At 41.9% G+C, this 1,123,392-nt stretch overlaps 22 protein-coding genes and 1 non-coding gene across 56 annotated transcripts; 16 read left to right on the top strand and 7 right to left on the bottom strand.

Annotated features, from left to right (window-relative positions):
* Positions 1-38,934: 38,934 nt before the first annotated feature.
* Positions 38,935-40,572, top strand: LOC136055606 (inositol 1,4,5-trisphosphate receptor-interacting protein-like 1). Its single transcript, XM_065747434.1, has one exon. The coding sequence runs from the start codon at positions 38,935-38,937 to the stop codon at positions 40,570-40,572; it is 1,638 nt and encodes a 545-aa protein (XP_065603506.1).
* Positions 40,573-51,844: 11,272 nt separating this feature from the next.
* TRAF3 (TNF receptor associated factor 3) lies at positions 51,845-114,445 on the top strand. 7 transcript variants are annotated; one of them, XM_065750183.1, is made up of 14 exons: positions 51,845-51,890; positions 52,150-52,205; positions 69,719-69,858; positions 74,637-74,778; positions 87,981-88,237; positions 90,910-90,961; positions 93,240-93,344; positions 94,124-94,291; positions 97,050-97,130; positions 99,851-99,925; positions 101,701-101,793; positions 106,342-106,482; positions 110,728-110,902; positions 112,041-114,445. In XM_065750183.1, the coding sequence occupies exons 5-14, from the start codon at positions 87,996-87,998 to the stop codon at positions 112,610-112,612; spliced, it is 1,704 nt and encodes a 567-aa protein (XP_065606255.1). In that variant the 5' UTR covers positions 51,845-51,890; positions 52,150-52,205; positions 69,719-69,858; positions 74,637-74,778; positions 87,981-87,995; the 3' UTR covers positions 112,613-114,445. The 7 variants fall into 7 exon arrangements, with proteins under 7 accessions (XP_065606255.1, XP_065606250.1, XP_065606265.1 ...); XM_065750178.1 differs by having other exon boundaries at positions 69,716-69,858; XM_065750193.1 differs by lacking the exon at positions 74,637-74,778 and having other exon boundaries at positions 69,716-69,858.
* Positions 114,446-124,421: 9,976 nt separating this feature from the next.
* On the top strand, positions 124,422-140,670 carry AMN (amnion associated transmembrane protein). The gene is made up of 12 exons (XM_065755673.1): positions 124,422-124,494; positions 126,261-126,379; positions 126,488-126,532; positions 133,884-133,971; positions 135,551-135,786; positions 136,264-136,401; positions 136,486-136,588; positions 137,272-137,354; positions 137,741-137,927; positions 138,641-138,815; positions 140,327-140,430; positions 140,524-140,670. Exons 1-12 carry the CDS (start codon positions 124,452-124,454, stop codon positions 140,631-140,633), a joined length of 1,431 nt encoding a protein of 476 aa, XP_065611745.1. The 5' UTR covers positions 124,422-124,451; the 3' UTR covers positions 140,634-140,670.
* A 3,275-nt stretch (positions 140,671-143,945) lies between these two features.
* CDC42BPB (CDC42 binding protein kinase beta) lies at positions 143,946-231,411 on the bottom strand. 4 transcript variants are annotated; one of them, XM_065749934.1, is made up of 37 exons: positions 231,043-231,410; positions 206,059-206,150; positions 194,790-194,873; positions 191,333-191,428; positions 187,087-187,235; positions 183,589-183,682; positions 182,515-182,715; positions 181,079-181,327; positions 179,716-179,795; positions 178,308-178,474; positions 178,090-178,209; positions 175,854-175,987; positions 173,983-174,225; positions 172,237-172,347; positions 171,592-171,836; positions 171,317-171,422; positions 170,656-170,780; positions 169,599-169,704; positions 167,900-168,048; positions 167,219-167,313; positions 167,051-167,130; positions 164,367-164,456; positions 163,849-163,938; positions 163,336-163,441; positions 161,361-161,497; positions 160,676-160,815; positions 159,068-159,149; positions 155,920-156,136; positions 155,470-155,532; positions 152,372-152,968; positions 149,808-149,905; positions 149,612-149,696; positions 149,339-149,459; positions 149,130-149,247; positions 147,934-148,042; positions 147,771-147,841; positions 143,946-145,701 (listed from the first exon to the last, which is right to left on the bottom strand). In XM_065749934.1, exons 1-37 carry the CDS (start codon positions 231,218-231,220, stop codon positions 145,570-145,572), a joined length of 5,160 nt encoding a protein of 1,719 aa, XP_065606006.1. In that variant the 5' UTR covers positions 231,221-231,410; the 3' UTR covers positions 143,946-145,569. The 4 variants fall into 4 exon arrangements, 3 of the variants coding, with proteins under 3 accessions (XP_065606006.1, XP_065606009.1, XP_065606018.1); XM_065749937.1 differs by having other exon boundaries at positions 163,849-163,923; positions 231,043-231,409; XM_065749946.1 differs by lacking the exon at positions 163,849-163,938 and having other exon boundaries at positions 231,043-231,409.
* Positions 231,412-264,356: 32,945 nt separating this feature from the next.
* On the top strand, positions 264,357-282,696 carry LBHD2 (LBH domain containing 2). Its single transcript, XM_065750441.1, has 5 exons — positions 264,357-264,485; positions 273,392-273,489; positions 276,782-276,872; positions 278,958-279,159; positions 280,239-282,696. The coding sequence occupies exons 3-5, from the start codon at positions 276,783-276,785 to the stop codon at positions 280,313-280,315; spliced, it is 369 nt and encodes a 122-aa protein (XP_065606513.1). The 5' UTR covers positions 264,357-264,485; positions 273,392-273,489; position 276,782; the 3' UTR covers positions 280,316-282,696.
* Positions 272,782-694,227, bottom strand: XRCC3 (X-ray repair cross complementing 3). The gene is made up of 9 exons (XM_065750332.1): positions 694,132-694,227; positions 693,837-693,905; positions 693,350-693,487; positions 692,337-692,549; positions 688,882-689,036; positions 687,834-688,046; positions 687,418-687,464; positions 686,489-686,875; positions 272,782-272,794 (listed from the first exon to the last, which is right to left on the bottom strand). The coding sequence occupies exons 2-8, from the start codon at positions 693,889-693,891 to the stop codon at positions 686,653-686,655; spliced, it is 1,044 nt and encodes a 347-aa protein (XP_065606404.1). The 5' UTR covers positions 693,892-693,905; positions 694,132-694,227; the 3' UTR covers positions 272,782-272,794; positions 686,489-686,652.
* Positions 326,918-348,606, top strand: EXOC3L4 (exocyst complex component 3 like 4). Of its 3 annotated transcripts, none has more exons than XM_065750098.1 (12): positions 326,918-327,271; positions 328,283-328,671; positions 332,179-332,830; positions 335,185-335,302; positions 336,902-337,027; positions 337,816-337,916; positions 339,709-339,804; positions 341,860-341,974; positions 343,673-343,795; positions 344,446-344,598; positions 345,230-345,351; positions 346,997-348,606. In XM_065750098.1, the coding sequence occupies exons 2-12, from the start codon at positions 328,389-328,391 to the stop codon at positions 347,160-347,162; spliced, it is 2,055 nt and encodes a 684-aa protein (XP_065606170.1). In that variant the 5' UTR covers positions 326,918-327,271; positions 328,283-328,388; the 3' UTR covers positions 347,163-348,606. The 3 variants fall into 3 exon arrangements, with proteins under 3 accessions (XP_065606170.1, XP_065606154.1, XP_065606162.1); XM_065750082.1 differs by having other exon boundaries at positions 336,902-337,093; XM_065750090.1 differs by having other exon boundaries at positions 326,918-327,352; positions 336,902-337,093.
* Positions 362,766-372,513, top strand: TNFAIP2 (TNF alpha induced protein 2). The gene is made up of 11 exons (XM_065750111.1): positions 362,766-363,107; positions 365,241-365,868; positions 366,492-366,606; positions 367,940-368,065; positions 368,362-368,462; positions 368,549-368,647; positions 368,799-368,922; positions 370,034-370,156; positions 370,720-370,875; positions 371,555-371,676; positions 372,174-372,513. Exons 1-11 carry the CDS (start codon positions 362,777-362,779, stop codon positions 372,313-372,315), a joined length of 2,067 nt encoding a protein of 688 aa, XP_065606183.1. The 5' UTR covers positions 362,766-362,776; the 3' UTR covers positions 372,316-372,513.
* Positions 390,036-409,797, bottom strand: LOC136055596 (exocyst complex component 3-like protein). The gene is made up of 12 exons (XM_065747430.1): positions 409,359-409,797; positions 407,111-407,705; positions 405,595-405,703; positions 403,220-403,294; positions 402,238-402,338; positions 401,526-401,618; positions 400,265-400,397; positions 398,793-398,903; positions 397,458-397,610; positions 395,170-395,291; positions 393,350-393,532; positions 390,036-391,913 (listed from the first exon to the last, which is right to left on the bottom strand). The coding sequence occupies exons 1-11, from the start codon at positions 409,636-409,638 to the stop codon at positions 393,355-393,357; spliced, it is 1,950 nt and encodes a 649-aa protein (XP_065603502.1). The 5' UTR covers positions 409,639-409,797; the 3' UTR covers positions 390,036-391,913; positions 393,350-393,354.
* EIF5 (eukaryotic translation initiation factor 5) lies at positions 437,095-444,011 on the top strand. The gene is made up of 11 exons (XM_065749688.1): positions 437,095-437,413; positions 439,196-439,475; positions 439,736-439,817; positions 440,023-440,195; positions 440,498-440,609; positions 441,239-441,378; positions 441,837-441,995; positions 442,179-442,340; positions 442,598-442,762; positions 442,977-443,111; positions 443,617-444,011. Exons 2-11 carry the CDS (start codon positions 439,404-439,406, stop codon positions 443,707-443,709), a joined length of 1,293 nt encoding a protein of 430 aa, XP_065605760.1. The 5' UTR covers positions 437,095-437,413; positions 439,196-439,403; the 3' UTR covers positions 443,710-444,011.
* Positions 440,999-441,122, top strand: LOC136044028 (small nucleolar RNA SNORA28). The gene has a single exon (XR_010621779.1). It is a non-coding gene; the product is annotated as a small nucleolar RNA SNORA28 (small nucleolar RNA).
* On the top strand, positions 462,402-528,031 carry MARK3 (microtubule affinity regulating kinase 3). 10 transcript variants are annotated; one of them, XM_065750024.1, is made up of 19 exons: positions 462,407-462,720; positions 481,056-481,247; positions 487,106-487,159; positions 493,714-493,762; positions 494,431-494,496; positions 496,964-497,034; positions 501,903-501,959; positions 503,157-503,393; positions 503,494-503,613; positions 504,314-504,413; positions 504,654-504,766; positions 505,519-505,672; positions 506,988-507,205; positions 511,770-511,873; positions 516,470-516,634; positions 517,429-517,602; positions 519,922-519,948; positions 525,024-525,068; positions 526,964-528,031. In XM_065750024.1, the coding sequence occupies exons 1-19, from the start codon at positions 462,670-462,672 to the stop codon at positions 527,307-527,309; spliced, it is 2,343 nt and encodes a 780-aa protein (XP_065606096.1). In that variant the 5' UTR covers positions 462,407-462,669; the 3' UTR covers positions 527,310-528,031. The 10 variants fall into 10 exon arrangements, with proteins under 10 accessions (XP_065606130.1, XP_065606096.1, XP_065606061.1 ...); XM_065749989.1 differs by having other exon boundaries at positions 517,345-517,602; XM_065750006.1 differs by having other exon boundaries at positions 462,408-462,720; positions 516,533-516,634; positions 517,345-517,602.
* On the bottom strand, positions 540,565-547,440 carry CKB (creatine kinase B). 2 transcript variants are annotated; one of them, XM_065749671.1, is made up of 7 exons: positions 547,198-547,440; positions 545,986-546,140; positions 545,008-545,140; positions 543,969-544,140; positions 542,423-542,546; positions 541,495-541,684; positions 540,565-540,928 (listed from the first exon to the last, which is right to left on the bottom strand). In XM_065749671.1, the coding sequence occupies exons 1-7, from the start codon at positions 547,388-547,390 to the stop codon at positions 540,750-540,752; spliced, it is 1,146 nt and encodes a 381-aa protein (XP_065605743.1). In that variant the 5' UTR covers positions 547,391-547,440; the 3' UTR covers positions 540,565-540,749. The 2 variants fall into 2 exon arrangements, with proteins under 2 accessions (XP_065605743.1, XP_065605751.1); XM_065749679.1 differs by lacking the exon at positions 547,198-547,440 and adding an exon at positions 546,616-546,909.
* Positions 551,295-585,491, top strand: TRMT61A (tRNA methyltransferase 61A). Of its 4 annotated transcripts, none has more exons than XM_065750356.1 (5): positions 551,295-551,362; positions 553,225-553,589; positions 561,714-561,980; positions 570,213-570,493; positions 584,475-585,491. In XM_065750356.1, exons 2-5 carry the CDS (start codon positions 553,259-553,261, stop codon positions 584,538-584,540), a joined length of 945 nt encoding a protein of 314 aa, XP_065606428.1. In that variant the 5' UTR covers positions 551,295-551,362; positions 553,225-553,258; the 3' UTR covers positions 584,541-585,491. The 4 variants fall into 4 exon arrangements, with proteins under 4 accessions (XP_065606428.1, XP_065606443.1, XP_065606452.1 ...); XM_065750371.1 differs by lacking the exon at positions 584,475-585,491 and adding an exon at positions 579,883-580,373 and having other exon boundaries at positions 570,213-570,331; XM_065750380.1 differs by lacking the exon at positions 584,475-585,491 and adding an exon at positions 579,848-580,373 and having other exon boundaries at positions 570,213-570,331.
* Positions 624,892-627,636, bottom strand: BAG5 (BAG cochaperone 5). 3 transcript variants are annotated; one of them, XM_065749649.1, is made up of 2 exons: positions 627,547-627,636; positions 624,892-627,290 (listed from the first exon to the last, which is right to left on the bottom strand). In XM_065749649.1, the coding sequence occupies exon 2, from the start codon at positions 627,260-627,262 to the stop codon at positions 625,910-625,912; it is 1,353 nt and encodes a 450-aa protein (XP_065605721.1). In that variant the 5' UTR covers positions 627,263-627,290; positions 627,547-627,636; the 3' UTR covers positions 624,892-625,909. The 3 variants fall into 3 exon arrangements, with proteins under 3 accessions (XP_065605721.1, XP_065605712.1, XP_065605730.1); XM_065749640.1 differs by having other exon boundaries at positions 627,551-627,636; XM_065749658.1 differs by lacking the exon at positions 627,547-627,636 and adding an exon at positions 627,401-627,412.
* LOC136057642 (cytochrome c oxidase assembly factor 8) lies at positions 627,710-634,611 on the top strand. The gene is made up of 5 exons (XM_065750427.1): positions 627,710-627,801; positions 627,910-628,107; positions 629,808-629,871; positions 631,898-631,988; positions 634,260-634,611. Exons 1-5 carry the CDS (start codon positions 627,712-627,714, stop codon positions 634,366-634,368), a joined length of 552 nt encoding a protein of 183 aa, XP_065606499.1. The 5' UTR covers positions 627,710-627,711; the 3' UTR covers positions 634,369-634,611.
* On the top strand, positions 659,797-683,374 carry KLC1 (kinesin light chain 1). The gene is made up of 15 exons (XM_065750452.1): positions 659,797-660,058; positions 660,906-661,136; positions 662,899-662,977; positions 664,825-665,050; positions 665,570-665,657; positions 666,279-666,380; positions 667,069-667,242; positions 667,390-667,489; positions 668,259-668,308; positions 668,398-668,465; positions 669,341-669,449; positions 672,001-672,162; positions 677,201-677,331; positions 681,084-681,150; positions 682,475-683,374. The coding sequence occupies exons 1-15, from the start codon at positions 659,798-659,800 to the stop codon at positions 682,538-682,540; spliced, it is 1,914 nt and encodes a 637-aa protein (XP_065606524.1). The 5' UTR covers position 659,797; the 3' UTR covers positions 682,541-683,374.
* Positions 694,228-694,712: 485 nt separating the features above from the next.
* Positions 694,713-702,838, top strand: ZFYVE21 (zinc finger FYVE-type containing 21). Of its 2 annotated transcripts, XM_065749615.1 has the most exons (8): positions 694,713-694,871; positions 696,536-696,586; positions 698,219-698,387; positions 699,363-699,438; positions 699,532-699,623; positions 700,409-700,462; positions 701,721-701,863; positions 702,092-702,838. In XM_065749615.1, the coding sequence occupies exons 1-8, from the start codon at positions 694,740-694,742 to the stop codon at positions 702,125-702,127; spliced, it is 753 nt and encodes a 250-aa protein (XP_065605687.1). In that variant the 5' UTR covers positions 694,713-694,739; the 3' UTR covers positions 702,128-702,838. The 2 variants fall into 2 exon arrangements, with proteins under 2 accessions (XP_065605687.1, XP_065605698.1); XM_065749626.1 differs by lacking the exon at positions 700,409-700,462.
* A 448-nt stretch (positions 702,839-703,286) lies between these two features.
* PPP1R13B (protein phosphatase 1 regulatory subunit 13B) lies at positions 703,287-765,302 on the bottom strand. 7 transcript variants are annotated; one of them, XM_065749576.1, is made up of 18 exons: positions 765,049-765,302; positions 746,069-746,216; positions 738,882-739,001; positions 737,422-737,489; positions 721,281-721,382; positions 720,019-720,193; positions 719,504-719,700; positions 717,921-718,085; positions 716,969-717,149; positions 715,113-715,271; positions 711,840-712,009; positions 710,466-710,967; positions 709,212-709,978; positions 707,513-707,650; positions 707,302-707,435; positions 706,412-706,578; positions 705,481-705,680; positions 703,287-704,836 (listed from the first exon to the last, which is right to left on the bottom strand). In XM_065749576.1, exons 1-18 carry the CDS (start codon positions 765,055-765,057, stop codon positions 704,795-704,797), a joined length of 3,444 nt encoding a protein of 1,147 aa, XP_065605648.1. In that variant the 5' UTR covers positions 765,058-765,302; the 3' UTR covers positions 703,287-704,794. The 7 variants fall into 7 exon arrangements, with proteins under 7 accessions (XP_065605648.1, XP_065605655.1, XP_065605619.1 ...); XM_065749583.1 differs by lacking the exon at positions 765,049-765,302 and adding an exon at positions 764,354-764,372; XM_065749547.1 differs by lacking the exon at positions 765,049-765,302 and adding an exon at positions 754,909-755,123.
* Positions 765,303-782,403: 17,101 nt separating this feature from the next.
* On the bottom strand, positions 782,404-784,281 carry RD3L (RD3 like). Its single transcript, XM_065755672.1, has 2 exons — positions 783,983-784,281; positions 782,404-783,141 (listed from the first exon to the last, which is right to left on the bottom strand). The coding sequence occupies exons 1-2, from the start codon at positions 784,279-784,281 to the stop codon at positions 782,844-782,846; spliced, it is 597 nt and encodes a 198-aa protein (XP_065611744.1). The 3' UTR covers positions 782,404-782,843.
* An 8,555-nt stretch (positions 784,282-792,836) lies between these two features.
* On the top strand, positions 792,837-836,947 carry TDRD9 (tudor domain containing 9). Its single transcript, XM_065747186.1, has 36 exons — positions 792,837-792,880; positions 794,991-795,094; positions 799,443-799,543; positions 799,997-800,218; positions 800,664-800,786; positions 801,790-801,870; positions 804,919-805,083; positions 809,103-809,206; positions 810,174-810,220; positions 812,505-812,559; positions 812,713-812,797; positions 813,477-813,534; positions 814,111-814,215; positions 815,045-815,142; positions 815,488-815,619; positions 816,269-816,428; positions 816,514-816,577; positions 817,090-817,153; positions 818,852-818,896; positions 819,295-819,348; positions 819,798-819,914; positions 820,829-820,936; positions 821,948-822,048; positions 822,829-823,002; positions 823,533-823,644; positions 824,865-825,077; positions 826,297-826,386; positions 828,066-828,326; positions 828,747-828,896; positions 829,951-830,021; positions 830,402-830,511; positions 830,669-830,765; positions 831,605-831,743; positions 832,913-833,022; positions 835,579-835,645; positions 836,778-836,947. The coding sequence occupies exons 1-36, from the start codon at positions 792,837-792,839 to the stop codon at positions 836,871-836,873; spliced, it is 3,927 nt and encodes a 1,308-aa protein (XP_065603258.1). The 3' UTR covers positions 836,874-836,947.
* A 9,299-nt stretch (positions 836,948-846,246) lies between these two features.
* Positions 846,247-892,675, top strand: ASPG (asparaginase). Its single transcript, XM_065749533.1, has 16 exons — positions 846,247-846,422; positions 850,803-850,932; positions 854,617-854,728; positions 858,863-858,988; positions 860,456-860,539; positions 861,582-861,708; positions 868,380-868,492; positions 869,979-870,164; positions 872,622-872,735; positions 875,977-876,096; positions 877,173-877,268; positions 878,114-878,277; positions 884,076-884,162; positions 889,718-889,817; positions 890,130-890,189; positions 891,886-892,675. Exons 1-16 carry the CDS (start codon positions 846,287-846,289, stop codon positions 891,934-891,936), a joined length of 1,806 nt encoding a protein of 601 aa, XP_065605605.1. The 5' UTR covers positions 846,247-846,286; the 3' UTR covers positions 891,937-892,675.
* Positions 892,676-920,052: 27,377 nt separating this feature from the next.
* KIF26A (kinesin family member 26A) lies at positions 920,053-1,014,836 on the top strand. The gene is made up of 15 exons (XM_065749518.1): positions 920,053-920,121; positions 920,354-920,620; positions 950,004-950,504; positions 967,562-967,728; positions 985,885-986,068; positions 998,710-998,919; positions 1,000,821-1,000,914; positions 1,001,397-1,001,659; positions 1,001,911-1,002,094; positions 1,002,373-1,002,532; positions 1,004,171-1,004,333; positions 1,004,877-1,008,252; positions 1,011,661-1,011,851; positions 1,012,723-1,012,873; positions 1,013,364-1,014,836. The coding sequence occupies exons 1-15, from the start codon at positions 920,068-920,070 to the stop codon at positions 1,013,537-1,013,539; spliced, it is 6,141 nt and encodes a 2,046-aa protein (XP_065605590.1). The 5' UTR covers positions 920,053-920,067; the 3' UTR covers positions 1,013,540-1,014,836.
* Positions 1,014,837-1,123,392: the final 108,556 nt, after the last annotated feature.

Here is a 1,123,392-nt window from a genome sequence, read left to right as displayed (position 1 = left end):
AAGCAACGTCCTGACAAACATTTTTCTTTCCTGTACAAAGACATCTGAAACATGTAATAAAATATGCTCATTGTCACTTTAAATCTCAGTTTTTATTCTCTAAATAAATTGCTGATGTGCTGTCGGTATTCTTGCACACCAAATATGAGCCAAGCAGTGCATTACACTAACTCGAACACTGGGTTTGTGAACGTGGGTCCCCCAAGGCAGCGAAGCGCAGCAGAAGTCTGAAGAGATTTCTCGGATAATTGCGTTCTCTTTCTCAAATCTGTACAAAATGGTGCGTGCCCCATTCGACGCCGAGCGACCTGATACTTACACTTTAAAAAAAAAAAAGAGGAAAAGAAAAAAGGAAAAAAAAAAGAAACATTATTAGCTCCAGCTTGTCTTCAGCAAGTCAAAATCTAGCGATCTTGTGCAATGCCCCTAAAGCAAATACTTTCTGCCACTCCCTGGATTAATGCAGCTTTTCCTGTTGATAGTAAAGCACAATTGCAGTGAAAGTTACAGTTCAGAAGATGGAAGGTCAGTATAGTCTATGCATGTTGTATAATAATGAGTGTTTACATTCATATTCTCCTAAAATAAAATTTATACTGGAGTGTATAGTATTCCATTATGTAGATTTTATCAATTTTGTTAACTGCTTATAGATTGCTTAAAAGAAGTTTTTTCAAGATTTTAAAAGATGTATAAGGTTAAGTTTGCAAATATAATGGAAATGCTGTATAGCTTTTGAAGTGATAAAATACTTGTTGGGATTTTAAAGAAAGTATGTTGTAATAATGCTGTTGTAAGTAATATTTTAAATGTCTTTTTTGCCTGTTTTCTATTATTCAGCACACTTACTGTGGTGAATGTTCATAGCATTATAAAATTGCTTAGCCACTGAAAAGTAACATTTGGTTTTGAATTATTTTACTGTACGAGGAATTATAGTGGGGTAAATTCCTTTTGTGAAATTCTACATAATTCATTTTTCTATGATTTCCGATGTTTGCTGACATCAAATAAAAACTTTTTCAAGCCATTGATGTAATAAAATACATAGTAAAAATGTGATTGATGTAAAACGCCGTTCTGAAACCCATCACCTACCTCTCAGATTTCGGCCGTGGGGACCGCCCGGGGGCTTGCCCCATCCTTAGCTGTGGGCTTCCAGTGCTGGGCAGCAATTAGTCATGTCTTCATGTATGAAAAAGCGAGGAGGGTGGGGATGGAGGCAGGCCTGGGGTTCTGGTAGCACAGACAGAGTTGAGGGTGTACTACTGACAAGCATCTCTCTAAGTCTGCTGGTCCTGGAGTGTGCTGTCCCAGCCCTTATAAGAGGGTGACTGCTTCTTCAGCAGGCTGTTTGATGTGGATCCTTCAGCCCTTAATCTTCAAAACAAACCACCTCCTCCTGCCCACACAGCTTTCCCCAGCCCCAAGCAAAACCCAGAGGAGCAGTCAGTATGCAGATGTGAGGAACCTGGAGCTTGGTGTGCTGGGACACTGACTTGAGGAATTGCCTGAAGCGAAGGTAAAGCAAACTTGTGTTCCCCAAGCATTTGGTTCCACACAAGTGTGGGTTTTGTTCCATAAACAGAGAGTGTAAGATAGTGTCCTCCCAGAGAGAAAACTGAGCATCAAACCTATTGTCTTGTTCCCTTCTGGACCATGCTCTGGCTTGGCTGCCATATCGTCTGTGAACCAGTTAGGAATGTCATTGCTGTTGTTGCTTTTATAAATGGTGAACAAGATGTGTGTTTTTAAAAACCAAGCCATAAAGGCTGCTGGCATTTGTATGAGAATTGTTTGCTTTTGTTGGAGGACCGGGGAGGGAAATACTACAAAAATACGAAGGGAACTATTTGCTGAGGTCATCAAGAAGGGAAAATCTTGAGCACAGTCACATACAGAAGGTCAGAAATGTACCAAAAATGGAGAAATCACCTGGAAGTTTCCCTTACTGAAATGTGGGAAGTTTGCACCCCGAGCCTAGAAAATGGCAGCAAAGAGCAGCAACCTACACAATTGCTCAGCAGAGAAATTTGCATTGGGGAGGTCAGGAAAGGGGAGTGAAAAAAGAGCCGACAAATGTCATCAGGCTGATGCTAGTGTTCAACCAGAGATGACTTGAGGGAGAGGTGAAGACCCGCTCTTGTTTTGGATGCACGTTTTGCTGTAGTTTTCTCTAAGGAAGTTTAACTCAGCGTGTGAGATAATGGAAGGAAAATGAACTTGTAAGAAATGGGAGAAACTTTGGTCCCATCTGCACACTTTGGGAGTGCAGTTATATGCCTTGTCAGACCCAGCACATGAAGCTGTATGGCTTAGCAAGACCTGAATATGCTTTTAGAATGGAAGACAGTATGGTGTGCCTGATGAAAGTGAGCTGATATCTGAAAAGAAAAAGTGAATAGGAGATCCAGGCAGCTGCAAGTCTTCTTTATTACCTTGTGCATACAAGGTTTAGGATTCTCCTGATTGAAAGGAGGCTGAGGTGGATTAATAAAATAGAAGAGTAGGCACAATGGGTTTGTCAAAGAAAGGCTTGTGCCAGACAAGTCAGTCTCTCATCAGCAGGTATAGTTATTGCTGCCGAGTTGTCCGGAATCCCTTAGAGAGAAATAAGCTTTTCTAGGGTGTAATTAATTTAATCCTAAATTATATGTTGAAAACTGATCTAATGCATTACATCCTGAAAGTGCTCATTTCCCTCCCAGGGCTCTGGCTCAGCTGTGGGCGATGGGGACGGCGGAGCGATGGACCCCTGCATGGCAGTGCTTGCACTGTGTCTCTGGCTGAGGGCTTTTTTTGTCTGTCTTCACATAGGATTAAATAATTAATTAGAGGAACGATTGGTTTGGAAGAATTTGTTTATTTTCTTTTCAATATTTACTAAGTTTTGAGCTCCTTCAAACTAGAGCCTGGCGTTGTCTGTCCCCTGCGCTAACTGAATTTCTTGTCCTGCTTTCCTGTAGGGAGGGTTCCTCCTTGACACCTCGAGTGGTGAGGCACTGGGACAAGCTGCCTCGGGAGGTGGGGAAGTCACCATTACACGGTCAAGAGCCATGGGGATGTGGCACTGAGAGCATGGTTAGCAGGCAGTACTGGTGGTGGGTGGGTGTGTTAGGCTAGGTGATCGTAGGGGTTATTTCCAACCTTAGTGATTCTATGATTGTCCTTCTGTCCTACACTATTCCTCACCAAGGAGGATGAAATTTGCTTCCTGCCACAAGGCAGAGTGGGAAGTGTGGGCCAGCACTGTGAACTTGTATAGTTCTAGACAAGGATGTCCTTGGGAGGGTCCCAAATCATATCTGTTTGCTGATAACAGAGCTGGCACTCCTGTGACTTGGTACTGTACATCAACTCTGGAAATATACCTGTGCTGGGGGGGGAAAACCTCACTGAATCCACTTTCTATTCTTTAGGCCCACGTGTCCCACTTCTCTTGAAGAAACACCTTCAATCAGAACTCCCAAATTCACTAGCAATAAAAGTGTTACTTGTATGAACTTCCCATCATCTTTGGCCTTTCCAATACAACTTTAGGGGCAGCTTTTCTGATGCCTAAGTTTGTGCCTCTGATCAGTATATTGTGCTGTTAACATTCTGAAATCCAAACCAGTTTCTTTTTTCACTGTTATTAACATAGCTGAGAAAGAAAAGCAGTTAATTGGATATTCTCCTTCAATCTAATTTCCCTTTGTTGCACGGTTCATCCTCTCTTCTCCCTGTGTGATCAAGTCTCACTGGTACAAATATTCCTAGAAGACACCTTTTAAGCTTACTCAAATTCTCCTTTAAAACGATTTGTGTAGAGATCCCACTTCCCACAATTAATCAGGCGAGGTTCAGCAGTGCCACGCTTGGAAGCAAACGATCCTCAGGCTGTGCTCCATCACAGCAGTGCTCAGTTTGACTTCCAGTGAGTGACCTGGGACCGTGGTAGGACTTAGCAGCAGAAAAATAGCTGGAGAGAATTGTGGTGTGGGCATAAGGAAGATAAACAAGTCAAGAGAATCGTGCTAGAGGTGCTGCCTCTAGCCCAAGGCGTGGATGGATGGCTTCTCTTCCTCCAGGAGGAACTCCTGTCTTATTTTTGTGCACTGTTAGCAGTGAACGCTGGGATCTGCCCACAGCTCCAGGTTTGCAGCTCAGAATCCAGCATCAAGGGAAAGGAAGCATAATAAATAACCATGAACTGCCTTGTATCTTTAGTTTATTGCAGTAATGTGAGAGTCGCTGTCCTCTTCTGCCTGCCTGGCTCCCAGTGCATAGAAAATCTTTTGAAATAGGAGGGGAAAACTTGACGTACACAAATTAATAATTTCTCCTTAGATTCTGCTGAGTTTCTTGAGATACTTTTGTTTAATGCTTTAAATTTGTAACTCTTCACACACTGGGTTTCATTTGCTTACAGACACTAAATAGTACAGAGCCTAACTTGAGCCTTTTTAGTGTAGTAGTCTGCAGTAAGAGTTGGACTGGGGAAAGCAAATAACTTCACAACTTTAGGGCAAATGCAGTTTTAAATGATTACCTGCCAGCATCTTGTTAGTGTCTCAGGTCAAGCAGAAGCCTGACAAGGAAAGCTGTGCCCTGCCAGCAAAGGGATGAAGCAGTGACATTCCAGCGATGCTTTCTCAAGCGGAGAGGGCATCTGGTGCCTCTTCTCATCCTTGTTGGTTGGTGAACCTTTGAGGAGGTGTTTGAGGAGGGAATTCATGCAGTAAGACAGCTCCTTGTCCATTGGAGGTAGTCATTTCCTGGATCACAGTGATTGCAGGCATAGGTTGATGGTTGGACTCCATGATCTTAGTGCTCTTTCCTATCGTAATGATTCCATGATCCTATTCTATGACACCTTGAAAAGGTGGTGGAGTCATTTCTCTACTTCTGTTTTCCTGCAAAGGTACATCTGTGTTTTGTTGCGTCTTTTTTTTGTTTAGTAACTCAGCCTCGTTCCTCCATCTCCTGGGATGGGAAGGTCACAGTGCTGCGTAAATGAAAGCTGAGTAATCGAGATGGTTTTAAACGTCTTTGCACTTTATTAAAAACTGTGATGTTTACTTAATGCCCGTAAACACTCAGGAGAATAAGCCTTTGTTTAAGAATTCAGAACCTGGTAAAGGCTGTGCGCTTGGGGGGACTCACAGCACTGCTGAGAATCATTAATATGCTCATGAGGAGGAGCAAACTATAATTTCTGCTTATTTCTGCTAGAATTAAGCCAACACTAACTCACCTGTGAGCTCAGGGTGGAGAGCCGCAGTGTCAGCGTGCAAGCAGTGCTGTCTGCACTAGGTGTCTGCATTAGGTGTGTCTTTCCCACTGAGGTTAAGGAAGTCCTTGAACAATGCCCAGGAAAGGCTTGCATTGTCAGCCTGTGAGGTAACAACTTAGTTAAGGTTGCACAGTTTTAGAGGAGAGATTGTATATATAAGGAAGAATGCATTTCTTAGTAGTTGTGATGCACCAAAATCCCCATTTTAGGTTGCGCGTACGAATACAGTGTCATATGAGAGATTTGTGGTAGATTACATCAGGTAGCAAAGGATTGTTTTTGTCTTGGGTAGAGCAAGCCCTGTTAGAATGTGATGATGGTGGCAAGGTGGTTGACCCAAATTGCTGCACATGGCCCTGCTGGGGAACATGACAGGGACTGAGATCCAGTGTTGGAGCACCTGGATGGGGGGTGAGGCATTGGCTGGAGGCAGGAGACTTCTGGAGGGATATCTCAGCATGGGCTTGTTGCTCAAGGATGATGTTCCCCGATGCTCAAAGGGTCTTGCTCTTCATGCTGCCTTGCTGCTTGATGTTTATGGTAGACTTAGCTGTAAAGCAACTTAGACCTGGGGCCTCTGCCTTGAGCACACTCCTGTGACCATTCCTGATCAGTGAGTGATCATTCAGCTCTATCTGCTACTCTGGGTCTGGTTACACATCTCGAGATTTGTTTTTCATGGCAAACCTTATGTCAGGTTGTTTCCTTAGAATAGCTGGAGCTCTGGAGAAGGCTGTCCAAATGTCTTTAGCGTGTGACCATTTTGATTCTAAATGTGTTGTTTTGTTGAGAGACCCCAAGGGCTGTTTGCCTGGGTGGCTCTAGATTGTTTTGTTTTATTTTTCATCTATTAATTATTCCTATGAGATTCAGTTCATGATTTCTGTTCAGCTGTTTAGGTGTCTCAGTTGTGAAGACAAAATAACATGTCATTTAAGTAAATTAGCATGTTAAAAACTGTGTGTCCTTAAGTGTTTGATTAATGCTTGCAGAAGTCTTTGGAAGACACATATTTGCAGCCAGGAGCCAGATATGTGTGCTGCTCTCTTAAGTATTACTACAGTGGAAGCTTGGGATGAAATTGTAGACCCTACAGGAAGTTGAGGCATGGATGTGTCCTTACATTTCCTCTCTGCTTTCCCCAGTAGAAAGAAAATATTTCATGTGCCAAGCTTGATGGGTAGTCCAGATTCATCCAGCTAACAGAAGGTACTGAAATCTACTATGAAAACACCCATCCCTTGCCCTGCTGAAAAGCTGTGGTTTCAGAAGGGTGATGGCAGGAGTGGTGCTGGAGGAAAATGGTACAGGTTCTTGATATGTGGGAAAGAGTCATATGGTGTACATTGCAGGGCTGAAGGACTTCTGTGGGACACGGCTTCTGGTCACGGAGGGTGCACAGGTGGGAGCTCCATCCCAGGCTGATAGAAGGCTAGACATGAGTTCTTGACAAAGGAAGCCCTGGAAATGAAGTGACAAAAGGAATTAATCATTAGCAGAGCTGAGTGACAGATGTGTCACTTCTTTATTGCTGGGAAACCTTGAGTTCGGATGCCTTTCTGCACAACCTGTTCCCTGACAGCTTGCATTCAATGCAGGGCTGCCAGGTGGCACTTCCAGCCTGTGCCTCACCAGAGTCAGCACAGCTCTGAGGAGAAGGAGATGGGGAAGGTGTTCCCAGTGGCTCCTGAAGCTATTAATCTTGTCAAATGACAATCCAAGCAGTGCATAGCCCAATGGATTGGGAAATGCTTGAATAAATTACAAATCATGAGTGATTTATTTTGGGGTTTTCTCTGAAGAGAAATCTACATGAGTATAATATGAGGAGGAGGCATGATCTGTGCTGGAAAGCGTGAAGGACCCACACCTCTGGCGATAAATGATCAAGTGGGACGAATTTGTATAGGTTTTGAAAGCCAGTGAAGCCCATAGCAATGATTTGTGAGGATTAACCCACCCTGTCACCACTCAGATGTTAATAGCCTTAATCCATCTCTCAGAATCTGCGTGAGAGCTTCCACACAGGAGCTCCTCCCCAACCCCCAGGCTGGCCTCTGTGTCCCTGTCCCACACCCCTGTCCCTCCAGGGAAAGGTTTGAACACTGCAGCTGCCTTCCCATTGACTGTGGTGATTACTATGTGGCCAACTTCAGTTGGACTTCCACAGCTGCCAGCGACAGCAGCAGGCTCAAGCAAGCTCATGTGTGCAGTTGCCTGGGAGCTAGTGGGAGCAGATGGCACATGGAGCATGGGTTCTTCATGCTGCACCAGCATGAGATGGGTCCTCCATTTGGGTAGTTCGGTATTTCACTCATGGGGCTCCCCAGGCTTCTGAGCCCAGTGGTTCTGAGAAGAGAAACCATCTATGGAGGCACTGTTGAGAGCTTAATCTCCCCTTTCCTCTCCCATGCACTTCAGCAGTTGTGCTGAGAGAGGAATACCAATTCATTCATAACGACTTCTGCTTGATGTGACTGTTTCCCTGGCCTTCATCATATCTCTGTGCTTCCAGAACATCAGCTCTGTCACACCTGTAATTTATTCTTGAGCTGTAGCTCTTGGAAAGGTGCCCAGGTTTGACTTCAAGCAACAATGAATTCGCAAGGTCCCTAAGCAAGTTATTTCAACACTAAGTTACCTTTGCTGCCTAACTTTTTTTTTTTTTCCTACTCTGTGGCTTTCATTGAATCTCCTTCTAGGTTAAAGGGTACCACCAGGCACCTCTTCCCAAACGGGGATCTGCAGATGAGGATCTGGCGGCATCATAGATTCATTCTGAATAAAATTCAGGTTGGATATTTAGAAAAATTTCTTCTCAGAGACACTGGCAATGCATTGGCAAAGGCTGCCCAGGGAGGTGGGGGAGTCACTGCCCTTGGAGGTGTTGAAGACCTATGGAGATGTGGCACTGAGGGATGTGGTCGGTGGGCATGGTGGGGGTGGGTTGGGGTTGGACTGGGTGATCTTAGTTGGTCTTTCCCTGCCTTAACGATTCTGTGAAATGTGGGCTGGTTTTTTTTTTTGTGTGTGTCTTGTGTTTGTTTTTTTCTTATTTTTTCTGTTCTCATGAAAAAACAAGCTTTACAGAACTGAAATCACTCTTGTCATCCTCCACTCAATACTGTGGTACTTGGTATTGATCAACACATAACTATGTTCACCTGTGTTTTCTGGGATGAATTGTCTGGCAGTTATATTATCAGATAGGTTCCTGATTTGTGTTTACACTGAAAACACAAGCAGTGGGTTGGAACTAGATGATGTTTGAAGTCCCTTCCAGCCCAAGGCATTCTGTGATTCTATGACTCACAAAGTCAGATAGCCTGTTAAACATGGTACCATTTACAAGGCTTCTCTCTTACAAAACTGATTTCCTTTTTTTTTTTTATATCTGTCCTTGTGTTGGCTACAACTTGCATAGGAAATAAATGCATATGTATGGCTGTTGTGCCTGCTGGAACATGGCAAGAGCCCATCTTCCAGTGTGGTGGAGGATACAGAGTGCAGACAGTGATTAAATGTTTGCCTAGCAAGCAGAGGAATGTGTTTAGCTGCCTGGAGGGAAAGCAGGCTTGCGGGGCTGGAGCTAAACTCATTCATTTTCTGATCCCTGAACTAATCTAACTGAAAAAAATAAAAAAGAAATACGAAATGAGAGCAATTCTGCAACCTCTTCAACTATGCTTCTATTTGGCAATGTTGAGAAAAGAGGCTTTAGGTGCTAAAAGCATAGTCCCTCTAGCAAAAAGCACTGCTGCTGAGGCCTGGGTGGGGGGAGAGCATGATCTGGGGCACCGCTGAGGCACGGAAGAGGCTTCCACATCCCTTTACTGGGATGCCAGAGGTGTTGAGGAGCACAACACACTGTGTTGTGCGAGGAAGAGTTACAGAAGATACACCACTAACGCATGGCGTTCCCGCAGCGCTGTGTTTTCGCCACTGTAGGGAGGTTAGGGAAAACGATTGCCGCCAGGCAGCGAGGCATTGCGCCGAGGCACCTCATCAGTATGCCAGGCAGGTTGGCTTCTGCGCCGAGCTGCTCCTCCTCCTCCTCCCCCCATTATCTCCTGTACCCACCTGTTGCAGTGCCATCCAAAAAGGGGGGCCAGGAATCCGAGTGCCGGAGCCCCCGCGAGCTAACACTGAGCTCTGGGGGATTATTAATAAGGGCCCTGTGTGGACTTGTCAGCAGGAAATGCCACGCACAGAGAGCAGAGCACAGTGCTGAGGACACTTGTCAGTGCGTAGTCACTGTAGTAACTGACTGCGCAAAAATAAACACGTTCTAGCAGCGTTGCTAAATCGCTCATAAATCTCTACCCCGACCGACGACACGGCCTGTTCTGTTCCAACTTAACCCAAGGACAATCAGTTGAAAGAGGAAGCGGGCCGCGGGGTGCTGGCTCCCTGTCAGAGCTGCTTCGTGTTTGAGCCTTGACAAAGGTGAATTCCTGTCTGGGATCGTGGAATCGTAGTATGGCTTGGGTTGGAAGGGACCTCAAAGGGAGGGCAGCGCTCGCATCTCGTCTCCTCCTGGAGCATCGCTGCATTGATGGACGTGTGTCCAGAGCCTGAAGTAATTGGGAGCTATGAAGGAGGCTGAAGGAACAATAAATGAAGTTGCCTCCTGCTAGTGCTGATGTGGAAGCACGAGCAGGGCTTTGGCTGGTCACTGAGGAGGAATCACGATGTAGATGCTCGGCTCCAGCCAAGCAGGATTTATTAGAGTCAGCCAGCTGCCATCCATGAACAACAGTCAGGAATTATGTCCTGCACTGAGAGAGAAATTTGCAAACCCCGGAACAAAATGAGTAATAAGGGTAAATCCATTTGAGATGCACCGTGCTTATTCTGGGAACAGCAGAATGTGCAGCGCAGCGTTCACTTCAATGGGTGCTGTTAGATAAAACGCTGCAGTTCATACACAGGCATTTACTGGTGCTTCCTTTATTTTTAGAAATCAGCTTGGCTTTTATAAACACTGTGGTGCTGCAACAGAGTGACTGGGAAGAGGACCAGTGGGGTGGATGCTGGGATCCTCCTTGCGCACCATCCCTGTGTTTTTTTGTGCCATGGAGCACACCCTGTGTCCCCGCATCTCACTGTGCGCGTGGGATCCGTCCCTGCTGCGGAGCAGCCTCTGCAGAGGGTGAATTAAAACGATTGTGCCTTTATGTTTTCCCCTCTAACAGAGAACTGTAATTAAATGTCCCTTTCCTTAATGCCTCCTATGGTAATTTGAGACAACTTATTAAAGGCTCAATTACTGCTGGTACTGTACAGCGCTGCCTAAGCGAGCTCTGCACCCCGAGCAAGGTCAGGGCTGCGCTAATGCACATCGGGATGCGCCTGTGCTTTAATGACCTCCTTCCCAGCATAGAGCTGCATCCGTGAACCCCTGGAGGAGGCCTTATTTTAGAAATCCTCTCTGAGAAACTGGAACAAGAAGAATACCATATTTCTCTGATTGTTTTTAAAGAGGAAGGGTGAATAGCTGGGAATGTTGCAGAGAACTCTGTTAGTCCGTGCCTAGGCTTGTTGGTGGGATGGACCAAAGAGAACAAGGTTTGTTTAGGAAAACATTGTTCCTCGGTAGGAAACATCCTATATGAAAATCTAACTGAGTGAGGGCAACAGCACAGAGATGAAGTGTCAACATGAAGCTGCAGCTGCAGAAAGGAAAATAAATCACAGCTCTGAGTAGAAAAGGAGAAGAAAATCAGCATGCTTTTATGTGCATGCTTTGCTAGGGCTGCCAACATTCAGTCAGGCTTCATAGGATCATTAGGGCTGGAAAAGACCTCTAAGATCACCTAGACCATGAGTGTCCAACCTTCTGTCTTGCCTGGTTGCACTGAATTAAGTAGAGAGGAATTGTCTTGGGCCACATCTATGAAGGTTGCTCTGAAAGTAATGCCTCCTATCTTAGGATGTTGGCCCTGGACGTCAGAGGCGGATGTTGATGATATGGGAGAGGTTTTTCCGGATATCCAACCCTCCATATTAAAAAAGAATAAAAATAAAAAATAAGAGATGAAGAGAATTTGCAGTCAATTAAAAATCAAACTGTCCCATGTGCATGGGTTCAAGGAACTGGGATGTTTGTTTTTTTTTAATGTTTACTTCGTGTACTTACACTAATTGAAATGCTAGTTTCATTGAATGAGTCTTTAGAAGTGCCACCGCTACTCTATACCCTAGCAAATGTCATGGGAAAAGGACATTAAATTATAGCCCGCTTCAGGGAAAAAAAAAAAAGGAAAAAAGGAAAAAAGAAAGATTAAATTAATACTAATGTCTGTTTGAAAAATATAATAAATGTTAGACTAGGTGAGGAAGCATGAACAATCACCTGAAGCTTTGCAGGATACTGCTGCTTGCAAATTCATGGGAAATTAAAACCCATTAGCATCTTAAGCACTTTGTCCACGGAGCAGCATTAGCAGAAGCCACAACCATCCCTGGGGGCCAGCAAGGATTCAGCCCCGCTGTTTCAAAGGGCCATTTGGGAAGAAGGACTTGCACAGCATTATCAGAGCAAAGCACAGAATCATAGAATTGCACAAGTCCAACCCCCTGCAATGAGCAGGGACACCTGCATCTCCACCAGGTGCTCAGAGCTGGAGGTGCCCCTGTTCATTGCAGAGGAGCTAGAAAAGCAGCAGGACTTGGTGGTACTCAGAGCTAGCCTTCCCTTCGTGCATTCCATGCATCTCTATACCAGCCATGGAGAGAAGGACTTGAAGGTTCTGGTGGTCGAAAAGCCATGAGCCAGCAGTGTGAGCTTGCAGCCCAGAAGGCCACCTGCATTCTGGGCTGGACTGGGAGAGGGGCAGCCAGCAGGGCGAGGGAGGGGATTGGGACTCAAAGACTTCCTTCACAACTGCTTTTTTCCCCTAAGAAATATTTTAACTTGTTACCATCTGTGGCTGGGCAGCTGCTGTTTCCATAGCTGTTATGCTACGACAGAAAAGCAGACTTTTTACTAGGTTACTGGCTTGCAATCTATAATAACGTTATTTTTTTTTATTCTAAGAGCAATTGATACTTATTTTACAAACAGGCTGTGCCAAGCTCAAATGGTGAATCTATCTTCCTTTGCTATGTTCAGAAACATTTGTTCAGCTTTATTATTATTATTTTTTTTAATTCTGTCTCTTGAGGTATTGCTCTCCCTCTATTGCCTTCACATACTGTTGGGAACTGGGCTTTTACTTTTTCTTTCTTCTCTGCTTTAGTTGTGTTTCCCTCTATTTATTTGTTTGTTTGTTTGTTTAGTATGTTCCTGTATGATGCAGTCTTGCATTCAGTATGGTGAGCTGGATCCCAGCATAGGTTCAGATGCTGGTGGCCAACCATCTCACACGCAGGTGTCTGATCTGAGTTCACTTGTTCAGCGCTGGTTACATTTTCTTACCAATCCCTTCACTGAAACTTCAGATAATCCACCCTCACACAAGTGCTCGACTCCTAAGGCATCTTCAGGTTCCCTCTGATGTTTCCCCCAGGGGTGCCTTGGATGTGGAGGTGTGGCACCAAGGGACACAGTTTGTGGGCAGTACTGGTAGTGAGTGAATGGTTGGACAGGATGATCTTACAGGTCATTTCCAACCTTGATGATTCTTCTCCTGTCCTCTGCTGCTCCTCATGAAGGAGAATTAAATCTGCATCTGCTGGACTGTGGGTTTGATATAAATCTGCAATTTCAGACCTTGGCAGGTTCTGTCTTTGTATGGAACTGATATTCCTCGATTTTATTTTTTAAGCCTGCAGTGATCTTCTGTTTCTTCTCTCATTCAGTCTAATAACCAGCTTGTTCTTCCCACCTGACTGTAGACTGTAGAGCAAAGCTAATCTTTTTGACTGTGAAAAATTATATTTATTTTAAAGCCATGCTTTGCTTGTCTTCCTTTAGAGCACATCTTCATAAAAATAAGATCTTGCATGAGCCTATTTTGATGGCATTCCTGGTGCTGGGTTCTCACTGTCTCACCATTTCCAAATTCTTGCAGGCAAGAGACAAGCGTTATAATCCATTAATTAATTTCATATATCATTTCTCCTTCACCTTTTCTGTTTTTATCCGCTCCCTTACCTGGATTCTTAAAGCTTTATGTGTCTATGGCCAACTTTCCTGCAATAAAGGGAAGTGATTACCTTTCTTGGGGAGTATGTTATGTCTATGCTGTTCCCCTGCCTGATCACACACTGTGGCTCATAAGACTTTTTCTTCCCTCCCCTGCTTTGTGCAGTAAAAAAAAAAAAAAAGGATTATTTGGAGCAGATGTTTCCAGCTCTCCTAATCCACAGGAAAGAGACGTTGTAGTATTTATGGGCCTGTCAATAAGGTTGCCTGGAAAATAAAAAAGGGAGTTCTGCAATGCCGACGTGGAAAACGTACATGTTTACTTGTTTATGCATATATACACTTAGACATAAAGACATTTGTTTCTACGTATGTTTACATATGCCATATGTAGTGCCACATGACCACGTTCTGCAAAACCCAGTGGAGGGGAAGCAGAGTGTTGTGCCCACTGCCCAGAAGCAGGCGTCTGCCACAGAAGGAGCACGTTGCCTCCTAAGCCCTCCCCAAAGTTGAAATCAACCTTTTTGGAGCTGAGCCAATATGAAAGGAGCACCTCTGCACCCCATTTCTAAATTAATTTATATAAAAGCAAAAAAAAAAAAAAAAAGAAAGAAAGAAAAGGTGTATATGCCAGAACCTTGACAAGTCTTCAGCCATCCCTGCTCTTGTGCACTTGTGCAGTGTTAGCAGCCTGGGTGAGGTGAGGGCTTCCCAGGGGCTGTGAGCTGCGGGTTGGTGTCCTGTTGCATCCCTGCCTCGAGGGCACGGTGTTAGAAGGGCATTTCAGGCTGTGGCAAGCATAGAGTTTCAGGTCCAGGATGGTAAATTGAGTTATTCCTTGGAATTTGAACATCCCAAGTTCAGTTTTTCCTCAGGGCAGATTATCCTCCAGTGCTGCCTGGAGCATTAGTCATCAGAGCAGTGGCATTGGCCCCGACTCTGGCTGATTGCCCTCTGCAGAGGGAGACTACAGGACAGTGTGCAGCACAACCCACAGCAGAAGGCTGTCAGCTGTGATTTGAGGTGCAGCCAGACGTGTCTGCCACTGCTGACACTGTGTGTGACTGTGACCTGGACCTAATGCTTGCTTCACAGGTCCCCAGCACGCCCGTGTCAGCTGCAGGCTGTGCTTTACTATCTCCTGGACAACTTGGCAACGTGCAGGTTAGCTCCTGCCAAACTATGATCTACAGCTTATTGCAATGCATGCAGAACTGAGTGCTATTGGCCGGATCAGGCCTTTAACGGGAATGCAAAATGGATATTTCAAATGAACTCTCCCCCGTTCATCTCACACTGCCCAGTTCCTTTGGGTACAGAAAGTAAGGGTGCAATGTGAAGGACTGGGACTGGGTCTCTGTTACTGTATTTCATATCGTGGGGAGGATTCTGTGCACATAACCAGTGACAGCATTGCATCTGCTCAGGTCAGGACTGACTTCATAAGGCACTCTGTACTCATTGGGGTTCTATGGATAATGCCTGCAGTGTAAGAGAAAGCAGACAGTAGGAAAAAGAAAATCAAACTCATAATCCATCGTTTTGGAATGCATAATAGAGATACTGATTCCCCCTTGTAACCATACACAATGTAGCTAAGCTACTGTTTGTTTCCATGTCTACAGGGTATCTGCAGCTCCTGGGCTGCTCTTTCCCCTGTGTAAGGTAAGTTGCAAGTGATTTGAAGAGAGGAAGCCTGCTAGTGAAATGCTAAACTGCCACTCCAGCTGACTACATTTTGTTTGGGTGCCCTTCATTCTCTGCTCTGGACCAGCAGCCAGCTGTGACTCGGGTTCCAGATAAGGCACTAAACACAAGCAGCTATTGTGAGCAGCCTGCCCTCTGCCTTTCAGCAGCCCTAGGAGCAGATGGTCCAAAGAAATGCATTTAATAACCGAGGACATTAGGGTGCAGAAATCCAAGAACTCTGCTCTTTGGGCCAAGCTGGAGCAACTGTCTGCCACTGCTGACCAAAGCCCTGAAGTTGTTGTGGATGTCTTTAAAATGGAGAGCTGTGTTGCTGAGTTGTGTGTGTAATTCACAAGTAGAGATCAACCCAAGCAAACAATAGGTGTGACTACTGGAGATCACTACAGGTCCTTGGTTTTGAAGTACATATGCCATGAGCTTCTGAAGGGAAATGGTGGTTCCACCCTATCTAACCAGGACCCCAGGAGGCACGTTCATCCAGATGTTGGTATATGATTTTGTTTTCTTACATAGAAATTTATCATCTCCTTCTTTTCAGAGATAGTGACCAGAAATAATAATAATAAAAAAGATAACCATTCTAAAATGTGGCAGAGCTGTTTACCACTAGAATTTAGGTAGTGATGTGAATTGGTGAGGCAAGGAAATGCCAAGAAGGGCAGGGACACAGGGCTCCTGCAGTGGTGGAGATGAAGTCCAAGAGGCCAAGAGCACTGCTGGTGGGAGAGAGCGGGGGAAGTGGTCTGATTGTGTGGTTCTGTGTCCTGTGTGGAGCCAGGAGTTGAACTCCATGGTCCTTTTGGATCACTTCCACTATGATTCTAAGTAGGACAGGAAGGTAGTGATGCTTCTCGGGGGTCACCACATGACATTTAAAAAGCAAAGGGACAAAGAGGAGGCAGGAGAAGTTGCGTATGGACAGAAAACCAACCACCACCATTTTTGGTGAAGGGGAACAGTGCATGTGCTGAAATACCACCGTTTGGAAGGTAGCATGCTATGTTTATAGCCCAAGGTGACTTCATTAGAGCTGTTAAATTTAGCCAATTTTGTAAAGACTCATATTCCTATGGAATATTACATAGAAACTGTTACTATGTACAACACACCAGAAAAATGTGCTTTCTGTCCCACAGAGCTCACAACACGCTTCTGCAAATTAACTTCGCTGATGAAGGTTAAATGGCAAAAGGTAGAATATTTAAATATATGAATTATCAAATACATGGATGGTGAACTCAGGGGAGAAGGTTTGCCTGGGAGACCACATCCTATGCTTATGTGATCGTAATTCTGAGGTGGTGGAAGCTCCCAAGGAGGAGCGAAGCTGGGCTGAGCCCTGAAGTAGACATCAGTTTAATGCAGAAGAGGAGGCTGAAGGTAAGGATGGATATTTCAGGCTGGGTATGAAGAGAAACAACTTCCCTGAAAGAGTGGCATTGTGGTGGCACAGTCTGCCCAGGGAGGTGGGGAAGACACCATCTCTGGAGGTGCTGAAGAACTGTGGAGGTGTGGCACTGAAGGGTGTGGTCAGTGGGCATGGTGGGGGTGGGTTGGGTTGGGTTGGTGTTCTTTTCCAAACTTAATGATTCTATGATTCTGGTGAAAGTGTATAAGCTTTGTATAATGTGTCCATATGCTGATTTGGCTATCTGGATGTCATGCATGTTGCCCAAAGAAGGAGGTGGTATTTCGACCCTTGGAGAAACTCAATATTTGGGTGAGCAAACTGCTCTGCTGGCCCCTGCCTTGTGCAATGAGGTGGACAAATGGCCTACACCATGCTGGTATGTCAAATCCCCCTACAGAACACAAGACCTTGTTCAGCTAGGTGGAGGTACATGCAGCCCTGTTGCTTCCCCTACTCCCTCCTCTGCTTGGGGTTATACCTCATGTATTGAAGGCCTCTTGTAGATCTTGAGGAGCTTGCCTCAATCCCCCATAATATGGAGGAGGCAGCAATAAGCTGACACAGGGAGGCTGGAGTATTAATTGTGGGAAACGTACGCTTCAAAACTGCCACTGAAATTGCCTGTGCTCCCTGGGGAAGGCCTGCAGATGCACCTCCCCTTGCTGAGCCTCCACCCAGCACCCAGACCTGCTCTCTGACGTGGGCCTAGAGCCCTGGGGGGGTGGGGGGGGCTGTGGGATGGTCTCGAGGCTGGGACAGAGCCAATCCACAGAAAGCTGGGCTTGCTGGCCTGTGTGTGAGCCAGGAGAGATCCCTTTGAAAGCAGTGTGCCCTGAAGTAGCTTTAGTGAGGTGGAGATGCTCAAGCAGCCATCCATCCCCAAGGATGCACTTTCAGCAGCGCATCACTTCCCAGTCCAAGCACTTTGGGAAAATAGATACAGAGGAACCGTTTGAGGTGCCAAGTGATGGCAATGAGCAAAGAAATACTGCAGGGAAATGGTTAACCTCGGCTATAAATACTCAGTTAAATCACCATAAGCTGGGTGCAGTAATAGCTTAAGACGCTGCAAACAAATAGTCAATCGTTCAACAGCTGAATGCGGCTCCCAACCGCAATCAACATAAAAATGCTCCACCTCTAGCAGCCAGGGCTGCATCCGATCATTCTTCTGTTTGGAGCGATATCACAGCACTGGAATGTGCTTCACCAGCTTTTTAACTGCTGACCATAATCAAGTGCAGCCGTTTTCAATGTTCAGGAGAAGTGGCTGTGCTGCCAGCAGCAGGGTCTGAGCCCTGGGGAGGGGAATTCCTATGGGGACAGCACAGCTGTGAGCAAGTGGGTTTCAGGTCTGGTTGCTGGAAAGAAGGGATTTGGAGAACCAGCTGCATGTTGTGTTCTGCCTGGACCCTCCTATTATTACATGGTAATGTGAACTCTCATGGCAGGAGGAGGAAAGTGAGGTGAGGAGAGGCTCGAGGGCTTTTGCTTGTGTAGATGGAGCTGTGCATCTGGTGGCAGAGCAACAGCACATCAAGCTGTCACTGCTGATAGTACCCAGCAGCAGGAGATGCTGGTAACCTCAACTCTGGATGACTGATTTCCTTCCCTCTCTCAAAAATCTTTCTCTTTTAAAGGCTCTCCTAAAATCTGTCGGCTTTTGGTCATTGGTGCCTGGAACATACTATGGACTGGCAATGATCCTGCTTTAGTTTAATGCTTGGAGTTTTCTTTTCCCTGCTGTGGCTATGTGGTCACCTACCTGATAATTACAATAATGCATCTTCAAAGCATGCACATTAACAAAAAGGCTGGAGCTCAAGACTTACAGCTGAGATAACTGGGGTTGTTCAGCCTGGAGAAGAGGGATCTTAGGGGAGACCTTATCGCCATCTACAACTCCCTGAAAGGAGGTTGTGGCGAGGTGGGGGTCAGCCTCTGCTCCCAGGCAACAGCAAAAGGATGAGAGGGAATGGCTTCAAGTTGTGCCAAAGGAGGTTCAGGTGGATGCAGGGAAAAAAGAGTGGTAACACGCTGTAACTGGCTGCCCCAGGGATATGGTGAAGGTGTGAAGGGTGGATGTCACACTGAAGGACACGGTCTGGAGCAGTCACAGGCATAGCCCGGTGGTTGGAGTAGATGATCTTATTGGTTTTTCCAACCTCAATGATTCTGTGATTATATGAAAAAGCTTCAGTTTCCTGTTGTACATTCATTTACTCCACAACTGGATTTGCAGAGCATTGGAGTGGGATGGCCACTTGGCACATTTACTTCTGAGAAGCTTCTTTTCTAAGAAGAGCCTGGTTGAATTCATTTCCAGCAAGGACCTGAATGCGCCCAGGTTTGAGTAGGTCTTGATTTATGTGTGCCAGCACTTGGTTAGCTGGCAGCCCAGAGCTCTGCATGGAGAAAAGCCTCATCCTGAAAATGATTGTTTGAATTTCATTCTCACACTAAAGGTAGAGGATATTAGAAAACGAAGTCTTAATGGATCACAATAAAATATGGAATAACAACTACCATTACATTTGTTATTGTCTGTTTCTTCTGTAAATCAATATAATTGAATTCTCCTAACTTCTCCAGTATTGCATGCAGCCGTGTGCAATCACAGGGGACACTGCACAAAGATGAATAAGCACAACACCATTTTAAATGAGAAAAGCATGCAGTAGCCTCTACGTGAGATTTGCTTTGCAGCACGCTCACGTCCTCCTGAGCTGTCCTGGCTCTGTCCTAGGGGGAGGACGCCTTTCCCTGCAGCAGCTGGGACTTTTTTACATTATTTAAGGTAAAATATGAACTTCTGTCTGACAGCATTGTCCCAGTCTCAGTAGTTGATGAGACATTCTCCTGAGAGTGTCAGTGAATGAGCTCCCAACTAAGGCTCGCTTCTGCCTTGCTTTTTCCATCTGTGTCAGACATCTCACCTGCTAGTTCATTTCTTGTCCTTTACCCAGAATTACTGTTTTCCCTTCCTCTTCTCAAAGATTGGGTCAGAACTGTGCCCACCATCCCCGTTTCCAGAAGAGAGGGTTTACAGAAACGTAGGTACAGTGTGAAGGGTTTTGTACAGGATCACTGGGAGGCAAAGGTGGTACTGAAGGTAGCGAGAGCGTTTCCTGAGCTCTGTGCTCTCACTTCTGGACTGCTGCTAACTCAGATGCCTTTTACCAACATCTGTGCCAATCTGGAGGATAAGGAAGTAGAGCTGCAGCACGGCTCCTCCAGGGTGCTTCTCCTCTGCGAGCCCTCTGCAGTGATTTCTTTCTATCAAGAACGTACACCTCTCCCTTAAACAACAGCATCTAGAGGCTGAATCAGCCTCTGATCCTGAGCTGGTCTTAGCTGAGATGCAGGACAAATCTCTTCAGGTCTGCCGCGCCAGTCCTCGCTCCAGCATTCTAAACCACTCGGATCGTCTCTGACGTTTCAGCCTTCAGCCGAGTCTCACCTCTAATCACAGCAATGACACAAACTAGACTTTGGCATAGGATGAGCACAACTCAGGTGGGTAGGACAGTGTTCCAGTCACTCCAGTGCCCCTCTGCTGCAGTGGCCTGGCTAGGGAGCTGGCAGCATGTCACCGTGGGAGAAGCAGCTGTCACTTCAGAATGCACTGGTAGAAACCAGGACTGCAGAACGTCAGCTGAGGATCCGTCCTGAGGTTGGCAGGCTGCAGTCTCCCCTGCATTTTGTGGGGTTAACCATGCTCTTGAGACACATGCCTCAGCACGTGTGGCTGGTGATGCTGTCACCTCCAGATGCCACTGAGCTTTGGAGCACTCTAGCAGGCACATCCACAGCCTGGGAGCTATTACACACAGTGCCCCATGGAGAAGGGCTTTAGCAGGGTTTGCTCACTCAGTGCAAGGGCACAGGCTGCATTTTGTCTTCCCAACTCACTGCAAAGCCAGCCAGCATGCTTATCAATCATTTGCACTCCCCCCCCACCACCAAGAAACCCCCTAAAAATCCCAAACCACCATAAAAATGCGTTGGCAGAATATGAGCTAGTCATGCAGGGAGATTTGGAAAACAAGATCTTGTTTTCAAAATAGATTAATGATGGCTTTGGTGCCGGCCAGTCTGCTCCTCCCACCCCCTTTGGAGAAGCATTACAAGCAGGTCTGCAGGCTGGCACTATAACTTCCTAAAAAATAAATAAAATGCTGGCTAATAATAACAGCGCTGCTACTACTACTGCTAACAGCGCACTTGTGGCTGGCAGCAACTGCGCTTTTATGAGTCTGCTCTGAATGAGAGGAGCCCGAGAACGTGGAGGTCACAAGCCCAATTAACTGGGCTCCACCCTGGCAGGGGCAGCAGCGTTTGCTGATGGGAACTGATGGAGAGGTCAAACCGATGCCCCGCTGGATCCCGGTGCAGCCCACGCCGCACCGAGCGTCAGCTAATTTAGGGAAGCGAGGGCTTCTCCCGCACCCTGCTCGAGGCCGGGCTCTGGCTGCATTCAGGGGCTGGCAGGGCTGTGCTGGCTGAAGCTGAGCGCTGGGGCTGCGTTCCGCGGGCTCAGTGCGGCAGCGGGGGGACCAGCAGTCACATGCCGCTGCTGCTGCAGGGCTGGAGGAGAATCGGTAATGCTTGCTGCAGGATTCCCACACCCTTGCAGCACAGACCGGCACTGCATCCTGGGGGCCTCTGATTCTGCTCTCTCCCCCCTTGGTGTAGATTGCAGCAATATTTTTCTATCAGGTATCACGAGCTTGAAAGTGATTTTCTTAAAAGCTGCTGTTCAGAGCAATCTCCCCCCACCCAGTGCTAGTATTTAATGAAATCAATACACAATACTGTTACGCGTTATGCTGTTTGTAAGCTATAGGCTTTCAAGCTCAGAATTGTGACATTATTCAAAGCCTTTTGAATTCAGCATTCCTGCCAACTTATATGTCAATTGTGGTGTTTTGCCCAGATAGCATCCACTCGTTAAACCATAGGAAGGAAGAAATCTGGATATGTTAACAAGAAGGATGAGAGTCAGTGTTACTTACAGAGATGTGGCTGTGTGCGCTTTGGTTTGGTGTGCTGCTTAATGTGCTCGCGTGCACGTGGAGCTGTAGCACAGGCTGTCAGACTGCAGCACACACTGCTAGCTGCAGTAACAATCCAGGTGTGAGTCTGCAGAGCGGCTGGCAGTGACTCTCAGGCTCAGCTGAGTGTCCTCATGTGCACTGCTGGGTGCTGTGGCACCGCCAGGGTGCCCTCGCCCTGTGACACCTGTGCCCCTGCAGCAAGGAGTGCAAGAGGGCACAGCTGCTGCCAAGCCAGGCGTGCTGCCTCCCCTTCCTGAGATGGTTTTGATTTTGCAGTTGCATCAGCACACAGCTCGGTACCGAGCTGCTCTTCTTCTTTATGTGGGAAAGGAGAGGGCAAGTGAGCTCTGCTTAATAATGCTATTGACTAAATGGTCCAACTCATCCATGAAGTTCATTGCTCATTACGATGAACAGGCTGCAGCAATGTGTTTGGCTGCTTGCTGCTTCCAGCAGCGCTCCACAGATGAAACAGCAGTACTGCAGCTATCACAGAGAAAACGCTACCTTTTTTTTTTCCCACACGAGATCATTCAAGTCGTTTTCCTTTGAAACAAAAGCTTTGTGGTTTGCAACAAGAATGGCAGCAATGCTGTTGAGTTGCGGGCTCAGCGAACTGCTGAACTGACCCATGGCACACAGCCCTCACCTCCCGCAGCCCTTTGTGTTGGCTCCCACCCATCCTTTGGGCCATGCACATCCATCCCCATCCTGAGCAGAGCTGGAGCTGTGTGTGAGCAATACTGGGAGAAAGTGGGGATAGGGAAGGGGGGCATAGGAGGGTGACCCTATTCAAGAAGAAGTGTCCTGTGCTTCTGTTTTCCAGCCTAGTTACATCAGCTGGAGCAGGGGCTTTTTGCCCTTCTCTTGCCAGAAAATTGTTGTGCTGGCAAACGTCCCTGTGCTGATGCCGTTGTATTGCTCACAAAGGACTTTGCTGGCACTGTTTGCTCTCTCAAGAACCAGGCTGAGGTGCTCTGAGCACTCAGCTGAGAGTGGGCTGCATTTCTGCGCAGGGGTTTGTTGGGAGATGCTGCCTGTAGCTGTGGAAGGTGGGATGTTCAGAAAGGAAAAGATTTCTTTTTTACAAAGCTATCTGTTATCAGAAAAGGGAAGAAACAAATCTTGGGGTACTGCACCATGTGCTTTTTAAATCTCTGCAGTTACTGTGGGAGCCTGAGGCCCATTTGTTCCTCTCTGAGCCCCCAAGCCCTTGCAGGATGTTACTGCTTATGTAGCAGCAGATGGGAATCTCTATCTCAGCTCAGAGCACTGCTGGGAGCCCAGAACATCTGCACTGAGCCAGGCCCAGATGTGCTCCAGAGAAGGCAGCTCATTACTGACAGGGTGGTTTTTTTTGTTGTTATTGAAGCGGATCTGTCCTTTGATCTTGGTCTTGCAACTCTGCCCTTATTATGAAAGTTTAGCTCCTTATTTTACCAGGAGAGTGGTCCCATGGCTTTGGTGGGCCGGTGGGGAAAAAGAAGCCATGGGTACTTGCCCATGAGGACGTGTTTTGTTCAGGCTGCATGTCACATTCTCACCTTTCCATGGCAAACACAATCCTATGGCACAAGTCATGCTGCTATCCTGTCCTCCTTTCCTCTACAGGAAAGAGGCAGTGACTCTGGGCAGTAACCCAGAGAGACGAAGGGAAGCACTCTTCCTGAGGATGCTGCCATGAGCTGTCCCCTTGGCATGAGCTCTTATCCCACCACAGGGATTCGCTCAACCAGGTGGGACCTTTTCAGATGCTAAAATTTAAAAGAAAGTACAACTGAAACGAATGGACTTTCATTACACAGGAACCTTAAAGTAAGAAAAAGTCTTGGTTCAAAAAATAAATCCAGACACAAGTCTTCAGATGGAAGTTACAGTAGAAATTGTTCTTTAGTAGCATTTGTGGCAGAATTCACTTTACTGCAGTGTACTGTCATAGCACACAGTACATTGACACAAAGGACACATTTTAAACAAAAATTAAACCTAGTTTGAATTTGCTAAAACCAACCAACAAACAAACAAAAAGCTCAAAGCTCATCCTTTTCTTTCATGAGATTTTTAAGATATGTATTTCATACCCTGCTCTCTTCAACAGAGTTAGACAAAAAGAACTTCTTGTTAGAGGGAGGTTCACATATCTTCAGTGTGTGAAAAAACTCATTACTTGCAGATGAACTCCAGTGCAAACTGTTGGCTTTTGTGACTGTTGGGTTTTGTGACTGTTTTCTGACTGTTGTGCTGAAAGGGTACTATTGACTTCAGTATCACTCTACTTTTGCCCAAAGCAATTAAAATATCCCTATTTTCCTCAGTGTATTCACCAGGTAAACTTGAGGATATGTTCTGTGTAATCAGTTTCACTGTTATCTTCATGTAAAGTCAAGTTTGTGGTTTCCCTGGAATGATACTTCTGAGGGACTATCACTGAGTGAAAAGGAAGCTTAGACTGAACCTGTAATTATATACCCACAAAAGTGTTCAGTGTAGAGTGAAGGGTCAGGTGCAGCATTTGAAATTGGCTGTGTTTTCTGACTCTTTCTCAATATCAGACTGGAAATGTTCCATAAAATTCATGGTCATCTTAAAACAGCAAGAAAATCCTTTGCAGCTTGAAGATTTTCTTGCCTTTGTTCATATTATGGTTAGGACAGAGAATGCATATTTGCACTATTCATACTATTTATCCTCTGTAAAACAAAACCCTTACGATATAATGCTGGAATTTTTTTTTCTCCTGTGGGCTGCCTTCTGTGGTGAGCATTGTGTTTGCCTCTACTGCACATTTTTTCCATTTGTTTTCATACACTTTGGTGACTCCTGGGAAAAAATAAACCGACAACAAACACACCACATTAGAAGGATTGCATAGAACAAAGTATTACCTGAAAGGTATATTTCACAGTAGAAGTAGTGTGCACAGCTCATCCGATGATGCTGTCCAGTGGCTCTAAAGGTCTTTTCTGTGGTGTTGTATTATCCCACTTAGATAATTATGTACACGCTACTGAACGTCACTTGGAAATAGTCAATAAGGAAAGGTGAAAACTTGAATTATCTTTGTTTTCACACATTTGGCGATGCTGAGAGAAAACTCAAGTAGTAATGTGAAGAGAAATGTGCATTTAGCCCTCAGGAGTACAGTCTCAGTTGGGTTTGAAGGATCCCCCAGAAACTGTCATGAGACCAGATCTTGTGCTCATCCACTGGATGACACTGGCCTGTGTACACTTCTGTTCTAACAGGAGCTGTTAGGATTGCCATAGATAAGAGAGCACTTTGAGGTCTGAGCTTTGAAGCTATGCCTGATGTTGCTGTGTGCTGCCAAGCTGATCCTTGGGTAGTAGCTGAAGGAAGGCACAGTGCTACCACATACACTGCACACGTCCACCAGCAACCAGCAGACAGGATGAATTCCTGGTCTTACTCATGTTGGTAGGGGTTTTATCATTGGTTTCAGTGTTTTTTATTCCAACTATCTGGTTCTTTGTGCCCAAAACACACATTTTTATCATTTGAACAGAGAGCTCCTGCAGCTGTCAGTGGTAAGAATTCTCTTCAAGTCAGTCACTAAGGAGAGCTTCACTCATCTGGGAACAGAGAGCCGCTGCAACGCAGGATGTCAAAAAGTGGCTGTGGCCAGCACCTGCAGGCACACCAAAAAAGTCAGTTCTCTTTGACTCTGGAGTGGCAGTTCTGCGTTGCCTTCCGAAGAGTTTCCCTTGTATGTGAACAGTGGGGTTTGGCATGGAAAATGTTAGGGCAAGGTAAAGGAAAGTGCAGCTCCAGCTGCAGATCACTGATGAGGAATGTCTGTCGGGGAGCCCTGTCCTTTCTTTTCCAGCCCAGAAGAATTGCTCTGACTGGAAAGCAACCAAAAGGTGGAGTGTGAGATGGGTTTAAGCTTCAAGTGTGTCTTAAAAGGTGGCCAGCTGTAACGCTTCAGAGAGATGACAGTGATCCTTCTTTCTTTTTTTGGAACAATTGAGTGTGGTGGCTTTGTAAGAAAATTAAGCCCAGAATTTTGTTCTGCACTTTTGAATGATAACTGATCCAATGTTGCTGGCAGAGACAGAGATGCTACTGAGTCAAAAGGCAGCAGAGATTCCTGTGCTTGCCAGCAAATCTCCCACTGGGCTGAATCTGGCTGGCAAAAACAATTCCATGTGTTCCCTTATACCTGTATGTGTATATATATGTTCATATGTATGCATATATATATGTAAATAAGAGAGGTTTCTTAGAAGAAAAACAAAAGCTGGGGAAGTAAGCCACCCCAGCCTAAAAGGCTGTGCTCATTTAAAAATGTTGTATTTTATAATATTCATACTTAAAAATATTGTCCATCCTAAAGCACTGTGCTACAGACTGTGCCTTTGCTAGGTGTATAGAGTGGCATGTATGGTCAGGTTAAGTCACCAGAAATATCAGCAATGAGCTACATCAGTGTCATGGCAAGTATCTGAAGAGTATATTGAATTTTATGCTGGGTTCATGGTCTGGTTAAGGGTAGTGCCAGTACATTTTCCCTCAGTATATGATGAAGTGAAAATGGCTGCTCCCCTGCCATTATTTGGATACGGGACAGAAAGAACTCTGTGAGTGTTACTTGTCAAAGGAGATGAATGTGGGTCTCTGAATGGGTAATTTTTTTCTAGCAGATGATGTAAGAGGGAAGTGGAGATGAGTTTGTTGGCTTTGTGCACTTTGGTCCTTTTGTACATCCTAGTTAAAGTGGCTTGATGATAGTTCGAAGGTAGTATTAGGCTCATCTGTTAGTCAGACTTTGAGTTAATTAACCAGCCAGCCCACTCACACTCTTGGGGCCCATGTATGAGCATGAGTCACCCACTTGGGTAACTGATATTTGTTTATTTTTAGGCAGACTAAGAGGCACCCAGACACTATGGCAATGGGTTCCAGATCAGTACTTTAAATATATGAAATGTATGGGTGATTTGGACCTTGCAGATGAGAGCAGAGTCTGCTTGCTCACAACTGCTCCCATTGTGGATGATGAGGTCAGACTCATCACATGAAGACAAATTCCTTATCCTAAGTATAGTTAAGGCTCATTCCTGAAATACACATAGAGCATTATTTTGGGATGGATCTATGTGTGCTCTTTCAGCACTTGATTGGCCCTATATTTGTAAGTGAAAAAGTTGGTCTTATCCTTGTAAGAGCATAAATATGTGTGGCATTACATTAATACTTTTTAACTTTGTTACACCTTTGTCCTTTACTCTTGAAGCGTGGTGCTGCCGAGTACATGAAAGCATGAGGGACTGGCAAGGGAAAGCTCAGCAAGATCATCAGTTTGGGAATGGGTGTGGGGGTCTTTGGGACTGTTGGAACAAGTTCCCTGTCTTTGTGGGTGATCACACCACATAATCTCTTTAGTGAATGCATCAGGCTCTGTTTCACACTGAATTAAGCTTCTGCCCCTTGCTGCTCCAGAACTGCACCTCTTGCTTCCACTTTAAATGCATTCATGGCCACTTCATACCTATTTGTTCTTGTGCCAGTGCTGACTCTGCTCAGTAGCTTTTGTCATAGGGCATGTTCCAATTTGTTTCGTCAGGAGCAGGAGGAAAATTGTTCTCATCCACATTTTTGTATGGGGAATTCAAAAACATAAGGGAGGCCTTGCCTGGATGGGAGTCAGTACCACCTCCTCAGATTCACTGAAGTAATTTTCTTTGTTTCTCCCTCCTTTCTGCAACGTTTTCCACCTTTATGCAATGTTTCTGAACTCTAGTTTCGTCATTCCTGGCCTCTAGCACATACATACCCTGTCACTTCTGTCCCCATTTTGCTCCCTTTTCTCTCCAGCATCCCATCCCTCCTGGAGACTCTTTCACCCTGGTGCTTTGGGTCCCTCATTCTGCTTGGCTCAGCTCCCTCACTTCCAGCCTGGGTGCTGCACCACCTGGACCCCGCCACTGCTTGTAGAGGTGCCTGAGGATTTCTGCTGCTGGCTTGAGCCATTGGTCAACACTCAGCAGGGGTGAGACATCACTCAGAGAGCCTCTTCTCTGCTTCAGTGAAACTGCTGCACCTTCAGCTCCTGTCTCACCCCTTCTCACTTGTTTCTCCCTGCAGGGTCTCAAGTGTCCCCACTTGGGAGAGGGGCTGAGAGACAATTCTGTGGGATAAAACAGTAACCCATGTTTTCTGCAGGGAAAACTTAACATCACTTGGTATTTGCTCTTGGTTTGGGGGCAAAACATGGGGTAGAAGGGCATAAATGTGATTAATTCCCCTGAAGAAGTGGATTTGGACTGTGGAAAGTGCTAGGAACAGAAACAGCTGTAGTTAAATACAGTCCCAGTAGCTTGTTCGTATTTTTGGATGTCTCACATCCCATAAATTTAATTTAGCTGTGAGTGCGAAATATAGAGCACTATTTAAACCATGCAAATAAATCATTTACTTATTCTTACTCTATGGCCTGCTATGCAGAAAGAAAATATAGTAGGAATAAGGTATCTTTTAGGAGAAGTGACATTCTTGCAAGAATTGCATTAAGGAAAATTTTAATTTAATTCTGTATTTGCTTTTTATGGGTTTTTGTCTTAATATTTTAATTTTAATGTCGTTGGTTTTTTTTTTTTTGCTTTATTTTGTGTAAGCAGCCACTTAATTGGCATTGACTTCATTTCATTACTACCAAGATGATTTCTGCATTTTCTTTTTTTCCTTTTCTTGTCTTTTTTTTTTCTTGTTTTTTTTTTTATTAGCATTATATATTATTTTTTTTTATTAGCATTATCAGGACGAGAGGGAATGGCCACAAGTTGCGCCAGGGAAGATTTAGATTTCATTTAGATTTCCTCAGGAAGATTTAGATTTCCTCAGGAAGCATTTCTTTTCTGAAAGAGTGGTCAGGCACTGGAATGGCCTGCCTAGGGAGGTGGTTGAGGCACCATCCCTAGCGCTGTTCAAGAAGCGTTTAGATGAGGTGCTTAAGGACTTAATTTAGTAGTTGGGTAGAGATAGTGATAGGAGGATGGTTGGACTAGATGATCTTATAGGTCCTTTCCAACCTTATGAACTTATGAACTTATTATAATTGCAGAATCACATTATTCCCTTCATTTTCCAGAACAAAACCCCTTAGTTTCATTTTCCTGAAACAGAATATTTTAAGTTTTTCTTTGGAATTGTTTTGGTGTATGCATTTCATATGGGGTCACTTCTGCAATCAAATTTTTATGAGCTTTCATTATAATAGTTTCCAGTGGAATGGTACTGCAGCACGAGTCCTGTGATTCTCGCAAATGCACCAAGAAGATTTTTTCATGAACTCTTTCTATGTGATGGTTATGGTAGGATCTGGCAAACGATTTTTGACAACTATGGTGAAATTAAATGTGCACCCCCTGTGCATTTGCTCCAGAGCTTCTGAGACAACTTCTCGTGGCTGTTCTGGTTTCATCCCATTTGGTGGTGATGGTGGGAGGAAGATGTTAAGGAGGTTTAGTACTCTGCAAGCAGAAAGGTATTTTCTGCAAGCCATGGAGGCCTGGCAATGGCAGCTCGATGGGGGAAGCTTTTCCACATCCCTTCTGGCTCTTGGCTCTAGCCAATAGTACAGATCTCTTGCTATTGCAAACACTCAATTAAGTCACCACTTTATTTAATAAACAATTTAAAAATATCAGTTGTAGCAAAACAAATATGGAGATGACAGAATCAGTTGTGTTTTTAGAGGTGGTAGAGAACAGAATGTCCTTTTCTTGGAAATACTATGCACCCAAGAGAAAAGCTGCTCCTTCGCAGCGCGTGCATCTCAGCTTCTTGAGGTGTTGCTTTCAAAATTAGAGGCAGCCCTGGCCTGCTGACACCTACGTGCCAGTGTTTGTAGGAGCATGTGCTTATGCTTTGCCTGGGAGTTTGGTTCTGTCTCCTGTCCAAATAAAAATCAGTCTTGCAAAGAGTGATTTGGAAAAAGCCTAGGAAATAAGTAATTTGAGTAGAGAAAAAGAAGTGATTTTCTGACCTGCACATTGCTGTCTATTTTGGAAAAACAAACAAACAAACAAACAAACCCCCAAACACCTGGGCTTTGTTTTGGAATTCATTATTATGAACTGACCAACAAGGAGAAGGAAGTCACCTTGCCTTTCACCTAGACAGCTCATCCATCAGGTACTGAGGTACTGCTGTCTGTCCTCATTTGTTGGTGTGCTGGTAGAAATGCTGGTGCAAGGACAGAAGCCTACAGCTGTGATCCTGATGGGATCACTTAACATGCAGCATGGAGCCAGCCACTCTGGAAAGCTGCTTTAACTTGCATGGGTACTGTTTTCCCGGTGGATGTTGCAAGAATTTACAACAAGCAGAGAAATTACTCGATGCCTCACTGTATTTGTTTCTGTTCCTTATTCCCTTCTATGTTTGGCTCTAGCTGCTCTTTTGGGGGGACAAATGTTCTCTGCTGGAGTCATCCTCCAGGAGAGCTTTACAGTCCTTTCATCCTGGCTTAGATACTAAACACCTTGCAGTCTGGGAGAGTCCCGATGCTTTTACCTCTGCAAAGCAGATCTGATCCTCCCAAATGGGATGGATATCTTGATGGATTAGATCTCCTCCAAAGGGACTTTTCTTTTGGCATCATGCTTCTCAAAGAAATCCTCCAAGTGCTGGAAATTGGACTGAGGGCTGACTGAGTGAGTGGGGACAAAGAGGCTTAAAGTGGGTATTTCCATGGGAGGGCAAGAAATGACCCTGTGGACCCCACTGCCATTCTGTGAGTGCTGGCAATTAAACTCCCAGCACCACACATCTTCCCTGAGGGGCTTGGGAAGGATCTAGGCTGTCCAGAACACTTCAGCTTCTGTATAACACATTTAATTCTTGGATCTATAATTGAAAAAAATGCATTCAAATTCTATCAAAAGATTACCTTCTATTTCAGTAATGATTAATTTCTGTGAAGGATTGCTGGTTTTGTTCCTGGGCCAGCATGCTCTTTTGCTACCTATGCTCCACAGCATTAATGCTCCTTCAGATCGTGAGGTTTCTTTTGAAGCAACACCTGGGTTACTTAAAAAAGATGACAACTCCAAAGCAAAAGCAAATACCAAATTAATGCAGAGTGTGAAAGCTTACGGAGTTAAATATCTGTTTAGCTCTTTGTCAGTTTTGCTGGCACAAAATGAAGATGCATAGAATGTCCTGCCAGCAGCATCCTCGGTTTTCAGCAGCCTGGTCAGGGTACGAACCAGGGCCTTCCTGCCAAACTTGAGATGTTTTTATCCTCCTTCCTTCCTTCCTGGGAAGTAAAGGGAGCAACAAGGAAAGAAAAACCAAATCTCTTCACCGGGGCCTGGGCAAATAGCCGGCTCTCTGGTGCCTCCAAGTTCTTTCTGTTTAATAAAACACAGCAGAGGAGGTTTTCTCAGGAGGCTCTCTGCTTCATTCAGTACTTCAGGGTCAATGTTTTAACAACTTATTTTTTTTTCACACTTGTACTATTACTATGTGTTTGTGTAGGTGTGAATCAGATAGGATTGTCCACAGAGAAAAACGGGGAGAGAAGAATAAACAACTGGGATCCTCAGTCTGTCCCATAACATCTAAATGAGCAAAATGACACAGAAATATGCTGCTCCATAGCCAGCAGGTTTCTCAGGTGCTGCTGCTTGCTTTGCAGAGGAAGAAGTGTACAGTGAGCAGCAGATCTGTGTAGGCTAGGTAAGTGGGAAATTATGATCCCTGCTGCAAGAAACAGAGAAGTTTTTCTTCTAAATACAGAGGTGGGAAAGGCCAGAACCTATTGTCACAAACTAAAAGGTCATTAATATGGGATAAAATGGTGGGAAAGTGGGATTTCTGCCCACCTGGAGTCTGAACCAGGTGAGGAGGTCAGGATGCTGAGGAGGTTGTTGCCATCAGGGCTGCCCTGCCCAGGATTTCCTACAAGCCCCAAAACCACAGAGTCACTAATGGGTTTCTTCCAGCTGGAAAACTGATCTAGACAGGGAAACTGAAGGAATGGATCTAGCTGAAATCTTTGTTTCAACCAGGCTGAAACTGTACTTATTTTCTCATTCCCTCTGCCTGTTTCCTCCCCCCTCCTCTGTCTCCTTGTGCCCCTGTTTCTGGGACATGATTAAGTTTTTGTTACAGTGCTGTGAGGGTGCTCAGACAGGATGAGTAGTGCCCTAAACAGCTGAAAACTGGAACAAATCATCTCAAAGGAAATGATAAGGCTGTGTGCTGTGCCCTTTCTTTCACAATGAGATGGAGAGGAAGAGTCGGCACCAAAACAGATGGTGTGTTTTCTGTCTCTGCGGCTCTTCCCTCTCTCTCTCTATTCATGTGCTCTTGTCTTTATTTCTCTGGAGAAACAAAAGAAAACAACATCTGCTCTGGCCCATTTAAAATAACCTTTTCCCTTTTTGCAGAAATGGACGTTTGTTGTCACCTCCAGTACCTTATAACAGTTACCCAAAGAGTGGCTATTCCTGCCATTAGGTCATTTTGTAAGCAGGAAAAATAACGAAGCCTGTTTCTCTACAGATCTATGTTCCTATCACGTAAAGGGCAGTATTGACTTTTAAGCGAATTACACTCAAGTCTACTGTTATCTCTGCATAAGGCATAAATGATACTGTGCTCAGTGATGTCCATGTTCTCCAGCCATCCTGTCTCCCTGCCTGTCCATTGCTTTGCTGCTGCCATCAGCAGGCTGACTTTCCTGCTCCCTTCCATTTTCCCTGCACCTCACAGCTTCCATGTTTAATTCTGCTGCTCCATGCTTCTCTTGAGGTAGCGTTGTCATTTCCTCCTCATTTTCAAATCATCCCTTCCACTAACACAGGCATTCTTCTCTCTGTGAGGACTGTACTTGTTCCAGCAGGTAGTGGGAGGCGTGCAGCCAAGCAGCAGTAGCTGCCTGTACAAGGGGAACATCAGGGAACAGAGAGATTGCCCACCCCACACTCCATCATGGGTGCTCTTTCAAGGCCTCTTATCCCCCTGCCCCTCCCCACCAGCCACAGCAGACACTCCAGAATTGGCTGTGCACCAGAGATGGGACCCATCAGCCTCCACCATTCACTGCTGGCTATAACCCATCTAGGGAGCTCTTTCTCCTCCTGGCTCTCATTGCACTCCAGGGTCTGCAGTTTGTTCATGCAGCTCTAGCTCTAGTATGGGATTCAACCCAGCTTTGTACATGGGTGGGATGGCAGGTGTTACACTGGTACCAGTGACCAGCATGGCAGCTGAAAGCAGAACTGTGCCACAACTGCTCCTCAATAGAATTTGCTCAGTTCTTTCTGCACTCCCTAGTTGCCAGCTAGCTGCTATCATGCATTTTTAATTGATTAATTTTTCATCCTTATACTGAGGTCACACCTTCGTGGCAGTCACTGTCAGCACCCCATGTTCAGTTCATGTAAAACTATATTTAGATATTTCCAGGATGACACATATCTAATATCCAATCTCTTTTTCTGGCTCGTGCAAGTCACACTTCAGACCTTTAGAGCAGGGTTTGGGAAGTTCTTGTCCAAACCACAAGCCACTTCTCTCAGGAGAAGTTTGTTGTGCCCAGCAGAGTGGCTGCAGTTGCAGACCTACATGACAAGTTTTTCTGTTTCTTCGTGTTCTTATGGAATTGCATCGTCCTTCCCTCCTCTCTTTACTGTCTTCCTTTGTTGTGCTGTCTGCTTGGCCTTTACTGTGATGGCAGCATGTATTTTAAAGCTAAGTGATAGTCCAGAATGTGGGTGATGTGAGAAAGTAACAACTGATGTCAATTTGGGAAGGTTCAAACTATGCTGTCTGCTTCCTGGCCACTGGCATTAATAAATCCTGTGGAAAATTAATTATCTCTGAGGAGCTCTACTTTCTCTATTAAATTCTCTTAAGATTGGATGATGGGGGAAAGACAGTAGGGAGAGGCTTGCATTTCCCAGTTGATATCATAAGCCATATTTCAATAGGAAATTGGGATTAAAGGTAATGGGAAATGGAGTAAGGAATGTTAAAAATTTCCTCCTTACTTAATCCTTTGTATGTCAGATCTTTTAATATTTTCTCTGTCTTTCAGTGCATTAAGGAGGATATGCAGGCTTGAGATAATCTGTCTGAAGCCTGGGACTTCATTTAATAAGTTGAAGTTGAGTTAGCACCTTTGAGCCTTTGGGGCTGCATCTTGCATCAGGAAGAACACAGCTCGTTTTCATTTCTGGACTATGCCCCTCTCAGCCGCTGTGCTAGGTAATGTGAGGTGACACGTGGAGGAAAACAGGATCTCTTCCAGCATATGTGAAAAGGTGGGTTCGACATAAGAGTAAATCAATAGAGGGAGATGGATGAGCATTCATTACCTGTATTTATCGAGGACTCTTTAGTAAGAGAAGGGAAAGTTTACCTTAGGACATATGTTTGCCTCCAACCCATTGTACAGCTGCTTGTCAGCCAGTTCTTTGGCTGACACAGTTGAGAGCGTGTGTTTCAAGGTGAACCACAGCTTATTTCAGTTTGCCTTAAAATGTTGCTTGGCAAACTGAAGTAGTTCAGAAGATGATTGATGAGCAATGAGACAAGCATGCAGCAGGGACAGGCTGGACAGCTGGGATGACTTCAGCCACAGCCCAGAGCTGATCCTATCATTTAAAGGGCAGGGTTGAGTTGAAGGGAAAAGTGATGCTAAGGGAGAAAAGATGAATGAAGGAGGGAGAGACAGTTTCAACAGCTGTGGTACAGTAGTCACCATAGTGATGAGGAGGGAGGAGACAAGATGAAAACAAAGTCAGACGATGCTAAAAACACTCCAGGTTCAAAAGGCAGTCTGCTGTCTTGGTGTGCGTCTGCTGATCACAAAGACTGGGCAGGCGCCAGCTGGCCTTTCCCCACCTTCCTGTTCATGTTGGTTGATACCTTGTTTTGCTAAAGGCACATTTGAAATTAGTCTTTGGGCCATCATACAACAGTGACAACAATGTTTTACTTAAAGGCTACTCCATTTAGATACAACTGGCTTTTGTCTAAGATTGACTAACTTCGCGGTAAGATTGATACGGGGAAAAGATCTCTATTCTGCAATTACTGTAGAATAAATAACTGTGGAATTCTACATTTTTATGGTCTTTATTCCCTGAGAGGGAAAAGTTGTCCTACAGATGCAGTAATAAGAACAAAGACATGCACAAGAACGTGCAGGTCTGTGTTAGATACTTGATCCCCCAGTGCATGGAGATGGTAAGGAAGCATCAGGAGTGGATTCATAAATGCTAGCATGTTGAAGTGCTGCTTACTTAAAACAGCCCAAAGGAGGCATTGGAAAGAGGACACATCCTTAGCTAACCACTATTGCCTCAGAAGAGGCTGCAGCAATCAAATACCTGATTGTCTTTACAGTTGTTTACCACATTTCTCCCCAATATTATCACTGACATGGCAGAACACATCGCTTGAATGCTCCTCACTCGCTCCAGAGCAGCCAGACCACTTGGTTTTTGCACAGAAGCAGATGAACTGTCATGAGCAACTCAGCCAGCTAAGGGCAAGCAACAGTTTTGAGCCCAGGAAATGTAGCCGAAGAATAAGCAACTAATTCCCAGCAGTGCCACTGATACATTTGCAAGAGACTACTCTGAACAATCGATCCCTTCCTACGTTGTGGACATCTCACTGCCTGCCACCAGGCAGTGCCTTTCCCCATTTGAAATTCAAACTGGAGCTAGACGCCTGAAACTTTGTCTCATTGTGCTAGTCCTTTTGTTGTTTCTGTTGCTTCTGTAGCAGCTGCTGGGAATGAGACAAAAGGCTGGGGTTAGAACACTTAACAAAGAGATCCTTTCACCTCCATCCATCAGCAGAGCATCCAGGTGTAGCTGCAACTACACTGGAGGAGGAAACCCTGCAACCTCTTGAAGATTTTTTTTTTTTTCTGCTGCATGAAATAATTAGAGATCCTTGAGGTAAGGGAAGGGATGGAGGAGAAAAAAAAACTGTTCTAGGGATGGGAGCACCTACCTTTGAGTCTCAGCATCCCAGGCCATCCCTAACAAATTGCCATGCTTAGTCTCATTCTGTCTTGGTCCCCTCAATACTTTATGCCGGACTGCAGCATTTCTCTAAACTGTAGAAAAAGAGGCATGTAAGCTTAGAAACAAAAAGCAGGCAGTTATTAGTGGAATACACCAAGGACCCAAACATTTGACTCTGGTGTATTGTGTGTTATTGCTGTCACTTTGAAGGCTTCAGGATATGCTATATTTTCTCTGACCCTTTCACCTGCAAGTTGTGTCTTTTCTTATATCTCCATGGTGAAATTCAATAGTTTTTCTTGATTCAGAAATTAGATGAATTTTAGATTTCCAAACCTGTTGTTGATCATTTTCGTTGTGGAAAGGCCTTTAGTCATGCCACAAGAAGCATAGTGTTTTTTCCTGATTCTTTTAGGGTTCAAGATGGAAGGAGTTTCAAGGTTTACAAAGTAGTTTCATCATCCTTCCGCTTCATTTGAGTTGTAAAATCAAGTCTGGCCTTGTAGGAGAGAGGGTGTCAAGCATAATGAGCCCCCTTCCTTTCACCTCTTCAGCAGGCAGAAACACAAGTTAAAATTCTTACATCTCGAAACCAGGAGTTCTTGATGTCTTTCAGGTTTCCTGTGCCCTCCATAACTATTTAAAATAGAGAGTTCTGTGAAGTGTATTGAATGACAGCCTACAGAAATTATCAAACTGAATCACAGTCAAACATATTAACACTTCTGCAAATGTTTTTGTAGAATTTCAATATTTCTGTTGTATAGTGGCTCAAGCACCAAGCCTGTACTCAGATTGCACCATGGCAGTCTTCAATAACCCATTTTTTTTTCTTTTTATTGCCAAAAATTTCACAGTGGTATTCTGGTGTAGGGCATAGGCATTGAGGCTAGAGGATGAAAAAGAGAAAGCAAAATGAGCAGTGGGGAGATGGTGCAGGAGTTAACTTCACTGAAACGCAGCTGTAGAAAGAGAACTGTACTTGGACAGAAAATCCAGAGGTGGAGATTACAAGCAGGTCATCAGAAAGACTGGGATGAGATCCCTGAGCAATGGATAGTTAAGTGAAAAGAGTAGGAAAACTGAATAATGTAAGTGGGGATGTAGAGAAAAGAGTGAAGCCAGGATGTGAAAAAATCCAGAAGTCCATGCTAGGATAATGCCTACCAAGATGTGTGATATCCCCCATCACTGCGTGGAAAGGTGGTTTGGCTGCTTATAAGCCTCTCTGTCCTGCTGTCAATAAATAGCTGTGAAGCTGTGATGGCAGGATAGATGCTCTCCAACCCAGAGTATATGGTAGTCCTGTGAGCAGATACTCCATTAGGTCAAGTAGCAGAATTGTGTGGAGTGGATCTAAAGAGTCTCCTCTTTCTGTGCACGAGGATATGAATGATTCCAGATGCCATGTAAAAAAAAAAAAAAAAGAAAGAAAAAAAGAAAAAAAATATAAAATCTCCTTCCTCTTGCCCCAAAATAGAAAACTACATGTACAAGTAACAATGAGGTTGAAGTTCAGGTGATTCAGAAATTCAGATGACTCAGAAAAGTGACAGAATAAAAATTGAACTATGAGGCAGGTCTTAAAGGAAATACTATTTTTTCCAAAGAACTGAATATTTATTTATTTATTTATTTTTGAGATTATTACAAGATAGACAGAGTATTCCTTAGTCATTTTGTTTTGTCTGCAGTATTTAATATGTGTGGTCCCCTACATAATTTATAGACTTGTTTTTAAAGACTATATATTTTCTCCTAGGTAAGGATGACATTTTTTTTTTCCCTGGTGCAGCTTGCTTTTCTGCTCACTGAATCCCATTCTGGTAATTTTTTTAATAAGTAACCAGGATTTTAAAGGATAGTTTGAGGGATGAGTTCTTTTGGAGTTGAAAGATGGGAGAGCTACCATCTAAAGACTTCTACTCCCCTCTATGATGGTTATATGATAGCTCAAGTCCTAAAATTTTCTCCATCACTGCTGGTTTAGAAGGCTTCACAAACATTCAATTCATCTTCATATCCACCTCATGAGTGTTTCTTTTTGCGATGCTATTCTAGGGAAAAGTTTTGTGTCATTATCAGTCTTTCAACTTTGATTATGGAGTGCATCCATCCTAGCAAAGCCTTGCCAAAAGCAATGGGTAACACTCTCTGATTATAGATCAGAAGACTGGAGGACTGACTTGGATCAATTTTTCCTTGCAGGCTATATGCTTTTCCTTCTCATCTAAGGTATCTGAAGCAGAACATGGTAAACTCTCTTTGTAATCATGGATTCCTTACTAGCTGATTGCGTGAGTACCCCATATTCACCTACCTTAAATTGGTGTAATTCCAAGTAATTCTTTAAGATGAAACAGAGATCTGGGAGTCAAGAGTATCTTTTGTTGCATATGTTACATCCACCGCAGTCACGGTGCCAGCTCCCTGTTGGCTTCCTCTCGAGGTTGCTGCAGCTGTGCAAATGGAATCCCCTTCTCTCACCTGAGATGCCAGTGGGCGACATGAGGTGCTTCCTGCAGTGCTCTGAGGACAAGCTCCATCCAGGTGCTGGATGCCTTCAGAACTGTCCGCATGGAGGCAGTTTGGGTACAGCAAAGGTTTGGGAACATCTTCCTGAGCAGCCAGGAGGCAGAGGCTGACATTACAGCCAGCACAAGGAGGCCGCAGAGCCCTTCAGGCACGTGGCCATGCATGCTTGACCTGACAGTTTGTATGTCAAATACCTGCAGCTGTGCACCCATATCCTGGTGGCCACTGCCATTTCTACGTATGCCATGGCAGTCCAGCCTCCAGGCTTGCCTGGGCCACATGAAGTGAAGAGGAGTTGTCTTGGGCCACACAGAAAATGTAGATCAGGAAAAAAACTTGTATTTTATAAATATATTATTTATTAAAAGGTAATAAACAACAACAAAAAAGATAAAACCTGCGGTATACGTGACCTCGTCTTGCGGAAACTAAAGCATCAGCTTCCGGCTCCATGGCAGTGGCCACAGTTCTTAGAGAGTTCCCAGGGGGTTCAACAGACATTGTTCAGAAAGTTTGCTCGCTCCCTGGGAGCTCAGTGCAGCCGCGTGTCACTGAACATGGGCGCTGCTGGCGCCATGACAGCAGAGAGGAACTGAGCTGGGGGGGCCAGGCGCAAGCACCGGCCTGCAAGGGTGTATTGTAGCCTGCACTGATGGCCCAGTGCTCAGGAGACCCTGTGAGCAGCTCTCTGGGCAGCCACCACCAGTGCTGGCCTCAGCCCCTGCTGCCTCCCAGCTCCCTCGCCCCGCTCCTACCTGCCCCCAGGGGCTGTGGCTCCTGGCCCATCCCTCCCAGCCACGAGCAAACTCCCACCGAGCTCCACTGACCTCCACTCTCTCCAGATGGTGGCTTTGGTATTTATCTTCACCTTGTTGGCACAGACACTGCCACTTGCTGGCAACGACTTTAATGAGCACACCTTCAGACACATGAAGCAGCATGAGTTGTATCTGCGAGAGCAGATGACAGTGCTGCTGAAGGAGGTGGAGCAGATCAATCAGAACCACAGCAGGATGGGCATGCAAGCCCTGCTCTCTGCTGTGTTGTTCTTCTGGAAGACTGTGAGTCTTTGTGTTTTTGGACTTCTGTTTTGGCCCATGTGGAAGATCAGAAAAAAGTTCTGGGAGGATCAAGACAACAGTGATGAGGTGAGCTGCAGCAGTGAGGAGGAGTGTCAAGAGGAGCAGGAGCTGGAGAAGGAGGTGGAGGAGCAGCAGGAGGAGTTGGAAGACCAAGAGGAGAAGAAGCAGCAAGAGCATACTGAGATGGAGGAGCTGGAGCAGAAGGAGGAGGCTGTTCTTTCCCTTGCAGCTGTGCCTAGCCATCAAGAACATGGTGAAATGATACTCTCTATGTTGTGTGAGCTCATCAAGTGTTCCCAGTTTGTAATAGCAAATACTTTCTATCCAGTGCCAGAGCACCCCATTGTGGTGGGCAGCACCTACGAAGGCTGGGGTCTGCCTGAGGAGGAACCCATCTTCTGCTTGCTTGTGCCCTTCAAGGCTCCCCGTGGGCACATTTTCCACTTGGATCTGGGCACCACAAGGCAGCTTCCAGTGAAGAACTCCTGTATCCATGTGGAGTGGGAATGCACGTGTGGGCAGGAGATGGGCATGCTGTGCTTCCTTCGCACCTCAGAGGATGAGCTGAGAAATCAGAGCCCCAGCCTCCTAGACACCCTCTGCACCGGCTCCTACCTAGACGTGTGGAAGACTGCCTGCTGGTTCGAGACACTGTGTATGACTTCCTGGAAATACTTGCCTGAGTCATCAGTATACAGCTTGAATGTGACGCTGCTGTTCAAGCGCTCCTGCAGGCTTCGACTGACAGATGTCTTCAGAAGAACCTTCTTGATAGAGATCATGTTAGGCGTACAGCAAGACAATACTGACATCTTTCTGAGCAGCCAGGAGACAGAGGCTCCCTATATGCCCAGCACAAGCTGGCTACAGACCTGTGCAGTGGCAGAAGCAAAGTTCTTCAGGTATATAACCGCCCGTGCTGGGGAGGACAATTTGTACCTCAGATATATGCGAGTATGTGCCTATGTCCTGGTGGGCTACAACTTTTCCCCCTATGAGCTGAAGACAGTGCTCATGAACCTCCAGACTGCCATCCCTATGGAATGCTGGAGTTGGAAGAACTTTGTGCTGCGGATGGAAGACATCTTTCACTACCTGTGCTGCTGCTTGGAGCAGAAATGTCTGGACCATTTTCTCGTAGGAAATGAGGCAGTGCCTGCGGAGTTCATCTTGCCATGGGAATTCCGAGAGTCCCGACCACCCAACCTGTTCCAGCACCTGGTGCAGGATCCGGACAGACATGAGCAGGTGCTGTATGAGATGGAAATGCTGCAAGATCGGTTCACAACCCTGCTGATCTACAGGAAACGACAGACTTCCACTTGTCCCACAGCAGAGCATATTGGACATGGAGAAGACGCTGCTCAGTATGAAGAAGGAGTTGCTGTTGAATGTTAGCATAAGGCCTTTGGTCTATTGGACACTGTCTCATTTTATTTATTAGCTTCAATTCCTATTATATTGTATTATACTGTGTTATTTTACTTTCTGATATCTTATTTAGTAAATTAGCTTTCCTCCTCAGATTGTTGCTGCTGTTTTGTTCCTAGGCCCATCTCCCTTCTCCTTTTTTCCCTTTCTCTCTTCCCCTTCCTCGGTGTGTGGGCCCGTGGGTCCCCTGCCTCAATTGTCATGGTACCGGGTCAAACTGTCCCGCAAACCAGTGACAGCAGGATAGAAGGGATATCAGTCAAACTGAAGTAGCACACTCATGCTTAATTTCAGGACTTCCTCAGTTCCCCAATCACGTTCTTACTAGATTTTGATATAAATGCTGCATCTAGAAATGGAGCAGCAAATTCACTTGGCAGAACTAATATCAGGTCACTGCAAAATATATTAGTTGTGGCCAATAAAGTTAGATTATTTTACTGGATTTACCTCAGTGTGACCCAGAACAGAATGTGATCCTGTGGGTATAGAAGTTACAATACAAAGAAATAGATCTCACCCATTTCAAGTTTTATTAGCTTCACTTTCTGTTGGGACTTTCAATTTTTGTACTTTTCATACAGTGGGGTTTGGCAGGTTGAAAGCTATACTTTTTCATTAGTCTTCATTGCATCATGAAGTTTTAGTAAAGGGTAGTTGATGTTTTAAAAAAGCCAAGAATAGACAATGCATGTAGTTGTATACAGTGAATTTACTCTTGGCTCAATTTAGCCTTTAACGTGATAAAGAATTTTATCCCAGAGCACAGTCACTCTATATAGTATAGCCAAATCAAATAATTTAAAAAGCATGAGTCAGATCTTAAAATAAATAATAATTTAAAAAATGCCATGGACTTCTAGTTAGAGAGTTTACAATAGAGTATACATTCAACTCATTCTGTTTTGCTTTTTCCTTTCTGAGCCTTTGCAAATTGTTCAGGTCATATTTTTAAGGTTTCTCTCTGCAACCATGAGAGCAAGAAAATTACCAGCTTTTTGTTTAAATTAAAGAAAAACGAGAGCTTCTAGTGTAATCACTCCACTCCAGGAGCTGGTACTTTGAAGAAAAAACCTCAAATATTACAAAAGTTATGATAAAAATTGTGAGAATTAGCAATTTGTAGCTCCTCCAAGGTGTCTGAGTTTTAGATATGCTCTTCTTACAAATAAAGAACTTCCTGAAATACACGTAAGATGCAAGGCTATACTTTTGTGGCAATACCATTAGAAATAACTTATCCAGGAAAAGACACATCGCCAACACTTCTCCACAACCACCTAAATTGGAGGCCTGGCTTGAGGAAAAAAAATTCTGATCTCAGCTGGGTCAGCAATCTGTTACCACAGCATGAACTGGGAGCAGCTCCAGGAAAGTTAGTGAAAACTTTCAACTTGATCTGTATTTCAGATCAAAAAGTATTCTGATATCTCGTGGAAACCGGAAGTGGCAAGGATACTGTCTTTTGGTTTTATGACTGTATATTATCTCTAACATGCAAGCAGATGTTTGGGGCTCTCTTCTGCTCTGGATTGCCAGGATTTAGTTCTGCAGCAATGGCACAAAGACAAAACAGGATGCAGCAGGTATCAGCAGATCAGCAGATATCCAGCAAGCCCAAAGAAGAATTCTGCTTCTTGCTACTTATAGTTCTGTACAAAGATAACATTAAATTTTGTGTGTTTCAACACAACATTAGTCAGCAGTAGGGAAGCATTTTATTGCAGAGCAACAAACAGAAGTTACACAGCTAGTTCAGAATGTGGAAGCACGCTTTTCAGAAGCTAGAGCCAGCCCTCTGGAAATTGAACATGGAAAATCAGCACAGGCTCAGGTATGGGTGCCTCTCTCACTGGGTTATAATCTAGGAAGAATGAAACAAATGAGGAACCTGGGAAATACTGTGAAGTAACCTAGGAAATGATGAATCCCCCTTGTTTCATTCCCCTGTGGATTCTAAGCAAGGCAATCAGTTCTTTCTTTGTCAGTGAAGGAAACTTCACTGTTACTTCCCTTTGTCCACTTTTCTGCACGGTGGATGCTTGTGATTGACACACTACCCCATGGCTAACAGAAATGACCACCAACAATAGCAATAGGTCACTCATTTCTTGTGGAAAAAAAAAAAAGGGTTTCTCTTACAACTTCAAGCTGGTTTTGTCAGGCATACTCCATTCCAGTCATCTGAAGGTTCCAAAGGAATTTTTCTAATATTTCCATTTCAGAGCTTTGCAAAGTTTGAGCTAATATTTCACCACTTCACCACAGCAGATCTTTCAACATCTGGCCCAGCAGGAGAGGCTTCTCCATTGGACGCGGCTCTTGTGTGGGTTACTGGCAAGAGAATCTGTCATCACCCCAGTTTTGAAGCAGCAGCCTCTACAGCAGCATAATCGAGGCTGCTTGATAACAAACAGTTCAGCAAGTCTGTTTAACTTCCTGGTGTTGCTTGGGCCTTGGTACCAGTCTGCATCACATGATTTAGTAGTCCTGCAAAACAAAGCAACTCAGGATAGGGAGATGGTTACCATTACCTGAAAAGCCACAGATCATTGCAAGTATCTGCACTAGCCTTCCTTAGATTGTGAAGCCTTCTCCTTCCTTGTCTTGATCTGCTTGACCTTCTCTACCAGTTGTGCATCTTACAGCTCTCCATTTCTTAAGTTCACAGCAAGCTTTATCCTGATAGCCATCTCTCGTTTTTCCTTCTGAGCTTTTATTCTGAGTCTCTGTGCTCTTGAGTCATTACTTCTTTATGCTAATCACTAAAGCTGGGTTCTTTCTAGCTCTCTTAAATTACTGTCTAGCTTATACGTAACCCCTCATACTGTGATCACAGAGATAGTAAAGATTATGCAAATGTTGATCAGAGCATCACGTGGCTTGCAGAACATTCATCATAGCTGGTGAGAAATGAGAAGAAGGGAAGCTTGATTCTTAGGGACAAGGCTCAGTCTGTCCTGAGAACATTTAGATTTTATTTTTCTACTCAAAAACTGAACATATTTGATATAGAGAATACTGAAACTCAGCAAAAAAAGTATTTGAGTATCATCATGCATCCCTGAAGATACATTTTAAGTAGATACATGGTCTTGGATCTCTCCTGTGCAGTGTGTTGGGGTTGCTAACTCAGTTGTTTGCATCTCAAGACAGCTGCATTCATCTAGATACCACTTGGAGACTTTTTATCATTTTCTTCAAATACACTGAGCAGAGAGACCTCCAGAGACACTCTGATTAAAAAAAAAAAAAAAAGAAAAAGGTGGGAGTGAAATTAACCTAAATATGAGTCAGCAAGTAGGGTGATCTTCTTTCCTTTCTTAATTCTGAAGACTCAGGTGGATAAATAGAATCCCAGCTATGAGATATCTTCTGACAAACAGATGGGTAATTTTTTCCCCTAGAGTTACAACATTTTCCTCATACTATCATGAAGCAGAATGAATAGAAGCTGGCAAACTATAAATCTGAACTACTATTTATTATACAAGGTGAGAAAACTGCCAAGAATAGTGGGAAAGCATTGCTGAGTAACAAGAGGCAGAACAACAGGGAACTACAAGCTTTATGCTAAAAGACAAGAGAAACAGAAGGATATTATACCTTCACATCAGCGTGAATATGTCTTGGATCCAACACTTGTGGATCTGCTAGGTAGCTTGAGATGTATTAAACAAAGGCTAGCACTGAATTGCTAAGGCCATGAAGAAAGTCCCAGAATTGTGTCTAAAGGACTAAATCTGGGATGGAGCATCCTTGCATGAGATTTTTATGTCTTGCTCATGTACACAGGACAAGATTCATGCAATTTAAAAAGGGAATCAGAACTCCATAATGAAGAGTTATAGCTCCCAAGGGAACAAAATTGACAAAGGAAGTTTTATTTTCCTCTAGCCTTCTGGAAGAACTATTTTTCAGACGATTATGGACACTGACTGGATTCTGTCTGGTTATTAGTGTGCAGCAAACACTGAGGTTCCAACATGCAGTAAACTCTTCAGTATCAAAGCCAGCTGAATTTGCTGGGTTCAGGCTGTTTATGAAGTCAGAACTGAAGATGTCAGGGTTTGAAATTTCATCTTTTGCAGATTTGAAGTTCCACCTTTAGAAATTCCATCTTTTGCTCAAACAATCTTCAAAAATACTCTGAAACGTCCCTGTAGAACTTGCTAGAGGAGTGCCAATATGGGAAAAAATATGTCTTAGTTGGCACAACTGGAAATAAATCTGTTGCGATGCTTTCATGGTACAGAAGGTAAGGCACACAGCTAAGCTGGAGGCCAGGGAAGTGATGAGACTCAGTGACCACCCCCCCAGTCACCTCTGAAGCTCAAATTGTTCCTTAGTCTGATTCCCACAGGTTGGTTTTTGTTCCCATGACTACATGCAGAAAAGGTGAAAGTAAAAATAGTTGCATCACCCTGAAAAAGCAGCTATTATTGATTACCACGAAGAGCTAGTAACAATTTCTAAAGTAATGAGCAGTTCTCAGCATTGAAAGCATACTTGTTTGCTTTTTCCACCAATAATGAGAGGATTTTTCCTCTGATATGATTAGAATCTGATATTCTTGATGGAGAAAAGATTCTAATGATATTTTCAGAGATGGATATATCACCCAGAAAAATGAGAGCATCTGGATAAATCAGTGCAGCTGTTATATTCATTTCAGCCTTTTATTTTGTCAAGTATTTAAGAGAATCCTTGCACTTGTTAGTTACAAACTGGTATAATCACAGACATTATAGTCCGGGAAAAACTTTTGGACTAAATCCTTGTTCTCGATAAAGCTGCCTTGTACTGTCCAAAAGACAGAAAGCAGCCCTTACGATGCTTTTACTGGTTATATTTTGGATTCCAGTGTCACAGGGAAATCTCCACGTGGTGGAGAGCTGGTCTCGTTGAATCTACGCTCTTCCAGTTACAGCTTTGGATCTGATGTACTGAGACACAGATGTACAGCTGAAGCACTGCTGTGCTTTATTAATTCCCTGCTGTGGAAGCTTGTCTCTTCTTTCAGGTACAACTTGGAGTTCAAGTGAACCACCCTACAGGCCTCTTTGGACATCCACTCAAAATTTCATTTGACTCCAAAGTCAGTGTAACACAGGCAGGCACAACAGTAGTCTTGGCTGTAGGGGAACCTGAAGGATCTCATCAAGAGAATAAGAAAGCCCTAAGATTAGTGAGACATACTGTGATATGTCATACTAATATTTCTTGTCAATCGTGAAGGAAATATATAAGCTGATGTGGGAATTACAATTAGCTTGAAAGAAAGGAAAAATGTCACATAGCATACTCCTGACACCATATATAACTAACTTCTTGAAGACTTGGGAAATGTTTCACCTCAAAGGCTTGTCATTTAAAAAGCCATCACTTTCTAGGAATTTGAAGTAGATAATCATTGCTTGGGCAGGGAAAAACTTTTCTTCCTTAAGCAGGAAGGCTATCACATTAAACATTATTGCTTAGTAGCTGCTGAAATAAACTCAGGGGAACCTTTATCCCATGTATAGGAATATATAAAAAGCAATAAATAAATGTGTATTCCCATGATACTGGTTCTCCTGGGCTGAGCTTCTGCAATAAAAAGGAATACAAATGTAATGATTTTATTGTTCCATTAATGGGCATCTTCAGTCCACAGCATAGGATGAGGAAGCTACAAGACAAGAAGCTTCCTCAGGGCCAGACATGCAGAAGCTACTTTCCTCTAAGTCTTGCTCAAATACACATTAGGTATTGATTCTGAATGAGATATAACCGCCTTCTGAGACTATCCTGTAGGAACTTTGGAGAGAGCAAGCACAGTGAACATGAATTACAACATTAGAGTGAGCATTATCTACAGAAGCAGTGTCAAAACACACCTGAAACAGCAGGGCTAATAGGGATGTACTGTATCATTACCAATTTACAGTAGTTCAGCTGAATGACTGTTAATTGCAATAAACCAATTCACACAAGAAACAATGGTTTGCTCTCTCCTCTCTCTCCTTGTCTCACATTTACCTCCAGCATTAAAAATGATCTGTTGATACTGCCTTCAAGATGATAGGACTGGAAATGATCCCTGACTACAGTGGGAACAACAACACATGAAGTTTTGCATAGTGGGTCTTGCAGAAGAACTTTTCTGCAGTTCTCACTCATTCAGAGTCACAAAATACTTCTGAGTGTCAGATAATAGCTCAAGGGCTGTGCTAAAAGACCAGACCTCATAAGCATAATATCACAGAGGACTGTAACAGAAGGACATCAGTATTCTTGCAAGATATTTGACAAATGGAAGATTCTGAGAAATTGACAGTGGGAGAGGAAAGGCAACACCACGCTGAGTGGTGTGGCTGATAGAGCAGAAGGAAGGGATGCCATCCAGAGGGAGTGTGATAAACTTGAAAGTTGGGCGCTTGTGAACCTGGCAAGGTTCAAAAAAGAAAAGTGCAAGGTTTTGCGCTTGGGTTGAGGTAATCCCAGATGTGTATACAAACAGAGAGGAGAACTCCTTGAGAGTAGCCCTGATTAGAAGAACCTAGGTGTCCTGGTTAACGAAAAACTTATCATGAGCCAGCAGCATGTGCTTGCAGCCCAGAAAGCCAACAGTATCCCGGGTTCCATCAGAAGAGCAGCGGCCAGCAGGAGCAGAGAGATGATTGTCCCCCTCTACCCTTGTAAGGCCCCATCTGGAGTCTGGGGCTTCCAACTGAGGAAAGATGTGGAGCTTTTGGAGAGGTTTCCAGAAGAGGACCATGAGGATGATCCAAGGGCTGGAGCACCTCTGAAGAAGGAACCGTGCCTGTCCAGCCTGGAAAAAAGAAGGCTGCCTGGAAAAGAGAAGCCTTCCAATATTTAAAGGGAGTTTATAAACATGAGGGAAATTAACTTTTTACAAGGGTAGATAATGATAGGACAAGGGGGAATGGTGTTAAACTAAAGGAGAGGAAATTTAGATTAGATGTTAGGGGGAAGTTTCTTACTCAGAGAGTGGTGAGGTGCTGAAACAGATTGCTCTTAGAGGTTGTGGATGCCCTGTCCCTGGAGATGTTTAAGCTCAGGTTGGATGGGGCCCTGGGCAACTTGATCTATCAGTTGTCAACCCTGCCCATAGCAAGGGGTTGGAACTTGATGATCCTTGAGGCCCCTTCCAACCCAAGCCACTCTATTATTCTATGATTCTATGAAAACAGACCCTTACTAGCCTCACCTGAAGGAAAAGATTGCGTTGTGACCCAAATCTGTCAGTCAATTCAACCATTCTTCTATGAGCAAGGTGCACCACAAACCACCTGACGATTTAATGTCACCATTGTCCTTTCTACATCCTGCCTCTGACTAATTTTCAGTGCTTCTGAGGCAGCTGAAAAAGCCCTGACAAGTCAAATGCAGAAGGGGCAGAGGACCAGAAGATGCCCTGAAGTTCAGGAATGGTAGAAGTACAATTGAAAAGGTCAGCAGCTCAGTCCCCTTTAAATTCCCCTCGGATATATCAAAGTACCATGCCCTGATTTAAAATCTTTCAAGTACTTGTGCCTAGAGCACTGTTTGTTCACTCCTGGAATAGTTAGAAACTTCATTGACTTTCCAGTCAAGTATGTTCACAACTGATTCCTAACTTACATCTTTATGCTTGTATAATTATTTCATTAATTTAAATAGTTTTCCTTCTTTAATATTTACTCACTGAATGTATTAACAGTGAATCATCACACCATTTTGCAGCTTTCATTTGTCCAGCTAAGGAAGTCACACTTGCGTACGTTAAGCTCCCACCCGAGAGCTCAGATGCCCCATTCCCCCGTCACCCCACTATTCCTCCTCCGCACCTGTTGCAACCCGAGTCAAGCTTTTCTGCTTGTAAGTCACCAGAATTGTACATAATTTTCCAGATGAAGGTCCTTAGCAATGCTGTGTAAAGCCATGTTAACACATTCCTATCTCCACTAAAAATACCCCAGCTGGTATGGTGCATCACAGTTTCACACAAGCCTTTTCCATGGCTCTGTATGCTGGCAGTTTGCAGTTGTTTTCTCACAGAGCGATGCACTCATATGGTAAGGCCAGATACGCTACCATCATCACCACCTTTCTCCATTCACTACTCCCAGACTCAAACAATCTTTGCTTTTATATTTGTAATTTTGTTTGCTGGATTCTCGCAGCATCTGTGAGTGAAAATCAGCTTCGTCTCCCCTGGTCCCATTGTAAGCTTTTTCCTTTAATTCTGTGATGCCCCAACTTAGACACAGATCCACATTTGTCCCTCTTGCAATTTCACAGGAGCTGAATTAGCCCGTGATTACTCAGTTCAAGATAAGATTAGATACCGTGGCCTTCTACAAGGCCCTTCCACTTATTAATATAAGGCCTAAAGCAGCCTCCTTTTACAGCTCCTCCTGTTTGCTTGAGAGACTTGCTTACATCACACTAAAGCCCTACCACTTCCCAGTGGTATTTTCCATCCATTCTCTGAGAAATTGTGGTTTTCCATAATCATGTGATATTCACTAGTCCCATTTTCTCCGCAGTTCTACAGATAACTACTGTTCCTACCCAAGTTTGTAATAGATTACCACTGATATTACTTTCTTTTTTTAATTCTGCTCTCTCTCTGTTCTGAATGCAACAGGACCTGAGGGAACAGCATGGAGCTGTGTCAGGGGAGGGCAGCTGGGGGAAAGGGAAAGGCCCTGACCCAGAGGGCAGTGGGCATGGAACGGGCTGCACAGGGCAGTGGGTACGGCCTCAAGCTGCTGGAGTTCAAGGAGCATTTCGACAATGCTCTCAGACATAGGGTTTGAAATTGAGTGGTGCTGTGTGGAGCCAGGGATTGGACTCGATGATCCTTATCAGTCCCTTCAACTTGGTTTATTCCATAATTCTATGATATAAGAATTCTTTAGAATCTTGTAACTCTGATACACAAAAGACAACAGCGCACTTGGAACGGGAGGCATTTAATCAGATCAGCACTTCAGCTACTGACACTTTTAAATATGGAAAAGCCTCTGCTTGACATCTTAAAGATAGTATATGAATTTGTTTTCAGTCTTTTTATTGGGGGGGAAAGAATACATTAGTATAACTGCCAAAACGATCAGCACTGGAATCCTATTATGGTTTTTTTTTTTTTTTTCAGGGCAAATCAAGAGGACAAACAGACAGCAGCAAAAAAGAGCAGCAAGGAAGGAAATTGCAGGCATGTTTTTGATGGAAAGTTATTTACAGCCCTGCTGCTGGAGGCATCAGGGCTCAGCACTCAGTCCTGCCAGCCATGCCAGAGCTAAGCAATCCTGAGCAAGCAATGGGAACATTTAAGACATCGGTCTTAGATTGTCTTTCTGATCACAGGTTCACAGCACCTACAGGTTCACAGCATCTTTGCAAAAGGCGCAGTTGTCTTGACAGCTATGCCAGCCTCTTCCCGGGGACAGCAGCAAAAAGGTGGGGGGGGAAGGGGGGAGGGAGAGCAGAGAGGTGGGACGAGGAAGAAAAACAGCACACGAGGAGGGAATTAGCAGTGCCAGCCAAGCGTCGTATTTGGGGTCTGATGAGGACACAGCGGAGCAGGAGATGTTTGGTTCGCCGGGCAGGTTGGCGTGGGCGTTGCACAGATGCGGGGGATGCGGATCTATCAGGGAGGGTCAGGACGGATTTCGGGACACGGGGAGATGCTGCAAGCAGCGGCTATGACGTGCAGCCCGCCCGTTCAGGATCACGCATCCCGTCGTTCCTCCCTAGCGATCCTTGATAAACAATGTACAAAAAGGACGGTGACCTCATCCCAGTGAAACCGGCCAAAACACCACACATTTCTCCGCGCTCGGCTCCCATCGCTCGCCCCGTCCCGCTGCCCAACGCGGCGGCCCCATGGCAGCTGCAGGGAGCCGACAAGCCGTACCGCGCTCCCTGCGTAAATCAGACACCTCTGCCGCCTGTCAAACATCTGCCCTAACCAGTACATAACACGGTACAAGCGGAGCTCGATGCAGGGCCACTTATTTCATCCTGCCGTCCGCGGTGACAGGCTGCTAACGGCCGTCAGCATCTCCTCCTGTCCCGGCGCCCGGCTCAGCCTGGGGGGTCGGCTCCTTTCTGCTCTTTTCCAGACTCTTCTCCCACTCCCTCCCTCCCTCCTTCCTTCCCTCCTTCCTTCCTTCCTCCCCGCGCTCGTTTTTCTTTTCTTTTTTTTTTTTTTTTTTTCCTTCTTTTTCCCCTCCCCCTTTCCCCCCTCCCCTCCCCCCCAGCGGCGTTTGTTAAATAAAGGCGACCGGTCCGCAACGCCCGCTGCCGGCGCCTCTGGGCGCGTTCCCGGGGCGAAACGCAGCCCCCGGGCAGCGCTCCCCGCGGCCCCGGGCAGAGCCCCCCTGGCGCCGCCCCCCGCCCCGAGCGGCCCTCCCCTCTCGTGTAGCGCCGAGCTCCGCGCTCGTTCTCCCGCCCGGCTTTTGCGACTGCATCAGGTGCAGCCGGGGAAGGCAGGCCCGGCCCCCGAGCGTCGCCTGCGCGCTGAGCGGCTGAGCCGGGCCCGCCCCTCGGTGTGTGAGTTTCGCCGGGGATTTCCAGCCTGAGCGGGCGGGAGAGGAAGTGTGGGGCGGGGGGAGACGGCGCAGAGCGGCAGGGACTTTCCGTCGGGCTGGCGGTCGCCTTCGCCGGGGCTTCAGCTGCCGCGCCGCCGCACGCAGACACGCTCGCTCGCTCGCAGGTAGGGGCTTGGCTCGGCTCGACCCGACCCGGCTCCGGGCGGGCTTGGGCTCCCTCGGCTCCGCGCCGTGCCCGCAGCGAGGCACCGCGGGCTGCGGGGCCGGGCGCTCCGCCTGCTGCCGGACCCTGGCGGGCTCAGCCCGCCCGGACGCGCCCCGGCGCTCCGCAGGTGCCCCGTTTTCTCTCTCCTATTTTCTCCTCGCCCCAACCCCCTTCTTTCTTCCCTCCTCCCGCCGCCCCGGGAGCTGCGTGCCGCGGGGATGGGGGGGGGGGGGGGGTTGTGAGCCGCCGTCGGGCCCGGCCCGGAGCCGTGCGGGAGCGGCGCTTGCGGCGTTTGATGTGGCGTTTGAATGCAGAAGCCTCGCTCCGCTCCTGGCTCCCTCCATATGCGGTGCTGGGGGCGGGACGACGGCCTTTAAAGGGGCACTGCCGGCAGCCGCCGCGCCGCTCCGCTCCCGGTGCCGAGCAGGGCCCCCCGCCAGCCCGCCGCCCTCCGCCGCTCCGAGCGCCGGCAGAGGGGCGGGCGGACCCGGTCCGCGCGGGACATCCGCCGCTGCTGTCGCGGAGCGGCCCCGGAGGTGCGGGAGGAGTTGTGGACGGAGCCACTCTGCTCCATACAACGGCCTCTCGCCGTGTGGCGGGAGCGGGCAGCGCTTTGGTCGGATTTTTTTAAATTATTGTTATTCTTCTTTTTTTACGCCATCCGTCTCCTGCGGTGTTTTATTTATTTATTTTTTTTGCAGCATCGCGTTTTGCTCGCTTAAATTAACGATCACGTTGTGGTGTTAGGGAAAATAACGAGTATTTAAAAGTTTATACTGAGTCATTCCTCTGCAGATGAACCTATGACTGACTCATAATCTGAGAACTGCAGTGGCTTGTAAAATAGGAAGGTAAGGCATTTACATCTTGATTTATTTGTGTCTGAGATCTGGATTACGTGTGGAGAAACAAGTGATGGTCTTAATGCTGAGAGGCGTAATGTTGCGTTCTGCCAGTCGGAGTCTGTGTGCGACATGAAAGGCTGTGTGCCCACCTCTGGGTGGGTCTGTACCATGCATTAGAACACTTTTCATCTTCTTCTGCTTCTGCAGTAGTAAACGTGGGAAGTTCCGATGATACAATTGGAAATTTGCAGTCTCCTTGGGTCGGGGACTTCACTAGCGTGCTGAGATCTGTCAGTCCTGTGCGTTGTGATGTGTGTGCTTTTATTCTTCAGTAGAGCTGTGTGTTTTTCACTGTTGCATTGTCCCACAGAATGCATGCAGCAGTGCCGTGCACTAATCTCAACTTGCGTTCGTAGACCAGATCGGAGCTCAGTGTGTGATGTAAAAGCATGTTGACTGGATGCAGTGCAGGCAAATAAGCAGCTAAATGTGAAATAGTGAAGTCTGTTTTCAGAATGGATATTGACTTACACAAGCATGAATTGAATGCGTTGCTCAATGGAGTCACGACTAAAGAGATGATAACATAATGCATGTTTTCCTTTAAGACGTGCTATTTGATTCAAAGTCTGTATTCATGGCAGTCCATACTGAAACATGTATGGAGTAACATAGATGTAAACGTTAATTATTATGCCTAGGGAGAGGGTTTTAGTCTTAAGACAAGAGATACTTGGATATTTGGACTGAATCAGAGTTCTTTGTGGCTGGGCTGGGAAACCCCTTTAATACAGCCTGATAACGGAAACACTGATGTGTCATGAGTTTGGGCACCGCAAGCATACTGTGCTGGGAGGTTACAAAAGTTGCTTTGGCACAACGTGAGAACGGTAGGTGTTTTACTGAAATCTGACATTGATTCAGAGCTTCCAACAGCAGCTTTACCTATGATGTTGAAAGGCGAAATGCATTCAGTATCAGAGCAAATTCGTTCTCTTCAAGAGAGGGTACTGAAGGACCAAGTCTTCAGGCTTGCCTGAGGTCCTCTTGCAATTGTTTGGTGATAATGGCTTGGAGAAGTGGTTCTGGTATGGATTTAGAGGACTCAGTCCTCATCATGTCAGCATATTTACTGTTGGTACCTTGGAAAACTGTTTAAGATGGCAGTACTTAACAGCAGTGACAAAAGAAAAAATTCTTGAAGGGATCTTACCAGTCCATGCTAGCACAGTGTTTTCTAAGGTATTTCAACACTTGCTGCATTTTGGATCTTCATATTGTTCTTGTCCATAATGCAAAGTTTAAGTGATAGAAAAAGAACATGTTTTTTGATACTGTATAGTAGATTTTGCTAAAAAAGCCAGCAGTCTTAATTTCTGACTTTTGCTGTTAAATCTCTGGTATGTAAATACATGGGTAAGTAGGCAATCAGAGTTCTGCAGATAAAAAGTAACACAGTTTAAAAATAGGTATGACTTAAATCTAATCCAATACTCTAAATTGGCTTTGTATGAGTAAATATTAGACATCAGAATGTGTTATTCTTGCAATATCTCAGATGATGCAACAGCTGGATTCCATTTTTTTTTTTTGTTATAATAGTGTTTCTTAATTGGAGGTGCTGAATCTTGTGATGTCTGAAGACTACTCATTACACATTAGTTTCAGATGTCTGTGTTCTTGTGCACAGTTCCTTTAAAGAATTGCCAAGACTTAAGGTTTTTTTTAATGTCTGTGGGTGGGTACTTTCTGAATATGATGCTTATATTTAAAAACCTCCTGGCATTTTGGCCTATGGCTCAGGAACACCAAAAGTGGTAGTAGAGAGTGAAATCAGATTTCAAGATGTGATATGGGGAAAAGAAGCCAAGAGAGGGAGAGTTGTGTGTGTTCGTGCATCAGAAGAAAGGTATGACTGTAGCATAAAGAAAAGTGCTGTGGCCATGCAAGGTTTTATTGTACAGGTTTTTTTTTTAGCCTTCAGTGATGAAGTGGTGATGTAGAAACCACAGCTGAAGGGGGTGGCAAAGATAATGTAACTGGTCTCCCAGTTCTGCCTGCTGGAAGCCCATACTATAGTAAGTGGTAAAGTCTGTTTATGCTTGTTTTGAGAAATAACAAACACTTTTCATTTCTGTCTTTTTTTCAGACAGGAGAAAAAGAGAGTGGATAGAGAATTTGGAGGAAAGAGGTTGTAACTTGCAATGAAAGATGATTGGGTGTCTGCAGAGCAGGAAGAGGTGCTCTCTTGTCTGTGCTAATGGGAGTGAAAATAGAGACCCTCCATCCTCAAATAAAACCTAGAAAATCAGTAAGGAAAGCGTTAAGCAGAAATATCTAAGAATTTAGGAAGAAAATAAGGTAAAAAAGATGATTTGATATTGGAAATTGTGGTACACGTGTAGTCTTTTGGAATTTTGTCTTCCTGGAAATGTTTTCTACCCTAGCACACACAGCAAAATACTGTTGCCAGTGACTTCAATAGCTACTGACTGTTGGCTTTGTAGCTAGGTTAACAGGGAAAGTGTCTCTAAAATTACACGTAGCAACTGTAGGTCACTAATCCTCTCCACACCCTGAAAATGTTAAGCCTTTGGTTTCCACGCTGTTGTTCTTCCATGCTGATTTACTCTGCATATGCAAAGTGTGATTTTTTTTTTTTGTAGAATCCTACATTTCATCTAGCAAAGGGCAGCACAGGAAGAGAAGTCTCAACATGCTCAAGGATACAGAAGTTTTGTATTGTACACATAGTGGCCTCTATCCCTGGCTCCCTCCTTCTTCTGTAAACTGGGTTGTCATGTACTTTGACATCAAGATTGATTGCTGCAAATTGAAAGCATTAGAACTGCACTGGGCATGGCAGAAGTGCTTTAGGATGGAGCGTTTTATAGTTCCAGTATTACTTTATATACTGTTATAAAAGGCTCACTCATGAAATAGATTTATCTGCTTTATAGAATGAACATTCTGGAGGTTATTTACGATGATAAAATCACCGATAATTCTCTAATACGGTACAAATGATCTGAAGTGAATATAGCCTTTCACATATAGTATGCATAGCAAATGCCTTAGACAAAAACTTTATTGAAAGAAGTCCACACAGCTCACACAAGAGAGAGGAGCTTCCCTTTTACATGCTGCAGTGATGGCTGTCTGGAAGATCATTATTACAAAACTTGGAGTAATGCTGAACTTGTCTGACTTCGTGATTTCCTCAGTAATAAAAGAAAGCATCTTTTGGTAAGCAAAGTAAGATATGGCATTCCAAACGTGCCTTAGGTGGGCATGACTCTGCACAGCTTTCTTAAGCATCTAACAAAACGAATTATTTTGATTTGACCTATCTTGAAAAGCAGGTGCTACTGTAAGACACAAAGTTGCTTTCTGGTTCCTACTTTGTTCCCACAAGCTCTAGCATCTCTTGATGAAGGGAAGATGGTCTCTTGAAGATACCAGGGTAAGATCTAGGAGACCTTAGGCTGTTCCCTTGTTCCTGTAAATGTTTGTACTATAAGTCATTCAGTGGGTCTGAAGTGATGAGGACCTTTGTTGCAGTGCTTAGTGGTGTGACATCATGCTGGTGTCCCAGGGGCAGAAGGGGGATTCCAAGCCAAGTTTTCTACTTCCCTGGGGAACATTCTCATAGTCAGCCACAGGCCAGTTAAGCATAGTGTCACTTCCTTCTCTTCAAACTCTTCTGCTGTGCCAGGAATAATGAAAACTCTGTGCCTGAGAAATGGAACAAGAGGAAGTGTGGTGTCCCAGTTAAGTGCTTAAGACAATTACTATGATGAGGAAAGGCACTGAATCTGCTGGTGTATCTCCCACTGATGTCTTGGTTGTTGTTATCTGGTGTATGACCTGATACTAAGGGACTGATACTTAAGTGCTTCTAGTGTTAGGCAGTAGCTGGCTGGGACTTCTGGAAATACTTATCATACACTGTGGCTTCTGTCAGGCTGGCTTCAGGCTTCTTCTGGTCTTGTCTTTTCTGATCTATAAAATGCAGACAGTGGTGCTTTCCTGCAATCTTGAGGGCATCAGAGATGATGTGCTGAGACATGGCAGGGCAGTACAAGCATTATCCATTGATAAGTGAAACAAGTTGCATGAGCTGTGTGGAGGTATCCTGTTCTGCTTCTTCTGCAGAGCTGTACTGTTCTGCTCCATCAGGACTGTGGGGCAGGAAGTAACATTTGCTTCATGGCTCTTGCTTTGTTGTGTACAGCAAATATGCAGTGCTGTAGGAAGCTAAGAGTACTCAACTGTTTGTCAAAAGGTGTTTTTACTTGTTTCCAGCTTTCTGCTTTGGATCTTCTAGAGCGCTAATAATTATTCCTTGTTTTATGAAACCAGCTTACTGTCACAATAAATATGCCTAAAATAAAAATTTAACAGTGAAGCCCAGCTCATGAACCAGAATTTGGCAATGCGAATGAAATCCATTATATAAGCTTGTCCTTGTGCTTGAGAGAGAGAGAGATAATTAGGACAATTGTCTGAGCTTTTCATAATGGGCATGTAGTACCAGTAAACTTTACTGGTTTACTATCCACTTTCTCTGACTTTGTGCAGTGAAGAGCCTTCTCAAGAGTAAGTTTCCTTGGGTGATGACTTCTGACCATCTATTTCACAACTTCGTTAAGTCTTGAGTTTTGCTTAGGAGGTACAACCTTGAAATTCCAATTTGCCTTCTGCTTGTTTTAACCTCCTTTAAACCATCCCAAGTGACTTCTCTTTCTGTATGTTACGCTCTTCAGCTATTAATGAAATACTCTTATCAGATTGGCCAAACAACTTAAGATGGAAGAGAAATACAAACAATGCAAATGCTTTTTACTTATCAGGTTTCTTCCTCTGATTCAGGAAGTGGCTAAATATCATAGAATGGTTTGGGTTGGAAGGGACCTTCATGGTCATCTAGTTCCAACCCCCTGCTGTAGGCAGGACACCTTCTCACTAGACCAGGTTGCTCAGAGCCCCTTCCTGCCTGGCCTTGAGCCCCTCTAGGAAGGCTCAACAACCTCACTTGACAAGCTGTTCCAATGTCTCACCACTCTCACAGTAACCAATTTCTTTGTAATATCTAGTCTAGATCTCTTCCAGTTTAAAGCTATTTCCCCTTGTCCTGTCACTATGTGCCCTTATAAAAAGTACTGCTTTCAGTCATTCCATATCTTTTGTAAGTTCAAGTTGAGGAGGAATGACTTTATTCCAAGGTGTTCTCATCTCACATGAGCAAAATGACTGACTCCATGTTCCCATTTGCTTTTCTCCCAATATCCATCACTTCTCTCTTGAAATACTTGTTTCCAGACTTGTATTTATTTTCATAATTCTGGCTATTATCTGTAAATCAGCTTTTCTTCTAGCTCTCTGTAGCTGCCTGTTTGTTAGATCTTTTTTCCCCTTCTACCCAAGGTGAATTAACAGACTCTTCCAGGTCACTAAAGGTGAGTCTATTGTCTGAAGTCTACCTGTCCTTAAGTCTCCAAATGTTCCTTCTTACTGCATCCTTTTCACTGTTTCCTTTTCTGTTAAGAACAGTGTCCTTCTACATTTCAGTTCAGGAAACGTAACATCTGTAAATGTTCATTTCTCCTCTCTGAAGGTGTCAATACAGAATGGAAATACCAATGGATCCTGCATTGTAGTTATAGTAGTGGACGGTGCTGCTTTGTTGCCCGTGCTGCTTGGCAGTTTGTTTGATCTAGGTGATAGTAAGGTATTTTGACATTTTCTTGGAGCATGTGCAGAAGAATGCTCCTGGCAATCTCTAGGAAGGTAAGATGAGTTTATTGTTATTTTGTTTGTGTTCTTCATCTGCTATTTCTTGGCACCTGGGCCCATAAATTCCCCATCTTCTCCTTTCCTTCTTACAAATTCCTGAAAGCTTCGCTTTCATTTTTAAAAACTATGTTTAGCAGTGTAACTTTCAGTATTTTAGCCAGTAACTTGTTGAGGGAGTTTAGGGGATTTACTCTCCCTTCTGTTAGCCTGTGTGGGTTTTTTTTGCTGTTGTTGCTTGTTTGCTTGTCCTAGTTCTTTCAAAAACAAGCAAGTTTCTGCCCACAGCATTCTGCGAGGGGAGCTTCTTCCAGAATAGGTGTAGAAGGGGTTTGGAATTATCAGTTTGTGTGTACAGAGCTCAGCGGTACTTAGAGCTGAGGTATGATGGTGTAACTTTATAACCTTATTTACTAAGAAGTTTGGTGTTTGGTACAAGCTCAATGTATCGGTTGAGGGTTTAGGAGCACTGTAGATCTGGTAGGTTTTCAAAATCCTCTAAGATATGTGTGAAAAGGTGATTACTCTGGTGCAAGTGTGTCAGTGTGCTGTGCTAGCTGACAAAGTATGAAGCAGTTGTAACCTTGTTTGCAGCGTTTTAATATAACAAATGGCACAAGGAAAAGGGGGGACAAAATACAGCGAGGAAGAAAGTTCTTATAGATACATTTCATATGTAACTGTGTGCTCCTGTCATGTTTGCTTACATGAGAAAATGTTGTTAATGAAATAAATAGTGGAAATTGCCAGCAGTCATCTTGATGCATGCTTTATTGATGCTTTTTGTTCATTTACTGCCCATTTCCCTTAGTATATCCTGTAGCAGAAGAGCAACCTTAAAGATATATTGAAAGATATCCTGAGACTTTTTTTTCTCCTCTGTTCTGCTTTTGGAGAGGAAGTTCAAACACTCATAAGGTATTTTTAAACTGTCCTTGCTTCTTCACAAATATTTTAATTTCCATTTCCAACTAAACCTTTATTTCCTGGTTAAACAGACTTCCTACTGTACTTAATAAATTTGAATGTGGAAATATCTGTGAAAAAAGGGCTGTCAGATTGTTGTATGTGGAAAAATGATTTGGCTTCTCTTGTAGATAATCAGTTTTTATAGCATAATAAATAGGCCATGTGTTAAAGTACCAGTTGTTAACACCTCTAAAATAAAATGTTTGTCATGTTAAAGAAGGGGAAAAAAATTGGTGAGCTCTCCATTAGATGGTGCTGCTGGAATTGAAATATTTATATACCTAATGGAAGCAGGCATCTACCTAGAGCTGCTTTTACAACCTCCCCAACCCCCCAGTTTTTTTTAATGATTTCTTTTTATTAAAATACTTCCCAAAGGCAGTGATGCTTGCAAAAAAAAAAAAAAAAAATTCAGTTTGGAGTACATAGGGAAGATACTGAAAAGACAGGCTGTTTCCATGGGAAGGAGGCACGGAAGAAGCAAAGCATATACTTTTCGCATGGGTGATTTAGATTCTAGCAGCTGCCTCTTTTATTTGCAACTCTCATCTGTTTAAAAGATGGCTCTGAGTTACTTTCATACCCTCACTACCATGTAGATGAAGATACTGTAGTACTAAAGAAATTCAGTGTCAAGAAGTACTTGAGTTAAAATCCGCAAGTGAATTAGACTGACCATTACAGTGTTAGCACCCATATAAAGTTGGACTCGAGTCTTCTTGCTGCCTGCAGTCCACTTGTGTTTCTTTTTGAAGAGCAATGATTTTTTTTCAACTGAAGGACAAAACAGTAATATTTGTTTGCCTGAGCATGGCTGATGAGTGATTTTCAGAAAAACCTAAGGGAACAAATGTTGTACCTATGCATAGGCATATTGTGCCATCATAAATGCCATAGCTTATCCCAGTCTGAATGGTCTGGAGTTGTTGCTTCAAACCTGTGTGATTTCCCATGTGTCTAAAACTGTATCTGCCTGTTTTGCATTTCTTGGATACCTCAGGACATCTGAAATTGTGCTGAACACTCACGATTGGACAGTCAGCTCTTCATACATATTAATTTTAAGAAATGTTTGTTAGCAAGCATATCCTTGCTGTTAGGACTCTTTCAGAGATGGCAATGCAAGGTTGCTGAGGTCTTTGATATCTTCCACACCACAGAGCTGTAAGCAATAAAAAAAAAACAAAGCCTAATTTTTAGAAATAGTATTGGTCAGCAGGAGGAGAAGTTAGTCGTAGGTGTTGAACAAGTTGCTCTTTAAGGTCCTTTCCAACCCAAAAATGTTTCTGATTCTAGGTTGGGTTCATGAAGCCACAACCCTCTTCTCATTACAGGTAGAAGTATTTTTAGCATGATTTGAAGAGTATAGATGACTGTGACTAGTCAGCTAAAAAAGTTTAGTAGTTCTGAATAGCATTGAGTTAGAAACATAGCAGAGGAATTCTTTTTTTTTTTTTTAAGAAGCAGAAATATGTATTTCTTTTGGAATGCTTATATCCAGAAGCATTTGTGAAAGCTGACCAGCAGAGCTGGCTTAGCAAAAATCCACTTCTTGGGGTTGGAAATTTTAAATTATTTTGGATTTCATGAATAATTTTCTGTTTTCAAGAAAAGGAAATGAGATCCTTGATTAAATTCCATGTTTACTTTCTAACTTTACTTGGAGCTGTGTGTAAGTTGCTCTTAGTTCCCCAGAATTGAGAAGGCTGAAGTAATAAGGCAGAGGGATGGATCTCTTTGCTGGCCTTAATCATCTATTTGGGGAAAAACTTAAATAAAATGTTACTTAAATGTTGCTTATTATGTGATAATGGGGGAAATAGACAAGCTGTTGTGTGAGAGAATGAGAGCTTCACCTTGGGTATTTTATCGTTAACAGTAATTTATAGCTGGCTAATAATAATATGTGCAGGGGCAACTAAAAGATAGTGCTTACATACAGTTGCATAACTTCATATCAAATATGAACTTGCTATTCCTCAGTTACATGATTTGGCTTTCTGAGTAAGGCCAATCCAAATGTGGAAGTGAATCTAGAAGAAAGCAAGTCATACTTGATCATCTTGAATAGAAACCAATATTGCTGTAGGATAGTGTATAGACAGGGTAGTGATATTCTTGTTTCTGGGCTCTATTAGCAGGTACATAAATATTAGCAAATATTGACCTTGCTTCTTCCCTCTTGTATTTACTTACATCTGATTAAGTGGCTATCATTGTGTTTATAGGTTAAGACTTCACAATTAGTGGGATTTTCCAGTACATTTTGCAGTGCTTAGATTCCAGAGCAAGGAATAGCTATTGTCCCTGTTGCCCAAATAGAATCAAAAGCATATCCCATAAGAATGCTCATCAGAGAGGACGGTCAGGAAAGAAGGGACAAAATAGTATATTGTAGTGCATTAAGAATGTTTAGTTTTAGCAAAAAAAAGGTAATGGGTTTCTAGAGACTGATAAAAGCAGTGTTGTAATAGATCCGCAGAAAATGGATGGTGAAACTTATTTCTACTTAAAAAAAAAAACCAACAAAACCCAAACATTAAATTTGGAGTAAATGAAGGATTTTATTTTTATTTTTATTTTTATTTTTTGCACAGATACTCTTAAGAAAGGAGTATGGATGGGACAGTGCTGTTACGTTTATTGATAAACAGAAAAGCTCTTGATAGTAAATGTGGATACTTGTCTTGATTTAGAAATGACAAAGGGAGGAAGGAGCTGGTTAAGAAATAGAAAAAAAAAAAAAAGCAGTTTGTGAAAGATTACTTTGAACTGATTAAATTCATTATTTCTAGGAAATGATGGGGGAAGAATTATCAAAATAAAGAAGAACAGCAGAATGAAGATAATAGCTAGAATTCAGAAAACTTGTAGGTAAGAAGCCTACCAAGAAGTATTCAGTCAAGTTACCTGCTCTGTAGGGAAAAAGCATGAGTTACTAATTTGTACTTCCTTTTGCACTGGCACATAGAACAGACCTATTTGACTAAGTCAGTATGCTGCTAAGACCTGAAATCCAAGACAAAAAAGTACAAAGTTAGGTGAGAATGTTAAGGATAAGTAAGAATGACATAGGCACGGAGGAAAAACAAGTGTTTGAGGTATAAAACAATATCAAAGTAGTGAAGGAGGTAAAAATATGTTCTCATTATCCTTCATGTGGCTTTGAGCAGTAGGAGGATATTGTTCCAGCAGGTGATATGCAGGGAAAGTATCAAAAGTTGATGCCAAGAGGAATAAAGTAACAAACTCTGCTTTTTTTCTATGTGAGAATGAAGCGATATAATGAACCAGCTAGGTGTTAGCTCTTCAGCATGTTTATAGTGATTCACAGAGGTTAAATGCAATTCCAGATGTTTCCTTGTGTTTTATCTTGTGATTTCTTTTCTGTGAAATGAGTAATGTGAAACTGAGTAATACAACTTTATTTACCAGGAAGTCTCAGTTTGATGTAATTTGTAAACATCTGCAAGATAGCAGAATGAAGATAAAAATCCTACAGAAAAAATCTAATAGCCTTTATCACAGTTGGTCCTGTGTCATGATCAGAGGTCTGGGGGACTGTGTTAAGATGTTCTGTTTCACAGGATGTAGTTGCTGGGGTAGTGTGGGATGAACTGGAAAAGTGAGAAGAAGGATGCCAATAGCTGTGATTATCCTCGGCTATACTGCCTAGGCAACTATTTTTGTCTCCTGAGGTGATTAAAATTTTCAACAGTGATTTAAAGGATTGAATAATAGAGAATGAATATATTACTTTTGCAGATGGATACCAAACTGAGATTGCATGCAAGTGCTCTGGAGAACAGAATTCCCATTCAAAATGAACAGATCTTGATTGGGATACACATTGGCTTTGGGTAGCTCGATGCTCTTAAGTTTTCATATATTTTCCTTGCAGCAAGGATGTAGCTTAAATTTCTCCTGTTCTCCTGCTTTCAAATACTGAATCCAATTCAAGATGTCATTGAGCTTAAAATACTTGGCCTACAGCCTCATCCTAAATGAAATGCTGGAGTCTGAAGTTATGACTAAATGCAGCATGTCAGTCCTGATGCTGTTACAACCATTGAAATGAAATTGCATCTTTCTTCCACTTGTTGAACACACCCAGGGCTGTAGTGTGCTAGAGCTCTCTTGGTACCATGAATGCTGCTTAACCCACCAGTGAACACAAGTTCTATGTTGTACAAGGTTGTGAAGTGAACAGTGAAAATAAAGGAGCCACATTGTGTTTTTTCTCAATGCTACAAGCATGGCATATTCAAAGGGAAAGATGTGAAGACCAAGTTAAGATATATCAGTATCTTAATGTCTCTAGTCAGTTACTGGGGCTCAAGCATTGCCAAACACTGGATACAGTAAGTAAAACTGGATCAAAAGCATTTAGAGAGCATCTAATAATTCAGATGTTCATGTATGGCCTGACTGCCCTGGTAGAGCTCCCTGAGGCCTTAAAATACTCCCTTTAAACTGGTGCTGTTTCTTTGTTCCTCTGCTCTCTATTCTTCCTCCTGTAAAAAGTAACGTTTTTAAGTAGCCCTTGATCTTTGTACTTTTGAGACTGTTCTCTGGCCCCTGATTAAATCACCCTGTGTACTGAGATGTTCAGTGCTTGAATAAGGAGGTCAGCATATAATTGCTGTAATTAGTACAGAAGAGTTCAGCTCCCATTGTTCTAGGCTAAATGTGTTCTAGGCTTGGTGTCCCCCAAGGGTCAGTTTTGGGGCCCATCTTGTTTAATATCTTTACTGATGACCTAGACGAGGGGATTGAGTGTACCCTCAGCAAGTTTGCAGATGACACCAAGTTGGGAGGATGTGTCAATCTGATGGAGGGTAGGGAGGCCCTTCAGAGGGATCTGGATAGGCTGAATAGTTGGGCTGAGCTCAATGGGATGAAGTTCAATAAGGCCAAGTGCTGGGTCCTGCACTTTGACCACAATAACCCCATGCAATGCTATAGGTTTGGGGAAGAATGTCTTGAAGACTTTATAGAGGAAAAGGATCTGGGGGTGTTGGCTTAACATGAGCCGGCAGTGTGCCCAGGTGGCCAAGAAGGCCAACGGCATCTGGCCTGTATTAGAAATAGTGTAGCCAGCAAGAGTAGTGAGGTGATCATCCCCCTGTACTCAGCTCTGGTGCGTCCGCACCTCGAGTACTGTGTTCAGTTTTGGGCCCCTCACTCCAAGAAGGACATTGAGGCCCTGGAGCGTGTTCAGAGAAGGGCAACAAAACTGGTGAGGGGTCTGGAGCACAAGTCTTATGAGGAGCGGCTGAGGGAGCTGGGATTGTTTAGTCTGGAGAAGAGGAGGCTCAGAGGAGACCTTATTGCACTCTACCACTTCCTGAAGGGGGGTTGTGGTGAGGAGGGGGTAGGCCTCTTCTCCCTGATAAGTAATGACAGGACGAGAGGGAATGGCCACAAGTTGCGCCAGGGAAGATTTAGATTAGACCTCAGGAAGCATTTCTTTTCTGAAAGAGTGGTCAGGCACTGGAATGGCCTGCCTAGGGAGGTGGTTGAGGCACCATCCCTAGCGCTGTTCAAGAAGCGTTTAGATGAGGTGCTAAAGGACTTAATTTAGTAGTTGGGTAGAGATAGTGATAGGAGGATGGTTGGACTAGATGATCTTATAGGTCCTTTCCAACCTTATGAACTTATGAACTTATGAACTTAAATGTTGGATATTCATCAGTTTTCAGTAGCTAGAATGAGATGATGTGGTGACTGGATCATTCTTTGTGCACTTGCTGGGTATGGTCAGTGCTGTTTGTTATGGTATTACAGGTTTGCCTTGGTTCTGGAAGAATGAGTTAGAGAAGGTGGTCCAAGTTAACTAACTGGAAAAACAGGGATGAGAATTAAAACTGGGCTGATGACTTTTCAGGGCTATGTTAATTGGTAAAACTAACCTTTCAGTGTTATACATGGCAAAAATATGTAGGGGAAATGAGTATGGGAATGTTCCACATCTTAAATCAGTTGTCATTGCCTTGCAGTTTGCCCAAATGTAACAGTTTCTGGTCCATACTCTGACTTGGAAATAGTTGGACTGTAAGTGTAAAGTCTGAGTAGTCAGTACCTTGGTAGTGAACTCTCAGCTGTTTTAAAATAGTGATATAGTGGAATTATAGAATAATTTGGGTTGGAAGGGTCCTTCAAGTTCATCTAGTTCTACCCCTCCCCTATAGGCAGGGATACCTTCCACTAGACCAGGTTGCTCAAGGCCTCATCCACCCTAGCCTTGCATGCCTCCAGGGAGGGGGGTATCCATAACCACTCTGAGCAACCTGTTCCAATGTCTTGCTGCCTTCACAGTTAGGAATTTCCTCCTAATATCTAGTCTAAATCTACTCTCTTCCAGTTTGAAGTCATTTCCCCTTGTCCTCTTGCTGTATGCCCTTCAAAAAAGTCTCTCACCAGCTTTTCTGCAGGCCCCTTTCATGTATGGAAAGTTGGTTCTAAGGTCCTACCAGGGCTTTCTCCAGGCTGAAAAGCCCCAACTCTCTCAGCCTGTCCCTGTAAGAAGGAGGTGCTCCAACCTTCTAATCATCTTTATGGCTCTCCTCTGGACCGGCTCCAGCAGCTCCACATCCTTTTTGTGTTGGGGACCCCAGAACTGCATGTGGTACTCCAGGTGGGATATCTTGAGAGCAGAGTAGAAGGGCAGAATCACCTCCCTCGACCTGGTGCTGGTCATGCTTATCTCAGTACAACCCAGCAGACGGTTGTCTTTCTGGTTGGCTCACATTGCCTCGTGTTGAGACTTTGATCAACCAGCACCTTCTCCTTAGGGCTACTCTGAAACCATTCTCTGCCCAGCCTGTATTTGTGTTTAGAATCGCCCTGACCCAGATGCGGGAATGTAGGACCTTGTACTTGGTTGTGCTGAGCTTCACAAAGTTGGCATGGGCCCACCTCTCAAGCCTGTCCAGGTCCTGTATGGCATCCTTTCCATTTAGCATGTCAGCTGCACCACTCAGCTTGGTGTCATCAACCAAGGGAGCTTTGCTTTATCTTCTTAATCTGTCTGTGAGCAGAGTGCAGTAGAAGGACAGAGGTCTCAATTACAGGAAAAAAAAAAAGTAGTCTTCTGGTTGTGTGGTGATATTCTGTTTGCCTTCATCTGCTCCTTTCTTCCTTTCACTATAGGATTACACTGTTTGCTGCTGCTGGAAGGAGTTCTTTTTTATGCATCCTTTGCATAGTTTGCTAGTACTGATTTCTCTTTTTTTTTTTTTTTCTGTCATAGTGCAGTTTTGTATTACTGTACTAGGGCCCTTTCCTGAAGCAAGTGGAAATGTGTTGTTTGACAAGATCTGCCGAAACCTCTGTAGCATTGTATTCCTACCTGAATTAAGGAAAGGTGCTTTCATGGCATGACCTTTGCTTATGGCAGTGGCTCAGAAGTTTCTGATCTCTTTAGGGCCATCTTGCAAAAGAACAGATTAAGCTTTCTTCAGTATGACTTCTGATTGCATAACAAACTAGGAAGAGCTGTGCTTATACTTAAAATTTGAAGAGCATCAACTGCCTTTAGGTGGGAAACCTAAGGCAGACTGCAAACCCAAAACTGTTCTGGCTGTGGTTTTTTGATAAGGCATGCAGGAAGTGCAGCCTGCTAGTTATGGAAGGTGAGGGCTGGTATTCGCTAATGTGGATAAAGTCGATGAAACTAGTGGAAATACTATGCTGTTCAGCCTACGTGACGACTGGAAGGCTAGGTGCAGGGCACAGGTAAGAAGTGTTCTAATGTCCTGGGTTTCTGGAAGAGCTGCTGACAACTTTGAGTCTTTGGGGCTGTTCATTACTTTGACCACTATGACTCAGAAATATTGTATTTTACTTAGGTAATGCAGCTGTATTACTTGTCCTGGGCTGTGTGTTCCAAGTGTAGAACTTGACTCCTCAAATAAATGTGTGGGTTCATCCCCAGATAACAGTTAAAAATGCACTTCTGATTTCACAGAATCATAGAATGAATAGCTTAGGTTGGAGGAGATCCTAAAGATAACCTAGTTCCAGCCCCCCTGCTATGGGCAGGGTTGCCACTCACTAGGTCAGGCTGCTCAGGGCCCCACCCAGCCTGGCCTTGAACACCATATGTGGGGCATACACAGTTTCTCTGGGCAAACTCTTTCAGTGCCTCACTACTTTCCTCACAGGAGAGGTGCTCCAACCCTCTGATCATCTTCATGGACCCCCTGGATCTGCTCCAGCAGATCTATGTTTGGCCCCAGGGCTGGGTGCAGTGTACTACAGGTTGAGGCCGCATGAGGACAGAACAGAGGGGAAAAATCACTTCCCTTGCCTTTCTGGCCACCCCCCTTTGAAGAAGCCCAGGATACAGTTGGTTTTCTGGGCTGCAGATGCACACTGCTGGTTCATGTTGGGCTTTTCATTCACAAGAATCATCAAATCCTTTTCAGGGCTGCTCTCAGTAAGTTCTCCTAGTTTGTACTCATATTTGGGATTGCCTTGACCAAAGTGTAACACCTTTGACTTGGCCTTGTTGAACCTTGGTAAGTTCATGTAGGCCCACTTTTCAAGCTTGTGCAGATCCCTTTGGATGGCATCCCTTCCTTCTGTTGTGTCAACTGCACACTCAGCTTAGTGTCATGAATGGACATGTTGAGGATGTGCACAATCCCACTATTCCAGGTCATTGATAAAGATGTTGAAGAGCACTGGCCACAAGGCAGACCCCTGGAAGACACCACTCATCACCAGCTTCCACCTAGACATAAAGTTGTTGACCACAACCCTCTGGCTGCACCTATCCAACCGGTTCCTTATCCACTGAATAGTCCAGCCTTCAAATTCGTATCTTTCTAATTTAGAGACAAGGATGTAGTGTGGGATCAGGTCAAAGGCCTTGCATAAGTCCAGGCTGTGAGCAATGTCAGTTGCTCTTCCTTGGTCTACCAATGCTGTCGTTCCATCTTAGAAGGCCACCAATTCATCAGGCATGATCTGCCCTTGGTGAAGCCATGCTGACTGTACTGGAAAACCTTGTTTTGCATGTACCTTACCATAGCTTTGAGGAAGATTTGTTTCATTATCTTCCCAGGCAGAGGCTCAAGGCTCACAGGCTTGTAGTTTCCCACATCTTCCTTTAAAACTTGCTTAAAAATTGGAGTGATGTTTCCCTTTTTCCAATCACTGGGGCTTTACTTGACAACGGTGACTGTTCAAATGTGATGGAGGGTGGCCTGGCAACTACATCAGCCAGTTCCTTCAGGACCTTGGGGATGCATGTCATGGAGCTCATGACACTAAGCTGAGTTCAGCATTAACTCTTTAATGTCCAGTGTGCTGCTTGATGTTGTGATGTAGAATACTGATGAAAAACCATAAAACCATGACAGGGGATAACATTGACCTTGGCCTCTCTTTTGTAACCAGTTACCTGTAGAAACACATCTCTGGCCAAGTTCAGTTCCATCTTTGCCATGACTTTCTTGATCTACATGTCTGGATAACATTCCTGTACTCTTCCCCCAGTGCCAGTTGTACTTCAGTATTAGAACAAATGTGGTCTTTGTGCTTTTGAGATGTTGTATAGTTAGATTTAATCAATGTTTGATTTTGCAATCTGAAATGCTCTAGAACTCAAATCCTAATACTTTTCCAATTAAGATTGGCAACGTTAATTGAAAATATTTTTTAAACTTGCAACTTTCCAGAAGTTGTATAATTAAACACTTAATCCTTAGTGTTACAAAAAAGTAAAAAAACCGAAACTAAGCTACACACAATGATCTCAACAATCTGAATTTTTAAATTTATTGCATTTTTTATCAGACAAAGGGAAATAATACTGTGAAATGCTTTAATTTATACTCTAATTTTATTTTGAGCTGCCTGATTGATTTAAAGCTGTTGTCAGCCCCTGAAAAATGGAGGGAGGATTCTCTCATTTTAGTTACTCCATTATGAGTAAACTGGGTTTTATGCTGTAGTTGTGTTAGAGAATGTTTTCATTGGTAGAAGGCAAGAAAGCCTTTCAGTTGGTTACTGACTGTAGGGATTGTTGGCTCTCGTGCTGCCTTTTATTTCCCAGTAAATTGAACACAGAAGAAATAGGATGGTATCATGCCTTCTTGTAAATCCATTCTTGTTGTTTCACATATATTCATTTTTTTACAAGAATAAACTGGTAGTTTAAACTACATTTAATTCTTAGTATTGCTACTCAAAAGTGGCCTTGGTATGCTAGCCAATATGTTTTAATAGTGTTTGATGGTATTAAATCTACCTTTGTTTTCAGTCTTCGTATTCCCTCTCTCTCTCATCTGAGTGTAAATGTTTCCTGTGCTGAATATGTTCAAGTACAGTGGCTAGTAAAATTAGATCTGTGTTGAGAATTGGAGTGTGCACCTCAGATCGATAGTTTCTTTTCTTGGTTTTGGTTCAGGTTAACAGAAGTATCTTTACATCTGCAGTTTCTGGAAATTTAAGAACACTGTGAACCTCTGGCCAATAAAAATTTTCCCATTATGTAAAACATTCTTGCAGATTAGCTTGACTCACTCAAGGGTGACAGTAGTGACTTCCTCCATGAAATAAATACATTTTTGCAATGAATTTTCTAGACAAATAATGTATCTCAGTGTACCGTTTTGACTTGATGTGGTTTGTATAGTTTCATGCAACTTTAACGCACTATTTCTCTTACATATTTTCAAGCTTGAGAGAATGTTTCTTTATATTAAAAGAAGGCTTGAAACCAACATTATTTGTTTGTTTCCCAGCAGGAAAGCCTGAGTGCTTAGGCTTTAACTGAATCAAGACCAGCTCTCAGCAGCAGGAGACAATATATTAATCCATTGGAAGCATACACTGCAGTCTCATGTATCACTGTGTTTATGCTGTGAATTTTTTTTCATGTTAACAGGTAGGTTGAATTTTTCTTATCTGCTATATATGCATGTTGTTGTAATTTTAGAAATGTGGTGACAGTTGTGAGGGTTGGGTTTTTTTTTTTAGGGGAAGGGGTAGTGGTAGAATTCCTGTAATTGTATGAAACTGTAAAGTACCTTATTCTCCTTTATGTTTTCACATCTCTAAGCTGATGGTATTAATTTTACAAATCGCCTTCAGTGCTTGAACTTGCCTTTGGGTATAATACCTCAAATCTCAAGCAAGTTTCTCTTGTTTCTGTAAGCCAGCCCTCTTGTAGCACTGCTGTTTTTTTGTCTTCCACACAATCTGAGTGGACTATTTAGCAAGTTCTTCTGTGCTGTCTGCCTGATGGAGTTATGGTGCCTGACAGTATATGGAGGTTTCTTAATAAATTCTTGGTGTTTTATCAGTTTTATTCTATTTGCAGCCAAGGTAAGCATTATTGTCTCTATTTTACTGAACGCCAGTGGGAAAATTGTTTTTTTTTTTGGGGGGGGGGGTATGGCTTAGAACTACAATAAGTGGGTAGTCACTTCCTTAGTCAAGAGGAAAAAATCTTTTAGAATTGTACCTTAAATATTGTTGAGGTTCTGCTCACCTTCCTTGTTGCAACTGCTTTTTCTGGAGTTTGCAAAGAAAAGATACTTCTACAAAAAGTTAGCAGTCCTGTTTGCCTTTGGTTTAAACTGTAAAATAAGTTTGGATAATAAAAAGTGAAACAGTTACTCCTTTTAACTTCTTGACAAGATCACACTATTCCTCAATTCTCTGGGTGAGCAGCAGGGGTTGTGTCCTCAGAGAGCAGCAGCAGATGATACTGTGAGACTGCAGAACATGAGATTCTGTGCCCTCTTCCTCAGAGCAGGTGCAGCTTTATAAAGTTGGAAGCTAGATAAGTTCTCTCCAAAACTTTATATGGAAAAGGAGAACAAAGATTATTATTTTTTTTCAACAATTCTTTTAAGCATTATGAAAAAGAACCTTCTGAATACCACAAATTCTGTGGGTCTTGAATGATTTGTCAAGTAGACTTGGTGCTTTTCAGTAAGAATTTCTTCCTTGGTGCTAGCTTGTAATGTAATTCCAGGTGTTGGTCTTGGTTATCATTTTTCTCCCAAGAAATGCTGTGTGTATCCTTAATGCTGGGATTCGCACATTCAGAAGGCAACTAGACTGCATGCGTCTGTCTTGAAGGGATTCTCAGCGTCATGAAGCAATATAGGCTAAAAAGTGTTCTTAAGATGCTACTTCTAGACTACATGCAGAAAATGAAAGCTAAAGTAATACACATAAAAGGAATGTGAAGAGGTGAGAACTTGATAGATGTCCAGGTGAGGAAGGAGAAAGGAGGCATTGTCTCCTTCCTCAGAGAAGGAGAACAGAGAAGTATGGAAGTGCTCTAAGTCATGTAAAAATGTCTTGTTAGTTTTGATATTTTAACTTTTTTACCCCTATTTCAAAGCCACCATGCCCTTTCCAAATCTGTTGTATTTTTTAAATGTAGTACTTGTTTAGTGTACAAACCAGGGAAGAGGTTCTAAACTGAAGATGACCTTTGGTATTGAAAATATCCTTATTAGTATATGCATACTTAAATAACTAAAACTTTGTATGGGACCTATGCCATACTAAAGAAGAAAGAAAACAAATGAAAACAACCCAAGTTGTAAGACTGGTATCTTAGTGCATGGAAACTCAGAAGCCCCTGTGAACAGTAAGCAGAGGACTTATGCACAGCTGTGAGAAAGCAATCTTTCTTCCATCTGTGAGTGAGGGAGTGGGTAGTGAATGTGTTGATTATATCTGTGAAGCTGTACCTATGTTGCCCATTACCTTTTCTTTAAAAGATCAGTATAAACCTTGTTGAAGCATGCCACTAAAAGCAAGCAATTTTTTTCACTACTGGGAGCCAGAAGCCAAAAGGATTTGTGCAGATGAATTTTTTTATTCCAGTGCCCTTCCTGCTTTTCTACAAGTAGTGTGCTCTGAATACTGGCTCTTGGCTCTTGCACCTCCTGGGGCTGCAGTGGGAGGTCAGGAAGTGAGGTACAGGGTGCTGAAGGGTTGCTGATGGTTGCTGTACAGCTAAGTAAATAGATAATTTTATGAAAAATAAGATAGAGATGCAGGAATAACAGAACAGTAGAGAAAATCCTAGAGATCCCACAAAACTGAGGTTTATTCCCTTAAACCCATCTGATACAGCCGGAGATGATTGAAACAAACCATGCTGTAACTCTTGCTTCTTTTCTGGGATCCTTCAGTCTTCCCCTGCCTGTGTTTTGTGTAGCCATCTGAAAGACTGCAGTGCAGTAATTGGCAAGGAAGGGATTACTGGGAGGGAAAATCAGGCTGTGGTGACTCCTTTTGCTGAGATCTGCATTTGGGAGCAGAAGGTAATGAATGGATGCCTTCCAGTTCCAGATTCAGTGATCTGGCTGTTTGCTGAAGAGAATGTGGTTCAGTCTTCATTAAGTGTCCCTAGTGTTTGCATGTGATGCCAGAAAGCCAGTAAGTTTAGTGATGCAGTGGTCAGTTTCATTTTTGATATGAAATACTTGCAGTTTCTGCCTAATACTTTGTATTTAATCCTTTGTGCTCAGACAGTGGAGAATAAGGTAAGATTTTTGTTGCCTGACATTTTAAGGATAATGGAAGTTGTGCATGGCGTAGCATGCAACAATAACTGCATTCTGTTGGAGAGTAAAAGTTTTGATTACCTTTTTAATTGCTTCCAACACATGGAAATTCATCGTAATAAATTCTGTAGATCATCTAGTGTACTCAAGTTGACAGCTTTTGTACTTCATATGAATGAAAAGAATTTTTTTTGTCAGTTCTTAACTCTGATTTTTCCAGTATAACAATGGGAAATTCTTTTCAAGAACAATGTTCCCAGAATGTTTGTTCTTTTGTTTATCATAAGAGCTGAAAACCAATCCTTTCTGTCTTGTTCCTGTCTTTGGATGTTTTTTGATGTCAGAGTTTAAGGGTATAGCACCATCATAGCGCTGCAATTTAGGTGTGAAGCATTCTTACTGAACTCATTCAGTAAGAATGAAAGTGTGGAGACCACTAAATACTTTGTGAATTGGAAGGAGTTTTGTGTAGGAAGATGGGAGGGGCTGAGAGCTCAAAACTCCCCATGATAAATTAAGCTTTATAGCTGAGCATGTGAATGGCACAGTGACAAGGGTAATCATAATCGATCTCAAAATTCTGGATCAGAGTTTAAAGGGGCTTTGGAACTTGTAACTTGTTGAGTTACTGTATTACAATTTAGTATTGCATGTATTAGACATCTACAAGCAAAATGGGCTCATTGGGAGTTAATACACTATTTTGGTGGGGAAAGTATTGTACAGATCCAGATCTTCTTTTCATATGAGTAATAGTTTGTTTCTGTACGTCTTAGTGTTGGGCTATTTTTCAGTTCTCTTTCTAGAATGAGACAGATTGGTCTTTCATTAGTCAGTGTATTTCTTTTTCTAGAGTCTGCAGCCACTCATTACTCTTAGTAGGATTGTGGTCTGTTCTATTAGAAGTGTAGCCCTGCCTTTTTAACCTGAGGACCAAAGGTGAATTGAAATGTGTGACATAGATCAAAAAGGACTTACTTAATAGCTCTGAAAATCTGTGGCATTTCTAAATAAATATTATCTTGATCTCATGTTATGAAGTTATTTTCTTTATACATGATTAGGAGAATGAAAGCCTAGCACATTCAGCAGCTGATACGGTGACTGTCTTCATTTCCATAAACAATTCTATGTAACTGCTGAGGTTGATCCATCTTTGCAGCATTTTGTGCAGGATGACAGCTGGGAGTACCCTGCCAAACTGGGCACTTGGTGCCAGTCTGCTTAGTGTCATCTGGAAACATGGTTGCGCTGGCACTACGGAATAGCTGGTCACGTTTTTCAGACCTTTCTGACACTGTTAGGCTTTGTGGTAGGTGGCTGCAAACTTCCTTGACAAGAGCTGAGAAACTAAAAGTATTGCAGAAATGTGGTGTATTGTGTATATGGCTAAATGAGTTTTCTACAACATGGTCGCAAAATTGTTCTTGAAATGTAAACATGAAGACTGTGTGGGGGTTTTAGAGTTGGTGTATTGGTTGCTTGAGTGATGATGTGGTATTTGTTGTGTTTAAAGTTGGCTGTCACCTTTTAGAAATGTACACAGATAAAGATTGATGGAGTCTTCTGTTAATAATGCTTTCAGGCTCTTCCTCTTCTCATCTGTGCCTGTTAAAATGTTAAGTTCAAGAAAGGTTCCCCAACACGTTACGTTCTTCTAACTGTGTTAATATATTGTCTTAGGGTTTTATTGTCTTAGGGTGAGTGCTTTTTAAGAAACTCTCTGCAGAACACTTGGGTAATTTTCCAGAACTGGAATACTATTTCTAGATAGAATTTCTTAGACTGTTAAGAAAAAAGTTGCACTTCTCTGAGGAGTTCCTTACACTCTGAGATGGCTACTAGTGTATCTGAGTGGAGAAGTTTGTATGAAGGCAGGAAAAATTGGCAACGTTCACTTTGTGTAGGTCCTGCTGTAGTGTTGTTTTGTTGAAAAATACTGTGTGAGATAGTGGAGGAGAGGAAAACAGTGATTTAAAAATCATATGTTTGTATGTATGTGCTATTCTACACTGTTTTTAAAATTTTCTGTTAAAACTTAGTCTAATGAAACCAAGAATATAACTTTACTGATGCTGAAAAGCATGGTTTTTGAATGAAGATGACATAATTTAAACTTTTCTTTCTTTAGGGTGAAGAAAGAAACTGGGCAGACTTGCAAAGTTCTTTCTCTCAAGAGTAAAGAGAACCCTTACAGACCATTGAGAAAGTGCTTTTTCCTCCCCTCTTCTCAAGCTACAGATCAAATGAGATTCAAATAAAACAAAGGAAATGTAAGCGATCAAAAATTCAGTTCCAAACTTGGGGAAAGGGAGGGATGTTAGTCTGTAAAGAAAAGGAGGATAGTTCTTGTGTCAGATTTGATGAAACTTCTTTGGAAATCAAGAGGGTTCAAAAGTAACAGATCACTTTTTAATGTGGTCTTCTCTTCAGTTGTCTTTCGAGAACTTTTTGTGAGAAGGAATATATGAATTCCTGACTGATGCACAATTTACCTGTTGTATTGTAAAATACCTAAACGTGTTCTTACAGAGAACACATACTAAAGAGCAGATTCCAAGAAAATACATAGATTTTTATGGAATCATCTGTTTGGAGACTCACTTCTAATCTTCTGATGCTTATGACTTGATCGGGGGTGTTGCTTGACACTGTCTTCGCATCTTTTGTCTGTTAGGATAAACACTATGTTTGTCAGCTTATGAATTTGGTAACATTGGATACATTTTTAAAGGTGATAGATGTTCTCCTAAGAACATTCTTCCTGAGCAGTCTTCACTGAGTTGACGTAAGTGGTATGGCTTGTTGACTATTTTTCTGCTTATGTGCCATCTCAAACTTTACTGGAAATTATCTCCTTTTTGCCTTGTTTTTTTTTTTTAATTTCAGCATCTAGTCATACACGAATTTCCTTCTCTTGGTCAATGAAAATGTAATAGAACTTGTTGTCAAAATGAACATTTATTTTGTTGACTTTAGTCTGAATTTCCATGTTCAGCACTTAGTTTCCATTACACTACTGCTGTTATGAAAGGTTGACATCAGGAAAATGCTTTATTTTTTTAAATGTATTGCAAATTCTTGTGCTTCGAGGTGAAACTTCAGTGTGAAGGTTGATGGCTTGAGTGAAGCTACTGATCAAAGCTCATCAATAAAAGGAGTCTATATAAAGGATAGCGTATGAATCCAAATGGTTTGTATGAATAGAAGTTGTAAAGATACATATTTATATATAGAGATGTGGGAGGAGGAAAAAAAAAAGGGTGATGGTACCTCATTAAGCATTTATAATTTTGATATGGAAAGGGAGAAAAAGTTAATATTACCCTTATTCGGCTGAACTTGGATACTGTGAACTTGCCCTAATTACAGCTGTTACTGGCTCTCTATCCTCTGTAAATGTACTTAGAAAAGCCATTAATTCAGTGAGGCATGGTAGCTGTTTGGACTGATAACAAAATGCATTCTTGTTCCAAAATGGGATTAGCTTCGCTTATATTATTTGCTGACAGCTGTGCTGGTGATATCTGTGATTAGTAAAATTCTTGGTGCTGAGTGATACCCAGGTGAAGAACTCACTAGAACTATATAAAGAAAAAAATATATAGTGTATGCTTCTGAATACATAGTTTCTTCATTTCATTTTATTTGATTTTATTTTTTCCCTGAGTAACTGTTGTGAAAAAAGTTTTTTTTTACTTTCTTTCAAGATGGTTTATGATTAATCTACAGAATTTTCTTACCTGAGCTAACTCTAGGAATTTTCTGTGCTTGACCTCAAAGTATTTGCTTCTAAAGTTAATAGAGGAAATGCTAAATAGATGCTTTGAAGCTACTTTTATTATAATTTTTTTTCTCAAATGTTGTATTTTGCCAGCTAAGAAAACTGACAGCTTTATCTACTGAAAGCAAATACTCATCTTCTTTAGTCTTGAATGAAATAATGAAGGGAAGTCTCTCTGCACTGTAGGCTGTGATCCTGTCCCTAGTGTGTTCTAGACACTTTTTAACAGTGGGAAAAGATCCCAGGAGCTGGATTGGACCGGGTGCAGGGACTAGATGAGTGTTTTGGAGTTTTCATTTATTTTGTGACTTGGAGATACATGTGTTCTAGAAGGTAACAAGATAACCAGCTAAGAAGCTGGTTTACATTTGAAGCTCACTTATCTTCTAGAAGTAACAATGTAAGAGCTGCCAGGAAAAGTGAAAATCTTTCAAAGAAAGGATACTTCACAGAAGTAATGAAAAAAAGAAAAGCTTTGTAATGATACAGTGGTAGTTCTGCTTAGGTAGAGAGATGCTGACCTCACTAGCTATTAGTCTATGACGATATTCCTAGTGCTTTCAGATCTTCTAGTATATTTTGTGTGGATCATAAAGTGCTGGGCTACAAGACCATTTAATTGAACTGTCTTGGGGAAGGGGGGACTTTTTTCTTTTAAAATTTTCTACAAGGACTTTGACTGGTGACGCTTCAATCTCAGTTGAAGAAGATTCTAAAAATAATGCTTTCTACTGATACGGAATACTTTGGGTCAGGAAGGCTATAAGTAATATCATTCTTATTTTTTCATTGAAGAGGAAAATATAAAATGGTAAGGTCTGAAAGCTGTGAACCAGTGTTAAAAAAAAAAAAAATTCCAAACCACTGCTGTGATATTTGAAGCATCATTGCCTAGATCTAAGTTATTTGAAAGAAGTAGAGAATCACAGCTGTTTGTCCTCTGAATAGTCATTGCTGGTGCAACGTACTTGCTGTGGAGACCAGTTTCAAGGCAGATAAGACTGCACTGGGTGGGTGAGGGATCTAAAGCAAAAAAGGCTGACCAAAAAGCTCTTTTTAGGGCTTTTTTGAAGCCAGCAAAAGTGCTGTGCCTATGTCACGGGGCTGACAGCTTTTGGGTGGGCTGCTGAGCTAGCAGGGGTGAAGCTCACACTGCCTGTCCCTTGACCCCGAACCTTGGCTGCTAGGTTATAAGCAGCTCTAGGGAGGGCAGAAGCTAGCTTCTGCCTGCATAATGTGCCGGGTGAGAAAAGGGTGTTGCTGCCCACTGACAGCACGGAGGGAAAGTCAGAATGTGAGCACAGCCCACACTGCCCATACAGTACTGCAGCAGCAGGGGTGGGAGGCAGGTGGAGCAGCAAGGTGCATAAGTGCTGACCCTCTTTGCTCAGGAGACCAGCTCTCTGATTGGTAGTCTCAGATTGCAGGTTTAAACATAGTCTCCACCAGACAGTGGGCTTGCCTGAGGAAGACTGTGGTGACCCAGATGGAGGGCCTGCCCAGAAATGTGGTGGTTCAGGTCTCTGGCTGCAGGGAGTGCTGAGCCTGCTGCTGTGGGAGGGTGGCAAGGATTCCATGTGCACGAATCACGTGGATGAGCTGCTCAGCTTGGTGGTGCAGCTCAGGAGAGAGGTGGAAAGACTGAGAGCCTCTGCCAGGAAAGACAGAAGGGTAATTGTGATAGCTGATTTCCTTCTGAAGGGAATGGTGGGCCCCATATGCAGACCTGACCTGCACGGAGGTGTACTGCCTCCTGGGGCCCAGATCAGGGATATCACAAAAAAACTCCCAGGTCTGATTAGTTCCTCTGATTTTTATGTTATTGATAGTTCAGGCAGGCAGTGATGAAATCACTCAGGAAAGCCTGCAAGCTATCAAAAGAGATTTTAGGGGTTTAGGGTGGTTGGTTGAGGGAGCGAGAGCACAAGTCATATTTTCCTCTCTCCCTTCTGGGATAGTGAGGGATACAGTGCGGGGTAGGAAAACTCAGGCCTTGAATTTGAATAAGTGGCTGAAAGGCTGATGGCTGCCACAAGAACTTTGGGTTCTTGGGCCTTGGAGTGGTTTACTTGGCCCCTGTCCTGATGGCTGTGGATGGGTCTCACCTGTCTCTGGGGGAAAAGTGGATCCTAGCCCAGGAGGTGGCAGGGATCATTGGGAAAGCTTTAAACTAGCTATGAAATGGGAAGGGGAGAAAATGTTGCTCGGTAGGGTGAAGTGAGTAGTTCAGAGATGTCAACTCGATTTGATGAGGGAAGAAGGTGGAGGTCAGCAAGTCAGAGAAGGGTTTGGGGATGTAGTCATTGTAGAAGATTGCAGGGAAATTCCCACTAGGAAGCAGTGGGGAAAACTTCAGATTTCTTTTGGAGGTTTGTGGGAGGACCCCTCTAGAAAGGTGGTGTGCCAGAAAGCCCAGCTGAAGTGCCTTTACACCAATGCACACAGCATGGGAAATAAGCAGGAGGGGTTGGAAACAGTGATGTGTTTGGAAAATTATGATCTGATTGCTATCATGGAAACATGGTGGGATGAGTCTCATGATGCATACTGTGATCAAGAGCTTTGGGCTCTTCAGAAGTGGCAGGCAGGGTAGGAGGGAAGGGGGAGTTGCCTTCTATCTTAGGAAGTGGATAGATTGTGAAGAACTGTGTCTGATTCTCAACTATGACCAGGTTGAGAACTTACGGATTAAAATCAGGGATCAGTCCAGTAAAGAAAATCTAGCAGTTGGGGTCTACTACAGCCCACCTGATCAGGAGGAGCCTGCTGATGAGGCCTTCCTTCTTCAGCTGTGGAAGGTGTAGCACCCATGGGCTGTTGTCCTCATAGGGGATTTCACATGGATATCTGCTGGGATAGTGGCACAGTGAGTGGCAGACAATCCAGGAGATTCCTAGAGTCTTTTGAGGATAACTGTCTTTTGAGGGGAAATGGTTTCCAGCTCAAAGAGGATAGATTTAGGTTAGATATAAGGAAAACTTTAACAGTGAGGGTGGTGAGGCACTGGAACAGCTTGCCTAGTGATGCACTTGATGCCCTGTCCCTGGAGACTGTCAAGGCAAAGCTGGATAAGGCTCTGGGCAACCTGACCTAGCTGTGGTGTCCCTATTCAATTCATGGGAGTTAGACTAGATGGCCTTCAGAGGTCCCTTCCAACTCTTTAGGGTTCTATGATTCTATGACTTCAGGTTCTGATATGCCTGATATGACTTTTTCCAAATATTTTTGGTTTTGCTCCTGAAAACTTTACTAATGCATTTTTACTAGAGTTCTAGAAACTGGAATAACTAGAATTAAGTTTGTGTAAAGAATACAGTGCAAACACTGAAAACACTGAAGATAAATCTTTGATCACTTCACTGAACAGGTGGTCGATGTCCTTGTTTTTCCTCTTCATTTTGATGAACAATAAAATAAAGATGGATGAAGGAGTTGCCCTTACCACCTTCTCACCTCTTTCTTCCTGATCAAGAAGCAATGATTTTAGATAAAGCTGAAGATGCAGTCTAGAATGGAATAAAAGTATTCCTCATGGTCTCTTAATGAATGAATGTCTTCCAGGCAATTTACTGTTAAATATTCTGATGATGTAATTTGTTTTTAGGTTCTGGAATTTGATGAATATTGAAGGCTTTTTCACTGACAAAAATGTAATTTTCTTACCTGAATTTATAGAATACAGTAGCCAGTTGGATTGGAAGTGTAGGAAATGTTTGATGTGGGTTCATAGAAGACAGGTTAGGTAGATTATTTATTATTACTATTTAGCTTTGTACATAGGCATGGAAAACTTACTCTGGTAAGAATAGGAAGCACTTATTGTTTGAGTTCTGTCATCTCGGTATTCTTGAATGGTTGTTTCTAGTGCCACAGTTTTTAATTTTAGCATTGAATTCGAAAAGTGTGGAGCCATACTTGAAGCTGTGTTTATTTAATTTGCCAGCTTCCACTATGCTCGGCTGTGTTCAAGAATTTCCTGGGAGTGTTGCTTCGTTAAACATCAGTTACTTTTTAAAATTAGATTCATATTTTTGAAATTCTCAAAGACAATTTCATTGTCTTTTATTGCTTTTTTTTCAAGTTTATTTTTTAATTTTTTTTTCTGGTCTCTGACACTTTTGTTTCTGGATCCTTTCTTACTGCTGAAGTAAGGGGTTTTAAGATAGGTATTTCGAGATGAATTCAATGAAGAGTCAGCACAGATGCATTTTGCCAGAAACTGGCAATGCAGAAAGTATTCCTCATATGCTTGTCAGTCAGCAGAGTAGATAGATTTGAAGAGTATTCATTAGGGTAGAAAGTGAAGGTCTTATTCCATTAGCAGAGTGGAAAAGAATAGCATCCACTATTACTAGGGTGGTGGTTGTTGTCTTTTAAAGTTAGACTCTAAAAACAGCAGGAGTTTTTGATCCCTAGTTGATGATTTCAGAAGTGAAAAGGTTTTGGTGTGTTTTGAGTTGATGTAGTTTAGAACAAAGTTGTTTCTGATAAATCGTACGGCAGATCTTTTTCCTTGAAGGCATACCTCAGGAGGAAAGGAAACTTTTTTTTAGATTACTTGAGGGTGAAGTACCTTTTCTAAGACTGTATGCCATGGCCAAAGTAATTTGGATGTGCCATCTACCATGATCCTTATTGATCCCTGTTAGAAATTGTCATGTGCAGTTCAGGACTACTGTTTCTTAATCATAGTAGGCATGATGAGGAACCATAGTCAATTGCTTTTCATTTGAGTGTGTGTTTTGGCATTACTACTTGTAACATGTGGGGCTATGACTTCTATGCTGCGTAACAAAGGTGAAGGAAATGTTAGACTTGCTGTAAAATGGGGGAAATCTGGATTGATGACAATAGACTTCCATAAAGGTAGGATACTCAGGATGCAAATATAAATTGGTTCTGCTACTAGACGCTTCATTTTACAGAACTGTTTTATATACATTTTGAAATTACTTTTAACTTGAAATAGACTTAAATATTCTGGAAATGCCACAACTATCACAAAAGAAAAGGATTAATTTTACAATGCCTGATTTTTTTCATTGTGAGTCAGAAGTTGCAAAACTGTAGGATGTTGATCCACTTCCTTGACATGGAACTGGCATGTGTATTTCAGTAGTAGACCTTTTCCCCTAAACAGCACAGGAAAAGGTTGAAGTACACTTTGCACTGCAGTTGTCTGCTCATCTTTGAATCTTTCCTGTTCTTTCAATGCTTCTACTAAAAATCTCAAATAGGAATATGGATCCTATCCAGGGGTTAATTTCATAATGAGATGCAGTAATCTGATAAGTACTGTTTTATGTCCTACACATGGCAAGTTTTGACAGTGTCTCTCTTATCTGTTGTCTTGTGGCCCATGCTTTCAAAGCTTAAGAGATCTTTGATTTCTAAAAGAGGCTTTTGATTTCTTGTACTTCAGATGACTTTATATCATGTTTTGGTAGCCTACTGAGATTTCAAAGTAATTATTAAGAACTGTAGGTTGCAAGTGCAGATTGAAATAAAAGTGCTGTTTTCAGTGTTTTGAGTCTTGGTCATTTTGCTATATGTCACTATTCAAAAGAAATGGTGCAACTTAGAAAAAATGAAATAGTTGAACATAGTTTTGCTTAAAATCAGCTTTTCTAGATTACACAGTTGCTCTTCTGCTGTCTTTTTTTTAATTCTTAAAATAGAACTCATATTTGAGTTATGCTCTCTTTCCTCACCTCCCCTACTCACCTCTCTCCCCATAGAGCAATATACATTAGACTGTCTGTTAATTATTCTCAACATGTTATGAAGAAGATACTAAAATTGTCAGTCCCTGGGATCTTGAATACTCAAAAAAATTAATACTGTCTTATTACTTATAAATGTTATCATCTCTTAATAGTGATGTAATGGTTATTCAAGGTAACAAGTATGTTAGAACTGTTTCCCTGAAAGCATAGCCTAGCAGACTTGCTAAGTAGAGTTAACTGTGTCTGGGTGATGTTCTGTTTAATACTGTAAGCCACTTGGCGTGAATGTGTGGACTCATTGTTGAAAGAGATGGAGCCAAAGGAAGTGATAAAAAAAATTAAGAGAATAAAACGGTCTGAAACATAGTTGCCACTCATTTTCTGCTATTTAGTCATCTTGTAAATTAGACCATGGGAGAGACAGGAAGCATGTTGTAATGTCTGTGACATACATGGTTAGTTTTGCAAATATTTCAAGTTACCAGTATCTTATACTTCTAGTGTCCTAGTTCAGATAGAAAAAGTAGTAGCCTGTGCCATTCTAGGCCCCAAAAAGTGTTCCATTTTTGTCAGTAGCTTTTGGCAAATTAAGCTCTTAAGCATTATGGTGAAATCTGCACTTGCTGCTTGAGAAAATAGCAGTTCATATATCAGAACAGGCCTTTTTTTCTATAGAATATTTTTTTTTCTGTAGAATTGTAATTGGTATAAAAAATTCCTCACAGTGGGTGTGTTGAGCACTGGAGCAGGTTGCTCAGAGAAGTTGTGGTATCATTATCCTTTGAGATTTTTGAAGGGTCATGTGGGCCTTGGGCATCCTCCTCTAGCTTTGAAGTTAGCCTTGCTCTGAACAGGAGGTTAGGCTAGATAACCTCCAGAGGTCTTTTTCAACCTAAGTGATTCCAGAATGCTGCACCTAATAAATGACTGTAGAGAGCTTGTAAATGACAGAAGCTTCTCATGGAGAGAATACTCAGTCTTTTCCCTCTGTATTCAAATGCTTCTACCGTGCTTGCTTATATCCAGTGATCTTTTCCTTTTGAGCTTTGTCTTCTGTTTTATGTATTATCTTAAGGCTGTCTTGGAGTTTGGTTTGCATTAGTTTGTGCCAAGGAGAAGGATACTTATGCAAGTGTAAGGAAACCTTTCAAGTAGATAAAATACCTATTTAAATGCCTGCGCTGCTTTTATTTTTGTACAGGATTTAGACCTAGTGTTTGAGTGCATTGAGAAGAAGGCAAGGAACGGTCACATTTCTATTACTCTTCGAAGTTCTACCTAATGTTGGTGACCACCAGCTGCCCTGTCCTGCTAAGGCAGGCCTTGACATGAGACCAGGCCTCTGCAGAGATATCCCCTCATGTTCTCCTTCATGCTCTGAAGTCAAGATTTCTGTGGCAGGCTTGCTGCTCAGCCTTAATTTTTTTTTACATGTGTTGTGTTGAGTATATTGCTAGTATGTTGTCACCAGTATACTACTTTCAGCTTGCATTATTGTTTTAACCAGTCATGAAGTTATGTCAGTGTATGTTATATAATGTAATCACACTTAAAAGCAGAAGTGAAGCTGAGTTGAAAGGCTGTCTAGGAGATGGTGAAAGAGAGGTATATGTTCTTTTCACTAAGTATGTGCTAGGAATTTAGGAATTTATTAGAAGCTATAAAATACTGAAAGATAAATGAAAAGTTCAAGGTTTTTTGTTTTTTTTTATTTTTATTTTTACATTTTAACTTGTGCAGTAACTTGAGGCAGTAACTCTTAGTGACAGAAAGTACCTGGGCTAGGGAGACTGAAAGACTGAAGAATTAAAAATACGGCTCCAAATATGTGACTGCTTGGTTCTCTGAGGGTATCCTGTAAATTACAAAGGAAAACACTGGAGTGAAGCAAATGAAGTCTGGCTTCCTACTGATCTGTGTACTACATTCCCTTTTTGCCCCAATATTCTATCTCCTCAGTAATTAAAATAGATCCTCCCCCTCTCCATTACAGCATTTGAGGGAATGAAGGCCATCCCATTGGCCTAGACAAGAGCAGCATGTGGTTTTGATGTAGCTGTGAAGTGGTGGGCCAGCTAATAGACCACACAGAGGCAGTGGTGACTGTGGTTCCACTTTCCAACTCACTGGGACACTACATTACATTTCTCTTTCTGTTTCCCACATAGGTTTCATGAAAATGAGTACCTTTCCATGGTGATCTTTAGCTCACTGTCCAACTTCAGGTTTCTTTTTTGGAGCTTAATTTAGATATTGTGCATGCAGTACGATTCTGTTTGGGAAGCTTCTGTTGTCAGTGAAAATTGTAATTTGATGGAAAAGTTTTTCTGTCTTAAGTCAAAGCACAAATTAGACTGTATCTTCTGTTATCTCCTTCTCTGGTATTGTAGCATAAACACTTAATTGAAATAACTGCTTGACCTTTTTAATTTTAAAGCTTTGGTAAAAGCTTATTTGCTTTGGACAGTTTTAATGTACTAACAATACTTTTGTGGTCAGTTTTCTGGGAGATGTTACAGGTTAAGTAAGAGTTGCACTTTGTTTCTGTGGATTTTTTTTTAAGAGGTGTATTTATTTTGAAGTTTTATAGTTGCTTTGATTTAGTTCTAAGTTGTTTCCCAGGGATAAGAAACTGGAGCTTAAGGAGTAGTTAGTGGTGGATCAGAAGTTAAGATTTAGCTCGCTGAAGAAGGGCTGACTTGATGGCAGCTTGCCATGCCTTTAGGAGTCAGCAGCTTCTACCAGAACTGGCATATCTTGCATATTCTAGCCAGGCTCATCTCACTGCCTTCTGGAAGTGGTTATCTTCCCTACTGTAAGCACAAAGTATTTTACTGAGGTGTGACTTCAAAATTGCCTCTTGTTGGCAGTTAGAAACTTGATTATGGGAGTATAATCCAATTCCTGCTGTTAAAAGTTCCTGGAAAAAAAAAAAATGACATCACAGATGATACTCTGTAGTGGTATGTGAACCATTAGAGAAAGCTGTTTGCAAAGTGATGGCAGCTGAAATGTTTATACTATCTGCACTTGTATTCATCACTGATCTCATATACACATGTAATAGCATGTAACTCATGCATGAGTATGTAGCTGTGCACACAGTAGTTTGACTTGTGTGTGCAGTTTCTGATAAACATCAGAACTCCCCACATCCATGTTAAATGCAGCTCTCAGATCGTAATAAAGAAGTTTAGATGTTCTGTAGCTGCACTTCATGAATAGCTTCTTGTTTTTGCTGCATAAGAAAATGCCGACTGTTTGGAATACTATAGAAGAGAATTCCTTACCAGGTTGGCTGTGGTGGTGCTACACTTGTTTATCGTTTTGTGGCTGATATAGTTTTTCACAAAACGAAAATATAAAAGCCGAAGCATACGACTCTCACTGTTGTGCATATTGCATAGTAAATATTATTTATTAAATTGCTTGTTTTCTGTGACAAGATATCCAATATGTCAATTCCAAACAGGGAGTCATGTGGAGCACTGTACAGCTTATTTTGGTATGAAATCTCTTTCCAGCTGACAGTTCAGCCCCTGATCAGTTTCATATCTCTGTGAAACTCTCACCTGCTGCTCATTTGACATTCAGTATTCTTTCTCAGTTAAATATTGTCTGTTCTCCTTTTCACTGCTGCCTGCCTCCTTCTGACCAGTTACTCAGTTTCCATGAAGAAATAATGCTATTGGAGGGACTCTAAATTGCAAATCATATTTGGCTTCTTTCTCAAGGAAATTTGAGGAAACAAACATTCAGTAGTTGTGTTGTGCAGGGTGTCTTTAAGTTCAGGAACTTTGTACTGTCATGACTTGCCAATTTTCCCTTCAGCATCTCTTTCAGTGCCTCTTTTTTTAAAGTTGTTCTCTGAGTTAAAGTCAGGCTGTGTCTTGTTTTGTTCTTGCGTTCTAAGGAAAATCATATTCCCTGTGTTTGTTATTCTCACCAGTCACTGTGCATGAAGTGGTCTGTTGACTTCAAGAGTTGACAGGATGGGTGGTAGAGGTCTCAAATGTGACAAAAGAATGGTCAGTTGAAAAGGGAAAAAGACATTAGTGTCTGCAAACGATGAATCAACGTGGAACTGGAATCCTGTGTAGATTCCTGAACGGCAAGCTCCAGGTACAGCTTTCCTCATAGCTGTGCACAAGAAGCATACCTTTAGATAGCTACATTTCACAAGTTCAGATACTTGTGCAATTGCACTTTTTTTCTTTTTTGCTAATCCCTTCTGTTAGTGCTTCTAAGTTGTAAGTCCTCAGCTTGTGTCTGAGGTCACCTCTGTTCAGCCATGAACATTCATCAATGCCAGTCATGTCTTGGGCAATCTCTATTGCTCAGCTACTTTCATCAGCTGCTTTCCTTTCTCACTCATGGCAGTTCTCTTAACCTTCTGATCTCCTAGATTCTTGTCAGCATCACATCTCATCTTTTGTGTTCTGGTTACAACCTCTGAAGTTGCTTCTTCAGTATTGTCATAGTCTGTTTTTTATTGTTGCTGCTGAAACTCTAGTTCAGGGTTTGCTTGCTTCCTTGGTCTAAATTAATCTGAATTTCCTCATCAAAGAGAACTGCAAATTGCTTACAGTTCAGCACTGATTTTTCTTTCCTTCAGATTGCAGAGTCTAATGCCTTGGCAGAAACTTTCTGAAGACTAGATAAGGAGCAGGCAGACATCAATTCAAATTATGAACCAGGTTTTATTTTCTACCTTTCAGTGAATGTAGAAAATGATTTTTTTTTGTTGGCTTTTTTCTGGTTTTGACAAGACTGAATCATTCATTCTAAATAATGAGCTATGAGGATGGTTTTCTTCAGGCATTCTCTGTGGTTGATTGAGATGCAGTAAGGCTTTCCCTTGGGATAGGAGGGTGCGGAAGTGTGGATTCTTCACTAAACACCTCTACACTTACTCCATTAGTGTTGGTACAGACATGAAATAGTATCAGTGTTGAGTTGTAATGACTTGTTTGATTTAAGAAATAACAGTTGGCACCAGAAACAAAAGAAGGAAATTTCCTTATCTGGGCAGATTTGCCACACACTATCAGGCTGCCTAGAACCCCATCCAACCTTGACTTGAACACCTTAAGGAATGGAGGTGGTGATTAGGTAATGGTTGGACTTGATGGTCTTAACAGTCTTTTTGAATCTAAATTATTCTATGATTCTGTAAGTCAGGCAGTCATTCAAAGCAGGTTTTCAAACTTAACTTGGGATGTTCTTCCTCTGTTCCTCTGCTAGTTCATTGCATGCTGGCCTAGATTTGTCACAGTCCAGGAAAACGGGTATTGTAATTCAGCCTTCAGTTACATTAATTACTTTCTTAACTGCCTGTCAGTTGTACTTAGTCCTATTGAATTAATCAAGTGGCCGTGTTATGTACATCTGTCTCCTCTGCCAATTTGACTTGTCACCTGTTCTCTGTACCTGGGAATTATGATGCAAAGTTGTTTAATGAATAAAAACCTGATGCTTTGTTCTAAAACTGTGCATCTTATGCATTGGTATTGCATGAGATAAGGAAAAGCTGACAGTAGGGCTATGTGGATTCCAGAAATCTTGTGTACTTACATGCTTGCTCCTCCGTATTCCTTGCCACTTCCTCTAATGAAGGGTATGACTTCAATATTAGTGACATTTTTCAGCAATGGAGATGGAAGGATACAAACTCTGCTCTTTCTTGTTTCTAGAGTGATGGCAAAATTTAACAAAGACCACTTTTAGGAATAGGATTTAATTACTTGAGCTTTTAGAGCCTTTAAAAATGTAGAGTATTTTACAAATTTGCTGAGCTTAATATATTTACACATATATGTCCACTTAATGTACGTATTGTCTATGTGATGTCTTTCCTTAGTGATTTCTGTTTTTATGTAGTCTCTCAGATGCTGTTTGTTTTGTTTAAATGGGAAGAGAGATCTTCATTTCTCAGAGCATTTCTTATTTTGTTTCTGCTTCACAGAAATTGTCTTAGAGCATGGACACCAGTAAGAAGACAGAACCCCCTTTATCTGTAGAAATGGTACAACAAAGGGCCAATCCTGATCGCAGTCCTTCAGCATCAATTTATGTTCCAGAGCAAGGTGGCTACAAAGAGAAATTTGTAAATGCTGTGGAGGATAAGTATAAATGTGAAAAATGTCACTTCATCTTATGCAATCCTAAACAGACTGAATGTGGACACAGATTCTGTGAGACTTGCATGAATGCCTTGCTGAGGTATGTTTCCTGTTGTAATGAAACATGTTTAAAACTTGAGAACTACTGAAAACAGTTTGAATGCCACCATAGTTTGATGTATTCTGTAAGCTGATGCCCTGGGTTGGAAACAGTCTTTAGCTTGCTGGTTGCCTTCTTATTTCTTAACCATGTGCTAGTGCAATCACTTTTCTTCTATACTAGGTGAAGCTGAGATAACTAAGATTTTGTAAATATTGTCAAAACTGTTGTTAAAGTGCTTTAATCCCATGTAGTGATGCACAAAGTAAAAACTTAAGTGTCTAGAATGTAAACTGAATAGCTGTTTCCCATGATTGCTGAGGTGTCTATTTTGAGCCAAGATCCATTTGATAATATGGAACTATGGCTACATGAAGAGGCGAGTCTGCAAAGGCTCATTGAAATGATAATACGTAACGTGCTCAGATTCACAGCTGTGTGGTGGGACCCTTGGAGAAATGTTAATGGTTGTGGAGCTTCCTTTCCTCAAAAAGCCCCAGGAAACACACAGAATTGCTATGTTTTATGGATTCTAATAGGGTCAGGAATGCCAGAGTGCATAATGTGTGAGCAAATGTTTTTAGCATAAAGTAAATGCTAAGGGATATAATCTTCTGCAGTGTAGGTAAGAATAAAAGTGTGGTTGTTTAAAAACAAGTATCTGGACTTTGAGAAGTATCTGTACGTCAGTAGAAGTATATATCTTTGTCTCTCAACTTTAACGTGTTGATAGTGATTGTATTTAGCAGTGTGACTATGGCTCTTGGTCTGATGTTTAGAGACTGTTCTTGAAGCTTTAATCTCCTAGTATAAGTAAACAGTCAGTACTTTCATTTACTGGTAGGTAAGCAGAGGTGCAGAACAAAATAAACTTACTGGATATTGCATATTGGCCTACCAATATGGAGAGGTTTTGACTTGAAAAACTGGTGATTTCTTGTTTACTTTTTGTGACCATCCTAACTCAAGGCAGTGGCTTATATTTTGCTCGGAAATTCTGTAGTCTCAGGATGATGCACATTAAGAGTAGGAGCCAAGTGGTAGAAGAGGTTGCATTACAGGGTTATTGCATTACCCTGTCAAAAGGTAGAGAGTAACCTCCATACTGAGGAAACTCAAGTGTCTGTAGCTCACTAATACACTCCTGTAGGCCTTTTGCTACAGCATGCCAAATTAGAATGGGATGAGGAAGGCTTTTCTTTCAATTCTTCAGGTAAAGCGTAGTTTGTTGTGACAAATGCAGTTATTTCTTTCTGAATATCTGTTTCTGGAAGGCTCTTAGGTGGTTAATAGCAGTGACTGCAGAAAAGCAAACACCTGGCATGCTTGGATGTGTGCAGATGGACAGAGCAGATCTGTTAACAATCCAGGCAGTAACGATTCTGGCATTGCTGGAATTTGGGCAGTTTTCCTTCCCTGCTGCGAGACGTGCACATGTGCTTATTACAGTGCAGCTAGAATACATGTAATTTTACCTTCTTGTCTTTTCAACTAGTTTGTTACTGGAAAGGACACATAGGTAAAGGCTATCTACCATACTGTTCTTTCTTTCTAATTATTTCACTATACTTAAGTGCCTGTTGCAAGCAAGTCCTGTACAGAATTTTTCATTCAGTGTTGATATGCTGCTGCACACACACTGATTACATACTACTAGGTTCTGTTCCAGGGTTATTTGAGGACAAAGGACTAGCAGTCAGTGTAGCTAATGCAGTAAAGATGTCTGCTCAGTATGCAGCTGTAGTTTAAAAGAGCAAGTGGGATGCTTGAGTGAATTCAGTCAAAACAAGGAAGGGATGGCATTGTATCAAACACTATACGCCCTTAAGCTGATTAGTTCTTCCCTCCTCTTTCTATTTCTACTTTAAAAATATTCTACTTTAAAAATATTACAGATATTGAAGGTGCAAGGCTGTTAAGATGCTCAGAAATATGTTCAGATGTATAGAATTATCACCTCACTGGCCTCTACTCAATGAAATGACCTGAAATAACTATACTAATTACATAAAATCATCAAACCAATTTGGTCTTTTACATTGCTCTGCAGTGCTTGCAAACAGCAGCAACTTGCGTAGTCTGTCAATTAGCTGCCTTGTGTAAGAATTTACCTAGCAGTTATTTAGTGCTTTTCATCTACAGATCTCAGTGCTTTAAAAGACAAATTGCTATGACTATCCTCATTTTATATGGGGGAAGAGAAACTCCAGAGGAATAAATAGATTTTCTCAGGATAGAGGGAGGTTGTATCTGTAGCAGCCATTAAAACCAGAACAGGATATATAACTCACTGTCAGAGAGAGTGAGGGTTAATTATGTGTTGTTTGGAAAGAAGTCTGGATAATTGAAAGAAGCAGTATTTTCCATGCTTGCACCAGCAGACAGAAAATCAGCAAGATCTGTGGATCAGGTACAGGTTTCATGAAGAAAACTACTACACAGGTGACTGGAGGCATAGCGGTGCTCTCATTTCATCACGAATTCCAGACTCAGTGTTCAAATATTTTGAGATAACATCATGTTGCCTTATGCTAGTAAACTGTATTCACTTCTAACATTTAAAAAACACCACTGGATAATTGTAACTAAGTTAAGCACCTCTTAAACTGACATTCTTAGGCTCTTAAAATTCAGAGGAATTGAAATACAATTATTTTTTCTTTTCTCTGCAGCACTCCAAGTCCAAAATGTACAGCATGTCAAGAAAGCATTGTAAAAGACAAGGTATTGTTAAAATTATTTCTTACTCAAGAGTATTAAATTGTGTAGCATATGTAAGATGTGTTAGTATTTTGTGGCCATTATTTCATAAGCCTAATAAGCTACTTACAGAAGATAGTTTTGTTACAAAATCTAAGCCATGTGTTTTATCTGGGTATGCAGCTTATTTGTTCCCTGTCGTGTGGTTAGTAGTACGGTGTACTAGCTTCAACTCTAATGGTCCAGCCAGGTGTTGCTTCTTGTTTTCATAGCTGGGAGCTGCAGCAACACATTGCAGTTGCTCTCTTGTCAACAGAGAGGATAGTAGCAGATACTGCATCTCCTGTAGGTATTCAGGGATTGTGACAGATCTTGGCAAATCTTATTTGGCTGCAGACCAATGTCTGCTGTTGACTAACTTTGTTTTACAGGTTGTTCCACAAGCCACACTGGAACCATAGCAGTGTGAAGTCACAGTGGCTATAATAGAATCAGAGACTTTTTATATGCATAAGTTATTTCACACATAGATTATAATCTCTCACCTGTTTTTTTTTTTTTTTACAAGAAAACTTTGTGTACTTTCTGAAAGACTGAGGGGTAAAGAAAGTTATTTTTTATTTTGTATGTGATCTATTTAGCTTTTACATCAAATTTGTCTAAAGTATTTAGTATTTTTTTATAGTGTTCTTTACTGTCTCAATAAATGCTTCTAGTAGTAACCATTTTCAAGAAGGTGTTTGGGGTGCATCAGTCTTACTTTGTCTTAACACAGAGGTGTTCTCTGAACAGTGCTTAGAAATTCAGTTTTGACATAGGTGGGGTCTTGAAATCATACCAGTAATAATGATGTCTACTTGATTCATTATTTCAACTCAGGCTTTTTAGGTCTTAACATACATAAATGTGTACATTTGTTGTGAAGCTTCCTGTATTTCTAATATAGGAGGATGACACAAAGGGCAGTGTATTATTAAATACATGCATTAGACTAACTATGCATATCAGATGGTGATTTTTTCATGAAACTGGAAACCTCTGTCTTCCCACAGAATGCTGATGTCCAAAATCACTAAGCAGCCTTCAGACATTCTCTGCAGAACTTTAAAAATCATTTTCTTGTCTTAATTTCAGTTGGCAAAGCTGTGCTTTGTAACGCTGAATTACTTTGTAGGGGAAAAAAAACCAAAGCAAACACAACCAACCTACAGTGCTGAAAATTGGTTATTTAAATGAGATTTGTTGATTCATTAAACTTACATCTGAAAAGCAAACAGGAATCAGTGACCTGTGTCAGATGAGATTTGGATGAGATTCCTTGCAGTGTTTCCTTCTTTACTGATGCTTGGAATAGATTCATAGTCACTGTGGACAGTTGTGATCCTAACTTTTTGTTGTTATTAAATGTTAGCATGCAGAACAGTTCTGTAGTTTTTGCATATGCTGCAGGAATGCTGTGTCACACAGTTCCATTTTTCTGTAAAGTAGCTGTGGTTGAGCATAGTTCTTTGGTATTTCTACATGGAAATAAACATGAACAGAAGAAATTACAAATATCTAGAAGTCCTTATCCCTTCATTTTGGACTTCTAAGTTGACAGTAACAGTGCTCAGTCCTTTTCTCCGGTTTCTGCCGCTAGCAACAGGACTTCTTGGCAGTGCCATTGCATTGTTTCTGAATCAGAGACTTTGTGGGATACCATCTATAAAAGGTGAAAAATCCAAGCCCCTGAGCTCTCTGCTTCTAATTTCTTGCTGTTCTGTTAGAGTCAGAAATGCTGAAAAATCTTATAAACTGAAATGGAAAGATGGCTAAAACCTACTTGTCAGTGAAATTACAAACCTCCTCCAAACTAGGACCTTAAAAAATTTCTATAACTGTATATTACTACTGAAGTGAAAATAGGTATTTGAACAAATCAGGCTAGTTGTGTGACTGCTTTCCTCAAAATCATTTTTCTCTTATCTGCTGAGTTTGCACTCTTCATCTTACGGTATCGTGCCTAATATGCTGGCTTCTCAAATAACATGGGTAGTTCTAGCTTATGCTTATTATAGGCAAACAAATAGCAAAAATTTTAGTCTTTTCTTCTACCTCTGCCTTTTATTAGAGCTCCTGTCTAAATATTTTCTTTCACTGGTCTACTTCATAATGGAGTAATCTGTGATACACATGTATTTTTTCACATAAAGCCAGAATTAGATTACGTTACTTTGTATGGAACTTCCGTATTCTTGAGAGCTTTTAAGTTTCTAAAGAGGAGTGGCCTTTGATTTTTAATTTTTGAATTAATTTTTTCCAGGTATTTAAGGATAATTGTTGCAGGAGAGAACTACTTGCCCTTCAGATATACTGCAGAAATGAAAACAAAGGCTGCAAAGAACAACTTTCCTTGGGTCAGTTACTGGTAAGTAATCTAACAAAAATGAAGGCTTATGGCTGTTAAAGAATGAGAAGAAATCTTACAAATAAAAACCCTGGCCAATGTCTTGGTGTGCTTGCATGAATGGTTGATCTGAATGATTTATGATGTTGGAACAGAACTGAATTGTTTTGAATCCTAGTGTATACTTTAAAAATGTGAGATATTTGGGGGAATTTTTTATTTCTATTTTTTATTATTAATGATAATCCTCTGCGGTAAGTGGTGATTTTTTGCATGGAATTGTCAAACCTTTGTCTTCACCTGACTTGCATGGAAGTTGTAGCTTTGTTTTGTTAAGGCATACAGTGATCCAGTAACTTAACAGTCAGAAGGGATAATTATGCAGAAGCCTGCAGTGAGATATGTGAGTTCTTGAACTGGTTCACTCAAAGCAAGTTTAGGTACTTGAAAAAACAAACTTAAATTTGCATGCAGCTTTGAGTTAATATATATTGAAAAAGAATGCTTGTATTTTTTTTTTTAATAACCAGTTTGGAATTATGTACGTTTACAGCATGAAAGTTGGTCATATACATCTTTAGAGCAGGTTTCACTGTATTCTATGTAAATGGAATGTGAAGTCAGTAGCGTGTTTGTGGGTAGACCTGTTACTATTTGCTTTTGCACAATATACTGCATAAGGTAACTTTGCTTACTTTAGTTCTAACTTTACTTAGAGTTATTTCATATGAGACATCTTCAGAGGTTAGAAGGTGTCCACAAAACTTAGGTGGCTTGACAAATTTTTATTCATCTTTCAGATGCATTTGAAAACTGATTGTCAGTTTGAAGAACTTCCATGTCCTCGTGCTGATTGTAAAGAAAAAATACTGAGAAAAGATTTGCCAGACCATGTAGAGAAGACATGTAAATACCGGGAGACAACTTGTAAATACTGTAAAAGCCAAGTCCCAATGATTATGTTGCAGGTGCAGTATTTTCTTGTATACAGAACAAGATTCTGTATGTTAATTTGGAGTAGTAACTCTTTTTGTGCTTCTGCTTAGTTGCCAATAGAGCACTGTCCTCTCAGGTGGTCTTAGTAAGTCAAAACAGAAAATAGATGAACTAGATTGCCTTTGGAGGTCTGTTCCAACTCACATGATTCTATGACTCTTACTGCATTTTGGAAGTACATCTGTCTTCATGTTATACGAGCATATACTTTCAAGGTTTGGTACCTTAATGGTGCAGTTACTCAGCATTAGGTGGCAGAGATGTAAAAAAAAAAAAAAAAAAAAAAGTATATATATTTGGCGAAAATTATTTACACTGTTTATTTTTGCACATACAAAGGTGAAATTACAGTTAGATTATGAATGCTCTTCTCAGACCTTTCTTTGGATTGGGAATTGATAATAGGCAAAAAAAGATGTTTAAAAATATTTTCTATCTTAGTGGACAAAATCAGTCAGTATTAGATGTATCTTGTACAACTGTTTTCTCCATACCTAACCAACATACTCATGGGTTTCTTGTGGTCAATTTATTTTTATAGGCACAATGCAATAACTACAGCTGTGTTTTTGAGAGTCTGAAATCATACATACCTTTTGAAGAACATAGAACTATGTTTAATTTCAGAAATCTCTCATTTTTATTTATTTATTGACCTAGATTTTTTTAACTTCAGATACTAGGAAGTGCTAATGGTCTTATTTTTTATGGCTTGAGTGTCATTTCATTCTCATTGTACTTCTCTAATGAGAATTAGAAGCTTGGCTCCTTTTGATTTGAGGATTGTCACCCAGAGGGTGAGTTCATCTCTAGCTTCTGTAGCCTAAAATTTTTTTTTATTGCAATAACGGCTGAAACAGGCCTCAGTGACTTGAATTGAAAATGGAGATGGAGGGAGTGTACTGAGAAAAAAGATATGCAAATGGAAACAAAAATAATTTTACCACAGTACTTATAGTTCGTGTCTTCATAGAATCCCATGACCTGTAGGGTAGGAAATCCCCATTGTTGAAGGCAGACTCTTTAGTTAACAGCAGTAGGCCACCCTTTATTTATTTTTAAGGTGGCATTTGTCTCCCTTATGCTATTGTTGGGTGGCTTCTTAATTTCTCTTGTTTTAACCCTATGTGGAGTTTTTCTTGCCACAAAGCTACCTTTTCCTATAATTTCTGGCAGACAGAGCTGCTGCATTGTAAAACAAACTAGTAGTTTGAAATCATTCTGACTTACGTTTTCTCTGTGGATACTTCACAGAATTACTTGGAAGTGCTTCTCCTATGAAATTGATAGTTAGTTACTAGCATTATGATACAGAGCCATAGATCTAGAAGGACAACATTTCTTGTTGCCTTGGGTCTTCACTATTGCTCTCTTCCTGCCAAGGCAATCTGGAATTCACTCATTCACTAGTCTGAAATATAGCCAAACTGAGGCTAGTGAAGACATGAGGCCTTGTCACCTTGCACCTTTGTTGCTACACCGGAGACAGGTTTGTCTCTGCTTCTTATCATCAGGGTACTCTTTTTCCGAGGAGGTGTTTTCTATCTGTGCTAGCATTGCCTCTGTTTAGGTATCTGTGCCCTGGTGGGGAGGGACTGAACCTCCTGCCATGCTTTGAAAGACTATCCCATCTGCCTTGATAAGAAACAACTTGATCTTGCTTATGAGAGGGATTGCAGGATAGACATACTCCAGACTGGCATGCTCCTTTTATTTTATTTTTTTCCCTTGAAGTGAGAAGTGAGGTGGAATATGTTCGCAGATGCTCACAGATTTGACTGAGATTTGAACCAAGACCTTTCATGTCTCTGAACTGTGGTCTCCTGTACTTCTTGATTTTTATTTCAAAGATAAACATTGTTACTGGGCAAAAATGGCACTCTGTTCTTCCTTTTCTAGCGAGCTTATAAATCTAAATCTCTGGTTCCTTTGCTGTTTTTTCATTTTTTTTAACTACAAGACATGAAACAGTTTGTTTCAAGTTAAATGGGGCATTTCCTTGACATGAAACAATTATTTTTCTCCAGATTTTCATTTTGCTGAGAGAAACTGAGAAGATTTGTAAATACAGTTAGATTAGGCCTGGTTTTCTTCCATCTGTGTGGTGGTAGAGTTTGATAGCTATATTAAAGAATCTGTCATCATCTAGGTTCAGATGAAAATGCCTGTCTAGCAGTGTGATAAATTTCAACATCTCTTTGAACTTTGGTTATATAGCAGTGAGACTTAGTATCAGATATTTGGGAATAAAATTTAGAGAAGCATTGGAAGGGGAGTATCCATATGTAGGAAGAAAAGATTATCTGAGTGTACAATGAATATTTCTGAAGAGCTTTTCCATGCACTGTATACTCTTACTAAGTAGATATCTGCTGTATTTCTGTTCACTGTTAAAGGTGACCTTTTTTGTGAGTTATTCTTGGGGGGAAAAAACCTGACTTCATTATTGTTATACTGTTTTTGAGTAAAAAATAAGATGAAACATGTAGATTTGTTCTCCATTGGAAAAAATATGAAAATCTTTATTTTTACCTTAGAATATTAATGTTATCAAAAGCATAAATGGACATTTCTGTATTGCAGTTCTGTAACTTTTTACACAATTGGGATATGCATAGAAAAAAAATGTGTATTTTTCAATTATTGTAGGATAATTTTCTTTGCAGCCAAGTCCTCTCATTTCAGAGTATGAGTTGATCTCTGGTTTGTTTGCTTTTTTTTTCTCTGTAGAAACATGAAGATACAGACTGCCCGTGTGTCATGGTTTCATGTCCTCATAAATGCAGTGTTAAAACACTCATGAGGAGTGAGGTAAGAAGTCTTGCTCAGTGTTGTGCTGAAAAATTGAATGCTTTTTTTAGTAAGATCTCGCAAGAATTTTGCCAGAAGCCATTTCCTTTATTAAAATGTGAGATCTAAAGAAAAGCTTTTTCTACCACACAGTTAAGTGTGATAACACTCAAGTATCTTTAATGACTTATTGAAAAGAGATTAAAAAAATGAATCTATTAGCTTTATGTCTGTATTACAAACTTCGCTTGCCCAAGATCAACGCATGTCTTTCCTGCTTTCTTTCTTAACGTCCCCACCCCTCCACCCAACCTTGATCTAAAGCATTTGTTGATCACAGTAGAGCAGCATCTAGGGGCAGTGGTAGTGATTGTATTAAAATAGAATGAGTGAGTGAAATTTTAGTTGACAAGAGTTAGTAAAGACTAGAAAAATATAGATGAATTGCTAATGTGAATTGTTTCATGGGGAAAAAAAAAGGTTATTAAATTTGGGGAAAAAATAGCTGACACTTAGAGTTCATGTAGCATAGAGAGCAATACAACACTCCTACAGCCGGATGCAAGAATGCTTTAAAATTTCTCTTAATGTGTAGAAACTTAATCCAATCTGTACATCACTGCAAAACAGAAAGAAGCAGGCATCTTGGAACAGAATCATGTTCTTGTTTATAGGCAGATCTAAGTAGCTGCTGTCAGAGTTGACATGTTATTTTTTTCTTCGAAAAAGAACTTGCTTAGAGATGGGAAGAGCTTATTTATGTTTTCAGCACTCTGTAAACCTCATGTAAGGAAAGTTAAGTTTTAAGTTTCTGATCTGAGGATGAGCTTTCCATTTTCCAATTATACCTGCTTCCTCAGTTGGATTTTTTTCCTTTTTTTCTGTTTATACTTGTAAATTATTAATCATATCACAATACTCAAGGAGCATAAGACAGTTCCTGAATATGGGGGCAGTCTTTTTCTCCAGGATAATGAAATGTAGCATGTGTGGTAGATATTAATTGAAAATAAGCTGCTACGAAAAGAGAAAGTATATATTCTGGGTCAGTTTTATCAGTGACTTTCTGAGTTGAATGCTTCTGAGGTTTAGACCCCAGTTCTGGAGCACTTAAGAATATTGTTAAATCTCTACTTGAGCAGTGACTTTGCATAGTAGTGTATGTGACTGCAAAAAAAATTGTCCCATTAAAGCCTGGATCAATACACCATACAATTTACATTTCTTTGCACATATAGCCAGAAATAAGTTATGAAACCAATGATAAAATTAGAGTTTTAAACAGTCGGCATGCCCTGCATCATCTGTTGTTACATGTTGCTTAATTTTTTCTGATACTGTTTATATATATATATGTACATTAGTTAGCTGCATGATAGGGACAATGACTTGAATGCTGAAAATGGGAAAATGCCTGCCTAACAGTTTGAGAAAATCATTTAGTGTGCAAAAAGCGAATATCTTACTGTAGGATAAATGGCAATTTTTCATGTTCAATTTGTAACTCTTTGGCAGACTTCTACTTGGATGAAGTTAAAAATGTGGCATTCTGGTTAACCTGTTTATCACATCTCGTTCTTATTCGGTCTTATTTTTTTCTGAATCGTGTGTTTCTTTTGAAACTATACCATGGGTTTTTACAGATAGTGTTTAGATCATATAGGTGCGTATCAGAGATGAGTGACTGACTGCATCTTGGTATTAGATTGCAAAGTCTGTCCTGTCTGTTCCAGAGCTAAGTGTTCAAAGCAGAATTGGTTCACCCCTTCATTCCTTGAAGGTGGATGAGCTGGGTCACGTGGGACTTAGTGTATGGGAATTTCACATGACATCATGAAAGCCAACTCAGTGATGCCAGCTAAGGAGCTAGGTTCTAGCACCTGTCTGCTTTGTGGGAAATTCCAACTGCAGATTCTCTTTTTGAAGAGAGAGGCCTTGTTGTGCTATTGATTCCAAAATGGCCCTTTTGCTCCAACTTTTGGGCAGTTTGCATCTAGCTGCTGCCCTCTGTGCTGCGATGGCTGCTGTCTGTATATGCACATATGCTTCTGTGAATTGGTTTATTTTCAAATGAAAGGTGGATATGCTATAATAATAATATTAAAAGAAAAATTGGAATAAATCTCAATCTGAAAAATGCAGGCATTTTACTAAAAGTCTGTAATTCTCTATACTGCATTTTTAGAAGTTGTTTGACTAACTATAAAACTCTTTGTCTGTTTCATGCAGTACTTGTTTAGTCTTTTCTTTTTATGTAATTTAACTGTTAAATTTTGGCACTGAGAATTGCATGTTCTGTTCTGAAAAATTGGTTCCTCATGGAATTAGAATAGAAAAGATGTACTTTGCTACAGTGAAACTGATCTTAAGACTTGCACAGAAGAACACCAATACAAATCACTCGGAGAGAAAAGATTAATTCTTTAAAGTCAAATGAAATCATGCAAATAATTGTAGAGCATGTTGTTTGCTTTTTTAAAATTGGGCTGCCTATTGGAATAGTCTTTAGGAGTAGTTTCACTGTGTACTAAATGTATCACTGTATACTGTATTGGCATGTGCGTGTGGTTTACGTGTATATATAGTATTTGCACTTTAGATCAGACTGGAGGAAGTATATTCACGTGTATTGTATGTTCTGCAGATGACACACTACAAACCTGATAACCTGTGCCCTGTATGTTTTGAGCATTTTCATGCAAACGTCTTTTGCCAAAACTCACATTTTTTTCCTATTGCAGTTGAATGCACATTTGTCAGAATGTATTAATGCCCCAAGTACCTGTAGTTTTAAGCGTTATGGCTGCACTTTTCAGGTCAGTATATAACAATTATACTTCCCAATTGATGAAAATCTGCAAGTAGAACTTGACTCTTTGACATGAAAGTTCTGGACTTCTCTAATCTTGGTTAAGAAAAAGTCATCCAGTTGCACTGAGTGATTAATTACTAGATGTTTGGGATTTATTTTTTCATTTTAAAAATAAACAGTATTAAAAAAAAAAACCCCAAAACAGCACTTTCCTGCAGTGGTTTGGGAGTTCATTTGTTAGGTGTATCTTGTTGAGATAGAGAGGTGATACATTTCAAGAACTTTATTATTACAGAATAGTAGTAAAGTAACCTATTCTTCAGAAAACAAACTAGTAATATGAAAGTATTTATTTTTTTGAGTTAAGTATGTTTATATTTTCTTTCATTTGTGTGTCTTAATATTTTGATTGAAATTAAACATAGATTAAAAGATGTTTTAAGTGGACTAATGTGCATTCCTTTGTCTGTGTGCACATACATGTATAATCAAAGCATAGCATGAAATCTTGTTTAAAAAAAAAAAGTTTTAATCCTGGCAGTCCCTGCAATATTTAAAAAAAAAAAACGAAGTCCAACACTGGAGTTGAGTTTCAGTATTAGCATTCTGATATCTTTAAAATATTCTGCTCACTATACCATGTATCTTGTATTATGAAAGGATTATGGAGGAAATTTCAGAAACTGCTGACAGGAAAAAATTGAGTTTATCAGATAGTGTCATTCATTTGTTAGTTTGTGATAATTTAAAGAGACAAGAACAGTAAGTAGCAACACTTCTCAATAAACTGCTTCCTGCAGGTATTTCCAGATTTCTCAATAATGAGCATTCATCCTTTTAAGTGTTAACAGTAATGTTCTTAGTGGTAGAACTGATCAGTGCTATGACCCTACCCACTGTTATGTCGTATGTATTGCCATTCATTTTATGTATGTATATGTGTGTATATATGTACATATATCCACATATATATTTTTAGTATTTATATAGAGTGCATACCTTGAGGATCATTGAAACCTTTTCGATTTCTTTGCAACTTAACTATGATGAAAACTAATATATTCTGCATTGCAAAGTACTTAATGAAGTAGGTGTAATGCAACACAATGCAAATAAAAAATGGTCTGCATCTTATGTACTCTGTATATGATCTATGTGTGTTCTGTAAACTTTTGATATAGTGATTATTTGTAATAGCACTTATAGGTTGTGCAGAGGCAGCACATCTGAATATCACAGAGCAATCGTTTCAGGATGACAAAGTAGTCACTGTACTATCTCTCAAAGTAGTTTATAAAGCTGGCAGTCTCCAGTGACGATAAATTTATCTTAAATATTTGTCTTTAATACTCAACTGAGGGGAAATTTTGTGCTTATGAAGCTGTTTATGAAATACGACGGAAGTTTAAATTACGGTTTGGGGAATTGGGCGTTTCAGATTTTGTATGACTTGAGAGTTTTATTGTGCTTTATTTAGTGTAAAACTACACAGAAGACTGAAATACAATTTATTTTATAAATCTTGTTCATCTTTATTGTCTCTGACATGTTAAGTTCATTGGATGGAGATATATGGCAGTCGTATAAAACACTTGCTGTACTAACTGTATTCCTGCCTTTGTAAATTCTCAAGTAGATTTCCCTTCTCCCTACTGTTCTGCAAACATGCATCCGTGAACCAAAGTACTTAGTGTTGGTTCGATGTCTTGATGTACTCTTTCTTTGTAGGTTTAAAAGAAGTGGAATTGGCTAAAATGTATAAATTCTTTGTTGTCACAGGGAACAAACCAACAAATTAAAGCACATGAAGCCAGCTCAGCAGTGCAGCATGTTAACTTATTGAAAGAGTGGAGCAATGCTCTAGAAAATAAGGTATATCTTCTACTCACTTCTAATTTTCATTGATTTCTTTAAATCATATAAAAGTACTAGTAGAAGCACTTTTTTCTGTTTAACAGCTGTTCAACAGCACAGCTAAAGCAATAGTAAGCTCCAAAAGCATTCGAGCCACATAGCATATCTGTACCATTGTTATTATAAAATGCTATGAGAACCTTGGCTTTGCAGCTCCATATACAGTTTTCCTCATTGGTATCTTAGTAATTAAAACACTCTGTTCACATAGATAAACTCTCCAGTATTAAATTTCCTCCCTGAGCTATTCCTTCAAAAGAGAGGGTTCAGAAAGCTGTGGCAGTGCTATGAGCTGTATTTTTTGCTACCTCAGTGTTTTTTCAAGGAATAACATTATCAGAAATATCAGGTAATAAAGCAGCTGTTTATTTCATTTGTTTTTGCACTTGCTCTCCAAACTTAATGACCTGCAAAGGTTAATTAAATCATTGTAACTCAGTTAAAGTGCTGTAAGTCTTGCCATGATGATTTCCTGCTTTAGTGCTGGATCAGAGTAAAGTTCTTGTTGCAGTACATCCTTTTGGCATTACTTGTTTTTAGAATGTGTGGTATTTGGAAGTTGCTGGAAATCACACCAGTAATAGCTCTCATCTTGTTAACAGTTTAAATGAACTCAAGTTTGTTTGGAGAGCAGATGGCTACATCTTTGATTTTAGAATGGAGAGTTTCAGAACAAGTAGCTGCTTTCTTACATTTTTAGAAAAGGTTAATGTTATACATAACCATTAAAATAATGAGATTTTTAATTTCTTTTTCTTTTCTTTTTTTTTTTCCATGGTGGTGGTAGGGATCCCAGAATTACTAGAACCATTCTACAAATGCAGGCAGAAGAATCAGGAGCCCTTCAGGTTTTTCTAGAGTGAATTAAATGAGAGCAATGATTCCAGTGTTAGCTTAGTGGCCATTATGTATGTGTGGTTTCTGACTTGTAATATCTCACAGCAGACTGCAAACAGGGATTCAGCAAGCTTTGTGTAGAAAGCACATTCTGTTCTTGGTCTAAGAAGGCGATCTCTCATATATGAGTTTCCAACAAGACCCTGCAGCCACAGAACATGTAGTTTTAAAGCAGAAGTTAACAGAAACAGCGAAATGTAATTCCATCCCTGGTATACTAATCCATGGTCTGCTTTTATGCTGAAGTCTCATGTGGAAGCTATTGAGCCTGGGAGAGGCCTAGTGTAAATTTTTTTTCCACATACAATTTTTACTGCATCTGTAAATTTTAGTTTGATCAGTAACAGTATTTTAGTTTGCATTTGCACTTCAACTCTTTTTTTTATATAGGAACTACATGGTTTTTGGTTTCAACAGATACAAATTCATATCTTTAGTTCTTTTTTTCATTGGTTTGATTAAAACTATACCATTTGTTTTATATCATTGGAAAGAAAAAGTGTTCCCTGTGACTTCCAGAATAGATCATTTTTTGCCTTTTGTCCTGAGAGGTGTTTCATCATTTAAAAAACCCCTAGCAGTTTTGTCTCTTTTAGAGACAGTACATACTTTACTATAGTTTTAATGTTCTCATTTTTAAAAAATAACAAAAACCTTTCATTTAGGACATAACTACTCTACTTATCATTGTGGGTGTTGTTCTTTGTTGTTGTTGTTCTTTTTCTTTTTTTATACTTTTTCACTTCCTGCTTCGTAGACTTCTTCCTATTCATAATAAAGAATTGAATCACTGGAAATCTCAGGAGAGTGCCAACTTACCAGAATAACCACATATCATATGTCTGTGACTTTTCTAGCAAGGAGTACTAAAATGATTTGTAGCTTCGTTGTTCTCTTTGAGAAAAATATTGAAAATTTCACTGAAGAAACACAGTGCAAAGTTAGCTTGGCTGGTGAATGTCACATAAATCTTGACCCTGTTAAAATCTTGTCACTGGTTTCTAGGGGTCAGTGTTTTGTTGGGGATGCTTGCTGTGAAATGTATGGAGAGGAAAGAAGAAATTGCCTACTCCTAGTCACCATATTGTATAACAGTGATATGAGGGCATGCAAGCTGAAAGTCTTTAGAGCCACAGAGCTTGTGCTGAGTTATGAGTTTGGTATTTGAATGGTGTTATTAGCAAAAAGTAATTAAAAGCAGATCAGATTTAAATTCTTGGATCAAAACATTGTGGGACAAATTAAAACTCGGTGTTTTGGTCGCTGTGATGGGACAGACTTGAAGACCTAACTCACACAGGTTCTGTGGTGTTGGAGTTGGAAGCATAATGAATTTCAATTGGATTTATGGATTTTAACATGATTCTCTGGCTTCGTCCCATTCTTAAGAAATTGTGGTAGAAACCGTTCTTTGTTTTTTTTAATGTGTGACTTAAATATGGGACCTGTCTATTCTAATCCCATTCTTCGTGGTGTAAGAAGATTTCTTCCATTCTTTTTTAGTAAGCAATAACTGAAAGAATGGCTTTATTTGAAAAACTGATGAATAAGAACACGCTTTTTCCTCAAGGTATTGCAAATATGGCACAGTAAAGGAGGTTAGCTGTTGATGCAGTTTGTAAATGTATGCTGTGTTTCCTTTACCCTGTTTTTAATTTAATTAGTCCTAAGTTACAAAGATTATGCCAAATGTACTTAGGAAACTGTATTTCCTTGGTATTAAAGGCTTTTTGTTCACAAATTGCCACCAAACTGCAATTACTGCGTTAGCTCTGACAGCTCTGTATGATTAAAGAGTGCAAGTCATAATGCTATTTTTCTTATGATCTTTAAAAGTGTGTGGAAAATTTCAGCACAAGACAAGCCCACGTACTATAACTTGTACAAAAATGGAAATGTAAAGCTAGTGACACAGAGTATAACTGCCTGATGACTGGGAGGCCTGGGGAGGAAACAGTGAGAGATGAGGAATGTAAGGATCACAATTAACTAAAGAATTCTGATTCACTGAGGAAAGGGAGGATGCAGAAATTCAGTGGCAACCCAGCAGATCTGAACTATGTGGGAGGCAGGTGTACTGGTTCAAATTTGCACTTGTTGGAAATTTTGTCTGGTACCTAGGAATGCATTACTTTAGCCTCAGGATTGTTTCTCTCTCTGTACTGGCAAATATAGCTTTGTCTCATTTCTTCTGAACCTCTTCCGCTAGAGTTCTATATATACAAGTTGTATACAAGTGTGTTCATATAAATAATTGCTGTGTTATATTGAAAAGTAGGTGAACACATAATAGGAAATATGGTATCTCTATTTCTAGACCCCATTTCAGTGAACGTGCTGAATGCCTGTGGGCTCTGACTGTCTATTTTGTACAGTTTAGATCAAAATTATTTACCTTTATAAAATAGCTTCTTGAGCCTAGGAGTGTAGTGACAGGTAAGTAATCCAGCAGTTTCTGGTTAAAGTAGTGGAATTCTACAGAGGAGTCCACATCAGAGGTAAAAACTTGTGTATGTGCTGAGGGAGTTAGATCCTGAGAACATGGAAGCATCCAAGTTAGTGATGTAATGTGGAATATTTATCAGAAGATTTTAGTGGGTCAAAAATGGTACTGCTTCCTATCCACATAAAGATCTAACTGTGGAACTAGTCAGGATGTATCCAAATTTTATCCAAATGTTATTTTGGGTTGTTAGTTGATTTTCTACATTTTTGTTTCTTAATAATCTTGCCTAAGGAAAAGGAGATTTGAGAAAAAAAAAAAAGGAACGCACCATTGCCCTTCTCCAAACCACATTAATGAACAGAACAGAAAATAGTGTTTGTCTGCAGTAACAGAATATCTAACTGTATTACTTTCATTTCCAAGGAGATATAATGTATGATATTCTTCTATGAGGGCTCATGTTTTAAAATCAGAATGAGTCACTAATGAGTGAATTCATAAAAATGTCAATACAGAGAGAGAATATAATCTGCAGTCTGTTTCTGTAGCTACTAGCTTTACTAGTAGACACATTGGATTTCCCTTCAGATGCACAAATCCTTTCTGTACTCACTTGTCTTGGGAGTTTTCATCATCGTCACATTCTGTGAAGCCAAACCAATCCCATTCAGACAAATTTTTAACTGAATTTTCTACAAATCGGAATAGATAGGAATGGATGGGGAAGATTAATGCTTTCTTAATTGGCAGTGTCTGTGCAGGGCTCAGGGTGTTTTCCTCCAACCTCCAAGCCACAGCCAAGTCAATGGTTATTGCTCTAACAAGGTGGTAGTAGTGTTACAACCTAAATAAAGGAAAAATTATGCTTAGACAAGTTCTGTTGCTGTTTCCGTATCTCATCTGTACTTTTTATCATCCAAAGTTGTACCATTACCACTCTGTGAAAGCGGAGAAGTAGCTATCAGAAAGTTGTTTTGTTGGTATTTTTTTTTTGTTGTTGTTGTTTTGATTTGTTTGTTTATTTATTTGTTTGTTTTAAAGACATGGAGAGAGAGATTTTCTTAGGATCTCATTCTTTCATGGGTGTAAGGTAGTTTACAACAAATGAAATTATAGGTACTTTTACTAAACTCTGGCAGGAGTAATTGTAGAATTTTTTCCAGGTGGCCTTGCTCCAGAATGAAAGTTTGGAAAAGAACAAGAGTATACAAACTTTACATAATCAGATTTGTAGCTTTGAAATAGAAATTGAAAGACAGAAGGAAATGCTACGGAATAATGAATCTAAAATACTTCATTTACAGGTAAGAAATTTAGAATCTCCCCGTTAAAGCAGAAATGGTAGTAGCTTCTGTACTGCACGTTTACACTTGTGAAGTGAGGTGTTGTAAGTAAAAGGGGGTAGAGTTTAGCTTATTGTAAAGTTTTTCTGATTTTATTTTATTCTGGTCAGCAGCTGGCTTGTTATGTTTGTTGGAATAAGAAACTTCACTAGAACACAGCAGTTGCCTAGGCTGGGTTAAAACAGAAAGCCCCATTTTAAAAAGGAGATTGATTAAAGACACAAAGTTTCAGATATTATCTGAAGAGCAGACGTAACTAGTGTCAAACTAAATAAGATTAGCATTTTAAAATTGTCATATGTTCAATAAATTTAATTAAATTTCTTTACTACATGCTGGTATCTTAAAAGCAATTAATTAATGAGTGAGGTCAATCTGATGTGGAAGTAATCCCAACATAGCGCGATGCATTTGAATGCACTTTTTAAAAATCAGTACTTTTTGTTATCCTTTGAGCCTTTTGAGGAAAATGTATCTGTATATTCCTTTGCCAGTAGGTCTGAGCTTCTTTTTCTGTGCCCACAAACTGTTGTCTAAGTAGAAGTCCTCTGGATGCATTAGCATGGTGCTTGGTCCAAACTGAAACACTCTGCATTTGGACCTAGCCTGGAATGTGGGTGCTGGGAAACTGTGTTAGTGTACATGATGTGGACCACAACTGATGGAAACATCAGGAGATGCTTAACAAGCTGTTGGGAAGGCATTGCCCACATATTGCCCTAGTATATCTTCTGCCACAATATCAGATATCCATTTTAGCATCCACTTTAAAGGAAATTAAATAAAAGTATTTCTTTCATTTTCTATTCACTTCTCATTTTGATCTAAAGATGTTACAATGCTCATGATGTAAGTCTCCAAACTATTGCTTAAGTTCAGCAGCAGCAGCAGGCAGAGATCCTTACAGCACTTTATGTTCTGCTTACATGGTAACCAGCGTAGCCTTCCTTAGTCATTGTTGCTTGGTCTGATGATAGTTTGGGATGTGGCTGCATGCTTACAGTATTGCATTCTGACACCAGAAAGCTAATTCATATGTGTATTGCTATTGTCAATTGAATCTGCCTGAAGGTAAGTTAACTTGTAAGCCTGTGTTTTTACTTGTGCTATCTCAATAATCAGTGTTGAGAGGGAAAATGGAGAAAACATGGCGTAGTTTTTCACGATTCTTGATGACTGATTGCTAGTTCCCGTAGCTTTACCAAGAGAGGGCATATGATCAACTGTTTTGTAGGAAGGAACTTTCACATCCCGTTATCTAGTCATTTTTATGAATATGTGGAGACATAATAGTGAGCCAAGCCTTAAGCTGAGTGTGGACATGAAATATGTAAGGCAAAAGACATAACAAATCTTATGAGTATGGAATTATTAAATAGGTAACACATTTCATCAAATAAGGGAGGATGTGCAGTTTGTTTCTCCAGTCAAAGTTGTACTTGTTATTCCTTCTCTGGTGTGTTTTCTGGCTGTCCAATTTTGCTCTATCACTTGTGTCTGTTAGGAACACCTGAGAGAGAACTGTGAATATGGTTTTTGTCAAATTTTATCAGGAAATTTGTGGAATTATTTCAAAAACAGTAGTGCTAAAATTCTGAAATAGTGTATTAAAAATGCAAACAAAAAACCTAGATGAAAATCAACATCTGGAAGAGCCCTGAAGAGTTTTTCAGGTGTATAATTCTAGATTAATGATCTGGAGAGGTCAGTTGCTGGAATAAAAAGTTCGTTCAGAAAATTGATATCTACTTGAAAATTTATGAGTACAGTGTGAGACATCTGTGCGCTTTCTAATGGCATAATTAGAGTGAGATTCTCCACTGCTGCACTAAATTCAGATTTAGTACATCAGTATCTCCCAGCATGAGGGAGACTGTATCCTTATTGGGTAAAGATAAAGAGATCCCTCTGCTTTTTAAAAAGAAAACAAAAGCAGAATGCAAGTTTTTTGTGATTATTCTGTATCTTTTGAATTCACATGAAGAGGTGGAGGAGATAAAAGGCTACACATTTGTCAACGAGAAGCTTAAGCTCTAAATTGGTTGTACGTTGACAAAGGCAGAACATTGCACACAAATTGGTGGAGAGAAGTTGGTCCCTGATAGTAGCTTCTGAAAAACATTCTCCTCACAGGAAAACAGCTTACAGCTCTTCAGCACCTTTGAAACTTTCCCTGTTTGTCAAAGAATGTATTTACTTATTTTGTTTGGTACTGTGTTAATGTTAAGAGGGCCCAGTCAGAAATGAGAGCATCTCTGTATGAGGCACTATATATATCCATAAGCATGTTATTGTCCTTGCCTTGGAGAGTTCATGTGTGAGTACAGGGAAAACATCAGACATAGGCACATCTTAACATTTACTTCTACTTGTTAACTATGTACTAATGGCAAGTCCTGTGGCTCTGGTCTCAAGGTGTTCATTCATGCCATTCCATTGAGTGTTTCCTTTTGTATGTGTAGCAAACAGCTGTTTCCCAGTTTATTTTCTGATGATTGTCAGTCCAAGAGGAAGGATGTGACTGTGTTGGTAGTTAATGATTAGTATGTCCAGGAAAGTTGCTTGATCTATTTAATGGAACCATAGCCATTGATTTATGATTCAGGACACAGCTTTCCATGACAAAGTTCAAATTTTGCAAGTGATTTATATAAAGCTTGTTTTAAAACACCAACACAGAAATAAATGGTTAAGCTTGAAATATGTTGGGTTACTTAAGGGTTTTAGGCCACAGCAGAATAAAACACTCCAAGAAGAACATGATTGCTAAAGGATTTAATTTAGTAGTTGGGTAGAGATAGTGATAGGAGGATGGTTGGACTAGATGATCTTATAGGTCCTTTCCAACCTTATGAACTTATGAGCTTATGAACTTATGATTTTGCTAGCTGGCCTGTCACGCTGGCAGCCATCAATTAATCATTGCAGACTTCCAATATAACTGAAACAACATGGTTGAAAAGCAAATGCCTAAAAGGGGAGTTGGAGGTTTCATGAGGCAGAAGGGTTTTCCCCGTCAGTGGGGAACATTGAATCCACATGGCTAAAAAGAACACAAATACAAACTAATTTTACTTTCTCGTTTTATACTCAGACATAATTTTTTAAAAAAGTGAAAATTCATTTTTACACATGTTGGCACTGTATAATAATCAACTGTTAAGTTAGGCTTGGAATTTAACTGTAGGTGGTAGCAAAAGTAGTTTCTTGATTCAAGTATTTGTTACCATTTGAACTTTACAACTGTATATGGGGTTCTGGCTAAAATTCCTGCTAGTCAAAATTAGCTGTGACAACATAAAGTACTATGTATGTTTTATGTCAGGTTTGAGGTAGACTGGGGAGTATGTTGTCCCTTAAAATATACTGAGGTGCTTGCAATATTCCTATTTCGGGGAATACTAGTCTTTGTATATATAAATATATATAAATAATATATGTAATATCTATAACATTGTATTGTATATCATGACTTTCTAAAATCAGCTGGTTTTTTTCCCTTTGTTTTCTTAAACAAGCAAACAAAAAGACCCACAAAAAACAACCATTGAACTCAATAAGCAAGCACCTTCAGGGTGTGTGGTTTATTCAATTTAGGAAGTAAGGGTGGGAACTTCAGAAGTGCTTAAGGGAGTCAGCCATACAAGCTCTGTCTGCTCCTAATGATATGGGCACAACATAACTTAGGCATTGGTAACTGATAAATAGAACTTGCAGTTTGCTAATGCCCCTGTGTCTACATGTATTCATACTCTGCTCCATGTGGAGTGCAATAGAGCTGATGGCTTTCCTGAGGGGTGAGTTAATTTGCTTTTGCCCAGTGATAAAGGCATGCATGCTAGCAGTCACTTGATTCACACCATGGTAAGTTGTGCCCATACTATGTTGCTTAAGTACTCTAAAATGCCCACCAAATACTGGCCTGTAATTCCAGTTTAGAGGCATTCAGAATATTGTTCTTGCATTGAAAGGCTTTTTAAAAACATCTGTAGAGAAAGGCACTCAAACAGTCCTGTTTTTAAATATTTGTGTTGATAATTCTGATAGTGCTCAAATTTTTTTGTAATATTTCAATATTTGATGTAGGTGAAACTTGTTTATATGGGGAAATAAATGCTATTATGAATATACCTTTTTATTCTGCATAAATTGTCTTTTTGTTATTTGGAGTTTTTTCTTGTAACTCTGACTTACTGTTTCATAAAGCGAGTGATAGACAGTCAAGCAGAGAAACTGAAAGAACTGGACAAGGAAATCCGTCCCTTCCGACAGAACTGGGAGGAGGCTGACAGCATGAAGAGCAGCGTAGAATCCCTCCAGAACAGAGTGACTGAGCTGGAAAGCGTTGACAAAACTGCGGGGCAAGGAGCTCGAAATACAAGTAAGTGTAAGCACAGTGGACTGAAGGACTCAGTAGTGCTATGAAAGGAAATATGATATCCTTTGAGTGCCAATTTCATTATCATTTTCCTGTGGAAGCATCAGTAGTTCTGATTGATCTGTTTCATGTATATGAAATAATGCAGTTGCTTCAACTGATTTTTAGGCTAAATTCTTATCTTCTATTTTTGTTTTCTTGATTCTAGTCTTGATTGCAATTTTAGTTCATTATGAAGTCTTCTTCAGCTGATCTTTGAAAGCCAGTAGCTTTCAGCATCTTCTCTAAATGCAGTCTCAGTGTATCAAGAAGTCATTTTCTATTATTTGTTCTCATTCATGTGTAGGTGAACATTAGTTGACCTCCTCTGCTATCTGTTACAGAGTTATTTGATCTAAAGAATTACTATGAGATGTGATTGAGTATTAAGGTTGTTGTCATACTTGCTGAATAGTATAGATCATATATAAGGGTTTAAATAATAACACCAAAGAACTTAACATTTAAATAGGTGTGTATAAAAGAAACCTGCTTCTCAGTATTATGTTGATCAATTTTGACAGTGTGCAAAGTGTAACACATTACTTCTAATTCAAGGGAAAAAGGGACAGCCTTCCCTCCCAAGTAAGTGACTGTATAAAGCAGAGAGCTAAGCTTGAATTTTCAGTTCTGTTGTTGTGAACTGTAGACAAGGCAGCTACTATACTTCTTAGAGAAGTAGTACATGAGAAGAATATGTTGAGTAATTGGTGGGTGATATTCCCTTTGAATTTCAGAGGGATTATGTAGGAACTGTGAGTCCTTCCAAGGCTTATGAGCTACAGATTATGCTACCAAGTATGTTCTCAAAATACAGAAGGCTCTGTTGCTCACTGTCCAGACAGAATTTTAGATGATTTGAATATCTGACTCATGCTGAATGCATCATTAACACCCTCAAATGTAAAAATCCTAATTAACCCAGTTTCTAGCTGGCAATCTGTTGGCTGAGGAAGGTGTTTCAGAGGTGACTGAATGTGGTTTGGTTCTTGGAGAAGAAATTGTTTGCACGTACACTAACAGTATTGGGGAACGATTTTTTTTTTTACAGTCTTTAGAGTAGCCTATTTTCTTACCCCTCGTCCTCTCCATTCTCTGACAGGCATGCTAGAGACACAGCTCAGCAGGCACGATCAGATGCTGAGTGTTCATGATATTCGGCTGGCTGACATGGACCTCCGATTCCAAGTTCTAGAAACTGCTAGTTACAATGGAGTGTTGATTTGGAAAATTCGAGATTATAAACGTCGGAAGCAAGAGGCAGTCATGGGGAAGACTCTGTCCTTGTACAGCCAACCCTTTTACACTGGATACTTTGGCTACAAGATGTGTGCCAGAGTTTACCTTAATGGAGATGGCATGGGAAAGGGGACGCACTTGTCGCTGTTTTTTGTCATAATGCGTGGAGAATATGATGCGTTGCTTCCTTGGCCATTTAAACAGAAAGTGACTCTCATGCTGATGGATCAGGGTCCTTCTCGGCGCCACTTAGGAGATGCTTTCAAACCAGACCCAAACAGCAGCAGCTTCAAGAAGCCAACTGGAGAAATGAACATTGCGTCTGGCTGCCCGGTCTTTGTGGCTCAAACTGTTCTAGAGAATGGAACGTATATTAAAGATGATACTATTTTTATTAAAGTCATAGTGGATACATCGGATCTACCAGACCCCTGACGTATGGTCGGGGAGGCAGATTAAACAGAAGACAACTCCGTTTGGGGGTTTTATATCAGTTTGTCTTCAATCAGAGGTCCTAAAGCTCACAGAACCACCTTGTGGAACAGATGGAAGAGTTTGAAGGCATAACTGCATAGGGTCCAAATGAGAAAGTAGCAACACATTAAGAAATCATACCATGGTGTATTTTTTAATAGAACTAGCGACACTTACACTCTGAAGAATCACTTATCCCTCGTGAGGATAATGATTACGGTCAGAGAGGATTTTTGTTTTGTTTTGTTTTTTTAACTTATTAATGATCTAGTCCATTGGAGGTGAAAAGACATATACAGTATGTGCTGAATAAATTACTGACTTTTATTTCTTTAAGCTAGAATACAAAAAATACGTTCACATGTGGGCTAGCTGGAAATTGTCAGCATGTTAAAAGAAGAAATGAAGTAATGTTGCGATTATATTATTTGAAAAAACTGAGGTGCAATCTTGTCTGAAATATAGTATATTGTCTTTTTAAGGCCTCATCTGGTCTCTGTTTTAATAATTACTTTGTAAGAAGATGTTGGAAAAGTATCCACGTCTTCTCAAAAGTATCTGAATCAAAATCATATTTTTATTTAAAGTTCTATTGTTACAGAAAACATTTTATTTTAAAACTGTTGAAAGACTGATATTTCTTGGAAGAAAAACAGAAGAAATCAAACACTGGTTATCACTTGTGATAGGAAAAAAAACTATTCAATTCTGTTATTTCTCTTTAGAAATGTAAACCTACAATATGTCGTAATTAATGACACTATTTCAAAATTAAGGAAAAATCACTCATGGATGCTGTGCATCATTATCAGATTTATAATTGTTTTCACCCTAAAATAGGGCATTTGTTGAACTTTGGAGTTCTAAACGGAATCCTGTACAGTTTTTAAAGTTCTGCCCCATGCTTTCCAATCAAGCTATATATGTTGCAAATTATGCTGTCAGCAGTATATAGTGTTTTCAGTATTGGGGAGGAGGATTAGTGCTGAAAAAGCCTATATGTTTGTTCTGTACTAGCAGCCATTGCTTCTTAAGGACAAATCGGCCATGTCTTAATACAGTGATGGTGGCTTGCATGCATACATGTGCCTTAGATGTGCTGTGCTGCTTATAAACCATAGCTTTTTATTCAGATTAATTCTGATATCTGAAGTAGTAGTTTAATTGGACGTCAGGCATAATGTTTAGCCTTGACTTCAAAGCCCCTAGGCACCTTGTGATGTTCAAAATGTGAGCCAGAATCCATTCCTTTGGCTTTGGGAGCTTCTGTGACTTGGCTGTGGCAGAATCCACTTTACACAGGGGCCAAAACGTTATGCTCAGTGCTCCTATGGAGCTTGGACTCAACAGTCTCCATGGCCAGCATGAAGGAGGGCGACATTTTTCCTCTAATGCCTGCGGTCATAAGGTGGCATCACTTTAAACAGACTCATCCAGGGAACTCTGTGGAGCTGTGAATGTATGTGCTCATGACAGCTTTTCTAACAGGGAATGCACGGGCTTCTTTATTCTAACAGCCTGAACTTTAGTGGAAAGCATTTGCTAGCACTGAAACATGCTGACTGCAACCTGCTGCGTTCATCTGCTTCTATTTAGTAGTCTGTGACAAGCAAGTCTAGTGACATAACCTGACTGTGGTGCTTTTTAAAATCCAGGAACTGCTTATGCAGAGCAGGCTTGCACTGCTGTGGTAAGCCTTTGTGGGCTCGAAAGAAGATGGTGTGTCTTAGTCTTTATGATGTCAGGTTGTATCAGCTTTCTGCTTTCTTTGAGGCAAAGTCACAATTTTTTTTGTCTAAGGTGCAGTTGAATTCATGCCTTTGTATTTCAGCTTGTCTTTGCTGTTGTCTTTTTTGGCTGTGCCTTCACACACAGTGCCTGCAAGAAGTATTTATGGATATACAATGCATGCTAAGTGGTCTTCATGGGTTTTCCAGGCACCTGCTAGAATACTGCCTGCTGCTGGCCATCACGATCGTCAGTAGCAACTTGTCTTCCTTTTCTTGCCTTCCATTGTCCAGGTACTGTATTCCCTTTATGGTACATAGCTGTCAACAGGTGCGAGCTAAAATATGGAGGCACATGCTAGCATTTAATTTCTAGCACAGAAGGAGGACGTTCTGCACAAGGGAGAAATATCTATAGATATACTTGCATCTATATCTCTAGATATAATTCAATGGCACTTGCAGTTTTATGCAGGCTGCGTAAGCAAACCCATCACTTACGCTTCAGGGCGAAGGTTCGCTCAATTCATGTCATTTTAATAATTGTGAATGTAGGCAGCTGAGCTTTTGTGTTTGTGCATCACAGAATTTTACTGAAAACAGGATTCCCAAGTGGAAATGTCCAAAGGACTCTCCTCCCATTGCTAATGCATGTCTTGCAATCTTAAATGAAAACGTTTGGCCATCTCAAAACAGTTTATATCCTGTTTCGATCTGGGACTTGGAGGAGATTTCTAGTATAAGCAGGGCCCAGCATATTCTGCAGATTTGTGACTACAGTTTCCAACTCCTGTGACAGAACTGCGCTTTTAAATCCAGGCTCCAAAAGAGGAGGGGAAAAAAAAAAGTTTCCAGCCTTTGTGACCGAAAGAGGACTTTGAAACTTGTGAAAAGTGTATGCTAATAGGGAAGTCTTCCTGAGACTGCACACAGCCTAAACTAGTAGCTTTAAGAGATCTGAACATCTCCTCTTAGCGGGATATTGACTCAAACTTCAGAGAGAAGTTTAAATATGAGCACTGCTAACTGTATTAATGCCGATCACTGTAGCAGAAACATCAGTCACTGCTGTTATTTCACAGATCTCTATGCTGCTTTCCACATCTCCCAAGTGCCAAAAGCACCAGCTGCCAGAATCTTCAGCTTCACTTGGGCAGCTTTTATAATGCAGTAATGTGCTATCAATATAAAAATATTTTTGCATATGTGCTTTTTATCACAGTTAATAAAACGGAGGCCTACTGCACTTACTTTTTAAAACTACACGAAGCTGCCAGAGAATTTCCAGTTTGACAACCCTGCGTACTGTGAAATCCGGGATCTCGCTACACAAACGTATAACCGCCTGCTGTGGGATACCTGAAGCCTTGACTGTAACACTCCTCTTTCCGCAGAACTCACAGGCTGTCTCTGCAGAGTTCTTACTGTGTACATAGAAATCTGTTTCCTCTACTTTCCAGCAAGGAGTATGTAGCATTTTGTGAAAACGAGGCCACTGTATATTCTCTAAATTGAAAAGAAAGATACCTGGTGCTTTACTCAACACTTTAAATTATTTAGAGTTTTCTTCCATTGTTTAAATGCCCTTTATCAGATATATATGTATTTTTAATACGTATTTCTGACCCAGATGTCCAAAGTTTTCAGGGTCAGTCTACTCAGTGATAGAGCAACGCCCTGCCCCCACATGTTCTCTAGAGTCCTTGGCTATCCCGTGTGGTGTGCTATTGTTGCAAGGGGTTCCAAAGCATTTATGTTACTACGAACAGCATTTCTTCGGCAGAATCTTCTTTTCCCTCTGCTTAGTAGCTCTTAGCAGCGCACAGCTGAAGTCTCTTGTTGGTATTCTTTAATGATGACTCTCCAAGTGATGTACGAGCCTCTTTCACTTGCAGCTTTCTCAAGGGAGATGCCAGTGTGTTAGAATCTTTATGTTGCCCATTTTGTGCACAGTGAGTGTGCATTTGTTACCTACAAAGTCTCAAATCCTAGACAGGATGAAACTGTTCCAGTTTTAAGATTATTATGATTGATGGTGTCTGCGTTACTCCTCTGATCTAATTAAAGGGGTCTTGTTTCAGTTACTGTCTACATGACACACCTTCAACTGCTGACTTGCAATATGCAATGTTGATTTCAGCCTTGTACTGTAAATGTTCTTCACAAAGAGAATGTGCAATAGGAAAATGGGAAGGGTGGCATAATTTTGATGGATAAGAAAATGCCGTGGGTAACACGCTCGCTTTCCTGTAAATATGAAATAACAGTTTATTTCCTTTTCCCATTGATTAACCTCCTTAGGAAAGGAAAGTTGGAGATACGTGCCTGTTTTTGTGCCTGGTGAATTTCTCAAATGTGGAGATAATAGCGATTTTTTTGTTAGCTGCAATTGAAGTGTTGAGCCCATGAGTGTTAAGGTTGTGATTGTACTGCTTGCGTTTCTCAGCCTGCCACAATTTTGGCTTGTTGAGTTTAAGTATAAAAGATAGCACCTATTTGTATCTGTATTCCATCACGTGGGACAGGCATTTCACCAACAGTGCAGGGTTTCTGTTGTTTCTGTTCTGTTTTCAAAACACCAGTGCTGTGTAGAGAAGCATATAGGGAGTGACAGGAGAAGCTGCCTGAAGTGCAGATGAATGAAAGGTGTTACTGCAGTATTGATGCCTTGTTATGATTTAACTATGCAAAAATACACAAATAGGTGAGAGGGAAAAACTCTTGGGTTGCATACCTGATCTCTCAGTTTTTTTCTCTTTAAAGTGCTTATTATTTTGTAAGTACATACATATACACACAGACATGCATGCACACATATATACAAAATCTTCTTTCTTTTTTTTCTTTTCTTTAATGTAGAAGTGATGAAACAAAACCCTTTTCCCCCAAGTTATACCTGATCAAGTGGTGCAAATATAACTTGCTCCTTCTAAAGAAGGATCTGGGCTAAGGGCAAACTTTGGATTCCCATCTTTCAGGTCTGGAGACTTACATATAGCAAACAAAGCACTTAGTGACCAGGAAAATGAGCAGATTGTGTAGCATTTCTGGAGGCCTTGGAATGTCACCTGTGACATGTCCTTTCTCATACTCAGCTAATTAGGAGATCTGTGTGTTTTACACAAACGTGGAGATGGGCAGCTTGTTAAATGCAAATTCACTCTTAAAAAAATAAAAAGGAACAAAAAGTAATAGAAAACAGCTGGACCCCTTCCTATCCCATTCGGTCAATACCTCTGGATTTTGACTGACCTAGAAATTGTAGCTGCTGCACTAAAAATGATCAATTCTGGAATTCAGTGTGAGAGTAGCTTTTTGTGCCGTGTACGGGGTAGTGAGCACTCTATCAGCGAACTCTTTCTTATAGCGAGTATTATTCTTCTTCTGGAAAAAGGAAATTGAGGATGAGATGTGAAGTGACTCGCTCGGAGTTGCATAAGGAATCTCCTGGAGCTGAGGCAAAGTGACAGGTTTCAGTTCCGTAGTGTCATCTTCCAGTCGTGAGGCTTTCCTCTTAATACATTTGCCTTTTAAAGGAACTGAAAAACAAGTGGACGTACCTTAAAGGCCCACATCAAGACAGTAAGGGCTAGAATTAAACATACAAGCTGTCGTGATTTGGGGTTGTACGTGGATGGCAGCCCATATGTTGCTACCAACTTGGCTGTCCTTTGCCCAGGCTGTGGAGTGGGAAGCCAGCACAGCGTGTTCGTGTGAATAACTGCAGCAAATGTGTGTCCTCCTCTCTTGGTTCAGAAACGCCCAACAAAGTCTCTTGACACTCCTCTTACCAGGAGGGCTGAATGATACCATTTTACAGTGGATTGATCTTGGTTCTGCCAGCCTGTAGTGTGGCTGAGCATTTCCTTATTGAGGTTTGCTTTCTTTCCTTTTCTTTAAACCAAAATATGGAGGGCTTAATTGTTCTTCCCTGCCTCTTAATCCAGGCCTTTGCTGAGAAGCACCAGATAATGAAGGTTGTGGGGAAAAAAAACAAACTGTGGAATGCCAATTCAGGGACATCTTGAGATTTAGAAGAGTAGAGATACGCAAGATGTAAAGGATCAGACTACTCCTATTTCTCTTCTAATTCGTGGGCAAGACTGCAGCTTCTGTCTTCCATTTCATGATCTTAGTGTAGATACTAGGCTGTGTTTATTTGTTTTATTTCTTTTCTCTCCAAGTTAGGATTAGTTCCTTAGGGTTCAAATAAGTTCTAAATTTCACAGAGGAGCACCTGAACCAAAATCCTGGATCCGAACATCCCCAGACTTGATGTGACGTTCAAATCTGGATCCCAACCCTGTGGCTTACTAACCTACCCATTCAGGGTTTGTTGTCTCTGTGTGGTGTTCGTGTTTTCGGTCCTTTGGAACTAAGCTTTTAATTTGGTTGCCAGTTCTGCAAGGACTTTTTAACTTCTTTGCGATGCCGGTGTTCACGCGCTCCATTGCTGGCAGTGTGATGCGTAGTGATAAAATTTGACTCTGTCTAAGGGTTACTGAGATAAACCAGCATTATCATTCGTAAGGGTCATTTTCTTGCGTAGTGTTCTGAGCTTCGGATTTGCAAATAGCTCACGTCTGAAAGGACACATCTTCCAACTATGACCTGCATCACTGGCAGAGAGTTGTATAATCTGTACTTGTGGAATGGGAAGGTTCAAGCTTCCATTGTTGCTGATGCGCCATGTGATCCACCTATTTTGTTTTTCTTATAGCTGATGTTTGGTTGATATATTTTTTCAGTTTTATAGATAAAAACCAAAAAACAAAAAACGGGAAAGTTCAGGATTTTTTTTCTACAAGCTGTAAAACTCCAATGATTTAGTGATGACTTTAGAGCTGTGAAAAATACCCCATTATGAGGTGATGGGCTAAAATTGGGTCCATTTCTCTTAGACAAGGAGGATAACCTTTAAGATGCATGGAACAGCGTAATAATTGGGAAAACTAAAGCTGACATATGTTTCCAAGAAATTCTGTAAGAAATATCTATGGGAAAGACATCGGTGATCAAGAGCAATGTACAACTTGATGTGTTTAAGACTCGTGTAACCATTTCTTTAATCTCATACTCTTCAGTGAACGGTACACTTGTGTTCAGTTTTACGATCAAAAACAAAGACCAAAGAAGGCCAACCTCATTTGATTGTGTATATTCTGCCTGTCTTAACTATCAATAGCTGTAAGGATACAGTGCAAGTGATCTGGTAACCAGTGATTCTTGTCCTTTTCTTTTAGGGGGGAAAAACAACTTTAAAATGTATAATTTATTGCTCAGCAATAACCATGTTGTTAAAATAAAAATAATTATAAAAAAAAAGAAAAAAAAATTAGCAACATGTCTTAATTTCCCAATAGCATTATTATATGTTGTATTTCAGTTTACTGTATATTGTGTTTTTGTATTTATTTGTGTTTGGAGGTCTTGCTATGTCTTTTTTGTGTTCAAATGCTAATAAACGAGAACAGTGTGTAAGAGTATAGAATGCAAAACTCTGAAATGCTAAACTGTGTTACTAAAGGAAAAATAAATCTAAGTAGGGAAGCATTTTTCTAAAAAAAAAAAAAAAACAAAAAAAAAACCCAAACCTGGTGTGTTGAATTTGAATGATTGCTGTTGACTTGCAGGCAGGGTGAAGATCCCTCATTTCTCTGTGTACCCACAGGCACCATGGCTGCTCAGTGCTTTCTGCACCTGACAGGCCTTTATCATGGCACATTCCTTCTGGGGAAATCTGCTATAAATGCTATCGGAGTCCTACTCTGCATGTGGTAATTTGGTTACAATAAGCAGGCGGTGGTGTTCGTCCTCGTGTCACTGTCAAGAGTCCTCAGGTAAATAGAGTAGTAAGAATTGAAATGTTTTTTTATGCACTCGTTTCACTGCTTTTCCCAATTACCCAAACTTGAGGAGAGCTTCTGTGGCTGGAATGTCTAAAATGCACGTGTTATTTTATTTTTCTACAGTGCTTTCCTCTGCTCAGAACTGTACTTAAGGACTGTGTGTGCGTGTGAGAAATCATGTATTGCAGAGCAGTCTGTCCAGGCAACGTGTGGTGCTTGGAAGGGTTTGTGGGGTGTTTTTTGTTTTAAAGTAAAACGGAGACACCAGGCAAAATGCAAATGCAGGAAGATGAGTATGATGAGCAGGAAGAGAGGCTGAGAAATGCTCTTGGTTGCACGCAGGATGTGCTGAGGCAAATATTCCCTTCTGCTGCTGAGAGAAGCTGCCTGTAAGTGAGTCGGGATGCTCTGCCACGCACATCACGTTTCCCACGTGCACTCACCTGGCCAGCAGGGCTGTGCGGGGTAAAGCTTTCTGTGCTGCGGAGTGTGAAAAAGCAGCGAGCTTCTAGGTTCAGTGCGGTGGGTTGCCTTCAAGTGGAGCCCTCTTATGGAAGAGCAGTGTTTACTGTCCCTAGAGCTCATGCCGGTTCATTCTTTGGTGCTGGTTCTGCTACATGGGTAGAAAAGCAGAAAATTGCTTTAAACTCAAGGCTAGCACTGATTCCCTCCTAGCATCCCTGCTCCTCCCCCAGCCATGGATCATAGTTGAAGTGATCCATTACTCTGTGCCTGGCAAGAAGGAGGTTTTATAGGTGCTTTCTCCTGCTGACAGGTAACAGAAGGCACCTTCCAGCTTTATGGCATGCTTTCCTCAGGAAGGTGATGCATTACCTCGGTGACAGCAGCAGGTGACAGCAGGCAAAGAGCTCTTGGACTGATCTACAGAGGGTGCTGTGCAGATGTGCACACTGCCCAGAGCTGAGTGGGGTGCTGGGGTCATCCCCTGCAGGAATTGCAGGGGGAGTGTATTAATTTCGTTCTAATGTTTTTTAGTGTTTCAAGCCTTGGGCTTGCTTACTGACTGGTAAGGAAAAGATGTTTTTGAAATCTCTGACTTCCTGCCCTTACAGGTGGTTTTGGAAACCCCTGCTCACCAGGACAGCTTCAGCGTGATGAAGTCCTGGAACAATCTGAGGAAGGGGGAAATAGCTGGTGAAGAAAAGAAGTGGTGAAAGAGGTGATTTCCCCTTCCTTCCCCAGCACCCTGGCTCTGAGTCAGGCGTATCACTTTCCTGCCCTGCTGGCTTGAGCCCTGAGGGCTGTCCTGTCACAGTGCCTGGGTATCTCGTGCTACACCACATCTAGACAGTCACTGCCCTGGGTCTCCTCTCTCACCTCTCCCTGCGAATGGCTGCTCCTTTGAGAATCTGTCCTGAACTACGAGAACCAGAGACTCATGGTGACGTGGCTAAGCAACCCAACAAAGCAGCTGTGTTGTGGCTATTAGTTTTTCAGAAGCAGGGCATGGAAAACACCCCAGGAGGGACCATGGTGTAGAAATACCATAGACTTTGTAAACTGTAAGTTCAAATGGCACTGAGAGAAGGCATGTTCAGACAGCCCTTCTAGGTGGCTGCCAGAGCTAGGTCTATCAGTAGCTGATGCTAGAGCATGGTTACTGCTCTTGCATGTTCCACGGGCTCCCGAAAATGGCAAATGGCCCAAAATGGGAGACAGAGGGAGAGCTCAGTTCCCATGGGACAGGCTGCCAAATGTGGATGAAACTCCAAGCTCTATAGCATTTGTTATAGGGACTGTGAATTGGGTTAGGAGGTGTTTGGCCATGACTTGTGGTAGTTACAGCTAGTAAAAACTTGTGTTTTGACAGCCTGGCTGTGCTGATTAGAGGCAGGAGCTGTTTGCAGACATTGCTATGGCTCTCAGCTGCTGCTTTGTGCCAACACAGCAGCTCCTGCAGGGATTATTTAGATCAGTCCTGGCTGATGAAAACGACATCTGTCTGAGGGAGGTTGATGAGATGCCTTGCAGTGTGCCCTGTGACAGCAGCCAGCAGGATCACAAGTGATGCTTGAGCTGGTCCCCAGTTATTGTTCCCTTTGCAGGTATCTTAGGGTAGAAGGTGGAGGCTGGTAAGCGTTGTCAGTCCTCAGAGTCTAAAAACAAATCTTCTCTGAGCTCAGGGGCTAGTTAATGTGTCCAGCAGGGCTTTGGCTCAGGAGCAAAAAAGTAGGTTGGGGTGCTCAGATCATAAATCCACAAATAATGTGGTTTGTTGCTCACATGCAAGGAGTCCTTGATCTCCTGCTTGTGGCTCCAGGATTGGCAAGTGCAGCTTCAGGTGGCTATTGGCATCCCACTTGTCCTTCCTCTTTGAGCCAGAAGGTCTGCTTCATCATTGCCCATGCTCAGTGCTGTTCTTCCTTCCCCCACGATGACCAAAAGAGCCTGTGCCCCTCCAGCACTACTGCTGCAGCAGAAGGCTCCAGTTCCCCTATGGGAAGGCTCCAGCCTCCTCTCGAGCACTGGGTGCGGGTTTGGGTGCCACAAGATAAGAAGGACTTAAAGCCATGAGAGTGTTCAAAAGGAGGTCTGTGAAGATGAGGAAGGGTCTGGATGGAGGGCAAGGTGTGTGAGGAATGGCTGAAGTCCTTTGGTTTGCTCAGCCCAGAGCAGAGGGGGCTGAGGGGAGGCCTCATGGTGGCTGCAGCTCCTCCCAGGGAGGGAGAGAAACAGTGCTGAGCTCTGATTTCTGTGACAGTGACATTTGTTTCTTTCTCTGTACCTCTGTCTGACCCAAACTCGCTCTCACTCAGTCCCCCATTGTGCTGCCTGTTCCTCTGGCTCAGCAGCAGCATGGGATGGGGCAGAGAGGAGGGAGCTCTGGTCCCAGGAAGAAATGCGGAGCAAATGCCAGGCTGTTCTGTCCCTTGTGCATCATGCAGCAGTGATCAGCTGTCCCCAAATCAGGTTTTTCTGGGACCTTCCACCTGCCCCAGACATACTGCAGGATGCTGAGACCATGGACAAGTGTGTGCCCTGCCCTTCACACACTGCAGGCCTTTCTTCAAGCTGTTGCTGTTGAGCAACTTTAGTATACATATTTTTTGCCTTTTAAACTAGAGATATCAGTGCAGCCAGCATTCACCTGGCGATCCCTGGGGAGTAATTTGTGAGTGGTAATGAGTGCGAGAGCCTTTCACCTCGAGGACATCTCTTGGCATCCAGATCCCTGTGTGGAAAGTGCTGACTGTATTTGGGCTGGTGCCCAGGCTGGGAGTGCTGCTTGTGAGCTTCTTTGTTTGGCAAGTCCGTGAGTGATGCTCTGCTGGGGACGAGGGTGTGGGGATGGGTACTGCTGACCTCCATGGGACACAGTGGATCAATCTCTGCCCTTAGTCCCAGGCTCACAACGTTAAGGTTTTGGGAGAAGAGAGAGGTGGTGGCAGTCCCAAATCTGGAGACAGTCGAGGTCAGGCTAGACAGGGCTCTGAGTGCCTGGTGGAGCTGTAGGTGTCCCTGCTCATTGCAGGGAGTTGCACTGGACAGCTTGTAAGTGTCTCTTCTAACTCAAATGATTCCACTGATGTCCAAAAAGCAGCGGGTGGCTTCACTGAAACTCTCCCCATCTGCAAGGGCTGTCTGGGATGGACAGGGGTGGAGGAGAAAAGCACTCAACTGCAGGCTTCGTGGCTTCTTAAAATCACAGTTGTCTGGGGTCAGTGGGGACACTGGGGAGGGGAGGGTGGGGACCTTTGTCCTCTCACCACTGGCAGCTTCAAGGAAAGCAGTGTGGGGCTATGTGGCATATGACTGATAATGAGCAGATCAGCTGCTGGCCAAAGTGCAGTTACATATTGCTGCTTGAAGCTGCTCTCTTCTATGAGAGCTCATTGAAAAATGCCTGAAGGCTGTTATTAGTAATAATGGGGTTGTCAGGGGAGGGAACTGCTGGATGAGCATAGGTGTGCTTGCTTTCACCCCCTGGTAGCACCCACCACTGCCGCTCTTCCCTCCGCATCTCACTCCCAGGTCTTGGCTCTTCCAGGCTCCCACAGGATGCCAAGGACGTGGGGAGCTTGGGAGAGGAGCTAAGAGCACCGAAGATGCTGGGACTGACCAGGGCTGAGGTGGGTGTTGGGGAAGGCAGCCTCCCACACCACATTCCCACACCACCTGCATGCAGGAGCTGAGCCCATCACGTGTCTGGGATGGTCCAAGGTCCGGCCAGGCAGGGTCTGTGCAGGCGAGTGCTGCAGGGACATGGGGAGCCTGGCTTTCCTCCTCGCTGTCCTGCAGCTCCTCGGTGAGTACACCCAGGGCCACACTGAGCGGGGAGAGGGTAACTGAGAGGTGACTTTCCCATTTCAACTGTGCTTTAGCAATCGTTTTTCACGGCAGAGCTGCAGGCTCTTGCAGAATGTGTTGAAATAGGAAAACGCATTTCAAAATGAGCAGAGTGAAGGATGGAGCCGAGCTCGGGAGCCCAGGCTGCAGTATATGTATGGCGTTGCTGCACCTCTGCAGCTCAGGTTTTCCTGGTCCTGCCTGAAGCCTGTAGCTCTGCACTGCAGGATCTCTTTTCTGTTAAATATGCATACTGCTTTGATGTTCAAGGACTGTGCTTCCCTGGAGACCAGGCTGATTAAATAGCACGCTGATATTTCCCGGGTGGTGGAGGGTGCAGGAAAGTGTCGGTACAGCTGCAGGGGGAGAAGATGGTTTTGCAGGAGTGGGTTAACTTCCTCAGCCCCAGCACCCCAGATCTGAGGTGGGCAGCACGTGGAGCAGGGCTGTTCTGCAGAATATTTTGCAGCGGTGGGAACATACGCTGTGCAGTGGGGCTGGTGGGGCCCTTCTGCCAGCACTTTAATGGGGTCGAAAGGACACAAGCCCACAGCATGGACAGAACGGCCCACATCCCCCTTTCTTCTTTTCTTTTTTTCTGGATTTCTTTTCAACTCCAAGCTGGCAAGGACCCCACATCCATCCTAGTCTTCCTTCTGTTAATGACAACTTGCTCTTGCTGTTTCTCAGGACCTCCCTTCCCATCCTGGAAGCAGTCTCAGGAGCCCCCCCACTCCCCTCATGCCCCAGCTGCTCATGGCTGGACTCCAGCGCATGCTCCTGTGTTCTGCCTTTCATTCAGGTTAAAACCGTATTGTTTCCTCTTCATTCAGCCGTGGTTATGCACAGCAAATGGTCTCGGCAGAGCCTCTGGCATACTCAGCCACTGAAAATCTGCAATTATGCTCCAAGGCGATCATTACACACTGATAAAGCCTCTGCAGAGCTGCTTCGCACAACCAGCAGATTTCCTCCTGTCTCTGGGACTCACAGAGCTCAGGCACTCTGCAGTGCACCTTTTCCATCACCACAGCCATCCAGACCCCTCTGCTCCTGGCCCAGGGTCCCCTCCCCAACCTGACCTCCAGCACCCAGGTGACGTTCCTGCCCGCAGCTCCACCAGCTCTGTGTGCATGCTGTAGTTTTGTTTCATCTTTTTTTTTTTTTCTTAAAGATTAAGCATATATTTTTCCCTCTCTTTTCTGTCTTACCATTCGCTTGCCTGAATTAAAAGGCTTCAGGCTGCTTGAGATTCACCTTCAGGTGAACACGAATCTCCCAGCCAAGCCTGGAAAATGCCAGGCTTGGAGATGAATGCTCTTTGCACAGCCATTGCTGCAGGACACCATGGGTGGGTACCACACTGCACCACTGCCATGATCCTGGCAGCCCATGGGGCTGGTGCTGGGACATCTGTGTTCCAGCCTCAGGCTTTGGGGCACCAGTGCAGCTGCAGCTCTGAGCCCCAGATATGATACCAGCCAATGATTTGTGCTACACATGCCAAGCATGTCAGGGGAGGGTCAGGAAGAGGTTTTGCATCAGAGAGTGATGGGTATGCAACAGGTTCCCCTGTGCAGCACGCACAGCTGTGAGCTGCAAGAGTTCAAGGAGCATTTGGGCAACGCTCTCAGACATAGGCAGTGATGTCCTTTGAGGATCTGGTCTGTGCTGGGATGTTACTCGGGTGGTACTGGGTCATGCTTGCTTCCCTGCTCCTCCTAGCTGCTGCCATGGCTGCCTACAAGCAGTGGATTCCCAACACCAATTTTGAAACTGCGTCCAACTGGGATAAAGAGCGAGTCCCGTGTGCCAGCGACGTGATTCACTTCGAGAAGAACAAGGTATCGGAGTACTGACTTTTATTTTTTCAATGACATCAGCCATTTAGAAAGCCCTTTACCTGCCTATGGAAAGCACGCTGAGGCTTTTCATTTTTGCTTTCCTTCCAGGTGGTCTCAGTGTTTGTCAGGTCTACCCACGCGCTGACGGACATGGTGAGCCACGCACCGCAGGCGGGTGGGTGTGGGGGGAGGCTGTGGTGTGCAGCCCCTGGGAGTTCACAGTCTGCATGTGCCGTAGTCCGGTCTGACCACAGAGGAGTCAGAGAGTCATTAAGGTTGGAAAAGAGCTAGTCCAGCAGCTCACATAACACCAGGATTGGCAACTAAACCCAGTCCATAAAGTACTTCCCTTACCTTTCCTCGAACACATAGATTCATAGATACATTAGGTTGGAAAGGACCTACGAGGTCATCTAGTCCAACCATCTTCCTAACACCTCCAGGGACAGTGAGTCCCTCCTTCTCTGGTCAGCCTGTGCAACGCCTCACCACTCTTCTTGGGAAGAAACTCTTCCTAACATCCACCCTGGAGCCCCGGCTGGGTTGAGGAGCAGCAGTGAGAGCTGCCCATGCTGGTTGGTACTGAGCAGAAATGAGCCAGGAGCAAGAGGATAGGTTCCAAGATTCTGCTTTCATTTTGGCAAGTAAGGGGGAAATGCCCCCCAAACCACTTTCTCTTGAAAGAAATTAACTTTTCCTCTGGGTTGGAAGGAAAAAGCCCTGCCACAGAGCTCTCTGCAGCAGCTGGCTCACGGAACCATTGGTGCAGGGCAGGCACTAGCCCTGGGCTGAGGCTAAGTGAAGCTGGCAGAAAAACATTTTGAAATGGATACAAACCACTGTGGGAAATCCCAAAACGTTGCTCAAGAAAACTCCTTTCAAATGCCATTGTTTTTCTGCTTTCTCTTGTGAATGATTAGCCTGGAGGCAGTGAGAATGGCACAGAGCTGTGCTGTGATGCATGTGGTGGCGGAGGTCTTGGCTGGACCATGCCAACACCCGGCAGACAGGCAGTGTCCCCCCTAACAGGATGGGACTGCAGCGGAGTTTTCTGTCTCTTCGTTTTAGACTCAGCAGAAAATGGGGTTTTGCTCTTTTATTGGCCATTAAATGCAAATGAGCCCTTGAAATTTACGTGGTGTAATTTGTTCGGGCTGTCTTCCCCACTAATAGTTTTGATGCTTTAATAACGCCCTGTGCCACATTTAATCCCTCCACAAATATTTGGAGGAGTTACTTTATTTATATGGCATTTAAAATATGAATTTTGGAAGGAAAGAATGTACTCGGGAAACGTGTACAAATGTAATGTAATAAATGATGTGGAATTTACCCAGAGAAGGAAAGAGCAAAATACCACTCCAGTAGATTTTATTTTACTTACAGATGAATGTATAACATTTCTAAAGTACTTTCATCAGAGGATTGCAAAGTGCATAATTGCAAAGCAGCATTATTCATTCCATCATTAGCCTTTCAAAAACAAGCTAAAGAGCCCAAATTAGAAAGCCCCAAGGCTGGCCGAGCGCTGGGAGCTCTCTCCTCTTAGGAGCATCACCATGTGCAAAGAGCTGTCCCATCAGTTTTCCAGGTGTTTTTTTTTAATGTTATCTCCACCACCTCTCTCTCCCCCATGTGCTGCCCTACTCCGTGGTCACCAGGTGACAAGGAGACTGCCAAGACAAAGGATTTTACAAAGCTGAAATCAAGCACCTGAGCTGTTCTGCCACTTGTGCGGATGGCATGAAATTTGGCAGTGGGGTCATTGTGAAGCAAATTGGTTTGGAGGCTTTTTGCAGCAAGGCAGGGCTGCACCTGTTCAGACGCTGGCCTTGCCGCACCGGAGAATTAATCACTTAAATCAGCAGGAATACATTAAGCTTTGGAGTCGCCATGGAGATGCTATACAGCCTTTGGCCAAAAAAAAGAAGGGAACTCGATGCTTGCTGTGGTATCACAGGAGGAAATTCACGGCTGGGGAAGGGGCTTGGCTCTCATTGACTTTCATGAGGATGGTGCCAATCAGAAGGTGCAGGGATGTGGTGTGTGGCTGGCAGAGAAGTGGTGGGAGGGCTCCTGTCCTGCTTTGCCATGCACCCCGTGCTCACTGTGCCCCCTTGCACAGCCCCCTTGCTTGCTGGAGCTGAGCTCCATGAGAACTGCAGCCTCCAGCCCTGGTGATGCCCTGCAGCCCAGGGGAGCTGCTGACAGGATCAGGGGCTTCGGGGACACAAAGCCCACTTCCCTCAGCTTTAGGGGAAGGCTCTTTGTTGTCCCATTTGACGCTTGTCCCTAACTCAGCTAAATGCTAAAATCCAAATCCAGCTTAAATGTAAGTGACTTTGAAGCATAACCATCACTATTAGGCTGGATTTTCCATGGTCTTTAGCTGCCTAAAATTGCAGATAAATATTTAGCAGCTTCCAAAGAAGCCTGAAGGTAAATCCACCAAAAAAATAGAGGTGCTCAGTGCAGCGGTGCTTATTGGGCCAGTGTAGCACTGAAAGCCCATGACCCCGCAAGGAGCCTGGCATTGTATGCCCTGCTGGTGGCTTCAGGGCCACTCTGTGCCATGCACTGGGTTCTGCCGCCTGGCCCAGCTGCAGCACAGAGTGTATCTCACACGAGTCCTGGCTCAGTGCTGGCCAGGGGCTGCCCTTGGGAGCAGGGATGATGCAGCTTTCTATTTTTGGGGCATGGGAGTTGAGTTGAGCCAACCACGTGGGCTCAGCCCTGTTTAGTGCACACGGCCCAGGGGTCAGGGCACAGTGTGAGCATCACCACCTGCTTGCTGCTTCTCCCTAGTTCACGGGGAAAACACCCATGTCCTGGGCATCTCTGTGCTTTCACCCTCCAGTGCCCATTCCAGCATCCCTGGGGTGCAGATGCCCCAACCCTGTCCCTGCTGCCTGGACATGGACAGGAGCGTACAGGGCATGGGGGTCAGACCAGGACCTCAGTTCCCAGCTTTATATTTTTAGCTGCCTAATTGTGAGAGCAGAATGTACTCAGCTTTGCTGCAGGATGCTCCCGCTTGGTTCCTGGCAGAGATTGATCTCGAAATGCCAATTGCTCTCCGGGGGCACTGGCTCTAATGAATCGCAATGGTTTGTGCTCATCCCAGGCACCACGCTCCCCTCCCCCCACTTCTTAAATAGCAGGAATACAGATCCAGGAGCCCCAGAGAAGGAACTATTTTCCCTTTTCCTGAAACGGAGATAAAAATGCCACGGCAGTGCATTGTGGCAGCACATCGTTACAAGCCCTAGCCCTGCGGGCTGCTCTGCAGCAGCGCTGCCGCTGAAGGTCCGCCCGAGGATGAGGTGTGATGAAGCAGCCTTTTGCAGCCGTGCATGCTGATCCCCCCCACCGAGTGCATTTGTTGTTTGCAGTAGGAGGAGCCTGCAGAGCCTGCGGTGAGCAGAGCACTGTACCCGTGTGCTGGGGCAGCTCTGGCTCCGTGTCGCACCTCCTACACTCTCTGCCCTTGAGCGAGGAGAGGAGTTGAGAGAAAGGAGCGGAACTAATCCAGAGTAGATGTGTCAATAGCTCTAAGCCTCTGTTTGCAGTCTGCAGCCATAGCTCGAGTGCCTCACCCTGCTGCGTGCTCTCCCACAGGTGCCAATGCTTCATGAACCCGCTCGGTGTGGGCACTGTGCCTTTGCACTCGTGCAATGCAGTGCAGATGCTCCCAGTGTCCCCTTTTCCTTCTGCCCAGCCCAGCCATGTATGTGCGGGCACAGGGGCTGCTTCTCTGAAAACCAAAGGATTGAGTGATGAGCAGAAGCAGCAGGGGAACCTGATCCCGCATTAATGAGAGCACATCCACACCGCTGCCACATGGCCCTGCCTTGCAGGGGGCAGGCAGGGACGCGGGCAGGGAGAGCAGCCAAGCCCCTCATTACCTTGCCGGGGGTGATGCCACAGTGACGATGTCCCACTGGCACGCTGCTCTGCTGTGCCCTGCCTGCTGCTCGAGGTGAACGTGCAGGGGCCAGCTATTTGTTTCAAGCTATGCAGTGATGCTGCGATGCTCCAGGCCCAGGAGTGGAGGCAATAGCAGGGAGATTAGCAAGGTGAAGCTGAGCCCAGCAGCATCGGGAAGGGAGGGGAGCTGAGGATGCAGGTGTGAGCTTCACGAGTGCAGGAGAGCTGCAGAGTCCATAGGGAATTAAAGCTGCCCTGCCTGCCTCCTGCCTGTCCACCTGTAGTCTGCAGGCTGCAGCTGCCCGACCAAAGCAAGAATTTAAGAGGTGATACAGAAATCTGCTTCCTCCAGTGCTGATGCCTTTGGTGGGTGACTGTACGCATCCTGTGTGAGGTAGCATAGTTCACTGCTGGAGCAGAGCTGGGGTGTGCTGTTGGGCAGCTAAAAGCCACACGTTCAGCTCTTTGCTATTGGGTAAGAAGCAGTACGGGTCAACCTGCAGGGAAGAAAAGCAGAAGGCAGCTTTTGCCTCACCTTCCTCTCCCTCTCTTTTCATTTTGCTTTTCAGCAGTTTCATTTTCACTTACGGGATGAGGTAACAGGACAGCAACATGATGCTGGGATTGCACGTGTTGGCTGAGAACCGGGGGGGGGCCTTTCCTGTCTTGTTTTTTGCTGACTTCGATGAGAAAAATTATGACTGTGTTTCAGTTGCCATTACATTTGGAAATGAAGACCAAGGACATAAGTCATCTACCAGTGTCAGGGATGGGAAATGATTAGTGAAGCTCTGAGCTTGCTGTATTAATGGCAGTGGAGTAGAGGTTGGCAAGAGCCAAGGAAAGCAGATGAAAGTGCCAGCTTCTGGCTCTGCTCCTTTGGTACATGTCACTGCTCAGTTCAAAATGTACTTGGAAAGGGGCCCAGTCTATATGTAATTCCTATACAAAACTCCCAAATGCAGAAAGTTGCTGCCCAACCAGAGTCTCCGTTTGTGCTCTGCAGTGAGCCCAGGTGCTTAACCCTTTGCTCTTATAAGAAAAGACAAAGTGCAAGGCATTTACAAACCAAGATGCTTTGGCTGGCAGTGCGTGCTCCTCAGGGGAGCTTGCTCAGCTAAATGCAAACCAGCGAGTGGGTCCCTGCTGCCTCCCTGAGAGGACAATGGTTGTGGGAGTGTGGCATCAGCTGCTGATGCTGGGGCCAGCCTCAAAAACTCCTGCTGCAAAGCAGATGTGTCAAGTTCTATCTGGCAATTTGTTTTTCTGCAGTTGAGGTGACTCCACAGCCCATTTCACCATGCATTGTTTGGGTGAGCTGGGGGCTGGGACACCATGCGTGCTGCAGGACTCTGGTTTCCACCCCACATTCATGTTCACATGAGGCATGTGACAGCTCCTCCCAGGCTGGAAATGCCCTGCAGCATAGGGCTGTGGCCTCTGATGTGGAAGGGTCACTGCATCTTCTCCAGGGAGGTCCCACCTCCCCCCTGCTCTCTCCACACTGAACGCAGCCATAAGGCTTTAGCTTTTTTCCAAGCCAAGAGGAGGAATAGACTCTTACCAGGCTGGGCATAATGTATGCACAAAGCATTCTTGCATTGCTCCTGGGAGTCGTGAGAGTGATGCAGCTCACAGATGTATGTACATACTTGTATAAGTGTGGTCTTTGAGGTTTTTATCTCCTCCTTGTTGAACTGTGAATCTCTGAAGCTATAGCATCCTGGACAGGAAAGCTCATTGCATCCTGCATGACCCCTTGGTGTGTTTGGGATGCTCCAACCCATAGCTGTAGCCAAAATGCTTGGTAACTCTACTGGGGAAAGCAATGTCCATCAGGCAGGGGTCACTCACCTGGAGGTGATGTTGGAACTGCTTCAGACATCACTGGCTCAGGGAGAAGGGACTTATCCTTCCCCAACATCAGCCACCACCGGCTCCTGCGTGGGCTCAGAAGAAAATTAGCCAGGGCAGGGCACTTTGCTTGGTGAAGGGAGTTGCTAGCACAGAGCTTGGCCAGCTCCAAGCAGGCTGAGTCCTGAGCCTCAAAATGTCACTAGATGTGACTTTTTCATCTGCAGACAAAGGGCACATTTATTTTCCTGGCAGATCTTTCAGCCTCTCTCAGTGCTTCGGTGATGGAAAAATTACCCGAGAGTAATAGAGGTTTGGAGAACATGATGGCATGGTTTCCAGTGGGGCACTGTTTGTGTCATGGGCTCAAGAAGCAGCATCCATAGGCAAACATCTCCTTCTGGCTGGTAGGAGATTGCGTACCTTGGGGTAGATTACAGCCAGACCTTAATAATTTACCTCTTCACCCTTTTTTTTTTTCCATCCAGAGCAGAGCAACATAAGATACTGCTGAATATGATATCCCTACCAAGGTGGTCAAGTGTGGGACCGAGCACCCTCAGGCAAAACTGCTTCAGGAGCAGATCTATCACAGCCACCCACGGCACTCAGTCACAAGTCTCACTTTTTCTAACCTACATGCATATTTAAAGATCAATTAAGTCAGTGTAACCTCAGAATCCCATCTAACACGTTCCTACGTGAGCACAGGCCACAGTGTGCAGGCACAGTGCAGTCTGGAGGGTTTCCAGCTGTGGGCAGGGGAGTGGTGGAGTCACCATCCCTGGAAGTGTTCAAGAACTGTGGAGATGTGGCACTGAGGGACGAGGTCAATGGGCATGGTGGAGGTGGCTTCGAGTAGGACTGGGCAGTCTTAATGGTTCAATGATGCTACACCACTGGAATGAGTGAGCGAAGAGCAGAGCCTTGAGCACCACTCACTCCTTGACGCACGAAAATATTGGGGGAAAACCCAGTCTTTTTCTTTGGCAGTCTCTAGATGGAAAATGAGCTGGGCTGAATAAGCTGTGTGCTATGAGTGAGTCCCTGACTCAGTCGCTTGCTGCAGTCTGGCCTGGAGCAGCTGTGCCAGCTGGTGGCTACAGATCCTCCCTAGCCCGGCCCTGGGGCAGTGCTGGGCCTGCAAGGTGGGCAGCATTTGTCCTGCAGACCTCCCTTATGCCAGGTGAGCATAGTGCCACTCAAGCTGGCCGTGGTGTCTGAGCAATGGCAAGTGATACCACACGGAGACATTGTAAGCCCCCATCCCTTAGTCAGCCCACTCCCCAGCCAGAACCCACTGGAAACCATTACTCCCCAGCGGCAGTCACACCTCCGGGCATAAGGGAATTAGGTTTTGCGTGGCATCCAAATGCACACAGCTACTTCAGAGTTGTTAGGAGCATGTGTAAGCAAGAGAGGGAGGGAACTGTGGAAAGAGCTTAAGTTGCTTTTTCCTTGCTCATGTTTCCCTGAACGCTTCATGGTTTTCTGTGTTGCTATAAAATAAAGTGCAACCCTGCAGCATCCCCATCTGTAGAACACGATGACAATACCTTTCCATTACATGGGGCACAGGGAGGGTGACTCCTAATGACTGTAAAGTGCCTTGGAGACGGTGAGTGCAATTGGCAATCTAATAATTAGCTCCGTTATTTGATGACAAGCCCGGGTGGCTGGCAGCAGGGCCACACAGTAACACTGCATCCCTCTCTCCCTTTAGTACCTTCCCCTGGACGGAGAATTTCTCCTGGCATCTGGTGCTGGATTTGCAGCTTTTGATGGCAGCTGGGACCCGGGATGTGGCTCAGGTATGGCATGCCGGGCTGACAGCAGTGCTTTGCTGCACAGATCTGGCACCAGCACTGCTACAAAGGCCTTCTCTGTCCTGCCTTGGTTGGATGGAGTGACTCACCCCTCTTCAATCCCTGCCTTCCCTTTGATGGCTTTGCTCACATGGCATCTTTCTTCTTCTGCTAGCTCACCTGTCTTTTAAAAAAGTAATTATAGCAAGGGAGGCTTTGAAGTTGTAGCAGAGAGGTAAATATTGTTTGTATTTTACCCTGCCTATTAAGCATGCAGCCACATCAAAGCGCTCATTTGCTTTGCTGTGGTATAGCTAAAGAAAACCAGTTACAGATTGCACAGCCGATCCCCAAGTGCTGAACCATGGCATTTTGGAGCTGCCCTTCGGCCCCACAGGTGTCTGCACACCAGCATCTGGTGTGGTGCATCTGGCACATTCCTTGGCCTCCTGTTACTCTCACACTGACATTCCTGATGAACAAGGCAGCAGTTGTGTTCTGTCACTGACGCTTATTTACCTGAAAGCCGTTTGCCAGGGAGACGCATCAGGACCATAGAATGGGTTGGGTTGGAAAGAACCTTAAATCCACCCAGTCCTAACTCATTGCTGTGTGCTTGCTGACCCCTGCCAACTCTGCCCAGGATCCCACCCAGCCTGCCCTTGGACACCTCCAGGGATGGGGCACCACAGCAATCCGAGCAGCAGTGCCAGGGCCTCACCATTTTCAGTGTGAAGAATTTCTTCCTTATCTAAACCTAGCCCTTTTCTGTTTAAAACCATTACTCCATGTCTAATCAATTCAGTGCCTGAGTTAAAAAAACTGATAAAAAGTGCCACCCCAGCTTTCCTTTAGGTATTGGAAGGTTGTTGTGAAGTCTCCTTGGAGTCACCAGGCTGTCTCCACAGGAGAGGTGCAGCAGCCCTCTGGTCATGCTCATGGTCTCCTCTGGACCAGCAGCTCCATGTCCTTCTTGCGCTGGGTGCTCCAGGACTGGGTGCAGGACTCCAGATTGGACTTGATGAGGGCAGAGTTCTTGCTGCCATCTCTCTTCCAGTGCAGCCCAGGATACCATCAGCTTCCTGGGCTGCCAGTGCACGGGGCTTTGATCTAGCCATGTGATGATCCCGTGAGACAACAGGCATTTCCAGCAGCTTTCACAAATGGATTTCTGAAAGCACCATTTTAGAATGAATGCAAGTAATGTCATGAGCTGTGTGATCCGGGAAGGTGTAGCTGCTGGGGAAGGGTAAGCAGAAACAGGGCACGGTGTGACCACTGGGGAAATGGTCAGTGGTAGGGTGGTGCTCTGGTTTTGGGGTTATCTGCTAATGGGAACAGGGCTGAGCAAGTTTCTGCTGGTCTGCAAATTTGCAGTGTGAATTATCATTCTTGCTCTTATCCAGTTCAGCTGTTTTTCAGGCTTTGTGGCTGTTCTCCTCCTTTACCTTCAGGTTAAGCTTTAAAGAAGAGGAAAAAAGATCTCCTGGGATCAGAGGCTGGAGATTTGTACCAGCTTTACCCAACCAGTGTGTCTGTAGGCTGGAGCCAGATCTTCCTCCACCTCTCCTTTCGCTTTTCCCAGGTGAGGCGCTGAGCTTTGCCAATGTTGAGCAGCATTCGTGGTTCAACCCGGAGCTGTGGCAGGATGTGTCCTCCAGCACAGACCTGGAACCTGCTGGCCACATCTTCCTCCTGGATGAGGAACGTGTCCCATGCCAGTATGACAGCGTCATCTTCCAGCCAGAAACCTCCTTCCGAGTGAACCTTGACTCCTCGCGGCAAGTGATCCCTGTTCGGAGCATCTCGCTCATGGGCCAGGTAATGGGGAGCTGGTGGGAAACCATTCTGACATTTCCTTGCCGTGGGACCACGGAGGTGCAGGTTTGGGGTTATTTCCTCTGTGCCACCAAGGGGCTGCCCTCCTGTCCTGGCCTTAGCGTGCCCCGTGGGCTCGCAGTTCCCGCCCAGCTTTGCTTCCCTATCAGTGTATAATTGATCAAAGGGATAATTATAGAACCGCAGGCAGCCTGCTGTGCTGCAGCCCAGGTAGATGACAATCCCCATCGCTCTCACTAGGAAGAACTGAAGATCACAGCCCCTGCAGTGGCAAAGAGGCGCTGCCTCCAGAAGTGGGAGATGGGAAGATTCTCACCAGCAATCTGTGATTTCCTCTGCCGCACTGCCTGGGTTCTGCCATTTTGGGGACAGGCGTGAGGGGACCCGATAAAACCTGAGTTCTCTGGCCTGGATGCAGTGGTGGAGTTGCATGGTGGCCTCTCACTCTTCTCCCCACAGGAGCTGAGCAGCACTGAGGCATGGGCTGAGTACCTGGGGGGCCCCTCTGCTGCATGGCAGTTCCATGGCAATGCCACCCTGCAGGTGATGGGCACCCCCTGCCCCCACAGCTCCGGCTGTGCCTGCGGGAACTCCCAGGTCAGTGCCCACTCTGGGGGCAATTTCTTCCCACCTAAGGAAACCGGGGAAGGGAGGGAGTGACACCGCCTCGCTCTTCTTTAGGATGGAGACCGCATCTGTGCATCCCTGCTCGGGGTGGAGGGGTGCCCGGTGCTGCCGTGCCGCAGCCCTCTGCAGCCCCTCGGCCACTGCTGCGGGGTCTGTGGTGAGTGGGGGCCCAATGTGTTTGCGTTGTTTCTTTTAAAGCAAAAAATGCACAGTGAGAGAGCGTTTCCTCAGCCGTGAGTGCTGATCCATTCATCTACCTGGCAGGTTATTAAGGGGGATTTCTTCATACACAAGCATACCTAGGTGCTTGGTTGATCATACCAAATTCATTAAAAATTCACCGTATGTTCCTCTGATGTGTTCTTAAAAGCAGAGCCTTTAAAAGCCATTAGGAGAATTTTATGTTCCAGCAAGGGTTTACTGGTGTTTTTTTCCAAGGAAAATGTTTGAATCACTGAATGCAGAGCAGTGACACAGGGAACACGTGTCCCCTCCCCTGTGCCTCACAGCCAAAGCCACGGCAGCACTGCTGAGCTGCAGCCCTGAGATGTAGCTCAGTGCAGAGCTTCCCATGGAAATATGGGGGAGGGGTCTTTCCACTAGAATATGAAGGGAAACTAAAGCCCAAACCCACTGATGGGAAGGGAAGCAAGAGAGGTGAGGTTTCTCCAGGCTGTGTTGCCTGGAGCCATCCCTTCTGGAACCAGTGTGACCCAGCAATATGGAGATGCCGGGGGTTCACAGGTGCCTTCTGGGGCAACCGGAGTCATGTTACCACCACAGTGCTCTGCCCTTTCCGGGCTGTGACTGTCTGTCTGTCTGTCTGCTTTTGGACTGCAGGAGCTGTTGTCACGCTGGATTTTAAGCCTGAATTTGACCTGCAGCAATACCGAGACAGAGTGGTGCAAGCGTGGCTCAGCCTGGTACGTCCCAGGGATGCAGGGTGCTCAGCTCCCCACCATCTGGAGCCTTCACGGGTTTGGCTCCTTGGATGTTCTGCCTTACCCGGGGAGCTGGTGCAACCTCCCCTTGCTCCCTGCAACTCTACTCAATTTTGGTTAAAACCAGCTGCCAGCTGCTGAGCCCAAGGGGGGCATGCTGCAAACAGCAGCCTTGAAAGCATGGGAGGTTCTCAGCCCCAAGCTGGCTGGAGGAGGAATGCAGCAGCGGGGATGGCAGCTCTGCGGTGGGGCTGCTGTGAAGATTTATAGGTGGCTCTCACAGAACGTCCATCACAGCTTTCTATAGCTAGGACTCATTTCTGCCTACTGCTCTGACGGGCTGTGTGTGTCTGTTGTGTTCTTGAAAGCCCAAGTACGCCGGCGTTCGGATGGCCATCTCCAAGGTGCACAGGGCTCAGACCTTCCTGGGACTGATCCCGCGGGGCTCTGCATCTGCCATCCAGATTGTGCTGGTCGACAGCAGGGCCGGGGCGCAGACAGGCACTGCTGCGGAGCAGCTGGCTGCAGACATCATGGGTGACATCTCACTGCATGGTAATGGCCTTCAGCTGCATCAAGGGAGGTTCACGCTGCCCAGGGAGGTGGAGGAGACACCGTCCCTGAGAGGTGTTAAAGATCTGCAGAGATGTGGCACTGAGGGTCGTGGGCAGTGGGCACGGTGGGATGGGTTGGGGTTGGACTAGGTGACCTTAGAGGTCTTTTCCAACCTTAATGATTTGCTGATTCTGCAAACTCCGCCATCCTCGGTGGCATAGTGCTGGGGGCACCCAGACCCCCTCGCCCCTTCCTGCAGCCCCATCCCCATGGTGCTGGGTGCTGGGGGCTGTAATAGTGGCACAGCTGGAGCTCCTGACTGCCTGTGTATGGCACACGCTGTGAGGAGCTTTGGTGTGCTGTCTGAGGTCCACGTCCCCTTCTGTCTGGGCTGGCACAGCTCCGTGCCTTCTTAACACACATACGCTCTGCTCTTCTAATGACTTCATTAGTGAGCTTTGCTTAGCCCAGAATTTCACAGATTGAATCATAGGGGTGGGAGGGGAGCAGAAATACAGGAGCAGGGGTATCAGGATTGGCAGGGACCTCTGTGACAGCTCAGCCCTCTTGCTGCTCAGCGCCAGGCCCAAGTGAGTTCTGAATCTCTTCAGGGATGGAGATTCCATATTTCTGGACAACCTCTGCGCATGGGGTGGTGTTCGTGTAGCCTTTCATGCTCCAGCTCTCACCTCATTCCTTCCTGCCTCCCACAGGTGAAGCTTTGGGCATTCCAGGTGCCACTGTGGACGTGGCCACAGGCAGTGCTCTCAGCGGGCAGATGGCCGGCCATGCCCCCAGGCAGATCGCACTGGGGACCATCCTGGGGCTGCTCTTCACTCTGCTGGTGCTTGGAGGGCTCCTCTACCTCCACAGGAAGGGAACGCTGAGGTATGGGCAGGGTTTCTGCAGCAGTGTATGGCTCGTGTTGGATATCAGGAAAAATGTCTTCTGAAAGAGAGTGGCAATGCAGTGGCACAGTTTGCCCAGGGAGGTGTGGGAATCACCATTCCTGAAGGTGTTCAGGAACCGTGGAGATGTGGTGCTGAGGGATGTGGTTTAGTTGCCGTGGTGGTCATGGGTTGATCGTTGGGCTGGGTGAGGCCTTTTCTGACCTTAATTTTTCTATAATTCTATGTTGGTAACCTGGAGGCAGACCATGGCTATGCCATGCTCTTCTCGCTCCCCCAAAGGGCCCAGTGAGGGCAGGTGGGAGGCCTGGGCTGGGGAGATGGGTTGGTATCCTCAGGAAATCACTTGGCACTGCACTGTGCTGCTGGGCACAGCCCGCCATGGCTGCCCATGGAGATCTCCTGTTCCTTGCAGCCTTCAGCTGGTGGCCTGATGGGAACAGAGAGCTGCAGCTGCCAGCTTCTAAATAGCAATGCATCAAGGCCATGCAAAGCAGTTCCTTAGACATGAAACGGGATGGCAGCTCAGGAAGCAGCTTTTCCCAGTGTGTTCATCCCAACTCCCTGACCGTGGGCATGAGTTGATCCTGAGCACTTTGTAGCACTGAGGGATGTCACTATGGGAGAGGTGTGCTGGTACCATGCTGCAGGCTCCCAGAAGAGCAGAGGGCAGGGATGCTTCCCCTGCCACTTGGCACGTGCTGGCGTAATGCTTCCCAGCAATAAACCAGTGCCTCCATTTAATGTCTAAAAAAAACTCCCGGCCCCGTAATTGCTGCCTGATGATTTATACTCCTCTGACACTTCTTTGGATGCTGGACAGGCCTCTGAAACCTGCTCTGTCAGCAGTGGGAAGGGAGGCTGTGCAGCTCCCAGAGATGGACTGAGCCTGTGTCCCCAGCCACCCTGCCCCTGTCGTGTGTCCCAGGCAGCTCCAACCCATGGGGCATTTGCTGGATGGGGTCTGGGTAGGAAGTTCCTTGGCGGGTCCCACCCCCCAGCAGGCAGTGCTCAGTGAGAACAGTGTGCACGGGGACCCACTGCTTTGTCTGGAGCGGGGACGCTGCTTGGGACTGGGACCCTTGAGGTAGGAGTAATGCAGAAATTCATAAAGCAATGGTGATGATTAAGATGATAAAATGCTAACTTGATAAAGGTAATGATAAAAAGTAATTAGGGCTTGTTGAGATTGCAGTGGGAGCAGGTGGCAATTCATTTCAGCCCAGGAAGGGAGCACGGTGGCTCTGAGGCAGAAGCACAGTGGGGCTATGCACAGGCTGACAAGTGCTCCCTGCAGGACTCAGCCCTGGGGATGTGCTCATTGCCTTCTGCCCAACGCGCAGCTGTGCCCAGGGAAGGGGTGCAAATATCCCACTGCAAAGATAGCCTGAGCCTTTTGTCCCTGTGCTTCGTACAGACCTACTGAAGTAGGGGGCTGGAGGGAGGGCAGTGGACGGGGGTTTGAAGGAGTGATGCCATGTCTGTCCCCAGGCTGCAGGTGCTGCGTCTCCCCCGGCTCTGGGACAGAGCAGAGGAGCTGGACAGCCCCGAGCCAGAAAGCGGGAAAGGCTTTGACAACCCCATGTTTGATGTGGTGAGTGGCCCTGCCGCTGCGGGCACGGGAGTGCTCACTGGGGGGTTTTGCTTCCCTTTCTCACCCATTGCTTCTCCTTCCTTACTGCTGCGGGAGCTGCCGGGTGCTGGCACTGTGGAGAAGACACTGCAGGAGATGGCTCCCGAAGGCCAGCAAGTGTTCTACCTCAACCCCCTGTACAACCCCAGTGAGACCGAGACCTGATGGCACAGCCACAGCCTTCTCAGGGGCACCATCACACGGCTCCCGCTGGGTCCCAGGCCAGGGGCAAGCCGAATAAACATGCTGGTGAAGGAAATCACAAACTGCCCAGGGCTCAGCCACAGCCTTCCAGTGTCACTTCTGTTCCCACAGCGTAAGGCAGCAGTGGGGTGTGGGGCTGGGCCTGCTGGCACGAGGTGGCCCTGCTGATGTTTTTGGTGCCACGCGCCATCAGCGTCAGGCCCCCGCTCTTTACACATCAAGTCTAATGGGTGAGCTTGAAAGTATGGAAATATATGCAGATTTATGCAGATTTACACTCTGCTGGGTTTTCGGTAGGGCTCGTTGGCATTTCCATAAGGAAAGCAGCTATTTTAAGTGCACTGTGTTTTGTTCAAGCCTCTGGAAGACATAATCCTTCTCACAGGGCTCAGGAGGCAGCACGAGGCGAAGCAGAGCCCCGATGCGGGTGCCGGCGCACACTGCAGTGCTGCGGGGTCCCAGGGCTGTCCCCACTGCTCTGCCCTCAGCACGGCCCTAAAGCCCTCTGCGCGTGGCTCTGCTGCCGGGCTTCATTCTTAAAATGCATTAGCAGCTCGAGGTCACTTACAACAGAGGCTTTAATTAAAGCCGAGATCGATTGTTGTCCGCGCGCCGGCTGAGCACGCTCTGTACTTTTCCTTCAGGATCCGTTTGCCCGCTCACGCAGAGAGCGGTGCGGGGAGGGGGGAGCGCGGAGCAGCACTGCCCGAGGAGCTGGAAGCGGTTTGGGGGGGGGGGGGGGGGGGCTTAACGCAGGATAAAAGCAACCAAGAAATCCGCATTCCCCGCGCAGTCGGGTGACGAGTAAGTGAGTGAGTGAGTAAATAAATCAAAAGTGCTGCATCTCGTTGGGAAGCAGGGAAAATAACATTTCCTGCAAGGCCCGGGGACGGCCGATTCGTGAGTTCGTGTTCCTCCTGCGGCTGGATGCAGCACTGCAGCCGCTCGTAGCGGAGCACGTCCCGCGGTGCTGCCGTGTCCTCGGCTCACCCCGCTGCCGTGGGCGGGCGGCTGAGCTCTGCCCGGCCCCAATGCGACGAGACGGAGCGGGGCCGCGCTCGCGTCGGCCCCACGTCCCTCGGGGAAGGGCTGCTCCTGCCCGCGCCTTCGGGTGGAGGCAGGGAGGAGCACGGGGTGGCATGCCGGCGGGGAACGGGCTGACTGTGGGTGTGAGCAGGTGGGGAGAACACAAAACGCGCTGGAGTGGCACACCTGGGCAGCTGGATTCTTTCGTTGCTACTGAAACCGCTTTGCACAGCGCAGGTGGGGTGCTCCAGTAGCCCAGCAGCCACGGCTACGGCTCTTTTCCGCTTTCCGTGTGGAAATAGGCTCAGCTTAGCGCGGGCACACGGTCTGTGCTCACAATGTGCTCAGCTCCCACACCCCTCTCTTCCCTTCAAGGCTCCCGTTCCTCAGTGCTGTACGCTACCAGGGGCAGCTCTTAACGCATCTGATTCCTCCAAAGGACGCCAGGCTTTGTGAAAGGCGATCACTGCGGGTGTTCAGCAGGGCCACACTCGAGGCCCTGTGACTTAACTGCAATATGAAGAAAAAAGGTGTTTTTGGCCCAGAGAGGCGGGGAAATAACCGGTGCCTGTAGACAGCTCCGTCAGGCTGGACGGGGCTCTGAGCACCTGACGGAGCTGAGGGTGTCCCTGCTCAGTGCAGGGGCTTGGACAGGACAGCCTCTAAGGGTCCCTTGCAACTCTAACAGATCCGCAAAGCAGGCGTTTGCAAACACACACAGTCTGTGCCCACTGCAGAAGCTGTTTGCTCTCAGCACAGCTGTGTTGCAGACAGAGGCAATGGCAGCTTTGTTAGCTCTGGGCAGCAAGTGGCACCAGGAGATATTCCAAAACACGCAGCTTTCTGTGTCAAAGTTCTGTGCTAGAAGTCACCAAAATTTCCTGACGAGGAGCACGTCCATCACTGTCTCCATCACAGACTGATGTAATGCCTCTGTGAAAGTGGCAGAGACCAAATTATCCTCATTCTTTGCATAACTGAATTTCTTACTTGTGATATTAGACCGGCAGCCTCCGGGGACAATAAAGTGCACTGTCAGAACATTCTGCTTCCAGTCTTGAATTTCCACTTTTCTCAAAGTTCTCCTGAGGGCTCGGGAGAACTCTTAAGGTAACCAGAATTAGGAGCTATAAGGGAAGAGATCTCAGAAGTATGGTGGTGGGGACGCAGAGAGGAATTCTGCTCAGCCAGATTAGAAGGGAAGGAAAAAATAAATAATGCATTCACACTGAGCAATTCATTTACTTTTTCTAGAATGTTCTCCTGCTTAAATTATTACCCAGCCCTGGCACTGCTGAGTGTTATGATTTAATGCCCCCTTAATTAAAGACTTTGTTGTCATCTGAAGTCCTCAGTGTGAAGAGAAAAATCAACAGGTTTCCCAGAGAGGCTGTGGATGCCCCATCCCTGGAGGCATCCAAGGCAAGGCTGGATGTGTCTCTGGGCAGCCTGCTCTAGTGGTTGGTATCCCTGCCCACAGCAGGGGGGGGGGGGGAACTCAGTGATCTTTGAGGTTTTTTCCACCCCAGGCTTTTCTATGATTCTATGAGCTCAAGAGCAGGAGAAATGTTTTGTAAAAGCCAAAGGCTGATTAGCATGGATGCTTGTCAGAAGGCTTCTGGCACACAGACCTCCATCCTACTGTCACCCTGCACCACCCACCCACACATCTCTCCTTGACATGTTTGTAGTTTCTTTAGCACTTATTTCTTTGAAAACATGAGAAGAATTTATTATTTTACCTCACTACAGATGTCGAAATAGATGCTGCAGCCTCCTCATCAGCACAGAATGGGTTGGGTTGGAAGGGACCTCAAAGAACATCCAGTTCCACCCTCCTGCAATGCAGGGACAGCAGAAGCAGCTCAGGCTGCCCAGAGCCCCATCCAGCCCGCCCTTGGGCACCTCCAGGGACGGGGTGCCCGCAGTGCCCTGGGCAGCAGTGCCCGTGCAATTGCTCTGGCCACAAGGATCTGAATCGCTTGAACTGTGCCACTGCTTTGGAGAAAAAGCAACTCGAGCACAGGCTGAGGGCCCATTTCAGCACTGCAATTCACCAAAAGGCCTCACAAGTGCTCCAGAGCGCACACGTCTGTGCAGAAACACGCACTGTTCTCAGTGTTCAGGCATGGAGCTTCAAAGGCTTTTTCAGTTTACTAAAACTTTCATGGACAAGGTGAATTTACCACAGGACGACAGCACGTGTCAGAGGTGGGCTGCTTTCAGATGTCAAGACAGACGACTGTGAACTTTAAAACCTCCCTCTTCTGCTTTATTGACAGGTCAATTGTTCAAAAATGTTCTCACAATTCAATAATTACAAAGACTTAGACTTACATTAAAAAAGTAAAAACCAGAAAACCCCCAAAGCAGTAGTGTCCAGCTCTAACTGAGCCCCTTTATCAATAATCTGAGAAAAAGAGCAAGTACTGTCCAACACTTAACGTAACAGGATTAAATGTTGACTAGAACACTCAGTTTTAACTAAAGATAAGTGCACGTCCTATACAGTGTTTCAGAAAAGAACATTAGCCATTGGTATATCATTAGCCCATTGAAACCGAATTTTAAATAAGTGACATCCAACTGTCATCAAATTGGCACAGAAGGCACACTAGTGTGACAATGACAAACTGGATATGCCAGCCACTGAATTAATTACAAGCTTTTAATGAAACATGGTCACAAATCTGTTGATTACTAAATGTATAATACATGGAAGCATGAGATTAAATATACACGCAAAACATCACCACTGCACGTGGGCCATAGCAAAATATACAGGAGTGTGTTGTGCATTTTTCTACATGATCAATACTTGATTAATAATCATGGGGTCTTCATGCAGATGAGGATACATTTAATGAGAAAAGCAGCACCCCCAGTTACACATCCTTCACATTCCACTTTGGTAACCAAGAAACCAGATTGATGTTCTAGTGCGAGAGAGTCCCTCAGATCCAGCAGACTTCAAGTCCACAAGAAGGCCTGCCAGCTACCAACGTAGTGTGTCCTCACACCAAACAGCCCAGGAGAAACGACTTCTCAGAAGGAGACAGGCGGGAACTATGAGTAAAATTCTCTTCACAGCAGTAATTATCAGTGTTTTAAAAGCCCTGACTAATGGCTGTGATTGATGAGGGCTAACAAGCGGGGCGTGGGTCAAAGGTAACCAGTAGTAGTCCTATGTACAAGACTAAAAAGTTGGTAGAAAGATAGAAAGACTGTTACATAGCTGAATATGTAATGGCTAAATGAATTAAAAGGCCACAAGACTATAACCAACTTTTATTTGACATCCTGCTGATACTACTGACGTTGGGAACAACCTACAGCTTCCTAGCATTCTCCTTAAGATTTAGGAAACAAACTGTTACAGGAAGAAGGGAAAAGTGTATTTTTTCTGAGGATGTAACTAGACTGCTTGCATTTCCTACCCAGAGGTCCAAATTGCGTCTAAAAGGATTTTCTGCTAATGAGATATTACATCATTCTATAGAAAAATAATATTCCTGATATTGTAGCAACATTATCAGTAACTCTCTCTATTTCTTTTTCAGCGTAAGAATAACAATATTTACTGGTGGCCTTAAATGCTCCTATGCAATAAAACTGTGTCACAGCTGTGCAGAAAGGAATCAACCATAACCGAGCAGTGAACAATTCTGCATAAAAAGCTCCATTGCTATTTAGTAAAGATTTTTCTTCATTTCAATAGTTTGTATCTACAATCTGGATATATAATTATTCTTGTACAACACTTGAGATTCGGTGTCAGTCTTGGCACTAGCATCTGAGACAGCTTTGCCCTGCTCTCGAGTACTCCGTGGAGCAGCGGGTGACCGAAGCCAGAATGGTGTGAGTGGCAGTGTTATGCGTCGCAGGTTGACTGGTCCAGTCCATCTAATGTGAGCTGATTCCTATGGGGAGAGTTGGGGCTTGGGGGACCACTGGGATTTGAGCTGTTGGATGGAGTAGAGTGTTTGGTGGAGTCTGAATCAGGCTGTTAATGAGAAACATTACAAAATTACACTTAGGATCACTTAAGACACTCAAAAGCTTTCCAGGCACTCAGAAAATAAAGGAGAGCAACACCTAGCACGTAGTATATATTAGATTCATTTCATAGCTAAACATTAATGCAAATGCTTTTATTATCTTTAACAGGCATTACTGCAGTTCTTTTGATATAGCACGAAGCATGGCAAGTGTGTGGAAACTGCTATACCCCAGGCCCCTCTACTTCAGACACTGCAAAGCCTCCCTGACGGAACACATCTATCTGTTAACTGTTAGTCTGCATTCATCAGCCTGAGCTTTTAAAGCCATTTTTATGGCCAAGGAGTAGGTTTATCTGTCGTCCATGTGAACATGTAAACAACTACAGTTTGGTGAGAGGGAAGGAAACGAGCACTCAAACTGTGTACAAAACAGCACCAGCAACAAAGACAAGCACGTGCAGTGCCTGACTGCACAGGAGTGAAGGTTGCCAACTACCAGGCTGGACGGAGGTCTAGAAACAGAATTCACTTACTAGAACTGCCCTATGCCAATCACTAACAGAGGCAGTCTATCCAGTCATTTCCCCAGCCTTAGACTGGCTGTCTACTGGATATCTACCTTCACAGTCTGGTCTCACTTCAACAGGATGGCTGGCAAGTTTCCCACTATTCTGGTGAGCTACAACTGTGACCATTGCAAAAATTCGCAGCTTACAAAATACTGCACAGGAAATATTGGTACTATTGCAGCAAGTTATTTCCAAGAAGGGGAATACGTACTTAGTAAATGGATTGAAAGGTAACATCCTACAAGGATGCTGTTCATAACGTTTTGCATGGCTCAAACAACGTAAGACCCTTTGTAACAAGATGAACCTGTTCACGCTGCAATAAAGCCACATGGGGAAAAGTAGTACATAAGCACAAGGTGGTATTAGATACTTCTTTTCCAAGTTACAATCTTACTGCTTATTAAATTTAAGATGTCCTGAGAAACTGCAAGGTCTATCAAAAAAGGAAACATCATAGAAACCTACCACTACACGTGCCTACAAACAGCAAGTAGAGCAGGAAGCATAACTGAGTTTGAGAAGGGATGCTACAGAACAATAGGCAACTGGGACACTCTTATCATCAGCACCTTTCAAAAATCAAGATAGTTTTAGAAAAGCCTATGGTTAGAGTCCCATGTTAGCATGCTTCTTTTAATGGTGACAAGCATTCTGTCAATGAGGTGACACAGGGAGTCTGAGAATGGCTGTGATCAGAACTCCAGACAAACACTTTGACTTGGGATGAATGAAGGCATCCTGCAGAGGTCTGGTTTCTGCAAAAGCGGGGTAGTCACATTCTAAATCCAGAACGTTAAATAGGGCTGTTAAAATTGGGTCACTAAAGAGCAGTAAAAAATAAAAGCAATTATCCTGATCTAAGAGTTTGTCTCCCAGCAATACTTCCTAGTGCTTATCTCACACCAGTGGCATTTCAACAAAGGTGCGAGAAGCTACACCCTTGACAAATCAAGGGGTGATAAATAAACAAGTCATATAATCTCCTTGGATTCAGGGACACCACTCTTCTGCACGCGCTTTCAGACTAGTGACTACTGGCACGTAATTTTACATTTGCTAAAAACAGCTTTACACAATTTAAAATTTTATTCCTTTTCAAGTTACAAGACAAAAAGTTTTCCTTAAGGCAGCACAGAAAACTATTTAACTAAGTAGTACTTCTTTGCTCTTCTATGCTAATAGCCCAGAGAACATTTCTTGGAGCTCTGAGGACATTTCATCAATTAGACAAAATTGCCTCGTCTACAATGTTTAATCCCGGACACAATACGTCTTAAAATATCACTATTAAAAGACTCTCAGCTCTGCTTCAGTGCTGGCGTATCCAACATACAATCAGACTGCATTACGTACTAGAGAAAACATCTGCAGGAAGAAAATATCTCCATAAGGAACACAGTCTTTATGAAGCATTTTCCAAGGTATCAATTTCTTGGAAGAAGAAAACAATACACAGCAACAGGATGTTGTCAGTCTTTATTAAGTAACAGCTACTTTACCTCTTTGTCAAACTCCTGGTCAGGATCAGACATACTTCGGGAAGGCATGGCTCCTCCCACATCGCTGCCACCTGTACAGCGAGAAGGAAAAACGTCAGTTTTACATCTCTTGTTGGAGCCACAAATAACACCTTAGAACTGAAAAGCTTGCTTCCAGCCTTACTTGATGAGGGCCACGAAATATAGGTTTTGCTTCTCTGCTGCTGCTGCTGCCGTGAGAGGTTAGCTGTAGATGGACATGGTTTTTCATCCTGTGCAGCAGGTAAGACGCTCTGCAGTTGAAATGAAACACCCTGTTAGCCAGCAACAGAAGCTATCCAACTAGAGGCTGTTACTCGTGAAAATTCTGCCGTGCTTTTGAAGCTATTACAACTCAGTGTTGGTAGAAAAACTCTGAACTTACTTGACCACATCCACATATTTTCAGTAACAGACACAAACCCTGAGAAAGACAGAGAAAGAACTAAGCCCCATTGCAGCCACCAGAACCTGTCAGCCAGCAAACCCTCCATGAAGGGGCAGTGACTGTGCCAATAGCTCTGCTTCCTTCCTCCTCCTGCTGAAAGGATGAATGCATTATGCTTACAGAAGCTAGCAAAGGACAAGAAAACCCTGACTAGCAGCTATAAAACAGACGGGGCACTGCATCAGAAGCATACCTCTGCACCTTGCTCTTGGAGACTTAGCCATCAAATAGCTCACACTGCTGTATATGTTGAATGCAAACAAAAAAAATGATGCTGCAACTTATGCGTGCTTTAATTACCTCCCAAAGCATTCACTTTCCCCCACCCTTATTCTCTGCAACTGTCCAAATGGCACAAGCACACCATTCATGTTTTTGACAGTGTGCAGCTACTCCTACCCTTGCTAGGGAAGTGGAGGAAGTACAGGAAGAGGAAGAAAGCAGAGGGGAGTCTTGCAGAGAGGAATGGTCACTCTGGAGAAGGATTTAAGTGGACACAGGGCTTGTGAAAGACATGCTCCAAGTCTGTTGGAGGTGGTATCAGACCAGAATGTTGAGAGGAAGAGGGGAAAGGAAATTCACTGTTATTTTAAGGTGACAAACAACAAAAAGGAAGGAGGAGACTGATTATTTACATAACTACTAACAAGCTCCCAGCAATGACAGCTACTCCTCTCAGTGCCTCCTTCTTAAGTCAGCAAACAGTATTTCCTTGCAGAGGATTTAGAGCCACTGCACATGAATAAGGAAGGTTCACCTTTCTCAAAATGTCTAGAAGAAAAATGTGGCACTTAGATAGCATTTGAATCCTATACAGTAAATGTTCATGTTTTCTTTTTTCCTGAGCAATTGCACGTGCACGTACATCTCCCTCCCTTCTGAATATATTTTACCAGTGGGAGGTCCATGAGAACCTGCATTCCATCTCCTGGTCCCATGTGAGCCACGTGGTTGAAATTTGTTGGGTTAGAAATCATCTTTGACCTTAGCTCCGGATCTCTAAGCATTTCCCTAAAAAAAGCAGAGTGATTTTTACTATCAGCATTCCCAATCTTTGCACGTCATCATGTAGAGACAGTTACAAACAAGACTAAATTCTTACCTCCTCTGCTGTATTCGCTCTTCCTCAGGAACCTTAAATACAAATCTTCTTTTGCTCCTCGTTCGAAGCATTTGCTTTTTGCTATTGTCAGATGTTTCTGGTACACTGAGGACAGCTCCTACTGTAATAACACAATGCAATTTTGTATACTTAGAGTCATGGTGACCCAGAATTATCCAACACAAATTTCATCTTACTCAAAGGTAGCATTGCTTAAAATGATCCCAACAGCTTGGTATCATTTTTTCATTTCTGCCCTTGCTCAATACTCACCTGCAAACTTGTTCTTGAAATATATTAGTCTTGGTGGCTCGCAGTTAAGGAGGTTCAGTGTGCCTTCCATGTTCAATGGTCTGATCTGTTTTGAGGAGGGAGGCAGAAAATTAACTCAGGCTTAGCACACACTGGGCAGGAACATCTCACTTGGAATTTACCCAATTAAGTTCTATATTCAAAGAAAAGTACTTACCCTTCGCAGGCCAATAGTCTGGACCCATTCCATAGTGTTAACATCAAATACATCAACACCATATTCGCTGTACACTGTTACGTATGAAGAATTGCAACCTGCATAGATTTAAGAACAAAGAGAAAACCCTAATGTGGCTTCAGAGGTGCATACCTGATGGATATCTGAGCAAATATTAGCAGTTACAAGTTATCTACTACGTGTAAGCTACATTTTACAACATCATCCTTTTTCCCAGGCCCACTTTCAATCACACATTTCTGCTGTAACAGACTTGCTTAATGACAGCTGCCAGCATCACAGAAAGATTTACCTCTGACCCTTCCAGTATTTTTAAGCTTCAAACGATGATTTCATGAAATTGCAAAACACCATCCGAAGTTTGCAGATGCATACTAATTCAGCACTTGGTAGGAATCAAGCAATGTGCTTGAAGCTCTCCTTCCTACAGATGCAGATTACTTCATTTCGGAAGCAACCAACTACCCATACATCTGCTGAGTGCAGGGGAAAAGAGGGTCACCATCTGTGAGGTGGGTCATGAAGTCACGATGCAGTTCTATTCTGAATTTCCTTCCTCTTTTGCTAACAATTACCTGGCTTTAGATATTCACGTATGGGTTGCTTCCACTGGGTTAACATCAAAATGTCACAACGTTTAAGACTCACAATCCATTTGTCTTTTAAACCTTTTTTAAAAGCATAAAGGACACCTGCAGACAAGCTTATTTTAGGTCCAACAAAACCAGAGATCTCTACAGCTTCATATCAATGTGCTACTGCTCACATAAAGACTGTGTCCTGATATAAAGGACAGTTAACTAGAAATTTATGGCATTTAGTAGAGAAAAGACAGACTGGGAGCTGCTTCAATGAACAAAAGGAAAATAACCCAACAGGACACTCTTTACAGGAACTGAAACAGTGTTTTGGTGCTGTTTTTTATACTCATTCACAGAAACCCTTGGACAGTTACCATATATACGAATCCAAGAAGGGACTTAACGGTCAGCTGTTGATGTTACAGGGTCATGGCTGGCTTGGGTGTACAAATAAGGGGAGAGCACAGAGCACCAGACAGGAACACTGAGCTCCAGCGTGACCCAAGTGCAGCCCAGGCACAGCCCACACTGCAGCTCCCAGGGCTGAGTGGGCTCGGAGCACACTGCAGCTAACAGCCCATGCTGCCTCACCCCCTTCAGCTCATATCTGACACACTCAGCAGCCCACCCAAAAGAATGGAGCAGATTGTGCTTACACTGACCTCGGTGTTTCCTATAACCCATATTGTCCATCATATTTTAAAACCTCCCTACACATGGTCCTTTGCTACAGCAGAAGCTACCACAGGGAAAGAACTATTGTCACTTTGATGGTCTCCAGATAGGACAGTCATAAGGAATAAAAAACCAGCCACTATCAAACCAGCTCTTGGAAGGAAGGCAGGGTTGATAGAAAGCAAAGTAATCCAATTTTCTTTGTCTACTATTCTAAAAAAAATAAAACAAACTGAACATATTAGAGAGCTGTGAAATAGTTTACAGTAAGACCAGCTTCTCATAAGGACAGAACAATTACCTAGCACATCTAGTCTGCCGAAATACTGTAAAGGGAACTGTAAAGCTGATAAAGGAAAAGGAAACATTAGCTTTGGCTAATGGTGCTTTAAAGTAAATCTGCAACCACATTATTTCCTTGGACCTTTTCCTCAGACGTCCGTGCTGAACTAGGTCAGAGTAAAGCAAGCAAACAATCTCAGTTTGAGACAATTAAAATTAAACAAACTACTATTAGGGTCTAGCCTGATCAAACCAATGAGCACCTACTTGCTCTGTGTACTATTTAAACAAAAAGATATCTCTTGCCTTCAATCATCTGAAACACTTTAATTACTATTTGAGCTCCAAATAGAAATATGAGTTTTTTCATGAACTTCCTCTGACTACTGAAAAATGTTCCACGTGTGCTTCTCTCCTAAGCAGCTGATAAACCAGAGCTCCTGAAAAGGACAGAGCAGATGAAAAGATATCCTTCACCTGTCTCTATTCTTTTTGGAAATTCTCTCCCTCAAAGTACAAAAGGAGAAAACAGCAACCAGCTACCACATGCAATATTTCTACTTGTTTTGTTACCCTTATGAACCTTCAGAGTCACAGTTACATTTAGTCTCCAACTTCCTATTGTGCTCTGAACACAGAAGATATCCCAAAGACAACCAAACATTTATGTTGTCTAGAGGAGCTGAAATCTATACAGAATTCCACAGAACCAGTAGTCATGTACTGTCCTGGATCCAGGCCTATTCTGTACAAGACGTTTTGCATTCCACTCTTAGTTCTTCTGCATCCTGTAACAAAAAAGAGCTTTCTTCTTGCAGTTCCCAGGATCTCAGCCCATGAGACTGCCAAGTCCAAAACTACTGTCAGGATGTGCATCCTGTTAACTCACCAAACTTAAACTGTAGGCACTGAAAGACAAACTGAAGCAAAATAGAATACATGCTGATTATTTTTAGACAAGTAAAGCAGCAACAGGGATATGGCAACAGAAAAACATATACATACTACAGGCAACAGGAGTTGCAGGCCACATTAGTTCCTGCATGCGTGACCTTCGACCTTGCGAATCGACGTATACTCCCATATGGCTGAAGCAAAGCAGGTATTCCTCATTACTGAGCTCCACAGCACAAAGGGCATCAAAAGACTGCTGTGAGAGGAACATAAGTGAGGGGTCATTAGGATTTACCAGGTTTATAGATTGTCCATCTCCCTGGATGGTCAACAGAGAGAACCCAGACTGGTAGCCAACACAGAGCTTGTCCTTGAACACTGTCATCCACTGAACAGTTCCTGGAGCCTGAATTTCACTGAATTTTTTGTGGAAAGGTTTAGTTCTGTGAATTTCATAGCAAAAAACCTGTCGTTTAACAGCCACAAACAAACAAGTCGCAGAACTCTTCTTTAGTGTTCCAGTTGTAATCAATTGGCAGCCTTTAGTTTCTGCAAGCTTAATGTCAAAGCTTCCTTCTGACCCATCCAGAGAGGCCCAGGGGAAAAGGTGAACGTGATGGTTCCGGCCACAGATGAGGATGATGATTTTCTCTTTGGGAGCAAGCTCAATCTGGTACACCTTCTTACAGTCAGCAGCACGGACGATCACTGCAGAGGAAACAAGAATTGCCATAAGTTAAACAACAAACCTGTAAGGCCTGGAAACACTGAAGGATTATATACCGAAATCCAAAAATAGATCTTAACACAGGCACATACCAGATAACAAAGAACATTTATTACTCATTAGATGCTCTGTTATTAGTTCTCAGAACAAGGAAACAAAGCATTCCTGTAACTCTTTTTATTGAGATTAAAGTTTCATTGTGTTGCAGGATAAGGTTTACCTTTAGGGTAAAATCAGAAAAAAAATCCCCAAACTACTATCTGTACTAACTATTCACTGTAACATCATGTACCTTCTGAAACTGGCCCCCCATTCAGGATAAACATCAGTATTCAGAGTAATCTATGGAGTAAGACTGAATTAGCAGAACACAAAGAGAAGAAATACAGAGTATTTAATGCTAGGAACTGAGGATTCAGAATGCTGTTAGTGTTGGCAAATGCCTCATCCAAATAAAAAGCCCTACAGCCAGCAGATGCTAAATACCTATAGGGAAAAGCAAAAAATATTGCGTGTGCTAGGTAAAGGGTGAGCAGGAATTAGCTTAAACTAGAGCAGGAATGGTTTAGAAGAAACGTTAGGAAAAGACTACTTAAGTTATCTACAGAAACTGGGGAGAGTTCTCTGTTTGAAGATCTCAGTATTGAGATAGCAGCATCTAACATGCTTGTGTACAACTTGCTCCGGCAAGGACCTTCCATGTAAGCAGCTGCCAGTTCATTAGCAATGACAATTAAAATTGCCATAAAATAACAGAGACTAATATGTATGAAAATACTATTACAAACAGAAAGTGGCCACAGAAAACTCATGGAAAACACCTTTTGAAACTTAAAACCAAAACTGATGATTTGGATGTGGTTATTGTTTCTTTAAGAAATGACCTTTCAAATGAAATGTGCACTTCTTCTGTGCAAGAAGCTACCCTGGAATCTCTGGAATTACTTGCATCTTAAGTTATGTTTATATCTAAGTACTTACAGAATGAAGACCACTGGAATTTTACTCAAAGGAATGGCATTCGTTACTGCGAAAAAGAATTTCAGATATCTGATGTCTTCACGTACAAAGCAGTTTCTCCTAGAACTGGGTAATGGACTAAACAAGAGGAAGCAGTAACAGTTTGCTTTTCGCCTCAAAAATGTGTCTTTGTTTCTTTTACTTCATTTTGAAAGACTAGAAAGACTTTAAAAACTGACATTTGCTGCTGTATTTTACATTGAAATGCAAGTTTTCAAATGACTGCAATCCTAACCTTAAATATCCACAAATTAAACTGCATTGAAAAAGAAAATTAAAATTCCAAATGGCAGTTTGGAACAGGATATATAGCAGTAGATTCTTTTGTTTTAAAATTCACATTGCTTGTTAGAAATACAAATTTTATGAATTCAGTTTGACTCCAATAGTTTATTTTATACTGCAGTAAGATACGGAGTATCTGATTTTAAGAAACTATGCTGCAAAATTAAACATCTTAAAATTACATCTTACATGGTTTAGCCCCTACTATCTTCATTCTCATTTGCTAGTAAGCGTTTTGGCCTCTATGCTTTCTCTACAATACCAGCACGTGTCTGCCTCACTTAGCTACATTTGTGCTCAGGGTATAAGGCTAAAGGGAAAAATGCTTCCTTTATTCCTTATCTGAGATGACAGATAATTCAGTGTTAGAGTGACTTGTAAGTCTGTGCTGACCAGTGACTAAGCAGCATTCACTTCACTGAGACACCGAAACCCATTCTGTATGAATTTCTGGAAAGGACATGGCAAGTCTTGGGAAAGAACAGGCTAAAGCAATCCCACTTTTCCCAAGGAAGAGGGTAGAACGTATTAAAAATGGGAAGGAAAAGAGTTTGGAAGGAAGCATTAGGTCATGGAGCTAAAGAGATAATGGAAAGGCAGGTAAGTCATGTACTTCAGCCATGAGCAGTCACATGATGTGAGTGGCTGCCAAACTTCTACCAGCTGAAAGAAACAGAAAACTGTATGCAGTGGCTCTAACGGCCAAAGTCTTATAAACACTTTTTTGTTGCTTGCATTAGCTGCCTGATTTCTAATTAGTGCCAGTTTAAGTCCTCTGATGGTGCACATTACACAAGTTTCCATGCCAAATTTCTCTCACTTAGTTCAAATTCTATTTAATAAGTGCCTGATAATTCACTGTGCATCAACTGCTGCTATGCGTGCTCTGACTACTGAAGCGTTTTGCTGTCTCCTGTGGGAACACAGTTAAGGTGAGAATGTGGCAGAATATGCCCAGTAACCTGTCCCTTTAATTTCAGCCAGTCAACTGAATGTGATGATAATGAACAAATTAGTGTTTATATCTCACATTCATTTTTCATCCTTGTCAATTAAATGAGTGCTTTTGATACTTACTGTACTTGAAGGGTTGTTGTGTAACTTACATTAAAACAGCACTTAAAGTCATGGAGCTCACTGCTCTGTATATAATCATTGCACTCATGGCCTAACTTACCGTCACGGGTCACTTCTATCACATACAGTCCTTCTTCTGAACCAATTGCTATTCTATCTCGATCTAAACCAAGAAGGAAAAAAAAACGGCTATTAGTTTATGTACATTTCATCCTATCTTTAAAAAAGACTGTTTTCTTTGAGCAGCAGGAAACATTTCTGGACAAAGATTTTCAACAGCAAATCAATTTTGCTGTAGTTGATGTAGCTTGTCAAAAGCAGACTGTATAATGTATATATGCTGTATTGCTAAAAAATCTGCTCAGCAACCACTATTTCCTCCAAGTGGGTGGAGAAATCCCAACAAGCAGGGTAAGATTAGAGATTTTCCCCACACCTTCCTATGGAGATATTCAGCTGAGGAATTCAAAGCATCAGGATTCTTATTATAGAAGCCCACCTAAAAGCTTCAGCAACTCTCACACGTTTATAAAAGCTAAAACAAACATACCCACAATAGCAGCAGCTAAACTTGCTTTAATAAGAGGCAGTGTACTGTCGTAGGCTTCTTGTGGAATATGCACAACCTGGTTTTTCAGTCTGTTTTTGTGCAGGATGGACTGTAACCCTTCTAGAATTCCAACCCACTTTCTCTTCTCATTCTCATTTTCTGTCAGGATCAGTAGAGAACAAGACTTTGAAGGCAAACCTAAGAGAGAAGCTGTCACCTTTTAACAGACAGAGAAAATAAAATTAGTAACAGTAATAAGAGTCCTTTTTGCCATTATTTTATACTGACTGAGCTGATTACTACTCTGACTTAGGAAGTGACTACTTTGTCAGTATCATACGCTTCCCAGAACTGTGAACATAAAATGCAATAACATACCTAAGTGGTATGCAATGCAGCACATACCTAATATGGCCACAGCACTTCGAAAAAATGCAAGCTTCAGTGGTTTTGTTTAAAAATACTCAGTCTTGCTTAATCATTCTGAATCCTAAAATACGGGCAAGGAATCCTATGTTCCTTTCCCACATGAATCAACGCAGACGACCAGAAGGCTCCTTCCTGCTCTGAAATGGAGTTTTAGATGCATGCAGTGACTTGTCCTGAACACTTTCCCCCATCAATGTTGTTAACTTACTGATAATGAAACGTGCTTTCAGAATCAGAGGCATTTTAAACACAATGGCATTGCTATGATTAGGTCTAGATTTTGATTTTGCTACTTAATTTTTAAAATATTTGTCTGGAGTGAAGTGAAAATCATATCTACATTAAAGGCCTTAAATGAAAACAATCTTCTGAAATTGGAGTGCTTTCCCAATTAGAACAAAAATCAAAATGGCTTCAATTAATATTCAGGGAAATCATCCTATAGGTCTCTAAGCAGAACACGTTCTGAATCGGAAAACCACCCAGGAACTTTCTGTATGTGTCTATTAAGTCTTAATGTTAGTTCTGCATCCTCTATGAAGAGCCTGTGGGAACAGAGATCATGAGAACTATTGTCTTCAGTAACAGGGCAACAGCCAGTATCTGCCTTCACACACACTGGCAGAATAGCAACAGTTATACAGAAAAAAAACCAGCAGTGAAAGGTTAAAAAAAACAGATGGGGGGGGAGGCAGGGCAAAACTGAAGGCTATTTGACATGGAATTAAACACCTTCAGTCTATATGCCTTGGAAAGAAAATAAGAAAAGTCCTTGCTGAAGGACTCCACTAGAGATGCTATTATGACACTGGATGAGGTCATTTAGACTGCAGTGTCTGCATGCTACAATAGCCTAACATCTGGTTTACAAAACAGTTACAAAGGAGAAATGATTGGAGTCTGAGCATTTCTTTCTCAATTTCAAGGGGAGTCAGAGGTGGCAATATTTTAGAGTTCAGCATCACTTTGGTGTTGCTTTCTGGTAACAGATAATCCATAAGAAATGAAAATCTCTTTCTGGTGCCGCACCAATACCATCACATGTTACGTGAAAAAACACACAAAAGAAAGATGCCATATTCTATACAAATTACATGAAATAACCATCTTAACTGTTTTGTAAAGGATATTCTATGACATTATGTCAGTAACATGCAGATCTAGGACATGATGTTCAGGATGAATCAAATGAAGCTACAAAAACTGCCTCTCTTGCACAAGAGAGCGTTTGCAGTGAAGGTGGTGAGGGCACTGGAACAGGTTACTTAGTGTTGTGGTTGATGCCCCGTCTCTGGAGACTTCCAAGGTGAGGCTGGATCAGGCTCTAGGCTGCCTGACCTAACTGTGCATGTCCTTTATCACTGCAGTGGAGTTGGACTAGACGGTCTTTAAAGGTGGATTCAAACTCTAAGGATTCTATGATTCTGTATCACTAGCTTCCAGCTATAGGGATTCCCCTGTTTGAAGAGCATAAAACTAAGAAAAAAAGGCACACCAGCATCTTCTCTGGTCCCTGTCAAAATGATTTGTAAAGAGATACCCTCGCATACAAGAGTTTTAGTTAATTCATGGTATTTCTTTGATGTAGGGGACAAGCTGATCAAACTTGAGACATTTCATCATCTACACAAATATTTTAATATTGGGACTACTTGACAAAAGCATGAAGTCAAGCTGTGTAGATAACTTTTTCTTAAACGAATCAACCAAACTTCTCCAATGTGAAAGAAAGCAGACGTGAATAAATATAATACAATTGAGAAAGCAGTAAAGTAGTAAGAGGAAAAAGAAGGTAGCAGTGAACTAAAGGATGAAAGTGCAATGCAGAGTTTTTGACAAAAAAAAAAAAAAAGCAGAAAAGCAAAACCACTGTAGCACTCCAGTAGCCAAGATGTTAAATATCTAAATAAAACTCTACAGGATCAAGTCACTGACACAGCACGTGACTCTCAGCTCTTTGGCTTCCATGTTCCACTGATTTGATTCCAATTAACTGAGGTTTAGAGGATGCTGAAAACAGTGAGAGTTCTGTATTCAAATGCAAAGAATTATAGATATTGTTATTAACATACCCTTCTTTATATTTTAAAATTCCAGATTAAGTATAATTCACATAAATTCTAGGAAGGTTTCCTCTTATTTAAAACTAAACACAGCATTCAGATAGAACCGTAGAGATGAGTTTATAACTAAGCTAATTATTTACTCCTGTTTTGATATCTCCTACTATACTTAAATTTGAAATTAAGGAAAGAAGTTTCAAATTTACTTTTTTACTTAAGACAATATATGGTAAATCAAAATCAGCAAGTAAAATCCAGCTTCAGCCTGGTATGTTACACATCAATTCTCAAAGCTAGAACCCTCTAAAGATGAGAAAAACAGGATCCAGTAATGCCAATGGAACAGGACATAAAAATACACTAAAGCAATTGAATTCTAATTAAGAAAGGGAAAACAAAACAAAACAAAAAACTATATGTAAGGAAGCATGAAAAGAAAGAGAACTTTCTAGTCTAATTCAGCTGGAGGAATATCATGGTCTTATATGGTCTTATACATGTTTCATCACACTTCTTCACTTTCTTATAGTTTGCATTCAGGGAAATCAAAATTTGCATAGTTTAATAAGCATTAAATGTAGACAATATACTTCACTATGAAAATAGAATACTGGTGTTCAGTCTGTATTGTCTTTAACAGTAAATTGATGTCATACCCTGAATATACAAGGGATGTCTTTACGAGTTGCATGTATTACATCTGGTGCTAGGACAGAGCTCACAGAAAAATCTTCATCTCTGGTAAAAAAAAAGACAACAAAGCAATCACATACACATGCACACAAATATACTCAGCAAAATCTAACTGTTAGATACCACACTGTTTTCAATAGGCTGCAATCTCTTATCACTGCACAGAGGTCACAACTGCGAACACTGATTTGTTATGCTATAACTGCCCTTGACCTAAACGACTCACAAGCTTTAGTTATGGCTCTACAGCATTCGTACATGTAACTAAGTACACCTGAAGTTAAGTGGGATGGCATTGTGTAGTTTTGTTTTACCAGCCACACCTATTCTACAATTAGCAGCAAGAATATTGCTCTTCCAGCCCAGCAGACACATTAGAAATGAATAATTCATACCTCAATGTGTAGCAAGAGAGGGGCCTTTGGAAAAAAAGAAAAATCACATAAAAAGCTCTTGGCAACATAATTATAGTTTGTGGGATTCAAATAAGGGTTTTCAAAACAGCTGGATTTTATTCTCTATTATGGTAAAATAAACAGACATCGGAACAACTTTTGCATTTCAGAACACTCCACCCCAGAGGGCTTGTCCACACAAGCCTTTTTAAACTGCATTCTGACCAAGCTGATAATCACAATTGCCAATTTTAGTGTAAAGATGACACTAATGCCACTAAATTCGCAGCTGTGGTAGTTAGTGTCTATTAAAACATCTAAGAGTCTTCAGAAGACAGATTCAAAGAGGCAGCTACAATAAGCAGATAAAGCATAGGACAGTCAGTATAATATCTGGCTGAGCTGCTTCAAGCAACGTACTGATGAGAATGCTGCTATTTTCAATAGATCTGCACTTCTGCTGCCAGCATGTCAGAGAAATGACACTGATGATGCTCAGAGAATAAACGCGAGAGCAGAGCATCAGTACTGGTGCAATCTCACGGTACTACTGTCTAGGAAAAATAGAAGTCAAGAAGCTTGGGAATGGAAACTTTATATTCAACAGAGCGTGTTGCAACATTATAAGTTACTACACTTGATACTTCTGTAAATTAAAATTGAAAAACTTTGTTACTCTGATGAATGTAAGTCTCAGAATTTTTGCATACAGTGTTCAGTGTTACAAATGGCTCACCACAAAAAATGACTCCTGTGAGAAGGCGAAGTCAGAGGCATCTGCATGGTCAATTAGCTGATGCTTATCTAAAGGCTGCTTCTGTCTTACCAACTTTCCTGAAATTACTGTCTATGTGACAGCCTGTTTAGGTGGGATTGCAGCAGAAGAACCCATCCACCAAAGTACATTTGTCTTCCATTTGGGAATATGGAATTCCAGGAAGAATCATGGTAATATTCTGATACTTGTGCCTTGCCTTCTCAGAAATCACTTGTAAGTGACTTACTGTTTTTGAGCCACTTCTTTCAGTCTAAACTTAGCTAGTGTCTATACTCAGAAAATAAAGTCTTCTCAAACAAGACTTTTCATGATCCAGAAGTTTCTTGCATACCATATATAAGTACTCTTGTTAGGGAAAAAAAATAACAAAAATTCTCCTCTATCATAGTAACACAAACCTGAGATCCAGGACTTGACTTGCAACAACTCCAGGCTGGGTGGATTTTCCTTCAGGCACATCATATAGGAAGAGTTTGCAGTCACAGACAACTGCATAGGCTCTCTGCCACCCTTTCTTGACTCCTGTAGGCTTTGGAACCTGTGTAGAAGTAACTAATTGTTTATTAAATGTAAGCACACGTGGCAGATACAGATTGCAGGGACATTCAGATAAACTGTGATCAATGGATTGCAACACTTTTTACTTGATTTCCATTCCATTTTGAAGAGCAAGTAATCGAGAAATCATTTCTCCTTCTTCAAACTCTTATATTATCTGTTACAGTATATTAAGTTTATTAAGTAGCATTAGGATAAACAATGTGGCCTGTGTAATACACAAATGTCAAAGTGGTCTGGCAGTTTACCTTTTATATTATGTTTCTATCAACTATGACAGAAATTATTCCTCAAAGAAACACACTTGATTTTTTTTTCCTTCTTTTCCTCTTAGCGCCTGTTAAAATCTTAGCTACTAACCTTCAGCTCTTGAAGCAAAACCAACTCTTTTCTTCTACATCTAAAGCAACTAATGTTAAATAAGTTATACAGATGTCACCTAATGCCTTACAGCTTAAGCACAATTTAGCTGCATAGCTGTAAAGTGTACTGCGGTTCTCTTCTCCAAGAACAAATGATTATTACCTTGACGTAACCTTTGTAGGCAGTTCCTATTCCTCTCTGCACATCCACACCAAGGGGCCTTTTGGCTTGCTCGGGTGGTATAGGGCAGACCTGAGGCGCACTGTCCTTGCAGGAAACATGGCATGCAAACGAACACACTAAGTACAAAAGAGAAAATCCACAGTGAAATGTGTGTGAGTGAATAATTACAGAAAATTAAAGCAGTCTACTCTTATAAACAGAAAACTGAAATTTGAAATTGCCAGTCCAACATAACAAGAGTCCACCACGCTAAATGATTGAGAACACTTAGATACTGCACATGACTCTCCATAGTGCATTTATTTTCCATTTTAAACCCATTTCCATAAAAGGCAGGAACTGGCTTTACATCTCAATGCTGCTTATAAAAGCATTTTCCAGAAGGAAAGGGATTTGGTCAGCCCTGGTGCTTGCTGGACAGCAACCAACTGAACTGCAGAAGAAAATTTGTATTAATACAGGAAGAACAGAAATTATTGGGTAGGAAACAAGATAAAGATAACAGGTGTTCAATTTGATGTTAATATGCAGGAAAGAATCCAAAGTTACAAAAATAAAGTAAAACTAAGCCTCCAAAAACCAGAAAGGGGTGAAGCAATAAACAACATAGACTTGAATAACAAAGATGAAACCAGAGGACAGTGGCTGAAATTCTGTGTGATGTGAAAAGGGCATAAATGTATTCTGGAGCTTAAGTAAGGAGCAAGCGTACACTATACTGATCACTGCATTCTTTCTTTCTTACCATTAATACCACTTTGTGCTGCACCAACAAGGGACAATGGTTTCCTGTCACTGTCCTGTCATCACTGCAGGTATTGCTCATGACCAGACAATACATTCAGCTCTTTCAGAAGGCATCATAATTGGTAGGACTGTGCAAATCAAGGCACACTAGATGCAGTACACGGCCAGTTCCACAGGCCTCTGTAAGTACAACTATATTTTACCGAAGCCTCCGGCAATAGAAAAGAGAAGGAACTGGGAAAAGCAAGTGACTGGGGGTGGAACACGGCAAAAGTTCTGTTCAACTGGTGTCATTCTTATGTCAAAGAGATTCCAGTTTTGTTTCTGTAGCTATAAAGACTTGGAGCAGAAGGGGCAAACATGGTACTAACAATGCTCTGCTTACATGCAAAAAGAAGAGATGCTCATGCACTAAGGGAGTGTGGGGGAAGGAAAGAGTTTAAAACTTGCAGGAAGAGATGCAAAACAAGAATTCTGAACTATCAGCAGGAGACAAAAGACAGCCCTGGGTTGGAGCTGGCAGAGCTGTACACGCTCTCAGGGAAATCGCTGGAAGACCTGCCAGGAAAGAAGCCTGAAGGGCAGAGGATGCCATCTGAGTGTGATGCTGGAGGTGTGGAGAGCAAAAAAGCTGGGCAAAAAAATACAACAAAACTACACTGCAGTGCTTTGAACAGATGTGTGGAACACTCACTGACTTGATGTGTCTCACCAAGATGTATACAACACAAAGGAAGTACTGTCAAATAAAATTACCACTGAATACTCAAACATGGAACTCAATGGTACACATGCATCACAAAGCATTTCAGACAGGCCAAACTGAGAAGGCAAAAAAAACCTAGCAAATACTCTTCCCATAACATGGGGTTTATGATTAGGATTTGTAAGTTATCTGTGCATTCCTGAAGTCCTTTATGCTTCAGTATACAGACAGAAAACACATCTGGCCTCCACTCAACACAATATATATATAACAGTTCCAATGGGAGCAATGGTCTAAGGTGTTCTTTGAATTTAAAAGTCTGATGATGATACAAAAGAAAAAAAAGGAGGAGCATTCGGTGGTAGCCACTCCTCTCTCTTTCACTCCCTTCCCAAGGAAATAACTGCTTTATAATACATCAGTGTTTTTGGATATTTTTTTTTTCTGGGGGGGGATGAAGGGGACAACTTGTAGGAAAAGCAGTAAGTTGGAGTGACTCACCATCACAGGCATAACCTTGTCGAACCAATCCCACCATAAGTGAGGTGCAATGACTGCACTGAGTAGGGCTTGTAAATGACTTGATATTGAGCTGGTGAGCTTTAGGCTGTAGAAAACACATTCAGAATAAACAAATGGAAACAACTTTTCAATGTCTGTACTTATAAAATGAAAGCATGCCCACTCCTCCTCCCATTCCCAATATATCAGTGTGCGTTATGAAATCTGAGCTTTTAAAAGTAACTGCGTTTTGTAAGAGGTGCTGCAATATAGCAGTAACATTTTTTACTTCACACTGTAGAAGACATTCAAACCAAATCCTCTAACTATTTATTCAGCCATCCCTTTTGACAAATCAAAACCCATCAACTTGCCTTTGGTAACACTTGAATAAAAACAGAGACCTAACAAAGAAACAACACACAACAAACCCAAACAGGACAAGCACGGATGGCTAATTTACAAATGGTAATTCTTCCTTAGTTCGGAAAACGGTTAGCACAGTCCCCCTACCTTTGGTACAGCTAGAGAAATGGACTGAATGGTGGGGGAAGGAGCAGCAGGCATCCTCTGAAGCCGAATTGGTTCCTGAATCACAGAAAACTGTAATTGAGCAAAATGAGGGTTCAAGAATTTGTTTTAAGGTCAAGGTGGCAAAACTTATTGGTTTTTGGTTGTTTTTTTTTCATTTTTGAAAATCATCAAAAATTTGTCAGAAACATTGCCATTCTGATTTAGTAGAAACAGATTGTGTTTTAAAGCACTCACAGGAAAGCCTGCACACTAACAAGCAAGCAGCAGTACAGAAAACATATGAAAATGAGATGCATCAACATACATAGAGCCAGCAAAAAGGTTTCACATTTGCAACTGTTTTCAAAGCAGATGCAATTAATAACACTGCCAAGTTATACATAAGCAACATTCAATCTTGCCTCTTTATACAAAAGCCACAATATATACTGATAAAGAACAAGACAGAGAGACTTTCCACTGAATTACTCTTCAGGGTAGAATAATGGTTCCCTTACTTCTTGTTGCTGCTCTGCAGTTACAACTGAAGTAGATGGTGAAACTTCTGATTTGGGACCCTGCGTTTCCTGTTCACTAATGGAACCAGTCTGCAAAAGTGACAGCAAACAAGCCAGATTAGATACCACAGACACAATGAAGTATTCTCAGGCCAACAGAATGGAAGTTCAAGGTAGCTACAATGAACAGCTCACTGCAGAAATAAATGAGAAACTTTGTTCATTTCTGTATGCATACATCTAGCGACTTTATACTCTTAAGAAAACCCTTCCTCAAAACAAATTCTGCCATCTGATGGAAAAGCTGTAAAGCTGGAAGCACTGAGATGTGCAAAACCCAGTAGCAGGCAGCATAAATAAAGACTCTTAACAGTCTGCTTTTCCCAGAAAGACTGTGTTGATTCTCTTGCACACAGGTATGGAATGATGCCTGAGAAGCTTGGCAGTAATCCATAAAATAGCTCATTTCTCATGGTAGCTTATGCTACACTAGGATTTTTCTAGCACACAGCAGCCACCACAAGAAAAATCCTTTGAGTAATACTACATGAGGCTTTTAAAACTAAGTAGTTTTTTTAAAAAATGATTGCTAACCCTATTTCCACTTATATAATTAAAAATAATCATGTTCTTTTAATCGCACTGTCCAATGTTTCACTAAAATTTAACACTAGCACCCATTAGAAGCCATCTCTTAATTTCACATTACATTAGCAACTACTAATTGCCAGCACAAGGGGGAAGTATGCTACAATTCCAGAGCTAAAGAAGCAGGGTGTGGAAGTAGGGTGCTATATTACCATACTCTGAGGACATAATGGAAATCGTGATTAACAAATATCAGATTAGACTTCACATAAATGATGTAATTAGCACTAAAGGCAATGAGTAATGAATCACTCACTTCCCAGCCAGTTTCAACAGGAAGATGGCTCAAATTCAGTTAGCTCACTGAACAGATTTGAGTATTTTTTTTTTGTTTGTTTGTCATGAATTGATTCGTAGGGCTGGGCCACTGAAGATCAAATTATACCATTATGTAACATGAACAATTTAAAAATGCTAGGCATGATTCAGCTTTAGCCATATAGACAGTCAAAATAATAAGCCTGTAAAACGTATTAAAAGAAAACTAAACTAGCTCTATTTAGTGGATTAAGTTATGGAGAAGCTAAGGAAGCAACATCTAGTTTTAGAAGGCCATTTTTACTATCACAGGTCACAACAAAATAAGGAGACAAAACTACTAGCAAGAACTTACTTCTTCCCAAAAGGCTAGCAGAGAAGATGTAGACGAAGAAGAAACAGAATCCTTTGTTGTAACAGATATGAGGGATAAAAACGATCACTTATCACCCACAGGAAAACTTCAGATGGAATCTTAGTAGGCTAGCTAAATAAAATGTTTTATATGGCCCAGTGATATTCATTCAAACTAAACTAACCTAGAACAGATGATCTTAAAATGTACATGTGAAAATATTGTTAATGGAAGTTACTAAGTACTGTATCAGGAACTGTAATGTAACTCATCAAAAAATGCCACCTGTGTTCAGTGAGTATGCATTTAATGCTGGATCTGGAGAATGGATCTTCAGCAGCTCCGTCTTGATGCTCTACATTACTATTTTAATTATATTTGGTGCTTTTTAAAGCAATATCAAAGTTGGTAGATAAATGCTATTAGCCAGATTGTAGTGTATGTGTGTAATGTTCTTCTTTCTTCATGTCAGCCATGTAGCTCATCTCATTGCTTAAGCAAGAAAGCCAGCATGGACATTTTCTAACTGAGAATATGTACGTGCACATATCACAGCATGTCCATGGGCCTTATTTTTGGCACCAGTAGTAATTTGAAAAAAGACAGAGAATGTACACATGTATATTTCACATATACTACCTCACCAGACTGATGAGGTTATAACCTCAGCCCCTTTAACTCAGATCCATAAACGTAACAGATAATTCTTTCCAGTTCCAGCTCAAAGTTTTATCCTGAACTGACAATGAGTTTTGCAAAAAATAAAAATAAAAAATAATTAAAAAAATCTCAGATCTTTGAGGATAAGGAGTTCACAAAGTGAGGAGATCTGATTCTGTGTTTCATTTAACATCTGCTTCCTTGGGGAAAGCACAAACTTTTCTAATCAAAACGCCCACTTAGAGCTGCTATGTGTATGATTAGTCTTCTAAGGATCAGAGGGTGTGTCACAGTGAGCTTACAGTACCATCATCTGTGGGTTCCCTGACTCTTTTCCCAGACCCTTCTACTCTGACCATCCTATGAAGATTTGGAGCCAACAACTTTCTATATCTATTTAAACACAGTCTGAACTGTATGCATACTTATTTTTCTTTTTTAATGTTAACTAACATCTTCCAACTACAAAGTATTTAATCCCTCATTTGTAATAGGGTGTGCCAGCCTTTCTAAAACAACCTGAATGTATATTATTCAGCCAATGGCTTGAGATTGACTTAAAGAAAATAGAATGAAAAATATGTAATGTGAGCTTTTGGGAATATTTCCTAAAGGTGCCTAATGGTCACTGAATTCTATGATACACTCACTTGACTAATATACCAGATACAAATCTGTTACGAAGGGCCCAAGCATTACTTTTAGGCAATAAAAATACATCTCAGCTATCACATTTTCATGGTCAGTTTATGTAATAACTCACTCTGAAGGTCAGATCACGAGCAAGAGGTGAAGTGTTGAAATATTCAAAAATGGAATCCTGAAAATCTGGAAGTTTGAGACCTAAAACCCAAAACAGAATAGCCTTAGCTAAACAGCAATATCAAAGGCTGTGTCAGAACTCTTGTTAAAACACAGCAACTTCTGTTACCTGAATCCGTTCTGTATTTCTCTTCCAGTTTTCTCCTTAAGCCTTCCATCTCTTCCAACAATTCTCTGTTTTTTGCTTCTGATTCCTTTAATTTACTAAAGTAACAAAATATGATCAAAATACAGTCATAAGTATTTCCAAGTCAGGAATGCCAGACTCCAAGTCCTGGAAAAAAATCCCCCCCCCCTTTTTTTTTTTTGGGGGGGGGGGGGTTGGGGAGGGGAGGGCAGGGGAGAGTGCTAGAGCTTTTTTCTAGGCTTTGTTTTCTGGTTTTATTTTTCCCTAAATTAGCACCTCACTACTTGGCTAGACAGTGAAAATTACACTTACGACTCCTGTTCCCACTGCAAATATTTGCCAAACATAATTATTAGAATACTAGTTTGGTCTTTTCTTCCCAGTTAGTTTATTAAAAACTATTTGGATTTGCTTTCAGTTTGCTCTTAGCCATACTTACGTTTCTTATTCCTGAGATATTCACAGCAGTGTAAAGTTAACTTGAAAAAAACATTAAGAGTTCTCACTGACAGCACCAGAAATGTGCAGCCTACAGAATAGGATCTTTCCAGCAAAGTCCACTAATCCAGGCACAGGGGAGCAATGTGGAAAAGAGCTGTTACTACTACTATTCTAATTCAGAGCAATGTATTTAAACCCAAACATAACCAAAGCAGCTATTACCTTTCAAAAGATATGTTTGCATCTTTAACTTTTCGCAGCTCTTCTTGAACTAGTTGTTTGGCACGAATTTCGGCATCAAGGGCAGACTGTAATTCCAGCCTAGCTGACATATCCAACTTCTGACTGCGTCGCACTTTCCAAAGTGGATCCTGTTGCAGTAAGTTACTGAATATTAACATCAGATGTCTAAATCTATTTCCATAGTTGTTCAAAGATGCAAAATAACTTTCACACTGGTTCAGAGAATGCACTTTTGCTTAATTATGGACAATACTCCCGCTACACAGAAATCAGACAGATTTTATCTCATCAACAAAAAGTAATGATTGTTTGTTTTTGATGGTTATACCATTAACATAATATGCTTGAAATCAAATTGCTAGGTCACTGAGCGTGACAGCTAAGCAGAGAATCCACTGAAAATGGCTAACTTTCATTGTCCAAACTAGAAAAGTGTACAGAACTTGCACAGTAACATACTGGACTTTCAGAATTTAGATAAATGTATACAGTTTATGTAAGACATAATAACTTAAAACACAGCATGAAGTAGTAATTTGGGTCTTGAGATACTCTAGATAACAGTTCATATGTGCATTAAGTAATGTATACTGTGCAAATCCTCACCACCAGAAGCTAGTTTTCCAAGCTTTTCAAAGCATTTTTCAGTGTGGACTACATTTTCAGTGTTCCCGAATGGATAATCTCCCTAGTCACAGACGAAAATGCAAATAATGCTATGGAAATGAGAGCCATTTTTATGTTGAGAAATAATTAACCTTAGATGAGGCTCTGCAGAAGTTACAAAACCCGTTGCAATATATAGAACAGAATTCTTTATTCTGGGCCAACTGCATTTGATCCCATCTTCTTATAAAACTATTCAACATTATGATCGTCTCTACGATGCAGGCAAAGGTTAGCTTGCAGAAAGTCATAATCTTTTTTTATTTTCTCCTATTCATAAGTTTAGAAGGGATGAACAACTTTTATCTATATAAACCAGCAGCAGATTGATTCTTTCCATGGCATCTGACTGTGCAGGCTGGCACTGCTAGGGGTGTGGGCTTCCATGGCCAGCTACAAATGTTTCTCCCTTTCCTTATGCAGGTATTTAATACTTGCTAAAGCAAAACAGTGCTTTTGTCTTAGAAAGCATACTCCTTTGAGAGTGTTTCACCTCTTCTATTTCACAGAATTTTTGAGAAACCATGTAACTACTACTTGGGAAAGACTATGACACAAGGACTCACAGTCCTATGAGTATATAAAGCTACAGGCTCCCATGTGTCACTGGTCTGTAACAAAACCAACCAGTCAAAACTTGTTCAAAATACATGTACAAGAGAAAAATTATTTGGTCACTACAGTTGCAATTAAAATTATTCTCTTATATCTATTGTGGTGAGGTACGTTTCTGATCTCCTTTAAAGGTTTAATCTATTGTTTCTACTCTTCTGTACTGTGCAACAGTTTCTGACAGCAGATGGTATTAAGGAATACTACTGTAATTATCAAATTCTGATTATACAATCCAAATGGATTTAAGCAATAGATAAAATTACTATGTAATTAGCAAAGTAGAGGATTTATTAGGAAAGATTTCTGATTCTGAACAGAGATTGAGAATATAGCTGAAACTAAAACTCTTGGCTTCTGAGACATCCCCAGAACAGCCAAATGTGTGCTATTTTCTTACCAGTGTTCGTGACCCCAGACTTGAACTTCTCAAAGATTCTAGTTCCTCTGTCATTTTGGAGGCTAATGCTTGGAGATAGCCACGAGCATCCTTCTCATCACTTACCCTATTGTGCAATTTGAAAAAGCCATTAGTGAACAGTTTCATGGATCACAGCAAGAAATCTCATATCACCAATAACTAGTGTCTGCATATACTAGACTTAGGAACACGGCAAATACGGAGAGATCATGAAAAACTTTCCCAGAAGAGAAAACTGAATGCTGCTGCAACTGCCAGCTTTAGGTTTTTCCTGTATTTGATTCTCTTGATTGTGGCAGTTACCAGGGAAACTGAAGCTTTCCTCCTGCCATCAGGAAAAGCTCTGCAGAAATTCTGTTATTTTTCATAACGTGATCTGCATATTGGTCATTCAGTTTTTTGCAGTGGTTATCGTAAAGTTCTCCTATAACATTTGAAAGGGTGAGTGCAAAAACTCTATGAATCCCCACACCTTGCCCCCCTCCCTTCAGTATATGAAATGTCTTTTCAGGCCTAAGGTAGCAACTAGATATTCACCTCATTTAAAACCACTGATCTCCAGCTGAAGCAACATTCAATTTCAGCCAGCAGAAAATACAGGTGACTGAATGTCTTGTATTCAGAAATATTTGCATACTTATCCAAAAAAATGAGAGAGAAGGACTGATCTGTGAATTAAGTGCAATGTACGTCTCATACAACTAGATTCTGTGTTAACGTGGACCTTTAAATCATGGCTATCTTCCTAACAAGGCTTATCAGGATATTCCAAACTTTATGGTTTAATAATCACATAAGAGTTTGAAGCAAGCTGACACACAAACCCTCTCCTCTACACTTAACAGTATCTGACAGTTTCATTTAGAAATCTTATTACTCAGCTATTCTGCAAAGCAAAAGAGAAACGAGTCATCATCATTCCAAAGCCCCACACTTTTGTTGATCCCAGACACACAAAAAAGGGCCCGGTTATACATAAAAATGTGCAATCAGTATTTCAAAAATTTGAAAGTGGCCATCTCAAAACAATACATACCACTGAATAATTTCTGCAATCTGAGCTTCCCAGTGAGCAACAGACTCCTTCTTTGCTGCTAGGTCTTGGAGCTCATCTTCTAGCTGTCTGTTCTGTGCTGTCAATTTGTCCACAAAGGAGCAAAGCTGGAACAAAAGATTTCCCCTATATATGAGTTTCACGCGTTTTATCAGTATGTCTACACATTTATAGAATTGGTACAAACAACACAGGAAATTGTATTTTAGTTATTATTTCTGCAGAACTGGAGATCAGCTCCTGATCACAGAACACATTTTCAGTTCACACAAATCAATCCAAAAGCAGAGTTGGCAAACACAGAGGCTATGGTAAGAAAAGAGGCTTAACTGTAAGCCATCAGGAAGGCAAGCAGGCATTGTAAAAGCTTTGCTTTCTGTGAAGCTCTCACACAGAAACAGGAAGGTCGTGCCCTCTGAGTTGCAGGAATCAGTTCCACAAAGAGCAGTAACTGAGATGCTAAAGCTACTACTTGGCCAGATCTCTGATATTTATATGGCCAGAACTACATTTGTTTTACTATATATTGCCTGAACATTTACTAGTACTGCTGAGATCAATGAAAACATTATTTCAGCATTGACACAGAAGCAAAACGCAATTCTTCTTGCTTTGATAAAAAGATGTTTCCTAAAACAATTACCTTCTCATTTTCTGTTGTTAGCTTTTTGTTATCTTCCAAGAGCATAGATCTTTCACGCTCATATTTCTCTTTCATCGATCCCACTGCTTCCTCCATTTCACTATGCCTAAGGAAGACAAGAAATACAACCACGTACAGTAAGACCACTGAATCCGTGATCTTCAGAAAAGAATGAACAGAATGAAGGTGAAACACCATCCTGAGTAGTTACCTATACAATGCAGCACACACACAAAAAGAAATCCTTGGTTATCGATCACGTCCCTAAAACTTACCTCTCTCGCTTCGTTTTCTCTAATTTATCCTTCAGTATCATGATCTCTTTCTGCAGTGCAAGCTGATGGCTCTCCGAATCGTGTACTTCCTTTTTCACATTTTTTACTTCTAGAACATGTGATGCTTCTCGCCGGACCAGCTCCTCTTCATAGAATAAGATTTTCTTTTCCAGCTCAGACTTCATTTTGGAAAGCTCCTGCTGATGTTCTAGTGTGGCACCTGCGGCCCGCCCCCCCTGCTTCACCTGCAGAAGAGTGGAGAAGAAAACTCATTGGGAAGGGACTACGATCCTTACCTTTTAGAAACATCATCTGAAAAATAACTGTCCCATTGTAGCACTTCAGAAAAGTTTGGCTTAATGCCTTAGAAGCTGACTTCAAGGGTTTAGCCCCTCAAGTGACCGGTCTGCTTACATGACTCTAAGAAGGGGATCAAATGGGTTGCAGAGATAACTTCGGAGCACATAGGCTAAATTAATTAATTAATTAATTAAAAAGGCGAATAAATCTAGCGAATCTTCATCAGGCTAGGCCAGTAATGCTACAGCTTTTATCCAGGCATCAACAGTTGAGTAAGCAAAAATATTGCAACTCCTGTGTCATAAGTAAACATTAAAAAAAAAAGGAAAAAAAAAAGAGAGTAACCTTCAGAGCTTCCAGTTCATTTTCCAGTTGTTTGCAGAAAACCTCACTGTGCTCACGAAGCTTGCGTTCCTTTGATGCTTCTGCAATAACTTCTTCAAGTTGGGATTCCAGCTATAAAATCAAAGTAATTTGAAGTCATTTCAACACAAGATAGACCTATCTGTATCGTTCATTTCCTCCCCTCCATAGGGATGGGCTTTCCAGGGCTTTGAAAACAAAGCTTTTTCTTATCTCTACCTCACATTATACCACTATAGCAATACTTTCATGATAATGTTTTGCCTTCAGTGATTCAAGCATCTGTCTTTCTCAAAGTAGAACTACCAAATGACTTTTGGTACTGATATAAACCACATTAGATAAGTGAAGGGATAACTGCAAAGCTTTTATTAATGTTAAGAGAAGGAATCAGCACTAGGAAGTCATTGTAGCTGTGAAAGAAGAAAGTCTCTCACATTTACAGGTCAGCTCCATGCCTCAGAATCTACTGAGGCATCAGATTTGAAATTCCTGACTTTTGAGTCAAGGTACTGTGAAATACTTCAAATACGAACACAGAACACTTGTACCCTGCAATTATGGAATAAAATAGTCTTGATCATCCATTTATCTATTTCAAAAAGCTTATAGTATCAGACAGACAATGTAGCGGCATTCAAGGCAGCTATGCAACTGAAGAAGAAGAAAACTGGTATTCTTTCTTTTATATTATTATTATTATTATTATTGCATTCAAATTCAACTAATAAAGTTGTTTTTAAAAGCATTATGGGTAGAACTGTAGACCAAGATAATGAACTTTTAGATTATGATCTGAATAGAAGACTAATGAAAATGTTAAGAAAGAGGACAGAGGAATTTCTAGGAACAAAGACAGATGATTAAATCTTTCATGGATACATGCAACAACACTTGAACTGGCTCTAGAGAGAAGGGCAGAATGCAGTACCAATATAGTGCTGCAGTCCTCTGCCTTTCCCTGATAAGTACCACCTCTAAATCACAGACAGGTCTGAAAAACTTCACCTCTTACTACATTTTCATAGTCTGCCCTTCAATTTGCCATGAGTTTTCTAGTACCACTTACAAAACTCAAGTTCCTTTTCAAACTTCACTCATAGAACACACAAAATTTGACAGCTTTTCAGTGATTAAAAGGCTGTATTAACCACAACAACAGGTTCCTATGCACTCTTCCAGTTACCCAATTCTTATTCAGAACTGTAAATTGCCTAGGATAGTAATCAGAAAATTAACTTGCTTGAAGATATTTACAAAGATATTCTCTATGCTGACTAAGAACAGAGTAAGGAAAACCACCTATTCAGTCTGTATCACTGTTCCTCCCTCCAGACAAACAGAAACATTCAGCTGGAAAAAAAAAGAGAAGTCAAAATACTCCAATATGAAGTACATCAAGGCATTGAGTTTTCTAGGTTTTAAACTGACTGGAACTTGGAGTCTGCAAGAATCAAAACACAAAGAAGAGGCTGGGCATGTAGCAAGAATGGCTTCCTCAAGGTTAAAATCAGTCTGAGTACAAAGAATGAAGTAGACTCTGATCATTCCCTGATACATTAGCAAAATTTACAGAATTATTCAAAATACCTTTTGTGAACTACAGTGAAGTGATACAGAGCAATGTCTTACAAGCAGACAAGTTATCATTTCTGGTCCTGATTTCTCAATACAATCACATATGCAATACAGGGCAAGCAGCAGCTGAAACATGTTATTGTTAGCTACCTCTTTTCTGATCTTCTCTGATTTACGGATGTCCTGTCGCATAGCATCAATTTTCTGCATGCTCACTTCCACCTCCTCCTCTTTGTCACGGAGCTGTCGGGATAGTTTCTGCTTTTGAGACCGCAAGTCTCCCATCCTCTCACTGAGCTCGGAGAATTCCTGCACAGCCAGCTTCCTTTGTTGGTGGGCATCCCGCAGCTCTTTGGACTGTGTTTTTAATCTCTCTGAGGCTTCTACAAGTTGCTGGTTTAAAAAAAGTGTATATATAAAAACTGAAGTCAGTTTATTCTTCCCAGTAAAGTAAACCTACATAAGCACAACTTGAAAAGTCAGACCTCTCAGATAACTTCAAATATTATTTCTAATAGTTGATTGATTAACACAAATAGTTAATTTACACCAAGACAACAGCTATTCTGGTGGCAATTCCAAGTGGACTTCTGCTATATCAGAGGTATTTCCTGTAAATCTGACTGCACAAGGCCATCTGACCTCTAAGAGACTTAATTGCAGATTAACACGATGTACGTGCACAATAATAATACTTCTTAGTTTCAGTAAAGTATCAGCAGATTGCCCATTCAAGGAAACAGTCAAGTAGACTGTACCAGTACCAGTAGACTAAGATGCTACAGCAGATCTTGTGAAATTCTTAAGTAAACTGAGAAAGATTGCTTAGAACAAACTGTGAAACTCTAATGCTTTAATTGAAAGTATAAAAGTTAGTTTCCTTTCCAACATAATTTAACATGACTAACATACAAACTAAATGCTCCATATAAAATCATTTGAGTGTGAAAATAAATAAAAAAGCACAGAACTAGGCAACATATATATACTGGCCAAGAGACATCTAAAAAGTCCTGCCATTAGTAGAGCTCTTGCAAAAGCATGCATTAACTTCCAAAATGGCATGTGTGCAAACCAGGAGGAGTAGATTTGCCATCTCTCCTACTCATACATTCTGGAGAGTACAACTTAACTGACAGAAGAGAAGCTTTTAAATTCTAGTGGACAAAAAACTCAAGAGGTCTTCAACCACGGATTATTTTGGGTCCATCTGAATGCCATACAAGCAATATGTAGTCTTTAAATCTAGATATTTGAATAGAGGTAGCTATTTTTGGTATTGCTGGAAATGGTATGTACTAAATGTAAAGCCCCTATTTACTTCACTGTAAATATTTCAGTGACCTAACTTAGCATACTGCAATGTTTCATGAAGCAAACAGGGGTGTAAGTTATACAACACTAAGACAATTCAGTAATATTATAAAAGCCATCCTCAGCCTTAAGCAATTATTAGTCCCCTGGTATTATAAAGAATTAGTGGGCTCAAGTTGGCAGAGCAACTGAGCTCCATCAACTCATTCAAACATACACCTTTTAGCATCTACAAAACTAACAACAAGCCACAGGCCTGCAAATTTAACTCCAGTGTAAACTGGAACATCTTGAGGAAACAGAATAGTTAAACTAAAATAATTCTTTAAAAAATCCCCTCCCACCTCCAGCAACCCAAATCTCAATGAGCTCTGTGATTATACAGTCTCACACAGCTTCTGTGTGACTGTATGTGTATGTAACCTCCAGTTGTCTTCAAAGGATATAAACATATCAAACTAGACAGTATAAGAAGGTGTTGTTCCCATCTAAGAGAACACACCTGAAATAACTAAGATATCAGTCTACTTTAATTAAAAAAAAGTGCAGACTTTGGAAAACTACTATATCACTAACAAGACTAACAAGCTCACAAACATCTCTTTATAACAACAACATTTTTAACAATGAAACTACAATCAAACCCAAATTGTTCTAGAACTATTTTGCATGACTGTTTCTAAACAAATTCATCTTTGGGTCAATACCTTATGAAGGTCTTCCTTTTCCTGCCGTAATACTCGGCACTGCTTTTCCAGTCCTTTCAACTTATGCATAGAGTCTTCATGCTCTTGTCGAAAAGCCACTGCATCTGCAAGCTGTCCTTCCAGTTTACTTACATCTGGAGAGTAATACATAATAGAATCACAAAATCACCAAGGTCGGAAAAGACCTACAAGATCATACAGTCCAACTGAAAGGTATAAACAAAAGGGATAATAAAAGGTATAAATAAATAAAGGTAACTGGTCCCAAATGTACACCAAGTAAAGAATACCACTTAAGCAAACTGGCATAACTTTGTTCAGAAAATTAACTTATTTTCATTTTAGGCAACTTAAAAGTAATTCCAATGCACCGGCAGCTCCATGTAATTTTAATTTTCTCAACATATTAAAAACAAACTACTCCCCACCTCCTAAAGACTGTTATCTCTTGAAGCAAAAAAGCCTTAGCACAGCGATGTTTTTTTTGTTTGAGAAATGCAGCTTCTAGCCCTTCACAACACTGAAATTAACTCAAGTTGTTTGAAATTCCAGTTCTGGTAATTTATCTCTGAAACAGTTTTCATTACATGACAAGCAAGACTCCATTTATTGGTGCAACCAGCAAGACAGGAAAGAACTATTTATTTCCTAGAGCTTATTTATTTCCTTATCTACTTATCCTAAAGTAGATAAGAGCTGACGATCTGGAAAGGCAACACTATTCTGCACGAAGCAGAACAGAACCTAACTGTCTATATTCCCAACCAGGATGTTCTCCTGGCAGTTCTCTCCTTAGTCTCAAAGAGAATTAAAAACATTTGATAATTTGATTATAGTTGAGCAGAAAAGATAACTTCATATATATTTCTGCTCAGTCTTAGAGCTGGTAAGAAACTGAACTGTTGTTCTCCATTTGGTTTTAATTACTACTTCTTTCACACAAACAAGAAATTGCACAGGAATAACTGTCTCGCTGAAACTGTGACATCTGTGGCAGAACAGGAAATTGAACCTATGCATTCAGAGATGCAAACACTGCTGTAGCAACTGAAGTAGCATTCCTTTTCTAATTTTTTATGAAGCTGTGCTAAACTCCCTCCCACTCCACAGACTATACTGCCAGATTTCAATATTTAACAGCACACAATAGGCTGTAGAAGTGGATAAACCTGACCCATTTGCAGAAGTAGCACCTTAATCAAACTCTTTAGACAAACATGATTTCCAGAATGCACAAGAATAGAGTTTTGGGTTTTTTATTTGAAAAAAATTGCACTCAGAGTAAAGCTGATTTCACAACAGATGTGCTTACAAAGGAGGTAGTAGTGCTGAACTAGAAAAAAATATCAGTTGTGACCAACAATGGACTGACTGACACACAAAGCAAGATAATCAATTAAGAAAGTATTAGGAATCTGGACCAAGAAAATCAATTGGTCCATAAAAAAACAAGTGCTCCCGAATCGAGGACAACAGTTGGACGTTTCGGGTACTGGTAGCTTGGCATCTGAACTCACTCATGATATACTATAGGCCCCTATAAACCTCTTAGCAAAGCCATCAGGATTCAGAACAACCATTTAGCATTTGACTGATTCCCTCTTAGAAATTAGACACTAACAGGAGGTTTGTATGCATAAACTAATAGTATTGTCAAGGAACACATTTTCAGTAATATGGATGCATCAGTCCCTTCTCGGGACAGATGCCAGTAATTTTTTGCAATGCTTCCTAACTAACACATCACCAGACAAAAACACAAAGGGAACAGCAGTTCATAAATATTTAAATATGCATTATTATTATTATACATCCCCACCATTACCTATCCCCTTATATTACTAAAGGGCAACTAATCTTTTCCTTCTATTCTCTGTTACATATATCTCCAGTAAAATTCCACCAAAAAGACACTCCTCAAAAAGAGAGAGATCAGGATCTCCAGAGGCCTTTATGGAAATCAACATCACCAAAAATATTTGGTTGAACCCATCCACTCAATTCACTGCACTCTAGATTCTCACTCTAGTACATTGTATCAGGATGTAGAAGTGGAAGAAAAAGTAAAGTACTTGCCTGAAAAGCCTCTTAACGATTCAACTAAACTTTACTCATTTTTTTAAGCACCTCAATAACATTAATTGTAATTACTGCAAAACCACAATATATATTTTGCTGTTTCTATTAACATTAAGCTGCAGCACAGTAATTACCGCTAGTCACGCCAGAGGCTTACCTGTTAATTTGTTCTTCAACCGTTCAATTTCTTCATTTAATTTTTTTATTTCCTTATCACGGTTTGTATTTACTGTAACACACACTGGACCTTGGAGGCTTTGTGCTGTCTGCGTAGATTCTTTAAAATCAAAAAAGGAGAAAAAGTTATTAAATGAAACCCATTTCAATTCCTCTAATAGCAAGAGCTAAGAATCCAAAAAACTGTAAGCTGCTCACCTTGCAGTTTTCTGTTCAAATCCTGCTTTTCTTGCTCTAATTTCCGTATTTTCTTCTCATAACCTTCTATTTGTGAAGTGTTCTTTAAGTCACGTTGTACATCCACATCTTTGGTTACAGTGTCAGACTGCATTGCACTCTTCAAAGTGCCTCTATCAGATAAAGAGCTGAACACAAACACACAAGTAAAAATCTTTTAATACTCTCAGCAAGTCTATAGCAGTGACATGCTGGGATTCCAACTAACACACAACTAAAACTTACAAGAACAATCCAGAAAAATTAGTACTGTTGAGAGACCTGGGAGGGTACATACACCCTGACATTACTGGCTATGCTTCTCTTGAACTAAGATACTTCCATTCATGTATTTAACTATGCTGAAGTATGTTAACTTTACAAACTGTTCAAATGAATAACTAAAACTATTAACTCTCCTCTGTCAGAAGTTACCACCTAACAGCAAAGCAAGAAAAACATGCCTGCAACTGAAAGAACCGAGAAAACAGTAAGTTCAGTTTCAAGTGTGACAAAGATGGATTTTGTCAAGAACTAAGGTATGTGCAGCAGGTCCTTTCTGCAACAGTGTTGTGAGGATAACAAATCTCAGCAAAGGAAAAGAAGGGAATAACAAATAGGGCAGAATAACTTCAAACTCAGAGGCCCAAGCATGTATTTGAGGGACCTCTGAAGTCAGATGAAGACTCATTTCCACTTCGAAGATGGGCAAAGCAAGCTATCTTTGCCTCATGGTCTTAAACTGAGACAGAGGAGGTTTAGGTTAGATATTAGGAGGAAGATTTTCACACAGAGAGTGGTGACACACTGGAACAGGTTGCCCAAGGAGACTGTGGATGCCCCATCCCTGGAGACATTCAAAACCAGGCTGGATGTGGCTCTAGGCAGCCTGCTCTAGTGGCTGGTGACCCTGCACATTGCAGGGGGGTTAAAACTAGATGATCATGGTGGTCCTTTTCAACCCAGGCCATTCTATGATTCTGTGATTTTCAGAACCACCTGAAAATGGGGAATTTGTATTAGAGTAACACTACATTAAAGTTGCCTATCAACAAGAAATGAACTAATCCTGAATTATTTCTGGCAGATAAGCAGCATGGACAAGACTTGCTTTTAGCCTCTTCATGCAAGGAAGAGCAAGTTTGTACTTACCTACAATAGACACATTTAGCCCCTTAAGTTTCATTCATTTCAAATAAAGGAAATACAAAAGAATCTAATCTTGGAAAACATGATCAAAATATATTCAAGACATATTCATATGGGATGGAGATGTATCCATTGATACATGCATAGACCTCAATCTTTCTACTTGGTTACAAACTCAGGTCTTTCTAGAATTAGCTGTATTTGGGAAATAAATTTAATGAACAATGTATCCTTTGCTTACCTATCAGTTGTGTATGTAAACCCAACAAAGGGTAAATGCAGTCCAGAAAAGCCTGTATGAGAACTTGGCGGCACCACTTCCTGCATAAAAATAACATTCATGAAAACCCAAGAGAACCCATGCAGTGCTGAAGACATGTGACTTAGTCTAAATGGTTAAAAAGAAACAGCTGATGGAAAGATTTTCCTTAGTGCTTACCAATTCACAAAAGGCAATTATGCTTCACTGTATAGCGCTCCATTGTCCTTGTATGAACCTTATTTCAGATTAGGTCACTTAATATAATGACCCAAATTTAGGAGCCTCTTTTTTTTTTTGTGAGCTGGCACTTGAAAAGGCAGTATTTCAGCAAGTTCAAAGCACAAGGCAACCATTAAAAGAAAACCCGAAACTTCAAGTTCCTAATTAAAGTGACCAGGCATGAAATTGCACGGTGTTTACTTTAGTATGCTTGTTACTGCAAGACACGTAATCAAAAAATGAAGCCAAAAGTTCTTCATTTCTTGTATTGAAACTGATGAGCAAGTGGCCATGAACAAAAATGAAGGAAGGGAACACCAACACCCTTGCTCCCCAGAACAGTCTTCTGGTTTTTAATAGACTGAAGTAGCATCAATTTGAGTTCTCCTACAGGGACAGCTGTGATTACAAGCTGCATGTATGTATTTTTGAAGACGGATCATATTCATATTTGATAATGAACAGACAAAAAACAAGCTCCTTGTAAAGGTAAATTCAAGGGGCAAATAAGTGTCAGGTATTTTCCTGCCTGAGTATGCTTTAATTTTGACTGAACATACTATTTAATGCTAAAATATGAAAGATAAGTCATTCCAAATGTGAAAAAATAACGTTTTTCACCTCTTTGTTCCTTTCGCATTTTCAGAAATTGTGAGCTTCTTTTCTCAATGACAACAGTCGACAAACTGGGTTACTTATTATATAAATGGCAACAGCTGAGCAGGGTTTTGTTCTTCCAAAATTTCATATAGCATAACTACTTGTGATCTTCATTTGAGCATTCACGCCATTATGGCTGCAATATGAATACTGCCTGGTGCTGTAACATTCCACCACAGAGCATATTCATGTCATATACAGGTAGGTACCACGACATTTGCTAGACTTGGGTATCTGTTCCATGGATTTTTTGATCTTAAACCATAACATTCCCTTAGCACAACATATTCACTACCTGCTCCTTTTACAAAACAAAAACAGCAAACCGAAAGAAAAAAAGAAAAAGCAAACCAACTCCAAAAATAAGAAAGTAATGATCTCTTCTGAAGTAAGTTCTCACTACTACCTTACAAGGCAGCAAGACTGCATACTTGCATTAGTGATATTTAAATAAAAGACTCACTGGATTTCTTAATACATCATCATCTACATCAAAGTTTGAGGTATCAGATGGACTGCTAACATCTGGAATATAAGGTGCTTCTAGATTTCGGATGTTATCCCAGTTAAGTCCTTCAAAAAATGCATGAGACTTAAAATCCTCAATTCCATTCTGTCCCAGCCTACGTTCCCTACTGCAGATAAGTCGCTGAATAAGATCTTTTGCTTCTTCAGACACATCTGTAACATGGGATGGAAACTGGAATCGTTCCTAGAAAACAAAACAAATTGAGAAATTTTTAAAGGAATCCATTCCATAATTTTCAGTGATAGTTTTCAAAAAGAAAGTGCTAAATTACACCAATAAAACTGTAAAGAAATACGCAGAATTACTCTATAGTCATTGAGCAGTGGCAGAACACAATGCAGTATGACCCTGATAGATCTGTTGCCTTAAAATAGATTTTGAAGGTAAGTAATCTCTTCTTGATTCCTCTAATACAAATCTGTTTAATGCTAGCTGCCATTACACTAAGAAAAGGCAACTTTTTTTTTTTTGGAAGACATACAGGAATTCCTAACAGTTACAGTACATTAAAGAATGTGCAACAAAGGCATACACTCACTGATACTCTTAGCCACAGGCCCACCAATCTGTTGAAGATGTACTCCTTGAGATTTTATTTACTCCTGCTCTTAAAACTCCCAAGATGCTAGTCAATCCTTCCATAACATCGTTATATGTGAAATTACTCTAGATAAAACTGGAGCAGAAGAACAGACTTTTTCTGTCTTTTACTTTACTACTACTTCCACCCTACAGTCAAGAAGTTTGCTTTAGAAAAGGTCAGTAGTACTTTTACAGTTTTACAATACAACTTTTCAAAATTTGAGTGAGACCATTAGGGACCAAAACAGCATAATTCAAATTAAACTTGAAAATGTCAATTAAAAAAATTAAAACCACCTTGATTTTTTGTCCCAAATGAGACTACAATATTAAGTGTATAGGATAACAGCTTCAAACATTCTCAAAGAACAGTTTACATCCATGCAGATAGCATTTAGCCCCAAGCTGGTACATATTTCGATCATATTACAGAAAAGATTTCTACTAGTTAGTTAACTGAGAAAATTAAAGCAAGAGAGAGATTAACACTGTTCACTGCAAGGGTGACAGCTCTAGAAAGAATTTAATGTCTTATCCACCGCTGCTTTACTAGAAGAGCACATCACTGTAAACACCAGTACATAATCACACACATCTACCACATCTCTGCTGTTCAGAGATACCAACATTCCTAAAAATGGAACCAACCAATCTACGTAGTTAGATATGATTCTACATCATCCTCAAAAAGCAAAGAACAACCATCATTTCAATATTCATGAGCAGTAACAATTTCACTGTAAACATTATAATCTTAGGAAATACAGTAAGATGAACGTGTTTCTTACTTCGTGATTCATAATCTTCCCATAGGTTTCCACTAATGACTCTGCATAAAAAGGTGTTTCACCGTAAAGCATTTCATACATGCAGACCCCCAGTGACCACCAGTCACATTCAGGCCCATATTTGCCCATTCCATCCTCCATGGCTTGCAGTATCTCAGGGGAGATGTAGTCAGGTGTACCCACTGCTACAGAGGACTGCACCTTAAAAATAAGGCAAAAGAAATTCTGCTGAGTTTTCAGGTTCTCTAAAGCAACATTCTCCCTCATGTTTCAGTATTTCTGACAGACACATCAGTACATGATTTTAGAAACTGAAGTTAATTATAAAAAAAAAAAAAATTACAGCAGTGAAACAAAGAATGTATTAAGAAAGTAACGAAGTGTATATTTTAATTTGCACACAGTAAAACTGCAAGCAAATGCTTTGCCTGTGTATACCCATGCTTTTATACTTTGCAACTGCAACTGTTTGCCAAAAATTGAAATGAAAAATTAATAAGAATTAATAAGCAGGCAGTTCGACTTCTATGCCTGAGTTTCAGTTTACAGTTTCATCTGAAAACAGCAAAACAAGCTTCCAGAGCATGTGGTATCCTATTTTTATTAGGTCTGAAATTGCTTTAATGCTTATATAGCATAACTGTGGACACAATAAGGGAACAGGTAAATTAATTTCCTTGTGTCCAAGTAGTATGAAGACCTTGACCATTGGGTCAGTGGAAGAGCAGCTGCCATCTCTAGGAACACACTTTAAGGGTTCACATGGAGTTACAATAGCTCCCCTTCCAATTCATTTTGTTTTTTAAGGTGGTAAATCCTTGACAGGCCTTATGACTGCACAATACCACCAAGACCTGAGTTTGTGGCAAAATTGCTGGACACCATATATCAGGAGACAAAGATTTCAAAAACTGTTTCTTATAAATGTCTTCAACATTTCTCTCCGTTTTTAGCACGTCAAAAGGCTTACGCTAAGTGTTTAATAGTTAACACATTTAATGGTATTAGGACCAGGCATTAGCACTTAAAAGATCCCACTAAAAGTGACCCAATTTAATTTTGCTTCATACATACTGTGCCATCTTCACTCATTTTCAGACAGGACCCAAAATCTGCCAGTCGTATATGGCCATTCATGTCCAAAAGAACATTATCAGGCTTTATGTCCCTGTATGACAAAAAGAAGTGAAAAAATTAAATGTATAGTATGAGCTCTGCCTGTAAAGATTACATCAGATTCCATCAAAATAACAAAGAAATTTATGTTGGTTATACAGTGCAGGATTTCTTATTATACTATTTATGACTCTGCCCATCTGCCAAACTTAAAACATTGCCTGCACCACTGAAACTTATGACTATATTGGACTTTCAACTCAAAGTTGAACTCTGTTCCAATAACCAAGCAGAACAATTACAGTGAGTCAGAGAACTAAACAGACAGGCAGTTTAATTCATCAACATTATTTCAAGATTGTATGCATCACAATATGCCTTTGGAGGTAAGAGAAAATAGCAAAGAAAAGGTAATCTTTTAATCTGATGTCTTCTTTTTTTTTTTTTTTTTTTTTGCTAAGATTTATAATCAACCTATAGCTTCTTACCTGAGATTTTTTGCTACTTCTATAAATTTTGTCAAGCATTTCTCCTGGCCAGTATTCTTCATTTGGTATTACAGATCATTTTTCTATATAGTAACTGCACTTCACATTTCCACGAGTACCTAAAGACCTTTCCATCCTGCATTCATGCAGTAGTTACCCTAGAAATCTCTGAATTCTCCTGGATCTGGGACCAAGACAATGCAATTTCAGCAGGATACAATAATGGGAGAAAGTCTCAAGGGTCAAAGCATGTCATTCCTACTGATATGTGTATACAGCAGGGTGTAAATGGCATTCTGCACACTGAGGTTACTAAATGACATTGAAGTAAGATTTCCATGTCACTGTAGCTCTTTACTTGATATTATTTTTGGTACCAGGATGGCAGCCAAAAAGGACTTTAATAAGAGCATGTTAATCGAATTTAGTGCAATCAATCACATTTTCTTTTGCCAGTTTGCATTAAAATTCACAAAAGATGGACTACAACACCCAATTAAATAATACAGTCTTGATGCATACTACAGATATATGTATATATATTAACAGCCTCAAAATATCTAGCATTATTTTAAGAGCACCTAGCCAGTACGTTGGGAAAGTGTGGGGAAAAGAGGAGACAGAGAAGCAAGTAGAGAAAGCAGAACTAACTCAATGATGCACCAATTCTGCATACTAAAAACTAGAACAATCAAATCTTGCAGGCTAACTCATACCAGTGTCCTTCCCATTGCTTAGTCAACACTGCTCAGGATCAGCTCCTAACATGCCAGAGCATTTCACCATTCCCTTCTGAAATATTATTCAGGCTAGCAAAAAAAAGATAACTAATAAATCTATTTTTTTCTAGACACTATGTTTATTCAAATAATATTGTGTATTATTATTAAATAAAATGTGCCTTACATGCAATCTTGTTACACCACAAAACACTGAATTGCTTTTTTAAATAGGCAGTTCCAAACGTCACCTTGTTACATAGAAGTGGAAGCTGAAAATGTCTGCTGTTTAGCTTGCTGAATTTCATACTTTATACTTAAGCAAACTTGTCAAAAACATTAAGATGGCTTTAACAAACAGTCCTCATATGTATAGAAACACTGCCAAACTTAGGATTTTTTTCCAACACAGACTGAAATTGCTACTCTTTAACCAAGAGCTAATGATTTCAAATTTACTACTAAAACTTCAGTAGTACTGCTGCTCATTAGCAGTATTAAGGCAAAGAACATTAATCTATGCCTGTCAACATAAATTAATGGCATTTTTACTTGTTAGAATGCAAATTAAAAAAATATTTGCTAACCCAGAAAACAAGGCTATTTCATTTTCCTTTCCCAAAAATCTCATCAGTAATTTTCCATTCTTAAATTTATTCTATACTATTTCTGTTCTAAGTACTGTCCAGATTTCCTTGCAGTCCCATAAGAGTCAAGCTCAGTAGGAGCAGAAGACTACGAAAGTTTATACATAACTGTGCAGTTTTTTTGTTGGTTTTAAATACCACCATTCACAGTGGCACTGGAAACATGAGCCAATCTCATCCAACACATCTCTACCTTTTTGTTTTGCATGCAGCTCTTGCTTGCCTAAGGGAACACTGTTTCTGTTCAGAAAGGCTTTAAGCCTCATCTCTGAGCTCCACTGCTTCCTATCTTCAGCTAACAGGTCATATAAGCCTTTAAAGGGCCCTTGAAATCCTCTCCAGAACAATCATTCTTCTTCCTAATCCACTGCAGTTGCCAAGCAGTAATTTCTTGGGCATTCACGCATGTTTTGATCTCAGAAAAATTCATTCCTATTGCCACAAGAGGCATTTATTCAATCCCACTCAAAGTTGTCATTGGTCAGCCACCTTCCTAGGACATGAATGCAATAGTGCCTCTGGTGAGTTTCTCCAAACATTTAACATTATAAAATCCCCACATATTGCCCACATTTACCCACAAGAGTATTACTGTCTGTATTTCATGGTAACGTGATTTAAGTCAACACCTACCTGCCAAATGACATACGATGTTGGCCTAATGACCGCTTCTCCTGGGCACTGACTTCAGCTACCTATCATGAATGTGCTTGCATGGCCACAAGCAATTTTCACACAACTCAAAACCATCATTACTCTCACTATTTGCATTTTCTAACTTCTTGGTTACTGAAATCAAGCTCCAAGGTCATATGTAACATATAAGGATACAATCCTCAAGGGTTTCCAGTATTACTATAATTTTGCTTTCTAATTGCTCTATCATATATAGCTGTTAAATCTGAAAATGAAGCAACGGATAGGGATTTCCACTTGAGCAAGACTCTTGAAATGACAAAATGTTTACCAAATGTGCCTCTTACACCAACAGTTCTTCTGAAATAGTCACTCCGAGAGGTAACCCAAAACAGAAACATGCCTTCCTGATCTACCTCCTCTTACACAGAATAAGAAATGTTATATTCTTAAATGTTACAGTCTACATGATTGTAGGTATGCAATATACATCCTATACGCAGATACAATGAAACAGGTCCACTCACCACCAAAAACCATCCTCTTCCATCTGAGAGTCAGCTCAGGTAAGCTGATTCATTGTTGTTATGGGTTTACAGTGAATACATTTTGCACAACATTTAAACATTTGTAGAGCATTCTAATTGCTTCAAACTTCTATGCTGACTCAGACAACTGCAGATAAATATTCATGAAGTGAATTGAGAATAAGTTAAGAAGCATGATTAAAACTAAAAGCTTTACTGAGATGCCAGTCAGATAAATGCCACTGCTTCTAATATGAATCTATCAAAACTTAGTAATTAAAATATTGTATAGCTTATGTGATTATTATACATCATAAGTAAGCATGTGCCCACAGTAGCTTCCCTGTGGCTACTGTGACATCTGTATTTGTAGCAGCATCTTTAGAACAAGTTTAATATAACTGCATACGTATTTTTCACAAGTAAGACAACATTTTACCTGTGCACATAATGCAGCTCATGTATGGAATGTATTGCAAGCACCATTTCACCAATGTAGAACCTTGCCATATCTTCAGGAAGTTTGTCTTCAAACTTACTGAGAAGTGTCAGCAAGTCACCGCCTACATAGTAGTCCATCACCAGATACTGAAAAGGGAGAAGAAATAAAGCAGTTACATACTGAGACATAGCTGTTAAGAAAAAAATTACAAAGTTTATCAGCTACCTGCTGAAACACAATATTCCTGAATAATTCCAGTAATAACAATACAGAATCTTTCTGTCCTTTCTTTTAATACAATGATGCACAGAGGAAAAGAAAATCTAATACAAGCAAAACTTCAGGTGGGTCATCAATGCTTAAAATGAGAATTTGCAGAAGAGACAGGAAGAAACAGAATTTAAAAACAGGAATTTGTAAGAGAATATCATTGTTATATTAATTATGAACAGAAAATACTTGATAGGATTTACAGAACAGAGTTCTTTCAGACTGGGAAACAATAAGGATTGACATTTTTAGGTTTAGTTCATGCAAGTTGCTTTTTGCCTGAACTGCACATCTATTATCAGGTGCTAAAATTTGAGGAACTATGTGGTTGAATGTTGGATATTTATATTATACAAACCAATTGCTGAGGGAAACTCTTAACTAAAGCACTAAGTAGCAATCCAAGCTTTTTTCGAAACAATTTTTATTAAAATTTCACTAAAAACCTTTCTGGAAGGCATTAGTGCTCAATAGATGGATGAAGCTTAGTTTAAAATAAACATTTCATTACAAATTTTAGCCTTCGTACATTTCAATACTACTAGTGGTTCCAAAAGTGGGACGCAGTACATCAGTATCATCGAGCACTCATCTTGACACATGCCACATCACTGATGCATAACAGAGCTGGCAGGAGCTTCATGACACCATGGTAGGGATGCTCATAGGTCAGAAGTACTGTCATGCCAGAGGCACTAGAGCAGTTGAAAATTTAAAAACCAAACGTTCATATTCTTGGACACAAATGTATTTCATTGAAAAAGTAAATTGCCTCCAAGGCCAATCAACCATTAGTCTACCTCTGGAAAGAACCAACATGGATAAGGTGTCATGTGAAAGTAAAGGACTCAGTCATGCTAGGAAACAACCTATAGTAGGAACCAACAGCAATATACACCTAAATCCAGAGCACCACTCCAAGCATAATGACTTGAACCTTTTTGTACTATGACTCTCAGGGTGCAATACCATTTCCTCACAATCTTTTGGCTTAAAATAAGACTCGAGAAGGCCTACATTTTGACATTTTTCTGCATTTCATTACAGCTTAAATAATGAAATTTGCCTATCAGATTATGCTGAGAGCAACCAGCATGTACTGCACAATCCGATAAAGAGTTTTATATGATTGCTGGAACACTGTACGCACACAACAATTACAATTGGGAACAAGAAGCTACAGATGGGAACCAGAAATGTTTTAAAATGAATACTGCATCACACTATTTTCTTTCAAAAGTCAGGTTAAGAGAGTTTACAGAGTCTTCTGTGGGAGCTGAAATAGTCTACCTGTCAGGAAGACACAGTAATGCACTTCTCAGTTCCCACAGAGTTCATAATGCAGTGAGAACTCAGCTGACCCATGAAATGAGGTTCCAGGAACAGGGGAACATTTGAGACCTCTTCTACAAGAAAGTCAAATTTTATTCATCATCTTCTTCGCAATGATATTCTTGCCCAAAGGCACTTCTCTCTTCACATGGGGTTAAAATAAAGGGTATAATGACACTTAAATTTAGACATAATGCATTTCTTCCTGGGAAGTGGTTACATCAAACAGGGAGGGAGGTTGGAGATCAAAGGCAAGAAAAAAAAGACATCAAAATGCTCATACAAATACTCATAAGGAAATTTTAAGAGGCTGGCAACAGAAAAACGCAAATCTCTTGTCATGAATAAGAAAGGAAGTATTTATCCTTGAATTCCTGGTAAATCATACAAATACACACAGATTTAAATTTAGATTACGAGTTTCAGGTCACATATGCATTTCTAATGCGTACAGACTATGCTTTACCCACCCACTATCTACTTCAGCAGAATCACCAAGGGCTTACTTAATCCATCTTGACTCATACTGTCTCTGCAAAAAGTTTTCTAGGAACCAGAAAAAGTCATGCTAACATTTCTACATAATGTCATTTAAGAGGAGGCTGTTTGGAAAAAAACTACTACATTTAAAAAGGAGATGAGCAGAACCAGAAAATCAAACTCTAAAAAAAATACATTTTGTAGAACTTTGTGTTTCATGCTTGTATTTAATTTCTCCATCATCACATGCTCTACTGATATTAAAGAGATGAAATAAAACACTTTTTTCTAGACTCCAATGGCAGCTACTGCTTTTTTGTCTTAATATATTATCATCTCTTTATCTGTCTCATTCTGAAGTCTTACTTTATGCAGTCAGAGAAGCACGGCAAAGCCTTAGGTGTGGAAAGTCACCAACATTCTCTCTGGTTTTATGTATAAGAATTATGAGCTACAATGCACAAATATCAATGGGACCAGATAAAAAGAATCAAGAGCTTTCCCTTCCAGAGAGAACTAATGGCCACTCCAGGTTGTAAATCAAGCTCTGGTGTCTGTTCTCTTTTTCTCCTTTTTGTGGTACATTACATGAGACTAAGGATGAGTAGCAAAGCTGAAAAGTAAAGCCAAACTGGTTCCGTAATGTGGCAGCACTTTCTTGACATATGGAAAAATACGACTATCAACTTACTTATGATGAGCAGAGGACTGAACAGAGATCTTTCAGCCATGAACAACTTAACCACTAAGACAGTATGGAAGAGAACCAGGAAGAGAGCCAGGGTGAGAGCCCACATTTCTGGATGAAAGCTACTTCCTGATGTGTTTTGTCAACTTCCCTTTTATTTCAAACATCATTTACAATAGAGCAAGTAAAACGCACATACACTGCATCTGCTAGTACCAGACATTTACACGGGATGGATGCTGAGTAACAGACCAAATTGGAAGGTAGTGTCTCAGCAAATGCAGTACCAGACCTCAGGCAAGCTGGCAATCTGCTGACTTCAGCTGCCAGGCAGAGTTGTTGCTTTCTAAATTCTGGATCTTAAATTAGACTTTAGCTGTCTAAATTCTGCTGTCAAGTGAAACTTCAATATCTACATGCCTTTGGGAACTTGGGGAAATGTATTCTACTGTTACAGCTTACTTGGAGCAGACTTTCATAAAATGGTGTTAACAATACTACTAGATCTCTCCCTACATTAGAATTTTCTTTACCCCATTTTCAGATGCTGGTTGGAAACACAACATTACAGAATCTTGAGTTATTTTTATAATAGTCTGAATGTGTTTGATTCTGAAGGAATTCAAATTTATGAGCAATCTTCCTGAGGCAGTGCCACAGATAACTAGATTTTGAGGGGTGGAAAATGTGGATCTATCACAAAGCATTAATAAAATAGAAATAAGACTGTAATTGAGCACCTAGAGACCTGATGTGCTTGTCACTGAGAAAATACTGTTCAGATGATAGTCAGACTGGCAGCTTCCAAAAATTTTGAGTATTATCTGACTTTTTCATGCTTAGTTCCTAAAATCACTGGCTAGTTTTGATCAATAAGCTCATTTCCTCTATATAATCATGACCAGTACATTCCTGACTTGTGTGACAAAGCTAAACACAGTTTGTATGTTATAGTAACTCACAACTTTGCAGTAACCATCACTTCAGATGACCAATCCGGTGGTCTCCAAAGCTTTTCATTGAAATATTTTTTCCTGAGTCTGTTTAAGATAACAATCACTGCTTTTAAAATAAAATGTTAAATTAATTTCACCATTTTAAAACAAAGTACAGAATTTGAAACTTTAATACTAAAACATTTCTTATTTTCATTTTGTTAACATCTCCCTAAGTTAATTAGTTGTGATGTTATCCAAAAACAAACTAAAGCATGATACATTTATGCAAGAGTTGATGAGTTAAAAAAAGTGCTTAGCTAAACCTCTGTAGACTGTAGTACAGCATGACTTTCTCACTCTTACAGTTACAGTCAACCCTTTGAAGTTTTTCTTTAAGGAGAAAACAAGAATGCCAAAACACAGCTGCAAGGCATGAGGTGGACTGATTTATTGCACCAATACACTTAAGCATACAAAAAATAAAGTTCTTTCCTAACATAAAGCTTTCATTTGCTGATGAATCAAACAAACATACCAAATAGTTCTCATCTTGAAAGGCATAGTGCAATGTAGTAATCCACTGGCAATCTCCATTCACCAAGACATTTCTCTCTTCTCGGAAACAGGCTGTCTGAAGGAAGTGAAGGGAAAAAGCCATTGTCAACATCAACAAGCAGTTTTCATACGATGAATACATATGGATGTTTTATGGGATTATTTAAAACTGCTGAACAGAGGCCTCTATTCATTGGAATTTGGTCTGCACAAGTGACATGCCAAGGAATCTCTGCAGGCTTGTAGTTAGGCATTCAGTCACAATAATTCTGACTGCAACCTTAAAAAAAAAGTAAAAACAAAACACCAAAAAGAAAACCCACAAATGAGTTCAAGCCAACACTAAATCATTTTAAAATATATTGTGGAACAATGTTAGGAAAATTATAACTTGTTACTGTAAGTCTGGTTCTTCTGAAAAAGACTTTTGTGAAAATATAGTTTCTTTTGTATACTTTTCTTATGTTGCATTTCTTGCTATTTACCTTCTATAGGGAAACAAATAAAATTTACTATTAATGCCTTATTTTTATCCAGTAAAATACATTTCCAATTTCAAGAATCTTTACTTCACATTGCAACCTCCAGAGAACCAAGCCCTGTGCAGCAGGTTTTCTTAGCACATTTACATAAAGCCACCTTTCATAACCTCCAAGAGTCCTCTGAAGAAAAAAGAAAAATGTTTTTATTGGATAAGCATTATCAAGTCACGGATCCTTTCACTACTCTCCATTCTGAAAGCAATTATTACAACACCCAGTAGTTGCAGATTCAGGTTTTGGGTTCAGGATAAGAATTGATTTTTTGTCACTGCCAATTGTCCAGATGTCTTAGAAAATGTACTGTGGAAGAATATTCCTGGGAAGCTGAAGCCTCACCATATATTGATTGCATCTTATAAACTATCTCAACTGCTATTTTCCCCTTAAGGAAGCAAAAATCAATTTATACTTCTACTGAAAAGCTCCATACTGGGGTCAGGTTGTCAAGTCAGTAATTATTGATGCAATGAGATGTAAATTATAATTAAATGTTAACTGAGTGTTTTTCATGTTTACGAACACAAGGCCAAAGTACCACTCTAAAAAAAAAGCTTGGCAGCAAGAGCAGTCCCAAGTAATGCAATCCCCTGCCCCCCCAGCACCACAGCCCAGCAGCTCTCAGTTGTTCTGGCACTGCTGCTCGGGGCGGCTGCCAGCACAGAGAGCTAGTTTATTTTCAAAGACATCCGTTTGTTGATCCAGTTCACTGCGCAAGCTCCAACAGTGAGGGAATATCACCAACACTTCAAAACCAGTATGCTTCAGAACAGTTTGCATGGTGAATTTTAAGTTTACAACTATCCTTTTCAGCTGACACTAGCTCAAAACATCATAAAATGATTTTGGTTGGAAAGGACCATTATGATCATCTAGTCCAACCACCATTTGGAGACAACACCTTGAAGAAACGTGTCAGGCTACCTCATTAGCTAGTCAGGATTTATTTGGAACTGTGAGCAGTAACACACTAAAACGTTTTGTTGTCAGAACAATGAATACAAATGGTCCACACCACCAATGCAAACAGCATACCTATTTTTTTTTGCTTGGATGCCAGCTGATGGTCACTAATCTTCGCTGTACTTTAGTACCTTCCAACCATATGTTTTTTCTTGCAGCCAGTGCACAAATTAGCACTATTTAGATAACTTTGTGCTATGTTTAATGTCATACAATGCTTCATATTACATACATCAGTGTAAGAATGCTTCTTAGACCACTCATGGAGTGGATAATAAAATACTTAGTCTGCTTTTCAGTGGAACTGCCCACTTAAGAGACTATCGTGTATCTGCAGGTTTCGTTTTAAAAATTAACAAGTTTTATCACGTTTGTGAATTTCTGATTCTCTAAACACTTTGTGAAGTTGATATGCAGGTTACAAGCTCTTGTTTACCCAGGAAAGCCAAACCATGCAAGCAGGAAATGACGAAGAGTCACAGCAAAGAAGACAGCTGCCTTTACAGTTCTGCACAGATAGGGAAATCAGTGGAAAGAGGACTCGGTTGGACTGTTACTCATCCCAACTGTGCACGGGAGAACTACCACTCCTTGTAGCTCCTTCTTGACAGGCAACCTCTTTCAGCTCTTGCTTGCCTAACAGGGTAGGGGGATTTAGTCAGGGAATATGAAGCAACAATTTGTAAAGAGTTCTCTCCTTAGGACCTCTCTAAAGCTTCAGCTATTTAGCCAAACCTCTTAATTAGGTCACTTTAAAAACAGCTGAAGTAAGCCTGCATGGTTGCATTTGCACCAGAGTTTGGGAGTCCCCAAAAAGCACTTTAGGATTGAAACAACTTTAATCCAACTGAAATGCACAGAAATGGCACTGAATTTCCCCTATAAAGATCAGAACCACTGATGCAGCACAGCCTGGAGCGGAGTTCTGCCGACTGCCCCAAGGAGAGACTGCCTGTGGAAGAGAACTGATGGTCAGCGTGTGACTAAATCAGCCCAATGCAGTGTGAAGGGCTTAACAAGAGGCAAGAGATTTATTCACAGGAAAAGAGGTGGAACTGACTCACTGAAAGGAAGGGAGAGGCTGGGAAGGGTGGGTTGGGGAGGAGGAAAGGGCATCAGGATCAGGGCAAAAGAATAGGACTGGGAAGGGTCAGCACGCACAGTCCTCAGCAAGCCCCTAGCCTTTGTCCCTTAACAGAACTGCTGCAAGTTGTGATGAATTACATATATTTCTCCCTCAATTCTATTGCTCATTTAACTGATGATTTATGTAATACTTTTGCCATAAGGTTTTTCTTCTGCAGTGTAACAGTAGGCATTCTAGGAATAGGCCACTTAACAGCAAAAGCAGGTCCTTTCCTCACCCGTGAAGTACACATTCACATTTATATAATTTGTTGTGACAATGTACATCTCCTTTCATCAAAAATACTCTTTTTAAATAGGCTTACCCCCTTAACATGTTTGTTTTACAATTTGAATCTGTGGATACTAAGTATTTAGTTACAGTTTTACCAGTTATATAAATCCTGTTACGAACTGAAGGATGCAAAACTCCTTAATATATGCTTTCAGAATGTAAGAGGAAAAAAATAACCTTGCATAATGCATTTGTATACAGCTATGAATGCCACAGTAGCACCAATCTCAGCTTTCATGTAATCTTTAACTTGCCTTTACTGTAAACAAAAATCTGGCCAATAAATTCAGGGTAAGAACTAGGGCAGACTGTCTGCTAAACGAATATAGAGTAATGCTGAGAACAACAGATGCCTGGAAGGGACTGTCAGACCTGATTGTATTAAAACAGCTTAGAGAAAAAAGAATGAAGCTCCTATGCTCGTGAAATAATTCTTCCTAATCTGAAAGAGTTTCAGTGTAATGTTCCTGATACTATTTTAAAAATTCTCTGCATTAGAGAAACATACAACTTACCTCTGCCCTTTTGAGCATTTCCCATTTATTTAGAATTTTCATTGCATAAATGCGCTCTGTACACTTCATTTTAACAACTGCAACCTGAAAAAACAAGATATCTTTGTTTAACAAAAGCTCAGTCAGAGAAATACAATATTTAAACAGCTTAACAATCACACAGTGTTAATTAAGTTACAAAACAATCATCAGCAACCAACTCACACAGATAAATTACAGCTTGATCCCTTGCTCCCTCTATACTCCTTCATTAATACTATCTACTTGATGCACAACACACCATATGTGGTCAGCCATTCATGATCAAGTACAATGGAGATGATACAGGAAGAGTGTGAAGCTTTCCCTGTGAAGAAGTGTAGTAAAATCACGTTAATCGTCAAGAATAAGCAATGCTCCTAACACCATGCCTGCAGACAACAAAGGAATGCTCAACAGGGCAGCCCCAGAAAACGAGGAAGGCTGCTGTCAGTAGAATTACACTACATTTGACTAATTTGTTCTCACATTTCTGGTTTCAGAAACTTGAAAGATATTTGCAAATTAACATGCTTTTGTGTACCATATGCAGATATTTTAAAAGAAGTGAAAACAGCTTTAATTTACTTATTCATCATCTTGCTTGAAGCATTTTACTATGCATCCTGTGTATTAGACTTGCTTAGACTGGCTTGTTAGGTTGTTCCTAAGGCTTTGCAGTGGAAGAAAAAATGCAGAATACCGAAACTTCAAGGCCTGGGAACACAAACTGCATTTGGATCATGACTTGTATTCTCGAAGAACAAAACTAATTCTTCTTTTAGTAAAGCCATCTCTTCCACAGAACTTACATTTGGCAAAGAAAAGAAGGAATCACAACGAGGACAGCAGCGTTTTCTCAGGTCTGCACATGGACTGCCTCAATATTTCTGATACTGACCTATTTCAGAAGCATAATATGTATTTTTCACTGCTTCTAACAGAGCTGAGTATCAGTGGGAAAAGTGACAAGAATCACACTGCTCTCTTCTATTGTTTATAACCGTCATCCGTAAGGGACTCGGGGGATGCAGCAACTCCAAGAAGAGGTGGCCTGTAAACTAAGGTTGGAACAGTGCAGATCAACACTGGCCCTGAGGAGGGAAGAGGGAAAAGCAGTACCTTACTGTATAGAAACTTCAGAAGATGGAAGGGAAGACTGCTCTTGCAGTAACACAAGCATGAGATGCTCACATTTAGACACTTCACTCTGCAGCAGTACACCTATGCCTCCCATCCCTCAGTACACGAAGCTGCTCACCAGGTCACACCTACAGCTAGTACGTACCTGCACAGTCACATAGTGGAAACAGACCTTAAGGAGAATACTAGCATGTATCTGACACTGGAAACACATGGGATTTTAGCTCTAAATGCAGCCAGGAAAAACACAGTGGTAAGAGGAATCCTTCTATAAGGTATGTAGCATATTCACAGTCACAGAGCATCTCATCCTCTCCTGCTCTACAAATATCTCCCATAAACACTACTTAAGCAGGAGAGGATGATGAGTAAACATGAGGAAGTCTTATCCAAGCACAGATGGAACCATACAAACCTGCCCTTTGGTAATGGACTAAAATGCTTTGCTTTGTTCCCAGCCTCATCACAGCCTTCTAGTTAAAACCTACTGTAACAGTCCCTCCAACCACAATTAACAGAATCATTTGCCTGAGGCAGCTAAAGGTATGCTGTAAGTGAAACTGAGCATTACAACCTGGGAAACTGTAAGATGTTGACAAATCCTCTATATATGTTAAATTCTGTTTCATGCAGAATGTGATCATTTGGGAAGTACCCCAGTCTCCTCTGAAGGAGATCAGAGTAGAACACAATTAATTGCTAGAGAAGAACAAAATCTGTGGAGCAGAAGCAATTTACAAGTTTGCCATGCAAGCCCTGAAGTAGCAATATTCATGTTTCATTAGAACACAGTGGCTGAAGAGTCCAACCTTCTATGTACAAACAGCACACAAAGCAGAATGCAGACATGCATCCGTTGCACTTCATTTTAGGGCCATCGCTGTTGAAAAGCACTGCAGGGAAGTGTGAGTTTAACACTGAAGTGTGCTAGACCGTTCAGGTGGAAAGGGAGCACAGCACTGTGGAAGGCACAGCTGAGAAGCTGTGGAAGCTTATGAAATATACTGTAAATAAGAACAGGTTTGGAAGCAGAAAGGAAGAAAAATCCGTGGGACCTACGTAGCAGTTTTCCAGTTGCCATCTATATCAGTGCTAAGATTTTCAAAGGCAAGGACTGCTTAAGAAAAAACTAAAATTTCTGAGAGAATTGCTTTCTTTGGAAGAAAAAGTGAAATTAATGAAAGTGGATATTTGCATCTTCACATTAAATTGTTATAGAATTATGGCATCAGAAAACATAGTGATGATACAGGTGCAAGGGGGCATTGGGACAGCTTTCTGTGCCAGCAGAAAATCTCATGTAACCAAAATGGGAAATTCCTCAAGAAAAGTAGCAATGGTTTTTACAAGCAAAAGAAACTTGAAAGGTACAGAAAACATCACACAGAAGGAACAGATTTTTGGCCTGAAAGGACCCAACTCTCCAGTCCCTCCCTTCTAATCATTAGGATTTATTTACATTGCAAGAAAATAAACAAATGATAAATAAAACTCTCACTGAAGTCTGAAGGGAACAAGAAGTGCAAATTATGTCAATCCCAATTATAAAGCAAGAATAATTTTATACAAATTAAAAATTACACTCCTTGTTCCATAGAAGTGTTTCCTCATTAGCTTCTTTTACTCTATTCACGTTCTCTAATCTCTCTCTAATGGGAGGTGTCTCTGCATATTGTGGGGGGGTGGAGCTAGACGATCTGAAAGGTCCCTTACCAACCCACACTATTTCATGAGTCTATCATTCTATGAAACTGAAAAGCATGAAGATGAATAGAGAACAAATAGCTGTTTTTCATATCACAGAAATTGAAAAGCATCAAACAAAGTAAAAAGGCAGCAAGATTAAAGAAAGTGTTATTTTCTTGCTACGGTTCTGGAACTCTACTACAGAGTTGCTGTGGATACATAAGTAACTATTCAGGAAATATTTCAGTATGTGCTTAATGACCAAGAAACACACACAGCAGTAGCCTCAGGAACTATTATGGAATACAGTGTGGTTAGGAAGTCCCTGAACCCTCAGCTGCTGCAAGCTGGGAAGGAGCAGTACTGATCTGTCCCTACAACTGCTTTCCCATACTCAGCCACAAGGATGGGGTGTGGGGTAATCAGTCCAAATATGTTTGACTCACAAAGCTACTTTCAATAACTGTCAAGCTATAAAATAAAACTTACATCACGTCTAACCTCCATATGCTAGGTTGGAATGGAGCATCAAAGTTTCTGAATATTAAGCAATAACAGAGGTTTGGTAGAGAGATGTGAGTGTTTTATTGAGGAAGTCTGAAAACTGATATGACATTTTCAGATAGGAGGGGTTTGGCCCTTCCTCCTCAGCATGGCCCCACCTCTGTGCAGGGATCAGCTGGCACCATCCTCGGGACTCTTCATGCTCTCAAGATTTGTGGCAACAGAAAACACTGCAATAAAGCTCAAGTACATTTCCTCAAAGACATCAGAAAGCCTAATGAATCCTCCTGCCTGCGCTTCAACCAATTTAAGACATATATGTGTCAGAAAAAAGTATGAGAACTGGAGCTGAAGCATAAGCGAGAGCCGATGGTGGTAACTACTACGCAGAGCACTATTAGGTCTGCATTAATTTCTGCCATTCATTTCTCCTAGTACCTTTTGCCTCAAAGCTCTGCTTCCCCTGTACTGCAATAAAATAAAAACTGAACCAATATAGCTGAAATAACCCTTTTACACTTTGGCAAGAGCTCAGTTTTTTGTTTCTCAAATGGTTTCATAAAAGCCTCTTGCTGCATTCCGATCTTCAGAAGCCATCTGATATTGACATTTAGGGCGGTAATGTGTAAAGCTATCCCGGGCCAAATTCCACCTTCTCTTCTGCCCCGATGAAACCTATAGGGTAGGAATCCAAGCCAAACCAGCCTCAACAAACATGACAGAACTTCCCAGAACTGGACTCTGCCCTTTGGGTGACATGACCAGCATTAGTAAGCAGTATTAAATTACAAATTTTGTTTTATGTAAATAGTAAAGATGATCCAAGAAAGTGCAGAAATTATTAAATGTAAGACTAAAAACATTTAAGACAGTTAACAAGAATACTTTTTACTGGGAAGCTTATGGATTCTTTGGTGTTCAACCTCGTGAAACCATACTGACTTTGAGGCAAATTAAAAAAAAAATAAAAAATAAAGCTCTCATCTCTATAGGAAATAGACACACTTACAGTTGATAAACCTCATATAAACCTCATACAAACAGCTTGTAAGAACAGAATGCCAAGAAAAAGGCACAAGTGGTAGTGCAGCTGATAGACACAATACAGCAGCTGGGACGGGTGAATGTTACTGCCTTGTGGAAACACAAAACCACTGGAAACTCCACATACAGCCACACCTCAGGGAGATGACCAACCTGGAGCAGGTACGATGGAGGGCTATTTAGATGGCCAAGGAACTAAAGTGCTTCTCATATTAACAAGGGAATAGAAAAAGCTTTGCTTAGAGGAAGCAAAAAGTGGACATGATTGCTACTTATAATAAAATTGGAAGGAAGGACAATACTAATAAGGATGATGAAAGAGCTGCTTCGGCTAATGGACAATAAAATTGTATGAATAAAATGGTGTAAAGTTGCTACGAATTAACCTTTGGCAGGAACTTGAAATGGCTGCAGACATTTGAGCAGAGATTTTAGACAAGCCCTTCGTCTCAGAGAAAAGAAAATATCATTTTAGATGTAAACAATTTACCTTCAGTGTCTTGTTACCAGACTCATAACTGAATATTACACACATTTCCACCAATTAATGCTTTTAGATGCCACTTTTATACTCCTATTTCTGTCTCAAGCTCTTGATATCTTAGGTACATTCTACTGAAAAAACACTGCTGGAACTGCTTTATTTTCCCAACACTCTAGGATATGAGAAGTATTTGACACATAGCTCACTACACTTAGTTTAAATACTGCATTGTGGGGGAAAAGCTGGTCTGGACTGTTAACATTAGTTTTTTATGTCTACCCTACATTTAAAATGAGCAACTAGAATCTTTGGTGAGGCTCACATTCCATGGTTCACATTTCCAAAGCAAAATAATGGTTTTTAGCAGGCAGCATGGATCTCTGTCATCTGCAAATAAGAAATACTTTGTAAGTGCCAGGCAGAAAGATGCTGCAGAAGGTGGCCCTGAGCAACATCCAAGCTCATCCTCAGCAGACAGTTGTGTGGATAAGTGCAGCAGCACGAGACAGGTCAGTCTGTGTCTGCTGTCCATCCAGCTCCCTGCAGCTGGCCTGCCACCATGCAGCCACTCAGCTGTCAAGGGCCTTAGTTAGCAGCAGTCTCTTTTGAAGCTATTTCGAAAGAAAATGGCTTCTTTGTCTATTTGTACTTAGGAAAACAACCTGTGAAGAGCACAGTGTGGAAATGCAAACCTAATTAAGTATTTCTTGGGTACCCAGAAGCAGTCACCAAGACATCTGAGCAGAGGAGGCAACCTTAGGGGCAGCCTGCAGGCTCACTGAATCCCTGGTTAATTTCTAGATGCAGACAAAAAACTGAACACGGTACCCCAAACCTGAGATTACGATGCAGACAAAGCCCAAAGAGCACTGCCTCACACTGCCAACAGTGATTGTCAATAGGAAGTTTAGTTTTTGCATGCTCTCTTCAGAGGCTAACTGCATTCTTAGCCACATAATAATGGGAACCACATAATTCAACAGACTCCTGTGGATCACAGAATCAATCCTGTTCTCCCAACCACAATTTATTTTCTTCTTGAAACACTTTTAGGTGTCTTGCTTCCAGCTAGGAAGCTAAGCATGTGTAGAGGTAACAAGCATTATTACTAGATGATTACAGGCATTATCCTAGATGATCTTTATGGTTCCTTCCAACCTAAACCATTAAAACAGAAGAAATTACTAAATATCACACAGATCAAGTCTGCAAACATTTAGAGGAAAAATATTTATAATCTATCAATAGGTAAGTGATGCTTACAAGGGACGCTTTAAGAATTCTAGTTATTTTTATGCTATGCAAATTCCACCCTTCTGCTGCAGCCACAGTAAGTACTGCTCACTCTAAAAATCATTACTAATTTAATAATAACAAGGGAAGGAAAACAATTGTTCCAGTCTGATACTGCTGAATTTCCAGGAGGTGTCAGCCACTTCATACAATGCAAGTTCCCCAGCAATGCACATCTTGACACAGTTCTTCCCTCAGCAACAGCTTGCTACTAAAATGTGTTCCTCTATGGCCAAACATCTGAACAGCTATTTATACAAAATAGGGAAAAGTGAAGTTAAAGACTTGTAAGTACATTACTAATGAGGTTAGCTGAAGCTCGTGAAGGAGCAAGTGAAAGTATTTAGGGCCACAGTCCCCACCCACAGGACACCTGTCCCATCTATCCCTCTCACCACATTCCAGCACTAGGACTCCTGGTTTCCCTGGCAGGTAGAGGCAGCACCAAGCACAAAGACAGCATATCCTAGGTTGGTCAAGGTTTTGCAGGTAGGCACAATCCCACAGAGCCAAGTTTCTTAGGACATTTCTTTTCAAATACTGGTCCACAGTGTTTCCAGACAAAAGGAGTAGACAGTCACATGCAAATTTCAAGCTACAGATCTATATGTATTTTTTAAAGGAACTTGAGGAGTTTTCCATTTTGTTCTTGTAAGTCTTTACACCTTTTCCTAGACAAGGTGTGTTTTCACCTTGGTTAACAAGACACCTGACCCTGCACATCATACTCATTATTCTTGCTCATGAAGACAGGACAATGAATTCATGAATAGAAACAGGAATTAAGATTTCAGAAAATCATTTTAGTTCTGATTTTATTTCAGAGTGCTTTCTATTATTTTATTCCTTCTGGAAGTTGCCCCTCTGCACGTGAGCCAAAAAAGAAAAAAAGAATGAAAGAAATATGTGGGCACTCAAAAATGTTCCAGCCAGGTGTATACCCCTGCATACACTATGAGATAGCTAAGACCCATGAGTATTTTATCTGTCTTACAGATAACATTTCAAATTATAATGCTACTCTAGCTGTCATGGACACAAAGAACACTTCTAACTATTCTTCATAACTACACAACTTCTGAAGAAAATTAAAGTAGTTCTTAAGCCAGCGACTCCAGGACTCAGAGCCTTAAATATTCCCATAAAGGATATTCAGACGTAGTTTACCATGAATGCAAAGTAGCTGGCTGAGTTTATGAGAAAAGGAGAACTGTGTGTTTTGGCAGGTGGCTTCAGAAGAAATCTCTAGGTCCTGAGCTAGGCTATTTTTGTCTTAGCATAATAATGAGAACTTTAAGAAATATTTTTTCTTTTTCTTTCTCAATTCTCCTATGCTCTCAAAACTTTCACTCAGGTGGTTTTGGATTACCAGTTGTTTTCTTCTTCTCATATTGCTGGAAAAAGTGTAAAAAATTAGGCTGAGTTCTGTGGGTTTGAAAAGGAAAAGGAAAGGGAAAGAAAAAGACACTGGCAGTAAAGATATGCACTGGGGATTAGCAATCTGCCTTTCGTTACATACTGCTCTGTATGGAGGGACACACGTATGCCATCTCAATCCACTTTTTGGTCAAGGATCATATTTTCTTGGCCTTTTGTGTTATGTGGCAAAATTGATCCTGATGAATAACTACTACTATGTCTTCATTTGGGTTAAGCTATCTTTCTTCAAAGCTACTGATTTATGCAAAAGTTTTCTGGTAAGGCTGAAAATCCCTGGGGTTCTCAAAGAAGTTTAAAGTAGCTAAACTGTGGATATAGCTGCTATAGACATTGAGGTGAATGGAATGAAGCTTTCAACCTTTTCGAAGTCTGGCTCCTTTAGCTGGTCAGCTTGTTAATTTAAACTACTTATTTCTAGCAGGACTACGTTTAGTTTAATTTTGATTAAATTCTTCGTGCACTTCAATGAATATTATATTTCACAACTGTATTTTGAGCAAATAGGCTTTTGTTCATTTGTAATTGAGGACAAAAGAGCAACCTTATGAATAACCACTATAATCCCATTAACTAATCTATAACACAATTTCTATATTTGTATGAGCATACCATGGGAAAATTATTTTCTGGCAAGTGGGAATGAAGAGCAGTGAGCTTCAGATCAATGATTCCTGCATAATTTAAAGTGATCAAAAAGTTTCAAGCTGCTACAACTATAAACCTTTTACTTAAAAGACAAACAAGACAGTGTAAAACTGACAGATAACTAACTGTACCTACTTTATGAGCTCTCACAGCTCCAGAAGGATGAAATAAAGATGCTTTATCATCGTGCTCCTTTGAAATTTCATTTTTACTGACATAAAGTGGGAAGGGGCAGAATCTACCAGTTGCTTTAGTCATGTCATGCTTTTCCAAGTGAAATAATACAGAAGACATTAACTCATGCACCCCAAATGGTATTAGCAAAAGTTTCTCCTCTGAATTTGTACCTTTTATACACCTCTTGATCCAAAGTTAAGAAAAGCCATCCTAAACCTCCTAACAAGTATAAACAGAAATCTCTGAAAAGTTAGCAGTCATATTTAATCCACTACTGTATAGGGTTTTCCCCAACTGGAAATCTCAAAGTAGAAAAGATCATCATTTTGAAAAGCACAGAGCAAGTTCTCCCTTAGAGTTGTAACAAGTCTTTAGAGCTTTACAACATCACATAAGACTTCTACTTCATCCTACAAAAGCACATAAATTGTCAACATTTGTCTGAGCACTCTGTCTACAAGTTAAGTGCAAGGCTGCCTTCAGAAGCATTCTACAACACAGTCCCTCTCCTGCTAGAGATCAGAACTTGAAAAAGCATCAGGAAAAGAATCCTGTCCCTGTGTGCAAGTTACAGAGCAATGTGAAAAGAGTTTACTGTTATATATCCATTGATTTTAGGATTAAGAGAAATACCCTGGCAAAGGCATTCCTAATTCTGGCTCCATCTGCAAGTCAGTAATGAAAGGGTCCCTTGTCCTGAAATCATTTTTGATAGCTATAGCATTCACAAGTTTAGTTCTGAAAAGATCCAGAAACCCCTTCTAATCCCGCCAAAAGACAAACCGCCAAAACACTAATCTAAAATTCTTCAGATATCAGATGTGGTCACAGTCACTACAGCAAGTAATTTGGCACAGCAGGACCAAAAAAAAAAGCAGATCAAAGTAGCCCATGCTGAGCCTTCCAGCAATACTATATGCAGTTCAGGAATTTTTCTTCAGAGTGTATCCAGTCTGGTCTCCTGGACCAAACATGCTTTGATGATGCTAGAAAAATTAAAACCAGTGATTGATTTTTACATGCTCACTGGGGTCAGAAGCACATTTGGCTTATACCTGAAACAAAGGTTCTTATTTAGTTTCCTCCAAAAGAAACCTCAGTCACACATAGCAAAACCATTCTACAGTGGGTTCACCGTCTTCAAAGCTGTGCTATGCTACTGCTTTGAATCAAAACATATAGACAGTTACTTATTACTACCTTGATTTTCTGGGTCCTTTTATCTGTAAACCTTTTTGCTCAGACTTCTATTCTAGACTTAATTTGTGCTTTCAGTCCTTCCTTTCCAACTAGTGTTTCCCATTTCTGTTCTTCTCAAGTGAACTCTTGCAGAACTACGCTGCCTAAAAGCCACGTCCAAGTAACATATCCCAGATAAAACCTAACACTAAAATGAAATAAGCAATTGATTATAATTATTTTTTTAAAACAAATATTACAACTCATGGAGTTCAAACTCCACTAGAAAGCGCTATTTTATTTGTCAAAACCTTAGTATTTATTTGGACATTTTAATTAAAACACTCAATATCTTAGAACAGCAATGTTCACCGTGACTACACACAAACTACAACACTAACTTGTCAGAGGATGGTAAAGATTAGAAGATATTTGTGGAACATGAATTTCTGTCTCTTTAGGTGTTTGCTTCCTTTACAAGCAGTCCCTGAAGAGTTTAAAATTATGTTGATCTCAAGGTATTACTTCATCTACTTCCAAGTCCACATACACACAAGAAATCTCACTGCTTTCTGAGGCTGGGTAAGGTCCAAGCATTTTTCTAGCTCTGTTCCTAGTCTGCCACAATCAAACACTTTGTGAAAGTCTGATGTATGAAGGGCACACCGTGCTTGAAAGGAAAGCCCTGTACAGCACAGTCCTGCCCTCTGTGGAGACAGCAGTTGAAGATAGGGCTTAGCCAATGGCAGCAGAGGTTGCAATCAAGTGCTAATGGATCCAAGTGAGCCATTAATGGCTGTCACTACCCTTGAATTTACTGTTGTACAACAGAAGAATCTTCTTGAAAGAAATCTAAATTTCTTGACTTCCAGAAATCTTCTACACAATCATCTGTTTTGCTGACAGCTGTACCTTTAGTTACGTGTACTCAAATGCAGAGGGCTGTTTTGAGGTTCTCTGGCAGTCTCAGGTATCCTATGTCTCCTAGAGGGAATATGCTCATGAACGCCTTCACCAGGGTCAGGCCCTCTCAGACTTCTGTGATTGATGAGAGTTTCATTAAGCATATTAAGAAGTATAACTTCAGTCCAGGGTTCTGGGGCTGGCAACTCCTCAAAACACAAGGCGTTCCTATCATCCCAGCATGATTCAACTTGCTGTCCAAAAAACAGATCCAGCAGCCTTTGATCTTCAAAGATGACAGGGAACAGCCTCTGAGGCAGCCTAATGCGTCTTTCTGCATTACCAGATTGCTACAGAGACGGGCAGATGGGTGGAGCAGCCTTTGCATTCCTACCATAGAAGCAACTCACTTGTGTTAAATTACAGCAACACAGAAGAGTAAGTACATATGGCAAGTGGGAGAAAGGATCCTAAGTCAGCTGTGCAGCTGCTAGGTGGGACCACTCTGCTCTTTCACACTGAATAGGCACTTCGCTACAATGAAGTCAGAATTAGCTAATCACAGGAACAGCAGGAATAAGACACCAGAAGCCAGGCTTCAAAGTAAATTAAGTATTTAGCATCCCACATTTGCAAACATTTTAATCTATCTGTGTGAATCTTCTGTCTTCAGGACAAATGCAGGTCAACTGCACCAAGAAATCAGAAGAACAAATGATGAGAGTTACGTTACTACAACTGAAAGTATCTTACCTCACCAAATGCACCTCTTCCAATCACTTTGATAATTTCAAAGTCATCACGATGAAGCTGCATCTCCTTTACCAATTTTGTAAATGGTCTTGCTGTTTAGGAGAAAAAAGAAAACACAAAAAAAGAAATCAACTATTAACAGGAATTTTTCAAATCAAGGCAATCCATTGAACAGAAATCTGAAGTAATTAATAGCATGCATGGTTTACTTTTTCAACTACTGCCAGAACGTACAAATACAAGGAAAAAATCACTCTATGCAATTAACAGAATTCTAAAAAGTTCAATTCCCCAAATACTCAAGCTTTTGTCTTATGACAAAAATCACTATCTCAACCTTCTGTTTATACCACTTAAGCATCACCACCTGTGGTGTTAGACACATAACATACTGGTGACTACATGACTACACAGCCTTCTGGAGCTGCAATCCACAAGAGCAGTGAATGAGATTAAGTAAAACAGACACAGAAATTAAATGAAACTTTCCTTAATTTATGGCAAGAAAACTACAGATTCCATTACAATTCACCCTAACGGATGGATGGATATTATCAACTTCAGCCTGGGCTTCTGCCTTGTTCCCATCAAACAAAGAGCAAAGTCTTACAACAGGAAGTTTTGTTCCCATCTCCACCTTCCTTCAGGGTTTCACAAGTCAGGAAAGGACCACACAAACTGGAAAGAGTTCATTCATAACTGGTGAACCCTAAGGAAAAAATCTGTGCCACCCTTTAACCACTTGAATAACTCTCTCCTTCAATTGAGCTCAGCTGAAGTTTTCACAACCTGCTCTCAGGCGATAGGATGCACTCCATGAAGCCACATGGGAGAAAAGCCACCAGCAAAAATTCATTGCTGCTGATAAAACAAAGAAATATAGGTACTAAAAAACAGATTTTTTTTTTTTTTGGTTATTGGGAGAGCTGTCACTGAAAAGATTTCACACACAAGTAATATCTCTCTCACTGGATGGTTTCATGTTCCCCCAAACCATGACATTTAAGAGCAAGGAATCTACTAGATTCCCCACTTCTACTGGGCCCCACCAGGCTCCCCTAGAGAGGACAACTGAGACTAACATTTAAAAAAACTTTTTTTCTTACAAGAATACTCAGCAACAAAAACTAAAAGATAAATATTAATTATGTAATAACATGTACTTAAATTTGAACAAACAAAATAAAAAGCATCTGCAGAGAAAAACACAGATTCTATATCCCTTGGAACTGGATCCTTCAAATTGGTGGGTTAAGTAGTCCCTATTTCCTATTCAAAAACTTCACAAGTCCTATGTCAATCCTGCTGTTTTACCTTCATTAGTTAGCAGAACTATGGAACAAAATGACTCAGTTTAACCCATAGAAATGAAAAAATGCTTTCCCTCCTAAAAGGAAGTCGCCATTTTTACAAGCTATTCATGCAGTTCACAAATGTTGGTATTTAAACATTTAGCAAACACTGCTGTTAATAAACATTTTAACTTCAATAGCAACTCTCCTGGAAAACATAGCCCCAAACACAAACATCTGAATGTACAGAATGACATATGTGGACAGGATAACATGAAGCAGACAGTACTTCTCCCCTAACAGACAAGTTTGTGTCTTTCCAAGGTATCTAAAGTTTCTGAAAAGTAGATAACATTTGAAAGTAGAACCTAACATCCACAGAAGCTCTTCATTACAGATACCACAACAGAGTTTATGTAACAAATCAGAGCCCAGAGGAGGCAGCAAGCCAGTAATTCTCTTAAACTGATAGTTGCCTTACTGACATTTTGGAGCAGAACGTTGTTTATATCAGTATGTAGCCTGCTGCTTTCAAGTACTGGATTGCACAATTCTTACTTCTTAGTAAGTTACATCAATAAGCACTTCTAGACTGCTTTCCTGTTTTTGCCTCAGGACTGCTGCTGCTCCTCAGCTGCCTAGTATCCAAATTAGGAGCATACACACAACTACCACGACTGAGGGCACAGAAACTTGTTCCACAAAGTATGAGAACTCCTGTTTGCCATTTGACCTTGCCAGGATGATGCCAAGTGATACATCCACTAACACAGAATCGTTAAAGGGCTTCAGATTTCTATGTTATAAGTAGGGAATTGAAAGTAAAGGTGTTTTGTTTTTTTTCCCCATACTTTGGAATGATTTATTACATTTTACAGATTAGTTTTGATCCCAATATTAACAGCTGGAGTTGATGTAATACTTAATGAAAGTATTGTATTCTGGCAAACAAAAGCATTAACTGTACTGGGGGTTTTATTGGCAGCAACTACTGAATTTTGTTATATATACTGTTGTCAGGGTAACTAGCCCTGAGTAAGTGCATGAGCTTGTTTATTCATGACTGAAACTTTAAGCAAAATTTAGGTTAGTCATTCTACATGAAATGTATTTCACGTGAAATATATGCATCTCTGTGTTTTCACTCATGCTGATTTGGCATTATTGTACTTGCACTTGCTTGGAAGAAGGATGTTCTCTGTAAGTCCACCCAGGGGAAAAAAAATCTACTAATTTTAAGGAGCCAAGAAACGCTTGCTTTCAAGAATGTAATATACAACAGTCACATTCTATGTTTTGATCAATATTCATAAATTGAAGTGAAACGCCAACATTTATTTCCTCACTGAAAACCAAGGTATGTATGAAAGACATAATTCTTCCCCACAAAGAAATTATATTCCAATCATGTTCTCTTCTTTTCCTGATAGATGGGACCACGATGCTTTGTTTGCACTGAAAGAAAACATCAATTTGAATAATTTGAAAACGTAATTTGAAGCCCAGTCAAAAGTAAATAGGTTTGTGATTTAGACTTCTTATGTACATCTACACCACAGTCAATCATGGCATCTGATAAAAGACGTTTGCAGATGGATCTGTTCAGAAGGACCAGAAGCTGCAGGAAGCAGCAGCAAGGTGATGTGAAATGGCAGTAGGGCAGGGCAGGTGCACTCCAGCCCTAGCCAAGGACAGCAACACTTTGGAGCTGTACTTTCCCTTCAGATTCTGTTAATAAGTTACGCTCTGGAACCACAAAAGGTAGCGCCTTTATGTTGTAATGGACCAAAGCCTTGTGGGCTTGTGGTAACTCCTGTTTCAGTGGTGGAGCAGTCCAACAGCTACGATCTGAGGACTCCTTCATGTTTTGTTTGGCAGTGCAAGGTTCCAGAAATCCAGAGTCGCAAAAATCACTGAGTGGAAGCCGCCAAACGTTCAGGAACATCTGATGTTTTATTATTATTGGCAACTTTGAGCTTTAAATAAATGTGACAACTGAAAAAAACTAGCAGAGAATCACAGGACAATTCAGGATGAAAGGGACCTTGGGAGGTCTCCAGACCAGCCTCCTGCTCGCATCACTGTCATCACTGACTTCAGAGCAGGCTACCTGGGGTTCTGTCTGGTCAGCTCTCAAAACCTTCCATGGATGGAGACTTCAGCACCTCAGTGGACAACACACCCATATACTGTGCTTCCCTGCCCCAGAGTGTCACATATCAGAACTGATGTAAGTTTTAAACCTATATAATGAGAGGATAACATTCAGGCAGTTTGGATGTGCCTTCGGGGCAGGTCTATCTGCTGCACAGAAACCACACTCTCATTATCTATGCGTTCCCTGAACAAAAAGATATGGTAGAAAACTGTGAGAATTGCACAATATTGATGTCAAAGAAGCAACAAAATGATGCAGATAACTGTCTGTGGAGCCACACTCCAATATCTCATTTAAGATGCTGTTTTCTTTGGAGGAAGAACATGAAAGAGAAGGAAGTTTTACCATTTCTCCCCAACCACCCCTAACTTACATTGTAGAAATCAAGTAGCTTGCTTGCCCTTTGTGCACCCTTTTCAAAGAAACAGCATTCCTGTGATATTGCTACTAAAATAGCAGGCTGACAGGTTTAACAAGTTAGTGCTTGTATACATGTCTTGAGATACCCACACCCAGGTAGCCCCAACCAGCTTATGAGGGCTGATAAATACCTCCTACAACCCACTCTCCCTGCCTTTAAAGACGTACAGTCCTCTCTCTACTTCATTGTGAAGTTTTCCCTCTATTTTAGAAATGTAAATTTTTGTTAATTCCTCCATCCTTTGTTGACTCAGCCTTAATTTCTCCCAATTATAGATCCTTGTTTCCCTTTTCCTGCGGTGGCCTGTTTCTGCTTACCACTCCTGCAAATGCTTTCTTTCTTGGTCTGATTTCCTAAGGAAATAAAGCATCACACTTTGGCAGAGTATCCATTCCTCCTTCTCACTAACTTTTAATTCCAGTTTATCAAATTTCACTTAAAATGTCCAAAGATACTGAGTTTCTCCCAGTTTTATGAGAGCTGATGGTGACAGAAAAGACACCCACTGTGTCATCTCCGTGAAAGGAAAGGCTGCAGCACAAATACAGTTGGGCAATTGGCACATCCTGAGCTGCAAAATGGACATACCTTGGCATCCCTAGGCATGGAGGGTACAGTAGGGTGACACTGAAACCTCTGAGTGAAGAAAGAAAACATGTACCAGAAAAGATCAGGAAGCACAGTGGGAAGGGCAAGGGGTTGTGCCACTGAGCCCAGTCAAGGAGGCAGATCCCAAACCCATGGGAAGCCAGACTTACTTATGTAAAGAACAGGGAAAGGCAAAATTTTGTGCACTATGACACACTGTCTATCGGGCATTTTACTTCTGTCATGTTCTCCCTCCCATTTTTACAAGATGCGCTGCACATATACACTTCACTTATTCTGCCTGTCTCTTACTCAATGATCCGACTCTTCATCACTCACTCAGCATTCATTACACAAGCAAATTCAGTGGGGCAAGACTTTGGTGTTTAATCCAGTAATAACCAGAGAAGCACTGCCTAGTTCCCACTGCAAGGCGTTCACAGCTCTTGCAGAAGAGCCTCTTGAGTAGGACGCTGCTCCGTGCTGAGCCATCAAGTCTCATAGTTGGTCAGTGCTTCGTTAAATGACACATACTTGTGCTTGTACAACACCTGCAACACCTGAACCTTCTTGAGATCAACTGCCAGTGAGAAAATTACTAGGTGGTAAGTTCATTAATAAAGTTAAGATTATATTTTGAAACTTAAAATTAGCATATAAATGCTTTAAAGAGCAAACAAAAACAAAGAAACACCAGAAGACGTAACTCAGTCACAGGATTAGCTTTGTTTTACAAAAGTCTTCTGGCATAAGTTAAGCACAGTGCCAAACCACTTGCAGCCAGATACCTTGATGATGCTGGGAATTATTTAGATTGTATAAATCCTCAAAGATTTAAATGGACAAAACAGTCATTTTTGTTATGAGACCATACCATCCATAGTTTCTGCATATTGCTCTGGGAGGGGCGGTATCAGTCAAAGAAAAAATATCAAATAATAAACGCCAGAATTATAGATATCTACATGAAAGAGGAAGCACCATGCTAAAGGATAATGGCAGCAGGAAGAAGAAAAAAGAATTCAGTAGCTGCACTGATACTGATCCTATTGGCATACCTAACTTTGCTGGCAGAGGACTAGGGTATTTACCTTGAAACATCATCTGTGGTCACTGTTACTCATTAAGTACACTTTTTGTGGGGCAAGACCCAAAAGCAAGTACTGCATAGAAGAACTCCCTGGGCAGCAATATGCCACCATTTGCCAGCTAACTGATGAATGTTACCATGAACACTCAATAGCTGGCCCACTGCCCGACTAGCCCATTCACCTGCAGTGAAAGGCACTAAAGATAACACTGGAGACAGGCAAATACTGAAGAATGCACAGATCATTCTGAGCAGTCTGAATCACAAAATGCACTGCCAGTGCAACTGCTGCCAAAGCAATGGGGCTTCTCTGAGACCTGCACAGCATCAGAGCTCTAGCAGGCAGAAGAGGAAACAAGTGTTGGCTTACATATACAGGAACAAACATTTGATGACTATTTCCTACCAGTGTCTGTAGGTCTCTCTGAAAGCCATGCCTCCTATATGCATAGAAACCACAAGAAAAACAAAGAGCACAATAATACTATTTGATAAGTGCTTCGTAGCTGAGAATTTTCTCTATCTCACATTGCTTCTGCTACCACCTCACTGCACCACCCACCACCCCACTGCACTGGCATCCACTGTTTGGTCTCCATAGGCATTCAGTAAGCATCTAAGGATGTCATCGAGTGCCATTTTCTCCACATGGAGGAATTCAATTCCACACGCAAAAGTCAGACCTGAATGTAAATGCATGCGCTAATGCAACGATGGATGCATATATAGTCGAGGAACCTTGCACGTGAGGTCTACCTGAAGAGGAAGGTCACTGCAGAGGGTATAGTTTGATATTTCCTATCTGTTTCCCAGTTGACACCATCATTTGGCGAGGGAAAGCTGCAATGCCTTTCCCCAAGGCTCAAAGCAGTTCCTGCAGACTGAGCACCAGCCACAGATTCACTATCACTCTCTTCTGCTTCAAAGACTTCAATGACTACCGTGCAGCAACATCTGCAGCTCATGATTCTCCAGAGACAAATAGTAGATCTTGTTTTATACTCAATTTTCACAAGATTTTCACAGCATTTTTCTTCCTTTTAATTGCTGCAAAGAAATACTCATATTACCATTCCATTATTCTGGTGTTAAGCAATTGTCAATATCCAAAATCTTACGTTTCAACTATTCTTTCTTACAAGGATCAGATCCAGCTCAGAAAATACACTCACATCAAGTCATACACAGTCTCCTTGAATTACAGGTTTTCCCTGGGATTCTCTCTGACATCCCAGACATTTAGGACAAGCAAAGGGGGAGCCTGCATGACCACTTTAATCCAGGAAATCCATTCTGCTGCTGTAAGACTTCCTCCTCGTTCCCTCCCACCACTGCTCCACTTTTATTGTCTGGATCATCAGTAGTGCTCACATGGCACATCAAACCAGGAAACATTTCCAGGCAAAAGCTAACTTGTCTGTCCATCTCCTCCCACCAAATCATTCACACAAAGTGACTCACTCACAGCTGCAATGCCAGAACACCAGCCCGGGGCAGGCTGCAGGAAGAGACTGGAGAGGGACAAAAAGGCCTTTTTTGGAATTAATGTGGACCTGTTTCACACTGCAATCAGCACAGATCCGGCATGTGAGCATTTCAAGCCAACCTACAGCACGCTAGGACAGAATCTTCGAAGATACATGTCAAAACACTGTAAGAAATGCATGGCAACAAACATGGAATGCTGTTTTTGTTCAATGCAGCTTTATTTGTTCTGGTACCTGAATTTTTCTGTACTCCAAGAACAAGGCCAATTTTTGCAGGTGTTAGGAGAGACCATTCAAGCCATAGCAAATTGAGATTACGTACTGAAGCACATCAGTAATGGAAAATTGTTTCATGCTTCAATGCAAATCACTAGCTCCAAACAGTAAAATATCCATGATTCAATCCCCTTTATTCCATGACAAAGTTGTAAATATTCTAAAAATCCACTAATTTTACTGCACGATAAATGATCTAAAAAACAGAGTTAAGAACAGGTTTTGTGGAATTAACTGAGAATTATGACTGCAAAGGAAAAAAAAAAAAAAAAAGGTTGACATCTGCACTTATTTTCCAGATGGTTTCAAACTAAAGATTTCCTTAATCTTGAATTTGAGCTCACCCAAATTTCAACAATATGAGTGATTCCAAATTGTATCAGATTCGAATCTCTCACACACCCTGCTAAGAAATAAAACAATTCCAGACTATGACCATGTCCTGCTGATATAAGCTTACTTACATTAAGAAAGTAGCACTTACAACATCACAGGAGCAAAGTTCTACATTCCCAACTGCATGCCTTATTTCATCTTAAAACTATGAAGACCACAATCATTTTATCAATTACTACTTACAGTAAATCAACTTATCTTTTGCTTTCTCCAGATATATGCAAGATGGTCTGAGGTAACTGAACACTTCATGTATGCATTATGTAACAGCAAAATTTAAACTTTACATTGGTTTTATATTTATCACATGCCACCTCCTTTAAAGGATTGATGTTCCTATTAATAAGTTCTTTTTGGCAAAGCACCTCCACATACATTCACTGACAGAAGAACAATTCACCTTACGAGGCACCATCTTTCCATGCCTACATATTTAGAGTGAATGTAAGACATAGTTCAATTAAACTGGAGTGATCTTGGATCCCCTGCAACCAAGGGACAATTTCACAGGGCTGTTCTCTTTCTCTTATCAGCCGTAACAAACTCTGCTGGTCACACCTCATCAATGTGATTCTGCTCACTAAAGCAGCAGAAAGCTAGGCTACCAAGCAACACAAAGCAAGCATTTCCAGGTAGCTTAGCAAATGGAATCATCAGCACCGAAGGGTCAGAGAGACCGCTACACAAGAGTGGGCAAGAAAAGGAAAAGAGCTCAGGTGGTTGGGTTTTTTTTTCTTCCGTGGCAGTCATCTTAAATAGCACAGATCAAGATGAGATGAAGCATTCACACTACAGCCTTTGCCGCAGCCTTGCTGGTGCAGTGCTGGCCTGCCTTGGTGCTGCTGCATGCTAAGCAGAGCAAGGAGCCAAATCAGATCACAATTACCTTTTTTCCATACTTCAGTTCTCATCCAGATCAACAGAATCATTGGGGAAACAAAAGACAAAGGGGACAGAGCACCAGATCCAGGTAACACTGCACCTGGCTTTGGTTGGTTGAGGGATATACATATATATTTTTTGATGGCTCAAACTGCAGCACTGCACATAAACACCCTGAACTGTTTTCCAATTTGAAGCGTTTAGATAGCAACACCTTCTTCAAGCAAGGTGTGGCACATCCTTCTGTTCACTGCACTTCTACATGGCAGCATAGGACATTTTCTCACCCGTTTCAGAACCTCCTTAGAGCCCCAGATCTTATTAAGAGGTCAATGAAAAGACAACCTGTTGCTGTAGGTGAAGGTGACAAAGACGTCCACCGACTAATTATGGCAACCAGAGACAAGTACCTCAAGTTACTCAGAGGCAGAATTACCTTCAAATTTGCAGAGAATGCTCAAAAAGTCTCATGCTAAAACTTGTCTCACATTACAACAAAAGGCTTAGAGAGACTTTCTTACTAGAAATAATTCCTCTTCTTCAGCTCCCTGAATTATTTACAAAATAAGTTGTTCAGGAAAAATACCACATTTCTCATTTCATCTTTATTTTTCTTAAGTGTTCGTGGCTTAGAAAAGCCAAACACTGTCAGACAGAGAAGCCTGCAGAATTTTGTTCTAGAATAGTACACATTTGAGTTATCAGTTTGCTGAATACCATCAACTAATTATTCTGAAGATTCAAACTGACATATATCATAACATCTGCTACTAATTAAGAAGCAATAACCCTCTAAAATAGAGGTTTTTTTTTTCTTTTTTGGAATACACATTGAAAAGCTCTGAAAGAAAACATTTTGGATAAGTGAAAATTAGGAATATTGGATACACCATACTCTATATTCAAAATTTCAAAGCATCCCTGAAACCAAACATTTTCTCATAGTAAAGTAAAATTCTAGAACAGTGTTGAGTAAATTTTTCAAACCTGATTTAGAACAGAACTGAAGAGCTTTAACACTGCATGCATATGCACAGTACAGAACTTGAATCAAGAAGCTGAACACCACCACACATTTCCCAGAGACATTTCAAAGTCTCCAAGCATTCTAAATTTAGCTGTCTCTATACAGTCAGGATGAGTTCTTTCTTATTTACCCCTAACATTTCTGTCACCTACTCTCATTTAACTTTCTTTGTAATTCACATACAATACATTGCTTAAGCTCTTTCCCTTTATCCCAATATCGTGCATGTCAAAACCCACACTTTCACTTTTGTACTGGTTTAATACTTTGCCCCCATCTTTTCTTAAGATCTTCACCATATTATCTTTCAGAAACTCTTCAATTCTGTTTCACAACTTTGAACAACCTCTGAGCGGACCATCAGCCCCCACAGCACAGGTTAACAGACATCCTTTCTAGGCCTTCCCAAACTCCTTGGAGGCTCATATGCTGCATACTCTCCCATTCCAATCCAGACTGACCATTCCTGCACACCCCACTGACAGCAGCAGCAGCTGGGCTCTGGGTTCTCTCTCCTTCTTGCAATATACCTGGAGCCAGCAGGACTTCATGGCCATGAGCTGGTATGAAAATTAAGTCAATTGAGGACCATCCCAACAAGCTTTCCACACCACATACAGTATCTGACTAAGTTCTGCTCTTACTCTTACTGCTTCAAGCACAACTTACCTACACTCCCTTTTCTTGAATTTATGCAAATTCTCACACTATCTTTGTTTGGCGAGTGTTGTATTCAAAATACATTCGCCCTGAAATTTATTTCCAAGCATTTAAGTAGGGCATTCCTTTTCTATCCTCAAGTACAACCTATCTAGAAAAGTGTATTGATTTGAAAATACCAATTCAGGCACCAGAGCATCCAGAACACATTTCTGCTGGACTAAAAATCAAATCTTTATCTATGCTGCAAGCTCCATTCAGTTGACTTCCAACCTTTTCATTTACTCATACCTGAAAATAACAACCAAAAGCTTGCATGCTGCGGTGTGACAGCATAACCCTGCCAGCGTAGCTGCACTTGCAGAACCTTCTACGTCCAAAGAAGGAAACAACAAATACATTAACTTCCTTACCAAAATCTTCTGACAAAGTACATGGCCTCAGAGACCACAAGCAGAAGAATACAAAGGAATTTCAGCCAACCTTCAAAATATTTTAAGTCACTGCAAAGTAACTGAAAACCAGTACAGACACTAAAGTCAAATACACAGAGAAGACCCAAATGGTTGGCTTTCTATTTCTTTACACAACAGTGTATATATATATATATCCATCCCATTCCTTATATATATATATATCCATATATATATATATCCCAGTATATATATATATATCCCATTCCTTTCCCTTCTTTTTCTACACAGAATTCAATATCTTCCTTCACTATCTCCAATGTCATCTAAATAAACCCTGTCTACTTTGCCCATTCAGTGATTGTTTTAGCTCTTAAGTAATTTTTTCCATTTCCATTGACTCACTTTAAAAGACTGTTCAGCCCCAAACCACAATCTTTTTGTCAAACTTTCATTCCTGATACTGTAGCTCAGTATTTAATTCCTGATGTAACTACCATGGAGCTGACGTTACATAACCTTTTTGCTCTGTAAACATATCTGGAATCTTCTATTGGAAAGAAGTCTGGAAGAGATGTAATCTTTACATTTTTAGTTTTCCATCCCTAAGATTCTTAGGATTTACGACAGTTATAGCTCCTCTTTTTTTTAAAGCCTACAGGAAAAGGGTGAGCAGGTCTGCTTATTTAGTAACACAGCATTCCATCTTGGGGCTGTCACTGTGAAGGCAGAGAGGATGTGAATATTACCAAAAACATTTTCAATCTCTCAGTTGTTTCACGCTCTTTAAAACAACATAAAAGCTTCGGTCCAGTTCTTACAGACAGGTACACACCCCACAAGTCTATGGCAAGGATCTCTAAGTCAAAGACATCAAACTGCATTGAGCAGAACGTGCTTAAAAAGTTAGAATTTTCCTTGTTCCAATTTTCTGTAAAGGAGTTGAAGCCTTTAAGACTACTCTTCCAGCAACTGCCCTAATGTTTATACCCCAGCAGCCATGCAATTTTCACTTTATCATTATGTCTTGAAACTGAAATCATTTTTTCCCTCCTTTACAATTTGAGTTTTAAAACTGAGTTCTTAGCACCATCATTAAAAAAAAAATAGCTCTATGAAATCTTTAAAAATAAATACCAGGAGCAGCAATTTGTCAAACTATTGCATGGTATTACTTGTGAGAGCAGCCAGTGTCATTCTGTCCCAGTTTCTATTGCTCAGATGGCACAAGCACTTACTCTTACACAGGAACAAAGATGTACCAAGTTATTGTGAAGTTTTATAATAACTGAGAAGATTGTGAAGCTGCTGTCAGAAGTTCACTCCTGCCTGTTTGTTCAGCTGCATTTTAAGAGGAGAAGCTGGGAGCATTTACAAGTGTACTGCATGAAATCAAAATTGCAGAAGTAGGCTTTTTTCTGAAGGACTGCCCTCTAAGAAATGCGTTTTCAAAGAACTAGGATGTCATTTCAGAGTCTCATCTTTCTTACATTAACATATCTTAACACATCAAAAACCCTAAAAGTCAAGTAAGAATTTTCTAGTTATCACATATTTTGAGTATCATCAGTCCCTTCTCCCTCCTTCAAGATTCTATATAACAGATGTTTTAATACATAATCTCGACCTAAGATTTTCCTTACAGTACAATCTACTTGGTACTTCCAGAAGTGATAAAAATGGCTAATCTGACCATTGCTTATACTCTAATGATCCATACTTTGGACTGAGTGATGTTTTTCCTAGTTCTTTATAATTGATGCTTATTTCAATTCAAATACTACAGCTCCTCAACAACTCATTTCTAGACAAGTGTTAGAATAACAAGACTGCAAGTCGACAATGTTGATTTCCCCTTCCATGAATTGTTACAGCTAAATTTACTTCCTTGCCAATGAATCATTTTACACAAGAGAGATAACATTCTCCACCTAAGTCTCTCCGAAAATACAGAGGACAAGTTCTTAAGGATTATATGGGACATGATGGGGGAGGGAGAGACGAGGGCAAGGAGATTGAAGTAAGAAGTAGGTCTTGTCCATACTTCTCTCTTGCAGAGATAATCCATTATCTTCTACCAGCTGTCACCCATTTCAGAGCCCCCCCACAGAGCTCTGAAGGTAAATCACTGGAGCTCATTTTCCAGTAAAGTCTTTGTGTTCTTTATTCTGTAGCTATCTAGCATATACTTGAAGTAACTGCTATTATTACCAGTGGGCACAGTGATACATTAGAAACACTGATGCAAAAGATGATGGCAGCAACATGTGCACAGGGTCCACTGCTGTTTGAAAGACAGCCCTGCAAAGGGGTCTCTCTTAATGCAGTTAGTAAACAAGAAACCAAAATCCTGAACAATGAAGCAGAAGAGGAAATCAAGGAGACGAGAAGAGATGACATTTCTTGGCAGTCTTATGCAGCAACACTTGGCACAAAAGAAGAACTTACTGCCACAGCTTCACTCCTGTTCTTTCCCCATGGTATCTTTAAGTGTGCAGGTACATCCCAACGCAGATGCAATGCACTGAAAACAAAACATGGTGCAAACCACTTTTATACAATCAAACACAAGCACAGCTGGGGGCTCAGAATCACAGCACCTCGAACAGCCATATTACACTTGGAGAAAGGTTGCTTTTGAAAAACTAACATGCAATAAGTTTCTCAAGTACTAAATAGCCCTTGCCCCAAAAGGGTAATGGGCCATTACATTATGTTATATTGCTCTGCCACTGAATGCCTTCCTGACAAAACTGACAGTACATATTCTCTGATAAGGATATTTATCAGATTGCTATATATTTAGGAATTATTTTGAAAAATCTGATTCTGTTCCCAAGATTTTAGGGAAATTTTCCTTCATCCACTCATGCTCAGCTGTAGGCAAGTTACTAAAAAACACAAATTATTTGTATGGAAAGTCAAGTGTCATTTAGAGTATGCTCTGTCGATACTCACAGCACACCACCAATAAAGGAAGCAGTTCCTGTTTTCATTCCCAATTACACATTGCTATCTTCATCACTGACAGTACTTAACCATACTATCTTCCACACAGCAATATGATTTTAATACTGAAATTGTTACTGTGGGTTTTGGTTTGCTAATGCTCTAGCACTGATAAAACCAGTATGAAAAAACATATTTCAAGTCCAGCTTCATGCAAGTTTTACAAGTTTTTATCTTGCAGAGGGAAGCAAAAAACAAAAAAACCCCAAGGTTAATCTCCCATTACATCTTGACAGCTATGAGCTAGATTTATTTCACCCTGTTGTTAGCAACTGCTTGGTCAGACTTCTTCTCAAGTCAGACATAAGAATACTCAGAATTCTCCTAGATAGAGATCCCTTTGTAATACAGTACTAATATCTAGCAGATCAACAACACCTTTATTTTTCCTACGGAGTGATTCAGCCTCGCAGTCACACAGGGCTTGCAGGCTTCCCACAGCCACATGCAACAAGGCTTTAAAAATACTTCAACTGCTGTCAAAGACTAACAACTAGACATAAGGAAGTGGTACTTGGGAAAAAGCAATAGACATAAAGCAGAAATTCAAAAGTTCTTAAAACCTGTCCTAATAATTCTGTTGTAGGAACGAGGAAAATTGCTTTTATTAGAAGTGCGATATAACACAGGAAAAAAACAGTTCAGTTTCTCATCATTTACAAGTCCAAAATGTAGCTAAAATTTTGTCAATACTTACATTCAGACGATATGGTAAAATGCCAAAAAAAAAAAAAAGAATAGTGCATTTACACAAATTATTTGAACTACTTTATAAACCAACAACAAAGAACGATTTATGGCATTTATTTCTGTTTTCCTTCTGAAAAGTCTGAAGAACAACTCTTTCATGTTAAAACAGCCACAACGTTTAAGAAATTTATTAACATAGGGGGAAAAAAAAATCAATAATACAGAATGAAAACAATTTTTTGATTGGAAGTGACCTCTGCAGATCACAGAGTCTGTGATCTGCGCACTCCCGGCTCAGATCTGACTGAGGCAATGTCCAAATTTAACCAGGTTGCCCAGCACATGGTCCAGCTGAGTTTAATCTTATGGGATGGAGCTGTGGGAGCCCAGCATGCAGGCAGCCTCCATTTCCACAAAGATGCGCCACTGACTCTTTTTCCACTTGCCGATAACCAGGATACCCAAAACTTGTTCAGCAAGGCTCCCCAACTGGTCATTCCCCAGCTTTTACAGGTTCACCGTGTGAAGCTTGCGTTGAGCTTTGTGAGGTTCACAATGTGAGGAAAAATACCGTTGGTATGCAAAAGGTAAAGTATAGAATGTGATCTCAGCTATCCCCACCCTCCAAAGTGCCTGTAACACTAAATAAAACCTTTGCAATGCTTAATACTACCTGCAAGAGCAGGAAGTTTTTAAGCAGAGTACTATAATACTGATTCTGTCAAAACCTACTTGGGCACTTCTATTCCAGGGTTTGGTCACTCAAAAACATCCACGCTGCTAATGCTGAGGATAATTACCACAAGGCACCTTCCTAAGGACACATCCTCCAGCACTAAAAATATTTTAAATTAATCCCCTACCTCTCCCCTTTCACCTTTACAATTTATATCACAGACAACTTCAGGATGCACAAGGATTGCTTATTCCCAGCCAAAGATGCAGAGCGGACAGGCTCAAGCCTTGCACATACAGCACTACACCCAACCCAATAAATCCAGCTGGCCCTCAAGAATACGCGTGGATCAATATCCACAGATCAGCTGCCTCAATAACCAGTAAATGATTCAAAAGGCAACACAAAGACAGTCTGTGGGCTTGAAACAGTCTCCAGTTAGGCATCCCCATAGCACGCTGCCTTGTATTGCTTTATCAGGCAGCACAAACTACAGTTTAAAAACATACTGATGTTGTCATTATTCCAAATTTAAATTAAGTGCTCAGGAAACCCCAGGCTGAACTGGTAATTGAAATCCACACTTAGAAACATAGAAGTTAAAACAGACAAATTGAATTCCTCAGTGCAGCAATGTGATGGCATACAACTGAGACATTTTTCTAGCTAAAGTTGGCCTGAAGGAAACTTTCCGTACTATTTCCCTGTGACACAACAAGTACCTTATCTGCAAGTTGTCAGGAAGTCTCTTCTGAAAGATGATGTGTTCTGGAATTCAGTAAAAATACCGTGTCATCCATAAGAGGCAGAAAGACTATCACAAACTCTAACCTTCACCCTGCATTTATAACCAAGCATCCAGGGGGTTCTTACCAGTTATTTTATTAAGACCTTTAGATCACTTGGAGTCATTTGCACATGTAAAAATGTTCTTCTCCCTGCCCTATGTAATAAGCCAACCAGGGTGAGGTCCTGAATCATAAAAATGCTGTTTCCTTTTTTGAGTGAGTAACTTGACAGGGCTCCAGGGCAACAAAAGCATCCAAAAGAAACCCCTGATAGCACACAGTGAGATCCCACCCTGGCCTTGGAAGAACATACAAGTTAAATAGAGAGAAAATTCAAACAGAAGTTTCATTCCCGTTTCACTCATGGACAGAGTTCAAATGATCACATACTAGGTAACAGAAACTGTATTCCTGTGGTGTTGTTTTTTTTTTTTTCTTGAAAATTTTCAGTATATACAACTTAATGAAGTATATGCAACCACAGAAAAAAAGGACACATGCTACTTCTTTGGATCCAGTCCCAGAACAGACAGAAGCAAACAGAACAAAGCTGCAGAGCATGCATGCTGCATTCATCTCCTAGCACTAATAAGAGACAAGGAGAACACAGAAATCATACACAAAAATTGTAGATGGTGGAGAATAACTGATCCTATCACAAGAAGAGCTAAACTTAAAAACCAAACGTGCACCTTAAAAAGCAAATCCTGGAGAACATATTTCAAAATGATAATAGGATCCCTGTGTCTAAAGTCACCCTCCTGCTGTCCCTCCTCTGCCTTAATTACAGCAAAATAAAAGGCAGGCAGAGCACTGCAGCTCTCAGCATTGATCAGCCACGTCAAGGGCAGCAACGGAACTGGTAGCACACAGAAATGCTGCGTGAAGAAGCCAGCTTCCGAGAAAGGACGTGGAAAATTAAGATAGGAGAAGGCATGCTGTAATAGTAGCAAAAATAGCAGAGAGGACTGCTATCCATCCCCAGGGTCTGAGTGCATCACTGGAAGAAGTGGGAAACCAAGGACAGAGGAATTCTACAACAGGGACAACAGTTTCTGATGCTCAAGAAGGACTACCTCTTCCTTCCTCAGATGAGGCCAGATTTCCCTCACACACTCAGCACAACTCTAAAACTCATTCAGGTTTATAACACCTTCAATTATTTTCTTTTAAAAGAAAAAAGTTCTCAGCTGCTTTTTTTGCAGTACTCTAGCACTTAAACCAAGCGAGAACAAAAGTATTTTTATGTATCTTTTAGAACTTCTAGGCATCCAAAACTTTTCCATACATCACACGCAGGGAAAACGCACAGTTCTTCAGTTGAGGGGCTGCTACAAGCAAGAAACCGTACTCCTGCCACAGCTGCTGTACTTTAGAAGTCCCATCTTCTATAAAAAAGGATGCATTGACCACAAACCACACAGTAGTGAAGAAAAACACAGACTGGCCTCCACATAAACACTTAAGGAGCTTAAATTGTTTTCATCTTCGTTATTTATCTCACTGATTTTATTTTTATGAAAACTGGAACAAAATAATCCACGATTAAACTGAAATAACATTCAGACAACGCTTTACACACATCTCTAAATTCCCAAACATGCACATCTCACCAAACAGACAAATGAATTTCAGAAAGCAACAACTCACATCTATTTTTTTGATGGATAACAATTATAAACATGAAAAGAATTTGGGATATGTCAGGAATTGATGCTGCTTCTCATCTTCTCTCTTGTTGGCTTTTTTGGGAAAGGCAGATGAATATACCAAGTCCTTAATGGCACTGCGCTTAGGCAAGGTAGGAGCATCATCTCAGCCTGCATTAATGCACACCTGATTAATGAACATCCAAGTTTACTGTTCAACATTCAGTGAAGACATTCCCACTGTTTTCCAAAGCTCAGACACTTTTATAGAGGTCTCAAGCTGCGTACCCAGAGGTACCAGTCACATTTGAAGCTTCAGGCCATGGTTAAGCAATAACAGGTTTCAGCATTAAGACCCTGGTGACACGAATGACAGAAATTACTAACTCAGGCATTTCAGGATGCCCACGGCCTCAGCTGGTAATGATGGATGCATATGCTTAAGCTGAATGCACCCTAAGTATATCCACAGACATGATTACTGAGGTCTATGCAAAATCAGGGCTTAAGAAAACAGTGTGTAGCTTCCTACTGAAGAAAGTTACATTCATTATAGGAACAAAGGTGCCTGTAAGTGGAAGCTTGCGTTCCTGCAATCTCCATATGCTGATGGAAAAAAAAAAAGTGGAATATTTTAGTATTAGGAGACAGTTAAAAAGAACAGATCACATCAAACCACAGACAATGCACGTGAAAACTTTTAGACCTCAAAAAGCTTTTTTAAAATCAAGCCCCCCCCCCTCCTTTCTGTTTAAATACTAGAGCTTCAGTCAGACATATTAGGGAGTGTGATACAAGCTCTTTGGTGACTACATCAAGAAAGATTGGAATTCTCATGCAGACCTTGCAAGAGCCTTAGAAAATGAAGCTTCGTTCTGTTTGAAGCATTAGCAAAGCAGAAATCTAGTAAAAAGTTTTAATAAGCCCTTTCCACTTCTCCCAACCATTCTGCTTGTGGGCCATCAGCCCAATCATCTTTTCAGGCACAGGTAAATAAAGAGATGAGTCTATGCAGTTAACGTGAATCCTAGGCACCACACTATTAATGGCTCTGATACATTTGCAGTTTAGGTATCATAATTCTTCCTTTTTGTAACAGTTGTCCAAAAAAAGCTCGCATGAACTGCCTCAAGTTAGAAGGAAGGAATATAATGTAAGCTCCCTAAATCTGAAGAATCCATTGCAGTTTAACATTCCCAACTAATCTCAGCTGTAGGTCAACATTTCAGAAAACCAACGTACTAATATATAACCATAAAGCAAAACCAAATTACTAAAAAAAGCTAATGAAAGGAGGCTCTTCAGTCCTGACTCACGCAGTTAAAAAGGTTGTTTCTCGTAGGTGTAAAAGATAATTCACATGAGGGGGTGAGTCAGTGTCTGCAAAAGAAAAGGTTAGCTCAACTTCACTTGACAAAAAAGTTCATCGCACTGAATCTGATGAATAAACCAACTTCCAGGAGGTCTCTCACCCCTGAGAACACATAAGTGGTGCCAACCAGGGAAGTTTTAATGGTGTAAATGAAGCCTTTCTTGGCAAAATGTTGAATCTTAGTATTACCTACAAAAAGGGAATTTAAATGATTTTTATACTTCTACATGAAACAAGTCTGAAAAATGTTAGTTTTATGGATGCTTATGAAACCCTATTTCTGCATTCTACGTTATCACGTACTGTGTGTGAGACAGCACTAGTTGCACATTTCCTATGTGAAGACTAGCAATGCCTTCTCTATCCCTTCCTGACTTTTCATATATAAACATTAAATATAAAATAGGTCACAGCCTTTAACAAGCAACTTATTAGCAAGCTTATGGAAACTATCTATCCACAGGACAGAAGCGATGCTCACTTCCTCAGATGGCACAAGGGACAAGCTCTGCCCAAGGTGGCGGCCAATTTTAACAGCACATGACAACGAGCATCTCATCTTCCAAGCCACAGTACCTTCACACTGCCAGAACATGACTTCAGCATTCAATGCCAGCACTGCACAGAATATTACAGAAAGTCATTAAAAGATACTGCCCTGCTCTAAAAAGAAGAGATTAGAAAAGATGCACTATAAAGAGCTCATTACGTATACAGTAGTGAGCTTTGAACCTCATGTCTTCATATCATCGGCCTTGACTACAATGCTCTTAAAGCTAATGTGGCAGTTTTTGCTACTCCACCATGACTTAATCCCAACACCTATTTTGTAAAAGAAATGCTAACAGCAGAGAATGCTGGAAGCCAGGTTTTGGTGGCCTTGCTAGCACCTGTCTGCCAGATGACTGCTTCCTCACAAAGGGAACCCAGGCTACAGTGGCCTGACTGCAACCACAGGAAAGCCTTCAGGGAGCAGGAAAGGCTTCCAGCTGCATCCATGCTGCACTGTGCACAAAGAAACCATGGCCGCCGCCACCAGTGGCCTTTCCAGAACCCCTGCAAGGGTGTAGCTCCTGGCCCCAAGAGCCTCACCCACAGCCTCCTGCCACTGCCTCAAGTACAAGAGACCACAACAGGCTTTGGCAATCAGTTGGAAGGAAGACTTTGGTCACATACAGGAATTCAGACTTCTCATTTATCAGCTGCCTTCACTACCCAAGCAAGCTGTCTTCCCAACAGGCTTATCACTCCCTGCCCAGCTTCTGCCTGCAGAGGAGGATGTCAAACAGGCCCACTGATGCTGGGGGCACTTCCTGGCTTTTTCTGCAGACAGGAAGGGGAGAAAAGGGGGAAGTGGTGAAGGGAAAGAGAGAGGAATTAACAAATAATAACAAATCTGAAATCAAGAAACATGTGACACTATTAAGTGACACTTTTTCCTAATGTAACCCCCAAAAGGCCAGAAGGAAGATCCTCATAAACAGTGCTCCATGTCTGACAACAATAAGGTCATCTCAAAAACACTTCAAAACAGTTTCAGTCTCCTGCACCACTACCACACACTATATCCCCACCCCTACCTAGCTCATTTTCTGGCACATCGGTGTCTGTGGCAGACAGAGGATTATGGCTATCCTGCAGCAAGCTTTAAGATGCCCTACATGCAGGCTGCAGAAGCATGACCTTTTCTCAGGTCCACATCCACGTGCTTGAATACAACTGTTCCAAGCGGAGAGAACAGCTCTAAAATCCTATGAGATGAAGTCTGCTGCAAGTTTCTCTCTTCACTCATTACAGCTTTTTATTTGAAAGGCTAACATGCCTCTATAAGCAGCTGGAAGGAGAAGAAAGTAGGTCTAGCAGACTTGCAAAACTAACTCACAGACTCCTCTTTTAGCCCCCACCAAAAGCAAGACGCAAAACTTGAAGTACCAGTCCTCGCAGTGACCCAAAGCTGTGAATCACTGCACCAGCAGAACACCAACCCCTCTGCTGAGCATTCAGCACATGATTTTTCCATGTATGGCACAGCCACCCATGTAATAGACACATCCACCCAAAAGTGGCAGCTTGAGGCTGGGCTAGAGATGTTGCTGAGCATTCTGCACACGCATTTTTCCCCCGCCTAACCCAGAGTGAGAAAAAATTGCTGTTACTACAATAGCATGCACTGCCTGCCCATCAAGCCAGCCAGGCAGCCTGACAGCAGGTGCCCAGCTGGCCTGCTTGTGCTAATCAGCTGCAGACTTCTTTCTTCTTCCCATAGCTTCAGCCCTCGTTCAAGTTAGTTCTTCTCAGGAAAAACAAACAAACAAAGCAACAATAGCAACAAGGAAAAAACAAAAGCAGAACACCAGCCTAACTGGAGAGCAGACCCTGCACAAACTGAGAACATAGAAGATCAGTCTAACCTATTCAGACGCTGGCCTCAAGGTGTTCTCACAGAGAAATCAAGCCAGTGTGTAGTCCAGGAGGAAGACAACAACAAACAAACCCCGTGGGGATGAGTACCATCCCACCCTGTATAGTGGGCCAGCAGTACAAAATAGGGTCAAAGGAAACAAAGGCTGGAGCAAGAAAGCCTGTGCAGCACTAGGAGCACTGTGAATGCCAACAAGGCCCATTCCTGTTAGACTCTGCTCCAAATACGCTTGCTGACTGCCTCAACTCCTGCCAGGAGCTGCTGGAGAATGGAGCAGCTGGTTGTGCCAGTCCCTGCCGGCTGGAGCAAGGGGCAGCAAGCACTGGCCACAGCCCTCTGACACAAGTCCTGAATAATAAGGTGATGTCAGGTGAGCACAGCCGTGGTGCAAGGAGCCCCATGAGCAGCCATCCTAGTGCCCCAGTACATCTGGTGTGGGATGAGGAAAGGTTCATATTCCTCAGTATGAGGGAACAATGTGCTCTGTACATGTTGAACACACTGCATCTAAAAGCCAAAGGGTAGGGCAGGTGATGCATGCAGACCCAAACCATGATGGCTCCACACCCCTGCAGTATTCTCCCTGTCATGCAGAACAAGGTCAGACATGCTTCTTGTGGGATAAGTCTCTCAGGAGGTCCCTCTGCAGTGCACAGACATTACTAAGCACTTGTGCACAGCATAATCCTCTCAGTAACTCCTCCAAAGGCCACTTCCCCCTTGCTTGTCACATCTTCAAGTAGTCTACCAGTGGGCTTGCACAGCTTCAGCCAAAGGAAGGAGGCTGATCTGTGGGTCTTCCAGGGCACCAGGACTGCCCATTGCCAGCACCTCCTGGAATGTGAGCCAGGTCGCTCGCCTGGCAACCCTACTGTGCTACAAGGTCTGGCAGGGAAGGGCAAGGAATTTGTCCTCAGAGGCACAAGGTTTATAGCAGACCAGCTTCACTGGCAACCTTCAGAGAGGAAAGAGAAAGTATAACTGGAATAAACAGGGCTGGCTGTTGGAGTTCTTTATTGTTCCTCACTCTAGAAGCAGCATATGCAGCCATGGCTTAAATGACACTAAGCACAGACATGTTCAGCAAGAATTTGCCAGATAAGACATGGGTCTGCTGTGGTAACAAACTTGGATTCCATTTCCACTAGGAATACCGAGCATTATTTCAGTATCTGTTATGTAAATAATACAGTGACAACCAATTGTGTGAGATCTTATTCAAGAGGAGCTGTAAATAAAAGTAACAGCAAGAAAATGACTTCTGAAATCTTCACCTGAAAGCTCAGCTAGTCCTTCTCCAAAGATACTCATTGTAAGAAAAAAAGAAGTATTATAATTCTATATCCAAAAATCTGTTCGCCATGGGAAAGATACAACTGCCAAGGTTAAAATGGCAGATTGTGACGATGCTTCTGAAGAGATGGAAACCACAGGATGCCCTGGGGCAAATGGCCACACCCTACACTCTTCAATGGTTACCAAATAGGAAGAAGGTTTTGAAGAAATAAGCCTGTAGCAGGACTGCCAGGGCAAAGCAGCCAGGTTTATAGGGCAGAAGCAATGAGATCGATCATATGGGGCTCGCTAACCTCTGCAGGTGATGTGCGAAGTTTCTTGGAGGTTGGCTGGGAGAAGCTGGCACAAGTCTCACAGTACTCACGTAGAGGAATGCTTGTTACACAGCTCAGTTTAATTTAACTTTCAGAATCATGCAGCTTATTTCCATTGTCAGTGATAAGTCTCCATTTTGTCAAAAGGAAATTCCTTCTGTCTCCAGCTGATAAAGAAACACGCTGATCTTCAAAGTATATCCCAAATATTTAGCTGCACTCTCATGCTGCCACCGACGTATAACAGCACACAGAACTCATGCCCATCAATCCAGAATATCTTCTAACAGAGAAACGAGCTGTAATTAAGACTGCACATCATGACATGAGGAAGATTAGTGCGTTTGACATGATATTTTCCTTATTAGCTGGAGGCAGAAACAAGTTCCTTGTCAGTGGAAACACTCTGTGAGGGCATTAGGACACAGATAAAAGGTGTCTTGTTGGCATTTACTTGCTTTTAACAGCTTGAAGGAAAAGGGAGGAACCCACGGTATCAGCTTTAATTGCTTTTAAGGGTATTCCCAGCTGATGGAACACAAATATACAGCAGTGCAGACTTAGACCCATCCCCTTACCAGGAAGAGCCTGGATTATAAACTTTTATCCCTGCTCTGCAGCACCAGATGGTAGCTCACATACATTTCAATTATTTATTGAATAGGCACTTTGTTATACTAGAGTAATCCCATGCTGCAGTAAGAGCTATGCACTGTTTTTATTGCGACCTACACTTTTCATCAAGTCAGTAACCTTTTCACATTCAGTGGATGCTATAAATAGAACTTAGAAAAAGCAATTTTACGAACAATTGGGTAATGGGTTTCTTCATCACACAGAAAATGACAACACGGGCATCCATCTGTAAGGCACAATCAGCAAGAGCTCTACAGAAGAAGCACACTGCTCTTTGGCCTGTCCCAAAGGACAGAAATCAAGGGAATCATTTAGGTACCATGGCAGTCTGCTATATCACACTGACCAGCCCAGACACGCTCACTCACTGAAACTATCAACTTGGAAACAAGAGTATGCAACACACTGAATTCTGTAGAAGACATACAAAGCTCTGACCACAAAACAACTAATCAATGCTCCCCTGGCTGCAGCTTGCAGGGCAGATGTGATAAAGTGGTTAATTATTCAGTTGGCAATCGCATTACTGACGTCAATAGAAGAGTCCAGGAAGTGAATCCTCTTAGTTTGTTAGCATACGACAAAGAGCGGTGGTCCCCACAGAAATTAAGGAGAACCAGCTGTCCCCACATCTCCGCGCTGCAGTGGAAGCACCAAGGGCACATTTGCATCACTGAAGTAAACCGCCCCTCCCCCTCCCTGAGGAAATCCTTTGTTTTGTGCGTTTTGTTTTGTTTTTGAGACCTTTAAAAGCTTCATTAACCTAACATGCAAGGCCCAGCTGATAAACAGGACAGCATTCCGGCGAGCAGCGTTCCCCCCTACCTCACCTCCCAGTTCTTCTTCCACGGAGAAGTTAAGCCACCTTCACTGCACATTATTATTCATAACTTACTCAGCTGAATAAACCAGTCAGCCACCATGGCCATTTTAACATAATTTCACTTAAGCATGCACCAGGTAAGGATCTCTACTATTCGCTTGCCTGTAGTCACCAACCTTAACAAAGCACGGAGGGACAGAAAAACTTAGGGCAGAAGAGCGATAACACGTATCCACGCTTCCTTTTGTCCGCTATCGGAGGGCTCTCACCATCACCCCGCTGAGTGCCACAAAACCACCGCACAAAGCTGCCACAAAGGCCGCCCGGCAGCGCTCCGTCCTTCGGGGCCGTACCCGAACGAAACAGACGTGCGACGTCCAATCTGCTTGCCGGCACGGCAGCGGGGCTCGGAGCCCTCCCGCAGCCCGGCAGCGCTCTGAGGAGCGGGGCATCGCCCTGTCGCTAGGGCTCAGCCCTTTCCGAGGTCGCTCCGCGGCCGAGCGGTGCTCGGGGACTCACGAGGGAGCACCGCACCCACAGCCGGCGTCCCCCGCTCCTGCCGCGCTGCGGGGCCGACCCTTCCCCTTCCCCCTCCCCTCGCCCCTCCGCCCGGGCTCACCCCACTCGAGAAAGTCGGACACGTATCGGTCGCGTCGGAGCGGCGAGTCGCGGCTGCACTCGGCATAGACGCCGACCAGCAGGTCGAGCAGGGTCTCCACGCTCAGCACGCTGTCGTTGCGCTGCGGCCCGTCCAGCACCAGCTGCTCCAGCCGCTTCAGCCGCACCTTGGCCGACATGGTGCCGGGCGGCCGAACCGGAGGACGGCGGCGCGCGAGGCCCCGGGGCCGCTCAGCCGCGCCGCCTCCCGCCCCTCACGGCCGCTCCGGGGCCGAGCGGCTCCTTCCACGGGCTCCGCCTCAGGCGCGGCCGGTCCATGGGCCGCGCCCGGCCTCCCGCTCCGGCCTCGCCCCGGCGGCGGGAAGGGCCGCACCCGCTCGGCTCCGCTCTCGGCTCCGCTCCTCCTCCGCGCCGGGCCCGCCACGCCCAGCACGCCGCGCTCCGACGTGGGCACGGCCCGGGAAGATTGGGCCGAGCGCCGCGCCGTAGCGGGGGGTGCGGGGACGGAGGGGGCGCGCCCGTCTGCTCTTTGCATCCGCCTCGGCAGATTCGCTGCGGGGTTGAGAGGAGGCTGCGCGTTCGGGGCCGCACTTTCGTCTCCCGGCATCTTCTCGCTGCTCTCGTGGAGTCGTTAAGATTGGAAAAGGCCACTAAGCACATCGACCGCTGAGACAATCTGGTCCAGCCGTCAATCTGTTGCCACCATGCCTGCTAACCACGTCCCTCAGTGCCACATCTCCATGGCTCTCGAACACCTCCAGGCGCGGTGACTGCAGCACCTCCCTGGGCAGGCTGTGCCACTCCATTGCCACTCTTTCAGAGAATAAATCCTCACATCCAACCATATGAGGAACGATGTACGTTGCATAGTGGCAGCTCCTGAGGGGCGAATTTGCCGTCACAAAATTAGGGAGGGCCACGATGCTCTGGGGAATGCTTCCCACGAGGGATGGCAGTTCCTATCAGCATCCCATGGGTGGCCATGTGCGTCCTACCCTGCTCTTATCCCCTGCCCTGCTGCCGGGGGAAGGCTCCACCGAAGAAGACAGCAGCTCTGTGCCTCGCTGGCACCGGGATGTGGCTCGGGCAGCAGGCAGACAAAGCAAGCAGAAGCCCGCACTTAGCAGCTGGTCTCCATGTTCACTTGTTAAGAGAGCTGGGTGCAAGACGCTCAAGCTTTTCACAGTGCCTTTTTATTATTATTATTATTATTTATTTATTACAATTTATTCTGAGAACTGTACTCCCTAGAGATTGCAGCACCTTAGGGAAAGATGCTGAACAGCTTGATGGGAGTTTACCTCTCTAGGAATGCGGCTAGTCAGGTCCTGATGCAAAACTGCAGTGGGAAGGATGGCTTTTCCTTGCTCTTCTCCCCTGGTGATTAGCTGAAAACCAGTGCATGGAGAAGGGAGGCGGCTCAGTGCTGTCAGAACCAGGACCCCCCATGACCAGAAGCTGGAGCAAGGCTGGGGTTTGTGTAGCTGCTATTGCTGGGGTCCTTCATTGTCAGAAGTAACATGACAAAAGTTGTTGGGAGGACCTGAATGATACTGATCATCACCTCCAGGGCCGGACCCCGACAGTGCTGGGAGCTGCCCTTTTCCCAGTGCTGTTACTGTACCGGGAACTGCCCTTTCAAGGGCAGGAAGTGTAGCAGAAAGCATTATTCCCAGCATGACAGGGGGCCAGCAGATAACTATGGAAACATTGTTTCTAGGAGCCCCTGCCCCTCGGGCCTGTCTGATATCGCTTTGACACCAAATGTCTGTTGCATGTGAGAGCTATTCAAATAATAATCACACTGTACTGTGCATTTGGACCTACTGCCTGGATGGAGAAGGTGTAGACATGTAGCGACTTGTTAATTCTAAAAAATGCAATTCAGTAGTAGGTACTGTGAACTTTTTTGCTGAGAACCTCTAATTTTAAAACAGAAAAACCACAGTGGATTTTTTTTTTCCAAAAGACTTCTATCCCTTTGTGCTTCCTTCTGCAAACATCCACTTGAAAAAATATATTTCACAGCATATACAAAAGTTTCTGTTCTCTTTCTGTATTCTTCCCTGGTAAGTTATTCACCTAACCTTAAACTGTTAGGTGTAACTGATGCACTGATTTGTAGAGTCCTCAGCATTTTAACAATCCCAATTGTTTTTCGGGTGATAATGCTGTACTGAAAATGTGAGTGTAACATTTTTGTCTTGTTACCTTTTTGGAAACTCAGTGTTGGACAGCTGATCAGAGCAGATCTGGAGTGGTGTTTTAAAGGCACAACAGTTTTGTCACAACAATATGAGATTAAGTTACATTCTCTGTCTTTCTCCTTATCAGTTCCTGCAGATGGCGATTATCACAGCCTTCTTATAAAGGAAACTGCAGCTGGATGGAGAAATAACTGCTTGCTACCTACCAGTCGCTCTAACATTTCCAGTCTCCTTGGTCTGTTCTACATTAGTGGGATTCAGGGATTTCAAGAGCTCTTCCTGACTTTCACCAATCACCGTGAAGAGTCAGGTCCTATGCTGAGAAGACGACAGATGGATGACAGATGATATTGAAGCCTACTTTAGTAGCTATGGGGAGTTTCATGTATCAGAGCAGCACGTGCAGGATTATTTGAGTGGTACTCTACATATTTCAGAATTAGACAAAATATTTTTTAAAATCTTGCGAAAAGTTAGGAGTTCTGTGTGTTACAAATAATGCTGGATCTTCACAGCAATGTTTGCAGTTACAAAAAACCAGCCTCACTTAAAAGTAACATTTGGTATGCTTATTAAAAATGGATGCAAGCTTGAAAATGCTGCTGAAGGTATTCTACTTCTGTTGCTCATGTGTGCCAGTTCCATGTGCTAAAAATAAATGTGATCTGGTTAAAATGAATTAAATGATCCATCTTACCAGTTCCTTTTTCCTGTGGTATATTTCAGTGGAAAAATACATCCCCCTATTCTGGTACTGTTCTAATTTTAAAAACTCGTTCTTTTTGGGAGGGACAAATGCAAGTGAAATTATTCTTATATATTTTCTTGATTCTCTGTAAACTTGCAAGACCAAAGGCATGATGTCCATATGGCTACTGAAAAGTTATTTCAGAACTAATCAACTTAGGTCTCTTTTTTTTTTTTCTTTTCTTTCTTTTTTTTTTTTTCTTTTTCTTTTTCTTTTTTGGCTGTACTCCAGGTAACTTAGTAACTTCTAAAGGGAGAAATTCTCTTACAGAATTTTGATGGCAACAGGAAATAGCTGTGTCACTTGCTTTATGACTTCAGGAAAATCCACCCACAGATCAATTTGTAAGTGAGAAGAATAAAGAAATAGAGAAGGCTGTGGACAGAAATTGCAAACATAGCTCATTAGAAAGTAAGCCATCCCTGCTAAAAAGCACCAAACAAAACAAAACAAAACAAGACAACATTGCAACATTGCAAATATCTATGTTGTCAAATATAAACAGACAACTTTAGAAAAAGAAAAAAAAATCAAGTTGCAATCTTTATTTCCATTTTCTTTCAGTTGTTTTTACATTAATAAGCAAAGGGGAGACTCTGAACAGCTAGAAAAGCTAACTGGAAGAATTAAATATATTCTTCTAATTAAGAAACTTAGATGGAACTTCTAGATGAGAGAGAAGCTGACTAATGTGGGGCAAGGGAAGAGTTTTCCAAGGATTCAGAATACAAGACAGAATTAAACTGAAATCAGAGAAAGCTCATAGTAACGGACTCAAAAGAATAGAGAATATAAGAGTTAAATCTGACTAAGAATAACATGAGTGGCTTATTTCTTGTTGTTATCATAGACTTTCCTTCCTGGAATTATTTTTTAGGAAACTGTCACCTTTCCATTACTGTTTGTATTTGTCAATATTCTAAAAAATTCCTTCTTGCCAAAAGCAGCGTACATCTTCAGCTGTCATCCATACTGGGAGCCAAAAATAGTCTTCTGTTGGAGGCTGTCTTTACTGACATTTCACCATGTGAGCATGAGTACTGAGGTAACAAACTCAATATTAACAACAACAGCAGATCAGCCACCACTGGAGACTGTCTGATGATAGCAATGGTGAGAAGTGAATAGGCATTTTCTCAGAGTCTCTCCTCATTTGGTAGGACAACAGATGCTAGCACTTCACCTTCTGTGGAGCTTGGTCTGCTTACTGTTGATAGACTAGTTCAGCAGTGGGATTTCACAAATGCTCTTTTCTTTGAACATGATGATGTGTGAAGTGGAAAGAAGTTGCTCATGGAAAACTGCTGTGAAGGACTGAGAGATTGTTCATTTCCATTTTTTTTCCTAAAATGCCTTCTCATAATAATATTAATACTACTACTACTACTACTAACAACAACAACAACAACAGACCTGTTTCTGCTACGTGTGTTCTACTATTAAATGCACTTGTAGGCAGTGCCTTTGTTTTACTCCTGTAAGTCCCTAGAATCTAGTGATCATATAACACAGCATTTTGAGATGCAGGTGAGGCAAACTAGGTTATGAAAAGATTTTGCACTTGTGTATGCTTTTTTAAAGAGAAAAAAAAACTAAAGAAGCAAAAAGTGCTTAGATGTATTTGTACATTATTTTAGGGATATGCCATCTCTGACTGGTTTGCTTTTCTTGATTTTGAAAGAAGAGATGCAAAGAAACCACGCTAACTCCTTGCTTCTTCCAGTCTTAACGAAGCAGACTCTCAAGCACATTGTTTTCTCCTCACTAACTTTTCTTACATTGTTTTCTTTCTCAGTGATTTAGGCTTTTTTAAAGTTCATCTGAAGAAAGGAACTTGCCTCCCTGCTGCTATTTCAGGACACTGCCAGAGGTATTGATCAGTATGTTTCCTGATTACAGGCAGTTTAATGCATGGAGCCTGAAATGGATCACATCAAATTAACTGGCTTCCCATTCCATTCACGTCTTGAGAGTAGCATTAACTGAAGTGGGCAGCTGTTTCCATCAAATCATTAATGAGGCCACTTGTTCTTTTTTCTTCTCTTTCAGAATTTGTCTGAAAATGACTGAAGTGTCAGGGAGCTGCCATTTTAGATGAGCTCATTGTTGTGGACATCTGGAACAGAATGTCATCACGACATTTAGGCAACACAACAGCTCAGTTTTATTTCAGTTCTGATCTCAAGTCCACAGTATCCCAAGTAAAGCATTGGCTCAGTGATCCAGTCTGCTTAGATATATAATGCTGAAAGTCTGGCAAAACAAGCAAATAAGTAGTTAGACCCACACTACTTCAAGGATCATCAAAGAAGGTGGAAGCAATGGTATAGGGATGATATAAAGAAAACCAAGTACTTGTCAACATTTATGATATCCTGCAAGTAGCAGTTCTGTGTCTTGCTATCTGTATAGCTGCCATTTTGTCACTTAATAGTATTGTGTTACTACAACTCCACATCTGCAGCACTCAGTCAGATCAATCTTTGTTCCTAGTGTGAAAAGCATCATGTTGCCAAAGGTGATTGTTTGCTCCTGAGTTGATACTGTACCAAGATTATTCTATTTTGTTTTATGGACTTTAAATTATTATTATTTTTTTTTGGCTGGATATTCCGGCACCCTTGTTCAACCAAGTACAAAGTAGCATTGTTCATTGCAGAGAACAAGATGAGTTTTAGTGATATATGCAAAATAAATAAATAAAATTAAAAAAAAAAAAAAGATAGGAAATAGGTTCTTCTTTCTTAGCTAATCTGTAGGATTATTTCCCTTGGATTGATGAGAATAGCAGTGCTAGTAATATTACATTTTTAATTAATACTGCATTATATATATATATATATATATATATTTCATGTCTTGAGAGAAATGGCTGGAGATGAAAAAATAACTTCTCCAGTCTTCTCTCCTGAACCTTTAAAAATCTGTCACTAACTTTAATAGGAGCGTTCCCATGGAGATAAGCACAACTAAATCTACCTACAAGGAAAAGAAGTAGTCTGCTTTGAATTAAACATTTTTGCATCTTAAGTACTGTGCTGTTGCTTTAATACATACTTCATTCTTCTGTGACAAAGTGCTCTTTGATTTTCAGAAAATGTACAATCAAAATAAAAAGCAAGTTCCATTGTACTCTCTTTCCTGGTTCTCTCAACACAATGGGGAATCCGTAGATAATCATTTTGTGATAATGAGAAATTGAAATCAGAAAATATCCCAATTTATTTTGAAGGTTCAGGCAGAGCATAAATAGCATTCAGGAAAAAATACAGTTGTACATTGCCCAAGAAGCAGCAGGAGATATTGAGCGGATAACACTTCTACTTCTCCAGTAGTGGTGACCTGGCAAACCATCTTCAGCTGCTGGTGCTTTATTGTGAATTTCCAGATGCTCAGAAAGGCAGAGGTGGGGTCAAAATGGTTTCCATTTATTCACAATATAATGAAGCAGTGAAAAAAATCGGTGTGCCACCTTCAGCACCACATTCCCAGAAAGGCTGCTCTTGGTAGTCCTCACTTTCCTGTTCAACATGCCGAAAAATAATTTTAAAAAGGCCCAAATATTTTGCTGCTATTCATTTGCCCCATCAAGGGCTTTGCTCCAGGTGCAGTCTGATCCTAGCTGCACCATTACAGGTCCAGATGCACTCAGTCCCCACATTTTGTCTTATCTTTTAGCTGTTCTTGATAGCTGTCTCTAAAACAATGTTGAAATGATCTATGTCCCAGAGCAGCATGAAGTTCTGGAGATCAAGGGCTGCAAAGGTCTGCTGCAGTGTTGTCTTGCAGACAAGACTGAACACAGTGCTGTGGTCTCTCTGTTTTGGGTGAGGCACGGCAGGGAGGGATTCCCCAAGCAGCCCTGGGTTCAGTGATCTGCTGCCCCATGTGTGTTGTAAGGACACATGAACAGCGCCTGAGGAGGCAGCTCCCGTGGCTATCGTTGTTCCATCTGTCATCTGTGATGGGGAAATGGGGATGTTTCTATGTGCAGAACTCTACCGTTGCCACAGGCAGAGTGCTTTGGCTGCACGACCCAGAAGAGCATGCAGTCACAGTGGCTCTTTCTGAGAATTCATGGCTAAATGGAGGCTTCTCCTGTTCCTGACATTAAGCAGGAAGGGGATGGATCCACAGCTACAGTAAATTGTCATGGCTTCATTGGAATCAATAGCAAACTGCAGAGAATCACGATGTCAATAACTAAACTCCCCAGGGCTAATCTTCAGCTGGTAGAAATAGTCATAACTTCATTGAAATCCACTGATGTCCAGCTGACCCTGCTATTGATTTTGCTGGGAGTAGGACAAGACCTAAATTTAATTTCGTGGTGGTCCAGGAACAGGGCACATTATTTCAAAGCATCCATCATTACTGCAATTAATTGAGGCCTGTCCTGGGCAAGGCTGCCTCTTTCGATCGTTAAAATGCCACTTGCCAATCTATGAATTGCCCTGTGGATGTGAAAATCTGAACTGACATAATGTATGTAAAACAGAAGAGGTTTGAATATTTCAGGTTTCGTTTAGGTGTGCAGCCTACGTTTGCCTCAGGTAATACCGAGGTACTACTTAATCTTGATAACACGATTAAGATGCAAATCCACATGCCTAATTTAAACGCATTTTTTCCCTGAACCAGCCAGCTGGGTGTAGTTTCTAAGAGTAAATGCAAAGTACTCACAGTAGGCTTTAGCTCAAGAAGAATCTCAGGGACAGCTTCCAAACGTAATCACTCATTGTCAAAATAGAAAGTCAGGGTCACCTTTTGGACAGCAAGTCCAGGAATTATGCATGGACCTCACTGCATGCATTACAGAATCTCAGTATCACAACTGAGTGAGGTTGGAAGAGACTTCTGGGTCCATCTACTCCAACCCCTGCTCAAGCAGGGACACTCAGAGCAGAGTGCCCAGGGCCATATCCGGGTTGCTCTTGAAGATCTCAATGGAGGAGACTCCACAGCTTCTGGGCATCCTGTGCCAGTGCTCCATTACTCACACAGAAGTGCTTCCTAATGTTTAGCTGGAACCTCCTGTGTTCCAGTTTGTGCCTACTGTCTCTTGTCCTGGCAACGGGCACTGCTGACAAGAGCCTGGCTCTGTGCTCTTTGCTCCTTTCCTTCAGGTATTTAATAGACATTGGAGACCCCCCAAGAGCCTCCTCTTCTCCAGTCCCTCATCATAGCAGAGGTGCTCTAGTCCATTCATTGTCGTTGTGGCCCTCTGTTGGACACCCTGCAGTATGTCCATATCTCTCCTGTACTGGAGGGCCCAGAACTGGACACAGAACTCCAGGTGCAGTCCTACCAATGCTGAGTAGAGAAAGGTCACCTCTCTTGATCTGATGGTGGCACTTTGCCTAATGGTTGCCATTGGCCTTCTTTTCAGTAAGGGCACACTGGTCTCTCACTGGTCATGTATAAATCCACATCCACCTGACTTGTTACTATTGAGAAAACCTGCTTGAGGAGCAATCACTACTGAGAAAGGTGGTGTGCACCTTCCATAGGAAGCTAAAGGACAGTATTGTGTGATAGCACACACAGAAATGCAGGGCAGCAGCCCAAGTCTGATCCACTGGACACCTCTTCCAGGATTTTTACACTAGTACCATGCAGATTTGTGCACCTATGGTGCTTCGCAGCAACCCCTGACCTGCACAGCCCGGTCAGGCTGGTCATGTCACCTCTGGCTTTACCAGTGCTGCAAGTAGCTGTCCTGTCTGTGTGGGACAGGATGTGACATTTTTATGCAGTTGGCTCAGGTTAAGCCCAGATGTCTTTCAAGTTAACACCTTTTCCTGTTCTGTCTGTGTCTCCTCCTGCCTACTGAATTTCCCCTTGAGAATAACTCCTTAGGCTTCAGTGAACGCTTACTTCATTTTCACTACCTTGAGGCAGGATTGTGGGCTTCAATCATCACAAAGTATGAGCTGTAATTGTATTTTAATGACCCTTTATAGTTATGTCCATGCAGAAAGGCTTTTGTGTTCCCATGGGCATGCAGCCAAACCTCCAGAAGTATTGCTAGCAGACTTTTTCCTCTGTCACACTGAAGGACAGTGGCCAAGTCAAGGAGCAATCCTGCTGTACTTTAGGTTATGGGCTTGGGCATATACCTAATGTCTCTGATTTGCACTAAACTGAAACACACCTTGGAAAAGTACCAACTATTATGTGTGTGAGTGGCTTATGGTGGAAAAAATGACTAAAAGCCAGGAATGTAGAAAGTTTTGATTTTGTGCAAGTCATGTTGCCCCCAGAATAGGTCATCACAGCCAGAGGACTATCACAGCCACACAGAAGTTAAGAGTGCTGGAAGTCTATCTTTTGAATCTGAGTTGAACCCATTGTTTTACAGCAGAAAAAAAGCTAGCTAGCTGTACAGTGTGAGCATGTGTCACGGTGAGCCTGGGTTATTAGCAGTCACTTGGTTTGGAAGCCTTCAGTGAATAAATTCACTGTTTCAGGATACAGAGTCAGTAGACACTGCAGAAGTGAATGATAAAATAGTAGCCTATGAAGAATCGTATTGTACTGATGTATCACAGCTTTCTCAAGGTTGTTGAAAGAAATGGACAAGGGAAATGCAATGCTAAAATAGATGAAAGAAACCAAATGAATGGCAGAAGGGTCAGTATGCTATGAATATTTACAAGGGAATGAGACCAGCTAGCTGTGCTGCACTTGAAGGTCTGGCTGTACAGAACAGGTCACTATTAATCACCTCCACCAGTTAGTCAGTATTGATCCAAGATAGAAAAGATTCACAAGCAGCAGAATTAAGGGACCTTTTTCCAGTAGATCTCTGCCCTGGGAGCTGTTTGCACACTAATATTTGCTCCTCTTCTTGTCCTTAGAGCACTATTGCAGCTGCACACTCAGAATCACAGAATCACCCAGCTCTGCCCTACAGCACTCCAGCACAGTGCCCATCCTTCCTGTACCTCTGTCCTCCAGCCTTGAGGTGAACCAAAGCATTTACTGCTTCCTCCTAGCTGCTCACAGTGCTCCTGGTTCCCCTTCTGTCTCCCACCTACCTGTTTCGGGCCCCTAACCAAGTGCTGAAACATCCTGGCAGGCTGTGCTGCTTACACACGAGAGAGGGCTGGAGCCTGTTTTGCTCTTCTCTGGGAGGGTAAAAAAGCAGCAACTCTCTCCTTTAATAAAACATCCATTTTCACAGAACTTACAGGAAGGTGCTTTGCTATTTCTGTGCTTTTGCCAAATTTGGTAGAAGCTGAGTTCAGTAGTTGCTGGTGCAGGGAAACAACTGACATATATCCAGAACACAGGTTGCTAAGGAACTCGGGCTGACAAAGGAAACAACCAGAACACCAGGCGTCTGAGAGCTCAGTCTGTGGCTTGTAGGAATGTTGATAACAGAAATGCTTACACAATGAAGAACCAGATGAAGGCTAGCCAGAGAAATACCACAGACGTTTTGAGGAGCATGAATCCAGATAGAGACATCACAGAAATGCTACTAAGAGCTTGAGGTTTTGACTGAGTGTTGTATGAGAGCTATGAAGGACGTCAGTACATCTGAGACACAAACAAGACAGGGAAAATTTGATGAATTTGACACAAAAGTGACTGAGGAGCAGCACGTATCATGACGGATGGTTTGCATTGAAAACCCAACCAAATCTCTGGCAAAGGAATATGATACAGCCAAAAATGAGTGCAAAAATCTGAGAAGACAAAGCAAAAGAGACTCCTTTTGTGATTTGCTGGAGATGACAGAGCAGAGTAGAAGCACTAACACTATATAAGCATTTTCATAAGTGGTAGTGAAGGAAGATAGAAAGTCTCCATTAGAAACAAAATAGGAGCTTTCAGTTACAAAGAATTCAATTGCAGAAAGACAGAAGAGAGAACACGTTAATGAGCTCCACAGCAGAGGTGGGCAAAGGTGAAGAGAGAGTGGCTGTTTTCCAGGCAGCAGGAAAGTTCTGTTGAGAAGTTTTGAAAAAACTGCAGAAGTCACTTGGGAAGTTAAGGACCAGCAAGGCAGCAGGGCTTGGACTGCTCCCGCTGAATCACTGAAAAACGAGTAATGGAGATGAAATGAAAACCTTTACAAGCTATTTTTATTGGCTTGGAGGCTTGAAACAATAATGGAAAGGTTGCCAGTGACCTAAATTGCATGCCCAGTTTGGTGGAAGAAGAAAAGTGAGAGTGTGAGAATGGCAAAACCTACTCTTCAAAGACTGAAATCTATCTGCAACACCTGTGAGAGGCAGACCCACAACCGTGCTCAGCCTGTCCTGAGCACGGGACTCGAGACAGCCTGAGATGGCTTTGCTGCCTGCAACCCTGATGGGCTCTCCACCAGCGCCCTGATCCAGTTCTCTTTGTCCAGGCTGGGCTCAGACACACAAGCCCCACTCTCTTCCCCAACTACGGGGGCTGTATTTTCAGTATATACTCTTGTGCTTGGTTCTGCATGGCCTGTGAATTTCTGACTCCTAAGCCATCACTCAGCCTCAGTCAGTACCCAAAGCCACGCCAACCAGAACAGTCAAATTCCTGAGCAGCCTTTCCTATATGAAACATATGTTTACTGCATCTTAAAGATCCCTTAAATGGAAAAGCAGCGTATAAGCCTACCATAGCTCATGAGATTTAGCCTAGTGCTAAAACAGTGTTTATGAACTACTGCTTTTGTTTCAAGCTGTAATCTGAGCAAAACGCACTTAGCAATGGCCATATGGTGTAGATTCTGCACTCAGTACCACCAGTGATATTTTTATTTCTCCCAGGTTTATTGCAGCTACATTCAATGCTGATGAGCTCGAAAGTTTTCTGAATAGGGCTCCCAAATACTTGGCAGTGTAATGCATGACAGTGCTATTTGCAGCTTGGCATTTCTCCCTGATTTATTGTTCCACATTAGTCATCAACATTAAAGCACGTCTCTCCTTTATTGGCCTGGGGTCAGGGACTGATGCCCTGTTTCACTTTGAGAAGCACCCAACTCTGCAAATATTCCCACTGACATTCATGGATCTCCAGTTCTGTTTGCAAAGCAGGTGCTAAAGAAGCTGTCATTTGCTTGTATGAGGAACAGAACCACTCAAAAAAAAATCCAGTTTGTAATTTTCACAGTCGCCTTTCAGAACAGAGCTCCCTTCCTGCTTATTAAATCTCTGACGCTTCTCTTAACCTGCAAATTTTGGTAACTAATATTTCATATTCCAAACCAGTAATTTAAAAATACAAGACATTACAGATAATTAAAGTCTTAAAATCAAATGCTTGCTGACTTGCTCATGTCCTAGCTTCCCCTCATAAGCTGTTCTAAGCCAGTTGTCGATCCAACTTGCTGCTTTACTCCATTCTCATAACACTGCCAGTAGTTAATTAATCTTTAACTTTTCCCTTTATGAAGTGCTTTTTAAAAGTCTTGGCACAAAATACCCACTCTCTTCCTATCATCCCACTAACAGCTTTGAAGCATTGCAGTGAATTAGTTATGCAAGACTTCTCATCATTTCACTTTGTCTGTCTCATCACTGTAAATAAGGCACTGAAGTGCTGATTTATCAAGACCTGTCTCAGCTGGATTGCTGCATCCTTCAGAAATAACAGCATTTTCTTCCTGATACATGTTTATGTTGACTTTTTTTAATGTATTCGGTTGCATTTGTCTTTTGGGAATATCGTCTCACTCTGACAGGATTGGTTCAAGTATTTTTGAACTCTGCAAGATGAACGCTGGCTCGCCTTTAATTGCCTGTGATGTCTCTCACCTTTTCACTGGGCAACGAAACCAGCTCTGCATTCCCAAGGTATACAGCACCAACAGATTTCCAGAGCCTCTATGGCTATTCCCCTTAGCAGAGCTGCTGAAAGGATGAGGAACAGCAGCCTTCATCCTGGCAGCATGTCATTGCTTAGACACACTTTATAGGTACTTCAACTGCTAGGACATATGGTGCAAAATATGCACAGAGAAATCGTTTCCAACTGTCACGTTCTTCAAGGCCCCAGGAGACTTCATTGTGTGGCCTTGGCTGTGATGAGCACATAGCTGCGTACTATGGCATCCCTTTTCCACTGACTTACACTCGCTTCAGCAGAGGGAAAAGAAGCAGCAGATTGACGGCCATATAGTTGCCAGCTTTCAACAGGAGAGTTTTTATTTTAAAATTACTCTTGTCCTTTATCCCTTGTCTTGCTTGTACCTGTCATGTTGATATTTACTGGTTGGGAAAAGGGAAGAAATGCAACCCTGGAAATACAACCGAGAAAGCAAACATGATGGAATAATTTTTGATGAAGTTATTCCACTTCACAGTGACTCAGCAGCAGCTGCCGTAAAATCTTTGAATGTTTGTATTACATTTTTTGTGACAGCAGAGTAGATATGAAGCTATTAACACTCATTAACACCACAGATTTTCTTCAGCTTGCTAATAAACCTGGCATCCTACTGCTCTAACAAAAAGTAATAAGTTGCTCCAAAAGTAATGCCTCATTTATTTCCGTGGAAACCACAGAAGATAAAAAGAGCACAGTAACATTATTTGGTAGAGCAAATTCTTGGCTACAGAACACTATTTTTCAGCACAGTCACCACCATTAGCTGTGTGCTCTCGCCTGTGGTGGACAAGAGCCTGCATGCTGCATTCATAAAAATGTACACCAATGGAGGTGACCCTGGGCTCTTAGGAAGCTACAAGCCAAGCAATGTGCTCTGGTGGAAAGTGAAGATGCTGCCAAGAGCTGGTGCAGCCCTGCAAGTCCATGGCTCCAGGCTGTCTAAGATGTAGTGTCTAAGGTGTCTAAGATGTGTCAGGCTGTGGTGAGGTGTGTGATATGGAGATGAGAAATGGGTTTTCTCCTCCTAAGGTGAGGCAGCTCACTTCCTGATTAACTGAAAAAGTTCTTTCATAGGAATTGAAGTGACAATTACTGACAATAGCAGGCAGCTGTTGTACTGTGACCGCAGCTTATTAAGCTAATCATAATTGTCTCCTGGTTACCTTGTGCTCCTCCCTGTCTGTATGGGGCACCCATCTGTTGTCTCTTGTTCAGTAATTAAGCCGGAAGCTCTTTAGGACAGGGACTATCTTTTCATTAAATCTTGCACACGGGGGTCCCAATCAGAGCCTGTAGCTGCTACTCCAGTATAAATAAAGTGGCAATAAATCGGGGAAAATACACCTCTTCTCTTTGATTTGAATAGCAGTTACAACATTCAAAGCATTATAGCTAATGAAACATCATTTGCTAGAGGGAAACGTGCTCAGCCAGAGGAAAGAGGCATGTGCCTTGCTCCTATGGAGGCTGGAGGTTTATGGTGACTGGGATCTCAGCTTGTCATAGCAGCCATCAAGGAATGTGTGACAGCTCCAAGTATCCCTGCAGCCCCAACACTAAGGATTGGAGATGCATTTTGTGTGAAAGCAATCTGGGGCTGGCAGCTTACTGCACTTACTGAAAGCCCAGGGCTGGGGCTCCTTCTCCTGGCCTCCACCAGGATGAAAGCTGTCCTGCTGGAGCAGGGCTGGTGGCACATCAGTACATGCCACCCTCCTGGGGCTGCTTTCAGCCTCCCAGCACCTCCTCTGCAAACTGGCACTACTGTCCTGCTCTAAGCAAACAGCCCCTAGAAAATCCTCCCATCCCTGTAGGAGAACAATGCCAACCCACCCCAGGAATACAGTGCATGTTATGAATATTTATACCGAAGACTTGCTGGAAAAAACAACCCGAGTGCCCTCTAGTGACATGTGCTGAGGGCTGTGTCTGAGCTCTGGGGGGTACCCAGGGCGGTGGGGCCTGGCTTAGGGTGGGGAGGCTGGAGGAGGCATGATTTGGGGTTAGCAGGCCTGTGACAGCCTCTGCAAGGTGTGGGGGGTTGGATAACAAGGGGCTGTCACCATCCTGTGCAAGGCTGCCACATGGAGGGGTGAGCCGCAGGGACAAAACCACCTCTGGTGACACACATGGCACAGCCATCCATCTCCATCCCCACTGCATCCCAGCATTCTGTTTCTCCTAGTCTGTCTTTTTTCCTGACTTGATTTCATACTCCCTCATGACACAGTATTTTCCATGGAAACCAGTTGTAAAGTCACAGGCCAATGCTCCTGGCAGCACTGTCACTGCTGCCCTTTGGAGTAGAGCCAATGCTAACTGCCAGAAATCCACATTTGTCACCTCCATACCGTCATGTGGAGTGCATCCAACCAGGGCAACTTTCTAATTTTTGTCAGGATTTTGGTGTCTTTCTCCATTTGCAGTCACAGTGTATTCCTCAGAGAAGAATCATAGATTCGTTTGAGTTGGAAGAAACAGCTAAAGGCCATCTACTCCACTCTCCCTGCAATGAGCAGGGACACCTGCAGCTGCATCAGTGCTCAGAGCCCCATCCAGCCTGACCTTGGCTGTCTGCAGGGATGGGGCACCCACCGCCTCTCTGGACAACCTGTGCCAGTGCCTCACCACCCTTATTGTAAAAAACTTCTTCCCTATGTCCAGTGGAATTCTCTCTTTTTTAGTTTGAAACCATTTCCCCTTGTCCTATCACAAGAGACCCTGCTAAAAAGTCTGCCCCCTTCTTTCTTACAGCCCCCTTTGGATACTAAAAAGCCACTCTCAGTTCTCCCTGGCACCTCCTCTACTCCAGACTGCACAGCCCCAGCTCCCAGCCTGTCCTTGTAGGGGAAGTGTTCCACCCCTTGGATCATTTTTGTGGCCCTCCTCTGGATGTGCTCTAACAGGTTCATGTCTCTAATGGTTTTCCACATTTTGTTTCAAAAACAAGCCTAAATTGAGAGCTGAGTGGATTATTACTTGGCTTTAGTCCACTGAAGGATCAGGCTTTTTAAATGCATGACTGCTTTGCGTTTTTTTTTTCTTTTCTGTCACTGTTTTGCAAAGTATTTCAGCATATTAGCTTGAAACCATAAGGCAAACCCCCAAGCATTAATTCCACACAAAGCCTCCTTTTTTTTCCCCAGGAACTCTGACTGCAAAGATGTACTCAGCAGCTGCACTTGATTTATAAAATAGCATCCTTGCAGCTCTGACCCCTTTAACACTTCAGCTGCCTTACAAATATACTATTTTTCAATTTCTGGCTGCCCATGAGAGACCAGGATGTGCTGCTGCAGCTGCAGGTGCTGTTCCAGGGAGGACTGCAGCAGTGCCCAGCCTTGGGGTGCTGCAGAAAGGAGCAGACAATTGCCATCACATGCCTCTACCTATAAACCAGCTCATAAATTACCCCAGCAGCAGCCAGCAGAGAGGACATGAGCTTGTGATGGTAGTTATCCATCATTTCCAGCCAGAGTCCTCTATCCAAAGAGCTGTATTTCCTATCTTAAATCCAAATCCACTGCCTTTATCCTGCCTCACCTAGCTGCTGAAAGCAAGCGAGGTAGCTCAGCAGTCATGTTGCAGTAGTTGGCTCATCGTGTCTGCTGCAGATCCTCCTCTCTGCAGTGGGAACTCACGCTGTGCTCTGTGACCATGATGGGTGCACCTTGTCCAGAAGGAAGGAGCCGTGCAAGCACGGCTGTCACATGTTATGTATTTCTATAAGGATATATCTTCTTCTCTAACAGTTATGAATGAGATGAATGAGTTGAGCAGTAAGAGGCCCACAACTAGTTCTGCAGCTGGACTAACTCTACGTGCCCAACTAAACAAGCAGCCCATGATTCCCAGCTGAGTTAGTCAGAGTTTCTAGTGCTCAGCACCTTTGCAAATGCAGCCATGGGGCTGCTCCTGGTTTTGTGCAAGCTGGCGTGTGAGCAGAAGCCTCAGTGTGGGGACTGGCAGGCATCCAGCTCTCAGCCACAGGCCTTTCTTCAAGGTGTTCCTCAGCTTATAGATTCAGAAAAACAGCTGATCGCCTTTTCCAAAAGTTCTGTTCTGCCATCCGCAGTGATCTCCCTTGTTAGATCCTCACCACATCTTCTAGCAGATGGCTCCTGATGAACCTGGACCAGTTTGACTGAGTGCCTGATAATTGCCCATTTGCCCACTTCTGTGTAATGTTAAATTGAAAAATAAATAGAAGAATAATGAAAAATAACCTGCCTTTGAGACAGGGTCAGTGCTGCAGTGATAAATAGAAGAGTAGGTAACTTTCTGAGCTTGGGTCTCTGTGTATCTGGTGAGGAATGAGCAAACTGATTCCCATATAGTATATGTACTGAATATGAACAGTGTTTGCAGCCTATTCACCTGCCTGGAAGATCCTGTGGTTCTCTTGTCCTTCCCTCCTTCTTCTCATCCACCTGCTGACCAAAGAGGCCGATTCTGGAGTAAGCACTACTTCTTCTCTCATTTTTATTACACATCAAGAGAATCTGATCCTCTGAAACACAGCGGATCCAGCAGCAAAGGGATCAAAAGTCAGAACCCAGCACTGACTGCTGCCATTCTCAGATGGGGAGACGGGCATCCAGTCACCCACAGCTGCTCCTGAGCAATAAATAATTCCAGCCAGAGACAAAGGAGATGGGAAGGGGCAGGCAGAGAGCATTTGCTGTTTTATTAAGCAGCGCATTCCCAAACAAAAAGACACAGAGCAGCCAAGCCACATTTATCCTTCCCACGAAGGATTCTTTGGAGAGCAACCTGCAGGATGCCAGGACAGGGATGGCAGCAATGTGAGTGGCCAGTATTGGCCCCAGGACAAGCTGGGACTGCTCCCTGTCTGGTGGGAAGCTCAGATGACTTGCAGTAGGAATCTGGCTGCTGGGTACAACATGTCTCAGCAGTGCATCCTTTTGCCACCCCATAGTTCCACCGTGAGGGGTAACCCACCTGTTCAAATGGCATCATTCAGAAATACCCTTCAGAGTATTTATCAGAGACTTCAGGCATTCCTAGCACACACAGTACTTGATAAATACTCCGAGCAAGTGACGTTAATGAACCTGGCAGTGCATGCTCCCCTCTGCTGAGGTGACAGGAGCCCAGCGAAGCATTGCCAGTGGGAAGGGCAAGGCAGAATAACACAAAATGCCCTTTCTCTCCATACATTTTCACTAAGAGGTGATTTACTTTTCTGAATGAAGCCCATCAAGCATTTTGGATGGCTCAGTGACTGCTCTACACCAGAATGCTTTCGAGCTCCTTTTTCACATTCTGTCACTGGGTCTTATGGAGTATCTCACAAGAGGAAAATGAAGTAGAATTGAAATAAATTGTCCTAGAGGCGGCTGCAGGCTCACGGGTGCTTAATGTGTAAAACCAAGTGAGCACTACTTCCCTTGCGAGCCTCCCTTTTGCCAGGGTGTTATTTTACACGCCGCATGCACCGCTCTTACTGTTTGTGTTGCAGTCGGGCCCTGTGCACTCCTGGGCACACTGCTGGCTCCTGTTCAGCCGGCTTTTGAATAGTAACCTCCACATCTTTGTCCTTCCACGCAAGGGATCCGCGGCAGCCGACGAGCTGTGCTTATGGGGACGCCCACGAGAGGGAGCCAGGAGTAAAGGAACGGCGGCCGCTGCCTCCTCCGAGCCCCTCGGCAGGTCCCACCCGCACCTTTGGGGCCAGCCCTCGTCTCGCTGAGGTCTGCAGGGGGGGTGATGGTAACACAGAGGGCAGGGAGGTCTCAAGACCGGAGCGCATCTGTGGGGGAAGGATGCTGAGCGCAGAGGGATGCTGCACACGGAGGCAGCAGTTCTGCTGGACGGAGGGAAAGGAACTCTCGAGGCAGCATCAGTAACCTGACGCTTAGAAATGGCTGTTTTGAAAAGTGGCTATGAAGGGAAAACACAGTCCTTATTGAAAGGCAAATTAGTAGCAGGCTCTCTCCAGTGAGCATCTAGGGAAAGCATACAGAGCCCTGTTATTAGTCCCCTGAAGCTTCCTACCACAGTGTGAGAGGCACAGCCAGGGCTGGATAAATAATGCATCGTATTTTTGAAGTCCCAGAGAGGGGACTTGGAGGTAGTTCAAAAGTTCAATGAGTTATCAGCTCCCCTTGGGGTTCTTTATGTCTCTTGTGAAGGATGCTATCAATCTCGATAACTCACTAGCTACCAAAAATAATAATAAGTAAAAGATCATTATGCTGAAATATGTGTTGTAAAGCAGCATGGCAATTTGGAAGATTAATTCAGTCCAGAAGGGGCAATAGCTGCTGGCTGGAGATGGGCTGGACACCAATTTCTGCTCTCACTCATTACTTCCACGGACAGGGATTGAGAAAACACCTGCAGTGCATGAATAATTCTCCTTGAGTTAATATGTTTTCATTCAGTGCTGATTAACTCTACTTATACCTCATCTATGGTGATGAGAGTGATGTGATTCATTCCTTTATTTCTGTAACTCCCTGATAAACTGCATTTATTCACCACCTCTGACCCTCTCACATGCACACTGCCTATTCATCCTCCTCAGCCCAGGCTGCTGCTGCCACCCCAGAGCCTTCAGTAGCCACCAAGCAGCTGCTTCTCATTTTCTTTCTTTCATTTGAAAGCACCTGCAAAAAAATGTGGGTCAAGAGAGAAAACAGACTGGAAATTTCAGTGCAACGGTGGGAGAGAGGGGTGTACTTTGTGTGCATAACATCCAGCCTCAATGTACTGCTGAATAAATAAAAATCAAATGGGATCTGTTCACTGCTTTCAGCCTGTGTGAGTGACAGCTGCAGAGTGAGGCATCCTGGCCACAGCTCGACACGCAGGGCATGGCTACCTTGAGAGAAAGCATTTCCACTGGAGTCACTGAGAGCTCTCACTGTGTTGTGGAACAGGTTTTTTCTTTTCCCTGTTATTTTTGATGACTTCTGCCTCTGAGTTATGCCTACTTTTTCATTAGGCTGCTGAAGACATGGTCCAGTTGCACACCATCTCCTGAGGCTGGTAGGGTGAGGCCTCACCTGCATGAAATGTTCCTGCTCCCATCAGCACAGCACTGCCCAAACCCAACACCAAAAATGTGTTTCAGAACACAAGATGTAAAGTAGAAAGATGTGACTGCTTGCAACAAATAGAAGTTTTCTTTTATTCCTTTGCAAGGGGAGATGCATCTGCCAGTGCAAATGCTGGTGATAAAATCCCTCACAATCACACAAAGCACAGGTGTGTGATCAAGCCCAGCCTGAGGAAGTTTGGTTGCCAGAGTTACTCTGGGAATGGCTCAAGCTCTGCTGAGCTGGTGGGTGCCCTGTAAGTTCCCTTCCAGATCTCCAAGCATTGCACTACAGCAGGCAATCTCTTTGATGTGGCACCATATGCCCTGAGATCCCTGCAGATCAGAGTTGCAGCATCGTTGAGCATTTTTTCTTCCCATTCAATGTTTCTGAACGTGCCACACTGAGCCCCTTTTGTCCATTTCCCCAGCCTGCTCTGCTCTCCTCACCTCTTTAAGGCTGCAATGCTGCTGGCTGGCTCCTGCAGCTGCTCCAGGAGCAGTGGAACTGTCGAGGAGCTAAGAGCTGTCAGATACTACAGCAGCTTCTAAGAAAGCAAGCCTCCCTGCTTTTCCACCTTGTCTCCTTCCCTCCGTCCAACCCCACTCTGTGCTGGCACCAGGAGTGTTCTGCAGCCACAGCTATGGAGCAGTGATTTGTCCCCTCACTGCAGCTTCACACAGTGTGCTACTTGTGGGCGTCACAAATTGCTAAGCAGATTTACAGTGTTCTTTGAGTTGCAAACTGCAGTATTTCTCCATGTAGTGATTATTATTCATCTTTTCCAAGACACCGTGGGCCTGATCCTGCAATCTGCACTCCTATTAAAGTCGGTGCTGTGGGAGTACTCTGGCGTACAGACGGCAGCAGTAAGACCCAATTAATTCTGCTGTAGGGAAGAGTAGGGCAGCAAACAAGATTTTTTTTCCCTGTGAATTTGTGTGTATTTCCTTGTCCCATGGGCACTTGCAAAGCTGTGGATCTGGGTGTGGGCTGCTGGGCTGTACTTGCAAATCTCCAGGCTCTGCAGGGACAAGTCTTCCCTTGCCCTGCCTCTCTTTCCTTCATTTAGTTCAGTTACCATCAGACTTCCCAATGGAAATGTCATCCAAACTGATTCACAGCCTTAACAGGCTTTGCTTTGGCCCAGGTGATGTTGTCCATCACGACCATGTTAGGTTTAGAACAGGTGACTGTTGTAATTTTGGTTTCTCCTGAGCTGTGGACAAGGTGGGAAGGGGCAGAGGCAGGCTTGTAACAGCATGTTTAGAAAGGCAGGATGTCTGGAACAGTTGTGCCCTCAGCTGCTTCAGCATCCCTGCTGGTCCCAGCAAGGAGCATCCCCTGTGCAATGTTGCAGGGAGCGCTCATAGGTCTGGCCTAGCAGCAGGAGACATCCATGGGCCATTCAGTAAAAGCCTCTGACCATTATTCAGATTCTCCTCCTGAGGAAAAACCTCAGGAGGAGGTTTTTCTCCCCTGTGCCCTGTGCTCTCCCTGCCCAGTAGTGGTGGCACTGGGGCTGTGCTTTGAGGAGCTAAACCCTGTGACAGGTGCTGTGGGAGCTCAGCCTCTGTGTCCCAGAGCTGTTTTTTGTGCTGGGTTTTGGGCTATGGAGTGGTGCCTGCTGCTGCAGGTCATGATGATGGGGAGGTGAGCATGTGCCTACATCTGATGATGGAGACCTTCCACCATGCACAGCCAACAAGCGATGAAGCAGAAGCAGGCATCGTGGAGTGAGATGCTCATGAAAACATGTTGCTAAGCAAAGGGGAGGTGGTGCTTTGTACCAACTACAGCTTTTTTAGCTGATGATACTGTGTGCTTGGAGAAGAATTGTAGAAGCTGTGGCAAGTAGTAACAGAGATGTGGTCCTGAGGCTGACGATGAGCTGCCATCTTCCAGCCAGGTGAAGGGTGTTCCTGCCTTGTGACAATGGGACAGCTCATGTCATTATCATCTTAGGGCTCTTCAGGCCCACTGGGCTTTGGATTCAAACCCCATCCACTCCCACAAGGCCAACACCAGCCAGAAACATCTCCAAATGTGAAAAATGCTCTGTCAAAAGTGTAAGTAAAAAGCAAGTGGAAAAAGGTCATGATTAGTTACTTTGCTGTCATGTGCATGTACAATAAAGAGCCTTGGGAGCGAAGCCATGTTAGTTCTAATTACAACTCTTTAAATATTTATACAGCTTAATCTGTTCACCTTGTTCTTTGGTACAGCCCAACATATCTGCAGGGCTGACCTTTCTAACTCAGCCCAGTTTGTATGCTCTACAGGCCTCTGGGTAACCATTAGTTTGCTCTGTCCAAAGGGGTTGAAATGCATCACACCAGAAGAATAAACTCCAGGTAATAAGAATGCAATGTTAAATGAAACCAAGAGGATATGAGGAGTCTTCTCTGCCAAAGTTCCTGATGCTGATTCTTAACTAATGCAAACGAAGAGATTTCAGGAAAATTAGCCACCAGATGTGCCCTGAAGAATCAGTGGAGACAACCACACTCATTTTCATATGACCTCCATCAAACTGGAAATAATATCTGCAGCAGTTACAAAGTAGTACATTAACCCCCTTCTCTCACCTCTCAATGCTTCATTATAACAGCTCTATTTAAATGAAATGGGAATGGCTGGGAGATAGATGAGGTGCTCATGGCTATGATGCAGAATTACCTGTGCAACCAATCCCTTTCTTTATCCACATTTTTCAAATCCTTCTTCAAATACCTTTTTCTTCAACTAGTCGAGGAACCCCAGGCTTATTTTCAAAGAGCACACAAATGTGAGGGGTGAAAACCAGAAATATTATTTAATATCCTCCACCCTTGGATGCTCTTCATTCCCCTTGCTGTGCTTCAACCCTGTAGGGAGTAAGTCCATGTAGAAACTGTTGCCCACAATGAGTCTGAGGAATTCGGCAAACTATGTGCAGTCTGCATGACTGACATCACAAGAAACACACAAAAGAGCTAGGTGTCTCTGAAGATTTTGGTCACCTTGAAAATCTGAAGAACCTCTAGTGGAGCGTAATTCATCCTGAGCATGCTTAAGAACTTAACATGCAGGCAAAACTACACACTTGTACCTCCAGGTTCTTCCACAAAACCTCAATTAAGCTGATGGTATACTAGGGTAACTTAATTAGTTTGCTTCAAAAGTTCCTGATGTCCTCATGATGCTCACTTCTGCAGCAAATTTGCTGAATAGTCAGTCTAGGTCTGAAACAATAAACAAAGTCACCATTCTCTGTTGCATGAGAGGAGGTTCAGTTTGGATACTGGGAAAAATTTCTTCTCAGAAGGAGCAGTAATGCATTGGCACAGGCTGCCCAGGGAGGTGGGGGAGCCACTGTCTACTGGTTAAACAGCAAGGATGGTGGCCTGCACCTGAGGCCTTTCATGTGTTCTCAGTGTTGGACCCATTAGAAAACTATCCCCCAGGCTCGGGATATTGCAAAATGTGGCATCAGAAAGGTGTATCTGGAAAGTCTGTCCCTGGGCTAAGAAGCCCTGAGTCTGTGTCTTTGGCTCTAATTTGCAGGAATTCTGAAGGAAAAAAATGCAAGAAAAACACTGCTTTTGGTGAATCAGAACATCTGAAGCTCAACTAGCTCCGATACTAACACAACACTTCTGGTAGGTTTCCAAATGCTACCCAAGTGTAAATTGTTTCTTACTGGGACTTGACTTTCTGGTGCTTCCCTGCATATCTGGACTACAGTTTTACAGATAACACAGCATCTGGTATTACACACTCTGCTACCAGGTATGACAGAGATGGGATAGGCTATCTTTCCAGGACTACCCCCTTGCCAGTGTGTAACAAGACAAAAACTATCTCAAGTCTCATAAGGATCTGTAGTGTGCACATCAGCAAAGGCAGCCACGGGTAGGCAAAGGTGCAGCAGACTTGGGCAATGCACACAAATGCCTTAAGAGAAACTTTGCTGAATAGTGCAGAAAGAGCCTCCAACAGTAGATATTTATAAACACACATAAATTATATAGTCTAGAAATATAAGTTTAAATATTTGACCAATATAGAAAAACTTTCCTCCTCAGGTGCTGGCTACCTATCTGCTTATGTCCTAACTCTCTTTCCTCACACACACCACACAACTCAAAACAAAGTCATCAGAGACTTACATGCTTGTTCACTGCTGTAGACACCACCCGTTCTGCTACCCTCATACTGCTCAGCACCATACATATGCAATATGTCCCAAGCAGGATACTCACTGGAAAATTTTCCCTAGGTCATTATTTCTGCCCTTGGTTCTGCCCTCTGCCCCTGGGAAGGGCCTGGAAGTCCACTCCTTCTGAGGGGAACTAGGGAGTGGGAAAGAAGGTGAATGGCATTCCTGAAATGTGGGAAAAGAAACATCTAATCAAGGTAACCATGGAAACTAGGAATGGACAATAAGCACTCAGAGGTTTTATCATTTCCCCTAGCACTCGTAATGCATAGCCTGTGTGAAGAGGAGCATTATCATACAGAGAGACTGAAAAATACCTGAATGGGAACGACATGTGCAAGAGAATCTGTGCCAGTGCCTCTTGAATAGACCCCAACAAAGGGGCTGCAGAGAAAGTGGGGGAGATGGCACTTCTGGGGTGCTCCTAAAGAATAGGAACGGGGCACCCTGGAAAGGGGGATTGGATGGATGATGCAGAGGCAAGCAGCTGGGACATTGGTTTCAGCACAAGTGCTGAGCAGAGAGCCCCACGAAACATGGAACATGCACAACCCTGGGTCTCTCATTATTGCTAGCCTCACTTTGGCTCCTCCCAGTGGTCCTTCACATCTTTAGTGCAATCAGGCAACTCTTTCACAGCTGTTATGTTTGTGTGTTTCCTCACTGTAGTCTCTGGTTTTGTATTCAACATGCCATGCATCACTTTTCCCACTCAAATTCATTTTGATGCATTTGACAGGAAAAGGTCATGTAGATCCAGCTCAACCCCTAAATGACAGATCATGCCCACACACCATCAATACATCAAAGAAGAAGACATTTCCTTGGTTACAGTGCATTCATAGGCCAAAAATCACTCTTTGTCCTCAGCACACCGAACATCCATTATGCTGCGGTCATTACTATTTTGGTTATTCCACAGAGATGATTTTTCCATTGCCTAAAATATTAAATTTCTACCTCCTGCTCCCACCCACATTCCCACTCCAATACTTCCTTCAGGATGTTTCTCTTGTTCTTACGGATGTGTAAAAAATTGCAGGCACTCATCACATGAGGCACATCATGATGAAAAACACCTACCCTTCTCATGAAGTACCACCTCCCTTCTCTCCATCTTCCTGAAGTACATGCCAACGATCATCTGCAACCACTCCACACAAAACTAAAGAATTCTTCCATCTTGCTGAAACCACCAACAAAGAAATTCCTTGGCCAGTCAAACAGAGCATACACTGAATCCAGATGCCCAGAACAAGGAGAGGAACCATATTGGTCATATCCTCTCTGGAAGAAAACAGTCCCTCTCTGTTCCAGCAACCAGGCCCAATTTTTGCAATAACACAGCACCACAGGCCATTCAATATCACACAAATGTCAGGGAATATTTCATAGTGATCAGCTGACTTCTGTAAACCCGGAGTAGGTGTGCATGTCTATGTCATTTACAACCTTTTAAGGCCAGCACCAACTCTTGCACACTTCCAGGCTTGTGACGTGATAAAGCAGAACCCACCTCATTACAAATCCCCATGACAACACTTGCTGTAGCTCATCTCCTCATCCCAGCTGGTGAGCTCTCAATCAGCAGCAAGATTCCAGAGGTAATGGTATGTAGTTGTTCACTTGATGGGCACTCTCATGGCTATGTTCTTGTAGCTCTGGGCTCTGCTTGTATTTGTAATTTGCCTTTGTCATCCAAAAGCTTTGCCACTAGCAGTGGCCATCCAGTTCTGTGCCACTTTTTGGATTCTATCAGTCATTTCTGCCTACTTGAATCCTGAATCAAAAGTTTTATCAAGTAGAATTACTTCAAATAAATACTCTGTCAGACTTGATTCTGCAATATCTTTTCTTGCAGCTGTATCACCTCAGTCTCAAGCATCCAAGGAAAACCAAGATGCAAATTCTTCTACTTGCCCAACTACAAATGCATGTGCATAATCCCATCCATATTAATGAATCTCATAATCGTAGCACTCAGCAGCATGTCCTCCATCTGCTGCCCAGAAGTAATTTGAAAATGGTGCCAGGAACATTAATGGATGGTAGGGAAAGGATGTGAATCATGTGAGTCTGGCAATTTAATTCAGTTACCCCTCCAGACCAGCATTCCTGTAGTTTTGGATAGGCATCCCACAGTGTACTGCCAATAAATCTGTAGATCACAGAGAAGAGCAAGGGACCAATGGACCCCAGGATGTTCTCCAGTGTGCTGAATTGAAGTGAACCCAAGGATTGTCAATAGGAGCATATTAGACTATCATGGTGGTGATACAAGGTGGGTGGGCAGTGAAGTTTGATAGCAAGTAGAGAGAGAGAGAAATAGATAGATAGATAGATAGATAGATAGATAGATAGATAGATAGATAGATAGATAGATAGATAGATAGGGTTCAGAGGAATCCTTTGAAATTTAGAGAAAAATGTGAATACAAGAGAGAGAAAAAACAGTAGCCTGTCTTCCCAGTAAGTAGCTGAAATTAAAGATGGAATGGTTGGTTTTCACCACTGAGCTTTACAGATGTACTCTTAAAGGTTCTCCATTTGAATCTACTTTGTCACAGTGGGAAGAAACACACAATTCAATTGGTTTTTTGAGAGTAAGGCCCCTCTCTGGCAATTTTAATACACCTACTGACTGTGGCAAGCACTGTTTGAAGCAAAGGTCTGCAGAGAATTCATGTTCCAAACAAATGCTTGATTTTTTTGCCTGATGCAATACCAGGATGAATGGACTGTTGTTAGGTTGAATTCTTTTCTTGTTACCAAACAGGTCTTCTAGTAGCACTTGCAAAGATAAGGGGATCTGATCCATATTCAGGGTGAAAGTTGATCACTTGATCATGATGGAAATTATCCTCTTGTTTTCAAAGTATCAGGTAGTTTCCATTACTACAGGCTATTGTGTTAGTTTGGAAACAACACATAAAATACCCTATTTTCTTCATCCCTAATACTGAGATCATTGTGCTCCATGGGAATATGCCCTTCTCCTCTTTTCTTGCTGGTCTTCATTTGATACGTAACTTGACATTTTGTTTTTCTCAATGCTTTGCTCTGCAACCTATAGCCCCAAAGGAGCACAAACTGCTATGGGTCGTATTTGTTTGGTAGTAGGTCTGGCAGTTGATGGTCTTCCAAGTTGTCCATGAAGGATCATGTAGCTGGTTGGCATACAGAGATTTCTGCTTTATAAATTTGAGATCTTCTCCTTTTCCATGTTGCATCATAACAGAAATAAGCATGTCCTGCAAATGCATCTCTGCTCATCTGAATCTTTTTTTGGATTTGCTTTGACTGTGTTTCTTCCTTTTTTGTGTTTGCTTTCTACAGCTATCCTAGGGAACACATTTTCTGGTAGGAATACTCACCAAGTGTGAAGTTAGCGTGAAAACACATTTCAAACTCATAATAACAACCACTTATATCACAAAATCATTCCAGAATGTTACACTCATCCACTTGGGAACAGAATCATATCACATCATCAGAACACCAACATCTTCCAAGGAGCTGGCCACAAATAAGACACAGAGCACAGATTATTCCAATAAATTATTTAGCCAATAAATCTGAACAATAGGTCCATATGTAAATATTGTGATCTCTTCTCAGATAATCTATGAAGCAAAATTATTCAGTTATGTGTCAGATGAATTATTCAGCCAAAGACTTGGAAACGAACTGAGAATGAAAACATTTGTTCTTAAAGTCCTACTTTTTATCAATTAATTGTGTTAGCAAGTTGACTTCTGGCATAGGAAAAAAATAGAAGAAAATGAAGCAGAACAGTTTCTTCCTGGAAAGCTCTGAATATATGTAAACAACATCCACAGTTTAAATGCAGAAAAGTAGTCTTTGGAAGCCAGTAACTTTCTTAAATCTTTCATTTCTTCAAATTTGTCCTAAGTTATGTTTAGGATGCAAATGATACCACTAAAAATTTCTGCAGAGATGCTCAAGGTTGTACTTGATGTGTTTCTCAAAGAGACCCAAGAAATCAGTTAAATGGTTCCTTGCATATCTCCATTTGTTTTGTCTTTTGGGCCATGAGATCTATTTTTCTCCTTGCACCTCTCCTGAGTTATACTGCAGCACTCCACTAAGGAAAAGATTAATACATCTATGGACTCTCTCTTTCAAAACCACATTCAAATGCTTCTCCAAGAAAAGCAGTCTGTATCCCCCTTGAGCATCTAAATTTGCCATCTGGTAGGTTTGTACTTTATAGTCATTCAGAGGATATTAAATCTTCTTTTGTATGCAGCAAATTAGGTGGTGGAGGGGCTCTGCATTCTATTTCATAAAAAAAAAGAAAAGGAGAAAAAAATAGTTCAGAAAGTCATTGTGTCCAGAGAAGAATATTAGAGAGGCATAAAGCAGAAAGACAAAAGGCAAGCCAGCACCAGCTCCTTTGAAAGCTGTAAATCATCCCGACCCCTTGAGTGTCTGGTTAAATTCATTGTTATTTGTGTAATTATTGTCCTTCGTTAGAACTTAAGCTTCTAAACAGATTTGGAAACAAAATCATCCAAAATGAGCAGCCAGGAAGACCTACCGGTGTCAAGGTGGAGCTGTGGAAAAAATATCTTCAAACAGAGCCTTTAAACAAACCCGCAACTTTCCATCTACACTGTAGGATTTCTTACTTTTAGAAAATTAGGCCTTTTTCAAGCTGTCCTTTTTGGTCACTGAGGAACTCCTGCAGGTAGCTGTGGAGTGGCTGCTGTGGGCTCCTCCTTGCACAGAGATGAACCCAAAGAGCTTGCAAATGCACGGGCACATCAGAAATTCAGGAGACTGCTGTAACATCTGATCATCTGAAGCAACTGACATAAGGCGACTGTGTGTGCATTATTGATCGATGGCAATGACGTAGGCTGGCACCTTCCACAAAATAGCTTAGCAACTCCGAAGGCTTAAGCAGGGCCACAAACCTTAAACAGGTTCAGATTAATTGTTGTAACGGTGATATTGGGGTTGTTTTGAACTAGCTGTGGGGTCCGACATCCCTACAGCCAGCAGAGCCCCACAAAGTCCTCAGCTTTTCCTATGGATTCACAGACAGCCTGACTCCTACCAGACTCGTGTGTCAGCAGGCCATAAAAAGCCCTTAGCCATCTTTTCCTGGTGTTCTGGAAGAAGTTGTACTAACAATGAGCCACTGCTTGACAGCTCCAAGTCCCAAGCTGTCGGGATACAGTGTGACTTCCAACATATTGCCTCCAGCCCCCACCACCCACGGGGAATGGCCTGGCACAGGGAGCACACAGCCTGCTAGGAGGAGCCTAACAGAGAAATCCCTCACTCCCTGTGCTGAGTGAAAGGGCAGCACCCACATCACTCAGTGCCACAAAGCCCATTCAGCTTCTTGCAGGTTGAAAGATCAGGAGAGTGTTGGTAACATCCTGCATTTTTGTGCTGCGTCACTCGAACTGAAGGATGCGGGATGAAAAATACCGAATCTGGAAAGGATGAGGGTTTTTTGTTTGTTTGTTTGTTTGTTTGTTTTTACCTTGAACTGTGGCTTCAAACCCACGTGGGAAAGCTAACCTTAGAGGGCTGAAGAAAGAAGAAAAAATGTTAAATGGCACCAATTGCTGTCACTGGACCTGGCTTTGCTCCAAGGTCTGTCAGAGCTGAGATTGATTGGGATGTATGGTATCCAGGAAACAGTCGGTACCTTCAGCTGGTTATAAAGCCATTCTAATTGTCTCGCTACCACCATGGCAACCATAGTGAGAGCCACAGCCCACAGGAGAGCCAGGGGAGCCCATCCTATAGCTCTCACACAACCAGAGAGCAATTCCCATGGGTACAGCCTTCCTCCAACTCCAGAAGGGACCAGATTTGGAGAGGGAAATAACAGCAGCGTTGTAATGCATAGTATCTTATAGCAGCAGTAAGCATAATAATTTAAACAATCCTTTCCTGTTATATGGAGATCCCCATTATGGTACAAGGGATGCCACACAGCCATGTATGGGCTGTACACCTTGCATACCCCACTCCAAGCCATGCCATGAGCAGATTTCCCAGCACAATGACCTCAGTACCAGACAGGAATTGATCCCATTTGCTGGTGCGTGGGCTTTCCTTCAGGACATTTAGCTAATGTGACTTCATGCACTGCAAGATGCTTCCCCCCCAAAAAAAAAAAATTCTTTTAAAGTAATACAATACCTGCAAAGAATTGGAAATTCTTCTCTTCCCCTGTTTCTGCAAAATATTTTTCAGCCAAATGCAATCAGAGAACGGACTGAGAAGCTTCCATCAGCCCTGGGCCTGGAATGATTAATCATTTTGGAGCCTGTACCAGGTGACCTCCACATCTAACGGAGAGGAACGACATCTCACGACTCAGAATAGGAGGTGCTCAGGAGGGGCAGCAGTGACCCACTGGGAGGAGAGGGATGGCAAAAGAAAGATCAGATTCACAGCAGTACATGCACCAGTGGGAGGACGGAGGTGACAGAGACAATTGCAGCTTCTGACGGGATGTGGGAACCCCAGTGTCCCTGGGATGCCGTTCCACCTACAAGCAAAGCATGATGCAGTGGACATGTAAATCTCAGCCCATGGCCCACAGTGTTGAAGCAGCACCTGATGCAGCCCCGGATTTGCCCTCAGCAGATGTAATGTAGCTGAGGTTGTGTTGAGCACAGTGGGAGTTCTGTCTGAACTTTGTGTGCATCCCAATCCTGTTACTAATTGTTGTTTGCAATTATTAGTGTTAATTTGTTAGTATCGGCAATAAGGGAGAAGACAATTTTAAGCAGTGAGGCTTGGTGACCAACACTGCATTAATGTCGCTCAGGGCTTTATTAGGGGAAAAGAAGACCAATGTTGTTGCCAACCTGGATGTGACATGTTTTGTCATGGCAATTAAAGTAATTGGCCTGAGAAAGCAGCTTGTGGTGATACGGAAGGCAAACAATTAAAGACAGAAAATAATCCTCTACTCAGAACCCAGATGTTAAAAGCTGTAATTTCTATTCAAAAACCATGGAGGCTGCGACTGAACTTTTCCATCACATCTCCCCATGATGCTCCTTCGTTACAGAGAAGCACTGCTTTATCTGAAATCAGTCTCGGGTAGGTGGGCCAGTTGTCATTTTGGCCCTCACAATGGTCAGTTTGGACAATGCTCCTCTGTGCATTTGGCTTCCAAGTCACAAACTTGAGCTCTGTTGCTTGAGGGGGTTCATAAGTGGGTCACCATAAGGAGCAGGTGGGTCATGGGTTTTCATATCAGTGTGCATGGGATGAGCCCTTCCTACACCAGTCTTGCTCTATCTCTGCAAATGCAAAATCCTTCTCTTGGAGCCAAGAGCCATTTCTGAGGTATTTATTTAATGAAAGCACCTATTCAAGACAGGGGGGGGCCTCTTGACATAATGAGCAGTGTAATTAAATCTTATGTCTCAGCAGATCAACGTGACCACGGAGGGAAGCAAATACCCCACTGAGCAACACAAAGGTTGCCAACACCACTCTGAGTCCACCTGGGGAGCATCAGGTGGCCAAGGCGATGCTGGTTGTTTCATCTGAGTCTTTCCAACAGCGGCCATGGGGATGTCATGAGCTGACAGAGGCACAGACCATATCACAAGCGATTGTGTGAGAAAAGAAAGGTCACATTCCTTCACCCACACCTTTCTTTTTCTGAAACCAGGCACTCCCTGCCCCGGCCTCATGTTGCCTTTTGAAAGATGAAGCACAGGCACCATCACTTTGCTGGGGCACAGCAGGCAGAAAAACAAACGCTGGAAAAAGAGCATAAGGGAATCAGCTCATGGGAGTGAAGAAGAGAAATAAAATGGTCCAATAGTGTTCACACCAACCTCAGGGCACACAGGTTCCCTAAGATCTCCCTGGGGTTGTACTCACAGTGACACCTTCCTGAATATTTCCTGCAATTCCCAGTGTTTTTGAGAGGTCAGTTGTAACATCACTCTATAAATCTACCCTTAAAACCAACTCGTTCTCAGGCAGGAGTAAATAATTGTTATGAGTCTGGGAACAAAATTGCCATAAGCAAACGGCCAACTCATTGCCACAGCCGAGTTCATCCTCAGCACACTAAGACTTTATACACCCCAATGATATATGGCACATTTAGATTTAAACTGATAGCTGCATTTTATAAGTGCTTGTAAAATGAACATGTAAAAAGCAGCAGTGGGGAACTGCTCACAGTTCCGGAGCTGTTCCTAAGGACAGAAGACAACGGGGACACTGCTGGACCGGGGTCAGCACCTGTAGCCCCAGCTTTGAGAAACATCCTGTCTGATCACTTACTGCATACAAACTGAAGCACTGATCACTCCAACCTGGAGGTCTAGCTCCTTTCTTCCTGCTTTTAGGGTGGTGGAGTCGCTGTCCCTGAAGGTGTCAAACAGCTGTGGAGATGTGGGACTGAGGGACATGGTCAGTGGACGTGGTGGGATGGGTTGGGGTTGGACTAGATGATCTTAGAGGCATTTTCCAACCTTCTGTGATTCTCTGATATGCTTCTATGACCACACAGTGCTCCATACCCTGAACAGCAGAGGCTGAGGTTGCACATCTCTCCCCTTTCTCACTGCCAGCCGTGTCCCCACAACCACGTGTCCCTCCTCAAAGCAGCACAGTCCCTGGGCCAAGCAAAGTGGGGGACCCAGCACCTCCTCCTTCTGAACCCACAGCTGCAGGCATGCAGAGGGCTGGAGGCAGGTCCACGTTTTGGCATCCTGCAGCAGTCGAGTCGCTTCTCAGAGGGATGCTCTCCCAGGTCTTCATCCCACCACTGCTCCCCAGTGCCCATTCTCACTGCGCTGCCCATGTTTCTGCCTACCCCACAGATACAAGTAGAGCTGCAGACGCCTTCAGCCCCCCTTCTCTGGAGACACTGGTGGCACAAGGGAGCCCCTGCCACAGCCCTAGGGACACCTGAGGACAGAACTGTGGAAAAGCGCACATCCCTCCCTGATAAGCAAAAAAAAAAAAAAAAAAATCCTCAAAAAAGACCAAGGAGAAACTTTACCCCTCTCGTGCATTTTCCCACCAGCGGATCGGGCGGGGGGTGGGGGGCCGCTCCCCGCTCGTGGGACGAGCACTGCGCGAACCCACGCAGCTCCGCGGGAGGTGCGGGGTGAAGGATGGGGGGAGACGGGGAGGTAGGAAGGGGGGGATGGAGGCACCTCCCCGCCCCGTCGGCGCTGCCGGGGGAGTGGTTTCCCCACGCCGGCAGCGGGGCCGGTCCGCGGGCGGGGAGGTGCCGCGGTGCCAGCGGCCGGACGGGAGGATGCGGGCGCGCTGACGGAGCTGCCGGCTCCCCCTCTGCCGCCGTGCATGGGCGGCGGGCGGCTGCCGGCCTCGCCTCGCCTCTCTTCTCTTCTCTTCTCCGCGCCGGTGAGCCGGGACGGGCTCGGGGTGGGTGCGGGCTGCGGAGCGCTTCCCCCCGGGATGCTCCGGGCAGCGCTTGGTGCGGGGAGCGGGGACCCTGCGGAGCGCCGGGGACCGCACCGCACGGGCAGCGCTCGGGCACGGAGAGCCGCGTCCCCGCGGGAGGAGCTGCGGGGGATGCAGAAAGGGCGGCTTTGCGACGCTTTCCTTCTTTTATTGTTGCCGTTCTTATTGTTTTTCCTACGCGCTGATTTGTTTTGTGAGGGTGTTAAGGGGAGCTGGCTGAAGAGTGGGTTCTCCTTTAAAGCAAAACTTGTTTGGAGGGAGGAAAGGCTGTGTGAAGGAATCCCGATGAATGAGAGCGGCACGGAGGGAGTTGCGCTGCGCTCGCTTCAGCTGTTCCTTTATTTCGGGGTTTTTCGAGGCAAGAAAGCGGGTACCGAAATGCACGCATAGGACAACGATGCTTTGCCCGCAGCCTCGCTGAGCAGAGGGAAAGATCCCTAGAATCTTGCTTTATCCATCAGGTGGTGAACGCCACACATACCGTCTCTTGTACGGAAAGAAAGAGCCCCTTTCCCCGGTAAATGAGGACTATGTTGCTCTCTGTGCGAGGGGTGTGAATGTTTTCCTGCTGCCAAATGAGCGTACCGCAAAAATTCGCGGTTCATCTGGGACAGAGATGTGTTTGTCGGTTTCTGAGCGCGGCTGCAGGCGCGGAGGGGAGCTGAGCTGGGCTGGGCTGCGCGTAGCATTAACCCCTCCGACCGCGATAAGCAACGCGCGGGGACGCTTGCTTCCATTCGTCCTTTTGTACCACAGTGCGGTCCTGTAGCGGACGGAGCTCTCCCGGCTGTAGGTTCACGTCGTACTGAAGAACTCAGAAGTTGGTGCTCCCTCACCCGGCTCTGAGCACTTAGGGGCGGCCCGGAGCTGGAGGTGAAGCGGGGAGATCTGCCCACATGTCGCCAGTCCCAAGGCACTGTTTTCCACTTCTTAGATTTAATGGGCAACAAATTTGGTGCCCAGAAAAGACTCCAGCGCACAGCTCAGGGTTTTGGTAATTAATATTCTGTTTAAGGAAGATGTTTTCGGAGTCAACATAATGATTGCAGAGAGGAAACGAGCAAACAGGGAGCGACCCGACCCGATTCCTTTGCTTTCCCGATCCAGCCTGACAATTTGTCAATCATTTGGAATTTCCTCCAGCGTCGCTGCTACATTACTTTACCAGAAGAAATGAATGCGCAAATATAGTCACAATTTTCCCTTCCTCCTCACAATGATCTCTTTGTGTTGAGCAACAGGCTTTTGCACAGATCAGGTGTCCGACCCACAGTGTCACAGGCTGACATCGCTCCTTGGCTCTCATTTCTGAAATGATGTACCCTTCTATGGGGCCAAGTACCCACACCTGCCTGGTCTGGGGGGTCGGTCAGGGCAGCCCAGCTGCAAGGCAGGTCCCATGGCACGTCCTCAGGAGGAGCCCTACAGGGACATCATGGACCCCTGTGTCACCTCACAGCTGTGTCTTTCCCTTCGCTCCTCAGACATCTGTGCTCTCTGGAAAAAGCTGTGCATGAATCACTTTCCTGCATTTTACTTCTTCAAAGGAAGACTTTTTTTGCGAACCCCAGGAAAACCATCAACCACTAACAACTCAGGTAGAATGAAAAGGCTGACTGTAACTAACAGGTCCACAAAACCTTAACTCAGCCCTTGTTCCAGCCTTTGACTCCCTTTGGTTGCAAGTTCTTAGGGGCTGGGATCACCTCTCCTTCACAGTTAGGAGAGAGCATCATCTGTACCGAGCCTTGCAGAGGGACACATCGTCCTACCAACACACGTAGGCTTTCATAGAAGCATAGAATCACCAAGGCTGGAAAAGACCTACAAGATCATCCAGTCCAATCGTTAGTGTTAAGGATTCATTCAAAGAAATAATACTGCACTCAAAAATAATTCACTTTTATCTATGTTTTGTTCTTGCCTTCTGTCGTGCCCAACCCTATGGTGACAGCACACAGTGTTCTCCTGTCTTCCTTCACAGCCTGGGGCAACTTCCCGTACTTGGGAAATTTAGTAATGGATAGAGAGTTTTTATTCCTCGGGAAAAATATCTGCATCATTGGCATCGGGTTGTGAGGCTGTGACATCTGTGGTTGTGCTGCTAATCACCAGTAAGGAACATTATTAATCTTTTCATTGTCCTTTTCCACTTAGGAGTGTGTGTGGTTTTGTTGTGGTGGTGGTGGTGTTGGGTTTTTATGTTTTTTTATGTGTTAGTTAGTTTATTTTCCCATGGCCTTCAACACCTTTGCTGCTTTGGCTGTACTGAATTCTGTACTAAATATCTCAATATTGCATCACATCATGACACTATTAACACCATAATCTGTTTTCCCCGAAGTTATATGGAAGTAATTAGTTTATCTTGTAAGTAAATGCTATTTTATCTACCTAACCACTGCTACCTGGCAGTGACAGATGAACAGGCCAGAGCACTCTTTCACACTGCCAGAAAGACAGCTGTGTTTTGCAACCCATTTCCCAGGATGTTTCCACCCAACAATCACCTGCTCTGAGCTGATACTCTAAGACACTTTTTTTCCCCACTCATCTTCTGTAGGATAAATTCTGAGCCGTCCAGACAGATGTAGATCACTCAAAAAGTAAAGGAATGGAATATTGACAGGAAGGTTCAACCTCTATTGCCATGCCACCACCATCTGCCTCTGATATCGTGGGCCAACAGAATAAAATAGGAGGCATTTCTTTACTTGAGGAATAGCAGAAGGAAACACAGGAAGCTGATTTTCATCAGTTATAATCCCACAGGTACTGTAATGTGACATCAGGGACAGAAGAATCACCGTATTCCAGGGAAGCAGAAACAAGTGCAGGGGATTGAACTAGATGACCCTTATGGATCCCTTCCAACTCAAACAAATCTGTAATGCCATGACATTTCTTTCTGAGACCTTTCAGTGATGCCCCATCCCCGTGGGCCAAGTTGGATGGAGCCCTGGGCTCTGAACTGGTGGGTGGCAACCAGCCCATGGCAGGGGATTAGAAATGGGTGGACATTAAGGTCCTTTCCAACCTAAACCATTCCATGATTCTATGGTTCTGTTTAGAAATGGTTGCTTTGACTTAGAAAGAATCCTGTATTTATTTGTAAGGTGTTCAGTTCAGAAAGCTGTTTGGAAAAATTGAAGCCAATTCAAGGTTCACTGCATGAGCAGAGCTCAGAAACTCTGCTCAGCACTGGCATTTCTGATCTCCAAAGTGTGTTCTCAGTGAGACAGTATTTGCACAGCAAGTATCAGAGGACATACCCCTACAACCTTTAACAGCCTATCTCTAATTTTAATGGACTGTTTTCTTAATGAGACCCTTTCACATCAATCAGCTGCTGAATCCAGTGTTAAAACAGAAATCCAAACTTTCTTTTGGCACATGCTTCATGAGGACTCTGTGGAGATTTCCATGATACCGAGGTCTACGAGCATTCGGAGGAGCTCGCTTAGTCATTCTTCCCATCTGCTCAGCTGCTTCCTCCCTCCCTCCGCTGCTCCGCACACGCTTCCTGGCTGCCTGCTCCTCGGCCCTGGCCCTGCAGCATGGCTGGCAGCCCTCTTACCCTCTGCTGCTGGGCCAGTTCCTTGGGGCATCTTCTGCTGAGGAGCTCAGGCAGTTGGGTGCTGAGACAGATGGAGAAAAGGCAAACAGGAAGGGAAAGGGGGAAAAGGAAGAAAAAGGAACAGGAAAAAAAAAAGAAGAAGAGGAAAAGAAAAAAAGGAAAAGGAAAAGGAAAAGGAAAAAAAGAAAAGGAAAAAGGAAAAGAAAAACCAAAGCCCACCAAAGAGGCACTCATTACTAGCTGCACTGCAAACTTTACTTAAAGCTTTGAGTAAATTCACCCCCAAACCATGCTATTATGAAAATGTGGTCATTGTGCTCCTCATTTAGTTCTTTTTTCCTTCTATTTTGGCCATTTTCAGTCTAACTCATCCTTGCAAGTAGTGTCAGTGGGAACTTGAGCGACTCCAACAAACCTAAGGCTGAGGTCTCTGTGCAGTTGCAGTGCTCTGGAGCTGGGGATGTGTAAGGAGGGCCACAGCCTCACCGTGCCACCAGGGGAGCTGAGGAGGTTGAGCTGGAGAGATCCACCAGCACCAAGCTCTTTGCAAGCCTGTGTTTTCCAATGTTGGTAGTCCACAGATGAGTGCTTGAGAAATTCCCCAGGGTGATATTTACCCCAGCAGCTTCTCTGGAGCAGGAACAGTAAAACTGCTGCTTATAGCGAGGTTAGAGGAGGGAGGCAGAGAGGTCTGGAAATAGCAACCTCCCACCCCTTTTTGCTCTCCCCAACTCCGTGCTGTGTCTCATGCTGAAATGCCGGCTCCCTCACATCGAGAGTCATTTCATCTTGCTGCTTCCTGAGGGAGACCAGCATCTCCTTGGAGCTCGCAGTGCCAAGGAGAGGCAGGCAGCTTTGGCCTGCGGAGAGCAGAACTCAAGTACTGTGTGGGCGGCCGAAGACAAGAGCTTCTGAAACAAGGAACAGAACAGATCTCTAATCTCCAGACTCTGACACATATCACACTTCTCCCAGTTGCTTAGGAAAGAGATTTGCATCCAAAAAGAAGTAGGAGGTTTAAACAGGAGTTCATACACACGCGCATTTATCTTCAGTGGTCCATGCTGTAATTTACATTTCTCAAGTCCCGTGGAACCCACAACACTCCATAAAATATGTCCATCACAAATATGCAGTCACGGGAAACAAAGAAGCCAAGTTCCCATCCGTGAGCTCAGTAGGAACTCATGTGGCCTGAAGTGCTACAGGGTCTGAGCGCCAGCTCCATCCCTGTGGGTGGTCATAAAACCAAGGCATTCAAAAACTGGATCCACAGAGTCAGAGAATCATAGAATCAGTAAGGTTGGAAAGAGCAGTAAGGTCGTCTAGTCCAACCATGAGCAGTCTGTGACTGCTCTAGACTGTATCACTCAATGCAACATCCAACCATTTCTTGAACACCTCCGGGGACAGTAAGTCCAGCATCTCCCTGTGCGTCCTATGCCAATGTATTACCACTGTTTCCAAGAAGAAATTTTTCGTAATATCCAACCCGAACCTCTCTGACACAACTTAAGGCCTCTTGTCCTACTGCCAGTTACCTGGGAAAAGAGGCCAGGGAATAGAAACACCTGGCCCTAGAAAATGCTGACATTTCCTTTCTGAGACATGCACCTTCTGGTACAATGTGAGCAGCCCCTTCATGCCTTCACCCACTACAGCTCTAGCTCTGTCCTACATCACCCACACACTCACCTTGACTGAGTTGACAGCCCAATCTGCTGCAGCATAGTGGCCCAAATAAGGCAGCCATTCTTCTAGGTGGAGAAAGCTACTATTTATTGAAAACTGCTGTGCAGAGCTCACTGCGGTTTGTCAAAAGTTTCCAGTTTGCAAAAATCAAGAAGTGGATCGTTGCTTCTCTTTGTTGACATAGTTCTTTGTCCTGTTCCAATTCTCCTTGTAATCAATAGAAGGGATTTATTTTCTTTTTGTAGCACACATGAAGACTAGGCTCCTTGAATGGAGAAAGGTTTCCATTTACCCAGAGTCTGTAAGGAGGTGAGAAGGTAAGGTTGGGGGGATGCAGGAAGGCCGGGGCTGAACTCCACATTTGTTTGCAATGTGTGCAAGCTCCAAGATTTCAGTGTTCACAATTTAAATGCAGGGCTGGAAACCTCCCTGGGATTATCCCATTGTAATAAGAAGGGGAGAAATGATACCGTTGTGCACAGATCAGTGTTTCAAGGCCAATTCCTGCTGCATATCTACACTTATTTATGTTACAAGGTGAACCTTCAATGCGACATTGTTAGGCTCTTATCATAATATTTCCATCCATGCTCCATGGGGAATGACTTACTCGAGAAGCAGGGAGGGAGGAGTCTGTCCTGCTGCGGCAGCTCGTCTCTCCCCAGCCCTACCTGCTGTGGCCATGGCGCATGATGGTGCCTGAGCTCTGCTTTCCTCATGCTACCCAGCTGTCCTCAGCACTGAAGTGACTGGGCAACAAGTAGGGATTGCCTCCAGACACAAGTTACCTGATGTCAGAGATGCTGCTCCCAGCCAGTGAGATCTGTGCCACTAGAACTGTGCCCAGTTCTTCTTTCTGACTTGTTGACAAAGCACATTCACCTTACAAACACTTACTTGGCAGTTCATCGTGAATTTACCCCAAGGAAAAGCTTCCACTTCTGTGAGTCATTTACAGAAAGCTGCCCATGACCCAGGGGTTAGCTGGGCTGGGCCTCCCACATACCTGTTCCAAATCCTGCTTATGCTCCTGGCTGTCCTCACATGGGAGATGAGACCAACCCTCTGAGACAGACCACATCTTCCTGGTGTAGGAACTCCTGGGCAGCCTGTGCCACTGTATTGCCACTCCTTCTGAGAAGTTTCCCTTAATATGCAGCCTGAAAGGTTTTGTGGAAACCTACCCTTTTCTATGGGGTGGAAGGAGGAGCAGCATTGATGCTGGTGCAAAGGCCATTGTTGTGGTTTCTCTTTGTCTCTCGGGTGGAACCATCTCTACTGTTGTTCCTGTAGTTCTATCTCCTGATGCTTGGTGCCGAGCTCCTAAGCAGACCAGCTCATTGGAGTAGTCCATTACCCAATAGCTCTGTACTGGAAAGTACCAAGCAGACAGGGCTGGTGTAATCAGCAAAGGTGGAGAAGGTAGAAAAGGTGCAAGAAGAGGTAAGCAGAGCAAGGCTTTGCTGGTGTTGTTTCCTGGCAATTTCCACTGCATAAAGGCTCATCGCATGGCCTCAATAGCTGTGTCTGGTTTTTAAAAGATTAAGCAGCATCGTAGAAGGAAGGGTATTAGTTAATGTTTCCTCTGGTGTCAGCCAAAGAAGATAATCACATGTATTAGGTAGATAAAGTGAGTATTTACTCTTCAGAGAATAAATGCATTCTGGTAGTTCCATACTCTGCTAACACTGAACTCTCCAAGAATACTGATTGGGAAGAAGTGATTCCGTTTTGAAATACGGCTGTGTGGGTGCAGGAAGGGACTTCCTCTACTCCACAATGCTCAGGCGACTTTATTTTCATTACAGCTTTAGCTGAGCCTCAGGGGCTGCCGTCCCCTCTCATTGCAAGCCTCGTAGCACAGAGTTCCCCACAGCAGTGCAGAGGGATTGGTCTTGGTTCAGTTCTACCCCAAAGTCCTTACTGAGGCTGGCAAAGCAAAAGGTGTTGTTTTAGGTCATTCAGTCCTGTGTGGACTTTTGTTTAACGAGGGCCAGGCATCTACCTAACTAGCAGCTGGGTTGGCTTGGGTTCCAGCTGGTGCCCAGCTCATCCCCTTTTACACCATTTTGTCTTTCACTGAGAGATGACTCAGTGTAATAACTGTTCTTATGACATCTAATCTTTTCCAAAGGAGAGATATAAGGTAAATGAGTACTTGCTGAATTTTCATGGGTTTAAAAGCAGCTGTTTTGTAATGAGTAGTGGGATAAAAATCTTCTTAGTAGAGTATTGGATGACATGCTATTGGATGCTCTCTGGTTTCCATACAAGAGACAAGGTCTAAGTGTAGTCATGAATTTTTAAGGGACAAAACACCAGCCTTTCTGGAGTTGGCTTGATCACTGGGGTGAAGAAAAATTGCCAGACAAGAATGAGACCCTCCTGAATTGGATTCTGGGGATGGAGATGTGATTTTCTGCTTCTCCAGTTTGCAAGACGCATGGCCTGTGGCATGGGGAGAAACTCCAGAGTGCAATGGACAATCTTCCACTGTTTTTGAAAAAAGAAAAAAAAAAGAAAAAAAAACCAACCCAAAAAACCCAACAGAAAAACAGTGTGTAGCTAATCCGGTGTTATAAATTGTGGTGGGAAGGCCTCCAGAGCAGGTAGATTTGTTTAATCACTTGGGCTGGTATCCAAACCACTGAAGGATATAAAATATATACACTAGTGCCATTCACTTCACTGAAAACACCTTTTTCCCATCCAAGGAAATAGCTGTGGCTGGCATGAATATATATTTGGCAAGCTGTTGGGCAAAACAAATTTCTCAGAAAATCATCTTTGGCCCAGATACTGACTATATTTCAGCACTCAACCTTCTCAAGCTCCTCAGCTAAGACTTTCTGACAGGGAAGTCATAAGAAATTGGTGAATCACTCTTTGAAATGGTGGGATCCTCACCTCTGCTCACCAGGCTCCCCACCCTGATACCACTGAAAATATTCTTTTCAGTTTCGAGAAGACCTTTGCAAAACTCACTTCTCCCATGACATTTGTAAGAAATATGCAGCAATGTAACTCAGTCCTTCCAGCTGATTTTTCTTCTTTGTACATTGACCAGTGGATTCAAGAGCAGGAATCTCATATTTTCATGTCTTGAACCAGGTCTTGCTAAGCACATAAAACCTGCAAAACAAGTGGATGCATCTTTATTTTCTGTTTTTCCAAATGTCTTGAACATTCCTGCATGAGTGGCAACCCTGTCTGTGGCAGGGAAGTTGGAACTTGATGACCCTTGAGGTCCCCTTCAACCCAAGCCGTTCTACAATTCTATGAAATAATTGCAGAGTTTCCCAGCTTCATCATTTGTTATGTAGCTTATGCTAAGTAATAAGGTGTATCATTGTAAAAAGTCATACTGCAAGGTATTTCAGCCTGGGTAATCCACACCGTATGCTTTGAGCTATATCCTAAGTGAGATTATTTCCCATTTAGGGTAGAAAATTACCCCGAGCTCCAAAGCAGGAATTTCTCTGCCTCCTCCTGAAGCAGCAAGCTCACCGTACTCCTCCTCCTGGATGCTGCTGGCTTTGCTGTGGTTGTGTTCTGACTGTCGTATCGTCTCTTTCAGGTACTTACAGGATTTGACAGAGCCTGCACAGCACTTTGTCAGCGGGAGTGAACATCTGCAGCAGTTTTCAGAAACGACGCCCATTTATGTGATTGAAGGTAATGTGCTTTCTTCTGTTGTTGCCCCATACTTCCATTGGTCCCCTTCTGAGTCTCGTGCTCCAATTGGTCACCATGAGCACAGGATTGGGCCCAGTTTGGTGAACTTGTGGGCATCCTCCAGGCTGGGGCACGCAGCACACAGCCTTGGAGCCCATAAACCATCAGAGCTGGAACTGTGGGCTGTAAGCTTCTCATCAGTGTGCTACAAAATGCACCTTCAGTTTTGCACTTGTCTACTGTCAGCGCAAGCTGAGAGCATGTTACTGTCCCTGAGAAGTCTAATCAGCATATGAATTGCCAGAGGGGCTGAGGGGGCTATCTTGGCTGCAAATGCTCCATTCAAATATTCAGGACATGATAGCTTGGGATAGCTTAGGGTAGAGGAATGCACTGGCCCTTCTCTCCGATCCCTGCTTCAGAGAAGAAATGGCTTTGCCCCACTTCTTAAGTAAATCTTTGCCTGCGTCATGCAGCCCACCTGTTTTCCATATCCACGTAAGTGCTACATAGTTTTGAGCACTGGAACTGGTCTTCCTTCAAGTACAGTTTTGCAACCAGAAATTTCGCAGGTCAGTATTGCCCTCTGTTCAGAAACCAAAATAAAAATGTGTGCATTGTTTCTCACAGTCAGTGGTTTAGCACTTGTCAACCTATATATTGCTCTGCATGTTGATGACCTTCTTAGTGCAAGCATAAACAGCAGAGAGTGGGCTGTTTGTTTGCTCCATGTCGCTGGAAACAGATCAGGATAGCATGGTCTTGCCACTGTAGCAGTTGCATTTAGGGTAATCATCTCTGACTGTAGTTCTCACTGAAAAGCAAGAATAGATTTTGCTCTTTTTTTTTTCATAATTGGTATATTTAAGCTTAATTAAACCTAGGGGAAGTAAATGCATCTCTTAATTCACTGCTAGAAGAATTTTAAGGTTCAGAGTAGGTGACTCATCCATCAGAAGAGAATTTATTCTTTGTTTGTAAATGCTATTTATTGCCTTGTTTTGCATCGCTATGGCTACTGGATGTCATTGGTGATATCAGCACCTACCATACATAACATAAATGCAAGACTCACTTTGAAAGAAATGCAGTTCTTAGAACCATTTGCTGGTATCAGCCACTTTTGTGTTGTATGTTAGCATTTCTCACATAAAAGCAGCAGGAAAAGTAGCTGAATATTTTTCCACCAGAACTGTCTGAGAGGTAAAATTTCTCCCGCACATAAATCATTCTGCAGTTAAAAAAGCCCTGAGCAGCACCCATCTGACTTATTCAGATTCTGTGACCTTATAAACAATTTGGTGATGTCCTGCAGTTGTTTCAAACTTGCAGATGAATTGATCTGCAGCTGCTTTCACAACTGCTTTATTTCTTGTTGCTTTTAGTGTTAAATACCCGATTAAGCTTGTTAGGACCACCGCTACTTTGCCAGCCCCTATAGATTTCTTCTGCTTTTCTTTAGTGCTTCTGAGTGGAGTCTGAGAACAATTAATCTGTTCCAGCTAAAGCCCAATTCCTCTGCCAATTGCATGTCCCCCTGTTCTTTTCTGAAATGCATGAAGTACAATCACTTCTGCCATCCCATTCAATCAAACCCTTAAGTTGCACAGATTTCTCAAACGGCTTGGGCTTCAGCAGCTTGGGAGCTGATTCATGGAGGCATCTGCTGTAACACTGGCAGGACTGTCACCATTTTCCTAGCCAGAACCATTTGTCTTTATCATTTAGAAATAATCTGTAGGGTGTAATGCGGTCTTCAGGAAGCACAGAGCCCATTATTGCTCAATAATAGAATTTCATGAGTCTTAAGAACATCTTTGAGCTCACATTACACATTTGAAAGTGCATATGTAGATGTATATGTTTGATGTCTTGTGGAACAAGGATGTAGAAGTAATTTACAGACTTGGTACATACTGAAATGCTGCTAAAAAAATGAGCAAGCCATGGGCAGCCCAGCAACCTGCTGCTGGCTGCCAGGGACTGACCCCTAGGGGATACAGAGGTGGGACAAGTCTTCTCTGTGGTGGCCAAGCCCAAGTCTTCATAAAGCCACAGAGCCTCTGAGATGATTTCTAGGCACACATTCAGTTTCTCATCCCAATCCCTTTCTCTAATATACAGGATGAGAAGAGATGAGGCACCAAACCATGGAAAGGATGGTTTAGGCTGGAGGATGGCCAGAGCAATGGCTGGTCCATTCTCCTGCTGACATTCATATCCCAGTTCTGCTCTCCCATTGTGTGTGTGTAGCAGGAGGCGTGCTGCTTGGTGTGGTGTTGGCTGAGTCCAAGGCTGGCTTTTCAGGGCTTTCTCTAAGCTGATGGATACCTACAGGGTCAGGCCCACAGCTCAGCTCAAGCGTCTCCTGTGTCTGCGACATTCTTTCTTAGATATGATGCAGTGGATTGACAGTCACTGTGCTACCATGCTGCTCTGTGCTATGGCTAATTAAAGTCCTTATGAGGGGCTTTGTAGTAATTGCAGATATTGTAAAATTTAGTTTTGTGGGGTAATTGGTAATGTAAGCCTGAAACAAGCTATCCTTGAGATGTTTTAGTTTGCATTTCTCAGTAGGAGAAGCCTTGACAAATGAGGCTTTTGTGTACAAAGCAGGACCAGAATTAATGGCAGTGTTCAGTCATGCTTAATGGGAGCTGCTTTGTGGCAGGTGGTGGTGCCCATGTCTTGCATGCCACAGCCTGAGCAGCATGTGGCACATGCTGGCTGCATGCCCTGGGTGCCAAACAGCACAGGAAGTGGCTAATGGGAACATAAGCAGCTTAGCTTCCTAAGTCCTCAACTGAAATGGTATTAGATGCCGAACTGATGCATTTGAAAATCTCACTCAACAATTCTCTGAGTATTCAGGGAAATGAACTATGGCAAATCTGGCTCTTAGACACTGATAGAGCTGGTGTGTCTGGAATTAGCCATTTAAAAGAAGTGCTGTCTTGCAAGGAAGTGGAAGAGACATTTGGGGAGGGCAAATATTAAAGACAAAGGATCTCAATGAGAATTTAATTAAAGGTTGATATTGAATCTCTGATTTACACTTTTTGGGATAAAGATGCAACACAGTGCTTAATGGCACAGCCATACTGTCACACTGTGGAGACCACAACCCCAGGCACATGGGCCCAAGAGAGGAAGAGCAGGAAAGGGAATAATTCAGAAGCTGCTTAGAAAAGTCAGTCTGCAATGTAATTAATAGAACAATATGTTTGTTGTTACATTAACTGTGGGGCTAAGCACAGAGCTGAGTTTTCCAATTCTGTTCTGATCTTTGCAGCATGACAGAGGTGATGAACACACGGGAGCCAGTGATGGAGGAATTTGCACTCAGTCAGTCTCCTGAGGAAGAAGGGGGCCCTTCCAGCCAGGTACCACAGGAAGAACTGCAAAGGGTCCTGATGTTCATGCTGGGTGTGCTCCTGACTCAGGGTGCCACTGCTCTGGGATAAATCCCATAAACACGGTGGGCTTGTGTTTGCTCCTTGGCACAAGATATACTGCTGTGGGTCAGTGCTAAATTCAGGTAACTACTCTGGGAGAAAACTGTTGAAGGTTGGAGTCCTATCCACAGCTTAGAGATGTCCAATGGAGGCAAGCAAGTAAAATGAAATGAGAGGCAACATAAAGCCAGTGACTCAGTGGGAGAGCTTGCTTTGTTCCAGCACCTTCCAAGCCCTGTGGCCAGGAGAGCTGTCCTTCTCTTCCTGCTGCTCCTGCCCACTCGCTGCATGCTCCAGCTTCCGCAGAAAAACACAGAGCGGCTTCCTGCTGCTCCTGACTCATTCCTGAGGGAACGTGGTCCATGCTGGGTGCTGGGGAAAAACATGACGCGATGTGTGTGAGAACAGCACAACTGAAAATAGCATCGAGGTTATACAGGTGCCTCGCCTAAATTTTGTTGCTGCATTAATAATCGGATTTAATCACAAATTTTCACCAGTGTGTGTCATCTCCTAGGTCTCCAGAAAGATGGGAAGAGCAGAAATCTTGTTGCCTTCAGTTCCCCCTGACAGGGGCTACGGGCAACTTCATAAAAGGTCCTTCCAATCAAGATAACTGCCCATGGAAATTTCCTTCCAAATTATAAACAGCTTCAGAGGAGTAATGAGAAATTAGGGGAACTTTTCTGATAGTCACATGAGCTGCCTGCGAGAATATCCTTGATCAGAGTGAGTTTTACCCCTATGAGTGCAGTTCTGGGAAGCATTAGAGAGGTTTAACTTCAATGATTCCCTTGGTCTAACTGCACAAGAAAAGTCCTTCTTAATTGTGTCTCAATTTGCAAGGCTAACAATAGTGAATAATATTTTCCATATTAATGTAGTTTGCAGTGATGAATCCCCATGACAATACCCAGGGGAGTGGGAGCACAAGGATGAGAATCCTCATCTTCAGCCATGCAGTCGGATACAGGCACTTTCCAGACATATTGGAAGGGAACCTTCCCACAATCTCATACCCCCATAGGAGCACTGATGCCAAGTGAAACAAGCAAGGCATGAGCTCGCAGAAAGAGCAGCTCACGAGGGAGGTGGCAAAAGTCATGGAGCAAACACCCCCAGTAGATTATGACACCAGGTCAACAAGCAATGTCCTGGGGGATATTGAATCACAGAACCATAGAACAGCTCAGGTTGGAAATTCAACACGAAGAACTTTACAGCTCGTTAATACAAAATGTACAATTGAAAAGCCAAGAGACAAGGATTCAGCAAGCAGCAGCAAAGTCTGTGCAATGTTAATAGCCTGGAGGACCTCGAGTGAGTTTTCCTTCAGTTCAGTCTGGCCTCCAGCAAAAAAAAAAAAAAAAAAAAAACTACACACAAACAAGGCACCCTGAGGAACTACAATGATCTAGGAGTATTGAAAATGAGAAACAACTTTTATGTGTTATAATATCCTTCACTAAAAATACTTTGTTCAGCTTCAAGCTCTGATCACTATGTAAGTTGACCTGCAGACTCAGTGTGACAAATGAAATAATAGCTGGCACTGTCCTCTGTGTAAAGGCGAGCTCTGGGGCTACCTGTTTGCATGAATGCATCATAAAGTATAGTTTCACATTACAGAAAATAGCTCTGCAGCACGGTATACTTCAATAAGCTCAGTGCATAAAAAGTGAATAAATCACATAAAAGCAAAAGGACAGTGGCCAGAAGGGCTGCAGCATATGTGTAGCTTAGCATTCCAGCAACAAGCTTTGTATCCTACGAACATACCATGAAACATGAGGAGCGGGCAACATAGTGAATCTTATTGCCAAAGTCTCCATTTTCATTGTGCACGTTGGATCACATAAGTCACTCTGCACCAGGTTGAGGGGGCTTTCTGATGGACATGGTAGCACATGTCAGGTGTAGAAAGGATGCTAAGATGGAGCATGTACCACACTTGCTCTGAATACACACCCTTGGGCAGGGCTTTGACAGGAATGTCTCCACATGTCTCACCAGGCTTTCCCAGACTCACGTGAGAAGTACCCCAAGCTGTCGAAGAGACTGCCATCAATCGTGGTGGAGCCAACTGAGTCTGGTGAGGTGGAGAGCGGGGAGCTGCGCTGGCCTCCTGATGACCTGAAATCAGTGGAGGACAAGGGTCTTCACGGTGACCAAAGAGTCTGCATCCAGCAGCAGCAGCAGCAGATGGATCTGGAAGGTCTGAATGAGCAGTTTGATTCTTGCTCCCCATAGGAAAAGGGCAGTTTCAGGCTCAGAAGACAACCAAATAACAGTGGGTGCACAGAAACACCTGCGCACAGAGGCGAGTTATATGGACTAAGCAAGTCCTTGAGGCTTTTGAGGTGTTTCCATCAGGTTCAGTGCTGGCCTCTTGCAGGGCCAACAGGCAGTGTGCTGCACATTAGCAGTTCACTCTAGGAAACAATAACCCTGTTCAATAACGTATCTCTACCTCGCTATCTCTTAGCCTAGAAGTTGAGTATTTAACAGCTGCGTGCTTTCAAAGCGTCACGGTGTCCCAGGAGTGCATTAGTGTAACAGGAGCTCACAAATATGTAGATAAGATAATAGTGTCACTGTGGGCTAAATATGCCTAAAGATAAGACTTTGTAAGTGTAGTTTGCTTTTTTTTTTTTTTTTCCCACCTCAGTGCTCTCATTTCCCCTTAAAGAGTGACACAGTTTTCATTTCAATGCAATGGCATTTGCCCCACAAGTGCCCAAAGACAGCAACTAGGATGGGGAGCAGGATGCACCCTCCCATGCCTTCAGTGGTATATGACACAAGGTCTGATTTTGAGTTGTCATATCACCTACTGTTCCAGTCAAAATTCCTAGGTAGCAGCAACCACAGGGTTGTATCATTCAAGAAGAAGTAGGACCCAATCTATAGCTTGGACCAGAGGCACTTTATGGCCTGTGTTGTTTTTGTGCAGTGACATTAGGACTTGCTACATCTTCAAGACCAAACATTTGAGCACTTAGACAGCAGGCAGCCCTCCCACTTTGGTAACTGTCTTGCTTTTAATGAAAAGGATCATCACCTCATCTCATTAATACCTCATCTCATTAATACTGAGGTCTGAAGTCCCCTAAGGAGTCAGGCTGTGATGCACTCAGAGTACATTACTCCAGGTTTAACTACTGGTTTGCAAGTACAACAAATTACCAATTTCAAGGCTGAGTGCCCAGCAGATCAGCCTCATGGAGCAGGATGTCACATGAAGGCTGTTGTACAGTATGAGGGAATCAGTACTGATAAACCATTTCTTTGCAGATACTTTAGCGCATCCAGCTCCAGAAGTGGAAGACAGCAGAGATACTCTTGAAAGCAGAACTGAAAAGGATGAGTAGGAATTCCATGGCCTTGGAAGTGAAACTTCATTGTGAATGTTGTTGACAAGCTAACACACTCTGAAGATATGTCAAACTAATCTGTATTTAAATCTGCAAGGGTTTTATTTAGTTAGTACCTGGTAGGAAGTGTACGGGCTTTAGAACTGTTCTTTTCAACATTTTGACTTTCAGGCTGAGATTCATATTATTTGTTTAGTTTGCCCATGGGAAACAAAGGGACGTGTTAGGAAATGCACCATGGAGCTGAGATTACAGAGGAAATATGTTCCTAGTTTCAATTAGCACATTTCATTGGATTTACCTTTTTTACGCAAGGCTGCTTTCAGGTATCAACAGCAGGACCAAGGGGTTACGTTTCTCCAAAAGGGATGTCTTAAATCTATAACCTTTATCGTTTTTAGCCATTTAAAACTAGCACTGTGATATTATGGACAATAGTTGTAATATAATGTCACCATTTGATTTTGTAACTTTTGTATAGAGATGCAAGTGTAAGATTAGTCTCCATCGCTACACAGGATCTCCAGGCTGCTGCCTGGGTGCGGATCAGAGCAGATCTCTCCCTTTGGCCAACCTGTGCAAACTGAGGTGAACCAGCCTTGCGCTTACTGTCTTTTCAGTAAGGCTCAGAAGTTTCAGAAACACTTCCTTGCTTTACATTGATGAACTGGAATAGCTAGTCACTGGTGTTCGTGGAGTGAGGCTGTTCATTGTAGATTTGGTTGGGTGGGTTGTGCTGTCTGTGCACTCTTTGGGGATAATGTCCAGCTGTGCTCTCCACTGAAGGCAGCAAAATGGCTCCTGCTTCTGCCTAGGCTGGATTTGTCCCACCTTGTTCATAGAAGTTGTCGTAACTACTCCTTTGGTATGTTTTGTGTATAAAATAGATGCAGAGGCTCAGCTCTTCCTCCCTCAACTCAAGCCACGTGGTGGTTGGTTGGGTGAAAGGAGCTCCAAAGCCCAACCTCCCTCTTCTTTTGTGGAACATTTTCACCTGCTGCCAGGTCCGCTCCGAGCCACATGCGAGAGTGGAAGAGAGCCAGGCTGGTGGGACGTACACCAGCCTCCATCCTACCCCTGGGAAGCCCTCACCTGGCCCAGCCCTTCAGCTCTGGCTGCACAGCCATCTCCAGGACCACAGCTCGCAGTGGGATGAGCTCTGCATATGTTGGGCTTTGGTGGATGCTCTTTTTTCTCCCTGCCTGGAGATGGATCTGAGGGCCATTTTCACAGAGGTGAGCTTGCTCCTGCACAGGGACCTTCCAGAGACTCCCTCCTGCTGGTCACCATCCCAGGAGAAGTAATGTTCTTGGCCCAAAACATTACCCCTTGGACAGTACCGGTGGAGATAATGCATGTTCTCAAAGGGTGTGACTGCTTCAGTGACAGAGTCTTGTGAGCTATGAAGCTGGATGCCTCCATCTCGGCAGGGCTGGACAGGGTCTGTACTTCCAATTAATGTTGCAGCCGGAAGAAGCTGCTCGCTGTGGGTGGAATGAAATAATAGGATTTCTTCCAGTGTTAACTCCTGAGTTGACTTTCAAGTGCATTCTTCTCTCCAGTAATAATTTTCTTTAAAGGAAACTTTCAATTGTGTGATGATGGATAAAATTTACTGGCCAGATGTATTAATAAGATAAGTTTATACCTTCTTAGCAACCAAATTTAATATATTTACTTACAAAGAATTCTGTGCAATGAATGTTTAATACAAAGGAAAGAGACTATTTTACTTCAAAGCAACATTAATTTATGTACAAAATTATAGCTCATTATTTGGGGTGTTTGGGATCTAAGACCCTTTTTATAAGCAGTGTAGTGTAGTATAATGTGATACTGAGGTTTAACTTTGCTCTCTTGACCTATACAACAACCTGTTCTGCCTTTCTGACGTAGACATCCTTACCCAACCTGTCCCAAAATTATTCACGGTGCTGGGAGCATCAGACCTCGGCAGAGCTGCAGAAGATTTTGGGACCACCTCCTATGCCTGGCTGCTGTGCATGGGCACAGGGTGACCTTTAAATGCTGCCCTAGCACTGGCTGAAGTTTACTGGAGCTCTAGGGAAAAGTAGCAACAATGACGACGTATTTTTGGCCGCGCAATTTCCTTGACCCTGTGTCTGCTCAGCTCCACGGGGAATGACAACAGACGTGTCATTTGATTTGCTTTTCACTTCGTCAAAGGAAAACCAGTTATTTGGAACACTTCCCCTCATTTTATGTGCACTCTATCTGCTCTCAGATGCTCCCTCCCTTCCTGTTCTGGATGGCCCTTATCCCATTTCCACCTGAGGTCAATGGCACTTCCCTAAATAAGTTTCCCAAAGAAACAACAAAATGCAACATCCACCCTGTCAAAAAGCCACATAACACCACTTTTTTTTTTTTTTTTTGCTGGTTGTACACAGGGCAGCAGCTCATGCAGAACTGCCAGATTTCCTTCTTCCAGCCCCATCACTCCCCTCCTTCCTGTTTCCTCTTTCTGCTACTCCCTCTGACTGTTTCAGCTGAAGCAAGTGGATGCTTCAGACCTCATCTTTCCACTGAAGCTGTGTGGCCCCAGTTTGACCATCAGACAAAGCCAAACTCCTCCTCCTGCTTTTATATTTCTGAGCATGGGACAGAGGCCCTAAAGTAGGTGAACAAGATAGAGAGAAACATGTTTTATATGAAGAAGCCCTATTTATTCAACTTGCAGGTCTATGATCGTCCACTTTGTCTGTGTGCAAGTGTCATCTCTATGATAAAATCAGTCATTGTTTTGTATTTTTTTTCTGGATGAAAAGCTTTGTAGAAACTAAAAAGGAAAAAAAAAAAAGACATTCAGTCATATTTTTCTAGTCCAGCTTGTAGAATATTTCATGTAGTGCAGAAAGGAAGTTTTATGGAGTAAGATGTTGTTGGATTTTTGCTCTGTTTCTGTTCTTTCTAATTTTGTAAAACACCACCTGTACATAATACTCAACTAATGTATGTTCTTTAGATGTACTACAGCATTTAGCCTATTAAATGCCTATAACAGACTGATTGGATGTGGTGTAGCTGCAGTCCCTTGGTCTAAAAAGCCTGGAGAGACCCTTGGGAAGCTGCTGTCCCACTGCTGCTCTCTATCCCATTGCTCCTCCACAGCTCAACTCAGGCTCATGCCTATAAGCACTCATTTTCTCCTCCCAGAATCATAGAATCACTGAATCATTAAGGTTGGAAAAGAGCTCTCAGACCATCTAGTCCAACAATCAGCCCATCCCCTCCATGCCCACTGACCATGTCCTGCAGTGCCACATCTCCACAGTTCTTGAACACCTCCAGGGATGGTGATTCCACCATCTCCCTAGGCAGACTGCACCACTGCATTACCACTCTATCTGAGAAAAAATGTTATCTAATAACCAACCTGAACCTCTTCTGGCACAACCTAAGGCCATTACCTCTTGTCCTATTGCTGTTACTTGGGAGATGAGGACAACAGCCACCTCACTACAGCCTCTTCCCTTATGCCCTGCTTGGGCAGCACCTCAGACCTTGCTTCTGCTGCTGCTGTTGCTGGGCTGTTACTGGTAGCCCTCACCCTGGGTGACGGCTGGTGCCAGCTGGCACACAGTCACAGCCCTCCTAACGTGATGTGCAATTCTAGCATTTTCTGGAAAGGCTTTTGTAGTGCCCAGCAGGAACTCACATTACTGGAAACCTATAGCCCTGCAAGGAGAGGGGGGTCATGTGGCAGAGAAGATGAGAGGTAGAGATAATCGGCACAGAACAAACAAATCATTTTCCAAAAACATCAACTTACCCAAACGTTAGAGATTGGATCAATGGGGGTTGACGAGCTGTCACTGCCCTCCTTTTGAGAGGATCTGCTCACAGGGATGGGTGCATAGCAAGGAGCACTGCTGGGGGACAACCAGCCCCTCAGTGGCCATGAGAAGTCCTGCTACTCACAGTGGGTAGTGCCTAGTGGACAACACCATCCCTGAAAGTGAAATTGCCTGAGCCCAAGGGAGTGGCAACAGTCCTGGCCTTGGCACCACGCACTGTGAACCTGATGCTTGGTGTCACTCTGTACTGGTGTTTCCCTTGTGCCATGCATGGAAAATCTACAGTCCAGGTATAGATTTCCCTGGGTAAGGAGACTGATCTTACCTCCTGCACATCTTCTGGGTGTCTGAGCCTTTTGGAACTGTCCCTTCTTCCTGGGGCTAACCTGCCTGGAGTTCAGCCACAGAAAGAGGTAGTAAATGATGTCTGGAGGCCCAGAGAATGCAATTGCAAGTGGGGCTGATTCAGTCACCATGAGATCTGAGCTGAGCCCACTCTTACATGAGCTCATGGACAGCAGTTTTGCTTCAATTTATTATGATAAGGATGTGAACACTGTTGTCCCGCTCCTAACACTTATATTTCAAACTTAAATCAACTATACCCTCAGGTTCATTTAATATTATCCCACTAACATATTAGCAGCTTTTCTTTTTTTTTTAATTTTAATTTGCATCTGCTTAATAGATCTTTCTTCTAGGTGTGTGGTGCTTGACACTCCTATCTAAAGGAACAAATAGCTTTTTCAGTGGAATTAGCCTTTATTTAAACCACTACTGAGAGAAGGAGATTAGCTTCAATGGTGTTAAGCTTAGAATTATCATTTCCAAATCGTAGAATCAAAGAATAATGGTACAATCATTTGAGTTTGAAGGAAGCTTTAAAAATCATCTGGCCCAACATCCCTGCAGTGAACATGGACGGCTACAGCTCGATCAAGTGCTCAGAGCCCCATCCAGCCTGACCTTGGTTGTCTTCAGGGATGGGGAATCCACCACCTTTCTGGGCAGCCAGCTCCAGTGTCTCATCACACTTATCATAGATGAAATTCCATAATAATTTGTGAGGGTTTTTTTTTTGTCAGCATAAGTGTTTGTTTTTGTTGTTGTTTTTTTTTTTTTCAAATCTAGTATTTGTAAGACTTCAGGTGATCCCTGGCAGCAGCAGGAAGCCCTGACACCCATGACAGACACAGAACATCCTTCGTGTTCCCGATATAAAAGCTGTTACTTGTGTGCACTGCTTCCACCATGCATTGCAGCTGGACACCGTTCCTCCTTCTTTGACACTGTGGTTTTCATTTCAGAGACAGTAACTCCTTATTCTTTAAATTCATTCAGTTCTGGAAAATGAAGATTATAACAAAGGTGGGTTTTTCTTTTTTTTTTCTTCTAAGATTTCATTGAAAAAAATTAAACTTGAAACATTAAAGAGTTGCAATTTTCCTCTAAGAATGCCGATAAAGCATTTTCCTCCCTTCTCTCCAACACTTAAATGGATGTTTGCAATCAAGCCAGTGTTCTGCTTCAGCAAGTCTCCTGGAGCGTGACAGGCTCTCTTTATGAATTAGTCATTTAATTTATGGAACGTAGGTTGGGTTTTGTCACATACTCAGGTGTCCTCTGTGCCCTGACAGCTGTGCTCCTTCACATTACCATTCAAGAGGGGATACAGCCTCTGGGATGCTGCTTGGGAATACAGCCAGAGCCAGGAGCTGGACTGTCCCATCGGTTGGACTAGATGATTCAAGGATTGGACTAGGTGATATTAATGGTTGTTTCCTGCCTTAATGATTCTATGATTCCATTCTATGATTCTGTCAACCCAGCCTGTCTGGCCTTAGAGCACTCACATGTCCTCCAGAATTCACCCTTCAGTCTTATCAAGTTCTACGAGAACAGCTTTGTGGCAAAAATATGGAGTGAGCACAAAATGGCATGGGATGAAAACCAGCAGCTCAGGCAATTATTTTACTGGTGCCAGGTTTAACTTCCACTATGCTGAACTGGTGGAAATTTTGATCAAGTAGGAACAAGTAACAGATTTAATGTGAGGTTTGGGACCATCCTAAACATTGGGAAGACTTGGTGCTTAAAGCAAAACCCGAACACAAAAAAAGAAAGAACAAAACTGAAGCAGCTGCCTGGCCCTGCCAGCCCCATCTCCTCCATTCTACTCAGGCTCTCTCTTTGTACCACATCTGGTGCCCTGGTTACATACAATGACTCTGTAGCACAGGGACAGGACTCAAATTCAAGCGGCATCTCTCAAGTGAAATTGCAACTGAGGAGACACACCTGAGTTCCCCAGTTCACACACTGGCTAAGATGTCACGGCCTATATACAGCTGGGCTGGGTTAAATAAAGTGCCTAATTCTAGAGTTTTAACTCATCCTAGAGTTTTCAAGCAAATTCCAGGCAGGACGAAGAGCCCAGTACTCTTTCTCACCCTTTTGCTTTTTTAAGCCTAGTTCATACATGCAGAGCTAAGTCTTGTTCCAAGTGATTCAGAATAAGACCAGAAATGGAGCCACTGCCCACTAGAAATCATCCACGTGACTTCCATATACATTATGAGAAAGGAAGTGATTAAAATACTACATAGCTTTGGTGCATGGGTACAAACCATGGCTACAGATATACTGGTAGAAACACCTTAAATTTTGTGGCATTGCTTTGGGTCCACTGCAGCTGAGAGATGCCATTGGACATGGAGGGGAAGAAAGGAAGAAAAGAAAAAGGGTGATTTGAAACTCTGCTTTATACGAGTGTTCTTAATATACAGTAGTTGAAATGGTCCAAGATCTGTCTACAAGCAGTGTAAAAGCAACAATTCAGTGTCACTGCAGTTATCTACCCAGGGTACTCTTGCATTGCTAAGAAAACCTGAAATAAGTTAATTTTTTTGTCCTTTTTTCCCCAGAAAAGCGTACATGCATTTCTGTGAAGATAATAAACTCTTTCTGCTATGCAGAACTCTGCCAAGAGCTGTGCTTGTTATTCCAGACTTAGAATAAAAATTGCATACGAATGACCTAGATACATAGAGCATGGCACATGGGTGGAGATTTGGCTAAACCCACCATACACAGCTAATAAGAGAGCATACAGGTTTGGGAGAACTCTGTGATGTGATCTGATGGAGTCTTATCACATGGGTGTGTACAGATCATGGGAGGAGGGAGAAGTAATACCTGATGGACGTTGGAAAGTATATTTCATTTGGGTTCATAAAACTGAGTGGCCAAAAGAGAGAAGAGCATCTGGAGGTATAAATCAAACTGGTCCACCAACTTGGTGCCTGACTTAAGTCATTTGACCTCTTGTGTTTCAGCACCATAAAACTGGATACATGACTGATTTCCAAAATGAGAAACAGATGCTGCTGTGCTTCAGCAAAACCCTCCTGCATATGGAGCCACGCCTACTTATAAGGAAATTTCTGCACACTGCATATTTTTATGTTTTGAATTCAAAATGATGTAAGTTATTAGCAAGCTTTTGGTAGGAGCGCAATGCAGGTGGCGGGATGAGACCATGTTTTACATCAGAGCAGAATACAGCTGTCACTTTAACATGATCCCACCTGGAGTATTTGCAGGCAGCAGAGTTTCTGTAACATCTGCTGTAGACGATGCATGGAGGTGGGAAGGTGTGTGAGTACTATAGGACGGTGAAACATAGCTTACAGGAGTTAAAGATACACAAACAGAATGAGATGGAGGCACAGAGCATATGATGCCTGACATCAAGTATCCAACACTTCTAGAAGTGACCATCAGCTCTGCAGAGAAAAATGCCAGAGGAAACTCTTAAGAGCTGATTTCCACACCAAATTTACTGTGAATAGCACTGCAGTCCAACACTCATGCTAACATTTCAGACTTTACAAGGCACCACTGATTATTCTGCTTTACCATCTCAGTTTTCTTGTCAGTGCAGTTTAATAAAGACCACAATGGAAATTCACCAGTTGAATTTTATCAGGAAATAAAATTTCTGGAAAAATTAAAAAATAAAGGAAAAAAACACATGTTAGTGCTCACTCAGAAAACTTGTTTACACCACTCTTCTTCAGCCTACCAGGAAAACAGTAAACTCTGCATTTAATTTTCCCATAATTAAGATATATCTTCCCTTTGTGCATTTGTTGTTTTTATTATTTGTTTGTTTGTTTGTTTCTTTGTATTTTTGTTTGTTAATTTGTTTTTCCTAGGGCGATACCATTCCCCTCTGAGTAATGGTTTACTTCTAACTCTAAGAAAGATGCTGTGGATACAAAACATATATGAAAGAGCAGCAATCCCTGGTGTCGGAAAACAGCTTAAGAAGACATAATAATGTAGCAAATGAAATAACCCTGACTGCGTCCATGCAGCTGTGCTTACAAACCTTCAACCCATTTTTCCTCAGTGAGCAGGTGCGCACAGAAGTAATCCCTCTGGCTGTGGACCTGCATCAAGGTGAGCACTGCATTGAATCTGTGGGCATTTGATAAGAAAAGTGCTAATGACCTCAAGTTGTGCCAGTGGAGGTGCAGGCTGGATATTAGGAAAACTTTCTTCTCAATACGAATGGCAGTGCACTGGCACAGGCTGCCCGTGGAGGTGGTGGATTCACTACCCCTGGAGGTGTGGAGATGTGGCACTGAGATACATGTTTTAGTGGGCAATGTGGGATGAGTGGATGGATGGGCTAAATTACCTAAGTGGTCTTTCCAATCTCAATGATTCTACAATCTGGAGCCTCCTTTTGAACCCACAGCATGATCATGGCCCTGTCCATCTGACACTTTCTCAGCAGCTTTGCTGTGCTCGCACAGAGAACTTTCCCCATGAGCCATGTCTTACTGAAGAGCTTGGGTAGCTCTGCCCTACAGCCTGGAGCAGAAGTCAGCTAATGTGCACCAAATGGGCTAGGAAGCTTATTTTCAGCCTTTGCACTCCTACATGACAAGCACACAAAGCACCTATTAAAGATTAATGCAGCAGGCCCCAAAGATGGGAGCTCTCTGAAAGGCACAGCACAGCAGGACTTCGTTAGTGCACGCGAGCAGATGGACACACTGCTGGGAGCCGATGCACGCACTGTGCCACACTGCACTTCCTCCTCCTGCCTATAGCCTCTGAACTTTGCAAGCAGTCTCCAAGTATCCATAAATGATTCAGAGGCAGGCATATTAATGAGGGGTAAAATGTTGCTGGCGGGGCTGTAGGAGTCCCTAGGCTGCTGCTCTGGTTCTGGTTTCATCCCAACTTTCAGCATAGTCATTTCATTTAGCTGAGCTAATGGCATACATGAAGGTTTTCAATCCTTCCATCTTTGCTTTCCTATAGACATCTGTTTTTGTCACATCTGATTTCCACAGCCACATACACCTGTGGGATTTATGAAGATTCTTATGGATAGGATCTGGTGAAGGACACAGCATCTGAATCCCACACAGGTTGCGGCTGGCAATGAAGACATGCAGTGGTCATACACATATTGTGCAAAGTTAGCTGCAACGATGGATGTGTTACACTGTCCAAGCAGTGGGGTGCTGCTAAGCACAGTATTGAGATGATCATAGAATTGCTTGGGTCAGAAAGGACCTCAGAGACCATATAGTTCCACCCAGCTGCCACAGGCAGGGTTATCAACCACTAAATCAGGCATGAGATCAGGTTGTTTAGGGCCCCATCCAGCCTGGCCTTGACCACCCTCAGTAACGGGGCCTACACAGCTTCTCTGATCACCACACTCTATGATGCGCTGATTAAGAACACTGACATTCTTCACATTCTTCCTCTTTTCACTCTAAACTTAAAAGCAGTAATTTATATGTCTAGTTTTTCAGAAATTTTTAAAATTAAAAAGACTACCAAATAATTCTTCTGATGCCTACACAGTGTGACATTGATCGCTGCTGCTTGGCAAATTGGACAAGAGGGATTATATGCAATATAAGACCTTGCACAGAATGTAGTGGTGAGATGGTCAAGACTTAAGAATTTCATCTTCAGATTAATGAGTGGAAATATGCATGCAGTTACCAAAACCTGTTGCTGTTCAGTCCTTGCCTCTTCTCCTTTTTGTATGTTTGCTTTTGTGTTGCATTTCTTATGCCGACGCTGAGCTTTCTACACGAAAAATGAAATAGTTCAAATATTCCACATTCCTATCAGCAGTCGCCCGCTGTTGCTACACACCCACCTCTCTTGTCCGGGAGACAGCTGCCTCTGTTGGATGCAAACAGGCCAGAGGGAGCTGGGCCAAGGAGCCATGTCCCCAGACTACAGAGCGGAAGGATGGACAAGAACTTTTTGGCAGAGAGAATGGCGGGACTTTGCCTTTCCACATCCTGTGCTTTAATGCAGAGATTTGCTCCATGTTGTGTTCAGCCCCAGCACTGCACCCTATGTGATGCCACAAGCATCTCCAATGCTCCTCTGGGGCTGCAAAGTGGAGCACTGCTTGGCTTTTCACTAAACGTGCATCTAATTCTGTGGCATCTCTGCATCTTGTTAATCATCCAGTCAAGCAGTTTGGCCCACAGCCTGTAGCATCACACAGATGAAGTTGTATTACCAAACACTGAAAAGGAAAACATTTTTCAGAAAAAACACGTTTGAAAGCCTTGAACAATCTCCTCTTTCTTCAACTCGATGTTTCCAAGCAGAGGAAAAAAATATACTTAGACCTGCTTCCAGAAGCACACTACTCACCATAGAAACTATAAACTAAAACAACTCTACTAGTGATTGCAGCTCAATGGAGCATTTTAGTTAATGCGTTCTTTGAGTAAGAGGGATATTTGCAAAACATTGCTGCTAATCCTGCCGTTTGCTGTATGTGGAAGGGCTCCAGCTGATTTCAGTGAAACTCCACCCATAGGGAGTAGGCAGCAGAATGAGGAACACAATGAGCTCTTGCTTTTTTAATTTTTTTTAGCCAAAATAATCTGTCAGCAGCCATTTTTCAATGTAAACTAATCAGAATTAAACATGGGTTTGGTTCCCTGCTGGAGTTCAATTTGATTTCTCTGTCCCAGCAGAGCAGTTTGGTATTTGCTCTCATACTGCTGTGCGGGATGACCACCACAAGCTGTGCATGTGGGTAGCCAAGGCTGGCCATGGGTGCATGGGATCATCAAGCAGAGCCACACTGCGAGTCCATGCTGGGCTCCTGCTAGCATCGCCACATGCTGTAATCCCAGGGCTTCTTAAGGCACTCATCCCACAGCTCCTTGTGTTGTCCCAAGACAACCTATCCTGTTCTTTTTCCTTGCCAGTACTGGGAGAACATCTCTGTCTTTCTTGACACTAGTAAAAAACTGTAAGAGGGCTCAAGCAGGGTTTTATTGCCTGCATCCTCCCTGGCTCTGCTCCTTCTCACACCAGCTCACCTGGCCAGAAGTGCCAGATTCATACCAGAGGATCTTTGTGCATGAAATGATAACAAACAGTTTGATCTCTGCCTAATTCCACAACAAAGAGTGTGTCCTTTGGACCAGATTTCTCTTTCTGAACTCACAGCCATTCCATTTAGTGCAGGTTGATTTATATGTACCCATTCTCTGTTTCCCATGAGAAGTCACAAGCTGAGTTATAAAGGCAAACTTCTAAGTAAATTTATAGCCTACATCAGGTTTTCCATCTTGGAAAGAAGCAAAGCCATAAATTTCCCATACGAGAGCTTCAAAAATCATCTCCTTTTTGATTCATTGTGCTTGAAAGTATTTCTGAGCCAAAAAATGCAGACCTCTCTGGGATATTAATTTTGAAAGTTGAGCAAAGGACTGAAGCATTGCTTAGGAACTCAGTTCAGCACTCCATAAGATGAGCAACCCAGATATGCAACTGCATATGTAATCTTCTGACAGAGTGAAAGCAGCCTCTCCATCACACACACAAAAAGCAGATGAATACTCCAAAAGAGGCCAGTGCTTTGGAACATAAATGTTCAGTATCAAGTACCTGTTTAAAGACACTAAAACAACTATTGCAAAATGCATCACCAATTGAAGACACATGTGTCTGTGCAGTAATTTGCCAAACTGGGTGGTCCAGGCACAGGGACCTCTGAGCTTTAGGACTATCAGCTCCAGGTTTGCAAAAAATTCTGTAATTGGCTTTAAATTGCAAGACATAAAACAGATAGATCTGGGTTCCCTGGTTGCTCTTTGCAGCAGAAAAAAAAGAGAGTTTTTTTACAATAAGGGTGGTACCCAGAGAGCTGGTGGATGTCCTGTCCTTGGAGAGAGTCAAAGTCACCTGATTGAGCTGTAGATATCCCTGATCATTGCAGGGGGGTTAGACTAGATGGCCTTTAAGGGCCTCTTCCTACTCAGAAAATTCTATGATTCGTGCCCAGGCAGCAGGCTATGAACCACTCTCTTTTAGTTTGAAACCACTTCCCCTTGTCCTGTCACAACAGATCCTGCTAAAAATCACCTGCAACGAAGGTGTTTGAAAAGCAAATGTTTCTTTAGCAACTAAATAGAATGTTTAAAAGAATGCTCTTTGTAGGTGCTGAGCAGATGGCCTGTGAGATTTTCATACTTAACCCCTCCAGTAGCTAATTAGATATAAAATTTTCACCCATATCTGTCTTCTCTAGAGACGCTTCTAGCTTCTTCAGACAAAGGCTCTCTTTCCTGAGTCCATCTAGTGTTTAACAGAAGACAGCTCTGGCCCCATTTTGTCTGTGTGACACAGATGACAGAAAGCCAGCAGCTGTGAACTTCTCTCCATTGTGGTTGCTGCAGCAGTGCTACCAGTGACTCACAAATCAGTATGCTCCACTTCCACCAGGCTTTTCATGGGCAAAGGAGGTGCTTCCGCAGCACAGATGCTGAGGAAGCCACAGTGACAGCATGCATGTAGGAGCTGGGCTCTGCAGGAGCCTCAGCTGCTCCTTGTCACACCAGCCACATTCTGCAGCTGTATTGCTGAAAAGCAGTGGAGGACAATAGCTATTAATATTATCTCCTGTTGGGACAAGTATCCCTTGTTTAAAAATCTACACCTCTATGCACACCTACGCAATGCTTCAGATCACTGCAATATAGGGACTCAAATGCTGTGAATAATATAAGTATCCCTTTGTATTTGCTAAAAGATTTAAGCTCTCTCCCTTCACATACACCCCCCTGCGTGCCTCTACGTATCTGATAATAGGGGATTATAGTACGGCACTGTTATTCCTGCAGGGTTTGATTATTTAACATTGTACTGAGCAAAGTTATCAGAGAAATCCTGATGGACAAAAATAACTCGTTGTTTCTGATGTGGTGTTTGCAAAGTAGGAGCCAAAAATAGCTATTGGCTGGTTGGCTTCAAATATTGCTGACCTTTCAGCACACCCAGCAGAAACGGCCAGGGCAGAAATCCCTGTGCTCTGGGTGTGCAGAGTGAAACGCCTTCCTCTCATCTTTTCCATGCAAGTCCTGTTAAGCTTGGATCCAATCCTGTTTGCTCTCAGTCCCATGGGCAGTGTGCAGAGGGGACTGTGGTGTCAGCCACACAGGGAGGATTTTCTGCTCTCCCAGGAAAACGGGTCTGTGCCAGCACCTGCTCTACCACATTTTGCGACTATTTTAGCTGTTCAGAGCCATCACAACTGCCAGTGGCTTTTATAATGTTTCCTCCCAACCTGGCCTGGATGCCAGGCAGGAGCTAGGAGACGGTTTCCAACTCTGCTCAGGCAGAGCACTCATATTTCTTAGAATCATTAAGGTTGGAAAGGACCTCTAAGATCATCTAGTCCAACCACCAACTTACCCCCACAGTGCCTACTAAATCGTTTCACTCAGTGCCACATCTCCACAGTTCTGGAACACCTCCAGGGACAGCGACTCCTCCACCACTGGGCAGCCTGTGCCAGTGCATTGCTGCTCTTTCTGAGAAAAAAAAATATAATTCTTGACACCAATACACAGCTGGTCATACAGACCCATTTCAGAGCGCAAGGATTTGAAGTTCTGCACATGTCCCATTTGCCTTTCCTCAGCCATGCGGATGACTGTAACATATTGTTCCCACCACTTCTTGCTCCTTTGCAGTGCTTTCAATCCATCATTTCTCCTTCTTGCCCCTCGCCTATCTCCTGCTTAACTGAAAGAAAATCCTCAGAGCACACAGGAGTGAAAGCACCTATTAAATTAGGGAGCTGGCACATGGAAACATCAGGAGTAAACGGAGGTAATAGCTGGAGGAGAGAGCTGTGTTCTCCTTCTTTAGGATCTCTTGGTGCCCTGACCCCTGGGACCACTGCTGAACAAGCCCAGGAGATAGGTGAGACCCTACAGGGCTGGGATGAGGTGTCAGAAGACAAGCCTTATGAGGAGCAGCTCCAGCATGTCCCTAGGCACTCTTCTTTGCCTCAGAGCACACTGCTTTTTTGCAAGATGCAGAACAAGGTAAGACATCAGCAGAAAAGTTCATTGCTGTCTTGGAAGAAGCATCTGCTGGTGCTGGATCTTAAGGGAAGCTCCAGTCAACACCAGGCCCAGAGCTCTAGGGGGTGCAGACAGTGGACATACAGAAAAGAGAGCACAATACTGCTTTGACAGCTCCATGGTTCTGTTCCCTGCAATGCACAAAGCCAATGGAAGGAGAAGGAAGGAGAAATGGAGAGAGAATTTAGCTGAGAAATCCTGCGAGTCTTCCCATGCAAACTGTGATTATTACAAAGGTTCACACATTAAGCTTCATTTATTGGAATTTTCATGGAAAAAGACATCCTTGCTACAACACTCAAACTTCCAATAATTCCTTCAACCATTTCATAATGTGGGCAAAATGATACATTTTTTTTTAAGTTTTCAGAAACTACTGCTTTAAGTTAGTATTTTTATATATGCAGTAAATATCAAATCACTTGGCTCTATCAGAATAGTCTCAAATATTGTACTTTTTAGCTTGAAAAACCTCTGCCCAGGTAGCTGCAGGTGCCCCATCCCTAGAGATGTTCAAGGCCAGGTTGGATGGAGTTCTGAGCATCTCAATGTGGTGGGAGGTAACCAGCCCCCAGCAGAGGTTTGGAGCTCAATGATCTTTAAGATCCATTCTAACCTAAGTCCTTTTATAACTTCAGTCCAAACAGTAAAAGACTGAATAACAGTGGGAAAAAGGTCTCTTAATAAGAAGCACCAGGTGAGGAGCTTTGCTTGCAGGTAGCTCTGGCAGAGCAGCCTGCAGCAGAACGGTTTTTCCAAAAGTGATGCTGACAGCAAAAGTATTGCAAAATTTGGTGTACACGTGAAACAGTGAAAGAACATGATAGTAGTTGCTCCTCCAGCAATACTGCAAGAAGCACACATGTTGGTTAGACAGTGAAAAATGCTTCACTTTGAATCTGCTGGGAAAGGACTCATCTTGCTTTTGAATTTCTCTGTACCAGTGTCAGGGTCAGCCTGAATGCTTGAAAGATGCTCCTTGACAGCAACAAGCTCACTTATCTACCTCAGATTTGTTTTTCTGAAGAAGAAACAAAACATGGGGGAAGAGAGGGCAAAAGCAGGGAAGAATCAGAATCTGATCTTTGAAACTCAGACAATTTAAACCCTGGTTTGATCTGCATCAGTGATGTGGATCACCATGGCAAAGTCATTACTCCACTCCTGAAATCCCTGCTGACACCAGTAAGTATTTCGCTTGCAAAATATGAGCAGGAATATGCAGCAGAGAGTTCATTACAGAGGATCTTCCATTAACCCTTTCACCAGTTATAACAAAATCTTGTCTGGCTTCGATGGCAAGTTGATTTCAGGAACTATCTGCAGGTGAATCCAGCACTGACAGCAACATCAGACTTGACCTACTTGTCTTCTGTTGCTCCTCATCCCTATTTTATCACTCATCAAAGACAAGTGTATGTTCAGTGTGACAAGACCATCTCATAGAGGGTTTGCATACAAAGGGCAAATTACAGAGAATTGAGAGCAAAGCCCTTGGGGACACTTGTGCAAATTGCAGCTGAAACAGATGGTATTTAAACAGAAAGTCTGGGCACAGTTAGGGAGGGGAGAGGGAAGTCACAGAGGACCTGGAACAGACTGACAAGATTCTGTAGCCTTGGCAACACCTTCTCCTGATTGCCCACATAAAATGTGGAGGATAGGGCACGAAGGATGCCGCTAATCAAGTGCCATCTCAAGCAATCTTCCTGCCTGCCACTCTGCTCTGATGGAATCCTGCCTTTCAGTTCAGCTCTACTCCTGGAGTGACTTAACTGCATGGACATGTCTCAGCTCATAAGCTGAGCACAGGCAGCCTATGACAAGGGGCTGCTATGAGATCCACTGCTCAGACATCAAGAGGATGCACATGGGGAAATGGAAATAAGCTAAGGAGAACTATGCCTTCAGCAACTGGCTAGAGAGCAACAATAGGTTGGCGAAGACCTTGAGCCCTGTGATTGCCAAACCCAAGAGAAACAGCCCTCATATACCCAAGGATTGAAGCAGTCAGTCTCCATTTAGTGAGTTTGGTGAGATCAGTGATTCTGATATAGATAAAGCCTTGGCAAGTCCACATGGAGGAGCCCGAAGAGGGAAGGCAGGCAGGTGCCTCTACAGTGCAACGTGTAGGAAAACCCAGACTGCTGAACTCTTCTGGCCATGTTAACTTCAGCAGTTTGCATACTCTGTTCCCTTTGTAATCAATGGGGAGAGACTCCTGTAGAGAGCAATCCATCTCACCTGCATAGAGATGTTTAAAATGAAGGGAAAAGGGCTCACCACACAGGGTACAAAGAAAACAATGTGCAAAACCTGTGACATCGGGGGTCTTAAGAGATTTCCAAGACAAATGAAAAAACATTTTCTCTCTGGAGTAATCACTTCAGGGATTCCATGCACAAGCACTCATTTGGATGATAGATAGATGCTGTTTTTCAGTTGGTCATTTCTAACTTTCAGAATAAAACTTTCTGCCTTAACTGGCAACTTACCAAATATGTGCAGCTTCAGCATTTCCCATATACAAATGAACCTAAGGCTTTGTCTCCTAAGGAAAGCTGAGGATAAACAACATGAACTCTAAGGTAAGCTATTCATATTCACGTGGAATTACAGAAGGAGTAAATAAACAGAAGTGCTACTGAAGGGGGAAAAAATGGGTAAACAGAGCAGCAGCAATGCCTCAGCATGAGCTTGGCTGCTCAAAAACACAGCCCAGCTCCTGGGAGGAGCCCTCAGTGCAGGCTCCACTTGGATGTTTCCCTAGCAGCCTCTTCTGCAGGCTGCAGTCCCAAAGGGGTGGTAAACAATCACCACTCTTCTCCTCTGCTGAGTACAAATGGTCCAGGACCTCCTGACCACCACAAGGAAAACCCTCATGCTTTAAGTTTTTAAGTATATTGTTCTTTCATCTTTCAGTGACATGTCCCTTGTTCTACTCCTCTTCCTCAAAATGAAGACTTTATCAGCAGTGTAAATCAGCAAATTATCATATTCCACATCAAATCCCAGACATAAAATATTGTTGGCACTGGGGCTCTGAGACCAGCCAGCACTTGTTCTCACCTCTCAGGACTCTCCTGCTGCTCTGAGTTCATGGTGCTCATATGATGCTCAAAGCACACCTGCAGCCCCCTGCTCCTTTGATGCTGGAGCCACACATTGCTTCAAACAAAGCCTTTAAACCTTTTCTATGAGCCAACATAGGTTTAAACAACGCTTTCCCCCACCTCAACTCATAATGGACTATTGACACAGCTGTTCTTTCATTGCTCAACCTACGGAGCAGAAGTACAATTTCAACATGAAAAGAACATTTATTAATTTTCCCTGCTCATCATCACACCACTCTCCCATTTGACTGCGTGTAGTGTCAGATTTGAGCAAGTGTTCTCATGGTGTCTGGAGCCGGGGATGTATGCTCGCTCCAGCTTCGCTCTGCCTCCTCATAGCAGGCACTGGGAGGAGATGTTTTCTCGATACCTTATCACTTTTTTCTTTTTTTCAATGAGAGAAAAATATTTCTCTTTGCCTGTGCCGGGATCTTTCTGGGTGGGTTTGCAGCCCTGTTTCTGGGAGAGCATCCAATGTCCTCTGCCGTGTTTAGAAAGGGTGGCTCCCGCCGCACCGTGGGCCTGCAGTTGATGACATTGGCAGCTGCAGCACACTTGGCCCGCAGGCCTTGCTCCCTGCTTGATTTTCATCCCACCTCTCCTCCTTTCTCCACGAGGCCTCTTCCCTCCAGAACAAAGACATCTCTCTGGCCGTTCCTCACCAGCCCCACTGCAGCTGGTGTCATGAGCATGTCCCCAAGTGTGGTGGCAGCCACCGTGGTCCCTGTTTTCCAACCACGGGACAGAATCTGCAACCTTGCAGGAAGCTCAGCTGCCATGTAAAGCCATGTTTTGTTAACAGCAAAGAAAGAATGGTTTGGTGTAAAGAAGAATCAAATTAAGTCAATATAAAAATAAATGGCATTAGAAATTCAATCTGTTCCTGGTAATTTTGCCCTTGCTAAGAGACCAGATCTACACGAGGAGTAGCTCTCTCCATCACCTGCCAGTCAGGCTGTGTGTCACCCCTGTTCTCCTGGAGCATGGCTGCCCAGACCAAGTGAACTGAAAGCTTTCTGCCCCACGTCATTCCCGATAGGTTTTATAAAAACACACATAGAAGCAGAGAGCTGCCCATGGAAAGCACTGACTGAGGTGTACAAGAAACACAGATGTGACACTGAGGGACTTGGCTCAGTGGGAATGGGTTCATGGTTGGACTTGGTGATATTACTGGTCTCTTCCAAATTTAATGATTTTGTGATTCTATGATTACACCACATGTTTGCCACACCTCAGCACAGGTCAAGCCCAGTGCCTACTAGTGGTGGAAAGCCTTGGCCACTACTTGCAGACAAATCACTGCTGGCATGACTACCACTGCTTAGAGCTGCTCTGTGCCTCCAGGCCCACTGCCATCTGATGCACAGTATCTCTGAATGTTCCAAGTCTATCCTATAGAATTGCCAAGGTTGGTTAAAAAACAGTGTTGATACGTTCAACACTATTCAAAAACTCTCTAGAGTTTAATGTTCCGTTTTTTGTGCTGCTAGCAGCAGTGTTTGATGTTTTGTACACCTGTGACAGTTGGAAAATTTTACTTAAGGAATGAAGCTTCTGCATTTAGGAACTGGGATTTAAAATAAAATATGGCAATGCGAAGAATTAGCAATGTTTTCTTTAATAACAGCCTTTTTCTTAGTACCCCAAATAGATTGTAGCCAAAGGCCAGATTATGAGATCTATGTAATGGCAGCATGACTACACACACAATAGCACACAAGTATTATGTAACTACTGTCTACATACTGGTAAGAAGAATGCTCTTGTAAGGAAGACACTTACCTGGGTTGCTCAGTAGGTCAGAACTTAATTCTCAGCTCTGCTGCAGTAAAACTGGTGTTTCTCAACTGCATCTGCTTCAGTTTTTCCTCTCTGAAAATTAAGGAAAGTAGTTGTCTCTCAAAATGTCTAAGGCTCTAAGACTAGAGCTTATTTTATTCAATTTCCTAAAGAGCTTAGAAAATGCCATATGCCAGAAATAGAAATAGCAAAGCATCATTGTTTGTATCAGCTTTGTCTTGTACCAGACTCTCCTCTTTAACTCACTATCCTTAACTGACAGACATGTTCTTTCCTTCTTACCTTTAACTGCTTCAATATTTCACAACTACAAGACTTATAAAATTAATTAAAATGTAAATTGAATGATAGCTTGAAGGAAGATTGCAATTACCATGATTTCATTTGTTGCTGTTACATCCCGTGGTACGACAGGTCTGTGCAACAAGTGTGTCAATTAGTAGCAGGTGATAGAGGCATCTGCAGTCACCTGCCTTGCCATGCCTTAGGTTACTCAGTCAACACTATCTTGTGTAATTACCATACAAACACCTACCCTGAGTTTCCAACTACACAAGGCTGAGTGATAAGGGAGAGATCTTCTTCATTCAACAAGAGAGAATAACTCCCAAAAAAATGGCCAGTACCAAGAGGAGTAGGCTCAATGAAGCAAGTCTCACTAGAGGAAATCTGGTATATGAGACACAGCAATCAGTGTGCCAGTGATAATGGCACCTGGAAGACAGTTTAGGTAGAAACATCTCTTGATAGAAAAACACAGTTAAGATTCCCCTACTGTGGGATGTAAAGAAGTGGTAACTCCAACAACAAACACTGAAGGAAGGACACTATCCCAGAGAGGCCACAGTGAAGCTACAGTAGATGAAGGGACAGATACTGCACACACTGTGACAGACTGTAAAGAAATTATTCAATAGAATGCGAAAAAAAGACTGAGAACTGGTTGAGTTGTATTATTTTGGGGAACAATGGTCGACTGGGGCTTTTTGGGACCCTACCTCACCTGATCAAAGACAAATTCTAATGCAATGATACTGGGCAGAGACGTGCTGGAAGAATCATATCACTGTGGGAGTCTTTACTGCCCCAGGAACAGCCTGGAAAATAAGTGCAGCTGGTGATGATATTCCTGACCATCATGGCTCAGAAACCAACAAGGACTGCCAAGAATCAGGCTGAGTTAAACTTTGCACAGGAAATAATAATACAGAAGTTGTTCAGTTACATAAATGAAAGCAGAATAAGAACAGAGAGGTTCTGTTATGTGGTAAGAACATGGCACAGATTAAAGACAACTGAGGTGTTTCCCCAAAACCAAGCAAACACTTTTCTTGAGTGAGAAACTGGCTCTGCAGACAATAAAGGCAAGCTGGACAGTGGATGGAGAATTATGCATAAAGTAGAGGTTTAAGATACTGTTTTAGAGCCAGCAAGTACAGAGGGAGGAGAGTGCAGAGAAGAACAAATGATCTCAATTGGAACATGTGAAATCATGGTTCTGGTAGCAAGATCCTCAAGAAAGCCAGGGCAGCTGGGGGGTGATGAGGCAAGAACAAATGTAGCATATACATGGCAGAATGGTAAATGTATATAAATATATGTTTATTGTCTTTAGGACAGATTCGGAAGGAATAATTATATATATAATTTAACTCATATATACATAAAATAGGATAAAAATGCATTAAAATATCTTTGCTTAATATTGACAGAGACAGACTTACATTATCTCTTCCATTTGTGTAAAATTTCCCAGCTATACATTTCACCATGCTGGACAACAGCAGATCATTATTACAAAATCATTCAAAAATACAGAAAAAAATAGGTCAACAAAATACAAAGTAACACGTACCTGAGTAGGAGGTTCAATCCTAGCATGGCTAAATATGCACTTTATAGAGACATGAAAAGAAATCCAGAAGGTTTAGACATGGTCTGCATGCTGGGGTAAAGAAAGATCAGCAGCCCCTCTCAGCCATGGTCTAAGGATTTCTGAAAGACTGTTGAAGCATCAGTTACTTGGATAAGTCAGAAGATAAACAAATCCAGGGTAGGCACACACTTCAGCTAGGCAGTTATTTCTCAAAGACCAGCGACTGGATGGTGGTTTACACCAGTGTAATAACAGCAAGATTTGGCCAAGTAGAATGAGTTATCTTCTGTCTGTCTTCTTGTACAAGATTTTTGCAGCAAATTGCAAAAGCTTTGGTGCAATATACTTTCCTTGATGAATTTGGTACTGGGGAAGAGGCAGAAGATGAAAGTAAAAATAAGCAAGTAGAACGTCTAACATAAATAGTGTGTTGTGATGCTCAGAGAGCTCCAGAAAACATAAAATCTGGTAAGACAGTGGTGGGGCATCATGGATCCATTTGTTGTGCTACCAATACACAGGAGAGTTCTGTGTAAGAGCACTGAAGAGTTCACCAGGACCTACCACCTAAGGTCTGGAATTAACATATCAAGAGCCAACACTGACAACTCCTGTTTAAGAAGCAAGACAGAAAACTTTTTAGAAAGCATCTATCAATAAGAACACAGGGTCAAAGCTAAGGGTGATGGACCACAGGTGCTACCAGCGGAGCTCATCTGGGACCAACATCTTGGACCACAGCCTGACTCAGCCTTCCTGCACCCAAACTAGCAGTTCAGTGCTTCAGCATTCACAAGGCTCGAAGAGAAAAGTCACCATGTTTGTGCATTCCCATCTGAGCAAAAAGGTGTCTTCAAAAAATGCTGCCAGTGAGTCAGAGCATATAAGCCATGTGATGTTCCCTTCTTTCTTCTGTCCTCACCCCCATGTGAAAGGAGCTGCCTCCTCACTTCCAGTTTTGCAGAACCAGGAAGCCATTGCCATCCACAGGGAAAACAGGACTGCCTTTGTTTGCTTTTTTAAGAGGCCTTTTTAAGAGGCAAGCCTCAATCCAATCCAGCAGATTTCAGGGAAGCTTGGGCTGTAGCTTCTCAGCTCACATCCATTCTATATTTTTACCCAGAAAATATTTCTAATTAGAAACATCATCTAACGAGCAAGAAAGGAAGAATAAAAAATAACCCATTTAAACCTCTGAGCATGCAGAAGAGTAGAAAGCATAGGAATATGTAAAAACACTCCTTGGAGAATTCTCAGCAATGCACAATGCAGTGCAACATGCCCCAGCATATGGGCAGCGGTGCAAACTGGGACTTTCAAAAGTCTAACCTCTCATTTGAGGTGGATAAGGATGGCCCCAAAACCCTGTTACTCCCTACAGAAAACCCTGCAGCTTGACTTGCACAGTGATTGCTCACTGCTGAGATGTTGGTTGTATGTATAGCTGTGTGAAAAACCAGCACCTGTGGCACAGCACAACCTATGGATGCCATCAGCCATAGCCCCAGTTTCTGCTGTCAAACAAGTTTCCAACAGCCACTTGGCTTTTATGCTGTGGTTTGGTCACTAAAAAAACCTTAGTGGTATGAAAACGATGTATTTGGTCCTACAGAGACAACAACAGAAAATGTATTGCTAGGTCAGAGCAGAACAGCTCTCCTTCCCCACCTTTTAATGAGTGTCTTCTGCAAACCATGGAAGCTTTTGTTTTCCATTCTTCCCTGTTGCTTCCCCTTGGCCACCAAGTGACATGGTTATTTTTTTCGTAACCAGCACTCTCCTACATGTCCCTGTACAAGCATGCTCCACATAAGTCCCAGTAAATTCAGCATTTTTGGATTCATAGTTATTGACTTTTTTTTTAATTTATCCTCTATCTTCTCCAAATCAATGTTTTCAAAGGTTAGACAATGGAAAATAGAAGATTTGGATGTAACATCTAAATATTATAATTTCCCTGGCAAACAGATGAGGGAAAAGTTGAGGGGAGGTTATGAGAGAAGGAAGTGGAAAGAAAAAACGTAAGTGAAAGAAAAAATAAAGAAATTCTAATTTTGAAAATTGACAACTGGAGACAAAAAAAAAAATCAGTATTTTCATGTTTCCTGAAATTCCAAATGAAATTACTGATTTGCCAAAAATGAAGCTTCCCATGACTTCCTCCTGTCATCACAGAAAAATACATTCCCATTTGAAAATGTATGTGTCAGATGAAGCCTGGAGAACAAAATCACACTGGAGCACTGTGCCCAGGGAAGAGCTGCCAACATGAGAGAAGAGGGGCAGCTGGGTATATCCCCCTCTCACCTTGTGAAAGTACACTGGCACACAATGTATTTACCTCGTGGCACCTTCTCACAGCAAGCCTGGAAATATTTATTCTGCAGAAGCCTGCAGGGTTCCTCACCCTTCAATATCTTCATCAGCAATTTTATAAGTGGAATAGAAAAGATGTTTATGATACTCGCAAACAGCATTAGCATGGGTAGGCTGCTCCATGCTGGACCAACACTGAATATAAAGTAGTCTCAAAAAAGCAGACATATCCTGAAAAAAGGTAGGAGGAAATACAGTATGAACAAATTCATGTCCCTCATGTAGGAAGGGACGGGCATGTAGAAGAAATAGGTCTGTTCTGCTTAGAGAAGGGAGGATAAATTCAAAGAACATTAACAAGGAAAGAGGAATATATTTTCCCCATTCCTGCTGTGGGTAGAGAAAAAAAAAAAAGGAAGAAAAGACAGTGGGAATAGCAAAGCACAGGAGCCCTAAGCTGGGACATATGGGTATCTGCCTCTGGACATTTAAGAAGCTGTGCAAGTACCTTGAGAGATGGCACAGACACATCACCCGAAATAACTTGCTGTCACTGCCCATTTCAGCTGAGTTTTCTGAGATTTTGATGGTGGGTGTCAGTTTTCTCTAACAGCTCAGCAAATTATGGCTTTTAAAAATAGCTCCCAAAAAGCTCAGGGCTTCTCAAAGATGCCGAAACCTTCTCTCCCTCTCTCCCTGCACTCCTTTCCCACTACTGCCTTATATTTCCACTGGCTTCAGTGAAATGAGTGTTTGTCAGCTGTGGCTCTTGGACCACATCAATGACTGCTCCCAGCCCAACATCTCATTTTCCCCCCAACCACTCTCTGGAAGGCTCTGGAGAAAACAGCTATTTTTAAAGCCACCATCCTGCCACACAATGTTTGCTCGGCACTGGAGAGAGCGCTCGAAGAAATAATGACTGCCTTTCCATCCAAAGACTGTTATAGCTAACGTTTAAAGTTCACTAAAAAACATGTTTCTCTATTTGTATGGAAGGTATATTTAAGGCAAACCTCCCTCAAACCATACTCAGTCAGCACAGGGCATACAGCAACACACCCCTCTTGACATTTTGAAAAGTCCTGATTTTCTTTTCTTCCTTTGACAATAGGGACAATTTTCCCTCTCCTGGGTGCAAGTCTGCCCTCACTTTTTTTTTTTAAGCACCTATTAAGATTAACTTGACCTCACCTTTACACACATTCTTCTCCATGCCACTAAACTCAAACAGGGTGGGAGATGCTGCTGACGGAGCAATGAAAGACCAGACAATGGCATAAATGTGAGAATATTATCAGCACTCACTGCTTCTTCTAATAATGACTCAGCAACCCTTGGGCCTTCAAGATTGTTGATGTCCCATGTGCCCTGTTGATTTTCCACAGAGCTGCTCAGAGTCAAGCTGGGAACACAGGAAATTGAAGATAACCATTCTTCTCATACAGGAAAGAAAATGAGCAGGGTTTAAAGCATGCTCCAGTTGACACAGGGATGCAGATCTTTGATGCTACTGGCCTGTTCTTCATGAAGGACTGACTGACGTACAGACACTTATGTTTTGGTGGTGAAAGCACGCACAGATTAAGTTTAAGCCCTTGCCTAGTTATAACTTTTAAATGCAGTTTGGTTTCTTGCTGTTTTACTGTTGACCTTAAAGAAACTCATATTGACTGCTGCTGCCACATACTCCTCCACTCCAGACTGTAGGTAGTTGCCTCTCACAGCTGAAAAATAAGCAGTTGCAGAATCACAGAATCATCAAGGTTAAAAAAGGACCACTAAGGTCATCTAGTCCAATTGACAAGCCATCCCCACCAAACCATGTCACTCACTTTTGTCACTTAGAGCTTTAAACACCACCCTGAAATAAGTAGGACCCTCACCCTGAAAAAATAGAGAAGTCATCTACTGAGAGGAGCCCAAAATTGCATGTATTTGTTGGAGGAGGTACAGCCCCACTTCACAGACACAAGTCCAGCCACAAGTCACTGCCTGAGGTACCTGTGCGAAGGAATAAGAAATGGGACCAGGAAGGGAAGAACAGCCATGCTCTACCCATAACTGCCTTAGTAAAGCACTGTATTGAGGTAACTTGCTCATCAGCAAGTCCTGCCTCACCTAAACAATATAGCAAAGCCCTAGAGCTGGTGAGAGGCTTCTGCGTCACTCTGTTAACAAAGCCCTGTCGTTTTGTCTGACATCAAGCACCACCAATCCAGCCCTATCAGCACAGCCCAGGCCTGCTGAGTAACCATTCTCCAGGGCTCCCTAGGTCCTAGCCTGATTAGTTAATCCACATCTATACTTGAAACCAAGTCATTTGCAGCTAGGGTGCTAATTTTAACCACAATCCCCATTCTTAAATACCTCAACCCATCTGAAGTGGGTGCTATGCTGGAACAGAAAGTGCTCAGAAAATTGCACGTTTGTGTGGAATTAGCCAGGAAGCAGAACAAGTCTGTATTGCTCGATGGAAATAGCTTTCAGGCCCGGAGGAGAAAGACTCCACATCCTGTTAGCAAGCAGCCTGCACACTTCTGAGGGCACTGAAGATACATAGCAGCTCCCACCTTCACAGGACCCAGGCAAACAGGTTTCCTAATAATGCCAACATCCTGGCTCTTCTGGAGTCTATCCTCAAGGCATCTCCCACAGGCACGTAATTCAGCTTGTTCAGGACAGGGCGCTTCCTCACCACTGAGCAGAGAATAGCATTCATCCAGCACACAAACAGGACTGTAAGAGCACCAATTGCCATGTGGGAGACTGTGTAGTGCTGTTTGTTGACCCTGAGTGTCACAGGTCATGTGCAGCACTGTTGAAGTCTCATCCACATCATCTCCCAGATTCAAGAAGCCCAATGGCCTATGTGTGATGCCATGGTCCTTCCATATTATTTTAGAATCCTATGTCCTCCCTGCTTGTTTCTCAACCAGCAATAACAAGTACTCCAGACATTCAGACAAAGAGGCACTTCACAGGAGCCCTTTTCAAGGCTGGGACACAGCAGGGTAGGCACTGTGCACAAGCAGCACTGATTTAAAACCTCCTGTTGGCTCTATTGGCCAAGCACAGCCAAAATACTACAAGACAATCTGGTTTCTCAAGATGTGAGCATCAGGAGCATACACAAATAAGCCAGCCTTCACCACATCCTCAAAGTCAGGCAAGCTCATTTAACAAAGATGGAAGCAGAGTTGCAGGGCAGGCATGGTTTCCTGAAGCAGTGAACAGCTCTTGGAGGAGGCATAGGGATAGTTTTTTTTTATGTTTACCTTTGCTTCTAAATTTTCTGCTGTCATCACAAACCCTGTTATTTTGGTTTAAGGTTATGGTCTACTTGTGGCATGAAACAAAGCTGGAGGAACTCCCAGCCTGAAAGCAATGGAGGGGCAAAGTGCTTGCAGCATGTGCCAGCAGGAGATGCAACCCAGCTCTCTTCTCAGCTTCAAATGAGCAAGGAAAAACAGCATAACATGTTGATTCATCTGCTTTGCAGAAAAAGATAGAAAGAGGTAGGAGGGAAGATAGACCTCAAAATCCAGATGAGGTTTTCACAGCTACACTGCCACTACTCTACACTACTCAGCTCTCACGAGGTCCTCAACTTGCAGAAATGAAAGCAGACCAACTTGTATAGACTCCATAGTCATGCAGAGAAAACACAAAGCCTGGAGAGACCCAGCAGATCTACACCTGATGCGTCTTGTGGGGTAATGTTACTGTTAAGTGTGGGCAACAGCAGAGGCATTTTGGGTGAGATTCGAACAATGAGACATTTGTGGCTTGGTGAATTGTCTCTTTCCACTGGTCTGAGCCAACACACCACTCCAGAGCTGAAATACCTGTGTTTTTTTTCCAGGTTTGATCCCAAATCAAATATTTTATGAAATCTGAATCAGAGCAACCTGCAAAAATCATTTTTTTTTGTTATTTTTTAGACCAGTTTGAGTCATGAATCTTTTCCCCTTCACTTGAGCAGTACTGCAGAAATATTCACTTAAGGACACATTTATTTTGGGTCACTTGGGGAAAAATATTAACCAAGCTGTCTTTCCCCTTGCTGCAAATAACTTCAGGAGCATCCCCTCATGGCACATAATTGAGTGATGGTATGAGGAGGTCAAAACTGGGCCACTTAAGGAACAGAGATCATCAGTATGAACAGGAAACCAAACTTCTGCTTTGTATCAAATGTCCTATTTAAAAATCTCAAGAATTGGTCATATTTCAGTCAAATTTGAACAACTAAAGAAACAATTTTAGGGCATATATTCTGATAAAAATGAAACCTGAGAGTAAGGATTTCTGAACTGTTATCCTTCCGCAGCAATTCCATTCCAGTGATATTAGACAGACTATTAAAATAATGATGTTAAAATAAAAGTATTCCTGACAAAAATTCCACTTTTCTGGTGGAAAATTGTCTATTGGCACTATTTCAGCTTGGCGTAGTGCTACAAGCTATTTTCTGTCTTATGTGATGAATGCACGGCACAACTGGGAGCCCCATTACAAATGCATGCATATGACCTAGTCAAAAAGGAGAATATTCCAAGGAAGAGGGAAAAGCAGATACAAATTTGATTTGCATTCTCATGAGTTATGATCAGTTGTATGGAGTAAAAGTACACTTACGACCTGATATTTTTTATGTTAATTTAAAAAAAAAATCTAGTATTTCAGAATGCATCCTCTAACTGGTGTGCTCAAAAGCCTGTTATAAACCACTCCTTTGAACCATAATTCAGTTTTCACTTCCTCTGCAGCTCTACAAGTGTCTTCAGGTTGGAGAAACCAAGCTGGTAACCCACTGCCCCAGGAGGCAGGGATTCAGACAGCACCAGCTACAGCTGTGTGCTAAAAACAGACTGGAAAAGTGGAAACCAACCTCATCTGAAATGGCTAGTCATGCTAAAGGTCGATACAAGGAGAGAGAAAAATCAAACACCAATCTCCTTCATAAAGTTTGAGTTCTCTTGAGAAAGGAAAAAAAACAATATAGCTATTTTTACTTTTACTGTTTTCAGAGAAGAATTGTTTCTGTCTTGCCACCAAGCACTTATGCCTTCCACCATCCTATGGTGGAGCTGTACTACGGTGTCACTTAAGAGTGGAAAAGGAACTTCTCCCTCTTTCAGCGTTAAAGTGATGGCAATGGTTGCTTATCCACTCTCTATCATCTTTGAAAAGTCTTGGAGAATGGGAGAGGTGCAAGTGTAGAGTCTTGCACCTAGAGAAGAACAACCATGTGCACCAGTACAGGTTATGGGATGAGCTGCTGGAGAAGAGCTCTGAGGAGAGGGACCTGGGTGTCCTGTGGACAACAAGTTGGCCATGAGCCAGCAGTGTGCCAAGGAGGCCAATGGCATCCTGGGGTGTATTGAATGAGCATGTCCAGCAGGTCAAGGGAGGTGATCCTCCTCCTCTATGCCCTGGTGAGGCCTCATCTGAGGTACTACATCCAGTTCTGAGCTCCACAGTACTAAACAGAGTGATCACCTGGAAAGAGTCCAGTGGAGGGCCACAAAGACCATAAAGGACCTGGAATACCTCTCTTGTGAGGAAAAGCTGAGACACCTTGGTCTGTTCAGACTTGGAAAAAGAAGACTCAGAAGGAATCTGATCCACATGCAGGAGGCAAAGGGACAAGGCCAGACTCTTCTCAACAGTGCATGATGATAGAATGAGGGGAAACGTCACAAATGGATGCATAAGAAGTTCTGCACAAATATGCAGAACTTCCTCACAGTAAGGGTGATAGGTCACTGGAACAGGTTGCCCTGTTGAGAGGTTGTGGAGTTACCTTCTCTGCAGATGTTCAAGACCAGCCTGGATGCCTACCTGTGCAATCTGGTCTAGGGAGTTGCTTTGGGAGGGGGGTTGGACTCTCCTCTCCTCCACTGCACTACCAGGAGTCCACGGGCTGGGCCCTGTTGACAGGAGGGAGAGTCACTGTGCACAGCCATCTTCTTGTCCCCACCCTGTACTTTTCCCAACATAAAGCGGTTCAGTTTCCGGAAGCATGACTTGCCTTTTCTCCCCATGCTCTTTCCAGCCAAGGCAACCAACAGTGTCATTGAGTCATGGGACACTGGGAGCCTGTGTGGGGGGCTGAAAGCCTGCAGCACTGCAGGCCTCGTCCAAAATCACATGGGTAAGTGGACCCAAAAAGCGGTGGTGGGATCTCAGTACAAGGGCTTCTGCACGTCCCTCTGCTCTCCCCAGCCTCCCACACCATTTCCAGAATCAGCTGTCACCCTGAGACCACTTTTCTCAGCAAGTAGTGGGAGTCACTGAGCTATGGCTGGCATTCATGCACCTGGTACAAGGAGCCTATGCTACGATGTGCATGTGTGTGTGTGATTACCGCTGTTGGGAGGTAGGCTTTGCAGGTAAGCAAGCAGCATGGGAGAAGGAGCTAAGAGAAGGCTCAACCACCTCCTGAATAAATAGCGGGGTACGGACAGCAGGAGCATCGTGACTGCTGCCTGAATGGCTGGCAAGCTGCTGAACTGAGAATGTCCTCAAGACTGACATGTGCTTTGAAGAGCTGCCGCAGAGTAGTGATGGGGATCTCCCCTGCTTCTCATTTCTCTGCAGATCATTTGCAGAAACTTCCCCCTGGAGCACACAGCACAATTCCTGATGGCCATCATGAAGACCTTCCAGCAAGCCACAGGAATGCATCTGCGTGCTGCCGGGAAGTGGATGATCCTCTTTCTACAGATGTATGGCAAGGACATCCATGGTGATGTAAGAGGCTTTCTTCCACATGACTTGGGCTTTTTCTGGCTCTTACTCTATGCCCTGTGCCATTTGCACGGCCTGAGTGCAGAGCCAGGGCTTGGACAGGGCATCTGGTGTGAAATTTAGGCTTAGGTCTTGGAGCACATCAAGGGAGCCGGCACTGCTCATGCACTGAATGCCCACAGTTGCACCAAGTCATTCTTTCTCCCCTTCTTTCAGGTGCCACAGATCCCCAACATGCTGCACAGCTGCATGCTCTCCCTACAGCAGAGCCCATTCATGCCCTTCCTGTCCCTGGTGGTGGTAATCCTCAGCTGCCATCATCCAGAGGTGATGTTGGACAGCTTCCTTCAGCAGCTTGAGCCCAGAGACAAGTATTGGCAACACTGCCTTTGCTGCTGCTACCATCACAGCTGTAATGTGCCTCCATCAGAGGGATCTCGGTAGAAGCAGCTATTCTTTTTTCCTCTCAAACTATGTTTGAGGTGAAAACTACTCAGTCACAACTTGAGATTCTCCTTTTTCTAGTAAGATGTGGAGGAAAAAGACTGCTTAATTCTAAAACCTGGAGCCAGTAGAAGAAGGCATCGAAAAGGAAAAAGCTCAGCTACAAATAATTTATTACTTAATAAAAAATAAATAAATGTCAAAATCCTAGCCACAACGTCTTCCTGTCCCTCTCCCTTCTCCTTCTTCCTCTCCTCTTCCCTCATTTGAGTTAGCAGCAAAACAATCTTAAAATCAGAAGAAAAAAATATCAGAACATCCTCAGATATCATCTTGAAACAGAATCCTTGAGAATTTCTAACACATTTACTTAGGTAGCAACTTTCCTAAATCTGATGGCTTTGTTCACACTACAGAGGGTAGTGCTCCCCCACCTCAGAGAATTCCAGCACCCCCAGGACCAAGCTACAGCTCTTCAACAATACTGCACTAGTCATAGGTCAGTCTTAGAAAAGAAGTCTAGCCAACACTCATTAAACATCTTTTATTGAGAGTGCCTGCAGCAGATATCCAGAATAAAACAGCCAGGTATAATGAAAACTGCTGAGACCTTAAGGTGCATAAATACTCCACAGCTGTGCAAACAGCATAAGAGAAAATTGCCTTGGGTATATCCTAAAAATGCTGGACAACAGGATCTCTAGGCCAACTCAGTTATAAGCAAGCTCAGTGCTCCAAATGAAAATCAGCCTTGTATAATCCTTACAGCAACTACAGCAGTGACTTTGAAAGGGAGCAGGTCATGAAAATTAAAATAATTGGCCTATTACAATACTGTCTGGAAGAAACAAGCTCTGCCTTTTGGACCTGGCAGGTAAGACATGTCAGGATGAGCAGGGTAGATTAAAACTTAACAGGAGCATCAGTACCAAAGTGATCTCAAATACCACAATTCCTAAAGTATAAGCAAGGCCATTGGATACTGCCTGGTTTTTCTGGCTTGCTAAAGCCTCTTTATTCCAGATTTTTGGACTCTGACATTTCCCAGTCCTGTTTCCCATCTCATGACACTCACTATTAGCAATGCTACATTAAAAAGGGTCTCACTGCTCATGCAGCTGCTTAACCTTAACATAGTCAGAAAGACCGCATTTTATAAAAGCTAAAAAAAAAAGACAAAAAGCCCAAAGCATACTAAATATAATCTTGAACAGCCATCTTTCTGCATTTGAATCAGCATTCTAATGATGGTTTTACTGTGATTTGTGTTGCATAGTGCAACATTGAAAAGCAACAAAATACAAGTTTTAGAACACCTACTGGAGGGTTATATAAACTAAGAGGGTAAACATTGCTAGACAGCTTCATGTAATAGTTCACAGACTTGCAAACTTTCCAGTAACAACCCAAAATTATTATCTCTTAATACCTCCTGACTTTGAAGGAGCCTTTCCTATTTGTAACAGACAGGAAATCAGCTCCTTGAGCTCATTCACAGAATATTTTGAGTACCTCTGGGAAAACACTGGCTTCAGCAAAAGAAGATATTCTGAAAAACTCAACAGGAAGCTTATAGACAGGAATAGTGAAAATGGCACGGTAATTTCAAAACAAGTTCTTAGGTTTTATTTTCTCTGTCTGAGAGATGTGACCTCACTCTAAATAAACACATGGAGCATGTGATGTGGGCCAAATGCTCTCTCAATATCTCTACTGTTGCTTCTACAGATACACAGTAGAGAGAAATAATTGCTAGAAACTCCAGAGCAAAAGCTACTCAGAGGGAGGCTCAAAGCCCAGTTCTGTAAGGCAAAGACCTCCTTCTGTGGTCTGACATGAAAGGCCCAGCAGATCCACCAGGGCAGCAAACAAACACTTGCAGCAGTCATCACACCACACAAGTTCATCTCCAGCAACCTGTCAGTTAGGGAACAAGGCTCAGGCATAGCTTTGAAGCAATTCAGTGCTTCACTCCAGCAGTGCAAGCCCCATGGGGTGCAAAAGTCATAAACTCTCAGAAAGCCAGCAGATTAAAGAGTAAAAGTGAGCTTCCAGTAGACTCACCTAATAACTTCAGACCTCTTCCAACTTCAGGCTGCCTCAGGGAAGATGCTTCTCAAGTCAGAGAGAGTCCTGCTGGAGCATTACATTAGCAGAGCTGCACAGCACACAGCTCCAGTCCCAGCTCATGTCAGTCATATCCTCACCCCAAGGCACTCCACCCCAGCTGCCCACTCACTCATAACTTTTTAAGCAGCTTTGCACACTCATATTTTATACACTCAGCTTTCCCTGCTACGGAGGATTGTCACTCACTAGGGAGCAAAGGGATCACACATCTTTGCTCACACTCATGTGCCCAAAGCACAGAGTCAGGGCTGTAGAAAGACCTCTTGAACAGCTTGGCTTGATACCACCCAAAGCTGAGAAGAAAGTAAGGAATATGGGCACCTATTTAAGAAGTCTCCTTAGCTCACAGCTGGAAATTATCAACCATCAAAAACAACAGGGCTTCCACAGACCCAGTCCTATAGGGCCCTTTGCTGCCCAAGATGGGTTTTCACTGTGCTCTCTCACAGGTGCCCCATGTAACGAGGATAAGAGTTCCCAGCTGAGGAGTGAGAAGGTGTGAGGTTCCTTGACAGGGCTGTTTCACAACAAAAGTATCTGTCACAGGTCACACCATGAGGTGTGAAACCTAGCTCATCTCCTGTGGGCTTTGGATGCAGTTGGCTTGTCAGCAGCCCTGTAGGCACCAGGCTGGGCCTACAGGTGGTGGGAAGAGACTCCATTGCTTGCACAGCCCTGAGTTTGTCTTGGTTTACTATCTGATCCTCACAAAAGAAACACTCTGTGTGCTCTCTGTCTCTTCTTTTCAAGCCCACGTTTTTCTTGAGGAGACCATGCTGCTCACAACTTCCCATCTCAGTGGGGCTGGGTCCTCACCCCGCTGCTCAGTGGGGTGATGGCTGGGCAGTAGCACCTCCTGGCAGCACACCTCACCCTGCTGCCTCTGGTGAGGAGCCAAACCCCTGAGGTTTTGAAACAGATACAAGGCTGCAAGTGGAGTCTGACCCTGTGCTTACAGTGCTCGTCCAGAAACCCTGAAACAATGCTCAGAAAACCCTGCTGGGCTCAGACTTTCTTTAGAGAGTAGATAAAGCAAGAAGAAAGTTCACGCAGTCACTGCTTTTGCATTTTGATATGCTGTTTCTGCAGCACAGGCAGCAAGGATAAAGGGAACTCTATGGGGAAGAGATGTGCACTGAAGAGTCACTGATCAGTGAAGGAAATAAAGGGCCTTAAAGCTTCTTGCTCACTTAAAAAAAAAAAAAAAAAAAAAAAGATCATTGATTTTATTGGGACTCCCCTAGGCAAAGCAGTTTGCATCTAAAGTATAATATATTTTTATTGTGCCACTGAGGACTGGATGAAAATGTTAATACATTTTCCTTTGAGGAGGTTATCACTCAGCCATGTTAAATAACTTTGTGCAATACAAAAATCTTTGAAACAGCCACCATTGGGATTTAGAAGATGCCTGTAGGGAAGAGAGGGGCTGTATGGTTTGGAATTGCTCTCATGGATGACTCTCATCAGTAGGCTCTGCTGCATGGTCTTCACTGTCCCAGTGGAAGTGGGAGCCGTGGTGTGGTTCTCAAGGCTGCTGGCCAGAAGCTCAGTGGTACAAAAATAGCTCTGCGTCCATTGCAATAAAAGCTACGTTAACAGCAGGTAAGGCTACAAGAGAGGTAAGGAGTGCTGGAAGATACAACTCAATGTAGCACCTGATGTGTTGGAAGAAGTAGACAAACTCAGGCTCAAAAGAACTTCGTGACTTTTCTTCAGTTGAGGATGAACTCAAGAGGATGGATCCTGCAGAGAGCACAGAGAGCCAATATCCACAGAGCTGCTGAGCTAGATGTACTCCACTAAACTCACTGTCACTACACCAGGGTATCCCCTTGTCAGGCCACACAATGATTAGAAGTTCCCCTTTGAAACAGTTTTCTCTTGTACAGGAAGCATTATCTGTCTCTCCCAGCACAGTAGTTGGGTGCAGAAAATAAAGTCTGTAGCATCCAGCTTCAAAACAAGAAGAAGAAAGTTGTTCTTCAGACAGCAGGTGGCTACATGGGATTCTGCTGCGTGTTTTGAATGCATTCAAGAGAAACCTGGAGAAGTTCCTGGGGGAAAAAAGAAAAAAGAAAAAAAAAGGCTTCTGGGAGTTGCTAGGTACTTGCTACAGACCTCAGTTAGCTCAGGAGGCCCCTGAGCTGAAAATCGTTGGAGAGTAGGATAGTGTCTGTGTCTGCTTTCTTATTCTTTTCTTTGTGCATCCATTTCTAATGGCCCTCAGGCACAGGATGCTGAGCTACACAGACCTACAGTCAGAACCTCTATAGCCACGTTTATGCTCTTTTATAAGTCACACTGATCCAAATAGCCTTTACACTGTATGAGAGTGTCTGTTCATCAGGACCAAAAGAAATGACGTGGGACCAGTGTAAAGGATCTGCTGAGGAATGCAGGAAATTTAAACAAGTGGGCACAGAAGCCAACTCCCTAGATCAGCCATATCATACAGAGCAACGGTTTTCTCCAGATAATCCCCTGGGCTGTCCCTCTCCCCTGCACCCTGTTGAGGATGGCCACAGGTGGACAGATCTTGGAGCAAGATGGACAATGTATCCTAAGAACTCCAGCAGCAGACTTATCTGTGGGGATGTAAAAAGGACTAACTGCTGTTTGGGCTGTGGGCCCACTGTTCCCCCTTCTCGAGGTAGCCTTGTTTGTGCGCACTTGTTTCTCCTGGATCAGCAGCATGGGTGAAGGAGATGTGTAGATTCCAACCGTCCAGCCATAAGCACTGATAAAATAAAGTATAGGGGTGTTTGTTTGTGGTTTTTTTTTTTCCATACAACAGCAAGCTTCCACTTCTGTCTCATGTGCTGGTCCTGCTTCTCTGGCACAGTTGATCTATCCTGTGGGACCCTGCCAGGTAAGAGAGTACTTACTGAGCCCATTTGGAAGCACGAAGGGAGCCTGGTGCTGCAGCATGGCCACATCAGAGCCAGCTTGCTCAGTCCTCAGACCTTTGATCCTCTCTACAGGTATTTCAGAAAAGCCAGGCAACAACAGTAATTAATGCAAACCAGTGCTTGGACATGATCAAGTTGTACTGACCTGAAGGGTATAATAGAGGAAGCCAGCAAACACACACTCCAGCGTCAGAGTGGCTCAGGTCTGTCCCTGTGCTGTGGTGAGTCTCACCAAGGCCAACAAGTGTAAGAGAAGCACGAAATCCAGTCTGAAACAGGCAGTCAGTCACAAGTAAGCACCTTCCTCAGGGCTGTTGACATTATTATTCTAGATCAAGAATCAAATCCTACGTGTTAGTTACTTAGTGGATGAAGTTACCATGCCAACTCATATGCTACCTATTTTTTTTTATTATTATTATTGCAAGAGTAGGCAGCACTCCCTTGAGATTTCACAAAAGGGGAGGAAAAATGTCAAAGTGCCAAGAATATAATGGAATTTCTGGTCTCAGCCCTCTTCCCCATAGGTCTGTTTTTCAGCACACATCCCTCTCCTCACGACAGCAGTGAGGCTAAGCCAGGAGACTCTCAGAATGGTAATTTAGTGGCCAACCCACAGTATTGTGGTGCTACACTTCAGTAATCCACAGCTCTCTGCCCCCGCTTCATACAATTTTCAGGGAACTGATGCAAGGAACTGGTGCCAAATTATTGTGCAGCCTCCCCCCAACCTCTCCTCGATTTCTCCATGTTTCTTTCTTCCTTCACTCTTTCTCTTCTGTCTTTCCATCTGTCTTCTTTCCCTCTGTTGAAAAGATTTTTCTTTCTGTCAGTTCTTTTTTTTTTTTAAGTGTTGCCTTTACTTGTTTTCCTTCTCAGAACTGCTTGTATTTCTGTCTCTTTCCCCAGTCTTGTTCTCCAACACTCTCTCTCACCATGAGGACATACAGCTGATGAATGTCAGTTTCTCCAACACGATGCCAAGACAGTTTTCCTCACCAGTAACACACTCAGGTTGTATATCAGGAAAAGATTCTTCACTGATGAGGCAGTCAGGCACTGGAAGAGGCTGCTAAGGGCAATGGGCATGGTCCAAGCTGCCAGAATTCAAGAAGTGTTTGAACAATGCTCTTAGACATAGGGTTTGGTTTTTGTGTGGTCCTGCATGAAGCCAGGACTCAATAATCCTTGCAGGTCCCTTCCAATTTAGGATATTATGTGGTTCTATGATTCTAACAATTTCAGTTTGGAAACAGTTCAGGATGAATGCAGAAGTGCTGCTGTGCCCAACCTTGCCAGAGGCAGAGCCAAAAATCTCCCTGAACTTTGTGTGCTTTGCTTTCCCCCTTGAGATTAGAAGCCACCGGCTCAGGAAGTGTGCTGCTGCAGCCTCTCCTGGGGAAATGAGGTTGTGCAGGATGTCCGTACAAAGAGGGGGTGTGGAGAAGGAGGGCTCACCCCGCTGCCCCACATAGTGGTTGTTTCTCAGGGTGCCCTCCAGCAGCTAGACCTGCTTGCCAGCCCGTTTCTCCCAGACATCACCTTGGTTTATTTCTGTCACGGGACTAGAGTGCAAAGGAGATTTGTGAAATGGGGCGGTGTCAAGACAGATGCCAGCAGTGTCTCTTTCCAATCACTAGGACATCAGGTGGCTCCATGTCCATTCATCCTGTGGGTGCAGGAGATGCCACCACAGCCAGAACAAGGACAGCATACAGATTCCGGAGAGTTTATGGGGAAAAAAGGTGCACTGAGTGAAATGCAGTCCCTGCTGGCACTGCCTCCTGGCAGCAGCCCATGCGTTCTTGGCACAGCACTCAGCTGGAGTGGCGTGGGAATCACTTCTGCCCATACAACCACGGCTGGTTGTGCCAATACTGCCACTTGTTTGTATGACACAGCAGTGACGGGGCAAGGACACCCAGCAGAGGCTGTGCAGCTGCAGGGGAGCAGTGAGGGGAATGCAGCCTCCCATTGCACACTGCTCCTGCAGCACAGGGGCACTGCCACCACACGCAGACCTTGCTCCAAATCCCACATCCCTTGCTGCATGAAGGTGCTTGAATCCAGGATCTACCTGCATGCATGCAAGCCAGCTCTGCCTCCTAAGAAGGAAAATAACAGGTGCGTCCATTAGGTTTGCACTCCATTTTCTTTAAGACTCCATGTGTGAACAACAACAACAAAAAAGGTTGCATAGACCTTTGCCTGAAATAAAAGTCCTTTCAGGACTCGCCTTGTAACATTTTACCCTGCTTATCTGTTCACAGACCTGGTCACAAAAGTTCAAGGATGTGAAATGGGTTGTGACTCAGGAGCTGGCCACAGTCAGCACCAAACAGGATACATTAATTTCTCCTGATCAACATCCAAGGCCAAGTCCTGCTCCTTATCTCAGTAACAGTCTTACTGCTGGCCATTGTATTCAAACACCACCAAATGTGGTGTGGACAGGCCATCCAGAGGTGCTCTGTGGTTTTTCACAAGTAGAACATCAGTCACTGTGAGTGTTTAAACACAGTTCTATATCATGCACTGTATGTTGATGCTTTCTATCATCAGGATCCCCACCTCCATTTCATCTTTCCTGTTACCAACAGACCCTCTAACCTATAAAAACCCAAATTAGTCATGTGTAATGGGGGTTCCTAAAAGTGCCTGGTAGTAGTAGCTCTGCTCCCACTGAGGCTGGTGGGTGTGAGCTAAACTCACATCAACTTCCCACCTTCTGCTCCCTGCAAAATACAAGAAATATATTAGAATTATCAAGGTCAAGCAGGAATAATCCTTAGAATCTGGAGAAGCTGTTCACAGGAATGACAACTACCCCCACACACAAATTCTGCTCAAGAGATGAGGAGACAAGAGGTAATTCAAGAAATCACACAAGTATAGGTACTGGTTTGCACATAATGACCTGAATCACTGCTTCGGGTTTATCTTCATCTCCATGCAGTGCCCTGGCATGGTGGAGTGGATGACACAAAGTAGTGGGAAGTAAATCTGAAACCAAACTGCCCCTGTGCTGAATAACTCAGAGCAATCACAGCTTGAGAAGAGGGTGAATTGTATTTCAGAATACAATGTTGAAAAGAAAACAACAAGAACACAGAGAAGTTTAATGTGGAAGCTTGAAAAGGCTTGTTGGCTATATTCTATCAAACTGATCAAAGTCAGCCATATGCTAGAAAGAATTGCTCAATAGGTCAAAGAAGAGGAAATGACTGATATTTGTCTGTGATGTGGTGCAAAGATAATCACCATGAGGCCAAACACATTTCAGCATCAGTTTAGCAGATGAAGCCAGAGAGAAAATTAAAATGCAGGAGGCAAAATATGAGATAGTCACAGAAGCAATACAAATTTGGCTTCATTGTTTGTCCTTTGATTCTTCAGCAGGCTGGGGAAGAAATCCGTGTGTGGATTTAAAATGAGACCTATCAGCACAATTGCTATTTTGCAGTGGTAAAGATGAAGACACCTTTCTCCTTTTGTGTTATGTCTCTTATCCTTATTTTCCCCTTCTGAGTAAAGGATTCCCAAATGTTTGATTAGAACAGGAAGAATGCAGAAAGATGGAATTGGGGTTCTGTTAATTCAAGCATATCTAAGTTTGCTTTTCTGGAGAAATGCTAGAAATAGCCTAAACACCAAGTTCCTGTGTAAGAGAACAGAAGCACCAGTCAGCCTGGAGCTGCATGGTTACAGTACCTATGGATTTCTGAAAGACTTGAATGGCACAGAGCAGGAAAATAAGGACTGCGGAGTGGGCATGGCACGTCTGCCTGTGTAGGTGTCAGTGTCACGTGGGGGTATTCTCAGAGAGCAGCCACCCGGGATGGAGTGATCCTCACGATCTGAATCTGATCACAGATGAGAGCTGAATCCTCAGGAAAGCTTCATCTGGGGAAAAACAATCTCATTTTATTGCTGAGTTTGGTGAAGTTGTCTCCTGCATTTTAATCATCTCTCTAGCTTCAGCACTTATCATCACCTCCTGCCCTCCGCTTCTACCCACAGATAGCTGAGAGCAGAACAGAATGAGGTGCAGGATGATCAGGCAACATTTCACATAGAACATTAAAAAAAAAAGAGAGACGAAAAAGAACAAATGAAAAGTATTTGATTTGGTTGAGTCAGAAATGGATTTTTCTCCCAAATCCCTTGCTGGGTAGCCAGGTAAGCAGGCTACCTGGTGGATGGCACCAACCTATTATTAGAACAGTGGGTCCTATGGGGAGATGGAAAGAGGCATCCCTCTGGGAAGGGATGGAGCTCAGATCCACATCAAGCCAGTGCTGGGAGAGGCTCCATAGAAACAGAAAGCTCAGCTTCCTTTCATCTGCTGAGTTCAACACTGACTTTGTTTTGTTTTCCCTCTTTCCTGGAACCATCAGAGGGAAGCCTACTCAGCACCAGCCGTATCAAGAAGCAGTGAGGGTCCCAGTCTCCCATACAGGGATCTTGTCCCTGGGGCTCAGCCATGTGCTGGAGTCTCCCTGAGGCTTGCAGCAACACAAGCATTACTGCAAATGGAGGGTTTCACGGCTGCAGCACCAGTCCTGTTGGGTACCAACAGGGATTGCTGGGTGGGAGCCCTGGAGCTGCATTCCCATCCCTCGTGCCCAGAGGAGATAGGATTGCTTTGTAAATCTGAGGCTGAGGATGCCTCCCAGCACTGTTCCTGTCTCTGTGATATGCAGGACATAGCCCCAGCCGGGCTTGGTGAGCCTTGTTCCCCAGGAAGCCCAGCACAGCAGTGGCACAAGTGATGAGGGGAAAGCATTGAGAGCATCATCTGTTGTTCAACTTCCATCTAATGCCCAGCTTTCCAACAGATCCTCAGCTCTCCAGATACAAGAGCTTGGCTTGGCCCAAAGAGGGAGGTGACCCAAGGTGATCTGCACACCAAGGTTAGGCCGCGGCTCGTAGAGCGTGTCATGTCCTCAGTATTACATCAATAGCATTAGGTCAAGTTGAAGCACTTCTGTTGGTGAAAAAACAGAAGAAGGTGGCAAGACTCACACAGCTAGGAGGGAGAACAGTCTGAAACAGGTTGGTCAGACTCATTCATGACATATTTGGTGTTGTACAAAGCACATGGATGGGTCTGGGAGCTGCAGGATGCAGAGCAACTGCAGCACATGGCTCCATTTCAGCAGCGAGGGGCACTCAGTGATCCAAGCTATGCTGCTGAGCACCAGCGAGGCAACAGAGCCTGCTCTGGCCTGGCAGGACACAGGGACCTACACCGTCCCCTGTCCTGCCTCTGCAAACACTGGATTCCTCCTCTTCCAGCTGGTCAGAGAGGAAAGCTGGGTATTCAGGCTGTGTCATCATTCATTCCTGTTTCTGTAAGACGAGAGCAGAGCAGGGACAAAGTGAGTTTCAGATCCAGCAGTAGATGGTTTCTCACTGACATGATTCAGAGTGTAAAATAAAAATGATGATGCTTTAATCCTCACTCTGACAGCACCAGAGCCTTGCAGAAGAAAGAAAGCAGAGGAAAACACTATAGAAGGGCAGAAACGTGCACTGCAGGACCTCAAACAAAGGGAGCAAATCTCCTGTACCCTACATACATGCATGTGTGTGAACATACCTATCTGACCATGGAAATGCATGTAGGCAGGCTGAGATTACAGAACTCATTGGGGTGACATAGTGGCTGCCCTAAATGAGGAATACCCCTGTGTGCCACTAAACCAAGGCCTCCCTCCAGCTGCCTCCCCTACAGCCCTTTTGCACCCACACAGACACACAGCTGATAAGTACATTCCCTCTTGCTGATGGTCTGCAGTGAAAGGAGAAAATACCAGTTTTTAATCTATCATATACCATTTTGGCTACTGCATCATGCAGCAAGAGGTGCATGCAGGGGCAGAGTTGGGCAAAAAGCCAGTAAATATGAAGCCTTTTTTTCCAAAGTTGGAAGAAATACAGGTTTGTCTCTCCAGATGCAAAACCACCTGATTTTTTTATGCTGGAGCAGATAGAGACAATTAAGATCACTTAGTCTCTGTTTCTGCCTCCAGTGCAGTGAGGATTTTGCAAGAGTCCTTTGGGAACTTGAGGCACCCACACACCCCACAGCAGCCCTGGCACCCCCATGGTAACAGCCACTTGTCTCACCCTGATAAATCACTACTTCATGTTGACATGGGCACAGATTCAGCCTCAAGTACTGCAGGACCACATCTGCTCCACTCAACTTCTAAGCTCTTAGCTTTTCTTTTTTGTCTTATCCCCTGGGTAAATCTGATATATATGCTTTATACATGGGCCACATGGCACATGTAAATGTCAGTGTGAACTGGAGCTTGATTTTGTGTGACAGTACCAGAACACCTGGGGACCCACCACAGTGCAGCAATAGCAGTTTCCCCAGAGCTGCTATACTGCAATGGGTCTACAACCCCTAAATTTCTGGATGAATGCAGGGCAGGGATGCACATGCAGGTGAAATCCATGCCATTTGATGACTGCTTGCCAACTGAGCAATGCTAGAGGAATCATCTTGCTGCCTATGCTGTTTTTGTACCCATTTTTGCAACAGATACAGGGAGGAGGGTTGAAACCCACCAGCGCATGTGTGCAATTCATTGTCTCCCTGTCAGCACTTTAAATCAAATCTAATTCAAAAAAAAAAAAAGGAAAGCAGCGTTTTTACAGCAGCACCTGCTATGCTATTGCAATTAGAACTCCTGTACAGCCTCACACTTTATGAGGTTTCAAAACAAGTCTGTAGGAATCCTCTCTGGCTATAGAAGAAAAAGAATGCCACTCAGCTGCCCTGCTTTGCCAAAGCTCTGAGCACTTGGGGCCAAGCACTTCAGGGTCTGGGGGTTCTGGGCACTAAGCTGCTCCATGTAGAGATGGCACTGCCACAGTTTTGACACTGGATGCAGCTGGGCCAGAAAACTCCAACCCACACAAAAAGCATTAAATGTTGCGAATTATGGAGAAGAGTGAATCAGTCAGATCAATGGATTGCAAATGGAGCAACTTGGGGCAAATCAGCCAGAGGGAGCAACCAGGCTGTGGTACTTACACTGACTTGTAAAACCAGTGTGGCACTGCCTAGCATGGCCAAGGTTCCTCTGCCAATGAGATGGCCCTACAGGGAAACAATCTGGCATCAAGAAGCTCCTGCAGTCACTCACTGGTACAGCAGATGAGTACAGTTTCAGAAGAGTTGTGGATTTAGTTTCTGGAGTCATTGATATGTGAATTAAGCACTGACTGACTGAGACTAACTCTTCAAAAGGAGTCATTATGATCTCCATAGAAATATAATGATTCCAGTGACAACATCTTCAATGAAACTTCAAAAACACTTTTTTTCTTAAGAAAAAAAGTACAAAAATATATATTTAAAGTGCTATTTCTCAGGTATTCCCAGGCACCAAGGTAAAGAAAATACAGCTTTCCAGAGGCTCAGCCCTGGTGATAGACATTCAGATTTCATCCAGGAACACATTTAGAAGATGCTTCCCTATCCTGGGGTGCTCAAAGAATCATAGAATCGACAAAGTTGGAAAAGATCTCCAAGATTATTCAGTCCAACCATCCCCCTGCCACCAATATTTTCCCACTAAGCCACATCCTTTAGTACAACATCTAAACATTTCTTGATCGCCTCCAGAGACAGTGACTCAATTACCTACTGTTCCATTGCCTTACCACCCTTTCCGAGAATAAATTTTTCCTAACATCCAACCTGATTCTTCCCTGGTGCAACTCAAGACCATTCCCTCTAGCCATATTGGTATTTCTGTGGGAGAACCCCCACCTCAACACAACCTCCTTTCAGGTAGGTGAGAGGGAAAAAAGAAAAATCATCTTTCTCTCAGCTGAACAAGGCAGATGAGGATTGAGGCTGGGTCACCATGGAAACCCCCGGGGCAGCTTGGCTTTCACATTTTGCAATGGCACCATGTTTTGTGAGGGGAAAGCCATAAGTGTTTAAAAGCCTGCAAAGTGGGAGTTCAGGCTGTGTGTACAAAGCCCTTCAGAAAGCACACAAGTTAGAACATTCATCCTGCCCCAGTCTTGGGCTGGCTCCCACCCTCTGCCAAGATTTCTAGAAATATTCAGGTATTTAGGGACACAGAGCTTGCACATCACTCCCAGATCCTTGTATCATGCCTAGATCTCCCCTACCATGTCTGCATCCCCATCAGTCTGGCATCTGGACACTGGCAGTTGCCATTAAAATTGATCATTATTTGGGCTAATCTTTGTAAGATAGAGTGATGAAAACACTTTGAAACCACTGGATAATGAATTAAGAGTCACATAAAAGGAAAATGGAGCCAAGTTCTTGTAGTGAAGTAGCTAAGAATGAGATTGGCTTTCCAATTAAAGCCAGGCTGCTAATCTCTCATTGATTATAGCTTGCAAGAATTGGTACTGGATTGCAGCAGGTGCTTGCCACAAAATCCCTGACCACAGTCCCTCAGTATTTGTGCTGTCACTTGGACTAGTCAGGTTGTCTCTTAATTCCCAATCCTTTTTTTGCCATCTTTTCTGTTTCCTCCTCCCTGGCTGAGTATCCTGGTGGGAAGGTCCTGGCCTCATCTTGTCTACCAGCCAGCTCTTAAGCCCCCAGGTTGTGCTGGTGATTCATCTGTTCTCAAGACTGTGCTGGGAGGCCCAGAAGGAAATGAGGCTGGTGCTGCTTGGTGAAAGGTAATTTCACAGTGCTTCCTCCAGATGGCAAGATTTTTTCAGGAACATGTGTTCCTGTTGATGGCAGGGCTGAACAACAGAACCGAGCGTGCCAGCTCTGTGTGAAGGCAGGCACAGTCCTGATGCTGCATGACTGTTGCTGTACCAGGAGATGGATCAGCAAAGACTGAGCCAAAGACAGCCTAAGGCACTGCTGGAAAAAAAAAAAAAAAGGGAGGGGGGGTAATTCCCTGCTAGGATCTGCTTTTCTTTCTTTCACTTTGACAGTTCCCAGTTCTTGCAAGAATTCACTTTGAATTGGGACCATGGGTTTATTTAGGAAGTGCCTCATAGGCTGGCTGAGATGCCCCACAGCTCATTGGGGACAAGGTGGTGTCCACATGGTGACCACAAGGCTTTTAGTATGAAGACCTCTGAATGTTCAGCAGTGCCACTTTGGTTCTGCTCAGATGTGGTTCTGCCCCCACTGAAAAGGTGGAGATGCTAATGTTGGCTTGTCAGCAAGAAAGACTTCTTGAAGGCTTCACTCTACAGGGATAACAGCAGGAAGCATTACATGTATTATACCATTACCCAGCTTCACCATTTTATTGAACTTCATGACAATCAGTGCTTTTTTTCTTTGAAGCCCCCTGCTGGAACAAGGAGATCTTCAGGTTTCCTTTTTAAAGAAAATAACCTCTCATAGATAGCTCGAAGGTTACGACACTTTAACAAAACTGAAGGAAAATGGCAAAAAAATATCTCCTAAATACAGTAAGTTTTTAAATTCTCATGAGCTTCTATGGCAGGCTCACAAGTCTGTGCTGCCTCGTAGTCAGTGGGGACCAAGGTAACCTGAACTGCAGGGTGCTGGGCTCCCCACACTATGTTTATCAGCAGCCTGGAGGGTCCTGCTGCTGGCCATGTTTTGGGAGCACTGGTAGCTCCTAAAAGGGTCTGATCCCACAAGCAGGGTCTGTGAGCAGGTGGAACAGAGCCAACATGCCTGTGCAAATCAACTCCCTGTAAATGTCTGGCAGAGGAGGAAATGACCAACCTGAATGGAAATATGTTTATTTGGACTTTGTGTAAGAAGGGGCTTTCCACGCCCTGGAATGTGTTGATTAAAGAGCTCTCTACCTTTGCCCCCATTGTCAGCCTGCCAGAGGAGAAGTGCTGCCCATCGCAACCCTCCCCAGCCTGACAGGGCTGCCTCCTGCTGAAAGCTGGCTCAGAAGTGGCTGAGGATGAGAAGCTCAGCACTGGGCTGTGTGGATGAGGGGGATTCCAGGCAGGACCTCCTGCACCCAAATCTTAGATCAAGCTTTCTCACCAGGCATCCTGCCACCAGCCTGCCTTCTCTGTTCAACATCATTAAAACCTCCCAGACACCAGAATGTTGATAGAACCACAGAATATCTCAAGTTGGAATGGACCCATAAGGATCATTAAGTCCAACCCCACAGCTCAATCACCAAATCCAAACCCTATGACTGAGAGCACTGTCCCAGCACTCCATGAACTCCAGCAGTTCAGGGCCATGCCTGTTCCATGCCCACAGCCCTCTGGGGCAGAGCCTTTCCCTGACCCCCAGCAGCCCCTCTCCTGACACAGCTCCATGCTGTTCCCTGGGCCTTCTTGTTGTCACAGAGAACAGAGCTCAGAGCTGCTCTCTGCTCCCTGTGAGGAGCAGCAGCTACCATGAGCTGTCCCCTCTGCACCTCTGCTCTGGGCAGAACAAACCAAGGGACCTCAGGTGCTCCTCACACACCTTGCTCTCCAAACACTTACCCAATTTTGTAGACCTCCTCTGGACACTCTTGATAGTTTTACATCCTAGCTGCTTTGCTTTGAGCTCCCTTCAGTGTGCCCAAAAGCTGCTGGGATGGAAGAATCCAGGGCCAGCAACCCCATGGATATTAGTTCCCGAAGCAAGGAAAGGAACAATGGGTTGAGTGTACAAATGCGTGGCCTCAGGCAAGGTTCTCCTGGTCCCTCACATGTACCTATCAATCATTACTCAGATCGGGCCGCTTGTGACCTCCAGAAGGGGCAGCACAAGGTGAAACGGAGCCATGTCCATGCATCAGCTCTGGGCTGCACTTGAGCCCTAACCCCCAAACCTCAGGGGACTTCACCCCACACAGGGCAGGACCAGGTTCCCGGTTGCTTCTCCCTCTGCTGCCCCATAAATATCAGCTGCCTGAGCCCCTTGTCTCACCCCCAGCACAGAGCCTGCCTCACCAGCCTCATCCTAGAGGAAATATTAACCATATCTGGAGCTCATCCAGCATTTCTCTTCCTCATCTTTGTTTCTTTTAACTGCACAAGTCACAGCGAAAGTGAAACACAGCTCAGGTTTTGCTCCTGCAGAGCAAACGGGTAAAGCTGCCAGAGGTGCTAGGCAGGAGGGTCCGGACCTTTCTTCTGCTTCCATCTGTGCTTTTCCAGAAGGCAGAGGAGGATGGCAGGAAGCCCCGTGCATGGGACAGCCCCTCAGACAACACAGGTGCTGCTGTGAGTGAGCCAGGTGACCGATCACAATGCCTGCCCTGCTGGCAGCCTGACCACCGACACAACCACACCTCTCCAGACTCCTTCATGAAGCTGCTCTCCATTCTCCTGGACCACAGCTGGATTGTTTCAGCAGACAGGATCAGTGCCAGGGTTCGTATGCCTCCTTTCCCTTGCCTGTGGTTTCCTCTTGCCCTGTCTCCCTACTGCACATCATCATAGCCAGCCTACAAGGCAGGTTTTCAGCCTTCGATCTCCTCCCTGCTGACCCTCCCTCTTACCTTGCCAGTTAAGAATTTCCTCCAGGAAAGAGCCCTGCTGTATCATGAGCTCAGACCACCCATGGGAGGGTGCAGTACTTGCAGCTCATAACCTGTGAAATAATTTTACACAGGGGAGTGAAAATATGGCCAGGTAAGGCTGAGATGTATTTGCAAGATCCTAGTACATCTGTTGGCCATAAGAATGTTGCAATCTCTGTCTCCTGTGAGCAGAAATGAGACAGGCCAGAGTGACCTCCAGGAGTTGCTGTTTCTAATGATTTAAACTGATTGCTGAGCTGCCTTGAGCCTGCTGTGGGGAAACATGCCATTGCCCATCCTGATACCACTGCAATGAACAGCATCACTGTGACTGGGTCATGCTGGCTGGCAAGCTGACAGCCAGGGAGGGTCAGGAAGGCTGCAGGGACCAATCACCCTGGGAATCCAGCAGCAACCAGCTGGGGCCTGAGCAGGGCAGGAGCAGCAGCAAGACCCACAGCTGCCATGTCTGCATCAAAAAGTGAGAATACCTTGCTGACATTCAGCCAACAGGGTTGGAAATGCACCTATAAGAGGGGAGGTAAAAACATGCTTTGTTGCCAGCCAAAAATTATATGTTTAACAAACTTTGGATCCTTGACATTCAGCAATTCCTTGGTGCTGGGCAACTAGCTGCCATTTGCCTCATTTAAGGAGTTAGGTAGAGCTTTCCAGAACTAAAAACAGAGCAGCACATGCACAAGGAGGATAAAGACACCGTTTTGGATGTCAGGCTGAAACAACATGCTCTGTCCTTGGATGGGGCACAGAAAAGAAGTGGACCAGATTTTCAGTCTTTTGGAAATGCAGTAATAGCTCATTATAATACTCTCATCTCACTTTGTGTTTTCCTTCACTTCAGTGATTACCAACAACCTTTTTGGAAAGACCTCTGTTGAAAGACGAGTACAAATACGAAGGTATATCTAACTAGATCAGCCTCAGAACCAAACTCTGCAACGCATGGTATGGAGAAGGAAAAGATGGAGGTTGCTTCAGAACTGGGCAGCCCAACTTTGAATGATGAGAACACAGGATTTCTTGAAAGAGGTATTAAAACAATGCTAAGCATCCGGAAATCAAAACGAAAGAGTGAGAAAGAACAGGAAGGCACTGGCATCTGGAGAAGAAGACTGCGTTCTTTTCAATTCCCCAAGAGCTCTGAGGAGAACAAAACTGAAATCCCTGATGGTTTGGAAGAGATTGCTGATAAAAGAGAAGCAGAGCTCACTGAAGGAAAACCTCTTTCAGGTAGGTGAAATACATGCAACCCTCAAGCAGTTTAACTTTAGAAGTCTTTGGCTCAACAAAGATGCTAAGGAAACTATCATCCCATTATGTGGTAGAGACAACTGTCATGACCCTTGCACAAATTAATTGGGGTGTTACCTGGTTCAGCCTGGGCAGGCCACCTACCACTGGGCAGGATGCTCTGTGGCCCCCACTACCATAGTTTAACCATATTGGTTGCCTTCTTATAATCAACACATCTGTCTGTCAGTTCACATGTCAGTGGGTGCAGCATACACCATCCGTATCAGTCACCAATCTGCTGAGCACAGTTTGGGAAGTGTTTGTCTGACAGCATCCAAAAGTGCAATGTGGGCTATTCCTATTCATTCTATTGCCTGCATTGCTCTGTGGACAATTTCTGCTCTGTAGCTCTTAGACTGCACTTGATAGGTTACTGCAAAGCTTTGATAAATGGCCCCATTAAGTAAGGTTATAAAATAAAAAAAAATTGGGTTATAGGCACATGTGACTGGCCATGTGAAATGCCAGTCAACAACAGTCACAGGTTCAAAAAGTTTCCACTGTTGCTGAGCACAGACTACTTCAGAAATAAGTGTTACTCTTATGTGCTTAGTCAGCGTTAGATAGATAGGTCTTAGACCTGTCTTAGCAAAATTTCAGCTCCTCAGGTGTGAACTATGGTGACTTTGCTCTTTGTTTGTGCACTGTTCTCCTCCACTTTTTCAAGGCCAAGGTACAGTGGTGCATCCAGGAGCTAGACTGAAGTGGTCAATATAGCTTGATCCCTCCTCAGCCCAAATTTCTTGGTAGAAATTCTTGGTATACTGCATCAGATGTCATGGTGACCAGGTGGAAGGGCTGAAGTTCTTTCACAGTTGTAACCATAAAGTTATATTCTGCTTTGCACTGATAAGTTGTGAGGTTGGCAAGCTGGATCTGGGCCTATCTCATACGCTTTGCCAGTCTGTTCTCAGAAGGTCATGGAGTAGGAGTTATGGGAAATTGTACCAGAAAGCCTCCTTGTGTCCTGCAATATACAGGCTTAGGAACTTCAGATGTAAAACCAGGCCTGTGCCCAACAACTCAAGACTGGCCTAGACTAAAGCAGCTCTGTCAGAAAAACATCCTATGCTGAGATAAATATGGGAAGTGATAGAGACTCCACCATGTGCACCATTAAGCTGCACAATGGTTAATTGCCTTTCAGTTGTCTTCCTCCAGCTACCAGCTGGCTGATCTTGTATTGCTAAATTAAAGATTCATTTAGCACCCAATATCACCTCCCTGAATAATTATCCTCGATGATGATTAAATGGTGTTTTCTCACTTTGCTAAACAGAACAGAATGTATTCCTTTAGTCTCTCACTGCAAGATCTTGTGCAAACACAGGTTTTATATTAATTTATCTAGTGGAGACTAAGTTAATTAGCACAATCGTCCACCCTTCTGAGCCCAGAAGTAGCTGTAGCTACTTATAGGCACTCCTCCAGGTTCCATGCATTATATGCTGCATCAGTAGTTCGGTTACTTAGTGTATTTCTGTCTTCATACAGCTACTTTCACTCTGCACAGGTTATTTTATGCATTTGTTATAAAATCTGTGTGCAGAAGGGCCATGGGGCATAAATTATGGGTTATGAGCCAGTCCTTCATCTCTTCTTAGAGTGCTCTCTAATTTTTCCCTATCACTTCATGTATGTGCACAGCAGAAGCAGTAGCCATTCATGTCTAAATAATACCTTTACCCTCCTGCTCTTTAAAATTCACCCTGTGCCCAGTATCACAGCAGGATCTCCTGTTCAGAGCACCTGTTACAATGCTGGATGTGGTGAGAACTTCCAGCAGCACCTCAGCAGTGCTCTCGGATCTCTGCAGCCCACAGCAAAAACCCCTTGCATTAGTGGCAAATAGACTGCAGTTCTTACTCAAGCTCAGTTTGGAGAAAGAAGTGGGAAACTCAGTAGACCTCAGGTGCTTTGAGGGTCGCAGTACTTGAGGCTTTTTCTCCAGCCCCGACTGACATCAGTCCGTACTTATGGCAAGGAGGTGTGGAAAAGCCAGACAAGACCTGAGCTCCAGGAGAAAGTATCTGCATTTTAGGATGTCCCTCCTAGTGCACACACCTCCCCAAGCCACCCAGGCCCTACAGTTCTGGGACAACATGTTGCTGGTGAGAGGCAGTGCCTGGCATCTGATATACCTACGGTGAATGGCCAAGTCACCGGAACCTGCAAGGGCTCCAGGAGTGTGAGCTTCACATACCAAACATACTTTGTGTTTTTCCATTTCCTCCTAAATGTCTGGAGTGGATGAGGGGCATTTTTCACTGTGTTAGACACAGGATAGCCAGCGTTTAAAGTGATTTTCTTTTGTCAACATATGTGGCATAGCTACTGAAGGTGCCCCAGTGATGGCTGGTAAAAAGAGGAATTTAAAAAATTAATAGAAATGTTAAGCGTTTTATGAAATCAAAAGGAAAATTGGTGCCAGAATGTGAAGACTAAAAATGGCTCACAAATTTTTGATAGATTTGACCGCTAATTTAAATGAGTTAAACATGCATTTTCAAGGTGAAAATCAACTCATCTGTGCCATGCTTCAGGCCATAACAGCACTTGAAATGAAACTTAAATTATGGCAAGCTCGAGTTCCGGCAAATAATTTCATGCATTTTGATACACTGGCTAACTACAGTCCTGTGAACAGGGAAAAATATGCAGCCACGCTTTCTGTTTTTGTTAAAGGAATTTGAGAATAAGTTCCTCAAAATAATTTTCCCAAAATATCATTATTTTTTGCATATATATATTTCCATTTTCTGTCAACATAAATACATTACCTGTAAATTTTCAAATGGAAATGTCTGCAATCAGACATTCATTTGTATGCAGAACAAGACAATTCCTGTTCACTCAGTGCAGCCCAGGCAAGCTGAAAGGTTGGACACCCAAAGCTTGGGCCTCAGAAATGCAGGAGCCAGTTTAGCCATGATGGCAGTCAGGGATATCTTTCAGGAAAACATATATTGTGGAAAACACAAAATCAGGACAGGAGGGGAGCCCTGATTTAGCCTAAGGTTACATCTTAACTGCAATGTTCCCAAAATATCAGGATCATCCCCCAGGCCAGAGTCTCGATATTGTGGGAAAGAAGAGTATCTCTGCTAATAAGAATCCTGCTGGGACTCTATATCGAGAACTGTCCCTGCTGCCAGTCCCACTTCGGCTTCAAATTAGAAGAGCCAGGGGCAGTCTTACACAGCCTGAGATCCCACTGCAGCCTTGTTAGCCACTGCTTGAGTTTCACCTGCAAGACTATGATCAGTTTTTGTGGTATTTCCTGTATCTGAAACCAGCAGTTTAGAGGTATGGTTCTGACATGGCAGTAAGTGCCTGCTCAGAGCAGTTCTGCACATCTTCCTGTGGGATATCGTGTCTTTCTACTGGCCTGTCCATCACCTAACACCTGTGTGTCCCACCCCCTTTCTCCTCTTCTTTCTGCAGTAATGGAAATCAATGAACTTATTCAGAAAAAGCAACTTCTGGAAGCATTTGCAAGCATCAAATACATGGAAGATGAGACTATAGCAGAACGGGATGCAGACAAATACAAGGATAACCCCCAGGAGCTTTTGAGGAAAACCAAGGATGTGGATTTACTTTACAGCTCTATCACGAGCGTGATTCAGTCCATTGTGGTGGGAACACTGGAGCATCACACAGTGGAGGAGGCTACACTGACCTCCCTGGCGACATTAATTGCCCATGAAGAGGCAGCTCATCCTAATACAAGCAGTGCTGCTGCTTCTGGATCAGACTTGCTTGGAGCACCAAGAAAGTGGAGGGAAGAGTGGAGGAAAGCTGTTATTGAGAGCACTAGAAAGAGAGTTCTGAACATACCCATGGCATCAAAGGAAGAAGAGAAAGCCTGGCTTGATCTCCACTTAATTTTTCTCCAGAAATACCTGCTCAAAGACTTACTGAAAATCAAATCATCAGTAAAAAAGTGCTATCCAGAGGAGTACCAGGTGTGCAAAGTGTATGTGGAGGCTTTTCACAGTGCCATCACCTCACACGTGCAAGATCTCTCCCAGAGACCATTGGAGCTCAATGAGCTCTACTCCTTACTTGACTGGGTGGCCAACACTTACCACAGGTAAGCTGCTGCCTTCACCATACATCTCAGCCTCCTTCCAGAATGACAGACTGCCAGGAAGCTTCAAAACACAGTTATTTTCAGTTTCCTAAGCAAGTAGACGCATAATTGCTTATTCAGTAGAGCCAGATAACTAGTCTACTAATAGGTGGGGACAAAAGTTTGAGGATGAAGCACCCACTGCTTCTCACACAGCTCAGTTTCTCTGGTTCCTCTTCCCTCTTCAAATTACTGTTTTCACACATCAGGAAGCACCTCCTTCAAGAGCTGCATTGCAGCTCTGATAAATCTCCTCCCTTTCTGGGAATGTTTTGCCAGGTCCAGTGGCTGCTCAGTGACTTTTCCAGGCACAGGAAAGGACCTGTGGGGGAACTCGGCCTTCTTCCTATTTAAATAAAACTGTGATGCATTTGGAAATAATCCATGTTACCTCTATGCTCAGAGGTCACAGCCACCTTGAGGAGTTGCCAAGACATCACCATGCAGAATTAGACACATTAAAACAAAGAATCATGGAATCATTTGAGTTGAGACCCTTAAAGGTCAACTAGTTCAATACCCCTGCAATGAACTGGGACACCTACAGCTCCGTCAGGTGCTCAGAGCCCCATACAGTCTGATCTTGGCTGTCTCCAAGGCTGTGGAGACATTTCCCATTTGTTTTCCATTTGCTCCTAAGATCTTGTTTATGGTGTGGTGAGCATGACGATGTGTGTAACCCTTTCAGCAGGATGGCACTGGCTATTTGGGCAGGACTGCTATGGGAAAGATGTTTGAGGGAGGTGGGGGAAGAAGTGAGGGTCAGCAGCCAAGTTCTGCACGCCAGTACAGTGTCCTCACCACATTTCTCTAACTTGATGGAAAGATCTTGCAGCTGTTTCGAACACTGCTTGCAATCATTTTGCTGTGTTGGATGGTTTCCACCTCACTTTCTCATTCTAAAAGAACTTCATCCCCTTTTGGACCCATCCCAAATTAGGAGGGATAGCCTGGCCCAAGCTCATTAGTGCTACCGCTCAAACAAATGAAAAAAGAAAGAGAAGGGAATAGGCTTCTTCAATGCAAATTTGAGCCAAACCTCTCAGTCATAGCAGAGAGTTGTTGCTTATTTCCTTTGTGTCCTTGTGAAGGAGCAGCAGATTCCTGCAGCAGCTGGGCCAGTGTCATAATTTCATGGTTTTCATCGGTATTCCACATCATAATGTCATGCAGTGCACTGGGATTTAAAGAGTGCCAGTGCCCCAGTATCCCTCTCTGGGAAACCTGAACCATGACCACAGGAATATTGACTCCAGTTCACTATCAGCAGGCTGAGATTTTTCTGCTGAGCAGTCACCATGCTGTGGTGTGACCTTGTACAGTACAGTCCTCGTTTGCCTTGGATCCAAATCCAGCTCTGTGCCCAGCAATTTGGCTACAGGAGTCACTTTTCAGTGGTCAAGCAAGTGAGCAGGCAGCATGTAAGATCATGCCTTTACCTCTTTCTTCCTTGCTAACCAGTGGTTGCTTGTAATTTATGCCCCGCATTAACCAAGTTCATGAATATTTTCCTCTTCCTCTCCGCATTTATAATGGTGAAAGATGCAGTGTGGTCTGCTGGCAGATCACAGGGGCAGCACGCTCAGTTGCACAGGCTAATAACAGGTTTCTTGCCACACAGGAAGGCAGGCACTGCTTCCCTTCCCCTGCCCCAGCTGCCCTGCCTCCTTAGCACTGCAGATGGAGGCAAGCAGAGGAGACATGCGTCATCTGTTGCACTTTGAACTCAGCTGCTGTAGCTTAATGTCCACCCACTGCCACCATGTGCAGCGGACACGCAGTGCTGCGACTGCCCATGTTGCAGGCACACGCAGGCTTCCTAAATGCTGTCCCTCACAGCCAGCCCTGCTCTGTCATCTCCCTTTCCTATGGGTAATCCACAGCAAAAAAGAACAGGCTGATGTTTGCCACAATGCAGCACCAGCCAGGGACATCAGCACACTGCTGCAGGAAATGCCCTGAAAGGCATTTCATACAATCAGCTTCATAAGCCATAAAGGACCATAAGCAAATGAATCAGCTTCATGTTGTTTATTTAAAAATGTAAATTCTCATAGCACTTCTCGTGTCGAAACAACTCAGAAGTCTCATGATTTCTAAGGTGGGCTGGAACCTTAGATCATTTTGATTTTGAATAATTAGAATTTTGAATAGCAAGGAGAATTTTCTTGTTAAAGCTTGAAAACAAGCATCACAATTTAAGCTTTAAGTATATTTCTCACAGCTTAATAATTACGCAGTTCATGCTACATGAATATTCCATTGGTTTACTCATGCTCCGAGGCAGCATAATTTGTTCCTTTGAATCTTTCCAGTGAACTCCTTCTCGGTCACTCTGATCTCAAACCAGAAGTGCAGGCAGAAAACCTGTCCCCACTGCTAACAACAGCAGACTGGGATAGACTGGAAAATGATTACATCACTTCTTTAAAGGTAAGGTCCTTTCCTTTGAATCTATGTGCCTATTGGGAGGGAATGGGGACCCCGGCCTCCCAGGCGGAGGTTTCTCATTGATGTACCATTATGGAATCGTAGAATTGTTTGAGTTGCAAGGGACCCTTAAAGGCCATGCAGTCCGACTCCCCTGCAATGAACAAGAACACCTATACCTTCATCGGATGCTCAGAGCCTCACCCAGCCTGACCTTGGCTGTCTTCAGGGATGGGTCATCTACCACCTCTCTGAGCAACATATCCCAGTGCTTCACCACCCTTATTGAAAAAAAACTTCTACCTCATATCCAGTCTAAATCTCCTCTCTTTTAGTTTGAAATAATTTCCCCTTTTCCTTACACAACAGACCCTGCTAAAGAGTCTGCCCCCTTCTTTCTTACAACCCCCCTTCATGATGTACCATGGTGTTGAGTCCTCTCAGCACCACTCAAGAAAAATCCTTTAGTCAACAGCAAAAGTATCCTTCACAATGCTGGAACCAAAGCAGACCACCTAAATCCAGCCCTGGACCTGGATGATGTCATGGTGGTACCAGACCCACAAAGTATGGTGGGGACACACTGCCGAGCTGTGTTGCAGGAAAGGCATTGCAGAGTTAAACATAAAGAAATGTTAGCTGCTGGCTTTAGAGCATGTGAGCTCCTCCAGCATGGCTGAACCATGCTGAACCGTATACAACTTTGGGTATGTCCCCAGAAGAGGACCTCTCTGTGCTTCAGCTGCTTGCCTCTGTGGCAGATGTCCTTCTGCCATCCTTAGCTGACACTCTTGTACTATTCTTTGGTGGACTCAGACATTTTCTTTTCTTACAAATCTTTTCTGAAATAGGTTTCATTTCAAGATTTTTCTCAAGGTGAGCTCAAGGGACCAACTGAATTGTTGTTTTTGGTAAGATCCCTTTTGTTTCACCAGCAACAAGGCTGATTTATCAGCCAGGACTGAGCATTTACGCATGTGCTGTGAACCAGAAAGGACTGGTGTGATCCTTCACCCTGACTTTGTGCCTAACGTGTTGGTGGACTTTGCACTGAGCAGTAAAACAGCTGACTGAGCTACCACTAGTGCAGGCAGTCGGGATTTTTTCCAAGAAAACCCTGCTGCTTAAGTAAATGATCTGGAGGTTTAAATACCTTTCCTGCAAAGAAATAACGTGCATCTTCCTGACAAGGGAATCACTGCATCTCAATTTGGGAGTACATTGTCCCAGGCACCTCCAGGTTTTTCCTGAGATCCTTCCTGTACAGCCTGAAAGGTTCTGGACCAAGACTTGCTTATCTCTGTGCACAGCTCAAGTGCATCTCACGTGTGCTGATAAAGTAAAACGTCACATGGTAGCTCTGTGCTGGGAGTACTCATTTGTCTCCTGCAAAAGCAGACATTGAGGGGAGCCAAAGTGAGGGAGGGAGGTGTTCTGGGGAGTACAAGGCTTGAGAGTCGCACCATGTTGGTCCCCTCCATCGCCACTACCCTGGTGGGATGAGCCCCAGCCCTGCCTATCCCCACTTATCCAGCAGCTGCTTCACCCATGCTTGGCTTTATCTTCTGATATGCATTCTTCCTTCCCATGTTTACCATTTAGGATACAATCAAGGGATATTTTGGAAGGATCCTCAGTATGGAAGAGACGGAAAAGTGGAAGAATGAAATTCCTCCAGAAGTGAAGGATAACCTGTACCAGTCCTCGATTTCCTTTGACATTCAGACGGTACTTAGTGAGCACGGGCACAGCACGGGGTGCATGGTGGTGCCTCCCGGTGCTGCCATAATGGATGTGAGTCACGCACTCACAGAATACATTAGAGCAGAAAATGCCGTTTATTACAACTTTTAACTCTGCCTCTTGCCTTCTAGCTGCAAATTAAACCTGCTGTCAATTGTGGCAGCAACATAATAGGCAACTGATTTAAAAGTCCTTACATCTCTTTGATTAGGAAAAAGAAAGAGGGGGAAAAGAAAGGCAGAAAGAAAAGGGTTGTTAGAAAAATCTCTTTGCTGAAAGAGCGACTTTGTCCCAGGGCGGCAACTGCCACACAGGTTTGTAGGCAGCGACAGCCACTTCAATTTAAACAGCATGAAAAAAACAAAAGCTCCTGCTAGCTCTAGGGCCCATAGGGTAATAAATACAGAGGGGGTTGGATTCATTTCCCTCTTTTTAAATAGAGTTTAGTCATTTCAATTAAATAATAATAACAAAATAAAAGTGGGAGAGAGAAATAGAGAAACAGAGAGAGAAAGAAAGAAAGAAAATTGAAGAGTTGGCTGCTACCGTGACTCATTTCCATGGAATACTACCGCATGTTTGCTGATCGCTGGGAAGGCAGATCCGAGCTGGATCAGCAGATGGGTGGGATGCAGCTGAACTCTGTTGAGGAAGGCAAAGACAAGGCAATGGGAATCAGGAAGGGCTGGAACAGAGAGGGGGCATGGCTTGGTTTACCAGGCGTTGTGTTGCATCTGTCCCATTCACTGGAGCTTTTCCTTCCCATTTTCTAGATCATCGGGGAGAACACGAAGTTATCTGGAACCATCAGCAAAAGCCTGGAAGAAAAAACACTTCAGTTGTGCCTGGCTGAGATGCGTGAATTCATACCAAGGTCATACCTGCTCCATGCGGTGCATTTCTTTCTGAGTTGGTAAAAAACAAGGGGCTGAATGCTGGCTCAGAGCAGGCATAGGTCTGCACCTGGGAGCCCAGCAAGCTACAAACAACTTGGAGGGAGTCATAAACAGACCCAGATGGGACTCTTGTGAGTCCCAGAATTTGAGGCCAAAGCTCCAGGAAGAAGCCTGGAAAAGGACTGTAGGCCCATCTGCCTAAGACATTTGCTGCATTGGACACACGTCACTGGTGGCAGCAACCATCAGCAAGCAGCATCTACAGAATTCCATCCCCAAAGGCTGCTTACCCCAAACATCACCTACATGTCCATCCACCTCTCCTAGACCCCATTTCAAGGCTGACCACTGCCAGGGAAGGATCCCTAATTGGAGATCTCTCTCTTGGGGAGTTTCCTTTGCAAGCCTTGATCTTTGGAAGCAGGTTCTTCTCATTACTGATTGTCTCTTTACCATCTGGTTAATCTAAGATATGCTATCTATTTTTGACTAACTATGCTATTTGGTATTATTCGTTTGTGTCTTACCCTACACACAGCTGATGAGACCATGGGCAAATTATCCCAGGTTCAGAATAACAAGTGATCTATGGTTGAAATTACATTTTTCTTCTTGGGTGTAGACCCTGAGTTATGTCCCCAGATCTTGAGGTATCCTGGGTATTTCCCCGAGGAAGGTTTGGGCTGGCAAATAACCACCCCAGCCCCTCAGCAGCACTCTGCATACCCCTCCATTCTGGGAAGGCTGCATTTCAGAGAGGCCATAGCTACTCACTGAAGTGGAAAAGAAAGGACGTTCAGCATGAATCAACTCTGAGTGAGACTAAAAATAATTTTGCATTAACCTTTAGAGTTTCACACCTCCGGCAGGTGCTGAGTGGGTAGTTTGCTAATAGACGCTTTGCCGAAGTGCATGTGGGAGAGAGCAAGTGTTGCCTCCTTAGACTGTGAACTTGGGGCATGGCAGGTGTTCAGAATATGCTAAATGCAATGCTTTCTCTTTTAAACTCTCATATCCGAACTTGTTTCTGATATCTTGAGTGAGCAGAGCAGTTCAAAACAGTTATTGCCTTTGAGTTTGCCTGGTTTTATAGAAGAAATGCAGTACTTATATTGATGTAAAGTGCAAGCCAGGGCAGCAAAGACTCCCAGATGAAAGGCTCACTGAAACTCAAGCTTTTTCATAAACAAACACAATGAGCAAGTATTGATGCTGCTCTGAGTAGCTTGCTTAGGGCTGCCAAAGGAATGGAGCCTGGGCAAGCCCATGTGATGCCTGCCCCAGCCTGCAGCCTCCTCTGCTATGAGGACCTGGGTGTCAGAGCCCAGGAGTTGGGTTCCTAGCCCTGGTATGCTGCCTTGTTCAGCTTCTGTTTGTAAAATGTGCCTAGGAAGGCACAACCTGCACTTCTCCAAAAGCCAAAGGTATTGCTGTGCAGGTAGACAAGTACGTGTATCTAAGCCTCTCTCAGAGCCAGGAAAAGTCAAGGATTTCACCCGGGAACTCTTATGTAAAGAGATCCTTGGAATTTCTCCAAATCTGTGCTGCTTACACATTCAGGCAAGCATACTCCAAACCAGTAATTACCTGCTATGTATTCCCCTCTAATGCACACAAGTGTTAAGACAACTGAAAAATAGTCCATACAAGCAGAGGAGAGATTGGGCCAGCAAACAGTGCCTCCTGACATCCCATATACATAATGTGAACAATGCTCTGTTGCTTGATTGGCTCCCATTGCCAGCAGCATCCCCTGTGTTTCTCCTGCAGGTTCGGGGAGAAGTTCCTGGAGTGGTACACAGTCCATGACAGCCCCATGTTTGCACCCTACTTTGCTGCCTACATCAACAGCTTCTATGACCTCTTGTAAGTCCTCGTCCCCTCTCCGTGTAGGGGTGGGATGAAGAGGAAGGATGAAGAGGTGCCAGGATAGGGTCAGCCTGAAAGGATGCCCAAGAGGTATCACAGGACAGGCTGGAGATGCAGGGATGCATTGGATTTATGGGAGCTGTGCTGCAGTGCCCTAGGCTAATGCCTTTCTCCAGCCTGGGCACGGGAGCTGGTAGCTCTGCCACTCGCCCATTGTCCACCTCATGGGGGGGATGTTCGCTAAGAGATGTGGATGCAAAGTCAGCTCACTCGGGCAGAAGGGTGAAGAGAAAAGCAGGGATGAATCTGGTGCTTTCCTGTTCGACTCATTTACAGCCTGCCTTTCTAGCCTAGAGGAAGATTGCTTTTTTTTTTATACGTACATATTTTATTTTTTTACATATTTTTTTTAGTACTCTGAAAAGTAGTAACACAAACCCAGCCTGACTGCTAATTTCGGCGTTAGGCTGGAGAAAATCCTGCGAAAGCACAACCTGCAAACAAACTGACACTATCGCCAGGCGGGCTCTAGGTGGCACGGCGTCCCCAGCGATGCTCTCCGCTGCCTCGCCCCGTTCCCTCCAGTTTCCCCACCTGGCACCAAGGAAAGCCAGCAGGGAGCACGGGGCTGGCAGGTACTGGCAGTTGCTGGGCTGCGTGTAGTCCAACATCAGAACCTGGGGCCCCAGACAGCCCATCTGTTGGGTCCCCAGAGATGGGGCTCCTATTCTCCCCATTTTGGTTGGTTTTCTATGAAATCCCTGTCTGGGCAATCTCAGACATTGAAACAACCTGGTGAGCTCCGAGACCCCACAGTGGACATGGCACATCCAGGGTGTGCACAGGATCGCAAGTATTTTGGTGGTACCACCCTGGTTCTTACAGCCCAGAAGGCCAACCTTGAGTTGCATCAAAAGAAGTATGAACAGCATGTTGAGATAGGTGATTCTGCTCTTGTGAGATCCCACCTGGAGTACTGCATCCAGTTCTGAGGCCCCCAGCACATGAAGGACACGGAGCAGTTGGAGCAGGTCCAGAAGAGGGCCATATAGATGATCCAGAAGGCTGGAGCACTTCCCCTGTGGAAAGAGAGTTTGTGCTCTTCAGCCTTGAAGGAGGCTCCAGGGAGATCTTACAGCAACCTTCCAGTGTGGCCTACAGAAAAGTTGGGGAGAGACTTTTTATAAGGGCATGTAGTGACAGGACAAGGGGAAATGGCTTTGAACAGGAAGAGAGTAGATTTAGACTAGATATTAGGAAGCAATTCTTTACTGTGAAGGTGGTGAGACACTGGTGCAGGTTGCCCAGTGAGGCTGAAAATGCCCCTTCCCTGGAAACATTCAAGGCCAGGCTGGATGGGGCTGTGAGCAACCTGGTCTAGTGGGAGGTATCCCTACTTATAGCAGGAGGTTGGAAATATATGTTCTTAAAAGACCCTTACAACCCAAACCATTCTATGATTCTTTGAAGCATATTGCACCAAGACAATGACAGAGAGAAGAAAGACAGGAGCTTCCAATGCCCCCAGATTCTATGCATATTTCTTTAACTTCTCAGAACTTATACCTTCTTTCTCAAAAGACATCACATAGCCTTCCAGAATCACACATTTTCCTTCAAAACCTCCACAGATTTCCTCCACCTCTGTAGTTTACTATGCCAGTTTGCTGCATGGAAGGAGTCAGTGTGGCCCCAGTAGGAAGGCTGACAGCTTTTCCCACCGTAACACCTCAGTGCTTTCTCAAATATCTGGAGATCATTTCACCTAAGTGTAGCTCAAGTGAGAAGGTAACAATTGAGTAATTGTTCTGAATGTTTGAATTGTTCTATCTGATGAGGAAACAGGCATTTTTTAAGTACAGTTACTCATTTGTGATTAAATTGGATTGTGCAAAACAGTTCAGTATTTTGACCCCTTATGAGTTCCCAAAAGGAAGTACTGGAGTTACAGAAGCTGAAAAAATGCCCAAGATAGTGATCTGGCTGAAATGCTTAGGCAGGTGTAATAGCTTATACCTAAACACTAACCCCCCAGTGTTCCTCTCTCTTTAGGTCAGCTTTAGAAACAGTGTTTAAGGTCAACACTGAAGAACTGCAAAAGATTTTGGCAGCTCTGACTAAGAACTTCAGAAATGAATTTTTAAATAAATTAAGAACAAAAACCCAGGTAAGTCTGAGCCACATCATTCCCTAAATTAAGTGGTATGGGCAGGACCAATGCATAAGCTGAGGGCCGTTGCCCTTTTCTTCATTTGCCAACTAGACATAATTGTAGTGCAAATGACACTGTCCTCTCTCCAAAGCACATCATGCTCAATGTACAGATCTTTCATTACTCAGAGTGACACTTCCAGTATTTGGGGAGTTTTTCACTATAACAATGGTACAGCAACTAAACAAAAAGGGTATTCAGTAGTTTCCAGCTTCTTGGTCAAAGCAGCAGGAGGAACTTTACCCATAGTGAAGTCCTGGGAATTCAGCAGGGCAACACTGACAGGGCTTCATTTTTTTTCCTAAAAGAAAAGTCTGAATTTGTCAGAACTTTATTTTACTCTCATTTATTCAGAGATTTACTATCATGGTTTACCAGCCTCTGCCTAAAAGATACATCGTGGCCTCTTCAGACAGCAGGATAGTTCCTGGTCAAAGTGATTTTTTCCAGTCTGTTCCCACAGTAAAGAAAGATCGACTCTTTCACCATGAGAATGATAGGGCTCTCGTGTCTGCTTCTCTGGGCAAACTCATGTTAAGAAGCCTAAAAGGCATGATGCTGTGATGTAGGTTGTGCTTCATAGGTGCTGTAGATGAGCCTTCTTCTCTCAGCTGGCTGGGAGCCATTGGCTCTGAGTGAAATAATGGGAGATGGGGAAAATAAGGTCTTTAGTGACATTACTTTTCACTCATTCTAAATCACTTTCTAAATTACCAAGCAGAACTTTCAGAAACCAAGGCAGACGCAACAAGAAGCCCCTGACCAAAGCCAAGCCTGCTTGACCAAGGGGACTTTCCAATGACTACAGCATTTGTTTCTGAGCATTAGGGCAGGCGAGGAAGGAGCCAAGCCAAGGCATTGAGCAAGAGAGCTGAAATGCCGTGAGAACTGAGAGCTGCTGAGGCACAGCATTTCTAAACAGTCCTCTAGCAGGCTGTGAGCACAGCGGGGTGGAAATAATTGGGAATGAGATGGCCAGCAGCACAGGCAGGAGACTGAAGACAGAGATCCTGAGTGCCAAGTGGAAAAAAGGGACAATGGGGATGTGCTAGAGAAGGGATTTGTTAAACTTGTCCCATAGGGGAATCTCTTTTGGGTTCCACCAGAATCCTCTAGCAGATATTTCTGTGTTTCAGTGTGGAATTAAATTAATTCCAGGGCAAGGGAAAAAGTCTTCTGGGCACATTTGTTCAGAGCACCTTGTACCCAGAGCAGGTGATACCAATAGCATCACTCACCACGATGCATTAGGTGCAGGATGCTCCCAGCCACCATCTCCCCACTGCCATATCAGAGCAATGAGCAGAAGTATAATCCCAGTGGGACCTTGCAGACATACAGGAGTGCAGATAGCCCCTACAATCAGTTGAGCAAGGGCTTGCTGTCGTTCCTTGTGCAGGCATATCTGTGGTTCACTCCCCATGAAAAGCTGGGCAGATTGTTAAGTCATATGGGAATGATAATGAGCAAGGAGATGCCTGGCATCACAAAATCATTTGGGCTTTTGAATGAAAAAATCCCTGAGCCTGAAATAAGAGCATAGGATGAATGTCCAGATTACATCCCAAAGCATCTCCCACTTGCTTGTATCTAGTTAGAGAACCAACTAGTCTGAATGTTCCCAATGATCCTAGTGAATTGGTCTTTTTTCAGCCACTCCTCAAGAAAATCCTAACCAAGGACTGGACTTTGGCAAGAGAGAAGCCAACCTCACTGACAGCAGCAGTCTCACAGTTCTCAGAGCACCTGCAGCACACAAGGCAGCCCCTGGGACAGGTATGTGACTGTTCCTGTGCTGGGCACAGTGACACTGTGGGGCACTGCTATCTATTGCAGGTTGTGGCCCAACCTGCAGCCTTCTTTGCAGAAGCAGGGGCTGTTTAGAACCATGGGTACTGCTGGAATGGAGGAGTTCAGCTCTCATCCAACATCCACATGAGAATATGCAACGTCTTTCCTTTCTGTGGGTTAAATGTGGGAACTAATTAATTTTAAGAGAAACAAAATGCATGGTGAGCATTAGCACTGAACATTGTAACTTCATGAATCGTAAACACATTTGTATATGCTCCTATGCATATAAAAATATGCAGAAATAAATGGATATATAACAGCTTTATATTTAAAATCTGCAAGCACCATCAAAACCTATTTCTAAAACAATCTTAAATATCTCCTGTTAATACCTAGGAGCCAGATTGCCAACATATAATCATGGCTATTTTAGTGTAAAGAGTATTTCTGTAGTGTTCCCATGGGCACTGGCTCAGCTCTGTGCCAGGTGTGGGGCTGTGAACATTTCCTGTACAACCTCAGCTGCAGTTAAAGACCTGAGGATTCCCCTACCCTCTCTTACTCGATGCCATGGCCTTGCAAAAGATCTATGGAATAATAAAAAAAAAATTATACTTGTTTCTTTAAAACAGGAACTTCTATGCCATGTTCATAAGTATGTGGTGAGGGAGTACATTGCGCAGATCATCAAACCCAAGAAGAAAATGAATGGAGAGAAACGGCAGCAAGTGAGCCAAAGGATAAATGAGGAAGCCAAAATTCTTAATAATGCTCTCATCTATCATGTATGTCAGCTCCCTCCTGGCATCCCCAGCTGCCCTATTCCCATAGGTGCAATGTCCTTACTTTGGCCCCTAGGAACTAGTATGGCAGGGTCTCAGGGAAGGCAAGTCCCCAGAAATGTTAAAATGCATTAAACAGGAGAAATAAGGTGCTCAGTGTAGGTTTACCATGTGGATTTCTATCCCCAAGGTTACTCTGAGCATGGTTCCCTGATCTCTAAACTTCTTGCAGGGTGTTCTCATGCTGTAGGACCACACTCATCCTGTGACACATTGTTCGTGTTTTACTGGGCCATGAGATGCCACTTATCTCTGAAGGATCTGTGTCTTGGGTGCAGCTCATGGAGGTGATACCAGTGAGAGTCCATCCCAGCACAGCTTGTATATGGAATGTGATGGGGAGAAAAAATTAATAGGATGGGATAGGGTAGAGTAGAACAGTTATGTGTTTTGTGGCTAGATAATATTGGGCTGGGATTTTCAGGGAAGCCAAAGTTCAACTCACTGGGTTTTGCAGAAGATCAGGTGTAGGGGCTGCTAAATCCCACTGGGGTTTTTGCCTGGTGAGGCAGGTTCCTCTCTGTGGTCATAAAGGCATTCCCACAAACGTCTTGCTGCAACTTCTTGCTCACAGGGCTCTGACTCCAGCTGGCTCCTTCCCGCTATAAGTCACATTGCCAAAATCATTGGGGAGAAGAGAAAAGACAGGATCAAGGAGTATATCAAGGAACTGGCTGAGGATTACCCAGACATCAGGTAGGAGAAATAGCAGAAGATGGAGTCATGCACAACTGCCGAGAGCTGGGCTCCATCGCAATAGCAGCTTCTTGCCCTGTCCTTCATCCATGCTCTTCAGCATCTTCCTCCTGCTGGTAGAACATGTAGAGGCCAAGCTGCCTGCAAGCAGGGGGAATCCCATGTTATTTCTCTTTCTGGTGGCTGTGTCCTTTCCCTTTTCCCCTGTCTGATGGATCTCATGATACACACAAGTAACCTCAAACGCCTTTTTGTTTTTCACTCCAAATCAATTTTGTAGCACTTTGAAGCTCCAGGTTACTTTTGGCAGCATTTGCACAGCTCACCAACTTCCTGGCTCCAGCTCTGAAGCAAATGCTTTGTCCCCTGTTCCCAGGATCAGGCCTCCAATTGCTATAGACATTGACACAGTTCATCTGCAGTTTCTGAAAGTGGCTCAGCACAACCACTAAGTCTTGGAACAAATTGTAAATTCTTTGTTTTGTACTTTCCATTTGCTGTTCCAAAGCAGCATCTGCAAAATTTAATACTACTGGAAAAGTAAACAAATCAATTAACTAGCTCTGTCTGTGGATGGGCAACTGCATATCATAAGCCATCTATCTCCTTTTCTGTAGCTTTTCCAGCAACAGTTGAGGAGAATCATTAGTAGTACAGCTTGCAGGAAAATGCATTTCAACAGAGATATTTCTGAAAAAAGACCCAAAATGCTTGTACTGGGTTGCACAGTTCCTGCGGGATGATATTTATGCAATCAGTTTAAACCTTAAATTTAACAAATAGCTCAAAACACTGAAGTGGATCCTCAAATATTCAGAGGAAAAAAATGAGCTATCTTGAACTTACCTGAGTTGGAAAATTTAGGACCTGGATTTGAAAAAGGCCATCTGATCCTAAGTAACTTCCTCAGCAAATGCATCTGCTCCACAAACAAATCCCTTAATGACAGTATGCTGAAAAGGAGGCAGTGCCCATTCTGGGAAGAATGGGAATATAAAATGAGGACTAATCAGAATTAGCTATTTGAAAACAATTTTCCAGGCAGAAAAATCATTTAGAAGGCTGAGATTTCTGGTACTTTTTCATCATTAGCCTTAGGCTCAAGCCAGGTTTCAAGGCTTGTCCTCTTGGTTGATCCATTTCCTGGCTTTCCATTATTGAGTAATATTTTTAACAATTAACTTTGGAAAATTAGGCGGAGCCAGCTAGTTCTGCATGGCTTCCTGTTCATGCCTTTGTTAATTCTTCCCCTGAGCTCCTGGAAAGGTATATACCGAGATTACTAGAACAGGGTATGTTTCTAAGTTCACTTTCCTAGCTGTAATCTAATTAATGCCTGTCAGCTTCCTAAATATTAGCACTTCCATTATTTAACTCAAAATAATCATTAAATAAAAGGTCTGCAGCCTCTTGGGAATTCTTACAAAGGATGTCATGCGTGGGAGGAGACAGAAGGAATTCCCTTAAGCATGCACCCCTAAGCCAGTGCTTACTGGTACCTCTGGAGGATATAGACCCCATCCTGGTGATGGTGTTTACACTACACTGTTTTCCAGCACAGCAAGGGCACACCTACCTGGCACCTTGCCATGATATGATGGTCACTGACCTGTGGGCTAGCTTTGGTATTGCTTGCTTTCTGCAGGAAGGAGCACATCATGGCCATCCTCACAGTCCGAGGCCTGGGGTTCACCAGCAGAAGGACCATCTTTCAGCAAGGCTTTCGTCATGCTCTGGAGAGCCCTGATAGTGAGGATAACAACACTCTCTTTGCTGAAATCAATGTGCCAGCAGTCGTCAGCTGCTTCTAAAACACAACCAGCACAGAAGACAGCATCTTCCCTCCTATGCTGCTTCTACAGCATAATCAAAAAGCTGCTAACTCTCCTCACTCCTCTGCAAACACAACATTTAACTGCTATGGGAAAAGGGACCTGGGGGTGCAGAAACTAAAAGCAACAGACACACCAAGCACCTGACCTCCTGCAAGAGCAGCAGCACCCATCCCCTGCTCAGCATATGGATTTTACTGCTGGGAGGCTTGTTTAATCCAAGGCTGAGTCTCCCTTCAGTAAAGAACCAAAAAGAGTTTATGCAGGACTTTATTGAGGCTTGGACTGTGTGGTGTATAATTACACAGCAGAAGAGCAACAGCCTCTTTCACAATTAGTGTCCCTGAGCAACCCCAGAGCAGAGCTTGGGCGGTGATGTGGCGGTGCCCAAAATTTATTTCCTCCCCAGTAAACCAGCTGAGTGAGCTGACATGATAGAAGGTTGGTGTTGTTGTGCCCCGATGCCATATACCTGACTGAGGGAGGCAGACTGGGAAGGTAACCAAACCCTCTGCTTCAGACACACACTGAGCAGACTACTGCCCTCCAGGATGAGCCCACAGCCTTTGTCCCTCTGGTGTTTCAGCAGATTTTCCTCACTCATAGGCTTGTCCTGTAAAACTCGCATGGGACCCAAGGCCTGTGTTGTCCTTTACAACCTCCAAGTGTAGGCTGATGTGTCCTGATTGGATGCACTATATGAAACAAGTCTGCAAGTCCTCCTGGCCCAGGGAAGAAGGGCCACCCTGCCCTTAGTCCGATGTTTTGCATGTTCAAATGTATTTTAACCTGGTACAGTCTGATTGCTATATGACACTTCATGTGAGGTAAACAGGAATGGCATGGGATTCTCCTCTGGCATGAACCAGCATCACCCCACCAACCGCTTTACCTCAGTGAAGGACCCAAAGTGTTACATGCAGCATCTGCAGGGCAGGCTGAAAGAAACATTCAGTAGCCTACAACTGTACTAATCTGGTTTTACTTAATCCAGTTTATCCAGGATGTTGTCTCCTGTGGGAATTAATCCAAGACTGTGCAGAGACATGTTTATGATCTACCAATTAATGTGATAAATGTGGACAAGGCATAGCCCTGAACACCAGTTTGTCTGCAGCTTAGATTATCAGTGCTGAGCCTCTTCCCTTGCTTCTGTTTTCGCCTGAATAAACTTCAGCCCTTGTGAGTAACTGGTGATAAGCCAAGGGGGTGCTCTGATGGATGGGAGATTCAGTGTACCTTTAATCTGCAATCATCACATGAAAAAATTCTAAGGCAAACTTGCTAACTCGAGGGAGTGTACAGGCAGAAGGATGCTCAGCCTGGGCTACACTTTCTGAAATGAACTGCTGCTATTCAGCCCTGTTCTGTGAACCATCGCCTTTTCATTAGGACCGTATTTTGCATTCCAATAAAACAGAAAGTCTCCTAGTGCTTTTATTGTGAAACATGTTGCTCTTGTAGGGGAGTGTCAAGGAGCTCAGTTTAACCCTGTTAACTTTCACTGCCTGTTGTAGGTTGTGCTTTCCACCATGAGTCTTCTTCCTAACCCCAGAGCACAGCTGCATCCTCAGCCATGGCAGACGCAGCTCACCCCCACCCTAATCGTGCCCAAGGTGTGTAAGGCTTCCTTAGAAGTATCACAGTAGACAGATAAGACAAACTCTGGCCAGATTTAGCTTTGGGGGGAGATCTGGCACACTTCACAGTGCTGTGTGGGTGGTGACAGATATTTTTGGACAGTTTTGGAGCTCTTCACTGTTTTGCAATTCTGTTTGCCTCTGGTTTGAGGTAAAAAGTAATGCTTTCAGTCTTCTGTGTTCCAGACACCAGAACTGGCAGCCAGGAAGACCCATGAGCTGTGGCTTGTCATCTGAGATAGGCTTTGGGGTGCTCAAGTTGTCCCCATCGCTGCATAAGCCCCCAGACTCAACCAGACAAAGCCAGGCTGGGAAAAGCAAGCTCCCAGCAAGTAAGGAGGGGATAAACCAAGACAATGCAGTGAAAGCACAGGAGGCTGCCCCAGGCTGAGGGACTGAACCAATTCCTTGTCATATTTGGGATTCTCTTTAGTGCAGAAGTGCTCTAATACCAAGCTCCCTGCAGGGTGATGCTTTTCAGCAGAGCTCTCCATTGGGTTAATTAAGAGGAGGATTGCATTAAGAGGAGGATTGCAGTATCACATCCACACTGTGCTCTGGGAAACACCACCCAACACCACCCAGCAAACATGAGTGGGAAGGAAACATTATTATCTCAGAGATGGGTGAAAAGTAAAGCTGCATTTGTTTGCAGCTTAACAACATTAGCAATTGTTAACAGTTCTCCAAAGTGCTCAGTAAACATTTTATCTTGTATATTTTGCAAATTTGTCCAGGAAATCTTGTCATAGCAGCATTCACAGCCACAAAGCTGGCCACTTGGGTTCCCTGTGTGCTGGTGCAGTCACATAACAATCGCAGGCAGGTACAGCTGTGCTCTGCTTGGTGCTGCTCTGAGCTTTCATCACTTTGAGACAGTTTTATATAATGCTGCTAACTATAACATGAAAAAAAACCCAACCCACAGCATATATAAACTATTTACTTCAGCAATTATAAGAGTCTTAGGAAAACATTAATGCTGACATAAACACCAACTTTTGGCAAAACTAGATTAAGTTTTAAGGAAGAACGATGAGAAGTTGCATAGAAGAACTGCCTCTAGTCCTATGATCACATATGTGATTATTTGCCTGAGAACACTGAACAAAAGTGAATTTTGAATCCTTGCATTAAGTAGGATGCAAGGACATAAAGTACGACCTGCTGTTCTGGTCTTACTTCCCCTCCTGCTCCAACACTGCCCCTGTGTCCTACAACTAGATGTAAAGCTTTGTGGCGTTACATGAAAAAATCATCCCTGTGGGTCTATTTTATCCGGGGGAAAGATCTCCTTTATTGTAACCAAATTACTTTTGTTCATTGATTCAATACAATGGCAAGATTCACCATTCAGCAGCCCACTCCTTACGGTTCCATTGCAATGTTTCAGGGAGAGAATGCCACTGCTTGCCTTCCCCTTTGAATGTGAACACTCCATACCCCCAGCTCTTGGCCCTGGTCCTTTGTTTGGGTGTTTCTATTTCCATCTAAATGCCTTTTACAAGTGACTAAATACTGAAATAGCTCGAGATTCTGTGTCTCTTGAGCAGATTAATGAAAAAAAGACTTGTTTTGCACACATCGGGGCCAGAATACTTGAATGAGTTCCTAGTTTTGATCTATCAGACTTCCAGAGCAGGAAAAAAATCTCAGTTTAACAAAACTGCCTACATACAGGCAGCAACACTCACAGAAATATCCTTAAACTTCCCAGAGTTATTCACAGCCCATTACAAGCAACTGCTGTTTCTCTAGAATCAGCTAACCTTGGGCTGCAGCATATGGATTCAGCTTCCACTGTTTTAATCATGACATAAAAAAGAGATGGTTTCGTTGCTGATGTGGCTTTGTCTCTGGGGATGCACTGAGTTTGCATGGGATGTACTGAGCAGAATCCTCTGGTTCTTTTCAATAATAATGAAAAGTTTATTTAAAACTGTATTTAACAGCCCTTTCAGCCTCTTGTAACTGAAGCTGCTTCTTCCTAGCGTAGGCAGACAGAAGCCTGAAGGAGTGGAAACTGCACACACATGGGTTACACTTCAATACTGCACCCAAAAGATTGCCTTTGCACGGGCACTGGAATATTATTTTCCTTATCCATCACTAATCCTTCATGCTTTACTGCACTAAGGGATGTTAGAAATACTACGATAACCGCAGACGATGCCAAGGCAGTTAGGAAGGCTCCGTGTCTGCACCACTGGGACAACTCCCATGAGAACAAATATGCTCAAAGCACCCTGCCCAACCAGGCTCTGCCGGACAGACGGGGGTAAAGTAAAACATTACCATGCTGAAGACATGAAAAGAAAAACAATATCATGCTTTTCAGGTATTTGCTGAAGAAACGGGAATATCTTCTGAAAGATCAGTGGGAATTTCAGTCCTCAGGAGGTACTCAGCTCTCACTCAGGAGTATCTCTGTATGAAGAAAAAACTTTCTGCCAGTAAATTTGATAGCAAAAAACTGTTGATTTCAACAGTACAGGATGAATTCTTTACTGACTCAGAGGCTTTTAAGTGCAGGCTGATCACAGATACTTGGATTTCCCCTGGAAATTTCCATCTGTGCCCCTTGCCAAGCCTGAACTGGCTTGAACATGTGAGAAGATCCTAGCAGGAGAGCAACTGGGAGGAGAAATAAGTGAGCCCTGAGGACACAATAGGAACTCAGAGCAGAAGAACCCCTTGGTGTCTCACTTTCAAGACCTCAGAAAGAGGTACTGCTTCCACAGTTTCCCACTGCATAATTTCCCCTTAGCAGTGATGGGGACTTTCTGCAAAAAGGGGCCCTAGCAGCAAGTCTAGAGGGTCTGAGGGGGAAGAGGAAGACATATGGGGAGCAGCTGAGGTCCCTGTGTTTGCTCAGCCCACTGAAGAGATGAGAAGACATCTCATGGTGGCTGCAGCTCCTCGCAGGGAGCAGAGGTCAGCACTGAACTCTGCTCTCTGTTAACAGCAACAGGGCCGGAGGGAATAGTATGGAGCTCTGTCAGGGGAAGGGCAGCCAGGGGTCAGGGAAAGGGTCTCCCCCAGAGAGTAGTGGGCATGGAACAGACTGCACAGGGCAGTGGGCACGACCCCAAGCTGAGCTTGAATTCTGGTTCAAGGAGCGTTGGGACAATGGTTTCAAATACAGATGTTGGATTTGAGTGGTCCTATGTGGAGCCAGAGGTTGGAGTCACAGATTCTTATGGGCCCCTTGAAGGACACTTTGCAGTGAAAAAACACCCTGACCAGTCCCACCAAGTCCCAGCACAGCACTGACATCACAACGATGCCACACAATGACCTTTGGGATCAGTGTTTCATTCCCCGATCTAAAATTAGGCACAGCCCACATCCTTTGCGGGGGAGTGAGAGGCTGAGCAACAGTGAGCACAGCCATGCCCCAGCCTGGCTTTTCAACACACACTGGAGCATTTCTGCTGCAGTCATGGGCCAGTGGGTACTTGAGCAGCTCCACTGGCACAGCTGAAGCTCTTGCTGCTGCTGAGGAGTTTCTGGCACTGCTAATGAGAAAATAGTGTGCAGTATGCAAGCACACACCTGTCCATGCCTACATAGAACTGATTGCAATGTTCATTCTGTTCCCATAATGGGCATTTAGAAGGCGCCATAAGAGAAGAAACTTCATATAAAGGAGCATGCAGGAAAGAAAGAGCTATGGAGTAGAAAGTGTTGGGATGCATTACAAATGAGGTGATAAAAAACACAGCACTTTCCTCTCAGAGGACCTGAGGATTCTCACCAGCAGTAGCACATCTCACCCCATCTGCAGCACCAGCAATTGTGACCCTGGGCTTTCTACACCAGAGCTCCTGCAGAGATGTTGTAAGCAGCTGGCTGAGCCCCATCTCAGGCCTGAACCTACCTACATTGACCCCACAATGTACCCACTCATCCACTGACTGATGCCAGGCAGCAGGAAGCACATGCTCCCATCCATGCAAAGACAACTGTGCTGCTATACTGGGGAAAGGCACTTCTAGCTGCCTTCAGAAAGACCACAACTGTGAAGAAGTTATGCCATTCCTTATTGTCCACTGCTCCTCACCAAGTCTCCATGCCATGTGTTAAGGATGCCAGTCAGTCTTCAAGCAGCTGCAAACAGAAGGTGCCATTTCATATGGGCTTGGGCAATTTGTCCCAGGCTATGGAGCTGCTCTGACAAAGGAACAGAGATAGCAGACAAGGAATATCCAGCTGACAGGGATGTCGTAGCAAGCAGACCATGCTTCCAGCTCATCTCCTATGTGCTGTGAGCATGTCAGGGACATCTGGGCACAGAAACCTCAATTATGGAGCCCTCCTCCAGCCTATGTTGTGGGAGGGTGGCAGGGCAGCCTCAGAAATGCACGCCTCCCTCCCACAGATAGCAGGGTAGCCTCAGCCATGGATGCCTCCCCCTGCCAGAAATATCATGGCAAAGGTGTCATCGACCTCAGCTATGGACCACTCCTTGAGCAGAAATAGAGTGAGGATGCAGACCCACGCTTGCATACAAACCCCTCCTCCAACAAAAATTCAGAGCATTCCATCCAGATTTGAATTCCTGGTTCATTACTCTGACATAGAGGATCTTTGATACCAGTAGAAACCAAGATCAAGAAAGCTCTGTATGGTTGGTTCAATTCAGATGTAGCTGAAGACGACAGAACCTTGTGAAGCCTGTGCCATTGGTAGCAAATTTCTCAAAAAGGGCTCACACTTCCACAGCTGACAAATCACAGCTCTGCTGCAGGTCAACAGCCCTGGGTGAAAGTATCATGTATTCTCCATTTAGGAGTGAACGTACCCTGCAGCAGTAGTTGCTGCTGCACATATTAGTGGAAGCCACCCTGCCTGGCAGTCATGTCTACATTCAGCTAATTGATCTGCCCAGCACAAGCTTTTGTCTGTAAGGCGTTATCTCTGTAATCAGCCAATCTGATAGTCCCCTTTAACATCAGTCTGAACTATGACAGGAAAGAGCGTACTCCTTACCTACTGCAAAAAATAACCTGCCCAGGGAGTTCTTCAGTAAAGGCCACAAGTAGGCTTCAAAAGATAGCAGAAGTCCATCCATTGGTGCATGGAGTCCATGCTTACAACCATATCTATTAACACTAGTCCGCAGCTGCAATGAGTGCAGGACACAAATGAGAACAAAGTTGGGCCAGAGAAGTGGTTAATGAAACAATAGGAACAATGGGGTTACATCCTGCCATCTGACACACGATACAAGACCTAGATTTTCCTCTAAATAGCAAGGTGAACTTACTACTGATTTCTTCTTGTGGTTCAAACCCTATTCCCACAGCTGTCCTTGTTAGAGTGTGTCTCAAACAGCCTTTTCAACCTACAGCATTTCAGATGTTCCAGCAGGACTGTCCTGCCCAGGAGATATCTCTGCTCGCTCATTGCAGATGGGACCCACAACATCTTTAAGTTCTCCATATAGCTGCAGCCAAGTTGCAGTTCAGTAAGACACAGAGGAAACCCTAGAGGAAGTATAACTTCATCCTAATGATTTTGGGGAATTTGTCTGAGAGGGGACATCCTGGATCCACCATCTCTTTTGCTTGCTTATAGGAAACAGTCATTGAGTACCACAGGAACTTCTCCCTTAGCAGTTAGCACTGTGTGACACAACGTGCATGGAGGCACTGGTGCCCTCACCTCTCTATCCCCCACCACTTCTGTTCCTGCTCTCATAACCTGCCTGGTGCTTCACTCTGTATTCAGTATTTGGGCATATCACCACAGAGCTGTGTTTGATTGCTGATGGAGAAAAAGAACATTACTTGCAGCCATAAATGCTGGAGAGAAAGGCAATGCAGTCATTCAGAAGCAATGTATTTCTGTGAGCTCATAATCCAAGCAATCCCTTTACGATCTAGATGGTTTGAATTAAAATAAACAGAAGTCTTGAGGGCTGGACACACCTTCTCCCATCAGTTACCAGCTGCTATGCCCCAGCTGCTGAGCAGAAGTCATGTCTCCAGAGTCAGTGAGTTTCCTCAGAGCTTGATGAGCCTCCATATCCCACCACTCAGAGCTGGAGCTCCAGACCTGATTAAGACTTCAGAAATCTCAGCTCTTGTGCTTACCCCAAGCCACATGAGCTCCTGGACAAAGCTAGATAGATACTATCAGTGTGACCTCTTAACTTTTCACTCCACAGTTTAATAAGCATCCAAATCTCTGTTACCTCTGACAGTGTATGCCTTTCTTCTATCAAAACAACCCACATGGAGCAGAACCAGCAGAGGCGTTTCTGACTCTCCCAAGTGCCACATGGGGTAGCTCTACCAGGCCAACCTTGCTGGGTGCCCCACCAGATCCACAGCTGCTCACCACATTACAAGTGGAGATTGACAAGGTGATACCTACTATCCTTCAGAGTTACTGCCAGACATGTGCACCCAGACGTCTTGATGCCCTAATACTGAAGTATACACAGCTGGATTTACTTAGGACAAATTAGTTTAGCTGGTGGAAAATCCCACAGGGTAATTAATAGTTCCCCTTGTGGCTAATAAAGGTAATTAAACCAAGCTCAAACCAAATCTTAAATTCCACTCCATGAACAATCAAGTTGAATTAGAAGGTTCCAGGAAGGAAACCTTTACCATCACAATGATCTGTATCTTGACACACCTTTAGCTGGTGGAGAAGGGCAGCAGCTTCCCTAGCACACTGAAAGAGGAAATTCAAACTTCCCTTCAAAAATAATGTCCTTATCAACACTTTTTGTTTGATTCTCATTCTTTTTCATGGGTGAAACTTAAGCATTCACTCTCTAGGGCAAGGAGTTAATAGTATTTTTTTTATTATTATTTATTTTCTTGGCAGAGATGCATCCTTTTTCTAGGCTATTGCCTATCTAAATTCAGATACTATAACTGCTAGTAAAAAAGGCTTCAATGCTCAACACAAAAGATGAATGATCCCATGTGAGTTCACTGTTTAAATGCGTGGAAGCACCTTCAAAACTAAGTTACAAATCTCTGAAGCAGCTCTTGCTTTTAATAAAGGTGCAGCTGAGAAACAGAATTCAGCTTAGGAAAACCACAAACTAAAATAACTTCTTAGACAGTATGAATTGTAAACCCAGAATATCAGTGTAGCATTGCATTCTGAGTAGTTACAGAACATGGAAAAGTTCCCATGCAGCTTGATTAGTCTTTAAATATCACATAAGGCACCACGAGATGCCTCCCTGGGAAATCAGATGCACAGACAAGCAGTGCAATGATTCTGTGGATCAACAAGGGATGAAGTACAGTGATGGATCTGTTTCAGATAAACATAGCACCTGAAGGATGACATTCAGAAGAGCATCCTTTGCCTGCAGATAGCAAATCTTGCACCATTCCATCTTCCTAATGATTTTAGGCTGATGTGGCACCCTGCATTAACACTGACTTCCAAGCAGGGGACCCAGCCTCAAGGAGTCCCAGGCAGGAGTCCTTTGCCAACTCAGCCCCAAGTCTGACTTGAGATGAATCAGGGTTTCCCCAAGAGAACATGCATTTGTCGACTGGGGCAGCCCTTCTGCTTCCTGTTCTGGCAGATATTGTGGAGGTGGATTTTTATTTTCCATCTTCCTATGGTCCTTTTGTGTAGGCATTCCCAGAGATGAAAGCAGCAGCCCTGGGGATCAAGATCCCAAGTGGCACAGACCAGAAGAAGGAGCTGCTCTCCAACACCTCACCCACTCAGCCCAGAGCCTCCTTCCAGCACACAGTTCAGCCCCAGATTACCTCTGTCACCAGGGAAGCCCCCATGCTGGGCTTCCACTTCCCACCACAGCTGGGCCACCATGTAGTGCTGAGCGTGCATGTCAGTAGCCAGGCACACCAAGGCACTGTATAAGCTCTTGGGTGCCCCACCAGATCCAGATACTGAACTTTAAGTCTCTGTTACATCGTTGGCATTTTGATTAGACCACAGCTGTCAGATATAAAGCAGAAATCATCGCAGGCACAGCAACCAGGTGTTGGCCCTGCTGGCTGTTTCCCAGGAGGATAGGTGATTTCAGTAAGCCAGCAGCGAGGTCAAGACCACCACATCTTGATTTTCCACCTGCAGAGCAGCTGCTTCAGCCCAGATCTCCCTTAGAGTCATGAAATCATTGAATAATTCAGGCTGGAAAAGACCACTAAGATCATTTAATCCAACTCCCAGTCCATCACCACTTTGCCCACTGACCATATCACTCAGTGCCACGTTTCCATGGCTCTTGAACACCTCCAGGGACAGTGATTCCACCACAACCCTGGGCAGCCTGTGCCACTGCCTCACCACTCTCTCTGAGAATAAATTTTGCCTAATACCCAACCTGAACCTCCTTAGCACAACTTAAGGGTACTAGCAGACAATTATCATAGACACAACCCCCGTACCCCATTCACCACTCCATCAGGATGCTGGGGCATCCAACCCTTTCCCAAGCCAGCCAGATCCTCCCACTGGAACTTCTTCCCCATCCTAGGGGATTTCTCACTTTCCTTTAGGCTGAACCCGCGCAGGCGGAGTTTCCCAAGCAGCGAACTCCCCAGTGAGTTCGGATCTCCGCCTCCGTGCCCTCCCCCTTATAGACGGGCTGCTCCGGTAGCCCGCAGCCAGTGCCGACGCCGAGAGCTGCTGCACGGTAAGTCCGTCTGTCTTTCTGTCCATCCATCCGTCCATCCGCCGCAGCTCGGGGCTTTCCCTCCCCTGCGGGACACGCACTTCTCCTGCTCCCTGATGGCTGGGCTAGCGGGCACACGGCTCTTGGTTGTGCTCGGGACGGAGGGGTTAGGTGGAAAGCGCTCAAGGGAGGGCTCCTTGGCCGAGTGGCCCCACTTTGTTATGGCCAGAATAGAGAATAGAGCAGACAGCTGTTCCAGCAGCAGCTAGAAGGGTGATCGTTCCGGATGCATCCCAGGAATGGGGACCTCAGGACTGCACGTCTGGCAACAGCATCCTGCTAGTTGTGCCTGACTGCTGTCGCTCATTGCCTAGATGTCTGGGGATGGATACAGGCAGTAAGCAGTGGCTCTTCTTAACACAGTCACCCCAAAATCCAGCCATAGATCTTGGGCACCAGGGCATCCTCAAGCTCCATCATGCACCAGGATCCAGATTCAGTGTGGCACTTCCCACCCCCTCCTGCATTTGTTTCTTTCAAAAGGAAGTGGTTTCCTCCCAGATTCCATGAAAATAACAGGTTTATGATTGATTCAAAACAACTGTGCTGAAAAGACCAATTCCAGTGTCTGGGCTTTGTGTTGTCCCAGGCAGCTGTCACGCTCAGGGTCGCTGTGCTGAGCTGACACACTTCTGCATTGCCATGCTCACAGCTTTGTAACTATGTGGAGAGACCTTACTGTGACCTTCCAGTACTTAAAGAGAGCTTAAAAACAGGGGAGTCTGACTTTTTACATGGGCAGATACTGATAAAACAAGGGAGAATGGTTTCAAAGTAAAACACAGGAGATTTAGATTAGATCTCTGGAGGAAATTCATTACTCAGAAAGTGGTGAGGCCCTGGCACTGCTGCCCCAAGAATTATGGGTGTCCCATCCCTGGAGGTGCTCAAGGCCAGGTTGGATGGGATCCTGGGCAGGCTGAGCTGGTGGTTACTGTCCTTGGCATGCCAGGGGGTTGGGATGGTCTTTAACATCCTATCCAATGCAAGCTGTTCTATGAGGTGTGAGCCAGAACAGTGCCACTGCCCTTAGCATCTACTTTTCCCCAGCACACTGAGGAACCTGCCTGAAATTCCCTGGGCAACCACCCCACATCCATTGAATCAGCTTCTCAGCCCCAGGTGAAGGCTGGTTCAAGATTAGGATTCTCATGTGACTCAATGTAGTACCTCTTCCTGAGGCTGCTACAATTTATGGATGTGGCTTTCTATGGCTGAAACTGATCTAGAAGCTGTGGTTCCTTACTATCACACCCACATTCCGAGTTAAAAATGAGAAGAAACTGTTTTTCTTCAAAATATCCAATTGCCTGCTCCCACTATGGGACTTTGGGGCTTGAGGCTTTTGATGGAGATGATGAAATGGGAGCAAAGAGCTTTGGAGAAATTGGGTTTGAGTTTGCTGAAGCTTCAGTGCCCTTTTTATAGAAAGAAATCTGGAAAGCCACAGAGTTTGAAAACAATGGTAAGAAAGGTAGCTCTGGAAGCCCTGGAATGGCCCCTGGAATTCATGTGTCTTCTTGGTCTGTTTATCCCTAGCAGTAAACCTGGCAAGCTCTAAGCCTGAGAAGGATTTTTCTTCAGGAATAGCAGTAGGAAAACAAAATCCTGGACAGCAGCATCTGATTTACCTTTCAGCAGCAGCAGTTTAAAATGATACTACCTGCTTCCAAAGCAAGAAGTGAAAAGAGCCGATTATGGGGTTTTTTGTTTGTTTGTTTTATTGGGTTATTTTTTTTATCCAGTGGCAATGTTTTTTCTTCTCTTTTGCTGCTTGAAAATTTTTCACTCCCCATACTCGGTTGCAAGTTTCCAATTGTGCTTCAGTACTTTAGGGAACCCAAATCCTCATTTAAGAATGTCAGAGGCACTGTGCAGTTCTCTATGTGTTGTTCCCTGGACAGAAAGTAGTTTGAAGCCAGTTGAAAGCACCTCATGGCAGATGAGATGGCTGGGGCGATTCTCCTGCTTCCTTGGGTCCCTTATTACCCCTACCCTGGGGGCACTGGTGTCCTGATTCATATATGGATTGCATCTCCCAGGCATAACCAAGTGCCTGCTTCCAGCTTCACAGCATATTTGATCAGTAACAATCCAGCCAAAAAAAGTCAGTAGGAAAAAGAAAAATACTTCTTAAGTGGGCTTCCCAATTTGCCAAGTCTGGAATGGGTGACTCAGTAGGCTTTTTGCTTTGGTTTCTTGCCAGCTTATTGAGGTGTTGCTGCATGGTCTGAGTGATGGTGTGATCCAGTGCAATGTTCACATGTGGACAATTGTGATCCTGCTTCCATGGGGAGAAGGGGTAGAAGGAATGGCTGATGGAAATACAAGGAATTGCCAAGTAACTTCTGTGGGAGAGAGGGACTTTCCAGTAAAACCAGACAAGAATGTGACAAGGAGGCTGGAAAGGACAAAAAGTCTCAACAAATGCCTGTTATATTGACAGCAGCTCGGGAAAAAGCAGTCAGACAAAACATTCAGAGCAGAGTTAATAAGTAGATCTCTATCAGTGTAGGACAAGCCACACCTCATCAATGAAATCATCCTAAATGCAGAACTTCTGTAAAGGCTCTGAGCACCTGATAGAGCTGTTAAGTGTCCCCATTCATTGTAGTGGAATTGGACTAGATGACCTTTAAGGGTCCCTTCCAACTCAAATGATTCTATGGAGGCAGTGGCTCAGCACCCAGCTGGTCCCAGTCCTACTGGCACAAGCCCACAGTGTGGGATAGCAGAGGATCCTGTGTTGGATGTGCATCTATTTTGGTTAGAAACCATAAAGCTGAATGTAGTGTGCTGGACACTCGTGACACATAATAATGAAGATGATGATGATAGTAGAAGTTATTAATAAATAGAAAATTAACAATAATGATGACTTGGGATCAATGTAGAAGCATGATCTTAAACTATTAAATCTCCCAAAACTCAGTTATGAACTCCTTGCCTGCTTTGGGAAGTGACGAATCGCTTGGGAAACGAAATGACTGCTGAAGTGATTAGAAGCTGGCTGCAGTTCCAACCAGAACTGTGAGCAGAGGGGAGTGTACACAAATAGCCCTCAGTTGAGCCTGTGATGTCTCTGCTCTGCTGTGGCAGCCAAGAATGGATCATAGAATCACAGAATCGCTAAGGTTGGAAAAGACCTCTAAGACCATTGCGTCCAATTGTCCATCTGCCCACTGCCCACATCCCTCAGTGCCACATCTCCCCATTTCTTCAACACCTCTAGGGACAATGACACCACCACCTCCCTGGGCAGCCTGTGCCACCACCTTACCACTCTTTCTCAGAAGAAATTTTTCCTACTGTTTAGCCTGAACTTCCCCCAGCACAGCTTGAGGCCGTTCCCTCTCATCTTATTGCAGTGCTGCTGGAGAAGCAGAAAGCAAACTGGTAAAGTCTGGGTGGGTGCTCAGTCTGGTCAAGCGTAAGTGCTATTGCATTTACAGCCTTGCTCAGATACTTAGCTACCTTTGCTTTTGTTAGTTCAAGCTGAAAAAAACACACCCAGACTTTCATGCATATTCTTATTTCAGCACTTCTCAAAGATAAATGACATTCCTCTTCCTGTTGAAGAAAAAGCAGATTTTTTTTCTGATCATCGTTCCTTGAAACAAAAGGCAGAAGCGACTGCTAGCTGAAAGTCACCTTTGGGTATGTGGAGGGAAGAAGTGGCTTATTTTTTCAGAAACAGAAAAAGCATGCTTTGTTTGTGATGATAAGGATCAGTTGACTTCTGTCCTTGCACAAACAGGAAGGATGGAATTAGGGAAAATGAATAAAGATCATGGGATCATAGAGTTGTTTGAGTTGGAAGGCCATCTAGTCCAACTAGCATAATACTGAGAACTGTGGGCTAGTAACCACAATTAGAAAAGTCCCTACTTGTTACCATTAGATTTTTTTCCTACTGGGATTAAAAAAAAAAAAAAAAAGCTCTTTTCTGCATTTTTTTTCCTTGTCCTAATGGAGCACCATGATCGGAGTAGCACCAGTGCAGCACAGCGACTCTTTCTCCCTTTATCCCCACGATCTCCCCCGGGGAAGGGCTGGCTGCCTGGCTGCTGGGACCTGCCATTCCCAGCCAAAGCAGCAAGCCCACGGTGTGTGTTGTGCTGTACCCAAGGTCATTGGGCACGTGCTCAGTGGAAAGCCAGCCAGCTGCATGCCAGCACTCCTTCCTATCCTTTCCGAATGAGCTCTCAGCTTTGTAGTGCCCTTGCTGTAGAAGCTTTACAGACTCTGAAAGTGACGAAGCAGGGAGAAGATCATTTCAGCAGTATGCACTTGCTTGCTCCCTCTGACGTGGTGCTTCAGAGCTCTCCAAGCTGTGGGGAGACAACAGGAGGTATTGCTATTAAAACAAAAAAGCCACATACTTCCAACCGGTTTGCCCAGAAGTGAGTATCGCAGTTTGTATCACTGTAATATGTACCAGCAGCATAAACTTGCAAGGGTATTTGAAGATTGTGACTGAAGCCAAATTTGTCTTTTATTTACAGGCTAAAGGAGTTACTCTTACATGGCCAATTTAAGCCAAAATATGCCTGAGAGTTCTTCGTACAGAATTACACTGGTCTCCCAGAAAGTCACTTAGAAAAAGTGTTGGGACAAGGGCTATTTCTATGAAATTAATTAAATATATATATATTTTTTTTAATGTATGGCTATGGTAACAAATATGTCTGCTGTTAATTACTTGTAGAGCAGGAACATGCAAGATGGTGGTGATGGAGTGGGACTGCGACAGGATAACGTCAGCTACCCACCTGCTGCCATGTTCTTGTGTCCCCTGAGCCAGGGGAGGACCGCTCTTCCGTGCAGCCACCCTGTTTGCTGCCAACAGCTTCATTAAGCCCAGGCTCATTAGTCCTTAGTGGGGTGGTGAGAAATTCACCCCACCCCTGATTTCTTTCTGCATGAACCATGGCTCATGCTGCAGCTCTGTGTTTCAAAATGTGCAAGTAGCTCCGTGGGTGTTTTCACAAGCGCATGTGCAGCTGGATGAGCAGGGACCAGCAAAAACAGGGCCCAGGAAACACTGGATCCGTCCTGATGCTGTTTGAAAACAAAGATCCCTGTTGCTTTGAACCAGGGCAGGACACTTGGCCCGCCCCACCATAAAGCCCATGTAGTGAGGGCTTCTTACTGAAATGCTTTTCCTTTGATGGGCATATATCTTGACACAGTGCGTCGTGGTAGATTTTATGCAAACTGTTCCAACCTGACTTTTTTTTTTTTTCCTGAAATTTACAGGCCTGAAGAAAATGATGAAAATGTTACCTTTTTTCCAAAGTGGTCCCATTGGAATACGCAATGGAACAGCAGGTTGCAATGATTTAAATGGGCGGCTGGAAAATCCTTTGGCCTCAGTGGCTGAGCACATCCCTGCCTGTCCTTCTGGAGATGAGATCTGGTCCAAGGACCAGGAGAAAATGAGTGAAAGGCCGGAGGCAGCCTGCAGGACCTCACGGGCATCTTCCATCACCAGCAATGGGAGCTGTGCCTCCGCTGGGGAGAGTCCAGAGAAGGGGAAGAAAGGAATAAAGGGGATACTTACGACTGCACTTAAGAAAATGAGGAAGGCCAAGCCCAGTGGTAAGTGCTTAACCCGCTCAGCCCACCTCTGTATTGCCCCATTTGCAATGTGTTCTTTTGAAATAAATCAGTCATACCTGCAGAAAATACTCCAGCTGAGTTACCACCAATACCTGGAGCAGTACATTGCCATTTTCCTGTTTTACAGAAAATCCCACGCCAGATACATCCTGAGATCAAGTCTGACATTTTCACCATCATCCCACAGCAGCAATTTATTAATTCTCCCCACATCTCTCTTCCTCCTTTATTTCAGGCTGATGCACATCCAACTTGCAGCAGCAAATCCTATTTGTTGCTAAGTAGCTTTTGATCTATTAGATTTGTGCCTTATACTTTCTGCTATTGAGTTTCTGCCCATCGACTATTGAAGTAATCCCATTGTTCTTGTTTGATGCACACAGCCCTCGGTTTCGATAGCACCTTTGTGCAATCAGCAGATGTCAGTAGGGCACTCCCAGCTTTTGTGTATAGTCACTAAGGAGAACATTAAGTGAGATGAGGTTCAAGAGTAACATAAGCTTTCTCCACCCAGAGTTTTCAGTGAAAAACTTACATTGCATATCTATGAGAACTTATTTTGGGATATAACTTTTCTGGATTTATAATTTCCCAGACTGCATAATCATCAAGGAATGGTGGCAGCTCAGACAGGATAGCTCAACTGTATTTATCTCACCTGCTAGATGTGTCATCCATCCTATTTCTGGAAAAACCCATGTGGGTTTTCCTCTAGCACTTCCTATTTAGCTACATCTTTCCATCTATATTTTTTTCTAAAACCTTGCTTCCTGCTTTAGGTCATATTAATGGGGAAGAATTGGATGGACCTCTCCCTCAGCTCATTCTTTCTGAAGATTACTTCTTGCTTATACAAAATATCCTCTTCACTTTGACAGCTCGGGACTTGATTTGAAAGTGCAATTTCTTTCATCGTTTTGGGAGAATTGTATTAATATTCAGACTCTCTCTCTAGCAGTTTCAGATTTTATCAGGTTGTTTCAATGGATTTATTCTTTTCCCTTTAGACTGCTGTGTGCTATTGGGTTCACTGATAGCAGTAGGGTAAAGTATTTACCCAGATTTGGGGGCTGGCTCCCCAACACTGAGGCCACTTGAAGGAAGCTTTGCATCTTTTTCTCTATGTAGTTATGCTGTCTTGTTCTTTGCTTTATTGTGTTTAGCAGATTTTAATGCAGGTTAGGTCTGATAATTCACATTTTGTTCCAACCCTATTGTCTTCAAGATGAGGCTGAATAATTACTTTTTTTTTTTTTTGCACTAATATGACAGATAGAATAACTAAAAAAGATAAGGCTGAATTTTAAACTGTGCTCACAACTTCAGCATCATGATGAGGAGTTTATCAGTGCTAATCAGCCATTTCTTTAATTATAACCCCAAAAAAACTGACTTCTGTGCCAAAATTACTCTTAGAAAACCCATAGGAATTTGACTTTACTTTCAAGACTGGACATCATATGGCAGTCGTTTTAGCTGCTTTGCTCTGATTTCTTCACTTAGGTCCCCAAGCCCCAGTAGTCCCTTGGTCTGCATGGCCAATCCTTGAGCCAAATAACTGTGTTGTGCAAGAAAATGACAAACACACCGTCCTGATGGGCCCTATGACTGAGATGCAGGTGGCAGGGCATGTTGCCTTGTGCCTATTCCTCTCCTTCAGCTCCTGTCAAAGGAACAGTTACACATACATACAGCTTGTGCTCCCTGATTCTTATTGTTTCTTGGGAAACCCATAGTGTATCCTCAGGGCTATCAAAAAATTTAAGAGACTGTCAGACCTTTGCTTAACAACCCAAAGAAACAATCTACAAAAACAACAACAAAAAATACCCACAGTTCTAAATTTTGGAAAAAAAATCATGGGTAGCACATGAACATCTGGTGATATGTAACGGAGTAGTGATGAGCATTCAGTGAGCGTTATGCCAGCCAGCAGCAGCCTAGGAACAACCTGATCTTTAAATAAAGGAAGAATTTCTGTGTGATAAAGGAGTCTAAGAGTTAACATAGAATTGGAGACATTTTGAAAATGCTATTGGAAAGCCATGTTTTTATACAAAACAGGAATGAAAAGTTTTGCTGTTGGGTAAAGAAAGGCTGTTCTCTCCTCAGTCAAACAAGTCATGGATCTCCTTGAAAAGCAGAAGCTCTGTGATGCTGTCCAGCATCTGATTGCCCTGGAGAAGAACTTGTCTGGCAAAAGCGAGGAGGGACTGATCATCACCCAGCAAGACATTGAGTCCATCTGCGAAATCCTGAAACACAAAGTCTTCAGCATCTTGAAAGACTCTGTGCTTCTAGCGAGATCAAACCCAGAACTGCTGCAGCAGGCAGTAGATGCACTGAAAGAGCAGGAGAAAGAAGACCAGAACTGCACGTCAGAAAATCTGCCTGAAGAAAACTTGCAATTTAGACCTAGAAAATGGAAAGATCTTTGGATGGCCACAGTAAAGGAGTCGGTAGACATTCGAATGAAGGACACTAGTCATACTCCTAGAACTGAGAACCTCTCTGTAGTTGGCCAAAACCTCCTGCATATGGGGAAGACAATGAAAGAAGATTTGACAGTAGTTGCACAGTACATTAAACACCTTTATCCCCCTGAGTTTGATGTGTTCCGCACATATGCAGAACTCTATCACCACCATTTTGCATCTCTGGCGAAGAAAGCTGCTGAGTCTCAGCTGGATGACAAGGATGTCTACCTTCTCCTCTCTTGGGTGCATAACATTTACCCAAAGTAAGTGATGCTTTCACGCACATTTTGTACTAGTGGCCAACAGGTTTTCTGGCTGCCAAACCAAACATTTGCTCTATTCACAGATCGGTATCATTTTGATGCAGTCCAATCCATGTTAGGTTTTGAAGTCAGCAATATTTTGTGCTGGCCAGGATAACCTGAAGGCACTTTCCTGGGGCTGCTAGGCTGTAACCAAGTCTCACTACACCACACAGGTGACAGAGATCCAGACAGATGCATAGGGCTTCACTTGTGGCCCTTGTCTCATTCTTGGAAAATCTGGGAACTCCGGCCTGTGGCCTGCTAGATCACAAGGCAGCCATTAAATAGGAAAACCTGAGCTGTGATTATCCTGGGCATGGAGAATGTTGCCCAGGGATTACCTAATTCTTTCATTAGGTTACTTGCTGTATGGAAGAACAGAGGATGTATTCCCAAGCTCATTCCTCCTGCTGCTCGGGGTCCCTATCCCCAACACAGTGCAGTGGCCTATGCTAAGAACAGGATTAATTTACATCTGGTTTCTCATTGATGTCCTCAAGGAGTGTTAGCAATTTGCCTCAGCAGCTGTCTTGAATTACGCTGGCCTTGGAAAATGTGATCATTTGGCTTTTTCATTCCAGAGATATGAGAAAAGAACGTGTTTTAGCAGAGGAGCTGGAAAAACTTGAGCTTGGAAGCCTTTTGCCTCTAAGTCTGTGCAGAGAGCTTGAAAAAAAATACCTTGAGAGTGAAGAGGTAAGAATCTGTTCATTTCCTTCTCATCCCTGTGCTGTGCATAACTCCATAACATAAGGAACTCTGACTTGTCCTAAGTGCCCACTTCCCAGCCCTCCCTGTAAGCCACACATCCTCCAAGAGCAGAGGAAAGCTCTTTTTTTCCTCCTTGTAGCTGGGATGCTGCTGGTTGGGACTTGAAGAGCTAACTTTCTACTATTTCCTGGTTTGCCCATCCCTCTGCCTGGACAAAAATTACTGCTCTGTTCTTGTAAAACTGGTGCTAGGGAGGTGGGAGAAGGTTCAACAACAGGCATTTGTGGGTAACTTTGCAGTTGTCTGCTAAATCTTCATAGGAGGACCCTGCAGTCTTATTTGCAGATGATGCTTCCAGCCCTATTTCTGGCTTCTGCAGCAGTGCCAGACCTTGGGTGAGCATGAAGCACACAGGTCCAGTCTGGAAAATACTTCCTCCTTGATAGAGAATCACATGGTCTGCAGGAAACAACAGTTGCTCTGATTTTTGGATCACACTCTCCTTAATGGACTCAAGGAACAACTTTCACCTCCTTCCCATAGCTTAGTGCTTTTGGCACTTTGAGCTGAAGTTCCTGGAAAATGAGAAGTTACAGGTTTTGCTGCAGTCCATGATGGATTGCAGATGGGCTGTGACGTGCGTGAACAAGGCAGTGAGCAGAGGTGTGTGCCAGCTATTGCATAGCACTCATGCTGCACAGCGAGCAGGAAGGGTCATAGCAGGGAAAATCTGGGACATTTTGATTCCCTCCTGAGTTGGTAAGACGTCAGAAGTGCTTATGATAAAGAATTACAAAACAAGCTCAGTGGGTAGCACTGTATGTTACAGGTTACATGTAATGTGTCTCTCAGGGAACTGGAGCTCTGGTGTGTATACTTGCCTGTGCAGACATGTTGGGGTGGTGAGTCCTGATCTTTATAGAATCATAGAAGAGCTAAGGTTGGAAGAGACCTTAAAGCCCATCCAACTTCAACCTCTTGTTTTGGGCTGGTTGCCCCACAGCAGCTTGGGCTGCCCAGGGCCCCATGCAGCCTGGCCTTGGGCACCTCCAGGTGTTCTCTAGGCAGTCTGTGCCAGTGCCTCCCATTCTTCCCCTGAAATATTCCAGTCTATACTGGATAGGGGAATGTTGTTAGAGAGTGTCCTTGCTGCTGGGAAGCTGTGGGTAAGGTGTCTTGTAACAAAGAGCCTTTATTTCTCACCATGGTAGAAGAAAATTGCTAAGCCAATGGGTAGGTAGGCAAAGAAAAATATCCTAGCAGAAGGCAGCAACTGTGATATCTTGTGGTAAATGCTGTTGTTCTTTGTTTTCTAAAGGCTACCATCAAAAATGTGCTGAGCAAATGTTTAGCAAAGGAAATCCAGAGATGGAAAGAAGACAAAGAACCAGAGAAACTCAATGGACATTTTCAGAGTGAACTGCTAGCAATAATTGTTATCCAGGTAATAAATATAAATATTTGAAAATAAACATCAGCATCTTGTTTGTACTTAGGATCTAAGACTAACTGTAGTCAATGCAGGAAGCCAAAAGGCCATGTTGTATGTGTAGGGCCATAGCACAAGTGGGTGGCACAGGAGTCCAAGCCCATACTCCCAGTGTGACAGGTGCTGGGACAATCCTTTTCACATACCAGCAAAAGGAGAGAAAGAAAAACTTCCAATTTCTCACTTGTTTTATGGGTTTTCTTCACCTACAATGTGCTTTTTTTTTTTTTTTTTTTTGGTTTGTTTGCTAGAGTGTCTACAACAGCCAGATGCAAGCCAGGGACATCAATGCCATGCTGGGTGAGGAGCTGTTGTGCCGACTGTCAACAGAGCTGGCTGCCTTTCTGAGAAGGTGTGGTAAGGTCCCAACAGGCAGCGGTGCTTCCCAAGTGTCCTTGTGCCATCACTCATCCACTTGTCTTCCCATCTCCCCTCCAGCTACAAGGATGCTTTTGAAGACTTCAAGGAAAGAGGCAAGAAGCACAGATACTACAGGCCTGTTCTGATTGCAAATATTAACAACTGCTGCAATTTTAGGTAATAGTTCCTTCCACTGCCAGCAGTGGGAAATAGTGAGATAAAGGGAAAATGCCCCAGACTGAGCAGAGGAAGGCTTGGGAACCTCTGAATTTCTCTCCTTCCCTCTTTGGGGAGAGGTTATTCTTACACTGGCAATATTTCCTTTCAGAGACTACACAGAGAAAAACATAGCAGAAAAGGATGATAATAAAGAGAGGATACTTAGCACCCTTAGGGACATTATGACCAGCGGTGGAGATGTCCTGCTTCAGCAGCTCTTTGCCCAGCTGAAGGTATGCATCCAGCCTACACTTGCTGTCCTATGGACTAGTTCCACCTGGTGGGACAGCGGCAGCGACACAAAGGTGCTGCACTGTTGGCCACCAATATCCATGACTCAAACACGGTGACTTAATCACATAACGATTAAGGTTGGAAAAGGCCTCTGAGATCATCAAGTCCAACTGTCAAGCCATCCCCACCATGCCCACTAAGCCATGTCCCTAAGCACCACTTCATCAGCGAGTAGCATTAATTAATTCGGGGCTTGGAAAGAACATGATGTAAAAAATTGTAAGGAACCTCTAGAGATCTTCTATTCCAACCCCTCTGCCAAAGCAGCTCCCTATACCAGGTTGCACAGGTAGACGTCCATTTGTGTCTTGAACATCTCCAGAGAAGGAGACTCCACAACCTTTCTGGGCAGCCTGTGCCAGGGCTCTGTACTTTTACCTTCAGTAAGTCCAGTAGAACTGATATTCCCTACTAAAAACACAACAGTTTAGAAGGAGTCTTGGCCAAGCTGCATCACAGCGTCAGTACTGTCAGAAAACCTGAACTGGTGTCTTCAAACCCCAGGCAAAGTATGTAGGTATGGCTGTGCATGGGGAAGTGAAAAGTGCTGATCACATCCAAGAGAAGTGCTGTAGGGAGAGAGTCTGAACATGCATGTGGTTACACACTGAGCTGTGGGAAGCAATCACAAGTGATGACATGAGCAATTACGCAGCACTTGGCTTCTCCATAAGGGTGGCTGGAAAAATACTTCCGGTTCTTTCATTTCCTTCTTTCATTTTTTTCCCTTCCTTTCTTTCTTTCCTTTTTTTTTTTTTTTTTTTTTTTTTTGACTAATAATAGAAAGCTTTTAAAGTTAAGCAAATGTGGCGGAGGGGAAGGCAGAGGAGCCAGGAATTACAGCCACAATCACTCCTGCATTTTCTGTAGGACCTCTTGGAAGATATCTTCTGTGAAGCCTAACACAGCTCCTCTTCCCTTGTCCCTGTGGGTCATGTTCATTTCCCTACTAGGACCATACGCCTTGCTGTCACTGTAGGGGATGTTATGCATATAGGAATGTAAATACATGTTTGGATAGAACTAATTAGTTGTTCTTCTATTTTTCAGCCAATATACAAGAAATTTACAGAAAATAAGTGGGAATCCAGCAATGAAATTATGAATGAGATCATTAAAACCACCAGCAATCATATTTCAGAGTTACAGACCCTGAAGGACCCTTTTTACCATGTAAGTCAAAGAGAAATAGCCATAACCACATACTCAGTGGTGCAGGAGTATATGTGAAACATTACCGTATAAAAAACCTTTGATTTCCTGCCTTTGTCTTTTTAGTAGTTAAAACAAAATTGTGAAGTTCTGTGTACAGAGAGAGGAACAGGAGGAGGGGGGGAGTTCCTGTTTCTCTGGAGTACTGCTACCTCTTATCTAACATTTGGAGATGTTTTCTAAGCATTGAAGTCTTCCCAAAAGGAAGCAACACTGAGAAATTCCCACACCTCTTTAATTTAAGTGCAAAGAGATTTTCGGTATCTGGGATGTCACATTGCAGATTGCAGGGAAGTTGGCAGCCAGCATGGCTCCTCGTGTTAGAGGAGCAGTGGACACTTGGCAGGATGTGCTCTGTAGTACTTGAGGTATCTTAGTCCTTCCTCCATGCACATCATCAAATCACTGAAGTTGTAAGAGACCACTAAGGTCTTCTAGTCAGCCTGTTCCCACCTCACCCACTACCTATGTTCCTCAGTGCCAAGCAAATGTTAGATTAATGATCCCACTCTCCTTCCCAACAGTCCATCATTGAGAAGATCCACGTCTGTTTGGTGAAAGATTACATCGTGAGGCTGCTGAAGAAGAAGGTCAGCATGAAAAGCCCAACACAGCAGCAAAACCTGGCCCAAAGCATCTCCAAGAACGCTGCCGACCTGGAAGCCTTCTGCACCAGCAATGTATGTGCTCACTCACCTCATCCATGACAGTGTAGGGCATGCTGAGAAACAGCAGCATGCCTTTTTTGTGACCCCTCATTAACCTTTCTAACACAGCGTAACTTTCTGGAAAGACTGGGCAGGGAGAGCTTTGCAAGTGCCAGCCTGCTCTTCCCAGACAGAGAGCGATGATTTCAGCCTCCTTTGTCCTGTCATCAGTTGTTTCCTTTGAAGATTTATATCAGGAGGGACAGGAGACAGCTAAACATGAACTGCTCTGTTTGCAGTAGTGCATGGAGCCTGATTTCCTTTTGCTCCTGTGCCCTTGGGGCTGGCAAGGGCAGTGAGGTGGCTTCTGCCAAAGGCTCCTCCCAGGATGCTCTGGCTGTCACTGCTGTGTTTCTGTGTGGCCACAACTTCCCTCTATGTCTTCTGAGGTCACCTCCATCCTTTCATATCTCTAGGAAAAAAAAAAATACAAGTCAAGCCCCATCTCAACCACCTCACCCATGTTTGAGAGAAAGGAGCAAGTCTGAGCAGCTCTCAGCATGGGCAGGAGGCCAAGCACCCATCTCCTTGGGGTACTGAGCAGCAAGAAACCAGAGAACAAATTCTTTTGAGGGGCCAGGGAAGGGCTTGGTGTGCCTGGAGAAGTGGGAGGAAGGGCTTTGCCACAGTCTGACCGCTTCCCTTTCCACAGGGGTCTAAGGCCACCTGGCTGAATTCAGTACTCCCCAAACTGGCTGAAATAATCCGGCTTCAAGATACAGGTGCTATTAAAATTGAAGTTGCAACACTCGCCACGGCGTACCCAGATATCCGGTAAGAGAAGCTGAAAGGGATTTGCAAATACGTATGTGGAATTTTAATTGAGTCATGAAGTAGCCATATATTAGCATGGGTGAGGCTCATACACCCTGGGCAGTGCTGACCTCTGTCAGATAAAGAATCCAGAGGGTAAATGGCGCCCAGTTAGCTGGATATCTCTCTTTGCACACAGCCTGAGCTGTGTTTTCCCTAGACATTCCATAACCAAAACTTAGAAAAATCTGAACTTGTCCAGGGCAGAGCAGGTGAAGGCTGCAGCCAGTTTGGGGCCATCAAATGCCATTGGACAAAAAAGGACTCTATTAAAAAAGGCCATAACTTGGAATATATAAATATGCTTGATTTTCTCCTTTGCCTTGGGGATTCCTCACACCTCCCCAGAGGTGTTGGGTCCTGTGTGTAGGGTCGCTCAGTGCTGGTACCTCCTGGGGACTGAGCAGCTTTGCAGGCTGGTGCAGGGAAGATGACATCTGACCATTTCTCTCCCACAGCAAAAGACACTTGGAAGCATTCCTGCATATCAAAGCTAATTTGTCACGTGGAGAACTCAAAAGCATCCTGGGCTACCTGGCAGAAGGCACAGCATCCATGCCACCCAGCACCCCACTCTTCTCCAGCATTAACATGTCATAGGCCAGTGCACCCTGTGTGGGTGAAACCAGGACTATGCCATGCAGCAATGCACAGCACTGCCACCTTTTCCTACGGAAAATTCTCTGTCCCACTCTGGTGTTCAGTGTCCTTCTGGGAAGCACCATTCACCATGCATGGCCATGAGAAAGGGACACCCATGAAAGGACTGTGCCTGCAGAAGGACCAGGGATGCTCCTTGCACCAGAAACGGCTCCTTCCACAGTCTCCTTGATGACATCACAACACTGCCCTGGTGCTCTGAGCTCTGTATACCTCACTGGGTGCTCTGAAGGCCACGTCACTGATTCCCCAGACCAAGCAAACACCTCCTAGGAAGCTTTTTGTCTGCTAAGGAAAGAGAAGAAAAACTGAAGTCAGAAAGCAGAGATTTTGGAAAAGTCCCACGACAACAAGCTTACTTTCTGTCTGTAGCCCTCTGAGCCACTCAGAAACACCGCATTAGACCATACCACATTTGGGGTCAGGATAAGCCATGCTTGTGCATGCTGGAACTTCTGTTGTGGAATCTTCCTTCATGGAGATAGTCAAAAGCTATCTGGGCATGGTCCTGAAACCCCTGCTGCAGGTGTCCCTGCTTGAGCAGAAGGTTGGATCAGATGAACCCAGAGGTCCCTTCCAACCTCAACTGTCTTACGACGGCGATTCCTGCCTACCACCATACTGCAGTGGTTTGGTGTGGCCTGAGCTGCGTGCTCTGCACCTTTGAACAGAACTCTGCACAGGGGTTTTGGGGTTTCCAAATCACCCCCAGGAGTCATGACTACCCCCACAATGGTGGCCTGGGCAGCACTTCCTTCACCTCCATGAGGTGGGAGCACCTGGGCTCCTGGCAGTCTTCTTCCCTGCTACAGTTACTCCTTCCAGCACATCCCTACCCCACTAACAAGGCTCGGGCTGAAACTGTGCACTGAAAGAGATCTTGTAGGCAAGGCACGTTAGGTTTTGCTTAAGCCCTCCCTGTGGAGGAAAGGACTCCTGACCCTGTTAACCTCATGGGCTTTGAAGGAGTGGGGGAGCTGGTCTCAAATGCCATTTAAACTATCTTGAGCTCCCCATCTGCATCACCATTTCCTCACTTTATCTTTCCTTTCATGTTGTAGGGTAGATTTGTGTGAAAACACAAATGGGTCTATTTTGAAACTGTGCATTGTTTTTACAACCCATTTTTCTGGGAAATGAATCCCTTGCCAAAATAACAATGTGTTTGGTTGAAAACCTTTCCCTTCAATTTTCCTTTACAGGCTGACAGAAGTTGAAATAAAAAGTCAGTCCGGAAGGAAGACGTAATGACTCTACAGACCATAAAATGTATTTATACACATATACAGTATACTATGGGTGTATTTTTACATCCAATTTTATTTTTTTCTCAGTTAGAGATATTCATTTCCTATGTTTATATTTAAACATATTCAAATACGCTAGGAAACTGACACATTTATTCTGTCTCTGTCTGTTGTTTGCTGTGCTGCTGCATACAGTCCCATCTACTCCTCCAAAGGCCAGTGCACCTACTGCTCTCAGCCCTCCCCAGTGGACATCACCACTGCTGCCAGGCAGGGAGAGTGCACATCGGTCCCATAGCCGTGTACTCCAGAGCCAGGACTGCCATATGATATGACAGTTATGAGCATGGTTTGGTAGGTGTGGTGGTCAGCAGTTGGACTATATGATCTTAGTGATCTTTTCCAGCCTTAATGATTGTGTGTGCTGTATTTGTGGCATCTGGTACAACAAGGTCCAAAACATCAGCCTTGGTGCACTACCAGTCTCAATGTTGAATAATAAACAGTTAAATTTGAGAAGCATTTTCTCCTTTCTGCACTGGCACCCTTATTCTTCCATCTCAGTTGTTTGCTCCTGTTAGCACAAGAGAGGCAGGGAAGGCAGAATTTGCCCCAGCTGGCACTACTGGCCCAGGTCTGCTTTCTTAGCACTTGCTATTTATATTTTGCATGAAAGAGCACTTAGGTTTCTATCCGCAGCCAGGAGCAGGGCACAGCTCTCCTTCCATAAGCTCACTCATGCTCACAGAAACTCACTCATACATGTTATCTCAAAGCTTTTTTCACATGAATTGAACTCTTATCCTGAATACAGTTTATAGTCAAATGCTAAAATGACTTCTACTAGTGCTGAGCACTTGTGACAATTGCCACCTATTATGCAACATTTTCTTTTCCAGTTAAGTGAAAGGTCATGTTATTGCTATAAATAATTATGCTCTGATTTAGGGATCTGTTAAGGGCCTAGAGAAAAGCATCATAGAAGTGATTACATTGGCCTTTAAAAAAGAAAAAAAACAGAACAATTCCAACTAATGCAGTGCTGGAAGAAAAATAATGACTCTATTTATGTATTGTAATAAGGATGGGTAGGAGAAAATGGTTTTCATACACATTTTATAAGCCATGTGGAACCATGTCATGCAATTCTCTTCATCCTGCTATAAAAGCCACAGCTTTCAGAATCCAGGAAGCCAATTTATTTGCCTTCCTGTATGACTCAACATTTACAGTGGCATTTATTCACATGTGGTGTATTACACATGGCCAGGTACTTCCAGGAGCTTGCACAAATGTCTTCTGATGACAGCAGTAGATTAATACTGATAAATAGCACTCCTACAAACTAAATTAAATTGTTTGTGGTCAGTGTGGCTGGATAGTATCTTGCAGCCTCTATTGATATTGCTTTTGATCCCATTTTAGAGGCAGAGAAGAGGCAAGGTGATAGAAGTAAAACTGGCTTGCATTTAGTTTAGCTGGTATTAACTAGGAATGAGCATGGCTGAGGAAGGACATCAGTCAGGAAACGGACTCAGCGGCCCTTATGGACATCCCATGGTTCTATGATTGACTGTATGATCCAGGGAGACGGCTGGATGCTGGTAGCCTGGGTGTGACACCAGCAAAATCCTGCTCACACAAAACATTGTCACACTTTGGGTTGAAATCCATGAGTAATTGCTGCCTTCCTGCATGACCGAAAAGAGGATGCAGCTGAATCACTCAGACCAGTATCTTAAAAATACAAAATAGGTCTCCTGTAGACACATGAATACAGGGCAGCTTACATCAAAGGATTTAGGAATTACTCAGCACTGCAGCAACCACAGATTTCCTCTTTAGCAAAGTTTCAAATCCACAAGGCTGGGAGAGAAGCACATCTCACCTGCAGAAAAATCAGAACACATGCACTGCAGAAGCTGCACATCAGGGTGCTTGGGTGCACTTTGCTGGAGGAGGACTAATTGCATTTTCTAAGGCAATACGCTACTGTGAAGTAAATGTGCCTGCTGCTAGACAATATTTCTGTTTGCTACCCAGGGCTTTCTCCTCTAGAAATTGAGTTTAAAAAACCCTCTTGAATTGACCAGCTTGAAGCTTTCCCTACAAACCCATTTTTCATCTCTCTGCTGATTCTTGTCCCCTGAGAGATATTTCCATTTACTTCTTCCACCTCTTCATGACTCTCCGAGGTTCACCCCAGCTCCCCTCCAAATGCCTCCTAGTTGTGTCCTTGGACTGTGTTTTCATTACACTTCAACTCCTGGTTCAGCAGATGGGACCAGCAGGGCACACTGAGCACCAGAAAGGCTATCTTTGAGGAGGAGGAATGCACTGCTATTTATCCAAGTCATTTTCATCCCAACAGGACAGAGCTCTTGAACTGCAATAACCCTCCTAGTGGACTAATAGAAGAGGAAAACTTATCATTTAGCAGAAAAGCTGAGCTCTCAGAAGTATTCATTAGCGTTGGAACAGCTGTGATGGGGAAAAATGAACTCTGAAAGGGAGGAGGCAATAACAAGCTCTCAGATAGAACAATATTGGTCCTGGAGCCTTCAAGAGCTCTCAAGGCCTGTCCCAAAGGCTGCAGGCCAACCACTAAGCCCCCCTGGCAAGAGCAGCACTGTCTCAGTGCTCAACCAAATGTACAGATAAGATGAACTGTTGGGACAAAGGTAGCAGTGCAATATCCTAGTTAACAAAGTTTCTGGTCTTTGGCTTTACTATCATCTCCTCTACCCTACACAATGGCCACAAGAAGCAGTGGCAGGTTATATCATCACTGCTTACCTGCAAAGCAGATCCCTTGTCTTCGGCAAGGTCCAAACTCTAACCATATGTGCTGCTGCTTGGTACCCTGCATGGGGCTATCCAGATCAACAAATGTTGGATGCAGTTTCCCACTCACACTGTTGAATGCTTGAGCAATGACATGAGTGTTCCACTGCCTTCAACCCAGAAGGTTCCTGCTCTTCCCCTGCTCATGATGAGCTCCTGAAGGCACAACTGCACCCCACTGGCTTTGACATCCCTTGGTGAGGAGGTAGATGTGAGGGGAATGTCATCTGGAGAAGAACAAAGTGCCACGGCTGTCCTACCTGATGCAGGCAGTTTTCTGGGAGCATCACGCCTCAGTAAGGGGCATCCCACTCCACCTCCAAAGGAGGACAATGTTCAGGATAATTCAAGAGGGGCAAGACCCACAGATTGATGCTGTGATTTCACTGGAGCAAAGGAGACCCATAAGTCACAGAAAAATGGGGGGAACTAAGCAAGGTTGACTTCTGCATGCTCTGGATGAGTTAAACCTGCTCCTAAGTAACCTTAGCAGCTTTCAAAGATCACACAGTCACAGAATCATCAAGGTTGGGAAAGACCTCAGGATCACTTAGTCCAACCACGACCCATCCCATTACACCCACTGACCACATCCCTCAATGCCACATCTCCACCGTTCCAGGGATGGTGACTCCACCACCTCCCTGGGCAGCCTGTGCCACTGCATCACTGCTCCTTCAGAGAAAAAAAGAAAAAGTTACTCTTCCAGATAACTGTTAATGCTGCCTGGAACAAGCAGTAATTCAGATAAAGTTTGTTGTACCTCATAGGAGGTGCCCTAGAGAGACAAGGCTGCAGAAACACAAATTAAGGATGCGAGAGAAGCCTCCAGGTACCTGCCACGCATGTAGCTGTGCTCAAAAGTCCTTTGTTGGTCTTTGTTTAACTTTCTAGTTCAGGATCTCCTTCTGATCCATTATAATATCATAAAGACTGAGGTATTACAGGGGAATGCATGGACTGCCCAAGTTCCAGTTCTGTTTGATTTGATTTCTCTGAGAAGCCTCTCTTGAGGAGCTCAGATTGCATTTACTTGGGGAACATTTTGTCAGATCAGCACGTACAGCACAAAATCAATAGCAACTTTTAAAGACAGACAAGATTTGTCTGTCATCCAGAACAATGCCTGAAGCCAACTTTTCTCAGATAGAAACCACAAATTTAAAAAAAAATAGCCTCCACCTTTCTTCTACTTCCCTTTGGACTTCAGTCCCCACATCCCCTGTGGACAAGGGACACTGCCCATTTCTGTTCAACCCAATTTCTGTCCAAATCAACTAATCCTGCATGAAACTGCACTGTATCTGTTCAAGTACAATGTCCTTCTTTCCAGTATAAGTTTCTACTATCTCACATTAGCAGCTCACTACCACGAACTTCAGTTCATTATCTAAAGTGATACTAATTGCCTATTTTCACATATTTCTATATAGGTTGACTTGAAAAAACAAATTTCTGCTTGTAGTATGCAAGCAGTGTTTCTGTGCTAATGGGCAAATTAGCGTTACAAAAATCAACACAGCAGATTTCTGCAGTCTGTTTACATCCCCGTATATACAGAAAAAAATCCTTAATGTGGATGCTTTCAAGACAGAACTGGAAGCAATAAAATCCATAGGTTTTGAGTAGGAGAAGTAATATTTGATGTCAATATTTATGCAATTTCCTGGTCTGCCATCCCTGAATCACACACGTACACAGTACTCTCTCTCACAGAGGCTCCAAGCTTTTGCCCAGTTTCAGACCTTCAAGGAACACTCCTCTGGAAACTGAACATTTTTTCTCCATGGAAAGAGGCAGGGTATTCCGTTTGTCCAAGTCACAGAATCTGAGATTTGATAGCAGGACACATTGAAGCATGAGACCTCCTTCCTCTTTCCATTCTCTGCCATAGTGCATGCGCTATGTTCCACTGCAAGTCCTGATCATTATTTCTTCTGTTAACTTTGCCTTTGATAAAGGCATCAAGTACAGCACACATTCACAGTGCTGTAGGAGCTTTGTCATATTATGGAAGAAACAAATAGAGTGCTTGAGGTCTCCTCTTCCTTTTTCAGGCTTGGGAACTTTCAGGAACCTTTGTTTCAGTTATGCAATTCTCACAATGTACAAGTGAATTTAATAACCAGAAAACATAGTACAATTTTACAGTCTCACTCCTACTTCCTGTATTCAGGACAGAAATTAGGGACTTCCAAAATTCTGAAACTTTTTGTAAGACAAGGACAAATTTGTCAGGGTATGCCTGAAAGGCCGAGACTGGGCATCAGCCTCTGGACATCAGTGTTGCTGGTCTTGAAGGTAAGCAATGAGCTGCACAGGGCTGTTGGCATTTGGATTTTCATTTCTCAAGGCAGTTCCCTCAACAAGCCCAGTCATGGGCATGGCCTGGGCAAGGGCACCAGGGGCTCCATGGTTGACAACAGGAGCCAGGAGTACACACTTGGACACAGGAGGGATGTGACAGCTGTGATGGAAAGCCCAAGAGATGGTCCACACAGTCAGACACCATCTGACTCGCTGCCACCACCCCTATATTGGTGAGGGAAGCAATAACATCAAGGCAAATGCTTGTTTTCCATTGATGTGGAAGCAGAGCAGCCATTACCAGAGTTAGCTCTAGCACCATTGCTGACTAATGATATGTTCAGAGTAATGATATGGTTCAGCTGGCTAAGTGCCACGTTTCCACAGTCAACATCTCTTAATGCAGTTTCACTTCTCACTCAGAAAAAAAATTAGCAGAGAAGAGATCCTTTCCCTTCTCCATATGGCACCAAGCACACTGAGGAGTGTTTCAGGATTTCCACAACCTGAGGCAGAGATCACAAGGGGAAAAACAACACTTTCCAGCCAGGACTTCTTAATCTGTGAAACTCTGGTGCTGTCTAGTGTCAAAATACCTTTGGGGCGAAGCCTCAGGCAGCAGCATGTATTAAGTCAAAACCTGCTCAGCAGCAGTGCAGCCCTGTGGGGAATACCTTGCCCTTGACCTCACAACAGGGACCCAGCCCTGCACAGATACACCTCGGCCAGTCTGTAAGAACAGTCCTACACACTGGCATCTCATCCTAAACTCATCTCTGCAATTAGCCACAGCTTCCCAAAAAGAGACCCTTCCTGAGCTGCATGGCCAGAGCTCTTACCCTGAATTCAGCTACCCAGATCAAGGCATCCTCATTTTGCAAAGGAGTTGCTGCTCAGCATGTGTCTGCTCCTTCATGGTCTCTCCTTCATCCATCTGAACTCAAGAAATGCCATGAAGGAATGCCAAACACCACTTTTTATTTCCTACATATGCAAACACACATCACACAGATCAGTTAAGGGAAAAGTAGGAAGGACAAGGAGATGACTACAAAACAGAAGATCACTTACAAGCATCACACAAAGCCAGGAAAGCAGTGCTCCTGACTCGCATCGGGCAAGAAGACACTGAGTTGTAATTCAGGCCATTGAGCTAGAGAACACTTACAGAATCATTAAGGTTAGAAGAGATCACTAAAATCATCTAGACCAACCCCAACCGACCCCCACCGACCGCATCCCTCAGTGCCACATCTCCACAGCTCTTGAATACCTCCAGGGACAGTGTCTCCATCACCTCCCTGGACATCCTGTGCCAATATTTGCACCAAACGAGATGACATTTGCACCAAACTGTGCTGAAGCCACATCAGGGAACCGTGGTGTTGGTCTGCGGGAATGTGGTACAACAGCATCCAGCACTGCCCCGTTTTTTCTGACAGAGTGCAGGGTATTTGATAGGAAATGGAACCAGCTCTTTGTCTCCGAGGGCTGACTGCAGCCATCTCTGCCACAAACTGTACGAAAACTGTGAGAGCACAGATGCAAGACAGATGGCAGTTTCATCAGCCCAGGAATGCACATGCCTGTGTGTTCTCCATCACATTTCCTCTGTCCTCTTTTTCCTTTGTTGTCCAACACTGGTTTCAGCCTGTAACACTTTGGAGAAGAAACAGCCATGCACAAGGTCAGCTCAGTGCCAGGAGAAGCCTAATTTTCAAGTAGAAGTGCAGTTGCCAGTTGTGCAGCAGCACAACAGTGGCACACACAGATTTCCCTACGTCGCCATTCTGCTGACATGCAGCGTGCATCCATGGGGTCAGCCCACAGTGAGCAAGAAATGAGGACATTAAGACTTATTTTTATTGGCCTTCCTCCACACAGCTGAATTATGTTTGAATTGCTTTGTGTTTGTTTGCTTTAATTTCTCCCTCATTACAGGAAAGTACTGGCAAGAGAACTGTCAGCCATCTCAAGACCCATTCAGCTAACAATAGCTAAGAAAAGAGAAATGAGCCCTGAGCAGTTCAGAGCTTACCAAGTCAACATAATGCAGCCCATATCGCTACAACTGTATGTATCTGAAACCATAAAAGTGATTTGGAGTCATGTTCTTCTGCACAGATTTAAGCATGTAGATAAACTGTGTTTCTATAAAGCTGCCTACTTTATACATCCAGTACAAGACATTTAAATATGCCTCAGTTCATAATACAAATGGAATCGAGACAAGAAAAAAAAATCTTGAAGTGGTTTGCATTTTTTTTCCAGGAAAAGCCAGATGCTTCGCAGTGCCACCACAGACATTGTATTATTGTTCAGTGGGGGGAAAAAAAGTTATTTAGCCTTGTTCCCTTGGAGCACTTATCTGTTTGGGTTGCCCCTTGCGCACAGGATCACAGCACAGATTATTCTCCTCTCTGAGCACCAGGGAAGAGATCTGTGCTGTTCAGAGCAGGAGGTGAAGCACAGATGTGACCTGTTGCCCCAAACGCTGTCTCCTTCCATCACCACTTTTATCACAACAGTGATCAGATGTACATAAGGATCTCTGTGCAAAATGAACTCATCCTGAAAACACAGCTCCATGCTCCCATGCTGTGGTCAACTATGCAAAAGAACCCAGGTATAACTCTATTCCTTCTGCACTTGCCTTACACTTGCTGCCCTGCCTTCAGCCACCCTCACCCACCAAACCTCACTCTCAGAAACAGCTAAGTCAAAGGAATAAAAGAAATGATAGATGCAGACATCAGAGGGCATGTAAAAGCCTTGTAGCATCTTGTTCCTTTAGCAGATCCACAGCTCTCCCATGACGCCTTACTTCCCTTTTACTTCTCGTGTCACTGTCACTGACAGCACAGTGGTTAATTCTGAGTTTCCCTATTTGCTGCATTGATCCATTTCACTTTTTTTTTCCACTGTTCTATATCTGCAATCCTCTGACCTCCAGCAAAGCCAGTGAGCTAACATCACAGGACCCAGCAGCAAGCTTCCCATTTTCTCTGACCACATCTGTCCTCCCCTCTACTCCTCACATTGGTCTGAGCTGTCTGCAGCACACACATGCTCCTTGGCATTTCAACCCCCACTGGTTCCCCTCACATGCTCCAGCTCTCCAGTGCACCAGGGGTACCAAATAGTATTTGTGCTCTGGTTCTACTTTGAGAATGAAACCCAGAGGACTCCAGTTCCCCAAGGGATCAAACACCCACAAAACAATCTGGGGCAGAGTGCTAAGTAACTATACAGAATCATTAAGTTTGAAAAGACTACTAAAATCATCTAGTCCAGCTATCAATCCATGCCTGTAATTGCTCTAGACTGTGTCACTCAGTGTGAAATCTGGAAGAGAAGACCAACACTTCAGTCTTATGGATTGAGCAGCCATCAGCCAGTGACACCAAGCAGGAAAGGTTCCAGCCCATCCTCTATGGGCTTCTACTTGGGAAGACCCAGGGGATGCTTGCTTTCCAAGTGTGCCCTTGCCACAAGATGAACCTCCAACACAATCAGTGCATTAGCTGACCACAAGGACAAGGAAAAAGTCATCAGTCTGCCCTGGAAAAGGACAAGGGTGTAGAAGGCCACGAGGTCCTGAAGCACTTCTCTTTCTCAGAATTCTAACTCCAGACAGCTAGTGTTTGAGAGCAGAGTTTTCCTCATAGAGCATATTGAGGTACTTCAATATGGGGTCATTTTGACTGAGGGCTGCTTAGCAAAGAGGCACAGAAGAGTCACTGCCCCTTTATCTAAACAAAGTGCATCAGCCAAGCCAAGCTGAGTAGCACGGGTGGAATAGCCCAGCCCAAACTGGGCTGCATACCCCAGAGCAGATACCAGATTCCACACCTGCCTACAACCCCTGAAGCTATCCAAAGAAACTCTACCATTTAGGGACAGTCTTGTTTTGGGAGACTCCCAGCAATCCAATATTTTACATCATTTTCCTGGACTATAGCAGAGCACATCCCACTCCAGAAGGCCCCCTCCTGAGCCCACAGGCTCCAGCAGTTCCCAGAAGTCATCTGCACATGGGGCAAAGGATGACTGCCACATGAGTGGTGTCCCCAGCCAAACGCGCCAACTCCCACTCACAACTGGGTCATTTCCCCATAGCAACAGAACAACTGTTTTTACCATTAAGTAACCCCAGAAAAGCATCTAATAGGTCAAGGAGTAACAACATTAAACTGAAGGAGAGTAGATTTAGATTATGTATAAGGAAGAAATTGAGGTCCAGGCACTGCTGCCCAGAGAACTGTGGATTCCCCATCCAGTCCCTTCTAACCTAGCCATTCTTTGAGTCTACAGTTTCATTTGGTTGCTATTTGTGTCCCTTCTCTAAGGCACACACACAGACTTCCCGCAGGCTCTGGGAGTCTTGTCTGTCTCTACACTGGCACTTCTGTGATACAAGTCAAGCATGGCTGCAGAGCTCAAGGTTTCTTCCCCACTAACCCCAAAAACATCCCCACTGACAGCATCTGTAGGGTGGTACCAACTGACATCTGGCAAATAGAGTTGAGGCTGAACACTCAGGATTCAAATGCCACGTGATAGAAAAGAGCCACACAGTGGGATACAATATCCTTCTTTTATATACAAAACAGTTAAGTGAGATACTGGGCAAACAACTCGACATCAATGACATCTATTGCTAGAACTTACTAACAGAAGGAGTGAACCTGCCAGGAACAAGAAGTTATGAAGATAGAAGTCTGTAAAATGGCTGAAGAAAGAGAAAAAACTGTCTGTTCAATGCAGGAGGTATGAGACAAAGACAGTAGGTACAAGGCACAGCACCAGAAAAGCAAAGTATTTTCTTACAGAGCACATCACTAGGCTGCAGCAACTCCCTCACGTAGAATAGTGGGGCTGCAAAAAGTCAAGGTGTTCCTTGAAAGAAAGAGTCTAGGATGGAGGAGAAGTACAAGAACAAAACATCATGATTGCTTCACAACAGAGATAATGAAGACAGATAATCACTCCTAAATTACCCAAAAAAAGGATAACAGTCACAATCCAGCTAAAGAAAAATTTCCTTACCCATCCCCAGTATAAGGGTCACTGAATACTCCAAAAGGAGAAATCTCCAGACAAAGAACCCTCCCTTGTGGCAGCCAGCCCTTAAATGAGGTTTAGGAAGGTGGGGGGTGGAACCTGGTCACACAGGTGAATTGCTTTCACTTGTGTGCCCAGGGCAGGCTGTGTCCCTTCACCAGGTGCTCAATCATTGGTTCAGACCGTGACTTAATAAATCCCATACACTCTGAAGTGCAAACACTGCTCTGGCACAAGAAACAAATAAGCTATCAACTCCCAATGTCTAGGAGAGTATTTCTTCCCATCATTTCTGCTTTCTTTGGATATCTATTTTTGTTACTGCTGTGGAGAGAGCACTGGGCTGGAGAGGTTTCTGTTCTGAGTGATGCAGCTGCTCCATGCCAAATCCTGGGCTGCCCCAGCTGCTTGGGGTTATGGGTTGCAGCATTTGGTTCCATGCAGTATGCGTTTTGTAGTTAGTTTAATAGAGTGAACGTAGTGCTAGAGGTTCAGGAGGAGCAGTGAGTGCCTCTGCTGAAGGTCACCCTCAAACCCTGTTGAACCTCTGCTGCACTCAACTTTATGATCCAAAACAGTCTGGGAAGGCAGGTTGGCAAATTGGTCTCCTCGTAGTCCTTCCCAACAGCTATCTTATGTTCTTCCTCCTTCTTACACAGTGGAAAAGCAAAATTGACCCTATGTTAAATACAGAAAATCTATTTCCAAGAAAGCAGCTGCACTTACAAATTTAACTCAACTTTAGCTCACCAAAAACTCCCAAATCTTTCCACGTGGCGCTCAAGTTTATTGTGAGCCTGGAGCCCTGCCTCGTGTCCCTGTTTGCAGCTGTGATGTGTGTTTATGCTCCAGTATCAACAAGAACAAACATCCTGAGCAAGAATCACTTCTTGATGAGACACCACAAGAAAGCCAGGCCTTGCAAGAAATCCCACCCTTGCACAGGCTCACTTCCCAAGGAGCAAGGCCATGACAGGAGGTGAAGAAAACCGTGACTCTGAGGAGATGCAAACCTTTCTATCTACCCTTAATTATTTTTTCCCTCTCTTTGCCTTTTCTCTTAGTACAATAGGTCAATGTCTAAGAGGAATAGGAGCGGTTTTGACTCCTTGCTCTTGGCTCCATTGACCCTCTTGCTACGTCATGCTTGGGAAAACAGCTCTTCATACAAGGTCATAGAGCCTTTTCTTTCTATTTCTTTTCAGTGGATGAGAATTAACTATCATCGCACATTAGCAGTCAGACAAGCTGTAGTGAGCTCAGCCTGGCCATAGGGCTCACAGGATGCCAGCACCACCGGAGACAGGCTCTGGGGTCCACTTTCCCATGCAGAGCAGGACCATCTGTAATGCTAGCTCAGGCCAACCTGTGCTTTTGCCTAGCAAAACCTTGAAAACCTCTGAGAGGAAAGTCCACCACATCTCTGGGCTGTACAACATCCTTGGTCATGGAAGTCAGAGAGGCACAGCCCGTGCCCTTTTCCCTGTGTTGTACCATTGGCTACTACTGAGAAGGTTTCATTTCTGTCATAATTGCAACCACTCTTTGTATAAGTTGCTTTATCCTCTTCTGCCAGGCTCAGCAAGTCCAGCTTCTGCAAACTCTGTTCACTAGCCAGGAGCCCTAGGCCCCTCCACTGAACCATCTCACTGGTAACACATCCATCACTGAGGCAACACTCTCCTCCACATATTCTTAGCAAATGAGGTATGAAGGATTGGATTCAGGTTGGATATTAGAAAAAAACTTCTCTGAAGGAGTCATCTGGCACTGGAAGAGGCTACTCAGGGTGGTGGTGGAATCACCATCCCTGGAGGTGTTCTAGAAATGAGATGTGGCACCAAGGGATGTGGCTTAGTGGGCAATATTGGTGGAAGGTGGATGGTTGGACTAGAAGATCTTAGGGGTCTTTTCCAACCTTAAATATTCTACGATTCTATAGTTTCAGTGGCAATCCCTTTGGCCAAAAGCTATGTTTTTCCAAGAGGCCAAGCTGCTGTCACTGTCTGCAAGTTCCTTCTATCAGCTCGGCACACTGGGGAGATGCTGGAGTCACATGAGGGAGGACAGCCTTTGCTGTGTCTTTGGGGAGCTCTGTGCCTTTCCAGAAGCAAAGGAGAGACACTTTGTGGTACAGCAGGAGATGTTGTAACACTTGGAGAAGAAAATTGCTGCCATTGACCCACAGTGACTCATCACTAATGGGAAAAGTTATAAGCAGAGCTCACAGCTTCAGCTCATTTTCTTCAAGAAACAGCTGCTTTAATGCAGGCCAAATGTGACCTAAAGTGCTTGTACCCCTCAGTTACATTCCAGTGCTGGCTTTGATCAGGAGCTGCTGCTCAGTTAGCCATGCAGACATGTAGCCTTGGCCAAGTCAAGACTCCAGCTGTGAGCTTGCTCTCTGGGTGCCTCCCCTGAAGATGGGTAGGTCCTGAATGGTGGCCATACCCACACTGATGTCTTGCCCTGGAAAAAGTGCATTAGAGCCTTCTGCAAGACCTCCAGGGTGCCAGTGCTGAGGAGGATTCTGATGTCAGTGGGTGACAGATGGATGGTTGTGTTTTATAGGTTGGCCATCAGCTGCACGTCCACTTCCTGCCCAGTGCACTGCAGCCTGGGCTCCACGCACAGCCATGCCACCAACCGCTGCCTTACAGGAGGGGTGATGCATCTTTTGCAATGCAGAGAGTTGGGTAGTACCCTAGAACAGACAATAGAAAGGGCGACTCTTAGTACCCTAGAACAGACAATAGAAAGGGCAACCCCTTCTCACTGCATGTATTTCAGGCTTTCTTTGGTGTGAAATTCCCCCTGCACAGCACAAGGATCTCAGCAGATCAGTGTTGCAGCAGTTCCTGGCAGCCCTGGAGAACCCAGGCCATCAGAGGAGCTTGTCCCCAGCCTCTCTTATAGCCAGGAGGGAGGGAGCCAGCTGTAGCACTTCTGATGTGAAAGGAGAATTTCAGCAATGCTGAATCCTCGGGAGTCCAGCCTTGAGCAAAACATCTGAAGCTTATACGAAAATCTCTGTAGTCACAGAAATGAAAATCAGACAGCATCTGAGTAAAACCAGAATACTGCTCCCTCAAGGCAGCTCTCTGCCATTTCCCCGTGGATGAAGGAGCTCCTTGGGAAAGGGCTTGGCTTTTCCAAATGAATGACTCAGGCCATGCTCTGCCTTCTGCAGCAGCTACAGCCTTGCCACGACACAGTCACCCAAAGCATGCACAACTGCAGGCTTACATCATAGCTGGCAGCCTCAACTGTTTCCAAATGCTGGGAGTGGCACGTGATTTCCCAGAATCGCTGCTTTTCCTGTACCCTTCCAGCCTCACGAACCCTACACTCCAACCCACTACTCTATGTCGGGGTTGGAGAGGGAAAGTCCTAAACACAGACTTTGGCAGCTCAGCCTGCACTAGAAGTCAGGATGCATATGAACTAAACAGTGCGGGATTAGCTACATGGCCTTAGGGAAAGACAGGACAGAAACAAAACGTCAATTCCTGCTGCCTGGACAAACACTAGATATGGCACTGCATGAGCAGCACCCCCTTCCTGGCACTGTTCTGAACCAGGGCTGAATGTGACATGAGTGATGGTGGGACAGAGACCAGAGATGGGGAAAGCAGAGAGACATCAGGTCTCAGCATAGGAGGAGCTGGGAAAAACAAAGTCAGTGGGGGCAGATGAGATGCAATAGGAGAGGCCCGAGGCAGGTCAGCCTGAGGAGAAAGTGGAATTTGGAGGAGTTGGCTGCAACTCAGGAAATAATATTGAAGGCACGAAGAAGTCTCCCGGTGCGGAATGGGGGATGTGGAGTGTGGTGGGAATTTAGCTTGCTCATGAATTCCTTAATCCTCTGAAGTTTAAGAAGGAATTACAGAAAGAAACAACACTTACTCAAATTCCAACGGATTCACGTCAAGCTGTGGCACAGGCAAAGGGGAACAAAAGCCAAAGCACAGATGTCAGTACTGATGGATGAAAAGCACCACGTAGGTACTGGCTGTAGTGCTCAGAGGTGCATCTGCTCCAGCAGCAGCCCTGAATGAGCACTCTGTGCCACCCCCATCCTCTCTGTCCCCCTGCTTTACCCCCAGCCCTGTGCTCTGCCCCAGGAGGCGTGCTGTGGGGGATGCTTATGGAGCTACACTGCCAAAAATAAAATGAAATACGAGAATGATAACAAACTGTGCATCCAACTGCAGCCTAAATAAAGTTAAATAAAGCCTAAATAAACTGGAGGCTTCTAGAGACAGATTTCATCCACTTGTCTTGTCCCAGACAGGAATTAGGTTCATTAAGGTTTTGGATGCTGAAATGCAAAGGATGCTCATAGGACCTTCAGGGACTGCAAGCAAGAAGGCAGGGGTTGGGATTTGATCTTGGAGATATCTAGGAAAAAAAAAAATCAACGGGATGCAATTCAAGTACACTTACAGCACGATGACACAGAAGTAAACAAATGCACAAATACAGGGAGGAAATTGCCCGTCCAGCAATAACTGCAAAAAAGCCAAACACCGCGGAGTAATGAAGGGTCACGGACGGCTTGTGTCAACACACTGCTGCGAGAAAGGAAATCTCTTGCTGAGATTTGCAAAAACGAGTTGACACCTGCCCGGCACGGAAAGCAATTCCCGGGGCAGCAGGAGGGCCCCTGGCGGCAGACAGCCTCGTGCCCGAGCAGCGCGGCCCCGCGGCCGTATCCCCACCTGGCGGCGGCACCCGGGGCCGCAGGAGGAGGGACGGGAGAGCCGGGGCTGGGGGATGCCGTCTGTGAGCAGAGCTTTGCTTTATATTTGTTGAGAAACCGTGTCGGGTTCTGTGATGGGCGGTGATTGAACAAACCGCTTCAGAGCATCCCGGCCCCTTGAAGATATTTATTTTATGAAGCCGAAGGGGATCCGAAAGCCACCAGGTGGCATCAGCTGCGTGAGCCTTCGCAGCACGAGCTGACCGCAGGGCAGAGGGGGACCCAGCCCAGCTCCTTAGTGCGGAGTAAAGGCTTCAGAAAAGGATTTTCATCTGTGTGTGCCTTGAAAATCGCAGAATGATTGGGAAGGGGTCTTAATACCCACCCAATCCCAAACCCTGCCGTGGGCTGGCTGCTCCCCACCAGCTCAGTCTACCCAGGGCCCCATGCAGCCTGGCCTTCGGCACCTCCAGGGATGGGACACCACAGCTCTCTGGGCAGCAAGGTCTCACCACCCTCTGAATTTCTTCCTGACATGGGTGAGCAAGGCAATGGCACGACCAAGTGGTCCCTGTGAAGTGAAGAGCCCTTGCAAGGGGATACTGAGCTCTGAGCAGCTGTGTGCTTTGGTAGAGCTGCCAGACAGCAGGACAGAGCTCAGTGCATTTTGCAGGCCCTGAAAAACACAGCTTGAGCAGTTCTGGCCTTGCTTACTTCCTTAGGCTGCAGAATAATCCTGCAGGAAGATCCTGAATATGACCCTGCTTCCCTGCCCTCCACTGAGCATGGCACAAATCCCACCCAAGCGCCTTAACCCCAGCCTGGGGTAAAGCCCAGAATGCGGTCATATAAGAATGTCAGGGCTCACAGTGAAGTGGTTTAAATCCCCCCAAAACAAGGGAGATCACTTGCTCTCCATGCCCACAGCCTCTTTTTCCCAGCCTGACCACCCCAGACAGCCTCCCCCTGCTTATCCCCCCTGAGTGACACAGGACCCCATCACCTCTCCCCTCCTGGGAGCCCCTGGCTGGCCCCCACACACCATCTGCTTACCCCAACAGGCTTGTGAGTGGCCAAGGATGTTCCTCCCATGCCATCTGCCTGTCCTCCCATTCCCCCTCTGGAGAACACCCCAGGTCAAAGAAGCCTCCTACGTGCCATCAGCACTCAACCTGGTAGACAAAGCTCCTCGCCCAAGGTTGCCCCTTGAAGCCAAACCTTTATTTGCCCTGCCCACGATCCGATGCCATTCACAGGCCATCAAGAGGCATTACTGAAAGCGGTGCTTATCCTACAAGAACATGTGGAGCAGAAGATGGTGAGCACACAACCAGCAAGGCCCAGCCATTTCACCACAGGTCAGATCCATCCCCGAGGACTCCCCGGCTCTGCGCGCAAGAAGAACATACCCTTGTCTGCCCGTGAATGTCAAATGGAAGAGATGGATGTAGCAATCAAAACGTCTGTGGCAGGAATTATTTTCAGACCAGACGCAATCAAAATGTGAAAGGGGGTTTTATTTATTTTCTCCGGAAATGTTCGTTGATTGAAATTCCAATAAACAGAGGCTGCCTCCAATCCCGTTGTCACAAAGTTGGGGCTGTAATCACTTCCTGCCCTTGAAAAAATGTGCAATTAGGCAGCATGGGAGGACAAATGACCTGGCGTTCCTGACGGGGCTGTCAGCAGTCCCAGCACAGCACTGCACACTGTGACAGGAGTCCACCACCCCGCACAGTCCCCCCAAGATGTGGCTCCATTGCTGGCACGTCCAGAGGGGCTGTTTGCAGGGCATGGTGCTGCAAAGCGTGGTGGCACTCATACAGACCGGCACTGTCCCACAGCCCAGGAGCTGAACGCGGCCACAGCCCTGCAGGCTTGCAGGATATGCACAGATTTGCCCCTTTTCATACTAGAGAAGAGCCTGTGTGGTGCCAGCAGCACCAGTTGATCTGAGGCAGCAGAGCTTTTTTCTTGTTTATGTGGCCAGAGGACTGTAATGACCTAAATTAAAGGAGGGCCTTGAACCCAATCCAACCTGGGTGTGTGAACAGTTCATAGATGACTAGAAAGTTAGTGCTTTCCTCAGCGGAACTGCCTATTTGCATCTGAAAACAGCACAGACCTTGCCCAGAGGCTGGGACAAATAGCCCTTTTCACTGCTTACTTCCCTCAAGGCCTTCCGTTCCCTCTCCAAAGGAGCTGCTTTACACAGCAAGAGGAAATTTCCAGCATCTGAGGTATAAAAATGAATTCAGAAGTGACCCAGCACCAGCTGAGAAACTCGTACATTAAGATCTCCCCGTCTTTCAAGGAGACCACCATGAGCCATCCCAGCAAGGGACACGAGGACAAATACTGCCTTCTCCTCCCACTCTCATGACCTTGGTGTGACAAGAGAAAGACCACACTTCCACCAGATCAGGCTTATTGGGGCTAGATCCTGCACCATGCCCTTGGCTGCCCCATGCTGCCATGAGCTAGGCTCAACAGTGAGCCCTGGAGCACGCTGTGATGCTGTGTCACCTGTTAGGGCACTGTGTGGTGCAGCGGTCCCTTCTTATGCATGAGATTGTGTGAAACAGAAATTTGGTGGGGGGAAACCTTTCCCCTTGTCCACACCATGATAGCACATCCTGGGAATAACCATCAGGACTCAGCTAAACAGCGTTCTCTATGCAATTTTAAAGGAATGTGAAGCCATGAAAACTGACAGAGTAACTTGACACACTAGCGAGTTATGTCAAGCAGGTACTCCCTTTATTTATAAGCCCTGAGCGCATGGGGATCGTGCACACAGAAGAGAAAAATTACTACGTATTTAGAGGCATAGCACATACATATTCATTACAGTCCAAGGCCATGGACAGAAAGTCCAAGAAATGATTGACCTCTCTGGTGGTCTTGAGATTAAAGCTAAGTCATTTTTGCTGTAAGTTTCCAATCTTTAAGGGGGGCAGCCCAAACTGTTTCCCACTGATGTTATGTTGAGCTGAGGCATCTGTTTTGCCATTTTATCTTCAAAAACAGGACATCTATTCTACTTTCTTATCTTCACCTGACAACAAGTTTTGCAGCCTCCACATTTTGTTCTTGAGCTTGCATTTATACAAGCCTCCTGTCCTTCAGCTTATATCTGCTCAAGTTGATCTCACAATATTCTCATTGATTCAAATGTCTCTCAACCATACCCCAGTCAACTTCTGCCTGAACATTAGAATTCAGGCCACGTGGTTTTCCTGCAGAATTGCAAGAATTGTGGCTTCCACACTTCATACATGCAGCTGCATGAGTCCATGAAGCTTTCCGGGAGCTGTGACTGCAGATACTGCCACATGGAAGAGAGAACCTCGTGTTTCTCACAGTAGGTCTGACTGAAAGCAAGAAAAAAAAAAGCTTGTTTAATTGAATAGCACTTGTCAGAATACATGCAGGAGTCAAAAAGCAAGAACATCTCCTTTGTCGAGGACTCCTGAATTAAACTTTCTCAGTGTTCTCATGTTGACAATCATAGAATCACAGAATTGTTCACGTTGGAAGGGACCCTTAAAGGCCATCTGCTCCAACCCCTGCGATGAGCAGGGACACATAGCTCTGTCAGGTGCTCAGAGCCCCACCCAGCCTGACCTGTCTGGAGGGACAGAGCACCAATTGCCCCTCTGAGCAACCTGTGCCAGTGCCTCACTGCCCTTACTGTAAATCAAGGTGACCTCTCTTTAAGCACATCCCACAACCAGCTTCACTCCTACGTATCAGCTGGAGTGAGACTACCAATCTGTAGCACAAACGTTTCTGCCACACTGCAACCCATCCAGTTCTGGGATTTCAGAGCCTGCTTACCCAGGGGATCTCAGCAAATGGGAGATTAAGTGATTTCCAGTATTGTAAAATCATGTTTCTGGATATCCTTTTTTAAGGCAAAAGCGATGATGTGAATTATTTCTTTAAAAGGTGGTATGCAGGTGGGTGACTGATAGCCTGTTCATTATATCTGAATCAATTTTTATATTGTAAGAGGAAAGTTTGCTTGCTTATTAACTGTTTCTCTCATTGCTTTCCTTTCCTGCTAGCAGGGCAATTTGCTGCCTGTTTGTGCCTGGAGCCCCAGGTCAGAGCTCTGTGTAACTCATCCTTGCTCTGCTAACATGGGGAACTATAAATAAACGGTGACATGGGAGACCAGAGGAGGAGATGGTAGAAAGGGACTGTACTTTTCAACCTGGGATACTCAATCTATTCAGATTAACTAACAGAAGGTGACTGCTGACAATCTGTAAATGTTAACTGAGATTTCTGATAGCAGTGGGCACAGAAAAAAAATTATTTTGTTCAGAGCTGGAGCTAGACAAATCAGATTAAAAAGAAGTTACAAATATTTCAAGTGAATTCTGTGATTCTATGAAACAGCTGTGTGCTCTCCATTAAAAGCTATTTTTAAACCTTGAGGACCTGCAAGGAGGCACTAGTACTTGCCTGGTTGTTCATGCACATGTTGAAACAGGCTGGCAGGAAGAGGCTGCTGCAGAGGAGTTTTGCTGCAGGGATGCACAGACAGGAAGGAAGAACAGGGAGGAAAAGCCCTGTCTTCTCCTTTATTGCTGTTGTAAGCTGAATCACACATCTCAGCATCCAGTTCCCTGCACCATGATGCTTCATGGTGTAGAAATTTGCAGCCAGAGTAAGGAAAGCATATATGATGTGTATAGCAATAAGGAATTCAGGGAGGTATGTTACAGCCACAGGCATTACATGCCCCTGGAGGCAGGTATGCCCATGCACATACATGTCTCGCATGCCCACACACACTTACCTTTCCTAACAACAAAAGCAGCAACAGCATTTGTACATTCTACGTTTTACTTCTATATCTTCAAAAAGCAAGTTGCCTTCTGTTTCAGTTTTCTTACTATCATGAAATATCTTCAAGAGAGCGTTTCTATCTTCTTGGCAGATTGGCCCTTTGATGTCCAACACTGCATTCAGATGTTCTTCCCTTTTCAAAAGGATAAGAGGATATGTCAGTGAAAGAACAAAGGGAAAAGGCTTGTTTCCCACCATCCTGTACTACTTGGCCAGGCCAAGGCTTAGAACCTACTGAACTGTTTTTTGACACTCTTTGGCCACCCAGCAAGGAGAAGGCTGTAACACCGTGGCTGTGCCTGACATGGCTGAGCTCAAGAGTCCCAAGCATTGTGCACATGGAACTGTGAAAATCTTCACCTCAGTTTTCTCCTGGAAAAAAATGACATCTTCCATAACAGGTGTGGGGTAACTCTACGTTGGATCATTTGAAAGCATCTGTCATCTTTCCTCCCCTCCCATAGAATCATATAATTATAGAATCATAGAATGGCCTGGGTTGAAAAGGACCTCAAAGATCATCTCGTTTCAACCCCCTCTGCTGTAGGCAGGGTCACCAGCCACTAGAGCAGGCTGCCCAGAGCTACATCCAGCCTTGCCTTGAATGCCTTCAGGGATGGGGCAGCCACAGCCTCTCTGGGCAACCTGTTCCAGTGCGTCACCATCCTCAGAGTGAAAAACTTCCTCCTAACATCTAAATCTAGACAACCTAAATCTCCTCTGTCTTAGCTTAAAACCATTCCCCCCTTGTCCTATCACTATCACACTGAGTTACCTAGCATTGCTTTGCTGATATATATTGTGTATATATGTTTATATACATGTAATAAGAGAATAAGAACCATTATGCTGTAACAGATAAACATCTTTTCAGCTCAACACTGCTTCTTTAAGAGAAGCAAATGCTTAGGAAAAGAATAGAGAAACCAGGCCAAGCATAACATGATCTCTTTGTCTTTCTTTTTTGCTTCTGGCAGTCTGCAGTTAAGGGACTTCCTTCACTAGGGGTTGTATCATGACTGTCATGTTGAATAGGCACTAAGACAATTATCTACCACAAATTATCTGCTCCCTGTTTGAATCTATTCACACTTTTGGCCTTCAGAGCACCCTGTGACAGAGAGCTCTACACTGTAATGATGTTAACTTGAAAAAACAGTCCCTAGCACAAGACATCAGAGCTCAAGATGGATATAATAAAAAACAAATTTGAAACAAATAGAGTTAGCTAAAATCTCACCTTCCTAATAAAAGTTGGGTTTCATTTTTTTTAACAGCTTCCTATGAAAAACTGAAGTGTATATTCTCAATGTATTATGTGGAAATAGTTACTCCTAGAAAAGGACTGGTGAAATGTGAAAGCCAAAAGCCAAGCGCTTGTGAGTTAAAAAATGCCTGAGTTGAGGATGTTCTTAAAGCCTACATTTGGCCCACACTGCCAAATACATACAGCACCACCAGTGCTGTAAAATGCACCAGTGAAGTCTGTACATTTTTCGGTCAGGTATTATTTTTCCACAGTGTTCCAGCTTTGTTGACAGGCATTTCATCTACCCTACACTTTTATGGAGGGCCACCTCAGGTCAAGTGGCAAAAACTCAAAACCATATTAAGCAGCATCTGCGAATAAGAAGCATGGAGTGCATTCAAACAAAAGCACTGTGCCTGGGCCAGCACACTGCAAAGAGAATATCTCACAGGGCTGATGTTGTGATAAGTCTTCTGGTGGCAAGTACTTGTGCAGAAACTACATAAACAAAAACATGTTACCTTAGATCAGGAAATTGTCTGAGCATGGGCAGCAGGGCTATTTTCATCCCCTCAGCATCGGGGGTTTGAATAAGTTCTAAAATTGTTTTGATGGGATCCTTGAGAGCATCAGCTGTGGGAGCCTGGGAAGAGAAGGAAAGAGGTGTTCAGAGCAAGGGAACAAATGTATGTCAGGAGGAGGCCTCACATCACATCCAGGTTCTCAGTCCTTGGGCTAGGAGCTTTGTGGGTCTGTGTGTGCCTGCATGAGAAGCGTGTTGACCCTTCTGGTTAAGGAGAAAACACAGGCTGCTTCCAGGACGGCTCAGGAACTACATGCAACGGCATAGAATTCTATTCTGCAGTTCCTTTCCCAAAGCAGACCTCTCCCTACATCTTGTGTCCTCTCAAAGGCAGTCTCAACCTTTGGGAAATGGCTTCCTTCCACAGGTAAGTACTGCGAGAGAAGAGTTCTGCAGGCCAGCACACAACAGCAGCCATGGAACTAGCCCAGGGACATAAGAGTGACCCTGATCAGCAGGTGAGGGAATGCAGATGCTTTAACAAAGGGAAGCAGGGCTGGGCACTGGGAAGAATCTGAGCACAGTGCTGTGCCTCCCTCTGAACTGCAGCATACAGAAGAATAAAGACTCAAAAATCTAGCAAGAGATACACAGCATCGTTAGCAAGGTTGAGGATAGCAGAATGTGGATGAGCTGCCAAGTGAGGGGTGTTGTTCACGTTTTTCATTGGTGTAGTAGTGCAATTAAATTGCCTCTCTGAATTACTGATGCCATTGCATCAATAGAGACTCTGTGACAAAGCAAACCCGGAGAGCAGGCTGCCAAACCAGGCCAGGGGAAGCCCAGGTTCTCCATGGGGCATTAGAAGCAGCAGGTTGGATCCTCAGTGCAGTTCATCTCCATACTGAAACTAAATCAAAAACAATAGTAATACTTGGAGACAGCCTTCTTTCTCCTCCTTCGCACTGCAGACACACAGCATGTTCAGCTCTGCACAGTGCTCATGCTGTACTCAGCTCCTAATGCACCAATACTGTAAGGCTTCGTACTTGGCAGGCTCACTATTACAAAATACAAATTAATTAGAAGGTGTCAGATTTTGTTGAGTGCTATATAGACAGGAAAGGTTGGAGGTAAACAACCTGCAATCTAGAAAGGTGGCTTGTCAGCAGTGTTTAGAGGCTTGTATTGTTTAGGATATGCATTGCTCTGAGGAAAGAAGCAAGGTGTTTCCTAATGTGCTATGAGACAGTGGAAGGAAAAGCCTGAATGGAGGGCACAGTTGGGCAGGGAGCAGGTGCAGCCTGAGCAGCAACTGTGTGATAAATTCAGTCTGCAGTAGAGCACATACTTCTCATACATAATCATGTACCTTATTTGACTGACTGTCAGGCTGTCCCCTGCAAATTGCTTATGCGTTTCCTCCCCCAGGTTCTCAGTGCATCTACATCAAGTGAGAAGGAGAATAGAGACACAAGGAAAACTGTACTAATTATATGCAGGCCTTTTTCACCCAAGCAGAACATAGAGCTTTGGCAGATAATTAGATTTCTCATATCTCGTTTACATTATGAAACCAGCTGTCCTTGCACATTTCAGCAAAAGCTGATGCTGAGCACGGCATTACTGGTAAACCTCAGGGTTAACACTAGAGAATCCCCTCGCTCTCAGTGCCCCGAATTCTCAGAGCACTGACTTGTTGGTGACTGATCACTCCAGAAAAGGCAGGTCTTCAGCTAAAAGCACATGCAGCCAGCAGCAGACATGGAAGAATCTGCAAGGAGGGAGGAGGCTGAATGGGAGGGCAACAACAGCTTATCCCATGTCTGATGAGGGGCAGCCATATGGTGCAACCCATGGAGAAGGTGAAGATGTGGAGCAGCTGATTCTGTTCATCATTCCAGAGGCTCAAGAGAAAGCACAAGGCAGGAGTACAGCTCTTCAGAGACCCTTTCCTCATGTGCGTACACATGCTAACACACAAAGGCCTGCCTGGGGGAGCTGACAGCCTTAGAGCTGTCTTATCAGTTTAGAGGAATGTACTTCATTCTTATTTCAGTGGTAGGAATGTGAATCTTGCCTGCTCTAGTCACGCATTTCAAAACTACAAACTAAAAGCCTCTGGCAGATAGGAAGAACTTCTTCCAAACCCTGATTTTCATTTCTGTGAAGCTAAATATCACTGTGATAAGACCTCTTAAGCTTGTCTCTTGCTTTCAGACCCTTTCTCTCTTCTAACGCTGTTCTTGATGACAAAGCAAAAGCATAACCCTGTCAAAGACTTACTAAGCACTCTTTAAAGGTGGTATGCAGCATTCTATGATCTTCTTCCATCTTGCTGACAATCTGTCTCCTCTTTACAGATGATTTCCTGGAAGTGGTCAGGAGGGCTTGCATGTATTCATTAGCAATTATGTTGTTCACAGAGTTGACGAGGGCCTGTTCCAGAGCAAAGAAGACCAAATTAAATCCTCTATACTCAGCAGGATAATGAACAAGGAGTAGACTGTACCTATAGGATTTTGACCAGTGTAGGCAGGTGATATAAGGCCCATGTAGAAGGATGTCCCATTTCTCTGCTTAAAGCACCCCTGGTGTAACACAAGATGTATAAAGATGACTCCAAGCTGTATGTGGATAACACTGATATGTATGGAAACATCCAACCAAAAGCAATAGGACCAGTTGGCTGTGCTCCTCATGCTTCAGAGCAGCAAGGTAAGACTTGGCTTAGCACCAAGCTAGCAATCAGCATAGCTCTGGGAGAGCTTGGACTACAGACAAAGCAAAATCCAAAATCCTGGAGCATCCCTGCTAGACACATCCCATGGCCATACCCTTGGGCACACCATCATGGCTGGGCACAGAGCTCGTGTGAGTACTACTGAGCCACCCACAACCTGCTAAGAAACCTCAGTGCTGAGACCAAGCAGCACTTGAAGAGGGAGAGACAGTGAACTTTTCTAAGTCTGCTGCAGAGAAAATGCATTTTCATTAGCAGTGGAAATCAACCCAGTTTTAGGCTGCAGTTCAAATGTTCAGGAAATTCCCAGCCCTGTCCAAAAGAGACAAAGCAAGAGATAGACAGCTCTGGCCCAGTACTCCACTGCTAAGTTGCTGCTTACCCCAACGCTAATGTGACATAATGCCCAGTGACAGGCTCTGCACAACAGCAGAATAGCTGCTAATTTTTCTGTTCCATTAACATTTTCCACATTTCAAAATGTTAATTAAAAATCAGCACCAATAAAAAGCCTGCAGAACTTGGAGGAATGAGAAAAGGAGTCCAACACTTAGCAAACCAATATAGTTGTGCTGGGGCATCAGGAGCATCAGAGACAGCTCAGTGTCCCCACTCTATATTATGAAGATACATTCAATTTTCTCATTCCTGCTCTTCTTTGTGTTTCTGAGAGATTACAGAAAGGTCCTAGTTGTCATGGGGGAGTACATGCTCAACTACAAGGAACTGGACTGAGACCACTAGATCTGTAACGGACTTTCTATTATAGAAGAAATGGGAGTTCAGTTTAATGTTGGCATACTGCACATGTAGAGGTTCGTGGACTAGTTTTAGTGACTTCTGAATAGCCTGTTCTTATTTTCTTCCTTATTTCTTACCTGATATTTGTCTGTTTTTCCCTTCCCAAACACCAAAAAGCTTTCCTTTAAGAATTCAATGTCGTGTCTGAAACCACTGTCACTCTTTCTGAAATGATTCTTCAGTGTTCCCTGAGGAAAAGAGGCAGAGTGCACATGTGGAGACATCACACAGGCTACAGATGTAGATTACTACGTTTTTGCTCTTCCTGCTCTCAGAAAAAAAAAGAAAAAAGAAAAAAAGAAGAAGAAAAAAAGACCCCTCCACAAGCTGCAGCATCCTGTATATTTATTTCAAATAAAAGCAAAACATGAAAGAGAAACAATTCAAAATCAAGAAGGATCTAGTAAGTTCTTAAATCCAAACCTAGAACATATGAAACTATGAACAACGGGCTGCATTGGCTCTAATCCTGGGCCTATGTAAAATGTATTTCTATGGATTAGAATTGTAGCAAAAGACAGCTGTTCTGGGCAGTTCTGCTCTGGTATCCTGCACTCAGCATGGCCACTGCCTCTTATTTAATGGGCACGTAATACAGATCATTTAGTGGACTGATAGGAAATTAACTCCATCTCACATAATTTGAAGGCTGTGTAGGCACAGCTAGAGAAGGACTGAAAACCTGACTCCTAGGTTTCCTGCTTCACCCTAGGGCTGTCTGTGTGTTCTATCAGAGTCACCCCCAGATCCCATCTTGATGCATGGGGCCAGGGGACATGCTGGACCAAAACAGCACAGTGCAGATGGACTTTTTTTCATTTTTATTTTTGCTGCCTTAAGCAAGCTCAAGTTAGCCTGAGCAGCATGCCTGGAGATGCACAGGGAAGCTTCCCAAGGAAACACACAACACCAGCAACATTTCTTTGTTGTCTAGACACAGAGATCAGGATATGAAGGTGAGTATCTGGCCTAATAATCTTACATTAGAAAGCATGAAAGGAAGGGAATCATGGAATCATAGAATGGCTGAGGTTGGAAAGGACTTCATTGAGCTCCAACCCTGTGCTGTGGGCTGATTGCCACCCACCAGCTCAGGCAACCCAGGGCCCCATTCAACCTGTCCTTGAACACCTCCTGAGATGGGGCATCCACAGCTTTTCTGGGTCTACTTCCTGACTACATACCATCACCTTGGATTTTGTAAATTATCACTGCCCAGCACCAACTGCTGGGCAGTACCCAACTGCTAGGAATTAATAGCACTCTATCCTGCTAGGAATTAATAGCACTCTATCCAGGAGGAGCTCAACCCTAGGGGTCTGGGACCACAGAGGTGGTATGGGATACTTATTTCTAGCACAACAGCAAGTATTTTAACCAGTGGAACTGGGATTCCCAAATCTTGAAAAGATGAAGCTGTCAGAACAGACAAGGTAAATGAAGGCATTGGACCTCAAGATCAAATGATGGTTTTATCCTTATCAAATCATGACATGAGAGTGAAGCGGGTGCCTGTCTGACATCATGAAAATACTCAGTGTTAACATACCTTGACTTGAGAGGTGACTGTCCACAGAAAATGCTTCTTAATCTTATCTTCCATCTTGTCTAGAAATTCTTTTACCTTAACATCCTGATCAGTGCTGGCACTACAAAGGTAAGTTAACTTACACCAGACAGTTCTGTACAAAAACAAAAAGGGATATAGAAAAAAATTGATCAGATCAAATCAGGCTATCTCTCAGATCACTCTTCTGCCCACAACCAACATGACCGCCTGGACACTTGAATGGACACGTGCTCAGGTGCAGGGCTACCACAGGGTCTCAGTGACCCATGTCTATGCTCCCATCTCTTGGACAGTTCTTATTAAGATCTTGCCACAAGGACACAAACTCAAATGCAGAAATGCCACTTGTTCCCAGTGAGCTTAGATGAGTAAAAAAAGCTAGTATTTTCAAAAATGAGAAGGCATTAAGAGGTCTTGACAAATGCAGACTTGGTGAGCACCCTGTGCACCCTTGACACTCTACAAATACGAAGTGAATAATTATATTCCATCAGAGCAGTCCTCATGACTGCAAAACCTTGTTAAGATGATCGCTGGTTTGAAACCAGATATTTTCCTTTCTGGGAAAGCTCAATGTGTAACTTCACTTTTAGTGCCATGGTAAAGAATTACATAAAAGAGTCTCATAAGTATTCAGTTTAGGATCCAGCAGTTGCAACGTGCACATACAACAAACAAAGCAGGCACAGGCTCAATGCAAGTTTCCAGTGTCGAATAAGCGCTGTCCATATGGTGGATTTATGCATTTTGCTGACTCCTGAGATCCTCAGATACTTTTATGCAGGAAGAACAGAAGCAACCTCATCTTCTCTATTGCTGCAAACACTTCTGAAATTAGTCTGGAGGTGCAAAAAGCCTCCTCCACCCTTCTGTGCTTTATTGCTTCCTTCCTTCCTAACAGCCTCGGGAGAAGCCTGGCATGTTCAACAGGGTTTCATTCAGCAAAGCACTTAAGCGTGGGCTTACCTTCAAGTACATAAGCACATGCATCTCAGTGCAACATTTATGGGGTGTTCCTAATTAGGAATAATCAGGCCAGGGAAGGGAACCACAACAGAACACACAGCCACGCAGGATAATGGCCACAGCCAGCTCCTTCCATGCTAAACATTCACCACGCAGTGTGCATGGTGCTCCAGATCCAGCTGGAGGTAAGGTCAACCCCTCAGCAGAGCTAGAAGAAAATCAGAAAGCAGAAAGTTCATTTTGCTTCAGATGCCACCAGGATCTAGTTCCTCACCTGAGAATGCAGATGTTCTCAAAGATTTGCAAGCTGCTGGAATTCCCACAGAAGTCATCGTGCTGGAGAACGCTTCTTACTTTGTTTTCATAGCTAAATCAAAACAGGATGACATATTTTTTAGCTGGTGTGTTCTGTAACACATCTGACAGTGTTAGTCTAGCAGCAAAAGGGAGAAATATTCTGATTGCTTGTATTTTGAGTGTGCATGGTTTCACTCTCTGAAAGGGGACCTACAGCAAGGCAAAGACAGCCTCTGTCCAGCCCAGCTGGTGAGGAGGGAGAGCACAGCAACGGATGGGGACAGCTCTTGAGCTGCCTGGGTGCCACTTCTATGGATTAAAGAGGCAGGAGGTTCATTTTATCATTGTTGCTGCTGCATCACTTGCTTCTGGGAAGCAACTTGGCTTTGCAGATGAAGTTGCCGGACACTGAAAGCCTCGGTGTGCTCAAACAACCTGCAGAGTCTATTGACTACTTTATCACAGCTTCAGTCTCACAAATGGCTACTGAACAATTTTGTGTTACAGGAATCCTGGGCCTGGGAGGCACAGGCAAGGCAGAAGGGCCAATCCTGGCCATCAGCCATGAAAGCTGCCCCTCTATCTGGCTGTGGTGAGGATCTGAACACAGGATTGCCAGTGGCTTCACCAGGATTTCATTCTGCTGAGCACTGAGGACATGCCAACAGGGAAAATAGCATGCCCCTTACCTGTCCAGGAAGCTCAGACACTCCTCCAGGCATACAGCTTCCACCTTCTCCCTTAGTCTCTCACTGATGCCTTGTGCTGCTTTTGTCTTCGCTGTTAATATCTGTGGATTTCAAAGCCATTTTTTCTTTATGCGGTGAACAGGAATACAGCTCAGGTGCCCACAGCAGGTGGAGTGCGCCAGACAGCTAAAACCCAGCCCAAGTATGGAAGGCTTGAGTAACTTAATGATGGCCATTAGCTGCTTTATGGAAACAGAAGCTTGCAAAGGGGAGGGAACCAGATGGATAAAAGGAGACAGACATACTTGTGTGCTGTGCTCTCCCAATGCTCCAGGAAGCGTCAGTGAGACACAAAGGGTGACACACATCACCAGTGGGTTTTTCCACTGCTCAGAACAGATGTAAAAGTTCACCGGAAGGAATGGGATAAAACACACCATTCCAAAGTGCCAGTAAACTGCAGCTGATGATTTTTCCATGGCACTATGCTTGTTTTCTATCTTATCTTTGGGGAGAAAACTGAGGAGGCAACATTTTCATAAGGGTTGCCATTTTATCTAGGCTCTTCATCACCTACCACAGAGCACTCAAACCTACCAGCTGTGTACACAACACAGCCAAACCGTCAGGGTTGAGACATGGCCAGATGTTGGAGATAGGAACACCGTATCTACAGCATCTCAGCTGATGTGAGGGCCCTATCAGCCGGCCCCTATCTCCATCTAGCCTGTCTGAGCCCAGGTGTCAACACCAGGATTTATTTTAATGCTTCCGTGGATCTTGATCCAAACACGGGAGAGAAAAGCAGGTCTGAGGGCGAAGAGAAGCAGTTAAAATGTAGCAGCTGACTTGCACATTTGTAAGGCACTGAGTTGAGCCCAAAACACGCAAAACCGGATCTGGGCAATTACCTACATAGTTGTGTGCAACAATGCTACTACCCCAAAGGATGTGAGCTTTTCAATTCCCCCCTTCAGCTTACCTGAATGACTGCAGCACCTGCACAAGGGGTTTTCCCAGTATCAAAAGCTTCATTCAGGGCTGTCCCTACTTCCTTCTAAAAATAAAATAAATAAATTATAATAAAGGAAAAAGAGCAGTTGAGATGTGATGGCATTTGTAATGAGTTAGGCTCCATAGCCTTTAATAATGCATTTGGACTAGATGAATTTCTGCCTCTGTTTTTTTGGCCATCTCATTTAACCCAATGCCTGGCAATTTTCCAGCTGACCTAATAGCATTATTCTGCTTTGTTCTACATTGTTTGCTTGAGTTTAAAAGAGTTGCAGTGTCCTTTCATCCCCATGTCATTTCTGGTTATCCACAGCCTTCCCTAGCTAGCTTAGCTCCAGTGAAGGTGCCCACACAGCAAAACAACACTTAGGCACAAAACCTGCCAGCAACCTTAGCTGAGATTTTCCACTCTTCCTAGCTCCAACCAGCACCACATAAACCAGCCAGCTCTAATTGAAAAGCATTCCCGCACTCAAGCCAGGGACACGTGAGTGCAAACAGAGTCAGGTTCATGTTTAGAGCTACTGTCACAGCAAGATGAGCCCCATGAGGTTGTGTGATGGGAAATTTCCCAAGGCTTGGCTGGCTTCTGCTATTTTCAATTGACTATAAAAACAAAACTAACACTGTTGAGAAAGGGCTCATTGCTTAAAACTTGACCTGACCTTCATGGAAGCTTTAAATTCAAAAGCCTGGCTTAGTTATTCATTCATTTCTGCATCTTTCACCAAAGAAATAGAAAGAATGTAAAGCCTGATCTTCCATTTTTGTTTTTATTCTCTTCTGGCTGATTAATTATGAAATTTATGCCTGTCACTTGAGAATTTCATCAAAAGTATATCCAAAACTACTCTGCCACATTCATTTAAAAGTGTTAAACAAAGGCAAATTAGCAGTAATAAACAACACAAGAAAAATTCCTTTCTTCCAGAGCGCCATCACCTGACTGCAAGCAATATTGTGAGCAGGATGTGCTGAGATAACAGACCCAAGCTGAGCTGCACCAACATCTCTAGCCTGCCCCAGCTGCAAAGTAGTCACTTTAACCAACATAAACATCTACACAGTGAGATAAAGTACACAGTTAATCACTGCAGGGCAATAATGTGTTGAGCCAGAACACTTGGTTGCCCTGGACCAGGCAATGTGAGCCTGCCCTTTGTAGCTTGCAGTGACACCAGCAACCACATGCACCAGTAGACAGAGTTTCTGATGTAAGAAGCAGCTTCCAGCTTCCTCCAAATACGGTCAAAATTGGCTGAGATGTTCAGTGCAGGTTGGGGTGTGCAGCACAGGCAGAAGACTGTTGGGAGCCTTGTTCATTTGGGCAGCAATAGCAATTCAGCCCAAAGCACATTCACTTCTCAGTCACCACCTATTTGGGCAGACCTGCAAGACCTGCAAAAAATGCAGCCAGCTTGGAGCAGCACGGCACTAGTACGTATAGCCAGTGCCAGACCTAGGTGAGCCTGCTCAATGGACAGTGAGCTCAGAAAGCAGAATGCCCATGGTTAAAGAGCTTCCTCCAGTCACAACATTAGCAGAAAAAAACAGAGTTCAAATCTCCTTTTCTGTCAGTAGCTCTGAGTTTGTCAACTCAATGTCACGCTCTGAGATAACTTCACTATTGCTACCCTGACTGTAGTCATTTCCTTTTTGAAATAAGGGCTAAAATAAGCCTTTAGAAACACATGGTCTTCCCCTTGGTGATGATTTAAAACAGCCCATGAGGAGGCTCAGTATCAAAGACTGAAATCAGTAGGTTTTAAGGATACTGTCACCAGCCGGTGCCTCAGCTCCCACGTTTATGACTATCTTAGGGTTTCTGGAGGAATGGCACTTAAGTTTTTCTTAACTTCTGCAATTTAGAGTACTTTCCGTGGGGTGATTCAGCAGGAGGGGGAGAAGGTGGAGAGGGAAAGTGAGAGGGAAGAGGAGTGTGGTAACTTCTGGTCCTGCATTTGGGCATTAGCTGAATCCAAAATGCCAAGCTGAGTTTTTCAAACATTGTGATTTTCTCTGGGAATCCCCACTGCTATAACACATCTTCCTTGCTTTGCTGCTGTTCTGCATGCCTAGCCAGCATTCTTCAAAGGGGAAGAGCTGTGAAAAAAGAGGTGCTGCAGCCCTGGAGCAGAGGTCACCTGTGGGACTGCAAGGTGGGATGCCCTGCACAGGCCTTACAGAAGCGCTGCACACCAGCTGCATGTTTCCTCATGCTGGGCTCTGGAAATAATCTCATAGTAATCCTGCCTTAGCAGTGTCAATCCAGAAGTCTGGAGAGGGCTGTGAGGGGGTCCACACATCAGGCAAATCCAGCATCCTCAATAACTGAGTCCTTACCTGGGCAACTGCAAGTAACTTTTCTTCTGCCTTCAGAATAATCCGCAGGAGACTCTCCACATCAGTGTGCTGGGAGCTCTGCCTGGATCCCAGGCACATCCCACTGCTCCTGCATGCAGAAGGCAAGAGCTCAGCAACAGCAGCTGTGTCCTTTGATTCTTCTCCCAACCTGATACTCCTTGCTCTGGGCTGTGGACTCAGGGATCACAGCAAACACCCAGCAGTGTTCACAATACCAGCACAGCCCCAGCACAACCAATGAGCCTTTTCATGACTTTTCCTGACTATTATTTTTTTATAGTCCTCCTTGCTCACCATTAGCGGGCAGGTGAGGATGGGTTGACAGTTGGATGAGAAGATCTTAGTGAACTTTTCCAACCCTAATGATTCCATGATTTCTCTCTTCCCTTTCCTCTCCTGCTGCTGCATTCCTGCTTGGGCACAGCTACACAAACCCACTTCTGTATATACAGAATTGTACAAGTGTCATACGACTCCATCTAAATGGAAAGAGGTCTATAACAGAAAGCATATGTATATCAGGACACATGCATCTCCGCATGAGCTTTTACTAAGGTTTTAATTGTGTTCAGAGAGAAGAATCCAAACAGTTATGATAATTTTTCCCCTGAAATCAGTTTGGCCTCTCTCACTTTCATTATCTTATGACACTAACATAATCACAGGGTGCCCTTTTTGGGAAGAAGAAACTCAGAACGTATGTTTTTAATAATTTCAGCAACCCATTAATCTTACTGAAGAACAAGTAGCAGTGGGAGGGATGCATCCTGACCTCACATATATGTGAGGACAGCATGCACCAGTGTGACCCTTCACCCTGCCTTCCTCCTTCAAGAGCCCATCTGAGGAACTGATTAGCAGCTGATCATTATGAGTGCAATTATACAAAGAACAGAGAACCTCTAGACTTGGATGAAAGCAACCAAATAAGCCATAAGGGCTGAAAACAAGTAGGACATAAGTAGATTCTGTGGATGCCCCATCCCTGGAGGTGCCCAAGGCGGGGCTGGATGGGGCAGCCTGAGCTGGTGTGGGGCAACCTGCCCTCCACGTGGGCTGGGAATGGAGTTATATTTAAGGTCCCTTCCAACCCAAGCCATTCTGTGATTATGATTCTAGACTGATGCTATTAAGTAGCAAAGTAACCATGAATACAGAGAATCAACCATCTCATCTGCTGTCACCATACTCAAAGAAATTGGAAGAAAGAAAAGTATGTTCAAGCTTCAATGACAGCTACAAGCGTGATTCTGTGATTCTCAGGGCAAGGCCTTGAATTCACACTGGGTCCAGGTGTGCCACTCTTCAGACCATGGGGTAAGCCACACCTGTTTTCCCAAACTTGCGTAGGAGTGTAATTATCTGCTATATTTTGTTTCCTGTGGTCTGAAAACTAATGAAGGGAATACAGAAAAAAAATTGGTCAAATTGCAAACCAGATAAACAGTGAGAGAGCTAAGCAGACAACAGTCCACAGAATGTCCTCCAGACATACCTTCTGTATGCTTTTAGACACCATTCATAAACTAAGAGCACTTGGCTGAAGGTACAGTGCTCACTGTCAATAAGGGCGGAAAGGTGAGAGGACAATGAGGCACAGCAGCACTGGGCATAGGGGATAAGCAGTCCTGCCTTCTCAAAGGAACCACTTCTGTGTTCCAGGTGCTGGAGGAATGTTGTTTCCAGCTGACTCAGATGCTGTTTCAGTGCAGTCTCATCTGTTTCATCTGTGGCAATAAAGTGCGGAATCTGGGCTATCCAGTACTGAGTTAGTTCCTTCTCCAGATCTTTCCCCCAGAAGTTTGGATGCCAGGTGGAAGCAGGCTCCATCCCTTGCTCACTGCTAAGCCACTCCTCCTTCTTCTGTTTCTGCCACTTCAACGATTCACCCACTGACTGCAACGGCTGCAGGAGCATCCCATCACTCTCACTGAGTGCTTCCCTCATGGCAGACCACATTTGTTCAGCCAGGAGAGTGTAAAGTGACTCAAAGTCTCTCACATCATCATTTTCGGACTGCTCCAGATGAGAAATATAAAGGCAAGCTTGAGAAAACTTTCCTTGCTCAGTGAATCTATGGATGACTTCCTCTGCAATAGAGAGAATGAAAACTCAGCTTGATGCTTGTTCATGCTTCCATCGCTTTAATACCCATGAACTGAATTGTGGAGTTTGAAGTATCCCAAAAAACCTCACTCTAACTCAAAAGTAACCCAGTTAAGGTTCAGCACAAGCAGGTCTTGCTTTCCTCAGGACAGGTTCTTTCCTTTTTCTCTCTTTCTTTCTCCTTCAGGCTCACTGATCTGCTGCTGACATTCTGCAGCAGCTTGCCATGGACATCCCAGCATACTTGCCTTCGTGGGCAATATTCATGACAACTCTTCACTAAGGAAAGTATCTTTTTTACAGAACAAAGGCATTACAGAAAGAACATCTGAAAGAGCACAGAGCTCACAGTCAGGCCTAGTCAGAATCCTGTCTTCGGCAGAGAAAGCCTAGCAGGACAAAGTACTGCATATCCTCTTGTATCACAGAATCGCAGAATTATAGAATGGCTTAGATTGGAGGGGACCTTGAAGATCATCCAATTCCAACATCCTGCCATGGGTAGGGTTGCCAGCCACCAGACCAGGCTGCCCAGGGTCTCATCCAGCCTGGCCTCTCCCTCCTGCTAGAGAGTTCCCATCTTACAGCCAGGCTGCTCCAGGTAGAGCAGGGCCCTCTCATAATCAAATGGCTGCACATGATACTTCACACAAAGATGGAAATCAAAAGAAGGGCTTCCTGCACTGTCGACAATGGGAATTCATGTGTCTTCCCTTTCTGCAGGATGCCATGGGGACTCAGCCACTTCTGTGCTAACCAGGCACCCTCTCAGACAATTATAAAATCTTTAAAGTTCAGAATTTGGAAGTTTTTCACTGCTGTCTTATTCTACAGTATCTTAACCATCACATTCATCCTACCACTGAGAGTTAAACTTAATTCCACTGCTGCACAAAGCAGTGTTTTCTTTTCCTGTGTATTTTGCAGAGGAGGAAACTGAGTAACAAAATGTTAGTGAGATTTCCCCAAGAAGCTGGAGCAGAGCACAGGAGAAAACCAAAACTTCATGAGAACCCATGGAAAATTAAGCCAGGACAGAAGTGACAGAAGGAAAGAGACTAGAATCAATTCAGGAAACTCTTTGGGTGAATGTATAGTGAAGAATGGAAGAGTATTCACTTAACTGTCTTTTGCATGTATCTTAATTTTCCTCTATGAAATAACTCCTCTGTGGAGTTAGGATTAAATCAAACAGGACTGAAGGGAAGAAAATGTCAGAAAATGGGAATAGGTTAATGCAAGGATCTCCAGCAAAGCAATGGGCAAGCTGCAGCCCTCCTGCCTCAATACAAAGCAAATAGGAAAGGTTTCCTTCAGCCAGTCAATCGGTGCACAACCCTGTGGAGGAGCAGCACAGTCAAACCCTACAGGGTATAAGCCAGATGTACACAACCTTTTTTTACAAGATATAGCAGGAGTCTTTGAAGTGATAAAATAAGAGCAGCAAAGAGAAATGTGCATGAAGCTAAGGGAAAGTGAGTCACAGAATGTACAGCTCATAAAGGACACCATTAGGTGAAGGATGGTGAGGAGGAAAACGTAAAGGCCCTGTTCCAGAAAGTAACAAAAACAAATCTCCAGGGCTGGAGGAGGCTGAGAAAGTCTGGGACTGAAGAGAGAGAGAAATTCAAGGTTACCTGCAGACATCTCTCCCTCTTCTTCTTTCCTTCTTGTTTCCATCTGCAGCAAATTTTCTGCCACATTTTTGCTTTTATCCTTCTTTGCAGCCGCCTTTTTCCTGTTAGATGGAATCTCTACCAAGTTGCTGAATGGCCTTTTCAGTTTTTTTAACCACTTTTTTTCCTGCTTCTCTCTCTCCTTGGCCTCAGGAAGCATCCTGGCATTCTCACCAGCCCCTTTCTCCTGCTTGTGGCCTCTTCCCATGAGGGCTTTACAGGAACGCTTTACCTTCTTCATGACCCAGACAGATCTGGATATTGGAAATACTATCAGAAAAAGACGTTAAAACTCTTCTGTGCACGGTGATGTTTCAGGTACAAGTTTAGTGTTGATTTCCCAGGGAAATCATTTATCTACCAATTTTTTTTTCTGGGCGGTAACAACCTCCAGCTGATTTCTAAGAAATGTAACTCATTTCCCTCCTGTGCTGACTGAGGAAATGTTTATAGGCTCCCAGCCCTGTTATGTAATCTCTCTGCTCTGGAAAAATTGTGTCAAAAACCCCATTCACGATCTAACCACAAGCAATGGGGAAAAGCCAGTGGAATTTTCATCATTTTCTAAATGACTAAAATACCCCTGCATGCTGCAATTATGCCAGTGAAAACCTTATCAGTTTAATAGAGTTTATTATTAATAGCTTCTGTGAGGCACACATCACATTTCACACACACCATGTGCCTGAGTTGTTCCATGGTGAGGAGATCTCTTCTTGCATTGGAGCCAGGATTTTCCCCACCTCTCAGAAAGCCCAGTGTTAGCCAAGAGGGATGCAAACCCATAGCGGAGATGTGATGATTTTCTTGTTTCAGTAGCACTATTCAAAGGAGATGAGAGTAATCTCAAGCTTCCAGATTTAACAATTTTCCAGTGACTGCACACATGATTACTTACATTCTACTTATGCACACATATAACTTTCAGTTTGGATATTAGGAAAAACAACTTCTCGTAAGGAGAGGCAGTGCACTGGCATGGGCTGCCCGGGGAAGTGGGGGAGTCACTGTCCCTGTAGGGGTTGGAGAGCTGCAGAGATGTGGCACTGAGGAATGTGGTCAGGGGGCATGGTGGGGGTGGGTTGGGGTTGGACTGGGTGACCTTAGAGGTCTTTTCCACCCTAAAAGATTCTATGATATAACTTGCATACCATTACAGCAATCCACAGTGAAGACAAAGCAGATTTATGCCCACTCACTACAAGGTTCATATTGCTGAGTCTCAAGCTGTTGGAGGTTCTGATTCATAATCCTCAGAACAAATTCCTGCAAGGAAAAGGTCATTTAACTCCAGGAGTTCGTATTCAAAGCAGATTGTTAAAAGCCTCAGCACTGCTGCATGAAAGACAATACACTTAGCTATAAGCTGAAATGCTATTCTTACCACGCTCAGTTTGCTAGATCATTGCAAATTGGTTTTATTTTTTCCATTCCATTATTGTAAAAATGGAATCAAGAACTTGAGGATTTTCATTAGCTAAGGACAGAGTCTTGTCTAAGCTAGTACAAGCAGTTTTTAATCAAAACCAAACAGTATTCAGGAGTGACTTTTGGAGGTTATGAATTTAAGGGCTATATTCTCCACAGAGCATCCAGATGAATCAGAATATATGCAGCTGCCTTTCTGGGTTTAACATCTGCAGCTTCTTCTAAGATTTTCTATATTTTCATGACTGTAAAGTTCCACTAGTTTTCGTTTTGGAAACCAAGTAAATATTATGTTGTTCTGATCCTTTTACTTGGCACTTAATTCCACCAGCATGTTATCACAGTGTCATTAGTAACATTAGGAAGGAGGAAACAAATACATTTCATTTAGAAGAACGAACAGAAAATCCCATAGTGGTCATACGTGTGAAGTGCTGCCAGTAGAAAATAACAAGGTTGCGAAATGCAGTGTTTCTTTGATTGTGGGGTAGTCAAAAACTGAAAGTTTTATCTACATTTCAATTTGACATTTTCCATTTTGTTCTTATGTTTTATTTTGATAAAGTTAAAATGTTTCCTCTGGAATGTTAGAGCTGCAACATATACTAATACAAGACAGAATCAACGTTAGTACAGCAGAGAAGCATTCCAAGCACGCTGAAATCCTTCAGCAATATTTTCCCATGAAAATTCCAACACAATGTGTTTATGTTCCACTTCATTGGCATTTTCCAACAGGACCAGCTCTAACAAAAATCACTGCCTTTGACTTTATAGAAGGAAATTGAATGTCAAAGTGCCAGTCCTGCAGGCATGATTCTCAGCAGCACACAAATGTTGAATACAGTACAACTGCAGATCGTGCCACAAACTGGGGCAATATGATATATGAGAATGACTCTGTTTTCCCATTTCTTTCAAGAGAAAGAAATATGAGCCTGTGGAAAATGGGGAGTCACTGAACAGAGATGGATAGACTTAGTGAGGCTGAGAAGACCTCTTACTCCAAGGTTCACATGTCCCCCTCAATCAAAGCCACAGCAGATACCCCCAAGACAAGAGTGCTCTTGGGGCATACCACATCTGAGCAAGGCTTGAAGAATGGTGTCACTCAGCAGGAAAGCACTGCACCAGGAGAGAAAAAGCTACAAAGGAGCTGCCAAGAGTCAGGTTGCTTTTCTGGGTCTCTGTGCCTTAGCAGCATATGCAGTGTCCACGGGTATCTCACCTCTGTCTCTAATGCTATTTTACTTCTCAGAATAAAGTTCTGCAGCCAAAAGATGGGGATGTGAAACCTAAATGTCCTAGGAATGTCCTTACTGCAGTGCTTCCATGAATGGTTTTATGCCTCGACAAGCAGAACCTTTGGGAAGCTCTGCCTTTACAGCAGAGGAGCCAAAACGTGTCAAGGTGACACTAGAACAAGAGGTCTTTCACCAAGTATTAACATAATGCAGAGAAATTGCTTGCCATTCAAAGCAGTCATTTTTGACAGAGGAATCCAAGCACTACACATCTGACTTACCCCTTCATTCTCTATTTCATGGACACCTGACCTGCCCACCCAAGGGGAGTCCTTCAAAGCAGAAAGGAGGAGAAGAATAAACCACAAGGACATAGCACTGTAACTAGCACAGTTCTGCTTCTGGACAGTCTCCTTTGTCAAGTGCACCAAATGACCTTCTTCTTCCTCAAAACCCAGCACCCCCACTCTTTGTTCCAGGTGCTCAATGCCTCTATTTGTCCACAGTGTGATGTTCTCTAAAGAGGTCATTCTCTTGCCCTTCCTCTTGCATTGTTCACTGTTAAAGAGGACAAATTTGTCCTCAGAACAGCCACAACATTCAGGATTCCCTTTGTGTGGAGCTCCTGGAAAGGCCCACACTCTGCCCACATTAATGAGACTGTCTTCCTGACTTGGAAAACTGTAACTTTTGTCTTCAAGAGCCTTCCCTAAACAAATGAATATCTTAGTTAAACTCTTACATAGCTTCTCTGTTGACTTAGCTCCTTATCTTGCTGTTTCCCATTTCTTTTGCCTATATAGATATAACTTCCACTTAACAAGTGGATTGTGTGCCTGACTTGAACAATCAGTGTTTGGTCTAGATGCTGATCAGATGAAGTCAGACAATTAGCACTTCAAGTGAAATCGCTCTGCAAGAGTCCAATTACATTCATATCCCAGTCCCAGCAATGTAATGATGCTCCTGCTCATTTTGTAAGGATTCCACATGACCATAGAGAAGCATATACAATGGAAACTTTGTGCTCAGTAGCATCTGTTATATAAAGTACGCTTGAGTCCTAACAGGTGAGCTTAGTCTGCAGTATCTGAAGAGAGAGAGAGAGAGATCCTATTGTTTTCATCTCCTTCTTTGTTACCAAATATGCTGGTACTGTCCACCATCTTGAACCAAAGTCATTAATGCTGACAGAAAAGAATTTTAATGGCAATGATAAAACCATGGCACAGAAACGTGGTGGCTCCATATGACATAAATTCATGCAGAAGCACTTTCTGAAGCTGCTGTAGTCTGACAGTGTGCTCCACCACCCACACGCAGCATCTTTGATTTCATCAGCAGTGAAGGAACAGCCAGCCAACTCTGCAAGCAAGGCAGGCTTTTTGGGGAGAGAGAAAAAGAAAGAAAAAGCTCCCCTCTAGTTTGACACTGCAGCTGGCATTGCCATCATGGTCTGGGGCAAGAGCTGCCTTTGTTAAAATTAGCTGTTGATCAGTCTGTGGAAAGCCTATATTTATTACTTCCTAAGGATAACCTTATTTCCTAAACAAATGAGATCAAGCAGCCACAGGTTGCAATCATGTCTGTGTTGATCTGACCCCTTTCTCTGATGTACTTCTGTGAGTACACTGATATTAACAAGCCTGACAGAAAGTGGCGGGCACAACTAGCACATCCTTACACCTTTCTTGACAACGCATGACTGAGGAGGTACCCTTACTGCTTCTGCTATGGAACAAAGCACAGTGTGAACTCGACCTTTGCAAGACATCAGAGACTCCACCCAGCAGCTCCATCTGAAGGTACACAGCCATGGTTTCCTTGACACAGTTGCTCATTGAATTCCCTGTTTACTCTCTGGCTAACTTGTATGTATGCTCAAGTAAACAAAGCAACACAAATATTTAATACAAGCAACCTTTCCCATAGCAACAGATGGAATGAAGTTGCTTTCTGCAGTGCTTCCTTCCCTCAGGCTGAACCCCTCGCTTCACTGAGGTTTGGGGTACCACAAAGAAGCAGAAGAGCTGCTGGCCAAAGGGAAAAGACACACTTTCTTCCTTTCTCTTACCGAGGGCATCCACTCACATATCTCTTCCCAGCTCAGCCACTGATTTTCATCACGTTTTTCAGAAGTCAATCTCAGTTTCAGATTGGACTGAGACAGATTAATGGACTGACAGGCAAACAGGCAAGCTACATGGTCCCAGCAGTTTTGTGCTCTTAAGAAAAAAACTAAGGACCTGAGAATAAGTTAAACCCAGAGAACTGAAAACAGCCCTTTCCTCTGCCCATTACACTGAAACAAAATTCATTTGAGGTACAGTTTGCACTGCCTGTATTTTACTCGTTATGGTGAGGACCTGATTCCAAACTGGCCTCAATTTCCACTTAATTAGTAACCTCTTTTGCAGTTCCTTTGAAACATTTTTACCGAATTCCTGGGGATTTTGCCTCATTCTGTTTTTTATTAGAATGAAACAAGCATTGTTTTAAGGAAGATGTTTCCCCTTTTGACTAATAATAATAATAATAAACCACACTGTCCCCCTAATTTTAAAGATGAACTATAGAAAATCTAGCTTTAGAACTAGGGCCCTAAAAATCCCTGCATTAATGATACCCAATGCACACAGCAGGAGAAGAATAAAGCAGTATTTCCAGACGTGCTAGTTTAATTTTCAGTAAAGAAACTGGTACCAAGCTGGGAATTCTCATACCCCGATTTTTCCCTACAGGCCTCCAGCAAAGAGTGAAGACGCTGCAGTGATTACAACTTCCTTCTGCTTTTCTTCAGTGAAAGGAAAAAGATTTATGTGTAGCGTACAATAAAAGCTGGGTTAAAAACAGTTTGCTCCTTCAGACCGTGAAATTTGTTCAAACAAATGCTGGGATAACAGAACATTTCAAGGTAAACTTGCTAGCTTTCTTACTCTAAAACAGACCTTCAGGCTCTGTTTGTAGTTTGGTTATATTTGGCTGTGCAGAAATAGCAGATACAGGGAGGAGCATGATGTAGTTTCCATGTTCCCACACACCTCTGTGCAGAGGCCAGTGGCTGGTTTTGCATTACTGGTGTGGAAGGACGGAGGTTTTTTGACCTTAAGAGTGGCACCGACACCTGCAGGGACACGGGGAGAGGAGAGGGCCAGCAGATCTGATCAGAGAAGGTCAGCGCTGGCATCAGGCTGAGGGGCACAAACACACCTCAGTCTGTGCATGGCCAGCATGCTCAGGGTTCAGCCTAGGCTCCACCTGCACTCTAGAGGAGGATCCCTGTTCAGCCAAGCCAGCTTCTGCCCCACCTGCATGACTTAAGCATTTTGGAATTGCAGGTTCCTGTGTCCTCAGGAGATGGTACTTTAAAAGCAACCGGCACTGATGGACCCCAATGCCCCCTAACACAGTTTCTCAGGGCACCTTACTAACTGTTCCTTGAACAGATTAAAATGCACCACATGCCAAACTGCAGGCTGAGGAGAGGTATGAAGGACTGGCAATCTGGCCTCTCTGCCTGAGACAGCATCAGTGAACCATAAAGGGAAAAACACTCACAGGAGACATTTCTCCCCTTACCTCCCATTACTCAGAATCCACCCTTGCTACTTCAGCACTTGGAAAACACAAATCCTGAAAAGTCTTGTGATGACACTTGAAAAAACTACCTCTGCTACAGAAGCCCCCACAGTGCTGACAGCCTGATCACATCCCAGAAGACCAGCCACAGCCACCCAGTTTGTTTCCTCAGCCCAGCATCAGAAAAGTGTCATCCTAAGAGCCAGCCAAAGAGTTATCCTATCCAAGAAAGGCTCCAGGTCTGGCAGAGGACTAGCATTTAAATGCTACTTGGAAAGGGCTTGCTTAAAACATGAATTATGGATGTTGTTTACTAGTGTGATAAAAAATGCATCATTGCAGTCACCAACATGTCTCTTTTCAAGATGTTCCATGATTTTATCCAGAGGTGTTTCTCTTTTTAGAAGTTTGGGGTATGAATGTTCTTTTTCCACTTGGACAGACGCAAGCCTAAAATGATTTTAGTAGAGTCTTTTTATTTGGCTTAGATTGACAGGCTTCCTCTGTGTTTTTTTTTGGTTTTTTTTTTTTGGTAGATCCACAAATCCACACCAGCGGTAAATAATTTAGGTTCAGTTTTGCAGAAAACTTCCTGCTTACCCACAGCCCTATGTGAAGCAGCATGTGCAGGCATTTGGGACTGAAAATTCACTTTCCACACTCTAAACTCATTCGCCTGTTTTTCCTGCTGCCACAAGAGGCCAGTGATTCTATTATTTCCAGTCTCCAGTGTTTCACCAACAGCACTGACACGGCTCCACAGGCACATCTGTTTGACACCATCTGGAGGCTAAAAATCATAACTACAGACTGGTTTCCTGGACATCCTGAAACCTGTCAGATGGGAGCTGTGCAAAACTTCATGTTAACTCAAGATCAAAACTCAGCCACCTCTTCCATCATCATTCATGAATGTATCATTCATCAGGCATCTCAGGCTACAGAGGCAGGAAAACCCCTCACACCTGCACCAACTGCAGAATACAGACATCCGTTATGCCAAAGGAGTAGTTTTATTTTCACATTTTCAGAGATGCTCAGCATTTGGCATTTCTCATGTCCGCTTCTGGACAGTCTGTATAAGAATTCCATTCCTATCCCACACTGGAGCTGGTTTATCTACTAGCCCATGATATCAAACAAGACATCAGGTCATGATGTAAAAAGGTCAGTTCTAAAAGATTTTTGCAATCTCTTCTCTCAGCTCTATGCTATTGGACTTATGTAAGATATAGTGATGGGTTTGCAACAGCAGCAGGAGCCCAAGAGGGTCCAAAGAGAGAGCTAATCATCCTCTGAAATCATTTCAATAAAATACGCTGTGGAGGAAGTATGCATGATCACAAAGAGAAGCATTAAATTTTCATCAGCATGAGTTCAGCCTGAATAAAGCAGGTCTCCCAAACGCACTGTGATAAAACATTTACACTGCACCACAGTGTTCCTTTCAGAAACAGAAAAGCATTTAGAGATATGCCATTAGAAAATCGAGCATTGCTACGTGAGGTGGAGGCTCTGTGAGTCTTCAACTTTCTCTGACCCCTGCTCCTCCCACAGGAAAGAAGCATGGACACAACAAGGAGTGGGCAAGACTCTGTGGGTGGGAAGGAGCAGGAGATACAGGCTCAGGAAAGGAAAGAGAAGAGCATTTGTCATGCTGCCAATGTCAGGACGTATCCCATCTTTCTGCGCTTCTTACATCTCGGCAAAGCAGAGAGAGTGCTATATAAAGATCCAGAAACATGAACCCACATGAGCAGTGCTCATCACAACGGCACCGCTGGCATTCATCGCTTGCTGCAGGGGTCCTCAAGGAACCACAATTAGATAAGTTGCAAGGATGTTTCTAAATTATCAAGAACATTTTAATAAGAATCAGCATTTTTCATCTATCCTGAAGAAACGTAGTTTGTAACGCAGTGACCTTAGATGTCCAGCATGTTATTGGACTCCTAAAATTCAGTGAATAAAACAGAATCAAGGCCGCATTCCAATCAAGGATTTTAAGGACACGACTATTTCCTCTAGTTTCAAAGAAAAAATTCAGCCCATTAGGCCGTCTGTTTGGTGAGCAGGAAGTCAAGCTGGAGTGGTGTTTATGTGCTCCATGGCTACATAACAATTAACAATAAATATCTCAGAGCCTTTGTCATCTGAAAGTTGCATGAACTGCAAAAAATTTATCTGATCTTGATGCAGCACAAAATCGTTGCATTTTAAGGCAGCAGTATGGAGCTTATTTGCTTGAATGACTTTTGTTTCAATTGTATTTTCTGCATACGTTTTTGATGTTGAGGTTCTAGGCCCAATAGTGGTTACGTGCTCACTATGGTGTCCTCGGCTGTTACCAGGCTGTTCACAGTTAAATATAACTACAGTGGACAATGCCAGCAAAACACAAGCTTTCATGCTCAGAAGCTGTTTTCCTTCAGGAAAAAGAAGATGGCACTGACTTGCTGGTGGGGAGAAGATGAACTGGGCACTCCATAGACTTGATTCCTACTAACCTTATCCTGGGTACAACCACTTAAATATATGCAAAAGGGAAAATCAAAGAGCTGTAAGATATATTCTGTATCAAAATAGCAGTGGATTACACTTTGCACTGAGTCAGGTGGGACACGAATCCTTCATGCATTCAGTTGTCTCCTTCCTTTGCACATATTAGCATGACTGAGAAAAAGCATATTAACATTTTCTTTCTTCTTACTTCACTGCTTCAGAGAAGACATAATACACATATATCAGAATTCCAAGCTGGACTGTATTCATACGCAAAATATACAGCATAGTAGATCAGTACAACTTCTTCTGGGAAGCAGATGTATGCTGTGATATTTATTCTAACATATTTGAAGGGAAGAGACAGAGAGAGATATTGGTATGTATAGCAGGTTCTGACTGATATTTAAAACCTTTGGCATTCCCATATGAGCCTAGAAATAACTGCCAGTGCTATTACTTGCTGTCACTGATGACAGCATGTAAATGACTATCTAATCTGCATATACAATTGAGTAATTAGATGCCATATATAAGAGCAGTTATTTATAGGTGCAAAATTCAAGCCCAGTCCTTGTAACATATTACCACATGATCCAGATCCTCATGGACACAGACACTGGTCTTTATTACTGAGTGCCTTATCTTAGACTTTTTTTAAAAATATCACCATTAATATTTCATATTATTGATTTTCCACTGTGATGCACTGAATCAGCCCTGTCTGCAACTAACCTGCTGGCAGGAAGCTAAAGTGGTTGTCCACAAAACGCCTGTCAACAAAAAGGGCTCTCTGTGCACAAAAGCAGCCAGGAAACCAACGGGGTCCTGCTGAAGGCCTGTCCGCTCTGCTCAGTGAGGGCTCGATCTGCTCTCACGAACAGCTGACCTAGATTCTCTGCCTGAATGAAAGTCTTTTCCAGCATTGGAGGCTGTTCAGAGAGTCAGAAATTCATGTATCACTCATCATGGGAGAGGTCAAAAAAAATGTAGATATAATGTTAAGGGAAAGCAGTAGCGTCATGTGGGCCATCCTGTCAGCAGCCACCTCTTCCCCCTGTTCCCCGAGACCCCCAGAGGAGCCACCAGGATGAGAATGTAACATCTAATTAACCACCTCTCCAATCAGATCTGATTCAACAATTGCAAACATCACGAGGCATTTCAGTCTCCCCCACCATCTTATTTTTTGCACACAGCTAGCATGCAAACTAGGTCAGTATTATTCCTACCGAAACACTCGCTACGGGTGTTATTTTTAGCAAACCATGTGATCGTCTGACTTTTATTTATGAAAGCACCAAAAGATCCACTGTATGTTTTCCTGTCTGTCATACTTGGGGTGGTTTGCTGTTTCAGTTCTTTGGGTTTGTTGCTGAGATCTTTGGCCTCTTTTTAAAAGGCAGAGTCAGACTAAATCAGGAGGCCTTGCAGTTCACACGCCTTAGCAGGCTCTGCAGCAAAGCACGTGCAGCATGAGCAGAGCAAAGCAGACAAGTCCACCGAGAGGCTATGAAAAGGCCAGGGAGTGATGCGGGCAGCGAGACAAGGAGATGGAGCAGAAATAGAAGGTCTCTTGTGCCAACCTACCCATTGCTTTCCATCCAACCTTGCAATCCCATATTAATTGGCACTGCTTCTATCACATTCACTAGAATTCTTTATTAATCAAGTCTGTATCGGCTGCCTAGCTGTATCTGAGATCAATCACCAAATTGCCTCCTTGTCCAGTTAATACTTTTAAGAATGATTCTCCAGCTCTGCAGAATTTACAAGTGTTTCACAGCATTTAAAATACCTGGCTCAACAGCTGAGAAACCTGGCTAGTCCTCCTAAAACTGCTAATGTAATCTATTATCATTGCTAATTTAAGGCATCTGGCTTTAGCAGGCATTATTTAGCACATCCTGAACTGCTGTTAGATGGATAAGATTTTAGTGCATTGTTATATGCCTCTGGTCTCTGGCTCTTTTTTTTAATGCAGTGGCACAGGCTGCCCAGGGAAGTGGGGGAGTCACTGTCCCTGGAGGTGTCCAAGAACAGTGGAGAGGTGGCACTGAGGATCGGGGTCAGTGGCTGTGGTAGGATGGGTTGGGATTGGACTGGGTGATGTTATAGGTCTTTTCCACCCTTAATGATTCTAAGACTCTGTGACTCTATGATTTTTCTCTCATTAAGAAATAGAAACTTTTATTTAACATTTTTTTTTTCCCTGCACTATTGAAATTTCTAGTGATAGTTCCCATCTAGATATCTGGAAACATTATCATTTCTCAGAGCCTTTGCTAACCTAATATACTTTGACCATTATCCTTGCTGCTCTAATTCTATGGACTGAATACTTATTTGCAGGTCACTTGGTTTGCCTTACTGACCTTTTGCATGTTTGGCAATTGCTTTCTATCCCTTACTACCATGCTTTATGTGTAAGAACTTGCCTTTGTTTTATTTTTTGTTACTGCTTTCACTCCACATAGCTTGACTGACTTAAAATTAGCTCAACCCTCCCTGTGCTTTGTTGCTTTATGATTATAGACTAAAGCAGTCTGAGTCAGCTCTTGCTTTCCGTGCCTATTTACACTTTAAGGTCTTCCTGTCACCTGAATCATCTCAAGCATGTTTTCATCATTAGGAAAACAGCTAATTAAGATGTCAAGACTATGCAGTCCTGTACACTGGCCTTTGTTCACATGTAGCTTGTTTACATGCTGTAACCATAATAAGCACCTGCATGTATGCAAGCACCATATTTCAGTGCCTTTTCATTGGCCTGAAGTGATACAATACAGGAAAGATCATGACACATTTGAAACTAGGAAATTCCTGTGTGTAAGTTTTTAGAACTCTCTGGGTCATTTTAGCACTAACAGCTGCTCAGATGGGAAGCTTCCATGGCAGTGACACCATGGACATGATAGTCCAAGGGCTGGCATCTTGCTCTGCAGTGGACTTGTAGGCAACAACCGCTGCACCTTCTTGCATTATATGTTAGACCGTTCATCCACAAGCATTCAAAACTACTTTCTTCCTTGGAAATAAAAGTTATGCTAATTTTCATTGAATCATGGTATCATTAAGGTTGGAAAAGGTCTCTAAGATCATCTAGTCCAACTGTCCACCTGCCACCAATACTGCCCACAAAACCATGACCCTAATTTTGAACCTTTCTCATGTCTTCCTACTGTTATCACCAGTGACGTTTAGATTGGCTTTAAATAAATTTTCCTACCACACTATGAGCGTACAGCTAGCTGTAATGAACAATTTGAGCTCTTCCTGATCCTTTCCTGTTTGTGAACCCAACTCCTCACACAGACTTACAGATAATGAAATTACATTCTCTTTCAGGGTTTTCAGTTCATTTTGTCCTCCTCCCACTTGTTTTTGCTCTAAACAAGTGGCCATTCGTTACATCTTTCCACCTTTTCCTTGTTATTTTTTTAATAGTAGAAAACAAGAGCTTCTGATATTTTTTACTATTAGATTCAAGAAATCAACATCAAATGTTACTATTTACTCAATTCCAATTCCAATTGGATAAATAAATAAAATAAAATTACTCAATTACCATTCTTAACTGCTGAGACAGGGACTTAGAAAAACTACACGGTGTTTGGAGTGAAAGTGAGGGGAATCAAGAAGCTATCTCTACTACCAGGATATCTCCAACACCAAGTTCAAAATTAAAGCTCTGAATTTCCCCAGCTTCTCTAAGTGAGGAATCATCATGCAACAACCAGTCTGCACGTACGCCTACAAAGCAAAAACCACATGATGAACATAGCCAACAGAGCACTGAAAGCATCACAGTAAGACACTTCCACCAACATACTGCGTACACTCAAATTTGGAAAAACTGCTTTCATCTGTCCTTTCTAATTCATCCCAAGCTCAGGAGCTTGCATCAGAGGCAGCCTGCCTTCCTGAGCTAGCTGGCAGTACTGTCTTGGTGACTCCTCCCAAAAGAATCAACATCAAAAGAAACAATGTAGGATAAAAGATGAATGGGCCAGATCCAATTCAACTTCTAAACTACAAATAACATTTCCTTCTCAAGTAAAGACCAAGCTGTCAAGGAGCATTAGGCATGCACTGTAGATAAGGTTGCAGAAGCTGCACCCTCTACGCAATGAATGAGAAAAATCTGAAATCTGGCTGTGCCAGCCATCCTGAGCACAGCACAGCTTGAGAACTCAGATCTGTGTTTCAGGGGTGGTGAGTAAGAATCACATGCAGTATGCTTGAGGGTGTTTTAAGAATATGGGACACATCCTGTGAACTTTCTGAAATGGTCTGGCTGGCACAAGCTAGCTGGTTGTCTGTCCATGTCATACTAACATCAATTCCAGGAAAACCAGTGGTTTTGGATAAAAATCATAAACATGACTTCTTTTACCCCAGGCTTTCCATTCCTTTTCCACATGCTCTCACATAAGACTCACATATGGGTCACTTTCAGTACCTGTAACGTGTACTATGTGACATCAAGCCAGGAGACAGCTGAATGGCTGAGCAGAAAAGGAGTACTTGCTGGCTGTTGTCTGAAGGCATTTCCTAATCGTAGAATCATACAATTGCTCAGGTTGGAAAAGACCTTCAAGATCATCAAGTCCAACTGCAACCTAACCATACTACCCTAAATCTAACAACCCACCACTAAATCACAGCCCTGAGCACCACATCCAGGCTGTTTCTAAACACGGTCAGGGATGGTGACTCAGCCACCTCCCTGGGGAGCCTGTTCCAATACTTCACAACCCTTTCTGTAAAGAAGTGTTTCTTATATCCAACCTGAACCTCCCCTGGTGCAACTTGAGACCATTTCCCCTTGTCCTGTCATCTGTTGCCACTGAGAAGAGACCAACCCCTCTCTCACTGCAATTACCTTTCAGGTATTAGAAGAGAGCAATGACTGTGAGCAGCAGATCATGTCTCTTTCTTCCAGGAGCTGATTTTATCGACATTTTTCAGAACCTTCATATTTCGTATTACTCCATCTGTCAAACCTGTCCGTCACTGGCCAATGCACCAAAGGAAACCAATCAGCTGAAGAGCTCAGATTTTATTTCTTAAAGCCATATGCTTATCTTCCTCAGCCAGAGCAATTGCATGATTAAGGCAATAGCCTTACAAGAGACAAACATAAGTTGCATTGAATTTTCTGTAACTGTACTCTTCTGGGATTAATACATATAAAAATAAAGCATGCTTTTTCAGCCACTAACACATTCATTTTATACCTCAGTGTTAAAATGAGCAGACTAATCCCATCCTGAAAAAGAACTGAAGGCCACAATTATTCACCGCATTTATTAATAGCAAAACCTGCTTTCCAGTTATTTCAGTTACCCTCCTGAAATTACGCAGCTCATTACTGGTGCCAGATTCCCATTTACCTCAAGAGCCTTTTGTACCAAGAACAAACAATAGCTTCTTCTTAATCAGGCTTGGCATGAAAGGAAGAACTCATGTTTCAAAGAAAGGGATACATCATTGTGCCTTACTACCTCAAGGCACACAGGATTTTCACAAGTCCCTTTGAAATTTCAGTAATACACAATACTTGGGGAAGTTTTGAGCATCACAAGGAAACCTGTTGATTTGAGTAACAGACAAAGTACTAATGAGTGCTAGACAATAGGCACAGACAGGCAGATAAACAAAAAGCAGAAGCAGAAGTGTAAGGTGAGCCATGTTATCAGCTGTCCCATAACCAGAACTGGCCCCTTTTGCTGTTATCCACCAGCATTATGCTGCTGAAGTTCAAGGAGGTATCTCAGAAGATGAAACTACTGCAGAGGTGAGAAAGGCAACTCATTTTTTTTCTGCTAATCAGAAAGCTCTTCTAAGCCAAAGCAACACTGCCCTCACTACTATGGTTCCCCATGGGCAATATGCATGGGTCATTCCAGTGCAAAACTATTGTGAGAGCATATTCAGGGTCGCATCAGACTGGAACACACTCAAGACAGTCCTATATTCCCTTGTTCTCATTCTTCAAATATCCTTTCTTTGCTCTTTTTTTAAGCACCAAATGAAGACTTCATGTCTTTTTCAGGAAGAGTAATGTTTTATTTAAGATGCCCTGCGAGCACCATGAATTTTACATGACCGAAGCTCCATTCCTCAACATCCTTAAACCTCTCCCTGCTAGTCAGCAGGGCTGTGATCCTGCAGCCAACAGATGTGCTATTTCCCACTGGGAGCCCTGCAATAGGGCTGAGTCATGTTGTTGACTAACATACCTACTGGGTCTAGTGCAGGACTCTAATGGTGTCTGTGGAGCTCTGTCTGGTACTAAGTATTTAGAAAGGCAAGCTTTTACAGTAAACCAACCCTATTCAATTCTCAATTAGCCACGGAAGATTAACTGGCTTTGTGATTAACTGGAAACTTCCTCCCCATAGCAACCACAGCTACAACACAGTGACATACAAAACAGGGTGCATGAGCCTGGAGGCCAAGTCCCACCTGGGAGACCAACAGGCTAAAGCTGTCCCTGCTTGGCACAGAAACCAACAAGTAAAGGACCTGAATATGCTCTTATCCTCTAGCAAGCCCCAAGTTTGGATTTGGTTTGGATCTAGGTTGCCCCGTCTCACATTGCCCCTGATGACTGAAAGCTGACAGTATCTAAGTGAACCAGCAGATACCACTACAGTGCAAGAACATGCTGTGTACCCTATAAAACTTTCCAAATTGTGAGGCAGCTGGTGTGCTGACACCATTGCCTATGTGCTGAGTAATGATGTCTCACTGTCTCTTTGTGCTCCCTTATCTGCCTCCTTCCATCTGTTGCTCTCTGTCTTCCATTAGGATTGTATGCCATTCAAAGCAGGTCTTTTTTCTAGCAACTGTCACTAGGAGCTAATCTGTAACAGTGCACCACCAAATCAGTCTGGTAACTCACCTAAATCAGTAACGGGTGAGTTGGAGTTGTTCAGGAATGTGTATACGAATGGATTAAGAATAGCGTGCTTTGGTGAAAAGCATGACTCAGAAGTGTTACTAGCATTATTCTTTTTCATGTCCGTAAACCTAAGAAATGAGAGAAATGTAGCAGGGGGTAGAAAAAGATAAAAAGGCAAAGAGACAGCAGGCTGGCGGGCAGGCAGATCTCAAACACAAACACACTACACGACTGGTACACAGACCAGATGCCGAGAAGAACTGAGCATTTGCAACTCCTACTCACATTCTCATTTCTTCTTTTGCAGTTATTAACTTTGCATGCTTCTCCATTCTGGTTTTGCTTCATCTTTCACATAGATAAACCATGACCTGGATCTTATCTTCATGTGTCCAAGTGACTTTACTATCACACCATGTGCACACACAGCTACACCCACAGGTCAAGGCATCTCTTTTGCTGCCTTCTGTACGTGATGATAGTGCTGGTCACCAGGACAACAGTCCCAGCCTGTCAAACTGATAAGAAGTTGGTCGGCTGGGTTCATGCTTTGAAAGAAAGCACTGAGGAAATAAATGCAGTGTGCAACAGTAAACTGCAAATGGCACTTGGTTTTCCCCATAGGAAACTGGAATGAGAATGAATGTGATAGCAAAAAAAAAAAAAAAGAAGGTCTGAAGACTTAAACTTTTAAAACTCCACAATTAGAACCACTAAGACAAGGGACTAGAGCTAACACATGGGGCTTATCTCAGCCTTCCCATGCAGAGGGAGTAGTTTTGAGCCCACCAAGTCCCAAATTTCCAAAATTGACCAAAGCTATTGTCATCTCAATGGGCTCAGAGGCTGCCTTGGGCTCAGAGGCAGCCTTTGGTAGACACCAAAGTAAGAGGTAACTAAAGGAAATAAGCAATATCCTCCAAACGTCTCTCTTGCTAGAACTGCCTCTCACTATCACCAGCCAGGACTGCTAAAGGACTGCAATACCTTATGCCAACACTCGGGCTGGACCTGTGTTTGCTGCAGGACCAGGAAGAGATTTTTTACCATGAAACAGTCCCACCAAATACATGGTTGAATCAATAATCAGGTCCAGTCACTCCAGAAAACTACTTTGTGAAACTGACATTTGAAGATAAAGAAGCCAAGCTGTAAATTCAGTCTTTCCAATGCTGTCAAAATTCAGGGAAATGTTCAGTCCTACAGCTTCAAGGTGCGCAGTCTGACCACGCTGTTGATGCAGAAACAGATATAAAAGACAGTCTGAAAAAAAACTATTTGTAACTGGAAGCCAAGTCCATTTGAACAGTTCATCTGTTGCCCACAGAGTACATTGAGGGGATATGTAATAGACAGAATATATCAGAATAAATCAAAGTGGTAAAGCTTTGTCAGAACAAGAAAAGACTGTGCAAACTGATAAGACCATTCCCTGTAAGACCGATAAGACATGATGTCTTGTCTCTTTCAGGGCTGCTCATGGACACAGCGGGGCTTCTGCCTGAGCAAGGCTTGCATCAATGATGTTCAAGGTAGCATCCAGAAATGCAGTTCACACAAGTGAGCTCTAATCTAAGTGGGAAGAGGTCAGCAAGATAAATAGGGTCAGGCTATATGGTAAGGGATCAGGCAGCCACATCAGCCAGTGATAAAGGGGTACATGATGGTAAAAGGTCTCCTCTCCCACCTCTGCTCCCCAGTCCTTCCAAGAAAGATGAAGAATTTCAGTCTCTTTATTCTGTTTCCCAGCTGTGATTCAACAGTGAATTCTCTTTTTATTAAGGTGCTACAGTATTCAGACACCCTCCCTACCCTCTAGTCTACACAATGGGGAGAGGGGAACTGCAAAGTCAGCTAGCTGCACCAACACCTCTGTTTGGCTGGAGCAGAGAGATACACATCATCTAATGTATTCAAGGCCTTTCTAAGCACAGCAAAGCAATGCCAAGAAACAGAAAAATGTCATCAAGGCCATATAGACGGTTTTCTTGCATTTGTTCTGCATCTCAGCCAAAGCAGGCAGGCACAATGCACAGAGACAAAGAAGCCTTTCTCAGTAAGCAGTGTGGCACACACTCATGGGTCACATAAGGCAGCTGTGTCTCTGCCCAGTCCCCTTTCCCCTGTTTTGATTGTAGCTGCATCCTTTCTGTGTCAAGATGTGGATACTTAATACATTCTCACCTTTGCCCTCAGCTACACGCTGTTTCTGCTTAGCTAATGCTTTTCTTGGCAGGCTTAGCTAGACAAGTCAGAGTTCAGCTTGCACCCTGATCAGCTGAAACACAGATGGCTGGCTCTGGGGAATGCTGCAGAGATATGGCTGAAATGAACTGAAGTCACTTATACGTAGCTGCAAATTGCTCTGTGCTGGGACTCAGCCAGTGAGGTCCAGGCCAATAACTGGACATCCAGGCACAGCCAAAAGGTAAATCAAAATAAACAACAAAGGGGTTTCTTCCAGGGATGTATTATAAAGAGGTTTGGTTTTCAAAAGAGGTCTTAAGAACAGAACCATGTTGTCTCTCCTTAATGCCTTAGCCTGGACAGTAAGCAGTGACAGAAACACCAAAAAGCTTGAGACAATTAACACAAGTGGGAAATAAGAAGGATGCAAAATACAGGAAAATAGTTAAGACATGCAGGGCTTTTCACAGCTCTGGCACAGCTCTCTCATACAACTGATGCATGCTAAGCCTTCCAAAGTAAGCTAAGCATTCCAGAGTGAATGACCGTATTTAGCTGGTTCTGAGTAAAGGCTCAAGAAATTGACTTCATTTTATCCAATATTTTTCCTTTCTTGAGAAGCAGCCAGCAGTCAGCAGCCCGTTAAAGAGACTGCTATGGGAAACCCGTGACTAATAGTTCTCCTTTGATTCACTCATTCTTGTTAACAGGTTTGTTGGAAGAATATATTGCACAGCCTGTGGTGCAATAGTCTTGCCCAAAGTCCATGTATGCACAGATTGACCTCCCCAGTGCTATGTTTTCCACTGACCTCTAAGCAGCTATGTGTAGGCTAGAGTCTCTACAGCAAACACAACACTGTGGATCTGGATCACTACAGGCAAATCTGGCAAAACTCAAAGCTACAGAGCTGCCTCTTTCAGGGAAACAGAGAATGTTAGAGAGCAGTTCACTCTATAGCAGTGGACAAGGAGGTTTGGGCTGATTCTTAAGCAGTCTAGCTAGCAGATTGTGACTTGGCACCCACTGCTACTTTGCCTGTTTCCCTGCTGCTCCAGGAACTGAGCAAACTGAGCGATGTGCCTGCACGTGTCATAGCATATGCCACCCCATGCACCAGAATTAGCACACTATCAGACCAGCTGCATGGGCCAAATTGCTTACCCCTCCTGCCCACCTGAACATGTCCCAGGGTGCAGAATGCAGTGGGACTCACTGTTCAGGGCTCTGCACTCATGGATCTGCAAGGGATGGCATTGAAAATTTCATCTGGATGAATCAGCTGCTTGCTGCAGGATTCTATGGGAACAGCACTTGCACTGAGATTCAACATTAGTTATCTATAAAGCAAAAAGGAGCTTTATCAAATTTATGCTACTAAACATTATCCAGAGTGCAAATTCTCACTGGAAATTGCCTTCACAGCAGATAAACTGAACTACCAAAGTCTGTGTCACAGCACTCCTTGTCTCAGTGCACCAGGAGAACAAACAGGCAGGGAAAATAAAGGGCTTCTTCAGCAACAGCAGGCACTAGTAGCCGAAAGAATTGGTTACCCACAAAGTAAAAATAAGCATTTAAAAGTACGTGTCTTCAGATACAAAAGTTGTATTTTATGAGGGTAAGTGAACAAAGAGACTGCTGGTAAAGAATCTGAGCTAAACAAGGACATCATCCATTGTTATAAACCGGTGCAACTTCGTGGACCTGAATAAGCTCACATTCATATCTGAGCTTAGAGATCCCACCTGCATTCGTACACCCTCCATAACTTACTCCAGAACAGAGAACCATTCTGGGCTGAGTATTCATCCATCACCGAGTCATCCATTAATCTGTCTACTGAACAAACAACCAGAAATGAGAGGAGCTGTGTATTTATTACACATTTCTGAATAAGTCATGCCCAATATCTAGGACAAACAATGCATTAAGCCCTAAAGAACCCTTTGAAAGCCTTTTGCGTGCTGGAGACAACAATGAAAAAGTAACATGATAGAAAGAGAACAGTAAATCATTCATGAGAATGATTAAAAACAAACTCTGGCTGCGGTGTAGCAAAACAACACTGAAAACAGACAGTGTATTCCACCTGAGCATTTCTTCATTTACAGGAGGTAGAGTGGGTAGCTTTCATAAGTCCCATTTTTTATGGCTACTGCAGGGAAGATGTACCAGACACAGAAATCCAGGGAGAACAGCACAGAAGCAAATTAGAATTTATTCACCTGCTCTATGGCTACCACAGGCACTGATGCAGAAATATTACTGTGTTTAAAATTACTAATGCAAAAAATGCTTAGCTGGTATGTCAGGGCACTAATGAGAGAAGAATAAACCAGATCCCCTAAGGATGAATAATGTCTTACACCGGTGAGCTCTCTAACATGCACGTGATCATTTTGGAATCCTAAAATCAAGTCCTGAAAGAGTTACAGCACCAAAATGTTCACAGTCACCACCTACTCTAACAGAGTTGTTAATGCTATAGTTTCCCAGATGTGAATATGGACGAAGATACGAATCACAAACTGTGTAATGAGCATTTATTTTATATCACTTCAATTCTGTGAGAATGCCCCTTTCAGGAAATGTTTTTGAAGACCATTTCCTAAAACTATTTCAGGTAAAAAGCACCTAATTAATCAACATGGACAAGACTTTTTTTCTTAAAGAATCATAAAACAACATCCTATTGCTTCAGGGCAAAATTCCGCCCCTACTGTGCATGTGAACATTCACTGACATAACTGTGTCCTAAGAGCTTTCCAAGCCTGACTGTGAAAAAGAGTTTAAGGCAGTATCATTCCTGTAAGAAAGTTCTGCTTTCAGTGTGTCCCCTGGCTTGCTCTCAAAAAAGAAAAATCTAGATTGCATCAATAAAATCACACTGGGATCTACAAAAAACATCGTGTTTTATGTGGGCTCACAGTCAAGGATATTTTCACCCTGGTTTCTTAAACAAGCAGGGTGTATGTGTACACCTTTTGGTTCCATCTATCTGTTCCTGAACCCACTGGATACTTCCAAATCCACCAACACTCGGGTATGTGAGACGTGTGGCTGGGCACAGTTGGTGCTTTAAGTCAGCTTTCATTAGACACCACAGAATCCACACAGGCCAAAGCCAGGCTTAATTAAATCTCTACTCTTGGAAACCATGTGTGTTATCAGTTCTTTTAGTATTGCTACTAGTTTATGTAATAGCCTGAGCATACAAAATACTTGGCATGTGCAAATTGCAGAACAAAGTTTCTGCTTCTGTTTTCTTATTTTAAGTACCATTCCTTTTTTTTTTTTTTTTTTTTTTCTGTTTGGCAAATAATTTACATTCATAATATAAATATTTGAGCTGCAAGCCACCGAAGCATTCATGACTTTGGCACCTCATTGTAGTCATGTATGATGTGCTTCCTTACAAAATGTGATCCCTGTACTTTTATTAAGCAGCTGCAGCATCTATACTCAAGCTCAAGGCAAAACACCAAACAAACAGTGAATTCTAAATTACAACCTACAAATTCAGCATTATCCAGCCTGCAGTGACCTGCAAATACTTTTGACATTACAATACAGGCAAACCTATAAGGGATATAAAATCAGATGTTGGAGACAAAAAAAATTCTATGTCTCCAGCTGTTCCCAAACACACGACTGCTCTCCCTGCCAAACAGCCCCTTTTGAAGGTTTAGTTCTAGAGAGCAAGATTCTCCTTTGCCTTTAAAGCAGAACTTTCTTTTGCTTTCAGCACAAACATCAAGGACACCTTCTCCTTTGGCAGATCTGCCAGCAGAAGCACAAACACAATCACTAGCAAGGCCTCAGCACTGCCTCCAAACTCCAGCTCTCCCAGCTATGTCCTCGTGTTATTTTCAAAGACACTCCTCCATGCTTGAAGGAGCAGAAGAGATTAGCAAAGCAAGATGCCAGCTGTAGTGCAGACCCCAAAAAAACAACTCAGCAGACACATGTTTTTGCACACAAGAAAAGGGAGTTAGTGTTAATATCTCCAAGGAAAGACATTCTGGATACAGAATCTGAAAATCAGAGGCAACAACACACTCCTCCTGGGAAAAGTGGAAACCCAGTAGGTAGCTCTAAGTACTCAATATTTTCTTTGCTATGTAAGAATCAACATTTTGGGCTCCTCACTACAAGAAACTCATCAAAGCCCTGGAGCACACCCAGAGAAGGGCAACAATGCTGTAACAGGCTGCATGGGGAGAGGCTGAGGGACCTGGGGATTTTTACTCTGGAAAAGTGGAGGTTCAGGAGCGACATTGCTCTCGACAACTCCCTGAGAAGAGGTTGTGACAAGTAGGGGGTCAGCCTCTTCCCCCATGTAAGAGTGACAGGATGAGGGGTAATGATCTTTAGTTGAGCTAGGGGAGGTTAAGGTTGGATACTGGGAAAAACTTATCAGAAGGAGCAGTGATGCAGTAGCACAGGCTGCCCAGGGAGGTGGGGAATCACCGTCCCTGGAGGTGTTCAAGAGCTGTGGAGATGTGGCACTGAGGGATGTGGTTAGTGGAAATGTTGGGGGTGTTGGTTAGGCTTGGAGTAGATTAACTAATTGGCCTTTTCCAGCCTTAATGATTCTATGATTCTATCTGCTGATAGTCACAGCACTGGTTGTCAGCCCTTTACAAGCCAAGAAATAGAGTGGGAGAGGATGTATACGTGATGCTGGCAAAGCACACAACAGCTGGAGAGGATCTGAGCAATTTTTTTTATGTAATGGAAATGGAACTCACTGATTTAACTCACAAGCATAGAATTTGATATGTGCAGCCTGACTGTGACAAATAGCACAGAAATATAAGCAGTGGTTGCTACTGGGCACAGTGAACAGGCATGCAGCTCTGACAGCACATTTTCAGCTGGCAGTTCTTTTCCTTAAGGACTCCTTATCTTCCACATCTAATTCTTTCAGCAACCAGATTTGTCAACCACAAGCATGCAACTGCTGGATAATGCTAGTGCTTGCCAGTTATGCCTGTAGCCAAAGCTGCTACCCGGGCAAACCAACAGTACCTGGTTTCTCTGATTCCTATCACCAACACTTGTACCTACTGCAGAAACAATAAAGATTGCTCTCCAAGTCGGGGGCATCTCTGTATCATAGACCTCCAAACTGTGCTGATTTCACCTCCTAATTGAACTTCCATCCCATTTGCACTTTTCATTTGTGTGAGTTTGCCTTTGTTTATTTGCCAATTTCAACACAGTCTGGCTCTATTTGCTCAAAAGTATACTTTATTTTGTCCTTCTGTCCAAATAACTACTGATTATAAAATTCCCAACAGACTCCTCCCAGCAACCAGACAAGAGCCATGCCAGAAGTAAAAGTACAGTATTGAGAAATCAAGAACAGTGAAAATAACAAGCAAATCGCACACACTCATGTCAAAAAATATGGTGAAATTTTCATCATGGTGAAAATCCATGTTATCCCAGAAAACAAAGAGAGTGAGACCACTTTTCTAATGCACTGCTGAAGATATGCACTGCTTAAAGCCCAGAGACGTGTGCCTAACGACATGGGGAAGCTGCCAATCCCAAAGAATTGTACAATTTCTCAGTGCTTTTGTTAGAACATTCATACTTAAAATGGTTTGTCACTGAGGAACATTCAGTGGTCAGGAATCTGAAAGCACCGCATGGTAGCCTTTAGCCCTTCTCTCAGCACACATGAATGAGTATTGCTCATCTGTTTCAGAAGCTTGCTAGTTTTTCCAGATATATCAGCTGGTCTAAGGAAACTGCAGTACTGTTGTTTAGGAGATGGAGTCAGGACACTCTGCCCACCTTAGATTTAGATGGAACAATGCACTCAGAACTCATCCCCTACTCTTTACAACAGCACAGTGAACTGTTTGGATTGTTTTGCATAGATGGGTAGCGCTCCTTAGCAGGTAACCCAGCATATAGGTCTCATATTGAGTAATGTCCAACCCCTTAGCAATGCCTCCTACCCTGTATTTAGCTTGTACTCAGCCCCCTCTGTGCATTCTGATAAGAAACACTGAGATAAATAAAAAATATCTATTTCCCTTAAAATTTACAGCTATCAACCACTAGTTTATATTCTGCAGAGAAAGCTGGTTGCTTCTCTTTCCTGAGGCACCTTACAGCCAGACACACAGCAAAAGAAAGGAGGGCAGCAGGAGCTTTGTGGTGTCTTCTGAGATGATTAAAACAGATTCGGGGCAGAGCTTGCCTTATGCTGTGAGCTGAACAACACCGAGCCCTTTTACAGACCCAAACACTTGCTGGGATATTTTAGCACTTCTGCATAGATACAGAAGTAACAAAAATAACTACTAGCAAATAATGGCTAGGTGCGTATCTTGCTCTCTTTTCTTTTTCTTTTTCTTTTTCTTTTTCTTTTTCTTTTTCTTTTTCTTTTTCTTTTTTTTTTTTTTTCTTTTTCTTTTTCTTTTTCTTTTTCTTTTTCTTTTTCTTTTTCTTTTTCTTTTTCTTTTTCTGTTTACTAATTCTCTAACTACCAATATAAATAGTTAACCATAATGTTGCAGAGCATGGAAAGGAAGGTATGTTACAAAGTGAGCTTGTACAAGATGAGCTGCATGGCAGCAATTAATGTGCAGCTCCTGAAGGGCAAGAATAGACCTACGCCCTTGCTACTGCTGTGTCTAATGCAGCTTTAAAGAATGAATGACTGCTGAGCAGCAAAGTCACAGCTATTAAAATGTATCTACCCTCCAAATACCAGTCCTAGAAGAATTTGGACTTGTGCTACCATAGAAGTTGTGTATTCAAACCTGGCATGTAAATAATTAAACTCTTTCTATGCATTTCTGAGACAGGAAGAAGAAAGGGTTTTACTATTCAGAGTTCAGTGTAGCTGTGGAATCGTGGCCCTCCTTCTATCTTCGGAAATTGCTATAGACAGAGTTGCATCCATGTTGTAGTCCTTTCCACTGTCAGGAATGAGCCCCATTTGAACACAGCCACATTACTGTTCCCAGCAGAACATAATGTTGTCTATGTGAGAACATAAATACCTGCAATTAGAATGCCCATTTTTGAAGATTTACATTTTAAATATAGACACACATTAATTCTTAAACAGAATTGTGGTTCTGCTGCATTACCACAGGCACTGACTCTCTGTTTTTAATAAAACCTAAGGCGGCATAGAACAAACTTGCGTAGCTCAAGGCTGATCTGAACCACAACAAAGCACTCCCGTGATAAGGAAACATGCACCCTAAAATCCACTGCTGAAAACTTCCTACTCTCAAACATTAAATCACTTCCAAAACCCGACTTAGTCATGCCATCCTAAAGCATATCAAGGAGAAGGGCATCCGTAGGAGCTCCTTAGCTTATATCAGTAAAACACAAAACAAACAAGAGATCGGTGTTTTGAAGGTCACAAAAGCAATGTGAACTATGAACTTCAGGATTTATGAAACTATGACATTTTAAAGCAGGAGAGAAAATTATTTTGTCTTGTCCAAGCCACTAGATACTAAAGTGAAAAAAAAACACCAAATATTATGATTCAGTAAAAACATTTGGGATCCAATATTGAATATTAATGAATTTTTCTGGTGAGAAAAAAAAAAAAAAACAACAACAAAAAAGAACCAACTAAGCACCAAGAAGACAATAATACACAATTTTACTCTATTTTGTATAATTCAAGAGAGTATATTCTAACTTAACCTGTATGGGTTCTGCTTTTTGCAGTAGGAAAACCATCTTGAAAGGTAACGCTTAACTTGATGTCAATTTATATACCATCAAATTTTAAAAGTCCTTCTTTATGCTTCTAATCATAACTCTTCAGTTATTTGTGATGTCAAGAAGCACCAAATCCAGGGACTCATTTCCTTTCTGCTATTCAATAAAGTGGTGTTGGCAGCGGTGTGCTTTAACACTTGCAATTTATTAACCTCAGAGGTGTCGTAGCATGTATGTAAAGGCACAGAAAGGAGGCATTTAGTAAGTTATACATGCTGCATATTTTTACAGCTAAGAAATTCCTGCTGTGCTTTTCTTGCCTCCCACATTTTTATGATTATTTTTCCCCCCATAACAACTGCCAAGCTTCATCTACTTGGGAGAGAGATTTCCTTGTTTTGCACTATCCCTTTTTCTGACATTTAAAAAAGCACTGCTGTGTATTTCTCAAGGAAGCATTTAGGATATCGTTTAAGTTTTTAACTTTTTTAAAAGCTCCAAGTCCAACGCAGACTTACAAGATGTCTTACAGGACATCATCCTGGCTACAAAGACATGCTATTGCACAGGATGAAAAGAAATGCATAATTAGGGCAGCAGCTGTGACGTAGATGTAGGAGGGTCTTGCTAGAAAATGTTGAGGAATATGCACATTTATTTCTGTCAGGTTTGTTACTCTGCTGCTGCAGCTGAAATGTTTTTTATTATTGCACGTCTCTGCAAGTGTCCATAACGATAGCTCTGTTTTTCTGTCATGATTTCTAGGGAAATCTAATGCACTGGTCACCTTTGTATTTTAATGCAGTGTTATTGCGTATCAGAAGGAAACATTCAAAACCAACTTAAAGGATCTACACACGGGCTTTCCTCTGTCCATACCAACATGTTACCAGTCAGCTGAGAAACCTGTTTCAAAACTAACTTGGTGCAGGAAGAAATTCAGTGTGTATGACACTACCTAACGTCACTATTCGTTCCTATCCTTGTTACCTCTTCCCCTACACACCCACACAGACATCAAGAGGCTGCAGAGCACTGTTCAGTAAGCTGCAGCAATAGGACCTGGAGCCTTCTGTGATGTCTGGCAGCACTTACAGCCGTAGGAGTCGATTCAGGGTTGATTTTAAGGGATGTGGTTAGTGGGCACGGGTGATGGGGTGGATGATCTTAGTGGTCTTTTCCAACCTTAATGATTCAATGATTGACTGGCAGATTGATAAATGTTAAAGAAGTCCTTTGTCCCTTTGAATGTTGTTTTCTAAGCCACCCAAAAAATGTAACTCCTGTAGTACTGGAAGGCAGAAGAGTGGGAACTGATAGAGACAGGAAAGAAAAGGCCTCAAGTCCTTTCAAGACATACTAAAGCCCACCTACGGTCCCAGCCGGGCTGAGAACAAAGTGCACGCAGGGACTCGGGTCACCCCAGCACCCTGAGCTACCCAAGGCCGAGTTGTTACGGCAGTGACAAGCAATCGGCGTTTCACTGTGTTCAGCGTGTTAATGGTGTAAGCCTCTGTCGTGCAGATTAGCTGCTATGATGCCAAGCGTTTGGCCACTGCCGGTGTATGACAAGATGCAACCCACCCACATCTCCATAGCTGCATCGCATTCCAGAGGACGCGACCAGCACCGTGGCCGCTCCTGAGGCCGCCGAGGTGGGAGCAGAACCCAAAAGGCAGGGCAGGGCAGGGCAGGGTAGGGCAGGGCAGGGCAAAGGGACGGCAAAAGGACAGACGCGCACAGCCGCGAACCCCCAGCCCTGACTCAGCCCGGCGCCCGCCGCTTCCCTCCCTCCCCCCCAGCCCCGTTCCGCGCAGTCTCGCGAGACCCGGGCACTGTAGACGCGATGTCCTTTGGGGCGCAGAGGGGGGGGGGAGGAGGGGAGGGACAAGGGAGGGAAGAGAGGCGAAGGGTGGATTGATCGATAGTGGCTTTCACCAATAAAAACGGGGTACTGAGGGCCCTGAGCCAATAACGTCGCCCCAAAGCGAGCGGCTAGCCAATAGAAAGGCTGGGGAGGCGGGGCGCGCCGCTGGCTGATTGATCCCAGCTTTGGCGTTGTTCAGTCAGAGCGAGAACATTCTAGAGGTGAGTACGGGGCGGCCATTGCCGGGGTCCCATCAACCGCCCCCTTCTGCCCGAGCTGCGCGCCGGCTGCCGCAGCTCCTTCCCCCCCCCTCCCCTCTTCTCCCCCCTCCTCCTCCTTCCTCTCTTCACAGGTGCCGACGCTAACGATGCCCCTGCTTGTGTCTCCCCCGCAGGTTGTCCGGCGCTGCTGTCCCTGCTGATAACGCCCGTCACAGGACGCCCGGACCCGGAGGCTGCGGCGTCCGCCTCCGCCTCCTCCCCCGCCCGGATATAAGCGCCGCACGGCCTCGTTCTCCTCGCACACTCGGCTTCATCGCAGCCCAGGGCGAGCAGCGTTGGGTTTATGTCTTTATTGGACGAAAACGGTGAGTGCGGGGCTTGAGGCTCCCGGGGCCGTGCGGGAGCGGGAAGGACATGAAGAAACGGACGTGTAATTGTTCCCCCCTTGTTGGCTGGGTGTTACAGGCGGCCGCTTTTCCTCCGCGTTGTGTTTCCTTCGCTCGGTATTTCGCCGTCCCCCTGCGCCATGCGACGAGAGAAGATGGCGGCGGCCGGGCCGCGCCTCCCGCGCTGCGGGCGGGTGGGGGGGGAGGGGGGAGCGCGAGGCGGGGGGAGCTGTGGCGCAGTTACACACACTGCGGGGGGGGGGGGGGGGGCGGAGGGAGTAGGCGCGCGCGGAGTACCCCCTTCCCCCCCCATCGGTGCTGCGGAGCGCATGCGCAGATGGAGGTTCCCCCCCGTTCTGGTCCAGGGCTGAGTCAGTGCTTAATTGCTGCATTTATGACTCATCACAGGCCCGAGTGGGGCGGGGAGTGGTGTTGCTGTGCGCTCTGCCTTCCCGCTTTTTTTTTTTTTTAATTCTCTCTGTGCACGGCTTGTTTGGGGGAGGGGGGTTTGCTTGCTTGGGAGGAGGTGTCCCAGGGACCAGGAGAGGGAGCTTCAGCCTACAGTAGGCAGACAAAAGCTGTGAGCTGGAAGCAGCTGGGTAGGCCTGCGAGCCCTCACAGGGAGGTACTGCTTCCTCAGCGCTTCTCAGGCGTGTGGCTGAGTCACATGGGGCTCTTCTTTAGCCATTCTGGGGAAGGAAACCTCGTGGTTGAAACAAAATCCATGGGATGGTTTACTGAAGAAGGGTAAAGCTGCTTCGGGACTAATGTAGAAAATGTAGTGTTTGCTTCTTGTGAAAGGATCTGTGAATCTGAGCTGAGGGGCTCTGACATGGAAGAACACTCTACACGGAGTCTATTTTAACATGTCAACTCTTCTGCCATTAGCGATAACACAGTGACGTGTGAAATTGAGCATGCTGTGGGCAGGGCTGCCAGCCTAGTCAACCAGTTTGCTTACGTAACGCAGATCTGATTACTAGGACACATGTTAATTTAAATATGTAAATACTGCTTAAGGCAACTTCAGTAATAGGATTCATCCTCCTTCCCCCAAGAAAAAAAAACTGGAAAAGCAGTTGCACTGCTGCATGCCTCTGCATCACTAGGCTTTCTACAGTGAAGCAGCTTATGTCAGGCTTTATCAAGCTTATTGTTAAGTCAGAACTCCACAGAAGCTGCTATGAGAATATGTAAGCAAGGAGAATTACCTAATTTTCCACTCTGAGCCAGAAAACTGGTAAGCTGTGTGAAAGTTCAGTTGGACTACGGATTGCTGCTGCTTCATCCTGCTGATATTCCTCAGTGTCTGACACACTATGGTTTATCTAATAGGTTCATGCTATGATGCAGAAGTTGAAACTATTCCATGTTTTTCTTCCACTTCCCTTGCCTCAGTAGCCTGGAACGTACCACGTGACCTCAGTGCTGAGAGCCTTTGGTCTTGCAGTGTTTCTTTCCCTTCCTTACTGATCGTGGCAGTCTTGGGAGTTAATAGTACAGAAAATGCTGCTTAGTTGTTCATTGTATTTTGGGGAGTAAGGTAGAAGAGAGTGGGAAGCTCGGTAATGTAGGTGAGGAAAAGTTACTCAGCGGTGCAATTCGGTGCTATTGCCTTAAGCTTCACAGGTTGAAGAAGGGTATGTTGTAATGAACTTGTTTCCCTACCCATGAGTATAGTCCCTCATACAGCTGCATAGCAAGATTTTATGGGTGTGTATTAAGATCAACTTTTATTTTTCTGTCTGTTAACGCTTGCAGAGCTGTTGCGCAGCCACTGGTACCTGTATTGGGGAAACATAGCATACAAGCAAGAACCTTACAGCCTCAGTGGCGAAAATTTTTTCATGTCAGAGACCGAGAACTCTTGCAGTCGTTTATGTCATCCCGTCTTCTCCAGACAGAAGATACCAAAAAACTGCAATCAAAGATCTCTTCATCTTATTGATAAAGCTACTAATAAGGCAAAATGTCTGTCAACGTCAACCGCAGTGTTTCAGATCAGTTCTATCGCTACAAAATGCCCCGTCTGATTGCCAAGGTAACTTAACCATTAGTGATAAGTACATAGGGTTTCACATTGGTTGCTTTCTATATAAAGGAATTGAGGTAATGGTATCAACCGTAGCCAATCGTAGGGAGAGAATGCCTGCATCTTTCTGTCCAGACTAATTGTACATTAATGCCTCTTAAGCAGACGCTCCAAAGCAGAACTTAGGTGTAGTAGGATGCGAAACAACAAACTGCTTTGGGCTGTTGTGGTCATTCTGACTTAAAAGGCTTTTCTTTGTTTTTCTTAAGGTTGAGGGCAAAGGAAATGGAATAAAGACGGTTATAGTCAACATGGTTGACGTTGCAAAGGCGCTTAATCGGCCTCCAACGTGTAAGTACTCTCTGGAGTGATGCAGCATTCTTTTTTAATTACTGTTTTTGCTTTTATTTGAGGTTAATGCTGAGTATTCATTAGAAATTTGTTAGGGGGGAAAAAATACCACAGGGAAATAGGAGAGAACAGTAGTGGCATACTTGATTTTTCAGTCAAGGGTGAGAACTTAAAGGCAATGGTGGTTATTTTACTTGATTTACAGATCCTACCAAATTTTTTGGTTGTGAGCTGGGAGCACAGACCCAGTTTGATGTTAAGAATGACCGTTACATTGTCAATGGATCTCATGAGGCGAATAAGCTGCAAGACATGTTGGATGGATTCATTAAAAAATTTGTTCTCTGTCCTGAGTGTGAGAATCCTGAAACTGATCTGGTGAGTGCTCACTTACCTGTATTAATGGTGGCAGTATAGAGACAGCGTGTTTAGGGTGTGTGGAAATGGTGTGGAGTTAAAAGCTGACTGAAATACTACTGCAGAGAAATGCAGTTTCTTACTATTCAACCTAGGCTTTACAGTGGTTTAAAACTTAGCTAAATTGCTTGTTTAAAAATCGAGTTGTGTTAAGGCTGATTAAAGCATAACTTAATCCTACAGAGATTACAAGGTAAATGCCAGGTGTACATTTTAATGCACGTCTGTTTTGTATTTTTACTGGAGTTTGTTCTTCATTACAGCATGTCAATCCTAAGAAACAAACTATAGGTAACTCTTGCAAAGCCTGTGGCTATCGAGGCATGCTTGACACAAACCATAAACTCTGCACGTTCATTCTCAAAAACCCACCTGGTAAGTGTGCCCCCTTATTTGTGGGGAGGGGGAGGTGATTAAAAAGGAACTTCTTCCAGTGTGAGTGCTGTTAATCTAACAGAAAAGCAAATAGCTGATTTCTGAATAAACTGTAAAAATGCTCTGGTATACTGTGAGTGTGTGTTTGTGAGTTGGGGTGAAGTAGCTATGTTGATAGATTAAATATGAGAAGGATGCAAGAGAACTAACTGGCTGCTCAAGTAGAAGTATCTGAAGAATTTTATTTGTCTAGACAGAGCAAAGCTTCCTGGGATGTTAGTCAGCAGGTGCTCACTGCTGATTTCTGGTTAAGTCAGCATGAAGCAGAGGGATAGGAAGTAAAAGCCATAAAATAAATGCAAACTGCAGTGGATGACTTAACTCTGTGCAAGCAACACTCTGTAGTAAGCATTTGGTTGCCTGCTGCAATTTAAGCTTGCTAAATTAGAAGAGTCTAACCTATTCCAGGGATCTCTGCTTCGTGAGGTCACTTGTTATATAGACTTGCACAGCCTTACTTTGCAGTGAGAAATTAGACTTGGCTAGAACCCTTGGGAGTTCAGCAGCAGTGCAGTGGCATAAGGGCTTCATGAAATAGAGGAAGCTAATATGCTGAAGTTTGTTTTCAGAAAGTGGTGACACTGGTACAGGGAAGAAAGAAAAGGAGAAGAAAAACAGAAAAGGCAAGGACAAAGAAAATGGTTCTGTGTCCAGCAATGAGACACCCCCACCTCCACCACCAGAGGAGATTACTCCTCCACAGGTTGTGGTAAGTAGAAGGAAAAGTGGGGAGATGAGAACTTAACACTGAAAATAGCATCCTTGCTAGTCAGCGTTGCTTCAGTTTCACTACACTTGAGAAATTGTAACTGGAATAGAAATATCTGAGCAGCTCCCCAGCATGCATGCTCCTCGCATTCCTTAATTCCTCAAGAGAAGTGGACTGTATCTAAATGGCTGTGAGAGATAGTGGTGTGGCACTGCTTGAACGTAACCCCAGAGCTGGCTATGAATGTGTGCTCAATTAGCATAACTTCTTTTCTGCATTGGCCCTTCCTCAGCTTTTGTAACATGCAGTTACTGAATCAGTGGAAGCTTTTTGCCTTTCTGTAGGAAAGAGTCAAGTACTTGACTGTAAAATGCTCTCAGATCTGTAACTAGAGACAACACCCAGCTTAGAGTAGAACTGTACAAACCTTTTGGGTATTTTCTTGTTTCTCCTCTAAGGAGGAGGAGGATGATGATGACTGGGGAGAAGACACAACAGAAGAAGCCCAGAGGCGTAGAATGGATGAAATCAGTGACCATGCGAAGAACCTCACACTTAGTGAAGACTTGGAAAGAACAGTGGAAGAGAGAGTCAACATACTGTTCGATTTTGTGAAGGTGAATACATGTAAAAATGCTAATAAGGAGATGGTGAGCTGCTGCTTCTTTTTCCCCTAAGTTTTTCAGCCCTGGAGCTGAAGCTGCTGCAGAAGTTCTGGCTCCACCATTAGTCACGGGTCTCTTAGTAGGGCACTAACGCAGAGTTGGGTAGCTTTAAGACGTTCTGTTCCTGTCTTGCAGAAAAAGAAGGAAGAAGGTGTCATTGATTCTTCTGACAAGGACATTGTAGCAGAAGCAGAGAGGCTGGATGTCAAGGCTATGGGCCCTCTAGTTCTGACCGAAGTCCTTTTTGATGAGAAGATTCGTGAGCAGATCAGGAAATACAGGCGTCACTTCCTTCGTGTAAGCGGTCTCTTGTTCTGAACGCAGTGTAACGCTGTTCTGGTTTCTGTGATAACCCCTCGAGTTGCTTCTGGATTGCACAGTACTGTGGGAGGGAAGATGGCTTGTCATTATTTAAACTAGTACTTCCTAACTAGGGAAGACTGGGAGGGATGATGTAGCTGTTGTGATCTCTGCCATCTCAGTGAGGTAGGATCAGAAGCAGCACCTTGGAGAGGAAAAAAGCTAACGGATGTGCTCTTCTGTCACAACTCTAGTTCTGCCACAATAACAAGAAAGCTCAGAGGTACCTTCTCCACGGCTTCGAGTGTGTGGTGGCCATGCATCAGTCTCAGCTTATTTCTAAAATACCACATATTTTGAAGGAGATGTATGATGCAGATCTTCTAGAGGAAGAAGTCATCCTTGGCTGGGCAGAAAAGGTAAAGGGGAAAGCTTTCTGTGCTGTGCCTGCTTAGTGCTTGAGCGTAGTGCAGTGCACCCGATTTCACCGTTCTGGTAGAAGCTCCCAGGAGAAGCAGGTCAAAAACGGTGTGGAGGTGGTATAGAGTTTGATGTGCTGTGTTTTTGTATGACCTGGTAAAATTAAAATTCCTCTGGTGTTCTAAGCTGAATCTCCATGCTTCCGTCTTTCAGGCCTCAAAGAAATACGTTTCAAAGGAGCTTGCCAAAGAAATCCGTGTCAAAGCAGAACCATTTATTAAATGGCTAAAAGAAGCTGAAGAGGAATCTTCTGCAAATGAAGAAGAGGATGAAGATGAAAACATTGAGGTAGGAAAGGCTTATTTCTTCAAGTAACTTCAGAGCCCTGTGTGCTTGGTCTTTGCACTTCGATGTAGGTGTGTGGCTGTTGATGCTGGGAAGCATGAGGCCTTGTGGGGGCTGTTGATACAGAGGTGATGAAAGGAGGAATGGGTGTTCGCAGCTTAGGCCTCAGTGAACCTGCCAGCTGTGTCCAGCTGGTGGTGTGCACACATGCACGTGTGTTCTCCTTGAGTCATCTTCGCTCCTGTGTGAGATGCCGTTGCGCACAACCATTTCCCCTCTACATCTGTGCCTGTATAAGCTGAGGTCTCTGTGTGTTCAGGCTCTGCACAGCTGATCTCATACAGGAAGCTGCTGGGCAGTTACTGGGATCAGCAGCATGCTGAGTGCTGTTGGCAGTCAGGGGAGCTGTAGCACATGCAGATGTTGGCTGCTAGTGATGCTTAAGCAAAGTTGCAGCTCTGCCCACTGCCACCAAGCACTAGTGAAGGTGAGTTTCTTGTCCCCACAGGTGGTATACTCTACAACTGCCAGTGTACCCAAAGTTGAAACTGTGAAGCCCGCAAACAGCAAAGACGACGATATCGATATTGATGCCATTTGAAGTGATGCAGCGTAGCTTCCAGCATAATCCAACTTCTCTGCATTTTCTGCCACAAGTGTGACTTGTATGTGCACAAACTGAAATGGCTTAACATCCTGCTACTCTTTGTACTCTAAAATGTTTCTTTTTACTGTGACTGGTCTTGTGTAACTAAGCCTAATACCGAGGAGTCAGCACATCAGTGAACTGATCTAGTTTGCGAATGGCATGTTCTGTTTTGTTTTTCTAACTTGTGTTGGACACATACTTAGAGCACATTTATACCGTATGGAAATAAAGGATTTGGTTTTGGTCAATCTTCATTTGTGCCTCAGCTTTGTTTTATTTTCCAAGGAAGTGTTTACACAACTGGCTGCAACTTCATGGTGGAACGAGCATTGCAACACGGGTGGGAGCAATAATCCATGACCTTGGAGCAAGAGCATGCTGAGGGTGAGGGAAAATGGGTTCTGTCTTAGATCCATGGGTCAGCACTTTGACCACTGTTGGTGGCAGGATGCTAGGAGCTCTGGGAAATGCAGCAGTGTGAGCAGAGGGTGGGGTTATAGATCGGAGGGGAGGTTTTGTTTGCTGTTTAAGAGCTTCACGTTTGAGTTCCTGCAGTCATTGGGTGTAGGGCTGTGAAGTGAGTCCTGCGTTGCAGGTGAGCTTGGATCCAGGTTGTCAGTGCACGAGGCAGGGCACATTAGGGGTGCAGTTGCTGTAAGTAGCGGAGCTGTGTGACTGCAGTGATACAAGAGGTGGCTTGTGATTGTGAGCTTAGCCCTGCCATTTTTTCTGTATTTCAGACATCATTGCTGCTTGTTAGGCTCGTGGGGAGTGTGCAAGGTGGCCTGCTAATCCCTGCGTGGCCTTTCCAGAAGACCATTCTCTCCTGGTCCAGTGTGGAAAGCTAAGATTGAATGCAGCTGAATGCATTAGAGGGTAGCTGAGCAACTCTTGGTTTCTGTAGGTAGCAATTAAGAGACGGAATCTGTGCCTTCTAACAGCGTAAGGCGAGGCCTGCGGGGCTTAAAAGGAAACAGTTAATAAGTTGCCTAGGTTCCAATGGACTTCAGCCTGGTCTTCGTGCTACCTTGTAGCAGCAGGGTTTGCCTTTCTAAGCGGAGTTTCAGCTGATGGGGGGCAATGAAAGGTATTGCATGTTCCCAGGCTCACATTTCACCTGCAATGCAGTAAAGTACCGAGCTCCCTTAACTCGGACTGCCCAGCAGTGTTCCCTGCAGGGTGGGCACTTCCAGCTGAATTAAGGGTGTGGGTTGGGGTCACTAAGCAAAGGGGTGTCCTGATCACACTGTGCACGTGGCTGTGCTGAGCCGTCCAGCTCCCTGTCCTGGCTGTGAGTGGAGGAGCTGCTCCACGCAGGGGGACGTGAGGTCCCTGGCAGGGTGCAGCTGCTTTTGTTTCAGGACAGATGTAGTTGTCATTGTAGGCAGCTGCTAAAGGAGATTTCTCTCTCTTCCCGCTGCAGACCTGCTGGCCTGCAAGTCAGACCTGTTCCCTGCAGAAGGGAGTTAGGAAATAAACTCTAAAAGCAGCTTTCCCTGGGATTGGGGAACGGATGGGATCAGAGCGAAGCTGTGCAATGGTGGACTGTCTGAACGTGGTGGGAGGATGTGGTGAGTGGAAGTGCTCCCTGGGCAGGTCAGATTAAATGTTACAAAGCCGTACCCCAACAGCCAGATAAGAACAGCGAGGCAAGTGTGGAATTCCTGGTGCTGAGCTGTGCCTCACGCCCTCTCTTTGCTTACACATGGATGTTTCCATCTCAGGTAATGGGGGATTCCTCCAGTTAATGAAAATGGATAGTTGTTTTGTTAGCATTTCTTAAGGGAAGAAGTCTGGCTAAGGAGTTTCCCCGGCCTTTGAATTTATTGCTGCTGCTATCTGATGAAAATGTACAAGTACAAATTCAAAACGGCGTTGGTGTTCAGATGCAATCTGCTCAAAGCTTCAAAGAAACTCCTGGCACCTGAGAAAGAAGCGATGAGTGCTGGGTGATTTCCCCTCTCCACACAGTGCAGTCTGTCTGTTTAGAAACCTCAGCATGACCGCACTGACTCGGCAGGTGGGAAGGTGACTCCTTGGCATTCAGCAACACCACTGAAGCATGAAGAGGTGGAAGGGAAAACCCAGAGGGAAAGGCAATAAGTAGCAGCTCGAAAGCCTTATCAGTGGAACTGTTTGTGTGCTTAACTTTGAGCTTCAGTTTCATAGATCTGTTGGAGCCACTGGGATCGATAACTCACGCTCAGTGGGCTGATGGTGTTGGCAGTGCTGAAGACAATCACCTGGTAGTGGTGGAGCAGCACAGGGCGAAGCACAGCTGGGATCAGGCAGGGGCAGGCACGGCCTCTCCCAGCTCCTGCTCTGCTCAGCTCCAAGGTCACTCGGCCTCGTTGGAGCTGCCCTTGAACACCAGCAGCCAGCACACCTGCAAGGTGGGGGAGAGGCTGCACAGCTCCCAGGGCCTGGTTTTCCCTGAGGTTGCAAGTGGAGGGCGGTGTTTATTTCAATTTCTAATCTTATTACTGTGTTGTTACATGTGTCGTGCACGGCATTTTCTTCTTAAGAGAGCAACAGATCAAGCAAAGAGGAGCTCTGGTTGGAGTGCAGGGTCCTGGGCACATCAGCAGCACGTTGCAAATCAGGGAGGCCGCAGTGCTGGGAGCTTTGTGTGGGTGTCTGCATCGCTCACTCTGAAGTTTTGCTTGATCCTTACAGATTTTTATATTGATCTGCTGCTCATAAAACCCCGCTAGCAACACTGACGTCAATGGAGTTAGCCTGGATTTCTATCTGTGTCATTAAGGAAGTCGTGCTGCATCCTTAAAAGAAATGTGAGGAAACAAGTACGTTATCCATTCCTGCACCGACGCAGAACTGCTCATTTGAGAATCTCACGGCCAAATTTACAGGTGTATAAACTGTCAGCAGAGTAGTTCACGTAGGAAAAGATTAAATAAAAATAGAGACTTTTTTCACTTGATCTCTCCCTCTGGAAAAGTTGGACTGAAGGGCTTCTGTCTCCGGGAGCACTTGGTATTAAGGACCGCGGGTTCTTTGTTTTACGCAGTCTTTTACGATGGTGTCTCCTCTTTTGTTCCTTTATTTCAGCGCTGGGAGGTGGGAGTGGAGGACAGGGAGAAGCAGTGGTATCATTAATACCAGAAAACCCGTTCTGCAGGAAAAGCCGCAGATGCGTGCCGTGCCGGACGGGGAAGGAGCGGCTGCGCTCATGACGCAACCTGCAGAGAGCGCAGGGCCGCCCGGGGGCAACGAGAGACCCGACCTCCCCCTTCCTCAGCAGCGCACACCCAACTCCATGCTCGGATCAAGGAGGCCGGCTGCCCTTTGGGGCCTTCTCCTCCAGCGAGACGGAGCGCCGGGCATCTCCCGCCTCGTGCGCGGATGCTCCCCGCGGGGACCGAAGCGGAAGCATCCGGCCGAGGCTCGGGGCGCTGCGCGGCTCCGCGATCCCGGCGCTGCCGCCAGGGGGCGCCCGTGTCCCAGAGCCGCCGCTCCGGAGGGAGAGTAAATAAATAAAACAAAATAAAACAAAATAAAATAAAATACATATCGTTCTCTCCCATATTCAGCTCCTCCCGCAACGCCCATCGTCAATGAATCAGAAGGTGTTTTCCTCTGGGAGGTATAAAAGCTTCACCTAGGAATGAGCTGCTTCGAGCTGCAGCCTGGGCTGTGCCGTGCAGGAAGGGATGACCTTAAAGCCCTGCACCCTGCAATGCTTGTGGGCATGGAACAGGCTGCCCAGGGCTGGGGCACGGCCCGGAGCTCAGGGAGTGTTTGCTCTCAGATGCAGGGTTTGGATTTGGGTGATGGTTTTTGGTTGTGGAGCCGGGGTTCGGACTCGATGACCCTTGTGGGTCCCTTCAGTTCTGTGGGTCTACGAGCAGAGGCTGATTCCTGCAATGTGAACTGTGAGGTCAGGCAGGGGTGTTGTCTTTGTGAGGCTCTGGGAAATTGGTGGATAATCCTTGGTGATAGATGGAGACAGCAGGGTTGTTTGGGTTGTGTGTGGTTTGGTCTCTCTATTTAGAAGCTTTTTTGGTTTTTATTTTCCTCCATCACATGTCTTTCTAAGCTCTCCACAAACAAGCACGGCCTGTGTTTCCAGGTAGGGCATCTGGAGGGCTGTCAGAGCACTGAATTTATGGCCCTGCAGGTGTCAAAGAAGCAAAACCTGATTGTCTAACTCCAATTCAGCAATTTCCATGTATTTCAGCATTGCATGATACCTGTGGGGCTGGCTGTGTGGGAGAGGCTGATGCTCCCCCATCTCTCCCAGCCTGGACATCTATAGGAGCTGGGTGCTCCCCTGGGCCACCATCCCTGCAGTTTGACAATGCCCCTGCTCCTTTGCCTCTTGCTTAGCCAAGAAACTCAAATATCAAGGAAAAAACACTGAAGACCAGCTAGATGCCAGAGCCGAGGGATGGCTCTCTAGATCCTTATTTTCTTATTTGCCACTGAAATATCAGACCCACGTGGGGACATCAAACCCCTTTGTCTCAGTTCTTTCTGCTACGTGGGCTTTCTCCTCCCTCTCCCGCTGATGGAGACAGCATGGTTCCCCCTGCCCACTCTGCCCCACCTCCCGGGCTTTGATCACAGCAGCTGTGGAAGCCAGACTTTGAAAACACAGCAATTTCACAGACGTGTTGATTAGGAAATGAAATTCTGAGAAGCAAATGACAACCCAGCTGTACTGCCAGGGTCTGTGAGACTGGAGCTCCCACCAGGAAACGTATTTTCATATTTTTTGACACATCCAGGGTGTTGTATTATTAATAAAAAATGCAGGCAGAACTTCTTAAGAGAAAATCACTTCCAAAGAAATTGCTTTTTGTTTTTTTTCCTCTCCCTGTGAATCTGCAGTCTTCCTTGAAGACAGCTCAGACCTTCCTCTTTTCTGCTGAACAAAAACGAAGCGTATGAACAAAAGAGAGGCATAAGCTCATGCTGGGGTGGGGACCATCTCCCAGGGAGAAGGACCTTGGTGATTTCCATCCCCTATCAGGTTGTTAATCAAGATCTCCAATTTCAGATGGGTTTGGTGGAGGACGGAGATTGGGCTGGAGACCTTTGTGGTTAACCCCAGAGAAAAATAACCCCAGCAATCGTATGAGGACGGGATCACGCCTAGTGCATCCATCTGAAGTGGGGAAAGGACTATCTGATGTGGCTGCCTCTGTAGCAGCATAGTGCCACGCAGTGACTCCTCTCTGTATTTCTTACTCAACCCCCCGCTAATCCAGCCCTGAAAAACACTCTTTTGTATCCCTTCCCATCAGTACTGATAGCATCATGCATTTCTGAGCGCTCCTGGCACTGTTTGGAGTTTATCAACCCAAGGGAGAGATGTTCTGTGGCTGATTCTTCTCCATTTTGCTCTCGTGAAAGCAGGAATTGCCCTCGGTAGGGGATGAGCTTGGGCAACTTTGCACACCAAACCTAGGATAGACAACAGGTGAACCCACGCTGCCTCACTGGCCACTGCCACAGCACCCTGGGACCAAGTAGCAATGGGGCCCTTACATCTGTAGCTCATTCTGCACAAGACACCCTGCTGGGAAGAGAGTTTTTGTGCAGAACAGAAATCCCTGTTTGCATTCATCAGAGCCCACATTCCTGCAGGTGCCATTGCAATATGATAATTCAGCCTAACACTACAAAAAAGCTGAGGTAGTCATGGATGGCAGCAGTCAGGAGCTTTTGCTTCTGCAAGAAGGGCAGGCTGTGAGCCATGCAGCGTAGCAGTTTAGGAGCAGTAGCAATGGGAAGAGGCTGCATTCATGTCTTGGCATCCTGGCTTGACTGGAGGGCTCAAAGCTCAGGTTCAGCTCAGCTCTTTGTGTGGGGTCCACAGCAAATGCTCTGACCCCTGCGCATCTGCAGCAGCCCAGATATTGTGGAGTTTTCCAGTTTTCCTTCCCTGTTCCAATTGCCACCACCCAGTTCACCATCCAGCAAGGAGGCAGAGGCACGTGCAGGTTTCAGTACGTGTATCATTTTTAATGCATTTATTTTTAGCTTGTTTTTGTGGCCGGTAGAGGATTCCACAGGAAATCCTGCAGCCAGGGGATCATGAGAAGCTCAGGTTCCCGATTGCGTTACATACGTTAACAGAGATGTGAGCTATATGTTTTTTATAAAAGGCAGCTATAAATACTTCCTCCAGCTGCACCGATATCCCCTCGTCCCTCTTCTCTTCACAACACCTGTTGACACTCGTGTACCAAATAAAGATTCAGTGCCCAGTGGGGAGGAGACACCGTGGCTCCAGCCCTGCAGTGAGGCAACCCGCGTGGCAGCAGCACCTGGAGCATGAGAAGAGGGGCTTCTCTCAATCGATCAGCTCTGCAGAGAAGGTGCTGCTCAGGGTGCCCACGCCTGGAGGAATCACCACTGGGAACCTGTGCCCTATGGGTTTCATCCTCTGTCCTGAAATCCTTCATATACAGCTGAGCAGGCTGTGAGGATGACATGAAGTCGCCGCTCCAGTCTGGGCACAGTGGGAGCTCTGCACTGCTCTGGTGCTGAGTTTGTTCGGTCCCTCCTGGAGCCAGGAGAGCAGCTGGGTGGGAGCTGAGCTGCGCTGGAGCCTTTCACCATTTTGCCTTTCACAAATCAATATTCAATGATGAAAATGCACCCGGTGACTGCACCATGAGACAGGGAGCCTGGTGTAGGAGGGTTATTTTAACCACGTGCTCACTCTGAAGTTAAAGCCCCTGGCAATTTAGCCCATTGCTTAGAAGCTGTTCCGACCATCACCTGTGCTTTGTGAAGCACTGGGGCAGAGCCACTGGTTGGACACTGGCTCAGAGATCCATGTGAAGGTCTCAGGTTTGGACCGGACACCACAGTGAAGTGGTCACACACCACAGGACCTCCTGCCACGTGTGGCCTCCTGCACCAGAGGGATCATACTTCAGGAAGCAAAGGGAAAGCAGCCTTTGCTTTCTCCTGCCTGCTTCTCCCCACCCCTGTCAGGAGTCCTGGCAGCCCTTTCAGCTGCAGCATGCTCCAAAAACGTGTGCAGGGTTATGTAAGACACGTACCCTGGGTGACTCACACGCCATGCCGCGGCATGCAGCTCCCACATCCCTGGTGCACGCTCCCTGGAGAGGCACACGGCCACCTCCATGACCCACAAGGATCATCGAGTCCGACTCCTGGCTCCGCACAGGGCGACCCTGAATCCAAACCCTATATTTGAAAGCATCGTTGAAATGATCCTTGTGACTCCAGGGACAGATCAGTGGTTGGGATGAACTGGAATAGCTGCACCGAAGGCAGTGAAGATGAGCAGATATTTTCCTGGTGTCTTGCCAGCTCTTGGTTCCTGTCCAGGGCTCCACACCTACCCCAGCCTACCTCCTGGTGCAAAAAATGCTCGGTTTGAGTCAGAGGATCCACAGCCTGGCTCGTTAGCTGAAAGGAAACACAAAGTTAATGAAACTCTTCTTGTTTGTGCCTGCCAAGGATCCAGCTCCCACTGTTCAGTTGCTCTGCAGCGGAGAGATAACATATTGGGGCTGACTCTCAGCTTCGGACTCCACTTTTAGACTGGTGTAAAATCACTGTAACAGAGGCATCAGAAGCCATTATTTATGATACACTTATAAATTATACAGTTTTGCCCCCTCAGTCCGTAGCTAGAAATCACCACATCCCACACGCAACATATGCAGCATTTTATTTTTAAAAGATTATTTCCATCTTTCGAAAGAGTAAAGGCAGAGCACAAAAAGATGGATTAACGTGAACTGTTATTAAGTTACAAAACCATTCAGTTTCCTTGGGAAAGAGCTGGATCGCAGGGCCAGAAAGCTGCTGAGTGGAAGCAGCACGAGTGCCCACCCCAAAACACAGCTCCAGCTCCCAGCTGGGAGCCCAGAGTGGGTGACATCAGGACATGTTGTGTTCTAGCAGCTATGCTGGCATGGCCACCATGAATGGATCTGCACATTCTGACTGCTGGCTGCCTCACAGGGGTGGGCTGGACTGAGGATGGGAAGGTGGGATAAGGAGCTGGGGGAGAGGAAAGGAGGGACTCAGGGCGTATGGGACTGAAGGAGGACATCTTCACCCCATTCAGAAACACCTCCTACGGTGGGGTGAAAGACTACTCCGATCCATACTTCTCCTCTGCCTGCTGGTCCCAAATCTTGTGTTGGTTGACACGCTGAGGATGCCAACCTTCTGCTGTGACAATCCCCATGCTTCTTCCTGATGGCCTCAGCACTCCAGCTGTGCCCCGTTCCCAATCCTAACGCTGTTCGCTTCCCTGCAGCCCAGCAGTGCCCACGTATGCAAGTGGCCTCAAGAAGACTGAGGTTACCAAGCCAGCCACTCTGGAGTTAGGAAATCTGCCTCTGCATGTTTCTCATCTCGTTATTTCCCCAAGGCTCCCCTCCCTGCCTCCTCACTGCGCACAAAATGGACGGTGCCCACCTGCAGAATGACTGCTAAGCACAAATCTGGCTTGAAGAGAGACCTGAAGTAGCCCTCTGTGAGCCCTAAAGCAGTTTAACTGCTGAGCTTAGGGTAAATTAGCCCACTCCATTGTGCTAGTGCATGCATATTGCTCCTGGTAGAGACACATGCTCCAGCTCAGCACCGCCAGCGCATCCCGGCAAGCAGTGCTGTGATTTTCCGTTCTCCGAGCTGCCCAACGTGCCGGCTCTGCCCTGTGGTTACAGCTGGTCACACAGACTTCCCTCGGGCTTCAGTGTCACAGGGCTCCACGGCTGCTGATGGATTGAGCCTGGATATGATGGAGTGAGGTGGCCTGGCTAGGGAACAGAAATAAGGCAAGATTGGGGTCCAAACGTGTCCCTGTGCCCCAGGAACAGGTCCTCTGCAGCCCTCCACTTCCTCAGCTCCTGTAGCAAAACAAAGGGGATTTCTCTGCAAAGGCAATGGGATCTGTAATTAAAGCCTGGATCCTAATGCACAAGCATAGAGGCCACATGCAGGCTGATTTACTTTGTAGCTTCAAGAGCTTTAATGTAGGAGGGTTGTTGGGTTTTTCTTTTTCTTTCTTTCTTTCTCTTTTTTTTTTTTTTTTTTGCATGCACGAGCTACATAAATAGGGCTTCATCTTTTATGCACTTTCTTGTGCCTTCCAGACCCAGAGCTCCTCTCTATCTCTCGACATCATTCCTTGTTTTTATAGATGCACTTACTGGAAAAAGATGTAAGGGTATTTTCATTGCAGTACATCATATTCACAAGTATAAAATATTAAAAGCAATAGAGCTGAGCCCCAAAACAATGCGGTACTTTAGAAAATAGTATTAGTCTTTTCCTTAGATGATAAATCCCCCTTTGTTATACAGTACAGCCCCCATGGGCTCCCAAGGAGTGTGCGTGCGATACTTACATGTAGTGGGGGGGCTGTAGCAAAGACAGCAAGAAGGTTATGAATGCGTGCAGAGGGATATAAATATATTTATGTGCGTATAGGTTCTTACATAGCATTTTTCAGCAGTGCCGCTCTCTGCAGAGCACGCATTTCCAAAGTCCTTTCCTGTGGTCTGCACTGCATCTTCATGGAGGACATGGAGCATGGAGGACACAGAGCCACTGGCAATTACAGGATGTGGCAGCGTATGGCACACATGCAGCCAATGTATGGCAACAGCCTTGGAACAAACACTTTTGAAGTTTATTTTAATATCCCTGCTTCTCTTCTGAAGGGCTGACAGTCCAGGCCCTTGAATGACCTCCAAAGGTCCCCTCTCCACTCGCTGTAGTCTGACTTAGGACCAGATGAGCTCAGGCTTGGTCTTGGGTGGTTGCAGCTGATGCCTTGGTCCTTCAGCATCAACCCCTGGGGACCAGTGCTCTGTCAGGTCAGATGAAGGTTGCTGAAGGCAGTCAACATTAGGAAAGAAGAACTCAGAATTAAACCTTCAAGTCACACCCAGTGTAGGTGCTCTTGGTTTGTTCCTCTTTAGGAGAGGAATGAAGTTATTCAAAAGGAAAATTCTTCAGGGTCAGTGTTTGGGTGTTTTTCCATCAGTTCTTTCCTCGTTCCTCAGACCCGTGTGCTTTTCCCCTCTGTCAGATCTTCCCTTCTGTCTCATATGTTCCTTCCTTCCCCACTATCCTCAGCCACCTCCAGCCCTGCTGCAGCTGTCCCACAAGCACCACACACTGCACAGACGCACACTGATCCGAGCGCTGCCTCGGCGAGGCTGAAGCTATTCCATCAGCTACTGTAGATGCACAGAGGTCCTTTCAGCAGTTGTTTGATAAATAGAAACACACATTTGCTGAATTTTCAAGAATTTGCAAAGTCTTTTTCATTCTGCTGACTTCCAAAGAGAGGAATCTCTCCTTTGTTCAGAAAGTCTTAGAAAAGGTTGATATTCTAACTACTGGTTGCTCTTCTTCGGGGGTATTTGATTCTCTCTCTTTCCTTTTTTCCCACATTGCTACTGTAAAAAAGCAAGACAAACAAACAAAAAACACAAAAGATTTCTAAAGCATTAAAGGTCACACCGCCAAATTTCTCAAAGCAACATCACTTTGCTTTCCAAAATCACCTTGAAAAAATCTAAAATGATTGTGAATGTTTTTAGAAGCATTTAAAAGACCACCTCCTCAAAGGTCAGGGCACACAGTAAGACCAGAATGAACAGAATATAGGAAGACTTGTTTACAGGCAGAAAATGTTAGTGGGAGAAACAGCAAGGGTGTTAATGGTGGTATTAATGCCACGAGCAGCACCTCCCATAAATGGGTAAGGGAATGTTATGGTTGGCAATCCTGGTCAATGCGAGAAAGTATTTATGGGCTCAGAGGGATCCTATGCTTGCAAGGGTAGGTCCTGCTAGCAAGACTTAGTGCTCTGCTGCAGAGTGGTGAGGGAGGAGGTGGGTGAGGTAGGTGGTAGATCTCTCCTGTGGGAGAGGTGTACTTATGGATGCTGACAGGGGAGCTTGGTCAACCACATCCCAAGATAAGTGGCAGTCTACAAAAAGGGAGAGCAAGAGTGGAGGGAAGAAAAGCAATTAATGGTCATTAAGGTAATATATCTGTAATCACATTTGCCCCTGTATCACATGATGCTATATAATGTGTAAAAAGAAAATTGATATAAGATATACAGAGAACCCTCAGTTCTATGCCAGAGGTGAATTTTCTCCTAGTGAATACCTGCAGCACGCACAGACCTCACTGCCAGAAGGAACGATTCATTTATTAGGTTTATATAGCACTGAGCACTTCAAGCAAGGCACGCAGAGCCATGCGATTCACGCAGACCACAGAGCTAATCCTGAAATGCTCATTGCCACCAGTGAAGGAGTGCTGGGCTGTGACTGGCACTCCACACCAGCCGTATGCAGAGCCATGGCCCGTGCTATCTGGGGCTGAGGACATCTCTTTGCTCCAAACGTGGGGCTGAGAGCACCAGCACCGTGCTCTGCTCAGGAGCACTCACTGCAGCAGCACCAGGGGGGATCCAGCCCTCCCCAGTGCCTTCTCACACCTACTACAGATAAATAACTCGTGGGAGAATACAGGGCTTGAGGTTGTTATTGGAAGGACAGTCCTTATTTTCAGTTGCTGCTTTTTGTTTCAATAGCAGTAAAACACTCCTTGTAATTCATTTTGCTCTTTTCCTCTATGCATCTTGAAAGCAGTGCTGTGCTCAGAAGATGAAACATTCTCTCTCCGAAAGTGTTTTTATGTTTTTGTGTGAAGTGAATTCTAATCAGGACTGTGGCGACAGCATTAATTTGATATTTTTCCAATTCAATTTGAAGCTGTTGACCTCCTATCAGACATTCTCAAATCAGCAGCTCATCTTTTCCTATGAAACAAGCCCAAATACGTTACGTATTTGTCATCTCCTTGATGTTCATAAACTAAGAAAAAAAAAAAGAAGGTGATGTTACTACACATCTACTGTGTTACTACATATCTGCTGTACCAGCGGAGCTGTGTCTTCATTTCCTGGGTCACTGTCAGCATTTGAGAAGAACGAGAGGCTAAAGGTGGTTTAGTGCTGGAAGAGCAAAAGTGCTGTGAAGCCCCATGCTGGGGACAGTGCACCAAACCTGTCTGTCCTGTGCAGCCTGTACCTAGTCAGCTATAAATCCTTTCCTTTACATCATTCACATTTTTTTTCTTAGAAGAACCTTAGTAGTTATACTATATATAGTGTATATAGAAATTCAAAGATGAACAGGCAAAGTCCCATGCGCTTGCAAAGGTTGCTCGTGACTGTAACATCAGTTCTTTGTTCGAAACCCCTTGCTTCTGTAGAACACAACCTGTACTTGGCTTTGTCAGGTGATTATCAAGGATGCATTCCCTCACACATCAGCGCAAGGCAGCGGATGTGTGCGGGTGCTGGTGACTTTCTGGGCACTGGGGAAGCTCCAAAGGAAAGCAAATGTGGAAGTTTATGAAAAAGGGAGAAAAGAAAGGTGTAACCATTTACAGGCTTGTCTCTCTGACACGAGTCCCAGCAATATAACGGAATGACTCATATGGATCTCAATTAACAAAGAATTAAGGGAGGGAAATGTAATTAATGTCAATCAACTGGATTTTATGGGAAGAGACCCTTTCCAACAGCCTTGTTATCATTTAAAGGAGCGTGCAAGATTGAGGGATAAAGGTAACAAAGCTGACGAAAAACATGGTGACTCCTTTAAGGCTCTCAACTTGTTGCAGCAGAACATGCTGATTGAGAAACCAGAGCTACGGAAACCACAATGACATTCACCAAGCATTGGACTGCTTGCCCTTGCAGCACCGCAGTGTTCTGGAAGGGTGCTGGGACCCCTTGCCTGCCCCCAGCCCTGTTTCGATGCCTCAGTCCTTGCACCCCTTCTTTTGCTCACCCCCTAGCTGTTTTTTCTCTGAGTTATTCTCCCTCCAGGCTTTCCCCACTCCAGGTTGTGTGATGTGTGAACGTTCAAGGCAGCAACTCCTTTTTATCAGCAGAAAAACATAATGCAGTGCTGTAGCCTGGCAGAACTGGTTCTTGGCCTGCACCAATGCATAGCTGTATCAAAGACCATAAGGGGACAGAAAGAATTACTGATCAGCCTTGCAGCAGCCCCCAGGATGGAGGAAGGGTTGAAAATTAAAAGATGGCATTGGAGCAGAGCAAAACTGTTTGAAAAACTGTGTTTGGGTGAGAGATAAACATTTTAGTATGGCCAAAGCTAAAAATTCTGCTCGTAGGATAAACAAAGCACACTTCTGAGACAGGGGACCTGTGTGGAGGGGAAGGGTCAGAGATATTGAAAGGGCATGTGAGTCACAGTAACATGAGTTTCTAGAGCTCAGATACTGTATCTGAAAAGACTAAATGGGTTCTTAGACTGTGGCATCAGCAAAAAAATTATATCATGTCTGTATTTGGGTTTTGTGTTATTATAGCTGGAATACCATGTTCATATCTGGTACCCATGGCAGAAACAGACTGCTAAGGTGAAGGCGAACCAGAGAACATGTGCGTGCTAACTACTACAGAATCGAATAGGATTTGTTTTGGTGACAGTCTCCAGAACTTCAGTCTCTTACAGACAAAGCTATGGGGTGACCCTGTCCTGGGTGGGACAGGCATTTGCTCATCCAAGGGAGAAATGCAGGAGAGATGCAGGAGCTGGAAGCTACTATGAGGTATATTTCAAGCAGAAGCAAACATTTCTCAGGGTGGGTTATACAATGACGGAAACAGTTTTCTCTGGTTGCTAGTGGTTTCCTTGCTACTGTAAATGAAGATAAGGGAATATTTTGTGAAAGGTGTGATTAAATTAAATGCAAGTTTCTTCAGGAAAATCCATAGGATGACTTTAGGGCTCGGTTCTGCCAAACCCTTGCAGATGGCTTGAGCAAGAACCTGAGCCTTCACATGGCGCACCTCCACAGCCCGCTGGGCTTAGCCTGAGCTCGTACCTGGGGAACACTCACACAAACAGCCTGGGCTCACAGGTGGGTGTGCATGCACACAAACAGTCTGTGCAGACACACTGAGAGGACTCTGGAGAAGAGTAAAACTGACAGGGATGGCAGTTGAGAGGCTCTGCGGACTACTAAATTGCATGAAGGTGTGCATGGTTATTACAGGTGGAAGCTGCTCAGGTCTGTTAGATGGAGAAGGAATCTCTAAGAACTTCTTGGCAAAAGCCAGCTCTTGGGGTATACTGTGGGCCCTGGGAACTTCAGCCAAGCTGCGTGTTTTCCACTGGCCTGTTGACAATTTCAGATGTTCATTTTTGAACAAGCGTGGGCCTGTTCATTTTTAGATAACCTGTGCCCAAAAACCTGGAATGTATCTCCCTGCTACCCAACAATTGCTTCCCGCTGACACTCAGGCACACCAATTATTAATTTGCACTTGAAAATTACGTGTGCTGGAGTCATCTATTCTTTTCCCATCACTGTGAATGGAGTCTTTGATTCAGTATTAACCACACAGGAAGCAGTGTAGGAGGAACAGCAACGTGCCTGACTCAAATGGCAAGGCATTCAAAAGGATTTATGTTTAAAATGCAGCCCTGCTGGGGTCATGCACTAGCAGGAATAGAAGAGGTTGTTATAAAATACCTAGGTTAGCTTCAAACATAGGGTCAAGTTCAGAGCATGGCTGCCAACTGACTGCTTCTCCTTGTGTTTCCTTCATAGCCTGCAAGGCATCAGGTTTATGGAAAGTTAAGGAGGTATTTTCGTTTCACTTTTCACAACACTAACCCAGTGCCAGCCCACCAGAACAATACTCTCACCCATCTCCCTGGGGCAGTGTGACTCTGCCCCGGACCTCGTGAGCCATTCAGGCACTGTGTCAAACTGGTGGAAACAGTGCTGTTCATCCTCTATCTCTGATAGAGATGCCACCACGAAGGTTCATGTCTCACACGTCATGCAATGTGGCTCTGTCATGCACAGCACGTCTGGCCTGACAGGTAAGGAATTACACAGAGCTTGCAATCCAGAAGCCACCACTGTATTCTCATATCCACAGCCCAGTGCCTGAGCTCTCTGAGAGAAGTGAAAAGCAGTTGCACTGCTACAGTCTGCTGTCCCCAGAGACCCTGAAGAGAAAGGCAAGCTGCGAAGTCAAACCTGCATGGATCAAAGGAGGAAGTTAACACATTAAATCAAATCCCACCTTTTGGATCTCGTTCCATGCTGGCGTGACGTGACGTTGAGAAGGAAGATCTTTTCCCTTTCCATTGTTTTCTCTGCTGTCAAAAACATATCATCCTGGCCACGCAGTGGTTTGCACTTGGGCCTCATTATATGAGCAGGGACTATTGATTCAGCTCATAGACTGTAATCAGTACTTTTCTGTCAATAGCTTTGTCATCACCACTATTGAAATCACACGTTTCTCCTTCCTATTATAAAACACTGTTAAGTTTTCAACATGCTATGGAATTTAAAATTTGAAAAACAAATACAAATAATGATATCAGTTTCAGAGGTAACCCTGATGACGAAATGGCCCTGAAAACCATCCACTGCATGGGATTATTTTAGAATTTCTAAGGAAAAAAATCCCAACCAACAACAACAGGGCACCAGAATAAGAAGGAATAACACTGGTTACTCTACTGTGGCTTTTAAAAAGCATTTTGTAAAGGCTTGAAGGAACTCAAGTGGCATCAGGGTTAATAATTATCAGTTTAAACTGGTATTTTTTGTGTTAATGAAAATTATTTCATATTTCTGCAGATTCCCATGTGGTGTATTCTGTCATTGCTGCAGTGCAGGACGAGGCAGCTCTAACAATTACATTAGCTGATCCTCTACTCGCCTCTTCCAGCTGATGTCTTCCAGTCCCCAGCCTCTGAGAGGTGAGGGGAATGTAATTATCTAAGTCAGTTCTGCATATGTAATCCTTTTTGTGGAATTAAGACTGAAACCTCACACATTTGAATAGTTTAAAATTAATCCTTGCATTTTGTCCAGCATTTTTAATCAATTCCCTCGTTTTCGCTCTGACCACAATGCTAAAGTTAGGATTTACTATGCAAGTGCAACGTATTGTTCAGAGATTCTTAGTTGTTTAGTATTCAGAAGAAAATCTAAATGCTTCATCATAATGATGTTATGTTTTTAATCACATTGTTTTCTTTTGTTTTCTGTGCCTGGCGATAGCCAAAAAAGGGCCATAAAAACGGCACCTTAACTAAGCTGCTTCCTGTGTGTCTTTGAGTCATATTCTCCAACTCCACTGACAAAAACAAGTCTTTACAACTCTTAGCACTGTAGTGGCAGTGCAGCTCAGGGCACAAGTTGCAGTTTACCCCAGATAACGTACAAGCACTGTCATCGGAGTTCCACTTAGGAAAATACTGTCACTATTGCTAGTGACAGCACAAGAACCAGGAAAATACAGCTGGATTATCAGATGCCTGAGTTTTCAGAACCTTTAGGGAAAAATCGCCTTCTGATTGTAAACACAGCTTATAGTACCTGATAATACACAGAATATTTATGGGCAACGAAGAAATAAAAAACCCATGCAATCCTTTTTTAAGTATGGCCAAATTTCTAAGAAAATTTATATGCTTCACCTGTCTGAACATGAGACACAGAATATAGCAAGAATTAAATGAAACAATAAAGCAGCTGCTATGTCATTTGTTATCCCCTGTGCAGGTTCTGCTGCATGGAGCTGCCCATTACTGGCAATAAAACAGCAAAAAGAGCTGCTGTTATTTATTTATTTGTTTGTTTATTTATTTATTTATTTATTTTTGTGGTCTCTTTAAGCACTTTCTTCAAAAGTTCTTGTTTCAACATCACTTTGCCAGTCAGAAGCATCACTCTGTAAGAAACAAGCATTCCTTCCCCCACAGCCAATTCCTCCTTTGCCACCTGCTCTCAGCCCCATTTAACTTGGGCAGTGTTAGACGTGGGCTTTACCCGAAGTAATAGCAGAACCCCTATTGCATGGACAGGCCTAGGACTTTCACCTAAGCATCCACAATGGGATAGTCTGGATTTAAGTGCGTCCCTGGAATGGCAACACTAGTATATATAGCCCCATACTTCAGTGTCACTTGGTGTACGCTTGTACATACAAACAGCACTGAACTCCGTTTACATTCTGAAAATCGCTCCCAGGCTTCGGTGCTGGCAGTTTGGCATTCCCATGCCAGCTGCAGTTCCCACAAACGCAGGATGAGAGCATTCATCTGGTTAACAAACAAAGCAAATCTCTGCCTATTTTTACTTTTTTTTCTGACGCTGACATAAGTCAGTTACCATTTTTCATAAACAAATGGTAAAGAACACCTTCTACTGGCAGCCAAAAAGAAAGCGATGAAGAAGCAGCCCTGTGGCAAAAGCAGTGAGCCAGGAGATCTGGATACTTTTCCTGGCTCTGCGGCTGACCTTGGCAGATCAGATAGACTCAACTCCCTCTCTGTTCCCAGAGCAAAGGGTCCTGCTTGCTTTTACATAAGCTGAGTACATGTGCACAGATATGGACATAAATACATGCATACAAGAGATGGGTTGATGACTGGATTAGGTGATCTTAGTGGTCTTTTCCAACATTAATGCTCCTAAGATACACAAGCACAAGAGGTAAACATTCTTCAAATTACTCCAAATTCCTGTCACTGACACAGAGGAAGGAGTCAGCCTGGCTTGAGAGCAAAAATAACATGAGTACGTGCAAATCTACCAAGTTTCTCCTTCCACAGATCAGGTGTGTGAAGTTTGGTAGTCCTGATGTAGAAACAAGACAGCCAGCTTGTTTATTGGATGGTGCACGGGGGCTGCCCCTCCTTACTAGTGTCTCTGAGACTGGGGAAAACCTCATCTACGTGGTAGGATGGATTTCAAGGCTAAGCCGGTAAATATTTATAAGATACATAAAGTTTGTCAGATAAACTATGCTTTAGAAAGACAAAATGTTATTGCTACGTTGCCGGATCTCCAGAGATGGCAAGTTGCTACAGATCCCATCCAATCCCACATTTATTTTTGCAGAGGTCTTCTTCTGCCTGTTCTCCAGAAATAATAACAGAAATAGGTCTGTTTCTAAGCTAGCTGTATACCGAATATACAAAGGTTACTTCTTTTTCCCTTTTGTATTAGATCCACTACATCAAGATCTTTAGCAGGGTCTGCTGCTGCGACAAGGGCAAATGGTTCCAAACAAACAGAAGGGAGATTTGGGCTGGAAACACCGACGTTCCTCCACGCTTCCCCCACTCGCACCGCGTCCACCCAACCCAACCCAACCCACCCCACCCCTTCGTGGGGTCCCACCCGAGGCCGCACCGGGAGCGGCAGAGCCCGGCTCCTCCCCGCGCCGCCCCGCCCCGCCCCTAGCAACACGCCGCCGGCCGCCCCGCCGCTGCCGGCCGCGGGGCGGGCCCTTCCGGTTCATGTCGGAGCTGGTCTCGGCGCGGAGGAAGCCGGGCGGCCATCTTGGCTCGTCGGGGGGCGGCTGGCGCGGGAGAGCGGACGGGAAGGAGAAGCGGGAGGGCGGTCGCCGTCCCCATCATCCCGCCGGCGGCCCGCGGGGCGGGATGCGAGGAGCGGCGGCGGCGCGGTGAAACGGGGGCAAGGAGCGGGGAGCTCCCCCCACCTCTCGAGGCCGGCGAGCCGAGCCCGCTACCCCGGCAGCCGCTCCGCCGTCCCCTTCCCCCGCCGTCCCCGGCCGATGAGGCGCCGCCGCTGAGTCCCCCGCCCTGCCCGGCTGAGCGTGGGATGAGCCCGCGGCAGGCGGAGGGCGAGAGGCCGCCCCGCTCCCTCGGGGGGATCTAACGCGGCCGCGGAGGCGGGGGGACACGGAGCGACGCCGCCCCCCGGCACCTCGTCCTTCATGGTGGCTCCCTGCGCCCGACGCCTCCCAGCAGAAGCGCGGCCCGGCCCGGCCCGGCGGTGGTGTGCGAGTGCGTGTGCGCGCCGCGGGCAGCGCTGGTGCCCGAGCGAGGGAAAATGTCCACTCGGACTCCATTGCCCACGGTGAACGAGCGCGACACCGAGAACGTGAGTACCGCGGGCGGGGGGAGGGGGGGACGTCTCCTCCCCGAGCGCTGCCTGCCTGCAGGATGGGTTATCCTTACGTTTATTCTCCTTTCTAGCCCGTTGAACGCTGCGTGCCTCCCTGCGGCCCGCCCGGCTCTGCGGCTGCATCCCGGGTCCGTAACGCGGCGGGGAGGAGGAATCCTGCCCCGGTGCTGCCGCGAGCAGATGGCGAGCGCTGGGCGACGGGAGGGGTGGGCTAGGTGACCTACATAATGGGCCTCTGCCCTGCTGAACGGAGGGGTTCTGCGCGGCGCTGACGCTGCCGGGCTCATCACCTGTTCCGACGGTGTTACAAGGTCCGTTTTGTTCAAACCCGCTTCCAGTCCGGAGGGCCTGTTCCTTTTTTAATTCTTGCATTGCGTTTTATTGTCGAGTTCGAGTCGAATGCTGTTATTAGCTATCACACAGGTCATAGGCTAAAGGGGAAGAAATACGGTAGTGGTACTGCATGAGCAGGCAGCCAAAAATGAAGCTGGGTGGGAGCCTCCCTTTCTGCAAATAAGAACTGTGTGAAAACTTACTAGATCCAGGGGTAATCCTGTCTGAGCATTTTTTCTTTTTTTTATTGCTGGGAGAAAACGCAGAGGCTGTGCAGAAGGGAGTTGTCACTCACCGTAGTCTGAAATGAGTCGATTGGTGAACTTGGTATTGAGCTTTCTGTAAAGGCTTTCGGGTGGTTCTCTAGAAATGAGATGCTTAACTTGGCAGAGGAGGGCTTTTTGCTGGGGCCTGCATGTGTGTCCAACATAAAAGGTGGAAACTTTGATTACAGATCAGGAAAAACTGTTGTTCAACCCATAAATAGTCCAAGGAAAGTGATGGTTGCCCCATTGTTTAAAACAAGACCAGACAAAGCACTGGAAAACACGCTGCGTGGAACAATTACTGCATTACGAGGGATTTGGATTTTATTGACATAATAGGCACTTCTAACTTCTGTGATCTTTATTTGTTTTAGCACTAGATGCAACCTGCAGGCTAAGGGCTGTGCTGAACAAAAAGCCAACTAAGCATATTTGGTTGTAAAATCTCAGAGAGCTTCCTGCCTTGTGGAAGAAAATAATTAAAGTGCTATGTGGCTCTTCCTTTGCCGTGGGGAGAGGTGATGCAGCGTACTCCAGAAAATCCAAAGTTTATTCAGATAATTATTTCGCCTATAAGTAAACCTGGCTGAGGCTTTTGAGCTCCATGTATATGCTTGGAGGCCTTCCAATAAATCCTTTTTAGGTGCTGCTTAGATAAGGTTCTCCAGTGTGGTTAACTCCAACGCTGCTATGGGTAGCTTAATGGTAGAAAGACTTAGCGTGTGCTAGAGGAAATGCATTATTCACAGGCCGTGTGTTTTAGCACTTGAAGTTAGGCTTTACATATCTTCCACTTAAGGCACCTTGTTCTCAACTTCAGAATGTTGGTCTGACACTTCTCTTCAGTAATCTCCATAATTTAACATGCAGGGGATGTATGGCTTGCAGATGAGTCGCCTTGGGTTTTGATTAAGGCATATCTTTCAACTGCCATGCTTTGGCTGGTGACCACAGAAATACCTTTAGGTAGTGATATTGGCAGGAAGCTATCAACTTGAGTCGCTTCCAGATCCACTGAACCAATCCCACAGCACAGTGCTTGTGGAAGAGCAGTTTTTGTCTTTCACAGTATTGCATCCCCAGAGAAGCCCTTCCTGATATTTTGGCTGTTGGTGATCTATGACTTCACCAAAATGCATACTTGTTTTGCCTTTTTTTAAATGTAAATCCGCATTTAGTCTGGGTGAGTTACCCGTAGGGCTGGAAACGATACAAAATTAACCCAGGTCTGGTTTATTTTTAAATACAAAATGTAGTGTTTTTGATGCGTCAACTAACTGTTGTTCCAGCCAGAAGCTGAATGCTGTGTTTTCACAGGTGAATGGAAACCTTGATTTTCTTCCACTTAAGAGAAGTTAGTTAAGATTCATAGGACTCTTTGAAGTTCAGATGGCTTAAGGAAGTGCCAAGGTGTTCAGCCAGCCTTTGGGGCCTGGTGGTGGACCCTCTGAATGCTGTTTGGAAGATTACCACTGCGGAGAAAGCCTTGGCTGGTGTTGGATCTGGTTTGAGTGAGCTGATCATACTTTATCCATGCCTATACTTGCAGTTTTGGAAGTGGAGTTATCCTCCAGAACGATGGTGCACGTAACTTATCATTGTCTATACTTGCAGTTAACCATGTTCAGCACTTGGCAGTTCCTGTTAAATAGACAAGGTCTAATTGTCAGCACTTGTCTTTTTTTTTTCTTTGAAGAAAGATTCATGCCCATACTGTTGAAGTGGAAATACTGTCACAGTGACTTTCCCCAAAAGCCACTGGCAGCCATCAAGCTGTAAGTGCCTCTGAGATTAAAGAATTTGGCGAGGAGTCACCTGGTGTTGAGAGGAAAGGCATCCCAGATGATCTGTGATCACAGGAACTTCACACTTGGACAGTTGGGAGCTGGCTGTTTGCCTGCAAATGAGCTGGCTGCTCACGGCAAAGGTGGAACAACTCCTCAGTGGTGATGTGTTTCGCAGCAGTGAGTGCCAAATGCTTAGGGGACATGAGTGAAGGAGGATCAGAGTTGTCTCCCCTTCTCTTCTGCCATCTGCAGAATTGTGTCTTGTGTGTAAGAGAAGTGACAGAGGCCTTCTTCATCCAAAACTGGGAGTGAAGGTCGATACAGAGGAAGGACTTTTAGGGACAGAAAGATGAGCAAGCCTGTTTTAGTAGTGATGAGGAGAGAGAAGGTTCATGGAGGAGTGAAGAACATGGAAACAGTGAGAAAGAAGGGTGGATGGTGGAAGAGGGAAGGCACAGAGGGTTGTGTATCTGGCAGGATGGAGGACAACCAGGGACAAAGAAATAGGAGCAGGAGGAGCTCGACCTTGGGGAGCAGGACTAATACTCATAATAATTCCCAAGGAACGGCAAAATGATACAGAACTGTGGACTGAAATAAGTTAATACAGGTGGTATGGGGGTTGGTTTAATTTTCTTTAAGAGCATGAAGTAGCCAAGTTTTAGACTAAAGAATTTAATTTGAACCTCTGTGTTAGTTGCACAGCTGCATATCTGAGGGGAAGAGAAGGTAATATCAGTGGTGCAGACCATTCTGAATTCAAAATGTAAGTAATTTGAGTAAAAGCGAGACTAAAATATGCTCTTATCTCCGTGACTGTGCCTAATGTGAAAAATTTGCTATTGAAGAATGCCAGTGTGATGGCAACTGTGCCTGTACAAGCCTATACAAAAGGATTCTGGGCAGCAAAAGGGTCCCGTTGAATTTTTTTTTATTAAAAAAAAGATTTAGTGAAGTTGAGAATAGATTCAAAAATTTACTTTTAAGATATGGTGAAGCTTAGTGCTACCTCTTGATTTATTGTTACCAGTTAGATATGAAGTGCATTAGAGCATTTGCAGACAATACACAAGCTTTCATTATTCCATATATTATTAATCAGACTTCTCCTATTACAGATAGATCCGTAATCAGAATGCTTTCCTCCATGGTATGGTTTTGTATGAAGGGGCTGAGGAGGGAAGCATTCCTGTGGCTGAGAGTTGTGGTGGGTTTTCTTCTAAGGGGACAGCTACGTTCTGGCATATTTTTCACCAGTGTAAAAGTTCTGTTTTGACTTAAATTGGGTGAAGCTAGTAGAACACCTAGAAATGAAGTATGTTTTATCAGTTCATAGGATGCATTTTACTCTCTTCTTGTTTAACTTTGTTATTTATATAATATTCACAGAGCAGGAAGTGTTTTTGGTGCATTTCTTGGAGCCTGCAGTGCCTCATAGCCCAACGCCATGGTGGCTGTACTCAAAAAAAATACCCCAAATGAGACTGTGTAGTATTGCAGTCGGAAGGGGACAGTTCATGCTTCAGCCCTGCTAAACAACCTGTGCTGTATCATCTCATCACTGTCAGTTCCACGGCTGTAATGCTGCTGCAGGAATCAGCCTTGGCTGCCTCTTCCTACCCATGGTTTGTGTCAGCACTGATAGTGACGTAGCTGTACAAGTCTGGTCAGCTCTGTGATCTGACTAAAAATATTCCTCTAAAAAAGTGGTCTTATTCCCATTCTGTGTGGCTGCAAATGCTGACACAAAAGGAGAAAAGGGAGCCATCCAGTTCAGATGGGAGAGGCTAGACACACTACTTAGAATCTTGGTTCTGTTTAAGCCGACCTAAAGGCTAAGACAACGTTGTAGAGTAAATAACTCCTAATGACGATACTCCACCAGGGAATAGTATAGAAGATGGTATATTTCAAGTAGTTCTATACAAACAGTTATACAGGTAATACAAAAGAGAAGATGGCTCACCTTTAAGATGACAAGGCTCGCAGAGGACTCCACATGGGAGGGATCTCCAAGAAGAGATCCTTCCCTGGTGGTGGTCAGCCCTTAAATGGGGTTTGAGAGAGGAGGAACTAGGCTCCACCCCTTCCACCCACACAGGTATATCACCTTCACCTGTGCCCCCATGGCTGACTTGGTGCTCACCTCAGGTGACCAATCAGTGGTTCAGGCCGTGATTCAGCAGTTCCCATACACTCCACCCCTTCACGACATGAACCACTGATCAAGTAACCATAAGGTGAGTTCCCCTTGATACAGAGACCCAATACATCGCGACGCTTACATAATTGCCCGTCGCAACGCATGCTGATGTAATCTGATATGAGTGATGATCGGCGCATCCGTCGAACTCTTCTTTGGGCCAGTGCTCGGTGGTATCTACTGGAAGCATGTAATCATACAGTGCAGGTCCATCTTACGTGTCATCAGTCCCGGTTAGACCATCACCAGATGCTTCACATGGTCTTATAACAACTCTGGAACACTGCAGTATTGTTTTGATTCCTTCTGGTGACTCATAGACTTATGGGGAGTAATACAAGTGTTTTAGAGGTACCAAGAGGGGAAGATCCGCTTTCCAGGGCAAGATACAGGCCGTATTCCTGTCTTGGGTTAACACTTCAGCTTGTACAGGGGCACGCCCTGGTCGCCTGTACCAAACCCTTTGACCCGATGTCTGTGGCTGTACGACTATATCAGGCACCAAAGGGGGTGTCCTGATCTGCCACAGAGACATGATAGGGGTCCCCTTAGCAATGAAGACTGGAGTGTTAACCATTATTTCAGTAGGCCATGTACCTATAACCGGAGGAGCTACCGAACCCCCCACCTCCAATAATCTCCCCCAAGGTGCAAGTAGGCCGCACCATCGTGGTCCTACCTGCACCTTCCAGGGCCATTTTATTCTATTGGTACCTGGTTCTAGGTCCTCAGGGGCAGGGAGCAGAAGGTTGTTCTCATTGCCAATCTGAGGTTTCACTTCATTATCGGTGCCCGTAATTTGGATCCTAAGTGGGGAGGCCCATATTGTTTGTAACATTTTCAAGGCACTGGGTCTGCCATCTCTAGGTCTTTCATTCAGGTCCCGCAGGGTCTCATGGAGTCTCTTTGTCCACCCCTGCAGGGACTGAGAGTCTGTCTTCAGGGCAGCCTTGAGAATACCATTGTAACGTTCGATAAGGCCTGCCCCCGTTGGATTATATGGCAGGTGGAATCGCCACTCAATATTATTTTCTTCTGCCCAGCGTTGTATCACTGCACCCGTGAAATGACTTCCTTGGTCACTCTCGATGACTTGCGGTGTCCCGTAGGCAGCCATCAACCTTGTGAGTGCCTTTATAGTGTATGCCTGGTTGGCTTTTGGTACTGGATAGGCCTGCATTAGCCCACTCGCGGTGTCGACACAGGTTAGGGCATATCTCGCCCCCTCAGACCGAGGGAGAGGCCCAATATAATCAACCTGCCACCTCTGTAGAGGATTGTGTCCTCTAGCAAGATGGGCTGTAGTTTCAGGCAACGACCTCGGTCTTATCTTAGAGCAGGCGTCACAGTCTCGGCATGCTTGAGCGATGTCCGATAGTTGTACGGGCAGTCCCCACGCTTTAGCGGCTGCCCACATGGTCTTCTGCCCAGCATGCCGCAGCTTTTGATGTAGCCAGTAAGCGATATTCTCAGATGGAGAGTTCTCAACCCATCTAACTCGGGCCAGTGTGTCGGCTTCATCATTTCCTGGTGACTGTAGGGGTTGATGACCAGAAACATGGTAGACACACACAGTTCTGTGTTTGACTGTATTCCATATGTCTAACCACATATCTTTGCCCCAGATCGGTCGGGAGTGGATAGTCCAATCCTGGGTGGCCCACTGTGCGATCCAAAGAGTGAGCCCCCGATACACAGCCCAACTATCTGTGCAAATATTCAGGATACCATCACCAGGTTCTTTGGTTATAACCATCCACACCGCCCGCAGCTCTGCCCACTGGCTGCTTTGACCATCCCCCTCTTCGAACCAGATTGTGTCTGTGGCAGGATGGTACGCTACTGCTCTCCACTTACTTGGGTTGCCCTTGCTGGACCCATCCGTGTACCAGGCATCTTCAGGAATAGGATATTTTCCTTCCTGGACGGGACTCTTCTGTGGTGGAGCAACCGAAGTTTGTTTTGGTGCATCACTATGATACGTTACTGGGCCAAGAATCTTCTGAAGCTCTTCTTTCAACGGTGAGGAAGATAGACTACTCCTCTGACTGAGATAGGCAACCCATCGTGCCACCGTCTGCGCCTGGGCCACCCCCGTCTTAGGAAGGTGGGTCAGATCTCTTACCCACCCCTGGATTGGCAATGTAGTCTTGACTATAACTTCGGCCGTTTGGGTTATTGGCTCTACCGCTTGTAATGCAGAATAGGCAGCCAATAACTGTTTTTCAATCATACTATATCTTTCCTCTGCTCCATGCCACACCTGAGACCAAAATCCAATGGGGGTCCGAACAGAACTCTGACGTTGCCACAGGCCCCAGCCAAAGCCATCTTGAGTTACGTGAACATCTAGCTCAGCTGGAAGGGTAGGATCAAATATACCCAGTGCCTGGGCTTGTTTAACTGCCTGTTTCGCCTGTTGAAAAGCATCCTGTTCTGTTCTCCCCCAGTCCCATAATTGGCCCTTTTTGGTAAGTCTATATAAAGGTCTCAGCAGCTGCGCCAAATGAGGTATAAAGGAACGCCAATATCCCAATATACCCAGGAATTCCTGCAGCTGCTTTGGTGTTGTAGGGACTGGAAATGCCTGAACCTTATCTATGACGGCATCAGGTAATACTTTGGTCTTTCCTGACCAGACTACCCCTAGAAATTTTACGGACAGTCCTGGACCTTGCACTTTTTGAGGATTGATAGCCCATCCTCTTTCACTTAGGTAGGCAGTTAATGAATCTGCTGCCTCCCCTACTGCTTCCAGTGAGTCGGATGTTAACAGGAGGTCATCAATATAGTGGTATAGGTTCACACTGTTTGGTTTCCTCCAATCAGCCAGGTCACGTGCCACCAAATTATGACAGTATGTTGGTGAGTGCACGTACCCCTGTGGCAAGACCTGAAAGGTCCACTGCCTGCCTCCCCACGTAAATGCAAATTGATCTTGTGATTCTTTAGCAATAGGTATGCTAAAAAACGCATTCGCTAAATCCAGGACACAATGGTAGGTTTTAATTTCCCTACTAAGAGTGTCCATTAAGGAGGCAATATTGGGTACGGCCGCATGGATGGGCGGCGTGACCTTATTCAGTTCCCTATAATCCACCGTCATTCTCCATGTTCCATCCGACTTCCGTACTGGCCATATGGGGGAATTATATGGGCTGTGTGCAGGCCTTATAATACCTACTTTCTCTAATTCCTGCACTGTTTTTGATATTTCTTCTTGTCCACCCGGGAGTCTGTACTGTCTTACATTAGTAATCCGGCGTGGTTTTGGCAAACAAATGGGCTCATGTTTCGCATGGCCCCTCAATATTGTCCGTATTGCCCGGATACTAATGTACCTCTGCCGTAGTCTGAACTCTCCCACAGTTGTCTGGAGAGCCAGACCCCATAGAATGTCTATGCCCAAGATATATTCTGGAATTGGGGCAATCGACACCTTATACTCCCGGGGCGGGAGACGCCCAACCCCCAATTTCAACCACGTCTGGGTGACTGGAATAGTCTGTCCCCCAAACCCACCAATCATCACTCTATTACCCTTAAATTTCGTTGGGTCTCCATATATAATCGATGTTTCTGCGCCAGTATCCACTAGAGCCATCACCTTCTGCACATTTGTCCTGGACCAGAATATTGTTAGTTCTACATAGGGCCTCCGGTCACAGCTAGAGGCCCTATGGGGACCAGAATTTTCCGTTAATCCATGAATTTTGCCAGATCTAAATCTTTTGCCACAGGTGGCTCAGGCACTGTAGCCTGTGACACCTGCGGATATTTTTTCCTTCTGTTCGGTATTATAAAGTCAGCCAAATTCCAGGTTGTTGTTGGTGTTTTTTCTATAATTCGTACTCCCGATTTTCTGGGAGCACTCTGAAATTTCTGATCATTTCTAAGCTGTTTCCACAGCTGTAACAAAACATGGTTGGGTTGCCCATCAATTTTGGTAAATGCAACCCCAGCCCGTATGAGATCATTAAACATAGTCCTCCGGGATACCCGTACGGGGCCTGATCGGGGCATCCGTGGAGCAGGCTTTTTAGTTCTAATAGGGAAGGCCTCAGCATCTTCCACTATACGAACATTACGCCTGGTTCTTACGCGCTCCGTCTCCCCTAAGTCTGCTACTAACTGGGCTGCCTGCTGTACGATGGCTTCTGATGCCACCAACGGATTTAATATGGAAACCAACATCCCATATAGGTGGGAGGGGGCCTGCTGTAGTATTAGATCTCTCATGCCCGCTGTAAATTTTTCCGTATCGGGGCTTTCAAAAGTGTCCGCATACAGAGCCTCCCTCATACCCAGTTCTCTGATATAGGTCTGGAGGTCCTCCATAGAGGACCACAAACCAGTATTAAGAGGGATATCGGTTTTATTGGGCCATGTTAAGCGGCATGCAGCCATCAACCAATCTATAATAGAATGGTTTTCCTCATTATAATGGACAGCTGCATATAATCTTTGTCTTAATGCCGGGTTTATCGTTATAGATGCTAATTTTGACATTTCTGTTCCATTTACTAAAACACTTTCAGCTCCTGCATCCCATAACCTTAGGAGCCATGATGGTATGCTTTCTCTTGGTTTCTGATGGAACCGTTGTACTAGGTCCATCAACTCATTAGCTGTATATGGACGAGCGGTCACATGGAGGCAGGTTTCTGCAGGGGGCCATTGATCAGGAGGCACCCCTGCTGGTCTATCCTGTACCTTCTTTGTTTTTTGAGTTATAATAGGCCGAATCTCGAATGGGTCCATCATAGATGGAGTTTCGAGATCTGCCTTAGAGATCTTTTCCCCTGTCATATCAGAGTCTCCTTCCTCTGATTTTGGGGTGTCTTCTACCAATATATTCCTTATTTGTCTTGTGGGGACATTTAGGCCAGGCTTTTTGGTTGTTAACGTACCCAGCTGTTGTTCCAGTTTCTCAATACGGTCTCGTAATAACTGATTTTCAGTCTCCATATTAACATTTGCGACATCTAACTTGAGTATGGCCATTACTAATGGCCAGGCTACTGCAGAGGCAGCTAACCGCCGCTCCTTGGTAATAAGTATGTCTTTATCTAATCCTACAAAGTAGTCAGTCAAATAAGATGGAGAAGGAGCGGCAGTCCCTGGAACCCGCATGGGTCCCCATTTCTCAATAACGGATGCCAATCCATAGTAGGGTGACCCCATGAATCCTGGAATTAGACCAGGGATTGTCTGTTCTAGGGGGGTAACGTTCTCCCCCTTGGCCCATTTAAATATACTCCAAATAAACGACATTATGGATTTAGTTAGAGCTGCCTGGCTCGCCAAATGTAGAGTAAATAACTCCTAATGACGATACTCCACCAGGGAATAGTATAGAAGATGGTATATTTCAAGTAGTTCTATACAAACAGTTATACAGGTAATACAAAAGAGAAGATGGCTCACCTTTAAGATGACAAGGCTCGCAGAGGACTCCACATGGGAGGGATCTCCAAGAAGAGATCCTTCCCTGGTGGTGGTCAGCCCTTAAATGGGGTTTGAGAGAGGAGGAACTAGGCTCCACCCCTTCCACCCACACAGGTATATCACCTTCACCTGTGCCCCCATGGCTGACTTGGTGCTCACCTCAGGTGACCAATCAGTGGTTCAGGCCGTGATTCAGCAGTTCCCATACAAACGTAAAATAGGGCTGGGTGATTTTCGTTTTACAAATGACTTACAGTTGTACACCATTCAGATTGTGTTCTTGTGCTTCTACAAGGTACCATTTTATTTATCTTTTACACTCAGTAGCTCAGAAAAACAGAATTATGAATTAGTTAGAAGATCAGACTTGGTGTTCCTGTGTTTTATTAGTAGCTCTCAATGTAGCTTATTAGAAGAAGCAGTCTGTAGAGTGGAACACAGCTACAGAAATTACTGGAAGGAAACTGAAAGAGCAGATCTGTTTTTTAATATCCTAAACTTGGTACACTTCCTACTATAAGATTTCTTACCAGTTCATTTACCTGCCAGATTCTGTTTTAATTCTAGTTGAGGAACATTCCTGTTGATGTGAGCAGACAATCCCCAGTGACCGCACATCACAGGTGACTTAAGCCTAAGGAATTCTAAGAGTGGAGGCATTTGTCTCTCTAATCTCCATTTCATGTGATATTTAAATAGCACGTGTCTGCAGCTTCCTCCTCCGCCAAGCAGAGCTGCCTTGTTGATGGCAGCCAGATCAGAAATGGAGGTGGCTTTGGTTTTGGCTTGTGTTGTATTGAGGTTGGCTCTGCTTAAAGTGGAGATCACTGGCCTTAAAAATCCATACATGTATATGGGGAATGGAGGCCTAGTGCTGTTAAGGCATAGACCTGAAAGGTGCTGTGTACACCTGTGGTAACACTGCCATCAGCCTCCTGGGTGAAACCCTCAGGTTAGTAAGAATTCTTGGCCCGTAAAGCGGCAGCTCGTTGTGCTCTGTGTGTATGTGTACATATAAACAGAAATTAACTTTCAAATAAAATTTGTTCCTGCAGGGTTAAAGCCTAAACAAAATTCTCTATCTGCAAGCTCAGTGTGGTCTTTGAAAACTGACTGCGAGGTTTTTTTTTTTGTTTAGCATGTAATTACTGACAATGATGATTCTGGAAACAACTTAGCTGGCAGTATTGTTGATGAAGGTTAGAATATGGCTGGCTCTTCAGCTACTGTTCTGCAGGCTGGTGTCAATAAATATCCGTTTTAATCAGCAGTAAAGAAACTTTGGCTTGAAAGATATGGTAAATGTCAGATCTTGATAATGTGAAGCAACAAAAGAGCTTTTAAAAAGCTTTTCTGACCAGCCCCAGACTTATCTTTTTGATTGTATAAGCAGGATTTCTTCACCGCTGTTGTTCAGCACTAATCACGGAATTACAAATTCCCTCTTTCATACATTGTATAGAGTATGACCCAAATGGTACTGAGTGCATCAACACAGCCTGTAGTGCTGAGAGGTGAAGGACTGTAGGCTGGAACCTGCACATCTGAAGGGCAGCCTCTATCCCTTGCCAAAGGCTGTAGTGTGGGCTGCCAGCTCTGTCCCACCTTCATCTCTAGGGTGTCACTTACCTTTAGCATGGGTTGGCTATGGCCAAAATTTGCATGTGCCTTATAAATGAGTGTAAGACCCTCATTAGCAATATTTCCTCTGTGAAGCTGAGTCCCTTGTGCATCAGTCTGTGCCACCTGCCTGTGTACTGCCCCATGCTGAGGTGGTTGCTGTGCTAAGCTGTTTGTGGCTGCCTTGGGCTCGCTCATTGCTGGTTTTTGCCCTCCTTTCTTCATGTCCTCTGCTTACACACATAGGAAGAACTGGGAATGTGTGTCAAGAGGTATACAAAGATTGTATTTACTCTTAAGGTTATCCTTAAACTGGTTGCTTGACAAATGTGACCTAATTAAACTGGCCATTCATTTTCTCTAAGTGTCATACCAGATAAATAAATGAGTACAACAGCAGGCCGAGTGCTGTGTGGTGAGTCCTCCACTTTTCAACATTGGAAGCATCTGAATTAGCATTTCCTCTCCTTTACCAACTACACTGTATTTACAGAAGGTCTCTTTATTTCCTGCTGAGTCCTGACCCTCTCAGTTGTTCCACTCAATCCCAGCAGCCACAATAGCTATAGCTCAGTGAATGAATCTGCTATCGTGCACTGCTAACTGTAGTGCCATGTCGGATAACATTTGCCTTTGTAAGAGAGCATTTAAGATTTCACGGGATGGAAGCCATGTCTGTTGTTCCTTAACATTGATTATGTAGTGAGCTAATCTAAAAACTACCCTTTAAAGATATGTGATGAAGCCCAAGAGTTACGTATGCATAAGCACAGCACAATGGGCCTGACAAAATCCATCCCTCTCTGTGTCCTGTTTTGTGCACTGGTCAATGGAGCAAGGGAATTAAAAGCAAGGATGAGTATGGAATATCCTCACCGGCATCTTCCTACTGTATAATATGGGAAATTAATGTAATATTTTATCATAAACAGTTATTTAAAGGTTGAGTACTAATTTATATATAGACAACTGTGGCAGAGCTTTTGCTATGAAACCTCTTAGTTGTTACTAGAAACTGAGGTCTTTGTTTTGACTTGCCAGCAGAATTCCTTTGTAAGCAGTCACAGGATACCTTACTCTGCTTTTTCATGGGTATATCTGCACAATAAGACACTCCCTCTGTGAATATTTTTAGGGCTAACCTCTTTTCTCCTACACTGAGTAGTACTCAGCAGTCTGTGAGTTCTAAAATGTATTAACAATAAATGCAAAGTAAAGTACAGCATATTGTTAGGAAGAGTTGAAGTGAAGCTAGTCTTCGTATATGTAACAAGAATATTTGGGTGTTTCTAACGTCTGTGATATGTGTCCTGATATGTTTTCCTGTAAGTTATCACTGTGAAACATGTGGAAGGTGAAAAATTCTCATGTGTTAATATACCACGTGCACAAGTTGGAGTAATGAGGAGATTTACTTTATGTCTCAAATGTTTATCATGACCTGGAATGTTTAGGTTAGTAATTATGTGAAGATCGGGCTTTAAATATAACTTCTTTTTACACCATAATCAGAAATTCTGAATCTGATGGGACTGTTGTGGTTCTTGCTAGTCTGACAGCTCTCTGAGTAGCTCTGTAACATCTCTTGATAGCATTTAATGCTATTTAACAGCCTGGAGATTTTTGTAACGTTATTTTTTCTTAGTTCATTGGGTGGGTCAGAAAGTATTTTTTCACCATCATAGGCAGTAAGCACTTGCAAATGCTATCAACTTTCTTTTTTTACTTCCATTTTGTTTCAGAAAGAACACTTCCTATTTACCTTTATTAACATGGGTTTTTGCATCTCTTGACCATTCTGATTTCTTACTGTTTTTTTCACCTTTTCCAGTGGATATCAGATTCTGTCTCTTGCAGGTGTTTTCTTATCTGCTGGCACCTTTTAAGTATTTGAAGAACTTTGATAGTAGTCATCCCTTGCCACATGGGTTGTCACTGCTCTAAATGTTAAGACCTCTAAGGTCTTAACAGATACTGGAACAAGCTAACATCTACCAAAGAGGTTTCAGATAACAGCACATTCATACTTCATTTGCTTTTCACTTTCTTTTCTTTTTCTTTCTCTTCATGCTAATCATTGGCTATGAAAGGATGTCAGCTCATCTTTGGGGGAAGGCTTTTGCAAAAAGGTGGGTTTTGTGTTGTGTTCCAATTACAGTTAGTCTGGGGCTCAGTCCCCCACAGTGAGGTCTGTTACAAGCAGGGATGTTCCACTGCATTTCCAGGTTGAGTATTACCAGAGTGATTTGGGGCAGGGGGAAGAATGTGTGTTTTTGAGAGAGGTTGTCTAAATGGCTTGAAAATATATAGGTTTTCTTAGAGGACCCTCCTGCTCTGTGCAAAAAAAAAAAAAAAAGCCTTTGAAGTCTAAAAGATTTCAAAACTGAACATGATGCAAGCTAAAATATGAGAAATAACGAGAAAGTGTTGTCTTCTCATGAGCCAAATTCAGGGAATCTTTGTTTTAAAGTAAGGTGGGAACACTGACTAGCCCAAGGCCACGCAAAATATTTATTCCCCTTCCTTCAGGTCTCCACTTGCAGGATAGCAGGCTTCCCTGCACCGCTGTTTCTTCAGGAGGAGTTAGGAACTGGTAAACTGCAGTGATGCTTTTTGTTGCATCAAAGCAGCTGCTGAGGAAGCTGCCTTGGGAAGCAGCTGAGTAGTCAAATGCTCTACAAGCCAGTGCCTGATGTGAACTTTTCCTGGACCATCTATATTTGTAATTTTTTGCCTATACCATTTAGTTTTTCTTCCTATCTACTTACTGTGAATTCTTGAAAATGTTTTGAATGGGAGCAGCACTTAGTTCTTTTGGTCTTTACACCTTTTAGTACTGTATGCTACCAAGTTCTCCCTTCATTTTCATAGGAAGAAAAAAAATCACTGTTGAAAGTGGAAACCTGTTTCTGCAGTTTTTAGAAAGCTTGTGTTCTGTTCAGTATAATTCTGTGTTTTACAGAGGAAGGACTTGCTGGTAGATGAATTGAAATAAAAAGTGAAATCAGGTATTCCTGTAAATGGACAGATGTCTGTGGAGCTGAACACAAGCTCTGAGCAAGCCATTTGGAGAGAGCTGAACTGCTTAGGAACACACAGCTTGATATTCAAGAAAATGCAACTGAAAAAGGTCATATTCTTGAAAAGAAATAATCAGAGTTAGGGTGGAAATGCAAACCTCCATACAAGGAGATTGTGTTAATTTTATCCACACTCATCCAAATAAGTTCGCAGCTGTTAGTTCCTCCCTTTAAGTGCAAAGCTAGAAAGCATGAAAAAAATGATAGGACACAAGAAGTCATTCCTCAACAGAGGACAGCGTGGCTCTCAAAGTGTATTAACTGGAGTGTTTTACTACATAAAATAGAAGATCTAAGTATAGGTATATCTATCTTTTACCTAATACTGCTTCTACAGAGTAGAAGAATATGAATAAGATCAATTTTTTAGTAGTCTGTACACAAGTTCCCTGGTTTGAGAATACATTGTACCTAATCTCCATGTCTGAACTGCATGTAAGGTAGGTCAGGTAGCTCAGGCAGCATGTGTGCTTGTATCACGTGCCCAGATGTGGAAAGGCTGTCACCTAATTAGTTCTGCTTTGCTTCCCTTTCTGAGGTAGATCATCAGCTCAATGTAGTGCCACATAAATAGGGCAGCTGTATTCCTGGAGTGCTGTATGTGAAGTAAAAGTGAGCCTTTCTCTAATGCATTCAAGAAATATTCTCATGGTCCTGTACAGGACATCCCAGTCCCTGATTTCAAGGGATAGAGGTTTAGGAGGGTGTTAACATCTAGCTAGCATCAGCAGTTACTGCTTTTTTTCTTTTCAGCAGGTCTGAATGACTTGATACTTGAAGGTACCAGAGGAGCTGAGAGAGTAATTCTGTGCATTATCTGTTGCAAGATGTGTTAGAAGTCAAAGTTTAGGGGAGTGTACAGGATTGGCATTGCTGTACCACTGCATGCAGGGATGAAGAAGACATGCCGGACATCCAGCGTTGGCCTGGCATTAATGGCATGCAGAGCAGTGAAACTGTTAGAACAGGATTTCACTGCCTGTAGTAGTTCCTTCAGCGGGACAGTTGGTCTTGTCGATCCTCTCCTTGAGAATGCTCTATTGGTGAGCACTTACCAGTTGCCACAGGCCTTGAGATACTATTGAAAACATGGAATTGTCAAACATTTGGTTGTCTGCTGGATTTTGCTGTGGTTGTGCTTTTGTTTCTTGTGCCGTTAGTGGTTTGGAAGATGTGTACTGCCATTCCTAAAAACTAGGCTGGAGATTGCTAAAATAACCAAGTAGGTCAGGATGGGCCAATCATCAGGAGCACGTAATAAGCTGCGTGTGAGGAAACGGTGTTTCACTGCAGCCAAGTGTAAGGTCATACTTGTGAGGAACCAGGAGTGAAAGTGGTATGCACTGAGGGACTGGGAAGTAATAATTCATAGAGTTGGGGTTACTTTTGAGTGGTCAGGTACAAATACAAGCTCTGTGTTTAGTCCCACTGCAACAGCTGTTGGTATGGTGTGCCCAGTGCTAGCATGAACACCACTAAAGGTGTTGGGGATAAATGGAGTGTTCTGAAAAGAACTATAAGAAACATTTCCTAGTCTTTAATCATTCTTACAGCAGCCTGCTTAGAGAGCCTGTATGTATCTTATTAAAGTAAAAGGATTACGTGTCCAGAGTAATTAAGTGCTGCACTGAAAGTAGGAATCTGGTAACAATGGCCAGGCCAGAAAGAGAAGCCGAAGTCAGATTGACACTAAAACGCTACATGCACCACAATAATTATTTTGTTTTAATAGTAACAATTGCAACAGATTTCTGAGAGTTGCTGTATCCTTCCTATAGTAGTATTTCTTAAATGAAACGAATGTCTTTTTAAAAATAATTTGATCGCAGCTGTTGCACTCAAATGACCAAACCAAGGAACCTAAGATGCCAGAATATGTGGTCACAGGGTTACATCAGGTTATTAATTGGGGCATTAACTTGCCAAGTGCTGTGCAAGCTTGGGTTTTTTTCATTTGTTTGCACCATGGTTGTTAGCTCTTCAGTTACAATCTCTCGTCCCTTTGCTGCGGTGCTTTCAGACTGAGTGTTTGCTGCCTGCCAGATTTTGGCCATCCCTGTTGGGTTTTAGCAAGAGCAGAAGAGCTACAACTAATGTAGGATGGAATTGAAGGGGTGGGTAACTGGATGGGGCCATTTGGGGCTGAAATAAGCAACATGGGAAGTGTTGGAAAGAGCAGAAGTGAGTGCAGGACAAATGGAGATAATTTTTTGCTACCTTACATGATACAGACTTCAAGGAGGGAGAAAGTTATTGAGTTATTTGGGAAATAAGCACCATTATATTGCAGAAAATCTACTTCAGTCATACAGAAAATGTCATTTTCCTTTAAGAAACAGGACAGCATACTTAGACCACTTGAGAGGAAAATGTACTTCTAAATGCTTTATTGAGCGTTCTTTTCTTGGAGGATTGTGTATATGCTGCTTTTAGTATTTGTAATACGATGAGTCTGATCCTTATTCTTGAATTCCCAGAGCAGTATAAAATATATGGGACGAGGCTTATTCCCTCCTGACAGTGGATGACAAGATAAATGTCTCCAGTAGAAGTTGAGTACATTTACCCATGGGATATACATTTGAAGATCCCTGTTCTAAAGGTGGTACTTTATGGAAAAGATGAGGCCAGGAACAGTATGTTACCCTTAAACAGATACCTGAGCACATTGTTGCAAATCTTTGTTGTCTGCTGGTGTAACAGATGTCTAACAGTTATGGTTTTATGAGTAAAGCGGTACTTGATACTCAGATGCCAGAACTGAGTGAATGATAGCTAAGCTTACTTATTTGGGGTGGGAACTGGATGATCTTAGAGGTCCCTTTCAACCCAAATGGTTCTGTGATTCTGTTTTTGAAGGAACTTGAAGTTCTATCCTCCTTTGCTGAGCTGTGTGCTTGAGTAGTGCTTGAACAGAAAATAGAGCTGCTTTGTAGTTGGGTGATAGCAAAGATTTCATTGAGGCTCATGCTTGAACTCCTTGATGAATGCCATTGCTTCTGAAAACTATAATCAACAAAAAGAATGGGCAAAGAGAGCAGAAAATGTTTTGAGAGAATTAAGAATATCTTCTGCTTTTTGTCCTAAACCATCTCTGGATGCCTTTAGGCAGAGAGCACAATGCAGGAATTCTGGGATGGCAGTAAATTCAGCCTGTTGTCTTCTGTGGAGCCAGGCGTCTGTTCCGTGTCTGCAGTCTGAGTGTATCTGACTAATGTTTTCATTGGTGGATGTGATGCGTGTTACCACAGGTGTGAGCTGGGAGCTAGGGGACGTGAGGGGGACCTTTTCTTTCAGAAACAAGCTCTTTGCAGGAGACGAACTGCTATTAATTGCTATTAATTATAGCTATTAATATTTGAGGTTTCTATATACTAAGATTTCTTCTGTAGTTCTCCAGACTGTCTTCTGTATTTTCAGACATGATGTTTTGTAGGAACAGCCATCTCAGCACAAGAAGGGAAAGACCCTCTTGGGGAGGAATTTTTATTTTATCAATAGTATTAAACTGTCTCAACACTGATGGTTGTTTTTCTTTGTTTCTTAGCCTTCTCTATGTATGTTCTCATTGCAGCACACGTCCCATGGAGATGGACGGCAGGAAGTTTCCTCTCGAACTGGGCGCTCCGGAGCTCGTTGCAGGAATTCTATAGCTTCCTGTGCAGATGAGCAACCACATATTGGAAATTACAGACTCCTCAAAACGATTGGAAAGGGGAATTTTGCAAAAGTAAAGCTGGCAAGACACATCCTTACAGGCAGAGAGGTAAAGTGGTGTGGGTGTGAGCAAAAGAGAAGTGCTGTCATCTGAATGCTTTTAAAATAATAATGTCAAAGTATGTGAACTTTTCATTAGAGATATTGACACTGATGTAGGAAAAATACTAAAAGTTAGATCTACATTTTTATTTCTAATGATCCTCAAACAGCTTCTTTTGAAAAAGGTCTCTTAAATTTACGTTTTCTACAAATCTCTGTGCGTATGAGTTATGTTCAGGCTTGGGACCAGAATTCTTGTCTAAATTCTTCATTCCTGGAAAACAGGCTAAATATACAGTAATCAAATAAGCTTGCAGGGAAGATTGTCTTCTGGTGTTGCTAACCAGCGCAGCTCAGGGCTGTACTGGAAGTGGAGTCAGGAAAGGCAGTGAATCCATGTCCTTGATTATGGTGATCAGCTTAGTCTGGGTGGCCCAACACAGCATTTCCTGGTTAGAGCAGTGCATCTCCCAGGAGCTCTGCTGGCGTCTGCAGCTCTGGGCTGCCCTAGGAAGACATTCCAGTGGGTCTGCTGTGTGGTGCAGACAGGCTTATTCTTGCAACTCTTCGTAGTGTCTAACTCAGCTCCATAATTAGGTTCTGCATGCCACTGTAACATAATTAATAACTTCCACCTAATGATAGTTCTGATTTGGAAAGCTACGTTGGTGTTTGCTCATTGCAGCAAGGTATATCTTGGTGCTGATCTTATTAATAGCAACACTACATACTGAGAGAGAAACTCCTTGTTGACCTGTTCTTGCCAAACCCGTGTAATTAATTAAATGTTGATTAAAGCAAGAATTTTTAAAGAAATCTACTTGACTACAGCACTTCAGGAGAATTTGAGTTAATATGGAATCCGATCCAACATCACTGGGAAGAGCTGAGGAGGCATCATTTTGCAAGAGTTGCTGAGAGGGATTATTTGTTTTGGTTTGGTTTTCAAAGCTGTCAGTTCTGGTGGTCAGCAGATGCCTTCCAGTGTTAAAGTTAGTGTTCTTTTCTAGAAAACATTTTCAGTTAATTGCTTTCCCTTTATATTTCCTCTCTGTACTGATTCTTAACACAGGAAATACGTGTACTTGGCTAGGGTTTCTTTGCTATTATTGTAGGTATGAGTGTTGGAGATAAGTATCATAGAGCCTATTTGGAGCCTTTGTGACACACTGCTTTGCAAAAATTCAACGATGGTTTCTCTTAGTTGCACACAGCTGTGTGCTGTTATTGTTTGAGATTTCAACAAATCATGGGATGCCATAAAATCTTTGGCCAAACTTGGAAAGACTTAGGTACTAAGTTTCTTCAGCTCTCATGGAATAGATGCCATTCAGTCCATTCAAAGCATGAATACTTCCATGGATCTGGCCACTGGTCCAAGTTACTTAAAGGAGTGTGTTCCTTGGAAGGAAACAAGCTACTTTCACAAGAATATCTTGAAGATATTTTAAACTGTTTTACCTTTTTGGAAGAGAAATGTACAAATTTCTCTTCCTGCTAAGTGAACTCTGCTGTGTTGATAGTGGTTTTGTATTTTAGATGTATATGGCCAGAGTTGTTCACAACATACTGGATGACAATTTCCGCCACTATTAATTTACCTCTGCCCTTTCAGAAGTTATCTGATCCATCTTTAGATTAGTTACCTTTTTCATAGCAGTTACATTAATGTTTGGTTTGGTCATTTATTGTCATCAGCACCTTTGTTGAATCTTGTTTTCATTGCTAGTTCTCATCTCCAAGCTTTTTTACATTTGTTCTCCATTGTCTTTGACACCGACTTAATTCCTTCAACAGACTTAACACACAAAGTCAAACCGCAGTGATAGAGGTCACGGATATGGGTATTAAGAAAGATGGGTCACAGGTCTGAACTCTTACTTAGTTACTTCCAATCTGGTATCTCTTCACCCAGTTGTTCATCTAATTAACAGATCTGTGCACATGCCAGTTTATTTAGTACGATAATTTGTTTGTCCTCCTAAGTGAGGCTTTGCAGTAGCCAAGGTAGGCATACTTAGTGTGTTTCCATCAGGCACAGTTAGCAGTGGGAAAGTGTGTTGCATTTAACCCTTCTGTCTGTTCCCCTGCTTTTTCCTTGCAAGTTTTGAGCTCAAGAATTTGGTGTTAAATGGCTCTGCCAGAAGGCTGATAAGGTGCTTTCTTCACTCCTTCCTTAAAAAAAAAAAACACACAAAAACAGAACAAAAAAACCCCCTCAATTTCTAAACCAGTGTTACTGTTTTGTATTTGTGTTGGAAGTCTCTGCTGCTACAAGAGAAAGGTGATTCTTGAAACCACTCTTAGTCCTGGAATAATTTTCTTGGTCTGGCCTTCTTCAGACAGCACTCATCTTCCTGAATTTGTGACTTCCTGCTTTACACACTCATTCCTGTTGTCTGTCCTGTCTTTGTTCCTGTTCCTTTTTCCACCTAATATACTGAAACCTAAAATAAAATACTTAATTTTGGAAGTTGCTCTTAAACGTGATTTTGTCTCTCCCACATCCTTGCTGTACTTTAACCCTGTCTTCTTGTAACCTAAGTGGCTATTCCAAATCCATTTCACTTTACAGCTATTCCTTTTTTGTCTCTCTATACTGATTAACTTCGAAATCATGCAGCAGATCTGCATTTTTCCTGTTGCTTCTTGTGAGGAGGGTATGATTGCTCAGGCATTCTTCTAGGATGTTTATTCATTCTACATTTGGAGTCCTTCCCAAAAATTTTTTCTTTTTGAGACAACAGCTTTCATATTTTCAACAGAGGCGAATTCAAGGGCTTTTTCCATCTTCAGAATGTGTCTGGAGAGGTTCAGAATGAGACCCTACCCTCAAATCACAGGAAGGGAAGAATGAGCCCCCCTCTGGGGGGAATCGGAACACCAGCTCAACTTGGGGGGTTGAATTCTGCCAAGGAGTGAATGTCCTTCTGTTCCCTTAGGAGGTGTGGAGGGAGAGTTGCCTTCCCTGTATTAGAGCTGGTGTTTAGAAATACTCCTTCGAGATCCACTGTCTAGGAGACTATTTGTAGTCTGTCTGCCCTTTTGAAATCCAGAATCTTCATTGTAAATCTGGTTTTGTTAATTCTTTGACTTTAAGCCATATATTTTCTGTTGTAAATTATCAGAGGTTATTTTCTCTGTCAAATTTTCCATACTCAACAAAATTAATCTAAAAGATAAAACTACCTTTTGCTGTTTCCAAGGTGTTTGGAATTGCAGCCAAGAACATACGGACCCTTCTGTTCAGTTAAGGCAGTGTTAGCTGATAGCCAGGAAGTTAAAGTTTCCTACTAGGACAGAATTCTTTCAGGATCCAAGTCTGACTCCAAGGAATCCATTGTCCTTTTTGCTTGTCATTTGGAAAAAAGAGTGAAATTGAAGAGGGAGAAAATAGCCAGAATGGTAGCAGTTTGGTTGCTTTGCTTAGTGTTTCAGCTTTTTTTGTCTGCTTTAACTGCCTCGTTCAAACCATGTAGGAGGGAAGTTTTAACTCAGCGTTGTCATGTATGGTGAAAGCGAAGGCAGTTCTCATTCTGCAAATAATCTTGCAGAATATCATGGCTGCTGCAGTAACGTAATGGTGTAGGTGAACTTTCATTCTTCCAGCATTGGCTGTTGCACACAATGCTTGAAATTGTTCCAGACTTGCTTTGTGTAGAGAGCAGAGCCTCTGCTTTGGAAGGCAATTTGATGCTTCACTAACTGTGCTTAGTAAAACCGGATTTTCTTTCTCAAACTCATGAGAAATATTCTTGAGGGCAGCCTCCCTTTGTTTGTCATTTGGGGACCTCATCAAGGAGCCTGAAATTGACCCATGTTCTCTGAGAAGTTCAAGCTCTCACAGTCCATGTTGGTGTACTGTACTGATGGTGTTTGTGTGGATAGTTCTCTCAGTCCTGCCTTGAAGGCTATAATTAGTGCCCTCAGCAGTCCTGTGAACCTGCCTTTCAGAACATTGAGGTGTGTACCATCCCTGGATCTCCAGGGCTGAATTTGTTTGCTGGTGTCAGACATCTCAGTTTGATTGGCAACTCCACAGAGAGTGAGAGGTGAGCTATGTTTTGCTGAAGCCCTGCGTCTCCAGACTTCGTGGGTTGAAACAAGTTGAAATCTTTGAGATTGATCAGAATAGCAGAGCTCAGAACACAAATGCAGCTTCTCCTGAGTGGAATGCTCTTAATGAAACAGCTGTATTCTGTGGCATAGGTAGTCTGGGACAGCAGATGACTTCCAGGTGACACTTTCTGCTGTTGGAAAAGGTAGTGGTCACTCTATATCCATTCTGAAGTTAAAAGATTCCAGAAAGTAAATAACTGTTACCTGCATGAGGAGAGTTCAGCAGGCATAAAGGTATCTTTCTTGGTTTTGTTTTCAGCTACTAATATAAAAATACCTATTGCTTAAGGTCTCTGTCTTCTGTTTGGATTTTTGAAGTGATTTCTCAAGGCTTTGTAATGGAATTTTGCTTTAGGAAATAGTGATCTGTAATTTTGGTAACATACCTTTGAAGAAGGTATTTCCCAAAGCAGAAGTATTCTTGAATAGTTTCGCAGTGACATCTCACAGTATCTTTCATCTAGAAGGGCTCAAAATAAATTTTGAATCTCAGTTTCAGAAAGGGTCACATATATCATGCAAGGCTGTGACACACCCAGGCACTGAACGCTGTGTCCACCTCTTCCCTCTCCATCGTAATAACCACCCATGTGTTTTTACACTTGAATGTAGGGAAATAAGTTTGCTTTGGTGTCAGAATTTCTGTATCCCATATGTTGCCAAGTCCAGGTTGATGAGATTACAAAGATGGCACAGAGCGATGCAGGGAAATGGGAGCTGTGGCATGGTGTCTACTACTTGAGCCAAAAATTCAAGGGGAACTGAGAGCCCTTTCTTTGTACCAGCAAAGTATTATAATCAGCTGACTTGCAGCATCTTGCCTCTATGAGAGGCACCATCTCCTTGGCTTCTGCAGAGTTTCTTCTGGTATGTTTAGCCTATAATTTAGAAGGGAAAAATACCAATTGGCACGTAATTCTAGCAAGATTCCTCCTCCTTGTTTTAACTCAGCCTGTATCCAAATTGCATCGCACTGAGGCTCATCCCTGCCTATTCATTGTCTCAAATCTTCAGACTCTGACTAGTTACCATGGTACTGAATTTCTTTTGGTTATGTTTTGAAGTTTTCATTTTGTTCTTTGAAGGTTTCTGTGCAGTATTTACCCAGGAGGTGAGAACAGCAAAGGGATGAACTTATCCACATTGTTGCAAAACAGCCAATGGGTTTTTGATGACACACAAGTGGTTTTCCATTTTGTATCCATCAGGGAGCAAACTGATACAAATATGCAGTAAATTTCCAAAGGTGAACCTACTTTTTGCAAGATTTGTGCTGCTATTTTCGATTTGCTCTGAAAGCTTTGCTTCTAGGAGCATCTTCAGAAATTGCCAGTGCACAGGCAGTTCTGCATAATCTGTAGTGCAATTATGCTTTGTAAATATCATTTGTAGGCACCGTGTTCTCTATCAGGGTACTGTCTGGTATCAGAATTTCCACTGTAGTATGTGTGATTATCTTAGTGTAAAGTCAAAGACTAAGCGACTTTCTCTTGTCTTAATAACATTAAAATACTGTGGGGTTTTTTTGCTTTTTTTCCCATTCTCCTGTTTATAGTTTGTTGAAGTAGAAATAATTAATGGCTGAAGTATAATTTCCAAAGCTTAAAGTTGAATACAGGTACATAATTTTCTGAAGAAACTTGAGTTATTTTTGTGTAATTTTCAATTTGCTACTGGATTTGTCTATTTTGTTGTAATGTGACAATTGGCCATGTGGAAAATACTGATCCTGAACTCCTCCTTTAGGTTGCCATAAAGATAATTGACAAAACACAGCTGAATCCAACTAGTCTACAAAAGGTAGGTTTTTGTGTTTAATCTTTCATAATCTTTCAATTTGTATTATGACTTTTCTTTTACCACCTCCTACCATTAATCCCAAATGCCTGTTCTGAAGAATGTGAAGCATTGTATAACTTGCATGTCTGACTGCTGTCTTTAATAACTGGTTTTGTAACAGATATATTTTGAATAGTTTTTCAAAATGCATGTACAGTTTTACAGATGAGCTTGTACAGAGCTGTGAACTGAGAAGATGGTGGTGTTAGCTGCTTCCTTTCCCACAAGCGAGAATGTCTGTGGTTTGGTGTCATGCCCCCGTGTCTCCTTCGTGCTGGTCATTTTGTTGAGCCTGCAAATAGAAAGTGTGTTCTGTCCTTGTCCTCCCAGCTGGCCTTGAAAATATTGCCTCTGAACTGAAGGCTGGGCAGTGTCTATGCCTTTCACATGGTTTTCAGCTGAAAAGGTGCCACAGTTTTATGGAATAACTTGGAGCATGACTATTCTGGTTTCTTCTTCTGGCCTAAAACGTTTAATGTGCTGTTACAGTTGTATCGCCTTATCTATTTTAGTAAGTAGTGATAAATCCTACTCTTTCATCAAGCAAGCCAATCTGCTTTGGAGTGCCTGTGGGGAGTACATTTAAATGTCACTTTTACCTAGGACTTTTCTAACTCTGTCCTTTTGAGCACTGCAGTCAAAGGCTTTTTATTTGAGTATTTTGATTAAAAAATAAATAAATAACAAGAGCTCCTTGAAATATCTCTGTTTGAAGGAGAGAATACCTAGAACTTACCTGCAGATAAAATTAAATCATGTCATAAGAGTAAACTGGAGAATATACACCTTTGGGTTTTATGCCGATACTAAAAAAGATTGTGTGATGAAATTGTTCTTATCAAAATCAATGTTGCAAATTGTTGTAAATTGGAAAAATACACAAGTTCTTGTGTTCTGTGGTTTGAGAGAGAGCAACCTGCAGAAGGAAGGCAGCGTCATCGTAGAAAGTAGTGATGTCAGTGTTCCCTACTGCCCCTGCAGGTGATAGAAAAGTAGATAATGTTGCTACACTTTTCTCATGGTTGCTGTTTTCTCAATGCTTTTTAGTATAATTCGTGATGTTATTATTAGCTTCTGGCTAAACAGGAAGGAAATGAAACTCAAATTAGATAACACAACCATTTAGGTGAAGTGGATCTGTGTTGCAGATCTGTGCAAATTGGAATACCTGGGAAAAAAAATTAACTACTTGAAAGAGAAACAAAAGCAGTAATAAGAACCGGAGGGGGTCCGTGAAGCATGGGAAAAGCGGTCAGAGAAAAGCAGAAAGGCAGTGCTTTCAGAAGAAGAAAGTAAAACTTCACTCCTTCCAGTGGTGTTAGCTGGAGGCTCTTGGCACTGGCCAGAGCGGAGAGCCAGGTGCAGAGCAACCCCTTCCCTGGTGTTGAGCTCACTTGGCACACAGCTGGCTGGGGGTGTGCGTGGCAGCCCTGTGGCTCCTGGCTGCCTCCTGCTCAGCCTGCACTCACCTTTGCTCTCAGCTGTCATTTCATTTTTATGTATGAAGTTAGATGATGAGGTTTGGTTTATAAGTCAGTATTTCTTACCATTAGGTTCCTTAAGGGAGTCTGGAGGAACAGTAGGAAATAGCAGGATAGAAATCAGATTTGATCTGTGGACTGAGATTGCTAACATGTTCACCTCTCTTAGCTCATTTGTTGACAGCGAGTAGAGAAGGTTTAGCAAGGTATGACTGTGTTTTCCATTCAGAAGTGGAAAGTCATTTCCTTAATGTTGAGTGCTTGCTTAGCACACTAAGCACATAGTGCATTACTTATCGATTTTGCTTCGTCAAAGCTTTTCTGAAAGCTCCTGCCTGCTCCAGCAGTGTCAGCACTGCCGTAGTCTCGGTGCATTGGAAGCAAACTGTGTGCATGACCCGTGGGTTCAGGGTGAGCTGAGATGGAAGTGCCTCTGAGCTGGCATTTGTGGAGGGAGTGATGAAGTACTGAGGGATGGCAGGGTTGGACGGGCTTTGCTGAAAAGAGGTGGGTGTGGAGCATGGGCTGCTGCCTGCATGCCTGCTCATTCTCAGGTGGTGAGACAAGGGGATTAAGGCAATTCCGGCTGCAGGAGGGGCTGTCCTTGCAGGGGGTGCCTCACCCCCTTGAGCAGTGGTTCTCACTGTGGGTGCAGGTGGCTGCAGCTCTGACTGTGAGTTTTTAGCAGCCCTGTTCTTTAGGGGAGCAAACAGCCCGAGGAAGCCACACACAGCTACTCCAACTTTTGTTTCAGAAGCTAATTACAGCTCTGTCGCTTTTGCTTAGGAAAGAGGAAACTGTAGTCAGTACTTCCCTGCCCTAAAAGAAAAGGGAATTCTTAGAGCTTTTTCCCATGCTACTGCTGTTAGTCATAATCATTATTCTCCAAAAATGTACTTCAGTACCCAGTCCCAGTGAATATCAGCCTGTAAGTCTCACTGGAAACAAATGTTGCTGCTTCAGCAAAAAAGTTTTGGGTTTTTTTTTTTTTTCCTGAAGTCTTTTTAGAGCTTTTGAATGATAAGTTTTTACCTGCCCAGTGTCCTTTCTGACCTTGGGCCTGCCTGCACTTTGAAAACCGCAGGGAAGGTGTGGGAGTTTAAAATGGACAGAATTTTTTGCTTCTAATGTGTATTCTGCCTGTTTTCAAGTTGTTCTTTATTTGGTGTAGATTTGCATTGTGTAAAGCCTTCCTGATTGAGACTCCCAGTTACATACAGGGTGTGTTTCAGAGTGCAGTTATCAGGAGGAGCCTAACACATGGTTAAAGCTTGATGTGGCTCGGGAGAACATCTTGTGCAAGGCCTCCCTGCTTTGAGGGAAGGAGGTCAGGAAATGGGCTCCACATCTGACTAGTGTACTGACTTGCTTTTTAGCAAACTTTTTTCCCCACTGTTTTTGAAGTCCTTTGTTACTGACACTCTTGCAATAGCTAATGCAGGAACACTTGTAATCTGTCTTTCAGCTTATTCAAAGAGTTGGCTTAAAAGTTGGTTCCCCGTTTCCTCAATCCGTGTTGTTTTAGATGTATCAGCATAATAAAGTTCAAGTGAAATTGCTTCAAGATTGTTACTCGGTATGTGTCTGTGTTTCCGTTCCTAATTTTCTTTTTTGCTGTTTGTCCCCTGGCAGCATTAAATTCTTTCCCTGTATCTAACATAACTTACAGTCAAAGGACCAGACCACAACAAAGCTGAAAGCCATTTGTTTGGCAGACTTAGGATGTTTGTCTTTCCCTGGAAACGTTTGTAGAGCTCCTGTTGACGGAAAATGAGCTATTCAACATGTTGGGAGTAGTTCTTAAGCTCTGTATTAGAAATTAAACTGATAAGTGCTGGTTGCAGCTGATAGTCAGCCTTCATAGTCACATGGTGACAAGCTCCTGAAACTAAGAAAATGATTTTCAGAATGGAGAACCCTAATGTTACTCCTTCTGATGATATAACACCTTCTATAACAGCCAATTATGGCTGTCAATGAGTTGTGCCATGGGGTTTAGAAAGTCTGGTAATAATTAGTACTTCATTGATCAGAGATTGATGTACGTTGTATTTTGGGGAATTCAATCTAGGAAACCTTTAGCACAGTATGTGAAAGCTGCATTGTGTTTTATGTTCTGTACCTCCCAGAAATAGAATATAATACAATGTCAATCCCTGTAGAAGTTGCTGTCTGTGTCGGAATGCCAAACATAACGTTTAAACTGTTTATGGAGCACAATCTAAAGTGCATTTATGTAACTAAAATTATAATAAAGCATTTGGTGGAGGTTATATCCTATTCTTAAGCGTTTCTATCTTGAATTTTCTCTTAAGACAAAAATAACTATTTTAAAAAAGCTTGTTTCCAGTCGCCCACTTCTACAAATGTCTTGTATGTAGAAGTTACTTTTTGATAGGCTTCAGTTGGGTTCAGAGAGTAGTAGCCTTGTAGACAGATGATATATTTAGAACGGCCCAAAATGTAGCCTGGCTTTATCACATTAGAACATCAAACTGTACGCTGCAGTGGAGGAAGTAGCCAGCTCCAGCCAGCTCAGCATTCTTTATAAAAAGGTTAGATTAATGATTATATTATTTACGTGATGACGCTGTGAACATTAGCATCGTCCTTGCTGTCTTTTTCTGTATTGCCTATTGTGACTCAGAAGGTTTTGTGTTATCTAGCCAAGTGTCAGGCACAGACAGTTTTGTTTTATTTTTGTGCTCAGTTAGCGTGCCATTCACAGCTGTGGCTGTAGCATAGAGAGCAAAGCTTTTGGGGCAGTTTGATGAAGATTGCTACCCAAATGGCAGCCTTGACAGAAACATCAGAAAGCAGAAAATGGTTAAGGTCTCCAAACTAGTAGTTTGTATTATGAAAAGACACAAAGGTGGAAACATTTTTTCTTTTGACTTTTTGGTTGTTTTGTTTCCTTTGTTTTTCTTTTATTTAGTTGTGTAGTTACTCAGTAGAAACTATTGTTTTTTGAGACTTAGTAATAAATGTAGACATGTTAAATATTTTCCTTTCACATGAAATGTAATCTGAAGGTGAATCTTAATAGCAGCACTTTTTGCTTTCTTACTGTTAGCAACAGTGCTGTTAACTCTTGCTTTGGAAAATGCTTTTTTTTCCCCTCACTTGCACTCCCATGGAGCCTGTACCTTCTGCTTCAGTCTCTTTACAGTAGACTCAGTACGATCCTCTGTGTTACTAGTGTTCCTGTAGATGTTGGTGTTAGATTTATAATAAAACCACTTAATTACTCCCTCATTTTGAAGCATGCTGTTAGAAAATAATCAAGGCTTAAGAATGTCAGCCATCTGGAGTCCTGGGCTGTCATGGGGGGAGCTATGGAGATGTTGAGCTATAGACTGTAAAGCACATGGCTACCATATAACGTGCTGCCTAAAAAGGTAATTCTTTGTGGGTTTTATTTGTTGCTGTTTGTTTTGTCTTTAACAGTGACTATAGAAAGTTAAAGGCATCTGGATACAACAGTGTTTGCACTTGGAGGTCTTCTGTAATATTTTTATATTGAGTCTTCTCTGAGAGAAGAAATGGAACTTCTTTATTATTATTTCATCAGCTATTAACAAGCATCTTTTAAACGTTTTATGCTGCAGTAACAACACCTGTGGCATTCTTAATATTGCACTGTGTTTATTGTGCCTCTTGAAATTGTTTCTTTGCATCAGAGAGTTTTTGAAGGTGAAAATAATTAACAGCTGATCAATAGTAGGGTCTGGTTTTAGTTTGTTTGTTAAATGCAGTTGCATGTCCCACTGCAGGAGGACAGTGTGTACTCTGTGTGATAAGCAGAGTTGAACTCTTTTAGAAGTAACTACCTAAGCAAGACCCTCTTCACATCACTGCTGTTGTCAGGGTGGGTGGAAAAGAAGCCCTGCAGAGCCAGTATGTGGTCTGTGAACACAACACTGCTGATCTAACTCCATGCTGTGGCTCAGAAGGGGCGGTTGTACTCCTGACACCTGTACTGCCCCCATCCCATGTGCTGGGGTAGGTAAGGGAGCTGCACCAGAAGGTGTATGGTTTTTTGGAGGGAGTTCTGGTTTTGGTGAGGTTTTCTTTTCCTGTTACATTTGTGCTTTGACCTTGTGCATCTATTCAGGTGAACCCCATTGTTTGTGTGATAGAAAGGAGCAGGCATGTCCACATAGGGGGGTGAATGGTGGAGAGTGTGGCAGCAGGCTGATCCCTTTGAGGTTTTTCCCTCAGACAGTGGTATCTTCTCTCTACCAGGGACTGTTTGTTTAGGAGAAGACCAAAAGTGTTTTGCCCCATGAAATGGCTAGTTTGGTCTGTGCACTGGGTCAATAGTATTAGACACTGTGTGTCTGGCAACAAATTCTTGAAGCTGTGCTACCCAGGCCTGAACTAGATGTTATTGTGCCTTAGTGTCTTGAAGGAGTGCTTTTGAAGGCTCAAGGAGGTTCCTTGCCTGACCATTTATCTGTGCTTAAAATTTGCTCATTGAACAGCACAGTTTTTTGTGATATAAGCAGTTGATTTTTCACCTCTAAGTTCCTGTCATGCACCGCAGTGTTTCTGTGGCATCCTGTGGAAGGCTGACCTCCAACAATGAGCTGAAGTGTTCACACCAGAAATTTAATGTAACGGTCTTCAAATGGTGCTCCAGATGGGGTTTGTAAACTTTGAAAGCAAGATTTTCTGTGAAGATATGAATGTGTATGACGTGTGGTGGCCTGTAAGGAGCTGCTGTAAGGCTCAAATTGGTCTTCTGGCCCCGAAGTCTGAGAACCACAGGGCTAAGATCACTTGTTTCCTGAGCTACCTGCAGCACTTTGAGGGTGTTTTCAGGTTTTTGAGGGATTTGGAGCAGGCCTGAAAGAAGCAGGCTAGCTCTTCACCCCCAGTAAGTGGTTAATTTAATGACCTTTGTTGAAATACTAACAGTAATGTTTGCTCTTTGTGTTTAAAATTAAGTATATTTCATTGGTCAGGCTTTAGGAAGAACAGGTGTTGCTTATTACTTTCATTAACATATTTCATATTTTATGTTTATTTCAGCTCTTTAGAGAAGTAAGAATAATGAAGATCTTAAATCATCCAAATATAGGTACGTTATTTATTTCATGTAATACATAAGCTTAAAAGAAGGTTCTGCACTAAGAAGTTAATATACTGTTATGTAGCAGTAAAAAAATAATAATACCATAACTGTCATAGCTGATTAACATAACAAAGAATGTTGACCTTTTTGCTTGAAACTGGTTTATTTACCTGGCTTATTAATAACTCTGCATCTTTTGAGTAATGATTTTTACTGAATTCAGTCTGTCATCAAAATAATTCTGTGCCAAAACAAGAAATGGTCAAGAAGTTGTTCAGGATTTTAAGGCTTAATTGATACGCTTCTGTTATAGTACGGTCAGCAAACTGATTGATAACTTATTTGTCAACATGTATTCCAGGACTGTGTGAAAATGGCTGTTGCTGACACTCAGTGGTGACAGTCAGATTTGTGGAAATTCTGCATAATTTACTTGCTTTTCCCTCATAGCCTGAAGTCTTTTTTTATTACAAAATGTTGATCTTTATGAATTGAGCAAATATATTGGAATATTTTTCATTTAGGGATATTGGAGGAAAAAAAGCTTCTCTAGAGTAGTGTTAAGATACTGTCAAGCAGAAAGCAAATTATTGTTCTCCAACAAAATTCTGTATGGAATTACATGAATACTTCTGCAACTAGCTGATTGATTAATAAATTGCTTTCTTTTCCAGTGAAGTTATTTGAAGTCATTGAAACTGAAAAAACTCTCTATTTAATAATGGAATATGCAAGTGGGGGTAAGTAAGTTTGTTATTAGAGCCAAGAGGTAAATAAATTGCCAAGAGGCAGAAAATACCTTTTCCTTTAATGTTTTGGTTTCATTTTTAGCAAATATTAATGTCATGGTAGGATACAAATTTAAGCAGTCTTTAGCAGTCTCAAGAACTCGTTCAGGCTTGATATCTTGAAAACCTTAATTCTGAGCTTACTGGAATTTAGTAACCTTTGTTTCATTTTACAACTTAAATTTAGTTGGAATCTTTGAGTCTTTGTTCAGCCTTTGATTGCTCCTGTTTACAACAAATGCCAGCCTTTTATTGTATCCAGCTCCCCAGGACTTGTGACATCTTTTGTAAAAGATACTTGGTGAAAATATTAGATGAGATGTGTCAAAAGCACGAGTTCTGCAACTTCATTTTTCTTTAGGTGGTGGTGGTGTTTGACATACCTTCATCACAGACATTCTGCTGTTGGGTATTACTATACTAGCTATTTCCATTTCAGCAGGGAAGTTTTGGAGGAACTGAAATGTTTATTCTCTATTGCAGAGGAGGAAAAGTCTGCATCATGCAGTGTCAGATATTTTCAGAGGAGTTAGAATTAAGGTGCTGGGGCTTAAGTTACTCCTGGCTGGCTAAAACCTGATAGCCCACTCTTTGTCAATGTGACCCTTCAGCATCTGGGAATCCAGATAGTTGAGCCTTTTCTTCAACTTTGGGAGGGAAATAGTTTATTCTCAGATAAGTATTGACATTGAATTGTTAGATTATGTGAAGGTTAGCTAATTATCGTAAAACATGTAAAGGATCCCCAGATTGCCCAGCAGCTCCCTGAATGTTCAGCCAAGCATTGTCTATAAACAGAAACAAGCATGGTAAAATGCTGTTGTGATATTGGCCAGTACAGATTTGTGAAGGCATCTTTGCGGTTCAGTGGTGCTACACTTAAAAGCAAAGTCCTGTTGCCATCTAGTGATTGGTTTCCATGAGGTAGAAGGGCCAAAAGTTCTCTGAAGTAATGAGGTCTTACTTAGAATGATGGAGAAATGTATATTGCTCTGAAAGGCTGTGAGCAGTGCTCTGTGCACCTGTGATGCCGTTCAAAGCAGACATGGCTGGTTATCTGAGTGACAAGGATTAATGTTTTGTTTCTTCCTTACCAAGAAGACTGCTCACATGTAAGCTGTGTAAAATCTGGCTGGAGGATGTGGGAAACTGTATTCCAGTAACTGCAGTATTTTGCATTAATTGCTTGTAATTCCTCATCTGGCATCATTTTACCTAAGTTATGAAAGCATTCAGCCTTGCTGCTTCAAATTTTCTGAAGGAACAGCTGTGAAATGTACCTGAGAGAATGTTCTGAGTTGGGTGTTAAGTAATAATGCTATGAGAGAAGCAAGGGTATTCTGTAGAAAATCCTGATGTTTCCTCAGAATGCTCAGTTATTGCTTTATCTGCTGTATGACTCTTGCTTTTTTTATTATTTCAATTTGGTGAAGTTTCTTCTTCCTTAAAAACAAATGTGAAGTTACTCAGCACTTTCCTTGTGAGGTGGCTATCTGCAAAACAGCAGTTTCTTGCTCAGTAGAGGATATTTAAATATTTGATTCACTTTTAAAATTTATATTAATTTTGCTCATTGATGAAGAATCGTAAAAACTGCATGCTAACTTGTGTTGACTGGAGTTCTTTTTATGTATTTGACAGTTTTTAGTAAGGATTTGTGCTTTCACCAACATGCGAGTGTTTCGTGAGCCAGTTGGTTGTGCCTCCAGCTCAAATGTAGCCTGTACTGACATGTTACAAAATGGCAAGTTTGGTTTAAAAGGAAGGAAAAACAAAATTTTTGAAAAAGATTTTGTATGCTGTCTTAGCAGTCTCCTTTAGGCACCCACAGCCATACAGCATTTGGGTTGTACATTCAGAAATAACATTTCTCTCTTACTGACCACACGTGCTTGTGTGATGGGTCATCTCAATGTCCTGCCAGGTTCTTCCTTTGGGAATGCCTCTTTCAGGCCTAGGTTAAATCTAAGATTTCTGTTTTGGTTAAAATACTTCATATGCAAGTACAAAGAAAAAACTACAGTGCTGGTATAACCATATTTATAGCTATCATCAGATACTTTCATATATGATGCTTATTTTTGCAGTGCAAAAGGAACCCTTTTGAGAAAGTCTGTGAAGCACTGCAAGTCACCTCTATTTGCAAAACAGAAGTACTGCCATTTCTTTTCTGTCATAAACAACTGGAAGGAAATGTTTTTGTCTATATCCAGTCTTTCATTAAACCTTATTGTTCTCTTGTGTAAGAGATGATGATGTTTGTGTTCTCTTCTGCCTTATTCCCTTGGGCTAGCCTATAATCTTAACCTCGAGTTCAACTTGTAATACAGTCATTCCAGTGAAGTTGCTATGGGTATCTGCTAGAGAGGAATCTCTGCATTTTGAGTTGGCATTAACATGTCTCATTATTGAATTATAGGGGAGGTATTTGACTATCTGGTTGCGCATGGAAGAATGAAGGAAAAAGAAGCAAGAGCTAAATTTAGACAGGTATGTATAACATTCTTATACATCAGCTTTTTCTACCTTGTTTTTAATGCTGAAATGGATGAAACAGCTGTCATTTGTGTTTGACTCCTAGCAATGCTCACTGGGATATGTGGACTTGTAGTACTCAGTGAGAGGAAACTTGGGTTATGGCAGTGTTTTGAAGGGGTTAGGAGTCCATTCAGCAGTGCTGGCTTCCTTAGTGCTCGAGCCAGGGTGTCTGGGAGTGCCAGAACACAGTGACCGCTTGATGGACTCTGTTCCAAAATTCATTTCCTCTGGGTTGATTTCATATATTCTTACTTCAGCTGGTCTGCAACCTTTTGGAGATTGTTCAAGTATAACACTGCAAACCAGGTCAGGAGCAAACATGGGCAGTGCCTGGAGCAGGCACCTATTCTCACCCATGCACTTGTATGGAAAGTTGCAATTTAACAGCTGTTCTGAAACATCACTGAAGGGTAATTTCTAGGCTTGTTAGTATATAGTGTTCTTTGTGATGGATAAATTGAACTTGCGAAAATGCTGGAATTTCAGTGATCTTTAGAAAGGCATTTCTCATCAACAGTACACCAAAATTGAACATAAGTGTTTCTACATAACTAGTTAAAGGTCCAGATCCTCTTGTAGCATCTGGTCTTTCATTTGCAGATCTCACTGGCCCAACATACTCTCTCTTCTGCTCTTGTGCAGAGACTTGTAAATGCTTATGTGATTACTGTCCCATTGGATAACTCGGATAATGTGAGAATTAATAAAGAAGTCTTGTATTTATTTTTGCAAAGGATTAGAAGAAACTGATAATAAAAAAAGGCAACTGCAGACTTCAGGAGCTGTGATTTGTGTTTGCTAGACTGAGCATTAGCGTAAGGAAATTTTTTCTCCCTCTGTAATAGTACCTTGTCTTTATATTTAGTATTCCATCAGAGCACTTTCCTTTGTGATTAAGAATTTCTTATGTTCTTCTTTGCCATGCACTGGGATACGTGTAATGAATTGTGCTGGGTTGTGGAACAGTTGTTTCCACTTTAGCTGTCTTGAAATCCCGAGCCAGTACCTTTCTCTTTGTAATGTCACCTGTCTTCAGAGTATCTTCAAAGGATTCACTGTTCTCCCTTGCATGTGAATGCTGAGAATTAGTTCTCTGATCTTTGTGCTACCTTTCTCGTAGCAGGAGCTGTGCGGAAATGGATCTCACAGTAATTCCATTGCACATTTACCTTTTTTCTCTTTAAGGATTCAACTCTTATATGAAGACTTGTGGGAACACATCAGACGTATTTTAATTTTATGGGAAAATGTGGGTAGTATAGGATATAGGAATCTCAAAAAAAAAACCAAAAAAAAAAACAACCCACACACCCACCTTCTTCAGAAACAAATATAAAGGAAAAGAATTTAAAAGATAAAACTGCTAAGCTGAAATGTTTGACCCATCAGTTCCTACTTCAGATTCACTGTTCTATTTCTGTACTTTAATAGGATAAATGCAGTTCATAAAGGTACATGGGTGGCTGCATTTCAAACTGCTGCATTGTTTTAAGTCTCTTTCTGTGACTCTAGTTTCTTTTCAGAAATGTGGAATAGGCAGCTACCTCTTTCCTCAATAGCTGACTTTACTGTTTGCTGAATTCAACGGGTTGTAGAGGCTCTTGATCTCAAAGATAGGTTGTTGAGAGCAACAAAAGCAGGAGTGTCTGGGGGGAGAAGAAAGAACCGTAGTAATACCCTAAAGATAGAAGCTATAGTGTGAGCTCATCACACTTTGCTGGAGAGAAGAGCGTGCATGTGGGACAGAAATCAGAAAGCTTTGATCAGAGCTTGACATTTATCCTACACCAGGACTTTGACTGCAGGACAGTGTAAGGAAACTAGATCTTACTGGGTTTATGGGTCATAAAACCATTCATTCTACCTTACTGTAGTCTCACAATAGCTTCATATAGCTTTTTTGCCATTGCTGGAGGGAGAATGCTCTGTGCAGGACTTTTATCTGATTCAGTGCAGCTGTTCTAATGTTAGATAGATTTAGGACAGAATAGGGATTTCTTTTTTTTTAAATTCACTAACTAGTTTAACAGAAAGGGACATCTTTAAACTGCAGAAATGGTTGTGCCATGGTATTGAGCTTAGTACTTAAAATAGATTATATTATATCTTAAGATTCTGTTTCTTCTTTCTGTAGACATTATTTAGGCATAAAACATTTGTGTTTTATCTGAGGAGGCATTTTAGCTTTTCCCTCTAACAGACAAGGAGCTGGATTTTGTAATTCCCTTGTCTTTACAAAAAAAATATACAAATACATTTTTGTCCATTTTGTTATGCTTACTTGGTCTTTTTAACAGGGAAAAAAAAGCCAACGTGTAAGACAGTGATCAAGTTATTCCAGTCATGCTTGTCAAGAAGCACATTAGAAGGTACAAACACTGAAAATACAGCCATGCTCTGCAGTTCTCCATTTCAGTTTCCTTTTGTGCAGCAGTGTATGAGAAATCCAAATCCAGAATGTTTTGCATTCTTAACGTCATCTAGTTTTAATTTCCCCATTACAGACTTCCAGACAGTTCTGGTTCGGTCTCACCATCTTTTCTCCATGAAGAAATCTGCCTATCTGCTTAAGAATTGATGCAAAAATGGAGTCATGTCACAAGGGGAAGGTGAATGAGTGTTCTCCTCCCACCAAAGATATAGAAAATGAATATGTATTACTTTCCTCTTTTCCTCTACTGTATCAGATTAGATGTGGTTTCCTTCAGTCTTCCCACTCTTTCCTGTAGAAACAGTTCAGAGTTTTGCTAGTGGCATATATTAGGACAAGAAAATAAAAAATCCAGAAGATCCATATTATCGTTGTATATTCCAGTTAAGAAACAAAATGCTCATTTTAGCACTGTGGAAGAGACATGGGAAGCTTGTTGTTCTGTTCAATCAGCTAATCCTTACAAAGAATAGTTTGTCTCCTTGGAGATAACGTGTTCCATCTTGATCTTAAAATCCTGTGATTATACAGATTTCATTATTTTTTTTTAATTCCTCCAGATAAATGCACTGAAATGCTCCTGTTATTAGAGCTAGGAGACTCCTGTTTCTTGCCCTGTTCTCCCCACCTGTCAAGTATCAGCAGGTTTCTCACACTAATAGGTTGGGAACGAGGGGGCTTGCAGTGGAACAAGTGACAGAACGTGGGAGGCAAGGAACTCAACCCAGCGAAGCCGTACTTTGTTGTTCTTCATTCAGTTTTGACTGCCATTAATCTTTCTTACACGTATTGCGTTATTTCCCTTCCTTTTGGATTTAACTTGCTTCTGCAGTTTGTGCAGTGCAGAATAGTTCAGAAGTATCCCTAGAGAAAACAGCTGATTGATAATCTGCTAGACTTCCTGCTCTTAAGCAGAGTAAAAGCTGTTCAGAAGCAAGCGGTGTATAGAGCTGTGTCGCTGCAGTGCTGAATAAAGCATGAGGAGTTTGTGGTACTGGCAGGCTTGGGAGCACCTGTGAAATGGGAACTTGTGACTGGGGCAGGGAAATGGTAGCAGGGAGGAGAGGGTGGATAACCTCATGGGTGGTGATACAAGTGGTGGGATGGGAAAACTCGTCTCTTTTAGTGGCTGGAAGAAAGCAAACTGGAAGTCTGAAGGAGGGAATCGGTGCATAGAGGAACGAAAGCAGAATGGAAGCGTAGGAAGCAGAAGTATTTCAATTTTTCATTGAATACTTGGCTTATGATATGGCATTTTGCACCTGTGTATGATATGGTAATGCAGGGCCACGAAGATTAAGACAGTATTACTGAAGTTTCAAATGCAAAATGACTGGTAGGACACTTCTTTGACCTGCCAAGAGCTTTCATCTATTCTAAATACTTAGAGAGCAATGTTGCTTCCTACAGATGCAGGAGGACTGTAATGCTAAGCTGGGTTACTTTTGTGATGAGTTACTTTTGGTAGCATTAATGTCATCTTATCTCTCTGTGCTAGAGAAGTTAATCTTCAACACAGAATAGAAATGCGTTTAAGCGTATTATTAAAACAAATTATTTTTACATGCAATCAACGTACTTTAAGAAATTTAAATTATCTGTCTCAATTCTGAACACACATGCAGTACGTTAACATGTCTTTTGACAGCATTTGTGACATCGTGTAACAATATGACCTTATCCAACTTTTCTCTGCATGTGAAGTTCTGTGCCTGTAGCTCTAAAGCAGCATACTAGGACGGCTGTGTAAGAAGGTTATACAGTTACATAAAGTGGGAAGACCTGAGGATATTTGGGAATAATGATGGAAGAAATTACTCTGTTACACTTGAGGGGCATATAGTTCTTCCATTGTTTCCTACTGTTACACAGAATACAAAATATACCATACTCAGCTCTTGTCAGATACATTGTTGTGTCTCAGTGTATAATTGGAGTTCAGCCAGACACGCTTTCCCCCAGCCGTTTCTCCAGTAGCTGTGCCATTTCTATGCCTTTTCTCTCCATGCTGTGGCGTGAAAAATCACCTTTGGACAGGGGCTGGAAAACTTCAGTCTAGAGGGAAAGCTTTTATAACTGTATACGGTATTGGAATGGAAATACTTCGGTAACCTTTCTGTAAGACATTGCTTCCACTGTTCTATAATTAGTCATACAGGAGAAAACAAAATCCTCCTTCAAATGTGGTAGAAACCAAATAGATTAAATAATAAACACCTAAATAACCTAAGTTTTTTAGCAGCTTTCTCATAAATATGTTGTAGTAATTGCATATATAGCTCTGAATTGATAAGTACTTGTCTACAGAAGTAATAAATGTTGAACTTTTTGATTAAAACTCTGTTTCTTTGAGATACCACTTATATAATTGGGTTTGTTTTCTATCCAGATAGTATCTGCAGTGCAGTACTGCCATCAAAAGCATATTGTTCATAGAGATCTCAAGGTGAGTGGGGAAAAGCATGTGTGCATCTGCAGCTACTGGTTTCTGTACCTGTGGGTGTGATCTTTACTGTGCCTATAAAATGTAGCATATACTGTTCTTGGGGTGTGGTTTGGGTGTCTTTTTTTTTTTTTTTTTGCTTGCATTATAGCAGATTTTGGTAAATGTTTACAGTATATAGAACTATCTCAAATAAAAGCAAAAGGGTTTATTATGCTTCTCAGTACTGAAATCTAATGACTTCTGAAAGATAGCTTTTTACCCTCTGGTCAGATTTAAATCTGATTGATGTCGTTGTTAGCTGAGAGGTCTTAAAAACAAACAAAAAGCAAGCAAACCATCAAAGCAAAGAATCAGTCCATAAACCTAGTTTGATTGACATGTGACAAGTTTCAGTCTTGAACAGAATGAATGATCAATTATGGTGACAAAACAGAACGGTGATTTTTTTGTAGCTTGACACAAAATGATAATTGTAGAATTACAGAGTGTCTTAGGTTGGGTGGGACCTTGAAGACTGCTCTGCTCCAAGCCCCTGCAGTGTGCTGGTTGCCCCCTACCAGCTCAGGCTGCCCAGGGCCCATCCAAATTGGCTTTGGGATGGGGCATGCACAGTTTCTCTGGGCATCCTGTTCCCATACCTCACCACCCTCTGAGTAACGAATGTTCCCTTAACATCTAATCTAGATCTCCCCTCTTTAAAAGCATACTGCCTTTACTTATCCTTTCTTGAAACAGTGCCTTTTGTATTAATATATTGCTACATAAAGCTAAACATGTCATAGCTTTCTAATTTAAAAGCACAACAAAATGCACCAGACCAAACTTGAAAAATATTTAAACGTTGTGTGTACTATCAAACTTCTGCAGGAATGGCATGTAATTAAGGAGCAGTGAGAGAATTCTTATTTTATCTTCAAAGATTAAAAATGTTAGCTGTGGTACTTCCATGGAGAAAACAGATGGTAATAGCACAGTTTTCAGTTATCATAACAGCTGCCATAGACTGAAGCCATTGTACAAACTATTTTAAAGTAGAATATATGAACAACAATCAGAAGTATATCAAAAGGCCTTGCAAGGAAGGGGATGTTAACAGATGTTCCAGCTTTTTGCATTATAAGAATGAGTTAAAATGGGCAGTAGCCTCTTAAATCTAGTATTTTAAGTTCATTTTAGAAACCTTTCTTTCTCTTTCAGGCTGAAAATCTATTGCTAGATGCAGATATGAACATTAAAATAGCTGACTTTGGTTTTAGCAACGAGTTTACAGTTGGAAATAAACTGGACACCTTTTGTGGCAGCCCACCGTATGCTGCTCCAGAACTTTTTCAAGGGAAAAAATATGATGGACCTGAAGTAGATGTTTGGAGTTTAGGTGTTATTCTTTATACCCTCGTGAGTGGATCTCTTCCTTTTGATGGACAGAACTTAAAGGTGAGCTTTGTGCAGGAAATGTTGGCCTTCAGGGGCCATGTTTCCTAATGTTTTAGTTGTGTGCTGCTTACAACGTACTGTCTCTTCTTCTGTTACCAAGGAACTTAGAGAAAGAGTACTAAGAGGAAAATACAGGATTCCTTTCTACATGTCCACAGACTGTGAAAACCTCCTCAAACGTTTTCTGGTGCTAAACCCAACAAAAAGAGGCACTCTAGAGGTAATGGCCAAAATAACTGTCTTAGTAAGCTAGTCATTATATTTTGCAATTTTTTGAGCTAGTCAATAACTTATTGTCATGCTGTTCACGAATAGCTTATTTGGAGTGGGTTCTATGGGAATTCAGTAGGGGGCATGACTTTTTTTTTTTAAGTTTCATTTGCAGGGATTACAAGAGAACCAACTCCACAGTTACTTCCAAAATGAATGCGACGTTACACGTCACACATCGTACTAATTTTTCCTCATAGCTAACTCTAGCTTTGGATTCCTGTGCTAATGGATGAGCAACCAAAACTTTACAAAAGCGATGTAGATGTATTCAGTACTGGGTAATGGTGTGGTTGCCTTCTGCTTCTTTTGTGCCATTGTGGAGAAGAAAGACCAAAATAAATACTGTCTTCCACAGACTTTTCTGGTCAGATGTGAGTCAGATTTGACCAGCTGCTCCTTGTCTGTGTACTGGGCTTTCACTTTTCATTTGTCTGGTAGTTTACTGCTGGTCGGGCAGTTGTTCACTTTGATATGCACAGTAGATTCCTGTCACTGGAGCAAAGCAAAACTGAATATGTGCTGGGGCCTACTGTGGAAAATAAAAATGAGAACAGCCATTAGTATGTGACAGATGGGGAGTCATTCTTTCCGCCGCTCACTTTCTTTGCTAGTAAGTATATTGTAGTAACAAAAACCTTTCTTTATAGCAAATTATGAAGGACAGGTGGATCAATGCAGGGCATGAGGAGGATGAACTTAAACCTTTTGTTGAACCAGAACTAGACATCTCGGACCAGAAAAGAATAGGTAATTGAGTATTTTTCAGAATGTTACTATTTCTTATGATGTATTTTTTCTACACCACACTATATTTCTTTCCCATTTGGATGGAGTAACTAATCTTCTAATTTGATGTTTCATTAGGCTTTTTTGTTCTCGTAGTTAACTGTTTTGTTTCATTCCTTAAATATTTCTTCCATTCTCTTGAACATTCAACCAGTGTAAACATCCAGGTGTTTGTTGCTTACAGCATGTATTTGTTTTTAGATATTATGGTAGGAATGGGATATTCTCAAGAAGAAATTCAAGAATCCCTTAGTAAAATGAAGTATGATGAAATCACAGCTACGTACTTATTGCTAGGAAGGAAATCATCAGAGGTAAGGATAACTCTTCCAAATACAAAGAAACAAACGTATCAGTGTAAGTAAGAAAAATTAGAAGCAAAGATGAAATGAACGACTGTAGACATTGCACTCCTGCATGCTACTCTAGTATACTTTAAATCATTTTTTTTCTAATCATCGATGTGAACTGTCTGAATAATGCTGTATGTGATCTCAGAATGATCTGATTCAATAAACTCTTGTCTATAGGATACCAAGAGCTATTCTGCTTGGACAACAGTTATTCCTCTTAAGGACTGTATAGCAGTTACTGTCCTGACTAGCTCAATTGCAAATGTACTTGCTGTAAATATTTTAAGAGAATTGAGGAATAGGATCTGTCAGCCTAAAGATGTTCTTACATTGCAGAGTACCTTCCCACATGATGCCAAGTGAGCAAGGCATCAGTGAACTGCTCTGTTCCCCTGCTGAAGGAGTTAGTCTGGTGGCTTCTGCTAAAAAGTTCAAATCTTCTTGTTCAAATCTTACAGAACTGAGGGGAGAGAGTGTGTTAGAAGTTTAAAGATTGATTTTCATGTCATTTCAGAGGTTTCAAATTCTGCTGAGCTTCAACTAAGGCAGTTGCACAAGAACTTAACAGATGTTGGGACTGGCATAGTTAGGCATTGGTGCCTGCACTTCTAAGCAGCTTCTTGCTGTCGCAGACTTTCTTGCATATGATAGAGACATTTTGGTGGACGTGTTTTGTCTGAACGTGTTGTTTTAATATTTTGTTTATGTTGCAGTTGGATGCAAGTGATTCAAGCTCCAGCAGCAATCTTTCTCTCGCTAAAGTTCGGCCAAGTAGTGATCTTAATAATAGCACTGGACAATCTCCTCATCACAAAGTTCAGAGAAGCATATCTTCTAGCCAGAAACAGCGGCGCTACAGTGATCATGGTGAGCAATTCTCGTTTGCAGTGTTGTGGCATTTGACAACTGTCAGTTGCTGGGCTTCTGAATTTGCCTTCATCCCCCAAAGATAAGGAGGACAGTGACTGTATGTAGCTCACTGCACTGTGATAAAGTAATTTACCGAATTACATTTTTATAATCTTTTTGTTATAAAACTCTTCCAGAAGAGCTTCTAGAGGAATGCTGAGTACGCCGACGAGAATTTCTTTTTCTGCCTTGTATTTTCCCTTGCATTTCCCTCTTGACCATTCCAGGAGTCTTGTTACACAAACTGTTTACAGCTCTCTTTTTAACGAAGAGTACAACATTCTACCCCCAGACGTTTATTTGTCTATTCAGCTTTTGTTGTCTTTTGACACTAGTGGGTCAGCTTATGTCTAAAACTTGTAGGAATATTAGTTTGCCAATATTCCTTGTTTCCTGAGGACTGCATCCCTTGGTTGTGCTGTAAAAATTAAATCCTTAATGATCAGTAAGTCAGACAAACTCGTGCCAGCCGTTTTCTGTACTTCCAGTTGTTCCTGTTATGCCTGGGAGGTTAGTGGCAAACTGAAGCACTTTCTTGTCACTTCAGGCTGGGTGTAGCCTGCAGGCTGTTAGTACTGCTGGCAGCGTGGGGTTGTGTCTCCAGGTACATGTCTGAAAAACCCATCAGACATTAACTTGTACAGTGTGTGTTGGGTTTATGCCAGTGAAAGGTCTCCTGATCTGAAAGATCCAATTAATTGTTCAGTGTCCTTAGATGATTCTTCAGGGTATGGGTTTTTCTTTTTTCCTTCCAAGCTAAACCAGTGTCAGTATGTAAACACCAAGACTCAATTAGGTTATTAATTCTTACATTGAAATCAAGTAATAACTTCACCTAATAAATTCATATAGTTATTTATGACCTTCCATGTCTCTATCGAGCTGAACAGAAGAGTGTTGCATATCTTTGAATTGTTATACAAGGGGTGGCCTTACTAGACGTGAATTAAGTGTCAAATTTGCCAGATTTATTAAAAAAAAATAAAATAAAATAGAGGGGGCTGGGAAGCTTTCTTTATATTCTCCTCCAGAGAGGAAAAAGCCAGTATGAAGTTAAAAGTGTTCAAGAAGTAAAAGTTTATTTCTCTCTCAAAATTTTGTCTTCTAAAACATGCATATTTTAATAATTAAAGAATGACCTTGCATCTCTGACTCTCAGTGTTCATTATTACAGTTTTTGTGAGTGTGAATGCATTTCCACTGTAGGGGAAAATGGCAACTGTACTTCTGAGAAGAAAAATAATTTTTCTGTTTCTTCTGTTTGCTTTTTAAGCTGGACCATCCATTCCCCCAGTAGTGGCATATCCCAAAAGAAGCCAAACTAGTACTACAGACAGTGACCTAAAAGAGGAAGGAATTCAATCAAGAAAATCTAGCAGTAGTGCTGTTGCAGGAAGAGGAATTGCACCAGCTAGTCCAATGCTTGGAAATGCCAGCAATCCAAATAAGGCTGATATTCCTGAACGTAAGAAAAGTTCAGCTGTCCCTAGTGTAAGTAGAAGTACTTATTTATCAAAACCACGAAATGTTTTTGAGACTGAGTACTAATCTAGCAATTTATCAATGATGTTGATTTTGCTTCTTATGTAGAGTAAATGTAGGTATCTCATATTCATGTTTTTTTCTTCTCTGCATCTGTCAGCTGTTTAAGTTATAACAGATAACGTTCCTGAAGTAGTTAGTAGGTATTAGTAATTAGCACTAATAGCTGTTAGTGAAAAGGGAAGGAAATAAATTTAAGGTCACTTCCTGAAACTTAGTATGAAATGAAATGAAACTTCTTATATCCCCAGCTATTCTTCTGTGGTCTTTTGTACAGAAGAATAATGAAATCCATTTATATTTCTGTATTTTATAGTTTCATACGTTGAAGGAGCCAGGTCAACTTTGTTCCCAAACAGGCTGTTCCAAGGCATAGTGTTATGTATAGTGGGATTTTCAGATCGTGCAGCCCTAAAAGGTCTTCAGAGGTCTATTTTGACGTGTGCTTAAAAGCGTAGTGTCTGTCTTTGTCTGCCATGTGGGCTTTCCTCCGTCCCCTAAAACAGCAAGAAATAAAGATGCGTAACTAATGAATTTGCTGGGCAAGCAATAGACAGAAAAAAGGAAAAATCTTTTGGAAAATCATTTGACAACTTTGGCTTTATTTTTTATGCTCTGGTGCCTCCCTATGAGGCAAAATTGGAAATCTTTTCATGTAACAGTTCTTGAGTTCTGTCACGTTTAGTGTATATATTTTATTTTACACCCAACATCTTAAGTATTTTGATCTGCTCTTCTGTACCTCTCCCAAATTCCCAATTTCATTCTACTGCAGTGGCAGCTAAACGAGCTCACAGTGATGTTACCTCTTCTGACTTAGTGCATAACTCTGATCCTTTATGAGCAAACAGACATGTAACCTGACTTGTGATGACAGTGTTTGAAATTGACTCTGTATATTGCTTTGTGTCAGACTGCAAAATTCTTTTTTTTCCTACTAGAGCTCAATCTTCTGCTTTCTGGCAGTTGAGGATAGAGAGGGAGGAGCACTGACTTTTTTTACAGTTCTAGGAGCTGATTATTTCTTGTGGTATTGATATGCATCTGAAAGAAGAGGGGGCAGATGAGTGGAAAGGATGTTAGAGCTACTGTATTGTCTTGAAGTTTAAAAAAAAAAAAGACATTTGAGGTAGAAAGAGTTTGTTCTTACCAAGCATTTAGGTCCTAAAATCAGTAATATGATGAGAAAATTACTGAAGAGACAGAAAAATAATGTCCTTAAAAATAATTACTGCTTTCACAGCAGAAGTAGTAGAGCAGTCTTCAGTGGAGACTCATGTTGTTTTTGAATTGAGACCATTAGCCAGTTGTGTGCTTCTCATTTAATAACAGACCTTACAAGTATCCACTTAAGGAAAAGAGTACTCTCATAGAGAAAATAACCAAGTCTAATGTTGGAGGTAGGATTCCACGCTCTGCTTCTAAAGTTAAAAAGCATGGAACTCTTGCAAATTTGATAGTTCTGCAGACTGAGGAAGTGTGCATCAGTGAGCTTCAGGCTCATTAGAGAAATACCAGATTAATAACAAAGACCTGCTACAAAGGATGCGTAGTTAGCAGCAGCTAATAATTCCTTGTTTATTACTCACACCTTTGGGTTTTTCCTCGTAAGGCTGCCCTGGAACCCTTGGTATAGCTTTTAGGAAAGTGGAAGGAGAGAGTGGATGGTGTGTTTAGGAAAACCACCACCAAAACAGATTGGTGAATAGATTAGTTCATTGTTGTTAGCCAGAAGCTGATTCTTTGAATATTTTCCATCAGTCCTCGCCTTGCTGTCTCCTAATGTGAAAATTACCTGCCTAAACAGTGGGCACAGAGCTTACCGTGTGAAGAGAGGAGGACTCTGTACCACCAATGCATCCTTTATACTGTGAATGGGACCTTGTGTATATGCTCAGAAGTCTCAAAATGCACTTTGCATCACCTGAAAAGAAGGCACCCAATGCCACAAGGATGAACTTACCTCAGTTCTGTCTCATCATTCCATCAGAGTGTGATGCTGTTGTTGCTAATTTCAGATGTTTTGTACCACGCACCTGTGCAATTTAGTTAATCCAGAGAACAGTAATATACAGACTAACTGAACAAAAAAAAATCATAGCTGAATATCTCCCAAAATCAAATTGTGAAAGGCTGTACACCAAAAAGGGTAATGGCAGCCTGGACACGAGGCTGCATTCTTGGTGAAACTGAAATGTGAAAGCTCAAAGTGCTTCAATTTCCTATCAGGGCCTTTGTGATATGAGTGCTTTTTTTTAAATTCCTCTCATTGCAGTGATGAAGACCAAAACTTAAAATGCCCACTCTGCATTTCCTTAAGGTTTGATCCAGTACTGATGAGTTTTGTGGCTGTGCCATGTTAAAATGTCTGGTGATGTCTTCTCAAGGGAACAAATGTTCTAAGGGGGCAGGTAGACAGAAGGAAGCTATCCATTACTGTGCACAGTTCCCACCAGATAACACGAGCTATTATAGGTGCTTTCTCTTAATATCCTCAGGAATGCAGAAACAACAATATGCAAATATTAATGTGTAGTAATTGAATGTACCATTGCTTTGTGGGGACCACACAGAGTGACTTGCACATTGTTTCCTTGTGAGCATACAAACAGAACTTCATGTTAGATGTACTACATTCATTGCGAGCTAGTTTAATGAAGAAGGGCAGAGTTTCTTCCCACATTTGTGACTGTACGAAATCTAAGAATCAATATTTTACCCCAAAAAAAATAATTAATTAATGGGTGAGGGACACGTAAGGAATAACATAAAAGGAAAGAACCAACAGGAGGAGGAGGACTTCAGATGATTGGTGTGTGCCTATCCGTAAGGAATACCTGGTGAAGAGCACCTCAGAACCCGGGAGACAACTGCATATGTTTCATGACTTTACTACTAGTTCTTCTCATCTAAAATACTTTTTATCTTCTTAGTACATTTCATGCCAGGTGATTGCATGGTTTGCTCCTCCATTTTTATTTGTACATTCACACAGAGATGTATAACAAGTCACATGTCTTTTAAAAAGACAAGATGACTTCATTGTTAAATCTGCAGCTCAGGAATTGAGAGTCACTGACTGTGTGAGCTGGTATTTTTGCCTTAAAGCAGCAAAAGCTGTTTGTGTAGAAGAAGGCACTGGAGGAGCATTTGCTTGTTGTTGTTGAGTATGTTCTACTTAACAGTTTTATTTCAGGTTTGGAAGCAAAAAAAGGTTTGGCTGTTCTCCTTTTGTGCTCGAACTACCTTTTCCTTAGTTTCTTTATTCACCCTTCTTCCCGTGATGCTCTACTGTGACCAGTTCATGACATGTTTTCCTGATGCTATTTTAAAAATCCGCTGAATTTCCCTTGCCTATCATAGCTGTAATTCTTCAAAGAGCTCCAAAAGGTTAGTTGAGCATGAAGTCCCCTGCCTGACTCTTGGTGGCCATCCTTACTCAACATGTGCTTATCCAGGTGCTGACCAGTCATTCCCTTAAGCTAGCCTCCAAGATATTCCCCAGCAGTGATATTTAAAGTTAATAGTGTATTTTGCTTCCTGCTTTACCCCGTGATCCTTTTCTTTAAAGAAAAATTTTAAGGGATTTTTTTCCATTTTCCAACCGTATGCAGTTTGTGTTCTGTTCTGTTCTTGGGGTGGGGAAAAACTTTTAAGGCTTGCCAGCTTGTACTTCCTCTACAACCTGGGGTGCATGTTTTCTGGACCACCATGTTTTTCCTGAAGTAATTGCATCTAACATCTTATAATTCTGTTATCTGTGAATTACCTAGCTTCTCAGTCGTTCCTGGAAAATTGACCGCCAACTTGGGCATATCTCCACCCTCTTTCTCTGTAAAGACAGAGGCAAAGTAATTCTATTTCTTTTCTCCCCTCTAAAATAAGGTCTGTAGCTTAAGTTCCCCTGGTTCTCTTGTCCTCAATGTATTATGCTTGTATTTATATGTATATATTTTTTAAATGTCTTACTAAAATTCTCAGTGGTTTGTCTTTTTAATTTGACTTACTTTTTCCTGTTTTTCAAAACTTGTCTAGTGTTCTATAGTATTTTAATATTTGAAAGTCCATGTTTACCTTTCCACTGAATTTTTCCATGCCTGTTTCTTAAGTCTTTGCTTTTCCTGTTTCTAAGGATGTGATTTTTAACTTTAAGTGAAATTGCACATTCTTCAAGTGGTAAAGTATCTCAAAAATAGGCTATAATGCGGTATGCTTTCCAATAGATGAATTATATACATGCTGAAAGTTTGTATTTCAGAACAATGGTAATTTAAACTCTATATTGATTTTGAGCCATCAGTGTGAAATTTAGCAACTGTTGTGGTTTTTTTTAATTGCATTATTTTTTAAAAAGACTTGGATATGTTTGTATATTAACTAGTTAACTTACTGAATTATTGTGTTGTAACTGTGTAGAAATAGCATTACATAAAACAGCCTTCAACTATATGTAGCCTTAATCCCAAAAAAGCCTTTTTGTGGGGAGTAACAAGCCTGTTTTCTTTAATTGTAGAATAATACTGCCCCTGGAGCAATGACACGGCGCAACACATATGTTTGTAGTGAAAGAACCACTGCTGATAGGCATTCAGTGATACAAAATGGCAAGGAGAACAGGTATATGAAATGTCTTCCTATGGTGTGCGTCCCTTGTCTTCACATTTCCCCCCAAAAATGTAATGCCTAATTTAAAAAATCAGTAATACTGTAAAGTAGTCCTTAAAGAAAGGTGAGTACAGATCTTTGGTTGTGTACACCTGTGTTAAGTGTTTTTTCCTTATGCTTAATGCTTATAGTTTTTATACACAGAATGTAAAGATTGTAATGTCTGCATTTCATATTTGTACAGCTTTCATCTTGAATTGTTGGTTAACTCCTGTGGTCAGACAGCATCAGCTTGCAGAAGAGGCTTATTTACTCACAAACTATAAAAGTAAATCTCTCTTGGACCATTCTGTTTTTACGTTTCATTCTAAACTATACTTGCAGGTGTGATCATTTGGAATATCTTTTTCTTCTGTAAAGTTTCAGGGAGATGATCAATTTTATCTATGCAAAGATGAAAACATTGACAGGCCGTTGTCTTGGACTGGTAATGTTCAGTACAGATATCCTTGAAGTCTAATTTCTTCTCAGTATTTACAGAATTCTTCTTCAAAAAAGGGAGACCCCAGCATATCCATTCTCTGAGTGAAAACAGTCAGGAAAAGGACAGGTTTACTGTTACTTTACAGGAAGCCTAACTTGGAGTATGCAGTGGAATTAGAGTCACCTAACTCACAGCCACACCTGCTGCTGTCCTTTCCTATGTACCAAGGACTTTGGAGAAAATAAGTAACTGTGAACAGAAACTATAGAGTAACGCTTGTGAAGAATACTACCAAATTTCCTGGCTGGTGGAAGTGTTTTTATGTTCCAGCCAACTGTTCTTAATGGAATTCTGCTATTCTTGAATGGTGGTAACAATTTAGTAGTTGACTGTTGCAGAGGGGAGCACTGAAATTGCTAGTAATCAACAGAAGTGCTGAAGCTTGGAGTGAGTGTATACCTTCTCCCCTACTCTTCTCAGCTTTCCATACCCCTTTCCGATTTTAGGATACGTAATAAAATATAGGAAAAACATTTTTTTCTTTTAGCACATGTTGAAGTAGGTGAAAGATTTGCAATTTTTGCACAGAATTTTTCCCTTTCCATTTGAAAGCCTATTAGGAAGAGTGGTGAAGTTGTGATATTGAACAGAGAATCTGTCTGTCCCATGTTTGACCCATGTAGCCCAGGGTAAAGAACGTGACTTTGACCTTATCCCCTTCTCCTAGCTTTCTGTGAATGAAAGTGATAAGGAAAAAGTCAAGTGTAAGTTTGAAGAGAGACAAAAGTCTAGCTGGCCAGCTGGGCCTACAGTCACCTGTCTTGTGAAGTACAGCACAGCTGTTTGGTACTGTCTCTTAGTGTGTCTGTCTCATCTGTTAGTCCTTGGTAACTTTAGCAAGTTTGTTTAGACTGAAGTTCACCATCCTTCATTTCATCTGATATGTTAATAGTTTTTTTTTCCTTTCCCAGCTCCCTTTGAAAATAAATCTTTCTCTCTAGCGAAGTTTTGGTTGGATTTGACTACTTGATTTCTTGGTTTGTTAATGATGCTTTTATTCATCTCTAAACTGCTATCCTTACAGTATCTTGTTGAAAAAAAGTCTTTATTATAATCCGTAGGAGCTGTTATTTACCAGAAATGCTTGAAACTGAGGTATCCTCTTAATGTAAGAGTGACTTCTTACTCTTAAGGAGTTGTCTATTGGAGATGCTTTTTTTCCCCCAGCTTTGACTTTCTCAGCAAATTCTTTCTAATTTGTCATGTAATGGTTTTAAGTTCAGAGTTGACGCTGTGCATTTGACATCTGTTTTAATTCTGTTTTGTTTTCATACTTGTTCATCCTTATGTAACTTACCTTTTACTGCCAGTACAATACAGTACACAGTTTAAAAACATAATTTGCTTCTCCTGCAAACTTTACCTCCGTTTGGATCACCTGGTGTGTCCAAGCATTTCTATTTTGACTGTTGGGGTATTTTTGCTTACTACCTTCTTGACTCTTTATATAGGGTTGAACAGGATGAGAGGATGAGAGTGAACTGCTAACTGTTTCAGAACCAGAGACTTCTCGTTGTCTGAAATGCTTCAGTGTTAAACTGCACATTTAATTTTAACACAGTTTCTGAGTTTTTGTGGAGACTTACCGAACTAAATCTGTTGTGTTGCTTTAACTGAGCAAAGGCTTGGCTGGTGGCATGAAATGCAGACCTTTAGTGCAGGTTAAACAAACATGGTTTTGATGAAACTGGCTCTTCAGAATGAATTCTGCCTTTCTTCAGGTGTGTGTTTGTAATATCTCTAATGTTATTGTTCTGTCAACTTGGTAAAAAGTAACTTTAGAAACTTGTAATGTTTTTTTCCCTCTGAAGCAAGTTCTGAAGTAGAACCTAAACTTGGTAAAGAAAAAAAAAAGAAAAAAGTGTGGTTTTCTTAAAAAAAAAAAAAAAAAGAAAAAAAAAGAAAAAAAAGAAACTTCCCCCTTTTTGTGCTTTTGAAATGCCTGTTTGTGGATTCCAGGCAGGAGTAGTTACTTTAAATGATTTGTTACAGATTGGATTATGGATTTTCTGTAGCTAGTCAGATACTGACTGTGACCTGGTGAAAACTTGGGAGACTTGCTTTAAAAGGCAAAATGCACAGATATAAATTATCTATTCTTTCTATAGAGAAAATAATAGTGTTAGCTGTTCTTTTTTTATCTTATATATTGAAATCTTAGAAGGCACTGCTTTTGAAAGCATGGAAGCTTTCAAGAATCAATAGTTACTGGATTTCATGTTCAGGAAAGCAGTCTTGAAGACCCCACACCAGATTGATGGAAAAGAGTTTTCAAATCTCACATCCCTGCTTCCACACATTGTGTGGCTGACAGAGGCATTCTGATGGAGATGACTCTGGCTCTCCTCCAAAGCCTAAGCATTAATTAATGCACTTGGGGACTCATGAAATGCTCTTCATAATGATAGACAATTGCTTTAAATCATTTGTAACACAAATGATTTACAACAGCCTCAGATTTTAATAAGCCTTGGCACTAATTGATGAATTTTAGCTTGCTATTTCTATGTTCCCAGGCTGGTAATCCAGGGAAGTTGATTTCCAACATAGCTACAGATGAAGAACTCTCATGATTTAGTAGGTGCTCTGGTACCATATTGATACCTTTAGTTACCACATTTTTGGAAGCAGATGACTAAAACTGTAAGGCTAATTAAAACCCGAGTCTCTTGTTGCAAAACTAGATTCTTTCTCCTTTATCGTTTACAACGGACCAGGAGGAGAGTAGCTAGAATGGTGCAGTGCTTGAGTGCTTAGTGACCACATATTTGGGGATTACTTGAATTTTGTGTATTGTTTTTGGGATGAATGCACATTTGCTCAGAATTTCTTAATATCCTGGTATAATGTAAAAGCTGGATGTTTTGCAAGATTGATTTTAGCAGACTGTAGTTGGCATCTTGCAGGATTCAGCAGTATGAAGAGATGCGTGCATGACTCAGGTGAAGCTCCTCTTGTGTTTTAAGTTTTCCAGACTCAAAAAATCAGAATAAATTTTGCTGTTTTAGCAAGGAGTTCTGATGTATGAATTCTGAGGTATTTTCCAGTAGTACTTCGAGAGCTAAGCCCAAGAAATGTGTAATCTGATAACTTGTAGATGAACTTAGCATTCTCCTCACTGAAGCCGGGCATACCAGAGTTAGATAACAGTACGTGAATCTCAGTGTGTATGTATAGCAGTGAAGTTACTTGGGAATGAACATGCAGTGTCATGAAGCTGTCACTGGTAATTACTGATTTCTTAACTTCCAACTTCATCTTAGAATTACAATTGACTTCTTCCAAAAGCAAATTTAAGCTGTATGATATACAGTGCTGTAGCCCTAAAGGTCCAGTATATAATGTGCCTCTCTGATTTCTCCCATTCCCATCATTTCTAGGTAATAGGAAGGCTGAAAAGAATGTTTTGGCCCAAGGAAATATTAAATCTTTATATTTCAACATACTGTATGGCTGACAGGTTACTGGCCAGCCCTATAGTCTTTCCTTCAAATCCTGCGTGGTCACTTGAAGTACTTGGGGCTCATCAACAGGCAGTGTGAGGTGGTCTCTAGTAGTCACACCTTTTCTTTCAGAGGACACCAAGCATTATTCATTTCTTCCTATAGGTACAGGATAACTAATAGTAGCTTTTCTGTTTGGACCTCTGTGGACTTGTTAAATGTCAATGATACTGTTTCTCTTTTGCCCATGAAATTCCCTCAGTTATTAGTTGTAGATCAAGATTTGAACGTTTGTCCAACTCTCATTGATTTCTCTAAATGTGGATAATTTCTGGAAACAAGATTTCACTGCAGTGTGGGAGGGTGTCACAACTAGCTAATGCTACTGGTAAGAACTATTACTTAATAGTGAAATCAAGTGCTCTGTATATAAGGATGTGATTTAAGAGGAGCATAGGACGGTTACTGTTGTTTACATAGAAGAGGGCCATTAGAGTTCATGTTCTTTTCACAAATTGGTTAATAGAAGGAAAAGTTTGCTTTTTTTTTCTATGCAGTAGTTTGTTGTTGGTCCATCATGCTCTTCTTTCTGCCTCTGCCTGAACCCAAACCCCCTCACAGCCTGACAGAAATGTTCGCTTACGCAGCTAGCCCTGCTTCAGTTTGTACTACATCCTTCTCCAGTGTTCGGCTGCGACATCAGAAGTCGATGTCCATGTCAGCCTCTGTGCACACGAAGATGATGTTGCCTCCAATAGACAATGGCGCAGATAACTTCAGGCCTATGTAAGAACCTGAAATCGTTGTGAAACTAACTTATACCCACTGCTTCTTAACTTTGTGCTGTGGAATTTTAGTCCTAGACTGTTCTAGTATTATATTGCCCACAAGATGTGTGTTTCCTTATTTTTAGTCTTGTTTACATTTGTCTTGTGGTGTGTCAGGCTGTCTGTGACATAATCCTGCAATAATTTTTTTTTAACGTTAGGAGTATTGGACATTCCCTATTGTCAAAGTCTGTGGGAGACTGTAATCTGTACTCTGAAGGACTTCACTGCTTGGAGCTCTTTGCTTGTAGAGAATTTCCTGTAGGATGTTTGAAAATTAGTGAGTTTTTCAAAGATGTACAGAATACGAAGGGAGCGATACCAAAGTTATCTATTGCTTCTTTTTCCGGGAAGGAAACTTCACTCATCTATTCTTTTATCGGTCTTCTCAGTGAGACACTGAATGCCTAGTTTATCTGGTCTTCTCCAGGTTACTTGCGTTGTATTTTCCTGCCTACGTAGGTTTCTGTTTCAGCAGCCTTTTAATCCTAACTTATGAATTTTGATTCCATACAGTGCTGTAATAGTGCTGATATTTCCAACCCCGGCCTATAGAGAAGTGTCTGCTTATGCTTTACTGTAGAACTGAGTGTTTTGTGTTTCCTGCAAAAGAACGTCGTGCTTCCGTGAGAAGTCCTAGCGTGCTTTTTTGTTTGTTTTCTGCTCCAGCACTATTCCTGATCAAAGAACGCCTGTCGCTTCAACTCACAGCATAAGCAGTGCAACCACACCTGACCGTATTCGTTTCCCCAGAGGAACAGCCAGTCGGAGCACCTTCCACGGCCAGCTCCGTGAGCGGCGTACTGCTACCTACAACGGGCCCCCGGCCTCCCCCAGCCTGTCCCACGAGGCAACGCCGCTCTCTCAGACTCGAACCAGGGGTTCCACCAATCTGTTCAGCAAACTGACTTCGAAACTCACCAGAAGGTAAGTCTTTTTAAATGGCAGTGCCACGCGGGAATGTTTTCTTGTCAGAGAGTAGAAACATCTACTAGTTTGTTCCTTTGTCCATAGTTGCCGGTCAATAATTTAACTGCACCTGCAACTTCAAATGTATCTGATGGTGGTTTATTTTTCCATAGTTCTTTTCAGTACAGAAAGCCATTTGGTTTTTAGCAATCAAATCAACTGGGAATAAAAACTGATGCTGCTCACTGTGCGCAATCTCTCAGTAGAAGGCTGTCCAGGTATTTAAAGCAGTGTCAGGAGCTCAGGGTGTTTCAGTCCCTTTGGCTGTTTCCACGCAGACAGAAATATCGCAGGAGAAAGCGTAGACGCAGAAGAGAACAGTTTATTTTGGCAGCAGTGTGAGCACAGGTCGTCCTAAAGTAATGGCAGTAATACAGTTTGAGTCTAGGAGAGGTCTGGTCAGGCCTGAAAGATTTAATCCTGTATCAACACATAGCTTGTGTAGATTCTGGTGTTGGTGTGAAGATGTGCTGGTGTAGCCAAAGCCTGGCTTAAGCAGGTGCTTGTTCCTCTACTGACTGTTTTTGTTCTAATTGGAGTCCTTGTTTCAAATGTGTGTAGGATTCATGGGAACTGATTTCAATGCTGGAACTGGAGTAGGAGGGGAGAAAATATCATGCATTTTCCTTAAGTATTTAAAACCTATGGGTGTGTATGTCACCTACTTTCATCTACACACAACATGTGTTTGCAGAAGTGAGAATTTCTTTACTTTTAAGATAATCTGAATGCTTTTGTACCCTCCTCATCTCATGACATTTTTTTAGAACACACCATTCTAATCTTGGCACGCTTGCTTTTATTTTAGGCTTATGACACTGGCATCAAGCCATTTCCCTCCTGTATGTTCTGGGACTGTCCATGCCTTCTCCCCACCATCCTCTTCATAGTTTCCCATTGTTCCAAAATAATGTTAAGCCTTGCTCCAGTTTTTCACAGCCAACTGATTTTAATTTAGGGAATGAATTTCCTTTATTAAAAATAAATAAATTATACGTGTATATATATATATATAATTTTTATACTGTATATAATATTATATATTATAGATATATTAAAAATTAATATTATTAAAAATTCTGTGAAAAAATTGAACAGAACAGCCTTGCCTTTTGGCAAATGTTTTACCCTGTCCAGCACTCTCAGCTTCTCTGGGAAACTGTGCTGTGGGGAGTTCCTTTCTTTTTTGTCTTTAGACAGAAAGTTCATCTTTAAAGATGAACTTGATGTTTACTTTTTTAATATAAAGTCGTCTGCTTTTTGTCAAATGTGGTCTTAAATCAGACACATCTTTTTGGCGCATCCTTCTGTAGTTTTGTTTGTTAAACTCTTGATTTTTCCATTCTGACATTCTGAATGTGGACATTCACGCTGTGAACATGTAAGGCTTTTTACTCGTGCCACTGGAATGTACTATTTTTCATTCAGTGTGACACTCACTTCTTTAGACAGCAGTCCAACTTCTATCATTACCTCCAATTTTCAGCTTCTGCAATGCAGTGTGGTTTGCTTTAAGAAGTTCTTCCCCAGATGCTTTACACAATAGTTGAAATTCTGTCTGGACTTGATTAATTAACAAGCATTTTTAACACAATAGCCCTGCTTCAGATGGTTACAGTGCACTTGGAGGACCTCTTGCCATTGATGCTCTGTTAGAAACTCCTAGGAAGTGGACAGTGCCATCAAAGAACATGGTTATGTTTCTTCTCTTTAAGTAGAAATGAAATGGCACACTTCAGTCTATTTATTCTTGTTTCTTCTGTTTGATAATTAACTGCTTATGTCCTGGTCTAGGCAATAGATTTTGTCACTAAGCCAAATATTTGAGGCAGTTTGTAGCACAATATGTGGTTGATAGTGTTAGGAAGGAAGGAGGAAGCCTAACTCTGAAGGTATTCAAGGTCTGCTAATAGTTGGAGTTAGTCTTTGCTTTCTATTTAAACTCCTTTTAAATAAAAACATCTTTTTATGTGACCTTGCATTTTTTTGGTTTTCAGGTGTTTTGAAACCAGTGTATATGCTCGTAACTGCTATAGCAACTCATAATAACTGCTGGCAGTGTATTTCCCAGGAAAAAAAATAAGTTTGGAAATATTAATGCTTTAAAAAAAAAAGTTTGTCAGACCTCAAGTCATGTGCCTAATCTCAGAATGTATTGAAGTGTAATTTCATTGTGCATTTAAATGAAGTCTTTTGCATGTTTCACTCTAAATGGATTTATTCAGTTTACTTTGTACGAAACTTTGTTAATTATTATTTTGGCTTAATTTCTTTTAGAAACATGTCATTCAGGTTTATCAAAAGGTAGGATTTATTTATATTTAAAAAAAGTGGCTACTGCAATTAACAACAGATTTGGCTTTCTAGCCTTGGTTTTCTGACAACTAAACTTTCTGCTGAGAACTAAATACTGTCTTTCTTGAGAGGAAAGCATCGATCGATCCATTAACTCGTGATGATATCTAAGAGTCTGCAGCACCTGAATAACAAGATGCTAAGCATGCCTTGTGAATTCTTCTTTCTTTGATAGAGTTGGTAGCACCAAAGTTAATTCTGTTCCATGTACTAATACACTTTAGCATGCTTATGTTTGAAAAATGAGGTGTTTGATAACAATGATAAAAGTATGAACAAAATGTAAGGTTACAAGCAAATAAAGGTAAGTGATAGTAAATTCAAATTCTCTGTTCTGTGGTATTTAAATAAAAAAGTCATTGTGATGTGTTGTCTAGCTGATACAGGAGAAAGCTAACTGAATGTGGCTGTGAGAATCTAGCAGCTTGTTTCGTGTGGAAGACTGAGTGAAGGTGGAATGTTTGCGTGTTTATTTTAAAATGGGATGCCTTAGCTGAAGTGAGTTGCAGCTGAACTGCAAACAGCGTACTTGAGTTACAAATAAACTATAACATCTACACTGATTTATTTTTTAACTAAAAAGCTGAAAAGCGCTACTCACGTTTCAGTCCAAAGGATTGAATTTAGCCTTACGATTTGGGAAGTCTCTGTTATTTTAAATCCATTACAAGTTGCTAAAGTTGGTCATATGATTTTGATCCCCTTACAAATTTTCCAGTAGAATCTTGTGCTATTCAGTGTTGTCAGTCAGAAATATAGGTAGTGCCAAAAATGTCATGTTCGAACTTTCAAACTACGAGGCTGTGCGTGTTACTGTAATTTGAAATTAGTCAGACCATTTCAAGGAAGTGCTTACAAGAGGGACACCTCAGCTACTTTAACAGCTACTTAAAGGTGGGCTTACTCTGTACATAATCTAAAAGGTACTATTCCTGACTAAACAGATAAATTCCATTCCGCTTTAATAATTATCAGGGCACTTCCAAACATGACTGTGTTTAGAACTGATGCTGATTGGATTGGCTAACATTGTCACAGCTTTCTTGAGAAAAGGAACATGCACGGACTGGTAGCTACAATAAAGGAGCCATCCAGCACGGTATACAGATGAGACTAAGCAGAGGCAATAGTTCTCACTCACCACACGTAACAAGCGATGGAGCACATACCGCTTTATAAAAGGAGCTTTTGTCTCTGTAGTCACATTCATTTTTAAACAAAAGATTGTGGTCTGCGTAACCTCCACAACTGAATGCGTGTAAGCTGGGTATTCAGTAGCTCTGAAGAAAAATGAAAAATGCCAGTTGAAGTTCAGATTGAAGCTAGAAGGCCAGTCTTCTTTGAGACTTTAAAAAAGTAACTTTAATTATATTATTAAAAAGTTCCTATGACTGCTGGCCAGGAATTGTAGGCTGTAGTGGAAGTAACTGCTGCAGCTTTCATTGAATGTCTTTTGAATAAAAGATTTGCTGAGTCTTACACCACCTACACATGGCTAGACTGTGCTTTTTAAGTTGTTTTACATGTGCATCGTATTCCTTAGCACCTGATGCTGTATGTAGGTACAGAATTAAGTTCTAAATGTTATATATTTGGCAGTTTCTTCTCACTTCATATGCTGTGAGTCTTAACCTAAACTCACTTTCTTTGGAACAGGAAGAACTACTGTAACCCACATGTATAGAGTCATAGAACGGCCTGGGTTGAAAAGGACCTCGAAGATCATTTAGTTTCAGCCCCCTTGCCATGGGCAGAGTCGCCAATAACTAGAGCAGGCTGCCCAGAGCCATATCCAGCCTTGCCCTGAATGCCTCCAGGGATGGGGCATGCACAGCCTCTCTGGGCAACCTGTTCCAGTGCATCACCACCCTCTGAGTGGAAAGCTTCTTCCCAACGTCTAACCAAAATCTCCCATCTTAGTTTGAAACCATTCCCCCTTGTCCCTGTCATTGTCAAGCTGTGTAAACAGGTTGGAAAGGTTCTTAAAGATCATCTAGTTCCACCCTTCTGAACAACAGTAGATGTAGTCATTTTATTATTTTTTTATTACCTCTAATATTGTAACTGGTACATGGAAGTGCTATATATATGTGTGTGTATATATATTTGTATATGTATGTGTGTATATATCTTATACCATGCACTGTGCTTGCAAGTCCGTGTATCATGGAAAACTAACTTCTTTTCTGACAGCAAAAACTACTTTCTGTATTCTGAATTTGAATGTAGCATCTATTCTCCGTTTCCATAAATTGCTGTTGTTTTAGTCTTGCCCTCTTTGCTGTTTTTCAATATTTCTTTAGATAACTTTCTGTTGAGCTGAATTTTTAACAGAGTGTACAAAGATGTAAAGAACAGAAAACAGTGTAACTCAGGACAAATATGTGGAAACATCCTTACTTTAGAAAGCTGTTCACAAACTGTGTAGTGGAAAAAAAAAAAAAAAAGATTGTGTGTAGGCATTGCTTGACAAATTAAAGCCTAAATTTTTTAGGTATTTGTTCCATTCTAAAGTCCAAGGAGCATATAGACACATAAAGTTAGCTTCTGTAAAAATCAAGCAAAGGGAGAAGATTAAGAGCACCAACCACCAATTTGTGGCTCCCACAGAAGTGGCAATTTTTTTTAGCAGCGAGGAGGCCTAAGGGCCGTGTGTGAATTGCAGAGCTACCAAAACAGTACTGGCAGGACAGTTAATGTTAACTTAATGTTCCCAAAGAGCGAGTACTGTGCTGTAGAACTCAACTGGAAGGGTTTCCCTCACGAAGGAAGGGGCACCTAGGGAGATTGGCACTGCTCTCCCAATCTTAGCTTGGTGTTTCATAATTGAGAGTAAGTCACCGAGTACAATTCCTAGTGCTGAATGAGTGGGATATTTGGGCCTGGCAAAACTTAACGACTTAAGGATTTCCAAGCAGGTTTCAAGGAAGTAGTGTTCGTTATTTCAAGGCGTGTGTGTTTTGTTATTCTCAATTCTGAGACAGTGTTTCAGAACCTGAACAGTTCAGCCTAGAAAGGGCTGAGAACTTTCTAGAGAGGGATTTTTCCTCAAATTTTTCTGGGCGGGTTCCATTAACAATAGGACTTCATTGTTGGGAATACTGATTACCTTCCCATTTCCTACAACCTTTGGCAAGTTAGAAGTAAAAATTAAAAAATGGAAGTAAAATTTTCTCTAAATGCTTACAGCTCTTAACGAGGTTTAACTTTCTGGGAGTATGGTAGTCTCTTTAAATAGTGTCTTTAAAAGCTCCAGTGCTCTTTAATTTCTCAGTTGAGCAGTATCTTCATGCTTGTTTGCTTTCCTTGGTAAAAAGAACCTCTCCCAGATCTTTCCCACATCTAGGAGGAGTAGGTTTGTTTTGCTGGTATAGAGGTTCTCTCCCTTCTAAGACTGAAATGGGAAAAGGTTGGAATATTGTTGTAAAGTTTGAGTTTGTGACTTGTATCTACCTTCTCTGATACTCACCATAGTAGAGTAGCACTTGGTCTTAATCTGCCTACAAGTTCAGCAGTGCTATTGATGCCTGAAATTCAATGCGAGTTTCAGAAATCTGACATACGTGTGGGCTGCAATCAGTCTACTAAAGAGCATTGGAAGGGCTGCTACCTTGGGGTCAGCTGCCCTCCTGTGTTGCTGAGGGAAACAAGTAGAATTTTCTCCCCTTAAGGTTGAATTTCAACATTTGAATATAAAATGATGATGAAAATAGCTACCAGTAAGACACACTTCGAAGAGTTAGAATTGGCCGAGGACTTGCCAGTTGCTCTCGCCATCTTCGTTATCATTTTTGCTTGTTACAGCTTTTTATTAGTCCACTAGTCTCCTACCAGAGATCCTGTCTTACCATATGCTGTGTGGGACCTTGCTGTATAAGGTTTTTGCTGGATGTTCTTGTGGTGAACAGTGTGATGAGTGACATAGCATTTTCTTACCTATACTTACATTTTAGCATTGATTTTTGAGCTCCTTGTCCTCTGTGTGCTGCACAGCAAATACTGTCATTTTGCTCCTTGTGGTACTCTTGCAGTGTTCATTTGTGACAACTCTGCATGGAGCAAGAATGATGTCTCTTTCCTCTGATCTCAGAGACCTCTTTCCTCACCACAGCTCCTCAAAAGGAAAAGAATGAGGAAATCAAGCCTTATAACACCTCACGCAATCTAATCTAATATAATGTACATTAAAAAAAAAGCTTTTTGTCACGCATTCTTGATTCTACACATCAGTGAACAGAAGTGTTTTATTATATTTATTTATGCTTTCCTATGGGCAGAATTAATGCTGAGATGTGGAGCCATGGTACTGAAGTAATGGGAAGGTAAAGGATGATGACTTCCCTCTTAATTCTGCCTTGATGCTGGGCAGTGGGATATTAGCAATCAGCAGTGTAGCTTTAAACAATGCAGAAGGATAGAAAGCTTAACTTTCTTTGGATATATATAGAAGATGTGTCAGTGCAAGAATTAATAGCTAGCACAACATGGGAGATCTTGGATTTACCTCTAAACCAGTTAAAATGTATACATATATTGATCTTTTGCTTTGTATGGTTTGGTGTTGTTCAAACATTCAGTTCTTCAGATTTGATGAGTGTGCCTACACACTTGGTCTGGACTTGTTTGTAAACAATATTTTTTCAAATACACATTTTTATTCCCAGATGACTTAAGATATCATTTAGTAACTCCTGATTATTTTAAGCAACTTGTTATTTTTGTTTGACATTTTCTGCTTTTAGATATTCAACTGTAATGAATTCTGCAAAGTAAATATATAAGCACACAATGTCAAAAATAGCTAAGGGACTTTTAAAAACTGCAGTCGATAGACTTTGATAAGATGTTATATTCTGAATTTGTTCTAATCTAGAAAGTTCATTACATCTTTGTTGCTTTGTATTTTAACACGACTTTGGTATGATTACAGTGTCTTTTAGCAACTACTCAGATATTGTATATTGCAGTGTAAGATTTGTCTTCTCTTTCCCACTTCCTTTTGCTTCTGCATTCTTTTCAATGAGGCTCCCGACTGAATATGAGAGGAACGGGAGATTTGAGGGCTCAAGGTGAGGGTAAAATTTTTTGTTTGAAATGTTATTTAGGTGAGTTTGAACCTTTCTCCCCTTGATTATGTGTCACAGTGGCTTCAGGCAGCAGCTTTTGTTCTGTTTAAGGCTTTGAAACTAAACTAAGAAGCATTTTTGTATGCAAAACAGCTATTAAAGCACTGACTGGCTTGTTTCTAAACTTTCATCTTTCCTGTTGCCTTCTCCCTCGTGTGTTTTTTGCATTTTAGTATTTATGATTTGCTGTTGTCTTGTAGATCTGTAGGTAAATGGTGTCTAGTGAGACTGCAGATGTGTGGGATAACCACTGAAGGATGTTAAGATTTATTTTCATCTCCAAAATGACAAATATTTTCCATATTGAACTTTTCCTCAAATCTTCACATTAAAAATACTAGAAATTATCAGATCTGTATTTGTTCTGCGAACCACTTTCAAGTAGAAAAGGCTTTCTAAAATAAAATTGGCATTGAATACAAGTTGGTGTTACTCCCCCTATCCCTTTTGCCAGCTCTTGCAGCTTCATTACATTAAAACCTTACAGTTAAAACACGATAGTCTTTAATTTCTTTGCTGGTGTATGTATCATCTGAGAAACCACGTAGCTGGATTTGACAGCATAGTCCTTTTACTCTTGCAGTAACTGGAAGTCTTTTTAATAGAATATAAAATTATGAAGCAGGTTATCTTTGCAGTAGATTTTTTTTGACCTTGCTATTGCTTTTTATGTAACTTTTTCTTAATTGCCTGCATAATGGTCAGAGAAGGAAGAAAACCTTGTGTAAGCAGAAATCCACTGCCAAGCATCTTAGAGAAGAGCTTAAGTTAATTGTAAACTGAACTTTGAAGCTCATTATGAGACCTAAACTACATGGTTTAGGGTCAGCAAGGTTATGTATTTTTCAGAAAATATTAAAGCATCAAGGTCAATATTATTAAAGTCACTTGCCCTGCGAACAAGTACATTTGAAGAGATGACTGACAGCATGCAGACTTTCCTAAAGCAAATCTGTCATCTTTTTTCTTAAAGGTTTAAATGTAGCTCTTTATTCTTTAGCTCTGTGACTGCTGATTTTAATGGAAGTAGAGGCATCATTATGAGCTAGAAATTTCTGGATCGTTTCTTTTTCATTGTCCCGCATAACCTTATTTCTCCTTACCAAGGGAAAAGCTTTAAAGAAAAAAAAAATAAAATAACAAAAACCTTGCAGACTTGAGAAATGAGAAATGCAGCCTTAGTATTCTCTGCTGTCTTTTAGAACTGTGGCAGTAGTAGGAGCCCTCTTGCCCCGGCTCCTCACTAACCATGTCAAATTGTGTTTGCTAGTGACTTCCAGCTCTCCTTCTCGTGTTTCGGCCTCCAGGGTGCTTATGTGCATTGCTTCTAGCTGCAAAAGACTTCATCACATTACTTGATTGGTATTAAACAAATTACTGACCAGCTGAAGGACAGAACATTCCCTCCCTGTTGAAGGTAGCCCCAGTATCCTGCAATGGGGTAGTTCTTCAGTGAACATCCCGTAGAGTGAGACCCATCCAGCACAGAACTGGGTGGCAGGTGGCCCAAGAATAGGGCTTGGAGCAACACTTGACCTAAAACTGAATCATGGCTGATGTGTGTGGTTTTTCCTCAGTGAGGTAACTTCCCTCACACTCCCAACTCCAGTGACCTCCAGTCGTTTCTCCCATTGAGCCTTACCTTTGTTTCAGCCCTGAACGCTGACGCTTCATCTTTACTGTGTGTTTGTACAGCAGTGAGGAAAACGGGGTGCTGCCTGCAGCCAGGGCCCCTAGGCACTGCTCTCGTAGTGCGTGCTGCCCGCGGGTTTGCTTTGCTAACGGCGGCCCAGGGGGAAGCAGCTCACCCTGCTAACTCATGGATTGCTCTCTTTCAGCCGCAATGTAGCTGTGGATCAGAAGGATGAAAACAAGGAAGCCAAGCCTCGCTCACTGCGTTTTACGTGGAGCATGAAAACCACCAGCTCCATGGATCCCAATGACATGATGAGGGAAATCCGGAAGGTCCTGGATGCCAATAATTGTGACTATGAACAAAGAGAGCGTTTCCTGCTTTTCTGCGTCCACGGGGATGGGCACGCGGAAAACCTTGTACAGTGGGAAATGGAGGTGTGTAAACTGCCAAGACTGTCCCTGAACGGAGTTCGCTTTAAGCGGATATCGGGAACATCCATAGCTTTTAAAAACATTGCTTCCAAAATTGCCAATGAGTTAAAGCTGTAACAAGAAAAAAAAATAGTTAAGTTGTAAATTAGTTAGCAATTTCAAGTGTTTTGAGAATTCCGATGGAAATGTATAGAATAACATTTAGGCAATAACTTCTGCATCCTTCTGAATAGTGATATTAAAGAAAAAAAAAAAGCTGCTGAGCTGGGAGGGAGAGTTGGACTTTTTTTTTTATAAGTGCACTACAGCATTAAAGTTGCCTACTATGTAAAATATTACCCCTCTGCTTTATTTCCATTGCTCCTAAGTCTTTGACGACAAATTGAAACACAGAATATATTCATTTAAATATGCCTCCCGTTTGTGTGGATGTGTGAATGTACAGTATGTGTGTATAATATATAAAGTATTATATGTAAACAATTCATTTACCACATGGAGCTGTACCAGTACCTCTTTTTGGGCTAATTTTGGTGCTAAAAATTGAAATGGCCAAGGAGGAAACACTTGAGTTTAGTATTTAAAATAACTGAAGAGATAACCAGTAAACGCAGGTTTACAGTTCACTGCTGTGTTAAGGAAAAAAAGTGTGTGAAGGGTTTGGATTTATGGTTGTGAACATTATTAGTCCTGTTTTCTAAGTAGAGCTCATGAAATTATTAAAAGTTCACTTTGACCGAGTAAGTCTTGCATTATATTTTGCCCACCTATTTATTATTTAAGTCTGAATCAGATTTTAAAGATGTAGTTGATTTGTGCATTAAAATTCGGGTAAAATGCTTTCCTTCTTCTGCTTCTGCTGAACGACTAAAATTGTATCTTTATCCTTCTGGCTTACGAGTTTTGATTGCAGCTAAGAGTGCTTTCCGTTGCTCCACGGCCCTCTGCAGAACAGTGCGGTGTGCTGAGCGCTAACCAGTGACTTCTTCTTTCAAACCAGTCCTCCATTACGCTAGGTCAGACTGGTAATAGCACAAAAGGATTCTCAAATAGCAGCCACGTTCTGACCCAGATCACCGTGCCTGGGTTGGTGCTGCTCTGAAGTATTGCTGCGGGCACGGCAGTGCTTTCCTTTGCTTTCTGAGTGTGCACAGTATCGAAACCCAAAAGTGGGAGTCCAATTTGGCTACCGATGTCCCCTGTTGTTAACATCCAGCTTGCTGAACTACAGCCATAGGCAGTGGCAGCTAGAACTTTCCTTGCAGCTCTCTTCCAGCGTGGCTCTGGGTGCATTGCTCGTGGTGGCTTTACGCCAGCTGTGTCTCTAGGTTCTGCCGAGGAGGGAGTGCACTGTTGCTCTTGTGCCGTGTGGTGTGGAGCCTGCCCCGATGGACTCGTGATGGCCAGCTAGCTTTCTGTAGGACACCGAGCTGCTGTCGGATGGTCCCCGCTTCTTCACCACCCCTGTGGTGAGCTGGATTTGGGCTGGCAGACTAGAACCAAGAGGTTCCTTCAAGCGTTGTTTCCTACTGATACTCAGTTCATTTCATCGAGGACTTCTGTAGATGAAATCCCGCATTGTCTACTTGACTTTTCATCTTAATGTTTTATGGCTATATCTCAGTGAAGCACTTACGCATGTACTTCACGCGTGCTTTAAACTGGAGCCTAAATTTGCGTTTTAAATTTGCAGTGAGCTAATAGCTATTCATAGTACGCAGTTCAGGTTTGGCACAAGGTGAAAATGCAAAATCCTTGGTATTTTGCAAGTTAGTTCTCATGACCCATGGTCTGTGAAGGCAGCAGACCTCCCCTCTCTTCCCTAAGCATTGATATTGACTATGCTAGTATAAAGGATGATCGTAGTTGTTAAATGTAGTAAGTATTCCTGGATTTGCATTTTATTCTCTGTATATTCTGTGTCATGCCATGGCTTTGGAACTCCCGGTGTTCAGTCGGAGTTCAGTTGGCTTTCAGTGCTCTGCCCGTGCCTGTGCTGCTCAGTGTGGTTTTTTTCCACGAAAACTCCATTTTGTAATAGCAATAAAACATTTCAGGGCAGTCATTGTACTTTCTCAGGTGAAGAGTCACCTAACCTTTCACTTCCTACACTTCAAGCACTCCTCCAAATGTATTTTTTTTTCACCTGGCAGTGCACTTTGTTGTCTGAACTGAAAAAGTGTTCTGATAAATTATGTAAATCTGTATTCGATGGAAGTTCCAAAAGATTTCATATTAAATGTTTTCTGAAATACTCTGTTCCTACTTCACCTCTTAAGTATGTAATTATTTCTGAGAACTGCACCGGTGTCATACTTTGGACACTTAAAGTCTGTCTTTTAAGTTTTCGGATGGTTCTTTCAGAGTAAATCTGAGGTGTTTAATAATAATTACGAACAGATTTTCAACAGCCTGCCCTGTGAGATGACCAAGCTGCAGGAATGTAGCCTTGTAATCCTGCACACAAACCGTGCAGCTGCGTGGAAAGGAAACTGCATCCTTCAGATCTGCGACCAGAAACCAACTTCTGCCTTTCATCTCCTCGTCTGCATTGAGGTCTGTTGGTGCTGCTCCTGATCCAGCTTCCCACAGCTGCAACTGTTCTGTCTCTGCAGAAGAGATGAGCGTTTCGGTGCATCGGAGGCAGCGTGCGGTGAGCATCCCTGCGTTCTGAGCTGAGTGCCTGGCAGCCAGGAGGCGTTCCTGTAAGAGCGTGGCTGGTGTCCTGGGATGCGTGTGCTCTTGAGTGCATTGGTGGAGGGCGTTTGTTAAGTAGGCTCGTGGCTGAAGTTGTGCAGTGCTCAAACCTGGGTCGGACAGGTCTGGGGATCTCTTTGGTTGCTGGCTCAGCTCAAGAGCGGTGTCTTCAGACTTATGGGAGGGGGGTTCTGTTTTTAATAGACGCATTCAAGAAAGGGAGGAGGGGGCAGAACCAACCGCAGAACGCCCTAAAGGAAGAAATGGATTCAGATAAAAGTTGTTCTGCCTCTACTTGGGCTTTCTAAAATGCGTATGTCTCTTTTACCTGTCATGGATAAAGGTACAAGACAAGGTTTAGGGTTGTGGGCCGCGCTGAGAGACGTGGAGAGGTCCTCTGAAGGACAGCTGGTGCTGCAGTCTGAGTGCTGTGCTCACTGCTTCGCTTCTCTTCAAGCTATGACCCCTGGACCAAACTTTGGAGACGCAAAGCTTTGGGCACACGTGTTTCTGTTGTGTTGCACTGAAGCTTTGAGATTAAATACAGTAAGAGATTGATTTTCTAAGTGCAGCATTCTGTCAAGGCTTTAAAAAACAATAGTAAATTAGGACCAGGAATGAGTGTTGACATCCTTACGTTAAGGAAGTCAAGTCAGAAATTTGAGACTGCTTCCAGGCATTTAGCGGCTCTGCTGTGACAGGGGAAATGGTTTCACACTAAAAGAGGGGAGATTTAGAGCAGATACGAGGAAGATGTGTTTTACGGAGGGGCCGTGGCAATGCCGGCGGCGGCCACGCGGGGTCCCCCTCGGGCAGCCGGGCTCTCAGGGCTCCCTGAGCGCACAGGGATGCTCGCTCAGAGCTAACAACCAGCCTGGAGATGGGAAGCCACAGGGAGGGCAGAGCTGGGGAGGCGTGCAAGAACAGTGAACTTAAAAAGAGAATAATCTCTTCCTTCTTTCGTCGCTTGGATGATGTCTTTTTCCAGCTTTCTGTATGGTGGAAGCAGCGGCGTTCAGACTGTGAAGCTGAGTGTCACTGAGTTAGGGGAAGCGAGTCCTAAATTGGGAGTGAGCTGAATGCAGACATGTTGCTAGGACCAAAATCCTGGATCTGCTCTGGATCACCGTGCTGCTGTGTTGAAATCAGTGCTGCACTGATGGCTTTAAGGTGTCCTTGCACCTTTACGTGCTGCTCAGGCAAATGTCCTGGCTGGGGATGTGTGGGTCGTTACCTCTCACACAATATAGTCTAGGGGTGGAGAAATGAGGGTTTGTGCTGCTAAATTCACTGGAGATATGGCTTCTCTGTGGGTATGGCATTGCAGAAGACAAGGACAAACAGGGCCAGCTTCTGACCTCAAAAAGCGGTCTGATAGAGATCATAGAATTGCTTGAAATGGAAGAGACCCTCAAAGGTCCTCTATTCCCCCCCTCTTCCCCCATGAGGAGGGATACCCACGGCTCAGTGAGGTGCTCAGATGGGGTGTCCACCCTGACCTTGGCTGTTTGCAGGGATGGGGCATCCGCTGCCTCTCTGGGCAGCCTGTGCCAGTGCTTCACCTCCCTTATTGTAAAAGCTTCCTTATATCCAGACTAAATCTCCCTTCTGTTGGTTTGAAACCACTTCCTCTTGTTCTATCACGGACAACAGGGGTGATGCAGGCACCGTGCTGGGGCTCTGCTTTCTCTTGCCAGTAGTGCTCAACCTTGGCAGTCCATTAGAGCAAGGTGTGCCTGGAGCCAGAAAGTGGTAATCTTACCCTTGCTTTGCAAGTCTAAGCTGCTGCCTGCTCCAGCCAAACCTCTGGAGAGAGCTTTTTTATAATGATACCCAACTGTTTGTTGATGGGATAGGTGGATCTAAAGCTGTGGCCCCTGCCCAGCCCCCCCCCCTGCAGCTGGGGGGGCAAATCCAGGAGCTCCCACTTCTCAGCATCAGCTTTGGTGTTGGAGGCAGTGCGATACGTCCGTCTTTCCAAATGAAAAAGCACAGGCAGTTTCTGCAGTGAAGGTGCCCTTTGTGCAGCTCAGGTGGACCTCAGCCCACTCTCAGCACCCTGACAAATCACTTGTGCTGATGCAGAAACCTTTGGAGCGCTCGCAAACAGTGTGGTCAGCAGACCTGAGCTCCCAAACCAGTTCTTCAGATCTTTTCGGGGTGAGCTGTCTGTACTTGCACGTTGTTGTTATTACAATTTGCTATTGAGACTGGAAGGCGTGTGGCCTCCTTTACCTGTGTTTCTGGGGCACACAGCAAAGGAGAGTAGGTGTTAAGCCAAGGAGGAGCTAGAACGCAGCCCTGTGATGCTTTGATGCCATCGGGGACACATACGCCTGCCAGCCATCCCACTCAGCAGCTGTGGTGTGGAAAATCCCGGAGTGGGCTGAGATTCAGGAAGAGGCACTAAAATCTGTGCCTGCGGGTGGCAGGGTCTCTGAGCAGGGCATCCACACACGCAGTGTGATCCCAGTATGTGGAGGACATGGATGGAGAGAGGCAGAGTGCAGGCTGAAGCCCGGCTGTGGTGTGTAGTGAGAGATCCAGCTGTCCATGCCGAAGGATGCAGGATGCCTCCTAACCATAGCAGCAGCCTCTTCCTATCTCAGCTGGTTTCATTTCTCTTTCCTGGCCCGAGGCTGGGCTGGCTTGGGGCCAGCACGTTTCCTAGCCATGGTTTCTTGCCTGCTTGCTGGACTAGCTTCTCGTTTTGCTGGCTGCTACGTGGCCGTGCTTTGGAAGGATCTTCTGTGCTGCCCAGGCCTGGGACTGTGTGAAAGAGGAAGGGCAGGTCCTGGCTGCGTGCATGGTTATGCTTGTGCAAGTTTGTCACAAGGCAGGAGGAGTCAGACTTTCCTAAGTCTGAAGTTAAAGCTCTTCCTGGCTGTCTCAGATCATCTGGATGAGCATGGGTAGTAGGCTGATGTGGGGAACAACAGAAGCTCTCTGTTGGTAGGTGTGAGTAGAGTTGTTTGAGAAAATCCCAAGTTTTCTTCTCAGCAGCAGCTTCTCACGGTGTGGTGTGAACTTTGCTGAAAGTGCTTCTCCTCTGGAGAAAGGAATGAGGTTCATCGCATCCAAGGATACTGTCGGGGGACCTTCGTGCTCCTATTACTGTCACGCAGCTCAGCAGAGAACTCAGAGGAGCACAACTTCTCTCCTCATGCCCAGGAATGAGTCATGAGTCCCATGCTTATCTGTCCCATGGGCAAGCTGCCTTTTCTGAGGTCATAAATACACAGCCAATCTGAGAAAATCATTGGCCACTCGTGCCTCCAGACAGCCAAAAGGTCTTTTGCAACCTCACTTGAAGGAGCTGGTATCTGCTGAAAGCAGCACTGAAATGATCTGCTCTTCTCCTTGGCTGCTTGGGCTGTGGCCACCTGTGTCTGGAGGACCAGAGATATGTCTTGTGTGCATGCTGGGAAGGCGGGCAAGGAAAAGAGACCCAGGTTTGTTGTGTTGGAAGCTGGGAGATGTGTCCTGAAGTCTCCCTGGCTGGATAACTGTGACCATCCCACTGCCACTGCAGGAGGAAACAGTAACCTTTTTTTTTTTGAGAATTTCTTTCCCAGCAGCAAGCCAGGAAAAACAGTGTTGGCTCTCACTTGGACCGTCGCACACTTGAATTCAAGCAATGTTTTCTCCTTTGGCATAGAAGGAGCAAAGCCACCCTCTTGCTTTGGAAGCATCCCTTGCTTCCCTTCCTGCCTGTCCCTGAGGATCCCAGTGGTGCCAGCTGGATCTTACAGGACAGCAGGCAGCTCTGTGGGGCTGGTACCTCCATGGTTGTGTTCCTTTGGGCAGCTCCCCATGTGTGACACAGTGCAGAGAAAGTCCCCAGAGTTCAAGAAGCCTCTGGACAATGCTTTCAGACGTAGAGCTTGAATTTGAGGTGGTTCTTTGTGCAGCCAGGAGTTGGGCTCAGTGATCCCTGTGGGTCTGTTCTAGCTCAGGTTATTCTGTAGGCTCTAGGAGCTGAGGGAAGGAGCACTTGTTGCCAGGAAGTGCAGGCTCCATGGATGCCTTTTGAAGGTGCTGGGCAGGGCTGAAGTGCTGAGTTCCTGCAGCAGGGATGCAGCGGAAGTCTGGAGGAAAAGCAGCTGTGGAGATAACGGCAGCAGTGACAATCAGAAGAGGTGGGATCGGGCTCAGCTCAGAGACAACCCGTCCACTGAAGCAGACATCTGTTTCCGTGGAAAAAGTTATCTGTGGCTGTGATGAGCCCCTGCCCCTCCTTGTCTTGGGGAGATGGGAGGTGGGGAAGGAGGGATGGAAGTGCTGCTGGTCAGGCCTGGCCACAGGCAACGGACCTCCAGGCTGTGGAGGGGGGCTTGGATCCTGGCTCCTGTCACCTCTGCTGTGAGCAGCCCTGCTTTGCTTCAGGGCCACACCCTTCACAAAAGCACGAGCATCCCCAAACGCACCCGAGCTCCTGCTGTGCTGCCAGGGGTTTCTGTCAGGCGCTGCCTGCATCGTGTGCGAGCACCAGGGCAGCCTGGAGAGTAAACAGTATCCTTTAATAGGAACACCGGGCAGCTGCTTCCAGTGCACGCAGAAAGGAGCGTTCCCCATTCAGAGCTTGCACGTGGGCAGTGGGAAGGCAGAAGGGGAACCGAAATGCTTTCCTGATTTGGAAGTCTCTAGTAGGAAGGTGGCTGGTTCATGTGCCAGGGCCAAGGGAGATATTTTTATTAGTGGGAAGTACTCCATGTCTGCTCAGTGTAGAGGCTCCAGTCCGTGCTCCCGGCCCCAGTGAACGTGGCCATGACCTGTGGCACAGGAGCTGCAGTCAGCTCCTTAGGGCCTCTCTGTGGGGCTGGGGCTGCAGCCCTCTTCCCACAGCCCAAAGAAGACAAAACTTGAAGGGCAAAGCACCTGCAGCTGGGGGCTGAGAGGGGGCCTGCTCCAGGTCTGCAGCCATTAAGGTTGGAAAAGCCCACTAAGACTATTCAGTCCAATGCTCAAACCATCAGCACCGTGCCCCCTGAGTGCATCCCTCAGTGCCTTGTCTTCCACTCTGGTGCTGCTTGGCCAAAGGAAACGTCTGCACCAAGCTGGGCTTGCAGGGTGGTGCCCACATCAGTGCCGTCCCCACCATGGTGGAGGTGACCTTTGGGGGACCGTGGTCTCCAGCGTGGGAGGAGCAGGTAGATCACCAAGCTCTATACCTCCTGTGCTGTGTGTTACATACAGACTTCTCAGGCCCTGGGAGATGTTCTGCAGACAGTTTTTATTTATTTATTTCTGAAGGGCAGGCAGCAGGGAAAGGAAAGGTTGAGCTCCCTTGGGAACTCTGTACTTTATTTTTACTTGTTTTTGTTTGTTTAATCTTGAGGAAGGAACAGACTAAAAGGGGCATAAATAAAATAAAATAACAGCCATGGCTTGTTGGGATGAAAGTATGTGGCTGAAACCTTTGCCCAGGGTTGTGAGCAAGTGCAGAGATGCTCAGCTACAGGGAGCACTCTCCATGTCAAACCAGGGCTTTATTTCATTTTCAGCTGTGTTTCTTTTGGAGAAATGAGCTGAGTGATCCACTAAGGGCCACAGTGTGCCCAGCTCCAAGAACACTTACTTCACTTACTGGGTTTTCTTCTAAGCTCAGTATTAAGCTGTGTTGAACAGCACACATGAAAGTCAGAAGTGAGAGTTAACCAAGGCTGAGGGGTGAGGGTTGTGTTTGGAAGGTGGTGGGACTGAGGGGGCTGCCTGCAGCAGTGTTCCCCCTTGCAGGTATTTCCTAGCATCCCACCAGCTGGCATGGAGTGTTTTATCCCTCTTCTGGTGTTATGAATGAACCTTTTTAATAACTATTCCCTGTGCTCAGCCAAATAGCTCTTGGTTTTATAAATGCATTTCATTGCTTCTCTGTATCTTCTTGATGTGAAATCCCTTCAGGTAAATTAACGTGTGTTTTCAGTGATCCCTTCTCAAGGTTAGTGTTAATTTAATGTGAATGATAGGAGCTGAAAGGCCCATCAGCAGGGCACTTTGGACAAATCTAAGCAACGGCTCTCTGGAGGAGCTGTTTGTGGTGGAGACTTCACTGTGGAGCTAAATGGTGAGAAAACCCTCAGCACAGCCACGCCAACAGAGTGGAGATGGGGGGAGAGAGAAGGAGCATGCACAGGTACAGCAGGGAGTGATGGCTGAGCGCGGTCAGCTAAACATGAACACGTCACTGCTGTTTTTAACGCTGATTATATAAAAGTATAGGGAGAAGGCACAGGGGCCATCTGCTGCCCTGTGCCCCTCCGGGGGCTCCAGCTGACTGCCCGCTCCCTGTCCTCTCATTGCCACTGCCCCGAAGCCAGGGTCTCGAGTCCTTGTCAGAAGAGCAGTCTGTGCCTTCTGTCTGCTTTTAAAAATCCAAAGAGCAGTGCAGGAGAGCTTTGGTTGAGGATACTGCCCTGGTGCAGCTCTGCAGCCTATCATCATCCCCACCACCCTGGTGTCCAAGCAGCAGTGTTTTTCTCCGTGACACTTGGCTCCCCAGTACTGCTGTCATGGGTATCCCACATCTGCAGGAGTCATAGAGAGCCCGGGACGAGTCAGGCAATCACTTGAGTTGGAAGGGGCCTTTACATGTCATCTGGTGCCATGGCAGGCAGCTCCCCCATCTCAGCTGCACAGGCTCCATCCTGCTGACTGTCCTCTTTGCAAGCCACAGGGCTCATTGAAAAACAAATAAGTAAAGACATGCACCAAAAAAAGACCAGACCAAACCACCGAGTGCCAGAAAACACGTAGCTCGCGGCTCACTGTTGGTCACAGCCCAGAGACAGAGGGATGGAAGCAGGGTGCTCAGAAGCTAAATGCTCGGTGATGCTTTGCCATAAAAACAAAAGCCTGCTCTTACTCTCCCGTGGCGAGGAGCAGACTCTCTGGGGCCATGGGTGTTTGTGCCCGGTGCAATCCTCTTCCTCTGCAGGTTCCCACGGGTATCTCTGCAGTTGGCTTTCCCTGGACAAGTCCCAACTTGGAGGCGGTTTCACAGCAGTGATCTGACCCAGTGCTGTCCCACTGTGAGGATGTCCCACTGGTGTCCATCCCGTGTCACAGGAGGGCTCAGCTAGCAGTGCCAACAGCCTCAGCCACCATTTGCCACAGCATGGGGATTGCTGAGCTCCTGAGATGCTCAGAACAGGAGGAAAACGAACACAGATATCTGGGTAGGTTACGTTTGCTCACCTCCCAGGGTCTCACGCATTCCTGAGTAATCTAGGCAAGTCTCGCTATGCTGAAACCTTTGACTTTTGATTAAAAAACCCCTCCGTGTTTCCTTTTGTCTGAGGACTGGCAGGTACCCTGCTACCCATTTCCCTGCTGTTGAGCATGGGTCATTTTGCCATCTGAAATTTTATATACGTGCATATATTCAGCTATGTATAATAAATGGTATCTCAAGCTCTCGGCCACTGCTTGGAGAAAGAAAGCAAACACCTTTGTGGGTTTGGATACCTATTTTTATCCTGTCTGCTAAGTGCAGATTTTGCATTAATTGCTAATCCCAGCCTGAGTCCCCGCTGCCTGTTTATCTATCAGACCTGCTCTGTGGGTACAACAGATGTGTTTTTTCCCACCTGATGGAGGGAGGGTTGAAAGACACTCGTTCCCATCAGTGTCACCATGACTTGGGTTGTGGGGTGCCCCCCTGCATCATGAGGCTTGGGGTGGCAGAGATATCCACATGGAGGGTGGATGGCTGGGCTGCATCCATCAATAGCAGCTGGGATTTTTGAGGAAAGGGGAAGGCAGAGCAGACAGAGGAACGTGGAAGAAGCCACAGGAGCCTCCTGGCTGCTGCTTGGGCAAAAAGCAGAGCAAGATGAAAAGGCTGTGATGCCATCTCTATTCCCAGCAGTGTGCCCTGCCCACCGCACCACCACATTCTTGTGTAGGTGGAGCAAAATCACTCCAAACCTCCCACTTGAGCTATTCCGTGTTGTGTAAAATCTGGGAACGCTCATCCAAGTGTTGGATGCAGGCTGAGCCCCAGCAGCCCAGCCTGCCTGATGGCTGGCAGAGCCATTGGGCAATAGCATCCTCTTTTTCCTTCAGTGCAAAATGGGAAGCTGGAGGCAAGCATTGCCCTGGCCTGGGCTGCAGATAGGACACAGCCTGCAGGCGAAGGCATCGTGCCCCTGGCCTTGTTTTTGGGACAGAGAGGGGCCACCCACATTGGGCAGCTCGCTGAGGGATGCTGGGGCCTCTTGCAGCTTGTGGCCCTATTCCACACTCAGCTTCCATCCAGGGAGGCTGTGGCAGGGCTGGGAGCTTCCTGCCCCCTGGGTGGCACCATGCTCCCAATCAACATCCCATTGGTATCCCCCAAGTAGCTTAGCCCACAAGTGCATAAAACACCATGAATAATTTCCCAGAAAATGGCATAAAAACGATAAAAGGAGTGTTTATGGGCTGCCTGCTGCCAGTAAGTGTAACGTGAGAAGCAAACAGCTTCCTAGAGAGCTCAGCTCCCTGGGCAAGGAGCTGGGAATGGCATCAGGCAGCTGCAGGGGCTCTTAGGGGGAGGCAGGATCATCCAGATGAAGAAGGGGATTAAAAGGAAGAAATTCCCCTTGAAAGCACCATAAAACCAGTGCGTGTTGAGACTGGAGAACGTCAGGTTGTGCAACAGGGCAACACAACAGCCAGCAGACCCCCATCTGCTCTGGCACGCAGTGGGATCACAGGCGCTGGCAGGCACAGTTTTAAGGGCAGCTCCCTGCATCGAGCACACCAGCCACTGCTGCCTGTCCCCACCAGGACAAGACCATTGCTTCTGTGACACAGGGCACAGTGAGGTGCTGCTGGGTTCTTGGCACTGCGCCCCGATGGCTTCAGGACAGGGGGGTGGAAGGTTTAATTCTCTTTGGTGCATAGATTTTTTTTTAGCAAGCACCAACCAGAGCAGAACATCTTGTCCGGCCTTCCTGCATGTCAGGTTTGGGCCCAGTGGCTTGCTGCAAGCTGAAACAAAAGCATGGTCGCTCTTAGGAGTGACAGGAGGGAACACAGCTAAGGTAGTGGATGGGAAAGAAAATCAATTTAAAAAGCAGTATTTTCTGGTTGGATGCAGGCATTAGGGACTAGCTTGCCATTCCCACGGTTTGTCAGGTGGCTGTGGATCCTGCCTCATGCTACTAAAACCAGGTGAACAGAGGCAGCTCTGACAGGCAAAGGGCATAAGAGAAACAAGATGCACAGGAAGAGACACAGCCTTACTGCTGCAGCCAACGTAACTAAAAAGAAAGTGTTCAGGTACCTCCTTACACTGGATAATTGCTGACTGCAGTAACATCTCAAAGAGAAGCATCACTAAATTAGTGCTCTCTGATTACAAGATGCAATACCAGCTGTTTGCATGGTGTCTGGAGTAATGACGTGAAGCACAGCAAGATTGGAAGGGTACACAACTCATCAGCTGCACCATTTCCCCCCCCAAGTTCTCACAATCCTCCTCTCTCCCATCCGGCTAAACCTGAATAATGTACAGAGCTGCATTTCAAAGAAGTCTCATCCAAGAAGTTTGCTCAGCCTTCAGCTTTATCCCAACTGCAGCCATCACATGAACTCGGTGACAGCGTGCAATCACAGCCTTGGAAACATCACAGCTCCTACAAAAGAAGGCTTCAGTTATCTGCACAAGGCTATATAAAGCTGCAGAGCTGTGCATCAACCTCTCATCACGTTCCCTCTATAAAACACTAGTTTTAGCAGTGGGTAGAGCTGCTGAGCAGGCATTAGCTGCTTCCCAGGTTGCACGAGCTGCAACGGTGCTGTAACGAAGGGTCCAACACTGCTTGCTTCTGGAAAAAAAGGGGCTCTTGGAGGTTAAATAAGGTGAATCCTCCCCACAGTAAGCATACATATTCAAATTACAGTCATTCTGGAGAACAGATCTACTCAATGCAACACTGTAAGCTCACACCCTGACTTTGCAAGCCAGGCGAAAAAAAATAATGGTACATTCTATCTGACTGTGTTGTTCGGTGTTAGGGTCATAGGGCAACTGGGGCACAGAGCACCAAGAGCAAGCTGAGTAAAGCTGTAGTCAAGACACTTTCCTGTGACTGACTTCCAGCCCCCATCTCTTCCCCAGTTAAACCCAAAGAGCTTAGTTGAGGCATTGCTTTAGCCTAAGCTCTGTCCTGCTGCACCCCCAAGTAGAGCCCAATTAGTTGCTTACTCTGACCCTCTGCACATCCAGACATGAGAGGACGTGATCTTCTCCCAGCAAACTAGCATAGTGTAGGTATTGTTATGAGCTCAAGTCTGACCTCAGAGCTTTGCCCTAAAGCAAGAGGAGGACATAGTTCTGAACAGCAGCCCTTTGTACCCAGATCCCCTCCCTTGCAGGAGTCAGTCTGGCTTGTCCTACTCAGGCTAATGACAGTTTACAATCATCATGAGCAGATGCATAAGCTGAAGCCTTCAAGGTAGGGCAGATTTAAAGTGACTCATGTTTAGCATCAGTTCTCAGGTTTACAGCAGGTGTAATCACATTAAAGGTTTGCTTTTGACACTGCACTAAGCACACCTCTAACTCCAACAAGTTGACTACAGCAGCACAGCCAGGATGATGTGCCTAACACATAAAACCAGGCAGTTCAACTAATCAGGAACAGCGGGTCACTTAGACCTCAGACAGTCAGTCAGCACATCTAAGACATGTCAGGCCAAAACAACCGTTTATTTCATTTTCAACATTTCAGCCATCAAAAAATAAACTCTAACACAGATGGATGGAAGACTTCTCTACAGTATAACTAAGTGAGCGCTGAGCCAAGGGGTTTGAAATTGGAGTGACATTTTATTATTCATCCAATAAGTTAGGAACCATGAGGATAAAGTGCTCTATTTCTGAGCTGGCATGAGGTCATCAATAGACTGGCCTTTTTCAAGGCGTTTTTCCATTTCAATGAGCAGCTTCACACCATCCACCACCATCTGCACCAGCTCTACCTCAGAGAAGCCAAGACGATCAGCATTGGAGACATCAAACACCCCTCCGACTGCAGCTGTGTCCACACCACCTGGAGCAAGAGAATTAATTAGCACAGTGACCACTCCCTGAGCCACTAAATTTACCTTTCTGCCCTCACCAGAAAAAGCATAGAAAGACAGTTCTCTGCAAGCTGCCACCACCACCACCTCTTCCCTTAGGGAGATAAAGCCGTATGTGATGAAACATGAACCACTTTTTTAATTCTTTTAACCCATGAGTAATCTAAACCTGTACTCAGAAGAACCTGCCATAGCTATATCCTAGCCAGAAGTACAAAATCAGAAATCCCATCCCTGATTAAAGCAGGCCCACTAGGTTTGCAGCTTATCTAGCACTCAGAACACATGGAAAGATATGCCTAGAGCACTCAGAAGCTGCATATAGTAAGGCTTAAGGGAAGCACCAGCATCTCCACCTCTTCCAAGCTACACTTTAAAGGCTTGGGTCTCCCTGTGCACTTTAGAGGGGTCCCTTCTGGACAGCCCATCAGGTGGTATCAGCATGAACCAAGGTCAGTTTGGCTGTAGCCAGGCTCTCACTGCTGCCTGGTCAGAAGCAGCCTGACTGGGGCATCACTGTGTCACCACCTCTCACCTGTGCCTCGTTTCTGCAGCCGAAGCCTCTTGAGGACTTCTCCAAACTTCTCATGCTTCCCAAGGTTTGGTAACTTGATGTGCACGCCAGCACGGAGCCCCGTTCCAAGGTTGGATGGGCAGGTCAGGATGTAGCCCAAGTGTGGGTTCCACATGAACTCGTAGTTTTTGGACTTGAAGAGAGTTTCTATCTATAAATAGAGAGAATGGATGCTTAGAGATTGTTCTCTGCCTGAATGATGTAGGTCATCCATTAAGTGCTCATTTACAGCTTCAGTTGCATAGCAACAGCCACAACAGTTTGAGCAGCTATTTAAGTCAGTTACATAGGCCCCCCCTCCATTTGTAGAAGAGGGTCACCAATGAGGGGCTTTTTAAGGCCTTAATCTTGCTCCCAGCAGTGAGGCAGCCTAAGTTCAAGCTACACTACAAAGCCTGAAGTTGCTATCTACTGGGAAGCTTGATTTAGTAAATGTCAAACTGATCTGTTAGGATTAGGGAAGGGGCTGGCGAAGCACAAGCTGGTATCAAGACCAGAAGCTAAGAAAAGCAAGCAGCCTAGAAACTTCTGTCCAGTGTCATCCATCCACATTCAAACAATTTTTCCTCCCAGGATCACTAAATGCTGTGATGTATAGAGCCATGTAGAGATCCTTTAAGTACAGTTTGATAAGGTTATCACACATTAGAGGATTTATTCCAGATTCCATAGTCATAATGCCTTCCCAGTACTGGCATTTCAGAGCCCTCACAGCTAAGGATCTCATCATGATGTTCCCAGAAACCTAAACTACGAAGAAGCAGCTATGCAGAACAAAGGAGAAGGATGTCACCTCCTGTGTTACATGCTCCCAGCCTGGAAAAGCTTGTATGCTCAGCTCTAAGCAGTTTAATATTTAGACCCAGAGCTCAAGCACTACTTGATTTACCTGTGTTAGGCCTGTACAGAAGCGGGTAAACACTTGCTTCATGTTGCCACCTTTCTGCATGGAAATAACCCTGAGGTGATCCTCCTCATTGATCCAAACAAGGAAGGTCTTGTTGTCATTGTGCCTAGGAGACAAGACAAACTTGTTGTCTCACTTGACGTTTTCAAGACAGATATAGCAGCACCAAGTTCCTCATTGCTGTAGCTTCCAAGAGGCTTTTTTAATTGCTTCTTCAAAGAAATTCATCTTACTGCTCTCCATCCAAGAACTAACAAAGTTAAGCTTGTACTTTCCTCTTTTCAAGAAGTACAGATAGAGACCACTTCCAAAATACATGTCAGAAAGTAATGGCATGGACATTAGCCAGTGTTAGAGCACCAAAACTTCAAGTTCAGTCAGTTCTCACCTTATTTACATTCTGAGTCCACAAATTTAGGAGATTTAATCTGTTCACAATTTGCATAAGGGCAATTAATACAGGCACTGAAGCAGACCCATGGACAGATGTTCACACAGATACCACGTTGACAGTGCGTAAGCAGAACTTGATGAGAATTGTCACATTGTTAGTCTGCCCTTCGTACCTTTTTAAGAGATCTAAAGTGAGTTCCCACTATTCCTGAGGCTCTTCAGAGCTACCAGAAAAACCTCTGAATTCTGAAGGCCCCTCTACTAGTTTGCAGCTGGTCAACATGCACCACACTGATGATTTCTCAGCTTGATTATGATCAAGAATTAACTAGTATCTGATGAAAGCTATTTACGCAGACAGACTTTACACTTAAAACATGTACATATCTAATGCTGGCAATCTGTAGGTAGATGATGCAATCTTAAAGGTGACCTACAGAAACAAAAGCATGTTTCCTCTTTGTTTATTGAAGCAGCTACAATAATGAGCTTGAAGTATTCCAGCTAAGAACTAACCCTTGGCACATAGGGGGACAAGTTAATTATGCTGCAGAAGCTCCTGAGATGCAGTTTTATGTAGGTGACCTACATGTGACAAGCAGAATCCTTCCACTCTACACCCTTGCATCAGTCAACTGATGCCACCGAGTCTCTGGGAGGGCAAAAATATTACCAATAAGGTAACACCACATTAATCTGGCATCAGTGAGTTTCTGCAATCAAAAGGAATGAGATTCCAAAGGAGAAGCTATGCATCCAGTATCAAGACTCAGCTAAGTCCATGCCATGGTCTGTTACCTTAGTTACTCTAAACCCATGGTACAAGAGCTGAAGGTGGAACATGAACTCTTTTAGAAGTCATCTACTTTGCTCAAGTTATTGCTTGGAGCTCCGCAAACCTGTGCTGGATGGACAGGCTCTGGCAACAGGCCAGCCAAGCCAGCTTGTTCCTACCAGCTCCACACACTTGGGGCAAGTTCTGCTTTCAGATAAACTTCCCCAGGGGATACCACACAGAAGTTCCTCATGAGATTCAGCAGCGTAAGTTCACAACGTGCTGTTCTGTCCAACAATATCAGCCACCACCAAAAAATTCAAGATCTCATGCAGCTCTCCCTTCTAGCCATACACTCACCAGATACCCCTGGCATCAGGCCAGTCTCGTGCCATCCCAGATGCCAACAGAAGAGGAGAAACGGGTTTGTCAAACAAAAAGTGATCATCAATCAGCTGCTGCTGTTCTGCATCAGTCATGTTCCTCAGGGCATAGTACTTCCCCTTGAGATCGCCTCCCAGACTGCCCAGAGCTGAAAGAGAGGCACTTTTAGGATGGGAGCACAAACCATAGACATTTCCCAGAACTTCAGAAACTGCATTCAAACTATCTGCTGTTGTTGGTTCCTCCCTTGCTTTCATCTGTAATGGCAATGACTTTGTGTGGCATTACAGAACTTAAGGCTGTATCAGATGATTTGTACACACCTTCCAGGCAGAAACAAGCAGTCTTTGTTCCCTTACACACAGTATGGGATCATTACTGCTGCTTAACTGTAGAAGTACGAGTGCTTTCTTCTCAAGGACAATCAAGGTCATGAATACAACAAGCCGCACTCTAATCAAGGACTGTTACCCTGCCCTTGGGAAGTTTTGGAACAGTGACAGGATAGCACCTTGAGAAAGCATCCCTTCCTCTCACTGAAAGCAGGTGGGAGGCATCAGAAAGAACTGCAGCTGAGGAGCTCCACTGAGAACTAGAGCTCGCTCAGAGCAGGACTACACCTCGAAGCAAGCCAGATGTTAATGAAAGTCTATTAAAAGAAGCCACAAAATACTGCAATCATGACTCAAGCCCTAGGGTTGCTCCATACCTATTACATCTCAGGTTTGAGCCGTGATGAACCAACCTCTTTCCCCACACACAGAAAGAAGCTTTCAAGATCAGCAAAGGTGAACTCAACACAGTCCAATTCCCCTGACGTGCTCCTGCTCTGAGTTACAAACTGCAATGCTGATGCAACCCTAATCCAAACTGCCTTTTTCGGGGAAGGCTCCACATTGAGTTAAGCCTTGAGGAAGGCAGCTCTGCCAACTGCCTCCATTCTCCGATTGCACAGAGCAGCTCTTTGCCTAGACAAGGTCAGCAGTTTCCCCTCATTGCCCGATTCTCACTTTACCTTCAACAGAGAGCTTTTCAATAGCCCGTCTCTCTCCTCTGCTGCAGTGAGGGGGAAGACAGAATCCACGGATGCTCCTGCCAGTTCTCACACGAGAGCTCAGCACATACTTAGGATCCAAGTCATCACCACCCTACAAGATCAGAAAATTAGTCGGTACTGCCTTGCTGCTAAGATGCTTATCCTAAATACACACAGGTCCTATGCACTTACATTTGAGATGGACTAGCTGGCCTGTAATACAGTGCACCTCAGGGCCATTTTTTCCAGCTTTCCAATAAAGTATGGAGAATAACAATTCCTTGTTTTGAGGATAAGACTAGGACTACTGAGATATAATAGAAGATAGGGGTACCATCAATTTTACACCCATCTCAGTCCCAGATCTGGGACTCTGTTACTCCTTGCAGTCTAGAGGTATCAACATGAGACAAGTCCTTGTTTAGGTAGGTTTTTACTCTTGCAAATGAGAATTATTCATTATTATCAAGTATTTTAATTTTTGAGATGTCCTATGGCTAGCCCAACCAAGACAGGGGTTGGAATTCCTACAGACTGCGATAACATCTGAAATCTGTAAGATGGGTGGAAACCTCTACTTCCAACACGAGACCACTGGCTGATTTTTAGCATACAACATCATGGAGTACGAAGAGCTAAAGTTTTTAACAGCCCTGGGACTGGGTTGTTTCACACAACTAGCACAGCCCAAAGAAATACATGCTCAACATGTTTGGCGTGACTTACATTGCAGCAGCATACAAAGCAAGTCCTGCTCGTCAGCTGCCTGGCTCTACCCAGTTACTGACATCCTACTGCAGCAGGCTCTTAAGTAAGACTGCACTGGGCATAGTGCCTGTCAGCCCGCACACGGTGAAACTGAGAGGACAGAGCTTGAGCAATCAGTTCAGGCAACCTCTTACAGCTTTCCCCAGGCCTCAGATCAGTGGGGATCAGTAACTGAACAGAAATTCATACCTGCAGGTTATCAGCATTCAGGTCAGTCTTGTGCTCATCAGTTGGTTTGTAGCCACCATGCCTGTCCTCAATGACTGGATCAAAGAGTTCCTTAAACACTTCGTAGGATTCTTCGTCGCCAGCTACGCAGCCTACTGTCATAATGAAGGGGTGGCCTGGAGTGGTAACAAAGGCAGAAGAGCTAAGTTGGGTGATGCTCAGCAGTACTCCAGCACAGCACCAACCAGGCAAGTTTCTTCACAGCAGATCTAGTCACTTAGAAATGCACTCGCTCAAGAGCAGTTGGGAGACCCTACACTTTACATCTCATCCAGTTAGTCCAACGCAGCGCTATGGGAAACCATAGCGGTTGCCATTAAGCCACACTCTTGTCAAGCTTTGGTTTAGGGCAATTTTGCACGGCACATCCAATTTCACTAGCTAATGCAAACCCGTAGACAGAAATACACTTAAAACAACCATGCTTCGCTGTGAGCAAGCATGCATCGCTTTGTTTGCTCTGCTACAGACAGAACTGCATTTTCATAATCTGCACATAAATACCACCTCCACGAGCTTAGCTTAAGTCACCATACTGAAAAGCACCAGTTACTTCAGCTGGCTCCCACAGAATATCTCAGTGCATTTTACCGGGATTATCAACCCCAGTCTGAATGACATCATCCAGGGTGAAGCCACTGGGTGTGACTCTGTCTCTCAGTTTCTTGTACAAATCCAGGGTTAGCACTTTGGCCATGTGGTTGTTGTGGGTGCTCAGGTCCGGGTACTCGGGAGGCAGTCTCTGATTATTTAGTTGGGCCATTTTGATATCGCTAGAGTAAAAATAAATACTGTAACATTAACACGTATATGCATCTGCTCCCCCTTTTTTTTTTCCATAGAAGTGCTACAGAACATCACATAATCACACTGGAACAGGACGAGCTCAGAACAGCTGGGTAAGCCCACACAGCTCAGAGGATTTTTTTTCCCCTCGGTTGCATAAAAATTAGAACACATTCGGGTGGCTGGGTTTTTTTTTTTTGGTTCGGATTTGAAGTATTTAGCAGAGCAGTTACATAATGGGAGCGCCTGGGAATTGCTGTGTCAGATTGCAGAGAGGAGCATGGCTGGACAAATCGTGGCCTCCTTAGCAGGGTTTTGCTGTCAAGAAGCACTTCCAAGAAGGAGGGAGAGCAGACGGCTCTGCAGCCCTAACGGTGCCGCCGTTACCTGGGTTGTCAACCCCGGTCTGGATGACATCATCCAGGGTGAAGCCACTGGAAGTCTGCCTGTCCCTCAACTTCTTGTACAGGTCCAGGGTCAGCACCTTGGCCATGTGATTGTTGTGCGCGCTCAGGTCAGGGAACTCATCGTCGGCAGAGTACTTCATCTTCAGGAGGTTGTGGCTGTTTGAGAAGGGCATGGCTGTCCCTACCGCAGTCACTGGGGGAAGAGAGGGAAGCCTATCAGCGGGGTAGGCAGCCAGGCACCGGGCAAGGTCACCTTGGCTTCGCTTCCACCAGCACCTTCCTCAAGGCCAGGCAAGGAGGAAGGGGGGGAGGGGAGAGAAAACAACACCAAAAAAACTTTCCACCCCCGCAAGCCTCGCCGCATCCTTCAGCATCACGGAGCGGACGCTCCGGGGCTCGGCCGGGACGCAGGGATGCGGCGGGGCGGCCGCTGGGGAGCGGGGCGAGCCGTCACACGACGGACAGCTCCAGGGAGACGTGGCCGGGGCGAGCATATGTAACTACCCTGTTACCGGGTAACCTTAACCTACCGGGGTAAGCTGCTTTCAGAGCGGGGCTCCGGCTCAAGCTGCGGCCCCGCCCGGTACGCACCTGCCCCGCGCCGCCCCGCTGCATCCCGCTCCCGCCTCCCCCCCCGACGAACCGGCTCCAACCCCCACCGTTAGAAATACGTATGTAAAAGTTAAATCGCTCGCTTCTTCTCTTTAAGCTGCAGGCGGCTCGGCTGCCCCGGGACTTACCGAGGGCTCCACAGCCAACGGAAGGACCTCCGCTCCCGCTCCGCACGCGCCCACTGCCCAAGCCGGAGTGGAGCCCCGAGCCCTCCGCCGCGCCCTTTATATAGAGCGCGACCCGCCGCTCATTGGCTGCTATTTATAGCCCATTCATTCCATTGTTCGAGTCACTGAGGGGCGGAGCTAACCGCCCCTCCTGGCCGGTGAAGGCGTGCCGCCATTTTGCGCGGCGGTTGGGCGGCGCGCGGTTGAGCTCGTGGGCGCGGGAGTCCATCCGTCCCAGCGGCAGACTGAACATGGCGGCACCGGGACGGCGCGAGTGCAGCTTACCGAACTGTTCCGCTTTAGGAAAAGAAAAAAAATACATAGGAAGCCATTACAGGCTAAAAAGCGCAGGCTGCCTCAAATAAAAACGCGCCGTGCTTGGCTGCCGCCCAGGTTGCCCTGCTGTTCCAGGTAGACGGAGAGCACACGGATCTGCTGAAGTCACGGGCTCAGCGTCTGTGTAAGTCTGGTCTCTTATCTCCGGAATCAAGGAACAAATCCTCTCTAAGTACCCTCTGCCTTTTTAACCTCGCAAAATCTTCCCCTGCGTTTCACTAGATTCATGCAAAGCTCATGCTTCAGGATGGTGTAAGCTACAGGTAGAGCCCTCCTGGGCAAGGATTCAACGAACACAAGTGTAAAATCATACCCAGAGCCCTAAAAATGCATGTCGTATTCCTGGATGATCTAGTTGTGTTTTTGGTTTTTATTATAATGTAAAACACTCATGAGAGTTATTTTTAATGTAGAACAATACAAGTAATACTAAGAACATAATGTAACATTACTAACTTGTTTCTGGTGGGTTTTTTTTCTTCACCCAAAGCAAAGCATTCCGAAGAGGTACTGAAGGCTCCTTCTGTCTCCTTCCATCATCTATTGCCACACACACAAGCAGCAACTGTTACTCGTTTTATAGATTGGTGGAGTCAACGTTACCTCAAGAACCAAAACCCGAGGATTCAGTTTTATGCACTGGAGACACTCTCCCTCCCTGCCCTGCAGAGCAGGGAGCACCAGTCCTTATAGTTATTACAATCCAGTTGTGTCCTCAGTGTGCCATTCATTACTGCACTTCCAACACAGACACCTCTCCTTCACACAGCTTTTGTCTGAAAATCGGCACAAAAAGAGAGAAGAGCCGTGGTGGGAGCACAAAATATACCCAATGAACTTGTTTAATGAACACTGCACCCTCTACAGCTTTTATCTCACCGTTATGTGACAAATTTATCATACACACTAAGTCAGAAGTGGCTCTCAGCTTGCATTGTGAGATCTGCAGAAAGCTGTGTGCAAATTGGATCCAACCTTCGTTACAGTGTCCCATCCCTGCTTCCCTAGTGGCTTAATTACAGATGCTGTGCTGCGTGTCAACAGCCTCTGATCAACTGCTTTATCTAGCTCATCTGCTGAGAGAATACTTGCCTTGGATCAGCCTGTATTGCCTGTTAGACTGTGATAAAGGCATCAGCACGTACTTTCCATGCTGGGATGATATTGTAGTGCATACTGACTTGTAAACTATGATGCAGTTTGGCATTTCAGGCTGGAAAGGTGGGGTGATTACTCCAGAGATCTCCGTGCTGAGCTTCAACAATGAAGAATTAAGGGAAGTTAATCATGGGCCGTGCAGTGAACACTTCCTAAGAGGCTTAATTATAAACGGTGTGCAGTGTACAACTGCAAGGAGATGAGTGTTAGCTTCTGAAATTACTCACATGATATAGCAAGATGAACCTGAAAGAACTGGGAGTAAACATCCTGAAAATTTAGAAGGTTATTTCCAAATCAGGAAATAGGAAAAGAAAACAGTTTACTACGTATAACTGCATTGTTTCCGATGCCTTACTGACTAAAGAGCACTTGAAAATAAAACATAACACTCATGCATAAATAGATGAAAGGAACTGGTTGTAGCTGCATCCCCTTAACTTCCCAAATGCAAATTTTCTTCCCATTTATTGCTTTATGTATATCAGCCTAGTTATTATCTTTTTCACATTGGTCGAGCGCCCTGTTGAAAATTACTGATCATTTCCAGTAAGCTGAGTGCTGTGAAGAGCTGTTCTTAGTCTTGTATACAGCCAGGCCCACAGTCATCTGAACTTGTTTTTTTTAAGGAAAAGAAAGGACACAAGAATATAAACTATGGCAAATTACATGAAAAATGACACACACACACACACCAAAAAAAAAAGTAGGTGCAGATATAAAGGCAGAACAGAGCTGTGATTGCCAGTCAGAAAAACAGCTGAGTAGGAGTCTGCAGTTTAAGAAACCTCTGAAACTGCATACATTATGTTTAGATCAGATGGAGAAGAGTTTCATAACCCAGTAACAAAGACTTCTGCAATTATGATACGGGCGGGTCAACAGCATAACATAAAAATGTTCTCACTGAAGATAATGGGCAAATTTTCCCTCCTAGCTGATGAAATCACATTGGTAAAAGAACTCACAAATGGTCACCTACACAGCTCTGTTAGGCACGCATCGATGGCGTTCTAGATTGCGGAGCAATGACTGTTTCTCCACTCCTGTGCTTCACAAGCCACTGGTGAGCACCACAGCGAACAAGGAATTATCTGATTTAGACAGAACGCTACCTGCGTGTCCGAGGTGACTCACAGAGCTGTGCCCTCCCATGCCAGGTGGCCTGGGCTTGTTGGGAGCAGCAGATGAAGCGATATCCCCATCCTGCCCATCTCCCGACTCCATCCCCGCGCCGCCAGGGCACCCCACATCACCTCAATCCTAAAGACGAGATGCAAGTAGGAGTCAGAACCGTGCTATTTGGGGTTTCGATAATGATTCCGCTCCTCCTGAGCCCACACTCCGCTGTGGGTTCCTCCTCCAGCCTCCAGAAACCGGCACGGGGAGGTCGGTCGGCCTCGAGCTGCCCTTCCCCGGGCACAGCGCGGGCAACGGCTGCAGCACCGTGGGAGCCGCCTGCACGGAGGCTCGGGCGGCCCTTAGGGAAGGGGCTTAGTAGGACCCCGGCGTCTATCACCCACGCTTGACGACCATGAGATCCCCTCCAGGTTTATAGCTAACTGCGCACGTGGGGGAAGAAGCTGTTGCAGGGAAGGGGCCGCCCGGGCATCCACCGCCCCTAGGGACCTCTCGTTTCACCGTAGGCAAACACTGCCCTCGGCCCCCACGCAGGAGCCACTGGCCCCGCCGAGGCACGGCGGCTCAGGGGACCGACGGACCGTTGCCAGGCACGGCCGACAACGACTGGCCGCTCCGGGCGGGGGCGGAGGCGGCGGAGCGTCAGCAGCCTGCGACCGGCTTGGGGGAGGGGCGGGCACCGCGTGCGAGGAGAGCCGGGCCGGGCGTGCTAGCGGGACTCAGCCCCGGGAGGTAACGGCTGTGGGGACGGGGAGAACCGGCGCTGCCGGGGAACCGCGAGCCCGCGGCCCCGCGTGAGGCCGTGCGGGGCCGCGAGGAGCCGGGCGAGGCGGGGTGAGCTGCTGCGGGCACGGCCCCTCCGCGCCCGATACGCTTTTGTTTCCCCACGGCGCGCGAGGACCTCGTGCGTTTGGTTGGGGACCCCGACACGGAGCGGGGGGGGGGAGAGGCGTGCTCAGGGGCGTTGCCACGTGCAGAGGAAGGCACGTAGATGAGATGCAGTCAGAGCTGCTTCCAAATGATGTGACTATAAATACGAGGTGAAAACGGCAACTCGTGAATAGCGTGTATTACAGGTGGGTTAAGAACATCGATGTGATCCGGTGATGCACGCTGTGTGCTCATTAAGCATCACGGTTTGATCTCACAGTGTCCGGTGTGTGTGCATTTCTGAGCTCTTGGGATGCCTTCATGTCCAGACGTGCCTGTTGTGCTTTGCTGTACAAGTACCTATACCACATGCCACAAGCTTTGGAATCGGGGCCTACCAGCGTGTCTGCTTCTCATTCTCAGCACAGCAGCACACAAATCTACCTGCTGAACAGCAAATTGAACCCAAACGTTGGTCAGACTACAATTTCAGAATTAAAAAGTGTTTGGGTTTTTTTAATAGCAAAAAGAGTAAATTGGGACAAAGCTTTTACACATTCAAGAGCATTGCAATCAAATCATTATCAGGTTGGTCAGAGAGGCAGGGGATGCCCCGTCCCTGCAGACAGCCAAGGTCAGGCTGGACGGGGCTCTGAGCACCTGATGGAGCTGTGGGTGTCCCCGCTCACTGCAGGGGGATTGGACTGGATCACCTTCAAAGGTCCCTTCCAACTCAAGGATTTCTGTTTTTATTAAGTAGTGCTGCTTTTAATTTTCTTGTCCAACTATCAAACTCTCAGATGATTCTGTTGTAGACTTTAATCCCTAACTTTGGGATCACCTCATTACACAATTCCTTCCATGAATAGGTCAGCCTGCAGCTTAGCTTGTTAGCTGCCTTATCTGAAAAACAGTTCCAGGTTTTATTGTAAGCTGCCTTCTCATTTCGAGGTTTTCTTCTCCAAGACAACGTTTAAGTTTGTTGCTTTCAGAACACAGAGCTAAAACAATACAGTGTGTTTGCACTGGCTTGCAAATGGTTGTTTACATTCAGCTGCAGCATGGATCACTTCCCAGACAATCATGTTACACCCCCAATGGCAAATTAAAGGCCGCAGTGTTTTTTATTTGTACTTAATCGAGTTTATAGCTAAATTAATGTGGCTAGTACCTTTATCTAATCTCTAAAGCTTCATTTTGAAAACTTTCAAGTAAACTTTTGCTGGTGGTCCTAATAGTCAATGCTTGAGGCAAGTGGCAGTTGCCATGTGCTGTAAATCACCAATAGATAAGCCAGCAGAAAAAAATAAAACTCACTGCTTAACAGCCTACTCTGAGAGCTTGTGAACTAGAACCAAACAGGCTGCTGAAATTGATACTGCCTTGCACATTTCCCAGTAGCACTGTGGAGCAGGCTGAGTAAATTATAACAAATTTGCTAATTTTTGTTTGTAAATGTACTGTACAGTGATACAAACAGTGGTTACATTCAAGTCAGTGAGATCTTTTCACTGATTTTTATTGAGTCAGGAGCACATCGAGGGGATGTCCACAAGCTGCATGGAGTTTTCTTAATAACATCTGACTTGCACTGTTTGTCCTTTATATATATATATATAGATAGATAGATAGATATAGATATAGATATTGGGGAAATAAAATGAACTGTACTTATAGCTTCATCATGATACCATAAAACTGTCTTGGCATTTGTCTGCTTTTAGGTGACGACCACCAGCCAACCACAAGACTGTCACGATGAGTTTTGTTGAATATGGAGATACAATCAAGGATGGTGACACAGCTATCGTGTTCTTGGGCCACGAATCCATGTTTCCTGTGAAAGTCCAGCATGGCACTGTAACTCAGACTAAGTATGGGGTCATCCGGCATTCCATGGATCTCATAGGCAAGAAGTATGGCTCCAAAGTGACCTGCAGTAAGGGAGGATGGGTTTTTATTCTTCATCCAACTCCAGAACTGTGGACCGTGAATCTTCCACACAGGACACAGATCTTGTATTCCACTGACATCTCTGTGATCACCATGATGTTAGAACTGAAGCCAGGCTCCATAGTGTGTGAATCAGGTAAGAATACTTTGAGATCCTTTGTTAAGAGCTAACACCAACACACTCAGTGGAAAACAATTTTCCCAGCCCACATGTGGAGTAATTCTCTTTCATTTGCACATGCTATCAACTACTGCCTCTCCAAAAAGCAGTGTTGCTTCAGTATGCCAGCCTTATGTACACATGCCTTTGAGTACACTATTAATTCAATTTAAACACATGAACAGCCTTCTTTCCCTTATCTAAAACTGTTAAGTTCTTCACACATATTTTTAAGAAACATGATTTGAATCAAAATTCATACCCTGGATCGGCAGGCTGCAAAGAACATCACTGAAGTGAGTTAGTGAAAGATGGCAAGGCACTGCATGTAGTAATATGGGAAGTCAGTATTTCTATCACGTGATACCATGGAAGCATGCATATTTTGTTGTTCTCTTCCCAACTGTGATCCACTTGTAGCACTTCAGTTTCATGCAGGGCTCACAGCAGTGGCGTAATAGAACAGATGATGCACTCATCACAGTGCTGTGCATTGTTTCTAAACTGGGTTTAATTTATTACCATTTCCATAATTTTACATAATTTTTAAGTAAGGAGGAGTTACATTACATGTAGATGGATATTTTCGTGGCTAGATACACTTTATAATAACGCTTTCATGGTTTTATTGCTGCAGGCAGTATGAGGCTTGTTTGATTTGATTTGATCTCTGTAGTTTGCAAAAATATGAACTGTAGGTAGTTTGTCCTCATTTTTCTGTCTGTTTACTTTGAGTCTTTTTAGGAAGCAGTTTTAGATGCTTCCTTCTGTAGCACAGATACAGCAAAGGATCAGTGTGACGAGCTTGTACTGCTGCGAGTTAACTTGCATTTAACATTTCCTGTTCCTACCCAGGCATGATGTTGGGCAGCTTTGGGGGTATTGTGGCTGCTTTCCCACACAACTGAAGTGCTGCTTATCTGCATCCAGTTACACCCAGTAACAAATGGGTGTGCTGGAAACAGGCAAGGCCGTGCAGAGAAGCCCCTGGCCCCTTTCTTGGGATAGGTGAGTGTTAAAAGGACAGAACTGTTCTCAGTAATGGTGAAAGATGGAAGTCTTAGAAGGCTCATTTATCTGAATAGCTAAGAAATGGGAATGTTTGATGAACTAACTGATTCAGATTCCCAGAAGTGTTGTGAGTCAGAAGTTGTAGCTACAAACAGTCCTTTCCGTTAGTGGAAAACTGTTCCCAGCTTTGTTTTAGTGTCTGTGCTGTCCTAGTTAGTGTTTTAACTTCAGCTTTCTAGGGAAAGCAACCAGTTCTACTACTAAGGTTGTGCTTGTATTCCCTGAAAGATTTATTGTTCACAAAGAAAGAAGGAGTATTGTGTCTTGGCGCAAGAGTTCATCCTGCAGCAAGAGTTCTTACTGCAGGTTTGCTTACAACTAACCAGAATTGGAGATTTGAATGAAAAAATGTTACATGTATTGACTACTGGAGCCTCCAGTGTGATGATGTAACCTACTTTGGTGCCATCCAAAATTAGGCCATGTTCAGCAATCGAAAATCATTAGTGCTTGTTTAACCTTGTGTGGCTTAGGAGGAGCTTGCCAATGGTGATTAACAGAAAAGAGGCAGGAAATCTGGTCTAGTAGTGGCATTGGAGTCTGCTTCCTGGTAGTGCTGTCTTTAGATGTATCTTGAGCATTAATTAGCATGGAAGTTGCCTTTTTTTTTATTTGAACATGAACTGATACACATGGTTGCTGGTGAAGGAGGGGAGGGGCAAAACAGGCACAATAAACAAGCCAGTCTCTCTTCTCCTTGTCTTGCTGCTAGGCTGTGGCACGTGTCCTGCACCTACCTAGGGCAAGCAAGCAGAACTGGGGAGCAGGCTGCACAAGTGTGTGTAGAAAGGACGGATAAAGTAGAATGAAATGCCCTCTGCATCATCTTTTGATGCTGTGAATACCAGTAAATATTATCTTATGTGCGTAGTTAGGAAAGATTAATAAGGATTAATTTTATATCACATGAGTTGTGCAGTTTAAATTGATTCATAATGATCTGTTGTAACTGATACAAACAGATTAAAGTTTTACCAATTTTAATCATTTTTAATAAATACATAAAGAGCAAGCTGCTCAGCAGCACATGCATAATTCAGATCATCCCAGCATACTCTGTTGAGGCTGTAAGGAGACTCAGCATCTGCCATCAGCATCATTTCGTGATGGAGGCGTAGGAATATGATCCTTTTTCTGTCTCCTGCTGATTTCTAATTTATGAAAGTTGGGATTCAAAAACTGCTGGTGGAGCTAAGATCTCTTGGAAATATTGGTCCTCGGTCTGAGGAATTCACCAGTTTGAAGAGTTTTTGGCAGCCCAATCTTTCCAGAAGTAAATGACACCTAAGATAGCTGCTGCAGTACCTGCAGCAGGTCGTGTGAAACTTTTGTTCATGTCAGGTAACTCTGATCTCATTGCATGTGCAGTCAACATTTAAATAAAGGAATACACTGAATCTTCTTCATTTCACCACTCTCCAAAACTAACTTGATGTCATCTTCCAAGCCAAGGCTGTCTTAAGTTCAGTGATTACAGCTGCCTGTTAGATAACGACTCTGTTTGACAACTGATTTTTTGTTTGTTTGTTTTGAAATTTATTTTTATAGCACATTGGAATGAATATGAAACCTTTCTGATATTGTTGCTAAACATAAGTAAAGACCTCTTTTTTTTTTTTTCAGTGCCAACTTATCTAGGCTATTTTACTGTCCTCTCTCCCTGGTAAGACCTAAAGAAGTGTCTGTCCTTACCTTCAGAATTACTCAGGGAATGCAATGCAGCACTGTGAAACTTCGTTTAATCTGATAAATCTAAGAAATATTTGGGTTTCAACAGAGCATTGTATTTAGACAAAATGTAATTTAGTCAAAAGTATTCTGACCAGTATCCCTCTGATCCTTCAGCCCTCGACAAAATCAGACTCACATGAGCAAAAATGTTAATTGGATTTTTTGTTTCCCTTCAGCTAAGTCCCAAATTAAAAGTTGCTAAACCCACTGCCACACAGCAATGGGGCTCCAAAGCCACAGATGGCATTTGTGAGGACTGAGAACAGTCCTCTGGGTTCTTGTGGCTTCTTTGTGGAGGGGTAACAAGAGCCTCTGGCCGGTCTGCCTTGCACTACAGCTTCTCCAAAACAGTTATGAAATTTTCAAACTCATGGTCTGAGTGTAGATTTTGTTAGAAGTATGCTCATAAAAAATTAAGGAAGGCTTAATGATTAATGGATACTTAATAAATGATTAATAGATTATTGTGGAGTCCCAGCAAGTCAGCTGTAGTGCTGTGACTCTTCTGACTACTCATGTCTGCACCATCTCTGTGGCGTAAGCGTGTGTAAACTCTACATCTTTTGTGTACACACCAAAGCTTTGTAGCTATTAATTTGATTTTGGAACTTATTCATATTAATTAAGTCTTAAGTTTTATAATGTCTCCTACCTCTGCCTATTAGCAGATAAGTGAGAGAAGAGCTGGAATATGTGATTCTTTGTAACACCTTTTGAAGTAGAAGAAAAGCCTCATCTGTACCAACGTCAGAGAACACAGTATTCTCCTGACATACCAAAGAACTAAAGCAGAACTGTGGCCACATGAGGCATCACTGTGGTGGGTGCAGCCCTGTGGCTGAGGAGTGCTGTTTGTACCCTGAAGTGCTTGTTTCCAGGCTTTCTGGGCTTCCTTTCATCTTACCTTTTTGTTTACCCACAAAGTGCATTTTTCATGCAGCTCTGAACTTCACAGTATCACCTCCATTTTGCAGAAGATCCCTCCCTGAAGATCTCTGCCTCTTGAATCTCTTAAGAACAAATTCTTTTCAGTCTTCACATTCCCATTCCTTTTGTAGGCAGTACCAGCCTTGGAAACTTCCATCCTTCCCCAGCTCCTGAATTCAGTCAACAGTGGCCTTCTTTGGCCTCTAGCCTGCTTCCTACAATGCCCACTTGGGCAGCATGTCCATGTCGGAAAGGTGAGAAAAAGCTCATCTGTAAGGGAAACTTCTTGATGCACCATCTCCTCTTGACACTTCCTTGTAACAACCTCCCTCCCTCTCTCCTCCTCCCTCTGTCTCTGATCTTACAATTTCTCACTTCTTCCACCATGATTTGTGTCCCTGATGGTCCTCACAGGATGACATCTAAGTTAGTTCCTATCAGATACTTAAGATCTCATCATATATTCACTAAAAATGATTAACGTTTCTCCTGTTGCATAAACTTTTCATGTATGGCAAGCAGTCTTCCTCTGAGCTGTGTTTCTTGTCAGATCCTGGCTGTGGAGTTTTTAGCTGTGCCTAAAGATTAATTCTCCTTTGGTTTTGAGGCTCCATCCGTTCTCATGGCTGACCCATGACCCGTGTTATTATTTGCTAGGTTTCAGTGCGGTAGCTAGGAGACTAATGCAGCAACACTGATTGTTTTCTTGTATTTGCCTAGTTTGGACTATCTTGTGTAGCCAAATATTGCAGCAGATACTTCAGTTGTATTAAAATGTTACTAGATATTGTATCGATCCAGTAATTAATAACATCACTTTTCCTGCTTTTGTGTTATATAAGTTTATGTGTGCACTTAAGAGCTTCCTCAGCTTTAGCTTGGATTACAAACTTGCCATAATAAACATGGCAAATATTTTGCGTAAGCACAGCTGTACACATCTATGGGTTTGAAATTACAGATCTACTTCCTTTCTTAAAAAAGAGAAAGCCCACAAAAGGGAAGTGCTGGGGGTAGGCAAGCCAAGCAATAGCTTGTACTGAGAAAATAGTGGAACACAAAATCAGGTTGTTTACAGCATGGGTGGGATTCCAGGAGGCTGGGCAATTAGAAAGCCAGACTAAACAGAAAACAGTGCAAGCCTGTTCCCTCTCCTTCAGCTCTCCATCAGGTGCCGTATTTGATGCCCTTGGAATGTTTGTGTTTGTCTCAACTGCTCTCTTGGTGTGTATCTATGCAGTACTGAAGTGGCAGGTGTTATTTCTGAAGGGGTCAGCTGTTGCCTGCTGCAGCTTTGCAGGAATGATCTTAGTGTGGACGCTGCCTCATGATGCTGAGGTGTGTGGAGGCTTCTCTGTGGAAAACCTGTCCCTTGAATCAGCAGAAGGTGAGAAGAATGTATGGTTGTGAGGTCAGGGGAATTGTTGGGTTGTTCATGTGGTCAGTACTTTGCTGTGTGTAAATCAGAAGGAGGTATCAGCAGGTACTGAGCGAGAGTGTTTCTTCTAGGTGTCCAATCCCTATAAATCCGTGCTGGTTTTGTTGTCTTAGGAGAGGGTGGAAGCAGTCCCCCGAGCTTAGAGGTGTCAGAGATGGATAGAGAGAAATGAAAAAGGAGTTGAGAAGGTGGTAAGGAAGCTAGGATGTTGAGTATTACCCATTTGCAGTGGAGGAAGTGAAAGTAAACATTAATTTCCCCTTCTATAACATAAGAGAAATAAAGGTTTGAACCTGCCTTCTGTAGATAGCGTTAGAGGAGTTGTGCTTGAGTACAGAACTGTACTGAACTTCCAGACCCCGTTGAGAGCATTCCTCATGAGTTTCAAGTGTGTTAACTGTCAGGCATATGAGAGCCAATGGTCATTGTTATTCACGGGATTGGGTATCAGAATCTGTGGTCTCTTCAAGAAAAGAAGAAATTTTGCAATGGTGGATGATTCACAGCCACCTTGTTCTTTGTTTCCTACAGTTTTGATGGTGTTGTCATGGAGGAGGCAGGCAGCATCTTCAGAAATACTCTCATTAGTGATGTCAGTGTGAGAGAATTTGATAGAGTAAAATGTGATGCATATGTATTATTCTCATGTTTGCTGTAGCCAGTCAACATCAAATAATTGCTGGCAACCTTGTTTGACAAAAGCTCAGCCTGTAAGTTGCCTGCAAGCGATGACTTCCAACATCCTGTTTTTGGTGCTGGGTTTGGCTTGGAGTGTTGGTGAATAAAAAAAAAGAGTTCCAGAAAACAAATCAAAACAACTTAATGGGATTTCGTAGGAAGGAGGCAAACAGGATCTTCTCTGGTGTTTTGAAAAGCAGATTCAAAAGGAAAGTGATTAAAAATGTAGAAGAATATGAAGGAGGGAACTGGATACATGCACAAGCTGCCTCTCTTCTGTGTCCATCCCAGCTGTGCTGGCAGACCTCCCATTCACTCTTACAGATGAGCAGAGAGCAAAGCAAAAAGTCAGCAGCACTACCCATTAGGAAGGTAAAATAATTACATTCTGTGGGATTGCAGAAGTTCTCTGTTTGCAGCCCTGCTTTCTGGTGTGAAAATAAAGGCAGATTTCAGTCATTTTAGCATCTTGTGGGCATCCCTGCTTTTGTCATTAAAAAACCAGTGAAATGCTGTTTCTTTGCTGTGCATGTACATTATTGAGTCTTTGCAGCCATGTGGCTGCTGTGACATCGTAAACTGTTCTGACCAATGAAAAGTTTACATTGACATTTTGATCCAGCAGGTACAGCAAGTGGGTAATTTGTCACGTGTGCACAGAACTGCCTCCTGTCTTCTTGCTTTATTTTAATACTGGTGTGGATGCACTAATTTTCACATAAAATTCTCCTCTCTTGGACCTCTTTGGAGCCAGTGCTGAAATCCGAGGTTTTCCCTCCCATTAAAGCTGGGGGAGGTGCTGCTGTGCCTGCTGGGGTCAGGGCCCTCCGAGGGGGAAGCAGGGAAGTGGTGCCCATTCTGCAGAGTGTTTGGTTGGTCTCATGTCAAACGCAGGCCCAGAGTTCTTTGTGGTCTGAATGGCTCCCTTCTCAGAGCTGTCAGCTCAGATCCAGTGCCTTAGCAATATTTCTCCCCTTATGTGACTAGAGGGCCAGGACCTTGAGTCTGTCTGTAAACTCTGACTTCCTATCCGAGTCAGGAAGATATTGTTCCAGTTAAGCAGCATACGAGCCTCTGTGTCCCCTGATTAATTTCTTCTCTGCTGGTTCCTAAGCTTTCTCTACCACTGCTGTTCTTCAGCTTCTGTCCTTCAGAAGTAGTTTTTAAGATTTGCGTTAGTTAAAAGAACTTGCTTCAGGCTGAAATTTAGCCTGAACAGTCACTAAAGATAGCTAGAAATAGATTTTCTTTCTACAGGAAAAAATGTCTTCCAAGTACAGAGTTATAAATCAATAAACACAGATAATTTGGGGTTGCTGTGGGGTTTGAGTTTGGTGGGTTATTCTGTTAAATGCCACTTCTGTGAGTAATCTGCAATAGGAATTGGTACATGGGTGTTTTCTTCAGTGAAAACATTGGTTATTAGTCATTCTGTATTTAACATGCCAATGGATCATTAAAAATAAGTTTCCCAAATTACCAAGCTAAAACAAGAAAACGTCTGTATCTTAATGGTTAGTCTGACTGTATGTGGTAATCATACTTATGTACGATTTTGGGTATGTGGTGCATCTCATTAGACTTCACTAAGACAGTGTGGACTTGTACAGGTGAGCCACCTGTGCAGTCAGCTCACCTGGTTGGTGTGAGTGCAGGAGCTGAAGGGCCTCCGTTCTGCCTAATTTCATGGTGCGCTGAGGATGGCTGGTGTGTCTTAGGAGAGGCCTGTGCAAAGCAGGTGCCATGTCTTGAAGGTTGGTTATCTGAGTAGATATCAGTAGGTTTTTCAAACACAGGCTCTTGTGAACATCTCTTTTTTGTTCTAACGAAGTGTAAAGTTGTGAAAATACATTAAATTTTGCCCTAGAATAGTCTTGCACTTGGAGAAAAAAATCTGTGGTTAATTTGCTTGATATTTTCTCATTGCATTTGGTTCCTCGTGTTCTCCTGTGACCCTTTGTAGGGATGTAGTTGGCCCTTTGTAGAGTTGTATTGCTGGCCCTTGGCACTGTTTTTTACTAACAGGTTTTTTTTTTTTAATTAACGTTTTGAGGACCTTGAAAACTGTTTCTTAGGTCACTTGGTCCATCTGCCCTTGGGAGGGAAGGACCATTCTCTTTTGCTAATTTAAGCGATGCTTTCTGTTGGTTTTGTTTTTCAGTTAGTGTTCCAAGCAGGAGGACTGATGAGGAAGATAACTGTAGTAGTGTGTAGCACTATCAAAAGGCATTTCACAAGCTGCTTTTCTTTCCTAGGTACAGGCAGCGGATCCCTCTCCCACGCTCTCATCAGGACGGTGGCTCCCACAGGGCACCTGTACACGGTAGAGTTCCACCAACAGAGGGCTGAGAAGGCCAAGGAGGAATTTCGGGAGCATGGAGTAGAGCATCTGGTCACCGTGACCAACCAGGATGTCTGCAAGAATGGGTTTGGTGTCTCAGACATTGCAGATGCTGTGTTCCTGGATATTCCATCTCCGTGGGAAGCCATTGGACATGCAAAGTCAGCGTTAAAAGCTGAAGGTAACTGCACTTAGCTCTTTGTAGGAGCTGCCACACTTGCACACGTCTCTGCCTCTCAATGATATGCTAGATCTGCTCCTTTGCATTATGTGATCACTCAAATGTCAAAGTCTGTAGGCATTTCAGAGGATGGAGAACATTCAGAAGAGGTCTTCAATTTGCAGTGAAAGATTTGGAAAGAGCAGAACAACCTTTTCCTACAGGTCTGATCTAGCTGCTACAATTAATGGGCATTTTATAAAAGAAAACAACATTTGAACCTTTGTCTAGTGCATTTTGTGGACCTGAGGGTGTGTGGGAGGCAGCAGCAACAGTAAATGCTGAAAGCAAATTTCTTTGGCACTTCAGTGGAAAGATGTTTGTATAAAAGGTGTTCAGAAACACTTCACATCAATCACTGCAGATTGGACTAGTTTAACAGTGCTCCACATCAATAATGTGAAAGAAAATGTGGTTATACTTAAATATGCGTGCTGGTCTCTGCCTTAAATCTCTGCTGTCAGAGCTAGTGAGAAGTATGACATTGGCTGCAGTAGGAATTGAACCTGAGGGCTGTTCCAGCTTGTGCCAGCTACTCCTGGACGGTGACAGCAAGTGGTGACTGCTATTGCAGGATTGGATGGGTTTTGTCTGTTTATAATGGATTTTTTCCCTATTGAAAAGTAGGGAATAAACCTTTCTTTTGTCCTGAAATAAGTTTTCCCTTGATTACTGTTCTGCCAGTGTAACTATGCTGGTGTGAATCCAAGCTAACTTCTGCCAGGCTACAGAAGTGACTTTTGTGATCAAGAGAGTATGGAGTGCAGAACAGTGCCCATGCTGGGCCGTGAGTTTAGCAGAGTTCTGACTTGGGGTAAATTGCTAGGTCTAAACCACAGGATTTCAGCTTGTTCTTAAAGGTCACTGAATGTGCTTGTGTCAGGACCAACCCAGGCAGCAGGCTCCCTCTGCTACTACGGAAAATTTGCAAGGAAGCTTTCCAATACAACACATTCTTTAAAAAGTAAATAAATAAAAAGAGACTAATTAGCACTCAGTGCCTGCAAGGGTAACAGCTGAATTTGGAGCTGCTTTCCAGTGTGTCCTGGGAAAAAAGAAGAATTTTCACTGCACTGTACAATGCCCTTCCCATGCTCAAATTATCTAATCTAGGGAGCAGAACACTCAGCTGACTTCCCAGCTTAGCAGGCGCTGCATTGCGCAGCCCAATTTGAATTCTTTAAGTGGTGCATGTTTAGAATACTGAGCAGGGCTGCTTGAGCAATTCCAAGGTTGCAATCCCTGTCTCACTCCAGCATTTGAAAAACTGTAAAAAGGTACTGTAGTGCCAAACTGACAGTACTCTTTGGCTATACTTTTCTGTGCTACAAGGTTACGTCTGTTTAGCCAATATTAAAAATATTTAACACCCTGCATTTTTTTTTTTTGGTCTGCAAAGTGGCATCATGCATGTTTCACCAGTCAGAGGGTGATGCTGCTTACTGCCATTTTCAAATAGTTAAAGCTCTTCTGCATTAAGAACAGTTTGTGCACATACTGCTGCTGCTTGCATCCATTCTGTGATAAGGCATCACTGGAGAGAATGAGCCCTTGCACTCTTTTCCCTCCGTGCCCTCTCTCATGTATCAGGATCACATTCAGGTTTTGTTGTGGTGCACAATATGAACATTGCATCTGTGCTGCCAGGTAGTGGTCTTTCATTCACTCAAGTCATAAGGTACAGGCCTAAATGAGTTCAATATATAGCATCTGCTGACCTCCTCTTTAAAAACACAATATTCCTTATTGAGTTTTCAGCTGAGACTGTGTAAGAGAGTGTTCTTGACCTTAGCAAATCCTTATCAAATCAGTATTTTCTCTCCTACTTATGCTCAAGATCCTGAGTCTTGCAGCTCCTAGTAGGCTGAGTGTTAATGATCCTCTTCACAGAGTACATTTATCACTCACGTTATGCCTAACAGTAGGCTGTAAATATGCTGCTTACGATAGCTTGGCCTCCCCTTTAATGCACTGCCAACTTGTGAAGAGCTAAAAGGATAAAAATGCATGGAGAGTTTTTGACTAGAAGGTTCTTGTTCTCTGGTGACATGCTCTGCTGATGCTCAGGCTTGCATCTCAGCTGCATCCTTCTGTGCTTATTTCACCTGTCATGCTTTCAGGCAGAAATTCTGCTTGTAATATCTCTCAGGCACTGCTGCACTGCAGAACTTGCTTTCATTTCCAGACCTGCACTGTTTTCCTTTTGCAGCATCTGCTGATGAATGCTTTTCTGTAGTCATACCAGTATCTGACCTTGGTGGTTTTTTGCAAAGTTGCTGTTAACCCCTTCAGGCTAGATTTTAAAGAAAGAATAATTCAACAGATTAGAAAAAAAAAAAAGTGAGGTAACAAAAATATCCTCCACATCCTACAGTACTTAAATACCCTGTAACTTTTGACTCAGTCATCTCCTAGGTGAATTCTTTAGTGCTTTGATTATAATTCTGTACCCACCTACTCTGCTCTATAAGTATTGCCTATTTCATACCTACATACATACAGTTGTTGGAGTTGGAAGGAACCTTTAAAGGCTATCCAGTCCAACCCCTTGCACTGAACAGGGACAACTACAGCTCCATCAGGTGCTCAGGGCCCCACCCAGCTTGAACTTGGCTGTCTCCAGGGATGGGTCATCCACCACATCTTTGAGCAGCCTGTGCCAGTGCCTCACCGCCCTTACTGTAAAAAACTTCTTTCTTATGTTCAATCTACATCTCCTCTCTCCACAAAGCCCCTAAATTATGAGTGTGTCAAATTGTAATCTGTGTGATCTCACCTGAATTGGGTGACAGGGTTCTGTCAGGTCTCCCTGAAAAGCTCTGCAGCAGAAGTTCCCATCAGACACCTCCCTGGATGGGTCCCTGTATTTCTGCCATTGCAGAAACCCTTCAGAAATACTCTGCTCTTCTTGGAGGTAGTTATTTTTCATTTCCAAAGTTTTTTGTTTGTTTTGCTTGTTGACAGTGGACTTAAAACAAGTCTTGCTTGCATTTTTTCCTTTAGCATAGCCATTGATTTTTGTCCTTACCTGCCAGGTTTGGTTCTTAGAATTGCTGAGTAGCCAAATAACACCTCAGCCTCCCAATAGCCTGTGGTGTGTAGGTAAGGCATCACCTGGCTTTGCTACTTCAGCTTTCATTTGGGTTTGCTTCCCTCCTCCCCTTTGCTTTCAGGCAATACCAGTTCCATGCTGAAATTCTCACTGGCTCTTTTTCTTGAGCCCTAGAGGTTATTCATGGTCCCATTTTCAAACCACTCAGCAGCAGCTTTGAGGAACAGCTGAAATCTCCAGCCACAAGTCTCACCTCCGTGGCAGCACCCCAGGCTGAACCACACTGAGAGGGCAGCGACATGAGGCTGCTGCTGGTTGAGCATGGGCTGCCTCAGAACACACAGGGAATGTGTTAGGGCAGGAAGTGGAGCCTGCCAGTCTAGTGTGCTGTCTAGACTTTCTTCCTCCACCCATGCAGGTGGTACTCGAGATGGTATCGATGCTTCTCGTGTCCATAGGCGTTTGTTTTGGAATAAATGAATGAAGCCCTAAGTGTCTGTAAAACATCATCACCAGCCTTTATTAATGTGCCACCTGCTTTGATTCGAAGGAGAATTTGCTCAAGGTGAAGTTAAAGATCCACGAGCTAATAATCAGGGTCAGGCTGGACAGGGCTCTGAGCACCCTGACCTCCCTGTAAGTGTCCCTGTTCATTGTAGGGGTGTTGGGCTAAATGGCCTTTAAAGGTCTCTCTCTTCCACCTCAAACAATTCTATGATTCTATGATAGTTTGAAACATAACCTCCCAGTGTTGAGGGACCATCTGGTCTAGCGCACAGCTGCCCCACTAGGATCAGAAGTAGGTGCTAACTCTCAGATTCCATCTGGTTCCCGAGCACTGCTTGCTGAGCTAAGCACAGTTGGTGTATCTCGTTGGAGGGCATTAACCTAGCTGAGGCTGTGGGGATTTTTAGTTCAGGTACACATACTGGGTCTGGCCTAGCAGCCTAAGCAGAAGTGATTCTCTCACCTGTAACGAGCTAAGCAGGGTTCCTGCACTGTAATCCGTACTGCGGAGTACTGGCCAAAATTTGGTCTCTGCACAGCTTGTAGGAAGAAACAGGGGATGAAGGGAATCTTAAAGGAAGTTGTTAGATTTTCTTCACAAGTCTGGTGCCAACTTTTTCCTTTTTTCCATTTTTGATACCTGCTTTTGCCAGCCCCATAGCAGTCAGTGGAAACGCATCGCTTCTGAAGGATGCTCTTACAAACATAAGAGGTTAAGGTCACATTTGCAGAAGATGGCATTGAGCTCCTGTTAATGAGCTGGCAAGCGATTAGGAAATTTTTTTCTTTTCTGAATCAGGAAACATCCTTTAATTTCTTCCAACAGCCATATCCTCTTATTTCACTTGTCAGGGAATCTGCATCAAATCGCCCACGAGCACGTTCATTTAAAGGACATTTTGTCCCCTTTGCAATATTTTTAGTGTCCTACTAGCACAGAGTAAATGCCACAGTGATGCTGCTCAGTGACTTTCCTGCCTCGCCCCTACATAATGATCATGCCATGGGATCTTTGTAACATAATCTTCCAATTATCACAATGCACTGAAATCCCAAAACCCAGAGCTGTGTTCCCTTACCAGAAATAAAAATGCTGTGCTGCATTTTCTGCGTCACAGCATCATTTCCAAAATTATGGGCCCTTTTCTCAGGAACTTAACGGTGCTGCACTACATATGTTCTTTTCACATCCTCTGAGTAATATTGTGATGATGAACAAACCTAGCAGAGCACTTGTGACGCATACAGCAACCTGGAAAAGAGAGGGCGAGTAACTTGGACACGTTGTTTTCATATCATGAGGATGCATTGAGTTTGTGTCAGTTGGGTAGCACTGCCACGTTTTCCATGCTGGATACCTAATGCAGATTTTAGCTAAGCAGAGCTGGTAGAGGTGTTACTCCTTGCTCACATAAACCAGAAACACAGTTGCTTGGTGGAGTTGCACAGAAGCATACCAAGAACCGTGCTGGAAGGAGGAGCAACTTCCTAGGCACTGATCTCTAGTAAAGATAGCAAGGTGTGTCTCTTGCTTATTAATTAGATACTTTCTGTTCTGTGCTTAAAAAAATGTACAGTGATTTGTAGATGCAAACCCTCTCTTTTATTTCCTTCTCTTCCCCTGAGCTCTCTCATCTAATTGTTCCAATTGTATTTGAATTTTCATAGGCTCTTGACCCCACCGCTGGTTACTACGACTGCCAGGACTGTGTGGGCACTTTCCTGCCTACAGATTCAGATTTAACTCTCCATTAAATGTTTCAAACTCACTCCCTGTAAAATTGAAGGTGGAAAAAGAAATTTAAGTCTTTAATACAGACTCATTATTTTCTTCTCAACTTTAGCACTTGTCAGATGCATTATACATGAATAAACACATTTTTAGACAGCTCTTCAGATCAAAAAGCTCACACGGCTTCCCAATGTGAACAGGATTAATCTCAGATAATTACTGTATCCATTTATGATGACACACAGGTCTCATTAAACGAATTCAGGAGCGGTAGCTTTCCTAAAAGGAGAGTTCTGAAAGAACATGGACCTGGCTTGCACCTAAAAGTCCTGCTCCTTCAGCAGAAGAGCACGTCCTTCTCAGTGCTGCTTTTCTCCCCCTCAGAGTCCACTTTTTTTTGCAGCTAAAAACACCGTGGCAAACGAAGCGTCCCGAATCTATTTTAAGCAGTCTCTGTAAGTCTGGAGCTGCAATTTCATTTCTACCTTCAAGTCTTCTGCTAATTGCAGCCTTCCAACTTTTTCTTAACACCTACTTAATGAAACGAGTCCAGCCCAAGAATCCAACCCAGCCTGCAGGGTGGTGTGAACAGGAGACAGCAAAGAAGACCCCCTTGCCTGTTCGACAGATGCCATCTGGATGTCAGCTGTTAGAAGAGCCTTCTACCTAGTGGCTCAGAAGCCCATTTTCTATAGCCCTCCTTCCCCAAGCAGCCTGCTTTGCGAGGAGGCAGCCTGATAAAGCAACACCAAGTTTGGTGCTGCCATGCTGTGCTCAGCTGACCATCCTGAGGCAAAATGAAGGCTGCTCTGGCTTTAATTGAAGGCTTAACATGAGCCGTAGGCGGGTCTGCAGCTTGTGTTGCCACAGCTCTGTGCAGGCTTCTTACTTTTCCTCTAAATCCACAGCTTGTGCCTTGAAATCCTTGCAGTTGGAGTAAATAAGGAGAACAGGTTTGCTGTAAATGTAAATATGTTGCCATCTTTTGTTTCAGTACGAATGCAAAAAATGAAAAGCCTGAATGAAATTGTAGTACAAATCTCTGATCTCACTGCAGATTCTTTCTTCGCAGACAAAGAGTTACTGTGAACTGACATTTAGCTAACTTAGACGTTTGTTCAGTTCCCTACACAATAAGAACATGGCATCGTTCTCTATAACATATGTTCATTATAGTAACTTTCTAGTTATGTAACAGAAATTTCTCCTTGAGCTTTTCTCTTTTATATCTACAGCCACAGTGGCAGCATGGCCAGAAGCTATGGGATACAGTTGTGGTAGTGCTGGCCACATTGATAAACCTATAAATCTAATGTCATGGGAACTAGGAGAGCTGGTGCACAATTCAATTGGCATCCCTGGAGTTGTTTAATAGTGACACATACCAGCATTAATTTTGCAGGTGGTTATTAGATTTGTTCTCTAATTGTCACTCCAGGGAATTACTTGTCTGGGGTACTTTGTTCTGAAGATGCATGATAAGAACTCCTGGCTGTGGAGACTTTATCCTGGGACTGAAATTAAATCCTGCTTAGTGTGTGGTGGATTAATGGTCATGGAAAGTGTTCTTGCCCAGTCAGTACCCAGCACATCATTGCTGGGCAGTAACTGCAGTGCTACAGTGACACTTTCGGACCTGATGCTTTCTTTTTTTAGAGATGTGACTTTAGAAATGAGAAAGGGAAAAAAAAAAAAAGAGGTGAGTTTGAGATAAAGCAGGCCTCGTGTAGTCCCAGCATTGCCTCTATTTTTAGCAGGATGCTTCGCTCTCAGCTGCACGGGTTTTTTAACTGCTTAGGCAACAGTTTGGGAGGCTCAACGGGATGAGCCTGGGAGAGGGCTGGGAAGGAATGCAAATCAGGTCAGCACACATTTTCATCTAATTGTAAGAAGTGAAACAGTGGCTGGAGCTGCATTGTCCAGCTCCTTCCTCCAGCACAAAAGCTTTTCAGGAAGGGCAGCGTCCCTCTTGGGACGCTCTGTCCTGGGTGAAAGCACATGCCCTGGCTTTATGGCAGACGGTGTCCTTATAATTCTTTGATCTGATTTGGCTGTGGCTTTTCAGAGTAAATCTGAATCATTCTATTCTCAGCTCTTAAGGTGACATTGTAGCCAGCAGAAAGTTGTAGGGAACCTATTAGTGCTCTGAATGTGGAATCAAAACAATCATGTGTGGAGGAAAAGGCAAGTATTTGTCACTGAGGGCCCTGTCCTGGGGGTTTGGAGCGTTTGCTGTAAAACTGCCCAGTGCGGTATTCAGTAAATTTTAATGCTCAAAAGACATGCTAGTCAGCTTGACTAAAAGGGTAAAGTCTTAACAGCACTCCATCTATGGCCTGGAGAGATTACTTTATTCTGTACACGCATACCATCGTTCCCAAATAAACACAGCCGCTTTTGTCGGAGCGTGTGTGCACGCACACTTAGATTCTAATGAAGGCAGCTCTGTACAGTGTGTGGAGAATGACTTCTGGCTTTGTGTAGGTGCCAGTTTCAGAGCACTGCCTCGTCCCAGAGCAGTGGATAGTGACTCCAAAAGAGGCACTGCTCTGAGGGAATTGACTTTAAGAGTTTTATCGTGAACAAATGTGGTGGGCTGTGCTGAGTTTGGAAGATGAGTTTGCCACTGCTGTTTTTTAAGAGCCTGATGCATCTTGTAAAGTCATCGTGCTTGATGTTGACAGTTTGATCCCTCAGAGTTGCCTGATGAAGATTTTCTTTCAGAATGTTTTTACTTTTGTGTATTTCGTGGAATCTTGGAGTATTCCAAGTTGGAAGTGACCTGTAAGAATCACAGAATCCAACTCCTAATTGGAGTTGCAGCAGGGAGAATTTGAAAAAAGAGAAGAAGTGCTTTGTTTGTGTTTTTGCCTCCTTATCTACCACCTGTCTTCTTTTGCAGGTGGCCGCATCTGCTCTTTCTCCCCCTGCATCGAACAAGTCCAGAGAACCTGCCTAGCCATGGAAGAATATGGTTTCACAGAGATTAACACCTTGGAAATTCTGCTCCGAGTGTACAATGTAAGGACAATTAGCTTGCAAATCCCTGACCTTGGAAAAGCAGCTGAGGATAATTCTAGTGCTGCCTTTGACAGCAGCCACCCATCAAACCAAGGTAGCCTGGGCATGAACCTTCAGCAAGGAATGGTGCAGTTCAAAAGCGGCGTGCCACTGCGGGAGATGGTGGGTCACACAGGGTACCTGACCTTTGCCACTAAGAGCCTCTTCTAGTACGCTTCAACTTGGTGAAGTTTGGAGTGTTTTGTGTGTTTGTGTGTGCTTGCCGTTTTCATGGTTCCTTTCTGTAGGGCATCCAAATGTTTCCCTGTCAGGGAATTCCATATATAGTCAGATTTAGTGGGAATATGCTTTGTTTAAATAGCACGCAAGCATTAAGCAGAGCAGCATCAAGGGAATGTTGAAACTCTGGAGCGGTGCTCCGCTTGCTGTCAGAAAGACAAAGTAATAACAAGTGGCCATTCACTGGAATGTGTGGGATAAAGATTCCTCCTGATAAGAAAGTAAAACCTCACACTAATCGCAGAGAAGCTGGATTTTTTTCCTCCTCGTCTCTGAATGACTTCCCCAGTTTTATGTTTGTATCACAGCACCACTAGACACTTCTTATATTTCTCTCGTGCGTGTGTTGCTTTTGGGAATGTGGAAGTGCTTCCTTTTGGATATGGAAGTTGCAAGGCTGTATATCTATATATATACGTATACATATATTGCCTGCATAGCTGGTCACAGTATTAGTGTTTCTTTGGAATAGTGTTGAGCTGCACAGAGGGTTCTTGGCAGCACTCAGGAACACAGCTTCTTACACCATTCTGGCATCGGCAAATCACTGGGATTATGCTGAGGTGAAATAAGTGTGCTAATGGTTGGATTTGGTCTAAAATGCTGCGTTGCAATCAATTGATAGTAGAAAATCAGACATGGGTTTGTACTGTAATCTTCTAATAGGTAATTTGCTGTCAGTGTTATGAATCCACTGTGAAAATGTGCTGAATGGATGGGGAATGTTATCTGAACTTCTCTGTGAGCAGTGTGGCTGAGGTGCAGTTTGCTTGCTGTTTCATGTGCTTAATGGTGCATTATTGTCCTACAGCTGAATGACAGAAAGATTGCTTTTGGCAGGACTGCTGTCTCCAAATGGCAACACGATGGTAAAACGATCAATCAGCCTTATTAATTAAGTTTTTAGGCCATTTACTCTTCAGTATTCCATAAAAACTGGTGTGTGGGATGAACTTTTTGAATGCTGGATTACATTTTATTATTTACAGAGTAAAATAATTATGAAAAATGTTCCTCCTTTCTTTTTATTTTATGCATTATTATTTTTTGTAACAGTTTCACAGATATTCCAGCCACTGGTACTGTCTCTGGAAATATTCAGCTGTGCCTTGCATTTGGCACCCTAGTATATTGATTGTAAGAAAAATGACCACCCATAACCTGGTGCCTGAGCAATTGAACCTGGTATCCCTCCCCCATTCTTGACAAAAATAAACAAAGCTAAGCTTTTAACGTGTTATGGCAGAATGCTAATCCATAATGGTTTAAAGAAAGCTCAACTGATCAGGACAGCAAAGATAAACTGTTGAGCAGATTAAAGGCAGAGAGCAATTCTGTAGCACTAAATCAGTTACGTAAGTGGGCCTACCATTGTAGCTTTTCTCCAGAAATTATGTGGAAGTTCTGCTCCTGCTGCTGGTAACTTCCTCCAGACAGGTATGTGATAAACCTCTAACACTGTGGATACGGTTTGGTGGCTATATTATAATGGTGTGCATAAAAGTGCTTATGCATGAGTTTGTATGTGCTTGAACTGCCACCATGGAAGTGGTGCTGAAGGACTCGCATAAGCCAGAAGAAGGCAGGAGGAAATACAAAGTTAATGCCATGAGACTGCTCACCTGGAGGAGATGCTCACTTTCTAACACGGGATCCCCGGCCTTCACCAGGGATAACTCCAACCTTAAACTTGGTTTCCTTTTTTTCCGATAGACCTTATTTTTCAAATAATGTAGCATTTGAGCAGGATTAAAGAGGAACAGAGTCACATTTCTGTCCTACAAATAGACATGGAATGGAAATACCGTTGTGTCTTCATGGAATTTGAAACAAGGCTGATGCTTCTTTGCCTACAAAGCCCAATTCAAAACCCCTTGAAATAAACCATTGACTTTCCATCGTCCCATATTGATTTGATCCCTGCTGAGGAAAGGCAAGCGTTGCGTCACAGGAGAAGGATTTAATTTCTGTCTTTGCAATATTAAAAAGGCGTCTGTGTCTTTGTTGCCAGTGTGGGCCATGGGCAGCACCCCACCACTTCCTGCTGGTGCTTTGCTGGCAGGGCTGTGTGGAGAACCCCTCACTGCCCAGCACGGACAGCACCATGCTCCAGAAGCACTGCCACATAGTTGTGCTTGAGACCACCCACCTTGTATATTCTGTCAATCTTTGCTGTCAAACGTGGTTACTCAGAAGTATGGGATGAGTCAGCTCTTCTCCCTGCCCTGCCATAGTTCAGTCACACATTGCCAGGCCACCTTTTCACTGCTAGCTGTGCACCTGCATCCCTCACTTTGGACAAGCACCAGTACACACCTCTGCCTCACAGCCAGGCTCAGCTTGTCCCATGTGCTCCATGCCCTCCAAGCCAGCAGTCGTAGACACCTTGCAACCTGCAAGGCAAACAGAAATGACTCAGGTGAAGCTTGTGGAACACTTGTGAGCCCAGCTGTTCACTGTTTCACTGTGCTTTAATTAAAGCATGGCAGATCTATATCTCATTATGGTTTCCTGCTTACCTGTTAGCACAAAACTCCCTCTGAAGATGCGAGTATAAATCACGCTTGAGAAACTTAAGGGATCGTGTAGCAGAAGTGCTACGAACTTCCTCTTTTGCCTCATTTCCTGCTCTGTTCTCCTTAGTTACTTCAGGCTACGTGATGGTGAGGAGATGGCTCTTCCTTGGAAGTGTTCAGAGATGAGGGTTCTGGTTCACACGCTCCCCTGAGAGTACATCTGCGCTCCATTAGTGCTGGTGAGCGGGGTGATGGTGGAAGTCGTGGTGACCTGGGAAGGCGGGGGGCTCAGAGATGCAGCAAGTCTAGATCTACCAGCTGCCTGCATCATTAGGTGCACAAGTACGCTGTCAGCACATATTTGCACCATGTGGTTCCTTCTGAACGGACTGGAGACAACTGTGCCCTCCTGGGCTGCAGTTCAGTGGTGTCCAGTGCCCCAAACTCTCCTTTGATGCAGTTGGAGCAGGGCACGCTCGGGAAAGGAGGGCTGGGCTCTCAGAGACCGTTTGCAGGGCTCCATCTCAGCTTCTGTTTGCACAAGTATGAGAGGTACGATGAGAGAAAAGTGGGAGAGCCAGTGTTGCACAATGATGATGTTGCACCAAAGGTACGTGCAGCTGTGAGTAGCTGAAGGGAGTTACTCTACTACCAGAAATTTCTGTCTGTGTCACCATGAGGGAAAGCATTTACATGCTGCTGGCCTCTCGTGTGCTTCTGAGGAACTGTTGATCAGATGCCAAAAGAAGCGAGCCAGGCTGTGTTATTTCCTCTTTCCCTACGTGACAGCTTCTGAACTGGAATGAATCTGCACCAGTATCTGCAGAGAACAAACAGACCTTGAATCAAATTGTCAAATAGAAATAATGGTCCTCGCTTTTACCTGCGTATCTCTCCCATGAGCTCCCTGTCCTTCTGTTGACTGTGCAATGAAGAGGCAATTTCCCAGAGGGTTCCAGATGTTACCCTTAAAAGTCATGGATCAGAAATGCTCATTAGTGTGGATGTGTGTAATCTGGCATTTTATGGAGACAGTTTAATCAGGCTGTTTTAACAGGGCGCACAGGCAGTGGCATTGCTGCACTCTATAACTGGTGGAGTGAAAAGGAGAGAGGGAGACGAGAAGACGTTTTGAAAGTATCTGCATTCAGGTCAGTCAGCTGGATTACATGTACACTGTGTCACACTTGTTTTCAAAGCCATGTTAACTTAGTTAAGCTGAATTAACCAGGGGTCTCATATCTTAGCAGAGCACACAATAGAATTATATATAACAGAAAAAAATCACCCACTTCAGTATACTGCTGGGCAAGAGCATGGCACAAGAGATTTGATTACCTGGGTTGAGAAATTGGATTTAGATACCAGTTATAATCCCTGCATGTTCTCTGTGGCTTTGTGTCCTCTGTGAAATACAGTGGAAGCACTTAAGACAGTCAGCAGAACTCACATACAGTGTATACCCTAGAATCACCACTGAGCCTCTGAGGAGATGGACTTTGAGTTTTCCCCACCCAGTGCTCACAGGAGGATCATTCATTTTTAACATTTTCTCGGTGGTCTCAGCAGTGCTTAAAAAAAAAAGAGAGAAAAGTGCTCTTTTCCAGTGGGAGATCAGAAGCGCACGTGGTTGCAGCTGATGATCTGCCTGCGTAGACGTCAGAGCAGGGAAGGCAACAGTGAGCTCTTTAAGGCTTCTTTCTTGGAGACCGTAAACGGGACTGAACTCCCAATGAGTTGTTCTCATTGCATCCACAGCAGGGAGAAGGCAAAGGCATTTTGTGCCTCAGCACCAATTGGCTTTCCTTATACACTTCAGCCTTTGGGAATCACACAGCTCTACAGTCATCATACTACGAGCCCTCTGTGGCTTATGCATGAGAGCACTGTGCAAGTCAGAGGCAGAACAGAGAGCAGAGCCCTGAAGTTCCACATCCTCCCTGCTGCTACACAGGCTGCAGCTCCTTCCTAAATAGCACTGCTCTGCTAATGCTGTGCAAGAAGCTCCTCTGAAGCAAAGCTGTTCCTGCTCTTGCCTGGCAACACGTCACAGCCCACAAGTCCTCACAGCACCTGGACGCAAGTACAGTTAGATAACAGCGTTCACCAGGTCACAACCCACTGCTGGATCTTATCATGCAGCCACATCAATCTCAATGATTTTCTGAAACTTTAATTCATTTCACTCTGTAGCCATTCTCATTTACTAGCTGAATTAATTTCATATGGATTAAAGATTCAAGTCATCACTTTGAATCAGAAAAGTGGCATTTTGAAATCTGTATTCTGTCCCAAGCCTATAAATACGTCTGCCTCACAGAAATCAGCTGTTTGTGGCTGATCTTATAGCAGAGAGGATGAGTCAAAGAGGCTTATGTGCTGCATTGTTTTCATCAGAGCTGAAAAGCACCCTGAAGTTCCCCACGAATTAGGGGGATCAGTGACTCTGGGTAGGTCCTGTGCTGTTTCCCAGCCAGACCGAGTGGCACAGGTTTCTGGTGACCCATGCCCACGTCAGTGCCGCCAGCAGTAGGCAGTCACATTCTGTTGAACTTCCATACAACAGACAGCACTTGATTTCCTCAAGTGAGGATTAACAAAGCAGAAGTAGCACATAGACTGCTAATTACTCCAAACATGGTTTCCTCCTTCCTTGCCCTGCTTTGTTACAGAGCACGTACCAGTGTTGGATTGAATTATAAATCCCAAAATAATATTAAAAGAACATGAGCATGGCTGCAGAGCCAGCCCTGCAGGAATGAGGGGATATAATAGAATTAAGGTGCTTTTTAGAGCCATTAGGCTGAAGATGAGTAAGGCTGAATGATGTCCTCAAGGGATGAGGGCAGAAATGTTGAGGGGGAGCAGAAGTTGCACCAGACATCGCCACATTCATTTTGGCTGTGGCTCAAAGTGGATATAAACAATAGGAGGGAGCAGCTGGCCAAGGTGGCACAGAGCTATTTGGGGCAGGACAGGTTATAATGAAGTGCAGAAAAGCCTTATGGGTGAATCCTTATTACCACTGATTGGGCAGTGAAGCACAGCTGAAATTCACTAGAAGTAAACAAGGTGCTGCCTAGGTGAGGGGAAGGTGCAGCATCCTTATCTGGAAATACAAAGATAGGTATCAGCAATGCATAGGGGAGGATGAAGATGGGGACTCAGCAGCACTGGGACTTGCTCCAGGCTGGAGCAAGGTAAGCCCTTGTGTCTCCTCAGAGGGCAGGGTGAACGCCTTCCTGCTCATGGAGCTGCTCTGACCTCCTGCCCAGCTAGGGCAGGCTGCTGGGTGCATGTCAGATTCAATTTCAGTTGTGTTTTTTTTACCTCAGTGATGGGATTAATGTTGCAAAACTCCAGTTTGCCCACTTGTGAGATGGGAGGTGTTTGTTGTGACTTTGTTTCCTAAACATGGGAGAGCCTTTGAAAAGCAAAGGGCTTGCTCAGCTGCATCCATAAACATTGAAATTACTCCTGATTTGTTTTCTTCACCCACATTTACCCTCCTAGTCTGCTTGTTGCTGTTTAGCCAACGCAGGGATGCTGTGATCCCAGGATGGGAGCAGCCTCTTACCTGCAGTGCGGGATCAAACCTCATGGCCCCCACTCCTGAGTCTTTGATGAACCAAAGGGCCAGGCTCTTAAGTTCTGTGTTGAAATTCCTTTCTTCACCCCAAAAAGAGCCTGTTCCTGGCAGAGTTCAGCTGACAGTGTGGAGCTGGGATAAATGTGGTCGCCGTGTGCCCGTGGCTCTCAGCCCATTTACCAGCATGGGATGCAGCTGTGAGCAGGTGTCTGCAGCCCCACTCCTCTGCCAGGCAGCTGGAGCAGCTCAGAGTCCAGCTCTTAGGCTTGGTTTGGAAGGAAGAAAAAAAAAATGCAGTAAACACACACCACAATTTGCATGAATTTTTTTTTCCACAACCGAAGCTAAAATCAGTCTTTATGTGCTTGGAATTTATTTAAAATAATTGCTATTTATTCATTTTTTGGCTTTTTACCAATCTAATCAGCATAATTTGTCTGTGCTGGAACAAATCCACAAGACTCCAGAAGTGCTCTGCAGATCGTGCAGATTAAACATGAACTAATTGGTAGATTTCTGGATCTCTTAAGTGCACGGCTTTCGAAAAAGCTGACAATGGCCACCAGCATTGCCACTTGGAGAGGGAGACAAAGCCCAGACACACCAGCAGTAAAATGGCTACAGATGGAGCTGTGTGTGAGAAGTCTTTGCAAAAGAAAACAGCAACAACAAATAGAGATAATAAGCAACAGTAGTCCATTTCTGTGTTTTTCCAAAACGTTTTGAGAATAAAGACCTTTGTTTCTGATTTTAATTCACTCTTCTGTGGAAATTCAACATGATTCTCCAAGAACTAGTGGACATAAACCACTGCGGGGTAAGAAGGAAAATGTTGAAGCTGTGAAGATGAATTCTGAGTTCACCCACGGCCGGTCCATGTGCATCTGAAAGCTGTGACGACAGCGAAAAGGAAAGACTATGACTATTGCACTGGGAACAAACCCAAAAATTGCTTTGCCAATATGTGAAGGCTTCTTCATTCTGAAAGTTTTCTCAGAGTTTCCTCAGGAGACCACAATAACTCTACACCAAATGTTCCAGGAGATGGTGAAGAACAATAACAGCTGTTCTGAAGACCATTGCAAACAATGGAAAGTCCCCACTGGATTTGCTCAGTCTTGAATCAAGTCCAAAATTCACAGAATTTTGGAGAAGATGTAAACCCAGCCCCCTGACTGCAATAGTAGCATTAGGACAGAAAGTAAACTCACATGACCCCATCACTTAAGCCTCATCCTACAGCTACCACTGAAAGCCAGGAGCCTAACAAATGCTGTGGCTCAGTGCCAGTCCCAGAGGATACTGCTCTCCGACCCTTTGCTTGAAGGAGTGGTGTGAGTGTCCTTGAGAAGATCTCTCCAGCATCACATCCATCACACATAGTGTGACGTTGTTTGCTGAATCTCAGTGGGATTGCAGTGGCAGTTTGGTGCCAGCTGATGCAGGCGGGCTGCCCTCCTGTTCCCTCTGGCACAGGGTTTATGTGAAACCTCCAGCTCGGGCTCGCTGGCACTGGGCCTGGCCACTCCTCGCTCTCGCCATCCTCCCCAAGTGCCTCAGAGCTTTGCCAGGAAGTGAAAGCATGAGCCATCACGTTGACCAGAGCTTTGGCAGAAGGACACAGCCCTCCTTCACCGCTGAGACCTGAAGCAAAACCAGGCAGCACAGCTGTGTGTCCGCAGGCTGAGCAGAGATTCCAGCTCCTGGTCCTCATACTTAAGCCCCTTTTGGAATTCATCTCTGCTTACCCAAACAGACACTTAGCAATATGGCAAAGAGCTCAAAACCCCCACTTATGTTATTTTGAAGCACAAACTCGAACAACTCCAAAGCATTTATTGAAAGCTCTCATTCAGGGCTCATTTTCTTGTGCCCCTCCTCAGGCAGCACGGTGCTTTGGGCCTGGTGCTGAGCACTGGAGGGCATGTGGGGCTTTTGTGGCCACAGCACCTCAGGGACAGATTTCCCAATGACCTCATGTCTTTGCGTGTCCTCGGAAGCACAGGGCAGGTCAGTTTGTGCCCCGAGAGGCACGTTGGCACTTCAGCATATGAGGGCAATGCAGTCAGCAGCCTCTACTTTATCCCCTTAATCACCTTCCCAGCCCTGCCTATGTCATGTGCTGCCACTTCAGACATGATTTAAGGGTGGCTTTTGCAGGGAAGGCTTTATTTGTGGTAAACAAAGCAGTCAGATGTTCACACAAATAAACGTGTTCCACTGTGGGTACAACCTTGCAAAGCTAAGGGTGGGTAGCAGGGTGCTGTGCCCTGGCACCTCAGGGGACGTGGCAGGATGTGTCTTTGTCCTTTTGGTAGAAACATGTGCTTGTCAGCATTGTTCATGTTAAGCTTTCTAATGTGCTTGTTTGTGATACTGCTTTCTGCTCTGCAAAGGCATTATGGATCTGATGATAGATAATATACAGAAAGCAAAGAGAAGGGTCGTTTGTAAAAATAGCCTTTGGGTGCTTTATTCAGTAAATTAGTCTTTCTTTCAGTACACTGAAACAAGGATCTGCCGTACATTACATCATTCAGGCCTATGATTTGTGTTCAAGCTTTTTGAAATCCAGGGAATGATCCACTTTAATTCAACCCTATCTCCATGCAAAATATACTCTCCATACTCTTTGTCGTCTTAGCAACATGAAAGCAAAGCACTCGGAGGTCTCTGAAGCAGAGCTGCAGCACCTAAGCTCAGCTGTAATGCTCAGCATGGTGAGCCCCATCCACTTAAAAGAGCAGATAAAGTGCTTAAAATCCAACCCTGGATTTTGGTGCTCTTGGTTGTATGATGAGCACAGCCACCTGGCATCTCTGCTGCCCAGGCAGGTGTTCACATGGTTGGCTCACCTGTTTCCAAGTGTCTTGATGTCTGATGCTTCCATGTAATAAACTGCTGGGTCATTTTTCAGTTCTTCTTAAGACATGCCTGTTCTCAATGTGTCAAGAATCTCTGACGCTTTTCTTGGCAGCACACAGGTCTGAATGAGAATGTCCTTTCCTTAGAACCAGTACTGTTAAAAAAATCTCAATGAGCTTCTCTTATTCATAGCAATGCCTTGTTTTTAAAAGCTTGGCACTTCATATTTAAGTAACAAGTTTTAATGTGCTTTTTGCATCTCTTCAGAATTGCAGCTTGCTTTCCTTCCCCCTTCTTCCCAGGTCCCTGGAGCACACAGGTGGTACAGCCTTTCACCTGCCTCACCTCAAGGCAAGTCCAGCAAGCTACCAACCAGAAGCTATGAGGAAATAACAACAGAGAAGCAGGGGAAAAGCACACATAAGAAAGGGAAATCTAGCTTGCACTAGCAGTGGAAACCATTTTGGACCCCTGAAATTCATACCCTCAGGGACTCAGCTCACACCAGACCATCGCTGGGCATTCTCTCTCAGCTTCTGCTTTTAATGTTCAGTCCATCATCATGTAACACAGACAACTCGCTGTGCCTGCATGACAGCTCTCTGTATTTTGCCTGCCCACAAAAAGATGAAGAACTAGCATGCTCAGTTAATATTTTTCCAGGCAAGAAATATTAATATTAATTACAGGTTTTAATGTTGCTTCTTTGTTCTTGGGCACCCTGCTCCGTGCTTTTGCAGAGCAACAGTAGTATTGTTAGCAGCAGTGATAAGATCTTTATATGCCTGTTGCCCTTGAGGACTTTGATATTATAGTAGCGTTGCGTTTGATGAAAACTTTATGAGCAGACAGTCCTTCCCCTTCAGCCTACCAGAAAACTCTATCTTTGACCTTCAAAGGGTTTTGAATTCACGTGCAGCAAAGAAATTGCAAAGCGAGCACCTGACGCTCAGTGTTTGCTAGACCTGCCATTGCCAGCCCATAACCTTCAGCTGCTGCTTGTTCCCTCCTCCCCAGCTCTCTGAAACTCTTTCCAGCCCCTCCAACAGTGGCAGTACCGTTGATAGAGAGACTAAAGGTCAGTGTGGGATGGCATAGGAACTGTGGTATCTCTGCAGTTCTCTGCCAATATTACAGCAACCAATTTCCTTGTATATCAGGATGTATGTAGAAAATCTCTCTGCCTTATGCAAATACTTCCTATCAGCAGATAAATCCACCTGCACCACCAGGCATATGTGATTACTTAGGCTGGGCTCGAGGTGACACAGTGGCAGCACATGGTACCATGCAGTACAGCAGGTAGATGCTTTCTGTCTAAAAGTTGTGGGAATGACCCACTGAGCACAGATGACCCATTCAGCTCACTGCTGCACGGAGCACCACTGAGCAGACCCTCCAGCTGAGCCTACATGCACCAGTTCAGGATCGGGAAGGGGGAAATGTGGCATTAATACTTTAAGTGCTTAGGATGGGCAATATAATATGAGTATCTATAATATAAAACTGGACACCCATGATACAAGGCACTGCTGTGGCACACAGTTCATCAGCAGTGCTTCCTTCCTTAGGACAGCAGCTTGGAGACCACTTTCCAAGGCTGTCCTGATATGAAGTGTTTTTCTCAATAAACCCATGCCTGGGATTTAGGCATCCAGTCTAAACCCACTGATAATTGGGAACCTGCCCATTGACTTTGCAGTCCTGGAATCAGCCCCTCATTCCTGTGAGTCCCATAGGAGCAGAGATGCACAGTACTCTGCAGGGGTGTTTTAAAAAATGCACTTGGGCTCATTCCCCCCTCTGGCAACCTCCTCATCAGACAGGAGCAGGAGCAGCTGAGAGATCTCTTCTCGCAATGAGTTAATTTTCTCCCCTGCTGTACTTGTCGTCACTCATATATATTGCCATTTGTTTCCTGCCCTCCTCCCGCTCAGAGAGCTGCTTAATCACCGCCTGCCAAGTCCTGCCTTGCCATATTTCAGGCTGCTAATTTCAAAGGGTGTTATTTGCTCCCTGGGCAGCAAGTAGTAAACCAGAGGAGCAATCGGTACACATCGTGAACCAGAGCTCAGGCTGCAAGTGGAAGTGTTGCCTCAAACATCAGGGGGAAGATAAACCCTTGTTTCCTTCCTATGGCACTGTCGATGGCACATGGCACTGATTTGCATCAGCTTCACCCCCACAGCCGCAGACCCCAGTTACCAACATCCTCTCCTGATGCTCTCTAGGCCCTCCCAGGCTGGGATGCTTTGGAAGCAAGTCCATGCCGGTGTGCTGTCCAAAGCCATGCTTTTGGAAGCTGGAGAGGTTATTCTTCAGAGAAGCACTTAGCACTTGGGCAGTGCTACAAGATTACAGCAAAACAAAAGCAAGAATCCATCTGGAGCATTTCCTGCTGCAGCTAAACATGAAGGCATTGCCCAGGCTGGAAAGTTGGAATTTGAGGTACCAAGAGCCTCTTTACGTGGCAGCTGAACTAAGGGCTGTCAGTTGTGCTGGTGACACATAAATAACTGATCAGGGAAAAGGATGGTGGTTGGAAAAGTGGTGGAAAATGGCATTAGTGCTGGTGATGGAGCTCGTGTAGGTGACTGCCCAGGGCTACTGCTCTTTTCCTGGATCCCCAAGTGTCCTGAGGCCTGAGCTGGTGTTCCTGTGCCACTAACATGGATGTGAGGCAGCATGGACACAGAATGGTGCTGCCCAGCCCAGCAAAGGCACGAGGGGCACTGTGCCAATTGCAAGTGCTTCTAGGCTTGGGTCCTGTATTTAGGCAGCTCCAAAAGCTTTGTGCTAATGTCTCACAATTAAAAGGCATCAGCCCTGTGGAATGGGGTTGCGTGACAGCTGCACTACCCCAGGGGCATCTTGGTAATTACTACATTAATTGCATCTCAGCTTCTATAAAACTGAAAACAATATCTGTCTAATGCACATGAGTTTTAATTCTTCTTAAGCATTCAAGGCCATTTTTTCTTTCCTATGGTTTCTGCCTGGGATGCAGTTTGTGTCTACAAGCATTTCCATTTGCACTCCTTACTGTAACTCTTGCTGCAGGAAGTGCTGGTGACAGCTGTTAGATGTAATGCCACTCTGTAGGAAGGGTGGCTTTTAGTTTGAGCCTATCTGTAAGTTCAAAACTTAGATCCTGAGTTGACTTATAGGGAAAAAAATAGAAAAATTAAGGTTGTGGAATGATCTCTTGCTTATGGACACACTTTTAGAAATGATTCCAATGAGAAATCAACTATTGTTAAATAAGCAGGGTGCTTCCCTGTGGGTGTGGCAGGCACTTCAACCTAGGAGCTGAAAGGCTTCCAGAATTCAGGAATTGGAAAATACTGCTAATTTTCACTCTAGATCATGATTGCACTTCATTTTAATAGCCTGAGATGGCCTGCTGGGTTTTGCTCATTTTAGGAATCTGTTTTGGTTTGGAGCGCAGCTGCCACTTAGTTGTTATTTTATTTTGAACTTGCCACTTGCACTCTGGTCACCACTGTTGGCCCAAACCTACCATGACAACTGCCCTACAGGCTGCAGGGACAGTTACGTAGAAGCCCCTTCCAGAGCTTTCTTAAGGCAGCAGAGGGATTCCCAGGGGCACCAGAGCAGATCCCAAGCAGACATGTGATACAACAGCTGCAAGTAATGGAAGGAGAAAAGAGTATAGGAAAAGAGTAAAGGAAACAGAAGGTTACACAGATTGCTCAAAATATCCTCTCATTCCTGACAGATATTAGTCATCCTCATCTCCAACCATAACACGTCCTCTCCCACAGTAGCGCTGCTCTTTGGCCTCCCTCTCCTGCTGCAATCCAATATCCATTGCTGTGACACCAGAGGTTAGGAGCAGGACCTGGGCTGCTGCATTCACAGCTGCCAAGGTGGAGAGAAAACCTTTGGGCAATCACAGCTGATTTCTGTGATATCTCGCAGCTGTCAGCCATCAGTGGTGCAATGCTGTCTGGCCGTGTTGTTCTGCCTCATGCAAATTCCAGAAACAGAGAACTGGATGTACAGGTGAAGCTGGCACATGCTTTTCACCAGTTTTTCCTTCTGCCTCCACCTCCTCTTGCAGTAAACCTCCATCATGGAGCTCCTAGATCCAGCTGAAATTTGAGATGCTACCATGGTCCTGGATGGAAGGAAATACATCTCAGATGACAGGAAGTGTCACACAAAGCATCGAGACCCCAGACAGAGACCACTGTTAGTGTCATGGACAGTAAGAAGGACAAGGAGTGTAGAAGAGCACGTGTAGCCCACACTAATTTATCCCATTGCTATTAACCCAGTGAACTGAAGCATGATGTGAATGGACCCCAAAAAAAGACATAGCTGAGGAAGGCAACCCTTCTTCCATGATGGAGGGAGAGCAAGCCCATATTGGCACAACAAACCATGAATAACAGTAAAAGCAGACGAGCCTGAAGCTGAGCTGTTCACACTGTGCCCTTGGGTGACTTTGGATGATCTCCCTTCTGCAAAGCATGGATGGGGCCTCCTTTTCCTGCTTAGGTGGTGTTTTTCAAAGGTTCTCCTGCTACGTGACCATAGCATGCTGTGCTTCCACCTCCAGACAGGAATCCCTAAAACCTGAATAACAATCAGGATCAGCTCTACTACCCAGAATTAAATGTAAAGGAAATGATGAGACTACTAAGGTACTATTTAGGACCAGGGCATAGGCAGGGGAAGATCAAAAGTGTTGCCTTTAGTGCCCTTCTTCAAAACAATCATCAGTACTGTTCAAGAATACTCCTCTTTATATTCCTCTATCTTATCTCCACTTCATTATGGAAAACGTTCTGGCTGAGAACTGAAGTGCCCATGCAGTTGTAATCAAGCGACACATTTAGAGTCTCTCCTCTCTCGTTCTGCCATCCAGGGACACTCGCTGTCATGCTGCATTCATGCTCTCTGCTCAGGAGCAGAAGTGTTAGCTCGGCCCTGACTCAGGCCCTCCAAGCCAGGGGTGGAAGGATTGTTTCACAACCTGATTCAGAGTCTTCTGATGGTCTGGAGAAGAGCTTGTTCCAATCCTGATTCATGCTGCTGTGATCTGATTCCAACTGTCCTGGACCAGTGGGGAAGTGGGACTGTGATTCAGATGTCTGAATTAGGAGCGAGCTGACTTGGGACTCCCAGCCTGTACTATCCCCTGGATGACATCTGCTGCCTGGGCAACCTTGAAGAACCCTGCTGAGCTGCGCTTTGGACCAGATCAATGCAAAGGAGCTGTATGCTCAGAGATCTTCAGGCTGAAGTTGCCCTCTGGGTGATCAGATGTTAATCCACCTCTGTGGGTCACTGCACTTTGTACCTGCTGCTAGAACCTGCCTGGCATAGCCCCTCCTGACACAGTGCTACAGCAGACACTGTTGGATTGATGCCCTTTGCGTCCTGCTCTGAGGAATCCAATGAGCTTTTCCAGCATCAGCAGAGCAGAGTTGCTGGGTTTTGGGCCTTATATTTACACTTACCAAACCTGATAGTGGCTTTAATTCTTAGTCTTTCTGAGAAGCAGACTGTGTGTTCCATCCAACAGAGATCAGTTTGGACTTAGTTCATTATCTTACTTGGATGTACCAAGAGGAGGTGGCAGGCAGTCAGAGCCAGGCAAAACTGTGGTCCTTCACAGTGCCACTGTAAGGAGGACCCACAAATTTCACATTGCATTAAAAGTGAACACCTTGTTATCTTTTCATTTCAGCCTTTATGTTTAAAACAGAGGTGAGAGTGGACCACAGGATGCAGACTGCTGATGCAGGCCGCCCAGTGCCAGCGGGTGTTTAGCAGCCCGACAGCTTCAGCGTGGGGAGGCTGGAAGCTTCAGAAAAGTCTTCACTGTCATCCATTGATGAACAATAAATAAGAAGAGCAGTCAAAGGCTGCTGGAGAATGGGGCTGTCTCCACAAGGCTGTGGAGTTGAGAACTGTAGGAAGAGAGTGGCAGGGCTCCAGGGACAGCCATCCAGCTGTTGGCAGAGGGCAGGAGCGAGGGGCTCAGCTCTCCAGCTTGAGGCTCCATACTGCAGAGAGCTTGAACTCTGATGATCATGGCAGACCCTGAGCTGCCATGAGGTGGAGAGCACTTCTAAGGTGGAATTCTACATCACAAAATGCACACTTTCCTTCTTCTTTTCTAATTTTGCTTCTGGAGAGGAGGTTCTGTTTCAGAAAGGGAAAAAAATGCCTGGCACGCCCAAGCACTGCTCATCATGGAAAGAGGCAGAGCTTGTCCTGGGCACTGCAGTTGTTTGCCTCGCTAAAAAAGCCACTACTGCTTATCTTAACCCTGAGCTCTCTGGCATTTTCCACACAGCAAGCTGGGCATGTCCCGGAGCTGGGGGCTGTGGTGTGGTTGCTGCTGGCTGGGTGTGAACAAAGCGCCTGCTGCACCCAGGGAAGTACAGTGGGTACTCTATGAGCACCCAAAAACAGCCAGGGATGTCTGTAGGGGGCCAACACGGATTGCTGCGTGCCTTCCATGAAGGCAAGGGGGTTGTTCCTATTGTGGGATTTCAGGGTGCAGCAGAGCCCTCGAGATGGAGCACCGGCCTCCAAACAGTTAATACAAAGCAAGCTGCAGCACAGTTAAATTATTTATATATTTATTTATTTTACATGCAGCTGCAATTTGTCCTTCCCTGCCACTAGAACCTGAGGAAGCTGGAAGTAAATTGCTTTAGTCAAATCAGGACAGAGCTAAGTGACCAACAATCTGCCTCTGTGTCAGCCCTGGAGATTACTTTTTTTTTCCCCAGGTAGCGATGCAGGCTGAGATGTTTGCATTTGCTCATTCACTCTCATGTGATCGGCGGTTGCTTCACCCTCAGTTTCCATCAGGAGAGGTGTGCTAATAGATAAGTGATCTATGCAGCCGTATTACCAATTTCCTCACCCACCTCACAAGTGCACTGCAAAAAATCATTAACACTGCTGGAGCACAGAACTCCCTAACTGCAGGCTGCATGGACTGCAGAGCAGCAGCGTGGCTTTGCAATATTTACAACACGTCCAGGCACATCCAGCAACCTTGGGTGACCTTGCTGATGGTTCATGCAATGTACACCACTTACCTGAGTAACGTGCAAGCTGAATGTATACCTGCATACGGCCAACAGAGCCTCACACAGCTTTAGTGGGAGCCTTCTGTCTCCACATTTCACTTTTTTTTTTTTCCTAGAAAAGCATTTCCTGTCCCCTTTCTCAATAGGAGCAGAACTGGTAGATCAGGTAGGGCTGAGGCAAGCACAGTTCATCTGAAGCCAGCCTAACAATGAGCATGGGGTTTGTGCTGAGCAAATAGCCCGGGCCTCTCTGGTCTCACTGCACTCTGCTGGCTCGCGATGACTTTCTTTTAGGCTTACGTGCTCCAGGCACTTTGGCAGAAGGATGCAGCGCAGCTCCTCCCTATCCCCATGCCTGTTCCCATCTCTGTCCCTATCCTTATGGCAGCTGCGTGCTGCCCTCTTGGCAACCCAGCCCTAGGCCTGTTGGCTTTGAGGGGCTTTCTAGGTTGCAGAGACCTGCTTGCATTGAAGAACATTTCTTAAATTAACAAATCAAAGAGATAATGCTTTCTTATTATCTGCTGCCCATCCCTGGAAGGTGAGAGCACAAGAAGAGAGTTGTTTGTGAATAAATAGCAATGTCACCATAGCCTTTATCTGAAAGAGAGTCAGACCCTTGCTCTTGAATCGGAGAAACCCCAGCTAGTTACTAACTCAGTGTCATCTTCCTTCACTTCTGATTTTTTGGTCCCATGTGTGCACAAGTTTCCAGACCCTGCTTCTGCCTGACCTTCACTGCATGGGCCCTGCTTAGAGCTGGCTGTGCTGTGCCATGCCATGCCGTGCTGTGCTGCCAGGTGCCTCCCTCCCTCCCCAGCTGCACAGGAGCTGATTTATGTGACCTTTAAAAAAACGTTCCCCTGGACATTTCTTCTTCAAATTACCAAACCTTTGTTTCCTTACCATTGCCCGATAAGTGCTAATTATACACACAGCTGCTGAAGTATTTTCTTCCCTATAGCAGGTGAAGGAGATTCCTGTCACAGCACATGCTCTAAAATTCCTCATCTGTTTTCACAAAGCCATTTGATGCTACCTGTCTTTAGCCTTGCAGAAACTGCCTGTCTGTATTTTGGCGGCACGCAGAGAATGACAGGAATGTCCCTGGGAGGGGGTAAAGCAGTGAGAATTAGAGGAAAATACAGTTAGCATAGGGCTACATTGACTGCACAGCTGACACCAGTGGTCCTACTTTCCTCAAGCATCAAAGCACCGCAGACATAAGGGCAGAGGTTCTGGTAAGAGTGCCAAAGCTACCAGCAAGCTGTAAGCCAGGACACACAACTGCCACGGACAGGTACCAAAGGTGCCATGAACATGTGCCATACCTTTGTACCATGGGTACCCCATAACTCAACAGAATGAGTCCAAGAGAGTCATTGCATGGCTCACCTTCCAAAATCTGTGCCATGTCATGAGCATAAGACAGAGTGATATACAGCAGTCAGTTTTCAATCCTTAAAAGTTTTGCAGTTGCTCCTTATGCTGAGGAAGGATCAACCAACCCACTGTTCCATTGGCAGGGAGGTCAATGAGCTGCCCCCAAGCAAATTGCCAGTCTGATTTTGTTCTCTGCTGGCTTCAGCTTTATTGGTTTCATTCCAGACACGGATGTCCTACAGCAATTAGTTTTGATTCAAGTGCTGGCACCTTGTGCTCAAGTTCAATGTCCTGGCATCTCATGTGAGACTGACAAGATGCATCACAGCTCAGGGAGCTATCTTAGTAACACTCAGCTGCCAAATATTTTACAGGAGTGTTGATGCTGAGGAAGTGCTCTGAGTTATTTGCACCAGAAACAGCTTAGAAGACCCACAGCTCTATAACACACATGGGTGTAGCCCCAAAAATAATAATGAAAAGTGCAGAATATGTACTGGCATGTCACCTGAGAGGACTTGTCTGCAGTGTTCCCTGAGGGATTAGCCATAAAGCGAGACAATAACACCATATAAAATAATACAGCAAGATTCTCCAAGGACGGCAAAGGGGAGGAAGTCAAACTAGAGCCATATGAAGCAGAGAGGAGTGTTAGGAAATGAAGGAAAGTCTTCAGAGTGAGAGAAGCCATCAGGAGGGGACTGATCTCTAGAGGGGAGCCGAAATGGCACGGCAAGAACATCAAATCCACTGCGACGTGACTGCGTGTGTGTGGGACTCAGAGGGTAGGGATGCTTGTTTTGTGAGTGCCAGACTGCCAGGACACGTCTGTCAAGGTTTTTCTCTGCCGTGCCAGGCCAGAAGGCTGGTCTGTGTGCAACACTACCTGGTGCCAGTGGGACCGCTGCCAGGAGATGCTCTCACCTGGGAATGCTGAATGTGGGCAAGCACTCGTGGCTGCATATGTGATGGTGAGATATCTAGTGTAACTTAACGCATTATTGGCAACTCTGCTTGCAAAAGCTGTTCTGAATTTTGGGCCTCTCCATCTTGGAAATCTAATACACATGAAGATATCCTGAGCTGATGAAAGGCAGTCCTGCCCCACTACCTCCCTGAGTACCATGTCAAGAGCAGATCATTGTTCCCAAATGGCTGTACTGAGAGCCACTGTAGCACAATCCAGGCTCAGCATGGGGAGCTGCCCTGGCTACCAGCACTCCTAGCTGCCTCAGCCCTTCCCTCGATGGATTTGCATATTGGGTCAGGGCAGCCATTCGAGCAGTTTGATTTGCAGTGGGTACTTTTATTCATGAAGCTGTTTGGGACTGTAGTGCCCAAATCCTTAGTTGCTATTTGTTTGCTTCTTTCTCCCTTGCTCTACCTTGCTTTTCACTTCCCTTAAAAAAAAAAAAAAAGTTTCTCTTGGCTGTACTTTCACTAGGACATTGCAAAGTCAGGCTGAGAGCAGTATTAAATGAGGATAGATGCCAGGTTCCTTTTTGCTACACACAAAAAAAAAAAAAAAACCTACTAGAATAGCACCGAGAGCTGTAAATTAGGTCATCTTTGCACAAGAGCTTCCCAAGCCTTTCCTCCGAGCAATGCTGCACAAGCATTTGGTGACTGCTTTAAGCCCATCTGGTACAGCTTTGTCTTTGGGACTGGTGTGATGCAGTGGGAGGGTTCTCAGGGCTGCCCCTTCTTCTATACAGAGACATGAACTGAGATCTAGATGCGCTCTTCTTAGGGTGCACAGTCAGGGAGAGGCACAGGAACCCCACAGCTAGGTCTGACAGCCAAAGGACAGGGCCAGCATGAGCATGGGGGGAGGAAAGGCTTCATTCAGGGAAGGTGGGCAATAGCAGCAGATCCTCTTGGATAAGCAGATGTTGAGGATGGAGATTGCCTGTGGGTGATTCCCATCAAGTCCTGCATGGCTTCCAGCACACCACCACCGTGGCTCAGAACTGCTTTTCCGACCCAAGCCATTCTGTGATACCTTGATATTCTAAAAGCACATTCTCCTTCCCCAGCACGCTCACCCAGCCTCCACTGACCCACAGCTCAGGAACTCTGGGGACATCTGTGTTTAATAGCCCGAGGAATACCTTCCTTAAGTGAGTCTGTCTAACTGCTCCTTGAATCTGCATGACCTTGGGGCAGTGTGTTCCACCCTCTAAATACGTGTTTGCTGAGCACACAGCCAGCCTCTTGATGACTCTCAGCCAGCCTTCTTGCAGCCCTATCTGCAGCTCTTGTCCTTTGAGGGGCACTGGACTCACTTTTGGGGTGACTTTGTAGTCCTCTGCACTGTGAAGAACACTTGTGCAGGTGTATGAAAGCAGCTTAGAACACAGACATTGAGCCAAGCTACATTTCAGTAGCACAGTTTGGGTCTTTCTTTAAGTCACGCTTCCTTGGGTCTCCTGGCACTGCCCCATCACCTGCATCACCTTCAGCCCTAGGACCTCTTCTCCAGCTCCTTCTCTGGCTGTGAGGCCACCCCAAAAGGCAACTGCTGGGCTTGGGCCATGCGGGGACAGCTGAGAACTATGGTGGGAAGGCTTGTCCTTGAAGCTGGGATTTGGGAGCCCTTCAGCAGCCCTTGTCCCTGCCTCATCCTATGTTGTACCTTCAGCACTGGCTTCTTCCCCAAGGCAGAAATGGCTCCTGGGCTGGGGACAGGTATACTGGGAGCAGAAAATGGAGAGATGGATCCAAGTCTTCAACCATTAATGGAAATGCGGGAACTTGAGAAAAGTAATTAGTAACTTGGCATAATGCTTGGGAAAGCCAGAGAAGCATGTCATGTGGGGAGGAGAAACAGGTGAGAGGATAAGCTGGAGAGCAAGAGATCAGAGCAGGCAAAAAACAGAAAGCCCAGCCCAGTGCCAGACTGGTGTCCCCTGAAGGACGAGGATCCTCTGGGCTGCACAGCTCCACTGTGCCTCTCGTGGTGGCTGAGGGCACCTGCAGAGCTTCTGGGGACCTGTGTGGCAGAGCCTGTGGTGCAAAAGGCTTCACAAGGATGTAATATCCTTTCCAAACCCAACTGTTCATCACTGCTGCCATCTTCACGGAGGTCTCCTGGAAGGGAGGGCAATAGTTCTGGAGTCCATCCAGGGAGAGACCTTTGAGAGAAATCTTGCTCTGGCATATATTACAAGCATAACAAAATAAATGTCAAATTAGCTATGAAAACCTTATCACTTTCCTGACCCTCAGGAGGAGACTCTGGGAGGGTGCTTTTGAGAATCTTTGCATGCTGTGGGCTAGCAAGAGGAGGGTGAGCTCCTGGCCAGGGGGATGGAGAGCTCCTTGCTGCCTCCTGCTCGCCTTCCTGGCATACAGGCAACCAAAACTACTACAGGAAAGCAGATGCTTTCTACCTTGACCAGCAACAGCCTTCAGTTTGCCTGAGTTGCAGGAGGAAGCTCCAGATTGTCACACCGAGGCTGCCTTGAGCTCTGCAGCACTGTGGAACATGGCTGAGACCTGCAGTCATCAAGAGCCAACTCACAACCCTCTGCTTATTTACACACTGCTGTTCTGTTTGGCTGGAGTTGGGGCAGGATGTGGTCTGTAGTAAATACAGGAAAAATGTGTTTTCAGGAATAGGGCTGGCAGTTGTTTCAAGCTTTAAGTGAAGCAGCCCCGCACGGAGTCCTCCGCATGTTGTCTATGGAAGGCTCTGCACAGTGCTGTGGTATCGCCTTGGTAGTTTGGGTCTCCAAACTGTAGAGTCAAAGATATTTAATGGTAAAGGAGACAACAAATACATCTGGGAAAATATATGCATGGACTCAGACACTGAAACATCTCTTGATAATTTCCTTCAGCCTCAAAATCAAGCACACATCTTAGTTGGAAAGTTTTGCAGCATCAGTTGTGCATCAATCCTCATAGTTCAAGTGCTGCTTGTTGTCCAGGGAACAAGAGGGATATTCAACTCCAGGTTTCTGCCTCTGGCTTTGTAATTTCAGGATTGCCATGCTCAAAATGTCTGAAAGCCAATACATGGATTTACCATATAGCACTGCCCCCTGCTGTGGCTTCACGATCCCCACACGTCTCGTTCTCAGTCATCTGCCAAATAACAATGATTTCATGAAATTCTGGGCTGCTCACTGCGTATTTGTCCACTTGATGTCCCACAGATCTCCCTCAACACAGAGCCTTCCTCAAAACGTCAGGAAGAAAAAATGACAGCGGAACAAAAGGGATGAAGGAGGGACAAGGAATTTGGTCAGCGTATCTCTTTACCTAATGGAAATCCCTGGGTGATACCTGAGACCTGGGGGCATCTGAGCAGCAGCAGCTGCAGCCCAGCCTTTGACACAGGGGTTTACTCCACAATGCAGCAGGTGGGGACTGGTGGTGCACAGCTGCTGATGCTACTGGGGCAAGCCCAAGTGGAGGGCCTGAGTGATTTCACTCAGTGATGGAGGAAGTACGGGTCCCATCTGGGTGCAAGTGAGGTGCACCAGGTTGAATCCTCAACCACAGCGCTGGGGAGCAATGGTCCCACACGGCAGTGAGAGAGGCACTGTGGGGAATCACAGAATTACAGGATATTCCAAGTTGGAAGGGGCCCACAAGGGTCATTGAGTCCATCTCCTGGCTCCACACAGGGCCACCCACAGCTTGCTCACTGGGAGCAGCACTGTGACAGCTGGGACCATCTAAACACTAATATTAATGCACTCAAAACATTTTCCCAGCTAGTGAGGACATAAAACTGCACTCCAATGACATTATATTTGTGCTAACCAAACCCTCTCATGACCTCAAAGTCATCTACCTTGCTGGGGCTGAGCAAGTTCTCTTGGTACAAGATAATTTTTAGCATGATTCTCTTTCCAGCATTGCCAGGGCTGATGATGAAAGCCCCTCCAGCCATTCAGCCATGCTCAGGGTAGGCCTGCTAACTCAACATCTAATTTCTGGTAACTTGAGCTGCTGTTGTGTGACTGCTGTGCCTGCAGCTGTGCTGTGGAACCAATAGGATTTATGGTGGATAATGGATTTCAAAGGTGCCTTCGGGTCCCATGAAGGTGATTCTGTTCTTCTAATTTCTGGTACATGATCACAGTAGCTAAAGGCCCAGCCTTTCACCTGCTGAAATCCATCACAGGCTTGCCCTTGGCTTGAGGAGAAACTGGTATTGACTTTCAGTTAAAGAAGGAAAAGAAAAGATAGAAGAATGAAACAAATGCACACAGAGCATGCCAGAGCCCTGTCGGCATCCAAGCAGCAGGGAGCAAGAGCTGCAGTTTTCATAAACAGAATACAGGGAGAGGACAGGAAGTTTTGGTAACTGCATACATCCTAGATTAATCGAGATTAGCATGCATTTATTCAGAATAAACCACGAACTATCTTGGCAAAAAGTCTACCGTACAGTAGATTGTAAAGTACTAGATGGTAGGTTGTAAAGTGACTTGTCAGATAATTCCTCGATTGGAAGATAAGAGGTGGCTGTTGCAGTGTGATGCACAGAATGAAGCCCTGGGGCACCCTTACCTACAAAACAGCAATTCCACCCACACCACAAAGAAGCAGCTGGAAGCAAGGGGAGGGGTTTCTCACACTGCTGTGATTGGCATCCTGGAGAAACAGAGACTGAGATGGCTCTCAGGGGGGTGTGTTTAGCCAGGAAGAATGCTTTTTTGCTTGATATTCATCCTGGGAAAAATCTTGGTGTTGCTGAACTGCTGAGGCCACAGGAGTCATCACAGCATTCCTTGTTGATTTGGGAAATACAAAGTTTGATTGCACATCGTGGTTTCTTCTTCCCCTCATTTGCAGCTCTCAGAGAAAATGGTGCCATATTTCTCTTTATAGTGATGTCTGTGAATGAGCTGGGAACAGAAATAACAAGTACTGAGGAACATCTCTGCTAACTTGGAAAAGTCACCAAGAAGATGCAGAGCAAAGTGTACTTGTGCATCCTCCATCCACTTTCCACAGCTGCTCTTCCTGAGAAAGTAGAAAGCACTTGGGAGTTCTTCTTTTAACATCTCCATCTTTTTATTTTGTTGATATTGCCAATAAATCAAGTGTATCCAGGTTATAGGAGAGTGAAGTTATGTATGGATTTAAATAGACTAATATTACTCCATTGAAAAATTACTTAGCTTGTCATTGAATCAAAGCTCAGCATTGATCTGTACAGATATTTCTGCTCAGGAACAAAAACAGGTCTAAAAGTCAGAAATGAGAAGACAGCTGGCAGGCTGAAATGAAGAAAGTCAGCTGCCCCCTCTGGGGACCAGACATCTTTGAAATGAGCTGTGCCAGACCAAACAGAAGTCCTGTTGCTGGTCTTTAGCAAAATATTAGCAAAGGATGAATCCTGTACTCCTCCAGACTGTGGTATGTATATAAATGTGAGCTAACAGTGAAAGACAAAGGAAGAGTGTGAAAGCTGCCACTCGACATTAATGCTTGTAATCTCATTGATCCCTCAGCACATCCAAGAGTAAGGGGATGAGTCTGCCGTGGCACTGAGGCTGGCTCCACCACAGAAGGGATAGTTCCAGCCTCTCCCTGATGCCAACCCCCTGCCAAGGAGGACCATGAGGAAGAAGTTATGGTTTTGTGCAGCCACCATTTTTTTTTATCAAGGCACTGATTTTATTGACATTTCCAGGAGTCAGATTGTTACAGGACACTTGGTACTGCTATCCATGTGGGCCCTATTGTGTCTGCTACATAGGAGAGATTTAACAACAGACCAGAACTTTTACCTATAAGTATTCAGCCCAGTAGCTGGTAAATTCCTCCTTAACCACTTCAAAAAGTTACATCACTACCTCTCCTACAACACAGATTATACTGGTGTAATTGTCATGCGTGACTTTGACTGGAAGAGTTATTCTATTTCTGCTCAGGAACAGCTATCCCGATACAGGCGTATTTATAACAACACATCTGTGCCCACTCAAGAGGAATTTTACCACTGTAATTGTAGGGACACAGCCTTCCTGTGTGTGCAGCTCAGTATGACTTTGTCTTCTGGTCAACAGAAGACATTCAGGATAATGATGTCTGTTACAGCATGGGCTTTGCTCCAAGGAAAGAGCACCCTTCCTCCAGCAACACAAGGGAGTTACTAAGGTAGGAAAAAAGGTAAAATTAGGTGATTCCTAATGTCAAGAAAGATTCTTCAAAGAAATCCTGTCTTTCCTCCAGTGAGGAAAGCTGTTGAGTACTCTTTGTTTTTTTTAATCCAACTGCAGTTCGGTAGCACCCGCAGCCAGCCCACTTTTCTGGGTGATTCCGGGTGGGGGTATAATGGATGAGCAGCCCTGCTCCTCTGAGTCATGCAGGAGATTGCTCCTTACCAACTTTGTGTTCACAGGGCTGTGACCATCACTGCCCATGCCCAGGGACTGAGCCTTTTTGTACCCCATGAGCCCCCAGGCTCTTTCAGCATTTTACACCTTAGCAAGAATTTTGCCCACATGGGTTTTCCTTGTTGTAATTTTCCTTCTTGAGATTTCTAAAGTGCATTGCAACCTTCACCTGCTCAGCTTCCCTCTGACTTTAAAAAAGCCTCCCAGCATTGCCAACCATCTAAACATTTGCTATTAAATTATCCATCACAGCTTCTCCTGCATCAGAGGGAGTTGATGATACCATCTTTATGGAGGATAAAAATAGCCAATGTCACATGCGGCAGCAGTGGGGAATGCTGAGGCAAGGCAAGCAAAGGCAGCAAAACTTCTGCCTCGATTGCAGTTGGCTTCTTCACCTGCAGCCACTGGGAATTAGGAAAAAGGGTTGAGTTCCTATACTTGATCAAAATGTGCACGGCACTGTCTGAATTTACACTGAAGACCTTCACTTGGCAGGTGCTGGGTATTCACAGCAGCCTAAAAACCCCAACAGCTCCAAATTGTGAGTGAGACCATCAAAGAAACAAGGATTTCACATCCAGCTCCTTTCTGTTTTGTTTTGGAACAAGTGGCAATTGTGTGTGTGCTACTTGGACTGGGATGCTGGTGTAAGAAGAGGTTTGCTAATATTCTAAGAGCTTCATAGAAGTTCAGTGGAAAAAATCAATGGGAGAATTTTTCCCTGTAGGTATACAAGTTCCAATATTTCTGTCCCAGGACTCATCTTGCCTGGGGCTAAAGCTCTGCAGGGCTGCAGAATAGACTCCATTATCAGCTGCTGTTCAGGAGGCAGCAGAATACAGCAGAGGAATTGCACTATCAGAGGTCACACACCCCTACAGACTCCCCAGTGCTGCAGGGACGTGCCAGGCTGAACGGGAATGTATGTATTTATCTGAGATTGTCTATGTGCAATATTAAGCTTCTGTTAATCAATAACTGAATAGATGCAGCATGCCTATCTCAGAGAAGCTGATGCTCTGCTGTTTCAGTGCTGTGCATAGAGCTGATGGCCATCCTACACTGAATGGCTTGGGTTGGAAAGGTCCTCAAAGATCATCCAGTTCCACTCCCCTGCCCACAGCTGAGGTGGGGAGGAGAAAATGCAAACATTCTGAAACAATCCCGCTTTGCTAAAAGTTACATCTGCAACTTGTAAAGCAAATGCTTTGGTAAATAGCTATTAGTAAGACTGAATCATCTCCCCATCCTCTGCACATTTTCGCTTTGACATTTGCTGTCCTCTTTCTTGTTTTAATGAGTGAGTGAAATACATTTGAAATTTCTATCTGTGCATCCAAGCAGTTGAAAAGCTATTTTCAAGGGAAAAAAAACAAAAACAAACAACAAAAAAAACCCCACCAAACACATTTAGAATGGCTTAAAGCTCCCCGGTGCAAAGAGAGCCCATAGAATACCTTCAGTGAAATCCTATTCTGCACTTTATTCTGGTCTATAGCAAATGACAAATAATAAGTCTGAAGACTAAAGCATTGAAGCCTCATTTTCTCTCTGTCTTTTATTTCCATCATCTGTCCTGAACATTAGCACACTCAGCTTTGCTCAGGTACACTTAGCTTTGATAGAATCATAGAACCATTAAGGCTGGAAAGGACTGCTGACATCATCTAGTCCAATCATCAACCCATCAACCCATGCCCACTGACCATATTCCTTCAGCTTTACACATTTTTGCCTGTGAGATATGCCTTGAGGTAGGAATTGAGGCATTTATCTCAATTTTGAGATACATTATTTAGGAGAAAACTGAAGTTTAGTGACATCTGTGAAAAAAAAATAGTGAGTACTTCATACTGATGAGTTTAGCGAAGGTAGCAAGGTGATGGCCAGTTTTGGTATTACTAACACTCCATTTGCCCTTTTTCCAGCCCGTTACCAGTACCAGGAAAGAATGTCTCTATCTGCATAACCTCCATTTGGGTGCAGTCCTAGAGAAATACAGAATCACAGAGTATCCTGAGATGGAAGGGATCCACAAGGACCATCGAGTCCAACTTTTGTCTCCACACAGCACTGCTCAGAATCTCACCCAGATCTTCACAAAGAGAAACCAACCACAAAGAGCTCCAGCCACTGGGCAAGGCAAACCAACCCAGTCTGCAGTTCGCTTCACCGTGAGCGCACCACAGATGTGTTGACAGCAGCTGGTGGTTGCAGGTTCAGGGTCAGAGTTGCTGCTTAGAAGGTGGTGATTCTTCATGGACTTGCAGAAGAGTTGCACCAGCATGTGGCAGGACAAAATCAGACCTAAAACCTGTTTGATGTTTGATAATTGGACGAAGCCTTCAAGGGTAAAAATAAGTGTGCCCCACAATTATTTCAAAAATAATTTAATAGGATGCAGACAAACAATATAAATCTGGAAAATCTCAACACTCAGCTAAGCTTTCCACAAACAGACAGTGAAAGCAGAACAAGAAACCTGCCTGTTTATCAGCACTGGGAACTGACCCCAGAGTCCTGTAGGGAAGGCACAACCAGAGCTCAGGACATAGTCTCAGCAATGCTTCATTTTGCACAGGAACTGTGCTGGGAGACACCAGCTTGTGCTCTCAGCTGCATAGGAATCCTTGGGAGAGCAGCAGGGATCGGTGTGAAAAGCTGCAGGAGGAGAGCCACTAGTATGCTTTCACAGAGTCTGCAAGGTGATGATCAGAAATATCACTGAGCGTTGCATGATGCTGAATATGGGGATTAATGCCAGCTACTGAATTGCATGTTCCAGCGGGTAAAGCAAATGCACTGAGCTAATTGCTGCACAGCCTTGGTGTGCCCTGCCCAGGAGAGCAGCGAGGCACTGCAACACAGACAGCAGCTGGCTGGCAGGGATGCTGGTGGGAGAGAACCACATTCCCAGTGGCAACTATCCTCCTGACAGCTGTAAAATTGCTTATATCCACAGAGGTTAACATGAGCAGGTGGAGAGGGATGTGCAAGGCATCTGAGCCAGCTCTTGCTGATACCTTTCTGTGTGAGAAGCAGAAAATGGGTGCAGAGTTATAGCCTGAGGGGTTCCTTTCAGTCATTCCCAGCCAGCTCAACGTGCTGGGAGGACCTCAACCTGCTCCTGACAAATCCACGCCCTGCCTGGAGCAGCTGTGACTGCCACTTTCCGTGCACACACCTCAGGGCCTCCTCTTGCACAGAAGCATCATCCGGGGATCGAGGGGCAGGGTTTGCCAGCAGCACTATGTGAAACAATATGTTTTCCATTGGCAATTTTGTTCCTTATGCTTGGGCAGCCCTTTTGTTTCCAAGGGGAAGAAGATAGTGTTTACTTCCCAGGGAAACGTGGCAGCCTGCTCTTAGATCACCGAGCAGGGGAGGTTGATAATGACTCCCTGAACAGAGATGCTATTTGCAGAGATGCTCTACTCTGATTTATTTTCTCGGTGCCCAAGGCATCGCAGTTTTTCAGTGATATCAGCACTAGCAACATGTTTATCCCAGAGCTTGTTGGGCTCTGCATTTGTAACTCACAGGTATCAAAACCTTCCTGGTGGCTTCCTGACATTTCCAGCCAGCTCAGAATCCACCCAGGTTAAAAAATGAACCCAGCTGCAAACACTTTTGTAACAGCGACAGAAGAGTGCTACTATTAAACAGCCAGAAGTACCACTTGTCCTAACCTGGTCCCTTGCTCTTGTCTTTGGGGCATTTCAGAGTGAATCCTTTCCATCATGTCACTTAAGCAGCAAAGGAGAACCTTTTAAAAGCTGAGAAAGGGCCGCGGCAGCAGCTGATGTGATTTATGGTTAATAAAGGCCCTTTAGCACCAGGAAGGAGAGGCCCTGCCAAATCTCAGGCGTCTGGTGAGCCGATGCTATTGTCCCTGGGTCAGGAGCGCTTTTTAGGTCCCATCTCCATCCCTGTGAACAAAGGGACAGCTGTATGCTTGGCTGGCTCCGGACGTGGCTCTTTGTGTGCGATTAGTACCCCGCGCACATCATTCATAGCTCTTGAATAAAGATGACCTCTCGCAGGACAGAATGGGGGGAAAAAGGCCTCTCTATTCAGCAGCACTCAGATTAGCATAAAGACAGTGAAAGTGTTGCTTGGAAGTCACAGGAAGAGCTGGACAAATAAGTAAGCAAACTACAAGTTCCCTGCAAATGCTCCGTGTTCAAGAGTTGGATCTGGAAACTAAAACACATGTGAGGCTCACGGCCGAGTCCCCACGTGCAGCTGGGAGCACCGTGTCACTCGGTCTGCGGCCCAAAAGGGAGAGAAGTGGAGCATGCAGCGTGTCAGAAGGGAACTAATTTTCTTCACCCGATCCCTGCTCCTCTCTCAGCGCGCTGCCGTCGGGGCGTCCCGCTGTGTCCATGCTGGCTGTGGATTTGCTTTTATTTCTGGGTCCTGCATGCACGTCGGCAGGTCAGGCAGAGAGCTATGTGGGCAGACAATGGCATGCTGAATTTTTTCACATGCTGGGTTTCCTGGCTGATGAAAGGCGGTTTGGCAGCTGATCACTATGTATGCCGCTGCAATTAGGCGCCTGGGGAGCAAAGTGAAGGCAGCTCTCCTCCCCAGCCCCCCTAGCCCACATCCCTCCCCCGTGCCATAGGAACAGCCCATCTCCCACCACCCACCTCACCAGCACAATTGTAACCCTTATTCTCGGCACTGAGCTCGGCCAAATGTGCTCTGACCGAGCTGCCAGGGGCACAGCAACGTGCACCAGGGTGTCCTCCAGACCCAGCCTTCACATCGCATTAATTTTCAGCTGCAGTCCTGCTGTGCCAACAGTAACAGCCCTTGCAAACATGAGTTTCCCTCCTGGAAGGCTTAGCAACAGCAGAGTTATCTTGGGGAGAAAATTAGCTAAAGGCAGCTGACACGGAATGAGATGAGTTTTAAAATTAAGTTCCAAGCCTGTATTTAATGTGGTGTTGCTTCCTTCTTTGGTTTTATCATTGCTCACAGTACCTGCTGCTTTTCTGCTGGTCTTAGCTCCTGAAGCCTCCTGAGACTGTGTTCTGGAGAACTGAAGGCTCCTTGGAGACCTGAGAGCAGCCTTTCAGTATCTAAAGGGAGCTATAGGAAAGAAGGGGACACTCCTTAGCAGGATCTCTTGTGATAGGACAAGAGGAAGTAGTTTCCAACTAAAGAGGGGATATTTAGACTGGGTATTAGGAAGATGTTTTTTACAATAAGGGCAGTGAGGCACTGGCACAGGTTGCCCAGGTCAGTGGTGGATGCCCTGTTCCTGGATACAGCCAAGGTCAGGCTGGACAGGGCTCTGAGCACCTGATGGAGCTATGGGTGACCCTGTTCACTGAAAGGGGTTGGATCAGATGGTCTATATAGATCTTTTCCAACTCAAACAGTTCTATGATTTTATGGTGCTATGATTCTTGAAGAAAAACAAGAGACCTGAGGTCTTGTCCCAGTGGTGTGTCTGTGACTGATAGTTGGACACAACCACGTACATGGATGTGTGCCCACAGGTAAGATCATGATGTGTTGTACACTTCTGACAATGTGTGGCTGTGGAATATTGCCTGAGTGAAGACACTAATGTTGTGCATTAATCTTTGGGCTTCAAGTGACAGAAAAGGAGCCATTGGAAAGTTGTTTCCAGGACCCACTCTTGCCTTCTTCTGGCTCCCTTTGCTGTACTTCACACACATCTTCTTTGTTTCCATTCATTTCTGATGGGAAAAGAACACCCTGAATTTAATGATGGGGGCTACGTTTAACATTTCCAACTGGTGTTTCACATATGTGATAACTAATTGCACAGTTAATAGCCCACTTGGAGTTGCAGCAAATCAATAAGTGAGTCCATAAGGGACTGAAATACAATAAAAGTCCATGAATGGGGCTGTAAGAAAGCTCAAAGAGCTCTCTAAAAGGAGAAGCAGTAAAATTGAATGAAGAGACTTCTGAGGAGAGCAGTTAGTGGGAAAAGATTATCAGAAGTGTTTGTTAAGAATGTTGTTAATAAAGGGGAACTCCTGCCATCCATGGAGGTACTCTGCCTCTCTGCTTCATTATGGAAATGCTTCCCCCAGGCCCCATCTGTCTGGTTTGCTGTGGCAGATGATGCTGACCCAAAGGGAATTCATTACCACACTTCTCCAATGGCAAGCAAAGCCTGGCTGCAAATCAGACAGAGCTGCCTGATGAGTGCTGCCCGGAGGTATTGTGACAGGAGAGGTTGCAGACAGGACTCCACCATCAAAAGGATTCTCATGGGACAGTTTCTGCTTCCTTCTCATGCAGCTGAGCATCCTGGCAGGCAGCAGGAGCTTTGGGAGGGTACTAGATTACTCATGCAGGGTTTTTGCTGGAAGCATGCTCCAGCAGGACAGGAATCCCAGTGTATGCTTGGATCACTGCTCTGGGCGCAGGCTAGAGGTGAGAACTGTGTGCAAAGGAGGTGTTTCCACTGGAGAAGTCAGGTGCAGGTCTCAAATAGAGGAACATATATATATTTAATTTATATAATCATAGAATTGAGTTGGAAGAGAACCCCCCTGCAATCAGCAGGGACACCTACAGCTCCATCAGGTGCTCAGAGCCCCATCCAGCCCTTGGGTGTCTCCAAGGAACATCTCCATGAGAGCTGAGACCCAACCTATGGGTAAAGCCAGGGTCCACCTGAACATCAGATTGCGTGTCTCTCCTTAAGTATGCAAGTGAAACAGATTAAATGAATCATCTCATGTCTTCTATGTGTCATAAACAGAGGAGAAGAGAGGCAGCATAGAACTGCACGTGAAGCTTGGACTTTATGAGGGAGGATTAGCACAGTGCCAGGGGTTATTTGGCAAGCCCCTTCCCAGGTACGGCTGAGTTGGGTCAGGCAAGCAGTTGAAATCCATCTCTTGCCAGAAGACTCAGCCACATAAAAACTGTCTGTAATGTTGCACACCCAGATGAGTCAGGCTCAGAGCATCTTATTCCACAATAGAAATGTGAGCCTCAACAAAGCCCTCACAGCCGTTACAGGAGCATTTATGAGGGTACTGTGCCACAGGCTATCCCGGTTGCCTAGCAGCCCACCTTGGCACCAGTCCTCCACTCTTCCACTGGGATAACTGGGCCTGAGGAGAGGGGATGCTCAACATTTCGACATAATAAAAGCATTCTGAACTGCAGGAAGCCTGGCAATGCCTGAATACAGGCTTTTTCCAGCCTGCTGTCCTTCAGCATTGCCAAACTTGAACTTCAGCCCTTAAGGAGGTTTATCAGTGCTTGGGTCCCTGGCTGAGGTCCTCCTTGCACCTTGACTGCACTGCACCAGCCTCGCTCCCTCCACAGGGCTATTTCCACATATCTGTGAAACTGTCCCGCTGGACGTGTGTTTTTTTTCCCATCTTCATTAAATCCGGGAGTAACTTCTCACTGCTTCCTTGAAGGAAGTGGCAGGGGATGTGGTCTTTAGGGGCACACACAGCCACACGTGGCTGGAAGGAGCACAGATGCACACAGGGAAATGGGGCACATGGATGAGGCAGTGGTGTAGTGATGGAGATTTCGAGCACTGGTTGTGGATTATGAGCCTCAAGGCAGCAGGAAGACCGTGGCTCATTGCCCATCTCCTGCTGGTGCCATGTGGGCACTCTCCACTTGAATTTCTAACCTGCTTTGTAGTTAAAAGACTTCTGTCTGTGGGGCTGCAGGCTTTGGTTCACAGCACAAGAAGTTACAAAAGCTCCAGCATAGGTTTGAAGGCTCTCCCAGCTACCTCTGTGGTGCTCACAGACCATCCTGATCTGAAGCTTTTGGCTGGAGCAGCACTTTGGACTGGGTGCTGCACAACTCTTTCTTCTGCCACCAGCTCAGTGGGTCTGAAGAGTGCCTCGGAAGCCAGAAGGGAGGAGGCTGTCCTTTAAAGGATAAGAAAACACACAATGTTCCCCTTTCATTCATGCAGTTAAAAAATCAACAGATCCCAATTGCTGCTGTAGTATGGTAAATTCCCACCGTGTTTACAAACATTCACAAGCATAGCATGGTAAAACAAATGCCACCAGTCCTCAGGCAAAATGCATCATTCTTTATTTATTATTTTCCCTCACACACAAATATTTGTGCTGTTTTTGTCTTTGCAAACTGCTGAGGGAAGGCAGTGGGACAGCACATCCCAACAGCGCATCCTGTCCATGCGGTCACTGCATGTGCCTGGAGTGCCTGGAGCATTGTGTGAGCACAGAGATAACCAAAGTGGTTGGGCTGGGACCAGACTGGTACCCATAGTGATGAGATGGCCCCTAAATTGTCAGTGTGTGCAGGTTGCTGTGTTTTTGGTGGCTATGTTTGTTCTAGACAAAGTCCAAAGGGTTTTCTTTTTGTGAAGAAGCAATTAGTTGGAGTTGATAACTTCTCTTTTTGCCTTGATAGACACAGAAAATGCCTGCTTTCCCTGCCCCACAGTGTGCTGACCAATTCTGTGGGGGGGAGCACCCCTTCCAGCAAGGCAACCTGTCAGGTGCCACCAGCTGCGTGCAGTGCAGATAAACACAGAAATGGCTTCCTGCCAGTCTAGGCATTAGTAAAGGGTTCTGGTCACAGGCGAACAGAGTGAGGATTATAAATGCCTTTACAGGTCAAGGGGATCTACTGCACCACCTCTGCCACCAGCCCCCGTTAGGGAGCTCCTTTCTCCCTTGCCAGGGTAGGATTCACATAAGGAGCTTCGGGCATCCTCAGGCAGCTCCACCCAAGGAGGATCAGTTCATGGGGTTACCTGAGCTGGGCCAGGCCTGGGTGCAGCGACTCAGGAGCTCCCTCTGTTCCTGGTGTTTGCACAGACCTGTAAGACAGAAGCACTCGGCGCTCCCCTTGGCATGTTGGCAGCAGCCACTCCGAGGAGAGCTGCCAATGCACACGCTGAGCCGCATGCAGCAGTGAGGGGGCTGGTGTCTGGCCCTCAGCAGACGTGACAAAGGAACAGGAACACATGGCACGTGGAGCTCTGATTTACTTCCCCTCACAGGTGGTGCACGTGCTGGGGAGCATGGGCACAGCACCCCAGGCTTAATGCTCAGCCTTGTCCATACAAGCCCATGGGACTAATAAAACATTTGACCTAGTCCCTCCTGGGACTGCCAGGGATGCACAGCCCTGGATGGGGATTGCTTGCTGTATAGGCAGGGTCATGTTTTTATGGTTTTATTTCCTATTCTCAATGAACTATGTCCAATTCCCAGCCCATATGCTGGCTCGCTGGCAGCCTGGAGCACGGTGTACCCGGGTCAGATGGTGAATGGCCTCACCCACCCAGGGGAGCAGCACTGAGCTGTGCCTTCAGCTGCTGGCTCTGACCCACCCCATCTCCCATGTCACCAGCCTGTGCCACAAGCCAGCCCTGCTTATGGCTCCAGGCCATGATAAGCATCCCTTGTGCAAACAAACCCGAGCATCATTTGCAGGGAGCCTCCAGCATGGAAGGATATTGAAATGGCAGAACCCGGGGCTGCTCTGTGGCCCTTCCCCAGCTGCAGCCCCAAGAGGGTGCGCGGTGCTGAGAGCCGCCCCGCTCACTTCAGCCGAATAAAGGAGCGAGGACAACCGGCCCTGATTAAAAGCATTTTTCTAAAGCGCTCTCCGCATGCAAAGATTTGGTTCAAGGAGCATTAAAATCACTGCTGTCAGCTCAGAAACAAGGGGCTGAGGCAAATCTGGGCCGCTGGCATTGTGTGAGGGTTGCCATGGCAATCCCCCAGAAAGGCTGCTTAATAGGCTTTCTTCCCAGGAAACCCAAAACTGCCACTCGCACTCCCCAGAGCAGCACGGAATATTTTCATGAATAGCATCTCTGTGGAACATTCTGTGGGCTGTTCAGGGCCTCCCTTCGGTTATGGGGTGGCAAATAAGGGGTTGGAAGATCACCTAGCGGTGGCTGGGGACACACGGGGGGACAGAAGAGCTTCCTGCCACAGAAATCCCTGCACAAGATTGCAGTGTGAGCTGCCTACAAACACATCCTTTGCACACGAGGAGATGCTTTGGGAAAGAGAGAGGGCTGAGTGGTTCTCCCCAATCCTGTGACTCTGCATATCTTATCCCCAAGTGCAGCTGAACGCAACGTGCGGCCTTCTCCCAGCTCTTCCCTGCAGCATTTACCATTGTGAAATAATAATGACATCCGCTGAAATATTCATGGCTGTTAGCTGATGGCACTCAGCTATTCTGAAGTGGGAGAATACCGGCGATATAGGGCTTACCTGAAAAAAAATAAAAGAAAAGCAACTTCGATATTTTGGATTAAAGAAGCGTATTTTATCTTAATGGAAAGAAAAAGAGGCACAGGATTAAAACATGAGACAGAGGGAGGGTACCTCTCAGCTCTGGCAGAGCTTCATTTCACAGTGTCTGGAAACTCACATCAATCCCCCAGCCTTCTGTTCCTCCATGCCACCTGTAAGCTGCCAACATTACAAGGCCTTATCCTTTCTTGGATACTACATGATTTAATTATTTTGATTCTCTTCAGAGCTCGTTAGCAACAGAATATATAATCTACCTTAAAGGACTGACTGTCACATATGAGCTTGTGTGTGCTACCAAGAAAAGCAAAAGTCACTCCACAGCCTGGCATGCAGAAAGGATGATTCTCCTTTCTCCTGAGCAGTAGTGCTTTATGCTTTGGAGCAAAAAGATATAAGTATCTCTCTGCTGAAGCCAGGAAATCCCACTTTAACTCAGTTTGAAGCTCCGAGCTAACCCACAAGACTTAAAAGGTCATGAGCAAGGTTTAATCTGCTGTACTTTTTGCTGTAGCTCTGTTTTCTGTTTCATCTGCAGTCCTAGTGCTGCTGCCTCTTCGTGCAGCGATAATTAGTGCTCAACTTAATATAAACCTGTGTGCATTATAAAAGACAGCTGTGCAGCTGGAAGAAACAAATTAAACCAGAATTACGTTACATCTAAAAATGAGAAACCATACAGAAGTGACTTTAGATGAGTCAGTATAGGAAACAATAGATGTGGATCTGAAGGCTTTGCTCCCCACCGAGCTCACTGCTGTCTGTCAGAGTTCTGCCATTTCGCTGTGTTACATAAAGAGATTGCTGCCCTCACTGCATTAGGAGGAGAGGCTGAGCTACTGATTTTTAGATTCAAAGCCAGACTCATCATGATGTTGAAATCAGAAGAGTATGAAGACCTTTGCATCTGTGATGTTTTTGTAGGCTACTCTCACCTGCAGTAAAGTTTCAAAGACCAATGTCAAAGAAGGGAAAAAATGGCCAGCACTCCATTGTCCTCCTATGCAGACAAGACCAGTGTAGGAAATCCCAGAGAAGCTGTAGCAGCCCTTCCTATGTCACTAGTGGGCTGTGGTGTGACTCCTCAGTAAAGAATTCAACAAGCCATCATTTGGAATGGCTGGGAAGAACAGACGTGGTGGAGCTAGTCCCTGAGGTCCCACAGCAAACCCATGAAAATGCCTTCCACTTCAACACTGGCTGTTTTTTTGGGGTAGATTATGTAACTTCACTAGGTTATGCAATGCTCCAAGTCCAGAAGTTGGACTGTTCTTAATATTTGAAGTAATGGAAAGAAGAAACGGAGGCAGAGACACAGCTGCTTTGTTGTACCCAAGTGTGCAGTGGAAAATCTCGTCCTGGCTGCCTATTTCTGCTCCTGGTGGTAACTGGACACAACACAGCACCATTACTTTATCTTCCAGGCCCTTTGGGGTATTAATACCCAGAAGGCATCGGCTGCCTGATTCTCAGTAGCCAAGAGGCACACATCGTGTTAGCAAGGTTTTGTTCTTTGCTGCCACAAATGGAGAAAAGGCTGCAGAGGCTATAGAAACTATAGACCCACAGAGACCTCAGGCAGATCCCTAAATTGAAAGCTACAGTGAATCAAATAAAAAAAATGCAATTTACATGTGATTAGAATTCATTTGTCTCAAATGCAGTTGTTTCAGCGTTATTTTTGGCAGGCTCAGGCTCCAACAAACTCTTTCCTTCACACTGTCAGAATTACTCATTTGCATTTCTCATTTTCTCATCTTTGTTTCCCTCCAGCCCTGAATGTCAGAGGATCAGAGGATTATCTGTGTTACCCGGCCGTGTGGGTGCCTGAGGACTACAACCTGAGCCTCCAAGAGATCTTGTATTTGGACAGAAACATGACTGTATAATCTGAATAACTGGGGCTTCCCCGTATTCACAAAACCTATTCTTACAGCAGACACGAGAACTTAATCCACTCCTTTTTACTCCCTGAAGATTCAACTAAAGTTTATATAGCTCTGGCTTGGCTGAATACATTCACAAATTGACACAAAACCTCCTTTGAAATGGCAGCAAACGCGGTCGGCTGATTACAAAGGATGAGCTCATGCTTTTCCCCGTAACAAGCGCCGCATTGTTAAGGGCTTCAGAGACAGGAGTGGTGAGTGGCAGGAATACACCGAGCATCAGGGTCAGGGGATGCAGGGCGGGAGCTGGGACTGGGAGCGCTGCAGCTTGTTTCAGTGGTCAGTTGACTGAAATGGTTAAAAAAGGGTTTACAAATGTGCTGCAGGGAAAGGAGACCTTTATCCAAAAGCCTTTCAGCCTTCTTCTCTTCTGCAGTTGAGTAGTGCTTAGCAATGCACTGAAAAGCCTGGTCTCTCTCCCACTGATGCCAGTAAGGAAATTCTGGCTGCAGAAAGCAGAACAGTGATTTTACAGTCTGCAGTGCTGTTCTGCAGTGCTAACCACAAATCCCTCCGTTTCACCCTTCAATTACCCTAACTGCAATTCTTCCTGTAGAAGCAATAACATGCAGCCAACACACTAATAAACTGCTGGTTGTTATTGGAGTAGAAGCCTCTATAATGTAAATAAGGAAAAAAAAGTATTAGTAATAATAGGAAGAAAATAAACCAAGGGAACTAACAGGAAAGGTTCTTTAAATATTACGTTTTGTCTGGAAGTATAATCCTAAAAGAGAAGTCTCGAGTGAAATCCTCCCCACGTGAAACCCCACGCAGAACAATAGAGGAAACTGCAAATGCAACTAAATGTCTGAAAAGGTTAAGAAGGGGAGACCATTAAATCAGGTTCCTATTTTGAGATCAGGTTGGTGGTGGGAGATGAAAACAAAGACAGAAACAAATTCAGAACAGATAACAAGATATGCCAGTTTGCTACAGAAAACAAACAGTAGGATTAGTCTTCTGCAGCAAAATTATAACACCAAGTAATAAACATGATGAAACATGACAAAAACATGGAGTTCCAGCTCTTCTGTTTTAGGACTCCTGTGTTTTAAAGCAGTGCAACAAATATAGCTGGATGATTAATTTTGCAGAAAGAAGCGAAGGGTGTTAACCTGAAATGAATCACAGCTCGTGACGTTTATGTCATATCGTTGAATTGAAGGAATTTCCTCCCAGAAGCATTCTGAATGACACCTCAGCCGAACAGCATGCTCGGAGTGCCACCTCATGGCCAAGCCTTGCTTTTTGCTCACCCAGTTGCCACCAAAATGTTGTAGTAATGACCTCATCAATGTTTTCCTGAGAAAGAAAAAACAAACTTCTTAAATTAGATATACTTATTTGCTCAAGAAGGAATCCCTTTGGTGTTGGTGTGGCTCCTACCAGCTGCTGGCACTTTGATCAAGTAGACTGACCTACTCTGGATCTTCCTTTCAGAGGGAGTATTTGAGGGACATGCTAAGGTGCTCAGGGGGACAGGGAGTGACACAATACGGGGCAAAACCATGGCACTGAAGTGTCCCTGGGGTGCTGAGATTTTAGCAGAAGCCCTCGCTGTGCTTTTGCCTTTGTAGGTGCAGTGAGTTGGGGCAATCAGGCACTTGCTGACCATTGCTGGAACCCCTGCTTCTTGAACACCTGATCTCAGAGGGTCAGTGAGGCCTTGGCACTGCTGCCCAGAGAGCTGTGATGCCCCATCCAACCAAGGCAGGTTGGATGGGGCCCTGAGCAGCCTGAGCTGGTGGGGGGCAGCCAGCCCACAGCACAGGGTTGGAGCTGGCTGGGCTTTAAGGTCCCTTCTAGCCTAAGCCATTCTATGAGTCTGTGACTCTATGATTCTGTGATCTGAGTGGTACCAGGAGCATGGGAGCCATATGGCTGGGAGAAAGATCTGGGATTGCCTCACCTGGACTGTGGCCAGAATGGAAAGTTTTCTGACTGAATTCAGGCATCTCAAGGTTCTATAAATGAAGGTCCTAAGCAAAGAGCTCCTGTAGGGATTGCAGTGGGCTGTGATTCTTGCTCTCTTCCTGAGCTGGAACGTCAGGCAAGATAAGCTTTTCTTTTGAGATCAGAGTTTAAGAAGAGACCGTTTCCAGATGGATCCCATTGTCTGCTGAGAGCCGATGAACTGGTGGGTGAGTCACTCTCCAACAGGAAGGTCCTTGTACATGTGACTGCGTTTAGAAACCTCTCTTTGGAATACCCTGTTTGCCCCAGATGAACCTTGCCATTCTCAAACCTTCATCTAAGTTGCTGTATTTGATTGAACTGTTACATTAAATTTGCTCATGTTTAAGTGCTAAGTAACTGCTAAGAATCGTACATCCTGTGATTTACCACAAAAGCATTAATGAACCCTAGAACTGCTGCTAAAACAGTTGTGCACAGCCAATCCATGACAAACACCAAGCTGCCCAGGGAGGCAGGCCTGGGAGGTCAGCCATTTCTCCAGGGCGTTCCCACCCCAAAGGGCTCCTTCTGTTCTATGCCCTGTTTTCACACGGAAGGGTTTCACTTTGCCCTCTGTGTTGGGGTCACCAGCACCTGTGAAGACATCATGCAGGCACAGGTTTGCCTCTTCAGCTAGAGCAGGCTATTGCAATCCTAGCAATATTTGCTGCAGGGGCTGTTTAAGCTGCTCAAGTATTAAATGTGAATGACTGTAATATTGGTTTTTGAACCTGCATCTCTCTGGTTCTCAAAAGAAACTGCAAACAATGCTTATGGACATCAAGCCATGGTCTTATCTTTCCTGAGAGGCATAAAGAAGGAAGGTGACAATGTTTTTTAATAACTGGATTTAGTCTTTAATACAGTGTCCCTCATTACTAGGGCATGAAGCTGACAAGAAACCAATATCAAGTACAGTCTTTAAGGATCTTTGGGGGTTAAACACAGATCCCTTCAGAACCTCATGTTCCTTAAAGAAAAGGAGAAGAACCACCATTATTACAAATAAGACATATCAGGGGAAGAGAAATATCGAAGCTGATATACAGAAGAATAAAATTATTTCACAGTAACACTGCTGGGATTCTGGAGCAGAGACCCAGAAAGAGGGTCCTTGGAGATACTGAAAACTCAACTGGAAAATGACCTGAGAAACTCAACCTAACTTCAAAACCAGCCGTGGTTTGAGCAGGGGCTTGGACCAGATGGCCTTCAGGAGTCCCTTCTAACGTAAATTACTCTTTGGCTCCATGATGCAGGCCAGGTCTTGTGTATTTTCTTGTGTGGGAAAATGTCATCGTACTCTGCCTGGCAGACTGTTAATATAGTATTGCTTCTCTCTCCATGAGAAGGTTGTACCAACCTGGAGCTAACAAGACACTGATTCACCCAGCAGCCAGGTCACACGACATCCAGCAGGATCATCCCTGAGAAGCACCCTGCTCCCCTAGCTGAAGCTGACCAACATGAGTGTGTGTCATCCCGCATCACCATGAACTCCCAGAGAACATTACTTCTAAGCAAACACAGTATTTCAAATACAGCTGACAAACAAAGCCTGGCAGCTGAATAGCACACCCTTTCCTACTGAAAACCCCCATTAAAAGCAGGCATGTCTCTTACTCATCACACTAGTTTGCCCACAAAACCTTTCTCTTGCCTGTACTTCAGAGCAGATTTTCTTTTCATCATCCCAAAGCAAAGCTTCTTCATAAAAGCCAGCTCAGACAGCTAGGCCAAGCTGCAGCTCCTTTTGAGCTTGTGTGGACCTTCCTTCTGCTTAAATTGCATCTTGTTGCTGTTGCTTTCATAAAAACCATATGAGCTTAAAAAATATGTGAATTTCCCTTCTCAGGATTTTTTCTGACGGTGTATATTACATTTTTCAAACCTGTTTCCATTTTTTTTTCCATTTAATCCAAGGGGCAGAAGTCCTACAAAATACAATTAAGTTTACATAATGATTCTCTGCTGCATGTTTTGATCATATTTGATTGGAAAATTCCTTACTCAAAGCCTTTTTCTGTGCAATTTTCACTTTAAATTTGCCTACTTTTACAGCCCTGTGATTTAACTGCTGTGCACTATAAAAAGTCTCTTGTGTTAATTCACAGCTATAAACCTGGCAGTGGTAAGGGACACTCAGTGAGAGGTAATGGCCCTAAGTGACACCAGGAGAGGTTCACGTTGGATATTAGGAAACATTCCTTCTCTGAAAGCGTGGTGATGCAGTGGCACAGGCTGCACAGTGAGGTGGGGGAGTCACTGTCCCTGGAGGTGCTGAAGAACTGTGGAGATGTGGCACTGAGGGACATGGTCAGTGGGCATGGTGGGGATGGACTTGATTTTAGATCTTCCCAACCTTACCATTTCTATGAAAAGTAGAGAGACTGATGCAGTGTTCTTGAGAGACTTCTGCACAGCATGAGTTGGAGTCTCTGCCACCAACTCATGCAGCAAAGGGAATTAGTTTTCCCTTATTATGTGACTGTGCATCTGCTGGGACTCAAGCTCGTGACATCCTGCGTCATGAAGAGCTTCCAGCAGTGAGAATGGATGCACTGTGTGCCATGCTCAGAGCTTAATTACATGGCTACCGAGCAGACCAAATTCTTCAGCTAGCAAAACTCTTCAGGATGCACTGGGGCACATCGGCCTTTGGTGATGTGTCATAGTATCACTGTTGCCATCCTTCCTCATCGAGGTCACTGGAATGTTCAGCAGTATACCTGTGCTTCTAGATACCTTGTGACCAGCACGGCTGCCAGCTGACATCCAACTCTTCTTCAAACACTGTGTGGCTTTGGCAGGGCCCTGGAGGTAGAGGCAGGAGGAGGCGAGTCTGTCACAGTGTACCAGGCACGCTGGAGGCACTCTGGGTCAGACTCACTGAGGGCTCATGTGCTGACATGAAAGCAGTGCAGGGAGCAAAGCTGCCAGCTGGAACACCATATGACTGACATCACCCTGCCATCAGCACCTGCAGGAGGCCACAGGGCTCTCTGCAAGCCACAGCCTGCAGCCCATCACCTGGCACATGGCAGGGGGAGGCACACAGTTGGAGCTATCAATTACCTCTTTGCTTCTCGCACAGTGTCATTGCTCAGAAAAGGGACACTTGGAACAAAAAGACCATGAGGCTGCAAAGAGCACGCATGGAACCAGCAGTTATCCATCAGATCTCAAGAGTCTGCTTCCAGCTGCTTTCAGCAATTGGATATCAATAAAGGGAACCGATGCTGTGCTGCAGTACGTGTGGATGCCACACATCCTTCATGGTGAGCCACGTCTGTCACTATTTTTATCACTCTGCTCTGGCCCAGATGCAGCCAACACAACACCCTGGGGCTGCTCTGCTTGTTCTTGGAACAACCTTCACATGGAAGCACCTGCATTTCACACACCTCCCAGCTTGTAACCAGCATCTGCTGAGAAGACAGGGAGCTTTCCAGGCTCCTGCAAGGCAGCAGAGGTGTGGTGGGAAGCAGGGACAGCCCTGTGAAAATTCTAACTGAAGTGCCCTTCTTGACAGAGGTAACGTCTGCCTGAGTTCATAGGAAACAATGCAGCCAGGAATGGATTAATGCAGAGATAAAACTCTCTCTGAGGATCTTTGGAGAAAGAGTGAGGAAGTTATTTGTTGGGGAACAAGAAAACATGGAGGTTTTGCAAGGAGATTTTGCAAGAAGAGGCTGCAGAGGAAGCGTCAGTGTCACATGCTTCAGGACAGGCACCCTGCAGTGCCCCTCACACAACACAGAACCTGCACAGCCCCCACTGGGCAGAATCGCTTTGGTTGGACATGAGGAAAAAGGGTGGTGGGCATGGAACAGGCTGCCCAGGGCAGTGGGCACAGCCCCAAGCTGCTGAGATCAAGGAGCATTTGGACACTGCTCTCAGATATAAGGTTTGGATTTAGGTGGTCCTATGTGGAGTCAGGTTGGAGGCGATTACCCCTGTCTCTTCAATTCACAATATCCTATGATTCTGTGACTCTGTGATAAACACGAGCATGCTGACAGGGGGAGAGCTTTGCAGGACAAAGCTGGCATGAGGACAAGTAGCACTATGTTGGATGTCAGCAGTCTTAAGCAGGAAACTGTGAGATGCAGCTAGGAAGGGATGGTGGGAGCCTTTAAATACAAAACTTTCAGCATTTGTGCAGGGGATTTGCTGGAAGTGCTCAGCAGCCCACACCCTTAGAAGTACTACCCATCATGATGCTGTCCAGCATCCACCCCAGTCCCACAGGGCACAGACTCCAGCAGATCTGGGGCTGTTTGCTGGTGATAGAGCAGCAGAGGAGCTGGCTGCATGCCATGGGTGTGCCTTGGGTGTTTCCAGGGTGTACTGCAGAGCTGAGAGCATGGAGTTGCCTTCATGTTCTGCAGCCACTGCCAAAACCAAGTGAAAAGCGAGCCTTGTGAGCACTGCAGGAAGGCAAAACCCTTCATCACGACCCTGCACTTCCCCAGAGCACATCCAGGAGAAGTGCTGGATGACATTTTTAGCAGAGACTTCCTATCCTTAGTGCATACGTTTGCACATAAATGGCTTTGCTGGCTGAAGTTACAGACTTCTCATTTCTGCAGCCAGAAACAACTCAGGAAAAAAAAAAAAAAAAGGATAAGCAGTAGTCTTGTGATAATTTCTGAAATGAGTGTTTGTGAAAGGGTTCTAAAAACTGCCTTAAGTACCAGCAGTTGTGTTGAGTTGTATTTAGGAAATCTACTTAGAAATACACAAGCACATTCCTCTACTTCACCCTCCTTTTTTAGCCAGGCAGTAAATGAGCCCAGCTGTTGTGTCTTGTCCAAAGGACTTAGCAGGCACCGCACAGGCTCACGTCAGGAATTCAGCAGTAACCAGGCTATGCCACCCAAAGTGAGTGATCATAGAACCATTAATGTTGGAAAACACCTCTAACCAGCCCAACCTCAACCCCACCATGCCCACTGACCACGTTCCTCAGTGCCACAACTCCATAGTTCTTCAACACCTCCAAGGGACGGTGAGTCCCCCACCTCCCTGGGCAGCCTGTGCCACTGCATTACTACTCTTTCTGAAAAGCTTCTCCTAATATCCAAACTGAACATTCTCTGGCATAACTTAAAGCCATTACCTCTCATCCTATCACTGTTACCTGGGAGAAAAAAGACTGACCCCCCCCCTCCACTACAACCTCCTTTCAAGATGTTGCAGAGAGGAGGACCTGCAGGTTTGGCAAGGTGGCATCCCTTTGAAGATCCAGCAAAAACACCATGAGAGCCAGAGCATAGTCCTCTAACTAAATTACTGACCTGAACAAGGCCCTTTCAAGCCTACAGTCAGCAATCCCTCTAACTTCACTCTCCAAAAACAGCACTGCTAAAATACCATTAAACTACCTTTGTTTCACCCATTGTATCATTTCTGTCTTGTGAACTAGTGAAGCCCATGAAGAAGTAACATCCCTGCTGCTTTCAGTTACAAAAGTGAAGGGTCATTTGGCTATAAAAGCTTTCCCAAAAGCTAAGGGGTTGTGGTTCTAATCCTGTGCACTGTGATAATGCAGCAGTCACTGAGCACTGCAGCTTATTTTAGGAATGGTGTTGTGCAGTCTGACTATATATAGAAAACAACAAAGTAGGTGATGCCTGGTTCCTTTCAAGACTCTTTGGTGGCTTAGAGGACAAGTCATGAGACTGGGCTCAATTGCAGGGAAAAAGTCAGATAAAATCTATGAGTGAAAAAGAGAAGAAATTAGTTTCTCACTATCTACAAGGCAGTGATTGGGCATGGAGGAGAGGGAGCTTGAAGGTATGGTGCATTGTATGGAAATTGGGGAACACGTGTGTCTGTGCTTAAGAGCAGAAGCATCCTGGTGATATGGAGTCACAGCAGGCATCAAATCAGAAAGAAAATCATGGAGTGGCACAGGGCACTGTCAGGTGTTGCCAGAGGTGTTTTTTTTACCCACCCATGAGGAGAGATGAGATGATCTGCAGCAGTCTGCTGCTTTGAAGGAAAGCACTGTTCTCCATGTAGACAAAACATCTCCAGTACTCAGTTGCTAAACTGGGGCTGGAAGGATCCCTGTTTCTGCTGCAAGGAAACGAAGTGTTTAACCCTTGGCATGAGGAGAGAAGCTATTGTGCTGCCATCTCTGTGAGCTGCACAGAGGGCTGGGGTTGCCTTGCACTTGCATATTAGCTGTTTTCTCCAGGTGGGCTGTGGCCTTGCATCCCTGTGGGTCTCTGGTGTCACCAGGCAAATTCCTAACTGTGCTGGGTGTTGGACCAAATCTAAAATACCATCGCTGACCCAGAAACTGGCAATTCAAGGAGCAGGTGTCATGGGAAGTTCTTCCTGGGCCACCCACATCTACCTCAGCTTGAAATATTATTCCTTTCCAAGCTAGAGCATAGAGCAGAAATAGAGTACACCTTAGAGTTTCACCTTAAAATACAGACTGACAATCAGTAATTTAGGTGATTCAATGTATAGCTACCTTGATCCAAATTGTGGAAAAAAAGCATTCTTTTTACTGAGGACCCACACAAGCCTATAGAACTCAAAAGAGTGCTCTTTATTACAAGAAAGACGGGCATGCCAGAAGGCGCTCCTATTTTCAGCAGCTGAACTTGTAAAACTGAGGAAGGGTGTGGGAATCAGAAGGCTCAGCAGTATGTAAAGAACCAGGATTTCCTTAGGTTTTCATTGAATATGGAGATATTTTTAAGTGCCCTGTCAGTGCTCTCTGACAAAATACGTGGGGACTCTATCCTTCTTATGGGGAATTCAGATCTAGGAGCTAAAATATGCCTTCTCCTTCAGAGGCAAGCTCCCTTCCAGCTGCCAAGGCCAATAGTTCTGGAAGGAAAACAAGTTTCTGTGCAACTAATTTTTGCCCAGTGAACTATCTAACAATCACAGGACCGGATGGGAATTGGAAAAGATCTGGGGCTTACAGGTTTCTCAAGCAACCACATAAGCTGCTGGCACTCCAGGTTGCTTGCACAACCAGGAGTCTCCATTCAAGTGGTGGGGAAGAGGCAAGGCCACAGGTTGCACTTGTCCTCGCAGTGGGTTTGCTGGCACTGGAACAGCCTTGGACAGGAAACTGTGGATGTGGCAACTAACCATGCACATGGGGTCAGAAGCCAGCAGCATGGGTCTTGTGCTCATGTGTGAGATCAGACAGGCCCAGGCTCATGCAGGATCATGAACCAAACATGAATCAACTGTGTGATTTTCTTGCAAGAAAGGTATTCTTGCCTGTATTTATAGGAATATAATAGCTGTAGCATGAGAGGTAATTACGCCATGCTACTAATTGCTGATGACTCCTCAGCTACACTCCTGTGTCTATGAACAGTTGTCCAAGGAATAGGCCCATGGTGAGCATCTACAGCCACACAAGCAACAGAAACATCACATTTTCTGTAACGGAAAACTAGAGGTGTTTGGTTGCTTAATCTATAAAAGGAAAAGCCAAAAGGGGAAAAGGGAAACAGCGATTTTCTGTGTACAATAAGGGATGACTTACCTCTACTTTATTACATTATCACTAATGATTGCCACACTTTAGACTCAAAGTATAGGAACATCTTTTTTTTGTCCATACTATATTGATAGCACAGATTGATATTGATAGAAATACTCCAGAAAGGTCTCAGTAAGGCAATGCCAAAACTGAAAGCAGTTCTGCAGTGATGACACAAATTTCCATGCAAAGTTTTGAGCTGATTCTGCGAGCCAAGGTCACTTGGCCTCCGGTAATAATACTGGTCTTTGGTCATATAGCATCATCCTATATAATGTCATCCCATAGCCAGCTAGTGAGAATACACTTGGATCACAAACTGGTGAATGCACCTTGGAAACTGCACAGTCACTGTATGTCCAGACCTTTTCCACGATATCGGGCCCTTCAGTGGCCCTTCAGATCTTCAGTGAAGCTGACTTTGCTGAATAGTCTTCTGAGTTTCTATACATGCAGCCTTATGAAATGAACATATTTTCCATGGTTTATGCTTCTGCTGACTGTATCCATGATTAATTTCTATTACCAACTTTTTAATGATGCTCTAACTGTTTAGCAAAACCTGTCTAAACCATTTTCATTTTTACTACTATCATTTGTAATTATTGGACTCACTGATCCAAGTACTGACCCCATCCCAGCTTCACCTAATCACCAGGTGATGATTCTGGAATTCCTGACTCTTGGCTGAGTTTGGGCATGGTCACAGACCTTCTGCCCTTTTTCCCTTCTTTCATGTGAGATCTCGAACTCCATTCCATTCTCCTTTCTTGTGCCCCTTATTCCCATCAGCTGGGCATACCAGTATTATTAAGTTATGTTGACTAGTCTTTTACCCTCTCATGTTTTCCTGTGTTTTTACAATCTGCTAATGTCTCCTTTTCTGCATCATGTATTAACCTCAAAAAGTTCTCTTCAATATCTTGTATCTTAGAGTTTCTCCACAATTACCAGAGATTTCATCTCATCAATTCATGACATTGGAGCTCACGAGGAGTGCTTGTCTTTTTTGGGGTCTCCAGTCCTCACCAATTGTGTAAACTTGATCTTTTTTGGAGACCTCAGTTAATAAATCCATCCTGAACCCAAAATGCATTCAGTCATCAGTCAAGTTGTGAAACCACTGTGCTTTTATGCACCAGTTCTTTTATGAATTAGTATATTGGGAAGCAACTTGTGCTTAGAAAGAAAAGGATGGACTACAAACAAAAACAAAAATGCTTGACACAGAATTGAATTAAATATATCAATATTCAAATATATTTAATATTAAATATATAAAATGAATTAAAAGATGGAGACATAATATATCAGTAGCAAAACAGCTTTGTGGAAATGAGATGATAAACAGGCTTTTTCTTTGGAAACAGGAGTGCTGAGAAATGTTCCAAAACACTGAATTGGAATGAGGCTGCTCTGAGGCTTTCCCAAGCTTTTGATAATTTTTTTTTTGAAGAATATTTGCCCTTAGTTATAAAGAATTTTTTAAAGAATATTTGCCTGTAATTAAACTTATTTAAAATTTTCAAGCAGCCATCTCACAACTTGTGTTTTCCAGACATCCGAGGATCACCAGCATACCTTTTAGAAGCTCTTGAATGGTGACTGTTGTCAGTAGATTTCAATTTGCCATATCTATTTTTTTGTGTTTTTTGAAGAAGGTTGGAAACCACAGAGCACACACAATATGCATGTTCCTTTGGGTATGTATGTTCAATAAGATGTTTTGCAGGCAATTTAGGATTCCTAATCAGATTTGAAAGTATATATATACATATATAATGTCAATGTGAATGGTCCCTCTACAACAAGGTCGTAATTCATAATCAGGTTCCTGTTTTAAAGGATGAGTTCAAGTGTCATTGTTGTGAATTGGGTTAGACTGTCCCTAGGGAAGCCTTTAATCTAGCTTGGATACTATTGGACTTGCCAAAATTAACTCATGCTTCCAGTCAAGTGAAATGATCAGTGATAGCTTCTGTTCTAAAAATCCATCAGTACACTTGTATGTGGTTTCATAAAATAATAGTGCTACTTCTGATGCAAACAAGCTTAGTAGAGGCTCAAAATATTTCTGCACCTTTTCTGCCGGTCACTTGGAGTTAAGGATTGCTGGAATATTTGAATGGCAAAGTTGACAGGGCAAAAAAGCAATGGCATAATAACAATAACATAGTCCTTTATTTATTTATTTCTAGATTTGCCCTGCTATTGTTCTGCTATTCTTTTTTTTTTCAGACTTCCTTTGAAACAATGCATTAACCAGTGTATGTGTAGAAAGTTACTGACTTTACATTGGAAGAGTTTGACTAGATACATTTAGAACTGGCAATCTCCTGAAAAACTGAGGAAGATTATTTCAGATTTGCTTTGGATTGACAGAGTAGAAATTTTCAGTAGTGCTTGGCCTGTCTGGGTGAATCTGCTCCTTAGCCAAACGAAACAGAAGCTGAGAGGCAATTCAGCTGTGGCCTATAAACAAATTCCAGACTGCACACCAGGGGAGAAGAGAAGGTTCTCATGAATATGTTTAATGCTGGAAATTAGAAGGTTACTTAATCCCCATAGCAGTGATGCTTTGAAGCAACCCTTTACCAGAGGACCGTGGCAACACCATTTTCAGATGAGGCTTGATAAGCTGGAAAGCCTGTCTGTGACAACAAATGACAGGCTGCAAGGGCCTGCTGATGGGCCTCCTTCAAAACACTGCCTTACTCAGCATGGTGACTTGGATGCTGAGTATTCTGGAAAACTCAGTTTCCACTAGGTTTCTGAAAGTGTCCACATGCTACCCAATTAAGGGCTAAGCTTTGCAAATCTCCCAGTGGTATTAAAATGAGGCACCTAGAAGGAAAAAAAAGAGGCCTTGGAAAGTGGATAACTGGCTACAGATTTATGTGAATTAAACAATTTTATGAAGACATTTCTTTAAAAAAAAAAGTGTAAAAAATTACACTAATCATATCTTACTCAGACTTGCTACCAGTCATTATACTATCCCTTCCAATTAACAGTTTATTACAGGATACATTCTTCATTTCATACACTGTCTTCCGCCAGTTACACTGACTCCAAGTGCATGCTAAGGGTTGCCACTGCCAGAAATTTCACAGGGAGTGACAGTGATTATGGCATCTGTAGGGATGGGTGGCACCATCTTGCCCAAGGCTAAGGCCCAGCAGTGAGTGGTTGGACAGTACCCTGGAGGAGCACTTAGGGTGATTGTGGAAAACAACGATGAGCTGCAGGGTGTAGGCTAGGTTTAAATGCAACAGAATGAAAGGGAACAGGATGAGATTTTATTCTGCTTGCTTTTCTTGCATCATAAAACTAAAAGATGTTGGGCAAACCACTGCCTGACTATTTATTTTGTTTTCCTTCAGTCTTTGGTCTCACTTTGCCCCCTTTTTATGATTTAATTCAGCTTATAATCATGTTGATGGTCATGCTCACAGACTTGTTTTTGAGTATCTGTTCAGGAGATGATACAATTTGGGAACCAAAGAAGATAGGATCATTAAGGGCACTGAACTCCATCAGTGTGTTTCTCTCTCTCATGAGATGCTTTTGATTACCTTCCTGAAATACAGGTTTCACAAGGAACTCCTCTGGCACAGAAGTTTGTCTGGCAAAACTAATTGAGGTGAAATGGTCCAATTAAGAAACACACCGCACTTTTCCACTTCTAATGGGAAACTCTGCTATGATTTATGTCCTGTAGGAAGAGTTTAAAGACTTAAAAAGCATCCTCTTTATTTTTGAACTGATAAGCAACACAAATCATTTGTGTTTGGCAATCCCCAGGACCAAATGCTCGCAAATAGGAAGGATAAGAATTGTTCAAATAAGAGCGTATCTTCCCAAATCTAACGTGTGCATGCCTACTAGTATAACTGAAAGGACTGTGTTCTCCATCATTTCATGTAGCAAAACAGTATGACATCCACACAAAGCAACTGGTACATACCCCACCATAGCTCAGATTGACCTAAAACAGAAAGCCTGACATCTTCAGGGACTATCCTCCTCAGAATCCCCTTTCTCAATGAAAGTTCACAAGCAACAGGAGAATAGGCAGAACAATCATTCATAAAATTAGCTCTGAATCTCTGATGTGTCTAGCAGGTTGCTCTAGCAGGAAAGTTTTCCAGGATCCTGATGCTTAAATGTCTCCTGCTGGCAGCCAGCTTAAGCCTCCAGACCTTCTATTTGTGAGCTCAGTAATAAAGTGTTTCTACTATTTCAAGTTCCCAGCTAAGAATTTTCCAAAGCAGAGGGTACGCCCATATGGAAATAAAATACTGAGAAGCCAGAGGTTTTTCAGCTAAAACATTTCAGGTACTTAAATTTGCCTGTCCCAAACACATAAAAAATTCCAAGCAGGGCAAATTCTCTCATGAGTAAACAGCTGATCAAGACAAACAGGTCAGCAGCTAGTTGTGCAACTCCAAAGGCCACTGCCCAAATGCTTTACTGGACTTTGAAGAGTATTTCCTTGAACTAAGCCATATTGTTAAAAGGGAATGTAAGACAGAGCAATCTTGTTACATACAGGAAAATTCTATGTTTATAAACCTTACTCTTATCTGATGTTCTCTGCACGTGAACTTCACAGATTTTCTACATGACCACTTGATTTCTTATTGCATGAACTGTTACTGTGCAACATGAAAGAGCATTTGAAAGCAACTGATTTGTTTTCCATACGTGACTCATTTGCATTGCCTTCATCATAATCCCTTACTAAGGCAGCAGAGTAGGAGTTGATAGTGCCATCTTCTCTCCTTCCCCTGCAGAGATTTAACTATGTAAAAGGTTGTTCTAATGGCTTAGTGCTACAGAAATACTTAAAATTTATTCCCTAACTCCTGGCCCTGTGATTCACTCATGCATTTTTGTGGTTGCTCTGGTTCATGTTAGGCTTTTCTACAATCCAGCTTGACTCACTGAAGCCACAGAAAGCTATATTCTCCCTTCCTCATTTTTGCTAAGGTTGTTCTTTTGGTTTTTTTCCTCCCTCCTGTTTTATTGCATTAAGTCAGCTCTCAGGAGCTGGAAATGCAGCAGAAACAGCACACAGCCAGCAGCTCTCTGAGCAGAAATAGCAGCACTGATTTCCAGCAGCAGTGAGCTGATCTCTTGGCTGACTGCATCTCAGGAAAACATACTGAGCCATCAGAACAGTCATGTGAACATGCCTCATCTATTCAGTTTAGAATCTAATTAGCTTAACTCTTACTGGAGGTTCTTTTTGCACATGAAGAGACTTCATACGATCAGATTTGCATGCTCACCTCTTCAGAGAGCATCTTTCAACAGGAAGGTGGCAACACTTTTAACAACTGCATGCTTTTTGCAGTAAGGATTGAAGCGAGGCCCAGGAGTGTGCAGAGCTGTCACTGAAGGAACAACACAAGCTCCAGCTGATGTAATTACTGTAATACAAGGTTGGATGCAAAGAACACCAAACAACACCAGGTTTAGCAAGTAGAGGTAGGAATGGTTTCCACACAAAGAACTTTATTTTCCTAAACACAGCAGTGAAAAAGCAAACTTTTAAAGGAAGAAAAAAAAAAAAAAAAAAGGGAATTTTATGTCTACATGTTTAATGTAACCACTTTTTCTAAGACAAAAATCATTTACATTCTGATAACTCACATTCGTAAATAAATAATGGCATCAGGGCATAACATTCAAATGAATACCTTGTAAAATTCACAATGTATTTTTATTAATCAGTAATATAACACTGCAATATTTAACCTTGAATTTGTATATACAAATGCCATACCCTACAGAGCAATAAATCAAGACATACACCATAGGAGCAATGTACAATAATATATGTTAGCAAACACCTCCTCCAAACTGGTAACACAGCAAAAACCCTCTGAGAGGTGAGTAACAAAAATAAACACCAAAATAAACAAACAAAACCAATTCAAAGGGAAATACAAGTAACAAATAGAAGTCATGATATAGCATTAGCTCCCTAAAATATCCAATAACCTGTTTAGCTCTAAGGTAGGTTACAAAGTACACAGAAAAGTTACTTTACTTCAGTAGAGTACTAAAACACAAGCTTTTGCAACTTGGTCCACTTAGGTTTCGCTGAATATTTTAGCCTGCCATACCGAGAAGTTGTGTGTTCCTCAGTTTTTGGATATAAAAAAAGAGTCACTACATTCTCTAGCACAAAAGCAAGACTTCGAGAGATCTCTGCTTTTTCTTTTTCTTTTTTTTTTTGGTTAAGCATATTTAGTTTTCACTCATGCAAAAACTGTGAACAGATCCCATTCCAGGTGAGGATTTTACCATAAAACTTAAATAATCAATTGATTAGACTACAGAACAATGGAAAAAGCTTAATCCAAACAGTATCGTGCTACCAAATGTTAATGAAAAACACTAACCTTACACATCTGCCTCACTAGAGATGCAGATTTGATTTTTTGTTCAGAGAAGCTGAAAGACAAGCAGAGTTAAAATAGATCTGGAAACGATACTTACTCGTTTTTGCCTAAGTTCAAACATTTATCAAGCTACACCTAACCTCCAAAGAACACCAACACTAAACTGTTAAACAACCTACGAGTAACCATGGCAGACCTGACAGCAGCACAAAAGAAAGATGCCTACTATTATCACACTATTAAATTCTTACACTTCCTAAAACTTTAAGCATAAACTCCAAGTTGATGTTCAAGCATGGAGAAATATTGAAATGAGTAACATAATTCAGGGGCCAAACATTACTATTCCATGTCAGCTGTAAGAACTATAAATGCAGATTGGAATTTTACCCAGAGGAAATGATTTTATTTTATCTTTTTTTTTTTTTTTTTTTAGGTAACAGCAGATTAATTCAACAAGATTGTATCTCTGAAGAGCCAGAGAGAACCTGCAGCAAACGTTCTGTCATTGCCAAACTGTGCCTTAGGTACTGTACTGTACTTACATGAAAAAACAGATTGGCTTTGCTGAGTACAGTGCAAAGAAATCACATACACACAAACAAAATATATTCTTACTCTGAAGTTGCACAGGCTTTCAGCAGCATCTGAAAGCATGATGCAGAGGAAGAGTACTCTCTCCTTCTTGTCCCCAGTCTCCGTATTTATTTTAAAATAAATAAATTCATTTTTAAACAGAATATATTTTTGCAAAATTTGACACTTGTTGTCAGGATGCCATAGAGCAATTCTCACCTATTGTACTACGTTAACTTGAGATACCGTGGAATTATATTTACACAGTAAATCCAGTTTGCATTAAGCTGCCAGTAAACAGTTTCTGTATCTCCTTATAGTGGTGCAAGTTTGTGGTGTCCTAAAGGCACTTGTCTCTCACAGACAGCGCTGTTTTATTTAATCAGTTAAAAATATATCTAAAAATACTTTGCTTAAAGTTTAACACCCAAAATGGTTTTTACTCCTTAAAGAGGCACAAATCATCACCTACAGAACATTGATTCATTGATACAACAGGAAAGAGCTAAGTGCAAAGTTTCTGTAATTAAATATATCTATCTGTATTAATTTATTTCAATGCCATGCTCAATAAAAAAACCAAAACAAACAAAACAAAAAAGCCAAAACCCATGCTATAGTAGAAATGTGATTGGTGCTAGCAGCCACAAATAAAAAGGTAGTGCATAAAGTAGCACAAATGAGCTTATTTGCAAGGAGAGACATACACCAAGTCTTTTCCAAGACATGCCTAAAGCCACATCCCATCAGTATGAAAGATAGGTATATATCACACATGTATGTATACACCAAATGTACATCACTAGGGGTGCCTTTATATCTAGCTACCTAATTTTACAAAAATAATTCCAAAATGCTCATCCACTTCAAAGTGACTTCAGTTTTCATCAAAGTGACTTCTGCTTTCATCAAACACGAAAAGACAAGTCAAAACCAGGTAGTACAGTAGAATTTACAAAGACACCTAAGTAGTACTAATAATGTTCACTGCAGTTTTCAGGTGCTAATGGATGGCAGTGTGAAATCCTCAAAGCCCAATTCATCTGGCCAGTGTATAACTACAGATTATCCTCTCCAAGCCTCAGCTTCTTAAAGCAAAAATATTAGAGAGTTTCCACCAACAGAAGAACTGTTCTTGCAAATCACAGGTTGCAGGTACCATTAAAAAGTGGCTTTGCCTATGTAAATTTGAAGTTGGATTTATACTTCTGCTAAGTAGGAAATCTAAAGAGATCTAAACAACCAGAAAGGTGTGATGGATGGAATAAAACAAGTACAACCCAAAAGCCAGCAGGTTTTTTTTTTTTTTTTGCATTTAATATTTTTCATCAAAACAGCACATTAAAATATATTCAGACTGCTATGAAGTTGCTGGATGGAGCCTCATGCTTAAACACTAATTTTTGTGTCCAGCTTTCTTGAAACAGTTCTGCCAGTGCTGTACCAGAAGGAATTTCTGCATGTTTGAAATATCTGCATTCTCTGAACCAGGATGTTAAAATAAAAAACAGAGGAAAAAAAAGAAGCCATTCAATCAACTCTTAAGCTGCTCCTTCAGAGAACCACATTCCATTGCTTATAGCAGTGACCAGAATTGCTGACGGTGTACTGACAGTTGCCATGGCAAGTGGGTGACTGCGTGGGATAGCACGCATATAGCCAAGGTAACTTTTTATGCAACCTCCATGATTTAAGCAAGCATAGAACACCACACTTCCATTATCTGCTGCCAATGTTAACTATCATCCTACATGAAGTGCCGCAGGAAAAGAATGTTATTTTATGTTAGGCTGTGGCTACTTCAGTACTCCCACTCATCTGTTTTCATGTCCAGGTAGTAAAGAATATTCTGTGCAAGCTTTACTGCTTGCTTCCTGGCAGCCTTACACCGCTCATCACCTTGGGGGTCAACGGCATCGAGTGCAAGAAGTTGTTTTGTAAGGAGTTCTTCCAGTCGCATGTAATTTTTATCTGTTCTATTCCCATCAAAAGAAATCACCTCCTGCTGAATTTGAGACAAGTTTCCAAGAACAGTCCAAACTGCTCTATGAGACTGATGCTCTGCAGCAGTCTGCTCTGCGTACATTTGCCTTTTTCCAAGCGCTTCCTTTAAATCAATGTATGTTATGAGAGTTTGTACTTCTATTACTGCTCTTCTCCTGGCTTCTCTAATACAAGGGTTTTTTCCCGGACTCACTTCATCTAACTGGGCAATTAATCCCTGCAGTTCCGCTTTGGACCCCAAATACAAATCAGAAGCATTCTCTGTTTTTAAAAGTAAAGAATGAACTTCCTTCATTTTCTTGCGTATTTCTTCTATTTTTAGAATGGACTGATTTTGTGCCAAATCATAAGCGTGAGTAGAGTCTGCTTCCTCTTCCAAGTCCAGATATTTTTGCAATTTATTGATCTCTTCCACGACTTCCTTTCTGTAATTCCTTATTTCCGTGCGACCACAGACATCCAAAGCATCCAAATCAGCGACGAGGCCTGTGAGCACGCAGGCTAAATGCCTGCAGGTATCATTACTACTCACTCCCATCAGAAGCGCAATAAGAGTTCCCCTCGCTTTGTTCACCTCACACATTACTGAGTTAATCTTGGAGACAGAAGGATGCGCATCATTAGAGAGCGGCAGGGAGAGCTGTCGCTTGGCACAGCTCTCTATGATCTCCTGCACAGCACACACTTTGGTCAGGGTGCGATACCTCGCCTTGCGTAAAGACACCTTCCCTCCAGTTTTCACCTGGGTGAGCCTCAGCACGATGTCCTGGATGCCTTCTTCGAACTCGTCGTTCACGCAGTTGCCTCCTTTGTAGAAAGGCGTGATCTCGCGCTCCACCAGCGCCTGTGCCTCCTTGAAGATGGCCTCGATCTCCAGCCGGCGCGGGTGGTTGGCGTTCTGCTCCAGCTCCTTCAGCAGCCGCTCCGTCTCCTGGGCAGCACGTTTTCGGGCCTGCTGGATGTCCCCTTTGCCCTCGGTGTCCACGGAATCGATCTCAAACAGCTGTTTGGTGAGGGACCTCTCCAGCTTCTTGTAGTCCCGGTCCGTGGACAACCCGCTGAAGACGGCCACTTGCTGTTCGATCTCTTTGACTTCCTTCTGTATTTCGTGCAACCGTTTTATGGAAGGGTGTTGGTTCCCCATATCCATGCTCTTCTCTCACCCAGCTTCAGACCAACTGCGAGGACAGCCAACAGAAGACAGCGGTTAACCGGGTGCCGCGCCATTTCCTAACGCCGCTGTTGACAACTTTCACCCGGCACTAACGCCCCAACGGCGGCACCGCACCGCTCGCAGCCGTCCCTCCTCCTTCAGCCCGGGGGCGAACCCGCAGGCACAGCACCCCCCCCCCGCCCCATCCCACCTCTAATCCCCCCCACAGCCGCCCCTTCCCGCCGCGCCCCGCAGCCCCACCACCTCACCCACCGCCTCACCCACCGCCGCCCCCGGGCTGAGGCACGGCGGCCCGGCGCGGCGCTGCGCCACGGCCGAGCGGCAGCGAAGGGCGCCCAGCCCGGCCCCGCCCCAAAGCACCGCCCCCGGCTGCGGGGCCGCCCTGCCCGCGCGACATCGCCGTAAAGCGCGGCCGGCGGCGGGGGATGGCTGCCGGTGTTATGAGGCGGGTGTCGGGCGGCTGCCGTTACGGCCGCTTCTCTTCTTCCTTCTCCTCCGGCGGTGGGGAGCGGGCGGTGAGTGCGCGTCGCGGTGCGTTTTAACGCCGTGTTGTGCGGGGGGAGTGGGTGCGGTCGCGGTGCCGCTCAGGAGCGGTGCTAACGCCGATCCCGCGTGTTTCCCAGCGGTCCCGCTTCTGCCCTCCCGCCGGCTCCCGCACGGACTGGATCGGGCCCCCTGACAAGCGCTCCAACCTCCGGCCCGTCATCTTCTACGTGCCGCCCCACGAGTCCCCTCTGGAGCGGCGGCTGCGGGAGCTGCGGGAGGAGACCCAGGCGTGGAACCAGAGCTTCTGGGCCCGGCAGAACACCGCCTTCCAGCGGGTGAGTCTGGAGCCGCTGGGGGGCGGCCTCGGGCCGGGAGGGAGCGGGGCGAGGGCGGGGGGATAGGGCGGGATCACCTTCCCTGTGTGGCTTAGGGCCCTGCTCTGCTGTAGGAGTGAGCACCAAGGGCGGATGAAGGGGACAGTTGTGGCTTGCTGTCTTTGGTGATTGCACTGTAAGGTCTGGAGTACCTCTCCTGTGAGGAAAGACTGAAGAAATTGGGCTTCTTTAGCAGGAAGAGATGGCTCTGGTGAGGCCTTCTCTTCACAGTGCAGGTGACAGAGCATTGGAACAGGTTGTCCAGGGAGGTTGTGGAGTCTCCTTCTCTGGAGGCATTCAAGACCTGCCTGGATGCCTCCCTGTGCAACCTGGTCTAGGGAGCTGCTTTGTCAAAGGGGTTGGACCAGATGATCTCTAGAGGTCCCTTCCAACCCCTTCAATTCTGTGACCTTATTGCAGCCTTGAAGGGAGTTTATAAACAGGAATGGGAGTGACTTTTTACCTGGTCTAATAATAATTAGACAAGGGGGAATGGCTTTAAATGATAAGAGGGGTAATTTAGGTTTGATGTTAAGGAAAAAAAATCTTTACTCAAAGGGTGGTGAGGTGCAGGCACTGCTGCTCAGAGAAGCTGTGGGTTGCTCTATTCCTGGAGGTGCTGAAGGCCAGGTTGGATGGGGCCCGGGGCAGCCAGCCCATGGCAGGGCAGAGGGGTTGAGCTGGCTGATTTTCCAACCTAAGCCATTCTGTGATCCTATATGTTAGGAAGAATGGGAGTAATTCAGTAATTCACCATTATTCCTGAACTTTGATCACCATATCCTCCCTGAACTTGTGAAGATTTCAGTAAAAATCAAGTTAATTTCTTAGAACTGCTTTTTGAGTTTGAGAAATTGTCTGAACATTGAAATTCTCAGTTACACGGTATGTCTTTACAGTTCAGTTTTTGTAAGCTTGCGATTTGCATATAGCCAAACAGTAACAAAGTTAGCAGTACTCAACATGTGAGTTGCATGTGTTTCTGTAGAACATGTGTATGAATCAGTTGATTCATACCTGCTAGTTTCAGATTCATAGAATGGCAAGGTTGGAAGGGACCTTAAAAGTCACCTAGTTCCAGCTCCCTGCCATGGGCCCAGCAGCTCCGGCTGCCCAGGGCCCCGTGCAGCCTGACCTTGGGCACCTCCAGGGTTGGTGTACCCACAGCTCTTCGGGCAGTGGTGCCAGGGTCTCACTGCTCCCCGAGCTGTGAATTTGTGCTTAACATCTAATCAGAATCTTCCCTCTTATTGTTTAAAGCCATTCCACCTGGTCTTATCACTATTGAACTATGTAAAAAGCTGTCTCCTTCCCTATTAGAAATACTGGAAGGGTGCAGTCAGGTCTCCCTGGAGCATTCTCCAAGCTGAACAAGGCCAGCTCCCTTAACCTTTCTTCATGGGAAAGGTGCTCCAGCCCTTTGTTTGTCTTCGTGACCATTCTCTGGACCTGCTTCAGCAGGATCTAAGTGACAGAGCTTTATCAGTTTAACACTAAGTCACTATGCTCAGGAAAATGTTTTGTTGATATTTTCAAACTTAATGAGTGTTGTTTGTTATTTCAGAGGGTGTTAGGCACTGGGCTGTTACGTGATTTAAAAACAATGGTTAGCTTCAAGGACAGAACGCCTCAAATTCTAACACGGAAAAAACATGTTTTAGGAAAAAGAAGAATTTATCTATTCAAGACTGAAAGCCAAGGGTCTGGAAACAAGAGATGAAACAGGTTAGTGACACCTTTGTACAGTTCAGGATACATTCTGAGTTCTGTTTAACTTCAGATTTTGCTAGTCTGTGCTTTGTGTTCCATCACAAGTAATTGTTCAGGGAATGCACATGAAAAGTGAGATCTTTTGTTGCACTGTTCATCCCCTAATTCCTCCTTGACCAGCTGGAGGGAATATGCTGAAATCCTATCCAAGTAATTTAATCATTCTGCAGCCTAAGGATGAACGGGCTTTCTTCTTTTATACTTCTTATCCCAGTGGGCTAGCTGAGCTGAACGTACTAGGGCACTTGCCTTAAGTGAATATTGTGGTTGGGCAGAAAAATGCATGTTCTTTCTTCAGGTCCATAGTGTTAAATTAATACAGTATTTTCCCTAAAGGACAGTAATGCAACCTATGAAGAATCACATAGTGACTTGGGTTGGAAGGGACCACAAAGATCACTTTGTTCCAACCGCCCTGCTGCAGGCAGGGTTGCTGACCAGTAAGTCAGGTGCTAGATCAGGCTGCCCAGGGCCCCATCCAGCCTGGCCTTGAACATCACCAGGGATGGGGCATCCACAGCTTCTCTGGGCAAAGAGATAACAGCTGTTCTCTGACCATCTTTGTCTGAGCACAGTTGCTGTAGAAATACTTGCCTGAGTAATTTACTATGTGAAATAGAAAAAAGAATGCTTTCATAATACAGAGAATTGGCCATTGTAGTACAAGGCTGATAGAATAATGATGTGTTTAACTGCAGGAAAGCATCCGTACTGATGTTCTGTATATCACAGACCTTTATGTTCCTCTTCTGTTTACATCCCAGTGATTAGTATGTGATTGCAAAATAACTTTAATTAAATTCTGTTGTTAAGAAAACCTGCTGCTTTGTGTGTTTTTTTTTTAATCTGAGAAATAAAAGAGAATAAGCTTGCACATCCCTCACGTTGGCTGCACATATTGGGTTAGCTCTCTATTGTTCACTCATGGAGCTGTATATACGAGTAATTAATAACTATGTGCACGTACAGTTGGAACAAAAAAATCAATCTTTATATAAAGAAATAAATTATCAGTGGAACTGATTGAAAATAATGAAGAAATAAAATAACTAAAGCTGTTATGGTGAATTTATCAATAGTATGTTAGGACATTGTAATACTGGTAAATAACATACAGTTCTATGATCAGTTTCAGGTGCTGGAAGTGTGTTTTTGGAACAATAACCAGTTGAATCTTAATCTCTTCTCCCTCACTTCCTCTAGGAAATTCAAATTTGACCCTTGTTTTGGAGTTGCTGTTAGTGCCAGAAAGCTTTTGTAGGAATTAACTGTTAAAGTTGAGAATATTTGCTCACTTGCTCTGTGCAGTAGCTACAGATCTTCCTTTTATATTCTGTGGAGAAAATAAATGTCTTCCTACCTTCTACTTCTTATTGGCACATTCAAAGTTATGCATGTCTTCTCTTGTACTTCTGTAAACAAAGAGTTGGCTGCTATATTAGTATATCTGACATTCATAAAAGCAGGTGTACTTAGTCACTTGAAATTTGGCAACAGCAGTAGAAAAAATGTATTTTTTGACAGCATTTTGTCAGTGATGAATAGTGTTCTGTCTATACTTATAAGCCTCCTTTAAGGGAGGAAACTCAAATTACTGAGGGCTCTTGGTGGTGTTTAGACTTCAGCCCTGTGGCAAGCTGATGTTATTCAAGGAGTAGATGCTCCTAGTTCTGACTTTTTCTTGGGTCTCACTAGCTTCCTAAGTAATCTGCAACTTGAAAACAAACATTGCCTTCATTCAGCCCTTATTATTCAAGGGCTTAAGAATTAACTGTGCCAATTTCACTATACACAGTGTTTTTAATTTGCTGTGCTCCCATGTTAAGTTTCTATATGTTAGAAGATAAGTGTGTATGTTCAGGGTGGCACAAGAAGGCTGTGAGAGCAAGGAGTCAGATGTCAGACCTAGCTCCACCACCTGAGCCTGGTGTTTTAATCTGAAGAACTATCTTCATGTTGTTATGCCAAAACTTATTTTCAGGCCAGAAAGTGACGCTGAATGCAGAGGAAATGGCTGACTTTTACAAGGACTTCCTACATAAAAACTTTAGAAAGCATATGCATTATAACAGGTATGTAGAAAGTATTCATTGTTGACTATTGGGCATCACAGTTCAGTCAAAAGGTATAGAGGATCTAAAAATACAACTTTAAGAGTTATGGTAGAAACAATCACCTGTAACTTATTTTAAAAATGATTTTTTTTTGTTTTGAGTGCTGCTGTTAGCACTTATCAAATGATAATGCATATTTATGTCTTTGACTGTTGATTTTAGCGGAGAAAGAAGCCTGGTATTAAGGGTCAGGATCAATTTTATTCCCCTTATAGCATGGACCTTTTTTTTTCCTGCCAATCGAAACTGATTAATGCGTGAGTAAGAAGACTGCAGTTTCAGCAGAACAAATTCTAATTGACTAAATTGAACGAGGACTAGTAAATGTGATCCTTCTCAAAGGAAAATCATTTAATAAGTGCCATATTCTTATTTTTGCTCTTATTTTGCAAATATACAGCCTAAATGAAACTGAGTAATTTTGAGTTTGGGAGTTTTATTTGCTTTTTTTGTAATGATCCTCAGTACTCATCCTAACTAACCTTGTGTGTTCACATCTGCTGTATGCTTTTGTCACTGTTTGCACAGCAACTTTATTAACTGGACTGGGGATCTGAAACAACTGAAAAATGACTTGCAAATACACATTACCAACCTGCAAGTAGCTTAGTGGAGAGAAAGAAAAAAGAAGCAGGCAGAACGTATTACTCGACCCAGTTTGAGTAGTGCTGTCCACTGCTTGTAAAACCAAAATGTTTCTTCTCTGTATTGGACTGAAGGATTATTGGGCTCTAAGGTCCCAAGTGTTCTCAGGTTCCTGATGATGTAACATTAGATCAATTACAGTGACAGCAGAATCCTATGACAAAATTAAGTTTAGGGTTCTTAGTATATATTGTGCATATACTTAACTGTAAGAGCAATTCTGTTGTAACAGTGTTTAAAATGAATGCACACGTCTTGCCTGGGGGTGGAGGAAGCAAAACCGAAGAGTTCAGGCTTTGTTTCTAAAGGTGGTGATCCTTGTTGCTGCTTTGTTACAGCATGCTGACTAGCTGGTTCTCCAGTTTCAGTGTGGAACTGTGCAGCCTTGAAAGCAGTGGTGCTTATAGGCAGTCTGATTTTGGTGCTTTTTTTCTATTTTTTTTGAGGGGTCACACTTAAAGATCAATATATGCAATACTCTATATTTTTTTTTTCTGCAGTGTTGCTAGCTGGCTTGAAAACTGGCCATTGAAACATTAAAAATTCTAAAACTTAGGTAGAATTAAGACAATGGCTGTGCGCAGATACCACGAATATATGGTTCAGGGTGCCTAGAGTGGAGGGAGTAGAAATAGGAAATGAGACATGAAAGGGGAAAAGAAACAGTTGCAGTGTTAGCGTGATTTTGATTTAACATGACATTTTAGAGGGTAGCTCAGTGCTTCTTGTCAGTATGATTTTCTCTGCTGTCCTTACTGAAAGGTTTATATCTCAGGTCTATGCTGATCTGTGCATGTGAGGTTTCTAATGGATATGACAGAAGACCTACATTCAAGGTGTAATGTAATATTTTTTGCTATATATACTGTATTTCTGTCTGTGTGAGATTCTGTAAAATAGGGGAGGGATCCTTAGTGGAAGTCTGAAGGTAATTAAATTACTTCAGTTGGAAACAGGAGCAAGAATTTGAAGCAAATTCCCAGAGATTAAAAAATAGTATATTTGGACTTGATTCTAGAAGTCATGCATACCAGAAGGTGAACTTTGGTAATATTAGAGGCATGGTCTTTAAAAGGTGGCACATTACAAAAGTGATTCCTGCATTGGGTTACATAATTTACATAATTAAACTTTGAAGTATGATTTTACTTCCTCCCCCCAGTATAGGTGACTGGGTATGCCCTTTCCAACACATGCATCTTCATATCTGCACAAGCAAATACTACACGTAGCGCAGCACTGGTGGGAAATTCATTAAAAAAAGCTTGATTTTTGAAGTAAAGCTGGTCATCATAAGATTTAGTTAATCCTATTTGATATGCAATCAGTTAGAAATTGATTTAACTTCTTTACAATTGAGCTCTGAATAATTGTAGCCATATATTCCATGTGCAATCTGTTCATTATATGACTATCCACATCTGACATTTCCTTAAGTTACTTAATAAGTTAGATGAGGAAAGTGCTATCACAAAGGAAGTCATCACAAAATTGTCATTTGTCAGTGCCAAAGGATGTCTTAATATATGTTCCTCTTTCCTCTTGTTCTGTGTGCTGGTTGTCTTCCTGCCTTTGGAATCCAAGAGATTGGTATAAACGTAACTTTGCTATCACATTCCTCATGGGACAAGTAGCACTGGTGAGAGCCCTGAGGTGGCTTCGTCGGAGAACAAAAGATGTTGGAAATCAGTGATCGCAGCTCTGTGAAGAATGCAACGCTACCTGGACTACCTAGGTGTGCTGTAGACTTGCTAATAGTGATATTCAGAATCTGAACGTCCAGTGTAATGATCACTAAGGTCTGTTTGTTAGACTGTGTAAATAGAAGTTGCCTTTAGCCTTAATTTACAACCACTGTTTACCTTTTATTTCATAAATGTCTAAAATATTTCCTGATGAAAACACAACCTAGAAAGCTTTCTTCTTTTACTGTAACTAGAACACACAATTAGTGGTGGTTGTTTTTTGTTGTTTTTTTTTAAACCACAGGGGTATGTCTCATAAAAACAAATTCCAGTATGCTGTGCCTGAACTTAGGTCAGAGGATGTTACCACAGACTGTATCTGTATATAAATGTATATAAAAAGCCTATGTTACAGTAGCTGTCCAGGGCAGTAGTAGTATAACATGGCTGAAGGAAAAAGTATGATTTGTGAATGTATATGCACAGTTGACTTAGAGTAATCCTGTTTTTTTTTTTTCTTTCAATGTAACTGTTCTCCTTTTGTATTGAAAACCTAAGATATGATTTCATATAATTTACTAAGGCAGTAGAGCCTACTGTAATTGTTTTCCTTATAGGAAATGCCCTTCTTGGACAACAGATCTATAACCTGTGATTGTTGAAGATTTTAGCTGCTGAGCAATAAAATAGATGCATTGCCAGACACTTAACCTTGCTTAAAAAAAAAAAAAAGGCAACTGATACTTGGCTGTATGAGAAGAACATGTCATATTCTCACTCTTTTCTTCACTAAGAAGAACTTGCTTGAGGGGGATTTTCTGGCTGCAAGGTTTATAATATCAATTGGAAGGAAGCTGATGTAAGTGAGGTCTTAAAATGTTACACTGTTTATCTGTAATTTAAAAGTTCCCCAGCTCTGAATGTTCTCTATGTCTATACAGTTTGAGGCAGTGATTGTTTTAATACTTACTGAGAGGGTTCTGTTATTTTTGAAGCACGTTTTCCCCAAAGCCTTGCTGTAGGGAAGGCTTTCATTTTGGAAATGTGAACTCAATGGCCATTGACCTGTTTTTCATATCTAAACATGACAATCTATTCATAAGCTTTTTCAGCCTGAGCAAAAAGGAGTTTGTTGGCATTCATGAACTAATTCCTTTGGAAGATAAAATATTAATGATACTGTAATGGATTGCACTGTTTCATACAACAACAATGATATCATTGGGATTAAAATGCTCACTGAATTGTGCTTCTAATAGTTGCATTAAGAGTAAATGAATACATTCAATAGTGTTTGCTGAGGTGAAAAATGATGAGTAGGAAAACACTGAATGCTTAACTACATGGTACTGTAAATGTATGTGTTTATGAAAAAGTTAGAAAATGACATGTTTCTTAAGGAAAATAAGTTTTTGAAATGACTTGTGGTATGTAATAGAATTCTTCAGGTTTTCGCATTAAATCCTGTGTTACAGCATATATGCTTTGATTACAATGTGAATGCACACTTCAATAAATAATTGCAATGTAAAATGCAGAAGAGTTATTGGATAACATATGGTAATATCCCTAAAGGGCAGCAACCACATCCCCAGTGTACTGGTGGCTGATAGCCCTGTGTTGTGACAGCCTGTGTGTAAGATCCCTAAGGTAGTTTCGTATATGTGTAAGTGGGTAGGGGTCAATCAGAAGAACCCTTTTCATGTGGGCTGCTCACTCCTCTTAACACAAACACTGACTACCTGCTGATCTAGATCAGGAAACTGACTCACTGCTACTAAAACTAATCCAAGGAAGAAAGCATTGTACATCAATTGCATTCATGTGTCCCATTGTGCAGATGTAAGAATTCTGCTGTTGACAGAAGGGAGATGTGGGCATTTAGATGAAGGGTTTGGAGTGTTCCTCATTTAACTCACAGTGGCTGTGAAACTACTTCCAATCTTTATTCTCCTTGTTGGATCTAGTCCTTAGTATAGCTTGTGGAAATGCAACGGGGGGAGCATGTTCAGTAGTAGAACAGCAGCTATAAAACTGTTTTCTGAGTATGTAGTCTTGTATTGGTACCCAAACATAATGCAATTACTGTAAGATGGATTTTGCTCTGAACTAGTTATAGGTGAAGTCTGTGCCTCTTTGGGATTTACATCATAGATTCATGCAAAGATTCTATGTGGGGTGCTGGACCCGTTCGCCTAAAGCCTATTGATGAAGCAAGGCATTTATCTGTTAGGTTAAGTGGTGAGTTTTGATTTAGATAGGTAATAAAACAACCATGAAAAGATGGTATTAAAAATAATCCGTCTGAAACTTTGAGCCTCGTTACCAAAACCATGTGCATTTACTAAGATAATTACATTTTCTGAATAGCTAAAGGCCATATCACTTCTGCCAGTGCTGCATTAATTTTAATATTTTTGCTTGACTCTTGAGCAGTTGTAGCAATGCCAGCTGCTTTCAGATAGTATTGACTGTAAATCCTTTATACATCAAAGCAAGAAATAGGAGCTCCTGTAGACTACTGAAAATAAATCTTTTATGTGTCTGAAGGTCTGCTACAGTAAGTGAAACTAGTGAAGTAGATCAAAGAGTGACTTTTCAGTACGCAATTTCTGAGTATAGGCAAAATGCAGAGGAGTGTTCTTATCATTTAGGTATTTAGGTAATCCTGTCAGAAGGAAAGCAATATTCCTTATTTAGTAGTGTCACTGTGTGTCTTTTTTAATCCATCTCCTGAGTAAGTACATAATAAAGAAAAATATTTTCCTAATATTCAAGTAATTCTAGATATTTTGTATTTACTTGGGTAAAGCTGAGTTCTGAGAATCTTTGGGTTTTTGCTAATCATTGAATTTCTCTACTGAAACATTAATTTCTGTGGAATATGAAAGGAGTAGGAAGAATTGTTAAATGGGAATTGACAGGTGGAACAGCTAAAGGTTGGTTTGAAGTGATTCCAGCATCCTTTTAGACGACTGACAGAGGGATCTGAACAGCTTAAATTTTTCTGAAGTTAAATACATTTCTTAATTTCTATTGGTAGTTTTAAAAATAGTGGAAGCAACTATGAATGTTTAACTGAAGATTGCCAGTGGGGAAAAAAAAACTAGTTCAGAAGTCCTATTTCTAATACAGATGCTGACCTGCTCTGGTTCCATTTCAAGAGGACTGTTCTGTATGGAATGTTGAATTTCCACTATTGTTAAGTGATCCTGGTGTCCTACAGAGCAATCTGATTTGTCAAAGCCAGGACTTACTTTACATCCTGCACAGAGCCCTTGGGCACTTGTTTGCATAAAGGCTGGCAGATTGAAATGCTTTCAGGAAAGAATACTGTATTACAGGTCCAGACATACACATGAATTATGTGTTATATTAGAATGATATCCTCTGATGGCTGTAATCTGATCCACAGAACAATACACTCAAAAATATACAGGTTTGTTTCTTTAAAGTAAAAAAATAAAAATAAAAATAACCTTATTTCTTAATATGTTTTTAAGCAGATGGAACGTGATCCTCTTGAAATACTCATTAATATTCATTATTGTAGAAATTACTTCTTTGTACCCTGACTTTGCATTCATTAATGGATTAAGATTAAGTATTCAGAGATTTAGCTGATTGATCTATTCAAGTGGCAGATGCTGTAGAGATGCTGAAGTGGCGCTTTTTGTTAGAAGTGCTGAAGGAAAAAATATGACATTATTTGTTTTTGTGTGATCTTATTTAAGAGAAATATTTTGTAGTACTGCCACAGTCAAAATCAGAATTCTAGAAACCATGCAGCTGCTCTGAAGGTGAAGTCTTTGTTTCTTACAGCTGCTTGTGTTGTCTTAATGGTACAAGCTGGATACCCATTGGATCTCTTTTCTTACACTCTCAAGGGGTAGGAAGGCACAGTGTTTTTTTTTTCCCCGTAGGGCTGGTTCAGGTGTGTTCTCAGCAGGGCCTGAAATGACAGAAAACAGCAAGAATGACTGTTGTGTGTTGCTTGCCTGTCAGCAGTCCTAGCAGCCAATTCGCATTTAGCATAAATTAGAGCAGTCCTGAAGCTACTTTGATCAGCCATGGCTGGCAAGAGTTTCCACCAGCCCCCATACCTGTCAAAAATTGCTGGTGTTCAGCAGTGGTCTGTTCACACAACCACCTCCAGAGGATCTGCGGATATGATTCAGCTGCAGAACTGGCTGTGATAACTTTCATCAGCTGAGTCACAGCACATCAACAGCCAAGATGCAAGTTTCAGTCAAAATCATGACAAATTGAGGTCACTGTTCATACACATCGTTAAAGAACTTTGTTGACAAATTCTAGCTCAAAAACAAAAAAAACCAACTCATCCTGGAAAATATTCATGTGGTGATTGATATACATTGGCTGTTTTTAAAGAGATCTAGGAAGGTCATGGATTTTAATGTCTGGAATGATTCAAATGATTAGAAGTCTAAATTCTTCTTCCATTGAATATGTAAGAAAATGTCTTATGTTCACCAAAGTGTTACATATTTAATAGAACATCTGAAAATCCTCCAGTTTCCTTGGGCCTCATGAAGTTTTTTACTGTGAAAAACAGAACAAATTACTAAGCTGACTGTGATATGAGTAAATAGCCACAGGTGCCAATTTGTGTTAAAGGAGAATTCAGCTCACTTCAAAGAAAAAAATTAGCTGTGCCACAGGATGTTAGAAAGCAGTTTTAATTGAAAGATACTAAAAATTAATGCTCTGCTACTTCTTCCTCTATCTTCTTTTGCTGTTGGGAATAGAGGGATATATTTGGTGTGACACCTGAAGACTTGCTGAGCATGCTTAATAGTTACCATGGCATTGCAGCTATACATCTGATTGAACTATGTTCTGTAGTCATAACATTGCATAAACCAGGCTGATGCTGACAGAGTCTGACTGAATGGTAGCTGCTGGACAGAGCATTTTTCCATCTTCGGAAGATTTTTTTTCTCTCTTTTGAATCATGAAGTTCACACTGTTTATAAGCAGCAAGGTATCTTATTATCTAGGGACTTGAGTCTATAATTTATAGGCATTGTCCAGCCAACACTTAGAACCCAATGTTCAGTTTGACCTGTAATTAATTATGTAATTTCAACTTTAGTTCTTGTATGCATTTGCATGTAAATCAGAAAAGCAATCTCAATTATTTACAGTTATGAACTTTGTTGTAAGGCACTGCCCATTAGTTTTCACTTGCAAAAAATCAAAGAAAAAGAGGGGAAATCAAATTAACAGCATTCCAGCCTCCTCGGCTGCAAAGTGAGTGGGATGGGAAAAGGCAAATGTCTGTCTGTTAAAAGTACTTAGAGTGCTTTCTGCATTGAGGCATTATAAACCTGGCAGTAATGTTGTTATGGTTTTAGAGTTAATTATAAGGATGTGGGGCACGTTAAATTGCTGCTCACAACAGAACAGCTTACTGGCTAGATTTCTGGTCAGTGTTACATGCTGATGACAGAAGACAGTTCTGTATGAGTCACAAGAGTTTTCAAATGCACGGTCATGGTTGGCTCTGCAGTAGGTGTTAATAAGCATTACACTGTACAGGCAATAGATTTCACTTTTATGGCTAATTTGTTCATACTGGTTGTTCCCAGTTTTCTCATAGTGTTTATTAAGACACATTTCAGTTCCTGTTTACAGTATGTTATTTTCAGTGACTAGGGTTTGATAAGCTGTGTACCACTGCACTTAACTACTGAAGCAATTTCAATGTCTTTTAAGCTTACATTAGGTTTTTAAATATTAAGGAGTAGTTTTGTTAGAAAATTACAGATTCAAAATCTAAAACACTGCAGGTGGCATGTTCCAGCAATTCCCTGGAATTTCCCCACAGGACTTATCTAATGTGACTGAGTGATCCGTGTATGTAACCAAAGTGCTTCTAACAGCCCAGCTGTTTCAGAGGATCATGTGTTTTAGAGGACCCTTGTGGCATAGATTTTTATTTTTTTTTCCCTTGAAAAAAAATTACTAAAAGCTTTTACTTTCTGTGAACTGAATTATAAACAGCTGGCCACCAAAGACAAAGGTCAAGGAATCCTGCTTTGAGTTCCTATCTCCAATTATTTGTTCTCTGAAGCAAAAGTGTAGACTCAGAGTATCTCTGACTGGCATGCTGATGACGTAACTGCCTTTTCCTTAGTCAGTTTCTGCATAGATTCCTACTCATCTCATATGTATATAGACACTTAGGCACAAGGAAAACTTTCAGAACGTGATCTGATGCAGCAGTGTTTACCGAACTTGGTATTTGTCAATGAATAGCATCCCTTTGCTAGTGCTCTTGTATTGGTCTCTTAAACATTAATACACAGATGTATGAGGAATCCATCCCCCTCTTCAGATAAAGAAAGAAACAACTACAGGGCTGTTTTCTAATGTCCTAATGTAATGAGCATCTAAGTAACAGATGGGTTGGGTCAGAGAAGGACCCTGTAGAGATCCTGGGGAGAACTGTGGTGTGTGGAAGCCAAGTTCTTGAAGTTGTCTGAATAGTGCAGGGAGCTGGGAAGAAGGCACAAAAAGGATTTGAAACCATTCTCTTCCTACCCCTTCTCCTCTGGAGTACCAAATTTTCTTCTAGACTTTCTGGAAATTGTCCAGATTTGAGTTTTTCAAGAATATTTGCTCTTAGGTAGCTGTTATAGACAAGTTTGTAGAGAGGAACAGATGATCCATCGTGTAGGAGTGACTTAGACCAGTGTTTTAAGTACAGGTCTTGACAACAGTGGTGTTCTTCTATATCACTACGTATGTACAAAAAAGATGAGTGTGTGTATGGTACATCTTTGAACTTAATATGTTTCAATGGATTTCTCTATGATGCAGAAAGAAAAGGTTACATTAAAGCAGATTAAAAAAAAAAAATTATAACATCTGAAAGTGAAGTACTCCAAGAAGATATTAAAAGTGAAGAACTCCTCACAATATACACTTGCTGCAGTAAGAGGAAGGCAGCAATGGGAATATTCATATTGAAGCTACTAGGAATAATATCATTTCTCTTCCTGCACCTGCTCTATTTCCCAGGAGAGAGAGGATGAGGAATGAAATGCTTAGCACAGGCTGTTCTGTTTCCTATTGATTTCTAGAGTGGCTGTGCCCTTCTCAGCCCTATATACTGTGTACCATCCATCTAGCCAAAGGCAAATTCACAGAAGCCATTTTCTGCAGAGACATAATGGGTCATTGGCCCAGAAGCTACAGAAATAGATGTCAGACAGCAGAGACATTTCCATTCCCCTTCCCTTGGGGCAAACTGTATTACCATAAATTTCTTGGTCCAGTGCAACTCAGTATGCCTTTGGTTTGAATAGCCTCTTAACCAAAGCAAAAATGTAAAATGGGCTCCCATTAAAAAAAAAAAAGAGAGAGAAATTGCAAACAACTTTGCCTGCATGCCAAATGCATTTGGTGTAATTCTATATACATCATTAGTTAAGGAGGAGAGGAGAGCATTAAAAAGAAGAATTGAAGGGTGGATAAGGGTTTGGCAATTACTACGGTGTGTGCAGAAAAGGAATATCTCAAGTGAAAGGAGGTTATTAATAAATAAGACTTAGGAACCCTCATTTTCAGTAGCAGTCATGGCACAAAATTGTAGTATGTTATGTGCAAGAAAGATGAAACAAATAGCAGGGAGTAGAATATTACAAGATGTTAAGGGTTCAGTTTGTTTAGCCAAGCAACTTGATGGTCAGGAGGAAGGAAAGGAAGGAAATGGCAAATCTTCTAGACAGGTGAATGGTGGGAGGACTAGCCAAGAGGTTTAACCAGGAAGAAACATCCTTTCTCTAGTATGGTTTAAATAAGTGCAAAAGAGAGGTGTTACATCTGAGGACTTAGAAATACAAACAATTAGAGGAAAGGGGCTAATCACTAGCAAGGGAAAACAGAAAAGCAACTCAATTTAGCACAGTATCTATATGTATAAATTACCCTCGAGACAACACCTTGAGATTCTTGGGCATGAAGGGCAAGATACTTGTTCATTTTTCAATTCAGTTTTATAGTTATATTTAAAACAAACAAACAAAAACCCCAAAAAACAACACAGATGAGGTTATGTACAGGCATACCCTGAAAGTACTGTTTCTTGTGCTTAACATGTGCATGAGCTTTAATAAAAGCATCAGAAAAATCACAAGTTCCTTCTTTTTTAAATGGATATAGGAATTTTTGTGAGAATAAAGAGAATACTTTGTCCTTCCTTATCTTCACAAAGAAGCACTGGTTTACTGGTACTGAGAAAAGTTTATGTCCCAGTCTGTCCCTCCACTTAATGTTGGCTGGATTAAAAAATGAATGTCTTTCTTAGAAGAAAGAGCAATTGCTGGTTGGTGGGAGGTATACGTACAGGCCAGTGCAGTCCCTTACAGAGGTTGAAACCCACTTGCATATAAGGAATGAAGGTACAAGTCTAATTCCAAAAACTCTCCACTGCCAACCCTTAACCTGCTGGGAATTCAGATGCTTGAACATAGGATCTTGGGATATAAAGATTCGTTCAGAACCACAGCATACAGCATTGTAGTTTGTCAAAGGGTAGGATTCTTAACTCCTTGATCATTTATTACTTTGAAGATCACAGCGGAAATTGGAATATGTAAATAAAGCTGCGTTGCTGAAATTGTTGAATATTTTTCTTTATAGTCACACCATTGGCAGGGAAATTGTATATCAGTTTCTAGCATGCTCCTGATTGACTGTAATAGCTGAGGTTCTCATGTGCTCTTTGTTTTGTTTTCTTTGAAAAAATGTTTTGAAGCTGACTGAATGGTCGTGTTAAACCTTCAGTATTTTCTGGGTTTTAACAATAGCACTACTCTGTAATAGTGATGAGATGAAAAGAATTCTGGGAAGCAAAATGTTAATGTCCACAGCAAGCATCCTTCTCTGCATAAAAAAACAAAACTAAAAGAAGTCAACTAATGAAATGGCTTGTTAGGGCTGGATTACACTGCATGCTTTATTTCCTTGTTATTTCACTGTGGATAGAGAATGCCAGGGAGAAACATGCTGGCTTTCATTTGTTGCAGCCTTCTAGAAATCCTTGTGACTGAAAAAGGAGAAATCACTTCCATGTGAATGAAGCTTATTGACTTTGGAAGCAGGATTGTGATCAGTGTTTATTTTACTTAGTGCTTTAATGCCATGCCCAACAGTGGGTTTCCTATGGCACGTTCAGGCATCTTGACCATGACAATGAATCATGTCGAACAAAATACAGTCCTTTTACTCCCAAGTGCCTGAACTCCATGCTAACAAGGTAGCTGTGCATGCAGCAATTTGCAGATCTGTACAAAGGAGCTAGGCTAATGCTGTCTGCAATTACTTGACACTTTTGGTCTTAAGCCTTGATTTTTATGTTTCCTGTTCTTCATAAAGGACATTCTTGTAGGAAGTATAAACTGAAAACATACACAGCTGCCAAGTGATAGTGATGAAAAGCCAGGCAGGTTGCTGAATCTGGCCTTTCAATATTTATTATTACCAGGATGCTTTTAAATAGCACTTTAGCAATGACTGAAATTATTCTAATGCACAATAGCCCATATTTATAGAATGAAGTCATGGATTTTATAGACTGTAAGTTTAGACTTCAGAAACTTTTGCCTCTTTTGGCAGAAAGATCCTCTAAGGCAGGACAATATAACAACAGTGGTAAAATAAAGTGACCTACACTCCATAAATGAAGTGAACCTCAACTTGTTTGTAGAGGCTTGCTTTAATTGTGGATGTCAGTCAAACTGCATCTTGATTTGCTGTGTGTATTTCTCACGCTTGCACCTCAAAACGTACGAGCTTTTTCTGCTGCATAATTTGATCTGTTTGCTTTGCCTCCTCCCAATGCAAATTCCAAACTCTTACAGGAGATGAGGGAAATGGGCATATTGAGAATAGAGAATTCAGCATTATAAAAAACATACTTGGGGATTTAGCTTTAATATCCACTCGGATGACTGCAGAAAAGCACAGTGACCTTGATGGACAAAGATTATTTTAGAGACAGTATGCCTAGGTCACTTCATCCTAAAGCAGGGCATGCAGTGTAACTAGTCCCTAAGACAAGCTGGAAACGTGGACAGCGAACAGCTTTTCTGCTGGAAGAGTGCAGGTAACTTTTGGAAAAGGAACAAGAAAAACAAGATCCAGCTGGGGAGAACCCATGATACTTCAGGTCAGGCAGGAGCTTGAGGAAGAAGCATGCTCACCAAGTCTCTTGTGTCTTCTCCACCACGTGCCACAGCCAGAGTAAGCAATACTGCACATTTGTTCCATTGCACTAAGCTGCCTTGCTGCACGATGGAGTTTATAGTGTGTGCTGCTTATGTGGGAAATTGCAAGCATGCATATACTTCATTAGGCAGTATATTATGAATCAGGGTCAAAGCTGGAGTAGGTGCTTTGTTGAAGAGATACTTATTTCCCTAGGGCAAGCAGCTAATTGCAGGAAATCTTTGAACGCAAATGTGTGATAGGAAGAAAGCAATGAATATTGTTTATTCAAAAGACAGGAGGGGTTCCTTTGAATCGGTTCTCTTGCATAATCATGTAATTAGGGCATGTTCTATTTTTAATTAAATCTCTTGCATATTCATGAAAATTCTCTGAACTTGTGGACCAATTGACATAACTCTTACTTTTTATAAAGGAATGCTTTTCCATTTTTTCCCCTTTCATATTACTTCCAGACACCTATTTCCCACCATTATACACAGCTAGCCAGACCACTGCCCGGACTTCTGTGTCAATACTACAGTGCCCTCAGCTTTTCAAACCCCACAGGAACTCTCTGCTCTTGCAGTCTGCATCCTCCCTATTTCCACTTCATTCTGCTGGGCTCCTCTGTCCATCTTTTCCTGTTTTTCTGCATGAGTTGCGATTCTTTCTTCCATCTTCCTTTTAGGAGTCCAGCCTTTTACCTCTGCCATTTTGTAAAACTGTTTGATGTTTTCTTCGAGGACAAACAGATATTAGCATAGCTTTCCTTGTGTTTTTCAGAATTCACCGTGTAGGTGAGGCTGCGCATTTCAGTTTACCACTGCACCTCCATATTTCTGTAAGCTTATGATTCACATCTATACATACTGCAGGAGTTACGTGGTGTTCAGATGATAACGCTCCATAATATTGTCCAGACATTAATAACACTTATAAAGTTAGGCTGTGAATCACGAGAACAGCTTCTCTACAGTAAAGACAACTGCAAATCATCTAGATGGTTGTCACACCACCTCAGTGTCTCTGTTTATGGTTGTAAAGATAAGAAGAAATAGGGGCAAGTAGTCTTTTTGGGGTACACTGCGAAGGACGATAATACTTGTACATGGCAACAAAAGTACTACTCCATGCTGATTTATCTGTTGGGTCAGATGTGTTACACAAACAGAGAACAAAACTTAGAAATGGGGGTGGGCACAAATCAAACTAATAAACTTGTCGATAAGAAAGCAGGATGGACATCCTGTTGTCCCAACAAGATAACCAAACAGATGTCTCTCTTAAACAAAACACCCACAGGAATGATGAGGAGCTCTCCCCCTTCAAGGTTTGAAAATTTACAGCAAAATTGACCCTTAGGTTTAATCCCCTCGATAACCAGAGTTTGGAACGTGATGAATATGCATGTGCTATACTTTTAAATATGTATTTGTTTCTCTCTTTGGTGTGCGTGTTTGGTGGAGAGATCCCCCATGCACCCAGTGCTGTAATAAAGGGAATACTTGCTTGACATATTGCATTGGTGTGTCAAGTTACTTTGTGGGATTTCTTGGCATCACTCTGAGGACTCCCAGTGTACGTGGTGCTGCACTGTCATATGTAACTATTTCTCATCTCAGAACCCTCATTTCTTCCACCTTTCTTCGTTTCATTGATGAACAGTGGAACACGGAGAGAACAGTGGCTATTCTACTTTGTGAAGAGCACGAGGGAAAGTAGGAGCAGCAGTGCCACCGAGTTCCTAGGAACTCCTCCGCGTTACGCATAAACAGCGGGGATCTGTGGGGCTGCTCAATGTGCACGAAGACAGCGGCGCTGACAAACGCTAACACACGTCCCTCCCCTCACCCGGGCCTGCTGCAAGCAGCCATGAGGAAAGCAGCGCGCCGGGAGCCATGACATCATGGGAGCGGGGGAGGGGCGGGAAAGGAGGGCGCGCGCGGAGCGCTGGGAGAGGGAGGGCGGCCGCCATGTTCGGCAGGGCGGAGCGCCGGGCGGGGCTGGGCGGGGCGCGGGGGTAGCGGCCGGGGCGGCGGCTGCCCGCAGCTGTCAGCGCCCGCTCCTCGGGGGCTGGGTCGGGCCCGTCGGCTCCTCACGGGAAGCACCGCGGTGCCCGCTCGCTTCTTCCCCCCAACAATCCTTTTCCTTCCGTCCGCTCAGCGCTGACATCCTCCTCCGGCCGCCTCCTCTTCCCCGGGCTGCGCGGCCCCCGCGCACATCCGAGCCTGCAGCACCGAGCGGTGAGCGGGGACGGCGGGTCGGGTCGGTCGGGGCTTTCTTCTTCCATCCGCGCCTCCCTGCCATTTCTCAGACAACAAAAGGCTGCGCCCCGCTGACAGCTCCGTGCGCTTTGTCCCCTCGCGCCGCCCACGGGGGACCGCGCCGGGCCGGGGATGAGCGAGGGCGCTGCGTGGGGCCGCAGCACGGCGCGGGTGGGCCGCGTGAAATGGTGGGAGGAAGAGAGGAAGGAAGGCGGGGACGGCGCTTCGTGACCGAGCGGAGCGGGTCGCCGTGCCGTGCTCCGACGGATCTTCGGCATCTTTGTCTAAAATAAGGAGGAAAATCGTTAGGGGAGCGTCGTTCTAGCGAGTAACACCTGGCTGACATCACCGGTACAGAGGTGAATTAGGAAGATGCTTTATCCTTCTGGCTTTTTTTAGGTAGAGAGATGTCGGGTTGGTACAGCTGCGCAGCAGTTGTGTGTAAGCGCAGACGGCGGCACCGTGCCGCCTCCTCCCGCTCGTGGTAATGGCCAGGGCAGCACCACCAGGATGAACGCTGCTGTCCGCCTTCCAGAAGGCTGCTCCATCCATCAGGTGCTTCTGCGCCTTGCTTTTTCCCCATTAAAATTTTTCTTTGCTATATCCAATTCATTACAACAGTGTTATTCAATTGCAAAATCAGAAAGCGAAAGGAGCTGGGGAAGAAAAGCAACTGAAAGTTTGTTCTTGTACTCTGCTTTAGACACAGCGTGGAGCAAATGTTGCTCATAATAGAAGTATTTTTTGTAGCCCCGCATAAAAATGCGTTGAACGAGGACTCTGAAAATGTTATTTCTGTGTTGCAAATGGCAGAAGGTTTGGTAACAATTATTCTGGGAAGTAATTGTCTGTTTCACTTCCCCTTTTGTGTTTGCCCTTCTCTGAAATAGGAAACATGGCCAAAGGGTGTGCATTGGAAAGCTTGAAAGGAACCTTCGAGATTTAGATAGCATTTTAGTTTTAAAAAATACATATACAAGCCCCCTCCTCCAAAAAAACAAAGACCAAACCTTTTTGTGTTCAGAATTGATTTCAATCTGCTCTGGAAAATAGCTGCATTTGAATTGATTATGAATTCCTAAGCTTCAGCGAAACACGATAGAGGATATTATAACCCCAGGATTATAGAGACAATTGAAAGAAGCACATTCAGCGTTTCCTGGAAGCAGAGGGAAAACTGATCTCTGCTGATTCTGAGCAGAAGGCCTCGTATTTTGTGAGGCATTGCCATGACTTTTTATTTTATTACTATTTTTTTTATGAACACGTGGTTTGAGATAACCTTTTTGTGACATTTTCACAGATATGGAAAGCTCTAGTTCTTATGAGGTAGGTGCTTAGTGCAGGGCCAGGTAGCAAAGTGCAGAGAATTTCAATGGTCTGTTACTGGAGTCACACAACAACGCAGTATCACTTCTGCATCGTGTTGCAGTTAAAGTTTGGCAACCTGGCTGTGTCTGCTGGGTGGTGATGGAGCTGAATTCTGTTAATGAGAGATCCTAATGGCACACTGGGTTCCATTCATTTTTGAATCAAAGAAAACACGCTGTTTTGAGTAGTTTAAAAAGGAAATAACGTTGTACCCCAAACGTCTCGTAAAGTTGCTTATTTGCTGTTCATTATGTTATTAGGATATCCCAACAGTACCTTATTAATGGGAACTAATTTTGAAAAGCCTTTGCTCAACATAAGAAGAATAGTGAACTAAATTGTAAATGAAATCTGTGGGAGTCTTACTAAATGTTTTGACATAGCAATCAAAGTACTACTTCAGGGATGCATAAGGGATATAAAAGCAATTGCTGCTTGCTCTGTTTATGAAGAATTTACCATAATGAGGTCAGAAAACCCTCACTTGTGTGCTACCCCATAGGCTGTGTACGTTTAAACACAGAGAGAGATCTGTGTATGTGCATATAGACAGACGTACCTACCTATGTCTCTTAATTAGGAGCTTGGGGAAATGCTGAACCCTACTGTGCTGAGTCCACGTATTGCAGCTTCTGTTTCTCTTGAGACGTGGGCTTGTGCAGTTACTCTTTCATCTCCTACTCTACTTGGTATGTCTGGAAGATGTGTAAGTGGGTTTATTCTGGTCTTAGCAGCTTCTTTCCAGATGCTTGGCTCATGATTATTTTAAAACTCAATTAAGTATACAAATAATTTTTAAAGTACTGTTTTCATAAAGAGAGTAAAAAATAAGTGAGTGTGGGTACATTCCTAGAGAAGCAACGTATATTGAAGAGTGTGGTAGCAAACAAAGATGAAGGCAAGCATACCAAGTTTATTTAAAGAAACCTTTTGCTGTCTGTCTGCCACAAGGTATAGTTCAGTGTGACACATCTGTCAAAGAAGTGGGATCTGACGAATTCCATCATCATTGCACTAGAAGTGGTCACTTACAGGCATTTCTGATGACACAAGCTGCATAATATTATATATTTTCAAAGTATTTTTTCATTCGTCTGTGGAAACAAAATATTTACCTTGGCCAAAGTTTAGTTTCTTTTTAGGTATTAACTTTTCCTTAAAAGAAAATAATTGGGCATGTAATGACTGATATTTACTTCCTGAGTGCCAGTAGAAGGCAAACTGCTTATTTTAAAAAGAAGCATTTTGACCTCAAAATAGAGCCAGTTATATCCTGAGTCATGCTCAGCTTAAAGGTAGCAAGGCTCTCCTGGTCATTTTGTTAGTGTAACATTTTCCTGTCTAATAGCAGACTGGAGTGTGGTTTCTTTGAAAAAATACTTACCAGTCATGGCAATCAATAAATGCCAGACCAGAAAGCATGCGCTCACGCTGGCTTAGATTTGCTGAGATGCATCTGTTGATTTGACTGAGGGGGTTTGAAATGGGGCAGTTTGTTAGAGGGTAAGAGCCAGAATTACAGGTTGGAATCATTTCCTCAGGGTTGTGTTTGTGGTGCTTTGACAGCTAATGCTGTACTTATTTTGGAAAATGTTTTTTGTACCAGACAGTTAATATAATGCATAATGACAGGCCATGGCAGATAGGCAAGCTTGATTGCCTAAAATATATTTGGATACACGAACAAAGAACTGGTATTCAAAGGACAAACACTGCAGCACAGTTAATGCTTATTTTCTTTATATGATATAAAATTAGCATATCTGATCTCTGATACTTGATAGTTTCTCCAGATTGAGTCAGCTAAGAAAACAGATGCAAGTAATAGTATCTGTCTGTTGATTTAATCACGGTTTGATTCTCTGAATCCAGCTTATCTCCCTTGGGTTCTGCTGTTCAGCTCTTTTCAGTGCCCTCAGAAGCAGTCTTTACCCTGAAAGCTGCTTTGACCTGCAGGTGGAGTTAAATTGGATTTATTTTTTTCAAATAATTCTTACTGGTCTTTTTTTCTTCCTGTTTTCTTTTCTCTCTCTCTAAATTAGAAAACATGTGGTTTTCTATTCCAAGTGTGCTTTCCCAATGTTGTCTGCTTAAATAAGTTTTTTTTTTTTTTTTTGCATGGTTTCTCAGTATGTCTTAATTACAGGAAAAAAAAATACTGAATATCTTTGTCAGATAAAACTGAGCAGTTTCCTATTTTGATTTTTTGTAGAAATGTGCCATAAAACCAATTAATCATTTTAAGATGGTATTTCTGTGCCTCCATCAGAACCGTAGCTGATGTTAGTGTATATTCTAAAGTGAATAGAGTGAAGGATGTAACCAGCCTGGTCAGTTGTACAGCTTCCTTCTAGGTGGGTAGGGTGGGGTGGTGGCTCACTACAGCCTCATTATGCTGTGAGCATGACCCTGTACTTATTTGCACGCACCCCAGAAAACCTTTTAGAAAGTTAATAATGTGCTAATTAACATTCAGGAGGTCAGGAAGTTACATATTTTTTTTATTTTTTCTGTCAGTTAATATCTGCTTTTTTTACAGTGTGTTTTGTATATATGCCAGGAACCAAAGTTGTATCTAAAAATCAGGCCGTTTAACTGACAATGCTTACCTTTTCAGAATGCTCAGATAACAGGCTGTATGTCAGTATACCATAGTCCTGGGTATTTTGTATACATACACTCTATTTTGTATACGCATACTGATAAGCTGTTTTTGTATCCTGTGCTGCCATCCCTCTTAGCAGTACATTACTGCTAATGATTATAGCCTTCCAGCACTGTGCTTTGTTTAGAAACAGCACGGATAGGTAAATATTAACAAAATATGAAGGGCACTTGCAGTGTGCTGGTACACGTGTGTGCCATTCCCCTGAGTGGAGGAAGGTGGCTTTTAAGCTCCAAGGGACCGCAGTGCCCGTGTTCCTGCAGTGCATCCTGAGTTTGCTCCTTTCCAGCTGACAGTAGCTGCGTGATTTGCAAAGCATGCCATGCGGATTTATGATGTGTTCTGTGTTGGGGGTGGGCAGGAGGAAGGGAGGGGAGGTTCCCTTTGTTTTCTTTTTTTTTCCCTTGCGTATATTGTGCTTAAGATGGAGTGTTCCCGTGGATGTTGCTTTATCGGTGTCAGGCTGTGTCATGTAGGAAAGCTATAGCTGTATCCTCCAGCTTGAGCAGCTTCCATTTCAGACAGCTTTTACTCCTTCGTCACTCATCTTCACTGGCTTTAACGTGTCATTTGTTCACGTGGTTTAATTAGATGTGTCTCCCCGAGTGTTAGAGGGAGAAGCAGCATTGTTTCCTCCCCACCCTGCTGTGTGTAGGTGGGTTAGTGCTGGTGGTGAGATGGTAAGGAGGGGTTGCAGCAGGAGATGAGGAGGCAGGAGCTTTGTAAACTGTTTCTGCTGACAGAAAAGTAATATATAAGTGTCTAAGGATGTAGCTGATAGTTTCTCAAGTTTCAGGACTGGTTTCTGTAGAACCACACTCCTGTCACTTGCTCTGTATCCTTTTGTTAACACGGGTCTCTGTAGGGCAGCACAGGGAAATAGATACATTTTGGCTGGGTTTGTGCCCTGATCCTGTTAAGTTTTGTTCCCTCACCTTTGTCTGAAAGATAATGCAGTGGAAGGAGCAGGTCTTTTGTTTGTTATGGACAGGCGTGCTTGTGCTGGTGTAGTAGGAGGATGTGAATGAGATGTCTGGCTGCGTGTGGAGCACTGCCAGCTTTTTGTCTCCAGCCATAGTCTCAGTGAGTGAATGCCCATGGTCTTGCCTTGGTGTGAAGCTAGACCAGATATCTGACAGCCATTTCTCTCTTTGAAGTCTCTCATATAAACCAATGATGGATGGGAGATGTAAAAACACATTATTGTTTGTATTTATGATTTCTGTACTGCTGTACTGAAATATGGAGTGATGCAGGAGCTTTGCTAGTGTTTGTCAGTATGCCAGCACAGGACAGTGACCCAGAGGTCTCACTTCAGGAAGAAGTGTTAATTTTGAGGTATGCCTTGGGTGTGAAAATGTGATCAATGTGTCAATGTTGGGCAGAAGGACATTTAACAGAGAGGATGTGGTGCAGCTGCTCGGTTGTATTTCTGCTCTCAGAGTGTTTGGGACACAGACCTCCTGTCCTTAGTGGATGTTCTTGATGGCTTAAGACACCACCCAGAGACAACAAATAAGGTTTTGTTATGGTACTGATAGCTCTATTAGCCAGATGGCCTCATTTTTCAAAATTCATCTATCTGCCATCTTCTGGAAAGGCACAAGGCACCGTGGGTAACCCGGTCTCTGCATCCCAGTATTGCTGTTACTGTCATAAGGTCGGGTTGGATGGGGCCCTGGGCAGCCTGAGCTGGTGGGAGCAGCCAGCCCACGGCACGGGGTTGGAGCTGGGTGGGCTTTGAGGTCTCTTCCAGCCTCAGCCTTTCTACTTGATTACATCTCCTTTCCATTGCTCATGAAAGCAGTAAGTCTCTCTTACTCAGTAACGATTTCTCTTGCAGTACTTTTTAGTTAAAATTATATGCTGCGTGTTTCTTTTAGAGCAATTTTGCTGTTAGAATACAACGTAGAACTTAAATTCTGAGTCTGTGCAGCGTGCAGGTACAGAGTAAAGATGCACAGCATATTTGTAAAAGCAGCAGTGAGGTTTGAATTACACTGCCTACTTGTCATTTGTGCAGCCATTGAATCTGTTTCTTAATTCCCCACCCAGTTGTTGTGCTAACAAATGGCCTGGAAATGTGCTGGATGAGTTTGTTTCTTCCTTTTTTTTTTCTTTTTTTTTTTTTCTTCCTTTCCCCTTCTCACTCCTCTCTCTGCTAGTCTGGCTGCACTTAGAGCAATACTAGAAAACGTGTGGTAGGTTGTTTTTAGTGGCGTGGTTGTTTTAGGAGGTGACTGTTCTGCCATCTTTGGTGCAGGGTTGCTTTCCAATCAGTTTTATACAAATGCAGTGGTTTGAAATATAATGTTGAAGTCCTGAAGGAGCACTCAGCACTCCAGCAATCATGAAGATAAATCTTGAATGTGAGAGATGACTGGAAATGGAACTAGAACTATGGTATGACACTGAGGTATGAGAGCACAGAATGCAAAGGTGACTTTGTCCTAATGCTGGGCTCGGGCCCTGTTGTACTGTTCTGTACCTCTCTGCCCTGGAGACTTCTAGACCATCTGAGTAAGTGCTGCAGATTGCAGAGTGCTTAACAAGGGCACGATTAACTATAACAGTCAGCTCTCTGATACAATGTGTAGGACGCACAGAGAATGATACAAGGTTATTTTTCCAGAGAGTTGCAGCATTTGGTACATTTCCTACGAGATTGAATTTGTAAGGTGTGAAGTGTTAGTCTGGTGCCTGCCCTTGTAAAGGTCAGTTTTGATGGAATGTTTAATGATGCACAGTTAGTTTATCCTTTAATATTAAGGACAATGTTTGAATTATTTGATTATGCATCTCTTCCTGCAGTGATTCTGGAGGAATTAGGTAGTATTCTTGGGGTTTCATTTTTTATGTGGAAGGAAAAGGTTCTTCACCCTGAACTTTGAAGGTAGACTGCACCCTTTGGAAACACTCTGGCACTTTTACCTAAGTGCTATTTAGAGTTAAGATAAATAGATACCATAAATGGATGATTCCTTTGATTAGTCATTAAAGCAGTTTGTGTCCCAAAAATAAAAATGCAGAGTGAAAGAATTCATTAAACCCCACAGTGTTTTCTCTATGGTATTGACAGCTTAAAATTGTATGTCTTTAAAAACATTTTGCTATAGCTGCATTTCTCTGTTCCACCAGAGATTCCCTCATCAGCTAGAATCTGTCTACTGAAAATGTACTATATAGGCTGAAGACATGGCTGCACAGGTTGGTAAGCACGTGAGGAGCCAAGTGCTGCTCCCACACAGGAGTTAATGTAGGCAGTTGGAATACTGAGGGTAAAAAAAAAAAAATGTGGGATTTGATAGTGATGGATTTTTAACCCAAACAGTCTTGACAGTATTTCTTTACAAATAACATCACAATTTCCTTTCAATCCACTTGAAGTAGTTATTTTATAAAGCACGTCTTTGTAACAACAAAATCCTCAACTTCAATATGAATTCTTGGTTAATTATCCTTGTTTTTTTTCTTGATGTATGTTTCATTATTGTCACAAGTATTTTTAATAACTGCTTGTAAATAAGACTTCTTAAATCACTCAACAGATGCATTTAAGAATGCTTATTCTGCCTTTATGTAACCGCTCTTCAGACATGGATCATTTTGCTAAAATATGCCTTAATCTGTGGTTGTCACAGTGAGGTGGGCTTTGTGGTTGGAAGAATGAAGTAAACCCTACGGGATGTTGTGACAGTGTTGTTAGCAGGCAAAATGCTCTGCTTTCTTGAGGCCTATTTGTGGCTGCATGGAGGTGCTTATTAGTGCTCACAGGCTTTGGAGAGGAGTGACAGATGCTGTTTGGTGTTGACAACCAGTAATGCAATAGCGAAGCAACTGCCTTGCTCCAGGAGGAGGAGACTGAGGCTTACTGTCTGCCTCTCTTCAGAGTCTGTATGGGCGTAACTACAATGAACAAATGGGTATTAGAGCTTGCCGTGCACCTGTCAGATTTTTTGTGTGCTTGCTTCAGCTTTGACAAAAAGCAGTCTCTGATGTGATAACAGATGGATAGAAGGGTTTTATTTCCACCTATCAGCATTAGGAACCTGAGATATTAGGGCTTGGGAATGCATAGAGACTTAAGTTTTTCATGCTTGTGATGCATGCAGACCAGATGTAGGATCCAAGCTGATGCCGCTTTTTGGAGGAAGGATAGCACACTGTGATCCGAGAGCACAGGAGGGGCAAGATGGAGTTACGGAATTCCAGGTGTGGCTGAATCTAAAAGAGACTTTGGAAGAGGTTGTTTTGTCAGTTTTAGAGTGATCCAGATCGAACTGTATCACAGCATCAAAATGGTAGCTTGATGTGTTAACTTGATGGGGTACTATCGAAGGATTAACACCATAACAACCTTCTGTTTAAGAGGACTAATGATCTATTTATTTATAGGATGCTTTTATTATGCCAAATACCTCTATGCTGTACAAAGGCTTTACTGAGTTAACTATTTCAGTGGAAAGTCATAATTCCAGTAAAAGTAGTTCGCTTGCTAAAGTAAGGCTTAAATTATTCCAAAGGGTATTTTGTCAGTTATCCTTGACAAACACAATAATATTTTAAAATAGTGTTTTATCACCGATGAAAATGCAGATATGATCGTTAAAGAACTCATGTGCTTCACTACTGTTGATGTAATGTAGTGTTGTGATAAAGAAATCGAAGTAAATGCGCTCTATAGTAGAAATCTTCATAGCTAGGTCAGCGAGCTGTCAGCACCAGCCGTGCTCTAGGCTTACTTGAGGTTATGTTTTAATTCTTTTCACTGAAATGTTGTTTAGGCCGAATGACAGCCACTGGGTTTTCCAGGAGTTTGCACTGTGGGTTTATCCTCATAGCACCGAGCCTTTGCATGGTGTGGTTGCTTACCAAGAAAAAATGTCTTGCAGTGTTATATTGTAGGCCAAATTGCAAACTTGATTCTGAGCTTTTCTTAGAATGTATGCCCTTGATGTTAAAGGATTATGTGTCCTTTTTATAGTCTTCACCTTGCATACCTTTGTTGTAAACCAAGTGTCAGGGCAGGCTTCTGCAATCAGGGTCAGCTGGAAGCTGGCAGAAGGAGCATGATGATATGTTTTTGTTATTGTTGTAATTCAGGTGCTTGCTAGCAGGAAGTTAATAGGAAAAAAAAGCAAGTCCAAGGTGTGAATTGTTCTTATTTTAGAAAAGGATGTGTTTAAAAGGACTTCTCTCAGCTTAAAGTTGGTTGCTGGTCAATTGCAGCTCCATCTGCCTGTCTGCTTTTGGTCAGTGGTTTGTGGCCACCAGTATGTGCTGCTAATGGTTCTCACCTAGCTATTTTTAAGGTAGCTTGTGTATATGTGTGCTGAAGAGTGAAGACATTTTTGAGATCACATATTTGGAAACCTGAGGCAGCACAGAGGAGCAGCAGCATTCTGTTTATAGAAGTGGGTCAGCAACTGTACATTCAGCCTGACCTCCAGCTGTACACTGTTTCCAGATGCAGTTCAAGATTTTCTGTTCTCTAGAGACTCATAAGGATTCAAATACAGTATGATGAAAAGTCTCATATTGCATTGGAATTCAGCTGCAGCACTGTTAATGTCAAACAGGGAAAAAGCTGCTGTGGCATCAGAGATGGCAAGTATTGAAATAAAAGGCTTGAGTGTGAAGAACCATTTTGGTTAAAAGGAGGGCAAGTCAAAGGAAGAGAAAATGTTGTGCATTTCTTTAGTTATGGGACTTGTGCTAGAAGAAATAGCTTCAGAGAGAAAGTAACATCTTAGATTGAAAGAATAATTCTTGCTTATCTGTTTTTTTTTAGACTTGGACATGTCAGATGGCAAAGAATAACAGCAGTGCATTTGAACTGGAAGATTTTTTTTCAGCATACCTTGGCAGGCTTGCATCACTTTCGTTTGTTGGTGGTTTTTCTTTCTGTGTTTGGAAAGCTTGTGATCTTTTTAGATTTGTTTGAGAAGCGGTGTTCTCTGTTACTAAGCTGAGCGAGGAAAGCAGCTAAAGCAGTGCTTTCTGTGATGTAATGAGACGTGTGTCTGGTTTGAGCAGGGAATTAATGACTTGGAGATTGCAACTAATACAGAAGGAAACACGCACACACCAGATTTAAGATACTGAGCTTTGTCATTTAATTAAGGAGAATCTGAGAGTGAAATTAAGGGTTAAAAGCCCTTGAACAGACTGATGATTATTCAAAGCAGTGAACTGATAGGTATATATTGCAGAAAGAGGGTCAACCTGACAGGCAGTAGGTGTGCTTGGAGTTTGCAGCATGTGTGGATGGCAAGACCTGTAGGTCTGGCCTGAGCAAGTCTTGTAGTTTTTCTGTTAGGGAAATGATGACCTTCTTGTATGCTGACATATCATTCTGCTGCACTCAGCAGTCCTGGCTGCTTTATCCCTTTTATTCTACAAGGTAACGTACAGGAAAATGACAGTTTTTTTCTTTAAAGTAGGTGAGCATAGAAAACAATTTGTTTATGAGATCCTGAAATAGGAATTCAAGAGCTGAAGTAGTTAGCTTTGGTGTGTGTAAGCGAATTGTATCAATAAGTTTGCAAATATGGCGTGTTTAAGTAGATATGCCCTGTTGTGCAATGGATGTTTAAAATAGCATAGAGATAGTGCTGCACCACCACACTACTCTTAAAAGGCATCAAATATTTAATTACTAATCTGATGCCTACACAGAACCTGATATCATGATAAATTGCATGTTTGTTATTCTCCCTTTTCTAAATGATTCTCCAAATTATAACTTTTTAAACTCTGAACAAGGCTGCCCTTTTTCCTCTTGGTGACATTTCACACCTGAGATGTAACTGTGCGCACAGATGTCTCTTTCTGATTTTCTTTTGTTGGATAGATACTTCCCAGGTTACTTTACTCATTTTCACATGAAGTGTTTAGTCTTACAAGGCCTCACATAGCTTTTGTTATTACTTTTTTTTTCATATATATTAGTACCAGTGAATGGCTGCTAATTTATCTGTATTCATTTAATTTTGATGCTGTGGTTTGTATGTACAAATTTGTATTTTAAACCCCCGTACGCTCCTCACACACTCAGACAGACACCTCCTTTCCATCTGTGATGTTACAGAATGACTCCAAAGCACCACAGCTCGCAGAAGGAATTGCTACTCCCTTTCACATAAGGCAGAAGCAAATGGTTACAAACTCATTTTGGAGAACGTAAGAAATGTTGTAGGGAAGCTCTAGATAATTATAAGTGAGATTTCTCAAACGTCTCTGACATAAAATGAAAGCCTTCTTTTCTAGATGTCCTCTGCCTTTTTATTTCCATATGATCAAAGGTTCTGTTCTTGCATTCATGATGGAAATTGTTAATTGAAGACATGAAAGCATGCCAGATGAAAATTAGGGTTGAACTGTGTGCTGCAGTGAGCATAACCTGTAACAGTTCCTTATATGTGTGTGCTTGTTAGAAGTGTATATTTACAGATTTTGCTTACATTGAATTGTAGTTCATTTATATATGATGTTAGAGAGTATGCATTTTAAAAAATGGTATTTATGCATTTCAGGTAATATTTCTCTGGTTAGAAATGGGAAATATGTAACTAGTGTTCTGCTCATCGGGTTTTGGTGACTTGATTTCTTACACCATGCTAGATTTTGTGTTCCATACAGATACGCGTGCTCCAGATATGAATTTCACGTTCACAGAAATGCAGTGAAGTTAAATTGTGGTAAAACTGAATGTACTACTTCTTTAGATTATCTGTGTTTTCAGACAATAGCTGATGACAAAATAAACTGGCATGTGGGTCTTCTGGCAAAAGCAAGTATGATTTTTCAAGTCACATTGCAGAAAGTCATAACAGAGAAGGTGATTTGAGCGTATATAAGGAGAGTGAGCAGAATTCTTTTTATGTAATACTGCAAAGTAAGCACATCCTCAGCTGTTGTCATGAAGAGCTGCATGTGTGGATGCTTGTTTCTTTGTGTAGTTCCCGGTACACTTCAAGATATTAGTATCTTCCTACATTCTCTATTTTCATTGTTGGATATTTTTCTGGTGATACTGAAATAGGATCAAGTGATCTGTCTTCTGTTTGTAGTTCGATGTTGTACTTGATTGTCACTTCATTAGCAGGACATGCAATCATAAAAATACTGAGTTTCTAGTCTTTGCATTCTGTAGAGGCATTTACGAACATGCAGAAATCTTACTAGCCTTAATGTGGTGTGTGAGCTATTGATGAAGTAGCACAGTGAATCGTTTCTCATGACGATTGTGTTATACAAAACATTTTTCCAGCATTTAACAGCTGTTGCACCTTCATCAAAACAGTTGTCTAGATAAATCAAATGAATGTCTATATGCAATTCTGCAGTAACAACATTTTAAGGGGCAGTTATTAATTTCAAAATTGAGATTGTTGTTTTCCAAGGACAAGAAAAACTAAGAATTTGGTTTTTTTACCATAACTGATCTCTCAGCCTTTATAGAGGGTCAGTTACTGTTTCTTCAAGCTTTGTTCTGTGGATATTTGTAATAAATAAATAGTGGCATCTATCATATTGTAATGTATTCTTTCATACACCAGCTCCTATATTTGCTTCTGCACAAACCAGAATCCTAAAGACAGCCTGATTATTTGGTGCTCGTTAGAAATTCTTCTGCCGTGTATGTATAGATTTTTAATTTGTTGTTTGACTCATGGATTGATGTTAGTCCTAAATCTGGAAATAGAAACCGGAAACTTTGAAACATTGTTCAAAGCCAGGTCTTAAAACTTCATGGAAGCTGTGCAAAAATATCATTATGAATGTGCATTTCAAATCCTATGTTTCAATTTCAAGAAAAGCTCTACAAGTGCATACTTGCAGAGAATCTCTTTTATTTTTACCTTTTGGTTAACTATTGTATTCTTCCTTTTCAGAATGTATGAAAACATGTCCACAATGGTGTATCTAAAGGAAGAGAAGTTGGAGAAGCTCACTCAAGATGAAATCATTGCCAAAACTAAGCAAGTGATTAATGGACTAGAGGCACTGAAGAATGAACACAATTCAATTTTACAGAGCTTACTTGAAACATTGAAATGTTTGAAGAAAGATGATGAAACTAATCTGGTTGAAGAAAAATCAAACATGATTCGAAAGTCACTGGAGATGCTGGAGCTCGGCCTTAGTGAAGCACAGGTAGAACTCAAGTAGAAGTAAAGCATTTCAGATTTTGACTGATTTTTAGTGTATTAAAAAAATAGTGAAAGACCATTGTTTGACTTCCGATTGGAAATCTAAAGTAAACGTAATCAGTTTGGATGGGTGTGTGTTTGCCTTACTGAATATGAGCATTATGCTGAGTCATGGAAGTTGTTATTTTATGTTAAGGAAGCAGACTGCTGTGATTAATAGAGGCTGTCTTACTGTATTATGGAACTAATTAAACATTCTGTTTCAAGGCCCTGAAGCCCATAACTAAGCTCTTCTTTACTTCAGTGAGGTGGCTGCTATTTTCTATTAGTTTTCCATGGCATTAGTCAGGTAGTGAGCTGCTCAAACAAGAACCAAGCATCAGCATTTTAACTCTGAAATACAGCATGTGGAGGTCATGCACAAATGAGTTTGCTTAGGGTTAGGAGACTGATCTTTCAGGTCTGCTGTGGTCTTAATTTCCTGTTCTTATTCCTTTAATTCTGAGATTCTTTATACAAGCTTACAGTGCTCTTGGGGTTTAAGAGTCTCTAATATTTATTGAACACCTTAACAAACCAAAACTGAATTGGAATGTATTTTAAAGGTTGTGAATTTAGTATAGAATTTGAGCAACTTTCATTTATGCCCTACAGAAAGGGACCCTGAGCTAACTTTTATAAACTATCATAATGAAGGAAGGTATCATCTGCAGAAGGTGAGTGAGAAGATGCGTGTCTAGCTTTGAATCTATGAACAAATGATGCAGGTTTTAAGTAATAAAACACTTCAGTGTTGAATACAGGACTGCATTCTGAAGAAGGTATGCCATGTGATACTTTCTGCCTTTTAGGTAATGATGGCCTTGTCAAATCACTTAAATGCAGTGGAATCAGAGAAGCAAAAACTGCGTGCTCAGGTTCGTCGTCTGTGCCAGGAAAATCAGTGGCTACGGGATGAACTGGCCAATACACAACAGAAGCTACAGAAAAGTGAGCAATCTGTGGCTCAACTGGAGGAAGAAAAGAAGCATCTAGAATTCATGAATCAGTTAAAAAAATATGATGATGATATTTCACCATCAGTAAGTAGCTGTGTGGTAAAAATCAGCTCACATTTACGTTTGTGCAGTAGTCTGCCTAGTTAGCAAAAAATGGCAGATGGAAGTTTTTTATTTGTTGCTAATATAAATATGTCATTGAAGTACTTGCTTTATGCTAGTGTCATGTAATTTACATTCGTAGAGTAGGAGAGTAAATGTTTTACTGCCTGTAGATAATAAAAAAAAAGATGAAAAATCCATAAAATAGTTAGTGTCGTGCTAGCTTAAAAATTATAAACCAAACTTGAGACCAAAACTGTCCTTCTGTATGCTCAACAGTTAAAAATAAGTGAGCAATGCAAACTATTATGGATACTAAGAACAGAGGGGCTTGAATTATTTAGACTGCAGGAAAATACTTTGTTTATGCCTCGTGAAAGCAGTATGCGTACTCTATAGCTTATATCTTTTACACTAGTATAGGATCCCCTTTCTTGACCTTCTGCCATACGTTGTGGTCATATGCACATTTTCAGTCATCATTATCCAATCTATTTTGTTAGATATTCTTAGATTTGGAGAGCAAATGGGCACAATTTTAATTTACAGTAGTAAATGAACCACTTCTGCTAGACAGTGCTGTAGGGAAAGGTCTCCTTTTGTGTGTTCAGACCTACTCAGCTGTATCTTACCATTATTTGTAACCAATCATCTCAGCAACATGATGGGTGAAGGTGTATGTGTTTATTCTTGCTCAACCAAATCCTTTTTAACATAGTGCAAGTTGATCACATTTGTTCAGAATCTTTCAGTGTTGTTTCATGAGTTGATCTTGTGCTTGAATACTGCCAGTGAAGTGCATTTAATAAACTTTAGGGAGAAGAGTAGAGACAGGAGGAGGGAATATTCTGACTTCTCTGTTCTAAAAGTTTAACAATAATCTGTAGGTGGCTTAAATAACACCACTACTTGAAATCTGATTGACATGTAGGAACAAGGAGTACAAAGCACTTTATGGTTTCACTAAGCATGTGGGCAGTCTCTGTTGTTACCCTTTTGTCAATTGTGTGTACCCAAAGTAAACTTGGAATAAGCACATTTTAAAGTGGATCTCAGGTGGGAAGCTTATGGTCTCATCAATCTGCTAGTTTCTGCAGAGCACCCTCTTAGTAACCATTGGGTCTTAACACCAGCAGCAGCAGTTACCTTTTCTTCTGTAGAAAAATGTGTTGGACAGAGGGCCAGAAAAAATGAATGCACAGCTGGGTTTTCTTCTTACAGAGGTTAAAATTTCTGAGAGCTTCAATTATATTTATATATACTGTAGGCTTCACGTATGTGAAACAGGATGGGAGGATAATCTATTTCTGGTTGCTAGTTCAAATTTATTCTCCTTCAGGAGATGAATCTCCTTTTCACTTGCTCATCTACAACTGCATGTATAACTTCTAAGTACAACAGACAAGTGTGTATTCAGTAGGGCTCGCTCTTCTGTGGATACTTTTCTGTAGGCATAGTGTTTCTGTAAAAGTAGCAAATGTGTTCTTAGGAGCTTAATTTGAAACTGAAATCTAGGAGACCTGATTTCTATTCCTGGATCTCCTGAAGGTGTCCCATATTGTTTTAGGACAGAGTGTGTAAATACACTTGAACGTGAGACCTTCATTACACTTCTACAAGAAGCATTATTGGCAATTCCAAAGTTGTGGATGTGGAGAATTCCTTCAACATTGTGGATTAAATTGACTTTATGCTTTAGATTTAGTTGTGTAACAATTCGTTTGGGCTTGGGGTTTTTCTGTAGGAGGATAAAGATACAGATTCCACCAAAGAGCCTTTGGATGACTTATTTCCCAATGATGAAGATGACCAAGGACAGGGAAGTAAGTATATTTCAATATGTGGCTTTACTGCATCTCTGTAATGTGGAAGCTAAGGATGCTTATCAGGAAAATGAATCCATGCATGTGGTTGTCTGCAGCAGAGTGAAGTGGTGAATGCCTCTTGCCCTGCTAGAGTAATAAAACAAGAAAACCAGTTGTGATAATTGTTGTGTGTTGTGTGCCTAGATTTTTAGAGAGTTCACTAGCTGTTGCAAAATGCTTGGAACTAACTTCAGTACAAAATTGGTCCCACAGTCTTTTCTGTGGGCCTCAGAATGGCAAAAATTGTTCAAGGTGACAGAGGTATGTTCGTTGAAACACTGAAGCTTTTTGGTTGCCTGCCCAGATGGTAATTCTGTTAATGACCTTTTAAATGATCTGATCTAACATTTTGGGGCATGAAGTCTTTCTCATTCAGTCTTTTGTCCTTTGCTAAAATTGTCTTTGTTAGCTCATTACTCATTCTAGAGGTATTGTCTTCAAGTCAGAGGGACTGAAGAATAGGTATGAAATGTGAATTAGAGGTTGAAAGAAGCCATTGTTAGATCAGCCTTACTCATTGAAATAGTTTGCTTTTCTTACAGATATAAAGCTGATATTATACAACATATTGGTAGCATAAATGGAGTGTGCTAGTGGTATAATGATTCTTAGTTGATAAATGACAGGAAAAAAGATGTCTGAAGGGCCCTACCTTGCTAATTGACAGAGTTTTGACTTTCCATTTTGGGCACACATAAGATTACCATGCTATCAAGCATGGAGTATATGAGCAACAGCAATGGAGGGAAGATTTGCAGAGATTATGGAAGGTTAGTGTCGATCACAGATGTCGTTCTGAGCTTATCTGGCCTTATCTAAAGCTTTAGATTAGGGAAGTTGAGTGGCAAGACTGTCTGTATACCTGTGTAGTCCATCTACCTTTTTACTACTTTTGTTTACGCAGAAGGCTGCTGTTCTGATAATTTCCTTGACCTCCAGGAAAAAAGTACTCACATGCTTCAGTGGTTTGGCAGGCAGTGATTGTGGATGTAGGTTTGTAATTGTAAGATGATTCCACTGACATAGAAAGCTCCTACTTGCTGTGAGAGTGTTTCCTTTAATAGAGAGAAGAAAGTCAGTGTCACGGCAGGAACCCTTGTCTGTGCATCTAGAATTTAATAAAAATGAATAAGAGATTAAATCTCTCAGGCAAAAAGAAAAGGAGTAGTTTGGAGGAGTGGGAGGGTTGCAATAACCAGAAGCTAGTAGGTACTGGAAAACAAGTGGCTGAAAGTTAGTAAGTAAAACCAAAACGTTGGCACTGGTTTTGACTTGGTGCCTTCTCTGGTATAGTTCTACTTGTGGCCGCCGAGGTGTTGTAATCCTTTTTGTGCCAACCTTAGGTATTTCTTGGGGAAATGAGTGAAAATGAAAGTATGCTTAGAGAAAGATAATAAAGGAAAAAGAACAAATAATTTGACCCGTTCTGCCAGTACTTTGTTATCTGCATTAATGTTCCCTTTCCATAGGGAAAGGTTAATATTTCTGATTGCAAAATCGTGCTATAGTCTTGAGAACTGCTAATGGTTTGCTGAGCTTTAGTATGACGTAGTTTTCTATTTTCTCCATTTGTTTATTAACTAGACCTTCTGAGCTAATAAAACTGTAAAATAATACTAGTGCAGCACCTTTGTTTATAAAGCATGGACAGAATGTGAAGAATTAAGTACGTTCTGATACAAATGCTTTGTACTGAAGAAATGGAATTCAGCAAGTCTTCTGTGCGTCACTGAGCAGTAATGTTAAGTGTTTTCGAGTTATATTAATCTTTTTAAACAAATTAAAATGTTGTGGATTTCTTCCAGTTCAACAGCAGCATAGCAGTGCAGCAGCTGCTGCCCAACAAGGTGGCTATGAAATTCCAGCAAGACTAAGGACCCTTCATAATCTTGTTATTCAGTACGCTTCCCAAGGTAGATATGAGGTTGCTGTACCTCTTTGTAAACAAGCTCTTGAAGATCTGGAGAAGACTTCAGGTCACGATCATCCTGATGTTGCCACTATGTTGAACATACTTGCTTTGGTGTACAGGTTTGTATAGAGACATAAGTAAATGTCAGTTAAACACGTAGATGACATTTGGCTTTAGCCTAACAGCGTTCAGGCCAGCACTTTTGCTGTCTTATTATTTTCCATTGCCTGTTTTTTAAAACCCTCAAGAGGGTCCAGAAAAAATGTACATCTACACATACTAAAATTTAAGCAAGTTGCTGCATTTTTGCCTATGCCTTTGTCTTGAGAGCCAAAGCATTTTTGAAACCTAGCACCTTCCTTATTTGATATGCTGAAGGAGCATGTCTTAGTAATGTCTTAGTATCCCAGGTCATCTAGAGGTATAAATGGGGCAACACAGTCAGAATTGTACCTGCCAGTCCTCAGCCCTCTAGCTGCTTTATTTATGAGCTTTGTGTTTTCGCTTTGCACTTCCTAACCATATTCTCAGCTAATCCACTGTTAGGGTGCCATCTTTAGTTCAATACTGAAGCCAGCTTCATTTTTATGACATCTGTTCTGAATCTTCAGTATTAATTGTGACTTTTTAAAATTTAGAGACCAGAACAAATACAAAGACGCAGCAAATCTCCTGAATGATGCCTTGGCGATCCGTGAAAAGACTTTGGGCAAGGATCATCCAGCGGTCTGTATACAAGCAATACTATGGTTTTAGTTTTTGTTGTTTTTTCTTTTTATGAATTCTTTTTTTTTTTTCAACTCATTCTGATATTAAACTCAACAGGAAAGTTTTAAGACCTGGCTTATCTCTAAACAGCACAGGTAGGAGGCCACACTGTAACGTTCTTCATTTTCTTTTAAATGTGAGCATTATATTTGATGCTGTTTCACCACAAATGACCTGCATATACTTGATTTTTGGATCAGATTGCATGAATCTTATATGGGAAATGAACTTATAAAGAAAACTGTTAATTTGCTTACTGGAATCACTATTGATTGAGTGAACTCAGATTGAAGGTGTGCTTCTGATTTGTTTTGCTGCTGCTTTTAAATGAAGCATAAATCAAACTTCTGTACCCAGTGCTGAAAATCAGTAGGGTATCTCTCATCGTGCCACTTATTTGGAAGCAAGGCAGGCCTGAGTATAAATTTGCTGGTTAACTTTCTGAATGATATTTGGTAATTTCTTCATTTGAAATATTGAATATGAAAATTTGAAAATGTCAGTGCATTGCAGGTACAATAATTTGACAGTTATTTGTATCAGCAAATTGAAGTAATTAATACTTCTCTCTGTTGGCAGGTGGCAGCAACTCTAAACAATCTTGCAGTACTTTATGGTAAACGTGGAAAGTACAAAGAAGCTGAACCTTTGTGCAAGCGAGCTCTGGAAATCAGAGAGAAGGTACAGTTGAAGAAACAAACAAAAAACAAACAAAGAAAACAGTGAAATGTTTACAAGTTTTTCATTTGTAAAATGAAAAACAAACAAACAAACCCATACACTTATTGAATAGGCTTCTTAGTGGGCATGAGTAAATGTCCTTAGGTTTGTTTTATGTTTTGATTGGGTAGATCTGCCAGGCCAATCGCAGTAGTTAGCAATGTCTGAAATACAAAACGAAGTTAAATTCCTACAGTGTTGCAGCATTCTGTGCATGTTCTAAATTCTGTATATTGTAATAAACTTTACCTTGTACTTTCCCCTTTTGATTAAGTGATCTTTGATTTGGCAAGTGCACTAGAATTAAACAGGAAACTTAAAACTTTTAAATTGATTTTTCTAGGAGTATGTGGATATTTATCTTAGTCCATGTGACTGGATGTCTGCATCTTCAGGCTTATCTGGATAATATGCTGCTTTTAACATAATTATATGGTTTAAAATAGACCTGTTGCAAGTTTTTCTACAGCCTTCTGAATTCATAATATCATTGAGTAATTTTCATATCCTTCTCTTGCAAAGTTCCCTTTTATCATCTTCACGTTGAAATTTCTGAGGAGTCAATACCAACGGGATATTTCTAAATGATACGTTTCTAAACCCTGATACAATTAAAGGAAAATGATTTAATGACATATTTCTTTTTCAGGTCCTGGGGAAAGATCACCCCGATGTTGCCAAACAGTTAAATAACTTGGCTTTATTATGCCAGAACCAGGGTAAATATGAGGAGGTGGAATATTACTATCAGAGAGCACTGGAAATTTACCAAACTAAGCTGGGACCAGATGATCCAAATGTTGCAAAAACGAAGAATAACCTGGTAAGGCTTTTAGAAGTAATCTGCGAAAAGTAAGATTCTCTCATGAGTTGAATGTATTCAGTACATGATTCAAAATGTATTTGTTTGAGAAATAATACAGTAAATTAAATAAAAGTGTTGTTGTCTTTTGGGGTGTTTTGTTTTTAGGCATCCTGCTATCTAAAACAGGGCAAATTTAAGCAAGCGGAAACTTTGTACAAAGAGATTCTCACTCGTGCTCATGAACGGGAGTTTGGCTCTGTAGATGGTAAGAAACACAGTCCTTAGACTTCAAAGTATGTTTAATTTTTGTAGTAGTTAAAAAAGAGAATGTCAGATTGTTGATTTATCCTGATTAGAGTTGCTGTTGTCTTGAAGCAGGTTTGAGACTAGAGATAATAGGTGCATTAAAGTACTGTAAAATTCACCATAAGAAAGAGTTCAGTGGATACAACAGTAGCATTTAATTCAAAATGAAAGTTTCTTCAGTGAGGGAGCCTTGGTTAGGTTTCTATCCTATGCATTGTATTTCTGGCATAATTTACTTTGTGCACAACAGAAACTAATTTTAGTATTTTTATAGATGCTGAAAATGTCACTTTCCAGTCAGTGGACCAAATTCATAAGAACATAATGAATATACTGATGAGTCATTCACTATCATATTTAAAGAATTGGAAAAATATTCTTAAATTTACACTAAATTTTTATTGCTTCCATGACAGGAGCATACGTGCCACTTAGTAGCTGTCAAAATAATCCATATGGTAAAAGAAACAAATGCATGCTTACAGCACATAACTACATACACAGTGAATTGATGGCAGTGCATACAGACCTCTAAGCTTCTCAGAAGCAACTGTTCCCAAGTTCAGATCAGGAAAAAAAGACAGAATTGTGAAACAATAGAAAAAAATGTTATATTCATCTGGTGCTTCTTTCTGTGGTTCTTAGCCTTATTTCAGAAGGGTTAAAATATTGCAGTGAACAATTGGTAGCTTTGCACTTCTATAAAATATTTTCTTCTGTTTCATTAGATGAAAATAAGCCTATCTGGATGCATGCAGAAGAGAGGGAAGAGTGCAAAGTAAGGCCACTGTCATAAACCACTTTTGGAGCTTTTATTATTTTAGTCAAAAATGAGTTATTTTTCTTTAACGTTACTTTTGTTTTTAGGGAAAGCAAAAAGATGGCACATCTTTTGGAGAATATGGTGGCTGGTACAAAGCTTGCAAAGTTGATAGGTGAGTATTTCCTTTGTTGGACAGACTACATGGCGACAGACAGTGTCCAGATCCAGACAGTATCCAGTGTCAGACTGAAGCATGTTTTAAAATGAAAACAAATGAGCAACTTGCTTAGGGCAAAAAAACCCTACAGTATTAGATATTTGGGCCAAAGGCTGGCTTCCAGGAACACAGATGGTAGCAGTTTGCAATCCTGAGGCTGCTTTTAATGTAGGCTTATGAGATGTAGTGTGGGTCACCTTTCTTTTTGTACTTTCGGTTGGCGTACATATTCTCCCTGCCCCACCAAAACCTGTAGGGAAGGTCAGAGGTGAAAAGAAAACTGTGCAGATACCTGGGCCTTGAGTTTCTGTCCGTCACAACAAGGCCAAGTTAAAACAGCTACACTTATGCAACTGAAGGTAGTTATTAAGTAAAAGCTGATCATTAATTTGGAATTGGACTAGGTGATCTCCAGGGGTCCCTTCCAACCCCTATGGTACTGTGAGTCTGTTCTGTGACTAATGCATGCTACAGAAACAGTCACTTTATGCCCATGTAAGCACATCATCTGGATGCTTCAGGGTTACTCAGTTGGACACATTAGAACTGAGATAAATTTTTGTCTCTTGAGATGCATCTGAGAAATGTTTCCATTTTCTCATGGGTAGATTCAGAGACTAGTCACTAACATTCTGGTTCAAGGATGCTGACTAATGATAGCATGAGATGTTAATGCAGTTTGAAGGAACATAACAGATTTTTCATGTATGTGCAGTAATGTATATTTCAGGACACTAAGTAATTACAGAAAGATTATATTTTATTAATTCATTTTTTCTTAGTTTGTGAATTGAGGAGAATCTAATGTGTATGTATGTGTTTTTTATTAGTCCAACAGTAACGACTACGTTAAAGAACCTCGGGGCACTTTACAGACGACAAGGCAAATTTGAAGCTGCTGAAACATTAGAAGAGGCAGCGATGAGATCTCGTAAGCAGGCAAGTATGCAAATTCTCCTTAATGTCATCTCTACATTATGGTCATGCAGATTTTCAACTTTGGTGCCTATCCTCTATTTAGAATATATAAACATATAGCAATTTGCTGTCTGCTGTCCAGAGCCCAGTGTCCCTCTTGCATTTCAACTGCTTGACTCAAATTTATCAGTTGCTGTTTCTGTTAGTTTTGCAAACTGATGGGGTGGATGTTAGATTTGAGGGATACTGCTGAATTTCTTTCAGTACTGTCTCTGCCCTCTAGTCTGTTGTTAAAGTAATTTTTTTTTCACAACCTTAGTTGGGGAGAGTGCTTTTGGTTTTTCCTTTCCTTTTGGGGGTTGTTATGTGATGTCTTCTACGGAAGTACTGAAGGCTGGACAAGCAATGAAGGCTTGTCCATCAGTGTTAAGATGGAAAACAAAAATTAAGAAAATCTTAATGAATAAAAAAGTTACTTGTAAAGTTCCATTTTAATTTTGTTTTTGTGGAATAGTAAATAAGACTTGTATTTTTCATAAGTGTGTTTTTATGCTGCCATCTAAAATTCGGAACTCAAATTCTTAGTCAAGTAAACTTAGATATCTTGTTTGATTATCTATTTTTTTTATTTAATTGCTTACACTCATTAGTAGTTGCATTTTGAATAATGTCCCTCATTGTTTGGTGAGTTGCACAAGCTGACTTCTGGAGAAGTGATAGAGCAAGTAAAACTCATGCTTTTCTAGCAAGTTGAGCAATAGTTCTCTGATACAAGGTGAAGTAAGTTCACCAACAAAACTCACTGATGGAAGACTAGCAAACGCTTGCCAAGTAAGTGGAATGAAACTGGTAAAGAGGAATGTATGAACAAACATGGGAGAAAAGTTCTTCAGCAGAGGAAATTCAAAGGTGAAGAGGAATAATCAATAGAGTCATCCTCAGTAAAATGAAGTTTGCTATATATATTTGAAGGTTCATTTTTGGTGTGTTTGTCATTGAAATATCTTTTGAAAGTAAAAAATGAATGTGCAGTGCATCTTAATATTTGGCTGGTAATATTACTGTTGTCATGATGTTTTAATGTTAATGGATGCGAAGGGAAGTGAGCATAATATTATAGTAGTAAGACTGGAAAAAATGACTCGTATATAATATGTTTTTGGTTTTTTTTAAACTTTAAAGTTATTTTTTGTGGTAAAACCTAGAATTGATTATTTGGGAATTAAGGATGGGCTTCCATGAGAGCAGGATTCTCCTCTTTTAGAGTCTCTGTTCGATCAACCCACTTCCAACTTGTCCAAACCATTGGAAAAACTGTTCCTGGTCTCAGTTGTCCATTTGAGCCTGCTGCTGTTTCTTTTCTAAGCGTTTTTCAGGTATTCATTGGTGTGTAATATTCCATCTACCATGATACACTCTGAAATATCTCATTGTAGACAGCTCTAGATTTGGACACGTAGGAAATCCTACTGTCATCCTATCAGCATTTAACACTGCTTTTTTATTTTAGATCTGTTAAAGGACAGATGGGGTTAGTGTATTTACCTTTCTGAGCTAAAAGCAGAGGTACTTTTTTTCCACACATGTGGAAAAAGATCAGTTCTTCATGGTTCTGTTCTCCCTCATGCATGTTTAATTTGCAGTAACAGTGTAAAAGATAGAGTAGGTGGGATTTCTGTCTGGTTTTAGTGTTCTTTTCACACTGTGCTGGACTTCATGGATTTGCCCTGGAAGATGCTCTGCTTCATTTGTTGCTAATGCTGCAAAGTAAAAACTGTGGAATTATTTTCTTACTTGTGAAGTGTTCATCTTGGTTAATATCTTCCTGACAACAAATATTATTTATGATGTGGGGTAGGTTTATTACAAGGAAGGATGAACCTGAACGTGATTTGAGCTTTGTTTTTATTCCTGTTCCTTTCTTAAAGGCTTTTGCCTTTACTTTTAATGCAAGATTTTCATAGAAGGTATTAGTTAAAGATATTTAAAAGATTATCTGGTAATTGATTGGATTCTTGAACAACAGGTAAACATTTTATTGACTATCTATCTAGTTTGTTCTGCCTGCTTTAAGCTTAAATTGTATTCTATTTTTCTATGGGGTAAATTCTATTTCTGTACTGTGTAGTAAGTCAATATTTTAAATAAAACAAAGCGTGTATAGGGATTAGGTGTTCAGAGCCCTGCAATGCTCTTTCCAGAGGTAGAATGAATACTATGCCATTTGATGGAAGAGACTGAGAAATGTATTGACTGTTCATGGTCTGTAAGTTCTTAAATATTAATCTGGTGGCCAAATGGCTTCAGGTAAGTGACATTAATGCCAGGAAGTTTTGACAAATGACAGAAAGGAGGAAAAGAATGGCAAGTCACTGAATGCCCAGCCTAACAGATGGGCTGTCCACTTTGTGCTGTGTTGATGCTTGCAGTAAAGGATGGTTAATCTTGATTGTCCTTTGAAAGCAAAAACATGATGAATTGCCATGCTTGGGTTCTTCATTTGTGCAGTTATTGTGTAAGTTTTGGATGACTACAGCTTATCGTAAAATTTCTTGTTTCATCCAATTCTCAGGGTCTTGACAATGTTCATAAACAGAGAGTTGCTGAAGTGCTCAATGACCCTGAGAGCATAGAAAAAAGGCGAAGCCGAGAAAGTCTCAATGTTGATGTGGTAAAGTACGAGAGTGGTCCCGATGGAGGCGAGGAAGTGAGTATGAGCGTAGAATGGAATGGGGTAAGTACAGTACACAGTTTAAGAAAATAGCCTAGATGAATTACCTCCATAACAAATACAGCTATCCATTCACCAGCCAATTGAGTTGTAATTGGTCCATGGTTAATTGATTTCATTTTGTGATCGTCCAGAATTGATTAAGAAATAAAGAATGACACCTTCTTTTTCATAAGATAACGTAAAAAAGTGTTTTGAAATTTTTAAGTATCCATTCCATTGTGGTCTTGAATGGTGTGACGTTTCTCTAAGAATCCCAAGCAGTTGTATTTAACACTGAGATGTTTTAATGCTGATTGAGTGTCCTGGTTATGGTCTGACGTTTAATTACTTTTCAGTGGTTTCTTTTCACTGGTAGAAACATTCTGACAATTAACTTTTGCTTTTACTTTTGTCCTGTCGTATTTTCCTATATTCTATATATTCATTTAAGAGTACTGCATCTGTTGGAATAAAAAAAAAACCACCACAAACATTTGCTGTGGAGATGGATTAAGCATTAGAGGCCTTAAAGTAAATTGATTAGCCTAATATTAAAATAATATCAATCTCTACCTTACACAACTTGATAGAAGAAACAGCCTAACTTTACAAGCTGTTGCACAATCTGCCTTAAAATGCAGTGCCATCTCAAAAGCCTGACAATAATTTCACATTTCTTAACCAAAATATTAATACTGCAGTTCCACACTGAAATGTGATCGGAGCCAGGGCTCGTTCTTGTTTCCCATGTATTGGCCTCACTGTGCAACACGGAGTGTCACAAAGTCAAACCACAAGTATGATACATTCACATATGGCATGATTTTACCATTGTTTTGTCTTTTTCCAAGTCAGTGCAACCTTCCAGTCAATAGAGCTGATTTATGAAACTGTTTGCTTCTGTCACCAGCCTTCCCATGTTTATTCCCTGTTAGCAATAGGATATCTATTGCTTTGATAACTAACTCCCAACTTTAGTTCTGCTCTGTTAGTTAATAAAGGTGATGTGCTTGTGTGCTTTTGCTTTGTGAGAGGGGAAGTAGCCTACTTTGTAATACTGTGTCTTCTGAAGTTTCATTTCTCTTACAGTAGCAATCTATCTTTGTTTGTTCATTTAAAGCCACATGTTAAAAAGCTTACAGGTCCAAAGAAACCTTGATAAAACATTCTGGTTCAGTTTTGAAGGAGAACGTACTTTCTGTCTTCTGGCTTTTGTCTCAATCTTGTTTTCTTGGCATTGGTGTTCTCAGTGCCAAGACAGTCAATCAGCATCTATTGCAAATAATACTGCATCATTAATAAACCCCAAGTAAGGTTGGATAACTTTTTTCTCCTTTTTTAACTCTTAATTTTGCCCATTCATTGCTAGAACTGTGTACTGTACTCCTCCCTTAATTCCTGCTGCACTTTGCATGACTATAAGTTCTAAAGGGATAAAACTTTTCTGTTATTGACATTAATTAAACGAGCATGCAGATTTTGGATTGAAAGAGCCTTCTGGTAAAACAACAGACAGTATTTCTAGGTCAATATTTGAATGAAACTCAGTGACAATGTCTTTTATCTGAAAAATTAAATTTTGACCTCTCAAGGCAAACTTCTCATTTTTAAGTGTGTTGAAGTGGCGCTGCTTTATTGTGATCTTCATTTTTTAGTTTTTTTTTCCTCTTAAGATTTACCGTATGTTTTACATAAAGTGGGCAACTCCCTCTACCCTGCTAGTTTCTATCTCAGTGCTGTTCTTCCCTGTATATATATGGTGTAGTTTTATTTACCCTCGTGTGTTTCCTCCAGACAAAACATTCTGTTTCACAAGGTATGATAGTATATTTTTATCAGGCAGATAAGAGCTTCAAGTAAGGCCTGCCTTTTCCATCTAAATTCTTCTGAGGCGTTCAAGCTGAGTCATGCTCTTGGCTGTCAGAGAGAATAGATGGAGTGTGTAGAGCATCAAACTTCCATGAACACTTTTTGTTGGAAGAGCATATTGTGTTTAAGTGACTTCCATATGTAATGTAATTTCAAGTAAGTACTGTATGTACTGAATGCTTTATTTTAACATAACAAATTCATGCAAAAAGAACTGAGATGTCTGGTTATATAAATCTGCTTTGAACAATTAAAACAAATGTGCCAAGTGAGGTTGTGCAGTGTACGTTTACATGTTATTACAGAGTCCAAGTTAACAGAAGATACTTAAAAATTCAGTGACATACTTTTTCTTAAATTAGAAAGTAGAAATCTGGAAAATTACTCTTAAAATAATTTAAGATTTACTTTTCTACCTCAAGATTCTGACCCCTGAGTATATTTGCATCTTCTTTTGTCTGTCACTTTCTTAAGAAGAAAATAACGTTGTGCCCTCGAGCATGACTTTTAAGAGAAAGCTAGTGAGTACATGTGACTGCAGCATTTGTAAATTGAATTTGCAGCCAGCTGGAGAACAGCTCAAAGTCTTCATGGCACAAAAGAGATTAAGGTCACATTTTCAGTGGGAGGAAATATCTTGTGTTATCCTAACCCATGAATTTTGAAAAGACAGGCATTTGAGAACCCAAGTCCACCTCAAGGTGTGAAATGAAAGCAGTACATTTTTCTACCATGTATTAGCTGAAAGGTGGCAAAGACTGGCAATTAAGCTTTGCCACAGAAATTAATATCTCTGTGAGTTTTTGTTGTTTTTGTTTACACTGCATTTAGGATTTTTTTAGCCTAAACTCCTGATTTGAAGGTGTTGTATTAGTCCTGCAGAAAATGTTTAACTTCAAAGCTCGATGCTTTTATTTCAGATCTGATGTACCCAAAAGTTTGCATATTCTGAATGTGCTAGTTAGAATAACAAGTTAGCTCCTGTACCTACCAAATTTGTCTTGCCTTTATCTGACTCATTATGACCACTCCAGAATCGTTCATTTAAGAATGTAGGGGTAATTACTTTTTCCATTGATCCAATACTTCTAACTGGGATTTTTGACTTAGATTCACTCAGCCTTGCCAAACAGAATTGTATTAGTAAGACAGTGAGAAATGGATGCAATTCAGAATGAACCACAGGTGTTGTTTGGTAGACTGGCATCTTCTGATCACTTTGTAGCAGGGTGTCTGGCCATTTCCAGGAGTCACTGTAATTACTGCGTTGTTCTTGTTACTGTTTGTGAGACTGAATTGACAACTCAGGTGGATTCTGATTTCTTAAAAGAGTGAACAGAGTTTTGTCTGGAGGTTGGGGAAAAACCTTTCTTTGCGTTTTGTCTGAGGAAAATTCCTGACAGAAGTTAAAGCTGAAATGAATGCACCTTGCTCTGTTGCGTTCTGTTTTTTTTTTTAGTTTCTTTTTTTCTTTTTTTGCATTCATCTGCTAAAAAGATCCTTTATTTGTTTACAAAACGAAATGCTTAAAGCTATCTCTTCTTAAAGATGGTTTGTATTTTGTACCAGTTCTAGCTTAAAGAAGCATGGCATCATTCATGCTCATTTATACGTTACGTATCAGTGACATAGACCAAGCTGTAAATACACATCTATGCTCTGGTAATTGCAAGGGCCTGCACTCTGTACTTGAATGCAGACTGAGTATTTACTCTGTTTAAAAATGTGTTTTGATCGTGACCTAGAAATACTGTAAGCATAACTGTACAAAATTGAAAACTGTTGAATTTTTCCCAACAGTTTCATTCAGTTTTTCTCTCTCCGTTTCTGACAGGCCTAGATGCCTTTTGTGATTCTTATACTGTTTCCTGCATGAAGGGCGTGCACCATCTTCAAGCTTTAACTTCTCTCTTCAGTACTGACTGCTGTGTTTTAGCAAACCCCCTAAGGTTCTTGTCAGAGCTACACTTCCCTGTAAACTGGCCATTCCTTCAGTGCTGGTGTCTTTTTGGTTTTCTATTTCTGTACACGTGTAGCTTTGCCAGATATGTATCTAGTCATACAAAATGTTATTACAACCATTTGCTGTGTAATACATTAGTAAAGAATTAACAATGAACTTTATAAGTAGCTGTTCACTATGGAAATAAGGTAGTTAAAAGTATCACACAAGATGTTATTGAAATGGCATGATGGCGATCTATACAGGAGGAAAAAAAAAACCCAAACCCTTAAAAGTAAGGCATGTTCTCCAAGTGCTTTAAAATGTATTTAGAGACCTATTAATGGTTAACATCAATATGGAACTCTGGATGTCTTCACTTATGAGTATTCTAAAGTAGCGTTGCTGTTTAGTCTCTGTGTGAAATTTTGGCAAATATGCTTTTCTCTACTAATCTTGGTGTTCAGTGATTTGTGTATTTGTCTTTCTAACTTCTAATAAACTCACTCCAACTCAGGTGCCTGTCTTTGTCTGCTTAATAGCACTTTGCTTTCTTCTACAACTCTTCCTCTCATAATCACGTAGGGTATCTCTGAAGTAGGAAGTGGTCACTTCTAATCTCACTAAACTGTTTTGTTTTTTTTTTTAAGAGTAAAATGTTTAAAAATAAAAGTTGTGCTTGGCTGGAAGCTTTGGATGAGCACAGCAGTGTAAAACATGAATGCAATGTTTAGCAAACGCATCTGGACGTGTTTTACATTTGCCTTGGTGAGAGTTGAACTGTTGCACAGGAAATTAACCATAAATGTCTCTGATCAGAAATATGTTGTTGGGTGATGTTAGGATTAATTGAACACGTTTGCCAATGATGTAGATGTTTAGAAAAAAAAAATAAAACAGTTTTTTTCCTAGACTGGAATGCTTATGCCTGGGGCTTGTACTCTGTGGAACACAATGTGCTCATACGAAATGGTACCGTGGTGATGGTGAATGGTTTGGCACACTGTGGTGTTGTTTTTTTTCCCCCAATTATTTTGAATCATCACTTGAGCATGTCTTCACGTTTCAGAAATCTTTGGTACAGTTTGATGGAAGGAACCATTTCGGATTGGTAAACTTGTTGCTCTGTAGTTTTCTGTACTTGGGTAATTGTACCACGTCAGTATTTATAGCAATAAGCATTTTGTAACCAGGTTTGGGGGAGGGCCATAGACTCTTGCAGTTTCACATCTGTTCAATTTTTTTCAGGATGGCACTGGATCTTTAAAACGCAGTGGTTCCTTTAGCAAACTCCGTGCTTCCATTAGACGCAGCAGCGAGAAGCTGGTTAGAAAGCTGAAGGGAGGAAGTTCACGAGACAGTGAGCCCAAGAATCCAGGGTAATTATCTCTTCTTAGCTGTGCCCTTGTTCTGTGCCCCTGCTGTAGCCAAGCGCAGTACCTAGGACTATATTTTCCCCTCTGCTTAGCTAACTGCATGTCATGTAGAATAATGTCATAAATGAAAAGCAAAATCTTTTCTTACCCGTATAATTGAAGTTCTTTAACATCTGAGGAATTATATTTGCTTCTGAGAGTCAACTCAGTTTTTAAGTGTCTTCTCTCCTCTTTACTGCTTTAGCCACTTGAATCAAAAAGCCTTTTAAAATTATTTGTTAATGTTAATAAACCACAAAAATCTCCTTTTCACATGGTGAGAAAGGATGATAAGTGTTAACAAAGGATGCTAAAGCTAGAATACAGTAAGCTATCAATCCTGTAGCTTAATTTATTGATACATTGCTCTGCACAGAAATGAGTTACTGACTTGAGCCCTTCTCAGTTCATTCTTCTGGGAAAGCACACGTTTCAGAGCAGAGAACATCTGAAAAACTTGAACCTCTGTGCATCCCATGAGCGTTTTAACCAAAGCGAAGTCAATGGCATTAAGGCTTGTAAAACTCTCTTTGTTACAAATCCAAATCCTTAATCATGCTGTGTGCATTTCTAATAAACACATAACAAACACTCATAATCTTCCAGCTGCTGCAGACACACTGAAATGTTAAAAATGTACTACTCCCATTTTTATAATAAATAAATGCTTTCGGTTTTCCCTTGCTCTGGAAAACTGAAACTCAGTTGATGGAAAATTCTTTGCCAATGTGAATTTTAACTGTTTTAAAACAGTTGAATTAGAGAGCTTGGATTCACTTCTGGTAAAGTGACAGGCTGTCTGAGTGTAAAGTAGGTGATGATGATCATATCTGAGACAGTGATCTGCAGGCAGATTCTCAACGTGTTTTGTTAGTGCCCCCAGTGAAGTTTTCCCTTACTGTTTATGTGGCTTTAAAACATTGTATACAGCTGCAGTGTGCACAAAGATTTATGATTATTCATCAGGCTTTTTAATTCTCTTCCTCACATATCTGCTTGAACTTCAGCCTGATCTGGTTTTCCACATCTGTAACTGACGTTTCACTCTGAGCTGTTTGAAGCTGAATCAAATTCCAAGATCCAAACTCCCTTTCTATTTACTGATGCATGATTGAGAACTGCCTCTGCGATGATAGGTTGGGAATAAACTGTGGAGAACACGTAATTAGGAGGGAAAGGTACACAAATACGAAATGGGTCAGGGAAACATGCAAAGGCAAAATGGAAAAGAATTAAAGGAATTTCCTTTTTTTTTCCTACTCACACGTGTTATTAAAAATAGCTAAGATTCCTGGTATTAAACACCAGCGTTGCAGATCATGAAGCGTAGATTTACGTACTGATACTGTAGGAGGATATTTTAATCTCTTTTCTGAAGAGACTTGAAGTTGAATTAAATGCACTTTCTCCGAGCTTAATAAAAGGGATATTAAGTTTTTATAATGCCAACCATTTTGTCTTCTAATTATACACTAAATATTGCAATACTGACATTGCATACGTAAAAGTCACTTTTGCCAAGTCAGCCACTCTAGGTGGAAGGTACAGGTGCCTCCCTTCTTAGCAGCAAATATAGAGGGAATGCTGCTAGTGTCTCTGGAGGTTAGAGTCATACAATCACCGAGGTTGGAAGAGACCTCCAAGATCATCCAGTCTGACTGTCCACTTTCCACTGGTACTTCCACTAAACCATGTCCCTTAGCTCCAATGTGAAGTTTATTTACACCTGCTGTTTGTGCTGTGCTTCTCTATGTGGTAATTGGCAGTGCTAGTCTGATTCTAAATGAGAAATGTTTGTCATGCTCCAAGACAAATACATGAATACCACAGCATGAAAGAAAGACTTTTCATCTTGCTACTTGATACAGAAAGAAAATAAAGTGGAAAATGTAACAGGGAAATATTGTCAAAAAGCCTTGTGCGTTATTTAAAGGTAGGAAACAGCAGATTTCCTAAGGACTGTTCACTGAGACAAACAGTATCAGAAGCATAGTATCAATTTTTTTATTGTATTTTGGATTCAATTCAAGAGGGGTTTTTGCTCTATCAGTATGTGTTTCAGCAAGGACCTAAAATGGCTCCAGTGGAATTATTTCTTTCCCTGGCAAGCTTCCCATAAACCTTTATGCTCTTTTTCACAAGGATTTTGTGTGGTATTTGTTATATTAACTGGCTTTGACTTCTGTTTGTAACAGTTGTGGATGTTTCCTTGAGGAAAAGCGCATACATGCATGAGTCTTTGCTTTGGTGTTGCTAACACTCATGTCAAACATTATACATTGTGTGCACTCTAGCTTTTGAATTGCTAGGGAAAAAAACCCACAGTGGGTCTGTGTCATGCAGCATCTGTTCCCTGTGTTCGTCTGTGTTTTGGTTCATTATTCTGCTTAGCCTTTGCTTTATGTAAGCATTTAAACCACGTGCTTCACTTTGACTGTTGGTAGTCTTCAGGGGAAAGGCAGTCTGGTTGGGTCTGATGTGAAGCGTACGGATAAAGCTCTCCACGTGATTGGAAGGGCTGGGAGGCTTTGCCAGGCCCTTAGTAAGGTGCAGGACAACTGCTTCATTCTGCTGTGAGGAGTTCACCAGCACGTATTCAGACCCTCTCATTTAGAAACTTTTAACTCACTGAAGAGCCAGTCAGAAATCAAGGCAAACCTGGGGTGTTCAGAGCACTGCTCAAACAGTCTGTGTTTGAGGACATTGGACTTCATGTTGTTGGTCACTGTGAAGCTTGAAACTAATCTGGAATTTCATTACACACGCTTTGAAATGCATTTGTTAAATGCTGCCTACGATTGAGAAATGTAGATACATCATAGCATGGTTTGGGTTGGAAGGGACCTTTAAGATCACCTAGTTCCAACCCCTCACCATAGGTGTACCTCCCACTAGAGCAGGATGCTCAGAGCCCCATCCAGCCTGGCCTTGGATGCTTCCAGGGAAGGGGCATCCACAGCCTCACTGAGCACATGATGAATCCTCACCTTGAGCAGCAGATTTTGCTGTCGATGCAGTGACATTTTGGCTCGTGTACAGCTGATTTCATTGTTGTTTTTCCCTCACCTGTTGCTTTCAGTACAGCACTGTAGGGCTGCCCCTGCTGCTGAAAGTATTGCAAAGTCAGCACGACCTGAGTTAGCAGCAGCAGCAGCCATCTCATTCTCCTTTACTTTGAAATGCATAGAATAAAATGTTTGAAAACATTTTTGAGATAATAGATTCTGGACATTGATATAGACAAGGCAGAAGGTACTGAATTAATGTCTGGTTCAGCTTTTCTAAGTTAGATGCCGCCTACGTGACAATCTATTTGTTTCACCATTTTCTCCTTAACTGTCAGAATGTTTGGCTTTTCTAACAAGCTGCCTCAATATGAAAATGAGGATTAATTAATTAAAAATTAATGCTAAGAGAGTGTATTAATTTGATGCGCTTTTAAAAAATTGAGGGTTTATTTTGAATTGCCATTAAATCCACTGCCTGAAGTGTTTAAGCTCCGAGGAGCTTGTAATTGATTTTGTATGTAATTTAGAACTGAATATAGTATTTTAATCATATAATTATCTTAAAGGGTGTTCCTCAGATCACTTTGGGGGCTTTGTTAAAACTCCCTTGACTGCGCATTGGTCGTTGTTATACTTGTGTTTTTAGAGCTGTTAGTGTTCAGCTATTCTGATGGGTTTATCCTTGCATGTTCACTGTCCTGGTTGCAGCATGAAGCGTGCCAGTTCTCTGAATGTTCTTAACATGGGTGGCAAGGCTGCTGAAGATCACTTTCAAGTAAGAAGCCCTACAATATTCTTACCAAAATAGATGATATTAGTAGGGTTTGGGATAAAATGATTATGTAAATAATGTAACAGCCAACTCCTGTTGACTGGCAAGATCCTCCTCAAGTTAGATATTGAAAGCATGGGCGTAACACATCATTCAGTTGCACTTTGTGAGCTCTATTTAATTTTAAGTGCTCAAGTCTCAAGTAAAAGTGTTGGTTTTCCTGCTACCAAGCAGTCTCTGGGTTTGTCTAGCTATTAAAATGCATATGAAAGTTCCAGAATATTATGGTATTTAAATACTTAAACAAAAAAAGAAAACACCCAAACCCAAGAACACGTAAAGCTCATGTTCTAAGTGGTTTTTCTTCAGCATCTTTATGGAGAAGGTCCTAACCTCTGTACGTGTTCTCCTTAAACGTGATCTCAGTTATGTCTGAGGTTGGAGAGGAGCAGTCTCTAAAAGTTTGTCCCATCTGTGTTATGCTTCTGCTCAAACAAAAGCTGAACTGCTTATGGTGCGCCCGACTGCCGCTTCCACTTGCTGTTTTTCCTAATAAGCCGTTGTTTCCTATATTGTCAACTAAGCTAGCGGTGCTCTATGTCCTAAACAGTGTTGTGCATTTCACTAACACCATCACTGTGACTAATTTTAGGGAGGTGTAATTGCTTCAGTACTAATGAAACCATACACGAGGATGTTCCTTGCTATTTGTCCTAAAGGAGCAAGAAAGCCCAAACTACGACTCCAGGCTGCTGTTGAGTGGTGTACAGGTTTCGGTGCTATCTCCAGTGAAAGTACTACAGAGGTTTCTGTGGTGTGAGATGTTTGCAAGTCCCTGTGTAGTGTGAACCTCAGCCAAAAACAAATCCATCGGGATAAAGCGTAATTCTTTGTAGCAGCAGTGCTAAGTGTTCCAGCTGTCACAGCCTGGCTGCCACGAAGCTGAATTCGCAGTATTTAACTGGTGCTACTTCTGGAAGGGTTGTTTGTGTGCCCTGCAAGATGCAGACGAGCTATCAACTTGTGAGCTTTTCTAGTTCACCCACAGCAGACTCTTGTGGTGGCTCCCACAGATGGGTACTCCTGGTAGGACCTGGGTTAGGGTTTCAGAGGGTGCACTGAGCTCAGCAGATCCGTGCAGCCGCAGTAGTTGAAGGCTGGGGAAACAGATGCTCATTAGAGTATACAAGTCCCACAGCACAGCGGTACAAAGTCACTGCTCCTTAGTTCCTTGTGGTTCTTTTCCTGTTAGTAATTTTAGTTGCTTTAACTGTCTGGACATCTGCATAATTTGTTTTTTTTGTGTGTTTTTCCCCCCTTTACACAGGAACGAAATAATTGTCTGACAGACTCGAGAGCTCTGAGTGTCAGTCAAACTGATTTGGCGCATTGAGATTCTTGGACAGAAGCTAGCTAATGTTCCTTTGTGAATAAAGAAGCACTGAGATCTTCACAGCTTTGGTTCCTCATCATTATGTACAGGAACACCTAGTTCTTAGATTTTTCTTTTGGTTTTACAACGGACTGCTGTTGTTGTTTTTCTAAATAGGGGTAATTTAAAACACGGCATTAGTGGGTATTTTCTTCTACAGGAAAACTATATAGGAATATATTGCTCATTGCACTGCTCCCATTCGTGTTACTTATGTTGATTTCTTTAGGAGGTCTGAGCAAACCAGCAGCCAAACAACTGCAAAAATGCAAACATATTTAAAGCATACCAAAATGCAAAGATGTTTGAAAATGAGAGTGAAATGAAGTGAGTAGTAGAAAATCCACACAGTGCTGTAGAAAAGAAGTTGTGTGCATTACTGTATCCATTCCAACTGAGCATGCTGTACTGCTGGGGCTCTCTGTTGCCCTGCTGGTTATTTCAATGTTAAAGGCCTTAGCTAGCAAAGCAGCACTGAAACACGGATTGCTTAACCACTAGATTGAGCTAGTACACTTCTAAGAGATGAGTGGGGCTACGTTACACGTCGTGTGAATGGGAATTCCTGTGCCCGTAACTGAGATACCCACTGATCAGAGTTGTAGGGCACAATAATGGATGGATGGGACAGTTGGGGCTGATGAGGACGAGTGGAAAATGCTTTGAGCTTTGTCTCGTGTGGTGGAAGGATACTGAAGTTCTGGACTGCATCTGTCCCACAGCAGCTGCTGTTGCTCCTGAGGAAAGGCCGTGCCTCAGGTTGGCTTCCTTGCCTGTCCACTGGGATTCGGTCCCTGTTCTGCTGGAACCAAGGACAAGTTTTAAGTATCCCACAGACACCAGTGTTTTCTTTTGCTTTCCTGTGAAGCTTTTGTCACTTTGTTCATCTTTTGTAAAAAGCTGTACTTGTGTGAAGCTGGATGAAAAGGGTTAAAGCAAAAAAAGGTAAAAATGTATTTGCGGCTGTAGTTGCGAGATAGAAAACACAGAACTGAGTTAACTGAGGGAAGGCTGGGATATCCCCTCAGGGTCAGCACTGACCGAAGCAGAGATGAGTTCAGTGTTCAGACAGCTGTGAGGAGCTGCTGGCATTAGGACTTCTTAGAAGCGTTCCTCCCTTGTGCATCTGCTTCCCAGCTGTTACAGGAACCGACGCGTGCCGCTGTATGTGGAGCACTCGCCTGTGCTTACCAGGGGGGCCGTCAGCTCCCTAAAGGAGGCTGCACGTGAGGCACCTGCTACGAGGACAGTCTAGGGATGGTGAGATGCGATGCTGCTAATACGTAGAAGTTTAACACAGAGCAGTGCTGCAATTCATTAATGAACCTGAGCAAGAACAAGCTGTTGCTCGGTTATCTTAACAATATATACTCATATAACGTAGACTCTTGTGTTTTAATCTTTTTATTGAAGAGCTTTTTATATTAAAGATATATATATCTAATATATACTTATTTTCCCTCTAAGGCAAAATGCTGCCCATGCACCCACTGGTAAATTCGGGTGTCTGCAGAGGCAGATGGAATCTGTGGCTCTGCAGGTCCTGTAACAGCGTTCTGTAGTTGAGTATTCCACTTTGAGGCCCAACTTCCTCTAAGAATGTTAAGAAAAAACAAGACATAAAAGTTATCTGGACACAGAACCGAGTTTGGCGATAAGGGGCGACTTGAAAGAAGCAGAACCTTTTTGAACGCTTTTGTCTTCTCTTAAAGACAATGCTTTGCAGACTCAGAAGTTGAAATGGAAACACGGGGCCGCGTTATGACCAATTGTACACGAAGCTGCCACCGCAGCGCGGGAGCTTTCTCACTGAGGGCTGCACGCAGCTCTTGCTGCTTTTACCACTGCTGCTTTTACACGTTTGAACTCTTGTTTTGAAGTGTGTTGGAAGATAAATCTGAGCAGTCTGAGCTACAGCTTACTACAGAATTCTGACATTGGATTGTTTTTTCAGAGAAGAGAGCCAAATTTCAGAACTCCCACAGGACGACGGTGGAGTACTTAGAGAAGTCTGACAGCAGTGTGTGGGCCACAGTGCTCTTTGTTGCCTGAGAGGAACTTTTACCATGCAGAAACAGAGCCAACTTTTGGTCCTTGTGTCCCAGGGAGGGATTAGCTGCTGCTGTGCCCTGGCACCTGCACACTGTGCTTTCTGGTGGGCTGCTTAGCTTGCTTTTACGTGGGATTTCCTTTCTGCGTGTCCGTTGTTGTGCTTGTAGCTGGCAGTCTGCATCGAGCACAGGACCAAAAACCCAGCTGTTTAATTCCTGGAGACCTTCAGTACTGAATTTAAATCAACAGCTCCGAAGCAGAATATTAAACAAGACCTTTGGAACGGACAGGCATCTTGTCAGGAGAGCAGCAGCCTTGGTGGGACCGCTTTTAATCTGGCAGATGTTTCCTTGTTTGGAATCGTAAAGCTGAAGGCGCTATAAAGGTTACAAGGCTTTGGGTTATGCCAGTGTGTGGGTTCGTTACCGAACACAAACCAGGCCGTGTCTGAGGCCGGCTGCAGCACGCAGCGCTTTGCTCCCTGCATCTCATTACTTCTGGTATAGCTGTGGAAGAAATCCAGCTCCGAGGTCACCTGTTTGTCACAGCCCACACCAAATGGGATCTGTCACAAATACTATTCACTGCCACTTCAACAGGAAACCTGTAATGAGAGCACTTTCTGGGCCTCGCTACATCTGCTTTCTAAATATATCGCTCCTGTCTACTTTATCTCTACAAATTAACCCAGTTTTACTTCCCAAGAGCACTCTGTTTCCAGAAGTTGATAGGTTTCTTTTGAAGAAGGTCCCTTGAGTGCACCACAGAGCTGTACAATAATCTGAAGCTGTTGGAAAGTTTTTCCAAGTGTAGAAAATGAAAGTATTTAAAATACTCTCACAGGGTAAAAATGAGTATACGTTCTAGAATGTAAATGTTTTTGGTAAAAATTAGGTTTTTTTCCTGTATAGAAACAAATCTCGGTTGTGAAATCCAAAGATGAATAAAGCTGTTTAAAAGGAAGGTTCCTCAACTGGTGTGTTGGTGGCAGCGCTGAGTGGGGAATGCGTGCTCTTCGTGCCCCCAGAGCTGTCCTCGTGTGCAGTGCTGGAGCTTGGCCTTGGGCTGAGCAGTCACTGACAGAAGGGGCAGAAACTGCAGCTGCTGCAGCCACGGCCTGAGGTGTGCAGGAGCACAGAGGCGCTGGGGTGGCTTGGCTGGCGGCCACAGATCAGCTGCAGCTTTAGAAATCCACCAACTGCTGCAGCAGACGAACTCACTGTGAGCCGGGCCAGACAACGGGGGAGCAACGGGAGTGGTAGTGATGCTGCATGAAACACCTGGGTTTGAAGGCTGAGGTACTCGTGGCTGTGAGCTACAGCACTCTGACGGCTTCTTCCTTACACTGAGTACACGAAGACCTCAAATGTTCACGGCTGGATTTTATTTTTAAAAAATGATTAAAAAAAATGACCAGTGGTCACTTATTAATACAGATTGGGCAACCTGGGGGACGGGGAGAAGGGGGAGCTGGGAAAGGGAAGTGAGTGAATGCTCAACAGGTGCATGATACGAGTGAGCATCGCCCACTACCACGGCATGCACCCACCAAACACAGTGAGTTTTAAGGCCCCTGGAAAGAGTGGGTGAATAAGTTCACCCAGAACGCAGCAGCCACTAGAAACAGCACCCAGAGCAGTCAGTCTTGAGGCCAAAACAGAGGTAATTAACAGCACAAAGATGTGGATTAAATCATGTAAAGCTCTGACAAAAGCCTCAGAGGAGAGCAAGGGCTGTGTGGCTGAAAGCAGCTGAAGGTGCCACTCATGAGCTTTGTGGAAGGACCGTTCTCCCAAACACTGATGTCACGTGGAGGTGATGCAGAACTTGTATCAAATACAAAAAGTGCCTTTGCACAGCTTAAAAAAAAAAAAAGCTTCATGTTACTGTCACCTTTTGTGTATTTCTGCATCCATTTCTCTGCTGGAGGAGGAATTTCACTTCCCTAACGCTTCTTCACGAAGCAAAGCAGGCTCAGTGCACTTGTGCAGCAGGATGCTATACTGCAGGAAGGACCGTGCCTACTTCATCCCTTTCACACCTTCCAATGTGACTACATAGCAGCAGCAGGACGGAGGCAGATGAGGAGCAGAAACAACTCTCAAAGTCCTCACGCTCGCAGGGTGCTGTGACACAGCTCCAGGTGACGGCGCAGGCTGTGGCACACGGCTGACCATCAACCTCATGAGCAGCTGATTTGCCCATGTTATTCCGAGCGCTGGAGAGACTCTGCTAGCAGCAGAACTGTAAAGAAAGCAGTACAGATTTCTGCACGTATGAATTTCATATGGATTATCTTGGCTTCTCTTTTTCTGAGAACTGCTCCACCGAAGCACAGTGAAATAGCTCCCTGTTTATCTAATGCACTGAGCAGTAGTAGGATTCGAACAATAACTGTGTGCTTGAGCCTCATCGACAGCTCGCTGTCAGAAGGCACTGGGACTTCTTTCCTTAAGGAACAAAAGCAATCCACAACGCTTGGCTGGCTCTGTCCAAGCAGACAGAAAATGCCTGCAATTCTACCAAGAGCAGAGGCACAAAAACCTCGTGCAGCGAGCACAGCAGCACCCCACAGAACCCATCCCTGAACTTGCTGGTGAGGCATTACCACGCAATGACACGTGGTGGTCTCCTCTACTGCACAGCACAGCAGCTCTTGTTCCTCCAGCAAATTCAGCACTGCTGCAGAAGTTCACCAGTGGTTTGTGTTGCAGTTGCAGGGAAGCACAGGGGTCCAATGCTGCCCTGCACAACGCTGTCACAGCTGTGGTGGATGCCTCACTCACCTGGAGCCACACTGCGCAGCTTCTGCCTCGCTCACGGCATCGGTCACCTGAAGCAGAACAACACTTGTAGCTGAGCTGTCCTTATGCATTTCACCAAACAGAAGGGTGGGGAGCAAAGCTGACACAATTCAAGTTATCAGGTTGCAAATTAAGCCGTGTTAGAAAAAAAAAACATTATTTCAAAGCAAACTAAAAGGAAATTATGATAGCTACAGCATCTATGAATTTCATTTCTGCTAAAAACTGAATCCATTTAAAACAACAGCCAAAAAGCAACCTACACGCACCATACTGCCTCCTCCATTCATCACTTCCTTCAAGGACACTCTCTTGGCACGGAGACGGCTACATTTCTGAACCAGTTCTCCACACTCATCACAACACGGCCTCGAAGGACGCTCATTCTGATGCCATACCTGATTGATGCACACTATGGGAGTCCTGAATCTGGTGCTTAAGCCGTGAAGCTGAGCTCCAAAGTTCTGCAAACAGCGAGCCCTCAGAACTGAATCCGAAGCTCCGAACTCACATCGAAACAAAGCAGCAATGGAATCGATGACCACCAACCGCACCGCGCCTCTTGTGAGCAGCACGGAGATCCTCTTCGTAATGCAGTTGTGGAAGGTGTCCTAGCCCAGCACGCAAGCAGACAGCGTCAGAAGGGCTCAGTTAATTCTTAGCTGTGACATCAAGATGGCAACTACAGCTGCCAACCCTGAAACGCACGCGGATGGAGCTTCGAACCTAACACGAGCTGGCAGACTGAGCTCACTGCTCGCAGCAGGTATCTCATGGGCTCACGTAACAGAACTGCAGACGAGCTGTGTGTGTGCAATCTACTGCAGTTATTCACAGCTGTTTTAGTATGCACAGGCGTTTCGAAGTCTCAAGAGTGCAGTCGTGCAAATCCTGAGCAATTCCTGTTCTGCAGAGTGGTTCTCACTGCGATACTGAGAACTCAAGACCAGCGTGGGACATGTCTCGAGTGAGATTTACAGTAAGGCCCAGTCTACTGAACTCCCTGCTGTTTTCTGGTGTTTTTTCAAAATCATAAACATTACCATATCAAAGACATTGCATTTTTTTAAGTGAGGGAAAAGCAGACAGGAGGAGCAAGACAGCTGCACTGCAGTTGTGCTGTGCCATTCCTTATTTTAGGCACTGCTTTTTGCTTTCTTTCTTTCTGTTACTTTTTTGGTTTGCTAGCTCTGGTGTTGTGCTGCAGGCTCCTCAGGGCACACAGAGCACCTTCTGCATATTTACTGATATTCTGTCTCCCAATTCAGTGAAGGAGCTGCAACAAAGCATGTCCTGACTGGCTGGGATGGAGTTGATTTTCTTCACAGAGCCTCCTATGATGCTACGTTTTGGATCTGTGACTAAAATAGCTGGGGATAACACGCAGCTGTTTTGCTCTCCTGCAACATCTCGTGTGGTCACTGGATTATCCGTGCCATTACTCACCAGGTCTGCTGCATGCTCAACGAAGATATTGTTTCCAAATCTGATCTTTTGTATGATTTCAGGAGGCACATCTGCACGCAGCTTATGCTGTTGAGCTATCAGCTGTTGCAAACGTTTACTTGGGAATGCATCTTCTGTACAAATGTAGACAGCTCCTGCAATCAAGGAAGCACCCTCTGTTACTGCAGCATGACTTTTACACAGATGGTTTTCCTAACGGTACAAAAACAAACTAAGGAACCATGCACTCAAAAGCTAGGCATGCCTAACTGGAAATTCACTTCACTTTTTTGGCACCCACACTGAATCGATGATGAACACCACCACCACGATGACTATCTTGTAGCTGCCTGTTGCTTTTGGGTGCCTGCTGACACAGTTTTGTTTTGTGCTCTCCAGCAGTCCACTAGGTGACACTCTTCCTGCATGGCTGCTGAGCACCTGCCTGCCTAACTGGGAAGATGACACGCACTGTAACGTACCCAACACACAAAGAGTAATAACTCCGCTTGAAAACACGACATTAGATCATGAAAAAAGATTACAGTTCAATCACATGACGTGTATGACGTATGATGTTCAATCACATCACGTGATCAGTGCTCATGTAGTTTTACTGTGGGTTCTGGTTAATGAGCGTGCATTATTACAGAGAAAATTAACTGCACACATCAAAGGTGTTGGAGAAAAAAATAAATACGTGCAATATTTTCTTGATGAAAAGCCTGATTTTCCTTAGCACTACACTTCTTCAGCTCAGTTCTCCCCAATCCCTCCATAAATTCTTATAGAAATCACTGCAGTTCATATACTCCCACTCAGATTTTCAGTTGCAGTTTCTAAAACATCAGCAAGGCAAGAGAAACTTCTATAACCAATCTGCCATTACATGTACTTAGTGTCAATATTTGCTCCAGTAAGCCAACAACTACAGCTTGCAACTTTGAATTTCAAACTAATGGAAGCCATGCTAACTTGTGCTGAGATATCTTATGGCTGAAGGAATCCCTGGAGTAAAACACTGTGGAATTCCCAGCTACCCTGGTTACTCACAGCTGATTACCTTCAGTGCAGCACTGCCTAATCCACACAGACAGCCACTTCTTTACCACAGTCGCTGGCTTACAGAGAGAGCATCTGCTTTTTAAAAATCAGATCAGCCTTAAGCACTGCATCCTCTGTGCGCTCCTCAGCGTCCTTCAGAAGGATGAAATGTTTCTTGCCTGAGACTTCCTGGTTTTATTTCAAATGTGGCTTTGTATGTCTAGACAGATTGGTGCTCCACTGATTAAATAACAGATTTCAATCCAGCAGTCTGACAACATGGTGTCTGACCAAAATGGTGGAAGGGCATACGGAGCGAAGGGACATCATTGAATTCCTCCACACAGACAAAACAGTGCCTGCTGACATTCACTGCCACTTGCTGAACGTTGATGGAGACCAAACAGGGGATGTGAACACAGTGAGGAGGTGGGTGGTGCTGACACTGTTATGAACGCCGTGCACAGGCTCTCATTCATTGCTGGTGGAATGAATTTCATTTCTAAAACACAGCTAAACATGGTAAGCATGTAGAAAAACAGTGTTTTGAAGCTGAGAATTTGTCCTGTCAAAGTGTTAGTGTGCTTGCCGTAGCTGCTGCAGGTTCCATAGGTACAGACAGGAGGCATTACTTTTGGAGCGTGCTCTGTGACCCAAGAGAATTCCACTTCACTCAATGGGGCCCAGGCAAAGCAAAATAACCAAAACAACTGAACTCAGTATTAAAGGCTGAAGGCTAATCATGACTCCAAAGCATTTAATAACATCCACATATCTTTAGGGACAGGTAAATCGTCAAACCTAAATACAAAGATTGGTACACAAGCAGAAAATCCTATGGCATGGTCCTATTTACAGCTTATTGGGAAGCTGTCATCACCAGCAGCAACTCACGAGTCGTGGTATTTCTTGCTTCTGAGAAGGAAGGTGGGAGATGCTCTCAAGAAATCAGTCGTGCTCAGTGATCCTATAAACACCTCTTCTTACAGTCCCACAGTAACCAAACAGAAACCAGCTATTTTATCAACCCCTGGGGCCTTCCTAGTATTTATGTTGAAACTGGAGAAAAATACTCACATCCCAGAATAAATAAACAAAAAAAAAACACCCCAAACCCTACCCTTGAGAACTGCAAGAGATCGTCAGACAAAGTAAGAATGTTCAGTGCTCTGAACCCAGCCTGCCATGCACCAAAGCAGCCTGGTAACAGCCAACAGCAGCAAGTGTTTTTTCTAATTCAGAATTCAAATGTGGATCTGCATGTCACATTATAGTCATGTATTACCTATGAATATGGGCACAGGAAATAAATTCAGCCAACATGCAATAAACCATAGCAGACATTCGTAGAATGGCACAAAAATAACCTTGAGGCAAAGGATGTCCTAATTTCTTGGTTTACTGCCAGCCTTCTAGAGCTGAGAAGTTCGTAAACAGGATTAGCATGAAGTGAAGGAAATACACAATAAATCTATGCTGTCTCAAGAAATGTAATTCAGCACTACCATTTAAGGGGGAAGGAGAATATCTAGCACGCAAATCAGCCTTCTGGATCCTGCCCACCTCTGAAACACAGCTATTCTCCCCAACAAGCAATACCAAACTTGCCTGTTGCATTGGAAAAATCTTGGAAAAACCACAAAGCCTGAAGTTGGCAACTCACACTCTGTTGCTTCTGTTCAGCATCTAAAAGCCTGACAAGAGCTGTTACCTTTCACCAAATTACAACTTTGGAAAATGGGAGGAAAACCTGGACTCTCAAAGTAGTAACTGATTTCTGACCATACTGAAACAGAGACCAAAAGGTTCTAATTCAACTCAAGTGCCCACATTACAGCACTCTCACTTTTACTCACCACAGAGCAGTGCACAGTACACTTTAACACAGGAAGGAATTGAGCAGAGTATCTCTACTGCTATCTGATTAATGACGTAACTTAAACCAAAGCAGTGTCAGCTAAAATGTAATTCCTGCCCTTTATGCAAGGTCCTTTGGACATTGTGATCTTTCCACGTGGGTGGGTATGGTACAAGTCATAAAGTTTCCCCACAATGAACCACTGGGCTGCCAAATTAGACCCAGTGCAGCGTGGAAGGAAGAGCAAAGTGCTGCCAAATCACACTGATGGCACCAGGAGCAAATCCTTCCCTGCGAGAGCGGTGCAGCCCTGGCACAGCTGCCCTGAGAGCTGTGGATATCCCATCCCTGGAGGTGCCCAAGGCCAGGCTGGAGAGGGCCCTGGAAAGCTTGAGCTGCTCTGGGGCAGCCACCCCACAGCACAGGAGGTGGAACTGGGTGGATTTTTAGGTTCCTCTCAATTAAAACCATTAAAACCTAACCTATAACGTTTGTGAAGACAGTACATTCCTCCAATTGGAGGATCAATCAATATTTACATGTCAGTACTTACCCGACTCTAACCCACCGTATCTGTAAGGATACTGCACACAAAGACACAGCTGCAAACCAATCTGAGTTTTCCCAGCAGAGCTTTCCCCAGCAACTTCTGTGATTCCCACTAAAGGAATGCCACCTTTCAGCAAGTCATCTAGCACCGAACATCCCAGGCTTAGCTTCTGGCATGGGGAGGAGAAACAATCCTTATCTTGGTAGAGCTGAAGTGCTGCAGGGTTTTTTAAGGATCACAAAAATAGAGAGAAAGAAAAATTCATTTTGTACCTTTGGTACACACAGTGACACAGCACAGATGCTGACGCTGCAGATTTGTACCCTTGAGGGATTCCTTCTTTACCAATGGGAGAATTTCTCAGTTCAGCCCAGTCTTCCCCACAGAACCTAATGACTGCATGCCTATTTAAAAATGAAGCATTTACCCTGAGCTGCAGAACCCTTTCCCTTCTTTCCCTCTAAAGAATCTCTATGGGAAACTATGCTCAGACAAGATCTTGCTGACCACGAAACAGCATCGCTGGCACCCAGCCAAGGCCTAAAGCTATAAGCAGCCCACGAGCAAATAGATTCTGATTGCAGAGCAGCCATGAAGCATTTCTGCAGGGGGAGGGAGCAGATCCTGCTTCATTTCAAATTAAGCCATCATGTAAAATCAGTTTATATAATGTATCATACAAGCTTTTAATATAGCCTTGGCACAAAAGGAAATTACTGAAAAAGAAGGTGGGAAAGAAAATCTTGTGTTCCTACAATCAAGTTTTCCAGCCTGGAGAACTATTTTGCCATTATAAGCTGGCTTGGTCCCAAAGAACGACTCTGATATAATTCCATCTACTCTCAAGGTCCCACAGGTGCTGCCCTTAAGGTAATTAAAAAAATTAACTACAGCATAACTAAACTCATCTTCAGAATCATATCACTGTCAGTGCGGATCCAAGCTCACACCTTCCCACAATCACAGTACTTCTGGGTTTAAATACAACTCTTTTTTTGTGATACTGATGTTATTACCTGTAAGCATACAGTTTTTCCTCAGAGCACGAGAGACCGTTTTCAGCAAGCACTCTACATCTGCACTGGACAGCTTCATCAACCTTTGCAAGTCTGCTCCGGAAAGATTTAAAACCTCTTTTATTGATTTTATGTCAGCTGAAACAAAGAGAAGCTTTATAAATATATTCCATCGCATTACAGTTGGACGCAAAAGCTTTCTGAGTTTCCACTGCCCGTTTACTTGAAGTTTATCTACAGAACGTTCTCACGAGCTGGGCAGGCAACCATTACTCTGAACGGATCACAACGTTGTGACATTTGGAATATGATCTCCAGCGCGTGGTGAAAAGCCATCGCTTCTCACTGCTCACAAAACTTGCTTAGGATTTAATTACGGCTCCAAAACGTCAGCTACCGCTGCGTGCCGACACCCACGAGGCACAGCTCCAGCAAGGCAGGCTCCGTGGGACAGCTGTGCGAGCCGCGCGTCCCCAAGTCGCGTTACCTTTCTTAAGGGCAGCAACCACCTTAGGGTTCAGGTCAAACTGGTCCCAGTCCATGTCCCGACGCAGCACTGGAGTGAACAGAGCATCGGGGAATTGTTATTTTTTAAGTCAGGCATACGTGCAACAAAACCGAAGCGTGATTCGTTTCGTAGAAACATCGCGTTTCCGATCGGCACCCGACGCGAGGCTGCAGCGCGGCGACCCCAGGTGCCGTAAAGCGCGGCGCTGTCGCGCGCGCCGCCTTTACGACAGTGGCAGTCGCACGAATACGGCGGAAGGCCGCGCGGCACTCACCCTTATGGCTGCCATGGGGCCTAGCGGCAGGCGGAGCGTTACCGCTAGGCGACGCCTGCTCAACGTGGAATTGTGACGACAGTTCACGCTCGCTGAAATCAGCCGTGGCCACGGGCCGGGGCGTCTCCGGACCGCTCAGTGCGGCGGACGCCCCAACCCGAGGCTGCCTCAGCGCCTGCCCCGACCAGGCCTCACGACCTCCGCGCCGCAGCCAATCAGCGGGCGGCCCGCTCGCTACGTCACCGGCTGCTGGCCTATCAGGGCGCCTCCCGGCCTCGGCTCCCCCGGAGGGGAGGCGGGGCGAGGAGCTACCCTCGTTTCCGGGCCGCGAGGCCGGCCGCTCCTTCTGCGCACGCGCACCAAGCCCCCGCGGAGGGGGTCGAGGAAGTAATAACTCGGCCGCCTTCAGCCGCGAACGAGGCGGGGTTGGCCGGGAAGTGTGGAGGCAGTCTCTTATTGGTCGTTTGGAGCAGGTGGGCGGGGACCGCACGAGAAGCCTCTTTCTATTGGTCTAGCGCCGCGCCCGTCCCGAGCGGGCCGAGCGGTCATTGGCTGGCAGCGCTGCCAGTCCCGAGGGGCGAGTAGCGGTGGCGGAGTGTCGGGGGAAGATGTCGGGCTGCGAGGCTCGCGACGCCAAGAAGCTGGTGCGCTCACTGAGCGGGCTGCGCATGGTGCCCGAGCACCGCTCCGCCCGGAGCCCCTTCGGCCTGGACGAGCCGCCGTGGGTCCCCGACAAGGAGGTATGGGGGCGGCGGGGGGGTTCTCTGAGGCTGCGGGCGTAAAGCGCGGGCTGGGGGCTGCGTGGTGGACGTGGGGCTCCGTAGCGCGGTCAGCTCCGCGTTTAAGCGGGCTCTGTAGTGCTGGCATTGCTCTGAGCTCGGTGTAGCCCCGTCGGGTCGGGACCTCGGTGCCCACCCAGCCCCGTGTGGGCTGCCCTGGCTCCTTACCACGCTTCAGAGGCGCGCCGCTCCCTGCTTGGAACCGCTTCTTGTTGCTCCCGAGTTGTTACAGCACCCAGCGTCTGCCCTTCCGTTTTCCTCTCGGTGTACGAAGTGCTCTGATAGCGCTGATTGTGAAATCAACACGTTAACGACGTGCGTTTTTATTTAATGTCTTATCTTCTCTCTTCTTGGTTCCACTAAAATAAATGAAATCAGGCTTGCAGTGGTTTTGAAAAGCCTGAGTCTTGAGATGTGGAAAGTAACTCAGATATCATGCTGTGCTGTTACAGAGCACGTTACATCTACAGTGTGTTGCCAAACTTAAGCAGTCCTGCACAGTCTGTGTCATAAGGATGAATGGGAAGGATTTATCCTTAAAGATGTTCTCCATTTGTGAGCTCTTCCCAGACCAAGTGATGCAAATGTGCTCTCACAATTTTGGTTACTTAAAGCAGAAGTGCCACAGGGGAACAGAGGAGGCTGCTTGGGTTAGAACAGCTCAGTGGGAAAAACTCCCTTGTTTGTGGCTCGTGCTTTCTGATTTCTGACCAGAAATACAGATTTTAGTTAAGAAAGTGAATCAGACTCCTGGTAAACTCGAGGCACTTTGAAATTCTGGCTGTGCCTAGCTCCCAAGCTGCAAGGTATGTCAAAACTTAAATTACTAACTCAAGATCAGCGTAGACCAAAATATGGTATTGGCTGTGGAGCAGTACAGAGCAAACGTTGGGAGCACTGCAGCTGCCAAATGCTGCAGGTTCACAGTCGGTGGCTGTGAGAAGCAGCTTCTCTGGAGCCTTTGGGAAGGGAGGCAGTTGGGAATTAAGTCAGTTACTTGAAACACTACGGAGTGCTTCTGTTTTGTGTGGGATTGAGAAACAGCTTCCTGTTCCAAATACTGCAGTGCAGTTAGTTGTGCTCCATTACAGTGACTGCTGTTACTGATCTGTGAAGCCTTTTGTTTCGGAGTGTGAGTGCTTTATATAGAACTGGAGCTACAAGAAAATGAAATGTTTCTGGAGGTTCTCCTTAGCTGCTGTAGTGTTCCCCTGGCTGTAGCTGCACAGCCTGGGACAGTGACTGAGAAAGGGACTTCTGTTTCACCACAGAAAGAGACTCCAGAAGCTGCTGTGACCTGAGAGAGTTCTTAGAAGAAAAAGAGTCTGATATTGAAATGTATTCGTTAAAAGCAAACGGTGATGAGCGTGTGCTAAGCAAATAGAAGCAGCTCCACCTAGGGCAGGTCATCCAGCTGGACTCTGTGACAGCCTGGCTGCAAGACTTAGGGTTCCTACAGCTGTAAAACTCCGGAGAGAATCCAGCTCTGAGCCTTTCTGGAGACCCAAATACAAGTAAACACGTTAGGGATATCTGAAGTGTCATTCTGGCAAGGTGCAGCATTTCTTAGGGTGAATGATTTTGGCAATTCTTACAGGTTAATGCTAATTTGTACTGTTTTCCAGTGCCCGAGATGTATGCAGTGTGATACAAAATTTGACTTCATAACTAGAAAGGTAAGAGAAACTGACACAATATAAAGCTTTAACTGCTGCAACATACTGATGTGGAGTTCTGGTATAAAATGGAGATGATGAGTAGAATTTCATGCAAAGACTAAGGGACGTTACAATAGTTTTTCTTTCTGTTCTGCCTTTTCTGGGTAGAGGACTCATTTTTCTTAATAAATTCAATTTCTTGACGTTCTTTTAGTTCATGTTGTAACATGGCTTGGGTGTTTCTAAAATGCTAGGTGCTCCCAGCTGGATTTGCGTGGGAAGGACATGAGAGAGGAGGTCGTGCTGGAGTGGGCTGCCAGCATCAGTACTGACATTGAAACCACATTAATGAACACAGTTCTGCTTTCAAACATGAAATTAGTTGTGGAAATATGAACCAAAGGTATTCTCAGGTGTAACAAATTACAGTCTGATATGAAAGGGCTCAGTTGCTGAAATGGGGAGAGCTGGAAGTGCTTCTGTTCTAAAAGGGAACCAGGATTTGTCTCATGGTCAGCAAACGTGCTGCTGAACGTGGGAGTTGTGCAGCCTCCTGGAAAAGCCAGCACTGCTTTTTAGCAGAGAATAACGTTCCTCTGTGGAAGTGCATTGCCACTGTTAGCATGTGCTGGTGGAAGTCGATGCGTTTCAAGTCAGACACAGCTGATGGTTATATTTTTTTATGTGAGCGAAGGAAGGAGAAATCTTAAAGCAGTAATGGATGGGCTGCAGAGCAGTAATTCATTAGGCTGCTGTATTTTACTTGTGTTAACTTTGGGAAGTAAATGGAGGCAGCCAAGTGCAGCAGGTGCTTCAGAGGACTGTGTAATATTTGGAAGTTTTGACAGTGGTCAGAACAGCAGCGTATCACTTCCTGGTGTCAAACAGCTGAGACCTGCTGTGAGCCACAAATCAGGTCCTGCTCGCCTGGGAACGCTTGTTCTGACACGAGCTGCTGTCATCTGCTGAAAGCTTGCATCAGGAAGAACTGCCAGGGCTCCACACCCCAGCAGTGATGGGAGCACAAAGCCACATTTTGAAGCTGTGCTGATCTTACCAGATCTGATTTTAACTTGTATTACAGCTTGGCTGGATTTGCACTGTGCTGCCCTGATGTTTCTGAGAGAGGGAGGACTTCGGGTTTCAGCTGGGACGCTTTATAGCTTTTTCCGTGGGAAACATTTGAGAACAAGTTTAGAGGGAGAAGAACACAATCTGCAGTTGAAGCTTTCAGGTCTCTGCTCAGAGTGGGAAGGGACCTAGAAACTGGGATCTAGAAACTGCCTTCTCCTGCATTTGTATTGACGGAAAGGCAGGGAAGGGATTCAGTGTACTTTGGGTAAAATCCTTTCAGTTTCTTGCTGGTTTGCTTCAGGAGCGTGCTCAGTGCCAGCAGAAGCTTGTAGTGCTGTTCACACTGCTCTACATACACACACACTCTCTCGAGGCTCGGGCTTCAGAGCTCTTCCCACCACTACAGCAGTTAATTGCTATTTACCCCTTGGCTGCCATCCCATCCCTTCAATGTGAATATTTTACAGCTGAGGAACTGCTGGTTTTTGGGTAGGGCGATGTTTAATGTAAGAACTTTACCAAGTTATTCCCTAAACGTTTATTCTGTAAGCAAATAAAACATTCTCTCATGCTTAGCATCACTGCCGGAGATGCGGAAAGTGCTTCTGTGACAAGTGCTGCAGTAAAAAAGTGCCTCTGCCTCGCATGTGCTTTGTGGACCCTGTGCGCCAGTGTGCTGAATGTGCCCTCATCTCACAGAAAGAATCTGAGTTTTATGACAAGCAGCTTAAAGTGCTCATGAATGGCAAGTACTGACTGCGTGTATACGTTGTTTTGATCTCACTTCAAATGCTGTGTTAAAGAGATCTGATAAACAGCAGGATTAATTCCACTTGTCAATCTGTTGCGCTGCAATTTTCTGCCCTTCCAACACTTCCTTGTTGTTGTGTTTCCTGTTTGCCACTTATTTCTGTATTACCAGCTGATTGAGAGAGAATAAAAGACAAAAAAGGCATTAAAAACAAAACCTGGGGCTTTGCTGAAGGTCCCATGTCAGCATCAGTGCTGCTGTGCACACTGAGGGTCAGCGAGGGGCAGGGAAGTGGGAAGCACAGTGGGGTGAAGCTGTGAGGCTGCGTGGTGTGGACTGTGGAGGTGGTTTGCAGGCTGTCTGGCAGTGCTCTGTGCTGGTATTTATCTCCCAGGCCAGTGCTGTTGGGATTAGGCAACAGAGGGAGTATGAGGCACGGAGGAAATAGAGCAGTAGGCGTGTTGTCTGCTTGATGATTTATGACTTTCCTGATGTCAAAAGAGCTGTTTTGAGCAGGCGGGAAGCATAAGATGGAGGCTGAAGTTGGCTGACCTTGCAGTAAGGCTGAGCTAGTCTGCAGCACCGAAAGAGGTGGTGTTTTGTATCTGTTACAAGCACACAGCTGACAGTCACATCCTGCTATTGATTCCTCTGTGCTACGATCTCCATTTTTGCCATCTTCAGATCTGTTCTCAGTTTTCAAGGATTTACCTTGGATGCTGCCTGTATTCCTGCAGCATGTGGGTAATATTGCACCTGATTGTGACTGGCCGCGTGATGCAGAACATAACTAAAGATCTGTTCTACTTCAGTGTTCTGCTGACTCGTAACCCGTGTCACCTTTCTTTTAGTCTCATAATTCACCCAGTTCAGTGTGGTAGTGCAGGGGATAAAAGTCAGTGATCCCTTTTGATACTTCCATGCTCCTTCCTAAATGCTGCATCAGAATACGAAAGCTTTTCTTTTCAGGTGCTACGTTCATTGTAACTCTGGGAACGTCGGATAAATCTGAGCTCATGGTCTGTCGGCTTTCCAACAATCAGAGGTGAGGATGGTTGATGGAAATGGCACTTGTGAACACAGCTGTACTGTTGACAAGAAAATCAATACAATAAATCTTCTTCTTTTTCTTATGAAGATACCTGGTTTTGGATGGAAACAGCCACTATGAAATTGAAATTGTACAGATTTCAACTGTTCAGATTCTTACAGAGGGATTTACTCCTGGAGGTAATTTTTTCACTCAGTACAAGCTATTAAGAGCAACGTGAAGCTGTCATTGTTGGTCAAGCTAGACAGCATGTTTCTAGGTTAGTGGTGGTTCAGGTGTAACTGTGTCATTTACAACAGATGTCGGAACAGTGTTGTGCATGGAGACCTCTCCATGTGGGTGCTGGGATTTTGGGGCAAGCCTCCAAAGTCAGAAGACTTTAGAACTCTAACATGAGTGAATTTCTTGATAAACACAAGTGAAGGTGGTCATCCCGTCTGATCCTTTCTCTTGGCTAACCTATGAGAAGCCTCATAGGAGGGAGCTGTAGGTCTTAGCTTCAGTTTCAGAGTCCAGCCAGGGTTTCTCTTCTATTTGTACAAACAGTTCACAGGAGAGCAGGAGAGAAACTGCTTAAAAACATAAAATGATGTGATCTTAGTGCCCTTGAAGATGAAGGGCTGGCCAAATTAAACTGCTAACATCTTTATCAGAAGGCAGCTACTTACTGCCTCATCTCTTGACATACTTTGTAGTATTTCAGGATGAACTTGGATGTGATTTCATTGAAATGAGAACGAACAGGGTCAGGGATTTTAATGATTACTCATTAGCAACATCTCTGTTGCTGCTGGAATCCTTAATTGGACAGTCTATCAGTACAGCATGCTAACTTTAATGAACTTGATATTCAAATCAACTGAAATGTGTTGCTGAGTTGCTTAATGCTCCTGTAATTTCTTGTTCATTACTCTTCTGATTGCTTTATCTTTTTGCCTGCCTGCCTTCCTCTTCCTGGTGGTAGAAAAAGATATTCACACTTACACCAGCCTTCTGGAGAGCCAGCATATTACTGAAGGTATCACCAGTACCTTTTGTGAGTGCAGCTCCCTCCAGCATGCTGTTATGACCCCTCTGCATCTGTCTTCCTCTGCAATGCTTTTTGCTTGATATGTGTCTGTTCAGCTTAAGTTATGCTCCAGCACTGATGTAATTACTCCTTCCCATCTACTTAATAAAACTGAGAATGATTGTTCTGTAACTCTTTGGAGAACTAAAACACATGAGTTCTTCTTTTGACCGTGCGTGCTATCGTGTGCCCCTGTAGAGCATTGGTGAGGAATGATCTGTAGTGGCATGCAGCTGTGCACATCACCTTCCTTCAACAGAGGTTTCCTGAATGGAGCACACCAGAAATGAGTAATGTATTTCCTGTGTAGTTCCTGTGTCTAGTACATGGCGGTCAGCTTGACAGGATAGATGCAGCAGGCACTGATGGTGATAAAAGACTGAAGTCTGTCCCACAAGAGGAGGAAGGAACTGTTTATAAACACCGTGTGCTTTTGATCACATTGCTTTGACCAGGGTGGTCTTTGTTTGGCCTCTGGGGATGAGGGCAGTGGCCTCCAGGCCCCTTTCTGCTCTGTAAAAATGTCCTGTGTATGCGGTGCTGTTGCTGTGGCTTCAGTTTCTGCTCTGCCCCCTGACTGAGCGAACGGGAAGCACCAGTGTGCTATTCTAAGCAAAGCTTCTGTTCAGTTTCTGCGTATTTGCTTTGGTTTATCTTCATTTCTACACAGCCAGAGTAAGAGAGATGCAAGCACTTTGCTACCGTGCTGTTGTCAGAACAACGTCTTTCGTAAGGGATTTCCTTCAGGAAACAGATGACGTTGTTGCCCGTTGCCAGCTGCTCTTGCCCAGTTCCCAAATGGTGCAGGTTTGGATCAAGCAGGGATCCCTATTTGACAGGGCAGTTCAATTCAGATGCCGCAGGCTGTGTTGTGAAGCCACGTTATCTATTTAAGACAGATGGTAATACTGAAATGTGAGGGTTTTCTCAGTGTGTGCAGTCAGTGGCTTTTCCAAGCTGTGCTCAGCGACTGCAAGAGAGAAGTAAGCAATAGTGCTTCTGCACATTCCCCATCCCATTGCTCGGAACTGCCACCTTTTGTTGCTGCTTCCTCTGATGCTGCCCCTCTTATTTCATCTGCAGTTCTTAGCGCTTTGAGTCCAGCGGGAAGATGCTCTCTTCAACCATGGTTATTACCCGAAAGAAGTTGTGTTGATTCAGTTGTTAAAACACACTGCTGGTCAGGATTTCTTTTTCCTTTTTCCAGGAGGCAATACCCGTGCCATAGGCATGATTCTGCAGTACAAAGTACCAGGATCAGAGGAGCTAACGCAGATGAAGTTTACGGCCAGTGAAGAGTTCAGCTCTAACAAGAAGCTGTCAGCGAGCTGGCTGGCAGCTATGCACAAGGTAGGCAAAACTTCAGAGAAGGCTGAAGAAAGAAGTTGCAGAATGCTTTGCTGCAGTAGTGAGTACGCAGTCCATGGAGCTCGCTTTCCTTTTGCTATTTTTCTCAACGTGCAGATTTTAAGGCCTTGTTCTTAGGAGAACAGAAGCTACAGCTGCTTGCTGTGACTTCAGCCTTGTGCTGCTTGTGGAGGGAGTTAGGTTGACAGTTGTGTTTTGCTTTCATTTTAGGCAACAAAACTTCTGTATGAGTCTCGGGACCAGTAAGAAACTTGCAAACTGCTGGCAGCTTGAGAGAAGACACCAGCCTGCGAGGACCTGCATCTCACTTTGTGCTAATCTGACAGCTGGATAACACTCTTCTCCTGACCTTTTCTCATTCCAGTATGGTTCATCATGTAAGAACTGGCAAACACAATGTACTTCTGTTTTGAACCATGAGTATTCACTATAGTGTGCAATATGTATACGATTAATGCTTTAAACTCTCACCTTTTCAGACTTTGTATATTTTGTTAAACCTTTATTGCCTTTATTGGCACTTAATATGAGATACGAAAGTGACCTGCACTACAGCTAATGTACAGCACAACTTTTATAGTAACAATTATGAATACTGTTTGCCACAAAAAGCAAACACAGGTGTACGTCTCTTCTGCAGAGAATAGCTTTTGGGTATAGATCTCAGGTTTTTCCCTCTATCCAAATGTTTAAAAATCAATGTACAATAAAATCTGCCTTAGATACAGTTTTATAGAACTCACTTGATTTTTTTTCTTAACGTATTTCACCACGTATCACCAGATTGGGGTTACATGATCTTGAAACTTCCCTTCTGTACTAACTAAGCTTCCAGAATACTTTTTAGTTTTGTATTTTCTTTTTGGTAACTAGCTTTTGTTAATCTAACTGTAATGTTATCTGGAATTGTATACGTTTTAATGTACAAATATGAATAAATTAATTCACTTATTTAAATAGGAGGTGATGCTTTCACATCGTACAGTTGCTTTCGTCACTGCTGTCTGAATGCTAGAGGAGCTTTGTCTTCTTAGGAACAAGATCCTCCCTTTGGTTTTAAGCCTTGATGGTTTGCTAAATCCTCCGACTAAACCTCATGGAGCCAACGTCCTTCTCCTTGCGCTGTCCTGGACTGGTAAAAGCTGAGCCACCAACCAGCTGAGGGCAGGTGTCAGCTAAGTGCAGAGGACCCTTCAGAGCTTTTCTGGACAGGTATGGGATTGTCACAGTTGGGGTACTGGAGCTCACAGTGTAAGGCAGTTCAAAGGCAAGTTGTTTTCTGTACACGGGGCACGACCATGAGGAAACCTCCATCAGTGGACCAAGAGGCTCCAGTGGGACTCTGGGTGCTGAGTGTGAGGAAAGGCACAGCCACAGCTGCTACGTGTATGAACTTACGGGAGAATGCAGCCAACGCCTTAGCAGTACTTTATTGTGCACATTTACATTTTCTCTGAATGAGTGTAGCGGAGGCTCTTGAAATCATGACATTCATGTGGCAAATTCTTCAACAATAATACCCTTCCACTTTTCACCACAATATATACAGTTAATGCTAACCTGTGGTAAAAGCAAGTTACAGCACTGCAGAAATGGATATATAAATTATACACAGAGCTTGTACATGAGGAATTAATCAAATTGCATACTGTTTAATGGGAGAAAATTACAAGAAATATGGCTACAACTTAACTTATTATGGGAAATTCAAAATATACTTTTGGTATATAAAATCATGTACAATTAAAATTCCAGTGAAGTGCTTTTTTTTTTTTTTTCCCTTCTTTTTTTTGCTTGAAACTACAATGTAGTGGAATAGATTATTGCATAACTTGCCTTGGCAACAGATGTAGGCTGCCAAGAACCACAGAAACTGTCCTCAACTTAGCTATTGCCTTTCGTAAATCCTTCTCTGTAATACCTCATTACTTTCTTCCCCTTAACTCAACATCTCTACACACCTCACTTTCTACTTCTATTCAGTCCTTCATTTTTTCTTCTAGACTGACCCGGGCAGACTTAAAATTTACAGCATTACCCTTACCAGACTCTTACCTTTCTCAACTATTGCACTTTCATCCATGCAGACATACAAATCCTTTAAGCTGCTGCAAGTTCACTATTAATTGTCCCGTCCAGAAAGGATGGGGCGCAGTGGTTATCAGGGGAACCTTTACATTAGTAGAGGTAACACTGGTGCTGTAGGCTGAATAATAAGAAAATATAACACCAAGTGAACTATTGTGTAGGGGCTTTGAGAAGTGTACTAATACTGTTGTTTGGTTAGTTCTCTAGCTTGCTTCTAAATGCAGATTTATACTAGATGTTAGACTATGTAAAGCTTTTGTTGGGGTTGCCTAAACTAGGATGTAAGTGCAAAAGCACGTTAACACTTAATCCCAGCCTTCGTAAAGCTTTGGTGAGTACTTACTGATGAATGGAACTGGTGAAGATCTTGTGTCCTAGAACCCAAAGAGGTGATGAGAGAACTCAACATTCACTGGTACTGAACAAAACATCCAAAATCCTGACATGGGACAGTGACTGTGGGGTTGGAGCAAACTGGACAGCTTATCTGCACTTCGCAAATGACACCTCTGAACATTTAACACAAGAAAGCTCCTACCACACCAAACTCGAACTCAACACACTGCTTAGACAACAGTTGGCAGAACACTGTAGGTAGTGGAGATACCGCTCTCCTCATCAGTGGTGGGTCACACAGAACAGAACTCATTTACAAACTGCAGATCTTGAAACTCTTGGATGCTGTCCATTTAACGAGAGAAAGCACCATTAAAACTAAGTATCATAGTTTTATTTCTCCATGTGAAATGATCAAAAACAATGGCTCCAGTGTATGTTTTAAGTTTCCAGTTACCAGCAAGGTGTTGCACTGTTGTACAACTGAATTCAAGCAAGGGTTCGCTGTCTAGGTTTTATTCGTGGATATAACTGTAAAAACAGAATGAAAGTGTTAGGCTTTGCATGGTTGACAGCAAATTAAATATAAAATCAGTTCTAACTGAAGAGTACCAACAAGAACTGTGTTAAAAAGAAGTGTTTTGGGGGCGTGAGGGCTTTTTTGTTTTTAAGCTACAGCATGTTCTTAAGTGACTTCTGAAAAATTAAACCAGCAACAGCAGGATGCCAAAGGCTGACTTACTTATTCCTGCAAATGGAAGCAAATTGCTGCTCTGCAAATAACTTGCTGCTTCTAGTTCAAGATCCCACGCTAGGCTAGAGGATTCGTTTATGGAAATACAGGAGTTCCCTGTCTGGCCCCCCAAAGAGCTTATTTCACACTCGGTGGCCTTACATTCCTGGTCTTCTGTGATAGCAGTGTTACATTTGGCTGAGGGCTGCATAAATGACTTGCCTAAAGTTGCCACCTTCAAGGTTTTATTCCCATTTTAAAGTTGTGTAAATGTACGTTTACCTGATGCCAAGTATTAAAAGCCTTCCTAAATATCCTCCCAGGCCAAAGCTTAGGGCTGCCTAACAAAGCTACTACACGGCAAAGCATTGAGGTGATGGCCACAGATCCTACCTCAGGGGGAAGTAAAAAACTGAAGGCAAAGTGGTAAGTCAGCACTTACCCCAAGAAGATTTTTAGGCACGTAGCCTTCTTTATCATTGAGGCGGGCCCACCACCACTCCGTTTCGTTGTCGTCCTTGCGCCTCAGGATCGTAATGGCATCGCCCTCATGGAATGACAACTCATCATTATTCTGGGCTTCGTAATCCCACAGTGCATACACCACTCCTTTGTTCATCACTCCCAACTTTTCCTGAACTCCTGTTAACAGCAAGTTAGACAGAAAAATAATCCGTTTTCCCCCGAGAATTTTGGTGTGGCTCAAATATCAGTCTCATTATTAACATTTCATAAAGAATTTTCAGCAATAGAAACTTTATTATCTTTTATTCAAAGGAGGACAAAAATAGTTTCACAAATGTTTGAGCAAAGCAACTTTATGGAACTGGTGTACGTTTCTCAAAGGCTTCAGTACTGTAACAGAGCTTGTACGCATTACATTCAGTAATGCTCAAAGCTTTTGAAAATCTGCCGTGTCAGAGCCTTAATTAAGTTATATCCACCTCTGGAAATTAATGTTTTTTCTGCTCCATCAAGGTACTTCCCTCGCAAAATATGTCTTAGTAACTAAGCACATTCTGTAAGTTAATTAATCATAATGTATACAGGTTTCTGAAGGCGATCTGCTAAAAAATTGCTGGAATGATTCTGTCAAGATACTTGACAACTCACTGCTACTGTGAAAATCTCTTTACTTGATATTAAACCAATAAAAATTGTAGTGCCAGGAGGACTCTGCAAGTCAAGTCAAGAAGGAAAGGACTACGAGCAACTAATAACCAAAAGACTACTCTGTTTTTACCATTTTCAACGAACAGGTGCAGGGCAAAAGTCTGGAGCCTAAGCAGATGTTTCCTTCAGACCAGGGTGCCAGAAAAGGGATATATTTTACAAGAGCTAGAACGAGTTTGTATAGGATCATCACAGCTTACCGTACAAGAACTGGGAACACTGAATATAACCTTCTTCCATCTCTTCGCATTTGTCTGCTGCGGTCTCTATATCACTTATAGTTGAAGCAAAAATAGCTGCCCCAGATTCAACCAATAGTTTACAGAGATGAACGCTATTGCAAGAAGCAGCACAATGCAAAGGTGTCCTGAAATAAAGCACAAATGTAGAAATGAAAGAAATCAACTCCCAGGAATCCTAGCTATTTTGTCTTGCAATACAGGGTTCAGTCTGTCTGTTTTTAAAGGAAGTTGTTCTGCTGTGTGTGCAGTGTTTGACACCTGCCAAATGACTTGGAGTGGATTCCAGGATCGACCTGACTCCAGTAGAGCCAAACATAAAATAGATGGTTACTTTATCTCGACTTGCACAGCTTGCAGTACTGCTGGATATAAAACTACTGTTTTCCAATATTAGGAAATCTGAAAGGCAAGATAAGGTGGGGGAGAAACCACTCAGCAGTGTGGCAAGGTTTCCCAGCTCCACCAAACTCCTTCCAGGTGCTACATCCACCTGCAAGGCTAGGTTCTCCAAGTACACATCTGTGAATAAGTTATGTGAAAAAGAAACTTAGTATTTTTGTCATTCATTATTTAAAGTTTAATTACTTCAGCATGTGAACAAGAAATACACCTATATTTCTACATAAAAACAGAATGTACTGCGATTTATGATTTGAGCACACTTGCCCGTGGGCTCAACACAGTGGCACTTAGTGTTTGAGTTTGTTACCACTGAAAAATTAACACGTCCTCATTTGCTGGGGACAGAGAAGGAGGAAACTGTTCTGCAAACAACTCACTTCCAAATACTTAACTGCCATCAAAATGGTGTTTTTTTCAGATGCAAAGTTAAAAATCTTGCCACTTACCACCCATCACTATCTGCTGCATTTACATTTACTCCAAAATCAAGCAGGAACTTCACAATGTGGTGATGACCTGCACACACTGCATTATGCAAAGGTGTAATTCCTTCATCATTGGGCTTACTGGGATCATCGACCTACAGAAAACATGAAATAGTTCAGCACCTTTATTTTTCCCAGTATTCAAAGAAGTTCCCTTTGTTTGGAAACTCACCTCATATATGATTCTCTGTACGAGATCAAATTCTCCCTCCAAAGAAGCATCCAGGAGAAGGGCCAATGGATTGAACTTCACTCTCAACCCGTGGCCTGTTCTTTCGGAGTTAGGTTTCTTCAGGTTGGTACGTTTGGTCTGAGTGGAAACAAAGGTTTAAAGGCATTATTTCAGGCTGCAGAAGTAGTAGAAACCATTAAGTTATGTCTTAAGTAGACAAGGAATCCCACCTTCCTTAAACCATCAGAAGAATGATGCAAACACTTCTGTCACAGATCCTTTTAATAATAGAGCTGATATCTTACTATATCTTAGGAAAAATTAGAAAGGATGCCAACATAAACCAGCTGCTCCTATTTAATGGTAATAAGTAGAAGGAACAAAGCACTCAAACCAATAGCTCTTGAGCACCACAATCCTAACTGTGTCCAGTACGAGCAGTGTGTGTCTCTGGTGGATGGTCTGAAGCACTGTCACACCTTTGGCTTAGATTAGGAAGTGTGACACAATTAAGCATGAGGAAGGTATTTTCCCCTTGAATCAGCAGAAGCGTCAGCAGCAGGTCAATACCAAAGAGCTTTGATGGGAGAAGGAAAGTCTATGAAGCTCATTTATGTAACATTCAAGATGGTATCATCAGAAGAAACACTCTCAAGATTTGAAAGGCATTTAAATGCGTTTTGAGAATAGAGTGTATAATTTACACGTGCCTTTGCTACTTTCCAGAAAAAATATACTAATTAGAGCTTTGCAGAGCACCATAAGTCTGCAGAATCACAAGATCTGTTTTCTCCTATTAGTATGGCCGTTTTACTTCCAAAAAAAAGAAACCTCTCACAGTACAAACAATATCTGTTGCTAGCATCTTCCATTCTTCCAGAAGTGTCACGGCCCACACATCCCCACGGAAAACGCATACAAAGCCCTGCACACACTGCAGTGCAGTTATAAAAGGGATGCAAGCCCTGCAGAAGAATTTACAAAGCTCCAGGTGAATCGAGAAGTGGAGATGTGCCTTGAAATCCGTGTTACTGTGAGTCATGTTAACAGCTAAGAATAAATCAGTTTCCTCCCTGCCTTCAATTCTCCATAGGCTGCAGACTTTACTAACAAAGTCAACTAGTATTTGAAAGCTTTTGGTGCAGCTGGAGGAGGAACTTTGAAAGCAATTCAAATAGAGACGATCCACTATAAAAGATACCTGCTAAAACAAACCAGCTGCGTTACTGTTAGATTTGTCAGCCCTGGTCTCCACTGAGAGAGGAAAAGAAACACATTTCTCCCAGAATAACTGTTCCAGCTTGTATGCAAATAAAGAATTTCCACTGCAGTAGCTTAGCCATTGGTCGGTACAGTTATCTTCGTAGCCCTGGGGAAACTAAACTATTTTCAATGGTGCTTCATCTACCAGAATTAGCTCTATGATGAGTATACCCCAAAATAAGCTCTCCTGCCTAAATTGCATACACAACTTCATGTTGCTTGTGCATTTATTTTCCATACTAAACAGGCAGACTTGTAAATAACCTGTTCAATCAGAATAGTATTTGGATTAACCTCATTTTTTTCTATTTTTATTTTAGTATCACAAAACTTCAAGTGCAAATATGCCAGTTAGCATAAGCTTAGGCTCTTCCAGTTATGCTTAAGCACAAGTTAATTCTGTAGTTCACAAATTTGTCCTTTTTTAGTTACTTACTGGAGGAAGTGGAGGAGGAACAGCAGGTTGCAAAGGAGCTTCCTCTTCTGCTGGAGAGCTGACCTCAGGCGTGGGACTGGACGACTCCTCAGTAGAAGGAACTATAGCAAGGTTGTTGTTGTTATCTTCAGTTGTCTCAGATGTTTGATTTGTAGTTTCAGTGCTAATCAGTTCCTCAGTAGCAGGAGAAGGTAGTTCATTATCATTGGCATCTGATGAAGGGGGTGGCTCATCAGGAAGGGGAACTGTAGGTTGCACAGAAATAGGTTCCTCAATATTGCCGTTGGTACTAGCGTTACCATTATCAACATCTGCTAAGATGCCTATGAAGTCCTGGGGATTGCTTGGCTGATAAAAAGGGGCACTTTCTATTCCTCCAGCAAGAGTATTAAAGCGTTGATACAATAATTTTTGTATATTTGGTCCACTTGGGCCTTCTGGTTCAGTGATAGAACTACGCTTCTTTAATGGCCTAGGAGCATTGGCCAATTTTCTTCGCAGAGCTTCAAGGTCAGCATCACTTTGATATCGCAGGGGTGAATGCACAATGGGTGTTAGTTTAGTAGGACTGAGAGGGCGAGGAATGTTTTCCACGTTGCTATTTTCACTGGATGGTGGAGTGCTTTCCAGTTCTTGATCTTTTTCAGAGACCTCAGTCTGAGGCTGAGATTGTGGCTGTGGAGAAGTCTGGGCAGGCAAAGAGCCATGAAGGAATGGCAACGGTGAGGGAGAAGTTGAACCAGATTGTAAGACAGGTTTTCCATAAACTGAAGAAAACAAAAAAAGATGGAATACAGTGAACTATTTTCAAATTATATAATAAAGTATTTGCAAGTACACTGCATGTCTTTGTTGCTACTTGCCTGACATCAGAACAGGAAAAAAAAATAATACACCGAATCTACTAAAACAAAAACAAATACTCCTCTGCTGGTAATGGTAATCACCAGCTCTCTAGATGCAATTCTTTCAACTTATCTATTAAAAAAATGCATTGAGTATCCTACGTCTGGATACTGTTCTACTGGTATTCTGTTTTAAATAAAAGGTAACTCAGTGTATGCTTACTTGTCACCCTGAAAAATAAAAGGTATTTTTTTTTGTTGCCATACTGCATAGAAAAATAATTTTTATCATAAATTTTAAGAGGTTTCTCAAACAAGATTTGATTTATACTGATATGTAAACTAAGCTCAATAAATACATTTTAATTGTTTACTGCAAAGGTAAAAAGTAAAGCAATGTATATTGTACCTGCTTTTACTGACTTATTTAAGGTATTATATACAGCTTGTTGATAGTTCTTTGGTGGCGTTGCTTGCTGAAGATACATGGAGTAGATGGAACTGGAGTTCACTGTCTGTGGCCCTTTTCTGGGAGACTGAGGTCTTGATCCTTTATCAGCTAGAAAAGGTCTGATAGCCACAGTTAAAGGGAGTTCTGGCCTGCCATCTCCTCCTGGAAACAAGGGGGGGCCAGCAGGTTGGTACGTGGGGCTAGGAGGTACAGAAATTCTCTGCTGGATTTGTTGTGAGGAACTGGGTTGATGTACGTTGCTCGTCAACGGAAGCGGAACAGGTCTTTGCCGATTTGTGATGCTGGTTCCAGGTCTGGGCAGACTGCCGTCCTTCCTTCTTTCTAGAGAATTTGTAGAACCTGTTCCTAAGGGAACTGGGCTTGGATAGGTCCCATAGTTTTGAGGCAACTGCTTGCTTACACCGGGAATTGTTGGTGGCACTTTGCCCAAGTCAAGACCCTATATAGAAACAATGAAAAACTACGTGTCACTTAATTAGATAAAACACCTGTGAGCAAGAATATTCCTCATTCAACAAAACAATAATCATCTTGTGTGCCAGCAAAGGAGACAATACAAGTTATTTGTGTTCCTCAATACAACTCCACTTGAATTTACCACAAGACTTCACTGATTAAAGGCATCTTCAGTTATAATGCATTATTAGGAATCCAGAAGCATCTGAATACCTTCAAAGCCTAAATGACCAGTTCTAGCTTCTAGATATCAGTACCTATCTGATAGTACATTTGACAATGCACAGTGTGATAATATTGACAGTTTTAACAAAAGAATGTAAAGACACAGTCTGTATTCTTTAAAGAATACAGTATTCTTCCTTAAAGATGTATTCTTTAAAGAATACAGTGTTAAAAATTCATAAAGTTCAATAAATTTCATATAAAACTAGAACAATGAAGCAGTCGCCAACTGAAGAATGGATTTATTGGCTTTTGTTGTAAAAAGTAGTTCTGTTATAAAAAGAGCATGTTGAACAAGTGATAATCTACATCGAGGATTGGAAAGATAGCAAGGTGGGGAAGATGATAAGGACAAGCAAAGGGAAAGAAAAGGGGAGATTGGATATGTAGAAGAGCAGGAAAGAACTAGTGAACTGAAAGAAAAAAAAACACAATACCCAAAACAAAACATCATCTGTAATGCAGTAAGAAAGGAAAAGCAGAAATAAAATGTTACAAATGAATTATCTTTTAAGTAATTATCAGAGGGGAAATGTGTAGAAGCAATGTGAGAAGCAAGTTCAGCTGCAGAAGGCAGAAGTTCATGATTTTAGCAAAACAGATCTATGAATACACACAGAGGAAACTCACCAGTTTATCAGTACTTCCTAACGCTGAAGTTGGCAAAGGTTGGCTGGATATTGTTCCTTGTTTTAAAGCGGTATCCATGCTTGATTCTTTCCAGTCTGTGTTGGAGATCTGAGGGGGTTTTACCACAGGGGCTGAGCTCTGCTTAAGTAGTGGCCAGTTACCATCATTAGCTTGAAAACAGAATAAAACACTAGATTTAAGATACAATCGTTGTAAAGAAGCAAAAACAACATGTAAAACTGAACAAGTTAGATTACAGTATGATTACTTTGATTCTAGAAATCAGATAAATTGTTATGTTTGATTCAGAAATCAATACTGAAAGCCTGGTCGCTGTATTTAACATGATGCACGTAACTCTTTGGCATTCAAACTGTATCAAAAATTCTATAGAAAAAAAGTTAATTTTTTTTGTGTGAGTGTTGCACATTCATTCTACCATTAAAAGGCAAACTTACGTTCAGAAAAACAGAAACACTTCAATATATTTCTTTTGGTACTAACCAGAAACACTGTCAAATTACTTCACCATGTTAAATCTACGTAAGCTCTGTGTGAACTTATTCCAAATTTAAACTATTGTTACTGGATTCATTGACACAGAACAGGAAACATCTCAACTCATCTCAAGAACATGGCTGAACAAAAGCATACACTCCTCTACTGGAGGTGGCTGTGAACTTACCTTTTGGTTTTTTTCCTCTGTGTACTCACCTGATCAGCACTGCCTCAAAGACTTAATTTTAAAATAAAGGTTTTAAGTCATCTGACAAGAAGTCACGGTGCCAAGACACAAGTCATGGGCTTTCATCTTCATTGCATGCATGCAAAAAATTGTGCATAGCTGTATGTAAATTGTGGCAACAGATCCTTAATGAATCCTAGATGGTTTGATATGTTACTTTATTAATTGGAGCGGACCATTTGCTTTCAGTTCCCAAGCAAGCAAGCAAGTTTCAATCATCTTACAATTAATCTGTTTTACAGTAACTACACAGATCCTTGGTTAGATTCTAAGGCTTTGATCTGCCTTTTAAAGATTAAGCTTCGTATTTCTGTGAGGAGATCAAGATCACTTCTCCTTCCCTACAGCCTACAATTATCTTAATAGAGCATTTTGTAAAGACAATCTGAAACACGTCACTTCGCTAGAGGATGACAACTAAGGTGAGGGAAGAGCTACTACGATTTCAGGACCCCATGGTAAGACAAGATGAAACGAAAACCTGGTATTTAATGACAACGTTTCCTGTTTATTTGCAGTTTTAATCCCTAAGAAAACAGAACCACCAAGACTATTTCTAGGATTGTGTGTCATTCTCTGTTTAGTATAGATGGCAGTCTGAGAACAAGATGCAAATAAATATTCTAATTACACTGAGTTTAGCTTCAGCACACTATTTTCTACATGTGATCCTCATCCTCCTTATTGAGCATCCCATTTCTTCCCCCTGCAGAAATGAAAAGCTGAAGATTTCTGGCCAGTTGCTACCCAGTTTTTCACTGTGTGAGTGGAGATTTGTTCTGTTAGCTCATACGAATTATTTATAGACATGTCCCAATCATATTGTTTACTTCTGAATGAACAAAAAATAAAAATTATACCTTTGCATATGAGCTACCCTACTGGTTTTTAACCATTTGCAATTCCGTGGAATTCCATGGTCTATACACATATAATATTACATTAACCTTCAAATTAAGATAAATTGCATTTCTGTTATGAGAAAGAATTACTTTGGAGCAAGACTATTTTTGTGGTTGGTCATTTAAATAGGATTAACACTGAGAATATAGTATGTAGTCCACAAATCACTTTTCAGAGTTGCAAACTGCCAGAAAATGATGCAGTGCAGCATGCAGGAACAGAACCTGCTGGGCTCTTCAGGTTTTTTGTTGTTGCTGTTCATTTTTTATACCATCCATCTGGTTATCAAGAGCAAGACCAAAAGAAGACTATCTGAATGCTTTTACCCTAAATAATGGCAAATTTTAAAATTCTATACAGAATTAACTTCTACTGTGCAAAACGTTATGTAATTGTAGTAAGCACCCTTAGTCCTAAATTTAGCACTAAAGAGAAACAGCAGCAAAAATTCTGATGAATTTAATTCTCTTACCTGCATATACAAGCTCATACTCTTCTGTTAGAAAGACAAGTTACACAAAATATTTTGTAATCCTTCACTTTCCAGATATGATCATCCCTGAATTCTGAAGTAACAGACTGGAAGTAAATTCAGACTCTCTCTCCTCTGACTTCTCTCTTTCATTCTACCTATATGAATGCCTGAGTGTAACTGTTCCCATCTTTACATCCTTCATATTACAGTGCACCTTTCAGAAACTCCCACAACTCAAGTTTGATCTCATGCACCTAACCACGCTGCTGTTGCAATCTCCAGTTGCCGTGCACTGTGCCAGAGGCTGTGTGATAGGTGCTCAAGAGGCAACCCAACAGTAACTGCCTTCTGTCCTGGGTTTGACTGAGCAGCTCCCATACACACTTACCCACCTGATGGCAACACCCTTCTGCAAGTCCTAACGAGTCCCTGCTCTTGGCTCTCCTGTAGCTGCTTCAACCAGCAGGTTTCATTTTGTCCTCCAAAGGTATCCTGTTGCCTGCCTGCTTTTAAGACAACCTAACACCCAGTGCATTTCAATTCCCACCAAACACCTTTGTGTTTACATAAATAAAGACAGTGGCACACATATACAGAAAAGTCCTTGTGTATTTAATCTGATTATACCTAAAAATTATCACAGGTCCAGTTCCACGATACTCACTACAGCCAAGTGAAGTGTAAACCAAATAATAGCATTTTCATCCTATTGAAGTCAGCAAGATTCTTGTTACTGACTTGGATGGGGTGAGCTTTTATCCCACCTCTGGGGGCAATGCAACACAGAAACTCAAACTTTTGTGCAGAACAACTCATGATAAACATGTATGGGTTATATTTACCTAATCTGAGATACAGTAAAAAAACACTTTGCTGATTGCCACAATTTTTCTCATCATTTTTTCCCCAGGTTTTTTCAGGGAAGAAAACTCATCCCTCGTATGCTACTGCAGTACTGTAAGAATGAATTTGCTACAAATCCCTTTCCTTCAATGGTGAAAAGCAACATCTAAACAATTTTACATTTCAACAGCATCTACTGCATACCACAACAGAGGTTCTAAAGTTAATATGCATCTGTATGCAAGAGCTCAGATGACCATATTAAAAACTGAATTCTTAGCTAGCCAAAAATCTTCTACGGACTCACAGTGCTGGGTGTCAAAGACAGTAGGTGCCAGACGGATGACATTGTGAACGGCAGACTGAAGAGAAGTGGGAGGTGACAGAATAGGATCCGCTATTGTGTCTAAATCAGAAACCTTCCAGGTGTCTGGAGATTTTTTCACACACCCCCAGTCTGTTTCTACTGGACACACCAAGGCAGATCCAGTTACACAGAAAAAGAAAGAAAAAAAAAGTGGTGGAGAAATTATAACAATGACAATGGAGAAATTAGAACAGGAGCACTCAGACAATGACAAATAAAAGCATGACAGTTGGAAAACAAAACAAAACAAAACAATCTCACTTTTCTTCTTCCTGGGAGTCTGTAATTCTCCTTACGTAAATCTATTATGGAACATTCTTCAAGTGTATTCAGAATAATAAACACAAAGTCAGTCCTAAGGGAGAATAATTACTTTTACAAAAATCAAGGACTTCTCATTCACAGATCTTGTAACCTTGTGAATTAGGTCTACAGGTAGGGAGATGTATCTTGCAAGGCTAGTATTTGTACGGCAGTGAATTATTTCTTGTTGGTGAACTCTGAAGTTACAAACCGTCCCTTCTATATATAGGTGAGGAATCCACATCTCCTAACCCTAAACAGCTGCAATTCTGTCATTTTAGTCTCACAATGAAATCCTTCCATATTCTTAAGGTTTTTCCCTAAAATTGCAGAGATTAGATTTACACCAAACTAAAGATATTTTTAGATTACTAACATCAATGGAAACCATGATTTTGCTAAAGGTTCGGATCTTCCTCCTTGTTCAGAAGCATGCTGCAAACTTCACTGGTGTGTCCAGTTTTAAATACTGGAGTGCATGTGATTATTTCAAAAGCTTTGTTCTAGTGGTCATCCCTTACCTTATTTTCAGATCTCTCCTAGGAGATCATTAAAATCAAGCCCTGTGGTTAAGATTGATAGGATCACTATTGTTTATCTGTATTATGCACATTTATTTATATATATAAATCAATAAATTGGATAAACCAGTAATTGAATTATTTGTATTAAGCATACAAAGTTAGCCACTTCTTAAGAATTATGACTTTGCTAAGATGTGACCACACAAGTGCGCTTCACAAAAATGAAATCTCAAGGCAAAAATGTCACCATCTGCTTTTGTCAGTCTCTAACATAAAACAAAAAGTGTTTTCTACTTTACAAAATAAAAATAATTATTATTTACAATAGTCATAGGAAGCAATTTCAGATATCAGTTATGTCTCTGGGGGGACAGCTCTTTCATTAATGAAGACAGATACAAATAACCAGCATCAATGCTTACATTATTCCGCGTCAGAAATGCTTCAAGAGCCACAAATTCTCCTATCTCAGTTGGAACAAACTGCTCACATAGTTTTATTACATTCTTCTATTTAGTCTCTTTCTGAGAAGTAATATTATTTCTGCTTGTGCAGTAGCTTTGGTTTACTTGATAAAAAGCAACATATCATAAAGAGTTGTTTATAATATTGTTCACCACAAAGTTATTTCATTACTATAATCAAATGCACAAACTATTTGGAAAGGTATTAAAGAAAGAGCAGTTAATTCACAGGATCTTTAAAGGAATATTTGCTCCTTTTATTGGTGCACCAACATGTAAAATCACAAAGAAAATACTCTCCTCCTCTTAGGGAAAACCCAAGGACTGAAGTAAAAATGGCTCATACCAGATGAGCAGTGTCCCATCCGTAGAAAAGTACAGACAACATCTGATATTATTTTTACTGCTATAGAGATTATCCCAAAACAGCATCTCCCAAGATTACTCCTTTTCCTTATTACTCCTTTCCAATGTATATTAATATATATCATACTTAAGTGCTTACCAGATTTTGATCTTCCATGTGTTGAGCTAGAAGCAATGGTGAGAGACTGTGGTTTAACTGGATCTACTGGTACGGCGTAAGTGCCAGCACTTGGAACTTGGATGTAAGGCCCCACTGCTGCCACCCTTCCTGAAGCACTCAGAGATGATTGGGGTGATGAAGTTCCATTAATACGATTCAACTAAAAGTCAGAGAAATTGAAACGTGAACTTCCATTTAATTTAGGCATTCATCCATGAACTGGAGGTCTACATTTAATTATCTACAACCATGTAGCTAATTCACTTTAAATTAATTACTATACTTAATGCTTCTACGTAAAAATTGAACTAAAAAGACAAATTTTACTCCCTAATACTAACTCCTCAAAAATTAATTATCATTACTTTACATGAGAAGAATTGTTACTGTATAAGGTCTCTTCATTGTACTTGGTCAAATCGATCAATTGTTTTTTCTTTTTTTTTTTTTTTAATTATTATTTTTAAGTCAACATCTCCAGCTGGGAATACATCAGAAGTGATCTCCGTAATCCTCAGAAGAATGGTATGATTTGCAAATTCTCAGACAACTACTAGGACTAATGTCATTAGACCAGTCACATTTTTATAAGTTTTCAGCTTCAGGGAAAAACAAACAGCAACCCACCTTTTTATCCTGTTATGCTTTGAAGTACAGCCCATAATCATGCTTTCATTCCTACAAATCTAAGCTACTATAAATCTTAATACAGTACAGTCTGTAACATAAACAAAAGGAGTTACATTCTGTCCAACAGTTTTCTCATATCTGTGGAAAACCTTAACGTAGATTTAAAAAGTCTGCTGCTTTTAAAACAGTTTAGATGTAACTGTATTACTTAGCTGGGAAAAAGTGACATGCTATGTAGTCTATGTAGTTTTAATAGGCTGCTGATAAACTAAAGTTTGGCCCTTTTAATAGTTTATCTTACAGGAATGTTTTCTTTTTGACGTGCCTCAACTTTTTTCTTGTATAGTCGTTCACGCAGCTCGTTGATTCGCTTGTCCATCATTGCCACTTCCATGTTACGTTTGTTTAGGAGTTCTTTCTGCTGCTGGAGCTTGGAGTTCTGCTCCTGATTAAGCCTGTTCCTAATCTAAATAAATACACAAACAAAAACCAAACAAATCAGGACTCATTGTTAGGATAGTTACTGTTGCCAAGTTTCTTTTTAATACAACAGTGAAAAAAACCCAAAACCTGAGACAACTTGGATTGGATGTGTTCTGATATCTCTGATTTTATACTTGCACACAAATTACCGTGAACAACTATTAAAAGAAAGCAGTAAAAGAAAAATATGTTCCAATAAGACAGTGGACACCTACTAAACAGAGGCAGAATGCATCTAATTGATAACAACTGGATTGAAGAATTAGGCATAAATACATTTACTAAGTATTTAATTGAGGAATTGATTAAGTGAAAAAATGTTCGTTGACAGTTATGTCCTGCCAAAGTGACAGTCTGAATATCACCAAAATGTTGAGTGGTATAAATCTTTTGACAGAAACGCTATTGATTCAATTTCCAGTTCCACATGAAATTTGGATGAGTGGATGGGAAGTTAAATGAACTGCAGGGACTAAATGCAGATTTCCTTCTCTGCATGGGAATTAAACTGAAACCACCAAAGCAGGTTTCCAGCAAATTAGGGGATAAATTACCTTTACAGTTTAAATCAACCATGACATCCCTTACAATCATTCTTCTTGCTTTCCCAATGGCATTTTTTCATAACTTCAATGGTAATTGTTCCATATTTAAAAAAAAATAATAAATCCTGAGGCAAATTTAGGTTCTGATAAACTTGTATGGGATCATTATGAAGCACAAGTAAGAAATCTTAACCAATTGAGCATCTCTGCATTTAGAAATGCTTGGAAAGCAGATACACCATTTATAAACTGAAGAAGGAAAAAAGGACATGTATTCCTAATTTCTGAAAATGTGACACAGATTAACTGGTATGTTACATTTGCTCATATAAAGAAAAAAAGTTAGACTTATCTTGAAATTTAAATTATTTTTTAATACTAAATATATATTAGATCTGTTGCCTTGTCAAAGTAGAGTACACGAGTAAATTTAAAAAGCCTCCAACACTGACACATTGGCACATTAATTATTCTGCAAATTCTCCACAAAAAAAATGACAAAACTACAATATGAATGAATATTTAATTACTGACATGAAAAGTACACTTGAGATGAACCAGGTTTTTTTGAGAAAGATGTATAATAGCAGTACAGTGTATATCATGTGGATATTGTGAAGCTACAGAACACTGCAGTGTAGCAAATAGTGCAGTGAACACAGTGCAGCTTATATTTTTGATGGTTTGGTCGGCTCCTACTAATTCCTTAGCTTAGATAACCATGACCTAACACATTAATAACATTGCAACACACCAGTTTTATGTGACTGTAGTACCAAAAGCCCACCAAAAAGGCAGTAATATGACTTTTCTTCATCTACATCTGTCATTTTAATCATGCCTCTTTGTTACTTACCTGTAGCTCTTGATACAATTTTTTTAATTCGACTGCTGCAGGTCCTGTTACTTGTCCATTGTAAGACTGAAACCCATTCAGTTTCCCTTTTCTTAAGTCCTCCAGTTGCTGGGTAAGTTGATCCACTTTTAATACTGCAGCCTGTAGCTCCTGTTGCTTTTCCTGGAACATGGCACTTATATGCTCAATTTCAGTTGCTAAAAAAAACAAGTAGAGATCACTGATTTATAATTCTATAGGTATTGGTAAATACAACATGCTAGTTTTAAACCTAGTATACATACACATTTAAATACTCAAAAATCTGTTGGGAATTTGTTAATGTTTGTAATAGTTATTCTGACCACTTATTCTGTACAAGAATTTGCACCGTATATAAATTTTCTAGAAGCATGGTACCCTCTGTATGACAAATAACCATTCCATCTGAAATCCTGTTAGCATACACACCGTTATACCAGACACACAGCAAACGGAAAATGAAATAAACAAAAATACTTAGGAATTCTGCATACACAGATTGCCATTCATGATCTTGCTATAATCCACTTGTCCTCTCATGGCACGGATTTTTTTCAATTTTGTCTCCTGGGTTTCAACTCGTTCTTTAAGTTTTTGAAGCTTTTCACTCTCCGAAACAGATTGCTGCTGGCGACGCTCTTGCTGCTTCAAATAACGTAAACGTTGTTCCTAACAGGATAAGATTTTAGACAAAAAGCATTTATTACCCATTTAATAATTAAAAAAGGTTGTCTTAGTAAAACCCATCACTATGATCAGTGGGTTTTTTTTTTTGTGTGTGTTTTTTCTATATTTGTTGTGGTTATTTGTTTGTTCTTGCTTTCCAGAAATCAGAACAAGTTGTGTCTGGTTAAAGCATGCATCAGTTTTCCTGAGAAAAAAATCCTCTTAACTCCTGTTTTAAAGTACAGAAATACAAAAGTTTTTAGACCAAATATCAGATTTACATATACATGCAAAAGCAGCCCTTGTCTGAGCAGTCAGACACAACTACCTGTCTTCTGGCATTTGGTTTCTGCTGCAATTAATCCTTTTCCTGCTGTAGCAAAAGGAACTTTCTCTAAGTGTTACAAAGCTTCACAAATACAAAATACACCCAATAGAGCAGTCTAAACGACCTGATCTGTTGGAAGATTATGTTTCAAATCTAAGTAACAGTCCTCCCATTGGACACATAATGGAAATATTTCTTTTTCCTATATTAGTTTCACCAAACATCATAATTGTTATACTGATTTATTTTAAAGATGCTGCATTGTACTCCAAGCATCCAGTGCATACTGTACTTTGTAACTCCCTGAACTATGTCAAAGACATTAAACTCATTCCCCATTCTGAAAATCTATTCATTGCATAAATCCTGGAAGCATAACAGATGAATATATATGAAGTGGCATCTCATACCTGTTACTATACTGAGGTGAATGAGCTAGTAGAGATGAACATAGAGTCAAGTGTGATCAACCACAGATCACAAAATAGGCCTCATGAAAGAGACAGAAATCTAGCAATATTTTTTACCAAGATACACAACTATTCTCCTGACACATTACCATTTGAGGTGCTGTCATTTACGGTGAAATGTTTTTACATTGCCTAGCTAAGATTAACTTGGCAAAACAACAGACTTCTCAAGCTCCTTTAGCTTATCTAAAATGAATTAGCGCGTTTTCCGTATCCAAGTAGACTTATGTTTGCATATGTTTAAGTAAATTGCATTTATTACAATCTCCATATTTTGTTTGCTCTTAATTACCTTAGCAACCAACATTTGCTGTTGGTTTTCAATCTGCTGTTGCTGTCGGGCAGCCATATCTTGAAGTTCAGAAAGAGTGAGCTCAACGCGTGGATTCCCAACCTGCAAACCAAAAAATGCTACGTCAGTGTTGGTATACACAAAATGTTCTGATGCTAGAATTTTCCTTGACAGAGGAAGGCTAACTCCTAATTCCCAGCTCTGAGAGGAAGAAAAATGATAGATACTTACGAATAAGGAACGAATAAGGAACCTCAGAGCAAGAAATCAAGAAGTGGAAAAGCACAGGAAAGAGAACACTAAGAAACAAAGCATAGAAAAAGGTCCTCATCTTACATTTATAATTCCTAGGATGCTCTGTAAAATTGGTATCTGATGATACGACATGTACTGTAACAGACATGTTATTTTCATGTCAAGCAGAAATTGCAACCTGAATCCTCTTTCCTTTCCTAACGTTTTCAGCTTAAGTGCCTTGACAGCTTTAACAGGTGGTTAGCATTATTTACCAACCGTAGAACAAGTACACATGAGAACCCATACTTAAAGGCTGTCTTGAAGCTCACAAAGTAAGACAGTGACATTTCACAGAATGGTCTGAGTTGGAACAGACTTCAAAGAACAACTATTTCTGATCCCTCTGCCATGGGCAGGGACACCTTCCACTAGGACCAGGCTGCCCCCAGCCAACCTGGCCTTTAATGCCTGCAGAGATGTGGTATCCACAACTTCTCCGGACAAATTGGAGATCTTAAGATTAAGAATCTTTAAAAAACAGTCTGTGCAAAGTTAAGTGAACTGAAATTTGGATGCCTGAACAGAATCTGAATGAAGAGACAAGGCCCCAGCCTAAGATCCTTTCTCCCACCCCAAATCCAACTGTATCAAACTGAAAAAACAGTGCCACTCTGAAAAGCTTTCTTCTCTCCCCCAAAAAGATTCTCTGTATGACCTTCATGTAAAGACATCAGGATGTGTTTTGCTGCTAATCGCAATCTGACAGACCAAGAAGAATGGCTGTCACCCTAGACAAGAAGTCATGCTGGGAGCTCCACAGGAATATTTCAAATTCAGGTTGTTCCACAGCATGGCTTTCTGCTCTGCTCTAGAATCAGTTAATGTGTAATAGAGATCTTCATGGTTTAAAAAAGGGGGAGAAATCCTTATAATCAATGACATCAGTTTTGTCACCGAGGCAAGATTTAGAGAAAGCCAAAACTCACGGAGGAAAGAATTAAACATTTAGCACTGACAAATCTGAACTGTGGTGGAATAGCAAAGGAAGTTTTCTTAGAGATCAATTACACATCAATAAATAACAACGGAGGAAATAATAAAACAATATATTAGAGGACCATCCAAAATGGACTTGCTACAGACTTGCACTTTTCCATGTCAGTGGTACAGCAGGTCAATCAGAAGGGCATCAGAACTACAGAACAATTTCACCAAACTTCTTCTCATCAGTATTTCTCTGTAACAGTACCACTACTTATTTTAAAAGCTTCATTTTGGGAACAAGGACAGTTGACAATTACTGTAAAAATACAACAGAAATCTATGGTCCTTCTATGATATAAACATTCAAGGCATTTTATGGAAGGTCATAGGTATTAATGGAGCTTTAGCACCCTTTTGCATTCCATAACTAGCAATTTATATGCAAAAATCAAAGTAGAGAAACATTGCTGAAAATTATTTAAAATTCACATGATGCAGTGACAGTGTCTGAGACAAAACTGTTTTAAAAATGACCACAGAGCTTACATTCATTGTTCTACCAACAAATACAATTAATTTAAATCCATACATTGGAATAATTTAATCTTTCTTCACAAAAAATTACAGTGTAATAAGACAAGTTACAGAAGGTGACACTTGCAAATATCTGCTTTGCTACTCAGAATAAAAATAAATAAAAAAGCCACAACCTTAAGAAATGAACTTTTTTTTTTTTCACCGAAAGAGAATTTCAGCCTTTTACATCCCAAAGTTGGAAAGTTCAAAATAGCCCAACATCTCTTGAAGATTTTACACAGAATTTGGTCAGGTGATTGGATCATCACAAAAAACAAACTAGTGCATTGTAATAAATAATGCAGCACCTTCACCAAGCTACATGGCCACACTACAGGAAAACTAAGTTAAAATTATGTAATTTCCTATCTTTATTACAGTCAGTGCTGTTAAAAAATTAAAAAGAATTAAATGCTTTTGATATATTGAGAAATAAAAGCTCTTGTTCAAGTGGGTGCTTACAAAGCAGAACATAGTCTAGAAGTTTTACAGACTGAGAGGAAAAAAAAGGAAACAAAAACAGAACTCCAATAAGCATTTCTATTTCAATGCTGTGAGTGAACACAGCAGTTTTAAAAAAAAAAACCCTGAACTTAGCAGTGCCTGTTTTTGTTGTTTTCTTCTTCTATTAGCTTTACTTACGAGAGACAAGAATCTTTCACAACCTCCTTCTGAAGCCAAATAACTTGTTTGCACTTGTGGTCACCACCTAATATATCAGAGAAATATTTTACTCCTAATTACAGACAGAAAGGCTTGAAATGGGTAAGAAAACAAGGAAATTTTTCCAAGCGCCATCCCACAAGCCAAAATCTGCTCACTTGAGAAAATAAAGTCATATAGGAAAACCAGATGCTGCTCCCAGGACATATTCATGCTCTGCTGAATTCCTTTGGCATAGCCTTTCACCAGGAGAAAATAATTCTCTGCTGGAATACATATGTTAAATCTTAAAGGATCTCAGAATGATCTGAAGTCTACCCACTAGATCACTGATTTTAAAAGAAAAAATGGTGAAAGAAGGTAGCATTCTTCCAGCACAAATATAGTTTCAAAAATAGTCTGATGCAAGTTTTATCTATGAAAAGTCTTCCCGGTGCTTCTCTCCCTTTTGCTTTGATTATCAGTTTAAGTTTACACTGACAGCTCATGCTATTTCTGCTTGCACTAGTACATTTCAGTACTGTCCATGAAATAGATGCTCCTCACTGCTAAGAAATCTTGTTTAAAAATATATCCAGATTGAAGAAGTGGGACACACCTGGATAATGATCGATCATTTTTCAAGGTAACTGAGTAAAAATTTCCGATTTTTTACTGAGTAAAAATTTCTTACAAGGTAAGAAAGTCATCTTACTGAGTAAAAACAAGTTATTTGGCTTCAGAAGGAGGTTGTGAAAGATTCTTGTCTCTCGTAAGATTTCCTAAATGAGATACGTAACCTCCAGTGTACAATGACATTAAGGAACTGTTTGGTAGAACCAGCAGAAACAAAAACAGTTTGACCTAAAAGCTCAAGATTGTTTCTGCTTTAAAGAAGTGTATTTGAAAGCGTATCCGACAATACTTGAAAAAACTACTGCATCATTCTGTATTATGTAAAACAGAAGACAAATTACAAGATGGACGTTAATACTAGCTTCTTAAAGAAGCTATTAACTGTGGCAAAATATTCCAGTTACAAAATGGAACGCCTAAAACTAACTTATATACAGAGAAAAACATAAGACCATGAGAAACAATGATAATTAGCCATGTACATGTAAATGTCCTACAAGAAATCTTTTTATGTTTACCTCACTGAATACACCTGTCCTTTTCATTTAAAATAACTACTCTACATCCAGGAAAGAAAAGAAGAAACATTTGAGGAAATGAAGTTTTAAACCTGTAGCTTCACTCGGAGTTTCTTCTTTTTCATCCACATGACAGTTAACAGATCAAGCAGAATTCCTCTTCAAAGTCAAGTCAGTTATTTTCGGAAAGACCGGAGCTGATTTCAGGTCTCCAAAACAGAACAGCATCATTTTTGAAAAGGTATGAAAATGAGTGAATTGTTTCCTTGCAGAGATCTATTTGAGCCGATTTGTTTAGAATACTTCATATTAGTTGAGTCGGCTTGTAACAAGCTGTACGCAAACATCGCCACTGCAAACAGGCAGTCCCAGTCCTTTCTTCAGAACCCCATGGCATGGGAGGCAAAGGGATCAGGGTACTCTCTCAGTTCCCTAATGAGGTTGTTGGTTCCTCAGTTTCTTCAGTTTGTAATGTTCATACCAGTCATTAACAAATTCATACATGAAATGACTCACCTTTCATAACAAACATGAGCCTATTACATTTAAGGTCCAGACCTCCTCCTTTTTCCTGCAGCAACAGAAACCTACCTCCCACAGAACTGCCTTCTAAAGGACGTACCAAACAGCCACTACAAATGTCTACTCCTACAGATTCCACAGATTCATTTGCTACGTGGTGATACATCAAAGGAGACAATTTTGCTGATGTGTAAATTTCTTTTCATTGATTCACAGAAGCATTTACACATCGAGATGAACACCTTAATAAAATCCTGTTGAGCAAACACTGCGCTATTAGGCCCAGAGGTATTAGTACAGGAGTTTCAGACAAAAACACAGTACACCTATATTCCCTAATTTCTTAGACTTGACAAAAAACTCTAAGAAAATTGTCTCTTTTATTTAGCATGTCACTTTAAAAAGTTAAGATGAGAGAGAGAATTCATAATGAACAGCAGTTTCAGCATCTGGCATTATCCTCCTCCTACAAGCTGGTATTTTACCATTTGATGATTAATATTTTTGGGACGGGTGAGATGAATGGTACAGTAGTAATTAAATAGTTTGGAAGCCAGTTTTTAAGCAGCCTCAAAGCAAGTCATACCTTAGATATTTAATTAAGAGGAAGAATCTCCTAATAATGAATTCTACACATTAGCCTTGTCACTCTGAAAGTTTATTTTCTTAAACCTCCTTCCTTTATTTCCGTCCTCACACTATGCTGCTCTGTCTATCATCACAAACTCCCCAGTCCCTCTTTACTCAGTCTGCATGCTTCCGAGTTAGGAGGAAAAGGCGTACTCCCTGGAAACCCACAACAGTAAAAGAAAAATTGCATCTGAACTCAAATTAATTCCTTGACAATCAGAATGCACTGCAGTCAGACACTCAAAGCATAATGGCAGATTCCAATAGTTTCTTGTCTTTATTTCCATCTGAAATGTTTCTTCTAAGGGGAATTGAGAAGCCACGGGACTGAACTTCCAAAATATAAGCCACAAAAATATTTGATTTTTTAACTTTGCATTTGTAAAAACAGAAAGCGACTTTGAAAATAACATGAAAAAAAATTCACCAAACCCACACCTGAGAATGCTGTGTATTCAGAAAAACTGTAAAGCAAACCAACCAATACTCCAAAGCTTAACAGGCCACAATAGTGACTGTCAATCTCATGTTTAGGTTTGGCAATGCCTAGCTACTCAAATAGCCAGTGTAAAACATAATTCAACCAATTAACTGAAAAACAAAACCCAAACAGCATAAGCATTTATCAACCATTTCCTGCACACTGTCTCTTCAGATCTTTCCCTAGCTTTGCAAGAACCAATATGTCATTATCTTCCCTTATCTTAAGAGGAAAGGAATAGATAAGTGTTCACACCCGTCTCTCACACAGCTCCCCTCCCAAAGCTCTGCACTAGAGATCGTCAGTTCAAGCCTCTGGAAACTGAACACAATCCACCTTCTCCAATGGATATTCTTGCACAATGAATCACATGCAATTAACTTTATCACCTGTTTTCTAGCCTTCTTCATGCAATTTACTTGCACTACCTCTATTCTTTCTCCTTAATTTACTACTTCTCTTTTAGTTCTCAGGTCCATCTTTCTCTCCATTTTTAATGCCTGTCATGGTCAGAGATGATTCTGAGGTTAAATCACCAATTGTCAAGATCCAACATAACCTAGATAAAACATAATCAGCCTGTGTACAAGGAGGTGAGAAAGTCTGCATCCTGGCTTTTGTCTTGGATCCCAGCATGTCTGGTTCTGGCCATCAGAAGTGCTACCCAGAAGGGTTTCTTGCTTGTATCCCACTACTTTCAGCCAGTTTTTCTTTCACTGATAAGCTAAAACAAAGCAGCTATTAAAGAGAACGCAACATAAATCCTACCAACAACCTAGCTACTGTTGCCATTCTTCATAGGCTAGGCTGCTACTCTAGAATTCTTGCACAGGTAAGGATCATTTTGGCCAAATGCCCTATTTAACTAAAACACAGCCCATCCCTTAACAGTCCTCTACAGACACACACCACTCCCAAAAAAGTAAAGGCAATCATACTTTCTGCCAGAATAAGTGTGAAAGAAAACACTCTTTACCATGGCTTGGGCAATATCAGCATAACGAAAGCCAGAGATAGCAGGGGAAAACAACAAAACAGTCAAAGCACAAGATCAGAACTGGATTAGCACTAAACCCCTTGCACCATGATTTCAAGAATTTATTACCCACCTGGCATTCACCATCGAGGCACACAGCCATGGTGAAAAAAAAGCACCGCTCCTTAAAAAGGGAAGACCACAAACGCTAAAGGTACTCCAAGTTGCTCCTGAGAAGACTTTAAATGCTTATATAGAAATGAAAATTAAATACTCTCATTTATAACACATACAGGAAGATTCAACTTTCCATAATCTATTGCAGTTTCAGGCAGTTATTCCTTCCGAGGGCAATACCAAACTTTCCTCCAGACTAGAAATTTACCTTTACAGAGCTGCCAAACCTATGCAGTTGTGTGAGAAAGACAGAACTGGAAGGTCTGAGACTTAGTAGGAAGTGGAAGGTATTACATAAATGACCGTTCTTCCACAACACAGCAGACTGATAACTGTGAAACCCACAACGGTGGTGTGCTCCCCAGCCAGTGAAATCCAGACTGGGATGAAGACTGTGAGAAGTCTCAGCCTTCCCAAAGCAGGGATCTCTCACCCCAGTGGCCCAGCTCTGTATCTTCCTTCTCTGTTCTGCCTTTAAAGGAAAGGAAGAACTACAGCACCGGCTGCTCAAATACCAAGTTACCAAGGCAGGAAAGAATGGCCTCCTCTACATGCTGAATCTAGCAAAATAGTTCTTAATTTTTCCATGCTAACTTGAATGAAAACAGCAGAAGCCCATCAGTCAAACATAACTTCTCTTGGCCTAACCCTCATTCAAATCAGCATAGCTTAGAAAATGCTTTCACTTGCTCAGTTAAACCTTTAGAGGTTTCTGACATGAATAGTCATTGCACAGTACTGGTACTTGTCCTCAGAAGAACAGCAGTGATGGGAACAGGAAGATACGGGAATTTACTGTAATAGTTCTGTAACAAACACATCTTGGATGAAATGCACCCTTGTGCTATCTGAGGAGTAAGAAAAGGGAACACAGGACAGCACTTGACTCTGATGTCCTCACATTTCTGAAAATACTGACCCACGGTCCAGAAATACTATCATCACCAAATTTAGGAATTCTAATTGATTTTTGACTGCGTTTTCCTAAAACTTAATTCTAGTGCCATGTATAACACAGGCAATTTTAAAAACCTGTGTGGAAATTAATGCATAACACTGTAGATAGACAAAGTAAAATATGTTTCTATTTAAAGTAGACTTTTTACTGGTCTCAACATGGATGACATTATTTCCAGTTTAATGGCTTCAGCCACAGCTCTGCCTGGCATTTTTTTAATTGGGTCAGAAACATGCCGATAGCAGAAATCCATTTTAAAGAATCCAATGACAATAGCATATGCCTTTTTTAGCCTAATGGAAATGAACAAGCTAATTAAACCCAGAAAAGGCAACGAGAATATTGGGAATTAAGGAAAAATATAACTACCATGTGCTACCTGCTGATAATAAAATCATCTTGAAAGTAACATCACAGAAGTCATCTGGTTATTTAGAATTTTTAACAAAATGTAATTTTATTTGAGCAAATGAACAGTTTCTTAGAACTGATAAAAATGCTTCAACTGTATCATTATTTGATGAAAAATCTCTCGTTGTCTATATTTGATAAAACCTTAACATCTCTCCTTAACCAACAATACATTGATAGTAATTCCTCCAACTCGATGATAGAAATAGGTCATTGTATTTAATACAGGTTTGAAGCCTGCTCAGCACAAGCCACAGACTCCAGATTTCTGTTTACTACTGTTTGCTCATATTTCCTAGAAATCTCCTAGGTGAGACTGCCCTCTATTCTGGACAGAGCAGATAAGAAAAAGCAGAACTTAATGTTGTTCTGATTTTTTGTTCTGTGTATTTAAAATGGACTTTCAAAATCACAGCTGTATTTAAGCATATATTGAACATCTGCCACAGGTAAAACAAAACAAAAAAATGCCTATGAATGAGTCCTACTACATAGGAAAGTAGTATATAGAACTCATTATTTAAAATATTGATTTATTTGTCCCTGGAGACACTTAATAGTCATAAAAATCTTAAACTCATTTGTATTTGCTTTAACATCCAGCTAAAATACCCAGCAGCTGATTTGACAAACCTTATACTCCTAAAAAAGACAAATATTTTAAAAGAAATCATGCATTCACATAGAAATGATAGCAGATCAGTCGTGCACACAACTTCAGAGCTGTTTACAACACCAATTCTTTTACTCAGAGTAAGTATAAAAGTCGTGTGTCAACGCACATCGTTCAAGTTTCTTTAAAAGCAATATTAGAATTGCAGATTTATGGATCTTTAAGACAAAACAATTTTTTTGAGAAAAGTAATTTCACCTTGGTAGGGCAGCTCATTATAACTAAAATGCACTTCTATGTCAAACAAGCACGCTTACTATCAAATAAGTGTTTAATTTTCCCTTAAGTAATGGCTTCAGTATGAAATGTATCTGTGGTGGTTATATTGTTTACAAATATATAAATACCTTTCCAAAACACAAAAGTACTGAAAATAAATATCCTGTTTTTATCTGAACATGTGAGATGGCATATGCATTGCATGCCCCACAAACTTAAGTTGCTGAAAACAAAAGTTGACCACAATACTGTGAAGTAAATAGTTTTCATAAGGTCTTATAACTTAACTATGACAGCAAGTTCATCTATCAAAATCTGATGCACTCAGAATTTCATTTCAGAGATAAAGAGTTACAAAAAACAAATGATCACTGTTCTAGTCAGGTTACAGTGAAATTCAAAATCATTTAAACTCAAGCGTGAAAGCAATACAAGATTTAAATAACATGCACCAGTGTAAAACTTTGGAAAAGTAATAAATTACCTGCTTGCTATTTCCCCATGTAATTGTAAGAGAGCACACCTTTATTTTGCAGCATTGCCCATCAGCAGTAAACACGTGTGTTGCTTCAGCATGCTCCAACTCCATGCTTCTGTTATTTTCTGCCTATGCTAATTGTTTAACTGTTCAGTTTGAACAAGGCGAGTCAACAACTACACATATCTTAGGAGTTCCTGCATGGTTTTTGCTTCAATGCAATCAATATGAGGTAGGATATTTTTAAATCTTATTCCATATGAGATATACGTTTCGCCAATTCTTTATCAATATGAAAAACTGTCTCTCTGCATTCATCAACAATCAGCTAACGGAAAAGGCTAGTGGATTTTGCCAGCAGTGAAAGACCTAATCAGTGCAAGATCAAGCCAGCTGTCAACTACGATCAGCTTGATTCGTTGCACTTTTCATATTCAATGGAAAATGTTGAGCAATACACATTTCTTTCAGTTCAACTGAAAAATGTAATACAGACAACTTCGCTTTTAGAAGACAACAAAAATTTCTGTTTTCATAGTATTACTGAGTGCAAAAACTGAACATCAAATAGATAGTGAAAAACACTGCCTCTTGTGTTTAATTTCGCTGTTAAAAAGGACAGAAAATCACACCAGATGAAATTTAGCTGCATCTTTATTAACAGAGACTGCCTAGAATGAAAAGGCAAACAGTGCAGTCAAAGTAGATATGATAATCTTATGTAAGTAACTTTCCTTGTGTTTGCTAAAATGCTCTTCCCTATACACTCTGTTCTTTTCTTAAATCCTTCATGCAAAAAGATAAATAAGTGAGCCAGCAATAAAGCTAAAGCATGAGCATAATAGCATACATCAAGAAGCTGCACAGTGAAATGTGCAGAAAGCCAAAATGTACACTTAAGGACCTTAAGTACCAAGCTTGAAAGAAAATACTAAAACCCCATTACTGATTTCCTATTGTCTCTAAAAATTATAACATTCTGAAAAAGGAAAATATGAAAAGCTGTAATTTACCTTATAAAACTCAGGGATGGTATGCAAGTTCACTCTCTCTTCCTTCTTTCAAGAGTAGAATTCAAGTATATTTCAGTGCACTTACACAAGAGATCCAGCCAAATAGATCTCCATAAGGACACTGAAGAACTGTATGTCAAAGCACGACATAGTGAATATTCCAGCTGCACAAAGAACAGGCTTATTTTTAGCAAGAAAGGAAAGGTATGAGCTATAGAGTAGAATCATCCAGTAAGAATAAGAGAAGAAAAACAAGTCTAACTCCCTTGCTCCTAAATTAGCCACAGGGACTTTCATTTTCTGCACTTTGATGTGAGGAAGAGTGCAGGGGGAACAAACCTAACTACAATTGGATCATGAGGCCGTTGCGGAGACAGGAATGGAATAATTCTCTTGCCTGGGAAATCCATACGGGTGAGAAGTAGGGATGCTACGTGTCCAAAAGGCTTGATGGACAGGAAACTAAATGAATACGTAAATGAACATTTAAAGGTGTGTCAGAGAAAGGAGGCCAGTGCACTGCTGCATACACACGAACACAGCAAACAGCCATTACATAGAAAGACTGTGGAAAACACTCATCTGCAGATAACATGTCTACATGAAAGAGAGAAAAGAACTGGAAGCTGCTTGGAGATGGAGGGACAAGTTGAACTCTCAAGTTTTAACAACTAAAGCTGTCAGAGCTCTTCACTGGAATAGTGAATTTCATCATTTGTCTCTTGTAAAGAACTACAGAAATAAAGGAGAGGACAATTCACATCATCCTTACAATAACTTAGTATCAAGTTACTTAGTTTAACTAAAAATTACACTAATGTGACTTCAAAAAAATACAACTGTGTCAAAAGACATTAAAATTTACATTGCTGATGTAAGGACTGGGAAGGAACAGCAATCCTTCATGAAAAATAACAAGCAAACTCTTCAGGTAATGTTTACTTTATGACCTAATGTGTATAATGCTGTGTCAGTTGACACACTCATATATTCTAAACTATTCTACCTTTATATAAGAGAAGAGCAAATTTGGACTCTTACCATCCCTCTTCCACGGACATCCATGTTATGTGTAGCTGTAAAACTGACAAGCCACACCGAGGAAAAACACAGTCAATCTGCAAAAGCAGAAACTAAATATACACTGAGTACACGGTACAGTGTAGGTCTCTCCTCCCCTGAAAAATGGGAAGCCACCTGTTGGCTGTCAAATTCCCTGTAACTTGATGAGCAGAACTATCTTCTGGTGCACAGAAGAGCAGCAGAGATACAAAAGCCAATGAACTCTACAAAACCCCAACACTCAGGGAATCACAGAATCATAGGGGTTGGAAGGGACCTCAAGAGATCATCAAGTTCAACCCCCTTGCCAAAGCAGGTTCCCTCCACCAGGTGAAAAGAAGGGAAAAAGGAACAGTTGAATGGAATTTACATAGATGGGAAGATGACAAACAGGAAAAGGTTATATACATACAACATATAGAAAAAAGAAAATAACAAGTACTTCCTCACGTATCTACAGACACCTAGGGAGATTTCTTGGTATCTAATCTACAGAGATTAAAAATTATGTAAATATATGGAGAAGGCATGGAGGAAACCAGTTCCTTTACAAAGTTTGCAATGGTTTTTTTCCAAGTTGAGTACAGAGTGTTTCCTGTTCCCCCAAAAATTTTGTTTGACTCCTCAAAACAAATTAAGTCATACATTAGCTTATTAGGCATAAACTAATGCTACTACAATAAAAAAATGACCACAGAGTAAGCAAAGTGTGATGATTATTCTCATAAAATGGAAGCATCTGATAATTTGATTCATTGTGAACTGAAATACACTTGAGAAATTGCAGAACATTTATTTCCAAACATTATTCATGGCATTTCAAATCCCGGAATGATGTGATTTTGCCTGGAATGTTTACAAAATGACTCAGAGTGAGGAAAAAGGTCAGGAGCATCTGAATTCCCTACAATTTCAGAGAAGTACTTTCTATTAGGTTACACAATTATTAATCTCGTTGTGATGTTACCCTACATAAACTATTCTTTACCGAGGTATGAAGAGACTGGGATTTCTAGTTCTGCAAGAATTAAAGAGCTAGTTGTGTGCATCAACATTAGCTTTGACTGCATTTTTTTTCCCCTACTAATTGTTTTTTTTTCCCCTCAAGTTCTTTAGTTGGATTAGTTTTTCTATTTTTGAAGTGAAAGATAAAGCAAACATTTTGGGAAATGCATTAGATGAATTTGGATTCTCAGACAGTTTGCTAATAAATCTATTAAACTGACTAACAGCTTGAATTAGATGTCTGCACTGAAGGTGCAGCAAGGCTCCCCTCTCTGACAAGTAAAGAGAACTTTAGGAATGCATGTCTCAGAGCAGTGAACACTCTTAGTGAAAGTGGCAGATACAAAAGTCTTGGTTCCTTACAAGAGGTAACATACAAAGTTGCAGCAGAAAACTGGGAAGACATGGATTTTATTTAATTAGAGCTTCTTATATGATCAAAATGTTCCACAAGGCCTGCAAGAAAGTTTCCTTAAGAAAATATACCTGAAAATTGCTAGAATTCTTTTCCTATAATTATATTACTTGTTTAGACTTACAGCTGAGACCCATGAAAGGATCTAGATTTGTAAGACTGATACTGTAATTTGCTCATTTTAAACAAATGTCATTAAAACCTGCCTTACATGAATGGCAGCCTCTTCCAAGCATGTTGTTAAATGTTACAAACAGAAACTACTTAATACTTACAAGCTTATATTAAGTTGTATTTGCAGCTCCTGAAGAGCAGACTAGGCTCTTTATCCTTTAACATTTGAAATGAGGAACTTCAAGCAATTATGTATAGCAAATATCTCAGTAATCTGATGACCTTTTTTATCTGGACAACTGTTATCAAATGGTCAGTCCTCTTTCCAGGACATCCTTCTAGTAAGACTGCGATTTCTTTTTCCCATTGATGACTGGTAGCTGCACCACGATGGATGGCTCCCAGTCGCTCTCCTGTGTACCACTGACCTCCAGTGGCTAGAACTATATTCGCTCTTTCTCACTGTGCTCAAACCACTGTCGTTCCTGTAGAGTGATCCTTGGATAATGCTAGGACACCTGGAAGAAAATAACACCTAGCACTGCATGATCACTATTTCATGGCCACTGATAACAAGTGAGAAATGACTAAACAGTAAAGGGCATTTTCATGATCGGCATACTGTGCATGATAAAATCAGAAAATAGTTTATGTAGTAGGAGTCCATGGACATAATCTGGTTCAGTGACCCCTACTGAGAGCTGTTCAGCTTGCTCATGACCTACTCAGGGTAAGTTCTGAACCTCTACTGGATGGAAATCTCACAGACTCCGGGCAATGTGTTCCAGAGACCAACTGCTCTCACTAAGAAAACATTTTCACCAATCTTTAATTAGAATTTCCCTTTTTACAACTCATGTCCAAATCACGCTGACTCAGTTATACATGCAAAAGAAACGGACACATAGCCATTCTTAGAGAGGTGAATCTCTCTTTGAGACACTGATCTATCTCCTTGGATAAGGAAAATGTTCGGTTTTAAAAGTCTTATCTCCACATGCATGTATCTTCAGGACAGCAGTAGAAAGAGATCAGGCCCCAATTACAGCTTAATTCCACTTCCAAGAGTTGTCAACAAAAGCAAACTCAGGCAGAAGTCATCTCAGGGAGAAACACTCAGGTTTATACAATCTTGCTTTGCTCTGCAAATGCAAAGCTCTCAGATAAACATTGCTACATATTCTTTCTACAGCTCTATTTATTACCTCACTATCTGTAGAGACCTAACCTAATCAATTTTTAACACTAAATCTTTATTTGGAAGATAATCTGATAAAAATTGTGCATTTAAATAATCTTGTGATTTTAAGCTCACCATTACTTAAATAACTGCTGATCACGCACATAGTTTCAAATAACAGTAAAAACACTGCATGATAAAATGCTAATTCATAATATTATCCAGATTGAATTCCAGACAGATTGCATATAACTTTTTCCCACAACTATTGATTCAAACATGAAAACAATCATGTATCTAGAAGTTCTCTATGCATGCCACACTTTCAGCTCTACCCAGATATTAAATAAAGATCAACAATTTCATCATTAAAACAATACATACAGTAATACAAATATACCTCAGTGAAGAATACTTGGTAACATTTGAACTGTCTTCAATGTTCCATTGGTTTGTATTGATTTTAGGGCTAGTCTAACATTCAGCATGCCAGTAACAATGAATAAGCCTAATGCATTACGTAAGTGTAAGCTGATTAAGTCCTTGATCCTGCAGCCACCTCTTTTTTCCCCTCCCCCTACAATTTAAAACTTAGCATAATTGAAAAATCTGAGTTTTGTAACTTTCAAATCCTAAGTTGTACCACTTTTGGCATAAAACCCACAACTTGTATTAATAAAATCCTTTCAGGTCTTTCTTGTCTTTTAGTAATTTCAGGAACTTACTAAAAGTCTATTTTGAAGTGATCAGTTCCCCATTCAGTTCTCCAATACATTTTAATTTTGTGCTTTTTTAGTATATACTGAATGGCAAGCGTTTATCATGTTACTAGGTGTGAGTTGTACCTATAAAATTAACAGCAAATCAAATAAAACAAAGTGATGCTCTCGTAACATTCAATATTGCCAATAAGTAAGATTAGAAGCTGTACTGCTTGTGCCAGTCCTAATTCCCAGAATGTATTGTATCTCAGTTGAAGTATATGAGCTATGAAGAACGAGGAGGTCACGAAAGAGTTATGTTCCCCTAGGACACTGCACTCCCATGATCTCACTGCACTGACAATATGACAATGGAAGTAGGATAAACAGATTCATGCAGGAGAGGGGAAAAAAAAATTCCTTCCATTAGGTCTAAATGCCCACATACAAAACCAGCTGCTAAGAGCTGAAACCTGACTAAACAGCTGAATGGACAAACAGTATCTCACCATTTTTCAGTGTATTTAGATGTATGCGCAAATTTTAGATACCAAGCATCAGGAAACATACAAGCACCTCAACTTGAAAATCTGATTAGCTTTGTTTTTTTAACAAAGAGCCCTATGCATATTTAGAAATCAGCAGTGTTTCACAAGATAAAACAAGTATTAATTCGTAAGCTCAACTCTACTTGAAATTTAAAAATGTTAAAGAACAGTCAGCTGTAACTATAGTGCCTCAGAAGAGGGAGCAGCACAGCCCCAAGTGAACAAGGACAGATTACATCCAGTTGAGTTTTTATCAGAACTGAGGATGAGAAGGGGCAGAACAAAGTGAAGGGAATTCCATCCAGCTATGGAACAGAAGATTTTTAAGCCATGGTAATTTTGAAAGAGATGTATTACACATTTCTTGTGAAAGAGATGATGGTGAAGCCAGGATTCAATGAATGCTACAGATCTGATATATAGTGCATAGCAAAGGCTATTTTAAATTAGCAACTTGGTAATATTTTATCTAAACAAAATCAAAAACAAAAACCAACCAGAACCTAGCACTTAAACTGGTACAAGGAAGGCACACTGCAGGTTTCTATCTTCTGTGGGCATCCAAAAACATCCCAATCCGTGAATACTTTTTCACATTTTAACATAAGAGGCCAAGTCACAAACTCAATATAAGCAATTTAAAAAAGGGGAAAAAGGGAGAGATGGGAAAGAGAGGGGAAAGATACTTGAACAGGCAATAGTAGTAAGCACGTTTAATAGAGCTGACTTTTTCCACACGCAAATAAGGCAGAGAAAGGCAGGTGATAAAATACAGTGCTTAGTAAGACTCTGAAGACTTCTCATGTTATGGAAGTGATTTTTTTTTTAGACAGAAATTTGACAGTTGTTTATGAAAATCAAAACAGAACAAAAACTATACATTTTCCACAAGTTCCCACCATAACAGATTGTGTAAACTAGTAGTTTTTAAAACATGAAATATGTGAATGGAATTGAACCAGAACTTTTATGATTTGTTACATACCCCGTTCTCTGTGCGCTTTTCCACAGGTACACTTATTCCATTTCTTTGGTTCTGGGTTTGACGACCACCTAAAAGTAAAGTATCACATGTACTGCAAAGCTGAGTTTCCAACACACATGGCTTCATTAATCCATACTTCAGAAGAATTTGTACAGTTTTTACCTGTGAAATTTTATTCTGCTCTGACTCTCCTATTAGATTATTCCTGGTATGTGGCAGAGTCACGAACAATAAAACATACCTCATAGACTTCCTCTGTTAACAGTATAGACAAGTATAGACTTTCCTGACTTGTGTTTTGGCAATACATTCCCTTTCATATTATTATTAAGCGTGACTACCACAGTTTCACTCTTCTATGTCCGTAAAAAGAAGCAGCTCCAACTAAATGTACTAAAAAATATGTTAGAAGAAGCTCCTCCAATGCCTTAAAAACAACTTTATTCTGCAAACTGATCCATAAGTCAATGATTAACTAGAACACTTTACTTGCATGGTTCAGAAGGGACATTTTCCTTGCATGTGACAACATGGCTTCTGGTATGACACTGTTTAAAGCCAAACTGCCCAAACGATGACTGAGTATTTTACAGTCTATCTAATTAATATATGCATATAAATCTCTTGTATATTATTGGACCTGGTACTTCTGGCATACTCAGCAAACAGCAGCCTCTTGGATATGAAAAGAAACCTCAGATCAAAGCAATAAGGTCTCAGACAAAACTTGAAATTCTGTTGTCAGCAGTCAGATTAGTTCAACAAGTAAGGATAATCTGAGCAAACAAATATACATTTCATTGTGAGATCTTATTCCTATCCTTCAGCCAGGCTGAGAGCAATAAATAACATACAGCTTCTAAATTCTTATACCGGTTAGATCAGAAAAATGAGATTTTTTTTCTTTTAATTCCAGTCTTAAAAGGAAGGCCCTCATCTAACATGGAATTGTTTTATACAAAAACCGTTTCTGTACAACAGACAAGAAAATTTTCAAGATGTCAATTATTACTATCAATATATACATACATGAAGCACAGAGAAAGTAAAGCTTGTGAGACCTCTCCCAGTGATGACTGTAAAATAGATTTTAGTTTCTGAGGAATGCAAAGTAGATCACTGAATCTTTCTCTGGGGGCAACTGAAAGGAAGAATCTTCCCATCCTCTCAAGAAGCAAACATATTAAGCCTCTCATGCATCAAATATCTGCATCACTACTAAGCATAACAGAAACCAGTATTACTACAAAAGAACTGCCCAACAAACTGGTAGAAATTCTAGAGAAGGGAATTTGAGAACATAAATAAACATGACACTGAGGAATGTGCAAAAGGACTCTGGTACAAGGAAGTTGTACTGCACATATCTACTGAAATTTACTGAAAAAGCTGATAATTGAATTCACTTCAGAAGACATTTTAAATGTTTAGGTGACAGCACCTAAGATAAGTGTACTTACTCTGCTCGTTACTTTCAGCTGGTGACTCCTCGTGCCGAAGAAAAAATTTCACCTCTTCCCTCCGGGAACCCCATTTCTGTAGGTGGTCATACATCATATGATCAAAGGGTATGGGACGTTCTAAAAATAAAATTAAAAAACCTATCACAACTATTTAGGGTTAGACAAAGATTTATAGAACTCTCATTCAAAATAAGAATGTCATTTTTATAGTAGTTAAATCCACCCAATGTGCTTACTGATAAGCAAAATCCGAGAAACAAGAGTATACCAACAGAAAATAGTTGCATTGTGTTAAAAGCTAGCTTTGTTACTGTAACACAGGTCACTCCTTTACAGCTGTACACAACCAGTTTGCAAAACCATACAAAATATTGGTGTTTACAAATTCTAGTTTAATCATGTCAGGAATTCCTCATCAAAAGCTCTTTTTACAATGATGATCTTTGCACCTTCACTCTCCTTCAGCAGATGGATATTTTTCTTTATTACTAAGATGATTAAAGCAGTCTGAATCTAAGGGTTTCCACTCAGTCTAAAAACCACATCAGTATATTGACATTTCACCATTCAAGGCTGGACATTAACTTCTAGCATATGTGGAATTTCAGGCAAATCTTTGAACAAATAAGTGTTAAGATCTGTGCAGCACTAAGTCTCTTTGTTTTTCACAGAAAAAATGTAAAACATTCTCATATTACTGCTACTTCTTCCATATTGATCAAATCTGTCATTACTAAGTGGTTACTTAGCATTTCAGAATGAACACATATTTCTAAAGTAAACACTTAATTGTGTACAAATATACTTGAATTTATTTTATATGCTTTTATTAAGGGTAAGAAAACCCTCCCTTTTAAAGCTTCCTAAAATTAAGCAAAATATTAGATTTCTTCTAATCAGAATACAACAAGAGCAGAAAAGATTTAATTAATTTTCTTACATACAACTCTAAGCAGTCAAACCAACATTTACTACAGAAAACTTGGATGGAAACCAGAAGATGGTTTGCATTCTTCATTACTAAAAGCAAGATCTCCTCTGCACATAAAACTCAAATCACAGCATCTCCTACCAGGCAAAACACTGCTAACAATCCATCTGTTTCATATTTAAACCATTTGATATAAGATGACAAAATGATTCAAAAATGTAAGTTATCTTCTAGAAAGCTTGGGAGAAAGGAAGTAAAAACAAACAAACAAAAAAAAAAACCAGGCATAATCAATGTACCTTTTAATAATGAAATTTACCTACATTTGTATGTATTATGAACTGTGTATAAATAGATATACATGCTGATACTCCTTGGAACTTAATTGCAGTATATAAAGACAACACATTTGGATCATTTGACTTAAAATATATTTGTTACAGTAACTGTGCTGTCAAAAAGTCGTCAAATAGCTTGATCTCATCAATGTCTTCTCATTCCTTTATTATCACCTCTCAACATACGATCAGCACATCCTAAGGAACATCTTTAACCATTTCAGAGAACAAGGAAAAACATTGTGTCATCCTCTGCAGAGGGAAATATCTCTAGCATGCTTCCTGAACTAAAAAAAAAAAAAAAAGTCCTCCATATGTGTTTTTCTTTACTCTATTTTCAAAGTCTCCTGTGAATTACCAATGATATAGATAAAAGGATACTGATCATAGCAGATATTGAAGCACAGGAAGTTGTCTCAGTTGAATGATCACTTGTCTACATGGACCTGTATCCTCTTTTCAGTACCAGCAAGCAGTATATGCTTGAGGATGCAGCACAAGAAACAGGAAGGTTTGCTAACTATGTTCATTAGCTTAGTCCTTGCTATCTCACAAAAAAACAAAACAAAAAAAAAAAACAACAAAACAAAAAAAACAGACCACAAATAGACAAAAAGCAACACACTGGATTAAAAAATACAGATGCTTTTCTTTTCCTTTTCTTGATTTTCAGTCAAGTGGATTCCAAGAAACACTGTCAATACAGCCTGTGCACACAAGGATAAGGCTCATTACAACCAGCTCTAGAAAAGGAACTTTAAAAAACACGATTTTCAGGTTTTTCAACTCCTTGAGGGAGGTAAGATTTCAAGTGCGTTGAAGCAAATCCTCTAAAAGTGGAACAAGAATCTAAGGATCACAATGAGCAAAATACCTCAGCAGTTTAGTTCAGAGGACACAGAAGATCTGAAGCATTAGAAATTTTTCTCCAGTAAAATGATTGCTAGCTAAACCTAGTAAGAAATGAAGCTTGATAACAGGTACCAAGAGACTAGATGCCAGAACAGGGTTGGGCTAATTCTGGAATGGTGAGGAGTGGCTGCAGCATTGCTGCTGGTTAAGGTGGTCTCCCATTAGGAGGAAGGCCCCATCCTTCCTTTTGAACAGTCCTAGCAACCGTTTAAAATAAAAGATCCTATTTACATAAAGCACTTTCAAGATTCAGGGCTAATAATTATCACACATGACCACGTAGAGAAATGGGAAACATATTTGCTACTACTTTTTCAATACTTCCACCAAGATAACCTGGAATGAATATGCAGCCATAAATTAGACAAAGCAGCAGTGAGAGAATCATTACAGAAGCAAAGGAAAAAATGATGTAATCATTCTGTGCAACTTATGTAGACAAAAGATATTTGGAAAAGAAACAGGAAGAGGAAAAGGTCATTAACATTTGACACAAGACATGATGAGAGGTGAAGTCCCCATTCCTTCCTTTTGTTTATATCTATACAAAGTGCAGGAAAAAAAAACCTGTGGTCTTATATTTGCTGCAAGTTAGGTTAGCATAAAGGAGCATTTCTGGGAATAGTTGTTCTTTAAGAATAAATACATACTGCAGTGAAATGTTTCCCAGTTATTACAGCTTTTAGTTTATTTGTCAGTAACTGTAAAAACACAAGAGGAAAAAAAGAAGATAAAATAGTGGAATGAGTATAGAGTAGTAACGAATGGTTATAGTATACTTTAATAATAAATTCTTTTTTATATGAAAAGTGAAAAAACATGATCTATGCACAGATCCATAGTTGTAAAAACTGTTAAAATTGAAGTTGGACAAATATTCTGAAACAGTAACTTGAGTACTGAACTTTCTACCTTTCCTTTGAAGTAAGAATTTTCAGAAGAAGAGTTTAAGTATTCTGTAATGCCTGAAACATCTTGGAAGATGAGAATGCACATACCACAGTGATATATTAGAAAAGAATTGCAAAGATTTTTCTGTTGGAACTATAAATCTTATATTTAAAGCAGGAAAACTTTTAAGCATCAGAATCTGTTTTTATGCCGATTACACGTATCAGGATGTTTGCAATAAACACACTTATGCTTCCTATATGTGAAACCAGAATACAAAGTAACAGTTTACCTAGACAGTCCCGAGCTCACAGCAAGATCACAAAGTGTCTTTACCATCTCAGGTTTGCAGTTGTTTACTACAAGCATACTTCTATTTCTTTCAGAGTCAGTAGCCTCCCACAACTAAGTTCAGGAAGACTAACATTACCAATTGCTGAAGGGCATTCCAGATGTAAATGAAGCAGATAATTGAGTAATGGGTGGATTTTAAAAGGTTGAAACCCATTTTCTTTTGAAATGTACTACAGGTTTCTGGCATAATACCTATCTTGTGACATCCATACGTTGCAATTTGCAATAGCTGGGGAATGAGGAAGAACATGCTGCATTTTTTTCCCCTGTCATAGCATGAGAAGTCCAAGAGAGGAAGCTTCAACCTGAAAACGCACATGGTGCTATTTGAATTTACTGATAGGTCAGGCACAAATGCTGTTGCATTCTTCAACAATTAATCATTTCAAGAAACTGGGAAAGAATGAGAACAAAATACCAAAGTCAAATGCATTTAGACCAAACCCTTACACCATACAACTCTGAGGACAATCAGCTTCTTAACTGTAATACATACAATATCTATTTTACAACTCTTGGGAAGCTCCTCAACCAACCAGAAACAAACTAACATTAAAATAAATAAGTTCTCCAACAGCTAAGCTATTGCAACCCTTTCCTAAACTCTAGCAATCTCAAATAGTTGTTGAAGTCAAATTTGCATGGATTTCACTAACAACACCTTGCTGGAAGACAAGTAATCTCTCTCTCTTACCCCTCTAAAACTAAGTAAAATGATGCCTTTCTGAGTTATTTACTAGTACACACACATTGTAAAGATTAAAACTGATTATTTTGTTAGATCAATATATTTTAAGAAACAAGCTTCTGGGCACACAAATGTTTCTAATTTTTAAATTGTAATGCTATAATTAGAATATACAGCCCCAATTGCTTAGAACTTGAATAGAAGTGTGTTATTCACATAGATAATTTAAAAGAGATGATTGGTAGAACACAGGAAGTAAGCACATTTGCAAGAGGACATGTGTGACAGATTCAGCTTACAGAAAGGAGAGAGCTGTGATTTGTCACCTGAGCAATAAGAACTTCTATTGTGTATGAAAAGTCAGTGCATTTATTCAATCCCCAACTTTAAGAATTAACTTTTGTTTTTAATTTTATTCTTCAAAATTACTTCTGAAAGTACATTTGTAGATCTCTCTTGAAGATAGGGGCTGAGGTGTCAGAGACAGTGTAATTATTATGGAGACAAAAAATATTCATCTACTGGCACAGTATGCAGCAGCTTCATTGCAAATTATTTCACACTTCCCACTATGAACCATGGTTTGGGTTGCTCGCTGTTGTAACCATTTTGACTCATGTTTTCTGCAGCAGATCTATGCTCCAGGCAAAGTTATTTTTAAAAACTGCATTGGTAAGAGTTTAATTTAGCTCCAAGAAGCAGCTGACAGAAAATTATCATTCCTATGCTCTCTTAAAAAGAGATTTCAATTTGTTTCACTGAGAAACTTACATACCCCTTAAATTTTGGGGTAAGAAGTTGAGTCCACCAGCTCACAGATTTTATAATACATCTAAGAAACACAAACAAAATGCTTGTCCCTACATTCCTGTCAGAGAGACTTCAGAAACAGTTTGAAGAATATCAACTCAGTGATGGTATAGGTCTGTCTGAGAGCTCCAGAAAGCTTAGGGGTTTTGTTTCCTTGTTTCCCCCCCCCCATTTTTTCCCTATTTAGTCATTTTGTTTCACGCTTTCAGCAAAACACAATTCATGCACTAATCATCTTGAGTGAGACAGATTTGTGTTTGTGCTTTTGTGTCAGTTAAAAAAAATAAAAATAAAGTTTCAAAAGTTTGATAAGCTTTCAAAAGTTTTAAGTTTGATATCCCCATTCAACAGGTTGGGAAGCATGCTGCTTCTAAGCTTAGGCACCTGCTTCTGGGTGCCTAACTGGGGAAAGTACAATTCTCTATCAATTAGGTAACAACAGGCCAAAAGCAGTTACCTCCATATTCTATAAACTGTACAGTTGTTGGAAATCTAGAAGTTAATGGGATCCAAGACACATTACTCACAGGATGCACACCAAAATCTAGTTTTAGATCTTCTACCTTTTCCTGGATAAATTTTATTTCTCACTTTATAGAAACTTCTCAAAATGTCAGCTAAGTGAAGTTAAAAAATAATGCTTTATTTCCACAAATAGAGTACTTTCTCAACCTTAGAAGTCATTAGAGAAAGTTCATGCTCACATTTGCTGGGGTTACAAGGTATAAAAGCCTCACGATGTTGTGGATCCCAGGCCAGAGTTTCTCTTTGTCTGCTAGCTGAGAACATTCTTCTGATTTTGTGAGTACATCCTCAAAGCATTGTGAAAGCAGAAGGACAAATAATGCCATACACTTCCACAGGCCAGTGATCGCAAAATATCAGGGATAGGTCAGTGCTGTTAAATGAAGTCTGCAGGTCCATTTTATAATTTTATATGATACATTTGGCATTTACAGACTCCCTCATAACCTAAACTTCCAATCCGGAAAATTTTTAACCCTGCCATAAACTTTATCCTTAAAGAGTTTACTTAAGTGATTTTATATTCCTCGAACTGCAGACATGCTCAGCCTCTCTCCTGCTTACACCAGCTTAAACTCTGCAAATTCCCTTCCAATTAGGAAATGACTTGTTGTGCCCCCTTTTGTCCTTATAAAGTCTTAGAAGAGTTAGGAAATGAAAAGATATCCCAGTAGGAAACTATTCTATATTGCTTATGCTTAAAAGCTCCACAGGCATCTGAATAATGCAATAAACTTGTCTGCTTTACAGAATGAATAAACAGCCCCTGAAGAAATAAAACTCCTCTAAAGAATTAAGAATCCTATCTCAAGTTATGGCCTCATCAGTCATTATATGAAACTGGTGACAAACACTTTAAACAGGAGTAACCTTAGTAACTGAGGAATGAGAATCTTATCTTCACCCATCCACTGATCCTATCCATATGTTGGAATATCATAACCTGGAAGCTTGTGCTACACTTAACTGCACAAGCTCCTCCAGAAACAGAATCTATGATAAGCTTTTTGACATTGTCCTGAAGACAGTATCATCCCCTTGTTCTGCAAAAGAGCAACTACAACACAAAAAGATGATAGGCACTGCTTTTCGCTCTAAGTTATGAAATTTTTGATGGTACACATTTGTGAAAAATTTGGAGCCAGTACACCTTATTCTAGCACAATTCTATCTGCAAAGCTTCTGTTATTCAAGATGCAGGAGGAAAAATCCACACACTATGATTCTAAGATACTGTTATAACCATTTTTACATTTCAGGTAGTGTTCGAGCACCAAACAGTGAAGAAACGGGCCTGGAAATACTCCAGTTTTATAATCTGCACCCACATATTTTTTGAGCAGATAACTGACATCCCAAATTGTTATTCAAATTCTACTCCATACCAAAGATGGTGTGCCTATTTGAAATAAATGACACCTAGAAGTGAAAACATAGCCATCTTTTTATTTATTTTTATTTATAATCAGGCAGATATGAAATACTTAATGTATACAGAAGACTAACATCTTAGACATGCATTTTATCAATCAATCGCTCCATGTCAGGGAAGGAAACAGAGGAAAAAAAACATCAAAAAGAATTGCATTGACCTCTACAGACATTCAACAGCATGCTTTGCATGAAATTTTGCTAGTAAAAAGGTGAAATAAAATTAGAAATCACTAATACTGAAAACACTTTTTTTTAATTGCCATATTCATTTAGATCAATTTCCACCATACATTTTGCTTACCATTTCCACGCCATACTTCAGCCAGATGGCAGCTTCCTTCTCCAGGCTCTTTGCAGAACTCCACTACATCACGACAGGTTGTTTCTGGTGTAATTGGAACTTCTGTCAAAATCTGCTCGTTGTTACTCAGAAACACAGTTAATATCATCTGAAAGATAAAAGTAGCAGAATATTCCAAATCATAACCAGAATATGGGTAAAATGAAACAAAACCAAACACGGAGACAGAAAAGTCATACTTTGCAAAGGGTTGCAGCTGCTTAGTTACCTGCTAGAGCTGAAACATCTGAGAAGTCAGTTCTCCCCATTCTTCAGCTCCCACCCCAAGCTTGCTGTGTTGACCAGATGTACACACACCCTTACAGCAAAGTATTAAGCTTGCTTTCCTCATTCAAATCTATAACATCAAAGGACTACTTTCCCTCTAGAAACTGCTCCCAGCTATTCCAATTGGAAAGCTGCCATAAAATAGAAAATAGTTTTTCTTCCCCTTTCCACCTTAAAAAGATTTCAGATGACTGTGCATATCAGCTTAACTCACCTCACTCCCTTGCTTCGCATGTATTATGACACAGTCATTAACAATATGTTCACTTGCTACATGAGATTTTCCCAGGACAGTGGGGCACAGCCCCAAGCTGCTGGAGTTTAAGAAGCATTTGGAATGTGCTGCCAGCCATAAGGTTTGAGTTTTGGGTGGTCCTGTGCAGAGCTGGAATTTGGAATCTATGACCCTTTTGAGTTCCTTTTCCACTCAGAGTATTCTGTGACTCTGTATCTTCCTCTGCTAAGGACTTCTGCCTTATATAGTGTTCTTAATGTACTTGGTTTGTAGACCCTCATAGTGTTAACTGCAAAGGGTTGGAAGCACGTCCTTAACAGCTGACAGGATTGTAAGAAAATAAAAATCAAAATCAAAGAAAAAGTCCTAATATAGAGATTCTAAAGTGATTCATGTCTTCCCAGAATGAGATAGGTTTGAGGACCAGTTAAGGTTGCGTCTGGAAGCAGATATTTCTATCTCAGACTAAATCCTCAAAGAGATACTCCTCAAAGAGATACCTGACCTTCAGATATTGCTCAAAATTAAACAGATACTTTCCAACAATTCCTCTCCCCCACACCTCAATTTCCAATCAGTAAGCAAATCACAATACTGTTCTGTAAAGTTACAGCAATGGAAGACAGATGCAGCAATGTTTTAAAGACATGGCTATGATAATAGATGTCCCTAAAGAACATGAGAAAATTACTACAAAGATTAAACCTAATCATTTAGCAGCTGTTCATTAAATGAGCACTTCTCCACTTAAGAGTTGTGTTTCAATTTCCATAGGCAGATCTTCCACAATGGTAACATTTTTCATTTCTGGGACATATTACCTGTACCAAACTGGAGGTCTGCATTACTAACAGCTACACGCTGAGAAAGAGCAGTCCACCCCAGCACTCTGTCTACTTCAGAATGTAAGTATGGGACAAATTCTAAGGAATGTGGAGGTTTCCAGCTCTCAGCCTCCTTGTCAGATCTTCAGGCTATTTTAGCCCACATTTCTACTCTCCCTCAGCCTGCCACGCTTGTACTTATGCTGAAGTTTTCAAATTAACTGCATTTCCATGCAAAGAGCAGCCCCCCAGGGCTGTAAATATACTAGCATTCACCCTTGAGTTTCTCCAACAGTAGTAATAAAGCAAGCTATAGTACAGATAGGATGCAGCCACAGATAATGAAGATGTCTGTAACCAACTATTGTTTATAGCTCACAATGTTGTTTTCCCTCCCATACATGAAAAGGGTCAGGGCAGCCAAAATTCAATGGATGTGGAATCTTTTACAGGACAAACCCATGATATGGAATCCAGTAGTGGAATTTTCCTAGTACTTGAGAAGGAAGAGTCCTACATGAACATAAAACTTCGAAGAAACTTTAAGAGGTCATCTGATCTAGTCTCTTGGCCTCAGGCAAGATCAACTACACTGAAATTATCCTGCAGAGATGCTTGCTTAACCTGTTCTGAAGAATCTTTCATGATGGAAATTCCTCAACTTCCTTGAACCACCTTGAACCACCCCAGAAGTCCAGGCCTCTGGCTGCAAGGAAAAGTTCCATAAAAAAGTTCCATAAAGCTTAGTCAAAACTTTACTTGACATAGTTTAATTCTAATCTTCTCCTAGCCTCAGATACTGCCATCCAAAATTGACTTCAGATGACAGTACTAGTACTCTGCTTTCTTCAAGGCATGATGTCACTCACAATATCAACTGCGAGACAGCCAGGAAAGGTGCCTTGCTAATGAGGAGGCAAGGTGCTGTAGCCAGCTGCTCTCATACTGCTCCCAAACAAACTTGTTAAAGTAAGGATTTACTTATTTTTAACAGGTTGTCGGAGTAACACCATGGGAACTGAAATGTTGTGCTGTGAAACAGATGGCCTGAAACAAAGGAAGACTCAAAATATTGAGAATTATTAACATCTTGCAACATTAATTAGATTTTCAAATTGGAGTCATAGCTATCCCTAGTTGTGGTGGAATAATAATAATAATAATGTGGAATAATAATCAGAGGTAATTCATGAGGAAAAAATACAAAGAAGCATCGATGGAGCTGCAAAATTTGCTGCTGAAGAATACGAGCAAGGCATACTTGTGAAATACACAGTACACCCACTGATGCAAATTCACTTCATGAAAAAATGTTTTTAGCCAAGGATTAGGATGCAGGAGAACTGATAACTCCACTGGTTTCTCATTTTAAATAGATTCCAAATGGGAACAATTGTGGAAACACATGTTCTTAAAAATGAGTTCATAATCATATTAGCAATCCAGTTCAACCACCAAAATCTTCGTGTGTGGACACAACAGTACACAACAGGATCTACCCACGACTCACAACAATGTCACCTCAGTGCTTCGGCGTCGTATTTTGTTTCCACAGAATATATACTGAGCTTCAGGTCTGGCACTTGCCTTCTCAATATATAGATGCCACCTGCCTGCTGCTCTCTTCTGCTACTCCTGCTTCCAAACCAATGGCTTCATCCCAACTTTCAATTCCTGCTTCTATTTACTCCTCTATTCCCCACTTCTAATATAACCCTCCACAGTTCAGTTCTGTTCTGTGACAGGTAAGTTCTACCAACACCACAATCTGCCTTCAAAGCTACTTTGTTATCTCACTTCTCAGCTTACTGAGAATCTTCTACTCAACTGAAATCTTTACCCAACCAAGTAAAATAGTTACACATGTTCTTCATCTGCGGTCCCATTTCACCAGTTCCAATTTTCCTCTCCCATCACACTTCCTGTTACTTGAAGGTGACATTTAATCACTCCTGCTGTTTCTCAAGAAGAAAGGGATAAATTCACAAGATCTTTACCCTTGCTTACCCACCTCCTCTCTTTCCACAGCTGGATAACGTTGCCCACAAGTTTCAGCAAGCATCCTCTGTAGGGATTGCAATTTTATCTTTCTAGACCAGATCTCTTACTGATGACTCTGAAATCTTTACCATCCCGTTAACTCTTGTGAATGTCTGGCTTACAGTTTGAGTTCTATACAGCTGACACACAACCCTTAGACTTCACATTCATCATAACAGATACACAACATTAGAAGCTGTAATATAGGTATCTTTGACACCAATCATTTTCTTAGTCCTGTGTCCCAGACCCATCTCTAGTTCTTCTGTACAGTATGTAAGGTAGAGACAATGTTTTCTATCAGCCTGTTCAGCTCTCAGAATGCTCTCAGAACTTGGAAATATCCTTATCAGTACCCCAAATTTTCATTGGTGTTTTTTTTTTTTTTGTTTCTTTTATATTTGTGATGAGTAAAAATTATTTTTCAAGCTTATGGCTTTGACCACATCTTCTCTCTTTATCTGTTCCTGTTAAGCACAGTTTATAGCTCTTCCCTTTCCCACTGTGACAGAGTCTTCTTCCCTATCGTATTTCACACAGCATTAAGTGACACTGAAGTGGTCCTTCACACCAGCCTCTGCTCTCCATGTACTGAACAGACATTTTTATGCTTTCTTCTGTGCTGTTTATTGTGCTCATATGCACTAAGAAAGTGACCCCTGTTTTCCACGAAGAACTTCCTGGTTATAAAACAGAACAGACAACCATCAATACACTGAAAAAAGCTGATCAGGCACATGCATCTTGTTTTGTCTATCTGGACACCTCCAGCTGACCAGGTCAACCCTCATTTCCCAGGTCAACCCTCACTTCAACTCAAACTATGACTGCAAGAGCTCTGCAGCGATGATGAATTCATTATTCTGTCACAGTAAGATCCCACAAGGCCACAAACAAACACCTAACACATTACAAATACAGAAACAATCTTAAAAATGAGCCTGTTATCCTTTTGTTATGGTTTTATGATTTTTGTGACACCTTCGTTCTCTGTGAGCTTGCTCAGACCGTCCTAGACATTCCTACTTGAGTTTTGCAACTCCAGATGCGCTCTCCAAATACAATGCTACTATCACTGGGAAAAAAACATAAAAAACTACATTGAACCAGAAGCCAGCAGTTGATGTGGCCTGTGCTATTAGTTTTGGAATTGCCTACCAATGCAAGAACTTCCAGCTTCATTCAGAAGCCTGTCCTCACTCATTTTCTGCAATCTTACCAAAAAAGAAAATAACCAAACAACCACCAACCATAGCCACCCATAAAACCAAAAAGCAATGCTTTTGATCTTCAGCTCTTCTCTTCAACATGTATTTTCAGAGATAACACATCTGCCTTGTTCAAACAACGCCTTACACTACCCCAGGATATAAAGCACTGGTGCTTGAGTAGAATTAAACCGAGCAGCCTAAACTAGGACATAAAATCCCACAATTGCCTTATGCCCACGTTAATTTACTAACTCAGATAATACAATAAACTGTGGTGTGTCAGGCTAATACAATCCAGTGTAAGTACATATCTGCTGAAACCCTACTCTCTGAAAATCAAATTATTTAAGCTATCAGAAAGTGCCAAGAGGTGAAAAACCATGCCTTTGGTGACGAGGCATGCTAGTAATCACAACCCTGCATAAAAGAATGCTCAGAGAAAAAAATTACAAGTTATCAATTATGTCATGCAAAAGTTTGCTTGCATGGAATTCATGCCACTACATAAATCTTGCATCAGTTAAAGCTGTAGTTCCAGCTGCACATTTTGAGACCAAAGTGAACTCCTTTTTTCATGCACACACTGTCCCTTTTTATGATGGCAGACTTTATTAGGGAAAGCTTTAAGCAATTCTATTTTGAAAGAAACCAGATTATGAAGTTCTAAACACAAAACTGTTTTAATTAGGACTATATAGAAATCTATTCTTGACTTGAATAATTTCTTTTTACTCTGATATTTTGGAACAAACAAATCCCAAGCAAAACTACAATGTTGATTATTATATATAAATCTCAGAAAAGCAGTAAGATTTAACCATCCCGCTTTCATATATTTAGGAGAAATCTTTAAAGCAAGCCTAACAAACAAGTTATTCACCAGCATGCATTTGTCCCAGTAATTATTCACCTTAGAATTAAATCATGCTGAAAAATTTATTGCAATATATTTGTGACATTTCATATAAGAGAATGAAGTACATTACTATTCCTTACCACGTTTATCATTTTTTTGTGTACAGGGTGAGACATTAAACGAGTACAATTTTCGTACTTCTGAATTAATTTTGTCACAAGTAATCTGTACCAAACAGTTTAGGCCAAAGTTTAGAGCTCAGTCATGCCTGCTGACTGTATTGGTATAATGCACAAAAGCAGTGTAACCAGTACAGACTTGTAGAATACAAAAAGGAATAAAGCTTTCTGCCAGACTGCATACTTGCAAAACCAATGCCATGCTTCTTCATACTTTTTTTTTGTTTAATTTGAAGACGACTGTTTCCAAATAACCTGCAAAAGAGCTCACACAATTGGTTGCAGGTCTGTGATGCTAAAAACAACAGCCTGTGGAAGAATGATCTGATAAGAAGCATTAACTCCACACATTTCATTACTGATGTAAGTTCATTACTGAAATGTAAGCACTCAGAGTACTCAAAAACAAAAACTAACATTTTTCTTGGAATACATTTACTATGTTGATCAGATCTGAAAAATTCATGTCTCTTAAACATATTTATTTGAACTAGCTTCATGAAAGCCCTTTTTGCACAGGCTCACAGGTTGCATTAAACTGCTGCTTTGTCATTGCTAAAAGAAAAACGAACATCCATCTTAATGTTCACCTCTGGAGACATTTGCACAAGACAACCTGACCACAGAAAACATTGCAAGAAGATAAAAATAGTTTTGTTGGTCAATACTTGTAGCCAGAAACAAAGTGATAGAGGATAAACTTCTTACGGATGGATCACTTCTTAAATAAATGATTTAATTTCTCTCACAGAAATGTGGTTGTTATTCATTAAAAGAAATCTTATGATCTTCCTTCATTTCTGTAATGCTCACACATGTGCAATGGCTTAAGGAAGGGGGGAAAAAATCTCACAGATGTTTCCTCTGTGGAGTTTTACAACTGTTGCTTTTGTCCTCTTCAGAGGATAAGCTCTGACAGCAGGCATTCCACAGGATTTGGACTATTTCAAAAACCTACACCTGCTTGCTGTTTATTTACTGAAGCAATACACTATTGCTCTTTATTGCTGAAAGAAAGAAGCTGCAGTACCAAGGGTAAATTCAGAACGTGAAGCCTCGCAGTCCAAGCAGAGGCAGGCTTCCAGGTGAGCAAAGAAATATGCCAGCAGTTTTGCTAGAGGAAGGAAAGAGCAGCTATCATCAAGTATTTAAATACATCCAACTAAGCAAGGCGGGTCCTGCAGATCATTAATGAAAGGTATAGTAGTAGCTCACTGGAAGGCTTCCAGAGCTCCAGGAAAACACAACATAATAAAGAAATTTAAAGCAATTTAGAAGTTAACTCGTGTAAACACACGAGCAGCCCACGGACTCAAAGGGACAGTCAGAACCCACTTTGTTATATCCTAAGCCATGGTGCTAACCCTCTGCCAGCTCTGCAGGCTTTATCTTTATAGAAGCTGCTTGTTGTTTGTCACAACATTGGAGCGCTGCCTTTTAGATTCAGACTGTTCCTCTGAAAGCCAGCAGCAGCTGGGATTGCAATGAATTAGTTAAAAAGAGGGGCTACGCACGTGGCTATTGAAGGAAAAAATGAGGATAGCTGAAAAGGGATGAGTTAAAAGAGCAAAGAAGTTGCACTACAAATTAATTTAAAAGGACATCTGTCCAAGTGCAATATTTAACATCGAAACAATACATTTAAGAGTTCAATTAAATATTTTGCTTTCCAAAACATTAAGGAAGATATGTTACTGAAGAACAATACAACTCTAGTCCCTCTAAGATTTGCAGTAATGCTTCGTAAGTTCACTTGAGTTTAAGAATTAAATTAATCCAAGGTGACTCACATTCAGAGATCTTTTTATTAAATAAGAATCTCAGCTTTCCATTTGAACCAGAAGAAAGCTTAAAAGGTTGAAGAATAAAAAGAGTATTTAAGTTTTTGGAAGGTAGAAGATATGGGGAGAAGTCTTAGTTAAGATTTTTACATTTTGAGATTAGCAGTACTTCAATTTCCTTTAAAAGACAACTCATGATGGCAACACAAGGCAAAGCTGAAGAAGAACAACGTTAAGCATAATGTTTGGGGTTACTTGTCCTGAAAGAACACTCGTGCCTTAGAAATCAGCACACAACAGAAGCGTCCCACAGAATTGGTATCGCGGAACAGAACGTCCTCAAATTATTAAAAATATTTTGGCCAAGGCTGGGGAAAGGGAGGTGCTGAAGTTTCTACAATCTTGTGTTTGACCTTGTCAACAGCTACTGCAAAGTCATCCAAAAAATACCGAATTCCAAAAAAGCTTATTTCCTATGCAGACATTTCATCAGATAATTGCAGAGTAACAAAGACAGATTTAGTGCTTTTTCATTTAAAAAGTTTTCTAAGAAATGAATAAACCCATACCACAGGAGAAGGCTAACCAACTGAAAAAAAATTAAAAAAAAAAAGGATCTTTAGGGGAGACATTTTTCTTTTGTCAATTAATAAAGGCAGCTTGTAGCCAACCCAACAACACTGTTTCATTTTACAAAGAAATAGTATTTATGAAACCTAGAGACTCACATCCATATATAACGTTACAATCGGAAGCAGTGCTCTTTTGTTTTCCATAGGGCACAGTAAGAGCAAACAGCCACAGCTTTCTTCCACTGAGTGGAAACCATTAACAAAATACTGATTGTTTCACAGATTGCTTTCAGGGAATACCAGCCATTCAATCAGTGATGTAATGTTATCTGGCTTGGCAAAAATGTAAGAAGTGAAAGAAGAACATATCCTTTGCGATCCAACAGGCAGTCTGCAAAGTTCTCCTTCCATCATCAGAGTAGAAATCACACAATATAAATTAACTCTTTCAAGTACATATCTTCAGGTTTTTTTGTTTGTTTGTTTGTTTTTTTACATGGAAGGTTTAGAAATTAAAAGTGTTCTATCTTGCTGTCAGACACCCACTTTGGCTTAATGAAACAAAGAAAAAGCAAGCATGCAAAGACTCCATACACCTCCCCTCCCCTGCTCTCCAACCCTAACCCCCCCCTACAAGAAACTCCAACTGAACTTACACAAGGTAAAGCTTTCAAGAACTTGGATATTTGTTACACATAAAAAACCCACCAAGGAAAGATCTCGTACAAACACCCTAAGCCACGATAAGAAATCAGCACATGGTGATTTATTCTAAAACCTAATTTTACAGCACATAAAAAGCAAAGTAATCCCACCTTCTTTTTTATAACTCTGTCCTTCACCCAGCTTTTAGAGTTCCGTCCAGTCTTTTCCGGTAGCCAAGATCTCTCTTTTGATGTTTTTATAATATTCTGAAGAACCATTCTTAAAATATTCTTCATGTGGAAAAGCTGTAGTAGTGATTATAAATATATTGTGCAGAGCTAAAACCTAGAACAGTTCCTGTGCAACAACTACAGTGAAAAACTACTTAAATGGGATTATTTTTGGTCTGCTGGCATACAAAATCAAGCAGCAATGACGAGCAGTGATAAGATGTTCCAAAGAAACAAGACAGGCCACAGTTGTGACAGGAACAAGATAGGCGAGATCAAGTTTCCCCTAATTAGGCAAGGTTGCAGTAGGGGAGTTCTGCTATCCTCTCATTGTGCAATAGTCATCTTTGTTTGATATTATGATGACAAACATTAAATATTCATCTTAAATAAATTTACATATAAGGCTCTGTGTGTCTCAGAAGAGGCAAGTGATTTCTCTGCTGCAGAGGGCAATGAGATGAGCAAAAGCTCCAGGAGAAATAATTCCAGCATCTCCCAGAGACTCTTCCACGATACATTCCCTTAAATCAACAGAATGATTTAGAAGGCCAAACAACTTAAATAAAATAAAGCCCACTAGGCATTTAAACTATAGTATTTTTAGGCATAAGTACTACTCCATTCTTGGCAAACTCTTTCTTTTTGCTGGATGTAATTCAAGCAGCAGAGAATACGAAATGGTAAGCTGTGGTTCTGATTGCCTCTTCATGTCAAGGGACACGGAGTGTTTATCATCATTCCTGTCAACACCATACAGGATCCAGAGTGGGGGACAGAAAGATGGCACCAACGTAGCTCATACTCTGCAACTGCACAAGCAAAGCATATTCCTCGGCCCAATCCATTCCCTTAATAGAGAAAATGAAGAGAAGGAGTAAACAAGTGACCCAGGGGAAAAAAACAAAACAAAACAAAAAAAAGAAGCACACGCAAGAGAACTTAAACAGCCCATCTCTCTTACAGCAGAAATGTGTTAGATGTTCTGAGCAGCACCTTACGCACTAACTGCGGGAAGGAAAGAGCAATGGATCCTCAGCTCATTTTGTAATCCACAGAACTGTGGAATCACCCTTCTCCTCAAGCAGCAGCAGAGGGGAGAGCAAACAAGTACGATTCCATATTTAGCCTGCTTCAACATTCAGAAACAGCACTGTCCTTCCTTAACACATTTTGTCTGAAATGCAAACATTCTGATCCCGTGCAGCCTTCCTTCCTCATCAGCAAACGTGTGTCATGTAGACAGGTTTACTGGGAGGATAATTAGTAGAACCATTACAGACATTCAGAATGCAGTGACATAAAACGTTAATCTATGAGGGACTGAGGATGTTTTGAATAAATGAGAATCTAGAGAATATTTGGTTAAAAGGGAAGGGTTGGTTTGCTTTTGAAAGGGTGGAAAAATCTAAACTGGTTGCTCTCCAAAAACAGACTGTATCTTTATCTGCCAGAAAAATAAACTATCGCATGAATAAATATTTGAGAGACAAAGCTGAGCCCATATTAACACACTGTGCCCCTCTTCCAACTATTGCTACTCACTGAATGTTTCTGAACTCCCACAGAAAAAATCCCAAATCTTACGAACACCATACTCACAATAGGAATCCTTAATAAGCATGTATTTCACAAGCATACTGGAAAGTCCAAATCTGATATCTGCCATCACTGGGAGTAATCAGGACCTTTTTAAAGAAGAACATGAACTGGAAAACATGCACCACTGAATTTTCCTCCTTTTATTCTGTCATTCCCAACTTTTGAAATAATTGAAAACACCTGCGGTTACTCACTAAATGAGATAAATAAGAGCAATACAAGCACAGTGTAGCTCCTCCTTCTTTCTCCCACACTTCATAAATGTATTGTCTCCAAATTGAGGATCTGACCCAGCACAGTTACCTGGCTGACTGATTTATAACCACTACTTCCAAGTAGGTAATTATGAATCTAGGAGACTGAGAGAATGGTAAGGACACCACAACCATACCTGGTTGCCTCATGTATCATCAGCCTCAAAATCCTAAGTTAAACAAACAAGGAGATTTTTTTGGCCCAAGAAACATGAAGAGGTTTTCAGCATTCTAAATGAAGACAAAGTTCTCCATTAACATAAATTAATACCTTACATAAAAAAATGTAGGTACAATGATACAAGAGACTTGCACTGTGTAATGAAGCTCATATTGAGAAAACTATACATCCACTCAGTTCCTACTCAATAGGAGAGTAGAACACAGACTATGATCCTACTGCAGCATTTTAACTAAAAGACACTCCTAACCTCCAAGCAACACATGTGATGATGTAGCAAACAGAACAAAACTAAAGTGAAATTCCAGAAAACACACACAATTTTTACACCAAGCCCAAAATGGAAAACTACTTAAAACTACAGATCACAACTGTGGATGGAAGCAAATAAGAATACACTGAAATAATGGACAAAACCAAATAGCAAGAGTTCAGAAGGATTAAAACATAACACTGCGCTCGTGGTATCACTAACAGTTTAAGTCTTGTTTTAGTAACTTTGATTCTGCTTTGCCTCTCTCTGTCTCAACATTCACACGATGGTGCTCTCTCCTGTGTTTGAAGACACCTTTTCTCACAAGAAAACTACAGTATTTAACAAAACAGAATGACTTGGGTTTCCAGCTAGGGTGGGGAAAAGAAGACAGGAGGACTATAAAGCAATTCAGACACAATCAGGATGTTCTCATCCTCAAGCACTGGAAGTTGAGGCTGCTGAGACCTCACTGCTTGAAAACATTTATGTACAGTTTGAGTCACAGTAAGAAAAAGATGATCAACAGCTTTCCCCTCCTTCTGAAAGGGTACAGACAAGTACCTGCATACTCCAGATCAAGCTTACTTGCTATTTACTGCCGTCAGTTCTTCAGTGCTCTGAGCACAAACCAAATAGCACTTGCTAGCTTCAAGACCTTCCTCCCCAGTGAGCTACAACAACTGTGGATAAGGGGCTACAGTAAGCGGGGATAATACTTGCCAGGTGAGATATTAGAATGGCTCAAGATACAGTGTTTCCAATATAGTATTTTTGTATCCAGTAAATTATCTGAGTAACTGTAGCTTACACATCCCTTAAAATGCTTTTTCTAACTTACTCTGTAGTTTAAAAACAACGATATAAAAAAGGCTATTAAAAGTGTAAGGTCTGGTAAACATGGCGTTGACTAGCAGACATCAATCCATGCAACATGGTTTTGAAATGACTGCACTGATGCTGATTAAGCATAAAAGGAGGTCAATCATTACAGATCTTTTTCTGGTAGCAGAAAACCATGCCTCAGACTTGCAGTTAATTGTTTCCAAAATTTAAGTAACTCAGGACAATAAAGCAGTAAGCAAGGAGATGAAGAATCAGGCACACTGAGACATTCGGAGCTCCATGCAGAGATGAATATTGAGATGTTTCACAGTTTATTTTTATAAGACACTGTTTCAAAACCTCAGCATCTCCCATACAGTCCAACTGTTTGGATTCTGAATAGTAACTAACCCACTTGTGAGCCCATTTGTTAGCCTGCTGAATCATACCAAACTGTTACACTCTGAAAAATTTGCTGGTTATGGATACACAGCAGGAAAATCTAACCTCTTTCTCTGTCAACACACCTGAACAGCAAACTGAACAACCAGGATGCTGCTTGACTGTAATAAAGCTAAGTATCTAACAGAGGTTGCAATTTTGATGCTGACCACCGCATCTTCATATAGCACATGCTCTAAGATGTTATCATCACAAAACCCTAACAGTCTGAGAATTTTCTGCAGTACAATTAAAGTCTGTAAATGTACAAATACCATCTTCTTACACATCTCCTCAAAGGAAGTAACTGAAATGTTCCAAAATCCCTCTCTCTGGCAGAATGAGATAGGCTGTGGTCAGGTTTTGATCAGTGTATTTGTTAAGAGTGTATAAGATATCCAGATATGCTTGCTGAAGCTTCCTCTCCCTGCCCCCAACCCAAGTAAAAAGCTTTCAGAAAAGGTTAAAAAAAAAAAGTAATACTAACAGGTGCATCAATTGTCTTGAGCCATGTTAGACAACTTGTATTGGAAGAAAGGATTAGAAGAAGGTTTTCTTAAACGTATACTCAAAGTATATCACCTCGGTTTAAACTATACCTGTTACTCTAATCTAAGACTTAATCCTGCTTGAGAAATTAAGAAAATATACATATTTAGGTAAGACTATACTTGATGGCTATCATAATCTCTGCTGCTCTCAGACTGCCCTGTTTCTCTCCTTTAAAGATCAGAGAGCAGCGTAAGCATTACTTTTTTCATCATATCAGTATTACATGAGAAAAGGGCTGCATTACTAACTCTCAACAATTCCCAGCTACTCACACTCAGACATCTGGACAGACATATACAGTGTTTTTTTTTTTTTCTTTGGAGAGAAAGGTTTGAGAGTCTCAAAAGGTCAAAAAATGGTCTTCCAAGAGAGACGTAGAACACAGAATTAACCTAGATGCTAGTTAATGCATTGTGCTTATGTGCATGGGGACAACCTATAGGAACTGGGATCGATAAAATTCTTCTACAAGAATCTGGCAGAGATCTCGAGCACTGCACTGTTTTCTTGCTTTGGTTTTAAAGCCCTGGGAAGTTGGTCCTCTTTGCCTCCTGAGCCACAAATTACACATCAAAGCCTTCTAAACATATCTCACCATGTTTGTTCATTGCCTCACAGTTCTTTCAGGCTGAAAATCTCAACAACGTAAACCAACAGAATTGATGACACCCTTTGGCAATCTCTGCATTTCTGCCCTTCCCCATGATGGCTCCAGCACCTCTCTGACCCCGCACCGAGGCGGCTTCCGTGTGCTAAGCTGTCAGAAAAGTATCTCGACAAAAAAAGCAAACAACTTCCTGCTGAGTTAGCAAACTAAAGTGGCTCAGCATGGAATCAGACAAGCACAGAGCCAGCACAGGAGAGGGGCAGCAGGAAGAGAGGAGCACTGCAGCCCCTGCAGTGGTTACTTCCTACCAGTGAAGACCTAGGCTCAATTGTGCCACAACGAGGAAAGAATGGAAAGAAATCAGAAGGAACACAGTACTGAAAAGACAAATGACAGCAAATCAGTGACCTCTGCCTAAACATTGCATTGGTTGATTAGCTATGGTTATAACTTTTGTATTTGCTTCTCAAAAATTCCCCCAGTACCACATATTCCACCAAAAAAAGAGTCCTTTACTTGCTCCTGTTCTAAGCAACATACATGAAGCACTACTGGGCTCCCAGAACAGAAGGGGTGAAACTCTTACCTCTGAAGCCACAACATTACTGCAGCACAGTGATCTTAAGGTTCATTTCACAGTTCTTCTGAACTTGTCAACAGTCAGAGAATAAAATGAAAAATATGATGTTTGGCTACAGCTTCCTAGCACTGAAGAGAACAATCAGGCAGTGCTGAAATGAGGAGGTCCCGCTTCCCTACCCCCTCCTTGGCTGTCCCTCTGAGCCCAACAGCCTGCTCCTTCCTGAATCAGCACAGACATTGGGAGCCACAATATAAGCTGATCTAATGGACTAGCCTAGCAGGATATGCATATACATGCTCACCTACCCCTTCCATATCCTTTGAGTGCGATTATTGCTTCCATTTTTAGTGACCTGGACTGAGTTACTAAGGAAGGCAGTACAGTGTGCTCAAAGCAAACGGGGAGAAGGAGCAGCGAGGAGCAAGGAAGAAGGAAGCAGCCACTTCCACTGGTCACGGGAAATGGTTAGTTAAGCTCATCTCCATTGTGAAGCCTCAGCCCCGAAAGGAATTCAGCTTCCCCAACATCCTACTGTACTATGGTGATAAATGCATGCCCTCCACCACAAGCAGGGTTACACACACTGCTGAGCTACATTTCAGTCAAAGAATAGAGTGACTTAAAATCTAGCAAAAGCAGTTTAAAATCTGGATTCAAAACAACTTTTTCTTCTGTAACCAGTTCATATACTTGTTTGTCCTTCAATCCGTCACACAATTTATACTTCATCCTCTTGATGAGGGTAAAGGTTTTGACACCCAAATCTACCTCTGAAGAACAGCACCTGTTACAGCACAATAAAGTTTTATTGCTGTCCCTCCTTAAAAATTGCTTTCAGAGACTTAAAGCACTGAGCACTTTCCGAGTATATATTCCTTAATACACTCCAGATCCTTACATGCTTCTGAGTTTAATCGATTCTAATGGCAGACTTCCAAACTACTAGAAAAACATACAGTATTTATTTACTTACAAGACTCACAATTTCAGAATCAGTGAGCCACGGGATCCAAAACTAATGGAAAGGATGCTCACAGACATTTTGAAGACATTTTACATCACCTAATAATAACACCTCCCAATTTAAAAAAAGATGAACTGCACTTTGCTTGGGCCTGACAAGCCCAAGGTTAACCAGTGTTCCAGGCTGGCACATTCAGTTAGAGAAGAAATATTCTGAGCTATCTCCTGTGCTAGGAATTACTACATGGCAATACTAAGTTTTTAATTTAGATAGTGTTTAAGAATGGTAAATTCTAAAAGCAAGTTATGATACAGAGGGAGCAAGGGACTCCCCTTGACTCCCCTATTTATGCAGTAATCAGCTTGCTTCTTCAAATTCCTATTCTTGATAATTACCATTTTATTTAGTCTTTGAAACTGCTTCCTTGAAAACAAGTTCTAAAAAACCGTGATTAAGATAGAAAAAAGGCGACCTCTGAATCTGACACCAAGCAAACTCCACTAAGGAGTCACCATCTTTATTCTGTGTATGGACAGCCCTTAGCAGGATGTGGGCAGCTCCATAGGCAGGCAGTGCTAATAGGAAGAATCAAAAGAACACAGGAGAATGGTTTTCAGAACATAGTGAGAAGGCCTGCATTTCACACCAAACTTCATTTGTTACATTAACAGAACTGCATCACGCTCAGCAGCATTTTGTTTTCTACTAAGCCCTCTCCAATGTTTGCAATGGACAACAACCTCATCTACATCAATTTTAAAGAGAAACTAATAGACATGAATATTTCCTCAAGATCTTCTCACACGCTTGTGGATTTTAAGGAAACATTTAACAAATATTCTTAAATATTCCATTATTGCACCACTCTACAAAAAGTTACTTTCCATTGACATGGTGAAGCTCATTAGTTTATTTTTAAATACAGATTAGGCCATGTTTTATTATCATAAAAGAATGGTGACATGATCCAAAAAACATGAAATAGCCTTTGAGCATCACTGCAATAAGGAACTCTACTAATAATGCCTGATAAACTTGCAAATTATTCTCTCAAGTCAGTTCAGATTTATTCAGCAAACAAGGATGGTATCAGCAATGCTGATATTTATACAGCTCTGAATTAATTGCAATACATTTTATCTTAGCATCACTGAAATTTGCTAATATTAATTTAAGTGTGTTAGTGACATACCTTCCTTTAGGCACATACAACGTATAGGACTAAAGTTGTGACTTATTATTAGTGACTGTTCTAAGGAAGACAACCATGTATACTGATTTGAAATCACTTTGCTTTTAAATTAAGAATAAGCAACACCCACTGTGGATTTGCTGGAAAAGGTTTTAGACTGCACACATTAAAAGCATATACTCACTTGAAAAAAACCCTATAAAAACTCAACAAGAAAAAAAAAAGAAGTAACCCTTTTTCTCTATTCACCTGGAAGATTACCCAATTTAAACCTAACTCGTGGAGATAGCCATCTTTGGTTTGTGCTTTATCAATCACGTTATCTGTCTTCGTAGATCAGTAACATATGCAGCAATTAGAAAGATATTAATGCACACTGTAATATTGAGATCCACTTGTGTATTCTCTAGTCTAACATAAAATACACACCAGGGATTATCTTTCAAGAGGAGCTGCAGTTTCACACAAAATTAACCAAAGCACAGCCCACATCTCATTACCACTTGGAAGCCCAACTGTGTTCACAACCACCAATAAGCCAATTTTTCTAGCTCATAAAAACAAAGTAGAATAAGCAATATAGACTTGCATGGAAAGGATGCTAAGGAACAGAAAAAGAGATATACTGGTAGCAAAAGAAATCACAACTGATAAACCCTCTCATAAGTAACCCCATTCCCACATGAAAAAAAAAACCACCACTAACAACAAAACACAGGAAAAGAGGAAAAAAATCATCACTCCATTTTCTATTCTTCAGACATTACTTCATTCTTAAAAGCCAATGTACAGAACACTAAAAAAAATTACAACCCCAAAATGACCTCACTGAAGTATGTCAAATGGGATAAACACAAGTCACAAAAAAAAAATTACAAGTCTGCTACTTCCCAAACATTTCATTTCAACTTGTCGACAAAGATGGAGCAATACCCACTTGTTAAAGTTCAATTCCTGTAGTACAACAGTCTGTCCTCTTGCTATTATTATATGCTTTTGCTAATTATGAGGAAACAAAACAAAAAAGGATCAAGGAAAAAACAGTTCATCTTTATTTGAGCTCAAGGAATCCCAGCACAGTTTTCCCTTTTCAGAATAGGAAAACTCAAGTTAAAAAAAAATTATATATACGAAAGACAGCCAGCCCCATCTGGTCCAGTTCTATAGCCATATGTTCACATCATTCTGATATTATGCTGATCATTCCAGTAAATGGTTTACTTCCCATCCTTGCAGCCCACAAATCAAGTAGCTGGGATAAGAAACTGGAAGACTAATGGCACTATCAAAGCGTCCATTTGAATACGTATATTACTGACTTTATGACAGACTGCCCACAGCAGCATCTAAAAGCTCTTCAGAAAAGCTAAATATTTATTATTTTAGGATTCAGACTCAGCAAGCTCTAATCTGCAACTTTAGTACCACTGCAGCAAGGTAATTTGTTTTTATTAAAACTCAGCTGTCAGTGGAAAACGCTTTGAAGTAGATTTCAAAAACATAATAAAAGTCAGAATCTTATAACACTTTCAAATAACCACAAGCAACTGCTATACTTCAGCAAGTACGAAGACAACAGCACTGGCCAAAAAAAAAAAAGAAAAAGAAAAACAGCAAGGCAACACCACAGACTTTTACAGAAAGCCAATCATTGGAGCACGGAAGTTGTGACATTTGCCTCACTCATTCACGAGTCAGTAATGGGAAACAAATACATTTATTATGACTCGGCCTACCGCTGGCACAGGTTTGCAGTAAGAATGTTATGAATGTGAAGCACAGCCCCAGCTGGGATGGATGGACAGTCATAGAATCACACCACAGACTGCCTTGGGTCGGAAGGGATCTCCCAGATCACCCAGCTCCAAGCCCCAGCCGTGAGCCGGGTTGCCACTGCCATCTCAGCTTCGCTTTCACCCGCTGACACCCACTCGTGCGCCTTCACATCACGTGCGTAGCTCCATGAACTCAGCTGCCGGTTTCCAGAGCACGCAGCTCAGAGAGATCCTCCTCCAGCACCAGCCACGGGAATCGGAAGGCACGCGGCGCCAAGCATCTCGTCGCAGCGCCCGCCGACGAGCGCTACCTGCGCCCTTCCTTCTGCAATCCCGCATCTGGGCTGAGCCGCGCACTTCCTGCTCTCAGCCGCCGAGCAAAGTTGGGAGCGGTGACATTTCCTGAAAGACGTCCCCTCCGCTCTCCCCGTTCTGCTGCAGTGCCTCGAGCACTGCGGAGGAACTGTGCGTTAAAGCTCTTTTCCCCGGAGGTCGGCGGAAACAAAAGAAATAACGCAACACAACTGGCGTTGGGGAGGAAAAACAGCGCGGCGGCACACACACACACACGCACGCACACACGCTCCGCCCGCAGCACCCCGCGCCAGGCCCGGCCCGAGCGGAGCCGCCGCAGCCCCACGCAGGGGCAGGACGGTCCCGGAAGGCGGCTCCGGTGGCCGCGGCCGGGACCTGTCACGGCGGCGAAAGACACCCGTGGGGCCCCGGGGCCGACGAGGATCAGCGGCCGCACCCGCGGCCCCGCGCCTCGCCGCGCTCCGTCCGCCCCGGCTGCCCCACAGGAAGGGGTGATGGATCCCGGTGCCAGGCGGGCCCGGCCGCTCCCCACTCACCGGCATCATCTCCGCCGCTGTCCCCACGCCGAGGCTCAGCCGTGCCGTGCCGTGCCGTGCCGTGCCGCGCCGCGCCGGGCCTCTCACGCTGCCGCCTCTCACCCTAGCGGCAGTGACAGGTGCTCCCGCGCGGCTCGCTCCCCGCAGCGGGCGGAAGGAAGAGGCGAAGGCGGCGGCCGGGCTCGCAGCCCCCTCCTCCTCCTCCTTCTCAGCGCGGCGGCAACGGCGGCCTCCTGCCTGCCTGCCCGCCTCCTTCCCCCGGCGCTTCCTGCTCCACTCCGCCCGCGCCGCGTCGCCCCGCCAGGGGTTAATCGCCGCCGCCGCCCCATTGGCCGGGCCGGAAGCGCGGGGGGCGGGGCGACGGGGGGCGCGCTCACGGCGGAGGACGGCGGTGCGCGCGCGCGCGCGCGCGGCCCCTGTGCCGCGGTGCTCGCGGTGCTCCCGCTGCTCCCGGCGCTGCCGCCTCGCTCCGGGCCCGGAGGAAACGTGTTGGGGCGGTGCGTGCCCCTGTGCCTCGTTTTGTAGCGGTGCAGCAGCGAGATGAGAGATAACAGCTTGCGAGAAGCCAGGCCCGGTGCTGAGTGAACGGCAGTACCGTGTGTCGGCACTGCGACATGCGGCGTAGGTAAATGTCGTATTGCTGTGAGTCTGCAATCCTAATCTGAAAATCGCATCGCCCTGCCCAGTGATGCTTCCCCTGCTTCTGTAGATGGCCGTTTTACAGTCTTCGTGACTGCATTTGCACATCGCCGTGCCCAATATCAGCTAGGAGTAACAAAAATGTAATCCAGGGGAGTTCTTGAGAGGACCTCGGGTGCTGTTTGTATATACAGTCTTTAAGCTTAAGCATGACAGTAGCAGTGATAATTGCGTACTGATCTCAAACATGAGTCTGTTCATGAAGTTTAACCTGTTTATGTGTTTCTGTTAACAGATGGTTGTGTAAACTGCCTGTGTGTGTCCTTGTCAGTGTAGTTGAAAGGCTGAACTCTGTGACAAAGCTGCTGCCCTTCTTAAGTTGGCCCTGCAGAAAAATCTTACTCACATCACATGATAATACTGTATCAATTTGAACTTGTTTTGCAAGCGTTATTTGGAGTGCTACTCACTTTATCCTAGTTTCTTGCAAATTATGATTCTACCTCTTACACGTCTTTAGAAATAGGTAAGGCTATGATACTTCTGACATAACAAAGAACTTTCTGATCAGCTCAGAATGATCCTGCAGCTAAACTGACATGAAATTAAATGAGCTAGAAGGTGCTCACGCTCTCAGAAAAATAATAGCAAAAACAATTAAAAATCCTCACCGGTGGGGGCTGTCTTCATCAAATTCACACTGAGCTTTAGTGAATAGAATAGCAGGGGATAGAAATTCACTGGTTTTAGTGTGAAATTCGTAACTTTAGCAACGAAAGAACTCCAAGACTTTGTCACACTCATTCTTCAAAAATTACTACCTTCATTTTTTTTGTGCTGGATGTTCTTATAGTTTATAAATTCTTCGCAGATATATTTCGTAGCTGACTTCTTCCTGTCTTTATTAATAGTAAAAACTAAAACATCATAAATAGAGCCCCCCAGTATTACCTTTCCATTTCTTCATGAAGAATGATGACAACATGAAAACTGGGAGAACGTGGCACAGACAGTTGCCGCTGGGAAGGCGGGCACTCCTCCACGCAATGTCTCCATTGGAATAATGCCCTCTGGTACAACACCCTTGTCAGCTTTTAAGATGCACTGCTTTTGGCAGGTGCAGGTTGAACCAATGCTGCAACCAGACAGACTGGATCATGTGGACTAGGAGGAAACATCTTCAAAAGGTATAAGCACTACTTCATATAAAGTCTTTTCATACTCCCGATTTCTACTTCACTTGGGGACAAAAACAAAACAAACCAACAAACAATAATCACTCCAGCCCTTCCCATCTCCACTTTCCCATAGAAATGAGAAAGAAAACGAACCAGTCTTTAGAAATCGTGAGGCTTAAAACTATGCCTGTACCATGGTAAATTAATTACCGTCTCTTTTGCAGAATGAACTTTCTGAGGATCACTCATTTATCAGCCAAATCTTGTGATTCCAACTTCAAATGTCTTTTATGTGCTTTGTTTACTGCAAACAGGAAAATGTTCACTTCTAATCACGAATCATTGTTTTTCTTTTTGTGCTTGGCCGAGGGGCCAATGATACCTACAAGTCAGTCGCCTGTTTTAGATAAGTGAGGTTATGTGAAAGCAGTCATGTTTTGGGGAATGCCTCAGAAGATAAGGTTAAAGAATTTGGAGTAGCTGTGGAAGCAGATAAATCCAGAGATACAGAATCCAAGTTACTTGCTTCACAATAGACGGCCTTTGTGAGAGGCGCTTTAATTCTGTGGGCCTTTTTCTAAAGGAGGTTTATGCTCATTTGTTGGTATAAATATTAAAACGTTATGCAAATAACTTCTACAGTCTGCTTGGTATTAAAGGAAAAAAACCAATGGAACAGCAACACAACTTCATATTGAAGCTGCTGTAACTTAACAGGCATGTGAGTTGCAATAATTAAAAATGAAGCATTACAGTGTGATTTGTTTTCAAGATTTGGGCTGTTCTTGTTTAGCTAGAATTTGAAATTTGATTGTAATGTATTAACTATGGTCTTATTTTGTGAAAACACTTGTGAAAGTAATGGGTACACAGAGAAAAATTACAAAAATATGTTTTGTATCTAACGCAAGTTTATCTTTAACAAAGGTATGTTAACTGTAGTTCATAAACCGGCTGACTTCATGTGATCCTGCACAGTGTTCTCCTAAGGAGAAGCAGATTCCTACCAGCACAGATGTACAGGTGGGAGTCTGAACAATGAGCTTCTTCACAAACACTCCTGACAAAACTTCTGGTTTTTAAGTATCTAATGGCCAGGACTGCAAACGTAGGCATTTTCAAATTTTTAAAGCTACCATGTCTGAACTTCCCCCACTTGTTTTTTATGCATAGACAAGAGGAGGAAAATGAGCTTTCCTGCCTTGTTGGATCCAAGCTTTCTTTGGTTTTGCATTTGTTTGGTTGAGATGCTTTTCTGGAACATAGGATAATGTTTTCAGGCTTTGGAGATGTCACAGGAATTTTAATTAATTTTAATTAATTTAAGACTTCTTCTTTTCATGTGGTATTATTTTAAATAACAGGTACTCCTATTTATAGCCAGAAATAAATGCACTCAGAGGTCAAACGTTTAGGGTGGGATACATCTCATCCAACTGAAAATCTGGAAGTTAAGCATGTGGTCTAAATCCATCATCTAGGCTCCTTCTGTAAATAAACTGGGATGGGAGGGAAGGGAGACAGGCAGTTCTGCAGGCAATTAATTCTTCTCTGAGATATTCATCCCACTATCTAAATGTCTTTGAAGGTGCCTATCTCTTTACTGATTAAAGATGGAGCCTGGATGACTAACAGAGATTAGAGTGGAGGTTTCTGGATGGATATAGTTAGGGTGGGTTTCCTCACAACTGGCAGAAGAAAATCTCTAAAAAGCAAGTATCAGTAGAGTGTTAGGGCTGTTTGTGTATGTATATTACAAAAATTTTAATCTGCCCTTCCTAAATAGCTTAGTGGATTATTTTATTATATAACACAACATTCCTTTCCAAAAGTAGATTTTGAATTTGCTGTAAAGCAGGAGGGAGTGTCTGTGAGTAGGCAAGCAAGTTTAGAAGCTGGGTTTTGGAGGCACTTCTAACTTCCCAAGCAGACACTTGCAGGTGCAGTGTACTCTACCAGATGATATAGTTAGTTTAAAATCTTTATAGAAAATACTGCAGGTAGTGTGTATATTTAAAGAAAATCAATTTTAACTTGTTACTGTGGCTTTTAGTAGCCTCTCATTCCAGAATGCAGCTGACTTCCTAAGGAACAATAAGGAGCTCACATTGAACAATAGTCATTAGTTGCCATGTTGGAATTCATACATAGCCAGTGCATTCCAACCCCACCAAACCTGTTCAGAGATAAACTATAAATAATAACCTAAAGGAAACACTTTGATGTCTGTTTTGTATACAGTCTTTGAGACACGTGAATAAGAGAAAGAAATTTTTTATCCCCACCTTATAATATTCTGTAATGTATGCTGGACCAGATGACTAATGTTCCATAGTTTCCATGGTACAATGCACACAGTGCATCATTCTGAAAAGGAGTACAGTAATTAAAGCAGAAGTGGAGCCATATGATCTGTTTATAGCAGAGCTGTGTGCACTTGGTGGGGATTTGAGAGTCTGATACATCATGTGTTTCAGCCCTGTATTTGGTGGATTAGAAATGTAATTTATTTGAACAATAACATAAATTGTATGCTTAATCCAGTACACATGATGCAAGGAAGTGTACTCAGTACAGAATACTGTGGCCTCATTAGGAATAATTTCCTATACATTCTCATAAAATTCACAATTCTGAGTCAAGTGCTCAGCTTTTCCTGAAAAATCCTGCATGAAACAGTGTAAAATGTTCCCTCCCAGACAACAAACTGATGAAAAATTCTGTGATATTAGTTCAGGTGGTTTTCAGCAATTATCTTTTCCTGTGTGTACTGACTACAGATTTTACTGATCTGAATATATGAGGTAAGTAGTCTCTAGAAACACAGTACAGCATCAAATCTGTCGAGGTAACATGACATTACAGCTGAGAAACAGCACGTAGCCCTGGTTTAAGATACACCTGTGTGGAAAATATATATACATTTAAAAACCTAGAGTGAGTCTTTTAGGGGGTTTTTGCCTACAAAATGGTTGTCAGGGCACGGCTGTTTTCTATACACATGTATACAGTTTGTTTTGAATTCAAGCTTTTCTATCAGAGACAAGTTTTTAATAGTGCATTTTGATAGATGTGGGGCTACACTCAAATGATCTGGCCAGCATATGCAATGTTCCTTCTATGTTATAAACAAAAAAATCTCAGCTTCACCCTTTCTGTGTAAGTTTTGCTCTTCCAGGTAAGATAACAACGCTTATTCCCAAGAACTTTCATGAGACAGGTTGATTTTATTTTTTTCAGAGTGCCTTTGGCTCACAGTCTTCCAGAAAGCATATTGCTGAATAATTCTTGCTATTACTGTTGTAATCCTTTGTCAAGGTTTACTGCAGCTCTTAGCTGGATAAACAGAACATCAGCTGTTAAGGGTAATGAACTGAACTGGCACTGATGGAATCCTGTTGAAAATGATTACGTGTGAAGCACTAGAACTTGAGACAGTAGAAAATGTGTCACGTTTACAGTATATTTTGTTTTATTCAAAGATATCATAATATGCAGTTAAACCTCAGAAGATTTGAAAAAATGGAAGGACTTTTTAAAGGTTTATCTATTGTTTATATCTCAAATTCAAAACCAGTATTTCTGTTCTGTGAAAGTACAAGCTGTAGGGCAAAGTAAAGCAACTTGAATCTTTTCTCCCTTTCTTCCCGTTGCCGTGTGAAAGTTCTGCACAAATTTTCTTCTGCTTCTGTGCTCCTACACAGGCCTGATTACATGTTTAAATTGGTAGCCTTCATTTAAAAGGAGGTCTGAAAGTTAGCATTAATAAGAATGCAATCTGAAGCAAAGGAAACATGCTTCTGGCAGGACTTCTTTTCTAGCTACAAGAATTAATTAAAGCTAAGTATGCTAAAAAGTATTTACGTCTCACTGTTTTCTGAAACAGACTCAGATCCGTGGCTGAAATGAGTCTGCCTCTAATATTTGCTTTATTGAAAGAAAGGCAAAATTTTAATTTTTGCTAACAAGTTTTGAGGCTCTAGTGAGTCCTGTCCTTGGCCACGGCAGGGGATGGAATTTGATGATCTTTAAGGTCCCTTCTGACCTATTCCATTCTCTGATTGCTTTTTTCAAGCTACAGGTGAAACAGGGTATAGAATATAATGACTTACAAGGGATTATCAGGTGAGAGAACTATGATTCTAGAAGAATGCAAAGAAAGCTATATGGGGTTAATAAAAAAAAAGAAAATGCTTCTGGTTAAGAAAGTGTGTATTTGTTAATATATCTGATATCTGCTAACATTCTAATCATTTCTTCTCCTCCCCCCTGCACTATTTTGGTTGTAGTCACAGTTTAGTTGTTGCAATTTCGCTTGTTTATAAAGCATTCCATATGAAATATCTCACAACAGTTCAACTGCATACCTAATTCCCCCTTAATTGCAGCAATTCTTTAATATTTTCAAAAGTATGCTAAACACAACAGGTTAAAACAAGAAATGAGGACTACAACTGATACTGCAGGAGAAATCTGTGTAGGCAGAACTAGTCATCACAGATGGGATTCATTCAGTATACTGCCGTTAGTTCTGCCACCCACAGAATCTCTCATTATCATTTTCTACCAAACACAGCTCTGTAGAAAGCTCTCTTCCAAAGCTGAAGTTACAGTGATGATATGTGGACGGATATCAAGCAGAAGGTCATGTCAATTAAAAAAAAAGTTTATGTTTCTGAGAGCCATAATTAATTTTTTATTTCATGACTGTAATTCCTGATTTGAAGAAACACTACCAAACTTATCCTTCAATATGGAAAACATTCCTTGTGCATGTACTGAGCATCATGATCTAGTACATCTGTTTGCTCTTTTGTTCTGACTGACAGCAGAAATGTGCGAAAGCCATGTGCTGCTAAAGAAGGATGCAAGGTGCTGCCCTTCTGTTGAAGCACAAGCTGACATTCCTCATTTGTACACAGGGCGGAGTTCTGCATTCTTTTTATTGCTATTCCTCTTATTGCTCTGAGTGTTGACAGTGATGACAGTTCCTACAGGAGACAGTACTTTGATCATGTGCATTGCTGGATGCGAGGAGGAAAAAGGCATTAAATTATTGTAAGGCACGTGACTTAAGAGAGCTGGCAGTGAATGGATGGATAGAAATTCTGAATCATTTGCTACTTTCCTGAATAAAAAGTCCACTGTGCCATAATACAAGTTATGAAGTAGGAATGCTGTAAACAGCTAGAGATGGATCCAAATTAAAACAGGCAAAAAACCCTTAAGTTTGCTTTATTTTAGAGAAAAATGCCTTTAAAATCATTTAGTTAGCCCAATCTGACTCACAAATAGTTGTACCAGCACAACAAAGAGAAACATGGTATTGTGGTATAAGGATGGAAACACCACAAACTGCCATAGCACTTATATTGTTAAACCACAGCCAAAGACATGACACTACCTAGCAGAATTTAATTAAAATTTCTGAAGATTCCATTTTTGTGGTGACCAGTTCATTTCGAGTTAAGAGGAGAGTTACTGTTTCCAAGCCTGAAGCACTGGAGTAGAATACAGGAATTTCTTGTTTATGTGCTCCTTATAAGCTACCAAATCTGACTCACGTGTCATTATAAAGAGAATATCAGCTGCCAAATGTTAGTTGCTAAAGGTCATGGAATTAATAGGACAAAGAGCTTGCTGTTGGAGACCTATCTTTTAATTTCTTCTTGTTATTCCATTTACTGAATTGTCAAAGAATCTCCTATCTCACTGTTCTTTCAGTCCTAGTAACTTTACAGATTTCCTTGAATGAAACAATAGATTTCAAATGCTGATTTCCTCATTTAGTTTAACTGCAGCCATCTGGTGGTGATGTCACACATAATCACCTTTGTCTAACAAACACCTGATAATTCTCCTTCCCCAGGGACTGAAAGTACAATGAGCACATACCAGCTCAGTATCAGGGTGTATTTATACTTCGGAGTTTTGCTATCATTATTCAGATACATAGAAACTATTTCAGCTGTTTTACTTGGTTTAGGTCATTTCCTGCAACTTTACTCATCCTCCTAATTAACATGAATACACTTTTGGGGCTTTTTCCAAGTTAAGCATTAAAGAGGTTAAGTAGGTTGGGCTCTGTGACTAATGTTTTGTTGGCTATGACTGTATTTTGCTATTATTCTAGAGTATTCCACAATTCTTTATTGGCATATAGGGGATACTGAGATTCTTAATTGCAAGTAAAAGACTTTGGAATGTTCTAGCAATCTCAGAGCTCCTCAATGAGTAGCTGTGGCTTTTAAGATTTGGCTTGGAGGCACGAATACAGTATTTTCATGGTAAAAAAAAAAAAAAAAAGACTATCTTGCATTAGCATTGTCATTATTAACATAGCTGCCTGGTCCTGAGTGCTGATATTCTACACTTAATTAAAAAAAAAAACACAAAAAAACAGCAAAACTTTGTGAAGGTGATGTTGCAGCACCTGAATGTGCTTTATCAACCTCTGTTAGGGTTGGTTCCACTAACACTGCAAGGGTAGTAAATGATCTATGTCATTTCCAACATTTTATCATAGGAAAATGGAATGTGCAATTGCTGACTACTTTAAAAAGTGTAAAATTAATTCTTTCCTTATAGAAATGTTAGGAATGCAGAAACAGCCAAATGGATACAGCATGTTTTGTCAGTAAGCAGTAAACACAGGATCTTAAATATTCACTTGCATAGAAAAATGAGCAGTTCAGTAGCTGGGACTTGTGTGGATAGACCTTAACCTGGAAGCTTCCTATTCTGGATTCGCTTTAAATTTGCTACACATCCTAAAATAATAATACTCACTGCAGAAATAGTCCTTTGCAGTGCTTCTCTACATAGGGCTGCATTCCAGATGCGAGTGCTCCAGACAAAACTGACTGCTCCTTTCACACCTCACAGTACATAAAACAACACAATGCCTTATCTAATTTTCCTCTGTTGTCATCTACACTGTGCACTATGGTACAGCACTGAGGAGCAGACAGTCTTATCAGTAGTACTACAGATATTATGTGTTATGGGTGTGTTGGTTTCTGCTTTTGAGTCAATTAACTGAAAGTCAATTTCCCAATGTATCCTACTCACATAAATAAAATCTGTTGAGGGACACAGGAATTTTACTTCCATGCCTTTTGCAGAGCAGGAATGTTCTGAAACAGTCATAGAAACTTACAACAGAAATGTAACAGTGGAAGAACCAACTGCAGACAGAATTATTTCAATGCAATGAGTAGTTTCTGTGTTCCAGACAGTGAGTCCCATACGTAGCTCCTTTCCCTATTAGAAAATCAAGTTACACACCAAGTCTTAGAATTGAAGTGGATAAAGTTTACCTAGAAGTGAAATTAACTGTGCTCTAGGGGCAGTTTTGCAAAAACCTCTTCTTGCTTTTCCATTAATGTCTAAGATCAAACATCAAGTTGGTGTAGCTCATTCCCAGCATGCTAGGTTCTATAGCTAAGATGAAGCAAATCCTGAAGTGATTCATGTTTTTTCCCTACCATGTCTGCCTCAGCTCTCTAATTGAAAATTGCTAAAGAAGGTTATTTGAAGTATGTGTAATATCTTAGGTACTAACTCAATGATCATTTGCATCACAAATGGACATACAGCTCCTTACCTGGCATAAATTTTCAATCTGAACCACTTATTTACTATACCACAATTCTGACCCACCCTGTAATCACCACTAGCTAATATCTATTTGTTTGAAGCTCCCTTTTTTTCTGCTTCTTATTTTCTGTTCCCTACTTCTGGAGGCTTTTGTATGTAAAGACACAAATACTAAGTTCTCTCTACTTCTCATCCGTTCTTTCAGAGTTAGAAAACAAAACAAGGGTGGAAGCATTGAAAATTCCCAGGAAAAAAAAAAAGGCTCTAATGAGAATGAGTTGTAGGATAAAGAAAACTACAGAAGGTAGAAGAAAGGGCAAGAAAGACTGAAAAAAAAACCTATCAGCTTTTCCAATCAGAACAAAAAACAAACATCATAAAAACAACATAGCCCATGTCAGCATTAGTACTGAACAGAGTTTTCAGAGAAATACAATACACCAAACTAATGCAGGAGTATGAATTTTGAAGGAATTAAAGGCAACGCAGTATTTGCAAAGTTTACCATGTCATCATCGGTAAGGTTATCATGGCCATTCTAATGCAAAGTATTTAAGCTACTGTCAGATATTACTAGCAGTGAAACTGAAGCACAAAACCTTAAGCTGAAAGATTTAGGATGTTTTGATGATGTAGTTAAAAAGATGTACGTAAGCATTTACTCATTAAAATGACTTAAACCTCTCAATCTTCTCAAAAGCAGATTAGGCTAAATTTAAACAAAACATGACATAAAGCAAAATTTTGTTTTTATGCATGAAGTATCCTTGGTACGGATGTTTTAGTATGTGTGGTTTTGAAAAGTGATTTTCATAAGGTTTTTAGAGTCCCCAAAACTCCGTACTGCAAGTTATCAGAAAGCTGTCAGTTAAGTCCTCACTTGTGCTGTAGTCTTACATGGCATTACATTTCTCAAGGAAATAGGACTACTTAGAGGTTCCAACTGAAAAAGATGCTCTTAAAAATGGTGTAATGCTTTTGTCAGAAATATCAACTAATTCTAATAAAAAGATTCATCACAGAGACGTGGTTATTTTCAAAGTATGACTGAAAACCTTTTATACAGAACTTGGAAGAACTGTAAAAAACAAGACATTGTTTTTCTAGAAATTACATTTACAATAGACTCCAGCATACTTTATACAACATGTTTAATTCCTTCTTGCTCAATATATTTGTAAGTACAGCAGAGGGATCAGGTACAGTTTTAGAATTAACTTCCCTATGGTTGTAATTTGCTTCATTTACAGCAAAGATGATCAAACACCAAATTCATTCTCCAAGAGAAGAGATCTTTAATGATGACCAGAAGACTCTGAAACAAAGACATGATTTAGACTGTTCAAACAGCATAGCAAATCAATGCAAGAACATAGTTCAGAACCCAAGACAGACAAGTCTATCTAGATCTGAGCCTAAGAATTGTCAAGTTCAGATGCTGTAGCAAATAAAGCCACCTCCCCAAACTACACAAAAATTATGCCAACAAGAACCTTATATTTTGAAGTGCTGTTAAAGCAAACATCCACTCTTCCTCTGATTTGGTATGTTTGCTGGCATCACCTCCTTCTAAACTGAAGTTAACTTATGCTACTATCGTTAAGTCTACTAGACTGGAATTAATGTCACTAATTCTACACATAGAAATGTGAATAATGGTTGCATATGTTCAACTGCGAATAAATGAAGTATGACAGTACAGAAAGTCACAGCAGCTCATGAATAATTAAATTCTGCCATGTCAGACAAAATTGTCCTTAAAAACCTAAATGCTTTTTTGTAGAAGATATAAAAAATACAAACTCAATATACAAGTTCAAACTTGCAGTTTGTGTGTCAGTTAAAATAATAGGTACTCTGGAAATTTAGACCACTTAAAATTCCTATGAAATGGCCATCATTATCATTATCATCATTTACAGAAGTTTCCTTACCGCACTGTCAAGACATACAACTTCCACTTTGCTCCTAAAAGCTATGCAAAGTAAAATTGAAAATGGAGGTAGCATCTATGCAGATTCACGAGTGCTTTTAGGTTACAAAATGTTCAAAACAACTACATATTTTGAGGTGGTCTTTAAATATCTACTAAACTGATAAATAAAACCCACACTTATGCAAAATGCACTATTTTTACTGCATTAATTTAAAATAATACAAGAGGGTATTATTGAATACTTACTGTCTGCCACTGCTTTTTTGCCTAGAGAGAAAGAAAAACAAGCTGAACAGTGAGCTTCTAAAAAAATTCCGTTTCTATTTTGCAGATAAACTTCAATTAGATTGTGCTGCTCATGATTTGCTGACTGAGCATGAGTGAAATTTAACAAATGTACACAATGTACTTTCCATGGTACATTTTCATAAACGTTATATTGATTTTTAACTGTTTCCATCAACCACAACTCCACGCATTTACAATTTGTAGCCATAAAGATTCCTAATGTAGATCAAGAAAAGCATATACAGAAAGGTAGCTTTATATAAATGGACTCTGTGCAGGCAGTACTACAAAACAAAGATGTGAGCCGAACAGTTGGTCTTAAAACCTTTTATAATTAAAATCGCTTATTTTACATTCCAATTTTTATTGTTCTCCTGTAAGAATGATTTACAGTGAACAGATAAAAATATATGGAAAAGAATTCTTCACCGTCACAAGAAGCAGTACAATCTCTATCCTTGGAGATGCTCGTCTGAATTCTGAACAAGGCTATGACCAACCTGATCTAATGACCCCTGCAGGTATTCAACAATTCTATAAATAAATGTATGAAATGCAAAACTGTACCTCAAACTGCAATAAGGTATACAGGTATTAAAACCTGTTTTCACTTTAAAATAACGCTTAGTGTACTGTTCTCCCACATTAAGGTTTTGGCCCTCAAACCCCACACCACTGCATCTCTAAACCAGCATGACCTGAAGCCAAACTTGAAACAGTTCTGCTTTAACTTCTTTCATTTCAAACAGAACTCAAAAATCAAACTATTTTTTTCTCTCCAGCTGTTCAGCTTCTTATATTTACTTAGGCTTTAAAGTTTAGTATTGCAGTTTTGGACATACCACAATTTTTCGTACAGAGAAATATTGAGGTAAGATCACTCAGCTGTTCCCACAATGGGGGATTTCTTACCCCTTTTAAGTTTGTCTGCATTTTGTAGCATTAAATTCTTCCTAACAGCTAGTAAAGAGTTGGACTTGGCAACTTTTCAGTACAGCCCAAGCAGAATAATAGTACTTTTAAGATACCATAATGCGTTGCAACCTGCCCCACTCAAATTTATTAGCTTTACAGGAGATGTGTTTTTTTTTTCTCTCAGAAAGTAATTCAGTATCATCAAATAAAATACAATTTGTTCAGTGAAACATCTAACTCTGAAGCACATCAGCTCCAACTTACAGCACTTTAATACAGTTCACACAGGAAGAGCTTCTCAAAACTGTGATTTTTGCAGATAAGCAAAAACTAGGAAAATAAACAAACAGAAAAAAGGACTCTTGAAGAAAATTTAAACAAAGGTAGTTCTAATTCAAAACAGCCTTGCACTCATTCAGGAAAAATCTACAGGAGAAACCTCTGGATACACACTGCAAGTTAGAATGAGTACCTACAAAACTTAATCTTCATAAAGCAGACATAGTGACAATAGTACATGAGTGATTTTGTTAGTGCAGCCTTCCACGCTGGAGATGTCAAACTCAAATTTCTACAGTGAAAAATTGGCTTTAAGGAAGAGAGTGTCTATTTCTTATTTGCTAAATATTTTCCAGTGACAGATTTTGAAGTGTGAAAGACATTCTTATCTATAAAACAGGGTTTTATCATCAAACAAACATTATAATGTTTAACTTACCACCGTATGAAATTTTGTAATAGGCGTAAGTCGTTAACGCTAGCCCGACCCAGACTTCTTGGTAAACAGTAGTGAAGTAGAATTTCATGGCTCTCCATGATTTTGGAATCATATTTTGCAGCATCTGAAAGTTGTAAGAAACATTCCAATGATGAACTGTGTAATTATATATTTACCTATTATATGCATATTTATGCATTCGTGTATTCATGCTATGCTGTATACCAACTTTTCTATATATGCTACACACGCATTTTCACATATACATGTATACATCCCCCCCGATACCTCAGCAGCAGCAGTCTATGGGTTCAAAAACAAAAAAACCAACACCCAATCATGAAAAATCATGCAAAGCAAAGCACTGCAAATCCAGAATTAAGGTTACAACCTATGGGCTAACACAAAAATACATCACACCTGGTGAAAGGATTCAAAGATGAATTAACAGAGGATCTGCAGAGTAGCAGTAGCTGGGCTCCTCTCTGCTCCTCTCTTGTTGCCAGGGGCTCTCAGGAATTAAATCCTGTTCCAGGCAAGCTAGAGAGGCTCCTGTCCTACGCTACCAAATTAGTTTCTCTCCCTCCTTGACATGTAACATACACCTCTCAATATTACAATTTCTACTAAAAATAGTAAAATATGTGATAAACTACTCAATTAATGATTTATCATGAAGACATTACTTTTTAAATGTGCTCCGACAGCAGCAAACCTACTGATATGTTTTCCACTTTCTAATCCAGCTCAATCAGTCAAACACAGAAAAGTAGGTAAAACACCTGTGCTACCTGGGCTAGGGAGCTGCATGGGCAGGGTTTCTAGAGGTCCCTTCCAACCCCTACAATTCTATGATACGTGTTACAATAAAACTCTGCTATTCAACATCTTAGCGCATGTTTTCACCATATTACATAGCAATACTGCGTGTTTTATTGTTTCCTACCTTAAACACTAGAGTACATCACCCAAAATAATACAACCTATAAAACTCACCTCTATACGGACATGGACATTACATACTAACTCAGAGACCCAGGCAGAAAACCACCATATTCGTTGTTTACTGTTCTGAATTTCTGTGAGGTCATTCTCACCTGCTTAACCATAAAGCCATTTTCTGACACCATCAAGGACAAAAGAACGCATGAGTCTTTCTTCTCCAAGAATGAAAACATCTTTATGGCATTTAATGTATTCATACAAATCTGTATTTCTCTTCGCTAGTTTACTAAGAGACAGCGACACTAAACACGAACGCCTTTCGTGAAACAGTGCTGTGCTTTCACCAGTGAAACACCGAGGCCTCCCCTGCTTCCCAAGTTTTCTGGCACCGACTGTTTCAGAAGGGTGAATTCATACAGGCTGAACGTGCCTTCTAATTCACATTCCACCCCACCGCACCGCGGCCCGCTCACCCTCGCAGCGGGTACCCGCCGCCCGCCTGCGGCCCCTTCTGCACAGGACACAACAGCCTTCAACCTACAAGGGCTGCTTCCCAGCCTCCTCCTGAAGACAACCCCAGCGACAGCACTAGCGGCCCAGCCCGGACCCGCCACCCACCATTAGGCCGAGAGAGAGCCGCGGCCACCGAAGGTCACAGAGCGGAGACAGCCTCCGCTACCGCCGCGGGGGATGCCGGGAACGGAGGGACCAACGAGAGAAGATCGCGAGCCAGAGAGGCGTTGCGCGCCGCACAGCGCCCCCTGCAGCTGTGGAGGACCAGAGCACAGCCACCGGCCCGTCACCACTCCACGCGCGCCTCAGCAGCTCGAGGGCCGCGCTGCAGCGCTCACAGTAATGATTTCATTGAAAAAAAAAATCCACGCTCATGCCCACAGCGCGCCGCGTCCCAGCGCGCCACATCCGCACCCTGCGCTGCCCAGAAAGGCAGCGCGCACTGAGACAATACTACCAAGGGCTGCGACAGCTCCTCGCGCCTGGGAACAGCCTGCGCTCAGGAGCGGCGGAGCTCGGGTCACGTGATGTGGGCGGGGCTTTCCGGAGCGCGGGAAGAGAGCGCGCTGTGAGCGCGTGCGCGTGTGTTCGCGTGGCGCGGTTCGTGGTGCGGTGCGGTCATGCTGCGGAAGCTCACCGTGGAGCAGATGAACGAGCGGTTCACCGTGGGCAAAGCCGTGACCGCCCTTGAGTTCTTAGGTGGTGGTGATGGTGTGCAGGCTGCAGCCTCGCGTGGTTCTTGCTGTTCCCCCGGCCCCTTTGCTGTGCAGGAGGCGCTGACCGCAATACGGTGAGTGCGGTTGCTGTGCCTCAATCAGCACTGTGTGTGGGACTTAAGAACCCTTTATGGAAGTGTACACAGAGCTTCTCATCTACGCGCACATTGTTATGTATGTTTAACGGTGTACCTGTGCTGCTGCATAGGGAACAGCACCTCTGTGGGAAGGCCTCTTCTGGTAGGTGGGCTTTGTTTCCATATGTATTTCTTTTTGTGCTGCTGGGAGTGTGTGTACAGAGTCATGGCATAAATTGAGGCATCTTGATGAGGTGTGCATTCAAATGGGGAACGCCTGGTGTTGTTTTTTTCTTTGTTTTCAGATTCTTAAAAATTTTGGAGGGCTGAAAGCAGAACATTTCCTCTTACCTTGTTGAGGTTGCTTGTACTGTGAGCGCTATTTTAATATTTCCTTCATGACTTCTTGTTAAAATGGTTTGATCTTTCAGATGCTTGCTACGTATATTCTGTTCAAGAAGCGTTTAGATGAGGTGCTAAGGGATTTGATTTAGTAGTTGGGTAGGGATAGTGATAGGAGGATGGTTGGACTAGATGATCTTGTAGGTCCCTTCCAACCTTATGAACCTATGAACCTATATAATATAAAGTCTCTTATATGTCTCATATATAACTTATCATAAATCATTGTTAAAACTTCCAAGTTCTCATCTAAGTTGGCATGCAAGAGTGTTTAGGATTTATACCAAATCAATCATGAAAATAAGTGTTTGGTAATAATTGCCATGTTATGTAATAAGAAGTAATACTTCACGAAAGCTGTATTAAATATTTTTGCTAATTGAGTGTAAAGGTTTTGTGCCTTAAAAAGATGTGTAACCTGTTATTTTTGGTTTGCAATGATGCTTCATTTTCTGAGGCTTTTAAGTTTATCGTGTTATCTGCACTACCTCTAGAATAGTGATATTAGCAGTTGAGCTTCTTAGGTAGAAGTAATAATTATCATAGATTGTTCTTAGAGGTTTTTTTTTTCCTGAAATATGGTATTAATTAACTTCTTAATTTCTCTGATTAAGCTTAAGTGAATAAAAGGATATGCGATTACCCTTAAATCCTTTCTTGCTAACAAAACAATTGTGGTTAAGATTAAAACACTTAAAAAGCTCAAGTGTGGAAAGGATTATTATTTTCTCCTTGATTTCTTGAGTCTTGCAGGTCTACCTTTGCCAAGAGTGTTTTTTTTTTTTTGTAGCTGCTTTATTTGACTAAAAACATAGCAAGCTGTTCTGCCTGATGCCTGTGCAGGTGGGGACTACTTGCTGCCCCTTGAAGTTACTGTCACTCTCCCTTCTGCTGGTGGAATGGCTTATGCCAGCTCCCTGCGGCTACTAAAATCAGCAGTTACTCCCCTGTCTTTACTCTTTCTATGCTTTTTTCTTTATGTAAATAATACGTTGAACTTTGATGAAAATATTCTGTAAAATTACCTCTTGTATTTGTATTTGGAGAAAAGTATTGAAGTAAGGTCTCAGAGGACAGCATCTCTCAACCTCTGTATAACTTTTTTTTCCTATACCCTCTGTACTTCCCAGTTCAGTTTCTTCATTTCAGTTTCCTCTCCTAAGTGTTGACGCTAGAACTGGATGTGGTGGCCTAGTATCAGTAGAACATATGTAGAAATGTGTAAGTCTTTTTGAGCTGGTTGTTAGAAGTACTTAAATATCCAAAGCTTACATTTAGTTGCTGAATTTTACATTATTTCATTGTGTGCAGTGCCCGGTTCAGAAGAATGAAGAAACTATGTGCAGTGATTTATGTTGCTTTTGTCTTAAGAATTACTCTTGAAACTGAGAAATAAATATTCAGCTCCAAAAGGTACTTATCCATTTAATATAACATCAGATATACTAAGGAAATCTTACATCGTATAAATTTCTTATAGAGCTTAAAAGCCATACGGTAAATACAGAAGCTGTTGCCCAATGTGGAGTGCTGCTATTCCGAAATTCTGGAAGCCATCTTTTCTTGTTTATGCACCTATGTCTACAGATATGCCAAAAATAAAATGCTTGTTTTATCAGCAACATCTACGTTTTTGGTTAAAAGGTTCCTTCAAACACAGTATCTTCAAGGAATGTTAAAGGTAAGAAGGGAGAGTTCATACTAATAGTTTAACTAATGCATACTAACTGTAATCAAGGATTTTAGTTTCTGCACTTGTAAGATAAGAAAAGGGAACATGTCACATTTCTTATTCCTATGTTTGTGGATGGCAGTCACAACAAAGGAAGGCAGACAGCTACAGTGCTTTTAGAAGAAACACAAAACAACTTAACTTGATGGGTAGTAATATGGTAGATTCCAGATCCTATCAGAGAAAGTGGGGAACATGCTTTGTGTGTTTTTGTCGACATAGCTTGAAACTGTGGGGATTTCCTCTTTCTCTGATTTGTTAGAACTGTCTCCAGGCACGCTGAAATGTTCAGAGCAATTTGTATTCCACACGTTTACCAGTTGCTCTTGTTGGTTTTCTCTCTCAATGGTAGTAAGAAAATCTTTTAAAACTTGCTTGAATATGTAGACTATTTCCCAAGGTAACACATCATTTTCTGCCAAAACTTCACGAAATCTGGAAACAAACAAGCATTGAAATCTAATCATTGGTGCTCCTGTTTCCTTACTGATCTTATGAGGAGAGGGGAAGGAGGAGGAAATGACTCTGCTCTTGTGTCTGTTATTCCTTGCTGCCGAGTTTCCCCATGCACCTCCCCCCGAAGATTGTAGAGGAAAAGAGCTGTAACAATGCACTGGAGCCAATCCAGCTATTTTGAGAATTGTTGTTCAGTATTCTTTTTTTCTTTTTTTCTTTTGCCATCTGGGTAACTTTGATTTAAACTGACTTTGCCCTTAGGTATATTCTGGGCTTTAAAAAGCGCATAGGCTTCTTCTGTCATTTCTATGTGCCCCTAGAAAGTATATTTAAATATGAGTAAAGGGGAATTTGTCATGGTAATCCTTTTTTCTTTTCTTTTTTTCTCTTGGTCCACAATGATATTTTGTTTAACAATGATTTTTTCTAGTGATGGAGACCTCAAGTATTTTGTCCAGTGAGGCTTAATGGTACATTGCATTAATTTGGTACTTGGCTCCAATTTAGTAAACACTGGGGATGAATAGTGGAAGAATTTAAAGTATTGTGAAGTCACATGTCAAAGCATGCAAGACTTCCCTTGTTTAAGATGGGGAGAATCCTGATTTAAGAAAAAAACAACAAAACACCAGTTTTCTTCATGTACAGCATAATAAAGCACAGATGTTATCTCAAAAACACCTATAAAGATATATTCAGGCTCCTAAATTGGAAGGATGATCAGAGCCATGTATGAGCTTGGATAGGGCAAAAGAAATAGCTTCCTTAAAACGTAACTTCTAATCCACTACTCCTATTGAGAGGATTAGGAAATGGTTACCTGCTGAGAACGGTTCCAGTCTGGCAGGGTTGGATTTGGGAGCACAGAACTTCAAGCTGCCGCTGCTCAGTAGCTGGAATTGTTGCTTGGGGATTCTGGTAGTTCTTCAACCAGTTGTAATCCATTCCAGTTTTCTGGACTTTTTGTTCATTTTCAATCTCTTGCACAAACCTTTCACGCTCTTTCAGGTGCCATTTCAATTCCCTCAGTAGGGTTTTTGTAACTAGTTCTGATCCAGGATACCTTGAGGGCTTGTAGGAATCATTTTTTGGCCATTTCATCCAGCCGAAAAGTGGCATCTTTAAGCTGTGAGGGGGGAGAAAGAGAAGGAATAAACTTTGCTTATTTCTGTTAGTCAGGTAGCATTCACACCTGTAGACTGAATGTATGAGGAGTAAAGATTCCTTTAAACTAAAATACTTTGCAGTAGAATAGAAGGAAACATTTTTCAAATCTGACATGGCTCACATTTTATAACTTTTTACATGTTTTCAGATTCATAAGTGCTAATTCCGAAGTTTACAGCATTTGAAAATGCATATTTAGCATCTTGAAATTACTTGAATACTCTCCATGCAAATAAGTTTGTTTACAAAACATTTCAGATCTGAAGTAACACTTACATTTTCGTTAAAAATAAAATTGAATAATTCAGTGGTGTAACTCTGTGCGTATCCTGTTCTTTCAAACTTCTGTATCTCTTATTTTTAAATTGAATTCTTGTTTACATAACCTCTGGAAGCAAATCTAGTGGAATAGATTTCTAAGTTGCACTTCGTTACAAATCATGCAGACAGAAACATGCGAATGTGAATAAAAATTACCTTTGCAGTTGTCTGAAGGGTGTTGGTTCAGGTGAGTCTGCTTGAAGGTCTCCTACTGGAGCATATCCTGTCCCCACGCTGCTACTACTGATGGAGGAAAACAAGGTTTTTTTTCTTTTTTTATTTACTCAAACTATTCTTAAAATCTTTCTGTAGTGCATTTGACAGTTTTAAGTTTTTTTCTGCTTTTAAGGTTCTTTTTCATCCTCTGTACCCAAGAGCAGTAGTAATCCATTTAAGCTAACATGGTCTTTCTAATACTTCTACAAAGTCCATTAAGATTTCCTACCTTTGATTTGAGTTCTGCCGATGGCAGCAATTCAAAAAAAGATGGTGACGATTTCAAATGCTTGTTGCTAAATCCATCTGAAGGTACTGTTGGCAGTGAGATGAATAATGATTGTCTGAAGCAACTGCAGACGTGCTTCTAGCTAAAGTTAAGGCTGTCGTATGATGTGATGCTTGGCTGTGCATAGCTGTAGGTCACAGTTTAGAGCTGTATTTTTATGCCTGTAGAGTGCTAAAAATAACCGCGTTGCTTTTATCAAACTAAACTTTCAGGCCCTTGAGATGCTGGAAGACTTTTGTCCTGTTGGGGAGGGGGGGGTCAGACTGTTGTACTGTCATTTTTAAACAGCTAAGAGTGGTCTTTCTCTATCAGATCATCTAAAGCCTTTGTTAACTGAGTTTTGACAGAAGAGAGCTGTTTGACACTTGCTCAGGATTTTGTTGCTATATTAAATACTTTCCTGGGATGAATTTCATCTATCTGATGCTACTACACTTCTTCATAACTGTGCATAGCATAGCTGTTAGCATTTTTAATTAACATTTCCAGTATGTTTAAAGAAGCCAGTCTGTAACACCTACAGTGTGCCACGAAAGACATGTTAATCTAATTAAAGGAGTAAAATGATAAAGAAATGCAAATTGAAGTCAAACTGCTGTAAAAAGCCCAGAATTTTGAGTCTTACCATAGACTTTGCTTCTGTCTCAACTGGCTGTCAGTTGCCTTTTCTCTCTTTCCTTGATGAGTTTTTTGAGCATATCCATTTTTAAGATTCATTTTCAGGGATGGCATCATGCACGCTGAAGGTCGCTGAAGCAGCCATTTTCCGTTCCAGTTATCTGGTCTCTTCCTATTAATTTTAAAAGGTGGACATACTAAGTGCCCTCTCTTCTGCTCTTTCTCGTTACAGTGACTATCTTTGCTCCTGTAAGTATTTTTTGTTCCTACTTTTTTGCCTCCACTGGTGTGTCGAGCTGTTGAAGGAATGAGGCTTCTGTAGATTTGTTCTAGATGTCATGCAACATAAAGGATGACGTGTAGGGCTGTTATTAAAACTGATACTACTTATACATTGGAAAAATTCAAATGTCAGCATTAATCCTCTTCAACTGGAAGGTTTTCACATTGCATTGTATGTGTACTATGAAAAAGGAAGGAAGCTAGGTTTATGATGACAGAACTGTCCTGACAGATTTTCAGATGAAATTAAAATGTTCCTTGCCACCTCCTTTACAGCACAGTTGCCATGTCACTGCTTACTTTCCAATGGGATACAGTGGGGGAGGGAGGGGGAAACTGCTGTAGAGCATGAAACCTTTGAAAATTAAGAAGATAGGTTCTGAAAGGTATGGATGTGAATTAAATGAGAAAACTACAGCCGTGGCTTTTTTTTTTTTAACCTAATCTTTGGCTGTATCATAAAGCATTGAGTGCCAGGATGCTGAGAATGATGCTTCCCTTTCCACTGAAGGAGAGCAGTAAAGCTGGAAATTTGTATTGCTTTTAGTTCTGTGCATGTTTGAGATCTGCATTTGGGAAGAGATGACTGCTTGTGCAGGTTTGACGTTGGTAACTGGAAGGTGAAAGGAGAGCAGTAGTTTGCAGTGCTGTACTGGGATGGAAGTTTTGACTCCCACAGATAGTGGGGTCTGTTCCTTGAAGGCATGGGTGAGATGATCACAGTTAGTAGTTGCAGTTGTTACGACTTATCCTGGGAGAAGGAGCCTTTATTTTGATACCTCTAATTCATTTTTAGTCAATTTTATAAAATTACAAATGGTATGAAGCTGTTACTGCACACTTGTCAGTTTTGAATTTCAGTCTGTAAACTCAGGGATGCTGAGCAATTTAGGAATGTAAGGTTCTGAATCTTCATTTTCATTTCCCTTTTCTGAAAATTTCTCTGCTGGTATTAGTGTCTAACACAGTGTATTACTTGCATGAGACGATAATGTAATTTATATAGTGATGAGTAACTTCATCTATAAAGAACCGTAATTTATTGTGCCAATATAGCAGAACAGTTGTTTACACATGAGAAGAAATCATAGGCAAACTATTAGGATTTACTAATATAATATAAAATGTCAGTTGAAGAGTATTTTTTTCATTCAACATCCTGAGTGTACTTTTCTTTCTGAACTTTCTAGGGAAGGGATATGATGAATTTTGAAAGCATGTTTCTGCTTTTTTTTTTATCCTGTGGGCTTCTTGGTACCAAATAAATTTATCCCAAAACCTTAATGTCCCTTTTCCTGCTGTACTTACTTTTCACCCAACCTTGGTTAATTGGGAGGTTTGCGTCGAAGAGTTAATACTACTTGAACTATTTGGTCAATCCAGTTTACAGAAATGTTTTGTATATAGGCAGTGGATGAGCAGTTTGTGTAACCTGTTTTTTTTGGGAGAGCAGAAGGACATCTGATTTTCCTCTTTCTTGAGAGAGCAAAGTATTTACTTCCAGCATTCCATAAGCAATACCTGTGCGTATGGTATCCAGAGCACGTTACTCTGGTTGTGTATGTTAAATACCAGCATGCTTCTCAGAAGCCCTTTTCAGACTAGAGATGGAGGCCAGGGATGAATCTCTGATTGCATGGCCTTGTGGCAAGGTTCCCTTTGCTCCTTTGCCTTCTGACTGTATGAAGAATAAATGCTCTGTCTGAGGCTGGCTGAGCAGAGCTAGGCAGCCTAGAGTGGAAGTTTCTACGGTAGAGCCTTTCCTGTGTAAGGTGTCTGTTAAGCTTCAGCACTCAGAAGAGCAGCTGAAACCCATCTCTACCATACTGGCCTCTGTGCAGAGGTGGATTTGTTCTTTAGGAGTATGGTAGGTGCATTTGATTTCTCTCATGGCTTCTAGCTTTGCTCATTTCATAACATTTATGTTACAAATATGGAAGGAAGAAAACATGGAGATACGAACTGCAAGTTACACTAGTTCCGTACGCAAGATCAGTATAATTAGCATTAAAATACTCTTAAGTAGAAGTAGTATTTGTTTTTGCTTTTCAAGTTCTTCAGGTTATAGACCTGGATCTCCTTGCCAGTGCTCCTTCAGGTTGTTTTCAACTAGGAGCCCTCAGCCTCATGTTAAAGGCACAGTGCAACTGCAGAGTAAGGATAGTTCCATGCACTTTTGATCTGAGTGCAGTAGGCAAGTATCAGTTATTTAACTCTGTATGTTAATGCAGACAACAGCATGAATCAATGTTAGATGTGTGTTCTGAGGGTGCTGAATGTACTTGTTTTTTATTTACCTTTGTTGCTACAACAGGGAAGCATAATTCTGAAGGAGTACTTGAAGAATAACTGTAAGGTGCTTTCATGGAAGTTTATGGGAATTTTCTTCAAGTGTAGGTAATAGGGTTAGAGAAATGAGGTGGATTCTTACTTGAGAGCAGTGGAATATGGCATCATGAGTTGATCATAACTTACATAGATTCCATCTACTTCAGGAGATGAAATAGTTTATGGCAAGGCAGTATTTCCTAGCTAAAAGGAAGTGACAGCAGATGTTCTATCCCTTGCTTTCCAAAATCTTCAGGAACTAAAACTCATTGCTGTAGCTTGGTAAACTTGGATATTTACATGGTGCTTGGTTAAATTCTAATGATTCTGGTGCTACTGCAGTGAGTTCTTTGCTCTAATGCAGAAGGCGTATTCTTGAAGCAAACTTACACTCTTGTGAAGTCTGAAATTCCCAGAAAGAATGGAAGTTCTTCAGGGGACAACTGTTCTTTCAGTGTTCTTTCTTGAGAACATGTATTGTTCTGTAACCACATTTATGGTTATAGAATTAGTGAAACTACAGTGATTTCAGAGGAAAAGGAGAAGCAGCCTTGAAGAAGTACTTCTGATTTAACCAAATACCGCACTGTGAAAAACTGCAGGATTGAGGAGCTTCTTATTTTTTACTTCAGATGATTTTAGGGCACCTGTATCAGTTGAGATGCTTATGACTTGCAGTTGAAAGAGGCAGTTGCAGTTCTCTGAATGAATGAGGTACTGATAGTAACACATAAAGTCATAATTCTTATTTGCCCAGCAATATTGATAGAATGTCATAATGACTGCTAGTCAGCCCTCAGCTCTCTGGGCAGCTTGTTGCATTCTGTGACAGGCTGATGCTTGAAGTTGTTGAGGAAGGTCACTAGTGCTACCAGTCACCTGCAAATAGCGATCTGTAATGGCAGATAGGATGGTGTGCTTCTGTTTATAAGTACTGTCCCACTGCTTGGATTTAATAATAAACTTTACAGCTTTTTTTTTCTAGTGAGAAGATTCACTGGAGCCATTTCAAGCTGCAGACAGACGGTGTGTCTGCCTCCTCAGATCTCTTCAGGCAGCATTGGACTGCTTTCACTTGTTAACAGCTATGAACAAAACTTGTGATGAGCCTACACAGGAGGTCTATTGATAACATTCCTTGCTTGGTCCTTTGCTGTGACAGCTAACAACAGTAATAATGCACTATTTAGAGTGTTAACTGACAAAATTGTTGGCTGTCACTGTTCTCCCATTCATGTGATGAATAAAACCAGGATGTGTTAAAGCTGCTGTCTTCCAGTTGTACCTTCTGTAGTGTCAATGTCCCTGGTACTGGTGACACATCACTAATAGGCAGGGGAGTTAAAGGTGGTCCTGTGTTTGATACTAATCTCTAGGGCAGCAAAGGTGGTGAAGAGTCTACGGGGCAAAGTGTATGAGAAAGAAATGAGATTACTGGGTTTGCTCAGAGGGGGCTGAGGGCAGGCCTCATGGTGGCTGCAGCTCCTCACGGGGAGAGAAGGGACAGTGCTGAGCTCTGTGACAGAAACAGGACCCAGGGAATGGCATGGAGCTGTGTCAGGGCAGAGGTATCTGGGTGCTACGAAAGGCTCTGCCCAAGAGGGTGGTGGGCATGGCCCTGAGCTGCTGGAGTTCAGCATGTCTGGACAGTACTCTCAGACGTAGGGTTTGGGTTTTGCATAGTACTGAGTTTTGGAGTTGAAGATCCTTGTGGCCCATCTTAACTTCTAATATGACAGCATATATTTATAAAACTCATACACTCTGAACAGTCAGGGAGGTTTTCCTGTGTATCTTGTCACCATGTGCTCTGGTTGACTCCTTCTGAAATCCGATGGTTTGTTCCCATTTTCCTGACTGACATGAAATTTTAGACCTGCAGGGACAATAGATTTGAGGATACAGGTGTTTTTTTCATGACATTTGTGGTTGTTACTCTTCTTGGATTTTCACTATGGATGAGTTGGGAGGCAGAAGGTCTCACTGAGCTATTAGCTTATTATAGTACAAATATTCCTGAGATGTGAAACTTTGGATGTATGTGTAATGATGGATATGAATATGAAACTGTGTTCTGTAGTCTGAGCCTACGTTTTCTTTGGATTTTTTTGGATTTTTCTGAAGTAGTTGAAGTGTGCTTCCTCCCTTTTTGGCCAGTTCAGATTTTAAACCTGGCATCTGAGTTTCTGCTGTGATGAAGAGCTGTTGTGGGTGTTCAAGATGCCTTTGTGTGATTGTATGACTGAGTAGCTAGCTAGGTATTTAGAGCAGCATTCTTCAGTGGGGGAAGAAGCAAGCATCATATCAATTCTTAACATGTTAACAGTTTTGTAAAATACGTATTCTAGTATTCAGTGGTTAAGCTTCACTTACTCTGAATTCAGTAGTCTATTTATTTTTGTTTTTAGACAAACGTTACAGCTTTTGAGTGACAGTGCATTTTCCTTTAAAGTTGGTGTATTCCTGCAGGTAAGATCAGTGTTCTGAATGTCCAGAATGCCCACTGCCAGTTAACAGAAGTCATTTTTAGGATGTCCTTCAGTAACACCAGAGGAAGGTTACTTACTGTCATGGCAAATGTTCAGTTATGTAAAGTGTCATATTATTTTAGTTTCAGGGAAGAGACTTTGAAATGGTCTACAGTATATATTGTACTAAAATTGTATGGCAAAATATTGCTCTGTGTGCTCAGTGTACTTTAAGTGATCTTTCTTTTCCCTCTTCTTTTTCTCAGTAGGTGGTCAGCTCGTGTGATGGGAGTGGTGACTTAGGGCAGTCCTTATCTTGCCATCTGTGAAATGAGTGACACTAGTTTTACATTCAGCTCCACTCTTGTGTGAAGAGAGATTCTCATGGCAAATGAGGCAGAATATAAATGAGCAAAAGTACATATGTAAGAAGCTTTAAGAACTTTCTTCCTAGAACAGTTTTTTTCTTCCTTGTTATTTATTGCCCTGATAGAGCTTCTACCCCAGAATTAAATTGGTAATAGAATTACCTGTTTGTTTTTTTTCTTGTTTGATAAGTAACCATCTGAATCTTACAAGCATCATTATGTATTTGCGTATTTTCTTTATACAGCCAGGTTTGCATCCAGTGTTACTCACTTTTACAGAGAACAACAGTGGATATTTCTCCTCATTTTTTTTTCCTTTCCAGTCATCACTTCTAGATATGTTAGTGTGTATACTGGTGGGGTGGGTTGTTTGTTTTTTAGTATACGTTGCTGAGAAGAGCCAAGTAAATCAGCTGGCACTTATGACTGAGATTGATCTGATGACTCTGGTTTTGAGAAACGAATGAATGCAAGAGCGTGTTGTTTAATATTCCAAATTACATTCAGATAGAAAATTTACTGAGTGTCATTCAGTCATGATGGCCTTGTTGACTTACTAGAGGCCATTCTGTAGCTTGGAGATAAGGAAGACCTTTCTCCATCTGTAATTACTTAAAGAAAAGCACCCTTAGTATATTTGAGAGCACTTAGAATTAGGACATGTTGACAATTTCTAGTGTTAAACTGTTTCCCGTCTATTAATTCTGCCTGAAGTGGCAGCCACATTTAATTTTATGTTCATGATGCTGATTTGACCTTTAAACACAGTAATATAAGGAAATATTTTAAAATACTTTCTCCCAATCAGTTCCTGAAATTTAGCATAAGCAGTCACATGTGCAAGATCAGTCACACTTCAGGATAAGGTTATAGTGGTTCAGCTGTGGTAAAGAGTAGGAAAAGTATCCCATCATCTTGTAATGAGCAATGCCAATTTGTCTTTCAAAGAGGCATGGTAAGCACTGTCTCTTCTTGTGTAGGAAAGCCATTTACTGGCCTCTGCTGCTCAGAGTGCTGTTCCTGTGTCTGCTACTTCTGGGTGTATTTTGGAGAAGAGAGGTCTTGAGTTGGGTACAGCTTTAGAGGTAGCTGATGTGTTTTGTTCAACAGCTGTTGAGACATCTCAACAGCAAGAAGTGTTTAGATGAGGTGCTGAGGGATTTGGTTTAGTAGCTTAGTGGCTAGGGATGGTGATAGGAGGATGGTTGGACTAGATGACCTTGTAGGTCCTAATGTATCTATGAATCTAAGCAAGTAACTCTCGGAAGTGACATTACTGGTTACGTTCTCAGTGGGTCATAATTTTGCCAGCTTTCGTCCATTCAGGGTGATAATTTTTCATGTCATGTTTGCTGCACATTCTGCCTTAGAAATCTGTCCACTTCTGAGGATGAAGTGTGTGAATGTGCTCTGGATTTAGATAAGGTCAAACTTGCTTCTTTTGCGGAGGGGAAAGGAAGGAAAACCAGAACACGTCAGGTCTTCTGATTTTCCTTCGAGTCAAAATAGTGATTTCCATTTTTCTATAAATGTGTTAGAATCAAGAGCATCTGGAAGGCCTAAGGAGTACATGCTGTTTTAGGGCAGGTATCCTGAAAGGCAGGCACTCACTGCATCATGGGGAATAGGAATGGGGAGAGGAGAACCAGTGCAGTAGACAGGTACATGCTTCATAAGGAGTATATGGCAAAAACCCTTCATTAGTTTTGTCCCCTCCAATCATACAATGGATTTGAATTTTCTGCATCTTGACATTGCTCTGCTGTCAGCAAATGCTTGTTGAAACTCATCAGAAAAATACTCAGTTCCTTTCTGTCTGTGTTAACAGACAGTGGCTTACCAATGGTTATGTGAGTTACATTGTTCTGATGACTTAGAAGACTGCCAGAGGGCTCTGGAAGAATTTTTTTTAATACACTTAAAATGTGTGTATATACTATAAGCTTTTTATTTTAATAATGCGGTGAAGTTCAGCGTTAAGATGCTGTGAAATGATGTAATTAAGGTTGTTTGTTCATTTCATATGCCTATATGCAATTTCCCAATTACATACGATTTTCTCCAAGACTGTGTAGCCTGAATCAGTGCATGGACTGAGCAATGTTCATTACTAATGAGCATCTATTAAGCATTTTCTTTATTCATTGCATAGCCTGAGGTTTATTTACTGCATGCTGCTTTCTGGAGACAAAAGCCTTAACATGTGAAAGAAAATAGCCAGATACCCAAGTAAAATCCTCATGTAACCTCACAGATCACTGAGGTCACACTGTCCTCATTTTCTTGGAGTTATACAGGCAGTGATTGGGAACATGTTCTGTGAACCCATCTTGAAGTGCTTAATGCATCATCTCAAGGAGTCTATCTGCATATATGCAGTATTATTTAGAACAGGGTTTATGAAGTAATTTCAGCTGCAGTTTAAATACCCAATTAAATGCTCAATTTTGATAGCTGTATCATATTTTTGTTTTTGTGTTTAATAGTTATTCAGTAGAACAACTTAAAAGGTGGGCTGACCATATCTCTGAGCTCTTCCCAATAGTACCTGAGGTTTTGGGGCTGTTTCAGAATGTTCTCTGCTAGGTGTCTGAGAAGGTGTCTGTAAACTGACATCTGCTCCTCATGCAGCAATTGTGCATGCAGTCCTGTTGAACTCTGTGGTAAGAGATATTCAAGAGCTAGGGAAGCATTGCATTAGCTCTATAAACAAAATATCCTTAAAACAGGATATGAAGTCATTGAAGACATTTCTCTCATGTTGTGGTGACAGCGATATGGTGATAAATACTTGTTTCCTGTGAGAAGAATAGTGACTGATTTCAGTGAATCTAATTGTCTGTAGCTCAACCAGCCTAGCATAGAGTTTCTGCTATTAGAGAGGGCAGGCACTTGTCAGCATCAAGATACTGTGAATAAAGTGTATGGTGAGACCTGTGAGACAGTGTTATGCTAAACGTCTGCAGTTGTTTTTCAAGTCAATCCTGCTTAATATTTGGATTAAGAAATAGAGTTCTATTGCAGTATCCATTCCTAAAATGTCTCAAAGATAAAAACCACTGAGAAGCAGATTTGCTGTGCAGTACATAGCTAAAGCTTGCACTGAGAGTTTAAATGGAAGTGTAAAACCCTAGTTTCGTTTTGTGTTCGCAGCTCTACAATAATTAGGTTGTTTTGTTATTAAAGGCAATTGTTGCATGTGTACTGCTTTATTCTCCATTGAAATCCAAGTATTTTTCTTGTGAACAGATTTTTTTCCACCCCATATCATTCCATTATGTTATGACTTTGTCTTGCATGTAATGGCATAACTCTGATTTTACATAAAGTACTCTTTTTGGTACCTTGTTCCCGCTCCAGCATCATCTTTTGGCTCAAAGACAAAAGTTCTTTCCTTAAAGCATCAGGAGATTGCATTTATTCCTTTCCATTTCTGCCGTCTGGGGAATCGTGACAGAATTGTGTGTATTCTCTGACAAGAACTTACGAAACTGAACCAGTTAATATTTGCTAAAGAGGAGAGAAATTCCTATGTATTTAAGAACTTTCTTTGGGAGCTCAGTTTTTTTTAATCCAGACAAGATTTATTGTGGCACTTTCCTCAGGCTAGTACCTTAATGCAAGGACAAAATGAATCTGGGAAGTTAGTTAAAGTAGGTACTGCATGTCGTGGTGTGTCTGATTGTACTGTATAATGTTGTCATTCCCAGAGTGATCTGTGGCTATTGGATTAGGACTTTTATATTGAGCTGTAATTTCTTTTCTGCTTAGGCCTATCACTGAGAGAGGTGAAACTGAAAATGCTGAAAAATGCAGACAAATAGAGGCCCAAAAGCAAGATGCATCTGGAAATGATCAGTTCATCTGTAAGCAAGGTAAAAGTGAAAGAGGTGAAGGAAACCACTGCCTACCGTAACTTCAATTGTACTTGCTCTTTTTCCTTCTCCTTCTGTCTTTCCTCAGATGAATCTGAAACTCATATGCTTATTTCCTGTTTATCTAATGCTGTTTGTACATTTGTGCAAGAGTGTTGTTAAAAAGAAAACAACCACCTTTTCTGAGGAACAACTGCCTGATGTTGTTGCAGTAAATCTGTGTGCATACATCTGCTTTATTGCATTGGTAAATGTGGATATGTTAGATACATAACTGCAAGAAAAAACACTGTATTCAGTATGTGTTTTTCTTTTCTAATTTCTTTGTTATTTCTGTGTGTACTTGGTGGTTGATTCATCTCTAGAGAAAAATTTGCTTGCACCTCTTTTCTAGGAGCACCGGTAAACATGGAATGAGTCTGGCTCAGTTGTCAGCACAGCTTAGCTTCAAACTCTTAACTGTGCTTCTTAATAGCCAAATTTGTTAATATAGTTGATTTCCCAAGGAGAGGACATCTTTGTGGTTGGTCCGTTCTGTGTTGTTGTCTGACTTAGTTTTATTTTTTTAATCATTTCTCTGATTTCCCAAAATTTGGAACATGGAGAATTTTTTTTATAAATTGGTGTCCTTCTGTGCCTTTGCAAATTGATTGACCCTCTGGAATTTAGATAGATCCTGCAGCTAGTTGGCTTCTCATCAGCTGAGAAGCTGCAGGTGTGGTTGGCCTGTCCAGCGCGTGCAGCATGCCTGTCTGAAGCAGAGAATATTGTCTCCTGTTCACCTGATGTAGTTAAATTTGTGGGAGACTGAGGCACTGAAAACACTGATGGGATTGAAAGAAGCAGAAGCTGTTCAGAAGTGTGTTAATCTACTTTTTTATGTACTTCACTAATGGAAGAAGGACACAGCAACAAATTCTATACATTCCCTGTTTAATTTCTAGAGGTACATTGGTTTAGATTAATTTAGGGAAGTGCCATAATGTCTACTGGCTTTTAAATAATCCTTATAAGGATAGGATAGGAGCTTAATTTTGCAGTACTGGTGGCCTACTTAATTATGAATGAAATTGATATTAGCAGTGTTTCTGTGAAAGAAATGGAGTTTTATGCTTGTTAGGAAATATACTTCTGCACAATCACTCTGGTATGTTAATAGATAAGTACTTGTTTTCTATCGGCCTACCCTAAAATGGTTCTTGATGTTCATACCTCTTAATATTCATACTTGTATTCATACAGATTTGTACAGTAAGTGTCCTTAGGATTTATGTCATTGAGACCCGCATACAGCTATCAGTTCCATCTGTCATGGATTTCTATTTAAGAACATGGAGAACTGTCAGAAGTAGTGGAGGATATATGTGGACCAGGTCTTAGCTGTCAAGCAGTGTCCAGCAACAGTGTAGTCAAGAAATAAGCTGCACAGCATGAAAGTGAGGTTTCCCCTAAAGGTTTCAGTGGTGATATCTTTTCTCTTGCTTTCTTCACCCTGAGTTGCTGTTGGAGCTGCAGATGAGTTCTGAGTTTGGGCAGGAATGGACAACCTGGAGCTACTGAAACTGTTGGTCTGTTTTCTTCTGCTTTGGTGTTTTATGGAACTCTGTGAAATGTATGGCTTGTGGTTTCCAGCTTCTTTAAAGGAGCGTATGTTTCTATACTTAATGGTCAGACAGTAGAGTATAATCCCCTTCTCTGTAGGGAAAGCAGTTTGTCAGGGAGGTGTGCTTGGAATTTTGGCTTCCACAGAATGTAGTTGAAATGGTACTGCTGTGAAGAGGAAGTTGATGTAGATTTAAAAAAAAACAAAAAGAAAAGCTTTATATTTATTAGCTGAAAAAGAGAACATCCAGCAGTACTAACTCAGCCAATTAGTCCAGTTGGTACTGGCTCTGAGTCTAAGAACTACTAATGCATCTTTGATGTAATGACATTCCAGGGTGCTGTGCAGTGTAAATACCTTATAGGCCTATGTTGTTGGTTTTCTATACATAGAATTATTGAATCCCCAGCTTTCCTGTAGGCACACTTCAGGTACTGGATGGCTGCTATAAGGTACCCCCTACAAGGCCTTCTTTTCTCCAGGTTGAAGAGCCCCAGCTCTCTCAGCCTGTCCGCCTAGGGGAGGTGCTCCAGCCTTCTCATCATCTTTGTGGTCCTCATGTGGACCTCCTCCAACAGCATGGGAGATGTTTAATGTAGGAACTTCCCATTCTAAACCATGTGCACTAAGACTTTAGAGCTACCTGGAAAACCTGATAAAGCAGCACAGCCTTCCCACCTATACAGGATTATGCTGACATTGGGATATTTTCTCTAGCAGCTTGAGATTTCTTCCAGCATTGCTCAGATCCTGTGGAGTTACTACTGATGTCTCAGTAGTGACATGTTTGTGCCACAGGGAAGCCAGACAGCCTTTGACAGTGTTGCTGCGACAGAATGCTATATATGAGTTTTGTTGGAGTATATATTTAGAATCTTTACCAAAAATCTTTTTAAAAGGTCACTTCAAGCATTTTCCAGGGATCGTAATGTTCTTTCATATATTTTGTAGTGATAGTAACTGCATGAACTGTATCTTTATTATACAGATTTCAGGTGAAGAATTGCTCTTGTTGGAGAGTGTTCTAGGTTTTTTTTAGTATTTTATCGAAATGTCTTAATGAACTTTCCAGCATTGGGCATTTTGTATTTAGGTTATGACCTTTATTTTACAATACTTATCTTTTTAGAAAGGAAGTATTTAAATTTTGTTGCCAGTACTGTGAGTACTATTAAAAAACAAACAACAACAACAAGAAAATCTCAACATAAAAAGGTGAAGTTGTTAACTTTTATTATTTATATATAAAAATGTAAGTAGATTTCACTGCTACACCTGTCAAAAGCAATTGCAAATACATAACAATTCTAGAAATTCCTCCGTTAACCTCAGTATAAATTTTTTTAAGCTAGACTTTTATTTCACAAAATTACTGTGAACCAGAGGTTTGCCCTCATTTCTTTTCTATACATCCCTCCCCATGTGTTGAAGTTGCTGTTTCCTTTCTCACAGGTAGCCTGACAACAAACTTCTGGTCTTCATAGTAGTACTGTAAAATTCGGTGCTGAGTTTCCCATTGTGAACTGTGCCTAGCCACATGCTGCGGTCTCTTGGCAGCAGTGTTACATCAAAAGGTCATACTGTTTTGTTTTGGTTGTAGAGAGGTAGAAAAATTATGATCTTCCCTACAAAGTACAATTTATTTTTTTTCACTGTTGGTCCAGTAGACATCATGGGAAACACAAAGTGAAAAATATAAATAAGGCTTGAAAATGTAAATAAGGCTTTTTTTCAGTACTGTTTTAAAGAGTTGGTGGGATTTTGCACTTTAATGTAAACTGTACAAAAACAGTGTACTTTGAGTTAAGAGGAGAGCACAGAAATCTACAGCACTGTATATGCGCTTGGCTGGGGGCTTACCTTCTGGGAGAGACCTCAGCTGAGATGGGCTTGGGAGTCCTGGTGGGTAGTGGGCTGACTGTGGGCCAGCAGTGTGCCCTTGTGGCCAAGAAGGCCAGTGGTAACCTGGAGCACAGAAAGAGCGTAGCCAGCAGGGTGAGTGAGGTGATCCTGCCGCTCTGCTCTACCCTGCTGAGGCCACATCTGGAGCACTATGGTGCTTCTGGGCTCCTTGGTTCCAGAAAGGCAGGGAACTTGTAGAGAGAGTTCAGCAGAGGGCCATAGAGGTGCCTGGAGCATCTCCCTTGTGGAGGCAAGCTGAGAGACCTGAGGCTGTTTGGCCTGGAGGAGGGAAGACTGAGGCACCATTTACATGTACAGATAACTTAAGGCAGGGTATCAGCAGAAAGGGGGCCAGGCCGTTTTCTGAAGTACTTGTCAACAGGACAAACTGGAACTGAAACGTATGGACATGAGATAAAAGATTCTTTACAGTGAAGATGACAGAGCACTGGAACACACTGGGCAGAGAGGTGGTGGGGTCTCCTTTTCTGGAGATGATCAAAACCTGCCTGGGTGTCATCCTGAGCACTATGTCCAGGTGACCCTGGTTCAAATGAGGGATGGGACTAGATGATCCCAAGCAGTCCATTACCACCTCAACGTTCTGTGATTGTGACACTGATAGTGGTTTATACACATCTTCCCTGAGCAGCTGCTAGTAAAACAATTCCTTAAACACAGAAAATCACTTTTATCTGTTAATTCTAAAAATTATTTGATATATCCATGTGTGATTTTAATTTTGTAGAAGTTAGGTTTTCATGTACTGTAATTATGTCCCCCTGCTCATCTTTTTCCTCATGTGTTGTTGGAACTTACTTTTGATTTTCTTTTTTTTACTAGATACTTCAATGCCAAATCGTGAGCCACATGTTTGGGATTCTATACCAATAACAACTAACCATAAATATGTGTATATGCCTATAGCCAGATACAGGGAACAGGTAATGGCCTTGTACTGTCATTATGGAATAAATGTGAAAATTGTGTTTTTTTTCATTATTGGTGGGTTTTTTTAATTTAGTTGGGGTTTTTTTGTGTGGCTATTTGCTTTTTTGTTTTTTTTCCCAGAAAGGAGTGTTTTTCCTATTTTAAGCATTGTAGGAGTGCCTTTGTACCAAAGCTTTGTGCACTGTACAAAACCACTGCACAAAAATCCTTTTGGGAGGAAACATTGCTGTTACGTTTTGTTTATAGAAATATATGTGAAGCACACAAATGTGAGTGTGGCCCTGTGATCTTTCCTGTGACCTAATACCTCAGGTATCATAGAAATATTCCATAGTATTCTACGAAGACTTGTTAAGCTTCCTGGAAGATACTGATAATTCACACCCGTTTGAAATCTGTTGTGAGTTGTTTTGTGGACTTAAAAGCTTATTGAAAAAATGTTTCAGATCTTGTCTCTGATAGAAAGCAATTCAGTTGTGATTATACAAGGAGCAACGGGCAGTGGTAAGAGCACGCAGCTTCCTCAGTATGTTCTGGATTATTGCACTGAGCAATCTAGATACTGCAACATTGCTGTTACCCAGCCTCGGAAGATTGGTGCCAGCAGCATTGCCAGGTGGATTTGCAAGGAGCGATCATGGAAACTAGGTGGATTTGTAGGCTACCAGGTATTAAAATAATATTAATAATAATTCAAATTGCGTTTAAAATTAAGGAGGAAAAAGTGCCCTATCTTGTTCTTGGTTACTTAATCTAGTGGGCTGAAGAAATTTTTTGGAATCTGCTTTTCAAATGGAACTGCAGCTTTTTAGCTATATGCTGCTAGGTGTTCATAGGTGAATGCGTAAGCTTTTGAAGTTAAACAAATAGAAGTACTGGTTAATTAAACATTTCTGCTGGCATTGGCTGTGTTTTGGTAATTAGATGCATTTATATCATTAATTATTGAAATTGTTTCAGAATTATATTCCATCTCTCTCAGAGGCTTTTCCAAGCTTGAATGAATGAATAAAGCTGTTGCCTTTATACTTAATTTCTGTTTAGAGTTCTTCCAGATGGGTATTCCTGGAATACATTAAATATTGGTTCATGTTTATGTTTTCATTATATTAGGTAGGTTTAGAAAACATATCCACAGTGGAGACAAGGTTGCTGTACATGACAACTGGAGTCCTTCTTCAGAAAGTAGTTAGTGCCAAAAGCCTAACTGAATTCACACACATTTTCATTGATGAAGTAAGTCAGTTTCAGTTTAAGAAAGTCTTACGTTTTGTGTTTCTCACCATGCTAAAGAAATCAAAATGTAGACATCTGCTTTTACAAATAAATTAAGTTATATTGTATAAGTTGCCCAAACTAACAGTTCTTGGAATAGTCTTTGAGTTCTTAGAGCATTGAAATTTAGGACTGAGGTTTTTTATACTGCTTTTTGGCTGTTAAAGCCAAAGATAAGGAAATGTGGATTAGACATAAGATGTAAGAATTAAATAATTAAATCTACTTGGAGGTGTGCTAGATTGAAGTTTTTTGACCCTTTATACAGGAGAACAGATTAAGATTTTTCAGGCTTAGTTTGCTTGAGTGCTCTAACCTGTACCGATCGTATCACCATGTATTGAGTCCTGGCTTTTAGGTATTATGTGCTTTTTGCTTCCCTAGCCAAAACTCTGCTTCCTAATCCTTACCTGCTAATGGTCTTGACTCGGTACTTGCTATCTTAGCAACCTTCAACTTCATCCTTAATTAAAGGTTCCAGACCAGCTAGAGTACTACATATTGGGACAATAGGCATATTGGAGGCAGCGAATCCTAGTAGTCAGTCTGTGCATCAGCTGAATGTTTTTCATAGTGAGGCAGTAGTGAATATAAGCATATACATTATGGTGAAGTATGCTAAGTACCTGAAAGGGGTGAATGCTTACCTTTTGAAAGTTGAGGTCTGAAAAACAAATGAAAACAAAAAACCAGCCATTGTTAATTGTGCATAAACTGTAGTGGAAAAGGATATGTTAATCATTGATAATGTTGAGTAGAAGCCATTGTTTACCTGTACAAGAAGTAAATGGGAGAGGTCAGAATATAAGAACGCATAAAAAGTTGGACATGTTTTAAAGAGATTTCATATTTTATACACTTAGGATCAAAATAAACAAACAAGCAAACAAACAAGCAGCATAGGAAGAGACATTCCAAAAGCATGTGAGCTAATGAAAACTGAATTGTGGCTGATATCTTCCAGGTGCATGAGCGTACTGAAGAAATGGATTTTTTGCTCTTGGTAGTCCGTAAACTCCTGCGTACAAACTCATCTTTGGTAAAGGTAGGTTAAAGCATATTCTACTTCTTCCTTGCAAAAAAACCCTCATTTTTAATCTACAGAGAGCTTAGTTTTAAAAAGCTTACTTTAATATTAGTCATTATTTTTAACTTATGTATTATTTAGTTTGCTGCTTAAGCAGATAAGCTAAAGGGCATTGTTTTCCTGGCCAGTATGTGTTCTAAGAACTTTTTACTTATGTTAAGATGTATTAGCTTCTAAAGTCTGCTTGAGGCTAAAAACGCAAGATGGAGAGATTTGACTAGAGTTATGTATGGAGTATTGAGGGCAGTGCTTTCCCTTGGTTAAATATAGTAGCATTAACTTCTGGAAGTGTTAACAAAAAACAGAAACGTTGGATTGCATTTTCTAGGCAGAACTGTTGGTATAATCTGTCTGAGATCTTTCTCTGCATGCTAGGAAGCTAGTAAAACAGTTTGCAGAGATCTAGCATGACATATTCAGTCTTTGTGGTCTCAAAGTAATGAACCTGTGAATTGTAAGAAATTAAATACAGGAAATAGGCACAGAGCATCTCTGTGCAGCTCTTAGGGATGGCAGAATTTTTTCAAGACTTCAGTGTGTCCTTTGAGTTGTCAGCTGTTATCCTAATGCTAACTATTCTGTTCAAAACAAAGGTAATTTGAATCTGTATTAACTTTTTTGTTGTAAATGTGAATGAATTTGTGTTCTGATGAAATCTCCCCAAATTGTCTTTGCTTGGAGGTGTTTTGTATCTTGCTTTGTAATTGATTCTTCAGACAACAGCTTAATATTATATAAATACAAGACAATTTAAAATTTGTGGATGCTTTCCATTTTCCCAATTTATTTTCCCCAGTTTTTTATGCTGGGGAGAGATGAATTGTGGCACGGAATTACTTTCTGAGCGGAGTGGGTCATTTATTTTAAAACTATAGGCTCAATATACTAAGCCCAGTGTTTCCTCCCTCATCCCCTTTTGAAAAAACTCAAAGGGGCTTTCATAATATGACCAATTCATTAAAAAAATGAACAGTTATCTCATGCCTGGATTTGTGAAATTGTGAGGCCTGTTTCTAAGGGAAAGGGTTACAATTCTTGGTAATGCAGTAAGATCTCCCTGTTGTGACTCATCTGTCAGCAGTTCTGAATTTTCTGTCAGACTGTTGGTGTTATATCATAGGGCAGACATTTGATTGACTCTAAGGTTTCTCTTTCTGGAATGGGATTGTTGCAAGATAACCTAGGAATTTTTGAATGGCTCTACTGGGTCGCACTAGACAGAACCATTTCACTTGGTGTCTGGTAATGGCTTCTTAGGTAAGAAAGTAAGAACAGGATAAAGATGGCAATTTTTTTTCATGGAACACGATTCAAGCTTCTAGATAAAGTCCATTTGGGGACATGTGGATGTGAGAGCTGATCTCATTGTGCATATTTTGATATGAAATGATAGAATTCCAGGTGTACCTCTGCTGCACAAGTGTTTCTGAACTGCTTAGTTTTGAAGAACTGCCTGGCTCTCCTTCCAGCACGTTGCTCTGCACCAGTGATAGTAGATGCTTCTTGCATAGCTTCCACTTAGAGAGTAAATCAGAGGGTTTTTTATTTTTTTTTAGTAACAGGGTCCTTCATATGGACTACTAAGAATTTGAGATTTTCCTTCTAGTTTGGAAATGCTCAGGACAGATTACTATAAGAAAACTTACAAATATGGTCTGGAAGAAGAGTTATTTTAATATTCTAACTGTGGTTACAGGCAAGGAATAATTTGAATTGGATTTAGCATTAATGGTCTTCAGGCAGGGTTATATTTAGCCTGTTTCTCTAGCAAAGGTGGCCTCAGCCATGAGGCAGTTAATACTGTATTGATATGTGGTTTCATATTATGCATGCACAGTTGCATCCTTTCCGATTTCTCCTTTCAGAATTTCTCCTTTCAGATAAATGACATCATGATTTAATCTGCTCTTTGTTTTCCTTATGCCTTTAAGGGTATGTACTTTGGAGCTCACCTACATTTGATGCTCACCTCAGTAGCTTCATGCCTCTATGTAAGAGGAATGCTCTTTTGTTGCACTTTTGTTTTGGGTGTTGATTTGTTTATTTTGTTGTTTTGTTTTTGAATTTATGAAAGGTGTCAGGGAAGAAAAACAAAACAGAAAGACTCACAGTGTCCCAGTTTTCAGGTAGTGCTTAGAAGTAGCTCAGAAGACCTGAGGATGGCAGAACTCTATACCAGGTTATCACAGCTCTTTGCATTTGTCCTTTTCCAGGTTTAAGTGGTATGACCTACTCCAGCTGGCTGTGCTGGGCATTGGGTCCACATTCCATATAGAGAAGTTAAACAGTAAATAACCATAGCTACTACTTCATTCTTCTCCCTTCCCTCATATTACAGAGGTTATGAGTTTTATAATATTGTTTAAAAGAAAAAAGACTTTACCAGGCAGCTGATGTTCTTCTGTTTGGCTGTGAATGGAGATGAAGAATTTTAGCAGTCAGCTACAAGGCAAGGAGCTTTAATGTGATGCTTGAGAGCTTTAAGTTGGATAAGTTTACTGAAACTAAGGGAAAACTTTGTATATTAAAAGAAAAAACAAATAGAGTAAAATTTTTAAGGCTCAGATATCACCACAGCTATAGGAATCTTTACAGTCTTACAGGACTAAGCCTTTTTATTGATTGAAGTAGAGACACTAATATCTAACTTTTCAGTGAAACTGGTTGCAAATACGTAGTGAATACTTTCTTGTTTTGAGGTCCATGAAGTGATCATAAATCAAAAGTGTTAAATATTTTGTGGTTGAACAGCAGGAGGAAATCTTCACATTCTCAGCCCTAGATGTCTGGCCTGAGCTATTTTCTTAAGGGTGCATGCCTTTTTCCACATCTTGTATCTAGGGTTTTAAAGTATTCAGTTTTGTTTGTCTTAAATTTCCCTAGGATACATGACAGCAGAAACCAAATGAAGACCACTGTAGCATAACATAGAGATTCTAAGATTCCAGTGTAGTATGGTGTTTTGCTTCAAAATTTGTTTGTTTACTATGCAATTTTTTTTAACAGATCATATTGATGTCTGCTTCCATCGACTGTGAAGAAATTGCTAATTACTTTGCAATTTCAGATCAAAACGGTCTGAATCCAGCCTGCATTTTTAAAGTGGAAGGGAAACCTTATGCTGTTGAAGAGTATTATCTCGATGATTTGAAACACCTTGTTGGTTTCCAGGTATGGAAAATAAGATTTTATATCATCGAACAAAGTAAGAAAGGAATTAGAACAGTCAGTTAAAAGGTGCATAGTAAAATGAGTAGATGATTTTATGTTACAATTCTAGATGCAAAATAGTTTATGTTGATATAACAATGTCTAACTTTTCAGTATTGTGATCTGGGGTAAAATTTAAAACTAAAATAGTTATTAATTCCTAACTGTTTTTATTCTGAGATATGAGAGTAATTATGCAATCTTGCTAATCAGAACATTTTCTAAAAACTTAATACAGTGAAGAAAATGGAATGAGTCTGAACAGCAGCAGTTTTTGAACATACTGTTATTCTTTAGATTTCATCTCTCAATTCTGCAGAAACTATATTTAAAAACAAAAAATTGACAGAAAAAAGTAATTCCTTATGCAGTGCACAGCAGACATTTGAGTGCAGGCAAGTCAAGCTAGAAGGCTGTCAACTCTTGAAGTTTTAATGCTGCTGAAAAAAAATACAATAAATGGATATAGCACTTGGCTTGTCAGTGTTTGTACATTAGCTTGGCAACTCAGACAGCATGGTGGAGATTATATAACATGAGGTTTTCTAAGATTGTTGATGATAGATGACAACAAAAAGATAACCAAGAAATTTAGTAAGAAGTCTACTTCAGTCCAGTTGCATTTCTCAAAGCTTTCAGCTGGAGGTCAGCTGCCGCACCTTTCAGCTCAGAGATTGTGAACAAAAGGAACTGCTTTTAGTCCTTATGCTTTTTTATATTTTCTTTATTTTTTTCTGTGTATATCTACATTTGATTTTGATTAAGTTTTCATTTGCTTAATGTTGTGTTCTCCTGGCAGTAGCTATTTTCTCGTATAGTAAGAGGACAGGAATATGATTGCCCAAGAATTTACTTTTACCCTAGGGCCACTGAGAAACAGAAACACTCTTGAATGGTTTTTAATCTTTATAACAGCAACAAAAAATGAGTTGGAAAGCATTGATGTTTGGTCTTACGTCATGCTCCTTATGGTGCTCTCTGTGTGGAGACTTTCTCTAAAAAAAGAAATGCTAGAAATATATTTAGAAAAATGGAAAGTCTAAGAAGATTTATGTAACAGGAAATAGCCTTAACTCTCAGGCTCTAATAATTCAAGCATTACCATATGAAGTAGGAATTCATCTTTCAGCATGTTAAAATTCAGCATCAGATGGCTGCCTGAGGTGCAGGCTTCAGGCTTTAGTTCTGAATATTAGAGAACTCATAGAAGAATCAAGCATCGTTAATGGAAGAAAAATTCACTTATAGGTAAACAGATTTTCTTTCCCTAAGTTTCAGCTTGATTTTAAAATTAAAACTATAAGATCAGGTGTCACAAATAAACACTGATTGCTTAAAGCAACCAATTATTGTGTTGTATGCTGTGAGGTCTGAACCTTTGTCCCTTTTCCATAAAATCTTGGAATAATTTGATGTTACAGGATAAAAGTAGAATTGCTTTATTCTGCAGACCTCTTGGCTTCAATATTGTTGCTTGTTTGCGTAGGTGATAATATTTTAAAACTATCCTTGGAAATAATTCCTTTTTCTTTGAGCAGTTGTGACTAAAGGTAATGTGGGAATTCACTGATATTACTTGTGAGTTAGAAGATCAGCAGAAATGCCAGTCATTATTTTGTGTTCTCTAGGCAATACTGCAATCACTTATTTATGGTAAGATAGATGTTGCTGCATTAAAGATAAAACTTTCCCCTTGAACAGAACCATTTTTAGAAAATAGGAGAAAGGAAAAACATTTTTCACTGTAGCCTTGTTGAATGGATATTGGGTCATTTATAGGTGCTACTGATAAATTTTTATGTACAAGTCGAAGTGCTTTTCCTTTTCTCTTTGTGTAATAACCTCTGAGCACGTTCTTCTGGATGTTTAAATGAGTCTTTATCATAACAGCACAGGTTTTGATTTAAAAATTCACAGACTATCTGAAGGCAAATTTAAGGATGTTTGCATTTTGTAAATGCATACCCATTGCAGCAGCATAGCAGTGGAGATATCAAATGCAAATTAAATGTTAATTAATAGTTAACTAATTAATTGTTAAATTAGAAGCTAATTGTGAGGTCAGACTTCTATAATTTAAGCAAGTAAGAAGTCTTTGATAGATCTGTGAAATCCTATGTATCTACTTCTTAGGCAAAAAAAGAAGAGTTGCACTTTCGGTTTGCAAGTAGAAGTTCATAAGTTCATAAGGTTGGAAAGGACCTATAAGATCATCTAGTCCAACCATCCTCCTATCACTATCTCTACCCAACTACTAAATTAAGTCCTTTAGCACCTCATCTAAACGCTTCTTGAACAGCGCTAGGGATGGTGCCTCCTTCAAATCCCCACAGCTGAAGGCAGAGTCCAGATGAAAGATAGTAAACTGCTGTCAAAAGCAATTCTGGTGATTCTGTATTACTTCAGTTCTGACTGGGCTTTGGGACTTAGGTCTCACATTGTTACCTTTTATTAAGAGTGATTTGGCAGCCTTGTCATGTTAAGGAATTCTAAAGGTACAGTAGGTAACAAAACCAAAAAGACAAACCAGGCAGTTACTTAAGCATGGATAATATAAAAAGTTTCTGTTTCAGTAACAGAAAGTAGAAAACTTAGATTATTTCATTTTGTGTTATGAAATAAAATATACTGTCCTATGGACTTAGCAGGCTTCTGTGGAGAAAGTGTGACCGTAGTGTGTGTGAAATGCCACTAAGAAGCTCAGGAACTGACAGTCGTACACCTAAAGAGTCTATGTGGATGGTTGATTCAAGGAGAACTCTTGAGCTGTCTCATAGATAACTCTTTTGATCCTCCAATCAAGCATCTATCAGAACAGAGATATTTTCAGGGCTTTCAGAAAAGCAGCTTTTGTGTGGATACCAAAGGTTACCTAGAGTTAAGAGGATGTAGTGTCAGGAGCAGGTTGTTGTGCTTAGGGTTGGAAAGCTGAAGACTGAAGCTTCAGTAGTAAGATGTGATCCAAACCAGTGCTGCCACTTTTGTGCCAGCGATGGTGCTTTTGATTCCATCATGAGCTGCTTTGCGAAACAAAAAGAAAAATCAGCTGACTTCATCTTAACAATTAGTTTAGATAAAAATCTTGAACAATTATGCATGACTTAAAAACTAAAGGTTGTCAACATGAAAGGAACAAAAATATTTTACTTGAGGCAGTTGAGGGTAGAACCTTAACAGTGTGATATGAGGGAGAGAAGTGCAGGTTGACTACAATTTTTTTCATTGTAGGAAAGAGTATTATACTGAAAAAGTTGGAGGTTATGGTCAGTTAAGTAAAAAAAAAGTTTTTGTTAATGAGGAGAAATAGTGAAAGTTAAAGATGAGCTATTATTGAAAGCCATTTTCTCTGAGGGGAAAATGTGTAATGCTATAGACCATTCCCAGAGCATCTCATTCATTAATCACTCTTTTAAAAACTGAAACGTGATTAAGCCATTGAATTTGTTCTGAAGATTTGGTGGTTTGTGTTCAGATATGTGACAGAATGCTAGAAAATGTTGTAGACAAAATTAATTGCAATTATATTGTGTACAACACAATGGTGCAGAATATGATATAAAATACAAGGTCCATTGGAAGAAAAGATAATTTAAATCAGAAGAGGTACATGATGTACTTGTGGTAAGGCTGTGATGTATGTTATCGGACCATGGGGGGGACTGTGCCTTACACAAATTCCTCCACATCATCCTGTTTCTGTGTTGGAATTAGCTGTGCACGTTTACTACTTCTGACTAAGATTTCAGACACATTCTGCACATGAGGAAATGTGGGCTAGTGCTTGAAGATAGTTAACTGTCAGGAGTAATTTTATAGTGTTAGAGTAGTAGGAAGCTGGAGTTACGTATTTGGAAGGTAACTAGTGTTCTTTGTACATCTGCTGCTCTTCATTAGTTTTAGTTGAAGAGCATTTAACAAATCAGTTCGAGTAATGTAGCATGTTTTACTGTGTTAACCTTAATACTTCTTTCTTCACACAGCTTCCTTATCAAAGAATTGACAAGCCAATGATAGGAGGGCAAATGTATGAGGTAGTGGTGTCTTTGATTCAGTCATTTGATGAGTTGGAGATGCAATGCAATGGGTAAGATGCATTCCGAGTTCAGTGGTTCTTCGGGGAGACGAGGCACTAATTAAGGAACAAGGCCTAAAGCAACCTACATGGTGTAATTTTTAGTGGTTCCTCACTTTTCCACCTATCACTGCTTTTATTTTATGAATTAGTCTGATTTCTTCTCTGTTCTGAGACTCCTTGTAGGTCTTAGTGAATAGTCTGTGTTCCTGAAATAGAATTTATGCCCCAAAGTGTGGCTGTCCAAGCAAGCCATTTCATATAGAAGCTACTTTATTTGCTTCTGATGACAGCTAAATTTTTTTATATGAAGAATAAAATAAAAAGATACAGTGATCCATGAAAAATACAAGCAAGACATTAATTTCCATGGATTGTTTATCTAATGCTTTCTTTTACTGTCTTGCAAGAAGTGATGTTTTTTGACATACTCCATAGATTTTTTTTAAATTGATGGTTAGTTTCTGAAAAAATGCAGTAAAGTAGCTTCGACAACTTCAGTTTAATACCAGTTGGTTATTTGTTATGAATCTTTTTTTGGTTCTGTGTATATTTACAGTCAATAACAATATTGAAGAAATGATTTTGTTTTTGAAACTTCACCTTTTTTTTTTCCTCTGTTGGAGTGGGAGAAGGAAAGAATGAGCTAGCTTTATTTTCAGTGTGTGTATACCAAATGAGTCTAGGTAGCTCTATGATCGTGTAACACTTCTAGTTCTTTGACAACCTAATTTTGATGAATTTAACTGGTAAATAAGAATGTTTTGGTTTTAAAGACAAAACTGAACCTAGTGATCTAGACAAAATTTTTATATACATGTTTTTCAGAAAACAATTCTAGATGCCTTAAAATCCATTTCATGAAGAAATTTCAGTAATGCATATAAGATGTACAATTTTGCTTGTTCATTCAAGATATATATTGGGATGGTAAATAGCTTGAGGTTGTAAAACTAATGAAACCATATGTTCTTGTTAGGGGGAGTTTTACACTGGAGCGTGGGAGTGTACTGGTATTTCTACCAGGTGAGTATAGCTCTTCATAAATTTCTAGCTCCTTATTTAATAAGATTTTTTTTTCCTGTTATTTCTTTCAGCTGTTTGTTAAACACATTTTACTGGGGCTAGTTTGTTTGTTTTTTCTTTTGAATTTAGTTTAATAAAATTAATTTTACAGTTAATTTAGAGATTTAATAGCTATTTCAAATCAAAATATTTTATGAAGTCCTAGGGCTCTTTCAGAGAGATATCTCCTGGTCTACACATAGTGTAGTCTCTTCTGGATTTTTCTTAAATTATTGTGGCAAAACCCAAGTTTCACTTCTTTCTCTGGGAGTTGGTTAATATAGTAGGAATGCTTTTTTATAAAACAAAAGCAACCATGTGGTACATTGTAGCAGCTGATGAGCAAAGCACTATTATGTATGGTTTAAATCCTGTTTATAGAGTAAATTGAAGTTGCTCTATGCTGTTTCTGAAATCTAGCTAATTGCTTCAAGTAATGACTTCAAAATGAAGGCATGCAATAACTAGTGATTTTTTTTTTGTAACTCAGCTGCAGACCAGAGTTTTCAGCACCACAACCTTCACTGTCTGTTGGTTTAAAGTTTTCTTTTATCTTTATCTAGCAAAGTTTTCTGGGCACGTTTTATTGGAGAGTCACTTTGAAGCTGTGGGGCAGCTCTGTTCCTTAGGTGCGGAGTTGTATGCCCTTACCAGGACTTCATATCTATCTGTAAATTTATCTGTAAATCTTTCTGGATCTCACTGCTACATAAAGCTTAGTAGTGGGCATGGTAGCTCTAGGGCTGGAAGCACGGCACGCTAGTGGAGAAGTACACCGCACTGATATTGTAGCTCCAATTGGAGATTGCTGCCTGCCAGCTAAATGGCATTATGGCTTCCTTTCTCTGTTGCCTTCTCTATAAAACCCTCTAGGTAGAAGGAATTGCTTCATTGTGAAGGTATAAGACTTAGTCAGTTTTTCTTATGAGTAAAGTACGGTAACCATCTTTGTTGCCTCTGGCTTCCCATTTTAATGTTTGTATGGTGTGCTTTCAGACATAGAGGTATTTTGAGTACATTTTAATCTGAACTTACTTGAGCCTTTTGTTTCCTTATTTTTATAGTAGGCTGTATAAACAGCCATTTTAAATGATGCAGTTGTTCTTTTTTTAACGTGTTCAAAAGTTGTCAGTGGGGCAACACTGAATTGGCACAACAGGTCGTAATTCTGGTACTTTTTGGTTTGAATGCTTGATGTGGCAACTTTGGTTCTTGATTATGTACCTTGATGTATGTTCTTTTGATTCTTCGCAGGGAAAAAAAAAGCTTAGACTGTGTAGGTTGAATCACTGCTGAGCTAGGCATTCAAGTATACAATGTGTCCCTGCAAGATGGGCTAAATGAAGGCAGTAGTAGTTTAACATCCCCTTAAGAGCTTGCACAAGATAAGAATAGTCTCACTTCTGTTCTTTGTATTTACTTGCTCATGGCATGAGTTGCATGGCTTCAAGTTCTGTGATCCTTTTCAAAGGGGTTATGCTGTTACTGCCCTAAGCTTTTATCTGTTCTACTCATGTCAACCTCTGTTTTGTTTTTGCTTTTACTTTCCAATTCTTCTTGCCCAACTCTCCTTATTCTGGGTTTCTTTTTTGCCAAGTTTTGTTACTAGAAACTTTTACAGTCAAAGGTCTCGACATTCCTTTTCTCTTCTGGAGTTTTGCCTTTTAGAATTGGTCAGCTTGTACTACCTACTGTGCCTAATAGGTAACCAGTAGATGGATTAATCATTATTAATATTGTTTGTACAGTCTTTTTCTACTAATCGTGGAAGAAGTCTCTTTAACTATTAGTAAGTGTAATTTGAATTCAAGTGTTGATTTCATATTCAGATACTGAATCAAGGGGTATGGCAATCAGGAAGCATTGGGCAGTGAGATAGGCAGTACACAGTGGTGTTGAGTAGGTCTGACAATCAGAGTTCAAACAGTTCCATGTCATGTTTTTCTTGTCTGTACCTTTACATGCCTTAGTTTCATTCACAACAGATAACCATAAGGTCATAATTATGTAATAAAATGTATATGTGAATACATACATGTGCATGCTGGCTTCTGCATATTTTTGTCTCCAGTGCTAAAGGTGTTTTGCTTAGTGCTTTGTTAATCACTTGGAGTATGGGTTCTTCGTTATGCTAGTCAAAGAAGAGCACTGGAATGCCCAAAGAAAATATATCAATTCTCACTGAACTTCCTTCAGAGTTGTTAGTGATGCCCTAAAAGAAAACTCTTGATTACTCTTTCCTTAGGTTTGAGTGAAATAAGCTGTATGCACTCACGTCTCACACATATGTTTAACAAAAGGTAAGTTAAAACACATTTATTTATTTCAGATGGATTAAAATAGAATGTGAATCCTTTATCTAAGGGAGTCCTAAGTAGAACAGATGGTTTAGCATAGAAATATTATTTTTATATGCTTGCATCATCAAATACTCACTAGTGCATTTTCTTTAGGTGGCAAGTGTACCCTCTCCACTCACGCATCTCATTAGAAGAACAAAATAATGTATTTTTGCATCCAGTTCCTGGCTACAGAAAAGTAAATATTCTTGAACTGTTATTTTTAAATGTGTACAATGTTTTTCTGTGGAAAATATTATCTGTTCTAACTAAAATTACTGTATGATGGCAAAGGATGCTTTTCTGTTTACTTTTCCCCTTTATATATAAACTGTTATTCTTACCAAGCTATTGACTTTACTGGTGTTTAGGGATGTGCAAATAGAGGAAGTTAACCTTAATGTATCATGTGACACTATTTTTATCCTTCAAGGTAGTTTGTGCATGTTGATTCTTTCACTTGCATGAAGGTGACACTGCATGACAGTGTGGCCCTCCTATATGGAGGTCTCTGTCTAGCTTTGTGCCACTTCTTGGTTGGGAGTCTTGGTTTTCTTGGGGGTTGGATTAGTTGATGTCTAGAGGTCGCTTCCTACCTTCCCCTGTAATTCTGTGATCGATTCTCTCACTGCTAATACTGTGATACTTTATGACAGATGTGCAGAGAACTGTGTTCTTTCTCTTTTAGATACTGTACTACTTATTGTGCTTTCCAGCTAATAGGACAAGAATGCAGGTTTTCTGGTGTTACACTGTTAGTATTTCTGTTCTACATAGAAATATTGTATTTTCTTTCTCAGGTTAGGTATTTCATGTAGACATATTAACGTAAGTAATTCCTGTCTTTATACAGTCCTTGTTTCTTCCTTGCTTCAAAGGTTATCCTGTCAACAAACATAGCTGAGAGCTCTGTAACAGTTCCTGATGTTAAGTATGGTAAGTCTTCCAAGTTTTCCAACTGTGCATATGTTTTACTTGTAGTATTAATTAGTACCTGTCTGAATCTTAGCACCATGTCACCCTGTTACAAAGCCTTCCTGTTAGAGTTTAACTCTGACAGTTACTGAATACTTTCTTTCTCAACGGGAAGGTTATACATTGGATATACATACAGAAAAAGCTGTGGGTTAGGGAGCAACTTTTATTCCTGTTCTGGAGGAAAAGTGCACTTTTCCTCCAGATGCCGTAACAAGCATGTTTCAAGTATCTTAAGCTTTTTATTTCCATTCTGAATATATTTGATACTCGTGTCAGATTAAAAAATTCTGTTTTAGACTATATGTGCAGAATATTATCTTCGAACACATTTGCATTATTTTTATATCTCTGTAAAAATCTGTTTGCAGTTACTATTCTCAATAGTTTGTCTATTTATTAAAAAAAAACAACAAAGAAAATGCTGTTTGTGAAAAATAAATGTTCCCTTTCTGATAATGTAAAATCAACTGCTCTATTACCGTAGAAGTAAACTGTGTCATAATATTACTAAGATTGCATTGTTTTTATTTGCAGTGATAGATTTCTGCTTAACTAGAACTTTGTTTTGTGATGACGAAACTAATTATCAAAGTTTGAGACTTTGCTGGGCATCTAAAACAAACTGTATTCAAAGAAGAGGTAAGGTGGCAGTAGGGAATGGAAAGGAATTTGATGAATGATTCAACATTATTTTCCAATCAGTTTATTCAGTGAAATGTACAGATAATTTTTGTTGTGAATGATTTACATGGAAAATGGGCTTCTGTATCAAGTCATGTATTAAGAAGTTATTAAGCTGCTATGCCTGAATGGTGCCTTTTGTTGAAGTATTTCTTTTGGAGAAAGGATTTGTGTTTGATGGGAAAATATTAAAATTCATGGGCCATGAAGCTAAACGATTCCTGTAATTTTAACCATAACGTTTTTTGAGAAGAGGGAAAGTACCTGTTAGATGTTTATTGATTGCTCTTGACTTTCAGCAGGAGAAGAATCATGTCTATTTGTCACTCTTAAGTTAGTGAAAGATCCACAGCAGTGTCTTCACAGTGTTTGTTCCAGCATAAGGTTAAATAAGAGCTTAGGTCACCTTTTCTTGTTAGTACTCTTTGATATCAAAGTCTTAATTTTAATGGAGTGCTATACTTAATTTAGTAAGTGAAATCTTCAGATATAAAAAGTTTTTGTACTGTGAGAAATTCAGTTACACTTTATTTCCATTTGTTTCTGGGTCAATGTTGGTTATAGTCCAGTATACAGCTAATAGCAACAACATCTCGTATAGCAGGAAACTTGGTCTTGCTGTGTGCATGACTTAAAAATATGGCCTTACTTTCCAGTGGAGTTATCTCACACACTGAATGGAGTCCCCTTGAGTTTGCTGATGTTTCTCAGCTGTTTATGATGCTTGTAGATGTTTTTACAATGTGGCTTGGGCAGTTTACAGATTGGTGGTTTGTTCTGTGTGAAGGTCGTACTGGACGTGTTTCCAGTGGATATTGTTACAGGCTTGTGCACAAGAGCTTCTGGACAGAGTGTATCCCAGAGAAATCCCTGCCTGAGATACTGGTAAGAATTTTTGGGAATGCTAAAAAATAAATTCATTATGAATGTGGTTGTAGCACAGACTTTACCTGAAGTGAATGCATTATTTGAGTATTTACCAGTAGCTATACAACTAAATGGAATCAGTAAATAATTGAGACTATTAATTATGTTGTTCATAGTAAAATGGATGTGACTTTAAAAATTAATATTCTATTCAAAAGAAAAATATCCTTAGTTATGAGAAATTATTTTCAGCTTTTACTGAATTAAAAGATGAACTTACTTTAAGATTCAGTATCTTCAATTAATTCATAAATTAAACACCTCCCTTGTGGAAAAGTAAGAGTAACATTGTCTTCCCTTCAGACTTGCCCACTGGGAGCTACAGTATTAAAAATAAAAAAACTTGATATGGGAGAACCAAAAGCCTTGTTGGCAACAGCTCTTTCTCCACCTAACATAAATGACATTGAACGTACCATACTTCATCTGAAAGAGGTAGGCATTTTTTTCTAAATATGCTGAAGTCCAAGTAATGAAAATGTACTGCATTCCTTGTTATTTAAGGTGCTAGTAACCTTGATTGGCACCTGGAATGAGAACAGTGCCTAGGGAGTGTTTTGTCCTGTTTGGCTATTATTTGGTTGCCATGGTCTTCAGCATGATTTCTGCTGTTAGTGCATATCAAAGAGATTGTAAGTTCATGAGAAGCAGAATCCAGGAGAAATTATAGTAGTTGTGAACTACCATTTGCAATTAGAAAGAATAAGAAAAATGTTAGGGAACTTGATCTAAAATGAAATCGTTTATTAAACTAGTATCATCTTACAGCCTGAACATTCCCCTTTCTACCTGCACAGGGAAACTGGCAATTTTGTTTTCCAATTATATATTTAGTATGTGGTAGAACACCAGGTATATTAAAGTTTCTTTCTGAAGTGGAAATAATACTTGTATACAATAGCTTGGTTTTATATCTAGCACATGCAATAAAATCTTCAGATAGTAGTTTTTTTTCAAATTGATTCAACTTAATTACAGTTACAGCTTAAATTGATGTTGCTTTGTGATTGGTTTTCATGTATTTTCTTATAAACCAATCTTACTTTAATCAAATTTTACAAGCAAATACTTTGAATTTCTGTAGCTAGGAGCACTTACAGCTTGTGGGCAAGCAGAAAATCCGCACGATGGTGAGCTGACTTTCTTAGGAAGGGTATTGGTGTGTTTGCCAGTGGATCTGCATCTTGGAAAACTGATCGTCCTTGGACATGTCTTTGGGTGCTTAGAAGAATGCCTTATTATAGGTAAAAGATGAACATAAGATAATTTGTATATTTGCTTAAAAACAAGTAACTTACAGGTCTTAATTGCAGTTTCTTTTTATTGTAGCTGCAACACTGTCCTTGCAGAACTTTTTTATAGAGCCTTTCAAGCAGACTATTGATGGATACAGGTATTTTAATCATTTTTTATATTATTTTAATCATGTTTTATATCTTCCTGTCTGTTCTTAGAAGCACAGAGCAAAGCTGATCACTAAACACCATTTTTAATGTCTTGAGTTTAAATCCCTTCCAAAGGGCCAGAGCAGCTGCCATACTGAAATACTACTGTATGGACGGATCAGTATCACAGAGCTAACTCATCCTTTTCTGAGTAAAAGACCTGATTCTTCAGCTTTGCCTTTCTGATAGGAGTATGTGTCAATGTCTATTAAAAATAAATATAAAAAATAAAATCCTTGTTAGCCTGCTCACACAGCTTACCATCAGTGAGGAAGTGTGGAAAAATGACAGATAATTACAGTAAATGTATTGGAAGGTACTGATAGTGTAGCTCTAATAATACTTTATACAATTTTTATTACTATATTCATTATAACTATAACAATTACAGTTTAACTATAATAAGTTTAAGATAAGAAAAAATATTGATAATTTTTTTTGTTGTTGTTTTTTTAACCAGGAGCAAACTTTTTTTTTCTGGGAATAGTAAGAGTGACTGTATTGCAATTGTGAATGCATTTAAGGTAATTCTTCCTGGTTAATTCTTCCTGGTTTTACTGATGAATTCTGATGGACCGAGGTGGAACCTTCTCATTTTGTGTGATCAGAGCAGTGTTTTTGTTTTGAAGTTGTTAAAAAGGTCACATCACTCTTATCTATTTAGAAATGTTATGAACAATTTTAAGGCTGTTTTGCACTACGAAATACTACTAGTATTGCTCATTGAGTCAATTTTTAGTACCGTGAAGGAGCTGTGGGATTTTGCAATGGAGTAAGGCATCAAGAAATGGGTGAATATAAGTTGCACAGCTCAGTTTCTTAGTATGTTTTCTACTATTCTCCTAAGCAAATGGAAAACAGTGTGAAAAGTGGAGAAAGAGGATGCAGAGCATTTCATTCCTGCTTTCTAGAAGTTGAGGCAGATTTTGAGCCAGATATGGACATGACACTTAGGGTTTCTTAATGCCCTCTTATTACAAAGAAGCTGTTTTACATGGGATGCAGATTCTTCCAACTGGTGAAGGTGTCTTTAAAGTTGTCTCGTTGCTTCCAGCAGAACAAATGGTGGTTCTTCAGTAAGAAGAATTTACTAGCATTAATCACATGAATCACAAAATGGTTGAGGTTCTTTAGAATGTTGTAACGCTTTATAATTCAGCCACTTTTTCGGACCCTCAGTAGTGCATTCTTAAAATTACACTTTACTGCTGTACCACTTTGTTTCCTTGTATAAGCAGAAGACACAGAGTTCATTACAATGGTCATTAAGTTTAGAGTAAGAATGTTCTTAAGAATTATGTGTTTTTTTTAATCTGCTTAGGATCCAACTAGGCAAGAACCATTTTAAGAATAAAATCATAAAATAGAGATTGAAAAACACCATAGAATGTCTGAAGTCCAGTCTTCTATTGGTGGAATCAGTCAGGGTTATTCAGGGCTTTATCAGACTTAGTATTTGAAACCTCAGAGGAAGGAGACTGCATGAAATGGATGAGCATCTTGATTTACTGCTGGAGCACCCCTTTTGTGAACAAGTATTTCTTAATATCCAACTGAGTATTGAAAGTAAAGTTATAGTAGAACCAAAATTCCTGTCACTGGCTCACTTTTGAGTACAGTATCAACTTCAGAACTCTGTAGTACTAAAGAGACTTTGGATTAGTGGAAAACATGGAAATACTGATAGTCTCACAGAACTCTCTGAGGTGATTAGGGTGCTGGAACATATGTGGGAAGGTTTTAGAGGTGAGTTTCTTCAGCCCTAAGAAGAGGGTGACTAAAGGGCAATCTTAATTGGTAACTTAGCAATAACTGATGACAGAGTGTAGGATTAGGGGGTAGGAGTCAGACCTCCTTTGGGAGGTGGGCAGCCCTAGGGCAAGAGGCTGTGGATGCAAGTTGCAACAGAGGAGGTTCTACTGAAATGCTGCAGCATAGAGGGGGTAGAAATTGTCTCAAAGATGCAGTCAAACAATAGAATGGTTCGTCATCAACGTCAAGTTGGGGAATCTCCATCCTTGGAGAACTTGATTAAAAACATCAAAAATGTCATTGAAGCTGGCCCTGCTATGTTAGCTCAAGGTCACCTCTGATTTCTGAAGCAGTATCTTGAAATTATCCTCAGCGTAGGTGTGGAAAATTTTCACTTTTCAGCGTGCCATGAATGTTTTTTAATTATTCTTTACAGTTTGTACTTGAATACTAAACCACTTCTTTCTTAGGCATGGCAGATCTGCAGACAGAATGGGGACCTGAGACATCCCAAGGTTTGTTAAACTTTTTCTTCACTCCTGCTCAGCACTGAAGTTGGTGACTTCAGTGCTGAAGTAATTTATGCTCTTAAGTAAGAAATTTAGATGAGCATTCTTTCTTTACTATGATTACCAGTTTCCTTAAATAGAAGCATAGGCTTTGAGGTGTCATAGTGAGCCTTTGAATCCAGTATTTGAAGACCACAACTTATGTAGTTGCTGTCATAGATTTGGCAGTGACGAGAAGGTTTGAAATCAAGCTGATAAGGGAACTTGAGCTGTAGTTGAAAGGCACTTTTGTAATCATAGGTACCTTTCAGGGGGAGCAGCTGGAAAGACAGGAAATCTTTCTGTCAGTCTCAAAAGTCCAGTAGTCCAACCTTTTCATTTGCACTTCTCACCTACTTTTCCAGGATGAGCTTCAGTGGGGTCAATCTAACTGTATTCATATCAAGAGAGTCAGAGAGGTGAGCTGAAATAAACAGTCAGTTTTATGAATGTCAAGTTTTATTTTCTGGCGTAAAGTGCTCCATTATGGTAAATAAGCCCACTTAATGTACAACTATGTATATGTATCTAGGTATATATCTTCTTTAAACTGTGAATACATAAGATCATCGTCCCACTCCCAGAGAAATAAAAACTGCTCATGGTGGTGTTAAATTATTAACTTGAACACTTCCAGGCACTTGGCCAGGTGTCATATAAGAACTTGGAGGCATGCAAACTAAAATGTAGTACTACACTGTATTTTGAAAGTAATAGTGAAGATGCAAAGCAGTGTGTTAGGTGAAATGCATACTAGCATCACTTAAAAAGAGGGCTCACCTACCTGTTTAGACTTTTAGGAAGAGTTTTTTTTCATTTGTGGATGGATTTGATATGTTGAATGTGTAACTTAAAGTTGGAATTTCAGGTTGCAGAGTTAGTTCAGCTTCTGAAAGACAGAGTCAAACCATTTAACATGTACGTTAATACTTGGCCATCTGTGATGGATGAGGAGTACGTATACAAACAGCGTTTCATTTTGCAGGTAATAATAGCTCTTTGGGGAGAGACATTACTTATAAAGTTTATAATTGGGTTTTTACATACTTAGCATCAACAGATAAGCATTTTGAGATACCCTGTGTTTTGAAGTTCTTGTAAGTTTTCAAGACTGCAGCTAGAATTTTTTTTATTTTAAAAAGGCAAATGTTATGATTAGAGTATTGGACCTCTGGGAATCCCTTTCCTTCTGGATAGTTCATTAAATTAAAACAAAGTGGTACAGAGACTAATTAAACTTGTATCTCAGTTAATCTTTGAGTCATAAAAATACTCTGAAGACAGATGGTTTGAGTTGAAATGATAAAAGCTAACATCTGTGAAAGAGATGTTTTTGCTTGTTTAGAGTTGTGTGAAATTGCCGTGGCTTTATTAATTACTGGAGGGAAAAATAAGATAATGCTGAGCTACTGCAACTTGCTTTCAAATTCTTTTCCCATTTGGAGTGATTTTGTTTTCACAGACCCACTAACCATTTCAATGTCAATTGGTTTAACTGTGTACATAATGAAATGTTTGGCGCTGAATTGTTAAATAGTCTATGACGTAACATGAAAATTGTACAGCTGTCATGCAGCATTGTATATGGATTTCCTTAAAATTGGCATTCCTTTTTGAAAGGAAGGTTATCCATTGAAGTTTTCATTGACATAGTTTGTGTGCAGAAATATTAAAATACAATTCCAGAGGCTGAAGTCATGGATGTATGTTTAAAAGGAATAGGGTTTGTATTAACCTTTAGTTAGGAGCAACAGTGATTTCTGGTAAGAGAAGGGGGTGGAAAAAAAAGATTCATATGAAAGTCAGCCAGTATCACTTCACATATTTCAACTATATCTTTTTCTGAGAAACTGAACGTTATAATGACCTGTAATATGAAAAATATTTTCTTGATTTTAGGTTGTAATGGCTGGTGCATTCTATCCAAACTACTTCACTTTTCAAAAATGTGATGAGGAAGGTGCAGTGAGAGAGCTTGGTGGCAAAGATCCAAAAACCACTGTGTTGGTATGTTGTAAAGGCAAATGATTTAATCAATCATGAAGTAGTAGGAATATGTATGTAGTGTTAGTGGCACTTATTAAGGTTTTTTTCTGCCTTGGGACAAGATGGAGTCAGGGTATGTATTTCTCACTTGATCTGTTGTCTTCTCTCCCATCTTCCTTTCTTCTGTTGCAATAAACATTGTGTGGGTGGACAGTGCAAAAAAGTTTCCTACCTAAAAGTACGTCTATACATTTGACTGCTGGTCTCATGCAGATTGCCAACTTTCATAAAACTAATAAAAGGTTTAGGGGGAGTTTTTCAGTTGAAAAAATTGTTAAATCTTTGGTGTTACTGTTTTGTAATCTTGTACTTGGTAGTGTATATAATACATGCTAATTATTTTAAGGCTACTTGGATATTGCATTATTTCTTTTATTCTGTAGGCATTTTTATCTGATTAATTACTAGTTTGAAATTATTGTCTCCACTTCCGTGGAATGGCTGGGATTAGCTTAGGAAAGTGTTTGGCGTTTCTGATTGCTCAATGATTATTCTGGAGACTGTAGTGAGGCTGACCTGCCTAGGTCATCCTTAGGATTTCACAATCTGGATGAAATACTTTTGACAGGGACCTGTCCCAATCTCTATGACCTTCCAAGGTGATACATAGCAGCTTTGTGTTCAGACAGCTGTCTCAGTATCATGAGTGCAGCCCCCCGTTGTTTCATTACCTTTTACAGGTTGATTTATTTTTTTTCCTCAAGAAATCCTCACTTCCATCCTCTCCTGCTATTGAAAATTTTTCCTGAATCTTGACTTCAGGAGGAAGGAGGCATGGCAGTGATTAGTAGCAAAAGTTTATTTTCATTGTTTTAATTTAATTTTTATTTTTTTAATTTGTTGGGTTTTAGATTATTGCTATTGTAGCTCAAGTGAAGAAAAAAGATTGCGATTAACTAACTATTTAGGTGTAGTTAATGGTGCATTGAAGTGGTTGAATGTGTCCAAGTTTAACTTGACTTATCTTAACAGCTGAAGAATATTCCTCCCTATGGTTATCTATACCATAATCAGTTGCAGTCACAGTTTAGACAGTGTGGACAGGTAAAGTCTGTTACTTATGATGGATTAAGGTAAGCAAAAAATATTTTAAGCATTGAGCCTTTCTGTTGGTCTCTGTTTTGAGTCTGCTAATCAGTTTCCTTATGTGGTGTACTGACAAAATGAATATTTTTAAATTGATTTGTAAGAAATAAGTGATTGTTTTTGATTTATTGACAAGAATAAAAAGGGGAGCTTTGAAATTGGGTATGTATTGGTTGGAATAACATTTAATAAGCTAGCTCCTTAGAGACCAATTACTTCTGCTTCTTCTGTTCTGTAACAAAGGGCCTTAACTGCAGCTGATCTAACAGTTTTTGTTTCTCATTTATATAGTGAGTTCAACTCACTGGTACCATCAGGTGTCTTTCCACAAAAGGCATGTGCCTTGGCAGTATTTAACTTGTCTTCAGGCTGACTTTGAACTGAACTGCCCGAAGATAGATAGACATATGCCCACATAGACCTTGTTATACCTTTTCCCTTTTTTTAAATAAAAAATCTTATTCACATTTATCTTCACATTCCTTCTATTCGTATTAATTAGAGTGAATTTGCTATGTTCTTGTTGAGACTGCTAGAAAACTTGTTTCTTAGAACAATTAGAAGAAAAGCTTTCAGGTACAGAAGAGTGATAACCAAAAGCTGTGAGGAAAATACATTCTGTAGTTCTCTGACTTGCTATGATAAGGGCAGAGGGAAAAAAAAAGATAGCTTTTCTGTTTTTAAAGGTGCCTTGTTTTAGTTTTGATTTTTTTTCCATCAGGTATTTATTATAAAAAAATTCTTTTTTTTTTTTTAATTTTTTATAGGGCCTTTGTGGAGTTTTCCCATAACCCAGTGGAGGGTTTTAAGGTTCTTCCTGCAGTGTACATGTCAGTCAAAATGTCACACCTGAAAATTCCTATTGAACTGGATGTTCATTATCCAGATGATATCAGAAAGGATTTGCGACATGTGGCAGTTGCAGCCATGGACTCTTTAAGGTAACCACGTTCTGTAGGGACTGGAGGAGGGAGGATATGCTGGTTTTATATTTGTGCTGTGATATAAATTTACTTTTAAAAACACTCTGAATACAAGTCATACCATAGTGGGGGAAAAAAGAATCCAACAACCTTCACTATTTAACCTTTGTTCTTTGGATTTCTAGTAAGCTCATGACACAGTTGATTCTTGGTATGTTCCTGCTGTTATCTTTCTGTGTTTGGTCATATGAGCATCTTAGTTTGTCTTGTGGTATGTTGGCTCTGTGTAGTCATTTTATGTTCTAATCTAATGCGTTTTCACAGAATACATAAATGATAAATACATAAATGAGTCTCAGTGCTTACCTTTACTTAATGTAGTGTGATTGTCATGACTTTTGTCAGAGGATTTAAGTTCACCCCCCTTCCCCCATATTTTACGTGCATACCTGTTTGCCTCATCAGTGTAAGAAGCAGTAAAAGCAAACAAACCCATGAGTTTTTATTTCTGAGTGAAGTGTTTAACATTTTTATTGCATGAACTTCAGAGTCAGTGTGGACTATCAGAAGCAGACAGTGGAGCCTGTTGAATTCTCATTTGGTACTTCACAGCTGTTAAAGATGATTCCAAATCGTCTCCTGTCCATCAGTGTAACAGAGGTAGGATCATTCTATGTCTGATGTAGGGTCGCATAATTAATCAGTGCCTAGCTAACATTAGAGGTGACTGTTGAACAAGCTTTAGTGAAAAGAATGGATGCTAATGCCAGTAGATCTTAGCTGAAACAAGTTAGCTAAATGATGGTGTAATCGTAGAGAAGATGAATGGCGGAGGTGTAATAAATGTATATTCTACAAAAATGAACATTGGTAGGTATTTGGTGCATTCATTAGGCCTGGTTATTATTACCTGGTAGTTTTATTCAGAAGTTGCAGATGTGAGAAATAAGTTAGTGGTACTGTGCAGTCATTTCAAGAAAGCACTGCGTGCATGAAATGTTGTGTTAAGGAAAAACTATGTATATACAAATATTTAGAAAATCTGAAGCGAAAATGTTTAGATCTTGTGTTAACTATTATCTCTTGAACAGTTTGAGTAATATAAAGCAATATGTATGCTGCTGAAATTAAAAAATTAAAGTAAAAAAAATCCAAACCACGAGGATAGTGGAAGCTAGATGCTGAAGTGTTAAACTGGCTCTTGGTAGAACTGGCATGTTTTGCAGGGGCAGAAGGGAATAATTTGTTTAGCTTACTCAGTTAAGTCTCTTAGTCCAGAAGTGTTTGATCATCAAATCCACAAACATGTTTCCATCTCCGCAACTGTACATCTGTTTGTCAGCTTTAACTAATGGTCATATGTATTTTGTTCCATAGTAAATATTCTTTTTTTAATCACCTTCAATATAAAATCAGAAATGGTAGATGAGTTCAGTAGGAAAAAGATCCCTTTTTTGTTTAACTTAATTGAAGTTGTGGTGTTACCAATTTCCTGAAGAATGGCTAATTGTAATGTTTTGTACTAGATGTGTTCTTTCATTAATGAGTGCCATAGCTGTATGCCTCTGTTTAATCAATCATATACCTTAAATTTTTAATGTTTTTTTATTTGGAAGTGTTCTTTTCTGTATTTTAATAATACTTTTATCACTCAAGAGAAAAATGTATTGTGATTACACAGTAGACAGACACTTAAAAACATGATACGAAGAATAACCTCTTATGAAGCATCTGTCTCTCACCACTTCACTGCAGTGTGAGAGAACTTGTGTGTGGCAGGAGTAGGAGTGCTTCCACATATTTTGCTCAAAACTGTTTTGTACTTGGTGTGGAAGAATGTAATTATGCCATCTGATATTGTCTAATTTTTCTGCTCTCAGATAGTAGAAGTTGGACACTTCTGGGGATACAGGATAGATGAAAAAAATATGTCTGTCCTCCAGACTCTGACTACTGAACTGGACTACCAGAACTTGACAGATCTGTCTGTGACTCCACATCCAGAGTTGCTTTGTCTAGCACCATTCACTCGTTTTGAAAGCACAGGATACTGTAGAGCTCGTATTCTTTATGTTTCAGGAGACTTTGCAGAGGTACAGTAGTACATTGTTGTATCAAATTGGTAAGAGGTAACTGGGTTAACTGTTACTATCTTGGATCTATTTTTAGTAAGAACTTTAACTAAGGACTATTTTCATGATAGTTCTATTCCACTAAAGAGAAAAATCTAGAAAACTAGAAGTAAAATAAATTCAGCGTACAGTGCCACCAGAACAGGTTAAATAGCATGTTGGTGTATTTATTTGATTTTTGTTTTTAGGGGCTGAAAGGGACCTCTGGAGATCATCCTGTCAGACCCTCTGCTATAGCAGGTTCCCTACAGTAGACCTCAGCAGGACAGAGTAGAGGAGCAGGATAATCTCTCATCCTGCTAGCCCTATTCTTTTTAATGTGCTGTGGGATACCATTGGCTGCCGTGGCCATAGGTGCACTGCTGGCTTATGGACACTTGAGTATTTTAGTGTTTAAACTGAGATGCTGTTTATAGAGTTGTGTATATTGAAGCACAGCAAAACAAATCAGTTTTTCCTGTTTTTTCTTCAATACTCTTACTCATTTATTGGGAATTTTCGTATCAGCGTTTACATCAGCAGGTTTCATCAGAACATCTTAGCTATTTTGTGCCAAAATCAATTATGGGAATTTGTGCCACAGTTTAAAACTGCTGATAATTGCCAAATCTATTACTTTTCTATTCAGCATGCAAGGAAGAATCTTTTGATTTTTATAATGTCCATTCCTCCATTGAGTTTCTTGATTTTTTTTTTTTAAATGTACTTTTGTATTGGTGACACCCAGCTGCCTTAAACAAATGACAGAAGCTCAGTAGTAACTCTAAAAGTCATGAAAAACAAGTGAATAATAATGCTAATCTCATCATTTTGTCTTTACATTTGTAAATAGTCAGCCAATGCATGTTTAACTATTTGCCTGTCTAAAGGAAGTTACTGTGTAGCACCGCTCACTGTTAAGAAGTAAAGTTACACAGACTTAATTGAAGGGAGAGGGTTAGAAATCTCCCTTTTCTAGATTTAGCAGATTTGAATTACCAGTGAGTGTGTAAATCCAAGGGATCAAATAATGTTACAAAAATGTTGGGTTGTATTGATTAACACATTTTCCAGAATCTGAAAATGATTCTCTTTCACTTGATAAGATTAAGCTCAAGCTGTCGCTTTTCTTGCCATGGAAGTATGATTTTTATGCTGTAGGGTCTCTGCTGATGTTCCTGGTTCTTTTTTCCCCCGACAGGTTTTTTTTGTAGATTATGGTGATAGAGCAAAAGTGCCTTTAAAAAAACTGAAAGCAATTCCAAGCAAACTTCAAGAGCTTCCTTTCCAGGTAGGGTTTTTTTGTCTCACTTTTTGAGTTGCACTTCAAGTCACAATGCTTTTCATAATAATAACAAATGAATGTGTGTTTTAGTAATGTCCTACATCTTACAAATCATCTTTCTAATATTGCAACTAGTTTGACAAATGTTTTCCCAGGTATGTATTCACAGAACAAGCAATTCTTCTGTGTAACAATTGTGTTGTGTGTGATTGTAGAGAAATGTTAACCACTCTTTGTCCTTGGGGGCCATGGGGGCGGTCATGTGAAACACTAAACGCAAAATGAAAGCACATGGACTTGCGGCCTGGCTTAGGCATTAAAACAACAACATAGAAACAAAAACACAGCAAAAAAAAAAAAAAAAACAAGACTGAACAACATTATGTTATTTTGGTAACAGTGTTTGAACTAACTTTCTTCCTGTGTTGACAGTGTACTGGGTTTTCTCTCCCACCTGTAATCACAAGAGCAGTAGTAAACAAGGAAATTGCTCAGTTAAATTCTACTTCTTGCTTTTGGTTGTTTCTTTATTGTCCTTCAGCTCTATGAGGAGTAGAATGAATGTTGTTCTGGCTCCTCTATAGCTTGCTTACATGTGAAGCTCAAGACAAACAAGTTGAGCAGTAGATTAGCAGTGCTTTGGTTTAAGAACTTCTGGCCAAAAACAGCTTCATTCATAAGAGCTCAGAGAGGAGAAACAATTAGTGATTAGTTTAATAACTTAATCTCTGCTTAATCTTAGTTGTTCCCATCATAGAGAAGTGATGTGCAATATAACTTACCTGCATGGTTGAAGTCTGCAGTGACAGTGTCTTCTGTACTGCTGCTGTGCAGGGTGTATTTGCTTTTCCTGCTGAAATGTAGCAGATAGCTTTGCTGTATTTCATCCAGATAGTAGTTAAAACAAAATAAATACTTCTGTCTTTCATTTTTTCAGGCAGAATTATTTAAAAAATGAAATAATGATCTGTAAAGCAAGTCTGAAGGACTTGATTCAGTATCTAACTTTTCATTAAAATAATTCGTTAGAGTTATATTTACAAAGAGGATAACTGCTTTAACTAAAATTCATCTTTCCATTCCTGTTCAGGTATTTTAAATTCATTGAAACAAACACATTATTCTTCATTGTTGTCTAGAGTGTTAGAAGAAATTAAGAAACCAGCAAAACTATGGGTTTACTTATTTCTGTTTTTAATGTTAAGTAGTTTTGATACCTGTCTTCCAAAATGGCTAGGAAACAAGGGTTTTAATTTAAATTCATTTAAGACTATAATTACAAGTAGCAATTCTGGAAAGGGGTTAAATGAGAACTGACTTAGTCTTGTCTCATTCTGTATTACCTTAGTTAAAAAGATCTGCAGATAATAAGTTTTTCCAGAGGAGACATTTCTAGACTAATAGAATTCATACATGCGTGGTGAATTAAAACTGATTTGTATTTTATTTATGCTCAGTTTTAACTTCTTACAGCATTGAGTTGATGGGAGATTTACTATGTAGCTCTGTTGGCAGTGGCAGAATAGGAATTAGGACAGTAGTTTTGCAGCAGTCTAATGAATTAACATAAGCCTTTGGAATAATTACGAGGTCATTTTATAATATAGTTCAAACGGTTGAGGAAATAAGACTTTTGTGCTCATTCTTTTCTTGGGCAAACATTGCTCTTAATGTGTTTGCTTTAGGCTTTGGAATTCCAGATGTGCAAGATGAGACCATCTGCCAGATCTCTTGTATGTGGGGAACGGTGGAGTTACAGTGCTAGCCAGAGATTTGCCTCGCTAGTAAATGGTTATACTCTCCTAGTGGACGTGTATTCATTGGTGCGAAGTGTTGTGCGTGTAGATGCTTTCCACTACACGAGGCACAGGGGCCTTCTGAATATTCGAGATGTCCTTATTGAAGAGCATTTTGCTGAACTAGCAGAAGAGTCATATGAATCACAAGTACGTATTTATTAAGCTTCTTCGACTCTGCTTAACTGTTCTACTTCAGCTCTATCTATCTGAAGTTGTTAGAAGTTGAGCTGAAGCCTTGGGACTGTGCCAGATGAGGCTGGGCAAGATTAATACTTGAATGTGGGGGGTATATAATGTTTTTACTTCTCTGTAATTCATACTGTGCTGTTAGCCAAAAGCACTGGTGCTTTGAGGCACCCTTTGAAAGAGATTTTTCTGAAAATAATGATATCATTTGAGCTGCTCATTGAAACTTAGTCTGAACTGCGTTTTCATGTTTTATACAGTCAGAAAGGTGATGTAAATATCATTGGATTTTTTTTGTCTGCATGTTTTTGTTCCTTTCATGAACATGTGTAAAATCCAAGAAATATACAGTTTCATGGTTTTAACTCCATTTTTATTTAGCAAAGTCATGATTTGCTGAAAGAATTTTTTTTAAACGGAATGGAAAAAGAAGAGAACACATCTATGTCATCAAGAGAGGAAGAGAAGGATCTCATAGAAAGGTTCTTAAAGGGGCTTTCTGACAACAAATGTGATGCACCAACTCATAAGGTAATGTGAGTAGTGGTGGTTTCCATATGGCATTACATATCCTTTTCTCTCATGTTATTAAAACACAGTGGTAGACTGAAATTACTTTTAATAACTGTACTGTACTGTTGCTGGTCACGGTACATTCTGTGAGTAGGGAGCTGCAATGCCAGCCCCGCTGTGAACTAATCTACTGCAGCTTTTAACAAAATTGAGAATTACAGCCTAAGAGCTATCTGAACTGGCTGTACCAGCACATTCCCAGGCAGCACTTCCAGACACTGCAAAAAGAAGGTAAAGTTGAAAAGCTGAACGCTGTGTTTCAGCACGCAGTAATCTTCATAATTTATGCTGCAGCAAAAAACAAAATTGTCACTCAAGTTTTCAGGAAATTACTGAGGGGGGAAAAGAAGCAGTGTTTAGTTGTTCCTTAGCTAGTGATAGAAAAGTAATTCAAAGAACACCACAGCACATGGTAATAGTGGAACAGTGAGTGCTTCTTCAGCTGCCAACTCCAAGCTCAGAATTTTCTTCTATTTATGAAGTTTGAGACTTCTACTCACTGCTGAACTGGAATATATAACAAAAAGATTTGTGTCCCTTTCTGGAATATATAACAAAAAGATTTGTGTCCCTTTCTGATTCCAGTTTAAGCCTAGTCTACATTATAGTTCTTCCTATTTCAGGTCTGACAAAATTTAGGCTTTTGGGCTCCTAATGATGCTCAGGTTGCCCAGAGGAGTAACCCCACTTAATTGCTTAACTTTCTGAAGTGTAGGATTTTCAAATTTGAAGACGACATGTAGTGAGTAACGGGTTGGTTTTGTTAGATGCTCTATAATGACTGGACTTCATGCTGTTTAAGCATGGGGGAAGTCATGGATTCCCAGCACCCGTGGTAAATAACATTACTTCAGTTACGTGTCTGTGTGATAAGTTTACATTAGATGGGTGATGATGAAAACGTTGCTCAGTGTCTGCACAGGATCTTTAAACATGTTTACCTTCATTTATAAATATTTTGAGGAGAGAAATGCACACTAGCTTACTGGTGACGTTCCTCATCTTTTCAAAGGTGACAGTCAGTGGCCCATTCACTCCTTATGAGGTGAAGTGCAACAGTGTGACTCAGGTATCCCAGTTCAGGTATGACAGTGCTTTTACTTGATGCATAGATGTGGTCTTAACTGTTACTTTTCATAAACTGGTGAAACTCATCCTAGTTAATTTTACTTTCAACTATTGAAAATACAGAAGTGCTAAGTTGTAAGTTGCATTTAAGTGCATGCTATTGCTGTGTAAAATTTTAGGAAGAATAGTTCTAATTAAAGATGTTTTAATTATTTAAAACATACTTATTAAAAATAAAAATTAAAAAATAATTATTTAAGTCATATATATCTCCTGCTTGAGATTTTGCTTTCTGCTCTGGTTATACTCTGAAATTGAAAGCATTCTTTTTTCTTGTATGCTGTTTTTGATGATTTTTGTTGTTTCCTTATTGAAGATACTTCTTTCCTCTCCAGAAATGCTGTCATAAAAAAGAGAAGCATAAACTCTGTTGTTGTTCAAGATAATCCAGAATACTCCTTCGAGCAGTTCCTGGTTGCTGCATTTTTATCGCTGAATGAAAATGGTAATGCATAATACAAATGTTTTGACAGTTTTTCCCAGTCTTGTTTTTACGTGAATAGCTGAGTAAACATGTTCCTGTAGACTTATATTACACCATACTGAGGTTAGCAACTTCATTATGCACTCTTTAATGTTTTTTTTTTTTTGTGTGCTTATAGGATCTACTGTGTTTCTAGATGAAACATCTTTGATGCCACCAATTCCTGGCCTGCTTGCTCTGCTTAGTATGCTATTTGCTCCTGCCATTGAGTTGAGGTATCCATGTGTTTCTGAAGTCTCTTTATTTAGTTTAGGACCCTCAGAACTTTGTGTCACGCTCTTTTGCTTTCTTTTCAGCAGTTAGTATATTATCTCCATTTGTATTTGTATGGTTCTTGTATCATCTCTTAGTAGCTTTAGATCATTTGTTTTGTGTACTTACAAAGTGTCACTGCAGGCTTGCTTCTCTTATTGAAATAATAGTTCTTGAGTAATCATGTTGTAAATCAAGGAAGGTGGAATGTAGAACTGGGCAGATTTTTAAATCTATGTGAGGAGAGAAACTTGTATGAATATTGTAAAATCTGAGTTTTACAATAGAACAGAAATAATCCAGCTGCAATCTGTTTGAATTGTCATATCTGTAAACTGCCATTTCAACACGGGAATCAGTTTTGCTTGATTTAAGTTTCTTTGCACACGTTTGATTTTTCTCTCAAACTTTGGTTTCTTTCATAACTAGAAGTCCAGCTTTCTTTCATTGCAATATTTAAAGAAAAAAAGCCTTTTTGACAAGGTATGAATGTGTAACAATTGCTTTTACTTCTTAAGAGTATCTTCCAACCCCTACAGTTCTGCAGTTCTGTGCCCAGAGAGCTGGTAGAGTCTCCTCTGGAGACATTCAGGACCTACGTGGATGTCTACCTGTGCAACCTGGTCTAGGGAGCTGCTTTGGCAGGGAGGTTGGACTTGATGATCTCTAGAGGTCCCTTCCAACCCCTACAACTCTGTGATTCTGTGATCTTGTTTGACATGGCTTAGACAAATTCATTTAAGTTTGTCTTCATATAAGTTTGTTCCTAATCTGTAGGTGAGACTTTTCTTTGTTTGTACAGGGTTGATAAAGCTTGCAAATATTTTACTGGTGCTTTGTGTGGTTTGGGTTGGAGTCAGACTCGTGGGGCTCCACTGCTTCCAGAAAATGACATGGAGCTGACGTTTGATGTGCGTCTGGATGTAGATGACATATTGGAGGTAAGAATTCATACCTACTGCAGTGTGAATTAGGATTTACTGCGCTGTAACTTGTTAAATCTTTTACTAGCTGGAATCCTAGCAGCCTTCGGAACAATGGAAGCTTTATTGTCACTATTTTTATTTAAAATGTGCACCACCTGTTGGGAACCTTGGACTTCTGTCAGAGAAAGTTACTGCCCATACATTTTGCTGAGTAAAGTAAAATATTATGGTACAATACTCCGTGACCTTGTCAAAACAAAGCACTGATTCTTTTTCACTTACAAGTTGTCAATACTTAAGGTTTGTTCTGCTTTTTAGAATTACTATTTGATTGTTATTTTATGGATCAGTATAGTATTTTTGCTTTGCATTTTTCAGTTTAATTCTACAGTTCTTACAAGTCAACTATATCTAGGTGCTTTTTCCAGAACAGAGCAGTCAAACAATAAAAACCCTTGTGCACAAGTTAAGTACAGGTTAATGTATTGTCCGAGACCACATGCCTGTGAATGTCCTTCGGACAGACCTTCTGTCTACAAACTACAAAAATGTTCTAATGAGGAATGCGAGGCTTGTAGTCCTCGGGTGCCTTGAGCAGTTCTATGTGCAGAGCATGCACAGAAGATTACCAGTGGATTCTAGAGGCTTCTTAAGGAGGTTGTGGTCATGTGCAGATACAGTGAACTTTTCTATTTTGAAAGCATTTGTTTGTGTAATGTTTGTATGCATTACACCTTAGCCATAATGGTAGTGCCAGCCACTTGTGTATGTGAGAATTATGGACAGAGAGGAAATCCTTAAAGTGTTTTAAAAGGAATTCTGTGTTGGTAGCTGGTATCTTCCAAAGCATATCCAATTAATCTTCAAGACTGATTTGAAGTATCTGGAGCACTGACCTCTTCTACCAGCAGTGGTGCATCTGGAAGAAGTGTTTCAAAGCTTCAGATGCTTTTGTTTATGTTAATAATATTCTACTTGCATTTCAATTTTATGAGAGCCACAGCCATCTTTTGTATGTGTTGACAGAGTGCAACGCAGCACTAGGACTGGTTTAGGTGTCTGGTTGGCAACACTGCCTCCTGTAGTGGGGTTGGAACTAAAGCATCTTTGAGGTCCCTTTAAACCCAAGCTGTTCCGTAGTTGAAGAGTTTTATGTTTTTATATTTTGTCACTTGTTTTTACAGATCAACATCCTAAGGGCAGCCATTAATAAGCTGCTCTGTGAATGCATAGTGTGCTCTGAGAAAGAGAAGATGCCACAGCTGCAGGAACGTACTCGTCACTTACTGCTATGGTAATCATGTGATTGAACTAAGAACTTGTGTTTTTCTCTCAACAAAGAAAAGTAAATGCTTAAAAGTGCAGCTTTAAAGCTTAGCTCAGTTTAGGCTAAATGATAATATAGGATGTTTTGATTTAGCAGTGCATTTAATTTAATGTGCTTGTTTTAAAAAGCAGTGTGCTCAACAACTTCAGGCTGCTTGTGGAAGCACTGGTGAGCAAGCTTCCCTGAAGAACTTAATAGTCATAAGCCTAGTCTGTAAAACCTGTTCTATGAAATACCAGTTCTGTGGTATCTTGACTTTTGCGTAGTCAGACCTAAGGCATAAAAGCCAGAAAGATGGAGTTTTCTCCTTCTAGATTGATTTTGAGTTGTGTGTGCTTTTCTTCCCTGAACAGCTATCAGCAGGAGAGGTGCTGGCCAGCTTAGTTGCTGGAAGTCCTGAATTACTGAACTTAAACCTCCCAGCTCCTGTAACTGTAACAGTGACTCCGAAACAAGTGCCATGAGTCATCCCAGCCAGTCTTGGGAATCTTTTCAGCTTCTGGCATGTGGCAAGTTTTCAGGGGAGCCAGGTCAATTAGGCGTCCCTGTAGCAGCTTCTTCTGTGGGTTACTATGCTCTCTAGTATTGTTCTCATCTTTAGTAAATGGGACATTTTCCTACAGTAACCTTTTCTAAAGTAACTGTGCTAAAATGAGGCAATTTCTCATGCTGTTGTGGATTAGAAGCTTTTAAGCTTAACCTGATACCTTTGCTAATACCTTATGTTATGGAAATGATTATCAGAACAGCTGTTCATACTGAGTTTTCAGGTGCTTCTTGGTTCTGAATACAACTGTTCAGTTTTTCTTCCATCTGTGAAAAGATTAAATGCAATGTACTTTTCAGTACTTGAAATAAAAATTTAAATATTGCATAAGAAATGTGCAAATGTGGGGGCAGCCGTCCTTACCCTTTGAGGCAGTGGAAATGAAATGCAATTAAAAAGCCATAGAAAATCCCTGGAAGGTGTGGGGGTAGCTAACAGCATCAGCTGGCCAAGAGGTGTTGGATCAGGCAAGGGGTCCAGGTGATTATTTTTCTGGATGCTACGCCATACATGCTGTGGCCTTGAGGACATGCCAGCTGCTCTTATTGCACAGAGACATGGCAACTTCAAGCCAGCTGTTAGTGATTGGTTTGTACATCCATGAAGGGGTGGTACAGCTTCATAAAGGCTGTACTTAAAGATGTTTGCCAGCAGTGTGTTGGCATTTCACATCAGCAGGATTCCTGGTCAAGTACCAGCTGTTGACTGTACTGCTGATGCAATATTTAATTTCTTGTTAGTATCCAAGTACCTTAGGCTACTTGATGTCTGTGTTGCCTTTGGACACTCATCTAGTACCATGTTTAGTCTTCATATCTAAGTGAAGCTTGCTTGTTCACATGATTCGTGTGGTAATAACTGTGGGGAGGTAGAGAAGCAGAAGGAAGCAGAAACACAAAACCTTAAATGTGCCTGTTTGTTTATTAGTGTCAGTAGGAGGAGCTTACACTTGGATAAAAACTCATAGGTTCAGGACACAGAAATGTCACTTTTTTTTTTTTACCTCCTGAAATCCTTGTGCTTCTACTAAGCTGTCCCAACAATCCTCCTAATAATTTTTCTATTTTTCTTACCCGTCTCCATATTCTTCACCACACTTTCTTGGCTGAGCCAAGGTTATCTAGCCCTTCTGTGTTCGACCTTGGCATACAGGCAGCTAAAGTATGGTTGGGGGAGCTTATGGCAGGGTTTGGGATGATGGGGAGGTGTCATACAATCAGGAAACAAAATTAAGCAGTTGTTGATTTTGCACTCTGGATTATTTTTCAAACTTTATAAAGCAGTGCATCTTTTTATCTTTTCAAAGGAAGAAACAGTTGGTTATCATATCTCTTTTGTATGTTAGGAATACATCTCACTTTAATGCCTTAGGGGGGGAAAGCAGTTTTATTAAGAGTAAATATGAAAAAATATAGCTTCAACAGTCTTTCATTCTTTTCCTTTTTTTGTGAGCTAATTATGTATACAAGATGTCACCACTACTTAAGACTAAAATGTGTGTTTGAAAAACATATCTAGACAGAATTAAAGTCTGCTGCTGTTGTAGTTTGCACGGCTTGAGGAAATAACTGGAGCAGGCAGACAATCTATAGTAATTGAGTTGTCATGCAAAACAAAATGCCCTAAAAATAGCTTTATTATATGTTCTAGTGTAAGCATACACAAAATTTATGGAATAAATGATAGTTGCAAATTGTAGTTCTGTCAATTTAAGAAATAATTACTTCATTAAAAAAAAAAGCGAAAAGCAACCAACAAACAACTATGATTACTGTCCCTGTAAGTTTATCTTTTGACTTCAACTAAAGGGGCAAAGTATATGTAAGCGAACTAATTAGACTACATTAACATGTAAAATTTAAGATCTCTCTCAGTGTGGGCATCTTACAGATTGACCAGGTAGTGCCTGCTGTAAGCATTTCTTTGATCAGTCCGATGCAAATTATCTCTTACGGTTATTTTTCTTTTAATTTCAGTTTGATCTGCAAATCAAGACCTGAAGTTGTTCCTAAGTGGTGTAAGGCGCCATATGTGTGGAATCAAGTGAGTGTAGAAATGGAACTAAATACTTTTTTTTAAGGGAGCTAGGTACCCCAGTGTGTTCAGTTGAGTGGTCAAAATTTCTTGGGAATTTTCTTTGGAAGGATACTTCTTGATGCTGATGGAAAAAAATGTGTTGCACTTAAAGATTCAGAAAGCACTACGGAATCAAATTTCAGGCATTAACAGCTGTTGTGTATGCTGATACCATAATTTTGTGAAAATCAATTTAAAAAAATAGCTTTATGAATATAAAAATGCAGACCTTTCAAACAGAACACTTCATATTTCAGTTGAGACTGTAAAGAAAGCTTTATCTTTGCACGTTAAAATTTTGTATTCTTCCCATCCAGCACTACTGCTTTGTTTTTTTTCTTCATTTTTCTTGTTTAAGATTTATTTAGATAAATTGGAATTGGTTTGATGGGATCAGAGGATAGCTTCCTCAAAAGCTGGGAGGGTTCCAACTGGAAAGTATAGATTCCTACTCTATTAGAAATCTTACCTTTCTGAAAAGACCTGCAGGCTGCTGGATTCCCTATGTGGATGCCATAATAAACGACTGCATTTTCTTCACTAGGAGGAAGTGATGAATTGCTGAGTGCAGGAGTAATATTTCCATATGTATTCTCCCAGTCCCTCTCTCAACCCAGTGTGTATAAATAAGAGATTTAGGTGTCACTGGAAAGATTGATAGCAGTGGACGAGCCCCACTGGCCCATGTTTCTAGTATGCATCCAGTGAGAAGTTGGTGTGCCTTGATATTGTCTTAAACCAGACTCTTCTTTGTTTATATATCTCAGACTGGTTTTTCCATAGTGTATTGCCAAGGTAATCTCCTATTCCGTCAGCTATGTTAGCCTTGAGCCTTTTATAACTAGTTAATGGATAAACCTTGTATCAGGATTTTCTCCATTGCATCTCAAGTGTGAGGGTTGTCAGGGCCCTGTCATTACATAAAATACTACATATAATGCCCTGGAATTGGTAATGGAATGCTATTCTCATTTATTTCATAGTAATAGCTCTTAAGTTGGAATATATAGCAGAAGTGAAACAAGAATGTATTTTATTTAACTGTTTCATAGGAGAGCGTTTATAAGATTGGATTCTAACATGTCTTCTTTTTGATTAGGTGGAATCACAGCATATTATTGACCAGTCTGAAAAGCAGCATAAAAGAGAAGATGGTCTTTATCAGCTGCATAAGCTTGTTAGGTTGAATGTTTAAGTATTGCTAGAAGTGTTTCAGAGGGAGTATGATTACAGCCAGTTCAAAAATGTTGTCTTCTATATGTAATGGTTAGACGTATGTTTCACTAGATTCTTTAAGATTAGTATAAGTGTGTTAAAACATAGCTTGGTGCATTTTATGTTATCAAAGCAGAGATATACTGACCTTGAGCAGATACACTTATTCATAGAGCAGGATGCAATTTTCTGTTTAATCATACTGAGCTGGTTTGTCACAATGGATGTGAAAGACAATCAGCTTTAATTGTTCATTGTCTGTGTGAAGATTCCTTAGCCATGGGTTATGATACAGTCTTACAACTGAAAGCTGTTTTCTTATTCTTTTTGTCATTACTTTTTGATTTTTTTTTTTTAACCTAAAAGTTAGGGGTCAAAGGCAACTGAAGATTTAGGTTGTATTCTGATCAAAAGTACAACTGTGTCAGGTGCAGTTTCTCATTAATTTTCTGAGAACAAAACATCCTGTGTGGCAGAAGAATGCTTTCAAATTACTGATTCTTTGCACCTTTGTTTCATCCTGTCTGCTTATTTTTCTGATTCATGAGATCTTCAGCTCTAAAAATGAGGTCAGTGGCTTCAGAATAAAATGTGGAAGTGAAATAAAATGGGTTTGTCTGTTTTGTTGTGCAGTCGTGCTTAATAAAAGCTAAATTTAATTACTGATGCTGTGTGATTGCATTCATGAAATACATGAATACAAAAACAGTATTTGAAAGAATATTCATCCTTTCTGTCTTAATGATTTGAAGATCACTTAAATCCAGCTGTTCTGAAGGATGTACATCATCAGTGGTCATGCTTTTAAAAGGCAAGCAGACTTGGGCAATGTGAGGTGATGCTTTAAGTAATTATTTTACACTGTACTTGGAGTCAAGAAGGGCACTTGTATATGTTAGGGGATTTCAGTAGCTTCTTGTGAGCGTTACTTCCTCATCCATTTAGCAATTTCTTCATATTAAACCCATGACAATATGAAGCATGATGCTTTTTAATTCGTAGGTATTAAGTGCCTTAGATGGTATTTCTCAACAGTGTTTTATCCAAGTTCACTGTGTTGCAGCTAAGCTCCCCTAGGGGCAAATGAAATCAACAGAATGTCAAATCTTTGCTCTGGCTGGTAATGGTGGGAATCTCTGTTAGGAAAATGTAATGCTGCAGTACCAGAATGGATGGTATAAGTAATGTGATTTCTTAGGATTCTTCGTAAGCAACACTGAAGTTGAGATTTGACAGAGGAACAGTATGTATTTTTATATTCTGACTTTGTTTTTAATTTGTCGATGTCGTCCTGCTGTCACAGTGAGTTTGTGTGCATGTGCTGCCACCTGCTGGTGTTATTCGTGTGCTTATTGTTGCCCTTTGAACTTCCACTTGTGTGACGTAATGACTTCTGTTCTAATGAAGCTCAGAAGTTTCTGCTCTTGTCGTTAAGAATAAAGGAGTAGCTAACTCCCCCTCCTGCACAGTCCAGTAACCCATAATCTTCCTGGGTAGCTTGATTGAAGTGAACTGGCTTTGTTTGGGGTTTATCTAGCTTGATTTTTTGACTCTTATAATCGTTCTGTAACTGTAGCAGCTGTTGTTCCAAATACACAAGAATTGCTGAAAGGTCAGAGAAATGTAATCTCTGATTCCTAAGTTGCTTCCTTATAGTATTTGTAAGCACTTGCTTTATAGTTACTGCAGTACAATTATACTGTTAGGAATGCTTTTACAAAGTGGAAGAGAAAATTATGTAATTATTGAAAATAAGCAACAAATCTGGACATTATATTTTCACATGGCTCCTTCCCTATATAAGTTGCTTGTGAGAGTGTGGGCAGTCTTTGGTTTTATTAATAGTTGAGGGTCCTGGTGGATGAGAACTTGGACATGAGTCAGCAGTGTGCGCTTGCAGCCCGAAGAACCGACAGTATCCTGGGCTGCCTTAAAAAAGGGGCAGCCAGTAGGATGGAGGGAGGTGACTGTTCCCCTCCACTCAGCTCTTGTGAGGACCCCATCTGTAGTACTGAGTCCAGGCCTGGGGCCCCCAGCACAAGAAAGATTCAAGTTCAGTGATTTATTGAAAGCTTCTAGAGCAGCAGGGTTCGTCTGAAGCTTACATTCAGAGAATTGGAGGGGGAATTTCTAAACTCAGTTGCATGCACAAGGACTTTCCCCCTGTGAATTTCCTTCCATTCTGTCAGCTGGTCACACAGCCACATAAATTGTTTCCTTAGGGAGAGGAATTGCCTTGGAGAGACAGTGTGGATGTTGCTGCTTGTAACTGAGGGTGAAACTTTTCTGAGATTTGTGGATCATTTATTTGATTTCAAGGAGAAAGAAACACGGTCATGCACAACCAGCAGGGACATTTTCAGGCCTTTTCAGTTTTTGTAATTTGCTATTGCAGAAGAAATAGCATTCACATAAATGAAGATTAAATTTAGAACTATAGCTCTGGAGGTACCTCAGTCAGTCCTTAAGGCTGCTGGGATGTTTGACTGTCTTGTTTACAGTGCAATTATTTGAGCTGCATTCTTCATACCATCCAAAAAGAGCAGTGACTGCTTTTCTCCTTTGAAAACTGCACTTTCTCAGTGCAACACTTAAGGAACTTGGGGCAAGGGGACTTGAGACAAGTGCTGCACAAATCAGTGTGATGGGTTTCTTTTTTCTTTACTGTGTTTGCTCTTTCCACAAAGGATTTTTAAGTCTTAACTCACTTTCCCCCCCTCCAAAAACAGAATAGAAGATCCAGGGGGAACTTTCTCCTTGAACACCTGTGTTTAAAAAAGGAAAGATGCAAGTGTCAACAACATTTAAGTTTGTGTGTATTTAAATGCTAGCTGCAGGGAGTGCCTATGCTTTCTCTAGTTAAAATGATAGATTTGTGAGTGGGTTTAACTTGGCCTGGATAGCAGCCATTGGTGAAGTCCTCCTGCCTGCTCACTAATTAAGGTGAGTATTGAACAGACAAACTTTAAATCTATTTCATATGTTCTTTAAAGCATGGGTTTGTGCAGTAGAATGTAAGAAGGCTGAGGATACACTGAGAAAAAACATGTGATTGGTGCTGATGGTTTTAAAACTGGAATCGTTATTGAAGATAAGTACATTTAGCATCAGCTACTGTATGAAACAAGTGCAATCCAGTGCCAGTGCTACAGGATGGTGAGGTAATAATTACTGACAGATTTCAGACTATGGCTTTTCAGTTTGTTAGAACCGAGATAGTCCTTTTATGTACCAGGGAAAAAAAAAAATAGAAATTTAGCCTACTATGACTGCTTGAAAACTATAAATGCAGTTGTTCAGACTCTCCAGCTTTTTTTCTTAATTTATCTCATGCTGAATATTCATGTACGGTCAAATTCAGCTGACTGCATTTTAAGTTTTCTCAGTTTTGAATATTTGAACGTTAGTTTCAATGGAGTGTGAAGTAGTTCTTGTCTGAAGTAAATAAAAAGCTGCTGCAGACTATTCTGCACCATATACTGACTTACAGTTACACCTACTGCAAAGTTGAGAAAAAAGGACTATAGACTACAGTATATCTTTATGCTATTTCATTCTTTAATATAATTACTCCAACTGCAAGAAGAATTATCTGTATGTCATAGAATATGCATCACTGCTTAATTCATGTAGCTGGACAGGGGCAGACTTAGCTGAAATTGTGAAGTTTCTTGAGGTACTGGACGTGCTCTTGAGTTCTTACTAGCATTTATTTAGTGCTGAGTATAAGGGAATGCATTGTATACTTGGTGGATTAGTGATTTATGGAGTTGGAATCAGAAGGAACTTTGTCATCTTCAGTAGTTATAAAGAAAATCAGAAGCTAAAGGAAACGTGTGGAGATTGTTATCAAGGAGCAGCTGTGGTGTGGCTTTCTGTCTTTCAGTGTCAGGAAAAGACATGAGAATTCTGTTGATTCAGGCAGAGGTGGGACACTGCATGGGAATTTGGGCCTTGTGGTCCAGCATCCCAGGTTATCAGGTGGAAGGACACAGTTAACCACTGGCAAGTGCTCTGGTTCATTATGTTTATGTAGTTCTGAATTGCCAGTGGCTGGTGGTTAAACACCAACCACTGATTTCAGCAGCCAAATAAACCCCTACAACCTTCAACTACACATTACTGAGGAGTGTAGTAAACACCCTAACAGTTGCAATTAAACATTACATTAGTTTTAAGAGCTCTGGCCACCCCAGAAGCCAGCTAGTAGTTAAAGTACAAACTGCCAGCAAACCAATCTGTTGATTACAGCACGCTCCACGTCCTCAGTGTTTGATCACATGCATGTGCTTTATCAACTTGCTGTGGCACTCATTCATTTCTACTGGTTGTATGCCTCAATGATTTTTAATATTACTCTGTTTTTCTAAAGCCTTAAGAAAAAAATAGTAGTTTATCCTGCTGGCATCCTCTGGGATTCTGCTGTCACGAGGCCTCTGACTCGTGCTGTGTGGTGCTCGTGTATCCTATTTGCTTTATACTAGTTGTGTTTTACTCCTTGAGTCAAGCTATGTATGTTACTTTGTCTGCAGCTATATGCAGCCTTGCCAGTGCATACAGCCTGCTGCTAGATGTTGCTACTGAGTTCTAGGATATGCTGCAAACTCAAACCTGCAGACTTCTTACTGAATCATTTGAGTGCTGCTCTAGACTGGCCATGTCTGGTTGCTATGCTTTCTATCATTGATGTTTGGGGCAGCCAGCATGGTACCCCATCTTCCATTGTGTGGCCAGTTTTCTTGCTCAGGAATGAGGGTGATTGGGTTGACCTCTACGCTTCAGGTTTGTAAATGTTCTCCTGAACTATATGGTTACAAAAGACTCACAGTTGAGGAGGGATGAGAGTACAAATGAAAGGAGAAAAGGGAATATTTATAGCATGGTGAGTCAGCCATTCACAGAAATTTACATGAGGTCCCAGCCCTCCTATGTACTTAACTCATGGAAAAGAATAACCTTGTCTGTGGTCCAAAAATGTGTGGAGATTAAGATTTTTCCAGAGCAGTCTGTTTGTATATATCATATGCTGTTTCAATCCAGTGATTGCTGAATTATCAAAAGAGATCACTAAATTCCTCCTTAAGAGCTAGCCCACGTAGAGGTAACTGTAGTAATAACATAAATGGGAGCAGTCAGTGTTGTGTTGTTTACATGTAGTAGAGGTGCAAGAAGGTAATTGTTCTGGAAGATAGTGATTTCATATTCGTATGCCTGAACTAAAGGCTGAATTCCTAGATCTGCTGAAGAATGACTTCTTTTTGCCTCAGTTGAATATCCAGAGTATAATCTTACATTAAATGTCATTTCACATACAGTGAATGGCATAAAACATGCTTGCATGCTTTTGATTGATGATGGCTGTGTGATCTTTGTTACTACTATGCTTGTTGGAATATCCTCAAGTTACAGAATGAAAGTCTCATGGTCAAGGGCAACAGTTAGCAAGACTGACGTGGTGCTTTTTCCATTGAGGAATGGAGTCCAGTTAACTTGTAAAAAGGAGAACGAGGGTTTGTTTGGTTTTTTTCCTTTATGAGGCTACAGTAAAGGAAGTAATTTATGGGACACAGGTTCCAGTTACAGCTTGTCACAGATCACTCTTGTTTTTAAAAAAAAAACAAATGGAGGTGGTGAGCTGCTGCAGTTACCCACTGCATGTTCTGTAACTTCAGATGAGGTGCTTGGGTTCTACAGCCAATTTAAAGGATTCTCTGACAAAAATAACCTTTTTGGGTGAGTCACATTTCTATAGTCTGACATAATTCCATGAACCTATCATCAAATAATAATTAGAAAAAATATTGCTAAATTCTCAGATGAAAATTTTATTGTAGTTTCATATCCAAAAATAAACTGTTTTTTTTTTTACTTTCTATGTGTTGTCCTAAAAATAGAGTTGTTGGGTGGAGAGCTGCCTACCCAATCCAGAGCTGAGAGCTTAACTCCAGAGTATGCACCCAGCTACGTTCCTCAGTTTCTTCACCTTAGAATGGAGATAACACTGACGTATCTCACAGGGCCTTATAATGTGTGCTTGTATAGATGTTTTAGCAGTGGGTAGTAATACATGAGCATATGTGTTTCTACTGTGAGGCAGTGTAATCAAGGTGATTTGAGCACTAGATATTTTGCATGATCTTCCTTAATGAAATTTAATGAGCACATTTTGTAGAGTTTGAAGTGGGGTACACTGGTAAAAACCCATAATGCTTTGTGCAGTGAGTCATTGTAGTGTTACTCATCAGAAAGAATTCATCTAAATCTTCATTTAAACTTATTTTTTAGAAAGGAAAGCTGTCCTGTGCCTGTATAGTTCTACCTTGTAGCTGCGTTCTTTGCTTTCTGTTCATAGTTTGAAGTTTTTTTGTCATGTTTGTTTTTGCTATGTTTTTCCTCAGCTCTCACTTAGGCTCACTTGGCAGACTTCCTAATTCTGTTTGATTCACAATGTTCTGGACAACTGTGACAATGCTAACTAGCAGAAAATTGCGTCACTGGGATGTTTTTTTTTTCCTTCTTTCTTTTCCCAACCTCAGAGCTAAAGGTCATGTTGACAGATTGCAGGGCCTGGCACCTGGCTGCTGGAGCAAACCAGCTGGAAAGGCAGGAGCTCCTTCCAACTAGTGAGTGTCACTGTACTCCTGATATATTGGATGCTGTTAGCTACATAATATTAAATACCACTTTGCTTTTCTGATTCCAAACTCCCTGCTTCACACTTTGAACAGCTTTGGATCTCATGTCTGTTAAGTCATTCAAGGCCATCATTGTTCTCTGCTTACAAGAACATTATTTGAAATGTAGCCTTGCCAGTTCAGTTTTCAGGAAGGCTTTTTGATTCTTCCATATTTACACTCCTAAAATCATCTGGGCCTCTTGTTGAGCTCTTGGAAATGCTGGAATCAACCCACCATGGAAGGGATGGCTTAAGGTTGTATTGCCTCCCCTGTTAGAAATGGTGTCACGAGTGATAGAATATTATCTGGGAAATACATCTGTTGCAATTATTTGTGCTCCCTCATTGGTTTTGTCAACATCTATTATTTAAGTTGAGGTTTTATTCCCATGTATTCTTCAGATTGTTTCTGTGGTACTGGTACCTAGTCACCCATCCATCCATTTATGCAATGAGTCATTCTTGCATTAATTTCCAGTGTACTTTACATCCCTCAATATCATTCTTAACCACTTTTTATTTTGTACTGCATCATTATCAGGTGTACACAACTAACAGCATACAGCTGTTATTTTTAAATAGGATATATTTTTATATTGAAAAAGAAAAGTTTTAGTTACCTAGTTTTCTTACTGGAAAAAAAAAATCATTTTTTTCTTGCCAGAGATGTTTTCAAATCCTGATTGTTCTATAAGACAAAGTTTTGAGATTCTGAACCATAGTAATCATACTTGTTGAATTTCATTCTGTTGAAAGCAAGAGGCATTGTTTTATTTTCTCAGTCAGAGATTTAAGTTCATTGAATTGGGTCTCTTTTGATCAGAGATATAAAAGAGAACATTACATAACATGTAACACATTTATTGTTCCTTTTGACTAGATCTGATCAGATTAGGTTTAATTAAAACAAATGATCCTTTTCATGTGATGTTTTCCTTAATTACTCAGTAATGCTGTAAAGGGAAAAATACAACAGATAAAAATACTTGTTGATTTGGGGGTAGAAACAAAGGAAAAAAATGGAATGCATTGCTTCGTAACTATGATATACAATCAGAATTTGCTGTGTGTTTTTCATTGTTTAGAAATAAAGTTTCTTGCAGATGAATCAAAACATTGGTTAATTTGGAAAGTTTTATAATGGATGTGGTGATACACATAGCTGAATCAGTAGCTGGAAATAGTAGGTAGTTCATTTCTCCCTTCAGTCATCATTACAGATTTTTGTTCAATCACCTGAATTTTATATAGAACTTGGGCAGAAAACTGCTAACAGATCCTTCTTTTCCTCTTTCCAATCATGTTTCTCACAGAATTTGGAGCTCCATCATTGGAGCTGTTGTTGTAAGGCCTTCCCTACCCTTTTGCAGCAGGAAAACCTGTCCAGGTTGAAAACAGTCATCACTTCAACCTTTTTTTACCCAGGATTATTTTTAATACTCCCTCATTTTGATCGCCGTTCACGCTTCTGGACAGCTTCACATAAAGTAATGTGAGATGTGAGTGGACAGGCTGGGATCAAGTGGGAGGTCTGAGAACTGCTTCATCAGGCTCTGTTCCTAAAGAGGGCAAAATCTGAAAAGCGAGGGGAGGAAAGCTGAGAGGAACTTCAGCTGCAAAATAAAGGAGGTTGAGATAGCGAACTAAGGAGAATAAGACTATTGGGTGCTTGTTTTCACCTAGACAAACTCAGAAAAATAACTAGTCCTTATCACAAGATAGAGTTGATAACCCCTTAAGACCTGTATCTATACACTGCATAAAGGCTTTTTCTGGTGAGAAGGGAGATGAAGCTCTTCTGTGTGAAGAGCTGACAGCACAGCATGGATCCATCTGAGGTTTTTTGAGAGCTTTCTAGTCAGTATCACTGGCTGTTGAGTGACATCATCACCATGAGTAGTAGCACTAAAGGTCACTCAAGGGCAGGAGTGGGTGAAGATGCCTTCATGAAGTGAGAATCTGTCTTCATCACTGACCTGGTTCTCCTGAGGGACTTCAGCACCCCCAGAAGCTGTGAGGAGGACAGTGTGGGTGAGGGACAAGCAATCCAAGAGATTTCATGGATGGTGGAGACAACAGCAAAAATACCTACTGAACATGTTTATTTTATTCTAGCTGCACCACGTGCATGGCATTGTATGTCTGAAAGCTTAACAGGGCTGTCACAAGAAATTGTAGGAGAATTTGAGAAACACTTAGCCTATTGTTGGTCACAGGTGATGTGTGATGTGCAAGCTGAAACTCAAGTCTATAATGCAGAATAGGATGGAAACCAATTTTATGATCCCTATACTGGCAGTTCACCAATTTCACTGTTATTACAATATTTGTTTGCATGTGTGGAAACAACCACACTATACACTTCACTTGCAATAGGGAAGCAGGAGTCAAAAGATATGGTATGGCTGGATACACCTGATTGTTTAGTGCATAGCAGATAGGTCATGAGGGTTGGAGTGGAAGCAGGAACGAGCCAGGTAAGCGCACGGACAGCCCGTCCGCGCTTTCCGGACCAACAAGGGGCACCCACCCATCTAGCGGCCCCCGGGGGGGCCGTGCCCCTCCGCCCTCTCCCCCCGCTCCGGAGGCGGTGCCGCTCTCCCCGCCCCTCGGCCCCACCCCGCTGCCCGCCCGGCCGGGGGGGGCGGGACGGAGGCGGCCCCGGGCCGTCCTCTAAGTCCCCTTTTCGGCGGAGGTAGCGGTTCGCCGGCGCCGGGATGGAGCGGGGCTCGCTGGGCAGAGCCCTGTCCGGCACCCACCGCGAGGAGCTCCCCGGCTGTAAGGCCGTCAGCGCTGCGCGGGTGCTGGTCATCAACACGGGCGGCACCATCGGCATGGTGCAGGACGACAAGGGTGAGGGGCAGCGGGCTGCAGCCGTGGGGAGGGCTCCCGCTATCTCGTGCCGGCTAGAAGCCGGGCTTCCAGCGGGGGTAAGCGGCACCGAAGCGGGGTCCCTTATCCTTCCGTCCCGCGTCTGTACCGGTGGGAGCGCATCCTTCCGAGCTGCGGCCCCTGGGCTGGGGACGGCGGGCGGAGGACAACGCGTTTCCTGGAGCGCCGGTCCTTTCTCTCCCTGCTCGCGCACTGAAAATGAAACCAGTTTCGTTCTGCCGCTCACGCCGCGCTCCTTTTAGCCCTAAAACAGTCACCCCGCGCTGCGCTGCGCGTAGGGTGATGTCGGGGTGGGAGCGTGGAGAGAATGGGAGCGGTTCGGTTTCGGTGAGCATCGGTTCGCTTTTCTCCTTCGCTTTTCTCCTTTGCTTGGTAGGCAGCGCTGCAGTCCGTAAGCTTCCAGCCTCAGAACCGGGGTGCTCCTGATACTGCACCTCTGAGCTTTCTGCGTTGGATTTGTTTCCTTCCTTCTTGGGCGACTGCTGTTCCTTGTTGCTGTACTTCACGACGTTGTTGCGCTTTGTTTGTTTTTTTATGGCTGTCTTAACCTGCGCCATGAGCCCGGTGTATGACGACTGCCAGAAGAATCCGTGCTCCGAGTGACACGTGGTCGCTTTCCTCTGTGGTGCTTCTAACATCATTTCCTACTTCTGCTGTCTCAGTTCCCTAAACACCTTAAAAAAGAAAAAAAATCTTATAAATGAACCCCGTAACCTCTTAGGATCTTGTGCGCCTTATTTCCAACGCGTGTCAGTCTTTAAAGCACGTAAGAACAGTCTGACAGTTCTGATCCAGCGATGCTGCATCCCAGTGAGGGCTTCTCCTGCTTCTTGTGCACAGATCCATCAGCACAGCAGCTGGAGTGCCTCTTTAAGGACATTTGGCAGCCCGTAGTGTTTAGACTGAAGCTCCTGAAAGGGCATGGGAAAGGCAGCGTGCCTAAAAGGTGATAAAACAACAACAAATGCACAATGTCCATTTCTTTTATTAATAGTTAATAGCTAGAAAACACCTGTTTAGAACCATAGCTTAAGCTGTATTTTATTTCAAGCGAGGTAAACAGTAGTGGCTTCGTTGAGCAGCAACTGAAGGGTGCAAGCAATGTTCCTACCTAATTTTTATGTAGGCTTTCAAGCTTTTTTATGGCCTTTCCTCGTACTGTCTTTTCCAGCCTTGTTTTTAACACTGACAATTTGGTAGGCCTGATGTGTTCACTCCTTGCAGAACTGCCCCCACGTGCAGTCCTGGTTGCAGTCACGTTCCATGGGCTTGTTGTGCACGTATGGTCAATTATTTATCAGTGCCCGGTCTGATGGTAAGCCCACTGCAGTTCATCTGTGCACGTGTGTTAGCTCCAGTGCTTCTTGTACCTGCTGAAATCCCTATGCTCCTGGAGCTCTCTGTGGGAGTCTTTTTCAGAGGATGGGTGGTCTCTTTGTGTTCACATGAGTGAAGAGATGGCCAGGGTCACCTGCAGTCCCTCTCAGCGTTCATGCTTTACATTCAAATAAGCCATCTCGATGCATGTTTTAAATTTCTTCCTTCTCCTTCCTCCTACTTCATTCCTCCCACTTCATCAGCTTATCAGTAGCTCAGTTCAGGAAGATAATCCTGCTGTGCTGTGCAGTGAAATTACTGTAACACTGATCCCCACATCGAAACTGTGCCCTGCTTCTCCTGGCTGGTGCTTTTGGGGAGGTCTTTTCCTCAGCCTTGAGCACTGCTCTCTTTCATAGCTTTCACTTGAAAAAGTGAGAAAAGGAATCTTACCTGACAAACACAATTAGGGCTAAGCTAAATCCCCTCAGAAGGGTTACTTGGAATATAGTTCTTCTGGGTAACCATTAATTTTCTGTCTTTTCTTGATACAGTAGGCTGCTGAGGGACTGACTGCTGGTGCCCAAATGGGACCCAACTCCCTCCTGTGATGGGTTCTTGGATGTTGAGCCCCCCAGAAACAGCTGAATCAGACTTTCAGGTCCCCATTCTCTCCTACAACACAGGCTATAGGTTAACTATATTGATAAGTATCTATCATTATACTAGCTTTAGTATTGGAGCAAAACACCAAGTCCTTTTCTCCAACGAGACTGAATCATCCCTGTTCCCCTTGCCATGGGGTTGGCCATCTGAAGAGGAGCAGGTCAGCAGCTGATGAGAGGTGTTTGGGCAAGTTGCATGGCTTGCCTCTTCTCTGTGGGGGTGAAGCTGCTGGAAAGGCTTGGTTAATGATTTTGTCTCACAGAAGATATCATATGCATAATGAAGCAGAAGTTCTTAAAACTGTTGCACTTGAGTTCCCCTGCATTGCTTCTTAAAGCAGTGCAGCAGAAAACACTGCTAAATGTGGATGCGTGTAGGGGACAGCAGAGGTTGTGAGCTAGAGGTTGTCTTCGCTGTGTCTGCAGAGCATCTTCAAAAAGGCTTCATCATAGTCAAGCAAGCACAGGAAAATCCCATCAGGTTTGAGATTCAGAGATGAGGAATGTTCATAGGGATGAGATTTAAGAATATCATCAGCTCTTCAGCTCTTAGAGCAAATAGAAGAAATAAGCTCTCTCATCCATTGCCAGTATTCAGAGTAAGGTAAATGTGGGAAAACAGAAAAACACTGTGATACTGTATGGAGCCAGAATGACCAAGTGGAGTGACCATTTGTGAGTAAGCTAGGAACATCTTTAATAGCAATAAGCAGGAGTTATAACTTAAGGAACAAAACATCCAAAGCTGGAAGTACGTTATGTGTATTTTGTAAAACAGAATGTTCCGGTAGGAATCCAACCAAAGCCACTGAAATGCTGTTGCTGTCCTGCAAGGAAGCTGGCTATGAAAAGGCCTGGTACTTCATTTAGGGCAAGCCAGGAAAGAGATTAGGGCATTCTAAAGCATTTTCCGTCAGTTTGGAAAGTAAACGGACCCCAAGCAAAGCAGGCTGCATGCACTTCAGCTAATGGTGTTGCTGTTTCTCTGTGTTTTGGAATATTTGAAAGAACAAACATGTTTGAAGATGAAATAACAGAAAAGATGTTAACTTGTGTGAGAATGGTGTTTAGGTAACAGCTAGGAAGTGGGAGAGAATTATCCCTGTTCCTTGCAGGGGAGTCGAGCCTTTAAAAGGCCCTTCCAACTCAAACAATTTGATGATTCTCTGATCATTTAGCCTCAAACTATGACTGACTGGAACTAGCAGAAGTTGAACTATGAGGTTTGAGAATTTCTGTGCTGTCAGAGCAGGTGAGATTGCACAGATCTGGACAGCAGTGCCTGTAGAGTTCAGAAGGAAGTGCCTCTGCTTGAACACTACAATATAATGTAATAACTAGAAACGCTGTAATCTAATTGGAGAACTGCTTATCCAGAAACACCTAATGTGCTGCTGTCACTTAAAGACATGGCAGTTACTAAAATAAGGCATGTTCTACTTTGCTAAATTCAGACCATAAACTTCCCTCTTCCTCTCAGCTCATTTCAGCAAAGAACACCTTCATCCTACCACTGTCAGAGTGGGCGCAAGCTTGGATTCACAGCAGAACTCAGCTTTGTCAAACTAAATGTAATATTAATCGTTGAAGGTGCCTTTTTGCCTAGGAGAGAGGAGCTCTGAAATTTGCCTGCAGGTGCAGCACACCCTGCATGGGCTTGGGCTGGTGTAGGCCTCAGCCATCTTCAGGCCACTGCCGCAGAGAGGAGAATGCCTGGGGCAGGGAGAGGGTGAAAAGAGCTTAGGATGCAGCCACACTTTTAATACAGATCTTCTTCCACATCTGTCAATGCTCAGTACCTAGTGTGGGATTTGTTTTAGCTTTCCCTTTTATTTTTTTCCCCTTTGTGCAAATGCTGTTGCCATGGTCAGTGAGACCTAACGTGCAGCTTTTCAGTGCAGTTGTACTATTGCCTTGCTCTCTGTGCCAGTACATCTGTAGGTGAAGGAGCTTAGGCAAAAATATCACAGCTTTGTAGTGCAAAACAACCTTCGGTTTTTGGTAAATATCCTGCCACTGACTAGAGAGTAGCTGTAGCAAATGTCAAAGAGAATGGTAGCTTTTTGCTGTCAGTGTTTGCACACAAGCAACAATTTAAATAGGTGGAACATAAGCAGTTGTTATGGAGAAGATTTGTAACATTACTTCTGCCAAATAAAGGATTGATTGATTTATTTAAAGCCAGGAAAAGAATAAATGCACAGAGGTTTGTTGTTTTCACGTTCTGAACTGGCAGTAGACTGCTAGCCTGTCATGTAAAAGGACAGGCCACAAGCTGTCTAAACTAATTTCTTCTCCCCTTTTGGTGCTGCTTACTCCCTTCCATCCTTCATGTACTTCATTTATTCTTCATTTTCAGGACTTGCTCCTGAGGCCAATAAGTTAGTAGACAGCTTGAAGACGATGCCAATGCTGCACGATGATGCGTATGCCCAGGAAACAAAACTCTGCAACCTCCATGAATTTCCAGATGACACATTGGTGCTCCCGTAAGTACTCCTTCCCTGAGGACAGGGAATTGTGTACTTTTTGAAATAGCTGTATCTGCAGGCAGTTAGTACGAGGATTCCATTATGACATCGGCAAAAACGTTTACACTGACTTAAAAGCAGGCATGGTGTGGGGATAGGTTGGCAGTTGGACTAGATGATCTTAGTGGTCTTTTCCAACCTTAATGATTCTGTGATTCCATGATTCTAAAAGGAAAAAAAAGCCTAACTTGCCCGGTACTATGCAAAATGTGAAGTGTGATAAAGCTGCTTGAGGAATAACTTATAAATTCGTCCACAAGCGGATATTCTGAGCAGCTTAATCCTGTATTTTTTCTGGATTTTGATATTAAAGTGCTACTGTGCAAGCGTACGAATATTCTGGTGTAACTAGGAAAACTGTATATACAGATCTGTGTGAGTTATCTTCAGCATGCCTGATAAAGTAGCATCTAATTAACGTGTCTGTGAATAGGCCTCGTGCTTTAATTATGCAGGCCTTCTGTTTTTAAAAAAAAACCCAAAAGCTGATTGTCTTTCCCAAATGTATGCAACATTATGATAATAGCTGATGGGCTTATAATTAATCTGCACTGCTTCTTAACTCCTGGGCAACAATTAGTAAGCTTTTAGGTTTTATTTAGAGGGCAGTATGCTAATTTGAGATAATATTCCACAGCTGTGATGAATGCCTGTTCCTGTAAACATGTTAACTTGGTGCAAAGGATGATTTTACAGTCACTCAAGAGTAAATGGGACTGTTGCTGTTTTAAGAGTGCAGATGTTCCTTAAACTTCACGGAGAAAATCAGAACATAAAAACAAATTATAAAGTTAATAAATTTATTTCCATTTTTTACTGAGATCTCAGTGTTAAAAGTAACTTCTTAGAAGGTACACAGCAGGAAGATGAGTGAAGGGAAAATAATGGACTCCTCACTGTGTAATATGGATGTGAATATACGATTCATGTTAAATATGATGTCTATACCAAGAAAATTTGAGATTTGTTACAATACTGTTATAACTGAATAACTTTTAAATATTTCAGGAGAGTTAAATTGTGACATAGCTGCACTGATATGCACGTATACAAATATATGCATGTAATATATGTAAATATACATATTTTGATATATTTTTTTCCACGATGAGCAGAAAACCTTGAAACAATCATTCAGATCAAGAAGTGAAGTTTAAAAATAGTCCTGTCTTCTTTTTTGCTGGTATTACTGCACTCTATTTGTGGAGGTCAGTCTGGCAGTTTGCCACTTTCTCTTTTGTGCTAGCTGAGTGGTATTTGAACTAGGCAGTTGAGAAATAATGCAGCTTTCTGAAGCAAGAAAATGGGAGTATTTTGTGAACTTTGTGTAGATGTGTTGTAACTGTGACGTAATGAGCAAAGATACCATCTGATGATCTTCTGTCTTGGAGAAAGGAGTCAAAAGCAGTAGGCCATCCTGGTCTTGGTCTTGGTATGCTGTGAGTTACTTAAGCAGCGCTTCCTTGAGAAACTCTTTTCACAAGTTTTCCACTGACTTCTGATGTTGCTTTTAGGCAATGCATGTAAACTTGATTGCCAGTAAAGCAATTTTGGATATGGTAACTTAGTTATAGTAAGTCAGTTGTTTTTGAACAGTGACCCCGTGTTGATTAAACATTTTCTCTGCTGTAAGCAGCTCTCACACTGGCTTCTTAAGGGGAGTGGTTGTGCAGATTTTGTTAGGTGATGGATTCATTATTGCATATTTTATATTGTTACATGCAAGAATAGCAAGTGGGGGAACAAAGGACTTGCAAATGCTGAGGGAAGGTAATGAACTCTGTGCTCTAAGCACATTATTTGAGAAACTTTATTTTGCACATGCGTACATTGTGGAATATTGTGGCCTTCTATATAACCTTTGACTGTCTTACGCTCATAGGAAATAAATGCAGAAGCCTCAATCAGTTACAGAACACTTTGCATCATCCTCAGTAGTGGAATAACATTGAGAAGGCTCTGAAGATAATGTTATTGCCTGTGCTCCTAGATGACTTTGCTTGGAAGAGAAAATAGAAAAGGCTGAGCTGGCCTGCTAGTAGTCCTGATTTGTTAGCTGCTTGTTGGACACTGTATTGCTAAATACAAACATATTCTAACTATTAAGTATATACCTGTTTCTCTGAGTTTTTTAAATGCATTTTTTTCACCTTGTCACTTTAACCTTGCAACAGTCTGCTAGTAAGGTAGTTTTAGTAACATCAGTTGAGGTTTTTCTCACTCCTGGTTTAAAAATTTCATTTAAGATGCTAACATAAGAATGGATGAAAATGGTGGGTATTCTATTCCAAGCTTCGAAAAGGTAGCAGAAGATAGTGGTTGTAGGGTTCCTTTTTTACCCCAAACCTTATGTAGCAAAGCTCCATTTATATGCCATAGGCTATACTGAGGGGTTAGAGAGTTAGAACAGAGAGAAATGAGCATATTTTGTGGGATAAAACACTGGCTCTGTGCATAGCCCACGTGGCTGGCAATTCAAAGGTCTTAGATTTCAGATGAAGAAAGGGAGATGGGTGGTCCTTGAAGGCATGGAAAGCAGACAGCTGTAACAATCCCACAGGAGTTGCACAGCCATTTTCCACTTTGACATTGAAAATTCCCTTCTAAATTTGGAATTCTGCACTTCCATAAGACACCTGAGTGTCTAGACAGTTCTTTATCTTTGGTCCTCTTCTGCTAGGCTTCATGCTATGTGGAAAGCATCACATCTCTCAGCTCCACGTGTACTTCATCCTGTTGTTTGACCTTTTTATACCTGCATAGTTGCTTTGTCTCATCTGCACTGTACTCAGAGAAGTCCTTTCCCAGTTATCAAGGTTGCACTTGTTTAGTAGCCAACAACTGATAACCAGTGGGGCCTCTATTTCCAACTATACCAGTATTTTAGGATCATTAATTCTATTTCATGCTTCAAGTCCACATAATCCACAAGAGACAGCTGGTAGAAATTCAAAAAGAGACGTTAGTAGCGAGATGTTAGCAGGCCTAATAGGCTAGGACTGAGGCTTTTAGAAGGTAGGCTAATACTAGAGAACTGTGGGCCATTTAGCAACAGTTTACTCAAAGGTGTTGGCTAAAAAAGGAAATCTTTTCTGAAATCTGATGTCAGAGAAACCAAAGAAAGTGAACTTTCTAAAGGCTAAAAGAAGGTCAGTCTAAGGTCAGTCCTAAGACTCTGAAGAGAAGATTCCCTTCGTGTCAAGGAATTTGTAGTTAACAAAACATTAAACAATTGTTGAAACTTATCTGTGGACCCTCTACATATCTTGGGAACTTTACAGATTCCTCTCAATAGCATATGAAGCATTTTTTTAAACCTTAAGGCTAGACATGAACCTACGTTAGAACTCAGTTCCAAACTTAAACAGTGACTCTGGGTTATTCTTACCTGCCTTTGTTTTTGCCAACTTCTCTCTGCCTCTCAAATTCTAAGTTTAGTAAATTAAAGTATTGGTGCTTTAAACCACATCAAGTCATGAGCTTCTAAACTTGGAACTTACTGTTTCAAATTTAAGACCATTTTCTTGGCTATAGACTTCACGATGAGGGGGAAGCTATTGCTTTAGTGAAAAAAATCAGAGGCAACGAGCTGCTGTTAGCTCTAATAATGATTTTTTTTTCCTGAATTGTCTTTCTTTTTAGTGTCTCTAAGCAAAACAAAAGGATTTTCTACACAATCCTGGAGCTGTCACCACTACTTGATTCTTCAAATATGACACCAGAGGACTGGGCCAAAATTGCAAAGAAACTTGAGGTACTGAGGTGTGGGATAAAAACTCATTTGTTGCTGAAACATAAATGTTTAGCAATGTGTTTAGTATGCTTAGCAAGGTATAACAGTGTGGGGGTGCTATAATTATATTTGTTTATTTAAAGTTTTAATGTCATCTGTGTTTCTTAGTTACTTATAAAACAACAAGCATGGTGCTTGCTAAACTTTCATTTTGAAAAGGTTGCAGACTCATTAGTTATGTAGCATTTTCAATGATAAGCCATGTCATAATTCTGTAACATATAATAAATAGAAAAATTGCAGCCATGACTGAATAAGATATGTAATATGTAGATTAATATTTTACAATATATGTATAATATAAAATGTTGGCTGAGATTCACTGTTAAGAAGTATCAAGTAAAATCCTTAAGTGTGGAAGGTTGTATAGTTATACAGCATTTGAATGTTCTGCTGGGTTAATGGTTGGCCACTAGTGCAGGAAATGATTTCATATGGCTTTCTTACTCAGACACACACTGTCTTGACTAGCTTTGGCTTTTAGTTACAAACTTGACTAGTTTTGTAGCCACTAGAAAAAGCATTACCAAGGTTGGCTCTCACACACTGGGAAATGGTTGAGACCCTAGATATTTATGTATAGATAAACTCATTACATCCTTCTCTAGATTAAGAGCATTTCTCTGCTTCTGTTCCTATTTCTTAACTATGTGCTTTTAAGAAAGCAGAAATAGGAAAGATTTTAAATACTTCACATCAGGAATGCATATGTAGTTCTTAGCAATAAATAATCGTGGGCCTCCCTCTCTCTTCCACTCACTCTGCTCTTCCACTCCTCCTCACCCTGCAGTGGTATAAGTCTTCTTCCACCAAGCAATACCAATTTTTACTTAGGGTTTAATTGCTGGGAATGCTGCTGAAGATTATGTAACAGTCTTCGACCTTTAGGTCCTCTAATCCTGAAACCACCAAAGTAAGGATGATGCTTCTATGGAATGCATCTTGACAGGGCAGAGAAGAGACAGAGAAGGTATGGAACAGGGATGCAGCTGAGAAAAGCCCAGGGCTGAGAGGAGCATATCTTGAAGAAGTCAGTGCCATGATGACCAGGAGAGAACTTACCTTTCTTCCTTAATAGGACATTAGATTAGTTTTATTACAATTTCTCAAAACATTTCTTTTTTTGTATGCAGAATCGGGTGTCTCTGCATCCAATACAAGCAGTCTAAGTGACAAGTGCTGAGAAGGGAAAAAAATTCATCAGTTGTCCAGATTGTGGCTAGACACTGCCACGTTGTGTTCATCCTGAGCACTTACCTGGAGCAGCTGTAACACGCTTGAGTCTTCTCAGAAGTGAACAGTCTAAGATGTTTATTTGGGGATTTCTCCTTAACTAACAGGCTGATCTTTTGTATTGTGAAGCTTAAGACAAGCTATGCTCTGTATCATTTAATAAGATTCTTAAGATTAAAAGTAATAGTGAAGTATACAGATTGAATTGGAGAGGACAAGTGGCTATTTCTGTGATTTTAGCCCTTGGAATTCGCTTATGTCGTTACAGCATTGATGAATACAGCAGCACACTGTGCATGCCAGTTTCTGGCCTACAGAAAAATCTTGCAGTGTTGGTTGTTGTTCTGTGACTAACCAGTGAGAAATAAACAGATATTCACTGAAACTTTCAGTAGATAAGAACAAGCAGGGATGAGTATCAGTGAAAAATAGTGAAGGACAAGTAGAAATGTGTGGGTGGATTTGGAGCTGACCATATTATCAGGAGATGCCAAGTGTGTGTGCCCAATGTAATATAAGAAATCAACTTCAAAAGAAATCTGATTTAATTCTATGGAAAATAAAAAAAAATTCCCACTGGCACTTTTTCTATTTGCTCAGACTGATATATAATCCTTTCCATGTAAACCAAACCACGTTAGAAACATCAGTTTCTCTGACTGAAGTGTTTACTATGTGAACCAATTCCTTTTTCCTCTGAAGTTACCCATCTGGTAATTTTATTCCACCAGGACAAGGTTTAAATTGTGGCTTTATGTTAAAAACTTCTTACGTGGAATTGTATGTACATCACATCACAGAACCACAGCATTGTAGGAGTTGGAAGGGACCTCTGGGGATCATCCAGTCCAACCCCCTGCTACAGCAGTTCCCTGCACTAGGTTGAACAGGAAAGCATCCAGGTGGATTTTTGAGTATCTTCAGAGAAGAAGAGTCTACCACGTGTCTGGGCAGCGTGTTCCAGTGCTTTGTCACCTCCACAGTAAAGTGTTTGCCATGTTCTATGGAACTTCTGTGTTCCAGCTTGTCTCCTTGTCCTTCCACTGGGCACCACTCAAAAGAGGCTTCCCCATCCACTTGACTGCCATCCGCTATTTATAAGCATTGCTAAGATCCCCCCTGAGCCTTCTCTCCTCCAGGCTGAACAGTCCCAGGTCTCTCAGCTTGCCCTCACAAGGGAGATGCTCCAGGCGCTCCGCAGGACTCTCTCTACAAGTTCCCTGCCTTTCTGGAGCTGAGAAACCCAGAAGTGCCCAGAAGTGCCTGAGGGTAGGGAGGCCCTTCAGAGGGATTTGGATAGGCTGAACAGCTGGGCTGAGCAAAATGGGATGAGGTTCAATAAGACCAAGTGCCGGGTCCTGCACTTTGGCCACAATAACCCCATGCAATGCTATAGGCTTGGGGCAGAATGGCTTGAAGAATGTAGAGAGGAAAAGGACCTGGGGGTGTTGGTTGATGCTCGGCTCAACATGAGCCGGCAGTGTGCACAGGTGGCTAAGAAGGCCAACAGCATCCTGGCCTGTATTAGAAATAGTGTAGCCAGCAGGAGCAGGGAGGTGATCATCCCCCTGTACTCAGCTCTGGTGCGGCCGCACCTCGAGTACTGTGTTCAGTTTTGGGCCCCTCACTACAAGAAGGACATAGAGGCCCTGGAGCGTGTTCAGAGAAGGGCAACAAAACTGGTGAGGGGCCTGGAGCACAAGTCTTATGAGGAGCGGCTGAGGGAGCTGGGATTGTTTAGTCTGGAGAAGAGGAGGCTCAGAGGAGACCTTATAGCACTCTACCACTTCCTGAAGGGGGGTTGTGGTGAGGAGGGGGTAGGCCTCTTCTCCCTGATAAGTAATGACAGGACGAGAGGGAATGGCCACAAGTTGCGCCAGGGAAGATTTAGATTAGACCTCAGGAAGCATTTCTTTTCTGAAAGAGTGGTCAGGCACTGGAATGGCCTGCCTAGGGAGGTGGTTGAGGCACCATCCCTAGCGCTGTTCAAGAAGCGTTTAGATGAGGTGCTTAAGGACTTAATTTAGTAGTTGGGTAGAGATAGTGATAGGAGGATGGTTGGACTAGATGATCTTATAGGTCCTTTCCAACCTTATGAACTTATGAACTTATGAACTTATGAACTTATGAGTACTCCAGATGCAGCCACACCGGGGCAGGGCAGAGGGCAGGGTCACCACCCTCATACCCGGCTGGCCACGCTCTGCAACGCACTCCGACTTCATAAAGTCATTAGAAAATTCCCTTTTGCATCTGTACATACCTGATACTCATAAGGCAAGCGTGTGCACCTTTGAACAGTAAAAGCCTCTCCAGCTCCTGCGCTGCAAAAGTGGAGTACTGCTTGAGACGTGATGACATCTAAACAGAAGAGGGCACTCTTACACTGGCAATTTGCCTGGCTGCCAACCGGATTAAACGGGCTGCTTTTTTCTATATGTACCTCATGATAGCCTCGCTTTGCCTCTTCTGTTCCTGTAAATGATGTAATCCCCTCAGTGAAAGCAGCAACAAGAAATCAGACCATGCGACTGATTTGCATATGTTAACATTCCTGTTTTGAGCCATTGCTAAGCTTTTCTTAATTAGCAGGCTTCTGGTTTAAAAATGCTCCATTAATATGTATACATAAAAAATCTCTTTGACTGTTCCTTCATTAGAATTACTAGCTGTAGTGTTTATTGTGCTATTAACCCTTAATTATATTTAAACTGAAAATGTGGATACTTGAGGAGGAATTATGCGTGTAGTACCCTTTAAAGTATTACACTGTTGCTTGCATCAGTGAAAGCCATGCAGTCCATCCCTCGCTGATGCCAGTGCATTGTTCTAACAGTCTGAAAAATGTCCCTCCGTCTCCAGGAGCACTATGAGAAGTACGATGGCTTTGTGATCCTCCATGGCACTGATACAATGGCATACACAGCTTCAGCACTGTCCTTCATGTGCGAGAACCTGGGTAAAACTGTTGTTCTGACAGGATCACAGGTAATGGACTTTATTTGAAATAAAACCTCATTTTCTGTTTTTGTATGCAAAGCTATGTCGAATCTTGACTGTCAGTATAGCTGTTAGCAGTGCAGGACAGGCTACTACCGGGATGAATGCTCACAGTGCTGGTAGAAATCAGTGAGAATTGACAGGCTTACCAGCTGAGGACCTGCCCCATAATTTTGTCATTAGTGACTTTACAACTCTGTACCACGTCAGACCAGTAGTTCATTATGGTTGGAGCCAGATGCTTCAGAGAAAGATATAAGAGCCTGTCATTGGCCATTGTGTAATAATCTGTTTATATGAGAGCCATCTTTCCAGCCTCAGGTGGCTGCTGGTTGTTAGCTGTCTTTTTTTTGTTGTTTTAAAGCCCTGAAGCTTATTACTATTTACTTCATCATTTCTTAGCCCATCTAATGTTACTCACTTTTGCATTAGTTCTCTTTTTTTTTTTTAATCTCTTAGCATTGTATGTATTTTTTATCCTTGCAGTTCCACAGAGTATCTCACACAGTCTGTCTTTTCCTCTAAAGACAAGATTTATTAATTTTCATTCTCCTAGCTGGAGATGAGACCTTTGCATATTGTCTGAGGAGGAGGGGTTGTCTTACTAGAATAGCTTGCTTGAGTGTATAACACAGCTCTAATCACAAAAGAGAGATGAAACATAGCACTGTAAAACCCTTGTCCAACATCTCATAACTTCCCTTTCACATGTGGTCTATTTGAAGTCAAAATACAAAAGTCTAGGAAGGAGTAGGCTACCACTTAGTGTCTTGACATGGAGCAGTCTAGTTGTGTTAGTCACATTCAAGGTTTTACTTTTTTCTGCTTTATTATTTGGGGAGCTGCCTGGCATGGTCTAGCAATAGAGCATGTGACCCTTTTTTTTTTTTGCTGAAGGGAGCTCTGACACTGTTAATAAAGACACAATCTGCGGAGTCATGGAGGTCATCCCTGTCATTCAGCAGACCAGATTTCTGTTTTTAATCTTGTCCATTTCCGTCAGTAATAACCTGCTGGCTCAGTTCTTGTATACTGCTATGGGCAAAGATGGTGCAAGAGAGCTGTTCTGATGCCATAGAGGCAGTTCTGTATGAACTGAGACTTTTTTCTGTACAATCACTTGTCTCATGTTCAGTCATGTAAACTGAGTTTGCCTACTTTCTATTCTTGATATTTTTCCTTCTAAAAACAATTGCTTAATCATACTAGAATCATCTCTACATTATCTTTAAGCACTTAAATTATAGAAGCCGGATAAGCAGAGGGAAACCCCACCTTCTGTTGTAGTTTAAAATAGTTTGGATGAAGAAGGAAACTTTACTTGTCATAAATCATTGTTATATGAATTATTCATGTATCTCTATTGCATAAGTTGGATTCTTTGTTGTTTTTTTTTTTCCTGCTGTGTAGGCTTTATGGAAGGGACGGGGTTTAATTTCATTCTCTGCTCTTCAGGTGCCCATATATGAGTTGCAGAATGACGGCCGAGCCAACCTTCTGGGGGCACTGCTTTTTGCTGGGCAGTTCGTGATTCCTGAGGTCTGTTTGCCTGTGAAGACCATCTTGGAAGCTGCTCTTCTCCCTCCAGCTAGGACGCATACTTACGTACTCAAAATATGTCGTAGGATTTGCACTTGAAAGGGAAAGAAAAGAAATGATTCTACTGAGGTAGCAGCCCCTTGCATGGCAAAGCACACGTTGTTTTTTCAGGATTAATGCCTCATTTTGCCTGTGTGCAATCTATAAGGACTATCAAGTCTGAAATACAGCTTGCAGCAGACTTGAAATCAGAGATTCCCTCACAAATGTGAGGGATCTGAAGCATTTCTAAGTCAATTTTTGAACTGAAAGTTACTTTGAAGTTCTTGAGTTGTGCTAGAACTGATAGCAATATCTTCTAGCTCTAGTACCTGAAGACTGAAGTGTCAAGGATGATAGACATAATAAACATGGAAGCATCTCCATGGTCTCAGCACCTTGCTTTTAAAGATGGTGATGCTATGCAAGCCAAAAATCTGAGAAAAATCTAATCGGGTTACACCTTATTTCACTTGTGCCCTGCTTGCTAGTCCTTGCAGGATCACAGCAAGGCCAAGATCTTCATAACTAACAGCAACTTCGAGGTATCTGTTTTTGTTCAACTTCCAGTTGACATACTTTAAGGGGTTTGAAAAGGAACCTAGTATTTATATTCTTGAAAGTTATCCTTCATTTTAACTAGGCCTTTTGTTAAGATTTTGGACTCTGAATTTAGATATATGTGTGCACAAATTGTCCACACTGTTCCTTTCCTCTATCTCCGAAGTGGGCTCAGGCAAAATTGCTGTCTCCTAGACTCTACTTCATAAGAGGATTATGAAACTAGTTAGCTCTTAACCTATTTTCTTCTTCAATTCTTAAACCAACATGCAACAGATGTGCCAACTCTTTTTGAAAGGGTAGGAGTTGTAAACATCTACTAGCCTCTGAGTAGCTTTAAAGATTTAGAAAACACTTTATAAAGGACAGACTATAGTATTTATCTACTGAATCTTTTAATTACTGGCTTATTCATAGACCTGTTTCTTTACTTGTTTTGCAGGTGTGCCTGTATTTTTATAATAAACTGTACAGGGGAAATAGGGTGACTAAGGTGGATGCTGGGAGTTTCAATGCCTTTTCCTCACCTAACCTGCCTCCACTTGCAAATGCTGAGGTTGATATTACAAGTAAGCAACATCCTCTCTTAAGCCTTGTAATTTATGCCACATGTAATAGAGCTCTAGCTGAAAATCTGTGCCTGTGTATTTGAAATGCTGCTTTTAAACTCAAATATGTTTGAAAGCACTGTATTTTGACTCTACTTTATATGCTATGAAACTTCAAACATTAGTAGGACTGAGAATTTGTGAACTCAACTGTATTTATCTCTTGAATATAGATGTGAGCTGGACGGACTTTGACTCAAGATCTAGACTAACCAAAGGGAATTTTTCCCTTGTGTCATGAAAATGCTTGCTCTGAAGATAAAAATGAGTGAGTGAGGATTGAAAGAACAAAGAGTTTACTCTCATTAATGACCGTGCTGGGCTCTGAGATCAGGCAGAAGAGTCATTATTGAGTACATGCAGTTTCAACAGATCGTCTGTTTGATGCATGATATTTTGTAAGATGTTTTACTGGATATTTAGGACCTGTCTAAACTGCAAGCACACTGAAAATATGCTTTGTGTGAAGTTTTTTTCCCTAATTTATGGAGACTCCTTATAATATGTACGTGTCTGCTTTAAAAAGAGGGGAAGAACTACAGAAAGATTTCAGTACCTGTTTGTAAAGTCATTAACATTCTGGTGTTGGTTCTTGGACGTTGGTGCTGTATCTTTGGAGAAGAGAGAAAAGAGACCCATGTGGAATCTCGTCAAATGGCGGGCTGTCAAAAAACATACTAAAGGGCATTTGTCAAAAATAAGTTGTGCTAGCTGCTTTTGGATAGCTTAGATATATTTTAAAAGATAGAGTCCTTGGTGACAGTCTCCATTATTCCCACAAATAAGAAATGGATGGGGCCCCGCAAATTCTTTTGCTAGGAGCTCTCGATTTTACAGCATGGTGTTCTGAACAGTTTCTGCTATTAGAGAGGGACATTCTGTAGTTTTGAAAAATAAATGTATCCCTTCAAGCACATGCATGGGAGTCACTTAACTAAGTTCCAGGATCAAAGGGCTATGTCTGTAACAGGACTAGATAAACTAAGGAAGCCTGTAAAATACTGTAGTGATCTATAAGACATCTCTCTGGTAGAGAGTTTGCCACTGTTGTTTCACTGTGCTGTGTCAAACGCTGATATGCTATCAGCTGATTGTTTAGAAAATCGAGGAAAGTCTTCTTTCTCGGGTTTTTATGGAGTGCATCAAATAGGTTATAAATAAATTCAGTTTACTGACCAATCGATAATGAAATCAGGCTGCAAATCGCATGCCATCTCTCTTTTGGATTTAAATGACCTGTTTTGTGATTCCTTGTCTAGGGAAGAAAAATGAAAGTTACTAAGGACTTTGCTTGGCCCGTATTTTGTCCCATTATCTTTTCGGTAGAATGCCCCATTGAGGTCAGTGAGGATTTCTGAGTTAAAAACTGATGGTGTGATAGGCTCTATTTTTATTTGTTTCAGTTGATTACCCAGTTAGGGTGGCATCATTTATCCAAGATGACGGTGTCAGTAGTGAAGGATTGTTTCATTCTGGAAAACAGTGTACAGTATGGGCAATCTACTAGTGCTGCTTTATTTTGTCCAAAGTGATTGTTTGAAACGTAGCTGTCTCCCTGGTGTTTGCTCATACAGTCGGAGTATGGATATTTTACAGAGACAAGGAACCACACAGGGCTTTTAAAAACAAACCAAACAAATCTAGCATCTTTTAATTCATTGTATTTTTTTCCAGATCACTCTGTGTAACACCTCTTAATCTTCCTGTAGACCAGGCTGACTCTTGCTGCGTCAGCACTTTGTAGAGCAGTCTGACAATGCCAGAAGGAATAGGCCATATGCAGAAACTCTTCCTTGGGCTTCCTAGTTTGTAACAAAGCTGAGAATGAAAAGTTTGGAGAAGCAGAGAGGGAACAGGTGGCAAAATGGAGGGAATGAGGAGCATGATGGGATAAGAGCTTGTGATCATGGGCTGGTACACTGGAGCAGGGAGAGGAGGCATATTTCAAGGTTAGATGTAGAAATTTAGTCTTCTTCCTGTCCTAGCTACTGCTCTCCCATTTCTTTTTATCTACGTTTTCCTCCATCTTCCCCCTCAGGTGAAACTGCCAGTGGATTTCTGTTCCCACCACCTGGCTGTGTTCTCTGACAAATCCTTAACTGTGTTACCAACACCTAAGAGTCCTGTTACAGAATTTTAGACTGACAAGTGTGGCAGCTTCCTCAAGACTTTCAGATTAGCGCACAAAACTCGTGAAAGAAGTAAAAAATTTGAGCAAACTCCTCGCATGAATAAGAAACTTAATGGTGGTGGGAAATGTTTTTGCAACAGGATCAGAAAACTGTAAGAAATGAACAGTAGTGAATCAAAACTCATTATTTCTAAAATTGTAAAGCTAATGTGATGAAATAGCTTATATATCTCTCATACTTTGAAAGCAAAGAGAGACGAGGATGTCTGTTTCACTTGAAATGTATAAGGAGTCTCAATATATTTCATAACCAATTACTATCCTCTGTTCTCTGTTGTTTTAATGAGTAAAATATGAAACCTGCTTTGTTACCATGACTGGACTTTCTTCATCACACATGCATGTAACTCCTGGGAGTGGTGCATATGTACAGGACCGTATGATTAGAAACATAACTTGTGTAGGGGATGAAAAGAGTCTGTGCCTGTGTATGCAGGTGTGGTACAGCAGCAGCAGGTTGGAAGGCCCTGTAGTCTCGTCTACCCACCGGTCTCATTAGAGAGAAGCTGTTTGCCACTGGCCAAGTCTGTCTTGGTTGGCATTTCTGGTTATTTATAGTAAAAAGCCTAAGTCATTTTTCCATTAAGGCAAACGCCAGCTCTGCTCACTGAAGTGCTTTTGGTGGTTTTTTCCCCTAGTAAGTAGGCATGTTAATGCTTGCAATGGTACCCTTCAATTTAAATATTCATTTCAAAAGGTGTGTGTCAATTGTTTTATAATAAACTGCCAAAAAAGGGGGGTCTAAGCTTGCTTGTCCCTGTCAGGAATTCCCACCCATAGGTTGGCCTGTGCTCCCCACCCCTTGGCTGTCGCCATGAATTCTAATGAACGCTGGCGTAGCTTATATAATGGCATGGCTCACCTGCAGCCTTGCAGAGAGGGATGAGAAGAAAGTGCTGCTGTTTGTCTAGAGCTCTGCAATCAAGAAAAGCTGCATTTCTTGTTTGATTTCATAACTTGGAGTTCAGTCACTGCTTTTTAAGAGACGTGTCCCTCTGAGTTACTGCTCCCTCATTATAAGTTGAAACCCACATTGTGGCATAGGCAGTGTTAAAGGAAAGGGTTATGCTGCTTTCCACACTGCTTGGAGCTGCTGCTTCTCTTTTTATTTTGGTTTTTAGATAGTTTTTTTTTTTTCCCCATACTAGACCTATCTCATGTGTGGGTGGGTATGTGTAAAGCTGGATAAGATAAGGACTCTGAAGTTGGACTTTTTTTTTCTTGAATGAAAAATGGTTTTGGTTGTTTCCTGCTGCATCACTGTTCAACCATTGGATAATGTAAAGGAAGCCAGAGATTTTTCTTAGCAAAAGCTGTCTCTTCAAGGACTGCAGTGTGCCTTCTGTTCCCATCCCTGCACTAGTGAGCTCAGAAGGGGAACAAAAGCTAGCCAGGCTTCAAACCCACTTTGTGACTTAGGTATATGTTTCTTTTTCAAATTTGTTTTTTGAACAATAATTTGAAAAGTTGTAGTGTTTGGGAAGGAGGGAGAGACTGGGAACAGCAAAGTATTGTTTGTGTTTGTTTTGTTTGGATAAACAAACAGAAGGCCTTAATACTTTTAATATTGTATCCTTGAGTAATGTGATCTTTTCTATCCCAAGCCATTCTCAATAAATATATAAATAGCCATTAACTTTCTGTTTCATGCTTTAAAAATGTTTTCTCTGTTGTGCAAGACCAGTAGCTAACTTAGGTTTGTTCCCCAACATTGCATCCATATTCACATAATGCAGCAGTCAACCTCTTTACAAGCACATCCCATCCAAGTCAGGACAGGGTACTTTTTGTTGTTGTTGTGCATAATCTTTATATCCCTATTTAGTCACTCTTATCTATAGGATAAAAACTTATGAACACCAACATGTAGAGATTTTTGTACTTTGCCTAAGAGTTTTTTATTTAAGGACTAAATTCCTAAGATTCCTAAGATTGTTACCAATTTTCTTATTTAACTAGAAGGAAAGATTCTTGTTCAGTATAGCCACCAGCATCAGGACAACTAGTTTATTTGGTACAGTGAAGATAAACCTTAATTATGTTGCCTAAATATTCTTCCTTTTGGGGGATATAACCTTTGACATGGAGGATGCAAAATATGTGTTCAAATGTGTCTTTCCCCCCTCCAGTATAGCCTCACTTAGTACAGTCCTGAATAAATCTGAGGTAATGTTGAGCTTTTATGAAATCTGGGTAGTTCTGTGGCTCTTGCATCACTGTTGCCTTTTGTTCCATTTTTTACGTTCATTTCTCTAATGGAAATCTGACATCTGAAGAGTCTGCAGTACTGAGCACGTTATGTAAACTGAAGAGATTCATGACCAAGAGAATTTTAACTCAGAGACAATCTCTAGTTCTTTTTTTTCTTTTTTTTTTTTTAATATTGTTTAGGATTGCATCACTCTACTGTCCCTGAATGCATTATTTTTATCTTGAAGGCCATGTGTTATTTGGTACAATGTACTCCCATGAGCACAGATATAGGCCTGGTATGGTCTGGCTTTTGACCCTATCCTCTGATCTCTCTTCTTGGTTTTCTCCTTTGAGCAGTGTGTTAGTCATCCTTGCCAAGGTGGGTTTCCTCCGTTCTTTCATCAAGTTTGTTGATGACGTTAGGGATGCTAACTTGCCCAATGTAGCAGCATGCATTTGTGAAGTTTTGGCAGGGACTCCTAGCTTATGGAGGATAACGAAACTTGTTGGAGTTTTACTGCTGTCCCTTCTTACAGAGGAATAATTGCTTTTAAATAATCTGTTTGTTAGAAAGTTGAGATGACTGAGTTTATTGCTAAACACTGTTTCTTCTTAAAACGTGGTGCTCAGGAGTAGATGTGGATAGCCTGTTCTGTGAACCTCAAGTAGAAGATATGTATGCCATTATGCACTTCCCCATTTATCGTGCAAGTTTCTTAACTTACTCCAAAATGTTACTTGGCCAACTTGCTATTTCCAGTCCAGCTTCTCAAAAACAGATTGTAGAAACTGTCTATATTTCTGTTCTCCCATTCCCGAAGCATTAGTGATCCATGTGCTGAAGTATGGTAGGTAGGGTGAACATAATGCCAAGCCAGCTGCTGTGTATGTTTTTTTTTTTTCTTTAGGAAGTAGTTTTTAATGGGCATCTCAAGAAGGGGAAGCTCATCAAGTCTTAAAGGTGACTCTGTCTTTCTGTTCTGGCTTAAAGGACTAAGTTCTTTTCAGCATCTCTGGTAATGGGACAGTAGAATAGGCTTCAGCACAGGTTTCTAAATGTACTTTGATTTTTCTTGCAAACGGCTGTCTGCTGATTGCAAGAGATTTTAACAGTAATTAGTCTGAGTAACTCTTATCATGGCTGAGAACACATAATTAGTATGCATTTAGGCCTTTTATCTGTCTTGCTGCTCAGGGATTTTGCCAAAATCTAAAAAGCTTAGATCACAGTGAGGAAACAGGTATACAGTGTGGTCTGCTTCCACTGAAACATGATGGGTAGAGCTCTTGGCTGTTTGTTAAACTTGCTTTGCAAACTTGTAGCCGCCGTCTGCACTACTGAAGTAGTAAAATTTTGAAATCAATAATGCATGACTTGGCTTCTAATAATACAGCACAAACAAACTATTAGTTAAACAGCTGGCTTCTGGCTCAAAATGTGTAATCGGAGTTAATTGAATCCTTGCTATTTTATTTAATCATTAGTAACTACATAATAAACTCAGGAGGTGATTAGCAGCAACAGTAACTGCATTTGTCATATCTCTTGTCTGAGAAAATGAAAGTCTGTTTTCTAGTCATTAATCCAGGCATTAATATCAGTCCAGCTCTGTAACAGTAAGGTTCTGATCAGTGTGTGGTAAGTCAGTATATTGTCTATGCCAGACATACATATCAGTATGTTAGCTGAGACCTCCTGGCCACTCTGAACTGGGTGAGCTGATACCAGCAGGACATTGCAAACCAATCAGGTCTTGTACTCAGATGGTTTTCATAGCCACCAGACTTTTCTTTCAAAGGCATTGCAGTACATTTAGTATGAGCGATCACTGAACTAAAATGTCCATTTCAGAAGCCTTAGCTGTAAAATGCTATTAAATTTAAACATGTGTACTTAAATATCTCCTTGAAGGGCACTAACTTAGAAATATTGACAAGTAATACTGATTTATCTCAGAATCTACACAATTTTGGAGTTAAAGCTAAAATACAACACAGTTGAGTTTGACCTGGAAATGGCCTTAAAGACATATCTTGTGGAACATAATAGATAAAGTGCATTAGATCAACTGCTAAGGCTGCTGTCTTAAATGACCCTTCATTTCTTCTCTTATAAAATATACCGTCTTTTATGAGTTTCCTACATAAGAAATAGTTGTGAAGATCCCGCTGTAAGTATGAGGTGCTGAAAAGGTACTTAATATTATGTCTTTGATATTATATTAAAAAGGCCATTTCTCTTTTGCAGTAAACTGGGAAACAGTATGGAGAGCCAATACCAAAAAGAAGTTTCGAGTTCATACCAATATGAACAGGAATGTTGGGCTTCTGCGAATGTTCCCAGGAATAACTGCTGCTGCTGTAAGTGTCACCCACTGAGGTCTGGAAGTGGATGAAATGATGCACTAATACTTGTTTAGCAAGCTGAAGTGGGGAAGCTACATTGCCGTAGCAGTGGTTGGGTTTCAGAAGGAAGGAAAAGTATCTGTCTTCTGATAAACATTTTCTGTAACATCAGACCGTTCATAGGCTATTTTTATGAGCCATAATCTATTAATAAAAGCTTTTTAAGTTTGTTTTATCTAAACTTTCTGGCTCTGAAACTTAAAGTTAACTTCTTATAAGGACTCATAAATAGACGAAGCGTGCTTTTCTGGAGAAGTGCAGGCTACAGTGACAGTGGAAGTGCTTTCTTGCTGCACATTAAAGCATACTAATAGATACCTTACCAAAGAGTATGATTGTGGAGGTGTGATTTCTTCCACAGCTCTTGCTTATTTTTCAAGGTTCATTTTCATTTCATAGTGGTGGTTAGCATGATCCTCAGCTGAAGATGAGGAGTAGGATTTTCCTGATCTGAGCCTGTAAAAATAGTTTTACAGAACTGTGGGTTTAGGTGAAACTGTCTTTAAATTTTTGTCTAGTACCACTTTCATTAAATTGATGGGTCTTTCATGGCTGTTGCCAATTTAAATTGAATCCAGTAGTTTAAGAAGCACTCCTCAATTATATTACCATTCTTTTTAGGTGAATATGAACAGATGGAAAGGCAGAGGGGTGGTATATTTGCAATAAAACTCCAACTGCATAGCTAGTCTCACAGGGGCTTACAGCGTATTGCATTTAGCATGTGTGATCAGCAAGGAAATGTTTAGATTCTTTAAAATGTATTTTTCTAGGATGAAAAATTTGTGAGGCTTCTTACAGAGAGGCATAATAACTGTCTCATTAACAGCTGTCCCAGAATGAATTTGAACCTCTATTTTATTTTTATTTTTAGTGTTAGCAGCTTTGCATTAAATCAGTTTTCTTTTTGAGTTAAAATCCCTCCCTGTTTCAGTAGAGTGTTCTTTCCTGAAAGGTGAGACACGCCATCTCTTAGTGAGGCAGATACTTGTTTGCAAAGCTCTTTGCTAAAATAAAACAATCTAGGCAGGGGTGGAAGTTCTAGATTGAATTAATAATTCTATATTTATTTTGTAAGTGTAAATCTACCCTTTTGTTTCTCCATGGTGCAACATTATAGCCTGTTAATGGCCCTTAAACAATAGCATCCTTTCTCACACTAAGGTCGTGACTGTGGAAAATAGTTTATTTTAAAATCTATCCCTCTAGGAATTTTACAGGAAACGAAGGATCTGAAATGCTCATTTTTTTTAAACATTATTCTTCAGTCCTTGATATTGCAGATGAGGAATAGAGAAGGGCGTGAGAAGACTGTAAGGCATGAGAGCCTATAAGACTGTAACAGGAACAGCCAATTTTTTCAAACTGCCATACAAGAAAATCTTAATGTGACATAAACACATCCTTCGTCATCTCTCTCTTCTGTCTTGTTTTTAAACAGGTGAAAGCATTTCTCCAGCCTCCAATTGAGGGCATTGTACTTGAAACTTATGGAAGTGGCAACGCCCCAAACAGCCGAGAAGACTTGCTGGAAGAACTTAAAAGAGCAACTGAACGAAAAGTAGTGATTCTGAACTGTACCCAGTGCTTGCGAGGGTCTGTCAAAACAGTCTATGCAACAGGGCAGGTGAGGGTTGTGCAATGGTTTCAGATTCTACTTGTGTGTTAGAATCTACCTTGTGGATCAGATGATCAAACAGAGTAGTACTTGACAGGCTCACAGTTACTTATTTACAGTGTAAGAACATCAGGAAAGCATTCAAATCCAAGCAATATTCTAAACATCAGTGTTTATCTGTGCAACTGAATTCAAAGAGAAGGGGGGAAATGTGTAAGGAAGCACATGTCTTGCACTGGAAATCAGTTGTATTTAAGCTGTGGATGCTCTACTATTCAGGACATTTTGTAATGAGTTTCTTAATTGTGCATTAAGATATGACATCACATAAGAGCTCAAAGCTTTATGAGAGTATGTGTTACATGTGGTGGTGTGAAGGAAGCTGGTTTAATTGTCCTCTATAATAAGGCCAGCCATTAGGTATCCAGGAAGCACTACTGCAGGCTGACATATCCCCCTGTTCTAGTTGGGAGTAGTCAACTGTCTGGCAGAGCGTATTCATTGATTGCTCTCATCGTTGGTTGGTCTTGACTCTGACTGTTAGGCAAACCTAGGTCCTCAGAACTGATGCTGAAATCTGCCTAATATTTGTTGTAAGAATACTTAGTCTGTTTCGAGCAGAAAGAAAAGCAATTGTCAGGGGTTTTTATTTTCATCTTTTTGGTACCCTAACTGGATATACTGCGATATGAACAGTCTTTGGGGTGTTGGTAGAATTTTTGCTAAGGGGGATGTCTTGAAAAGTATCAACTTTAGGAGAGATCTCATGCTCTGTAGTAAATATCATAGAGTCATTAAGGTCAGAAAAGGCCACAAAGATCATCTAGTCCAACCCTAGCCCACCCCCTCCAAGCCTGCTAACCGTGTTCCTCAGTGACAGGCTTTTTGCATTCTAACCCAGACCACTGATTTGTTTGATTAATATGTTCTACTCAGGTCACTAGCATTTGTCTTAAGCAAACATGTAAGGCCATGTAGAAATGTGTTCCCTTCTGGTATCCATCTTAAACATGGAACACGTATTACGTTGCTTCAGCACCCATAGATGGAGGCTGTCCTGTTTTCTTGGCATCTTTTGAAATGCTGTTGAGCAAGCTGAATCCTCCAAAAATTACTTAATGATTGCTTTTTAATTGCCTTTTCTTTTTTATACGAAACTCTTCACTGGAAGAAGTATCATGGATGAATGCTAGAAACTTGCTATAATGTAAAATTTATTTATTTTTTCTTTAAATCCAGCCTTTCACGTGTGGCTGGACTGTTTTTCGCTCATCTGGTGTGTCAGCTGAGTCCCTGGTTTCCATTGAAGTGTTGGTTTTATTTAATGAATTGAATGTCTGGCCTCTGAGCCATCTGCATAGCAGAAGCTTATAATTAAGGAGGAGACTTCAGGTATAGGAAGGAAGCTGGGAAATCCCTTCTTCCTCCTCTTCCCTAAGCCTACTGAAAAAGCCCCAACTGTTACTTGGTTTGCTCTCCAGTACAGAGAGGGTATTTCTCACCTTATTTATATGTGTTTTTCTCTATGATTTTTATGTGGGTCTGGGGCTCTCAGAGGTGTTAATGTGCTGATCAAGTCTCTGAAGTATTAGTTGTCAAAACGAGTTCCAAAGATGAAGTTTATGTACAAGGCATTTAAAAGTAAATCAGCGTAAAGAACCTACTACAAGATGCTTAGCTGTGAGGCATCATGTAATAGCAAAGCTAATGGCCTGTAGTTAAGGAAACCTGAATGTTTGCCCGTGCACAATTTTCCTGATGGGATCTGAAGTCTTCATCTGTTATATACTTAAGAGGCTTGCTAACCATGGCAGAGATGCTTTTTACTCTTGTTCAGACGCTTGTGTGCCTTTATTAACTACCAGAAACATAAGTTTAAAATGTTGGGTCATCTTTTTCAGTCATTCCCATTGCAACTGTGTAAATTACACATTTTAGTTGCATGTTCTAAATCACACAGCGCTCGTGCAGCCTGAAAGGATGTGAAAGCACTCCTGCTGCGAGCGCACTGTAGTGCTGGAACTCATCCAAAGATATGCCCCATAAAAGAACGGTAAATATGTCTGAGTAAGAACAGCCTACTTGGCAGTGTTCACAATGCCACTGGGTTCAAATGGAGTAACTGCAGCTTTCCAGTGAAAGCAATCTGACAACTCTGCAGATAGCTGATACAGAACAGTGACCTTTCCATCTGAGCACAGTAAGTGACCACTTCAAGGGTTTGGTTGAACTCTTCAATGCTGCTGCGTGAGAAAGAATGTAAAGTGTAAGCCAGCTTTTCTCAACTGACTCTAGTATTTGCCCAGTGACTGATAGCTAAGATTACAGAAATTACAGTGGCAGTAGGAGTGCAGAGGCACGGCTGCATGCTGTATTCAGTGTTGGTGCACATTCGTGTATGTTTTCTGTACACACAGATATTTCTGAATGCTATGCTAATTGCAGCCATTATTTCTATTCCTTCAGACCCTCGCTGATGTTGGAGTAATTCCTGGATGTGATATGACACCAGAGGCAGCCTTAACTAAACTGTCATACACGCTCAGCAAGAGTGAGCTTAGCTGGGAGGAGAAGAGACAGGTAAATATTTCAGTGTGACCTTGAAAGGCTTTAACTTTCTCATCTACTGTGCTAACTTCTGCTCGGCTAGATGCTTTGGGATTCTCCCTTCCGTTTAAAAGGCAGTTGGTTCCAGAGCCATAATGTGAACGTCATGTTTGTGGGTTTTTTTTCTTATAGAAAATACATTTGGGCAAAGAAACATTTGTAGATTGGGGAAGAAGAGAATTCTCTGCATAAATCAATTGAAGACTATGACCAAGCCATAAAAATGTAGTACTCTGTGTTAGACGTTTCCATACAAAAGAATACGTGTGGAAATTAATAAGGGGGGGCAGAATACGTGTGGAAATTAATAAGGGGGGTTGTGGTGAGGAGGGGGTAGGCCTCTTCTCCCTGATAAGTAATGACAGGACGAGAGGGAATGGCCACAAGTTGCGCCAGGGAAGATTTAGATTAGACCTCAGGAAGCATTTCTTTTCTGAAAGAGTGGTCAGGCACTGGAATGGCCTGCCTAGGGAGGTGGTTGAGGCACCATCCCTAGCGCTGTTCAAGAAGCGTTTAGATGAGGTGCTAAAGGACTTAATTTAGTAGTTGGGTAGAGATAGTGATAGGAGGATGGTTGGACTAGATGATCTTATAGGTCCTTTCCAACCTTATGAACTTATGAACTTATGAACTTATAAGAATCCTTCCTCTCCTGATGTCAGCAAAGATCTTTTCATTGATATTAGTGGTAAAGCTAATTTTGAAAATAAATGGGAGGTGCAAGCCTCTTCCTTTACAGTACTACTTCTGTGAGCATCAGGGATGCATTTTATAAATACATCAAAAGTAGAGGATTATTTCAAGATCCAATGATAATGTATTTAAAAATCTTAGCCCCTTTAACATTGTTCTTTCTGTTCATCAGTTTTTAATCTTGGTGTTTTCCTGGAAATGATACGGTTCCTGTGTACAAGGAACACACAGCTTTGAATTAGATGGGGGAGAAGCAGACGACAGGAATGTGTTTCTGTCTGTATGCAGTGAAACCAAAATCTTGACACTCTGTGAGATGGCATCACGATGAGTCACACTCTAGTCTTAAGTGCTGAGTGCATGTGTGTATCTTATAATGTTGGTGTTTTTTTAAATTAAAATTGAAAGACGTTTGACCTTATTTCATGCTCAGCTGCTTTCAGCCAGTAGGAGCTCTGAGACAAACATGTTAGGGTACCTGTGATCATAAGTGGATGGCTGGAAGCACCACATACTGTACTTGGAAGTACTTTCAGTTTTTGAGCTTTGTATTGTTTGCTGAAGTCCTTACTCTGAAAAATGAGAGGAAGAGAGGCTGTGTATTTTTTTTTCAGTGAGAATGGCAAGAACATACTCTGTGCAAGAATATGCTAAGCTAAACAGGCAGCATGACGTTATAAGTTGTGGTATTGCATGTATTTGTGTATGTACACTTCAGAAACACAGGCTCTTTACTGCTGCCCCCTTGGTGGACTCACTGACCCCTGGAATACACGTGTACTAGCCTCTTTCTTAATGTAGACTTTAATCTTCTTGCACAGAGGATCATTTGACCTGGAACCGGAGAAACTTTCCGGCTGACATCCTGCCTAGGTGTATGGGTTAAAACTTAATTTGAGATCCAGTTTGCCAAGGCGAGATAGCTGAATTATTCAGGTGAGGATTTGGTGATACTACATTTTAGGTACCACTGGTGCATGGTATTCCTGAATCATCGTGTGCTGCCCTCTGTTATGTGTTACGTGGTGTTATATGAGGTAGTGCTGCCAGCTCCCTTATACGACTTGAAAAACAAAGAACTTTTGCAATTTCTCTGAGTTAAGCAGGATTGGTTTCTTTATTCATCTCACTATGCACTCACAAACAGTTATGTTGGCACAACTAAGGGAGCAACATAGAGACTAGGAGGAGAAGAAAGCCTGGAAATATGTTGTCTGTGGCAGTATCTTCAGCTACGTGTATCACCAAACAATGGTCTCCCAAGAGACAGAAGCATTCCTGAAACTGGCATGGTTATGTTAGGATTCTCTTTCAACATGAAGAAGCGATGAATGTGCCCCCAGATACATGCAAATGGCTGTGGAGCTGCTAGGACTGAGTAAGGCACACAGGATTTTTGCACTGGGTGCCTTGAGCATAGGTGCCAATTGCTAGGACTACCTGTGCAAAGTGATGATCTCAACCTGTCAAACACTAAAAGCATGCCAAAGCAATTGGTATCCTCTGAACAAGTTACATGTATGTGGGACTCTTCCAGCAGCTATAGTGTTGTCAGCGCTTGGGAGCTTTTTCTTTTTATAATAAAGGGCATGCCTAGACATAAGTGAACCTGGGGCATTCCTCCTTCCAACATCACATCTGTTTCTTGCAAACTTTCACAATCCTGCTTTTTAAAATTCTAATTGAAGCAGCTACGTGCTTTGTAGCTGCATCAGCAACCAGTAGTGAAAGGGTGCCAGTAAGTGAAATTGTGAATGGCTTCTCTCCTTGTTCTCCAGATTTCACAGAACCTGTTTTTCACAGCATTTTTGTTTCATTGTTGTGTTCTAGCAATTTTTACACATGAATTGGCTGTCCACTTATGTTGTCTCATTTGTTTTTTCCTGCTTGTATCAGATGCACTCGTGCTGCACACTATTCACACCTGCTTTATGATTAAATAACAAGTACTACAGTAGAACCTCTGCATTCAAAACCGGTTCTATGGCCAAAAAATTTAACAAAATCAGGGCTACTGGAGCTGTTTGAAAATCAGTTGAAATAGATGACTTCCCCAGGCAGCACTGGGCTTTGTTCTGAGGCCTAAGCACACGACCTGTGTAGGAGTACCAAGTGTTGGGAATGCTGGCAAAAGGCAGCATTTCAAAATATTCTGGTCTTTCTTCTTACTCTGCTAATCATTCAATATCTTTGTGTTTTTAAGTAGGCTGCAGTGTGCTCCATTAGGGTACTTTTGTCTGTAAACTCTAAAAATTGAGGTGTTTTGTTATTTGCTTAGCTTTGTTTCTTTGCTTTGGAAGAAAGTGCTATTTGTCCCTTTTTTTTTTTCTTTCTCTTTGTATTTTTAAACTCTCAGTCTTCATGGGACAGTAACAATTTATTTAATCTTTTGTCTGCATTCAATTACTTTCTATAAATCCTCCAGACAATTTTCTTACTTGATCCTAAGTGTTTTTTTTTTTATTAGACTACCACTATAATTTTCCTTTGCTAACAAAGGGTCTGATTACTTGCTTTTCAGATGCTGAGTGAGAATCTGAGAGGAGAAATGACTGTTGTACCCACAGGAGCCAAGATTTCTCTCAGAGATAGCAAGTTTATTCAAGTGATTGCCAGATCTCTAAGTATCAGCTGCAAGGAGGTATATCTTTAAATATTTAAACCCAAACTCATGTAAATCTGTAAACTCAATTAAATGAACCTAGCTTACAGATGAACAGCAAAGCTGAAAGGAAAATGGAACACTGGAACTTTTAATTTATTTTTTCAGTACCAAGTGCCCCAGCTAACCAGCTGGGTAGGGAGAAAGGACACAATGACAAGCAGGGCATTAAAATGTTTTCAATTAAAAACACATTAACTTTGTTGTTTTTTTTTGTTGTTTTTTTCCTTCTTTGTTGCCCCATCTTGAGTTTATTTTCTTGGGCTAGCTGGCTACAATAACAAGCCTCAGACAGTTGCTGTAATTCAGGGTATCAATGATATGAAAAAGTGCTGTGTGTTTTTGTGGTCAAATGTATTGACAGTTTGGAGCAAGCCAAATAATAAGGGGTAAAACAGCTTAATTGTGCATGCAGTCATAGCAGGATGATACTGAGGAAGCATTACACAAGGATAATTTGTGGTTTTTAATATTAGTCTCTCTCAATTGGAAAATTGGAAACTATAGTATTGGTTCTTAGATATGAGCGTTTCCTTTTCTCTTGACGTGGTTTGAGGGAAGATGGGATTTTTAATAGCTATATGAATACTGAATTTATGATAGTTCTTTAGTATGAGAAATGGGAGGTTTGGAAGTACAGATTACACAAATATCTGAGGACTCACATGATTAAAGTTGATTCATTCTTGACGAGAATAAATGATAATGATCTCTTCTAACTCCTACCAGCCCTGTTTCTCTTACTGTACTGATGTATAACTGTGGCAGGGCAGAGATGGTAATTAGTATGTGCACTTTAAATGGTATATATAGATACCAGGTAATTGTAGTGTTGCTACGGAGGAACATAAATCGTCATGGATAGGGGAGCTACAAAATGTAAAGTAAACATGAGACTTCTTTCCTTCCAAGAACAAAACGCTACCATTTTAAGATATCCAGTTGACTAATGAGAAAACTTTACATGAAAGCATAAGGGCAGAGTTTTTATGAGTTAGATTTTAATCACATTACAGCCAAGGCTGGCATGAAATGTTTATTTTTATTTTTCTCAGGAGTTAGAAGCAGTAAGAGATGCGTTAATTCCACCTTTGGCTTGTGCTGCAGCTAAACTGGGTGACATGGATGCTCTGAGAGCCATAGCAGAAATGGTAATGTGAAATCCACGGTTTGTGAATGAGTATTCAAGCAGAGCTGGAAATGATAGGAGGAAGCTGATGCTCACTGGGAGTCAGTGATATAAGTCTTAGAATCAAGGTGCTTTGACTAAAAGAACTAGTTTCTATGCACTTCAGTCTTTGCCTTCAAAACTGGTATGTTCTTTCCTCTATCTGATATCAGCTGCTTTCATTTTCTTTTGAACTGCAGAAATACAGGTAGATTAATATGCAAGTTCTTATCTGCTAACTTTGGAACACTTTAAAATGATTTGTGCTGGTTTTTTTCATTTAACTTTCTTTATGCATATTCATAGCATCCAGCTTTTGGATGTAAATCTGTCGTGATTTAAAAAAAAAAGAACTTGGCATTTATATTTAAGTGAAATGCAGTGCAGTGTTACATCGGGATTTTAGCTTTCCCCATAGCACTTGCTTGGATTATACCTGAAAAAACAAATACCTGTTTCCTTATATCATCTTCTACACCTCTTCGTTTTTAATTTTTCTTGTTTTAACTCTACTCTTGAGGCTTTGATAATGGGCCTAGAAGAAGGATAAACGTATCTTGAAAATAGCAATAAACTAAGACAAAAAAAATTAGCAGACTATAGGCATAAAGCTGCTGTGTGCTGTAGTGCGGTAAAAACCCTATCTGCAGGGGCTGTAATGAGATATGGAAAGTGAAATAAATACCTGTTCTGGTGCTCAAAATATCACCGTGAGACAAACTTGTAAGTTTAATATTTTGGTGGTACAACTTGTTGCGGTTTGTTGTACCAACAATTTCATGTGCAGACATTATCTTTTTAGCGTGTGAAAGACCTGTCCTTTTCTAGGGTGGAAACCTAAGCTGTGAAGACTATGATGGCCGAACTCCACTTCATATTGCAGCCTCTGAAGGACATTTATCATTAGTTGAGTATTTGTTAACATCTGGAGCAACTGTTTACGCTAGAGACAGATACGGATCTACCCCACTGATGAATGCGATCAAGTTCAGGTAACAATTTATATACTGCTTCATGTAAAGTTTATAAACATTACATCAGTTTGAATTTTAATGTCCTTCTCTATTTTTTGGCCTTGTATTGTCTCAGCTGTCATACATAAATGACAGCAGTGAAAACAACACAAAACAGCTTTTTTTCAAAGGATGTGACTAGCCTAAATTAAAAGTATTTTTGAAATAACAGAAAATTAAAGCAAAAACCTTTGTACGTGTGCAGAATTTTAGTGTAAGGTAACTTATTGCTGCCTTCTAGCCAAGGCTTTGTCCATAATTTCAGGTCTCCACATTCTGCTATGAGGCTTCTTTATAAAACAGAGCCAAACTGAATACCTATTTTGACTGTCAGAAGTGCAAGGACCCAGGGCAGTTTTCTTTCTGCCCTCTCCTTTCTCATCAAGACCAGCCTGTTTCAATTAGCACAAAATATACTGGTAGGTTGACATGTTTTCGTCCTTCTCTTCCACCTATGCTTGCTTCAGACTCTTGCTGGGTGACTTTTTTTGTGTTGTTTTTTTTTTTCCTTCCACCCACTCGTAATAATATGAGATGTCTGTGTGGCTCTGCCTGCTTTGTGGATTTCCTCTTCCTGTTGTTCTGAGTGTCAGCAATTCTTGAATGATAGTCATGGACAAGTGATGTACCGGTCTTTTCCATGTTGCATAGTCTTAAGTAATGGCCATGGCATAGTGTATAACAGGTATCAGTTAAGAGAAGCTTAATTTTAAAATAGTTGGTTTTTCTAGCCTGGGGATTCTTAGAGCCACTGGTCTTCCAACGTGTTGGAAGCTGCATGCCCTAATCTCTTATTTCTTTGATCCACTTTCAGCTCCTTATCTCATATTCAGTCTGTACGATGGCAGGAGAGAAGCCATTTTCCATAAAGGAGCTTGGAATAGTGGAATTGTACTTCATGGGTGTCTGTCCCTAGATATTCTTACAGCTTTCTCACGTTGATGAGTTCACCTGGTCTTTCAGGCTAGAGACTGCTCCCTGGCAGGTCTGACAGCCGTGTTTTTGCATTGGCTAAAGAAGTAATTTTTTTGGCTCCCTCAACAACCAAAAGCAGAAAACTCAACAGGCCATATTAACCTGAGATTTAAAGTCCAGTTTGGCCACACCGTGCTCCTGCCATACGTGCTGCATGGTCCCGTATGGATTTATAAATTGTTTCTTTATCTTACGAATATATAAGCTCTTTAGTGGCAAACCCTTGAAGTCTTAAAGCAAAAACAAGCCCAACAGCAAATCAAACAAATAACCTCATAGCTGTACAGAGGTGGCTCTAGTCCAATGTGAGAAAATGTTAAAGCGTTACATACCATTAGATGTTCCTGCAAATCAGGCACCTACCTTTTTTTTTACCGCACCCAACTACCGCCTGAGGAATTTCACATGAGCTTGTTGTTTGGATTCTTTAGCATTGCCACTCCTATATTAAGACTCCTACCATGACTCTTAAGCTCTTTAAAACTGCACACACATTTTGATATTGGGAACTGTAAAAGGAAACTGCACCATAACCATTTTCAGTTTCTCTTTTTGTTTCAACTGTTGTAATGATTAGAAGAGTCGACTTGGAACTAATGTCATAATTTTGTATTTATGATCTGCTGTGTACTCACACTGCACTGATAAGCATGCAGAGAAGATGGGTAAAGATCAGACAGTTTTATGTGTGTAATTAGATACCCACCAGAAAGATTTGAGCTACAGAAATATTTAAATTCTGTTTATTAAATGGTTGCACACTGAAAGTGGAGATTATCCTGATGCAGTGTGCTGTGTGGCAGAAAGGGAAGGGGGAACACCGACTTTAAAGTCAGTGCTTTAAAATGTTTCATATTGTAACTTTCTCAATTTTACTGAATATTGCATCAGCTTAATCCCATTTTCTGAGAATTAATATTTCTTTAATTGGAGATTAATTGCAGTACAGAATCCACTCATCTTAAAAACAGCTTACCTTCATTTTCGTATGTCACGTTGTTCAGCAGCTTGGCTTTTAATCTAGCATGTAAATCTGCATAACGATGACTGATTTCTCTTTTCCATTTAATAATGTGTAAAGATGATCAGGAGTTATGCCTCTTCTTAAAAGCATCTTAGCATAGTACTGTCACTTGTAGACCAGCAATTTGATCTGTATTAATGGTAGTCTCTTACATTTTTTTTTTCCTGTACACTAAATGACTCTTTATTTTTGTAGATGGTAAAATCTGGAGTCCATTTCCAAATGAGAAATAAAGTACTGCATTTCCGCTTTTTCATTTGTAACTATGCAATTTACATGTAGTCTCATTCATTTTATGCATGAAGTTAAACAGACCACTGTTAATTTAGGCCAGTTGCTTGACATATCAAAATTAGTAGCATTCTTTTAACTTTTTAGAGTACCCTCAAGGGATAATTCATTTTCAAAACAATAGAATAATATTTTCTTAATAATAGAAACTTTCCTAAGCAGGAGAATGTCTTGAATAAAAACTTCATATATTTTATGTAGTAAAAGCACTTCCATTTACTTATAGTACAGTGGTAAGTGGTTAAAAACAGGGAGTTTCTGGTGCACTCCTGTGAGAACATCAGATTAGAGGCAGTAAAATTACCTCCCACGTAAATAAAAATTTAAATACTTGCTATTTTGCAAGGTTCCGTTTACATTACTTCAGGAAATCTAAGGCAGAGTGAGAATTTGAAAACTAAATTTTAGAAAAGTATGCTGAAGTTTGTCCTTACCATATTTGAGCATAAAATTCCCACTGATACCCTGCAGAAAACTGAAGAAGTGAAACTAAGCTCATCCTGCCATAACCATTGCAGTTGCTAGGGAAGCAAGCATTAAAAAGAATGAAGCCTGTCAAGTTTGGATATACATTACACCTGCATTTCTTTAAAGAGGGTTGGTGGAAGGTGTATACCCTAAGGCCCCAGCCTTGCAAACTCTTACATGTGTGTTTGTTTCACATGTGTGATTCATGCCTTTTGAAGTTGATCCTCTTCGGTAAGTGTCTGCCAAGTCAAGGCCTAGGATGGTACTGTGGTGGCTGCAGAGACAGAGCACTTGTGGACCAGAAGTTCTGGTGTCTTTATCTGGAACTTAAACTTTGAGCAGCATGGGAATGGATATTTGAAGACCACACCAAACCCTTTATTTTGCACTTGAGTCATTAAAATACTAGTTTACATTGTTTTGTTGTTTTTTTTTTCTTTGTTAATCTTCACTGTTATCATCAGTAATAGAATCAGAGCAGGGGAAGACCGGAAACACTTTTGGTCTGTTTATATTTTTGGGGAACAAATAAGTGGCAGTGGCAGTATCAAACAGCTATCTTTCAGTGACATATGAAATAGCATTGTTTGTGTAAGCTGTGCCTGAGCCAGAGCCATGGTTACATAACAGAGGAAGCTAAGGAAAGGCAGAGTCAGGAACAGTTCACAGGTACCATGTGTGCTGATGGTTTTGCTTATTAGATGGAGCTGGACTGGACAAGCAGCTCTGCACCCCAGGTTAACATGAGGACATTGGCCTTTCTTTAAACTTATACTTTGGTTATCCAGCAGTTGCGCTGCTCTTGGTTGTGTGCCGTCATGTTAGGAAGGGAATCACATTTGAACCATTGCCCAGAATTTCATGGCTCATGACATCAGTTGAACTACAGATCAGCTAAGAACCATCCTACTGAGGCTTTAGCAAAGCTGTAGAAGAGCAGTGCCTACAGAAACAACATCCAACGACAAATACCTCTCTTGTGCATGAGACATATCAGCAAATTCACAGCCAGCCTCTTGAAGTCTGAATAACATTCTTGTGGGTAAATGTAGGAAGTGGTACTCTGGATAGAACTTAAGTTTTTTGAGAATGTAGATGCCATTTGAATGCAAATGGGTTAGGTACAAGATGCAGTGCAGCTTAGCCCTTCATGGTTTTCACACTGAGTGATGGGAATGTGAGAGGTAGTCTGTGCTTTCTTGCATACATCTGCTCTTCATAGTCACAGTATCAAATTTAACACATCTGAGTTGCCCATTACTCTTCGTCCCTATTCTTTCTCTCAAACAAGATGTCCCTCATCCTTCCACTAACAAGCAATGATATATAACAGTTCTTCCCATCATATCAAGAAAGGTGATTTTGAACAATTCCCAGTCCTTGAGAAATTTTACTTCTGCTTCTAAATGTGTTATAAGCACTTACTATAAACAGATCGTTTCAGTCCTTAAGGATTTATTTTACTTGAAACCACCTTTCTTCCTCATTTAAATATGCTGCTTTATACATGAAGGGTAATGCCACCAAATCTGCCTGTATCTGTCTGTTTCCTGGGCAGCCTCCCCTACAGAACCTGCTTTAGCAGGGGGTTGGACTGGATGATCTCCAGAGATCCTTTCCAACCTCTGCGATTCTGTGACTCTTTGATCATAAACTCAGACTCCCATTCAGAGCTGCTCTGTCAGCATAGGTGGGACACAGAGTGATTCTGGAGGCTGTCTGAGTAAATGGTGGCAGTAATTGTGGAGCCCAACTTTTCTCTGGAATCTGGAGATTAGGAGTTCATAAGCGGAGCACACTGAGCACTTATCACACAGCCTCACAGTCCTTGCTCCCTTTTGTCTTCTAGTCCTATCCCATAGCATAACTTTTATTTTAAGAAGCTCTAGTTTCATACTGTGATTTTGAGTATGAGGTTGAAAATAAATAAGCTGGAGCCGTTGTTAAGAGAGTCAGGAGATGCTATCTATGTTCAGTTCTGAACTGAATAAGAGCTTGAGTGAACAAACATATTACTTCAGTCTATTTAAGTCAGATTCATTTTCAGCTAATTACTGCTCTGAGAATTCATAAATGTAGAATTCCTTTTCCACTGCAGGCTGAAAAATAGGATGCCGTACCAATATTTGCTTTCTCAAGGAGATGCTTGTGGGTGACTAACCGTGTTATAAGGGACCCTCCTGAGAAAATACTTCAGATAACTGAACAACCTTCTGGTGTTTGCTGTTCCAGCAATGCTTTGCCATGGAACAAATATATATATATATATACAGAAATAAAGTATATTTTGAAAAGGTATGTCTGATAGGGCAAATAACTTACGTTTGGAAAAGCAAAATGATTCCTGCATCGTCAGTACCGTGTTTGGTTTATAATGTATTAAGTAAGATCTTACATGGGATATATAAGATTATGTAGACATAACGTGGATAACTTTAAAGTTGCTTCTCATTCAAGATGGAGTTTCTTAAAGAGAAGCAGTGGGATTAGGTAAGCAGTTTAGTCCAGTTCTAAAATGGGAAGGCCCATGGCTACCTCTGAGAAAATGCAAGTGAGAGATGAGCTTATTTTTTATTTTGAATTAATATAAACGAGTTTTTAGGACATGGCTTGAGAAACTTGAGGTATTTCCTACAACACTGCTATGCCTAATTCTTCAAGCATGGTCTATAGCAACTTATTTGAAAGAGGAAGTAGGAAATTATTCCTGTTATCATCATGCTCTTTCTGGAGAAAAAGGTACGCTTTTAGGTTTGTGACCTAGACAGTTTAGCAGAGGAGCACAGTCACCTCCTTTTGGAACCTACTTCCAAACCTTTCAATAGGCCATTTGTGAGAATATGATTTGCAATTCTTTTTTAAATCTGTCATGTTATTTTCTACCCATGACAATATCTTAGGGACTGTCCTTGTCCAGGGCTTGGCAGTTTCTGTGGAAAAGGGGAGGAAGTTTGTTTCAGAAATTTCTCAAAATCTGTGATTAAAATGTTTCTTTTTCTTTTCTGTTTCTTTCTTCAAGGCACATACAGGTGATTAATTTATTACGAGAAACAGGAGCACATCTTTCAAGCCATGACTTGGAGAACACTGGAACGATACTTTGCAGGTAAAATGTGACTTTAAGGAAGGTGGGGCCCTGAAATTGAGATGGAAGGGAATGATTTTCCAGAGGACACTCTAAAAGTGGAGAACAGCTTTCAAAGAAGTCATTCCCTGTGTCCCTGGCAGGTGACATGTGACTCTGTGCAAGTAATGAAGAAACGAGAGAAGTGATGAAATTTATAATCAGCTTCGTGCCAGAGCACCAGTAAATCAGGAGGGCCTCAAAGTAGGGGAATAGTGTGCAGATAAGTGACCAAGAAGAAAGTACAGTTTCTTCCAAGCAATTTCAGTGTCAAAGAGTGAGAAGGATATATATTTTCTAATAGCATCTCTGTTTGAAAACAAAGCTGCACACAGTGCATCATTTTTATTAAAATAAAATCCTCTTGCTACTGCTGTGGAAGCAGCTTTAATAAGAGTCTTTCTCAAAATACATGAATCAAATGAATACATCTAACTCCAAAACAACAGCTCACCATCTCTATATTTAATTTTAAGTGAATATTATCCTCTGTTAAGGCAGTGTTCCATACAGTTGCTTTTAATAGATAAGGTGCTTTAATATTATGGATATATATTTTCGAAATAAATAGATACCTGATTTTATGTTTTCCCTTAAACGTTTTCAATTACAAGTTCAAAATTGTAAGAAGGTTTTAAATAATTTCACAGCATTACTGGTTGTTGTTACTTCATTTCTCCTTTTCCTCTTAAATAACAACAACAAACAACAAAAAATCCCTCAGTACCAGCCTCAGTACCAGGAATTGTCTGGAAATTGAGACTTGCCAGGGCAAGTCTCACTTTTAGGACTGCATATCATCCTCAAAACTGTACGGTCTGGGTAAGTATGCATTATGTGTAGGGACTGGACTCTGTCCTTTAAATAATTCCAGAATACAGAAATAACAACTGAAAAGCTTCAGCTTGTGTAATTCACTCAGAGGAGAGCAGAGAAGAGTTTTACCAGAGTTCTCATTGGTGCTTCACAGGGCACTGCAGGTGATAGGACTGAACGGGGCCCTTCCTTTGCATTGGTTCCATCTTTCAAGACGAGAGGGGAGTGGCTTAGAGAATTCCTCTGCAAATAAGTTGGCCCCTTGCTTGGCCCTGCACCATGTACAGAACCTGTTTGGCTGGCTCACGAGTGGGGCGTCCACAAAGAGAACAAGGGGCCTGTAAACAAAAAGTGCTTCTGATGCTGTTTGTTCCAGCGTTTCAGGGACTGTGGCACACAGTGCGTCTGCATTGCTTCATTTCTTGTTCAAAGCTAGTATTTTGCTAGTAAGTCTTTGAGGTTTGGAGATATTTTAAACTTTTAATAATGGTAATAATGTTAATATAAAAACAGCGTGTTCACATGGCCAAGCTGCTGATAGAACAGGCTGTTTTTAACATCTTCCCTCTGCCTAAGCTGAACTATTTTCCTACCTTCTGTCCTTACATAATGTACCCTAAGCTGCAATTTGTACCTGTCGGAATTTGTCCCCATGGCAGTATGTCCACTTCTTGGAGTTCAGAACGACAAAGCCGCACTTTGGGTTGCTGAGCTTAACCAGCTCATCTTGTTCCTCCATACGGTTTTCTGTTACGATAAGCACATTTTTGCCTTTACTGCTTACCTATCATCAAAAAACTGACTTCCATATAACACCCCAAACAGTGAATTTGGGAAGGAGATGAAAATAAATGTGCTCCATTGGTGCTAGTGAGATTTGAGAGGGAAGGGAGTACCTGCCAGCACTGGGAGTAGGACAGTGTACGCAGGAACTCATGTATGAGGTGGATACACACGGATGCAGCCAAAACGATCTTGTTAAGTCTTTCATGCTTTCATTTGCTTTATTTTGAGAAAGTGAGAGGTGTTTTTTAGAGTTGCTTTTTAGAGTCATGTTGTTGATGCTGGGAACCTGGTTTCATGGCTTTGTTTTGAAATGCGAAAGAGATCTCAATGTTAGCATCATAGCTACTAAAAATGGCAGAATCCTTTCTCGTATTGGCATCTCTGCAGTAGCAGGCCATGATCAGACACACCGGGGCATGCATCTTACTTTGAAGGCTAGTCATGCTCTGGAACTGATAAACAGTTGCATTTTGGTTTTGTTTTAGAAAGAAGAAATCTGTGCAGAACAGAGACACTCTTCAAGGGTGTACTTCACAAAATTGAGTAGAAGCAATAAAACCAAACCACTTCTCTTTTTCTTTTTTTTATTTGTTTAGATTGCATAAAGTTATATAATATACAAAGGTGCAGCCTTTCAAAATCAGCAACATTCAAAATAAGATGCTCATAATTTAACATAAATTTTGAGGGCTAGTTCTGAGAGAGGAAATATAAATGTGCCTGTGTACAAACTGGGACCAAGCTTATAATGCCTGCTCTCTTACAAAACAATCTGCCACAGCTATGAGAGATGTGGAAATACTGGATAAGAACAGCACTCCCAGATGTGCTCAGGATGGAACAACCCATGTGTTGTACTAGAGTTTTTTTAAGGATTTTCTTTAAAGTAGTAATAACAATAATAATAAAAAGTTGATTTTGCACCCCAAACCAGAAAGTCATTCCTGATTGCTTTGTGTAAACACTGAAACAGGTAATCACCGGAAGAGCAGAGGTTTGTGTTCCTTGGAAAGATGAAATCCTGTTACCAGAGGTGGCAGGAGGGAACCCAGTGTCGTTTAGCATTCCTTCCCAGATCTACAACTGTTCTGGCTCTTGTCCTTCTCAGTCTTCTTTGGTGTCATTTGACCATAACAACCCTTTGCCCTACAGCTCCTGTTAACTCAGTTTGCTCAATACTAGTGTGATGGAGGCACAAAACGAGGCAGCATAATTGCATTATCACTGTTCCCAGCATCTTAGCTCTCCTGTCATCACCATAACTACACTGGCCATGCTGAAACTGCAAAATAGTGCATAATCATTTCTTCCTAAAATGATATATTGTTGATATGCAGCATACCTGTGATTTTTTGCTGCATAAGGTATTTAGTTTAGCGAAGTGTAAGTACTTACTTGCCAAGAAACAAGTCTAAAAAATCCTGATAAGTATACACTGAAGTGGTTTTTATTCCATTTCATGACACGAAAATGATGTACTTTCTGCTTAGAGGCTGTGTTTGTAGTTGGAATTGCTGCTGTAAGATGTGGCACTGAGGGACACGGTCAGTGTGCGTGGTGGGAATGGGTTAATGGTTGGACTGGATGATCTCAACGGTCCTTTCCAACCTCAGTGAATCTATGATTCTAAGTACCTCTGAGAAAAATACAAAATAAAGTTCCCTAGGTGTGTGTATACTATGAAGTCCCATATATATGTGTGTGTTTGACTCTATGAAGGCACGTGAAGGAACTGCAGCTGCATTTGGCTTGTCTGTGGAGATCTGGAGTTGGAGAAAATGCTTCATGAAGTTCTTGATCATAACCAACTTTGTGAACAGCCAGTATCTTCTGTTCAGGGCTCTGAATTTTCTAGCAAGCTCCATTGTATTTGGTTCTCTGGTCACAGTCCCCAGAGAATACATTTTTAACTTGATCAGTAAATGGCTGCTGCAAAATTGATGACACTTCTGTGTGTTTGGATTGCTGTAATGTCACAGAAAGAGAACACTTCATGCTGTTGACCTCTGGTACTGCAAGTAAAACAGCTCTTTCTGAAAAGATGCTATTAGACATTTAGTTTCCAAGAGCAGTTTGCTGCTTACAGTGATGCTAGCTGAATTGCCTTGTGTTAGTAATAGTTCTGAATGTTCTTGACTTTGTCGAGAGTAGTTTCCACTTTGCAGTGACATTCTGCTTGGCAAACAGGCCAAGTGTTTGAGTGCAGCTCACTTGCTCAGCTTTCAGTTTGTTCGTTCCTTAATTCTGGGACATTTCAGTGTCTTTGTAAACAATAATTATTGTGTTCAGAAGTGGCTGCTAAGCAACAACTTCTCTGATTTGCTAACGCTTCTTCACTAAAGCTTACTTTTTCCTGCAGTTTCCTTGAGGGCTTCCCACTGAGCTTCCTGTTAGACTGCCTTTGCTTCCTCTATTTAATTCTGTTTTCTGAGGGGCCTTTTTTGTAACAGCAATTGTAATTAATGGTTTACTGATCTTTTCTTCATGATGTCAGACCCTACTGCCACATCCCTGTCTCCCCAAGCCCCAGCTGTGAGTCTCAGCCCTGCCCTGGAGCTGGCAGTATTGCAGGGAGGAATATGGAGATCCTCTGCACTCCCTTTTCCTGCACAACTTCTGGGGCTGCTGCAAGCAAAAGCTTCTCTCTGGCTTTCTCCTCGAGCTGCTGCAATTAGAGGCTTCCACTCCCCTGAAAACATTTTTTCAGGTACTTAAGAGATTTAATCAACATCAGAGGCGCTTTCAGTCTAGCAGAGAACTGAAAGTTTCAGACTCGCTTTTAGACTTTCTTCCACAAGTTTACTTGACAGACTCTGCCCCTTCCATCTTCCTTCTTGCTTTGCTCTCCATTGGTCTGCCCAGGTGTTCATCAGCTCTGAGCCCATCCTTGCTGTTCCTGCACAGCAGGCAGCATTTCACGCAGCCAACGGTGAGCTTAATAGGACTGGGGGGTTTCCCTTTCATAATGAGCTACAGCCTCATCTGATGTTTATCAGGGAGCTGTGCTCAGACAGTACCAGCATGTGCTCCGTTCTGTAGCCTGGTGTGTTCTTACCCTGAGAAAAGCGGAGGCAGACCTCTCAGCTGTGCTCCTGGCTCAGCCTGCAGGGTTGGTAGGGACAGGCATGCTCTGTGCAGGCTGTCAGCCCTTCTTTTTAAAAAAAAAAAAGTTGAAAGCAACTCTTAAGAACTATAGATGAGACTCCCAGCAGATGTGCAAAGAAGCATTCTGGTGTAAATAGCTCAGAAGATGTTAATTCACTTATTTTTCACTAATTTCTATAAGATTATTGTTGATCTTCACTATAGCTTGTTACGTATGGCAGATAGAAGTCTTCTTCAGCAGCCTTTATTTTTTTTTTTGGGGGGGGGGGCATGCTGCCCATTTAAATCTTCTGAGTTACCTTGACTCAAAAAGCATAGCTGGCTTTCCAAAGGATAGCACATAAATGTGCTGTCGTAACTTCTGGTAGTGAATGCGGTTGTGCAAACTTATGAAGGGGTTTTCTCAGTGGCTTCAAGAGGGGCAGGCTGATTGTGAACACATCTGCTTGTGCTCTCACTCAGCTGCACCTTGATGCAGCCATTGCCCTCCCCCCCCAACTCATTTCATGAGATAAATACTGTGTTGTGAAATATGAAACTGAATGACTTTTTTTTCCCCCTTGGTCATAGTCACACCCACTGTGTGAAACTAGCCTGTTGTAAGTACTTATAGCACAGCCTTATTAATTTAAGGAACTGATTCATCAAGCTGTGTTGCTTGCTCAGCTATTCAAAGCTGTTGTAATAGTGTTCCTTTCCGTACCTCTCTGTCCTGCAGCCATATTGAACCTGTTCTGGTTCAGCATTTCCTTGCAGAGCTCATTGACAGCACACAGGAGTGCAGTGAAATCGACTGAAAGACTCAGAACCAATATATTTGTTTTTTCCAGTCTTGCAGCTAAAGGTGATGTGGATGGGCTGTATGCTTGGTACCTGGCTGGTGCAGACCTGGAGCAAACTGGTTATGATGGCAAGAATGCCCTACAAGTAGTAAGTGTGCACGTGGCCGTACTCCACACAGTGCTCTGACTTTGTGAGTGCTGTCAGGTAATATGAGATTGGGAAAAAGTAAGTGCTGCTCTGGAGCTATAAATTGGATTACTGTATGTTGTGAACTCAAGTCTGGTGCTGTCCTGAAGTAATAAATTGCTAGAGCCAGAACTTTCTCATCTATCTCAGAGGAATTAAAATTTAAATTGGATTTTAATTATATTGTGGTAACGTATTCTTACTTCCCACAAGTAAGTATTTGCATGTCCTGGTGCACAGGATGGCAGGATTTATTCATGTTTCTACTCACAGGCAAAGGCTACAGGGCATAAGGAGGTTCTTGACTTCCTCAGACAGAAGCAGCAAAAGAAGGTAAGACCCAGATTTCAGGGGCCTAGTTTCTGAAATGCATGGGTCAGCATACGTATGCATGAAGGAGGACTTTGTATTTAAGCCTCAGCTCACATTTGAGCATTGGGCTCAGCTGCTATCTCTGCCTTGGTCTATAGAATGGGACTTCTTTTGGCCTGAAACAATAAGTGATTTTTTACAGCGTGTTCTACATTGTGGTTCACAATTTGGTTGGGTACCTAAATGCTATTTCAGTAAATCTCTTGAGGGCAGGAGTATCTCATTTTCCTGGCCTTTTGCAGTAAATTGTTCTTCTGTCTGCATTAGAAAGGAAGTTCCTTTCCTTGGTCACCCTGCCAGGCCTGTTTTTTCAGGGTGTCATGCCCAGAGCATGGGAGCATGCCTTTCTCCAGCAGAGCCACGGTGTAATCACAGCCTCCCGCTCAGGAGACACTGCTTGGTACCTATAGCATTTGCAGACATGCTCTCTGTCTGGCTTTTTCATGAGCACCTTACACCAGCCCGTCTTAAAATGACAGAATACCCCAAGTTGTTATGGACACACAGGGTTCATCAAGTGCAACTCCTGGCTCCATACAGGGCCATGAAAAAACAAGCCCTGTGTCTGAGAGTTTGTCAGAACGCTCCCTGAACTCTGGAAGGTTTTGGGTAATGAAGTCAAGCACTGCAGAATAGGCAGGCTCTCAGTAGGCACAAGGTAGCTAGCTATACAGCAGGGTGTGGAAGGCTCCCTTTCTGCACAGAGCTCTCCCACCCAGAGCGCAGGGCTGGGCAGTGCCATGGCCTCTCTGATTTATATACGTGGCTTCACGGCTGTCTCTGACTCCCAGCATGAATCTCTTTTTTGCTGCTAACGCATGAGGTGTGTTCTGGCTGAATGCTTGTGAGAAGGGTGTGAGTCCCACGTTCAAAGCATCAGATCTGACAAGTCTCTCTGCAGTGAACTTGTCTGGGCGTTTGACCATCTCCAGTGCTGCGCTGTAACTGGAGACATTTAAAACTTGCCTTTCATTTCTCTGTACTCCTTTCTGATGCAATACGTTGTGGATTTTTAGATACCTCTTCTCCAATATATTGGCAAGTCTAATACCAATTTAATTACTGGGAGGAGATGATGTCCTTTATTTAATCAAATGAACATTAAATTTAGTTAAAGGTTTGGTTGCAGTCATGGCTACCTTGCTTCTTCCGTGTCCCATTTGATCAGTGTGAGTGAATTCATGTATATAGGTGGGTAATTGCATTTAAAAAATAGTTGTGGTCTAAATGAGAACATGAGACAGAATCAGGCATTTTTTCCTTGCCTGTAAAGTTTTGATTTCTTTTTAGTTGTTGCAGCAGGATTAGATACAAGCATGGTCTTGAGCTTTCAGATGGAAGCTTTCCAGTGTCCAGGATGAAAATGTTAAAAATACTTCACAGTCTGAGTGATGTTGCGAAGTTATTTCCATTTGCAGTGAAATCTGCCTGCAGAGGTCACTTACAGTTTACAAGTGGGGAATAAATGCATTAAAACTTCAGCTCCTGCTTGGATCATCTCAGCTCCTTTGGTCTGAGCCACCAGCAGTGCAGGTGATCTCATGGGAGTAATCAGTGCTGCATGAGAGCTTGCTTGACAGGCTGCATGGTAATCTCTCCCCAAGAAGGTTTTTGGATACTGCCAACTGCTAAACATCCATTTTCTCTTCATCCATAGGTTGTAGAAGACGGTCACTCCCCTTCAGAAATACCAGTTCTGAACCATTAGTGGTGTTCAGTGATGATGGGGAGAAAAAAAGGAAAGAAACAATGGAAGCTGCACATGGAGCAAGCAGGAAAACTAGAACTGACTTAGAAATATTCTTTACCTACAGACACATTCGGCTGTCACTGATTTTCTGAAAATAATATGCTGCTTTATGTCTTAATCGCTTTTTTTTTTTTTTTTTTTGGAGAAAGTTTCATGAACAAGTGAGGCTGGAATGTATTGTCTTTCCTGCACAAGCTCTGTTTTTAAGGAGACCTTTTGAATCTTCTTTTTATTAAATCACCGAAGACAGTATTGCAGGCATGGCAAAAGGAAATGCCGTGGTGAACTCGTTCCAAGAGAAAACAGTGGATTGTACATTTCTGTGCTTCAACTAATAAAATCTCTGCAAAACAATGTTGGTTTCACTTTGTCTGATTTTTTGCAATGGCTTGTATCACTTCAGCTGCAATTACAGCAATTGTGAGTGTCAGTGCAAACAATTGAATCAGCCGTGGGCATCTGCCTGCAGTTGTGTACTAATCTTCACCAGTATGTCACTGTAAAACCTCACTTGAAATGAGTAGGATGCAGATGCCATAAAGCATGTTTGTGGGACTGTCTGAGTGAACTGATTGTTTTGTTTCTAATAACATCTCTACCACATCCTGACTGGAATATAATCAAGATTGCTACATGCTGGACACTGAATCCTTTGGACTGGAAATGGGATCTTGCTGTTAACAGACCCTAATTTTAAAGTCACAACACCTTCAGTCTAAGGGGGAAAAAAAAAAGCGATACCAGCGCTGTCCATCCCAGAATATGTAAACACAGAGAGTACTCCAGGCAAATGCATATACTGGAGATGGCAGCTTTTAATTTCACCTACAGCTGCTTCAATAATCTATGTGGATTATATATCTACTTCATCTGAATGGAATCTTTGAAGTGCAGATAGTCATTTCTTTTTCCTCTTTATAATGTTCAACCTTCCCACAGCTATTCCTATCGTGGAGAAGAGCTGCGTGGACAACTTGCTGAGCTGGCTGGCCTTGAAAGGTTCCCAAGGCATGCTGCGTATCAGATCCCCCTAAAACTGGGCAACTCTGTGTGTACTCTGGGAAAACAAAACAAAAAAGTGCAATATTTTAATGTGAAAAGTAGTGTACCTCTTCAGTATGGTCACAAACACTCCAGATATGCTGCCTCGTTATTCAGCAATTGATGTTTGACAGCAATAAATATGCTTCAGATTAAATAAAATGAATATTGAATTAAGTAAATGAGATCTAAGATAAGCTTCAAAAATCAGACCTCAAATTTGATGTCTTATCTGCAAATACACAAATGGAACGTCTGCAAGAAAGCCACGTTTGTGCCAATTTCTACACTTAGAAGTGGGCACAGACTCCTCTTGCCATAGTACTTAGACCGAGTATCTGAACTCTTGTCTAAAAGGAGGTGCACTGAAGTAGGAAATCCCTTGATGAACTTCTCTGTAACTGACTTCCTTGGGATTAGAATTTAAAAAAAGAAAATTCTCAGATGCAGTGACTCGTTTATAGCAGCATGCACTCAGTGTACCAGGATGGGTGGCTGCTCTACAGAAGCGCCCTTATGCCTTTCAGTAAGAACTGATTTGATTACAGAAAACATTCAAAACAATGATGCTCTCCTATTTCTAACATCTGTTTAAAGTAGAAAACGTTTTTTTTAAGACAAGGGTGGTATTGTGGTCTAAATTACTGAAACAGTTAAGACTCAACAGTAGAAGAGAGGGAATAAAATGGACAACCATTTTATTTGTGTAAACTAGCCTAGTAGTAAAGACATTAAAGGCAAATGTCCTATTGAGGCGTTACCTCACATAAGACAGTATTCCTTATGAGAAAGATTATGATTTGCCCCATAAATAGACCGATATCTGAAAAAGTGCTAATGGCAAATGCATGAATGCACAGTTAACATCTGAGAGAGAACTGAATCTTTTTAATGTAAGTCAAAGTTTCACTCAAGACCTGTAGCAGTCATCAGGTTTTAAGGTAAACTTTGCATAGAGTGCTGTGATCACAGAAGTGGCAACAATCACCAGTCTCAGAATCTTCAGCTCTTGATTCTGTCCGGGCAGACTTCAGTAACACTTTCAAGATGCTGTATTTGTCTTGTTTGTCTATTATACTCTTTGCTTTGTGTAGTAGATTGAATTATCACACCTGTAGCCTCTGTGATAACTCCGAGTCTTGTGATGAATCTATTTGTATACAGTAATACTTCAGCTTTGCATAGTTACTGGTTAAAAACAAAATATTAGTAAGGAATATTAGTAAGGAATGAAAATTGGTCCTATTTGTTCTGTTAACTGTAAGCAGCTGAGTGTTTTTCATGAGTTAAAATATGCTAGGTATTCTAGGGGCGGCTTTAGCTTTTCAAATGTCCTGATTTTTCTCCTTCAGGTCATCACAGAAAGATCAAATGCACTCTTCTTTTTTATCCAGCAGTCTTCTACTTGGTAAAGGTCTGTGGGTTAAGCAGCTGTACAGCACCACACTAACACGTCCATTCTACTGCCCAGGACTACCAGCCAGTCTATTTTTTCTCTAACAACTTTACCTCGAGTCAGCCATGATGCCCTTACACCCGTTCATGTCTGCATCCATCTGCTAGATCAAACACGTAACTCAAGGATCATCGGTAGATCCCAGCTTGATACTTTGCACACAGCACTTACTGGAATAGGATGGCAGAAGCTGGATCATTTTGCAGTCTATTGGCACAGAAGAGGTCATGATGTTTTTCAGTATCACTTTTAATGTTTAACAGAACATAAAAATGATGTACCCATTTCTGTGAGAAAATGACAGCAGAAATCTGAGACTCAGAGGTGCTGCTCAAATGCTGTGTTTGTTTCTGGTGCTGGGGCTTTGAAGTGATGCTCTTGAAATGAGTGCTGGTGCTGGACCTCTGCTGCCTTTCCTCCTCTTCCACAGAGGAGACGCTGTGAATGCCTCATGTAAAAGTCAAACATTGCATCAATTTTAAAGCTTTCCTCACTTGAAAGACAACACCCAGCTTCCACTTTGTTTCTTTTTCCTAACGATCCAGCAAATACTGCCAAGGGATAGCAACTGCTTGGGCTATGTCAGCACTTCTCTAACGCTGCAAAAAGCAGGGATTTGCACAATTAATATGTCTGAGTTCCTGATTTGAGTTACAACTTTCCTTTCCCGAATGCCACCACTTTCTTTTTCAACAATGTCTGAAAACATTAAGCTTCTGTTTGGAGATTCTCTTATAAAACTTCAGCAGCGGAAGGGTATTCTTAATTATTTGCAAAATCAGCATGTGCTTGCTCTCATAGCATGTTGTCTTGGCTGACCCACTGACAGATTGACTAGCTGTGTCTGATCAGTACTTGCTGAAGGACATCAGCTGTTCACTAGACTTCAGTATTTGCTCATTCTTCTTAAATTCCTAAAAAACTCCACTTCTGCACATCTTTACTGACAATCACTGTGCAATAGCACATCTCAGGTGTCTCACACAATGATTTTGGTATTCAGCAGGGAGTAACAATGAAATCCCTTATCTGAAACTAAAGCCTTTAACTTCCTTAAAGCAGACTTTATTTGCTGTCTTTTGAACAGTATGATCTACAGAGATTCTCCAAAAAAGATTGTGATATCAGCAGATTTATCCATTTTTACAATGGGTTCAAGTAGCAAAATGACAAATGAGAGAAACGTATCTCCTGAGCATAGAAACCAAGTTGTGCTTGGTTCCACTTAAACCAAGTACTAATGGTCCTGTGGCAAAATCATGTTCAGCTATAGGTGTAATCCCCTTCTCCAGGCACTTATGCTCATTTCTACGTAGGGCCTACACAGCAGTGTATGAAATGAAATGCTTTTAGTTTCTATCACTATTATATCACTCATAAACCTGAAATAATTTTGTGATAAGTGAAAATAAATTATGAAGAACTGATCAAATGTGTGGGGTGTATGTCACCACAGGCACTGCTGACACGTCTGTGTCCCTTCCAAGCAGGCTGTATTAGCAGTGAAATCATTGAGACTAGACTTTCCATGATTCTTCTCCAGCTTTAATGACACTTTAATTTTAGTGACTCTTTTGGAACAGCTACTAATGCAGAAAGCTTGGAAGATATTTAAAATACCCTACTGAGCCATACAAATTAATCTGCGAGACTCAGATGTTGCAATCTTAGATAGTCTATGAGTCAGAATAAAACCTGGTACTACTAGATTTATTATTTGTGCAAAGTGCCTTCTTGAAAATTACTTCAGAAACTTAATTATACATACATTTGTTTACCTGTGATCAGCTGAATGGGAAGAGGCAGAAGCCTGCATCTCAAAATGCTCAGCTGAGAAAAGTACCCTTATTTATAGCAGCAAAAGGCAATGTCTTGTGTAAACCACACAAAATAGCTCCCCTTCATATGATCTGAGTTGGAGAGTCGATAGAAATCTCATGGTTAAAGACTTTGATACTTGATGTCCAAATCTACACTGCCATCTGACCAAAATTGCTGCAGACGTAAGAGAAGCAAATAAAATGAATGGGGAGCACGGCTCCTTGCTGGCCCAGCTGGTGAGGAAGAGGCAGTGTCCCTTTTCCCTTGCCCAGCCCTGCCGACACTGGCTTGTTGAGACTTGCTCAGCTGGTGCGGATCGCGTGCTCTCCCCACTAGCGTCTTCAACACCAGCACCTCCCTCGCAGCCGGGATGCTGCGCTCAGAGGGAGGTGGCAGCCAAGCCCTGGGCAGGTGCCAGCCCGCAGCGTCCTGCAGCTCAGCCGGTTCAAGCAGCAAGCTGATGCGTGGCACCTGGCACAACGGGATGGGAAGAGGCCAAGAGATAAGTCTCTGAATCAATAACTACCAGCGCAACAAATAACTGTTCTTTCAAGGTGAGGTATTCCACAGGCCCTCGTGCCTTCCAGGTGTCAAAACGGGAGCCCTCTATAACTCTCTTGATGAGAAGAATGCCAGAGCTGCCTGCTAAGATGTGTATGTATGCAGCATTTCTGAGTGCAAATTAGTCCCACTCATTACTTGTGTATGGGTACAATGCATGTGCCACTGTCCCAGATCCTGTTAGGTTCCAGTATGTGCTGTTCAGCTGCCACAGACCCTGCTTTTAATACTTTGCAAGTGAGATTAGGTGAGACTCAATGCCGTAAAGGTTGATAAGAAAAGGAATAAAAGGAATTAAAGAGTGGCTGTTTCTACATGGTGATTTCAAATTATTTCACTAATTATTAGCATATAAGAGGAACGTCAGACCTTGCAACTCAGAAGCAATGGTCATGCACAGCAAAGAGAAGAATATCAGGATAGAGAAAAAGGAATTGTAATGGTAATCTTCTACTGAGAGATAAGGACAATAACAACAGAGAGACAGAAATTAATCCCATTGTACGGTGCTGTGTTGGGGAGATTCTCTAATGGTACATGAAAAATTACACTTGTGCCTTTTATGGTATTCAACTTCCTTCCTAGATACATACTGCTGTGGATCTTTGTGACCAGAGCCCAGCAGAAGTGGGATTTTGGTGCAGCAAATTCTTTCTGTGGTGCATTTGATTCCTACTGAATGATCGCTTTGGAGTGATAACTGTATCCTCAGCACCCTCAAGGCAAGGATCCTGCAGATATCTCTGCTGAATCCAGCAGAGATCCAGGGCTACGAGGCCAAGACGACTGCATGTTATCTTTGCTGACTGACAGACTGGGATGTCAAACAAGGCACATTATTTACTTGACCACTTCGACTGAGCTCTTTACCCACAGCTATGTCACCATTTACCACTGTTGTTTGGAAAGTTCTGCATTCAAGGATATAAAACCAGAAGCATGACAAGTTGCTAAAAATTACCATACTATTTTATACCACTCTGACTCTCCATCTTCAATGGTCTGAACCAAAAAACACTTTAGGAAATCTCAACGGTCAAATCATGAGTAACGATCTCCTATCTCATGGCTTTATGGAGCAGATCATATCATTCTACCAACTCTGAAAAAATATCTGCAGACCACACAACGTGGGGAAGAATGACCAATGCACCAGAAGCTCATGCTGCCATTCTCTGAAAGTTAGCAGGCATTTTTTTGAAAAACATTCTGAAATTTGGTAGAAATGCTACAGAGATTATGTACCCAGAGCTGATTTCAAAACAGGACCCAGTGGATTTTATTTCTTATACACACATTTGTAACTGCCATCTTAATATCTTTGGTGCGTGGTGAAAGCACTGCTGCAGATCCATAGCTTCCAGTGGAACATGAGAGTAAATTATGACTACAGAATTACCCCCTCCTTGTTTGTAACATGCTTTTCCTAACGTCTTTTAGAGCTTCTATGATAGGAGTTGGAAGTTCTCCCCAGAATCAGTCTCTCAGGGTTGACTCACCTCTCAGGGCACATCCAGCTCACGAACGGTCTCTGCATGTTCCCTCTCTCACTAGACAGACAAACCCCTCCCTCACTAAACTGGTAATTATGAGATTAATCAAAATTTTGTGCATAGAATGGTGAACTCTTAACTTCACTGTTACCCATATTTTAATTTCTAGCATGTCTTTATCAATTTGAGCGCTGAGTGGCAACCCCCAACAATCATTCTGCAAGTCCTTGGTTGAAGAAAACATCCCAACCTATCTTCCTTCTCTTTAAATTACTTGTTGTTATTTAGGCAATAATATGAAAATACTTCCCATTTATGAGGAAGCATTAGGCTCTCTCTCAAGGTGCTTATTATCACAGAGCAGGTTACTATTAAGCTGTTATTACGCTTACATGTGACACATAGTGGGCTGTTATATTGGCAAATGAGTTTGAGTCAACTCAAGTAAACAAGAAGTTGCCCCATCAGTGCTTGCTATGAACATATGGAACGGTGATTTCCCAGGGTGGAAGAAAATCTACTTGCATGGTTTTTGGTCTGTTTCCCAAGAATATGACAGGTATTTTATAGCACGTGTCAGAATCGAAGTCCTTGCTTAAGAAACTTCCAACATTATTTTAGGCAAGCAGTAATGAGCAAGAACAGTGATTCAGTGGGGAACTGTTGAGGATGGGGGAAAAACGATAGCAAGCTCTGAATCTAAGCTACTTTGCATGCTGGATTCTTTCTAAGCTTAGAACTGTCAGCTAAAACACATTGTAGTACAAGGAATAGTACTGTATGTTGTTCCACACCCTTCTACGATATTATCTGCCAAAATACAGTACTGGAAGGAGAGTATTGGGACCTTATGCCAAGGAGCATGGGAATACTGATGGAAAATAATGATACCATCTTCCAATCATCTGCCATAATGTCACATAATCTTTCACTATCAGTAAGTATATTCAAGATCTTAAGACTTCCATATTCTACAATGCAAACAGCACATCCTTTTATGTCTTCCCATAAGCCTACCCTACATCTTTGCTTTCTCCTAGGCCAGCACTTAGTTTCTTACTGCCATCCCTGACATTAAGCCTTCACTTCTGCTGCTCTGTTTTTTGGCACTATCAGCTGATTAGTATTTGTTTCCCCACACAAGCAAACTCCACCTGCTATATCAGACCATCATGTTCCATGCTACAGTGTGCTGTTTCTCCACTGCAATCAAGGTCTAGCAGGATGAGTCCCCACTAGCAGATAGCATAGCCCTATTTATTGGGTTTGTGCCCCTGAGTAGCAAGCTCGTTGGGTGACATGTGCTGCTTGCTTAACAAGGCCATTTGTTGCACCATGGTCCATTACAAACCAAGCACATAACTACTGTGGTCATATATATGCAGCTGAAAAGAGTAGAATATAAATGATACCTAGTTTAACTACCAGTAGAAACACAAGCTAATTACTGTTCCTTTTAATACAACTAAATTTCCCCTCTATCCAGTTTCAGAACCAATCCTATTTTAATGCCTCAATAGCCCTTCATACCTCCACAGAGGAATAACAATTAATACATGGCTTATCCCTTGTATAGTGCTGTCAGTCCATGTCTACTGTTTGGTGTCACTGCTCTCCTACCTTTGAAAACCTTCATCTTGGTCTGTGAGACCACCCAACTAAGAGAGGTAACAGGATGCTACCTCCACGACTTTAAAAATGGGGAGTACACAAGTGAGAAACATAACTTGCTGATTACATGCATAAACTTGAAGTACATTTTCCCACTGCTTTTTGTTTAACATGTAGCTATTTGTTTAACAAGTAAGTTTCTAAGAGTGCATTTTTTCATACTAGTGACCTGAAGAATTGTATATATTTGCTTGGTGGATCCCTTTAAGCCAGTAAAATCCATCCTAGCTACCCCTTATATATCTCCTACCAAGTATGAGACCTGTGCCACCTTTTATTATATTCTTCCCTGAAAATACAAACAACCTAACAACCTTAAACATTCAATCATAAAGCCACCACAACACTTACTAAAACATACAAAGCAAAAGATGACTTGTCCTGCCCAAACCCAGCACAAGTTCTTGTACCTCAGTTCCCACTGGCTGCCCCAGGCAATTCCCCTCTTAGGGTTCAGAGCCTTTCTTCAGGGCCATCAGCCATACGTGTCTGAACCTGGACCAGACCTGCAGTGGGGTCAGTGGGTGGTGTTACATCTCACCATCACAGCAATGGGTTCTGACTGGTTTGTCGGGAAAGGGCTTTTACAGTATGGGCAGTAGGGTTATTATTTAGCTGAGTGGTATTGTAGAGTCATGGGTGTGGGTGTGTGTTTGTGTTTGTTAGGGTTGCATGAGAGTTGGCAGTAGTTAGCGAGGAATTATATATAGAAAACAGCTAGTATGATCATGGTGTGCACGGTGTGTGCATCGCGGGTAAGAGAAAACCTAGGACACTGTCATGAAACAAGGGACTCTTCTCACAGAGAAGCAGCCTTACTTCCACTGCTGTCAATGACATATGTCTCAAAAACACTGCATTTTCCTCTATATTAAGCAGGCAAAAATAATTCTGTGAGAACACAAAGGTTCGGAAAAGCGGTGGGGATTGTAATCTCTAGACAAAAAAGGTACAAAATTAACTTCTGGGTTTGAGTCTGAGAGAGCAGAGAAGAGCAGGAGCTGGTTTTACCAAAGCGAACTGAAATGCCTCCAGCCTAGATCTGGGGAGTTTGCATAGGCTTCTAGAGCAACCTGTCTGCTCCTGCTCTGGTGGGAGTGCCTCAATCACATGCGCTGGAGTCCCTCGCTGCTCTGCGTTGCCTGTTCTTATGGGCATTTCCTCCAGGACTGGCTTGAGTTGCCTATATACTTATAAATGGCCAAAGATCACAGGATCTGGAGTGCCAGAATTCATACACAGCACGTATACAGCTCTTTAAACATGCAAAGCACTCTATTAACATTCGTGAAGCCTCATAAGATGAGGCAGGTACGCATTATCTCTCCTCCTCAAGGTGTGGCAAAGTGACTTGGTGAAGGCCCGAGGCTGAGTTGCTGGCAGAGCAGGGCCGACCATCCACACCTTTCCTCCATCACGCAGGCTGCCCCGTCCCAGCATGACAAAGCGTGGAGGCCTTCCCACCCGCCCCAGCAGCAGCAGGGCTCCATAAGCCTGGTGGGTTCAGCTTCGTTCCTCCCTTGCAAAGAGAGGGAAACTGTGAGGAATTCGTGGAAGAAACTCAAATTCAGAGAAAGCGACTCGCGGCATTGTGGCAGGCGGTCTGATTTCTGGGAGTTCATAGAATCGTAGAGTTGTTGGAGTTGGGAGGGACCCTTAAAGGCCATCCAGTCCAACCACCTGCAGCTCCACCAGGTGCTCAGAGCCCTGTCCATCCATCCGGTGAGCCAGCAGCTCACCACCCTTATCGAAAGCAGCCTTTCCCTCGCATCCAAACTACCCCAGCAGAGCGATCTTTAAAATCAAGCAGCCCCCAACCCATATTTACTGAGGAAAGGGCGCCGAGCGGTGCCTCAACAACAACAAGAAAAAATCCCCCTCCCAGCGGACACGACGGGCCGGTTTAGGGCTTTATTATTATTTTGTTTTAATTCCCATTGGTGTGAGGCCGGCAGCCAGGAGGGGGGGGGGGAGGAAGCCGGGAGGGAGCCGAGGGCAGGCGGCAGCCGCTGTCAGAAGGGCGCTGGGTGGAGTCAGCCCCGCGCTCCCGCCGCCGCCACCTCCGGCTCAGGCGAAACCTGTTGAGCGGTTCCCCCCGGTGACAGGGAGGAGGGCGGGAGGAAACGCCGAACAGGTTTGTCCTTTCTTCCCTGCTGACGTCGGACTGCCCCAGATGATGATGATGATGATGGCTCGAAACAAAACCACCCCGTCAGGGAGAAGGCAGCCTGGAAAAACTGGTCCCGGCAGGGGCGAGGGCTGCATTCCTGGCTGCCGCGGCAGGGGACGGCTCGTGCCCGCGCGGGTATAAAAGCGTGCCCCGCACGCTGAGCCCGGCACTGGGGCGGGTGGTGGAGACAGCGGCTCCGAGCTGAGAAGAATGGCTTTTTGTTTTTCCTTTTTTTTTTTTTAATTTATAAAACTTCTGCTGTTGTTATTATTCCATTCAATCCCCAGCGCGAGGCCGGCGGGACGTTGGCCAAGAGTAAGTGGCAGAGCTGTGCGAGGAGCGGGGGATGAGGGTGGGGGGTCCGGGTGCTTTTTCCCCTCCCCACCCTCCACGACTGCCCCGTGTGTTTTGTCTCGTCCCCAGGTCCGCCGCGGCGAGAGGAAGAGCCAAGCCCGGCTGTTAGGAGCGAGGGGGAAGCGCGCCCCCCTCCTCTTCCCCCCCCCCTCCCCGCGCCTCCTCAGCCTCCTTGGTGCAGTGGTTCTTAACAGTTCAACAGTTCTCTATCATAATTGTGAAATGTTTAGGACCACTTGACCAGCGAGGCCCGGGCATCGGGCACCGACGGAGAGCTGCAGCGCCGCGGGTCGGAGCGGGGACGGGGCAGAGCCCCGCGGGATGCTCCGGCTGCGGGGACAGCAGGGGAAAGGACGGAGTATCGGTGGTAGTGATGGGGTACTGAAAGTAAAACAAACGAACAAACAAAAAAAAAAGGTTGTTATTGCTTGTGCTGCGCGAATGGAGGAGTGTAATGTGTTTAAAGGAGCAGGTAGGATCAGTCTGGCTCTGTGGAAGGCATCTTGCTACGTTTAATGTATAATCATTTGTTCTTTTTATTTTTTATTTTTTCCCCGTCCATCCAGATTTAAAGGAAACTTGTGTTGGCTTCGGCCGTCTGTGCTGCCCTTCAGAGGTTTACACCTTTCCACTGGTGATATATGTAATCAGCAATGGCACTTCTTAAGTGCGAGTGCTTCTCCTTTTCCTTTTTGTGAGCGCCCTTTTATCAGGAGCAGGGCAAAGCTGGTGCTGAGGTGCTTTTTGCTGTGTTGCCCATGTATGTTTTTACTGCAGGCAGTTAAAGGATTATCCAAACCTTGTCTCCTGCCTTCATCAGAACGACTTCAGTGGGTTTTACAGTTTTAAGACTGCTGCACTGATGGTCTCATCAAAAGCTTTGGGCTTAATCAAGCCCGATAGACCTCAGATAAAAGTGGATCTTTCATAAGAACTTTGAGTTTTTTAAAATGGAATCTGGAAACAATGGTTTTACCAGCAGTTTATTTTCCTTTTAAAAGGATAACTTTGAAAGGTTTTTCCTACTTTCTTATTCTTCTTATGCTTGCCCACAAGCCAAATAGAACTAGAAATGTTTGGGTTTTTTTGTTTGTTTTTAACCGTGTATTTAATAAAATGGTCAACAGACCAATTCATAAAGTAGAATTTTACTGCTTTAAATGTAAACTAAGAAATGTAGTAAGCCTGCCTATGTCTTAAGCCTCTAGTGTACCTAAGCCTTAAATGTATGTAGTTTTGCCATCACTTCTGTTTTCTTCAAAAAAAAAAAAAAAAAAGCTTTGGCATGAAATCGGGGTGCAGGAGTATAATAGCTGATGATCCTGGTCACACTGAAGCCAAGAAGAGCTCTGATGTTGTCTGCAGACAAGTTGTGATCTTCAGAGGAGGAGCTTTGAGGAGAAGCTGAAATATTTGAATAGTAGGCAAGGCTGGTACGTAGAAGTGCTTCTCAGGGACAGTTTAGGCAAGGCATGATTTTTTTTTGTTAACCTACTGCTGTAACTCAGAACAAGTTAGGCAAGGTTAATTACAGTGTAATAGGGTTTAATTTAGCTGGGAATGAGGGTATGGTGGCTGCTAGCAGTGTTTCTCAAACTGCGAGGCTGGCCTCCTTAGGCAAGCTTACACAAGCCCAAGGCAAATGGAAAAACACATTTTTGTCTGGGACTTGGCAAAGGTAGAACCCCCACATCTATTAATGATGATTCCTCATTTGCCAAGGCAAAAATTGAAATGTTCTCCCAAGGAAAAGATTAATGACCTGTCCCACTTAAGGGTCGGATGATTCAATACCATTCTGTCTCAGTTCTAATATATGGCACTCATTATCACAGTCTCTGAGCACCTCCCAAATATTTAAAAAGAAATAACACTAGTGTTCTGTACACACAGTTCTCATTAAATTCAGTGGGTGTTGTGAATGTTTAAACACAGCAAAGCGGGGCCCTGAAGAGTTGGAAATAGACTTGCAAAACATGCTGTGGGTTTGATCCACAGCTGGCTTGAATCGGCCCAACTCTGTTAACTTGAGGGGAGTTGCACTGATTTACATCAGCTGGGGTTTGACCCCGTGCTTTTCTGCCTGGTGCCATCTCCAGCTGATAAGCCTGATCGTCCCACCTGGCTCTGTCCAAACTAGTTGCAGATTTCAGTGGCAATATGAGCTGTTTAAAGAAAGGTTTCCTGCTTCCAAGGCATTATCACTGCTCTTCATAGTATGGGTCAAGATGACGTAAGTAGTGGCTTTTTTCCTCTGAGTCCAGTGCACCCCAAAAAACTTTTAAGATCTCTCTGATACAAGTCAGAAAAGTGTTCCATTTTTTCCAAGAATCTCAGTAACTCTGAAATAAGCCTAGTGGGGAGGTTCTTAAGTGGAGAAGAGAGCTTAATATTCCTGCACTGGGTTTGTCTGTGTCATGATGAACCTATACTATGCTTGTATAGAAACTGATGCTTTGTTATAACCCCTCTATGAAATCAAGGAGCATCACAAGGTTTCTGAAACATCTCTTCGTGTGCTTTTTTTATTTTTAATGCAATGTTTTAAAGGTACAGAACAAGGTTGACTTCTAACTGTTGTTTTTCCTCTCTCAGTCTGGGTGAACTTCTGATGACAAAGCTTTCATAAGCTGGCGGTAGGCCATGTCAATGAACAAACAAACAAAAATCCCCAACAACTATGCACTGAAAACCTCTGGGCAAACAGCCTTTCCTTGTGATATTGTCTAAGCTAAGCAAAGGCCTGAGGGTGTGAAGGGAGGAGGCTTCTGCCAAACTTAGTCAAATGTTGCCCCGCAGTTGCAGAGCACGTCTTTAGCTCTTACTGTTAACATTGCAGACAGCATTCGAGTTTCTTATCGCTAGAATCTTGGCCTTTGTATAATAGCACATAATTTTTCTTCTCCCTTTAAAAAAATGAATAGCAAAGGTATTTATGGTCAGACTGGAAGCAGGCAGGGGTGAGTTAAACCTTCTGGTCCCCTGTTCGAAGGAGCCTGTCTCCTGTGTGCTGTGCCCAAGAGCAGGAAGCAGCAGTGCATTCCTCCCTCCCCACCCTTTTCTGTAGGCTGCTTCATGCTCTGGCAGCACCTTTCAATTTCAGCACACACACGAATATGTTGGAGGCACTGCTGATTGGTCAGAGAGCCGCATGGCAACACCTAGTGAGAGATGCATTCAAATCAAATTCACCTTTGAAATAAGAGAGGTGCGTTCAGCTTTGCTCTTTCTGTGTCATCTACTGAAGAACGCCTCTCTGTGTGGGAGTGATACAGGTTTTGTTGCTGCTGAGTAGTAATGGAATTGGGGCACCCTAGGTATCAGGCTTAAGTTCTTATTCTTGAGCAACAGGTGTTTCTCTAGAAGCCCTTGACAGTAACACCCTAGGCACTGTCTTGTGAAAAGCTAGTAACAAAAAAAAAAAGGAAAAAAATTTAGGTGCCAATCTTCAGGGTTTTCAGAGTGTTCTCGCTCAGCTTTTGGGATGGTGATTGCAATGGTGTTTGCACAATTTCCATGCTGGAAAACCAGGTAATGAGGCCCTAGTGCATATCCAAAGGAGGGTAACAAAGCTGGTGAAGGGTCTGGAATGCAAGTCTTATGAGGTGGGGCTGAGGGAGCTGGGGCTGCTCAGTCTGGAGAAGAGGAGGCATACAGGAGATGTTACTGCACTCTACAGCTCCCTGAAATGAGGCTGTGGTCAGGTGGAGGTTGGCCTCTTCTCCCAGGTAACAGTAATAGGAAGAAAGGCAATGGCTTTAAGTTGCCTCCAGGTTCAGGTTGGCTATTAGGAAAAGTTTATTCTCAGAGTGGTGAGATACAGGCTGCCTGGGGAGGTGGTGGAGTCATCTCCCTTGGAAGTGTTTAAGAAAAGAGTAGATGTAGCACTGAGCTAAGCAGACACAGGTGTGAGCTGATGGTTGGACTGAATGATCTTAGGGATCTTTCCAACTTTAATGATTCTGTGATTCACTGCCAGCAGAAGAAATACGTAGACTTGATCTGACTAAACTTTAATGACTGAAGGGGAAGAAGAAATTAACCCCTCCCATAGTTTGTGAATCAATGACTGTGCTTTCTGCTAGTGTGAAATTGGTGTGTGGTCATTCATCTCTGTGTAACTGTACCAGTTATCCCAATGAGGAAATAATTTCTCCCAACTAATGGCTTTTTACTCAAAACTGATTACTGAGAATTGCAGATAATTTCTGAAAGATGTTTTTTCCAAATACAGTTAATTGTCCATATGAGCAGTAATGACATCCCTGTGAGATAAATGAGGTGACACAGTCTCTGCTTTATTATATGAAAAAATGATTTTTTGCTAGCCGATTTGTTTCTGATTCCCTTCCTTGGCAAAAGCTTACGAGAACCCATCATTTCAGAACATGCATGAGTTTCATTGTAAAACTCCATGATTTTCAGCAATTTATACTGGTAGCTGATGAGTGCTGATGATCATTTCACCAACTGGTATTTATTCTGTCTCTATCTGCAGACTGGTTAATTACATCTTCCCTTAGCTTACATGGTTCCTTACAATCTTTTTTGTTGCGTTAGGCAGACCTAGTGCTCAGATAATGTTTTTACTGGTATCTGGGAGTACTGGTAATGGTGCAAGTAAAAATCTTTTGAGAGCAATATTTTCTACAAGGATATCCAGGAAGTTTCTTACTTCTACTGTTTGATCATGTTTCTCCCCCTCATTTGTGTGTGTTGAATTTGAGTCTCAGGATGGGGGTGTAATGAATTGAAGTTGGCGTCGTATCCTGCTGATTTACATTTTATTGGACATGTGGATAGGATTCTCCTGATCAAATGTAAATGAAATACCTACTTTTCTATACTAACTTCATGGTTAGTGGAGACAAATGGGCACTCTCAGGCATCTTAAGATCTTGAAGCAGATGGCTGAAGACAGGCTAATTCCTCTGTAGAAGTACACGTTTCCTGCAGTTTGCTGTGAACCGGTGCAACATCACTAAATTGACCACAGACTTATCCTTTGTGGGCTATAGTGACTTGAACCCTTCCTGAGTCTCCCTGCAGTCCTAGTTCTGTAAAGAGCTGCTCAGCTTGTTGGGTTAGATGCATGTTGCTCTGCTGCCAGTTTTATTTGATTTATCTTTTTTCTTGCTTCCTGGAGTGCAGCAGGAGGCACTTTTAGATCAACGGGCATTAAAATTAGAAATAATTCAGTGACACTTTTATAGTAGCAGCATGCAGGAGTGCTTGTTCTGTAGTAGTTTAACCTTCACACTATCATAAAACAGCTGTAGAGCTGTTTTTGGTGTCAGGATGAAATAAATTTACAATAATGTTTAGTTACCACATCTCATGAGTTTTACGCAGAGCAATTTTTGCAAGTAGGGTGTTTTTGTTGTTGTTTTTTATTTTTTTTACCTCACTTCATAAGAAATCAGAACCAAGAGAACTGATTCGAACCGGGAGTCTGAAAGGGGCTGCTGGGGGCATCTGGTCCAACCCTTACTCAAGCAGGGCCACCCAGAGCAGATTTTGTCAGGAACATTGTGCACAGTTGATCTGGATTAACACATGACATGTAGTATGTTGATGTACTCATTTATGTCAGGCAGTTTTAATCTGTTCTAGTGAATATATCAGCTTCCCAGGGTCAGACACCCTAGCGACTTTTTTGAATCTGTTCAATAACAATGTCTCAATAGCTCTGGAATTTTTATCCTGAAACCCTTTTAGTTGTTTCCTTGTTAGCCGTTTTGCTAGGTTTTTTTTTTTTCTCCTTAAATATTCAGCTTCAAGATTCATGTGACTTAAACATAACTGTAAATCTTAAGACAGTAACCAGCTTTCATTGTGGCAGAAGGGTTTGGAATAGTAATCTGATGGCACCAGAAGTGCTCAGAAACTGGTAAACAAATGGAATCAAAGCCTTTTTTTTTCTCTCATGATATTTGTTGTAGGGTGGGGATGACTAATTCATTATGCTTTTTATTTTCTTAATGCTTGGAATCGGCAATATTACATTGTAATAAACCAGTAAAGATGTTCTCCATTATTATGATGACATCCAAGTAGAAAGCCAAATCTTTTCTCTTTTCACGTGGGCATAAGACCAGAGAAACTCCAGTATTTGTGTACATGAATGGAATAGAATAAACAAATAGCTACTTATACTGCTACAATGATCTGTGCCTTTGCCACTTCAGGTGAAAACAGAGATTCCTAATCCCAAATGCTGCTTGGCCTGACCCGTGCTTTATTAATCTTATTTTCAGGTCAGAAGGCTTGTGAAGCTGCACTGATATATGGAAAAATTACTTTTGGTAGGTTATTGACATGGCCAGTTTAAATTATGGAAAGAAGAGATCTGAAAAGTGGCTCCCTGATCTAAAAAGATGCCTCTATTGCTTAGGGAGGGAGACTTCACAAACATGGTGCCAGGCAAGGGTGAACCTGGAATAATAAGAGGAGGCCTTTTGCATGCAGCCTTTCTGTATGCAGTGTCTCCTGTGTCACTATTGAAGGACCATACTGGAATATATTTGGCTGTCCACTCACTGCAGTGTGTATGTGAACTCACCTCATCAGGATGTATTCACTCTGGACATTTTCACAGGCTGATGTGGATTTAGCAATTGTACGTGTTTCTTTGGAGACTGCTGTTGTCTTTGTACTTCTACAGTGTACCCATAAATACTAAAGGTTGAGGTGGTGGCATTGCAGGCTCCATCTAACCATGTTCAGATGTAAAATTGTAAAAGACAGTTTTGTGCTCATGTCAAATTGAAGAATAGTATTTGTTTTCACAGACTCGAAGTTTGTGCAAACAAAAGAGGATATTCACATGACACTAATTTTAAGCATCATTTGTGAGAGGCTTATCTTCCAGGCCTCTCCAGAGGGAGGACACAGAACTGTAGTGAGGACAGTATCTCCTTTGCTGTAGAGGACAGGCTTACAGTAAGTGCATGTCTGTAGGCACCATGAATGCTTTGGGGTAAGCTAGTTCCCCCTCTTGCATAAGACGCCTAATAGGATGTCCCTGGAATATTTATGGTTTGGAGTACAACACATCTTTTACAAAGACATGTGGTTCAATTGAAAATAATAAGGCAATTTCCAGACTCTCAAAAATAAAGAGGAGATTCATCACATATAATAATGTTGTTTGCATCTCCCCTCCTACTTTTTCTTTTCCTAGTAAATACAAACATATTTTTTCTGTCTTACATGTTCTATTTTGTAATAAAGTTTTAAAGAAAAAAAGAGTAACTGTACTGCTTTATAAACAGGCACTGGATTTTTATGTATGACCAAACTGTTCATTAAACACCTACTATTCCAGAGGAGGCCACAGTCTTGCCTTTCCAGCCTCATAGTAAACTTAACTTCAAAATCTGTATCTAAACTGAACTGTAAGATTCTACATCTTTCAGACAGTTGGCATCCAGGATCATGGGTATGTTGCCACTTGCAGCCTAGTGCAGTCCAGTAGTCATCATAGATCTGATCTGGTGTAAGTTTGACCAGATTTGCAACTTTACGGTTGTGAGTTGGCCTCTAAACCTTGCAGTTTGGCTTGTTTAATGATGGCCTTTCCCAGCTGAGTCACTGGTTTTAAATAGCATGGAAATTAAAAATAAGTTTAAGTGGTATAGATGAGGACTTTTCTAGTGCTGTTACCATCCATGTAGCTGGTAGATAGTTGACTTCAGAGTCTGCAGTGAGCATATGCAACCTTGTATATAAGATAGGGTTGTTCCTGACTACATCTCCTCAGAAACTGAGGAGAATAGGCTTTTGTGGGGTGGGAAGACCTGCTCTGTGTCCAGAGGAGCTGGGGCTCTTGCTGTTCATGACATGGAGAAATGGGAGCTTGGCAGTCAGAGTGCTCTGCTGCAGGACCAGTATGGTGAAGAGCTGGCACACATGAGCTGGTAGCCAATGCATTGTGCCATTTTCTTGCCTACATTTACAAAATCCTGTTCCACTCTGATCTCTTCCTTCTGTTCCACCTGCCAGAAGGATCAACAGAGAGGCAAATGACCTTCAATGCTTAAAGCTGTTGCTTGTTTTTCCAGGTATGTCCCAGTAAAGGTTTAGTTAGAAGGATCAGTGGATCACAGAGACTGTCCCTCCCAGTTATTGTTTCTTCATTTTCTTCCTCTTCTGATGTTTCTGAATTCTTCCCTCCCCTGCTGGAAACAAACTTTTCCTTTGTTTGAACGATCAATTCACATCTGGTATGTGATGGAATGTTTTGGCCTGATGTGTTCAGCAGAGCTGGTTTAGATCTCAGCTATTCAGTGTGATTCATTGTCCTACAGATAATGACATGGGCCAGGTGCCTTCTGCCATTAGAAGGGAGGATACTGGACACTGTGGTTTGTTGTCCCTACCATTATGGGGGAGATGTGCCTGTATGAGAGAACAACCTTTCAGAGGATCAGCAGCCACCAGTTTGGCTTTCTAGAGCTCTGGCAAAGGCAGTAGAGGCCCTGGAGCTCGTGATCTTTTTGTCTCTTTGCCCGCAGCTCTATCTAGACAATATCTGCTTTCCCAGTAGTTGGAGCTGGTCCATGTGTCCCTTTCCTCTGTTTGTTGCCAACTGGTTCAGGATGGCCCAGAGATACAAATGCGAGGGTTTGTGTTGTATTTGGTGGTAAAGCATGCGTGAGCTTTATGCACCAGTGAAGTTTTTGTAGCCTGAAAATGTCTGGGTATGAGTGGGTACAGGGGGAGTGCTTTTCCAGTTTTGTGAACCATTTATAGTTTTAAGTGTCGTATTATGCAAGAACCTGTCATCACTTTTTGTGTCACAGGCTCTCCAGCAATGTTTTCCATGTGCAATACTGATGCTCCCACACGCCTTTCCCCCCTTATTTCACAGAAAACTGCATTCATTCTGCTTTGCCTTCTTGGGCTGTCAACGCCCTGACACTGATTCAGCTCTCCATCTTTCATATCCTGGGACTGAGAATAAACAATACATAGCCAACTTCAGTGCAAGCATTGAATAACTGGAGAAAGAGCACTTTCTGAAAAACAAAACCTTAATGAACTAGTTGGTCCAGCCACTTGATTTTGAAACGTTTTTGTTTTGTTTTGTTAAACACCCTCGTTGGGGGGTAAGGGGGTGGGGGGGGGGAAGAGCCATAAATTATCTGCTCGGTAGTTTATTCTAAGATGTATTTTATTATGTCTTTTTCTAATGTGCAAGATGCATGGTGAAATGGCAGCATGCATGGTGAAACCCCGACAGTTGCCATGTATTGACTTATACACTGGAATTTACGCCTTCTTAGTAACTGAGTTTTCTCTTGCACCTCTTTCAAAACCCAGATTGGAGAGCTGAGAGAGTCTTGCAACAGCAGAAGAGTTCCCTCCTCTGGGAAGAGGTCTCCCAGGGCAGTTCTCGGCCGAGCAGTGCCATCTGCCGAGAGTGGAAAGCACAGCCTGGGAGCTGCGGGTCTGGAAGCGCTGCTCCTTCAGTGTTGCTAAATGCTCTTTGTTTTGAATTTCCTTGAGGTTTGTGATTCGAACTCCTCTGGTGTAGTCCCTATGATCAGCAGTATTGCTGAAACAGAAAGCTTCTGCCCTGTTGCGGGCAGTGATATCTTCTCTGAAGAGCCTCTAGGCTGTTGGAAAATTGTCTCTTGCTCTGTTCTTTGTCTCGTAGTGACAAAGGAGCCTTGTTTTAGTTGAAATGTACAATTTGCTCTTTCCAATCAAGTGTGCTTAAATATTGAATTCAGAAAACGGAGTCTTTCTGCTTGGTTAAAGGATTAATAAGGCACTGATCTCTGAATGGGCTGGTGAGAAAAATACTCTCAGGGTCCACTGAGGGGAAGGAAATAAAGCAGCAACTTTCCTGTAAGAGAAGGCATTAGATGGGCTGTGAGGTGATACAAAAGATGGGGCACTCCAACCTCTCTGGAGCACATAGGCTGATTTTGTTCTCTGCAGTATAATTTTTAAATTGTATTCTCAAGTCACAAAAGCTATAAATGCTTCTGTGTAGTTAGCAAAGCTAATTATTTCTGGTGCAGCTTCCTGGACCATTCTATTTAAGATATGTTGCTACTTTATCCGCCATGAGAAAAATGGCTGCAGAGAACTTGATGTTTGCTTTTTAAATGAGTAATTTGCCACGAAGTAGAGAGACCCTGGGAATGCCTCTTCGTGCACTGCTCTGGGCAGATGAGAGCTAGAAACCACGCCTGGGCTTTTCCCTCCCTCGTTGACCACTTCCGTGCATGAATCCTCCCCCAGGTCCCGATTTCTGCCCCGCAAGTCTTTATCATCCTGTTTCACTCCGCCGAGATGAGGAGACAGCATCAGTGGAGGTTCAGGCTGGGTGTTAGGAAAAGATTCCTGACCAGGGGGCGGGGGGGCACCGGAGTAGGCTCCCCAGGCTGTCGAAGCTCTAGGAGCGTTTGGACAAGGCTGCCCCATTTCGGGACATCCCTTGGCTGTCACTGTACGCCCAAGCCCCCGCCGCTGTCCCTGCAGGAGCCGCCTGGCAGCGAGGCGGCGCGGGGCCGCTGTCCACGGTGCTGAAGCACTGCTCAACTTCGACCCCCCCCTCGCCGCAGCCCCCCAAAGACCTAGTAACATTAAAAGGAGGCAGAATTACTGTTATTTTACAATCTGAGGCTTAAATGTATCTAGATAGAGGTCCCTGAAATAGTATTAGAAGCGCGGATGTGTAGCACCAGCAGGAATCTAATGTGACTGGAGGGCATGTTTCACAGTGGAGAGGGTGGCTGGGGTTTTGCATGAGAAGCACCCAGTCAAGTGAGTGAGGGTTAAACTGGCATGATTAGGGATACAAGGAATTAAACAGGAGACCATGGGTTGCATACTGTCTCTCTTTATGACTTGCAAATTAGAATGGAAATTAAAAAGCTGGAAGACAGAGATCCCCACGCCTTGCAGACACGGACAACTGAGCAAAAGATTGTCTGCAACTGTCTCTCATTAAATGGTGTCAGGATTTCCTTCCCCTGACCTTCACAGGTTGTTTACGGGAGGAGGTTCAATCTCCTCTTAGAGAGCGAGGTCACAGGGAGGCAAGGAACTGAGCCAGTGGTGGGCCTGAGGTCAGTTCCAAGCCTCCAGGCCCAGGCAGGCTCAGCAGAGCCGCTGCATCAGTTTGTATTACCCAGCCCTGCCTGACAGGGCAGGTTGTGACTCAGGACTTGCTGCAGTCCCTGCTTTGCTGCAGGCTGCTGGAATCCGCTCTGTGCCTGAATTGCCTCAAGTAGAAGGAAGGAGGTGGCCTTGCTGTGGCAGGGATACCCTGATAAAAAGTGGGAACTAAGAAGTATCCTGGAGGGATATCCTGGCTGGGCCCCTCTGGGACCATGGGAGTGGAAGGGAAGTGGCAGTGCAGGGAGCAAGGGGAAGAGCTGCAGCATCGTAGGGAAATGAGAGTGCAGAGGGAGTGGAAAGCAGGACAGAGTTGGCAAGCCCCTCTCCTCCTGGAGACAGAGTGGAAATACGCCTCAAGAGTGAATTTGCCCTCTTCTCCCATTTCCTGCTTTTCCGGGCCCATCTGGTTCCCGTATGTCCCACCCTATCCTGTAGAGTCTTCAGGGAGCGGTTGGGGACAGCTGGGGAGGATTCTCTGGGAGCCCCCCCGGACACCAGGGGTGCCCACCCCCGTGTCCCCAGGGTGGAGGCTGACACATCAGCATCTGAACACGTGCAAGGGTTGAGTGGGACGTGTTGGCCTTTCATGTTGGTTTCATAGATACGATCATTGTTTTCTCCGTAGGCTGCGCGGGCTGAAGTTTCCCTTTATGGTCTCTACTGCCCGCCCCACAAATCAATCCCACCCAGCAGACCAAGCAAACAGCAAACAAACAAAAGCCCTCCGCTCAGCCCTGGGCGGGCAGTGCCTGGTGAACGCCTCGAAACCTGCAGTGCCCTGCGGGGAACACGCCTGGGGGAGCGGGGCCGGTCCCGGGGCTGCGGGGTGGGCTCTGTCAAATTTCCTCGGTGCAGCCTCTGAAGCGGGCCGTGCCCGCCATCGTTGTCTTTTAAGTCCCACTAATTTACTGTGTTTTCCTAATGATGTTTTCTTTGGCTGTTCCCGAGCTCTCCGGTGTTGCAGCGCGTAGGGCTATTCCTTTTCTGCTTTCCTTTCTCTGCCGCCCCTCCTTTCCCTCGCGTTGATGTTCGTTTGCATATTACACAAACAAGATCAAAAGCGGCTTTCCCACCTCCGCCCACCCCATACTGCATTTGTTTGGGGCTGAGTGGGGCTGGGCCGGGTGCTGCTACCCAGCGAAACCTGGGGGGAGGCCAAGTCCGTGAACCTGAAAGTGAGCCCTATTACCGCGTTGTTTAAAGGTCTAATCGTGTCAGGTATCGTACCGAAGAAAAATGTTAGCTCTGACAAAATGCTTATATTTTCCTGTGGTATTAATGAGAAGCTTGCCCTGGGCTATTTCCCCATCTCAGAGGGCAGCAGATGCAGAAAGTCCTTGGGGAGCGGATCTTTGAAATTTCATCAGCATTCATGGGTGACCTCGCCTTTTCAAGCACAATGATAGACATGATAAATCATCTTTACAACGAATTCTAATTATCCTCTATATGGCCGGGTTGCCTCTTGAAAAGCAGAATTCTAGCACTTTTCCTCATTGCTTCCAGGTTTCCGGGAGGGCGTCAGCAGTCTCGTGCTGTCCTTCCCTGCCGCGGCACGCATTGCATGGCATTAGCCATAAACCCATGAGTGTGCAGGAGTCAAACTACTCTATTAAGTTACACGCTTGCCTGTATTGAACTAAATTTAATTCCTTTCCTCTCTTACGCAATGAAATTATGTGGCACGGTGTAAGATAGGATTAGAAGTATATCATTATAGCAATTAATACTATAATGCCTCCATGATTAGTGTGCTACATTGAATTTCATGGATTTTTGCTCACTGTTGCCTAGATTTCCCTTGGGTCCTCTAGCCCAAACCATTGTATTCTTAGTAAATTAAATGTGAAATCACAGCAATATACTTAATAAATCCACTATCACCTGTATGGGACCTTAATAAACGACTCCTGTGCAACCTGTGCAGCAGGACCTTGCAGCCTGGGATGCTCACATTGGGATGAGCAGGGTTTTTCCACCACTGGGATTCAACTGTCTACTGTAACTCTGCTCTTCTGCTCAGCATCTCCCTGGCTGGCCTAGGGCAGTGAGATTGCAGAACCCCAGCACTGCCTGTCCCAGTGCAAGCACAGTGGGAGGATTTGGGATTTTGTCTCACAGAGAGAATGCCTCACCCCATGGTGATTTATCTGGGGGGATGGGGATGCATTGCAGCGTAGTGTCTCTGACCCTGCCTGGAGATGGGAATGGGGTCCCTTGCCCTGCTTGGCTCCCCCAACTCAGGGGGCTTCATGCCTTCCCTGTCTATCCTGGGGAAGGGGTCTCTAAAGAGGAGCCTGTTTGAAGTGGCCCTGATGGAAATAGGTCATTGTAGAGGTAGGGTAATGGCTGTCTGGTTATCTTCAGCCAGGGCTCTGCATCGGGGAGATAAGGTATTTATTAAGAGACCCGTTTTAATGCTCGGGGATCGCTTTCAGAGGGCCCAAGAAAAATGGACTTTATCTAGTCCATTATTGCATACTGTCACCCTGCTGATGTTTTACTTTAGTTTAGCTGCCTTGAATAAAAGCTAATAACTTTTGCTTCAGCTGGCGAGACACCTGAGGGGAGAAGGATGGGGAATTTTTTCCTCTTTTAGAGATGATTGAAGTGAGACATTCCCTCATTAGAGGTGAGGCTGAGCTGTACATGGACTGTCAGTGCCCGACGCCCAGTGCCCATCTAAGACCCAAACCTTCCTTGGGTCATTTCACAGAGCTGGGGAGTAGGGACAGGACAGGGTGAAAGGCAGAGCTCATGGAGGGGATGACAAGGGACACAGAAGATCCCAGGTCCTCTTGGAGGAATGCATAAACTCACCGTGGACTACAGATGTGGGGAGTGGGGGCAGATGCCTCCAAAGTGGGCAGTGAGTCATGGCTTTATCTGTTCTGGGGAGTTTCTCAGCCTCTTTCCACAATGCACGGAAAGTGTCATGTGTTGCTTTGGGTTCTGGTGATGGGACTGTTTCTACCTTCTGTGCAATGCTTTATCCAGACAGTTGATGTCCATCTCACCATAATGCTTGAATAGTTTCTCCTTCTACCTTCCCCTTCCTTGGTGATGTGGCACGTTTCAAGCGCGGTACCTTGCAAGGGCAGGGGCACATCACACCTATGTGGGGCAGAATGGTGGAGCTGACGGTGGGAGGAGACTTTGCACAGCAAGGCAGGAGGCAGGGATGGAGCTGGTCTGAGGGAGGGAAGGATACTGCACAAGGAGGGACAGTGCTTGTGTCCCCGTGAACATCATCCCAGATGGGTTCGGGGTCCAGCCTGACATGATGGCACTGGTCTGAGGTGTCTGTGTCAGGAAGGGAGGCAGTTAAGGAAGCTGGAGAAATCTGTTCCCTTCGCTGTAAGCATCTCACTTCACCGCCTTTCTTCTCTTTCCCTCCACCCCAGGACCCTTCTGTGCCTGCCTGGGACACATGGGTTCCACCTCCACTGTGCAAAGCTGCCTACTGAGCCCTCTTCCCTACAGGGGCTGGAACCCCAAGAACAGAGATGTGGTAAATCTGGAGTGAAAAGAAGACAGCAGCCAGCCCACGGCAGGAGCTGGCTCAACATCCTTAAAGACCCTTCCAAACGAAGTCATTCTGTGAATCTGTGGTCCTCTCGCATGGGCCGCAGCCCGGAGGCCCGGCTAAACAGACGATTGATCTGACTTTCACTGCCGGCACTACGAAGAGGGATAATGCCTTTGTCAGGACGTGAGTTATTTGTTCAGCGGCAAAGTACACAGAAAGAGATTAACACGTTGAGCGGAGCGTGCCCCCCCGGGGACCGGGCAGGCCGCTGGGTCCTGGACCATCCCCGGGGCGAACGCTCGGCCCCGGGCTGGGACCTGCGTGGGGACCCCGTACGTGGGGCAGCCGGTGGTGGGGGTGGGAGCGACCGGGGCTGCGATGCCTCGCTGGCAACCGTGGAGCCCTGCCCCCCCAGGTGAAGAGCTCTTATATTTATAGCTTTCTAGACGAGTGAAAGACCCGGCCCAGAGCTCCCTCAGGCTTTCCGCCCCCCAGACTCCTCTTTTAATTTCCCTTTATTCCTTCCTTTTTTTTTTTTAATTTCCTTTTTTTTCTTTTTTTCCTTTTTTTCTTCACGATCTTTTTTTTTCTCCCCCTCTTTTTCTTCCCTTTTCTCCTTTTTTCCCCCATTTTTTCCTCCTTTTTCTATTTCTCTCTCACCTTTTTTTTTTCTCCCCTTCCCCCCCTTCTTTTCTTCTTTTCTTTTTTTTTTTCCCGTGTACTCATCTTTCCCTCCTCTAAGCTGCCCTCACCGGCAGCTCTTCCCTCCTTACCCTCATCCCAGAGGAGGAGGAAGAGGAGGAGAAGGAGGAGGGAAAAAACCCACGCAGACCCGCCACCCTGACCCCCCCTCCCCGCGCGGACGGGGCCGGCAGGCGGCTCTCGGTGCGGGCTCGGGTCCAGCGGGCGCGGGGAGCTGATGGCGGCCGGCGGCGGAGCATCTCTGTGCATGCCCCGCGCACCCAGCGCGGTGCCGCCGGGGCGCTGAGCGGAGCGAGCTCGTCAGGCAAAGGTGCTCCGAGGGGGGAGGAGGGCTGTACAGCGGGGGGAGAGAGCGGGGAGAGGCAGGGAGGTGCCCGGCTGCGCTCCCTCAGCCCGGCGGCGCGCATCCTCTCGGATGAAGGAGTAACGCACCCGCGTGTGGCTTTTTTTTTTTTTTTTTTTTCCCCTAAAGGGTGAGGGGTGTTGGCTATTTTTTTTCCTTCTTTTTTTTTTTTTTTTTTTTTTTTCTTTCCCTCCCGCTCTTTCTGCATCCAAACACATCGTCTCCTCCTCAGGAGCCGGATATCTCCGACCTTCAAATTATGGCTCTTCCCAAACCTCCCGACGCCACAACCGCCCCGAGGAGAAGCCCCGGGCTGCTGGAGATCGGAGCTCTGTGCTTGGACACGGACATCATCTTCGGCTTCACCAGCCACCTCCTGCGGCGCAAAGCCAAGGTAAGGGCACGTCGCCGGGCCCGGGGGGGGGGAGGGGGGAGGTGGGGAGCGACCGCAAACTTCCAGCGGGGTGAAGTTGGCGGCTCTGCGGGCTTTCAGCACCACGAACAGTGCGGGCGGCTCCGCGGAGCGGCGCGGAGAAGCGCGGGAGCATCGCCCCGGTCCATCCCGACAGCGTTCTCCGATGGAGCGTTCTGCGGGAGGCACTCGGGCACGCGAGACACCCGAAACTTTGTTACGGCTCCTGGCAACGGTGCACGAGTATCGCACGAGGTCCTATCCCTCCAGGGGACAGGCACCCGTTTATATTTTTTGGAGGAGGCGCGTTGGGGGGGGGGGGAGGACTCTTCAAACACGTGGTCGGGAAAGTTTGAAGAAGGTGTCTGATGAGAAGGGGTTGAGGATGCCTCTCGGGAAGGGGGGGGAGTAATGACTAGCTCCGTATATTTCGCCCCCCGACACCCCGTCCTGGGCGTCGCTCCCGCAGCTCGATGCTGTGCTCCGGTCCCAGCGCGCGTTGCCGGGGTCGGACCGGGAGTCGAGCTCGGCAGTGCAGTACCTCGCCGCGACCGCAAGGTGGCGCCATAGTCACAGCGACGGCGGAGCCGGGGACGGGCCGAGCCCCGCGCAGTCCCCGCGGTACGCGGGCAGCGCCGTGCCGCCGCCGTGGGGCAGCGGGACCGGGCTGCGAGGTGGGGGAGGGGGGGTTGGGAGGGGAGACAGCGGCGCCTGTCGCTCTCTCTGGGGGAGAAGAACTTTAAGAAAAGAAAAAAAAATAGTGCTAAATACACGAACTGGAGCGGCAGCCAAGTAGACAATTAGCTGCGAGCGTTAATTTCCCCATCTGTCGGGTCAACAGTCTCGTGTAGCAACATCGCGGCGCGCCCGCCGAGCCGGCCCGGGGAGGGGGGGAATCGCTAGAAAGGGGTGCAACCCCGGCACCTTGCAGAGACGGGACCGTCCCGGCCCCCCCGAGCCGCGTTTGCCCCGACGCCCGCGGGGTTTCCCGTCTCTCTCCCCCCACTCGTGTGGAACTCGAGGCCGTCAGTGCACAACGCCCCGACCACAGCGGTTTGGGACTGTCCCGTAGGGCCGCTATGAAAGCAGCACTCCCTCACCTTCCAAACCCAACCCCACCCCGCCCCGCTTACCCCACCCCGCCCGGCCCCTCCTCCCCTGTCCGGAGAGCACTTTTGCAGCTTTTTTTCCGACGTGCTCCTGTGCTCCGGCTCCTTCTCCGTGCCGCCGTGGGGAGCTCACTCCGCCTCCCTCTCCCGACCAAAACTTCGCTCCGTCCGCAGCATGGGAGGAAGCATCACCTAGCATCACCTCTCCCTCTGCCCGCCATGGGCTCCCCGCGCCGCAGAGCACCGCACCGCCCGCAGTAGCGGAGCGGGGCCGCGTCCCCATCCTCCAACATGAGCGCGGTGACCTGGAGGAGGGGACCGGGGCTCGAACCCCGGGCTGAGGGGGTGAGTTGTGGGAGCGCTGCTGCCCCAGCGTGGGGATTTTTTTGTTTGTTTGTTTGATAACTTTATTTATTTCATTTTGCCGTGCCTTTATTTATTTATTTAGTTAGTTATCCATTTCCCCCCTCCCCGCACCCCCCCAACTCCGGGGCGGGTGGCTGAGGTTGGGTGGGAGTGGTACCGAGCGAGCTTTCCGCGATGCTCGGAGCTGAAGCTTTCTTTGCTCTCTCCGCAGGTGGCGGAGGGGAGCGCGGGGCGGGAGCTCTCCCCTCGGAAAAAACCTCCGTCCGTCTCCTCCTCCGCCGTCCCCGAGGAGGAGCGCTGCGCCCGCCGTCCGCCGCCCGAAGGAGCGGGGGCCGCCGCCGTCGGGAGCGAAACGCGGCCGCTGGAGCGGGCGGCGGCCGCCGGGGGTTGGTGCCGGAGCTGCCAGGCGCAGCTGGCCGAGCTGAGGAGGCAGGCGGCCAGGTTGGCTGCAGGCGGCTGCCCGCCCAACGCCCCGCCGGTAAGTGGGAGCTCCGGGTGGGGAGAGAGGGGAGGGTGCGAGCCCGGCCCCGGGGCGTGCAGGTGTGTGTGTGCGTGTGCCCCGCGAATAGGGCAACCCCGACGCTTTGCGAAGCGGGAGGGTGCTGTGAAAGTTTTTGGGTTTTTTTTTTTTTTTAATTGAATTTGAGGTCGTTGGTGTATCGGAAAGTGAAAGAAATGCTGTCCGGGCACAGGGGAGCGCCGCAGTCCGGACTTCCCTCCCGCACCGCCCCGTTTGTGGGACCGCACTGAGGCTGCCGGGGGCTCAGCTCGGCTCCTCCTCCCGAGGGGGATGTGAAGCGCAGCTGACACCCCCTCCGCCCTTATGCCCCCCATACACATCCCCCCGTGGTGGCGGCCGGGAGGAAGCCGGAGCTTTGTGGGACTCACTGCGCGGTGCTGCTCGGGCTCCTGTGACCCTGGAGTCACTCAGGGTGCTTTCCCTCGAGTCTGTACCTCGCGGTGACTCTGCGTGAGCGGATGAAGTGCGTGAGCGCTCCAGATGTGCACCGTTCTTCTTTCTGTGTTTCTGTCTATCAGAGATATTTATCAGCGCTTCTGGTCTTCCTTTAAGTAACTGGGTGAAACAGAGAGCCTTTATAAGGTGATACTAGAGGAGAAACCTTCATGCTGAGCCTTGGGACCTGGGGAGACCCTTGAAGTTCAGTGATGGGGCAAAACGCTGTAGAAGACCCTGAGATTCTGTTTTGGGGCACCAAAAACCCGTGCTGGACTTTTGATACCATTTGGCAGGAAGGTATTGTTTTCTAAACAATGCTTATCTGTATGCCTGCAAGAAGGGGGGAGGTGTGGGGGGGGAGGGTCTGAAGAGGAAGCCAAACCCTATTGACCTTCGTTTTCATTCAAAGAGTTCCTGTATGATCTACAGCATTCCCATTGAATCTAAATATAGTTTTGTTTGCAAGTGCATTGTGGAGCAGTGTCAGCGAGGTTTGTGTTCTCAGGCCAGGCCCAAAACCTTTTGAAATCAACAAGAATCCTGACTGATTGGGTCAATATGAGCTTCTCTTCTGTGGTGTAAAGGTCTCAGATCCTATTGCAGTCAGGATCAGGATCGTCGGAGCTTTTGTTTTATGGATGGTTTAATTCCCATTGTGAGATGCGTGCGATTGGGCCGGAGCAGAGTGCACACAACCCAATTCCCATCACTGTGGTGGCACCCATCCCTGATAGGGTGAGCAGTGTGGGGAAGGAGCTGGCCAGGTGTGTGGGGAGCAAAGGGCTGTGTCTGTGTGGTCCTTTCCCTCTGGTCCTTCATAAGCACTCGATGATGGGTGAATGAATGAATGAATCCCCCTTTTCTGCAGCGTGCCTAGAGAGTAATAACTGAGTCATCATCACCGTGCTGGAACCTTGACAGGCTTAGTCACGGGTACCTGGGGGCTACTCGATGAGCAGCATACTGATACTTGGGGTCTTTGAAAACTTAAGTTTTCCAGCATGCATGAGACCTCCAGCTTTAACTGAAAGCTCAGAGGCCTTTCACCCAGGCAGTGTGCTGCTCCTGAGGTAGAAAGATGCAGCAAGCAACCCCACTCAATGCCTTCTGCCTAGCAAGTAGCAGGAGATACCCGGCAGAGGTTGGGGTGCTCAGCTGCAGTGGGAATCTGATGCAATAAGCTGGCAGGCTGAATGCACTGTAATGTTTGTGCCAGAAAGGCAGCTTGCGTTTTTTTTTTCTTTCCCCTTCTTTCTTTCTTGCTTAATTATATAACAAGACATCTGAAAACGCAGCTCCTCTCCCTGAGTTTTGTGCCTGTTCTGTAAAGGTCCAAAGGGTTTCTCCTAATGCACTGTCAGAGGAAGCAGCTCCTGGGTGGACGTGGGAGGCTGCTGCTGGGAGCACACTGCTCTCAGAGCACTGTCCTTTGCCATCGCAGTGAAGGGATCTTTCAGCACAGGTTGAGAAAGATTTCCACACCTGGTTTAAAGCCCTTTGGAAAGGTGGGTGGGAGCCCGGGAGATGAAAGAAGGGCCAGTTTCCTGCTGTTGATATCTGCACTGATGAAAGGGAGCAGTTGTATTCTTCTGCGTGGGGCAGCTGACAGGGGATTGAATTCACATTAGAATAAAAAACCAAGGCACTGTTTGCAGTCTGTGGGGATAACAGATCTAATTGCTCAGGAGGGCGGTGATTCATCGTTTGTGTGTTGCTGTCCTTTCAATTAGACTTATTTAAAATATATAAATAACGTAAAGTTTCGGTGCTCAGATGATGTGCATTGATTACAGAATGCTGTTCGTTGTTTGGGGCTTTTTCAAGTGCTCCAAATCTCTGTTGACAAACGATATAGAGATATACCTCTTTGCTTATGTTACAACTCCTTTGCAATTCCCCTAAATACCGGATTTATTGCACCCCACGCTGCTGATTCCTTTCTATTTGCTGCTGCTGTCTTTACAGTTTGCTGCCACAGTGAGGCTGCGAGCGGATCGGGATCAGCAAAGGATGGGGAGGGGTGAGGAAAGAAAAGCAAAGTTCAAGCTGAAATTACTGCAGATTGGCAGTTTAGTGTTGCAGCATCAGTTGTTGGGTCATGCACTGAACAAGTGGAGGAGAGAAAGGAGGGAAAAAAAAAAAATGTGCCTCGATTTATCCTTAATTAAAAGTTTTGCATGTGCCTTGCAGGCCGTGTCCCTGGGGAGCTGTATTGGGCTCCCGAGGCTCCGGGTGTGCCTGGAAGCTGCTGCTGTTGGCAGCCGTGGGAGGTGGGTTGGTGGTCGCTGCCTGGCTCCCGGCTGGCAAGGAGCCCTGTCACAAAGCTACCCCGACAATTACCGCTAATTGGCATCATTGTTGGCAGTTTCACAAGAGAGGCTGAGGGCTGAATGGAGCTGTGGATTAAATTAGTAATAATAATACTTAGCACCTAAAGTCTTCCCAGTACTTCACCAAGTGCTAATTAATTAATTTGCGCGGCGCCCCTGCTCAGTAAACCTCAACGAGCTGTCATGTCCAGAGAGGTGTGCGTGGGAACGAGGTGTGTCCCCCAGGGGAAGGGGACAGGCAGGGACTGTCTGGTGCGAGACATGCCCTGGTGCTGAGTAACAGCCATACATGCCAGTTCTACTGAAATAAGGTTTTGTTATCAGGGCTAAGAGGAGGTCACAAAAGGAAGTTTTCTTTGGGAGCAGTTAGGAGATGACTGTGACCCTCCCAGCCCAAGGATGACACTGTATCCCCTGCTCTTAGCCCATGCAGTTTGTGCTGTGCAGTGCGGGCAGTATGGGATGGGGAGACAGGAGCTCTGCATTATCATGAGTTCATCTGAGTTCTCACTGTTCTACTTTCCAGGAGCTGCTATTTTTCCCTGTTGGGATTCCTGATGCATTACCTTCACTGAATGCTAGACAGAGCACGCCACTGAAACGCTCCCGGAGTGTTCGGGAGATGAAGGAACAGTGTGTGCCCTTGGGATGAAGAGTACTTCTCCTGATACGTAAAGCCCTGTGTTCCCTGTAATCTCAGGCAACACAGTATGCCATGGCTGGATGCAGAGACATTTTACCAGTGCTGGTCATTAGGATGGCTCATGCCCTGGGCTGCTAATGAACCATGAATAGTTTGATTCTGGCTCACTGTGCCCTTGGCAGGCACTGTGTTCGTTGAATAATAAATAGAATCACTTGAGTTAGAAGAGACCCCTTAAAGGCCATCCAGTCCAACTCCCTTGCCATGAGCCAGAATACCTACATCTTGATTAGGTGCTCAGAGCCCCTTCCAGCCTGACCCTGGCTGTTTCCAGGAATGGGGCGTCTACCACCTCTTTGTGCGATGCGTGCCAGTGCCTCACCACCTTTATTGCAAAGAATTTCTTCCTTGCATCCAGTTGAAATCACTCCTTTTTTGGTTTTAAACCGTTTTCCCTTGTCCTATCACAGCAGACCCTGCTGAAGTCTATCCCCTTCTTTCTTACAGCCTCCTTTTAGATACTGAAACGCTTTCAGCTCTCCCCAGAGCATTCTTTTCTCCAGGCTGAACAGCCCCAGTTCTCAGCCTGTTCTTGGAGGGGAACGTTCCATCCCTTGGTGTTAGTGTTACTCAGGCTGAGCTGGAGAAACCTGCTCTCGAGGAAGAGGAGTCCAAGGAAGTTTCAGGCACACAGCCATGCTGCTGGGCTGCCTCCCGCCACACCTGCTGCTTCCCACATCCATGGGCTGTTGGTACATCTGTGTGATGTTGAAGGCATCATCCAAAAGGGAAACAAAGAAAAAAGTTTTGGAAACAGCACACATTTCCCTGTGGGTTTCTCATTAATGCTAAATAACCCTGTGTATTTCCACCAGCAGCAGAGCTCAGGAAGGATGGTTTGATTGGATGGGTGCACTGCTCACTTCCTTGGTTCTCTCTGTGCCTCTGCATTGATCCCAGGTGTTCCTTTGTGCTGCTGATGATTTGAAAAGAGAGTGCAGTGCTCTGTGCCATTTGGAGATGCACACCTGCTGGCACCAGCCACCTGTCTGCTGTAGAACCAGGCTGGTCCTGCATGGCTTCTCTCACACCAGGCTCTGGGAGTTGTGAGCACTTGCTCTGAGTATCTCACCTCAATTGCAGATCATTTAATGTTCCAAAGCCGTAGGGGAAGGCTGAAAGACCTGAGTCTTGGCCAGTCTCAGTGTTCTCTCTAATGAAAGGTCTGTTTTTCTTTCCATAGGAGGCCTTATGTAACCAGGTTGACGTGGATAAGGGATGCCAAGCAGCATAACTATCTTCTGCCTCTGTAGAGTAATTGAGTTTTCAGGGCTTCTTACATGCACTAAGTGCACCTTGAAATGTTCTGTATTTAACATTTCAAAAATACATAAGTGGAAAAGCCTCAGTTAATAAATATGAAACTACAGGGCATTTTTTGAGATGCACTTTTAATATTTAATTTTTCAAGAGGCGCTCTTGCAGGGACTTGGCTGCAGAGTGCTTCAGGCTACGAGCTTAGATGTAGATTGCAAGCACTGTGCAGTCTAATAACAGGGTTAGTGACAATACTGTGTCAGATGTGTTGACACCAACCATTCACTTGATTCAGTCTATGCAGCAGTCGCCACGCTATATGGTAGGCTGTGGAAACTAACTGTAATGGGTTTGCTTTAGACATTTAGGAGGATTTTCAAGCACGCCCTTTTAAAATACAGGTGAGTAGGATTTATCCAGTGGTCGGGATGCCTGAGGCCACAGGCCTTCTCTCTGGGGGATCTGCAGTGGGGGAGCAGGGGTTGTGCAATTAGCTGGAGGTGCTGCGGTCTCCAGCTAGCTGGGGGTAATTAGTATTGCTGTGGCTAATGCCTTCAGCACCCTGCCCCATTAGGGGAAAGGGAGGAAACGTATAAACCATTTCAAAATCCCAGGGGGTGGAAAAGAGCATCTGCTGCTAACATCTGAGGTTACTTTGAACCTGTTGAAATATGTAGTTACTGCTTTATTGTTTCTGCCAAGAGTTTCCACCTACAGTGATCCCAGCCTCTGGCTTGTTCGCAGGGAGGTTACAGGAGGCAGCAGTCATCCTCCTCTCCCATGGCCTGCAGCAGCTGATAGCGGCTGCTTCTCTGGGCCTGACAGTGCCAGGGAACGGCTGGAGCCACTGGGGGATTTGGCTTTCTCGACAGCAGAATCGTCTGCTAAGTGTATGTTGCTGCTTAGGTTTTCTGCTGCCTGAGTACCTCACAGCTGAGTCTCCCTCCCTAGAGGTGACGAAGAGCTGTCTGGATGTGGTCTGGGGCAACCTCCTCTAGGTGTCCCTCCTTGAACAGGGGTTGGACCAGATGGACCCAGAGGCTCCTTCCTTGCTCAACCATTCTGTCAGCTTGCACTCTGTAGGTCCGAATCCTGTTTCCTACTGTGAGGATGCTGATGTAGGGAAGAACCAGCTGGGATTTCAGCTGGCTGGTGAACTTCTTGTTATGAGAAATGACTGGAGGCTTTGCTTCACCCTGTGTAGAGGAGGAAAATCTATATGAAGTTGCATGTTTGTCCTGTGGAAGATTTTTCCATGATGATGCTATTACCTCTGTCAAAGTTGGATCACTTTCATGAACTACATCTATTTGGATATTATTCACACTGAGTGTGGCAGGCTGCTGTAAAATTGAGAGTATCATATTATTTTTTTTATGTATGTATGTATTTGCTTACTGGGAATCTATGAAATTTGATTTGTTCTGAATTTCTAGTATATCCATGAATGGAAAGCACCTTCAGGAAGGCACGAGTCCTGTCTCTATTACTGGATGTGCAATTGATCAGGAACAGGCTGGTTTCTTTTACAACTGTCTACTGCTTCTGGGTAGTGTTTCAAATGGGTACTTATGGGAGATAACTTGGGCCTTACTTTTTTTGGGAATCAAATCTCCTGCTGCTGCCTTTGCTGTCAGAGGAATTGTTCAGACACTGGATAGGGATTCAGGTTCTAAATTTAACCCCTAGACCCATTGCTCCCTTTGTGCATGAATTTGGACAAGCTGCTTAATATCCATGTGCTTAACCTCTCCTTTGCCCAGCAGAGATAAATTTCTTCCATCTTTTGTCCATTTCTGGTAACTGTGGTGAGAACTCTTGTCTGTTGGCTGGTATTGTACTGGGCATCATCACCTGCTGTTCTTAGTCACACATACTGCTCCTGTAATAATGTAACGAGGGAATACATAATGACACAGGAACCAGAGGGCTCTGTGAACTAAATTTTCAGGTTGGTTATCTCTACCAGGAGTTGAGGCAGGGGTCTTTGTAATGGTAAAAGCAGCAAACAAAGCCAAGGACTTCAGATAATCTGTGAAGATAGTAACCCACTCCTGAAAGTAGCTGGTTCTCCTGGAGAGAAGTGGTGAGGCTGTGGAAAGGGGCTGAAGGTGCTGCAGAGGACATCTGGGCAAAGGGGAGCCTGCTTAAGTAGCAGGTATCAGATCAGCTCCCAGAGCGTGGATTAAAGCAGTACCAATGGCATCTAAAGGAGCTTATCTGCAGGCTGTCCTATGATCCCTGTGATGAAACCAGAAAGCTGCCTTGAGGAAATGGGGTGTGTCCTTGCAGCAAGTCAGGAGCTCTTCATGGTTTCAGTCCCCCTTCTGATGTTGAAGTTCATGCCAAAGTGTGCTACTTATTAGTTTTTCATTTAAAATGTTTTGGTCTTAAATGGAGGAAAAAATACCAAACAACTTTGTACAGAAATCTACGAGCGAGGCTTCGGATGATTATCCCAAGCAGAGGGTGGGGGTAACATTGCTTTGCAGAAGCGATGTATTCTCTAGGATAAGTGAATGCAAGCTTCTGTTGCATAGTTCTTTGCACTGACCACTTTGCTTTGAAGCGGCGTGAACTTTGAGGGCGTAACTGGCAGATGTTCATTTTCATGCTGGAGAAAGAATGTTTAGCTGGTATAAATAAACCCACCTATTTTAGGCAGTGTAATGCCATTGTTGCAAGTTTGTTTCATCACTACCAGTCTGACTGTTGAATGCATCACTCAAAAAGTAGGGTGAATCAGCAGAATCTCAGCACGTGATCAGAGAAAAAAGGCTTAGGTGCACACAATTATCCTTCTTTCTGAGTCAGGCCTCAAAATCAGTCTTTGATCAGCATTCCTGGAATTTGACAGACTGCTCTCAGCTTCTGCTGGGGTTGGGCCAGCATTACCATATGTCAATACCTGTGTAGTACTGATTGAAATGCTGGGTGGCTGTGGGAAAATGATCAATGTTCATTTAGCTCTTAGCAAATCTTCCCCAGCTATTGCTGAGGGATTTTGCACTGCTGGATGAATAGGATGGGAAGTGTTCTGTACAGCTCTGAAATGTGATACTTCTGGCTAGGCTGGGCATTGACTGGCTTTCAGCACTAACAGCTATGGTGAAGTATTAGTCCTAGTTCTCACAGCATTCAGAAGATTATGTTTAAATGTGTTTCCTGTTTTACCACAACATGCAACTTGTTACAGCGTGGTTTGTGTTGCTGTCAGTGTGTGTAGATGGATCAGTGCTGATTACACTGCAAATGGGCAGTGTTTGGCTTTGTGCTTTAAGTCATTTGGGAAGTTAGAATTACTCAGTCTGCACTGTACTCTATTGCCTTGTGTTGTTCTTACCGTATTGTTTGTGGTAGCATGCATTTATTTCTTTTGGCATTGCTGCCATTTTCAGAGCACAGCAGTTTGCTACAGCTTGTGGGCAGTTTTATCAAATAAAAGTTCTTTTTTTTGTGGTTTACCTGCTGCTTTTTCAGTCTTGATTGCTTTCATATCTGAAATCTGGCCACCCTTGTTTAAATTCCTTTACTGCTTTCTGGTCACCTGTAGAGGGGCTGAGCTCTCCTGCTTGATGCAGTAAAAGCATTCAGCTCTTCCTGCATTGGATTCTTTTTGAGCACCTCTGGATGAAATATTCTGGTGTTACAACAGACCCTCTCTTTAACACCAAATTGTCTGGAGTGTGTCATGGAAAAAGCAACTGGTTGTATCTACTGCCCAGCTGCAGCCAGGCTACAGCAAACAATGGCACACATCCCAGGAGTAAAAGTGGCTAAGAGCCAAACCTTATAAATGTGCTTTGTCTGTGGACCCTTGGTAAATGCTAGCGTGGAAGTGGCTCCAGAAGCCAAGACTGCTGAGAGGACCGGGCAACCCAGCACCAGCCCAGGCTGGAAGCATCCCACGTGGCCTGTTTTGAGAAAGTAAATGATTTTCAGCTGCAATAAATAGTCAACAAAAGTTGGATGGATTTTGCTTGTGTTCAGCTGATAAAGCTTTACCAGTTATGCCAGAGCTCTCGGCATCCAAATAATTGAAACAGTGGTAGGGAGATAGTTGAGTAAGCTAATCTGTGACAGCCAGGGTGAGGGGGATGTTTATTTCCATGTGCAGAGTATTCTTAGAAAAAATATGAAGAGCACGTCAACCTCTTCCTATTCTGTGCTGTTAGAGCAGAAGAGTTGTGTTGGTGTTTTGGCCTGGATTCAGTAAAAGTGAATGGACTGAGGTATTATTTGAGAAGTGCTGGCTACGTTGCAATTAGGGATCAGTTTTGTGCTGAACACATGCATATGTGTGTTGTAGGGACCTAGCTTTGTGAGTCAGAGAGGAAACAAAGCTAGATCTCTAATGTAGACATCCTGTAACCCACAGGCGTATGTCCTGCTGGGAGCATTATGAGGAAGAGAGATGTTCCCATACCTGCTTGGCCTGGGCCATCTGGTCCTTAGGAGGCAGTCACCAGTGATGAAAATTTCCAAAATCTGTAAGAACCGTAGTAGGGATCCATATTGGCTTTTGAAGGAGGTGAAGCAAAAGTATGTTTGACACTGCCACTTCAGGACAACATCAGTGCTCCTTTCTCTGGTAGGTGTGCAGATGAGAGGGCTGGTTTGTCCCAGGTACTGCCTTTGGACGTTTCTTAGCCTTAATGGGAGCTATGGGCATTGCAGAACTTTTGTAAGCTGCCTTGAAAACTATGCTGTGGGTGAACATGGGCCAGGGTTTGGCCTGTAACTATTTTGCCTGTAGCTTGTAGTTAAAGTTTAACTCAGAATCCCTAATTAAAGTGTTCATGCATTAGCGTAGCTTGTGTAACTGAATGCAGAAGTGAGCCATTCTGCTATCTTCTGCTGAAGATTTTGTTGCAGAGAATAGAGAGGATATTTGATGTTCCTCCAGCAAGCTCTCACAGGGATAGTTTTTTGTAGATGACTGAGAGGCATGGAAACATTGTAAGATATTGTCCTTTTGTGGGTTTTGTAAAGAGGAGATACAGTTGAAGTAATTTATAATACTCAGAGTCTCAGCAGTCGGCTAAGAGGGCTTCTTTAAGCAATTACCTGTAAGAATAAAATAAAAAGCATTTATTATTGATAATTACATATTAAGAAATATTTCTTCTGATATTGTTAATTTTTTATTTGTAGGCTCCAGAGGAGTGTAGTGTAACCCAAATGTGGTTGGGGAAGAAAAATATGAGTTAATACATTAAGTTTACATATTTTTCTTTTGATGGATTTATGGTTTTTAATTACATCTTCATGTCTTACATTGGGATCCCTGAGGGCTCTTTCTGAATTTTATGCTTACACTCTTGTAACTATGAGATGCTCTAACCTGCCACCTTGTGAATTCTTACTGACCTCTGGTGAAGTTACTTTTTAATCCAGTTTAAATTCTGAGACTCCTACAAAGAGAAAAAAAATGTTTGTGTGATTTAGAGTTTCTCAGCCTGATGTGTTATAATTGTGAATCTCAGACTGTGAATGAGTTTCTCTCTTTTTTTTTTTTCTGCATGGAAGAATGGACTTTGTGCTTGGTATTTGCTGTTCGTGAGTAGCAGCACTGTGGCCCCAGCTTATGTACTTCTCAGCTCCCCTGGGGTAGTTTGGCAGGGAAAAGTAGTCATGTCTTTGCTAACAACCCTTTGGGGAGCCCGGGTTGGGTTTAAGGAAGAGCATTTTCAACAGCATGTAGTCTTGAATCTGGCAGTACATCTCTTTACTTCTTATGGTCTTCAGATAAATACAGCACTGGATTCTCATTTCACAACAGTTTGCACCATGGTTCGTTTATTGGAAATGGACTTGGAAGCCTTGGAAGCCAGGTGGAAAATGAAGCCTGTGTGGCTTCTGTTGGTTGGCTCTGTGTGGTTTCTGTTGCTTTACACAAGTGAAACAGTGTTGGATCAGAGTGTGTGTTTCAAATTTATTTCTCTATGTCCTTTTTAAACAGCACATCCTATTCATTTTTCCATTCAGTGGGAATATGATTACCTGTGTTGAGGAGTGGGGTGGAACAGTGCCAGGATCTGTTTGGTACAACTCAGATACAGCTTATCCAAATCTAACAGCCGTTTATCTAAGAGGCAAACAACTGAGACTGATAATATGCAGACCTTCCAAGAGATATTTGCCTTTGGACTGACATTGGGCATGAATATTCAGCCCAACCAGTGGCATTTGAAAACAGTTGAAATAAGAGGGTAGCGGTCTTGCCTTTGGGAAGGCAGTTAAAGGACACCTGAAGAACAGAGTTTATGCTGCACCAGCAGTATGGTATCTGAACCTCTTTTCTCAAGTTTGTACTGTGTATCCTTATTATTCTGGTCATGACCTCTTCTAAGTGCATGTAGCCCAAGAGCAAAACAGATCTGATTTGTACCATAAGAATTTAGTTGGATTGCAGCATCCTACTGCCAAGTCTCTTGATGACACTGAAGACGTGTTATATGCAGGGCTGGCGTTTCTGACCCACCCCAGCTTCTTCACTGAACTTTTCATTACTGTGATAGGACTTGACACTTGTAGGATTGGGTGCATTGCAAAGTAGACAGGCAAAGAACTGCAATGCAGAATAGAGGCTTGACCCTGGGAAGAGAACACAAATGAGAATAGAAAAGCATTGTTGTCTGAGATGATACTTCGGAAGATGGTTACTTTTCTGTATTTTATTTTTTGTCATTTTCATTTCAGTTCCTCTTGTTAGTCCAAGTTAGATCCGATTTTCTTTCTTCTTGCCACTGGAACAACAGCCCTGTTTGCCAGAGTTGGGCATCTGCTCTCCATTCTAAGGGCTGTGGTCCTGCCTCCTATGGAAGCAGTGAGAAGTCTGGTACAGAAGGTTGTCTCATTAAGCATACAGAAGCAACTTATGCACATCTAAAGGAGTGAGCTGAAAATGTCACTGATTATTCAACAACAACAAAAGTAGATCTGCTGAGAGAAAAACCTGCCTCTTTCTATGCTTTGACAAGATCCTTTAAGTCTGTGTAAGAGCAAAGAGTTAAGGTAATCCTGATTTTTACAGAAGAGTTGCCCAGGAGTCTTGTAGCTCAGCTGAATACAATGCAGGAGTGTCATCGCTGTGAGATTAGAATAAGCTTCATTATCTTCAAAGAGTGTTTACTTAATGGTTTGGAAGCTCTGTTTGTAGGTAGAGGCAGGAAATATCTCCAGGCAGACAGGAGCTGATAGCATTAAAGTGAGCAGTGGTGTTTCTCCTGCATCCTTGCATCACATGGGCTTCTCCCAGCCTGCTTGGCTGCCTGTGCTCTCATGAGCACCGTTGGTATGGAGGTCTTCATGAGATTGCCAAGGTAGTTTTGGATGCTGCAGTATCTTTGCAGCTTTTGGATTACTTCTTTCTGCATCCTAGCATCTCTTGCCCTTTACAGGGCCACATACAATTGGTCATTCTTCAACCACTGGCTTGTTTTTATCTATCTATTTATTTATTTATTTTTGTTTGCCTGTAACGTTATTCCAAATTTCTGTTAATTTTTAAGGGAGATGTGCTTGCAGGGTACCTTCTGAAATCATATCCCTGAGTGCTCACAGGACATTTGTCTGGGGAACGATGGGTGGTGCAGAAGGGAGCTGGGTGTGCTGCTTCTCAGTGTGGGGCTATTGGTAGCACATCCTGTGTCACGATGGATGTGGGATGTGTCACAGTCTGCTGGGAGCTGCGTTCTGTCAGGGGAAAAAAATGATGTTGATAAACATTCCTTTTCAAAACCCTAATGTGATAATGAGCTGAGGAATCAATTTCTGTGAATATTTGGGCAGTATTACTTGTCTTTTTCTTATAAATGTACATTCAGAAGTTTTCTTTAAAATATTGGTCAGAGATATTTTAAAATCTCAGAACTTTGACTCAGCTGTCACCTGTAGTCATATGGAAGACAGTACGTGGTTGGTTTGGGTTTATGGAGGCCACTTGTGAAGGACTTGGATCGTTTCTGTCTTTCCATCTTCCGAGCTCCTTCTGATGGCAGTGAAGTTGCTTCTAATCTCCAGTACAAAGGAAAATTTGATGTGCAGACTGTTCCGTAAAGGCTGCATTAAAGTTAATTTGGAACCCACTGGGATACGTAAACATGTCCCACATGCAAATGTTTAGCTCTTCCATTTTTCTCATGAGAACTTTACTGTAAAACTGGTCTTTAAAGCAAATTTGTGCCTCCTTGGCTTTATTTTGAAGACAAAGCAGAGATGCAGTGTTCTAGGCAGATATATTTTTGTTCCCAGCTGTTTTGAATGTTCATTTCATGTTAAGTCTTTGTTCAAACCAGTCCTATGTCATTAATGACTCTGGAGTAAGTAGCTATGCAGAGCTGGAGGAAATCCTGTTTTATATGTTCCTATTCTAGGAGAGCCTCAGAAAGACTAACAATAATGCTGCTTGGTGAGGTAATGGGTAAACATAGTAAGAAATAAAAACGTGCTTACTCCTTGCTGAGGCAGAAAAATAGCTTATAAAGCATAATGTTGTCTTTGATATGTGTAGATAATCTGACCTGCTGCAGTCTGTGGATTAAGACATGAGCTGCAGCCACCGAAACAGCTTCTTAGGAAGAACCTGTCCCTCTGGTTGTAAAGAAGTTGTCAGCAAATGCAAATGAGAATTAAAAAGAAGTGGGAACCCAGTCATAACCCAGTGAAGTTGCTTTAAAGGTTTGCCTTCGGCGGTCAGTTGGTTTCTGTGGGAGGTGGAGGACTATACTGTGCTGCTGAGCAATGTGTCTTCGCGTGAGTCCAATGTGGGCCTCCAGTTCCCGTGATGGGTGGGTGATGCACAGCCAGGCTCCAGTGATGCTCAGGTTTGTAACTCTTCATGTTGCTTTCAAGAAGCTGTGGGAAAGGGGAAATGAAGGCATCCCTCAGCTTTTGCTTCCTTTTGCTGATTGAGGTTTAGTAGGAGAGATGTTTTTGTTTCCATGAAGCATTTTCGTAGGAGGGCAAATTTCACAGGTTTTCAAGGAAGGCAAAGCTGGATGTAAAGCTTTTGATCCTGGTCAGTATGTAGAAAAACAGGGTGAGATTCAGTAGCACTTTTGGGAAACTTATTTTTAAAATCTTTTATTCTGAAAAGAAAACAAAATTGTGTATTTTTATTTTTTTTATTTTTCTCGAGCCAGAATCTGTAGCATCATGAGTACAGTGAAATATCCTGCCTCTAGCCAACTGACACTGTCTGTGCTATGGACTTCCCTAGGGGCTAGGGCAAGTCAACTAGCATTACAGTTTTAGATGCACTTACCCATTTAGCATATGCATTTTTCTCAGTATACAATTATGGGCTGGTGCGTTGCTGCGTGTATACCAGCTCTCTCCAGCTGGTGCTCCTCATATATGCACCATTTTTTATGTGCATTACTCTGCTGCATATGCTTCAGCTGTATCACTGATCTCTCTGCACCTTTACATTTTTTGAATGAGGCAGCAGTGATTGCCTTTTCTTTAAGTAGGCAGAGTTGTACTTGTGGCATATTTTAAGGCCACTTGGAAGATATAAGCTTTTTTAAATGCTTCTGATTCATCACACTTTGCTTTATTTGATTTCTTAAATATTAGCCACTGTGAACAGTCCTTAGCATTTGCCCCTTTTATTTGGGGTTCATTAGCTGAAGAGAAGGCAGCTGGTGTGCTGAAAGCATTGCTCCTGTAAGAATTTGGTGTGCAATTTGTTTATCTGGGAAAAAGTTCATTTTTAATTACCCTTGGCTTCTGCTTTTTAGTTTTTCCCCCCCAAAACTGCCACCTTGCTCTGTTGGTTTAATGGTGATAATGCTGCAACATGTTAACCTGTGCAGTGCCTTCCAGGCAGTGAGAGATACCTGAGGAATGAGAGTAAGCCTTTGTGTGTGAGCGGAATAGCTCTTGGCTGACTTAGGCTTATGGTGTTGGACACAGTCCTGACTGTTTGCTTGTAAAAGCATCTGATCCAGAAGTGTGTGCGTGATCCTTCTGGGCCATGTGATTTCCTACCCCTTTAATGGGTGCATAGGCTACCTTCAGTGCTTTCTGTTGTCCTGTGCATTCAGAAAAGATATCTTACTATAGGAAACCTTGTCCCAGGTGGAGGGAGCTCCTCTCTGATGGTGAGAGGGAGCTGGGACACCTACATCATCTGTTGAGGAGCAAGCAGTTACTAATTCTGTATGGGAATGGTGGTTCTGGGTAGAGAGCATTGAGGGTAACAGAATGAAGGAGTGAATATGCATTGGGCATCACAAGCTTGTAACCACCTAGAAGAGAAAGCATGTAGGAGAGACTGCTTTGTAATGTGTGCTGGAAGCTCCTCCCTTCCCCATACCCGATTAAATGCATTTCTAGCTTCAAGATGTAGGAGGGAGGGAAGCTATCCATGAACAGCTGCTTTCCAGAAACACTTGAGATCAGAGTCTGAGTGTGTATCACCTCTAGTGTATCTTGCTTGTTTCAGGTTATGTTATGATGGCAGTCCTGATCATTATCTCCTATTAATTTTCTAGAGCATGATGTATGTGGATACACCTACTGCACTCAGATTTCACTGCAAGATTAGAAACATGTTTAGGAAATTAGTAATGAGAGAAAAACGCATAATTAAAAATGATATCAGTTTGGAAGCTCATCCATCTTCAGCCAGCTTGCTGGAACAGAAAGGAGTCTTACACAATACTTAGTGGTGGGAAAGCACTTTTGGCTTTCTGCATTTTAAACAGGAAGGAACTATTTAAATGACAGACTTACAATGGTAATCAGGGCATTTACTTGGGAACATTGCATCGCGTACTGTAGCTGTGTGATGCTGAGGGAACTCAGGTTGTATGAAGTTCAGAAGGATCTCATCTTATTTGTTTTCTCTTAATGATGTCTACAGGCAATCACTTTGTCTTATTTGAACCCTTTATAAAATGGCAGAGTCCTCGGAAAATGAAATATAGAATTCTTATTTTGTGACAGCTGGATTTACATATGCTGAATGTTGTCTATAATGTTATGATGTTGCACAGTTAGCAATTTATTGTTTCCTGAGATACGCTTTTATGTGAAATGTTTTGAATTCAGATTCTGCTACAGAATTTTAGCTCTTCATCCCCAATGACCATTATAAATTTGCCATATGCCTAAAAATGTACTCTGCACAACTGTGATTGTTCAGACTGTGAATTTCCACTCATTTTATGATGGGATCCTTAGTTCAGAATAAAATTGCTCTTCTTCAGCATTTGGAAAAACACCATTTATTTATGTTTGGTTCATTACAAAATATGATATCTTTTAAACATTGCAAGCAGCATGCTTGCTTTATTTGAGTTCTTTATGCCATTTTTCATGAGCAGTTAACAGTAACGTTGTCATTTTTGTCATTTTATATCTGTAAACTCGGTTATCTTTCTCTTTGGTCCAACTTACTAATACTAAAACTGAAGCAGATGTCACAGCAATAACCAGGTGTACATTGTAATATTTTGCAAAGTTTTAAATGCTGCAGGGATGTTTCCTAGTCAAGTTTCCTCATTAATGGATCTGTTTATTAACTGGTTCTGTCTGCTGTGTCTTACTTTGCCTTTGGTATTTTTGCACTGAATCTGGCTATTTTCTCTAGCAGCAGCCTCAAAATCAAAATAACCTTGTTGAGGGACATGCTGCTTCACTGTTTGAAGTGAAACTGCTGACTGGCTTGTCATGTAGAGCTCTGTGTAACTTGTGATTTTGGTAAACTCATTAAACATTTTAGAATTGCAAGTTTGACACAAGGGAGCTAGATCCAGCTGGGCCTCCAAATGCGACTAGTGTGTAAATATTTATCTTCATTGCCTCTGTAAGCACTCTGGTGCAAAGCCAAGCATGGAGGCTGGTGACAGACAAGATAGCTCTGCCTTCAGCTCCAGAGTCAAAGCGGAGCGTTTTGGGTGTCTGTTGATGGTGGCTGTTGGGTTTCGAGCTGTTAGAGACAATGGCTGCTGTTAGTCTCAGGGAAGGAAGACAAGCAACTCTCAGCAGTGCTTGCAGTGAGGAGCTGTTAGGTTGATGACCAGAGGGACCTCATGGAGCTGGAGGTCAGCAGCTGTGATGGAGAGAGGTGGCAGCTCCCCAGTAATCCCTGTGATGTTCATCTGTGGAGGACCAGCCTTCCTGGAGAGACACTGGGGCAGTGCAGAATCTTTTAGCAACCTCTGTGGGGGCTGTGATGTGGTGTATGGAATGAGGAGGTGTGGATGTGTTTTAAGGATGTCTCCAGCTGCTCTGTTCTGACTGCCCAGAAGCGTCTGCATGGCAGGAGGAGGAGACCCTTGGTTCTTTTCCCTGTGCAGCACTGCAGATTTGAACCCAAGCCAGGTCCTGGAGCTAGGACTGGGTCTTTTATGAGCACTATTATGTATTGATGGAATAAAGAGAGAGAAAATATTTTCCCAGGAATTAAATAATTGCTTCCTTGATGAAAGGACCCAACATCTGGCTCTTGTGCTTCATGTATTTTGTCATGTAGATGTAACTGTTTGCTTTGTTTCTGGCAATAATGTTAACTTATTAATGTATGAAGCTGTTTCCAGGTCAGTGGAAAACTGCATATAAATCTTGATTACATGTAGTTGATTGTCTTTAACTCTTTATAAGATATAATTAGAGTCCAGTAATCATATTGTGGTGCTGTTGCCGTGATTACACTGGTAGTTACTGTGCAGTGCAATTCTGGTTTTATAGACTGGAGCTAATGTTAGCTTGATTAAAATTAAGGATAAATATCAGCCTGTGTTGTTGGCCAGCTAATTTTCTCACCTTTCTGAGGGCTGATTTCATTGCCTCCTGCAGTTCTGAGATGTGTCCGCCTGCTCCTGAGTGAATTCAGGTTAAAACATAGGGATTTTTGATACATGGTGCTTCACACTGAAGTGGAGCCACTTTCAATAACGGTGTCCAATATGGGAGGGAAGAAGTGGATTGCAGCAGGGTCTTCAAGGACAGTGACTTGGCAAAGTGCTAGTGCCTAAAATGTTTTGATCCTATTGTAATGAATAACTGCTAGTTCCTGTTGTTGTTTCTGTTTTGATTGAAAGCCCAACTGGTGTATGGTGGTGATAGGATGTTAGGGCAGGGAAAGGAAGTAGCTGTCAAAAGTGCACCTCCCTTAGGAAAGCAAGAATGTGGAGGTACGGTACAGTTGGGGTTTAAATAGCACTTATTTTTCCTTGATTTTTCATAGCGCACTGACTGTATGCAGTTTTCCACATGCTGGGTAATGGGAAGTTGGTCCCAGAGGAAGTTACTTTATTTACAAAGTTTGAGATTATAAAATCAATCACTGTTGGGTCACTAATTGGTGTGTAAGATAGGAATTTCCTATACAGTATGATAAGTTCATTGGCTTTTTGGCAGGGTGTGCACAGTGAGCTGTTAGCCGACGATACTCTTTCCTGGTTCTGTTGTTAACTCAGGAAAAGCATCAGGTCATTTGTGGCTACGCCCAGATTGCCGGTTTGTTTCAGAGGAGTAAGGAGGAGGGGGAAGTTTGATGTCATGTAGAATCTGCATGTGTCTTATGAAGTTTGTTTTCATCTATCTGTGGCATAATAGCGAAGCTTGGCAGCCAGATAGTAATTGTGAAGATTGATTGCTCTCAGTGTTAAGCATCTCACATCTCCGAGTTTATGTCAACACAAGCCTTCTTCCAGCAGCAGCATCTGGCTTGTTGGCAAGATCTGTGGACAGTTGTTCTGATTGCTCTGGAGATGCCTCTGGTTGTCGTGTGGATGCTGTCTTGGCTGTCCTGCGTTGTTATTCTAGCTGTCCCAGTTTCATTTTATTTATTTTTTGGCTTACCTCTGATTCTGATGAATTGCTCCTGAGATTGCGTTCTTGAACAAATCTTGCCTAACATCCTCGTGCAGGGGACTTCCACGCAATGCTGATGTTAATTTTCAGTGAGTGTTTGCTGATTGAAACTGGAGTGGTAACATTCCAATCCGTGACTTCTGCACTGGCTTTGCCTGTGAATCACAGCATCAGCCTTGTGAAGTAAAACACACATTTTTGAGCATATCCTGCGTAATGGATTGCTCTGAGACTGTAGCTGCAGGAGTAAATCAAAGTTTACCAAGTACACAGCCCGTGTTCAGGATGGTGCTGTCTCACAAGCTGGTAGTCCTGGAGTCAACCACTCAGATTTCTCAAGTTGATCATATGGAATAAAGTTTCTGGCCTCACTGATATAAGCTAGCACAAGAGCAAAGAACAGTGTGTGTCAGCTCAGGATTAACATCACCTGAAATACTCCTGCTGTCTGCTTGATTGTATGTTTTTATTCATAGCACTTGAAAAATACGATTCTTTCAGAAGCATCATGGCTTTGAAAGACCTGTGGGTGGAAGTAAAAAGTGAATGTTTCTTAAAATCCGAAAGTTCCTATTTTCATTAAACAGGCCTGTCAGGGTCATTGCCTCTCCTAGCTGAAATTAGCAGGGCTGTGATGTGCAGGAGTCCAGACAAGATGGTTATCTTCACTGGCCTCAAGCTCTAAGGATCTGTAGAAGTGCTTTGGGGCTGTCCACAATTAGAGCTGTTTGACTATAGCTGTCAGATTTTATAAGGATGTTAGCAAGGCATGATTAAACATAATTTTCTAGTTTTAAATGTGTATTTACATCTGTAATAATAATAATAAATCACCCTGGGTAGCATGCATGGTGTTTTTCCAGTGATTTACAGCAAATTTGATACACTACGCAACACTATCTATCGCCACAAAGCTTAATTTTCAAATGAAGGGGATCTTTGGACTTTTAACTCTTCTCACAGCAACTGCAAGCATACATTTCATGGTCACTTTGTGATAAATGGAGAAGTGGATTGGCGAAAGAGTCTCCAGTGTTGATTTGAAGTTAGAAATAGGAATGCATGAACTTGGAGGGAAATACCGACTTTATATTCAGTATGAATGTTGCTGTGACTTTTTGTAGGGCCCAGGTCTCTCTCTGGGGCTGTAATTTCTCTTAAAAGAAACCTATCTTCCTCTGTACTTGGCCTTTTCCAGCAGGTGATGTGAAAGCTTGTCTTTCAAGGTCTCAGAACACAAATTAAACTAAAATCATTCTCTTATGTATTACTAACAATTGAATGGAAGTATAAATGTATCCTGTGATGTTACACATTGTCTACGCTTGTGGAATTTCTATAGAAGTGACATTAGATACCATAAATGTTTAAGAGCCCTGTAAGTGTGACTGGTAGGGTGAGTTAGAGCCTTTCATCTATTAGTTGGTGGTTTTAATAGGATCTGGCTTGAAGGGTGTTGAAAGTTGTTGCCAGGTGTCCGATTGCTTCTGTGTCTCAGGAGATAAAGATTTTTTTGTTGGTAGTGGGTTTTGGTTTTTTTTTGTTTCTCTGAGGAGCTTGAAAGAGTTAATGAAGGTATTTTAGCTAGCCATCTGTGGGAATGTCTGAATCTATGTGTGTTATAGGCAGATACAAGCTCGCCCTGCTCACATATTTACTATGTTCACATCCTGAGTTGTAGCATATCTTATAAGCCATACCAGCGTTGTTTTCAAGATGTCCTGAGCACAGCTGTGACTTTTTGTCTGCCTGTGGACTTGGCTGTGTTGATATATGTTTGCAGTAGAGAGACCTTATTAGGCAGAGGGAGTTAGTCCTCTTTGATTACACAAGCTCTTTGGATGGAGAGAGGTTGTAAAATGCACAGGTTTTTCAGGACCACTGTGGGGCTTCTCACCCTTGCTGCTGTAAGGATTACGGGTGGGCATTAATCACGTACACTTTTCCTGCTCACATCATTTCCTGGGCTGACAGATGAGAGCAATTGAAAAAAGTCAATTTCGGACTTGTCATTTAGGTTGCCTAGAAAATGTACAGTGCCTTTCAGTGATCCTGTTAGGTGTAATAAGGTATAAGGCTAGATACATGCTTTCTTGTTCACAATACAGTATAGTCATTGTAAGTCTTGTATTAGAAAATAAGTTGTTTTGTGGACAAGGATTATCCGATAATGTTCAGGTAAGAGCTATTGGAGAGCAGTACCATCAACGAAATGAGCAACAACAGAATCTTACTATTACCTGTTTTGCTGTATTTCTTTTACAGTGTCTTGGTATGACACTGCTACAGGCTCATGGTCCAAAATGTTGCAGTGCTAGATGCAGAATTTTTCACCTAAAGAAACTGTTGAAATAGGAGAACCATGTAAGTAAAGTATAGCTGTAGAACACACTAGTTAAGCAGCTAATTCTGTGCATTAACATCTTAATTGAAACAAAGCAAGAACTGTGGTCCTTGGGTCTCTCCAATTCTTGATGTGAGAGACACCAGGGTGCTGCTTTTCAACAGAACTGATGGAAAGTTTTGTGAACTTACTTGCTGAAGTTCCTTGCTAAAAGGTGTATAAAATAAATGTGAAGCACCACCTACCTCCCCAGTCTATTAACCTTGCAGAAGCTCTTTTACACGTGCCAACAAATCAGCAAAGGAACTACAGCGGACTCTTTGCAGCAGTGTGTGGTCTGCTTGAGGCTGAGGAGTTAGAAGTACACTTATTAATCCTCTATTCGTCTCTGCTTGGAAGTTTCTTTTACTTTGTTAAGTCAAAACCAGAAGAAAAAGGCAAAATTCTAACTTACTGTAAAGTTGCTTTAACTCAGTTGTAAACTCAATTTTTTTTTTCAGTCAACAAGTCAGTTTTTGGCAAAACAAACTGAAGCATTTTAATGGAGAATAAGTGTAATCCACTTTATTTCTGGAGACAGACTGCATGGTGTGTTAACTGTGCACCGTGTGCAGTAATTTGTAGCTTTCAGGAGGAATACAGATTGGCAGCCCTTCCATTCTGAGAGCTAAATCGTTTCTGTATAGTCCTCAAGTATTCATTTACCAAACAAATAATTGATAAAATGAGCAAGTGAAAGAAACACTTAAGAGGGTGTGATCCAATGCCAAGCACTGGTTTTCATAGTTGATTTTAAATCTACATTATACTAATGATGTTCATTTGGAAGATGTGTCCACTCCCTAACTTCTGCTGCTCAGCGTGCTTTTAATTGGATTCAGATGGTTGGACTGAAACAGTTGTAGGGTTCATACACAGATGTCCTGAGTGCTCCAAGCTTTTTTGCTCTCTTCAATTTTTTAAAGCCAATGTTGCTTTCACCGAGGCTGGAGTCCAGACATTCCTGAAATCCTCCACTGAAGGTTTGCCTGATGCAAATGGGCATGCTTCTCCTGGGATAAATGTCATTACAATCACTTAAATGTGCTGAAGATCTCATCTAGAGCATTCCTCCTCTCCTGGTCCGTTGGGATGTGTGGGCTGGGATGCTGTTCTTTGGTCAGCTCATTGGCGAAGAAGTCTATCTCACTAGGCTTGCCGTTGTGATCTGATTCTGGAAACACAGGCTGTTGTCTGGATAAATGAGATAGTGCAAACAGCCTTTTGTTGTGAGTAAAATGATACCAAGAGATCATGTTTCTGAGGCATTCTGACAACACAGCGTGTTTCCTTTGTGGTGGGTACTGCTCGGGTTTTCATCCCAGTGCTGGAGTTCAGAGGTACTGTGTGATTGGAGTGGCCCAACTGAACTCAAACTCCATACGGGGTAGGTAGTGGCAGAGGACATCGGTTTCCAAAAGAAGTCATTCTAACACTTTTCATAAGCACATAGTTTTTGTTCTTCTTTTTTCTTTTAAAGAGAAAAGAAGTTCTGACTTTTTATGTAAGCAGAGTTTTACTCTTCAGTTTCAAAACAAAAAATAAGATGGAAATATGATTTTCAGGTCCTAAATTTTCTCTAAATGTGTTTCTGTGAAAGTAATGGTGAAAACAAAGAGGTTTTTAGGGACTCCAGAGTGTAGTGTGATGATGGGGAATGCAACACACACACTTGATGCTGTGCAAAATGATAATAATGAAGGTTTAAAAAAAAAAAAAAGAAAAAAGAAGGAAAGAAGAACACAATGGATGTTAGAATACCATATTATCATATGAACAAAATCAGTTCTGAATTTGCATTGTGAAGTTACAGTGAGCCGCAGACCCGAGGGAAAATAAAAGGATTACTTAAAACCAACAATAAACATGCAAATTAAAACACATCATTTTTAAATGAAGTCATACACTGTTAAAAATAAGCACAAAATTACATACTGGTTTTAATGCGTAGTTTACAGAATATGTGGAATGTTAAAATTGAATCAAATTAAGAAAAACATTTTCCAAAGGCAAGTAAAATATCTGTTTAATTAGATCGTAAAGAAAGGAGATTAAAAGTAATATTTTGTAATACGGTAATTACTATTTTTCAGAAGTAGTCGGGTTCCTGTGTGTTGATCTAAATTTAAATATGATAGCAGATCTCTTTGGGGTCTTTTGTTTTGTGTGTGTCTTTAATTGTTTTATATCAAGAGTGCTACCTTTATTTTGTTTCCTTTGCACTGAACACACGGTGTGGCTGTTTGCTCCCATACTCTGTTGGCTCACAAGCACAGATCTCAGAGATCAGCCCATACCCTCTGGTTCTGGGAGGTTAAAAGCTGAAGCATTGCAGGAGACTATACAGAGGATAACAGGAAAGGCCCCTGAAACCACTGGGAGTAGGGTTGAGGTGCTGATGGGAGTCTGAGATGTAAATAAACCAGATTGCTCTCATTTCCTCTTTCCACTGTATTATGCATTCCAATAGCACTATTCATCTTTATGACAGACACCTATTGCTTTAACTTTACTGTGGGCCACTGAAGTACATTAAAGTGGGCAGGAAATGGAAATAAATAGAGTTCAGTGGAGGCTTCAGGATAACTAAACACGCTGCAGTCATTTTTAGTGTGGGGTCATGTGGTTTTTTTTTTTGCGTATTGCCTGGCCTTTGTTATGAAGGTGTTTGAAAGAGGTGCAGTATACTTATAAAGTAAGAAATAAAACGTGCTCTAATACATGTGTTTTCCCTCGAACTCTTTGGGCTGCCGAAGATGAAAATAAATTGGGTTGACCCAGCTGGACAGAGTCAATAGGGGATATGTCTGTGTGCACTGCCTCAGGTTGAGGTTAGAAGCAGAATAATGGGACTGGAGATTTGAAGATGTCTTGCTGACAGACAGCATAGGGTGAGGACTGCAGTCCATTCATTTACATTAACTTTCTGCTTAAAGGTAGTGAGATGTTTAGGTAGAGAGATGAGATGGAATTAGGCCTTAAAATGCATCCATTTGTTTCCTAATTCATGTGTATTGGAAACGTTGATTGCTGTCCTGCTTATTCAGAGGGCTAGCTGTTTCCACAGGCAGCTAAGTTACACTGCAAGTTCCACATTCCCCTAGAAGAGGGGATTTGCAATGAATTCCCATCTTGTGAAAGCTTTGTGTGTTTATTTTTCCTTGATTGTTTACACAGATAAAACATAGGTCAGTAAGCAAATGATCTTGCAGCATGGGTTACTTGAAGAATCAGAGCTCATATTTTAAGTCCCTTGAGATAATTAGCCATGTGGAAACTTTTAAAAACAAAAAGCTATTAGCATAGTTGCTTTTTAATTTGATTACACAGAATGGTATCTGTACTGTGTTTTTTTTTTTTCTTCCCTTTTTCTGTCAGTGATTATATAGTGGAAAGCAACCATCAACCTTCAACATATTTGTCAATATAGAGCATATTAGTGGATATTCCACAATGTCGTGTAAGATAAAAACTAATTTGTAAGCAGCATGGCAGAAATTGGCAAAGACAATTAAGACAAAAAATCATTATCATTGATCCCTTTGCAGTGGGAAAGTACATTTCATTCCCCCATAGCATCTTTTAAAGATATGGTTTGCCTAGATCTGTGTTTAAGGATGTGTTTCAGTGTACCATTCAATGCTTCTTTATTTTTTTGCTTATCTTTATATCAAGATTTCTTTTAATTCTGAATACTGCTGCAGGTAAACTTGCATTGCAGAAACTAGCAGCAGGCAGAATTACAGGTAATTACAGAGGGTGGTTGTTGGCAGTTTGACTTTTCATCATTTGTTCGTCATCGTTTGTTCGCGCTCTGTGGACAGTTCCTCACTGCAAGGATTAGGTTACAGATGGGTGGGTATTACTTCAGTGACTTCTTAAGTGAGAATCCAGATGCTTTCCTACATCCTCTCCTGTTGCTTAGCTTTTGGAGTGAGAAGTCAGTAGCTGCAGGTAAGATTTAAAGTTAATAGTCTTGTTTCTCTTTTTCAAAGCTTTCTGTCACTCTCTCTTGACTAAACAAACAATTGAAGTGCAGACTTAAAGTGTTCTGGAATTTACCGATAACTTGCAGATAACAGTAAAATTCAAGAGAATTTCAGTTTTATTTTTTAACTGCATGTCACTCAAATGGTCTCAGGCTTCAAAGAGCTGAACTCTTTGAAAGGTCATTTGGTGTTACATGCTTTTGAAAACCTGCATATTATTTTGGTCCCTAAGCTGTAGCGGGGATTTCCAGAGATACTGGCCTTTGGACATATCACAGTTGCTTTGAGGATGTCTATAGTTTCAAGGACAGTGGTCTCAGGCTATAGTGTTTTATGGTTGTGAGGTGCTGACCTTTGTGTGTGCCCCACATGCAGCACTTTGGTGTTAGCCGCATTGCTGGAAACCTGCTTGGTGTGTGCTGGATTTCACAGGGAGAAACTGCAGCAGTTAAATTTCACATCAGAGAGGGTTGCGTGAATTAAAATTACTGTTTTTATTTTTTCCTTCTGTTACAAATTACTGGATGTGTTTTCAAATCTGAGTGTGTTTTCTGTACTCACTTTCTACTTTCAGAGACAAAGCCTGAAGGCAAACTCCAGGCTATCTGTAACAGTATTGAGCTATGTGGGTATTTCTCTATTATTTCTAGCTGGAACACAGTCCTGGTTTTCTGCATTTATTGTCTTCCCTGGTTCAGCTAGGAAGTACTTTGAGATCAGGTCTGCATGCAAGTTGCTCATGTGTGATTAGTCTCCCAGGAGGTTGTAAGGTCACTTGTGTCTGTAAGAGCTACTTTCTGGAAAATATGTACAAATTCAGGTGTTTCAGAAAACTTTTGCTCGTACAAGCATGTGTAATTATCTCACCAGGTGCTTGCCTGGCTCCCCAGCACGGTGGTTTGTGGGACCATTTTATGCTCATCTGATAGTCTGGAGTGTTTGAATCGCTAAAATTTGTAAGCAGAAGTTAACAGGGTGAGTCATCTTTGTAACACAGCAGACAGAAATGGATTTGGAGCACTGTTTGGATGAAGGATTTGTAGGTTGTATGTGCTTAAATATTGTGACAGCACCCCCAGCTTGCGTTCCTGCTTTGTCTGCTCCCCTCCCTGCTGGCAGAGCCATGATGAGGATGACTTTAACTGCTCCCCATCTGTGCCTGTAACACATTTGGTCACTCAGCTTTATTTTCTTCCTCTGTAAAACATGAGAAGGCAACTTCCACCCACGCTCATTAGGTCACAAGCTGCTGAAACAGGGGCTCTACAGGTTCAAGCATTGTCACCAGGTAGTAAAACCTCTTTAATGGGACTGACTTAACTTTTAAGTTCTGCTTAATGTTTTTAACAGTAACCTGCATTTCCTCTACCTTTCACACCCAGTCATTAGCCAGGTGTTTTTGTCACAGGGAGTGGAAAAATAAAAGTAATCTAACCTTACAGCTGTGCTCTGAGAGGGAGCTGGAGGAGGGAGGGTGGCTACCAACATCAATGGGGAGTGGGCTACAAGGCTGAAAAGTTGGAAGTGTGACGGTCTTTTATATATATTGTAAGGTTCTTTTTTTTTTCTTTTTTTTCCTGGCACAAAATGTGCCTGTATGCATTGTTTTCAGGTTCAACATTAGTGAAAAATTCTTCAGAGGAAAAAGTGGTGAGGTATTGGCACAAACTGCCCAGGGTGGTAGTGGAGTCACTGTCCCTGGAGGTGTTCAAGAAATGGAAGATATGGGAATGAGGGACATGGTCAGTGTGCAGAACTGATGGTAGATGGGGGCAGTTGGATTAGATGATAGAGGTGTTTTCCAGCCCTTTTTAATATGCTGTCCACTCGGTTTCCTTGTAACTGCAATACTGCCTGACTCTGATCTGCCTTGTGCTGTAAACTCTGTTTATGGAGCTAGAATTGGGGGCTCATTAATTTTCTTTACATCAAAAGGAAGCTGTTTCTTTCAAATGAGAAGCCTGCTGTACCTAGTAATTTGCTTTAATTGCTCATTTGAAACTTTTGACATCTGATAGCAATATAAGCATTGCCAGATGAGGCCCATGCCAGCAGGAGCCACAGGTGCCTCATAGAATCACCAAGACAGGAAAAAGCCTCCAAGATCATCTAGTCCAGCCATCCACCTATCACCAATATTTCCCCACTAAACCGTGACCCTTAGTATAACATCTAAATGTTTTGTGACTCAACCACCTCCCTGGGCATCGAATTCCAGCATCTGACCACTCTTTTGGGAAAGAAGTTTTTTATAATATCCAACCTCCCCTACTTGAGGGCATTCTTTCTAGTCCTATTGCTAGTTAGCACTTCCTTGGGTGCCAAGCCATGACCTGGTGGCATGGCACTGGACAGTGGTGTTTTTTTGGGGCTGTGCAATCAGTGATGGGTTGGTGCCTGTAAGAGTCTGCTCGGAGGGCTCTCATTTGAAGGGGTTTCTGTGGAGTGTGAGTTGTTTATTTTTCTTGGGAGGAATAAGGCATGGTCTTCGGCTTGCCTGAAGCATAATGGTGCCTGCGGAGCTGTGTTGTGATACCTTGCAGTCTAACCAATGGCACTTTCTGCTGAAATGTTGTCGGGTTAGAAAGAAGTTTCTGAAATATTTTATTTCTTTTTCCTGACTAATATCTGTTAATTTAAAGTTACTGAGTTCTGGGAGGCTTGAAGGGAAAGAATTTTCTTGCTCAGGAGGATAGGCAAATGGAGCAACTTCAAACGCATTTTAAGCCTCAATAAAAAGAAAAAAGACAAAGATGAAGCACTGTCTTTGACTTAAGTTTGTAATTTCACTCATTAGTGTGAATGCAATGTATTGTTCAGTCAACAGCAGGAGTGGCTTTCCTTAGCCTGAGAGGTATATTTTTTTCCAGTAAATAAACAATAATTTAAACTACTGTGGACAGAGTAACTTTTGTTAATGTTTTTTGGCTGTGGAATGATGTGATGCTATATACAATGGTTTATATTAACACAGTACTGCATTTTATGAGATAGATCAAAAAACTACTGCAGGAGCAATCCAGCAGCTAAAAATGGGCTTGGTTCCCTGCTGCTGATGGAGAAGTTGAGCAGTGTTTGAGGATTTTGTATATTCAGAGGAAAGGGAAATGGCACAGTTGAAAGAGAATAATGAGCAAAGCCAAAGTACCAGTCCCTAGACTTCTTAAGAGTTTTATTGATGTGTGTTGTAATTAAAACCAGAATGAATTAGTTTTCTAATAGGGCATTCATTTCCTAGAGAGCAATTCCAATTTGGCATCAAGTAATACAGTTTTAAAAAGAGTACTGATCTAGGGATACCCCCAGCGTACGCAGGATGGCTGACGTACTAGCTCTGTATGCCCTCATTATGAACAAGCAAATTAAATATTTTCACTTATAATAATTATACAAATAAACCTTTGGCTGTGATTTCATTAAAATTTTAATTGTTTAGAGAGCTTGAGGACAGTGTGTGAAGTTGGGTCAGTTTTACTGCATGGCATTCATCTTGATAGCAGATTTACAGCAGGGCTGGATTTAATCTCCTGGCTGATCTTTACAGTAGCATGCTGAGGATGGGAATTGGAGTGTTTCAGGAGATAGGTAAGTCTATCTCTGAACTGGAAACACAGAGCTGGGTTTTAAGATTTCTTGGCAGCCTTAAAGTGTACTAGCAAGGTGAAAGAGGGGGAGCAAAATAGGTGTTGCTTTTATATCAGCTCCTTAGTGTTTGCATTGTCACACCTTCACACATGGCTGTAGTCTCAAATCTATTTCTCTTCAAAGCTAGTGTAAGGGAATATTGCTACCATCTGGATTGCAAAAATCAGAAGCAACAGGCCTTGCTAGCAGAGGAGACAGTTGTGAGCACTACCACGAAAACTGTTTTTATTCCACTTGATTACTCACTTCTGACGGTGAGGACAATAAAATGTTTACTAAGTCATGGACTAATTTTTTTTTTAATTATCTGAAATCTTATTTTCCTGGTTTAAAGGTGGTGGTATGCCTTTGAAATGCATTATAATAGTAAGGTCAGCATCACAATGAATGTTGCTGCTGAGCATGAAAAACACAAGCATACTGGATGTCTCCAAAGGAGAGTTAATTGGAAGAATGAGTAGTTATCAAGTGCACCACAGCTCTACTGTTTAATTTGATGAAAATTTTCATGCTGGATCTCATACAAATGAAGTCACTTATGACTTATTAGTCAGTTGTGACCTGCAAATCTTTTGTGGTATTCAGGAAAAAAAACCAAAAACTGACAAAAAAACACTGAACAAAAAAAACCAACGCTGATAAATACCAGTAGAGATTTAAAGTATTTCCATGGGTGAAACTTTGTCTTTTCCTATTTTTCTGTTTTGACTCAATGTGGTTTTTTTTTTTGTTTGTTTTTTTCCTGCTTCCCCTCCCCTTTCTCTAGGACCCACGATTATCAGCTTTAATTATTGACAAGCTTCAAGTGCCTGACTACTTACAGAAAAACAGGAATGAAGGAGAGAGCAGATGTGAAACTTGTGCCACTCACTTGAACCAGCTGAAACAGGAAGCCATCCAGATGATGCACACCCTCAACCAAGCCAGCTACGCAGAAATGCCCGACCTCCCACCTGGTGCCACAGCAGTCACCAGCATGGTGCCCAGGGTGGTCACAGTCTCTTCCCAGCGGGACCTGCCACTGATTACTGGGCAGGTGGGCAGACAGCCTGGAAAATCACCAAATCTCTTCTCTGGGACAGAGAGGAAGAAGGGATTTGGATGGTCTCAGGGCACGGGCAGTTTTCCAAACTCCAGTGTTCAAGTCACAGTAGCCCCCAGCGGCCTCAGCAGCGCGCTGAGTTCGGTCACCATCCAAGCTCAGCAGTACCTCGAGGGCATGTGGAGTATCTCCAGGGTGAACAGCTTCCTGCCTCAGGCTTGTCTAGTAAGTAGTGACAATGTAGATGCACTGCTTTTGTTTCCCTGTATGTGGATAAAGAAAAAATGTGAAATGTATGCATATTTATTTTAGAGAGGATCAGCTAATGGTATTCTAAGCTAGGTGTCAAAAACTGAATAGCTTAAAAAGAGCTTTGAACAATGTTCTGTCAGATGTCACAAGGAATTTGCTTTCTTATCTTGGATGGTGACATCCTTTCCACAGATGTTTTTTGCAACTATATTGTGGTTTTACGGATGCAGGTGATGTTATCTGGCTGTCAAATACCTGGTGACCTCTTCAGAAAAACATAAAAAGCCGGGTTTGTCACATAAAAACTCTGGGAGCTTCATGGGAGTTGTATCAAAGATGAACTTGACCCTCAAGTCTAGCACTGAACTTTTATGACTGTGTTCAAGAGATGTTGCTGATAGACTGCAATGGGGAGAATTAATCTTCAAGTTTGTTGCAAAACAGCTTGCTCTGAAGGAGGATGTTCAGAAGGTAGCATCTGTGCCACGCTTCTGTAAATAGTACTGCACTTGGATTCTAAGCGTTACAGTTGGTTTTAAACCACTCCTGTATTTGGTGTGCATTTTAAAAACTCTTGTGAGAAAGGAAAAATCTTTATAGAGGTGCATGTCACATTGACAACCAAGTTCATTAAAGATTTGTGACCGTTGATGGATTGCTGCTAAGAACAAAATGATATACAGGCTGATTTTGACTAAGATTTATTCATAAGCCGTTTTTCTCTGATAGTAAACAGGAGATTGTGAACAGAAGTCATGCTTTTCACTTAGATATTGCAACAGATCTTGCAAGACCAGGGACGCTGGTGCTAGGCAACTTTGAATAAATATAATGCTTTATGTGCTGTTGTATATAAACACTACCAAATTTTGCTTGAGTGCTGTTTTTTAAAACGTTAGTTCATTACGGATCGGTATGGCCAATGTTAACATATGTGGTATTGTAGTATCTTTTTAATTCTGTGTATATTTCAGAAATGTAGGAAAGTGAGAGAACTTTTGGGTTAAGAGGCCTGCACTCTGTGGAAGCAGAAGTATTTCAGAGTCTCTGCTTTTCCCTTTTCTGCCTTTTTCATGTTTTAAATAATTCATTAACTGCCAGCTCCAAATTTCTTTCTGCTTAACTGTGCTCACTGATAGATGTGGTTTCCCCTAACCACTGCATTACCCTATGATAAAACTGAGCTACCTTATTTAACCCCTGTGAAGTAAAACTGCGTATAATGCAACAGACCTTAAATGCAATCTAGAAATGTGCAAAAGAGCTCAATAGCCTGGAAAAGTGACCTTTAAATTAAAGGATAGACAGTGAGTGTTGGAGGCCTCTTGGATGTGATCCAGTAATCTTCAAGAACAGTTTAGTTTTAGAAGCAGCTTTTAGAGAAAAGCTATTTTTTCTTTCATTTTTAATTTAAGCCCAACTCTGTTCATCTCTGTCCAAAATATCCTTTCTGTGTCTGAGTTCTGCTATTGGCTTTTGTTTTATTAAGAGCCTTGTGTCTGATGAAGCTGTTTGGGTGGGAAAGATGGGAAACTTCCTGCCCATTGCTTTTCCCCATAGCTTGGATGTAAAGTTGGAAGGATTTCAGTAACTGGTGATCTAGCACAGCATTCAGTGCAGAGCGTTCTTGTCCAATGTTTGTCTTACCTCATCCTACAGATTTGTCATGGTTGAAATTTCACAAGTTCTACTGATTGTCAGCTCTCAACCTCCTTTCCCACTAGAAAGGTTTTCTTGTCTTCTGAAATAAATAGAAGAGAATTAATCTCCACTATTGTGTGTTAAACCCATTATTCCAGTTTCCAGGCAGTGCTAGAGAAGAGTTTATTCTGTTCTTCATGGCTTTTTTTCTTTCCTTTTCTATTTGAAGTTTGTTGTCATGTTTCTCTCCAATCTTTTTTCTTCTAGAAAATAAAATCTATACATTCAGCCTTTTCTCATTAGTAATGATTTCTAGACTTCTGATGACTCATCTATCTCTCTCTAAATTGCATCTTTCTGTCCCATATCAATCTAAATGCCTAATATCTAAAGAATATTTTGTTCTAGCTGAGGCCTCATTGAAATGAAGAGTTGGGTGGATAGTTCATTTTTTGGTTAACTCCTTAGTTTCACCAGAATCACTGAAAATCAGTGTTGCAGCTGTGGAGCAAACCTCCAGATATGGAACCCATGTAAGATGTGAACTGGTCTGGTTAGAGGAATTTTAGAGCAAGGAAAAGAAATGCAGTGAAAAAGATAACTCTGAATTATTTATTACATGTAATGTGACTGCATCTTGGACCCCTCAAGATACTGCATAAATTCAGAAGAAAAGATAGCTCCTGCCCTGAGGACTTCATGCTCTTACTTGTGGTGCTATTTTGACCACTCTGTAAATACCCCGGATTTACTTGGAACCTGAAGTTTTCCTCTTTCCTCAGTGGAGGGTTTTTCTTTAAACAGAGCTGCACTCCTTCCTAGGAAACTGTTTTCTAAGTGCTTTACATCTCAGTGATACAACTCAGTGCCGCACTTGAAATGAGCGTAATTCATTTTCTGAAGACTGGATGACAGATGCAGATGAAGGCTGGGATTCATCTCAGCAATTTTCAGCTGCCAAAAAGACAGGTGTTTACTCCAAGCTAATTACAGAGTCTTCCTTTATAGCCGTGGGAGCGTACCAGGCACCTCCAAGAAGTGCTTTATTCTTCTCATGTTGGTTGTCTGTCCTGGCTCATCTTGGACATCTATCTTTGCTCACCTTGTCCATTGAAGATGCCTGTTGCTTTCTGCTGGTGCCAGCAGATGGGTGATGCTGTGCAAACCCTCCCTCAGGTGGCTGACACAGTGTTCTTTGTGCCCAGTGCCTTCAAAATGCTAAACAAGGCACGGCTGACAAACCTTAGGAGATCTTGTATCTACAAACTGTTCTCCAGGTTCCACACACGTATATATATATGTAATTTTATTTATGGTCAGTTTTAACAGAGCAAGTATTGCAACTGTCTACAGAGATAAAAAGGATTATTTGATTTCTGCTCTTCTCATCTCCCTCCCCAAACTTGCATGTATTACCTTGTAATGTCACTTACAGTTACAAAAACACTTCTGGGCTGAATGTTTGGGGTCAGAAGTGCAGTGCATCATAAATTTTTAATAAATGTTTGGAGTTCAAGTGTGAAAATCCATTATATAGATTATAAATTTTTGGAACAGGAATGTCTGTTCAAAGCATAGTGTGAGTGCTGCTCAAACTGAAATAATAACAGTGGGCTTCAGGAGCTGTGAAAAGGAACAGTAATTAAGGATCTGGAAGGAGGGTCCAGGGGAGGGGAGGATGAGGGTTGCAACGAGAGTGCAAGAGGTGAAGATGTAATCAGTGGCTTTACCCAAGTGGCCTGTTGTGAAAAATTACACAAAATAATCACCAGTAGCAGTGATAAGTAGTTTGACCAGGCAGTGAACGCTGTGGAGGGGAGGGAGCTGACATAACTCCATGTATGACAGCTGATTTGCAGTGGACAACTGACAACTGTGATTAGTACATAGTTTTATATTGATGTTTTTAATTCTAAACCTGATGAATGAATACAAGGTTACTACTCAAATGAAAGAGCATGTTATCAGTGCTTAACATTGGTACCACGTTATTTAACGCAGAGAAGCAAGATGGATTCAGGCTTCCTAGATCTGAGATCCTGATTGGGATGGAGAAAATGAAAACTACTAAAAATACGTTGTACGTAGATTAGAAATACCTGCATATACTGCTTATTGTAGGAAGAGGAGGTTCAGCTGCATGGTTTGAATTGACTGTTATTAGTATGCAGCATGATGTGCTGAATAAAAGTGGCAGTGTAGCCACGCACTGTAAAAACATCACAGTGAAATAGAGCTTGTTTTGCAAATTGCTTTTTCTTTCATCTTATGCAAAATGAAATCTTTGCCACACTTTATTTCTAATTTGAATATGCATGAATGGTACTGGTTATAAGGCAAACTACTGTGGTTTCCTTGTATCTTTACTAGTATCTAAGTTGCTTTAGAAGTGCATTTAAAAAGAAACCTCCTCCATTAGGAAACTGGGAAAGGTGAGGTACTGGAGAAGTGAATGATATAAGAAGACTTTAAAGCATATGTATAAAAAAAATTGTGAATTTATCAGTAGTCTAATGTGTGTCCCTGAAACTATTCATAAATTTAAAGCTACGTTTATGTCTAGATTGACTGAGGTTCTTCAGCTATGGGGTTAGAAAGTGGGTATGGGTGTGAATAGGTGCATTGGTCCTAAGTTCAAGGAGTTCTTGTAATTTTCTTCATTTGAAAAATTTCTGAAAGCTCTTTCAGTCAGAACTTGAGCTTTCCTGGAGTTCTTAGGGTAAGAAGATGGCGACTTACTCGTAATGTAAACCACATGGATTCATTTGAGGGTTGCTCAGCCCTTGTTGACTTTTCTGAAATCCTTTTCCTTTGTTTATACCAAGGATGACTTGCATTTTGCTTAGAAGATGTAATAGAAACTGATTATGGAAAACAGAAGAATGAGAAGATTTACTTTTCAGCATTTACTTTTTTACATTAGTAAATGTCATACCAAATGGATTTCTAAAATCTTTCTTGATAGCTTTCTCAGTGACCTTTTATTAATACGATGTGTGATATATGTTTTGTAATGGAGCAATTAAAATATAGTGCTTTGACCACAAATCTTATAGATAAGACATTTGGATGACTTTGAGCTTTGGGATGTTTCTCAGACAACATGGATAACAACTTGGCTCTGCAGAAAGCAATAGCAAACCCCAGACTAGTGATGGGGCGAGGACTGCATAGAGACTTTAATTTATTCTCTTTAGCTTTAGAGGTGCTGGTGCTACTGTTCTTCAGAGGAGGTGCATCAAGGAAGGAGAAGAGCAAAGAAAGCTAGAGTTGGTCATTCTACTTAATGAATCCAAACAGCAGAAGGAAACCTTTTGATCCAAGTTACTAAATGCTCTCTCATATTAACCTGTGTGGAGAGAGAGGTGGGATGTGAGAGTACGACACTGTCAGCAATGCCTTAAGTTCACTTACATTTAGAGTTGCAAGGTTGACCTTATCTCAGCAACCAGGAAGCAGATCAGCTTAGAAATTGTGGGTTAGAAATTTAGTGTTGTACATACACTCCGCACATAGAAATATAGCCCACTGTTATATGATTGCTAAGGACTCTATGGCCTTTGTTTATGTTATTTAAATTTTTTTTTTTTTTAGATTGCTCCCAGTATGAGATGCTGAAGGGGAAAATGAGCTTACTTTTTAAAGTATAGCTCAGGTATCAGAGTGAATCATGGAAAATAGGGAGAGTTGGTGGAAGGGGTATTGATGTTTTCATAGGTGAAGGTGTGGTTTGCATCCCTTTATACTGTGTATCTGAAACTTCTCCCATAGTGTTGGTTTTACAATTGTGGGGCAGGGTAACTATCCTTGGGACTCAGGCCCTCTTGGGGCTCAGATTACCACCTGAAAGCACAGTTCTTTTGATCCTTTGCCCCTCTAGGCTAAGCAGTTATTATTACAGCTCTCACAGGGAAACAAATCCATACTGGCCTTTGCTGACAATTGCAGTCAACAAGCAATAATAAAGAATGTTGGCCCAGACTTCACCTATACTAATCAGGGGTAGGTTTAAGACAAGCAGATTTCAGAGATAATTTGCAAATGATAATTCACAGAATTTACCTTTACTGGGTCTCAGGTTATCTCAAGGGCTGTTGCTGAGGTTAATTGCCTTCAAACTCCCAGAAGTTCTTTATGTAACTTCTGCGGAACTCTCTGAGAACATTTTGGGTTTATGCAATGTCTTTTTCAAAGTAATAAGGGTTCATAGACTATATGGAAAATGTATCATAAATGACACTGTAAGTGAAAAATATCTCCCTGTTTTTTACCCCAGCTCTTTACGTTTTCTATTCTCCCCTCTGAATTAGTTTCTTTGAGTTGTCCTTTTCTGTTCACCCGGTTCATGTCAACGTCTTTTGCTTAGTACATTTAAACTGTGTGTATTATCTGATTTGTTAATTCATGTATCCTACTCCTTCTAACATTAAAAATCACCTTACAGGAAAGGCTCTTAGTTTTTGGCTGGAGCTCAGAAATGTCATCCACTAGAGTAAGACTATATATCTAATCTAGGAGTGCCTTAATCAGGCTTCCATTGTTCTGCACTATGTTGGTTAAGGGTGGGCTCCAGCTGAATGATGCCTCACCATTTCAGAGGTGAAAAACTGAGGAACCAGATAAATTCAAATTGAGCTCAGACCTTAGTCAGCTGAAGGCAGATGGAGGAAAAGTATTTTACTGAGGTCTCTGTACCGCATGAAAGGAACTAATCTATGTGGTGGGATACAAATGTGGGTCACCCACTTGGATAAAATAAGATTGAATTTGGTACTTATTTTGGAAAACACTTTTGAGTTTAACATTTGCTCCTGAGGCTGAATACTCCAGTGAAGGCATGTCAGGGTTGTGGGAATGCAGGTAGCCACACTGCACAGTGAGAGCATCTCCTGTTTTGTGGTATGAGCAGCTGAGCATGTGGCAGATGTTGATGTTCTTTGTTACTTGCAATTGGAATCACTGAAAGACCCTAAGTGGCAGCTTCTGAAAGGAGTTTTAAAAAGCACCAGTATAAAATGTATCTAAGTTTCTGTTTGAGCACTTGGAAGAGAATTTATGATATAAAGATAAGAGTTCATAGGTGTTTCAAGTATTTCATATGTGTGTGTTTTTAATGGAATGGATTGCCACTTTACTGAACATAGTATAAAATTAGCTTTGTTAATTGAAAAAGATTTTTCACATTATTGCTAATGATGTGACACAGTTTTGTTAGAGATGGTGCATAAAATAGTGCTACTTGGAATGACATTAATGTATGCATTTAAATTCCTTCTTTTCCATTTACGTGCATTATTGATTTTATTTCATTGCTGGGGAGATAATGGATTTATAATTAGAATACAGTCACCGTAATCAATGATGAGATTATTAGACTTATAAATAGAACTTTAAAACTGCTATGAGGTAATTTCCCAGTGTAACGGAGGATCAATAATTAGAGGCTCACTTTGAATCTTAAAGCAGTACTTATAAGATTCAGGCATGAAACACTTCTAGACAAGTGAGTCTGTATAAATCATTATACAAATTGATGTGGTCTGTCATTTTGTGTAGTTGGTCTATTACTATTTTAGTTTGGTGCCCAACTGCTTATAAGTTAATTCCACTGGGTTCATACAGTTGGTAGTCTCTCAAAATTGGATGAGTTTGTTCTTTCCTGGTATCTACTTTGGAGGAAGCATTTGAACAGAGCCCGTTCTTGTATTTTTGATGCTGTAGGGCAAATATAATGGATCTGCTATTCAGAACCTCCAACTCATGCTTCTCAAAAGTAAGGGTGGTAATGTTGGTCAAGGTAGTCACAACTATTGTAGAAAGCTAGTGGAAAATCCAGGCAAGAGGGTTGCCTTATGATGGCTGGCTTTGAGTATGGCCTGAGTTTAGTTGATCTCTGTGGAGTAGCTCTGCAGATGAATCACATATTGCCTTCATTCTCAGCAGACTCTTCTGAAGACTCTGATGTTCTTATGGGGACCTATGGCACAACCTCCCATTACTAAGATAAGAAAGACCAGCGAGAAGATAGATGTAAGTGATAAGATGTGTTAGAAATATCCTACTGGGTCTGAGCTGAACCACGTCATGTTTAGGGTTGGATCCAGCAGTGGAGCTATTAATCGTACTTAGGGAGAGCTCTGGAGCCTAGCTATTTTGTGCAGTCTGCTCATAGTCCTCAGCATGCGCAGCTGGGGAGGTCTCAGGGGCTCATCTCTGTTTCCTTTAGTGTCTCTTTATAAGCCTGTCATCCAGGAATTTATCTAATGCCTTTCTGACCCTGCTGACAGTCTCTGCCTCCACATCCTATGTCAATGTGTTCCAAGAGTTCATTTACCTCTGTGCAAAGAAGTACTCTATGCCATCACTTTTAAACTTATACCCTATCAGTTTTATTGTCCATTGCTTGTCCCTCATAATACAGGAATAGGTGAACTGTAGTTCTTCATTCAGCATGTTCACTACCTCTGACTTTGCAGCCCTCAGTCAGATGCCTCTCAGCCTTCATCTCAGTGAACAATTGTCCCAGCCTTTGTCATATCTCCTCCTAAGACTGCTGCTTCATCCTCTTGCCCATTTGACAATGACTTGCTTATCTGTCATCCCCTAACTTCTGTCTTCAGATGCAGGACTAGGACTGCACTAAATGTGTGGACAGCCTCCTTCTTGTTTTCAGTACCCTGCTTTGTGATGCTCAAAATCTGGTAGTTTTTGTTTGCTATTACATCTTGAACCACAGATTTCAGAGAACTGCAATGACTCCTAGGTCTTCCCTGAGCTGTAAATGCCAGCTCTGAATTCAGTGTGCATAGAATGTCCCAAGCTGGAAAGGACTCACAAAGTTTATCAACTCCAACCTCTGGATCCACAGAGGACCAGCCAAAATCCAAACCTGAGAGCAGTGTCCAAATGCTCCCTGAGTTCCAACAGCTCAGGTCTGTGACCACTGCCCTGCGTAGCCTGTTCCATGTCCTTGGTCCTCTGGGGCAGACCCTTTCCCTAACCCCCACCTCACCCCCATCTATGTAGCCCTCCTTTGGACGCTGTCTAACAGCTTTATGTCCTTGTAATCTTGTGGCATCCATACTGCACCCATTGCCTGTGGTGAGGCCACACTGTGCAGAGCAGAGTAGAGCAATTTATCCCCTCGCTTGGTGGCAGTACGGGGCCTGATGTACCCCAGGATATCATTGGCCCTTTTGGCTTCCAGGGTACACTGTTGACTCCCATTGAACTTGTCATCAACCTGAACTCCCAGATTCCTTTCTGCAGGATTGCCTACAGTCTCTTGTTCCCCAGCTTGTAAATATAGCCAGGATCACCATAGCCCAGATGCAGAATCCACCATTTACTTTTGTTAAATTTTCTGTAATTGCTGACTGTCTAACCCTCTAATTTGCCAAGATCTCTCTGCAAGGCCTCTCCACCCTTGAGGGAGTCAACGACTCCTCCTAGTTTGGTATCATCTGTAAATTTACTTAGTATGCGTTGTTTAGGTGTGTCTTATGTTACTGATATGTGTGTCAAACCTCACTTGGCCCTTCTTTGCCCACTCATGTTTGGGAAGTTCTTCTGGAGTTTCTCATTGCTGGCATGGCATTTAACTTATCTGCCTGAAATGAAACATCTTTGGGACACCTGCAGAGAATCATGACTGTCCGTGCATCTGAGTCACAGAGTTTCAGTGTGGGGAGTAAGCAGTGAACCGCCACAAGGGAGAAAGAGCAGTACCTGCACATCTCCTGCCCTAATTTGAAAGGTTGGTGTCCTTCACCAATTATCGTATAGTCTGAACTGTCCCTTGGAAACTTAATGCTGCTTAATAAGCTTGATGGCGATCGGGCCATATACTCTAGATTCTGGTGTAATGAAGGCCCAGTTTTCTCTTCATGTAACTGTGACTTCAAGGTAGACACTAATCAGTGGATGCCTTGCACTTGGTAGCTGTCAGGCATATTAGTCCTGAGGGATGTTCTCTTTAAAGTAGTTGTGTGTAATATATGAACAGCTCAAGCATGATTGAAAAAGAAATTGGGTATGACAGTCTTTGGCCACCTTTGTCTTTTATTTGTTGACATTACATGTCAGCCACTAAAACAACATAATAATTGCAAAATAATGCAAAAAAAGGAGATGTAATTCTTGGAAACATTATGATTCCATTTTACAGAACAGAGAAAGTGAGACACAGTGAAACTTTGATTGAGTTGCCTGAAGATGTTGAAAGATTTTGTTGCAGTCTCAGGAAGATATGCAAGTTCTCCTTCAGAGATTTGTGTGTGTCCTGTGTTTGGCTGCTAGAGTCTCATCTGGCCTTTGGAATTCAGTCCTAATGGAAAAGCATTTGTCTTCTGGTAGAAAAACAAATCCTAAGCTAACGGAAATTTGCATTATTATGAGCTTGTTAATGAATTCCTTTGCTTGCTCATATCAGCCTCTGACAAAAAGCAGTGATTCAACCATATATTTGTCCATTTGAATAGACAGTTCATTTTTAATTTGGACCACAATGGTAAATTAAAACACCCTGAGCAGTATACAGCAATATTTTTTTGGCATTGAAAGCTGTAACTATTGTAATGTCAGCAGGGATGGTTCCAAGCAACATTCTCTGATGCTTGCCTGGAGGCATTAGAAGAAACAGTTCCTCTAGGCTGGCTGTTTTAAATTGATTGTACATGGAAGGGGCCTGATTTTGAGAGTGTGTATGTGCAGCAGGGTCTGTGCCCTTCCTGACCCTTTGGTGTCCTCCCATCTTTCCAAGTGGCGGGTTTACATGTGCAAATAGGAGAATAACATTTGTATGTTTGGTGGTCAGAGAGTTGTGAAGGAGGAAAAAAAGAATATTGCTTGCTGCTTCTTTCAGCACTGCTGTTTCATGCAGCTGAGATGTGAGGTCACCTGTATGGGTACTGAAGCTTCGGCTATGGTGAACTGAGTCAGAATGAGAGAGAATGTTGTCATTGCAAAGGTGTGAATGGGAGCAGGGGAGCAGCAGGTTCATCTGTACCCCCTGGCACCTTTTGCTTTCCGAGCCTTGCTGCAGCCTTCCTAGCCTGGGAATGTAGGCAGACTGAAGGAAGGAATGGACACTTCAGAGACAAAGAAGGCCAGCCCAAGGTCTGCCCACAATAAGTCTCTGGGACTGAGGAGCATGGTTTAGGTGAGATATGGGTCAGGGTGAGATCAGGAGCCCCTTGTCATAGGGGAACTTTCATCTCCATCTTTGTACTGTAAAAGGCATCAGCACTGGGAGCACATTGGGTGTCTACGCCCTGCAGTTGATGAGTGAGGACAGTCCATGAAACACAGTCTGCACATGATTTTGGGTAGTGAAGGTACAAAGCCTACGATAGTAATTCAGGTATTAGACCAACAAGTAAGAGCCCTGAAGTTGCCTTTGGATCTCCTACAGTATTTTCCTGTCTGACAGGCCTTTCTATTTATTTGTACTTTTCTGTGATTTTCCCCTTCTGCCTCATCTTTAAAGATAAAACGATAAGCCAGGCATTAGCAACTCTTGTAGCTGAAAACCCGTTTTTGGGGAAGGGATATTACACTCTGTTTGATTCATGCTGAACACACAATACTCATAAAAGTCTGAATGTAGAGGTTTAGGCGTTTTTGTTACCACTTTGCAGCTGCAGGTTATGAAATGACTACAGTAGTGTATTGTAGTTGTAAAATACCCTAGTTATTTTATAATGAACCCCAACAGAAAGTGGTAGTATAAAGTTTCTCCAGGACATGTTTCATTTCAACTGACGTATACTTCATGGTTAACTTTACGTCATGCTAGTCAACCTGAGAGGGAGACATTTCTCGTGGGAGGCATATGCTTGGGGGAAGGAGGGTTTATAGCATAAGCATTACCCAGGTAGAAGTTTTTAACAGTTCAATTTGCTGTGATGTTGTAGTCCGAAAGTGGAAAATAGTCAATTAAAGCAACTACTTAAATTCTGCCTTTTGTCCTGCAAGTCAAAAAGGGGCAAATACATCTTGGTGGTGGGAAAAAGAAAAATCCCAGGAGAGTATCAGGGCTGATGTTGATAGAGCTTCAACTGCAGTTAACTAGTGAAGTTGTGCTGAATGCATTCGTTTTGAGTCTGGTGTTCTGAAATACAGTATATTGAAGTGGCAGCACCTAGCTTGGCTTTTTTGGTTCTGTGGACAAAGGTCAGTGTCCAGAGAATGGAAATACTCAGAAAATTGAAAACATTTCAGCTTAGCACTTGGCTATGTACTTCAAACTTGTTAAGAGCTTGCTGTGGTTGTAATTGTCCTTTAGATGGAAATCACTTGACAGCATACTATGTACCTGGAAATTTAATCTATGTCCAGCTTCTCTATAGTGTGATTTTGGACAAGTCTGACTTGTTTATGCATGGACAGATGTTTCCTGCCATCTGGTCACAGCAGGGGACCCATGTGCTGGGAACTGGGGACGGCACAGGGGATGCCCTTGCCATACCCAGCACATCTCTGCAGCCTGAGGATGTCAGATCACCTCTGTCTCTCTCTGTCCTCGCCCTGAGCTTTCAGGAACTTGCACTGGGAGTAACCTGTGCCACAGTTAATTGTTGTGGCCTTGTCAGCCAGCCAAAATGCAGCACATCCAGTGCTGCTCCCACATACTCAGGATGGGCAGTGGGACCCCAACCAAAACCCTCTCATCACTGATGTGCTCAGACATTCAGTGTGCGTGAACCTGCAAAACACCTGGTGTGACGTTTTCAGCCCTTGCCTTTGCTACACTTACTGGCACCGGTCCCTGCGTGGCTTCAGAGAGAAAATAAAGGGAAGCCATACTATAGAGCAGTTTTGGAACTCCTTCCTTTGAGGATTGGCTTTTTTCCAGAGGGTTAATGGTTTTTATCACCCCCAGATTTTTCTTAGAAAATTAAAAAAACCCCACAAACTCATTAATCTCTGGATGGAGGCCTGTGACATTTAAAATATTCAGCAACACTTTATAGTGACAAGTTTGTGATTTCTGTGCTTGGTCGTGAGTGATTTATGAGAATGTAGCAAACAGAGAAGCACAGTTCCCTTTCAGCTGCATGCTGGAGTCTTTTCGCTGCGCAGACTTCTGTGCTTAAAAACATTCTGCAGAATTGCTCCGTCCCTTTAGAGAAATATTTTCTATATGCAGTCCCCGAAAGAGAATGGACTGAGATTAGGGTGAGGCATAAGATAATTCTCATGTTTAAATTAAAAACAAAGTCTACTCAGCTGTACGCTTCAGCATCTGTAGGAGACGCAATCTGAAGCAGGAGTGTGCAAGAGAGTCCCATTATCTCTGTTTAGTTTTCCTGCCTCAGGGCAAATGACTTGGACCTGAAAAATTTCCTCATATCTTAACTGGATTTTCCTGAATCAGTAACAGTCCTAGTGTGTGACTGCAAGGAGGGCTGTACCCATGGAGCTGTTCCTCCTAACACTTCTCTGTAGAAACATGGAATTCTTGGTTTGCTATTGTCCTCAGGTAGTCTGCTTTTTTTTTTTTTTTATTCCCCATTATCTATCTTCACTTTCCTGTGCTGGTCCCAGTGTGCTAAGGTGGTACAGCCTCAGACATTCAATTTTCCAGAAGTACTGGCACATAAATCTAAGAACACACTTGTGAGATTGCAGCCTGGAATCGCCTCAGGACATGTCCCCTTGGGCAGTTGTGTGCCTGTTTGGTCCCAATGGGCTGCTGCCTGGTTCCCACCAAAGCTGCAAACATTGTGAATGTGGAGCACAGAGCTGAAAAAAGGCAAAAAGGAAACATGACCATCAGTGTTTGACCGTGTGGCCATCTTCATTTGGAAAGTTAATGTGCACTCCCGATTTATTTATCTGTGCTGAAATACTGCTTTAGCTAGGGATGCTGGATGTGCCTGGAGGAAGCTTGACCCTGCCGTCCTTAACAGCTGAGATGTGGCTGTATGGTGGCGAGCTCAAAATGATTGGGCTAGAAAATGTTTTTACGTTGTATACCACAAACAGTCGTTAAAATTAATCCTAAACTTGGAAGAGCCTGTTTGGCTTTTTTTTTTTTTCTTCCACAGCTTCTTGGTGAGAATTAACATCAGTCTTCCTGCAATGTTTAAAATTGCTAATTGAGTAATTGAAGACTTAATGAGAAAGGTATGGATTGTCTTCTGTGCTAGGCTTCTGATGAATTTATCTTGCTTTTGTCTTTCACTTTTTCTTCTCTGCAAGAGTTAATGGCTTCCCATTGTCCTCATTCAATGTGAATTTCTTGCAAAGAACTGAGAAAAATTACCGTCGAATTTACCCAGAAATTGCAGTTTGAGTTTTTAAACGTGTGTAATGATACTGGGAATGGCAATTTACCAGCGTCCTGGGTTGTTCTACTTGTTCTATGATTCTGTGATGATCCAGCTTAGATATGTTGGCTAGAAAATGGGTGTTTGAAAAATATAAACCATCTGCTATCTGCAAAATGAGTTTAGATTGGGATGTTCTGAGTTAGGTGCCTGATATGTCCACAGGCATTGCACTCTTTTGGAAATGTAGTCTTTTACGTTCTCATAGAAATGAAAAAGTGGTGAAGAAAGTGTGTGTGTTATCTGTTGCTCATGTTTCTGTTGAACATGAATTGCTTTTATGGGAATTGACCTGTCAGAAGATGAGTGTTTACAAAGAAGCAAAACCTGATCTGGTTAACAGATTCCAGTCAGTTCTTATAAATCTGGCATACTTTCCTGTAAAATTCCCCGAAGTTTCCTGATAAATACAGTTTTTATCTTCAGCTTTATGTTATGCATAAGTTAAAGTATGATTGGTTAGAGACGTGCTGCTGCTTTAGTATTCTTTTTTCTATATTTTACTTAAATGTGATTTCTGTGTTTCAAAATCCTGCAGTTTAATGTTGTCCTGTTAAAAGTGAATGGAAAAATATGTGTACATCTTGGGAACTCAGCTTTAGCCTGCAATTTTTAATCTGAGACAGTGCACATGACAGAGGGTTGTGGTTGTCTTTCTGGCAGAACATAAGGGAATATTCAAACACTAATGCTAGGAGTGGCTGTTGGTGGGTTTTCCTTCCCTCTCATGCTGGCCTCTGAGCGTGCCAGTCCCTCAGCGTACCGGGCTTCAGAGTTTCCCATCCCTTCTCTCCAGGAACCAGTCTTGCTCCACCTTGCTTCATCACTTTGCTGTGTAACTCTACTTTCATAGCTCAAAATGCTTAATTAGGAGAAACCAAGGGTGAAGTGTAGCACTGTGTGCCAGTAACCATGCAGGGCAGCTTGGTGTTACAGCTGATGCAGCAGCTTAGGTCATAGATACTAAGTCCACCTTTTCCTCATTGGCATTTGATTGTTTCTGTGATGTTGTTGTGTGTTGTTCTTTTGGTTATTCTCTTATGTGTCTGATGCATGTCTTAATCCACAATTTGCAAAACTCTCCTCATTAGTAGCATTTTGCATCAGTTCAGGTAACTCTGAAGATGGCACATTTGGGTCTTTCCCAGCCAGCATACTTTTTGCTATGTGCCATATACTTTTCATGGCTGGCATGGGGTCAAGCCCATACACTTTTCCTTTCAATTAATCCATGCTCCTCAGGTACTTGCTTTATTTACCACCTCTTTACTCCATCGTTTAGTTTTAAGTAGCTAACCTTGTAAGCAGGTTTCATAATTTTCCAGTCATCTCATTCCCAGGCTGTCCATGTGTGATGGTTCAATGTCAGTAGCTCATGGCTGGTGTAGACAGACTTCATTTTCTGTGTGTATGTTGCTGGCATACCATTTTTTTGTGTCATCCTTGACCTCTAGCAGAGCTTGGTCTCCCGCATTACTAAGAAATCGAATCTTCTGGGACATCTGTATTACAAAGGGACGGATTTTTGTAGAAGGTTGTTTAAAGCTTCAAGTTAGGCTTACAGCACAAGTGACTGCACTAGGATTAAGTTAATTTGTTTGAATATTCCTATGTCTCAGCCTCAGATCTCTCCAGTGTGGCCTATGAAGTATTTTTTGTTGCCGAGTTGTTAGGTGAAGCATTTTGTCACCTCTCCTGTTATGATAACAATGTTAACCTTTGAAGTGCAGAAATTCTGAAGAGCTGAAAGCGCTTCCTTCTTGTTGACTTCTCTGGGAACTGGGAATTCAGCAGTAAGAACCTATGGGAACGAGTCCACGTGAAGCTCCAGACACTCAGTCAAGCACTGCGTGGTTGGCAGAGTTTTTCTGTGCTTGATACCTAATAACAGGGCTGCCTCAGTTCTTATGAGAACAACTCTATTTTTTCAGTGTATGAAAATGTTTATTGTGTTATGTGGTTGGGAAGGCCCTATTACCATGTTTATATATCTGCAGTTGTAAAACATGATCTATGGTAGCACAAAATTTAAAATTTGGTGGCATCCCAGGAAATACTTAATTGCATTTGTGCTTCATTACAAGACTGTCTCCTTTTCTCAAATTTAATTTAGCTAATTAGTTGGAAATGTCAAAGAAGTATTTCAGATGACAGAAATATCATATATTTTCACATGTGAAGCAATTAACTCTTTTGACAAATATTTATTGTGGTGTCATCTTTAATTAAATCTTCAGCACTTCTAGACGGAGAGCAGGTTCTCCTAAAAGGAGTCCTTCCCAGCACTGTCTTTGAATATTTGACTGGTGGGACTTAATTGAACTTGGTTCTGAAAGAGTTAGTTGCCTAGGAAGGATGGTATCGACATGACATAATTTTACAATACCAATGTCTGTCATTTTGTCAGAATTCCAAAACAGCCACCACCCTCCAAACTCAGTCTCAGATATCATGGATGCATTGTGCTGAAGAAGATGCAGCTCCTCGTGTTCTTCTGCTGCAACTGTTTATAGGAGACAAAAATGTACTTGTGCAGCTAAGATGGATAATGCAGCACAGCAGGGCTGTATACACATTTTAAAAATCATTTTTTTGTTCTATTTAGTTCCTGGAGTTATTCTTGTGGAAACCTGTTACAAATGTGACTCTTTGGTTAGTTCCTCTTAAACAGATAGGTCTTGTAGATGATGTGCCACTGAGAAATAATTTCTGACAGTTATAACTGAACCAGATAAACAGTTCTGCCAGCTCCCAAATAACACAGTAAAACAAAAGGGTTCTGCTTATCGTTTTCCATTTCTTCATGCCTGTCAAACTATTTAACTGTGCATTACCCATCACAAAAGGTCTCTGTGTTTTTCTGCTTGTCTGCTGCAGTCATGGCTTTTACCTTCTCTCTTGCAGGACCTTCTGTGGTATACTTGTCCAGCTGTATTGCTCCTCAGCTCATCTTTGTGTTCATCCTTGCACTCATTGAAAATACTGCATGAAACTGTTCCCTGTCATGGCCATTCAGCAAGTATATTAACCTGTATATTTCCTTTATTTCTTCTTCAGGCAGAAACAGCACCAGAAAGTGTCTGGGATGGTCCCAGCATTCAGGTCAGCTCAGGGCAGATCAATTCCGACCCCGCAGGACCCGGTGGTTCAGCAGCTTCCCAGAGCTTGGTGTCTCCAGCTGGAGTCTCGGCGAGTACCTCGGCTGCAGCTTCATTCTTCATAAGGTTTGTCACCTTTCTGTTTTCTGTAACTCCTTGTGAATTTTCAAATGGTTGTGAAATGTTCTTGAGTCCTTTTCTGTAGGTAGAAAGTGAAGTGTTTGGTACTGGTTGCTGAGAGGTAGAGTTGGTCACCTGTGGTCTTCCTACTGCCACTGATGAGCAGGGATGTGACAGTGACATCCCATTTCTCTGTCTGGAGACCTGAGCAGGAGCCTTAGTTGACCATAACCATAACATGCCTATTGGTGTTTAGCTAGTCCTTAATGGACATTTCTATCTGTAGCAAAACTGGTTTTCAGTGGGTTTCCTTGGAGTAGAAGCTAAAGTAACAACATTTTTATGCTCATATCAAAACTAAAAGAGGTTTTTATTTAGATTTTTATTCAGCAGCATGGTCACAGGTGCATATGTTTTTTTTCTTACTTTTTTTTCTCCCTATGGTTGGTAACAGGAGTTAAAACAGTTTAAGGCTTTTATAGCACTAGCATAGAACTTTTTTCCCTGTTCTTGGGTCTTATAATGAAAATAAACTGTTAGTTTTGTTTGTGAAACGTTTGTTGTAATTAGCACTGTTGACTAAATGCAATACGTTGTCAAGCAGATGGTATTTAAAACAACAAAATTCAGGGCTTTGTACTTGCATTCCAAACTCCTTTTTAAATGCAGAACTGAGCATGTTTTCAGACAATATTGAAAAAACGTATGTCTGTGAGTGGCATTAAAGTAAAATTTATGCATCGAGGATCCTTTTAATCTTGTATTTCTGTAAAAATTGTATTCTTTCCTTTCCCTTAATTATTTTTGCAACATTTGAAAAATGAATCCTAAATTATAATCTCAAGTCAAAAAGTGCTGATCCTCCTGAGTGCTGTTTTCAGAAGAATGTGGTACTATGAGTCTGAAGCATTAGGTACCTATGCCTCTGTACGTGAGAGGCACAGAAAGGTCTGTGCCAACTGTCGTGTGCGGAAACTCATGTTGTGGGTCTGTGCTGCAAGTTTAAAATCAACATTGAGAGATGTTGCTGACAGAGGATGAAGAGTTTTGTTGTAAGACAGTAATTTGAAGTTGGTGTGAGTGGAGAGGAAGGGGAGGGGAAAAGCTCAAACTTTTTTTTTTCCTTTTAGTTACCTAAATAAAGACAAATTAATCCTTTCCATGATAGCTAGAGTGACCAGTTGCACAAGTTTTATTCTAGTACTGGGGGTATGAACTGAAGTAGATTAATATATGTGCTTTAAGAAAATGTAGGTTATCTTTCACTGGAGAATCCAGAAAATAAAATAACCCATTTAGAATTGAGAGAAAGAAATTGGTGCCTGATAATCTGGGAAAAAAAAAGATCCTGAATCTTTTCCTCCCAGTGATGCTTCTGCCACTGGTCAGGAAAACACAGTTCTGGTTTTATTGTAAAAGAGGCAGGTCCTTGCTAATGGTTGTCATTGGTTTGATTCAAAGATTCTTGAAGTCTTCAGTCTTGAAGCAGGACTGAAACTGACATCACTGTGTATTGGATCAGGCCCTACTTGCTTCACATGAATCTGTCTTTGCCCTGAGTGAATCACAGTTTTATGGCTTTAGCAGCAATGTGCTAGCTAAAATGTTTTAAAATCCATTAGTACCTTGCTTATTCCCTGTGCGTTTTCTCTGTTCAAAATTCTCTTCAATTTTTTAACCAAACAATAGGGCTAGTAGATTTATTTATTTTATTTTTTTTCCACAAAGCACTTGTTACTTTTAGCAATGATCTGAATTAGTATTTCATAATCTTTAATCATATTGCTGATAAGTGCATTTCAGCATTCATTTCTCAGTCTTCTCAGAGCCCCTCTTAAGAGTTTTTTGATCCTTAAAAGCAAGCATTCAGGAAGCAAGTTCAGTTATGGCTGTGATTTAACATACAGTTTGAAATGCAGACAATCTGATGAAGGTAGGAGGAGAGAGAGTTCCAGTTTGGTCCCTGGCAGTCTTATATACATTGAACAAGTCCTCAAGTGGATACCATTGCCTAATCCTGGCCAGGCAGATCCATCCCTATCATCATTAACCTTCCTCTCCCACCGCTCCTCCTTTGCTTCTAATGCGTCCTGCTGTGAGAACCTGTGGATCAAATTGTCATTGCTGCATCCTTCTCTCATTGCTGAATTATGTAGCCCTTGGGAGGAAGAAGAGGAAGTCTTCAGGGATGAGAGAGAGTGAGAGGTGCAGGCAGAAACTGGGGAAGTAGTAGCTTATCCTGGGAGCACAAGTATTAGAATATCAACAGTTCCAGCAGTTTTTCTTCTGTCATGGTGGGATATCAGGATTGTTCAATCTAACCTTTCCACCCCTATCTCTTTTTCCCTTTGCACCACCCAACTTTGAGCTAGTGGTAGAAGGTCATCTCTCCCTTGCATCCTTTGTAGCAGCCTCTTCTTCACCATCCTTCATCTCTCATTCAGCTAAATCTCTCTCAGCAAGCACTTTGAGATAAAAGAGGAGTCGTAGCACTGGCAATATGCTGCTGTCCCCATTTGTCATATTTTCTGATTATTTTCCTATGATCTTTCTCTCTGTAGCCACTTAAATTCTGAAAGGCCAGTCTGCTATTTGAGTTATGCAGAGCCTGGAATATTTTTCCCCTGTTTGTGGCTGGAATAAATACAGCTAATATATGGAAGATTTTGCACGCAATCTGTTTTTTTTTCCTAAAGCATTGCCCACTTTCTGTCTTTCTATTGAGTATTTCAATCTTTTCAGGAGTCCTTTTTAAAAAGTGGCTATGGATGCGCCTTTTCCTTGGGAAGAGGGCTGTTTTGTCATAGAAATAAAGTAGCTAGGCAAAAATATGCATGTATATTAACTCTAAGTGTATGAGGGTGCAGGGTTAGTTACTTTAGAAGACAAAGCCTTTGTAGATTGCTTGTGGAAACTGTGTCTGTGATTTACTTAGCAGTGGAAACAGTAAATCATGAATAAAGGCTTCTAGTCTTGTTCTTCATGAAGCAGCATTAACTATGTTTGTACAGGTCCCAGCACAATTAGCTTTTGGGTTGTGACGTGGTTTGCTGGCAGCACATAAATGTATTTCAAATTAAACCTAGAATCTCTATTCAGTGAAATAGCACCCTTTGACTCCTGCTTGTGGGCTGGCTTGTACCTGTGAAGTTAAGACTGTGCAACTTTTTTGGTTTACTTGTTTGTTTTTCTCTCCAGTTTATTCCGCAGTGACAACCATAGTTTGTAAGGTCACAAATTCAGAAGGCAGTACAGCAATATTCATATCCTCATGTGGAAAAAAACTAATAGCTGCTGCAAAGTCTTTACCTCTTGATAAGAGGTACATGAGGTTAAAATGAATATCTGTAAGATGGTCTTTGCAGTGAATACATTGAGTTTGTTAAGTGGATGTGCAGTCCAAGTTTATGCATTCATCCAAAGCTCTTTTTCATTTGAATGTCATATTTAATTTCTTTAAGCTTAATTATGCTCTGCTTTTTGAAAAAATAAAAAAAGAAAAAAGAAAAACATTTTATTCATTACTAGAAATGCAGAGAGTCTAGTGAGGAAGTGCTAAGTATTCAAAATCAAAGCCAAATATTAGAACCGGCAGACAGAAGTGTATTAAGAAATTAAATCAGTTTTAAGCCTTTTTTCCTCACTCTGATCTGTCATAGAAGGAGAAAAAGCTTTGATTCACAGCAGACTGTGCCACACAAGCAAATTGCTAGACATTACTCAATGGTTGTGTTACTGAAGGACTGGAGGATTTAGCAGAAAATGCAGTTTCTCAGTAGGTCACTGTCAGAATAAGAATGCTGGAGTAAAAAGTGCAGCTCATCAACACTGGTGGTTGTGAAGAGGCTCCCAGTTGACCCTTACAGTGCAGGAGAAGTTATAAGTGGGCATTCCTCAGGTTTAAGTAAAATGCAAGTGGGCTTTGCCCATTCATGTGGACTGAGCCATGCCTTGCTGTAGTGCTTCACACTTTGTATGTGTTTCCAGTGCCTTTTTCTTTTCTTTTTCTTTTGTTTTCTTTCTTTCTTTCTTTCTTTCTTTTTTTTTTTTTTTTTTTTTGTATAAGCAACCTGAACAAACTTGAAATTATTGAGTGAAAATATGTGAGAAAGTTGTAGGACCCTTCTGCGGGCTGAATTCTCTTATGCTTTGAGCTAAGTAAATATTGACTGATTTTAGTAGAAAGCTGTAATAAGCAGTTGGATTTTGTCAGCCGGACACCTGGGAAAGAGTGGAGGTGTTGTATCCAAGAGTAGGAAGAAAGGCAGTGAGGAGAATGAGCATGCCCTTGGGAAGAGGTTAATTGCCTAAGAAAAAATACCACTCCCTTGAGAGAAGAATCAAGGCCCCCTGCAAACTGAAATCGTTGCTGTTAATGGGATTATTTTTGCCTGTTGGTGGTTGGTGACAGCCATGGCAGAGCTGTCTGTACCACCAAATGAGTTTTCATTCTTTTGGTTGTCTGGCCTTGGTATCCAGAGTGGGGATTTGAGCAGCAGTGAGGTAGCTAAAAGGAATCAAAGCTCTTTGGAGGAAACTGTGTATAAACCCAGCTGACCCTGAGTAAGACTGAACAGAAAACAAGCTGAATTACGTCTTAAATATTAATCATCTTATTTGATTGTTTTTATGGCTTTCCAGTCTGGCTTGGGCACGGCGTTGCACTTGCTGCTGTGAGACCATTGCCTTCGAAGCAGTGATGAATTACTCTTCCAAACACAGCACTCACAGTGCACTCCCTAGTTTCTAGGTCTCTAAATTATTTGCAGTGTTGCTGGGCTTCACTAGATTAAGACCAGTTAAGTTAATAAATCTGGAGAATCGCAATGGTGAATCACACCCATTATCTTTCCACTCAACGTCTTTCTGCATGTTTGGGAAAGCTGTGTCAATTTAGTCATGACATAAAACATTACATTATATGCTTTTTGCAAGCAGCTTTTCTTAGCAAGACATTAAGTACAGTCTCTGAGTAATGCAATTGAACATCTTAAGAATTAAAATAAGCACAGTCTTTTCCTAGATTCAGGATATTCCATCATATTGTAATGCCTGTGAGTTGTGGATTACAGAATCTAATTATTCACTAATGAGCAGTAATGGTACATATAAACTAAGGGTCACTATCCTATTACAGGCACCTGATGGTTCACTGATAAGCATTCGGTCATTAGATTGACCATAAAATATAGTCAATAATTGAGGTTAGTCATAGAGCAGACACCTTATCAGCACAAGGCATGGTGGGACAGCTTGTCAGTACTCTGTGTACTGATTGTGCTGTGACTGAGCATATGATTAGGGTATTGAAGCAGCCTGTATCTAATGAAACTGCAGGAAAGGCATAGCAATATTAGCACAACCACTAAATGACTAATGTGTTTTTGTTCCAAGCCTCAGACACTTCAATTAGTTCCAATAAACTCTGATCTAGTGTAGCGGTAGGCAGAGGATTCAGATATTTTGTGTACAAGCTTTCATTATGCTAGTCAAAATTTGTAATGTTTCTGGGACAGATGAAATCTGTATGGCTTTGAATGAAAAATGATGGAAATAATAAAGGCTGTCATTACCGTTTTTACTTCACTTTTTCAGTTTTATTTTTGCATTTTTAAAATTCAGAATACTTACAGAGACAATAGCTGCTGCCTGATTTAAAAGATGAAGCTGACAGTAGCAAATTAGATGTCTACTTGTTCTGCTTTAAGATTCACTCATGCAGTTCGTGTAGGCTTGTGCATATAGATCTAAACTTAGAGTGTGTTCCTTAGCATTTTGTACCATGTGGAGCATTAGTCAAATAGTCTACCTCTTGAAGGCTTTTGTAGAGGTATTGATTTTACTGTGCTTCAAACTGTTGCTGAGAAAATAACTGCAGAACCATTCTTTCATGATCTTTTTTTTTTTTTTTCCATGAGGATGCCTTAACTTTCATAAATTATTTAATACAGTGAAGGATGCAAAATGCCTTTTGTCTGTCTGAACTGCTGTTCAGGCGTCTGTGATGCGACCTTGGAAAGTAACCATAGAAACACGTTAAAAGCATCAACCGAAAATCAGTAGTTGGGTTTGACAGTGATGCAAATTCTGTGAAAGAAGATTATGATGTATTAGGAGCACTTGAGGCATATATTACTGCTAACCTGTTAAACCTGATTATTCCATGTCTGTCAGTACTTTCAGAATTTAATACAGGGAAAAAAAAAAGAACAAAAATAAAAAAGAAGAAACATACTTTTTTTTAAAGTTGCCGTGTTTAAGATGTTTCCAGCTAAATCACTTCACCCTGCCATCCTCTGTCCTTTTAAAAGCAAGAATTATATTTCTGCTAAGCTCATAACGTAGTTCACCAATTCTCTGTATTTAATAGCTGTAAACTTTTGCCCTGTACCCTGCTGGGATGTGCTGGTATTCTGGCTTTGTGCAGAGCAGGCACAATTTAAATCTCTTGGACAGTTGAAGTAGATGAGTGGGTTACAAGTAAGTAGTAGTTCACCAGAAGGTGAAGAAAACGTGTAACACTTGGAGTCTGAGCCAGATGTTTTAGTGCTGACCTGTGGTAGTCAGGCCAGTTTGTGAGGCTGCAACAGAAGCGCTTGTGATGATTGTGGGTAACTACAGTAAATTTTCAGTGAATCACAAGCCAGGGGAAGAAGCAGAGTCAGTTGTATCCTCGTTAAGGATCGTCTACATCTGAGAAGTCATATGCTGAAGTGCGTCAGAAAATTAAATTTAGATGAATTATCTGGGAAGGTGGAATCCCAGCTTTTCCTGGCCTTCCTGACAGACGTAGCCAAAGAGCTGTGCATTGTTTGTCTCCCCATCGTGGTGTCGTGGCAGTATCATGGGAGCTGTGAGGCTCTTCCGGGGACATAACAACTGACTGGCATTCATGCATCTCAGCAACCACTCAGAGTATCAGCCCCTCTTCGTTAAATCCCCACGGTGCCCCACTTTCTCTTGCTACCACCCGATCATTGTTGGAAGTCAGTTGGGAAGGTGGCTACGCAATCTGTAGCCTGGGGAAGAGAAACAGATATGCAGATGAAGTGAAGCATCCAGCTGTTTTAGGGTGTGTCAGATGTGTAATTCCCATCTTTTCCTCAGTGAATCTCTCTTCAGAATCTGGTGGGCTGGAGCAGCCTGGTCCCTGGACTGTTGCCCCACCACAGGGTACTGGAACTGTGATACCTTCCCAGACACCTTTTCCTTGCTGCATGGTTTCTTGTTGGATATTAAGAAAAGCTAATTCTCCAGAAGAGTGGTCAGGCAGTGACACAGGCTGCTGGTGGAGTAACTGTCTCTGGATTTGTTCCAGAAATGTGTAGATGTGATACCTAGGGACATGGTTTAGTGGAAAATATCGATGGTAGATGGACAGCTGAATTAGGTTATCTGAGAGGTCTTTTCCATCCTTAACAATTCTGTGATTCTAGGAAACCCTCATGCAGATGTGCAGGTGGAGATGGAGTGAGTGACACTGGGCGGACTGCCTTGTCCTGCTGGTGCCATGCTGTGACTGCTGGAATGTGGTTGCTAGCAGTCCCTGGTGTGAAAATGTGACCTGTGTATAGCCCAGTGCTATGCAGGGACAGGAGATGGGGCAGGGTGGGTAGCATTGTGTAGTATCTTATGTCATCTCGGGGCAGCTTAAGCTTTCCTAGTTGCTGTGGCAGCATAATAGTGCCTATAATTAAGGACAAACAAAATAGTGTATGCCTTAGGTATAGCCTGTTTAGCTTTCATGCATGATGAGGATGAATTAGAAGATAACACTGAATTTAGTAGGCTTTGTTCGTGCAGACAGAAATGATCTCAGAACGGTGTTTAAGAGCAAGACATCATTACTGGCATCATTGCTAATACTGCATCATACCATATACTGATAAAGCACTATGTAAATTAAGCCATGCTCCCTGCTATGAAGAGCTTGTCTGTGAAGACTTAGAGTAATAGGGAAGATAGCTGGGGACACAGAGCTGTGGTTCAGCAAAAAGAGGAGGTAAAGAAGCAGTGAGGTGAATATATTGTAATCAAGAGGATGTTCTAGGTCTTAACCCCTTCATATAAAAAACTGAATTAAGGCATAACAGAACACTTGCAGTGCTTCCTGCTGACCAGTTGCCTTAAAGTTCTTTTTCATGTGAGGCCATCCCTGGGAAGCCTCACATGAGCCTGCTTTGGCAGGGGGGTTGGACTAGATGATCTCTAGAGATCCCTTCCAACTCCTACAATTCTGTGATTCTGTGCAGGGCTTTTGTCAGCCCGAGTGCTTTGATGAATAATACGGGAGGTTTTGCAGCACCAGAGGCAGCCCCCTTACGAGATGAAATGACTTTTTGAGCTGCTTTAGGTGGCTCTGTGCAGACACTATCGCGGTGTTGGATTCGCTCTGTGTTCTGAGATGTTCATGATGCCCAGCTGGAAGAACAAAGCAGAATATCTTGAAACAAATGTGTTCACAAATGCATGGTAGGACAGAATTTGTGCCTTCAGAGCTGCCAAAGTTTGAATTTATAGAGACACAAGTGATTGATGGAATGTGCATGTGTGTGGTGTAAATGGTAAAAGGAGTTTTAAACTAGTGAGAAGTCTGAACTCCTGACTGGAGTCATGCAGATACTTCTTCTTTTGTCCTCTGATTCTCTGCTTTCCTGAACACAATATTTTATCCTCTAATTCAGGATTTTTTCTTATGTTCCTGTCTGTATTTTCTCATTTGTCCATAGCTGAATGCACCTCCCTATGCAGTTTACCTGAGCATGCCTATGGCCAAGAGGAACACTTCTCCCACCTTACTCATCCACGCTGTTTCCCTCAGCCTACTTTTTGCCTCCTTGGCTTCTGAATATCAGTGCCTATTCTGACCCCATTAATTGGGACTTCTCAGCTTGGTGTCTGTGGCAGCTGCACTGGTGGTTTTGTTGCAGCAGGAGTGAGGCATTCCATTGGTAAAATGATAACGGTGACTTTCCTGCAGGGCTGTAATTTGACAGTTTGCACCTGTTTCACAACGTGGTGTCTTTCAGGCTCTTTTAATAACATACTTAACTATTTTAATGCTTTATTAAGGCATGACAGACTTAGCAATTGAAAAAGTAGAATCTCATAATAGAGCATTTATCTCTCATGGGTGATTTGCAGTCACTCTGACACTCAGTTTACCAAATATTGCATGCAGTTTGTAGGGTGTGTGCATTTTCAGCTGACACTGGCTGTGTTCTGAGCTTGACTGCTTTGCTTGCTTGTGCTAGAGGCAAAATGAGATTATCATTTTTATCATTACCATTTATAACAAAAATGAAGTGTCAAGGCAACATAAAACACCAGCACTACAATTGCAGAGCTTGACCAACTGCAAGATTTCAAAATCTCCCTCATCTTTCCTGTTGGATTATGAAGGGTGTTTCCAAATACAAGGTCTTATGCCTGGGTCGTGGTAACCCTCGCTATCAGTGCAACCTGGGGAATGAAAGGTTAGAGCTCAGCCCTGCTGAAAAGGACCTGGGGATACTGGTGGATGGCAGCAGTGTGCCCTTGCAGCCTGCTGTAGCTGTGAAAAGTATTGCTTCAGTTCTGATGTCAGTTAAACAAGTCCCAGGAGCACTGGACTTTAAGTAGCTTGTATGTCTCTCCTTTGTTTAAAAATACTCATTGTGTGGGCATAATACTTCGGTGATTTCCACTGTATCAGTTAGTGCTGTCAGTGCATTAAACTCCGTAACGCTTTCACTAAGTATCTGAAATAAAACCTGGCTGAAGGAAGGACTGACCCTCTGTGGATTTTCTAGATATGCACTGATAGGTGGAACAGAGGGAGCTGAAGGTGATGAGAAAGGTATGTGTGTGGGGTCAGCGTGCTGGGATAAAGGAAGGTAACCTAAAAATAAAACCATCCCCAGAGTTATTGGAAGCTTTACAGTTGCAGGTGCTAACTGACACTCAGATCATAGTAAGTGATCAGAAATGAGAAAATCCTGAATTAGAGGGCCCTACTTCAGCCCCACTCTTCCCTTTGTATGTTTGCCTGAACCCTGTGCTTCAGATGACCCTCATGTTAGCCATGTCCTGCATTTTGTCTCTCATCCTTTGCAATCGCAGGTGTGCTTGTTCCTTCCCAGGAACAGCCTGAATGAGCAGAATGTTTTTGCTTTTCATACCAGATTGTTTTTGATGAATAGCGTGGAGTGCAATATCCTTTGTAACAAAAATAATGTATTGCCTGATAAGTCATTTTGATGCTGGCTTCCTTCTGTATATTGGGAGCTGGTACTGCAGAGCAAAATGTTAAGTGATCTATTAAAGTAATTACTTTAATAATGAATGGCTAGTTAGCACTATTGTTTCTGTTTCATTACTTTTCAGTTTTAAAAATGGCTTTATTACTTTTTCTTGATAGAATACCAATGAGACGAAAATTTAGTTTTCCTCAGCCTGTTTCAGGAGTCCCTGTCTTACTGGTGAATAAATCTAACTATTCTTGCCTAAGGTGTGTTCTTAGATTGATGTGGTGATTGATTTCTGCCTGCTTTAGCTCAGTTAGTTCATGAAGTATGGCGAGAAAACACTGCTGTCAGACAAGTAGCTGTGTTTTCAATATGGAGCTATCTATGTTGTGTATGACCCAGATACAGGCATATTTCTATATTAGGTGTTGACAGTCCTGCTTACCTAAAGATTAACCTACACAGGTTTTCAGCAGTTTGTCATATGACACAATTGTAAACAGTGAGCATTGCAGTACAGCAGTATGTGCAACTGCTCCTGCTTTGTTGAACATCATTAGTAAGCAGGGCTGGAAATGGTATGTGGCAGGCTGCAGTGCCTAACTGTTACCCTGGAGAGTGTATAAATAAATCAGTTTCTGATCCTTAGTCCTGGCTACTGAAGCAATGTTCCTTGGCCAGAAAAGCATCCCAAGTCTGCATACTGAGAAGAATACAGATCTGACATCACTCGTAACAATTGTGTACCAGTCACCTCAGAAGCCACTGGTTTGGGAGAGTGGAAAAAACAATTGGAGTGGAAACATCAGTGACTGCTGCCCTTTGGTGTTAAATTTTGGGAAAAATTACAGAGAAGAACCATGAAAATTCCTTCTTGGATTCTTGTTTGGAAATCACTTGGTGAGCTGCATCTGTTTAAGAAATAATGTGTGCCTGAGAAAGCACATCAGCTGTTGGGTCTCTACACCATGCAAAAGCTCTTCTGGTGTCAGCTGTACTCTGCAGGTTTATTTTAACTTGTCACTTCCCTGAGGTCTTCCTGAGTTTGGCACAGAGTGGCTTTGTCTGTTTTTTCTGCGTGGTGCCTGAATTCTGGTGGATCTCAGCTATTGCACACCTGTCCATCAGGCCTTGATTCTGTATGTGGTGAAGGTAATAGAGTAGGGGGAGAGCAGCAAAGGTGATCAGAAAGCAAGGAAACTTGATCTGTAAAAGGAAATTGGAAGAACTGGGACATTTTTGTCTGGAAAAGAGAAGTTTGAGGGATGCTTGCAGTCTTCATTCAGGTAACAGCTGCAGCAGCAGAAGGAAATAAGTTCCTCTGCATGTCTGCTGGGGACATGTGGGGGGGGGGGGGAATAAGGAAAATAAATTACAGCAAGGCAGATTTATGAGAGAGACACGAGGTGTGAATTTTCTAACAGCAACAATAGTTAAAAGCTAGAACTGACTGCCTCAGGAGGCTGTGACTTGCTTTCCCTGAAGTTTCTAAGAACAACTTGGGCAAACAACGGAAATACATTAGGTAGAATTTATCCATGCGAAAATGTAGATGATGATGTTCCTAATACGTCAGTGTAGCTGAGATATATATATATATATGTATTTGCCTTTCATATTTTAATGAGAGATAATAAGAGAATATTAAGAGGTCACTCAAAGTGAGAAGCTGAAATTCAAGCCTGAATTTATACTATGTGCAAGGTGCGAGGCTTGAACTTAATCTCACGTTGGAGATACTTGATTTCATAATGTTGACTTGGTAATGTTGCCACAGTATTAGATAGAGTTTGGAATGTTTTCGAATGATATTTTTCTATTGAAACTTATTTCTGTCACCCATTTAAAAAATGCCATTGTTTGAGGCTGTGCATTGTGATCAAATAAAATTATTTATTTGTTGAAGAAAGTAAACCAGTGAAATAAGGAACATTTATTGTTCTTCCTGGCAACGTGTCTGGACAGCATTGTGGGGACAGCTAAGCAAACAAAAATTTGGTGCTGTACATGTATAATGGTACTGAAGTGAGGAAAGTCAGCACATGCTCCTTAAACTATATATGCATCACAGAGACCCAGTAACCTTGTTCTAGGGGGAAGAACAGGACATAATCTCAAAATTTAATTCATGCTTCATAAGAGCCGTTGAGCAAAGTTTATTGCAGAAATACAGATGGTGACTTTTTTCCTCCCAAAACTTGGTGACAGATTTAGACATTCCCAGCTTTCTGTTTTAAAAAAATGGCTCTTTCTGAACCAGTTTTATTTTCCACATTAAATGGTACCAGTGAAACCCAATACCCTGCTTATTTTTGAGTTTGTATGGTGTTTTGGGCAGCAACTGTATTGTTTCATTGTGCTTTCTAATTTTAGAACCACAAATCAAACAGTAATAGCAATAATAAAAGTGATAATGCCAACCAAGTTTATTCTGTTAGTTGCGGAAGGCTCGGGACAGAATGCTGAGAGTGTATTGTAGGACATCCGTCTATTTGTTGTCTGTATTGACGAGTAATTAAGGAAACAATAACTGGAACTGCAGATACAATGACAGACTGTGACTTTCCCACTGCTTCTTTTGGAATAGCTTTGTAGTGAGAAAGGCTTGGGTTATGTGATGAGGGGCAATGACTGTGTTGGGCTGGGAGCAGAGAAAGTTCAGTAGGATCCTTCTTAAGGGTGAAGGCTGATACCCAGTGTAAACCTGAAGCCAGAATTCTGCAAGCTTTGCAAAGGGTTCAGAAACAGGAAAAAGTTGAGAGATATCTGACAAGGTCAGGCCAAAACTGCTGAGTGGACCTTAAAGTAAACTCCAAAGCTATTTGAGACTTGAAGCATACACTCCTTTGGCCATGTCTTGCTTGATAAAACCCTAAAAGATTTTCACAATATGAATGACAGTGATAAGGCTGGCTAAGGATGCTAAAATTGTTAATACATAATGGCTTGTGCTGGAATGAATGTGAATAAGTTTTCTTTTATTATTTTATCAGTGGAGCTTAATCTGACTTGTGTGGTTTGGTCTGCAAACCCACCTTTTCAAATTAAGTCCTCTGCATCTGTCTCATTTGACTCATTTCTAGGATGTGTCCCAGACTGTATTTCACATCACTTTTCCTTGTGAAGTTTAATACATGTTAGGAAAACACTTTGTGGAATTTTGTAATTTTGCATCATTATAATAGCTTAAATTCTAGTTTTCTATGTCATGGAGAAATTATACCTAGGTGGAACACTGTTTTTTTAGGAATTTAAATTGTGCTGTTTACTTTCAGAGCTATTATGTGCAGAACGTGTATAGTGAATGTAACTTTGAAGCAGCTTGCAGTACAATAGAGTATCTGAAATGACATACTAACCACATAAAAAGAATATAAAGTAAAAAATGGTATTTTTTATTATTTCACAGGGCAGACTTTGTAGCTGCCATTGCTGCATACACTTATTCCCTAGATGCTGAGCATTATGTAATTGATCTGGCTGTGCTTTTCCTCTCTGGTCTCATCCATGCATGGCAGAAAAATCTAGTAATCTGTAAATTGTGCTGGGGGGAAGGAACAGGTTAGAGACTGTCCCTTGTCATTTGATATTTGAATGCTCCTGCATGTGCCATAAATTAGTTTTATTTTCTACCGTGACACCTAGCTATGAGAAAAGAACTCTCCAGAGCATCTTAAAAGACATCTTCTATTAGAGATGGAAAGAGTTAAGCAAAATGCAAACAGTAGATCTCACAGCTAGAAGTAAAAATAATATATGCATGTGTCTCTGAAGCTTTAATTGGAAGAGAGACATAATAGTGGAGCTTAGCTTCCCTTGCAAGAATACTCCATAGATTAGTGCTTGAAGTTGAAAGGGGAAAACCAAAGGTGAGTGGAAAGTGTGCCTGTGTCGAAGTTGTGACTAAATACTTGGAAGATGCCCATAAAAACAAATTAGTCTAATGCTTAAGTTTCATACTATATTCTTTAGAAGTTATAACTTTCCCTTTGAAGAAGTAATTGATACTGTAGAAGATCAGACAGTACACCGTGGAGGTGAAGATGAATTTAAAAGCCTTGCTTGAGAGATTAAAATTGAGGAAGAGATGCAAATCAAGAGGAAATAGGCACAGCACCTACAGATAGTGGTCTGGTATGATCCCAGCTTCAGCCTTTTAGTGGTGGACAAAGAAGGCCCCCAACTTACTAGAGGTTGGCCTTCCCTATTGTCATGGGACGGATTCTACCTGAGAAATAGAATGCTGGCAGAAAAAAAGAACTGGAAACTCGGGTGTAAATTCAGTAATGGGTTGTTGAATAAGGACTGTAGGAAATCCAGTATTTTTGTCTGTCTTAGAAACGGCCTGTGAGTATATATTCTCATGAAGTGAGGAGTTTTGAGTAGTTGGATTTTGTTTCATTTTGATGGGCCCACATCCAAACCAGCATGGCCTATATTTTGTTCTAATGAGTACTTGGCTGGGATACCACCAAGTATATTCTGATGTTGCAAGAGTTGCAGAAGGATTGATGAGCCATTCCGTGGTTCTCCTTGCCTGGACCACTCCAGGAGCCCAAGCACAGCATATGAAGGCTGCTGCCCAGCTGGATTTTGTAGCAGTTAAAAAACTGTGCTTTTTGTAAGTGCTGAGGATGACAGCTATTTACATTCATATTCAAAGTGTAGGGTTAGTTATATTTTGTTTTCCCCAGTTGCTCAATTCTTAACTCCTTAAATTTTCCCCTTTATAGAGAAAAGCAAACAAACCAACCCAAAAAGATGTTTTGTACTGCTTGTGCAAGATGCCTGTGATGTTCATGTTCCAGAAACAGCCTCATTTTGATGTCAAGTAAACACAGAGAGGTTACAATTAAGCTTTGAGCACTGCTACCAGAGAAGAGATGCTTTTTAAATATGAACCATGTATATCAATAATAGTGCAGTTGGCCTGTTGCCTGTCAAAGCACTGATTATTTTCTACAACAAGTACTCCAGTTCCTCTGCTTTCTCAGTTTCCTGTTATCCTACGTGGACATCTGCAGTCCCTTTGCCAAATTTCTCAGCAAATTGTGATACTTTAGACTCATAGGAAGAAGAGTTATCAGCACTCTATCAGTTAATTGCTTCAGCTAGCATATGGCACTGTTCTTTGAACTGTGAAAGTGCGGAAGGTATGTGGATACTGCTAGGAGTAAATCAGTTTGAAAGGTGGTCTGTCCTGGGGAAGTTAAGACAGCTGTTAGTGGGTTTGGGGTGTCATCTACCTGCCTTCTACAATGGTCCAAAACTGTGTTACTGAACAGTGTTAAGAGACGTTATACTTTAATAAAGCTGTTTTTTCTGTTCATTTATTTATGTGCTGCTTAGCTTGGTCTTTTTGGGTGCATTTACTGGTGGTTAGCACTTTGTTGGGTGTTTGAATGAACAACTACTGAGCAAATTTGTTCTTTGTATCCTGTTCTCTTTCACATATGTTTCCCAGAGGAGCTCCTCCAGCCAGATAAACTGAAGGAATAATTATTTCATCAGGATGTAATGCATATCTTGATTCCACTTTGAAGACATTCTCTTGAGGAGTTTTTATCATTTCAACAAGGGATCATAGCATGTAAACAAGGAAATAAACGCTACCTTTCATATTAATCAACAAGATGATTAAATAATCACCAGAACTGTTAATTGGTACTTGGAGAGGGCGAGTAATTACTATCTTGAGTTCCGCAATGAGAGCACAAGCAGGTAGATAGACTTTTCTGCACAATAAAACTGCCTATTTAGGACTCATTATGATTTTAGTGTGCAGCTGCAACTCCAGTTAAGTTGTGCAACTATTTGCTCGGTGTCCTGTTTTCAGGTATTGTTTTCATACTGAAGGAGATATTGTCAAGGGTTTTTGGGGTTTAGGCAGTTAAATCAGTTCTCATTGCCCCTGAAAACCTGAAGCTCTGTGTAAACTCATGCTTGCAGTGTTTTCCTTCACCATGGGGACACAGTTCCTGCTGATCTCAGGATGCAGCATGAGTCAAAAACTGTTTCTTTGCTCAGAGGCAAGAATTCAGCTTGTTTCTCACAAGATGGTGGATTCTGGTTCTCTCTGAGTTTGGAACTAGAGACTTGTCTTTTCATCACATGAGTCTTCATTTTCTTCTAAATATTGCAATGTTTGTAGAGGGAGAAAGAAGCACGCAGCCTGTCTACATCTCTTGATGTAGATGAAGAAAAGAGGTCCAGGAGTTTAACACACACGTTAGGTAATGTAGGGCACTGAGCTGGGAACTCTGGAGATCTGTAATTCTGCTTCTTGTTCTTTGCTGTGTAATCCTGACCCAAGTGAGTAATTTTGATCCTTGGGCACAACCAGGTCTTTGTACTGAAACTCACTTGATGCTACCAGTAGTGTTGCTGGAAGAGACTGTGCAACCCTCCTGCTCTCAGTGTTCAATTTTGTTTCTGACTACTGTAAATAGAAGCAAAGGAAGAATTTCCTTCTCTGATCAGCTTACTAAGATGATGAAACCTGGGGCTGAGTCGTTACTAGATTCATGGAGAAGTTAGGGATCTAGTTTTACCCTGAATTGAGGATGACAGCATAACACTGCCTTCGGTTTTCCATACAAGCAACAGACACAATATCTGAGAGCTATTGATGCCAGCTCATTCTCACTGGAAAGTACTTCGAGATCTGCCTGACTGCCTGAAAGTCACACTGAAAATATAAAGTAGATATTGTATAAGGAGACTTCTTGTGATCAAATACTTGTAAAGTAATTTACCCGAAGTATCAGTCCTTTATATTGCAAGCATGCCCCAGTATGGTGCTTTGCTACCCCCAGAAGAACTGTTAGTACCAGTACCAACTCCTACCAACAGTTGTACTGAAGTAGCAACAGCAGTACTGTCAGTAGCATGGTCTCAGATCACTCGCAGATACTGGTAGTGTAACACTGCATCTTAGCAGGCTTTACAGTCATTCAAAGTAACGATAAGAGATAGCATGTTGGATTAATTTCAGATATGTATCTGAGGGCTGTCTATCTACAGACAGTCTCAGGATTCATGACACATGTTTAAGTAGCAAAATACTTCTTGGATTGGCTGAGCTGAGATTTCACCTCAGCCACAGCCAGTTACCCACTCTGTAGGGTGTTTTTTTCCCATGCGAGTTTTGACATAGAGTTGTTTCTGGTTTTGTTTTTTGCTATACTGTTTGGTGTTGCTGGTGGGGAATAGCATAAAAACTGATTTTGTTGCTATTCTTAATCATAAGGAAGAATGCTACAATTTTAATTGCACGTTTTAATTTTTCCTTCTTCATCTTTTACATTTTGAAATTCTGCGTTTCAAAAGCAGGATCGTTGTAATTTTAAACATTGAAGCTGGTCTGTCTAATAGCTTTCCCTTTTAATGTGGAAGAATGGAACTGAGAAGGAAGAAACCAATCTTTCTTGAAGAAAATTTTCTGTTATCTAAGGATTTACATTGCAACCAACAAGATAGGATCTTGGCTTAGCTGACTGACAGCAAAACTGATAGTGTTGTCAGTGTCATTCTGTCTTTAGTAACTTGTAGCATACAAAGCATCACTTCCATAATGTTATCACCAGCAAAGTCCATCTGGTTCTTACAGTAACAAAGGGGTTATTTCAACTTTTTATTACATCAGTGAGATTTTAGTATTTTAGGGTTCAGCTGTTAAGCTGTTGGGAGGAGGAAAGTTAGATTATAATTGAAACTGTATTGAGGGAGAAATTAACTGAATACTTCACTCATAACTTTTTTTACTTATATTTCCTCTTATTTGTCCCCTGATGTTTTGTCCTTTTGGAATCAGATTAGAATGCAATGACTTGATTTGTTAAAACAGGCAATGATGACAATGAACATCTGTTTGTCTGGTCAAGATTGCCGTTAACACCTAGTAATGCTGTCCTTTCTTGCTCTTAATTTTATACAGAGCAGCACAGAAGCTTAACCTGTCTTCGAAGAGAAAGAAATACCATCCACCCCTGCCACACACACACGACTTCTCTATTTATGCTACTAACTTTAGTGGCATTCTGCAGCTCTGTCCTCCCCCAGCACCACCATGCCTTCTGAGAGCTGTGTCCAAAATCAAGGACAACCCTGGCATTGGAAAGGTAACTTTGGATTTCAATTTTTTTAAAATAGATGTCCAGATTAATTTTAATGGGTCTGGAAGCTTTCAGCCTGTTTGGATAGGTTGAAGGGAATGGTCTTGGGTGAGAGAGGTATACACATCTGTCTGAATATACCCAAGAGCTGTTATCATTTGTTGACTTTGGAAAATGTTTCCAGCCTCAGAGCAGACTCATGCATAAATTTCAGCTATGTTGAAACCAGCTAGCATCACTGACAACAAAACAGACAAAGGTTATTTTGTCCTTTTCTCTCTTAAAGCAAGAGGCAGAGTTTCTTTTGACTGTTTTGGTCCAAAACCAGTGTGCACATAGGTGTCACCTTTGGCAGAAGCAGTCTCTTTGTTACCAGCAAGGCTCAGGAGATGATGCAGTGTGTCTGCAGTGAATAAAGGAGACAGCCACAGGTACTTGGTTTCCCTCTGCTTCACATGTCAGTGTAAACCAAGAGCAATTCTGTGGAAATCATGTAGCTAGAGAGAGGTAGATTTCTCTTCAGCTTGGGAAATCTAGCACCTTTCAAACTGTAAAATTTGTGCTAGTTTTATTTAAAATTAATTAAAATACAACCTAATTACTTAGAGCTTTATTCATATTTATAACAGTTTAATCACCTACATGACAGTTTGAATACTTATTTACACAAGTTACAAGCGATTAGTGTTTGAAGATAGAATTGAAATACCTTATGTGCATAAGAAAGTTCAGATACGCACCTGAGACAAACCAAAGAAATCAGCATTAACATAGAGAGATTGTCAGCCTAAATACTTATAACTGTCGTGCTGTTACTCTCAGAGAATACTCAGTATTCTCTTCAGCTGGTGAGTTTGTGATAAATAGATAAATTGGGCTTATCATTAAGCAGGTAGAGGCATGTACATGAAAATGTGGTTTCTGCTCCTGTTTTTAAATTGTGTTAGAAAAATGATGCAGTGTTAAATGGTGGAATGCAGCAAACACGAGGTGGAAGAAGAGTTTGCCAAGGAGCATCTATTCTGCGCGTATGTTTTAGCAGAGCCCATTAGAGCCTGCCTATTTTCCCTGAGGCTTAGCACTTTGCTGTGGCATGAGGAGTGATGTGGTGCATTGCATTTCTGAGGCTCTTGGGCTTAGGGAGACCTTTAAAGTGTGCTTACATCTCCCTGTGCTGACAGCTCAAAGAACTGTCTCTGTACCTCACCACACTTGCATGCCTACAGCTGTGTGTAGCCTTTTTCTTACACTTTGAGGGTGGTCAGTGGAGCTTATCAGCGTGACTTGTGCCTTGCAGAAAACTCTGGTTTAGCTGCTGTCTTCAAACAGATCAGGAAAGTCTAAACATCAAGTGAATGATCCCAGATGGTAGGAAATTATGCCCTAGGTTATGTAGTCAACCACTCTTTTTAATCAGTGAGCACAGAAAACCATTTTTCAAAGAGCTATAATTATGCAGTGGATCAGGGCTGGACCTTGCACCAAACCACAGACCAGGGCAATGTCCACCTGCACAATTGCATGAGCTTCTCCAATATGGGATGTATATACATTTCACTGTTGGAAAAGGTAGGTAGACCACATGATCTAGGGCACATATATAGAGAGCATGCTGATAGCATGGCTTGTATTTCTGCCCTGTCTGGCAGAATGCAGCAAGAATTCTCAGACAAAACCAACTGCTGTTTGACCCTCAGGTGTCTCAGTTGTGTAGCTGTAGGCTGAAAATATTATTGAAGGTACTGTTTGTTTGGGACAAGTTTCCAGTTTCCAGCTGTGGTCTTCTCATTATGTACTTGTTGACTACCATTTGAAAAACCCTTGTGCTGTGATGTGCTGGAAATAAGAACTCTCTACTAGTAGTATTATTCATATTTGAGTTAAGAATGAAGGGCATCAAAGTGATGATGGGGTATGCTATTTTGTAGTTTTAATGCTCCTCAAAAAATAAGGTAATGAGGCATCTTCTCTAACTCATCATTTAAAATGTGCAACACATCTTAAACCCACTTAATCTATTCTTCTTTTGCAACTGTATAAATTACAAATCAACAGTGTAGGTGTTTTTTTACTTTTTTATTTTTATTTATTTTTTGTACAAGCAAACAAAACAACAACAAAAAACCAACAAAAACGAAATATTGTTTATACTAATTCTTAGGCTTTATGGTCTGAAGAAACTTTCATTTCTGTGTAGAACACTGAATATTGAGTTTCACCTTCTCTGAGCAATATCAAGTTGCTTTTAACATTTAGCCCATTTTATAACGGTTACATTCTCTGTCGTATTTTCCTCGTAGCCAATTTCTGATAACCAAGATTTATCCAACCTAGTGTATCTATATGGTAATGACAGGAATAAAGTACAATCTTCCTTACGTTAAGTATCATTGCAACTGAGAGAGCAATTGGCAAATGCTGTCAAACGTGCTGTGGTCCTCTGTTACCTTTTGGTCCCTCCTCTTCTAACAGCTTTTCACTTTCACTCCTCTTGGTTATCTCTTTCCTCACAGTTCTCTTGCAGCCTGTCCAGTAGTAAGTATGAGATAGCACGTGCATAGAAGCAGTGCTGGATTCTGGAGTCAGTTTTTCCTTCAGCAGCTGTGGCTGTGGCTGGCTCTTTCTTTGGTTTTTGTGATTGTTCCCAGGTCAGCAGTGTGCCTGGCCCTGTTATTACTGTGCAATTACAGTGGGTTAAACAGCTGTTGAGGCAATGTTTTTCACCTCCCTGCTTGTTGCTGTTTTGTCTTTCATGGTTATTTTTGATGTGGAGGACTGCTTTCTTGCTGATATCTGCTGTGTAGGTGAGAATGCAGCAGTATTGATGACTGCCTGACTTTACCTTACTAACCTGAGAATGACCCGCTGAGTACCAGAACTCTTTTCAAAGGACTGATTCCTCTGAGCACAGATAGCTTGACAAGTTTTAATGTCTCTCTTGTCAAATGGCTTCTTTCAGAATATGACAGAATATCATACAACAGTACAACTTTTCATGTTGTGAAGGGGTTGAAGAGATAAAATTTAAGGAGAGATGTAGAAGTTATGTGAAAATGAAAAATGTAGAAACAAACTGAAAACCCATGAAGTGTTAGTGATACATCAAATGGGAGCAGTGTAGCATCCTTCATAAAACGCTGAAGTGGTGAATGATACATCAGCTGTGAGGAAATACCATTTATGTTAAGAGGAAGCTAGTCAGCAAGGCCAGGATCCTGCACAGACTGTTAATCTGTTCTTACACATGCTAGGTAGTCTCATTTCTTTTATAATTCTTTTGAAAGCTTAGAGCATGGTATTTGTCAACGTTGAAACATTTACAATGTCCATTATGATTGGCTTTCTATATTTCCCCATCTGTAGACATTTTTAACTACTCCCTCCACCATTGTTCAAGATTATCTTTAATCTGGTATTCAGTAGAACACATTTAGAAGATACATAGGAAGAAATTGTAGAAAATGTGATGTCTCTTTGGAGGTAAAAGAGACAAATGGGTTCCAAAGGGAACCTGGAAGCATAGGAAGCCTGTCAGGCCAGGCAAAGTTGTTGAAACAATATATAAAGATCAAAATTAGCAAGAAGGGGTTAATATGATATAGAAGAGATCAGTTGATGGTGTTTTTATGGACAGAACACAGAGCTCTACAGAAGAATCTGCAAACATTTGAATGGGGTGATCTGGTTGACTGAGCGTATTTGGGTTTTGAAAAAGCTTTTGACAAGTGCCCTGACCTAGATTTCTCAGGAAACCTTAAGCTGTCATGTACTCTTTAGTGGCTTAATGGCTGATAGGAAACAAAAGGATAGATTCAGCACAGGAGCAAAGTTAGCCACAGTGTCAAATGGAGGTCCATGCTGTTTGATGTCTTCCTAAATGATCTCAGTAAGGCGGTGAAGCTGTCTATTCAGGTTGACCAAAACACAACTGACTGTGAGAACTTGCAAAAAGATCTCATCATGCTAAGATTATTGGGATGATAAAGTAGCAGGTGAACTTTAAATATTAACTAACACAAGGAAATGTATATAGGAAAAGACATCATGGAAGCTACACAGAATCATAGAATTGCTCAGGTTGGAAAAGACCTTTGAGATCCAGTCCAACTGCAGCCTATCCATACTCCTGTAACTCTAACCACCCACTGGTAAATCATCTCCCTGAGTACCACACCCAAATGGATTTTGAACACGTTGAGGGATGGTGACTCAACCATCTCCCTGGGAAGACCGTGGCATTGTTTTTGTTATCATGAATCTGAGCTTCTAAAAAAAATGCTGTATTGACTGTTTAAATGAGAATAAGTATCTTTAGTTGTAAGGGGTATCCAAAAGTATTATGATATAAATACATGATCTTCTTCATGCTCATCATGTTTGAACAGCCACTGACTGTTTATTGACTTTCTTCCTTGACTTATTAACTTATAAAGGATGGTAAGAATTAAGGAAACATAATGATTTTCCCTCCTACCCCTGTATATATCTCTAAAGGACCCTCTCAGTGGTGAGCTGTTCCTGTTGCTGGATCTAAGGCCACGGCATGCAGAAACAGCAGTGTTGTGTTTTGCTATCAGCACAGTCTTGGACCTAAACCTCTGGAGAAAATAAAAGGCCTCACCAAATATTAGCATCTGTACCTGGAATTTTAAGTTCTTATTTGATTTGCACTTTCTGAGCTGCCCTACTGTGACTATTTTCTTATCCCGTCAAATAAACTTTGCTATAGCCAAAGCACAGGTTTAACAGGGAGCTTCCCTATGCATTAAGTCCTTTTCAATGGGTTTCAAAGTTAAACAAATAAGTAAGAGTTGTTCTGAACTGGGGTGGAGGACAGTTGAATCTAGGGAAGTCACTGAACAGAGCATCAGGATTATGCTCGTTGCTTCTGTAGTGATTTGGAGTTAGCCATTCTGGCTGATAAATCCTGTTACTGTTTGTAGGACCTTGAACTTGCAAGCCAAATGCATGTTCAGGGAAAGGAAGAGGCCTGAATTTGAATTTTTGCTTTTTCTGACTGTGTGACTGTAGCAAAGAAAGACTGTTACTACGTACTGTCAAAAATGCTGGAGGGGGCAGGAATGTGAAAAGATCTTATAGCCAGTTCTTGTACTTCAACTCAATTACTGATTGTGTGGACTCAAGGTTTAAATTTGCTCTGATCTAACGTCATCATTTCCATGCGTATCATGCAGTACGACTGTGGTGAAATATGGCTTTCACAGAGGTCGAATGTATTAGTGACTTACTACAGCAGAGATCCTGCATGTATGTATCTTTTGCAATTTCTTTTTATAATTTCTCATTGTTTCAAGTAATGTCCTGGAAGCTTGGTGGTAAGTATCTTATTAACTTCTACATTTCACGAATACCAAATGTTCTATTATCATAAATTCAGCAGAAGTGTGTGGATTTATCCAGTGATACAAATCTTTAATTATGCCTTTTGCTTGCTTTTCTTCCCTTAGAGTGCAAAAGGTTATACACTCTTACAGCTACTTGCAGGGTTTTCAGTATTCAGGAACACCAAGCAGTGAAAAGGTTAAAAAGAAAATAAATAAATAAATAAAAATCTGGAGTTGTAAGTCCATCTGAGAACTGTTTTGCGTGATCAACAATTATCAAACCCTCATCCACAAAGTAAAATCCCATTATCAGTATAAGCTAAATATAAAAGGAATTTTGCTCACTACCAGTAGATGTTCCAATACGAATTTTATACCTTTCACTTGAATGTGCCAAAAACATCAGAGTCTGAATCGTTTAGCTGAATCCTACTTAAAAGGCAATGATCCAGCACACTATGATTCTTGTAACTGAATCATTTTTGTGGTCTCTCTGGGTGTTATTAAATTTAATGTCAGAATAGTGGGAAAGACGTCTGAAAGCCATTTAATATTGTCACTGGAAAGAAGTTAGATTGTGCTCGATTTCTGACATTAATGTGCTACTTAAGGTAATTTATCATATTGTGGTATTAAAAAAGACATCCTTTTTACAGTGGCTGCTGTGTAGCATTCTAATTTGCTATTTTTCTTTAGCATGGTAGGAAGTCTTTTTCATGCAAAATATTTTTTTTTGGAGTTCTATTCAGCTCCTTCTTTATAATGCTGCATCACTTACAACAGCAACTTTAAGTGCTTGTCTCTTTCAAGGATCCTATTTTTTTTTATGTTAGAATGACAGAAACCTCCTATGTGTGACAATAGAAGGGGAGCATTTATAGAGAACCTGAATTGTACATACCTGTCCAACAGACATGTCTGACATATTGGTCTCCATTTATGTGTTTTAGACATCTACTTTCCTTTATGCTTTACCAGGCCAAAGCTTATGTACTGCTAATATGATTTACTGATCATGCAGGGTTTTCTTAAGTGTGCTGTATGTCCCATTCACTGGTTCTTACGATGGTTTGATGACGGATAACAAATAGGTACTTAATTTTGTCATCTTTATTGCTGCTTGTTCCTAATGACTAGAGTGTTATTTCTGATATAAATCACATATCATACTAAGTACTCTTCAGTCCACACAGTATGTAGCCCTATATAGTAAAAAGTACATAACTCTCTGCTCAAATGTATTGAACTACTTAAGCAAAAATGTGAAACATTAGGTTAAAATACACAATATCTTCTATTTTGTTTTTACCTTTTGAAAATAAAATAATTCATGTCTCCTGGGAGTGGAGAATCAATTCTTCTTTTAATAGAGTACAATACAGAAGTGATTTTTTTTTTAAAGGTTCTCCCAGGGGAGCTAAATGGTCTATGCTAGCATAGCAATTTTGCATATAAATTTGCCATCCGTCGGTAGTGGCAGTATGTGAAAGGCTTGTAAGAACTACCAATTTAGCAAGGGTTATATATCTGTCAGTTACAATTAAATCCATGAAAAATATTGGCTCTGAATTAAGACTTTTATAATTTGATTTAGACTGTAGTGGAGAAACTAGTGATTTCATTGGAAAATGGCCTTTATTCAACTATATGTGAATTCTTTCTAAGTTCTTGCTGAGAAATCTAAATTCAGAATGGTGGATGATGTCTAAACATAGTTATTTAATTAACCTGCTGTTATATGCCATTTTGTGAACATTGAACAAGATTAACTTCCTGGCTGCATGATGCCTGTTGAAGATGTGTGTTTCCAGGGAATATTTAGTGTCCATTCAAATTTGATATAATGACATTTATTGCTAAAGACCAAATTGCTTGTTCATTTAGGGATTATGATGCTGTTGTAATGTAGAATATGACCAGCATTTTTAGAATGGATTCCAGTATAGTGCCAGCACTTTCCCACAGTACAGATAAGTAAAGTCAGAGAGCTTATTTTAGCAAAAAAATAAAATAGAAAAAAGGCTCGAGCCCATGTATTTCAAAATCTTACATGCTTTTAATAAGTTTCTTCTGTTTTTTTTTCCTTCTTGTTCTGTTTGATTTGAAACTTGACAACTGTATAAGCATCAAATGCTAACAAAGCATCACCATAAACACATGAACACTGCATATCCATTGATTTCAAAGGAGGCACCATATGTTACAGTTATGCCTGTGTTAACATACTTGGCTGGGTCAGGGTCTTAATTTCCTCAGCATTCAAAATGCCATGGAGTATGGTAATTACATGGTGAATTAGTAGAGTTTTTTTTCTGTCTATATGTCTGCCCCAAATTAAATCCTGTAGATTATTTGGCATCCTTTGCTTCACTGAAAGATGAAGGATGAACTTTATGATATATGCTGTATTTTTTGTAAACAGCCTCTACAACAGTATTGTAGAAGTCTATGGTAGTGTTAGGGACAGAATCTAAATACTCTTTATTTGTTTCAAGTGTGATAGTCCTCCTCCTTTCCCTGGTGTCAATGTTGATAGCCCTTCCATCTTTCTTGAGTACAGGGGCATAATCATTGTGAATCTGACTGTCTCGGTCTCTTGGCTGTTTCTGTCTAAAATTGTACAGGTTTGTGTCATTCTCTGCTCTCACTGGCTCTTTTCTCTAAAAAAAATCAGTGATTTCTTCTGAGATGATGCTTGTCTGGCTGGTCTTCAAGGTGTCTCACGTTCACTGATGCATGGCTTTTCTGTATCTCCATTCAGTTCAGCATATCCAAAATATATGGGATGCATTAGAAAAGACTGCTAGCTTACCTCTGGCCATCATCTCACATTCACATCTTGCTGTCACAGAGTTGCCTTTAAATTTGGTTTTCATGGTTTTTTGGTCTGTCTTTTGCTTTTCCCAAACCTGCTTTTTGACACTGACATATCCTTGATCTTTTGCTCTATCTTGACCTGTCCTGTTGTCACCCCCTCATCCTGGTCTCTTAACTCCATCTGGTACACTAAATGAGGGGAAGTCTGGAGGTCACCAGCCCAGATGAGGAGAGTGTGTGGGGCTGGTGCTCCTGGAGGTCTCAGCATGGAAACAACGACCATCATGTGGGCACAAGACAAAATGTTTCTCCTTGTGACCCTTTGGTGTGAAATCAGGTAGACAGTAGTGATGGACTGTGAGAGGAGAAAGGGTGGTGCCAGCCAGGATGTTATGTTCCTCAATTTCTGAGGAGATCAGTGTTTAGGTCAGAGCTGTTAAACGTGCATCTATATTTGACTTTCAAAATGGTCAAAAATGTCAAGGTCTAGAGCTTTGGCTTAGGGTTCCCACAGATTACTGATATTTGGGTGTTTAAGAGGGTCTATGGGTTTCTAGTGGTCTCATCAGATGTTTCTAAAACTATATGGGTCTTAGTCATAGCTGTTGTACCTCTCATAAGGGTTCTTTTCTCCTGCTGACTCTGCAAACGTGGTATTTTTTTCTTCTTTAAAAATCTGCCTTTTCCCAGCTTGACTCACTTAGAATTCTTTATATGTACATGAAACAGTGTTATGATGTTTGTTTTTATGCTTCAGCATCTGTCTACTGTGTTTGCCCCATGGCTAGAGAAAGGGAATTCTGGTTTGTAGGTGTGTGCTTTCAGAACACTAACTTCCACTGCAGGAAGATAAACTCGATAAGCAAATAATAATAAAAATCCTTGATTGCTGTGAATCTTTTTACCATCCTTGCCAGTGGCAGTTTAAATTATACCCATTGTTGTGCTGAGTGGGTGGACCTGTGACCTCATGCCACCCGCTCCCAGGGCTTTTCCAAATTCAGTGCTCGTTTATTTATTTATCCTTTAGCAGCATCTTCAGGATGTTTGCCATCATCTTTTCCCAAACACTTAGGATTTTAATAGGATTTTCTTCAGCAGTTCTGCTGACCTCCTAATCTCGTGGAATCATAAGATTGGAAAGTCCAATTGGGTGTTAACTCCGGTGTACAAAACCCACAGGATTAGAGCCAGTTAATTACAGAGTCTTTTAAAAAGTATTCGGTATATCTCGGGATGTGGCTGTAAAAATTATTGCATCCTTAATGATTATAAGCTTTTACTGCATATTTTAATTTGATTAATTTGATTAATTTTAGTTTGATTATAAGCTTATTCTGCATATTTGTGTGAAACTGAAGAAGACAGAAAAGAAAAATACAGAGTTACTAAAAATTCCCAATTATAACAAGGAGGTTCATCTTCATCAGAGGAAGGATTTGCCATCTTAGCTCGCTTCATGGAGTCTAAAATTGGCCAAGGCAAAGATGTTCTGAACCTGAGATGACTCTTGTAGGATCACCTTATTTGTATTGTTTTTCCTTTTTTCCGTGTGGCATTACTTTTAGCTCCCCTCTTTTTTTATTTTCTTTCCAACTTGTCTTACTTTCCTGTTTCTTCATTTGTTCTTTAAGTTCCTCTTGTGATTTCTTTGCTTCGTGCAAATTTTACCAGCAGCTGGTACTGCTGCAGTTGGATCTCTGCATCAGAAAAGTGGCCATACTGCTGAGCATCTGCCAACAGAGGATGTAATCCTGAATGGGCCTGAAATTAATGTTACTGCATTAATTCTTGTCATCAATTTCTTAAGCAAAAAAACCCCTCACATTCAATTGCAGTGCAGATATTCCCCCTGTACTCTCCAGTTACAAGACAAAGTTACTTAAAATTTCATGTCTTTTCTTGAAGTGCTCCTGAAACAAACAAAGGTAAGAATATTACACAACACCAGACCTTTCTCTTATGCATGTGCAGGCACCCAGGATCTGTGTAAATTTTAGTTTTTGCTGCTGTGAAACCATAAGGTTGGCTAATCTTTTGTCTTGTTGATACTTAGATGAGTATTTCTGTGTTTCAGAGTGAAGTGAATGAGTGCCCAGCTCAGCACTGTGAATATAAGTGACACATTATAACAATTTCTTATAGGTAGCTTTAAACATTAAACCTTCACTTGTAGATAAATCTAGATAAATTTGAATTTTCTCTTTATCCTCCCATTTCTCTTGGAAGCTTTCACTGTAAAGATGAATATGACCATTGAAGGTTGTTAGGAGTTGGAATCTGATCCATTATGGGAAGAGATTTTGGTATCTTTCTGCTGGTCTCAAAAAGCTGACTTGACACACGCAGTTTTTCTGGGACTGAAGCCATATTTCTATTAGGGGGAGCAACACTCTGATGGAGGAAACTTGCTGTTTGGATCAAGAGGAAACCAATTTTCCTCTTATCAAAGCTCTGCCTGCTATAATCTAATAGTAAGTGTAAGAGAGAAAAGAAAGAACTGTTGAGGGATATTCTTTGAAAATGGTGTATATTTTGAAATTATTTTTAATTGAGCGACCCTGAGGTGGGCATTTTATTTTCTTTAAATACGTACATATATATATGCATTTCTCTTTTTCCTAAGGGTGGTTATTTTCTGAGTGTTTTGGTAGCACATCAACGTTGAGCTAAGAGGCTGATGCACAGAACTGCTTTCCTGGAGCTTTTATAGGATAGCAGCCTAGAGTTTGTCACCTCTGATGCACTTTGCTTTTGAAACAGCTGTTTCATTTGTTGTGAGGTGCAACTATTTTCTGGCAGTGTATTTTTATATTTATATCAATATAAAAGGGAGAGTATTTTCATATTCACAACAGTGTAAAATGGAAGAAAAAGAAGAGGGAATTGCTTGAGTCAATTGGTGGAAGAATTTGCTGCTGCTTTTGGAGGAGCCTCCTGCAGTGCTTACTGGAGGGGTCAATTGTTTCTTAAACTCTTTGTTAGGAAAAAATGTTGGGAAAAAGCTTTTATGGCTACTTTCTGAGAATACTTTGTGATGACACTCAGGCATACCCCTGCATGGCTGTGCAGGTGATGCCTGCTCCCCTGGGTATCCTGGTCCAGTACTCCATCACTCTCACTGCTAAGAAATTCCTTCTCATATTGGTGTGGAACTTCCCATGCTCAAGTTGATGGCTGCTTCCCTTTTGTCCTGTCCCCACAGACCACTGAAAAGAGGTTGGCCATGTCCCTTTGACTTCCACACTATCTGTGCTCTGTATTAGGAAGGTTCATCTGGTAGATTTGCAGCAGTGAGGCTGCTATCTCTCACTCTCCATCCAAATAGGATGCAAGCACTGTAGAAGGAGGAGTGGGTATTTTGTTTGGGTCAGTAGTTGCATTATGAAATGTACAGGTCCCAATGGGTGTCCCACTACTGCTGGGAAAGTCAATTGTTAGCTAAAAGAATATGTAATCGTGTTCAGCTTGTTTTAGAAGCATTTTATACTGGCCAGGGAGAGTTACTCTGGCCAAGCATAGCTTTCCTCTAAGTTTGATATGCTGGGTAGCACAGAATTGAAGATCAGCATAGTGACACTGCTCCTGTAATAGTCATTTACTGCAGTGCCAGGTGTGTAAAATACACTGGTTCTGACCTGGGAGCATTTTGTAAGGATAAATGGTTGTAAATAGGTGTGAGGCAGTATTTCATGGCTTTTCAAAATAAGAGTATGACTTCCAGAAAGCCTAAAAGAAGCAGGTGTGCAGCCTTTGATGAACTTCAGTGAGACCGGGTCACTTGTCTCCCATGAGGTGCTTGGAAAATCACAGCCAACACGTCTGAAAATGTTGCCTTAAAATGCCGTATATAGGAGTAGAAATGTACTTTGTGAGTAGTTTCTTTTCAAGCTTGTAATTTTTCTTCCCTTCTTTGAGACTGCCATTAAATCTTCAGCTAACTACCAAAGTGCCTCGCAATAACAGCATAAAAGCGTCTGCCTGGGAAAGCTGTAAGAGAGGCACCTGTTTATTACAGCAACGTGAAAAAGAAATTGAAACTTTCCAGATTTAGTTCAGCTTGAATTTTCTAGTGCTCTCAGCTTTGCATTATTCACTTGGATTTTTGAAATGGTTCAGCTTGTACTTTTGGTCACATTAAAGACATGGAAGGTAGGAGACCAGAGTTTCCTTTTCTTTGGGCATGGTATTACACCTACAGTGGATTATACCTGCAGTTCAGACATTTGGAAACTGAAACACTGAAACTGGAACAGTGTCAACAGAAGGGACAAAGCATGCCTTTGAAAACTAATTTAGTGAAAACCCCCAGGTGGAAACCAGCCTGAAAAATCTGGCTCTGGTTTTGTCCCACGGTTGTCCTGACACACCTAAGTAATATAAATGATCCCGTCTTGGGAGGGGGTGCACATTAGGAAGGAATGCTATGCATGTGTTTATCTCTAGCTTGGAAATAAAGTAGTCACTTTCTTATTATATTTGCAGGTGAAAGTGATGGTAAGGATTTGTCCCTCTCAAGGAGCACATGAAACATCCGAATCCATGTCCTTCCTAAAGGTAGATCCTCGAAAAAAGCAAATCACGCTTTATGATCCAGCGGCGAGCGGGCCTGCCAATGGAGGTCACAGAAGAGGCATTGTCGCTGTCCCTAAGATGTTTGCCTTCGATGCAGTTTTCCCCCAGGATGCTTCACAGGTACTCAAGTCACTTGCATAGATCTCCTGTCTTTTGCATTTGATTTGCCTTTAGAGTACTTTCTGTTTCTGGGGAATTTTATTTGCATCAGTGGCCTAATGCTTGGAAAAAAAACCCAACCCAACACAGTGGTAATTAATAGACAGACATTTTCAATTTAGCCAAGATATAAAATAAAGGGAGATGGATTTGCTGACTGAATTATCTTTGTGTGTTTTCTCCTGTTAGTAGAAGACACAGCCAATTTGAAGTTCACTTTTACATCCAGTTAGGTTTTAACCCATTTGACTTCACAAAGAATCTCCTTCCCCTCTGATTTCAGTGGGTAATTAGCATATACTTAATGTTAAGTGCTAAATGCTGTTGTTAGGAGAGGAGACTCAGCTAACCCCATGGTACCGCTATACTGAAGTAGTTAGGGAGCTTTTATTTTTTCATCACCTTTTCTAGTTTGCTTGTTGACCGATTGAGAAAGCTGTATTTCTAGAGTAGTAGGCCCCAGACATTAAATGTGATATGCAGATAGCATGGCTGGCATTTGATAGGACTGTGGGCTGCAGTATATTTGGTGAGGATTGTAATCAGGAACACCTGACATTTCCTTTTGAGTACAACCTGGGGTTCAGAATAAGTCCTAGAGTAGCTTTAAAGAGGGGAACAAATTAAGCAGAGTATGGAGACCAACTTTTCTTTCAGGGAGTTATTATTGAAGTTAGATTATGTTGAAAGAAAATCAAACAAAAAACAGTGTGATAAAGGTATATTACTGTTGAGAAAATGTGATGAGATGTAGCTCAGAATCCAACCCTTATATCTTTTCTTAGGACTTTATTATATTTTTGGATTCCAAAGTAGAGAGAGAAAAATTTCAATGAGGTTTAAGTTCTAGCTAGCTTTAAAGATTCTTATAACCTCCTGCACATATACATTCCTAAAACAGTGGTAACTATACCAGGAGTCTGGCATTAAGGTTCTGCATAAATCCAGACACTGTCTTTGTGCGGAGATTTGCAACCATGATGTCAACATTATTCTTGAACTGGAAATGGCTTTGTCTTACAGATACTGAAACTCCCATGGCCAGCCCTGCTGCAAGGTGGCTGATCACAGTCAGCTGCTGTGCAGGTTTTGGCACCAGCCCTGTGGATCACTGATTCCTGGTTTGGGCTAGGTACTTTCAGGTGCTTGTAGTGGACCTTTTGGATGGCCTGTTTATGGTGATTCTGGGTGACATTGGCCAGCCCATCCACTTCTGTGCAGGCATCATTCCTTGAGGCAAACTCACTGCCAAGAACCTGCAACGAGCTTTATTGTTTCACTGTAGTTACATATTTAAACCTCTCCCTGCCTCCTTTGCACCACACTGTTGCCATACCTAATACATCATTTTGTTGTATGTTTGAAGCCTTCACTGATGTGGATAAACAGGTTTTAGTACGCTCAGGTATTTTAGCAAGTTATTGATGATACTGTTTCCCCTAGAAAAGGAAAATGCGATGCTATGAAATCTTATTCAGGGATCTTAATGCGTTTTCTCCAGTATGAATGTCTTCTTAATTCCTGTGCGCACTCCTGAGTAGCTTAATTTCGGTGGAGTTGCTGCTGTTGCTGAATAGCCTTGGCTAAGCTATTATAGCAGCAGGAGGCCTGGTTGGATAGCATTCAGTTTGGTACATTAGTCATGGAATCAATATTCCAAGAAAATTGGTTTAATAGAATTGAAAACTATTTTAGGCTGTAGTAGCAGGATATATATATAAGATAGCATAGTTACTAAAATAATAGGACTGATGCCATAAAAACAGGGAGAATATAAAAATATTGAGTCATTTCATACAGAAGAGTAGTAAAAACCATAGCAGTATATACTCTTACTTATTTGTCTCCAATTTTTCTTTCAGGCGGAGGTATGCTCTGGAACAGTAGCAGAAGTAATCCAGTCTGTTGTGAATGGTGCAGATGGTTGCATATTTTGCTTTGGTCATGTCAAGCTTGGTGAGCTCCCAAATTCGTTACAGTTAATTACTATGTCAGTCTGGTAATTACATGCTGTCAGCTTCTGGAACAATAAACCTGGAGTATATGAATAGATTAGAATTTCTTTTTAATTAGCTTTGCAAACTTATCGTGGTTTATTCCTACACTGGGATTGTAAGTTTTAATTTGAAAAGGTAAAATGTAACATCAGATTAGCTTATTCAAGAGCAAGTTTATATATAGGAACATTGCGATGAAAACCAACAAATCAGAGATGTTTTTAAATTCTAATTTGCTGTAGGTCAGAGTTACAAAAGTGGCAAAATTAATTGAATAAATAGTAATGGATTAATAATTAAATACTTGGCATTTTTTGCTTCTGTTATTTCCTGTTATCTGTGCAGCAAGTGGCACTGCATATAATGTGCAACGGTGATGTGCAGAGAAACTGTCTTTTACAAGAAAGGTGAATTAAGTTCACGTTTGTCTTTTCATCCTAGGAAAATCTTTCACGATGATTGGGAAGGATAGTTCCACACAAAGCCTCGGTATCATCCCCTGTGCAATTTCTTGGCTCTTCAAATTAATCAATGAACGTAAAGAAAAAACTGGGACTCGTTTCTCTATTAGAGTATCTGCTGTGGAGATCAGTGGCAAAGATGAAAACCTTAAGGATTTGTTAGCTGAAGTAGCCACTGGCAGCCTTCAGGATGGCCAGTCTCCTGGGGTTTATCTAAGAGAAGATCCAATATGTGGAACCCAGGTATAACGGATATCACAACAGAGATTTTCTGATTCCGAGTATCCTTCACTTGTTATTTTCTTGTATCTGGCAGCATTTATGACAACTTTTAGGATGGTAAAATGTAATAATAATACTGCTTTGAATTTGCAAGTCGTGCTCCCATGATGTACATATTTGTTTCTTTTAGTTCTCAAGAGATTTAGCTAGTTCAGAAAGAAAAAAAATAAAAGCTCCTGTGCTAATTAGACATTTTATTGTTTGTATTCCAGCTTCAAAACCAAAGTGAGCTAAGGGCCCCAACAGCAGAGAAGGCTGCCTTTTTCCTTGATGCTGCAATTGCTGCCAGAAGTACCAGCAAACCTGAATGTGAGGAAGAAGATAGGAGGAATTCACACATGCTCTTTACTCTTCACATTTATCAGTATCGCATGGAGAAGAGTGGCAAAGGAGGAAGTATGAATCTTCACATAGTCTTTATTTTTAAACGACTTGGGTTTGGGTTAGTTTAACTGTAATTTGCAATAAACTTGAAAAAGTGAAGTGAACCCTCAAGCCATTTTACCTATAACTTCAGTAGCTGTGGCTAATATCTGGTTTCCTCACTATTAGTATTTAATTAGGTCATTAGCCTATGCTGTATTCGTTATTTTCTTCATTTGAATAAGTTTTGAATAACCAGTCTGGCTTGAACAAGCATGTGATATACAACTGTTTTCCCCTTTTTGTTTTAGTGTCTGGAGGGCGCAGCCGTTTGCATCTCATTGATCTAGGGAGCTGTGAAAAAGTGCTGAGCAAGAGCCGAGATGGAGGAGGCTCTCTGTGTTTGTCTCTCTCTGCCTTGGGCAATGTAATTTTGGCCTTAATTAATGGTGCTAAACACGTGCCATATAAGTAAGTCAATTATTGCATGCATTAGCTTAAATTTGTGGCTGGTGTTACCTGAACAATGAATTGCATAAACAGTTTACTCTTTGCCTGAGATGAAATTACAGGGCATTCTGTCTGAGAGGGATGTGTCTTCTTTTAAGATCACTTACAGATTAGATGCAGACGTGTTTATCTACCAACACGACATTCTGACTTAAGTGACCAGAAATTGTATGGATTTTGGCATATGCTTAATTTGGGTGAAATGTCTATGTTGAAGAGAGTTTGATTGTTGAAGAATGCAGAAGGAATGGCAGAGATCTTTTTTTTTTCCCTCTTTTTTTTTTTTCCCGTGTTTGGCATTCAGACCTATCTCAACTAGCTGAATGAAACTAGTGGACGCATCTTTCAAAATTTCATACAATTTTTTCTCCTTTTTCAAAATTTAGAAACTGTTTTGAAATTTCAACAAATACTATAATATTTGTAAAACACGGTCATCAAGGGGTTCTGTTTCACTGTACTATTTTGAGCGGTACTTTCTAACTTTTTTTCAAATAAAACAAAAAATAAAAAGCTAACAAAAAAAGGTGACCATTTTGCACATTTGTTTAGCAGAAGGGAACATTCAGGTGTATTGCTTTATGGAGTATGCTTGACAAAAATGTTATGTCAAACACGTCTGTGGGAAGCCCAGTCTAAAGACAGTATTCACAATGTACACACCCCTGCCAGAAGTTAGCCTTCTGCCCTCAAGTTTAATTTCTGCTTCTCTTTACAATTTCGTGTCTTCATTATCAGTCATGTCATTTTACTTAATTATCTAGTGCTATCTCAAACAGGTGTTCCTGCTTTCTATATTATGCTGAAAGTAGGCAGTCTCTTCAGCTACTTGCTAGGTTTGTGGATGGAGTACAGGATGGATGGGTTAGAGTAGGGAAGGGCACCTACTGCAGTTTCGTGAGCATAGATATGATAGTAATTCCTGTGCTTTGGGCCAGCTTAGAGTAGCGATAGGAAACTGTCTTCGAAGAGCCTTGGGTAGGTGTGCTGGAAACCTGTGGAGGACAGAATGTTATGTGCCTTGTCAGCTGTGCTCTGCATACCTAATGATTGGATCACCTTTTGAAAGAAAACCTTCGGAGAGAATTATAGCTTCCCATTTGCCAAGTCACAGCAAAGCAAGCAGAACAGAAACTAGGTTAGCTAGGGTGACACTAATAATATATTTCTGATATCTTATGTTATTTGCCTAGGAATTTCTTACCATTTCTGTTGACTTTTTCTTATCAAAATTATTTGCACATAGTTTACAAAGGTTAGATCCAGATGCAAAGTGTGCATGGATAAAAATAATGCAGTCATGAGCTGCTCGAGCAGTATGAGCTAAGTGTGGGATAACAATCATTTTACAGTTATGTTACATAACAAACAAAATGAATAATCATACATCAAAAAAGACATATTGTCAAAATGTTGGTATATTTGTATGTGTACAATTTGACACATTTTGTGTATAGGCAAATAATAGCAATAGTTTTTGATCGATACGTACCATTAATGCTTATATCCTTTGAGAATGAAAGAAAACTTGTGGTCTAAAAATCTGCAAAAAGATTTCGATTTCTTTAGACTGTATTAACATTCTCATTTGTTACACAGGGACAACAAGTTGACAATGTTGTTGAGGGAATCACTTGGGAACATCAACTGCAGAACTACTATGATTGCGCATATTTCTGACTCCCCAGCCAATTATGCAGAAACCCTCACCACCATTCAGCTTTCATCGCGAATCCACCGAATGAGAAAGAAGAAATCCAAGGTTGGTGCACAAACAAGCCACAATTAATTCATTTGAAAATGAGTTTTTCTAACCTCTTGGCGGGGGAATATGGGATTTCTCAGCCTTAAGAAGTAATACAAAATGCATAAAAGCTCAAGGGGGGAACTGGCAAATGACTTGGCACCAAGCCACCAGCCCGCCCCCGATCTTTAATCCTGAAATTCCTTTTCTTTTTGTTCCAAACACAAATCCTTTCTTTGCTTATATGGGGAACTATCTCGGGCTTCAATTTGTGTTAATTAAAAACCAATCAGAAAGAAACAGAAAACAGTTGAAGACAAAGGAAATGTATAATATTTAATGCAAAATGTAAAGGTGTGATTTGTAACTCCAGTAAAATTTTGTGTACCATGACCTTGCTATTAATTCATACTGAAATATTTTTCCACTAGATATAGTTGTGATAGTACACACAGAGTGCAGGGTATATGTCAAACCTGTTCTTTTTATCAATTGCATGCACATATGTATAAACGTATATCAATTCATCATAATAACTCTTCTGTTGTTGACCATTTGCAGTATGCATCCAGCTCATCTGGAGGAGAGAGTTCATGTGAAGAAGGACATGTCCGAAGACCGCCCCATCTTCGACCATTCCACCCACGAACTGTTGCCCTTGACCCTGACCTTCCTGTCCTGAGTATATCTAGTGATCCTGATTATTCTTCTAGCAGTGAACAGTCTTGTGATACTGTCATCTATGTTGGGCCCAATGGCACAGCTTTGTCTGATAGGGAATTGACAGATAATGAAGGTCCTCCGGAGTTTGTTCCCATAATCCCATCCTTGAACAAGAAGAGAAGTAAAGACAATTCTGCTAGCGGTAGGAGTTCTGACAAAGACCATTTTAAATGCAACACTTTTGCTGAACTGCAAGAAAGGTTAGAGTGCATTGATGGAAGTGAGGAACCTATCAAATACGCTTGTGGAGAGACCTCTGTTACATCCAATTGTAGTCCAGTGTCCGGTGGTACAGAAAACACACAGTCTAAACTGATAAAGGAAAAACTGTCTTCTCCTTCTATGGGATTTAAGAAACCAGTTCCACAAGAAACTGCATCTCCAAAAAAAGGACATAATCTTCCTTTCCAGGCTGTTGCACCAAGGTGTGGCAATGGTAATTGTCATGAAAAGAGCACACCTCACTTGAAAACAGAGCTTTCTGTGCCACAGAGCAGAGCTGACAGCAAAATAGCAGTACTAGAGGAGGAGAGAGAGACAATCACTGATTCCCTGCAGTTGTCGAGGTGTAGCCCTTCAAAGAATCCAGAGCAGAATAAAGTCACAGCTGAATGTGTCATTAAAGAAAAATCTTTGTATGTGAAGAGGCCCTTGCCAAGCCCAGCACCCCCACCTCCACAGCAGAAAGAGCAGGTGCTGAGTTCCAAAGCTCAGGCTTTGGAGCTGGACAATAGCAATGCAGTTCGGACTCCTCCTGTGGGAATGAGCAAGCAGATGGCAAACAAACCTGAGCAAAGCTCCATAGGAAGCACATTTCTGGTTGGTAGCAATGGCCAGAATCAGTCGGGTGCTATAGAGGTACACAGCTTCCGATCAGCGTTCAGAGGTAAATGTTTTGATCGAGATATACTAACCACTACAGTGACTTTACAGCAGCCCGTTGAGCTGAATGGAGAGGATGAGCTTGTTTTCACTGTGGTGGAAGAACTGTCCATCAGTGGGATTATGGATAATGGAAGACCTTCCAGTATCATTAGCTTTAACAGCGACTGCTCCCTTCAGGCTCTTGCATCGGGCTCAAGGCCAGTTAGTATTATCAGCAGCATAAACGATGAGTTTGATGCTTATACCTCACAGGAAACTTCTACTGGTGTAAATATTGATATTGTTGTGCCCTTTGCTAAGGATCCCTTTACCAGCAGCAGACGTTCCTCCATCAGTTCGTGGCTCAGTGAAGTCAGCATTTGTACAGTAGAGAGTGATGGAGCTCAGTCAAGTGACAGTTTTGTTGCTCAGACTTCTTACAGCTGTAATACATCTGAGGAACCTTTCAACTTGGATTCACCCAATTTATCTGTCCCTCTGAAAAGCGCTCTGAATGACAGTGGATTTTGCTTCTCTGAACTGGACAGCGAGAGCATGAGTTCTAGCAAGCTGTCCTCAGGATTTGGCAAAAGCCCTCAAACCTCTGAAACTACCAAAGCATCTCAGATTAAAAGTGCTTTTTGTGTCTCTGATCAGCCTGTAAAAATAAAATGTAATTCTCGCGATTCGCCTGTAATAGAAACAATACATTCTAGTCTTCCTAGGAAAACAAAAACTACCTCGTCTCCAATCCACAATAACACTGTCCTCAGCTATAAAGAGCTACAGAATCCACATGGTGTATTTGAAGATCCCTGGCTGTTGCGTACAGATAATCAGCTGGAAACAAAACACATGGATGCATTACTGTCTCCAAAATCTCATGCATTTGGTAGTGAGAAGCAGCCAGGAAAAGCTGCCCAGTATTTTGGCACATCATCTGGGCCAACAAAGTCACAAACTATGCTTGCCTGTTCGCAGAGGGTTGTGGATGGTTGTGAAATGGCCTGCAAGTCCTCCAGTGGAGCTGCAAAGAAGTCAGAAGCTGTGATGAAGATGCCACAGCTAAAGAGAGGGGCCACTACTTTGGGAGTGATGCCAGTATCGCATGTTAACAGTTCTTCGTCAGAGGCCATCACCAGAGGGAATTCGGATGCTCCTATGGCCACTGGCAGCTTGAAATCTTCACTGGGAAAGAAGAGCATGCCACAGAAGTCAAGTATGTTGCCTAGGCCAGGCGGGCCAATGCCTCCAACACCTCCTGTGCGCAAATCAAGCCTGGAACAGAAACCTGTTGCTCTGGGAAATGGTGGGGGAAAAGCCTCCAGCCTAGAGTTTGCCAGAGCTTCCACACCAAAGTCTGAAGATGAAGTGGATTTGCGGTTGAAAGCTGGGTCTTATTTCAGTGAAAGTGCTGGCAGTAGAATGAACCTGAAAGGTGATCACTCTTTGCCTAAGATGACATCAAGCTTGAAGGCGAAGGCGTCAAAGAGTGAAGCCGTTCACCGCTATGGGAGCCACATGTCCCTGGAGAGATGTGACAGCCTGACGTCTGTCGGATCCAAAGCAAACATGGTGAGGGAAAATGGGAGCGCTGGTAACATCCGGGCAGGACGCTCTGTCCCTAGGCTGGGTGTCCCCCCTGTTGCCTCTGGTGGAGCTTTGCCACTGTCCTTCAACACCCCTGTGCCTGGTAAAAACAGCCAGCCAAAACCCACGGCTAACCAGAAGGTCCAAGCCAGTGGGAATAAAAACCGTGGCCTCTCTGCCAGTGGGTCAAAGTCTCTCAGTTCCTCTGTGAAGTCCCTGGCACAGCCGGTGGGGAAGAGCTCTGGTGTGGCCCCTGGTGGAAAGGCTGCACCCCGCTCCGTGCAGCCTGTCGGTGGCAAACCTGGCCGAGGGACCATCATGGGGACCAAGCAGGCCATGAGGGCAGCCAACAGCCGTGTGAACGAGCTGGTGTCTGGTGGCTCTGCCAAGGTGGGCCATTTCAGAGGCTCTACCGACTCTGACAGCGGCAATGACAGCGGCATTAATCTCAGTGATGAGAAGTCGCCAATCCCAGTGCTGCCATCTCCTTACAGCAAGATAACAGCTCCCCGGAGGCCTCAGCGGTACAGCAGTGGGCATGGTAGTGACAACAGCAGTGTCCTAAGTGGGGAACTGCCGCCGGCCATGGGGAGGACAGCTCTGTTTTACCACAGCGGTGGCAGCAGTGGCTATGAGAGTATGATTCGGGACAGCGAGGCCACTGGCAGTGCCTCTTCCGCGCACGACTCCATGAGTGAAAGCGGGATGTCCTCTCCAGGCCGCATGAGGAGCCTCAAGTCCCCCAAGAAACGATCAACAGGTAAGGAGTAAAAGGAAAAAGGGGGTCAGGCCCCCAGCGTACTGCTGTGTCCTGGAGGGTGCAGAATTTTCATAGCACCTCCGACAGAAGAGGGTTGGGGCTGCTGCATGCGCTTGCGTGTGCACGTGTATCACTGTGACAGCAGCTACTTGTCATTTATTTCACTTCAAAGCTGCAGGTGTGACACAGGTGCTGAGGCAGAGAGGGCAGGAGAAGGTGCTGGGTGCCCTGGGGGCTGGCAGCCTTCTCTGCAAGGGAGGGAGGCAGCAGGTGGCTGCCAGCAGATGGAGGACCTTCCTTCCTCAGCAGGGTCAGCAGCAAGCACAGAGCCAGCACGGCCCAGATTAGGAGGGTGTTACAAATGGATTGTGAGGAGTGAAGATATCGAAAGCATTTTTGTGAGGATGAAGAGAGTGTTTTTGTGCAGGTTGAGGAAGGAGGGCATGAGGGGGGTAGTGAGGAGACGAGGAGCTCTGCTGAAGGGGAATTTCAGTGGGGTGGGCTGAGACTTCTGTTTGGAAACAAGGGAATAGGTCTGGAGTGAAGAACAGCATTTGTGAATTAATGAAGATTGCTGGACGTGCATTAGATTATCCGAAGGTAAGGCCTGCAGGCAGAGCAAGGAGAGTGCATTAATACTGCCAGCTAACCGCAAAATTACTGCGTTGCACTGTAGAAGAGGTTTCATGAGAAATGTTTACAGTGTACTTGTGGATTCTAAAAAGAATAGCAAACCAGTGTGGAAGTTGCTCGGAAGCGATAGGCTGTCTTTCACATGCTGTGCCAAGGCAGATGCACTAGAAGGCACCATGCAGAGGTGGGTGTATCAGTGCCAGGTCCCCTTTTCTGCTCTCCAGTGCCTTTCCTTGTTGCTCTTGCAGGTGGTGCTCGCCTGAGTGTTCCTGGTTGTAGTCAGCTTCAAAATCAGGCTAGTGTGACTGCTGTTACAGTAGTCATTTTTATCAAGCTAGCTTGAAGACCTGTATCATAAAGAACTGGTGACAATCAGTGCCTTGTAGCTAAAGACCAAGATGCTCATTCAGTAGTCTAAAGTTACTGACCGGTAGCAATATAGTAGGGAGGGATGTCAGCAATGTGCTGAATCTTGAGTTTTTGTTTGTCAAGGGATACTTTTTGCAATCAGTATAGACACTCATGATGCACAATTCTGGCAGTAAAATCAAATGAGTTAAAGTGTTTTGGGTCTCATGGTGCTTTCTGGTCAAAGAAACTGGGTTGATTCAGTGGGTGATAAATCAGTTTGGAAACAGTGCAGCATTTGCTGCAGCTCTCTTTCTGTAGCATATCAACCTCTTAAACCTTTCCTACAAATCAATATTAGCAGCTGTATAAGTTGTGCACATATTGAGAAGGCATTACCCGATGATGGATTTCTATTTGTTTTTGCCCCAGGAAATGCTTATAATGTCTTTAAAAATGACAAACTATTTATTTTTCCAATTGAAATTGCTCTATATCAGTAAATTATTTTTGGAGTGCTTTAGACTTTGAGACCATAATGTATTTTATATGTGAAATGAGGTTTCCTGGGAACTTTGTGAAATATTTCTTAGACAGATGTTTGATGCAGTCTCATTGCCCTAAAATATATTGTAATCTTTGAAAAGTGTTAGAGGTTCTTGATGTTTACATTGCTTCAAACTGCTGTAGTCACGCAGTCTCTGGATTTATGGAACCTCTGGAAGGGAAACCCATCTTGTAGACAGAACCTACTCTCTTAGGTGTCACTAGAAATCTTGTTCCCTCATCCTTTAACTGTCTGTGGAGAAATGCCATTGACCTTGACTGGTTCAGTGGAAGGATATGATGTTTGTGTGCTTAGCATATGTGTTTTACTACTTCTGTTTAGTGTCCTCTTCAGAGACACCAGCTGTCACCAGTGTAGTTACAAGATCAAAGTTACGATGGGTGTTTTCAGTGGGCAAATAGTGGTCATTCAGGCTAAATAAATTGAGCATGAAAGAATGATGAACAAGTGCTGGAGAAGTAGAATCGAGTCTTAGCCTTTCCGAAAATATTCCCTTTGTTATTGTTGTTAGAAATCAGCAAAGGTGCAATTAAGAGTGAGGGATGTTTTTCTTAAGAACATGTAAACCAAGTAACTCATCAGGTATCTATGGAGGTGTGTTGGCCTCTAAGGGTTATGTCTGCATTCCATCTGGAATTTTGTGGCAGGGCTCAACTGACAGCCTTAACTTGAATTTCTCCTGTAGAAGTCTTGAGGACAGTAGATACCCTGGGTCACTTTTCTCTGAGCAGTACTGCCTTGTCTGTTTGATACGCAAGAAGACCAAAAGTAATAAAACTCAACTCTGAGAGTAGGCTTTCAATAAAAGGGGGGAGATTTGTCAGCAATTAATTTACTGCCACCACTCAGCCAAAGTTGCTTGTACTTACTGCTAATGTGTGACATTTCAGCTTGTTTCTGGTGGCCTTCAGCCCTTCCATTTACCTAGGGACTGGACTACAGCCTTGTTTTAACATTGTCTGACTAGGCCTCTGTAGGTACTCACTCATGATGTGTGTAATGTTAACTTCTGCCTTAGAATGAAGAGAGAAACTTAGGACTGTGAAAAGTGCTGGACACCAAAGTGTCAGCTCTTGTATTCAGAAGTACTAGCATTTTTGAAGTACATGAGTCAGTTTCTGCCGTAGGAACCTTGTCCTGGGAATTGAATCATTGTGGTGGTTTGCTCTTTATTTGTGGAAAAACAAATCCCTCCTGTTGAGGAATTCTCATTGAGGAATTTGTGAGGTTTGTCATACTCTGATCCAAGTTAGTGTAAATGGGCAGTGATAGGCATAGCAGTGACAAGTTACACCTTGATTGATTGCTGCCTTCCAAAGTGCCAAACATCTTGTAATCCCACTGTGTCACCAAAACTGCCGATATTTAATTCCTTTAAGTACTCGTAGTTGTTCTGGAGGGGGCTGTTTGCTCTTTCCAAAGAAGTAATAGAATTAAAGGGATCTTAGCCTTGCTTGGCTTTAACTGGAGGAGGAGGAGATATTCAGACTTATTATCAGTATTGGTTTGAAATTATTCTCTATCTCATTTCCATTACAAGGTAATGAATACCATTGAAACCCACCAAAGAGAAAGGAATCCAGGAAAAATATTTTTCCAAGGAGAGAATAAACAACCAGTGCTCAGGCATCTGCTTTGGGAATGGAACTGCTGTTACTCCCATTGACAAACCAACAGGAACATATTTTGTCAAGGCAGTAACTCAGTCAGCAGCCTGAGGGGATTTACTAAAAGGAAAAGATCAAGAAAAGCATTTCTTCCTAAGTTTCCAGAGAACCTAGATCTTTAATTTGCTGCAGTAATGTTCTAGTCTGTTAGTCCCCTTGGAATCTGAGGATCACTTGTCTTTGTTATTATAGGTCTGCAGCGTCGTAGACTGATTCCTGCTCCGATGCCAGATGCTGCCTCTCTAGGAAGAAAACCCAGTGTCACTGGCCAATGGGTTGATCTACCACCTTTGCCAGGCACTTTAAAAGAGCCATTTGAAATTAAAGTTTATGAGATTGATGATGTGGAACGATTACACCGACACAGACAAGAGGAAACAGAGGTCAGCACATATTTTACAGCAACTGTAGACAACTTAAATTACAGTACACAGGCAGAATCCTTGCTTGAATGCTGGAACAGCATTTGAGAAATTGATAGTAATTAAAGCACTATAATTATTAATTTTACAATTCATATGTTGAGGTACTCTTAACACAGAAAATGTGATTACTATCTAAAATTAATTGTGTTTAACATGACTGATGATGTAAATGAAAGTTACCAATGAATACATTATGAGAAAACTTCATAATCTTAGCCTAGCTGATGAAACCTTACAGCTTTCCTCAACTGTAGGGTCATTAACTTTTTATGTAAATGACAGGATTCTATTAAATCAGGGATACACTGAGTTTAATTTACTTGTAATTGGAGAACACTTCACCTAATTCTATTTTGGATACCAGAAAACTGTATTCTTCTGATGCCTTTTTCCCATTTCTTTCGTAATAGCCTTTCCAGGATGTTGAGAAGGTAGGACTACTTTTAAGAAAATAAGAACTCACATTTCTTAGGATTAAATATAACTCCTTCATTATTTTATTAGGCTGTGTTTATTTCTATTTGCACTACTAAAAAAAATCCTCTACAAACAGTAGTAATTTCAGAATGTATTGGAGGTCTTTGCAAGTAGAGAGAAGTGCAACAAGTGCTTGAGTGATGTAGCATGCTATTTCTCTAGACTGGAATCCATTAATGTGAATTTCAAATAATAAATAATAATAGTAAAAACGAAATAAAAAAATCAACCAAAGAAAACAACTCATCTGCTAACTCTAATAAGTAGTGAACTGGGAGCAATTTGTGTCCAAATGTCAGAGGTCAGCTCATGGCAGGCAAATTAATGATATGTTTTTTCTGTGTCTTAAAAGGGTCTGATGTATTTCCATACCAAGTTGAAGATTCTAGAGAGGCGGCAGCAGCGAATCAGAGAAGTGAAGGCAAAGCATGAGTTTTTGAAGGAAGAGCTGGAAGAGACAAAGTGCAGGTTGATGATGGATCCAAATAAATGGAAAGAAGACTGTGAGTATTTTTGCAAAATAGTAATATGATGGGTATGTAACAGGTTTTCAGCATGTGAGCAGTCTGTCTGGCAAAGTTAAGCACTTGCTAAGATATTTGCTGAAATGGGCCCTAAGTGCTCTGTGAGACCATTAGCATTTCTGTGATACAGGATTTTGTTCAGTGATGAATAGTACCAGAAATGGAAGAAACAAACAATAGAAACTTGCTGTGATTCTTCTTAATATTAAATATTCCTATAATCTTTATTGATCTTCTTTCCGAAGAAGGAAATGTATTTTCAAATTCACGTTACAAGTGGGAAACTGAGGGATGAGATTTGTTTGCAGACTGAGTGATGTGAGTTTCAAGGTGAACTGTGTGATAGTGAAACTATTTCTCAGTTGAAGTAAAATTGTCCATTGATTTTTTTTTTTACCTTGTGATAGAATAATATACATTTTTTTCTGAGCTTGTTATCTTAATATGCTTTTTTTTTGGTGTCTGATAGTTGAAGTGGACCCTGATCTCGATAAGGAGTCACAGGAGTACCTGGAGGCACTGGAACAAGTGACAGAGGAACTAGAGCAGTGTGTAAATCTGTGCAAGTCGCATATCATGATAGTGACGTGTTTTGATATTGGAATAACAGATGCACAAGATGGAGTAAGGGAAGTGGAAGTTTGAAGAGAGGTTTTTCAAGGGATTGAAGGAAGTGAAGCTGGATTGTCCGACATGAAGAAGTAAAGAGATTAAGCAGCTGGGAAGTGAAGGAAAAAAAGCGAAGATTAAAAAGCAGCAATGAATGTTGTAGGAGAAAGAAACGGCTGAGGGATGGGAATGTTCATAAATCATTTGGTGCCTCAACGTGACCTGAACTGTACAAAGATAAAAGTAGGAACAAGTATTGCTTCTACCAGGGGAAGTGAAGAAATTTAGTACAAACCAAGACATTAAAAAAAAAAAAAATCAAACAAGCATACAGTGGAAGTGCCTTTAAAGTTCATTTGATTTTCATTTTTGTATTTGGTGCTAGAATTAAAGCCAGCAAACCTAAGCAGACCACAAAATGTATTCCTACGAAGTATTTTATACTGTATAGTGTATTTATGACTATATGTAAAAAAACAAACAACATTGTAGCAAAAGCAATAAGTAAATTATGTTTTCATACCTGAACTTGCCTTCTTGTTTCATAGAAAAGCTGTTTTATGTAGCAGAATTAAAATTGTATTATAATTGTTTTCTTGGTTAGGGTTCAAGATATTTTTATGAACATTTATCTATTGAAAAGGTGTATTATGGCATTTTGAAATGATTGTTTTACCTTCAGGTTTTGTATTATTACTTTTTTCAGATCAAAATAAATGTTTGTTTTCCATTTTATATATTCATATATAGATATATATTAACTGCTTACCTACTTCCTTGGTTAACAACCTTACTTTTCACTGACTTGGTCTTTTTGGAGTCGTTAACTTAATGTGAGGAAGTCTACAAAGGGCACTGTGGTTTGTTTTTGGTTTTCTTTTTTCCTCTCCGACTGCAGGAAATGAGAATTATGTTTATTACCAAAACCATAAAACAAACAAAAAAAAAAAGCAAAAACTTTTTGTAAATGTTAAGTTAGGTCCATATTTTTATATAGTTTTGACTATAAATATAGCATTTGCATTTTGAACTTTTAAGACAAATAGTATATCTTTTTACAGTTTTTCTAAGGAAGGCAAACCCTCAGGATCAAGTTTATACATGCTGCATGAGATTTGTGCTTTTTTGAAGGAGGCCACTTAGGTGTGGAAACTATTGATAAATTGTTGCCAAACAAATACTTTTGAAAAGGTTTAATAGTGTATGTAATACCACATTTCATAATGAATCATATTTTCTGATCATTTTCCTTTTTATGGTTTTTTCAAATCCTTTGTACAAATATGTATTATAACAGCTTGCTTCGGTTTTTATCTGTGAATAAAAGATACATCTATTGTTACGATTTCTCCTTGCTATGTGTGTGATATTGATGTTGGGAGAGAGAGGATGGCCTGTGGTGCATGGGACTAATGTATTATTTTATTTCCTTGCCCAAGAGAATGAACTGGTAAGAGAGTCTTGACATTAGTCATCATAAACTCATCATAAACCAGTCAGAAAAGAGACAAAACACCAAAGGGTAAAATAAATAGTGATGATAATACTGTTAGCACTTCACAGTTTACAGAACAAAGACCTGCGACTCAGATAACTTATTTCTTTTGATGAGACAAAGCAATTAAAAACGAGTCTACAAACACATGAAAACTTTGGGAACTGGAATTGAGCCCTGAGCCCCTTTGGGCCATCACTGCAAACCACTACCCTCCTTTCTGACACTGCTGCATTTGCTGTCTGGTTGGGCAGTAGCTGTGCCTGGTCCTTATCCCCCCACTGATACCAGCTGTAGTAGCTCAAAGTGGATTTAATGTGAAGGTAATGTTCCTAATGACACCATCTTGAGTATTTTCTATCTATTTGGCCAAACAACCTGTAATGTGTAGCATTTTCCCCTCTCTCCTTCACTCTCTTTTCATAGCACTTAGAGCAAAGCATCCAAGCACCACATTGTTCGACACTCAGAAGAGTTCTGCTGGTGGGAGAGGTAAATGCTTTCTCATTATGCAACTGGAGGAAATGGACAGTTAGAGCATGAGTCTGATGCTTAAAATACCTTTACGATTTTGGATAAGTTGCAAAGGATGCCCTACTCTTATCAGTGTCTTTATGGTTTATCCCTGGAAAAAGCTGCACTGTGTTTGCATACTGGAATGTGTCATTCCGTTGGGTTTTATGCAAGGGAATGTGACATAGAATTTCTGGAGGATCTCCTTGGTGATATCCTTGAATATCAGATATATTTATTAAGCTGAACACTTCTGTGTGTGTGTGCAGAGTTACACAGTTCTTTCAAACACAGAATTGGAATCAAGCTGTGATCAGTGTACTGTGGATTTTCTGAAACATGGCCATTGCATACATATCAGATGCATTTACCCTCTGGATGGTGGCACAAAACAAGGCTGAGTTGTAAAATAAGGTGAGGCATTGATGGGTGAAGTAGCAAACATTTACTTATGCAAATTGTGTCATTTTCTGCTAGTTGTGGACAGTGAGGTGTCTTTTGTACCAAAGTCCTCAGATCCTGTTATAGTCCCTTCTTTCTGGCTACTTTTGCAGTCCTGTCCAGTTACGATTCATTCTTTATGATTATTTTGCAAAAGCCTTAATTTTAAAAGGTTACAAATGAGAGTTGCAAAAAGAAGTTGGGTGCTTTATTTCATCAAGTTTATTTTGAGGTTTAATGGTCTAAGAGAGCCATTAAAAAGAGCTTAAGGGAATGAACTTGTTGATTTTGTTACAGTATCAAATAAAACCATAGAATCCCAATGGTGCTGGAGATCTCTATGAATTACTCTTGGCAAACCTCAGTCACATCTGAGTGCTTTCTCTTTTGGTTTCAGATCTTCCTATGAAATTCCTCAGCTTCTCCTTCCACAGGGAAGCTTTTCCCAGTCCCTTCATGGCCCAGTCTACCAAGCAGCTCAAATTATGCTTATTTCCTGGCAATAGGATTCCCTCAGAACATAGAGACAGCTGCTGTATTTTTAAATCAGTGTAATGGTGGCTCTCAGTAAAACCTCAGAAATGAAGTGAGAAAGCCACTCTCTGTCTGGTTACTAGGGTCTCAGGAAGGTGAGGAGAACCATTCTGGAGATGGCCTCCAAGGTTACTTTTGTATTCCCCCATGGCTGTGGGCCAGTGGACTAAAACTATTTCTGGGAAGTGAGATTTCAGCTTGCTTGTGATAGTTTGTAAGCTAGATGGATGAGGTGGTGGTCACTCCTGCAAGCTGTTCTGTTGCTGACCACGTACTAGGAAGTATATGCCATACCAACACATCTTTGTAAATGTGGTTATTATATCTGTGCAAACACAGATTTCCTACAGAGAGATCAAACACTGCGTAGGCAAAACCTAATTCAATGTATATATTAAACCTTTTTTCCAAATAGTGCTTCTGGTCTAAGCTAAGGCTTTTCTAGGACACCCTAATTGCAGTATTGAAACATCAGTAGTAGTAGGCAATGCAACAGAAATATGAGATTATTTGTTCTTTACTCAGCATGCAGTAAGTGCTTCATTTATTTCTATTTCAGGATACTCGTGTATTTTGTTTCTCGTTATAAACCCATGTTTTCCAAGTCACTTGCATTTTATTTTTAAAGTTACGTGTGGAACATAACTCCACAGGCAGCTGTTCTATAGTAAGGCTATAAGGAGGGTTTAAGGAAAAAATGTTGGATCTAAGATGACCACTGTATCAGCTGTCCAGGCTGGCTGAAATGGACACAAATACAAAATGGCAGTGCATTTGGGCCCTGGTTCACTAGAGCACTTAGGCACCTGCTTAAGCAAACAAGTAAATCTGGTTTGTATCCAGCAAAACACTCCAATTTTGGCTTATGTCCCATTGACTTGGATTTTTTGCTTCAGGGCTTCAGATGGTGTAAATTGCCTTAGCTGTGGCTCAGTGGAGCTATATAAGTCCTGCTCAGAGTGTTTTACGTATCAGTGGTATTTGGGAGAAAGGACAGAATAATTCTGTTGCTGTGCAGTGGTATCACGAGTGCAAATTGGAAAGCAAAAATTGCCTCCCAGGCTGCTCCTGTGCGTCTCATGCCTTCCTGAAGAATTTGACTTGCAGAAATCTGTTTGTGAAATGCAGAGAGTAAGACATAACTCTTGACAGTGTAGGTGTTCAGAGAGATTTATTATCAGAGCTGGAGGGGAACTGCCTGAGGATTGGGTGTACTTAGCACCGCAGTAACCTTACAGCATCTTACGCAGGAGATCATTATTTCATTCTGTTTCCCTTCCTAAGACTCTTCCCAAAAGCTGAAGGGGCTGCAGAAGTGTGGTATGAGAAGGATGGGAGTCATTCAGAGCAATCCACACAGGGACTGCAGGTGACAGACACCTTCAGTGGCCTGGTTTTGCCACTTTTATTCCTTTTGCTTCTGACTATTGCCTTCAGCTTGAGAAAGGTTATTTCCATGGCTTTTGAATGGGAGGAAAGGGCAACATTCCCTTGGCTATACCTCAGCAGTAGATGGACTATAAAGAAATCAATTCAGCAAATACATGCAACGATTCTGCTTCTCTCCAGTGCATCAGCACACATGCAGTAATGTAATAGGATGAGATGGAATGACCTCAAGTTGCACTGGGGAGGTTCAGATTTCTTCTTGGAAAGAATAGTAATGCATTGGCACAGGCTGCGCAGGGAGGTGGTGGAGTCACTGTCCCTGGAGATGTTCAAGAGCTGCAGAGATTTGGCACTGAGGGCCATGGTTATTGGGCATGGTTCAGATTAGGCTGGAGTTGAACTGGGTAAACTTAGAGATCTTCTTCAACCTTAATGATTCTATGATTCTATAATTCACTTGCTGTATGTTTCTATTAATATGTGTTATAGAGATTATGACCTTATTAAAATCTTGGTGAGCTCTTTGTAAGACATCTTTTGTTTGGTTGAACTGTCTTTCAAATGGATAGGCCAGGTCCTGGCAAGAGCCAGAGCAGCCCAATTCTGCAGATATTGTTGCTTCTTTTTATTCCTTTAATGCAATCATTTCCATAGGAGCTTCCTTTCAGGTGTGGCAAAGTAACGCAGCAGCTCACACTGCTCACCTGGTCACCCTGGAAGGCTGAAGAAGCGTGTCCTGACTTTTGGAAGCATGAATCTGTCTGATACTGAAACTAAATGAAGTTTTACTGCTGACTTCAGCAAGGAAGTACCAGGTCATTAGTTAACTTCTGGCATCATAGCCAGTGTGTTGCACGGACAGAGAGAGCAAAGCCCTCAGACTCAGGATAGTGACAAAATAGGCTCAGCCTTCTTGTTATCTGGGTCTGCTCTCTGAAGTCACCAGACTGCTTTCCACGCTGCCCTTCAGAGTACCAGGGACATAATCAGGGCTGCAGAGTGCTTGACACAGCTCATGTGACTGTATTTAAAGCTCGTTTTAATTAATCTGACCTTGTCTAGGAAAGACCTGCAGAGCCCTAATGCTGCTCTCTGGGAGGTGCATGTGGTGCTCGAGGGCACAGAGCAATATGTGGGTGTTTCAGGGTTTGGCCCATGACTGGAAAACCTGATTTTAAATATAGGCTCACCCAGACCTCTCCCTGAGCCTGTCACAATGATGCTCCATTTGTCAGCACCCAGCTCAGATATACCTACAAATGCCCCTGGTTTTGAAAGATGCCACTCATTTCATTGCACATTACCATTTAAATGAGTTACATTTGTACCTAAAGGCTTTGATCTCATGGGGCTAAGTGCTGTACAAACACCATTTTTTAGCCTCAATAGGGTATGAAGGGGAAGGATGAAGTGAACTGCTGTGCTCCCCTCCAAAAGGACTATGTAATAGTTCTTAAAATTTGTCTCTTACTTTGTCCTTTGCGGGGTCCTGAGCAAAGCTTTCAGACATAGCTGCTGAAGCCTGGCTGACAAGCTCCAATGGGATCCCATTTACAGGCTGCTCAGTTTTCACAGTGAAGGAGTGTTGTTTGCTTTTATGACAGGAAAGGAGAGAAAGCAAAGCTTTCCCTCCAGCTTTTCCCTTCATCTTTTGGGGAGAGAAAGAGAAGGAGGAAAGTGTAATAGTATATAAAACACGTCTATAAATAAAGTGCCAGAGCCTACACTGTGCAATTCTTTGCCAAAGCTGTGTGTTCTGGGCAGGTGCTGGGATAGGAGAAATGCCCAATAGAAATACTGGTAATGATGTTCAAATGTTCACCTCTAGGACCTAAACACTGTACTGTGAGGTTGTATCTGGGCTTGGACCAGTGGTGCTGAGGGCAAGCAGACACATTTATTTGTCATTTTCCTATCTTTCAGTTCAGGTTTTCTTCTGCTTGAAGCCCACCAAGCTGTGCTGGTATTTGAACAACATGTGAGAACTGTGCAGTTTTGCATCATGCTTGGATTGCACTGCTGAGTGTAGTCATGAAGCCATAATAATCACTAAATCCAAGTTAAAATGATAGAACCCTGCACTGTTATCAAGATTATATTTTAGGCAACTACTAAAATAATATGTTTGTACCACATATCATACTCTGAAGAGCTTCAGGTTTATCTCCTTATTTCTGTGGGATTTCTTTATAGAATGTCCAGCAGGCTGCTGAGTGAAGTGCCAAAACCATCTCCTTTCCTTGGTTTACATGTTCAGAGCTTAAGATGTCACTTTATTAATCCGTTCTTTGGTATAAAACAAAACGCAGTGCATCTGTACAGTGAGATCTGTGATATTCTCGGGATGCCCTGCAGCCCTCTTCAGAGCTTTTGTGTCCTTGGAAAATTCCCTTCTCCAGTGTGAAGGTCAAAGCTCCTTGCTAGGGTTCTCCTTGCCAGACAACCAATCCAACACAAACCAAGTGCTGAAGCAGCATGGAAGTGTTGAAATTCAATGACACAACTTACAGAAATTTTCTTTCACATCAAAAGCTGGGAAAGCTATTCATAGACTCACAGAATCACAGAATCATGGAACGACTTGAGTTGGGAGGGACCATAAATATCAGCCAGCCCAACCCCCAGCAATGGGTTGGTTGCTCCCCACTGGATCAGGTAGCCAAAAGCCGCATCTCTGTACTCTGTTGAGAAATACTTCCAGATACACTGGTGATGCACTGACTGGTTTCTTGGAGAGACTTAAAGATCTGCTTTCAGGTGTGTAAACTGTTAACACAGACATGAAAGCTTCATAAAATCTCCCCCTTCTCATCCATAGTTCTCATTGTATGGGTGTGACATTGAGGCAGTGATGCCATAAGATCAGTTAATATAATAGATGGGTCTATATATGTTGGGAATGTGTCCAGGAATTTCCGCTCGGAGTGCACCAGGCATGCAGCTGTGCAGCCCTTGCCCTCTGAGGCCTTTCTCCATTAGCAGTGTTATTAATAAGGTTGGAAGTGAGCACTGCAGCCTGACAGCACCACGTGCAAACCGACCGGGAGCCTCTGGAAATGTGAATGCCTGCCCTTCTCTGGGAAAGGCCTCTCTCTGCCCCTCATACAGACAGACCATGATTTTCTAGCTGATGGTAGCTGAGAACAAGTTGGGCTCTGCTGGTGCTCTGGGGCCCACACAAGTCGCTGCATGCACAGCAAGTGACTCCAGTTGTGCTGCTGTTTGCACAGAGCTCCCCACACTTTGCAAGGGCTGATCTTGCCATAATCTCCCACAGCAATAATCTGCACAGACAGTTGCTCTGCTGTTTGTATTTAAGATGTGGCAATACTTCAGCAAAGCATGGCTGTGTGTTTACAAATGTGTTGCGTAAGGCTTCCCTTTGTTGTGCTATCATTGTATCAGAGTGAATTACTTATGTGTTTTGCCAGCTCGCAGCGCACTGGTACACAGGGATCTAGAATCACAGAATATCCCAAGCTGGAAAGGACCCACAAGGAACACTGAGTCCACCACACAGCACCACCCAAAATCCAAACCCTATGTATGAGAGCAGTATCCCAGTGCTCCCTGAGCTCCAGCGCTGGGGGCCTTGCCCACTGCCCTGGGCAGCTTGTTCCATGCCCACCACCCTCTGGGGCAGAGCCTTTCCCTAACAACGTCAAGATGGGAGTTTTGTTGGCATTAACCTACGTCAGACTGTGGTCACTCTCATTGCCCAGAGGGATGCAAGAGCCATGAAATAAAAGCAGATTACATGCAGCATAAGGAGTGACAAAGCCACAGAAGCACAGGGGAACGGTTCTGCCTTGGGCTGCAACCACCACAGCGACAACCCCAGCAGTGCTAGTGACTCAGCCCACCCAGTGGCCCAACCAGTGCTCCGCTAACAAATTACTCTATTTGCTTTCTGTTGATTTTTGCCTTTTCTAAGATATGCAATGAACCAAGGACAGCAGTAACATGTTTTTGTGCCTAAGCAAAAGGGTTGTCCAAACTTGAACTTGTCTAGGGGCCTTTCAATAGAAGCACAGCAACAGCTTGCTTTTATATTGGGTGTTTCAGACATGTTCTGACTGCATCATAAAATGATGATAGGAAAATTGCAGAGCAGCTCTAACAGGAGAGAACCCGCGGCTACAAGTGACTATCTCTGAGCTTAATGCACTCCCTCAGACCTTTCCCACACACATCAGTAATAGAATGTATTAATAAAAAGGGAGTGCTGCCCCACGGTCTGAGCTTCAGCATGCACACAGGATCTGGCAGCAGAAACAAAGCGTGGTTTTATGAACTCACGAGCACTTCCCTCCATCCCCTCCCATTGAAGTCAGGCTCCTGTGACAGCCCCAGCAGACAAAAGGCAGCATGTGCTGAAGCTCATGCAGAGCAGTCTGGCTGCTTGAGGTCCACATGATGCCCGCCTCATGTCTGCCCCTCCCTTGGTGAAAGAGTTAATTTCCTCCTCAGTTGTGCAGCCAGTTTGCACAAAACCCCGTGGGAATGTAATTATCGCTGATATTTCTGCCCTTTGTCAGATGTGTTTGATGTTGGCCAAGGCTCTTCCAAGTTACTGGGGAGAAGGGGGAGTGATGTGATGTACATCGCAATTGAATAAAACCAGGTTGGCAGCCAGAGGAGTCCCTGTGTGCTGCATGAATCCAAATAATTTGCTTTCGAAGCTGAGCTTGCTATTAAAAAAGAAAAATATGCAGTGAAGCTGCCCCTTCCTGAGTGGTTCAGGGACTTCTTGTCCTAAACCTGAAGTCATCTCCTGTAACGAGACACAGCTGAGATGGGTTCTGCCTCTCTCAGTGAATAACTCCTTTCTCTGTTTCCAGGAATGAATTGTAAGCAGCCAAGGATGCCCTGTGCTCAGTGGAGTTAGGCTGAAAATTGCTCTGTCTTGGAATTTGCACATGAGGATCTCTTACAGATTACGCTGGAACAGACTGAGAGGGAGTATACAAAAGTAAATTTGGTTTGCCTGAAATTAAACCAGTATTGATGAGAGCAGGATTTGGTCCTTAGGCTTCAATTTGAGGGTACCTGTGTTTGGAAAGGAAACCCTTACTACTGTGTTTCAAAGTGCACTTTCCTAATTTACAGGCTTCATGCACAGTATTGAATGGTGGCAGATTAAATGGAGGTGAAAACAATTCCAGCACATTTCTTCAGCTGCTGGCAACCCATGTAACTCCATTGTCTTTAATAACGAGTGCTAATTTTACACCTGTTAAGGACTTGATAAAAGGCAGTGTTGGCTGTGCAGTACCTTCTGGGGTAGATAATGAGCCATTTTGTGGCTCTGAGCTGCTGATTTCTCATTGCTTGTGCTGGCTGCAGCATTACAAGGTAAGACATGGGTTTTGTTTGTTCCTTTTCCTGCAGTTTTCCTGTGCGTCTCACCCTACTGGTGGCTGTAGGGGTGACTCTTTGGAGAACTCATAAGTGCTTTATTTTGGCTTGCTCCCCTGTGTAAGTGGATTGGGTGGTTTTTTTTTTTTGCCTGGATGATCAGAGGAGGAGAATATCTGAAGTGGCCTTGGCTTGCGTGTAGCTTTGTCTCTAGAAGGCAGCCAAGTTTCAGCTTTGGAGACCTTGTAACAATTATTTTTTGAAGTTGCAAATTGCTCTGGTCATCCCCTATGGGAGAAGGGCCGGTAAACAGCAGATATTGCATTAAGCGTGCCTAATCCTATTTATTTTTTTGTGAATGTAGCCTTTAGTCATAGTCTTGCAAAGTGAGGTATCTTTTTCTGAATTTACATGGCTGTGGCTAATCAGATTAATTCAAGATTTTCTGTAATAGGCCTAATTGATCAACCTAATTTCTCTGAGAAGAAGAGAAAAGTTTTTTGCTCTTTTTTAGGATGTTGATGAGACTTAAATCACTATGATGTAGAAACATGTTTACAAAATATACCTGTCCTCATCTGTCTGTACTTCAAAGCCTGCACTGTGCTAAGGGGAGCACAAAGTGCTGATGTGTTTATTCCTACTGGAGTTATCCTGCTCTCATCACAGTGCAAAAAGCATTTTCTCATGCTTACATACCATACCAAAATACTTGGGTTTTGGAGATGCTCATCACGCTGTGAAGAGAAATCATTAGTATCTGAACCCAGTGCCTTTTGCTAAGTATATTTTGCAAACACTGAAGCAAGCTATTAATGTCAGAATTATGCAGGAGGATAAACAGAGGGAAATCTGAACTATGGAAGGGAGTGAGACAAACTGGTAGTGGGCTTGGCTCCTTGTTCTTCTGGCTGTTGTAGAGCACACAATGTCCCAGGGCTACCAGTGTAATGTTGCCTGGACCTGAACAAATATCTTGAATAAAATGTGAAAATATTATTTTCAGGACCTATATGTGCTTCTGAGGAAAAAGGTGCTCATCCTGTTGCTGTCAAACTAGCAAACCTGAGATCTGTTGAGCCTACCTTGGGTTGGGATTCACCGGTATCTTTACAAATGGGTGCTAGCATATTCCTGGGGAAAACTGATGTGAATTAAATTAATAGTTTTATTATGTGCTCATGTGGAAAACTATGGTTGAAACGAAGTTGCTTTGCTTTGTGAATTTGTTAAAATACCTTGTTTTACTTGTTTGTGTTGAAAGCTGAAGCAATTCTTCCTTACAGCTTCTTTGAAAGCCCATTGCTTTGCCCAGGCCTCAACCCTGGGTAGACAGCTAACCTCTGTCTGTGTGAAATTGTTCTTGAATTCAGTCTAAAATACACAATCAAAGTTATTGTGCAGCTAAGCTGTTGCCTTAGTTATCATTTCTCTGCTGTATTAGAGAACAGTGTATGTGCCAAAAGGAGAAAAAATCCATATACTTCTATTCAACAAGTGCCTACTGGGCTAGACCTATTTCTTAAAAGCCGTGAGATAGAGTCCTCATTTTAATGTTTCTGTACTTGTATCATAAGAAGGGAAGATACAGAACTCAATGTACTGATGAAGTAATGGCTGTTCCACAAGGCTGGAATGGAAAATTACCAAGGGAAATAGCAAGAATGAACCAGTGAGTGCTAACTTGCAGAAATCTGGTGTTACCCAGTTAGAAACACATGGTAATTCTAACTCACTCTATTTCACCTAGTTAATGTTTTGCAGAGTGTTTGCATATGCAGTGCTGATAAGTACTAAGATCTATTCTACCTAATTGTTTCACCAGGCAAATAAAACATCCTCCAAAGAATGCTTAGGGATAGATAGCTATCTTGACTTCATTTATAAGGTACACTTCCAATGAATGTTCTTCCCCCTTTTGCTCCTGTTATGTACAAATACAGTGCCATAAAGTTTTTTGGCTGTATTTGGGATACTTCTTAACTCTGGGAAAGGTGTGCTGTAAGTAATTTTATTATGTGACTTTACTTGACTGCTCCCTTTGTACTTGTTCGTTCCTGTCACATAACTAGGACAGAACCTTGCTGTTGCTGCTTTGCTGGAATGAGGCATCTTACTGTCAAAGATGTGATCACAGGGAGGCACTAAGAGTCAGAATCTAAGATAAATTTAATCACTCATAATAACTATGTACCAGGAAAGAGTCAAGCATGACCATGGTGCTATGATGTGGTCTGCTCTTCCTTTTTCTTCATTCTATGTCCCAGTCTTCTCCCTAACAAACAGTTAGCCCTTATTTACTTCTTGCTCATTGGTTCTTGTTTTGCTGCATCAGATTCTGTATATGTGAGTGGTTACTAAGGCAGAAACCCACGATGAGTAGCTGCAGGCTTTGGTTAGTTTAGTCGTTTCTAGACTGCTGTATGCATGAGAAATAGATTTTGCTTTTGAGTGCTTTCAGTTGAAAGGACAATAAAGAATATGTGGAGTAAGCCACTTGAAGCTTTGAGGATTTCAGGTGTGTTGGCTCAAAAGCTGTGTGAACCATTCTTTTAGCAGCTCATAAATGGAAAATAGCACCTTCTGTACTAGTTCTTAAACACAAGGAAGTTTCTGACAAGCAGGTCCTACAGCTGGAGGAGCTGAATTTTTTTTTTTGCTGTTCAGCTTTTCTTCCTTTCCTGATCTGGAGAACATTTAAAATGTTTTTTTTTTTAAACTAAAGCTGAACATGATTTCAGCTAACTGAAACTGAATCTTACAGCCGCTCTTCTGTTAGCCAAACAAAATATTAGGTTAAAAATGTTTTATGCTTTAAAACTGTTCAGTACTTTAGAAATTCTCCATTTGTCTTCTTGGATGACATCAAGGGACTGTTGGCTTTTTATTATTTATTTATTTATTGCCAAGAATAACAAGTTTCCTGAAAACACAAGTTAGATAAGGGGTGTGTGAAATGCTACTTCCAAATTTGTTATGCCTGATTGCTGTAAAAGACTTGAACTAGTCTTTTTTCCTAGCTGTGGTGAGCTGATGATGTTTGCCTCTATATACTATTTATGGAAAATATAGCATCTTTGAAATGAGGAACTAAGGAAAGGATCCTTCTCAGACTGCCTAGCTATGGAGCAACTTGCTCTAGATACCATCTCCAAGTAATTGGAAGATAAAGAGATGATCAAGAATCTAGTCCTGTAACTAACAGCATCCCCCAGGGGTTGGTGCTGGGTCTGATCTTGTTCAATATTTTCATCCATGACTTGAATGGTGGGATAGAGTCCATGCTCATGTCTGCTGATGTTATGAAGCTGAGAAGAGTGGCTGATACACTGGAAGCCTGTGCTGCCATTCAATGAGACTTGGAAGGCCTGAAGAGTTGAGCAGGGAAGAATCTAATGAGGTTGGACAAAAGCAAGTATAGAGTCCCTCACCTAGGGAGAAATAACTGCATGCATCAGTACAGGTTAGGGGCTGACCTGCTGGAGAGTAGCTCAGCAGCTGTGAGCCATTAGAGTTCCCCTGTGGCCACAGTCAATGGTATCCCAGGGCACATTAAAAGGAGCAGGGCCAATAGGTCAAGGGAAGTGGTCCTACCCCTCAATCTCTGCCCTGATGAGGCCATATCTAGAATACTGTGCTCAGTTCTGAGCTCTCCATTAAAAAAAAAGCAATCTGCTAGAGATCCAGTGGAGGGTTGTGAAGATGTACAAGGAATGGCTGAGAGCATTCACCCAGACAGGGAAGGCCGATACTATGCTTAGATTTTTCTGCTTAGATGTTCCCAGTGAATTCTTCTGTATGATGTATTGATATTTCCCCCTTAGAAAACAGGGTTAGGATAAATTTCCTTTATGCTCAAAAATCTAGCACAGTTTTGGTGCTACAAAAAACTTTGAGAAATCTTAGATTGACTCAGAAATTATTGGGAACTGGGAAAACTCAGAGATGTTGCTCTATTTGACCATGGCCACCTCTTCCATATTTTGCTCTGTGGGAGCAGAGATAGGTACTTTAAGTGTAACCTCAGTGGAGATAAAACAGCATGATTTTACTGCAGTCAGACTGATGTGAAATCTACCAGATCTCTTTTTAAGCTTTGTCCATTTCATCTCTTTGTAGAGGAAAATGTGTGCGCTTTCCTCTTAAAAAACAAACAAACAAAAAAACACCCACACTGCATTCTCTGGAGTTTCAGTGATGAGTCAAATCTTTCAATTTAAAACTGTAATTTATATTGATAATGTTAATATTCTGGGTTCTATAACCACTTCCATTGCTCAGAAGGATCTTAATACATCCTTGAGTTTTGGGACCCCATTTCATCTGGATGTAGTATAAGGATGTAGATGTCATGGGGTCTTTAATTTTCACTCCTTAGATTCATTCTCCCTCTTCCTGATTAATTTCTCTATGGGGTGTCTGCCTTTTACATCATGGCAAATGGAGTGCTGGGGGGAGAGAGATGTAATGTTTTATTAGCAGCCTCTATTTAATGTAGCTGTGCTGGTCCTGTGAACTAAATATGCTATCAGATGTAATTCCCCTAAGATGAGCAGACTTGCTTATACTGGAAGAGCTATTGAAGAACATAGTGGCTACAGAGGAATGCTTGAAAAGTCAAATCTTTTCTGTATTTTTTTAAGTCAGACCCAGGTGGTCATTTCTGTTGATCTTAAGTTTTTCTTCCTTGTAGAGAAGAGATCTTGTGTTGTAAGCATTTGACAACTGATAGAAGGAAAATGTTGAAGCTAATGCATGATATGAATTACATGGCAGTGGCCCTATGAACATATCCAAGAAAGCATTAAATAAACACTGAGTATTAGGGGCATGTACATATGAGATGTGCTCTTCTTAAGCAAGTTACAGAATAAATCTGAAGCATGAGAATGAAGTAAGTTAGTGAAAGTTGTTATCACACTGTTGTTTCTCTGGGAACATATCTGCAATAACTATGCTGGGAGCCAGGGTTTAGAAGCTAGTGGTTTCGATTGTTTGAAGCTACCAGAAAGGTATATGAAGCACTTTTACCTGTCAAGAGAGGCAAATTCATTGCTTCAAATACCCATTCCAGGTGCAAGATGTTTGAAGTCTGCTGTTGTCAATAGGATAGCAAGGAGTTGGAACTCGCAAGGATCATTAAATCCTTCTGACTTAAGATATTCTATGAAGCAACAGCAGTATTTGCAAAATGTAAGTGTGTTCCCTACATGTGGGGTGGCTTTAAGCAGTAAGTTATTGCATAGCATTTCCTATACAATGGTGTAGATATGCAGGCTTTGTACAACATAGTTTGGTGCATGTTATTTTGTGCATTTTTACATGTCCTGTGGCACTTGCCATATTTGAATAATAACCTGCTGGTATATTTCTTATCAATGCCTGTTCTTTAGCATGTACAAAAATTAATAAATATGGGATTGAGTCTGAGCATGTCTGATAATGAAAGCTTGGGGAAAAAAATAAATAGGGAGTCACTATTTGGTAACTGGGTCACATGTTGTGATGCTTTTGTGTTGATATTATCAGGAGGAACTTGAAAGGGCCAAATCATGATTCATATACAAAATCCTGGAGAATATTTCTAGAAACACCTAGACTAGGCCTACTAAATTCAGATTAATTTCTCATTCTGAGAGGAAAACATGGTTCTTTGGACCAACCTTTTATCTAACACGAACTCGCTATATAATATCTAGCTTCAATGAAATACAAAAGATTTGTGCAAACTGAAGAGTTTGGTTCAAATTTTCATAAGGCTTTGCATACAGAGCTTCTGTTCTAAGTTCTTGTCTGAGCAGGCCTGATACTGGGAGCAGTCCTGTATAAATTAGGTGGGCTTTTAGGTGCCTTCTCATTCAGCATGAACAAGGGGGTTAGAATATCCTGACTAGAAAATATCATTTTGTTTCAAGAACACATCTACCAAGAATTTAAAGTCTTTCATCTTCCAGACTGTTTAAAGAAGTGTACATGTGCTTTTATATATTCATAAAACTTGCTGTCAAAAATTGCATTTTCTACTTTTTATAGAGAATTCCTACACACCTGGGATAGCAAGAGGTTGTAAGCTATAAAGATGCTTCAGAACTTTTCAATGCTATTACATCACCTTGGTCTGTCATATTGTAGGCATTCAAAGATACTTCGAAAGGTTTCAGCAAGTTCAAATCTGTTAGCTTTTTTCAGTCTGCAGACCTCATCAGCATTGGACTGTCTCAGTTGCACATGTTGGTGATCTTGTGACCCACGGCAGTATTATTTGGAGAAAAAATTGCAGTTTTTAAACCCAAAGACTTCAGTCTGTGTGTCCAGAGACCTCAGAATACATGATAAGTACAACTGCACAGATTTCACAAAGTAGCCTGTATAGCACTGATGGAAAGAGTAAGGTGTGATGTGAAAGTACAGTGCACTAGCATTAACTTGACCACATCCTTGGAGCTTCTTGACTGCCTTTATGAGATTGCATTTATAGTTTGGTGAAACGGTGGAATTAGCTGCCTTGTTTACAATGCACCCTCAGTAGGGGTTGTAGTGTGTAGCCTCCTTGGGTTAACCTTTAGCTCATCTTTGTCTAAGGCTAGATAAGATATTAATTTAGAGAAGGGTTACTTTTCATCTTCCTTGATACAGACGACATTACTGTGTTGAGGTTATTTGTGCTTTATGTGGCCAGGTTATTTTGACACTCTGTCCTTATCTAGAAGCTCCCCACCCTTGTTGCTGTCACTAGTTTCACCTACTAAGGGATGGATCTGTAGCTATTTGGAAGCATGCCAGACACAGCACAAAACATGTATGGGAAGGGAATGAATTCAGATCTCTCAAGTACAAATCTGGTGACTTAACTATAAAGCAGACTCCCTTTTCATTAATATAAAGGGTGCTCTGAATGTGCCTCAGGCTATTTAAGGGATCTGAGGGCGAGATACTTAGCTTCTCAGTCTGTTTACTTCTGCAATACATTGCACAGTAAAAACATCTAACTGGAATATTAGGAGATATATGGCGATTAGTAAACCTAATTAAGAAATCTGGATGCCATATCCCAAATGATGATGTAACAGTGGTATCTTTGATCAAGAATACTTCTATAGGTGTCTTATTGTATGTAGGAAGTCTTCAAACAGATTGGATAGCAGAGCTGATTGTTGAAGACCTTTCTGTTTCTTAAATCAACAACTCAAAAGCTATATTAATAACTAAGTTGATTTTCTATTAACTGGATAAAGAGGGACTTTAAATGCCTTTAGTCTTATGAAACAAGCACTTTCTATAGAAAGGTGTTCTTGTTTATCAAGCTATGGATTTTAGTATATTTTTCATGACTAGAAGGAGTAAAAGTAAAGCCTAAAATTAGTTTCCAAATTTTAGTTGTAAACTTAGGTTCTATGAATGATACTGGACCTGAACTAGTGACTTCACCATGCATATCTGCCTTCCATGTCAAAAGCTCAATTTTAGAAACAAAATCTACCCCTTGCATGATTTTTTTTAATAACCAATGGACTTCCTTTGATCCATGCATTCCATGATCTGCCTGCTGTGATTGTACAGGGGGCCTCCAGGGAATATATAACCTATCTGTAAAGTTCAGTTATTAAAAAGGTTGGATCCTTGAATGACATTTTGCAGAGGACATTCCAGGCACACACTAGAAAAACCATCCCTATATATTGCTATATACCCATTTTTCATCCTTGGAGTTTTCCTATGCATTCCATATCTCAGTCTTGAAAGCAAAAGTCCATGAAGATCTTCTCAGGAATAACTGTTTTTGATTTTCATGTATGAGTTTTCATTCTCAATGAATACCAGTGCTTCTTGTCACTTCTTATGCTCATCTGTACCTTCACAAAATGCCCTTCTGATGTATTGTTGATGTTCCCTCTGTATGTACTAACAGACAGGCAGAAGGATCTTCATTCTCCTTGATTTCCAATAACTTTAGTGCTGAATTTTTTGTTGTGATGTTGTCTTGGTGGAATTAACTGACCTTGCTTAATGCCTTTGCCTGTGGCCTATGCAGGAAATATTTATGCCCCTGTGATGAATAAGTTGCTGCATTAGTCAGAGCTGCTTGTACAGCATGTTGGAGAGTGAGATGGAGGGTGTCATCCCTAGGCATCTCTGAATCATGGTCCATGTGGCCAGATTCTGTCCACAGTTCCATGAATTTAAGCTGGTCTGGCACCCGGACCAGAGTGCTTGATCTAGGTGGGAATGTCCACTTAGTTTGTTAAATGTGACCCTTACTTCTATATGCATCCTTGAAACCACAAGCTATTGGACTAACTTATTTCTCTGGTGTGGCAGTGTAAGGTGGCATAAATCACCAGGTTTAAACAAAAGCAGCTGCAGTGTTGATCTGTGTGTGAGTAGACTATGAACTGCTTGGTGCTGGTCACCACTGATGCCTGCTGGCTGAGGGAACTGGAAACAAGGGGGGAGGCTTGAATGACTCCAACATTAGAGTACCTGTGGTATCCCTTCTCAAAAATATTTAACAAATATTTCATAAACATTGCTTGTACCACTTGAGCGTTCTATAATGCCCAACACTTGAAATTACTGATAAAAAGACCAGTTGAGGCTGGGAATAAGCAGAATAAGTGTTTCATGTATTTTTTTTAGAAGTGTCTTCTTTCTCAATGACCAAATTACTGATCAGAAGTGTTATTTAGTAATAAATTAATACTCTGACTTGACTGGTGTGGTTTGTCTAGTGATAGATGGAAAGCTTAAAGCTGGTAAACTTACTTTAAGAGCATTCTCCCAGATCACAAGTCTCTGAAAATTAGGCTCAGTGCTGATAGCTATATGAACAGGCTTTTGTTTAATAGCTGCTCTGATGTTGCTTATTCAGTCTTGAAATTAATGTGTAAAAGATGCCCATAAGCAACCAGCAGCTGAATTGACTATGATTAGATGGATTACTACTATTACTCAGTCCAACAAGTTTGTTTTGTATACTCGAGTGAATTTTGTAGCGCAGACAAGCGGAATGATATGTATGTGGGCTAACATAAAATCCCTCAAAATATGCTATGATTAGATGAACATGGACTTAAAATAGAAATGAATTGCCTGTGTTTGTAAATTAGAGGCTTTCGGGCATTTACATGTACAAATAGCTTCTATCAACATATTCCGTTTCAAACAAGCATTGATTCAGTTGCTCTTTTTCTCCCCATGCTTAGGAAAAAGGAGCTGATTTATCAGAGTGTCAAACTGATTAAGAGGAGATTATCTGCTGTAGGGGCTCATTTAAAGAAATCTAGGGATTCCACTGGGTTGCTGCGTTCAATTGAATTCATTTCATACAGTTAAAAGAAAAGTCAGTCTCTTGGCTTTAAAAAAAATCTTTAACTGTTTCTTTTTCTTGGAGTAAAATAACTAGGAAGCTTTTAAAGCTTCTACCAATTCATGGTAGAATTGTTCATGTACCTGAAGATCTGTCTGTGTGAAGGGAGATGGACGTAAATATATTGCAAAATAGTCCTTAAGTCTCTATTAATTCCTGACTCCATTGATGATGCTAGTGTTAAAAGATTTCAATGTTGATGCTAAAGAAATGAAATAAATGTCAGCTTTAAAATGTAATGGCCAATATCCTGATATAAGGAAAACTTTCAGTTGTAAAGCACCAAAGTGTGAGAAGCTGTCTTGCCACTATTCTTATTTGAGGAGGATAAGCTTCCTTGCCTGCATCTTGGAGAAAGGAATTGTTTTCTATCTATGCTAACTCCTGCAAACAGGAAAATGTGCATGCTGAACAGTGACAGTTGTGACCATTTTTATTGCTGCTGCCAAACTGCTCATGCAGGATCTAGAAAGGTATCTTCTCTGGTAAGTCAGCTCAGTTGTGGATAGATCCTTAAGAGCAGCTGTAAAAAAATTAAACTGTATGGAAGTGGCTCTTGTGAGATGTGTTTATCTGGGTCTGACTTCCAAGTCTAATGCAGAATTGTGTGCCCAGGAGCTCACCTCTGGCTTTGGAGAAGGGCAGACTGACAGCTGGAAAGGAGGTAAGGTCAGACAGATCTCCCCATAAAGCTCTGAGTGCAGAAGTTATTTATGTTGTGCTGTTTGCTTCTTTTGAATCTTTCTGCTGTAAAGCAGTGGTCTTTGTTCATAGTTCTGTATCAGTTTAGCATGATGGCAGCAACTGTCCCAACAAATGAATGGCTAAGTTTGAACTCTTTGAGGAGTTGGAAAAAAAAAATTCAAATTGAGCAGATTGGTTCCCTGCATTTTCCTGCTGCTCTAGCAGAAAGCAGATCTGTGTGGCATGAACTCCATAGCTCATGTTAGAGTTGGTAGTTTTGTGCATCAAGCTTATGTGAGCTTAGCAGTGCCAATTGGACTGGGTCTACTGAGAGTCTAGGTGGCATCTGTCTTTTGACTCAGATGAATAAAATAACTGTCAAGCTGAAATAGATGTGAAAGCTTAGTTCTGTGTTGAAAGTGTTTGAAGGTCTACAGCTCTGTGATGTGACCCCTTCCCTGTTTTTCTCCAGTCTTCCCATTTTTGGATTGGGGTGGACATTACTTACATGGGGAGAGTGACAGACACAAGATTTGTAGCAAAGCAGAAAGCTTTGGGCTTGGGAGAATAATTTTACAGGCAATAGCTTTTAAATATTGAGTGTAAAAGAAAGTGGGGAGACATTGAAAGGATATTGGAAAAACCTTGTTTTGTTTTAAAGATCCTGTCCTCTGTTTCTGTTGGAAATAACGTGACCTGATTAGTAATATATGACTGTAAATTCAGAGCACGTACGTGCAGATGTGGCTTTTCAGATGTCTGCTTCCTTCTGTAGAATTCTCCTTTCCTCTCAAATTTTCCTATTCCCCTAGATTTTTTTTTGGGAAAATTCTTGTTTCTTTGTTTGGAAGGGTGTAGATGTTGGGAAGTTAATGTAGATTCACATAGTTGCTCCAAGATTTATTCATCTCATCAACACCAGTGTATGTTTATGTATGTATATACCTCCTATGTTGTTAAATAATATATAAGAAATGTGAGGTTTGTCAATTCATAAAAGAACAAAACTAGACTAGTACATATTGAACTATTCTCTGTGAGATGACTTCCTGCTTTGGCCTGTCTGGAGAGCTTTCCATTTTCTCTTTTGATATCTAATGTAAAGATTTTCATGGTTGCCCTTGATGTACTGCCACTCTTAAGATCCCTGTCAACTCCATAAGGATTTCTCTCCTATTTCCCGTATTTTATGAAAGAGCTGATGAAGTACTGGAGAAAGAAGAGTACCTGTTAAGTATTTCTTTAGGATGAAGTTAAGTCAGATTGTGTACTGATAACCTAGAGTTTTCAGGAGAAATATTCTGTACAATTCCAGTTCTATCACACATACCATGCTCATGTACTTAGGGATTTTTTGAATTATTTTTTTTTGTTGGCACTGTTAAGAACTAGCTGCCAGATGAAATTTTGCATGTCTTAACTGCAACTCCAAGAGTCTTCATCAGCACATCAATTAAGACCTGGTAATATACTTACGTAGTAAAAGGGAACCTCGTAACAAAAGGAGAATATCAGTTTAATGTGCATATGGTGATTACCTATTTTTGGGGTGACATTTAATAGACTGAACTACACTGCTGTTCATTTTATCCTTTTGTATGGGGATTGCTGGAAAAGAACCTGTACTTAACATTTTTGGGAAGTGACAAAGGAGGAGAAAATTACACCCCTTGGATTTAATCTTTTTGATCTTGTTACCTAGGTGAGAACACTAGCTGTGTTCTCTCTCTGAACCTAGACTGCTTTTGCTTTGGACTTGCAGAGATATTGAACATTCAGGCTGTATTTCTTTCCTGTACATGTTTGGTACCTACCAGTCCTTTCTTGAATAATTTCTACCTTTTTAGACTATACGACTATTTTGTAGCAGACTAATTCAGCTGAGTTTGGTTATGTTGAGGTAAGGCAGTGAGATTCAATCTGCATTAAATCCAATTATACCTGGACTTGAATTTGATTTGTAGGTAAATTAAAGGATTTGACTTCTGTTTCATTCTAGCATTTCATATGAAAATAACATCAAGGTCTTATTTTATAATGGGAATAATTGAGTTGTGTCTAAAGAATTTTAATGGTGATACGAGCCTTGCTTTTAACCAGTGAGAGCTAGGATTAGTGGGATTCTACCTACTGTTAATTATTGTCCATTTAACTGTTCAAGAGTAGGTGTTAACAAGGTTTCTGGCAGGATATGATGCCTATGAAACACACCAAGTAACTTTTAAGTCTTCATGTGGAGGAAGCTAGATGGCAGGAAAATGAATTGCATGCAACCTTACTCTCGTGGCTTGAATCTCTCCTGTAAAAATGAATGTGTACACATAAGGACAGTGAGCTCACTTCTGCAATCTGCAATAACATGTATGAAACTTGAGGTGGTTTCTGAATTCATTTTATTTCCACCTCTGAAAATCTTCTCTGAGACAAGTAGGTTTTCATTTCAGCAAGTAAGAAAACTTTGCCCAAGGAAATATAAGTAGGAAAAGGTGAAGGAAAAATGGGCAAAGAAAAATGTTTTCTTGCATGATGGCCCTGTGAGAAGAAAAGCTTTAATGTTATTCATCCAGTGTACTGCCAGCAAAAACGCCTAAATAATTTTCTTAAATTAACCTCTGAAAGCCCATCTTAGGATGGGAATTTGCACGGAGGAAAAGAGGAAAAGGTCAGATTCTTGAACTGAATGATCATCTCATCTAAATTGATAGGGGGGTGCACTGAAATTGCTGGTTCTACTTCTAGTTATAGGTCTGGCCCATCCATACATCATTTCTTGTGCTTGAATCTCTGGTCTGTAACACTAAGCCACGTACTTGCTGATGCAAATTGATTGGCTTAGCATACCCAGAAGAATGACACCATACAATTTGGTCTGTATTATTTAAACGAGTATTTACTATTCTACAGAAATCATATTCTAATGAATCATAACCAGCAGTACCTTCTGCTGAAACTCCAGAACCTCAACCTTGTGTAAATCTGTGAGAAGAATTTTTTTTATACCAGCTTGAGGATCTGTCCTAAACTTGTAATTATTGTGTTCGAGATTTTTTTTCAAGCGATCAGATCAGAGATTATTAAAATTAGTTGCACGTTGTACCAGGAAATTTCTTTAAAAAGAGTAATATTAAGCTCCTGCTATCTATTTCAAGTGAAATAAACATTTTTTGTAATTGTTGAATAGAAACATCATATTCTCATGTCCAGTGTACTGTATAAGAAGGGGAAGATTAGATTCTTCCCCTCCTTCTGAGAAATTTTATTGATATATTTCTTCAGATTGGCTTTCCCTGTCAGAAACCAAAGGTCACATATGTAGAAGTCAGGGCTGATTTCTATCCTGCTGCCCTAATTATGGGGTCAGAACCAACTGATGAGTTTCAGTTCCCTCTGCAGCTTAGTACTTTCGGAGTGGAGAGAAGGGAGGGTAAAATAGCCATGTCCTTGCAACTGATGATCTATTAAAACATTTGATCACTATCTGCCTGATTTTTTTAATCTGCTTTGCAGAGGAAGGAGCCAGTGCATATCTAAATGAAATTAAGTAGATGCATTTAAATAACCAGGCCTCTAATTTAGAGGGAAGAACAGGAAAGAGTGCTGGTGTGAGCTGCAGAAGAAATAAAGCAGCAATTTATGCCTCACAATTTGCTGCAGCTCTTGCTGGCGTTTAAGTTTTAACATTATTTAAATACATAAAACTTTATATTTTTGTTCCTGTCTTTCTATTTGAAAAACTGTAGTAAAATATAAAGCATCTCAATTTAGTACAGTGATAGAAATATGTAATAAATCCTTGGTCTGCTGTGGAGTGGGAAAGAATGCAGTTAAAAAAAAAGACAGTTGGATGATATGTGTCTTACAAGGTAAGGTTATATCCTGCCATGTATTGGGGTCAGCTCATTCTACCAGATTTGTGCAAAAGAACTTCTGAGCTATTCTAAGCAGCAGCTGATGACTTCTGCCACACAGGGAGAAGAATGCAGCAGGTGTCAGTGAGTGTAACTGCAACGGCTCCCCAGGCTCTGCAGGGAAATGATTGCATCTCATGAGCCAGAGGAAGTGTTCACTCTTTAGCAATGCATTTGGCATAAAATGTAATGTTTTAAGGTGCCATTACACCTGACATGCTGGGGGAATTTCACATATGTTCTTATTTACAGCATCATGGTTACTGCAATTTCTTTGCAGTAAGATCCCTAATTTGTAGCTTACAACTGGTACTGTGACAGTGTATTTCTGCATATGTATATACATGCATTTTGATACATGTAAGCAGGACTGACTGTGTGAAGTAGGTAACTTATTTGCTTTGCTCTTGTTAATTTTTGGAACTCATTGCTACCAGCCCTGATGTTAAGGGCTTAGAGGTCCCTGAAATCATTTATGGTTAAGTCTCAGCCATGTGTGAATTGAGGTCATGGAAGAAAGCAAGGCTGCTCATTCATTTAATTGTTGGCAATCAGGTTTGGCTATTTTTGTCACTCAGTTTTATACTAGCAATATGCATCTGGGTAGGTAAGCTGCCTTAAATAAAGGAAAAAGTGAGAGTTAAACTTTAGGATTTGATTTCTAATTGCATCATGAGGGTATTGGGTGAAATATGTTGTTTCATTATAACAGAAATGGCAATACAGGCTACTTGAGCTTTCATCTCCAATATTAATATTGGATGCTTTAGCCATACTTGTATTTAAATCCCTACTTCTTTCACATCAGCCCCTGTGATTCTTGGGTTACCTTTCTAGTAAGGTGGTTAGACCCAGTCACTTAAATCTCCAGATTCATCTGAACAATGATTACAGTGCAAACTGCATTTTGATGGAAATCTGAGGGACTTTGTCTGTGTGAAGGTGGATGTATCAGCTGCAGGGGACCTGACATGCAGCCTTAAGTTATTTTTTTTAAAGCACTAAAATAATTAGCTACTTCTTGTTGTTTTTGCCTGCTCTGGCTATTTACATCCAAGTTTCTTATATATATAAAATAGCGTGAGCACAAAATTATGACATAAGTTAATATCTAAGTTTATTATCACTGATTTGAAGAGGTGAGGTTTAAAAAAAAAAAGGAAAAGTGTATCAAACATAAGGTAGAGGTAAATGTGAATGGTGGACTAAGTCTTGGAAATACAGCCAGGCTGGAGACTAGAAGCAGCCTTCTTAAGACATTAGGAAATTAACTTTTATTCTGCTTTAGAAGAATCATTTTAGAATTTCTCAGGCTGACTGTAGCACAGAGGAAGTAAATGGAGTGTGTTCAAACCCATACCTGGGTAGCTGAGATGAACATTGTATTATCTCCACAGTATTCTGTGGAATTTATGAAATGTGCTGGGAATCCCACATAGTACTGCTGAGAAAAGAGTTTTTGAATGTTGGTGTGGGGAAATGTAATACCAAGTGGCATATCACAGGAGGGGAAAGGGAAGTTCTCTGAACAATGTCTCTAATCCCTGTTAAATGCTGGTGTTCCAGCCTTTTAATTAAACAAGCTGGCATTTGTGGCTTCATGTAATCAAGAAATTAAAGATTTTATACTATATCCACTAATATGTGACAAGGGAAAATACCAGTTTGCCTTTATCCAGGCACATCATCTGCTAGAGGGCAAAGTTTTTTCAGTTTTCCCTTGAATATAGCTTTTCATTGCTTGTGTAATATCTGTGGGCATCTGCATTGTCTATCTGTATCTGCTTCTGATGCAAACGTAATCATATGCCATTAGGTGATGAGCACCAATCTTCTACTGGCCTGTGTGTATTAAAACAACTGTGCTTGCATTGTAATGGCATATTTAACTGAATGATCTTGCTTGTTTCCTTGTGCTTCTGCTATTGCCAGTAGTTTCAGAATGCTATTATAGTAAACACAAGCCCATATATGAGTCATTCCTTCTCTACTACCAGTACTTCTATTGAGTTGGAATGACAAGTTGTGAGGTTATATGTAATACAGAATCATAGAATGGCCTGGGTTAGAAAGGACCTCAAAGATAGAGTTTCAACCATCCTGCCATGGGCGGGGTCACCAACCACTAGACCAGGCTGCTCAGAGCCACATATCTAAGACTGGTTGCTTTAATATTCCTATTCAACTTTTATTCTAAACTTGTTATCTTTTTTTTTCCTGTACAAATGCAATATACCTTAATCTGTTTTGTATGCACACTTAGGATCTTTGCAAAAGCTCAACTGTATCTTTCCTGACACTGCTTGAGGCTCAGCACTACTTGAAGGACTTGAGGAAGGATTCTCTTCATATTCCTAGGTTTCCAATATGGAGCTGCTACCTAGTTAGAATGCCAAACTATATACCTTAAGCAGTATCATCCACAGGCAGTGCACTGGTTAGAGTTAAGATCATGAGTATTTACTTATTGAGGTATGATTGGAGAGTTTAAAGTATTTTATAGCATCCTGTGTTTGAATCAATGTAAACAGGAATTCTTCTGTAATTGTCAGAAAGCAATTTATAAGGTGCACTTGAATATGAACTTGCAAATTGGGTGTATTGACTGGCATTTCAGATGGACATGGGGAAAAATCTCTTTAAGAGAAAACACCTATTGATCACACCTTCCCCATAAATATGCTTACATAGAATGCTGGGTGTGTTATGAGCCTGTCTGCTTACGTGCCATAAGAATATGTTATTAAAACAATTGACAATAGCTTTGCTAGCTGAAACATCTTCATGCTTTACATGCATTTTTAATTGCTCTCTGAAGTCTACTTCATGGTCTAGCAAAAGTTTGAAGTCATTTACTAATTCACTGTTGCCATTTAGGAAGTATGTGTTGCTTATGTATCAGGCTCCATTTCAGTTATATCTGTAGAGGAGATGAATACGAAAAAACCTGTTTGAGTCTGGGATGCCTGCTTTTCCTTTGCAAATAGTCTTTTTGTGTGTGTGTGTAAAAAATAATACTTTGGAATGATTTTGAGGGAGTATTGTTTGGTAAAAGCATCTTGTGCAGAAATGCCAGAAAAGGCCAAATGAAGTGCAGTGCAAATCCTTAGATGAAGGTCTGAGTGAGTTTGGTGAATTTGGGTGCTATCCAGCCTTAGAATGCAATCAATGAGCATGAATATGAGCAATGAGCAATCTTTTACAAGATCTTTCAAAACCTCTGCTCCCCAGGAAAAGTTCCTGGCTGCATCAAGTCATAACCAGACACCCTTTGATGAGCATTCAACTCAGTTGTATCTCTTTGAGAAGAATCCCCATCCAAATGCATGCCTGTTCAGAGCATGTTCAAGTTTGTGTCTTCTAGGGGGCATTAATATGGCTCTCTAGATGTTAGTTTTCTATGAATTAAATTAAGATGGACTCAAGCAAGGTGAACTTGTTGGTGTCCTCTTGGACTAGATGATCTTGCAGATCCTTTCCAACCTAATGTACTTATGAACCTGTGACTGGAAAGTTCTCTTACAACTGAAAGTCCTGTGAGGAAACCGCGCTTCTCTGGAACAATATGCCATTATCAAGCAATGGGAATGCACTGCTACTATTTTCTACAGCTTGACTATGAATGGTTTGTCTGCTTGTAGAGATATCAGCTGAAGGAATCTGAGGGTTGTGGCTGTTTACACAGTGGTGGAGATGCACAGGCCATATTACAGCTTTTGATCAGCATTAGATATAAGCAGTGACTCTTGCTTACTCTGAAGCATGTAGTCACCCACACTAGAAAACAATTATATTTTTCTGTCAATTTTTTTAATTGATATCGTCTGATTTCAGCATACATGCTTCTATTTGGCCTTGAATTGCACAATGGCATTTTTCTTTCTTTAGGCTTGAGCTCCTGCCTGTTTATTCCTGTACAAAAACACAAGAATGTAATATTTAAAATTCTTTCCTCAGCTGGCATAAATCTGTGTCGTTCTACTGGCTGCACCAATTTAAATCCAAATTTGATTAAATAATATTAAATTGGGTCCCCAGCAAAAATTATAGTCAAGAGAAAACCCTTAGGTGCCTAAAACTTGAGTCTAATCTTCCAGCAGAAGGGCATCAGCTGCTACTTTGTGCATTCACAAACTCATATTAGCTGCTTATGGCTCAGTAACTGACGTTGGCTGTGAAGCAGACACTTGGCTGCTCCTTCGGCCAGTGGAGATGAAATGTTGGCAGCTGGCTCTCTTGAAAGAGCTGAGCTATAAAATTAGAAAATAAAACATGATGATTAGGTTAAGGTCACAAAATATTGTAAATAGGAACATATTGGCCTTTATGCTCTTTTTAAAGCTCTTTGTATGTTGGCTAGCCAGTTTCCTGGATGTCTGTGTTGCCTTAACTCTGTGACTGTCTAAAGGTGATGTATAACAGGAAAAAAATAAATGACCTTTTATGTATACTAAGGCCTGAAAAAACCTTTTCTTGAAAATGCTTCCTCCCTGACCTTTATCTTTTCCTAGCAATGAAGTCTTCTTTTTCCAGCTGTCACTCATGGAAGAGTTGGTAGCATTTAGGATAGTGGTGGAGAATTGTAATGGCTAGTACTTGTACAATGTGTTTGGAGTTTTTAACCCTCCCATAGGAGTAAATGTGTTTTAAAAAGAGTGTGGTGTCTGTTCTCATTTTAGTATTTTAAAGTTCATGACATGAGCATTCAGAAGACGTTGGGGTTTCAGGATTTCTTTTACTAACGAATATGATTGTCAGACCATGTATGAAGATGTGAAGTCTAGATGCAGAGATCAAAAGTTGGTGTTTTGAGGAGCAGGTTTTATAAACAAACAAGTGTTTCTCTGGTTATCTGTCTGGGCTTTTAGGCTTGAGACACATTTAGTACATTGGGCAAGTTAGTGAAAGCTTGAGCTAACACCAAGATAACTGAGAGGATAACATCCCCTTGTGATGCATCCAGAGGTACCTGGCACGTTTGACCAGGAGGGCAGAGCTGCTTTTGAGCATGGTGAGCTAGTCCGATAGCTATCTGGCTGAGAGAGAGGGGTAAAAATCCTTGTGGATACAGACTGAAGAAACATGCTGCATGAAACCTCATTAATCTGTTACTGGATCACAGTAGCTTTACAAGCCATGAGATGCTCTTCTGCTGATTTCCACCTAGGAATGTCCACCTGTATGCAATTCCACCAGGTCTGTGGCCTAACAGATGGTCCTAACTAATGAAGAGAGTCCTTTTAATTAGCCCGTCTAAAGACATTTATTCACACTGGTGGGCGCTCCCAATAAAGTTTCAGTGACTGGGAGCTGTGCTGCTGGCTTCCAGCAGTCACCATCTGTTTGGTGGCAGAAAGTGGCCACAATATCACTGCTTGCATTTCCCACTTCAGTGGACTGGAAAGAAGTTTAAAGCTGAGGAAAGGAGGGGGAGAGGTAAGGTCTCCTGGTTACTGCCTACAGCAGTTTGAAAGCTTTGGTATTCCTGCTTCCAGACCTAGGATTACAACAGCTTATCCTTCTATCTCTAACAGTGGTTTTGGAAAGCAGCTTTAGAAATAAGTATTATTTCCTTTGGCAGCAGTGTTTTTTTTTTTAATATGAGAATATCTTCAGTATATTTATAAAGGCTTTCATAGTCTGTTAGCCTGTTTCTTAACTGAATATTGGAAATCCCTCTGTTCTTGATGATTGATACAAAACAATAGATGTAGAAATGTTATGCCAGTAATACTTATTCTGAGAGTAAAAAACTTTGGTAAAAAAAAAAACGTTGTTGGCTTCATCTTAAAGGGAACCACTTAATGATAAGTCTGTTAAAGATTAGGAGGGATATTAAGGAGTTGGAACAGTACAGTAGAAGATAAATAAAACTAGTCATGGGTGATAAAGCTTTGTATTTATCCTCTGTGTAGGAACAAACTCATCTAGTTAGGAAGGTAATTAAAACAGGGGAAAACTGCAAAATTTCATGGAGAAAAAACAGGCTAGAGATGAGACAAGAACTATGGAAATGCAGCATCCTTTAGGGTAATTCCAACTATGCGTGTTGTCTATCTACTCAATTTACAGTCTTACCCTGCATTCTTCCCAGCTTCTCTCCACTCTCAAACCTTACTCAGTCTCTAACTTTATCTGCTGGGTTAAACCACAACACAGTTAAGTGTCACACAATCATTCATAAGATGCCACAAAGTATGGAATATACCTTTAGTCAGTTCAGATCAGCTGTCCTGATTCTGTGCCCCCTCAGCCTCCCTCTTTTGCAGTCCAGTAGGAGAAGCTGAGAAATTGAAACATCCTTAGCTCCATACAGCACTGCTTGCAGACAGAGTAAAGGGTGTCTTGGGGGAGGACTAGATTCAAGGTGAAGGCATTAGGCCTAACACTTGTCTTGGGGTAAGCTTCAGCTAAGAAGTATTCAACTTCTTTGTTAGAGAGGAGCTGTAGTGAAGTATAGGTTGATGCAACTGAACTCTCTTAGCAGGGATTTTTTCTCCACTGAAACCAAAACTATTGATTACAATTTATTCATCTCAATAAAGTACTTTTGCTGGAATGATTTTTCATCTTACAATCTCTTTTGAGAGAAAGGAGGTAAAGTCCTGAGAATAACATAAGCAGCATTAACTTTGGACATATTATTTAAAATCCCTAGTTAATTAGGTTGAGATTTTTTTCCATATGAATACCTTTGCAAGACTTATTGTCTACTGAGTTAGACATCTCTGTCTCTGTTTTTTAATAAAATTTCAAATGATCTTAGCTTTATCTGGTTCTGAAACAGCAGAACTAAAAAAGCAATTAAAGCTCAGGAAAATTTATGGCATGGGAGGACTGATTCTTATCCAGATATGCTTCAGAAAGTCAAGACAGTTAATATTTGGAGATCTTAAACAAAGAAACAAGCTGGTATCTGAATAGTCAACTGAAGTGAAGGGTGGAATTTGTAAGGGACTTACAAACAGTTATAATGTATGGGAAAAACTGCCAGAGGCAGAGATGTAAGAAATGTGACACATATTGGTGTGGGGAAGATAGATTTGACTGAAGAGGAAGCAATGAGTTGAAAATCAGAAATCTAATGCACCTGTGTGATGAGAGAATTGAAAATGAGTTGCAGGTCACGAGTAGAAGCAGAACAGATTTGAACAAGATCTTATACTGAGTGAGCTGTGATGGCAGAAGAGAAGATGCTCGTGTTCTGGATTCTAAAGATATACAGCAGGAAGTAATAGTGTGGCCTGAAGATCTGGCAGTTCATAGGCCATTCTAGTGGGGATTTTCTGATAAACTTTGTTTCAGATTCCTAGGCTTCTGAGACATCATCTAAAACAGAACTTCCTTTTTTTTTTTTTGTAAGAGTCAAAGGAACTACCAGTGGTCAATGGACTTTAACATTTTTGTTGCTGTTTTGCTGATGCTTTTGCTTTTTTGTTGCATTTATTGGACTACATGCCTTCGCTGTGGTATCTGGTGTATATGTGCATACTTGGCCTTTCTAAGTAATCTAAGTTGCCTACAAAGCATATAGATTATGGATTCAAGTGTAGTTGAGGCTTTCTTTCCAGGTCAGATTTACAAACAAGATGAAGTGGTAATGCCTGATCTCTTACGTGTATTTACTTTGCAGAATTCCATACTGAGAGAAGATTTTTCTAAGCCTTTTAATAGACATCTCCTGTGTTGAAGAGTATTGTTTTAATGCTAATAGCAAGTGACTGCCCTGTAGAGGATTTTTTTTTTCCAAAGGCAGGTAGAACAGCATCTCTGATCTTTAAGTTCACTCTGATATGTTGGAATAAATTTGTTTGATCTCCTGAAGTAAATCGCTTTGCTACCTCTGTGTGCGAACCCGATTTCTGCCTGAAATATGCCTAGATTCTGGCCAAGTAAATAATCACATTGCATGTGTTTAGAATCCTTAGAGATTCCTGCTGTAAAGAAGATCTGAAGGTTTAAAAAAAAAAGAGAGCATGGGGCCTTTTATGGGGTCTCTTCAACAGTTCTTCAGAGCGCAGCACTGCACAATTGTTCAAGTGCGTGGATTATCAGGCAAGGATTCAGCTCATTTCACTATTCAAAGCAGCTAAACAACATGATTTCTGATGGTCTTAAAAGAAATTTAAATGTCCACAGCTTGAGCATCTGCTTGAGCAAGTACTTGTAGTAAAGATTTCTGTATCACTTAATGGAGATACAAATTTGTCCTTAGAAAAATATTTGTTTGAAAATATAGCTTTTCTTATGTGAACTGAAGCTGAATTAGAGCTTCGGTTTCCTGGAGAAACCCAACTTTCACATTAAGACTGAAAATGAATGAGAAAGTCATTGTGGGCTGTGTCAAATCTACCACTAAAAATTGATAACTTTATATGGAATAACGTTTTCTGACAGAAATCCTTTGATCACAACATCTTTGTTCTCATTCCAATCTGTGTACTTCATCTTATTCTTTTTTTTTTTTTAATTTTATTTTAAGAGTTTTCTGTGGTTTAAAGTTTTCCAAATAAATAAGTTCCTTCAACCATGGAGGAGCATAAGCATGTAACATACAGACCAAAAAAAAGAGATTGTGAAAATTTATTGATGAGGACAGTGGAAAAGAATTGCAGTCACAACCCAAACTGGAAAAACTGCAAGGATGTATTTTCTCCTTTCTTTGGTTGTCTTCATCTGGGTTACCTTTCTCTTCTCTTTTGTCTGTATGATTTGAGTTTTAGTTAAGCAGCTTGCACAGGGAGTTAATTTTAGCTTCTTGAATTATGATTGTGCCTTTCATTTTCCTGCAGATGTTCTGCACATCAAGGCAGGATTGTTGAGTCCATTGCATTCTGCCCAGAGAATATTAATATTCAACTATGCACAAACATCTGGGTAGTCTGCCTGAAAGCATTTTGAACATGAACATGTGAATTCCATTCTCAGTCTGTACTTTAGATAGACATATGATGCATCCATGGGCCACCAATTCTCTGGCATGAGCAGTGGAGAACTTTGTCTTGTTTCTGCTTTATATTTTTTCTTCTCCTCATTTTCTTTTTCCTAGCCTCTTCCAGTAAGGCTGGAGCACATATGAGATTTTACATCTGTGATGGTGGAGTTAGGGGGGAAATAATGGAAGCTAATTGTTTTTAGCATGGGCATTAGGTGCTTTCTGATGAGTATGTACAGTCTAACACTATGGAAATGCATCTGGAACTTCTTTTACACTGTTGCCTTTAAATATTTCCTTATAAACCTCAGGTTTTCTTCACTTTCTATTATTTTTATCTTTTCCCCTTCTTAGTATTGGTTAATACTTGAAGCTCCCAGGTGTTTTTGTTTGTTTTTCCTTGTGGATCTTATGGTAGTGTTAGTTGAAAAATCTATTAAATATAGTTAAGGCATATAGATGTTATTTGGATGCTAACCCAGAATTTGGGGGCCTGGTGGAGATTATCTTTTGTGAATTTTGCTACACAAATGATTAACTTTGTTTTGGAGGGACTTGGCTTAGGTCAGGTACCACTGTGTTTTTTTAGAACCTGACAGCAACCTTTTCTGGTCTAGTGAAAAGCAGTATCAATCTTTCTGCTTATTGTAACTGCACATGTCCTAGACACATCACATATATTTCCTTTCTCTGATAGGATTTGATCCAGCTGCTGCTGAGCTTGAAGGAGCATTTCCTGCTTGATAAGGGGGAACTGTGCCTCTTTTGCTGGAGAGGAGTTTTGGGTGGTTTTTCTTAGTTGCCCACTGAATTCTAGTTCAGTGCTATGCTATTGTATAACTACTTATTTCCAGTTTGTTTGAGGTGGCTGTGACTAATGGGAATCCTGAAGTTAGCTTCTTGCTTTTTTTTATCTCTTTCTGGGTCTTTAATGAACTCCTAATTACATGGTTTATAGTTGTGCTGGCTTGTGTGTGTGTGCAGGGGAATCAAGTGACTGAAAGTCAGAAACCTTTAAAGGTTTCTTTAAAGTACCTTTGAAGGTTTATAGTTTTCCCTACCGCTATATGGGTACAAAACCATAAATGGCTAAAGCCAGAGATTTCCTGTTTAATTCATTGCATCCCAAGACCTAAAATGGCTAGCAACGTAATTAATAGGCAGGGACAGATCTGCCTTTGGCAAGGTCTGCCTGTATACCTACGTGGCAGAACAGATGACAGTGTGCTTAATTTTCTTGCAGATGTGAGCCAGATGTGAATGAGTATGGCTGTCTCTACTAAGATGATGTACTATTAAGCCTTTTTCCTCTACTACTACCAGCTTATTTTGGCTAGACACAGACTGGAAGCTAGAAGACATGCAGGCTTACCTAGCTGCAATCCACAAATAGACAACAAGTGGTCTTTATCAAGGGACATGTAAAATACAGCAGGATATGACTGCCACCAGGGAGTGATGTTTGTGAAAGCCTTCCCTGTGGCTTTGCATCTTAACCATTGTTCTCCCTGTTTTGTGTGATCTTAGTAATTGCTCTTTCCACTGGATTATAGTATCTGAGGGCTCTGAGAGAGCTCTCTTACTTCTATGGATGTTTTCTGTCTCTGACTTAGTCCTCAACCATTGCTATCCACTGGACAAAAGCACCAAGGTTATAATGTGAATGGGACAACTTCCTGCTTTTCTGTTTCTGTTGCTTCCCCTTTATTACTGTTAAAGACATTTACTGCAAAAGCCATCTTTTCAATGACCAGAATGATACCACATCCAGAATTCTGAATATTTCGAAGATTGAGAAATGTGGCCACAAAAACCAGCTTAGTTCTTGCATTGAGTGATCAGTGTAAGTAACTGAAAATAAAATTTCCCTGTTAGAATTCAGACCTGTTCTTGGAATTGAAATATTAGTCTGCCCACTACTATCACTGTTCATTTACCATCTTGGTACCCAGAATTGCACTGGTAGAGTGATGGTTTTAATGAGCAAGAAGCATATGTAGCCATAGAAAGGAAAAACCTTGCTCATTTCCTTGTGACTTAAAGCTCAGTTGTATCTAAAAGAGCTGCTCTATTGGTGGCTGATTAGGTTTTCATCTAATAAGAGAAAGCACAAGCAAGAAATGAAGATGCTTGTTTCCTGTGTTCACTAAAAAGATGAGGAAATTTGAGAGAGCTAAATGAGTATCTCCTGTCAAAATTTTAAGCAAGTCTGATCTTTTTATTCACTTCAAGAGAAAAAAATAGCCAATTCAACCTTCATGGAGTTCCTCAACTTCTGGGGGAACTTTGGCATAAATAGACAATTACAAACTTTGCTTTTTCTATGTTATGGCTGATGCTTCCTTCCTCAGTACTTAGACTGACTCTCAGAACAGTGGCAGTCACAGTTCTCTGTGGAATCTGAGTCACTCTCTCATCTGTTCAGTTAAGAAACAGGATACTAGTATTCAAAACTATTTTATTTTCTTGTGGGTTGTGTGGATGTTACTAAGTACTGCAGGAAGGTATTAGAATAGGGCTCTTCCCTTCTGATCAGTAAATGCCCTTTGGATTTAGGTCCTATCAGTGTAAAAGTAAGAAGTTTAAATGGATTCTGGGCTTTTCACTGGGGTTAAACTCTGACTGCATTTTCTGACGTGTTCTAAATTGCAAAAGGAGTTTTGGTAGTTTTAACAAAAGAACAGTAATCTGGAAAACCTTGAGTAGTTCTTGTAGATGCCGTTGAGGGTAACAAAACTGGGACTGTGTTTTGGATCCAGAGCTTTGAATCAGCTCTTGGTCTTTACTCTCAAATCTGGGAGGAGAAAGTTGATTCTCATGTGAAGTTGTAATGCATAGCTAAAGGAATGCTTCTTGTTCCCCAACAGTTGGTTATCAGTCACACTGAGCATATATGTATGTGGAAAGCCCTGGAGAGTCAGTTCTGTGTTAAGGCTATTTTCTTGGCAAATGCTTATAGTAAAAGCTTTATCTGCTTAAAGCAATTTGACTGTTGGCAGTCCAGTCAGCATAAAGAACTTTGAGCTCCTGGTTCTAGCATTTTGTCCTGTAACCACTGTGGGCTCTTGTACCTTTTTAGGCAAAGGCAGTTTAAAAAGTCCTAGGATGGTGTCTTTCTGTTTTATTAATGGATAAGGGTTTAAATCCTGCTTGACCTGTGTAAATCTGAAGGCAGACTTAGATGTGTTAGTAACAGCCAGATTGGATTAGTGTAATTCTTTGTTTGTAGTTCTGCCAGCATCATCATTCAGAAATTACCGCTTCAAAACACAGTAACAAAAGTGATCTCTGGCACTGCAGAAAGCAGCAAGCTAAACAATCCAGACGTCTTTCTTCAGAGGCTCCCAGCTCTAACAAAATTGGCTGGAGCATCTGTTTTCTGTCTTAAACTCTTTAATGATTAGGTTCCTAATTGTTTGACTGGGTGTCTGTGTAAGCACAGATCCAGTCAGTTTTGAGCTAATGCTGAACTTCTGGCACTAAAACGCGATACTGAATATGATCAATTTATATGAATTGGTTTATCAATAATGCCTCCTTTCCTGTGAAATTGTGTGAGAGGTTTTTGCAAAGTTGGTTTCTTGCTGGTTGGAGCAGCACAACTCTGTAAGTGCTATATTGCAGAGCCTAGGATTGCATTTTAAAGTGGTGCAGTCCTACTTCAGGTTTCTTTTAGAGGTATATGGTATCTATGAACTCAGTAGCAGAGAGGATGTGATCTAGTGTTCTTTACAGGGACAGAACACATGAAATCTAAAGGAAATAACTATTTCTGTTCATTGCTTTGTACTTCAGAAGAAACAAACAAATGCTTAACCACATGCTTCACTATAATGTAAGAATGTTCAAATGCTTTGCTATGTACTTTCCAAAATTAGGTTGTTTTGAAGATTGCATGCTCTTTCAAGCTAAATTTGATTTCTGCATATTATTTTGTGCAGTCCCCTCTTAATGCGAGATTGGTCCTGAAGAATGTACTCGAGTCAACCTCACATCAATTGCATCTTTGCAGGTTAGGACTGAGTATAGAAGGTTCATTTTTCTTGAATGTAACATGTAAAAAAAAACCCAAAACAACAACAACAAAAAAACAACAGCTGCCAAGGAGAACATAATATCATATGTCTCTGTTTTCCATGTCAGTTTCACAAACAAATGGACTTTCTCTCCTTGGCTGTCTTTCTGAGCAATTGATGTCAGAGGGTAGATGAAGAGTGAGCTTATGGGAAACTTTTAGTCTCTAGGGCTTGCTTACTGTCTTTGTTGTCAGCATCATTATGCATGTCAAACAACAAAACAGGTCAGCGTAAGTTTTTAACCTTTTCAGATTTAAAGTCATGGGTGGCTGTTCTGAGCAAAGATAACATTGCCCTTTTTGCTATCAGACAAGGCAACAGATGGACAATGCTAGGCATTTCCACCAGGCTATTTATTCCAACTTTTGCACAGTTATTTGAGACACCGCTATGGAAGCAGTTACAAATGTAAGTGTACTTCTACTTGCCTATCTCCAAAACATTATTACAGCAGTGAACCTGGAGGAGTGTGAGAACTGTTGTCTGTAGTTAATGTTATTAATGCTTCTGTAAGATGTATATATTTTTGAAGACAAGGTTACCAAATACTTTGTAGATCTTTGTAGATTTCTTCTGTCACCCAGTTTAGTCTTATTATTTTCTGTAACTCTTCTGTGTGAATCAGAAAAGCCTTTTCTTATTAATGTATTAAAAACTCTGATTTTCTAAATAGTGGAAAAACAGATTATTGGGAAGTTGAGTGATGTAGTTAATGTGAACAAATGTCATCATCAAAATCTGCTTTACCGATTCCATTCATCTGGTATTATCATTTTTAATTTGACATGCTAGAAACCTGCAGAGAGAAGCTAAGAATTTTTTGAGGCTAATCTGTAACTTCTGCTTATGGATAAAGCTCTTTTTTAAAAAGAAGTTTAAATGTTTTTATCTGGGTTTTTTTTTTTGGAATATTTAAATGAAGTATTCTATCACTGAGAATTGTGAATTCATTGAATAATAACTTGATTACAGTGATGCTCTCCTTGATTTAGTTTTTGTGAGAACCGAAGAGAGTGTAAACCATACCAAAACATCCTGGTGTTGGGGAGAATCAAGGTTAGGAATTCAAAGGTTTCAGAGAAGGGGCTGAAAACTCATTCTCAGAAGTTACTACAGAGCAACAAGGACTATATATATGGAGACTACTATAAATTATATATATATATATGCACACACCAATCTGAGGTGATTTGCTCAAAGGCTAAAACTATATACATCTCTAAAAGCTAGGAGTTTTCTGTTTGTGATCTGGGGAAAACTGAGGATGTAGACGCAACCATGTGCCAGGTCACAGAAACTGCTTGTATACATTACCCAGGACTGAAGTAGGCATGAACTAGTTTAGCTAAAGCAAATGCTACTGTACCAGCTTTTACCTTCCACAAGAATCTCCTTCAAAGTCCCCATGAACATGTGTCATGGTTTCCCCCTTTCCTGAGATGTGGGTCTGTGGGTCCCCTACCCCATTTGTCACAGAACCAGAATGAACTGGCCCACAAACCATTGACAAGATGACAACTGGCTGTGCAACCAGTACCTATGCATGTACTGCTTGTCTGGGTGTTTTTTATTTATGCAGCAGTTAAAAGTGCTGCATGTCTCTGTTACCAATGCAGGACACACTGGTGAGCTGCAAGAAATAGTGACTTAAGACAATCTTATAAATCTTTTATCTGAAGTAGAAACTTGCTGAAGCACAAAACTGAGATTTCCTGTGGTTGAATTGCATCATCCTGTCTCTAACACGGCCAAGTACTGTAAATAAGCTACCGTAAAGGGCAGAAAAAGCAAAATTAGAAAAAAAAAGTATGGCTGTATATGAATGTGGTTTGCCTGCACATTTTAAATTCTATTTTGTGGTTGATATTCTCTAAGTCTTTGAATGTGATACACGTTTGCTAGCGTTTATTTAAAATTCTATTCCCTAAAATGATGTTAAAATGTTGCAACAATTCAGTTGGGAAATGTACAGTACAATTTCTTTCCTTTTCGGGGTTGAGAGGTCCTTATCTAATGTTTCTAATAGTTCATCTGCTAGGTTCTCACTCGCTCAAACTGTGCCATTTATTTCAAGAGAAATTGCAACAGATCTAATGAAGGGAACATTTTGAAAGTAATTTTTAGTATTCTTTTCCTAAAGGGATTAAACTGCTAATGTAAATGTTCACAACAAAGCAATACTTGCACATAGGATGAAATTTGAGATCCAATCATTCTCTGGTATTCACACGCTTGGAACAGAGTTGATTGAAATTAGTGCACCCTTTATGTGCCCTTGCCTTTTCTTTCAGTTTGTCACACTATTGAGAGCACAGAGTAGAAATTTCATTGGAATTTTACTGATTTAACCCTTGTAGTAGACAGGCTATAATGACACTTAATTCAGATGATGTAGAGGAGGTGTTGTTGTAGGTCTCCATCAATGTAGGAATTCAAATAACAATATATATTTCATGGTATTGGATTCTAGAAACTCATGTTAAAAGAAGCACTTCTGCAAATGAAGGAGAAAGCAGGCATTTTCTTTCTTTGATGGAGGGGTGTAAACACCATAGGTTTTTTCTTCCCATTTGGCATTTGAATTATCAATATAAGGGAACAAGGAAAAAAAAATGCTCAGACTACATACATTTAGTATCCTTTTCATGGGGGGGAAAAAAGCATCCTATGTTCAGAGCTAAAATGTTCCATCTGAAATATTAAATGTAGGACTGGTTTGTGAGTTTCTTGCTTTGTTTTTAACAAGGAATTCTGTCCCACATTATGACCCCTTTTGTGTCTGACACAGAATGTTAAGGAGGCTTGTTAGTTTTCAGCAGCTTCATTTTTTGAGTAAGTGTTTTAAGGAGCATGGTATGTAGCCATCCGACTTGGAAATGTCTAGAATTTTGGGGTTTGGAATACAAAACTGATGTTAGCATCAGCACTTAAGGATGGGAATGGATTTCCCAAAGGATGTGTACTGTATCCAATAAACAAGAGGTGCTGTGGCAAGAAGTTGATGATGAAAAGGCCAGTTGTTATGGATCCCTACAGCAGTTCACAAACACTCAGTGAAATGTTTCTGCAGATAAGAGTAGCATCTAGGAGGCAGCTTGGAGATTGTTAACGAGGGATTTGAATCATCATAGTATTGATTGTAATAATAACCATGCAAAATCCTGGGAAGGCAGGCTTTTAGAGCTACTTTAGTGTAGCACTACTTCTATAATGTGATTTGTTGAATGGTCAATATAGCCAGAGGATATTTTGGACCTAATCCTTGGAAGTGAATCGAGTGCTTTATGATTTAATAAGCCTGGAAAATGGGCACTGCTTACATTTGAGTAAAACCTTCTAGTGCTATCATCCAATTTGAAATACTTGTTAAGAGAGAGTGCTAGATGAAGCAACACAAAAGTGACTTTGAGGGACTGTACAGTGCCCTGAGGTATTTTGATTAGAACTCATTGGTTTACAGCAAGGGGAGGGACAACAGTTGGAGGGATTGGAGCTGATGTTCATCCCATCTGCAGTGAGTGTGTGGGCAAAAGGGCACCAGATGCTGCCCGGGGTAACAACAGCTCAATGCAGGATATAAGTAAATAGTGAGCAACTTTCAATGTACAGCTGATGGTATAAATAAATCCCTTTCAGAGACAATTAAGAGTCAGTAGAAATACTGAACAACTGAACGTGAACAGTCATACAGTACATTCTAACTTGGGGTCAGGAGTTTTCTGGTGTGTAAGTATGTGGAGGACTGGTTCCCTGGTGAGCTGGGGACAGAGCTGAGGATGCAGAATGAACAAACAGCTGATGCTTGTTTTTATTTGAAAAAGCCAAATGAAAATTGTTTTTGTTTTTTTTTCTTTGGAGAGAAAGAAGAGGAAATGTGAATCTGCCCAGGACAGGGGTGAATTTGTTTGCTCAAATGTGAAGGGGCAAATTAAGAACAGCATGTGAATCACGCAGCAGGGGATATACTGGACAAAAATTACATATTCTTCAGAGCTGGGGAGAGGTGAGAAAAAATAAGCATTAAAAGAAGTCAAGGCAGCTGTGAAGTTCTTTTAACTGAGCTAAGTTTGTTTGTTTGCCTAACCTAGGTCTTGAGAAGCAACATATTAAATTTAAATATCATGCAGAAACTGAGTTTTGTCCAGTGCATGAATGAGGATTGGGGCATTTTGCACCACTTTAGAAAGAATTAAATACTTTTCCCTTTTCTAAAAAATAACACCCTAGGGAAGTTCCTGAGCTGTTCTCCTTATATGCTAATGAGTCTGTGTGAACCTGTTTGTGTAGGGATAAAGGTTTGACAGGATTGTTTTCCTATTGCATGATTCAGGAAAAAAAAAAAAGCATGTGATCCTGCTTATTCCTCTGTGTGCAGATGCATGGCCCAAGCAGCTCTATGCTGATGTAACAGGATCTGTGCTCATTTTTGTGAATGTATAGAACGTGGTAAACATCAGAGATCATTTTGTTTAACATATAGTATCACAGAATCATAGGGGTTGGAAGGGACCAAGGGATCATCGAGTCCAACCCCCCTGCCAAAGCAGGTTCCTTACACCAGATTGCACAGGTAGGTGTCTAGGTGGGTCTTGAATATCTCGAGTATGCTTTAAGTGTAAGAAATACCATGAGCTGCAGTGTGAAGGAAGGAGGACCACCTAGTAATGTACTTTTAATAAACAAAGGTGGTTCCATGGATGTTATGGCTTAGTCTATGAAAACTAATCCGTCTGTAAAATCTTGGCTTGCTCTTTCAACACAATGAAAACAAGCAGGACTGACAGTCAGGTGAAATCCTGCTTATGTTAGCTGTCAGTGGGGTAAACCAAAACAACTTCAGAACAGTTGTTTTTGGAGCTCAGTGCAGAATAGTGTTTTGGTAGTAATGCGAGACAACAGAGTGGTGTTACCAATCTCTCTAGCACCCATTATGTACACGCTTCTGTACTCAACAAACGTATCCTAAGAAAGGGCATTAAAAACAAAAGAGCATTTGGAATTTCTAAGTTTAAAATGCTTTTGTTTCAGATGGGAATACTCCCTGTATCTTCCCTACAGCTTCTGAAACTTGTTAGAGGTTTTCCAGTTCATTGTCCCTTGGAACCTCTCTTATTTACTTGCACTAATCATTTAAATATAATGTACACAGTAAAGAAACGGTATGTTTTACTGTTGAACATAAGACTAGTTACATAAACGATATTCTTCCCATCAGATCTCATGACTGCTATCTGACTTTAATCTTAGGCTAGTGGAAAAATGTGGTTTCTTGGGTAATGGAGCAAACTAGGGAGTATGTATTAAAGGAAGCAGTCATGCTATACTGACCAGAAATACTATTTGGTGGGGCAACAATAGAAACCTCCCTGAGGCCATCAGCTGGGTTTATGACTGTAGTTAAAAATAACAGACAAATGGATACTAACATCAATCTGTGGAGTCCCTGAAAATAGCTAAGATAGTGATTACTTCTCTAGCAAGTGCAATTTATCTGTTTTCATGTATTATCTTCAAAGTGGGACAAATCTTGCTGTGAAAAGGTACAATGATTTTTGAAAGGATGAAAAAATAATCAGCATGGTACCTAGTTTTGACTCTCTTACGAGGGTAGATTATGTTAAGTATTTGGTTTATTTGGCTTGTTCTGAAAATTTTCTTATTGGATATTTTATTTCCTGTTTAAATGACAGGTAGTGCATAACTTATACTAATTTTTGCTGGAAAATATATTCATCATGGATGGGAAATGAATTCCGTATTACTGGGGTATTTATTTGCGCTTAAGACAAAGCAAGCTGTACTGAGTTAACTTGAAAGATTCTTAAATATCTTCAAGGAAACCGAAGCATGTAGAGGCCTTGAGTTTTAAAAAGTAACCATGGACTGCTGAAGAAAAGGTCTTGTTCTGCAGCTATTAGTATTTTGATAGTGTCCTGTGCTTATGACAAGCCCTGTCAGCTTCAGCTGTACCAGAGTGCAACTGTACAGCAGTGTACTCATGGAGTCAGGGTGCATATAAACAGAAAATAATGGATATGTCAGGCTGGAAAGGGCTTCAAGAGGAAGCAGAGTCCAATGCTCTGTGCTGACACAGGTTGGATCTCCTCCATAGCTGTTAAAAATCTTCAGGGGCAGGGTAGGAGATTGCCCAGAGAGGTCATGCAGCAGTATTCTAACGCATCTCCAGCTTTAGTGGCTGAATGTTTTTTTTTTTTCCTAGACCGTAGTCTGAATATTTTAGATGCAATTAAGCTAATTCTTTTTTTTATATCAGCAAACGCATGAGGATAATTGAGTAATTGATCCTTTTTCCTTAATGCATTTTTTTTCTTGGAAGTCTTGGGAAAAGACCTGGGCTTGGTTAAAGGGCATAGATGAAATATGTTAGAAATAAAAGAAGTGTAAGTAGTTCAGTGACTGGAATTCTTGTTTGTTTCATACTTGAAAATGGATCTTTCGTCATGCTATTCTTAATGCTGGCAATTTCCCTAATGGAGCAGAGAAAAGTGGTCGGCACGCACACATTTCTGTAATTATGTAAGGAAATATTATGTTGACAAACAAGAGCTTATTGCTGCACTAGCATTTTGAAGTACCATCTATTCTTCACAGCGAAGCGCTCGTATTTTCAGAGCACATAATTTTTACATGACTAATTGCGTTTCCACATCTCTCACATGATAAATTGATTTCGATTAATGAAAGGAGACCATGTGAGGCAGAGGAAGCAATCCTTGTTTTGACTGAAGATTATCTAGTAATATTTCCAACTCTAGCTTCTTCTGGTGCAACTCTTTTCAAGATCTTTTGTCAATACAATTCTTTTGTAAAGGTCTAATAGTAATAATTTCTAAACCATTTGTTCCTAGCACCTGAGAACAACATTCCACAGCAAGCACCATCTGTAGGTGCCTTTTATTGTTTCCCTAAATATCTACAGGGGAAATAGTGCATACATAGTGGCAGTACTGGTACAGGCTAAAAACTAAGATATTTTACTTTTCTTAGTTTTAACTAATTAATTATGCCCAAGCTTTCCTAACTGTCAGATATTCACTCGAATGGGAATCGCTTTAACAAGAACCACATAATTTTCTTACAATTGAGTGACTGAGAAATGTTAACCTGAACTCCTGATGAATACTGTATAATCAAAATTGCATGTCTGGAGTTTTCTGAGAGAGTCTAGCTTACTGAAATTAATCAGCTATTCAGAGTTTCAAGACTGTTTTTTCCTAATAGCGATTGGCCACTTGAGCCAATGCAAATGACCCCATAGTGCAGTCTCAGAAGCGGAGTAGCTGTTTTCTAACACACCTTTCTGAGTTTTTCTTCAAGCTCTCAGTTCCCTTCTTCTTCTGTTAGGTTCTGATCTTTGCTCTTGGTGTGTTTTCCCTATTAACGTCATGGCGGCTCTTGTTTGATATATATATATATTTTTTTTTTTACTACAGTAGTATGTGAGTGACTGAACCTGCTGGTTTATTACTTTAAAGATGAAACCTGTACAGAATATACAGATTAAGAATAAATATAAATACAGATGATCTAAAAACCTGACGAGTCTTTAATTTCTCTGGTAGTGTCTTATGGATCGCTGTTAGTTTGTCAGTTTAATTGTAATAAAAACAGGATTTGCAGATCTTCCTTTGAAGTCCATATCTGATGTGTATGTTTTGGCTGAGCACAGCCAAGATGGTTTCTAAGTTACACACTGAAGAAGTATGTATTGTATTACAATGAGATGTTGTAAAATGTTTGACAAAACAAGCAATACGAGTTGGAAACTAACACAAAGCTGAGAAAGTTAGAAAGCATGGATGATGAAGGAAGGCATAGGAATTTTCTCTTTTCAGTAGAAATCTAAACCTTAATATGCTGAGTTGGACTTTGTTAGACTCTCTAGCTGGGGTAAGCTATGTAATTAAATAATGTAAAGAAGAGTTAAATGTGAATTAAATATTGCATATAAGAACTTTTTTTTCCTCCTAAAAATATTTGACCTCTTCACAGATATGAACTAGTGTCTTAGTTTTAGCTGCTGAAAAAGCTGAAGATTCACCACAGTAATTTGATTGTGACTTTGACTCAAAATAGTTTCTTACTTTGGAATGAGGAAAATCCCTTGTTACCTTCCAGTTTTTTGTTCTGAAACTACGTTTTATATTACTTGTTGGAAGTCATAGCTGGAATGAAGTGATGGTGCTGCTGATGATTGCACCCATATAGTGAAACAGTTGTTCCAAGGCAATCCTAAAGATGTTAAATAGATAACTCTGGTTAGTGAAGGTCAACAAGAACCCAAATCGGTTTTTGCTTATTTGCGTCGTGTTGTCTTTTGAAGGCAGTTTTCAAACCAATGGTTAATTTGGCACACAAATTTGTGTATTGCATGTCTGAGGATCAAGAGTACTGCCACCTTGGGCATGTGTTCATTGTGAAGAGAGCAACAACATGTGGAGTGTGTCAACAATAAGTGAACTTAATCCTTCTAAAGAACAGACTGTTGATAGCTTCTTGGTTTAACTGGATAGTGCAAAAGGGCAACTATTTTTTTTCAGCTTAGTTAGTTTTTTTTAAACCACAGAACAACATGAATATTGTAAACTGTGAGTTGATTTGTCTAATGCACCAAAACATAAATACTTGGTATAAAAAAACACATGATTCTCAGCCATGAATGCAGTTGTTAGATGGGAAAGGGAAAGAGCTGATAAGTGTCAGAAGAGACTAGAAAAAGCAGCCATGTAAAAAAACTTTTTTCTGAGGAGAAGGGAATATGGTGGTCTCACAGGAGTACATAGCAAGAAAGAACCAAAGATATGTCTGGAGGCATAGTATGGTTATTCAGCTTTGTAAGAATTTGCATTTATTTTGTGAGCAGAAGACAGATCTTTTCTATTGATTTCTACAGAAATCTCCAAAGAAATAGTGTTAAATATTTTAGAATGATTGTTATAATTTAGAACTCTGTTTTCAGAGCTACCATCTGCTGCTCTGTTGAAGATGAACTGCTTTACTATTTCAACTCAGTTAGATGTCTTGCTTGTGAGATCAAGATTATTTACCATGCTGATTTTAACCATTGAAAAAGCCGATGTAATTTCAAAGCTCAAGTGAGTATTTGATCATTTCTTAAGCAAGTAAAAGGTATCTAAAAACTGAGTTATTTATGAAATAGGAATTAATTATGGGAAAACTATAAACACTGAGTATTGTGTGGAATGGAGAGGAAGGAAGAGAGAGCTATGTACTCTTTGGTGACCTCCAGTACATCAAATTCAGATATTTCCAACACTGTTTATAGTTCTGTATTGGCATATGTTTAGAGAAAAAGAAACATATAGGAATTGCTGTTGAAGATTAGATTAATTGTCCATTTAGGCCGATATCCTGTTTTCAATACTGGACAGTACCAGATGGATTGAAAATACATGCAAAATGTCACAATGTGATATACCTAGCTTCTTCCAGTTAATAGGTTAAGCTTTGGAATGTAAAGCTTCGTTTATTATCAGTCTTCTTTTTATTTATTTTAAATAATGAATATTTTTCTCCAGACTCTTCTGAAAGAAAGAAGCAGACTGCTGTTATACATTAATAAATCTACATCTTCACACTGGTTGGTTGTTTTTGTTTCTTTTAACTGAGACACAGTGGCTCCTGGCTTCCCTGTGGTAAGGCAGAGCCCTCCTGTTTTCTGTGCTTCATCACAGTGTACAGAGCTGCTGCTGAGAGTCCCAGTTAATGCAGTCAGGGTTTTGATCAAGTCCCATGATGACTTGATATACATGTATGAATGCAGATAGAGGATGCTGTATTCATAACATCTGGCCATTGCTCAAAACCTGGAGTTTTTAGTAACTTATCTGATGAAAAGCAGTACGCAGCTTCTGGTTAAAATGTGAAATATGGTTCCTAAAATGTTTGTGACACATCTAACTATGTATGGAACAGAAGAAGACTGCTGAGTTTCCATCTTGAATAGTGCTAAGTACTCAAAACCGGCAAAAATGTTCAGGACTGGAGAACCTTGGATGGGCAGTCTAGAGGGTCTTCTGTTCCATATCCTAAGCTAAGCTTTTTCTTGTTGCATTCCATAGTAGTCACCCACTGCATCCACAGTTTTTGTCTGAAGTTCATTTTCACGCTTGCTTTACATCAGAATTGATGCACAGGCTTCAGTACTGCAGTCTTTTAAAGGCTGATACAACTGCGGTTAACTTTTAAGGAATACTTGGGACAAGTGGAGTTAAAATGCAAAGACAAAATCACCAAGAAAAAGCATTTTTTATTCTATGTCAGCTGTGGGGGGAAAAAAAAACTTCAGACACAGAAATAAAAAAGTAAATCAGTGCTTAATTTACTTCTGCATGTAACATAATACACTAGATTTTAATAGTAATAATATTTACAGTTCAAATCATTAACATCCCTAGAGTAGATGTAATATCAAATATAGAGTTTTGGGGCCAGACTGACCAGAAATTTTAACAGGGCAGGAATTGCTGCTCCCCTAGTTTCTAGGGCAACTCAAATCTTCCAGTTCATTCTTTAGTTGTGCTGTGTTTGACTTAGAGTTTACCTCAGTCAGACTCCACAGGTGAAAATTTTTCACTTTTCTTGGATACTGCTGAGAAGAACACACTGTTTTCAGTGGCCTGGAAAAGCTCCAGTAAAAAGAGATGTATTTTGTGTGTTTGTCATGCTGTGGAAGTAAGCCCACCTAGACTGTTTTCAGTAGTTATAGAGAATTTTCTATGAGTAGACATAGCAAGAGCTGGCTTGCATAGAGGTGTGAAATTAAGTAGCTATAATTCTAAAATGTAGAAATACATACTATCCAGTATGGAATACAATACTTGTAAGGTAGTTATAAAGGAGAAATAATCAGTGAGTTTAATTCCTAAATGCTAACAAAGGCAATAGAGAAGTAAGAAGAACGGAAAATTTTAAAAACAAGAGAAAACACCAAATAACTGAAACTAAAGCCAGATTAGTCAGATCGGATTAAATTAAGGAAAATTTTCTGTTCCATGGGGTTAAAAATATATGTTCAGAAGTTAACATTTCTTAAGGTGAGGTGCAATTGAATAACAGATTTACAGATTATTCAGAGCATCCTTATAACATGATTCTTCTGGAAATACCAAACTACAGATCAATGACAAAAAGTTGGCGTGTCTTACCACAGTCAAAGATAATGATCACCATATTTAAGTTTTCCTAAGGCTTGTCATCAGAAAAGACTTCTGTTCCATCTTTGTTTGACAGTTGTTAATGACTTTGACATTCAGAGGAAATATGATTTTGATTGGTAGACTGTTTGATTAGAAGAACTAGTTGCAAGGTTCTACCTAGAGAGTAGTTGTCAATGGATAAATGTCCAGATACCATCAGTTATAAATGAAAGGTACTCCTTTAAACTTATGAAAAGATATTTCCAACTATGTGTTATGTTTTGCAACTATGCACTGAACAATGAACATAACAAAAATATTAAAATTTGAGGGTTGCCAGTTCCTTTTTATTTCTGTTTGCAAGGAGTTGCACATTAATGGAATGAATTCATTTTTTCTGTTTATGAACATGTGTCGTGTGAGCTGAAATCATGATTACGATTTGATGTTGTATAGAACTATTGCATTTCTTTTTTTTCTGGAGTATACTGCATTATTCCTTTACTGAGCTGCCAGAAAAAAGGATTCTTTTGATTAGGTAGACCAAATGTCTGCCATATGAACATAATACTGACTGCAGGCTGAGTTTTCCTTCAGAGCTAAGAGAATTAAATGCCCATACTACTACAGATTGGCATAGACTACAACTGTAGGCTATGTGATATGACATTCACCATTAGGCGTGATGTAGCTCTTGCCCTTCAGAGCAGGGCAATTCCTAGCCTTGAGAACATGAGGCTCTTGAGGCAACTGTGTGCATTAATAGTTCTTTTCCAATAACTGTTCTGTCATACCTTGTGCTCTGGTGAATGGTATTGACAGTGAAGGCTGTAGAGACAAAATGCTTTAAGAAAGCGAATAAAGAATGGGCAGAAAAATGGTCACGGAAAACTAAATTGAAAAAATTTCTTAGAAGTATTTGAAGTTTAAAAGGCAGTGCAAAATGCACATAGCAAGAACAATTGACTGCTGTTTTTTTTTTCCCTGTATCCTCAGTCCTCTGTTTCAGCATAAGGATATCTAGAGGTACGAACCGATTTTTTTTCTCTCAATCACCACAGCTTTCTTTTAGTGGGGGTAGTATATGTCACTGTGCCTATAAGAAATTTTTTCCAAGACAGAAACAATAGTTTAAATATATTAACTTGATTTCATAATTGCACAAGGCATAATTTATATGACCTTTCTTGGCAGATAGAAAATGAACCATAAGTGCTGCTATACTCTTGGAAGCTGAGACCGGTCTGGAATATTTTAGTGTGGAAAGTCTGTATTAAAGAGTTTCCATGACTTCTGGAGGATATCTGGGTTTGTTCAGCCTAGAGCAGAGGGGGCTGATGGGAAGCCTCATTGTGACCTGCAGCTCCTCTCAGGGAGCAGAGGGGCAGTGATGGGCTCTGCTTTCTGTGTCAGTGACAGGGTCTGAGGGAATGGCATGGAGCTATGTCAGGGGAGGAACAGCTGGAGGTCAGGGGAAGACTTTGCATAAAACAGGCTGCCCAGGGCAGGGGGCATGACTCTGAACTGCTGGAATTCATTAAGTGTCTGGACAATGCTATGAGACATAGGACCACCCAAAATCCAAATCCTATGGTTGCCAAGGGTTGGACTTAATGACCCTCATGGGCCCCTTCGACTTGTGATTTTCTATGATTCTATGAAATACATTGATGTCTGATCAGGAGGTTGATTTAAAGAAAAATGTGAGGATGATGTTGTGCAGCATGTATCTGCATAGGAAGACCTGAGTTGTTCTCAAGAGGAAGATGAACAGTTAAGCATAGAAGTTTCTTGTAAAAAAGAGTAATAGAAGGACCTGTGTTTCAGAAAAAGCAATATCCTTTTCCAAGGAGATATTTAAACTCCTGAAGTTGTTGGAATCCACAGTGGACATTTACCCTGCATGAGGAAAATGCAAGCTTGCTTTCTGCATCCTGAGCTGATGCCGTAGAGCCACCAGACCCAGGAAAACCCTCTCAATGTGTAAACTAGCTACTCTGAGATTTTCAAATAAAAAGTTGTCTGTTTGGTTAAATACATAAACGTCCAACTGACACCTTGGATGTGCTCTGGCTCTGACTGCTGGAAATGTTATCTATTGCTGGAGTACTGTGGTGCTGGATGTTAGGTCAGAGCAAAATTGGATTCAGTCTTAGCACTGTCACTTATTATAAACCTCAGCAACAGATGAGATTCAAATGTAATTTCAGTAAACTTACAGCTACAGTTTCCAGTAAGCTTATTATGTGATGGCTGTTAGCAGTTCAATGAGTGCGGAAGTGTAATGCAGAATGCACTATTTGAAAACCTTATTAGAGAACAGATTTTATAATTCATGATGAGAAAATGCATTTTTTCAAGAAGCAGGGAACTATTTTTAGCACCTGCACAAAATTCAAAAGGAAGAGATTGATATAGTGTGTGCAATTAAACAATCAAATCCAATGGTTAATTAAATTGTTCAGTTATAAGATGCCAAGCTTCCTAAAAATCTCAAATAATTATTGATCGTCAAGTACTCTGCTACTTCTGAGTTTGTCATCAGCTGATGCTGGTGAATTATTCATGGATTTCAATTTAATATGATAAATGTTCTTTCTGGTGATCAGTATCTGTGTGAAATGTGTAAGTTATTTCTTGTTATCTAAGTACAAGTTCTGTCTTGCTCTCACTGCAGGCTTGTCACTCCACAGTAGAGCTTGTCCAACACTCTATGCCTGGAAAAAAAATGCACAATAGTTTCTCTGAAAGTAGATGTGTGAGTGGGGGAAAAAAACGCTTAAGTTGTAAGAATTAGGGGATATGGATTTTTTTTAATTAAATATGCTAAACAGGAGAAGGGAAAATTCTTTTGCAATCGAATTTCCTTGTAAGAGAAAAGCCAACAAAAACCACTTTAATTTACCACACTCACTATTTGCATATTTTGTTATAGCTGTGCGAACAGGAGAGATTTAATCCTGCCTGTAAGCATGTCTTCATAAATGCATCATAAAGCCTTCCAGAAAGAATAAAATAGCTGAAAATATACTGCCCTTGGTAGGCATATAAAATTTATTACTTCTACTCCATTCAGTAAATATTTATAATCAGCAAACGTTCACGCTACTTGGTAAGAGCTTTTTAGTGAGCTTAACATTTAAAGACCTGTTGGGTTGTTTTTTTCCCTTGTCGGCTGGAAGTTTTCTGCCTGAGCCAGTACATCTGAGTAGACTTATCTCTCTACTTGGATGAGAATGGCTTGCCTTGAAAGATCATTCTATTCCCGCTCCCTGCTGTGGACTGGTTGCCACCTGTCAGATCAGACAGCTCAGGGCCCCATGCAGCATGGCCTTTAACAACTATCCTGAGATGGAGAAAAGGGACACTTCCCCCCCTTTCACTGATTTCCATGCTACTGCAATGCCTCTGTGAATGATGTAAACTTCTGTAAAACTAAACTTCTTAGGATAAACTGTTTTTGTTAGAAAGCCCTTTGATTTCTGGGAAGACAAATGAGGGTTTTGGCATACCCATACAGCCTGCAGACACTTTATGTTGATGTTGAATTTGCAGAATTCCATCCACCTAGGAACTGCAATTATCTCAACAGTGAAATCTCTCTTCTCTGTGTGAGGTTTGAATAGGTTCAGACATAGGTGGGATATACAAACCATTCCAAAACTGTTTCTTTTGAAATGAAAGAGAGCTGTCAGCAAAATATGAAAGATGATGTTGCTATTGGCCCCAACTCCTCTGGGTCTGTGAGGAGTATTCCAGTACTGAAATAAGATGAACTGTAGCTGTAAGCCTTATGTTTGAGACCCCAAAACTAAGAATTGGGGTCTGTGCTGAGCAATGTGCTGGTACTTTGTTCTTTCTGCCACAGAGATTTCTGAGGTATATTTCTCCTGAGGTGGTTTTTACTGGAGTTGGACTGAATGATCTTTATGGGTCCCTTCCAACTTGGTGCTACTGTACTATTCTGTGGTAGTTTCTCCCTGCTGTCTTCTTCAGATAGTCGCCTGCCTGGTGTGTACTCATCTGATGTATTTGCTGGCAGTCAAAAAGTTGGAGAGAAGAGCTGTGAGGGAATGGATCAAAGATAACAGTATCAAGAAACATCTTTGTCCAAGTTTGTGGATGGCAATCTTGCTGTTGTACAATGGACCAACATTGATACTGCTGCTGTAGACCTCCTATAGCTCCTTGGATGACAGACAGATGTTTTTCTTCACTGTAATTTCCATACAGATTTTACTTAATTGGTCTACTACGTATAAGTTTAATGTCTTTGCAGTTATACCACTTAAATGAGAGCTGAGGGATGGAGAGCTCAACACTGCTACCTTCTGCTCTGACTTCCTCGGTCAGCAAAGCTAGCGCTTGATGAAATGCCTTTAATGTGGAGCATAAAAGAACAGCTTTGTGAGATCACATGCCTGTCATTATACCTTAGAATTTCTGCAAGATGCTGACAAAGCCACATTTCTGCGAACGTATTCTGTTCCTGCAGTTTTAAGTTATTTACTATCAAGTTCTTGTACAATTTTGCACGTATGATACTGAGTGATAGATCTTTCAAAACAGTAAATTGTCTTTAAAAAACCAAGCAAAACAAATACGTTCTTGCTTTGTTAGTAAACCCTTGTTTTCTTTCCACACATGGGAAGCGTGTTCATCACAGAGAATGTCTAGGCCAAGTTACAGCATTCAACTTGAAAGTATCATTCCAAAACAGACAGCCACATACATGTTTTCCCTGTAAACAAACAGGAAGAAAAAAAAAGAGTTTTTAAAGTCATAACAAAAGAGAAATGTCTTAGACATGTCAGTAATGCAACCTGGTTTTCCTGGGAAGAACTCTATAGCTAGACGATGAAATCTGTCTCTCGCTTTACCAACTGCTTCCCAAGATGTTGCCTTTGTCTAACCACGTCCCTTTCATTCTTCACCCTTTTCTTTTCCTGACAGGATTCCAGAGTTTTGTTTATAGGTTTGCAATATGCTTCCTTTATCATTTATTTAAGCATAGTTTCCTATTTCTATCCTCTAGGCTACATGGTCATTGCCAAAGGCAGTAAGTTGTGCAAAAATCTTCACTTACCTTCAGAAATGTGAAGACAATAATTGCAACCTGATATTAGTCTACTGGAGAGTAATAGTGCAAATACTCAACTGGCCTCTCCTTTGCTGCAATGTTTTATACTTAGTGTCAAATGCTAAAGTCACTAAAATCACTAAAATGTGGCTGACAGCAGAGATGATTATGGTAACTATAGGATGATGGACAATATCTTTGTATGTTCACAAAGAATATATGTTATGGTTATAAGCTTGTAATAAGCCTCTGGCAAGGTCAGCAATGATTTTGCTGTCTTTCAGTCATTGTTTTCCAGATGTTTGTGGTGGTGTTGGCCTTGGCTAGTCTGGAGAAAGAAGGCTATTCTTAACTCAGATTTATAGCTTGAAATGATCTTTGCTGAAGCTGACTTTGAGCAGATCTGTGTTGTTTCTAAATCCATATGAGTTTGTTAAAAATGTAGAGATAGCAGAACTGTGTTGGTTCTCAAAGGAGCCACAGATCTTTTTACACTCTGTAGTCTTATGTTGACTGTGATTGTTTGGAAAGCTAACAAATCCCCCTAAATTCATTATTTTATGTCAAATAGAATTATTATGAATTATTGCAAATATTAAATGCTAACTGGAATTAATCTTAAGTGGTGTATACACAAAGACTGTAGTGAGTTTCACTAATTGATTTAAGAATGTATTCAGGTGGAGGTCCCAAGTGGTGTGGGCTCATCATCACCTTCATCCCTGTTTTGCAGCAGTGACTGAAGTATGCTACTGCCTTCTGGGAATGCAGGCGTAGTTCAGTGTGATCAGTATTGCATTGTGGTTTAAGGAATGAGAACTGCTTATGGTTTTTAAATGAGTTATCTGTTGCTTGACAACAGGTATCTTATATCTATACAAACATGACAAATATACACCCTGTCTCTCGTGACTGTGGTTGGGGGAGCTTACTTCAGGGGATGAGAATTTGAGAAGTGTGCATCTTTGCTATGTACAGCAGGATAAGTCAGAAATCAAGGGAGTATTTGTGGTAAAAAGTAACTTGTAAACCGTGGACCTCTGAGCTCAAATAAGAGCTTTTGTTTTTAAAGTCCATTCTTCAGGGCAAATGTCATCTACAGAATAAGAAATGATGTTTTTCTAAAAAAAAAACAAAAAAAACCAAACAAACAACACCAAACCCCAAACAGCCCACTCCAGCAAACCTGCTAACATGACAGAAAGTTCAAGAGTATGAAATTATCCAAAACCAAATGAAGCAAATGGCTTAGAGTTCAATTACAAGCAAAAGAAATCTGGTGCCTATCCCACTGAGGCAGTGTGTCCAAGCCACAGGGCAGCTACTGGCCCCCATCTGGCTTTTATTCTCTGTCCTGAAATGCAGGTGTTTTGGTTTTTTTTTTACAGCTGCTGCTATAGGAGGTTTCCTCTGTCCTGAACCCAGACTGAAGTGTAAATGTGTACCCTTTGGCTTTTTGGTGATATCAGTCCTGAAATACAAAAATTGGCATTGCAACTTTAGCACAGTTTTAGCTTCAGCTCACTGTTATTTGCCATATGTGATACATGTCCAGATTTAGGAGTCAAATGCTGTTTCTTCTCCCCACGCATTTCCTCCTTAAAGACCTTGTGAAGACCATTGCCATGACAGGAATATGAAAGTTGTATTTTGGAAAGCATTACCACAAATACATCTAAGCCAATGGTGAATTGTCCATAACCTGGCCTGATTGAGAGAGCAGAGCTGGCTGGCCCCTCTGGTGCTCCGTGACGTGTTATTAATGACAAAATCTGCTTCCTCTCTTCTTAAAATAGATGTTAACAGACGCTGTGTGCTGTTCTGTTTTCTTTCAGTTCACCCCTTTGCATGGCACAGATGAGTGCCAACGCTGGGACACAAGTAGTGTTCAATCTTTAGTGCTAATATTGAGAATCAGTGTTGTCATCTCCTTTAAATTATTCCTTCTTTTGAATTATTCTTCTGCTTTAAGCACTGCTTGAAGTGATGGTGATTTTTCTTTTCCTGCTGAAATGTTAAATCAAAGCAAAATCAAAATACATCCCAGCAGGAATATCTGGAAGGTAGGAATCAGAAAAGATTTGAGTTTTCTCAGGTTGATTTGGAAAAAAATAATCTATTTCATGTTAGCTTAAACAGAGTTAAGATGTGATGCTCTCGTTAGTAGAGTCAGATTTTGTCTTGTCAGTTCACTCTGCATCTGCTCAGTTTCCATGGCCTTGAAGAGTTGCAGTTTTTGCATCTTGTTTTGCTGTTATTTCCTGGGGTTGTATTCTTAGGTGGATTATATCTTCTGCTGCTTTGCTTCTGCCCACTGGGACTTTGTAGGAATCCAGTGATTGCAGTACATGGTTGGAGGTGGTCTGGGTGCTGTCTTGTCAGAAGGATTAAAGCTCAAAGCTCTGACACTGATATTCCCAGGAGGTATTTAAGTAAAGATGGTTTAACATAAAGGTACTCTTAAAAAAAATCATAGATGCATTTGTTTTTTTTTTTTTGTGTGTGGTATTCTCATTCTGTAACGTTCTATATTTTGAAGTTTTGTCCTATTTTGGGAGTCCACAAGATAATATTAAAATCATACTTTATTCTGTGCTACATATCAGTAATTTCAATTAGTGTTTAAAAAATCTGAGGTCACTTCTGGTTGCAAGCCTGATTTTAATTAGCATTCCATTTACTAAAATGTTTCAGAAAGTATATCTTTCTGTTTAGAGGTATTGGAATGGAAGGGGGAGGTAATTCTCATGACAATGATTAGCAAGTAACATAGAATCATAATTCTGGCATGACTTACTTCAACTTGAGAGTCAGAGATATGTTTGGATTTTCCCTATGCATTTTTTCTATATATTTTTCCCATTTATTTTCTGATGGAAAAGCTTGGCACTTATAGTTGCATCATGAGAGTAATGATTTGCCAGGTACTGTTAAGATTCTTTGTGATGCTTTACAGTTACATGACTAAACATCAGTGCTGCTTGCCTTTGTGATTTTATAAGTTCTCAAGCAGTTCTGTGGCAGAAACATAAGTCTGATTTCTTTCTTTTTTTCAATTGCGGTGCAGGATAAGGGTGTTGCAGCCTTGGTAAAATCCCTGCTACTCTCTGGACCATGCTGTTCTATTTGGGTTCCACATGCCTCTCTCAGGGCTCTCAAGATGAGGTGGGCTCCAGACCAAGTCCTCTATTTACAACTGTTTCTGATGCTGAGCCAGGATCTTGGATCAGTGGATCAGCCTTACCTTCTCTGCACTCCAGCAGAGTAAGCACTGTTTCTAGGAGACTGGGAGTTGCCAGTTACTTATCTAGGATACTAGATGCTTAACCAGTCACCTGTGAACTTTACAGGGCTCTGACACCAGTCCTTCTGCACAGTTAGAAATAGCTTGTTCGTGTTCTGAATACTCATGTTGGCTCTCACTGTATTGACTCCCAAAAGCACATGAAAAATGAGCTGGAGAGTTGAGCTGTCTGTCCTGCAAGACAAGACTGGCCTGAGAAGGCACACTGCAGTGTGCTATGGTGTGGGCTTACTGGTTCAGATTGGTAACTGGAGATCAGAGAAGCAAGCTGAGTGCATTATTCTGCCTCACCTTTTTTCTCTTACTCTTCAGTGGTTTGGGGTTTATGCCAGAGTCTCTGGAAGAGCCTTTTTGTAACAGGGTTTCTTCCAGTTTCATGTTTTGTTCCTGAACTATGAATCTAAAACTGCCAACATGGTTTTGCATTGTGCTTTCCTTTTCCCTTCTTGGGTTATATGGCAAAGGGTGGTAAACCACTGAAGATGCCCAGCAGATGTGTGGTTTTGTCTCTGAGGAGTGAAGTCTAACAGCCTGGTTTGCACTGGATGCTGACTGCCTCTTTCCTGGTAAACTTTCCAACTCAACTCACCATCAGCAGCTAACAGCCCTCCTTTGTTAGCCTTGCATCAGATGCTAGTCTTCTCCTGGGGATTTTATTTCAGTATGGAAGCACAGTGCATTTGAAATGGAAAGAGTTTCCAAAGCAGTTGGTAGTCTAACACAAGGAGAGAGAGAGACAATTCCTGTGAACAGCCTTAAGGCTTAGATGTACAGACATAGACAGATTTACCACATTGGCACTAATACTTTCAATCGTTTTGCAAAAAGAAAATATTGCCAAGATGCTAATGGATACACATGGTAGCAATATGTTCACGAGGAAGTGTAGTTAATTACTGGAGCTGGGCTGTATGGACTGTGTTACACAGATGGACTGTATGATACACAGACACTTTAAGTATGCAGATTCCTACTGAAGTGGCACAGCTTAATGACTTGCTTGGATTAAAGCTGGTACAACCTATTGTCTCAATAATCCAGGATTTAAACATGCTTTAATTGTATGTATCATGCATGAAAGAGCAATTTGTAGCTGTGGAAAGTTTAATGCTGCTGATAGCTATGTGGCTTTGTTTTTGTTTTAATGCCCAAGAGCCCATGTCTGTGTCCCGGCTGTGTTCATTTGTTGCACCAAAAGTAGATTCCTTTCTGTACTCCTATTATTGCAAGCTGGAGCTAACTCTGTGGAAGTACGTGAGCGGGGAGCCAGCTTGGGTCTCTGCAGCAATAAGATACTGCTTGTCAGTGGGGTCTGTTCAGTGTCTTGCGCTGCAGGTTGCCACACATGAGCCTTCCTTGTTTTCATTCTCTGTCACAGAATGATTTGGGATAATAGGCAGATCCCATCTGTTCCCATTTTAGGATGCTTTGCTTTCTTTTTCAAAATCTGCCCATAAATAAACATATGGAGAAATATAGTGGAGTGTTAAGCTCACACCATGGGGTTAGCACAAAAGACGCTGCTTCATTGCTCCCAGCGCAGATATGCTCCGCTATTGCAGCATCTATCATCCAACATCTCCTATACAACTTCACCAGGCCTAAATCTTAGGGTTACTGGAAAGGCCTGGGTGAATGGAAATGCAGCTCTACAGGAACTGCTTCCGTTCTCTCAGGGCATATTCACAGCTACACTGCTGAGCTGTGCTAGGTTTGCACAGTCTGTGTGGGTGATGGTGTGCTAGGTATCTCCTAGCACATACAGGTTTGGGAAGGCAGAATTGCTTTTGTTGTAGTTGATGGTAGATTTTGCTCTGTTTTCAATTTTGGCTGAGATAGTCCTTTCTTAGTGCAGTGTCAGTGAAAAGAGTTTTTGTAGCTGCACATCTCCTCTGCCCTGTGGTGTTTTAGGGCTTTCTTTACCATAAAGTGTGGCTGATGATTTCAAAGAAACTGTCTGATACTGCAGCCAGACTTCTTGCATCAGATTAGCATTCCCTGCAAGTGCCATAGAATGGGAAGCCGTGAGCCCAGTGTGATTGTACATTGATATTACCTAATTCTTAGAGCATTAAGGTAATTAGGAAACATGAGACTTCACAAAAATAGACACCTTGTTGTACTGAGAGTATCAAAGGCGTTTCTTCTCCCATCTAAATTTGAACAGTGCTCTTGGCTACCACACTACAGTAATCAGCTGAGCTAAATTTGTTTTGCATGTCTGATGTTAATGAATGGCTTGCTGTTATTCTTTTAGGGTGGTATTCGCCTTATCTACGTGAAACAGTGAAGTTAGCAGTCATACTCCAGGAGTTGCAAGGGGAAAGAAGCCAGTGGGGGTCAAATCCACACTCAGCATGTGTGGACCCGAAGGAGAGCACCCCACAATGTGTCATTTGGTGTTGGTATAGCAGCCACGTCAATCTCATCCAGGCATGGGGACCTTTTGGGTTTGCACGCCAAATGTAGTGGTGCATTGTTGATAGGACAAGAGAAAATGGGTTCAAAATAAAAGAGGGGAGATTTAAACTGGATATAAGGGAAGAAGCCATTTGCAGTAATGGTAGTGAGGTGCTGGCACAGGTACCTCAGACAGGTTCTGGATGCTGTGTCCCTGGAGATATTCAAGATCAGTCTGGATGGGACTGTGAGCACCTGACTGTAGGGTGTCCCTGCTCATTGTAGAGGGATTGGACTAGACTGTCTTTAAAAAGTCTCTTCCAACTCAAATGATTCTGTGTACAAATGTGGGTTATGTCTCCATTAGACCTTTGAAGCACTTCCTTTGAGGTTACAAAACACTTTGAAGATGCAGTGGTTATAAATTACGATGGCTAGGTGAACGTGCCGTTTATACCTCTCTCCCTTCAGGATGGGTCTTAAAATGTGTGGGTCTTCAGCTGTCTGTCATCACTTATGGGTGTTTTCCATATGTGGTAGGATAGAGAAATGATGGAGAAGTCTATGGTTAGAAACACACTTCAGCTGGATTCAGACAGTTCACATGAGATGAAACTGTAGACAGGCTTTTTTCAGATATTTTTCTAGTTGATCCAATTTATAATTTGTCTCCTGCAAGCATGCCATTTCTAATGGGTTCCATATGCTTCTAAGCCTTCTTGCTATTTTCTACTTTAAAGATTGCTCTGTTCAGCAAGAAGTCTGCCACTCTACAGCTTGTATAAGTTTTAATAAAAAATAAAAATAAAATTGGAAGAGGGCCTAGGACTTGGATGCCACTTTAACAGTCCTTCACAGCTACCCTCAACCTCCATTCTGATGCTGCTGATGGCAGCACACATAATCTGTTCAGAACATCTATGTTATTTAAAGGAAGTCAGTTGGGATGTTTTGACAGCCAGAATTATTCACAGTAATAAAAATACAGCTTGAAAAACCCAACTCAAGGTGTCAACTTGTTGGTGCTACTGTAGTGCTTCCAACCTGAAACTTATTGTTTTCTTATCTGAAATTAAAATGATTTTTTTTTCCTTGAGTCTCCAAACTGCTGTCATACTGAATTATTCTGGTTCCAGAGTATGGCTCTGTAAATACTCCTCTGCTTCTTTTTATGGTCTGTGAGTACAGGGGTGTTTGACAGTTCATTGCTACTTTATTGCCTGCACATTTCCCCACTTATTCCCTGCTCTGCTGTTCCCTCCTCCCTGCATTAATCCTCCATTAACATTGCCACATACAGGATTGGATGCCAAGGTCACTCCTGGGACAGCAGGCTTATGCAGCTATGGACAGTCACATCTGAGCACTGAGCATGCCAGTTTTGTTTTATTTTTCCTTAACAGAAGATTACTAGGCAAGACATTTCTGCCCACTGAGCAGCAATTTCCTGCTGAAATGAGGGAATCCTGGAAAGCCAAACACCATAACCGAGGCTGATGTCCTTTTCTCTTCCATGCCATTTTTCCTGTCTAACCAAAGAAGATTTCCTAGTTAATTATCTGCTAAACTCCAAATTAATGCAATTAGCATTTGAGGTAGCTCAATGAGAAGAAAGAAGCAGGAATTGAACTGCCTCTGGCACTGTCTGTGTCTAATGTGACTTCTCTTCATCCATTCTCTTATCTGCTACTGTTGGAAAGAAACAACCCTACTTAAGGCAACTACTTAAGTTTATGATGGGAAAATTCACTTCTATGTTACCATATGAATTACTATTTCTAATTTATCTTAGGTTAGTGCTGCAGCTTGTAAAGTGACACTAGGCATTTTTACAAACAAATTGTGAGAAGGAGTCCCTGCCAACCTAGAGTTTATGATCCAGACAGATCAAACATGAGAGAAAGCAAATGTCACCTTCATTTTGTATCTGAGCTAAATGAGGCCCTGAGAGTTTCTTCAAGGTCATGTGCAGACTCAGTGAGAGACACATGGATTGAATTGTTACGTCCTGAGTCTTGGTGCTTAATCATTAGACAAATATTTCTCCAAAAATGCCATATCAGCTCCTCAAATTAATTTCCCTGCAGAAAGCAGAAGTTTGAACAGGAGTTAGTGTTAAGTGATTTGCAGGCTCAAGGGAAGACACCTATTAAGGAGACATTCAAAAGTCAAGGTAGTCTGCTGAGGAGGATAGTTCTTAATTAAAATAGAGAAGTCTTGATTGGATTCAGTGAGCTAATCTTTACTGTATCTGCAATTTGTATGTTTTGAAATAACCAAATTGTACAAGCTTAATCCTGTCTACAGCTGGGTGGGCTTGCTGTTTCTTTAAGTTCTTTGTCTATTGGGACATTAACAAGAAATGGAAGATGGGCACTTCTGATCTTTTAAAGAAAAGACCTCTCTCCCATGTGAGCCCAATAATAATAGTATGTGATGTGGCTTGGTTTGTCTGAAATCTGACAGTGGGGAATCTAAGCTTCAATGAATTCCTAATGAAAACTCTTTACCAGTGATGTGTAGAAGATGAACCTGTTGCTTTATTTGACCTGGTTGTATTCAGAGGGACACAGAGTTAATTTTATAGTTGTCATGTTATGGCAGTTTGTTTGTAGAGGACCACAGAAATATGTGACTCTTATGAAATGAATGAACGGGAAACAATTTTTCTTGTAAAAGCTCTCCAGAGATGCATATTTACAAGTTCCATTCCCACCGATATGATGATATCAATGAGTGACAAATTAGCACTGGAATATAATGTGTTAAATCTTGCTTGGCCATTGCTGACTAATGAGAGCTGACCTTTGCAGCAATATACACAGTCAGTTTATTAAAGCAGGGATAGAGCAGTCTCTAGGCCTTTGGTCAATCTAGGTTGCTCTGGGCTGAGGAATTTCCATTTAAAATATCTCTTCAGGTGATAAAGACTGATTCAATAGAGATCGGCTAATAAAGAAAGTGCTGGAAGCTACTATTAAATTCTAGCTTCTGTCAGCTTAACAGCAAAAACTTTTAATGAGGAAACCATTAAAGTTGACCTAATGAATCAGAAATGCTTTTCCTTGCTGGTTAATTATAGAGTGCCTAGAATATCTTTCGACATATGTAATTTAGAAAATACAGATCTATTGAGTCCCCCTGCTCTTGAAAGAAACCTGTTGGACAGCAGAAGACTGAGAAATGCTTTCCTGGGAAGATACACTGTTTTGATTTGAATTAACAGCGAAATTGTGGTGATCAGCTGGGTTGGGTGTAGAGGAGCTGAAAACTGCTGAAATTAATGGTTGATACATAAAAATATAGCTCTGTCTGCAATCCTGTGCTTGTGGATAAAAACAGTAGATAACGTGGTAGATAACATTTGGTGCACATGTCTGTTCTGAAAGATTGTTATGATAACATAATAGCCAGTGAAGCAGAAAATTATATTAAGATATCCTGTTTACAACTGCAGCGTGAGGTAAGGCGTCAAAGGATATTTCTGAGAAAGATGTGTGTGGTTTTCTTAAAGTTGTTCTTCTTTTAGCAATGTACTATGGCAGCAAAATTACCTTCCTTTGTGATCTGTGGGAAGTTGATCCAGTTTGTGTGTAAGAACCCAGCAAAGAAACTATTTCTATCAATATTGTCACTCCTTGTCTCCCCTCTCCAAAGTCTACATTTCAGAATAGCCATGAGTCACTTGCGGATGCAGATGTCAAGCACAGAGAAATGAAAACCTTTATCAAAAGTTGAGATGGAAACTTTCACTTGAGCTAGAAACAGAGCTCAGGCTGTGGAAGTCTTAGTCCAAAAACTGAACTGCAGTCCCATTCTGTGTGTGGGGGTGAGTTATTACATTCATTTCAAGTTTCATTTTTCAGATGAAATTTCCCATGTTGCTAGGTCCAGTCTGGATTTTTTCCTTTCATTCTGTCGTCTGTGGAGCTGTGAGGTGCTTAAAAAATCCATTTGAGACTCTTTCCATGCTGTGTACAGACCTTTGCTCTTTGGAACATTTGACTTTGTCTTCCTTTCTGTGTCAGCTTTGCTACTATCTTCAGCAATCCTGCAGATCCACTCCTTAAACTGCGGACTTTGCTCTGCAGATGGGGAGGAGATGAAATGCTACTGTTCAGGACAGATGTGCCAGAATGTCATGAGTCCTTACTTTTTGCATCCTATTTTCAGATCCCTGGCAAGTTCCTGTCAATCTAATTACACTCCTGCCCTCAGTTTTGGTCTGTTCTACCCAACTTGTGCTTGGTGCTTCTGTGCTCTTGAGTTGTTGCATTATTCCACAGAGTCACATACCAGTTACTCAGTAACTGGGGAAATTTTAGTAAGCAATACTGAATCATGGTGATGATGCTTTCCTTTTCCTGCTATTTCTTGATCTGTTTTCATTTGAAAAAAAGAAATGAAAGAAATATAAACTAGAGAGAGGAGAGAGGTATGTTTTCATAATATTGGAAATATTAACTCTGATAGGTGAATCAAAGGTGCTTGTTTCTTTGTGATGTACCATGAACCACATTTCGATATTAGTCTTAACCCAGTTTGTATGTTTAAGAGAAAACCCAGACGTGCATCATATTGTAAATAAAGACCCCTGTGTCTCCAACTCTGTGTTCTAAACTCCCTTGCTCTGTGGTTAAGAAACAAATTCTTGATTTTAAAAAGTGAAAGCTCCACAGGTTGTGGGTACAAACTGAGTGATGTGAAGAAATGGAAAGGACACTATAATTTTAAACTGCAGAGGGAAAAAAAAAGAAAAACTTCTGGGGGAAAAAAAGCCTCCTGTTTTCAGTGCAGTACTAAAATCACAGTGGAAGATTTTAGAAACCTTTTTTAGAGATAACAAAGCATATTCTTGCCTTGTTCCTGATGGATTACTGTGGCCCTAAAGAGCTTAGCAAGAGCTCCTGGAAAGTAGGAATTATTCACTGTTGAAGTAATACAATTGTTCAATACTTTTTTTTTTTTCAGAATAAGAGACATGTCCAAAGATTTACTTTAAAATTTCTTCAAAGTTGATATCATGCCAGCTAAACTGAACAATGCTCTTGTATGATGCAGAGAATCCCTGAAGGGGAGATACCATGGGACAAAGACTTAAAATGGGTGCATTCTTAGAGAAAATTGCATTTTCTGAAGGACTGACTGTTATGCGATGGTTCTGACACTCCAGTGCTGACTTGAGTCGGGTCTTGGTCTTTGTCAGGCTGTCATCTGTTAACCAGACACTACTTTATGTGCCTGGGCTGTGGATACTTGGCTCTTCTCTGCTCCTGAGCCAACAACTGTCTTTCTTGTGCTGGGGGCTGCAGGGCTGGACACAGTACTGCAGATGAGGCTTCATGAGGACAGGGCAGTGTGGGGGAATGGATGGATGGATGGATGATCCCTTCCCTCAAAATGCTGTCCAAATTTTGATGCAGCCTGGGATACCGTTGGCCTTCTGGGATGCAAGTATGTGCTGTTGGCTCGTGTGGAGCTTTTCATCCACCAGAACCCTCAAGTAATTCTCTTCAGGGTTGTTTTATATGAGTTGCTCTCCTAGTCTGTACATGTATCTGTGATTGCCCTGACCTAACTGCAACACATTGTATTTGGTCCTGTTGAATTTCATCAAGGCCCACTTTTCAAGCCTGTCCAGGTTCATCTGGATGCAGTTCTTCTATTGTTTCAGTTGTGCCACTCAGTTTATTGTTGTCTATGGACTTGTTAAGGGTGCACTTGATTCTGCTGTCCAGACCATTAATACAGACGTTGCAGAGCACTGGTCTCAAGAACAGCCTGAAGGATGCTGCTCATCACTGGCTTTATCTGGACACAGAGCCATTGACCTGAAACTTTTGGCTGACTATCCAAGCAACTTCTTATCTGCTGAGTAGTCCAGTCTTCAAATCCTGTATCTTTCCGATTTGAAAAAATAAGAGTGTGTGTGGGACCATGCCAAAGGCCTTGAAGAAGTCCAGTTATTCAGTTTGTTAACATCAGGTGTTTTTAAAAAGATAATGCTAAAGCGCAACATCTTGTCTTCTCTGGCAGATGTTTAGAAGCTAACATCTCTAGCAAATTTTGATGTCTGTGGCTACCAGACTAGAGTGACAGGCTGTTCATCTGTGCCATGCAGAAATAAGGCCTTGGCTTATGGATGGCTGAGAAGCTGAGCAGGCTGGGCCCCTAGTACCTGCTGTGTGAAATCTAACCAGCCAGGTGCTGGGCCTTCTGGACACCCTCTGGGCTAAAGATCTTACCAGAGCTGTGAAGGAAGGATTAGCAGCTCCATCTTTACATTAAAATGGGAGCTGGCACCAAGTGTCCGAGGTGGTAGTCCTGTGTGGTTTTTACTCAGGACTTGCAATTAATGAATGAATTTCTTTTAGTTCTCTTTGTGATTGGAACACCACATATCCAAAACACAAAGTTTTACCCTCTTCTCTAAAGAATTTGACCGCTTCTGAATCGGGCAATTCTTCCTTTGTTCTGTGCTTTAAGACTTGATCTCGTATGTTGTGAGCTTCTTTGTTAGGAACTTTCTTATGTAATTGCACAATTCCAGAAGCTTTAAATGTCAAAAAGATTCACAACAGTACTGCAGATCTTTTCATGTGGAGTTCAACTCTAAGGCAAATCTGCAGTGTTATTTTAGAAGCAACTTCTGTCTAGCCTTTCTGTGTTTCACACAGTAAATACATAATTGCATGTATAACTATTAATAAGATTTATAGTTCTGTGCATTTTCTGTGTATTTAACATCCCAGAATTCTGCACTGGGCCTTCTGGTACTGTTTATTTACTTAGGGCTGGTTTTAGGCTACAGGCATTAATAATTTTATGACCAAGCTTTTCTAACAGATGGCTTTATGGGCTGTAACAGCCACTGAAGAGCAGTGCCAGGGAGCAAAGCAGAGCAGCATATAGTACAAACAGTTGTGTGCAGACTTGCTGTAGGTCGCAGAAATACCTCATTTATTGAATATCTTTCTGTAAAGAAGATTTAGAAACACCAGCAAAGAATGGAACCAAAGGAGCTCCATATAATGTTAGTGTTATATTACTAAGACTTTAAGAAGTAATTGGTACCAGGCAAAGGGTGGCCCCCTTCCTTCCCATTCTCCTTTTTTGAATGGCTTTCTAGAAATGGCCTGTAGACTCATGGCTTGTTACGAGTTACTGTATGTGCATTTGCAGACAGTATATGTTTTGTTACCCAGAAAATAGAGCAGCTTATTGACTCCTAAGGAACTGTGCAGAATGGAAAGGAGCACATGTGATAGGAAGAGGTCTGACCCACTTGTGGAAATCAGTGGGCTGCTTGGTGCTAGGGTGGCCCTGACCCCTTTTAATGTGCAGACAGTATGTTGTGGTACCAGGTTTGTATTCATATTTTCTATTTGCATCTGTATTAAATGCATATTCTTGTAGATCCCGGGGAACAATCCAGGTCTGCAGGCCAGTGAAAGCTGTGTGTGACAATGACCAACGTCTTCTGTTTTTAAAGAAAGCTTATCTGCATTGACATGAGAAAGCACACTGGAATCTTGTAATCTAGATTTAGTTTTTTTTGGGGGGCATATGGCTGAATCTTTTGGTGGAACTGGAAGGAGCTGTGACTTGTGGGCAGCTGTGATATTACAAATTGGGCTTTTATCATTGATCCCACAGAAGTAGTGCCAATGTTTACCTTATCTTGACAAGACTAACTTACACTTAGCTGCATTTCAATTTCTGTAAATTACATCTCTATTTACGCAAGAGCTATCCACAACAACTTGCAGCTTGATTAGATTATTGTCCACCCTTTTAATGACTGCAGTTTCCACAAGTGGCAGAAGAAATCACTGGGCTTCCTAGGTATTGTGACTGGTTTAGTAATGTTGATATTAATTTTTCATCCTTTGGTGCATTTCAAATTACCACAATCAAAAGAGAAAAAGAGGGGGAGAGAAGAACTAAACTATGTGATTTAACTTTGCTGATTTTAGTTTATAAGCAATATGGTGAGGATGTCTTATAAAGATGTTATGTAGTGTGATTAGGAAAAGAAAAGCTGACTCTTTAGAAAGTACTTTCATATAAAAATAAGTAATTTTTACAGTGTTTGGGTTGTAAAGCCTTTGAAACATGGTTATACATAGAGAAGTCTGGTTTAGTTTGAGCCTCTCTACATATGAAATAGGAGTTCTGTGCTGGTTGTATAGAAATATATTTGAAGCATAAAAGGAAAACTTTTCTTCAGTAAGTGGAATCTGATAAATCCAAGCTCTGATATTAAGTAGTAGATGCCAGTTTGCATATGAATATACAGGTAAGAAAGTTCTTAATGATCTGCCATCCATGCAGGGACTAAATTTAGCTTTTCATATTTCACCTGTAAGCCTTATCTTCACCAAGCTTTGGTAGTCCCACCTTCATCTAATGACATGACCTCTTCTGAACCATTAAAAGAGATCTCTTTTCGCTGCAGTAGTCTGGCTTAAAAATGCCTGTCATTATGAAAGAGATTCAAATAAGGTTCCTGGATCTTTGATTTGGTCTCTGAAACTCTAAGTGATGATTACATCAGAAGTCTGGGAGGTGATTTCTATGCAAGTGTCAATGGAAGGCAAATTATAGCCTGAAAGGATTTGAAAACCTGTTATAAACATGTAATATGAACTGTACAGTTGTTCAGGACTGAAAGAATTGCAGCTTGCGATTGTCTGTAATGAAGTCACAGTGCACAAGCATGCCACTTGAAAAAGAAATGCTCAAAATGTGGTCACACAGAATCCTGGAAAGCACAGAATGGCGGCGAAGAGCTGGTGGTAGCTATATCATTGATCTTAGAATTAGCAAAGCAGATAGTCACAGTAGTACTGTGTGAATTCTTGTAAAAATAAATAAATATATATATTCTGATTGTCCTAGTAAGTGTGACATGATCTTTGTCATGAGGAGGTACTACTGCTCTTTTTTATCTTGTGAAAATAAGTGATAGAGTTGCTAATTAAAGAACCTCAGCAGTCCTGTTGGGTCAGTTCTAATAGATGTTTATATTAAATGCTGTGACCATTTGAAATAGAAGGTAAGAGAACTGTTTTCACTGGAGGTCATTTCCATGTTGTATGTTAGTTTCTGTGGATTCTAATGGACTCCTCAGAATAAATATGGATGGGAACGATATTTAGCCTTCAGTTAGGTTAAATACAAGCCTCTCTCATCTTCCATTTTTAACTTATTACTGTGTAGTCCTTTAGAATAATTTTGTCTGAGTTAAAGACTGAGGGAGAGGGAAGAGATGCTTACAAGAAAAACATTTTGCTGATGTTTGCAGGGTAAAGTAAACATGAATAGTTGTACTACATGTACGCCTTTCTAGTACAAGCAGCTCAACTTGCAGTATGACAGTTAGCATGAATATTAAATATTCATATCCTGTTCAAGTATGCAGTGATGAGCTCAAAGAACATCAGTCTTTCACGAGCTTGTCAGTTTATTATTCATGCTCTGTACAGCTGATATCTTTAGACAGTATTTTTAATGTGCACATTATACACTCAGAAATATGTCTTATTTACACTTAATTTTTGTGAGACTTGCATGAAAAATGGTGCTGACTCTCACCTTGTGTGCATTGCATGAGAATTAAAAAAAGCCAATCTTCTTTTAGGGTATTGGTATCTTAATTTAGATTAAGACTAAATTTTTGTAAGCTTCCTCCTGCTGTTGTGTGGCTTTAATGCAAAATGTTAGTGTGAGATGGCAATATTGTGATGTTATAGACATTACTAATATTGCTAATAATTGCTTTTGCTATTATTTTCTCAAAACTACCGGGGGCTGTTTATATACAAAACAAACCAGAACCTGGGCTAGTGTAAATCTGCACAGCCCCGATGACTCAGTATTGCTTGAATAACTTACCTTTGGCCACTAAACACAAGTAAAGAAAATTTTCTTTTTTTTTTTAACCATGGAAATAAGGTGCGTGAAGTCACTCCTAATATAGGCATGCATTTCCCCCATTCTCCTGTGAGTGTTTGAACCTGATGGATAATTTCAACAGGGAAATAAGAACCTGCAAGATACTGAAGTTTATTTAAAAAAATGTAAAAAATCAAGTAGAATGGTTAGCTTCAAACAAAAACATCATCAGATTGCCCTGCCACCAGCAAAGATATGGTTACTGCTTTGCTTCATCTGTTTGCTGACTGGTAGACTTCAGCTGCCCATTTGGGAAGCACGTAGTGCTTAGCCTCTTGGCCAGGTTGTGTATATGCAACATGGGGCAGATGGCAGCTCAAAACAACTCATTGGGGGAGGGTAAAATTAAGTAAAAGTAAGCTTCTGGTCATAAAAATGGAAGTGATAGGAGTCTTGGACTGTTACCTTGGTTAAATTCAATTAAAAAAAAATCAGTCAACCATGAGGAAGATATGAATAAAAAATAAGACATGATTCATTTCAGTGCTCATGAAACTGTTATGGGCACTCTTTTTACCTTTTGCACATTCTGGCTTTATCTTGCAATGGTTTCTTCCATCACATGCATTAAGGTTGGGAATAGGTATAATCATAAAATGCCTGATCCAGGTGAAGTCAAATGCGGACCCCACACAGACTTCTGAAGTACCACAATTCCTTCACTTGTCCTTCTTCATGTTTGCACAAGGTTTCATTCAATGGGGCTCTGATTTTTAACTGGGGCTTCTGCATACATGATTAATACATACTCCTCAAAACTGTCACAAGGAAAAAGAAAATCAAGGAGGAGGATTTAAAGTTAGTTACATCTAAATGGACATGATTACAAAGAACAGCTTTACTTTGAGGTGCTTGGTACTTGCCTATGTGGCATCAGAGCCATGAAAGCAGAGCAGTTCTTAGGGGCTGAAGTGCGAAAGGACTGCAAATCAAACTTCTGTGTATAGTGATCTTATTTAAAATAATTAGCATGTAATAGAAATGGACCCATTTGCTTTGCTTTTTAGATGAAAATATGTGAAAAAAATGTATGCTAAAGCATACTTTTGCTCTTAAAGAAAACAACAAAAATCCTGTGATTAATCAGATGGCTCAGAAACGAGGTTTGCAGTAATCTGCTAGGGACTTTGCACTTGGGTTCCTTAATGTTAGAGAGGTACAAGGTCTAGTCTTCAAGGAGTCTGGGTAATGAAAAAGGAAGCTGTCTTTTATGTCTTTTATGTTCCACATTTATGGAACAGCTCATAGCATTTATTTGCGGTAGAGTTATTTCATCAAGAGAAACCTAGGAATCATAAAAACAAAAACACAAAAGAATAAGGAAAAGCAAGACATCTATGATGTGAGAATGGCAGATATAAAAGTTTTGAAGACAACCCTGGAATTAAGAGTATACTTGACATCTGTATTCTAGAAAGCATGACAGTACTGACCAAGACAAGTGACCAGTAAAGAGGAAGTTATACCTGTATTCAAGCAGTTGCAGAGTTCAGTGTGTTCAATGTGGGGACTCAGTTACTTAAGTCCCATCTCAGTCGTCTTCCTCAAACTGGGTTTACTTTATAAATCGGAAAGTTTGGAGCAAGGATTTCTATTGAAGCAAAATCTGTTATGTATACTGAAGTGGTGCTAGATAATGCTATATGCTGGGAATCAATATTTAAGCGCATTAAGATAAATAAGAAATGGGATAAAAATGTACAATTGGTTTATCAAAGATAGCTTTTACTAAATTAATCTAATGAAATTTCTTGTTTAGAAAGTCAATTTCTAGATAAAGGAAATATGGTACAGTTCATTGCAATGTTCATTACAATGCCATGAAGACCATTAGCTAGAGTAGCAAAGGGAGATAAGACTGTTTATAAACATAAAATGGAAGAGAAGGATTTATTTCAATGTGTTTTTTTTTCTCAGTTGAAGTAGTCTTCTGTTTACAGATAGGAAAAGACTGAGGATGGATCTGGGGAGAAACCTGAGTTCTGCAAGAGCCCTAGGTAGACATGCTTGATGGTCTTTACTTTCTTTTGAAAAGAATATAAGTGTCTTTTTGTTTAAAAACAAAAAACAACAACCAACTGACCAACCAAAAACTTTCATCAAGGTTGCTGCTTGAGCCCAGGTTGTCACTCCAGTCAAACAGAAATGGAAAAGTCTTGCAAGGGAGAGAAAAACATGGTCACTTTTCCTGAGCAATCAGTTCTGCTTTTTTTCTCTCATGACGTGCAATTTTTTAACATTAATTTTAAAAGAATAAAAAAAGACAACAATAATTTTGTTATTGTTCCTTGCTACATGAAGCTGCACTTGCAAATGCTAGCTTTTTTGTTTATATTTCATCCTTTCTTGTTAACATAAATATATAAATACTAGATGGTGTTATGTTTAACTTAGTACTTTCACACTTTCATTAGTAAAGTGTTATAGTTTGGTGAACGATAGGTTTTAAGCTCATTCTTTTGTTGGCGGCTTGGCACTTCCAATGACTGCTTAAGTATTTTTTTTCTTTTGTAGAATCATAGGAACACTAAGGTTGGAAGAGACCTCCAAGATAATCTATTCCAACCATCTACCTACCACTAATATTTCCACGTTAAACCAATTAATCTAAATATTGCCCCAGAGATGTTCAAGAAATGGCTCAACCATCTTCCCGGGGCAGCCCATTCTAGCACTAGAATTTTTTCCTAATATCCAACCTGAACCTTCCCTGGAACAACTTGCAGCAATTCCCTCTTGTCCTATTGCTAGTTACCCAGAAGAAGAGTCTGACTCCTCACCTTGCTGTAGCCTCTTTTCTGGGAGTTGTAGAGAGCTGATCAGGTCTCCTCTGAGCCTCCTCTTCTCCAGACTAAACAATCCCAGTTCCCTCAGCCATTCCCCATAAGACTTGTGCTCCAGACCCCTCACCAGCTTTGTTGCTCTTCTCTGGAAATGCTTTAGGACAGTGATGCCTATCTTGTAATGAGAGGCCCAAAACTGAATGCAGTTCTTATCTGCCTTGTGCAGATAAGTGCTCTTCTTTGGTCTAGTAAGAGCTTAATCAAAAGTTGATCAGATCACCTCAAAAGGAAAAATGCAAGAGTAGATACCAACTGAATTGCTTTTATTTACTCACTGGTTTGTGCCACACAAAAATTTAGAACTACTGGAAACTGTCTGAGTAACCATACTCATTAGCATGGGACTTCTCTAAGTACCAATGTGCTAACAACATAATACTACAGTTCTCATGTATCCCTTCTAGCTAAAAATGCTAAAAAATCTTGGTTTATTCACTGATTAATTATATTGAAGTCCAGTAATTTCTACCAGTCTGTGTATGGAAGAAGTTTGCCGGATGTAGTGTTGTAAAGATAGTCAGTCAGTGCAGGTACAATTGTGTTGATTAGAAGAAACCTCAGCTGCTATTTAGAGCACTGAAGGAAAAGGAAAAAAAGTATTTAGCAGAACAGTAAGGGGCTTGTACAGTGTCTGCAAAGGGCCTAGACAGTATGGTTTTTTGACTGCATGTGAATGGACTACAGGTTGAGTAGGCCTGGATGATTGTAGAAACATCAATTTTAACTTTGTGTTAAAATTGTCTCACACACTTGTCACCTTTCAGCATTTTCCTGTGTTTGTGAGCTTCTTACTCTAACATCTTGCTGCATTTCAAGAAATAAACCTTTACTAAATCAAAATTAAGAAGTCTAAATCAAGTAGGATGTATGACAAGTGTGACATATCCTGCATCAATGTATGTTTACTAATAATTAAAATATGAGAGGATACATGTTATTGATGCTATACTTCATACAATTTACTCTATTTAATGTACTTAAAAAGCAGGAAATCCTATTTTTCCTTCCTCCCTGTTATATGTCTACATAAATGAGATTTTTGACGTGCATTGAAATTTGTGGCATTCCCTCAATCAGATAGGAATATCAGAATATCTCACTGATTTATCATAATTTTGATTTCTGGCTTATGTTACCTTTGAAAGTGGGTAGCAGACTGAAAAAAATGAGCAAGTAATCCTTAATCAGATTAAAATCTGATTATAAGTGATTTCTTTTCTTTTTCACATGCTAATTTGCCCTGTCCTTCCAGATCTTTTGCCCTTGTGCATCAGTGTGATAGCACCACTGTCCCTGCATTGTATTTCTGGTCATTGCTCCTGTGTTGCACTATTTCATCCCCTGAAGAAGGTCATTCTTTCTTGACCCTCAGGGGCTGAATTAGAAACAAAGGAAACAAGTTTTGTCATTTGCTGCCAGATTTTCATTTTTATGGGTTCATGTATTGAGTTGTTAAGTGCAAATGCAAGCCTTTCGAGATCTTCTTCTAAGTTGTTTCACAATGGTTTTGTGCCTTGTGTCAACCCTGCTTCCCTTTTCCCCTTTCTTTGAGAGTGCTTTATGGCATTCCTCTTTATTTCTGAGGCCCTGGGGAATTGCATGAGTGGTGTGCATATGGCATAGACTTCCCAGTGTTGTTTCAGTTGTATGTTTGCTGCTCCTTGCTGGGGGCAGTCTGGGAGCATGTAAGCCACGGCGTGTGACAGGTTTCTCTCAGTAAAGCAATGCATTGTTGCTGTGCACCCTCTTGTAAGACATACTGCGGGAGAGCAGTTAGACTGAAGAAGCTTCAGAAGGAAGTTCTTGGCACCCTTATCATAAACAACTTTCCTTATATCCAGTCTACTCTCTTCTAGTTACAAAACACTTTTACTTGTCCTATTACAATGGAATGTGCTAAAGAGTCTGTCCCCTTCTTTCTTACTGCCCTCCCCTTAGATACTGAAAGGCTCCCTGGAGCCTTCTTGAGACCGAACATCTACAGCTCTCTCAGTTTAGCATACCAGTATCAGGAAAAAATCCCACAGTTTAAGAGGATGATTGTGAATCCAGGAGGAGAAATTGTAATTTAAAATCTTGTGGCTTAATCATTAATCTCAGAAGCGGGGAAGTATTTGCTGAGGAGCAGGAACACTTCCTTCCTCAGTCTGCTTTTTACTAGAGGAAAGCTCCTCAAAATTTAAGGGCGCTCTTGACAGGGCCATTTCTAACTGGCTCTGGTGGAATCTATGAAAAGATTTTTTTTCAAGATGGATATTAGAAAAAAAATTCTTATAAGAAGGAGTGGTAATGCATTGGATTTACCATCCCTGGAGGTGTTCAAGAAATGTGAAGATGTGGCATTGAGGGGCATGGTGGGGAGGACACTAAAGTGGGCATGGTGTGAGGTGGGTTGGAGTTGGACTTGGTGATCTTAAAGGTCTTTTCCAACCTTAATGATTCTATAATTTTGTGATTGTGAGAATGGTGGGGACTCATTGTCTGATGTACTATAAGGTCAATATATTTCTCTACTGTGTTATGAGGTTCCTATACAGATGTAGTATACCTGCATCTTGGCAAAACATAAATTCCCAATTCATCTGGGAAGAGACTTGCATTAAGGATGCTGGAAAGAGCCCATGCTTTGCATTTGGTCGTTCAGTGAAACCTTTCTTAATTGGAGACAACTTTTTGCACGGCCCCTTGGGAGTTCTATGAAAATACCAGTCTTCATGGCAGCTCACATCTCAGCGAGGCATGGCAAAGTATTTTGGCTGATGTAGCAAGGTTTGGTTGGGCTGGGGTGAAGTCTGAGAAGCGGAGGCATGGATTCCCTATCTTCTTTGAATCTGGGCTTTGGGATTGTCACAGTCAAGCACTCTGTGTTCAGAGGTGAAAAGCATGTTTCCCAAGGACTGAACACACACTGCTTTCTCAGCATTGCACTGTCGAAACTTTGATTTAGTAGTTGGGTAGGGATAGTGATAGGAGGATGGTTGGACTAGATGATCTTGTAGGTCCTTTCCAACCTTATGAACCTATGAAACAATTTTTAATGCTGTTTCTTAAGAAGCAAATTTTGCTTCTACGTATGAAATCCAGATCTCTCCATGAGTTATGTCAGACATAAATCACAAGGAACTGGGTGGACGGGTCTTTCTGAAGTATTCTCTCAAACTGGAATATATAAGGACAATACAGAGTAAAAACCTCCTATAGTTTCAGACAATAGATCCCCATATTGTATTTGATAGTATACTGCAGATAAGAATTACAAGGTATAGCAAAGTTAACCTAATTACATTACCTTCTAATTCTGGTCTGATCTATTTCACTAATATTGATTTCACTTTGTATCCCATTTGAGCTTGCAATGGCAACCAAATTAAGCCAATGTACTTAATTTTGATGTTTATCTGTTCAGAAAAAGAATAATATATGTCTGGTGGAGATAATTACAGGGGACAAATCCTCCTGTAGACTTTTCTTGTGCTGTGGTGCATTTTTCAACCAATGTATGAATGTGCAGTTTAAGAAAAAAAAATCAAATGATTCAAAATAAAAATCTCCAAACAGCCTATTGAGAAGCTCATTAATTTTACAGCAACATCTATATAATGATTTCGCGCTCTGTGGGCAGAATTTTGATAAAGATGATGTTTTGAAATCAGTCAGAAGTTACACTGTGTTGTTTAGGATTATTTATTACTGTTTTTTTTTCTTTTTTTAAACAATGCCATACCTGGGTGTAATCCATAAACATCTACTGTATTTTTTTCAATGGTCTTGTCTCCTGGAAGCAGCGCTCACTATGTATTGAGTAGAATAGCATAAAATAAAGTTAATCTTTAAAGTAAATGGTAAAAAACCAAAAAAGTTTGGTAGATACAACGTTTAAGAAGGATCTGAATGAGCGTTGAAACAAAATGTATATGCTTAATAGACAATGATACAAGATTAAATATCATGTAATCAACAATACTTTAGAGATGAGCAGAAACAGCTTTTGAAAAGACTAAATTTTGTTTTAAATTTAGAAAACGGAGTAGTTTTGTAGTTCAAACTTGGGCTAAACTTATGGAAGTTGCTTGAGCTACAAGAAGAATGAAGGAGAATAAAAATGAGTAGATCCAATATTTTTAAAAGGAATCATTTTGATTCTGTTCTGAAGGTGTTGTATGTTCATGTAGAATTCTTCAGGCCTAAAAAGTCAAATTCAGGCTATATAAAATCTTAGGAGACAAATAGAAGAAAACAGATGGTTTAAGATCACCTTGAAGCGTTCTATTTCTTTTTTTCCTTTTCTCTCCTTTAAGTTCTTGTGGTGAACAACAATTCATTATTCATACAGCGGTAGCCAGGCTCTCAAATGATTGGATATTTATGAGCAGTTTAACCCTCAAGCTCCAAAGCTCCAGGACATTTTCTGTAACTTTTAGCTGTGGATCCTTTAAAGAGTAACTTCTGGGAGCAGAGTATGTGATTTCTGACTCCCAAATTTTGCACATGTCGTTGGTGAGAGCTAGAGACTAGATTTTGATAAAGCTCAGTTGTGTGGTTCAGTATTTCATTGAAACGTTGGCTGTAGAGCAGGGTGTTAGATGTGATTTTGTTGCAGGTAAGCTGTGAAGGATGGTGATGAAGGCAGCATGGTGACAGGCACAAACTGCACCACTTCGCAGGCGGATCTGTGCCATACAGGCATTATTTGTCCTCTGGAAACAGAAGGATTATACATTTTGCTTATGCAGACTCAGGTCTGTTAGTGAAGTGTTGAACTGAAAGTAAAGTCAAAGAATCCACTCTGCAATGCTTAGATCTAAATATTCATGACACTTAATTAACTAGTCACAGGGCATCTAGAGAACAAGTATACATGGCTTTTGCAGTGTCCTTTTTTGCTGTCTGAAGGGAATGAGCAGCAACATGCCAAGGCTTGATATTTCACACTTGCCTTTTTATAATGTAATAAAACTGCATGTTTTAATACAAGTGGGTGACTAATTGATACTGAGGGGCAGGCTGCTCACCTAGAGACCACCCTGAGTTGCTTGACTTTGCCTCTGCTGTCGACAGCCTTAGCTATGGTTAATTAAGATTACTGTCAAATGCTCAGGTTTCGTCGTATGGGAGGATTTGTGAACATAATATATACACATTGCAGCTTCAGTCATATAACTTCTAATTCCTGCCTTTTTTTTCCCTAATTTCCCTAATTTAAGACCATGCAGGAGCACTTTGAATTTGCCCTTCAATCTTGATAGATTTTATTCTCTGCCTTATGTCTCATGGGTTGTGGATACACAACATTTTTGATAGGGACATAATCCTTTTGTGTTAATTTGATTTCTGACATTCAGGAAATGACCCTGCTGCAACAAAGATGATTGCTTTTTACCAATTAAAATATACCCTGACATAGAGTATTAGGCCAGCTCTTTATGTTAGCATCCTAAAAGTATCTGTCAGTCAATGCAAATTGTATGACTGGAGAAGACAGGACTTGAATAAACTGGTACATGAATTCAAGCAATTAATTTTAAGTTTTTGTGAGAGAAAATATTCAGGGAGCCTTTGATCTTTGTCATTTTCCAAGAGGGGAGATCCTAAGCAGTGTGGGCTCACTTATAGTATCTTTAGCTTGTGCAAACTAAACAATTCATCTGGAGTTATTGGGGAGAAGAAATGTACAAAATTCTAGGTTTAAGTGTTTTCTTCCCTTGCTTACTGGGTTCCTTAATTTTCTAATTTCATACTACTTGTCCTGCACTGCAAGTCCTTTACCTCGTGTGACAACTGCCCTGAGTTCTTCGCTGCTTCCAATGGGCAGGCCCTAGCATGCTGCTGCTCTGCTTGCTTGTTGCTTGGGATGCTGAATGCTACCTTGAGAGATGAATATGTAAGATGAGATAAACAGCAGTGCTGTCTGGAGCCATCAGCTTTCTCCTTGACAGGCTTCCTGTGTGGTGGTGCTGAGCTAATTTAGGCTAGCCAAAGATTACCATTTCTGTTCACCCCAACAAGTGATTTGAGACTGTTACTTAGGAATTTGAGTGTAGTTATTCTATTTGGAGAGGAGCAAGTACCACTGCATTCTTGCCCCTTCTTATCATTACTGTGACAGAGAGAGAGACAGACACGCAATATGTTGTCCTAGAATTCACTCTGTTCCTAAGCTTCTCATGTCACTTGGAAACCCAAATCCTTCACATGACATCTGGTATATAATAAACATTTCAAAATCACTGCCATTTCTGAATGACTACAGCACATTTATCATAATTTTTGTAGTTTTACTGAAGAGAGCAAAGCTTGCTGTCTATCCAAGTTTTCATGCTAAGAGGATTTTTGCTTTTTTTTTAATGTCTTATCAGAGGAGAGGGCAAGATGTGATACAGCTGTGCATTGTGGGTCAGCATTAACAAGTCTGTTTTCTCTTCAGTGAGAATATATATACATGCGTGTGCATGCACACATTTAAGAGTCTACGCGTGAGCAGAGTTTCCATGAATTTCACTCTCTACTGCTTCCTGTTGGTGGATTGCATACTTTTCCTTCTTTTGGCACAGACTTAGCACTCCGTGGACTTCCTGCCAGAATTGCTATTGCTCCTTTTTATATATACTCATCTATTGTGTGCAAGCTTTGGTGATAACTTTGTACTGTGTTGTTTTTTTTAGCCTATGACTTTTAGGCACAGGTGAATTTCAAATGCTTGTTTTCCAGTGTTTCTTCTAAAGGTATTCTTCGTGAAATAATATGATAATCACTGCGAGTCAACACAAAGATACTAGAATGGATTTTGTGTTATACAGTGTGTTAAGCTGATGATATAGGCAAAGTGTTTTAGATAATGCTGTAGTTATCTAAGATGGCAATGTTATTTGTGTTGATTGCAATACATATTTGAAACTGATCTGTCTTCCTGGGACCACTTTAACTGCAAGTGCTTTGTGCATGGACCTGTTGAGGGACTCAGCCTGTTCTCAAAGAGAATTTGGTACAGTGCTGGGTTGTAAGTAGTTAATAAAGGCAAAACCTGGAAAGTATACACAGGCTTATGTGCTGAGTTTTGTAAATGCAAAAAAAGATAAATAAGGCTTTGGTTAATGGCCTGCCAAGCGATGCCAACATGAGAAAATTTGTGCAAAAAAGCCAGCCCAAACAAGTGTAGCTGTTTGCTAGCTGAATGCTTTGCAGTAAAACGCTGAGTTCTCAAAGCAGGTGAGCGGAGTTGCAGATTTTCTAGTGTTGCAGGCTTATCTTTTGAATGAGACTGACACTAGGTAATACCATCTACTATTGTGGCTAATGAAATATAGGTACCAAGATACTCTTATTTAGGGAGAGAGCAAGAGCCTTGCTTCATGCATTTGTTTGTAGGTTGGCTCAATAGGGAGATTTCCTCAGTACAGCAGTCAATTAAATGTGAGACATTCCACGCATTCCAATTTTTTCCTTGTATTGTCATAATTTTTAAAATAAATTTGTTTGTTCTATGCTTAAAACTGTGTTGTTTAAGGCTTTCAAACTTTTTTACTTCCCTGTCTAAAACTCCTTGAATTTATAGCCTGCAGAACCCCCTTCAAAGGAGAAAATAAAGTATTTCTGGGAGATTAATTTCATAGCAAGTCATAATCTCTGATCAATTCTTTCAAGAAAGAACAAATACAAAAGCAGAGAGTCAGAATGAGAACTTGCAATGATCCGTATTTTGTAGAGGGAGGTTTTATCTTGGATCAGTTTGCTTATGCTTTCTTCTACCAGCGAAGACCTGACTTGTTTTTATGATAAATTACAGGGATATTGCTGGAATCATTTTGTTATCACCATTTCACGAGGGGGTAATTTTTTTAGCTTTGATGATTAATTGTAGATGATTTATCATATTTATAAGGGTGACAGAAGAGAGCAGACACCATAATAGAGATTTGTCCTTGTTACAGTGGCTACTGTGGAATAGTGCACTGAGAGCCCCCCCAGAAAGCTTGAATTCTGAGTAGATGAATGAGACAAAGGATATGATAAAAATATCATTAACCTCATTTTACATTCAGGGAGCTGAGTCAAAGAGAAAAGAAATGATTTCCCCAAGGTCTGTGGTAGAGGTATGAACTGAAATCAAACTTCCCAAGCCCTTGTCGCCATTTATTACTTACTTGTATTGTGGCAAATAGGCATGATTTTTTCATGGGCCAAGGGCCTGCCCATGATGTGGGGGTGGAATTAGATGATCATTAGGATCCATTCAAACCCATGCTATTCAATGATTTTTCTTTTTTTTTTTTTTAGTGATAGCAGCATTGAACTGGAATTTCTAGCTTGTGAATCACCTTTTTATTTGCAAAATGTAATGTGCTTCTGTGCATAAATATGTGAATTTAAAAATATTGAGGTGACTATTCTATATTTTTTTCTTTTATACGGCATTTTTTGTTTATTATCTTCACGTTAAAGATAGGAGACTCCATAGGACTGGCTGTTGGTTTAGCCCCACTGGATGTTCAAGGTCAAGAGTATATTACATTAAGAATAGGCCTTGTTGGATAGAAACATGTATTCCTCATTATGGCAGTGATCGTAGCAAATGAGATTATAGTCCTATAAATCTGATTGTGTCTCTGCTTGAGTGAGGTAGTGTCTCAGCATTCAATTTCCCAACGTACAAATTGACATACAGTGCAGGAATTCAAGAACTTTTTCTGTGGGAAAGAAAAGGGAAAGCCTAGGGCAGTAGATGTGACACTGAATGAGAAAACTGTGAATATGTTGAAGGATGACAGAAGAATTTATTTTAGTGACAAATATACTTTTCTAACCCATTTCTTTATGAGAAATTGAACAGGGAGCGTCTGCCACCTTTTGCAGTCTATCAGCCTCAGTGTAACATTAATTTAGAAGTCATCTCAGAGGTAGGTTTGTCTAGGAAAGGGAGTTAAAGACTAGATCCTCTAAAAAAATACCTCTTTATCTGCCCAGAGTATTCAAACAGTTAAAGAATTTCAGTGATAATTTATCAGCTCTCCCTTCATTAATACATTTTCTAGGTAGACAACAAGAATGATGATTTAGAAGGATAAGTACAATTGATGATGTAATGAAAAAATCAGGAAACAATTAGGAAACCTATTTTATGAAATGTTTTATGAGACTATATTTGCATCTGGGGAATATTAGAGTAAATATTGTGTGGGGAAATTAGTTTTAATTTCATGCTAACGGAAAAATCAATTCAGTTCTAATTAGGTTATGATTTTTAAAATACAATCAGGCAGTCATTTCAGTGTTTTGATTAGATTGTTCTATCATTTGTTTAGGTTTTGATAAATACTATTTTGGAAAATGCCTTTCAACCCAAAAGCATTTCTGCATCAAAACAGGTCAGATTTGGGAGAATTATTCTAAAAGCAATAGGATAAAAATGCATTTAGGGAATCATTGCTTTCAGTCAATCGGAGTATAGTGAGTAGATCTGTAGTTCTTCAGTCTATGGTACAGTGTAATGCAACTACTCTGGCATAAACAACAGCAAGAATCCCTCTATTTTTAATACTTAGAGGAAATGAGCTGAGGGCATTATTGCTTCCCACACTAGCATACTTAAGTGTTTCTTGACCTTGCAACACATGGTCTGGTAAGATTTTCTATCCTGAGAGAACCAGAAATTAAATAACAGTAGCATATTAAGACCTGTGATCTTCAGGCTGACTTTGAAAATCTCAGCCAAGATAATTCTATAAAGTTATCTTAAAGTATAAAATTGACAAATATGTGAATAGCATGTGAGCGTGTGTGTGTTTCATCCATAAGGCCTTCACAATGTAAAATGCAGCCTATGCTATATTGAGTATTCTTCATAGGACATTAAATGCCATTGCCATTAATTGCCATTAAATGAAACACAGGGCTAAAAAGAAAAAGGGCTGGGTACCATTTTCACCATTATATTACTGCATAATTCTGCTCTTGTGCCTTTGCTTTTTATTTGAACAAGTAGGCATTGATTTATGGTAGCTGTGAATGGTACTGCACGTGCCTGTCCAGCTCTGCTCCACAGCTTGGCTGTGGTGGTGATCCATTCTGGGAGGTGAAATGTGGAGACTTGCTATTCACTCCTCTGCATTTTCAGTACACCTACTCAATCTTTTCTTCATGTATGTCTTTGTGTCCTTTTGAGTGACAAGTGCCTTTACTGAACAGTATATTATAATCTAAATGTCTTGTGCAAGGGCTACAACTGCAAATACTGGCATTAAAAATTAATATGGTTGTCAGTCAGATGTCCACTTTTGCATGTGGTGTTGCTTGAGGTAAAGCGTGGCATTACTCTTAAGAGGCTGATGAAGGTTTGTGATTTATTTTAGATTATTTCTTAGGACATGCCCTAACTGTTTTCCAGGGTAGTTCTAAGGTATAGTATATGCATGCAGTAGAAGGGAGAAGGAAAAAAAATCTTGCCCTTGTATCAGCAATCAGAACAAATCAATTAAAAAAAATCATTACGAAGAAAAAAATGTGGATGGTGTGAGGTTATGCTATTTCCTCAGAAAATTTTTTAGCATGATTTGTATGAAAGCTTAAATATGAAAATCTGAAATCGTGTACTGATTAAGGTTTGATTTTTAATAGAGAAACAGCAGTGACTTAAAAGTTTTATTTGTGCAATAAAGTGCTTCATGAGCCTGAGGGATTTTTCCTGGATATTTGAATTTTTTAAGCTGTTCATTATGTATTTTTCTCATCATATGACATATACCATGGCCAGTGATGGTCATAAGCACTAGAATAATACTCTCAGTTTGTATCATATGCTCAGAATTTTTTTACTTACTGCAACTTCTGGATTAACATGCATGAATTCATCATGGGTTGTTAATAAGATTATTAGAATCATGGCAGTTAAATCCTTCCGAGAGTGAAGTTTGCAGACTTAGGCTGAGCAGAATTCATAGCTGGCTTCCAAACAGCATGCTAACCTGATTAATTATGGCATACTGAATCAAATCACTCTAAAAGTGTGTAGGAGAGCAGGCTGAGAAAAAGGTTTTTTTGGACGTATTTCTAAAACTATAAAAGCAGAAGTGTTATCACTGTGGGATTTATGATGTATCTGTAAAAAACAAAGAGAACTTTATGTTAAGGTCCCTTCTGCAGTTAGCAAAGGGGGAAAAAAAAGTTAATAAAGCAGTTTTTGGAGACCTTTCCACTAAGAGACAAAATCACTGTCTATTTCAGCCAATCTAAATATTAAGACTGAATTGTGTGCTTTGAACTCAGGGTACACTTCATTCCACTTGTGCTGCTCAGAGGTGAAGTGTTATGTGACTGTGGGGTTGATTGGATGCCATAGTATTCCTCCGGTGCCAGGGCTTCTTTCTGTCATTTTTGCCTTTGAAAGCCTGAAAAAGTTCAGGGATAGGAGGAAAACTACTCACGAAAGACTTATTTTTTGCTTTTTTTCATGGGATAACAATTGGTGTTACTGCCCTTGAGAACAAGAGTTAAGGCGTAAGATCATAAAGGAGCAAGGAAGCTTCCAAGATAGGTTTCTGCAGGTCATTCTGCACAACTGATTTCCTGAATGTTGTTGGCAAGAAAACAAAGTAGAAGTGCTGTGTGAGTCATCTGTACAGAGCACATCTGTATTCATGCTTTCCCACAGACTCAGAGCTGCAGTAGAGAAGATTCAGCACAGCAGCCTGGCAGGATGCTGCAAAGGATGCACCTTGGGGCAAGCAGCAGAAAGAAGGGAGGCATGGGACTTCTGAGCTTGCTGAGCTTTCTTTGCTCTTTCCAAAATGAGTATAAAAACAAGGAAGCTGAAAGTTCCAAAATGTAGTTTTTTCCTTCGCATACTCAAGCTTACTTTACTTTTGTAGAGACAGAGTTACCAGCTTTAGATTAGATAAAGTTGGTGATGTCCAAAGTGATTTTCTATAACTGAGTTCTTGAGCTAAATCTGGCTCAAGATTAACTGTATCTATACTGTATCTTTTCTAAAACTCTCCAGTCCCTCTGAAAATAAATTGATGCATCTTTATGGAACCAGGCAATCAAAGCATAAATTCAGGGATGGATTTTCTGTTTTACCATCACTTTTAATTTTGTCACTTCTTGATGCTACTATATGATGAATAAACAGAGGTGTGAGTTGATTTCCATGGTGTGCCTTCAAGTGTAATCTCATGTAAATGAGTGTATGCTCTGGATGATAGAAATGCATTGCCTGGAGTTCACACCTTTCTTCAACAAGCTTTTTGCTTACAGCATAAGAAACTATTCAGCATGAGAAAAAACTGTTTCAAATTGAGTGTCCAGACTCATAGCTAGAAGGATGCTGGGAATAAACAAAGAAAATCATCAGAAAGAATAATATAGGATTTAATAGATTTATTGTCTGTATCATATAGGCTGCATTGCACAAACTGTGCTTAATTGATTTATGCCTCTAAATGTTGTGATACTTGTGTTAATCCCGTATTGGATCTTGCTATGAATGGAAAGGAAGTCTGAGGAGAGAAATGAATGTTGAAGGGGATTGCATGTTAGAAGTAAAGGTTAAAAGTAACTGATAACCATAAGGCTCAGGCTGTGGAACAGAAGATTCACAAGATTCACAAGCCTTGCAGGAAGTTACTTTATTATTCTAACCTATAATCCCTGCTGTGAGGGACGCTTCCCTTCAAGCCCACGTATGGGATGTTTCTCTGTGATAAGAGGAAACCTTAACAAGTTTACTGTAAACATTTCCAAAATACACTGCGTAGCAGTGCCTTTCTTAATGTCTGGAGTGAAGGCAGCAGTGTGCTTTCTGACCCCATTTCTACGGAGGTTTCCATCTTTCATTATGCCTCTGTGTCTTTTTGTTCTGTAATTTGTTACACAAATTGACGTTAATCGGGCATCCTGAAAACTGCATCCTCTTCTCAGCTTGAATCAAAGACTTAATGGAAAATGAAAGAGTTGAATCCTTAGGTTAAGCAAATTTTGTTACTTTTCTAGAAAGCTATTGAAGGACATCAGTTTTCTTTGTGACAGCCTCTAGCCCTGGATCCAATGGTGGTGCAATCATTCTAATTGAATACCACTGGTGTGTGACCCATGAAATTACACCTGCATGCATGTAGAGATCTGTCAAGCAGGGTTCCCTAAGGTAGTGTTTTTTTTTTCCTTTAAAAAAAAGAAGAAACTTCTGTGTAACTCAGTAAACCACCCACAGTGGGAACTCAGTTCTGATTGAACCAGGTGCTATCTCCTTAATGCAAAGGAGGTTTCCATTCTAATAGCTGCTGGTTTGTGTCACCATTCTTTTCATTGTTCTGTCAGTGTGGAGCTGTAGCTTGCTTGTGGTGTCACTTGAGTGGCAGAGCGATCAGTTTCTGCCCTGCAGAAATGTGTGCAGAAGGTGTTTATTAGAAAAATCTGAGCTTTAAATTGTGTTGGTTTCTTTTTGAAGGGGAAAATATTTTATCTAGCAAAAATCAGGTATATGCTACACTGCCACCAACTCAATAATACATTCATTTGAAATAGATCACATTGTGTTGCTACCCTTTCACAGTAAGGCTGTTCTTCAGACACATTTTTGCAGGTTGTTTTTGTAGCACAGCTCTGGCAGATGCAGGTCCATGTGGAAGGTTGTGTATGATTTTATTTGCTCATGAAATATGTACTTCTGAAACATTTTATCCATCTCTAACCATTGTAGCTCTTGAAGGAAAAGTTGGCAATGTTCTTCCAATGTGAAGAGAAACAGAAAAATGAGAAATGTGTTACTTCACTAAGTAAATTGATATGTTTATATTTTTTGGCCTTCTGTTGCCTGTAGAAACCTTTTATTAAATATATTGCAAGTCTTCTAAGGCTTGTGCCAGCAAATTTAAAAAAAAGAATTTTGAGAACCAAACCCTCATTACTAAATTATCTTTTATGAGAACAGAAGGATCTCTGGATAATAGGCATTTGTTCCAAAACAAAACAGTTATTTGTTCAGGATATGGAAGTTATTAATTATTTACAACTATTCCTACCTCAGTTCTACCTCTAGTTAAAATTCATGGCCTAGGCACTCATCAAATATTGATTTTTTACCAAAGTTGATGCTTTCCCTTTAACATTATTATAATGAGGGATAAAAATCAAATTGCCTTCACTGAAACTCAATCATTCTTGCAAGCCATCTGCATTGATCTTTTTTCTAGGTTTTACCATAAATTATTCTATTCAATTAAGTAAACCCCACACATAATGACATTTTGTGAACTAAATAATTTATTGACTATTTTGAGCTAAACTTGTCAGGCACAGTTATTTTCATAACATTAATAGTAATGTATACAACCCCCCTGAAACTGAGTGCGTGTCTGATTCTTTGTTTGGGAAGACGAATCACCTGGGAGGTAGAAACCATCTCATTTATGAAAGAAACAAATTCTGGTGTTGTCATACACATAGTGACTCAGTGCCTGCTCATTAGCAAAACAAGGAGGGCTTGTGTGCAATGCTTTCTGGTGATAAAAATGATTGTGAAATAATTTTCAGCTGAAAATGATGCTATTAGCAACGAGGATTGTAATTAAATTGGTAGCAGTCAGCCTGTTTTACAGTTGACTGGTAAGATCTGATGGATATAGTAGTTGCTTGATGAGGTCTGGAGAGTTTTCCTCTCTGCAGTGCGATGATTGCGCTTCTGTCTGAGTCGCACATGCTTGTCACCTTCTGACAGTTCCTCCAGAAATCTGGTCATTTCCTAAATGAGTTTTGTTTCACATTTGAAAAATCATTCTGTTCCTGTAGATAGAGATTTTCAAGTGGAAAGGACAGTTTGTAACTCTGAGCTCACTCGAGCAAGAAAAATCGCTTAGGAGAACCTTGTCATAGCTGTGAAGACATAGTTGGGTTATATTAATCATATATGGAAAGTCTCTGTTGGGTGTATAGGAAGAATGCCTGCTGTGTGGTGTGCTCAGCAAACAGACTGCACGCAGCCTAATTGTCTACTGAAAACAGAAGAGCAGGATGCATTTAGGCACTGTGGAGTACCCATATCTTTAGTGAAGATTCCACTTTGAGTCTTATGAGTAGTGCAGACACCGTGGCCCAGGGAATGTTTGGAATTTGTTTTATCATTTTGACTTTTGCATGAGCTGTGTGCTCTGAATCCTCGCTTCATTTACAAATCGTGATGTTCATTCTCAAAGGTGAGGTTCTCATCAGTATATTCTGATGAAATGAGAAAAGTTCAAAATATGGTAACTGTGTGGCTCAAAAATACAAAAGCCCTGAACTATAAGTGCTATGCTAAAAAACAAACAAAAACACATTGAATTCTAAGCTAGATTACTTACTATCCTGATGTTTATTTTTATTTGGAAAGATCATTGATTCTAAAAGGCAAATCAGTCTGTGGAGCTGGGAGTAATAGCTAAGTGTAATTTTTAAAGTATCCCACTGCCAACAAAAGAAGGGTAACTCTTCTTCCATTTTTTTTGTTTTATATGTTGGAGGAGGGAGATGAGCATTAAATTTCACATGAGACTCCCTGTGTCTTTCATTGCTTCTCAGCCTCTTAAAACGAAATGCCTTGATGCTGTGTCTTGGAAGGGTTGCTGCTGCTGTTCTCCCTGTCTGAGTAAATAATGGATCTGCAGGTAATAGCAAACTTAAGTTTAAATGCAAAAGCTTGTATTGATTTAATTCCCCATTAAATCAGGTCATTTTGTGGTTCAGTACCCATGCATTAAAACATGTAGCCCAAACACAAAATATCACTTTTCCTTGAATGGGGATCAGAGTTAGTCCCAGAAGAAAATGAAGCTCCCTGTTGCTCTGCCTACATACATCTATCTGTGCTACTGTCTTTATGCTCTGTTACTGCTGGTATTAGTAGTACAGTGCATCCATATCTGTCACCCTGGCTACTTGCAAATCTAGGCTGTTCCTGCTGCTTTTATCTGGTGAGTGGCATTAGTGAAATCAGACCCTGGCTGTCCTCCTGGCTTGAGACTGCCTGACAAGAATTTTACTTCTGGTGTCCTGTGTTACTCTGTATTGTGTTTGTCAGGCAATAACACACTTTGTGCAAAGAAAAACAAACAAAGTGCAGGACAGATCTTCTCTTCCTTCTGCCACATCTCATTTTCATCTTAGAGAGACAAGAGTCAAATGCTTTGCTGGAATCTGGCTCTGTCTTTCTGCAACGTGGAGAGATCTGTGTAGGGATCTGTGCTAAGGGAGTTCACCTGAGCATAAACTGATATGCGAAGTGGGGATCTGAGGTTGGTTTCCTGTTCATGTTTAGTTGTGAAACTGAGTAAACTTGAAACATTTCCACTGCTGTCTTTTTCATGCTGAATTAGGTGCTAGCATAGGTCCTTCTCTGAAGGTAGTAATTGGTACTAATGAAATGGCAATAAACTGCAGTGGGAAAAGGAGAGGCAAGGATAAATGATCCAAATTTGGAGGCATTTGAAGGACTTTTAGATCAGCAGAGTTGCTAATGTATTAGCAAGCCTTTCCCAAGACCTTGCTACTGGGTGTTCTCTGATAGTGCCCCTCCCATGTCTTTATAGGACTCTGTCTTGGGCACAGCTACTATATGGGCTCTGTCTTGTAGCACAGCTACAATTGCCTTGGTTGCAGTATTGTCATGTGCTTGTCAGCAGGGACATATATATATTATCTGGATCAAACCTTTGTTACGTCAACCATTTTAGCTCCCCAATGGTGGCTGGCCATATAACTAGAGCACACTTTGCTTCCTTCCACTTTGCCTTTATTAGCATCCGTGGGATTTTTAGCTTTTTAGTTTTCATTGCGCTTGCAGCTCTTACCTCTGAATTAATGGGTATTTTGAATAAATCATTGTGAGGTGAAATAACCCTTGCTGTAGAAAATAATAATTGTGTTCAGCATATCTGAACAGATTTTTTCTATTATTCGCATACCTTGTGGGCCTTTACACGTGTAAATTAATGAGGGCTTTTCTTGTTTGAACCAGAGAAAGCGTATATGCCTGACTTGCATACACACATTATATGAAGGGAAAGCAATCCAATTGCACTAAATTTTCTTCATAGATTTATTATCTGTAAAGCAAATAATGTTAGTGCTGTCAGTGTGGCAATGAAACATCTGGACAAACATCCTCCTGTACTGGGGAAAATATATCAGCAAGAGTAAGTGATGTAATTGCTGCCTGTATTCCAGTTAATACCAAATGAGCTTTACTTAGTATGAATTCATTTAATTCAGTGTTAGGATGTATTGTGAAATGTTAGTTATAAAGAAAGCAACCACTGGATTGGCTCCTACTGCTCCTGATTCCTGATAAAGAAGTTCCTAGAGGGGAAAAAGTACAGAAATCATAGAATAATAGAAGGGTTTGAGTTGAAAGGTACCTTTAAGATCAGCTAGTTCCAACCCTCTGCTGTAGCAGGGACAGTCCCATCCAACTTGGCCTTGAACGCCTCCAGGGATGGGGCATCCACAGCCTCTCAGGGCAACCTATTAGAGAGTCAGTGTATGTATCAGTTCTCTCCTTTTGCAATAGCGATTGGTAAGCTAACTGGCAAGATGATGGTATCACCAGAAGATGACTCATTTGCCCTATCATTGGAATAGCTTCTGCACAAAGTAGCATAGACTAAGTCCTGAACCACCTCAACCACATCTTGACCCAGTCTGGGTAGGATGGGGGCAAGCACCAGCACCTTCCCTGTTCCACCTGAGGGATGGCAAATATATGCACCTGGCATACATTTGTGGCAGTACTCCAAGCAGATAGATCAAGTTGCCAGAGGGATGAGGAATGAGTGGGCAAGAAATCAAGGCCTTGAGCTTAATTTCAGACTGACATGGATTGCTATAGGAATTGACTCACATCTCTTACAGAGACAGCTGCCTCTCAGATGTCTAAATTAGAACCTATGAACTCTTCCTTTCCAGGTAAATCTTGTTTTGTGCTGAGCAGTGACTGAAGAGGGTATGAAAAGCATTGCTCTCATGAAGTGAGCAGGATAAGTCTGTCCCTTCTCTGTCTAGGCATGGGGAGGTTCTGGAAGAGATCTTTTCCCTCACCTGGGAAACACTGTGTGGCCATGGTGGGTCAATTCACATCCTGCCAGCATTGTTTTGTTTCCAGCCATGTTCTTCTGGTCATATGTCTCGGAAGAGATGATGCCCAGGTGTTCACAGCTGTGCTGTGGAAAGGCTTCACCTGTGCAAACTGCATGGATTTGAATTTGCATAGATGCTGACACAACAAAGCCTACATTCCTGGGTCATTTTTATCTTCCTGCAGATCACCTACAGGTATGACAGATATCCTGCAAGCCACATGCTTTGATTTTATCCACCAGTGTTTAGAGTCAGCTGAAATGTTGTTACCATAAAGGCTAGAACTGACTGGGAAATGAGAAACATCCCTGTGAACTTGCAGCTGCTGGGTACACAGTTGATTATTACAGGGGAGAACAGCAGATAATTCTGTAAATAACACAGCATGGTGGTTGGAATTTGATCTGTCTTTAGGCACTTGTTTTAGTTTGAAGTAGCGTGGATAAAAGCTAAATCCATAGATGCGTTGGCACTAACCCTCATACATTATTGGCCTATGTTCCAAGGAGAAGATGAACTCTGATATATTTCATGGTTTTGATTTTCTTGTGGGAGGAGCCTAGTAAAAGTCTGGCTGTTAAGTGAAGAGCTCTACCTACTAAATTGTATGCTGGGTTTTAATAGGCTTGATTGGATTTTGAAAGTCATGCACATCTTAGAATTATTTCTAATTTTATTGTGTACTTTATCACTCTTTAAGAATGGTAAGAATTACTTCTTATTTAATATGAGAGATGCTCTGAAAGTAGTGCCTCCTATTTCATGATGTTTCGTGATATTAGAGGCAGCTGTATCATGATATCAGTTGGTGGTATAGCAGTTGAGGTTGAACCTTCCCACCAATATTCTGTTAGATTTGGTAGTTGTGTGACAGGTGGCAGCAGAGGGGCAGTCTGACAGAATGGTGGCTGACATGGAAATGTGAATGGAACAAAGGCGTGTCATTGAATTTCCAGAGTTTAAAAAAATTACAGAATTTGTAGAGAATGACAATTTACTGCTTCTTTTTAACAAGAATTATTGAGAAAGACAGAGTTTGTCCAATGCATCCTCTCTTCTCTTTCTATTTTCCAGAAAACTCTTCTGAGCCTTCATGGCTGAGAAAGAATATACAAGGGTTCAAATTCTGGGCTTGCTTTTCTAGGAAAGGAAGTAAACTGCAGCTCCAAAGGGGAAAAAAAAAACCAAAAGCAAAAAACTGAGTTCCTCACAAGTGCAAGGGATAGTTTTTGTTGACAATGGGCTTTGATCTTATATTAGGTTGGTACCCACTAAATCATAGGAAACCAAAGTGCTTGGTGTATGTATCTATTATTCTACACGTGATCTTTGAGTCAATAATATTTTCCCTTAACTAAATATTAAAAGTGAAGAGACTTCTGACTTCAGTTACTAGCAACAGGTCACACTTGAAATTTTAGTACTTGAGTTCCTCTGTTCACATTAAAGAGGCTGTTTCTCATTTACAACCCTTACATCTCAGCATATTGCACGTGCAGGTCTCTATGAACTTTTCATAGAGACATAACAGTATGCCACAAGCTTGTATACATTGCACTGAGATAAGTTACCTTTTGCGGTGTGCTGTCAGTGAGCTGGATTCTGCTGTGCTTTACCACTCGTTTGTGTCTGAGTGTCTCCAGGTGACTGGAGGTGGCATTCCACTGAAAATCACACAGCTGAGCCAGGACTAAAACATTACTCCTAGAGAAAAGGATTGCAGTAACCTTCCAGATGGACATACGATTCATAGTCTCTGACAGCCACCTTGCTGGAGGTTACCCTGCTGGCTGCTGTGCTTCAGGTGACTGCATATCTCACAGATCACCTTGGGTTTTTGGGGCACAGCAAAAGAAGATCTGTCAGAGCAGTGGCTGAATAGGGAACTATAGCTGAATCACTCTGTTTGGTACTGATACCATTTTTTTCCCTTTCATTTTTTTCCCCTGCACTGTAACGTTATCTGTCAGGAAATGCTAAAATCACATCTTTTCATGTGGGCCTTTGCTCAGTCCTTCCTATATGAAAAGCCATATGTCTCTGTCTGCAGATGTGTCACATTTCACCCTGCTGATCCAATTTATTTGGTCTGAACTTGGTCTAATGCTTTCATAAAAACACATTTTCTCTTCCCAGATTCTTATTTATGTCATGGTCTGTTCCTGCTAAAGATGAATGAAGACTTGTCAACAAATAATCTATCCAGTAAATTAGAATCTGATCCAAAACCTCACTGACGTCAACAGAAACTCTTACTTCAGCAGTCCTACAATGCCCTTTTCATGCTTCCTTAATGCCTGTAAATATATTTTAGTATGAAAATGTTTTTGCCCACAGCGCTTCTTAAAAAAGTCTGTCAAATAACTACAAAGCATTGAGCAAACAAAACTAGAATTGTACTGTTTGGATGTCATCAGGAAGATGGGTGCTGACCTGGATAACCAATTGCATGCTGTTAGTGTAAGTATCTATGGGTTTCACTTCAACTGCTCTGAAATAAGAGTGGGGCATTTTGAAAAGTCTCTGGCTCTTACTGATGGTTGTGCCAGCTGTGTGCTATGTGCCTGGAGCCATGTGCTGTGGAGCTGCTCTCCTTCCCTGTGGGCAGGTGGATCCATACATGGACTGTGGGATCCTGACTGGGAACTCCTGAGCTGGAAGAGGGCAAATGTGTGGCTGAATGTTTAACAACCCACAAGCTCTTCTTGCTTTCTTAGAATTTGTCTGCCTCTGGTGGTTCTTGTGAGCCTGTGTTAGCAAAGAGAAGTTTACAACCTTGCGAGAAAGTTCATCTTGTAGAATATTAAATAACCAAGTCGTGTGTTTCAGCAAAAATAGCAAGCAGACAAATTCTGTCATGTAATTTCAGGACTTGGTTTGATCACATCTAAACAAATGAAAAATGCTCTGCTTTTAAGCAGAGAGGGGCCCTGACAGTGAGTGCTTGGCTAACGTTTAAAGAATGGCTACTTGGAGCAGGATTTATGTTGAGCCATATGAATGAGCAGTGAGAGAAGCACCAACACTCCTCTCCTCCATGCAAGTGTGAAATTAATGCTCTGCAAAGGGATAGTTGCCCTGACAGTAGCAGGAGGTCCTTCTGTGAGAACTGCACAGATGGTGAGAGGAAAGCAAATCTTTTTGGGGGGACAGTGGTGAGAGCGAGTTTTAAAAACCCACACAAACTTGATAAGCCTGGAACTTCTTGAATTGATGCTCCCTGTCTTTTCTGTCTTTTCACATTTTCACATGATGAAAGAGAGAGGATGAATGAACATCCTCCTCTGTGCAGATGATTTATTGCACTTGAAGTCATGTAGCTCTTTCCGCAGGGATTCAAATGCCATGGGGAAGCTGCATGTCCTGGAAGCCTAAGGTTTTCTAATTAGGATGGAGGAGGAGGTTATCATAACAATTTGAAGCTGTAGGATTCTAAAACACAATACAAAGCAATTGATTCACTGCTGCTACATCTCTTAGATATTTTTGTCAAGCTCCTTTCTGAGTGATTGTTGTTCACTGTTGTCTCACAAGAGATTTGATGTATCTATTACATATTGGGCAGACTTTCATCTGCTGCAGTTCTTGAGATCTTTGTGGAGTTTAGGCTCATAATAGAGATGAGGCCTTGCACTTGTATTATGTACGTATAGACATGCAGACATTTATGTTACAGGCAATGAATTGGAAGTAGAGCTATCTATAACTCCGTGAAGCTTTCGTTTTTTTTTTTTTTTTTTGAGTGCATAACTGCTTCTTTGCCCTGGAGTGAAATGCAGAAATCTTTTCTCCCACGCTGCCTATCGTATTTTTAGAAAGTGAGTTTTATTATTAATAGGCAGGCAGACAGCATGCTATGAGAACAATGACTTAAAATTAGGAACATTAAGAATTAAATGTGAGGAAAATCTCAATGAGGGGTCAAAAAGAAAAAAATATATATGATAATGATCAAATGAGAATTTCCTTTTGGTAGGAAAAGCAATAGATCCATCCCATCAAGCAAATAACAGTTAAGTAAATGATGAAGCAGATATTTACTTTTCCTACCAGTTCATTAAATGTCAATGTTCATTCTTCATTTGTTTTTTCTTCCCTCCTCATTTTAACCCAGAAATGCTGATGCACCAGCATGTCTCATTATGACAGCAAAAGATATTTCTCTTTTTTCTGAAGTGAGTTTAGAAGAAAACAAATCCTGGGGGCAGTGTGCATTGACTGTAGTGAAAAGCAGTGTCTGTGGAAGCTGCCTGTGGCAGTCTGTGGTTTTGGAGCAGACAGGAAGAGTCAATGAGAGCACCTGAGTTGCTGGTGGGAACAGGCAGTGACAGCTAAATCTGGTTATTCTCAGGGAAGAAAATAGAAGAAGTTAGGGAAGTGGAAATAGAAGAAAGCATGCTGTTACTATTTAAAACAAACAGCCTGCGGCCACTGCATGAAGCATGTTACAGCTGACCTGTGTATTAATGCAAAATAAGCATGATGGAGACTCCAGTTATACACCCCGGATCAGCTGCAGGAGTAAATAGTAGCTTTAGGAACTCAGCAAAGAGCTTTTCTCCTCCTCCCTGCTTGGAAGAGGGTGGATTGATCCCTTTTTCTCAGGAGAAATGGTGTTTCCCTGAAATTCCCTAGAATTCAAGTCTCACCAACCTCAACCTGATAAAATAGGTTTCTGCATGCTGAAGGTGTACATTGTGTCTACTGCATAATACCACTTGCTCAGGCAAATTCACACCCTGGCTCATTAATATCCAGTGTAAATACTGTGAGGAAAGGGAGAAGTACTGGGAAAAAGATTTACAAATGCTGTCACACTTCTGACACTTCTCAGGGATGGTTTTTCCTCTACCAGAACATAAGACACTGGTTAGAAAGATGTCCTAAAACAACGTAAAAATAATCTCTGGAAATGTCTGAACCAATGACAAGGTAGGAATGATATGATCTTGAGGCTTCAGAACATATTCTTTTATGGAGAATGTGCAGAAGTGGCTGAAGCAGCACTATGAACACATTCTCCTTGATCAGGAACTTAATATATCCCACACAGTCTCAGTAATTGCCCCAGTGTGGTGTCATACCACTAAGGCAGCAGCTGAGACTGAGCAGAAACAGAGCCTGAAACCTCCCAGTGTGAGGGGAATTTATTGGCACTGCCAACACTGCAAGCTCAAAGAGAGCTCCTGTCAGGCTGATTGAGGAGTTGAAAGGAAAACAAGTCATAGCCCCACAAGGTGTCAGGCATTTCACAAGCCTTTGCTACACAGGTGTCAGCTCTGGGGTGGCATTTGCCCATCACCTGCCTGTGATTTTGCAAGCCACCAAGGTCTCTGCAGCACTCAGAGGGTTGCTCAAGCATACTGAGGGCTGCAAATCCACCTGGGTGCAGATAATGCCTCTTGCTTGAGCTGACATGAAGGTAGGTGACTTGGAAATGAGGCATTATACAGACAGGGATGAGCATTGGGGCCCATTGCTTGGTGTCTGTTTTTGGTGGCTCTGGGATGTTCTTGTATGCTGTCATTAATAATGCTGCAATGTGTAGCTTCCCACCTCTGGACTGAGCCCCACTTTGTCATGTGTTTAAATGTAAGGCGAAGGAGGAAGTGTTGTCTGAAAGTAATCTGAACTTTGCAGACTTTCTCATTCCAAAAATATTGATAGGCCGCTGAGGAGCTGTGAAGAATAAGAATGTCATGGGTTTGTTTGTGCTTTCTAAACAATGTGTTTACTTTTGCTATGGGTTAGTAAGGGCAGATCTGGAATTCTTGCTAGGAGTTACGTGGGTAGGAAAAGAGAGAGAGAAAATTCTGGTTGGAAATGAGTGATGTTATTCAGGTTAAGGATGTGGAACTGCTGCTTCGGGGACCAGATCCAACAGGGAAACAATTGTCTGGTCCTAGAGTAGTCTGTTGGTGGTTTAGAGTCCTTACACACAGGAAGTCATACATTGATATGTGGTAGTCAAGTCATTATTATACCTAAGCAACTCTAGATAATGCTACAGAGTCCATGCTTGACTGATAGGGTGTGTGCACTGTGACCATTACACTGGGAATTGTCCTTCAGTTTGCATTCTATATTGAACTGAAATGCCACAAATATAGGAGTTCATGAATGGGTGGGAGTGATGCAGAACCTTCCATTGTTTTTGTTAGAAATGTAAAGGCAGTTAATGGTTGGTTTTCAAGCATTTTTTTTCAATTGTATAAGAATGTTATTTTTGATAGATGCTTAAATTAACATTTAGGGGTTTTATTTCTAGAGCTTAGAATCTTAATAAGTAAAAATTGCATATCAATCTTGTAAGATTTCCACACTATTGTTGCTTGGCAATCACCCACATGTGGAAAAATCGTTTCCTCACTGAGTAGGTGGGATTTGGAATGAAGGAAAATTCACTGTCTGTGTACTTGATTTGCATCATCTATGCAGCCAACACATTTCGTAGTTAGATCATAGTTGACAGACTGTCTGCCCTTCACCAGAGCTAAATAACACATAAACAGAAGAAATCTGAAGTCTAAAACAAAAGGGTACAGATTTAATTAGTGATGCAGCCAGCAGTCCTTTGTATTTGAATGCTAGAACCTTGGGAATTGTAAATGAAAAAGCTCTCCTTGATGTAAAGTAGCAAGCCTACATAAGGCATTATGGATACAGAGAAGTTAATTTTTTCTCAAAGTGAGCCAAAAAAAGCCCAAAAATGGATTGTAAGGACAAGAGCAGGGAGAGTGTACCTCCAGCAAGCTCTCTGGTGCTTGAGATTATAGAACCTGCTGTTGCTTAAGGGAAATGACTGGGAGTTTCATAAATAATAAATTGCTGTAATCTCATGAGATCATCGTAAAAATATGCATAAGGATCATAGACTGTAATGGGTCACAACCTCTATAGATTCTAGAGCTGATAATGAACAGTGAGCTTGATAGAAATGTATCACAGACAAACTCAAATCAGAGAACTTCAAAATTATAGACTCTGGGAAAGAAACAAATGCTATTACTAAAAAGCTCGAAATAAGTGTATGTGGGCAACTGTGATTCATGCAGAAAAGTATTAAATCAAAATCATTTAGCCTTTTCAATTTAGAAAGACCCAGGGCATATGAAATCTGTGTCTCATACAGAAACATTCTTGTAGAATAAAAATTGTTATTGAAGTTCTTCAGGCAAGAGAGATTAGGCTTAGTCATTATTTTCCCCTCAAAAAGCATTATTTGAGTTACTTTAAAAATAAAATACCTGGAGGTGAACACTAAAAGTATGAAGATCCAGAATAACACCTGGCTTGCCAGGCAAGTAAGATGGATTACTTTGAGTACTCCAATGATCTAAAGAAGGATATCAATAATCTAAAGATCATTTGAATGCATTATACAGATTGACAGAGAATGGACTGACATACACCTGCAGGGATATGTGGAGTGTCTGAGTGCCAAAATCTAATCAGAAACTTGATTGAAATATACAGTATAAGCTGTAAAGTGGAAATATTGTATAGTGGGATAATTTCTTTCTGATTACTCTTGGTAAAAGTAGAAATCAAGGACTTAAAAAAGAACAGAAGTACCTCCACTGTTGGAAAGCTGCTTTGAGAAAGAGAGAAGTTAATGATGCTATTGATAGCTAGTAGTAGTATACATTAAGCAGCTTTATAGGCTGGGTGTTTAAGCTCCAGCTCAGAAAAATACTTTTCATTTAAGGCTTATGGATATTCCCACAGGAATTAATAGGGCTATTCATGTTGGATCAGGGTTACTAAGCCACTTGGTTACAAAGAGAAATCTGAGATACCATCTGACAGTCCAATATAATGTATAGTAGTGAGAAAAGCTACTTCAAATTCAACAGAAAGTTCTAATACAGAGGGAAAGGTTCAAATATTGCCTCATCAGAATATAATTTTTTATATTTGGAAAATGAATCTGTGGCTTGATTGATGCATACATTGTTAATTTCTGATTATTTATTAGCTAAACTGTAGCTGTAGCAGTCCAGGTATCGTGTCTTAGAAGAATAAGAAATTGAGAACCATCCTTGAGTCCTGGCTAGAAGGCTGCTGGCCTTGGGTTTAGCTGTGCCTGCTTTGTTCTTGGTGTAAATCACACCAAGGATCACTGTACAATTAATGAACTGCAATTTCCACCAGTGTGCAACTTGCTGTTCTCAGCCATACCTCCTGGGCAACATGCTTAGATGGTGGGAAAGGGTATACACATTTTCTGTCTTTTATTAGTGTTGCAGCAAATTCTGTGCTTCACCCACTTCTGGTTTCAGTAGCCACTTTCCTGGCTAATCCAGTCCTCCTCCTCTGCTTGGGATCAGCAAAGAAGAGTGGAGATAAATGAAGGAGGAGAAGATTACACTGCTGCAGGCTGGGTAAAGGAGAACATAATGTAGAAAACAAGCATAGAGGGTGGTAGAAGGGAAGAAAAGGAGGATTTGTATTGGCACATGGCAGGCATCATGCTTGTGTGATATTAACTTCCTTCTCACTACAGTGTGGAAGTCTCTGGCGTTCTGACCCTTACAGATATAAACAGATGTCTCCAGGCAGCCCAGCCCATTTCTGCCCTCTGTACCATACGCATTTTTTGCATATAAGGTTCTTTATCATGAATGGCTTTTTTTTAATCATTTCTGCATTTCAACAATCTTAAACACTATCTTTCTCTTTGCTCTTTCTTTTCCCCCACTCCTTAATTCAGTCACAGAATAAGGGAGGGAATAAATTTAATGTACATATCAGTTGATCTTGGTATGATAGGTAACTACCTATAGGCCAAGTTTTACAAGGGTTTTTTTTTAGTTTTTTTTTATTTTTATTTTTACAGCTGTGGAATAGTTGGGTTGAGATGAGAAAGCACTGGCCATGTCTCAGCTGCTTTGTAAATGAATGGTTGCTGTTCTGGTGTTTCTGGCTTTTAAAAAGCAGAGCACTTTTTATTCAGGTAGTCACATATAGATTTAGGAAGTGTAACAATTGGCTCCAGCTCCTGAGATGGTTGGCCCAAATTCCCTAGACTAATACAGCTATGACATTGAATAGCTATAGTAACAGATTTGAGGAAAAATAGTCAATTAGAGCACTGCTAACTGATAGGGAATTTAAAAGCCTTAAGCTATTTTAAATTCTTAGTCAAAAATGAAGCTAGAATCTTAGTGTCAAAGTGAAACAGGAAACTTGTAAGAACCAGATGCTTTTAAAAATGTTACACAGTAATCTCTGGTACTATTATGTCCTACCATTTTTTCACTACTGTATGTCAAGAAGAGCATTAAAATTCTTCTCAGGCTCCTTCAACGAATAGTTTTATAACTTACAGATCAATTTTGGCCGATGGCTCCTAGCAATGCCTTGGAAAAAAACAGCTTCAGCACGGAGAATTTCTACTGGTAAGTGATATAGCCACCTGAAAATGTTGTTTAAGATCCCAAACCATGATCAAAATATTACTTAAGTTCACAAATCGTTTTAACTATTAGAAAACTTATATCAGAAGTTTCAAAGGTCTCTTTCTTTTGAAGAAAAAAAGAAAGATAGGAATGACAGACAATTCAGCTGCCTTATGAGGTTTCTCAAGGACTTTGGGTCTGTGCTTCATTGTGAATGATCTCTCGGAGCCACGCTGGTCTGAAAACAAGGCATTCCTCTTTCCAAGTATGCAAAGGAGAAAAGAGCAGGCATCAACTGAAGGGGAAATGGGAGAGGTGGTAATCCTGTTGAGCAATTCAGTGATACACCCTTTCCTCACAGTTCCTTCCTCCTTGGGTGAGATAAGTAGTGTTGGATGTTAGAGGCAAAGACCAGCAAAAAGGGTGGTGTGTTTTTAAGAGAGGAGGGGGATTTCCAGCTTGAGATTAATGTTAATCTGTTTGGAGCATTTGTATATTTTGTCTCAACATTTTCACAAGCATAATGATGTAGATGATGTACCTTTTGGGACTTAAAAATAAAGTCATTCCTTATCCAGTCAGCTTACATCCGTTTCTCCATTTGGAGACTACTGGATGCACTGGCACTTGTGGCCTTCCAGTGAGTCTTTTTTCTTTTTTTCTTAAACAGTAATATACAGCTCTCTAAGTCCTTTTCTTCTGAGTGGTATAGCAGATGCAAAAGTCTCTTCTGTTTTGATGTCAGAGATTTTATTTGCACGGACTTAAAACATGATGGTTTTTGGTAGCTGTCATGGTGTTCCTGATTCCCTTGCTGTTTGCTGGTTACATACAGAGATGGGGAACCTATTCCAGCCTGACTGTGCATCTTTATGCCGTAAAAGGTGAAAGAGTTCCCCTGATTATCTATTACTTTTGGATAGTTTCCTGAGTTGACATCATCAAGTCGTTGTCATTTTTTCTCTTCTACATGGAAAACTGTAGGATATAACAGACAATCCAAACTTCTCTGTGAACTGCTAGATTTTGCTGTGCTGCTTCTTGTTTTAAAAAATCTAGCAGTTCACAGAGAAGTTTGGATTGCTGCTTGTTTTTTTCTAACATGAGATAGAACTTACTTTCTCTGGGCACCTTTCACAAGACTAAGAAATATCCCACAGCATAATTCCTAAAGGCTCACGGAACCAAAGTTGAAAATCACAATGCTTTTCTTATAGGTCCTTTCCAACCTTATGAACTTATGAACTTATAAATAGTGTAGCCAGCAGGAGCAGGGAGGTGATCATCCCCCTGTACTCAGCTCTGGTACGGCCGCACCTCGAGTACTGTGTTCAGTTTTGGTCCCCTCACTACAAGAAGGACATTGAGGCCCTGGAGCGTGTTCAGAGAAGGGCAACAAAACTGGTGAGGGGCCTGGAGCACAAGTCTTATGAGGAGCGGCTGAGGGAGCTGGGATTGTTCAGTCTGGAGAAGAGGAGGCTCAGAGGAGACCTTATTGCACTCTACCACTTCCTGAAGGGGGGTTGTGGTGAGGAGGGGGTAGGCCTCTTCTCCCTGATAAGTAATGACAGGACGAGAGGGAATGGCCACAAGTTGCGCCGGGGAAGATTTAGATTAGACCTGAGGAAGCATTTCTTTTCTGAAAGAGTGGTCAGGCACTGGAATGGCCTGCCTAGGGAGGTGGTTGAGGCACCATCCCTAGCGCTGTTCAAGAAGCGTTTAGATGAGGTGCTAAAGGACTTAATTTAGTAGTTGGGTAGAGATAGTGATAGGAGGATGGTTGGACTAGATGATCTTATAGGTCCTTTCCAACCTTATGAACTTATGAACTTATGAATGCTAGTGACACCTTACTCAATGTGGAAAACAGTGTGAGTGCAGAGAAGGAGCTGTCATTTAAATGCAGTGGTATCCGAGAGGGCTGTCGTGTTCTGGCCTCTGTACACAGGAAATGACATTATTTGTCTCTTATTGCTTGTTTAGTTGGGATAAATAAAATAGAGGGGTACTAGTCAGGAATAATCAAATGTGGTTTTAGTCTAGTCAAGGTTAATCAGTGTTCTTATATGTGGAACTGAAAGTATTTTTACTCTTTTATTAAACAGATTTGAAAAACTAACATCTAACTTGCTGCAGGTTGCCAGGAGATAGCACTAATAGTGATAGAAAATAGCAGATCTTTCATCTTTCCATTAATTGTTTTCTGAAAAAGACAGGAATTCTGAACTAGGCATGCCAGGAACTTAAAGTAATTTTCCCAGAAAAGGAGTGCCTAGTTCCTGATAAACTCACTGAAAAGTTGCTCTATTATACACGCTAGTAACACTTAAAATAGTCATTAAGCATATTGTTATTACTGCAGATTGCTCTGCTTTTGATTCAGGAGAATTGCTGTTAGATCTTACTGGAAACCTGGAAAAATGGGTGCATTTCATATTGCAAGAATATTTATAAAAAGTGTTTTTTTTTGCCTAGGTTTGGGAAATTCCCTAGGGGCTCTAATGAAATCCATGAGCAGTAAGTAGTCCATCAGTGGTTAATGTGGTGAGGTGAATAATAAACGGACCTTTTTCCAGCATCTGCCAGATCTGTGAAAGAGCAGATTTATTCAGTTGCTGTGATAATGTGGTGAGTGTACATGTCGTGAAATTGCATTAAGGGTAGAGAAATTTCATAGGGACTAAGTCAGCTCTGAGTCTTGCCTCTTGTTGTGGAATGGGTGTTGTGTAATCTCTCCCTCACAAGCAGTTTTTGAACTGAGAGTGATAATGCAGTGGCTGGCTAATGTCACATACCTCAATAAGCAGATGGACTGAAAGAATTTTAATAACTTGTTGGATCGAAATGATCATTCCTTCTACATTCTTTGTGGCTCCTTAGTGTTTATGATAATTTTTGCGTAGGATCCAATCTATACAGTTTATCCAGCTGTGTCTTTGATGTCTGTACTGTGGTCTCAAGGGGGAGAAGTCATGAACGAGTGGTTAGTGAGCAACACCCATGGGGTTATGACATCTCTAACATAAACTCATCAGCATAAGGTTTTTCATCTGCAATGGATTAAGCCATTTATTTAACTATAAAAATCAGAAAACTAGTTAAGTGAATTTTACTGGGGAGTCAATAAGGCAATGATTGTGCTGTAACATAAATGGGGCTGAGGTAACTGAAGTGGGTTGTCTTTTCTTTGTTTCTCTGTTTCACCTATTCTTTTCATCTCAGTACTTTTGAATAGCCAAAAGTTATCCTAATGAGAGAATTGAAAAAGCACACAGAGAAATCTTTGTGCACATTAACTTCTGTACTGTGGCAATAGATGCAGAAATGAAGTCATTTACTGAAGTATTATCTGAAACTTATTCTGTATTCTGTTAAATATTCTCCATTTATGTTTCACAGAATGGATTCTTAATCCTATCTGAGACATACCTGTAAGGTAAAGATAAATATGTACAACTTACCTTTGAATTGAGCAGTGTCTAACTATTGGTGCGTTAAAAAAGAAAAGAACAGCAAACTCCTTGACATTATCCTCTGCAGTGCTTCAGAATTTGCACATAGATTGCAATTATTAGAGACTTTTATGGGTTTTTCCTTCTGATAATTAGAAACAAATTAATTTCAAATAAAATTGTTTGTTTTAGATGGTAAAAGGTGATAAATTGTTAAAACAATTCAGACCTCCAGACACTGGCTCAGCCAGGAGTTGTCAGCTCTTTGCTTCATTAAGAACAAAGTCCGAATCATGTCCTATTAACAATGTTTGCATTTAGGGATTCTGTTCATGTGTGAAAAGAACACACACATCTGGAAAGATAAAAAGGGCAGGACTGAAGGTCTTTTAAAAGGTAAATTTATTTATGCTGTCCTAAGTGGCTCCAGAAACCAAAGCTGTAGAGAGCAGGAACGAGGTGGAAATTTTGTGCTGAATGATAAAAAATGACCACAGAAGTTATAATGTGAGTTGGGATCAGTCCCCGCTCTCTGTGAAAAGTGAGCTGACAGTATCCACGAGGAACAGTTGGATGGTAGAAAATATGAATATGGAGCTAATATTTCGGGGTCGATCTGCTTATTTTGAGAGCATTCTGTGCCTCATGCCAAGGTGTAGTTTTAGGTTTCAGAAATTTAATGAAGAAAAAGCAGTGTGTGAGCTGAGGAAACTGTAAGAAAAATTAGATCACGTGTTTATCCTTGAAGAAGGGAGCAGCTTATGCATAGCTTCATCAGCCCTGAAATCTATGGCTGAATCCAGTGTGTCTGTTGTTTGGATGTCCTGAAAGGACATGATTTCTCTCAAGGTGAGACCTTTGTCTTGTGTGTCAGCTATGTATAGAAGTGTCACTGCAGAAATGAGCTGCTGCAACCTGTTTTGCAAGTGCAAGATACTTGAGGTTCTTGTATGAATCAACAAGGTAGAAAAGCCTCCCCAGAGGTGCGCTCCCTGAGGAGCTGGCTGCCTGGCCGTGATTTCCCACATCTAGCTGGTTCAAATATCTCAGTGTAAAATTCCACACAGGGATGTTCTGTGGATTTTGTGCTATTCTCTGAGGAGTACTAGGTCTCTAAAACAGTGAATGGATTATACAGTTCTCATCCATACACGTAGTTTTTAATCTGATTGATGTGATATTGCTAAAATACTCTGTTCAGTAAGACATCCAAGTATAATTTAGTAGCAGTTTACTAATCTCTGGTTCAACTGCTTAGAGCCCCATATGTGAAAGAGTGGAAGAGGAGTGCAGTGGAGAGGAGGCCATAGCAATGAATTAGAAGACTCTGATCCTGTGCTTAGCTCTGCTGCAATCTTTGGGCTCGATTCTTCCTTCACTGGTTACATAAGTAGATTACTCTGAAAGTAATGCCTCTTAGTAATTTTCGTGGAAACTACAACAGATTCAAGGAGTACAATATTACTACAAGACCCTGTATGCTATGCACATAAAAATCTGTGTGGCTGTTCAGAACATGGCCTGGAAAGTTCAGTCAGTACTGCCATACCACTGGCATCTGCTGCTGACATCATGGGCCAGCACAATAAAATAGGAAGCAACACTTCCAGAGCAAACCTCATAAATCCACTATATGTCATTTTCTGGCAGGTTTTTTTTTTTTTTTTTTTTGCTTTGCTCATTTTTTGCTTTTTTTTTTTAACATGTTGTTTATTTTTAAGGATATCTCAAAAACCTAAACCTCCTCTTCCCCTAGAATATTGCATGGATTTTGTGTTGGTGTTTGAGTCTGACAGTGAAGAGCCAAAAGCCTGATCTCTTTGTGTACAAATGTGGAAGACTTGTCTGAACGTCCTATTTCCCTTCCATACTATATAGGTTGTGCCTTCTCACTGCTTTGAAGGCTCATCTGCTTAAAAAGCCTATCTTAGGACTTGCACAGCAAAGCTGTATATGCCATTATAAAAAATACTGTGAGGGGTCTTAATCTGAATGATTTCAGATATTGCTTGGGACTGAAGGAAACTGAAAGAAGATCCTCAGTTTTTCGCTCTCTCATGCACATATTGTTGATGCTGAATGTGTAATAGCCAAATGCACAGAAGGAAAACAGGAGAATGTTGAATTTTCAAATGCTGATATCTCTTTTGAAGTTAATCCTCACATGAATTGACCTAGGAGAATGTGAAGAGTGGCTAAGGAGCGGAGAGTCTAAATTGAGCAGTAAAAAATATTCCCATCAATGGGTGTTTGCTTGGGTGATTTCACAGATACCAGGAGAAGAGTGCTAGTGGAGCATCTATACACCAGCTGAGGTTCTGGCATGAAGTATCCTAGTGAGCTCAATTGCAAGAGGATTTGCACTTACAGTTGTTCTAGCAGTTAAGAGCAAACTGCCTGTGATTGCCCTGTTTTCTGTTATTTCCATTAAAAACACTGTGTGAAATGAGAGGTTGTAATATATGCCTACATGATGTAAGCTATATGAGATACCTGAATGGAAACTCCCCCCTTGAAGCCTTTTCTCTTGCTGTTTTTCCATTTTCAATGTTCTGATTTACAAATTAAAAAAAAAAAAGTTAGTAAAAATTCAGGATTTAATATTATCTGAATCTTTCTCTCTCTAAATTATATATCTCATCTGGGGAAGGAGATAGGATGAGCAATGCTCATTGCTTTATTAGTGGGAAAGTGTTCAAACAAGGGAGTAGCAGAATTGAGATTGTCAAAACAATAGAAGAAAACATTAACATATTTATAATTATATTATTCAAACAATTTGAAAACCTAGGAGGGCGCATTTTCAATGGTGCATTGTAAAGCACATCATATTTTGTATCTTGAAAGAACCATAAAGCTATGAAATAATTAAGACACCTTTTGCCTGTCTGTTCCTGTCAGCCAATGTGTGGTTAGGGTAGTAATGGGAGTTTTAACAGGATTTGTTTATGTCCTATTAGTGGTAACTGTTGTCTTTGCCGAGGTGTTTTAAGAATCATTTCAATATGATTGTGAAATCCTAATCTGAACCACTCTGTAGTTGCTCTGCTCCCTCAACAACTTGGTAGGCCTCATCCCTTCAGACTCTGGAGGGATGCTCTGCTGTCCCCAGAGTGAGACATGAACACTCTTTTAATTTGGGCTGTGACTGGGCTGCAGGCTTCCAGCTGCTGGCAGAACTTTTGGCTCAAAGGTTTGTGTGATTTTTATCTCAGTGTATAGAAAGCAAATGAAAGCAAGAGCTGCAGGTGGTAACAAGATTGATTGTAGTCTCTTCCTGTGTCATACTACGTGTGGCCACAGTATAAGACATTGAACTGGGCTGAGAGGTGATTGCTTGGTGCACCAGAAGCATTAGATGCGTGTGCATCTTCACAAGGAGCCTTTTGGACTGGCTCTGAGAGGTGTTCTTTTGCTAAGAAGTGAACTGAGTTTTGTTGGGTTTGGGAATTTTAATGCCAAATAAGACTGTGGATGTGAGCAGTAGATTCTGTTCTTTCCTATGATATAATTTTCCTTCTTTCTATGTCTATTTTTTTTCCAGTGGGGTTACACCCCTATAAGATCAGAGTAAAACTCAGTTCTGTATTAGTCTTGACTGATGCTGCAAGCAAGAAGGTGGCTGCATTTTTGGAAACATGGGAAATAATACAGATAACATCAGGGAATAAATCCTGGCAACTGTCTTTTTGTATAGTGGATCTATTTATGAGAATACACAGGGAGTAGAATGTGGTCCCAAATTATAGCAGTATGTGGCTGCTGATACCGAGTATCATTTCAGCCTTCAGACAGATCCCATTTTCTGAAATTAACCTTATTTGCCTCAAAGGGTAGCTGTAACCTTATCTTTTCTCCCATTGGAAAAGTGAGGAAGAGGTCATTTTCCTACCATGTTGCTGTGTTTGTCTGCGGTCTGTCTGGGTCTTATCAATTAAAGCTTCTTTAAAAAGATGGGGACCTTCACTTTTTATGAGCACCTGTGTACCCGCTAGGGACCAAACTATATGGATTAGGGTTATGGGGATCTCTAGGAAAGTATCTTTGTTTGCGGATCAACTGGTAATAGGGTTTTATTTTGAAGGAACAGAAAAATTCCTGGGGGATTCATTCCAATTATATCCCCAATTAGGACAGAAGAGTTTTAGTTTGGTTTGTTAGGGTTTCTGCATCCTTAGTGGTTATAAACATTTGTTCCTTTACATGGAGGTGTTAATTAACATTGTTAAAATTTACTTCAGGCTGTCACATTCCCAGGAAAACAAAGAGAGGCCATTAGTCACTTGCAATTAACAAATTGAAAAAATATTTTTCAAAAGGTATTTGAACTTTCAGGCAATCAATCTTAGAACTGGATAAGAAATGTCAGTTGATTCCTAACCATTTACATTTTTCAAAATTATTTATCAATTATAAAAATCCAGTTTACACTAAATATTGTGTGTCCTTTCTGTTTTCATTTTGAACTAAGCAGGCTGCTGTGGAGATGTTATTTTGCTCTTTAATAACTCTTCACTGTAGAAGAGCCTGATATTCCAGACCTCACCATCTTTTTCTATTTTTATTTTTTTCAATCTCTGCTCAAAATAGCATGGTACTCTATTGCCCTTGTAACTTTGACACATGATTAATTATAAATTTGAGATACTGTGGGTTCAGATATAAACCTAATTGGGTATTTGTGAACCAAATGTGAAAGTGCTGAATGCAAGTCCATGCTTCGGTGGCATTTTGATATCTTTTTTTCAGAGGTTAAATCCTTGGTTCTGAAATACATGAATACATACCGTCTGTTTCTCTCTAGTGGATGTATCTATTTTCAGGCGTAAGGATAATTCGACTTCACACAAGGTAATAAATCTTTACCAGTGACTGCAGGATAAAGAAAAACTTAAAAGAATGTATGCATTCTCTTTGAAAAGGCTGTGTGATTAAAAAACAAAACAAACAAACAAAAAATCCTTGGATTCCTAGGGAAGGCCTTCCTTCAAATTTTAGAAAATATGGAAATTAACAGGTAGAATGCTCTAAACAATGGCAGGTATGCTTTCACCTTCCCTTTTGTGCTGCTAAGAACAACACTGGTAATGGATGGCTGTTTGAGGTGCTTTGCTTTTGAGAGTACCTTGAGGATTTTGCTGTTGGGTTGCAGATTGCTTGAGCTAGCCTCTGGTCTGAGCTTCCTTACACCACAATTTGTGAATGAATCTGGTAACTTAGTTACATGAATTTGATTTTATGAGTAGAATTTGCCCACAGAGCAAAAATTCATCAAGTTCTTAAAGGTTTTGTTGAGGCAAACTGTGACTTGGGAAGCTGTTCCTGGAAATTTCACTGCAGGTTCCACCACAGAATGGTTCACTTCAAAACACTTTAAAATGATGGTGACTATTGTGAAAAAGTAATGTTGAAATTCTTGCTGGAGTGAGATTGAAACACAAGGTCTGATGGGTTATGGTTGATCAGAGCACTGAGATGGGTATTTTGGGTAAAAAATTCCTCTACATCTGACTAAAGACCAAGTATGTGGAAACAATTTCAGGCCAGTGAGTTAAGAAAAATGTACCTTTGTACTTTTCCACTGTGGAATAGACAGTCTGATCCCAACCAGCTATTTCCTGCTTCAGTTGTATTTCTCCAGCTTTTTTTCTTCATACATGGCTCAGGGGAATGTGAATTACAAATGAGATAATGGCTGAGTTTTAACATTAGCCACATTTATTTCTACTATCGCAACATCTTTTTCAGTGGAAGAGTCCTGAGTCCTTTTTCCCACTATGCTTTTGATGATGGAGAGAATCTCAGGAATCAGATGCCTTTGTCCTAAAAGGAGGATCATGATGTAAGAATAATACTCAACACATATTGTGATATTCATTTCATTATTTTCATGCACTTCCTATATTTAAAGGATGGTGGGGTTAATTTAACTGCATTTAACTTCTCAAATATGTGTCCTATGATTTATTCAATGAAAGAAGGCAGGACCTGAATTCTATACAATATACACATACATTTTATTCATTAGCTGATTTATTTCCCTCTCTTGAGTAAAAATGGGTATCTAGAGTGATTCTGGAAACCCATTTCTAGCTACATAAAAGAAATCCCAACTATCTGCCAAGCAGAGGAAAAAGAAAACAGCTCTGCTACATCATTTATTTGAGAGGCCTTCCACCGTGTTGGTTTCAAGTTTGAATTTCTTGAAAACATGTTGTAAGGAGAGAAACACTGGCACAGGTTGCCCAGAGAAGTGATGGATGCCCTGTTCCTGGAGACTTACAAGGTCAGGCTGGATGGGGCTCTGAGCATCTGATGGAGCTGTAAGTGTCATTGTTCATTCCAGGGGAGCTGGACTATATGTCGTTTAACAGTGCAATTCCAACTCAAGAATTCTATGATTCATTGAATATCAGAGCCAAATTTACTCAAGCTACCTTCAGCCGTGGATGCCTATGAGCATGTCAGTCATGTGCTATGCTTACTGGCACAGCTGGTACTGTGTACACAACAGGGAGTATTTTTTTTACATGAAAAATCTGAGTGCGACAGGTGCACGTTTTATTAGAACTTCTTTTTATTGTGCATAAGTAGAGAGAAAAAATCTAGCAGCATGTTTTAAAAAGTCTTCAAGTGGGAAAACAAATGAAGATCTATGGTACATATTGACATTTGTTAACTAAATATGGATAATTCACAGGAGTCTATTGTTTTTTCTATTTCTAACAACAACAAAACCTAGATGAATTTTAGCAGCTTGCACAGCTACAACCACTCATTCTTTTTTATGAGCTTCATTTGCATTTATACTCTTCCCTGCTGTTGTTGAGTGTGCCCCTTTCACTTGTCCTAAATCTACAACTGCACTGGGTGCACTTAAGTAGCTGTTTCCTACTGATATATTGATTATCACACTAATTACATCCGGGGTCTGTATACGGGCTAACAGACACAATTGATTTGAATTTTTATAGGGACAAAACTCTGTACAACTAATTAATTCTACAGGGATGGATCTAACCCTTCTCTTTTCACTTTATTTTTCCTAAATTTTTGATAGGTAAAGCTACTGCTAAAAGCAAAAAATGCGTGCGTGGGGACAGAAAGCATGATAACTTTGTCTTGAAATTTTTTCTTTCCTTGTCTTTTGATGGGTTATTTTTAAAATCTGCTTGACAGGACGCTTCATTTTTAGTGATGTGATGTCATTCTGAAGGCCCTGGCTCTGCAATCAAATCTGTGTGTATAGCCTGCTGTGCCTATTGAAGTCAGTGGGGTTTTGTTGGCCACTTACCTGGAGCATGCTGTAGAAATGGGCCGTGGCTATCCACTCATCAGTTTATAGTTAGAATCCTTTTTTTTTTTAATTGCAACCCGCTCTGCAGAATTATGTGCCTGTCTTATTCAGCCTGACATAGAATTGGATATCTTCAGTAATTTAAAGTATGTAACACAAGTGGTCAGTTCAAAAGG

The sequence above is a fragment of the Cyrtonyx montezumae genome, unplaced genomic scaffold, assembly GCF_038088225.1.
Source record: "Cyrtonyx montezumae isolate F1298 unplaced genomic scaffold, pur_monq_1.0 scaffold_10, whole genome shotgun sequence".
NCBI lineage: Eukaryota > Metazoa > Chordata > Aves > Galliformes > Odontophoridae > Cyrtonyx > Cyrtonyx montezumae.
The sequence above is the reverse complement of the archived record's forward strand: the minus strand, read 5'-3'. Positions and strand labels throughout refer to the sequence as shown.

Coding starts and splice junctions, on each gene's coding strand:
- LOC136055606 (XM_065747434.1), top strand. CDS start 38,935: ATGGTGGCTTTGGTATTTATCTTCACCTTGTTGGCACAGACACTGCCA.
- TRAF3 (XM_065750183.1), top strand. CDS start 87,996: ATGGACACCAGTAAGAAGACAGAACCCCCTTTATCTGTAGAAATGGTA. Junction 90,962..93,239: donor AAAGCATTGTAAAAGACAAG/GTATTGTTAAAA, acceptor AATTTTTTCCAG/GTATTTAAGGATAATTGTTG. Junction 97,131..99,850: donor AAACACTCATGAGGAGTGAG/GTAAGAAGTCTT, acceptor TTCCTATTGCAG/TTGAATGCACATTTGTCAGA.
- AMN (XM_065755673.1), top strand. CDS start 124,452: ATGGGGAGCCTGGCTTTCCTCCTCGCTGTCCTGCAGCTCCTCG. Junction 126,533..133,883: donor CCCACGCGCTGACGGACATG/GTGAGCCACGCA, acceptor CTCTCCCTTTAG/TACCTTCCCCTGGACGGAGA. Junction 140,431..140,523: donor CAACCCCATGTTTGATGTGG/TGAGTGGCCCTG, acceptor TACTGCTGCGGG/AGCTGCCGGGTGCTGGCACT.
- CDC42BPB (XM_065749934.1), bottom strand. CDS start 231,220: ATGTCGGCCAAGGTGCGGCTGAAGCGGCTGGAGCAGCTGGTGCTGGAC. Junction 149,460..149,611: donor TTTCAAGAACAAGTTTGCAG/GTGAGTATTGAG, acceptor GTGTTATTACAG/TAGGAGCTGTCCTCAGTGTA. Junction 147,842..147,933: donor TATTTCGTGGCCCTCATCAA/GTAAGGCTGGAA, acceptor CTCGCTGTACAG/GTGGCAGCGATGTGGGAGGA.
- LBHD2 (XM_065750441.1), top strand. CDS start 276,783: ATGACAGAGGTGATGAACACACGGGAGCCAGTGATGGAGGAATTTGCA. Junction 276,873..278,957: donor AAGGGGGCCCTTCCAGCCAG/GTACCACAGGAA, acceptor ATGTCTCACCAG/GCTTTCCCAGACTCACGTGA. Junction 279,160..280,238: donor GCAGCAGATGGATCTGGAAG/GTCTGAATGAGC, acceptor ATTTCTTTGCAG/ATACTTTAGCGCATCCAGCT.
- EXOC3L4 (XM_065750082.1), top strand. CDS start 328,389: ATGGAGAAGGAAAAGATGGAGGTTGCTTCAGAACTGGGCAGCCCAACT. Junction 335,303..336,901: donor ATTACATCACTTCTTTAAAG/GTAAGGTCCTTT, acceptor TTTACCATTTAG/GATACAATCAAGGGATATTT. Junction 341,975..343,672: donor AATTAAGAACAAAAACCCAG/GTAAGTCTGAGC, acceptor GTCTTTTTTCAG/CCACTCCTCAAGAAAATCCT.
- TNFAIP2 (XM_065750111.1), top strand. CDS start 362,777: ATGATGAAAATGTTACCTTTTTTCCAAAGTGGTCCCATTGGAATACGC. Junction 366,607..367,939: donor AATACCTTGAGAGTGAAGAG/GTAAGAATCTGT, acceptor TGTTTTCTAAAG/GCTACCATCAAAAATGTGCT. Junction 370,157..370,719: donor TGAAGGACCCTTTTTACCAT/GTAAGTCAAAGA, acceptor CCTTCCCAACAG/TCCATCATTGAGAAGATCCA.
- LOC136055596 (XM_065747430.1), bottom strand. CDS start 409,638: ATGAAGAAGGTAAAGCGTTCCTGTAAAGCCCTCATGGGAAGAGGCCAC. Junction 397,611..398,792: donor GAAAAACAGACAAATATCAG/GTAAGAAATAAG, acceptor GCTCTGGAACAG/GCCCTCGTCAACTCTGTGAA. Junction 395,292..397,457: donor CCACCTTTAAAGAGTGCTTA/GTAAGTCTTTGA, acceptor TTCTCTTCCCAG/GCTCCCACAGCTGATGCTCT.
- EIF5 (XM_065749688.1), top strand. CDS start 439,404: ATGTCTGTCAACGTCAACCGCAGTGTTTCAGATCAGTTCTATCGCTAC. Junction 439,476..439,735: donor TGCCCCGTCTGATTGCCAAG/GTAACTTAACCA, acceptor GTTTTTCTTAAG/GTTGAGGGCAAAGGAAATGG. Junction 441,379..441,836: donor TTACTCCTCCACAGGTTGTG/GTAAGTAGAAGG, acceptor TTCTCCTCTAAG/GAGGAGGAGGATGATGATGA.
- MARK3 (XM_065749989.1), top strand. CDS start 462,670: ATGTCCACTCGGACTCCATTGCCCACGGTGAACGAGCGCGACACCGAG. Junction 493,763..494,430: donor CTTAAATCATCCAAATATAG/GTACGTTATTTA, acceptor TTTCTTTTCCAG/TGAAGTTATTTGAAGTCATT. Junction 503,614..504,313: donor CAAAAAGAGGCACTCTAGAG/GTAATGGCCAAA, acceptor CTTTCTTTATAG/CAAATTATGAAGGACAGGTG.
- CKB (XM_065749671.1), bottom strand. CDS start 547,390: ATGCCCTTCTCAAACAGCCACAACCTCCTGAAGATGAAGTACTCTGCC. Junction 545,141..545,985: donor TGAATGCTGATAACCTGCAG/GTATGAATTTCT, acceptor CTGATCTTGTAG/GGTGGTGATGACTTGGATCC. Junction 542,547..543,968: donor CCTGATGCCAGGGGTATCTG/GTGAGTGTATGG, acceptor CTTGTCTCCTAG/GCACAATGACAACAAGACCT.
- TRMT61A (XM_065750356.1), top strand. CDS start 553,259: ATGAGTTTTGTTGAATATGGAGATACAATCAAGGATGGTGACACAGCT. Junction 553,590..561,713: donor CTCCATAGTGTGTGAATCAG/GTAAGAATACTT, acceptor TTTCTTTCCTAG/GTACAGGCAGCGGATCCCTC. Junction 561,981..570,212: donor GTCAGCGTTAAAAGCTGAAG/GTAACTGCACTT, acceptor CTTCTTTTGCAG/GTGGCCGCATCTGCTCTTTC.
- BAG5 (XM_065749649.1), bottom strand. CDS start 627,262: ATGGATATGGGGAACCAACACCCTTCCATAAAACGGTTGCACGAAATA.
- LOC136057642 (XM_065750427.1), top strand. CDS start 627,712: ATGGCTGCCGGTGTTATGAGGCGGGTGTCGGGCGGCTGCCGTTACGGC. Junction 627,802..627,909: donor CCGGCGGTGGGGAGCGGGCG/GTGAGTGCGCGT, acceptor CGTGTTTCCCAG/CGGTCCCGCTTCTGCCCTCC. Junction 629,872..631,897: donor GGAAACAAGAGATGAAACAG/GTTAGTGACACC, acceptor ACTTATTTTCAG/GCCAGAAAGTGACGCTGAAT.
- KLC1 (XM_065750452.1), top strand. CDS start 659,798: ATGTATGAAAACATGTCCACAATGGTGTATCTAAAGGAAGAGAAGTTG. Junction 665,658..666,278: donor TGGGCAAGGATCATCCAGCG/GTCTGTATACAA, acceptor CTCTGTTGGCAG/GTGGCAGCAACTCTAAACAA. Junction 668,466..669,340: donor AAAGCTTGCAAAGTTGATAG/GTGAGTATTTCC, acceptor GTTTTTTATTAG/TCCAACAGTAACGACTACGT.
- XRCC3 (XM_065750332.1), bottom strand. CDS start 693,891: ATGGACTGGGACCAGTTTGACCTGAACCCTAAGGTGGTTGCTGCCCTT. Junction 688,047..688,881: donor TTGAGCATGCAGCAGACCTG/GTGAGTAATGGC, acceptor GTGCTGGGCTAG/GACACCTTCCACAACTGCAT. Junction 686,876..687,417: donor GCTGCGCAGTGTGGCTCCAG/GTGAGTGAGGCA, acceptor CTTTCTTTACAG/TTCTGCTGCTAGCAGAGTCT.
- ZFYVE21 (XM_065749615.1), top strand. CDS start 694,740: ATGTCGGGCTGCGAGGCTCGCGACGCCAAGAAGCTGGTGCGCTCACTG. Junction 699,439..699,531: donor CGGCTTTCCAACAATCAGAG/GTGAGGATGGTT, acceptor TTTCTTATGAAG/ATACCTGGTTTTGGATGGAA. Junction 701,864..702,091: donor GGCTGGCAGCTATGCACAAG/GTAGGCAAAACT, acceptor CTTTCATTTTAG/GCAACAAAACTTCTGTATGA.
- PPP1R13B (XM_065749547.1), bottom strand. CDS start 755,034: ATGAAGAATATTTTAAGAATGGTTCTTCAGAATATTATAAAAACATCA. Junction 717,150..717,920: donor GTCAAAAAGAAAACATTCCT/GTAAGATAAACT, acceptor TCTGACTTTTAG/TTGAATCGTATTAATGGAAC. Junction 706,579..707,301: donor GCAGCAGATAGTGATGGGTG/GTAAGTGGCAAG, acceptor GCTTTATTTCAG/GACACCTTTGCATTGTGCTG.
- RD3L (XM_065755672.1), bottom strand. CDS start 784,281: ATGCCACTTTTCGGCTGGATGAAATGGCCAAAAAATGATTCCTACAAG. Junction 783,142..783,982: donor ACTGGAACCGTTCTCAGCAG/GTAACCATTTCC, acceptor GTTTGTTTCCAG/ATTTCGTGAAGTTTTGGCAG.
- TDRD9 (XM_065747186.1), top strand. CDS start 792,837: ATGGGGAATAGGAATGGGGAGAGGAGAACCAGTGCAGTAGACAG. Junction 792,881..794,990: donor AGAACCAGTGCAGTAGACAG/GTACATGCTTCA, acceptor TTTTCTGCTTAG/GCCTATCACTGAGAGAGGTG. Junction 816,429..816,513: donor AGAAGAATGCCTTATTATAG/GTAAAAGATGAA, acceptor TTTTTATTGTAG/CTGCAACACTGTCCTTGCAG.
- ASPG (XM_065749533.1), top strand. CDS start 846,287: ATGGAGCGGGGCTCGCTGGGCAGAGCCCTGTCCGGCACCCACCGCGAG. Junction 858,989..860,455: donor TTGTTCTGACAGGATCACAG/GTAATGGACTTT, acceptor TCTGCTCTTCAG/GTGCCCATATATGAGTTGCA. Junction 878,278..884,075: donor ATGAATGCGATCAAGTTCAG/GTAACAATTTAT, acceptor TCTTTCTTCAAG/GCACATACAGGTGATTAATT.
- KIF26A (XM_065749518.1), top strand. CDS start 920,068: ATGAGCGCGGTGACCTGGAGGAGGGGACCGGGGCTCGAACCCCGGGCT. Junction 950,505..967,561: donor TCCTGCCTCAGGCTTGTCTA/GTAAGTAGTGAC, acceptor TTTCTTCTTCAG/GCAGAAACAGCACCAGAAAG. Junction 1,000,915..1,001,396: donor CTTTGGTCATGTCAAGCTTG/GTGAGCTCCCAA, acceptor TTTTCATCCTAG/GAAAATCTTTCACGATGATT.